Genomic DNA, 1153433 nt, shown 5'->3' with positions numbered 1-1153433 from the left:
GGTTTTCTGCCAGCCTGATTTCTCTCTGGTCATCAGCTTGCTTCCAGGGTCTCTTACCTTCTTTGAATGAACATATTCGTTTATTTCATGCAGAAAATAAAACCACGACACAGAGAAAATGCTGCCCTGTTTCATTTGTGCTATAGCTCATCAGGAGTCAACGCTAAAATCTGTTTTAATACCAGGGCCAGTTCCTGGAATTTGTGGTGTGAGGGAAATTGAGCATGTTTGAAGCGTATTTCCCTCACAATTAAACAGGTGCAGCTTATTCATACCTTTCCTCATCTCAGAATTAAGGTTATGGGGAACATGTCATAACTTCTACATAGGCCTGATACCCAATCTCCCCCTTTTTGGATGTATCATTTGGAAGCAAATAATCTGGATCTGGTCTTTCTCCACAAAAAGCTTTTCCTGGTTTTCTACTTTCCAGTTTTCTGTCCTTACAGAGATTTGTCCTCATCCAACTGGTAAATTCTTCATTCTTTGCCCACACACAGGGATACATTTGTGCCAGGGCTTAGTTCAGAAAGCTCATAATATCAGTTCTAAATTGATAATATCAGTTCTAATCCTTTTTATATATAAAAAATCCATTCCTGTTTCCTCCAGTTTCTGCCTCTCCTTCCTTCCTTCCTTCCTTCCTTCCTTCCTTCCTTCCTTCCTTCCTTTCTTTCTTTCTTTCTTTCCTCCCTTGTCACTAAAGCATCTCAGTTTTCAGGCTGTAATACTTTACATGGCAGGAACAGCCATACTTCCAAAAGCAGCATTAGTGACACCGATAGAGATGCAGCCTCCTGTCAGATGTGTGGGATATAGCCAGTCAACATGCTTAATATGCATGAAGGGGTTAAGTCCATAGAGTAAGCTGTCCTGTCAGCCTTAGCTATGTCCACTCCCCTCACCTTTGGAGGAAAGGATACCAATCTCTTTGCCTTCCCCCTTCCAACATGTGAATACTCCGCAGGTGAAGATACTGTAGAATAGCCAATCGCTTAACAGCAATAGATCAAGCATTTATATCATTCGCATTCTGCAAGTACTTTGTGGATGGGGCTAATACTTCAGTTTAAATGAGCCATTTCTTTTCTCTGGCCTTAAGTCACTTTAGCTCTGACCAACCTAGACTGAGCAAGTGGCATGGAGGAGAAAATGGAATGTGTGCTTCTATTGTAGTCTGATCCACTTTCAAGATTGAGATTGAAACCATATTGCTTCCATTGGACACAGACTGAAAGCAGTGATTTTCTAGCAAACAAATCCTGTCTACTAAGCTGTTCCCTTTCTTCCTCCTTCCACTTCTAGCCAAGTACGTGTCTGGAAATTCTTGAGATTTCTGGTCCAAAGATTGCAAAAAAGTTTTTCGCAGATGGACTTTAGCAGTGACACTCATTGCACAACCAGCTGCGCTTACAGATACAATGTCCAGGAAGGGAGAATCTGCCCCCTAAAGGTGAGGAGATTTTGGATTTGGAAAAAGCATTCAAAAATCTGGTGTATAGCCAAACTTCCTCAAGCTGGACACCATTCTGGAAATCTTGTGACACCAAGTCTTTCTCATGAGACTGCTGCTATTTCCCAGTTGTAATGTCCCGGGAAACTCTCCAGATTTTTGTCCTGGATTTTGGATTAACCAGAAAAAGGCCACCTCACAGAATCCAGGCTACAGCATTTAGTCAGCAGCAGTTGTGGTTTCTGCTGCATGCTGGGATAGATTTTTATTCATGTCTGCTTAGTTGCAGCCTCTTGAGCAATCTTTAAAGTGTAAGTTTTGAACGAGAAGTCACATCCCAAGGATCTTGACCAAGCCTGACGGTGGGGTACTTTATATCTAAAGCAGGGACAACCAGGTTAGGGGGCTTTTAAAAGATAGGGGTAGCTCGGTGGGGGCAATATTTTTTGTCACCCAGCTGAGTGGAAGCTTAAGGATAACATTTTAAGTTCAGCCCAAGTTCAGTCCCTTCCAACTCTACAATTCTATGATACTATGAATTTTCATATACTGCCCAATGATTTGTCAAACAGGAATTAAGACAGGTTGGTGGGGCAGTGCCCCTATTTGCCCTAATTGACCTGGCTTGGAGAGGCTTGACTAACAGCCCAATTCTATGTATAATTACTTAGAAGTAATGAACTTACTCCAAAGCGTGTATATAGGACTCTAGCCCAAAATCTTCTCGTGAGCCACTTGAGCTGTGAGCTGCCACCAGCACCAAAGAAAACCATCCCTGACTGATACTCGGGGAGACTTCTCATGAAAATGTTGCCCATGGCCTCTCTAGGCTGCTTGTTCTACTACTGAAGTGCATTTTGAGTTAGGAATCCTTTCCTGATGTTTATTGCAGTCCCATCTACCTGACTGAAACCTACTACCCATTCTCTAGAATGAGATTGTGTGGAGCAGCCGGTCAATATTCATTTTACTCAGTAATTCCTATTGAACAGGAGGAGGGAGCAAATCTAGACTCCTGCAGAAGTGGTAGTGTGTGTCAGGAGGGAAAGAACGCTGGGTTCTCCCTGGTTAAAGGCCAAGAGGCTGAGGGACGGCTTTCTCTCTCCCAGAGAATGCTAATGCTGCCCTTGAATCTCCCCTTCTCCATGCCCACAAGGAAATGAGAAGGCCAGGTAGAACCCTGAGAATCTTCACCCTGGAACTGCACAACGGAGAAAGCCCTTGAGCCTGGTGACCAGGGATGGTTTCCTACATGAGGTCAAAGGAATGGCACAAAGACATTCCAAGTTGGCCTAACGCCCACACCTTTGGATAGGCACTGAGGGTGTGTGGCAATCATCATCATTGACAACATGGACACTGGCTGGCTGCAGGAGTTCTGGTTGCACTTAAATCAAGATGTTGAAAGTACTATTTATTTACTTGATATAATGCTAGACTTAAGTTATGGTAATGCAGTGATTGAAAGGCTGAGCTGTAAGCTAGGACACCCCTTGCTTTGCTCTTGCCCAAGCCTTGAGGAGGTGGCTCTTGGTTTCTGCCCCCTATCAGCAACATGGGGACAATGGCTTTGTCCAACCCTGTGGGGTTGCCATTAGGTTGACTAGCGTGGTGAAGGGCTTTGAGCATGATCAAGTGCTGCCTGTATTAAAGCTAAATAGCAAAACTGATTGAACTGCAAACCAGCCAAATTGGTTCAACCAGAGGCAGCAGTAGGACAGACAAAATTGCACATATGTACCACAAACAATGACAACCTCCAAGTCCACCTGCAAGGTTCCTGAAAACTATCTTCTGGATACAGTTTAAGATATCTTGAACCTTAAATGGCAATTGGGATTGCATGATTGAGCACTCTTTGCCAAGTCATCAGAGCAAAGCAGTACTGGGTCACGTATCCTTTTGGCAAGGATATAACACCTTCATCCATCCACAGAACTGACAGGAAGCAAGAGTTCAGAAGCATACGTTTGCTGCTTTGATTTCCCCCTGCTCATTATTAGACTAATATTCTAAAGCAGCAAAATCCGAGCAGCTCAGACTGCTATGAAGGTCATGTGAACTGGCTGCAGTTTAAAAAGTAAATAAACTAATTCAACAGACACTGTTTTCTGACATGACTAATCGTTTGCCAATCATCTTGTACACAGTGTTTCTTGATGGTCTCCGTTTCCTTTCATTGGAAAGCTTCTGCAATAATCTAAACTTTCCAGCCAATGAGGCTAAGGCACACCCATTTCCATGGTCTCAGCTATACAAAAGCAATGCAAGACATGTTGAGTCCAGCAGCCTTGGAAACAGATTGTCATATGAATCCATTGTTGCAGCTGGGTGAATCTGAGAGGCTGACTTCAAGCCATAGGCTTCAAGAGTCCAGTCAGATTCCCTTGGCTAGTGCTCCTCAAAAAAAAGAGGAAGCTATTTTATAACAGTGAGGTAGCTCTCTTTGAAAAACAAGGTGCTATTACCAAGTACAGTCCAGATGTAGCTTGTCAGATTTTCCTCATTGTCAGATGCTGCAAAGGCTTAGAGCACAGCAGCCCTCTGTCCTGAATGGGTCACCCCAGGCTGGCCACAGACTCTGCCGCCTGTGAGTGATGTCATGAGCGGGTCTTGGGTGTCTGTGAGCCCCAGCCAGAAACTGGCTGAAGTTTCTGAAGCACTGCAAGGAAGTGACTGGAGGCATTGCCCAGTGCAAAGTGGAAGATATTAAACCTTGGCTGGGAATAAGGAGACAGGAGGGGAAATGGGATCTAAAAGGATAGGGAAAGGCAGGACTGGAGGGAAGAGGAAGCAGAATGGGTGTGTGCAACAGAATGAGAGCAAAGCCGACAGGAACTCAGGCACCCCGGGTAGAGATTCCATGGCTAGGAGAAGGCACTGATTTATTTGTAGCATTTCTGTTTGCTGGTTTGTTGTTCTGTTTTCTTGCTGCTTTTTTCTCATTTTGTAGGATTTACTTTTTTTTATTTGTTGGATGTTTTGTTTGTTTCCCCGAGCACCATCAAGGCTGCAGACCAATGGCTAGATAGACAGATAGATAGATAGATATTCTGAATGTATTTGGAAACTCAGAGGGGACTTTGAATTTTAAATAACCAAAGAGCAGGAAAGATGCCAGGGAACCCAGTAAGAAATTAAGACATAGCAGCCTGCTTGGACTTGCATCCTTCTGCGTAAACATTTCAGCTTCTCCAGGACCTAATTAACCCAGATGTGAAAGAGACACCATTTCTAGATTGCAATTTGGACTTCTTTTAAAAGAACACTATCAGATTACTTCAGCAGCCATTAATTTGGGCTTTTGGGATTTGGGGCCAGGCTCGTTCTTCACCATTATATTTGGATGAGAGGAAGGTCAGCAAAACATGTGTCATGAATTAAGCAATCCCTTTCATGGCGGATCTACCATTATTAAAAGCTTTAAATAATGTAATCATTGCAAATGAAGTAATTCTGATTTTTTAAAAAAGTAAAATCAATATGCAGTGTATAAGAGATCCCAACTTCTATGCTTGCACTATGATTCAACAGATAGGCACCAAAGTAGGTGAAGGGTCCTTATCATCTTAATAAAATAAAATAAAATAAAAATATTAAAAGCTTTCTTTGTAATTCATCCAAATATTCCATATGATTATGATGATGATGATTAAAATGGTGGGGAGGTCTGTTTAAGTCAGGCCTTGTCATTAAAAGGAGACAATGATACAACTATGCAGCTCATTGCAGCAGGAAATTCTTGTTCAGAGCATTGACAAAATACACTTGACTTTGCACAGTGAAGGTTGAAAGTGGGTTTGCCAGGAGGGGGAGAAGAGTGCTGAGGGGGGGAAATGAAATAATTTAAAAATATACTTTTGATTTTGATGTTGCAATGGTTTGCTTGATTCAGCATCTTCATGATATCTGCCTGACTGGGAGATTTGTAGATAAGCAAAGGTGTCATAAGTCTCCAGCGCTCTCTTCTTCACAGGGTGCTTGGCAAGTAAATGCTACCTTGTTCATCTCATTGCCCTCAGCCATTGTCTCCCGAGACAGACGGATGCCAGACAGCCAGGTTCATCTCACTGCTAAATGAACAGAAGGGGCTAAATAGTCTTAAACCTTTGCTTCAGCAAATGTGCTGTTAGTTGTTCTTGGGTGAGATTAGGGTTAGGGTTTCTGTGGTCACCATGGGCAGATAAAGGTTTAGGATTTCAGTTTCCATCATGTAGGGTAGGGGTGGCTAACTCCACAGGGACTGCAATCTACTTTCAGAATTAAAATCTGGCAGTGATCTACCCCCCTTTTTAGGGGTTCTGGTATGGGGGGACTTTTAAGGGGAAAGTGGATTAGTCGCTCCACAAAACAGCGCTGTGGAAACATTTTGCCTCACAGCAAAAACTCTGTCTTTTGTTACAGAGATCAGGAGAAAATACAGGCAGGGGAGAGGGGCCGGGTGCTCTTAGGCACAAGCAACGGAAAATGAGCCCGCGATCGACAGTGATCAACTGGAACCTCCCGGGGATCGACCAGTCAATCCCGATCGACCTGTTGGACATCCCTGATGTAGGGAAACAGGGGAAGGGGCTTGGGGGTTTTTTTGGCAAAGGTGTTTGGGAAGGAGACGGGTGGAGCCAGAAGTCCAGGCAGAGGCCATGCAAGGAAGAACCGCCTTGGCAGGCTGGGACAGAGACACAGAAATGGCGTGCAGGATGCCTTGGGGTCCAACGCTGCACTGCTGTGGGGAACAAGCCCTACTTGAGATGTAATGCTCTGTGTACATAAAGCATTTTAAAACCATATTGTCAGGAAAGCATTGTTTAATGTCTGGATAAGATATAAGGACCTACTTGAAAATAAAACCCCAAGGTGGTTGTCACCGATGGAAGCAAAGGCCCAGAAAAAGCTCAATATGGAGGCCAAATGGCCGAAATATTGGGAAATTCTGGAACAAGAAGGAGATAAATTGAAATTGCAGAGTTTTGAGAAATTAAAAGATAAAGTGCGAGATTGGCTTCATTATTATCAAATAAGGGAGGCTTACAATTTGGACAAAAAAATTGGCTTCCAGGTGGAAAAATCAAAATTGGAAACAGAACTGTTAGACCCCAAAACTAAGATACTTTCAAGAATGTATAACTTGCTGCTGAAATGGAACACCCAGGATGAAACGGTTAAATCTGCTATGATTAAATGGGCACAAGATGTTGGACATAACATTATGTTTGCTGCCTGGGAACAGTTGTGGACCACAGGTATGAAATTTACGGCATGTAATGCCTTAAGAGAGAATATTATGAAAATGATATACAGGTGGTACATGACACCAGTCAAGCTTGCAAAAATCTACCATTTGCCCGATAATAAATGTTGGAAATGTAAAGATAATGAAGGTACATTCTTTCACCTTTGGTGGACGTGCCCAAGGATTAAGGCTTTCTGGGAGATGATATATAATGAAATGAAAAAGGTATTTAAATATACCTTCTTGAAGAAACCAGAGGCCTTTCTCCTGGGCATGGTCGGCCAATTGGTGTTAAAGAAGGATAGAACTTTTTTTATGTACGCCACAACAGCAGCAAGAATACTTATTGCAAGGTATTGGAAGAGACAAGATTTACCCACCCTGGAAGAGTGGCAGATGAAAGTGATGGACTATATGGAATTGGCGGAAATGACTGGCAGAATCCGAGACCAGGGAGAAGAGTCGGTGGAAGAAAACTGGAAGAAATTTAAGGACTATTTACAGAAACACTGCAAAATTAATGAATGTTAAAATGATGCTGGAATGAAATGAAGCGGTTTTAGTAACAAGGTTAAAAAGGAGTATGTAAAAATGATTTATTAAATAGATGAAATTATAAGGTTATAATATGTCAAGATAAAGAACTAAGATAAAAACAAAGAGGGAAAGGATTTGCTGAATTAACCATTCGAAATGGAATACAAAAAAGGGAGGTGTGAGGAGGTCAAGGAAACAAGTGAATGAAAAATAAGACATTGAAAGATGGACTCATTTTTTTACTGTCTTTTCTATTTTCTTTTTTTTCTACTCTGTATTTTTTATTGTTTGTTTTCTTTCTTTATCATCTTATTATTTTTGTAAACTCTTTTTTGAAATTTGAATAAAATATCATTTTTCTTAAAAAAAGAGATGTAATGCTCTGAACTCTCAGTACCTGGCTCTTCCTCTGGCATGAAATTTGAGAGGCAGGGAGACGCTGAGGGCAAAAGCACTTCGCCTCTCAGTAACCCTCCTACGCAGCCATTAATGAAGCAGAGGCGCTTCTGTGTGTGGTATTAGAGTGAAATTAAGACTAATATACAGACGCATGCTGGAATAGATGGGACAAGATCATAAACGGCCAAATTGAAACAGCTACAAAGCCGTTACGACTTAAATTGAAAAGAAGACTTCCTTCAATGCAAAATACAGTATTGGGGGGGAGGGACCTTTCATTGAGATAGATAGATAGTTATATATATGTGTGTGTGCGTGTGTGCGTGCGCTGGTGTGCCTCTGAACACCAGTTGCTGGAAAACACACAGATGGGGAGAGGGTCTCATTCAGGCTTCCCAGGGGCATTTGGCTGGCCACTGTGAGAAGACATGGCCATGGGCCTGATCCAACAGGCTCTTCTTATGGGTTTTTAATGTTTTGAGGCCTGCAGAGTCTGTGTGGCTAGTGTTTCTGACATTACTAAAATTCACATATTCAGTTTTTTTCTTCCTTCCTTCTCCCACTAAGAGGGAAACATAAAAATCCAAGTATGCTTGCTGTGTCAGTATGTATCTACTTAAGAAAGGTTGTAGCAGGAACTACGAAGTCCACAAAACATGTTGTTGTTGTTGTTGTTGTTGTTGTTAATTCAATTTATACACTGCCCTATACCTACAAGGTCTCGGGGCAGTTCACACACAAGATCACATCATATAAAATCAAGCTGAAATCAGTAACCCAATTACCCCCCCCCAAAAAAAAGCCAGATTCTAAAATGGTGTTGGATGTCAATAAGATCCAACACTAAGATCCAACACCAATAAGTTGGTTCCACAAGTATTTCTTTTTACTTTTATCTCCTGCCAGCAAATGGTTAAAGAACGGCAGCCTCTGATTGGCTGAGGTTCCAGGAGAGAGAGTTTAAAAGGAGAAGCTTTGGAGGGAGAGAGTTAGTTAGGTTGGTTTTGAGTTGCGGTTGTGGAGGGGGTTGGAATTGAGGTTGGGATTTAGGTTAGGAGACAGGTTGAAATATTCAGATTGCTGAGGAGGGAGAGTTGGTTCAGGAGAAAACATCCACACCGAGTGTACAGAGAAGGACTGAGTGCAGTGTCCTGCAGGTATAATAGGACCAGATCTTGCTGGGAGACTGAGGGTGAGACAGGAGAAATAGCCGAAAAAGGATCAGTCTACTTAGGTCTCTAACTAGTCTGGAGGGGAGAGACTCCTCTGAGGATTAAGAGACTCCCAAAACCCAGTTAAGGAAGGGGGGTTGTGAGCCACTGAAAGTTACCTCCGGAGTTGGATTTGTTAAAGGGGTGGGTACCTGAAGGTACCTGAAGTGCCGCCTCAGAAAGGAACCAAACTAAAAAGCCGAAACCTCTGTGAAATGAATTCAGCAAATTAGCTTATTAATTCTGAAGTAGAGGTGGCACATGAAGAAGGGCCTCAGGGGATGATCTTAGGGTCCAGGTAGGTTCATATGGAAAGAGGTGGTCCTTCAGGTATTGCAGTCCTGAGCCATTTAAGGCTTTATAGGTCAAAACCAGCACTTTGAATTGGGCCCTGAAACTAATCAGTAGCCAGTACAGTTGGACCAGGATTGGTATTATATGTTCAAGCTGTCTTGTGAGCAACCTGGCCGCTGAATCCTGCACCAGCTGAAGTTTCTGAACCATCTTCAGAGGCAGCCCTACGTATAACACATTGCAGTAATCTAACCTTGAAGTTACCAGAGCATAGACAACAGTAGTAAGGCTATTCCTGTCCAGATAGGGGCATAGCTGGGCCACCAGCTGAAGCTGATGGAAGACACTCCATGCCACTGAGGCCACCTGAGCCTCAAGCGACAGCAAAGGATCCAGGAGGACCCCCAGGCTATGAACCTGCTCCTTCAAAGGAAGTGTAACCCCATCAAGACCAGGCGACCTCCCAGCCATCTGGTCTAGGGAACCCCACCCCCCACCCCCACTAACAGTGCCCCAGTCTCTCTTTTTTTTAAAAAACTATTTTTAATTAATTTTTACAATACAGTGGTGCCTCAGGTTACATAAACTTCAGGTTACAGACTCCGCTAACCCAGAAATAGTACCTCGGGTTAAGAACTTTGCTTTAGGATGAGAACAGAAATCGTGTGGCAGCAGCGTGGCAGCAGCGGGAGGCCCCATTAGCTAAAGTGGTGCTTCAGGTTAAGAACAGTTTCAGGTTAAGAACAGACCTCCGGAACAAATAAAGTACATAACCAGAGGTACCACTGTAACAGAAAATAAAAATATCACATCACAACTGCCCAATGTAGTATTATTATTATTATTATTATTATTATTATTATTATTATTATTATATCACCAAGAAGGTTCACATAATGCCAAATTCTACCCTCCTGTACCTTAAGCCCATTAGTTCTAGTTTTGCCCCTAGGGCAGCAGAGAGCATACTCTTCTGTGTGACAGCCCTGATATTATTTCAAGAGTGCTATCGTGTCTCTCCTTTTGTCAAGTTCCTCCATATTTTTCTCCTAGGGCTTTCTATACTACTGAGCATCTTCATCGCCCTCCTTTGAACCTGTTTGTCTAGATCAGCCTTTATCAACTTTGGTTCCCCAGATGCTGTTGGACTACAACTCCCATCATCCCTGACCACTGGTCCTGCTAGCCAGGGATGGTGGCAAGGTTGAGAAAGGCTGGTTTAGCTCCTTTATAAAGTGCAGGACATGGAAGCAGCTGAGTTCTAACTAGTGTGGAATAATTACAATGGAGGCAGGTTCATTAGGACAAATGGGACTCTGTCCCACCAACCTCAGTCTGACCTCTGAAAGCCCCCACTTGTCTGCTGTCTTTCTTGCAGCCAGTTCAGGGGTTTCCTTTGCCATGAAATCACCTTTTTCATGTACTTGCCCTTTGTTCCAGAAGAAAGGGCCAGCAAAGTCTGGCTCTGGAGCACAGCAAGATATAGCAAGGTCAGACATATCCTAAGGGCCCACTGCTCTAAAAACATGGCTGTTCTCCCTGTGCACAGAACAGCCGATGCCCCAGATCACATGCGAGCAATTCTTATTATTTTGTACAGCCTGCCTCTTCCAGGTTGAGGCAGCCTGGGAGCCTCCAATTTCCTGGAGCCAGGATACTGCCTGATGAGCTGCCTGTATTTGTTTTAAGTTAGATTGAATTGAAGAGACTCAGACTTCCTTTCTTTGCTTAGCGAGGTTCATGTGATAGTATTTGAGAACCCCTGCCCTAGACATGAGCTAAGAGGGACCTTTGCGCACACAAGCTGTGTCAGAGAGGCAGCCCATTGTTTTGGAAAGGCTCCATGGAACCCTGCCTGGAACATGCTCCGTTAGACGTTGCCAGATGACCAGGACCATGTCCTAGTAAAAAGGACTAGACAGAAGAGCTGACAAGAGGTCTTTCAAAATATATGGGCTTGTTGTCTGGGAATTTGACTCCAGGGAACTGTTTAATATTTTGTCTTAGAGCACCCTTGGATTTGTTCATCAGCATGAGATGCGTCAATCTTGATAAGCTCATAAGGAGCAATCTATTCCTCAAGCCACTTAGATGGGAGAAGGTGATCCCATTACACACATTTGTGCCAGTGTGAGCAGAGTAATTTCAAACCAGCTCCACAAGATGAATATGTTTGTGAACTGCAGCTCTGCGTGCGTTACAGTCAACGTGCGTAGTACTTTATCTCTTCTACTTTATCAAAGTGTTTAAGAAGGGAGAGATCGTTTGTAGAAGTCATATTCATGGAGAGCAGAATGGTTCTGCAAAACGGTCATGATCTTGCCTGAAAGACTGATTAGCCCATGCTAGCCTCTCACACTCTTCACATTTCAGTCACCAATGATGGAGGCCATCTTACTTATCCAACTTGATAATCACTGCTTTCGTGAAGTGCTTGGTGGAATCCGATGAAATAAGTGTAATTAGAATATAGGGTTATAATGTATAGGGTTACAGAAAATGTTCTTTAAAAAAACAAACAAAAAACAACTTAATCCAGAGGATTGAAGAAGATTAGTCTACATCCCAATCCCAAAGAAGGGCAGTAGCAAAGAATTCTCCAACTACTGCACAATTGCACTCATTTCACACGCTAGCAAGGTTATACTTAAAATTCTACAAGGCAGGCTTAAGCAGTATGTGGACTGAGAACTCCCAGAAGTGCAAGCTGGATTTCGAAGGGGCAGAGGAACCAGAGACCAAATTGCAAACATGCGCTGAATTATGGAGAAATCTAGAGAGTTCTACTTCTGCTTCATTGACTACGCAAAAGCCGGCTTTGACTGTGTCGACCACAGCAAACTATGGCAAGTTCTTAAAGAAATGGGAGTGCCTCATCTGTCTCCTGAGAAATCTCTATGTGGTACAAGAAGCTACAGTTAGAACTGGATATGGAACAACTGAGGAGGAGTGGGGAAGCAAACCCAGTTCACCAGATTATGAGTTCACCGTTCGTAACCACTACACCATGCTGGCTCTCTCTACTATTAATGTTAATTGAAATAATAGTAGCTGTAATAGCATTAACAAGTTGCCGTTTGGAGTGCAAAGTTCCTGCTACTCCATTACAGTCACCTCAAGGCCTTCTCTCCATTGCTGAGGCCTTCTCAAGGCCATTGTTGCATACCCGCCAACATTTCTCCAATGAAAATAGGGACTTCCTAAGGAAAAGAGGAACAGCTTCTCTAAATCAGGGATGTCCCTGAAAAATAGGAACACTTGGAGGGTCTGTATTTATTGCATACTTACTGCATTACTTTTGCTGGTTATAATGCTAGTGCTTTAATACTGCCTTTCTTTCTTTCTTTCTTTCTTTCTTTCTTTCTTTCTTTTAGATTATATCTGCTTTTAATTCCCCCCAATCATTTTTATTTGGTTTCACAAATACAAAATTATAAGAATCCAATATGCAGAGATTCCTCCAAATCTTGAGGCTTCCCCCCACCCCCTCCATGGGTTCCCATTTTAAACATTTACAACTGCATATTCTTCCATATGTCAATCAAATATTGTCCATGGTATTTGCTACACTGCAAGTGAAATCAAAATCCTGTCAAAGTTTCCCATCTGCTGACAGTGGTCTCCTCAATGCTTTATATTGCATTTCTAACATTTCCTTTTACACTGCATTACTTGTTGTGTTACACACCTGTGGCTTTTTCATTGCTATACCTCCATGCCACACTAAATTGTAAACAGTGGGAAAGAGCTGTGTGTTGGGATAATGCCCCAAATTTTGTCATGTGTGCAATGTTGGTATGATCACAAAAAATGTGGGGGGAATTACAATGCAAAACTCCTGTGGTTTTCAGAGTTAAAACCCCCCACCCCACCCCGGAAATAAGTGCTAAACTTCCACTAGATTCCACTTAATTTCTATTAAGTAGCTTTTACATTGCATGAAAGATGTGTGAAAATTAACAGGTAAGGAAACAATGGGGAGCCAGGATAAAGTGCCATCTGACGGCAGCCCATCAGTCTAGGCATGAAAAGGTCAGTGTCAGTTCTCATGGTTACTCATTTTTTCCAAGCTTAAATTCAGTTCTCCACATTTCTGCAGAAAAAGTGGTTTATTTATTTGTTAAAATTCCTGTGAAGATTTATTTCTCCTAATAAATTTCTCCTAATAAACCACATATTTGTACACATTTTGCAAACAATTCACCCCATATAGTGCATTTTACTATGTTATTTTCACCAATACATTAATTATTATGCACAGTTTCCCCTAATATATGCATTTTTGTAAACACTGGTTAGTTGCTGAACAGCATTACAAAATTCCGCTAAGTGTGAATTTCAAGATATGGCTTATGTTTCAGTTCTCCTATTGTTTCAGAAAGTGAGAATTGGATAGAGATTTGCCTTTAAATAAGAACTGGATTGAATTCATTCCCCATCCCTACATCATTCCTTATTGGCCCTATTTTGAAGTGTGTGTTTTGCAAGTGGAAGGAAGGAATGGGTGTGATAGACACATCTGTACCCCATCCTAACTGCCTCAAATTGTTTAGTTGCTCCATGGACAACTTGTGGCATTCAAAAACATCTGCTTGGTGTGAACCAGGAAGTGTCCAATCCAGACAATCAGAAGTATTATCCATGGTCCTATTTGGGTGTTTTTCACTCCTGTGCAGAATGACACAGAAGCAAAGAACAGGGCTGTGCTCAAGTGGGTAGGGGATTGGGGCATGGGAATTTGCCCCAACATTGCTGGGGGCACCCCCTACACTCCCCACCTTTGCTTGCTTAGTACACACTTACAAACCTCCTTGTGGTTGGGGAACTCTGTGGTATGAAGTTAATTTCTCCATTGATGTCTCTGGGCAGCTCTCATTTCCAACCCAGGAGCTTCTCAGTCTGAACCAGGAAGGGGCGCGGGTGGCACTGTAGGTTAAACCACAGAGCCTAGGACTTCCAATCAGAAGGTTGGCGGTTCGAATCCCCGCGACGGGGTGATCTCCCATTGCTCGGTCCCTGCTCCTGCCAACCTAGCAGTTCGAAAGCACGTCAAAGTGCAAGTAGATAAATAGGTACCACTCTGGCGGGAAGGTAAACGGCGTTTCTGTGCGCTGCTCTGGCCACATGACCCAGAAGCTGTATGCCGGCTCCCTCGGCCAATAAAGCGAGATGAGCACCGCAACCCCAGAGTCGGCCACGACTGGACCTAACGGTCAGGGGTCCCTTTACCTTTACCTTTATGAACCAGGAAGTGACCTATCCAAACCATGAGATGGTTCTGCCTGCTCTTTACGCCCATCTCTGCTTCTCCAGGCATTCCATTCAATTTCCTCCACCCATTGTAAGTCCCACTTCAGCCCATCAACATGCCAGGCAATGACTGTGGGGCCTGGTCCCCACCCTCCACTCCTTAGGGTTTCCCCCCCATAAAGATTTTTTGTACTTGGAGTTACTCAAAGTCAGCCTCTGCATCTGGGACAGGATTGAATTGGTGTAGGTATATGGTTAACAGAAGGGCACTGCTTTCTACTTATTTATACCAAGGTTTTACCAAGGGCTAATAAAAGGCAATACCAACAGATCCTAATTTTCAGCCTCTGGGTTGCCTGGACAGCAGCCATTTCACTTGGGTGCTTCAGGGGGAGAGCTGGCTGGCACAGCCAGAACCAGCTGCCCTGGGGCTTTTCCTCTCCCAGATTGGCCTCCCTCAGGTTCCACCGCACCCGGTTGCATCAGAGGGACTCAACGGAAACCTGCAGCCATTTCTTTCTTTCTGCTTATTTCCTGCCTACCTTCCCAGCTGGCCTTCCTAGGGTTCCCACTTGCTGGTCAGACTCAGACCCACCTCGTGGGGTTGCTCTAGTCCACGTGGTTCCTCCACTCCCAAAGCTGTGGGATGTTTTCTTTCTTTAAAAGAAAATGCATTGTGTGCATCACACAAATGACCATGTTTCACTCTCCCTCCTTGTTTATAAGATATTCATCACATATGAACAAGCCACTTTGATTGAGATATTTGGCTAAAAATGATAAAATAGGAAAATGAAATCAGGTTTTAAGCTGAATCAAACATTACATTGAGGGCACTCCTACTTGCTTTTAGAGTAGGCAGCAAGATGCTAATTCACAAACAATTTGACTGGAAATAATAACTCTTGTAAATCCTTATCTCTAGACGCGTGTCGACAAAGAAACATAAAAGAATTAAATGATACAGACTTCCAACAGATTTATAGTCCTCAAAAAACCGAGGTATGGAACCAAATATCATGAGATGTGTTAATACACTTTAGAATGTATATACTTTATTATATTTATGATCTATGGTATTGAAGAACCTGATTTATTTTGACATATTATTTGATATTACCAGCTGAAGAAGGCGTTTACTCCGAAACAGGGCCCTGTCCTGGTCACCACTACTGAGTCATACATCTGATTCACACTCCGGATACTCCTTTTCGGCCCTATTTGATTCTTTAGTCCTTATTTTGATTCTATATAATATGGACTCCTTTTGACTGCCATTGAGACTTGTACAAAATAATTGTTGTGTACTGGTATTTCATGTACCTCTATACTATATCACTGCATATTTGAAACTACATTATTCCTGTACTTAAACGTTTTACCTTAAAACTATCGTACTTACACGTTGTGTTTAAATCTACTATCAGCTTCAAACTGTTATTCTTAGCAGAATATATATGTTTTTCTGTTCAACTCTCGAGTAGGAATTATTCCTTATATTGAAACTTGTGGCCTGAGCTCTTGGTATATCCTTTTTAGTGTATTTCCAACAAGAACTCCAATTTCTTTAATAAATCTCAGAAAATAGGGCATCTCATCTGCAAACAGATGCATTTAATCCTGACTCACACTGATACATATTTCAGCTACGCTGGCCAAGCGTGGTTTTCCTTTCTGCCAAAATATACAATAAAGACACTGGTCAGAAGGAGGAGGACTGCCAGTACCAAAGAAATCATGTACTCGCTTTCAACAACCACAGCATTTATTTATTAACTAGAGGGAAGTAGTAGGCAATTCTGGGGATATTGTCATTAAATAGTTTAGCCACTAAGTGGGCACTAGGCTTGATTGAATCTGAGTGGTACCAGGAAATTTTGGTTGCTGCTCTATCTTTGTTTAAGAGAGACTATAAGGCTCTTGTGCAGTTTCCTGGCTGGCATGTCCTCTAAATCTCCCACGACGGAAATGGTGTTCTTTGAAAAGGTCTGCATTGTCTCAAAAGACAATGGAAGAGTGCACCATTGAGGGTGGAGTCAAACGGTTGGAGAGTTACAGTGCCTGCTTTGGTTGCAGAGCGCGATATGCAAGAGACATGTTTTATTGCAGCTGGGGCAGAGAAAGGCGTCCAGTTTCATTGCGGCATGATGCTCTCTGTGCCCCTCCCAGCCGTCATTCCTCCTTTGGTCACTGTTGTGGATACACAACCTGTCTCCAGGTGCTGTGGTTGTCTGCAAGGGATTCCCACATGGCGGGGCTAATGTTGCCAGCCTTCATGTCACTCTTGCAGACATCTTTATAACACAGAGTTGGTCTACCAGTGGACCTGGTGCCTGAAGCCAGCTCCTCATAGAGCGTGTCTTTGGGGATCCTGCCTCTTCCATTTTGTGGACATGACCAAGCCAGTGTAGATGTCGTTGAGACAGAAGGGCAACCAAGGGTCTGGAAATCAAGCCTTATGAAGAACGGTTGAGGGATTTGAATATGTTTAGCCTAGAAAAGAGGAGACTGAAAGGAGATATGATATCCATCTTCCAATTTCTCAAGGGTTGTCTCATGGAAGATGGAGCAAGCTTGTTTTCTCCTGCTCTGGAGGGTAGGACATGAACCAATGGAGATTCCAACTAAGAGCCATTTGACATTGGAAGGTGCTGGACTCTCCTTCCTTGGAGGTTTTTAAGCCAAGGTTGGATGGCCATTTGCTGAGATTCCTGCATTGCAGGGATTGAACAATATGACCTTGTAAGATCCCTTACAATCCTATGAACCACTTCTATTGGTTTCTGAAATCACCTGATGAACTGGAGGCAAGGAGTTTCATTCTTTCACGTGGTTCTTGGATTCACACTTAATAAATGTGCACTTAAGGACAAACCACGTGATTAACATTTTATGCAGTTGGGCCCTCACTGCCAATTAAGTATGTACTAGATTGCAGCATTAGTTTTTTTACTTTGCTAAACCATTAAACCACTGGCTGCTATACTTGCACAAGCTACATTCTTGCAGATGGGTGTGTGTGCAAGTCCAAATAGCTATTATAGTTTTATGCCCTGATGCATAAACAGTTAATTGAAGAGGGAAAAGTGCACAAGAAGTCAATTAAGACACTTGAATTTCAGATAATATAATTTGGTTGTGCTTATTGTACATCTGCCTCGCATTGCTTGAATATATTTCTCTTTTGGTCACAGGGCAATGTGGTAAGCAACATACAAACTATAAACTCAAGTGTGTGCTGCCAATTTGGGATGATTTTATTCCAGGCCCAACGTTCTAAATGAGATTAAACCAGTCAGATTGAATGGAATTGACGACGAATACAGTGGAAGCATTCAGGCTGAAGCAAGCCAGACCTCCATGTGACTGGCATATGGTTCACTCAGCCTTGACACTGCCAACTGAAATATGGTTTTCCAAGGAGGCCAACTGTCATGGCCACCATTGCAAAACAAACATCATATTCTGCCTTTCCACAGAAGCCAGGGAACAGGCGGAGGAGAAAAAGGCCAATGACAGGGAAATGGGCAAGTTAGTCAGAGAAAACCAGTCTAGATCCTTAAGGGTGGAGGTTTTGGTTTCCTTATAAAAAAGGTTCAGCAACTGCTAAGAAAATACAATGGCTTCAAACCAAAAATGAATTTGATGGAAGTGAAAGACCTCATTTTCCTAATGGGGTTGCTATGATACTTTGCACCAGGCAATAAAGGCTCCCTAGCTGAAGCTAAAGCATCTTATAACTTGGCCATTCCACTCTCACCAGCTTCACAAAACACTCAGCAGCTTGCCACATACTGCTGCTATTCCTTGCTGCACGTGGAATGGGGTGGTAAGGGAAGCTAAAATCCTCACAAGAGGTGGTGGGAATTTAGATCAGGGGAAAGCATGGTAGGAAAAGATTAACACCCCCTCAGATCATCACCTGCCTAGTCTTCACAGCAAACTCCCTGTGACTGCTATTAGCTAAAAAGGAGCAGGATCCTAATTTTTGTTGTTGTTTAGTCGTGTCCGACTCTTTGTGACCCCATGGACCAGAGCACGCCAGGCACTCCTGTCTTCCACTGCCTCCCGCAGTTTGGTCAAACACATGTTAGGAGCTTCGAGACCACTGTCCAACCATCTCGTCCTCTGTCGTCCCCTTTTCCCTGTGCCCTCCATCTTTCCAAACATCAGGGTCTTTTCCAGGGAGTCTTCTCTTCTTATGAGGTGGCCAAAGTATTGGAGCCTCAGCTTCAGGATCTGTCCTTCATGTGAGCACTCAGGGTGAGGAAATGGAGGCAGTGAGAGATTTTACTTTCTTGGGCTCCATGATCACTGCAGATGGTGACAGCAGTCATGAAATTAAGACACCTGCTTCTTGGGAGAAAAGCAATGACAAACCTAGACAGCATCTTAAAAATCAGAGACATCACCTTGCCAAGAATAGCCCGTATAGTTAAAGCTGCGTTTTTCCCAGTAGTGATATATGAAAGTGAGAGCTGGACCATAAAGAAGGCTGATCGCCAAAGAATTGATGCTTTTGAATTAAGGTGCAGGAGGAGACCCTTGAGTGTCCCATGGACTGCAAGAAGATCAAACCGATCCATTCTTAAGGATCCTAATTAGCAAGTAACAAAACCTCCAGCCCAGAATTGAAAGATAAACAGAGCCAACAACAGCAAAAGCACAACAAATTGCTGCCACCAGTAGCCTTTCAAGAAAAAGCCAGGGAGAACAGGTGGGTTATGAGCTCGTTCCTAAAGATCAGAAGCATTGTGATCTGAAAGGGAAAAGGTTCCAGAGCTGCAGACTTTCTGCATCAGACGGATCTGCTATAGTAATTTACAGATCTAATAACAAAGCAAAACAATTTTCATGTGGAAAATGCAACCTGCAGAATTGCTTACACTTGGGTGCAATGAGGCACTGGGTAACCATGGCCTAGTTTTCAGGAGGTGGTAAACCTTCATCTCTTCAGACCTTAGGTGAGGGATCATGCAGCTCAATACTTCTCCCTTTCTTTTTTAAAATGCATATCGAAATACAGAAAACTCGTTTGTCAAGATTAGGGCTGAATGTTTTCTCCAATTGCATGCTAGTTTTCTGTGTGGAAGGATATTGGGCAGGAGAGTTTGATCTGTGGGTGAAGTGGCAATGCCAGAGGTTTACTGCCGCATTGAGACTGAGGAGGAGGAGCGGAGTGTCAAATGTAATAAATAAAATTATTACTTGTTCCTGTTGTAATAGTTCCAAACTCTCAGTTGGAACATCACTTTTGCACTTTTAAATTATCACTCTGTAGACAAATATAGTTGCTGCCCTCCTCAGTGAGTCACACAAAGTGTTAGTTGAGGCCTGAAGGAGCCACGGGGGGCGGGGTTTGCTCTCCTGGCTATGCAACACTGGGCATCGCTGCCACGTACTTGGTTGTAGACTTACTGAGAGCGTGGTGGGACAAGCACTGGGGAGGTCAACGCTGTGTGGGCAGCGTAGCAGAGCCAACCCCATGCCGCCACACCGTGCCAAGCTCCCCACTTCCTTGTGCAATGTTGAGAAGCCAGGAGAACCACGCCAGCAGCCACTGCTGGGTTCTTTTCTCCCATGGCACCTTGTCATTGCGTTTCTCAGTGCACAGGAGACTGTGATTATTGACCAAGCAAACAGGGAGTCTGCATGCACACTGTGAGAAAGGAACTAGGGTTGGCTGCCTTCTAGTATAACAAGTGCTCTGGAAGACAGCAATAACGCACCTTCTCATTCTCCCCACCACATCCTCCAGCATAACCAAGAGCAGGTGCCACACAGCCTGGCGGTGCTCTTGGAGCCAACATTGCTATTGGAGGCACAATTGACCTCAGTGGCACCAAGTGCCTTCTCCTAACTTTGGTTGGTAGTCCAGTTGCATCTGGAGGGGATAGTTTTGCTTTGATGCCTATGTTCTGGTAGCCTTCAGGTTAGACTATTGAAGAATGTGAGGCTACATTTGAAAACAGTTTGAACACTACAACTAGTGCAGGATGTGGCACCTAGACTGTTGACTGGAACAAGAAGGCATGGTCATATAGCACCCACTTGGCCTGACTGCCTTGGCTGCCAATTAGTTTCTGGGCCCAATTCACAGTAATTGTTTTGACCATGATAGCCTTATACAGCTGGGGATCTGTATACCTAAATGATCACCTTTGCCCATCTGAACCTGCCCTAACCTGGAGATCATTCCTGAGTTCTTCCCCTTCATGCCAACTCTGAGAGAGGCCCTGAGGCAGCACTTTCTGTGGCAGCACCTTGTCTAAGGGATGCTCTCCCCAAGGAAGCCTGCTAGGTGCTAATTCTGCCATTGATTTCCACTAGGAAAGGCGACTTTCATTTTTGGGGGGCACTTGGGCAGCACCTGCTATTGGATGCTTTTACTATTTTGTGCATTTTTATTACTGTATTTTATTATTTTATACTTTGGGTTGTGGGAAGCAATTCATAAATTGAATAAACCCAGCCTTACATGTGTTGTAGGTACGCGGGTGGTGCTGTGGGTTAAACCACAGAGCCTAGGACTTGCCGATCAGAAGGTCGGAGGTTCGAATCCCCGCGACGGGGTGAGCTCCCATTGCTCGGTCCCTGCTCCTGCCAACCTAGCAGTTCAAAAGCACATCAAAGTGCAAGTAGATAAATAGGTACTGCTCCGGCGGGAAGGTAAACGGCGTTTCCGTGTGCTGCTCTGGTTCACCAGAAGCGGCTTAGTCTTGCTGGCCACATGACCCGGAAGCTGTATGCCGGCTCCCTCGGCCAATAAAGTGAGATGAGCGCCGCAACCCCAGAGTTGGCCACGACTGGACCTAATGGTCAGGGGTTCCTTTACCTTTACCTTACATGTGTTGTAGGATCATATGCCTCTGACTAGTTCATGTAGCCCTCTTCAGGAGTTCACCTGGAAGGATATGGGCTGAAATTGGGAAAGGAGCAGGGCTGTGTATGCAAGTCCCACCCCAAGACCCCTGCACAGGTGCCAGCTGTACTTCAGACCTTTCCATGTTGTGAGAGAAGGTCTGAAGGGGTGTTTGGGTGAACTGGGAACACCTGAAGAGGGCTAGATCATACATTTGTCTGGGTGGAGTTACATGACTACAAATGTACATGGCACAGACTGATCCACCTGTCTTTATGGAATTTGTCTGTTTGCCCCCCCCCCCAGTGCCTACCTTTGCCAATAGGGCAAGGCATGTGCTCCTGGAAGACAAGGTGCATGGAGAGAAAATAGTATTTACTAGGCAAGGGTTCCCCCAGTGCCTTGGCACCTTGAAAGTAATAAACCAGACCCCAAACAAATTGTGCAGAGAGACCCTCACGTCAAGGAGTCCAGAGAGCCTGGACTTGCATTCCCCACTTCCCTCCTGCCTGCCCCAGGAGGTTATGTTCTCATTCATTTTAAATTGTAAACTTAAAAGAGGACACTTCGAGAACTTCCAAGTATATTTGTTCAGTTACCAGATGGAGCTGGCATTGACAGAAACCCCAATAGTAAGCGGGAGACAGATTTACAGCAAGTGTTAATGCTAAGCTGGCTATAGTTAATTTGAAGTGATTTTATAATGTTCTCGGATTATTTGACATGAGGTTTGTTGCAATGAGCGTATTACGCTTTGGACAATTGCAGTGATGAAGTTCATTGCTGCAGAGGCTACTGTACTGCTGCTAATCTGGCCCCAGAGGGTAGAGCAGTGCCAGCAGCAGCAGCAACACAGAACCTCAACTATTTTTGTTATAGAACAGCAGAAGAATGCTATCACCTCCCTTTCTTTTCTTTTCTTGGCTGGCTGGAAGAGAACAAGCTGATCCTTACAAAGGAAAGAAGAGAGGAACATCCTGTATTGCTCGTGTTAGGCTTGTAGCTCTCGGCACCGGAGGGTTCCCTCAGCTCTGCCACATGGATGGCTGGGAACATGGCGAGAAGGATGCCTCACTGGAACTCTTTAAACGGGGGTCTGTGGGTTTATGGTAATCCTGGTGCAGCTGATTAAGAAAGAAAACTACAGCTGACTGTTTACTGCAGCTGCTTTTACTGTCTGGCCCTAGAAAGCACTGTAAAAACACAGCTAAGAGATGTAGTAATGCAGTTTAGACAGCTGCTATGAAAGACCGCAGAGGGAATGCTGACCTGTTAACATCAGGAAGCACAGCCACAATTAGCAAAGGACTTTTCCTCAGGGAACATAGAATGTAAACAGGCAACAGCACAAAAGTTCTGCCATTTCTGATCTGAGCGCTGAGGCCCATTAGAGGCCCATCAAATCCACATTCTCAAATTACAGTCAGGCATATATTTCCCCAGAAAGCTCAGAGCAGGAGATGGACATCAAAAGTTACCATCTCAGCACCTGAAACTCAGAGGTATACTGTCTCTATGCATGGAGACTCCATTGAACCAACAGAAGTACCGTATTTTTCCCTCTATTACACGCAGATTTTTTCTCCTAAAAAGTAAGGGGAAATGTCTGTGCGTGTTATAGAGCGAATGTGTGGTCCCTGGAGCTGACAAGCGTGAGTGAAGGCAAAAATCAGGCAAATATCAAATCGTCCGGAGAAGGGAGGAAAGAGGAAGCTGCTGCTTTCCTGCATTCTGCCTCAGGGTCTTACTGCCCACCCGCTTCTGTTTCCTTACTGTGTTTGCTCAGACGGAACAAAGAGCAGAGAAAACCCCTCCCCTCCAGGCAAGCAGAGTGGAAAACAGATTCCTCTCCGTGCGTCTGGGACTCGAAGGCAACATGCAGGTTGGGGGGGGGGGAGAGAGAGAGAGCGGGCTGGCTTGTGGGGGGGGGGGACTTTTGCCTTCCTTTCCTCCCTCCGGTAAAACCCCTCTCCTGCATTCTTAGCCAGCTGCTTCTCTGCACACCCCTCTCCTTGTCGCTTCTATGTTTTTCCTTCCCTCCCTACTTAAAACGTGGTTCCAATCACGGATCCACATGGATCCTCAGGATCTTTGCATTGAGTCACCCCAAATTCACCATCAGATCACATAGCAATGATCTGATGCAAAAACAGGGCTGCAATGCTGCAAAAACATGGTTACAAAGCACGGATCCACATGGATCCTCAGGATTTTTGCATTGGGTCACCCCAAATTCACCATCAGATCACATAGCATGTCCATGGCTACAGCCTGCACCAAAAAAATCACGCACCCACTGTTTCCTGGGGCTGCAATGGTGCAAAAACATGGTTACAAAGCACGGATCCACATGGATCCTCAGGATCTTTGCATTGGGTCACCCCAAATTCACCATCAGATCACATAGCATGTCCATGGCTACAGCCTGCACCAAAAAAATCACGCACCCACTGTTTCCTGGGGCTGCAATGGTGCAAAAACATGGTTACAAAGCACGGATCCACATGGATCCTCAGGATCTTTGCATTGGGTCACCCCAAATTCACCATCAGATCACATAGCATGTCCATGGCTACAGCCTGCACCAAAAAAATCATGCACCCACTGTTTCCTGGGGCTGCAATGGTGCAAAAACGTGGTTACAAAGCATGGATCCACATGGATCCTCAGGATCTTTGCATTGGGTCACCCCAAATTCACCATCAGATCACATAGCATGTCCATGGCTACAGCCTGCACCAAAAAAATCACGCACCCACTGTTGCCTGGGGCTGCAATGGTGCAAAAACGTGGTTACAAAGCATGGATCCACATGGATCCTCAGGATCTTTGCATTGGGCTACCCCAAACTCACCGTCAAATCACATGTCTGTGGCCGCAGCATGAAGCACAAAAATGATACATCCACTGTTTCATTCAGAATTTTTTTTCTTGTTTTCCTCCTCTAAAAACTATGTGCGTGTTATGGTCAGGTGCGTGTTATCGAGCGAAAAATACGGTAATAGCTGTTGATTCACCTAACTCTCTATGACTTCTTCTTTTTGGTGGCAAACTCTACACATTTAAGCATATGTTGTGCACAGAAGTCTTTACTTTGATAGATAGATAATTTATTACGGTCGGAGACCAGCTGATAAAACACACTTGGGGGTACAATCCCAGAAGGAAAACAAACATTTAAAACAATGTACAACAATAAATTTATAAATGTGATAAGCGTATAAACACTTAAAACTTTAAGATAAGCTACCACAGAGAGAGGACGCAGAGTCACCCATGGAACCGCGTTTGGGGATTTTCTTGACGAACTAGTTTGAGGTCTTTCCTTTGGTCCTCCTTTAACCTACTGCCAGTCCAAGTCATTAGCTGTCCTTGAGTTCCAATACTATGGGTGTGAGTGTGTAAGGCTTTGTGGCGGTTGTTGTTCATGCTCTTAATACTACTCATGAGTGTGGTGTCACACGGAGAATGGAGCAAGCTTGTTTTCTCCTGCTCCGGAGGGCAGGACCCAAACCGATGCCTTCAAGTTATAAGAAAGGAGATTCCGACTCAACATCAGGAAGAACTTTCTGACATCAAGAGCCATTTGACATTGGAAGGTGGTGGACTCTCCTTCCTTGGAGGTTTTGAAGCACTTGTCCTGTATGATCTAGTTGAGATTCCTGCATTGCAGGGGGTTGGACTAGATGACCCGGGGTCCCTTCCAACTCTACTTCTATCATTCTGTGATGGAACCAGGCATGCCTTTGCCTCAGGGCTTAAATATTGGGCTTGATTCGAGTGTGGCAATAGGGTCAGTACGCCAGTTGACTTGATCGGACAGCAAATGTTTTCTGGATTCAGCTTTTATATCTGCTTGTTTGGCTTTCCATTGTTTTCAGCAATTCCAGAATTTTAAAATGTGAATTTGGAACCAAGCATATCACTGCTAATCCAAGAAACTTAATTTAATAAATATGGTTAAACATAATTTGTTACCTCTGACTTTCCCATATTTATTTCCTTTCAGTTTTGTCATTCAGACTGCTGCCAGTAAATAGAAAATAAATTACTTGAGGGTGAAGTACCGAATACTCAGTTGACTTGTTGAATACACATTCTTTTAAAATTATTTAGTTGTTTCAACCCACTGTGTGTAATTGGGATGACAGATTTTGTGTGTGCATAAATACGTCATTCTTCTGGAGTGCTTAAAGCAAGCCTTTTTTTCCATTTCAGCTTTTGTTGCTGTTGTTGGAATCCAAAAAGAAGGATTAGAACTCATAGAAAATTTCACAGATCTGCAAAATCAGCTCATAGATTGAACTTCATGTGCAAAGACTTGTAGAAAACCCACACACAGGAAACCAGGACGTTTGTACAAATCTTCTCCAGTTTGTCCAACATGTTTGCCACCCCCACCTCACCAGACACACACCTATGAAAACTAGAAAGTTAAATAAAATAAAAGAGATTCCTAAGTGCATTGCACACATTTACAAAAGTGTTCACATGTGTTCTATGTTCTTGTATTCTGCAACAGCATTTTTAAATATTTTTAAAATCAACATGAGAATGCCAAGGAAAAAAAGTTCCTTCACAGAGTTAAGGGACAGAGAAACATAGTTTATGTGCTTCCTGTGCTGCTCTACCTGTTTTGTGAATGGCTGCTAGACTTGTAGCAGACTCAGCCCCTTAACTGCCCCCAGGTAAATAGAGCAGACCCACCACATGATATGCCAGTTGAATGTATTTCCACAATTTACCACAGGCTATCTTGTGGGGGGTCTTGTGTGAGGGAAACTTCAGACTTCAAAACACAGACTGCGCAAACACAGAGGTCACCTGGTCACACTTTTCACTGCTAGGGTGAGATGTTTTGGGCAGTGTGCAGCAAAACTACTTTGTTGGATACTGCCAGTTGTATTTTTATTTAAATTATGGTGCTAATTTCCAAATTTGCACCCATGCTTTTAAGTTAGCGTATGGAAATCTGTGTCCTCTTTTGTCCTTTGTGATGCATTTCTTATTTTCTGGTGAAGTATAAGTGGCCACCTTAAGTAACCCTGCCTAGGGTTGATTCATCCTTCATTAGTAGTTTCTCTTGTACTGCTTTGAAGTTAGAGCCTACGAAAACACCCTATTCTAGTATAATCATCCTTATCCCAGTTGCACGCAATTCTGCATTAACGATTGCAGCCAAATTATTTCAGCTGGGCCTAGGTATCTTTCATGGAAAAGTGCGTTTTGTATGGAAGGCATTTGTGCTTGGATTCCAGCAGCCTCATGCTCTGCCGATACCCCTGTCCTTTGGTTCAATGTACATTAGAAAATAAGCTGCTTTGGAGGCTGTGCTGCCAGACCTAGACCAGTTGTTTACCTCTGGACCCACAAAAATAATGCAGCAGGTTGATTAAACAGAGCTATATACAAGCAGAGATCTTTGCCAGTCTACTGCTGTGCTGGAATTGTCTTTAGATGTTTTAATCATTGTTTGCCAATCTGGGCTTCTTTTGATGGAAGGGCGGGATACAAATTTTGAGGAGGAGGATACGAATACTGCAATACTGCCACTACTAAGCCCATTGCAAGCCTCTTAAGATAGATATTTTCTAGTTCTGGGTTAGGGAACCTGTGACCCTCCAGATGTTGTTGGATTCCAGCTCCCCTCATGCTCAGCCTGCATGAACAATGATCAGAGATTATGGGAGTTGTAGTTCAACAACATCTGGAGGGCCACAAACTGCCCATTCCTTATTTTTTTTTAATAGTATTTATTGCTTTTCCAACAATTTAAACAAAACAAAATAAACAATACAATACAATACAATAACACTACATAATATAACATAAAAACACTACATAACACTAACACATTAGACTAACAGAACAAAATAAAAACAATTTAAAACACACCAAACAATTTCAATATCTTCTCTTTCATTCACTTATTTCCACGACCTCCTCACACCTCCCTTTTTGTATTCCACTTCTATTAATTGTTTCAGCAATTCCTTTCCATCTTCCTCTGTTTTCTATCCTATAATTATCTTAACATTTCTAACCTTATTTTCCCTTAAATACTCTAATAATCTAGTTATACTTAGTTCCTTATCACATTTCTACTAAAGCCATATCACTTCATTTCCACCTTTTTCTAACATTCATTAATTTTACAGTATTTCTGTAAATAATCTTTAAACTTTTTCCAGTCTTCTTCCACCGACTCTTCTCCCTGGTCTCGGATTCTGCCAGTCATTTCCGCCAGTTCCATATAGTCCATCAACTTCATCTGCCATTCTTCCCGGGTGGGTAAATCTTGTGTCTTCCAATACTTCGCGATGAGAATTCTTGCTGCTGTTGTTGCATACATAAAGAAAGTTCTATCCTTCTTTGGCACCAATTGGCCGACCATGCCCAGGAGAAAGGCCTCTGGTTTCTTCAGGAAGGTATATTTAAATACCTTTTTCATTTCATTATAGATCATCTCCCAGAATGTCTTAATCCTTGGGCATGTCCACCAAAGGTGAAAGAATGTACCTTCAGTCTCATTACATTTCCAACATTTATTGTCGGGCAAATGGTAAATTTTTGCAAGCTTGACTGGTGTCATGTACCACCTATAAATCATTTTCATTAAATTTTCTCTTAAGGCATTACATGCCGTGAATTTCATACCTGTGGTCCATAACTGTTCCCAGTCAGCCATTATTATGTTATGTCCAACATCTTGTGCCCATTTAATCATAGCTGATTTTACCGTTTCATCCTGAGTCTTCCATTTCAACAGCAAGTTATACATTCTTGACAAATTCTTAATTTTTGAAACCAACTTTTTTGTCCAAATTGTATGCCTCCATTATTTGGTAATAATGGAGCCAATCTCGCACTTTATTTTTCAATTTTTCAAAACTCTGCAATTTTATTCTGTCACCGTCTTGTTCCAAAATTTCCCAATATTTCGGCCATTTGGCCTCCATATTGAGTTTTTTCTGTGCCTTCGCTTCCATTGGTGACAACCATCTTGGGGTTTTCTTTTCTAACAAATCCTTGTATCTTATCCAAACATTAAACAATGCTTTTCTAACAATATGATTTTTGAACGCTTTATGTGCCTTTACCTTATCGTACCACAGATATGCATGCCAACCAAATACATTACTGAAACCTTCCAAATCCAGCACGTCGGTGTTTTCAAGAAGCAGCCATTCTCTCAGCCAGCAAAAAGCAGCTGATTCATAACAGAGTTTAACAGAGTCTGGCAGGGCAAATCCACCTCTTTCTTTAGCATCAGTTAATATCTTAAATTTTATTCGAGGCTTCTTGCCCTGCCAGACAAATCTAGAAATATCTCTCTGCCACTTCTTGAAACAGTCCATTTTGTCCAAAATTTGCAATGTTTGAAACAAGAACAACATCCTTGGCAAAACAAAAAAAAAAAAATTTCCTTCCAGTAGCACCTTAAAGACCAACTAAGTGATGGACTTCCATTTCATGCGGCTCAATGTGGTGCCTTCCATAGTTCCAGTTACAGATAGGTAGCCGTGTTGGTCTGCCATAGTCAAAACAAAAAAAAATTTTTTTCCTTCCAGTAGCGTCTTTAAGGTGCTACTGGAAGGAAAAAATTTTTTTTTTGTTTTGACTATGGCAGACCAACACGGCTACCTATCTGTAACTGGAACATCCTTGACAGTACATTCATTTTTATCACAGCAATTCGGCCTAGCAATGATAACTTCAAATTTGACCATATTTCTAAGTCCTTTTTCACTTCAATCCAACATTTTTCATAGTTATCCTTAAATAAATTCACATTCTTGGCAGTCATATTGACCCCTAGGTATTTCACTTTCTTAACCAGTGTTAATCCTGTCTCCTTCTGAAACCTCTCTCTCTCAGTCACTGTTAGATTTTTCTCTAAAAGTTTAGTTTTCATCTTATTCAACTTAAAACCTGCTACCTGACCAAATTCCTGAATCAATTCCAGTACCCTTTTAGTACTAGATTCTGGCTCCTGTAAAGTCAATACAGCCCATTCCTTAAGGGACTGTACACCATGAGCCTAAGAGCCAGAAAAGTTTATGAGAATCTTTCCATGGCCTTCTATATGATTTAAAAAGGTAAAGGGACCCCTGACCATTAGGTCCAGTCACGGCTGACTCTGGGGTTGTGGCGCTCATCTCGCTTTACTGGCCGAGGGAGCCGGCGTACAGCTTCCGGGTCATGTGGCCAGCAGGACTAAGCCGCTTCTGGCGAACCACAGCAGTGCACGGAAACGCCGTTTACCTTCCCGCCGGAGCGGTACCTATTTATCTACTTGCACTTTGACATGCTTTCGAACTGCTAGGTTGGCAGGAGCTGGGACCGAGCAACGGGAGCTCACCCCATCACAAGGATTCAAACTGCCAACCTTCTGATTGGCAAACCCTAGGCTCTGTGGTTTAACCCACAGCACCACCCGCACCCCCTCTATAGCATTTGGCACTCATCTCGCTTTATTGGCCGAGGGAGCCGGCGTACAGCTTCCGGGTCATGTGGCCAGCATGACTAAGCCATTTCTGGTGAATCAGAGCAGCGCACGGAAACACCGTTTACCTTCCCGCCAGAGCAGTACCTATTTATCTACTTGTACTTTGACGTGCTTTCGAACTGCTAGGTTGGCAGGAGCAGGGACCGAGCAACGGGAGCTCATCCCATCACGAGGATTCAAACTGCCAACCTTCTGATTGGCAAACCCTAGGCTCTGTGGTTTAACTCACAGCACCACCCGCACCCCCTCTATAGCATTTGGGACAAGTCTATTCAGTCTCTAAACTCTAATTTAAAATCAAGGTTTTCTTCTTCCCATATATGTACAAATTTGACCAAAATCAGCCTTAATCAACAAATCAGGGACGCGACAGAGCCTATTTTTTATCTCTCTCATTGTGTCTCTCTCACACACATACACAACACACACACTCCCAATTGGCTTCCCCCCACAGGACCCACCTCCTGCCTCATCTTTTTCTCACACGCACATGTGTTATGCAAAGAAGCCCAATGAAACTGACTTCTGAGTAAGATGATGATGATGATACAATCAGCTTGAGAAGGAAACAGCACACCACTCTACCTGAAACATCCTGTCTTTCTAGAATAGCAGATAGTAGACAATCATTGGTGAGTCTATTCACCCACAAGGGCCCTGGAGCCCAGTTGCGCCAAACAAGGAGCCAACACATAAACTGCCAGCAGAAGCAACGTATCGATTAAACAGCTTAGCTACAGATACAAATAGAATAACACAATCCAGATGTGAGAGATGCCTCAAGCCCAAATGGGCTGTGATACATCCCAATGCAGGGGTGCACAGAAACACCAGATGGTTACATTGCCAACCCCTGTGTGGTCTGAACTGGTAATCACAGTTTAACAGGCCATTCCTTGGAGTCTGAAACCCATCCATAGAGTCCGATTTAAGATGGAGCTGAATGGAAAAGTTAAGCTTGTGTCTTTCCCATTGCTCCTAGGTGAGCACCCGCTGACAGGAGGCATTTCATTCATCTGCACGGACATAAAAGTGGATCGGAAACCCAACGTGAAGTACAAACCAAGAATAATACAGGGGCTTGGGTTGCTTTCCCTGTTGTCATGTAAATTCAAATTACATCCCCAAGTGCTCAGACATCTGCTAAACCATCTCATAATGAAAAACCTCTGGAAGACACTTAGCTGCAAAGTTTCATAAAATATTACACCCTCTTCTGCTTTGTAAGTCTCTCTCACCCTCCCTCTTTCTTTTTTATCCTACTCCCACAAAAGCTCATTCGTGGCAGAAATATTCTTTTATTTCCTGGCAACTGGAAGCAATTAGTGACTTCAGAGCCAGAGGATCTGGAAAGCCAGATGTTCTTGCCCTGCTCATAAAAACCAACAAAATTTGCAACACCTGTGCAAAAGCATGTGCCCAGTTCTATTAGCAGTCACCCAGGGGTCCAGGGGGACCAGCGCTCACACAACAGAGTCACAGACATAGATATTTATCAGAGAGTCAGACCATTGCATTTCTGTTTATTTCATTCCCATTTGGCTTCAACGATGACAGAAATCATTCTGTCTAGTTCTGGTTCAGGCCAGGCCAGGTCTGGAAAGTGGCCTGACTGACACACCGGAACTGAAACATGTAAATGTTACTCACCTCACAAGATGAATTGCTTATTAGCAAATAGCTTGGAGCGAATTACCGTACTTTTCCGTGTATAAGATGAGAGTTTAAAATAATGTTCAAAATTGGGGCTCGTCTTATACACAGATAATGCAGAGGGGGACAGGCAATTGGTTGCAGCCGCGAGCAGGATGTTGTCAGTGGCGATTGGGTGGGTGATTGGTGGCTGCGGCCAGGGCCGCTGTGGACTGGTGGTGGCAGTGGCAATTGTGTGTGTGCTTGGCGGCTGCTGGTGGCAATCAGGCCGACGTTTTGTGGGTTTATTGACGCATGCGATTGGCAGAGTTTGTCAGTCAGGTGAGTGATTTTTGGCAATCCCCCCCCCCCAAAAAAAGCTCAATTCTGGGCAACCCTCCCCCAAAAAGCTCAACAACTCTGGGCCATCTCCCCCCATTTTCTTAAATAGGAGTCCCCCAACACAGGGGACATCTTATACATGGGGGACAGGAAAATACAGTAGCTATCTTGTTTAGGGATGCTAACTGGCCGCCCCCTGGCCAGGGGTGACTCATGATAAATGTAATCAACAAAATTAAGGGTGTCAATTCTACTGATCAAAGCAGTTGAGTAGACACATGCAGGGCAAGGGAATCTCATGGATACATTTAGAGAACCCAGCAGCTTCTAGAAACGCAGAAGATGACTATTTCTAAGCTTTGGGACGTGATCTACCTTGGAGCCTGGGCAGTGGCTGCATTCACACAACAGCTTATTCCATTTCTCCAAAGTTTCCCTGCTAATTTCCACATTATATTTAAGATTTTGCGTGATGTAAAAGCCAGTTCTGAAAATCTAGCAGAATATAGTAGAAGTTCAACATTCAATGATATGTTAATTGTTTCCAGACAAAAAAATCTGTTTGCAACTCCATTAACCCCAAAGATCCCAGGAGTAAAGTGATGAAATTTGGGGCCGCACACAGTTCAAAAGCATGCATCTGCATAGAGTAGTGAGGTTGGGCAGTAATGTTTGTTGTTGTGTCAAACTGCACCTACTTAGCACAACATGCTTAGCACAATATTGATGAAAAGGCCTCCATTCCATAATGCAGCATGGAAGGAACATCAGGAAACAGGGCAAGGGCTATTATATATATATATATATATTTTAATAAATGTTTATTAAAATTTTCCATCTTAATAAAAAAAACAAAAAAACAAAAAACAAAAAAAATTAAAAACACATAAAGTTTACAGTCCGTATTTTCAATAACATATTTCCCTGACTTCCCCACACCTCCCCTTCTTATATTCCAATTCAAATTGTTAGTTCAACAAGTTCTTATCCCCAATTTTTAACCTTTTTATATTTAGTTCTTTTTTTAAAAAAAAAGAAAACCAATTTTAACTTATAAACATCAATATTTGTACATCAGTCCTCATTCTTAAAACCTTTTTCTAAAGTCGACCCAAATTCCCTTCCACGAATTCCCCAATTTTCTTACTAATAACAAAACCAAATAAAAAAACAGATTATAATTGTACACCCTTTGGATTCCCAAACCCCACCACCCCCTTTCCCGGTTTCGATCCCCAACAAATATCCATCAGTCATCTACTATCAGCCTGGAGACCTCACGTCCGAGGCTCTTAATTCTCTCTCAATTCCTCTCTGCCGGTTTTTTTTATAGTCTTTAGTATTAAACACCAGATCTCGGAGAAGCTCTGTCCCCATAAGGTCCATGTTTCTTCCAGCCAGACCTCCATACTTAAAAGTGGAGCCCGAATCTTGTTTCTTACTCCTTTTAAGTCCAATTGTCCCGAAAGCTCCACCTTCCACCTTAATCAAATTTGTAATCCATAGGTCTTCAGATCTCCACATAAGGAGATCTCTCCATTCTTCAGTCTCCAATTCAAACCAGATTTTCATCATCCAGTACTTATTTTCCTTTGTAACCATCATGTCAGGCCTCTGGCTCGATTTCTTATTTTCCTTTGTAACCTTATGTCAGGCCTCTGGCTCTCCTTTGTCATCTGCAAAATTACAGCTCCTCCTTCCTTTTCCTCAGAAACAACATATGTCTCCTTCTCCACACTCTCAAAACTCTCAAGTTTCTCTTTTTGTCCAGCTGCATGGGCTTCCTGAGTCAAATCCTTATCAAATTCAATGATATTATTTACTGTTAAGTTCAGAGTTGCAACATTTGTAGCCAAAACATCCATTTGGCCTTGTAGCTTTCCCAAGAGAACAAAAACTCTGTCCAACCCAGCTTGAATTTTCCCTCCTCCAGCCATTCTTGTAATGTCCCAAATCCCCCTCTAGAGGGATTTTGGTAACTTAGTATTCTTTCCAGTTCAAATCCAAAAATCAAATTAGTTTGTATCAGTTCTTCCTTGTTTTCAACAAAATATAACCAATTTGCAACCAATATATCCAGCAGAGACAGCAGAAACAAAGTTCTCTTTTTCCTTCTTGACAGCTAATTTTGACAGCTGTCAAACTCTTCTATATCTCCTCAACAGGCTCTCTCACGGATCACTCCCGGGTCCGGGGGGGTGGCACTTCAGCTCTCAAAATTAGCTCTTATCCTCCAATAAAATTATTTATGCTTATACTGCCAAATCGTGAAATTAATATCTTTTACCCAATGAGGAAAAAGAAATTCTCTCGACCTTAGTTAACTAGTCCTTGCTTTAAATTATTTACAAGACGGGGAGGCGGACTTCCTGTTTGCACCTTCCCTGATCGTGCCAAATTCAACAAAAAATTTTCCTTTACAAGTCCAATTTCCGTACTACTCATGGGTTGTTACTTTTAGGATCCAACTGTTCACAAGAAGAAGTCAGCGCTCTCCGACCATGGCATGCGGCTTCACTCTGCAGGAGGAGCAGTCGACTCTCAGCACCGCGCCGCTCACCCCGTCCCCCGTTCCGAAGCCTTTAAAAAGGCTCCTTCGCAGGTCGGGGGGCGCAAATGGTGCCCGCCGAGTCACCAGGTTCACAGGCTTCAGCGCCTGTGATTTCTGAGGGTCCCCGCGTCGCCGCAGCGGCCAGACCCAGCTCCTGCGAAGCCGATTCCCTCCGGAGCTCGGAGGGAATCCGCCATTAGCCGATCGCGCTAACCCGGAAGTCAACAGGGCTAGCACTATAATAAGGAAAGCTAGGGAAATATTCCATTTGTTTAAATGCACTCAGTGCATGGTGGCTGCGTTGAGTATATGGCCCCACAGACCAACCTGTAACAAAAGCAGTTTGTGTCAGAAGCCACTGCTGGTAAGTCTGCTATGTATATGCTAAATAGGTGGCTTTCTGCAACAACTTGAATAATTACAGGAATTACAGGAAGAAGGGCTGTTCTTTCCTGTTTGCTATAATGGTGTAAAGTAAGCAGGCATCCATCTTGCCTGCTTCCCATCACAGCTCTTGAAGAAGGCAAAGAGTGCAAAGGTCTGAGGAAATTCAAAATGTGTAAATCTCTCCACATATATTAGATTTGTGTGCTCATAATTCATTTAAGTGGGTGCCGGTGGAACAGTCCAATTATTTCACACTATTCAAAAACACTTTAAAAGCTTCTCATCCACCCTTTGTCACATCCCATTTTAGCCTCATGTATCACAAGATTGCTAGGAGCTCCTTCTTACATTCAGACTCAGTCCCAGTTCAAGGCGCAACCTCAGGGAGTGTCCTACCGCGCCATGGGCAGAATTGATCGAAATTTTACTCAAAGTAGGCCCACTGAAATTAATGGAGAGGATTCAAGTAGGGCCATTAATTTAAAGGGGTCTACTCTGAGTAAAACCTAGTTGACTACCTCCACTTTCAGTCCAACCCTATTTTGGAAATGGTAACCTGATTCTTGTTGCTGTTGTTTTTAGTTTGGGGTCAGCATAGACTTCAGTGGTTCATGTTCTCTTCTGGCTTGGGGGGGGGCATGGTAGCTGTCTGCTTGCGCTTTCTTTGCTTTATTTCTGGTTCAGTTCAGCTGCCTGGTTTGTCTACAGCATGTTAATTTTGCAAAGTGCCTCATGACTTTCCCCATCATTCATCCTCACAGAATCTTGTGAGGCAAAGCCACAAGTATTCCTGTGTCACAGATCCACTCTTGGCTTCCGTTCTCCCATTTGGAAATGAGAACATGACTGGCTGTTCTGTTTTTGTAGAGCTCCATCTGCACTACACATTTAAAGCAGTATCATAGCAATTTAAACAGTCATGGCTTCCTCAAAAGAATTCTGGGAGCTGTAGTTTGTTCGGGGTGCTTGCTAGGAGCCCCTATTATCCTCCTAGAGCTACAGATAGCTCAGTTGGTTAGGACGTGGTCTGATAACGCCAAGGTTGCAGGTTTGATCCCCATATGGGGCAGCTGCCTTGTACGGGGTTGGACTAGATGTTCCTCAGGGTCCCTTCCAACTCTACAACTTCTATTATTCTATTCTGTGAATAAGCAGAGATCCACGGGAAGAAGAACAGACCCCTCTTGGGACTTCTTGCTCTGTGAAGGAAACGGGTGAGTAACAGAGCCACTAAGTACTTGTATAAAAGACAGTGTCACGGCTGACATCTCAGTTTCCACTCAGGTCACTTTGCTACGAAGCCAGCTTCTGACCTCTGAAGAGAAGCTGCTGTCTATCTCCCTGTGCCTCTCCCCCATGCCCCCCCATGGGCTTCTTTTGCCAATTTTGTCTAGCAAAGGAAAAAAATAAAATCAGGAGACACAGATTTATAAAGAAATATGAAAAAGTACTTTTTTCATTTGAAATGTAGAGTTTTTTCTTTCAAATGCTTGTGTCTGCTTAACTGGTTCTTTAATAGTATTGGTTCTGAGTGCAAACACATGTTCCCTTTACTACTGTAAAAAGGGAAAGAAAGGGGAAGGAATCTGGGAGTTCCATCTTCCCATCTCTGCCTTTGTAGTTTTAGCTGCTGCTTGTCAGAGAAGGCCATTTCGAACAAGCTAAAAGCCTGAAAAGGGTCATATCACACTTGGATTTATTTATTTTTAATGAAAGTTTTTAACTAGGTTAGTCAAAACAAATATTGAAATAAGTGGCTCTTAGCACATTTTGTTGAGTTCAATAAGACCAAAATTCAACTGCTTTCAGCTGCCTGCCGCAATATCTACCCTTTACCTGAAACTATTCCTGAAACTATGTCCTTGTGAACTCAGGGTACATGATCTTAAAAAAAATGTAGTATAAACACCAACAACTGCTAAACACTGGCCTGTGAGCGCTCCAATTGGAGAACAGCCTTTACCAAAGGTGTCATGGACTTTGAAGACACTTGAACTCAGGACACAAGGGAGAAATGCGCTAAGAGGAAGGGACGCTTGGTAAATCCATATTGTCATCAACTCTCTCCTAGAAACACATCCCAGAAGGATGTGTGGATCCAGAATTGACCTCCACAGTCACTTACAGACTCACTGTTAAAACCGTGTTCATGGAAGACAATCTTACTTGGCCATGAGTGATTGCCAAAGAACAAGGAAATCAGTGCTAAACCTCCACTGGATTTCACTAAATTTCCAGAAGTGGCTTTGGCATCATGTGAAAACTCAACTATAAGTTGGGAAAACGAAATAACCCACCATGTGAATGCAGTCACTGTGGCACTTACTTCTGCACAGATATACTCAGTCTGGATCAACCCTTTGCCTGTTAAACAGATTTATACTCAGGAAGATGATAGCCTCTAGCTGATCTACATGTTGTGAATACTGGGAAATGAACTAATTATGCAAGGCAAGTATGCAAAAGCAATTATTTAACTTGGCTACTTTATTCCAAGTATGGGATTTGCATTTCCTTGCTCAGAATTGCTCACCATGCCGCTGCCACCTCTCTGACCACTGCTGTAGAGGTAATAATGGTACAAAGTCCATGTACTTCTGTCCTTATTGCTGTGTCTGAATGCATCACATGCCACTTCTATGTTTCAACTGGCCATGAACAACGTTGCCCACTGCTAATAAGGTTTATTGGAAATATTGCATACTACATCATTAGTTAGCTGCAATAGTTTTCAAGAATTTCTATATCTATTGCGTACAGATTAACTTTGTTATTATGTCAAGAATCATCTCTATGGTTCTAGTAACAGCTGCAACCACTGGAGAGCAGCCAAACTCTTACATTCTATCTGAACCAGAGTTCAGTTTCAGCCCTTGAACCTGTGAGTGATGTGTACTAAGGTACCCAGGAGAGTCCTTACCCCTTACTCCCCATGGGGGGCCACAAGGAAGACCAGCTTAGCTGGGCATCCAAATGCCCTCACCTTTGTTTCCCATAGTAGGGTATCCCAAGGGATTGCCAGCTGCGTAGAATATTACGACGGAATCATAGGTGGTCTGAAAGGCCCAAGGCAAGAATTTAGGGTGAGATGCAGTGAGTTGTTCAGAACTCTCTTGGATCAGACTACAGCAGCTGCACTTCAGCCAATCAATTTGATTTATTAACAAAATAGACATAACATGGTGTTGCAGCCAGAAAATTCAGAACTGTCTTCTGAACTTTTCCTAACTGCTAACTTAACATAAGTAGGCAGGTAGTGTCTCTCGTGTGTTGCAGCGATAGCTGAGCCAAGAATCTGTAGCCTCTCTCTTTACCCTTCTGGCAGATGAACAGCAGGGAGTTTATGGAGCTTCACCAGCTAACTGCTGGTTGAAGACCCCCAGCACAGCTCTTGCTGAAATGTTCCTGGGCCCTGGCCTCTCAAACTGTCCGCATCAAGATGTTGGCAGGGGGAAAGCAACAGCCAGCCCTGATTGCACTTTTAAAAAACAAAGTCTAGAAAATGGAAAATAGAAGAGCAAGTTTCTACCATAGAGAAGCCCCTGACCCTTTCCACTGCCATTTGCCTCATTTCAGAGGGGAGGGGGCACCCAGTGGATGGAGGAGGGGCTTTGCAGATGATCTCTCTGGTCTGCTGGGCATGTGCTGAAGAAAGTGGTCTTCCAGGTAGCTAGAGTCCAAGCCAACTTTGACTTCAATGGCCTAACAATGGCCTGGCTTAATTGCTGGCGTGGAAAGGTTATGTTCCCATTGCCATCTTGTGCCAGCGTACTGCACTACTTTCTTACTATTTTGTGTATTTTTTGTGTGTTTGTAATGTAAAGTGCTCTGTGATCTTCAGATGAAGGCCGCTATAGAAATTTAACAAAAAGTTGAAAATAATCAAATTTCAGATTTACTGTATATGGTTTTGTTGCAAACACCAGGTAACTGGTGTAAATCAGCCTAACCACCTCTTAGCTCTGTTGCGAGAATTGGTTGGAACTACCTTGATATTGTATGGGATGCGGGTGGCGCTGTGGGTAAAACCTCAGCGCCTAGGACTTGCCGATCAGGTCGGCGGTTCGAATCCCCGTGGCGGGGTGCGCTCCCGTTGCCTCGGTCCCAGCGCCTGCCAACCTAGCAGTTCGAAAGCACCCCTGGGTGCAAGTAGATAAATAGGGACCACTTACTAGTGGGAAGGTAAACAGCGTTTCCGTGTGCTGTGCTGGCTTGCCAGATGCAGCCTGTCACGCTGCCCACGTGACCTGGAAGTGTCTGCGGACAGCGCTGGCCCCCGGCCTCTTAAGTGAGATGGGCGCACAACCCTAGAGTCGGACACGACTGGCCCGTACGGGCAGGGGTACCTTTACCTTGATATTGTAACATAAAATGTCTTTGCAGGTTCAGCTTCCTTTCCCAACAGCATTCAGGTCTGCCGCTGTTCCTACAGGCCAAAGGAAATGGATTGAGCTAGGAGGCGTCATTTATAGCCATTCTTCCTCCAAATTATTCCAAACCATTTACATTTCACCCTCCCACTGTCCCCACACTTTTTACCCTGACTTTTAGCACTTCCATACTCACCAACATTTCTCTGATGAAAATAGGGACGTCCTACCTTGCCAACAAAGGTCCGTATAGTAAAAGCTATGTTTTTCCCAGTAGTGATGTATGGAAGTGAAAGCTGGACCATAAAGAAGGCTGATTGCCGAAGAATTGATGCTTTTGAATTATGGGGCTGGAGGAGACTCTTGAGAGTCCCATGGACTGCAATAAGATCAAACCTATCCATTCTTAAGGAAATCAGCCCTGAGTGCTCACTGGAAGGACAGATCGTGAAGCTGAGGCTCCAATACTCTGGCCACCTCATGAGAAGAGAAGACTCCCTGGAAAAGACCCTGATGTTGGGAAAGATGGAGGGCACAAGGAGAAGGGGATGACAGAGGACGAGATGGTTGGACAGTGTCTTCGAAGCTACAAACATGAGTCTGACCAAACTGCGGGAGGCAGTGGAAGACAGAAGTGCCTGGAGTGCTCTGGTCCATGGGGTCATGAAGAGTCGGACACGACTAAACGACTAAACAACAACAACAAAGGGAAAGTGGGACATTCCGGGATCAAATTAGAAACTGGGAAAGCTTCTGTAAATCCAGGACTGTCCCTGGAAAATAGGGGCACTTGGAGGGTCTGCATTTGAGATATATATTTTAGGGCCCAGCCAATGATAATTTGTTTTAACTGTTTCTAATATTGTTTTTAAAGGGACACAGGTGGCTCTGTGAGTTAAACCATAGAGCCTAGGACTTTCCGATCAGAAGGTCGGCGGTTCGAATCCCTGTGACTGGGTGAGCTCCCGTTGCTCGGTCCCAGCTCCTGCCAACCTAGCAGTTCAAAAGCATGTCAAAGTGCAAGTAGATAAATAGGTACCGCTCCAGCGGGAAGGTAAACGGCGTTTCCGTGCGCTGCTCTGGTTCACCAGAAGTGGCTTAGTCATGCTGGCCACATGACCCAGAAGCTGTACGCCGGCTCCCTCGGCCAATAAAGCGAGATGAGCGCTGCAACCCCAGAGTCAGTCACGACTGGACCTAATGGCCAGGGGTCCCTTTACCTTTTAATATTGTGTTTTTGATGGTTGTAACCTGCCTCGGGGGACGTGGGTGGCGTTGTGGTCTAAACCACTGAGCCTTGGGCTTGCCGATCCACAGGTTGGTGGTTCGAATCCCCAGAATGGGGTGAGCTCCCGTTGCTCGGTCCCTGCTCTTGCCAACCTAGCACTTCAAAAGCACGCCAAAAAGTGCAAGTAGATTAATACATACCACTCTGGTGGGAAGGTAAACGCCGTTTCCGTGCACTGCTCTGGTGTTCCATTGCACCAGAAGCGGCTTAGTCATGCTGGCCAAATGACCCGGAAAAACTGTCTGTGGAGCAGACAAACGTCGGCTCCCTCGGCCAGTAAAGCGAGATGAGCACCACAACCGCAGAGTCCTTCACAAATGGACTTAACTGTCAGGGGTCCCTTTACCTTTACCTTAACCTGCCTCAGACATTATGGTAAAGGGTGGCTAAGAAATCAAAACAATAGTAAAAAGAACAACAACAACAATAATTATATTGAAAGCTTAAACCCATATTTTTTCCAGGCTTCAAAAATCCATCAAGTTGTTTCTTCAGAGTCTTAACTTTTGATCCTGCTGTGAATCCAGATGTTTCTGATCTCTCCCTTTCCCCTTTGCTTCTATCTCCTGGTCCACATCCAAGAGTTTCAGTTCTGGCTAAGTTGTTGTTTCCTGAAGTTTGAGAAGCTTTGGCATATTCTATACAGCACAAAATTTAAAGCCAGAATTTATTCAAAATAAACTTTGACTTTTAAACATATTGCATAGCTCCATCTTTGCAGCCCCATTTTGACACAAAGCTGCAGACTTCAAAATGGGCGACGAAAGACACTCGACTGTGATAACCCAGTCAGTAGAGCAGGAGACTCTTAATCTCAGGACTGTGGGTTCAATCCCCACTTTGGGCAGAATATTCCTGCTTTTCAGGGGTTGGACTAGATGACCCTCATGGTCCCTTCCAACTCTACATTTATATGATTCTAAGCTCTCCCCGTCTCTGTGAGGGCAGGGGGCAGCAGTGGTGATAATTACCGTATTTTTTGCACCGTAACACTCACTTTTTTCCTCCTAGAAAGTAAGGGGAAATGTCTGTGTGTGTTATGGAGGGAATGCCTCTGGATGGCGGGGGGATGTGCTGCAGTCGTGAGCAGAGGATCCATGGTTCCCCTTCCTTCCCTCCTCCGTGGCTCGCTTTGAAACAGCAAAGCGGGAGAAGAGCCGCTGAGTGGGGAGGAGAGAGGGACAGAGAGCCTGCTTGGTTTAAAGGAGCAAAGCGGGAGAGGAGAAGAGCCGCTTACACGAGTGTAAGCGGCTCCTGTCCGGTTGGCTCCTTTAAAGGAAGCAGGCTCTCTGTCCCTCTCTCCTCCCCACTCAGCTGGCTAAATAGCAGCAAAGTTTTTCAGCGAGCCGGGGAGGAGGGAGAGAAGCAGAGCCTGCTTGCTTCTCCTCTTATACCCCTCTTCTGCATTATTAACAGCATCCTTCTCCACCCACCCCATGCGTGTTCCTTGTCCCTGAGTGCTTTTCCTTCCCTCCCCACTTAAAACGTGGTTACAAAGCACGGATCCACATGGATCCTCAGGATTTTTGCACTGGGCAACCTCAAACTCACCGTCAGATCACATGTCTGTGTCCACAGCATGAACCACAAAAATCATACATCCACTGTTCCGTTTAGAATATTTTTTTTCTTGTTTTCCTCCTCTAAAAACTATGTGCGTGTTATGGTCGGGTGTGTGTTATAGAGCGAAAAATACGGTATTATTATTATTTATTATTTATACCCCGCCCATCTGGCTGGGTTGGTGGCTTCCAACAGAACACTAAAATACAATAGTCTATTAAACATTAAAAGCTTCCCTAAACAGGGCTGCCTTCAGATGTCATCTAAAAGTCTGGTAGTTGTTGTTCTCTTTGACATCTGGTGGGAGGGCGTTCCACAGAGCGGGTGCCACTACAGAGAAGGCCCTCTGCCTGGTTCCCTGTAACTTGGTTTCTCGTAGCGAGGGAACTGCCAGAAGACCCTCAGCACTGGACCTCAGTGTCTGGGCAGAACGATTGCCAAAACAGCACCATAAGAAGCCAAAGAAGTTTGGCGGCTTCTAGGCCCCATGATGCACCATCCTAATAACACCCTTGGGAGCATCTTTTCAGGCTGTGGAGGCTCCAGCATATGTGCAGAGAGCACTGAGGGTTTGTTTTCTGTCAACCCACCCGCCATGGCTCATGATGCAAAATGGGAGTGGCAGGTGTGATCCTGCCCCAATGGGAATGGATCCTGGGATGTGTGGAGTGTTAGGGAAGGAGTAGTACCTCTGGTGGGGTACATGTCGTGCTCCTTCTGGGGTAGTTTGTCCACCATTTGCCCCCACCCTCAGGAGCATTCAGCTCTCACCTGTGGCTCCTGGCAGCTGGCAGCAGGTGACTGCAGCCACACCCCAGGAAATGCCTTTGACTGGCCTGCTAAACCAGGTGAGGGTGGCTGATGCATCTCAAACCCTCAGTGAGTTAGGGACTTCCGCTACATGCAAAGAGAGGCTCTGGCGCATTGAGCAGACGAGACCAATAGTGGACCCAATGGTCAGGAAGGTGGTTTCTGCATGTGCTGTAGAGGGAAGTGAGGGGCAGATGTGGCTCATCAACCTGGGAAAGTAACCCTCTAGGAGAAGGAAAACTCTGGTTTTAAACCTCTGCTGACTTGTGGGAGAAGAAAAGGCTAAGGAGCAAATCCGACACAAATCTGGAGTGGAGTTCCTAAGATGGCTGGATGGTGCCTTGTACTCCTTCCAGTGCGGCCAAGCTGGTGCTCTGCTTTCCAGTGAGCCTGAGAGCGAGGTCTTGTTATCTAGCCGGCCAGGACTGCCACACACACGCAGCCCAGGCTTGCACCCCAGAGAGGTCGCTTTGGTGCTGCTAACACAGGGGTTTGGCTTCACTCCCAAAAGCACACTCCATCGTCTCTTGAGACAGACAGATGCCAACAACAACTGGTTGCAAGGTGGCTGTCACCTACACACACATCCCCTGCCCTCTGGGCACCTTTAGGTAACAGCTAAAACCTGGGTTGTTTAGGTGCAAAATTAAGTTATTTATAAATTGTGGTTTGATTGATTACCTCAGGTGTTTTTCAGCTATCTGTTCACTACTGGTTCAATACTATTCTCTACTTGGTTACGTTTCTTTTATGAGGATCCTACTGCTGTTCTTTTTTAAAAAAATATTTATTTGTGTTCTCTCTTTGCAGTTTTTAAGCAATACAAATTTAAGGGCAAGGCCAGGGCAGGGAGGGAGGCTCCACTCTGGAGCCAGCAAGCTGGATAGAAATACTTTTGCAAATAAATAAATAAATAAATAAATAAATGCCAAACATGGCGCTTTAAAAATTAGGAGCTCTTTAAATAATCTTACAGTGTGTTATCTATCACTTGCTAAACGGAACATTATGGAAGAAGTGTGCAAATCCTTTGGGCTTTGGTTCTCGAGCAACATTTAAGAAACAACAACGTGATTTCAAAAGAGATGAAATGAAAATCAAACCTCGGTGGTGCACCCCCACTTTGAAGGAGGGATGTTTTAAGAGCTTAAAGGCCACACTGTGGGAACTCTGAGGTGGGACGTGTTCAGAGGCCTCTGCTTGTGACTTTTGTGTAATTCGTGGGTCACATTGCTGATAATAGCACACTTCAGAAGTATGATTCTTGGTTAACAAGGCACCCATGGCAATCTTCTTGAAATGACCCTATAAATAAATAAAACTGTGACAAATTATATTGGTATAGCTGCACACAAGGTGGATGGAACAGACAACAATAAACAATGTACTGCTGTTTGTACCTTCAGAGACTCATTTTTCATGTGTCTTTCCTACTGGGCTTGAGGTTTCTGTATTCACCTTTGCTCATTTAATACCTGACCCTCCATATTAGTACAAAGTCCGGGGGGGGGAGTGCTTCTCAACCATTTTAAATTGGAATCCTGCCAGTAAGACTTGTTATCTTTGTTCAGGAAATACCTGCAGTTCTCCCACAAAACTCAGCTCCTTGACTGAGCTGTTTCCAAATCTGCACTGCAGTCTTGTGTCACACTTTCAAGGGTCTTCCGCGGCCCAGGGGGCATCACTAACACACAAACTGACACAGCGACAAGATGATCGCACAGCAACAAGACAGTCAGAAAGTTAGGGTGCCAAGAAGGAATTTTCTACCTTCTTGCCAGAATAACATCTGGTTTCCCGATTGACTCAATTTGCAAAGCTGTATTCATGTCTGCCGCTGTGGATCCTAGGTGATAATTCGCATGTTCTGTGGGCCATTTTCTTTCTTTCTTTTTTAAATAATTTTTTATTGTTTTCTTTAAGTATTCTTTTTCCAACAATCCGTACCATCACAATATATTCCCTTTGACTCTGCCTAGTCTCAACTTCCCTCCCTCCCTTCAGTTGGTATATTTATCCCATTCTTATCACGTATATTATTCTTATATCTCTACTATTTTACATTGAAGGTATTATTCCAGTCCTGCTAGTGTCTTTAAGTTTTTACAGTTCTCCTTTAAGTATTCAATGAATTTACTCCAATTGTTCTTGTATCTCTGCTCCTCTTGGTCCCAGATCCTCCCTGTCAATTTGGCAAGTTCCGCAAAATCTGTTATCTTCACCTGCCACTCCTGGATGGTTGGTATATCTTGTGTTTTCCATTTTTGGGTCAGTAGGGTTCTTGCAGCGGCTGTGGCATACCTAAACAAATTCTGATCTTTTGTTTTAATCTCCCTTCCCATTAGACCTAGCAAAAAAGCTTCCGGTCTTTTGGGAAAGGTGTACTTAAATATCTTTTTAAGCTCGTTGTAGATTGACTCCCCAAATTTTTTAACCTTGTCACAGGTCTACCACATATGAAAATAATCACCATCTACTTCTTTACATTTCCAGCATCTTCTCTCTCTCTTTCTATACATTTTAGCCAATTTTGTTGGCGTTAAATGCCATCTATACATCATTTTTAATGCATTCTCTTTCAAAGCCATACATCCCATAAATCTCAAACCCTCATTCCATACTTTTATCCACGCTTCCAACTCAATATTATGCCCAATGTCTATCGCCCTCTGTGGGTCATTTTCAAGCAGGGCAACCCCTGCCCCACTAAACTATTGATTAAAAAATATCTCATGCCTAATGCGTAGTGAAACTCTTTCTGCCCCATTCATTCCACCATCTGCTGCAGATGCAACTTGCCACCAGTCACTATGAGGCAGACCCACCCACAGACTAGCTAGAACAGGCACCCTGAGCTCTGTATGGGGGGGAGGGGGAAAGAGTGGTACTATGAGCTGCCCTTTCCTTCCTCCCACCCCCACCCCCCCTTTTTTTTGCAGGGGACTGTATTTTGATTGCTGCATCTATTAAATAAATTTCTCAGGAGAGAAAAACTATTTTTTAAAAAGTCAAGTTCCTCTTGAGCTGTTGGAGTCCTCCCTGAATAATATTCAGCAAAATGGCAAATAATAATAATCATCATCATCGAAATCATATTTGATTTTCCTGCCCACAGATTGCACTGAGAAGTCAGTTTGCTCTGATGCTGTGCTTTCTTTTTTTCATCACCACTTTTCAATTTGTTTATTCTGGAGAAGCCTCTGTGGGACCTACCTACTTTGAGTAAGATGTTGGAGGGCTGGATTCTTTATTTCCTTTGGCAAAAATTAAATGATCCTCAAATTCCTGTCTTCACCAGTGTCTCTCCTCTCTCTTGTTTGCTTTTGTTAATCTATCCCATAATAACAGGTTAGTCATTGTGGTTTGCAAATATTCCCTTTCAGGGGGTCATTTGATGGCATACTTGGCAGAAGATTACGGTAATTCTCCCAGTGTGCCAGTTGTTTCCAATAAGTATAATTAAAGCAGTCTTTCTGCTGGGTCTCTTTAATCTAGTACAAGGTGCAAGATATAGTCTGGATCCTGTTCCCCCACTTTCACCCTTTAAGAGCAAAGGGGTGGGAAAGCTCTGCCTGTCATTTGTCCCAATGCACTGGAAATCATTCCATTTATGGCATGCTCCAAAATCACTCGCACTTTTATATGAAGTCCAATCAAATTACGTGTCTTTCTTAATTTGCTTATTGAGGCAGTTTTCTTATGGGGGCGGCACTGGAGAATAAAGGATACAGAAGAAAGATCTTCAGGATTCTGTTGAAAACTTTTGAATCATGCAGATTATAAAAGTAGCTGATTCTTAACTGGCCGCATTTCAGTGGCTTCCCTCTCCTCCCTTCTGCTTTTGCAGCCAGAGAAAATGGCCAGACAAGTTGCACAGAGAACAACAGTGACATCTAGTGAGGGCAAGAGGAGACATCCTGCTTTCCCAGCAGCTTCCTCTGAAATCCTGGGCAACCCCAAGGCCCAGCAGGAGAGGAACCAGGAGGGCAGCAGTGCCAGGAACAGTTGCTGGAATCTCCCCCTTCAGGGACCTCAGGTAGCAGGGCTAGGAAAGTCCTCTGCTGCCAGTCAGAAAATACTGAGCTCAGGAGCCAACGGCCTGACTTAGTGCGGTTCCTGTGTTTACAGCAGTCAAAACAAAGAAGCATCTCATGTGCTGGCACACAGGGTCCGCCATCCCAGGAGGCGCATTGAAGCAGCCCCCTCGGGCAGTGTCATTCCACAAGGTGGGGACCCGGCAGCTGCCCCAGCAACCTTTGCCACTGCGGTTGACAGCCCGCCTTTTGACAGCTTGCTCATATCACCTGATTTATAAGTATGTGTTCATAACTGCTTCTCTTTTACTTTAAAAACCCTGTTTTAGCTTTATATACTCCCTGGGGTGGGCAAATTGACCCAATCTGGGGACCAACTGCAACCTAGCAGTTTGAAAGCACATCAAAGTGCAAGTAGATAAATAGCTCCAGCGGGAAGGGAAACGGTGTTTCCGTGAGCTGCTCTGGTTCACCAGAAGTGGCTTAGTCATGCTGGCCACATGACCCAGAAGATGTCTGCAGACAAACACCGGCTCCCTTGGCTTAGTAAAGCGTGATGAGCACCGCAACCCCAGAGTCGTCCGCGACTGGACTTAACGGTGAGGGGTCCCTTTACCTTTACTCCCTGGGGTGGGCAAATTGACCCAGTCTGAGGACCACAAATTGGGACCACAAGGTGGATTAGGTGTTTGTGCACACGCGTGCAGAGTCCTAGTTTTCACCCATGGTTTGGAGAGGTGCCAGAGTCCATGAAATCCCCATGGCAGAGGTTAGTGTAATTGCTTGTGGCCTGGGTTGCTGTCACTCAAACTGCTTTGCCTACTTTGAGGTTTGGTTCAGATGTAACAGGGAACCATGGTTTTACGACTGTATGTAAGAGCTGCAACAAGCCTCGCTTTGCCTCCCCTCTTCTCTTTTGCAGCTCCATTTCACCCAACTCAGGGTTGTTTGTTTAAACCATGGTAAGTGAAAACAGATCAGGATCCAACTGTGGTTTGCTTAAAAGTGGGAGCAAAAGCTTCTGATCTCCTTCTCTGGTGCACAAGAGAGGAGTGGCAGTTCAAGAGTCTGAGACTCACCCCAGCTCATTTGCAAAGTGGGAGACTTGTAAGCTCATCCTGTATGGCCATTACGTCTCTCACCATTGCCTGCAGCATCTGTGCTAAGGGGGTTGAAAAAGGTGGAAGTTTTGGATTTTCACTTCGTATTTTTATCTTGTGAACGACTCTGAGATCTTTTGATGAAGAGTGGTATATAAATTTAAAAGGGGGTGGGAGGGTTCACTTAGTTTTTAGGAAATGGACTCATGAGACAGACACAGAAAAACACACACAAAATAGGAACAATTTGAATGTAGCGGTGCTTTGAATTAGACTTTCACTGTTCCAGGGACAGCAAAAGGAGATTGCATCCCAAGTGTATCCACTGTACCCTCCATGGCATCTTCTGCAACATCTCCTATGTCTGGAAGAGGTTCTCACTGTCCTGCTAAGTGGAAAAAACCTCACCGTGCCCCTCCCACCCTTGGAGAGCTTCGTGTTTTCATCTGCTACTTCATTTAAATAGGTAGAGCCTAAAATGCCCCCATCAAAATGCAAAATGCCCCCTATCAAAATCTGTCCAACACAAATGTTATTGGTTCTGCATTGTGGATGCAACAGTATTATTATTTTCAGCTTGCAATCATAGGGTTGCCATTTTTCAAAAAGTGAAAAACAGGACACCCCAAAAGTTATTGACGTCCATGCTTTTTTGATTGACTTGCCTAAGATGCAGGACAAAGCGCCGCCTTTTGGAAATCCCAGTGATGTCTGGGAAAATCCAGACGTATGGCAGCTCTTGCAATCAGGATCTTTAGCTATCTGGTTTTGATTTTAGAAAGTCTTGCATTTCTTAGAGGCCCTGCTCAGCATTCTTCCCCCACAGCCTACGGTGCCCAGATGCGACAACAACTCGCATGTGACCTTGTTCAACGTTCTCCTCCCAATGGCAGCCACTGAGTCTTGAGGGCCCTGGACGCCCGACAAGCCTTCAGCTTCTGTTTCAGCTTCCTTCTGCCAGGGCCGTGACTCACATGTTCTGCACCAACTGTACTTGGACGCAGCTGAAGAACTAATCTGTACATGATGTCCATCTTCGTTTCAGATGATCTCACATTTAACCGAGGGCTCCAGACTCCTCTTCTCTCACCATATAGCTTGGGAATAGTTTGCGAAACTTCTCATATTCGAAAGAAGACGCCCCTCACTTCCACGGGTGGCAAAGGCCCAGTAGAGACTTCCTGCCGTGCACTGTCCTCAGGTGTCCTTCCAGACAGGCTTGCCAGATCAGAGTTGGACCTAAAACTTCAGTTTTGGACTCTCACTGTCTCCAGGAGAAGGGTGGAAAATACTGGGATGAGCAGGCCAGGAACAAAGTTTATCTTCTCTCCCGAGACTGTCTTTTTGCAAATTCTTTAAATTAGGGGCATGTGCTATATGTGAGTACACTGGTGGTACTTGCTTTAAACAGCAGAATAACTCCTGGTGCTTCTTAATGGCAGAACTTGCCGCTCTGTTAAAAGCCAGTTTAAGCCATGTAAAAGTTGTTTTTTGAGCAAATTAAGATTTGTGAGAGGCACACACTCTTGGCTGTTTATATAGTTTCCTAAAATAGCCTGATGTTCCAGCCAAAGCTAATGTAGCTGGATTTTCCATGCATTGGTCTGGAGGGAAAGGAGGCTTTCAGGGCTGGTCATCCTTGCAGGGGCGGCTGCAGCTGCCCCCTTCGGGCACCTTGGAGCAGGGAGAGACTCATGGTTTGACTTGCTATCTTAGGCTGAGTTCAGACATATAAATGACTATTTATTTAGCTTTTCTCCCTCATGCTGAAGCCAGTTACACATTATTATCTTTCTAATAATCCTGTAAAGTTGTTCAGAATGATTTTCTCATGGCTTAGCCAAGGCCACCTAGTGAGATTACCAGAACAGAACAACCTGCAATTTTCAGGAGTTTTAAATTCCATCAAGGTTAGAATGAGGATTCGATTGTGCAGACACAATGCCAGGTTCTGTAGGTTCTTTTGTGGGGGTTTTAGAATAAAGTTTGAAATCTTGACTAGATAACCATAACATTATTTCACTGCTTAGCAGTCAGAATTTCAGTATCAAATTAAAAACTAATCATCACAGTTTGTTAAAAGTTTGGCTATTATTTTATTTTAATTTTATTAGATTCATATACTGCTCTTCATCAGGGTGGTCCACAAGATAAAAATACAGGATAGAAGCATAAGTAAATAGTTAAACTAGAAGCAACAAAGCAAAAGCCCTCTCCTCCAAAACACATTTAATAGGTTGTAGAATGTTAACAGCCAAAGGCCCAGTTGAAGAAGAATGTTTTTCTCTGGCGCTTAAAGGTGTATTATGGAGGTGCCAGGAAAGCCTCCTTGGGGAGAGCATTCCACAAATGGGGAGCCACAGCAAAAAAGGCCCCTTCTTCTGTTGCCACCCTCTGGACCTCATGTGGAGGTGGCAAACAAAGAGGGGCCTCTTGTGGCACACGAGGAAGGTCCTCAGAGGATGGTCGCAGAATCTCGGTCAGCTCCTATGGGGAAGGCGGTCCTGGAGGTATTGTGGTCCTGAGCCACTCAGAATTGAGCCTGGAGGCTAATTGGCAGCCAGTGCAGGATCAGTGTGATCTGCTCAAACCGTCTTGCTTCTGTGAGCAACCTGGTCGCCAAATTCTGCACCAGCTGAAGCTTCTGAACCATCTTCAAAGGCAGCCCCACATATACTGCATTGCAGTAATCTAACTTAGAGGTTACCAGAGCATAGACAACAGAAGTTAGGCTACCCCTGTCCCGATGGGGTGCAGCTGGGCAGCTCTGGATTCAGATCTCTGTGTGGCAAGGCAGATAAGATGCTAGAACAGAGACAAGGCGAGTTAAAATCTCAACTCAGCCACTAAGCCTGCAGGGCTGCTGCAAGGATAAAAGTGGAAGGGAAGAACCATGCAATACCACCTTCAGATCTTTGGATGACAAGCGGGATATAAGTGAAATGAAAAAGGCCTTAGTTTGGTGTTATCCACACCTACCTTTCCTCTGGTCTTTCCAGGCACAGTCAGAATGCCCCCCCCCCTTTTCTTTCTTTTTTCTTTTTTTGATTGGCAGCTTTCCCCACACAAAAATTGGAGCAAATGTCAGCCTGCAAAAGAACTGAATTGACATTTGTTCCAATTTTTGAAAAACAGATTTTCACCGAAAAAGCTTCGGGGAGAGAGAAAAACTAACCCCACACTCAGACACAGAACGCTGAAGTGTGGGCACTGGGCATCTGCCTGGAAGGGGCAAAATGTAAGTGTGGAAAAGCCCTTAAACTCTGACATCCAAACGCAACAGAAACTGAAATGCAAGTCCATTTGCTACCTGGGTTTCCCTGCAGAGCAGGAGGCTATCAAGAGCTCTGTCCTCTGAGCTACCTGCTGAGTAGCTGAGGGATCCTCAGTCGATCTAGATGGAATAGTCTAGACATTTTTTTCCTGCTCAGCAAAGGGAGAAGAATTCCCTGCCTATTATGTACTGAGTTGAATAGGATCCAAAATGCAGCAGTCTGATTGGTCCTAGAACAATAGGATTCAGAATGCAGCAGTCTGATTGGTCCTAGAACAATAGGATCCAAAATGCAGCAGTCTGATTGGTCCTAGAACAATAGGATTCAGAATGCAGCAGTCTGATTGGTCCTAGAACAATGCAGCAGTATGATTGGTCCACAGGAGCCACCCAATCCAGCTCCAGATAGAAGTGAATCCACAACCTGATTGGCCTACAGGAGAATTCCAGAATTAGCCAATCACGTGCAGCCTATTGTGTAAATAATGTTTATAAAGCAGATACTATGAGGTGACTCTGAGTATATTTCACTGCCCATGCCAGTCCCTTACACACTTTCATGAAGGGCATTCAAAGTGGGAAGGGGTAATACTCCCCTTGTGGGTGCTGGATAAACTTATGTCCTTAGGCGCCATCCTCAGGATACAACCTACCTGTGTAGAATTTGTTGGCACCTCGGCTCTTTTCATATCTTGATGCCAATGTGTATGGAGTGGAACCAGTGGTTCTGACACTTCGCCTCCCCCTCCCCATGCATCTCTTAATGTGGTATGTGACAGGTGTATCATGTACTCCACCAATGAAGGACATTATGAGAGGCCACTCCTGGGGCCCCACCCACCTAGCAAGGCAATGTGCAAAAGGGGGTCCTCTGCGGACGTGAGGTCACCAGGCTGATACCAGATGGATTGATTGACATCGGTTGGAGATTGAAACCGGGAAAAGCGGGGAGTGGGGTTTTGGGTATCCAAAGGCGGTACAAATATATTTTGTTTTTTCTTGTAAATAATTTGTTTTGCTATTCTAGATTAAAATGGGGAAATCGTGAAATGGAATTGGGGTTGACTTTAGAAAAAGGTATTAAGAATAAGTTTTGATGTATAAAGATTGAGGTTTATGTTAAAATTGGTTAAGCAAAAGGATTTAAATATAATAAGGTAAAATTTGGGGATAGGAACTTGTTGAATTAAAAATTGAATTGGAATACAAGAAGGAGAGATGTGGGGAAATCAAGGAAATATGTCACTGAAAGTTATATGTTTGATTTTTGTTCTTTTTTTCTTTTTGTGTTTTGTTTTTCTTTAAATTTTTTGAAAACTTCAATAAATATTCTATAAAAAAAACACAAAAGGGGGTCCTCTGGTTGCTCACGCCGTCGGTCTCCCTTACTTAGCAAACACTATAGGTTTCTTCCCTGTGTATTCTTCCATCTTGGTGGGTGCGGGGTGTGGTGTGTGTGTTCTTTCCTGACCTCTTTTATCTGACTAAGCAAGGAGAGCATTTGTAAGACTAAACATCAATTGTGGATGCATACCTGTCAACTGGCGTTAAGATCCCTACAAATTCTGTCGGTGGTGGTATGAATCTCAGCCTCTTTTGCTGCTGTGGGTTAAACCACAGAGCCTAGAGCTTGCCGATCAGAAAGTCGGTGGTTCGAATCCCCACAACGGGGTGAGCTCCCGTTGCTCGGTCCCTGCTCCTGCCCACCTAGCAGTTTGAAAGCACGTCAAAGTGCAAGAAGATAAATAGGTACCGCTCCGGCTGGAAGGTAAACGGCGTTTCCGTGCGCGGCTCTGGTTCGCCAGAAGCGGCTTAGTCATGCTGGCCACATGACCCAGAAGCTGTACGCTGGCTCCCTCAGCCAGTAAAGCGAGATGAGCACCGCAACCCCAGAGTCGGTCACGACAGGACCTAACGGTCAGGGGTCCCTTTACTGTATTACTCATTTCAGTTAGTGGGAAGAGATGGAGCAAATGGAACATCATGGGACTCTGAATTAATCTGATGAGAGATACAGCCAATAAGTTAGTCAACTGGGCACAGTAGATGGAAACTGGGTAACTACTGTGCCATGGAATTTGGAAATTATTCTTTGGGGACAAAAGATTTCAGCACCTTCAGCTTGAAGAAGCTGGCTGAAAAGACAGTTTGCCTCGTTCAAAACAACATGCTTCTCATGACCCAGAGCTGGGACAGAGCTCTCCTTCCTCTTCACTAGGTGAAATAGCCATAAGTGACAGACTTGCAATAACAAAATACCATATCAGAATAACATCAAGGAAGTGCTATTGTCTTGTCTTTCTCTTAAGAATTTGCTTTCAAAAATGTGCCTGTGTTTTTATAGTTGTCAGGGGCTCGGGAGCAGGAGCACAGGGGAGAGAGGAAATGGAGAGCGAAGGGGAAGAATCCGAGGGCAGCGTAGGGGAGTATGACAGTGGCCCGAGAGATTCCATGAGCTTCTCCAGCGAATCAGAAGATTCCCAGAAGGGGGCGCCGATGGTCAGGGCAAGGGGGGTCCCAGGGGGGACGCACCAGAAACAAGGAGCCAGCGGGGAACCCCAAAGCAGCAGCGGGGGATCAGGACCAGTTTCCCCACCAGAGCGTAGTGGGGGGGAAGAGTCACATGTGTCAGGACCAGCGTCTCCTCCAGCGGGGAGAGAAGATGAGTCAGGGCTGACCACGCCTCCATCGGAGAGCGGGGGAACGGAGGGGAGGTCAGTTGCAGCTAGCCTCCCCAAAGGGGGAAGCAGTGACAGCAGCAGTGAAACGGTCAGGAGGAAAGTTGCTGGCTGGGCGCGCGCGCCAAGTTCAAATGTACAGGCGCGAGGGACAGCAGGAGACCCGGATTGGGAACCAGCTCCTAAAGCCCGCCGGAGGGAGGGGGAAGGCTCAGGGGATTCAGCGTCAGAAGAGTCTAGAAAGGGCGAGACCCCGACAGACAGGCGGAACCAGAGGCGGAAAGAGCAGAGGAAGAGGTGGAGCAAGGCTAGAGTCTTAAACTGGTGTCTGGGGGGAGGAGACTCAGACGGAGCTTCAGCGGTCTAAAGTTTGAGACGTAGAGCTGCACGCTGCGGCTCTGGAAGTGAAACTGAACTTCAATAAAGACTTTCGTACTTAACAACGAAGCGGCGTTGGTCCTTTGTGAGCTGGGACCTCGGGCAGCTCTGACAATAGTAAAGAGGCAAATTATCTCCACTGGGAAATGGCTCTAGCAGCAACAGGGATGCAAATTAATAAATATGTAGTGTTGCTTTCTGAGGGTTTGTTTCCATGCACTGGTGAACCCGTGTCTGGGTTCTCAGACTGCCTTACATGAACAAATTACTGAACAAATAATTAATATATGTCTAATGAAGACAGTTTAATGGATTTTTAGAAGACTTGGCAGAAACCATAATCACAGGTATCAAGTACCTCAATGTACCTACTGATCGATTGCTACTTCTAAATCAAAATCAAAACTAGAGTTCAGGGAGAAATGGTCTAATTTAGCCTCAACTCTGACACGCTATTTTTCTGCATGCAGGGGCCTGAATCCCCCAAAGTGCCAGCAAAAAGTGCCCCCCCCAACTCCTGGCAGCCCTGAAGCCTCTCTTGAGTGGGATGGGCTGTGGGGTGAAGGGCTGAATGGGGAAGGAAGGGGGCATTGCTGTTAAGTGTGATCTGGTTTTTACAAAAATCCAGAGTGAGCAAGGTAATAACTGCTATTACCTTTGAATTGCAGGTAAAGGAACAGAAATGTGAGAGTTTGGCCTTGACAAATGCAGGGCTGGCCAGCTTGGGGTAGTTTTAAGCTTGCACCAGGAAGTTCAAATGGCACACCACCCTCCTTTTATTAATTCAGGAGTGCAGAACAATCTTCCTTGCATGAGGCTCAGTGATGCAGCCTTGCATTGTCGCTTTCATTCAGTAGAAGCTGCGCAGGAGAACGCCCTGCCGTTTTAGTGAGCAAGATGAGGGGCAGAATTTGGATTTTTCTGTCCACTCTGAATCTGCTGCCTCAGTTGGCCATGGCACTTTGGGTCAGGTTAGGGATGGCTTGCAATGTAAGTTGGCGTTATAACAGGGCTGCAGCAGTTCAGATATCGTTGACTTTTCCCTCCCCTGAACCTTCTCCTATTGTACCAAAACCAACCCCATAATTCCAACACAGTAATTTAGGTATTCAGAAAACCCCAATGGTTTGTGATTATCTAAGGAACAAAGGAAGTGTGAAAAATGCTACACTGACTGCAATTGATGGGCCTGCAATTGACATTTGTGCCAGTAAAAATTAATTATCCAGTCGTAGTTTGGGCAGAGCCTTGCATGTTGAGCTCAATTGACACAAAATATCTTATTAACTATCCAAAATTGCAAAGCAATGTGTTGTTTAACCCAGCCTGAAAGATGCAGTATAAATTCAGATCTTCCACATTTCCCAAGTGTGTCTTTTGAAATGTACATTTAAAATAAAAAAAGAGATAGATAGATGATGATAGATAGATATAGATGATAGATAGATAGATGATAGATAGATAGATGATTGATAGATGTGCACTTTTTGCACTCCCTAAATGGCAGGTCTGGGTCACTGAACGTGAAAGGAAACTAGGTTTAGTTTACAGAATTCCAGCACTTAGGCAAGATTTCCCTTCAGTGTTGGTTTAGATCAGGGGTCTGCAACCTTTAAGACAAAAAGAGCCACTTGGACCCGTTTCCAAAGAAAAATAAAACTGGGAGCCGCAAAACCATTGCGACATTTAAAACAAATATATCTCCGGAGCCGCGATCTGACAGCGAGCGGGAAGGTGACGTCGGGACGGTGCGTGACTAACGCACGCACCGCCCCCATGCGACGTCACAGCCAGTACAGCGCCCACCACAGTGGGGAGTGTCGGGGCGCACAATGCGCCTCCTCCCCTCGCTAGTATCCGCCCCGGAGCCGCGGCAAAGGTGTAAAAGAGCCACATGCGGCTCCGGAGCCGCGGGTTGCAGACCCCTGGTTTAGATTATGCAACACCCTTAAGACCTCTTTGGCAGAGCTCTTTGGGCAGTGCCCACAACAGCCTCTGCTTGTCGCACAAGCAAAACTGTGAGTGACCCTTGCTTCCTTCTGCCATACTCTGCCAGTGTGAAGGCAGAGACACTCTCATCAGAAGAGGCGTACAGGCCTTCCTACTTTGCACAATGCCCAGTGGAATGAGGAAGAGAAAGCAATTAATGCTTTTTCTCTGTTTCCTAATCTCATGCGAAGGCAACTGGAATTACCCCTTTCCTTCTTTTATACTGGCACCCCAGGGCCAAATGATATGGGGTTGCAGGTGGTATTAAGATCATGTTCATGGTAGGACCATCTTACTTGACTACAAGTGATCACTAAAGAAGAAATTTCCATGCTGAGCAATTTAGCCTAGGGTGGCAAACCTCTTTTTTTGGCCTGAAGGCTGCATTTGTGCTTGACAAACCTCTGGGAACCACATGTCACTGGTGTGCTGTGTCTATTTTTAAAAAAATATTTTATTATCGCTGGCACTGCCAAAATTGGTAGGGTTGTCAGGGGTGGGGAATGGCAGATCAGCCTCCCAAGCTGTGAGTTGGCCACCCCAGTTTACACATTCTGCCCCACAGAAACTAACAAACACAAAATTTGAACATGCAATCAGGAGAAGAGCCCAGCTAGATTAGGCCAAAGGCTCACCTAGTCATAGAATTGGAGGGTTGAACGTGACCCAAAGGGTCATCGAGTCCAACTCTTGCAAAGCATTGTTCTCCTAGTGGCCCACCAGATACCTGTGGGAAGTCTTCACACAACTGGCACTCCCATGGAAACATGCAGCCCTCCTATCCAAGATGGCAGCGGACAGTCTCCAATGGGATGTCCTCAATGATGCTGAGTTCCCCCAGCTCAGACCAGGACTGGGAGCACCTGCATCTCTGTGCTGAAGAATCTTCATCTTGTTTTCTTTCATTCCCAAGAAAGGCAAGCACTTTTCTTCCCCAAGATGACTCAGTCTTCCCAGATGGAAAGAGTATACTCATCATGGCTTTGGCAGCAAATCCCACACGCATTTTCCCACCAGCCTTTCCTCAGATGAATCAAACACAACTGTTTGTTTAACCACTTCAAGCAAACTGGGTTCCATCCAGTGGCTTCCAGGGTCATGAGGTGGAGTCTGGCTGGCATGTGTGTTCGAGAGGAAGCAGAACATGGCAAAAGCTACCAAGTGTAAACAACCAGGATCCTTTCAGGCCAGGACACATTGTTCTCTGCTAACAGTGAGCTCTGGGAGCTTTGCTAGTTTGCTTTTGGAGTAAATAGCCCAATCATTACCCTTTTAGCACAAGCTCCTCTGGCAACTTGTCTAAGTCTCACAAGCCCTTCCTGGTTTGGCCAAAGCACACATTTTTATCAGTGAAATGTGATGTCCTCTGTCAGTGAGATATAAGCAAGGTTAATTCTCTCTCTTGCATAGAGAGATTGGGCGGAATCTGGAATTACAGCCTTTGTAACAAAAAGGTGCATTTCTAGCCCTCCTGGATGTCATGCATTCGAAAACAGGCAATGGATGACAAATTGCTGCTGCAGCAGGAAAGGCAGGCAGCCTCCGCAAGGGGCCCCAACGGTGCCAAGGGAGGCATTCATGAGCAGAGTGCATGACGAGCTTCCCTATCTTTACGGCCAAGCACAGCGCCACTGCCCTGCCACCATTTCTGCCCATCCAAGGGGATGGCGCAATGGAATGCAATTCTTTTAAAAAGAAAAAGTGTTGCGTCCAGAAAAGGCTTTGAACATTTTTGTGAAGGGGTCTAACTACTCCTTTGTAAAAGCACTTTTACTTTGTAAAGAAGTGGTATTCCATACATGGTTTCATTTTCAATGGCCACTGAAACAAATTCAATGTGCATATGTGATTCTCTCTTTCTTGAGTGATGGTTAACTTGGAACCAAATGTAATGGTAAAAATACATGGGTTTCCTATCCTGGCTAGTGAGGGGGGTGGGATGCTAATGGATGCCTCACTTCAGCAGAAACAGGTAACTAGGGATGCTTCTCACCTGGCTCCCACTGATGGTTTTGTTTTGTTTAAGCAGGTGAAGATCTTATTTTTATTTTCTCAGGTCTCTTTACTCACAGTTTTATCTGTGCTTGTTTTACTCTGCTTTTATCTGTTCCATCATTGCTTTAACTGTTTTACGTATCTATGTACTTAGTATTTTATTGTTTCATTAAAAAAAATCCCAGAATATTTGTTAATGTATATACATTTATTTAAATCAAACAAAACAAAAATATCTCCCAGGGGCGCTAAGGGAAGCTCAACTACAACACTTACCAGGGAGCTGTCAAAGATTCCCCACACCTGTTCTAAGGGAAAGTCAAAACAATAGCCTTCCTTTGAAGTTGTTTAAAAAAAATAAATAGCTAGATGTGCATTGATTAAGTATACCATATCCTTCATTAGGCCAAGCTATTTAGGCAGGTAAGCCACGAAGTAGGACATTTATCTTTGTTGTATGAATAAGAATACATCAGCATTGTATTTTTCTTCAGGAAAACCTGAAGCCTTCTTGGGTCCTTAACTTCAATGATCTGCAATTCCAGGAATTTGATCAGAAGCTCAAGGCAGTTTTCCTGTAAACACTCCCATTGTGCCCTGACAGGGGAGGCAAAAAAAAGAGGTAAAGGTAAAGGACCCCTGACAGTTAAGTCCAGTTGCAGATGACTCTGGGGTTGGGGTGCTCATCTCGCTTTACAGGCCGAGGGAGCCGGCGTTTGTCCGCAGACAGTTTTTCGGGTCAAAGTCATATAAATATTCTCCTGACCTGCCTGGTCACACACTCCGTTTTTCGCCACTTTCCATCAAGTCAGCGATGTAAGAACTTCTGCTATATCTGAGCTCCAGTGCTAAGGGACCATTTTAAAATACACTTAAGCATGTAACTGAATTACCATTTTAAGCGTGCCTGAACAAAGCTGCTGTATCTGTTACTCTTCAACACAAGTATTCCGAGTAAATGTTTTTGTTTTACTTTTCACAAGACTGTGTGTGATTATTGTTTTAAAGGGGAGAAAAGGGGGAAATAGCAGGAGAATCCAGTCTGCCTTAAAGCATCCTGCATTACTTAAACTATAAGCCTATCTAAGCTTCCTCTTAATCTGCAAAGGGATGCACTCACAAACGTGAAGGAAGGATACTATTTAATAAATATATCCTCTCCTAGAATCTATTCACATCCCTAACACCATTAACTTTGCAAAAACTGAATTTGGCGTGCCAGACAGATAATCATGATTTATTTTGTTTTGTAAAACAAAACTAGAGCCACATTGTCATCCAAACCACAATCTGAACTGTTCTCTCTCAGCAGCAAAAACGCCTAGCAGTTAATTGGTGATTACGATAATTTTAAAAAGGCTTCTCATCCCAGCAGACCCTCACTCACTTTAGAGCAGTGATCGCTTTCAGCTATCCTGCTGCACATTCAAGTCTTTAGAGGAAGTGGTAACGGGGAACGACAATAAATCTCCAAGCAAATAACAGATCCAGCGGGATTCATGTGGAAATTTATTTCCAAGTAATACCAAGGGAAATTGAAATGGGAGAGTGCCCAGGATCATCTGCCAAGATTCAAATATTCTTTAGGAATCAAGTATCAGATGCATTACTTCTAAGCGCCATTTCTACAACATGGGAAAAACCAGTGGTAGTCAATAAAAATGGACCTGTGTGGCCATTGAACAAACGACCTTCTACTGCCACTTATACAAAGTCTTTTAAAGAGAAACCTCACAGAGCTTTAGAGATGCAGCTGCACAAAAGCTGTTTTCGTCCTCATAAACTCTTCAAACATCTGGACCCCACATTCTTGGAGCAAAATGTTCCCCAATGAACGCCTCTGCTTTGCGGCTCACATTGAGCTCTGCATACACTCCCTTCTTAAGGTCATGTCCTGGGCACAAAGCAAATTTTAGACATGCATGTGTGTAAATTTTCGCAACCAGTTTTTCATTGTGCTTTCAATTATCATCCACCAGCCAAATGACCACTTCTAGCAAACAAATTGCCCCCCACCTCTTGGACTACGTGCAAGGGGCAGCATATTTTATAAGATCTATGGGAATATCAAACAATATCAATACAGCATATCTGTAAATGTATTTCTGAGCAGATGCTCCTATGAATTCATATGAGAATGATCCATCAAGAATACTGTTGCAGGAACCTTTAAGGGCCTTTTTATGAGAACAAAAAAGAAAGCAGTATTTTCTTCCCACAATCTCTTCAGACACCTGCCTCTTCCCTTAGCTGGCAAAATCCGCCTTTCCAAGCCCTGAGAGCGAAGCATTGCTGAATTGTTAACCAACAATTCTCAGCTATTAGTCTGTTTGAACAGAATGGACTGCAGCTTTGCCCTCCCCAGTAGAAATCTCCAGTCCCTTCAGTCAAAGGCCAAGGTGTCACTGAGGGAGGAATCCAATGTTGTGCTGGACTGCTATTTCAGATGGAAGGTTCACCCATATACAGAAACAACAAAAAATTGGCATATCAAGGTTTGGCTAGAATTTTTAGCCTTCTTTTCTATGTGGGGAAAAGAAAGCATTCAATCATGGAAACCCCTGTCTGAAGCACTACAGCCCAGACACAGGCTCACCTCCACAATGGACAGGAAAAGGCCTAAGCAGGGGTGGAAAGCCCAGTGGCCCCCCAGAGGCCCTGGACTCCCACAGACAGTAGTTTCCCCATGCACTGCTGGCTGCGTTCCTGATAAGCTCCCTCCATATAGGATCTGTCAAGCAAGCTGATGCACAGAATTGAAAGGTGTTATCTAACACTGTTAGAACTCACAAGCAGCTGACAGCAAGAGCTTTACACCCGAGGTAAATATTGCATGGTATTACTTATATAATAAATTGAATCCAGGTGTCCTGAAGTTTGAACATACCTGAGCCGAGTTACAGCCTTTGTGTTGGATGCTGTGACATGCAGCTGTGCATCTTGGCAAGCAACAATCCAGGAAATGTGCAGGTGGCATTAAAAAAGTAGGAACTTAGCATGGTGTGCATGTGGGAGCCCAACCTTTTGTAACATCCCACCAAGTGTGAAGGGACGTGGGTGGCGCTGTGGGTTCAACCACAGAGCCTAGGACTTGACGATCAGAAGGTCGGTGGTTCGAATCCCCACGACGGGGTGAGCTCCCGTTCCTCGGTCCCTGCTCCTGCCAACCTAGCAGTGCAAAAGCACACAGTGCAAGTAGATAAATAGGTACCACTCCGGCGGGAAGGTAAACGGCGTTTCCGTGCGCTGCTCTGGTTCGCCAGAGGTGGCTTAGTCATGCTGGCCACATGACCCGGAAGCTTTACGCCAGCTCCCTCGGCCAATAAAGCGAGATGAGCGCCACAACCCCAGAGTTGGCCACGACTGGACCTAACGGTCAGGGGTCCCTTTACCAAGTGTGAAACTTTTTTTTACTGCACATGTATCTGATCCGAGAACCATGGGAGAGGGCACTGGCAAAATTATCCTTGCTGCTGACCGGGACATAACAATTTTATACCCACTACGGTACTTTGTAAGTGGCTGTATGTGTGGCTATTATGCCATATTTAAAGCATTTTAGAGTCTGTAATCCAATCTAAGAGGAAGATGGCAAAAACAGTTCTGAATGAATCCAAAATGAATATATATCCAGACTGAAAGCTAAATGATTTTCAAAGCACTGTACTCCAAGGGCAGCTTTCAAGGAACAGGCTGTGTTCCCCTTGGGCACTCATGTACTCCTTCCACATGTATGCTTGTGCACCTTCATTTGCACATGAGCGCTTTCAAGTTTGTGCCTCCTAAATCTCTCCGTGTTCACCATCCATACTAATGGCCAGTCCTTCATGGCATCTTGAATCCCAATTCTGTCTTCTGTAGTATTGATACCCCTGCCAGTTTGGTATCATCTGCAAATTTGATGAGCATCCCCTCAATTCCTTCGTCCAAGGCGTTTATAAAGATGTTGAACAACAGGTCCAGGACGGAACCCTGCAGCACCCCACTTCTCACTTTTTCCAGGATGACAAGGAACCATTAGTGAGCCCACTTTGGGTTTGGTCATTCAGCCAGCTACAAATCCACCTAACAGTTACCTCATCCAGCCCACATTTCAGCTGCTTCTCTGCAAGAAGATCATGGGGGACTTTGTTAAAAGCCTTACTGAAGTCAAGATACACTACGTCCATAGCATTCCCCCAATTTAACAAGCTTGCAACTCTATCAAAAAAAGAAATTAGATTTGACTGGCATGACTTGTTTTTGAGAAACACATGCTGGGTCTTATAATTTACATAGGTAGATCAATCCCTCCCAGAATTGAGGGAGGACAAGTCGCAGGAGAGCGGTGGATCACATGCTTTGCAAATGGAGGAACCCAGATTTGATATGTGGCCCTGAAGAGCTGCTGCCATCCAATGCTGGGCTCGGTGATAAATAGACTAACCTAGTGTAAGGCTGTATCTATACTGGTAACGTCCGGATCAGACTACTGCAATGCATGCCACATGGGGCTGACTTTTGCTGACTTTAACTGATCCCAAATTCTGCTGTTAGAATGTTGACTGGGCCTTGCTAAAGGAAACCTCTCACCAGCCCTTGAGCCTCTTCACAGTCTGCCAATCCATTTTGAAGCGAAATTCTAAATGCTTGTGTTTATCATTAAAATCCTTTACAGATTTATGACACCAGAACAAGGTATCCTGCCTGCTTATTAAGGCTGAGATCTTTCTCTAGGTGTTTTTCTGGCCTGCAGAGGTTAGCAGGGTTGCAGCTAGACAAAAATTATTTTCAGTTGTGGTACACTACATATGGAATGTTCTCCCAAGGGATGTTCAGCTAGCACCTGCTCTTGATGCCTTTCCAACTGCAAGTTTGGTCTTTGTATAGATGCCCAGACTCAGGCCTGTTTCTAGGCCATGCTACAGAGTGACAGAATGCTGGAAACTAGTAGATATCATGAATGGTGGTATTGGACAACCAAACAGGAATATCACATCACATTTCAAGCGTTAGTGCTCTCCCTCCTCTAGAAGCTATAACAACTTTGCTACCCCCTCCCATGCACTTCACATTCTGACATGCTTTACAGGGCAGAGCTCTTGACATCCCTAAAGACTGGAGCTATGAGCAACAGAAGTAATTAATTATAATATTGTGGTTACAATTTAATAGATAGCAGATAGGGTGCAAGAGAAGGGGAGAAACTACTCCATGGAAAACGGGGTGGGAAGTAGATAAAAATAAAAGACAAAATTGTGTTTTGATTGTACACACTGAAAATGCTGAAACTTTTGAGCACAGGGAACTTTCTCAAGAAGATATATTCCATAGTTCTTGTTTTATGGGGAGCATTGTGGCAACAGCAGTTTTATGACTTATGTGGCCTTGACATATGCTAGTTAGGCAACAGTCCTATTAAAGTCAGTGATTCATCGTTATCATGCACTTAAATTGCCTCAAAGCAGATGCTGTTAATATTAATAACCATCTCCTCTGTTTGTTGGAGTGCAAGAATGGGTAATGGTTTTAAAACTTTTCCACAAGAGTTTCCTAAACATAAAGCATATGGCTGACATCCTCCTGCCATTTGCAAGCCCTGATGATGCGTAGAATTCTGGCAGCAGTATCATAACATCCCTATCATAAGATACTGACCCACCCATGCATTTCTGAACCTTTGGCTCCTCATCAGCCACCCACAATGGACAACGAAAATAAAGAGGTGCTAATACCCTTTCACATTCGGAGAGCATAAAGTCAGAAACAATGGTGTGCTGTTGCCATTATGGGATTTCAGACATCACTTGTCATAAAACATCTGATTTCACTGGTTATTTCCATTCCTCCTGGTTTAATCGGAGCATGAAAAATACCAGGTTGCAGGTTATGCAAGAGCTACAATAAAAGTGAATCACTATTCTAACTTTTACAAATGATGCCTCAGAGAAATGCAAAGTCCTTACTTTCCAAGTGAACAAATGCCACTTTAATGGCAGCATCTATACCCAAACTAATTTTGAACACAATTACAAAAATATTCAGGAAAAACTAATAATAAAGACCTCCAAGACAAGAAAGCCACCACCACTCGTGGCTATTTCACCTGTTTTAACATGGTGAGAACAGTGGCATGGCTAGGGGTGGGCGTGCACCAGAGGCGGAAGGGCACCAGCCCAGCCCTTGCCACTGAAGTTGTAACTGCCACCAGAATGGCAACCAGGTGCACCCCCCCCATGGTCTCCACCTGTATACAGGCTGCAGGACTCAACCGTGGTGGCTGGTGTAACAGTGGGAAAGAGAGGAGGCTGGCTATCTGTGATGGTAGAAGCAGGAATTAATTACAGGAGGGATCTCAAAAGAGGCAAAACAGCTAAACAAAATGCATCCAAGAAACAATCACTGCAAGCCAATTTTAAAACAATTCATTGGCCAACTTAAATCAGTTTAAATCAATATACATTGATTTAACAATAAATCATATCAATGAATTGATTTTAAGCACTCGTACCAGTCTCTCCCCTCCCCCTTTTACTGAAATTCATTCAACAGTCCTCTGACAATCATGTGGACGCACACTGAGGAAATTGAGGGGTTAAGAGGAAAGGGGGATGCACATGGCTGGACTCTGACCAGAAGTCCATGAAAAGTCCTCCACAAACAGGAGTGGGGGGTGGGAGGAGGAGAAAGAAAAGCCCGCAAGAAAACAAAAGGCACTTTAGAGGTATTTAATACTTAGCGCAGTCCTGGCAAGTTCAGTGCAAAGGAAAAAGAGTGAAAGGTATTGATGTGTACAAGCCTTAGCAGGGAATGCTGAGAGTATCTTCAGTGATGCACTGATGAGCTAGAGGCAAGAACTTGAAAACTGAAGACTTTTCCAGGAGCACAAAGATTTCAAAAGTTCCTAGGAAGCAACAAGTTCTTGCTGCTAGTTGGTTGTGCTCATCCCACCTGGGCCCAGGAGGCCAGCACAGGAGGTGTTGGATTTCCAGAGTTCAGCATTTCTATGAATGACTTCCGGGTGGGGGAGAAGTTGAGGGAAGATGGACATGCTTTCAGTGATACAATCTGAACGGCTTCTTCCATGCCACTCCCCGGATCACAGACATGCAATTCAACCATGGCCCACAGACTCCTGATGTAAGTAGCTGGTTTCCTGAGAGAAATTCAGTCATCCAATCTCTCTCTCTCTATGGTCAGTGTTATCAAGGGAAGCAACTGCACAGAAAGCCTCACTATCTCCTGTTCAGCAACTGCATGTGCATATCTCTAAAACTGCAAATGTTTGTATCAATAAAAGTAAATAGTTTAGTAAATGATTGGGGAGTCCCTTTGTCTCTTATTCCATTTTACTTGACACGTTCATCTACTTACTGACTTGCTCCGCATTTTTTGTCTTTTCAGCTGCCTTTCATGCTCTTTCCACACCGCTCCATAGGATTTCAAGCCCCTTTCCCTGTCCAGTTCTCAGCACCTAAAATTCTTCCTCAAAAGCATATTCTCTAGTCCTCCAGAAACCCTCTCTGCTGCATTCCCCACCCTGCTCCTCCATCGCGCAACACTTGCACTGCATTCCTGAACAAATTTACTTGACAGTACATCTGAGAAAACATGATGTGGCTCTCACTGTGAAGTCCACTGAGAAGGAACTATTTAATCTACATTCTGCACAAGATCTATGTCCTAGAATGGAGGACTACTGCTGCTAGATAATGTTGATCTAAGTGCTGAAATAATGTTAATACTAAAGGCATCGCTAGAAGAAAACCTTAGAGAGTAAGATTCTGGTCTGATGTAAGCACACTTTAATATTACCAAAATTAACTTCCAACAATTTCAAGAGCTGAGGCTCCCCCCTCCCCGCAATAAATAATAGTTTGAGATCAATGGTTACACTCACAAAGAGGCTCTTAAAGTAACTGTGTACATACTGGGACCTTCTTGCACCCAAAAACATCCAAAACACTGTCAGAATGTACAGTAATAGTGCATTGGGAGAACAAAAGGACAGACACGACCCATTTCAGAGACAAGCTATGAAATGATGGTGACCAACACCTGAAGAGGGGAACAAATGAAAAGAGAAAAAAGAATGAGACTCTAGAGGAGGGCTGCATTTTAAATGGAAGCATTACAGACAAGGGCATGGCAAGAGCAAGCTGCTTCCTTCCAGGCAGTACCGAAGATGGCAATCAATACGATCAGGATTCCAATTCAGAAATGTTCATCCAAAGTTGCAGCATAATTTCATCCATTTACATCAACCACAGAACTATTTTTTCAGTGATGGCAAACATGCTCCAGAATTGCGAGAAAGGCTGTCAATCGAATTGCTGGCTTAAATACAAGCCACATATGTCTGAAAGAACCTAAACACCAATGAGACTAACATCTAGCTAACTGAAGTCAGATGAAGCTCTCTGAAAACTACACCCCAATATTTTTCCATCTTCCCCCAGAAGACATAATGGGTGCTCAAATATGCTTTTAAAATGGTCACTTAGTTTCCTTTTAAAGAGAAAAGGACACATTGCATACAGCAGTCAAAAACCGCCTCGAGTAAGGAGACTTCAGGTAATTAAAAACAGAAAAAGCAACTTCAGATCCTCATTATAAAGGAACAAGAGTGTCATCTTTAGCGTGTAGTATCACACTCCACTTTCTATGGGAAGACTCTGCAAAGACTGACCCCCTCAGACTTACACCTTGTTCCCTGATCTGGGTACAATCCTTCCATGTCCTTTCAGAGTTCAGTTTCTGTTCCACCCATGGCAACGGATGACACTTTTCTCCACTGCTGCATTTACAAGACATCAGCGTTGGAGAGGAGCTGCCTTCCTCACAATAAAGCACAAGAGTTTAAAACTGAATATATAATACTGCTGTGCAGCTGGTTGATAATCAGGGGGAATCAAGTGAATTAAACCCTTGCTCCAGCAAAACACACACAAAGATGAAATGCAAAACTATGTTTTACCAGCATATTCCATAATAGTGCATATATTGCAACATTCAACAGGACAAACATAATGTTGAAAGGTCTAGAAGTACACAGGATGCAATGGATGAGTGACTGGAGTTATCAGTTTTCCAGGAAAGCCACATAGTCAGTTAACCGAGCCAACTGCTGTTCATTAGGAATTGGTGGGACTGAAGCAGGTTCTGAAAATAAGGCACAAAATGGGATGAAAATTAGAAGAAACGGGAAACTGAGTAATAGCTCCCTGCCACTGAAAAGCACAGAGAAGTCACATCTGAGGTCTGATCCATATTCAGTTAGGAGGCACTGCTTTTGAATTGCCAAGTGCAATGGGTCTCCTCTTGAAGGCAGAGGCTATGTGCCCCAGTAAAGGGTCATCTGGAGAGAGGAAAAGGATCTCTTTCTTGCCCTGTTGGGGGATTCACTCCCACATGGAAATCAAGGCCCAAGTTCAGGTTCTATTCTTGTGCCCAAGTCTTACATGATTTTACATAGGTTCTGAAACAGTACTAGTACATAAATTAGATGGCGTAGATATAAAACCAACTTGTGTGGTGCCTTGAAGACTAACAGTTGTATTCAACATAGCACTAAGTAACTAGTTCTGCCAGCGAAAAGGATTTCTTGCTCCTGCAATGGAATGCCCTCTCCCTCTCCCACCCCCCCCCCCAAATCTGTTTGAGAAGTTCACCCAGCCATCTGCAGCAGATCTGGGGAGGTCAAGGGATGAGTGGGGGGAAAGTGCTGTTGTGCTTGCGGCAGTCCTTGCACTGCCCAGATGAGGAAGGAGAAGGCCACCCAAACACATTTATTATGGCATATGTTTTTGTGGACCACGGTCCACTTCATCAGCAAGCAAACATACATATGACTATAAGGCAGGCAGAGAGGAGTGAGCTCAGAGAGAATTGAAATCTAAGGACAAACAGTGATGATTACCTAAAAGCAAAATAAACTACAGTCATCAACAAGGCAGTGTTGGTGAACACACAACTTTGTGTTATCGACAACAATACCTTGTTAACTGGCTACTGCGATGATCGGCCCTGCTTTTGCATTTCATTTCCCAGCCTCACTTTCCTATACTTGTCTTACGATTAAATGCATACATGCTTGCCAATATAGGATTATACTTCCTGCATCTGAAAGAATATGCCATAATAAATTTGTTTGAGTATAATTTAGCTGGATGCAATCTGAGTAGACCCATTAAAATTAACAGACCTAAATGAGCTGTGCCCAGTAATTTCCATGGGCCAACTCTGGATAGAAACAATGCTGGATCCAACCCATACCTTTAAACTGTGCTGTTTTTGCCATGGCAGACTACCACCCTCTAGACATAACTCATGAATGAACACATACCTGATAATGGGTGAAATCTGTTGAATGAAGGCTCTTGGGGACCTGAAACAGAGATACAAAATGACATTCATAAATTGTTCAAGGACCACTGCACCAAGAATGAGTTTCTAGATGTACCTAATTTTACTGTGAAATCTTTTATAGAGCTATCCATTACTAAGTTGCTTACTTACTACCGAGATTTTACTTGCTTTGCCTAAAAGCACTGCATTCCGTGAATCCTTTCAAACTTCTCAGTAACTGACTTTATCAGTTGAAGCAGAGTTTACCCTGAACTCAAGTATGGCATGTGTCACACCTAGCATGACTGGAAGATACTAAAAATCAAATTAAGGTGTTCTGCAGTTTGGAAAAACCCCAAGCACTGGGTCATTGAGGCATTTACAACAGTAATTAAGTGATGGTCAGAAATGATGTCTAGGACTATGAAAATGCTGCTGGTGCTAAGAAATGGACATTTATTCTGTTCTCAGTCGCTCACTCCGTCTCTCTTCTACTTTCAAGATACAAAAACAGTGATTCATCTATACTCCTTTGTTTTTAAAAATGGCAATGATTTTAAAAAGAAATTAACAAACTTACACTCCTTTGGAACAAAGAGCTACGTTACTAATATATATTTGAATATTATATCCAATAATTCTGCTCTTTACATTATTTTCAAAGCACTCTTGTTGTCATTTAATAAATCACCATACAGAGCTGGGACTATCCTAGCCCAGGTGAGCCGAGGTGTCACCCTGTGGGACCCAAAACACCAGCTCTGCCTGGCAGCCTATTTCTGGTATGTCTGTGCCTGTGTGGCCCTGGGCGAGTAACAGCAGAGGCTTGAACACCAGGAAGTCTGGGGTGAGGACTTGGAACATGGAGGGCCCTCGACTTCCCACTGCTGTCTTCCACAAGGAGCCCATTCTCTCTTGGCCTGGAGAAGGGGGGCACTAGGCATATTGTGAGGGCTACGAAGTTGTATTACTGCTGCTCCTCAAAATTCTCTGTGGGCCGCACCCAGAGAACTAGTAAATGGAGCTACATTCACAGGAAATGAGAAATTTTAACAGATTTCCCCCAAAAATAACATTCACTTCCTGAGGGTTGAGAGATGCTCTGGAATGGAATGAGAGGTAATGCAGGAATCTTTTTTGGGTAGCCAACTCTTCTATTTGTAAGAGAGAGATTGTAAACCCAAGCCTGTGAGTGTTGGAGGACTGGCTTATTTGCTGTTAATTAATTTTTGTTACAAACTTGCTTAAGATTTTGTGTGATGCAAGTATCACTACAGGAGCCAACACTGGCTGAAAAGAACACTGTAATTATTAACTGTTCTACAGCTATGCTCCATCTCTGCCATATAAAAGTGTTGTAGGTTCCTTTGTTCTGTGGGGAATTCACCTCAAGGAACTCCTGCTGCTGTTAAAAGACACTAAAACTTTAAAAAGAGCAGTTCTGTAAGATTACTCCCATATCCCGAAGAACTATTCACCAATAAAAAAACCCAAACTGAGTTAAGTATGTATTATAAAGGTTAAGAACTAGTTAAAGAGACAGCAAACAAACCTTAGAGAAATTTTAGTTGGCTTGGAGTACGCACAGTATTTAGCAACTGATCAAACCTCACAACATGCCCTGCTTGTTCTTTATTCCATTATTGAAGAACATTAGAACATGGGTAGGCAAACTAAGGCCCGGGGGCCGGATCCGGCCCATTCACCTTCTAAATACGGCCCGCGGATGGTCCGGGAATCAGCATGTTTTTACATGAGTAGAATGCGTGCTTTTATTTAAAATGCATCTTTGGGTTATTTGTGGGGCATAGGAATTCGTTCATCCCCCCCCCCCAAAAAAATTAGTCCGCCGCCCCCCACAAGGTCTGAGGGACAGTGGACGGGCCCCCTGCTGAAAAAGTTTGCTGACCTCTACATTAGATTCAGCAACCAAATTACAAACTAACACCCAAGTTAGTTGAAATTTCAAAAAGTTTTCACTACACTTTATTTGCATCACACATGTAAGTTAAAGTAAACTGACAAACATATTCAACTGAGTCTCCAAAGCCAAGGGTAGCCGAGAGAAATTAAGGCACATTCCGTTTTCCTTTGCCTAAAAGCTTTACACCCGCTTGCTTAATTAAAGCTGTCTGTGCCCATGAGAAACACACCAAGTCATATTTCTGACATTATGTTTCAGGAATACCCCTTGCTGTTTTTTAACTTTGAATTAAGTCCTGGCATGCAAATGTTAATTATCCTTTTAAATTCATTCACAGGAAAGGCAAGCAGCAAAAATGTACCCACCCACCCAGACACAATGTCTTAATGGATCAAGAGCTCCACCTACCTGGCTTTTTAGGCATAACCATGCGAGTGGACGAATCTGCTTGCCATCCCTGATCAAGAACACCTAAAACGATTAAAATGAGATGCAAAATCATCAACGCCATACAGAACCTTCAACAAGGTAAATTCTGTTCCAAAAAAATTCCTTATCTTCTGTGCAAGAAGAATTCTTATTTTGCTATGCCCCCATATAGTTTTTTGCCATAATGAGAGCAAATAAAAATCCACTTGAAAGCCAAAAGTAAAATGGGAATAATATCTGTTCAGCAGTCAGGTGCCATTAAACAGTAATTTTAAACAGTAAAGTTCATTAATTTCAATGGGTCTACTCTGCGTGTGACTTAGTTGGGCATCACTCTTTGAAAACCTACAAATTTTACTTTTATTTTGAAGCTCTTTCATCATATGACATAAAGGCAACTGTGACACTTCTTTGTTCTGTGTCACTCAAGTTAAGTTTCCCTTATAGAAACCGTGGAGAGCTACTGCCAGCCAGTGCAGACAATGCAGAGCGAAATGGACCAGGGGTCTGACTCTGTATAAGGTAGCTTCCTATGGCGCAAAATTAAATTTCAAACTCTTATGCATCCTGTGAATTCATAAGTACACTTTCTAAGTATGCATTCAAAAATTTAGTTAAAAGAAAACAAACACACCCTCCCTCCCTCCCATACCCTGAGGTATATGCAACTCACATTTGTATTAGAATTTGTTCATCAGAATGTCTGTTATGTGTAAGGAATGCATATTCTACGTAATGGTTCTACATAAGAAACAGTAAAGTATGTTGAAATCTGATATAAGTCTTGAACTGCAATTTCAATGCATACCCCCAGCATCCTTTATTCAAAGGCTCCTCAAAAGCAGCCAACCTCTGAAGATGCAAGATGAGACTAAGGGTGCTCCATTATTACTACTGGGCAATTAGCCTTTCTTCACTTTTCTAGGCTGCAGGTGAAGGCATTCAACAAAACCTGGTAACCACAACCTATCTGTAGTAGACCGGTACAAGGTTACTCCAAGGTGTGAAACACCAAGTTTAATAAAGCATTTTTACATACACATATACACACACACACACGTACCTTTCACTGCTTCTTCTATAGGAAGCCCAACAAAGGCTGCAAAGTCATCTGCACTTATTGAGGTATATGCTTGAGAGACCAGTCCAAATGCTCGCCGCCTAGTTGCATCTATTAGAGAGATAATTGGGAAGAATGTTGAGAATCAGATGTTTATGTAATGAATACATTGTGGGGTTTTAAGAGCTTAATGCGTATGACAAAAGCATAGCCCCGTGGGAAAGTGGTTATACAAAGGCATTTTCAATGTACAGTGGTACCTTGGGTTACAAACACCTCGGGTTACAGACTCCGCTAACCCGGAAGTAGTACCTTGGGTTAAGAACTTTAGCTCAGGAAGAGAACAGAAATCGCGTGCCAGCGGCATGGCTGCAGTGGGAGGCCCCATTAGCTAAAGTGGTACCCCAGGTTAAGAATGGTTTCAGGTTAAGAACGGACCTCCCGAACGAATGAAGTTTGTAACCAGAGGCACCACTGTACCCCAAAACAACTGTTGCACATAGGAAACTGGTGAGAATGCAACATTTTAAAATATGCTGGCTAAGTACTCAACTTGGAGATAAGTAGTCCTGATAAGAAAACTAAGTGCCCCTGAAGAAACCTGCCTTCAGCCAAAACATTTTGCACTTTTCAATATTTTAGGACTCTGGGTCCAAAACCAGTTTGAAGTCCATATCATGATATGGATTTCATAATTTTTGACCTGCCAATATATTGCAAATCATGATTTTTGTGTGTGTGTGTATGCGTATGCGTGCCCTATGCAAATATCACAATGTGGGAAAAATCATGAAGTCAGTCAATCCTTCTCTCGACTCCTGTAGCCCCTGTTAACTCTGCTGGCTCAGTTCTCCCCTGCCTCCTGCAGGCGGCAGAGAATCACAAGAGCAGGCGCCATCAAAAATCACAACGCAGGAAAGACTGTGAAACCAGCCAATGCCTCTCGATAGCTCCAGCCTTATTTCAGACATCGTGATATATCATGATGTCTAGCTTGTGATATATTATGATGCTGAAAACCAGATACTGCCCAGCCCTCTGGGTTATATCTACCTATGGCATCCTTACGACTAATGTAAGTCCACTGATTTAAATGGGACTACTATGAGTAAGATTTTATCAAGTACAACCCTCTATCAAGAGTTTGACTTTGATACCACTCTGAGGCTTCAATGGGAATACAAACAAGTTGTGCTACCTTAATTTACGGATCATCATACAATACAAGTAAGAATTTGCCAAATATGGCCACAACACAACAAAACGAAACAAGGCAATCAAAACATGTATGTTGCCTGAGCTGCAGTGGGTTTTTCCCATTCTTCACTTCAAAACAACCTGCCAAGAACTTGGCAACAAGCAGAGTAGCAGGTGATCCTGAGCACCTTTACTTGTGAAAAAAATATCCTGAGATCAGCGGAACTTCAATTAGGTAGACATGCATCAAGTTCCAGCCTTCAGGCATCTTCTGTATAGACAAACCCAACTCCTCTGACAACTTCAAGTTTTGCTTTGTAAACTCTGAGTTATATTCAGACAGGCCTCCTTCTGTTTATGGGTCATCACTGGAGAAGGGAGAGGGGCGACTGTCACTCATTGTTCCTTCCCCTCTGCCACTTCCCATGCTGTTCTGGGGCGTCTCCCAGTTCTCAGAAAGAGCTTTTCAGGGCCAATGTGGGTTGCAGGGGGACTGGTAAAAACCAACTCTCTTCCTCTATGGGCAGACTTCCATCCACAGATAGCATCAATCCCACCCCTTTGAAACTCCCAAAATAAGTCAAACTGCTTCATCATAAATTATCACATGGCCATACAAAAGCCAACCCCAAGTACTGTGTTACATCAAAACTTGTATCGGAGACAAATCACCAGGCACTAAAATTAAAAGAGAAACAAACTAGGAAAATTAAAAGAGAAACAAACCAGCAAAATCTTTAAGGAAATGCTGTAAAGTTTAAGCAAACTCTGTTTTTTCACAGTGATTATGCATACACTAACAGCCAAAGCTTTTGAATCTGTATTGGAACAGGACAAAACAGCCATTATAAATTTTGTGCTGATTTCGAGCAACCATTTGAAAGAACACACTTTCCACACTAAGTGAAAATGACTAGGGTTTTAGAAAGATGTACCTCTAAGTGCTTCCATGATTGGCTGAATAGATTCAGACCACTGATGTGCACCAATTGTTGTATAAATTCCAGGGAAATCTCTTTGCCAGATTCTCTGCCCCACTGACCAAATTGCACCAAGTTCAGGGTTTGCCTACAAAGAAAGGAAGAAAAATTATTTAGACAGACAAGCCATTGATCAGCAGAAAAAGAGGGAAAGGAAGAAGTCCACAACGAAGGAAACTGGAGTGACCGAGAACTCAGCTGTGGTGGCCATGAGAGCCAAAAATCAGCATGTTCCCCTATTAGCAACTGAATTAGGTTGCCTCTGTTGCTGTGTCACAAACTCTTCCCTACCAAGCACTGAGCAGGAAGCAGCATTTTAAAACCTCTTTTCTTCCCATCTGCTCTAGCACTTACTTCTGTGCTTGCTTTTGACTGCTGCTGCTTTTTGTGTATCTTCAGTTGAATCCTCCTCTAGTTCCTTCCCCAGCCCTCTCACTTCTCACATTAAGCATCAAGTGAAGCACAGCGCCCTCCATCTGGCCTCTCAACTTCCCACTCCAGAAAATCAGGGGGGAGGGGGATAATACGTATTGCACCAACTCTCTTGGCACTATCCTCCCAAAATTAATTAAAGCCCAACATGCAAGACTCTCTAGGTCACTCAATCAGTTAAAGTGATTCCACTTGTATGCAATTTGTGAAGAGTTTGGCTCTAAAGTAAAATGGTTCTACTGCAATTGTTATTTCTTTGTGAAGTGCCCAGCCTAAGGATGTTAACATTCAACATCACTCCCAAGTTCTGTCAGCCACACTGAATTTTCATGTGTTAAATGCATGCTTAGAATCTAGTATCTCATCAATTCCTACCAAGCAAAAGCAAAATTCCTCATGTGCTCTATAGTTGTAAGCTGCTGCTGTGGAAAAAGAGGGACTGGGAGGTAAAACACATTTGCAAGAAAAATGAAACTTCTTCTACCTAATCCATGACGTACTCTAGAAATGAGTCTGAACTCAGACATGAAATACTCTGCATGGAGCACCTGAGATGTACAAACTTAGAGATAAAATACAAATCTATAAAATACAGCAAGTATCTATTAAACAATAGCAAAACGCAACCTCAGCAGCAATAGAACATTTGTTCAGCAACCAGCAAAGGTGTTGCTTTTTAGCTTTCACTTTTGGAAACACAACCCTAAAGTTATGCGTGACAATTCTGTCCTTTAAAGTATTGAAAAGTACTTACAGACTTAATTGCAGGAGGGATTCTTTTCCACAAATACCGTGCATTGTTCCTAATAACATAAAAGTGTCAATTTAAAGTATTTTATAAAATGACATTAACTAAAAACAAGTGCTTACTACTAGAAGACTTTTAAGAGAGGCAACAATTCAAAGAGAAGCAAGAAACATATTCCGAACAATGCAACACTTTTATATAAGCCACAGATAACATTTCAAACAATGGAAACACACAGATTTCACAAATTTTCTTTCTTTTTTTATCTAGCAGCATGTTCACATATGGGCATGTTTAGTCCTCATGCAGTCTATACTATGTACAGAAAACAAACATTTTAGCATATAAAGTTTGGCTTCTAACATCAAGTACAGTTTATGTACTTAATTAGTTCCAGAGGTCCATTCTTTACCTGAAACTGTTCTTAACTAGAGGCATGCTTTTGCTAGCCGCCCAGAGTGGCTGGGGAAGCCCAGCCAGATGGGCGGGTATAAATAAATAATTATTATTATTAGGCCTCTTGCTGCGTCGCTGGCACACGATTTCTTTTCTCATCCTGGGGCAAAGTTCTCAACTCGAGGTAACTCTTCCAGGTTAGCGGAGTTTGTAACCTGAAGCGTTTGTAACTCAAGGTACCACTGTACAAGATTTGGAACACATCTTCTGCACACTTGATACTTCCTGTAAGCCACACGTGTGTACATAGGCTAAGCTGTGGTAAAACAGAATGTTCTGTTGCTCAGGTAGTTAAAACAATGTGTAGCCCACTGTAACGTGAAAGTCGCCTGTTTGGCTGGGATTATAACCTCACACAGGGACTGGCCAAGACTGGAAAGAGCAAAGAAACGAAGAGAAGGGGTGGTAACACCCAGAGACAAGGAAGCTGAAGGTAGAGGGTGGGTTAAGGAGGAGACTGACACAGATGAACCTGAAGGATGGACAGGTAGAGAATGAGGCCCAAAGGAAAGAGCAAGGAGGTAGAAAACTGAAGTGAGAATTCATTGAAAAGGAGGGAGGCATACAATTTGGACAGGAAAATTGGCTTCCAGGTGGAAAAATCTAAATTAGAAACAGAAGTGCTAGAACCTAAAACTAAAATCATGTCAAAAATGTATAACTTGCTGCTGAAATGGAATACACAGGATGAAACGGTTAAGTCAGCCATGATTAAATGGGCACAAGATCTTGGACATAACATCATGTTTGCTGATTGGGAACAGTTATGGACCACAGGTATGAAATTCACGGCATGTAATGCCTTAAGAGAGAATATTATGAAAATGATATACAGGTGGTACATAACCCCAGTCAAGCTCACAAAAATATATCACTTGCCCGATAATAAATGCTGGAAATGTAAGGAAGTTGAAGGTACATTTTTTCACCTATGGTGGACGTGCCCAAAGATTAAGGCCTTCTGGGAAATGATTTATAATGAAATGAAAAAGATACTTAAGTATACCTTCCTGAAAAAACCAGAGGCTTTTCTCTTGGGCATAGTCGGCCATTTGGTGCCAAAGAAGGACAGAACTTTTTTTATGTATGCTACAACGGCAGCAAGAATACTTATAGCAAAGCACTGGAAGACTCAAGATCTACCCACTCTGGAAGAATGGCAGATGAAGTTGATTGACTGTATGGGACTGGCAGAAATGACCGGCAGAATCCACGACCAGGGAGAAGAGTCGGCAGAAGAAGATTGGAAGAAATTTAAGGACTATTTACAGAAATACTACAAAATTAATGAGCTCTGAAAAGATGCTGGATTGAACTTTTGTGGTCTCTAGCTGTTATGATAAAGATAATGGGGATTATAATGGTTTATGTTATTAAATTTTAAAAAAGCTGAATGGAAAATAAGGTTTTATTTTAAAAGGAATGTTAAGAGATTAGGATTTGCTGAATTAATAAGGTGAACTAGAGAACAAGAAGGGGAGGTATGAGGAAGTCAAAGAAATATGTGATTGAAAAACTGTTATTGAAACTGAATTGTTTTTAATATTTTTCTTTTTCTCTTTTTTTGGTGTTTATATAAAATTGGAAAATCTAATAAATATTCATTTTTTTAAAAAAAGAGAATTCATTGAAAAGGAGCCTCTGAAGAAGGTCTAAAATGGTTCAGATCAGGAAAGGCTGTATGCTGGATCAGAAGAGAAGATAGAGAGAGGTTTGTCAAGAAAAAAGGTGTCTCAAGAAGTGTTCAAAGTACTCAGGGGCCTGAAATGCAGACAGTGGGCAGAGCACAGCTGGAGGAGACATGAATCTGTAGAAAGCAGAAGGTGGGCAAAAGTACACAGATGCAGCTGTGTGCAATGGGAAGGAGCAGAAGACATTTAGAGGGCTGGGGAATGTGAGCAAGGAAGCTTGCGGTAACTAGGTCTAGAGCTGAGACATTGACAAGGGAATCCTGCCAAGTGTTGCTTCTGTTGCCTCTGAAGGATTGTGACTGACAACTATGAAGGTCAAAAAGCAAGGGTGAGTCGGTTCACATACTGATTTGTCCTGAGCTGATATTTAGTAAAGTGAGCTGTACCGGGTGAATCATGCTAGCTTTGTAGAAACAAATATTGCTATCGGACTTAACAATCTTGCCCATTAAGGATCTGCAAAATTCAATTTAAAAAGTGCAGTATTTTAAAATCCCACTGATTCTTTTTTTTTTTTTATAAACATATTTTTATTAAAGATTTCCTGGCTTACAAAAGTATGTAAAATGTCTCGTTTTTCAACTTACAGTGATGGGGGAAAGTATTTGATCCCCTGCTAAATTTGCCCGTTTGCCCTCTGACAAAGAAATGACCCGTCCATAATTTTAATGGTAAGTTTATTGTAGCTGTGAGAGACAGAAAAACAACAGGAAAAACCCCAGAAGCCCAGAAGACAAAAGTCAGAGATTGATGTGCATTATAATGAGTGAAATAAGTATTTGATCCCTTTGCAAAAGATGACTTAGTACTTGGTGGCAAAACCCTTGTTGGCAATTACAGAGGTCAGATGTTTCTGGTAGGTGGCCACCAGGTTTGCACACATCTCAGGAGGTATTTTGTCCCACTCCTCTTTGCAGATCCTCTCCTCCAAGTCAGTAAGATTTCAAGGCTGATATGTAGCTACTTGAACCTTCAGCTCCCTCCACAGGTTTTCAATGGGATTAAGGTCTGGAGACTGGCTAGGCCACTCCAGGACCTTAATGTGCTGCTTCTTGAGCCACTCCTTTGTTGCCTTGGCCCTGTGTTTTGGGTCATTGTCATGCTGGAATACCCATCCTCAATGCCCTGGCTGGGGGAAGGAGGTGCTCACCCAAGATTTGACAATACATGGTCCCGTCCATCGTCCCTTCGATGCGGTGAAGGTGTCCTGTCTCCTTAGCAGAAAAACACCCCCAAAGTATAATATGTCCCCTTCCATGTTGTAGGCAGCATTCTTCCTCCTCCAAACACGGCAAGTTGAGTTGAAGCCAAAGAGCTTGATTTTGATCTCATCAGACCACAACACTTTCACCCACTTCTCCTCTGGGTCATTCAGATGTACACTGGCAAACTGCAGACAGGCCTGTACATTTGCTGTCTTGAGCAAGGGGACCTTGAGGGCTCTGCAAGATCTCAGTCCTTCACGGCGTAGTGTATTAGCAGCTGTTTTCATGGTGACTATGGTCCCAGCTGCCGTGAGATCATTGACAAGTTCCCCCCATGTAGTTCTGGGCTGCTTCATCACCATTCTCATGATCATTGCAACTCCACGAGATGAGATCTTGGATGGAGCCCCAGACCGAGGGAGGTTGACAGTTATTTTGTGTTTCTTCCATTTGCGAATTATTGCACCAATTGTTTTCACTTTCTCACCAAGCTGCTTGGCAATAGACTTGTGGCCCAGGCCAGCCTTGTGCAGATCTACAATCTTGTCCCTGACATCCTTGGACAGCTCTTTGGTCTTGGTCATGGTGGCTACTTTGGAATCTGCTGGACTGATTGCTTCTGTCGACAGGTGTCTTTTGTACAGGTACTGTAACAAGCTGGGATTACAGGTAAGACCTCTCCCTTACACCAAGTGCTTCTAATCTCTGCTCGTTACATACAGTGAAGATACCAGGTAGCCTGACATCTGGCTGGTCGACAGGGGATCAAATACTTATTTCACTCATTATAATGCACATCAATCTCTGACTTTTGTCTTCTGGGTTTCTGGGGTTTTCCTGTTGTTATTCTGTCTCTCACAGCTACAATAAACCTACCATTAAAATTATGGACTGGTCATTTCTTTGTCAGAGGGCAAACGGGCAAATTTAGCAGGGGATCAAATACAGTGGTACCTCGGGTTACAGACGCTTCAGGTTACAGACTCTGCTAACCCAGAAATATTACCTCGGGTTAAGAACTTTGCTTCAGGATGAGAACAGAAATCGTGCTCTGGCGGTGCAGCAGCAGCAGGAGGCCCCATTAGCTAAAGTGGTGCTTCAGGTTAAGACGGTTTCAGGTGAAGAACGGACCTCCAGAACAAATTAAGTTCTTAACCTAAGGTACCACTGTATTTTTCCCCCTTCACTGTACATTTTCTACAGATGGAGTTGGGTGGCAAAGTTTCTATTCTACTTAACGTATGTGTGGGGTTTTGTGTCAGTGTTGCTTGTGCAGGTTCTCTTTACTATTCACTTGTGTTCCTTTGGTGGTGAGAAAGGTTGGGGTTGGCTAGGGTGTGGTTGCTTGTTTGTGATTGGCTGTGGTGAACTTTGTTTTCACGTGTGAGTGAGGTCGAGCCTACAGGTAAATTTTGCAAAGTTGGAAGTTACGTGCTTCAACACGCCCCCTCACACACAAAAAGAATTCGCCAACTTCACCAAGATAAAACTTTGTGGCACCAAGCTCAGATACCATGGGGTACAGATAAACAGAAACCTCAACAAATTATACCTCCACAACTACAACTCCTTGTGGTAACAAATCAACAAAGGCCCAAAGAGATGGAACAACACCAACTTTACTCTCTCAGACAAAATAGCTATGATCAAAATGATCACCCTTCCAAAAAATCCCACCGATTCTAAAGGTAAAAGTTAAAACATGTGCAATTCCCTCACTGAAAACAAGAGAACTTCAAAGTGTTTCACTATTGCTGTGCCACACTCTTGTTTAAAACAGTATCAATAAAGAATGTCAAGTAAAATTTTCTGTTTACCCAGGCATTTGAGGACTGAAAGATACCGACAGTGGCCAACTTGGAATTAGTATCTACGATGTATGTGACTGCCTTTATATGTATTTTTTAAATTTTAAATTGTATTGTTTCAACAGTTCTGATGCCTGTTGCCATGTGTTCCTTTGGGAGGAAGGGTGCGTGAGAGAGAAACAAAGCAAAACAAATAAGCCTCCTTTTGTGCGCCTGCTCTGTAAACTCTTCCAATTTCACAAGCATTACCCATCTCCACCTGCTACATGAAAGTACTGAAGAATGAAATAAATAAGTGAAGCCCAGAGTGACCCTCTAGCAGCCGCTGCTTTCAAAGACACACTTCTTCTCAAGAGGTAGGTCGAAAATAATTTTTACTTACATGTCATTATGCAAAAGGTACAAAGCTAGGAGTTGCGCATAAACAGGCGGTGTTGCTATTCCTCCAGGGGCCTAAAAAATAAAAATAAAAGCGCTTTACAGAATTAACGGCAACTGAGTGATTACATCGTAGGAAGAACAGCATCTACTTTTGCCACCCCCCCCCCCCCGTTTGCATGGGAGGCTGTTTGAATCCCTTGATCCCAGCGGCTGCCTCTCTTTTAACCCAAAAAAAAATTTTCCTTCCATTCCATTGGTATGTAATGAATGATGCTTTACAGGGTTAAAGGAAAAGAAAAATGGTGTAAAAAAAAAAAAAGTACCAAGGTGGAAGTAATCTAATTAGACACAACAACACAGTAAGAGTAAATTTTTTGAGGTCTTAGAACAAAGAAAGGAAGTCAATTTGTGTTTATGTACGTAATGATATGGTTTTTTTTCTGTAGATGTGTGCTTTTTCGTTTTTGTTTAGTTTAGTCTTGTTTCCTTTGTTTTTTTCCTTTTCTTTCGTTTTCTGTTTTTTTTTTCCTATATGTTCCGGGGATTTTTGTTTGTATAGTATTATTTTGGATTCAATGTTTGTAATTTTTGTTATGATTCTGCATTGAAAATAAAAAAAAATTTCAAAAAAAAAATTCCTTCCAGTAGCACCTTAAAGACCAACTAAGTTAGTTCTTGGTATGAGCTTTCGTGTGCATGCACACTTCTTCAGATATGTGCATGCACACTTCTTCAAAACAATTTTTTTTTTTGTTTTGACTATGGCAGACCAACACGGCTACCTATCTGTATCTGTTTTAACCAGTTCATGTCTCTGCTTCGTCCCCCGAAGAGGAGCTTCTCCTGCGTCTGGGCTGCGCAACTTCAGCCTGGGAATCCCCGGCCCCCGCGCAGGGAGAGGCCTCGAAAAGGAGCCCCCCCAGGCGCCTGGCGGGGGGAGGCCGAGAGGGAGGCGGGCCGGCCGGGGGGGAGGGGAAACCGCCTCAGGCAACGCCCCCCCCCCCGCCCCACACACCTCCAGCTCCTGCGTCTCGCACTGCTCCAGCAGCTTCCGGTAGCCGAGGGCGCCGCTCGCCGCCGCCGCCGCCATCACCGCCACTGGCATCTTCGCGCCCGGCGCCGGCTCCAGCCCAGGCGGTGGGACGGGTCCTCCAAGGCGCGCAGGCAGGCGCTCTCGCCGCTCTCCCTCCGCTTCCGCTTCCGGCGCAGAGAATTTACGTCAGACGCCGCAGAGCTAGAGAAAGTAGAGAAGCCTCTCGCAGCCTACAATTCCCATCATCCCCCTGGCGGCTCTCCTCGCCTGGGGATGACGGGAGCTGTAGTCCCTTTTTTCTTTAAATAAATTTTTATTAGAGTTTTACAAAAGAAAAAAGTAAAAATTTACAGAATAAAAAAGAAACCATAGATAAAAATAAACAATAAAAAAGAAAACACAAAAAATACACGAAAGACAGCTAATTAAAAAAGAAGTTAAAAAGGTAAAACAAATCCATTTTTCTCAATATCCTCAAATTCATATGCTTGTATCCTTGACCTCCTCACACCTCCCCCCTTTTGTATTCCCATTTACATACTTGGATCAGCAAATTCTTACCCTTTTTCAATTATCTTAACTTTGTGTCATAACATATTATAACTCAATATTTTCAACCATTTATCAATACATTTTTTTACATAATCTTATTAACTTTTGTTGCTAATTACCACTTATTGCCAATCCAGGCATAATTTTAACATTCATTAATTTTACAGTATTTCCGAAGATAGTCTTTAAGTTTCTTCCAGTCTTCTTCCACCAACTCTTCTCCCTGGTCTCGGATTCTGCCAGTCATTTCCGCCAATTCCATATAGTCTATCACTTTCATCTGCCACTCTTCCACGGTGGGTAGATCTTGTGTCTTCCAATACTTTGCGATAAGTATTCTTGCTGCTGTTGTTGCATACATAAAGAAAGTTCTGTCCTTCTTTGGCACCAATTGGCCGACCATGCCCAAGAGAAAGGCCTCTGGCTTCTTAAGGAATGTATATTTAAATACTTTTTTCATTTCGTTATAAATCATCTCCCAGAAAGCCTTAATCTTTGGGCACGCGGGAGCTGTAGTCCCTGGCCACCCGGGGACTCAGAAAGACCAGAGGCGCCCTACGGAATTGCTCGGACATCCTTGGAAGGCTGCTGTGACAACTTGGTGAGGCCTTTAGGGACAAAATGGGTCAGATTCGGACAGAGCTGGATGCCACCGTTGGAGCAAATCCCGCGGGAGCGCCTGCTCTGAGCAGCCCTGTTTAGGGAAGTTTTCAATGTTTGGTGTTTTATTGTATTCTTAATATTTTGTTAAAAAATACATTTGTCCAAAAACCTCTTTGTTAGGTATAATAGGTGAAGAGATACCAAGAGAGGATAAAAGACTTTTTATCGTTTCATAAATTTTTATTAAGCTTTTCCTTTACAAATAAATCCGTACAACCATGTTTACAAATTTCCTGTTTTTGAACTTCCACCAGCACATCCCTCAATCATCCATTTTTCTTATCTTCACGCATTTTCTATATGATATTGCCAATTTAATATTATCTTTCCATCTCTATTTCTTTTTTACAATATACCTTATACTATCACAAAGCCTCCTGAAAACCCACTAGCGTTGTCTGTTCATCACAGATAGTTTTCAGATAATCCGTGAACTTTCCCCAGTCCTCGATGAATTTGTGATCTTTCTGATATCTGATTTTTCCAGTCATTTTAGAGGATAAAAGACTTTTTATGTCTGCAATGACAGCAGGGAGAATGCTACTAGCCCAGAGATGGAAGGAAGGAAAAACACCAACAAAAGAAGAATGGCAGGTGAAACTGATGGAGTAGGCAGAGATGGCAAAACTGACGGGGAAGATCCAAAACCAGGAAGATCAAGTATTTTCTAAAGACTGGAGTAAATTTGTAATTTATTTAAAAGACTACTGTAAACAGTTAAAATCTTTGGCAGGGATGTAATGACACTTGTAATGTGGAATTATTTGTGGTAATTATGGTTATATGATAGATGGATAAGGGTAAAAGATGCAGTAAACTTAAATCTAAATATGGAACCCATGGAGGGAGGGAAGGAGGTCTGAAGCTTTGAAAGAACCTTGTATTTTAATGTTTGAAATGGTTTTGTTTTATATGTATAAAATCATAAAAAACTCAATTAAAAATCATTTTAAAAAGAGGACATTTGTGAGGAGAAAGTTAAGGGGAGTGCAGCCCTGGGGCACTGTCCTAAAGGGCTCCTGGGAATTATCCTGGGGTGTCCCACAGGGCTCCATCTTGGCCCCCATGCTAGGTAACATCCAAAGGGAGCTGTCATTGAGAGCCAGTGTGGTGTAGTGGTTAAGAGTGATAGACTCGTAATCTGGGGAACCGGGTTCGATTCCCCGCTCCTCCACATGCAGCTATTGGGTGACCTTGGGCCAGTCACACTTCTCTGAAGTCTCTCAGCCCCACTCACCTCACAGAGTGTTTGTTGTGGGGGAGGAAGGGAAAGGAGAATGTTAGCCGCTTTGAGACTCCTTTGGGTAGTGATAAAGCGGGATATCGAATCCAAACTCTTCTTCTTCTTCTTCATTAGGAGATTTGGAGTGAAGTGTTGCTGAAATGTTGGTGAAAACCAGCTCCATCTCTGTTCAACCTGAATCAGGAGAGGCAACTGAGGTTTTAGACCACTGCTTGGAGGTGGTGAGGGGCTGGATGCATAGGCGTAGCTAATGGGGGCTGCTGCCCCCTAAATCAATACAAATCTAAGCTTCTGCCTCCCCACAACAAAAATCCTGGCTATGCCCATGGCTGGATATGGACCAATAATGTTGAATCCTGAAAAGACAAGTCCTCATGTTCCGGAGGTGAGGAGACCACCTGTCTTGGATAGGGCTGCCCTCCCTTGGAAGGAGCAGGTTCACAATTTGGGGGTGCTCCAGGAATCTGCACTGTCCCCGGAGGTTCAGGTGGCCTTGGTGGTGCATGAGTTAGGTAGATTTCCATGTACATTTACCATAGTAAAGATGCCCTGGCTTTGTATGTGTGACACACTCTGCCAGGCACACATTTGTGAATTCAATGCTTCTTCTGGTAATGGGTAAATATTACCAAAAAACCAAAAAAAAAAAACAAAAAACAGCACCACCTTCGCAGGCAAGCCTTGCTCTCACTCACAAGCCCCTTATCATCAGTAAAAAAAACTTGGGCAGGATTCATGTAACAAACAATTCCCATTAATTGGCTGGGGGGGGGTGTGTCAGGACCCCCAGAAGGGGGGTTGTTCTGCCTGATAAGCTGATATATTTGCGCAGATGGAACATTCAGCATGGTGCAGAGTTCAATCCCAGCCCTAAAGTCTGTCTACCTAATTCTCATGGATGGAGCAGTTATAGTTTCTAAGAGCACTCTTTCTTTAGCAGCAGTTAACAACTCCCTTCTAACAATGAAAGTTGCAATTATGTTTTTATATGTAGTGGAAGCTGCCCAGAGTGGCTGGGGAAACCCAGCCAGATTGGCATGGTATAAATAATAAAATTATTATTAATAATATACGGTTTGGAAGGGGCTTAATCTGCATTAAATGCTTAAATGTGAGAAAAGGTAGATGGGCTCTGCATGGGTCTGTGTCATTTTGAATTCCTAGCAGTTAATCAGGTTTATTTGCCACAGGGGGGATTGGAGCGTAGTTCAGCCTCGCTTGGCCTGTGTTTCCTTTTTCCTCCAGGTGGTGCTGCTGCTGCACTGCCAACTGTCCACCTAGAGCTGCCATTATTTCTCATTCAAGAGCCAACATTGACTTTTCCTCTCCGCCCATAGCGGTGTAACTTTGGCATAGATCTGTTTTATTCTTTCCTCTTTCTCTATGAAGACATTTCTCTAAGAGGGTGACCATCTCACCAATACAGAAAAGCTCACAGGGTAGCTTTGTTGTTTACTATAAGCCAATTCATTATGCTGAAGTTCAGATGGATGAGCTAGCTAGAGCCCATGGCCATGTCAGAAAAAGAACAGACATTGCAGCCAGACAGTGTGTTCATTCCTGCGGTTTCACTATGAAATAGACTGCTTTTTATTTTGCACTCTATGTTAAATATTTATGCCCACTGTGTGTGTAAATGTCTGAATCCAAACATAGCAACAGCCCAGTGCAAATGGTGAAGGGAACTTTTGGTCATGAGACTCCATCACCCGTTCCACCAGGCCAGTGCTGAAGCTGTGCTAGCAGAAGTTTTCCCCCACAACCAACTTAGCCACCATGTTCTGTACCAGCTTCACATAGAGCACATGGCAGCAATCCAGCACTGAGGTTACCAGTGCATGGACAACTGGCCAAGCTGCCCTGATCCAGGAACAGCCCTACATAGCAACCAGAGCTGGCAAGAGGCATTCCTAGCCACCCCTCGAGTTACCTGCGCCTCCAGTGACAGAGATGGGTTGAGGAGCGCCCTTTCAGACTGTGTGTCATCCAGGGCAGGCATTGTACCAAGTTCCTGGACCCCCACACTTCTCACCTACAGAGAGCAGATCCAGACTCAGCTTATTAGTCTTATCCACCCGACCCCTGCATCTGGACAGCACCAGTCAAAAGCTTGCACAGCCATTCCTGACTCAGATGGTGCAGCATGCTGGTGACGCCTGGCTCCAAAACTCCTGTGGCAACAGCTCCCAACAGTTTCATATAGATGTTAAATAGAATTGGAGATGAGATCGTTCCCTGCAGCACTCCTTAGCTGAAGAGTCAAGAGACCAAAAAAACATTAATCTGATGCTACCTTCAGAAACAGAAGACAGCACCTGCTGCAGAATAGTGCCCCTGAGACTCATAGATGCTCCAGGACAGGGGTCTGCAACCTTTAAGACAAAAAGAGCCACTTGGAACCGTTTCCGAAGAAAAAAAAACTGGGAGCCGCAAAACTCATCATTATAAAAATAACTTTTTTTGTCACTTTTTTATTATTTCTTTGTTTGACCCCTCAGAATTACTCCTCCTCATAGAAATAAATGTTAAATTAACAAGTTACCTTTTTGTGTGTGTGTGTTCTTCACTCCCTTTCAATGTAGTGACCAGCGTACATGCCCCTTACAATGTAGCGGGCGGGAAGGTGACGTCGGGACGGTGCGTGACTAATGCACGCACCGCCCCAATGCGACGTCACAGCCAGTACAGCGCCCGCCACAGTGGGGAGTGTCGGGGCGCACAATGCGCCTCCTCCCCTCGCTAGTATCCGCCCCGGAGCCGCGGCAAAGGTGTAAAAGAGCCACATGCGGCTCCGGAGCCGCGGGTTGCTGACCCCTGGTCCAGGAAGATACCATCCTGCATGGAATCAATAGCCAATGAGAGATCAAGCAGGAGCAGCTTGGTCACGCTTCCCCATCCCTTCCTGAAAAGATGAGGCTCTATCCACCCACCAGGGCAACCAAGGTGGATTCAGTCTCAAATCTTGGCCTGAACGCAGATTGGAATAGGTCTAAATAATCAGTTTCCTCCAAGAATGCCGGAAACTGCTCTGCCACAATCCTCTGGAAAGCCTTGTCCAAAAAAGGGGGGGTTGTTTTGTTGCAGCTGGGCAGTAGTTGTTCAATACCATCAGGTCTAAGGTGAAACCTGCTTAAAGGTAGCAGGCCCCCCCTCCCCCAATGCAGTCAGCACACCTTGGACCTGCTGGCCATCTTTGATCAGCCATGAAGGGAAAGGGTCGAGAGGGCACACCAGTGTTCTCAGAAGCATCTTGCCAGGGTCATTAGGCGGCAAAAAGTGAAACTGATCCCACAAAGCAGGGCTCAGTGGAGCATCAGAAACTTGACTCAGAGGTGCATCTGTTGTGGTGTGTTGGCTCACTACAGAGGTGAACCACTTGATCCTCAAAGTGCCTAGCAAGCAAATCACAGAGGGTCTCTGGGGTGCCCCAGGATCCACCTGCTACTGCAGGTATCAACAGCCCACAGACAGCCTTGAAGAGCTCTGCTGGGAGATAACTTGAGGATGAATTGGAAGCAGCAAATCAGGCCCTCATTGCTGCTTTCACTGCCATGCAGTAAGGCTAGTTATGTGCTCTAATATGAGTTTGGTTGTCTCCACAGCAAGACCTGCGCTCAGATTGGCCCACAGGAGATGGTTAGGCATGTTGTTGGATGTGCCCCCAACCCATGAAGTAACCTATAGCAGTGGCGTAGCGTGGGGGGTGCAGGGGGGGGCCGGCCGCACCGGGCGAAACATCTGGGGTTAGGGCAAATCCACGGGTTAGGGGGCGCAAATCCACGGGTTAGGGGGCGCAAATTACTTGCCTTGCCCCGGGTGCTGACAACCCACGCTATGCCACTGACCTATAGCACTGGTCCTCCACCCCTGATCTAAGGCTTAGGTGAACTCCTTTGCAGGAAAACCAAAATTGAACACCATGTACAATCTGGGAAATGTACTTTTAACTCACCAAGTAAGCAGAATATTGACAGAAAGCCAAGGTAAAAATTCCCCACGCCCTTCCATATCTCCTGAGAATCTCGGGTTTGTACTGATTCTGCCTGCTCTCAAGCAAAGCACACAAATGACTTCCTTCCCGAAAATCAAAGCTCATTTTACATAAACCAGTTGAACTGTTCCAGCTCCTCCCCAGCGTGCCTTGTTCAGTTTAACAAGAGCTAAACAAGGCTTTCAGAAATGGAGAGCTCTAAGAAGTGGGCTAAGCATTATTTGATTGCTTTGGGATTTGTTGAACATGATAGAGGACAATTAATTCAATTGAATATGAATAAAGCACTGGCCAATCCTGAGGAAATAAACTATTCTCACTTTTTCTTTTTCCAGAAACCCTTATCGTAAAAAACAACTGAAGAAATGTAATAGGCTCCCCTGTTTCTGAGTTATTGAAACTGTAAATAAAATTCCTCTAGGGCTGCTAGAGAAAGCAGCTAGTGAAGTTCAAATCAGAGGGCTGACGTTCTGCAGAGGCAGAGAAACTCTGAGAGACAGCTTTCCCTGAGTAAGTGAGCCAGAGCCACTGTCATGGAAGAACAACAGCACAGAAGGTTGTAGGGCAATTAAATCCCACAGGTAGACATGCAGGTGACTGAATGACTCTGGACAGGCCATTGTCTCTCAACTCCACATCAAAATAACAAGCAATAATAAACGGGGTAGGCTCCCACCTCCATTTGGTTGGCCCTGTTTACATACTTCAAGACTTGCCCAGGTGAAAAGCAATTGTGAGCAGTTCACTGGGGCTGTGCAAAGCACCATAAAGCCATGAAGGACATGGCTTCTCCTAAAGAATCCCAAGGACTGTCACTTGCCAAGGGTTGTGGAAAAGGCATGTACTTCAAATGTATGGTGCTGTTGGCAAGACCTGGGCCTGTGGTCATTGCAGGAAGTGTTTGGAGAGGTGATGCACAGACATGGGAGGCTGCGCTCAGTGTCCTGGGTCTGCAAATGTCTTGCCATGTGGGCATTGCGCATGCAGCTTGTTCACTGACTGTCCCATGGGTGCCCACATGGCAGACCTTCCTTTATCCTTTATCTGTAAAGCGGGATCAAGAAAAGGGGTGGGAGGCCCTGGGTGCCTTTTAAACGCCACATAAAAGGAAAACTCCCAAAGCATCTGGAAGTGACATGAAAGACAGGAAGTTTCTTATCAGTACCAGACAGGAATGCATTTTTAAGAATAAGGCAAGGTACAGTAGGAAAATCACCATGGCACGGTTTCAGATCTTTAAATCCCCTTTAGCACTGCAAGCATGTTAAATATACCTGTTCACTTAACACACCCTAAGGAGATTACATGCAAGAAAGGCAAGAAGCAAAAAAAAATCAAAAAAAAATCCAGAAAAGTCAGTCTTCAGTCCAGTGAAGAGGTAACTTCTGGTCATACAGCTATATAGAAGCAGCCAAGGATCTGCTCTTCAACTGTTTCCAGCCCCAAGCAAGGGGAGGGGTGGGGAAGGGTCTGTGGGCTGCACAGAAAGCTGTCAAGGGTTGCATGCAGTCCGTAGGTTGCCAATATGTGAGGCAGAGAGATGGATAGTTGTCATGCCCAGGGCATTGGAACAGTCTTATTGATGGCTTATAATCCAGATTAGATCTCTATATGCTAAGAATCAGGCTCAATCAGTGAAGATAGCTTTGAGACTCTTTCAAATGAAAGTCCTCCCCCTTCTTTTGGTGGGCATCTCTTTAGGCTCCCGTAGGGATTTTTTGAAACTGGATTCTATCCAAACGCGATTCCTTAGAGCCATCCTTAGGATTCCCCCCTCGGTAGCGGGTGCGGTTATGAGATTAGAGGTCGGCTGGCAAGCTCTACAGTATGTGGCCTTGAAGACGAAGCTCTGGCTATGGCTCAAGCTTTGTTTTAAACCAGTGGGTATTGCCCCCTTGATATTGAGGGACGATTTCCAATCATCGTGGGAAAGGGAGGTCATTAACGAGGTTCAATCCTGCGGATTGTCTCACCTTTACTTTGAGTCTATGACGTACAATCAAGCTAGAGCTGTGATCTCCCGGAGACTGAGTGACATTGCCAGACAAGAGGACATAGCCCTGGTAAAACCAGGGATGTTCCTAGGGGACCAGATTTATCGGACCATACCAGCCCCCTACCTTGCAGAAATCCACTATGTTGAATACCGCAGACTTCTTACAGCGGCTAGATTAAATGTCCTTGACTCTGCGATATTGTGGGGAAGGTATAGGGGAGTACCATACGCCCAGAGAACCTGTCATTGTGCCATGGGTGTGGTTGAGTCCACTGAACACATTCTCATGACTTGTCCTTCTTATGCAGAGCTTAGACAAAATTTTATAGACCCACACCTATGTCAATTTAGCTTCCTACCCGGAGAAAACCAGGTTTTACACTTGCTGAATAATGTCACTAGAGTTATACCTTCCTTGGTGGCCAAATTTCTTTTTTAGCTTTTAAGCGTCGCAAGACTATAATTGACTGTATTGATATGGGGCTATCTGTTTAGCCCATTTTAGTGTTGGCTAAGTTCTAAAATCTTCCTGGATGTTTTAACTGTGTACTGACAAATGTACTTTTTTCTGACTGACGGTCGAATAAAAGGTTGATGATGATGATGGCTTATAACTTGCTGTTTACACAGCATGCCGATTAAAATTATTTACTTTTATACAGCAAAATACTGTTATTCCTTAATTTTTAAACAGAATTCAGTACACTTTGCATACATTCTCTTGCAGCCATTGCAACAGCCATGTGAGGTAGATGAGCACTGCTACTTCCATTTCAAAGATATGAGAGGCAGGAAATGAAGATGACACCTATTTCTGCCCTGAACATTTATTGCTGAATAGCCCTGGTTTATGGAGTATCTGGATGATGTTGTGATCAAAACATTCTCCTCCCACCTTTTCCCATTTCGGCTTAATTTGTTTTTTAAAGCACGTGCAAGCACACACAGCAAAACAGGAGTGCAGTTTCCCCAGATGTAGGGCACCCATTCCACAGCTGTCTTCTCGGCATCTCATGTCCAATGTAGATCGCTGTAGCCTTTGCGGTCTACCTTTCATCTCTAGCCACGAACTTTTGTCATCTCAAGCTTTCCCTTTGCAAATAGCATTCTGCATGCAGCTTGAAGCAGAACAGTAACAACTGGATGTTGCTAAATCACTCATGTCTAATAAGAATAAAAATAATAATATCAGCATTTATACCCCACCCATCTGGCTGGCTTTCCACAGCTACTCTGGGCAGCTCCCAACAGAACACTAAAAACAGAATAAAACTTAAGACATTAAAAACTTCCCTAAACAGGGCTGCCTTTAGATGTCTTCTAAAAGTCAGATAGTTGTTTATTTCCTTTACACCTGATGGGAGGGCGTTCCACAGGGTGGGTGCAACTACTGAGAAGGCCTTCTGCCTGGTTCCTTGTAACCTCACTTTTCACAGTGAGGGAACCCTATTGCACTTCCGGAACATGCACTCAGAAAACTGGGTCTTCCCAATAGGACGCCTGGTGTAAACTAATAACTTCATAAAAATCACTGCACCCCCCCCCCCGCCCTGCCCACATGACCTGGGTTGCTGTGTGTAAGAGAAACCTGGTGGAAAAGCAGCAGCAAGAACAGGCCCATCTGCTTCATCCAACCAAGTCTCTGTCACACATGCCAGGTCAAGTCCTCCATCCACGATCAAGTCATGGATGGCAGTGGTCTTGTGAATCATTGACCTGGCATTGCACAGCAGCACCTTCAGGTCATGTGGGTCTCTCTTGGTGATTCCAGTATCCTTCCGGTCAAGACCATACCCAGAGGCAGGGATAGTCTTCAAACAACGACTAAACCTGCCTCCTCAGTAATGACATGGTCTGGTCTTAGCGTAACTCCTCCTCCTACATGTGATCACTGAGATTGGGTGTTCCAGTGCATCCCCCCCCCCATGGAACCTGCCCCAGCCATTCTGTTGCTGGGGCCCACTCCCAGACAGCTCTGACCCTCTCCCCTTAAGAACAAAATATTTGTTGTTGTTGTTTAGTCGTTTAGTCGTGTCCGACTCTTCGTGACCCCATGGACCAGAGCACGCCAGGCACTCCTGTCTTCCACTGCCTCCCGCGGTTTGTTCAGACTCATGTTTGTAGCTTCGAGAACACTGTCCAACCATCTCGTCCTCTGTCGCCCCCTTCTCCTTGTGCCCTCCATCTTTCCCAGCATCAGGGTCTTTTCCAGGGAGTCTTCTCTTCTCATGAGGTGGCCAAAGTATTGGAGCCTCAGCTTCACGATCTGAGCACTCAGGGCTGATTTCCTTAAGAATGGATACGTTTGATCTTCTTGCAGTCCATGGGACTCTCAAGAGTCTCCTCCAGCACCATAATTCAAAAGCATCAATTCTTCGGCGATCAGCCTTCTTGATGGTCCAGCTCTCACTTCCATACATCACTACTGGGAAAACCATGGCTTTAACTATACGGACCTTTGTTGGCAAGGTGATGTCTCTGCTTTTTAAGACGCTGTCTAGGTTTGCCATCGCCTTTCTCCCAAGGAGCAGGCATCTTTTAATTTCGTGACTGCTGTCACCATCTGCAGTGATCATGGAGCCCAAGAAAGTAAAATCTCTCACTGCCTCCATTTCTTCCCCTTCTATTTGCCAGGAGGTGATGGGCCCAGTGGCCATGATCTTCGTTTTTTTGATGTTGAGCTTCAGACCTTATTTTGCGCTCTCCTCTTTCACCCTCATTAAAAGGTTCTTTAATTCCTCCTCACTTTCTGCCATCAAGGTTGTGTCATCTGCATATCTGAGGTTGCTGATATTTCTTCCGGCAATCTTAATTCTGGCTTGGGATTCATCCAGCCCAGCCTTTCGCATGATGAATTCTGCATATAAGTTAAATAAGCAGGGAGACAATATGCAGCCTTGCCGTACTCCTTTCCCAATTTTGAACCAATCAGTTGTTCCATATCCAGTTCTAACTGTAGCTTCTTGACCCACATAGAGATTTCTCAGGAGACAGATGAGGTAATCGGGCACTCCCATTTCTTCATGGATCACTGCCTTGCCGTGGCGAAGGGGCTTGAATAACTCAGAGAAGCTATGAACTATGCCGAGCAGGGCACCCAAGATGAACAGGTCATAGTGGAGAGTTTTGAACAAACGTGATCCACCTGGAGGAGGAACCGGCAAGCCACTCCAGTATCCCTGCCAAGAAAACTCCATGGACAAAGACAATAGGCATATAAAAGTTATGACGCTGGAAGATGAGCCCCTCAGGTCGGAAGGCGTCCAACATGCTACTGGGGAAGAGCGGAGGACAAGTACAAGTAGATCCAGAGCTGATGAAGTGGCTGGGCCAAAGCCGAAAGGACGCTCAGTTGCGGATATGCATGGAAGCGAAAGGAAAGTCCAATGCTGTAAAGAAAAATATTGCATAGGAACCTGGAATGTAAGAACCATGAACCTGGGTAAGTTGGATGTGGTCAGAAATGAGATGGCAAGAATAAATATTGACATCCTGGGCATCAGTGAACTAAAATGGATGGTTCAGATGACCATCATATCTACTACTGTGGGCAAGAAACCCGTAAAAGAAATGGAGTGGCCCTCATAGTCAACAAAAGAGTGGTGAAAGCTGTACTGGGATGCAATCTCAAAAATGATAGAATGATCTCGATACGAATCCAAGGCAGACCTTTTAACATGATAGTAATCCAAGTTTATGCACCGACTACTGGTGCTGAAGAAACTGAAATTGACAAATTCTATGAAAACTTACAAGACCTTATAGAAGTGACACCAAAGAAGGATGTTCTTCTCATTATAGGGGATTGGAATGCTAAAGTAGGGAATCAAGAGATAAAAGGAACAACTGGCAAGTTTGGCCTTGGAGATCAAAACGAAGCAGGGCAAAGGCTAATAGAGTTCTGTCAAGAGAACAAGCTGGTCATCACAAACACGCTTTTCCAACAACACAAGAGACGACTCTACACGTGGACATCACCAGATGGGCAGCATCGTAATCAGATTGATTATATTCTCTGCAGCCAAAGATGGAGAAGCTCTATACAGTCAGCAAAAACAAGACCTGGAGCTGACTGTGGCTCAGATCATCAGCTTCTTATAGCAAAATTCAAGCTTAAACTGAAGAAAGTAGGAAAAACCACTGGGCCGGTAAGATACAATCTGAATCAAATCCCTTATGTATACACAGTGGAAGTGAGGAACAGGTTTAAGGATTTAGATTTGCTGGACAGAGTGCCTGAAGAACTATGGGTGGAGGCTCGCAACATTATACAGGAGGCAGCAACGAAAACCATCCCAATGAAAAGGAAATGCAAGAAAGCAAAGTGGCTGTCCGACGAGGCCTTACAAATAGCAGGGGAGAGAAGGCAAGCAAAATGCGAGGGAGATAGTGAAAGATACAGGAAATTGAATGCAGATTTCCAAAAAACAGCAAGGAGAGACAAGAAGGCCTTCTTAAACGAGCAATGCAAAGAAATAAAGGAAAACAACAGAATGGGAAGAACCAGAGATCTGTTCAAGAAAATTGGAGATATGAAAGGAACATTTCGTACAAAGATTACCATAATAAAGGACAAAAGTGGTAAGGACCTAACAGAAGCAGAAGACATCAAGAAGAGGTGGCAAGAATACACAGAGGAATTATACCAGAAAGATATGGATGGCTTGCACACCCCAGGTAGTGTGGTTGCTGACCTTGAGCCAGACATCCTGGAGAGTGAAGTCAAATGGGCCTTAGAAAGCACTGCAAATAACAAGGCCAGTGGAAGTGATGATATTCCAGCTGAACTATTTAAAATTTTAAAAGATGATGCTGTTAAGGTGCTACACTCAATATGTCAGCAAATTTGGAAAACTCAGCAGTGGCGTAGCGTGGGTTGTCAGCACCCGGGGCAAGGCAAGTAATTTGCACCCCTAACCCGTGGATTTGCGCCCCCTAACCCGTGGATTTGCGCCCCCTAACCCTAACCCCCAGATGTTGCGCCCGGTGCGGCCGGCCCCCCCTGCACCCCCCACGCTACGCCACTGAAACTCAGCAGTGGCCAGAGGATTGGAGAAGATCAGTCTACATCCCAATCCCAAAGAAGGGCAGTGCCAAAGAATGCTCCAACTACCGCACAATTGCACTCATTTCACACACTAGCAAGGTTATGCTTAAAATTCTACAAGGCAGGCTTAAGCAGTATGTGGACCGAGAACTCCCAGAAGTGCAAGCTGGATTTCGAAGGGGCAGAGGAACCAGATACCAAATTGCAAACATGCGCTGGATTATGGAGAAAGCTAGAGAGTTCCAGAAAGACATCTACTTCTGCTTCATTGACTATGCAAAAGCCTTTGACTGTGTCGACCACAGCAAACTATGGCAAGTTCTTAAAGAACAAAATATAAATTTTATAATACACCAGTAAAACAGTAGCAGCTAAACAAAAACAAAACAAAACAAAAAACTAAAATTAAACTAATCCCCAGCTCCAACTAAACAATTTATCCCACCCCCAACATAGAAGTACAATGGGTTGCCTAAGGCTGCACAGGGAACTTGCAACAGAGGGGAGCTGTCTTTGCCATGGCTGCCACACGAGTGTATTAAGTAGCTACAGGACTTGGAACAAAGTTTCAGTGTGGTATATTGTGTACTTCACTGAAGTTTCCATCTCTGGATACCCATGAGGTCATGGTTTGGATGGTCCAGTTCCTGTGCTTTATTACTTAGACATAAATATGGGCTGAGGTCACAATCTGAAGGCTACTTTCCTTAAGTAAACAGGCAATCTTTGGACTTAACTGAAACATTACAAGAAAGGAAATGGTATTAATCCTAACAAAAGGGGCCCATTTGCAAAGGAGGTGTGACTATTGTATGCTACTGAAGTCTTGCCAGAACAGATCTCTTAAATATGAGATATGATATTATTTTGGAATTTTCAGATTCCAAAAAATGAACTCTCAACCCAGATTGTGGAACATGCCTCCTATTCAACAGGTTGTATTGTAACAAATCTGCTGGATAAAACCTTCTCAAAATGTGAAGGTTTAAAATAGCCATGGTCGCTCTGAGCATTGACTCAAACATGTTTTTATCATAAAATTCAAATAAATTTCTAGTTACTTAACTGATTGAAGAAAAAACAGCCTATTAAAGAATATCATAGCAGACTGTGAAACTTCTGGGTGTTTTGTTGTTGTTTTGCTGTTTTGCATATGTTCTTGGCTAATTTGTTAAGTATATGTAAACCTCTATTCTGTAAGAACACTGTGGCAAAGCTATGCGCAGACTTGAATGTAAAACTCTGGCACAAGGACCCACACAGCACCTGTGTTCTGGAAGTCACTGCTGTTGGACGAACTGTGTTTTATGCCTAATCACAACTAAAGACCTCAAGAACTTGCTCTTCAACAGAAGGGAAAAACATATTTATTGGTTTTATTGTTAATCTGTTTAGGAAATATTTATTTTATTTAGCAAAATTGATATACAGTGGTACCTCGGGTTACATACGCTTCAGGTTACAGCCTCCACTAACCCAGAAACAGTACTTCAGGTTAAGAACTTTGCTTCAGGATGAGAACAGAAATCGGGCTCCGGCGCCGCAGCGGCAGCAGGAGGCCCCATTAGCTAAAGTGGTGCTTCAGGTTAAGAACAGTTTCAGGTTCAGAACGGACCTCCGGAACGACTTAAGTACTTAACCCGAGGTACCACTGTACTGTCTGATTATAATAAAACCTCTAAGCAGCTTACAAGAAATATTAAGAGTATCATTGATTTTATCATTCTTGATCCCAGGTTGGGTTACAAGCATATAAATGCAATACGTATCAGCATCAGCATCAGTAAGAACAGATAAACCATTACTGAAATGAATTAAGGGCTTGCCCACACTGGAGTTTACTGGGACTGTGTAGCTATTTGTGTTCCCATTTAATTTGAATAGTCCACATGATGTTAGCCTCAAACAACAGCAACCACAACGCTTCTCCACTGTCGATTCAGGTTTACCCGATATGGGGATAATCTGATAAATTGGGGAAAATTGTGTTCCATACCACTCCACTCAGGTTTTCAGATTATTTGTTTTGGTGTTTGAGGAGTGAGTGGATCAACTGTCATTTTCTGATGCACCTCTTTTTATGCTTTGAGATTTTTTTCTTACATTCAAGATCAATAAATGCTTTTATTTCATTTATTTCATTCCTGGTTGTCCTTGTAAATATTTCTGGTGCACTCCAGGATGGAGGAATATATATATTTTCATTTGATCCCTGAGATTTGTACAAAACTCCACAAGCAAACCACATCCGCCTACTCCAGATATATTGGGCAACAATCCAAAAAGTGTATGATGAGACTTTACAATTGCTTTAATTTCTTTTCCAGCCTGTTAGTAAGGGCACATTAGTGGGGGTCATTTTAAAAAACAAAAACAAACAAAAACACCCAAGGTGTGCTCACCCATGCCTGATGGGTACTAAATTGGCATAACAGAATCAACAAATTAGAAAGCAGGGACAAAAGGGACTTTCCCCCCCATATATGGGGGTCTGGTCTAATACAAATGAGGAGAAAGTGGATTAAGAGCTAAATAAATGGCCATTTGTGGACCATAAAGTTTCATAAAACTAACGACTGCTGCGGATGGATCTGTTAAAAGCCTGGAAAAACAAGTATGTTTCTGCTGACACCAAAGGCATTACACTGTAAATGGCCTAAACGTAAAGGTAAAGGGACCCCTGACCATTAGGTCCAGTCGCGGCCGACTCTGGGGTTGCAGCACTCATCTCGCTTTATTGACCGAGGGAGCTGGCGTGCAGCTTCCGGATCATGTGGCCAGCATGACTAAGCCACTTCTGGTGAACCAGAGCAGCGCAAGGAAACGCCATTTTACCTTCCCGCCGGAGCAGTACCTGTAATGGTTCTAGGGGTTGCTCGTGCGTAAGTTGTCGCCACTCCTAGCTAGGTTACCTGGGTGAACCCTTTCTGTCTGGACAGCCTCTCACCCGTGGCTGTCTCAATCGCTGGCAGAATCCGTCAGTGGGCGTTTCTTGAACTTCTTCCAGCAAAGAAGTTCTTTGACGCCTAGTCTCCTCCTACTCTCCCTGCGCGGAAGTCTTCTGCGCAGGGAGGGTGTGGGCAGCGGAGGACCCGGGCTCTCCCCGCTGGTCTCCGGCGAGGAGTCCTGGAGCCCCCTCGCCGATTCCCCCTTCTGCCCCCCTTCTCCACTGGTGCTACGCTGATTTCCTTCCCCAGCAGATGGGCTGCCTTTCTCCCTACTGGGACCCTCTCCGGCATCCCTCTGGAGCCTTCCCTCCGCCTCTGGCTCCGATGGCAGTTCCCCGACAAGTACCTATTTATCTACTTGCACTTTGACGTGGTTTTCAACTGCTAGGTTGGCAGGAGCAGGGACTGAGCAACGGGAGCTGGCCTAGGTAAAGCCTTAAAAGGCTTGGGTCTGGTATACCTGAAGGATTGCCCTTTTTGTTCCCATGTGGTGGGGAATCTGACAGAGAATCCAATCTCTAATGTATAGCTTAGGGGTCTTTTTTAAGGTATTACAGTAAAGATTCCTAGTAAGAATTCTGAATTGTATTTTTTTAAAAACCAGCAATATCTGCTGTGGGCCTCTTTAGCAAAAATTAAAGACCTGGTTCCTTTGTGGTTACTGTATAAGGGTGAACTGTGCACTTGCAAGGGTGTGGGAACTTAACCTAATGAGACAAATGGAAAGGTTCTTGCAGATAGTGTTGTAAAAGGAAGCCAAGCTTTTAAAAAGACATTTCCGGGCCATTGTCAAGTAAATGCCGGTTAAGGTGGTTCCTAAAAGGGAAGTGAGATGGATATAAAACAAGAGAAACATTGAGAAAGACATTTTAATCAATCCAGTGCATCCTATAGAGAAAAAGGCTAACAAGCAGTCAGGTCCAGCTTCAAGAAACACACCCCTGCGATGAATTTTTCAGATTTTGCCTCCTATCTCCTGATCGCTTCCTGTGCTAGGATGTAAAACTTTCCCAAGCCCTTTCCTCTCCTCATAAGTAGAGCATGACCCTGACAAGCAGTGCTCCATATGCTGCCCTTTGGAGAAATATGGACTCCTCCAAAGGGGAAGAGATCGGCATTCCAGAGGAAACACCTTACGGCGGCTGGCTTGAACTCAATTTTCCACGCAGAACTTGTATTTCTGAACCATGAAATTGCCATATCCCTGCATGAGTTTTGCCTCTTCGAACGGGGTTAAAACAACACAGGTTGAGATTCTCTGTTCTGTTGAGCTTTACCAGGGCAAAATGGGTGGGGTGGAACCTAACCACTCAGGGAAATAATATGTTACAGTCATTACTTTACCACAAACATTTTATAAAGAGTTCAAGATGATCAGATGTATAGATTCTTTTGAATGTTCTTTTACATTGTGAATCACAGAGTGTCTTTTACATACCATAAAACTCTACAGAATTATAAGATTGAAGATCTCACTATAGATTTAAAATTCCACTATAGTTTTCATGACTTCCAGTGCCAAAATCACCCTAATGTGAATTTTAGAACTTTCTTTATTTGTGCCAATGTAACTACCTTTGCTTTTAATATATTGTAGCATGTTAGCTTCTGAAGTGTACAACATTTAGACCGCACAATTGCAAGAGACGACACAAGGTTTGCTGTACCTTTCTATTTTGAAAGATAAGCTCATAACAATTCATTTCCTGCAGGAACTCTCCATTTTATGGCATTTAATATGCTAACCATCAGATTTCTTCCGTAAAAATAAGAAAATGTTGAGTCTCGTAAGTACTCCTTTTCCTAATGAGATGATAATGATGAGTGACACTTCAACTCTGACTGTTTAAAATAACTGGGAAGAGCAGATTGTCTTTAACTCATACACTTCAGTTTCACTGATTTTCCTTATACTCCAGAGCAAGTGGTTTAAGGATTAGGGCCGCACAGCCCACTTTTGTTATCCTTTTTTAGACTGCATACCTTAACAACAGTGCTGCTTTGTACACCTTGTGATTTGTTGCTGCTAATTAGCTATAGCTTAAGCCTAATATTTCATATGTTTAGAAGTAGGTTTCAAATAATTTCTTAAAGCTTGACTCTGAGAGTGCCACAATAAATTAGTTTCAAGCACCTCCCTCAGAAAGTCAGTGTATGCATTTCGACAGGCTGTCGTTTACCCAAGTCTACCACAGTCCATTGAAATTAACTGGCAGGTGTGTTGAGGAATGAGGTGTGGGAACACCAAGCCTCTTCTGCACATTCTCAAGTTTGCTCAACTGGACCTCGGTTGCCATATATGGGTTCCTTGGAGAATATGTGGAAGCCCGCTAAAGACGACCACAGAGCATATACAGTAAGCTCTGTTTCCCGTCTCGTTGTAAATTCTTTTTTTTTTTTTTTTTTACTAATCTTTTTATTGATATTTTGGAAACGACATCAAACAATACAAAAAAGAAAAAAGACTGAAAAGAAAAAAAAAGCAAACAAACAAACAAACAAACAACAACAACAAACAACGCCTATAAACATAAAACAGACAAACCAACATAACATCACTCAATTGACTTCCTTCCATCTCGGTTTAGGCAAAATAAACTCATCGCTTATCTGCAGATTGTATTATATCAGCTCTTTACATCGCAGGTTTTAGATTCCGCCCACTGTGATTTTGGTAATACCTAGATTGATTTCAATGTAACTTAGAAATTTATTCCAGTCGTTTGTAAACTTAACGATTTTTTGATGCCTAATTTTTTGTGACATTCTAGCTAATTCTATATACTCATATAATTTCATTTGCCATTCTCTAATGGTGGGGATATTGGAAGTTTTCCAGTTTTGCGCTAACAAAATCCTGGCGGCCACCATTGCATATTGAAAGAATGTTTGGTCTTCATTTTTGATCTCCTCTCCGATCATACCTAAAAGGAACGCTTCAGGTTTTTTGGGGAAGGTGTATTTCAGTATTCTTTTTAATTCATCGTAAATTTGTCCCCAAAATCTTTTCACTTCGTCACAGGTCCACCACATGTGAAAGAAATTACCCTCTTTAGTTTTACATTTCCAGCATGTGCTGTCTCCGGTCTTATACATCTTCCCCAGTTTTGCCGGGGTGATGTACCAACGATACATCATTTTCTCCATGTTTTCTCGGAGAGCAGCACATGCTGTGAACTTCATACCTTTCTTCCAAAGTTTTACCCATCTGTCAAACTCCAGATTATATCCAAGGTCTCTGGCCCATTTGACCATGACTCCTTTCACCTCTTCATCTTTAGTATCCCAGTCTAACAGTTGGTTATACATTTTGGATAAAAGTTTAGTATTACTTTCTAAGATTTCCACCTGGTACCTGGACTTTTTTTCACTCATTCCTATTTTTTTATGATCGTACCATAACGCATTAATTTGGTGAAATTGTATCCATCCAGTTAATTTATCCTTTAGCTCTTCGTACGGTCTAATTTTCCACCCTCTTTCTGATTTAACTAGGAGATCTTCATATGTCCATCTTTCACATTCCAGATTTAACTTTTTTATTGTTAAGATATCAATTGGTGAAAGCCACCAAGGGGTGTCTCTTTCAATCAGCTTTTTGTTCCTGTTCCAAACTTCTAATAACGAGCCTCTAATGATATGATTAGAGAAGCCTCTATGGATCTTTCCTTTATCATGCCACAAATAAGCATGCCAGCCGAATCTAATGCCAAATCCCTCTAGATCCAACAAATCCGTGTTTTTTAAAATGGCCCATTCTTTTATCCAACAAAGACAAGCGGCCTCATAATAAAGTTTTAAGTTCGGAACTGCAAAACCCCCTCTTTCTCTTAGATCCGTGAGGAGTTTGAATTTAATTCTTGCCCTTTTCCCTTGCCATATAAATTTAGCTAAAGTTCTTTGCCAATTCTTAAAACATGCCGTACCTCTAATTACCGGGATATTCTGGAATAAAAACAGTAGTCTCGGAAGAATGCTCATCTTAATCGCGGCCATCCTTCCTGTCCAGGACAATTTTAACCTATTCCAAGTATCTAAGTCTTTCTTAATTTCTCTCCAGACCTTAGTGTAGTTATCCTCCACTAAATTTATATTTTTCGGGGAGATCCATATTCCCAGGTATTTTACCTTTTTCACCACTTTAATACCTGTTTTTAGTTCTAGCTGGTTTTTTACATCTTCGGCCAAATTTTTTGTTAAGATCTTAGTTTTTATTTTATTTAACTTAAACCCAGACAATTTACCGAATTCCTCTAATAACTCCAGGGCATTACTGGCACTTTCTATTGGGTCCTCTAAAGACAATACCAAATCATCGGCGTAAGCCTTTAATTTATATTCTTTTTCTCCAATTCTTATACCTCTTATTTTTTGGTGTTTTCCTTATTTTATTTGCGATTATTTCCAAAACCATAATAAATAGAAGGGGAGACAACGGGCACCCCTGTCTCGTGCCCTTTGCAATTGTAAAAGAATTAGTGAGATTATTGTTAATTATCAGTTTGGCCCTTTGGCTTGAGTATATTGCTTTAATACCTTCCAAAAATGGTCCTTCTATTCCTACTGTTTTCATACATTGTATTAAAAACCTCCAAGAAACATTATCGAAAGCCTTTCCGGCATCGATAAAAATCATCGCCGCAGGAATGTCGGTCCTAAGATCCAAATACTCAATAATGTCCAGTATATGCCGAACATTATCTTTTAATTGCCTGTTAGGGAGGAATCCCGCTTGATCTTTATGAATAGATTTTGTTAAGTATTTCCTGAGTCTGTTCGCCAAAATATCTGCGAAGATTTTGTAATCACAGTTAAGTAACGATATCGGCCTGTAGTTACTTACGTCCATCTTTTCAGCATCCGCTTTTGGTATTAATGTGATGTGTGCCTCCCTCCATGAATCTGGAATCTTCCCTCCTTGTAGAACATCATTAATCACTTCACTAAGCACCGGAGCAAGATATTCCCTTAAAACCTTATAATACTTTGCTGACAGTCCATCCGGTCCGGGTGCTTTTCCGGGTTTCATCTTCTTAATAGCCTCGTTAATCTCTTCCATTGTAATCTTCTTGTTTAATTGAGCTCTTTCTTCATCAGTTAAATATTCCCCTCTATACTCTTCCAAGTATTTTCCTATTTCTACATTATCTTCCTCTCCTTTTTCATACAACTTTTCATAGAATTGGAGAAACTTTTTTTTTATTTCATCTGGATCTTCTATTATCATATCTCCCGATTTTATTCTATTAATCACATTTTGCTTTTTCCTTTTTCTTAATTGCCACGCCAGTAATCTCCCCGTTTTATTTGCTGATTCAAAATATTTTTGCTTCATGGATTTAATTCTCCATTCTACTTCTTGGTTTAGTAATGCTGAATATTGTGATTGTAGTACTTTAACTATTTGTTTAGTCCTTTCATCTCCCGAGTTTATTGTTAATTTTTTCTCACAGTCTCTCAGTTGGGTAATAATTTCTTCTTTCTTTTGTTCTCTAAGTTTCCTTCTGTAATTGTTTTGTTGTATTAAAAAACCCCTTAACACTGCCTTACTCGCATCCCAAACTATATTAATTGGGGTTTCTTTATTCAGATTTAAGTCAAAATAATTTTTCAGAGTACTTTTAGCCTTTTCGTTCACCTCGTCAATTTCGAAATTCCGTCTCGTTGTAAATTCAAGCAACACCATGCTGCTCCTAAAAGAGACACAACTGCCAGCAGTGCCATGCATATGCTTTGCGTTTGCCACCAGAATCCATGTGGCTGAGAATGAGGTGCCCAACATACTTTCACCTGTGCATTGGACTCCTCCAGATCTCTGAAGTCAACATTAATTCGTCAAGTGCAGGTTTACAAAGTAATTGCAAAATGGGAGGGGGGCGATGCATGTGCTTTCCTTGGAGTGAGATACATCAGTTTAACCGTTCTTGTTGTAGCCTGTATATTCTCATAGGCATATTGAGAGGGAAAGCAAATCAACAGGGTTTAGGAAAAGTCTCGCATGTGGCATCTGCAGTGAAATATTTGACTGGCTTGCCAGCCATTGCATTCCCTGAGCCCCACACCTCCTTCAGAGTGGTGCCCGGCATCCAGGCTGCCTAACCTTAACTCAGTTCTCCACCCATGTGAGGAAAGCCTCAAGGCACGATGAGACCCTGACCTTGGCTTTAATTCCAGGAGTAGATTTGATGCCCTGCCCTGCAAGCCTCCATTTCTCCCTATCCATTTTAGTGAGATTTCTTCCCTCTGCCCTTCAGCCTGGGGCAACTTCTCTAAAAACTCTCTTGCGCTCATCTTCGTTGATTTCAGATTGGCTTCTACGTGCAAATGCTCAATTTTCTCCTGTATTTGGTACCGCTCCACTGATTGCCCTCTTCTTGAACCAGGTTCAACATGTACAAGAATTTAATGAAACATTCCTCCTGATCACTTTGAACATGTCCCCTTTTCATTCTGATGCTAGCTTGAGACTCCCACACCAATTCCAATTCAAGGAGTGGACACACTTCTAAATGACAACTTTAATGATTTATATTACATGGGAGAGCCTTATCTGCAAGTGCATTTTATTTTCAATTAATCTCTCAAGGAGGGAACAAGATAGCCATGGTAGTTGAGAAACAACTGAATTAAGTCTGTAGCTTTTTTTGGCAGATAGTTTTGCACAGGAACAGATTCTTCAACTAAGGGGAGGACTCGGGGTCAATTGCATGAGCCTTTCAGCCAGCGACAGCCCATTTTTATTTGCCTGTGCTGATACTCATCCGCACTGCCATAGACTAAGCTGCTCGTGTAACTGCCAACCTCAAGTGCAGAATTTGACACAGATCAGCTTTTGTCACTTGATTGCCACCACTTCCAAAGGTTACGAGGGTGCCAAAAATCAAAGAAGGCTGAGCTTAAAGTGTAGTGCTCAGCATGTGTTCAACTGTCCCTTGGCAGGAACCTACAGGGAAGGGCAGAGCTCAGTGGCAATTGCTTTGCAGGAAAATAACTCCTGTTATCTCCAGACAGGGCTGAGAAGAACTCCTGCTGGAAACCCTGCAGGGCCACTGCCAATCAGCGCCAATCAGGGTTAGGGAACCTTAGGCCCTCCAGGTCTCTCTCACTGTCTTGAGCTTGGAACTCTTCCTAAGCCACACCCCACACTGGCCCTGTGGCATCCCCCACCAAAAAAAGGTGTTTTTGCCTGGGTGGAATGTGCCCTTGAACTCTGATGATGCTTCTCACTTGCCTGGATGGAGGATAGAAACTTGCCCTCTGTGCAAAAGCTGGCATCTGTCTGTCTCGGGAGACAATGGAGGAGTGTGGCTTCAAAGGTGAAGCCAAACGGTTGGAAGGTTACAGAGCCTGCTGTGGCTGCAGACAGCAGCAGAGGAAGGCTCTCGGGCACCTGGGGCGGCGTGCCCAGGGGCAGGGCGAATCACCCATAGGGGCAGGGTGCGTGGTGCCCATAGGGACGGAACAGGGCACGCGGCATCCCATGTCATCCCCATGGGTGCCACAGTGCACCCCGTCCCTATGGAAGTTGTGCACCCCGTGCCATACCATCCCTATGGGTGCTGTGCGCTTCGTCCCTATGGGCGCCACACGCCACAGGGTGCGCGGCACCCATAGGGACAAGATGGGGCGCATGGTGCCCATAGGGGCAGGCACGCAGAGGGGTCTCAGCCACCCTACAGCTGGGGGGAAGGCAGCAGGCAGACAGTGCAGAGCCTGTGGGAGCCGAGATGCGTGGCTCATGCACGCTGCAGGCCCCGGCAGTGACGAGTGCCGCCCGCCATTTTGTCACCCCCATCAGGGTGATACATGGGGCAGACTGCACCCCCTGCACCCTCCTTCGTATGCCCCTGGCTGCAGAGGCTGATATGGGAGAGACAGGCCACACAATGATCTCTCCCACCGACCAAGGCAACCTGTAGCACTTGTACCTTATCCCAATCAGGTTGAGCTTAGAACTCAAAATTGCTGCCTCCCAGATTGATTTTGCTGTGTTTAAAATTGTTCTCTGCAGACTTTTGCCTCCACTCACCAAGGGCATGTGGCCCTTGGGCAGTTGCCCAAAAGGAAATGTGGCCCTTGGGCTGGGAAAGTTTCCTCATGGCTGGCTTAGGCATTACTGAGCTAGCTGGACCAATGGTCTGACTGGCCCTGAATGAGCTTCCGAAGCTCCAGTCATAAAAAAACTGGCCACCTTCAGGTCTCCATGAGACATATTGGGTGGGGCATGCATGTTAAAGTAAGTACATTAAGAAATTAAGAAATTCATTGACTTGCTATCTAACTTTGAGATGAAGCCTGCAAAAGGGTAGATAAGAGTTAAGCACCTGGGAGGCAGCAACCTGGATTCCACAAGTTTTGTTTGCACTTCTGTCTAGTCCAAGTGTTGCTTGTCCTTTGAATAGAAAGCTGCCTCTTACCACTTTGCAAAAGAACAGAGCTGCAATTCGGTGTTTCTAGAGCGCTTTGCTGGAAGCAAAGTTGTAGGACTGTATCTGGAGCTGATGCCAGGCATACATGCTAAGTGTGGTCAAAGTGGTTTGAGGACACATTCAATGCCCTGAAGAAGGAAGGATGCAGGAGCAGGTACTGCATGAAAGAGCCCCACAAATGGCACCAGGGCAGAAAATGACCCCTGACTGTTTCCACCTGTCTTTTCTTCAATAGCCAGGATACAGAGAGCACAGGCAGATGACTCTCAGGGAGGGAAAGTTGCATGTTCCCACTAATTCTCATGATTAAAAGAGCAATATTTGTTTTGCTACTAATTTGCTGGAATGAGTTTGTTTCATTTGTTTCAGTAGTGATTTGGGAGTCATTAAAATAGTGGAGGTCTTGTTCAAGTGCTCTCTAAACAAACAAAATCAGGCAAAATCAAGGCAAGTCAAACTTTCCCAGACTACTAATTGTCTGATGGCATTGTCTTTATCTGCTGAAAGCTGGGTAAAATAAGCCATTAGTCATACTTAAAATTGATTGTTTTTAGTGCATTGCTAGAAGGCATGTAAAACATTCATGAGAATGCAGTGTCCTTGAGTGTCAAGGAGAAAACAAGTTGGCTGTACAGAACACATTCTGTTACAAAGATTTCGGACACGCTCATTCAATTGCTACTATTAAGTATTTCTATGTAATATAAACAAGGGTGAGAGAAAGGCCAGAGGTTTTCTTTTGCTGTTGCTGTTGTTAAAATGTATTGATCTCTTTTCTGTAAGGTTTTATAAATATTAAATAATTGAATTGTTATAATTCAAACTATAAAACAGCTGAGAACAGAATAAATGAAAACAGAAGGCAGCGGCATTAAATTTTAAAACATTTTTAAAAGCACAGGAAAATCAAAATCAAAAAATTGAAGGGTTAAACTGCATGCTACATGAATCATGGCTTTTGTTTTGTTTTGTTTTGAAAACATGCTCAGGCTGGCCACTTTTATTTTGAAGGAGATGCGACTGTGCAAGATTCAGATATGGAATTCATGATCTGAGTTGGGGCAAGGTGGGGAGAGGAAACAGTACTTTTGGGGGCAAACAACAGCAGAAGGGGGGCAATTTTTGGTGGGAAACTGGTGTGAGACCTTGATCTGCATCAGGAACACATTCTGGACCGGGGCTCATGCAGTGGTTTTTCCTTTCAAATGAAAGTAGCCAGCTCAAACATGCTTTTAAAAAGTCATGAATAATGTTGTGTGTAGTTTGACCAAATGTTTTTCTTTGCATCTTAAGTGCAGGTTCTTTCCTGGAAATTTGGTTCCAAAGCTGCAGCCCAAACCAGGAATTCTGCACCTGCTGCAGTTTCCTAACTGTCCTCAAAGGCAGCCCCATGGATATGGCATTGCAGTAATCTAACCAAGAGGGTACAAGAGTGTAGACAACAGAAGGTAGGATATCGCAGTCCAGACATGAGTGCAGCTCAGCACCCAGGCAAAACTGCCAGGAGCCAAAGTCGGCAATAAGAAACACCAGGGTCAGGGAAATTAACTATTTATTCAAAGAAACCAAAACAGTGCAGGCCTTGTGATCAAATCAACTCTTTCCACTAGGTCTTGCCCCAAGACCTATTCAGTTGTGAGGACTGAAGTTGCCTTCCCCCCCTCTCTAAGCTCCTCCCCTGGTTCCTTCCCCAGCAGCCTAAGGCTCATCATCTTGTCTCTCTTTGCTCCACCCTCTTCATTCCTTTGAATGTTCTGGGAGACCTGAGAGAGGAGAGCTGGTCACAGTAGGAGAGGGAGACTCCCTGGCTTCTTGAGCAGCCTGCCTCCACTCTGCCTCTTGACCCCTCTCCTCTGCAACCTCCTCTGGTTTCAGACTGCCCTCTGCCACACCCTCTTCCTGCTCACTAAACCCTGTTACCTCTTCAGCTTCCAACACCTCCTCTTCCCAGTCTGTGCTCCCTCTGACCACTCGTTGTCATCCCACCAGCATTCCCCAGTCTCTGAGCCTTCTTCCCTTGGGGGTTCCCCAGCTGGTGCCTCCCAACTCTCCTCTGCATCCATCCAGTCCATGGCAAAAGCTGATTTAAGGCACTTCGCACCACCAAAACCACTTGGCCATCAAGCCACAATGATGGATCCAGAAGTATCCCCAAGCCCTGTGCCCTTCACTAGCCAGAGCAACAAAAGAAATGGTTTAGCAGAGTTGTGGGACGCAGGTGGCACTGTGGGTTAAACCACAGAGCCTAGGACTTGGCTGGTGGTTCGAATCCCCACAACAGGGTGAGCTCCCGTTGCTCGGTCCCTGCTCCTGCCAACCTAGCAGTTCAAAAGCACGTCAAAGTGGAAGCAGATAAATAGGTACCGCTCTGGCGGGAAGGTAAGCGGCGTTTCTGTTCGCTGCTCTGGTTCGCCAGAAGTGGCTTAGCCATGCTGGCCACATGACCCGGAAGCTGTACGCCGGCTCCCTCAGCCAATAAAGCGAGACAAGCGCCGCAACCCCAGAGTCGGACACAACTGGACCTAATGGTCAGGGGTCCCTTTACCTTTACCTTTTATAGACTGAGGGGTGAAAGAAATGCAACAGATTGGAAAGCCAGCCAGGAGGGGAGGGGAGGGGAGGGAAGGGAAGGGAAGATCTCCTTGGGGTTAGTGAGGAAGAGCCTATGGTTTTTAGGGACTGCTTGAATGCAGAAGGAAGGTTTGCAGGCTGACTGCAAAGCTGCAGGCCTGCAAGAGGAGGGAGCTTACAGTATATCCAACAGTGAAGAAATGTGTGCAGGAGGAAATGCCATAATGAAACACAAATTTTGGAGCGCAAAGGTCTAACCAAGTCCCAGGCGTGCAAGACACATGATACGATGTCTATTGTTTAAATGTTGAAAAATGTGTTACCTAAGTGGGAAAAAGAAGATTCGTACTACATTTTCAGAAAGACAAGGCTTTGGCCTTGTGGAGATGGGATAGGTACCAGTGTGAGGCTGGTAAGCAGGTCCCTCAGCAGTTCTGCAGGTGTGGTTCTGGTATTTTACACCAAGAAGATTTCTGCAGGAACTAACACTCAGAGCTGTGTTGCTGGGAAACCTCTGTGTGTCCAAAACAGACAGTGTTATTGTCATCTCCTTAGAAGTTCTCTATCTTGTAGAGGAAAGCACAGCACAGGTGTTTATCCAACACCTCATATTTCTGGTTGCTGGCTTCTTAAATAATTTCCAGGCTTCTCTGTCACTTCCTAAATTAGTGAGTTAAGAGTGTGAGGAGCACAGTTGATAAAGCAGTTGATGCCCTCATCACTTCCCCACAAAAATCTCCCTGCTGAGCACCGCACACAGCAAAAGACAAATCCAGAAACAAATAATTTCAGTGGCTTCGAATATCAGTTTCAGCAAAGTATTTTTCCCTAGGGAGAGGTTGTACTTAAGAAATAGCAGCTTCTTCATTCACTCTCATTTCTAAAGTTGGAGTGATTTGAGAGTGAAGAAAGGATCTGAGAGTGAAGAATGATGAGGAGATCTTGAGGCTTGACATACCTCTTTTTAACCTTGGGAAGAGAGAGCAAGCAAATAAGATCACAATCTTAGGTATGTAGAAAAGTAGGTCAGAATTCCTTAGAAGCAGTGACCTCTGAGAAATCTGCATATTGTTGGCATTCCTGCCCGCCCCCCATTATTTTTTCAACCAGAGCAAGAAAACACTATTTTCAATGAAAAGGGATTAAAAATAAATAAATCTGTGCAGATAGTAGGTTCCATATCTCCCAGAATATTTTTGATGGTCACCATCTGAGAATATTTATAACCATGGGATCTCAATGAAGTGGGAGTTTTTCAGCAGTAAAGTCAACTGAGCTGATGAATCTGATTTAACACTGATGCTCCCCCACAGGTAACATTATCTATTTAAATATAAGAAGCACAGGACCACCCTTCCTGAGAGCAGTGGATATGTCCCCCCCCCCCCCCGCATCCCACCATCATTTCTTCTTCTAAATATCCCTGAGAAGAAAATTAGGCTGAGAAAATATATGACTGGCCCCAGGTCACTGACCAAGCCTCATGCCTGACCAGGGACTCAAAACCTTGACTCCCTAGTCAAAATCTGGCACTATTTATTATACCAAGAGAGGGCAGAAGTCAGTTTTGTTTGGGCTACTTTGGAGGGGGGTGGTTGTTTCATTTTGCTAGAATTGCTGTGGTCCTGCGATGTGTTTTAAATTTACAAAGTGCAAGGTGGGAAACCTTCAACACCCATCAAAATTAGGCCCACGAGGCCTCCTCATTTGGCCTGTGAGGTTGTTAGTAAAGATTTGAAACCATATTTTGGGTGTGGACAATTTTTATTCCAAGAGGAGTCAGTTTTTATTCATCCTGCTGCTTCAAGCTGCACAATATTACCATCTGCAATAAGAAGTGCCTTGCAGTGTGAACACAATGGAGTACACCTAGCGCACAGCAGTTTGCAAGAATCCTGTCAACCAGCTGGTGAAGATCCAACAGACAGAAGCTGGCATTCTTCCCACCCTTGTGCTCCATCTCCCCTAACCTTCATGGCTTCTCTTGTAAGTGAGGCAACATTTAAATAAATAAGTTTAAATTATTTCTTTTCCTAGATCTAAATTATTCGCCATATTCAGGCTGAGTCACATCTAGTCAAAACAATAGCAGCAACCTGATATATTCAGTTGACCAAGTATGTTTTCATTCTGATGTCAGCTCAGTTTTGCTTATTATAATCAGCGGTGTCGTAAGTGGAGAAGCAGAATTCCTTTAAACAGCCCTACCAACTTGCAGTTCTGTCAACTGGATATGAAGCAGTGGACGTAAGATAAGTTCTCAGCAGCTTCATTTTATCCCATTGTGGCTTACTGGGCTGCTTAAAAGGGGTGCTTAAAAGTAAACGATACAATGAATTATGTCAAGGGCCGCAAGCCATGTGCCCCAAGAATGTATCTGGAAATAGGCTCCAAATAAAAGTACATTTTATAAAATATAAGACACCTGTATTTCCTCAGCATGAGTTTGACACAGATATTTGGAGCATTTTATTCCAGAAAAGGTCCTTTTCCATTTCCCTCCAGGAGTTTTCACAGTGAACCAAATGTGAGGTCATGTGCAACTCCCCACAATTAATAAACCCAAGAAGCTGCTTTTAATATCTTGGGGTAGCTGTTTTGCTGCACTCATGGAAACAGAACCAAATATTTCCATCTGCTAGCAGCTTAGAGCTGTGAAAGACCCAGCCTTCTTCTGTGCAGATAATGGCTGGGGTCCACAGAGACCCTTGCATAAAGGGAGCTTCTCTGGTTTCCAAAATTCCCAACACATTTTCCACTCCCATGCGACCCCCGCCCCATAGGGCTATGCAAGAGGATGAAGCAGTCAGAAGGGGGGGGGGGGGAGGGAGAGCCCCAGTGCATGAGTGGAAGTGTACTTGGAGGGCATCCCTGTTCTATGGCAATTGCTTTTTAAACGTTGATGCACTTATTTTTAACTGAAGATTTTGCAAGATCACGTAGCAAATTTCAAATCTCCAAGATCTGATGAGCTGCATCCAAGGGTTATAAAGGAGCTTGCAGGTGTAATCTCAGAGCCTTTGTCTATACAGTGGTACCTCAGGTTACATACGCTTCAGGTTACAGACTCTGCTAACCCAGAAATAGTACCTCGGGTTAAGAACTTTGCTTCAGGATGAGAACAGAAATCGTGCTCCGGCGGTGCAGCAGCAGCAGGAGGCCCCATTAGCTAAAGTGATACCTCAGGTTAAGAACAGTTTCAGGTTAAGAACGGACCTCCAGAACAAATTAAGTTCTTAACCCGAGGTACCACTGTAATCTTTGAGAATTCCTGGAAAACAGGTGATGTCCTTGTGACAAGCTGGGTGCTACAGGTTTCTGCACTAGGCCCCCTGTTGTTTAACATGTTTATAAACAACTTGGATTAAGGAACTGAGGGACCCTCCTCAAATTTGCAAATGATACCAAACAGAGAAGGGAGACCAATGTTGCAGATTGGAGAGCTGGGCTCGAGCTAACAAAATGAATTTCAGTAGGGACAAATGTTAAATTCTGCACTTAGGTAGGAAGAACCAGCTGCACAAATATAGGATGGGGAACACCTGAATTGCCAGTAGGACACATGGAAGAGATCTCGGAGTCTTAGTAGATCGCAGGCTTAACATGAGTCGACAGTGTGATGCAGCAGCAAAAAAAAAAGGCTAATGCTAATCTAGACTGCGTCAACAGAAGTTTAGTGTGCAGATCAAGGGAAGTCATAGTACCACTCTATTCTGCCACGTCAGACCACACCTAGAATACTGTGTCCAGTTCTGAGCGCCACAGAGGACAGTGATCAAGATGATCAAGGGTCTGAAAACAGCCTTATGAGGAGCGCTTGATGACCATCTTTAAATATCTGAATGGCTGCCACATGGAAAATGGTGCAAGCTTGTTTTCTCCTGCTTCTGTCCATTTTGACTGGTCCGTCCCCAGGCCACCCTTGATTCTCAGGCACAGGTCTTTCTCTGCCCTACTTACCGCCTGCAGTTCATTTCCCTGGAAATGCCGGGGGCTGCACCGCGAATGTACTGTCCATACAGCATATGTACTACCATGGGGCCAGGGCAGTCAGTATATGACAGCTGACATAGAGGAGCACTGCATATAACCAGTAAATATTGCCAAATTGTAACAGCTGGTGCATATTAGCATTTGATACCTCCCCTACTGTCTGAGGCAGTTCAAAATTGTAAAAATCCTGTAGAGTTATAAGCCAAGATGTACTTTTTAATAATAAAAGTTTTAAAAATGCATAAACTCGTCCATATACAAATGATAAATACAAACTTGCCTAGAACCACAATAGCCCAAACACAAAAAGCTGAGTGTTGTATATGCCAGAATGTTTATGTGAGAGAGACTATGTGCTGTGTGTCTGCATGTGTGTGTGGCCTGTATGTACAGCCATGTACAGGTATGCGCTGCATGGTCTCTATGTGTGCCACAACCACGGCCCTTGGAAGGCTGGCTAAACTTGAATAAGACCCTTGTTTTATATGGATGCCTTTGAGAATCTGAAAAATGCACATAAACATATATACACAAAATGTAATGTAAACATTATTTTATTGCATTGGGAATAAATGGTAGGTTAAGAACTCCTCATCTAAGCAATAAAAATAGGTGAATTTTAAATGATTACCGTATTTTTCGCTCCATAGGACGCACCGGCCCATAGGACGCATCAAGTTTTTTGGGGGGGAAATAAAGGGGGAAAAATTATTTCCCCCCAGGCGCTGCGCCTCCCAGCTGTCCCCGGAGCTTGCAGGGCAGGCAGCGGGGAGAAGCGCTCTTCTCCCTGCCGCCCGCCTTCAGACCAGGTCCGGGGACAGCGGGAAGACGCGCTGCGCCTCCCCGCTGTCCCCGGAGCTTGCAGGGCAGGCAGCGGGGAGAAGCGCTCTTCTCCCCGCCGCCCGCCTTGAGATCAGGTCAGGGGACAGCGGGAAGACGCGCTGTGCCTCCCAGCTGTCCCCGGAGCTTGCGGGGCAGGCAGCGGGGAGAAGCGCTCTTCTCCCCGCCACCCGCCTTGAGATCAGGTCCGGGGACAGCGGGAAGACGCGCTGTGCCTCCCAGCTGTCCCCGGAGCTTGCGGGGCAGGCAGCGGGGAGAAGCGCTCTTCTCCCCGCCACCCGCCTTGAGATCAGGTCCGGGGACAGTGGGAAGACGCGCTGCGCCTCCCCACTGTCCCCGGAGCTTGCGAGGCAGGCAGCGGGGAGAAGCGCTCTTCTCCCCGCCGCCCGCCTTGAGATCAGGTCCGGGGACAGCAGGAAGACGCGCTGCGCCTCCCCACTGTCCCCGGAGCTTGCGGGGCTGGCGGCGGGGTCTCCCCTCTCACTCTGCAGGCTTCAGCGAAAGCCTGCATTCGCCCTATAGGACGCACACACATTTCCCCTTCATTTTTGGAGGGGAAAAAGTGCGTCCTATAGAGCGAAAAATGCGGTATGTTAATTCTGAAATTGAAACACAGCATTTTTAGTTCCAGCTTCAGTGGCTTGGATGTGAAGATCTTGCTGCGCAAGCAGAGGGGACTTTTACTCCCTCTGCAGGTGGAGAGGTCCAGGGCTTTGCCACCATTGGAAAGGCTTCTTTGCTGGATCCCCTGAGCTTGCCAAGCCAGTTTCCTGTGGGCTCAAGGGGCTTCCAGCAGGGAGGGAAGAGAGGGCCCTGAATGAGCAGCAGTGCTTCATGGTGGGACATTTGGAGCCAAGCCATGAGGAGCACCTGAATTTTGAAAGGGATGTGATGGCACTTGGGTTCACAGAAATTTTGTTCTTCAAAAACCTGCAAAAACTGTTGGCCAGAGACGACAGTAGGGCAGGAAGAAAGGAGTGTGTGCGCTCCGTGGGAAGCAATGCCTCATTCACCCTAGTTTCAGCTCTCTGAAAAACTATTATCTATTTCCAGCCTGGGAAAATGATAACGCTACACTTCCAGTGATAGTTCCAGCAGAAGAGAGATTCTGAAAGTAATGAAAAAGGGCACATTCAATGCGCACTCTCTGCAATGTCTAATTTCCCAGACCTCTGTGACTCAGAAATCTTGTTTCTTTATTGCGGTGTCATTGAGGTGGTTACTCGCTCTGTGACCTTGTCTTAGAACTGCCACACAGCATTTAACAGCTGCATTTCTCTTTTGTCATTGTCTGGCCTCTCTTCTAAGGCCAGGAGAAATGCCAGGCCTATTATGCATGAATATCAGCAGCATTGTTAGCATTACCTGGGAAACACATTATGACAAATTCCCCACTTAGGATTGGAATACAAATGGCAGCATTTTATAATCATGCATCAGAGCTGTTATTGTAAGACAATCCCCAATGGCCACAATAAATCTGCCCAAAGTAACCCTTCACCCTAATTCCAATCAAATGATTTATAGTAATTTGAGATTAAGCCTAAACATGGATTTATGGCAGGAAAGCCCCATATTCCCCTTGGGGTTGGGTTTCTGTACCAGGTAGGAGCACACACAGACATGAATTAGGTCTCAATCTGTAACCAAGCCAGAATCTCCCTAGAAAGGCGCTATGGTGATCAAACTTCTTTTGTAATCTAAGTATCCCCAAACTTTTCAGACCAAGGACTCACTTTTAACCCCAGATGCAACTGAGGACCCAATGGGTATTGGCAAAATTGCACATGGCAAAGAAAATCTGGGAAATGAAAGACAATGTGGGAGAAATAAAAATAGAAGTGCCTTGGGGAAAAATGGGGGATGCCCCCCAATTATTTAGAATAGATTAATGTGTCTTTTCTCCCCCATGTCATCCTTCTGCCTTTCTTCTAATACAACAGCAATTAAACTCTTTGAAAAATGAATGGAAACAATTTGGAATGTGAACATAGTAGATTTTCTCTCATTAACACCGCAGGCTATTTTTTCAGCTGTTAATGGACAGCTGCCTGCCATATGCAGATTCAAAGCTTTTCTAAAATCCCAGGGTTTTCTGACTACAGTTACCACTACAGTGGTACCTCGGGTTAAGAACTTAATTTGTTCTGGAGGTCTGTTCTTAACCTGAAACTGTTCTTAACCTGAAGCACCACTTTAGCTAATGGGGCCTCCTCCTGCTGCTGCGCCACCGCCAGTGGCGTAGCGTGGGTTGTCAGCACCCGGGGCAAGGCAAGTAATTTGTGCCCCCTAACCCGTGGATTTGCGCCCCCTAACCCATGGATTTGCCCTAACCCCAGATGTTGCGCCCGGTGCGGCCGGCCCCCCCTGCACCCCCCACGCTATGCCACTGGCCACCGCTGCATGATTTCTGTTCTCATCCTGAAGCAAAGTTCTTAACCCGAGGTAATATTTCTGGGTTAGCGGAGTCTGTACCCTGAAGCGTCTGTAACCCAAGGTACCACTGTACTTTGTCCTTGTTGTAATCAAAGCAATTAACTTGAACAAACTCAGTAAGAAACCCAGTGTCATCATCAGATATAAACACTGCTATTTTTTTAGCACATGAGGTGCTGGAATTCATCATGAACACCTCCCTTGTTCTCTTATGGTGCCCCCATAAGAGGTGCCAGAACTGAGTTCAGGTGAGTTCCTGCTGGAGGAAAAAAGCCCTGGATATAAACATGAATAGACATCCTGGGCCCTTTTAAAATGTGTTGCGGGGGGGGGGGGGAGGTTATTGGGTTGTTGTTTTTATTTTGATTATGCATTTTGTGGTTTTATATTCTGATTTTATTCTGCGAACCGCCCTGAGACCTGCAGGTATAGGCAGGTAAATTCAATTAACAACAACAACATGAATGGCCTAAGAGGTTTTACCATTCTGCGCTTAAAGATTTTTCAGTCCAGGAAAAATCACATAATACATAATCTTTTCAGCTCCAAACACTACCATATCCTTTGACAATAGACCTCCCCTTGATATAGTGAAAAGTGGGTTGAGCCTTAGAGCAATAAATAAAAATATGTTCCATTGTGTATAGCATCTCGCCCATCTGTTCTCCATCTAATACCTAAAGGTTTCAGGAATTTATTTATTTATTTATTTATGTTCATTTTATACCACTTAATAACCAAAATCTCTAAGCGGTGTACCTAAAAATCACACAAAGCATACAGTGGATAAATTCAATTAAAATTAATCCCAGTAACAGAAATCTTCATTAAATTGCCTGCTGGAATAGAAAAATCTTTGTCAAGCACCGGAAATTCAATAGGGAGAGGCCCTGTCTCAGGTGGCAGGGAGTTCCACAGAATCGGGCGCACAGTACTGACTGCATGGTTTCTGGTGGCTAAGAGCCCTGCATCTGAACCATGGAAGAACAGTAACAGAGAAGTATCCTGGAGCCATTAAGGCCCTTGCAAATTAATACAAGAACTTATTCCAGTAACTTATGGGCAGCCAGTGCAAGCTTTTAAGTACCAGTAGGTTGCTGTTGTGAGGTAGCATTTGCCAAAGCCTCTAGGCACACCATATGAGAAGGGAGGCCAACAAGACAGGGAGTCTGGGAAGTCTTCTGGAACTGGTCTTAATGGCACCTCACAAGGATTTGAAGGAAGAAGATCAGTTGATTCACACCAAGGAGAGCCAGCTGACATTCACCAGCTTCCAGGAAAGGGTCGACACAAACACAAGCAAGTAAGAGAAGGTATCCATGGATGACTGCTCTACCAGAATGATGCTTCATACAGGTGTTCCTTCAGAGTTGCGCAGAAAACTATAGTCCAGTATGGTAGAACAGCAGATTCCTAGAACTGTCCTCTAGTCCAACCCTCTGCAATGCAGGAGTGTGGCTGCTTTGGGCCTCAGGTACAGTTCCCGCTTTGGTGAGAGGCCAGGTGGCACGCTGCCTGGTTCACTGCCTTTGCGTTGGGCCCTGGAGGAAGGTCAACACCCTCTAGCTCTGCTGATCCAGAAGCCCCATCCCTCGATACAGATGCTGCTACTTGCCCTGTGCTCATCTGATACTGCAGGGCTTTGCTGCAGCTGTGAGGGAGACGGGCACTGCTCCATCAGGGCAGAGGCAGCTTGGAGCCTCTCAGGCTTCTGCCTCTCCTTGAGAGCTTTAAGATTTGCCCATTTATTTATTTCATAAAATCGATACACCACTTGATTGTAAAAACAAAACCCTCAATGAGTTCTTGCTTCAGGTTGTGTCCTCTCAGGACATGAAGCTGTCATCTATTAGGAGTAGGGCATTTTCTGTGGTGGCCCCAGAAATGTGGAATAAGCTTCTCAGGAACAAAGTGCAACAAATTGAATGGGAGTGGGAGGGGCTAAAGCCTTATTTGGTTTGTCCATATTCTGTCACTGTATCAATGATTCCATGTCTCTGGCCCATGCGCTTTGCTAGAAGTGAGGGTGTTTAAATGCTGTCTGCATTGAAGAGCTTCGGCATCCACGCATCACCGCCAGATTGGTGTGTTGGTTCTTTTCTTTGAAACAGTTTGCCTCATGCTCACATACAGACCAGGCTAGCACTGCACCCACCCCTGACCCCACACACCCCTGTGCTTAACTTGCTTGTAGGCCACAGTGTCCTTGAAAATCCCAGCACAAGAGAGAACACTAACAAATGGAATCACCTCTAATTATTTACTATCGAGTGGTGGTAGGGAGAACTTGGGAGAGAAAAAGAGTGAGAAGATGGTCTCTTATCCTAATGTTTTACCCTTCTTTGACTTGCAACACCAACAAAATAAGCCATTTGCTTGCCCCCCTTCCCTGGCAAAACACAAAAACCTTTTCAGGGGCAGGCACCTCTTCTGTGCAGAGTAGCAGTGGCTGTATGTGAGAGAGAGAGAAAAAAAGAGAAAGAGAAATAGGGAGGAGGAATGATTCTGTAGCCGCACAGCAATTATGGTACATAGTGTTGCCGGGGCCGGCCGCACCGGGCGCAACATCTGGGGGTTAGGGTTAGGGGGTGCAAATCCACGGGTTAGGGGGCGCAAATTACTTGCCTTGCCCCGGGTGCTGACAACCCACGTTATGCCACTGGTTGCCTATTGCAAAGATAAGCAGAGAGCCAAGCAATACAATAAAAATACCTTCCCTTCTTCCCTCAGCAGCTCTTGAAACATTTTTGGCTGAATACGGGGATAAAGATGCTGTGTCTGTGCTTTGATGTTTTCTTAGTCTTCTTAAGTATACATTTTTTTACTCCAGCATAGCAGATTGTAATATTCTGAATGCTGTTTTTTGCCATGAATCATTTGGATGGACTTGAATTGAGCTACTTTGTTTTGTAAAAGAGTGCACTGAGCTGGAATTAGTTCCTTTTTGGACATATTGAACTGGTAAACGTAAAGGTAAAGGGACCCCTGACCATTAGGTCCAGTCGTGGCCGACTCTGGGGTTGCGGCGCTCATCTCGCTTTATTGGCCGAGGGAGCCAGCGTACACCTTCCAGGTCATGTGGCCAGCATGACTAAGCCGCTTCTGGCGAACCAGAGCAGCGCACGGAAACGCTGTTTACCTTCCCACCGGAGTGGTACCTATTTATCTACTTGCACTTTGACGTGCTTTCGAACTGCTAAATTGGCAGGAGCAGGGACCAAACAATGGGAGCTCACCCTGTCGCAGGGATTCAAACCGCCAACCTTCTGATTGGCAAGTCCTAGGCTCTCCAAGCTCAGCTCTATACCAAAAGAGCCATAGATGGATAGTTGCATTTCTAGATGCAAAACATCACAGAATAGCTAGTATTAGAGAGTGATACGGAATGTAAAACTAGATGCTGCAAAAAGGGCCAGCACAGTAATTTATTCCCATAATTCTGGAAATAGTTATTTTATCTAATCCCTGTAGGAGGGTTTCTGTATCTTCAAGAAGGTATATCTATCTTGTTGTAACAAATTATGTAAAGCTGTTTTTAAAATCATCTATACCAGTGAAATATACCAAAAGCTGAAAACATGTATGTCATTGCATAAGAAGGAAGAAATCAGTAAGAGATAAAACTGTGCTGAAGAGGATTTTTACAGATGCTGGACTGCCAATTTAGATGTCAGCTGCCCTGGGACAGTTCACACCATTGCGCTTAGCACTGAAACTGGTTTAGTTAATGCCAAAAGTGTTGTGACGTGGGGTTTGTGATTTCAGCTCTCTTGACATAATACGCTGGAGACAGTTCTGTAGTAACACTTCTTTATTCAAGCAAACAAGACTGAGAACTGAGGAGGGGAGAGCTACATTTATAGGGACAGGGAACTAGCTAGAAAGGATACATTTTGGAGGGAACAATATCAGGCAATCACAGTCCTGCCTTTTGGAGGAAACCAATAAGACAGAGGATCCAAATACAGCAGCTTAAATGAACCAATAGTAGCTGTACCCTCTGGAACCAAAAGGCAGTTACTTTACCCTAATGCAAATACAGACAATAATAATACAGATATAAAATCCTTTGACTCAATACACAACACCCCTCCCCCCCTAGTGAGCACCGCAGACGTAATCTCTCAGGTACTGTGGGGGCCTACAAATTCTACTTGATCTCCTGACAACAGGTGTTGCCGGTTCTGGATTGGATGTTACCTGTGGTAGGGGGGGTGCTATAGGGTTTTCGTCAGGAACAGATGGAGTCCCAGACATCGCAGGGTCCCCTACCTGTACCTCGTCCTCCTGAGGACTAGCAGACCCTGGTTCATTTGCTGAAGCCCCTGGTGACTGCACCTCTGGGCCATTTTCACTCTGGTCTTGCAGCTCTGCGTCGTTAGCCAGGGATGAATTATCTGACCCCTCCCTGCTGAGCGCCCGGCGCCTCAGCTGATCTATATGTCTCTTCCAAACTTGCCCATTTTCCAAGGTCACATAGTAGGACACTGGTCCACTAGTCCGGGTGACCACACCAGCCACCCACCGCGAACCTCGTGAATAGTTCCTCACCCAGACCAGATCTTCAGGGGCGAGATACCTTGTTGTGTCAGCCTCAGCCTGGGGGGTTGCTCTTGAATTACGGTTTGGCATTTTATCGGGGTGGACATAATCCAGCACCGTTACCAGTCTTCTACCCAAGAGCAGCTCAGCTGGCGACTTGCCCGTCGCAGTACACGGCGTCGCATGCTGCAAAAATAACATTCACGCGATGCGAGCTGACCAGTTACCCTCCATTAAGCGCGCAATGGATTCTTTGGCTGTTCTTACCATGCGCTCAGCCTGCCCATTGGAGGATGGGTGAAAGGGCGCGGATGTGACCCCTCTTATGAAGTTATCAGCCAAGAATGCCCTGAATTCTTGGGATACAAAAGCTGCCCCATTATCTGATACAATGGTCTCAGGTAACCCGTGGGTTGCAAACAGCTGCCTCAACACCTTGATTACGGCAGCTGATGCCATGCTAGGGACCATCGCCACTTCTAACCATTTGGAATATGCATCGACGATAACCAAAAAGACCTTCTCCTGGAATGGCCCAGCAAAATCTAAGTGCAGCCGGCTCCAGGGAGATCTGGACTGCTCCCACCAGTGAACTGGTGCTCTGGCCACTTCTGGCCGCACCTCTTGGCATGCCTTGCATGTTCGTACCCATTGTTCTATGTTCTGGTCCATTCCAGGCCACCACACATAACATCGGGCTAGCGACTTCATCCTGACCATTCACGGGTGTCCCATGTGAAGCGTCTCAAGAACCCTGTTTCTCAGTGGTGCTGGGATGATCACCCTATCTCCCCACAGGAGACAACCCTTATGCATGGACAACTCGTGCTGCCTTGTCGCATAAGGCCTGAATTTGTCTTCATGCGGACCACCTGGCCACCCCCTCCCCACCCAAGTGAGCACACGGGAGAGAACAGCATCTTTCCTCGTTTTCTCAGCTATATCAGTAGCCGTTACAGGAGCCCCCGGAAGTGTTTCCAGCATCATTATGTGCTCCGCTGGGGCAGGATCCACATTGCTCCCGCCAGGAAGAGGCAATCGACTCAGCGCATCAGCGTGGCACAACCGTTTCCCCGGCACATGGGTCAGGGTGTACTGGAACCCGTTCAGGAATATAGACCAACGCAACATTCTGGGGGAGAGAATTTGTGGCGTTTGTTTGTTCGGGTTGAACAACCCTAACAGTGGTTTGTGGTCCGTTTCAATGGAGAAATGGCGACCATACACATAATCATGGAACTTTTTGATTCCTGCCACAATTGCAAGCGCCTCTTTGTCAATTTGAGCATAGTTGCGCTCCGTGGGCGACAACGTACGGGAATAGAAAGAGATGGGCTTTTCCGACCCATCCGGTTCCCTATGACTCAGCACCGCCCCCAGGCCGTATTGAGAGGCATCACATGCCAGGACCAGCGGCTTCGACTCATCATAATGAGCAAGGACGCTCCTGCTACTCAGTCAAAAGCCTTCTGCTGCCCCTGCCCCCATCGCCACACATTCTTTTTCTGCAACAGTCGATGTAATGGTTCAGCTACCGAAGCTTTCTGGGGTAAGAACGAATGATAAAAGTTAATAAGTCCCAGGAATGACTGCAACTGCGTCTTGTTCTGTGGTCGTGGTGCCTCAATGATGGCCTTAATCTTAGCATCTGTGGGGTGGATGCCTGATGCATCAATTTTAAAGCCCAAGAAATCCACAGTTGGCACCCCAAAACTGCATTTTTCCTTTTTCAGTTGCAACCCCACCTCCTTGAACTTGAGCAACACCGCACGGACACGCGCAACCAGTTCCTGTGGGTCTTTACCAGCAATCAAAACGTCATCAAAAAATGGCAAGACCCCCGGCAGACCTCTTAACAGGCGTTGCATGAGCCCTTGAAAAATCCCTGGGGCCACACAAACTCCAAATTGTAATCTGTTAACTCTGAACGCCCCTTTATGTGTGACAATAGTCTGCGCTTCCGCTGATTGTGGGGTTACTGGCAGCTGTTGGTAAGCTTGTGCCAGGTCAATTTTGGCGAACACCTTGCCCCCAGCCAGTTTAGCCAACAGATGTGATACGACTGGAATGGGGTATGAGTTTCCCCTGAGTGCCTTATTGATAGTACATTTGTAATCTGCACAGATCCTGACTTCCCCATTTGCTTTAAGGGGCGTGACGATTGGAGTCTCCCACTTAGCAGGGTCCACGGGTGAGAGAACTCCCTGCTTGACCAATTTATCCAGCTCTGCTTCGATCTTGGGTTGCAGTGCAAATGGCACTCGCCTTGGTTTGAGTCGGATTGGGGCCACCCCAGGGTCCAATTCGAAGTCAACTGGGGGCCCTTTATAACAACCCAGTTTTCCATTAAAGAGACCAGCAAATTCTTTGCATAATGCCTCGCTCATCTCAGGGCAGGTTTGGATTGAATTAAGCCCTGATATACTCAGTCCCAGGGCGGGGAACCAGTCAGTGCCCAGGAGACTGGGGCGACTGCCCTTCGCAATCACCAGTTTGAGTACCGCCTGTTTGTCCCGGAACTGTACTCTCACGGCACACATTCCCATGACATGGATGCGGCCCGCTGAGTATGACTGCAAGGTTGCCGGGAAGGGCTCCAGAGGGGGCAACTTACCCCTGGGGAAGAATGTCCTCGCGGTCTGGTCCGACACGATAGTGAATCCAGATCCGGAGTCCACCTCCATGTCGCACAGCTGACCCTCAATCTTCACCTTGACGTGTGCCTTGCCTTGCGCTGGAAACTGCACGACCCTCCCGTTGATCTCCGTTACGTAGTGGCAGTCCTTTAGAACATGGTTTGCCGTGGACGGTCTGCGATGCTCCAGTCTAGTTGCTCCTGTCGCTCCCAACGCCGCCGATCTACAGACCCTGGCGATGTGACCTGTCTTCCCGCACGTCCGGCACATAGCATCCCGGAAACGACAACTCTTCCGCTCATGGTTGCCGCCACAACCAGGGCACCTGCCTCGGTGATCTTTGTGCACTGTGCAGGCCTGACGCACTGACTCGACCCCACGGACTGGGCTTTGGCTCGGAGTAGCCTCTAGCTCATCCATGGCATGCGCAACTTCTATCTGTGGCTTAGGGGCCTTGCGACTGGCCTCAAGCTCCTCTCTTTCATAATTCTCTGTGGCGGTGGCCTCCTTCAAGGCTGAAGCAAGGGTAACCTCTTCTTTAGCCACGATGCGTCTTCTGGCTTTCTTGCTGCTCAGACCACCGATAAACTGATCCAGGAGAGTCTCTTCCAGATCTCTGAAGTCGCAGTGCTGAGCGAGCTTCCGCAGTTCAGCTAGGAATGCAGATATAGACTCCCCAGCACGCTGCTGCCTCTTATGAAACTCCAACCGCCGGGCCATCTTGGTCTCAGTAGGCGCCAAATGGCTTGTCAGGCAGGCAAGAATATCTTTGAGAGGTGTCTCACTTAGCTTCGCTGGAGCAAGCAATGCCTTGGCCAGCTTGAAGGTCTCAGGCCCACAGTAGCTCAGGAATGTGGCCCTTCTTTTGCTGGCATCGGTGATCCCTTGAGCCACTGCGAAGAACTCGAAGCGTTCAACGTAGTCTTCCCACGTGTGGGGCTCTGATGGCTGGAAGGGCTCCAATACCCTTGGACTCTCCATTGTCCTGTGGGCAGGGTCGTCTTCTCAGCCGGCCAGTGAGTCTTGTTCTTAGCTACAATCCGGACTCTGAGGCAGGGCTGCGTTTAACCGCTCCTCAGCATTCCGGATCCCACCTTCGTCGCCAGTTGTTGTGACGTGGGGTTTGTGATTTCAGCTCTCTTGACATAATACGCTGGAGACAGTTCTGTAGTAACACTTCTTTATTCAAGCAAACAAGACTGAGAACTGAGGAGGGGAGAGCTACATTTATAGGGACAGGGAACTAGCTAGAAAGGATACATTTTGGAGGGAACAATATCAGGCAATCACAGTCCTGCCTTTTGGAGGAAACCAATAAGACAGAGGATCCAAATACAGCAGCTTAAATGAACCAATAGTAGCTGTACCCTCTGGAACCAAAAGGCAGTTACTTTACCCTAATGCAAATACAGACAATAATAATACAGATATAAAATCCTTTGACTCAATGGTTTAGTTAATGCCAAAAGTACTAGCAATATTTCCAGGCATCTCAGTTGATGTAGCTCCATAAAACTTCATTCAATGTCCCTTTCAAGGAAGTGGGAGTAGCACATGTGACGCCCTTCAAGTGTAGGGGGGCCGCAACTCTCCATCCACCCAAGTCACCATGGCCAACAGTCAGCAGAGGCAGTGGGGGTTGCTCTGTTCAGCTGCCTCTTGCCTGCAAAAGAGGTGGAAGAAGAGCTGCTGTTGAACCAAAACTCTCCTGGTCAGCAGCTGGGATTGGGCCAAGCAGTGGTGGATCTACATTTATGAGGGCCTGAAGCTTGCCTGTCATTGGGGCTCCTTTGCAATCAGCAATGAGGTCTGGAGAACCACTATTATCTTCTTCAATGGGGTTTTTCCACGACAGATCACATTTAAATAATAATACTACTACATCTCAGATTTTGATTAAAATCTCACATGTCAAAGTCACTGGTGTGAATAAAAAATCCTGTGCCTTATACAGTGGGACCTCAGGTTAAGTACTTAATTCGTTCTGGAGGTCCGTACTTAACCTGAAACTGTTCTTAACCTGAAGCACCACTTTAGCTAATGGGGCCTCCTGCTGCTGCCGCACCACCGGAGCACGATTTCTGTTCTCATCCTGAAGCAAAGTTCTTAACCTGAAGCACTATTTCTGGGTTAGCGGAGTCTGTAACCTGAAGCGTATGTAACCTGAAGTGTATGTAACCCAAGGTACCACTGTAGTTTTCAAGTTACCATGACACTCCATCTTTACAACATCTGTGCTACTGAACTCTCAAACTTTGGGATTGTTGCAATATATACAACAAAAAGGCCATCAATCTGAGTCATATGACTTAAATTGGGTCTACCGGACCCAACATTTTTAGGCTATGTGGACTAAAGTCATTTCTGGGGTCCCTCTGGGATTAGAGGCCCTGAAGCTGAAGCTTCATTTGTTTCAGAGTAGATCTGCCCTTGGAGGCCAAGTAAACCCAAACACCATCTCTGCCAGAGGAAGAGGGCAAGTGAGTGTGCCAGCTAAAACAGGGGCCAAAGAGCCATCTAGTATAGCATCCTGTTTTCCCAGAAGCCAACCGGAAGCTGTGCAAAGTCCACAAACATGAGTGCAATGGCACCTTCCAAAATTAGGGTTTATTCTAGGATTCTGGTTTACTGTGACCCCCCCCCCCGGCTTCTTTACTTGGGTAGGGCTCAAAACTAGGTTTCTACAGGTTTACTACCCCTAGTATTTAGGTCCTGAGCTCTAAGTTTTTATAGGATTTAGCTCCTAGCATAAAGTGTCCTTGCTACAGTTTAAGCTGATGCTTTAAATGAATGAATGGGACTTGTAGTCGCTGGCTGTTTACCTCACTCCTCATCTTGATGCTTCGTTACTGGCACCACGATGGTGCTCATTGTTGTTATAACCTTTCAGCATGGGTCCAAACCAGGATCTAGCGTGTTTACACTTAACAAAACAAAAATGAACTACAAAATGACAGCCTTTGGAGTTTGCCAGTTCTTAGAATGTTTCTCTAGGACCATCTGGTTGGACAATGGTGTCAGTTAACGAAATGGTAATAGGAATTATAATTGTTCTCCAACCCACCATGACAGAAACAAACCATGCTATTTAGTTTGAAAAGAGAGGAGAGTATGCCTGCAGTTTTGGCAGCTTTCGTGCCATGACCTAATCACAGTCAAATATAAAATAACTACATCACATCTTGGGTGTTTCCTCTCCTGCAAGATTTTCACAAACTCTGGAAGAGCTGGTTTATAAAACTATTCCAGTAGTATTAGTAGTATTATGATTATTATCTAATTATTTTTACTCCGTGTTTTCCCCTGACGAGACTCAAGGCAACTTGCAGATAAAACTAAGAACAGATAAAAGCATAGAAAAATCAGTCATTAAAATACAATCAAACATTGATAGAATCAAATCTATATACATATATAAATCTGTTTAAAACATACTACTATAAATTGGGGGGATAAGGATTCCCCAAACTCTTGGGTCCTCCCCTTAATTCCTGGATTTGGTAAAAGTTAGAATTAATCAAGGTTTGATTAAATTGTGCCAAACCTGGCCAGATTCAGCTTGTGCTAACGAGCCAGCTTGGCAAAGCTAGCTGAGTGTGGGTCATTGAAGGAAGAAAGCTAATAACTAAGTAAGTCAAAGTTTATCTGTTGTTGTGGCCATCCTGGTCATTTCAACCAAAAAGGAAAGAAAAGTATTCTATGTATACTGTGCAGATACCCTGATAAAATACAGTGATAACTATTTTATACATATATACCTTGAAAGATGGACCTACACAAATGAATTTCTATCTATCATTGCCAATTAGACTTTACAATCCACCATATTGTCTTTGATGAAAGCTCTTCCCAGTTTTGGGGCTGCCACTGTGAATCTTGCAACATTGCCAGGCATGAACTTATTGGATCCAGCAAATATGTGATCTTCACTCGATTGTCCACATCAGGCATCTTACACAATAGTTCGCAAATGTACTTAGCTCTCATTTCAGAAGACACAGGTAGTATAAGGTCTTCTATGGCTTGAGTCCCACATATACAAAGCAGCTTTTCTGCCTGAACTTTCCTGTAGCTAACAATGGCCAAGTCATTAACTCATCAAGAAAGCCATTAACAGAGAAATGGGGAAAGTCCCTTGCTGAGGTGAGAGACAGTTAGCAGAGACAAGAGGCCAGAGTTTCAGGAGGTAGGGGCAGCATTGCAGTGGACAATGAGGTAAGCAAGCAAGGAAAAAGTCTGTTCTGCAAGCTGGAGAGGTGGGGGCAGAGCACGAGGTGGGCCGTGTTTTATGGTGCAGAGAGGGTCAGACATGAAGTTTGAGGTCTCTTGGAATCTGAAGGCTGCAGCAGTGGAAGGAAAACGACCCCCCTGGGATGTGAATTCACTCTCTCCATCTAGATTCAGGTTGTCTATATGTGTAAATAAACCATATATCTTAGAAGTCACCACAGTCTCCATTGTGTCTCATCATTGCAAAAGGAAACACAGACCCTGGTAAGTGCGCCTGGTAACCCTGGAACCATCCATTCATGATCACCCAAAATGCTGCAGAATGAAAAGTTATCATGTGATATGATGCTATTTGACAGCATGATATTCATCATCACATTAGGCAATGAAGTCTGGAGTGAAGCTAGACACAAACACTTGTTGAATATGTAGCACAGGGTCAAAACACAGCTTATATAAAGGTAGGGCTTCCTGCAGAGTCTCATGTCATTTCCGGACCAAGACTGTGCAGAGTTACAAAAATACCCAGATGCAGACAAGTAAGAAAACCCAGGAGTATCAGTAGAGGCTCATTCCAAAGACATGGATGTGCACATACTATGAAAAGAAACTATTTGTTCCCCTCTCCCTCCTTCAGTTTCAAATCCAGTGCTGAAACCATGCATGTTTGTTGTTGTTTAGTCGTTTAGTCGTGTCCGACTCTTCGTGACCCCATGGACCAGAGCACGCCAGGCACCCCTGTCTTCCACTGCCTCCCGCGGTTTGTTCAGACTCATGTTTGTAGCTTCGAGAACACTGTCCAACCATCTCGTCCTCTGTCGTCCCCTTCTCCTTGTGCCCTCCATCTTTCCCAACATCAGGGTCTTTTCCAGGGAGTCTTCTCATGAGGTGGCCAAAGTATTGGAGTCTCAGCTTCAGGATCTGTCCTTCCAGTGAGCACTCAGGGCTAATTTCCTTAAGAATGGATAGGTTTGATCTTCTTGCAGTCCGAGTTTCCTCCAGCACCATAATTCAAAAGCATCCATTCTTCAGCGATCAGCTTTCATTATGGTCCAGCTCTCACCTACTCAGGCATAAATCCCATTGGGGAAGTGTAGACGATTGCAACCTTCAGCTCTAGGTTCAGTTTAGGAGCTCCTGGAATTGCAGATCTCTGAAAGCTCCAACAATCCCCGATTAAAGAAAATTACACAAAAAAGGTTTATATGGGGAAAGCTTTGACAATTAAACCACTTTGAAGTCAGGTGAAATGTGCAAAGTAGACAGATCACAGCAGAAACCTCTGAGCAGAGATTTTGATTAGAGCAGCTGAAAAACACCACCTGTCTAGCCTCATAGTGGATACTTGGGATAGATGTAAGTCCCATTGAACTTAGCGAGACCTACCTTCCAAGTACAAGAGCAGAGATGGATTCAGGCTCCAGAATGCAGCCTGGGATAAGGGTGAGGGATGACAGACCCAAGCCAAGGCAGAAACGTCAATTAATGCAGACCGAGTCCTTTGAACAGATCACTATCAGTGCGAGACATCTCCAAACAGGATTCTCCTAAAGCAGAAACACACAGAAATTCTTTGCAGCATGCAAGGGAGGGAGGAAGGGCCACCTCATAAAGAGGGTCTTCCGTTTTTCTTGGCAGGCTGAGGTAAGGTTTCACAGTATGGAAGGAGTTCATATTGAGCAGATGAAAACAAACCTTGATAGTTGAATTCCAAATAGCACTTTACAGCTGCCTAGGTGGACCAAATGTAATCTGGACACAAGGCCAAACCTTTCTGGACTGGAAATAAAATGGAAACAGAAATGACCTTGGTATGGTTGCTTATAATAATATAATAAGCAAGATACCAGTTTTAAACTAAAAAAACTCAACTTCCTCAGTCACAGAATTCTCATTCTCTAAGTTGTGGCCATTTGCAGAAATGCAGATATTAAACAACATGCATTTTTCTCTTGTTTCTGGAAATGTTTGTATGTTTGGAGGTCCGGGGACGGCGTCTGTAATTCCAGGACTGTCCCCTGGGAAACTGGGACACTTGGAGGGTCTGTTACTGTTTTATGCCAGAGCAAAGAAGCATTCATCATGCAGTTCATCCACTCTCAGAGTGTGTTTCTGCCCAGTTTTCCATATTTTCTTCCTTAGCCCCATGGCTCGTTCACCTCACTGAGCAGCATTCCCTGGCCCTCTGAGAAGCCTTTTGGGGGGCTGGGGGTGGGGCGCTGCTGGAAAGAGGAGAGGGCAGGGAAGGCACCTTCTACCTAACCCCTTCCATATGGTGCATCTCTGGATCAATTTGATTCTATTAATTTATGAGTTACAGAATTACCCAGTGTCACTCTAGTTTCAAATAACCCATTGATTATTTCTTTGGCTAGTCACTAGCGCCATGCATTTACTCCTTGTACAGCACTGAAAAACATTGAGCCATATTTGCTCGGTGTGCAGTTTTCTGAAAGAGGGTGTTTTAACACTTGGTTGATGAGTAGAAAGGAAAAACATTATTATGATCCAAATAAACCAAGTGGCTGTAAGCAAGGAAGACATCTGAAGGCAGCCCTGTTTAGGGAAGTTTTTAATGTATGATTCTATTTTTAATATTCTGTTGGGAGCCACCCAGAGTGGCGGCGTATATATAAATAAATAAATAAATAATTACTACTACTACTACTACTACTACAGTATTATAAACATATCCCACAGCATCCAATGTGGCGATGAGAACACTCAGTATTGAGAATTTCCTAGTGTTGTTAGAGCCAAAGATTTAACGTTTAGCCAAGTGCAAATGGCAGGGTGGTCTAGTTCTGATAATAAATGCAAAGGAACTGGAAATATAAGTAAAGAAGACAAAGAGCCCCGTGCGCTAGTTCGTTTATTGCAGATCAATATCAGATGCATGATGTGTGAAGTGAATATTGGGGTTGGGGTGGGAGAAATATTCATCTACTGACATAGTCACTTGCATGTGAGTTGGGGAGGGGCAGGGAGAAAGTGTTTCAGATGATGACCTGCTGAATGTTTAGAAGATAAAGGAACACATCCATATCAATGGGAAATGTAAGTACCATCTTGTCTTCTGAAAGATCACCTAAGGCAATACTGTGCAGGCATCACTGATGCCTCTGTTGGGGCATTTTGATGAAGCTAATAGGAAGTGAGGCTCTGCAGAGCTAGGCTCTTTTTTGCTCCCACCATTTATTGCTTTCAGAAAAAATAGCCCCTGGGCAACACGTGTGTCCCCTGAAGAGATTTTGCATAGCCCCCAGGAAACCGTGAGGATTATCACCTGTCATTTCTTCTATAGCTTTTAGACCAATTGGGTCGTTTTATATTATAGTCATTTATAACCCACCATGCCTCAGGATTCTCACAATCTTGGTTATTTACCGTAAATAAGTTTTCTTTCCTTTTTTCCTAGGAGCTATGAAGTCACAGCAAGGTCTAACATCCAAAATAACTGTCATTTGTGGTTGCCTTGTCCATGCCTTGAGGTGCCTTTACACTTTTAAGCATTGCAGGAGCACTATGATCTTTTATAATATAATATTTATAAACTGCCAACTCTTTTTTTTTTTTTTGGTTAAAGAACACCCCAGGCATCATTAAAACAGTGTAAAACTATGAAATCACAAAGATATAAAATAATAAAATACAAAGCAAATGACCAGCAGTGACTCAAATTCTCAAAAAGGCACTCGGCAAACCAAATACCTGCAAGATCATAACATTGAAAGGAATGGCAAGGGCTGGGCCTGGCAACCTGTACTACTGCCCTGTGTGGCCTATGAGACACTTTCACGGTAGGTGTGTAGAATAATCACACAGGACCAGATTTCCTTGGCTCCAGAGCTGTAGCAGTAGAGACCCTGCAGGGGAACGGAGGTGGCTGTGGCTTCAGAAAGCTGCTCAGAATTGGATTTGCCTCTTGTATTTTCATAGCTATCTTCTCTTAAGGCCTGACCTGCTCACCTTTAATTGAAAACACAGATGGGATTATGTTAAAAGGCATAACTTTTAAAGTATGCTTTATTTCCCCCCCTAATTAGCTCATTTTGCAAGGTTGCCTCCAGGGGAAGAGACCAACAAAAATTCAGAATCAATAAGGCAGTAATCAGAACCATGCAAAAGGAGTAAAGTAGGTGGATTTTCTTGCCCAGGGAACGTGGAAAGTACAATTTAATATCTTAGCTAGGCCTAGGGTAAGGCAGATTAGGTACTTACTTTGAATCTGTTGTTTCAAAGGGGACTTGCACTAACCGATAGGGAAGAGCTGGAGGTGGGGATCGTATGTGTGAGCCTTATTTAAATCAATCCTTTGTTGAGCTGTTCTCTAAGTGAGGATCTCAGACAGCACCTGCAGCGGTTGCCACCCACCTTGAAGAAAGGAAAAGAGAAGGATGACTCTGGTAGAGTCCACGGTGACAGAGGAAGAAGGCTGTGAGGACCACAATTATGGGACTCTGCCTAATGGGGAAAAGATGTTGGATGGCTGTGGAGAACACCACAGAGAAGCTTGTGTGGTGAAGTTGTAGGAGCACAACAGAAAGGGGAGAGGGAAATCTTGGCCTTCGCCAAAGACAAAGCGCAGCCATGTGTGAGGTAAAAAGGTGGAGAAGAGAGTCTGGGGGTGGAAACTTGGAACGAGATGGAGTTGCAGGGAAAGAAATCTGTTTGAAGTGCCACTGCTGTGTTCTGTAGCCGCTGCTCCCCAAGGAGTGGAGGTGAGGGCATTATGGCGCCAGAGTGTCTTAGGCATCTGCCTTTTTCATGCCACTCAACAGATAATGCAAGAAGAGCAACAGGACTACAAATTCATGGAACTTTGAAGGCGTCTCTGATCACCCCCCACCCCCCATGCACATTAGGGAGCAATGGTTCCAAACTACAAGAAAGAAGATTCCACCTAAACATTAGGAAGAACTTCCTGACAGTAAGAGCTGTTCGACAGTGGAATTTGCTGCCAAGGAGTGTGGTGGAGTCTCCTTCTTTGGAGGTCTTTAAGCAGAGGCTTGACAACCATATGTCAGGAGTGCTCTGATGGTGTTTCCTGCTTGGCAGGGGGTTGGACTCGATGGCCCTTGTGGTCTCTTCCAACTCTATGATTCTATGATTCTATGACTGAAGCTGTCTTGTTTCCCTATAGGATACGATACGATATCTTTATTGTCATTGTCCCATATAGAACAATGAAATTGAAAAATCTACATAAGACATTCCAAACCCCCTAAAAACTCTGAAACCCCATTTTAAAATACAATATACTATAGAGACTCCTTATACTGCGTTAAAAACCAGAATTGCATTTGGGTAGAAACTGTTTCTCAGTTGGCTAGTCCTGGTCTTTATAACCCTATATCTTCTTCTAGAAGGCAGAAGTTGAAAGAGATCATTTCCGGGGTGCGTACTATCCTGCGCTATCTCCGCAGCTTTCTTATGGCACCTGAAAGCATAGATTTGATCTAAGGTGGGAAGAGTGCACCCAATTATTTTCTCTGCAGTCTTTACAACCCTGGACAGCATTTTTTCCCTGGCCGTGCAGCTCCCAAACCACACACACAGACCATAAGTTAATACACTCTTCACAGTACAGTGGTAAAATGCCATCAACAGGTCCTTTGAGAGATTGCTTTTCCAGAGGATTCTCAGAAAATATAACCTCTGCTGTGCTCTCTTCACCAGGTCTTTGCTGTTTTCTCGCCAGGTTAGGTCATCTCTCAACTCCATTCCCAGAAATCAAAACACCGAGACCTGTTCCACGCACTTCCCCTCAATAATAAGTGGCTGAATATTCAGTTTACATTTCCTAAAGTCCACAATAATCTCTTTTGTTTTCTTTAAGTTAAGGAGTAAGTTGTTTTTCCTGCACCACTCCCCCAACTGCTCAACTTCCTTCCTATAGGCCGCCTCCCCCTCTCCAGCCGTGATTAAACCAACCACCGTTGTATCATCTGCAGACTTAATGATCTTATTAGTGGGGGTTTTGGGAGCACAGTCAGCTGTATAGAGCATATATAAAAGGATTTTGATATAGTTGGATTTATATACTATTCAACTTTTTAATTACTATTTCCTCCCCTCCCCATCAGTTCTTGCACGCAAATGACTGCTTCTACTAACCCCAAAACACCACTAGCACTACCATGTCCAGACCACTGCACTTCTTTGTCAGGAAGTGAGACCGGCCTGCAGGATGCTCAGCTAAGCTTCAGTCTAATCGGAGGAAACATGTCTGACAGAGAATTAGCATTTTTGGCTTATCAATGAGAATTGTGCTTCTACACTGGGAAGACACCAGGGGCCTTGGTTCCCGCTCCTTTGTTCTACACAAACTGAGCTAAAGAAACAGTTATGTTAGTTCGTGCCTTACCTCTAATTTTCCTGCCTATGTTCAAGCCAGAACATTTATTTTTTTTAGGTTGTTACATGTAATATTTAGTAATGCAGCCATTCCAAACGTTCCTTCTTCCACTCAAGAAATCTTCCACGTCTTACTGCATTGCCTGGAGAATATTTTGCTAACCTCTCCCATCTTTAACCTCCAAGTCTTGCACTAGTTCAGTGGCGTAGCGTGGGGGGTGCAGGGGGGGGCCGGCTGCACCGGGCGCAACATCTGGGGGCTAGGGTTAGGGGGCACAAATCCACAGGTTAGGGGGCGCAAATCCACGGGTTAGGGGGCGCAAATTACTTGCCTTGCCCCGGGTGCTGACAACCCACGCTACGCCACTGCACTAGTTTCAGATATTCCTCTCTCTCTCTCTCTCTCTCTCTCACGCACACACAAACACACACACACACAAACCCCCTTTCTAACTTTAACTGCTCTTCATCACAGGAATCATATTTCCTTAGTTATCTTGCAGCTCATAGAGTAAAGTTATGCAACTAGTTAGGAATGTCATCAGTGTAAATGAAAATGTTTTTCTTAAATTGGGACCAAATGCTCTGTCTCATGTTGTAGGAAATACATGAGCAAATCAATTTACAATCTATGTATAAGTTGCCTTCTACTTACATAAATATATCATTTTATTTGCATGTCACCTTTCCATATTTCAAACCATGCTCAAGGCAGCCTACAAGAAAAAAATACGTAATAACATACATAACCAAAAGTAGTCATAAACAGTAAATAAAACATCAAAAAGTACACAACAAAATTGAAGAATTTCCACATAAATCATAATAAGAACTAACATAACTATACAAAAGAATAATATCAGAAACAGCAACAACACCCCCAACCCTCCCCCAGCAAAATCCCAGCAGTGCCAGAGACCACCAAGAGGGATGTACGCATAGAAAAAGTGCAATGCGCCTGATGAAATACTTCTAGTTTACAATGGAAAACGAATGCTAGGAGCCAGGAAAGGGAGCAGAGAAAAGGAGGAGGTTAAGTTCTCGTGATCTTGGGTTGTCTCTTCTGCTTCCTGCCATCACGTTGGAGAAGACAGAGGGGGGTGAGGCTCTCAGTGATTGGAATAAAGGTGAAGAATGGGCTTAACAGATGCAGAAAGTAATGCTCAGTTTCTGTCTCCACAACTAGAGTCTCCAATATTCCTAAGATCTTCTCTTAATCCTGGGATGGGCTGTTGCTGTTGTTTACTCGTTTCATGACCCCATGGACCAGAGCACGCCAGGCCCTCCTGTCTTCCACTACTGCCTCCCGCAGTTTGGTCAAACTCATGCTGGTAGCTTCAAGAACACTATCCAGCCATCTCGTCCTCTTCTCCTTGTGCCCTCCATCTTTCCCAACATCAGGGTCTTTTCCAGGGAGTCTTCTCTTCTTATGAGGTGGCCAAAGTATTGGAGTCTCAGCTTCAGGATCTGTCCTTCCAGTGAGCACTCAGGGCTAATTTCCTTAAGAATGGATAGGTTTGATCTTCTTGCAGTCCATGGGACTCTCAAGAGTCTCCTCCAGCACCATAATTCAAAAGTATCCATTCTTCAGCGATCAGCCTTCTTGATGGTCCAGCTCTCACTTCCATACATCACTACTGGGACAACCATAGCTTTAACTATATGGACCTTTGTTGGCAAGGTGATGTCTGCTTTTTAAGATGCTGTCTAGGTTTGTCATTGCTTTTCTCCCAAGAAGCAGGCATCTTTTAATTTCGTGGCTGCTGTCACCATCTGCAGTGATCATGGAGCCCAAGAATGTAAAATCTCTCACTGCCTCCATTTCTTCCACCAGGAGGTGATGGGCCCAGTGGCCATGTTCTTCGTTTTTTTGATGTTGAGCTTCAAACCATATTTTGCACTCTCCTCTTTCACCCTCATTAAGAGGTTCTTTAGTTCCTCCTCACTTTCAGCCATCAAGGTTGTGTCATCTGCATACCTGAGGTTGTTGCTATTTCTTCCGGCAATCTTAATTCCGGCTAGGGATTCATCCAGCCCAGCCTTTCGCATGATGAATTCTGCATATAAGTTAAATAAGCAGGGAGACAACATACAGCCTTGTCGTACTCCTTTCCCAATTTTGAACCAATCAGTTGTTCCATATCCAGTTCTAACCGTAGCTTCTTGTCCCACATAGAGATTTCTCTGGAGACTTCTCATGGGCTAGCCTATGACGCATCCAGGACATTCCTGAAATTCTGACTTGGGTCAAAAGATGGATCTATTATAAGCAGCACACGTGCTTGAGGCTCTTGGATATGGCATCCAACAAAGAACAACAATCAGAAGAAGAGCATTGTTGGGCTACCTGAAGAAATGTCTCATGCCTCCCAACATTTCTCCAATGAAAATAGGGACCTCCTATTCCATTATTATTATTATTATTATTATTATTATTATTATTATTATTACTATTATTCCTCACCCATCTGAATGGGATGCCTCAGCCACTGTGGACAAGTAACAACATAAAAACACAATAAAGCATTAAACATTTTTTAAAAACCCTTCCCTTTACAGGGCTGCATTCAGATGTCTTCTAAAGGTTGTATAGTTACTTATCTACTTGACTCGGGAGTCACATAACTCCATACCTGATAACATTTTCCCCAATGAAAATAGAGACATCCTAAGAAAAAGCAGTACACTCTAGGATCAAATCAGAAAGTGGGATGACTTCTGTAAATCCAAGACCATCCCTGGAAAATAGGGACACTTGGAGGGTCTGGTGTCCCCACCCCCATCATTCAGCTCCGAGGGCCTTGTGGCAGCTCCCTCCCTGCGAGAAGTGAGGTTATAGGAAACCAGGTGGAGGGCCTTCTCAGTGGTGGTGCCCGCCCTGTGGAATGCCCTCCCATCAGATGTGAAGGAGATAAACAACTATCTGACTTTTAGAAGTCACCTGAAGGCAGCCCTGTCTAGGGAAGTGTTATGTACTGAAGTTCTCACCCTGGGCCAGCAGGGGGATACTGTAGATAGTTTTCACTCAGGTCCACATATGCAAATAAGGGATTGAAAGTGACGTTCAGTGATTGGATAGTTACAGAAAGTGTTACAGTTGCGTTGTAGTGGAGCTCTATATAAGCAGGCTGGCTGAACCCTTCAGTTCAGTTCTGTTCTGGCCTGTGAATAAACTAGAGCTGTTTGAAGAATCGCTGTGTCGTCTGATATGTTCACCCACAACTTAATAGGAAGTTTTTAATGTTTGATGCTTTACTGTGTTTGATATTTTAATTTTTTGGAAGCTGCCCAGAGTGGTTGGGGAAACCCAGTCAGATGAGTGGCATATAAATTATTATTATTATTATTATTATTATTATTATTATTATTCATGCATTTGTATACAGGTAACTCGCATATTACACGAGGGTTCGGTTCCATCACAAAAGCACACAGAAGAGGCAAGATCCAGACTGGGGAGTAGCTCATTTGTAGCTCATTCTCTACACCAGCAAGAGTTAAGCCCCTGCCCTGTCTGCTCTGCAGTTTCTCCGTATGATCTTGCACCAAGGGCAGGGTATTCAGTTTAAGGTACTGTGGCAACCTACATAATTTATGTTTAAATAAGTACAAAATCTCTCTCCTGCCAACCATGCCAAACCACATCAAGCTAAGCATCAACAGAGACACAGCGCAGCGTTTCTGTTTTGGAGTAGGCTAACACCTGACCTCTGCTGTTTTGAGTCAGCCTTCATTCACCAAAAAGCAATATTTATTGCCCATGTCTAGCTTGACCAAGTACAGAAATGAACGCATGGGCTGTTTTGAATCAGGCTGATGTCAAGTGAATGAAAATGTTAATCGCAGAGAGTCTGCAAATCAGCAAGGTCTATATTCGTGGGATCCTTTCAATTCTAAGAATCTTACATTTTGTTGCAAGCAAATCCCAGGGCAGAGCAGGCAATCTTCCCCACTATAAATGAATGTTAGGTCATGCATTCTTGACTAAGAATGGCCTAGTTTTTAACAGTTGCATAACTGTTCATTCTGAATCCCTAATGATTTAGCTGTGCCATTAAATTTTGGTTCCTGTTTGACCCTAACATTTTAGGGCACACTAAAGACTAGCATTTCTTGCATTGTGCCACTACTTCTGTAGCTCTTTCTTGTTATCCTGTCATCAGGCAAAACCCATTCAGTGAAATAATTATTAAAATTAAAGTAGAAATGAATGTTTAATATTTATTAAGTATGTCTCGAGTTACAGAACCTTTTCTTTGCCGTATTGAATAGAACCTTTTGAAACCCTCATATTGGGGAAGTGGAGCAGCTCTATATTTCATCTATTCTTTCTGGAATGCAAGATTTCTCCTTTTCTTTATCTATTCTTTTTGCTGATCATCCCCCCCCCCCCCGGTTTTTTTTTAACATTCTTTTTCTGTTTTCAAGTTGTCTACATCTTTGCATTGCTTCCCCCCTACTATTTTTTATTTCTGCCCTTACATTCCATTTTCCCCTTAGTATGGATGCTCTTAACTGTGCAACCCTAAATCAAACTTGCTCAGAAGGAAGTCCCATTTCTTCAGCAAGGCTTATTCCCAAGTGACTCTTTATAGGATTACAGTCTGACATTTGCATGCATGCAAATTAACATTATAATATCTGCTCACCGGGGGCTCTGGGGGAGCGGTGTTTGCCACATGAAATGGCTGCAGCTGGTCCGGGGGGGGGGGCGGCTGCCATCTTCCTGTGTGGCCAGGGGAGGGGAGGGCCACTTGGCAACACCCTCTTTTGGCTGTGCCAGACCCTCCATTTGGGGTGGCCATCGTCCACAAGGCCAATCAAGGCAAGGAGCCCACACCTGCCATATTTAAGGTCCAGGTGTCTTTTGATGTAGCAGGCAGGCTGCCTGATGCTGGATACATGCCCAGGGCCTTAGCCAAACCCACTCTTACCTGTAACTAGGTGTGGCCTAGTTCATCCCAATGCCAATCTCCTGTGTTCATTTCCTCAGTATTTCCTGCACTGGCCGCGGACATCATGCGTCTGTGGAGGCAAAATGTTCCCCGGGTCCTCCCATTTGGGTTCTGCAGGCACAAAGCAAGCAGACTCAGACAATGGCCCTTCCAGGGTCCCCTTGTGCTTCTGAACACAGAAACTAACTCCTTGGTGAGAGCTTCACTTCTCCTAGCAGGGGCCCATCTCTATTTCAAGCATACCTAACCCCTGTATACGTAAAACCCTGAAAACATATGACGTTTTGAAATGGATAGTCATGAGCAGTTAGACAGAGCTGATCATTTAAGGTGAAGGAGAATCTGCTCCAAGACTTCCACACACCTTTTCATTTGCTTGTTTGAAGAAAGTAGAAATACAGCTGCATTTCTTCATGAATGGGAACCTCTTATTTGACATTATTTAGCATTGTCTAGACAGCAGGCCAGGGTCTTCTTTCAAGTCACATAATCCATTGCCCTTTTTTGTTCAGCTCAAGGCGATGTTTCCCAAGATCAGAGAGAAGCTGGCAGGGCAGAATGTTGTTAACCTGGGAAGTGGCTCTGCTCCTTGTCTCTGGCCATAGGTTGTTCTTCTTGGTTGTTTTCTGCATTGCCTCCTTTTCTTGCCTTAATCCCTTTAGAAGAGACATTTCCTCCCTCTAGCTTGTAAAGATTAGACTGTTTTATGTTGCAGTTACATGGCTGGGAGAAGTGCAGAGAAGAAACGCCCTGGTGCATCTGCTGCAGAACAATCAGGTGCTTTCCTCTGCCCCAGCTGCAACAAAACATGTCTCTCCTGCATTGGTCTCTATAGCCACAACAGGCGCTGGAACCTTCCAGCCTCCACCCTCAAAGGCACACTCCTCCATTGTCTCCCAAGACAGACAGGTGCCAACCAAACATGGATGGAGGAGCTATGAGAAGGATGTCAGCTCTCAGTACTGTACAGTTAATGGCAAATTCTACTTGAGTGACTTGTATTTGTTACCTGCAAAAGGTGAGAGGCAGAGTGAAGGTAACCTGTCCACTTGATGATAAACAGTGTTTTATGGTGGCTCTGAAGATAATGAGATGGACATTGGTGAAGTCATGAAGCACAGACTCATTCAGCTGACACCAAAGGGGTGAGTTATAGGTCAATGAGGGTATTATTAATGCAGTTGAATTTTATTGATTTTTAGACTGTGAACTGCCCAGAGGACAGGGGAAAGGTCTCCTTGGGTGGTATATTTATTTATTTTAAATATACACCCATACCTCGAGTTGAATGTGCTTCGGGTTGAGCGTGTTCGAGTTGCGCTCCGCGGCAACCCAGAAGTAACGGAGCACGTTTTGTAAGTGGGTTTCGCCGCTTGCGCATGCGCAGACGCTCAAAATGACGTCATGCGCGGAAGCGGCAAAACGCGACCCGCGCACACGCAGACGTGCCATCGCATCTTACGTTCCGTTCGGGATGTGAACAGGGCTCCAGAACGGATCCCGTTCGCATCCCGAGGTACCACTGTATATACATATATAAACACACACACATGCAGTTTATGTAAAACAATGAAAATACAACTATGACATTTAATAAGATTTCCTAAAAACAAGATAAAACAGAATATATATCACAAATAAAACTGAGCAGGGTACACAATAGAAGTGAATATTAAGCACCAAGAGTCCAGGAAAGCTTGGGTAAATACGTATATGTGTTTTGAAGAGATGATTAAGGGTCATTAGTCTCTCTGCCTCACAACTTGCCTGAGGAGGGGCATGTGAGAGATTGGGGGCCAGCCCTGAGAAGGCCCACTTCCTTCTTGTCACCCAATGGCAATCCAGGGAATACGTTGAAGACTGGCTTTGTCTAGACAGAGGGAGGTGGTCTGCTCATTATTCTGGTCCCATGTTGTTTAGGGTTTTAATTATCAGCAACCAAACTTTGGACTTTGCTCAGGAGCCAGTACAGATTTCCCCCACCCTCCAGTATCACTGTAATGAATGTAAAGCTGGGTGTGCTCTTAAGTATCATAGCAGCTGCATTTTGCATTAGCTGCAGCTTCTGAACCAGGCACAAAGTAGTTACTAGTCAGGTTACCAATACATGGACCACCAATGCAAGATGACTGCTGCCATCTTTGACCTCTAGCGACAGTGATGGATCTAGGAGTACCCCACACTATCCACCTGATCCTTCAGAGGGTGTATAAATCCAGCCAGGGCAGGTAGGCAGCCCCATATAGACAGGGGGGGAGGGGGGCTTAAGAAAATAGACTATAGAGCTGTGAGCTTTAGGAAGATTGAACTAGCTGATGTCTGTAGGGACTTGCCATCTGATTCTTAGACTTGAAACAGACAACAGGCTTTCCCCCTCCAGACTCAATGACAGAACCCTCTTGTGGTCTGTACATTCTTCCTAAAATTTGCCTCTAGTGAACAGATTTTGTAATTGTTTGACCAGAGGTGGCAGTGGGGCTAAAGAGATATGTGTGCAGGATGTGGAAATAAACTTTTTCCAAAACCACTTTTGATGCTGTTAAAAGCCGTTGCTTGTTTCCAGCGCCCACTAACCGGAACTGAATCCCTGGTCTTTGCCAATTCAGTATTGCCATTTAATAAATTACTAGTTATATGCAGCAATTTCCTTTAATTTCTTAATTAGCTATCTGATAGTAGCTTATGATTAATTCAGAATTGGCTATCAGGACTAGCATTCAATTTCTGCAGTGGGGGAAACAAATTAGGAGAGGTGGAGATTAATCACATCTATTAAATTTGAGGTTTTTGAAAAATGCCATCCGCACATTAGATGTTGTCTTTAAAGCACAAGAAATATAATTTCCACCAGGTGAGCACAAAACAGTATCTTTTTAAAACACGAAGACACCTGTCTGGTTTTCCCCTCCTCTGGCTCTGGGGTTGCCTCTCCTGGTCAAAAGCCACAGGCTGTGTGTTTCCACAGGCCCCCCGATAGTGCAAGACGAGGCCTGCCAGCATCTTCTGCAAGGCCTTGTAGCTGGACTGTGTGCCTCTGCTGAGCAGGTGTGGTGGTGGGTACCCTGCTGGACTTTAACTGGGGAGGAAGTGCCATGTTAGTACAGGCTTGAAACTGCCAAGCCCAATATGCCAATACGGTGGGGTATCAAGCGATCTCTATCTCTGCCAATGCAGCAATGATGGAACTGCTCACATAATGGCAGAGAAGAGCTTCTGCTCCTCTTGCCATCTGCATGGGCAGCGGTGCCCACACTGTGCCAAGCTCCTTCCAGCCTTGTTCCCTCCCCTCTCAGTAAATAGGAGGCAGGAGAACAAAGCAGCCTCACCTGCTAGGCCTGCTGGCCCCTCCCACTGCCTGATATGGACAGAGCCATTGCAAAAGATGTCCTGGGTGTCCTCATGCCACCCAACCTCAAGGACCCATTTCCTGTCACTTCTGGCAATGCACACGGAGATCCAAGGCTTTGCCACGCAGCCACCTCCTTGCTTTTCCCTGGAAAAAGATATTCCTTTTCTTGTGAATATAGCAAAAGGATATAGGAAACATGCATTTAAAAGTGATAGCTCTCAAATGGTCTTATCTTAATATGAAGCATTTCCAACACATTACCTCATCTCAATATGAACTTCATGTAACTTGCCATACGTAAATGTTGTTTGCGTGTTCAGACCCCCCTAAATAAATACACATTTGACTCAAATTTAATTTGGGTGTTTGGCAGAATTTAGGCCACAACTTTATTGATTACAGAAAAGTGAGTGGTTGCATAGGCTCTGGTTCGACTAGCTCCCTGCACCCTTCCATGTAGCGCTGACCCAGAGCTCTATCATAGGTCAGCCAAGGGTGAACACCTGAGGCAGGTGAAAAGCCTGGGAACGGACTATGTCCACTCCCCAGATGCTCCCCTGGCCTCAGGCAAAGGCACAACCCACTTTCGGGGGTTGACCAAACCAAGTTGAGTCCCTGGATTCCTTTAACACAGCCTTTCTCAACCTGTGGGTCCCCAGATGTTGTTGAACTACAACTCCCATCACCCCTAGCTAGCAAGGCCAGAGCTCAGGGATGATGGGAGTTGTAGTTCAACAACATCTGGGGACCCACACGTTGAGAACCGATGCTTTAACGGTCTCACCCTTCACATAGGGATGGCGAGACCGCTCTCCCATCCCTATCACCTGAACCAGTGCCTATCTGCCACACGAGCACCATGCTCACCGCCAACCACTCACACCTGTAACCAATTCATTAACCCCGCTGACACTGTTGTCAGCCACATATCATTCCCAATCACAGAAAGATGAACCCCATCAAGCCGGTAAAGGGATGCGTCACGGAAGGTAATGCCCAGGTGACGGATCACTGTCCAGCCCAAGACCAGAACCTTCTTGGCCACAGCGCTCTGGATGCACTTACTGGCCCTCTCAGTGGCAGCTGGGCACTGGCTACCTCGCCACACACATTGCTGCAACAGCTGCGACCAAAAAAATTTGAGTACTGAAAGAGTTGCCTTCAACTCTTCCAAGTCCTCCAACATGCGGGTCCACAATCTCAAGCCGGGAGCTTCCAGCAAATCGTTCTCGCCCAGCTGCAAATATCCTAGAGGTGTTTACCTCCCTGCCAAAGTGGTACCTATTTATCTACTTGCACTTTCACGTGCTTTCGAACTGCTGGGTTGGCAGGGAGCTCACCCCGTCGCGGGGATTCAAACTGCCTACCTTCCGATCGGCAAGCCCAAGGCTCAGTGGTTTACACCACAGCGCCACCCGCTGTGTTTTCTGTACTCTCTGGCAAATACCAGGGGTGTGCACTTGATGCATTCTGTGGAGGCAGAATATGGGGCAAATCAGGGAGATTATGGGGGGGTGTTCCACCCCCTCCTGAGTTGAAGCATGATGTCAACAATCCTACCCATGTCAGATTAGGGACCATAAAAGAGGTTTGTGTCTGTGTCACATGTTTCCACACTTTCCTTTAAGATATCTCTGGGTTTCTGTAGGCCCATGGGCTTCACAAGAAGTGAGGCTGACCAAGATTTGGTCGTGGGGGTTCGGACCGCTGACCTTCTGATCGGCAACTCCTAGGCTCTGTGGTTTAACCCACAGTGCCACCTGTGTCCCACAACCTGGATTCAGGATCTTTACTAAATGAATGGTCTGTAGGTGTAGCCAAAGTCTTTCTCTCATCCGCACAGTTGTACCTTCCTACCAGAGGATAAGCATTTGCAAGGGCTGGCAACATGTCAGACCTCTGATCTTTCATGTTTCAGAACACAACATTTTTCCTATTTCTGGAGAGGGAATTGGCTCTCACTTCATAAATCAACACCCCGCTGTCTTGTTAGTTCTGCAACCAGACAATTTGACTTGGAATACTGAGCCAAGGAAGGGGCTTCCTCTGTTTATCTTTATGGGCAAGATAACGGCAAAACTGTGTTTTGTCTACAGCGTTTTAACCAAGCAGGAAGCTCTGTCCCATGTCTTGGAAAATTCACAACATTTCCCATTTCTAACGATAAAAGGACAGTTCTGATGCATCGTCAGCTGGCCATATCATTGTAAAAACTAGATCTTGTAATGTCTTACTCATGTGCCAAGAATAGAATATCATTTATTACGGCCATAGGCCCATACAGGTAAAAACAACACATAAATAACAGCTTGTGCCGAAGGAGAAAAAAAAAAGCAATCGCTAAAACACTACTATAACAATAACATACTATGAAATGGAAAGGCATACTACGCCTTAATTAGCTTGTAGAGCTCCTTGGCGTCGCTTTTGGGAAAGGACAGCAACTAGGAACCTAGCCACCTTCAGGGTCGTGTGGGTATCCTTGTCCTGCAAGATTTGGGCAAGGTGGAATTTTGGTGGGGTACCCTCTAGTTTCTGTATGATTGATCCCAACAAATTTGCCCGTAGCACATTAAACAAGGGGCAAGTGAACATAATGTGCTGGAGCGACTCCGGCGACACCTTATCACATTCGCACACGGCGGGGGCTTGACCCTTTGAGAACCTATGTCTCAGGACATTGGAGGGAAAAACGTTAAACCTCGCTTTGGTGAAGGCCAGTCTATGTGCAACAGTCGAAAGGGAGGAGAGGTATGATGGAACGCAGTAAGTTAAAGTGATACCAATGTTCTGGGGCGAACAAACACCTCCCCCCAGCGTATAATTTCGCTGTAAATCGATGTCATCCAATCTTTGGCGGATCAGTCTCTGAGCAGTGATTTGGTCTAGTTTTAGGGAATCTGAGGGAGAGATTCCATAACTCAGGAGTTTGGCATGAATTCTGCTAGTCCAAAGGCTGGAGAATTCATCTCGCCATAAGCATTGGGCAAGGTAATGGTTTGGTAATCTATGCCACAATGATAACCAGTAATTGAAGACTTGCTTCCACAGGCAAGTTTCTAGGGATGCGACCTTCAATTCTAGTCGCATGGCTGCGTTGCTTACGCACAGGGGGAGCATTAGGAGCCGACGTAGGAATTGGCTTTGCAGAGTCTCAAGGGGAGCAAGATCTGTCATCACGGCCCAGAGCGGGGCAGCATAAGCAAGCACGGCAACCACTTTTGCCTTGAACACCTTTAGGGCCGAGGGAACATGCAAAGCTCCGTCCGAAAAGAAGAATCGGAGGAGCGCATATGACAAGGTTTTGGCCTTATTAAGTAGGTGTTGAATGTGAGCTTTCCACCCCAAATTGTATTGAAAAATGACTCCTAGGTATTGAAATTTTAGGACTTGCTCTATTTTTGCCCCACCAAGCTTCCATTTGTATAATCTCCGGCTTCTGGAGAAGATCAGGATCTTAGACTTGGCATGGTTGATGGTTAATTGATTGAGTTGACAATACGTGGCAAAGATCTTCAGAGCTCTGGTTAGTCCAACACGTGTATAGGATAGAATTACCGCGTCGTCCGCATATAAAAGGAGTGGGCAGCGGTAATCCGCTAGTCTAGGCGCGTGTGTACTTGGAGATGAGTTGACTAGGGGTGCTCGCATGTCGCTGATGAATAGGTTGAATAGGCAGGGAGCCAATATACATCCTTGGCGCACTCCCTTGTTTATTGGTATCGAGTTTGTAAGGTCGCCCGCTGGAGTGAATCTCACTCTGGCAAGGGTACCTTCGTGGAGCTGGCTTATGAGCCATAAGAGTCTTCTATCAATGCCCTGTTTCGCAAGTTTCTCCCAAAGAATATTTCTAGGAACGCTGTCAAAGGCTGCCTTTAGATCTAAGAAGGCAGCACAGAGGTAGCCCCGGGGGGGGGAGGAGTACTTCCGTGCCAGATGATAAAGAACTATCGCATGATCGGTTGTAGAGCGTTTAGTTCTGAACCCTGCTTGTTCATGGCCAATCTGGTTAGTCTCATCTACCCATCGCAATAATTTAGTCATCAAAAAGCTGGCATAAATTTTCCCTATAATCGAAAGGAGGCTGATGTTACGGTAGTTTTCCGGCTCCGTTGGAGAACCTTTTTTATGAATTGGTACAATATGGCCTCCTTCCATGTTTTGGGGATGAGACCGGAAGCGTTGATTGCATCGAAGGTTTTGGCCAAGATGCCGGCCCACCATTGTGGGTGTAGTTTGATGGCTTCAGCAGGGATCAGGTCGGGCCCAGGGGCTTTGCCCGGTTTCAGCTGAGCTATTAACTTGGCTATTTCATCAGGATCGGTGGGAGGCCAAATAGGTAGGTGGGTAAACAGGTGCATCAGATGGTCGGAGGGAGCATCTGCCTGTGAGAAGCATTTCTTCAGGAACCGTTCCCATGTCGGTGCAGAGATGACTGTCCTTGGGGAATTCCCCAAGCATCTCATATTTTTGGTGCGGACAGCAAAAACCAGATTAAGATTGCAATCCTAAAGTGGGGAAGGTGAGGTGGTTGAACTGCTTATCTTATGCCCTGCTAGACTTGAGCCAGCAAGGGGGAGGAGTGCTCTGTATGCCTCTGTCCATCCCTAGGCTCTTTGTTTTGTTTACCCAAAATATTTTGCATTGACCCTCCCCTTGGAAACACTGGGAAAGAAATGGGAGCAAGAGATTGACTGACACTCAGGAAGGCTCTGCCCATTTTGGTTCCCCCAGTTTCTCATTTTTCCAATCTTAAATTCAGTTATCCACATTTTTGCAGCTATTTGCAGATTTTGTTTTTTAAAAAGATCCCCATGAAAAATCTTCAACACTTTAGTGTGACTTTCTCCTGACACGTTTTTGTATGCTGACCTGACTAATATGTACATTTTTTTGCAAGCAGTTTCTCCTAATGCAACATATTTTTGTATGGCGTTTCAACCAATATATTCATTTTTATGCACACCTGCCCCTAATGTATGCATTTATGTAAACATTAGTTTGATAACTGTATATAGCTAATTTTGGGTAAGCACATATTTTGAAGGATTTCTGTGTTTGGGTCTCATTTTGTTTCAGAAAATGTGGATTTGATCAATTTGGCTTTAGATGTGAACTGAATCCATTTTCTCCCCCATCACTGCTCAGGAGTGTGAATAAATATATCCCCGACTACCTCAGGGGATTGGGATAGATTGGATCTAAGCAGCTTCCTGGAATGCCCCTGACATAGCCCACTTTTGACCCTTCTGACGATGGAGGTCTGGCAGTGCCAGATCCAGCAGTGGCAGAAAGGGAGGCTTTGTCAGAACTTCATCAGACCTCCTTCGCCAATTTTGGACCTCTGCCTTGGAAAGTTGAGCCAATCTGTCCTGTTGCTCCTGGGGAGCCCTCCTGTGGACCATAGAGCAGCACCCATAATCTTTTATTGTGTAAGTTTTGTAAGTCGTGTAAGTAGTTAAGACTTTAACTAGATGGCACCCCTTTAGGAGCCCCCTTTCCCTATGCAAATGCCTTGCTTGCACAGGATGTTTTGGGAATATACTCTGCACTAACAGAGATGCCACAATAAAAAGCAGTACTTTAGATTGTGCAGACTAAAACCATAATGCCATTGTAAATTGGAGGAGGTCCATAGAACACCCTTCCTCCAGATGTCAAAGAGAAAAATAATTACCAAACTTTTAGAAGACATCTGAAGGCAGCCCTGTTTAGGGAGGCTTTTAATGTTTAATAGGTTATTGTATGTTGGAAACCGCCCAGAGTGGCTGGGGAAACACAGCCAGTTGGGCAGGGTATAAATATTAAATGATGATGATGATGATGATGATGAATGGAACAGTTAGAATATTCCAGAACCGAGCCCTATATTTTCTGACCAACTTTATAGGTCTTAGATAGATAATAATAGCATTTAGGCTGTTATGCTGCACGAGACATTCAAAATATTCCAGATGTTTTGTATTTGCATTCTTTAGAAATATATCCACAAAGTCTGTCAAACATATGCATTATCCAAAAAAGTTCACAAGGGGGGGAATTCTCTTGAGAAATTTCCAAAACTATATGCTGACCTGGGCAAAAAAGGGAGCTATGTTACCTTGTTTCTTTGTTAACCTCATGAACGTCTTGCCATGGCCCTCAACATTATTATAACACAGATGACCTCATTCCACACAAAATAAGCCATAAAGATATACTGTGAGAAATTCCAGGATATACTTACTGGAACTAGAAGACAAAGACATATTTAGGAAGTTGGAACCAAATGTGATAATGTGTGTAGTAGGAAAATGTGTCCATTTTCACCAAGGCTGCACAAAGAACTTATTCATTTTGGGTACAGAATGGAGTGCAGCTACTTGTCTTGAACACAGCTTGTTGGTCAATACTTGTCTCTTGAGCAATATACACATTGGAGGTGGATCCTGATCTTTAGACATTCTTGATGCACACAAATGTATATATTTGTAAAGAGATTTTTCCTTACAATAAGGTCCACCTCCAATGTGTATATTGCTCAAGAGACAAGTATTGATTTAGAGTTGCCCCACATAGATTCAGCATTTATTTGGGAATCTGGTATAAGCATGAATTTCAGGAGGACAGAATGAGATTATTCTGCTTTATTCAGTGCCCAAACTCTAGGACTACAAGAGGCTATGTGAGCAAGTCTGAAATGGAAGGTGGGAGCGTAAAGGGCAGCAGTGGAGTGATTTGAAATCAGGTGAATGGCAGTCCTTAAGGGTCTTATTTCTTCTCCCTTCCTTTCATCCTTACATGGCTTTATACACTTTGGGAAATGTATCAGATTAAACATGAGCTGCAAATACCTACATGGTAATTTACTTCATTGTTCAGTGCTTATTTCCCATCTATCAGGTTAGAAATCCTTCCAAGGAGATAATCAGCTGCATTAAATAAAATAAATGAACAAAATCAGCATATGAAAAGTGACCAGGCCCCTTCGCACAGGGCAGTGGGTGGTGGGTGGCCCTGGGAGGGTGTCGACCAGCTAGAAATGACATTTCCCTGCTCCCTCTCTCGTCTTGAGTACCTCCCACAGGACAGCTGGGAGTAGATAGCCCAGAACGATGGATATGAGAAAGTCCTAGGTTTGGTCTGTTTGGTTGACCTTTAGATGTACACAGACCCTCCAACATTTCTCAGATGAAAATAGGGACTTCCTAGTCTACATCAGGAAGCTTCTTCACATTTGATCTCGCCACACTCATAGATGTCATATGCATATGTTGAGCCAATTACAACTTCTCTGCTGAACCTACCGCGCAGGATTGTTGTAAAGAAAAAATATGTGAGGGAAGGGATCATGTGTGAAGGAAATAGATGTGAAGGAAATAAGCAGCTATCTTATCTTTAAAAGACATCTGAAAGCAGCCCTGTTTAGGGACGTTTTTAATATTTAATGCTGTATTGTTTTTAACACTCAATTGGGAGCTGCCCAGAGTGGCTGGGGATGGGCGGGGTACAAATAATAAATGATGATGATGATGATGATGATGATGATGATGATGATGATGATGTACAACACCTTCCACAGATTAATGGAATGCAGTAAGTTTTTAGCGGGAAGCTGCCTTGAGTCCCTGGCATGGAAAAAGGTGGGATATGATGATGATGATGAAGATGATGATGAAGAAGATGATAACGATGATAGGAACTGTGAAGATGATCAGGAACATACCAGAGAGATAATCCTCTTAAATAGAGTGGGACTTACTTCTGAGTAGACAGTGTAAGGCTCCATTTGCAATAAAGGAATTAACACTCAACACATTTCCTAAGAAATGGCTGGCTGTGGAAGCATTGCAATGAAAGAATTTAAAGCGGATTAGTGACCTTTTCCTTCAAAATTATAGGAAGGGCTTCATAGGCCACCTTCATCATTTCCTTCATTTGGTGCAGAAATGTTGTTTTCAGGATAAGCAGGACTCTGTTTTTGCACCTACACCTACACACCGCTTTTTAATGAGACATGGAGGGGAGGAAAAAGGAAAAGCGGGACATTCCAGGATCAAATCAGAAACTGGGATGGCTTCTATAATTCTGGGACTGTCCCTGGAACATCGGGACACTTGCCGGGGATGTGTACAGAAGTTCCACAGATGGCAATCTCTCTTTAACTTCCGTGTGGTTTCCAAAAACATGTTTATCCATATAAATTTCCCTGCAGCTGGAAAGGAGCACATAGTGTGGAGACATAGAATTCCCTCTCCTCTGAGAACCGACGGGGACACACCATTGTTTTATCTTTTGGAAATGATTTTAAAAAAAAATATTTACCGAGGCCTTGGTGGGGGAATAATCTGATGTGTTACTCTAAAATGGTTATTAGGCTTGCTGTAGTATTGTTGTTGTACTATATGTTTATTACTTTTGTTTAACTGGTTAAGTGGTTTTTTAAAATGGAGATTTTAAAAAATGTAACTCACCGGGGGATCATGAACTGATGAGGAGTAAAATAAAAATATGCAAGCAGAACTTGGTCTTAAGCCCTGCAAAAAAGAGACAAATGGGGGGGGGGGACTTTGCATGTTAATAACAAATTTGTAACAGATTGTCCATAACAAATACATGAATCAGTTACTGTTCTGAGTCATTTAAGCAACATGTTTTAACAGGACAGTCACTATTTAATAGAACACTGTTTAAACAAGATGGTCCTTTGATTCATCATATGCTTAGAACCAGACCTGAATGAAAACGAAATACATGTAACAAAACACATCTGTCTAAATCAACATCTGGATTCAAATGTTATGCCATCTTAGTGTAATGGAATCTTTACAGAGTATAAGGGGGGGGGGGCGGGTTTGAAACATGGTTTCATTACACCAAGATTACACAAAGTTTGAATGCAGATTAATGTTGTGCCAAACTCTGCAGTTTCTCAAACATTTTCTTCCCCCGTCAAAGAGGCTTCCATTTTTCTGCCTCTTTTCAGGACACTTAAGAATCTGAGTGGTTGCAGCATATTCAGCTTGCCTTATCATTGCAAGGCGATAGACGGTAGGGTTGCTTTTTTCTGTTTCTGCACATTCTGTAGAAGGAAGTGAGGGGCAGGTGAGGCTCGGTCCACCTGGGAAGGGAATCCATTGAGGAGAAAAACACATAATAAAAAAACAAGAAAAAAATAAGAGTAAACACACACAAAAAAGATACAAAAAATTAAAAACAATTCTTTTTCATAATTTAAAACTCATTTGCTTGTTTCTTTGACTTCCTCACACCTCCCCTTCTTGTATTCCCATTTAAATAATCAAATCAGCAAATCCTTACCCTCTTTCATTTATCTTATCTCTATAACTTAACATTTTATAACTCAGTATTTTCATCCATTATCAATTCATTTTTGCATATTCTTATTAACTTTGTTACTAATACCACTTATTTCCAATCCAACACCATTTTAGTTATTTTTTTTTACCTATTTATGCCCTTCTTCCATATTCTTAAAGCATTACAGCTGGAAACCACTTAATTTCTATCCAACATCATTCTAACATTCATTAATTTTGCAATATTTCTGTAGATAGTCTTTAAATTTCTTCCAATCTTCTTCCACCGCCTCTTCTCCCTGGTCCCGGATTCTGCCAGTCATTTCTGCTAATCCCATATAGTCCATCATCTTCATCTGCCATTCTTCCAAAGTGGGTAAATCTTGTGTCTTCCAATACTTTGCAATAAGTATTCTTGCTGCTGTTGTAGCGTACATAAAGAGAGTTCGAGGAGAAGGAGGACTCTGATCCTAAACCTCTGCTGCCTTGTGGGACGTCTTCAGGAGAAGAAAAGGCTAAGGAGTAAAACTCTACACAAATCCGGAACAGAGTCTCTATGGTGGTTGGATGTCGCCTCCTTCCAGCAATTCCTGCAGCCCAGCTGGTGCCCAACGTCTTGCTCTGCTTTCTTTTGGACCCCATCAGTGGGGGGGGGGCTTGTCATCTGGGCAGCCCAGGACCTCCCCACACATACACTATTCAGGCTTGCGCCCCAGGGACGTCACTTTGGTGATGCTGACACAGTGGTTTGACTTCACCCCCGGAATATATAATTCTTCAGATACAATAGTTACCAATTCAGCGGCAGCACTGAAAAGAAGAAAGCAGCTAACAAAGGTATATCTAAGCAAAAGTAGCAAATTATTCCATCTCTTACTGCAAAGTACAATAAATATTAGATTACATAGTAGATTCCATAGGTTACAACTCCCCAGGAATATCATCAATCCCCTTCAAGGATGTGGTGGAGAAAGAAAGAGGGAATTCTAAAACTTTTGTTCCAGATCATCCCATATTTTTCTGGGGGATATGCTGCAGTGCTGCATGTATAAATATATGCAGTAAAAGTCTGTCGTGTTTCTCAAAGGGACTCCAGTGTCATTTCCCCCTTACATTAACTGTACCTGGTTAGGCTACTGCCAAACACCAGAGTATTCTGCACCAGTTATCCACGATTACATTTCACATAATCATAGAATTGTATCTACTGTAGTCCAGCCCCCTGCAATGCAGGGATCTCAGCTAAAGCATCCCTGACAGATGGCCATCCGACCTCTGCTTAAAAACTTCCAAGGGAGGAGAGTCCACAACTTCCTGAGGGAGATTGCTCTACTGTCAGAACAGCTCTTACTGTCAGAAAGTTCTTCCTTAAAGTTATTCCAGAGGTGACAAGGAGTTTCCTTTTGTTTACATCTTCTCTAGCATTTTTTACTGACTACTTGTATATGCAAGTTTAACTGGTGTGTAGTACCAATTGCATGGCGAGTTCCCGCCCCCCACCAAGGATAAATAAAGACACCAGACACCAGAATTTAAGGTTAAATGGGTGAATTAGGCCACAACTTTATTGAATTCAGGAATGAGAGGCATTGGCTTAGGCATTGGTCCTATCGACTATCCGGCTCCAGCCCATTTGCTGGAGACACGGGAAGGGTTAACACCATAGAGGGGGAGTCTCCTGCTGAGGCACGTCAACTAGGAGCTCCCCCGGGTCACAGCTCGGGGGCGTGCCTTAGGCCCACACCTCCATAGGCTTCGGACAGGGCCACGCCCCCCGGAGTCCTTTATCGGACCACCCTTCATTCTCTGGGGGCAGGTGATGGCGTTCCTCCCCACCACCACATCCTCTAAACCCCTTCTTACCAATGCCTAACCGCCAATGCCGAGAAGTTGTGCCGAGTTGCTACGAGGTAGGCGAAAAACCAAAAGGCTGTAAATTGCCAACTGGGAAAAATTCCTACCATGCCCCTTGCGGCGACAGACCGAAGTCCATAGCAAAGTCAGAAACCTACCTAAAGGGAGGGAGGGTGGGAAAACGTGGGGGCTAGCCAGCAAAAGAGGGCGAGCCCCGGCCGTGCCGGCCCTAAATAGGGCAGGCCACGCCCCCCCCCAGCCACCCGATTGGCTGGCTGGGTGGACGACACGGCCAGGATTTCCCCCGCTCTCGTGGGGTGGGCGTGAAGCCCGCAACCCCACCTCCTGGGCAGGCCGGAAGTGGCTTTCTCTTACATATTCAGAGACAGATTTAAAGAGCTTGTGCTGCCATTTAACCACAGAAAGAGCAGGAGCCTCAGCAAAGGATAATGTGGGGGGGGGGCAGTGAGATCACAACATGAACTTGGCAAAAGAATAAGGATGTTACGAGTGTGTCCCCATTTTTAATGGTGAAATATTGGAGGGAACATACTGAAACCAATGGGACGTATTTAAGCATACACATAAATCACACAGCCTGTAGTAGACAATATGTAAACAGGCTATTATGGGACCATGGTAGGGATCAGGAATGTACAATGGTTTGAGTGCATGTTATCATTTAAGAGCACACTAGCAGAACCGAAACCACTTCAGCATCCTGTTTATGCATTGTCTCATTCACACTTGTTTAAGTTTGCATTACATCCGAGTACATACACAAAGTTTCCACTTTCCCTGATGCCTAATAATATCTGGTTTGTTTGCAACATTAACTTCCTCTCATGACCCCCCAGCATTTCCCCCTTCTAATGAACAGACTTTTCTTAAGTAACAATGCATTTCAGTTGAAAGAAAGGCGATTCCAACTTGACCCTGATGTTGAGCCATTCAACAGTGGAATCAACTCCCTCGAGGTGGTGGACTCACCTTACCTGGAGGTTTTTACGCAGAGGTTGGATGGCCACCTGTCCTGTATGATCTGGTTGAGATTCCTGCAATGCAGGGGGTTGGACTAGATGACCCTCAGGATCCCTTCCAACTCCACAGTTCTCTGATTCTGTGATTCTCTATCAAGGGCTACTTCAGCCTACCCAGGGAGCTGCTTAAATGCTTCAAGTTAAAACAGGGTGGGGTGGGGTGGGTAGGAGAACATGTTCAAGATGAACTCATCATTCCTTTTGGAACTAAATAGTGCAGAAAATGGTGGTCCATGCATTTTATGCATCAGTCAATTTGTGTAATGCTATGGCCCCACAATCACATTTCTCATGCTAGGTCTTCAGTTTTCAACAAACATTTCCCATATTTTTGCTACAAATGTTCTGTGTGCACAGAAAATGTGTTATTTAAGCACCACTGTGTCTGGCAAAATATGCCTGCTATGTGATGCATTTGTTAGATACGTTCTATTGAATAAACGTCCCCATATTAATTCAAGGTCAAGGCTTGCTTTTCTCCACAGTTGTTATCCTTGAAATAACAAGACATTGCAGCCACACTCCTCTTCACAGGTCATTCACATGTCTGGATCTCCACAGTTTGGCTCTTGCCTCTGCCATGAGCCAGGGGAGGGGGAGGGAGTTCTTCCAGCAAGACACTTTATGCAGTACTGGGTCCATAATCATCACCTCTCTGTTCAGAGTTACTGTAGGCACTGCATGATACTGAAGCTCCAGCTTCACAGACTAGGAGACAATTCCCAGACGCAACTTAACGTGCTGCTTTTCACCTTCCAAGCCCTAAGCATTGTAGGAGCAGGATCCCATGCAATCGCTTTCATCCAGTGAAGCCCTTTGAGTTCCAGTTAGTGTGAACAGGCCCACAAAGTGGCAGGGACCCAGCTGACAAATGCTCTCACCTGCCACACAAGAAGAGGGAAGTTCTCCTGGAAATAAATGGTCCCAGAAGCCATGGAGAAAACTGGCCCTATCACGGCTTATCCACACCTTTTGCTCTGCTCCTTCCAGGCACAGATTGCTGTTTGGTCTGATTGCATTTTAAAGAGCAGTTTTTTTGTGGGGAAAGCTCTGGTGCATAAAAAGAGCATACACAGAGCTTTAAATCACGGACTGTGCTTGGAAAGGGCAGAGGAAAAGTAAGTGTAGTTGCTTGCGGGGGAGTACGAAGTGGGGGGCGGAGGGGGCGGTCCACCTAGGGTGGCACTCTGGGGGGGTTACAAGATGGCAGCTGCCTCCCCCCAGCTCTAGAGTGGCTGAGGGTGCACATAGTCAGATTGGGCGCCGCTCGCACGGCATCCGTACGGGCTGCCACTCTTGTGCGCCGTCGATATGGGCATCTGTACGGACTGCCTCTCACATGGCAACCGTACGTGCTGCTGTGCTTGCGCAGTCCGTATGGGATGCCGCACATGCACATGCCATACGGGATGCCACTTGCACAGCAGCCCATATGGTAGCCATGCAAGCAGCTGCCTGTACAGTCGCATGTGCGGCATCCTTTACGGAGTGCGCATGTGCGGCAGCCTGTACAGTCATCACACATGCGCACTCTGTATGGGATGCCACACATGCACAGTCCGTACGGACGTTGTCTGTGCGTCACCGGGCAGTTTCGCCCCGCCCCAGGTGCCAGAGAGGGTTCCTCCGTCACTGGTTGCTTGAAAGGTAGCTTAGGTCGCTCACTTGTCCTGCTGGGTGTTGTATTCCTCTGTAAACATCTCCTGATAAATGACAAAACCTTTCCTCAGGCACCTCTTAATCTTTGTCATATTTCTGTTGGATAGTGGAACATATTGACCAACGGGAGTGCCAACTTGAATCAAATCAAATATTGTGGGGGCCCAGGTAAGCCCTGCCCCGTGTAATCAGTCACATGACACAGTGCACACACACCATTTGAATGGGAATGGATGACCAGGGTCTTAGGGCTGAACCAAGGCAGGAGGTGCATTTCTCAAACTCCCTTTGATTGGCTAGGATCACTTAAGGACATAGTCTTTAAAGTGGTGCCAAAGCAGCAGTAGAACAAATATGAGCAGTTTGTTCATAAAGCTTCTCGCCTTTCCCTCCAGAAGTCACAATGCAACAAACCCTTTTGTGCCGTACTTTAGCAGCTTCTTCTGTTCCTTCCCCAGATCTTTTTTTATTATTACAGTGGTACCTCGGGTTACGTACTTAATTCGTTCCGGAGGTCCGTTCTTAACCTGAAACTGTTCTTAACCTGAAGTACCACTTTAGCTAATGGGGCCTCTTGCTGCTGCTGCACCGCCGGAGCACGATTTCTGTTCTCATCCTGAAGCAAAGTTCTTAACCCGAAGCACTATTTCTGGGTTAGCGGAGTCTGTAACCTGAAGCATCTGTAACCCGAGGTACCACTGTACAGTCATACCTCGGGTTGAAGTAGCTTCGGGATAAGTATTTTCAGGTTGCGTGCATTACTTCCGGGTTTCGCCGCTCGCGCATACGCAGATGGTCAAAATGACGTCATGCGCATGCGCAGAAGCAGCAAATCGCGATGCATGGACGCGGGTTGCGTTCACTTCTTGATGTGAACGGGGCTCCGAAACGGATCCCGTTCGCATCCAGAGGTACCACTGTATTATAAAAAGGTACAAAAGCTGGTAATGCATTCCAAGAAAAGCACAAAACAAGATTTTCAGTTATTTTAATCTCTTTTAGTGTTTTAAATTTTGTATGTTTTAAAGTATGGTTGTGAATTTTTATTTATTTTCATGTTTTAACTTTTTTTTGTAAACCGGTTTGATTTTTTTTTTTTTACAATCAAGCAGTGTAAAAAAATTATGAAACAAACAAACAATATCACATGCTGTTAATGTTTTCTCATGTTATCTGTATTGGAGTGGGGGGGATAGGCTATTCTATAGAGGGGTGCTTTTGGCAACATGTTCAACTGCATTTCAGAGGAGATCGTTTTGTGTCTCGGCAGTTCATTCTGCAATTCTTCTAAGATATTATTATTATTATTATTATTATTATTATTATTATTATTATTATTTATACCCTGCCCATCTGGCCGGGCCTCCCCAGCCACTCTGGGCGGCTTCCAACAAAATATTGAAATACAGATCAATTTCTGGTGCATTTTTCAATATAAAAAAGAATTCAATCATTCCTGGGCTTTTGGGGTTTTTTTGTTTCTGACACATTACACTCTAATGTAGCCCATTTTTTATTTAAACCATTTTAGATTTTTCCCAAAAAAAATGCTGTTTGCTGTAAATATTGTAGAAGTATTGCACTTAAGGCAGCAGTATAAGAAAGTTTTCAAACAACCTGAATACTATGATTGTAATTCCAGTATACTTTACTGGATTGTGCCCAGAAATGGTTTTGAAATAAAGAGGTTTCCATTAATGGCAAAAGTAGTGAGCCCACTATTCAGAGCTACTAAGCACATAACACTTCATCAATTTTAGGGGGAATGTTTGCCTTCCCTACTGAAGCTGCATATGTACATAATTCTGCATGACAATGAATCAGATGTACATGATTTTTTCCCCCTACACCAACCTGGGAAAATATAATATATGAAGTAATCTTAAGTCTGACTTAAAGTGTCATCCATCAACAGTTATGTCCAAGTTCAGACAAGTACAGTGGTACCTCGGTTTACATATGCTTCAGGTTACGTACGCTTCAGGTTACAGACTCTGCTAATCCAGAAATAGCGCTTCAGGTTAAGAACTTTGCTTCAGGATGAGAACATAAATTGTGCTCCGGTGGCGCAGCGGCAGCGGGAGGCCCCATTAGCTAAAGTGGTGCTTCAGGTTAAGAACAGTTTCAGGTTAAGAACAGACCTCCGGAACGAATTAAGTACTTAACCCGAGGTACCACTGTAGCTGAATATCACGTTAAAATCTTGGTTTGTGGTGCCTATGAAGCCATCTTAACTTCAGCAGGGGTGGTTACAAATGTAAGATGTAATGTAAAAAGATATCATAATTGTTGTAAGCAAAATATTGGTTTTAGAATGTTTAAAAGGTGCTGCCAAACACACAATGATTTTTAGTCTTAATTTCTTGCAGGGAAAATGTCAAGATGAGAGAAACTCTGTCAACTTTCCCATTGCAGGCAGAAGCCAAGTCTACACTGCTTGAGTAGAACTGCATGCCTATGTTGACTGCCAGGGGAATGGTTCACAACCGCCATGGTCCTAGCAGAGGGACTGGCATGGAAGACAACATTTCAGCTTGCCTAGAGGAGCCCTGTGGAATTTTTTCCCAATCTGTGCAACCAAAGAGGAAAATGTTGGTGGCTTATGCTGGAGAAACCATGTATGTTTTTGCTTATTGTATATTCATATGCCAGTAGCAACTTTTATGAAAAAGGAAAGGTTTTGTGGAATTTTTGTCTTTGCTCCTTTACCAGTCCCTCTTTTTGCTTGTTGTTTTTGTTATGTACTGAAGTTCTCACCCTGGGCCAGCAGGGGGATACTGTAGATAGTTATGCAAATAAGGGATCAAAAGTGACGTTCAGTGATTGGATAGTTTTAGAAAATTGTTACAGTTACGTTGTACTGGAGCTCTATATAAGCAGGCTGACTGAACCCTTCAGTTGAGTTCTGTTCTGGCCTGTGAATAAAGAAGAGCTGTTTGAAGAATCGCTGTGTTGTCTGATATGTTCACCCACAACTTAACAGTTTTGATCCCAGTCTAACAAAGGAAAGGTTCAGATGTGCATTTGCCATTTCAGAATTTGCAGGTGGCTTTAGAGGTGGGGCTTAGCCATACAAATTAAAAAAGTTATTTCCCCAGAAAAGATGTACTTCTAATGGATTTGAACAGAACGGGAACAGAAATGTTGTATTACACTTCTTAATATGGGATGGGAATGCATGTTACTGGGGCCATTAGTGTGTAATAATGGGGGCGGGGATCCTCTTGAGAGGAAATGTATTTGAAATTTTGAATGGCATCCGCTTCAAACAAACTGGTTTCTCTCAAACCCACAGTTTCCTCCTTTCCTCCCTCCCCCCCTTCTTCCCAACCTCCACCTACCTGTTAAAGAAAACTTGGATGAAAAAAAGTATTCCTAAGACAAAGCAGTAAGAGTTTGGGCTTGGGCTGTATGACTCATAACATCATTCCAACTCTACAGGATCAAATTTCCCTTACATCTGTAGCTTTTGGATAAAATAAAATGGAATGTGTCCATTTGTTAAAGGAAACCACAGTTTCTCTTTTCCTCAGGTTACTTCCCAAAAGCTGCATCCAAAAAGGCAAACAAATTAGCAAGTGGAAAAGTAAAGCAACGTCAAAGCACATGTGTGAGTAAATGCCAGACCTTTCATCTTCTGAAAATGAAGAATCCGCCTTTGCTTGAGCATCTCCAGGAATTCCCTCTGCAAATCTTCCCGAGGGTGTGACCTGTATGAGGTATTTGCTTTCATGCCTAAAAGCCAAGCCACAGGCAGCCAACTCTCACCCATTCTTTGGGGAAATGATGGCCTCATAGCCACACCTATGGAAGACTGCAACTCTTAAAGCCATACTCTTAAAATCTATTACCAGATAGAACAGCAAGAACCACATAGGTGATTCTTTAGCTCTGCCCTTTTCTGCTAACTCCTCAATAAATCTCCCTTTCTATTTTAGTCCAGTGTTTACTCTGCGCACCACACTGTTTTTTGTTAAATAAGTGCTATTCTATCAGGACAAGTATAAATGTTAATATACTGCGTAAGAATGCACTCGTAAGTTATTCTAATGTTTAAAAATTTACAGTGCTGAAGCATTTCAGGTCCTTAAATCCAGTAAACATAATCTGCATAGTATGCAAATTATTTGCTTGTACTCTTTTTGGCACCTTCTAAAAAAATATTGTTTAGACAAGCCTACCCAGACGCTTATAAGGGTGAGGTAATTTTAATCCATATGTTTTAAAGTACGGTTGTGATTTTTTCCTCAATTTTATTGTTTTATCTTTACATTAAAGCAGTGTATAAATTCTATGGAATAAATAAAACCCTAATCACTGAGATCCAGCAACTTGAGATTGTAGCCTGATTTTTGAAAGGACATGTGAAGTGCATGTCTTCCCCAGACCCTGACGAAAACATTTCTTTCCAACCAGGCCTTGGGTTGATTGACATCTGATGCCCTTTTAAATGTGTTGCGTGCGGGGGGAGGGGTAGAATTGCTTTGTTTTTGTTCCTATTTTTATATGTATCTTGTGTGTGTTTTTATATTGTATGTTGTGAACTGCCCTGAGATCTACAGATGAAAGGTGGTATACAAATTTCATTCATTCATTCATTCATTCATTCATTCATCCTAGCTCCATCCCCAGTTCTTCCTGTTGCCATAAAAGTATGCATAGGAGTTGGGCAGAAGATGCCATGTGTCCCAACAGGAACAAATGGTGGTTTAAATGGAATGTAGACACACAGCCTTTTACCTGATGAGAGAAATTACAGAAGTTTCACTAGGTTTCTGCTAGTAGGACAGCCCCACTCACCCACTGCCACCACCTGGGAAAGGCCCATATTTTGGAGGCACAGTACAGGATTTGCATGAAAAGGGTCCCACACCCGGTCCCTCTCTTCCCCAATTAAAAAATAAAAAGTAGCAGGACTGGGAAGACCTGTGTGCCAAAGGCCTTGAAGAGACTCAATGGCCCTGAGATAGAGAGCTCCATGGCTGACTCTCAGATGCCCGTGAAGTGGGCAGCCTTTCTCAACCTTGGGTCCCCAGAAGCTGTTGGATTACAGCTCCCAACACACCCCGCCCCACTCGCAGGGCCAGGGGTCAGGGATGATGGGAGTTGTAGTCCAACAACTTCTGGGGAACCAGGGTTGAGAAGGGTTGTCCTAGGGTCCCTGTCAACTTATGCCACTCCTCTGTCTTTGTGCTCATTTCTTCTTATCAGTTCTAAACTTGCTGCCAAAATAAGCATAACTACCGGGCCATTTATTATTTTCCATTCCCCCCCCCGCCCCCCCCAGCCAAGCCAGTGCTTGAAAGAAAATGAATACAAATAAATCACACTCTGCCGCTTGGTGTGCTTTTCATCAAAGGCTTTGCTGGTCGGCTTCAGCATGGGAGACATCGTTAACCATCTCTCACCTTCATGAAAGGCGTTGCCTTTTTAATCATTGCCTGGCTTAATGTCAATATAATGCGTTCTGTGTGTAGATCCAAGGTTTGCCTTTTTTGATATGAGTTGTATTTTGGCTGGAACAAAAAAAAAGTATTGCTCGACTGAAAGGATTTAGAGAAATCTGCAGGAGAGTATTTGTCAAAGAAGAAACTGCCTATTGGAGATTAGAGTCTAATGAAATTTGTCTTTGTGGTGCTTGGGCATGTTTCTTTTTCACTTTCCGTACAAAGTCAGGCTTATTAAAATTCACGGTGAGCCCAACACAAAAGCCACATCTTAGGATCCAAAGGCCTGCTTATTAATGCAGAATGTTTGATTCAAAATTTTACCGAGCATGGCAGTTTCAGAAGAATTTCTTTTTTGTTTGGGGTAAAAAAAGGAAAGACGTGCTGATCATTGTCTTTTCCAGTTCTATAAGCAGCAACTGAAGCAAGCAGATGCTGTGATTCCAAGACAATTCTAAAAAGGGCTCCGGTGGGGGAATGCAAGAGTCTCTGGGCCCTGCAAGGGATTCACGGCACTCCCTGACTGGCCATGGGGTTACACAGGAGGGCAAGAGTGGCCCAAACTGATTAACTGCCGGCTTTTTACAGCAAGGGCACTGCAACCTTTTGGACCCCCAATTGCTCCAAGAGTGAGCTCTGCAGGGAATGCTCACCACTGCCCTTTACTGCCTAGGAGCCAAGCCACATTATTCCAGGGTGGGCTCAGGGGCACAGCTTCTCTTCCATCAAGTTTAACACCAGATTATCATTATGAAGCAGCAGGAACAATGGGACAAGGGTGGCGCTGTGGGTTAAACCACAGAGCCTAGGACTTGCCGATCAGAAAGTCGGCAGTTCGAATCCCCACGACGGGGTGAGCTCCTGTTGCTCGGTCCCTGTTCCTGCCAACTTAGCAGTTTGAAAGCATGTCAAAGTGCAAGTAGATAAATAGGTACCGCTCCAGCGGGAAGGTAAACGGTGTTTCCGTGTGCTGCTCTGGTTCACCAGAAGCGGCCACATGACCAGCATGGCCACATGACCATGCTGGCTGTACGCTGGCTCCCTCGGCCAATAAAGCGAGATGAGCGCCGCAACCCCAAAGTCGGTCACGACTGGACCTAATGGTCAGGGGTCCCTTTACCTTTACCTTTATAAACCAATCCTGTGAGTGTACATCAGGCTGATCTGAAACAGATTTGGAAGTGGCGGGGGTTTAAATGACACCCTGGACCAGCTCCCATTTCTACACCTACCCCTACTCCGCTGTTGGCCCCTTGCAGGGTCAGGCAGGCTAAAACTCAGAATGAGCTCAGGCTTGCAAGAGAGGTGTGAAATAATAATAGATGTTTCTTTGGCTATGTTTGAAGCAAGAGGAAGAACAAGCAAGCGGTAGGTCCTTTGCACGGAGAAGACAGAGAAATGCTATTGGGTGACAGAGAGAAGGCGGAACTGCTCAACACCAGCTTTGCCTCTGTCTTCACCCAAAATGAAAGCAGTGCCCAATCTGGTGACAGCAGAATAAATTATGTAAGGAGAGAGTTGCAGCTCAAGAGAAGAAAAAAGATGTTGAGGCAAAACCAAAAGTCTTTAATGGAATTCAAATCTCCAGGGCCTGATGAGCTTTACCCAAGGGCACTAAAGGAGCTACTGGATAACACAGAGAAGTCTATCTTTTTGATAAAGTTAGAAACTTGGTGGATCAGGGGAATGTTGTTGGCATAATGTATCTTGATTTCAGTCAGGCTTTTGACAAAGTCCCCCATGGTATTCTTGCAAGGAAGCTGGGAAAATGTGGGTTGAACGAGGTAACTGTTAGGTGGATTTGTAACTGGTTGACTGACAGTTCCTTGCCATCCTGGGAAAAAGTGACAAGTGGGGTGCCGCAGGGTTCTGTTCTGGACCCATTGCTGTTCAGCGTCTTTGTAAATGGCTAGGATGAAGGAATTGAGGGGATGCTCATGTATTTGAGGCAGAACAATTGGCTTTATTTTACTGTGTAGCAAAACATTTCAAAGTCCCCTATTTCTGTGATGAATTCTAGAGCTCCTCTTTGTGTATTTGAGTCCTGCTGATCCAACACTCAGTGAGATGCTATAGAAAATTCTGTGGGCAAACATTCCCTAGCATAACTGGACCAGATGAACATAGAGCCTCCCAGATCCAAAGTGCGATGGAGATCTTCCAAGTTGGAGGTATTGAAGATAAATGAGGAATTGGCAGTCCCTCCGTGGAGCTCAGTCTAACGACCTAAATATCATTATGATATAAACTAGCATAAAACATACATTCTTACATAGAAAGAGTATTTATGGCCACAATCCAGTGACGCATAAGCCATTTTAAATCCATTTCTTTTAGCGAGAAGAGATACGCACATGCTTAATGCTCCCATCAAAATCAGCGGGACTAAAGCAAGCTTAAAACATTGCTGAATTGTACCCTGTGTGTGTGTGTGCTAAAAACACAGGAAGACAGTCATTCTATGTTCTAGCCATGGAAAATGTAGGCAACATTCTCACTGAAGAACTACACGATTTCCTGCTATTCCAGTAGATGGTGCTCTTTGTATTAGATGTGGAGATTAGCAGGTCATGGAAGAGATGCTGCTGTAAGTATGGAAGCGGGTGGCATAGGGCTTGAAGAAGCTGTATTAGCAAGGGGAATTACCATGGATCTAATATAGTTTTTATTATTCCATGGAGAATACTGCAGGTACCCTTGATCCAATTTACTGGTGGCCAGGGCGGTAGTTATGTCTATTGCTGCTGAATTTAATTTAAATTGTGTACTTCCAAAGGAAGATTTTCAAAATTTTAGAATTTGTTATTTTTGAGTTTTGTTGGCTGTCAGTGAAAACATGCTGTTCAAATGTCCGTTAGAGAAATTAATCTCTGAAAATGAAACTGTTTGTGTTCTTTATATTTGTTTGTTTGTTTGTTTATCTTATCTGCCCATCGCCATAAGGTCTCAGGGCAGAAGCACCACATTGTGACTCCATCATTCATTCTCAAGTTCCTCGACAATGGGGCGGAGGAACCTCCTGTCCATCAAAGGATCAGAGGGCTTCTCCCAAATTAGGAGACTCATATGAAAAGTGGTTTTCTACTGAAAATAATAACACAGTTAAACAAAGAGGGAGGGTTCTTGAAATATGAAACCTTTCCCTGTGACCCACACAGGCTATGTCTTCTCTGGAAATCTGTTCAGCGAGAACAATTCCTTACAATGAATCTTTTCTCAAGCTAATATCTATACGGCAGAAATGCCACATTTTCCTATCATGGAAACAACAATATTTTGTCACTTGGAGACAAAGGTTCCTCCTGGATTGTGCCTGTGACGCTCCTAGTAAAAAATTGAACCATCTCCTCTCCTTCTCTTTCCCCATCAACATTCACAATCTTTTCTCTTCTAGCTTAACTTTTACAGTTAAGCAGAGCAGTCCATTTCCATGCCACTCAAGCATGAAGGAGCCGTGCAGTCCTGTAAAGAACAAAATCAACAAGACCACCCTCTTCTTCTGGCGCCATGAGTGTGGTGATGGGTTTTTAAGAGTTCTTTTCAGAATCAGCATATCTCCACTTTGTGGCTGAAGAACACATACCTGTTTTGTTTTGTTTTGTTTTGTTTTGTTTTGTTTTTCACACAAAAAGCAAGCAAACACAAAAGAGGCAAACACCATTCTGCCCTTGCTATACTATACTTTTCCATGCATTATGTGGGAATCAGACCTACTGTAGACCATGTTCAGACATTATGTTAAACTATATGAAGTGTAGTGAGACATAACAAACCTCAGAGTTGCTTGTTGCCTCCTCTGGCACAGCTGTGAGGAAAAGATCAGGAGTGTTTACTTCTGTGTGTGATCAACTGCAGTTTGCTGTCTTGTCAAATTATGGTTTGTTTGAAGCAAACCAATTTGACCCCATGGCTGTCTTTCTCGGAGTTTTTCAACCAGTATATAACCAGCATTTTTCAACCAGGGTTTCATTGAACATCTCCCAGGGTTTCATGAAAACAACCTCAATACCTCAAGCTTTCCCATCACAGTCCACTTATTTTGTAAAATAATACAAAATTTGGGGTGATATCCAGCTAATTCATTCAGTCAGTGCATGGCTGCTTGTGCAATGGAATTCCCCCTGCACCTCCCCTAAATCTGTTCTGGGGGTGCCCCCAACCACATGGAGATTTGGGGAGTGTGCAGGGTACAAGGGGAAGTGAGGAGGGCAGTTGGGTTGCACAAGTGGAAACTCACTGCATAGTGCACAATGTCGTTCTGAGGCAAAGCTCTTTTGCATCTTAATAATTCTCTATGGGGAATCATTGTATGTAGGTATCTTGTTAAGAGACTACTACAAATGTGTTTTTAAAAATGTGACTTGTACTGATTCTGTTTTAATTATGTGCAGAGAAAGAGAGAGAGAGAGAGAGAGAGAGAGAGAGAGAGAGAGAGAGAGAGAGTTGCCTGTAGCTAAAAGTGATAAAAGCAAACCGAATACTCTTGTATTCCTGCGCCCAACCTGCCATGCAACTGCATGAAACAACCTGTTTCAGGCAGCACTGTGAACAGGGGTGAAGAGGAAGGCAGGAATTAGTGCCACAAGACCAGGGAATGGAGCATCAACATCCTTTAGAGGATTGGTCCCAATGGAGGGAGGGCCAAATGCCCCCTCCCCTCAGCATCATCTGCCTCTCTCAGGGCCATCAAGTAGCTTTGCTTCTGGCCTGCTGAGCTAGGAAAGGAAAGGGCAGCCCAGAGCAGGAGGCAACAGCACAGGCCTGGCTCCAGGGATACTGGATTTGGGAGTCTCACATCACTTAATTGTGTTACCAAAAGGGTAAACAATGAATTAGCGGCATGTCATTCTTTCACTTTTGATTTCTGGACTTAGCTGGGACTGCTATGCCATGCACAATTTTCAGGTTATGTCTCGTTCCCTTACAAGGTAACCAATGTGCATCTAAACACAGTGATTAAAATCACAGAACCTAAAATAAATCTCAGTGTGTGCTTTGATTGAATTACAGCACTAAGTGGGATCCAGGTATAATTACAGAGTCAAATTTCATCCAGTGCTGCAGCATCAGATTTCCTGCATCCCTCTCTCTCTCTCTCTCTCTCTCTCTCTCTCTCTCTCTCTCTGTGTGTGTGTGTGTGTGAGAGAGAGAGAGAGGGGGGGGGGTGGAGGTGTTTATATGATCACATTAAGATTCCTTTGTGCAGCATCATCTCTCTGATGCCCAACATGTGCCATTCAAAGTTCTCAACGGCTGAACAGAACACAGCACAAAGAAAACTAGAGAACTATATGGGACATGGGGGAAAAGTCACTCATCCCTAGCCAGAGCCAGGACTCTGGACCTTGCTGCTGCAGCTGCAGCTGCCCAGGTGTGGCACAGATACCTCAATTGTCGTGGCCCTCATTTACTAGGCCAGTCTTCTTCTTTAAATATTAAATGCAAATATATTTAATTTATCTTTCTCTCAGTATATTTACACCTGCTGTCTGGATACAGGGCTTCTCCGCACTGGTGTGGATTTGTAGCTGGGTGTCTCTCGTTTTTGGGACACTCTCCATGCAACACTGCCCTCAATTAACCATAGCTGTCAACCGTCCCTTATTTGGCAGGAAACTCCCTTATCCCAGCGCTGTGTCCCGCTGCTGTCCCTTATTGATGATGTCCCTTAAATTTCCCAGGTTTCAAAGGAAGCAGCTCCTCTCCCTCCCTCCCTGCTGGCCAGGGAGGAGGGAGGCTCCAACTGTGTTGCTTGGCTGCGTTGCTCACCCAATAAGGAGTCTAAGAACGACTGGGGGGCGGAGCTTGCATGCCTTGTGCCGATCAAATCGGCCGCGTTGCTGGGCACTCGCCTTTGCTCAGCGCTTCCCAGCGGAGAGGTGACAGTGGTTTTCCTTGCTGCATCCCCTTTGCTGGGTTGCTGCGCTGGGAACCACCGCTTGAGGCTTCGTTTGGCTGCTGGCTGGGCTTTCTGCCTTTGACTCGGAGGGGCTCAGAAGTTGAACATACCTGTGCCCAGAAAATCCCTTATTTTGGCTGCTGATCCCTTATTTTCGAGGCTGCTGGTCCCTTATTTTCAAATCTGTAAGTTGACAGCTATGCAATTGACACCCATCACTTCTTCTTCTTTTGCAGTGAATCTGCATGTCCACCAATGCAGAGATAATCCAAAAATAAAAATCCAACTCCCAACCGCGGCTACACAGTAATTAGACATGTTGCTGTGGTGTCTTCTTCTCCCTTCCCTTACTGAATGTTTCTCCCTGCTTTCTGCCTGCTGCCTCCAGTGTGATTCCCCTTCTTCTGGTGCCTGCTATGTTAATTTCCAGCAGCTTGAAGAAGACATTTTTACCTCTTCCTTTTCAATCGCTGTGTATTTTGTGCACAGGTGGAAAAGAGTTCACTCTTTTGCGGACTCTTGCCACTTTTGAGTATTCCCAATCACAGCAGACAGCAGAAGCAGCTGGCATTCTCCCTTCAAAAAAACCAACAGGTGACTTATGCACAGATGGGAAAGTGTTTGGCTCTACTTTGCCATGGTTTGTTGCTTTCCCCTTTTGTGTTTGCCCCTTCTGCAATGTGTGTACAAGCAAATTTCCTCTTAATTCTCCCTCCTTTTAAAAATATGTTTTTAAAATGAGTGCAAGCACACACACTGTATCTTGTGTGCTTGACTGGAGGGGAGGTACTTAAGAAACTGGAAGGTGGGGCAAAGAAAAAACATGTAGGTCCCCCCAAATTCAAAATGTCCAGGGGTGTGAATGGGAAAGACTGCTTTGGGACCTACAGCACCAACATCAAATTCACTCAGGATCAAACTCAAAACATGAAAATGTGCATTAAGCCTGGGCTGAATTTCGGATCCTGCTCTTATGAAGCAAAATATAAATACACAGCAACCATGTTTGAGCTGATGAGCTGCAGAAGCAGGACAAAGCTCCTTCTGTGGGTTGCACAATCTTATGCAGCATAAAGGGACCTTCAAAAAATGGCGCCGAGAACTGGCACATATTCTAAGGTTATGCTTTGGTGTGTTTACAAGTTTTGGAGTAAAATGAGCTCCAGAAATTAGTCTCTCTCATGCCATCTGGTAGGAGCCAAACATGGTAAAGAGACAGCCCTATTCCGATAGAACTTGCTTTGTTGTTTGGCAGGAGGTCACGGCACTTAATGGTCTCCTCAGTTGTAAATTTTACACAGCAGAAAGGAAAATAATTACTTTATGGAGCGCACGCGTAAATGTTTATAAGCTTGAATCTATTTTCCATTTTAGGATCTTAATTGTTGCAGGGGAAAAAGCTTCCTGGAGGTAGTCCAAAATGAAAACCATGATTTTAAATTGCAGATGGACCAAAACCAAACCACAAGGCTTTTGAATTGTGAATGGTAAGCTTGGCTTCTAAACAGCTGGATCTGTTATTTCAAAGGTTCTGTTTTACTATGCTGGTTCCAGCACCACATCTTACTAGTGATGGAATTAGTGCATCATTTGAACATCTGCATTTTCTTCCTTTCCAGATGATAAACCCCTTCAGTGCAGGGATGTGATCTAAATATGGCCCAGTGACCCAACCCCCAGGAAGGCGAGGCTGAGTTCCCTCTGTTCATTCTTTCAAATGTAGCTCTTAATGATGGTTGAGACAACTGCTGCTGCCCCATAGGATCGTTTGTTGGTATAACTGGATGTCAATATTTGAGCTCGCAGTTTAACCAGTAACCAATTCAAATCCTAGTGGAATATAACATGGATTCACTGGGCACCTTTGAAAAAGATACTTCAAAAAGGGTTGGTTTTTGAGTGTGAAATACATACTTAAAATACTGCAGCTCTCTGGAGCAATCAATAACAATATCTATGATTATAGAGCCTTTCTGTGCTTTCTCCTGATTTCTGCTCTATACCTAGATTTTTTTCTTACTAGCTTTCAGGTACGGAAGGAGAGTAGGCTGGGTATCAATGTAATTGGTATTTCTGTCTTAACCTTTGAATTCGTCTCCTTTTCCTCAGCCCTGCCCTTTCTCAGTTATTATGTAACAGGAGCTCATATCTGATCACTCGTGGGACGCGGGTGGCGCTGTGGGTTAAACCACAGAGCCTAGGGCTTGCCAATCAGAAGGTCGGTGGTTCGAATCCCCGCAACGGGGTGAGCTCCCGTTGCTCAGTCCCTGCTCCTGCCAACCTAGCAGTTCGAAAGCACGAAGTGCAAGTACGGTAGATAAATAGGTACTGCTCCAGCGGGAAGGTAAACGGCGTTTCGTTGCACTGCTCTGGTTTCACCAGAAGCAGCTTAGTCATGCTGGCCAGTAAAGCAAGATGAGCGCCATAACCCCAGAGTCATCCGTGACTGGACCTAACAGTCTGGGGTCCCTTTGTCTTCCTAGTGGACATTTATGGGATCAGACTGCAAAGGTGCAACCCAATGAACTCTATCCTGGGAGTTAGTGCAACTGAACTCAGTACATTTCAAGTGAACCTACACCAGATTTTGCTGAAAAAAATTGAATTTTGGGGTGGAAAGTAATTTAAAATAAAAATATGGATTCTAAATTTGAATGGTGGATTAGAACTTCTTTGGCAAAAAAATTAAATACATGTAATTACTCCCCTGTTCAATTCATGAGATTTTCAAGTGTGCACTTGATTTCTGTGCATTAGGATTAGGATAATTAATTAAACCTGCATATAGTTGCACACAACTAAAAATCACCATTCTGAAATAAAATATATTATTTGTTTTTTAGATAATACGTTCATGCATCTCCAAAGAGGCATTCCTTTTGTGTAGGAGAGAAGGAAGAAGAGAGATGCAGTTACACGGGGGGGGGGGGGGATTAAGAGCATGTTGCACTTTTTAATTGACCAATATAGTTTTAATCAATCAAGCTATTTGATTAATTAACTAAACATTGCCATCCAATTGGCATGAAAGATATTTCCCTTGTAAAATGTTTGTATTCAAAGCACTGTCCTGTTCATACCACATGATATGGAAAAATGTGATCTTGAACATGCAGTTTCAAAGAAATCATCAATGGGTAGGCACTGACTTCTCCTGATATACTAATTAGTGATATTTCAGTGGGACGCAGAATCCACAGAGAAAGGCAGATCTGCAAAAGATTTGCTTGTATTTGTTGCAACAAGAAAAAGCCTCAATGTCTATAGCAAGGTGTTGGTTCCTTTTGGAATATTTTAAAATGGAATTACAGCCTGTGTATTTGGGAATGAACAGGTCAACTTAAATATTTCATTTCACAACTTGCTTGATAAGGTGATGAAAGAGGTGAAGTATCTGTCACTGCCAGGCAGCAATGCAAACCCTTTGCAGATACTGGGGTTGGAATTTGATTACATCTCTCAAATGATGTTCGATTAATTTCACTCACATTTTTCTATTCCTTCGAGTTCATGACTAGCCCTTTCTGATAAAGCACGAGTCTATTAGTAGGTAAGTGGGATAACAGCAATTTGCTAAGGGAGAGAGATAAGTCTGGGGAAACGGAATGATTTTCTTTCTGTATTAGATTAACTGAGCTATTTGAAAGATGGACACCCTGGAATGAATTAATGAGCAATATATCATTGGTTCAACTGCTAAAACACTATGTCTATAGTGTAGTACAGAAGACAAGTCTCAAATTCCAATAATACAGACCAAATGAAACAAAGAAATGAGATCCAAATGCTGCCCCATGAGTCCAAATTCCGCACTCATAAAAAGAGGATTAATATGCAAATGTGATTACCAGGACCTAAGCAGTTCAAACTTCTGACGCTAACATTTGAGTTTGCACAAGATTCTGCAATGGTGCAAAGAAAAGCTGTATTGTGGCAGGAAGGCACTTGCATGGACAAGATGGCAAGTGTAATATATAAATGAAGGGGAACTTAACTAGAGGGAGATGGAAGCATGAAAACACCTTCATCTAGCCAAAAAGGGAAAAAATACTGGCAGCATTTTGCAGATGCTGGCTAGATAGCCTCCCTTCCAGTAGCTGAGATCTGTGTGAGCTGGCAGTCATTTTATTTTTTAAAATTAAGAAGACAGAGGTTATTATCAAGCTAGCAGAGTCTTTCCTCTGTCTTTCCTTTCACCTGTTAATCCTTCCTCCTCCCAAAGCTGCTCTTTCAACCTGTGGAAGGAAAGGCTCTGGGGGGGAAAGATCCAGCAATTCTCTCTTGCCTCTGTGTGTGAAAAACCAGCTTTAAATTGAGGAGACTGGAAGAGGGCTAAGCAGCCCTTCTTGGTGTGGGTGAGTGTTCTTCTGCTGCTCAGAAACAGCTGGCCGGGGGGGTTAAACAACACAGGAAAGAACCAGAACTCTGGGTCACCTGAAGTTTGAGTCTTGGGTAGATGTATTTCTCATCAGAGATCAGGTTCTATACTGAATGTCATCTTATCCTGAATGCAAAAGAACACACATCGGAAGTCGATATAATTACTTGGTTCTGTTTCTCTTAATTCTACAAATTCCTATTCCCTTCCTTCCTTCCTCCCTCTCCTTCCCTTCTTTTTCCTTCTGTCACATACAGAGACACAAAATGAATTGCATATGAGGCATCCAAAACACGTTTTCCCATTATATTTGGGTGGAGTCGGTGTGTTGTGTAAATGAAAACCTACAGGGAACAGAATACAGTTCTTGGCTCACAGGGAGGGCATTGCTCAGCATCAGGTGTGGGGGGGGAGCAGGGGGCAGAGGACAGGGAATATGCTGAGCAAAGAAACCCGAGTCCAACGTTTGGGGACCAAGGGGCACCTCTGGAAATCTAAGACACTGACAGCACTAGAAAATATTCATTTTTGCAGAAGAATAGCTGCTCAGATCCTGCCCACTCCTATTCCCCCCCCCCCGGGGGGAAACACAAATAAGCAAAGCACAGACACAAAATGCAGGCAGACCCCCTCCCCCAACAAACCAACAAGAAGCCCCCCAAACCCCTCATTTTTTTAAAAAAAGTAAACATTGAGAACAGGGACTTGGTGTGGATGGCAAGGGTGTTGTGCTCCCTAGCCGCTGCTCACAAAAAAGGCCCCCAATATCCCTTTCACAAAAAATTAAAAAAGCAATTGCCCATATGTTTTGTTTATTTCTTTATTTCATAAAAATGTTATACAGTGGTACCTCGGGTTAAGTACTTAATTCGTTCTGGAGGTCCGTACTTAACCTGAAACTGTTCTTAACCTGAAGCACCACTTTAGCTAATGGGGCCTCCTGCTGCCGCTGCGCCGCCGGAGCACGATTTCTGTTTTCACCCTGAAGCAAAGTTCTTAACCCGAGGTACTATTACTGGGTTAGCGGAGTCTGTAACCTGAAGCGTATGTAACCGGAAGCGTATGTAACCCGAGGTACCACTGTACTGCTGGGTTGTAAAAAGCCTCAAAGCGTTTTACAAAAGAGAAAACAGTAAAACCAAGAGAAATTTACAACCCTACTTCAAAAAACACAAAACTTAAAATTCTAAAACAGATTTAAACTACCTGGACTTTCTAAGCACCCATGTAGGCTTGTCTAGAGAGGAGTGTTTTTAGCAGGCATCAAAAAGCGTCCCATGAAGGCGCCTGCTTGATCTCCCTGGGCAGGGAGTTCCAAAGTGCAAGTGCTGCTACACATGTGCAGTGGGCACATGTGGGGCAAGGAAGTTTACAGGGAAATCTAATGATTTTGCTAAACTGTCACATTTCATAGAAGGATTCTTATTTTGTCACTTGCAGCACATAATCACAGCTAGGAATCGCCACAGACCTGGTTGAAAGAGGCAGCTTCAGTTGACTTGTCAAGCTTAGGTGAAGATGGATACATTCCTAGACGTACCAAGACTCTTACGCTTGATCCCAAATATAGAAATATTAGGAAACTAGAAGACGTTTACCACAACAGATGTAGAGATGGCTTGTTTTTACACATAACACCTTTGGCATGCTTTTTTTAAAAAAATATTTTTTATTAATTTTCAATTATTAACATTCCATTTGGTATTGAATCAAATCTTCCCACATCATAATACAAGCAATAATGCCAATTATACATTTGGCCTGCCTTGGAGGAACACCACTGACCTGGCACAGGCTCAATTGTTGGCATCTGTCTGTCTTGGAAGACAATGTAAGAGTTTGCCTTCGGAGTGAAGTCAATCCGGTGGAGAGTCACAGCGTCTGCACACCAACGCAGGGCAGACATTTATTCAAAATTAAAACAAGACATATTATCCAAAAACATATCATCCTTGTTTCCCCCTCCCCCTTTTTTCCTCCCTCCCCCCCTCCCACACAAACCCCCACCCCACCCCCACCCCCGACTTCCCTCAGTTCCAGTCTTTGGTTTCTCTGAGACTGCTGTTTTCTGCATGTTACAAAGTTGTATAGATCCTCAAACTATTTAGCTGATTATTATCAATAAAAAGTTTGTGAATGTTTATTCAAAACCTGCCAAGGAGTCCAGTTCACTTTGTTGGATCTTCAGATACTTTGTAAAGGGTTCCCATTCATCCTTAAAGTCACAGTTATCCTTGTCCCGTAGCTTATATGTCAGTTTTGCCAGTTCTGCACAGTCCCATCATTTTTCTTGTCATGATTCCTTAGTTGGGGTTTCTTCAGTCTTCCATCCTTGTGCTACCAGACATGTTTTGCTGCAGCTGAGGCAGATGAAGGTATCTGGTTTTGCTCCTTCATGGATATTCTTATGCTCATGCGCAAAATACACATGTAGCCTTTTTCTCTAAACATCAAGATGCCTGAAATTAGCAATCTACCTTTTCAAAAATGGAAGTGTTTTGGTGGGAATTGAACAAAATGCAGCTAAATTTTGGAGTTTTTATATTTAAGCACCTACCTACACTGTGCTTTGTTCACTACTACCAATGTCAAGTAAATGCATACTGATAAGCTTTGGTCTGCTTCAGCAAGTTCTTCCGTTATGAAGCCTTTCTGAAGACTTACACAACATAAATCTGCTGTTTGTTCACCAATCAACCCAATTTTCATTTGTAATACATATGTATAATGCTAGCTGTAGATCTGATGGCAATTGAGGGGTCAAATTTGTAGATTAATCTTGGGCATATGCAAAGTTAAACTAAAATTTTGCTTCCTATGGACTTGTGTTCTCCAACTGATACAATGTAAGTGTCACACGAAACAATTGCTTAGGGAAGTTTCACAGCCGTCCATCATTATATGCCACACATGGGGTGTGAAAGAAAGAAGAACAATGAAAACTAAAAAAATACCGTAAAAGGAGAAAGGAAATTGTAAACAAGTCTCTGTTTTCTGGTACGTATGCACTTGGATATTCACAAGCAGGTCCTTAGAAATTGTCAGCTAATTTTGCAGGGCAGAAGGAAGTAACTTTCCTCAGCAGCAGAATTTGTAATCATATAAAAAATTAAGCATCTGAGAAAAACTTCAGAGCATTGGCCACCGAGAGGAAGAAACCCTGTTCTGGTCCTCAGTAAAAATCCTCAGCAGAGTAGGCTCTGTTTAAATGCTGGAAGAAAAGAGAAAGGATTATTGAAGCTGTGTTATGGAGCAGTGTTTAAGTGCCTGTTTAAAAGTCACTTGCAATCTTGGCATTCAGGATCTGTGTTTACTAGGGAGATCTGCCCAAGGCTCCTAACTCACCCAGTCCTAGGGAATAAATGGGAGTGCACAACCTCATTTTCTCATTTATTTATTTTTTTTAAGAAATATTTATTAAGATTTTACAAAGACAAATATACAAAAACACATCATAATAAAAATAAAAATAAAAAAATAAGTAAAACATACAGAAGAAACAAGAAAAATTAAAAACAATTATTTTTCATAACTTAAAACTCATTTGCTTGTTTCATTGACTTCCTCACACCTCCCCTTCTTGTATTCCCATTTAACTAATCAAATCAGCAAATCCTTACCCTCTTTCATTTATCTTATATATATAATTTAACATTTTATAACTCAGTATTTTCATCCATTATCAATTCATTTTTCCATATTCTTAAAGCATTACAGCTGGAAACCACTTAATTTCTATCCAACATCATTCTAACATTCATTAATTTTGCAATATTTCTGTAGGTAGTCTTTAAATTTCTTCCAATCTTCTTCCACGGCCTCTTCTCCCTGGTCCCGGATTCTGCCAGTCATTCCTGCCAGTCCCATATAATCCATCATCTTCATCTGCCATTCTTCCAAAGTGGGTAAATCTTGTGTCTTCCAATACTTTGCAATAAGTATTCTTGCTGCGGTTGTAGCGTACATAAAAAAAGTTCTGTCCTTCTTTGGCACCAATTGGCCGACAATGCCCAGAAGAAAGGCCTCTGGTTTCTTCAGTAAGGTATATTTAAATACCTTTTTCATTTCATTATAGATCATTTCCCAGAAAGCCTTAATCCTTGGGCACGTCCACCAAAGGTGAAAGAATGTACCTTCAGTTTCTTTACATTTCCAACATTTATTATCAGGCAAGTGATATATTTTTGCAAGCTTGACTGGGGTCATGTACACCTGTATATCATTTTCATAATATTCTCTCTTAAGGCATTACATGCCGTGAATTTCATACCTGTGGTCCACAACTGTTCCCAGTCAGCAAACATAATGTTATGTCCAACATCTTGTGCCCATTTAATCATAGCAGATTTCACCGTTTCATCCTGAGTATTCCATTTCAACAGCAAGTTATACATCCTTGACAAAATCTTAGTTTTGGGTTCTAACAGTTCTGTTTCTAATTTTGATTTTTCCACCTGGAAACCAATTTTCTTGTCCAAATTATATGCCTCCATTATCTGATAGTAATGAAGCCAATCTCGCACTTTGTTTTTTAGTTTCTCAAAACTCTGCAATTTTACTCTATCTCATTTTCTCACTTAAGGCAGCGAGAATACCAAGCTTATTTTAGCAGTGAGTGAAAGGAAAAGCCAACTCACTGAGAACTTGCCATTTCAAATCTCAGCATGTGTAGGACTTCTCTCATCAGTAACAGAGGCAGTTTTAGGGCAGCACGACCAGTTTCCCCGCACTGGGCGCCAAGCGGAAAGGGCGCTCACATGCCACCCTGCAAGCACTTGCCCAGGCCAGCAGAGAGCAAGGGCTGGAAGGGGGCACCAAATTTTGGCCTGGCTGAGGCGCCATAGTAGCAAAGTCCGCCTCTGTCAGGAAATAAAGGCATGTGCCACTTGTTTTATCACACACACACTCTCTTTGCTTCACTTGCCCAAGGTGGCTGTCTCACCCTGGCTGTTCCCATGTTGTTTAGGACTTTAAATGCTAGAAGCAAAACGTTGAGCTAGGAACCAGGAGTTCTGGGACAAAATGGCAGTTGGGACCATAAGAATGACAAAGGATATAGGAATCCACAGAACTCATGAAGAACCTGTCGGTTAAGCAAGGCTTGGCTGAAGCAGGAAGCTGTTTCTGCCCCCAAGCACCCATGGCCAGTCTTCATGGCTGGCGTCAGTTCGGGGCCTCCACCAAGAAGGCTCTTCAGATCCAGCAGCTTAACCATAGTTCTGAACCAGGAAGGCAGTAGGGCAGTGAAACTGCGGTAGTCATTTTTGGAAGGGGGGCGGATATTACAAATTTATCAGCGTCTGTAATTCTTACATTTTCATGCGATATGCATTTAGTTACAAACAAAAATGGTGATTCACATCTGAATTTGTAGAGAGCGAACAAGATCTTCTAAAATGGCGTGGTATTCTTTGGCAGCACATTAGCCTGCAGGCAGTTTCCTAATCACAGTAACCATTTGCATAATGTAGCTGCACTTAATCCAGAATTGAGTAATTGTAGCCATAGATCACCGGGATTCATTCCGACGGCACAGCTTGAGAACAGATAAAGAAATCATTTTAGGCTTGCAAATTGAAACTTCCCGTATTGATATTGAGTGTAATGGTGGTGAAAAATATGTTTATGAACATCCAAATGTACTGCAGATGGATTCAGTGGGAGCCTGATTGCTCCACGGTAATATTACAATAAATGCAGGATGGAAAACACTCATTTTGCAGTGCAGAGTATTTTTATTGTTGCTGCCTTGTGATGATTTTATGGAATAAGGCCCTTCACCCAGTCCTGGAGCTGTTTCTGCAATGAATACCAAAGAATTCGCCCCTCTGATTTATTGGTGTGCTTATTGCGTTCTTGATGTAGTCCTGAAGTTAAGGAGATATTTTGGTTTTAATTTCTCTGGTAGAAAGGATCGTATTAACCATAAATTTTACACAAACTCAGCACTTGAAACAGAAAAGGTACAAAATGCTTTCAATGCAAAATAACTAGTTGTAAAATGACAAGAAAAGCCCAAAATGAATATTTATTTTAACATTATAGTTTGCTTTTCCTCTCAGCAGCTAAATATTCCAGACAGCCTGGCCTCCTTTGGGCTACATTTGTATATGGTGACTCATCTTCATGCCCTTAAGGTAAATGTACACTCAGGGTGAGAACAATGGGAAGGACCAGCAAACAAACCCCAGTTCCATTTTTTCAGCAGAAATTACTACATTTGGTGGAGTAGAACCTTACTCCCTGCCCCGCCCCCAGCAAAAAAATTTAATTTGTGCAAATATTCACTTTTATCCCATCGAGATAAATGCTATTTTCCCTTTCTCTGGTGGCTGTTGGTTTAGTGCTCTTCTTTGCACATTCCTAACTGCTCCTTCTTTCTCCATTTCCCAGGAATAATTGTGTGGCTAATCGCACACTCAGACAAAGTGCACTTAGTGAAGGGGATTACATCATAATGCCACATAGGCCAATCAGATTTGGATGTGTGATGATTTTACTGCGGACAAGTGAAAGTGATGGTAAGTAAATGAATTCAGTGACTATTTTCATTAGAAGTGTCAAAAAAAGGGAAGAAAAGGGGGCATTTTTCTTTAGTGCCAAAAAATTACACAAAAATGCTGTGAGAGCAAATTGAGCTATTTAAATTAATTGCATCTCTAAAACACTAAGTATTATGGAGGAATATTGAAGATCTGTGTTACAATGATCTTGAAGCAGGGTTAAATTATTTGTTATTGTGAAATTACATAATTAATTATTGTTTGGTGCAATTGTAAGGCATTAATAGGTTTAGGAGACTAGGAAGTCCATAGCAAATGAGGATTTTGATGTGTAAATATATGTATTTTTATATGTGCTGTCATACAAATTTCCATATTTATTATTTTAAAAATAACTTGAAATGTCTGTGTTGTTCAGTGCTATGCAATGTTTACTTTTGAGCACCTGTTGCTTGAAATCAAATCACATGCTTTCTGCAGGGTCCTTGCAGACACCAAATTTACTGTTATGCTGCTGCTTGTGGCTCCTCACTCAGAGCACTCTGCAAAGCGGCTGGAATTTGCCAGCAATTGTAGGCGGAAGAACAGAAAGTCACAATGAATATTATACACTTCCAAGAGGAGTAAGGGGTTTCCTCCCTCTTTTTTTATGACTTGTAAATCTTCAAAGGTATTTGAGATTTCAATTACATGGTTTGGATTTCCTGGAAGTATTTTTTAATTTTCTATCATTACCACTCTAGAATTTATACCATTTGTTCTACTGCTAGCTTTTACATTTTCAAAGAAATTGTTTCTTTGTACTGCTAGCCTTTGGTGCCGCTTGAAATCTATCATGAAATGTATCATGCATAGTCTTACCTAATTGCGGCTGCATAATACTACTTCTTATCCATATCAAGACTATTACAAACTGGGCTTTTCACCATTCTCAGCCATCCTCTTTTTTACTTTTTTGTTTTTTGTTTTTAGTTTAACAGAGATTCTCATGAAGAACTCAAAAGCTTGCTTACTTCTTTATAACTTTTTAGTTGGTCCTAATAAAAGCATTAAGGGACGCGGGTGGCACTGTGGGTAAAACCTCAGCGCCTAGGACTTGCCGATCGTATGGTCAGTGGTTCGAATCCCCGCGGCGGGGTGCACTCCCGTCGTTCGGTCCCAGCGCCTGCCAACCTAGCAGTTCGAAAGCACCCCCGGGTGCAAGTAGATAAATAGGGACCACTTTATAGCGGGAAGGTAAACGGCATTCCATGTGCTGCTCTGGTGCCAGTTCGCCAGAGCAGTTTCGTCACGCTGGCCATGTGACCCGGAAGCGTCTGCGGACAGCGCTGGCTCCTGGCCTATAGAGTGAGATGAGCGCACAACCCTAGAGTCTGACAAGACTGGCCCGTATGGGCAGGTATAATAAAAGCATTATACCACAGTTGCTTTTGGATTCCCAACCCCCATAATAGACCATTACAGGGGTCTACAGTTATTGCTTGTTTTGAGAAATCTTTTTCTCTGAAACTAATACACAGCAGCAATTATCTGCAGTAAAGATTTTAGTCAAACCTTTCTTGCAATTTATTTCTCCCATGGAACATTGCTAGGATTTTTTATAGAATCAGTTGAGATCACATTCATGATTCTGCCCTTAAAACAGCCAATGTATGTTTATCTGATATTTCTCTAATCCATAGCTAATAGGGCCTCCCGCTGCCACTGCGCCACCGCCGCACGATTTCTGTTCTCATCCTGAAGCAAAGTTCTTAACCCAAGGTACTATTTCTGGGTTAGCGGAGTCTGTAACCTGAAGCGTCTGTAAGTGTCTGTAACCCGAGGTACCACTGTATTTTGCTCATGCAGAGAAGGACATTTTCCCATACATGTACTGGCAGTCTCACCCGCTTACAGAAAGGCTGGCTTAATTTTTCAAAAATAAGCATTTCTTAATTGATTCAGTGCCATGATTTAAAGGTGTTGATAAGGGTGCTTTGGTCTGTGGCTCTCAATAATGAGAGAGAGAGAGAGAGAGAGAGAGAGAGAGAGAGAAGATTTCACAGAGAATGCTTTTCTTGACAGACAAGATAATAGACAGCAGTGCAGGAAATGTATGAGACACTGTCATCCCAGGTAAGAAAGTCAAAATAGACATTAGAGTAGCCTATGGGTGACTGATTAGGTGTGCCTGCTTTCAGCATGTTACAAGGAAGGACAGCTGCTTGCCATGGTTGTTTGTACGGCCATTGATCTCTGAGCCGGAGACTGCATGTGATCCCTAATCCACCCTCCCACCACCCTTCTGGCTCTCTGGCAATGGTGGGAGGATGGCTCAGGAATGGTGAAAGTGGTATGAGCAGGAGATGTCAGTAACATAGTCTGAAGCTGATGTAGTTACGGTACTTGCATCTCCCATTTCCTCCCCCTATCTCTGTTGTCTCCTGTGTCAAATTTTAGGTTACAGGTCTCTTGCACTTTTTTAAAGCATCAGACACACAGATGGCACTATAGGAACAAAACAAATAATCTACAGTGCAGAGACAGGAGGATACCTGAGAGCAGTTCTTTTCAGCAAGACAATGAAGCTTGGGCAGGGGTATGTTTCAGGCCTCACCAATTCTCACTCTGGAAGTTGAATGGGAACTTCTCTTTAACCATCCTGGAAAACTTCACATAAATGACCAAAATGTCAACACATGCGAATGATCGTAATCCCAGATGAATTTTGTGAATGCCCGTAAGGAGAAATACATAATTTTATGTTAAGTTGTGGGCGAACATATCAGACAACACAGCGATTCTTCAAACAGCTCTTCTTTATTCTGAGGCCAGAACTGAAGTGAGCTGAAGGGCTCAACCAGCCTGCTTATATAGAGCTCCAGTACCTTGTTACTGTAACAACTTTCTAAAAATATCCAATCACTGAATGTCACTTTCGATCCTTCATTTGCATACAAGCTATCCAATCACTGAACGTCACTTTCGATCCTTCATTTGCATAACTATCTACAGTATCCCCCTGCTGGCCCAGGGTGAGAACTTCAGTACATAACATTTTAGCTTTCTGGAAATGCATAGATAAATGCTGACAGTCAAATCCTGGAGTCTGTTCTCATTTCCCACTGTATCTGGTTAAGTTCTTGGACATTCACAAAATTTATCTGGGATTCTCTATGCTGTGCCAGGAAGCGATTGCCCGCCCACTTCTAAACCAAGAGGCCTTTGACAGAGGATCTCGTGGAAGAGCAAAGCAGCACAGCATGCTCAGGCATAATGTGAGGAGTGGGGCAGATGCCTGCTATTTGGACTAAATGCAGCCCAAGGGCACGACGTGCCTGCACTCACTGGAGAGGAGTTCTGGTTCTTACTGTGCTTTCCCCTACATAATGTCCTGAAGCCCCCTATCCTGTCCTCTTCTGCTACTGCTACTCACTAGCCAGGTTGCCAGGTTTCCTGAGACTTTGGAGCAGAGCCTGGGAGCTCAGAGGTGGTGCCCCTCCGAGCAGGAAGCAGCGGCTGGTGGAATGTGGCCATTTATTTGCTCAAGAGGCTTCAATATGCCCCATCAAACTCTTCCTGAGTTGGTAGCCTCTTTACTGTGGGTTTCCAATACGTATTCCATGTCTTTATTGCCAGCCTCTCTATCACCACAGAAAGAGAAATAGAAGAAAAATGGAAGAAAAGGGGGGTGGTTCAAATTTCAGAATGGGAGAAGACTGGAGCATAGGGACCATGTGAAATAACTTTCCCCCACCACCATTTCGGTCTGCTTACCCTGGGATTTAACTCATTTTAGATATGGCACAGCAGTTCACAGCCTTGCCCTCCTGTAGCAAGAGCATTGCTAAGACCCTGGGGCTGAATGATAGAAGGCTTGGGGCTTCCCTTCCTTGATAGAGGAGGGCTGTCCACAGAAAAGGCTAACTCTAGTTGCCACCATGCTAATTTCACCTGCTGTGGACACCTGCAGAAGGTCCTCTGATGCTGGTCTTAAACTCTTGGGAGAAGACCAGTCCCAAGCCACTTAAGGCTTTAGAGGACACCCAGAGACACGCTGGGAGCCAGCACAGATCTTCTAAGATTGGTGTTACATGGGCAGAGCACATAATTACATATAAAATATGTAATTATGAAATGCTTTTAACTAACACTGCTCTTGCTACAGTTCTGCACTGGCCTCAAGCAAGGAAGCTTCTCTCCCTTTGTGTTTTTCCCCCTGAACAGAATTGTTATCAGCTGTAATATTGAGGGCAAGTGATCAACAGAACTATTTAACTGTAAAAAAGAGGGAAGAGTAGCCAACTGCTATTTGATTGGGAGCTTATATGCTACATTTCACCATGGAAGTGCACTTTTTATGAATTAAGCTCCATTTCAACAATGGCTTCTTATATAAAGCAACACTGGCATGGCCTGAATGCCACAAGGGTAGCAGAACAACATGAGGGCTCTGCGACTGCTCTTTCTGGTAGATAAATCTCAGCTTGCTAGTGTGTCTGGGGCCCCAGGAACACTGGAATAATAACTACCCCCTGTCTCCAGTTAGCTGAATGTATCTTTAAAGGATATTTCAGGCTGTAGAGATTTGCTTCCTGTGTGGATGGAGGAGAAATGATTCCTGAAAGCACCTTTAAAATAAGTTTATGGTTACCATGTTTGCATTAAAAACAAATCTGCTTTAACATAACATTTTGTCTAAGCATGGTCTTTTCAGTGAGGTTTGGACAGAGTGCTGCCAGTTCTGCAGATCTCTAAGTGGTCCCTTGCCTCAGGATCATTGAAATTCCACCCTATGCCTTCGCACCACTTACATGGTTACAATAGGCCTTCTGTTAGCTTTGCTCACACAGACAAAACTGCGCTCCAACTCAGGGGGTTCCTTTCCCTAATGAGCACATCTGGCCTTTATCAAGCACTTTCTGGTCATTCCATTTTCAGGATATACTTCTGCCATGCCCATTCTTAAATTCCAGTTTGGATTATTTCTTCGAGTTACAACTCATCCTTTTCACAGAGGCTACTAAATACCAAATACACACACACACACACACACACACACACACACAACACAAGAAATGTTTAGCACACAAAGAAAGTTTAAATTGATGAGCCAAAGTTGTTGGTGGAGGCTTCGCTTCTGATCAATAATGATAATTTAAATGCTGTTAAATGGATTTTTTCATATTTCAGTAATTGCATATATATCCAGAACATAATAGAATTTAGTATTATTACAATTATTTTCTCTATTTATTTATTTACATTTAGAGCAATTACACAAAATAGAGTATCCATGACACCTTACAAAAGTCAAAACAACTTGAAACCATGTAACATATAAAATAGCATAATCACAATCATAGTTACAGCAGTAAAATATGTTGAATACTTCTATATAATGAACTTATCTAAAATATCACATCCAAAGACAATATGAGACTAAGAACAGAGACTACTCCCTATTGACCCCTCTCACAAGCCTGAACAAAAATGATTTAAAAACCAACCTAAACAACACAAGGCAGGGCTCATATATCAGGGCAGGGCAGAATCTCCTGGAACTGGTCCTTGAAGTTTGCCAGTGCTTACCTGAACTGTTCCGATCAGATGGAAGAGATCTCCCTGCTTGGTAGTTATAACTGGAGCAAATTTAAATGGATATAAGGGGAGTACAATCCAAATCACTATGAGCAAGGCTTCTTTTCCAGCCAGAACTCACTGGAACTCAGTTCCGGCCCCCCTCAGGTGGGGGCCATTGCGACGGAGAAATTTCTGGAACAACAATGGGATGACAGCTCCACCCAAGGCATGACGGATAACAGCAACAACCGGGGGAATGAAAGACATAACATCTTACAAGAAGAGGAAGAAACACCATGAATAGAATAATTGCCACACACAGGAAGAACAAGGATATAGTTTGAGTTCCTCACTTGTAGTTTTACAAATCATTTAATATGTCAACATGAATAGAAGTTATTAATATTGCAGTTGTAAGAAGAATAATTCTTATGACCGGAATGTAATTGAAATTAATAAGATTTTGGAATGCAGAAATAAAGAAAATCATCAAATCTAGCAGACGGGGGCCCACTTTATCTAAATTATATAATTATATAATTTGGTATTTGAATGGTTTGTATTATAAATCGGTATTGTTATAATGAGGCTGTTATCGGACTGTAATTGAAAACTAATAAAAATTATTATTGAAAAAGGCAATGATCTGAGCAGACAGACAAGCGGGATTTTAAAAAATGATTTACATACAAAATTATTTCTATCTTTCATCTTCCATCCTCTATAGGTTCTCCAGGGTAACTCACAAACAAATATTGAAATAGAAAACAACATTAAAAGAGTAAATCAATCACACAACCCAGCAGCAACAGAACAAAAAATCCAAACCGTAAAAGCAAAAAAGTACCAGAAAAAAGTACATTCACACAAGGCCTATTTATCTGTCACCGGAATGCACCTGATGGACTGAGGCAGTATGTCCTGTCATCTGAAGGCCTGGTGGGTGCATGGCCCCACCATCCCATTCTCGCAAGTCGAGGGTCAGGCTAGAGAGGCTTTGGTGACCTCCGCAATTTGGAGCAAACCTCCCCAGTCAATATCCAACACATCATGATCAGATCAGAACATAGACATACAAATGAGTTCATGAGTCCATGAACTTTTGCAAGCATGTTGTGCTTCTGCCTTCACTTCTTTTTATGAGGCAGCCCAAGGGCTCAGTGGTTATTTGTTTTTTACCCATTCTCTGTTTAATTTCCTCTCTGGACTGCAGAGCATGTTGGCTTGCTTGCTTTTCCTTGCATCACCCTCGGTTTCTCTCTGAGCTTCTCCATTATCATATATATATATATATATATATATATATATATATATATATATATATATTCTTAGAAATTTCAACACAATAATTTTAACAAAAATACATCACCCACATTGTTTTCCCCCCCCTCCTTTTCCCCCCTCCACCCCAAACAGAAAACCCAACCTCCCACCTCACCCCCAGACTTCCCTCAGCTCCTTTCTCTGGTTTCTCAACACCTCTTTCTGTCTGCATGTTGTAAAATGGTAAAGATCCTCAAATTATCTATCTATATATTATAATAAAAAGTTTGTAAATGTTTATTTCATAAAAGGTTCCCATTCATCTTTGAAATCACAGTTCTCCTTGTCACGTAGCCTGTGTGTCAGTTTTGCCAATTCCGCATAGTCCATCAGTTTTCCTGCCATTGTTCTTTCGTCGGGATTTCCTCATTCTTCCATCCTTGTGCTATTAAGACTCTTGCCGCCACTTCTCCATTATCTTGCCCTCCTTTTCTCCCTCCGGTCCAATCCACATGCTCTGGTGTCTCTGCATCCTCATCTCACTGCTTTCTCTCTGCACCCCACTCTACATCTTTCTACAACTCCATCTCTGTTACTGTCCCTTCTTTTTCTCTCTGCTTTATCTTTATGCACCACCACAGGTCTCTCTGCAGCCCTCTTCTTCTCTTCCTTTCTTCTCTTCCTTTTTTTGCTTTGCTTCTGCTCTCCCTCCACTCCTCACAACAAAGCACAAAGCTTCCTCTCTCCTAGAAACCACACCCTGAAGGAATCTCAGCTGCAGGTGGCCATGCAGGGCTCTTGGCTGGAAAAACTCACGCCATCCCATGCCTCTCAGTCCAAGAGACATTGCAAAAGCCGGAAGCAGAAGTACTTGCAGTGTCTTCACAGGTCAATTGTCTGAGTCAGGGCTGCATTCAGTCTTATATTGTGCAGGCCTTCTTGAAAACATCCAACTGAATGTTGATAATATTGGCTCCTACATGTGCTATCTATGTAGCACAATATGTCATACTCAGTGCATGAATATATGAATAGCAAATCTTGATTCATTCATGTAAAATATCCCTTCCCTTTTAGCAGCCCAGTAGTACTCATAGTACTGCACTTTTTAAGGGCTGTAGTTAATAGGGTTTCCATGTCTGGAATTTCCCAGACATTGCCTAGTAAACAGCATTCGGGCCGGAAAGTGCTGCATGTCCTGGAAAATCCGGATGTATGTCAGCCCATGTCAGAAGTGTAGTTTTTGGTGAATTTCATTTAAATTATTATTATTATTATTATTATTATTATTATTATAGATTTTGCAACTTTGGGGCAAAATTTTAAAAAGCTCAACAACTTTTATGTCTAGATTTTCAGGGTGTGGTCTAGGCAGCAAAGATAGTTCTGAAGATGGGACTTGCTTGAGATGCACCCTGGTTCCATGTCTTGATTGATTTTCTGTTATCTTGCAAGTGAGGGCACCATTGCATTCACTCTCTTTCCTCCTAAAAATATTTTCTTTGGTTTTTTAATATATCAAAAACAATACAAACAAATAGTTTCACCCCATAACCTTGTCTCTCTATCCCACACACCCCTCAGGACAAAAAGTGTTAGTAACTTTTTTGTATCCATAAATTTCCACAGACAATGGGTGTTCAAAAACCATGTTCCTTAGAAACTGTGTGAACTGCATTCACTGCTTGGGCCACAGAAATATAGTAGGCAGCTTACAACAAATCAAGGGGCAAACGCTGACATACTACTTCAGAATTGAGAGAGATTAGAGGCAGCCAGTGGATGAAAATATTCTTTCTTCCCACACCTTTACCTGAGAATTTGGAGACTGGTATCTCAGAGAAACAAGCAAACTCTAACTTGCTGAAATAATAAACCCTAAACCAAACTTCAGCTTTCTATTTAAAAAAAGTAAATTAAAAAGGAACTATTTACTTTCTCCTGCCCCATCTCCACAAACCTGTAGCCTGGATTTAGTGCACAGAAAAAATTAAATCAGAAAATGACTCCTGATTTTTTAAGTTTAATTACAGTTCCCCAGAGTGGCTCATTAGAGAGGCACCTTGATATAAGTGTTAACATTACAATGGGGAGCCTCTGCTTGGGCCATCCACCCCATCCTTTCAAAATGGCCCAAGTAATCCTTACTTTTATCCAAAGGCTAATGAGCAGCTGTGGAATGGGGTGCATGGGTGCAAAGAGGTTTTAATTTCAAGATCAAAACAAACTGGAATACAGTAGCATTTCCCAAGACACCAGGGGAATAGGGTGGGATTAAAGGAGGCGAAACAGCTGGATTGTAGAGACAGAACAGATGGCATTCCTTGGCCAAAAAGATGAGAGTTTGTTTCACAAAAGGAAACCAGCAGGGAAAGATAGGAGGCCAGAGCACCTAATGATTCCAGCATGGGCAGCAGTGAATGCTCAGATCTGGCAAGAGGAGAGAGACAGACTCAAGAGTACCCAGAGGGGTATACACTCGAGGGGACAGGGTGTTTTATTGGCTGTTAGATCAGTTTGTGTTTACATCTTCTGCCTGCATAAGTCCATGCATAAATTCCATTTATATATTTATACCATAAGCCACCTCGACACAAGCAGATGTCTAATAAATTAATTAAATAATGAATAAATTATGTGGTGATGGCTTTAGTTTAATTTTGCACATACAGTGTAATTAGAGTGACAGGAGTTCAGGGGCCCTGTAACTTTATTAAAGATACAATATAGAGGAAGGAATCTTAGCAGGTGCAGCTGGACATACAAGGTGTGAAAAATCTGCACCTGTTTTGTGGAATTCCTTCTTCTACATTACGATTAAAGGTGAGAGAGCCATTATCACCCTTTGCATCACCCAGAATGCCTTTACTCCTAAACACGTAAATATCAGTTCAAACATTCCTTTTCTCTTCTGCGTTTTGTTCTGGCAATAGCCTTTTTGAAATCCCATCTGGGGAGGATGAGATTCTGGAAAGTGATCAATTTAACACATAGACAACTACTTTTGTCCGGGCACACAAAAAAAGGTTATTTGGTCCAACTTTGGACTTTAGGAACTGCAGACAGAGACAGCTACCCTTCAAAATTCATACTTCCATGGACTTTGTAATCCTGTTCTCCAACCAAAACATCAGCACAAAATGCACATATCCATTCCACCCCAGTCTCCTCTGTTGGGCAAAACATTCCTGCAATGCAGGGTTTTTGTTTTTTTTTAATTAAATTTTTATTAGTTTTCCAACACAGATTAAAGACAATACAACTAACAATACACAAACAGACAAACATGTAAACACGTATAATTTCATGACCCCTTTTTCTTAAACCTTCTTTCAACGACTTCCCCATACCTCCCTTTTCTGCATCCCTATTTTAAACTTTTTCAGCAAACCCCTAGTTCCAATTACTTATAATTCACTTTCTTTAGTCCTTTTTCTCTTACCCAATTATTTATCACTGCAATTTTGTTTCACATTACCCATGACATTTTAGCACTCATTAATTTTACAACAGTTCTTAAGATAAACTTTAAATTTCTTCCAATCTTCTTCCACCGTCTCTTTCCCTTGGTCACGGATTCTGCCAGTCATCTCGGCCAGTCCCATGTAGTCAATCACCTTCGTCTGCCACTCTTCCAGCGTGGGTAGTTCTTGTGTCTTCCAATACTTTGCTAGAAGAACTCTTGCTGCTGTTGTAGCATACATAAAGAACGTCCTATCTTTCCTTGACACCAATTGGCCCACCATGCCCAGGAGAAAGGCCTCTGGTTTCCCTGCAATGCAGGGGTTTGGACTTGATGACCCTCATGTCCCCTTCCAACTCTACAATTCTACATTTCTATCTTTCTCTGCACAGAATTCCAGAGATCTTGGCATTTACCGTAACCAGAGTTTGTGCTTTCTTCATTAATTAGGCATAGCAGAGATTGCAGTATATATGGCTTCATTTTCACATATATACAAACCTGAGCTTACTTATGGAGGGTCTCACCGCAGCAGCACCCAAAAACTAGCTTTTACATGTGCTAATAACAGAGACGTATCAGTGGGTCCACCACAACCATTACTATGCCCTAATACAAACTTGGGTCTGGCTATTTCCTCCAACGAAATTAGCTTTGACACCCCCAAACCTCAGCCGCTTTGGATACCATCAACCATGATATCCTTCTGGAGTGGCTGTCCAAGTTAGGGGTCAGTGGCACTGCTTTGTGGTGGTTCCAGTCATGCTTGGATGGTCGTTCCCAGACGGTGTTACTTGGGGAATGGTTTTCAGCCCTAGGAACCTTGAATGTGGGGTTCTACAGGGCTCAGTCCTATCGCCCACATTGTTTAACATCTACATGGAACCACTGGCTGGAGTTATCCAGAGGTTTGGAGTACATTGCCAGCAATATGCTGATGATACACAGCTCTACTTCTTCTTTACATCTGCAGGTGAAGCAGTGGAAGTATTGGACACGTGTCTTGCCTCGGTAATGGCCTGCATGTGCGCCAGCAAACTGAAGCTCAATCCAGATAAGACTGAGGTACTGTTAGAAGGCAGTTCCCTAGACCGGATGGCTGGGAGGTGGCCTGCTCTTGATGGGGTTACACGCCCTCTGAAGGAGCATGCACACCTTGCAGGTACTCCTGGATCCTTTGCGGTTACTTGAGGCTCAGGTCGCCTCAGCGGCCCAGAGTGCCTTCTATCAGCTTCAGCTGGTGGCCCAGCTGCGCCCCTGTCTGGACAGGGATAGCCTAACTTCTGTCATCTATTCTTTGGTAACCTTTAGGATAGAGGACTGTAACATGCTATGCCTAGGAATGCCTCTACAGACACTTCAGAAACTTCAGCTGGTGCAGCATTTGGTGGTACCGCGGGTGGCGCTGTGGGTTAAACCTCAGAGCCCAGGACTTGCCGATCAGAAGGTTGGCGGTTTGAATCCCTGTGATGGGGTGAGCTCCCGTTGCTCAGTCCCTGCTCCTGCCAACCTAGCAGTTCAAAAGCACGTCCCACTATGGCGGGAAGGTAAATGGTGTTTCCGTGCACTGCTCTGGTTCGCCAGAAGTGGCTTAGTCATGCTGGCCACATGACCCAGAAGGTGTACGTCGGCTCCCTTGGCCAATAAAGCGAGATGAGCGCCGCAACCCCAGAGTCGGTCACGACTGGATCTAATGGACAGGGGTCCCTTTACGTTTATAAATTTATAACAGCATACATAAGATATATAAAACACTACACTGTCGTTTGAATGAAAAGATGAGGTTCTACCCAACACTATTGTTCCACTCGCTCAACAGATTTGTGTAATTGCAATGGAACTCCCTCCCCTCTTCCACTTCCATGCAGCATCCCATGCACCCTCAAAAACTGCTCCAGAGGGCTGGCCCTTATGCCAGTCCCTTCCTGCCCCACTGTCACACCCTTGCTGCACAGTGGGAGTGGTGACTGTAATGGCACTGTGTTGGTGGCATGGGCAAAGCCCTGGTGGGGATGGTGGGGGGTGGGGCAGGGTAGGAGTCAGAACTGCTGCCCAAGGCAAATGGCTTCGCCTAGCCTCGTGGATGGGCTGCCCCTGAAGATCAGACTTGGGGGATGTATGGGGACAGGGGAGGAGAGGGAAATCCTGTTACATTAGCAGAACTTTGCATGTGCAGCATTGGATATAACATATTATTAGCAAGAGCACGTTATTGTGTTGAATATACTACCAGGACTAATAACTGTTATTGATCTCAGGGGGGATAAATTTATGCATGGGTTTATTTGGCCTATTTACGTGTATTGGACAGAACAGAGTCCAAAACATATGAAATGGAATTTTGATGAATAAGTAAAGAAAAGTTGCCACAAAAAGCCACTGCAAGAAAAATGTCTGCTGCGGTTGATTTCACTGTGGGAAATGAAGGAGATGCTCGCTTCCTTTTGGCAAGCCTTTTGCTTCCCCCAGCATGGAAGAGAATTCCATGCTGTGGGGCCATGTGGCTCAGCTTCTTTCCCTCTGATTTGTTTGCTTCTGGAGGACAAGAACGAGCACTGCCAACAAGTAAACAATTTGTCTTTGTCGCTACTTCTTTCTCTTTTTGACTCTTTGGCACATAGAAGAGTTTCCTTACCCTCCTTCAGTTCATTCCTTCAGTCCTTGACCCCCGTTCTTTCCCCTAGTTCCACCCCATGAACACACAATGGAGGGAAATTAGGTTGGACCTGTCCTTTCCCAACTAATAGCATCTGTGGAGGGCAGGGTTTGATTTGGCTGTGGCGAAAGGATTACAATCCTGCTCCCAGGTGTCCTGATCATGGATCTATATGCCATGTCTGATTTGGACCACCTTCATGAGGGCAATGTCACTGAAATGACCATTCAACTGGGGCATTTTCTCTGGAAGACCCAAGTTTCACCACAGCTAAGAGCTGCAAGACCTCAGTTGGAACAGAAGTGGATAAAGAAGAAATACTGATCCCTCCCACTAGCTGCAGTGGCCCCCCACCCCTGGAAACATCTTTAAGAAAAGGCTACAGGCATATTACATTGGCCAAGCTTTTGGTCCATGGAAAAATTATTTTTGGAGTGTGGTCATTTTGTATGATTCTGTTCTTTTAAGAAGAAGAATTATATACAGTAATAATAGCAATATTTGCACCCCACCATTCCTCCAAGGAGCTCAAGGTGGCATGCACTTTTCTCCTGCTTCCCCATTTTATCTTCACAAGAACCCTGTGAAGTAGGTGCGGCTGAGATAGTGTGTGATGGCCTGGGACTCGGGCTCGGACTTGGAGCCAGAGGAGTCTCAGTCCGCACTGGATCCTTTGCCTCAGGTGGCAGCTGAACCTAGTCTGGGGCCTGTTTCTGAAGAGCCCCAGTCTGCACAGTTTACCTGCAACAAGCACCAGCTGGGCCGAGTCAGGGGCCTGAGCCTGCCCTGGCTCCAGATGCGGGGATTACCTCGTTGCCTCCAGCTGGGCAATCACTTATAGCTGCTCCACTACCAGTTGGGTCAGGAGAGGCTGAGGCAGCCTCTGGGTCTAGTAATCCACCGACATCTCCCGAGCTGCAGAGACTCGGGTCTGAGAGGAGAGACCTGAGTACTCGCAGGAGGAGTGCTTGCCTTTGGGCGAGACAGGGAGGTGAGTCACCGGGGGATCAGGACTGGCCTTTACCCCAACAGAGATAAAAGGCTGCTGGACCCCACCCCAGGTTGTGGGAGCAACATTGCTGTTTGCCAGAACCTGCCTGTGATCCTGTGCCTGACCTTGCCTGGTTTCCTGCCTTGGCCCTGTCGGACTGACTTCTCGTGGAACCCTTGGATTCGGGACCGGACCTGGACCGCGTTGCTCGGGTTACCCCCGGGCCCAGCACAGAGAGTACCTTAGCCCAAATTCACCTAGTGAGTGTCATGGCGAGGTGGGGATTTGAATCACTACACCACACTGGTGTTGTTTCATGGATATACAGGTTTTTTTATGATTGTTGCTGTGTTGTTGTTTTAAAAAAATGAGTTAAATAAATATACCCATAACAACATGAACCCATCTCATAGTCTTCAGCCTGAGTTCCTGCTGGCTTTCTTCCTCACTGCCATTGGCTCTCTTGGCCGAAGGGGGGTCAGCAAGGGCATCCTCTTTGTGGGCCTGCCAAAACCTGAAGGTGGCAGTGAAAAGGGTGAAGGAACAGAATAGAGAATAGAAGCATAGCCTGGAAGGGCGCCTGGGAAGCCATCTAGGTGCAAACCCTGCTCAACACACAGGAAACCCAAAGCCAGACCACCTTCAAGAGACAGCGCCCCAGCCTCTGCTTAAAGACTTCCAGCAAGGGAGAGCCCACCATCCCTCTTGGTCAGTGGTTGCATTGCCCAACTCTTCTTACTGCCCAAATGAGTCTGTGTGGTGTGATGGCTGCAGTGCTGGACCTGGGCCTGAGAAACCGGGGCTTAAATCCCCACTCAGCCATGAGGCTCCCTGGGCCCATCACAGTCTCTCAGCCTAACCTGTGATCAGTGGTGTCGCAACGGGGGGGGTGCATCCTGGGTGCCATGTCTGGGGTGGCAGCAAGAAAGCACCCCGTGGGGGCTTGTGGCGGTGAGAGCAGCCATTGCGCCGCCGCAGCCACATGTGGAGCATCATCTGTTCGCGGCTGCAGCCACGAGCAGAGGATCCCAGCACCGTCCGTACAGCACTGGAGCGGTCGTGTCAGCAACCCCCTATGTATGGCGCATGTGCAGTGTGGCTTTGTGCGGCGCATGCACTGTACGTAGCAATGCCGCACATGCGCCGTACATAGTGGTTTACCGCCCCGGGTGTCGCAACACCTTCGTTTGCCCCTGCCTGTGATGATACAACAGGGAGACGTAGAACCCTGCACAGCACCTTTAGGTCCTTGGAGGTGCAAGTATTATAGTCAATAAATGACAAAATGTTTCTACCAATATCTGACCTCCTGCTCTTTGGCTTTCCCCATCACTAAAAAAAAAAATTCCGCAAAGGTAATGGTATTTTCTCATTCTTCCTGGTTTTTCCTTTTTATTCACCCTGCACATTCTGTCTTACTGCTCTGAACTCACCTGTAGCAATGTCATTCCTACTAAGAATTCTGTCTACCTGCAGGATCTAGCTATGGTTTAACTCTGCATTCACAAACAAGTGGAACCCACTTTTGTCTCCTTTGGGGTTTGACTTTTGCTTGCGGAAGAAGGCTGGGCAAAGTTCAGAAATGCAGCGGAAGTCACGGCTGCCTCCCTCAAGCCTTCTCTCTAGTGCTGAACAAGCACAAAGTTGGTACCCTGGGCCACGTTAGAGCAGAAACCAATTTGGGTATTGGAGTATTAAGTTCCCGTTAATAGAATTACACTCGGTGTGCTACAACATATTAAATAAAATTGTTTGCGTCAGTCATTTAGCAGGGAAAGCAGCTACTTAAAGCGATCTGCCTAACAAGAATTCACAGAAGCTTCCAGGGTTTCCCGTGCTCCTTTATATTTGATGCCCCTGACTCAGACACTAAAATGGAGTCAATCCCCTGAAGTTAATTTGAATAATGCCATGAAGCAGATGTGTTCTGTGGTGCGCGGACAACTTTTAATTTCAATTCCAAAACCACTGGTGCCGCATCAGATCATCTCTTATTAATTACGCAGGGAGAGCTGACACGGCATAACAAGTCATAACACAATCATATTTCATGGGAGTCACGGTAGTGACTTGCATCATGTTAAGAAGTGCAATACTGCCACTATCCATCTAGGTTCAGGTTTGATAGGGAATTAAGGCTATTGTCTTGACAGTACAAAGCACAGCTCGCTGTGTGTGCGCCATCAGGGTGCATTGAGAATGGCTGTTTGTTTGCATGATTTGCCATCAATGCCAAGGGAAGTCCATTGCTCAGGCTCAGGCAGGCCACTCGGGGCTGAGTAGCCAAAGGTGTGAGGAGGGACAACCTCTGGGACACATCGCCCAGCCTGAGGAAGTCAGCAGGTCTCAAAGTCTTTGAACTTGCCATTATCACCAGACTGGTCTTCCTCTATCTCCTAACTTCCAACCAGGAAGGTTATGGGTGGTTATAGAATTGCCTGCCTCCAGCTGAGCTGCCTCAGGTAGCAAAGAGCCATTGTCTGATCTGCTCCTGATTTGAGCCCCACAGCGTATGATGGAGGGCCATACAAGTCCTATGCAGCCTAGTGCTTAAAAGAAGCTGGTTCAAGGTTCACCTCAGCCATAAACTCACCGAGGGACCTTAGCCAAGCCCCCTACATCCTGCAATATGAAGATTTTAATACTGGCCTGCCTTATCTATTTGTGCCAAGTATGTGTAGGCTCTCAAGGTGAACAAAGCTCTCAAGGTGAAATCAAATTTAAAGTTTGGTAACAATAAGAGTACAAAGAAAGTACAAAAAGCTCAGAAAAGCAGCTCAGGGCAGAAGCAAGATGGTCTTCACGTAGCACCAAAATGACACAGGTATAGATGCCAGGATAACCTCTCTGGGGAGGGCATTCCATAAGTGGGGCACCCCTTCTGAAAATGGCTTCTCGCTAGCGGTCACCTTATTTGATGGGGGAAAGTCCAGGTAAGTACATTGTTATAGTGGTTCCTGAGATACTAAGACACTGAGAGGAGATAGAATAGCCATCTTCAAATATCTTAAGGGCTGTCATATGGAGCAATGGGCCCAGATGGACCCAAACCGATGGCTTCAAGTTACAAGAAAGGAAATTACAACCAAACATCAGGAAGAACTTTCTGAGTGTAAGAGCTGTTTGACAGTGGAATGGATTCCCTCGGTCAGTGATGGCCTCTCCTTCTTTGGAAGTTTTTAAGCAGCGGTTGGATGGCCATCTGGGATGGATGCTTGAGCTGAGATTCCTGCATTGCAGGGGGTTGGACTAGATGACCCTGATTCTATGATTACTGAGACAAGTGCAAGTGAGTTGCATTGAGCTTAAGGAATTCTCCATTTAAATCTTGCTGGAGGAGACACTTGAGAGACACTGCAAGAAGATCAAACCTATCCATTCTGAAGGAAATCAGCCCTGAATGCTCACTGGAAGGACAGATCGTGAAGCTGAGGCCCCAATACTTTGGCCACCTCATGAGAAGAGAAGACTCCCTGGAAAAGACCCTGATGTTGGGAAAGATGGAGGGCACAAGGAGAAGGGGACAACAGAGGACGAGATGGTTGGACAGTGTTCTCGAAGCTGCTAACATGAGTTTGACCAAACTGCGGGAGGCAGTGGAAGACAGGAGTGCCTGGCGTGCTCTGGTCCATGGGGTCATGAAGAGTCGGACACGACTAAACAACAACAACAACAATTTTTCCTATTCTAGCATGTCATTATTTTCTAGAGGAGGCTTCATTCTAGACTAGCCAGTTCTTCTCACTGCAGCACCAAGGGGGGACAACGTGGGGAGGGGGGGAGTAAGTAAGAGAAACCGAGTGCCATATGTACTCTGTTGCAGTTGGACCTGGGAGGCACCTATGCATTTGTTTGTGCCATTCACCCCCTCCTTCCTTGCCAGGTTCATCAACCTTCTTCTTTCTCTCCCACTTTGAGCACCACCCATTTTACCAGTTTAGGCTGGCTTTGAGTTGGGGTGGGGCGGATGGAGGTTTATAAATGCATGTGCTTTTTATTTCCTGTTGAACTTATTCACCATCTCAGCTCACATAACAAGAGAAAAGCTATATCCTGAGGGTTTCTTGTCCAACTGAACCCCCCACCCACAGGTGTTAATCCAGATAGGATGCAGGTGAAAAGGAAAATAAATGTGGAGAAGGAGTGAAGAACGCAAATTCAAGCAAGTCTTCTGAATGAACTGGTGCTTATGAATGGTTATGAAATCAAAATGTCTAAAGGGAACAGGGTGAGAGGGCTTTGTGCTTACTGCTTGGGGATGGGGATGGGGAAGATTGAGAAATGTCTTATAGTTCCACTGGGGGCTTCATTTAGTGCGATTTTCCTGAAGCGCCGGCGATACTGGTTGCACAAACCCCCAGGGAAGGAGCCAGATGGCCCTGTGGCATAAAGCCTTTGCCACAGCAGGGGAGCCAGACAGCAGCCTGATGAAGTCATCTCGGGGGCCTTGTGCCAACTGTCCCCCTTGAGTGCTGAAAAAAACACCTCACATTTTGTGCCATGACAAAAGTAGCAGCATCAGGAGGTACAGCCATGTTCTTGTCTGTACAGGTCTGAGACAAAAGAACCTGAAGTTGCTGGTTTGAGGCTTATGGGCTATAACCTACAAAATACAAAATACATTGGATGACTACTTCAGATAATATACATTCATTTTAGAATTGTAGCAGGTTTAACAGAGGTTTAAGCCGCAAATGCATTTTATTTTTAAAGGCCTCTCAAAATTATAGGGACAGGTTTAAATTTTGGACAATCCCCCTCCCCCATCTAAGCTTGTTTCTTTTCCAGCTTCATTAGAAACATGTTTCTTTCTTAATATTGCAGAAAGGAGATTTTTTTAAATTTGGGTACATTAAAATTAGCATATGCAAATGAACAGAACTTCTCACTACCCCCGAAACATAAGAACTTGCTTCCACAACATTACTCGGTTTATACATGACAGCTTCCTAATTGCCTTTCATGGTGGCGAATTACATGGGGCAACTGAAGCCATTCCTGCACAATGGCTAGGGCAATTTCCCCCCTGCCAGTTTATTCCTAATACTGCTCAAGTGAAAGTGGTACCATGCCAAAGTTGCCTCACCTTCAGGCAGAAGTTTGGGTCCCTGCTGCTAATCAGTCACTTCCCTTCTTTGAATGAAATTTGTGCAAATAAGTTTGCCTTGGGAATGACATCATCGGCACACATTGACTTATATCCACTCACATCTCTGTGTTTAGTCCCAGTTGGGATACAGAAAGAAGGGTAAAACTTCTTTCCTATATTCTGGGAGTGACTCTGATGTGATTTCCTTGTAACATTCCACAAAACTAAACTAATGATTTGGCCCGGATCCAATAATTTGCAGCCGAAGCAAAAAGATGTTTAAAATATTTAACCATGCTCAAAAGTTAACACTGATTCTATGGAAGAACCAACTGCATCTTCTCTTCATAATCTTAATTAATACAATTTAATTCTTTTCATTTAAAGATTTTTACTCCATCTCACAGAAGTTGTTAATGTGTGTAGTGGCTCCTAGATTAAAGAAGCATCGCTGTCACTTCTGAGTGTTGAGTTTGCTACAGGGAGATGAACATGTCTTATTTCTTACACTCTGCAAGGCAGGCAAGTCTGTGGGAGCAGAGGCTGAGAGAGGAGCTGGCCAAAGGCCACCAAGTGGGTTCATGGAAGAGGCAACGTTTGATTGAACAAGGGACATTTTGGCTGAGTGCACTCTCTTAAGCCACACTGCATCAGCTCCCATTTCAAATTAGATTATTTTAAAAGCATTTCTGAGAGGTCTGCCTTTGAACTTTCAGCCTCTTTTTACAAGTGCGAATGCGAGAACTATTTGCAGCAAAGCTGCATAATAGGGCGATACCAGTTGTGCGGACTCAGATCAATTTATAGCTGGTGAAGAGATCAGTCACAACCAACACAGACAAACTGAAGCACATAGATACCAAATGGGCCTGAAACGGCTTAGGCTACAGTCCTACCATGCACATACTTGAGAGTAAGCCCCACTGAAATCAATGGACTTTATTCTGTGTATACGCACATAGCATTGCTAGAATGTGGGTATAGAATTGTAGAGTTGGTGGCACGGTGCAGGCATCGCAGCTAAAGATTCCCTGACAGATGGCCATCCAACTTCTGTTTACAAACCTGCAATGACGGTACAACCCTTTCTCTCTGGTGAGAATGCAGACCTGGAAGCTGTCACTCATCCCTTACAACAACAACAAAACGAGGCTATTTTTCCTGGAAAAATATCTACACCATTGCTAAACTTTTAAGCTATCTTATTTTCGTAATTTTCAAAGTACAGCTCTGCTACTGCTATCTGACAAATTGTAAACAATTTAGTCTGTTGGGTTGCAGCCAGATTGACCCATTAGATGAGTTTAGGCGCCATTGAAATCAATGGGAAAAGTTATTCATAACTTTTAAATCCCATTGACTTGAATGGGAGGTTCTGCTGGCTAAATCTGCATCTAACCCACTGTAGTTTGAGTTGCTTCCTTCACCCTTTTGTGGCATTATGCCTAAACAGAGGATGTGGAAGGATGCGTGTCCTAATTCACAAAGGATCAGTGAAAGAGAGAGCCTGACATGGGATGGGGTTTGAAACCTGACCTGAAGCTTCCTTGTAGCTCCATGCTGGCTCCTAATTAACCGCAAACGGATTGTTCATAAGCAGACATCATCCCCTCTATAACCCATATCATGACTTAGATCAAATGTGGTAAGATTTCTTTTTCATCTAAAGGCCGAAGGGTGGATTAAGCTTATGGGCAACTTTAGAAAGAAGAATTGCAAAACAATGTGATCTTTTATGAAAGGCTGCCAGGAAAGTCTTTTGGGAGCCTGTCTGAAGGGCCTGTCCAATTAGAGCTTTAAAGTATTTTAATTTGCAGCAGTTCTGGCTCTTCCTTAGTACTTGGGCATCTAATTTATGGGGTAATGTCTCTTTAAAATTAGCATTAAACCATACAAGTAACAATTGAAGGTTAGGAAGGGTTGGGGCATTATGTCCAGATTAGTTTTATCAGATGACCTGCAGCAGAGGTTATATAAAAATGCCTTTAAGTGCCTTAATTAAAATGGAGGCCAGAACCAGTCTAAACGCTCAACCTCCAGTTATATTCACTAATTATAAAGCCACATGCCACAAAATGACAAACGATTTTTAGCTGCATTATAACACCACATGAAAAGAATACCTTGTCAGCACTGCTCTTAATACGCTGCCTGAGGAATGTGAATATGTCCTGAAAGATTTCACCCTTTTCTTCAGAGCTTTAATCTATTTCTAATTATTCTTGAAAATTAACACACTGGGGGCATTACAGTGAGCTTAACCTCTTCCATACCAATACAATTCTCCCTCTCTTCTACATTTACTGAGGTTTCTTTTCTTCTTTTGGTATGCCATAAACTTGTTGTAAACTCAGAAAATAACAGGTTTTCATGGGAAATGGATGTGCAAAAACTTGCTTCTCTAAGACAGCTTTATTCCACTTTTTCCAATTTAGGTCTCAGAGGCTAAAATTCTGCTGGATATTGTGCATTTCAGAATACAGCTTTTGGCGCAGAATCTATTGCTACCTAGAGGTTTTATACCCCTATTACCCACCATCATTCCTCAGCTCATAAGCTCACAGTGAAAAGAAATAGCCCATGAGCCAAGATTTAGTGGTGCATTCTGACATGGACTACATGCACTCTGCAGATCAATTGCCCATTGAAGAGCACTATATCATTTGCACAGTGTATCTTGCTTGCTGTGAACATGCAGAGTTTTGCTTTCTTCAATGCAGGGGACTTCCAGGGAACAAACTGCCTGTTGATTTATTTATTTTTTAAACCATTTTGTCGCTGATGCCTCAGTGTCCAGTTAAAATTATAGCATTTGATTGGCATATGGAAGCACCTAGGAAAAACTAATTCCCCCCCCCCCAATGTCTCATTAAGTGAAGGGTGGAAAACTGAATCTGATTGGTGAGCTGGGTCCTTAATCCCCCCGACTCCTGTGGGCCAACCAGAGTGATATTGGGTGATCTGTTCTCCTTTGAAATCAAACAGGGCAGGGAAAGAACTGTGCCTTTGCAAAGGCCCATGGCCAGCTGCTCATCAGCACATCACCAAGAATCAGGTGACTCTTGTAAAGGCACAGTGCTCTGCAAGTGGTGGCAAGTGGGGCTACCTGCAAACCTCGCTTTCAGCTGAGCTGCGTCTTTACCGATACCTACACCAGCACCTACACTTTGGAACTCCCTGCCGATTGCGATCAAGCTGGCGCCTTCACTGTATTCTTTCTGTCATCTGTTTAGTCAAGCCTACCGAGATGCGTAGAAAGTTGAGGTGATTTTAATCTGTTGTAATTTTTTTCCTGATTTTATGGCTGTTGTTTTTTAACCACTTTGAGGGTTTGTTTGTTTTACTATCAGGCAGTGTATACATTTTATTAAATAAATAAAATAGATAAATAAAGTTACAGCGGGAGCTGGACAAGAAAGCTCTCTGGAGCGTGATTAAATCAGCTCTGGCTGCTGCTATATATATATATATATATATATATATATATATATATATATATTTGTTCATTTATTTAGGAATTTTATATTGCTCATCATTTTTGGCCAAAATCTGTATGCGACATAGTATATTCCAGTAAGACTTTTGATATTCTTGCAAGGATGCTGGTAAAATGTGGGCTGGATGCGGTAACTGTTAGGTGATTGATTGACTGAACCCCAAGAGGACTCACTAATGGTTCCTCGTCATCCTGGGGAAAAGTGACAAGTGGTGTGTTGCAGGGTTCCGTCCTTGGCCCGTTGTTATTCAATGTCTTTATAAACAACTTGGATGAAGGAACTGAGGTGATGCTAATCAAATTTGCAAATGACACCAAACTGGGAGGGGTAGCTAATGCTGCAGAATATAGAATTGGGATTCATAATGACCTTAGCTCCATACTCAAACTCTAGACACCTACAGAATGTACCCCTTTAATACACTCTCCATTCGTTGCTCAGCCTCAGCAACCTTTTCTTTGTTTCCTAAACTAGAGGATGGCAAAACACAGATGATGGTCCATTGGTGAATCACTAACCAGCTCCTGGTGGGCCACCTAACATGTGCTGTTCGCTGGAATTCTTGCAAATAACGATGAACTAGTTGGACCTAGAATGGCAATTCTTATGTTCCTTAGCACATAACAGAGCCACACTTTTTAATTATTATTTCAAAAATAATACGATTAAATAATAAGATGGGTTCATCTCTCATTGATAGATGGGAGACTGAAATCAGTCTACCTTTCTCTTAAAGCACAAAGTCTTCAGCAAGTGTCTGATTGGCAGAAGTGTGGGAACTGGAGATGAAGAAGGTACATGTGATGTTTCTGAACATGTTTTTCAGCTCTAATCATCAGCTTTAATAGTACTTATTAAAAGGCAATGGCTTACCACAAAGGGAACTGGATCTCAGCAGGAGAGATGGTTCTTTGTCCCAGCTGCTCCTGCTATATATGTGAAAATGAAGCTCTGCCCTCGGACTCCTCACCATTTGTGAGAAGCACTTAACAATATACTTAAACTGCTTGAGTTTGAGCCTGTTGCTGCGTCTTCTGAATATAGCTGTGAGTGCACCTGTATTTATTTAGCAAGACATAAGATGACTGTAATAAAATGAAACCGTCTTGTCATTCTTTAAAGAGTTATAGATTGCGACTGAGAAGCAAACAGAATGCACTCTTTCTGAGACAATAAATATGCCTCTTAGCATGTAGTCTGATTTATTCCTGTAGGTGCAAGAAAAAAAATCCTGTCAAGAAGAGGAAGATAGTAAGTGGATTTACAATAATCCAAGAGTTGTCCCAAGGTCAGAAAACTTTTCCTTATTCTAGCTGAAGGTATTTTCAAAAGAACGTACGCTTTTCCAGAAAGAAAGTCCCACAGGAGTGGTTAGCCTTCAAAGTGAATGTTGCCACTGCCTGCTCCCTGTCTTTTTCACTCACAATACCCCTGCATTGTCCCTTACTGCATGGAGGGGGGAAAGTAAAGGTACTGTACATTCATCTGAATGCAGGGTCTGTTGAAAACCACAGGATTTGTTTCCAAATAATGTATAGTTCAGCTCCTTGAGAATATGGAGCCGCATAATAGTTCATTACTTTATAATGATCCGGTTTGGCCATCTCAAACAGTGTATGTCTTGTGAAGTTTCATGTCCATTATTGGTTTAAACCTATAGGTCGGAATGACAAAGATGTTGAGAGATTAACATATCTTACTTACAGAGCACTTCGTGTGTGATAGTTATCTTGTTGAATTTGAAGGAGTCGAGGGTCAAATACCTACACCACAAAACCACTTAGTTTCCCCTCTGGAATTTTAATGCTGCACCAATCAGATAAGGATTCCTAAAGGAAATAATGTAATAAGATTATTTCCAAAGCTATCAACAAGAAACTCCAGCATTTTCAAATGAACATGTACAATGTGATAAGCCATGATACAATCTAAAATATTATGCAGAAAAGGACTACTCATTAGATCTTGTACATTTTTCATGATAGGCAAAGCTGGATGAGATAGGATGGCTTCTGGTCTCAGTTAATGAGCAAGGTAAAAAGTAAAGGTAAAGGACCCCTGGAGGGTTAAGTCCAGTCAAAGGTGACCATTGGGTTGCGGCGCTGATCTCGCTTTCAGGCTGAGGGAGCTGGCGTTTGTCCACAGACAGCTTTCCAGGTCATGTGGCCAGCATGACTAAACTGCGTCTCGCACAACGGGACACCGTGACGAGTGCCAGAGCTCACGGAAACGCTGTTTATCTTCTCTCCGCAGCGGTACCCATTTATCTACTTGCACTGGTGTGCTTTTGAACTGCTAGGTTGGCAGGAGCTGGGACTGAGCAACAGGAGCTCACCCCGTCACGGGGATTCATACTGCTGACCTTCTGATGGGCAAGCCCAAGAGGCTCAGTGGTTTAGACTACAGTGCCACCCACAGTGAGCAGGCAAGCGGGTAAGACCAGTGTTGTCTAGGAATGGCCTGTGTGATGGTTTAAGTTTATAGATCTTTGTTAACAGCCACAGTCCAACAAATAGTAAGCAGCATTTAAACCCCTGTAATCCATGGCTTGGTCCCTGAGATTCACCAAACAGAATCACACTCACTGAAGGAAGTGATGGAAGGTCATTTCCCCCAATCCCCCTTCTTCCTACAGCCCCTCAGGGCCACTAAACATCTGCTCAGGAAGGACAGGTAATGGTCTGAAGCATAGTTAGCACTAAAGTGGGAAGGGTGCAGGGAGAATGATTTGGGATGGTTGAATATTGTCTTCTGCCTTCCACCAATGGGAGCCTCTGCTGGAACAAAGGCACAACCAAAAAAGAAGGACAACTTAAGACTCAAGCCAATGGGCTTTAAGAACCCGTCCTATTCTATGAACGTAACTTGTTTTAATGCTGCATTTTAATTTGTTGTATTGACCTGCATACCTGAAGGAGCGTCTCCACCGCCATCACTCAGTCCAGGGAACCAGGCAGAGGGCCTTCTCGGTGGTGTGCCTGCCCTGTGGAACATCCTCCCATCAGATGTCAGGGAGATAAATAACTATACAATTCTTAGAATACTTCTGAATGCAGCCCTGTATAGGGAAGTTTTAAATAATTTATGTTTTACTGTGTTTTTAATATTTTGTTAATGATAACAACAACTTTATGGTGGAGGGCGGGTAATAAAATTAAATAATAATCAGAAACATATTGAATTGTGGCCAGAACAAGTTGCCAATGTAAACTTTTGCAGGAGGTATACTGAAGTCTGCAAAGTATGCTTTGCTCAGTAGTGTTAATGGTGATAAAGGCAGTTAAAAGCAACTTATATTTATGATCATCAAATATTATCAATTTCTGATCAGAGGAAAGGACTGAAGAACTGCACATGAAGACTGATGGTATATTACTGGTTTCTGAAACATTCTGTAAGTGTAACCACTGTGCTAGTGAGCTTGACTTAAAACTAGAATTGTAGAATTAAGGAGTTGGAAGGGACCCAGTGTCATCTAGTCCAACCTTCTGCAATGCAGGAATCTCAACTAAACCTCCATGGAAGGAGAGTCCACCACCTCCTGAGGGAGTCCACTCAGCTGTCATACAGCTCTTACCATCAGAAAGTAATCTCCAAAATGTCCCTTATTCTCTCACCCATTACTCAGACTCAACTAACTACTAGCTCAGAATGGTGACATGTTGAAGTCATATAATCAGAGATGCAGAATGGTTTGGTTAACAGGGTTAACATACACAAGTTACTAAGACCGCCATGGTGTCATATGACAAATCTCATGTTCCCCTGTCTTTAACCTTTCCATGTCAATTGATCTGGAGAACATTTTCTGTGAGGTGGAATAAATGTCAGACAAAATAAGATTGGACCCCACAGTCTCCAGGAATGCAGCTGAGTGCCGTGGCAACTTTGCTATTGTGTTTCCTATACAACCGAGTCAAACTGCTCCAAAGTAATCATGCATCTTCTATTACTAGTTCTGTAACCACAATGGAGTTTTGAGGTTTGGAGTGGAATTGTTATAGGATATATAGGAGAAAGAATAAATTAGCAAAGAATGAACTAAATGGAGAGGGAAACACAGTGTATATAATTTGAAACCTGTTTTAGATCACAAAGATAAAAGCTAAAACCAAGCGCTTCCAAAAATGGGCACCACTCTTGCACAAATATTTAAAGAATGCCAAATAAAACATCCTGCTTTTAATTAAATCAAATGTCTCTCCCATTTTGCTTACGCCCTCTGGATTAGTTAGGGGTTTCCACCTGGAAAAAGTGAAGTGCCAAGGACAGATGCATCCCATATATACACACTGATGCGATTGAAATTAATGTGAATTACAAAAGCATCTGGCAAATACACGTAACAGCTAATTCCCTAGTTATTATTGCATATTGTGGAAAGATTCCAAATTCCATGCCTCCACTCCTATGTGAAAACATGTAGTCTATGTATATCTTAAGAAGTGTGGGCAAAAATTTTATATTTCTGCTGTACATACCATGCATAATCCTAGCTACAAATGTATTGCACTTCTGTGTTCAGCTCTATAATTTTCCTTCACTGCAACCCAAGTGTAGATTTGCCACACATAGATTTCAATAGACTGAATTCAATATTTCAATAGACTGAATATATGTTTTTATTTCAGAGTGGAACATGCAATGTACCTGCATCTCTAGATTGCATGCAAAAGAAAGCTCTTATACAGATGCAGACTGAAGATTAGTTTAAAAATAAAAAATCACATTCAAAATCTCAATTGGATATTGCAAGTTTGAATTCGGAGTGGAATTATTGGGGAAATGATCAAATTATGAATTATTGTGGGTATGAGTTTGAACTCTAAGTTGTGTGAAATGCGTACTATCCAACTCCCGAGCTGATATGAGAATGAATATTACTAGCAAAGGACAGCTTCTTTACTGGCATAATCTGTTTAGCTTTGCTCATGGTAAGTGAGACTTTTATATATGAGATGAGGGTTGTCCTAAAATACTTAAAATATAATGTGTTGCTATGTAGCTTTGTCAGCAGCTCTGACATCTTAAATCTTGGGAACACGTGGCTGATGTTTAAATTTATTTTTATGCACTCTTTACAAGGGATCACATTTCTATACTTCATGCCAGAACAATTCCCTCCTCACAGGTATATTTAATGACTGAAATAAGTGAAAAGAGAATAATAATAAAAAAGGCATACGGTCAAACCTTGGTTCTCGAATGACTTACCGTAGTTGATGACCAAATCAGCTCCCAAACACTGAAAACCCGGAAGTGTTCTGGTTTGTGAACGTTTTTTGGAAACCGAACGCCCGACGTGGCTTCTTCCAATTGAGTGCAGGAAGCTCCTGCAACCAATCAGAAGCCGCGCCTTGGTTGTCAAACTGTTTTGGGAGTCGATTGGACTCCAGGAACGGATTAAGTTCGAGAAGAAGGTTCCACTGTATTGAAACAAACTGTCACTGTCTCTGCACTCTGCTTTGCCTGACTGCCACATAACATTCAAACAGAAACTAGTCCTAAGTGTATTTTTAAGAGAAATAATTGCACTTTCTTCCCCTGTTTTCCCCCTGCTACCACTTCCCCCAATTTCTCTGTCCTTGTTTCACTTTCTTTTGAATTGTAGAAGGTAAGCTCCTCTGGGCAAGGACCTTTTCTCCTGCAGCAGGACACATTAAATCAATCAACAACAACATACATACATTTCATGCTTCTATTGTTGATGTGGACACCGCATCCTATGCCTAAAACCACCCATAAATGGTTTCTTTCATTTATAGTTTTTAGAACTGAGCCTCTTGGGCCATCCCTGCAGAATCATACCACTTAAGCAGTCATGGCTTCCCCAAGAGTACTGGGAACAGTGGGTTTTTAAGGGTCCAGAGAGTTGTTATTCCCTTCACAGAGCTACAATATCCAGAGTGGTTTAATGTTGTATTAATAAGAGAAGTCTTTTTATGAAACTACATTGATATATGCTCTTACTGAAGGAGGCTCAGTTGAGAAGTTGTATTTGCAGAGTACATTAGGCCCTCATTTTAAATTTCTATGCAAACAAAAGGGTTGTTCTTTTTGAGCTCTGCACAATTGTAATCACAGCCAAAAATAATAATGAGCAGATGCCTTCTGAAATAGTGTTAAAGCACAAACAAACAAGCCTTTCTGCATACCCACATACCCACAGTAAATGGTTTGCATGAATCCAGAGAATTTCCAAGTCACAAAAGCCATGTTTTTAATGGAAACGTTTCATTCTGAATTTTCAGCTTTCCTCACATGGGCGAATGCATAAATCTGTTTGCTTTTCATGCATTTTTCATACTTTCAGTGCCGTAATACTGTTCAAGCAATTTGTAAGACCTGTTCCTGTTAGAATAAAGGTATTTCAACAGGACAAGTCTGTTCAAATAATAATAATTACCAGTGGCGTAGGGTGGGTTGTCAGCACCCGGGGCAAGGCAAGTAATTTGCGCCCCCTAACCCGTGGATTTGCGCCCCCTAACCCTAACCCCCAGATGTTGCGCCCGGTGCGGCCGGCCCCCCCTGCACCCCCACGCTACGCCACTGATAATTACTATTGTTATTATTCTATGCCGTCCATCTGACTAGGTTTCCCGAGCCACTCTGGGTCGCTGCCAACGATTTATAAAACCACAGTAAAACATTTAAAACACCAAAAACTTCCCTATGCAGGGCTGCCTTCAGATGTTTCCTAAATGTTATATAATTACTCATCTCCTTGACATCTGAAGGGACGGTGTTCCACAGGGCAGGTGCAGCCACCAAGAAGGCCCACTGCCTGGTTCCCTGTAGCTTCACTTCTCACAGTGAGGGAACTGCCAGAAGACCCTTGGAGGTGGATCTCAGTGTTCAGGCTGAACAAGGGGGGTGGAGATGCTCCTTCAGGTCTACAGGGCTGAGGCCGTTTAGGGCTTTAAAGGTCAGCACCAACACTTTGAACTGTGCTCGGAAACGTACTGAGAGCCAATACAGGTCTCTCAGGACCGGTGGTATATGGTCCCGGTGGCCACTCCCAGTCACCAGTCTAGTTGCCGCATTCTGGATTAATTGCAGTTTCCGAGTCACATTCAAAGGTAGCCCCACAGAGAGCAAATTGCAGTAGTCCAAGTGGGAGAAAGCCAGGGTATGCACCACCCTGGTGAGACAGTGTGCAGGCAGGGAGGGTCTCATCCTGCGTACCAGATGGAGCTGGTAGACAGCTGCCCTGGACACAGAATTGACCTGTGCCACCATGGACAGCTGTGAGTCCAAAATGACTCCCAGGCTGCGCACCTTGGTCCTTTAGGGGCACAGTTACTGACAGGTATGTGGCAGGTTGCAGGTGTTGCTCCAAGCAGGGTTTACTTCACCTGTTGATTGAATTCAGCTACTCTCCCTCAACTCCAAACCCCTTTTTGGCACACAGCAGAAACACAGCATGATTTGGGGGACAGCTTGTCTCCATCTGCAATGGCCCAGAGGAATTCTGTCATCCACTGATGGAACTGCAGGATTAGCCTGTAAGCCAGCATGGTCTGCTATGTACTTTAGGATTTCTGTTAAGTAAGCACTAGTCAATAAATTTTGTGGTAAACCTTTTTAAAAAGGCAACCTCTCATTTTTGTTCTCTCTGTGTATCAAGTCTTAATAAATCCACACAAATTGAACTGTTACTAGTGCCTGCTGCATTACTACACAGATTCTATCCCACTCACCCGCCTAACTACTCAGCTACCTTTTATAGTAAGGGAACTAGTAGTACCACTCTGTTCTGCTTCTGGGATATATCCAACCTCACATAACCAACAAGAAGGATACTGATAAGCTGGAATGTGTGCAAAAGAAGGCGACCAAGATGCTCAAGAGTCTGGAAACCAAGCTTTATGAGGAATGGTTGAGAGAGTTGGTTCCTGAGATACTAAGGCGCTGAGAGGAGATAGAATAGCCATCTTCAAATAGCCCAAGGGCTGTCACGTGGAAGATGGGGCAAGCTTGTTTTGTCCCGAGGGAAGGACTTGAACCAATGGCTTCAAGTTGCAAGAAAAGAGTTTTCAACTAAACATCAGGAAGAACTTTCTGACAGTAGGAGTTGGTCAATAATGGAACAGACTCTCTTGGAAGGTGGTGGGCTCTCCTTCACTGGAGGTGTTTAAGCAGAGGTTAGATAGGCATCTTTCATAGATCCTTTAGTTGAGAGTCAGTGTGTGTGTGTGTGTGTGTGTGTGTGTGTGTGTGTGTTTGCTTGTTTGTTATACTGTTATACAGCCATAGATCTCAGGGCAATTCACAAGATAAAAACACAAAATACATATTAATAACAAGAACAAAACAAAACAATAACCCTCCTCCCTGTCTAGGTGTCCCTTGGGATACCTTCCAGCCCTACAGGTCTATGTTTCTATGATGCCTTCTAGTCTAATCTTTTATTCAACATGCCAGTTTTCTTTGTATAACTTACTGTTCCCACTTGGGGGACTATTCATAAATGCAGTATCCCCACTTGCAGCCTGAAGTGGTACAGTCAAGGAAGAGGTTTGTCACTTGGTCAGGCAAAAACTGAATGTCTAGCCTAGGGGGTAAACTGTGAAAAGACATGTTTAAATTCCTGAGACCTTGGAATATGCTGGGAGGTCACAGGCAAGTTTCTTTTTTTTTTTTTTTAGATAATATTTATTCAGAATTTTGAAGATTACAAAGAGAAAAAAGAAAAAAAGTAAAAAAGACAGAAAAAGTACAATCATTTTAAAAAAAGAGAAAAAACAAAAAAAACAACAAAAAAACAGATTAAACCTTTACATAACTTTCTTCCTTTACTTATTTCCTTGACCTCCTCACACCTCCCATTTTTGTATTCTAATTCAAATTGTTATTTCAGCAAATCCTTCCAACCTTGTTTTTATCTTAATAATTTGATTTAATATATTGTAGTTTTACGTTCACTCTTTCGTCAATTCATTTTTACTTAATCCTTTTTATCATTTCTACCAAAGCCATATAATTTTCTTTTTCCAACATCTTTCTAACAATCCTTAATTTTACAATATTTTTGAAGATATACTTTAAATTTTTTCCACTCTTCTTCCACAGGCAAGTTTCAGCCTTAGTTCCCCATCTGAAAATGTGGAACATTTAGGAACCTACCTCACAGGTTTGTTTCGAGCATAAATGAAATATTCTCTGTAATTTGTTTTCAGAAATGGAAACTGCTATGAAATGATGTATAATATTATATATTGTTTGTAACAATTGTACTGTCCTGGTTTATGCATGTCTTAGCCACCCGCCAGGCTCCTCATGGGACACACATATATATGGCAGGATATAAGAAATAGCAATTGTGATTATAATGCATCATTTTATCTAACAGAGAATAGATGGGGATAAGTGGTGTTTCAAAATTTATTTTAGAGACTTCTTGGGTCAATAATCTCAAAGACAAGGAAAACGTTTAATGAAATCATACTGCTTTCTCACTCATTCTGCTCCTGATTCCTTTGTTATGGAAGTGGTGAAAAGGCGGCTCGATCGTCTTAATGAAGATCTACAGAGAGAGGCAGAGTTGGCCAAAGATCAAGCTTTTCCATTCCGTTATGGCCACATGCCCAATCCTGCTGAGGAGAAAGAAAGCAGCCGTGCGTCAAGAAGTGTGAAAGATTTCTTTTAAAAATGTTTGACACGAATGCTGAAGCATTATTTGTGTGAGAACCATCCGGGTGCTCCTGCCCAATTCGTCTGAGGTTTCAAATGGAAACGTTCTTCACTCTGCCACACTTCCCTACAGGCCAGAGAGAAACCATTAGCTCTGTCTGTGACAAACTGGCAAATTCTTCCTGTTGGTCTTGATCTATCGAGCACCTACCCCTGGTGTCAGCTCCAAGGTTTGGAGGACTTCAGGACCATGGGTGGAAGCCATTCTGTCCTGATGCATCCCAGCTTTCGTAAACATTCCTCTGAAAGGAATCCTTGTAGGCTGCCAGCGGCCAGCCTTAACCTCCTGATGAACAGCTGCCGGGCTGTTTGGGGGGGATTTTAAACCCCCCTGACAAAGACACCTCCTGCTAGCCCAGCTCTGGGCAGGGAGGGGATGGGGAGAGAAGCTTTAGGTTGATTTCCCCAAAGCCCAGAAGACACAGGGAAGGAGGGAAGGACATGTTTCTGTTTGTCTTTAAGTCTTTGAACATACCTAGCTAGTGATTACATCGTTGTGATGGATGAGGCACATACTCGCCCCCGCCCCATCCCCAAGCCGTCCCTCACAGAGAGATGCTGAGAGCTGCATTCCCTAATTCCCAGTCATTCCCTAATTCCAATTCAGGTCCACTGCAAAGGTAAGCAGAGATGGACACTCCTTTAGTTCACTCGTAATTGCCAGCTGGACTTAAAAGCCTTGGATTCCTAGTCACCTCTTGAAACAATGATGGGGAACCTCAGGCCTTCCTAGGGGCCAAACGCAGCCCCCCCGGCTCCTCTAAGTGGCCCTGGAGATTTCTGGGGCCCCCGAGGCCACATCTAATTCCTAGCCACATCCCTCTCCCCAGATCATATCCCTCACTAGCCCCTTTTTGCACTCCCCATGAGCATGTTCAACTGGCTGAAATGCGCCCTTGACCTGTGATAATGCCTCTTCCTTGCCCTGATGGATGGATGATCGAGAGGTGTGCATCTGATTGTGGGTAGACATTAGCCTACCAAACAAATATAAATGCTACATTTGCTGCTCCACCAACCTTTGCCTCTGGCCCACCCACCATTGGCATGTGGCCCCTGGAAGGTTGCCTAGAAAGGAATGTGCCTTTGGGCTGAAAAAGGGCCCCCACCCCTGTATTTAAAGGGATTAGAATAATAGCATTCTAGAAGGGATCCTGGGGGTCTTAAATGAAACATCTATAGCAGATGGCCATCCAACCTCTGCTTAAAAACCTCCTAGGAAGGAGAGTCCACCACCTCACTGCTGAAAGGGTCTTACTGACAGAAAGTTCTTCCTGATGTTTAGTCAGAATCTCCTTTCTTGTAACTTGAAGCCATGGGTTTGAGTCCTACCCTCCAGAGAAGAAAACAAGCTTGTTCCTTCCTCCATGGAACAGCCTTTTAGATATTAGAAGATGGCTATAATTATCTCCTCTCGGTTTTCTCTTTTCCAGGCTAAATATACCCAGCTCTTTCAACTATTCCTCATAAAACCTGGTCTCCAGACCCTTGATCCTCTTGGTTGCCCTCCTCTGCACATGTTCCAGCTGGTCAACATCCTTCTTAAATTGTGGTGCCCAGAACTGGACACAGTATTCCAGGTGTGGTCTGACCAAGGCATTAAGTGATGCACTCAGCCACCTGTATTTTTTTAAAAAAATAATTTTTATTAACTGGCCAATCACATCAAATTAAATCACATGACATAAATTCCAAATTACAAAGCCAAATTTTTAAATTTTGTTGGGGGAACCCATACTTCAAGATCCAAAGGGGGATTCAAATCATCTTCTTATTACTGCGTTAATGTCCAAATCAGTCCCAATCAGTCCAAACAAAATTCATAATTCTATCCAGTCTTATCTTGGTGTTTCCACATCATATCTTGTTCATATAATTTCTATTTTTCCTTTACGATCTCTTCTGTTAGTCTCCTTAAGCCGATAAGCAAAATAATAATCCTGTGTGGATTTCCCGTTCCTCCACTAAGTCCAGATGATTTCCATATATCTCCTTCGTAGATAGCATCGCTCTTTCCATCATAAATTTGGCATTTGTCGCTCTTAAGTCCCACCGAGAAGTTGATCCACAATATGTAAACAACTCTATTTCTCTCTTTCTCCTCCCAGACCCAAGAGCTCCAACAATGCGTCCCAAAATGGCGACGGCATTTTTAACTGCGTCATTCCAAAACTCTTAGCTTTCCAGCTTCATCTTGAAACATTGCTTCTTGAAACATTGCCTTAAATCCACAGCTTAAGTCCTTAGTTTCTGACTCATTAGGGGAGGGGATTCTTGTTAAATCACATAAGAAAAAGGAAGGCAGGTTTTTTTTTTCCTCCCCCCTCAGTCATTTGTACCGTATCTTGACGTATCTTCTCATATTTTATTCTTGACTTGTTATCAGAGATCTCTTCTGTCAGCAGTCTTTACTCCCCTTTTTCCTTGAAGCATGTGCAATTTATCTCGTCCAAATTGTTTCTTTTGAAGATGCTTGCAACTAGCGGCGCGAATCAGGGACGGTGTCCAGGAGTGCCGGAATCCCACAGGAGGGCTTTGTGCCTAGTGCCCCCACCCCCACAAATTTGGGGGTGGTATAGGGCACAGCAGGCAAGGGCCGTCCCCCCCACAATCCTGGGGGGGGTAAGGAGGCTAATTACCCCCATCATAGCCTCCAAATTACCTCGTGTGGGTCGGAGAGTTGTCATTGTCAGCCATCTTCCGATGCGCCACCTAGTGGCCCCCCTGTAATCTCTCTCAAATAAAGGATTTATTTTGGCAGGAGGCGAGGAACAAATGTGAATTTACTACAGCCAGTTCAAAGTTTTAATCAGAACTTCTTGGAACTTTGCACATTTGAATAAGAATGCAGTGGACCAAGCCACCTTCCTCAAGACTGACTTGCACAAATGAAGCTGCAACGGGCCAGGGTTCACCTCAGAGCTGCAGAGTGCAGTTCTCAGGGGATCAGTATTTTAATACAGGGAGGTTGCACTCCTCTGGATGCTATAGAGTGCAATTAGCACTCTAAGTTATAGAGTTTCATAGAGGACAGCAAGAGGTAGATTGGATGGATTTGAGTAGCAGCAGGGAAGGGGTGGTGCAAGGTTAGTCATGTAAGAAAACAGCCGCTTCCGCTCTGATTTCTGTTTGTTGCAACCAGCACTGTCCCCCTTTTCCTACAGTTCGATTTCCACCAAATTCTATCAGCAGTATTCAAGTAACTTCCCCACCCCTTTCCTTACCCTCCATGAAACCGGTGCCCTCCCCAAATCTGCTTGGGAGGCTCAGAATGTTTTGTTGCACAAGGAGAAATCCTCAAGCTGACAAAACACTCACCTTAGCAGTACACTGAAAACAACCCTAGGTTATTCTTCATGCTTTTTGCTATTTAACATAATTTACATAATTATCCATGTAAGTTACAGATTTAATGTAATTAATGGCATAATCATTTCCACACCATTTCAGTGCAAAGGAAACACAATTTAAATGGAAATATGTAATCAATTATGTGTTTGTTTGTTTGTTTGTTTTTGCATACCAAAACAAAACAATAACAGGCGCAAATACCCATTAACATTAATTGGGCAGATTGTTGTTCCAGATATGAGATAAATAAGTAAACATTGCCAATTCCAAATTCTGTTTTCATTTTCATATGAATTCTCCAGCATCCCTAGCAAGACACACATTTCTCAGAATTAGGCAATCCAGTTATTCCCACTGTTATTTCTTCAGCCAGCTTCTCCTTAAGTAAAAGCTTCGGGGAGCAGGAGGAGAATCAGCCACACGCCTCTCCTGCAGCTCTAGGACTTAGCTCTGGGCAGAACTTCAAGAACTTTCAAGCCTTTCTTTTATCTGCTAGGAAACCATCTGAAAGTGATTTTTTAAAAATCTGCTTCTTAAAAGAAGTCGTTTGGAAACACATGTGCTGCCATGCAGAGAAGTAAGTATGCAAGTCTTTTAAAAATAGCACGGAATAAAGCTGGAATTTCATCTGTAGAAACATTTATACAAGAATAATCAATGACAGCTACAAGTTCTATCTGTTCTAGTTAATAGTTTGGCTAAATGGCAAAGAAGTCACTGGTTGTTCCAAAACAGTAGTTTTTCTGAAGTTGCCCCTACTTATTACTTTCTATGGGTGAATTAATTCAGAGAGTGTTGGGCCACAATCTAATGGAGAAGCCGAGTTCTCACAAGCAGCAGAGGAGCAGGTGGAGCTGGTTCAGGTCTACCCCACTTCAGACTGCAGGTGGGCCTTGAATGTTCTCACCACATCTGCTCTCCTGCTCAGGATACATGCATCCAGCTTTCTAAAACTATGATGTTTTCATAGTTAGCCCACAATATGAATGGCGCCAGAAGTCTTTGGTGTACAATTCAGAATATGTAATTATGTCAACACTGAAACAGAGCCAAGTATTGGGGACCAGGACTAGCCTGAGATGTGTGATGAAGAGAGCCTGACCTGTGAGGATGCATTTCCTGCAACCACAGCCATCCCTAGGGTGCTAGGGACAGAACTGCCCAGGTCCTCTGCCTCCTCCCTCTCTGCATGGCTCTGGTTAGGGAGGTGGTGGAGATCCTCGCGGGGCAGGGGGTGGGTGATAGCGCTGCTGGCCACAGCTGGCCACACCCCAAAACACAGAGTGCAAGGTGGTTGCCCTTATTCACCTCCCCCACCCTGCCTGTAACAGTGAAGCCCCAGCCCCCTCCCATACACCTGTGACTTGGGTACAAGGCAGCCTTTCCACAGCTTTCTCTGCATGTCTAGAAGCATCTTGTCTTGTCTTGTTAGTCCTGGCTCACAAACACATCTCTTCACAAACAACGTGTGCTCTTCCTCTCCTCATGGCTCCTTGTTAGCCAGCTTTCCCAAGCTCTCGCTCACATCCACATCCTTCCACAGCTAAACATTTCACTTGCATCCAAGATGTGGATGGAGGAGATGGAGGCACCTTCTGGGGGATGGATTGTGACATATACAATTCCTTACAAAATCTTCCAACTGGACAGGCCTAGAAAATTGTTAATTTGTTTTGAAATGAATCTTTGTCTGGAATATTATTGAACTATTGGCATTTCTCGAAATGATAGTACTGTGCTATCATGATCCTTGACATTTGTGTTTTTTATTTTTTTGTTTTGTTTCATATATTGTGTGCTGCTCTGAACACAATTCCTTCTGTGAGGACAAAAGGCACATGGGAAAGAAATTAAAATCTTATCTAATATAAAATCTTACCTTTATTAGGCAGAAAATGTGTGTCTTTGGGTTTTGTATGTGACACTCTTGGGAGCCTTCCTTTTCATTCTGAAGAGGCTCTGAAGTCAGAATGCATCCTGCAACTAAGTTATTTCAGAAGGTCATGGTGAAGGCTGCCTAGGGGAACCATCTGTCTTTAAAGCAATTTGAGATTACAACATGCTGTCTTCATTCCTCTTTCCCATATTTTTCGGTGAGAGTCATTGCTTAATAGCCAAGTAAGAACAGGCGTCCTCTCCAAGACATGCACCAGAAGAGTGTGCCTGTAAACAGAATTTTAACTGCAAGCCAGAACTCTTTGTGCATTAGTCACCCATTGTGGCTTCCCAAAGATGAGGTGATCATGGGCAAATGCAAGAGTCAGTTTTGAGCAGGATTGCCCAAATATGCAGCAAACTGCTTCAGGTGGTAGGATTTAGGGGAATAAATGAAGGAAGAAAAGAGGAAAGAGGAGGGGGGGAAGGGGATGAAGGTGAACTTGGAGGAGTTACAAGAACAAGAGCAGGAGGAAGTGGAACTGAGGTTAAGACGAAAGTGGAAGTACAGAAGAGGTTTCAGAATAGAAATGGTGGTTTCATAAATTGGTGGAAGGTGAAAAGGGGCACTTCGCAGTTGCAATGTACAGGAGCTGACCATGGGAGTGGCCTGTGTGCCACTCCCCCACAAAAGAAGGGGGAGGCATGGACAGGAGGTGAAGGTGAAAACGGGTGAAAAGAAGGGCTGTTGAATAAAACAGACAAGCGGCTTCAGAAATGGGCATAGGAAGGTGAAATGAAAGCTTTGGAGATGCATGGGGGCAGGAAGTGGAGGCTGGAGGAGGTCAGGTTCCCACAAGATCTGACAAGAGCATCCCATGCCTTCTGGAGCCATTGCTTCAAGAGGGCCTTGCTCCCCAAGCAAGGCAGAGAGCTTAAAAGCCCCCCTTTGCATTCGGATTTTCCCAGTGCAAGGAGGACCCTTACCAAGGCAAGGAGGGTTGATTCAGTACCCTGTTGCTCCAGCTGATGACATCATTGCTCCTGGTCTGGGGCAGGGGACCCTAAACTGCTCGCTCCCTTCCCATGCATTCCTGCTCCACTGCATCACTGATCCCAAGACTGGGATAATGAACAGGAATGTCACCAGCAGGGATGTTGCAGCCCATCCCAATGGTGCACTTAAACTTTCATCAAGAAGATGTTCCCAGTATTCTAATGCATACTTAACCTTGTCACTATACAGACAAATACAGAACTGGAGCTCAAGAACAGTTTGCATACTCACTGCTTCATAAACCTTCATAGAACTACTTCTTTGGGAGACTAAGTTTGCAATTGTAACTTCATTTTACTGGGCGTATGCCCCATTGAATTAAACTGGATTTATTTCTGAGTAGACATGGTTAGAGTGATGCTCTGAAGTAATCCCTCCCTCCAAACCAGAAAGGGATGCAAATAATCTCATAGCGGGGGGGGGGGGGGGGCGGAACATCTTAAGTTTTCTTTCTCGAACCTGTAGCTTTCTGAAAAGGGCACACTTTTACTGTTGGAATTAATAATGATCACTAGAGAAAATTCACTTAGATGATATGAACTAGCCTATTTCTCAAAGATTAATCATGGATCCAGTTTAAAAAATGATCATTCAGGTAGTTTCTGTCAGCTGTCAGAAGAGCCCCAGGCTCTCATAATACTAGACATTTTTGCAATGAGCTATGAGATGGTTTTGATGCTTGGATGAAGGCATATAAACCACCGGCTGGAAAGATTATAGGTGCATACGAAGAAACCAAAATCTCCATACTGATGATGCATGAATAGGAGAATAGTGATAGAACAGAAAAAAATTACTGAAGGAAAGATAAATCATAATATATTGCCAGATTTAAGAGGCAAAAATTAACCTGCCACAAATACGTTTCAGCCTCTGACTTCTGTGCAGGATGGGTTGCAAGAGAAATACCATGCAGAGATTCATATTTCAGAGAGCTAATAACAAGCACCTTGCTTTAACAGAGCATTAGAGGTCAAGTCACATTTTTCAAACATCAAAAAGGAATGGCATGACTCAAAAGATTAATAATAGCCTAGGAAGGGTTTTGCTGGTAGGTTTTGAGTTGCGACTTGCTTTCACATTCAGCCCTGTTCTGCTTCTGCCTGGGTCAAACTAGGCCAGCTTGCAACACACGGTGTGAAATGCTGAGAGTCTTTTACTCCCAACTCTTGTGGCACATCTGCCCACTATATTCAATGGCAATGGCTGGGTCAACTGAACTCTGGGTGGGCCAGCAGGCAGCGTGATCCCAATGGACAGAGTGGAGATGATGGGAGTTGTAGTCTAACAACATCTGGGGACCCAAAATTGAGAAAGGCTGCTGTAGGCTATAATTCTGGAGCGGGGGGCAGGGCGGGAAATGTTTTCCTTCAGTATTTCATGCCTTCCGAAGGCACTTCAATATCTTAAACTTAAATACTGTGCACAAATATCTTGGAAATGGGTCCCAGTGAATTCAGCTGACATTCCTTCTGAATAAATATTATAGGGCTGTCCCTAAACAAGTAGCTTTGAGGAGTTTCAATACTTCATGAACATAATCTACTCTGGGAGAATAAAGGGCAGTGCTCATAGGAATTCTTTGAGACCTTGTGACCACCATCATGCACCAGAAAAATCACATTTTGGGGGCATTTTTGTAAAAAAAAAAAAAAAGCTCAATAACTTTTGAGGTGTCCTGGTTTTTACTTTTTGAAATATGGTAACCCTATCATTATTATTCCTCTTCATGGATCACTGCCTTGTCGTGGCAAAGGGGCTTGAATAACTCAGAGAAGCTATGAGCTATGCTGTGCAGGCAACCCAAGACGGACAGGTCATAGCTGAGAGTTTAGACTAAATGTGATCCACCTGGAGAAGGAACTGGCAATCCACTCCAGTATTTTCCCAAGAAAACTCCATGGACATAAAAAAGGAGAAGCTTTGAGAAGAAAATGAGTTCCCAAGGCATGCTCTGATTCAAGGGATCACAGAGAGTCGAACATGACTAAGACGACTAAACAACAACAAACAACATCATTATTATTACATTTATATTCCACCCTTCCTCCAAGGAGCTCAAGGTGGCATAACTGGTTCTCCCCCTCTCTATTTCATCCTCACAAAAGCCATATGAGCTGAGTTAGGCTCAGATGCAGTGACTGGCCCAATGTCACCCAGTGAGTTTCATGGCTGAGTGGGAATTTGAACGCTGGTCACATGGGAGTTTTGGTCTCAGAGGACCAGTGCACCCATGAGGCAAGGTGAGGCACCCGCCTCAGGTGGCAGGAGCAGCAGGACATCAAATCACAGTGTAGATCTTTATTTCCTCATTGTTCCTAATGTAGGTCTTCATTACCTTCTTCTTTCCTGGCGAGGAAGCAGCCACCATTTTGTGGGTTTACCTCACGCACTGAAATATATTGGGCTGGCCCTGGTTTCTCCTCCCATGGGTCATCAACCTCATTATTTTCTGGCCTTCGTATATTTTAGGTTGGGGTGTTTTAGTAGCAGGAATTATTTGTGGTAGGTTTTTGTATATTTGACTGGAGTTCTGGGCCTACTGGTAGTAAAAGTCTGCTTGAGTCACAGGTAGATTAAAAGTTGTAAATGTGAATCAAACTTCTTATTTTGTTATGTACTGTAATAATAGAATTAGGGGTTATTCAATGAAATTAACATAGAATTGATTTAAGACAAAAGGCAATATTCAGCTAAATAACTGAGCGAACAGAATAACTTCCGCTTGCACAACATGACTCCCCTTGCCCCACCCGTTGCCACACAGGCCCTGCCCTGTCCCCAAATCTGCTCCAAAGGGTTGAGAGAACCTCCAAAACAGATTTAGGGTGCAGGGGGGGCAGAGAGGAGGGGAAGTTCTGTTGCGCAAACAAAAGTCATTCCACTCATGCAATTATTTTGCTGAAATAACAATAGGCAAACATAATAATTGCAGGATAAGGGGTAAATAAAGAGTTGGAAAATAAAAACTTCAGCTACTGTTTGGTAGAAGAACCAAATTTGGTACACCACTACTCCTTTATTTGGCTTCCACACAAAACCATTCCGAAAACTTGACCTGATATAATAAGGTAATGGAAAATCAAGGAATCTCATTGATGGAAGGAGTGACTTAAGCCTATCACCATGGAAACCCCAGGATGTCATAGTACCACTACTTTTTACTTTATCAGGTAAAGCAGTAATACTGAATACTGAATTGCTTCAAAAGTTTCAGTCAATTTTATTTTGGAGATTCTCAAATATCTTCATTTTAAGAAGATTTTCAGGCTTCCGAGACTGAGTCTGAAAATCCAAAAGTAAAATGAATATGCAGGTTACCAAAAACTGGTTTTCACATTTCAGTGGAGGAAACAAGTTCTCAACAAAACCCAATACCAAGTGTCAGTTTGGGAAACAGTTTTTAGTGTGTGATTCTTGTAGGAACCAAGAAAAGTAAATTCATTTGCAATAATTCTGAAGTAAAATCAAAGTATGCGAACAATGAAAAGATTTGCATCCAAATTTTAGTACTAGAATATTCCTTATAACTTGAACACATAAACAAACACAATCATATTGATTATTTACATCCCAGTTTTAACTGTCAACATTAAGTATATGAGGAAGGGGGAGGGATAGAGCCTGAGAACTTAGTGACATGAACAGTTTCTTCTCACATCCTACCAGAGTCACTCAGACCGCTTTTTAACATGCTGTGTGATTTTTTTGTTGTAAAATCATTGAAAACGGTTTTTTTTCCAGATGCCCAGATACATGATAGAAGAAGTACACAAGTGTCTGTCAAGGGGGAAACAAAGAAAGAAAAGAAAAGAAAAGAAAAGAAAAGAAAAGAAAACAGCAAGTTGTAGGCCACCATTGCTGGCCACTTGAATAGGGACCCTGTGCTTGACAGAATAGTGAATCAGAACAAAACCGGAGTCAAACAGCTATTTGTCAAGTGCAGAGATGCACAAAAGTTGTGAGAATATGGGTCTTTCTGTAAAAATGTGCCAGAGACTTTTTTGTAGTGCCAGTACGAGACCCCTGATGGATTGTTGCACTGTGAGTGGCGCATTGTATGTGGCAATAAAGAGACATCTGGTCAGTTCCCTTTCCGAAAGAAAGCTCTAACTCAGCTTAAATAAATTGACCAATCCCTTGTATTTTTAGAGATTCGCTTATTGCCACTGGATTTGGAGTATTGCTTTCTCTTTCCTGAAATAGCTCACACCTGCCTTTACTCTGAAAATTAAATACCGCATTTTTCGCTCTATAGGGCGCACTTTTTCCCCTCCAAAAATTAAGGGAAAGTGTGTGTGCGTCCTATGGAGCAAATGCAGGCTCCTTGGCTTCAGCGATAGCAACGCGAAGCCTCCAAAGCGCAGAGGGAGCGCTCCCTCCGCGCTCCAGAGGCTATGCGTTGCTTTCGCTGAAGCCTGGAGAGCAAGAGGGGTCGGTGAGCACTGACCCCTCTCGCTCTCCAGGCTTCAGGGATAGCCGCCTGAAGCCTTTGGAGCGCAGCAGGACCTCGCGCTGCACTCCGAAGGCTTCGGGTTCCTTCTGCTGAAGCCGAGAGAGCAAGCTCGGGCTTCCCCCGCCCCAGCCCCACGGCTAAAAGCAAAGCCAAGACAGTCTTGGCTTCTGCCAAAGCTGCATGCAGCCTCTCCCGGCTTCCTAAAGAAGAAGCCAAGACAGCCAGCGGGATGGATCCCGCTCGCTGTTTTGGCTTCTTTGCTCTTTGGGGCTGGGGGGGGGAATAATATTTATTTTCTTGATTTCCCCCCCTAAAAACTAGGTGTGCCTTATGGTCTGGTGCGCCTAAGGAGCGAAAAATATGGTAATCTGTCAAGCTTGCAAAAATCTACCATTTGCCTGACAATAAATGTTGGAAGTGTAAAGAAAGTGAAGGAACATTCTTTCACCTTTGGTGGACATGCCCAAAGATTAAGGCTTTCTGGGAGATGATATATAACGAAATGAAAAAAATCTTTAGATATACATTCCTTAAGAAGCCAGAGGCCTTTCTCTTGGGCATGGTGGGCCAATTGGTGCCAAAGAAAGATAGAAATTTCTTTATGTACGCAACAACAGCAGCAAGAATTCTCATCGCAAAGTATTGGAAGACACAAGAGCTACCCACCCTGGAAGAATGGCAGATGAAGCTGATAGACTATATGGAATTGGCGGAAATGACTGACAGAATCCGAGACCTGGGAGAAGAGTTGGTGGAAGAAGACTGGAAGAAATTCAAAGACTATCTTCAGAAATATTATAAAATTAATGAGTGTTAAAAATGTGCTTGGATGGGTAATAAGTGGTAATTAGCGGTAAAAGTTATTAAGATTATGCAAAAAAGGTATTGATAATTGGTTGAAAAATAGGGATATAGTATATGTTATGGTACAAAGGTATTGATAATTGGTTGAAAAATAGGGATATAGTATATGTTATGGTACAAAGTTTAAACATTTGATAAAGGGTAAGAATTTGCTGAATTAAATATTTGAATGGGAATACAAAAAGGGGAAGGTGCGAGGAGGTCAAGAACATAAGCATATGAAATTGAGGTTATTGGAAAAATGGAATGGTTTTATTTTTTCTTTGTTTAAATGTAATTTTTCTTAATTAGTTGTGTTTTTCTTTCTGTATTTTTTTTTCTCTTTTGTGTGTTTCTTTTTTCTGTAATTTATGGTTTTTTATTCTGTGAATTTCTATTTTTCTTTTTTGTAAAACTTTAATAAAAATCTTTAAAAAAAAAAGAAAAATATGGTAATCTGTGTTTCCTGCCTGCCACAATTTTTCCTTTCATTCAGATATTTAACATTCCAATAACCCAGGCCATTCAACAGAACCACATTTTCCTTTTTTCCTTTTTGAAGGACTTTTTCTTTTTTATTCATAAGATAACTTTTGCCTCCACCTTTGTGGAATCAGGATGCAGGAGGTGGGTGGACAGTGCCAGGAGAGGACCTCAAAGCCCAGGAAACACCAGAGGCAGAGTCTGGAAGGTCATGGTGTAAAAGTGGGAGACCCCTCTCCTCCATAATGAGGTGTAATTTCTGGTTTTTTTAATAAATCTTTTTTATTGAGTTTTACATTGCAAATTTAAATTCAAACAATAAACATCATCATAATCATTTAGGATTCCCTCCACCATTCTATGGTTACCATTTTCAATCTTTTTCCACTGCTTCACTTATTTTCTTTAATTTTCTTAAATAATCCAATTTTACCTTAGCTTTTAATACATTACAAGCGTTACTCAAATCCTGCCAAAGTTTTCAGTTTTTCACAGTGTTCTCTTAAATACATTGTAAATCTTTCCCAATCCTTCTTAAAGTCCTTCTCCTCCTGGTTTCTGATTTTCCCAGTCAATTTCGCCATTTTGGTGTAGCCCATCATCTTCAGCAGCCATTCTTCTCTGTTTGGGACTTTCTCTCCTTTCCATCTCTGGGCCAGTAGTATCCATGCTGTTGTCGTTGCATACATAAATATTCATTTCTGCTCCTTTGGTATCTCTGCACCTAAAATTCCTAGTAAAAAAGCCTCTGGGTTTTTCACAAACATTATTTTAAACATTTTTTTCCAACTCATTATATATCATTTCCCCTAATGCTTTTGTCATCTTGCACGTTCACCACATGTAGTAGAACGTGCCTTCCTTCTCCTTACATTTCCAACATACAGTGGCACCTCAGGTTAAGTACTTAATTTGTTCTTAACCTGAAACTGTTCTTAACCTGAAGCACCACTTGAGCTAATGGGGCCTCCTGCTGTCGCTGCGCCGCCGGAGCACGATTTCTGTTCTCATCCTGAAGCAAAGTTCTAAACCCGAGGTAATATTTCTGGGTTAGCGGAGTCTGTAACCTGAAGCGTATGTAACCTGAAGCGTATGTAACCCGAGGTACCACTGTACATTTGAAGCAGCTCTATACATCTTTGCTAGTTTTATCGGTGTTAAGTACCATTTGTGCACTTTGGTCTTCTCATACAAAAAATATGCATGACATCCAAATCTGTTATCATGACCCTCAAGGTCTAGAATATCTGTATTTTTAAAAAGTTATCCATCCCCGCAGCCAGCAGAGGCAGGATGCTTCGTAATATACAGTCATACCTTGGATCCCAAACTCCTTGCAAGTTGAACGTTTTGGCTCCTGAATGTTGCAAACCCGGAAGTGAGTGTTCCGGTTTGCAAACGTTCTTTGGAACCTGAACGTCCGACGCGGCTTCCGTGGCTTCTGGTTGGCTTCCGATTGGCCTTGGTTTCTGAATGTTTTGGAAGCTGAACAGACTTCCAGAACCGATTCCATTCAACTTCCAAGGTAGCACTGTAATTTCAAATCCGGCAGTGAAAATTCACCTCTTTCTTTAACACTTGTTAATAATTTATACTTAATCCTTGGGTTTTTCCCCTGCCTGATAAATCTAGAAACATCTTTTTGCCATTGTTTGACGTGTCCTGCTCCGCTGGCTATGGGTATTGTTTGAAATAAAAATAGCATTATTGGCAATACATTCATTTTCATTACTAGAATTCTTCCCAACAGTGATAAATTCATCCTTCCCCAAACATCCATATTTTTCTTTATTTGTTTCCAGGTTCTTACATAATTATCCTTAAAGATACAGTCATTCCTCAGGTTGAAGTAGCTTCGGGATAAGTATTTTCGGGTTGCGCGCTGCAGCGACCCGGAAGTGGATGAATCCGCATGCCAAATTTTTGTCCAGAAATTCCCTTAACGTGGCTAACCAGTGCACATAGATAAATAGGTACCGCTGCAGTGGGAAGGTAAACAGTGTTTCTCTGCGCTCTGGAATCCGTCACAGTGTTCCGTTGCACCAAAAGCAGTTTTTTGTTTTTGTTTTAATAATATATTTATTAAGGTTTTAGGAATTTATATAAAATAGAAAAAACAGAACAAAAAACAAGAACAATAAAAATACATACAAACCAAACAGAACACACATACAACAAGTATAATTTCAATCCCTTATATTCATAAAACTTACTTTCCCGACCTCCTCATACCTCCCCTTTCTGTATTCCATTCTCTAATTAAGTCAATTCAGAAAATCCTTCCCCTAATTTCTGTATAATTTTTAACCTTTCTTTTCTTAATCAAATAATCATTACAGCTTTTAACCACTTAATTTCTAAATCAACATCGTTCTAACCTTCAATAATTTTACAATGTTTCCTAAGATAGTCCTTAAATTTCTTCCAATCTTCTTCCGCCGTCTCTTTTCCCTGGTCTCGAATTCTGCCGGTCATTTCTGCCAGTCCCATATAGTCTATCACTTTCATCTGCCATTCTTCCACGGTGGGTAGATCTTGTGTCTTCCAATACTTTGCGATGAGTATTCTTGCTGCTGTTGTAGCATACATAAAAAATGTTCTGTCCTTCTTTGGCACCAATTGGCCGACCATACCCAGGAGAAAGGCCTCTGGTTTCTTCAGGAAGGTATATTTAAATACCTTTTTCATTTCATTATAAATCATTTCCCAGAAAGCCTTGATCCTTGGGCATGTCCACCAAAGGTGAAAGAATGTACCTTCAGTCTCTTTACATTTCCAACACTTATTATCAGGCAAGTGGTAAATTTTTGCGAGCTTGACTGGAGTCATGTACCACCTATAAATCATTTTCATAATATTTTCTTTTAAGGCATTACATGCCGTAAATTTTATACCGGTGGTCCACAACCGTTCCCAGTCCTCAAACATAATGTTATGACCAATATCTTGTGCCCACTTGATCATAGCTGATTTAACTATTTCATCCTGTGTATTCCATTCCAACAGCAAGTTATACATTTTTGACAAGTTCTTAGTTTTGGATTCTAGTAATTCTGTCTCCAGTTTTGATTTTTCCACCTGGAAGCCAATTTTCCTGTCTGACTTAAAAACCTCCATTATTTGATAGTAATGGAGCCAATCTCGCACTTTATCTTTCAATTTCTCATAACTCTGCAATTTCATTATATCCCCTTCTTGTTCCAAAATTTCCCAATATTTCGGCCATTTAGACTCCATATTAAGTTTTTTCACGGCCTTTGCCTCCATTGGGGACAACCACCTGGGAGTTTTGTTCTCCAGCAGGTCTTTACACCTAATCCAGACATTATACAGTGCTTTCCTGACAATATGGTTTTTAAAAGCACCAAAAGCAGTTTTGTCATGCTGGCCACAGGACCCAGAAAGCTGTCTGTAGACAAACACACTCATCCTTCAGCCTGAAACGAGATGAGTGCCGCAACCCCATAGTCACCTTTGACTGGACTTAACCATCCAGGGGTCCTTCACCTTTTCTTTTTTTTACCTTTTATTATTGTAACATTTTTACATGTTACTGTGCATTTCTGTAATGTTTTTGTTTTAGTTCTCCAATGTTGCTTCCGTTTTCCATACACCACTTAGAGATACTTTAAATATATTAAGCGGCATGGAAATTAAAAAAGCAAATCACTGTTCTGCAGGCAGCATTTGGGAAGCCCTTGCTTCTTGGTATATGAAAGGGCAGAGCCACAATGGCATTAGCCTTTTTTTGGGGGGGAGTCGGACTTGGGGAGGTTACCTCCCTCCCCCCAATCCTTAGGGGCTGGGTCAGGTGTTCCCTGGGTCAGGAGAGAGCCCTGGGTTGGTGTGTGTGTGTGTGTGTGCGCGCGCGCCCTAATAAACTCACAAATTGCATGGTCCATACAGTATTTCTTTGGTACTGGCACTTCCTGCTAGTCAAAAATATAAATGAAATATAAATGAAAAATATAAATGAAAATATCTCTGCTATGCAGAACGATCAAGATTCTCAAATAAGGTCCATGTATTTGGATAAGCACAGATAAGCATCTTTAATTTGATATGCACATCTGAAGTTCCTTATGTTGGGGGAGAAATGTGTGGCCTTTGCTGGGGTATTTGGCCCCTTCCATTTCCCAAATTGGCTGCAGCTTGGAAGTTCTTCCATCTCTTGCAATTAACTGAGCTCGTTGAGCCTCCACAGATTCCACCGCCTCTGGGATATTTGCCCAGTGTGGGCAAGTATTATTTTATCTAGGCGTTGTGGGATTATCTGCACTGCAGATAATGACTCTGATGGAGAAATCAACCTTTTCAGGCTTCCCTGGGGGCGGGGGGTGGCACAACTATGTGAAGTGATCCTTCATGCCTCTTCTCCCCTGCACTGCTCCTTGTCCCCATTGCCCTCCACAGGGTTGCCAGATCACGTAATGGTGAATTGGAGTGAGCTGCACAAGTGTCTCATGTAAAGCGAGAGGATGATGATGTGAGATTGGTGGTTGCGAAGAGTAAGAAGAGAAGAAATAACTTGCATATTAGTGGCTTTAGGGTGCAGAGTGAGGAGGCCGAGAGCCTCTCTCTTGCAATGTTAGGAATGTGAGAAACAACATTTACATATGGCAAGTTACATGAAGTTCATATTGAGATGAGGTAACGTGTTGGAAATGCTTCATATTAAGATAAGACCATTTGAGAGCTATCACTTTTAAATGCATGTTTCCTATATCCTTTTGCTATCTTCACAAGAAAAGGAATATCTTTTTCCAGGGAAAACAAGGAGGTGGCTGCATGACAAAGCCTTGGATCTCCGTGTGCGTTGCCAGAAGTGACAGGAAATGGGTCCTTGAGGTCGGGTGGCATGAGGACACCCAGGACGTCTTTTGTAATGGCCCTGTCCATATCAGGCAGTGGGAGGGGCCAGCAGGCCTAGCAGGTGAGGCTTCTTTGTTCTCCTGCCTCCTATTTACTGAGAGGGGATGGAACAAGGCTGGAAGGAGCTTGGCACAGTGTGGGCACCGCTGCCCATGCAGATGGCAAGAGAAGCAGAAGCTCTTCTCTGCCATTATGTGAGCAATTCCATCATTGCTGCATTGGCAGAGATAGAGATCGCTTGATACCCCACCGTATTGGCATATTGGGCTTGGCAGTTTCAAGCCTGTACTAACATGGCACTTCCTCCCCAGTTAAAGTCCAGCAGGGTACCCACCACCACACCTGCTCAGCAGAGGCACACAGTCCAGCTGCAAGGCCTTGCAGAAGATGCTGGCAGGCCTCGTCTTGCACTATCGGGGGGCCTGTGGAAACACACAGCCTGTGGCTTTTGACCAGGAGAGGCAACCCCAGAGCCAGAGGAGAGGAGAACCAGACAGGTGTCTTCGTGTTTTAAAAAGATACTGTTTTGTGCTCACCTGGTGGAAATTATATTTCTTGTGCTTTAAAGACAACATCTAATGTGCAGGTGGCATTTTTCAAAAACCTCACATTTAATAGATGTGATTAATCTCCACCTCTCCTAATTTGTTTCCCCCACTGCAGAAATTGAATGCTAGTCCTGATAGCCAATTCTGAATTAATCATAAGCTACTATCAGATATCTAATTAAGAAATTACTGTAACCAGTAATTAAAGGAAATTGCTACATTATAACTGGTAATTTATTAAATGGTAATACTGAATTGGCAAAGACCAGGGATTCAGTTCCAGTTAGTGGGCACTGGAGACAAGCAACGGATTTTAACAGCATCAAAAGTGGATTTGGAAAAAGTTTAATTCCCCATCGAGTGATTTGTTATTCTTTAAGATGCACCTTTAAAAATAACAGTTAGCTGTGAGTTCATGCTCAATGAACCAGCAAGTCTCTTTGCAAACGGTTATCCTTGCAGGCTTTAGACCTATACAGACGACATACCTAAGGAGCATAGAACCATAGTTGGAAGGGGCCTTGAGGAATGCAGGAATCTCAACTGAAGCACCCAAAGACCATACAGTGGTGCCCCGCAAGACGAACGCCTCGCAAGACAAAAACCCGCTAGACGAAAGGGTTTTCCGTTTTGGAGGCGCTTCGCAAAACAAATTTCCCTATGGGCTTCCTTCGCAAGACGAAAGCCCGTAGGGAAATCTCCAGGACAGCGGGGAAGCTCGGAAGGCTCCTCCGAAGGCTGGCGGTGGGGCGGAGAGACCTTCTCCCCGCGCCAGCCTTCGGATGGCTGTCCTGAAGACTTGCGGTGGGAGGAGGGTTTTCCTTCCCACCGCCAACATTCAGAATGCTGTTCTGAATGTTGGCGGTGGGGAGGAAAAACCCTCCTCCCACCGCAAGCCCCGGGAACAGAGGAGAAGCGCTGCGCGCCTTCCCCTCTGTTCCCGTACCTGTCCTGAAGGCTTGCGGTGGGGAGAAAAGCCCTTCTCCGCACCGCCAGCCTGGCAAGCGGTCTCCATAGGAATGCATTAATTGATTTTCAATGCATTCCTATGGGAAACCGTGCTTCGCAAGATGAAAAACTCGCAAGAAGAAAAAACTTGCGGAACGAATTAATTTCGTCTTGCCAGGCACCACTGTACATTCAACTACACTCAGTGCTCCCTTACCTTTGTGTCAGGAAACCTACGAGGACACGATCACTTCCTCCCAGGGTTCCCAGAAGTTTGAATTTGTCACTCAATTCCTCCATGTTTATGAGGATAAAAAAAGTCATGGAGGGAGAGAAATAGGATCACTGACTTGCTCATAACATCCACATGCCGCTTGGTTCTTCTGATAAAGTTTAGGCATGTATGAGCTGAATGTGCAATCTGCCCCCTGCAGAAACACACACACACAGCAGCCGATCGTTGCAGAAAGACTTTTGCACTTGCACTTTGCACATTTCTATGCTTTGTGCAGAAAGGCCAACCAATGTGTGGAGGTTGCATGCAGTGGGGAGTGGGGGGGGCTGCAATCCTGCACTGATTATCCTCCAATTCATAATCAACACAGAGTCTGTATATCTTGGAGCTGCTGGAGCCCTGTTTATGCCAGTTGCCAGTGCCTGAACATGATGGGCAGGGCAGCCTCTTCCCAGAAGAATCTCTAGCGAGCAACAACCACAATCCTTTATCCATGAACACAACAGCTTGAGGCTCATTCCACAGCCGTGTTATCAGCATTCTTCAATTTCCTCCTGTGTCTGACTGTGGTATTGGCAAAGATCCTGGTATTATCCATCTTTATTGTAATTCTCTCACTACATTTGATTGAAAATCTGCGTTAAGCCTTTGAGGCCCTGAAGGCCCCTTCTAATATTACTTTAAACGCCTAAACAAATGCTTGTGCCAAGTTTCATTCTTTGGTCTTGTCATTGAGAATATTTAAACCCTTATTCTAGCTGTAGTAATAAAAAAGAGGCTAGCTACCAAAATGGCTTTGACTCCTTGTATCGAAGAGGCTGCTGTATCCTTTATGTCCTCTGATTATCTTCAAAGTGGAGACCTGGGCAGCTTCTTCACTACCTCACCTGAGGACAAGAACAGAGCAGTCAGAATATGATAGGTGGATAAACGTTTCCCTCTTTAGAAAGTGGCTTTTATTGCCACTGTCACAGATTCGCATGAAAGTGCTTTCAGGGCGTCATGTTGCCACTAGGCTTTCAGCAAACAGAATTTTGAGTGTCTTTTGAAACAATTCGTGGAGGCGAGGGAGGGCTGTATGGATTCATTCATAATGTGGCAGTCTTCACCCCTGGCCCACAGAATTCTTTACCCTTGGAGCCAGTATCATACCAAAGCATTGTCCAAAAATGAAATCAATGTCCCCCTTTAAAAATCTAGCATGGAATTAAGCTGTATGTGTTGCGGGGAGAGGACTCCTAGAGTTTTGCACAACTTTATTATTATTTATTTATTATTATTATTATTATTATTCTGTTTTTGTGTGTGTGTGTGTGAAGAATAGAACAGAACAGAATAGAATAGACACATTGTTCACTCTTTTCTATATTCTGTGCCATAGTTACAGCTTCCTTCTACATCTAAAATTGCAATAATTGAATTAATTTTACAATGTGCAATTTTACAGCGCACAGGAAAGTTCAACACATGTATTTTTAAACCATAAGTAAAGTTCAAATTTTCTGCAACTATCAAAGCTTTCCTTTTTACAGGGTGGGGGTGGTGGGGTGAGACTTCAATAATAGAAGAAGTTTGATGACTGGAAATCATAAACAGTGGTATTGGAGTAAGAGAGCCCGGATTTCCCACTGGTTGGTTTGGTTTTCTTTTATTTTAATTGGAAGGTAACTACAAAAGAAAACGGGAAGATAAATAGAACCTTTCAGGCAAAGATATAAGTCAAAGTATGAAGGATTTAATCAAGTCCCAGAAGCATAAATAAATTGTTTATAAAGAAGGGATTTAATTTAGACGAACCTCGAAGCATCTAAATAGGTGGCCTTGACTCCTTGTGGGCATCATGCAAATCTTTCTGTGTGGTGGCCGAAGTGTTGATAGGTTGTCACTCGGACACCTCCCCTGCAATTGGTGATCAGTAGCAGCTCTGTGACAACTGCAGCAGTTGCTCATGTGGAAAATTAATACCAGGACAGTGATGAATCTATTTCCATCGTTGTGATTTAGCAGCTTGATGAAAGGAAGGCAAGAAACAGGAACAGCATGTAATCATGGGTTGCCTACAGATTTTGTTGGCAGGTAAACTAATTCTAATACAGGCATTGTTTCCAAGCACTGGTCTGGGATACTCATGTGAATTGATATCAGGCCCTCTTGCATGTGAGTTACTGAGTCATGACACTAAGCGTAAGAGACAAAAGTGTGCAAGGAAAGTTCAGAGACTTAGGCTAAAATGTTATTTATGCCTTAACCAGATACTGCATTTGAGACAGAATAACTGTTGATCTGTGGCTGAACTAGTCAGGTAACATGGCCCCAGAATGTGTTTCCAGAGTAGGGGATTCATCATTGCTGTGTAACAAAACCAGGGAGGAATCCCAGGTCACTGTGGAAGCGCATGCTTTCTCCAAGTTCAAACCGAGGACTTTGCATCTCCAGTTAGCAAAGCTGGGAAAGACCTCAGCAGAAAACAGCTTCCATGTGCTCAACAAAAGTTCCTAAAAAGCAGCAATTCTTGCTCCTAGTAATAGTGAGTGTGACATACCTCCCCTTCCCCATATCATAAGTGATGTCACAGGCACTTATTGGATGATATAGAGACATCAATGTAAGGCATCGTATTTCTCTCCCTTGCCATTTTGAATGACTCGCCGATACATAAAAGCATTTTTTTTATTTGAAGTTATTTATTCTTTTGTTCCTGCATGCATTGCTTCCTTCGAGGCATCCCAAAGCAATGCAAGATATAAAGCAGTTTACATACACAGTGGTTCTTTACAGTATATGAAAACAGCTAAAACAATTGCATATATAAAAGCAAAATTACACACACACCTAAAAACACTTTAAAACAACAACAGCACATATATAAAATCAATTCCACTCCAAGACAGATACCAACTGAGATAAAGATTTCTGAAGGTTTGTTAAAAGAGGAACATCTTTAGCATGCACTGAAAAGAAGGTGCCTGTCTGGTAAGCAACGGGAGGGACTTCCTAAGGGTAGGTTCCTCCATCCTAAAGCCCTGACACACAGAAGTCCCATTCATGCAGAAGGAACCTGCTGATAGAGCAGTATCTGCAAGATGTTCCCTACTGCAGAACACTGTGGTCATCAGTTGGGTATGTAGGGGAGGAGATTATATTTTAGGTATCCTGGTCTCAAGCTGTGTATATCAAATCCAGCTCGTTGATTGGCAGCCAATGCAATTCTTTCAGTAGCAGGAAAATATGATGGTGATATTCTGTCCCACTGAGCAGTCCAGCTCCCACATTCTGCACTAGCTGCCACTTCTAGGGCAGCCTCAAGGGCGCATATGATGCATCACAGGTATGCAAGCTGTACCAGCTCATGGGTGAAAGTGACCAGCCTATCCTGACCCAGAAATGCTGTAACTCTATAACCAGCCAAAGCTGTTACAAAGGCCTTCTGGCCACCAGAGGTCACCTCAGATGATGAGCCCAGGAGTAACCGCAGACTATTAACCTGCTCCTTTAGGGGAAGTATCACCCTATCCCAAAAGGCAACGGACCCATCTGGACTTGGGAACCACCTAGGCACAGTGCCTCCATCTTGTCAGGATTCAGAGGCAGTTTAATGGAGTTCATCCAGCCTACCACCAAGCCCAGGCCTCTCCTAATTTAGATGTTACAGGGAAATAGAGCCTTACCCTCCAAGTGCCCCAATTTTCCAGGCACAGCCCTGGAATTACGAAAGCCATCCCGGTTTCCAATTTGATCCCAGAATGCCCCGATTTCCCCTCTCAGTGTCACTGCCACCAAGCTCGGGGAGAAGGATGAGCAAGCACTTGTCCCAAGTGACGGTGGCTTCAACTGTGAGGGAACATCCCGTTGCCTCTCCAGGGCCACCAGTGCCAGCCTCCTCCCTTGGGTAGCTTGTAGCGACTGCCAGAGAGAGGGGGAGGAGGAAGAGAGGCTGCGGCCACCGGGGCCTGGCCCCATGTGACACACCATCTCTGAGGGGCAGGCAGAGGCCAGGGCCATCCTGGGTGGGAAGAAAGGCACAGCAGAGTGGAGCGTGTTTTTTTAAAAAAATAATGCTATGTGTGTCCGCGCCTAATCTTGACCTTTCTCAAATTTATTTATTGGTGTGGGGTTTTTTGGGTTTGTAAAATAAGATCAGGATTAAGGGGTTTTTCTCAGGATGCTGTGTCCCACTCGCTCTTTGAAATATACTCAGAGTCGCAAAGTGATTTCATGCTCTTTATTCAGCTCATAGTGGTGAGGAGGAATGAATGAATGTCCCCTCAAAGTATCTGCTTTATATACATTATTTACACAATGGGCTGCACATGATTGGCTAATTCCGGAATTCTACTGTAAGCCAATCAGGTTGTGGATTCACTTCTATCTGGAGCATGATTGGGTGGTTCCTGCCAACCAATCATACTGCTGCATTGTTCTAGGACCAATCAGACTGCTGCATTCTGAATCCTATTGTTCTAGGACCAATCAGACTGCTGCCTTTTGGATCCTATTGTTCTAGGACCAATCAGACTGCTGCAGTTTGGATCCTATTCAACTCAGTACATAACACTCTTCTTCTGATAGGAAATGCTCAGGGGGAGGGGAGGGGGACAACAAAATAGGGGGCGAGGAGGGTCAGTTGCAGGGGAGTGAGAAATGTTCCTATTTTCATCTAAGGAATGTTAGAGGGTATGGCAGTGGTTGAATGCATTCTCATAATATAAAAATGAGCGTATTACAACAATGCCTGTAGCACAATAGAGGAAAGCAGACTTGTCGCAGCAGACAGGGCCTTTCATCTGGAATCAGCCTTATAGAAATGCAAATCAAAGACATAAAAATGAAAGTCGTCTATAATGGAGTTAAACGGGTGTGCAAATTGACCCTGCGCACTTATTCTCAGGTAAACGTGCATAGAATTGCAGCTTTAGGGCATGCCCAGAATATGCTGTGGGGTGTGTGCTGAGAGTTTACAAGCTGATCTTCAAGTTTTGAATGCAATAAAAGTGTTATTTCCCATCCCAAGGGGCGCCGTGATTTGTGACAAAGAGCTGCTAGCTCAGCTGAATGCACCCTTTGGGGAGAGAAAATGGATGGCCACGTCTAGTTCTTCCCCACACTGTGTAAATATCACTTTTGCGAAAGGAGAAAGCCTGCTGTAAGTATACACATTTATGATAGCTAGATGGGATGGAGGTCCTTTCCCTTGCCTCCAATATGCATATGGAAATAATCAATGGGTTAGAGAAAAGCCTGGCCAATCTGGTGCTTCCAGGTGTTTTAGATGACAACCCCCCCCCAGACCCAGCCGAGTTGTCATCCAAAACATCTGCAGGGTGTTAGGCTGGCAAAGGCTGGCACAGTCAATTACATTTTCTCAAATATGTAGTTGGCATATACAATCTGAGAAGCAGCATGTTTGAGTGGATGTAGTGTTGCAGACAAAGCTAGAAAACTGGGCCCCTAAAAACCAGCCCAGCCCTAAAGCTGCAATTCTGTGCACACTGACCTGAAAGTAAGGAAACCAAAGTGGACCTTCTTCTGAGGAAACATGTATAAATTCAGTTTAGAACTCATCAACAAGTACTGTATTTTTCTCTCTAAAGGACGCACTTTTCCCCCTCCCAAAATTAAGGGGAAATGGAGTGAATGCAGGCTCCTTGGCTTCACGTTGCTTTCGCTGAAGCCTGGAGAGTGAGAGGGGTCGGTGCGCACCGACCCCTCTCGCTCTCCAGGCTTCAGGGATAGCCGCCTGAAGACTGCGGGGCTCAGCGCGAGTTCCCGCTGTGCTCCGCAGGCTTCAGGTTCCTTTCGCTGAAGCCGGGAGAGCAAGACTCACCTGGCTTCAGCAGAGAGGGAGAGCTGCACAGCGCCCCTTCAGCCAAGCGGTAGGAGAAATGGAAGGGGCTCCGTTTCTCCTGCCACTTCGCTGAAGGGGCGCTGAGCAGAGAGGGGGAGAATTTTTTTTCTTGTTCTCCCCCTCTAAAACAAGGTGCGTCCTATGGTCCTGTAGAGCGAAAAATACGGCAATTCTTCTTCCACCTCACAGTCCATTCCAGAAGGATATAAAGTTCAAGAACGACCCAAAAGACAGTGAAGAGTCTATTCCCATGCATGCATGCTTGCTCAGAAGCCCCCTTTGTTCAATGGGGAACTTTGAAGCAACCATTTCCAGAGGGGTAGCCCTGTTTGCTGCAGCAAAATCATGTAAGCATCACTGGATCACAGCCTTAGTTTCACACTGCTTTGCATATCTACCTTTCACTTCTTCACTTAAGTCAAGAAAAACCAGTTGCAGCAACAGAGGTTCGCATTCCACAGATTCCTTCTCCTTACGCATTCCTCCTGCTCAGGCGCACGCCGCTTTCCCTGCATGCAGTGTTTCATCACTAGAGGCTTTTCTCAGCAAATATATGGTACTTCTGATACTATCACCTGCCAAATTTCATATGTCACGCAGCCTTGGAGATTATGACCCTTAAAAGGGATCTGGGCTCTTGTTACTGAAAACATTTGTATATCCAACTTTCTTTTCTTTAATGCGGAAATTGACAGAATGAGCTGTTCTGTGTGATACCGAAATGCAGAAATCAGAATTTAGGTTTTGCCAAGTTATTCATTCATTCATTTGATTTACTGTATATACTGCCCTTCACCCAAGAATCAGAGAGTGGGTTGCGATGTAAGAACACAAAATTTGTAACACAATACAATTTTTTAAAGATTTTGCTGGACAAAAACAGATTTTGAGAAACAGGAGTTTTCTTTTTCTTTTCTTTTTTAATCATCTTTATTGAATTAAAATAGAAATATATATACATAAAAGGTAAAGGTAAAGGGACCCCTGACCATTAGATCCAGTCGCGGATGACTCTGGGATTGAGCGCTCATCTCGCTTTACTGGCTGAGAGAGCCGGCGTACAGCTTCCGGGTCATGTGGCCAGCATGACTAAGCCGCTTCTGGCGAACCAGAGCAGCGCACAGAAACGCCGTTTACCTTCCCGCCAGAGTGGTACCTATTTATCTACTTGCACTTTGACGTACTTTCGAACTGCTAGGTTGGCAGGAGCAGGGACCAAGCGACAGGAGCTCACCCCATTGTGAGGATTCGAACCACTGACTTTCTGATCGGCAAGTCCTAGGCTCTGAGGTTTAACCCACAGCGCCACCCGCGTCCGCTACGGCCACCTTAAGCAGAAGAAATAAAACATAAAAGGCAGAAAGAAGAATATCACAGAGGAGCTGCACCGCTGTTGCCCTTCCTATGGCTATGAGGCCATGACTGGCTGGGCCAGAAGTGCCTCAGTGCCACTATATAACCTCCCAAGCCCCCACCAAAGAGGATCTTGAGGTCCTTCTCATGAGAAGTGGGGAGGGGGAAAACCAGGCTTGGCCGGATAAGGCACAGAGTGTGCAGCAGACAACAGAAAGGAGAGAATAAGAAAGCAAGGACAGCAGCTCAAAAACAGAAACAGAAGGCACCCTGTCTCATGTAAAGAGGTTAGACTGCCATTGGGCTCCCACTTCAAGCCAGTGGGCCAGTTACAAGAATCTCCTCGCTACATACACTTTGGTTCTAAGAGAGCTCAGACTCAGCACTGGAAACTCTGAAAACACATGTTGAAGGTCAGTGAGCCCCTTCCTTTTGTTCAGTCTAGGGCCGGCCCACCCATGAGGCATAGTGAGGCAACTGCCTCGGGCAGCAGGATCCACAGGGCAGTGGGTCCTGATGTAGATTTTTATTTCCCCCTTGTTATTGTTGTAGATCTTCACTCTCCTCTTCTCCCCTTGCGGAGAGGGTGGCACCATTTTGTGGTTTGCCTCTGGTGCCAAAATGTCTTAGGCCTGCTGTGGTTTACCCAAATGGGTAGGGGGCTCAGATACCTAGCCAGCAAAACTCTGGGGGCTCAGCAGTGCCTTCTGGGGCCACTTTTACACTCCCATGGCATGGTCCTTCACAGTGAGGGATAACTGATTTGTGGAATTCAGAGATTTAGGAAAAGTAATCACAGAATGTGTTCCCCAAATGAACTGCCTCTTGCATTGAAACTTGCCTCCTGTAATGTAGTCCTCTCTGCACCCACCCCACTGAAACGTAAAATGGTTGACAAATTGTGACATATGTTTTGAAAATTAAATTTCCACAGCAAATTTTGTTTTTGAGCAACTCCTACAACTTAACAGCTCTATGGGTTATCATCTGAATGTATTTCTTGTTCAAAAATAATCACTTTAGGCTGCAATCCCAAAGGCATTTACTAGGGAGTAAGTCCCATTCAACACTGTGGCACTTCTGAATAAATATGCATGGGCTTGCTCTGATAATCTCATGCTTCTCTCGAAATGTCTCACTGATTTCAGAGGGATTTACTTTTATGTAAATCTGTATAAGAGTGTAATTTTTTGCTGGATTCCTGCACTTAGATACACATGCAAGATTGCAGCCTTTGTTTGTATAAGCCTGCTATCTGCCCTCCTCCACTGTGAAGTTTTTGGATTGAATGTCCTACTTGTGTCTTGACCTGTGAATTTGAGATGTGGAGATTTTATTGTATAAAATGTGTAATTAAATACCTGTTTACATTACAGCCTGAACATGTAGCATCCATCCCCTGAGGGACCTTGAGGAAATGAACTAGTGCATTTCATGAAGTTCTCCATGATGGTAAGTAAATAACTCAAAGGATATATCAAGGAGCGCTCCAAATGGCCCTGGTGAGCAAAAATACATTTCTGTCCTTTGATAAAGTGAAAGAATAAGAAGTGTCAGTAATAAAATGAAACTTGCAGGAACCAAATGTTTCCCCAAAGAACTGAGTGAAGCAGTTTTATTTGTTCTCTCTTGTTTGTACAAATATATGGCCTTCTCAAAGACATGTCTTGGGGGCATTTAAGAATAATTCTTCTCATATTCCTCATCTGCACTCATAAGAATGATATTACTATTATTAAGTTGTAAAGTGTTAGCAATGTTATGTTCATTGGATAAAAGAGGGCATTAAATATGAGTAGCCCAGCAGGGGGGTGGCGGTCTTTGAAAGCATGTGTTTATTTATTCCATTTGTTCCCCAAATTTAATGTTGTAAAATAATGGCAAAAAGGAGCTTCAAAAAAGAATGAAAGCAAATCTCCCCCAAAGAAATCCACAAAAGAGCAAAAACAATGCAATCTGTCATGTGCTGCAAACCCAGAATGATCAGACAAGAAGTCTGAGACTGTTGAAATAAAAAATAAAATGTTTTAACCCATCATAAAATTAAAAAGGACCAGTCAGTTCCGTGGTGTGAGCACGACCACTAAGACAGGCTCCAGAAGGCTGAGTTTTCCTGATGGATGGCAAGTGGAGTACAGAATCCTCAAGAACAACACAACGCCTGTACAATGATGGCCAGGTCAACGTTACCTGAATGTGCTTACATGCTGGTCATCCAATGTAAATTGCATTATCAATGCACCATTTATGTGGAGGAAACAGTGATCCTTTACCAAAACAGTATTACAGTGGAACCGAAGAACAGGCTTCCACAGCTTCTATTTTTATTTTTTTTTAATAATTTTTATTAACTGGCCAATCACATTAAATTAAATCACATCACATAATTCCAAATTACAAAGCCAAATTTTTAAATTTTGTTGGGGGAACCCATACTTCAAGATCCAAAGGGGGATTCAAATCATCTTCTTATTACTGCGTTAATGTCCAAATCAGTCCCAATCAGTCCAGACAAAGTTCATAATTCTATCCAGTCTTATCTTGGTGTTTCCACATCATATCTTGTTCATATAATTTCTATTTTTCCTTTACGATCTCTTCTGTTAGTCTCCTTAAGCCGATAAGCAAAATAATAACCCTGTGTGGATTTCCCGTTCCTCCACTACGTCCAGATGGTTTCCAAATATCTCCTTCGTAGGCTTCCACAGCTTCTAACCCATCTAGCCAAACACAGCCTAAATGGTTATGGCAGTTAACCGATTTATGAGAGAAGCCATGTCCTTACAACAGAAGAGTGAAACGTGACTGCTACCCCACAAGGGAGGAAAGGGCCGGGCTCAGTGGTCCCACCCAACTTTTGTGTCTTGGTTGGCCTGTCACCCTCATCCACTTGTTGACATGGAAAGGCAGAAATGGGGAGCCTCTTGCACAGGTAGGATCCTGACAGCGATGCAGAACTCTAGTTGTGCAGGATTCTCAACCCTGCTTTGGATCTTTCTGCCCTGCGCCAGTTTGTGGGGGGCAGCCCCACTCTCTCCTCCTGCAATTGTAATCACGTGAGGGGAGAACGACCTCATGTTTCCTTTAATTGCTATAAGACTTCTTTTATGACTGTGTATTGGGGGGGGGGCAGGATTCAATAAGTTACTTCCTGATTGACCACTTTCTGCTCTGAAGTGTAGTCATCACAGAATAGCAGGTCTTAAATGGCTGTAGTGAATTGTATTACCAGTGCCAAGGTATTATTTACTCAAAGCCGGTTCCAATATTTATCTGAGGGGATGAGAAATCCAAACAGAAAATAAAACCCGGCACTGAGAATTTTCCAAATACCGCTGGAGGAAATTGCCGCTTGGTTCTCCTCTGTAATCAGCCACCGTAAACTGTCTGGATAGTGTTTCAGTTGTTGCATTTTGCATGTGAAGACCACACATATTAAAGATGAGGAGCAAACACATGTAGGGATCATACAAGTCTCAGGGCAAGTAAATTACTGTTAAGTGAAAATCCTTTGATTCTTGGATAGCCAGATGGCCAGCCATGTGTTTTCAATTATAAAACTAAACAAGAATCATAAAAGTGGGGTTTCCCTAGCATTCCTTTTTCATTTGCTTGGAAATCCATTCTCAGCACTTCAATCTTTAATAATTGGTTCTTCTATGAACCTCTCCCTTTAAGTACATTGTGTATGTATGCATGTACGTGGGGAGAGAGAGACAGAGAGAATAGTGCCCTTCCCTAACCTGAACTGGCTAGTAATTCTAAAAGGTTATCAAATATGGCAACATTCAATGTGGTGTCATAACTGGGAAACAATTTCAAATCTGAATAGCTCTGGAGTTTTGTCATCTAATGCTTCAATTCTGCAAGCAATTAATGTGATACAGTAAGCCTTCAACTTACACACATTTAACTTGTACATATTCAGCTTTATGTGTGTGGCAAAAAAAAAGGAAAAGGGAAAAAGGGGGGTGGAAATCAGGGGGGAGGGGCTCTGAAAAAGGGACTTTGGCAATCCCACCCGCCATTGAATCCAGTGTGCTTTGACTATACATGATTTTGGCTTTAGGCACAATCTTTGGACCGTAAGCCCCACGTAAGTTGTGAGCGCACTGTACTCAATGCTGAAACTAGAGTTGTGCAATAAAGAACATGTTTTTCATCTGGAGCAGGACAGTAGATTTCTGTCAGGCGGCAGAGGAGCCAACCAGTGGCGTAGCGTGGGGGGTGCAGGGGGGGCCGGCCGTACTGGGCGCAACATCTGGGGGTTAGGGTTAGGGGGCGCAAATCCACGGGTTAGGGGGTGCAAATCCACGGGTTAGGGGTGCAAATTACTTGCCTTGCCCCGGGTTCTGACAACCCACGCTACGCCACTGGAGCCAACCCCCATGGCAGGTTGCCAGGAACAGACAAGACAAGGAAAAGTCCTTACCATCTGCTTTTATTCAGTATTCACAGAAAGAGGCTTGGGAATGCAGACTCTCAGAATAATGACGTTGTCCCTAGTGAATCTCTCCCACTTCTTCATGAGTCATCACTACGGGTGAAGTGAAGAAGTGAAACGTGCCCTCTGTCTTTGAGCTCTTTGCTCTCCTACTTTCAAGGCCCGCCGGGTTCTGGGAGGGGGGTCTGGAATGCTTTCTAAAGACACCAAGTCCATCAGCTGTCACCCCCCTGGTTCTTCCTCCTCCTCCTTCTCCTCCTCTCCCGTTATTTCCCAGCTTTTCCGTTCCTCTGCCTCTGACCTGTGACTTCCCTCAAACCCCTGTTGTAATTCTGAACTGTCTTCTTCTTCTTCTTCTCTGGAAGGGTCAGGCTGGGGAGGCGGTCTCCCCCATTCCTCCTCTGCCCAGTCCCTGACAATTTCTTTGGATATATAAAAAACAACTGGCTGTTTTAATACCAGTCACTTTAGACACAATCCAAAAATTAGTCACTAATAAGTTGCAATGAAAGAAGATGCGCTGCAATTTTATACTGTTTACCCAAAGGTTAGTCCTACTGAGTTCAGTGTAACTTTCTCCTAGGTACCTGTGATAGGGTTGCGCTGCAATCTTAGTCTCAAATATGTTCCATTCCATTGCTTTCACATAAACTCAGTCTTGGCAAGCATTTTCTGGCTTGTGCCCAGAGCTATTTAACAATATTTTATGCAACAGGAAGATGTATTTTCACAAGAATATGGAAAAAGTTTGTCATGATTTAACAGCGCACTGCTGGTACGAGTGGGAACACAGCATGATGCAACTGACTGCTACACTCTTAATAATGATTTGGGGTTTGTTGAAATAATGATGGTTAAAAATGGAGAGATCTTAAGAAGCTGTGGTAAATTTCATGGTAATTTCTAGTTATGACAGTCAGATACTATGGAGGTTTTTTCATCCCTTCCTCCATTTATTTACATAGAAACACTGAACACTAATTAAGTTCTCAGTAGCAGAAGTGTCGAGTAACTACATCAAAACAGCTCTTGATTCTAATAGACAGTATAGGCAGGAAAGGTATAAAGATGAACAGGTGGCCAGGTTGGCCATCTAGGGCATGCAATTTTAAGGAGTGAAACTTAGTTTTTGCACATTTCTTTAGTGAGTGGTCTTTAAAATATGTTTTTTGGAGGTGAGGAATTCAAATTTGCTATTGTTTTTGTGACTGAACAACATTTAGCTTGGTATGTCTACGTTTGATGAAGAAGCATATAAACTGCTTTTGGAAAACCAAAGCATTTTAATTTTCCCTTCTGAAAATGTCAGGTAATGCTAAATGATGATGATGATGATGATGATGATGATGATGATGTATAACTTCAAGTACTTGGCAATCATTTGTAAGGATTTCTATTTGATTTTACACATGTTTTATGTACCAAGCAAAATTAAATTGCAGTAGTTTAACCAAAACACCTTTTGTATTCCCAAGTCATGTTACAAAAAAATAAGCACCCTGCATTTTTGGAATCTGAAAGCTGAAAAATTCAACACACACTGGTGTCTGAGTGCATTGCCACTTTGCAAGCTTGACAAGCATACAGAATGAGAAACCACTGCTCCAAAGCCTGCTTTAAATTCTTTTAATGACTATGAAAATACTTCTTTTTTAGAAAAATAAATCTTAAGACACCTATACTTCCTGGCTGATTCCATGATCAACTGTTCTAGGGCACAGTTTTACCTCTTTGTCTTGACTGGAATATGTGTCCCCAGTCTATGTAAGGAGGGTAACTGAAGTCATCTATAAACACCTTTTCAAATCTAGCAGTGTGCCCAGAAGCTTTAGAAGGGGGAAAAGGACAATGTTTCTTCTTCCAAAGAACAGCTTCAGCAAAAGGGGATTCCACCAGCTCTTTTCTTGCCTTTCCTGCTCCCTACCACTGTTGGTGGCTATATCCATTGGGACCTAAAAAGGAAGAAGAAGTTCATAGCTGTCAAGCGTCCCTTATTTGGAGGGACAGACCCTTATTCCAGCGCCATGTCCCGCTGCTGTCCCTTATTGATGGATGTCCCTTAAATGGTGTCCCTTAAATTTCAAAGGAAGCAGCTCCTCTCCCTCCCTCCCTGCCGGCCAGGGAGGAGGGAGGCTCCAACTGTGTTGCTTGGCTGTGTTGTTCACCCAATAAGAAGTCTAAGAACAACTGGGGGGTGGAGCTTGCATGCCTTGTGCTGATCAAATCGGCTGCATTGCCTGGGGACTCTCCTTTGCTCAGCGCTTCCCAGCGGAGAGGTGACGGTGGTTTTCCTGGAGGCTTCATTTGGCTGCTGGCTGGACTTTCTGCCTTTGGCTCAGAGGGGCTCAGAAGTTGAGCATACCTGTGCTGAGTGCTTGGATCGGAATCGGATGGATACGTCATCGACAGCCCACTCACCCTTCTGTCTGGAGCGGGGGCACATGGTGGGGGAAAAGGAAAGGAGATCTCGTGGGGGGGGCTTTTGAATTTGTTTTGGAGGGTCCTTCGATTGACTTATGGGGGAAAAGAAAGGAGCTGGTTGACTAAAATGGTGGGTGACTGGCGATCTCGTGGCGAGGGGGAGAGGCTGTGTGTGTGTGTGGCTAGTTAATGCAAGCTGAGGGGGTTTTTGAATGCTGGATGCCATTTTGTTGCACGTGCTGCTGCAAACTTTGCAGTGCAAAGCCAGGCCGGGGAGCCATCTTAAGTTGAGGCGGCATAGGCCTTGTGGTGCATGTGATTCAGATTCTATTCAGTTGAACCTCTGGTTACAAAGTTGGTTGGACAGTGTTCTCAAAGCTACCAGCATGAGTTTGACCAGACTGCAGGAGGACAGGAAGACTGGAGTGCCTGGAACAGGTGAGGCTGCAGGTCCCTTATTTTGGCTGCTGATCCCATATTTTCAAGGCTGCTGGTCCCTTATTTTCAAATCTGTAAGTTGACAGCTATGGAAGTTCCATGTCACATTTCTAGAAATGACACAGGGGAATGTATCAGTTCAGGAGTTTACCCCACTGAAATCTACTGAGAAATAAATAAATGAAACTGCAGCCACACACCCAGTGATAGTGGCCCACTGATTTCATACCACAGCTATTCATTTTCTGCCATTATACAAACATTTAATGTGGATTCTGTTTGTGGCACTGAACCTGAATAATCAAGCATTTTGTACTCTTCCTTCATTATTGCATTTGGATGGACAGCTAGATTTCAGAATGCACTTGTATAATCTGCAAAAAGCAAGGAGAGTTTAAAGTTTGAATTCTACACCAAGTTGGTCAACTAATGAGCCACAGGCAGGCTTTCTGAGTCCTGAGTAACGTATATGGATCACAGTCCAGCAAAGTCGGAGGTGCTGGCTGTTCATATCCAAAACAAAGAACATTTGCTTCATATGTCTTATATCCAATTGAATTTTTGGCATAGATATTCCCTGTGGCACCCAAATTAAATTAATCCAAAATGGAATAGACATAAATCAACATAGCACAGGGCAATGATAGGTCTGGCCTCTCATAGTTAGAAAGCTGATAGGATTTGTCAAAGTGTAGAATCTCTTTCTTTGAAGACAGTATCTCAATGAAATAAGTCCAAAGGATTTCCCCCCCCCAAAAAAAAAAACCTGCAGTCACTCTTTCAACAAAACATTATGTGAGGTTCCCTTGACACGATTGGTTTTTTCATTAGGTTTTGCTCCTGGATCTCAGCACAATGGAAGAAGGAGCAGCAGAAACTGTCATGGGCCCTTGGCTCAATTTTCCACAGTAGAATCTAGTATCTAAGCCTTGAATCCTCACTACCCCTGAACACGGCCAGACATGTGTGTCACCTGAGGTGAACCATAAAAGGGGACCCACTCCCCGCCAGGAAAAAAGGGCTGAATGAAGATCTACATCAGGAACAAGGGAGGAATAAAGATATACATTGGGATCTAATGCCCAGTGGATTCTGCAGCCCGAGACAGTTGCCTCACCTTGCCTCATGGGTGGGCCTGTCTATGAAGCATAGCTGTCAACCTTCCCTTTTTTTGTGGGAAATTCCCTTATTCCAGCGCCATTTCCCACTGCTTCCCACTGCTATCCCAGATTGTTAGATATCCCGTAGACTGTCCCCAGGACAGGTGAGGCTGCTGATCCCTTATTTTCGAAGCTGCTGATCCCTTATTTTCAAATCTGAAAGTTGACAGCGATGCTATGAAGCCATGTGAAAAGTAGCCACATGTAGCCATGCTCTGTCTGTTAGGAATTCTGGAGGCTTCCCCAGAGACAGGCAGAGGAAGCTAGAAGGGCAGCTAACAAGAAATACTGAAAGCAACGTATGTGACAAAAAGAGAGAGCGGAAACTCTGAATGAATGGGAGTTACACATTTAGTGGTTAATTTCGGTAAGCAGATAATTGGGAGGGTAAAGGTAAAAGTAAAGGGACCCCTGACCATTAGGTCCAGTCGTGGCCGAGTCTGGAGTTGCGGCGCTCATCTCGCTTTCTTGGCCGAGGGAGCCGGCGTACAGCTTCCGGGTCATGTGGCCAGCATGGCTAAGCCGCTTCTGGCGAACCAGAGCAGCGCATGGAAACGCCCCTTACCTTCCCGCCGGAGTGGTACCTATTGATCTACTTGCACTTTGACGTGCTTTCGAACTGCTAGGTTGGCAGGAAATTGGGAGGGAAAGGAGCACAAAAACAAACCATGGAGAGGAATGCATGCAGTGCTTCCCAGTTGCTGGAAACCCCAGGAAGGCAGTGCTCTCATGCTTTTGTCCTCTTTATAGGTTTCCCACAGGCATCTGGTTGGCCACTGGCCTCATCCAGCAGGCTTTCCATGTGTTCCTTTGCTTCCCTTTGTATTGCCTCTGCTCTCCTCCAGCTTTCTCTGCCTGTCTTCGGACAGCCTTCAGAATTCTCAGCATTCACGTAGGAAAGCGCAAGGTGTATCCCTGAGCTCTGACCAATTACAGCTTCCTAGGGAGGTTTACCTGTCAATGGCAGCTTTCAAATTCAACAGCAAGTTTAAACCTGTAATTTGTGTTTTAGCCCTAACAAAATTTCCAGGTGCAGACATAAATAAATATTGGTTGAGTGGCAGTATAATTTAAATAACTACTCTGAAAATGCAGTGGGCTTATCCCAGGAGATGAAGTCTGCATATTTGCAAGCAAATATTCCACAGCCATTGTCATTCAACTGCTGTGGAATTCCATGTGGTTTCACACCATAAAGTGTCCATCAAGAAGCATTTATGTCTAGTTTTCTGCTGGCTTTGTTTCCCTCCTGCAGAAACTGTACCAGTCCCTTACAAATCATGTGGCTGTTTTGTACCATCAAGTAAAAATATTTGGCAGTCTCTTTCTTCATATTTATAACTACTAATGCCTAATTTCCTCCAATATGAATGGGCACAGTTCTGGGACAGATCAACTTCCTTCATCCATCGCCTCACTACATTATAGCATTGAAAATTTAGCTGGGCGGGGGGGCGGTAGAAGAAAGCATTGAAAGCATAAAAAACTGGAAATTCCAAATGTTTATTTCTCTCCACCAGAATATCCATCTTGAGGTTTAATGGCCGCACCATTGGGACACTGCTGATTTTTTGAATGGCTCCACATGTACTGTTCAGTTCGAAGACATCAGTCAAAATGCCATGGCTCAGCCTATTTGCTCTCTCTATATATACAAATATCCTTGATAAAGTTGTGAAGGCATTCAACCGATTTCTCCAACCTCATACATTTTCATAAAATCATTGAATTTTAGAATTGGAAGCAACCCCAGGGGCCATCTAGTTCAACCACTTACAATGCAGGAATCTCAGCTAAAGCATCCCTGACAGATGGCCATACAACCTCTGCTTAGTGTCCACCACCTTCCAAGGGAGTCCCTTTCACTGTCAAACAGCTCTTACTGTCAGAAGTTATTTCTGATGCTGAGTCAGAATCTCCTTTCTTATAACTTGAATCCATTTATTCAGGTCCTGGCCTCCAGAGCAGGAGAAAACAAGCTTGCTCCATTTTCCATGTGGCAGGCCTTCAGATATTTGAAGATGGCTCTCATATCTCCTATCATTCTTCTCTTTTCCAAGCTAAACATACCCAGCTCCTTCAACCGTTCCTCATAAGGCTTGATTTCCAGATCCTTGATCTTCTTGGTTGCCCTGGTTCCTCTGCATGTGTTCCAGCTTGTCAACATCCTTCTTAAATTGTGGCATCCAGAACTAGAGACAGTATTCTAGGTGTGGTCTGATCAAGGCAGAATAGAGTGGTACTATTACTTCCCTTGATCAGGACACCATACTTCTGTTGATGCCGCCTAGATTAGCATTAGATTTTTTTTATTATTATTGCTGCTCCATCACACTGTTGACTCATGTTAAGCTTGTGATCTATGAAGACCCCTAGTTCCTTTTCACATGCACTACTAGTAAGCCATCTTATATTTGTGCACCTGTTTCTTCCTGCCTAAGTGTGAAACCCTATTGACATTCATTTTGTTAGTTTGGGCCTAGTTCTCTAATCTGTCATCTTGAATCCTGATTCTGTCTTCTGCAGCATTAGCTACCCCTCCCAGTTTTTGTCCTTCTATCTCAAGTAGAGAGTGTCTTCTGCATGAAGATCCATTCTGCACCAGGCTTAATCCTACAATAGGCCGAAAACTGCTTTGCACTGTTTCCTGTACAACTAAGTTTTCAGTTTCTGAAGATTTTTCTGCTACTGTCATTGAGCTGTTTACATCTCTTAAAGTTTATTAAAGTATCAAAGTATCTGACACCATTTCTTGGTGTCTCAAATGAAGCGACATCTATTTCTACACACTGACTGGGTTTTAGTGGACTGGTTTTAGGGCTGAAGAAAAAAACCCTGCTGAAACTTCCCCTGAGGGAGTAAGAATGGGATTCAGCAGAGTGAGCTCCAAGGTGCCAGATTAGTGGAAAACGGTCAAAGAAAATTAATTTGATATTCAGAAATGGATGAATGATGAGCAACGATGACATGAAGATGGGAAGTATGTATAGCTATCTTCACAAGAGTTACATGCTATCTGTGGTTTCAAGACACTGGCCATGGGCTCATAGGTCAACAACCATCTCAATTTCTGGCTTTGTCTAATCACAGTTTTCCAGCACATTCAGTTTAGGCAGACTATTGTTGAAGAGACTCTGAGATGGAGGAGAGAACTGGTGCAGAAGAATGGAGAAGAGCACAGGTGCCGGGTTCTGCCCAAATTTGAGGGGGCTGGCATGCGTCTGTGTAGTGAGGTGAGGTGATAATATTCTCCAGAAAATATTCTCCAGAATGAGAATATTCTCTGCTAGAAAATTATCTGGAGAATATTCTCCACAAACTGTAAATGTTCTAATGTAAGAACCAGTTTTACAACCCACATTTAAAATATCTAGTAAATAATAAGTCAAGCTGTGATATTGCCAGTGTAAGTAATGTAAGTCATGTCTGTGACATCATGTGGAGGCCCGAGGGAAACCATCAGGGAGCGCTCTGGCCTTGAGCCTCTGCCTGGCACAAGGATAGAAGCACCTCTCTTATGGATCCCTCTAACAGGATACCCCACCATCAAAAGGGCGGGGCAGAGGCTCACAATTATGCTTCTGCCAAAGACTAGGGACTTACCCAATGCCATATGCACCAGAAGTTGTGACAATTGCTATGAGGAAGGCCAAACCCTCAGAAGGGCACTATTTGTCTGATGGGAGAAATTTCTCCCTGGCCCTGAATACGATGACCATAAGAACCATAGCAAGGCCAACCCAGGAACAGCACAGTTGCAAAGCAGAACACTATATAATGGATTATGGGAGGGTGGGAGAGAAATCTGAAGCCTACTGCGGTCTCAGGCTGAGACCAACCTGGCTTTTTCTCCTCAGGAAGTGGACTTGAGTGAGGACTCCAGGAGTCTGACTCAGCCCCCCCCCCCATGGCAATGCCCCCAAGTCCACCCATGATTGGTCAAAGATTGCAGGCAGGTGAATTTGAATCCTGGGGCCAGTGGGAGAGCCTATAGTGTTTCCCGATGACTACCAGAGCCACACCATGGGACAGAGGATGGCAGTGGAGGTGGCACCAGACCACAAACACCGGGCTGCTTCTTTTCATGCTTTCTGTGTAACTGTAAAGCTGGAGTTCATGTGTTTCGGATACGCAGAAGGCACACAAAGAGAGGGCACAGAGGTAACTCCTTCATATCTCTTACTTGTTTGCAATGTGCAAATCCACTCACAAAGTACTATTTCAATTAGCAATCCTGCAGCATGCTAACCAACGAACAGTCCAGTCATCCCTAGAGCTTCACCCTTGCTAGCAGCATAGGAATACAGACATACCTTGGAAGTCAAATGGAATCTGTTTTGGAAGTCCGTTCGACTTCCAAAATGTTCAGAAACCAAGGTGCAACTTCCGATTTGCTGCAGGAAGCTCCCGCAGCCAATCGGAAACTGTAGAAGCCGCATCAGACGTTCAGGTTCCAAAGAATGTTTGCAAACCGGAACACTCACTTCTGGGTTTGTGGCGTTCAGCAGCCAAAACCTTTGAGTCGCAAGGCATTCAAATTCCGAGGTACGACTGTACATCTAAGCACAACATTCATTCCATGTGTGAAAACTGTGGCTATCTTTTAGCTAAGTGCATCAACTTTGCTGAATCACCAGGCCTTAGAAATAGTGGAGCTGTTGGACAAATCTTATAAAGAAGCCAGCTTTTTATTTATATGACCTGCCCTTGGGGCATCATATTGTAATTAATACAGTTTTTAGGACACCCCTACCCCCAGCATGCCCAAATGTGGCAATCAATATCACTTATCTGATACTGTAGTGTTTTCTCCTTGGGCAAAAGAATTTCAATAAGGATGGATTTGTCTAGCTGCCGCAAACCACTACATGCCATCAGCTTGTCTTGACTGAGTTAGAATAGCGTTGCCTGGCCAAGGTCAACAGTGCTGCGACCTAGGGCTAAAGGATCCCCATATTGATCAAAGGGTAAGGTAAAGGTAAAGGGACCCCTGACCATTAGGTCCAGTTGTGACTGACTCTGGGGTTGCGGTGATCATCTCGCTTTATTTGCCGAGCTTTATTGGCCGGGGGAGCCGGCGTACACCTTCCGGGTCATGTGGCCAGCATGACTAAGCCGCTTCTGGCAAACCAGAGCAGCACATGGAAACACTGTTTACCCTCCTGCCGGAGCGGTACCTATTTTTCTACTTGCACTTTGATGTGCTTTCAAACTGCTAGGATGGCAGGAGCAAGGACCGAGCAACGGGAGCTCACCCCATTGTGGGGATTCAAACCGCCGACCTTCTGATCGGCAAGTCCTAGGCTCTGTGGTTTAACCCACAGCACCACCCGCGTCCCTCATCTAAGGGTAAGTTGACTTTAATTAGTAAAGTATGTTCTAGACAAATGTGTTAAAAATAGGGCTAGAAATGCACTCTGTGCATATGCAGATATACAATGTTATTTGCTCACATATTTAAGGTGGAGGCTTGATAGTCAAAACAGGTCTTATCACTGGACCCCCTCTGGGCCTTGGCTCAGATTTAATCACAGCAATTTGTATAGTGTCTGTTTCATCCAAGCATGTGAAGCCTCTGAGCCTCTCTCACCTCTCCCAGCCTTTAATCAGGGTTAAGAATTCTGAGCATACCTGCTGATAGCAAGCGGATGCTGATTCTGCCTGTAGCTCAACTTTTTAGGCTTCTTGGCTGGTGAATGAGACTCTTATCAAGCAGCAAACAGATTTAGAAAGGCAGTCACTTGGAAGCATCAATTCTGCAAACTTTTGGGATCACTGACTACCGTTTCTTTTAAGCTCCACTAATAAGTACATCAAGAACCCAAAGTTTTTGCTTCAGTAAGTTGGTTGGAACATTAGGATTTATACCTCTTTTTTCCCATTTGTGAATTGGTTAATCAGGCAAGTTGCCATTTCTTTGTTCCAGAAGAGAATACTCTTCATTCATTGTGCAATTTAATGGTGAAGACACTGGTATCATGGCCGTTTACCTCATACCGAGTTTCTGCATTTTTCTTTTGTATGATGACTTTTCTTCATTTGACAGATGCTTTACTCTATTAAATTAATGATAATAATGATAATCATTATAAAAAAGCAACCCTGGGCATTATTGGTGCCTCTTTGCAGTCTTGAAATTGCTGTAAAATATTTTTGACCATAATATTTGAAAACTCTAATTGCATGTGAGTTGGTTCTTTTGTAAATAAATAATACAAAAGAAACAGATTAATCTAAGTTATTGCATAAGCCAGTGCAATGGGACTTTCACTCCCTCTCCTCCACCCACGTGCCCCACACATACTATCCAGATCTGCTCAGGAGGGTCAGGATATCCCCCCAGAACAGTGTGTGGGGAGATGGTTCGCTCTGATAAGCGGAGATTCTTGCACTAGTGGAATGATCACCTGAGTGTGATGTTCCAGTCCCCACCCACTAAGATACTGGAAGAAAGTGCTGACACACTTCCTATGCTGAGAATCCTGATCCAGTAAATACAACCCACATCTGGAAGCTGACCTTCACATCTGGATTCCCTTCAAACTGTGCCCTATACACAGAAAGGAATGCTGAACATACTCCTGCATCCAATCCTATCTGGGCCAGGAGAAAATGCAGATGCTACTGCTCTTGGTTTTTTCTAAGAATGTGCATTTTATTTAATTTTTTCCATTTAATTCATGCGGGACTACTTGCCAGGAAAGAGCATAATATTTGACTTTATGACGCATGAGGCTACCGTGTAAATATTTGTCTGTTCCTTCCTTATTTCCCATTCACATCTAGCTCTTTCTAGGCTCAGGGCAGCTTACATTTTAAAGGCATATTAGCCCACTTCCTTCATGGAGTTCCTACCTACTGAATCTGCTAACCTGTTTCTCCTTAATCCTCCTGTAAATTTAAGATTTTGCCATTTTAAACACTAAACAAATGCACTTCCCATAGTATTAATCTCAAAGAAAACCCCAAACTTTTTCCTTTTTAAAAACTGCCTTTTCGTGATCATTCTCAGTACTTCTCTGAATTCAACTATCTTAATCCACTGTATATCCAATCAGAAATTTGGCAGCAAACGCTTCTCCGTCATGGAGATACAGTGGTGTGAAAAGCTTCATCTGCTGAATTTATTCTTCCAGCCCTGCCGAAAAAAGTTGCTAGAAGCCATGGATGGGCTGTCAGTGTGTTGGTGCTGGTAAAGCCAGTTCCAGATGACAGGAACTGTGGGAAATGGCCTTTGCCAAGAAATTATTGTGGCTGGAAGTCCTGGAAGACCTGCTCCCTGCCTTGCAGGTTTTTTCCCACCTGGCCTGGGAGGGCAGGGCCCTCAGTAACTCCAGGTTTTCTTCTGCTCCAGAGGGTAGGACCCAAACCGATGCCTTCAAGTTACAAGAAAGGAGATTCTGACTAAAGATCAGGAGGAACTTTCTGATGGTAACAGCTGTTCATCGATGGAATGGTCTCCCTCTGGAGGTGGTAGACTCTCCTTCCTTGGAGGTTTTTAAGCAGAGGTTGTATGACCACCTGTCAGGGATGCTTTTGTTGAGATGTTTGCATTGCAGGTGGTTGGACTAGATGACCCTTGGGATCCCTTCCAACTCTACGATTCTAATGCGGCTAGTCTGTAGGGACTGCAGCAATTTGGTGTATGTCAAACCCAGATCTGGCTTGACCTCTGGTATCCCTCCAGCAGGAGGACTGGAGAAGTTGGTGACTACCCAGTGTCAAGCCAAAACTCACTCACATTTGTAATCAGTAAAGTTGTGGCCTAATTTTAACTCAACAGTGTTGTCTTTGTCTTTGTTTACTGTTATAGCCAATGGGGGCAGGTACATGGCACCTGGGCATGCCAGGGAATGAGCATTACTTTGTCTCCTTGTGAAGATGCCATTTAGCATTAGACATACTTAAGTGTTATGCAGGTTATCACTATCCCACAGACCAGTCAAGGGGTCATGTGTTGTGAGTGCCACCTCTTTAGAAAGCACCCAAGAAAAGATTCCTCTTCTATCTTCACCATCCCAAGATGAGGCTGAGCACTAAGGGATCCATCATCATATATAATCATGTGTAACTCAAGTGTCTGAGTACCAGTCCTTACATAAATCAGCACCATCCATATACAAGAGGAAGGTATCAATAGACTTGGTGGAACCCAAAGGTTTGGAGAAGTACCAAAACACATATATTTTACAAAAAAAAAAAATCACCAAAACCTGGAGAAAAGCTTGCATAAAGATTTTTGGAATCTGAATAACATACTTTAATTATCCAGATTCAAAGATACCTTGCACAGACCATTTGAAAAAGGCTGTTGCCACAAGGCTCTTGAAACATGAAGTACAGCAGATGCAGTCTCAAATCCCTGGATTTGAAAATCCAGATTCTCCAACCAGAATTGGACCAAAGAACAAAACAAGGTCAACAAGAGACAGGGCTTCTGAAATACCAGTTTGATCTGGGAAAGGCATGACTGACAGGAGACATCTGAACTTCCAATTAGGAAGTAACTAGAGGATAGCAAGTTTCTGGGTGTTTTTGTTGACAGAATATACAAAAGAAATGCAACATACTATACATTGTAGTAAGCCAAGACTACTTTTCAGGATTTTAAGCACTGCAAATTGTAGGGTTGCAATATTTCAAAAAATAAAAACCAGCTCACCTTGAAAACACCTGAGTTTTTAAAGGAAGAACCCAAAATTGTGGAATTTTTATTTCAATTTTTTTAGGAAACCTCCGAAATTATTGAGCTTTTTAAAATTGAAAGCTACAATAATTTTTGAGTTTTGGAACTTTTTAATGCATTTTTGGCACGATTTAACCCCCGTTGACAGTTTTCCAGAACATTTGCCTGATTTCTGAAAAATAATCCAGGACACCATTTTCGGAGGCAAATTCCAGGACGTGTCCTGGAAAATCAGGACATATGGCAGCCCTAGTAAAATGGCACCTCCTCAAAATGGCCTGTGTCAGTCAAATGCTTCACTTAGGAAACACCCAAATATGCCAGACCAGGCCAGAGTCACTGTCCAAAATATGCATGTTGGTGTTGCGTCTTTCCAGGATATTTCTAGTATCATTTGCTTATCAGCTTGCTATTCAAAATACCTGCCAATCAAATCCAAGTGACACAAAACAAGAATACTGAATTGCTGGGAAATGCAACAAAAGTTTCTGCGAAGCTGCGCCTCTTACACCTTGATCATCACAATAGTGATTTACTCTTGTGAAGAAGCAAAAAAACCAAGAACTGCAGTTTTCATCCTTGTCTCTGGAACTAAATTGATTAAGGTCATTTCCTAGGTAGGCACGAACTCTTCTTTAACAATTTAAGAAAGGGAAAGGAACAAAGGAAAAGAGAGGGAGAGATGTCATTATTGCACAAACATTAAATCTGCTTGGATAGCTCAGAATATAAGTTGGCAAGGCAACATAACTTGGTTTGAACAATAAACCTGTTATGTCAGTAGTTCTGCTATGTATGAAAGAAACCAGTTTCAATATATCATGCTGAATTTACTTCCTTTCAGCCTTTCATGGCCAAGTATTTGATGTTAATCCTTTCAGTGCTGCAATCGATACGGTGACCTTACTTAAAGGTTTCCTGACCTTTGGTGTTAACAGTGTTGTGCTGTTAAAGTGTAATTTAATTCTTTCTCTTTATTCTGAAAATAGTACAGTAGAGAGCATCGATGTGTTTTTGTGGTGTGTAAAGTAAAAGAAAACTTATCAGTCATCAGGTTGTGCTTCAAACTACTGGATAGAAGACGGCTGAGTGGGGGGAAACATGTACAGGTCAGGGGGCAAATTCCCAGCTGCTTTGTATCATCGTTGCTCCATTGATTGGCTGTTTTTTGTTGAAAACTATACAGTCAGCTCAGGATTTAACCTACTTGAATATTTAAAAACTCTCTTTGCTAGAATGCGTTCACACGGCAATCAGTCAATAACTCACAGCACCAGGCAAAGACTTGTACGTGTGAAATGGGCTTCACATCTACTATAGTATTGCAAACAGGCCTGTTGTATCAGCTGACGTCACTGAAAACACAACACCTTTCTATGGAGTCAGCTCACAATTTTGGAAGTTGGCCACTAACTCTTCAAGTGATGAAATGTGGAATGTTGCCCAATATGCAGATGAATCAGTCCTAGGACAATGGTAAACAACAGAATTGTAAGCTCTATTCAGATAAGACCACTCCCCTTTCCTGGGGGGTGGAGTTGTGGGAGGGAACCTGGGACCTCCCTGTGATTCCCAGCCACGTCTGGCGGCCATCTTAGGTGAGGCACATGGCTCTGCCCCTTGTGCCTCTCTGGCGGCCATTTTGGGTGAGGCGCGTAGCATAACAAACATTAGTAAATACAGCAATAGGAGATGCAGCTTTTGCTGAAGCGGCTGTGCCATTAATTGGCAGCATACATTTTCTGTTATTTTGCCCCGGTTGCTTTATTTTCTTCTTTATGGCCCAGTATCTTTGGTTGCACATGGTGCTGAGGAAATTACCACTTTATTACATACCTGCTCCATACATACATACACACATGCATGCATGCATACATTAAAATTCCTACTTTAATTTCTTTTCATTTACCTTTGCCGCAAGCCAGCATGGGGCTGTCGTTGGTTAGGGTAATAAGAAGAAGAAGAAGAAGAAGAAGAAATAAATAAATAAATAAATAAATAAATTTTAAAAAACAAATAACAGAATGCAGAAATAAATAGGTGTTTAGTTGCATTGGGGATTGCGTTTGAATTGTTGGTCTTCTTGCTTTCGGTTGCTTTGCCTCTTGTTATTTCCAATAACAGATTTAGAAGTGACTGTAGGCAATACTAAATGGTCTAGCAGGACGTATTTTCCACTGATTTTGTTTCTAGGTCACTGCTGCCAGTCAGTGTAGACAATATTGATTTATCACATTAACCAATAAATAAATAAATAAAATTAATTGATTAATTAAAATAATATAAAACATAGATAGACACAGGTTGACAATATTGAGTTGTATAGCTGCCGGTCAGTGTGGACAACATTAATACAGGCGGCTGCTGGGTTGCTGACAATTGGTGTAGACAATACTAGTTCTCTATACAGGGCTTGACACTGTCCAGTATTAGCAATATTACCCCGGCCTCCTTGAGGCATTGCTGCCATGGGGCATAGACGGGACCAAACTACTGTTATTGCTTGTGGTTTCGGTTGTAGTTATTTGTTTGTTTAACAATTTGTTTATGTATTATACAACTGGATTTAAATAATAATAATAATAATAATAATAATAATAATAATAATAATTCGTGCTTTCAATTGCTTAGCCCTTGGCTGCTTAGCCTCAGACTAAGGTTGGCCTGTGGTCATATGTGTTACTGCACAGGTTACTGCAGACCAGTGTAGGTAACACTGAGCCACATAGCTGCCAGTGAGTATAAATATTGGGCTTGATTCCTGGTCAGCATGTGGATTTCCATCACAAGGCCGCCATATATCAAACTCCATGGGTGGCTTGCCTACGTTGGCGGAATTCTCTCCAGCAAACATCAGGCATGAGGGATTTCCTTTGCTTTTTGCCATATGAGCAAGATGCCTTTCGGGGAGGCCAGGGGTTCAGCTCACAAACTCTCGAAGAACCCTTGGATTGTTTCCCAAGGTTTTAGAATACCAGTTTTGTCCCCCCCTTAACTCAAAGGATCTGCCTAGACAGAAGTCAGTTAGGGAGCATCGATCTGGACACGGTGGCTCAGTCCTCATGCCTTCCCCCAGAGAAGTGGCATCCCTTAAGGATACCATCTCTCCATTGCTCCCTCTTAGGAAAGTTACTCCGGCAGGTTCAAGGGCTTGTGGGGCACCTGAACTTTGCTTGCCATGTGGTCGCCCCCTCTGTGCCCGTTTAGCAAGACTCACCGCCTTTCCAAACCAGTCGTGGAGGACTTGAGGGTATGGCTTAGGTTCTTATTTTAATATAATGAATCTCCCTTTGGTAGGATAATATGAGGGTGTTTAATGATTTCCAGGTGAAATCTGATGTGGCAGGCACAACAGAGGCCAGTCAGCTGGGGTTGGGGGTACCTCCATCACACATGCTTTAACCTTCTTTGATTTTCACGGTAGTTGTGTCTGTCCACCTCTGCCTTGAGGACTTCATGGACCAGTGGGTTTGTTTCTGGAAAGATATTCAAGCCGTTGTCAATGTCCTTTTCAGGCAATCTTTGTGCTCTGAGAGGGTAGCACAGCTATTCCACTCCTTTGTCCTCTTGTGTTTGGAATCTAACATCGTTTTCCCGCCAGATTTACCCCGGAGTTGTTAACAACATTGCTGACGCATTATCTCCATTCCAGATGGATAGTTTCCGATTGTTAGTGCTGGAGGCCCAGCGGTTACCAGAGCCATGCTCGGAGCATCTTTGGGAACCTTGGAAGCTCGACGTGATGCAGGGAGTATTGGCCTCTGTTGCACCATCCATGCCCAAATACTAAAGAAGGCGTGGTCCAGTTTTATTGCTTTCCACACAAAATCTAACTCAGTCAGGCCTTGCCAGCCTCCTACAGAGGATCAAGTATTGCAATACCTCATGCACCTCTGAAGGCTAGGTTCCACGACTAAAACATTCTCCATCCAATGTATGGATGGAGCAAATGTATGAGGGTGAGACTGGCACCTACCCCAGAGGGCTGTTACTTGAGGACATAATTCTATCTCCCACTCAACTGCTTGTCCACGTCTGTCTATCCAAAACCGACAAAAGCTCTCAGCTTCAGAGCACAAGGTGTGTCCCAAAAAGAACACCAGGAGCTACCTCTACTTCAGGCCTCCTGGTGTGGGCCCCTTCGTTATTCACCAAGATTGTTCTCGCCTAGCGAGACATCAATTTACACGTGTGATGTGAAAGGCTATCTGGGCCTGTAGCCTCCCAGCCAAGGATTTCACAGCGCATTCCTTTAGGATTGGTGCCGCCACAATGGTCACCCATTGGGATCTTCCAACAGATAGAATCAAGGATGTGGGATGCTGGGGATATGATGCGTACAAAAGGTACATCTGCAAGAATCCTCATTGTCAACTCTTTAATTTCACGTTACCCTGTGACTACATGGATTGTGGGACACTGAGAGCCAGTGTGGTGTAGTGGTTAAGAGCGGTGGACTCGTAATCTGGTGAACCAGGTTCACGTCTCCACTCCTCCACATGCAGCTGCTGGGTGACCTTGGGCTAGTCACACTTCTCTGAAGTCTCTCAGCCCCACTCACCTCACAGAGTGTTTGTTGTGGGGGAGGAAGGGAAAGGAGAATGTTAGCCGCTTTGAGACTCCTTCAGGTAGTGATAAAGCGGGATATCAAATCCAAACTCTTCTTCTTCTATATCCCCCACTGGGCCCATGTACGTGCCATCTGGAAGCCTGGGGCTTCCAGAATAAGAGTCTCCTGGATCACAAGGTGTGGCATGAAATGGGAAGAGTTTATGCCAATTGTGATGACCAGAGCTATCTAGCATGGCCCACCAGACACTTTGATTGTTGAAAGTGGAGAGCATTGTCCTAACCTGGAACTTCAAAGATGACTGTGATAAGCTGGCTGCCTTGTACCCAGACTCGACTTTAATCTGGTCCCAGCTTGTGGAGAGGCATTGTTGGCATGACTGCCCCCACCTGGCGGCAATAAATGGCCAAGAAAATTGCTAATTGTATGGTGGCAAGGAGGCAACTATGGAATAGTCAGGTGGCACAGTTCCCCACCAATACTTTTGACCAGGAGGCCTTGTTTTGCAATGATGGAGTTCAACTTTCCGATATGAGAAATGATATTTGGCTGGCCAATATCGTTAAGGGCATTAGGGATTGGTTGCAGGTGTGAGGGTATTGGTGGCAAGCCTTTGGGGTTCGAGTGGTGCTTAGGCATTGGGTAAGTCTTGTTCACGGGATCCAGGGGCGTGGTTCCTGTCCGAAGCCTAGGCGTGGGCTAGGGCCATGGCACGACCCCATCAGGAACCCTGGGGGAGCTCTTAATTGATGTATATCATAGGGCTCCCCCACTGGTGGTTGACCCTTCAGAGACTTCCTGCAGATGGGCAGGAGTCAGGCTATAGTCTGGTTTCACCCAATGCCTAATCCAAACCGCTCACATCTGTAACCAATATAGCTGTGTCCTTATTTATCCCATTAACTCAAAATATTTGTGTCTGGGTGTTTATTACCTAAGGAGAACTGGAGACCCCAGGGCCTCGCCATACAACTGCATGCAGAGTGAATGCATGAAGAAGTAAGCAAGATTGCATTCTCTGTCCCCATACACCGTGAAAGTCAGAATGGACAGCTGTATGCATAAAGGCTCTGTACACACAACCAAGGAAACCGTGTTTTGCAGGGTTCTTGATCACACACCAAGGTACCTATATGTTCAGGTTCTATTCACTCCTTTAGTTGGACAGGTTGGGTGCTTTTCTTTCCTCATGTATGTTCTTAACATCCTTAACCATTTGTCAAATATTAACAGCTAAGTCTGCAGGGAGATGTTTTCACGTGCTGCTGTGTACCAGGCATTCCTTCCCTGTGAAATGCATTCGGAAACTGAGCCAGGAAGGAAGGAAGGAAACAGGCAGACAGACAGATCAATACCCTTTAAGCAGGTTTTCAGGAGCTGGGTTGCAGAGCTAGGTGTGGTGTTATTTTAATTGTATGATATAAAATATTATCTGGTTTTTGTTACCCAGCCTGAATTCATGGTTAGAAATCTAATGAATAAAAGGCTTCATAATATTTTTCGTCTTAAGTTTCTTGCCTTCCTTGATGTTATCAGTTTTCTCATGACTTCAAACCCTGTGATGAGCATTTGTGCACAGAAACCAGACATTTGGAAAAACCCCAGAATTAAATTTGAATGAAAATGCCCGAAAGTAAGGATCTTAAACATATAAGAGCAGTCCAGGATTAGCTTGAAATGAAGAGGGTGAAAGCCATAGAGATTAAGAACAGATGGATAATAGAAGAAAGGGAGGAAATTCAGCTCAGGAGAGATGTACACCTCCAGGCTGCTCATCTCCATACCATGGGACCCCAGTCACTGAAATTGCTTTGGTTTACTAATCCAATTACTATTATTAGGCTGATTTTCAGCATTTTAAAATGACACGGGCCCTGTGCAGTTTGTACCTTCAATATGCTCCACTGACAAGTTTTAAAGATGGGGGGGGACCTGGGGCTCAGCTCTAATCTCTCCTTGCCCCCCCCCCACCTTAGCTCAAGCTCTTCTTAAAGCCCCAGAGAGCGGCCTGGCCCAAATGTTAAATGGAGCCCATTCAGAATGGATGGCAGCTAACTGTGATAGTAAAAGTGTGGTGCACATTAGCAATGTCTTCTGCCTAGCACATTGTTCACAGCTGATTTATTTCTTACTTCTGAGAAAATTTAAATGGTTTTTATGCCCAGTGAACTCATCACAAGATGGTATCTAAAGTCAGCAATATTCCGTCCAGGAATTGATGGGTAAAGGAGTAACACGCCTGTAAATCTCTGGAACCTTTCACAGTAGGTTATCTAGATGATCGCCAAGGAAATTTTATTAGTAACCACGTGGCAACATCTGAAGATAATTTATGGCTGATAAAGCTAAGAAGGCTGTATTTGTAAAATAGGACTGCATTGCACATTATCAAAAAAAGAAGATGAATTTTCAACTGAGTATCATCTCTACATTTGGTGTATGAGGAATCATGATGGAATGCTGCAATAAAAAGGTTTCAACAAAAAGGAATGTCAGCTTTGGTTTTCATATGTTTTTAACCCAGTTGCTTGGTGACCAGTTTCTAGTAACCAACATTTTGTTTGGACTTCTGTGCAAATCTTAGAAAATGGATTTTAATTAAACTACCATGCAATTATGTTTGGATATCCAGATGTGCCTACACAGATCAACTTACATTAATTTATACTTTTTTGTCTTTAAAGGGCATGTGCATCTAACAGTCAAATTAATGTTAAAATTTAAGTCCACAGTTGATAGACTACGGACCAGATTCAACTAAGCTGTTCCACTGGTGGGAACTAGTGCAAGGGTTTTCACTAGTGCAATGGGGCTCCCCCTCCCTGCTCCCCAGATATGCCTACCTCCCTCCAATCTGCTCTCAGGAATTGCAAGAACCCCCAGAATAGCATGTGGAGCAAGGAGAGACAAGGTCCTTCCATTGGTCAAGCAGTAATGCTTGCACTGGCAGAAGAATCTTTTTACCACTATGCTGAATTTTACAAGCTAAACTGAAGCTTGTGTAGAGGATTACAGCCATAACCTCTGAACTCTATGTTTTGGAATTCAACAAACCAGTTAATTAAGCATAGTTTGTCAGGTTCAAATGATGTAGCAAAGTGGGATTAATCTAAAATGGAAGCAAAATGTTCCAAACTTCTCTTTGCAGCTGAATCCAAAGATGAGGAGCATATGAATTTGAGGCTCACCAGGACTCATTCTCACAGCACTAAACATTTAGCATTATGTCTGAATCAGTCCAGTAAGTCTAACCACACTGCTAGCATTCACTGTAAGCATGAACTTCACCAAAACATAGGTATATTGTGGTCACCTATGAGAAAGCGGGGTATATGCACAAAGCCACATTTCAGAGATCCCTGAAATATAACAAAGATCCCAGACTTTGCACTGTATAGATTCCTGATCCATTAATATTTACAAGTCTAGTTCATTGTAGTTGCTTAAAGCTGCTACTAGTGATCATTTCCTAAAAGTGTGAAGAAAATCTCTTCTGTTTTTACTCTCTGGCCATGGAGAATTTTTAAGAACAGTAGTCACCAGATGGCACTACTATACTGTCGGTTGATTCAGTGTTACACTGGAGTAGGGCATCCGAAATCAGTGGGACTGTATACGGTCATCTCTGAGCTATCTGTTGTTGTTGTTGTTGTTTAGTCGTGTCCGACTCTTCGTGACCCCCTGGACCAGAGCACGCCAGGCACTTCTGTCTTCCACTGTCTCCCGCAGTTTGGTCAGACTCATGTTTGTTGCTTCGAGCTATCTAGGTGTATAAGATTAAAAGCCTTTGGTCATGCAAGTTTTATTGTTAAAGATTGAGCACACAGGCGAGTGAGATCTTTGCAGCCAGTAAAATAATTTGTCCCCCATGTTAACCCCTGCTCAGTTTTTGTAGGAATATTCCTGAGGGATTCAAATATTGCAGTCTAGTAATGGCTGCAAGTACACCTGCTAGTTTAAAAGGATAAACACTGCCAACTGAAATGTGGATTGGGGAGAGGATGGAATAAATAATGGCCCTCTTTTGGGTGAGAGGCAGCTTCTCCCTTGCTGTGGCATATTCATTGGCACAGCTGCAGTGGAGGTGCCCAGCCACTTCCATTGCTTGCTAAGGCACTATTATAAACAAAGATACATGGCAATGACTCCTTTCCCACCCACCCATGCCCTGCATGCATTCAGAGGAGCCTCCAATGTCTGAAGGCTAGCTTCCTTAAGAAACAGCATGGTCCATCCATGATGTCCTTATGAGTTCTATATCAGACCATACCTCTGTGAAACAGATCTCATTAAATCAGACCAGCATGATTACAGCCACAAAGGAGTGATGAAGAGCAGTACACTGGTCTTCTCCAATGGAATGGTTCCCGACTGAGCCTAGTAGACTGGAAGTGGCCAGAAGTGTGAGAGGAAGAAAGACTGGAAGACTCCCAGCCAAGTGAGAAAGTCAACCTCTTGGTTACTTGATTTGTGATATTTACTTCATGTGGTTGCTGTAGGGGTTGTGGTTGCTGTCCTTATGGTACGGTTTGATTGTAATCATTCAGTGAAGAGAAACCTCTGACTTCTGCAGTGTATAAACTCTGTGGCTTAGTGAATGCCACAGCATGTCTAACTACAAAACGAAGCATTAGCGTTCAAAATACAATGCTTGGAGCATCAACATGCGGATGTAAAAACAGCAAGTAAAAAGGACAAGTAATTTGGAGTTTACAAATTACAGAGAGGCAGCCATGTTGCAGAAAAAAACAGAACAAAAAATTGTGGCACCTTAAGGACTAACATATTCATTAGTCAAAACAAAATAAGAAAAATTCTTCCAGTATCACCTTAAAGACAAACTAAGTTTGTTATTGGTATGAGTATTGAGTATTGGTATGGTATGACTTAGTTGGTCTCTAAGGTGCTACTGGAAGGAATTTTTAAATTTTGTTTCGACCATGGCTGACCAAGATGGCTACCTACCTATATTTGTTAGTGACAGATCAACACTTTAAAGAGTCTTGAGGCAGGTCCGGCAGGAAGGAAGGAAGGAAGGAAGGAAGGAAGGAAGGAAGGAAGGAAGGACTCTTTCCCTTGGTTTCCTGCACTGACCATAGTGCAAGCCACAGAGGGGGAGGCTGTCAGAGATAGATAAGGCCCTTTTATTTCCAACAGATACCTCTGGGAATCTCACGGGAAATCTCACAATCCCTTGGAAGGGAGCCTGCCTTGTCTACTGCTACCATGGTGCAGATGCTATTGGGAGGTAGACGCCACTGTCCCCCTCTAAAAAGTGTATCTGATTAGTCTTCCTTTGCAGAAAGAGATGTAAAAATCATAAAGTAAATGTAAAATAAATAAATGAAAGGCTACTCCTGCTTCGTTTTCAAATATATTTATTTTTTCAAAAAATAATTTACAAATAAGGAGATGGGACACTGAATGAAATAAGTGTGTGAGGGTTTTGAAACACATCTTTACACAATAATCACATGGTATAATGAGCATTATATTTTTTAAAAATCTAGATTACAACTATATTGCCACAAAAAAATTGCCAAGGCCATCTTAGAAGAGAAAAACATATATTTTTCATTTAACAATTGTTATAAGTACTACTCTTACAACAGTAAACTGAATGGAATTCTAACATTACAAGGACAGCATTCTATATTTGATGACAAGAAGCTTCAAATGCATGATTAAATATATTTGATTTTCCAGTATAATTGCAAAAGCAAGAAAATAGAGGTCTGCTTTCTTTAAATACACACTGTAAAAATGTATACAGTGAAGTCAAGGTAGCTAGGAAAGGGGCTATCTGCTCCCCAAGTGGGATATAATAAAATAAGGAACATCTTTACCACAAGATAGCTTTGTTTACTGTATATTTCGCTCCCACTCCCAATAGCATAACTGAACAGTGTGGACTAGCTAATGGCACAAAAAAACACAAGAAAACATTTAAAATGCAGTATTTTGGTGGTACATGATTTGTTCCAAAAAAAGCACAGTCATGTTTGTATTTGTATTATATTAGGTCAAATTTATTGTCCAGCTAAAGACAGAGCACAGAAAAAGTCTCTTGTGAAGCTGTGATCATTTAGCATTTTGTTCCAGAGCAGAGTACTCCATTTCCGATACCCTGGAAGTATCAATTAGTTTGGTAAGGCCTGTTTTGGCCGAGTACTTAAAGATGAATGCCTTCATGAGCTCATACTTGTAGTTTCGGTTGATGAAGCTGTAGAGTATGGGGTTGACGCAGCAGTGAACCAGAGACAAGCACTGAGTGACATGAAGAGCTGCAAAGAAGAAGCTCTCCATGTGGCAGCTGAAGGGAAGGAAATGGAAGGTCAGCAACAAGTCAAGCAAGACCACGACATGGTACGGCAGCCAGCAGACCAGAAACACAATGACGTAGGAAAAAATTATTTTCCCGTTGCTCTTCCTCTCTTGGTCACTAGAGGCAGATATGGCTCTTGCTAGGAGACAATAGAAAATGGCAATGATGGGGAAAGGAATGACAAAACCTAGAATGACAGAACTCAGTTCCATGCTAGCCAGCCACTCCTTAGCATTCTCCTCCGGGTAGACGGGGCGGCAATAGGTCTCATTGTTGGAGGAAACGGTCTTCAGGTAGTGGGTATCAGGGATAGACACAAAGAAAGCAAAAAGCCAGACAAAGATGCAGATGCAACGGCGGATCCTCTTCTTTTTAACACTGCTGGAGGTTGTGAAGCAGGCCACGGAGAGATATCGATCCACACTCATGCATGCCAGGAAGAAGATGCTCCCATATAGATTGATGGAAAACACGAGGTGAGTGATCTTGCAAGTGATCTCTCCCATGTGCCACTGGCTGTGCTGAACAAGGGAGACCACCCAGACTGGAAGAGTGATGATCACACACAAGTCGGCAATGGCTAGATTGAAGATATAGAGATGAGTTTCGTAGCCAGTTGTTTTGGCTTGGAAGTTCATCCAGACAACCACAAAATTGGCCACTAAGCCTATCATAAATATAAATATATAAAAAATGGAGAGGGTGTAAAGCAGGGCACTTTTGTTGAGCATAGCTGGGCATGATAAGGAGTCCACAGTGATGCAGTCTCCACTGCCACAAGTCAAGTTGGTTTCAGTGAAATTCTCCACTTCCACATGTTCAAATAGGGATGGCAAATCAATGGTATTCATAGCTGGTCGATCTGGGATGGAGGGAGCCTAAGGCAAAACAAAGCAGCAAGAAGAGAAAGGATAAGCATCTTGGTTAACAAAAACAGCCATTTTTAAACAAATGCCTTCATCCCAAATAACCTGACCACCAGTCCAGAGACACTTTGTGCACTGAATGTTTTGGTTAAGTGGCATCTTACACAACACCCTTCAGATTTTAAACAAACTACCACCATTGGCATAAAAATATTCAGAAAACCATAGAAAGGAAACATTGGCATTTTGTACACTTTTGCTTTAAGTGATAGTTCTGCTGCACTGCAGTCTCTGGATGTAAGATACACAAAGACATCAGGGTTAAATAACTGCTGGGTGTCTGTCATCTATAACTTAAATCATACAGCTCTCAATATAAGCAATGTGTCCTATCTGCTTACCCTAGCAGTTTCAAAACTACAATTCTAGGCTAAAGGGTTAGCCTGCAATACTCAAGCTTCCCACTAGAATAAACCCATCAATGTGTCTGAAAATTGCTGGCAAACACTGTCATCCCTTGCTTTAGAAAGCACTAAAATCAAATCTTGCTGGATGGGGCCATCAGTTTATAGTGTTCAAGGCGTTTACAATTTTAGTGGGGTTTTTGATGAGGCTGCATAAAATTGAGAACTGTAGTGCAATGTTTGCCCAGTAAATCCCCAACCATTTTTTTTTTTCTAAATAACGTTGGAGAAAGCTGTTCAAAGACAGCAGTCTTTACATTAAGTCAAGTGGCAGTTTGGGATGTCATTAAGAGTGGCAAGGCTGATGACAGACAGATCTGATCCATGACATTTTCACTGGAAAGTTTTTCTGCATAAGTTGTGTAGGCATGAAGAGGAGCTGGGCAAGACCATTAGTGGAATGGTCATTAGTGGAAGAAGAGGTGCCATTTATATTTCACTGTATGAGGCATCATCGTGCCTTGGGTTGGCCCTAAGCAATTTGAAAAGGCAAAAGTTACTGCTTCGGAATTTGATATCTACCTACCACAACATTTGATTTTCCACACCCTTTACCACATTTATCATGAGTTGATGGTGACAGCAATTATTTAATGTATTTATCTTGGGTTGTATTTATCTTGCCTGGAGGTTCTTTCCCCACAGATTATAGTCAAAAGCTACTGAAAAACTATTGATAAACTACTGATAAAATTATTCAAATTTATGTAGCACTTTCAAAAACTATTTGTGCTGGTGATTATTTTAACATTCTGCAGCAACTGTATCCATAGACCAATTGCACACTTTGTGAAAAAGTACTCACTTGCTTCTCCCAAATTTGCAGGCAGTTAATTTCACTGGATGACCCTGTGCAATAGTGTTTTGATGAAGACCAGATAGGTTTTTATATAGTTGGTCTTCCTTTCCATATCATTTATCAATGATAAAACTTTTTTTTTACTTTGATTGCTTTTCTGACATTTATATCCCACCATTCCTCCATGATGCAGCTAGTGGACTCACAGCTGTCCATGGAGGCACAGGTCAATTCTGTATCCAGGGCAGCTGTCTACCAGCTCCATCTGGTACGCAGGCTGAGACCCTACCTGCCCATGGACTGTCTTGCCAGAGTGGTGAATGCTCTAGTTATCTCCCGCTTGGACTACTGCAATGCACTCTACATGGGGCTACCTTTGAAGGTGACCCGGAAACTACAACAAATCCAGAATGCGGCAGCTAGACTAGTGACTGGGAGCGGCTGCCGAGACCACATAACACCAGTATTGAAAGACCTACATTGGCTCCCAGTACGTTTCCGAGCACAATTCAAAGTGTTGGTGCTGACCTTTAAAGCCCTAAATGGCCTCAGCCCAGTATATCGAAAGGAGTGTCTCCACCCCCATCGTTCTACCCGGACACTGGGGCCCAGCGCCGAGGGCCTTCTGGCGGTTCCCTTGCTGCGAGAAGCCAAGTTACAGGGAACCAGGCAGAGGGCCTTCTTGGTAGTGGCACCCGCCCTGTGGAACGCCCTCCCACCAGATGTCAGAGAGAAGAATAACTACCAGACTTTTAGAAGACATCTGAAGGCAGCCCTCTTTAGGGAAGCTTTCAGTGTTTAACAGACCACTGTAATTTAATACTTTGTTGAAAGCCACCCAGCACAGCTGCCAACTTTTCCCTTTTTTAAAGGGAAATTCCCTTATTCCGAATAGGATATCTTGCAAGAAAAGGGAAAAGCTGACAGCTATGCTGCCCAGAGTGGCTGGGGAAACCAAGCCAGATGGGCTGGGTATAAATAATAAATTCTATTCTATTCCACGTCCAGGCAGGTGCAGCCTTTATTTGTCTCAGACGCCCCAGGATTCCCATTCCTCCTTGATGCCAGTATGGAGCTTGTATAAATCTTCCTCCACAATTGGGAGTGGGAATTGAGAAAAAGCCTGGGGTGGGGAGCAAGTTCCCTGAAATATACTCAGAGTCGCAAAGTGATTTCATGCTCTTTATTCAGCTCATAGTGGTGAGGAGGAATGAATGAATGAAAGTCCCCTCAAAGTATCTGCTTTATATACATTATTTACACAATGGGCTGCACATGATTGGCTAATTCCGGAATTCTACTGTAAGCCAATCAGGTTGCGGATTCACTTCTATCTGGAGCATGATTGGGTGGTTCCTGCCAACCAATCATACTGCTGTATTGTTCTAGGACCAATCAGACTGCTGCAGTTTGGATCCTGTTCAACTCAGTACATAACATTCCCCATCTCTCCTGCCCTGTATGGTGAGTAATACACCACTTCACATGCACCCCAATGCCACTCAGAATTGCACTGCAAGTCTTAAGTCTGACTTCATGAGAAAGGCAGACTTTACCCCACAACACACTGTTTTTAGCTAGACTCCACTTGTTGAAATATAGGTTTTAATATTGCACATAGTCTTCTAAATATGGGTATATTGTACATAGGTTGTCATGATGCAGTGGTGTGGCGTGCTCATTTTGCTAGAAAAGCGTGCATAAATTTTATGGATTAGGCAGAAATTCAATGGGTGAAGCTTTTTCACAGAACAGAGGGACAGTGGTGGTATTTTATGCACTCAGAAGTGGAAAGGCTTACTATGAAGGCTGGAAGTATATGAGAAAGTGAGGAACAGGGAAGTACCACTGAGAGCTAAATATGTAAAGAAAGAAAAAGACTTACAATTGAGGCTTCTCTAGAATGCTTGGCATTTCTTTCAGCTTTTTAAGCATTTAGAATAAAACTAACTGAATCTCACTGCTATAAATATATTGAACTGAGAGATCTGAAGCAGCAGTTATTACGAGAATCAGTCAGGATGAGAAATGGCTAAAAGCCTTCAGAAACTGCTCTTTTCTGATTTAACAATGGCTTTATCTTTGAGCAACTCCAGCAGGTTGTCTTATCCCCTTGTAATCATTTACATTGGCTCAGAAGAGTTCTGAAAATTTAAACTCACGGCACTGAAACCAGAATCCAGCCCTTCTCCTTCATTCATCTCAGATCTCCTTTTGTGGCCAGTCTCTGTGCTGCTATCAGGCGGTGGTGGCAACAGACCTACCAAAACCTACAGAGAGACGCTGAATGGCTCCAAGGAGCGCTAGTGCAGTGGTGCCCTCTGGGTGGCGCTGTGCCAACATGAGAGCAAGCGCCTCATGACCCCCAAGCTCAAAGACAGAAGGCGACCATTTCTTCACACACGTGCCCAGACACAGAGGCAAAGATGTACAGTTGGGTGTCTTTCTGGCCTTGTGGCACAATCACACTTTTGAGCCTTGTTGGAGTGGGGGTGGTAAAACTATCTCCAGCCAGGTGTATTTCAGTTCCTCAGGTAGGTGGACATGCCACACCCCCTCTCCACCCAGCACCTTTCCTCATTGGCAGCAGTTTCATCAAACAAACTGCTCTCCAAACTCAGGATAGTTTAATGTATTATGGGATGCATGAGTTGCTGAGGAGTGCATGGTATTCTAGGATCTGGAATGTGCCTACACACAGAGAGAGATGCTGTGATTTGTGCTCCTTAGAGCTTTTCAAGAGAATGCCTGCCACTTACGTATCAGAAGGCAGAGACTTTTAGTAATGTTGCTGGGCACTTCAGAGCTTGGGTGGGGAATCTTAGGCCTGGGCCTGAACGTGGCCTTCCAGGCCTCTCAGTATGGTCCCTGGGGCTGTTACCAGGCCCCACACCCCATGGCCATGCCCCCTTCAGAAGCCCTGCTCTGTAGCTCACTCTGTGCTTCTGCACAACTGGAATGGGCTCTGGGACTCTGGGTTGCCTGGAGCGGGGGGGGGCGATGCTGAGATGGAGTGTGCATGCTGGGGGTGTTTATAGAAACCACTAACATTTCTTGTCCAAGGTAAGAATAATACCTGTCACTCTACTCACCTCTGTGGCCCCCAGAAGGCTGTCCATGAAGGAATGTGGCCCTTAGGCTGTAAAAGGTCCCCCACCCCTGACATGGAGATATGGAAGTCAAAGGACTGGTTGAAAATGACCACAGTCGTTTCTTCCCTTGGAAAACATTCACAACCCAACCACACCTTTAAGACTTAGATTATGCATTTCCAATACAGTCATGCCTTGGTTTTCGAAGGCCCTGGAACTCGGACGTTTTGGCTCCCTAACGCTGCAAACCCAGAAGTGATTGTTCCGGTTTGCAGGTGTTCTTTTGGAACCCAAATGTCCAACAGGGCTTCCATGGCTTTTCATTGGCTGCAGGAGCTTCCTGCAGCCAATCAGAAGCCGCAATTTGGTTTTCAAACATTCTGGAAGTTGAACGGACTTCTGGAATGGATTCCATTCGCTTTCCAAGGTACGACTGTACTTATTTCATGCAAAGTTGTCTACACCCGCCACCCCTTTTTGGATGGTTGCCAGGCCCAACTTTTACAGAACTTGCCTATTGAACTAGTAACCTGCTCCCTTCTCTGCTTACTCTGGCCTGTGGGGCAGTGTTAATTTGATTTAGCAAGCAGCTACATGTGGAAGCCAAGAAAGTACTTATCTGGCAGGCTCCTTTTATGAACATCTCGGAGCTCCCTCTTCCCCATTAAACATCACCCTCGTAATGGAAAGTCTGGCAAGATGGCCAAGGCGTGCTTCTGCAGACCGACCAAAGACCAAATGAAATCAGCAACACTGGATAAAGCATCCTCCTCATAGCATCAGGAAGGACTGAATCTGCAGCCATCAAGAGACTGCTTTGGGAATGCACGCTGTGGACAACTGAAGCAAAAAAGAAGTCTTCTGAACAGAGGAGGGCAGTGAAAAATTGTGGGCAGCTCAGATGTGGTTATGTAGGAGGTACAAAACCATGACCAGTTGCTTTCTTTTACTCCCTGCCACAATTCAGTTAGTTATAATGAGAAACAGCCCTCATATTGTCAAGGTAAGGCATGGAGTTGGAAAGCTCAACCCTCTCCTCCTGGGGCAGAACCACGGCTGCCTTCCATCCACCTAAGAAGCAAGCGGCTAATAGGAGCTATGCCTTGTCGATCTCAAGATTGGAGTATTGGAGTGCCCTCTACGTGGTATGGCCTGTGAAGAGAGTTTGGAAACTGCACCTGGTCCAGAATATGGCAGCTTCACCCAAGTTACCCACGTCACAATGGTGGATGCATGTTACATCTGCCCTTAAAATACTACACTGGCTACCGGTCAGGTTGCAGGCTCACTTAGAAGTAATACGGTCTGCTTTGCTTTTTAAAACCTTTCAGGCTCTAATTCAGCCTTTCTCAACCTTGGGACCCCAGATGTTGTTGGACAACAACTCCCATAATCCCTATCCAGCAAGACAATTGGTCCGGGGTGATGGGAGTTGTAGTCCAACAATACCGGGGAACCCAAAGTTCAGAAAGGCTTCTCTGAATTGTCAGGATCAAAGTGTCTGAAGAAACACCTTCTCTTCTATCTCCCCCCAATTTGCAAGGAACACCCCGCTCAGAATGCCCATGTCATCTAGTGAAAAGCACAGGATATTCTTTGTGGTAGCTTTCTCCCCTTCTAAAAAGGCCAAACCAGTCAATTCCCTTTCATCTTTCGAAAAATCCTGGGGTGTGAGGCTGCTGAACTGAAGTTGTTTCTTATTAATCTGCTGTTGGACAAATCTATGGATTAACAGTGTTTATACAGACATTGAATTTTAAGGTGCAATTTAAATGCCCAACCCAACTGCTTCACTAATTCTAGGGTGTGTAAGGTGCAGTAGCTGTTTATTTCCAAAACACCAACAAATCTATACCCCACAACTGTCCATTCCCAAATTGCCAAGTTCTTTCTCTTTCTCTCTTCTGCTCCTCCATAAAAGCTGCTGTAGTATTGGATAAGAGAGAGAACAGGATCAGAAAGGGACTAACTCTGCACAGGTTTGCTCTTTTTGTCTTATCTTTATGTAAGTGTTTTAAATCTTTCACTGTAAGCTGACCTGATAAGGCAAGTTTTAATACAAAAAGTAAAAATAAAGAGAAGTTGGGTTCTCCAATGTCCTTCCTGAGGACCAAACTAGAAACACGAGGGTAGCAAATCTGTTGTTTAAACCCAGAGCTCCCACCATCAGGAAGACGCTATATTTTAGCAGCAAAGGGGCTGCATGCGTGCAGAGGAGGGTAGCCCTCCTCACATACATGGTCTGTCCTCCAAACGTCACCTTCTCCACGGCTGAGATCCAGTACGGAAAGTGCACTCAGTTAGGGGAAAAAGCAAATTTAGCCACGGGTTCTATACCTTCTCCCATTGTGCTTCTTTAGCCTACCTCCACCGAAACCTGTTTATCTGAGCATAAAGCTCATAGATCTACCATATCATACCTAGTTTGACCCTAACACAATCTGATTTATCTTTCTTTATTGAGATTTTTCACAAGACAGACAAACATCCATACATCATCGGGGCTCAGGACCCTGGACAGATGCCACAGAGCTCATCCAACTTCACAACAAAGACTCACCCACTTCTCTTTGATTTGAGGTAATCCCTTGTTTGTTCATGTCACCAACCCCTGCAATATATTTTAATCCCACTCTTATTGTTGTCAAATGGTGTTTAACAAGATATTAATACAGAGCGTATGTGTGTTTGCGTGTGTGCCTGCAAATGTTAAAACTGTATGCTTTTTCAGAGAAAGGAACACTGTTTGTCTTGGCAAAGCAAGATTGGTTTTAGTACAACTACTCAGAATATACTGCCCTCTACTGAAAAAATATATATATCAAAAATTCTGGTACCTCCTCTACAAGATTTGCAGGTTTCTCTCGTTTTAAAAACAATCAATAGACATAGCACCATGTGCAGAGGCAGATCTGGGGGTTGACCAGCTTGGTCCCCACCAAAGGCACAGGCCCGGCAGGGGAGGGGACACAAAAATCAAGCCTCTTCCCTCTGGCTTGGAGTGGCTAGGAGCCTGCCCCACTGGCTGCCTATTCCCTGGCTGCCCCGCCACTGCTCTGGGTGGCTTTGATAGGCACATAGGCACTTCTGGGCGGCTCGGTGGAGGAATCCGGTCACTGGCACGGGCCATTGCAGCAGTCTTCCAGGGCTCCCTCCCAAGAGAAAAGCAATAAAAAGCAACACTTTTGAGTTTCTTGTCCATGGTCTCTCCTGGCTTCAGAGGCGCCAATACATCTCCTTGCCAAGGGCACAAGGGATGTGGGGGGAGCACAAATACACCTCCTTGCCAGTGGTGCAAAGGGAGCTTAGGTGCATCTCTGACAAGTGTGCAAAAGGCTTCTCAGAATTTTGCATTTTATTTGTGGGCAGAAACATTGGGGTATAGGAGAAGTGCATCTCATGACATTTATCCAGGGGAAACATAAATTCTTAAACAGTTGCTTGAGTGTGAGGCTCACCATTAACAGTGGCAGTAAAACGGCTTCTTTTATTTTCTTTCCTCCCAACTGGGGGTGGTGTTGTTTTGGGTACTGCTACTCTTGCAACTGGCAACAGCAGCAGCAACCATGGGCGCAACGTGGCCTCCATTTTGCATCCTCCACAATGTCCCAGATCAAGCATCGTTCCAGGGCATGAAGGGGGTGGCACACAAATAAATGGAGACTATTCAGAGGGAAAGCAGGTTGGTGAGAAAATGAAATGTCTCTGTAAAAACATGTGCCTAGGAATTTCTGAGTCATTTTGGCCCAGTTCTAGATACAGTGGAACCTCTGTTTACGAATGCTTCTGGTTACACACGCTTCAGGTTATGAACACCGCTAACCCAGAAGCAGTTGCTCCTGGTTGCGAACTTTGCCCTGGGATGCGAGCAGAAGTTGCGCAGCGGGAGGCGCCATTAGCGAAAGCGCGCCTCAGGATAAGAACAGTTTCAACTTAAGAATGGACCTCTGGAACGAATTAAGTTCGTAACCAGAGGTAGCACTGTATCAGTAAACAAACATGTGGCTATCAGGGAATCAGGACCATCTTCCTCATATTTCATGAAAACAGACTGTATTAACAATATAGTTTAAAATACATGTTTCCCAAGGGAATAAAAAGAGTGCGAATTTTGTCATAAAACTACCCACATTACCTGCCAGCAGCACCAATGTCACTTAGTTCTCTACATCCCTGCTCATCACTGCTCATTCACCTGCAAGTCGCTAACTGCTTCTGCTGCCACCGATTTGGACATCTAATGGCATGTTTTCAAACTGCACTGGCTCCCGGTGGAGTACAGGGTCAGATTTAAGGTGCTGCTTTTGACCTTTAAAGCCCTTCACGGCCTAGGACCCTCGTACCTACGGGACCGCCTCTCCCGGTATGCCCCACGGAGGACCTTAAGGTCCATAAATAGCAACACCCTAGAGGTCCTGGGCCCTAAGGAAGTTAGATTGGCTTCAACCAGAGACAGGGCCTTTTCAACACTGGCTCCGGCCTGGTGGAACGCTCTGCCTCATGAGACCAGGGCCCTGCAGGATCTGATTTCTTTCCGCAGGGCCTGTAAGACAGAGTTGTTCCACCTGGCCTTTGACCTGGAGCCAATTTGATTCCCTCCCTTTCTTTTTTCTTTTCGTTCTCCTCCTGCGATGAGGCTACATTTTAATATTTTGTTTCAATATTTTAATGTTGTATTTTAATTTTGTTTTTAAGTTGTTATCATTCAACTTGTTTTTATTATTGCTTGTAAGCCGCTCTGAGCCCAGCCTTGGCTGGGGAGGGCGGGGTATAAATAAAAATATTATTATTATTATTATTATTATTATTATTATTATTATTATTATTATTATGTCCATGGGGCAGAGATGCGATATTTCTATGCATTCAACTTGTGTTGATAGTAAAAAAATATTTAAGTTATACCAACAAGAAAATCTTATTAGCAAGAAAAAAACCATGTCATTTACAACCACATGACTCAGAGAAGCTGGAACACATTAGAGCAGAGTTTCCCAAACTTGGGTCTCCAGCTGTTTTTGGACTACAACTCCCATCATCCCTAGCTAGCAGGACCATTGGTCAGGGATAATGGGAACTGTAGTCTGAAAACAGCGGGAGACCCAAGTTTGGGAAGCCCTGCTTTAGAGTTATAACCAATTCCTCCCCCTCCCCCCAAAATAAAATAAGTTTCTAATCCTCATTGTTAAGTTTTTAAAAGAGAAAGTTTATTAGTATCCTACCCTTTCACCAGGAAGCTAAAGAAGGGAATCCATATGTTACCCAGGTGGCCTCCCATCCAGGTACTGAACGGGTCCAAACCTGCTTAGCTTCAACAAGGTTGCTGCATCACATGACTTTTAGACTGTAGCCCTGGGACTTCTATACCTTGGGAGGGCTTTCAGTTACTACCTTTTCTTCCCATCTCTGCTCCTCTGACATTCAGTGCAAAAACAATGCAAGGAACTGCACAATTGGAATGCAGTACTCAACTTGTGTAAATTAAGGAAATCAACACATTTATTTAGCCTATTCATCAAAGGGGTTCATCATATCTATTTTAAATTATCTAGATATATCTTACCCATTACTTTCACTCCTAACACTAACTAGCTAGTAAAATAATTTATTTGCTTTAAAGAATTAAGTTACTACTAATACTCTACAATCTGTAAGGACAGGGGTGAGTGGAAAAGAAGTTTTACTCATGCTTAACTTAAACTAGAAAATAAAATGTAGTTTTACTTGCTTATATGCAGGATTCTGGCATGTTTGCTTTGACTTAATCAGCTTACTGCAGCGGACAGTACTGGCTTATCACCACAATGGAAACAGAAACTGAAAAAGGAATCTCCTCACTGAGTCAAGCACATTAAAAGTAACTTGGTTTAATGTTGTGGAATCAACAGCTCATTACACTTTAACTGTCCCACTAAAAGCATCTCATTCCAATTAATGCAATGAGAATTTCAATGTGAATTTTAAGCAAATGTTTTCAAAAAGGAGCTCAGATTGATCAAGGGTAGTGCTAGATCAACATGGTGAAATCAACAATTGGGTGAGTTACTATTCTCTGCCCCTCCTCGCTGCAACGGGATAGAATAACAGCCCATGAAAGAAAAGGATTTAAGCTGATTGTAGGCTTTGTGGCCCCCTGCCAGTGCTCCCCCCAGAATAGCAAGGGAGTCTAGCCCAGTGTGCCAGCTGAAACGTAAAACAAAGCAATCTTGCCTGTTTGTTAATGAATGGCTCTGAGGTCCTACCGCATGCCAGTCAGAAGTCTCCCAGGACAGGCTCGAGAAACTGTGCTGCCCAGTCTACTTTTATTCTAGAGCCACCTCAATGTTTGTGTGGCAAGACCCCATGATGCTATTTAGATGCTTGCATGGCAACAATGCGCAGCCCCAGCCAGAAAAGTGATATGCTCAAATCGCCACGGGGATTAGCGGTTGATATTGAAGGTCAGGGACAGCCACATCCAAAGACAATTGCAGTAGAAGACCCGTCTGGCTATTGTCTGGGCTTGTTCCAGTAAGCAGAGCTGGGGGGGTCTCAGTCCTCTGGCCAGGGAGACCAGAGCTATTCTGCCCCTTACTCTCGATTTAGAAGGGCAGCGAGAATGGCAGGCTGGATAACTGTTGTAAGGCTGCACCTAAAGGAACAGCAGGTGGGTTGGATGACAGAGAAATCAGGTTTCTGAAACAGTCCACATCTGGAATCATAGCAGGAAAACAAAGATCTATACAGTCTTCCCTGTTATTCATTCATCCTCTTCATACATAAAAAACCAAGTCCTCCCAGGCACTTGATTTCCCAGCTCACCCTTTCCTCTTCCTTTGCCCAAGAAAGAATTTGATTCTGTGAGAGGATGTTTGCTGCCGTAACCAAATCACACAGCCAAATAGCTCCCCTTGACCCCTTTGCCTTCAAGAAGCAAAGCATGATGGAGCTAAAGCACACTCCTCTGTTACTGCATAGCTGCAAATTTACTTTTAACATGGCCTTTGGCATTTTGGAATTAATATGCAGAACCCAATTCTGCAAACTTCAAATCACTCTGCACATTGTGGATAATCAGGTGGTAAAATTCAGACTGCAGAATGGGTTCTTATTTTGAATGTTTCCCATGTAAAAAATGTCCTACCTTGTACATCAAGGGCTGGGGCTGGGCAAGTCTTTATCCCAATAGCACTACAGTGGTACCTTGGGATACATACGCTTCAGGTTACATATGCTTCAGGTTACAGACTCTGCTAACCCAGAAATAGTACCTCGGGTTAAGAACTTTGCTTCAGGATGAGAACAGAAATTGTGCTCCGGCGGTGCGGCAGCGGCAGGAGGCCCCATTAGCTAAAGTGGTGCTTCAGGTTAATAACTGTTTCAGGTTAAGAACGGACCACCAGAATGAATTAAGTACTTAACCCGAGGTACCACTGTACAGTGTTTTTTTAAGAGAGGGAGCTTTAAAAAATACAGAACTACACTTGCCATCCGAAGTGACACAGTCCAGAATTCTGCCATGTCAGCCTATCGTCTCATTCTGCATAAGGAGTCGAATACTGAGCCTATAGTGTTCCTATTACACATTTCTCTCTCTCCCTCCCTCTCTCTCTCTCTCTCTCTCTCTCACCTGATTCCACAGCAGCATTTATTATGGAATATTAAAACCAAGACAGAATTTCATATTTTATTGGCATAACTTCTGTTGGTCTAAAAATCTGAAATCTTTAGTCTATCCACCATTGAAGGGCTTTTAAAATATTAAATAATATTTTCAGAGCAACTTGATGTTCTTTGTCTACAACTGTTAAAAGCAAAACTGTGGAAGTATTTCTAACACTGGCTGCCATCCCAACCCAGAACTACCAAGTCCAGTCCGTCCAAGTGTAAGAACAGGATCTGAACAATTGGATTAAGGGAATTAAAAGCAGCTCAATGTGAGGTCAAACACATCACTCACTTTTATTAAGCATGCCTGAAAAACAGTAGTCCAATGCCCTAAAGAATCACCTCAAACAGACATGATAAAGGAGCTGTAGAAAAAATTGCATCAGATAGTCTTATTTGTGTTGTTAAGGCTGGGTGCAAGCATATGCAGTGTATCTGAAAAACAGACATGAACGTTGCTCTGTATCTTCTCAACCACCCACAGAACGTCTTAGCTAAATATTCTGAAGTTGTCATTTCCTTTAGCTCCTCTTCCACAAGCTCACAAAGCTGTCCTGCCAACAGCTCCCCAACTTTGATTCTGTGACGGAGATCAAGCAAACCAACAGGGCATGAACCCAACTTAATACCATTTTACACCTTCAAAACTAGGCAGACAGTATTAGATGGCATGCGATATTGGAAGACATTTATAGGCAATGCTGCTACCTATTAATAAAGTCAATTAAAATAACAGCACGGCTCCTTTCTTTCTGTCTGCTGAAGTATATCAGCTTGTTCAAAGAAAAATGATTCCTTGTGGAAGGTGTCTTTGTGGTACACTTTGCTTCTTCCCCCATCAAACCACGTGACTCTTTCTACCCAACGTCTGCTCTGTTTAGTCAAAAGTTGACAGAAAAAGAACATTTAACATTTCACTCTTTGTAGCTTATTTAATAAAACAGTGGCAAACACACAGAAACATCTGAAATGTGCAAGGCAAGGGAGGAGTCCCTTTCTCTTTTTAAAGAAAACTTGTTCCTGGAACCCTTTGGCAATGAATCAGACCTTCTGCTGGTGGAAAATTCAGGGAAGAGAAACACAGGCCTCTTTGCACAGCTCTTTGTCACTTTCCCCTGCAAATCCGAGACTCAACGGCAACATCTAAACTTACAAACAAACAAAAAGTTGCCATAGCCTTGAAACTTTGCAGAATAAAATATTCTTGGGAGTGCCCACTAATACTTTCAGAGGATCATAAAACTTTTAATGAGGCACTCTGACTTTTTTCTTTTAACCCTCATTATCCTGCTTTTAGCAACTAAGCAGAGTAACTTTACAACTCCTCATTACTGCTGAAAGTTACAGGGTGGCTGTTTATTGCCCATCCCCTGAATGCTTGTCAGGGAAGGAGCTCCGCTAGACTGCCTGACCCCAACAAATGACAACAGCAAAACAAAAGCAGCTCTTCTTTCTCCAGGGGTGTTTAGCTTCCTATTGAAACAGGGATACGCATACAAAAGAGCAGGTGACAAGTTCTCTCGCTTTTCAAAGTGTGGCTTTGTGAAACTTCTGCAACGTGATCCTAGAATCATTGACTCACAGAATTGTAGAGTTGGAAGTGACCCCAGGGGTCATCTAGTCCAACCCCCCACCGTGCAGGAATCTCAGCTAAAGCATCCATGACAGATGGCCCTCCAACCTCTGCTAAAATACTTCCAATGGAGGAGAGTCCACCAACTACATGGGTGAGTCTGTTCCACTGTCAAACAGCTCCTACTATCAGAAATTTCGTCCTGGTGATTAGTCGGAATCTCCTTTCTTGTAACTTGAAGTTGTTTGTTTGACTCCTACCATCTTAAGCATGTTTGCTTAGGGTAAATGAGACTTACTTCTCTAATGAGTGGGCTTAGGAGTGCAGCCCTCACACAGATTCCTGTGATGTGGCCAAAGCATTTCCCCTTGATGTAAATCTCCTTTGTTAACTGGCCTGACTAGCACTGAGGATCAAAAGCACTGACTGTTGCCCGCAGCCCATTTCTGCTGAGGGTCCCTTGACATTTGCAATGTCATCCCAAAACACCACAGTGCATTTGATGTGCACACCCACCTAGGACATGTGGTCAGCCTTGTAGCTCTGCAGGCTGATGCCATGCACGCTTACTCAGAAGTAAGCCCCACTTTCTTCAGTGTGCATGGTAGTGCCACATGGGTCGCTATCAATAGGGCTGCAGGCTGCAATTCCAGGCACTTCATTCTTATTATTATGCCTTTCTGACCTGCCCCACTGACCCACCCAAAATCATGCATTTAGCACTGGGTTTGGAAGTGCTGCAACTCGCTGGGCGATCAGGCTGCCCAGCCGGCAGCCCCAAAAAGGAAACTCTCCCGAAGGAAGATGCCCGCCCCGGGACGCCGTCCATCCGCTCTGGCGACGCCGATCCCCGGAGAGGAGCGCCGCGGGAAGAAGCGCGGCTCGGCTGGCCCGGCGCTCCGCTTCTCGCCCTCCCGCGCCACGCGCCCTTCGGGGGCCAGAGCCGCGCTCGGCTCCGCAGACGGAGAAGCCACCTCGCTCGCCGCCGCCGCCGCCGCCGCGCACAAAGACATTCCGGGCCGATGGCCGGCGCCGAACAAAGAAGCCTGGCGGCGGGACGAGCCCGGGCAAGCCGCCCTCCCTTCCCTTCCCTTCCCTACCTCGCCGTCTCCGCGCGCCTCTCTCGTCCTCTCCGGGCGCCGCTCGCCAGGCACTGCGCTCTCGGGCCGCCGGCCGCGCCGCTTATATCGGGGCGTGCGGGGCTGGGCCGGGCGCGCGCGGCGGGAAGGCGCCTCTAGGGGGCAGCTCGGCCCACGGGCCGCCCCACAGCCCCGAGGGGGCCGGCTCGCTCCGCGCCCGCCCCGCCCCGCGCCCTCCCTCCGCGGGCCGAGAGCACCTGCATCCTGCGGAACGCGCGCGCGGGCGCGCAACGAAAAAGCGAGCAGCGCCAGGCGAGGAGCGCGCCCGGGGCGTCCGCGCGGCTCCTCGCAGCCTCTCGGCGCGATCCTTGCAAGAGGGGGAGGCGCCCCGCGCGTTCTTTGTCACTCGAGGGAAAGCGGCGCGTCTGCAAAGCCTAGATCTTCCTGCCCTGAGGAGGATCCCGGTCCTTTCAACTCCGCGGGTCTGGTTTCCCCATCCAAGGGCAGCCTTAGGATCACGTTTCGCAACGTGCGCTTGTCCGGAAGGCTGCAGTTTTCATTTGCAAGTCGTTCTCAGTAAGCGGCATGTGCTGAACTTGGACCGCGCAGCTACTTCTCCAAAGCGGCGTGGAAACTCTTCGCGGCTCCGGAACATTTCACTTGGTTCAAAGCACTTCGCGTACTTTTAAGTCGGTCGACAAACTGGTCAAGTAGATCATTATTATTGCTCCCGCCACGTTACAGAGACAGAGCATTGTACCGAAGGTGAGTCCATGGCAGAAATAAGATTCTAACAGATCAATATCTGACATGATGGTATAAAAGAGTGACAAATCAGGCAGGTGCTCTTGGAGGGCCTTAATCATAGCTGTCAACTTTTCCCTTTTCTTGCGAGGAATCCTATGCAGAATAAAGGAATTTCCCTTTAAAAAAGGGAAACGTTGACAGCTATGGCCTTAACCCATCCTCCACATGCCATTTCTCCCATTTTTATTTCCACGACTCCAAGCTGCTGTTACTATCATTTATTTTTATTATTTTATTTCATTTGCTATCTTGCCCAAGGCAACCCAAAGTGACTTATAGCCAAGCAGCTATTTGGTTCACTTGAATGAATACATGTACATTTCCCACACGAAACAAATAGCAGGTAGCAGTGGGATGTTAAATCAGGAAAACTGCATGTCTGAATGCCCCACCCGCACCCCACTCCAAATTACGGCATTAATCCATGAGTGCCAGTGGTGCCAGGTGCCAATTCGGACTGGGGGCCCAACAGTAGGGGGAGCCAAGGAAAATGGCAGCCACACACACGGAGGCAGTCAGATGGGCTAAGGGCAGAAGGAGGTTGGTGGGGCAGTGCCCCCTTTGCTCTAACAGACAAACCTCCACTGCTGCTTTGATCTTTTGGAAACTAAACCAACACGTTTCCTTGGGCACTTAGTCGCTGTGCCACACCAGCTCTCAAGGTGTGTCAAGGGTCTGGTGAGGTGGGGGGAAGAATGCTCTCCCAACACCACCAGAAATTGGCTCAGAATGCAGGTGGCACTGTGGGTTAAACCACAGAGCCTAGGGCTTGCTGATCAGAAGGTCGGCGGTTCGAATCCCCTCGATGGGGTGAGCTCCCATTGCTCGGTCCCAGCTCCTGCCAACCTAGCAGTTCGAAATCACATCAAAGTGCAAGTGGATAAATAGGTACCGCTCCAGCGGGAAGGTAAACAGTGTTTCCGTGCGCTGCTCTGGTTCGCCAGAAGCGGCTTAGTCATGCTGGCCACATGACCCGGAAGCTGCTCCCTCAGCCAATAAAGCGGGGTGAGCGCTGCAACCCCAGAGTCATCTGCAACTGAACCTAATGGTCAGGGGTCCCTTTACCTTTACCTTTAATGCAAACAAACACATAGGTGAAGATCCAGTTGCCACCCTCTGATACTAACTAATAATAAATATTCTTTTTCCAGTAATTAGAAAGCAGAAAGTCTGCCAGAGAAGTGCTGGAGGACAGAGGTGCAAAGGAGAACCGAAGAAAGACAGATTCTTTGCCTCTGTCTTCATTGTAACGATAGCTGGAGAGATGTTCATGCGCCACAACCTGCAGCCTTGTTTCCTGGCAGTGTAGCTGAGACACCAAACGGCAAATAAATGTGACAAAGGATAAAGCCTGAGCTGTGTTTCCGGTAAATGGGAAGCAAACGTGACAAAGGCCACAACACATGCAGAAGGGCAGCAAGACTTGCAGCCGATGAGTCAGCCGTGGCTTCTGCGAGGGGAAGCATCGGCTCAACGACACCAGCCTTTCAGAACGACAACAAACACTCTGGTCCAGTGGCCACGGGATTCCTGAATGCGAAGCATAAACAAATAAACCAGAAAGCAGATGGCAGGCATAAATCTTATTATAAAACAGCGCAAAGCAGTTGCTTCAGGCAGCAGATTTCCAAGCAGGAGGGCAACCAGCCTCAAATCTCTTTTTCTGTTCCATTAAAAATGAAAACAAAACCAAGTTCCATTCAAGAATCGGGGCAGCCACAATTCTGACATTTTGATTTGGGCTTGAAAATGGCTTATTTCCTGCAATAAAAGGAAATAAACTGCAGGATCCCCAAGGATCTCTGCATGATATTATGGACTATTCTGCATTAATGTACCTGTTGAGCACCATAAGTGAAAACTGTTGAAAACTGCTGCTGAGCATTCAGCAGATCATATACCGGTAAATGAACAATCAGGTGGAGGGTCATGAAGGACAAATATAATTCTTCTTTTTAAAAGAAAAAGGGAAAAAGAAAAGCAGTAGCAAAAGAGCTTAAGCAGGATATGATTACATAAGCAGAACAACCCACACACCCAGTTTTCCCCAAAAGTAGGTGGTTGGTCATCACAGGAACAGAAATGACCTGTGTATTTGTTCTGGTCTTCTGGAGGTGTAGTTTGATATGTGACATGCTTTCACCAACCTAAAGGGAAATAATAAACCTTTTGACATGCAGGCACAATAAAACAAAAAAACCCAGCTCAGATATCCGAAATAAAAATTGAAAAGCACCATATAGCAGACAGTGGAGTGTTTAATGAATAGTGTATACAAGCAGCCCAGAAGCACAAAGATGTACAGCTGTGCACACAACAGGGCTTTAAAGCACATGGGAAGCACAGTTTTCCCCTCCCAAGAATTCTGGCCATGGTAGTTCATTAATGGCTGCTGTGGATTGTAACTCTGTGAGAGGTAAGACACTTGCCATACACATAAAGCAGAATGCGCACAAGTTACAGGCAGAGAAGTTGTGGGCTTGCTCTGTTCCAAACGAGGAGAACTGTGCACAGGTCCTTCAAAAATGCACAAACAATACAATTCCCATGAAAATGAGTGACGTCACGCGTGGCATGTATATAATAAACCCCTGACAACCCGTTCTTGTAGGGGGGAAGCAGCTCAGAGAGTGGGTAATCTGAAGCAGAGAAACATCCAAGGAACAAGGACCCTGAGCCAGGACCCTGCCAACCAGGTTTCCATTGCAGCTTCTCCTCCAAGCTGCCCTCCCCCTTGCAGAGTTCCAGGTGTGCATCAGAAATGTTCATAAATCTCCTTGGAGTGGACAGCTCAAACCCAGTTAACATCACACAGTGTACAGTGTTTCCCAAACTTTAGGCCCAGCTGTTGTTGGACTACAACTCCAATCATCCCTGACCACCAATCCTGCTAGCTAGGGATGCTGGGAGTTGTAGTCTAACAAGAGCTGGGGCCCTAAGTTTGAGAAATGCCGACTGCATGGGGAAGAAACAGGTATCAAGAATGAGCACAGAAGGGTTTTAGTCCTAACTACAGCGGCCTACAGGGACGCAGGTGGCGCTGTGGGTTAAACCACAGAGCCCAGGACTTGTTGATCAGAAGGTCGGAGGTTCGAAACCCCACGACGGGGTGAGCTCCCGTTGCTCGGTCCCTGCTCCTGCCAACCTAGCAGTTCGAAAGCACGTCAAAGTGCAAGTAGATAAATAGGTACCGCTCCAGCGGGAAGGTAAATGGCGTTTCCGTGCGCTGCTCTGGTTCACCAGAAGCGGCTTAGTCATGCTGGCCACGTGACCCGGAAGCTGCACGCGAGATGAGCGCTGCAACCCCAGAGTCGGTCACAACTGGACCTAATGGTCAGGAGTCCCTTTACTTTTACAGAGGTCTACATCACCTGGAGACAAGGACCACTTTACCTTGCTCCTTATTTTGACCACTATTTTTTTATCCCACCCTATGATGCCATATGGAGAGGCTTATGGTTCTCACCCAGCTCTGTTTCATCCTCCTTTCAGGTAGGTTAGGCTGAGAGAGAGCCTGAGAGATCTGAGCTTTGGGCTGAGCAGGGATTGGGATCCTGGTTCAATGGCCGCGGCACTGCGGCTTTCTCTGTGGTAGACACCCCTGCTGCTAGTGCTCATGACGCCCATTCATTTTTGGAACAGGAATCAGACCATGGGTCCATCCAGCCCAGTTTTGTCTACCCTGCCTGGCTGTGGCTCCCAAGGGTTTCAAACAGAAGACTTCCTTTTGCCTCCTTTTGGGGAAACACCATTTTGGAGACTCGTAATTATATGCCACAGTTTACTGATTTTCTTTCCAAGAGGTATTGTTAACAAACAAGCATGAACATGATGGAGGCAAGGGCACAAATAGGGGGAATTATTTTGCTTGGGTGAGCACATGGCTCAGCCTGCAGCTGAAGCAACATTGTCCAGGCACAGGTTGACCCTTCTTCATGAGGCCTAGGAAGCAGCCATTTTTAGGATCTTTAGTGTCTGCTGCCAGTCAAATGAGGCCACACTTCAAAAACACTCAACCATCACCAGAAGAATGGCATTCGGTACCAAAGTTATGAATCTGCCCAAAGACCAAAAGCATCCCTGCAAGAGAGTTTGTGTATTTGCAGATTCCGTATCAGCACCTTGGATCATTTAGCTCCATTTGTAGTCTCAGGATCAGTAAATAACACACTGATAGCTGGCTTATTTAAAACAAGGATAGGTTCTTGTAATCTTTAACTAATGTCTTCAAAAGATATACACAGTTCTAAGTTCTCTGCCCTGTTATATGGCAAATCTTTGACACCACTTTTTTTTTGTGCTAGGAATATAGACAATCCCAGATATGAAAAATTATCAGACCCTCAAATTCACAAGAGATTTGTATAAATCATGAAATTTGAAAGTACAGAAATCTTTTACTTGCCTTTAGTATTTTGAACATTTTGAATATACCATATTCACACTTATTTTTTAGGCTCACAAATGAAGTTGGTCACAGTGTACATATTTAAGTGAAGGGCTGAATCCAGTTTGTTCAAACCTACCTGTGGAAAATGAGATTGCCACATATTCAGCTCAGAAATTTTGTTATTTATTGGTCACTGTTTAATTAGCATATTTAATGCAAGTGTTTGTTGTCATGGCAACAACCACATGTGTTCACAATTCCCATTTGTGGTCAAGAGGAAGCTGTAGCTCCTATTGGGTAAATATATTTTTATTATTTATAATTATTTTCAGGATAATTTTCAGTTATGTTAGATCTTTCCACAAATTTACAGGGTTTCTGCTTCAGGTGGATAACTCAGAAAGACGTGGACTCTGTATATTGTCTAAGTTCCACATTTGGTTGGCGTACAGATAACAGATTGAGAATTAATGCTGAAATATAATTATTTGCTCAAAGAAATTCCATGCCTAAAGTGGAATATGAACAGATCTAGCACTCATTCTTGGAAACGTAAGACTTACTGCAATCCTAGAAATACTTACCTGGGGTAAATCCTATTTCATTTAATATAAAGGTAAAGGTACCCCTGCCCGTACGGGCCAGTCTTGACAGACTCTAGGGTTGTGCGCCCATCTCACTTAAGAGGCCGGGGGCCAGCGCTGTCCGGAGACACTTCCGGGTCACATGGCCAGCGTGACAAAGCTGCATCTGGCGAGCCAGCACAGCACACGGAAACGCTGTTTACCTTCCCACTGGAGTGGTACCTATTTATCTACTTGTACTTTGCTGTGCTTTCGAACTGCTAGGTTGGCAGGCGCTGGGACCGAGCAACGGGAGCGCACCCTGCCGCGGGGATTCGAACCGCCAACCTTTCGATCGGCAAGCCCTAGGTGCTGAGGCTTTTACCCACAGCGGCACCCGCGTCCCTTCATTTAATATAGATGTCCCTAAAATTGTGCTGTTACTCAAAAATAATACCAAGCATCTTTGATTTGACATGAAGGTTCTGTAAGGTGCTAGAAACTGCAATCTGTTCTATCTACATTGAACTTGACTCTTGTTCTGTAAGGTCAAAATGCATCTATATCTCACCATTCAGCCTCTAAAATGCATTCTCCTTTGAATGAATGTGCACACAAATCTTTTCACATCTCCAGTGAAGTTACTCCATAGACAGCAAGACTCTTCATAAAATGGAGCCTCTTTCACATAGAGAAAGAGAAAGAAATATTTCTTTCAAGGGAGGGAGGGAGAGGGGGGCAAAAGGCTTAACTATTTTCCCTTGGCACCAAAATCTGAAAAGATTCTACAATGGAGGATAACAAACACACCTGTACTCCTGGACCAAATGACAGAAAAGCAACATGGGGGTAAAAAGAATTGCCAGTGCCAATCAGCTCAGGGCTCTACTGGCTGTTAGGGAACTAAAAGCAAAGCATTGAGAACATCCCACTTAACAACAAGGAATGTTGCAATGTACCAACTTATAAAAACGTCAAGATGCACACACTTTCTGCTGTACAATTAAATCCAAAGCACACTTCAATTACTCAATAATTTCCTCCCCAGGGAAAATACCAGCTAAACATTTTTATTCACTTTAGTGACAATATAAATTGTGAGATGCAAGTCAAGCACACCTACACAGCGAAGCTTTTGAAACAGCACTGACAGCTATAAAACGCCCAACCAGTACATGTGGATGGCATGCACCAAACACTTTTGAATAAAGCTATTCTGTCCCACTAACATGGTTAACTTTTTGGAGGATGTGGGAGTAAAAACAAAAATAGCTTGGTTTGAAATTTTATTTTGCATATTTTAACAAACTAAAATAAGCATTGTGAATAAGCATTAATTTAAATCATGTCTGCCAGCTGTGGTTAGCCTTGGGTTTTTGAACATGCTGAAGCTCTAAATAAATATTACATAAATGTTAGGCTTCTTATATAGGCCTGGGGGTGATTATTTAGTTCAATCCTTTGCTCAAGAGGTGTTTGTTTGGTTTGGTTTTTTACTGAATGCTCACTGAATAGAACATTCAGATAGATGCTCCAGCATAACCGGGAAGTGGGGAAACTCCACTTCCAAAACTCCAAAACTCAGTAATACATCTGTGTGGGACAATCCATCCTGAACAGTTTATATACAGTACAGGTGAAACTCAAAAAAATAGAATATTGTGGAAAAGTTCATTTATTTCAGTAATGCAACTTAAAAGGTGAAACTAATATATGAGATAGACTCATGACATGCAAAGCGAGATATGTCAAGCCTTTATTTGTTACAATTGTGATGTTTATGGTGTACAGCTGATGAAAACCCCAAATTAACAATCTCAGAAAATTGGAATATTAAATGAAATCAGCAAAACAAGGACTGCAAATAGAGCAATATTGGACCTCTGAGAAGGAGAAGCATGCACATGTACTCAGTACTTGGTTTGGGCCCCTTTTGCATCAATTACTGCCTCAATGTGGCCTGGCATGGATGCTATCAGCTTGTGGCACTGCTGAGGTGTTATGGAAGACCAGGAAGCTTCAATAGCAGCCTTCAGCTCTTCTGCATTGCTCGGTCTCATGTCTCTCATCTTCCTCTTGGCAATGCCCCATAGATTCTCTATGGTGTTCAGGTCAGGTGGGTTTGCTGGCCAATCAAGCACAGTAATCCCATGGGCATTGAACCAGGTTTTGATATTTTTGGCAGTGTAGGCAGGTGACAAAGTCCTATTGGAAAATGAAATCAGCATCCCCATAAAGCTCGTCTGCGGAAGGAAGCATGAAGTGCTCCAAAATCTCCTGGTAGACGGCTACGTTGACCCTGGACTTAATGAAGCACAGTGGACCAACACCAGCTGATGACATGGCTCCCCAAATCTCTGTTCTGATGAGAGCAGGTTTTGCATCTCACTCGAAAACGAAGGACCCAGAGTCTGGAGGAAGAATGGGGAGGCACACAATGCCAGATGCTTGAAATCCAATGTGAAGTTTCCATAGTCTGTGTTGGTTTGGGGAGCCATGTCATCAGCTGGTATTGGTCCACTGTGCTTCATTAAGTCCAGGGTCAACGCAGCCATCTACCAAGAGATTTTGGAGCACTTCATGCTTCCTTCCGCAGATGAGCTTTATGGGGATGCTGATTTCATTTTCCAGCAGGACTTTGTCACCTGCCCACAGTGCCAAAAGTACCAAAACCTGGTTCAATGCCCATGGGATTACTGTGCTTGATTGGCCAGCAAACCCACCTGACCTGAACCCCGTAGAGAATCTATGGGGCATTGCCAAGAGAAAGATGAGAGACATGAGACCGAGCAATGTAGAAGAGCTGAAGGCTGCTATTGAAGCTTCCTGGTCTTCCATAACACCTCAGCAGTGCCACAGGCTGATAGCATCCATGCCACACCGCACTGAGGCAGTAATTGATGCAAAAGGGGCCCAAACCAAATACTGAGTACATATGCATGCTTCTCCTTCTCAGAGGTCCAATATTGCTCTATTTGCAGCCCTTGTTTTGCTGATTTCATTTAATATTCCAATTTTCTGAGATTGTTAATTTAGGGTTTTCATCAGCTGTACACCATAAACATCACAATTGTAACAAATAAAGGCTTGACATATCTCGCTTTGCATGTCATGAGTCTATCTCATATATTAGTTTCACCTTTTAAGTTGAATTACTGAAATAAATGAACTTTTCCACAATATTCTAATTTTTTGAGTTTCACCTGTATATGAATTTTAGAGTAGGAAAGAACCCAGTGATTTTAAAAATCTCAGTTATGACCAAACAAACATACAACATGACAACAGGAGGTGCTGCAAAAATGTTAATTTTACAGGGGCCTTGAGAGTGAGGTGTTGCTGCCAAAGACTTTGCTTCAAAACCTAGTTATAGTGATGAATTAGTAAAGTCACAGGCCAGAGAGGGGTAATCCATGCATGGGGGGATGTATTTCTGCACATGCATCACCCCAATATATGCAAAAGAGGTAACTGGCACCCCCCACTGAGACACAGAAGGGGAGGAGCACAGCCATGCACTGCTGCAGAAGGCCCATGCTCCATCCCTAATATCTCCAGGCAGGGGAAAGACCTGGGAAGCCACTGCCAGTCAATGGCCAGCCATCATGGTACAAGGCAGCTTCCTATGGAAGTACAGCAGCTTTAAGATAGCCCTTCACTCCCAGCTTCCTTCAGTGATGCTGGAATCAGAAATGCAAGCGAGATCCATGGCTCCTCATCCCACCAGTACAGAGAAAGGCACTGGCATACTTACAGAGTATGTGGATGACAATCTCAAGACCTTAGCCCTACTCTCACACCCATCACTGCCCACCTCAGCTGGTTCCAAAAAAGACCTTTCTTACATTGCTGTCTTCAGTTTGTCTCAGATTAAAAAAAAACCTCCTCCTGAATCTTAGATTGAATTAAACAGAAGTATATATAGGTAAAGGTAAAGGGACCCCTGACCATTAGGTCCAGGTGTGGCCGACTCTGGGGTTGCGGCGCTCATCTCGCTTTATTGGCAGAGGGAGCCGGTGTACAGCTTCCAGGTCATGTGGCCAACATGACTAAGCCACTTCTGGCAAACCAGAGCAGCGCACGGAAACGCCATTTACCTTCCCGCCGGAGTGGTACCTATTTATCTACTTGCACTATGACGTGCTTTCGAACTGCTAGGTTGGCAGGAGCAGGGACCGAGCAACAGGAGCTCACCCCATTGCGTGGATTCGAATCACCGACCTTCTGATCGGCAAGCCCTAGGCTCTGTGGTTTAACCCACAGCACCACCCACGTCCCTGAAGTATATATACATACGTTCTATTGTAAAAGTATTAGACCAGGAGGAGGGAGTAACTGATACCAAACTTTTAAATTAAGCATGAAATTCAAAGATTAAAAGGATACATTTGAAATGAGTGCAGAAATTTGACCCGTTTCTAAGAATATGAGGAAAGAAAAAGAAAAATTAACAAGCCATTTTATACAGTGCAAATGCTGCTGATTATACAGAACCCTTTCTGCTCAATAGGTTTTTCATGGCACTTCCACAACAATCTCTCTCTCTCTCTCTCTCTCTCTCTCACACACACACACACACACACACAAAGATATTAAGATGGCAATGTGATGCACATTTACGAAGGACGAAGCTCCAAGAAAAATGCATCAGGACTTGCTTCCAAGTAAAGATGCATAAAGGGCAAGTCTCCAAGCCTGTGCACATTTATTTGACAGCCAACCTGATTTAACTCAGAGGCACTTAACTTCAGATCAAACATGCATAGAATTAGTCTCATAAACACAAGATCTAACTGAATATCCAGCTCCTTTGTCCGTCAAGAATAGCTTCTTGCTGTTTTATATTGGAATGTTCTATCCCAAATACCTACTATTCCCTCTTGCATCATTCAGGTTTCTCTTCAGTCTGTATTAAAGGGAGGAAATGAATGGAAGAGTATGGGTTTATTGTCATTCTAGTGAAAATGTTTGATGACTAATAGTGCTAGATTTTATCTAAGCTAATGCCTGCTGTACTGTGTTTCTATTCTGCGGGGCATTACAGTACAAGATGGCCAAAGGAATTTAACTCTTGCCCCCAAGCAGGTCTAAGTCAAGTTAAGCACCCTCTCCCACAAATGTCAGGCAATCCAAAGTGAGTGCTCTTATACTGTGTCCTTTATGCCAGTGGATTTCCTTTTCAGATGGAAAGGAGGTAGTGAAAATGGAAGGAAACTGTGGAGCACATTGCCTGGTTTTTGTTGGTTTCTTCCAAACCCTTACAAACCTGATTGAAGGCTGCTGGAAACCTTTAGGTGAGTTTTATTCAGACGTTGTTTACCTTAGACTCTCTCTCTCCAATGTCCTACAGTGGTGGCCACTGGGACACCCAACCTCCCTGAACAAAGCTGTGTCAGCCAGAGCACACAATTCTTCATCACCCTTTAAAATGACCCATGGAGCTTCTAGCATTTTCTTGCTTTTTTTATTTAGTCACACTTCACATTTCTAAGCTAAATAATCCTTTGGGTAAAAGGATTCAGCACACCAGAATAAGAGTTTGAGTTTCTGCAGGATTAATATCAATGAGCACGAAACACACGGATGCAGATGCAATGCAAAGAACAGTGGGAACTGAGCTGAGATGGGGGGTGTAATCCATTGGAAAAGTCAAGTACAACACTCCTTGTTTCCCTAGAGTGGTCCCAGGCAGGAGGATGTTATTCCAGTCAGTGTAACTTCCTGTTCCACTGGTCTGAAGCGTCCTCCCCCTCCATGTGATCTGGGAGATGAGTGTGACTCCATAAAAGAGCCGAGCCACACAGCCATTTTCTCTCTCTTGATCTCTCTCTCGCGCTGATCTCTTGCTGGCTGCTCTCCTGAAGCCATTTTGTTCTGTCTGCTGGCTCTCAGCCAGCAGCACATGATCTCAATCTCCATATGAGATGAACTCACAGATTGTTATGTAACTACTAAGTACAGTAAAGCCGGCCTTTCAGGGATCAAATCGTGAAGTGAAATGTGAGTAAACTTCTTGTGTCTTTATTCTTTTAAGAGGGATAAAAGGGGACACCAGGAATAATCCATCTGGGCAAACCAGACTGGATTACTTAACTAAAGAGATTCAAAGGAATCTGCAAACTAGCTTCCTGCTATTTTGAGGGGAATCTGCTCTGCTATATATACTATATATATACTAGTGTGAGTGAATGAAGGATAATACAGTGGTACCTCAGGTTACATATGCTTCAAGTTACAGACTCCGCTAACCCAGAAATAGTGCTTCAGGTTAAGAACAGTTTCAGGTTAAGAACGGACCTCCAGAACGAATTAAGTACTTAACCCAAGGTACCACTGTACTTATTCAATATATCCTTTCCTACTATCCTTAACATTCCCACATGAGAGTCCTGCTGTCACCTATAGTCTAGAGTTGACAAAAGTGTGTGCTAAAATAAGACCAGTGGCTTGGCAAGTTGCTCTGAAGCAGGTGGGCCAGTCTAGACATACCAAGCACACAATCAGCAATTAACAGTGCAAACAAAGGAACTAGCAGGTGGGAGGCAGAGAGGCTTTTCTCCTGCTCTTTGCTGTGGTCCCGATCTAGATCAAGGTCCTCAAGCCTGCTGTGTACATTGGGAGAGACACTTCAGTTAATGCCAGTGGAAACTGTCCTTCCAACCTAAACTGCAAATGTAGAGGTCCAGATCTGCACCTGTTATTTGCATTTTTTTTAAAAATGTGCACATTTCATAACTGTAGATGCTATCAGGTCTCATGATGAACTGGGTGCACCAATTCAGAAATAAGGCAGATCCAGACGATATTTTAGTTCCTTCTATGAAATGCTTTGATGTTGCTGGTCCTTGGCATTTCTTTCTAGAAGGGCAAAAGGAGATAAATGGGCAAACCTTTTTTCTGAAGTGCTAAAGCCCAAAACCTTCAGCGTAATTAGAAATCTTTCCCATGTAACTAATTATTGTAGATGACCCCGCTTTGTAATCCACCCCCCCCATCTAAGCCTTTGCCCTCTAAATAAAAGTGTAACTTATGGATGTCATTGGTACTTTCATAATTTGCTGTCACTGACATAATTTACTTGAAAAGGCAATGGGCTGTGACAGCACAAGATGAAGGAGGATACTGAGCAAGCATGAAATTCTGTCATCAGCAGTTATTGCACTTAGCTAAGAAAATCTTTAGAGTAACCAGTTTATAATCTAATCATTATTTCTAAAAGGTTTCGCTGCCATTCAAAATTGCCTTGGAAAGGGGCCCCAATTAACGAACTGTCATTTTGAGTAGAACTAGAAAGTATTAGGGCTTCAAGGGAGCCCTGGATTACTGGGTCCAAATGCCCAGTCCTAGATTATGCCAGAATCATGCCTGTCTAAGGGTGCATAATAGAACATTTCACAAGGGAAAAAACCCCCCACAAAAAAACAGAATTTCAGCAATGCAACATATTGTCATCCTTAGCATGGGTGTAAATGTGTGTGTGTTGTTTAGGCAACAGCAAACAACATTTACCAAGTTATCTTGACGTATAGAACTGGAGCAAATTGCAGTGTGGAATAAGGACTTCCCCCTCTACCTCCTGAACCTTTCTGCCTCAGTCACATGAGCAAAATCTTCTTCCTTAATCACAAATGACCAAAGGAATGTTAATAACTTTATATTACTTTCTTTTAAATGTTTAGACAAGCCAGAGTGTGAGAAGCAGCCCTTGAGCCACTGAGGCTGGCATTGTTGAAGAGAAAATTGAGATTGCTGTACCACAATTTGCCAGGATTATAGTTTTGTCAAACTCACTCAAGGAAGTTGTATCAGAGGGACAGCGTATTGTTTCTGTTCCTGATAACTGACTTGAATGTGTTTTTAATTATAATAACATTTTGCCAATCGCTTTGAAAGCTTCTCAGGGCTATAAGTGGAATAAATAAAGCGGAATAAATAAATAATAAGCCATGGTATGGGCATTTGGCAAACCAATTAGCAAAAAGGCAGTGCTTATCTATGGCCTTCTGCCCCCATTTACAGCATGATAGAATTGTAGAGTTGGAAGGGGCCATGAGAGTCATCTAGTCCAACCTCTGGCAATGCAGGAATCTGTTGCCCAACCTGGGGCCACGACCCTGAGATGAAGAGTCTTGTGCTTTGGGAGAGTGATCTTGGGAGCCCTGATCTGGTGCCTGCCCTGCCTGGCTCTGTGCTTCAGCTGGAAAAAGCTTTGCCTTGTCCTGGGACGCCAGTTACACCCATTTTGGATCCAGGCTGCCTTTGTGGAACTCTGTTTCCCCTTGCTCCGAGGTGATCTCAGCAGCCCACAAGGAAAGATTCTCACCCCTCTTGCTCTCACCAGCTTGTCCCGTTTACAGCCTCACTTTTCCTGCTGTACACTGAAGCATTAAAGGTAAAGGTACCCCTCCCCGTACGGGCCAGTCTTGACAGATTCTAGGGTTGTGCGCTCATCTCACTCTATAGGCCGGGAGCCAGCGCTGTCCGCAGACACTTCCGGGTCACGTGGCCAGCGTGACGAAGCTGCTCTGGCGAGCCAGCACCAGCGCAGCACACGGAAACGCCGTTTACCTTCCCGCTATAAAGTGGTACCTATTTATCTACTTGCACTTAAGGGTGCTTTCGAACTGCTAGGTTGGCAGGAGCAGGGACCAAACGACGGGAGCTCACCCCATCATGGGGATTCGAACCGCTGACCATACGATCAGCAAGTCCTAGGCGCTGAAGTTTTACCCACAGCGCCACCCGCGTCCCACACTGAAGCATTACTGTACTTCAAAAGCCTGACATTTGAGGAGGGACCAGTGCTTTGTGGTGGAGCATCTGTTATGCCTGCAAAGGGTCCCAGGATCAGTCCCTGGCATCTCAAGGTAGGGCTTGGAAAGACTCCTGCCAGGGCAGATCTACCATGAAACACATGAAGCTTCAGCCTCAGGGCCCCAATCCTGGAGGGGCCCCAGAAGCAACATTACTCCACATTCCTTAAAAAAATGAAGGTGTAGTAAGTAGACCCAATTTGAGTGGCACAACTCTGACTGATTTTTTTGTTGTTGTTGTATATATATTTGTGACAATTCTTACACCAAAGTAATTGAGTTACATGGGGGAGGGGGCTGACGTTTACCTAAGGTGAGAGTTAAATCAGTGATTTTGTGATCCATACCTCCGGCTTTTAGTTGCTACACTGACACCTACTCTCAAATCACCCAGACTATCTTCACTAAGTCCCTGTTTCTGTAAAATACTAAAGTTTATAGCAGGAAACCGTTGCACTTTTAAAACTGAAAATACATTTGTAAAATATTTCCTATGCATGTGTATATGCCCAACTGTGTAAACTCCAAGACCCTAATAAGGGGTGATAATATGGGGAGGTTCTGTCTGGCTTGATGTTGTTATTTTTTACTTAATGTAGACAATACATTGTTAGTTCATTACAATGTTAACCACATTGCAGGAGTTTACATCCCATGAGGGAATCTTGGAATATGCTTATGGTTCAGAATTAGGTCAAAGAGTTGAGATGACCTTAAAAACAAACCCAGGTGAGCTAAGTCAATGACCCCATTGACTACTGTTTGAAACATGATGAAGTTAAAGATCAAGATTAGTTAAGCCCAGTGCAAATAAAAATCCAAAGAGAGCACAAGAACAACATTCATGTACTAAAAGAAAAAAGAACCTTGAACTTTTGAGCAGAACTTGGCTCAAAGGTGCCAAGCATCTTTTACAAATAGCAAATACTTTTTTAAAAGTTTAACCAGTACTGATGCATCAAACAGCTTAGCAATTATTTTAGACGGCATTGGTCCGCATGCATATAAAAGGTCTCTCACTGCACTCTCAAGGCAGATGTGGTTTGTACACACATTGAATGAGGGAACTTGGCAGGCTTTAAGCATCATGTGGGTGCATGTTAAGATTTCAGCAACCAGTTATCATTTTGTAATTGTAATCAAAGGAAATTAAAACCTGAAATATTTAGAAATGAGTGGAATTTGACTTGTATTAGAAATGCTACTTTGATAATCTAATACCTTACAGAGTTCTATATTAAAAAGGCCCCATATTTTTTCCAGTGATTTTAGACTAAGAAGCTGATTCACTAGTTTCTGTAGGTCACACTTCACTCTCTTAATTGCTTAATACGCATATCCATATCAATCAAGTAGCAAAAAGTCAAAGGCCAAAATGTCACTGTAACATTGACTCTCACTGGAAAACTCTGGGCTCGGGTGTTCGGATGCCGGTTTCCCCTCTTGAATACAACCCTCATTCAGTACAGGGGCGCAGAGCAAAGCCTCTGGTGTTGAATAGAATATACAAGGTGACACACAGAGGAGGAAAATGGCAGAAGTAAGTTATGCTGAATCCAATGGGATTTCCTCCCAGTTAAGTCTGTATAGGACTGCTCTGTTAGTTACTCAGGTCCTTAGCTGTTCAGCTCTTTAAAAGTTAAAGCCAGTGGAAGAAATTTAAAAGACTATCTTCAGAAATACTGTAAAATTAATGAATGTTAAAATGATGTTGGATTGAAAATAAGTGGCATTAGCAACAAAGTTAACAAGAATATGCAAAATTGAATTGATAATGGATGAAAATATAGAGTTATAGTATGTTAAGATACAGAGTTAAGATAAACGAAAGAGGGTAAGGATTTGCTGATTTGATTATTTAAATGGGAATACAAAAAGGGGAGGTGTGAGGAGGCCAAGGAAATAAGATAATGAGTATAAAGTTATAAAAAATGGATTTGTTTTTAATTCTTTTTTAGCTATTTGTCTTCTGTGTTTTGTATTTTTATTCTTCTTTTTTCTTTTTCATGTATTTTTCTATGGTTTTTTTGTATTTCTTTCTTTTTATATGACCTTTTTAAATTTATGTTTTTGTAAAACTTCAATAAATATCTTTTTTAAAAAAATTTAAAAGTTAAAGCCAGCAGTTGCAACTGAGCCCAGGCAGCAACGTGATGGCAATATTGTGTACCAGTTGTGTCTTCTAAAGCAGTGGCAGGGAATCTATGGACCTCCAATTTGCTGCCCTACAACAACCATCATTGGTTGGAGTTGAAGTCTAGCAATATGAGGAGGACCCCAAGTTCTCCAGCCATTTTCTAAAGGCAACCATATGCATAATTTGTTCTAGGAATACAGCATGGATTACTATGGTGATGCCCAGCTTACCCAGGATAGAGTGTAGCTGGTGATCCTGCTGAAGCCAGTAAAAGCTTGCTGCCCCCTCATTCTCACCACCATCCTCGGCCTCACCTGAGACTCTACCCATAATGCTGGACCAAGGAATTCTCCCCAAGCCAGGCTACTTAACAGATTACCTGCCCATCAAGCGCTACTGGCTAACTCAGCTCGGACTTTTTGTGGGGAGATATCATCTGTGAGGGACGCGGGTGGCGCTGTGGGTTAAACCACAGAGCCTAGGACTTGACAATCAGAAGGTTGGTGGTTTGAATCCCCGCAACGGGGTGAGCTCCCGTTGCTCGGTCCCTGTTCCTGCCAACCTAGCAGTTCGAAAGCACGTCAAAGTGCAAGTAGATAAATAGGTACCGCTCCGGTGGGAAGGTAAACGGTGTTTCCGTGCGCTGCTCTGGTTTGCCAGAAGCGGCTTAGTCATGCTGGCCACATGATTTGGAAGCTGTACGCCGGCTCCCCCAGCCAATAAAGTGAGATGAGCGCCGCAACCCCAGAGTCGGCCACGACTGGACCTAATGGTCAGGGGTCCCTTTACCTATCATCTGTGGAGTGCTGGAGTGGGCTATCTCTAAGGCTTTTGAGAAAGACGTGTTCGCAACCTGCTTTTCCTACTTTGTCCTCAGCTTAGACTGTTTAGGTCCATGTGATCCCTTTTTGTGGCAATTCTTACACCAAGGTAATTGAGTAACAGTTCCTCTGGAAACAAGACTACAATCCCAACACCATTTATCTGGAACTAAGCCCCAGACTTCCTTCTGAGTAGACATGGTTGGGATTGTGCCGAAAATTACCATGTTATATGAGAAACTGGACAGAAGCTTATTCATGTGGGTGGATTTTTATTATATGCTAGAAGCCAAATACTTGCAAAGGAATGTTTCAAAGAAGACAGAAGCTGTCTGAGGAGTGAATAAGTGTCCATATTTTCAGAGAGGAGATGGACATTCCTTAAAAGGTGCATTTGAAATGATATTTGAAATACCCTGAATGCCTATTTTGTGCAAAGCAGTTGATAGACTATTAAGGTGAGGATGACATGAACAATTTAACAATGCTAGTAGCTACGAAAATTAATCTTAGCTGTAAAAAACAGCAACTATAACCCAAGCCAACAGAGTTTATCATGTATCCCATCAAGGGTATTGGGAGAGTGGGCTTTTTGTCATCACCTGTGTTAATCTTAGTCTCCTGTGTATTAGCTGCCTTGCATAATAACAATACGAAATGGGACCACAACAATAACAGACGACAAGGTGAACAAAAAAAGCACCTCCTAATGAGTTTTGGTTCTCTTAATCAGGAGAGTTTATTCAGCAGTTAGCTAGACAAGAAAGTCATTGTCTTGCAAACAAACAAATGAAGAGTAGGAATGGAAGGGGCTGTCAATTTTGGCTTTCTCAGTTTCTCATTCTTTAAAATTCAGTTTAATTTTTGCAGCAATTTGAATTTTTTTCTTTTAAAAAAATCCTCAGCATTTTAGAAATAATTTATCATGATAAACACATTTTATATGCAGTTTTGACTAATGTGCACATTTTTGCAAGCGATTTCCCCTATTACAGTGCATTTGTGTGTGTTATGTTTACTAATATATTCATTTTTATCCACATTTCCCCTATTAAACATATTTTTTGTAAACACTGTTTACAAGGAAGAGTGATTGCAGTACAGATTGTAGTACAAAGTGAAAAAATTATTTTAGTCAGAATCTCTGCTCCAAATGAAAAGAAAGCAGAATTTTATATATATAAAAAATAGAAACAGAATTACTGGAATTTGCTGACCAAAAAATTATTTTAATGGGTGATTTAAATTGGGTGTTTTCACTTGAAATGTACAGAACACTAAAGACACTAAAGAAGGGAGACTTCCAACAAGTTTTTGTTTTTTTTTACATGGTAGAGAATTTAAATTTGATAGATACAGTGGTACCTCTGGATGCGAACGGGATCCGTTCTGGAGCCACGTTCGCATCCTGAAGCGAACGTAAGACGCAACTGCACATCTGCACCTGTCGCGGGTCACTGCTTCCACGCATGCGCTTGACGTCATTTTGAGTGTCTGCGCAAGTGGCGAAACCCGGAAGTAACGCCGCAGAGTGCAACCTGAAAATATTTAAGCTGAAGCGTATTCATCCTGAGGTATGATTGTATATGGAGAACCAAACACCCATTAAAAAGGGAGTTCACTTTTTTCACATGTGCATGAATGTAGCGTAAGAATTGATGCAATGTGGATTTCTAAAGAATTGGAATTAAGAGTTAAAAAGGTAGAAATAAGGCCAAGAACAATATCAGATCATAATCCTTTAATCTTAGAATTGCAAAATGAAAAACACTTCACTCTTAGATGGAGACTGAATGAAGACTTGTTAGAAGATCAGAACTTGCTAAAAAAAAAGCAGAGAAAACATTAGGGGATTATTTTGAGCTAAATCTAAATAAAGGAACAGATCTTAAGATGGTCTGGGATACTAGTAAAGCAGTGATGAGTGGTTTCTTTATCAAACAAAATGCATGCCAAAAGAAATTGAAAGAACAGAGTAAAAGGGAAATTTTAGATGCATTGATAAAAAAGGAAAAAGAGTTAACATACAAACCAAATAAAGAGAGTACAAGGCAGGTTATTAAGTTATTACAAACATAATATTCAATGATCATTAGCAAAGAAGTAGAGTGGATTTTTTTTAAAAAAAGAAACAAAAATATTTTGAGTATGCCAATAAACCAGGGAAGCTGTTGGCATGGCAATTAAATAAAAATGAGATGAAAAATACTATAAATAAAATTAAAGTCAAGGGAAAACTTATAGACAACACAAAAGAGATCAGGAAAGAATTTGTCAAATATTTTAAAGATTTATATAGGACAGGAGCAGAAAAAAGATTGAAATAAAGGAATATCTGGGAACAAGTAAACTACCAAAAATCACAGATGAGAAATTAGTAATTCTAAATGCCCCAATAACACCAACAGAAGTATTGGAAGCAATTAATCAGGCAAAAATAGGGAAATCACCAGAACCAGATGGATTTTCAGCTAAATACAGTACTATAAAAAATTAAATAGACAACTATTAGCACCATTACAAGCTACAATGAATGAAATTTTAAAGCTAGGGAAGATCCCAGAGATACGGAGGGAGGCCTATATAACTTTAATTCCAAAGCAAGATACAGATTTGATTTCAATAAAAGAGATCTATTTCGTTATTAAATAACAACTACAAATTATTTGCTAATATATTGGCTAATAGGATGAAAACAATATTGAAGGAATTTATACATCAGGATCAGGCAGGCTTTCTTCCAGGCAGACAAATGAAAGATAATATAAGAAATATTATATATGTCATAGAATAGCTGGAAGTAAGAAATGAAAAACAGGCAGCGTTGATATTTAAAGATGCAGAAAAAGCATTTGATAATGTCTCATGGGAATTTATGAAAAAAAGTCCTTGAAGAAATGACTTTTGGAGAAAATTTTAGGAAAGGGGTCCAAGTGATATACTTTGATCAAAAAGCCAAATTAATTGTGAATCAGGTAGTAACAGATAACTGTAAAAGTCGGAAAGGAACGAGACAGGGATGTCCATTATCACCTTTATTATTTATTTTGATTTTAGAAGTCCTGACGAGAAATATCAGGGCAGATGAAATTATCAGTGGAATTACGGTGGGGAAGAAAATGTATAAATTAAAGGCATATGCAGATGACCTTGTAATTACAGTTGAGGATCCCAAGAACTCTCTTCCAAAAGTGTTAGAAAAAAATACAGGAGTTTGGGCAAGTGGAAGGTTTTAAGTTGAATAAAAATAAAACAAAGTTGTTAGTGAAAAATTTACCAAAAAATGATAAAAAAAAGAATTGCAACAGAATATAGAAATAAAGATCCATAAAAAGTGAAATATTTCGGAATTTGGTTGACAACCAAAAATATTAATATTATTAAAGATAATTATGAAAAAATTTGGAACGAAATAAAAAGAAATTTAGAAATATGGGGAAGAATGAATTTATCATTGTTAGGAAGAATTGCAGTGATTAAAATGAATGTATTGCCAAAAATGTTATTCTTATTTCAGTTAGGGCCAGTTATAAGCAATGCAGCATGCTTCAAGAAATTGCAAATTATAAGAGAATGAGGGAGGCGCTGATTCTCTGAATTCAAGATACACAAGAAGATGTCACTCAGGATACTTTTGCTTTAAACCCCTAATAAAGAAAGTGGACACAGTATCAATGCTTGTTACCAGACTGTTTGTTAGATGATGCCCAGCAGACCAGAGTTGGCCAGATTCACATGTACCTGTGCTCCACTTCAACACCACCCCCCTGGCAAAATCAGAGCATCATCATGGAGCTCATACCTCCCTTTCCCATCTGTTTATGTATCTTTGTGGTTCTTGCCTCAGTTTGAGAGATCTCGTACTACAAAGCCAAGTCAACAGGCAAATGCAAAAGGAACAGAAAGATCTCCATAGTGCATGAAGGCAAACTGTTGCTGCAGTTGTGAAACTAACATGGCTTGCTTAAATACATACATACAAACACACACACATTTCCTAGGGAGACATATTTTTCTTAAGGAGGTGTAAATAATTTTTTATGGGCATTAGGGTGTGTTTGACTGGCAGTGATAGCCTTTCACTTATGGGTGCTGTTAAGGGTCAGCTAAACATCTGGAGCAAATGACTCGTTGCTTCCATCTCTAGCACTCTGCACATGGGGCCCTGGCTCTGTCAGAGACAATACCAGAGGGAATGTAGAGCCGTCACCAGGATGTGGTCTGTAACTGTTACTTAAAGTGTTGTGCAGTCTGTTTACACAGAAGGGAAGGTGCCACTTAGCATGTTTATGTTGCATCTTGGGAATGAGATGGACTATCAATAATACTTTGTGATTTACTGCAGGTTCAAGATAGGTCAATGTGCCATGAAGAATAACCTCAGGATGGAGATTAATGCTCCACTGGAGCTACTATTTACTTTATGCCATCTGCAATGTAACTTCTGCCAGTGGTGCACAAACTAACATAGACAGGCTGCAGCATGCTAATTATATTAAAACCCTTAAGAGCTGTTTTGTCAAAAGACCACCAGGCCTAACTGCTGAATTAAAAAAAATAGAAACCTGAGGCCATGCAATATCAGAATGATCATCATCATCAACAACTTTTCACATTCCTCCCTGCTAGCATTGCAGTATCGATATGATTGAAATGTTGCAGGGCAGAAAGTCAAGAGAAAGCTGCTTCTCTTTCCAACTCTGCAGGATTGCCCTGGAGTTGCTGTTCAGAAAAGGCACACCATGCTTTCCAGAATGACTGTACAGTCGTACCTCGGGTTAAGTACTTAATTCGTTCCAGAGGTCTGTACTTAACCTGAAACTGTTCTTAACCTGAAGCACAACTTTAGCTAATGGAGCCTCCTGCTGCTGCCGCGCTGCCAGTGCACGATTTCTGTTCTTATCCTAAAGCAAAGTTCTTAACCTGAAGCACTATTTCTGGGTTAGTGGAGTGTCTAACCTGAAGCGTATGTAACCTGAAGCGTATGTAACCCGAGGTACCACTGTACAGTCGTACCTTGGATTTTGAACAGCTTAGTTCTCAAACATTTTGGCTCCTGAACACCGCAAACCCAGAAGTGACTGTTCCGGTTTGTGAACTATTTTTGGAAGCTGAACATCCAATGGAGCTTCTAATTGACTGCAGAAGCCGCGCTTTGGTTTTCGAACATTTTGGAAGTCGAGCGGACTTCCGGAACAGATTCCGTTTGACTTCCAAGGTATGCCTGTATATGCCTCTGCAAATGGAAGTATGTTTGTACAGTAATAGTGGTCTAGCAACAACAGAGCTGCACAAACTTGTGACAAAAACAGAAGGGAAAATAGCCAGGCTGGGTTTTTTCTTACAGAATGACCTGATGCATTTCAAGCTTTGCCATTTTCTCCAGCCAGTGATCGTCTACTGTCATCTAGACTGATAACAAAATTAACCTCTAAAGGCATGCACTGAATGATCCCTGCTGCTGTAGTTCCAACATGAAGAAATGTATTTTCCCAGATAGAAAGTTATTCAAGTGGACCATTAATATCTCATGACGTTTCCATCACATGCAGCATTCAAATTTGCCCTTTACCACCGAACCGGACCAAATGGCAACCAGTTTTCTGCAGATTGCTGTTTGCGTTTGTTCCAAGTGAGTGGTAAAGAACAGGTTTTCGCAGGGAAAGCTGCAAAGCAAATGCAAAACCATTCAGACCCATCCCTAGAAAGCACAGGACAAGCAAAAGGCGTCTTGGATCTGTGCTTTCTAGGCACTGAACAAAGGGAAGTGGGGTTATGAGACTAAGGTCCCATCCAAGCCACGCATTTCAAGCACTATCCTACCACTTTCTCCAAAGAATCCTGGGAGTGGTCATTTGTTAAAGAAGCTGAAAGTTGTTAGAAGACCCCCTGTCCCCCCCCCCCCCGCTACAGTTCTTAGGGTGGATTAATAATAATAATAATAATAATAATAATAATAAATTTTATTTATATCCCGCCCTCCCCAGCCGAAGCCGGGCTCAGGGCGGCTAACAACAATCAAATAGTCAAACAATCAAAATAATCCAACATTTTAAAAATATTTCATTATAAAAATTAATTAAAATCAAGTTGATGGCAACCATTAAGCAAAATTCTGTGCAGATTGCCAGAGGAGGGAGTCAGGCTGTGCCCTGACCAAAGGCCTGGTGGAACAACTCTGTCTTGCAGGCCCTACGGAAAGATGTCAGGTCCCGCAGGGCCCTAGTCTCTTGTGACAGAGCGTTCCACCAGATTGGAGCCGCAGCCGAGAAGGCCCTGGCTCTAGTTGAGGCCAGCCTAACCTCTCTGAGGCCTGGGACCTTCAGGATGTTTTTATTTGCAGACCATAGGTTTCTCTGTGGGGCATACCAGGAGAGGCGGTCCCGTAGGTACGAGGGTCCTAGGCCGTATAGGGCTTTAAAGGTTAAAACCAGCACCTTAAACCTGATCCTGTACTCCACCGGGAGCCAGTGCAGCTGGTATAGTACCGGATGAATGTGGTCTCGCAGCGAAGACCCCATAAGGAGTCTCGCCGCGGCATTCTGCACCCGCTGGAGTTTCTGGGTCAGTCTCAAGGGCAGCCCCACGTAGAGCGAGTTACAATAATCCAGTCTGGAGGTGACCGTCGCATGGATCACAGTGGCTAGGTCAGGGCGAGAGAGATAAGGGGCCAACTGCTTAGCTTGGCGGAGATGAAAAAATGCCGCCTTTGTTATAGCTGTAATCTGCGCCTCCATAGAGAGGGAGGTATCGAAGATTACACCCAAACTCTTAACAGACGGTGCTGGCACTAATTGCACCCCCGCAAGAGATGGGAGTTGCCCCCTCAATCCCATATCGTCCTGTCCCAGCCAGAGGACCTTTGTCTTCGAAGGATTTAACTTCAACCGGCTCCCACGTAACCATCCAGCCACAGCTTCCAGACATCTGGTCAGTGTGTCTGGGGCCGAGTCAGGATGGCCATCCATCAACAGATAGAGTTGGGTGTCATCGGCATACTGATGGCAACCCAGCCCAAAACTCCGGACAAGCTGGGCGAGGGGGCGCATAAAGATGTTAAAAAGCATCGGGGAGAGAATCGCACCCTGAGGCACTCCGCACACCAAGGAGTGGCGCGATGACGATTCCCCCCCAAGCGCCACCCTCTGTCCCCGACCAGAGAGAAATGAGCGCAGCCATTGGAGGACTGTGCCCTGGATCCCCACGTCGGCAAGGCGGTGGTCTAGGAGTTTGTGATCGACCATGTCAAAGGCTGCTGACAGGTCTAGAAGAATCAGCAGCCCCGACCCGCCATGATCCAGCTGCCTGCGGAGATCATCTGTTAGGGCGACCAGAGCTGTCTCGGTCCCATGACCAGTGCGGAAGCCGGACTGGAATGGATCGAGAGCCGATGTTTCATCCAGAAACCTACCAAGCTGTTCAGCAACCGCTCTCTCAATCACCTTACCCAGGAATGGAAGATTCGAAACCGGGCGGTAATTGGATAGATCTAAGGGATCTAATGATGTTTTCTTTAAGAGCGGACGCACCACTGCCTCCTTCAGTTCCCCTGGGAATATCCCGGTGCCAAGGGACAAATTGATGATATCACCCAGGGGGGCCCGCACCTCATCTGGACACGCTCTAATCAGCCATGACGGGCACGGGTCAAGAGGACAGGTGGTGGGCTTTCCAGCTTGGAGGAGTCTGTCCACATCGGCTGGAGATATCCGGTCAAAGTGGTCCAATAGTGGACCCGAGGACAGTCGAGGGGCCTCCAGTTCCTTTATTGTATCCAAATTGGCAGGAAGGTCATGGCGGAGCAACAGGACCTTCTCCGCAAAAAAGCTCGCAAATGCCTCACAGCTGTGTGTCAGATTGTTATTTAAATTTGGCTGTCCTTCAAGGGACGTTAAAGACCTAATTATACTAAATCATTGCGCCGGGCGAGAGCTAGCGGATGCAATGGAGGCCGAGAAGTAAGACTTCTTAGCGGCCTTCACTGCCATCTCATAGGTTTTCATAAAAACCCTATAAGATGTTCTTGAGGCTCCGTCACGGGCACCCCGCCATACTCGCTCCAGCTGTCTGAGATCCCGCTTCATTTTCCGAAGCTCCTCGGTAAACCAGGGAGCCTGGTTTCTGCGGGGTCACAGAGGGCACTTAGGTGCGATCTCATCGATGGCTGCCAGGAGCTGGGTATTCCAGCCCTCAACAAGCTCAGTCAATGAGTCGCCAGGGGGAGCAAGGTCCCGCAAGGCTTGACGGAATCTATCAGGGTCCATCAGCCTCTGCGGGCGAGCCCAAATCGGCTCGCCACCTAAGCAGGGTGGGGGTGGAACGTCAATCCTGGCTTTCAGAGTGTAGTGATCAGACCATGGCACCTTCATCGAAGGAAACATGATCACATCTATACTGGCGCCAAAGATCAAATCCAGTGTGTGGCCTGCTTGATGTGTGGGGCCCGAAACAAACTGGGAGAGCCCTAGTGTCGCCATGGAAGACACCAGGTCCAGAGCCTGTGAGGAGGGAGTGGAATCAGCATGGATGTTGAAGTCCCCCAATACCAATAGGTTAGGGAACTCCAAGGCCCAGCCAGCCACCGCCTCCAGCAGGCCTGACAGGGTGGCTGCTGGTGCACTAGGTGGCCGGTACACCAGCCAGACAGCCAAGCTCACCTCAGAGCCCCACACTAGGCCAACACATTCAATGCCGGGGATCAATGGCGATGGTAGAGCCCTGAAAGAACAATCTTCCCGGATTAATAATGCCACCTCTCCCCCCCGGCCCACAGTCCGTGACTGGTGGAGGACAGAGAAACCCGGGGGCGCCATCTGTCGTAAGGTAACAGTTTCCCCTTCGCGCACCCAGGTCTCCGTCACACAAGCCAGATCGACCCCCTGCGAGGTAAAGAAATCTCGCAGGGTGGCGATTTTGTTGCCTATAGACCTGGCATTGCACAACACCAGTGAAGGAGGTGAGTAATCCTTGCTCACCCTACCCTCGTCCCTCGGGATGGGGCGCAGATTGGAAGGGGTACGAGCATATCCGTATCTCGATCCCCTTCACCTATAACATCTGCCCCCACCGCCATACCTCCCTCGCCCCTCCACGGTAGCAATCCCAAGCCTCATACTTGCCTCCATTTACAAAATAGAAAAACAAAACAACCAAAAACAATTATACCCAAACAAAACCAATCCCCACCCCACTCAATATCCAACCCCAAACCAAAACAAAACGGAACAAAACAAAAATACATAGATAAAAACCACCATTCATGGTGGTACAACAGAATAAACAGTAAAAACACCTTTAAAACACCTTAAAATATATAAAAACATCTTTAACATTTGCTGCAACAGCACCAGTGTCCTTAAAGCTGTCACAGAGGTGAGTCTGGGCCCCGCCCCCTAGGCCAGATGGAATTAGCCTGGAGAGGGAGCGGCCTTCCCCCACACTCACGGTGCAGCAGCAGCGATGTCCCAGTGCCTCAATGAGGCCTCTTAAAGCCGTGGCGAAGGTGAGCCTGGGTCCCGCCCCCTAGGCCAGGTGGAGTTAGCCTGAGGAGGGAGCGGCCTTCCCCCACACTCACGGTGCAGCAGCAGTAATCATTCCCTCTTCTCAGCAAACTCTGGGCTTGCTGGGTAGGATAGGAGCTGTAGTCCAGCTACATCTGGAGGGCCAAAGTTTCCCCAGGCCTCTTCTAGCACTTAGTCAGCAATTCTGTTTATTTAGCAAATTTTCAATACCCCAGGGTGGTTCACAATATTTCTGATTAAAGCAATTAAATTCAGTACAACAACCAACAAACCCAGTGATAAGCCCATCTACTTAAAAGAAGCAAAACTTAAACCAATAGCAGCTTACAAACAATCAATAGCAATGACATTATAGAACATAATCGAATATCACAAACACAGCACAAATCATATAGAACAATTAACAATTAACAACTGTTTAATCATCAATTAAACAATTATAATCTATAAAACACTTAGCAAAACAGCTAAAAAAAAAACCTAAACAGCACAATTGCAACCAAAGTCATATTGTAGTATTCACAAAGTATTACAGCATTCATAATCTATAAAACAACACTAACATTAAAGGCAAACCATATTCAAAGCGAATATGCCTATGGAAGAAATTTAAAGACTATCTTCAGAAAAATTGTAAAATTAATGAATGTTAAAACTATGTTTGGATTGGCAATAAGTGGTATTCAGCAACAAAAGTTAATAAGAATATGCAAAAATGAATTGATAAATGGATGAAAATATAGAGTTATAATATGTTATGATATAGAGTTAAGATAAATGAAAGAGGGTAAGGATTTGCTGAATTGATTATGTAAATGGGAATACAAAAAGGGGAGGTGTGAGGAGGTCAAGGAAACAAGCAAATGAGCTTAAAGATATCAAAAAATGGATTTGCTTTTTGTATTTTGTATTTTCTTTTTTTTTCTCCTCTATGTATCTTTGTATTTTTTTGTATTTTTCTTTTTCTTTGTTTTCTTTTTATTCTGTAAATCTCTGTTTTTTGTAAAACCCTAATAAATATCTTTAAAAAAAAAAACAAAGCGAATATGCCTATGTGTTTTGAAGGAAGGCAAAACTGCTACTCATGCCCTAGTACAGCCCGTCCTGTTTCAGCACCTGAAGAGAAAAGGGAAGGTGCTGCTCCCTGCCCCATCCACTGACCCACCCCACTTCTGCTGGAGTGCCTCCTCTCATTGAAACTCAGCAGGAGGGGCATTCTGCAAGGCCTTGTCGCTCATCTGCTCTGCCCTGAGACAATGAGGCCTGCCAGAAGTGGTGGAGCAGGTGGGGCGCCGCCTCTTGCCCTTCTGCCACCTGAGGCGGCTGCTTCACCCTGCCTCATGGGTAGGACGGCTCCGAATGCTCAGTGTCACGAAATTCAAGGGTTCCAGCACCCGGTTTTGTATGGAATTGTGAAACTATGGAAACTGTGCAGATTAAAAAGGTGCAGAGAGAGGACGTAGGGTGGGATTCACCAAACACACCCCATCAGCCGAAGCCCTGAGCAAGGCCTTCTCTGTGTGCAGTGGGCCTTCACTGCCCCTCTCCTGCTCCTGCACAACCTCTGAAGTTGGCTTTGCAGGGGTTGCTCCAGAACAGCACACAGGGGAATGCCTATACTAACGGCTACTATTTGTTTTGTAAGCATAAGTTGTAAGCGCACAACAGGAATCTCCACTTGGTTTTCTTGCATTGCATTTCTTGCATGTCCCTTAGGGTCCCTTCCCATTCTATTTCTATGATTCAGTGATTCTATACAGTGGTACCTTGGGTTAAGTACTTAATTCATTCCAGAGGTCCGTTCTTAACCTGAAACTGCTCTTAACCTGAGGTACCACTTTAGCTCATGGGGCCTCTTGCTGCTGCCGTGCCGCCAGAGCACGATTTCTGTTCTCATCCTGAAGCAAAGTGTTGAATAGTGGGTAGACATAGCAGACAACACAGCGATTTCTCCAAAGCAGCTCTTTATTTGTAAGCTGGAACAGAACTGAACAGCAAACAGCTCAGCCGGCCTGCTTTTATAGGCAGCCGGCTGTCAACATTGTAGCAACAACAACCCAGGGTTTCCCCGCCTAAAGTAACTGACTTGGACCTGAGTGAAAACTATATACACGATACTCCTGGTGGCGAGGGTGAGAACTTCAATACATAACACAAAGTTCTTAACCTGAGGTATTATTTCTGGGTTAGCAGAGTCTGTAACCTGAAGCGTATGTAACCCGAGGTACCACTGTACTGGGAATTTTTTTCATTCTTCACAACTGAAATGCCACAACAACCCTGTGAGGTAGGGCAGAGTGAAAATAGTAGCTGGTCCAAAATGAGCAGAGTAGGCATTTGGATCTCTTTGTTCCATGTACGCAACTTTGTTTTCTATACCATAATGGCTCACAAGGTCAGGGGAACTATTAAAACAATGTGTGAACCAATAACTTGTGTGGACTTTGCAAGGCTGCTTTCCTTCTAGGTTCTGCTTTCCCCAACCCAGCTGTTCATGGATTTTATGGTCCTGCTGGGCGCTTGTAAGCTTTGCTCCGTTGGGACAGGACCAGCTTCTAAACCAATGACTTCCTTACAGCACTAGCATCTCACTTGCTTCTAATGCTGCTTTGTTATGGTTACCCATGTGGGGTGGGGTGGAATGAATTGGATTTAAAAATAAATAAATAATCCAGACCACATCCTGTGGATGTTGACGTTGCTGGGATGCACGTGCATAGATATTTACAAATGCTTTCAAAATGCTATTAAAAAAACAAGTAGTAACAAATTATGAACCTTCTTGAGTGGTTCTGGGTTCCCAAGATGCATTTTTAAAAGATTTACAAGAACCGTTTCGAGCTCTTTTAATACATCTCTAGTACTTTTAAAGAAAAACACTTTTCGCAGAGCAAATGTAAATCAATTCATGAGAGATGTTACATGCAGTAATAGGTATCTTGAGAGCCGAAGCCTGTGAAATTCACCTTTATCCATGTAAGTGCATTCTAAGCACTAAAAGCAGAGCGCACATGTAGCAAGCGTAGGACAATGCACAAAATTTTCCCACTTTCAAACACCAGCAGCAGCCAACCCACTTTAGTTGAGAAACTGAAAAGGAGACCTACCAGGCTATATTTTTTACTGCTGTTCATGAGAGTGAGGTCCAGGAGGACAGACCTTATGGACCCCACAGCATTTCTCTTCAGGCTGTAAAGAAGCCATTTGGGTACAATTCGTCAATGACTGATCCACCTAACAGTAGCATTGTCTAGCCCACATTTTACAGCTTGTCAACAAGAGTATCAAAAGCCTTGCTGAAACCAAGATATATTATATACAGTGGTACCTCAGGTTACAGACGCTTCAGGTTACAGACTCTGCTAACCGAGAAATAGTACCTCAGGTTACAAACTTTGCCCCAGGATGAGAACAGAAATTGCGCGGCGCCAGCAGCGGGAGTTCCCATTAGCTAAAGTGGTACCTCAGGTTAAGAACAGTTTCAGGTTAAGAACGGACCTCCAGAACGAATTAAGTTCTTAACCCGAGGTACCACATACAGTACACAGCTTAGCCCTGATCTACTAAGCTAGTAACTCTATCCCAAAAAAGGAGGTAAGAATGAGTCATGCCCTCCTCATTGTTAAGAAACTAGTACTGGCTCTTTATAATCACAGCATTCTTTTCTATATTCTCACAGACTTAATATGTGCATTTGCAATATTCTGGGCCAAAATAATTTGAAATTTGCTTTAAAAGATCACAAAACAGATTTTTCTGTGGGATCATTTATATAAGCACCAATTGTCTACATAAGCATTTTACAGTACACTTCTATGGACATATGGGGAGCAGAAAACAATCCTTGGAAGGGTTCCACCCGCTCCTGAGAAAATCAGGAAGTTTGTGGTCTCTGGTGTGTTCTCAGGTTGCCCTTGAGAGAAGGATAAAAATAAAACAGGGAAACGCTGGACAGCCCTGGATTTCTTAGAAGTTTCCATTGCATGCTAAAGAAGCAAGCGGATCTTAGTTTACTTTTTTAAATGTAAAGTGGGGGAAAATAAATCTACCCATTTACCACTTTCATTGCAAATACTAAATGTGCGAATGCTAGTTGCAAATGCTAAAAGTGGTTAAAACTATACAGTGTCTCATTTGTACTGACCACTTTTCAAGTCAGACAGCCATAAAATGCATTCATTTAAGGACTACCCCACTATGAAAAGCACTTTGGTAACCCACTACTAGGGGACGCGGATGGTGCTGTGGTCTAAACCACCGAGCCGCTTGGGCTTGCCGATCGAAAGGTCGGCGGTTCGAATCCCTGCGACGGGTGAGCTCCCTTTGTTTGGTCCCAGCTTCTGCCAACCTAGCAGTTTGAAAGCACATCAAAGTTCAAGTAGATAAATAGGTACTGCTCCGGTGGGAAGGTTAATGGTGTTTCCGTGTGCTGCTCTGGTTTGCCAGAAGCGGCTTAGTCATGCTGGCCACATGACCTGGAAAAACTGTCTGCAGAAGCAGACAAACGCCAGCTCCCTTGGCCTTTAAAGCGAGATGAGCGCCACAACCCCATTTGCGACAGGACTTAATTGTCAGGGGTCCCTTTACCTTTACCTTTAACCCACTACTATTCTCCTCTAACCTCAGTGAAGCTATGGGATGATAGAAACTGGGGTGGAGAAAATTGATAGAATCATAGAATTTTAGAGTTGGAAGGGACCCAAGGGTCATCTAGTCCAACCCCCTGCAATGCAGGGATCTCAGCTAAAGCATCCATGCCAGATGGCCATCCAACCGCTGCTTAAAAGCCTCCAAGGAAGGAGAGGCCACCACCTTCTGAAGAAGTTGATTCCACTGTCAAACAGCTCTTACCGTCAGAAAGGCTGAAAAATACATGCCAAAAGAAAATAGAAAAAGAAATAAGGGGGAACAAATAGGTTAAAGGTTCCCCATCCTTGGTTCAAAAGGCTAACAGTCATTAAAAATGAAAAGAAAGAGGACCTAATTATGGATGAGGGACTTGGTTTTCAGCCATGAGAAATACTTAGAAGAAGAAGAGTGGTCTTTTAGAAATGTTTGGAATATTTTTCTCCCACCACCTGGGGGTGCTCCACACATGCTTTTTATTGTGCTTTCAGCATGCATTGCGTTCAAAATGCCATTGGGGTGGTTATATGCAATCACGCTTTCAATACCATTTGTGCCTGCCAATGTCTCAGGGTGTTTGTAATGCTTTGGTTGCAACTGATGTTTGCCCTGTGGTTTCCTGCTAAAATCCCATAGCTTTCTATGTTCCAAATGCTCCAGTTCTTTTCTTCTTTTCCCCTGTCCCTCTTTTAATGTGTTGTAGTACAAGAGCTGATCGCTGAAGAATTGATGCTTTTAAATTATGGTGCTGGAGGAGACTCTTGAGAGTCCCATAGACTGCAAGAAGATCAAACCTATCCATTCTTAAGGAAATCAGCCCTGAGTGCTCACTGGAAGGACAGATCCTGAAGCTGAGGCTCCAATACTTTGGCCACCTCATGAGAAGAGAAGACTCCCTGGAAAAGACCCTGATGTTGGGAAAGATGGAGGGCACAAGGAGAAGGGGATGACAGAGGACGAGATGGTTGGATAGTCTTCTCAAAGCTACCAGCATGAGTTTGACCAAACTGCGGGAGGCGGTGGAAGACAGGAGTGGCTGGCGTGCTCTGGTCCATGGGGTCACAAAGAGTCGGACATGACTAAACGACTAAACAACAAGCGCAAGAGCGCCTTGGCAATGTTCTCAGATGTATCTGCTCCTTTGTGATGTAACCTCTCCCACATATATCTTCCTTATGCTGGACACCGGCACCCCTGAGGGCTTTCCATGGAAGCAGACACCCATTTGGCACACCAGCCCCAGCCTGAGCAGGAAAACTGAGCAGGAAAACTGTGAGAAAGTGTCCAGATGGAAATAAGGTGGGATGGCAACACAACGCAACTAACTCACTGTTGAAACGAAGAGGCCGAAGCTTGCACTAGTGTGTCATTATCCCAGCAGAGATTTAACACGGCAAAATATGCAGCAAATAAAAGTGTGGAAATATAGGCTGTAAAACTTTTAAAACGTGCCTTTCCACTGAACTCCAAAAGCATCCCACTTTTAATGGTTCTCTCCAAAGTCCCACTTCCCTAGCAAAAAGGTAGACCACACATTTGATAAGTTATAACATATTTTATTTACAAAACTCTTCAAAGGTCGGATTCATGTGCTTTTCCATACAGCGGTCAGAAAAAGCTGCACAGGCAGTAAAACGTTGCTTGGTTACAAAATGGTAAAAGTTCCTAAACTATTGGTATAGAAAAATGGAAGTTTCAGGCTCCCTACTTGTATGAAACAAAAGAGTCTGGTTAAAGCCATGCAACTGAGCTGGAGCAACCAGCTCAGACCTCCTCACACACAGACTGTGTACTACAAAAGGCTTGGTTGCCCATTTCCTCCCAAGGTGAGGGGAAGTGGCCTAGGCTAAGTCTGGCAGGGCAGCTTACTCTGGGGCAGGGTTCCCCAAACTTGTGTTTCCTACTATTTTTGGACTACAACTCCCTTCATCCCTAGCTAGTAGAACCAGTGGTCAGAAGTGATGGGAGTTTGGGAAACCCGGCCCAAGAACATTAATTAGACCCAAGCATGCTTGTGATAGGAGGCTGTTTGCCCTACAAGACTGTCATCAATGTATCCCTGGAGCAGGAGACATGCTCCAGGAACATGGACAGTGGAATGGACAAGGAAGAGGATGGATGCAGCAATGCAGGAACATTTGGTAAGCATTGCAGAACATGTCCAGAATAAATCCATGTCAAATCTGCTTTTAACGCATCCATGACATGTTGCTGCGTATGCCCACAATAAAACAGCAGCCTTTAGGTTCACCACACCTCACACACTTAGAATTGACCTGTGGTCTTCTTTTGCAGTTTTGTGTATGTTGCCCCCACATTTTTTTTTTACTTTACGAATAAGTGTACAGTGGTACCTTAGGTTAAGTACAGTGGTACCTCGGGTTAACTACTTAATTTGTTCCGGAGGTCCGTTCTTAACCTGAAGCACCACTTTAGCTAATGGGGCCTCCTGCTGCTGCCGCACCGCCAGAGCCCGATTTCTGTTCTTATCCTGAAGCAAAGTTCTTAACCCGAGGTACTATTTCTGGGTTAGCGGAGTCTGTAACCTGAAACGTATGTAACCCGAGGTACCACTGTATTTCCTCTTCTGATCCACTCTACTGCCTCCTCTGATCCATGCCCAGAAACATTCATCACTTGCTTAATCAACACAGGCCAAACCTGGACATGCATCCAAGTGTGTACTTGAGACTATCCACTGAGTCTCCACTGTGTTGCTCTCGGTGGAAAGGCACACTTCCATCTCTTTAGCGGACAACCCCACTAACAAGCACGGTGACATCTTGAGCAATGACCCTTCAGCTGACCTGATTTCGCAGGAAGTATTCACATATGGGGCAAGGTGCTTTGTAAGGCATGATCCCAGGCCACTTGGGGCTCTGTAAATCAAATCCAGTCCCTCAGACTTGGTTCAAAAACAAACTGACAGCCAATACAAATCAACGGAAAGAATTAGATTCTTTCTCTGCAGCCTGCTCTGGCTAAGAGCTGGACTGTAGTGTGCAGAATAAGTTGGAGTTTCCCATAGATTCTGGGGAGCAACACCAGGACTACAGGGCCTGCACTGAAAATAGCTGCCTGCTTCAATAGCTAGGGGGACGCGGGGGACGCTGTGGGTAAAACCTCAGCGCCTAGGACTTGCCAATCGTCAGGTTGGCGGTTCGAATCCCCGCGGCGGGGTGCGCTCCCGTCGTTCGGTCCCAGCGCCTGCCAACCTAGCAGTTTGAAAGCACCCCCGGGTGCAAGTAGATAAATAGGGACCGCTTACTAGCGGGAAGGTAAACAGCGTTTCCGTGTGCTGCGCTGGCTCGCCAGATGCAGCTTGTCACGCTAGCCACGTGACCCGGAAGTGTCTTCGGACAGCGCTGGCCCCCGGCCTCTTAAGTGAGATGGGCGCGCAACCCCAGAGTCAGACACGATTGGCCCGTACGGGCAGGGGTACCTTTACCTTTACCTTTACATGGTCCCACTGGAACAATTTGGGCTTTGGAGCCAGAGAGAAAATAACAGTCCCCCTGAGCATGTATGGAGTTTATTTACCATAGGACAATAATATAAGTGTGTTAACTTTAGTGCACTTACTACATGTTTCAGCATTTTAAATTTAATTTAATTATCAATATGTGGTTCCTGACTAAAGGAAAGTATTGGATACACATCAAAGCAGCTATTATTTCCTTCCAGTTTGTAATAATATTAACAGTTTTAAGTGGGATGCGCTGTAGATAAAAGCTGATTTTCTGGGGGTATCTTTCCAGAGTGTGATCACTGCATCCTCCATCAATAGCCACCAATGTGCACAACTGTATACTAGAATCATATACTTAACAGGCTTCTTTTGTGTGTGGGAATGTAGATGCAGCAATCCTGACAAAGGGCTGCAGCCCATGAGTCAGCTTGCGAGTCGATCCCATGTAATATGCATTTAATGTTTTGCATATGTTTTGTAGCAATGGAGTGGTTGGGGTTTTTTAAAAATGTTAAGTCAATGCGAAATGCTTAATTCCGCATTTATTTTCCTTACGAAAAGGAAATGGCTTTGTAGCTCAAAGGCACCAAGTAATGAGATATGGCCTATGTGAGACCAGGTCGCAGGTTCAAATCCTGATGACATCAGAGAGGACAAATGCTGAAAGTTCACAGAAACTGATTTATGAACTAATGCAATCAGGATGGTTACCATGGAAACAGACTGGTGGGACAACTAAGGGATTCCTTTCCCACTGCTAGATTTTTATGCTAATTCTTGGAATGAACAATCAGATCTTTTAATCAACATTTTATTCCATATTTACCCCAAAATTAGATGAATTGAGAAGTATGTACTAACGATGTATTTTTAAAAATCAATATATCAAGAAAACACGGTCCTTTCTCTCAACTGAGTAAAAATAAGCCAGAAGTAATGCACAAAGCTGCTGGAAACTTCAGTTGCCTGCAGCAGCCCTGCTCCATTCTTCCAGCCCTCTGCTTTTGCTCTTCCATTACATTGTATGGCACACAATGCCGTACCTGGACTCGCAACTACGAGCCGCAGAATGGGTGACCTAAGTGTGCTCCCAGCCATTCTCTAGCAGCCAGGCTTTGCAGCAGCAATATCAAAGAGTACTTGTTAACTTCCTTCTTAGGTCCTCAGATGTGAAACATAAAGTTCCAGGGTAAAACTCAAGCCGCTGTGGAAATACCTGTGATTTACAAACTTCACAGCAAAATGTGGATGGGGTAACATCCAGCTTCTGCTAGCCTTCTGCTTATCAAAATAAATGATGTCCTAATTTTATAAGGAACAAAACTTATCTTTATAAGGAATGGAACTTTTATGCTGTGCAATGTTAGAATGCTAAAACCCAGTTCCATCTTAACTGCAGAGTTCTGCCGCAAATGCACCACAAGATAGCCTTCCGAATGGGGGCTTAATATCGCCAACGGCTCCAGAGACTACGAACATTCTTTGGATAGTCTCACTGTTTCCTTTTTCTCAATTTGATCCCTTTTTTCTCTTATGCCAAAGTACTCTGATTTCCTTTGAAGTAGGCCTTTTGGAAATCGGTTCTGAGTGAATCTTTATCATCATCATCACCATCGTGTTTCTCTCTCGCTCTTTTGCTTTAAGAGGAGCACTCGGACTCAGGTGTAAGTGTGCTTAGAATCACAGTCAAATTCCCACCGAAGTAAAGATACAAATGGGCTTAAATTCTCGTAATGTACCATGCTGTGGTTCAGGTTGTCCACCTCTTATGAAATATTTATTGCTGATTGTAGTTAGCCCTGACATTGAAATTGCAGCCAAACTGATGTAAAAAAAATAAGATCTTATATAGACAGCTTGGCGGTTGTTTGTACAAAAGACAGTCTTTTCAGGAATGCATGTAGAGAAGCTGTGGGAGCAAAAGTGGAGGATGAGAAAAAGCAAGCTCAGAAATGCAAAACTATGCAGTGTTTGAGCTGTAGGTCATGAAGAGAAGAACTTAGGTGGGGCTCAGGAAGAATGCATTCTGAGGAGGCTCTGAATTCTCTGCTCTTTCATTCTCAAATTGGATGAGGTTGTCACCCTTTGAGGCTTTAGATACAAGAATGCAGCGCTTGGCCCCAGCTGGTGCAATCGCAGTACAAGGACATAAATTAAGACCTACTGTCTGGAGCCAGATGCTTTTGTTTAATTATTGGTGACATCTTTTTCTCAGCTAGTGTTTAAATCACATTGATGTGAAGATTAGCAGGAATATATACAAAATTGTTTTACCACTTCCAGATGAAATTGTCTACTCCCTCTCTGTCTGCAGCAGCCAGTCCAGGCCCCAAATCTGTTTTACAACAGCACTCAAATGCTTAGGCTGGGCAAAAACACACAAAAATGTAGAATAATAGAGATGGTGTTTTTCAGGTCATCAAGTCCAATTGCCTGATCAATGCTGCATCCAAAAGGCAGGACACAAGTACTACAGCATCCCAGGCAAATGGCTATGAAGCCTCATTGTGAATGGTTTGGAACCAAGTTATTTAAAGGGCAGCCTCCAGTTATATGAAGCTGCTTGGATCCTTGCTCCAGGTACCTGCTCTCTGGCCTGTCCAGGGACAGGGCCCTTTCTGTGGTGGGCCCTCTTCCCCACTAAAAACCCCACCTACCTGCTTCACCTGTTGTCCTTAAAGTGGTCCCAGTCTAAGCAGTCCCTGAAGACTTCTTAATGCTGCAAAGCGTTTTATTGATCTTAGTTCTGACTCTGTATGTATGTTTAAATTTGTTCTGGGATTTTTATTATTGTTCCATTGTTTTGTTTTTAACATTTTTGTTAAAATGCAAGGGCAGACCCTCCAAGAGTCCCTGTTTCCCAGGGATAGTCCTGGATTTACAGAAGCCGTTCCAGTTTCTGATGTGTTCCCGGAATGTCCCACTTTACCTTAAGACGTCCCTATTTTCATCAGAGAAATGTTGGAGGGTATGATGTGATGTCCCTATTTTTATTGGATAAATATTGGAGAGTATGGAGTTATGTGACCACCAAGCCAAGGAGATAAGTAACTATACAACATTTAGAAGACATCTGAAGACAGCCCTGCATAGGGAAGTTTTAAAATTTTTTAATGTTTTATTATATTTTTTTAACATGTTAGAAGGTGCCCAGAGTGGCTAGGGCAACCAAGTCAGATGGGCAGGGTATAAATAATGTTATTATGATTATGGAATAGAGCATCCCTATTTTCAATGGAGCAATGTTGGAGGTTAAGGGCAACATTAAGAAAACGTGCTAGCATTTTTAGAGAGAAAAAGTGGGGAAATAGTTTTGTTAATATTTCTCAATCTGCTATGTTTTAGACTGGCGTGGCCTTAGACTAAATGTCTGTGTAGATTTTACTGCATGGATTTTATTTGGTGCAATAAATTACATTGTTTATATGAATGATCCACAGAAGGTGAGTTAATGGATTCACTTTGCTTGTGATAATGTCCGTAGCTTCTGGGAGGCTTTTGCTTAGAAGAGGCAAGCATTTGGAAGTGATATTGGTCACTTTAAGCCATGTTTGGCTGCCTTTACCCTCCATGGAAGTCCTTCTAATTCTGCCATTCTATGATTCTATGAACACTGTCTTTTCCGCTCATCCACAAGGGCAAGTCATGGGTCTCTTAGCAGATGGTTCCAGCTTCCAAATGCTGCCTGCCCTAACAAAGAAAGGTCCCGTCAAGAGCCCCCACCTGCCATGAAGCAGGAGGACCCACAGTAGTAGATTTAGGTTTGAAGGAAGGTCATATCGGGGGGGTTGATTCTTGAGATACTTCGACCTCAAGCTATTCAGGACAGTGCATTGAATTGTGCCCCGAAGCAAATGAAGATGAGAAAGAACCGGTTTAATGTGATCTGATCTACCAACTCCCATCAAAATAAACCTGGCATTCTGGATCAATTGCAGTTTCCAGACAGTCTTCAATGCAGTCCTACAAAGAGGATTTTACAATAATTTAATCCAGAAGAGACCACAGGATGCATGACCAAGACCAGGTCTGGTGTCTCTAAGAAAAGGATCAGCCGGTGTACAAAGAAAAGTTGGTAATTCCGGCCACTCCTATCCATTACCCCACTGCTGCCTGGGCAGCCTGAGGCGGGACTAAATCCAGGAGTAATCCCAAACTGCAAGCCTGCTGGCTACTTAGCTCTTGAGCTGAATGTTGGAAGAATAAGCCCTGGTTCTGGCATAACACTTCATAGAATCATAGAATCCTAGAGTTGGAAGGGACCCAAGGGTCATCTAGTCCAACCCCCTGGAATGCAGGCATCTCAGTTAAAGCATCCCTGACAGGTGACCTCTGCTTTAAAACCTCCAAGGAAGGAGAGTCCACCAACTCCTGAGGGAGACCTTTCCACTGTCCAGCAGCTCTTACTGTCAGAGAGTTCTTCCAGCATAAGGGCACAGAAAAACTGTAGCAAGTAGCTTCTCACGCAATCTGGTTAATTTTAGTTATGCCAACACATCATTCCAATGGTGACGGTGATCCCATCCTGCTCGCTTTGCTTCCGTGATGCCTCATCCCTCCTGGTCTCCACGCCATCCTTCTTCTGCTCTGCGCTGCTTTTCAGCTGACTGCAGTGCTGCACTCGGGAGCAGTCAGCCTTTATTTCCAGGTAGTGGACCAGAGTGAAGACTTCTCCACTCTGGTCCGCCATCCAGGCCCCACCCCTCAGCTTGCCCCTGATAGGGCAATTTTGAACTTCAGGATGGCAGTCAGCTGGGGAGATGTTCCAACAGCCACTCACCATGGCAAAGTCCTTTCCCCCCTGGGTGGGTGAGGGACTGCCACTCAGGGCCACAACCACTGCCCACCTCCGGACCAGACAAGCAGCCATTCTGTGTGTGTGTGTGTGTGTGTGTGTGTGTGTGTGTGAGAGAGAGAGAGAGAGAGAGAGAGAGAGAGAGAGAGAGAGAGAGATGGTATAGTCGACAAATAGATAGTAAAATGTAATGTAAATTTAAGAAATGAACAACACAGCCAATAACTAACAGTCTTCCTGAATTACATTTAATTCACAGAGATTTGTCCACTTTCCTGCGTTACTTGGAGCTGTTTTCTGTGACAGCACATTCCTGTGGTGTGCCTGTTATCTTACCGTGGAGTACTGGAATTGGGATTGTATTGACTGAGAAAGTTGGCCATTGTAGCAGTGGTCAAAAACATGTCCTTCTTGTCTTCTTGAACTACATGATAATAGAACAGTCCGTATGTGACCATATGTATGCTAGTCAAATAGTCCTGCTCGCAGGAAGATGGACTAGATGATGATGATGATGATGTTTAATTAAATTTATATACTGTCCTATATCTACAGGTTTCAGGGCAATTCACAGGGTGGTTCACAGATGGCCCTTGAGGTCCCTTCCAACTCTACAACTCTGATTCTATTATTTGTTTTCCAGTGTTGCTAAATTTGCCTTAAAAAAACTGGATAAAAGAGAATAAAAAGTAAGGACAAGAACAGATATTTTCTCTTCATTTTTTTTTAAAAAGCTATAGAACTATTTCAAAACATATGGAGTAGAGCATATGGATCCTCTAATCTAGTCTGTATGCCAAAGCAGGAAATCTTAGGCTTGAAGCTTCCTTGAGAGATGCCTCTCCAGCCCTGCAGGCTGCTAAATGGAGGCCTTTCCACACCTTCCTGTTCAGCTTTGCCTACCAACAGGCTGCTTTTGTAGCAAGGAATATTTTCTCATTCTTTGAGCTTAATATCACTTTCCACTATTGAAAACTGCTACTACTCCCACATCCCTATTAAGGGCAAGAAAATGAAATATGATTTTGCCGCAGCCTGGTATCCTGTCATCTTGTTCCCTGCTTCAGATTGCTTTGCACCCCCCCCCCCCCAGTCCCACAAGGTAAGCCTTCCTAGATCCTTTGGCCTTTTCAGATATTGATTTGTCTTCTGGGCACCCCGCCGTTACTCAAGTATTACACAACAAATTCCCAGTTTATAGGAGACTGTTCTTTTTTTTTTTATAAATTTTTTATTGGTTTTTCAACACATATTAAAAGACAAAACAACACAATACATAAACAAACAAACATATAAACACGTATAATTTCTTGACCTTTCTTTCCTAAAACCTTCTTTCAGCGACTTCCCCATACCTCCCCTTTCTGCATCCCTGTTTTAAATCCTTCCAGCAACCCCTAATTTCAATTTCTCATAGCACTTTCTTTAACTCTTTTTTTCATATCCAATTGTTTGTCACTGCAATTCTATTTTGCATTACCCAAGACATTTTAACATTCATTAATTTTACAACAATTCTTAAGATAAACTTTAAATTTCTTCCAGTCTTCTTCCACCGTCTCTTTCCCTTGGTCACGGATTCTGCCAGTCATCTCCGCCAGTCCCATGTAGTCGATCACCTTGGTCTGCCATTCTTCCAGTGTGGGTAGTTCTTGTGTCTTCCAATACTTTGCTAAAAGTACTCTTGCTGCTGTTGTAGCATACATAAAGAACGTCCTATCTTTCCTTGACACCAATTGACCTACCATGCCCAGGAGGAAAGCTTCTGGTTTCTTCACGAAAGTGCATTTAAGCACCTTTTTCATTTCATTATAAATCATTTCCCAGAAGACCTTAATCCTAGGGCACGTCCACCAAAGGTGGTAAAAGGTACCTTCAGTTTCCTTACATTTCCAACATTTGTTATTGGGCGTATGGTAAATTTTTGCCAGCTTGACTGGGGTCATGTACCACCTATATATCATTTTCATAATGTTCTCTCTTAAGGCATTACATGCCGTGAACTTTATACCGGTGGTCCATAACTGTTCCCAGTCAGCAAACATAATGTTATGACCAATGTCTTGTGCCCATTTAATCATAGCTGATTTAACCGTCTCATCCTGTGTATTCCATTTCAACAGCAAGTTATACATTCTTGACAGATTCTTAGTATTGGGTTCCAATAGCTCTGTTTCTAATTTTGACCTCTCCACCTGGAAGCCAATTTTCCTGTCCAGTTTGAAAACTTCATTTATCTGATAGTAATGAAGCCAATCTCTTACTTTTGACTTCAATTTCTCATAGCTCTGCAATTTCACTTTTCCCTCCTCATGTTCTATAATTTCCCAATATTTTGGCCATTTGGGTTCCATATTAAGTTTTTTCACTTCCTTAGCTTCCATTGGTGACAACCATCTGGGGGTTTTGTTTTCCAACAAATCTTTATACCGAATCCAAACATTATATAATGCTTTCCTAACAATATGGTTTTTGAAACCTTGATGAATTTTAACCTTGTCATACCATATATATGCATGCCAGCCAAATCTGTTATTGAACCCTTCCAAATCCAAAATGTCTGTGTTTTCAAGAAGCAGCCAACTTTTCAGCCAGCAGAAAGCCGCTGATTCATAATACAACTTTAAGTCCGGCAGGGCAACCCCCCCTCTTTCTTTTGCATCAGTTAGTATCTTAAATTTTATTCTGGGCTTTTTGCCCTGCCAGACAAATCTAGATATATCTTTTTGCCACCTCTTGAAACAATCCATTTTGTCCAAAATCTGCAATGTTTGAAACAAAAACAACATTCTCGGCAAGACATTCATCTTAATAACAGCGATTCGGCCTAACAAGGAAAGTCTCAAATTTGACCATACTTCTAAATCTTTCTTAACTTCTGACCAACATTTCTCATAGTTATCTTTGAATAAATTCACATTCTTAGATGTCAAATTAATCCCCAGGTATTTCACCTTCTTTGCTACCATTAAACCAGTTTCACTCTGAAACCTCTCTCTTTCAACCATTGTTAGATTTTTATCCAATACTTTCGTTTTCTGTTTGTTCAACTTAAATCCTGCTACTTGACCAAATACTTGTATTAGCTCTAAAACTCTTCTCGTACTAGTGTCTGGCTCTTGTAAAGTTAGTACTAGATCATCTGCAAACGCTCTCAGTTTATATTGTTTAGCTCCGACCTGGATCCCTTTAACCAGCTGGTCCCCTCTGATCATGTTTAATAAGACCTCCAAGACAGATATAAAGAGTAATGGGGATATTGGGCACCCCTGTCGTGTCCCTTTTTCAATAGCAAATTCTTCTGTTACTACATTATTTACGATCAGTTTTGCTTTTTGTTCAGAATAAATTGCACCTATACCATTCTCAAAACCTTATAGGAGACTGTTCTTATTCCCTGAACCTTTAATTGGATTCCCACTCATTCCATCACATGCCTTGCATTTGTATCGGTGATTAGTAAATTGCTCTTTCAGTCTTCTATAGTCCTAGCTACACATAGCTCAATACAAAGAACTCCAGTGTAATACATCTTCGCTTGAATCCTCCTAAAAAAGGTGCCAGGTGACTGTATATCCAGGACCCCTGAATAACGGATCCCTGAATACTAGTGAATTATCTGAAATGGACATCACTCTCTAATCGGCAGTTTCTTGGTTTGCGGGCAGCCCTCCATCACTTCTAACCAAGTTATCCCTTGATGGAACATTAGCCTTTTAACACTGAAACATTACAAGTGCGAAAGGAGCTCCCTTTTGTATTGCTTCATATTAATCACTCCCACTGCTGTATTCCAGTTGTGGAATGAGTCATGCAGCCAATAACCATAACCCAAATGTTTCCACTAAAGTCCCAAGGCCTTCTTTTGCATCATTTGTATAAATAACTAAATGCCCCCACAAGTGTGTGCGCGCACACACACACACGCCTGTTTTAAATTTTCACTTTCCAAGAGAAGCTGCCAAGAAAGGAATCCACTGCACCAAGCAGCCTTGCACCTCTAGGGAAGGTTAACTGCTTGTGCAATTTGGCATTAAAACCCAAGGATGCTTTGAGGTTAAACACACACCAACTAGAATTTCAGTGCACTTAAGAAACGAACTCCTTTGTCCTGTAGTTTTCTGTACAGAATTCCAGCTGTGTTCACGGACCAGGGCATTTGCAAGTTTTAGGGTGAGTTAGCAAGTTCCTGGAAGGCAGGTCTGCATGGGAGTTTCTCCCAGTACAGTGTTTTAGCATTAAACGAGCATTAAACGAAAACTGCCAATTAATGTACAGTGTGGCATGGGAGAATTTTGTGTCAGTCTTGGTAGACAGTGCCACGTCTGATGCCTCTGCTATTGTTCCTGTGCAGGCAGGAGGCAGGAGAACTCAGCACAAACTGAGGCACAAGGAGACATGGCAGCAGGACGCAGGCCTGCCAAGTCCTAAGAAGAAATAGGTCTGGGGGCAATTTAAAGTTCAGTGTGGAGGGATGTGGAAGAGGGAATCTGAATGCTCCGTAGCTCATACTTTTTCATTCCATCTTGATTTTTCTAACATTTTATCTCTCTCTTGGCGGAGCTAATGTGAAGTCTCATTGGGAGTGAAATAACTTTAAAAAACAGGTTCGGGGCCAAAACATGGGCCCTGCCAGCCCTTTAAATCTCTCACTATGGCAGATCCAATTTAATACACATTTATTCTGGCCCAAAGGAACTTGGCGTGTTGAGTGGCTCGATGCTGCTGTGAGTGAGAACATCAAATCCTTCTAACCTGAGCCAGCCCAGGGTGTTTTGCTACCTGAGGCAGAGGACATTATGATGTCTCCTTCAGCCACAGGAGTCAACTCCTGAGGGCCAATGTCCCTTCACGCCGCCCCAGAAAATATTTGAGGAGTCTGAGCCCCCCTAATTGATGGGCATTGCCATTTAAATGGTGTGCATGTGCCACGTCCTGTGATCAATTATGCAGGGTGAAGCTTACCTGCCCCCCCCCAATATTTTATTCAAGTTGGCCCTCCTGCCGTCTGCCCTATTCCATGGACAGAAGCCAAACTGATGGGCAGCTGAATTTTAGTTCCACACTTGAGAGGGGTCTGTATCCTCCATGGTACCTGCGCACAGATCCCAGCAACCAGCACCTGAAGCAGCTGCCTCACATTGTTTCAGGGTGAGTGGGGCAGACCTCCCAGTGGATCCCTTTGTGGAAGGTAGGGGAAGTGTGCTCTACTCCGTGTGCTAAGCTCCTTTAACACACACGCGCGCGCGCACACACACACACACCCCGGCATCTGGTGTTTTTATTCTATTTAAATGACAGAGGAGTAATGGCTGTGTCACCTGTTGTGGAAATGTATAAAATACTTGTTAGGACATGGGTGGCGCTGTGAGTTAAACCACAGAGCCTAGGACTTGCCAATAAGAAGGTTGGTGGTTCGAATCCCCGTGACGGGGTAAGCTCCCGTTGCTAGGTCCCTGCTCCTGCCAACCAAGCAGTTCGAAAGCACGTCAAAGTGCAAGTAGATAAATAGGTACCGCTCTAGCAGGAAGGTAAACGGCGTTTCCGTGTGCTGCTCTGGTTCTCCAGAAGCGGCTTAGTCCTGCTGGCCACATGACCCGGAAGCTGTACGCCAGCTCCCTCGGCCAATAAAGCGAGATGAGCGCCGTAACTCCAGAGTCGGCCACGACTGGACCTAATGGTCAGGGATCCCTTTACCTTTACCTATAAAATACTTGTACCTTGTTCAGAATCAGGACCTTTGGTCTGGGTACCAGAGCAGCTTGGCTTGTCCCTGTGATGTCCTTGGGGCTCCTCAGGGTGTGCTGGCAAAAGGCTATAAGGTGGTGCGCACACATAGCCTTGGGTCACCTACTCACAGCACACTTTTGTACATAGTGATTTGCATTTGTACACACCATCATCATGCGATCACATCTGAAGTGGCAGCTGCAAGCTGTGTTGTCTGTACACTCAGGGGGGCATGTTTTCAAATGAGTGCACAACACTGTTCTCTGTTTTTGTCCCTTCAATTAGTGCTTCCACCATCCTTTTAAAGAGAGAGGGGTTGGCAAATTACGGTACAGCTTCCTGTGTGCCTGTTTCATTCATAGACAAGTTATCAAGATGATGTTGTGGTCACAGCCCTGCCCCAAAAGGAGGCACCCTGAGAAAACGCTCTCTGTGTACACACATAGGGAGCAAGCCCTTGAGAAGTGCATTCTTGACACAAAATGGATTACTTTACAATCGCATCTTACTCAGGGGTTTGGTTCCAATGCTTCTGCGTATACACAAAAATCATGTACAGTGGTACCTTGGGTTACATACACTTCAGGTTACATACACTTCAGGTTACAGACACCGCTAACCCAGAAATAGTACCTCGGGTTAAGAACTTTGCCTTCAGGATGAGAACAGAAATCGTGCTCCGGCGGCACGGCAGCAGCAGGAGGCCCCATTAGCTAAAGTGGTGCTTCACTGTTAAGAACAGTTTCAGGTTAAGTACGGACCTCCGGAACGAATTAAGTACTTAACCCGAGGTACCACTGTATACCCAAAGCCTTGGAGCTGCTCAGCGGTTAGTGGGTGATAGTGAGGGGGAGAGAGACAAAATCCCCAGTGCTCCCAGAGCCTACAAGTTGAACAGGTTTTGCTCAGCAAACAAGGTGGGGATATTAAAAGATCTTTTTGCACCAGGTAAGCCAAGTGGACCCAGCACAAAAAGAGCTTTCAAGCTCTCTGCTTGGATTTAACTTGCACAATTTCAGCCGGTCTGCCTTCATTCATGTATGGTTGAAATTGCACAAATTAAATGTGTGCAAGATGAGATTGTACTTTATAACTGTATAACAGCAGAATGTGCATTATTGAATTGACAAATAGTGTGGGGCAGGGATGACACGAGGACAACACGCACCCAGCACCCCCCAAAAGTGCCTGCATCCAGCACTGAATGCTCATTATTGTGCAGTATGTACGCACCCCATGAGAGCTATAAATCATGCTGGCCTCAATACAGTTCAGCACGAGGTCCTTAAGGAGCAGACTCAATCACTACCCTTTCCTGCGGTATAAAAACTAAACTTTTTATACTAAACTTTATTTCAAAAATTACATTTTTCATAAATGCATACACTTGAATTAGTTCTTTTGTCTTATTATTTCCACACACAACCTTCAAAATGTCTGGCTTGTGGGTTTCCTTTTGGCTCCGCTGAAAGGCTTAGGAATGGCAGCACGTTAAGTGAAAACAGAATGTTTTTTTCATTAGTCTTATGGCTCAGGAGGCAGTAACACTTCAACACACAGCAGCAGTTTGAAAAGTATGGAGCCAACAATCACCACAGTGTATTTGATAAACTGGGGCAGCCGCAGTTCGCAGGAAGTGCCAGGGTGGCTAAATGTGTGAACAAATTATGGATGTATATGTTCTCATAGAATCAAACTGCATATATTACAGGCCAGTCATTTTTCCTCTTGAAGGAGGGCTACAACAATCTTCCATTGTGAAAGCCAGACTTCCAAGGACTCAGTATAAGTGATTAATTTCTAAAATGTGGCACAAACCTATCTGGAAGGTATTCCTTTGGACTTTGAATCGCATGTCCCCAATTTGGGATTAGTGAGACAAATGAACTGTGCACATGTTCAAAATACCCTCTTGGTCATTTTTGCTTCACAGATTGTGAAGAAGAACCCCAATAGATTCTGTTGTGAGCCCTGGTTCAAAGTACAGTAAACTCTGGATCCCTGTCAGGTATGGCACATACAATATCCTGTTCATTCTAGTTGAGGAAGTCTGTGATGAGCCTATTGGCAGCAGGGGGAGCAGAGGAAAAGAAAGAAAGAACTAGATGGGAAGAGCCTTCTGTGAGCCCAAATCCTTATATGCACAGTAATAGATTAGATAGAATTCACATGCTTCTTCAGTTGAACTTATCTGAAGTGTTGCTGAACACACAATTTGTTTTCAACTTCCCTTTTCAGGAGTCTACAAGTCACACAATACATACCCCCCAACATTTCTCCAATCAAAATAGGGAGAAATACTATTCCATAATAATAATATTACTATTTATACCCCACCCATCTGACTGGGTTGCCCCAGCCACCCTGGGCGGCTTCCAACATACGTATTTAACAACATAACAAAACATTAAACTTTTAAAAACTTCACATGTCTTCTAACGGCTGTAGAGTTACATATCTCTTTGGCTCATGGGTCACTGTCAGTTTGCATTTCTTAGTGCAGAAAGTATTGATCTGATGTGTAGAGATCTTTCCTATTCAGTGGCGTAACGTGGGTTGTCAGCACCCGGGGCAAGGCAAGTAATTTGCACCCCCTAGCCCATGGATTTGCGCCCCCTAACCCTAACCCCCAGATGTTGCGCCCGGTGCGGCCGGCCCCCCCTGCACCCCCCATGCTACGCCACTGTTCCTATTCGACTTCATTCAAGAGGATTCTGGAAGTTTCTGTGTGTGAAAGAACTGAGAATGCTACCTTCTGAGTTAAAGCACTATTAATATACTGTTACATGGTTATAAACATCTTGTTAGCAATTTGCAATGCAATTCTAGTCACCTCAAACTCAAATATTACAATACTAGAAATTTACAGTGCTATGCAAATTACAGCTTCGACTTTCATTTATAAATGCAGCCGATTTTTTAAAAAAATGCTGTTAGGATTTTTCTCACACTGACACCTTGGATATTGAAACCATTGTTCTGTATAATTATTATGATGGAGGAAATCTCTTTCCTCTCCCAATAAAATATAATGAAAACTGGGCAGGTGCTAGTTTCTCAATGGTTTTACCAAATTATCCACAAGGTTTGGCCTGCAAAGTATATTTCTTAGTCTGTGTTTTCTCAATGACTTATGGAAACAGTGTCCATTTTAAAGGACAGCAGGTGTTAGAACAATGAGTAGCCGCCTCCTTCACATCTGTGCTACAAAAGCTGCATCAGTGTTTACAAGAAACAGGATCATAAAAAACATCCTGCCACTAGAACACACACAGTCACACAGAGAGTTGCTATTCTTCCCCCCTTTTTTCTCACACACTGGAAGGTTTATTTATAGCCTGTCAATAAAAGCCTACCTGCTTGGAAAGAGGGGGAAACGATACTCACTTCCATGGGGAAGTGATGCAGAAGCAAATGAAGGGAAGCCCTTCTCTTGACCAGTCTGTTTTCCATTCTCTTGTCAGCTCAAACCAGATTGTTAACCCTTTGGAGATGCTTTGGGATATTTGGGGAAACAATGCAGTGCAAAGTAGGCACACTTGTGAAATATGAAGCATGCACTTCACTGTCTCCCTTTGAAACCAAAGGAACTTTCAAACTTAATTTTGGCTGACTTATGTTTTACCATATTTGCCAACTTAGCATGTAACAGGCAAAAACAAAAAACCACGGCTAGATTTACAGACCAAAGAGAAGAATGTCCCTTTCCAGCAAAGGGGAAATACAATTGTACTATTTTGTGAACACCAAAGACCAAATTTAGCACACACCATCTTGGTCACCTGCAGGATGACTTCTGTTGAGACAAAAGAGACAGGAGGAGTACAGCTCTTTAATTCTTGTGGACCTCTCAGTGACTTTTGAGACCATTGACACTGGTATCCTCCTAGACAGGCTGTCTGAGTCGAGTGTCAGAGGCACAGCTTTGGAATGGTCCTGCTCCTACTTGGCTGGCCAATTCCAGAAGGTGGTGCTGAGGGACTTCTGCTCAATCCTCTGGCAATTGTGCTTTGGCGTCCTGCAAGGTTCTCTCTTATCCCCCATACTGTTAAACTTCTATATGAAGAAACTCCTGGGTGAGGTAATATGGATAAAGGAAGAGAAGTGTCAAGAGGTAAATGACAACAAGTTCTATCTTCATCTTTCATCAAAACCAGAAGAGGCAGTGGGCATTTTGAATCAGTGCCCAGGTGTGGTAATGGCTGAAAACCAATAAACTGACACTGTCTAGGTCTAGGTGTGGAGGAACACTGAAGGGGATGTTTACCCCTATTCCCTCCAGCCATTTTCTGTTCAAAACCATGCCTCCAATTGTTTTCCCACCCATCGGAAGCAGCTAGCTACTGCACTTATGTTGAGCTGGAAAATGGTAGACAGTTGAGATTCCATCTTCTACTCATTTTGTTACGCGCACGTATAAGATCACTGGGAAAGATATAAACTAAGATGCCACCATTATGGTATTACAGTTCATACAAATATAACCTATTATTTGATTGTGGATGCGGAGTGCAGGGACCCATTAAATATGCAGTTTCAAGAGGAACGGTTTCACTGGGGTTCAGGGCATGCATTTCACATGCCCTTCTCTCTGATGCTCTGTTCTCCCTCTCCTGATTCATGCAGCATCCCACTTTCTGCTTTCTGGTCAGCCCATTTTTCTTCCCCCTGCCCAGTCTCCCAGTTCACTTCCTCTCTTCTCCTCTTTCCTTCCTACTTTCTGCTTAGCTGCCACACTTGAAAAGTACTTTGAGCTGAAAGAGGAAATGAGTAAGAGGATAGCTCTTCCAACTTCCTCTCAGCTTTATGTACTTCTCAAGGAGAAGAGAGGTAAGTACCCTCACCTGATAACGGAAAGGGGGTTCAGAGGCTTCATGGGCACCAGGGGAAGACCTGGGGGGCCCTAACATCAATTTTGGTTTCATCATATTTCCATGCAGGTGTAGTTTTAAAGCAACAGATATATGTAGAAAGGGGCCTTGACCAGCTGTATTCAGCAAGAAAATGTCGTGGGATAATATCCTTCAGCCATGTTTTAACCCACATATGGTACAGAGGCAGTTCTATTTCCATTCATATTAAAAACATTAAAACTTGACAGATTGCAGGTTGCAGAAAATATTAAACATTGCACATGTTCTGGCCATCACTGCTTAGTTTCTAATTTCCTGATATTTACTTTTTACTATACTACAAAAATGACCTCTAACCTCCTAACTGGTTAAACTTTGACACTGTTCTGGTGTTGATGTATTGTGAATATATACATTGACCCTTGCAAAATGTTAAGCCAAATAGTTTTCTAGACTATCTGCTAATAAATTACTTGGCCAATAGCCAGAGGTTTAGTATTCCTTTCTTGCCCAAACATCTGGTATATGTTAAGTGCAATTTGTATTGTGTGTAAGATTTGCAACATTATCTGTTTTAGAGTGGCATCCTACATGAACACACAGGTGAAAAAAACAAAAAAAAACACCCCTGTTTTCCCATGAAAATATTTCATAATAAAGTGTATAATGCCAAACATAGTTTGACCTAGATTTGTTTATTATTATTTTAAAATCTACCTTAATTTGCACCAAAAACCATGATTTAGGTTTTTTACTCTGCAGTAAAACTTGTGGCATATGGCATAATATTTAATATCTGGCCAACCCCATTTTTATTATTCATGACATTTTATATTTTCACCGTGGGGTCACTTTCCCTGTAAGTATGCAGTGGGATTCTTCCAATTAAATTTGAACTTTATGTCTTTCAACTTTCCTCCAAAACCTTTAGGTCCATGCACTATGTGCAGCCCTGAGGAACATGCTGCTACTGTATCAAAGTCAAACAAAACAAACTACAGTACTGTACTGACCATCTTGCCTTGAATTGAGCATCACTGCAGCAGTAGGTCCTTGTAGCCAGCAGCTGTTTCCCACACCCTCAATGTTGCCCATGGACAACATTAGCTCAGACTTCATTACAAGACAAAATGAAGTAGCCAGGAAAGCTTATTAGGGAAGGTTATATGGCCTGAGGACAGTTAGGAACCTGAAATTAAAACTACCACTCATGCTGAAAAACAGACATAAATGCCAATCCTATGATTCCAAAAGTATAACTGCACTTGTCCTTTGCAGTGCAAGATAAAAGGGATTGCATTCAGAGAGTGGAGATTATTATTTTGTTCACTGAGTTCAACAAAGGGTGTTCAGGGTGATGGTCAATAAAATAGTATTAAATGAGTTTAAGGATACGTCCTGGAAGTGGATGCAGGTGGGGAAGTGGACTGATGTGGACTGAAGAGGGAGAAGTGAAGAGAAGTGAGAAGGTAGTAAATCACATCTATGGGTAGCTGGAAAGTAAATGTCAAGGGAATTATCCTCCCCACCCCACCCCACAAGTCTAACCACATCTACTCAGAAGTAAATCCTATTGAATTCAGCAGGGCTTACTTCTGGGTATGGGTGAGGACTGTATGGAGACCTCTCTCTGTGATGCAAAGTGTTTGGGGGCAGGGTGGTGGTGGGGTTTGGGGGGGTGGTTACAGAAAGAGCAACATATATTTCTAGCTGGCAGAGTTGTGCCCTACACGATCTCTGAAAGAAAATAACAGGAGTGCAGCAATTAGGGTGTGTGTGGGTGTTGGGGGGCAAGCTCCTTGTTTGGGGGACACATGCTGCCCCCCCACATCCAGCACCACCCTATCTTTTATTAACATCCTCCTATACCCTTTTAAGGGACGCGGGTGGTGCTGTGGGTTAAACCACTGAGCCTCTTGGGCTTGCCGATCAGAAGGTCGGTGGTTCGAATCCCCGTGACGGGGTGAGCTCCCATTGCCCTGTCCCAGCTCCTGGGAACATTGCCTTGTCCCAGCTCTTGGGCTTTGCCGATCAGAAGGTCGGTGGTTCGAATCCCCGTGACGGGGTGAGCTCCCATTGCCCTGTCCCAGCTCCTGCCAACCTAGCAGTGTAAAAGCACAAAGTGCAAGTAGATAAATAGATACCACTCTGGCGGGAAGGTAAACGACATTTCCATGCGCTGCTCTGGTTTCGCCAGAAGCGGCTTAGTCATGCTGGCCACGACCCGAAATCTGTCTGCGGACAAACGCCGGCTCCCTCGGTCTATAGAGATGAGCGTGCAACCTCAGAGTCGTCCGTGACTGGACCTAACGGCCAGGGGTCCCTTTACCTTTACACCCTTTTAAATGTGGTTGTGGGTGGGGGGGAGAGGAGTTATTGGTTAGGTGTTTTTTTCTTGTTTTTATTACGTACTTTTGTGTTTTTATCTTGTATTTTCATGCTGTGAGATCTATGCATGTATACCCTTGGCGGTATACAAATTTAATTAATCATAGTCATAGAGATTGTTTAGTTATGACACATGTACACATCGCCCTCAGGGCGGTTCACAGCACAGAAACACAAAATAAAAACACAAAACGCTTCATAAAAGCTAGGAGGGCAGCATGGCCAACCCATCACCTCCTTGCTCTTCTGCCTTAGTGTTGGGGGGGGGGGCGCGTAGCAGCAGCAGGGCAGGTAAGCAGCCCAGCGGGGGGGGCGGAGACAGCTCCCCCCCCAGGAGTCACGTGGCCCTGCGCTGCTGCCCCACGGGCCGCCCTCGCCCCCTCCGCCTTCAGGTGTTCCCATAGCAACCTCCCGGGGCGCCTCCGCCGCGGGCCTGGCTGGGCCTGGCGCCCCGTTGCTAAGCAGCGCCCGGAGCAGGAGGAGAAGGCGGCGGGTGTCGCCGTGCAAAACCCGGAGCCCGGCGGGGGCGGCTTGGCTTCGGGCTGAAAGAGCCTTCGAACAAGCCCCCCCCCCTTCTAGGAACAGGGTCCGGCGGCGCCCCTCTTCGCCGACCCCGCCAGGAACGGAAGTGTGGGTCGCCGCCGCCGCCGCCATGTCCCACAAGTAAGTGCGACTCGCTCGCGGGGAGGAGGAGGCTGGCTCGCTCGCTCGCTCCTCGGGGCCCAGAAGCCTCTTTCCGAGCAGAGGCGCCTCCAAGGAAGGGCCCGATCCCGGCAGAGTTCAGCCTCTGGTTAGCCCCAAGGGAAAACTCCCCCCATGGTGCCTGCATGTAAGAGGCACACATTACAAGACGGTTCAGGAGCTCAAGTGTTCCTTGAAGATGGTGCGAATAGCTGGGTCGCTTTGTACGGAAGAAGGCAATCCTAAATTACTTTGGCCTTTAAACGTCATCGCAAATACTCTGAATTCTGCCTAGAACCAACTTTGAAGCCAGTGCAGCTGTTCCATTAGGCGAGCCATGCTCTGAAAAGTTTCCCCCCTTAACATTCTGGACCAAGGAGTTGCCCTGTTTCAAATGCACCACTTACGTAAAGTGCAATGCAAGAATCAAGATCGGCTTCCTCCAGAAACGGGTGTCATTGGCACACCCATTTCAGCCGTGCCAAGGCACTCTGGCTGTAGCTGACCCTTGGGCATCCAGGGTCAAAGCCAGGTCCAAAAAAACCACTAAACCACAGACCTGCATTTTCAAGGGGGGCGGGCGGTAATCCCATTCAACACTGGTTAAATGTAAGTACCTGTGGATCCCATCGGACTTGGTTAAGGTTACCAGACATCCCCATTTCCCGGGGACAGTCCCCGGATTTACAAATCAGTCCCCATACAAAATCCATTGAAGCTGAAAAGTGTCCCCAGATTCATTGAAAAAAATCTGGTAACCTTAGACTTGGTCTGCTTACTTCTAAGTAGACATGAATAGGGTTGCACTATTTGCTATATTTTACTTTGTTCTCTTTGTATGTACTAAAGTGTTCTCTTCCCCAACCCCCACCCCACTTTATTAGCACTTACAATAAAATGTGGGCAGAAGCCCAGGAGTCCCTCAACTGCCTGCTACAGAAGGAGATAGAAGAGAAATCCCACAAACCATTGAAAGATCGCCAAGTAGTGTTTCAAATGCTAGGCACTTTCTACGTCAAGTATGTGCAGATATTTCGCAATTTGGAAGCTGCTTATGACCAGATTGTTCACCCACAAAAGCGTTTAATTATTCGGCAAATGCTTGATGGAGTAATGGGTCGCATTTTGGAGTTAAAGAATGAAATGGTGGAGCTGGAGTTGTCAGAATATCATTACTTTGATGACATTTTACAAGATCTTAAGCTGGCTCCTGTAAGTATAGTCCCTTCATGTTGCTTTTCATATTGTAGAATCAAACCCTAAATAACTGTTTGTTTTCTTTAAATAACTGACTTCTGTGCATCTTAATATAGCTGCCCAATTGTTCTCACTTGTAAAAAACACATGAAAAAAAATTCAAAGAGCCCCACTCCATTGAATACTTGCTGGCACTTGGTTCTTGAACTGTTATTCCATTTCCATTTTTCAACTATAGTATGTGAGGTTTTTTCAGTTTCACCATAGAAATGCAAAAAGCTGCTCCAGCCCACAGCAGATTAAATCTAAGCCCTGGCTACCAAGTGCAAAGGAGATAGTAAGGATGCACCTAAGCGGAGACATGTCACCTTCACCTGTAATCAAGGAACACATGCAAAAACTGGGCTTCAGTGAGTTGGGGTGGGGGGAGCTGATAATACCCCAGCAAGCCTCATTGAGAATCACGGATTTACCGGTAATTTATTTCTCTCATACAGCTCCACCTGTTGCCCACATCATGAACTGCATCAAACTTTCATTTTAAAAAAAATCAGCACATAAGCTATGTTTACATTCTTCACACAAAGCTACCTTTACAAAAGATGGCTACTGAGAACCTTCAAATTGCTCCTTGAGAACCCCTAAGTTCCAAAACCAGTTTTCAAAAGACTCTTTCATCAGGGTGGTTTGAGGGAAAATAGCCTATCAGTGGTGCATCTCCTGTGCTAATAGTGAGCAAGCTATAAATATCTTTCTTCTCCCACATGCCGAAATACCCACATCTGTGTCTTTGGCTAGCCCTGATCCATGTAAGCACTTTATCCAAGCAAGAAATGCAACACATTAAAGAAATTGTTTAGCTAATTTCTAGGCAACATATTGAAGTTATAGCATTCTCTTATTTTACCTGTAAAGGCAGATTAGCAAGTTAGTATTTGTGAGTGACGTTCAAATATAAATAATACAGCTTTGGCATTCTACAGCCTACTATGTTAGTATAAGTTGCTCTTTCCAACTGTGGGTTGCACTTAAGGATTTTTTTTGCAATAATTAGTAATGAATAAGTACACTTAACAGCTATCTTCTGTACTGCAGCCTGATGCAGTACCTTTTGTGCTTTTATTAGCATCTTCAAGTGTTCATATATCACATTATCTTGTTGATTTATAACCCATTTCATAGCCGAGCTCTCAGTTATAAGACAACTGAAAGGCAACATAACCAGATTCAGGAATCCCTTCATTGGGATTATATATTGCTGAAATAAGTTAAGACAATTGCAGAATAATAGCAACTTTTATGCACATCCATAATTCAGCATTCCCAGAAATGTATGTTTAATTGGGCACTTTTGACTGTTTTGTAGAGAAATTGTATTCGTTGAATGACCAGCATGATTTACAAAATTAACTTTTCCTCTCCACTAGGAAAACATTGAAATTCCAATCCCAAGGTATTTTATTAAGGAGAAAATAAAGGTGTTGAAAGAGAGGGAGAAAATCCTTGCTCAGATAATGCTGGATGCTGGGATGTATGATGGTGAACCTGTGAGTATATCTATGTAATCAGTTCAGGCAGGGCTGCTGCAAGAGATGGTTCTACCTCCTGCTCTCCTCTTCTTCCTCCGCTGCCATTGTTGACCCATTCCTATTCCTATTCATCTTCTCCAGCCTTGTTTATCTGATGCCTTAGTGGTGATAGCAGAGGCAGTTTCTCTTCTAGTCCCTGCTCTTCACTTACTCACTCTTGGAAGGGCCAAGAGCATCCTTCCTCACAGCCAGGCCTTCTGGGAGAGGTGCCAGGAGAGTGCCTGCACTGCCATCAGTGCAGTGTCTAAAATTCATGCTTAAACCTAGTAAAAAAAAGATGTCGAACTTACTTTAAAATGTTATAACATTTCACAAGTTTAAACCACAGTTTTAGCGACTGTGGCAAACCACAGTGATGTTTCATGCACTCTCTTGGCCACCTTTCCCAGAATATATTGCATTGAGTAATGACTCCTAAGGCCTCCCAGGTTGGGTGACCAGGGATACCAGCCGTAGCAGGAGGGCCAGCTGGTGAGAGAACCAGGCAATAATAAGGCAGGCAAGGCCCAGGAATGCTCCAGTTTGCACCTGAGAGGTGTATGGGGTGTTCAGGGAGGGCTAGTGCCTCTGTGGGGGGAACAACTTTGTTCACCTTTTGCCCCCACCCTGCACTCGGCTCTCACCTGTGGCTCCTGGCAGCTGGCAGCAGGTAACTGCAGCCACACCCCAGGAAATGCCTTTGACTGGCCTGCTAAACCAGGTGAGGGTGGCTGATGCATCTCAAACCCTCAGTGAGTTAGGGACTTCCGCTACATGCAAAGAGAGGCTCTGGCGCATTGAGCAGACGAGACCAATAGTGGACCCAATGGTCAGGAAGGTGGTTTCTGCATGTGCTGTAGAGGGAAGTGAGGGGCAGATGTGGCTCATCAACCTGGGAAAGTAGCCCTCTAGGAGAAGGAAAACTCTGGTTTTAAATCTCTGCTGACCTGAAGGTGGCTAGGTTCCTAGTTGCTGTCCTTTCCCAAAAGCGACGCCAAGGAGCTCTACAAGCTAATTAAGGCGTAGTATGCCTTTCCATTTTATAGTATTTTATTGTTATAGTGGTGTTTTAGCGATTGCTTTTTTTTTTCTCCTTATGGCACAAGCTGTTATTTATGTGTTGTTTTTACCTGTATGGGCCTATGGCCGTAATAAATGATATATATATATATATAATCTCTGCTGACTTGTGGGAGAAGAAAAGGTAAGGAGCAAATCCGACACAAATCTGGAGTGGAGTCCCTGAGACAGTTGGATGGCACCTAGTAGGCCACTTTCTGGCAACTCCTGCAGCCATGCTGGTGCCAAATGTCTTACTCTGCTTTCCTTTGGACCCCATCAGCGAGGCTGAGAGGGGGTTTTGTCATCTGGGCAGCCCAGGACCTCCATAGACACTAGAGAGCAGTCACTTTGGTGCTGCTAATGCAGCGGTTTGACTTCACCCCTGGAGGTGCACTCCATTTTCTCTTGAGACAGATGGATGCCACCCAACACCACCTGAAATAGTTGTCTCATTCTGCCACATGATTAGACCAACCCTTAATACAGGGATAGTGCAGATTCTGGAGCACCCAAGGAAGGCCCATGCTGCGTTCATCTCTTTACATCTGTCATCCTGTTTCTGACTCTCTGCACAGCATACCTTTCCCTGCAGGAGTGCTAGACATTTGGACAGAGAGCAGATATTAGGATTTTTAGGTAACAAAGTTATCTTGCTATTTTCTGAGTTGATGGAGACAAAGCAAAATTATGATCCAGGAATGGGGAGTGCTGTCCATTGGTTGCGTGATTACAGCGTCCTAGACAGATATTCCTGTTAGTATTTCCCCCTCTGGTAAATTATAAATGGTGAGCCCTTCATTCAGGAGTGTGTTGCTTTTATTGTCTCATATAATGCACCATGTAAATGGTCCAATGCAAATATAATATTATAAAATAATCTGTTTAGATCAGGTTGTGAATTACCTTGGAATTCTTTTTTAAAAAATGCTTTATTGATTTTAAAAACAAAACAAAACAGTCAACAAAAACAATCCAAAATTGATACATATTACCAAAAAAAAAATTAGATTCATACATAACTAATTCCAACATGACTTCCATTGTGGTTCCTATATTATATTTTTGACTACGCACTTTCCTTTATCTCTCCTAAGTTATTTCAGTTGTATTGGTTTTGTAAAATTCTCTTACTTCATGCAGAAGTCAATTCAGGCCTGCCAAATAATTTAGATTTTTACAATGTTCTTTTAGCTATGCTCTGTAAATGCCCCACTCTCTATTAAATATTTGATCTGTATCATCTCGGAATCTTGCTGTCATTCTTGCTAGCTCTGCATATTCTAACATTTTGGTCTGCCAATCCAATTTGGAAGGAATGGATTCTCCTTTGCATCCTTTTGCAATTAGAGTTCTTGCTGCTGCTATTGCATACATAATAATTCTCCTTAAATTTTTCAGAATTTCATTACTCATTATATCCAGCATAAAAGCTTCAGGCTTCTTAGGGAAGGAATATTTAAACATTTTCCTAAGCTCATGATATATTGTATCCCAAAATCCCCTTTTTTGTGGTTCCACCACATGTGGATCATCGTGCCTTCTACCTCCCTGCATCTCCAACAAATGCTTTACCTGGTTTTATACATTTTGGCCAATTTTACAGGTGTTAGGTACCATCAGTAAAGCATTTTGATGAAATTCTCTTTCAAATCATAGCACACAGTGAATTTCAGGTCCTCCCTCCATAACCTTTCCCATGATTCCATTTGGATATTGTAACCAAAATCTCTGGCCCGTTGGACCGTAACTGATTTTACTTCTTCCTCCTTGACCTCCCAGTCAAGGAGAAGTCTGTACATTTTAAGAGAGTGGTTTTTTGGGTTTTTTTGAATTAGATCTTTCTCCAGTCTTGAAAGTTCTGTGGAAAAGCCTTTTCTGTTTGTCTTTTTGGAATGTCTCGTTCATTTGCAACCAATCTGTTAAATGGGTTCGAATTTCTTCCAATTTTTTTAAATTTTAGCCTATTTTCCTTTTCTTCCAATAAATCTTGGTGAATTGACAATTACCTCTCATGTGTTTTTTTCTTTACCGAGAACGCTTTGTTGGGGATAGCCTCCATGGCGTTTTTGGCTCTAGTAAGTCCTTATACTTAGCCCACACGATATATAACGATATATACCATATATATATATATATATATATATATATATATATATATATATATGCCTAGTATGTGTACCTAGTATGCTGCCATAGCAGCATACTATACTGCCATAGCAGCAAAGAAAAAGTGGGAAGCATCAATGCAGGAGTATAAAATACATGCATTTTGATGGAATTTTGTGCACCTGACACATTTCTGCAAAGAAATAGGAAAGAGCAATGTTGTTTAATTGGAATTCCTCTGGGACAGGATAAAGACAATGTTCTAGATGTATTTATTTTTCTCCTATGCTTCCATTTTATGTTATAGAAAAAAGTTGTGAAGCTCATGCCCTTAGAAGAAGCTATTAGAACCATTCAAATAGCTGAGCGGGCTCGTCAGGGCCGACTCCGGGCTACATTCATGAAGCAAATCTATCTGGAAGAAAAGAGAGAGAGGCTAGCCAGGCTTACGGGTGAGAAAGGCCTAGATATAGATGGTGCTGTGTTATTCATTCAGAAGGTAAAATATCTTCTTTTTAATCAGAGATATATTGCTATGAAAATGGAATGCATGTTTAGTTGCCTTTGAAAAAGAGAATAATCTATATTTAAACTAGTAATCCACAATCTCTTCTAATCCTGGCATGCTTTGTTAATTGACTTGGTTTTTCTGAGATGTTTTTAGAGGTCTCTTGGAGAAAGCTCAGGGTTTTTTATGAAAGTTCTGTCAGAAAAAGCTTGGAAAGCCTGGATCTGCGATAATCCCTTATTCTGCTGGCAATAGCCTCCTGCTGTCATTACTTCTTCCTGCTCCCCAAATGTGCTACCACCTCCCTTACCAGGGTTGCGTGGCTGTGGAGGCAGCAGCTTCTGGTGAGGTCTTGCGGAACTCCTGCAAGATCTTGCTGGAAGCTGCCACCACACAACTGTGGTGCTGGAGGGTGACCATAGAATCGTAGGACTCCGCTAGATTGGTAAAGAAAAAGTGTTTTAGTTACAGATAGGTAGCCGTGTTGGTCTGTCATAGTCAAAACAAAAAAAAATTTTTTTCCTTCCAGTAGCACCTTAAAGACCAACTAAGTTAGTTCTTGGTATGAGCTTTCGTGTGCATGCACACTTCTTCAGATACACTGAAACAGAAGTTGCCAGATCCTTCTATATAGTGAGAAGGTGGGGAGGGGTATTACTCAGAAGTGTTTTATAAGTGATGTTTATGCATTATAACACTGTGACACCAGATGGCGCTGTGGAGTTCCATTTTTTTCCAACGCGATTTCTCATACAGTGATACCTTGGTTTGCATACGTCTTGGATTACAAACCCGGAAGTGCGTGTCCCGGTTTGCAATCTTTTTTTGGATTACAACCCCCCTTTTTTTCTTTTTTTGGGGGGGATTACAATTTTTTTGGGGAGGCCCCATTGATGAAAGCACGCCTTGGGTTACAACCTGTTTTGGTTTACAAATGGACCTCCGGAACGGATTATGGCTGTAAACCAAGGTACCACTGTACACAGTTTGCAACACATTTAACTGAAATGCTTCTTTGATGTGTCTAGATCTGGCCATAGAATCTTAGAGCTGGAAGAGACCCCCAAGGGTCATCTGGTCCAACCCCCTCCAATCCAGGAATCCTAGCTAAAGAACCCCTGACAGATGGCCAACCAACCTCTGCTTAAAAACCTTCAAGGAAGGAGAATCCACAACCTCCTGAGGGAGACCATTCCACTGTGGAACAGCTCTTACTGTCAGAAAGTTCTTCCAGATGTTTAGTCGGACTCTCCTTTCTTCTAACGTTGAAGCCATTGGTTTGAGTCCTACCTTCCAGGGCAGGAGAAAGCAAGCTTGCTCCGCCTTCCATGTGACAGCCCTTCAGAGATTTGAAGATGGCTATCATATCTCCTCTCAGGCTCCTGTTTTCCAGGCTAAACATACCCAGCTCCTTCAACCACTCCTCATAAGGCTTGGCTTCTAGACCCTTGATCATACTAGGTGCCCTCCTCTGCACACGTTCCATGCTCCAGAGTATGCTTTGACACACCCAGGCACTATAGTTTTCTGTTTTTCCTGGCTCAGTTGATTGAGCCAGGAGAAACTGGGAAAAACAACAACTCCAAGACAATGGATTCTACAATACTGAAATCTGCTGTGAGGTTTCCAAACAGCTGTTTGGTGAGCTGTTTGTTTCTCTGATAAAAATGGCATCTTTGGCAGGATAGGGGCACTTACAACAATAGAGAAGAATTGCAAATTGCCAAAAATATTCTGCTCACTTAACAATTTTTGGTAAACAAATATATCAGGTATCTGGAAAGCATGAGAAGTCATGTCACTGAATGCATGAAAGGGGTGGTACTTGAAGCCACCAGGATTCATGTCTTCAAATCTTCCTTGTAACCCCCAACTGACTGGGAATATTTCAATTGAAAGCTGAGTTGTCTTTGTTGTTAAATGGAAAATTTGTGATAATATTGAAGGAGTAAGCTTCCTAAGACATTAAATGGCAAACAGATTTTTTATGCCTAGAAGAATGGGCGACCACAGCCTGTGGAGCACATGCAGCCCCTGAAACAGCTGGAAGGCCCATGGGCTCTTGGTAGAAGATCAAAAATCATTCTAGTTTTCATTTAAAAATATAAATCCAACCCTCATATTTGCAGAAAATGTGTTATGGGAAAATTGTCCAGCGGGGTTCTTGATATCAATCAAAGGAGCATTCATTTCATATTAGATTATATGACCAGCACATGTTTCTCAACAACATGACTCTATGTAAATATGTATGGGTGATGGGTGATGTTATTTATCCTTGGAGCAGACTCATTGGGGAAAAATTATTAATTTGAATGTGTCTACCCTGAGTATGAATTAGTTGGATGTTACCCTATGATCATAAAATGCTTTTTGATGAAAGCTTAAGAATTTCCTTCAATTCTTACAACTGTACATATCCTTTCTTACATTACTTCTGCATTTGAAAAGTATTTTTGTGAAAAAAGGGTGCAGCTTCAATGATTAAGTCATTTCTTTACATTGCATTCGTGTGTATAGTGTTGTGCAAAATTATTTGAAAAGACAGAGAAATAAAGGGTTAAAATGGGTTAAAAGATAAATCATACAAACTCCAAATGAATTCACAGAATTATCACCTCCAAATTACACTACAAACAAAGCAGGAAAGATTGAGACCCAATGCCAAAACCCCCAGATGGTAACTGTTAATGATACATTGCTAGATTTGGAGTCTGTTTTTTCCTTCCTCTATTTGTTTTTCTCCTTGCTGCTGTGCAGGAAGTTGTAAAAAGGGCAATTAATCTCATTAGGTTTGTATCCCAAATTCAGCTTTGGCGTGGATATGCCCAGTGGAAGAAAAGTTTGAAACTCAGAGAAGAAGAAATGGTATTTCTAGGGATGGTGAGTCTTCATGTACCTTTCCTTCCAGTTTGCCATTTTAAATAATTCCAGATTTTAGATGCTATCAAATGGGTGTTCTAAAACTCTGTGTTATAAAGGTTACCTGCTAACAAGAATAAATGTCTGCATCAAAACAGTCCCCAGTTGTCATTACGAATACTGTATCCTGTATACCTAACCAAAATAAGAACAGAAAAGTGATAATTTGGGTCAGGGGCAGAGGTGAATGTAGTATATCACTACTGCCACTAAGTGGCAAATGAGGAGAGAAGTGTGGGGTGGTCAGCTGCACTTCTGCCCCTTAAGTCATCACCTAACACTGATGATAGTGTAGCTTCTCTCCCACACCAGTACTGAATATGACTCTTTTAAGTGAATAAATATTATAATTACCTTTGATATGTGCGCAAGTGCATAGACCTTGCTATGTTTTGCCTGTCTTTCTGTCACTTCCAGAGGTAGCACTCAGGAAGGATTCCCATAGCGCTTAGTAGAACCCACACTTTGTTGCCCCAGGGCAGAAACATCTTGCATCTCAGGGGAAGGGACTGCTCATTCCCCACGCTTCATCCATTTATTTCTTAACCATGGTATACCACTTGTTGTAGGAGAAAACATCACAGTGGAATTTTAAAAAGGTAAAACAATAAAATTATCTCTAAAAAATTTACAGCCATAATTTAAAATGTACAAAAAGTTAAAACTGCAATAGAATAGACTAAAACAGATTAAAGCTGCTTGGCAGGGGCCAAAAAGAACACAGCAAAGTCACTGGCCTGGTACCAATAGTGTACTCCTAGTGCATGTGAGAGCGAGGAAAGAAGAGAAGAAGAAGAGTTTGGATTTGATATCCCGCTTTATCACTACCCGAAGGAGTCTCAAAGCAGCTCACAATCTCCTTTCCCTTCCTCCCCCACAACAAACACTCTGTGAGGTGAGTGGGGCTGAGAGACTTCAGAGAAGCGTGACTGGTCCAAGGTCACCCAGCAGCTGCATGTGGAGGAGCGGGGAATCGAACCCAGTTCACCAGATTACGAGTTCATCGCTCTTAACCACTACACCACACTGGCTCCTATTGAACCCCATGGGAATCCTTGCATGGGTACTTCTCCCATACACTATACCTACAGAAATGAGGTTAAGAATAAAAATTACAAGCAGGCTTTAATGTGCTATTTATTCCAAACCAATCTTGTAAATGACATTGATGTGACTGAGGAGCATATCAAAAGTTGGATCACTGGTACTTATCATAGTCATACCCCCCTGCCACCCACTAGAAATGATCTGGATATTGTTGTTGTTAATAAATAACAATAATAAATATTATTATTATCACTGCCCACCATTTAAAGAAAGCTTCCTCTGCCTAATGGGTTTCTGTATATTTAATAGAAGAAAAATATTCAAAAAGTGGCAAAAAATACTCTCTAAATCTGTGAGAAAGAAAGATACTTACCGTTAACATAATTTCTATCAACAGTGTCCCACTACCCACTGCCCACCCATATGTAACTGCAAGGAACTAGGGTGGGAAAAGGAAGATGGCTCCTTTAACCCATAGGCTGGTGCCTTCCCATTGGTAGAAGAATGTTGTTATTGTTGGGATACTGCCAGGGAGATAAAGTCCATCTTGACTCCACGTCGTCTCCGGACGTCCATCGATCTCCCGTAGACACGCAGTGTCAGCAATTAGCGACACGAGCTCCAGAAAATAGATTGCCACATTCCTGGGCTCATGCACACTCTATCAGCAGATAATGCACAGCAAAAGTTGCACTCAGGAGAGCATTATTTACAAGTTTTATTCAGCGTTGATCAGAACAAAAAAACCATGACTGCCTGCTTCAGTGTCTCCGACACAGAGAGAGAGAAAATGAAAGCAACAGAGAACATAAACATCCTGTGAACAGGAAATGCGCAGGCTGTGACACAAACATCCTGCTCCCTTTTAAGGTGGAACGGAAATATCCTAACAGTTATACCCTGCCCATCAGGCTGAGTTTCATATCTAAAAACATAATAAAAATATCAAGCATTAAAAACCTCCTGATACAGGGCTGCTTTCCGATGTCCTCTGAAAGTTGTCTAATTCTTTATCTCCTTGACATCTGAAGGGAGGGCGTTCCACAGGGAGGGCAGCACTGCCAAGAAGGCCCTCTGATGAACCAGGGAAATGGACACTAGTCTAGATATGTTAGATTTAAATCACTTACTGTCTTGCCAGTCAATTAATATCCAGTAAAGAGAGTATGGGTGGGATTAATTCAGAATAAAAACGGCCTTTTCTTTTGTTATTCGTAAGTGCTGGTTGTGATCCTCTTTAAGATTATGTTCTATTCCATGAACAGTTGGGGAACCTGGTAGGTCTCATACACGTTCATGTTGGTGTTCCTGTGGGGTGGGGCAGCAGGTAGTGGTCAAGACCCCTTTGATATATGATTGTACCAGCATATATATTTTTATTATTATAAAATTATTTGCAGGGCTTGCTTTTCTTATGCTTTCAGAGTTAAATGAATTGCACATGGTCCTCTGTTGTTTTAAACTTATCCCAGTGGCGTAGCGTGGGTTGTCAGCACCCGGGGCAAGGCAAGTAATTTGCGCCCCCAAACCCGTGGATTTGCGCCCCCTAACCCATGGATTTGCCCTAACCCCAGATGTTGCGTCCGGTGCGGCCCGCCCCCCCTGCACCCCCCACGCTACGCCACTGACTTATCCTCAAACAAATGCTGACATGTCTAGTAAGAATGACTAATTTTTCCTATGGAGGAGGAAGATATTCTCATCTGGGTTGCTTCTCCCGCTCTAGGAGGCTGGGCTATACAAATCAGGCCATTGTTATTCCTTGTGTGGGAGAGAGCTCCCCCCACAGTTTTTCTGTCCTTGCTGCTCCAGGAGTCAGGGTCAAACTATGTCCTCACCTTCCCCATTTCTTAATCTAGTTTTCCTCCATCTCTCACTTTTCTTTTCTTTTCTTTCTTCTCTCTGCCTTTCTCCCTTGTTAAAAGCCTGCATGGCTTTCTTGCTGGCATAATGAAGGAGCCATTTCCAGCCAGCCCAAGACCTTCAACACTCAAGAGCAGCCCTCAGCATGTAGGAGGGCCTTATTCCTTGCCAGTGGAGAGGAGAGACAAGTTTTGGATGGGTGATGTTAGTTGCATGCAGGTCAGATATTTTGCTGTTAGCTCATGTACATGGAAACATGATTTCCTGTCTGCCTTGTGTGACATGCAGACAATCTTACAGTGGCTGCCCAGAAAAGATACAACAATCCAAGTGCTGTTTCAAGTCCAGGAAAAAGTCAGACAAGCCCTTCTTGACTAACACAGCCATGGATGGCATTATACAAATACTATTTTCTTAATCACTTTTAGAATGTACTTAAATGCAGCTTTTTCATGTGAAAGGACATAATTTGACCATCAAAAACTTTTCCTCTCTGTCTCTTTTAATGTGTATCTTACATATATTTATTTAATTACATGGCTTGAATAATGTATTTTATTTCCTCTTGTGCTTCAGCTAGTTAGAAAAGTAAATCTCTCCATAGAATGGCTCTCATTATAAATAATATAAACTGTGGTCAAAGAAATAATTAGATTCCTTATAGCAAAACTTCAAGCTCTATAAATAAGTAGAGCGTGAATATTCTTCAGCTCCTGCAAACGGGAAAATAAGATAGCTCAGGGGTGTCAGATGTCTGTTTCATTAAGCAAATCTGAAAATGCCATTTTGGCTTTATTTATTTTCTGCAGTTATTCTCCGGAGTTCCTTGTTGTGTTACTGATCTCATTAATCCAAACTTTGACTACTTTACATCCTTTTTATACTCTAAAATAACTGTTGTTTATATATCTGCTGGTTTTTCATTTCACAAAAAAAGTAGGATGCTCCCTAAAAAAAAAAACTTATGTCAAATAAACCGGCCCAGGACCTTTGGAATCCAGAGGACATAGAGGAATGAAATTCTGGGGAAACCTGTTCCTTAAAGAAAGAGGAGGAGGAGATTCTAGATTCACATTGCATTCCAAATTTAGGAATCTTCTTGTCCCAGACTGCACCATGTTCAGGTGTGACAGCCAACCCCAGTCCTATGCCCCTTTGCTCTGTATAGCTTAGCAGCACAAGCCTGGAAAAGAAGAAAAAGTTATCCTTTACAAAGATAGAGCACTATAAGACTTCTGATGCAGGCTGGCAAAGTGTTTCTTGTTGGTGTTAAACTGCAACACTTTGCAGGAATTGGGATTGGGTGTGTGTGAAATTAGATTTTTAAAACTCCCATGGAGACAAGGCAGTTTTTGAGAGGGAGGAAGTGGGAAAGGGCACCTTTTTACTTTTCAGGAGATAAGCAGTCGCTAGGCATACAAGATATATGGTTTTGTACTAGTGATATAGTGAAAGCAGCTTAAAAGATACAAAATTGGTAAAAGACATTCCACTAGTTCTAAATTATGCATTTTTCAAAAGTGAACAAGAGGCTGCCACCATGCAAAAAAAAAGGAGCCCTATCTATCAAAGGGGTAGCACCTTTGGAATTGTGTGCATTTCCCCATTGGGAGACCCATGTGGCCAGAGGCCTAGCTAGGCTCCCATGTGCCCTTGGCCAGGAGCTGTTTCAGCACCCGCCTTATCCCTTGCATTCCTCTGCCAAGGCACCCAGAGCAGTGGAGTGGCCCAGGGAGTGCACAGGCAGGCGGGCGGGCTCCAAACCAGAGTGGAGAGGGGCGGTTTTTGTGCCTCCCTGGGCCTGCGCCGTTAGCAGGAGCCAAGCTGCCCAACCCCTAGGTACGTTCCTGCGTGTGGCAGGCCTGCGTGTGGCATGCACTATTTTAGTAATCTCCCTTGAATGAGGGGATTACATTAGTAAAAGAGGTTTAACAGCATACCCAGAGCACACCTAGAACTGCTATCAAGAAAGCAGCTATTTCATTGCAACATTAGTGAATTTAGCAAGAACTCTTATTGTCATATTACATTGGTAAAATATTTCTTTATTACATTATTGAGCATCCTACATTCAGAACTGTTGCTCTGAGTTAATTATCAGCCAACCTGCAGATTCCTAGGGCCAACACCAGAGTTTATTTTTATTTTTCAGGTGAATCGAAACTGTGACCATCATGCATGAAATTCAACGAATTCCCATTTTAAAAAATGAAAATAAGGAGTTTTTTCGAGAACAAAGCACACTTTGTGACTGATGGGCTGGAATGGTTTGTTTCATGGACTAATGTCCACTTTTGCCTTATCAATTTAAACAACAGTTTAAGACAAAGCTCATCAAACATTAGATAAGCATTTTAAGTTAATGGGCCATATAGTCCTATCATTTGACAAACACGAGAAGTGCCTATTGCAGCCTATTTTTACAGAAACATCAATTATTAATAGGCATATTATTGCTGACAGAGGACCCAGCTAAATATGTGAATTTCGTTATCCTGTTTTGGGTCATTAACTGTAGGAAGCTTGTAAACATAATGGTTTCTATTCACATAGGAAACCTTCATTAAGATGTATTATTCTACTGCTGATATGACCATCACATACTACTAAATATGCAGCCTGCATCTAAGACGTATAAATTTATTTTTAAATGAGTAACTGCTCATAGGGTGAGTTAACAAATTTGAAATTTGCACAACCAGGAAAAAGCTTGAACGTAACAATATGAGGCAATTCTAAAGGAAAAGCATAGGTGCAATACCTCCCAGGTTTAGGAAATCTACATAATGGGTAGAGTGTAAAAGGATCAAGTGTTTGCTTTGGTTTGAATACCCACAATAGCTTACGCACAGATTTTAGTAGGCATTCTGAAGCTTGGGGCACAATTGAAAATGGCACAATGAAAGCAGGTTATTAAGAAGAAGATGAAGAATTCAGTTCTAGGATTTCAAAAAGCCAATTTCATTTCACGTGGTACTTACAAATTCACTCATGCATCAAAATACATGGGGAAAGGCTAAGTTAAGGTGCCTACTTAAGCTCCCATGTCATGTAAGAGGGAAGCGCATTCTGCTGCCTCGCATACTGTGCTCACTCCTAGTTTGGCCTCCACATTTTCATTTGATGCCTCAGCCACAGTCTTCTTACTCTGTTGAATGGGAGCAACACTGATCAGTAGTAAAAAATAAATAAATTGTAAGATACTTTTAAAATCTAACCCTTAAATTCTGACATTCAAAGGCAGGGAGGCATCAATAGGAACAGGTCTCTCCAAGAACCTTGTTTAGAACCGTGGCAATAGAAGCTCAAAATGCATGGTTTAATTTAGGGAAGGTACCTGCAAGTTCCAAAGAATGCCAGGGTGCTTCATAAACTATGTCTAAGGAACTATATAAGGCAACAATTTTTTCTTCAGAAAAGTGAATTCTTGTCTAAGTCAGGAGAATGGAAAGGAGCACAATTCTGGCAAAACTAATAGAAGTGGGGCAGAAATTGAGGAGCATATTACAAATGCATGGAGACTAGGGAACTGAGTGAAAAAGTGATAAGAGAAGTTACTGGACTTACCAATGAATTAAAATCGATGTCACTAGGCCCAGAGAGCACCCATCCCAGAGTTCCAATAGGAATCAAAGGTGAAACTACTGGTTGTCTAACAAAAGCAAGCAACTTGTTAAATTGGCTTATGTTTTAGAGGATTTAAAAATAGCCAATGTAACGTAAATTTTTTTAAAAATATCAAGAGGCAGATATGGACAATTACAGGGCAGTTAGTTTATTGTCCTAGGGAAATTGGTGGTAAACATTATTAAATTTATCAAACATACAATAAAACATTTCTTTCTGAGTAAGGATCAGCATCACTTTTGCAAAGGAAAATCCTGCCTCAAATTTAAGTCCTTTGAGAGTATCAGCAACCACATGGATCCAGTAGACATATTTAGACTTTCAAAAAACTTTTAACAAACTGAAAGGTTCCTGAGCAAATTAACAGTATGTACCGGTAATTCGAGGATAGACTCATGGATTGCTAACCGGTCAAAGAACAGGAAGCAGCAGGAATAATGGAGAGATGGGATCTCCTTAGCAGTGAAATGGCTACATTTATTGATGACTTCCAATTATTCTGGATACTGCGAATTTAAATTGGTTTTAAATAGCTCCCATAGCATTGCTCCAAATTGAGCAAATGGACAACTGAACACAGTACTATTTACTAGAAAGCAACAGCGGAAGATTATTAGCTTCAGGCATTGCTGTCAACTTTGGGAGCATGTTGGGCTAGATGGACTAGGCATGGGACAACTATTCCAAGCAGTGGCAACTGAATATGCAAGCCCCCCCCCCCCCCTTTGAATGACTGGCAGTGGATTCAGGAGGAGCAAAACAGCACCGTTCCGCTGTGGTCCCTAAACTAGTCATCCATCTTCCTTCCCTAAGGCAAAAACTGCCCTTGGAGGGGGAAGCAGCTAGGAAGAGGTGGTGGCAGTGCCCTGAATTTATTGTGATGCCAGATTATATAGATTACATAGAGTTTTTTGTGCCAAGTGCCTTTTCAACTGTAGTTCCTGTCACCAAAGTTCCCACTTGTGTGTATGACATGCGGCCATCCTCCCTATCATCTGTTATGGGATTTAGATTTGAGTACAGCAGATTTCGTTGAAATCCTGTGCTCTGCTGTGGTATGGACAGTGCAGAAGTTGATTCTTGGGCACTGAGTGGAAGGGTGTTGATGCTTTACCTCACCTCTTTTGGGAATGTAATATTAGTTGGTATGGTGGCTGGGAGTGAAATCTGAGCGAGTTTAGTACTCAGGCTAAGGCTGCTCCTCCCCCAGGGAGTCCAGATGGGTCAGCAGAGGCTACATGGAACCAATGCAGAACTCTGGCTAGTGTGAAGTTGAGCACAGGATTCAACTATTAATTTTTCCAAAACCTCTACAGTCACAGTAGTAGGTAAAAATGAACATCTTTTCTTGAAATGTTGTAATAAAAGCAGCAAGAAGGCTGAGCTTTTGCTCCCTATGCTGGTTTACTTTTTCTTAGATGAAGCTATTAAAATAATGGGAAACATCTATAGTATTTTTTTATTAAAGCATTTTACTCTCTTAATTTTTATTTTATCCATTTTACCACAGTTCTCCCCCCTCAGGGGAAGTGGATTTTCTCACAGTCTCTTACCAGCTGCAAGAAAATGCGAGGAAGCAACTGACTAAACAGTGCACATAAAATTTAAGTGAACAAATTAGAAACAATACTTCACTAATTAAACAGAACCAATGGGAAGTGCAAACATTGGGAAATTCAATTTAAAAATCCTAGGCACCCTTCTGACACGGATAAAGATTGCATTTGTTAAACAGCAGTCTTCTCACCCGCCTTTATGAAGCGTCCCATGACCCAACACTTAAAGCATTTTTCTACAGTATTGCTAATTGACAATGAAACATTCATAGTAATCCACTGTGTACATTAAGGGATTTTGTCTGTTTTATTTTTAAAGAAGCAGGTCTTTCCTGATGTTGAGAAAATTAAGTTAAGACTGGGAATAAATTGATCCAGCAGCATTTACTATGCATCCTTAGATGTATAGTACAGGCAGTTTACTACTGTTTTAATGTGGAAACTTGATACTGGACTCATTTCAGTCAGTGCTGTATCAACCAGTTGTAGTTCCAAACATCTTGGTGAAACTGATATTAAAAATATTGGTAGGAGTGGTTCAAGGATGGGGAACCGTGTCTTTTATGGTGATAATTGGTTGAAGTACCCTTTACTCATGAGAAACGCTGCATCCATTTATGGAATGAAAATGTGACGATCATATTCTTATTCTGCACACTAATCAGACAATCTTCCATAGCAATCTGTGAATTAACTCTGATGACTTCAAGTGCTTACGGTGCTATCATAGGCTATGAGAAACAATATCTGTTTAAAGTAAAAAATGTGATAGATGGTCCCACTCATAGCATAGTATTGAGAAAGGAAACGCTGTGTGGCAGCTTATCCACTCTCTGCAGCTGATCATCTGCAACTCTCTTGAGCTGAGTTAGCCATTGATCCATCCAGCTCAGCAGTGTCTACTCAGATGGTGGCAGCTCTCAAAAGTCACAGGCGCATTTTCCGCTGTGGTAGAACCTGCAAAGCGTGCCTTCCTTCCACCACTCAGCAAAGAACATGGCTTGATTTACCACTGAGCCGTGCCATATAACTGATATCCATGTGGTTCACACATTCAGGCATTTCTTATGTAGCGCTTGCCAGTGTCACACGAGTGAGTGATGTAGGCTATGAACTCATCCTAATCCAGATGCTAAAGATGAAAGGAGAAGTGGAATGAAGGAAATGGGCTATTATCCAAAACAAGACACATAAGTGAACTTATTAAGACAAACTGGGAAATAACATTTGATTGTGAAAGAACTTGAAATAATTGCCTCTGATATTAGTACAGTGGTACCTCGGTTTACGAACTTAATCCATTCCGGAAGTCCATTCTTAAACTGGAACAGTTCTTAAACTGAGGCTTGCTTTCCCTAATGACGCCTCCTGCCGCCGGTGCCCTTCCACCATTCGGCTTCCGTTCTTAGACCGAGGTAATGTTCGTAGACCGAGGTAAACTTCTGGTTTTGCGGAAGTTCGTAACCTGAATCATTCGTAAACAGGGCTCTTTGTAAACGGAGGGACCACTGTACCAGAATAACACTGTTGTTAAAACCAGGAATACAACATGGGACTGATTTTGATGTTTATTCCTGCTTCTTTTTTAGATTCCACCTCCTCATTTCCAAAAACCTAGCATTTCAATACTGCGTGCCCAGAAGGTGGATAATATAAGATGTGAACTTCAGGAGAAACATGAATTAGACTTCCAGAAAGCTCTAGTAAGCATCAAAGAGCGTGTGAAAGAAATTGAAGGTCCCGACATCAAAGAGAGCCTCCAGGACCAGATCCGCCAGTGGTTCATTGAATGCCGGTGAGGAACTAGCAGATTTATATATATTACCAAGCAACTATACTTTTCATTTCATCTAATCCCATTGGAACTGCTTTTGTGCATTTAACGGTTTTGGAGAAACACTTGTTATTCACTTGTAGGTTATTAGGCCATCTCATTTCTTTGCGTCATCGTTACTTCATGAGCCTAGAGTTGCTCACGTTGTAGGAACTCTGGTTCAGAAATCTACAGCAGCAGATTGCTTTTTTGCTTTTGCGCATGTGGATCTACACTCCCTGCTTCCCTGCATAAAGGGGGATTTGGTGCAATCATCGCTTCCTAGCTCCCCCCCCCCCACTTGCTTGTTTACAGGTTTCTAGTACTACTACACTGGGTCCCTCCTTGCTGTCCATCCTCTAGCAGGTGAAGGCCTTCTTGTTCCAACAGGCTTTGGGGAACTGGCTGCTTTTGATTAAATGGTTGGTGCTGTGCTTGTTTGTATTGTAATTGTTGGTATGTTTAAACAGATTTAATTGTATTTTAATTATTGGTTTTTCTATATTTGTAGCAGTTCTTGTTTTCATCTGTAAGCTGCCTCAAGTCCTCTCAGGGAAAAATATGGGGTATAAATCAATATAAATACAGTCCTACCTTGGTTTTCAAACGCCTAGTTCTCGAACGTTTTGGCTTCCGAACACCGCAAACCCGAAAGTGGGTGTTCTGGTTTGTGAACTATTTTTGGAAGTTGAATGTCTGATGCGGCTTCCACGGCTTCTGGTTGAGTGCAGGAAGCTCCTGCAGCCAATCAGAAGCCACGCCTTGGTTTTTGATCGTTTTCGAATGTCGAACGGACTTCCGGAACGGATTCTGTTTGAGAACCAAGTTACGACTGTATAACAATACCTACTGTACAAAGATATAGTCTCCACCCACTTTCACTCCACTGGTCTTTGGCTCTCCACCCACATTGGCTAAAAGAAAGTTTGTCCCTGCCCCCCATGAGCTGAATGCAACACCGTGTTAGGGATTCTGAACTGCAGTATGAATCTCAGCTGCAGAAGTTACTATGATTAATTCTTCAAAATAGGTCAGTCTTCACCGGTTCTGAACAGTTAAGCATTAAGATGCTCCCATTGTAGTTAAAGCAACCCAAAGTTCTGTAGAATGTCAGGATTTAGATATATCTGAAGGGGAATCAAAACATTAATCAAGTAAACACTGGGCCCTTTGGAGAGCGACTCAGCCAGATTCACAATCAAGGCCTTAACCCATCCTGTGGCCTCTGGCTAGAACACATTAGTCTGAATTTCATGGAGGATTTATGTGTTTCTGAAGTGCCCTGGGGAACTCTAAATTGGCATTCCTGACCTAATAACAGAAGATCTAAGTAATAGTAGCTTTCATGTACATACTATGCATTATTCTGACAAATGTAGATTAATTTTTTAGATGGAGAAGAAAGAAATGCCCTTTCAGACTAGGTTTAAATGGATGGTGGGCCAAGTGCAATGTCAACAAGCTTTCAGAGGTTTGTGGAAAGCAGGAGTCAGATGGGGAGAGGAAGTGGAGGATGGAGACAAAAGAACGTTTTCCATAATAAAAGATAAAATAATAGTGCTTGTGTGCTGATGTGAATTCTGTATTTCTTTTCACCATACTTGTACATTCTTGTGTGCAAAGATAAATTTAATATTTAGAATAAGTGCTTGATATTATCTGATTCAATCAATCCATAGTTCAGAGAGTTTAGTAATGTTTTCTTTTACCAAGTATTCGTTTTCTCTAGGAAATAAGCCCTTCTTCCTACTATAGCTTCACACTTATGCAATTAAATCAAGTTTACTGTCTTTTTTCTTGTAGTGGTAATAAGATGTTTTTTAAAGCATGTAGCTTTGAGCTTTTTCTTTTGTATTTTCCCCTTCCCAATCCCACATCCCTCTCAAAGTATTTTTACCCTTCACCTATAATTTCCCCCCTTATCCTTTCATACTTCATTGTGCCTTATTCTTCATTCCACCCTGCAATGACCAGTTTCTTTCATCTCCTCTCTGGCTGTTGTGCATCCACTTCTTCCCTCTGTAAGAGCTTTCCTCTATTACCATCTTAATTTCTAATTAAGAAATTAATTAGATTAAATCTAACTCCCTGTTCCCTTTTCAAACGACACCAAATTAGATGAGGAATTTGGCGCCTCCGACTTTTCTATGGCAACAACACCTAAAGAACTCTATGTTGCTGACAATCTGGAGATATCCAGCACCAAATCTACATCTGGACCTTTGCCTAATGTTCCAAAAACTTATCAGAATGATCAGCCTTCTCTACTGTACTCCTGGCGAGACAGGATGGACAGATCTTTCGAATTTGAATCTGGCTCTTTGTTGGCCAGTGATCCACATTTTATAACACATACCTCATTAATACTTCCACAGCCACAGATAGAACCAACAATCCTCCAATTAACCCAGGAGGGAGAGGGGGATTGACAGTTAATGAAACACCATGGGACTGTCTCCCCCGCTTGGGGTGCGGTTGGTTGGGTTTTATCTTCTAGGGATACTTACCCTATCAGACCTCCACCTCTTTCCCATACCATTTTGACCCAGGAGTCCTGGCCCAAGGATGACTTGTTATTGAGGGGATGTTACCCATCTATTGGGGAAGCTAGTATGGGATCTGGGATTTTCACAATTGAAGGGCTAGGGAGGAATGGCGGTGGGGCTAGATATCTGTATTGGCGAAGGGTTTCGAGATGCAGTGATCCTCGAACCCCTTCCAATCTACGCCCCATCCCAAGGGATGAGGGTAGGGAGAGCAAGGATTACACACCTCCGTCATTGGTGCTGTGCAATGCCAGGTCCATAGGCAACAAAACTGCCACCATGCGTGACTTTTTTGTCTCGCAGGGGATTGACCTGGCTGGCGTGACGGAGATCTGGGTACGGGAAGGCGAAGTAGTCTCCGTACATGAGATAACACCCCCAGGTTTCTCTGTCCTCCATCAATCGCGGACTGTGGGTCAGGGGGGAGGAGTAGCGTTGTTATTCCGGGAGGATTGCTCTTTCAGAGCTCTGCCATCACCGGCGATCTCCAGCATTGAATGTGTTGGTCTCGTGTGGGGCACCAAGGAGAGCTTGGCTGTCTGGCTGGTGTACCGACCACCCAGCACACCTGCAGCCACCCTGTCAGACCTGCTGGAGGTGGTGGCGGGCTGGGCCTTGGAGTTCCCAAACCTACTGGTTTTGGGAGACTTCAACGTCCATGCCGATGCCGCTCCCTCCTCACAGGCTCTGGACCTAGTGACTTCCATGGCAACACTAGGGCTCTCCCAGTTTGTTTTGGGCCCCACTCATCAAGCAGGCCACACGCTGGATCTGATCTTTGGGGCTGGCATAGATGTGATCGTGCTCCCCGCTGTGGAAGTGCCATGGTCTGATCACTACGCTCTGAAAGCCAAGATTGACTTCCCGCTCCTCCCCGGCTCGGGTGGCGAACCTATTTGGGCTCGTCCGCGAAAACTGATGGATCCTGATAGATTCCAACAAGCCTTGCGGAACCCTGCTCCTCCTGGCGACTCATTAGATGACCTTGTTGAGGACTGGAATAACCAGCTCTTGGCAGCCATTGATGAGATCGCACCTAAGCGCCCTATGCGACCCCGTCAAAACTGGGCCCCTTGGTTTACTGAGGAGCTCCGGAAAATGAAGCGGGATCTCAGACGGCTAGAGCGAGTATGGCGACGGACTCATGACGGAGCCTCAAGAACATCTTATAGGACGCTTATGAAAGCCTATGAGATGGCTATGAAAGCTGCTAAGAAATCTTACTTTGCAGCTTCCATTGCATCCGCTAGCTCTCGCCCGGCACAACTTTTTAGAATAATTAGGTCAATAACGTCCTTAGGAGAACAACCAAATTTAAGCACAAATTCGACCCACAGCTGTGAGGCATTCGCGAGCTTTTTTGCGGAGAAAGTCCTGTTGCTCCGCCATGACCTCCCTGCCAATTTAGATACAGTGACTGAACTGGAGGCCCCTCGACTGACTTCAGGTCCAGTGTTGGACCATTTCGATCGGATACTCCCTACTGATGTGGATAGATTCCTCCAAGTTGGTAGGCCCACCACCTGCCTCCTTGATCCGTGCCCATCTTGGCTGATTAGGGAGTGTCCAGATGTTGCGCGGACCCCCCTGGTTGAAATTATCAATTTGTCCCTTGACACGGGGACATTCCCAGGGGAACTGAAGGAAGCAGTGGTGTGTCCACTCTTAAAGAAAACTTCATCAGATCCCTTAGACCTATCCAATTACTGCCCAGTTTCAAATCTTCCATACCTGGGTAAGGTAATTGAGAGAGCGGTTGCTGAACAGCTTGGTAGGTTTCTGGAGGAAACATCGGCATTAGATCCATTTCAGTCCGGTTTCCATCCTGGTTTTGGGACGGAGACGGCTCTGGTTGACGTAACAGATGATCTCCGTAGACAACTGGATCGAGGCGGGTCAGGACTGCTGATCCTTTTAGATTTGTCAGCAGCCTTTGACATGGTCGATCATGATCTTCTGGACCACCGCCTCGCAGACGTGGGGATACAGGGCATAGCCCGTAACTGGTTGTGCTCTTTTATCTCTGGTCGGGGACAGCGGGTGGCACTAGGGAGGGAAATGTCGTCGCGCCACTCCTTGGTGTGTGGAGTGCCGCAGGGCGCAATTCTCTCCCCGATGCTTTTTAACATCTTTATGCGCCCCCTTGCCCAGATTATCCGGAGCTTTGGGCTGGGCTGTCACCAATATGCTGATGACACTTAGCTCTATCTGCTGATGGATGGCCACACCGACTCGGCCCCGAACACACTGACCAGATGCTTGGAAGCTGTAGCTGGATGGTTTCGTGGGAGCCGATTGAAACTAAATCCTTCAAAGACAGAGGTCCTATGGCTAGGTCAGGATGACATGGGGATGAGGGACCAACTCCCTTCTCTTGCGGGGGCCCAATTAGTGCCATTGCCTTCCGTTAAGAGTTTGGGTGTAATCCTTGACGCCTCCCTTTCCATGGGGGCGCAAGTTACAGCAACAGCCAAGGTGACATTTTTCCACCTTCGCCGCATCAAGCAGTTGGTCCCTTACCTTTCCCGCCCCGACCTGGCCACAGTGATCCATGTGACGGTCATCTCCAGGCTTGACCACTGTAATTCGCTCTACGTGGGGCTGCCCTTGAAGCTGTCCCAGAAACTCCAGCGGGTGCAGAATGCTGCAGCGAGGCTCCTGACGGGGTCTCTGCCATGGGAGCATATTCACCCAGTGCTTTTCCAGCTGCACTGGCTCCCGGTGGAGTACAGGGTCAGATTTAAGGTGCTGGTTTTGACCTTTAAAGCCCTTCACGGCCTAGGACCCTCGTACCTACGGGACCACCTCTCCCGGTATGCCCCACGGAGAGCCTCAAGGTCCATAAATAACAACACCCTTGTGGTCCCGGGCCCTAAGGAAGTTAGATTGGCCTCAACCAGAGCCAGGGCCTTTTCAACTCTGGCTCCGGCCTGGTGGAACGCTCTGCCTCATGAGACCAAGGCCCTGCAGGATCTGATTTCTTTCCGCAGGGCCTGTAAGACAGAGTTGTTCCGCCTGGCCTTTGGCTTGGAGCCAATTTGATTCCCTCCCTCCCTCTCTTTCTTTTTTCTTTTCCTTCTCCTCCTGCGATGAGGCTACATTTTAATATTTTAATGTTCCATTACCTTAATGTTGTATTTTATTTTTGTTTTTAACTTGTAATCATTCATCTTGTTTTTATTATTGCTTGTAAGCCGCTCTGAGCCCGGCCTTGGCTGGGGAGGGCGGGGTATAAATAAATTATTATTATTATTATTATTATTATTATTATTATTATTAATCCTCCTTGTCATTACTTGCCACCTTTTCTCTCCCTTTTCTCCTTCTCCTCCTCTTCCCTCTCCTTTTATCTCACTTTCTAATTTCCCTCAATACCTCCTCTGGCTCTTTCCTCTCAGAGAAGGGAAAACTTTCACTTCTTTCCCCTCCCCATGATATCTCGGCACCTTTACCCACCAAAGAAGGAATTCTTGGTTCAGGAATTGGTCCAGCCCAGAGCTATGGCATAGCTTGGAGGTAGAGGCAGATAAGTGAGGAGGAAAACTAGGCAGTGCTTGAGAAACCCCTCTTCTAGGGAGCATTCTTTTTTTTTTTTTAAATATTTTTATTCGAGAATTTTTTCCATATAGACATAACATACATAAACATACAAAGACAAAAAAAAAAAAAAAAAAACATGTACCATTTCATATCCTAATTTCTTGTACCTTTCTTCCCCGACTTCCTCATGCCTCCCTTTTCTGTATTCCAAATTCTTATCGATTACTCAGCAAATCTTCCCTTATTTTAATTTAGATTTAAACTGGTCTTCCTTATTCTCCTTGTCTTAACCATTGCTAATAGTAACCATTTACTTTCCAGTCCAACATCATTCTAACTTTCATTAACTTTGTAATATTTCTTTAAATAGTCCTTGAATTTTTTCCATTCTTCTTGCGCTGCTTCTCTTCCCTGGTTTCGGATTCTGCTCGTCATTTCTGCCAGGCCCATGTAGTCTATCACCTTCATCTGCCATTCTTCCAGTGTGGGTAGCTCTTGCGTCTTCCAGTACTTCGCAATCTAGGGAGCATTCTTAGTTCATGTGCCGTGGCTATGAAGCCCGGTGAGCCTGGTGTCAGCAGTCATCATACGGAAGCACTTGCCAAACCTCCAGACTGGGAGTGGCCCCCTACTTGACTGAGAAGCAAAGGGAAAGACTGTAGAACTGTAGGGTTGGAAGGGACCTTGAGGGTCATCTAGTCCAGCTCCCTGAAATGCAGGACTCTCAGCCAAGGCACCCACGACAGAAGGCCACCCAACCTCTGCTTAAAAACCTCCAAGGAAGGAGAGTCCACAACCTCTTGTGGAGCCTGTTCCACTGCTGAACAGCTCTTACTGTTAGAAAGTTCTTCTTGATGTTTGGTCGGAATCTCCTTTCTTCTAACGTTGAAGCCATTGGTTTGAGTCCTACCTTCCAGGGCAGGAGAAAGCAAGATTGCTTGGGACAGCTGTTCAGATATTTGAAAATGACTGTCATACCTCCTCTCAATATCCTCTTACCTTTCCCGCCCCGACCTGGCCACAGTGATCCATGCGACGGTCATCTCCAAGCTTGACTACTGTAATTCGTTCTACGCGGGGCTGCCCTTGAAGCTGTCCCAGAAACTCCAGCAGGTGCAGAATGCAGCAGCGAGGCTCCTCACGGGGCCCCTGCCATGGGAGCATATTCACCCAGTGCTTTTCAAGCTGCACTGGCTCCCGGTGGAGTACAGGGTCAGGTTCAAGGTGCTGGTTTTGACCTTTAAAGCCCTTCACGGCCTAGGACCCTCGTACCTACGGGACCGCCTCTCCTGGTATGCCCCACGGAGAGCCTCAAGGTCCATAAATAGCAACACCCTAGTGGTCCCGGGCTCTAAGGAGGTTAGATTGGCTTCAACCAGAGCCAGGGCCTTTTCAACACTGGCTCCGGCCTGGTGGAACGCTCTGCCTCATGAGACCAGGGCCCTGCAGGATCTGATTTCTTTCCGCAGGGCCTGTAAGACAGAGTTGTTCTGCCTGGCCTTTGGCTTGGAGCCAATTTGATTCCCTTTCTTTCTTTTTTCCTTTCCTTCTCCTCCTGCGATGAGGCTACATTTTAATATTTTAATGTTTCCATATTTTAATGTTGTATTTTAATTTTGTTTTTAAGTTGTAATCATTCAATTTGTTTTTATTATTGCTTGTAAGCCACTCTGAGCCCAGCCTTGGCTGGGGAGGGCGGGGTATAAATAAAAATTATTATTATTATTATTATTATTATTATTATTATTCAGAATAAACACATCCAACTCCCTCAACCATTCCTCATAAGGCTTGATTTCCATATCCTTGATCTTCTTGGTTGCCTTCCTCTGCATGTGTTCCAGCTTGTCCATGTCCTCCTTAAATTGTGTCGCCCAGAACTGGACATAGTATTCCAGGTGTGGTCTGACCAAGGCAGAATAGAGTGGTACTATTACTTCCCTTGAGTGAGACACTAGACTTTTCTTCATACAGCCTAGAATACCATTAGCTTTTGCTGCTGCATCACGCTGTTGACTCACGTTAAGCCTGTGATCTACTAAGACTCCAAGATCCTTTTCGCATGTACTACTGGAAATCCAGGTGTCCCCCATCTTATATTTGTGCAGCTGGTTCTTCCTGCCTAAGTGTGGAACCTTACATTCGTCCCAATTGAAATTCATTTTGTTAGTTTTCCTTTTGTCCCTCCTCAGATATATCCTGCTTGGTCTCCTTGCAGTCCAAAGATTTCAGATGGGTACAGCTGCACTGGTGTGGCTGGGTACCACTAGGAAATATAAATCACCCCAGAGGCCCCTACAATGATATTGAACAGTCTTACAATTCGCAAACAGCTCAAGCCAAAAAGAGCACCAGGCATCTAGCTTGCCCCACCCTACTGGGTGAGAAGCAATGTCCTTCGTATTTGAAGCAGGATGACTGATGACACATGAAGGCATATTTGAAGGAGACCCACTTTCATGTGGACATCCCAAAATCTGGAGTTGGCACTGTTGGTTGTGCAACATATTGACCAGTAATCAGTCTAGAATATTCTTCATGGGCAATTTCTTAGCAGACAATTTGCGTGGAAAGTGTTCTCTGAATGTAGAAAGTTTGAAAATGATTGTATTATTAATCATTATAGGAAAAGAATAAATGCCTGGCTAGATAATGCATTTCTTGATTAATAGATAAGCAGTCAAAACAAATGGCTAAGCGTGTTGGTCCACTGAACAGAAGAGAAGTATTTTAGGGGGAGCAGAAGGAACAGACTGAAGGTTAGGAGAGCACTGTAAAGAAGGAACACATTGAAGAGGGAAACATCTAAGAATTGCTTTGCAGGAAAATTTATTCAATTTGAAACCTGAAAGATATATTCAATTGTTGTTAGTTTAATTGTATAACCCTTTTCATACCATTAGTGTGAATCATGTTTATTTCCAAAAAGAGGGTAGTTAAGCCCATATGTAGTCAATCTGTTTTATTGAGTGCTGTAGGATTTACAGGAGGCCAGAGACATTGATGTAGCTTCTGTGCAATGGCAAAAGTTGCCTACTTTAGTCTAGACATAAATATATGGGGTTGCCGACAGTAATGGAGGCAGCTTGGTGGCTTAGGAGAGGATCAGCCAGAAGCCTCTGTTTCTTACATTTTCTGTACTTGATTAAACAAATAGAAAAAGTTATTTTGCAGTGATATAGCCTGTTGAACTCCAGAGTCAAGCCTCCAGATACACTATTTTTCCTATTGCACTAACGTTTACAAAATTTGAAATGCTGAGTTGTGTCACCACAACAGTTGTAAATAGTTTCTTGATTTTGCCATTCCATTAAGTGTTTGAAAATGATCACATGTCAATTTTTAAGCAAACCAGATTTTCACCTCCTGGACTAATATGCAGATTATAATACTGTTATCATTTGGATTTTTCACTTCTCTGAATTTTGTGACGTAGTTCTCAGCTCAAAAAAATGTACCAAACTGCATAAAAGCATGCATAGAAATACATACATTAAGATTAAATGTGTAGTTAAATACAGTGGTACCTTGGTTTAATAACAGCTTAGTTTATGAGCAACTTGGATTAAGAACGCTGCAAACCTGGAAGTAGGTGTTTTGGTTTGTGAACTTTGCCTTGGAAGCAGAACATGTTTTGCTTCCTGTTGAGTGTGTTTCATTTGTAAATTGAGTCCCCTGCTGCTATGGGAAAGCATACCTTGGTTTAAGAACACTTTGGTTTAAGAATGGACTTCCAGAAGGGATTAAGTTCATAAACCAAGGTACCACTGTATGTATTTTGTGATGGAGTACATAATTTATATGTAGGTATTTAAATATGAATTTTTCTAAGCATTTTTTAAAAATCCAAAGATTTTTGGATGTGCAAACAGGACATCACTGTCTTATGAACAAACTCAAGTAAAACTGACATAGACCTGAAATAGGGTAAATGTCCATCCCTGGAGAAATCCAGGGCTGCCAGGTCACCTGAGGCTTCCACATGTGCTTTTTTCTGGAGTTGACATCCTTCATTTACTCACTTGCTATAGTGCATCCATATCAGCCCATTGAATTCTGCTGTTTTCTGTGTTGACTCCTGTGGTTTTTCAGAACTCATTTCTTGTGTGAGCTGGGTGAATTGTATTACAATTGCAGCACCAGCTTGTCTAGTTGGGGCAGGGAAAGTAGTATTAAGGCCTTTAATTGCTGCTTTGCCTTTTATGAAACACTTCGAGTCTGCCCATTTTATTGCTTCCTGATGAGTGTGGGTGGAGGATTAAGTGATGAACTACTTGTAAATTGCCCCTTGAATAGTGTTAATTGCCACAACTTCGGTCTAGGGTTTGTTTTGTTTTGTTTGATTTGTGTGGGGGGAAGGCATTGATTATAGTTTTCATCTCTTCTTTTTTTCTTTCTCTGTTTTTATAACATTGATTATACAACCACAACTTCAGCTGATAGGTGGTGCTTTTCCATGTTGTCAATGCTTAGCTAAGGTTGTGTTTCTTGTTTTGGGGAAGTTCCTGTAAAAAGTAGATCTATCCTGGAGACCTGTGCTGTTGGTTTAACCTGCAGATCCCTAAAGAAGACTTCTAAGCAAGTATTACAATCACTAATTTTGCATTTTCTTTATTCAGTGCTGAAGTGAAACAGTACATATCCAGAGATGAACTGGGGTTGCCATAATTCTAGCCAACTTGGAACAGCAGCAACTGAAATCCTTTTCACACATTCAATGCTGAATGCACAGAATGTGTGTGTGCCCCAGGAAGGGAATATTAAAGGCTAGATGGGTGTTCTCTAAACCTTTGGATCCAGCGAGGACCTCTTCAAGAGGGACTTACAAGGCAGTAGATCCATCTAGTCGACCTTGCAGTGGACTTTCCCAGCCGTGATGGGCAGAGATCAAGAGGGCTATATGGTAGGGTAGGGGCTTCTGTAAAGTTGGAAAAAGATGTGCTGTTTTCATTCCTATCTCCTGACGCATCCCTGTATTGTGTGGGAAAATGTGTTGTTTTTACTTTGAAGCACAGAGCCCTGCAACCCTAGATCCCTGATCTGGCTAATTCTCTCTCCCAGTTTCCAGTTTTGTCCCTTTTTCAACTGACACTTCAACATTCCATATATCTTGGAAGCTCACAGAACCTCTGTAGAACAAATTACCAGCCTTCAAGTCACATTTGCAAGCATCTTTGTAATGCCGTGTTGGTCTGCCAGGGGGCCTGGTGCCTGAAGCCAGATCTGTGTAGAGCGTGTCCTTGTGGATCCTGCCATCTTCTGTTCAGTGGACATGACCAAGCCAGCTAGATGTCACTGGGACAGGAGTGCAAACATGTTGGGAATGTTGGCTTGGGAGTGCTCATCTGTGTTTGAAGCTGTCTTGAAATGTGATGTCCCAAATCTTCATGATGTGGAAGGCGTTGCCCATGGCTCACTTCCATTAAGCAGCGTGCTCAACACACAAGCCTGGTAGACCTTCATCTTGATATTGGATATTTATGTTCACATTATTTGGAGAGGCAAGCTGTTTCCATAGCTGCCTTGCCAGTACACTTGTACAACTCAGCAATGATGAAGAGGTTGCTGGTTATGGTGCAGCCCAGGTAGGCAGAATCATCTATCACCTCAAACGTGTGATCACCAACGCTGATGTGTGGAGTGTTGGTGGCATCCTGACCCAGGATACAGGCCTTCGTCAGGCTGATGGTAAGTCCAAACTCCCTGCAGGCTTGGGTAAAACAGCTAATGAGTCTCTGTATTGCTACCTTGGAGTGCGCTGTCAAGGCTGCATTATCAGCAAACAACATCTGTATGTGCATGTCTGATTACAGTAGGAATTGCGTTTCAGAGTAATGGAACCACTATGCTAAATGTCTTTTCTTGTCCATGGGACAATCAGGAGAGGTGCTTTGCATGATCTTGAGTGTACAGTCGTACCTCGGAAGTTGAACGCCTTGCGACTTGAATGTTTTGGCTCCCAAACGCCGCAAACCCATAAGTAAATGTTTCAGTTTGTGAATATTTTTTGGAAACCAAACATCTGGCACAGTTTACACGGCTTCCGATTGAGTGCAGGAAGCTCCCGCAGCCAATTGTAAACCACGCCTTGGTTTTCAAACGTTTTCGGAAATCAAATGGACTTCCGGAACAGATTCCGTTCAAGAACCAAGGTATGACTGTATAAGGGACAAGGTGATAAGGCAACCTGGTCCTAAGCTATTTTGGCTCTGTGTACTGCATAAGAGCCAGTTCCTAGGGGCCAAGGTCTCTTCACCCTCCCAATAAAATATTGAAGAGGCCAGACCCCACCCTCAGTCGATGGTATTTAAATGGTATGGGAGAGCCCCGTCATGTGATTGATTATGCAGGGTGGGGCTTACCTGCCCCCCATATTTTATTCAAGTTGGCACCCCTGATTTACTGACAGTAGGACATGGAACTTAGTTCAGTAATGCACTGGGTATGCAGAGCTTTCAGTAGAACTTTTCCAACCAGAAGCCCATCTTCAGAATTCTGCACTCAGTACAATCAACCTAAAGGGCAATATCCCAATGTGAAGGTTACCAGACCAAACGATCTCTGCCCATGAATGGTCATAGCTGGCAGACCACATGCTTCTGCATACCTAGGGAGTCAACCAAGTATACAGAAACCTTACCTTATTTCAGGGATCCCTGCTTTGACTCCTAATCAGGCAATTGAGCTTGCTATTTGAGGAAACAGACATGGTAACTACATGGATTGTAGAAAGAGAAACACAAAGCTGTCGGTTTCTCTTTTGCAAATATGAAAAGTGGGAGCTAATGAGATTGGCATCCCAAGGCACTGTAATGTGTTTTTTGGACTGCAAAGCTAACAGAGTTTTTCAATTAGCAGCACTGATAAATGGGCTCTCCGCATTAAACTAGGGCTAGCTTCTAATTGAAGACATCTGGTTTATTTCTCTTCATCATCTTTCACACTTCAGAAGTCACAGAAAGCACGCCAAGGTTCTGGCCAATTTGTATCAGCTTATGCTTTGTATTAGGAATCTGGAAGGTATTTGATCTTCACTGTCCAGCATCCCTGAAAAATAAATAAATTAAAGATTACATTTCTGTATAACTAAACTGATAGTCTAGTTTCTCTTTTCTCCTACGCATAATGGTTTATTTAGAGCAGGCCCCAGAAACAAGATAGTGTGAAACCATTGTAACCGCTTTTGTATATATGCTATTTATTCCATTCTTGTTCGAATAAAATCATTATTACCATGAATGAAACTTAATAGTTCTCTTAACATGCAGTGTAATGTTCTGATATAATAATGTCTAGTGTGTGCTAAAAATTAAGGATAGGAACAACAGTCATCTAATTTTTTTTTAATGGTAAATTGCCTTCTCCGATTTCTTTAGTAGAAAATGCACTTGTAACCCTCCTTAATCAAAGTGCCTTCTCAAGCGTAACAGTAATGTCATTAGCACAACACTGACATGAGGCTAAAAAATGCCTTGCACAATTCAAAATATTGATTATAAAAGATTTAATCCAGGCATAAATTACAGTCACTTGTAAGCATAGACAATCTAGAGGCATAAATGATTCTTCAAAAACGTCAGAAAGGAAACCATTTAGAACAGAAGTACGCAGCAGCCTTCAAGAGAATCAACATAGCAAAATAGCTTATTGTTACTGGCTGTGAGGTAAATAAATTCTTGGTTTCATCCATATTTTCTAAATAAACTGTGTTTGCTGTGCTGGGAATTTGTGGGTGGGGGAATTCTTATAGCATGCCATTAGAATTGAATTATTGTTTAAGTTAGTTTAGTTCACATATCATATTAAGCCAAACTTCGAATTCTGGTAAATTTGCTTATGACCTGCATTAAAATATAGGCTGGACTTGATGGCACAAAAATAATTTTTCAGTGGGCTGAGTGAAGGTTATGTGTTAGTGACTGAAAAGCAAAGAAATCCAAAATTGCACAGTTCTTTTCATTTCATCACAATGTTGTGTTCTTGTAAAAAAGGAAGGAAGGATCTAACATAGCCAGTTTTGATTGTTTTTTTCAGTGCTTAGGCTCATAGTTTGTCCATTATTTGTGTGAGGTAGTCGGAGGTGTGATTCATGACAGAAACATTTATGACCCTATTTCTGACCCTATCCTTGGAGGCCACTGCAAGCAAGCACCCATGGCAGCTTCTCCATCAAATGCCCATAGTCCATAGCTCAGTGAAATTATGCAGTTGAGTTTCCTGCATTTGGGGAAATCTCAGTATCAGCACATATTGCAGCCGAAGTTCTGATCCCTGGCATCTTACCTCTGGCAGCAGTAGCCAATGATCTAGGTCAGTATAAGACGGCTTTCTGTGTTCATAGCATAGCTTACCATGCAAATCTTTCATCCCTTATGAACACCACAAAATGTGGGAAAGCGAGAGGATTTTCTGACCACATTTCCCTTTGCCTTTTGGTTGGCTTCTGGAGAGGCCAGCTGCTGTTCATTTGAGCCTGGCTTCTCCAGTTGTTGATATCCTCAATATCCCTTTCTTACTTGATAACATCAGACTGAAATCTTAACTGCTGCACTTTCTGGTTGTCCATCTCGGGAATGGTTTGGATGTGTCAGATGCTTTCTTAAGTTGGTTCTTTAGTGAATGACAGAATTTCAGAAATTTCTAGTCTCTTGCAGTTTAATAGTGCATGCATGTAGAATTTCCCCCTTTTTCAGTGTTTCAGAAGCCAGATCTGAAACACATCACCATAACCTAGGATGCTTTTATAAGTTACTGATATTGGGTTTCTCCATTTGTTCCACACTTCCTCCTCCTCCTCCATGTAAGGGGCAAAGCAGACAGTGATATCACAGGCAGGGTGAGGGATGAACCTCTCTCTCAGTTTGAGTGCAATTGCCATGTGTGCCCATTCAAAATCAGCAGCAGAGATTTTGAGGTCTGGAAGCAGTGATTTAAGCCATGAAGCAATAAATTGTGCAGAATCCTTCTCTTCCGCTCCCTCTTCAAAAAAACCCAGAAATGTAGAAAATCAAAATAGGAGAATTAATTTGCATCTTCAAACTTGTTGCATATATCTCTTGTTTCATTCTTTGATCTTTTTGTCATGGATTTGGCTTAATTCTTTTGTTGCTGTACAGGCATCCCCCTGCTTATGTGGGGGTTACGTTCGGAGGTACCGTGTGTGTCGGGGAAATCACTTAAAATTGAAACCCATTGGAAAGCTGCAAGCATCCCGTCCCGCCCCCAGCCTGCCCTTTTAGTGACATTTCAGTGACGTCTTTATGACGTTTCTGGGTCACTTCCGGGTTCGGCCTGATGCGCTTACACATGGTTGCGCACGTACTGAACGTGCGTAAATGGGGGGGGGGGCTGCCTGTAGTTTCTGTTAAAGAGTCAAGCCCCGTGTTGAGTTCTGCCAACTTCATTTCCATTGGGAGCATTCGCTCTTTCCAAGTGTTTTCAATAAGCTCCTTTATGGCTTCTTGTTGTGCTGCAAACTCTTCCCTTTAGATATTGTGACCATTTTCTTTCTCCAAAGAGGAAAAGGCCTCTTGAGGGCAGTGCCATCTTCGCTGCCGCCTGCATTAGTGTCCTTGAATGCATTAGTGTTTTTTGAATAAGATCTTTTCTTTTCAGTTTTTTGGAATCTTTTTGCTTAGCCCTCTCTTTTCTTCAAGGTTTGAGGTTTTCTTAGACAGCAGGGGGCTTTCATTCCAAGCTGTTTTTCTGGGCTTTGGAGCACCCCTCTTCTGAGTGCCCCTGAGTCTCGGCCTTTATCAGTCTTCTCCAAAGATTCACTGTTCTAAATTAAGGCTGCAGCCCTAGACTTACTACTCGGGCGGACATTGCATTGAATACAGTGGGACTTACCATATTTTTTGCTCTATAAGACTCATTTTTTCCCTCCTCAAAAGTAAGGGGAAATGTGTGTGCGTCTTATGGAGCGAATGCAGGCTGCACAGCTATCCCAGAAGCCAGAACAGCAAGAGGGATCGCTGCTTTCACTGCGCAGCGATCCCTCTTGCTGTTCTGGCTTCTGAGATTCAGAATATTTTTTTTCTTGTTTTCCTCCTCCAAAAACTAGGTGTGTCTTGTGGTCTGGTGCGTCTTATAGAGTGAAAAATATGGTATTTTTCTGAGCAGACGCAGGTTTTTGTGGACTCTGGGCCCTTCTGAAGCATCTCTTGGGGAGGATTTTGTTGCTCAGACATTCACTGCTATAACAATCCCTCCTTCCCAAACCGTTTTTATTATGTAATAAAATTATGCAATAAAAACAAAAATAAATAAAATTTGCCTCATAACTGGTTATAAAGAATGACTAAAAGGTGGCATTTTGAAACACAGAGCCCATTACTCCCCAGAAAGATTGACTGTGCTTCTTACATTGCACAGTAATTTTTCATGTCTTGTTTCATAACAAATCTAACATTCCTTATAATCTTGAAAATGAGTGCAGCTATCCTTATTCTCAGAAGAACTATTTTTTATTATCTTGACAGAGCCCTTTAGGCAATTAGGGAGAGGAGTTATGGCGAAAGGGAGAAGGGAGCAGCACACGTAAAGCCATGCAGAAATATAGAGATTAGGTAGTACACAGTTGAGTCTATTACTAGGGAAATGTTTAGGTTAGAGTTGTACTGACATAAATCTCCATCAGCACAGCACTTTGAAGGATACAGAGAGTAAGTTTTAAATTGAGAATGATTTGCGAAAAGGTGGGTAGGGAGAAGTCTGTTAGCGTTATTTGGGGTGTACAGTGTGCAGCTCCTTTGTGTATTTTGACACAATTAATTCACTGCATATCTTAACTAAAATAATTTGGAATTCTTGGCTGTCCTTAGGGCATTTTTTGTCAATTACACTTGAGGGTCCAGGTAAATAATATGTTTTAAAAAACACACACACATTTAACTCAGTTCTAACCAAATTTCCAAGTAACTCATAAGCAGAATGAAACAGCTACATACAGGTAAGGGGAGGAAAGTATTTGGAGGGAAATATACCATACCAGCTTATTTCACAAGTGAAGACCACTCCATGTAAACATTGGAATTTTGTTTTACAAAACTGCGAATAGTACATCTTACACACAGCATTCCTCATATCTTTACCCAAAAGTGTCTCTCTTATTCTATCTCACTGTGCTTTTCAATTTATAAAAGAGTGTGTTTTGAAAATTTTTAATATATGCTTGTGGCAGAGCCAGACATTCACTCATGGGGAACTCTGTTCCCTCCCATTATTTGAAATATTTTATAGCTCCATCTTATTTGCCCTCAACTGCTATTTAATACTTTCCTCCCTCCCCACTCCTTGCTGTCAAATATTCCTTCCCTCCACCCCAATTTTGTCCCTCTGACACATAATGTAAACTCTTCAAGAAGCATCTATTTCTGCGCACTGAACCTTGCAGAGGCTGGCCTTAGCTATTTCAGACTTTGTGTGGCAGAAAACCTGGCTTAGGCTGCAACCCCAAGCAGTGTTTTTCTTCTAGGAAAAAAGGTGCCAGTACTCCAGAAAGAAAGCACGGATCCTAACCATGTCTTCTCAGAAATAAGTCTCATTTAGTTCTGTGGGAATTCCTCCCAGGTAAGTGAGGTTAAGATGGCAGCTTTAGCCACCAAGGCTGCTTGCACACAATCGTTTGCTCGGTTTTTATTATGTTTCCGTGATTGTTAATTTCAGCAGTATATTTGAGCTTTCACATTATTTAAATGCTGCTTTGTAAATATAGCAAAATATAGTGCAGGTTTAGTGTTCGTGTGAAAGCTCAAATATAATGGGAAATTAATGTTAGGGAAACATTGGGGAAATGCATATGAATGCAGCCGAAGTATATACTCCATGAAAAATCACAGGTAATCACAGCTCCCTGATAATGCAAGTATTTACAAACCTCTATTTGCCATATTCACATTGACTTTATAATTGTATTCATGAAACATCCTGGATGTGAAAATATAATGTGTGAACTGAGAGTACTTTGTAACGCTTCAAGGGATTTCCAACTTTTCCGTGAGTTGCACGCTGTTGCACCTTTTTCTGTGTATTTTATTGTTAGCCATATTGGGCATCCACACAGAAAGGCAAGATACACATTTAATAAATTAATAATAAATAAAACCAATGTTGAATTTTCAGAACCTTTTTTATATATTACAAATTCTTTGAGTGAACCCCCCCCTCCTTCCACAAAGAGATCCTTCTGCTACTACATACAATTTTTAGAGATCAGTTCAACATGCGCTGCAGCCAAACACCCAGGATTGAGTATTGCTTGGGTTCCCTCTTTTTAGTCCAGGGATCACCAGGGGTGGTACTTCAGCAGCACCTTCCTAATGGACAAAGAGGAGGAAGGGCCAGTAAATTAAGTTGTTTTACCTGTATTATTATTATTATTACTACAAATAATCGTATTTTAATTATTTTTTATGTATTGCCTTTATTTGTGACTCACTATATTAAATGTTTGCAAGTGACTTACAGTTATAAAAGCATACAGAATACAAAATTTTACAATAAATTCAAAAAGGTGAATGAACATTACTGACTAAAAGTGGTCATCTTGCAATAACAAAACACAAAAAAAGGATGAATACAAGCCGTACTTTTCATAAGGACATATATACATAGTTTTAATTGTATGCCACATTTCCATAGTTCAAACCATGCTCAAGGTAGTTTACAACAGGAAAAAACCTCATAATTGCAAACATAACAAAAATAGTCATAAACCATAAATAAAACATCAAAAAGTACACAATCAAATTGAACAATTTCCATGTACATCATAATAAAAAATAAAGATACATAAATTAATATAAAATAACAGCAACAACCCCACCCCAGCAAAAGCCCCTAAACAGCACCCCAGCCCAAGACTCTGTTCAGCAGCTTTAGCTTTTGTAGCTGGAGTCTGTCAGGTGGGCAAAGGCTAGCAAGGCAGGGAGCAGGTCTTCCAGGCCTCACAGCCAAGGTGCCCTCTGGCTACCTTGAGTCAAGGCTGGGAAAAGTATTCCCAATGCCCTGCAGTTGTACTGGCAATTAAGGTAATTAGGTCTGCCTGTCTGCAAGTCAATATGTACATGCCTGCGTTTTTTGCATTCTTCAAGGCACACTCTGTAGAGGTCCATATGTTTATTGGATCAGAGGTTATGGGAGCAATACAGCTTTAGAATTGCCAGACTTGTGCCACCTCACAACTTGATTGAACCTGAGATGTTTGCCACAACCAAGTTTCATGCGTGTTTCCATTGTAAGGTGGCTGCAATGACGAAAGGGCCATACCAATCTAATTTTAAAAGCATTCTTTCTCTTCAAAGTCTGCCAGGCACCAGAAGGAATTTCAGAACTATGCTCTAATTGCAGACTAAAGAGTATGATTAGAGACTTCCTTGCAATTCAGTGCTGGGTATTTTTTAAAAACTGGGAAAGCTCTTTGTAGCTGAAGTACTCTTAAAATAATTTAATTTCATCATAATACTATTATTTATAATGAGAATATTTTTTGTTCATTTGCTTTAATAAACTGTGACATAGTTCTTTGTTATACTACTCACTTTTCTTTGACGTAGATTTTCAAAAATACTTGAATGTTGTTACAAATTCAGTTCTTTTGAGACCTACAGTATAATTGTAAACATGTTTGCTTACAGGTGAGTCCCAAGGAATACAGTAGGTCTTATGTGTCAAAGTAGTCATGGTAAAAAATGAAAGGATTGTATCCAACTAAGTTATATATAAGTAGACCCATTAAAATGAATGACCCGAAATCAATCATGCCTGAATAGGACTAGTATTGGATGCCACCCGAAGAGGGCAACTTCTCTGTACACTAGAGGCAAAGAGAGAGAAAGTGCTTATTTTGAATGCTTTCAGTTAATCTGCTACACCCCAACATAGGCTAAAAGTGAGCTAGAACTATGGCTAAAAGTTATCTGGATTCTTGCTTATGTGAACATAAGGAATTATTTCAGAAAGTCAGTATTGAATCTACTGCCTTTGGAACAATTCTGGCTTCTCCAAACATTTAAACCCTAATGATCACTGTCTCTTATGTGCTGTTTTGGGGGTATAGCTATGCAGTGCCAGGACTCCTGCAGACCAGAGGAAATTGTGGATCAGTGTCCCTGGCATTATCTACACTGCGTAATGTTGTACAAAACTCCTTTTAAGGTGGAACCTTTTGGAGAGTAATGGTTCCCAAATTTTCACTTTAACACTAAGATAGTAAAGGAGCATCATAGGGAGTACGTGTGTGAACCATGGAAATATGAGAAGTTTCTTTGGCCCTCCAAAACGGAGCCTTTTTTATTGGATATAACTGCCCTGAGTTAAACCATTAATAAGTTGGCCTTGTTGTTGTTGTTTAGTCGTTTAGTCGTGTCCGACTCTTCGTGACCCCATGGACCAGAGCACGCCAGGCACTCCTGTCTTCCACTGCCTCCCCCAGCTTGGTCAAACTCATTAAGTTGGCCTAGCAGAATCTAAAAAGCAGTCATAACTGCAATAAATTGCAATCACAGCCTTAAAACAACCCCAGATATTAAATATACATTTTAGGCTGCAAATAATTGTTATTACTGCATTTTGAAGAACAGGATAATCCAGTTGATGCCCCAACATTGGGCAGGATCCAACAGGCACTGTGGCCAATGAAGCCCTCTGACTTGAGCTTGCTTGTGCTTGGCACAGGCACACAACACATACAGTTCACAGTGGGAGTTCAGCACCATGTTCCTCTTCTCAGTGCCCGAACCTCAACATTACTCTTGTTCCAAAAAGGAAGAGGGTTTCTTTGTGCCCTACATTATTGATTTACAAAAGGTAATTCAGCCTTCTCTCTGCATTGAAGTTCTTTTACATCTGCACGTAGCTCTTTGGAACATATTTGCAAGGTCAGGATGTAGTCGAGAACAGCATGTCAGCCTTTGCCACTGCAGAGATTCAGCTGGTGTACATATGTTTAAAATTTGACTAATTGCATAATGTTGAGGCACAGCGCAATGGAGCATAGCGCAGATGTACAGGGCCTAAAACCAGTGCCTCGTGCTGGACCATCTTTCCCCACAGAGGACATGACAGATTAATAATGGGAACAGCTGAAACTGCTAAAGAATTGACTTGGGGGCAATCAAGGGCTGCAGTGAGTCATTAGTTATGCTTGTTTTTAACAACACATTTCTCTCTAATGTGGCCTAAATATGAAGCAAGCCAAATCATCTGTACTTCAGTTCTAGTGCCAAGTGCCATTTTTCAAATGCATGCATTGAAAGGCAGTAAAAAAATAAAAAAGAATAACCTGGCATGACTTTTAATATTTAAGTTAAATAGAAAATTGGATCTGTACCTTATATTTGGTCTTTGTTAGAAATAATTCTGTATGTAAAAACCATTTCCCCCATCATGTTAAAAAAAAATCTGGGAAAGAAAGAAAGAGCCATTTACTGCTCAGCTGCGGGATTTACTCTACTAAAAGTTGAAAATAAGGGAAAGAGAGATGTCCATTATTGGGTGAGATATTTCACGTTAAGCAGATTCTGCCCCTTGTCCAACACTTAATTTTTATGGACAAGGAGAACTTTGCAGAACCAAGGGAATGACTTCAGAAGAACGAAACACACAGTTTCATTTTCCACATGTCAACAAACAATTACTGAAAGGTACTGTATGGGCACTGAGCCTGTCAGAGAATTTCTGAATTAGATGGAACAATCTATGAATGCAATTTCAGGAAGCTAACTTACATAAAAATGTGGTCCAACATCTCATTCTTACAGTTTTGCCTCAGTAATTTAGAATATGGGATGAAATGCATGGTGCTTAACAGAGTAAGACTTAATGTAAATGATGTTTAGGGCAGTTGCAAGAGAGTGATCGCAAGAACCCTTTAAGATGGGAGCAACCCATCTCCATTGCATACATTTGGAATAGTGTGGAAGAGAACACGGCTTGCCTTAAAAAGGAGTTGCATCCAGGTCTTGCGGATATATAGCTGTCTCTACCACATCACACTTCATCTCTGGTTGTTTGCTTCGCGTGCCCACATCAAACTGCTTATGAGTAGGAACACCATTGCTGATTAGCCATATATAATTATCTAACCGTTTTGAATTCATGCTTAAAAACAACATGTGGCTTTGTGCTGTTTTTGAAATGGAGCCTTTTATTTCACACAGGCACATGACAGGAAGATTTCCGGACTACCCTGACGAAGAACAAGGCGGTTCAGCTATTCTTTTTGCTGAAAAAACTCCAGAGGAGGTAGCATTTGTTTCAGACATAAGGTTAAAAAAGAATAGAATAGAATAGAATATCATTTATTACGGCCATAGGCCCATACAGGTAAAAACAACACATAAATAACAGCTTGTGCCGTAAGGAGAAAAAAAAGCAATCGCTAAAACACTACTATAACAATAAAATACTATAAAATGGAAAGGCATACTGCGCCTTAATTAGTTTGTAGAGCTCCTTGGCGTCACTTTTGGGAAAGGACAGCAACTAGGAACCTAGCCACCTTCAGGGTCGTGTGGGTATCCTTGTCCTGTAAGATTTGGGCAAGGTGGAATTTTGGTGGGGTACCCTCTAGTTTCTGTATGATTGATCCCAACAAATTTGCCCGTAGCACATTAAACAAGGGGCAAGTGAACATAATGTGCTGGAGCGACTCCGGCGTCACCTTATCACATTCGCACACGGCGGGGGCTTGACCCTTTGAGAACCTATGTCTCAGGACATTGGAGGGAAAAACGTTAAACCTCGCTTTGGTGAAGGCCAGTCTATGTGCAACAGTCGAAAGGGAGGAGAGGTATGATGGAACGCAGTAAGTTAAAGTGATACCAATGTTCTGGGGCGAACAAACACCTCCCCCCAGCGTATAATTTCGCTGTAAATCGATGTCATCCAGTCTTTGGCGGATCAGTCTCTGAGCAGTGATTTGGTCTAGTTTTAGGGAATCTGAGGGAGAGATTCCATAACTCAGGAGTTTGGCATGAATTCTGCTAGTCCAAAGGCTAGAGAATTCATCTCGCCATAAGCATTGGGCAAGGTAATGGTTTGGTAATCTATGCCACAATGATAACCAGTAATTGAAGACTTGCTTCCACAGGCAAGTTTCTAGGGATGCGACCTTCAATTCTAGTCGCATGGCTGCGTTGCTTACGCACAGGGGGAGCATTAGGAGCCGACGTAGGAATTGGCTTTGCAGAGTCTCAAGGGGAGCAAGATCTGTCATCACGGCCCAGAGCGGGGCAGCATAAGCAAGCACGGCAACCACTTTTGCCTTGAACACCTTTAGGGCCGAGGGAACATGCAAAGCTCCGTCCGAAAAGAAGAATCGGAGGAGCGCATATGACAAGGTTTTGGCCTTATTAAGTAGGTGTTGAATGTGAGCTTTCCACCCCAAATTGTATTGAAAAATAACTCCTAGGTATTGAAATTTTAGGACTTGCTCTATTTTTGCCCCACCAAGCTTCCATTTGTATAATCTCCGGCTTCTGGAGAAGATCAGGATCTTGGACTTGGCATGGTTGATGGTTAATTGATTGAGTTGACAATACGTGGCAAAGATCTTCAGAGCTCTGGTTAGTCCAACACGTGTATAGGATAGAATTACCGCGTCGTCCGCATATAAAAGGAGTGGGCAGCGGTAATCCGCTAGTCTAGGCGCGTGTGTACTTGGAGATGAGTTGACTAGGGGTGCTCGCATGTCGCTGATGAATAGGTTGAATAGGCAGGGAGCCAATATACATCCTTGGCGCACTCCCTTGTTTATTGGTATCGAGTTTGTAAGGTCGCCCGCTGGAGTGAATCTCACTCTGGCAAGGGTACCTTCATGGAGCTGGCTTATGAGCCATAAGAGTCTTCTATCAATGCCCTGTTTCGCAAGTTTCTCCCAAAGAATATTTCTAGGAACGCTGTCAAAGGCTGCCTTTAGATCTAAGAAGGCAGCACAGAGGTAGCCCCGGGGGGGGGAGGAGTACTTCCGTGCCAGATGATAAAGAACTATCGCATGATCGGTTGTAGAGCGTTTAGTTCTGAACCCTGCTTGTTCATGGCCAATCTGGTTAGTCTCATCTACCCATCGCAATAATTTAGTCATCAAAAAGCTGGCATAAATTTTCCCTATAATCGAAAGGAGGCTGATGTTACGGTAGTTTTCCGGCTCCGTTTGAGAACCTTTTTTATGAATTGGTACAATAATGGCCTCCTTCCATGTTTTGGGGATGAGACCGGAAGCGTTGATTGCATCGAAGGTTTTGGCCAAGATGCCAGCCCACCATTGTGGGTGTAGTTTGATGGCTTCAGCAGGGATCAGGTCGGGCCCAGGGGCTTTGCCCGGTTTCAGCTGAGCTATTAACTTGGCTATTTCATCAGGATCGGTGGGAGGCCAAATAGGTAGGTGGGTAAACAGGTGCATCAGATGGTCGGAGGGAGCATCTGCCTGTGAGAAGCATTTCTTCAGGAACCGTTCCCATGTCGGTGCAGAGATGACTGTCCTTGGGGAATTCCTCCCCCTTCTGTTAATCAAAGACCAGAATTCCCTGGATCTGTGTGGTTTTGAAGCAGTAATCAGAGCCTGCCAACGATTATGTTGCCACTCACGCTTGGCAATTATCTGCGTGCGTTTGTAAACTTGCTTGGCTTGTGCATAGCTAGCTGGCAGAGTAGATGCATCAGAGGTCTTGTATGCATTATATATAGCACGGAGGCGCTGTCTTGCTTGTTTGCACTGAGAATTATACCAGGGAGCACCGTGAGTATACTCGTTTCGATTTAAATTTTTGGGTGGTAACCTGAAGAAGGACGTAAGATCAGTCATATGATGGTAGAAGCGCTTCAATACTATGCTATGCTCGTCTGAGGCAGAGCCTATGTTGGGATAGGGCCCGAGGATTTCTTTTTGAAAGAATTCCAGGTACTTTTGAGCCTGTGTCTCCGACCATTTGATTCCTCTTACTTGGAAAGATTCGTTGGTTACCATCTGAGTCGCATGTCTATGAGCCTCCGGCTGCCAGTTCAGGGAAAGCTTAGCAACAAGGGGAAGGTGATCACTAAATTGTACATTCTCGATCTTAAAAGTGGAAATACACTTAAATAGATCCCTAGAGACCAACAGGTAATCGAGGACGCTGTTTGATTTAACGCTCAGGTGGGTGAAATCCCCTGGAATATCGGGGAGGCATGTGCCATTTAAGGGGACCAAATTCAAACGGATGGCCATTTGATAGAGGAGTACTCCAGCCTCGTTTGCTCTGTGGTCCTTAGAAGTTCTCTTCATGATGTGTTCCAGGTCATAATTATCAAGGTTTGGGGTAACCCACCATTTGGCTTTGGTCAACGAGTCCCAATTTGCTGCCGTACGGGCATTAAAATCACCACCAATTATGGCCGGGGTGTTAGGAAACTTAACATAGCATGAAAGCAAATGCTCTTCTAGCGAGCCCCATTTAGAGCCCAGTTCAAGGGAAGAACCCCCAGGTGGCAAGTAAACATTTGTAACTAGGAGCGAGATCTTTTCCCCCGCAATCAGCCCGGTAAGGGCGTAGGGAGGCAAGGCCTGTACTAGAGTAAATTTGGAATGTAGGTTGAGGGAGATGCCTATTATTAGGCAAGGTTAAAAAAGGATTATTATTCATTATCTTTTTGAAACAATGTATGGTAGGCCCAGATTTATAGTACAAAATTTGATCTTACTGGGTTGGATCCACAGGTGCAGCCAAAAAGGATATTAGGAGACCCCAAATTAAAATTAAAATCTCATCTGGAACTCAGAGGTCTGAACACAGTTGCCCTAGGGCTTTTTATCCCCCTTCCTAACTCATATTCTCTTTTAAAAAAAAACTGTTACGTGACTTCTGCATTAGAGAATTTGATTCTGGGGCACTGGTTACAATTTCTAGACGCCAAACGTCTAGAAATGCGGAGTCCTTTAATGAGATCTGCCAGTCGAGTCACATGAAGGTTCCACACATGTATTAGCAATGTCTGCCACATTCCAGGAGCCATTCCCCATCCCATCCCATGTCTGGAAAGCAATGCGAAAACTAGCCTAAAGTATTTCTATACCCACAGAACGCTAGGCGTGCAAATCTCCGTCGGGGTAGGCAACATGGTGCCTTCCAAACGTTGCTGGACTCAAAGCTCCCATCAGCCTTGAGCATGGACTGAAGGCTGGGGCTCTCTGGGGGCACCACGTTGACTATCCCTGGTTTATGCTACTGGCCACACTTCTTCTTCAGCATGTAACTACGTACAGGGGTACCTCAGCTTACATACGCTTCAGGTTACATACGCTTCAGGTTACAGACTCCGCAACCTAGAAATAGTGCTTCAGGTTAAGAACTTTGCTTCAGGATGAGAACAGAAATTATGCTCCGGTGGAACAGCGCCAGCGGGAGGCCCCATTAGCTAAAGTGGTGCTTCAGGTTAAGAACAGTTTCAGGTTAAGAACGGACCTCCAGAACGAATTAAGTACTTAACCCGAGGTACTACTGTACTGTGTTAACATTGCCCCTTGACAGTGTTCCAGAAGTTACTGTTTCTTTGGTAAAGACTAGGCTACAGAAGCCCATGTCATAATAAATCTATTAATCTTAAAAGAGTCACAAGATTATATAGTGTCAGCGTTTTGGAATTTGTTACATATATAGGGACACTCAGAGTTGAAGATTTGACACTGGGTGTCCATATTTAGGAGATACAACTGTAGAAATGAACCTCACTCAGCTGCTGTGACCTTCTAATTTGTCCACTTCTCCCAGGATCCCTGGGATCCTGGCCACTGCACCATTTCAACCCTTGACACTTCTTCTTGTTCTTCCTCCCAGTTCCTTCCATGCCTCTGTTTCCCTCCTCATATGCTTACTCAAATATTTACAGCTCTTTGCCGACTTTGCATAACAATAGTTAGCATTTATATCAAAGTGCTTCACGCATATTATTATATCTGTAATCCTTAAAATGGGTGGGAGTCCGTGCTCCCTACAAAATGGGCTAGAGAGGTCAAGAGAACTGCCAGGAAAATTGGGGTGGGGGGAAGAGGGGGGGTCGTTTCATAGTGGAGGGGGATCTTGCGCTTGGATCCTGCTTACAGGTTTCCCCATAGGCTTCTGGCTGGCCATTGTGAGAGCAGGATGCTGGATTAGATGGGCTTTTGGCCTGATCCTGCAGGCTCTTCTTACGCTCTTGTGTTTTTATTTTTCCTCCGAAATAATTATAAGTGTCATCATTTCCATGTTACGGGTGGGGTGGGGGGCTGAGATAGTGTCGGCTGCTCTACACAAGCCACTCTGGTGAATTTGTGACGGATGATATGTGACCCTGGAGACTCCCATGTGCAGCTTGGACTATTATCTGCTTCTCCAGGTAAAAGACTCCAGGAAGGAAGGAATCTACTTGGTTTTTTACTAGAACCCCAGATCCACCAAGTGGGGCCAGGTGCAAAAGACAGGCACTTGGAACTAAAAATTATGAGCCTGGAAGTTGATTTTGAGTACCAGCATTAAACAGAGCTCACAGCCCTTCCACAGGAAAATTCAGTTCTGCTCGCCCTCTTCCCCAAGCTTTTTAAATAAAGGTAAAGGGACCACTGACCATTAGGTCCAGTCGTGACCGACTCTGGAGTTACGGCGCTCATCTCGCTTTATTGGCCGAGGGAGCAGGTGTACAGCTTCCGGGTCATGTGGCCAGCATGACTAAGCCGCTTCTGGTGAACCAGAGCAGCACACGGAAACGCCGTTTACCTTCCCACCGGAGAGGTACCTATTTATCTACTTGCACTTTGACGTGCTTTCGAACTGCTAGGTTGGCAGGAGCAGGGACTAAGCAAAGGGAGCTCACCCCGTCGCGGGGATTCAAACCACCAACCTTCTGATCGGCAAGTCCTAGGCTCTGTGGTTTAACCCACAGCGCCACCCACGTCCCAAGCTTTTTAAATTTAAACAGTATAATTTACTTCATTGCATGTGGGGGTGGCTAATCAGATCATCAATTTGATTTGATCAGCCAGAGATCTATCAGTAGATCCTGATCTGCTTTGTGCCCACTCCTGATTACTGTTCATGGAAAGCACTACTTCCCACTCCCTTTTAAGCCTATGGGTCTTCCTGCAAGGTGAGGCGCATGCCTGTCTTTTCTACCCCAGGCCAGGTTAAGAGTACTTGCTGAGCAATGGGCTGCTGCAGCCTTCCCCAACCTGCTGCCCTCCAGATGTTTTGGACCAGTACTGGCTAGTTTTCATGTTACAGTTATTCTGCGCCAATATCTCTAAAGTAATCTTTTTAGCTATAGACAAAAAATGAAAAGGTGTTTTTAAAAAGAGCACAGTAAGAAACACGTTTCAGAAAACAGGAGACTGATAAGGAATCTGATAGTGGTAGCAAGAGCATTGATTGTTAAAGATTCCTTCTTTGGAGGAGTGGCTACATGAAATGTTATGTTTTGATTGTGAGTAAAATAATAGCGATGATTCGTTTTTGCTCAGGGTGGACTGATCTTTGTGGCTGGCCTCTATATCATTTAGCAAGAAAATATTCATTCAAGATAGCATAAAGTTGCAAGGGTTAACTATGTTATAAATGTTTGTTAGATTTGTTGGTTTGATAGCTGGAATGAAGCTAGTTGTTTTGTTTAGACTCCTTTCTTCATTCTGCCAGGTGGCTGCTGAAATAATTGCTAAAGAAGAAGAAGAACTCAAAAAGAAGAAAAAGAAAAAGGGGAAAAAAGAAAAGAAAGAAAAAGGGAAAAAGAAAAAGCAAGGGAAAGAAAAAGAGCCGAAACCAAAGAAGAAAGAGCAGGCAAGAAATGCTAATGCACAACTGTTATCAAATTTTGTTGATTCAATTAATGTTGGGTAGAATCTGGTTGAGAACTATGTGTACACTTTGAGATAAGCTTCTGCTTAGGCTTCCAGCCAGCCTGGAATATGAGCCATATGGACTCTCAGAGGACCCTTTCTTTGTTTCCCACCCTCCTAAAACTTTCCTCCGCTGTGTTAAATAGTTCCTAAAAACCTTAGGATCAGAGCAGGCTGTCAGATTCAAACCTGAGTGCTTTACATTGCCATGTATAAGCACAGGGGAAGAATTGAGGAGGAAAGCTATCTGTGTTTCTCTCTCCCCCACCTCTCTTTCTCCATTTCTCCTCTTCCCCAAGTGACAGCTGTTACTGATATAAAGAAGCCAAGCATAAGGAAAGGGGTTGGGATCTGCAAGTTTAGCTCCACGTCCAGAGCTATTTGACTCCTCCAGCCGTCACTATGTTTAGGCGTAATGTTTGCTATGGAGAGCTTGTTTCATATGTGGGGGCTTCCAGCACAATCTAGAACCCTGATTATCCACCCTTTAAATTGTAAGGGTAGCCCCTATGTGTATTTATTCTTTTTTTATTTAACCAGATTTATATACCACTTCATTATCATTAGAGCAAACAGCACACAGTGTGTGGGTTTCCCCCCCATTTTTTTTTACTATTTGTGATCATTAACATTGAGTGTTATGAGAAGACTTTACCGGGGGGGGGGGGGGAATCTCATTTCCTAGAGAATCCAGGGGCATCTAATGAAGCTGAATGTTGAAAGATTTAGGACAGACAAAAGTACTTCACACAGTGCGTAGTTAAACTGTGGGATCTGCTTTCGTAAGAAGCAGTGATCCCCACCAACTTGGGTGACATAACACAGATCACAAAGCCACCAATGGTGAGCCAAGTTTCACCTCTACTGTCCTCCTTTACACAGATGAGGCAATCCTGATTTCATACACCCAATTGGGATTGCACAGACTGCTGAATCGGTTCAGCTTGTACTGCAAGAACGAGCATCTTACTATAAATTACCAAAAAAACCCAAAAGTTTTTATATTTGGCAAATCTAAGAAAACTTACAATTGGTCACTTGAAGGAAATACACCGGAGAAAGTATTCTCATTTAAGTATCTCAGAGTATTTCAGTGGACAGGCAGGTGGTTTGCACAGGTCCAGTCAAGTACTCTAATAGCTGATAGAACTTTAAATGGACTACTGCGATTCTACTGTACAAAAGGGGGTAACTTGGTGCAGCCCACTTTTGAACTTTGTAAGACCAGGGTGTTGCCAAAGTTGTTATATGGAGCACCACTGTGGGCCACAGCCAATTTAGATTCACTGGAGAGGACAGGAAAATTGGCTTCCAGGTGGAGAGGTCAAAATTAGAAACAGAGCTTTTGGAACCCAATACTAAGAATCTGTCAAGAATGTATAACTTGCTGTTGAAATGGAATACACAGGATGAGATGGTTAAATCAGCTATGATAAAATGGGCACAAGACATTGGTCATGACATTATGTTTGCTGACTGGGAACAGTTATGGACTACCGGTATAAAGTTTACGGCATGTAATGCCTTAAGAGAGAACATTATGAAAATGATCTATAGGTGGTACATGACCCCAGTCAAGCTTGCAAAAATTTATCATACGCCCAATAATAAATGTTGGAAATGTAAGGAAACTGAAGGTACTTTCTACCACCTTTGGTGGACGTGCCCAAGGATCAAGGTCTTCTGGGAAATGATTTATAATGAAATGAAAAAGGTGCTTAAATGCACTTTCATGAAGAAACCAGAAGCCTTCCTCCTGGGCATGGTGGGCCAATTGGTGTCAAGGAAAGATAGGACGTTTTTTATGTATGCTACAACAGCAGCAAGAGTACTCTTAGCAAAGTATTGGAAGACACAAGAGCTACCCACATTGGAAGAATGGCAGACCAAGGTGATAGACTACATGGGACTGGCTGAGATGACTGGCAGAATCCGTGACCAAGGGAAAGAGACGGTGGAAGAAGATTGGAAGAAATTTAAAGTTTATCTTAAGAACTGTTGTAAAATTAATGAGTGTTAAAATGTCTTGGGTAATGCAAAATAGAATTGCAGTGACAAACAATTGGATATGAGAAAAAAGATTTAAAGAAAGTGCTACAAGTAACTGAAATTAGGGGTTGCTGGAAAGATTTAAAACAGGGATGCAGAAAGGGGAGGTATGGGGAAGTCGCTGAAAGAAGGTTTAAGGAAAAAAAGGTCAAGAAATTATACGTGTTTGCATGTTTGTTTGTTTTTGTATTGTGTTGTATTGTCTTTTAATATGTGTTGAAAAACCAATAAAAAATTTATAAATAAAAAAAAAATAAACAGGTCTTCTGGGGGAGCCCCAAATCTTGAGAAGAAGGAACACCAGAAGGCCAAAGATGTCCTCTAAAAAAAAAAAAAATAGATTCACTGGAGAGAGTGCAAAACAATTTTTTGTGCAGATTCCTGCCAGTCCCTGCCTCTACAAAAATAGCACTACTCTGTGCAGAACTGGGTGTGATGCCCAATAAAGCCAATCCGCTTAGACTAGGCTTGCTTTTTTGGTTAAAAGCTATTTTAAAGCAGGTATCAAAATCCCTCATTACACCTTGAGAAGACATGACCCCAAACTCATGTAAACGTGAAATGCAATTTGCTCCCAGGAGGTTGGGACTCTCTGCCTCCTTTCTTGTGACGCAGGTTTTTGAGACAGTTAAAGAATTAATACTCCAAAGGCTTAGAGACACCGAGATGCAATCACAAACTGCTGAGTTCAAGATCTATCAATCTGTATGCTTTTTTTATTCCATTGTATATCTGGTAGATTTGCCAAATGTTAAAATGAGTGTAGCCTTCCTGCAGGCAAGACTAAATGTCCTTCCGTTAGCAGATTGGACATGCCGACATAAAGGAATTTCTAAGAAGGATAGAGTTTGTGGCTGCAACTCTATGTCAATAAAAGACATAACTCATGTACTCCTTGAATACCCTTTTTATGATGACCTTAGAAACTACATTCACCCATTGTTAAGATCGCAGAAGGGAAGGGCGTCTCTTGCAAAGAGCTGTTTTTTGTTGTCTGATGTAGAGAGGTATATGTACTTTGGAACATCCAAATTTTTTGCCAAGGCTTTACAAATTTGTGTCATAAAACTTAAAGGGAGAATGGGAAATGGTTTACCCTGTAAAGGTCGGGAGGTAGAAATATAAACCACTATTATTAGCAGTAGTCTTGTTATGATTATTTTTAATGCATGTAATGGCTGCTCACTAAACACAGTAAATCAAACTGAACTGAATCTGTCAGAGGCAGTAAGAGTCTGAATATCTTTCGTTGGGAATGGCAGGTTGAAAAAGTGCTGTTCCGCTTGCAAGCTTCCCTCCCATGGGCACTGTGAGAACAGGATGGTGGGCTGGATGGGCCATTGTCCTGACCCAGCAGGCTCTTCTTCTACTCTTTTGAGCCCCTAATTCTTTTCATCAGATCATAGGGACTCCAAAACAACAGCACCTCTAGCTTTGTTAACCCCATCCACTCAACCACAGTTTCCAGAAACCGATGAAGAACAATACCGATTAGGTTGGGAAAAGAAAACTTATCACTTCATGAAATATTAGACAACAAGGATGTCTTCTGGACATCAGTGCTCCAATTTCAGCCACCGTGAGAGTGAAATTGGAGCACTGATGCCCTGATGAAAGGAAGTGGAATCTTGTTGTATGGTGACCACTGATATCATCCACTATTGATTTTACCTGTTTTGTAACATCAGCTTTTAATTGTCTGTATTTCTAAGTTATTGAGGTCAAGGTTTTATTTTGTAAATTAAGGAAGAAGAAGAAGGTTGGAAAATGTCACCTAGTAATTTCCTCCCGGTAATGGAAGCAGGAAACAACAAATACAAAGGCAAGTAGAGAAAGCATAGTTGGCATAAATGTTGACTGTAAAATTTAATGCATGATATTCAGGTAAGTCTGTGGGTCCAGAGTATACTCCATTGCTGGGCACAATCATGACAGCACAAAACCATTTAGCATGTGCCTAATTCAACAAATGAAAATGTAGATTGAACATTCAAGCTTTAAGACATGCCCAATGAGATAAATTTATGTGGGTTCTTTACCATAGGGCTTGTTTACCATAATATGTAAGCAAGACTCCAGAAATACAAATGGGGGGAGATATATATATATATATAATGATTTATGTTTTAAATATGCATCTGGGGATTTCACAGCAGCTTAACAGGATATGGTATGGTGGATTTCTTCATCAAACAATTCCATTTGTCACGTAGACATGGTGGCAAGAGGAGGGTAGTGTTAATTTCTTCAGACCTAACTGAAAACAGATGTGTGCTTATTTCCAGGAGTTGCCAGTATAGGAACTCCCACTCCATTGTTTTAAAAACCGTACATATATTAGCAGAGGCCAGCACAACTTGTGATCTACCAACCCAAATATCAGGCAGCCCACCAGAAGCGTCATAAACCTGCATTTCTTGGGCTGGAAAAAAGAGCAGGTTGTCAAGAAGCTGAAAGGCCAGGGTAGGGCTGAAGGGCTGCATTTGGCTTTGTTATGAGTCCCAGTTTCTATAAGACTATGCTAGGAGCTGGCAAATTGTTTGGTGAAACAAAGGAAGGCAGCTGGTGAATTTGCCTCTAGCTTAATTTTCCTACTTGGGATGATTACATGTGGAAATACACTAATGTCCCCAAGCTTTTACTGTTTAATACAGATGGTGTGTGATACTTGAAGTGTTATCCTAAGTTAGTGTGGGTGTGGGTGTGTACACGCACACAGATATATACAGATGGGGGTTGTAAAAAGTGAGGTTAGAAGGAAATGAAATGCAGTAAAGATTGTGATAATTAAGTTTTTAGCAGAAGTAATTCACAGCTGTGTGAAACTGTTGAATTATGGTCAAAAGTTTTGGTGCTATCATGTGTGTACTGACTGAGATAAAGAATTTTTAGCATTTTTGTGTTAACTGGTTTACTAATGCCATAGTGTTAGTGTCATGAAGAACTGTTTTTTGAATTGGACTTCTGGGGAGGAATCATGGTCATTAGACGTCTCTTGTCAGCACTCCATTGACAAAGATAATTATGTGGTGATTAATAACAGCCAAGCCATAAATCTTGGTTATCACATTTTCTCTGGAGGAACAGATATAACAGGGAATAATAGAACTGTAGAGTTAGAAGGGACCACAAGTGTCATCTAGTCCAGCTCCCTGTAATGCAGGAATCTTTTGGCGAAAGTGGGGCTCAAACCCGCAACCCTGAGATTAAGAGTCTCATTCTCTACCCACTGAGCTATCCCAGACTTCTAGATTCTAAACAGCTAAGAGGTGTTCCAACTGTGATAAATTTTCATTTTATTATGTCCTGTTTTTTGCCTTCCGGTTTCTGCAGATGGTGGAAAGGAGAGTGAGTCTCACAGACTTGAGCCCCACAGAAAAACAGGGGGAAGCGCCAAGGCGAGGCACCCCCCCAAAAAAAAAGCCCTGAGAAGGTGCTTAGGGTGTCAAGAGGTCCAGCAGCTCACAAAAGGGCTCTCCTGCAACCCCCAAACCCCAAATAATCATAAAATAATAATAAATAATAAAAGTCATGGCAAAACAATAACAATATTTTTTTTAAAAAAAGGAATCTTGTCCATAGGATTATATTTGTAAAACAGATAAACATTTTGGGGGGAAGGGAAGAGAAGAGAAAGGAATGTTGGAGCATTGGTATATTCTCTGTGTTTTGTGTTTTTATTACATTTCTTCTGAAATTCAAGTACTAAAACTAGATGACTTTGCAGATTTTTTGCAAGATACTGTCACAACTAAGAACATATTTCACATTTATTTGAATAAAGGTTACCCTATACATACCTTACTAGTTATAATATGTGAACATTGTGACCTTAACCTTCTTACCATTCCTTTGAGGTAGAGTGAAGTCTTTGCTTGCCTTGTCCTTAGAGAAATGGTATCATTCATCTGGTTACACATAAGTACAATAAATAAGTTCTTTCTTTAAAAATCCAGTGTGGTCCATCAGTGAATAACAAATAACTAGGTCCTAATGTCCATGTGAAAACATAATACTCCAAACTTGCTGACCCACCCAGAAAACTCTGTAAAAATCAAATAATCTATATAATGGTCATATTCCCCACAGGCTTAAAGTCCAAACTCTAGTAGCCCTGATGGAAGTGTCTTTTTAACCACTACCATTACTAACACTGCATGCCAGCTTTCTCAGCTTATATATCTCAGTGCATCCATCATATTATTTAAAAGGTTAAGAGCAATTTTTAAAAACTAATGCCTTTCAGCATAACCCATTTTGGTTGCATATGAGAAAAAGTCACTAAATGTTTGTTTTAAGAACCTAGGAAGAGCCTCCTGTTCTCACAGTGGCTGAACAGTTGCAGTGAGGATCCGAGTGAATCCTCACAGGTCAAAGTGGCTGTTCTGTAGACATGTTATTTCTGTAGACCAAAGCCTCCAACTTGTATAGTATTTACAAATATATACAACATTAAGGTATTTGAAGGGGTTCACAGCATTTATACCCCAAGAGGGTCCTGCTTCTTCCATAGCTACAGCCTTGGATTCCAGCAGAAACCAGGCATGGTTCTGCCTCCTAGCTGCAGTTTCTCACTTCTAGTTTTCATCTCTCTCTCTCTCTCTCTCTCTCTCTCTCTCTCTCTCTCACACACACACACACACACACACACACATTTCTCGTCCAGCACAGAGCCACTTCCTTTGTTGCCTTACTGGCCTATACTCACCAGGGCCATTAACTCACCAGGAAGCTAGCCTGGCTATTCCAGGAATTAAATCAGTTCTGGATCCAGGAATTAGAAGGGGGCTCGGGAATACAGCCACCGCCGCCACCCCCGGGAAAAACTCATAACACTATCAACCTACCTGATTAAGTCACATATTTCACAAAACAGGGCAACCTTTGCGGGGGGGGGGGTAGTGCAGTATGGCCATGTTTGATTAATGCCTTTGCTGATCCAGATCAGTGACTCAGGAGAAACAAAGTAGATACCCAGACATATTTTGCCAGGACAAAGCCCTGCTGATTCCTGTATTCAGCTTGCAATACTGGCATTTGGTGCCAGTCCTTCATTGTGCAGCTTAGAACATTACAGAAGAGGAAACATGGGAGAATCAGGAGAGGTGAGCTGTGCGTTTTAAGTAGTACTACGTTCTCCTCAATATTCTGGGTATAAAGCTTGGCCAAGGACAGTGGTAGGAAACCTGATCAAGCACTCGTGGAATCTTGCTCCAAGGCGATTGACAAGCATTCTCAAACCTATTCTTTGCACACAGCGAATGAGCAGCAGTCTTTCTCATTTTATTCCAACAACTTTGCAGGGGTAGGCAGAATTAAATCATAATGGGGGAAATTATAATAGAAATCATAATAAGACAAAAAAAACCCATGAAGAAGCATCTTCCATGCATGATATTTATAACTATAATATGCCCCAAGTCTCCTTTGAACTGAGATTCAAACAGGCCTTGTGCACTAGTATGCTACTGGTGGTCCTCCTTCACCAAGAAGACAGATGTGTCATTATTTTCCTCTTCTTATGCAGGAGTTAAAAAGGTTGTTAATTTCAGCTGCTCTGTTGTAGGGCTCTTTTAAAAAAAAAAAATCTACTAATAATGTAAATTATGAGTAGGCATCATTAAAAGCCACAAACCTACAACAGAACAGCTGAAATTAAGCAATTTTATAATGTTATATTTGCCACGAACTATATAAAAATCAGTCTAATACAATTGCAACTAAAAGTTGAAACTTAATCATTACAGACAATGTTCGTTTTCCATTTCAGAATATGATTTCATGCAGTAAACTTGATGAAGGCAGCAGTCCTTCTGCAATGCATGGGACTTACTCTTGAGTAGAGATGTATAAGCGTGTGGTGTAAAGATGCTAGGGCTTGTTACTGTTATCCAGTTGTCAGATAATAACAATATAAACATCACTGTAGAGCTACTTTGAAAAATATAAAACAAAGCAAAAACGCCACTCTCTCTTTTTTGCTCTTGGATAATAGATGTTTGGCAAAACAGAGATGAGGGATGGAACTTCTCACAGGAATATGACCCTGAACTGATCAAGGAGGAAAAGAGGAAAGAAGTTGAAGAAGAAATCAGAGTACAGGTGAACTTCCCATAGCAGGCCTCAAACACTGGCTGTTGCCAAAGAGAATTTCTGCAGAGAAGTAAAAGCTTGTTAGGCATATTAATTGATTGACATCGGTCTGCCTTTCCCCAGTCACTCTGTGCTATGAAGTAGCTAAAGTATAGTCCTTTGATAGTTCCTTTGTTTAGAAATGGGGGCTCTTTTACAATTGAAAGTTGCTTTGAGACATTTGAATAAATGCCAACAGCAATAGTTACTGAGCATTTATATAGCACTTTAGGACATCACATGCATCATCTCGGGTCTGATCTACACATGCAGTAGAATGAGGCGAGAATAAGGTAATAGAGTTCTTAGGTGACAGAACAGATTGTACCATAAATTTTCAGGTTGGGATCAGATTTTTAATGCTCTCCTATGTAATCAAAAAGAATTAGGGAGAGGTGTGGGATAAAACTTTTCTATTTGATATGCCGGTTTTCATCTTGAATGTGAAGTATTTAAATCATAATCCCCCATCTCTAATCTCAAGTAGAGACTATACACCTCAGGAGTCTTGATGCCCTCATCCTGTTAAATGTGTAGATCAGGTTTCAGTAATCTGCGCATCAAGGATTGCTTGCAGAAGCTGGATTTCCCCCTGGATTTCTAATGGAGATTAAGGGCGGGGGACTCTTGCTGCCTTAGTGGCTTGCCTAAGGCCACCTGCTCTGTAGTTGCAGAGTAAGAGTGAAAATGTAGACTTCCCAGTTCACACCCTTAGCCACTAAACTTCACCAGCTCTTTTGCTATGCTTCCCAGGGTCCTCAGCACAATGTAGGATTGGAAGAGATCACTTCATTCCCCGCATGAATGCCATAGTAGTTCCTGAGGTGTTTAATCACCTCAACATAAAGCCTAGAACCTCTGGGCAGCAGCTGCACTGCCCAGGAGACTCCATTAATTTCAGACCAGATATGGACCCTGGATAATGTGAAGTCTCGGATGAAAAGAATTCACAAGGGATTGGTCAAATCTGATAAAAAAATATGCTTAGCAGGCATATCCATTAGCAGGCTTCCAGTTCCTGCCCTTCTGCCTCCTGATCTTGTAAGATTTTACACACCCAATCTTACAGTACATAGCAAAAACAAAAATATACATGCCAAAATTGGATAATGCATGTTTTTGGCCTATTTCCAGCACATGATTTGTATTTTCTGGTTAAAGAGTCTTTAGGAGTAAAAAGCATGCCATTCCAGACTCCCTGTATATATCTGTCCAAACAGGTTGATGAACTAATGCGCCAGGAACTGAAGAATTTAAAGTTAGCTGTGGATAGAGAGATAGAGAGAAAAGGCCAAAAAGGCAAAAAGGGAAAGGTGAGTAGACGTTTATAGCTATATTAGAAGCAGAATTACTAATTAACTAGGAACCAGTTCAGACACTGTTTTCTACAAGTTCCCAACAGAAATAACTGCTTGTGGTTTATATTGCTTCAAACAACAGTGAGATGTTGGCATATTGATGTGGTTTGTCTGGAGCGAGACAAACCGCAAGGCCAGATTCAGATGTAATGGCAGAAGTAGGAAAAGAGCAAAGTTTCTGTGATTTTTCCTGTGAGTACCTGCACACTTAGTCATAGTTTTACTCAGGTTTCTGTGTGAACTGGACATGTTTATCCATAGGGCAGAAATAAAGAGACAGCTTTTGCACATTTCTGTGAACTTTTATTCCTAATGTCTGCTATCTGTCTTCTCCTTCTCCATTTCTAGAATTAGCTGTTCTCCAGAACAATTTCTGCTTGAAACAATAATACAAGTTTAATTCACCAAGTAGCGTATCTCAGAAAAAAGAGTTAATTCAGTTTGTAATGAAGAGCTTTCCACAACAAAGACATAACTCACAACAGTCCATAGGCTCATAAAACATTAGTTCCACTTTAAATGTTCAAATAAATGTCAGCCGCTGGGAACTGCTGCCAGCTTGAACCCAACACCTAAAGCAGTTTGAGTAAAATAGAATAATCTGCACTTACAATTTTCATATCCATGAAAGAGCTGTTCAGCTTGGAAACATACAGAATCTATGGATGTGCCAGGAGACCTTGAAAATAGTATGCCTTTGGGAATGCGGCAAGTTGAAGAAGGGAGATAAGCCTCAGCATGATGTGGATGGACCACTTAATAATAACAATAATAAAAAATAATTTTATTATTTATATGCTGCCCATATGACTGGGTTGCCCAAGCCACTCTGGGCAGCTTCCAGCAAAACATAAAAACACAATAAAACATCAAATATTAAAAACTTCTGACAATGTGTGTGTGTGAAATGCCAGGCAATGAAGAGCATGGCTCTTTAAGTGCCAGAAGATGCTTCATAGATTTTGATACTTCATGGTTTTATCCATGCATATCTGCACATGCACTAGAGACAAGGCGCACCCACCCGCTTACTTTGAGATGCAGCTTCAAGAGATCCTGCAGAGAGAGCTGATAAATTACAGATAACAGCAGCAGCAGCAACAAGGCATGATCGGAAGACAAAAATAAAAATAGGAACAGGATAAGTGATTTACCATGGAGAAATAACAACTCTCTCTCTCTCTCTCTCTCTCTCTCTCTCTCTCTCTCTCTCTCTCTGCGTGTGTGTGTGCTTTATTGAAATGAAAGAAAAGTAGCAAACAGAAATTCGTCCAGAAAAATAAAAACAGTAGTGTATGTTACATCAAATAACAGCAAGTTCTTCTTTCCTCTATAACGACTTCCCATCTACCACTTATTTTGTCAAGCGCACTATCCATTTTCCTTTGTTAATTTTCATTCATGACTTATTATTCTCTTAAGTATTCACAGTATCACAGAAGTCATTCAAGGAAACAACAACAAAATAGAGGCCATCCCTTTTATAATAAAGCACTTGGGGTATATGCAGTTCCAAAACATTTGTCCGGGTATCATATCATCAGGTGCAAGCAATTATATATATATATATATAAAGTAGGACATTTCAACAAATGTAATGTAAAAAGGACACGCCTTATTTGTAAGAAACTCTTATTTAAATCAGTTCTCCTAAGATAAGTTTCTCTGTTCGTCAGGATTCAAAAATAGTATAAAATGGTAATTTAAACCTCGGAAAGCCGTGTAAAATGAAAGCATTCCATGCAAGTCCAGTATTTTGCTCTGGGGCAGCTTGATAGAAGGTTCCCTCTACAAGTGGAACTGGAAAGGAACAAAAACACAGATGTCTTTCTGTATTTCATATTTGCCTTCTGCTTTCCATAAACAAGTTCATACTGAGCAGGGCTCCCAATAACGCCAGCTACACCAAGCCATATTTCGGTTAAACTTATAAAAGCAATATAATGAATATATCAAATTCATAAAGATAACACACAAAACAGTTCAATAGATTTTTTAAAAATGAATGATAGTAATAATAATTACTACCTAACAAATTATCAATTAATTTACTAATCCAGTAGCATTGCATTAGACTAAATAAATAACATAAATAGTTCTCAGTGCAGCAACTGGATTGTGGAAAAGTTTCCCAACAGAGATGGCAAATAAAATAATTTCACTAGCCAGAACCTTCCCATATGAAACAGATTTGAAGGAAAGATCACTGATGTCTAATGATTGAAAATCATGTTGGATATAGCTAAGAGAGGACCACTTTGCAGGTGTCAGGAAACGTGTATTTTGCTGGTGCAGCAGAAAATGGGGCAAAACTGGAAGACATTTAAGTAGGTGGTTAGGAGGGATTTGGGAGCTCTTAGAAAGGGCTTATTTCATTTTATACCCACATTTGGATTGACTTTGAAATAATCTGAGCAACTGCCGATTATTTTCTTACGAAGTAGCTTTCATTGTTGCATAGAGTTTGGGTTTCATGGACTTAGAATGTGAAATTTCAGTGGAGAATTCAAAACACATATCCACCAACACCTTGATTTCCCCCCCCCCAACAAAAAAAGTGCATGCATTCAACAGAAAAAGCCACAAAGAAAAAATCAAATAAAGATGCAAATAAAGAGGACTGCTGCTAATTAGCTGTTTTGATACGTTTTTGTGGTTTTCATTAAATGTGTTTCATTAAATTCATAAGGGGGTTAAAGAGTTTCTCTCAAAAGGAAGTTTTTCTATGGCATGAAGTAGAGCACGTAGGAAAGCCACAAACAAAAATATTTTCTCAGTCTCTGCTTAGCACATGGCATTTTTTCTGTAAATCTTGATGTTAATTAGAAAGACTTTTCCCACAGTATACTGTATATAAAACTTCCAAATTACTCTAGTGGAGAAATTGCCTTAAGGAAGCTAACAGTTGGCCAATATGCTGAACATATGCTCATTGTCTATGTAAGCAGAAATGATCTAATCTCCATGATGTGATCATTTTTAAATTAGGGAAAGATAATGGGCCAAAAGATAATAGACCCTAAAGAAAAGAAACAGGGATGGAGAAGAGGAAATTGGTGCATCTTCAGTGTCTTTGCGGTGCTAAACAAAGATGTATTGTGTTATGTATCCCATAAGAAGCTTTGATTACTAATACCAGATGCATGCATAAAAAATGTTACTGTAATATGTTGTTGTTATACTTGTAAATCCAGTTTGATATTTGATGCACTTTCTGGTGATGCCCAAACCGCTTTAATGATAGAATCCGATGTTGCATCAGTAGAGCTTCTATTTATTGATTAACTGATACCTCAGACTGCCTCTGTGTCTGTCTGTCTGTCTCAGAGAGAGAGAGAGAGAGATCCCTTGCATCATAAGATGTTCTGCAAGTATCCAAAATGTATTGCTAATAAATGTGCATCTGTCTGATAACAGATGGTGATGTGATTCCTGTTGGGCCTTTCCAAGTTCAAAGACAGGACTATGGGATCATCAGGTGAAATTGATACAAGTCAATGGTGGGTGGGGCTGGTGCCAAAACTGGATAGGACCCAACCCAACCCCACACATCCATTTACACACACAAGCATCCACCTCATTCATTGGCTTTCTAAGTCACCCATAACGCTCAGAATCATTAGCCATTGCAGATCCCCCCTGCCTTCAATGAATCAGTCACTTTCCTCAAATCAACAGCCTTTTAGTTATTACTGTTTTTATAATTTTTTAATTAAATCTATATACTGCCCTTCATCTGAAGATCTCAGGGTGGTTCGCAAGATAAAAATACAGGATAAAAGCACAAATGAATAGTTAGAAGAAAAGCAAAACAGTAACAATAACCCCCTTCCCACAAACACATTTAAAAGGCTGTAGAATATTAGTCAGCCAAAGGCCTGGTTGAAGAGGAACGTTCTCGCCTGGCGCCTAAAGATGTATAATGAAGCTTTTTAAGAATTTGTTTGATAGCTCTATTGTTTCATGTTTTTTCAATCATTCCAGGAAGCGCTGTCACTGGGAATCTTGCCCCCACTGCCGTCTTCATCCAATGCTTCACCAGTTCCTCAAAAATGGCTTTTCACGCCCTTAAGCATACACAGTTTTATTTTGTCCTCGACGTTTTTAAGCCTAGCAGGAGAAAAAGAGTGGTGGTTGGGGAAACGGTTGTGCCAGAGTCTCCAGCTGTCTCTTCCTGGAATGAATGAAATGCTGGTAGTTGGGAGCCAGAATCAGGCTACCTGGGCCACTATAAGTGATCCTGGCAGGCTTTCACCTTTAACTCCGCCCCCAACTGCCAAAAAAAGCAAGAAGGGCTCTGCAGAGGTGTGTGCTGCAATGTCTGGGTTGCATGTCACTCTACTGTTTCTGAATGTCACTGCTGTTACTCAGAGGGCAGAGGTTGAGCCCAAAGGCTGTCAGGCCAGTGGAAAGACTCTCAGGTCTGGCTCCTGCCTGTGGGCCACCAATTCCCTGCTGCCTTAACCCTGTTCCAGGCAAAATCATGTAATACAGATGCCAGAGAGTTGCTGCTGTGGCAAACCCCCTCTTAACTACTGCTCAGGTTTTGGTTTTTATGAAGAAGACTCTTCTAGGGAGACGTTAAACAGATAAAAGGTTTTATTTTACAGAACAATTGGTAAAACAAAAGATGTGTTAGGAGATAGAATTCTTTCAAGAAACAGATAACTATCAACTATCTGTCCTCCCTCTCTCTCTCTCTCTCTCTCTGATTTGGTGGCTGTTCTCAAGGTGGCAAACACATAGCTTCTTTTCAGTTATTTCACTTCAGCTCCTTAAACTTAATTGTACAGTTGCTACATCTTAGGTCTTCACATTTGGATTCTGATACTTTCTGTTAGTTTCCCAACCTTCTATAAATCACACTCCTGGGACTCCTCTGGTCGGATGACAGCGCCAGGGGATCACTACACCCCTCTTAAACAATGCCAGGTCCTCTTGTGGTTACTCAGCTTGGAAAGAGGTTTCAAGCTCTTGTCCTTGCTTTCAAGGCAAGGCCTGCTTGGTGTGCCAGCTGCGAGACTGGTAAGGGTGCTCTTCTCTGTTGAGCAGTACTTGCACTGCCAGAAGCGGAGGGGACAGAAAAATGTGATAAATTTGAGGCCCACAATGTCTCTCATGCAATACGGCACGTGCTGCTGAAATCTTTGTATGTCCCAATTAATGAGATTGATGCAGTGATTCACAAGTTGCAGCCCAGACCACAAGTGTCCTGCAAGTGGGACTGAACTTCACCTTGAAAAATGAAGGCTGTGTGTTGGAGGATGCATCCAACATGTCTCCTCAAGAGGGAGGAGGACCATGTAACGTTCATCCCTCCTGAAGAACATGGAAATAATCACAAGGAAATAAGGACACACCAGGATTCCCTGGCCCAGCCCATGCTGCAGCTGGGATGCAATTCCTCACCAGTGTGTAGCCAGAACAGTCCCACATGAGCCACTGCAGACTGGGCAAAGGGGAGAGAAGAAGGCTCAAGGGAAATATTAAGTGTTTTGGGAGTTGGTCAAGAAAATACAGGTACAGTGGTCCCTTGGTTTAAGAACAGCTTAGTTTATGAACAACTTGGATTAAGAATGCTGCAAACCTGGAAGTAGGTGTTTTGGTTTGTGAACTTTGCCTTGGAATAAGAACATGTTTCGCATCCTGTTGAGTGTGTTCCATTTGTGAATTGCGTCCCCCACTGCTGTGGGAAAGCACACCTTGGTTTAAGAATGCTTTGGTTTAAGAACGGACTTCCGGAACGGATTAAGTTTGTAAACCAAGGTACAACTGTATTTGAGTGTAGTTACGTGTGCTTGCAATTTTCATCCAAGAATAAATTGCAAACACTAAAGTGAAGAAAGCATAAACAATGTGATATATATATATTGTCAGGGAACTGACATCGGAGCCAGTAGTGGAGGCAAGGCTCCCAAACGATGCCGGAGAAGGGTCCAGCAGGGAGAGAGGGGAATCATCGGCTGGGGAAGGAAATCAACGTAACACCAGGGATAAAGGGGGGCGGATGGAGGAATCGGAGAAGGGGCTCCAGGACTCTTCGCCGGAGACCAGCGGGGAGAGCACAGGTCCTCCGCTACCCACACCCACCCTGCGCAGAAGACTTCCGCGCAGGGAAAGTAGGCGTAGACTTGGCGTCAAAGAACTTCTTTGCTGGAAGAAGTTCAAGAAACGCCCACTGACGGATTCTGCTAGCGACTGAACAGCCACGAAGTGAAGGGCTGTCCAGCCAGGAAAAGGTTTAACCAGGCAACCTAGCCATGAGTGGCGGCAACTTACGCACGAGCAACCCCTTATAACCATTACATATATATGGGCAGGAGGAGTTAAATCACTAGAGGCCACTAAAACTATTCAGAATCTTGTGCTAACTTTTAGCTGGGTGTAGAAGTATTGCCTTTGCTAACTTTCTCCATTTATGATCCTTAGAAAAAGAAAAAAGGGAAAAAGGGTGGAAGGAAGAAAAAATCTAAGAAGGAGAAAGATCTGACTCCTGACAGGTAAAAATGCACCTGCTCCTCTTGAGATTCACATTGACACATCTCTCTCTCTCTTTGCTTTGTTCAAACACAAAAGAGAGTCAAAGTTGGTATGCCTAAGCCTGAACCTGGTAGCTCCAATTCCTTAGCAATTATGGAGAATCTAACATAGAATTCTTTTAAAATGGATAACATATAGAGAGAGATTTAGATAGGAAATGTCAACCACCAATTTGCAGAGAGTTCATTTTAGGTTATATGTACCGTGGACCTTAGTTCTGTGCATTTTCATCATATCTCTAATGGTTCTTTGAAGAATTGTCATTAAATTTTATTCCTTGTGGCAGGTGTAGGAACACCTGGTAGTTTCAGATATGTATCAGATTTTCCATCTGTTTTTAACATCCCTGAAATAGGACACTAGCTAGTCCTTCTGTAATAATGGAACAAAGCAGCATTTATTCCCTATATAAAACAAATCATAAAGTACAGTCCTTGGTGCTGCCTCTTAGATTGCTGCCCTTTGGGCTGACGGTCGGAAGCTTAGGGTAAATAGTGTTGCCAGCTGCTCTGGAATCTCTTTGAAGCCTCTTTGGTGGGGTGGACATTAAAAAACAAGTAAACAACAAATAGCTGTAGCTTTACTACCTTTGCCACTTCAAATCTAAATGTCCATCATTGTTTTTTATTTAGATTTTTCCAGACTACCACAAATAACATTACTAAACTCCATCTCCATGCAAAAGAGTTAATGCCATATTCATTGGGGGGGGGCGGGGAGGCCATTTCACTCTCAGAACATTACTGACTACCACTTCCAATATTAAATACGGAATAGTGCCCCTATGATTCATTCACAAACAGGGCTGGCCCGCAACATTTTGGCACCTGAGGTGAACTGCACAGTGGTACCTCTCCTGCCAGCAAAGAAGGGGTGGGTGAAGATTGACACCAGAAACAAGGCTGGGAGGAGACCAGCAGCTCCTCCTCTTCACCAAGAGGCCACTGTAGAGGTGGCACTGGGAGGGCTGCCGGGCAGCTGGATCTGACGCCCCCGTGCATCCTGCCACCTGAGGCGGTCACCTCACCTTGCCTCATGGGTGGGCTGGCCCTGTGTGGTATGATACCACTAACTAGGTCCAAGATAAGATCTGTGTACTACGAAGTTGCCCCCAGCATTTCAAAATACACGATCTTTTTCTTTCTTTTTAAAAAATACCTTCCTAAAAGCTGCTTGTTCACCCTGTTCTACTGACTTGCAGGAACTCTGCAATGATGTTGAACAGTGATGTTATGTTTCAAGTAGCCTGGAGGTAATAATGTGAGAGGACCTGTGTTGGGGAAATGTTTAAACTCCAAATTTCTATGAAATAATTTCATTATTGTGTTGTTAGTGTTCCATAGTATTTCATAGCGCTAATAGATGGAAATTGCTGTTAATGTTACAATAAGTGTACGAGTGTGTTTTCCCTAAAAATGAAAATGTAATTATTGTACATTTTAGCCATATGCAGACATTACAAATGCTTACATGAGGGTGTTTTTTTTAAGAGATGTTGTGCATTTTTATCTGCAAATCTGGGTGTTAAATTATGTATCTCTTTTTTTTTTTAATATTTTTATTTTTCCATATAGACACAATACAACAAACATAAACATACAAAAAACAAAAACAAAACAAAAAACATGTATCATTTCATATCCTAATTTCATATCCTATCTTCCCCGACTTCCTCATGCCTCCCTTTTCTGTATTCCAAATTCTTATCGATTGTTCAGCAAATCTTCCCTTATTTTAATTTAAATTTAGACTATTCTTCCTTATTCTCCTTGTCTTAACCATTGCTAATAGTAACCATTTACTTTCCAGTCCAACATCATTCTAACTTTCATTAACTTTGTAATATTTCTTTAAATAGTCCTTAAATTTTTTCCATTCTTCTTGCGCTGCTTCTCTTCCCTGGTTTCGGATTCTGCTCGTCATTTCTGCCAAGCCCATATAGTCTATCACCTTCATCTGCCATTCTTCCAGTGTGGGTAGTTCTTGCGTCTTCCAGTACTTCGCAATGAGTATTCTAGCTGCTGTTGTAGCATACATAAAGAAAGTTATATCCGTCTTTAACACCCCTTGGCCGACAATACCCAAGAGAAAGGCCTCTGGTTTCTTGGGGAAAGTATATTTAAATACCTTTTTAAGTTCATTGTAGATCATTTCCCAGAATGCCTTAATCTTCGGGCAAGTCCACCAAAGATGAAAAAATGTACCTTCAGTTTCTTTACATTTCCAACATTTGTTGTCAGGCACATGGTAAATCTTTGCAAGCTTGACTGGGGTTATGTACCACCTATATATCATTTTCATAATGTTTTCTCTTAAGGCATTACATGCCGTAAATTTTATCCCGGTGGTCCACAACTTTTCCCAATCAGCAAACAAAATATTATGACCAATGTCCTGAGCCCATTTAATCATAACCGATTTAACCGTTTCATCTTGTGTATTCCATTTCAGCAGCAAATTGTACATTTTGGACAAATTCTTAGTACTGGGTTCTAACAGTTCTATCTCCAATTTTGATTTTTCCACCTGGAAGCCAATTTTACTGTCCAGTTTAAAGGCTTCATTTATTTGATGATAGTGGAACCAGTCTCTCACCTTCCCTTTTAATTTCTCAAAACTCTGCAATCTCAATTTGTCCCCTTCCTTTTCCAAAATTTCCCAGTATCTTGGCCACTTGGACTCCATATTTAACTTTTTAACTGCCTTAGCTTCCATTGGCGACAGCCACCTTGGAGTTTTATTTTCCAGCAAGTCTTTATATCTGACCCAGACATTTAATAGTGCTTTTCTGACAATATGATTTTTGAAACTTTTATGTGCTTTAACCTTGTCATACCACAAATATGCATGCCACCCAAAAATGTTATTAAAACCTTCCAAATCCAAAATGTCTGTGTTTTCAAGAAGTAGCCATTCTTTCAGCCAGCAGAAAGCTGCCGCTTCATAGTAAAGTTTAAAGTCTGGCAGGGCAAACCCCCCTCTTTCCTTTGAATCCGTTAATATCTTAAATTTAATTCTGGGCTTTTTGCCCTGCCAGACAAATTTAGATATGTCTTTTTGCCACCTCTTGAAACAATCCATTTTATCAATTATTTGCAATGCTTGGAACAAAAACAACATTCTTGGCAATACATTCATCTTTATAACTGCAATACGGCCTAACAAGGAAAGCTTTAAGTTGGACCAAATCTCCAAATCTTTTTTCACTTCTCTCCAAGTTTTTTCATAATTATCTTTAAACAAATTCACATTTTTAGCTGTCATATTTATACCCAAATATTTCACTTTTTTAACCACAGTTAACCCTGTCTCATTCTGGAACCTTTCCTTTTCTATCTGTGTCAAATTTTTCTCCAAAACCTTTGTCTTAGACTTATTCAATTTAAATCCTGCCATTTGACCAAACTCTTGAATTATTTCCAAAACTCTTTTCGTGCTAGCTTCTGGCTCTTGTAATGTTAGTACTAAGTCATCTGCAAATGCTCTCAGTTTATATTGTTTAGCTCCGACCTGAATCCCTTTAACCAACTGGTCCCTCCTAATCATATTAAGCAAAACCTCCAGGACCGATATAAAAAGTAATGGGGAGATAGGGCACCCCTGACGTGTCCCTTTTTCAATCTTGAACTCTTAAATTATGTATCTCTTTGTAGGACCATTGATTCTCTCTACCAGGAGCTGGTAGAAGCACAGATATTAATAAGAGCCAAGAAAGTGAAACTCGGCGATTATGTGGGTAAAGTATTAACTTTATGTACCAATACAGAAATACATCTTGATTTCCTTTACATTTCCATATAATATTTTAAAATTGCAATGTTGTACAACCTGCCTTGTGTTCCTATAATAGACTATGAATAGACAAGCCACACCATTCATACTGATGTAGCTGGTTCCAAATATAAAAATTAATATAAGCTTAACTTCTGACTCAGTATGACAGTTGAAGCAGAGATCTTCAGGATTTAGTCTCTGATGTATAATCTTCATATTTTCTAATTCTGGTGCTTTGTCATTTCTACATCTGGCTGGCACCAAACACTAAATTAAATGATGCTTCCAATAGCATTTCCCTACCTGTGTTTTGAAGATGTTTCTTGGGAAGCTGCAAAGGTCAGACTGTGCACTTCAGAGATGCCACAGGAACTGAGCACAATTCTAGTCTCATAGTTAAATCTGACCCCCTTGCTGTTGCAAAGGCACTGGCACCAGCCATCCCAGGCTGTTTCCCCTTACATGCTTTTAAAACCTGGGCAGAGAAAAGTAACATCCACATCAGCCCTAAATATGGAAGAATGTAAGCATTTGTTCAAAAGCATAATTTAGACCAAGTTAAAAACATCTGATAGAGTATAAGTGGGTTCCACTATGGTGCCACTTCTCTGACTCACTTTTATAATCTGCTCCAGTTATGCAAACTGCTTCGGGTCCTGATGTGCAAATCAGTCATCCAGCCGGCATATGGGGGCAAAAGACCAACCGAACCATCCAATAGCTTGTGCTTCCCTCTGAAGTTTCACTCGGGGTAGCCAGTGCTCATTACCCAAACCCTCCTGCAGTTTATCTGGTAAAGCAAATTATTAGCGGTTCTTGGGCTGAAACAATCTCAACATATGCTCAGACTTTTAATGGCGAACAGGTCTGGCTTGCTGGCATGGAGCTGGGTATGCTATTAACTCTTGCGCCCCTTTGAAACAGGCTTCACACGCCTGACCCTTTTCAGGATCTGCCTCATGGGTCAAATTTGAACAGGTAGGCAGGGGCAACCCACGTGGATATCAGATGATGTCAGTGTCAAAATCCCTTATGCTCCAATCTCCAAGGCAGCAAAAGATTGCAACATGGAATGTCCGTGTTCAGGGTTCCTTCCAACCAGCCAGAATACTCTTCTCTGCCACCCGCACGTCAGTTTCCATTCCCCCTCCCAAACTACAGTCAGTATTCTATGCCCACTGAACATTGGATTGTGTGTGTGTGTGTGTTTGTGTGTAGGGGTGTTTCCTCGCCTTATGGTTTAGTCTTCTAAACATTGTTTGCACTTCTGCACACCTTGGTTTTCATCCAACCCTGCAAACACTTCCCTCTAGTACAGGGGTGGGGGAACCCTTTAAGCCTGATGGGCTAGATCTTGCCCACCCACTGAGGGCCAACTTTAACAGGTGGGCAGGACCACCTGCCTGTCAATCATCTGACATCAGGGAATTATTCAAAGATGGTTGCTACACTGCAGCCTCCTCTGAGCATGCCTCAATCCTTTTAGCTGATAGTCAGCTGATGGTTGCTTAGAGGGAGCCCCTTTGAAGTCTCAACATAGGGGGAAATGTCCCTAGAACTGGAAGACTTTCCCCTCTGCAGAGAAAGCAGTTTGCATTCAAAGTGTTGGGAGAAATGCTTTGAGTACGGATTGTGCATGGATTGTGCCTTTGGGTGATACAAAGATCAGCTTTCACAGAATGGATTTGCTGTTGCTATATAAGATACCAGAAGCTGCCAAATTTGTCCAACACTAAAAAGACTTTTTCTATTTTTATGATTCAGTCTTATTTAATTTACTGTTTGATAAATTTGCATTTATCAAAGGCACATAAAGGTTTCAAAAGCAAAACCTTTAAAATATTTTCATGTAAATAAATACTAGCAATAAAAAGTTTGCATAAATGTATGCCGTCAGTACAGATTATGCTTCTACTGATGATGATAAATGGTACTCTTAAGACATTTATCCTCACCGCATGTCAGTCCTTCTTAACCCTGTGATTATGTCCATTGGTTACATACTCTGTGGTGTCTCAGCAGCTAGAATCCACATTTCCATGCTGAATGACTCAGCTAGCAAGGAGAGCCACTGTGGTTCCAGTGATAGCACACTGGATGCCAGCTGCATTTAGAGACCTGTCAAGCACACCCACAATCAAGCCCTTGTTCTTTACCTGTAAAATTGGAATAGTGTTAACCTATCTCACATCAGTGCTGCAAGGATTCAATCTATTTAGTTTGTCTTTGAATTCTGCCCACTGTGCAGTTGTCATTTTTATGTACTTATCAATTGATGGTATGCTTGTGAAATAATTTACACATTTGTAGAAAAATAGCTTGAGGGTCAAAATTCAAGTCCACATTCATTTAAATTGCCGGCTGAATATTTCCACTTCTATTTTTATTTTGTATTCATGTTGGGGGATGCATTCCAAAACCATATTAATAACTATTAGAACTCATAGATTTAAATCTGTCATGGCTTAACAGGATGCTAAACTTGTATTCCCTGGCAGTTTCTAATGTCTGGAGTTACACATTTTGTAATAATACAGTATCACCTATGAAGAAGCCTTTGTCTCTTCCCTGTAGGTGAGTACAGCTATCTGGGGTCTACCCTTCGGCAGAAAGACATAGAACCAATGCCCTCTCTCACAGATGTCAGACAGCTCATCGCTCTGTATGGCATATTGCCTTTAGGTAAGATCACAGGAGAAATGGTCAGAGGGCAGACACCATGCCTTGCTTCCTGTCAGCCTCATATACTTTTACTAGCTATGACAGTGCTTGATTGATTTTGGTTGAAAGCATTCTGCAGAATTCTTTTCCAATTAAGTATTCTGAACTGATGCAGTATGGTTTTAATAGCATACTTAAAAGGGGAGCGTGGTTGCTATGTGTTTGACATGCCGTTTCGTTGCCGTTTCTTGTTTGCATGTTAACAGTTTGGGAGCTGTAGCACATAAAGGAAGTCACTTGGGAAAGGTAATAGCTAATACAAGCTCCAGTGATTATAAATTTAATCAAGTTAGGGAAAAGGCTAAGGTTGCAATTTACCTTTTACAAGCCAGCTAATGTGTCTTGCTGTTGAACAATGGAAGCATTTATGGAATTAGTCAGCTCATTTCATATATTGGAGAAAGTGCTTTTAATTGTTCTTGCCTTCTAAAACTCTAGAAATTAATAACCAAACATGTATGTTTTCTTAAATGTACTATCTGCATAGTATATTGTTCAAATATGATAAGTATAAACCTTTACTCGGGGTGGGGGGGAGGCTTTTCCTTAGGCTGCAGTAGAGCTCCTGTCACTTTTCTGATCATGATCCAGTCAATTTTACAGGAAGAACATCCTATCACACCTCCAAACTGGGCCAGTTTGCAGATTTTCAGAACAGATCCATGTTAGCAGTAGGGATGGAAGGATCTGTCAATTTCGGTTTCTCATTTTTCCAATCTAGAATTCTGCAAGATTTTTGCAATTTAAAAAAATTATAATGATTAGTCAGCATTTTTGTGTGAATTTCTCCCAATAAACAGGTTTTTGTTTGCAGTTTCTCCCAATATAATACTTGTTGTATATAATTTCCATGAATATAATCATCTTTAGGCACCTTTCCACCTAATATATGCATTTTTCTAAACATAGTTTGGATGGAGAACTGCATCACAACATTCAGATAAGTGTGAATTTCGAAGGATAACTGTGTTTTGGTTCTCAGATTATATCGCAAAGTGCTAATTTGATAAATTCAGCTTTAAATACCGCATTGGCCCAAATATAAGCCACACTTTTCCCCCAAATTGCGGAATTTGGTCACCCATTAAAGTCAATTGACTTCAATTACTCAAACCCATAAATTTCAATAGGACTATTTGGAATTGCCTCTAGGAGACGACTCCATATTTTACTTGTTCCGTTTGTAATTATTGTAGCTCTTATCCTGTTGTATTGTGAAAAACTTTAATAAAGATCTTGTTGGGGGCAATATGGGTCTATTCAGAGTATCTCTGATGTTAAACATCACCCTACATGTTCCAGCTGCTGACCTGAAAACAAAAGCTCTTGGTTTGGCACTGTCAGGTAAAGGTAAAGGGACCCCTGACCATTAGGTCCAGTCGTGACCGACTCTGGGGTTGTGGTGCTCATCTCGCTTTATTGGCCGAGGGAGCCGGCGTACAGCTTCCGGGTCATGTGGCCAGCATGACTAAGCCGCTTCTGGCGAACCAGAGCAGCGCACGGAAACGCCATTTACCTTCCCGCTGGAGCGGTACATATTTATCTACTTGCACTTTGATGTGCTTTCAAACTGCTAGGTTGGCAGGAGCAGGGACCGAACAATGGGAGCTCACCCCGTCGCGGGGATTCAAACCGCTGACCTTCTGATAGGCAAGCCCTAGGCTCTGTGGTTTAACCCACAGCGCCCAAAACCACTAATGCCTGGGTCAGCACTTGGGAATCACATGGTGGAATACTGGAATGATTACATATGTACCTATAGATCGTCATATTGTTCCCATTTCACCTCCATAGGTTCTCAGTCTGTACATGAGAAAGCACCTCTGGTGAAAGCCTTGCTTTTGGCTGGACCCGAAGGAGTCGGGAAAAAGATGCTTATTCATGCTCTCTGCACGGAAACGGGAGCCAACCTCTTCAATTTATCTGCAGCTAATATTGCTGGCAAATACCCTGGCAAGGCTGGTCTGCAAATGATGCTTCACATAGTGTTTAAGGTAGGAACACAAAAGATCCTCTCATTTTAATTTTTTCTGCAAATTTATATAAAACTGTATTTTAGTTATACAGTAAGTATTCTATTCCATATGCTAATAGGTGATTTATTGTGTATCTCATTTTGATTCATTGTTATAATAATACAATAATACATTAGGGAAGTTTTAATGTTTGAAGCTTTATTCTGTTTTTAGTCCTCTGTTGGGAGCCACCCAGAGTGGCTGGGGAAACCCAGCCAGATGGGCAGGGTATAAATAATAAAGTTGTTGTTGTTTGTTGAAAATAAAATTGTACGGCAGGCCCCACAAATAACCCAGAGATGCATTTTAAATAAAAGCACACATTCTACTCATGTAAAAACACGCTGATTCCTGGACCGTCTGCGGGCCGGATTTAGAAGGCGATTGGGCCGGATCCAGCCCCCAGGCCTTAGTTTGCTTACCCATGGACTAATCATTCACGGGTAACCCCAGTTCTAGCAGAGAGTGTTAAATTGCTTACCAACTTAACGTTTCAAACATGACAGAGCACATGACACACTTGGGAAGTAAATAGTAAGAATGCTACTAACATTTTAATCATTCTTTTTAACTGCCTATTTATTAGCAACATCTTTATTGTACAGTGGTACCTCGGGTTACAGATGCTTCAGGTTATAGACACTTCAGGTGACAGACTCCGCTAACCCAGAAATAGTACCTCGTGTTAAGAACTTTGCTTCAGGATGAGAACAGAAATCGCGCGGCGGCAGCGGGAGGCCCCATTAGCTAAAGTGGTACCTCAGGTTAAGAACAGTTTCAGGTTAAGAACGGACCTCCAGTACAAATTAAGTTCTTAACCCAAGGTACCACTGTAGTATAATGCATCAGAAACAATGCACAGTCTCAATGAGATGGAAAATCTGTGATGGGTGCTCCTACATACGAAAGAAATCATTAATATCCTACACATAAAAGAACAGCATTTCAGGAATGAATGTCCTGATCTAGTCTTCTCCCTAACATATAGCTTTCAATGTTGTTGGTTATTTTTTGATAGCTAGATGTCAGTGTCTGGTGCCTAGTTGTTGGCATCCATGCGTCTCATTTGACTATTCTTGATTCCAATTCTTGTGTGTAGCCAAGAACTGGAAGACTTGTTCTTGCAGTGCATAATCCAACTATGGATCTCCCTCCCGCAGCAGACAGTGGTGGCCACCAGCTTTGATGGCTTTCAAAGGGGATTAGACAAGTCCATGGAGAAGAGGACTATCAGTAGCTACTAGCCGTGATGGACTGCTTTGGCTCTATTTTCACAGTCAGAGGCAGCCTTGCTTCTGAATACCAGTTGCTGGAAGTCACAGGAGGGGAGGGGGCCTCTTCTGCTCAGGTTCTACTCCATGTTTGGCCACTGTGAGAACAGGTTGCTGGACTAGATGGGTTGTTAGCCTGATCCAGCAAGCTCTTCTTAAGTTCTTACTCATCTGAATGTGGTCTACATAGCAAATGCTCACATACTGGCAGTTAAAATACAGATTTGGGGCTTGATAACTAGAACTCAGAAAGACCCAAGTGTAGTCCCTTCTCATATTTTATAATTATAATACCACTTGCTAATTGCCAAGTATTATTTTAGAACTCAGTGATGGTGAGGTAACTAAGATATTCCAGTTACCAATTGCTATGAAAAGTCAAGAGATTTCACTTAAATTTATTCCCAGGGAGCAGAAATTCACCATTAGGCAGCTTCTTTGTCCACAAAGCCACTGGCTGGTGGTTATTATATCATTAGAGAATCTTAAGTCATTAAACTTGTTGTTGTTGTTTAGTCGTGTCCAACTCTTCATGACCCCCTGGACCAGAGCACGCCAGGCACTCCTGTCTTCCACTGCCTCCCGCAGTTTGGTCAAACTCATGCTGGTAGCTTCGAGAACACTGTCCAACCATCTTGTTCTCTGTCGTCCCCTTCTCCTTGTGCCCTCCATCTTTCCCACCATCAGGGTCTTTTCCAGGGAGTCTTCTCTTCTCATGAGGTGGTCAAAGTACTGGAGCCTCCGCTTCAGGATCTGTCCTTCCAGTGAGCACTCAGGGCTGATTTCCTTAAGAATGGATACATTTGATCTTCTTGCAGTCCATGGGACTCTCAAGAGTCTCCTCCAGCACCATAATTCAAAAGCATTCATTCTTCGGCGATCAGCCTTCTTTATGGTCCAGCTCTCACTTCCATACATCACTACTGGGAAAACCATAGCTTGAACTATACGGGCCTTTGTTGGCAAGGTGATGTCTCTGCTTTTTAAGATGCTGTCTAGGTTTGTCATTGCTTTTCTCCCAAGAAGCAGGCGTCTTTTAATTTCGTGACTGCTGTCACCATCTGCAGTGATCATGGAGCCCAAGTCATTAATATGCTTCAAATGTAGAATATCTGAATATTTATTTTTATAAGGTTTTTTTGTAAATATTGTTCAAAGCTACAAGCTTTGTCAAAAAACAAGTAAGGAGGCTCGCCTGGTGCCTTTGTTACATAAGTCTAGGCGCCAGGCAAAAACATTCCTCTTCTCCCACCCCTTTGGCTATTTAAGCAGTCCTTTTAAATTGTGTGAGGAGGGTTTATACTTTGTTAACTATGTTGTGTATTTTTGTGTTTTTATACTGTAAACTGCCCTGTGAGCCTCGGATGAAGGGTGAGCAACCAAGCCCTAAGCTGAACTGATAGGCTTCTAAATAAAAATGATGGGCACGTGAAGCTGATGGAATTAGATGGGGGAAACAAGGAGGCCCAGAGCTTTGTCCTCAACTCTGTGTTTGCATCAGGGGCCTCTGGTGGAAGAGGGGAGCTCTGTGGCAAAGCAAGGCAGAACTCAATGCTGGGTGCAGGGCAGACTGAGACAAGGCAAGAGCGAGAAGGGTCTGGGCTGAACTCAGGGCTCAGGCTGTTTTCTAGGAACTCAGAGCTCCAGTGTTGCTTTAGCAAGGAACAAATGTGACCCCCGCCAGCCCTATCTAGCAGCCACAGCTGCATCTAATGGTTAGCACCACCTGTACTGAAAGGTGCTAAAGAGACTCAGCCCTCTCCAGCAGTCTCCTAGAGTGGCAGAGCAGGGGAGACTCTAGCCTCACGGGTTCTTCAGTAGAGTCCAAGGGTAGTAGATGTGCTGGGCCCAGGGGTAACCCAGGAAACGTGGTCCAGGACCAGTCCAGAATCCGAAGGTTCTGCTAGGAGTCAGTCCGACAGGGCCAAGGCAGGACGCGAGGCAGGAAACCAGGCAAGGACAGGTACAGGATCTGGGGCAGGATCTAGCATACAACAACGTTGCTCCCGCAACCTGGGGCAGGGTCCAACAGTCTTTTATCTTTGTTGGGGTAGCGGCCAGTCCTGATCCCCCAGAGACTCACCTCCCTGTTTCACTCGAAGGCAAGCACTCCTCCTGCGAGTACTCAGGTCTCTTCTTCTCTCCGACCTCAGTCTCTGCAGCTCAGGAGACATCAGTGAGTTACTAGACCCAGGGGCCGCCTCAGCCTCCCCTGACCAAACCGGTAGTGGAGCAGCTGTAAGTGATGGCCCAGCTGGAGGCAACGAGGTCATCCCTGCATCTGGAGCCAGGGCAGCCTCAGGCCCCTGACTCGGCCCAGCTGGTGTTTGTTCCAGGTGAACGTGTGCAGACTGGGACTCTTCAGGATCAGGCCCCAGGCTTGGTACAGATGATGCCTGAGGCAAAGGATCCAGTGCAGACTGAGTCTCCTCTGGGTCTGAATTTGAGCCCGAATCCCAGGCTATCACAATAGAGCCACATCATCTGGGAGAGGGATGCTGATCTCACAGGTGTGTCAGGTAGCAGCGTTGCTGCATGCTCTATACCTTCCGAATTGGAGTCCTCAGCTCCATCACCTGAAGAGGAACTGGATTCCTGGTTCCCCACAGAAACCTCCGCCCTCCCACCATCGCAGGTTAGGACTTAGAATTGCCCAGAATTTGCTTTTGAAACTTTTCAAAGGTGGTTAGTGAGCAATACTGTGGCTGCTGTTCAAGAACTAATAGAATCATAGTATTGTAGAGTGGTGACTGAGTCCAACTGTCAAGGTAGTGTCTCCCCTTCGCATTAACACCCCCGCACAGTCAGCTTGGTATTTACAGACTTTATTACATATGTACAAGAAACAGCTGCAGTTCAGGATTACGCGTCCGAACACGTTGAGTCAGATTCAGGGAATGGCTTCCTTCGATTCCCACGCCAACAAAGTAGGTGTGTGAAATATACTCGGAGTTGAGACTGGATTTCATGCTCTTTATTCAGCTCATAGTGGTGAGGAGGAATGAAAGTCCCCCCAAGGTATCTGCTTTATATACATTATTTACACAATGGGCTGCATGTGATTGGCTAATTCCAGAATTCTCCTGTAGGCCAATCAGGTTGTGGATTCACTTCCATCTGGAGCTGGATTGGGTGGCTCCTGCAGACCAATCATACTGCTGCATTCTGAATCCTGTTGTTCTAGGACCAATCAGACTGCTGCCTTTTGGATCCTATTCAACTCAGTACATAACAGTGTGGGAATCACACAAGACGTCTTTGATCCTTACGTTTCATTTCCCTCCTTGTCTGTGCTGATTTGAAAGCTCCCTCCCTTCCAGAGTCTGAGCTCCCTTCCCAAGCCTCTGGGCGGTTGAAGGGCTCTGCATTATCCCTGAGCCCCTGTTCTCCCTGACTACTCTCCACCCTCTCTTCCGCATCCTCTGTCTCTGGGCGGTTGAAGGGCTCCACAGCCCCGAGCCCCTGCTCCACCTCTTCTGTCACTTGATCCTCCAGATTCTCCCTGACACCAACCCCCTGCAGTGCAGGAATCTCGGCTAAAGCATCCACGAAGATGGTCTTCCAACCTCTGCTTAAAAACCACCAAGGAAGGAGAGTCCACAACCTCCAGGGAGGGACCATTCCACTGATGAACAGCTGTTACCATCAGAAATTCATTCCTAGAGTTTAGTCGGAATCTCCTTTCTTGTAATTGAAGCCATTGGTTCAGGTCCTCCCCTCCAGAGTAGGAGACAACAAGCTTGCTTTATCTTCCATGTGACTGGCCTTTAGGTATTTGAAGGTGACTATCATATCTCCTCTCAGTCTCCTCTTTTCCAAGCTAAACAGACCCTGCTCCTTCAACCATTCCTCATAAGGCTTGGTTTCCAGACCCTTGTTCCTCTTGGCCACTGTCCTCTGCACATGTTCCAGTTTGTCAGTATCCTTCCTAAATGGTGGCTCCCAGAACTGGACACCTTGGCTTTGTGGAACAAGTTATGCAGTCTTTTAGTCAGTGTGTGTGTTAACTTTTGTTGCAAATTTACTTGTCATTCATTTATAATGAATACAGCATTTGTACTAAAGTGTTAGTAGTATGCACATTTAAATTTAACAAGTGTTAACCACCTGATTAGCATATTGATTAAATGTAAATACATTTTACTGTTTGGTAACAAGAAAAAAAAATGTTTGTCTTTGTCTCCCTGGGTTTTGGGAGGGAGGCACTGACCCTCGGAGTTTGGGAAAATGATGTATTACTTGTAATTCGCTGATTCTTCCAGAAAGATTGGGCACTAGAAGTTATACACTGGTGTGTTCAAAATTATCACAGGTGATTATAATCATCTGGTTTTCAGCTGGCCATACCAGTTAACATACTAGCTAAATTTAATTTAAACAGAATTGTAGAAGGCACTCATTACTTCCCCAGTCAAAGGTAGTTTTTCATTATCTTGAGATGCAAGTACAGTTGGACCTTGGTTCTCAAACGCCCTGGTACTTGCATGTTTTGGCTCCTGAATGCCGCAAACCCAATGTGGCTTCCAGTTGAGTGCAGAAAGCCCCTGCAGCAAATCGGAAGCTGCACCTTGGTTTTCGAACCGTTTCGGGAGTCGAACGGACTCCTGGAATGGATTAAGTTTGAGAACCAAGGTACCACTATATATTTACATAGGAATGACTTAGTTAATGTCACTATTTTATAAAAGCTGAGTAAACAAACAAGTATAGCATTTATATTGTGTTAGTGATCAGGCCAATGACATTGGAAAATAGGTATATATTATGCTGAAGTAAATGTAACAGATTACTAAGTATAAGTATCTTATAAGCATCAAGTAGAAAGGAACAGATCCATAGAATAAATCTTGAGTTAATATCACTTTATATCTGTATAAGCAAATAATTAAACTTGCCTTTTAACTTCATGATAACTTGCAATCCTTTTGGTTTTTTCTGACCATGTATTAGTAATGTATCTGGTAGTAGTAGTTGAAAAATAATTTGAATAATTGCAAATATTATTAGTATTTGATGAATTAGGGTCTGCCAATTGAACACTTACACCACAATACAGCCAGATTTCTGGGTATAAATGTTATTCTTGTGAATATTCAGCAAAGCACGAGATAATTCTCTGCTTAAAAGCATGATTATATGGTTATTTGGTGTCTGAGTCTTTTTTTCAGCTGATATCGCTGGATGTGTAAAGTATTTCTGTGCAACCTTGAGATAAAGTCAGTTTAAAAATATAACATTAAGAAATAGTCTTGAGGCTACAAATTGCTCACACATAATAGAAGCCTCAAACAGCTGTTTTTATTGCTACTTCTGTGTAATAGAAATAGACTGCAATCACAACATGAGAACAAGCAACAAAGGAATAAACTTCTGCTAAACAAGCATTAAAGGGCTGGTTTACAGAACACTTCCTGGAAACAAAGGCTGAACAGTTGAGAACAACAAGCTTCATCTGCCATGAAATGCTATCAGAGTCTTCACTTAAAGCAGTATTAGAAAGGTTAAGGAGCCATCTGCTGGTGGCTGCAACAAAATGAAGAGCAAAGCACTCTAATAAAATTTCAATTATAAATTAATTGCATAGTCCATTTAATTATACATAGATTCAAACTACTCATGGATAATTCAAATGAAGTACTTTCATTGGAACATACAGTCTGCTACATATCTGCCAACAATTTCAATTAGATACCAATGGATTGTGGGTGTCTCATTTGGTTAAAAAATACAGCAGAACAGCAGACTCTTGGTCAGATCAAGACAACAGAATACCCTTGTTCTACACATAGGCTAATCTGCTCATTAATAGTTAATTCTTGTAAACTAGAAAATAGAGGCCATCAGATAGATGATTTATCTGAGTTAATATAAAGTGGGAACACTCCCTGTTTTGCGTTAGGTTATTTAACAGCAAAACAGATAGTAATATTCTAGGATCTGCACCTATTTAACAATATTGATTATACTGTAGAAGCTTAATTGTACACTGTGTATAACTGATCAGCTCCTTAGAACAAATGTATTTAAAAAACAGAAATGCAGGAAGAGAAGGAAAAATAGGAATTCCAAAGTCTCATCGTTTAAAAATCCATAATTTTAACTAGAATTGTTAACAGAATAAATTGGTAGAATTATCAGTGAATTTATTATGTACTAGCTAAAGGGTGCATTTTATAATGTTCTTGGGTTCAGCAGGGTGAATGGGGTGATAGGGGATATACATTGTGCTCCTTCTGGGGTAGTTTGTCCACCTTTTGCCCCCACCCTCAGGAGCACTCAGCTCTCACCTGTGGCTCCTGGAAGCTGGCAGCAGGTGACCGCAGCCACATCCCAGGAAATGCCTTTGACTGGCCGGCTAAACCAGGTGATGCATCTCAAACCCTCTGTGAGTTAGGGACTTCCACTGCACGTGAAGACTGAGTGGACAAGGTCAAGAAGGCTGTTTCTGCACATTCTATAGAGGGAGTGAGGGGTAGATGGGGTTCATCAACCTGGGAAAGGAGCCCATCTAGGAGAAGGAAATCTCTGATCCTAAACCTCTACTACCTTGGTGTGGGGCATCTTTGGGATAAGAAAAGGCAATGGCAGAAGTTTTTAACCTGTGTGCCTCAGCACCCTTGGGTGACTTAATGATTGGTCAGGGGCGTAGGGAGGGGCAGCTGCCCCCTCAATAAAAATCAATAAAAATACAAAACTAACTGAGGCTCTGCCCTCCCCCCAAACAAGAGGCCTGCCCTCCCCCAACAAAAATCCTGGCAATGCCCATGGTCAAGGGTGCCGTGGGAGGGTCCTCCTCTCTCGCCCTCCCTCCCTCCTTCCTCACATCAGCCATCCTTCCTTCATATCTGCAAATCTCTCTGTGTCTTTATCCCTCTCTCTCTGTCTCTTTCCCTGGCCCAGCCCGAGTCCTTCTCCTGCTCCTTCTCTTCTCTGCCTTCCAGTCCCGTCCAGATTCCTTCTCTTCCTCCTCGGCAGCCGAAGGAGCCCCATTTGAAAGTCGTTCCCTTGGCTGTGACTCCTTTGACTGAAGCCAATGAGGGAGATACTGCATGGTCTGGGAAGGCACAAAGAAGCTCCCATCCCTGGAACATGGCGCTGGGTCAAGATGCAGAACTCTCGTCTTCACTTAGTCTGACTGGTATGTTGAAGTGTTATGACGTGAAACTCTTTCACCTCTCAGGTCGCCAAACAGCTGCAACCATCAGTCATATGGATTGGAGACGCGGAGAAAACTTTCTACAAGAAGGTGCCTAAAGCTGAAAAGGAGGTAAATCCAGTTTTCCATACTATAGTAGCAGAATCACAGGTTCACAAACAAAAGATAGCATTTCACAGCATCATCCTTTGAAAAACAGACTGCCTCATCCTCCACTGGTTGGTCACGAAACATATGCTAGTTTCTGGCTTATACAGAATTCTTCACTGGGCACCATGGAAATGGAAAAATCATTTTAAAAGGCAAAAAGGAGAGGCGAGATTTAAAGTAAAGGTAACGGTGACTTTATGGAGAACATTGAAACCAAATTTTCAGTTTTGTATTGCTGTTAGAATCTGAATTTTTTACTTTTTAGAAATCAGTTACATATAAGATGCTCAAATGTGAGTCTTGAACAAGCACAGGTGTATCAAGCTTCAGATCTTGAAACTCTTATCTACTCATTAGTATGTCTTAATTACGTTCTATTCATCATTTGTTTTCATGATAAAATGAAAATAGCAAATTTGCCTATTAGTGAAATATTAGTTGAAAAGAAGCTTTAATCCTACAGATGTTACCCCTTGATTTTAGTTCTAAATTTGGTCGTTTCTAGGTGTAACTGCAGAGACATCTGAGATAAGCTTTTCAAAAATTGCATGTAAATGTTGAAGCTGGCTATGAGGTGACTGATGCCCTCTACTGGTTAAAGTTGGCATAAACAGCTTGCCACACTGATCTCATGGAATAAAGCTGCACGTGTTATTGGGCCAATGTTCTTCCACAAACTCTTTCAGAAAGTACTCCATTAAATGTTTTGTATCTCATGCCCTAAAGTGAAAGAGTCCGTTAATCTCAAACTGTTCCACATAAACACTTAAACTGTGACCAAGCGTTGATTTTGTACCCTTTGTGTGTAAACGTTTGAAGGTCCATAGAAGGCAGTCAAGTCAAAATGAAGCACATTGATTTCAAAGGGAGAATTTAACAAATGATTAAATCTCATCCATCAATATTAGTGAACGCAATAAGTGTTTAGAGTTGGCTGAGTTATTAAAGCTGGTTAAAGCTAAGAGTCCATTCAGTGGTAGCCGTATTACATGCAAGAATAGCCCGTCTAGTCCAGCATCCTGTGCTCACAGTGGCCAAACAGGGAGCAGAACATGAGCCCCCCACTCTCTCCCCTCCCCTGGTTTCCACCAACGGGTTTTCGGAAGCATGGCTGGCTCCAACCGTGGAAGTAGAGCGGGGGTATCCTGGCTCGTAGCCATCGATGGCCCTCTCCCCCAAGGACTTGTCTTATCCTCCTTTAAAGTCATCCAAGTTGGCGTCTATCACTGTCTGCTGGGAGAGGGCATTTTGATCAGACATACAGGAATAGCTGCTTCTTCCTGTTTTCAGAAGCTTCCGTTCAGAGTGCTGATTGACTGGTTCTTACCCACTTCCTCTTCTCCTTTCCATGGCAGTTAATTCAATTTGAAATATTGAAAAGGGGGATTAATTAGTTGAATGAATGTACATATAGCACTGTAAGAGATGAAGACAGGTGAAATATCATTCTGTACCTTATGAGAGGCTTCTCTAATGAGGCCCCTAACTTTAGGTAGGGTTTTCCTGGCGTATGGGGGCTGGTGCTTGAAGGGGGAACCTTTCAAGTCCCCTGAATGTGAATGGAGCAACCCTTACTCCAGTCCCAATCCAGAATACCAAAGCACCATCCAATTAATTACTAGTACATCTATCAAATTTAGTTGCAGCACTTACAAACTTGTAATTAATTTAAACCAAAAACTTGCTTCAGAGTTGTGCTTTGAAAATAACTGTTTCTTTAGCATGGACAGGAGGACCATGCTAAAGATTAGTGCTGTACTTTGACTCCTGGGTTCTAGCCTTGAAATCTTGTTACACAAGACTTCTCCCGATCTAAGCCAAGTTTTCCACAGATACAGCAGAGATCAAGTATATTCTTTTGTGGATTGAGTATTTTTTATTCCTAAGTATGCCACAGTATTTTAACTTAATAGTTACATGTGGGTCCCACTTAGCGAACACAATGTTTTTCCTGGAAATCGTTCATTGGGTGAGTGTTCACATAACAAGTCCACAATTTCCATTATTTCCTATTGAAATATTTCCAATCCGGGATTCGTCTGATCTGTTCCCTGCCCCACTCTCTTAATGATTTCTTCCTGAAATGGCTTCAGCCAATCCACAAAAGAGAGGTAAAGGCAGGGGGGGATGTCTGAGCTCCCTGATTTATCCGATTTTTCCTCCTCTTTGATTTGTCTGATCTGCCCCACCCTTTGATTTCTACCTGAAAATGGCCGTCGCTGGCTAGCAAAGCACAAAAAAAGGAAGTAAGGAATTCATCTGTTTGGATAAGTGAATCTGTGGGGGCATATAGTGAGGTTTGGGCATAATTCTCTTAAGTGCGGATAAGTGAATTTTCAGATAGTGATTGTGCAGATAGCAGGACCTGTGTGTAATTGGTATGGGAATGACTCCATAACTTAAAAATTATCTGTTTACACACTCTTTCTTGTGTATATTAATAGCTTTGTTCCAAAGTGTGCTGGAGTAGCAGCATATGTTTTACTGTAACATTGGAACATCACAATAATGATGTAAGAACATTACTTTGATACTGTCGCTGGATACAGTGCAGCTCAGCAGATATATAAATAGAATGACTAGCAATTATTCCAAGAATATTAACCTTAGTTTTAGCAAGCGTCTCAAGGCAGAGTTTTTAATTTGTAAATTCAACAAGGGTGGGTCTGAACCTGTAAATGAGCCTAAGCAAGAAAAGGCAGGACAGAATCACCGTGACAAATCCTAGCAAATATGTCACGTATTTGTGCTATGAAGATTGAACAGGCTACCCAAAAAAGCTTTTGCTTTACTGTAATCAAAACAAGTCCTGCCAGATAGAATTGACTATTCCTCAAATATATGAGAAGTCTAATACCAAGTTATTCTTTCATAATCATAAAATGAAGTGAGTTTGTTCTAAAAACGTATATTGGTCCAAATAAAAGTTTCACATATGATACCTACTCCTATCTAACATTTCACTTACTTGTATTTGATCTGGAAGTTGGAACCCAGGCGACTGAAAAAGCAACTTCCTAAAATTTTGAAAACCCTGAAAATTGAAGACAGAGTATTGATAGTAGGAACCAGTAAGCGTCCCTTTGACGCAGACCTCAAACCCTTTTGCAGAGTTTACAAGAAAATCATTCTGGTTCCAAGGCCAGACTACGCATCAAGATTTGGCAAGTATCTGAAAACGTGATGAATGTGCTGTTTACATAAAGCTAATTTATATGCAAACATGCTCAAAACATTTGTAAAGACTGCATTCTATTAAATAGGCTGTCAGAAATGCATTCTAGACAAAGTTGTTTGCAGTGTGTGTGGTGCCCACAAGAGTTTCTCTGGGTTTCAAATGTGTCCATGGGCACAAAATGATTGGTGGCCCCTGGACTACGTATTGTAACATGTTCCCCTCCAAAAAACCACCATCAGGAGCAGCAGACTATACAGTAGTCGGCTGCACAGTAAAAGTCAACCGTTGGCTTGTTTCACTAAATAAAAGTTAAGATGAGCTGCAGTTTGTCTGCGTTCAGACGTAAGAAGTCACCACCATTAATTGAAACAGAAGTGAAAGTTTCTGATCTCCAGAGGAGACAAGGAGAAAGGGAGCATGCAAAGCTGGAGGCCCTAAACCAGTGTTTCCCAGAGTGGGCAATATTGTCCCCTGGGAGGCAGCAGGAGCCTCAGGTGCAATGGGGGGCATTGGAGAATAGTAACGGGGTGGTGGAAGCATAAAGAAAGGAGAAAAATTTGAAAAACTGTTTCATCTGTTGTGTAATGACACTTCCTGCCAGTGGGGTGCTGTTGAGATGAGATGCCTCCCCTGAATCTGGTGCTTGTTCTCAATGCAAGAGGTTTTCCTGGGCTTGGGTGAACCCTTTTCGTCTTCACTCAGCCTGGGAAGTGGATCATAGCTTGCCTGACTATTTAGCAGGCGGGCTGCAACACCGAACCTGCCCTGCCCCTGGGGTGAATTGGACTGAGCACAGGGGGACAATGAGTTGTGTTTTTGTTTAAGGGGTCCATAAGCCAAATAAGAGGGACGTGGGTGGCGCTGTGGGTTAAACCACAGAGCCTAGGGCTTGTCGATCAGAAGGTCGGCGGTTCGAATCCCCACGACGGGGTGAGCTCCCGTTGCTCGGTCCCTGCTCCTGCACACACACCTAGCAGTTCGAAAGCAGGTCAAAGTGCAAGTAGATAAATAGGTACCGCTCCGGCGGGAAGGTAAACGGCGTTTCTGTGTGCTGCGCTGGTTCGCCAGAAGCGGCTTAGTCATGCTGGCCACATGATCCGGAAGCTGCACGCCGGCTCCCTCAGCCAGTAAAGCAAGATGAGTGCCGCAACCCCAGAGTCATCCGCAACTGGACCTAAAGGTCAGGGGTACTTTTACCTTTTTAAGCCAAATAAATTTGGGAAGCTCTGTCCTAAACCATTCTTTATGGTACATGCAAAGTTGGCCAAGGGTTATATTTGGGGCATTTTTTTTTTTTACAGAGGGAGGGTTCTTTGTGCAGCATTTGCATTCTGCTGCTAAGACTGATCACTCTCATACTGATGATTTGCCCTGGGATCTTAGTCAAATATGGAGAAATGGGTAGCCAAATTTTCTCCAGGGTTTTAGGGGTGGTATAACCACAATTTATAGAACAGTGCTGTAGAGTTGCCACATAGTTGGTCGCCTTCATTTTCAAAGCAAGCAACTGAAATTAGCACAGTCAGAGCAGATTCCTGCAGCCTCTGCTGAAGCAATTGTACTTTTACCTTTGGGGAGAGTTTTGCAGGATGAGCCAGTCCTGGGAATGATCCTGCACACACAGACAAAGGTTATAGCTTATTACATCCTGTATCAGTTTTTTTAAAAAATATTGCATCAGGATATGTGGAACCACAATTTTGAGATTAATTGTAGTGTCCATTCAGAGTCTTCTGAAGAAAGTCAGCATAGGATACCAGACATTCTAGTTGTTTCTTAAATTAGTAGACATGCAGTCAGATGCTTAAACTGATTATTGTGTTGCTAGAGCTGCTGCTGCTACACAGGCAGGTTTCTGAACATTCAGGTCATAACCTGATTGTGTTTTATTATCGGACAGTTTTATGGAAACACGTCATTGAGCAGAATGGAGGGGCATTCTCCAAAAATCTGAACATCAGCTGCCTGGCACAGGTTTCTGATGGTTACACTCAGGGACACATAGTCAAAGCAGTTCAATCCGTCTTAACTGAACGACGCCTGATGCAGCTGAACAAGAAGCCACTGACTGCTGCGGAATTCCTGGTGTGCCTAGCCAGGCAGGATCCAGTTTACAAGGAGGAGGAAGAAACATACAAGGTAGTGCTTGCCTGGTGATAATCCCTTTTGCCTTAATTAAATAGAAAAACAGAGTTTTGCACAGCACTTTCAAGAGTATGGTTTGCCCCCAGGGTCTCAACATATATTTGGAGGTGTGTGTTAACATCCTGATTTCCCTTCACCTCCACAGATTTGGCATGATGCCGGCATGCTGTGTGTGTTGTATGCAGTGCAGATATGCCTGATAACCTGTGATCTTTTGACCATCCTGATTTGGAGGGATAAAGACTCCGCAGCATCTTGCACACCTGCCTTGCAATCCGTTCTCACACATTGCATGTAGATGCTACATTCCCCTACTGAGGTGAACTAGGGTGGTACAGTGGGGCCAGTTCTGATGTCCCACTGCATCCTGTACACAATATATGAATGAGCCTTTTACCGTGTTTTACATACTGTATAACCCACCAGAATGTCTTCCAGCAAAGGGCAGGATACGGATTTTAAAAATAAATGAAGGAAATACAATAATGTGGAATGCAAGCTGATATTCTCTACCAACCATATTGAGAAAATGATGAGAGGGCAAAATCTGTTGGTGCAAGAAAATGTTTTGTTGATTAATTGGTTATACAACTGCCCCGTATTTACAAAGAGTTAAATATCCCACTGAATATGACCAACATGCACTGAAACCAGCTATCTAGCTTCTAGCCTATGTCTCATCAGTACATGTAGAAACATCGTATTTTTTATTCTTTTATCACGTTTATATTTAAGCTTTCTTCCAGCAACCTCTGATTCTCCTGAGTCCAGTCCACAGTCACATTTCAAATGAATATTTCTTGTATGGAATCAGGCACCCCACTTTAGAATAACAGAAGTAATTTCTATTATTACTCTACAAAACATGACATGCCTCACATGACATGCCTATAGTAAGAGTGCCAGTCCACAATGAGAAATATCCATTATCCCAAGTTTGTTGAGATGAATACCCGATGAATTCATTCTGTCGAGAAAGAGACCCATCTCAAAAGCAGGCATTTCCTACTTCTTGGGATACCGGCAGTGTTTTAAGGCCAGAGAATTCCCATATACTGTAATATTTGAAAACCAAGTGTTGCAAAATGATTTTAAAATTTTCTATCACCTAATTGTAATCATTGCCCGCTTGCATCTACTTCCTTTTTGTAAAAAACAAAAACGAAAACACTATTAAAATTCCTAGCTGACATTCCTTGTTTAATATTTGTAAAAAAAAAAAGAAAAGAAAATCAGGAAAGCTTGCGACAAACAGTTAATGATTTCCCCGCTCACTGAAATCAGATAACCCAACTCACTCACTCATCTTGCGACATTGCCAAATTTCAAAGAACAGAATTTTCAACTACAGTTATATACCCTGGGAAATAGGGTTGATCACAGAGATTGTAATGCTATCATAACTATAGCAACTTAAGTACCACAGCTATGTATTCATGTTAATGAGCCACTTCAAGCAGATGATTGCTACTGTTCTCGTTATAATAGCGTTCTCAGGAGATCTAAAGACTGTGATGCCGCTTTTCCACGAGCCACCCACAATTAGGGTTCTTATCAGAAAAGGACTACAGCGGGCGGAAAAATACATGTTACTTGCATACTTTCAAGCTTCTAAAAAAATTATTTCCGTCTGATTCTGTAGGCTTGGTATGCAAGGACTCCTTTGGGGAAAGCTCGAATCAAGTCGCTGACCGTGAATGAAGATACCGGAAAGGGGAAAGGGAAGGGGAAAGACAAGGGGAAAGGGAAAGAGAAGAAGAAGAAAGGGAAGAAGAAGAAGTAGGAACGGTTGCTTGCTACTCAACACAGCTAATAGCATTGTTACCTATTGGATGGGGGGGGGGGGAGTCTTCCTTTGAAACCACAGTTCCCTGCTTGATATCCCAGAACAGCCTATATCTAAAAATGTATTGAACAAGGCATCAGTGTGACGCTCAAATCCTTTAAGGTAAACTAGTGACCACTGAACTTTACTATTGCTACCTAGATTCTTTCTTATAAACTTAGATAGCATAGGCGGATTCTTACAAATGTATTATTAAATTTATGGTAATCTGCCTAAAAATGTAATTGCATATTTAGACGCTCGTTTTTTATCATTCCTCCTCCTTCACGCTCCCCCCGTTGAAGGTGCAGCTTAAACACACGCAAAGGAGTCTCCTTGGGGCTCCACAAAGCCCCATTTCTCACTTTCCACCTTCTTCATCAGCCCACAAACAGCTGAGCAGTGAATGGGAAGTCCCAGAACTTGAAGAACGTGTCAGTGTAGAGAGAGGGAGGCACACAAATTCCCATTCCTTGGGCACGGAAGTTGGGGCAGGTAGGAACTCAACTGAGCTTTATGGGGATGCTTCTCTGTGTTATAGGTCATATATGTTTATGCCTGACAAAACTTTTTCAGAATCTGTATGTATCTGTATGTCTTGATGTATTCTACTTTTCAATAAAATGTTCAGAGCTCAAAAGGTTATTTTCTATTTTAATTTAACTTCCATTTTGAAACATGGTATCCAAACCACTGAACATAGATGATGATGATTTTGAAAATTACAGGGGCCTGCCTGGGTCTCAGGTTCCACAGATTCCAGAACCAATGAGTCCAAATTTCATAAATGTTTGGATTGGCTGGAGTTAATAATATACAAAGCAAATGACTAGCTGCACATGCAGTTTTCAATAATATCAAAAGATGCAGCCAGTTCAAAATGTGACACTATGTATAACTTACCGAGCAACGGGAGCTCATCCCGTCGCGGGGATTCGAACCGCCGACCTTCTGATCGGCAAGCCCTAGGCTCTGTGGTTTAACCCACAGCGCCACCCGCATCCCTTGAGAACTCTGCTAGTGACCACAAAACTTAGGATTTTTTAAAGGGATTGTATAGGACAGGCATCACCAGTTTGGGACCCAGCATCTGCCCAAGGATGTTGGGTGCCGCTGCCAGCCCAGTTTGATACCAATATGTGAGGCCACTATCATTTGAGAAACAGTATACAAATACTGTAGAATAAATGAAAATGTTTTAAAACCACTATGCTTTGGGGGGAACCTGTGCCCACCCCCAGATGTTGTTGGAATCCGAAGCCCACCCATGACATGATGGGAGTTATAGTCCATCAACATTTGGAGGGCCACAGACTCCCCCTCCCCGCCCCCGCTTCAGGCGCTTCTGCCTGTCAGGATTTTGTGATTGTCTAAATGGTCTCACAAGGACGTGGGTGGAGCCTAGGACTTGCCGATCAGAAGGTCGGCGGTTCGAATCCCCACGACGGGGTGAGCTCCTGTTGTTCTGTCCCTGCTCCTGCCAACCTAGCAGTTCGAAAGCACATCAGAGTGCAAGTAGATGAATAGGTACCGCTCCGGCGGGAAGGTAAACGGCGCTTCCGTGCGCTGCTCTGGTTCACCAGAAGCGGCTTAGTCATGCTGGCCACATGACCCGGAAGCTGTATGCCGGCTACCTCGGCAAATAAAGCGAGATGAGCGCCGCAACCCCAGAGTCGGCCACGACGGGACCTAACGGTCAGGGGTCCCTTTACCTTTACCTAAATGGTCTCACACTCATCACAGGCAGTCCAGGCAGTACCAAGAGCCCTGACAGCATGACGGGCACCCTTAAAATAGGGCGGAAAACATCTGACCACCTTCACTATGGAGAGGGACTTATTTTCCATTAAGATTTTTGTAATGAAAACACTGGGTTACACTGACCCACCATTTCATGAGGCAACTTTTAAGCAGGGCATTGACCCTCTGTTGTTCAAATATGAACCACCATGAGTACAATATTCTTTTTAAAAGGCTACGATTTAAAAGCAAATGTGCAAGGAAATTCACTGAAGAGTGTTTCAAAAGAGGCATGCTTTCGCCTTCCTTTTACTGATTGCTGCTAAAGAAATTCCAGTGCAATTACTCAAGTACTTTTGGCAGAAGGAAGTGATTCATCTACAGCAGACTAGTCCAAGGTGACTAGAAAAAGAAGATGTCATGTTCTCATTTGTAAATGAGATGGATCTACCAAATTTTAGTTAAATTATTTATATCCTCTATTATTATTAAATTACTGGGTGTTCATTGCAAGAACAATCATAATGCCTGTAATTATGGTAGTGATGATGTGAATGTCAGACTTTCATTGCAATTATTCTGAGCTTCATCATAAGATAATTTACCAATAAATTGAGTTAACTACTTTTTTTAATCTAGAAAAGTTGCGTGGTATTATGAAATTAAAACATCTTAATTACTGTGAATGGGTTGATGATTATGATTTTGTCTGATGGAGGCCAGGAATTTCACAAAAGAAACTTAATGTCCCATTATGACCTGGAATTTATCCCCAAACTTCTAAAGTCCAGTGCGCACATAAACATACACATAGAACTAGTTTGTGGCAAGTTTTAATTGGGAGACAAAAAGACTTAAGAAAGAAAGCTGGGAGTCCAGGCTGGCCCTAGGCATTTTGCTGCCTGGAGTGAAGAAAGGAGCCTGCTTCTATTTCATGCACAGAAGATGACCATCCTGGCTGTTGAATCTCACTTCAGTGCATCGGGAGAGTATTTAACTGAACCTGAGAGTAAAAGGCTTCGCATATGGAGTGTGGGCCAGGCCCAGTAAGATTTAACTGCCAGTTCAGGTGGCTTCCGCAGGTAGAATCGGAAGGGGGAACTATCATGTCCTTTGCCTCAGGCAGCAAATGTCTTAGGCCAGGGGTAGGCAACCTAAGGCTCAGGGGCCGGATGCGGCTCAATCCGGCCCACGGACAGTTCAGGAATCAGCGTGTTTATACATGAGTAGAATGTGTCCTTTTATTTAAAATGCACCTCTGGGTTATTTGTGGGGCATAGGAATTCGTTCATTTATTACTATTTTTTCAAAATATAGTCCGGCCCACCACATGGTCTGAGGGACGGTGGACCGGCCCACGGCTGAAAAAGGTTGCTGACCCCTGTCTTAGGCCAATCTGTACAACTAGTCAGTTTTGGAAATCTTAAACAGGTTCAGTAGTTTTGCTATCTCCATATAAGAGCCTAATTGCTCTCTTCAACACTCTACTTCAATATTTGAAACACTGCACTGTAAATCTCCAGGGTGTCTCTTACCCAAAGGAAAGTAAATCCAACAGTGCAGGCCATAAAACCTCTTACCACTCGGGGAGGTAGGAAGCACTTAATTTATTACTTTAAAATGCTCAGATGCTCTTCTGCACAGTCCAGGCTGTAGACATCCCACAACATAAGTGTTTAACAAGGCTCTGTGTAAGTAGTAAGAACAAGTGCAGAATGAGATTTGGGGGCAATGAGTACTTTATGGGGGAGGGACTCTGGAAACATTACAAGGCAGTCTTCTTATTGGCTATAGATCCACCATCACATAACATGGGTGAATTTCACTGCTAAGAAGTGACGGGAGTTAAATCAATAGCAACTTTTGCTCATTTTCAGCTGAAAGCTATGGAAACATTGTGCAAAGTGAATGCTTCCATTATGGTGCCTTGGCATTAGCAGTTATCAGATCCCAACCCACTACCCTCCTCATTCTTCCCAACACATAGCTTTTGTCCATTCATGGACATACAGGGGCAACATCTCTGTCTTTGATTATATAGCAAAGACCTAAGCAAGGAATGGAATGCGGGTGGCGCTGTGGTCTAAACCACAGAGCCTAGGACTTGCTGATCAGAAGGTCGGCGGTTCGAATCCGCACGACGGGGTGAGCTGCTGTTGCTTGGTTCTTGCTCCTGCCAACCTAGCAGTTCGAAAGCACGTCTAAGTGCAAGTAGATAAATAGGTACCGCTCTGGCGGGAAGGTAAACGGCGTTTCCGTACGCTGCTCTGGTTCGCCAGAAGCGGCTTAGTCATGCTGGCCACATGACTCGGAAGCTGTCTGCAGACAAAGACTGGCTCCCTTGGCCAATAAAGCCAGATGAGCACCGCAATCCCAGAGTCGTCCGCGACTGGACCTAACCGTCAGGGGTCCCTTAAGCAAGGAACAGACTGTGTCAGATCAGTAACTGCAGATTCACTAGGCTTTATTGAGTTGCTACAAAGCTTATATAATTCTTACAAAAACTTAGACCACAGGGCTCCGTCACAAACACCCGTGTTGAGGGGCAGCATCAGCACAGACTTTCCATCATTCAGGGCCAAAACAGGTGTGTCATGAAATGTGTGGATGCATTCGTTTGTTTGCCTTTAGGAGCAAGCAGGACTAGGACTGTGACATGCGGGGAGATGAGGTTGAAATCCTTTCCCACCAAAAATATGTCCCCATTTCCCAAAGCCGGTATTTGGCATAGGAGAGAAGCTCATGTTTTCATAGAATCATAGATTTTTAGGGTTGGAAGGGACCACGGGGGTCTTCTGATCTGATCCCCTGCAATGCAGAAATCTTTTGTCCAATGTGGGACTCAGACCCGGGACCTTGAGACCCAGGTCGTGCTCTGCCGACTGAGCTATAGAAGCATCATTCGTGGGGCTAAAAGCAGCTGAAGGGCATTTTTGATGGAACTGTGGCATAGGGAAGGTTTTAAAAAACTTCTCTGCATACTGTGACCCTCATCCTGCTATGAACCCAGCACAACTGCTTTTGTTAAGCGGGGAAACAGCCATGTGTATTCATACCGTTATTCTTTACGGAAAAAGTTCAGCTTATACATTATATTAGAGCTGCCATACGTTTGGCTTTTCCAGGACATTCAAAGGCAGAAATGAAGTCCGGGGGGGATTTCACAAAGGCAGTGCTTTGTCTGGATCTTAGGCAAGTCTCTTGAAAAAAAAAGCTCAACAACTTTCGGGGGGGGGCTTGGTTTTTTTCTGAAATATGGCAACCCTACATTATATGCCACTTTCAAACCCCAGCAAAGTCATCTATTTTCACTGTTTCCAACTAACCAGAAACCCACTTTTATTTTCTCATTCAGAGTTCTATAATAGTGATTTAGGTATACAAGAGAAATCATGGAGGCATCCAAACTACTCTCCAATTTACTGGGCAAGTGTAAAATTGAGTTTTTGAGACACATATGATTGCATGCAGTCTATACTACTGTGATTGAACCAATGTACAGTGGTGCCTGGGGTTACAGACGCTTCAGGTTACAGATGCTTCAGGTTACAAACTCCGCTAACCCAGAAATAGTACCTTGGGTTAAGAACTCTGCTTCAAGATGACAACAAAAATCGTGCGGCAGTGGCGCAGCTACAGCAGGAGGCCCCATTAGCTAAAGTGGTACCTCAGGTTAAGAACAGTTTCAGGTTAAGAACGGACCTCTGAAATGAATTAAGTTCTTAACCCGAGGTACCACTCCATATAGATCAGTCAATTGCCAAATACCAAGAGTACCTTTGCTAAGATCGTACCATTCTGCTACACAGTTGCAAATTTGCATAATTTCCAAATCCACTAGGTATGAGGCAAGTCTACTCCACACCTGTGCATCTTGACCAATAAGAAAGCAAAAACTATCTATAGTTTGAACTTTGGAGAAAGTAAATGCTAGTAACCTAAACATGCAAGCAACTGAGAACAAATTGTTTTTAGATTGCTTTTGCAAGGAATAAAATAGCACAGTTTAATGTATTTTAGTCAGAGCATTTCTCAACTGCCCTTCAGCAGTGCTCTCAAGGCAGGCCTTTCATGTACCGAGAATGAATGAAGAAAGAACAATGCTATTTGACCTTTGAATTCTCTTTCCAAACATAGGACCACAAATCCTTGTTGCCCATAAACAAAGCACACACTAAATCATATTTGCAGAGGAGCAACAGTATGCGCCTAAGCTGATGGGATTCATGTGGTTCAAGAAAGCATTGCATTAAAATAGAAGATAGTTATACACCTCTGAAAATGTCATGAAGTCATAGTTTCATAGTGCATGCCTACAGCTGTACAACCCCGAGGAATGCCAAACCCTAGATTATTGGATGTGATCCCCATAGCCAGTATTGCCTTTGAATATGGCTAGTCACATACTGAGCATTCTTCGTTAGCACTATTTGAAGAGAGGTTTAGAGAAAGGGTGCTTGTGAAAAAGCAGCTGGAGTCCATTCCTTTTTTGGTATGGGTTTTATAAACAGCTCTCTAATATCCAACACAGTTGTGTCACTTCTACTATACCTGCTTTAGACATTTTTGCCACTATCCCCTATTGCTCTGATTAAGCAATTAGTCTCCCCATGCTGTTATGACCATTTGATTGCCAGCTCATTTCCAGGACCAATTCAAAGTCAGTGCGTAAAGCACTAAAAGACTCAGGACCCCCAAACCTGAAAGACAGCCCCCTTCCCTAAAGGCCCTCTCTGGTGCTAAGGTTGGCAGAGGGGGCCTTCTTGGTGATTCCATCACCCTCAGAAGCATGGGATGGTGGTATCCCAGGAGAGGGCCTTCTCTGTGCCAGTCCCTGAGCTGTGGAAGTCCCTCCCCGCAGAGATGTGTCTGCCACCCTCCCGAAACAGTTTCCAGACTTTGACACTTGAAATGTATATTTTCAGGACTCATCCTATTATCTGTGATTGCATTTTTTGGGAATGTTTAAATTGTTGTATCCACCTAGCATGAAGGGCAGGAAATTTAATTAATTAATTAATCTACATAATAATGATGGAGGGCACAAGGAGAAGGGGACGACAGAGGACGAGATGGTTGGATAGTGTTCTCGAAGATAGCAGCATGAGTTTGACCAAACTGCGGGAGGCAGTGGAAGAAAGAAGTGCCTGGCACGCTGTGGTCCATGGGGTAACGAAGAGTCGGACACGACTAAACGACTAAACAACAACAACAATAATGATTTAATATGATAACAACAACTTACTATTTATACCCCGCCCATCTTGTTCCATTTTTGCAAACATCTATCAGATGCTACTGTGTGCAGATCAAAGGGCCCCAGTCCACAGATCTACCTTACAAATTTATACCTTACAAACTGTGAAGGTTTGCTAGAGGATGGCATCCCAAGGGGCAACAGGATCAAAGCTCTAGGTCTAAAGGGAGCAAGCATTCACCCAGCTGGGGACAAAGGCAGAAAGCATAACCCAAGGTTGTAAAACAAGATTTCAGCAACAGGAAGTAGGAAGAAGGATGGTGAGAGCAGCTTGGCCCAGGAAAGATTTTCTCAAGTATCTCATATTGAAAAGCAAACCTTGGGCCCAAGGCTTTATAGACCAGATGGAGTGGGTAGCACATTTTACCCTGTCATTTATTCAGCAGAAGGTGCTGCCTTGATGATACAGTACCTGCTTAAAAATAATAATAATAATAATAACAGTGGTAATTTTTCCCCATCCTCAAGTGCACTACTTCTGACGGGAATGAAAACAAGCTCTAATGCACGTCCCATTCTTTGGGCTGCAGGATATTTCAGGCCGAGAACAATGGCATATTGCTACCTGCAGAGCTTCAAGGCCCTTTTCGAGTTCTTTATGCAGATGTATTCAGTTGTAGGACGTTTGTTTTTTTGAAAATAATGTAAACTCTTGTACATAAGACTAAGAGGCCCCACATCAAGAACCAGCACGAGGGCTTGTCCTCCTTCCCAACCGCGGTTCTTTGTGAGCAGCAAAAGATCTCCATTTCGCCTCCATGCCTCAAAGCATCTTTAATGGCACACCTCCGCATTCCATTCACACACACACCTGAGTGCAGCTCATTGTTTAAATGCCCATTAAGAAAACAGAATATGCCTTTTCTCTCAAGCAAATACAAAACTCTGTAATACAAAGTGAAACTGACTGTTCTATTAACGTCCATCCTGCATCAGGAAGTTTCTAAAGGGTGGAAATTTTATAATTGACTTTTCTGCTAGTAGCAAATGTCAGTTTTTCCTTAATCCTTCATAAGTCGGTAAGGTGTTTCAAAAGCCTCCAAGGCTACCACCACAACAGGACTTACAAATTAGCACATTTTTTCGCTTTTCATTAGACACAATGCAGAAATCTTCTCATATTAGGGTTTCTCGCCTCATTATTGAAAGTACTAGTACTTTGGAACTTCTGGTAGCAAATTAGAATGTGCTCAGCTAGGGTCTATTGTAAAATCAGCACTTCAAAAACTATCACATACTTGTTCCTCTTTAAGCACTGGAAATATTGGAGTCTATTTTAAAAAGCCTTATGGAGTCTGTCTAGCCTTGCAAATCATCACTGTGCTATGCTGAGCTCCCTTTTATTTTCTGAGGGCGCAAAGCCATTATTGTTCTTTCAAAAATAAAAAGGGATCTTCCTTGCTGTGATTAAAAATTACTTGAGGTAACGGGCTGTATTAAAACCCCAAATCATTTAGAGCTCTCCTCTCTGGAATTTGCTTTGCAAGTTTCTGGCACTGTGGCATCGACTGGATTGACCTCCCCTCCTAGTGAGCAGGTGACATTACACAAACCTCCCAGGATCGGAAAATGGGGGCTTCAGCAACACTCTGATCACTGCCCAGAGGGAGGAAGGAAGAGGGCTCTCTAAAGATGGCATCACATACCAGCCACATGCTGTCCAATAGAACTATTTTAGCACGTCAGTCAAAGGGGGAAATGCAGCTCCAGCTAATTCCCAGCTACACTTTCCCTACAAACATAAGATGTTGCCAGAGTTCATAAGGGAAATGCCATTTCCTGCAAAGGTATTTTCTTCTGACACATTGCAAACAGGGGGCTCTTTCTCCTACAGAACAAACAAGCACTGGTGGTTCTTTTTATGCATTTCTCAGATGAAAGAAAGCAGCATGCTCTCTCCCTGGCCCTTCTGAGCCAGAATGACCCTCTTTCTGGATTCCATTTTCTGTAGCCAATTGCTTGATTTTTAAAGGAAGGAAGGTGACTTCCTGGCCCACAAGCACAGCAGAGGGTGCCTTCCATCCATGGGCAGCATGCTATCATATTTGTACTGCTCTCCTCCTGAGGTCAGTGCCTGAGTATCAAAAACTTCATAGGGATATCTGGGCAGAAGGGGAAATCTGACAGACGAGCTGAAATGTTTGCAAGAGGACTTCAGAAAAGGCAGCGCTAGTAATTTCTTTTTTGAACCCATTAGGGCATAATCTAAGCCCCTGCAACCTCATTTCATTGCCAGGGGAAAAGCTTCAGGATCTCTGGTGAGGAAGGGCCAGGCACGGGCCAAGGGATATCACTTGTTAAAGAAGAGGCATGCTTTCTGCACCTGATAACAACACTATTTCCAGGTAGTGAGCTCGCTCTCGCGCTCTCTCTCTCTCTCTCTCTCTCTCTCCCTCCCTCCCTCCCTCCCTCCCTCCCTGCAGGCATATACACACAAATATATCAAAAGGCTTGTGGGCATTTCACAATTCTGCCCAAGTATGCAAAGCAGGGAGTGTGGCATTTAGTAGTAAGACAATATGAACTTTGAGATAGCCATGTTCTCTAAATGTTCTTGTCTTCTAGCTGCCAATACAGAATCTGGCAAAGTCCTGAAAGGCAGGAGGCAGCGACTGAGGAGACTGAGGGGCTGCACACCATTCCAATCTGCCTTGCTTCTCCCCATGACTGGCAGAAGGAGAATACGAAGATTCATTTACATGCCTTGCAAAGCTCAGTTGTTCATGGAATTGATTTTCTGTTACTTTGGAGCAGAATTTTAATCTATTTTCCATGTACAGTGGTACCTCCGGTTATGAACTTAATTCATTCCGGAGGTCCGTTTTTAACCCAAAACCATTCTTAACACGAGGTGTGCTTTCGCTAATGGGGCCTCCCGCTGCCGCTGCGCCACCGGCACGCGACTTCTGCTCGCATCCTGGGGCAAAGTTCACAACAAGGAGCATCTATGTCCGGGTTAGCGGAGCTCGTTACCTGAAGCGTTCGTAAGGAGGACGGTAAGTAATCCGAGGTTCCACTGTATAAACTCCCTTGCTGTACTTGAGGCATTCTTATTATTCTTAGGTGGTATTAAGTGTCGCACTGGGTTGAATATTTACAGATAGGTAGCCGTGTTGGTCTGCCATAGTCAAAACAAAAAAAAAAATTTCCTTCCAGTAGCACCTTAAAGACCAACTAAGTTAGTTCTTGGTATGAGCTTTCGTGTGCATGCACACTTCTTCAGATACTTCAGATACTGTCCTTGAACAGCGAGAGGGGGAAAGCCTCATTGTACAGGCCATAGTCCTTGTGCATGGCTTCTGCCAACAGACAGGTAAATCCTACCTATTATTTGTAGTAAAGGAAGGAAGAAAAGTGTGTAAAACCTATGCAACATGAGGTGTACAGGTGTTCTGTTGCATAGATGTTGCAACCAGGAGGACGGGAAACTAAAAAAAAAATCAGGAACCAATGTTCTACTGAGGTGTGAAAATCCTTCTAGAATTTCATGCATATGTCATAGAATAACCTGGCTGAATAAATGTGTGTCTTTAAGAGGTACTGACAAGCTGGTTTTAAACAGCTTTCAAGCAGCTAATAATACTGCAAATGCAAACCCAGTGGTAGGGGGACTAGGCTAGTCCCCTAAATGTTCTGATTAAATTAGAGTATTAAAGCATTAAAGCCTGGCGCCTCCTCCCGAAAGCCCAGGAAGCTTCTGCCTGGCTGAGGGAAGGAGGCGGGGTGCTCCTGTGTGCAATGTCACTTTCCCATAGCCCTTGCAAGCTGGCGCCTCTGGCCCTAACTGTTCCCCTATGAAAAATGTCGTCACACACCACTGTCAGCAAACCCCTCTCACAGCTCGGCAAACATGGATAGCTATAATGCAGAGATCCAGCTTAAAGCAGTGGATTTGTGTTCTTCGCACCAGAGAAGCCTATAAATAGGAGGGAACACTTAGCAGAGCAGAATATTAATGGCCTATGGCAGAGTTTTCATAGCATTATATTGTTTCAGGTCAAGGTACAGAGAAACTCTGGGGTTTGCAAACAGCTCTTACTGTCAGAAAGCTTTTCCTGATGTTTAGTCGGAATCTCCTTTCTTGTAACTTGAAGCCATTGGTTCAGGTCCTCCCCTCCAGAGCAGGAGAAAAGAAGCTTGCTCTGTCTTGCATATTGAAAGATGGCTATTATATCTCATCTCAGTCCCCTCTTTTCCAGGCTAAACATACCCAGGTCCTTCAACTGTTCCTCATAAGGCTTGTTTTCCAAACCCTTGATCGTCTTGATCACCCTCCTCTGCACATGTCCCAGCTTGTCAATATCCTTCTTAAATTGTGGCGCCCAGAACTGGTCTGACCAAGACAAAATAGTGTGGTAGTTACTTCCCTTGACCTGGATGCTTGATGCAACTTAGAAGAGCATTAGCTGTTTTTGCTGCTTGTGGTCCACCAAGACCCCTAGATCATTTTCACATGTACTACTGGCAATCCAGATGTCCCCCATCTTATATTTGTGCATCCGGTTCATCCTGCCTAAGTGCAGAACCTGACATTTGTCCCTCTTGAAATTCATTTTGTTAGCTTGGGCCCAGTTCTCTAATCTTTTAAGGTCATCTTGAATCCCGATTCTGTCTAGCTACCCCTCTCAGTTTTGTCTCATCTGCATTTGGTGTCATCTGCAATTCCTTCATCCCAGTCGTTTATAAAGGTGTTGAACACAGAGGCATACCTAGGCTCCCTTGGCAAGGAGCTGTATCCGTCCATCCCCCTGTCCCTCGCCCACCCTTTGTGCCCTTGGATCCCTGCTGGGGAGGTGCCCAGAGGAGCCTGTTGCTCCTGACAGTCCTGCTTCTGTGTATCATGCTCCTCTTCTGCTATAGGTGATCTTCCTCCCCCCCCCCAGGGGCACCCCACCTGCATCGCTGTTCAAGGACAGTCCATTCTGCTCTTTTGAGAAATTCCTCATCTTGCCCAGTAGCTCACGTTGCTGTACCTTCTCTTCTTGCACTTGCTGCAGGTGTAGTTTTGCACATGCTCAGGCCAGAAGGAAAACATGGCACAGCTGTTGCTGGTCACTGCAGCAACTTCCTTGGCATCCATGTCTCTTGGTCCTGCGTACACCAGGCCTCCCCCTCAAAGTGCTCTCACAGACACCCCTGCCTACACATCCTGGTCATGAGCTTCCAGAAGCTGCAATCGGCTAAATAGAATGGCTGCTGGCTGCTAACACCTCCTGAGGAACAAAAGGTGGTGCTAAAAGGCATTGTGTTTCATCTGCTGTTTGTAAAACTACTGGTTTCAACATGTGAGAAAGGTTAGCTATCCAAGCAAGCCAAAGTAAATTTGTTTAATTTTGTTCATTTTCAGCCATTTATCAAAAGGAATAAAATTAAATTAATAAAACCAGCCACACTTGATTACTCAAAATCAATTCAACTGAAAGAAACAGTAGTGGAACATGTCCAATTTTGATCCAGGACTAGTCTAAGCCGTGCAATGTGCTATCAAAACCATGCAGAAATGTGAAGTCAAATGAAAAACAACCCTTAAGCTCACACACAGTTTGGCATTAGTGGACTCTTAGTTGTTCGACAACTAAGCCGTTCGAGAACCAAGGTATCACTGTATAACAAAGCTAAACACACTGATTTCTAAGCATCTTCCTCCTGTTACAAAATGGCTCTTGGAAGGCCTGTCAAGAGCTCTGGTGCCGGAGCAGCCCAAGCTGCAAGCCATTTAGGCAGCTTAGATTTATGTTGGTGGGACTAAAATTCGTTTGCATCCAAGCAAGTGTCCTTAATAACAGTGTTGTAAAATGGGCTTTAAACATTTTGACAAAAACTGTGGTTTCCTGTTGTGTGGATGAGCCTTACCAGAAGCCTGTCAAAATTATTCATTTGTCACAGCTCTTCCTTGACTGAGGGTGGATGAAGGTTACTTTGCACCTAGACATCACACAGGATGTTCGTAGCGGTGAACTCTCCCATCTGAAGGGGGAGGGTCCTGTATCAAGGACCTTCTTCCCATTCCTCTGCATGACTCCTCTAATCTCCTCCATTAAGGCAAGCAGATGCCTCTGCTCTCCTCTGTTCCCATCACCGTATAGCCAGGCTGTTTGTACAGGGGGACTTTCAAGTGAAACTTACTCAGTGCCACGTCCTACTTGGTCTTGGAGACACAGCACAAGGCAGGGGGAACAGGAGCAGATTTCTTCCTCTGTGCTGTGGGCCGGGAAGAGGAAGGGAATCTTCCACATACATCCAAATAATCATCCTAGGGAATCCACAATGACTGCTCTATATCAACTCCATTCTTCTTCAGCAACCAAGCTGATAAATGAATGTGGTAAATACCAGAGTGCTCTCCACAGCTCCCAAGCAAAAATTAACCCTAAGGGATTAACAACCTTTCCCCAACACAGCTTCACCAATCAAATCAGCAGGTCCCTCGAGGCCACTTTGAAGTAAAATGAAAGGTGTTCACAGATCCAGTCCTCCTGGGTCTCCTGTCCTTTGGCCCTGAGAAACACATGCTTGCTTAACAAAAGCACATGCAGTCTCTCTTTCTTCAGGTTGTGTGTTCTACAGATCAGTTACGTTTGTTGTGAGATGTTGATGTTGGTGTATATAGGGTTGGGAAGAAAAGAGGGGGGGCAGGAGAGGGGGTGGAGTGGGAAAGCTTATGTTCTTTTACTTAGTGCATGGGGGGGTTGTGTCAGCATCACTTGGGTAGATTCTCTCTATTCGCTTGTGCATGTGCGTTTGTAAACTAGGAAAATCTTTAATAAAAAGTATTAAAAAGTAAGAAACACACGCTTGCAAAAACAAGCCCTACCTGTGTGTGAGGCAACGTTAGGGCCAAACTTTCTGGGTAGTTTTAGGAATTGTGCAAGGCTGCAGAGAGAGAAGGCAACAAGTTTGAAGAGCAAAGCTGTGGCTTTTAGGAAAGGCCTGAAGGGAAAGGCCAGGTCAAGAGCTTTTGAAGCTAATCTCAAACTTGTCCTGAAAGAAAACTCATAGAACATCTTGAACAAAACTTGCCAGTTCTTTCATCAGGAGAATTGGGTCCCTCCCAAGTTTGCTAATGATCTGTTCTCTCAGTTTTGGTTCAGAGATAGGAAGCGGTTTAGGAAAAGAGCACCTGTCCACTGCTATCAGCATTTCTCTGTGTTTCCTTTTGGAGAAAATATTCCACAGTATTTCTCAGTTACTGAGTTCTGTCTCTTTTCAATTAGTACCCCCTTTTCAATGACTTCAATTACACCTCCCCCTCCCCCCACTAATCCCACTGGTGAAAGAGGAGCTAGGCTCTTTCTATTTTTAGCCGACCAAGGAACACTTCTCATTTATAGCAGGCTGGCTTCCTACGCTGCCCGAAAAAATGGTTCCCGTCCACAAAGTGCTTAGACAGTCCTCCTTTGACTGTATCCCTGATCATCCACTCAACTCAGATTTGGTTACAAGATTAAAGAATGCGCTAGAAGCCGGGGACGAAAAGGTCGTAATGGATTTACTCTGCAATGAAGTTAAGCATGCAGATGCTACCATAGAGCTGTCTAATGATGACTGGATGAAGACCCCAACAGCTCAATTGCACACTCTGGTGTTAGTAGGTAACTGGATCATTTGTGCATTTAAAAACTGACTCGTTTTAATTAAGGAAGCAACAGTAAAGTGTGTGCTAGGTTAAATGGTTCCCTTTACAGAATTGTCACTATACCAAGAACACTTGAATTCTGACCTAAAAAATAGTTATGTATATAATTATTGCCATTTTTCTTTCTGAACATAATCTTGCTCAATTTGAGAAGGCAGTTTTAGGTTCCGCAGAAATTTTGGCAAGTAGCATATTAGGATGAGGGGGAATGTGGTCTATTTTTAAAGGCAGGCAGACAAGTGCTAGTAGCTACATTAAAGGGCAATGTCTGCTTCATTCTTGCAAGGTTCTCTGGACATAAAATGCACCTCCTCACATCATGAATGCAACTTCCATTGGGTAGAAAACAAACCCTCTGCACCGCTGAAATAATGCATAATAAAGCCACCACTAAAAGATTGTTTTACAACCTTTATCATATTAAGCCCTGGATGTTTCTTGCTTCCAGGAGCAACAGTAGTACCAAACAATAGCGAGGAAGAAAAATACTTTCCAGAAGGAAGCACTGACTAGCATGAGAGTTTGGAGTTCCTATAGCCGTTGAAACTTAACAGCCTCACAGATCCTGTGATTCGACAGCAGAAAGCAACACAGAGATTGGGATAGATCCCGTTTGACTTGTGGGAGTCAGCGCTGCTGGAACTTAAAACTTGTATCTACTTGAACGTTCCATGTCTCAAACGCTTCACTCTGAATATGCCTTGACAGCCATACTTTGGTTTTAACCTGAAATGCAATCTTTCATGCTTGAGGACTCAGCACAATCATATCTGACTCAGGTTGTTGTGTTTTAAGAAGTGAAACTGCCAGCAAAAAAGGAGACTAGGGCCTCCTTCAAATGCTTGGCTGTCTTTAGGTTGTTGTAGGAACAGCAATCTGAGACACCGAGTGGCTAACTAGGAATTATCGTGACGGTCCAAGGCAAAATTTTAGTCTAGTGGAATCAAATAACCAACACTTTGTCTTCCAGCATAGTTTACTCAGTGGCCTGGTTCACACATCACATTGAGGCTGAATCCTGACAAGACAGAAGTACTGTTTTGGGGGGACAGGGGCAGGCAGGTGTGGAGGACTCCCTGGTCCTGAATGGGGCAACTGTGCCTCTGAAGGACCGTTTTGGATCATTTTGGACTCACAACTGTCCATGGAGGCACAGGTCAATTCTGTGCCCAGGGCAGCTGTCTACCAGCTCCATCTGGTACACAGGCTGATACCCTCCCTGCCCACAGACTGTCTCACCAGAGTGGTACATGCCCTGGTTATCTCCCGCTTGGACTACTGCCATGCGCTCTACATGGGGCTACCTTTGAAGGTGATTCAGAAACTGCAGTTAATCCGGAATGCGGCAGCTAGACCGGTGACTGGGAGTGGCTGCTGAGACCATATAACACTGGTCCTGAAAGACCTACATTGGCTCCCAGTACATTTCTGGGCACAATTCAAAGTGTTGGTGCTGACCTTTAAGCCCTAAATGGCCTCGGCCCAGTATACCTGAAGGAGCGTCTCCACCCCCGTTGTTCAGTGCCGAGGGCCTTCTGGTGGTTCCCTCCCTATGAAAAGCAAAGTTACAGGGAACCAGGCAGAGGGCCTTCTTGGTGGTGGCGCCTGCCCTGTGGAATGCCCTCCCGTCAGATGCCAAGAGAATAAACAACTATCTGACTTTTAGAAGACATCTGAAGGCAGCCCTGTTTAGGAAAGTTTTTAATGACTGATGTTTTAATGTATTTTTAATATTTTGTTGGAAGCCACCCAGAGTGGCTGGGGGGACACGGCCAGATGGGTGGGGTATAAATAATATATTATTAATATTAGTATTAGTATTAGTATTGACCATCTTTATCATAAACTATGATTTCATGTGAACACAGCATAAAGTGCTGTTGAATGCTGCTGAGATAGTGGGTGCTTTGCCCCTCCCCAGCGCTGTTAAGAAATGGCATGGTCTCACTTATTTCTACATTTTGACCTAGACTCATAGTCTGTGTCTCTCCAAAAATGCCATGTGTTGTAACAAAGTTTTGCTCTTGGCTTACCACTTACGTTTTGTTCTGGAAAATACACCATGAGCCTGGATTCAAACATAATGCTAAGCCAGATCACAGTTTGTTTTTATTTCAGCTATAATTTAATGTCCTTTAATGGCACAACTAACAGCTACCTGTTAGCACTCCGTATGTTAACCCTAGACCAGGGGTCAGCAAGGCTTACCAGCCAGGGGCCGGTTCACTCCCACAGAGATCATCCGTGGGCCAGGCCAGCTCAGCACGATGCCGGAAATCGCATCTGTGCAGAAGCAATTTTCGGCAACTGGGCATGCGCAGAAGCAATTTCCGGTATCTGCGCGTGCACAGACGCGATTTCCGGCACCGCTCGGCGATTCCCTGCACCGGTTTAGCACAGCGCACAGGGGACTCACCGAGCGGGCGACTCAGTTCAAGGGCGGCTCATGGACTGGTAAAATGATCTTTGTGGGCTGGATCCAGCCCATGGGCCGCACGTTGCCGACCCCTGCCCTAGACTGATAAAACTCTAGACTGACACATGCTGGCCAGCTTCTGTGTAGAACTGAGATTTTCATTCATTGCTCTCCTTGTGTGTGTCTGCATGCATCTCAACCAAGCCCAAGGCCTCTGCATGCAGCTGAGCTGGGCTAGGAAGTGGTTTAAATCAACTGACATTTGCTGCTACCTGAGGTATTTGGATAATTTGTTCAATTGTTTTATTCTTTTGTTTGATACAAATCCAAACCAGTTCTGACTGAGAAAGGTCAAATACTGTGCTCAAGTTGTTTGTGTGTGGTAGAGACACACACACAAGCCAGCGTTAAATGGGCACCTTTCATGGGGCAGCCATTTTCTGCGCAGCTGCTGCCAATTCCTGAGTTTCAGCTCTTTATTAAATATGCTATAAATTTACTGGGATGTGAGATCTTGTTCATCCTCCTTTTCTTTTTTCATGTGGAATGGGCAATTCTTCCCTGTTCTCATGCATTTCTTTTGCAACCCATTCTTTGGATGTCCTGAATAAAATTAATTCCTGGTGGAGGGGAGTTTGGAAGTAATACAGTACAAATTTCGATGGAGGAGAAAAGTGAATCACCCTAAGGCAAATTGTTTGAAATAGTTCTGCTATCAGTTCAATAACCAAACAAGGAACACAAAGGATAATTTTACCTTGAAGAGAGGATATCCTCAAGCAATGTATGTGTTTATAATGAATCTTGCATTATTTGCACTTCTACTCCAGTTGACTACCAAAGATATAGAAAATTGAGTCATTAGGCTGAGCTACAGCATGATATTATCTGCTTCTACTTACCAGCTAGGGCATGGGATTCGGGAAAGTAACTCACTCGCCAGATCTTTATCTTCCCTACCACTCCCCCACAATTGGTCAAATTGGACAGGAAGGCAGGGTTGCCCATCTGTCAATCAGTTGACATCACAATGGCATCAGATGAAACAGTGCTTTGAAGGTCCAACAATCAGCTGGTTGTCAGGAGCTCAAAGGTCTTTGCAAGCCCCTGCTAAAGGTTATTTTGGCTGCAAGATATCAGATGGTACTTTATGACCTGAAAACAGAATGTCAAGCGTCCGACTCCTGCTTTTCAATCACTGATAAAGAAATGAAGGTGGAATGCTTGATTTTATTTTTCCTCCTAGAAAGTGCTTGGCTCTTATGAAGGAGGCTGCCAGCTGAATTATGTGCATACACAACAGGTAGTGCTGAAAAATACATCATATTTTAAGTATGGCGTAAGTGGTTTGTTTGGAAAAAAATCTACCGCATGTGTGTTCAAACCACTTCCACCACAGTTAGGATGAAGAGAGAAGCAGTTTGTGTTTCCAGTTTCTGGAATGTGCTTTAAGGGCAATGAATATGTGGTTTGCAACTTCCACCATAGTAGGATTGTTACATCTGCCGTCACCCTTGAAGTGTTAATACGTCACCCTCGGCAGACACAACAGCAGCCTGCTCTCGTGCCACGTGTTAAGTTCTTCATATGTTACAAAAAGTGTCACCAGCCAAATGGGAGTCTAGCAGTACAGACAGGATGGTGATGTGATGTCCAGAGCAGCAAAGTTACAATTTGTGTGTGTGTAGACAGACACACACACACATATTAATGCTGACATTTCAAGAGTATTCTGTAGAATATTCACAGCGAGCTTCTCCCACGCCCTGATGGTCCTACTAATTGGGTGCTAGAAAGGGGAATGTTTGGGTTAGAGGAATAGCAGGTGTTCTGAATGATGGTGAAAGAGGCAGCCTCCCCCTTGAAGCCTCTAGCAGCACAAAATCTCTGGAGTGAAAACAGTCCGTCTCTTTGCAGGCCAAGCAGTCAAGAAAGGTGACCTTCCATTGCCCACTCCCTCCCTGCATGCCTCTGTGCTTGAATGAGAAATTATGCAGACTGGGCATGCTAATTTAGTCTAGCTCATTTGCATAATTAGTACACATAATTTTATCAGGCAAATTACATCATCCAGATTGATTGGGGGCAGCCAAGGGTGTGTGTGGAATATAGCAGAAATAAGGTGAAGTTCTTTGCTTTATTCCATCAGAGGCTTACTCAGACAGTTTTTTAAAAGAAGAGGCCTATGCCTAGACGCACCAACCCAGTCCGTCTGCAGGCGCTCAGTACGCTGAGGGATGTTTGCTAGCCCATTTCTCTATTTCCTTCTACAAAAACTAACCAATAGAAATGTAATCTTCCAGTGATAGGGAGGAAGAGTGCACTTCCTGCAAAGAAAAGAAAATTGAAAATAAGTTTTCAATGGTTTGTGAAATGGTAGTTAATGGTATCCCTGTTGCAGGAGGAAGGGGAAATCTTGTTGCTTTTTGTCATCTTCCTTTTTCTTATGCAAAGCAAGATTAGAAGCAGCACCATAAGCTCTTGAGTTGTACAAGAGTAAGTAATCTGCCAATATAGAAACATTAAAAATAAACCCATAAAGGTGATAAAAAAATCAGGCAAGTGAGGTGTGTGTGTTTGCAGGAGTTGTTTCACTCATCACGGAGGATGTCCAGAAGAAGCTATCCAAAATTCTAGGCAAGGAAAACAATGTATGCCCAAGAGATGAAGGAAGACTCACTGGTGTCTTTGCCAGGGAAATATGATTCCACTACAATAGAAGTGCTAATTGGAGGAAAGCTATCTATATCCCCACATAAAACATGTTAACTTTGCTTTAAAAGAAAGATAATCTGTAGTGGCCTGAAGTTCACAGCAGAGATACAGATGTGCTAGCTTACACATACAGAATATCTATTCATTCAAAAGAGTTCTAGATCGCTTTTCAAACAGAAGGCTTCCCAAAGCAGTGCATACCTCGTGTTGTGTATGCTTCATGTTGAGCGTGTTTGAGTTGCGCTCCGCGGCAACCCAGAAGTAACGGAGCACATTACTTCCGGGTTTCGCCGCTTGCACATGTGCAGAAGCAGCGAAAAGGACGTGTGTGCACGCATATGTGCCGTCGCTAGTTACGTTTGCTTCTGGATGCGAACGGGGCTCTGGAATGGATCCCGTTCGCATCCCGAGGTACCACTGTATACCATAATACAATTCTCAAACAATTTTTTCCCCAAAAAACACCCCAAGCCTTTCATTACATTGTATGCACTAAAATGACCACACTAAAAACCCAGATACAGCCATAGACAAGCCATTAAAAACTGCTATAATCATATGTGGCTGCGTGGAGGCTGCCTCACTTCACGTGGAGTCAAGTTCCACAGCTGCCACTCAGGACAATTGCTGGTTCCTCCTCCCCCTCCCCGAGCTTGGTGGCTGTAGCACTGGTGGGAAACAGAGGGACTGTCCCTGGGAAATGGGGGCCCTTGAAGGGGATGCAGTAGGGATCTTCTGGAGCAATCCTGCTTCCCTCCGTGGAGTTTCTTCCAGCCTAGCAGAGGTCAACTTGACTTTTTAATCTTCCATGTGCATAGAAAGTCTGGTGTGGAGCTGCTTTGAAACACACAAACCCCCTTCTTCTGCTGCATGCAGGGCTGGACAATGCGCACCTTTAAATCAGCTCTGAGATTGTCCCCAAGGAAAGAATGTGCATTAAATGTTCATGAATCACTGTCAGATGCCAAATCCACAGCAACTCATTAATTTCTCCAACAAGATGTAGGTTTGTGATAGCTTAGTCAGTATCGCACGAGACTCCGAGGGCCATGAGTTCGAGCATCACACTGGGCAAAAGATTCAGCCAGTGTTGCAGGGGGTTGGGATAGATGACCCTCATGGTCCCTTCCAACTCTACAGTTCTATGATTCAAAGATAATTTTTTCAAGGAAATTAAATAATTGTCTTATTGCACTCATGAAACAGAGTAGGGATAATCTACTCTAACTGCTTTTTATCAAAACTGGCTTGTCTGTATGAGTCCAGGAGACAGCAAAGAATGCCACGCAGGTTGCCAACTTCCAGGCCAGCTTGCCACCATTGTTCCCACTTCCCAGTTATTTAACCACCATTTCCACACATTTCAGCCCAGACACTTCAGTCCCCTCCCCCCCCCTCTCTCTGTCTGTCTGCCTCACGCAGCTTTAAAGTCTGTTTGTATGCTCTTTTGGCTTGTAAATAGGAAGATGGTAGAGCCTGAGCATTAGAGTTTTTGTATTCATTATAGATGGAACGAAGAAGGGATCTTGCTTGTTTGCAAGAGGTGTTAAACCAAGGGGCCCCAGCACTGCAATGCGCCACTTTCGCCTTTTGAGGAGGTGATGTAAAAAAAGTGGTAAGGTTTGTTATAAGAAGGTTAAAAAGTTTCAAAACCGAATTGGAATCTTGTAAATCAGTAGTTATTTGAGGTAAGTAGGCGTTGATTTCCCTATGGAAGAAAACCTGGTATTTTTGGGCCACAGCCTCCGACCATTTGATCCCTCTTATTTTGATCGATGATGAGGTTTCCAGAAGGACTGAGTGTTTATTGTCATTCTGGCACCGGAACAATGACAGAGTGGTCACTCATGAAGCACCATAGGGTGTGACTTGTGCAAAGCACCACTTGGATGAAGATGGCAAGAGATGAATTTGGGTTGCCATTTGCTTTTGCTCAAGCAGACCTTTTGGCTACAATGCAAAAGGGATTGCAGTATCAAAAAGAGGAAATAAGTATTTCAGCAATGTTTAAGTTCGTGTTTTGGGCAAACAGCAGAAATCCCTAGGGACTGCATCCCAATAGGCACTAGAAAGCAGGTTGTGAGTGTTACAACTCTTAGCCGCTAGTGGATAATCTCATTGCATGAGGAATCCTTCAACTACAGGAGAACTTGCTAGAATTCTTCTGCCGAACAACAACTGGCCACTTCTCACCCAGCTAAAGTGAAAGAGCATTTAAGAGCATCCTTGTGAAGCAACATTCTAGTCTCCGTAAAGCTTCAAGGACCTGTACTTCATAACATTTCCTCCTGTAAATAAAAGGGACCGAGGTGAAAAATGAACTCCTGGGAAAAGAAGTTGACTGGAAAGTAAGGGGGAAAGAGGAGTCCGAGATTAAGGGAAAAGGTAATGACCACAAAGACTTGATAGGGAATTCAAGCTTTGAATGACAGAAAACTCTTCACCATTCAGGTTGACAGAGCAGCTAATTCTTTCCTCTATAGTGAGCCCAAGGATTATGCAGACTTTTTATTATTATTTATTGAATTTATATACCACCCTAACAGGAGGTCTCGGGGTGGTTCACAGAACAAAATTTTATCATTTTAGGCAGATTCTGGCCTAAGCAATGTTAACTGTAAGCTTTGCAAACACATGCTAAAAGACAGTCGTAATTGATGGCCGACAGCAATGTATGCTGAAACTTTATAGCATGCCACAGTAAACACCTGACATGTTTTGAAAAGGGTATAATTAATTAATTGATATAAGGTTTTAAGTTGAAAACCTTCCTTATTGAAAAGTGTCCTATCTTTTCTAAGGATGCCCTATTCTGCTCTGCAACAAGCTAGGAATCAGCTTACATTTGATACAAAAGACCATGGAAACAGTTGGGACCCAAAGGCCGTCTGCCTGCAATGCAGGAATCTCATATATGGCTGATGACCGTCCAATCCCTGCCTTAAAACTTTCAAGGAAAGAGAGTCCATCACCTGCTGAGCGAGACCCCTGAATTATTTCTCTTATTTATTATGATAATTTCTAGATTTGCAGATGTACTGCTGAGGGAATGTGTTGAGGCATTTCTGATTACACACCCTATTGGCAAAAGTTAGCCCCTGGTTGTGATATCAGGTACTTCTTGCATGTAAACAGCTTTGTTGCCGAGCCCTGGGCACAGCCCTAGGCACAGGCAGGATTTGGGCATCTCCTGTTTCTGGCTTGTCCCCTGTGTGCCCTTCAGTCAGTGAGTTTAGGGACTGATCCTACTTCTAGAGTCAAATTTTTGTCTAGCCACCACCAGCACCACCATAGTAACCTAGCTGAAAGCAATGGAAAAATTGTCATGAACCTTAAACACAGATGGATTCTATTGCATTGGCCTCTAGTCCTTAGGAATTACAGTTTCTGTCGCATAAAAAAGGGCTAACAGATTCAAATTTGCTCAGTGAAAAATGCTATGACACTTTAATGCAATAAAGAAAGTCAATATTTTATGGCATTGTACATGGCCAGGATATATATCCTAATCACAGAACTGTATTTCATGGTGATGGCATGGAAAGAAAACCTGGTGCTGAAAATCATGTGGATAAGCAGACGATAAAAGTTTGAAATGCAAGAGATCCCAAAGCATGCAAACCATCGCATGTCATCTGGACTAAAATAGGCTAACATCAATTATAGGGAAAAACCTCACTGTGGATGAGAATGTTTCCTTGCCAAGATCATGCTTGGAATTAAAATATCTCCATGCAGGAATTCCAGCACAAGCAGTCTTGTGAATATTTGACCTTGTCAAGCTATATTTATTTCCACAAGTAATCTCAGTAGTAAAGTGGCTGTTATTGTAGCCACCCACCCACGTGACTTTAATTGTATCAAGTAACAATTAGCACCAGATTTAAATACAAGCTATGTCAGAGCCCTAACTAGAATTTAATTGGGCAGCACAAACAGAGTCACACAAACAATAAGACCTCCGTAATCTGCACAACGAGGTTCTGGACTAAAATTAGCTGCAGATTAGCACAATGGAAGAGGTGCCAGGACCTGCTGTAGAGAAGCTGCAGATCTTTGAGCCAGGAGGATCCAAATTCAAGCTGAAGACTCGCCATGCTCCTCTGGACAAATACTTTGAGGCTCTGGTCACAGGAAACCTCAAGAAGCTCAAAGCTCTGGTCGATCAGTATTACGAAGATGTCAATGTGGTCTTTGAGATCAGTAAAAATGAGCTGGAATGGCAGGTGAAAAAGAAAGCTGCTTATGGACTGTCAGGTACTCTAGATTTCAAGGACCACTTTCAAACTTAAACAGGTATTATTTACTAATCCAAATTAAGGCAAGTGGTGCTTTTAAAAAAGGGTTCTCTTATTTGTGGCTATCCAGTTGCTCCCAAAGTCTGTGTGCAGGGTTGGTTCCTTCCCTCCCTCCCTCCCTCCGTCCCTCCCAGCAGCTCTTTCACGTGGGTCAGCAAGGGTCTTTGGCTAGTATCGTAGAGCACTGTCAGCAGTGAACAGGCTTGTGGGCTTGCTATCACCATATGTTTCTAGACCTGGACAGGCTAATGGAAACTGAGCGAGGTGGCAATGGCGATGTGCTAATCTGGTCTAAGGAGCAGGACTGACCCTCTTTGAAAAGGACCCAAATGTGTCCAGCTTGTTAGCATCATAGAAGGTCTCAGCAAGGAGTTCAGGGTTCTTGGGTTGGGATTCCCACTGAGCCACAGACCAAGTGAAAGGGGTTGAGCAGCCCCTCCCTTTCCTCCTCCTCAGGTTCGTGCTTACCTTCCAGTCCCCCAGCCGTGCTCCAAGGGAATCCTCTTTGGTCTGATCACCTCAGGCTCATCAGTGCTGTCTCCCAGGTGAGCCCCCCCGTTCCCCGCCCCCGGCCACATTTCCTGTTTTCTCCCCAGCTCATTCATGGCTGCCATACCTTTTGAAGGTAGAGAGCACACCTCCCTCACCTGGCAATGGAGCCAGTGCTTCTCTCATATCACCTTGGGCAGGATTGCATCTCTGTAGCTCCTGCTGCATCCCCTCAGTCCACTGCAGTCCTCCCAGGCCTCTGCTCCCATCTCTCCCCACATGGTGAAAGGAGAGGTCTATGTGACACAGTCTGGTGCAAAAGCTCTGCACATCGCCCTGCTGTAGGGACTGTTTGGTGATGGTGGGGGCTGCCTGCAGGGGTGGTGGAAGAGGAGCAGGACCTTTTCCCAGTATAGGCAGAGCTGCCACCCTTCCTCCCCTCCTGCACATCTTCTCTTTTTACCCTTTCTGCCTGCTGTTCTGTGTGGGGTGCTCACAGGTAAAGGTGCTGCTGAATGTTCTCTGTGAGCCTTTGTCATGCAGTCTCATCCAGCATCCTTGCTGCTGATCTCTCCCTGGCTGCCTTGTGTATAATGCAAGGAGCAGAAAAGAATGAACCTTCTTGCCTCCTGATAAGGCCATCTCGGTCTTATGTTTGTTTGCTCAGTGGGTCAGGCAGAGTCTTGGAGTCCCTGTATTTGCTTGAACAGCTGCAGAAGCAGGTCTCCAGCTCTGCTATGTGATAGCAATGTAGAAAATATAAATATCCTGTTAGCCAGGCAGAATGAAATAGTGTTCCTAATTTATTTGATTGGCTGGCATGGTTTAGCAAGTAATGGAAAAACTTCTTGATAGATGGTGGAATTACCAAATATAGAAATCTCTACACAAAGCTTTTTATCTGGTCTGTTTGTATATCATGATTCATCCTGGGCTGAGCCAAAAGAGGCAACTTCTTTCCTCCAAATTCTTGATCAGTATTGAAAGATATCCATCAGAAGTTTTCAGTTTTTAACGCTGACCCTAATTGACAAGGATTGCCCACATGATTTATACAGGAAGCTTTGCCCTCACTCTAAACAGGCTTCACCTGTCCTTAGTGATATCAGAATATAGTTCAGCCCTGAAAGGGGTAAAATTAAGGGGTTTAGAGGGAACCCCACAAAATAATTGCTTTAAAAGTGAAAAGTAAACCTGTAGAACCAAAAATGAAAAAGGGGGGAAACAGAAAAGAATAAGATTTGCACAAAAGATCTCTCCCTGCAATGGGAAAGGACCCCATTCTGTGCTAGCAGCATTTTGACCAGGGCCCCAGGATAAACATTTTTAGTGTTATCTCTTCAAAAGCAATGTAAGCCTTGTTAGCTCATTGTCTAGTGGTTGGGTGACCAGTATGTTGCACATGCTTGGACTTCAATAGGCTGCATATTTGCTTTAAATGCAGCGGAGCAATTAGCACAAAGTCTTTTCAAAAGTTTCTCAGCAAAGTTTCTATAGCTTGTTACCGGCATAATATCGATTTGTTCCTTCATGACAAGAAGGCACCTCTGTGTGCCATGTGAAATCCAGGCCACTGATGTGTATTCACTGGGGACTTCTTCTTTTTATTGTTGCTTGCTTTTTATATCCACCCTGACTCGTATTGGCTAACCCCCAGCCCCGCATGTTGTCGGAGGGGGGAGAGTGTACAGTGTCACTGTCATATCCAGCAAGAGCACTTGGCACCTTTTGCAGAACGAAGGAAAGTATTGAAATGGTTGACTGTGAGGTGCCAGTGATCCTTTTCAATAGCAAGATCCATTTCCCTTGGCTGAAGTTTCCCCCAGTCCCTTTTCCACACATTGTCAGGAGAACCAGGAGATATTGCTGTCTTTTTCACTCATGTACCTTCCAGTTGTGTAACAGTTTCATTTTCTGTGCTGCTTAAAAGGATTTCATGCTGATGTCCTGATGTCCTCTTCTCCCCACCCTCCCCCCCAAAATCCACTATATATATATAGTAGCCTCTAGCGCTACTAGAAGGAAAGTTATAAAACAAAATGTGTGGGCATCCTTCTACAAGATTTCTGTGAGATCACCCAAACTGACTGCTCTTGTCTTTTCTGTCAGTGTTTTTAGCCAATGAGTAATGTCAGAACTTTGATTCATGACTGCGTTATTTGGAGACCAGGCTACAGGAATCACTGTAGTCCCCAAAAGCAGCTGTTGTCCCCTCCACTTTAGTGCACTTCCCCTTCCTGCTTCTGTTTCATTTTCTAGTCCTTGGAATTGTTATAGTTCTAATCTAAAGACCCTAAATTTCCCCTTTGTTCTTTGTTTGTTCCTAACAAACCAAGATGCATCTTTCCTTTAGGATAAATGATTTATTTACACACACACCCCATAGCCTTGCACTCAAACGGACAGCAAGCAGCACACCCTGCCCCCTCTCCAGCTGAATCCCTCTTAACTCCAACCTGCTGCTTTAAACCCTCATCTTTTATCCCCTGAGGGAGGAAGCCTTTTCCAGGTGCCCTTTCCACACCTAGCCCCTTTGATGAACTTCCTAATTGTTTACCCCTCCTTCCAGGGAAACAGAGTTAATTAGTGCCTAACTCGTGTTGATTTCCTAGATTAAGGAGGGGGTCATAATTTAGGACGCTGGCCTGACTTAATTAGCTTTCACTATGCCAATAGCATAGTGGATGCAGGTGGCGCTGTGGGTTAAATCACAGAGCCTAGGACTTGCTGATCAGAAGGTCGGCGGTTCAAATCCCTGCAACGGGGTGAGCTCCTGTTGTTCAGTCCCAACTCCTGCCAACCTAGCAGTTCGAAAGCACGTCAAAGTACAAGTAGATAAATAGGTACTGCTCTGGCGGGAAGGTAAACAGTGTTTCCGTGCTCTGCTCTGGTTTGCCAGAAGCGGCTTAGTCATGCTGGCCACATGACCCGGAAGCTGTACGCCGGCTCCCTCGGCCAGTAAAGCGAGATGAGCTCCGCAACCCCAGAGTCGGTCACGACTGGACCTAATGGTCAGGGGTCCCTTTACCTTTACCTTATGCCAATAGTAGAGGCTTTTCAGTGGGGCCACCCCACCTTTTGCTACACCCTAATACACACTTGGGTCTGCCTACAGTAGAGATGAGCCTGGCTATTCCCCAGTTCTAACATCTCAGCCTTCATTCAGGGTGTCTTGCACCCGCAGATTCATAACCATAACGAACATTAACATTCTCATACAAACACCTGCAATCCCTGTACACCTAGAGACATGGAAAAACCCTGTGACCCCAAATCTCAGCCCCAAGCCCATCCTTGCTTTTCCTTTCTGTTTCTCTTCTCCCACCCACATCCCTGTCTGCTCCAGGCCTGTGGTCTCTGGAATACAAGAGGGATCTGACCAACCCGCTCTGCATCTCAGCCATCCACGGACACACTGCCTGCCTTCGTCACCTGCTCTTCTGGCGAGCAGACCCAAATGCAGCTCCAGGAGGACGGAGCGCCCTGCATGAAGCCTGCCAGAGGGGCAACAGAGAATGCGCCGAGTTGCTACTGGAACACAAGGCTAATCCCAATCTTCTGAGTGATGATGGGCAAGCACCTTTGCACCTGTGCACCAGCCAGAACACCTTAGGGTAAGGAGCAAGATGTTTGGGCAAGAGTCTAGTCCTTCCACAGATTCATTCTGACAACTTTAGGCCTCAGAATTAGATTTAGGGATAGAAAGTGTGTTTATTTCTTGGCTCATAATTGTTTCACATTAGCAAAGTGGCATACAAGACTGAAACCATGAAATTCAGTAAAAACAAAGATAAAAATCAGCGATCAGAAAACAACACAATAAATAGTTTGAAGTACACACCTGAAAATACTTTCCTAAACAAGTATTTCCTTGTGATCGGCAAGTCCTAGGCTCTGTGGTTTAACCCACAGCACCACCTGCGTCCCGTGGGGGGGTGCTATTTTGCACCCAGGGCCGCTCCCCCTTGGCCCTCCCACACTATGCCACTGAGCGGGGAGGGGGATGATCTTTTTTTCCATAGTTCTGGAAATTTATGGGGTCCTTTGCCAGCACCTTTACCTGAAGAAGGAAGCCCGTGAGCAGGGCAAATAATTTCTGAAGTGCCGCAACCCTCACACTGAGTCTTTGCCAGCTGTCACCTCTCATTTTATTCATTTACTTTATTTCATTAAATTTGTACACTGCTTGATTGTAACAAAAAACGTCAAGGCAGTTAACAAAAAGATAAAACCATAAAATCGGGGGGGGAATACATTACATTAAAACATACAAGAAGTTAAAATGATAAAACATTAAAATTCTCAACAACGTTTCTAAGCCGTTGTGTAGGGCCATAGCTTCTGGCATGGTGCAGAAACCTCTGGCAGAAATGTTACAACTCCCACCTCACTCAATGCAAACTGAAAGAATTGTGTCCCCACATAATCTTATAGTAGATGACACATGAGCAAGTATGACAACACAGATAGTTAATGCACAGCTAAACATAGCTCTGAACGGGATTGGCACAGCCTATTGTGATCCCGGCCTGCTGTCGTCCACTTTCTTTGAATCCGAGACAGAAGAAAACAGCCTGCTCCAAAGAGATAGGCTGAGCAGAATTTTTTAAAAAAATAAATAAATTAAGAGTTCTGGCCATTTTAAATTAGATTTTAAATGCCAAATTTATTTTAAATTACAATAATTTATGATTAAAATACATGATTTGTGGCTGTTATGAGTCGCGGGTAGACGGGTAGGCTGTACCCTTCTTATTCCTGGGTCTAGTAAGGGTTAAAATCTAAGCGAGGATTCAGACTCCTAGACTAGCCAGGCTAGCTTACAGCTTCTGGGTGAGGTAATGGCCTAAGTAGGAGTCATTAAGGTAACAAAGGAAGTGCCCCATCCCTCAACTCGCTGGTAGTTAGAAAGACAAAGGCAGGAGCTGGAAGGTGGCAGGCTGGGCAGCTGAGAAACAGAGCTGTGCCTGATTTCTGTTGCAATCCAAGGCTGTGGCTATGGGAGAAGCAAGTCCTTCTTGGGATGACAATGCTGACTCAGGTTGCATATATGTGTAAATAAACCATATACCCCTCATTCCAAAGGAAACACAAACCCTGGGGAAGCACCTGGAACCTCTGGAATCTCACACTGCTCATGTGCAGCAGACAAAATTATTTTAAAATGTGTGTGCTTATTTAAACTGAAGATTTAAAATTCCCTTTAGCTTGATTTTTAAGTGTCCGTTTGAGTTCACCCCCCCCCCCAGTGAAAATGCTTTAAAAAAAAAACCCAGTCTCTGGGAGAACATAGGATGCCATGTTAAGTGTGGTCCTCCCCTTTCACCAGCCTGCCCCACCCACTTCCCTGACCCATTTAGACAGCTCTGCTGCCATATCTTTGCTGCTGGAATGGCACTGCTGGCATGATTCCCTCTACCTGTGAGCTGAGGGAATTCCGTCCATGCATTTGCCATGCTTAGTGATGTTTCTCATGTTGTGTCGATGTAACATAAATTTCTCAAGCCTCTCAGTCGGTATTGCTCCAGTACAGGCTTGCACCCTTAAACAGGCTAAATATTTGCTAGTAAGTGTTGTAGGATTTGTGATATTAATGCATGAAAATTGCTGAGAAGTGGTATGCCGTGTACGTATGTATGTAAAGGTAAAGGTCCCCCTGACCGTTAGGTCCAGACGCGGATAACTCTGGGATTGTGGTGCTCATCTCGCTCTATAGGCCGAGGAAGCCAGCGTTTGTCCACAGACAGCTTCCGGGTCATGTGGACAGCATGACTAAGCCACTTCTGGAAAACCAGAGCAGCGCACGGAAACGCCGTTTACCTTCCTGCCGGAGTGGTACCTATTTATCTACTTGCACTTTGATGTGCTTTCAAACTGCTAGGTTGGCAGGAGCAGGGACCGAGCGACAGGAGCTCACCCCGTCGCGGGGATTCAAACCGCTGACTTTCTGATCGGCAAGTTCTAGGCTCTGTGGTTTAGACCACAGCGTCACCTGTGTCCCTTGTATGTATGTATGTATGTATGTATGTATAAATAAATAAATAAATAAAAGAAAAGCTCGCAGTTAAATGCACCATTAACTACCAGTAAGTATTATGACTGGTTGAAATTTTCCTTCTGCTGAGTGAAGTCAAGTAACCTACCACAATTCAACTAGAGATGTTTGCTTTGTTATGCTGCTGCAGGACTACCATGTACCCCATACAACAGCACTAGCGCCAAAGAGAGCCAGTATGGTGTAGTGGTTAAGAGCGGTGGACTTGTAATCTGGTGAACCGGGTTCGATTCCCCGCTCCTCCACATGCAGCTGCTTGGTGACCTTGGGCTAGTCACACTTCTCTGAAGTCTCTCAGCCCCACTCACCTCACAGAGTGTTTGTTGTGGGGGAGGAAGGGAAAGGAGATTGTTAGCCACTTTGAGACTCCTTAGGGTAGTGATAAAGCGGGATATCAAATCTAAACTTCTTCTTCTTCTTCAAAGAACTTCAGATCCAGATTTCTCAGTTATTTTGTATTCTTGAGTCTCTCTGAACACCGAAAGGCGACTTAGGTCAGCTAGAGATTGTACTCCACATGTTAGCAAACAGGACAAGTTAAAATACTGTCCTAGAAATGGAATGAATTTGGGCAGCTAATTTCTAGCAGAAGAGCTGGCAAAAGGAAACAGTTGATTTGCATTCTCACCCGCCAAGGCATTTTGAGTTTAGATGCCAAGTTCCTTTTTAGAATATAGTCCCCTCACCTGCTGTTGTTGCATCCTGTATCTTAGAGGACATTTGAAGAAGTCTGGCACGGACTTCTTGCTTTTGAGAAGTGCAGGGTGGACAGAATCCTGCATTCTATCGATGTTACTGGAGTTTTCCGCATGTCTGTCCAGCTGTGAAGGCATCTTTGTTGATTTACATCATATTTTATACAAATGCCAAGGGGCAGCACTTGAACCGCCGCCCTATAAGCCACACACATCACAGGTGCAATGTTGAAAGAACGGAGCCAGCCCTAAGCCCTTGAATATTATGGCTTTATAATGGAAATGCTGCCAGAGCCTTAACTACAGCAGCACAACTGGATGCCTCTACAATAACTAAGCCATCTACTTGGAAGGATCAAAAATTAACAGACATTTCAGATGGGATTCGACCACTGCTTCTCAATCGCAGAGAGTTGTGCTAAAGTTAGACAGTGAGGAGGTCAAGCTTTGGGTAACAAACATTTTCTCTTTGATTAGGGGAAACTACTTCTGCTGATTTTTTCCCCAGGTAACGGATTGAAGGTCATCCCTAATTTTTTACTGACAATAAAGAGCAGGTCATTGACCTACATAGGGAGCTATTTTATTTGGCTCCTTCTTTGTAACAATGGGCTGAACACCTATGTGTCAGGTTCTTCTGTGTTCCCATATTCACCATGGGGGCAGGACTTAAAACCTTTGAGCCTCTCAGTGACTGGGATAAAAAAAAACTATCTGGGCTTCCTTCCAACCATTTCAACTTTCACAATCCATGAGAATTCAACCAAAAAAAGGAAAAGAAAGATGTAGGAGCTTTAATCTAGAAGCTTTTTGAAGCCCCCCCCCCTTTTTTTTTAAAGTTCCAGCAAAGTTCATTTCTATCTTCTTCACTTTGGGAGCCATGCATGCCAACTTTGCCCTATTTAGTTGAGTTCCTCTCCTTGACCTTCTTTTTATAGTAGTGATAATTAACATGGTGGGGTAAGAGGAGTCTACAAATTCACTGCACTCCCTTTGCTAAAGCTGGGATGATTAAAAAAAGGAGAATCGTGCAGGCTTTTGTAGAAACTAGAATTGAGGAGGAGAAACCCGTCTTTGTTTCTATACTTTGGCCATGCCACAGGGTTAAAAATAAGATACAATACAAATACAGGGTCTCTGAGTCAGGGTTAAGTCCAAAAAGGGCTCTCTCTAACAAAACACCGGGGAAGCTGCCATAGGCTTTAGAGCAGAAGTATAAAAGTCAGAAGGAAAATTAATAGCCCGTTGATTTCATTCAGGTTGTGGTAAATGCAAGTATTTTGAAATGAGTGTGGTATTCCATGTCAATCTGAGCAGGAATCTCATTTGCAGACGACAATTGTGCCCTATCCGGATAGCCGCCTTTTGACAATTATGCTCTGGAATAGGCATAGGCAAACTCGGCCCTCCAGATGTTTTGGGACTACAACTCCCATCATCCCTAGCTAACAGGACCAGTGATCAGGGATGATGGGAGTTGTAGTCCCCAAACATCTGGAGGGCCGAGTTTGCCTATGCCTGCCCTGGAACATAAATTAACTATAGGTCTGATGCTGTACTAAACCTGTTCTTATTTTAACTTGTCCATAGCCAGCCACCTGCCCTCCAAAAACTGTTTTGGTACAGAAATATATTCTCTTATATTTATCTTATTACAACAACTGTAGGACCTCTTGAATGTGGAGAAAGGGGGGGTGGCATATTTCTTGAATAAACAGTGCTGACACATGGCAGGAAATGCCTTGCTTGGATTGCTACAGAGTCTCAGTGTAGCTCGTGATGCTCTGCTCCTATGCCTGTTGAGCATAAGCAAGAAATATTCATTTTTTCCTATTTATTTATTTTCTAGCAGAAGCAACAGCACAAAGTTAGGTGCCCATCTGTTGAGATTCCTGCATTGCAGGAGGTTGGACTAGATGACCCTTGGGGTCCCTTCCAACTCTAGGAGTCTTTGGTTCTATGAATAGCTGTACTCTTCTTTTTACATCTATGGCTGAAATCAGAAGCACATTTAGCAGGAAAAAAGAGGTTTACTGAACTCAGTGAGACTTCCCGGAAAACATGCATAGTCTCAGGCTGCAAGTTTTATTTTAAATACACCCTAACCCCTCCTGGCCTTTCAACAGAGCAGGCTGAAATCCAGCTAGAGTGCCCATGCCACAATGGAGTATCTGTGTGCTAAGTTCTACATAGTTATGCTGACCATAACTATGGTGCAGACAAAAGACATTGCCCAAATATCAGATAGTTTCCTCCCAAGAGATGATCAAGTGTTCAAATAACAATGCAAAGTCCAGCAAATGCTACATTTCTGCAGCATTCTTTTGTAATTCCTCCTTCAAATGGTTGTTTACTGCCTGAATGATGAAGTGGCATCATCAGAAGTCAGGTTTGGTTTTGTTGTAGTCTGCAGTCCATGGTTTATCTTATCACAGGCAGCAGATGCAGCGACGGAGGAAGCCGCTTGGGCACCTGCAACGGCGTGCCCAGGGGCGAGGCGAGGGCAAGGCAAGCCATCCACAGGGGCTGGGCACACCGTGGGGCCTCTGGAGTCTACCTGCCTCCTCCCACTCAGCTGCCCTACAGCTGGGGGGAGGGAGGCAGCAGGCGAACCATTTGGGCACGGTGGAGCCTGCACATGCCCAAGCCACCGAGTCTCTCCCAAGAGAAACATGGAGCTTGGCGTTCTGCAGGCCCCGCGGTGAGTGCTGACCGGCATTTTGTCACTCCTCTCAGTGGTGACACCCGGGGCAGCCCGCACCCACTGCACCCCCCTTCCTCCGCCCCTGAGCAGATGAAGTGATAAATCTATTTCTGGGTGACACCAGGCTTCACACAAGGATTCACAGGACTGCATCTTCTTTTTTGGGGGGGTGCATGGTTGTGAGCTTGGAGGGTTGAACAGGAGAGGGGGCTTTGGGGTTGGCATCACTGCAATGTTTTAAGCATCAGTGATAGAGCTGGCCAGACACAGTTTCTGTTTGGGAAATTAGAGAGAGGAAGAGAGATCAAATATCTTTAATACGGTCAGTGACCAGGAAGCAATTTGTAAAAATATGACATTAAAAGTAGTATTGTGCTACAAATAACAGTAGAAATATGGCCAACTCACAGAAAGATTATGTCCCTGTAACAGCAATGAAATCGAAACCATTGGGCATGTCATCTTATACTGCCCATTATATCGAGACTCAAGAAAAGAGCTGATCGTACCGATTCTGAGGAAAATACCTCGTAGTACAGACGATACCTATATCAGAGAGGAAGAGAGAGCACCATACAAATCTAGCAGATCAGGGAGAGGGCCGTGCTAGAACACTTTCCTCTGACATCTAGGCTTTGGTGTGAGGGAGTTTTTGGATTATTTAAATTTTTGTATGTGAGCCTTCTTTGTTACTGTACCTGACTTATTTAACAGTTGGTGGGCACTCAGACCATGTCTCAGTTTCTGAACATTTGGCAAGTCTCTCTCTGGAAAGAGTTCTGGACGTGACTGTCACACATGGGGACAAGGAGCCAGCAGTTGCCAGTCCTTGGGTGTGTGTACCTGAGGAGGCAGCCAGGAGTTATGGGTACAGAGCACCATTAATTCACTCTGCCTAAATCCCACATGTATAGATGATATTTCCACTATGCTAGGCATACAGTACTGAAGGGGAAAGAATCCAGGATGGCCTGCCAGATCTCTTATATCCCAAACCTGTAAGTGTCTAGAAATAGCATATGCAGAGCAAACTTTCCGGTAAACAATGTCCTCCCCCACCTGCTCCGTTCCCGGTTCTCCCTCTCCTGCTGACCGTGTTAGTGCATTCCATCCACGTCTGTTTTCAAGGCTATTTTTAGCTTAATAAGGTTGGTTACTTAAGATAAAACGCAAGGCGCCCCTTGCTGTTCAGGAGGCACCCTGCAGAGCCTCTGGGGAGCTCACCATCCAAGGCGGTGCATTCGCCTCTAGGCTTCTTTTTTATCACCACCTCTCCGTTAATTACGTGGAACAGCAGAAAAAGGGGTTCAAGAGGTGAATGCAGGGCTGGACCCTTTAGGGCTGCTGTGTGACAGTGAGTGTCTGCCAGCGAGTGAAGGAGGAGGCCAGGAGGCACAGTCAGCTGTCTGGCAGGACCAAAGGGCACCGTGGTGTGTCCATACACTTCTCGAATAATATACTTCTGTAACAGGCAGACATGCCGCTTTCCTTTACCTCAGCAGCCAGAACTGAGGGTATATACCATTGCAAATATTTTAAGTAGACACCTTTGGGAGAAAGTCCAGTCCCATAGCGTTTATAAAATGCAATTTGACATTTCCCATAAAGTGGAACTGAAGGGGAAGCTCTTAACAGAGAAACAAAGGATGAAAAACATCCCCCTTTGACCCCAAAAGTCAGGGTCTGCATGCACAGCCTCCTCCACTCCAGCCCCAGACACTTGCAGTGCAATAACTACATTCAGTTCTGTCCTCATAAGTCGTCATTTGCTTTGATTTCACCAGCAACAATAGGTTATGCCATGTTCCTAAAACAATTGCCTACACAGAGGTGTGAGCTTGCTAAACAACATAGCAGTCTTTGATTCCTTGGCAGTTTATCTTCTTGTTGCCATCTGCTGCTACCAATAAAGGCCTACCTGAAAAGATACTAATACAAATATTCACATAGTCATTTTCTTTTGCAATATCAGTTTAATTGTAGCATCTTTTTTTTTAACCTAATGAAGAGCTTTGTGGAATTAAAAACCTTGCAAATTTTCCTGCATCAGATTATCTTAAAAGGTACCATGCAATCTCTTATATGCCTGTCATTAAGACTACACCCTAGTCAGTGTATGTGTAAATGATGCCCCTCCCTTTGCCAGTGTTCCTCGACTTTACAAAATCTTTGGGTTAGGTAAGAGGATTGAAAAGGCTCCTTGGAGGGGCTTTGTTTCCAGCTCTTCTTCCACCTGCTGGAAGATTTGACCTTGCTGTGTGACTGTGCCAACCATTTCATGAGTAGCAATGTCAACATCTCAAAGCAAAGCAACCGTCATTTTGATTCATTTAGACTAGCTTATCACATTAATTTACTTGCACTAAAAACATTGCTGTGGACTGTTTTATCTCTAAGCCTCTTCTGTTTGTCAGAAGGTATTTTAAGCAGCGAATGTAAAATAATATTGTGAAGACAGAAGGTGTCCCACATCATTGTTCAAAGCTTTGTCACATTCTACTGCCTTAATGCTTTGAAAGTGATTCAGATCTGTGCATGCTTGCTCAGAAATAAATTCCACTGGTAAGTAGAACTTCCTTCCAAGTAAATATGTTTAGGAATGAGGCATTCATAAAGGAGGGGACCCCATACTACAGAAAAATGGATGTGCACTATATATCCATCAGCCCAGCCCCCAGCTTCTACAAAAGGACTCCTAAGCCCAGAACAGATTTTAGGCAAGTTCCATGTATGTATGTACGTATGTATGTAAGCATTGATTGGTTGGTTGCACCAATATACCAAATTTTACCAAATGGTCCCAGGGCAGGTTGCAAAAATATAGTGTACTCATACTATCCGTCAACTCCAAGTACATGCATGGATCTCTGATTAATTTTTTATTTCACCTGCAGAAAAGTTATGGGAGAAACTTGGGGTGGGGGGCTTTATCTGCTAGGGTCTGTCTGTCTGATGCCTGCATGAGCATATGACTGGCAACAAGGAGCTGGGAGACCATGGCACAAGAATGGAAATAGTTCTCACAAAGTGGCTCGCTGATTGCTGCTAGTTATGTGCTAGCTAACCCGATCCTTCAAGCAAATGGGGACTGTGTAAAGAAATCTCTACACATGTCATAGCCAGCGGGGCAGAGGAGGTCCCCCATAATCAAGTACAGTCGTACCTTGGTTTTCAAACAGCTTAGTTCTCGAACATTTTGGCTCCTGAACTTCGCAAACCCAGAAGGGACTGTTTCGGTTTGAGAACTCTTTTTGGAAGCCAAACGTCCGACGGGACTTCCACAGCTTCCGATTGGCTGCAGGAGCTTCCTGAAGCTAATCAGAAGCCGCACTTTGGTTTCTCAACATTTTGGAAGTCGAATAGACTTCCGTAACAGATTCCGTTCAACTTCCAAGGTACAACTGTAAATAAATACAAATTCTTAACTAACTGACCCGCCAACTGTGTCACAGATAGCTGGGTTCTGCCGCCATAACAGAATTGGGGGGGGGGCCATAAATCCTGGCTATGCCCATGTCTCTAACCCTTTTGGTTAATCCTAGAGCCAGGGCCTTCTCGGCTGCGGCTCCAATCTGGTGGAACGCTCTGTCACAAGAGACTAGGGCCCTGCGGGACCTGACATCTTTCCGCAGGGCCTGCAAGACAGAGCTGTTCCACCAGGCCTTTGGTCAGGGCGCAGCCTGACTCCCTCCTCTGGCAATCTGCACAGAATTTTGCTTAACGGTTGCCATCAATTTGATTTTAATTAATTTTTATAATGAAATGTTTTTAGAATGTTGCATTATTTTATTGTTGTTAGCCGCCCTGAGCCCGGCCTCGGCTGGGGAGGGCAGGATATAAATAATTTTTTTTATTATTATTATTATCCACAAAGGTCATTCATTTCTCTTCATATTTGTCCAAATAGAGAATGGATAGGTATTTACTATTGTATCAGCCATTGGCATTAGAGCTTTGCACCTGATGCAGGGTGTTGCCAGGAAATATTTTTTTTGGGGGGGGGGCAGGTGTTTTCTTAGTTGGGGGCAGAACCTCAGTTAACTATGTATTTTTCTTGTTTTTCCTTGATGCCTCTCCCTGCCCCCCCTTGGCTACCGCCATGACCTGATGTGATATGTTAATAAATTAAAGAGTTATTCCACCACAGCATGCCATAAAGAAATACTGAATAAACTCCCTGCATGTGGGTATTTGCCAAAAGAAGTGACTACTAAAATTTGATTCCAAATTTTTAAAGTGGTGTATGCACACACACACACACACACACACACACACACACACCTCCCATTGTTGAGGACTCAGTTTAACACCATATTTGCATTTCTAGAAGATGAAAGCCCTATGCAGACATTCTGGAACTCCAGAAACTCTAGAACACTTGATGCCGGTTGGTGGGAGGAGCAATGCAGGGATGAATCACTGAAATGATTTCAGCTCAATAACCTCTTGCACCCTGAACACATGAAGCTGCCTCACCCCAAGTCAGACGGTTGGTCCACTTTGCCTAGCCATGTCCATAGCTGTCAAGTGTCCCTTATTTGAAGGGACAGTCCCTTATTCCAGTGCCATGTCCCGCTGCTGTCCCTTATTGATGGATGTCCCTTAAATGTCCCTTAAATTTCAAAGGAAGCAGCTCCTCTCCCTCCCTCCCTGCCAGCCAGGGAGGAGGGAGGCTCCAACTGTGTTGCTTGGCTGTGTTGCTCACCCAATAAGAAGTCTAAGAACAACTGGGGGGTGGAGCTTGCATGCCTTGTGTGTGGCTAGTTAATGCAAGCTGAGGGGGTTTTTGAATGCTGGACGCCATTTTGTTGCACGTGCTGCTGCAAACTTTGCAGTGCAAAGCGAGGTCGGGGAGCCATCTTAAGTTGAGGCTGCATAGGCCTTGTGGTGCATGCGATTCAGATTCTATTCAGTTGAACCTCTGGTTACAAAGTTGGTTGGACAGTGTTCTCAAAGCTACCAGCATGAGTTTGACCAGACTGCAGGAGGACAGGAAGACTGGAGTGCCTGGAACAGGTGAGGCTGCAGGTCCCTTATTTTCAAGGCTGCTGGTCCCTTATTTTTAAGGCTGCTGGTCCCTTATTTTCAAATCTGCAAGTTGGCAGCTATGGCCATGTCTAATGTAACTACCAAAGACCCACCTTGGACAGAGGCCTTTCGTACTGGAGAACCTGGCCCTTCCGTGTTCAAGGCATGCGCCCTGCCAGTGATCTGTGGGCCCTTCCCATTCAAACAACACTTTCCTCAAAACTAGAGGCAAATGCATCTTGTCAGTCCCAGTGCTGGTCGTGTGACTCTGCCGGCCTTTGCCTGCCAGTTCACTGCCATTATGAATCTACGAGGATTCCCTCCCCCTCAGTTGAAATAACTTGTGCTTCATTTGTAATGTTTCTTCGCACCTGTACATGTTTCACAGCTGCTCAGGTCATGTACTGTTCAGTTACAGGACATTTATTTATCCAGTAACAATGAGAAAGTACAGAGCTGCTCTGATTCCTTGATCACACATGTGGAGGGTCAGGGGACAGAGTCGCCTTGTGTTCTTGGTGTCGTAAGTTGTTTGGGCTAAAATTAACACATGGGTAAAGAGCTTTGCCGTTCAGGATTGCCTTTGTTTGAAGAGAAGGCTAAACACATAGATCCCTACCCCCAAATCAAAGATGAACAAAGTAGTCTACATAGCACTCTGGGGAGGTGTCTATGTATTGTTTTTGCAACATCTTAATATGCAGAAGTGTTTTTTGACATTTTCAGGCACAGCGTGCCCTGCTGATATTACGGTATTTATTTCACATTTATATACTGCTTGATAGTAGTAAAACCTCCAAGCAGTTTACAAAAAAAGAACCTTAAAAAATTCACATTAAAGCAGGTAAAACCAGGTAAAAGATAACTAAAATCCACTGTAAGCAAAAAGAGATTCAAATGCATGTCAGCATTCTGCATAGGCTTGTTTGTATTTTATATGGCTTTAAATTGTTTTTAATGCTGTAAGACACCATGGGAAAATAATGTATTTTGAATGGCAGCTCATAATTTTTTAAAAAATAAAAATTAAATTCCTGTTTTGTAGGTGTGCTAAAGCTTTGGTGACTTTTGGTGCCCTGGTAAACCAGCCAAGTGAAGAATCCCAAGAAACACCTCTTCACGTGGCAGCTAAGCATGGTCTTCCTGACCACACGCTCCTGTACCTGCGGTGTGGTGCTCTTGTTGACCAGAAGAACAGCCAGGAGGAGACAGCACTCAGTGTGGCTTGCAGAGAAGCAAAGAACAGGGAGAGCCAGGAGAGCTACTTGCAAGTATGTCAGCTGCTGCTGGAATATGGAGCAGAAGTAAACACTGTGGATGAAGAAGTGAAGACTCCGCTTCATAAAGCCTGCGGGAATGCACATCACAGCTTGGTTGAGCTCCTGCTGCAGAGGAAAGCCGATGTCAACGCCATCGATTACAATGGGGCATATCCAATGTCCTGTGTCCTGCAAACTGCAGCTTTCAAGCAAGAGCAGAGGCCCCATCTCACAGTGCAGACCCTGATAAATCATGGCTCTCAAAAACTGTGGCCCACAGCTTTCATCAAGGTAAGCAACTGTCTCTGTGTTTATTGGTGCCTTTACTTCAGCTTCGAAATTCTGCATCTCCCCTTCAGGAAGCAGAGCTTGTAGAAGACCCTTCTGCCGCCATTCCAGGATTGGATGGATTGTTAACCCAGTGGATGACACCCTTCGTTGATCTGCTGACTAGATGCAGGCCCTTTTACACACTCAGCAGCTGGGGAGTTATTCTCACAATATCGGGGAGGGAATGTAAAAACTGCAGTCGAGCCATCAGAGCCTTTTCCAGCCAACAGGCAGCTTTCCTCTATGCAGGATGCTGACAGGGAAAGACCTGTGCAACCAGACCCACCTTTGCAAGAATTGCCAGGCATGGTCATTCAAAGGGAATTGGAGACGTTTTTGATCCAGAACTGTTATAATCATCAGTGTTTATCATCAAAAGTGCTTTCCTAGTTTCAAAAGTTATCACAGGAGGATTCTGCCATTTTGAGTAGAATATCAGAGTTAGCTTGTTTTTCATATATTTGAAATGAAACTTGCTTATACCATAAAAACTAGGTGAAGGAAACCAAGTTGAACCATTTCAAACAGGTTCCAAAAAGTAGTAGGTTTAATCTACCAAACTTTCACTAATTGGCATCACGTCAGTCTTGAGAGTTTGCATCTTGCTCTTCTAACCCTAATGGGCACAGCCCTGGATGCTCACATTCTCAATCCCTAACCTGTGTTTCTAAGTTAAAAATGAGTGAATTAACTCTTCAAGGCCCCTTCAAGGGCTGTCATAATAACTCTTTTAATGATTTGGGAATCTCTGATTCAAAGGAGGTCAGCCCAGCTTGTTAAAGTCTATACAGGTAATGTAGGAACTGTGAAGCATCTGTAGGTTTGCCCTGCTTTGTAAGAACTATTTAAATAATTTAAACAACCCTATTTGATTGAAATATGTGCAGTTCACATCTTGAGCAAAATTAACAATTTCCTTATTTCCCTCTACAAAAATACAAAAAACACCCAAACTCTCCATAACTCAAATTTCATTTTTTTTATATAAAATATTTATTGAGATTTTACAAAAACATAAGTTTACAAAATAGAGAAGTCATATAGAAAGAAAAGGTAAAAAAAGAGAACATACAAAAATACATAAAAAAGAAAAAAGAAGAATAAAAATACAAAATACAAAAAACAAATAGATAAAAAAGAATTTAAAAACAAATCCGTTTTTTATAACTTTAAACTCATTAGCTTGTTTCCTTGGCCTCCTCACACCTCCCCTTTTTGTATTCCCATTTAAATAATCAAATCAGCAAATCCTTACCCTCTTTCGTTTATCTTAACTCTGTATCTTAACATATTATAACTCTATATTTTCATCCATTATCAATTCATTTTTGCGTATTCTTATTAACTTTGTTGCTAATGCCACTTATTTTCAATCCAACATCATTTTAACATTCATTAATTTTACAGTGTTTCTGCAGATAGTCTTTAAATTTCTTCCAATCTTCTTCCACCAACTCTTCTCCCAGGTCTCGGATTCTGCCAGTCATTTCCGCCAATTCCATATAGTCCATCACCTTCATCTGCCACTCTTCCAGGGTGGGTAACTCTTGTGTCTTCCAATACTTTGCAATAAGTATTCTTGCTGCTGTTGTTGCATACATGAAGAAAGTTCTATCCTTCTTTGGCACCAATTGGCCGACTAACTCAAATTTCAGGTTGAGAATAAGGAAGGCATAAACTGGGCTTTTTAGTGACTTGCAGAATAATCTATCGTAGTTTGACCATGGGAGCAGCTACTTCACATGGAGGACAGGCCACATACTGGGAGTCAATGTACAAATACCATTGACCTGCAGCAGTCACAGTGCTTAACCCATACCTTTCCCTCTCCCTCCCTCCCTCTCCCCCCCTCTCTCTCTCTGTATTTACCCCGATGATTTTTCCTCCACTAGGTGCTGAAATCTTGTGCTTCTGTGCCAGAGATTATTGAAATCCTTTATAATTCTTACCCTCATCTTCCCATCTCTGAAAAATGGCTGGAAGTCATCCCAAATGAAGAATTTCAGGTAACAGCTGGACGAATTGTGTTGCTTATATTTGTTTATCTAATCCGGGTTTGAATTTGCAACTTTAGCAAATGGAGTAAAGCATAATCAGATTAACATGTGTCACGCTACAGCCATAAAACTTCTTTTTTAATAAAGTTTATTATTATTATTTCATTTTATAATGTATATAAAACAGAGAGAACCAATTATAACAATAGACAAAAGTCAAAAGACGGGGGAATGCTATAAAATAGGCACACAGAATGATTATAGTTGCACATAGGTTAAAATAACAACGCCCAAGTAAAGGCTTATCAACATTATCAGATTATAAAGTATAGTTTCAGATTTTCCAGGCTTGCGATGAGCATTGCCTTGAACAGGCTCCTCAAACTCGGTCCTCCAGATGTTTTGAGACTACAATTCCCAGCATTCCTTACCACTGGTCCTGCTAGCTAGGGATCATGGGAGTTGTAGGCCAAAAACATCTGGAGGGTCGAGTTTGAGGAATGATGGTCCTGCTGCATATGCCATAAAAGAAACTTTCTATTTTGGAGATTCTATTTCTGTCAAAATCTTAAATTAAGTGTAACTTTCTCCATTATACTTATATTGCAGAGTGAGCAGTACTGTACCAAGCACCCAGTGTCAGATTCTGGGCCGTTTTCCATTGAGTTGCAATAACTATTTGTGTTGCCAAAATAAGACCAATTCTTTTGTGCTGTTTTGTCTAGGATGTGTGCAATGTTGTTAATTGTTATTTATTCATTTATTTATATGGTTTATGTACCGCCATTTAGCAGTGCTGCCAGGGCAGTTTACAAAAACATGGCAAAACAGAAAAATACACATGGAATATAATAAATTACAACATATTGAAATAATAATACATTAAGAAGTCTGGGGGAAATGTAAAAAAAAAATGCCAGGTGCCCCACATATAGTAATGTTGGTAACAAGTTAGCTTCTCTATGGACAGAACTCCATAACTGGAGACTCTTGTTTTGAACTCTATGGAAAGAACAAGCAAGCCAGATACCTTTTTAAAAGTGCCGTGCCAGGGGCTGTGCCCTTCCTGGAAGCCATAGTGCCAGCTGTCTGGTTCCATCCCAGTTCAAGTGGAGTCTCTCTCTTTTGAACAGGCCTGGCTTCTCCCAAAATGTTCCCCAGTACCTAACAAATCCAGATCCCTCTTCCCAACACCACCATTGACACATACCTGTACCTGTCTAGATGGCCCTACGTGTGGAACAGGCGGCATTTGGACTGGCGAGAGCCAGTGTGGTGTAGTGGTTAGTGTGCTGGCCCCAGGAGATCAGGGTTCAAATCTCCACTCAGCCATGAAGCTCACTGGGTGACCTTGGGCCAGGCACTACCTTGCAGCCTTTCCTACCTCACAGGGTTGCTGTGAGGGTAAAACGAGAGCAGAGCACCATGCATACCGCTTTGAGCTCCCTGGAGAAAAAGGTGAATTGAAGAAATAAAGACAGTAAAGAAAATCTCAGAAAACAGCTGCTTTGTAGGGCCTGCCTTTCAGCATCTTATCAAGCAACGTAGAGTTCACTTCCAGGAACTCCCAGCTCCTGAAGCCACTGGTGCCAGCATGCACCCCTGACTCCTCCCCAGAACTATCTACCAGCCCATCTAGATGATGCGCAAGGTAAAGGGTGAAGGTAAAGGACCCCTGGATGGTTAAGTCCACTCAAATTTGACTCATCTCTACTTTCAGGCCAAGGGAGCCAGCATTTGTCCGCAGACAGCTTTCCCAGGTCATGTGGCCAGCAGAACTAAACTGCTTCTAGAGCACAGAACACCATAACAAGTGCCAGAGCACACTTTTGAACTGCTAGGTTGGCAGGAGCTGGGACAGAGCAACAGGAGCTCACCCCATCACGTGGATTCGAACTACCAATCTTCCAATCAGCACGCCCAGGAGGTTCAGTTGTTTAGACCACAGCACCACCCACGTCCCTTATGATGAGCATCATCACCCTGCAATCTGCCCGCCCATCACACACCCAGCTCTCCTTGGTCCTAATGATCAAATCACCCAATACTAGGATCCCTCCAGCCCCTGGTAGAAGCATCCTTAGCCCAAGAGGATCACTGCTCATCCCCCAAGGAATGGGTCCCTTCTAAGCAGCTTAAAGGCATTGCATAGTTGTCTTCTCCTCCGGATTAATCTTTCCTGCCTGAGGACTTAACCGTCCAGGGGTCCTTTACCTTTACCTTTTACCTGTATGGAAGAAGAAGAGAAAGTTGCTGGTCTCCTTTTGGCTCCTCTCACTCACGTATTTAATCTGCTTATGGAGCTCTCTGGTTTTCTGAAACTTTCCACTCTTGTGTTCAAAGGCTGTAATCCTAAATACACTTATCACAGGGACCTACATCCAGTCTGAATAAGCATGCATTGCCGCCAGAGCATTTTACCTTGTGGTACCTATATTTTCTTTTTGCTCTACAATCCCATCTGAGAATGCTTTCCCACCACCACCCTGACCCAATTTCCTCCCAAATTTTCCTTTTAGGTGCTCTAATCTCATCCAAGGCCAAGAGAATTTCCTCTAAACTGAACATTGATTAGGAGTTTGGGGGTAAATTTCATAATCCACTGTGTAAGAGTAGTGCTTTGTAAATAGCACCTGAACCTTTAATTATCTAATTATTTTGGGATGGTCTCCTCCAGGGCATTACAAAGAAAGCTTTCCTGAGCTGTCAGTGCCTTTAGCAAGTGAGTGGGGAGTAAAACAATGTATTGTTTCACTCAGTGGCGTAGCGTGGGTTGTCAGCACCCGGGGCAAGGCAAGTAATTTGCGCCCCCTAACCCATGGATTTGCCCTAACCCCAGATGTTGCGCCCGGTGCGGCCGGCCCCCCCTGCACCCCCCACGCTACGCCACTGGTTTCACTCTCTTCAAAATACAGAGTACAGGATGACTCAGGGCAGGCTTGGCAGCATCAGATTTCTTTAGGGGAAGGACCATGTGCTGAAGATCTATAGGCTGTGTGTGTGTGACAACCATCTATTCAATCAATCAATCAAATACCTTTATTGGCATCACAGTGTAAAATGTTTCAAGTAACTGGAATAATTAAAAAGACAAGGGTGAAGCTATCAAGGGTTATAAGGTCACACGACTATGGTCGTGTGCATTTGGATATTCTGCTACACCCTGTCTATTTCCCGAAAGGATAGTTGGTTGGGAACCCTGTCGGGTAAAATTATGGCTAAAAAGGAAGCTACTAAAGCAGTAATATTTTTGTCCTCATCCGCCAGGAGAAACCTTATTTGGCTTCTTCTCGGAGTTGTGGGCCGGAGGTCCAACATTTTGCTCAGCATCAGTTGGTGAGGTCTGCTGTGCAAAGGGCAATCTAAGAGAATGTGGTCCATTGAATCTAAATTAGCTAGTTACATGTTAAATGACTGAGCTGAGTTTTGGGTTTCAGAGAATGTGCAAAGTTCCTTCCAGGAGAGAGGGTCTGAGAGAGAGGTTCATTCTTAACCTTGTTGAATGATTCCAAGAGATGAAATATGAGGTGAAGCTTCACCCCTTTATGGAAATTCAGGATCAAGAGAAATGTACCCCGGGGTGTGGACAGATTGTTTGTCTCAGTGGTCTAGATGGCCAATCAGATATTTATTTAGTGACCTCTTCAGTGATTCTGTACTTACCGGTATATTACAAAGGTACTAGCCAGTTGAACCTGAGGATGTATAATAAAATTATAAAGCCCAGGATATACCTATAGGGTTCATAGGGGTGAAGTCTCAAAGACCCTCCAGGGGGAACTGTTCAGAATATAGGCATTTGTAATACAGTCATACCTCAGGTTACAGCCGCTTCAGGTTGCGTTTTTCGGGTTATGCACCCGCCAAAACCCGGAAGTAAAGGAACGAGTTTTGGCGGTTGTGCTTTGTGCATGCGCAGAAGCGCCAAATTGCAACCCTGCGTGTGCGCAGATGTGCCGCTGTGGGTTGCGAACGCTGCGGGTTGCGAATGTGCATCCCGCACAGTGCATCCACTGTATAGGTAAATATGCTGTTGTTCTGTCCCAGGATTATGCTGATTTTGTTGCATAATTTATTAAACGTGTTGCACTGAGATTTATGTTTTTAATCGTTTTGAATATGATTGTTTTTATCTGCTGGTTGAGGGAGACTCATATAAGAAACTGTATCTAGAGAAAGTGAGTGGATGGCCAAGTCATACCAATCACTGCCACTTTCACAAAAATGTGATGACTGCTGTATTTTTTCCATTCTTTCTCAAGATAATTATGCTGCTGGTCCTAATCACCAGTTGACAAATACCTCGTATTACTATTACTAACACTGGTTAAATCATCTTTTTTTTTCTTGCCTCAGTAATGGACTGGATGAGAGCCAACAAACTGAAACTCAATGCAGATAAGATGAAGGCCCTGTTAGTGGGGGGTTCCCTGTTAGCAGAAGGCTGGGAGGTGGCTTGCTCCCAATGGGCTGCACTCCCTCTGAAGGAGCAGGCACATCGCACGGGGGTCCTCCTGGATCCTTTGCTGTCGCTTGAGGCTCAGGTGGAGGGAGAAAGGTTGTTTTCTGCTGCTCCAGAGAAGCGGACACGGAGCAATGGATCCAAACTACAAGAAAGAAGATTCCACCTAAACATTAGGAAGAACTTCCTGACAGTAAGAGCTGTTCGACAGTGGAATTTGCTGCCAAGGAGTGTGGTGGAGTCTCCTTCTTTGGAGGTCTTTAAGCAGAGGCTTGACAACCATAAGTCAGGAGTGCTCTGATGGTGTTTCCTGCTTGGCAGGGGGTTGGACTCGATGGCCCTTGTGGTCTCTTCCACCTCTATGATTCTATGATTCTAGGTGGCCTTGGTGGCACAGAGTGCCTTCCATCAGCTTGGGCTGCGCCCCTTTCTGGACAGGGACAGCCCGACTTCTGTTATCTATGCTCTGGTAACTTCTAGGTTAGATTACTGCAATGCAGTATATGTGGGGCTGCCTCTGGAGATGGTTCAGGAACTTCAGCTGGTGCAGAATTCAATGACCAGGTTGCTCACAGAAGCAAGACGGTTTGAGCATATTACACTGATCCTGGCCCAACTGCACTGGCTGCCAATTATTTTCCAGGCCCAATTCAAAGTGCTAGTTTTGACCTATAAAGCCTTTAACAGCTCAGGACCACAATACCTCAAGAACCACCTCTCCCCATATAATCTGTTCTGGACTCCGTTCATCATCTGAGGCCCTTCTTCGTGTGCCTCCTCCTCAAGAGATCTGGAGGGTGGCAACACAAGAATTGGTCTTCTCTGCAGTGGCTCCCCATTTGTGGAATGCTCTCCCCAGAGAAGTTCGCCTGGTGCCTTCATTACAGTGGTACCTCAGGTTACATACGCCTCAGGTTACAGACTCCGCTAACCCAGAAATAGTGCTACAGGTTAAGAACTTTGCTTCAGGATGAGAACAAAAATCATGCTCCAGCGGCGTGGCGGCAGCAGGAGGCCCCATTAGCTAAAATGGTGCTTCAGGTTAAGAGCAGTTTCAGGTTAAGAACGGACCTCCAGAACGAATTAAGTTCTTAACCCGAGGTACCACTGTATATACTTTTAGACACCAGGGGGAAATGTTTATCTTCAACCAAGCCTTTGGCTGATTAATATTTTATGGCCTTTTAAATGTGTTTGTGGGAGGGGGGGTTACTGGTTTGTCTTTGTTTTGTTTTATTATGAATTTTGCCTTCTCATTTTGAATTTTTATGGTGTGAACCACCCTGTGATCTTTGGATGCAGAGCAGTATAAAGGTAAAGGGTAAAGGGACCTGACCATTAGGTCCAGTTGTGACCGACTCTGGGGTTGCGGCGCTCATCTCGCTTTATTGGCCGAGGGAGCCGGCGTACAGCTTCTGGGTCATGTGGCCAGCATGACTAAGCCGCTTCTGGCGAACCAGAGCAGCACACGGAAACACCATTTACCTTCCTACTTGCACTTTGACGTGCTTTCAAACTGCTAGGTTGGCAGGAGCAGGGACCGAGCAATGGGAGCTCACCCTGTCACGGGAATTCGAACCGCCGACCTTCTGATCGGCAAGTCCTAGGCTCTGTGGTTTAACCCACAGCGCCATAAATAAATAAATAAATAAATAAATTCCAGGTGGTCACACCTTGCAAACTGTTCTTTCTCTTTCAGAGGCATCTATCTTTCTATGAGTCCTTCCAGAATCAGATGTACAAGGTCCGGTGTCTGCAACATTTGTGCCGCTGTGCCATCAGGAGAAAATTTGGCAGTAGGTGCCATTTTCTCATCCCTTTACTGCCTGTTCCCAAACCACTACAAAATTATCTACTTTTAGAACCTGAGGGAGTCTTGCTTTGAATATATTGTACCAAGCCACCAAATCTCACCATTATATCTTGGTCTTCATTGGCGTATGATAAATGAATTGCTTATGAATACAGCAAAGGTTTTTCCGGTTTCCTAACAAATAAGTGCTTTCAGGGGTTTACATTAATAAAACCACAGATTATTACAATGACTTGAAGCTTTTATTTGTATACCATTTCTGCAAAATGTACTTTGGAAATCTTTTGATGCAGTTTTGTTTGTGGCCTCACAGATTTTAGCAATCTGTTAATACAATATAAATAGCACAAATAATACACAGTAACAAGAATAGAGGCTTTGGAACATTTAGGTAAATAAAATTTCATACTCAAATGCTGAACTCTAGTAAAATGTCATTTTGTTCAATAATGTTTTTATTTTCCAAATAATAGTAATTGATGACTGAATTCCGAATTAACAAACTACAGCGGTACCTCGGGTTACTTACGCTTCAGGTTACATATGCTTCAGGTTACACACTCCGTTAACCCAGAAATAGTGCTTCAGGTTAAGAACTTTGCTTCAGGCTAAGAACAAAAATCGGGCTCTAGCGGTGCAGCAGCAGAGGAGGCCCCATTAGATAAAGTGGTGCTTCAGGTTAAGAACAGTTTCAGGTTAAGAACGGACCTCCAGAACGAATTAAGTACTTAACCTGAGGTACCACTGTAGTATTGATAAAGAGCTAATAAATGTGAAGGAACAGCTTGTAATGGCAATGTTGCCATAATCTTTAATTTAAAAAATGTAATTTAGAAATAAGCATCTCTGTTTATTACTGTGGTGTTTTTTTACTAAAGGAGTGCAGATGGAATCCTGGTTCACTACATAACTTTTTAAATTTCAAATCAGCCTCCTGACTCCCCGAAAGCTGAAAGCAGCAGCTAGGAGATTTCCAAAGCACTGCCTCTCCAAGGACCTCTGGTATTTTTCCATCTCTCTCTCACTATTCCCAAATAATTCGGCATGGTACAGCACCTGTGTCCAGAGCACAGGCCATGTGGTGGTATTCAACTAAGTACTACTTGGAGTTGAACGGTTCAAATTAATGAACATGGCTAAATTAGGTCCGTTAATTTCAATAGGCCTACTCTGAGTAAAACTTAGCTGATGGAATCCTGTGCAAAATGCACATGAAACCTAAAGGTAAAGGGACCCCTGACCATTAGGTCCAATTGTGACCGACTCTGGGGTTGCAGCACTCATCTCGCTTTATTGGCCGAGGGAGCCGGCGTACAGCTTCCGGGTCATGTGGCCAGCATGACTAAGCCGCTTCTGGTGAACCAGAGCAGCGCACGGAAATGCCGTTTACCTTCCCGCCGGAGCGGTACCTATTTATCTAGTTGCACTTTGATGTGCTTTCGAACTCTAGGTTGGCAGGAGCAGGAACTGAGCAACGGGAGCTCACCCCGTCACGGGGATTCAAACCGCCAACCCTCTGATCTGCAAGTCCTAGGCTCTGTGGTTTAACCCACAGCGCCACCCGCGTCCTTTCATGAAACCTAAGCAGGCAGCATATTGGGCTGAAAGCTCCAGCAGCAAGCCAGGGAGAGAGGAGATATCTGAGTCAGGCTCAGGAGTTCCAAAGCTGAAATGGGGAGCTGTGCTGTTTACCCGACAATAAATGTTGGAAATGTAATGAGACTGAAGGTACATTCTTTCACCTTTGGTGGACATGCCCAAGGATTAAGACATTCTGGGAGATGATCTATAATGAAATGAAAAAGGTATTTAAATATACCTTCCTGAAGAAACCAGAGGCCTTTCTCCTGGGCATGGTCGGCCAATTGGTGCCAAAGAAAGATAGAACTTTCTTTATGTATGCAAGAATTCTCATCACGAAGTATTGGAAGACACAAGATTTACCCACCCGGGAAGAATGGCAGATGAAGTTGATGGACTATATGGAACTGGCGGAAATGACTGGCAGAATCCGAGACCAGGGAGAAGAGTCGGTGGAAGAAGACTGGAAAAAGTTTAAAGACTATTTACAGAAATACTGTAAAATTAATGAATGTTAGAAAAAGGTGGAAATGAAGTGATACGGCTTTAGTAGAAATGTGATAAGGAACTAAGTATAGCTAGATTATTAGAGTATTTAAGGGGAAACAAGGTTAGAAATGTTAAGATAATTATAGGATAGAAAACAGAGGAAGATGGAAAGGAATTGCTGAAACAATTAATAGGAGTGGAACATAAAAAGGGAGGTGTGAGGAGGTCGCTGAAATAAGTGAATGAAAGATAAGATATTGAAATTGTTTGGTGTGCTTTAAATTGTTTTTATTTTGTTCTGTTAGTTTAATGTGTTAATGTTATGTAGTGTTTTTATGTTATATTATGTAGTGTTTTTGTATTGTATTGTATTGTTTATTTTGTTCTGTTTAAATTGTTGGAAAAGCAATAAATATTATTTTAAAAAAATGAAATGGGGAGCTGTGCTGTTTAGATGCAAAGAAGGACAGAGAATAAATTAACAACTAAATGGCAAGTGCTTATATTCTAGGAGAGGACACCAGATTCCAAGATCCCATCACTGCCACCACTGCTAGCATGACATCTCAGGAAAAGTACCCATTAGCACTGGTTGCCAATTTGCTTCCTTTTTCATATTTACAGTACTTATTTATATACATGTTTATTCAAAAATTACAATACGGCTTTGTCCACTGCCGTATCACAGAATCATCTCTCCAATCCTCAGTTCCATATGACTGTCATGCTGGCTCACTGCCAAATATCTTCAATAGGCCAAATAGCCAGTTTGCTTTCTGAACTAATTAAGAGTATTGGTCCTTCAAAAGGGCTGCAAACATACTTTGTTTCCAGGGTGTCTTAATAACTGCCTTTTTCTATGAGAACTGCTCAGGAGTTTCGTTCAACATCAGACTGATTGTTCCTAAGATGAAATATGAAAACACTGGAATAAAATACTCCAAGTAGTTCAGTGCTATCACTTGTGGACTGAACTGAGATAAAGGCTCGTGAGTGTTCATATGTGTTAATTGGCTTACCAATGCCATGAGGTATGTGCTATCAACAACTGTTTTGTGAATTACCATGGTTAATCCAGTGTAGGGTAAGGTGGCATCTGCTAGTACAATGGGGCTTCTCCATACTCCCCCCCATCCCCCCAAATCTGTTCCAGAGGAATAGGAGCCCTCTGGACAGATTTGGAGGGTCCAGGCTCTTGAGGGGAGAAGCCAGTAGTTCTGTTGTACTAGCAGTACAGGATTCATTTTGTGCAAGTGGGCAGACATAACTGGACCTAAGCCATCATTATCATTGTCTGTACTTTGCAGCATCTCATTTTCCTCTTACCTGACTGCTTACAATTTCACCCTGCAAATCTCTCTGTGTGTGTGTGTGTGTGTGTGTGTATGCACACCTATAACTCAGGCGATACCTCTTGCCTCTGATGACAAGGACTGTAGTGCAAGGAAACTTATGCCATAATAAATTAGTCTTTAAAATCTGGCAGAAGACTCTTTAGAGTAGCCAGCAAACATTTCCCTGTATTTCAGTGGAGGTTTTAAAAGTTTCCCCTGTAAAACAGGAAAAGAAAATAGAAAGTTGTTCTTTTTGTATTTTCATCTATACTGTATATTTAGCATAGGTAAAATATTTCAACTATACTTATGTGACATGGGTTCTGACCCTCTTTAGGGATACCCTAGTGTATCTGAATAAAAAAAGAGGGTACCATATGAATAGCACAGATGTTGACAAACTTTGCATACCCAAGCTACACACACACACACACACACACACACAATTAAGATGAAACGAAGATAGCTGGCTGCATAAAAGGAAGGAGAACAAAGGAAAGAAGGTGGAGCAGCCCCACATGGACTCTCAGCATTGTCCCAGAGCCCCAGAGGAGACAACCTAGGAAGCCAAAAAGCCACACTGACCTGCAGGACCTGTCAATCAAAGCAAGAAGGGATGCAGCTGCCTACATCATACTGATGAGAAGGTAAAAAAACAACTCCTCCTTATCATACTGAAGATCCACACAGAGCTCCTTTTTTGGACCCCCAAAAGCAAATGCGTGCCAGCCCACCCAATTGAAATGTGTAATCCTAATAAATTTTAATTTGAAAACTCCTTTCATACTACCTACTTCATATGTGCAGCTCTGCCCCCTCTGCAAAAAAAAAAACAACTTACAAAAGCAGACTTGATTTGTGAAATAGAATTTGTTACAATTTGGAAATTTCGGGATTATAAATTTCGGGGGGGGGGGTTTCCCAGCTCTTCACAGTGTGTTTCTCCCCACCCTGCTGCCTCCCCATTCATCATCAGATTGGCAGCAAAATTATTTATTGCAGAATATTCCAGATCTGTGGGAGGGGGAAATCAGATTATTGTGCCGTACTGCAGACCATGTGGGAAAATGATGCAAAGCACATTTTCTGGGTCTGCTTCCGAATGCTGAGAATAAGCAAAATACCATCATCTCCACTGCACTGGATGCCAGTTTGATGAAAGCTTCTGTTTCATTCCAGCTAAAATTACATTCCCTAAATATTATTCCTGAACAAAATGGCTTCAAAATTGCTCTTGGTAATTTTAAAAATAAAGGAAACCAAATTATTTCTAGAATAAAATCCTAAACACAAACAGAAATAAGGGATCTCTCTACACCATTTGTCATGGATAGTTGAGATTCCTGCATCTCTGGTTGAGATTCCAGGTTCCTTCACCAACTCCACAATTCTCGGCTTCTACACTTAAAATAGCATTTCCTTCGTTTCCTCTAAAATGATAACACCAAGTCTTCTTCCTTGTAGGGCACTCAAAATACCCTTCCATCTTCCAACATTTTTAACCAACAGACTTAATTTGTATTCAAAACAGAAAGACAGGCAGCTGTACATCACATTAAAATACTTTTATATCACAAAATATGGCTCTTATTCTGAGTTTTAATTAACTTGCTGAAAGTTTAATTAATTTGCTACAATTAACAGAATTTTCTGTTCTTTGCTGTACAGCACACACAAATTCATTTTCCCCACCTATAAAAAATACAACCCTTCTCTTTTTTGTTGACCACCTTGTTTACCTTGACTGTACTCAAATTTTCAAATTATTAATCTTTTCAGAAAAACTCAAGAAATGTGCTTTATTACATGAGATTAATCTACATGCCACAGCTATAGTCTAGTTAATGGAAAACACGTGAGAAGTATATGCATATGCCAGGTTTCTATGTCCATATATTTTTAAATACTTAACTGATGTGAAATCTTCAAAATTTAATACAATGGTTATTTTAATTGGGCTTATTATAGGCCTGAAGGAAACACTATTTAGGATATCCCACCTCCTAATTGGAGCATAGTGGCAATTGGTTATTGCTGTTTTAAATGAATTGGTTTAATTCTGCATGAATTGCAGTCGCAAAAACATTTTGCAGAGCTTCTCAGTCATCATTTTGTTATCAGTGGATAGCACCATATATAACCCTGACAAGCAGCATAATGGTTCCTTCACATTCTCGTCTACATATATCTTTTGCATACCCCAATTTATATAACTCTTCAAATTACCATTATATTATTGTGGCAATAAATTAATTAACAGGATATAAATCAACATTATACGGATGCCACTTAAGAAGATGACCATAGACATTAGGCCCAATTCATACTTAAGCACATCAAATTTGCTCAGTTGTTCATAATATCCTACGTAGTTTCATTGCTTCACTTGCTGCAAATTGGAACATGGACAGGGTTTTTGGAGTTTCTTGGCTTCACAAAATTAAAAACCAGCCTGATTAACATCATACAGCCTGAAAGTAAACATGCATAAGAAGTAAATCTCCACCATATAAATGAGGTTTACTCCCAAGTAAGTATGCATATAACTGCCGCCTTCAGTCATGTTCCTCCTCAATCACAAAAACAAGATATGAGTTTGGACAAACGCATATGTTTAATATTTGCCATATCTGTATTATGTAGTTCTATGGCCTGAAGACAGGAATGCCTGGCGTGCTCTGGTCCATGGGGTCACGAAGAGTCGGACACTACTAAACGACTAAGCAACAACAAATGGCCTGATTAAGGTACAACGAAGAAATCAGTAGAGGAAGGGAAACAGCTGTGAACTGAATTAAAGCACGCATGCATTTATAAAAGGAAGACCATGTCATCACACAGAGAAAACTGTGAGGCAAGGTTTTGGTGCAATGTGGTCCAGAGTGTCTCCAAGTGCCGCTCCCACTTCCTGGATGGCCAGCTAGATACCTCACCACGTAGGGATATTATTAGTGTTAGTATTATTAAGTTCATTTCTGTACTGCTTTATAGTTTTAAGAAAAAAAATCTCAAAGCAGTTTACAGCCTACATTAAAACATCAAATAAACCAATTCAGAATAAATCTTTTTTTTAAAAAAATCAAATATAAAGTAGAAATAAATAAATACAAATAATTTTTTATTTGTACCCCGCCCTCCGCGGTCGGAGCTGGGCTCAGGGAAGCTAACATCATAAAACTAAGACAGTATACAAAGAACATTGAACACAGTATACATTCAAATCAACATAATTAACAGGAAACTAAATTATTCTATTAAAGATTTTGAAGTAAACCATTAGAAAGAAGGTCATGTACAGCATGCACATGTAATGCAGCAAAATTAACCAAAAAAAAAATTGTCTCAACTCTTCAAAAGCAAACATTCCTAAAGGAACTTAAATATAAAATGCACATGTAAAACAGCATAGTTAGCAAAAAACTAAATCTTAAGCTTGGAACATATCTGCTACTGTTGCTGCCAGTCCTGCCAATGGTCTTCAAGGGTGAGGCAACTCAGGCCATGGTCAGCAGCCTCGGCTTTTGCAGCTGGAGTCAGTCAGGGCACTTGCCCTGCCAGGCCAAAGTGGTCCCCTTTGAGACCCGGGCAAAGCTGCAGGTCAGAACGCAAAACTAGTTCGAGAGAGACTGAAATCGGCCACAGGTTCACCTAGGTTTGGAGCACAATGCAGAAGGTGCCCCCAGGAGTCCCGTGCATGCCGCCCCCTCCCGCACAGAAGTGGGTTCTGTTGCTGTGGAGAAAACAGCAAGAAGCCCTGGGCAGCGCTGCCTTGCCCCTCGGGTGTCCGGGCTCCCCGTGTTTCATTTATACAGCCAGGCTCGATTCAGAGAACACGGCCATTAGCTGAAGGTTTTATAGGGACTGTAAGGTTTTATGGGTTTATCATGGGCGATTTAGCCGAGCAAAGACTGTGGAAATCAGGCCAGTAGCCAGACATTGTCTTCTTAGGGCTCCTCTTGGTGAAAAGTAGACGCAGAACGGCTGGAACCTAAGCACAGATATAGTCCAGGATGCTGGAAGAAATATATTAAATAGGAATAAAATATTATCGGGATTTATTCAGATGTGCCTCGGGCTTGCCGATGATCCCAGCGCCTTTGCACACACGTGTGTGTGTGCACGTGTGTGTGTCGCAGAACACTGGGAGGCCGGCAAGGAGCAGCAGGCAATGCGGGGCTTGGGGGGATCCTGTCTCCACCCTTTTCGTTTTCTTTTTTTACAGAGAGAGAGAGAGAGACTTCATTTGCTCCTAGAGGGCGCCACTGGAGGGCTGGGCCGGGCGGCCCTCGCGCCTTGGGGCTCCCCGTCGTCCTCGCCTGCAGAGCTGAGCTGCTCCCCGGGAAAGGAGGTGCGCCAGAGCCGCGCGCGCTTGGTTTCGGGGCAGCGTCGCGTCGCTACGGCCTGGAGGTGGCGCCACTTTCACGAGAATCGCTCCCCTCGGCCCTTGCGCGGAAGTTTCAGAGGCGCGCTCTCGACGGCGCCCGTCCTTTCCCTCGCACTTGGCACGGCCGCGAACCTAGCGCGCCACCGGGGCTCTTGCCCCGACCGACGGCGGGGGCCGCCTGCTCCTTGCGCGCCTTCAAGCGACGCTCCGCGCCCGTCGGCGGAGGGGCTGCTCGAAGGCCGAGCTGCCGGAGTGCTTCGCCTGGGCCGGGGCTCGCCTTCCGCATCCCAATTCAGAGAGACTCGAGTCCTTTGCAATGCAACTCGCGAGCAATAAGCGGGACTGAACTGCGCCCGTCGGGGCGTTGCTCGCGGAAGGCCGCCCCCGCCCCGCGATCGGGCTCCGGGCCTCGCTCTGCGCCTGGGAGAAGGTGCCCGTCGACTGGCTCTCGGGGAGCGGGGTCCCCGCTGAAACGGGCCATTCTCTCGCCGTTTGCTTAGGATCCCGGAGCCTGGTCGTAGCGTGGCTATTTCAGAGCAGGGGGGGCTCGGCTTCCGCCCTCCCGCGCAGCAGCAAAAGTCAAATTAATGCGATCATGATGCCTGCGAAGGAAGGAGCCCCAAGAGCGGGCGGCTAGTTAACGCGATGAGATTTCCAGAAAGCAGGGCATAATTTCCCCCCAAAAGGACACATTTTTCGCGTCGCGTCCCAATTAAATGAGCGAGGCAGCTAAGGCGCTGCCAGCAGCAGCCCGGGAGAGGGGCGAGAAGGGGGGGCGAGCGCAAAAGGCGCCTTCACGGCGGAGAGGAGCCCCTCGGAAGGGCGCAGAAAGGCCCCGAGGAGCCGGGGAGGGGGCCGAGGGTTCGCGCTCCGAGGAGGTAGAGCCGGAGGTTAGGGGCGGTGGGAAAGGTCACCCCGGGTTTCCTCCCGGAGGCGGCACGTCGGAAAAACCTGGCTCGCTCCCGGAGAGTGGGGCTGCGGCGGCGCCTTGGGGGAAGCAGGCGGCGGGGGGCGGCCCTCCTCCTGCCGGGAAAGGCGTCGCAGGCGGAGGAGACGCAGGAAGGCCTTTGCAAAGAAGCCGCCTTGACTCTTGGAAGGCGCGCGCGCTTGAACCGGCGCTCACGCGGCCCATCCACAAAGCAATCCGAATCAAAAAAGGAGGTGCATCTTTTGGGGGGGAGGGAGTCCTAATGAACCTGATTGCATGAACATTTATAACCCCCCCCCGCCCGGTTTAAAGTGAAATCCAATGCTAATGAGGGGCGGGCTCCCCGGCAGGGTGGGGTGTCGCGGGCGGCGGGGCAGGATTGGCCAGGATGCGGCTGCTGCGGCTGCTTCTCTTGATGTCTCAAATGATGGATAATGTGAGAATGGCAAATATACTATTTGTCTAATGGCTCTGCAATTAAATTCCCCCGTAAATGACCCATGCCTCATTTCATCCTAATCTATGGAATTTTGATTGAATTCGTCAGCTCTAATTGAAAAATACTGCACTTTAATGTCTGCCTTGCAGATTCCGAACAAGAGTGGTTTTAATGAGACTGTGGCCCTCTGACCTACGAAGATTTGGAGCCTTTTAGGCAGGATTTTTTAAAGGGGCCGGTTTCTCACCTAGGCGCCCTGCCCTTTCGCCTGCGGGAAGAGCGCGGCCGCCCCGGAAAACTCTCCAGCGGACACCCGGCTCCGTTTAACGCAAAAAAAAAATCGCTTTGCTTAGTTTTACTTCGAATACAATCCGTATTATGGGCCCCCGCCCCGCATGGCCCGGTTGATTTGCAAGAGATTGGTTTCCGCCTTTTGTGACCTGCGGGAATCTTTTCCACAGCGATTTACAAATACAATACGTTGATACCCGAGAGCTAGAACAGATTGCGCAGATCCCGTTTACTGTGGGAAGTGAACCGCGCTTCGCTCCCGAGTCATCCTCGGTGGGTAGAAAATTCCAGACCGGGGCTTGCTGCTCATTTTGCCTTCTACTCGTTTCCCCGCATTATTCTGCCTCACTGCGTCCAGCACTTCAGGGCTGTTGTTCTCGCGCTCCCCCTCTACCCCATATGGGGGGGGGAGTTTTGCCAAAGACAAAAATTAAGAAATAAAACCCATCCTTTCACCACAAACGCGAAGAAGGCTGCGCAGGATTTTGCTCTGCAGTCGACAGGGCAGAAACTATTTCCAGCTTTGGGGGGAATTAATGCGCGTCCCACTGCGTGCGATCCACCACTCCAATCTAGTTTGGTTCCGTGCTCTTCAAAAGGCAGCCGGCGAGGAAACCCTCCCTCCTTTGCTGTTTGGGCTGCAAACCTTGCGGACCTTTGCCTGGGCCGTCTGAGCAGAGGACGCCCCCTCCCCCCGGGTCTGCCTGCTCGGCTCCTGATCCACTGGCCTTCGGCTTTATATGCCGCGCTGGCTGCCAAAAGCTGGACACGGGGAGCTTCTGCGCCCTCAAACCAGCAGCGAGCAAAAAGCATAAGGAGCTCAAGTAAAACGAACAGGGCTTTTTACTTTTTCAATGCCTCCAGATTTCCTTTCTGTATTATATGCGTTTGCTGCTTTTTGACTTTACAGATCCCAAAGCAGCGCACAAGTCTCAAAATGACCCTGAGATCCGTTAATGCAAACGGATTAACGGAGAAAACCAGCAGGAGCAGTCAAAAGCTAATGCATTTCGCAAGCCAGCAGCAACCGGAATCAGCTGAGAGGCTTCTGCGCTGCACCATCGCCGGCACTTCTACCTAGGAAGCCCCCTTCCCTTTCCAGCTTCGCTGTCAGGCTCGGAGGGTCCGAGAAGCCCTCGACTCTATCATGCGCGAGGTGCCAGCCGACCCTAAGGCGCGGAGCAGGCGCAAGAGCAACTCCTCTTGTATTCAGGAAGGTTATTGAGTTCTGGCTTCTAAAAACTGCCTAGGCTTTTAGATACAGAGGAAGTAGAGACCAGGGATGGGGGAGGGGGCTGTTCTTCCGAGCTGACAAAGTGTCATTTTCTCCCTCAGTGCATCTCAGTGATGAGAAAAGATTCATGAGCTGACTTGCCCCTGCCGCTAAACTGTGAAAGATGCAGGAGCCCTGATAAAAGAAAAAGGTTGGCAATCCAAATCCCACATCAGTTAAACAGTTACATGCCCTCTTTACTGGCCAACATTTTATTTTGGGGTCCGTTTATTTATGCTATTTGTATCTTGCCCATCAACCCAGCCCTCTGGGCTATTTACAGAAGTTGTCAATACCTGTATATAGAATACAATCAAGCAACAGCAATAAGTAAATTTAAATACAAAAATAAATTCAGTAAAACCAGCATTAAAGCTCGCATTAAAACAATACCAAAGCTGGCTAAACCCAAGGTGGGTGAGAAGGGGCTGATAAAGAGCAGTGCCGAAAGATATAAAATGCTCTAGAAATATAACTAAAATGTTTGGGGAAATAAATAGGTGTCAGGTGAACCTAACTGGCCCCTCCCCAGCGACCACCCACCGCTGTTCACTCAGGGCAGAGAACCTGAAGAAGGGCACCTCACATGGAGATATTAAGCACCAGACGGGCATATACAGGAAGAAGACTGCCATGCAACATATCCTATGTCCCACTGGAGATCAAACTCACTGTGCACACAGGATTGGAGCTTCAGATACTTGTTCATATTTGACAGATTTGGCACTTTTAAGTGTTTAAGTTGACCTTAAATGAGTGTTGTTGAGATCTGTGCCCATTTGGCAGACACTTCCCTTAGCAGGTATTTGGACTGCCTAATGATACCAAATAAGTATCCTGGGAATTTTGGGTAAGTGATGGGTGCAAAAGCATGTTCCAACCAATTGATCAGTACTGCATAGGAAATCCCACTTCCGAAGTCAAAAGATTGGCCTCTGGAAGAGATGCCAGCCCCTGCATGGGGCTCAGATTGAGTACTGATGCCTCAGTAATCCAATTTCCATTGTCTCAATGGTAGAGACCCTGTATGTTCCTCATGGAAGAGCTATACCATTCTGCAATGAGAACACACACATTTGTCTTTGTTTCTCTCATACAGGACCATAAGGTTTCTGCCCAAATTAATCCGTACAATGGGCACCTCTTTTATACCCTGCTATGAATCAGGCAAATCTGTGCCAGCACACCTTGTTTATATCAGGCAGAGCAAAAACTAGCTCATGAAATAACCCCCTCAAGTCATTCCAAATGGATAATGTTGTCTAGGTATTTCCTCAAATCACTGCCATACTCTAGTGTCACAAATGCCTCCTTAGCAACATCAACCATATTAAAATGGGCAGCTGGCAGCATAGTCCCATTTTCATATCAAGAGCTCAATAAACATCCTCACAGTAAGTCACAAAGCAGATACTGTTTCTTGCTAGATGGCTGGCATGTAAAATCACTGTCTAAAATAGAAAAGGCTCCAGTCATTCTTCTCACACATAAATGACCAAAGCAGATGGCATTCTCAAGGGACATAGTACCAGACCTCCAAAGCATGTAGGGAAGGACCATATCTCAGTGGGTGGGTAGAGCAGGAGAAGGTCCCATATCCAATCCATGGTAACCCCAGTTAAAAGGAGCTGAAGCAGACTTGAAAAGCTGACCCCCGTCTTCTTGTTCCTTGGCAATAACTCGTGGCCGAGTAGGATTGTCTTCCATAATGGTGTGTCCATAAATGGCTGTGGAGGCCAATTCTGGATCCACATGTCCTTCCACAGGGGGGACATTGGGTTTTTTTTGGGGGGGGCAGTTGATCACAGTGAAGATTTGCCAAGTGTGCCTTCCTCTTAGCTTGTTTTCCCCTTTCATCCTGAGTTTGTGCTGCCCCCAGCAGCCAATACTAGGATAAATGACCAATGGTCTTATTTCAGCTTCCTGTGCCCTGAGCCCTTCCAGCCAGAGAGAACCGTCACTGAATGCATTCTGAAAATCCAGAGTCCTCTGTGTATGAGGTGGGGCTTCATGGGGAGTTAGGAGCTTCTTTTTCCTCCACCCTCTCCCTTGCATGCTTTTGAGCTCAAAGAAGCTCATGAGAAGGACATTAGTGCTATTCAACACCCAGAAAGTGACCTATCAATCATTTAAAATAAGTGATGTGAAGTGTCATTATTGTGTTGTGAAATCAATTTACTTGGTGGTTTTTGCCACTGGTATTGGCAAAACACTAAATCCACTTTTACCACTGTCAGTGAAAGCTGCTTAACTGCCAAGCCCTTTTATGAAGAAAGGCCTCTGTTCATCTCTCTGGGACAACAAGCATCCAGCAAATGCCATTTTGCCCAGTGCAAAATATGTTGACAATCAAGAATAACAGGAGTCTGACTTGGTGGGCGACATGTTGATGTCAATAACAGATCTATTGTACAGAATAGCCCTTTTGATGGGAACCATTAAAAATTCATTGTCCTTTGTTTTGCCCTTTGGCTACTCATAATCCCATTTCTTACACAATTAAGTAGGGATTACATTTCATTATACTTTTCCTGGTTGCACAATGAGATGTATAAAAATTATGCTGTAAACGTGCATATCTTCAACCTACAAATTCCCTATCTCAAACATTAAAAGAGCCATTCAGAAAGATACCGTACTGCTTATTTTATTTTATTTAAAATATTTTAAAGCTACCCACTAGAGCCAAGCCCTCACAAGGCAGCTTTTATTATATAAATATATATAAATATGAAAACACACTAAGAACAAAACTACCTGAAAGCATCAGAAAACAGTATAAAAGCAGCATAGCAGAACCACAACAGAATAATAGCAAAAACAGAAATAGCAATGAACGACAATATCTGACTCTGCACAATTTCATTTGAAATTAATAAAATAATTCAGTACCAGATCAAACAATAAAGTCAGCCAGTGCTAATTAACAAGTATGCTTTTCACTTATATTCCTAAAATTAGCTTCAAAATAGAGCTCCAGCCAAAGCGAACAGAAGCCTGGGGGCTGGTGTTTAAATGTTCACAGAACAGCCCAAGGCCCAGGTATCAATTAGGAGCCGCAGCTGGAAATCCCAGGGCTAGTTTATCTACCCATCTCAGTTTCTGGGATTAGCAGGACAGACATGAATGGTGACGGAAGGATTTCCATTCTTATGGCTGTGAAATATCAAATGGAAACAAAAATAAGCTAGTTTCTGCAGATTCATCCAGCCAGGACAAGGTATAGGAGCTGTGTAGATGCTTCACAATTTTTATTTCTTTAATCTCATTAACAGAAGCCAAAAAGGAACTCAGTGTCTTATGGTACGCATCATGTGGGGCTTCACATCCATGGCAATCCCGCACTTTGAGCACTCTGGCAAGTTGGGTTACCTCTCTGGGAAGGGACAGAGCTGGAGAGAGGGGCAGGCAGTTTAGGCTGGCAGAGAAGTCATCATTGTACGGTCATGTATAATCCATACAGTCAATTTATTGTACCTTCACATACAGTTACTTCTAATTTCTTGCACTTCTCACATATTCCTTTCTGTTGTCTTCTCAGAAATCAAGGCGCTATATTTTGTGCCTGGGAAGATGTGCTTCTGTTTTATTGCTATCCAGCATCCGCAAAGTTTTAAGTAACTTGACTGTAATAGCTCTGAAAATAGTCATAATGCTGTGAAATTAGTTGACTGGACTGGAGTTAGCAAAACACTAAATGCACTTTTATCACTCTTCAGGCTAACCAGAGTCGTGGAGCCCTCCTGGATATGGATGGTGACATGATTCATGATGTATGACACATATTCTTCCCTATTCTAGCATCATTTTGTGAACATTGATTTATTGGTTGTGATCGTTGTCCTTAATTATTCTTGTGACTAGGAGGCCATGTAGTTGCCTACTGCATACCTCCAAACAGCAACCCTCTAGCGTCTAGCCCTTTTCTGAAATTGTCTCATCTCCGCATCGACCTTCTCTTCACTCTCACACAGCAGAGCAACAATACCCTACCAGTTAAGGTATAATTTGCAAACAATTGTGCTTGTTAAAAAGTATTTGGGGGCTTTTTACTCTCCCATCTCCTTCTCTGTTGGAGCATACATTTAGCCTTTAAAAAATAAGGTGGAACAGGGAACAGCCAACACACACACACAGAGAGAGAGAGAGAGAGAGAGAGAGAGAGAGAGAGAGAGAGAGAGAGAGAGTTCTTGTTGCCTTCCCTTGCCCATGTAGTACTGCAGCCATATTTTCAGTTCTGTCTACACACCAAAATGCTCCTCTAAATTATTTGTGCATATTCACCTAGATCAGACTGTGGCCTGCCCTGAAATCTATGGATAAGGGAAAGGATACAAATATAAATAATCCAGAGGCTGCTGGACTGCAACTCCCCTCTTTTCCATTGGTCATCCTGGCTGGGACTGGTGGGAGTTGGAGATACTGTTGAATACTGTGTCTAGAAAACCACAGATTCCCAACCACTGATTAAGGCAATTCACTCTGATGGGTTTTCATTCATTCTGGGGTTTGGGACTGTCCTACCTAACTGATAAAAGCAGCACTAGTTTACTATGATAAATCTTGTCAGTCTTTAAGGTGCCTCAAGGATCTGTTGCTCTTGATGCAACTGGTTAGCATGGCTACCTCTCTGGAATTTCTCAGGAAACGCCTGGAATTCTTGAAGTATTTGTAAAAGTAGAATGTCATATGACTAAGATTCTATAGCTTTTCCTTCAGTAGCTCGTAGGTCTCCTCTAGGTTATAACCTAGGGCTAAAATGTTTTCTCTCTGAAATACTAATCTTCCATGTTATGAGAGAGTTTTTTCAATATTAGGGGAATCTTTCAGTAATGCAGTCCACAGTGATGTGTGCACATTGTAAAGTGGCGTTCCCAGGAGAACTATACCGCCACCATTTGATTTTGCTGAATGAGCTTGCTTTTTTGGGCTTGCTGCCTGTACTCTCGCATCTGGCCTCTGGTTTTCTTAAGCACCTTTGAAGGGAGGCTTTATGACCACCCCCGCTAACCTTTGGCCACGCTCCTCTCCCTCCCCCCCAAATCCACCTCCCCAATGGATCATCCTGTTTGCCTCCCAGCAGGTGTCCCAAGAAATAGATCAAAATCAAAAATAGCATGGACTGGCTGGGCTGGAAGCACAGTTGTGAGATGGAGAGCCTAGAGCGGCTGTTTTCCAGGGAGAGCAGTTGGACAGACTGTTGCAGTAAACATGCATGTGTAGTTGTGCACATAGATATATCTATGTGCACAGTCTGCTCAGTTGTTACTATCTAATTGATAGGGGCTAAGAATAGGGCTGAGACCGTCTCTGCAACCTGCTTCACTGAGGTCAAGGCAAACCTATCTATGAACTCCAAAAGAGCAAGAGATTTACATACTGCAAGCGAATATTTCCCTAAGGAATAATTTGAAACATCTAATGTCTCACGCAGCTTTTAAGGCAGTGAATGCAGTGCTCATGCATTTGCTAGAGGAAAAGCCCTGTCCACAGGGAACATCTAGGCATCCATGTATTGAATCCAGCTTTGTTTCAGATTTGCTAAAAATTTAACTCATCACTAGGTAATGTTGTTCAGAAATCCGCACAGTTGGTGCGAACTTAACTTTAAAAAAATAGATGGAGAACACCTGGAGAGAAGCACCTCTTTTTCCTTTTGTATAAAGGAGAATTATTAAAGTATGTTAGCATATTTTTAAGCTCAGCTAACATAAAATATTAGAATGAAAGTAAATATAACAAAATAAAGCATGTATCAAAATATAAAACCAATCAAATTTAAATTCATGTCAAAACAATTTCAAACGTAATCTATGAAATCCAGTGAGTAATCTTGATTCCTTCTTGATTCTTTTGGCAGAAATGCTGAGACCTTTAGACTCTCCTCCATCTGCATTTGACCTTGTTGCATTTGTGTTGGTTCAATCACACTAACCTCTGTTTTATCTTCCAAAAAATAAGAACCTACAACCTTTATTCTGAGTAATCAATTAGTAAAAGAGAAAAGTCAGACAGAAGGGCAGTAATCAAGACTTAAGAAAATCATTAAGTTGCTCTTGTTGGTAGGGAAATTTTCATATAAAAAATCTCAGCATGCTGGCATACGTAGTCACATAAGACAGATATGAAGGTCTAAATATATAATGTCCTGGTTTTTATTAATTTATACTGTAGTGCTTTAACTGGAGAGAGCTGTTTTATGTTTCATGCTCAAGCGAATAAGGCTGTTGCCTAAGAGTGAGCAGCATTTATTAAACGAAAAAGGCATTGTAACAGACAGGCAGACAGGCAGTAATGCCATTATCTTAGTCAAATATTGCAGAAAATACATCATATGAAGAACACAGGACTTGGGACACAATTACCTCTCATAAGAGCTTTTAAAAAAAGCCCTGCAGGGTCAGGCCAAGGGTCCCCAGGGGCCAACCAGGGGCCTATATATCCAACAGTACCCCAGTAAGCAATAATCAGAGGCTTGCTTATTTATTTATTTATTTGGTTTGATTTATAACCCACACTTTGCCTACCAACACACCAAGCGCATATTGTTTCTGAACCCAGAGGTTGTAGACCTACCCTTTCAAAGTCATAGAACCCCTTGGCCAAGCTTTCCCCCCCAGTCAGACATATTTCCAGCCTCGGAGAAGAGTTCGGGAGAGAGGTTTGGGCAGGAGAATGCTTTCCATTAATTTACCCAGAGCAGATGTTAACCTAACCGGCTGTGATTTCTTGGATCGCCTTTTAAAAACTGTGATCACATTGACCACCTGTTAATGTCCAAACTAGCCCACTGACTCACCCCACCTTTTAAACTCAGGTCTAACTTTTAAACTCCCATAATCAAAAATTGTACTGGAAAGGACCATCCTTACCAGTACAATTTTAAACCACTTAGAGACTTAAATAAATAAAAGTCAAAATGAAACAGGACAGTTCTCAGTCAAAGAACAGAATTCCTTTAACCACAGAGCATGTTGTAAGTGAAGAGGCGGCTGAAGCCCTCATTTCCAAATTTCCTTTGAGCAATTGTGGCAGGATTGAAAGAAGACTCAGTTCCCAACTTGTTTGCTTTTTTGTTTTAAAGTTATGTTCTTGGCCTATTGCTGCTACCTCTGATGGCAAAGGTCTCTTATAATGCCAGAATCTTAGTGGAAAAGGTGAGTTTAGCAGGATAGCAGTGCAGAAGGTGAAGTAATTATGTTTCAAACTTACCTTGTCATGCTTTCAGCGAGTGCGCTCTAGTTCTTGCCACAGATGAAGCAATAAGCCACCTCCTCTTCTTGGCTTTTCTGCTAATCCAGAGAGAGATAACCTGCATCCCCCCACCACAGACAATTGACCATCATCCTTGACCATTGGTCATGCTGGCTAGAATTGATGGAAGTTAGACTCAACAACATCTGTAGGGCCACAGGTTCCTCATCCCAGTACTGAAGGGGGCTGTCGTCAACAAAAGCTTATGCCACAACATACTTGCTAGTCTTTAAAGTGCCACAGGACTGCTTTGTTGTATTTGCTGTAACATACTAACAGTTACCCCTCTGGAAATTCTTAAATTATATACTTATTTCTTCACTGTCTCCTGTCTTCAGGGTTGAAGGTGATTGATTGATTGATTGATTGATTGATTGATAATCTGCATTGTGTTGCCTGCAGCAAGAGTTTTGTGGTCAGCACATTGAAGACTAACAGATTTGCTGTGGCATAAGCACTCATGGGTTGATGAAGCCCACTTCATTGATGCACAAAGTGTTATCCACAACTGGCAGCTATTTATTTATTCATTCATTCATTCATTCAGTCCATGAAAGCGGACAGGGGATCTGTTGAGGTCAAATGTAATGCCCAGGGAAGTCGGTATATAAATGTTATTATATTGTAAACAAGAGAAGATTGTGCAGCTGCTGAAATGGATTCTAATCCATGGACCCTAGAACTAATCTCTCTCTGCTTTTAAGGTAGCCCGGGTCTCTTGTTTTTTCTGCAAAGAACTAACACAGCCACCTTCTGGAGTTTGCATTGTCCTTTAAAAATATCCCACAACCATCTCTGTCATGTATTTTCTGTCATTAATGTCATTAGTGATCAGAACTGTGAACAGTTTTCAAAATGTGATGTGAACATACCAGATAGAACATTGTGAAATGTTTTCTTGTACAGATTTGCGTTTGTTTGGCGCATGGTGTTGGGACATACTTGAAGGGTGGGATATATTTATAACTATATGTATCTTTATCTATCCTTTACATTTTGCTTCAGTGCCAGCACAGGAAGCTTATTATTTCTAGGGTATGGCAAGGAATGATTTGTTAATTCTTACTCAACATCATGTAGAACTCATTGTCTCCTGATATGCTTCATCTTGCACTTGCTGCCAACCTAGAATTTCATGTGCCATTTTATCATCAAACTTTCTCATGCTATTAGGCAGCATAAATAGTCAGGTATAACTCGCGCTAGCTGGATGAGGTCCTTTTCTGCTGTGATTCTTGATAAGTATCAGATTTATCATCATTTCAACATGTTATCTGTTCAAGGGGTTCTGTCTCTCTAATAATATATTTTCACATAATAATTCTATTAAACAGTTATTTCTGCAGTCAGTGCGCAGAACCTCTGGGAGAAATAGCAGCCTGGGCTAGACCCAACTTTCTGCATCTCCTTTGAATCACAGCACAGAAGAAACAGCTAAGGGGCTTTCAAAACAGCCACACAAAAGCTCTTTGGAGTTGCACAGTCAGGACTGCAAGCTGGTACCGAGCTAAAACGCAACAATACCACCCTGGACCAGGCTGTATAGCCAGCTATGGTGTATAAGCCAAAAGGCCTCATCACTCCCAGTGATATGGGAAGTTCTCTTCCCAGTCTGATGCTCATGAATTGTCTATCTGAGGGACTTATCCCACAACTAACTCTCAAATGATGCTACCACAGATTTCCAAAGCAGCTAAATTCTGCTAAATTTCACAGCCCAGCAAACATGCTGTCCTAGGCAATTCTGAAGAAAGGAGGCATTAACAGTGGGAGTGCTACATTTACTTACTTATTTTGCAAACCTGTCCATTCCTTTGCCTAAGTAGGAGTGAAGCAGAGGACATGAACCTCTAATCTAGAGACTCTGGAAAACTATATGAACACCTCTCTCATCCAGAGGATCTAGTAAGCTATGCAGATGTTCTTGGGTCATAGATCACGGATGTTGACCTGAGTGGCATTTGCATCCCAGATATATGTGGCCAGTTTTTATCTTAAGGGTTGGAAACCACAACACTTGAGAGAACAAGTGGGTTTGTTGCAATTTCTGTTTCAGTTCAGTTCACATGCAGCTCCAATAGCTTTCATCGATTTGCTAACTCCCTGCTTCAACAATTAATATTTATGGTACCATATTTATGGTATGGTAAATGTGCTGAAGAAGTTAAATATCAGAGAAGACACTATAGCTAATTTTTAGCTTGGCTGCAGTTTTAATCCATCGTAGTGGTCTTAATCCAAAATTCTCCCACACTGCAGCATCAACAGGTAGAAATGGGTGAGAGGAGTTGAGAATTTGCTATGGCAGTTAATCAAAAAGGGGTGAAGAAAGAACAAACATTTGCCACAGGTTGATAAATATGTGGTGGCCATGCAGTCCCCTGGAGGAAATAACTAAGAAGAACAGCTGCGGGTACCGATTGACTATATTTAAAACAAAAACAACCAAACACTGCAGATGTTGTGTAAGTAAACTGCAGAGCACTGAACGAGGGGGATCGCGACACATGGAAATGTGCGATAAAAAGGCAGCTTCTTTCAGCAACACGCTCCCTTCGCGCAGCGCCTGAAGTTCCAGACCCAAAGCAGAAACCTCACCGACAAGTGCTGCCACCCTAAACACACGTCCTTTAGTTTCATTGCATTGAGTCTCCTGCGCGCTACTTAGAAACGACTGGAAATGAAGCCGTGTATAAATTGTCGAAATAAAATAATAAAAGTAATTCTCTTTGCACTCTCCAGCGGGTAAACATGTAAACGTGTTCAGGATCTGGGGGTTTCTCTCCTTTAAATATGTACAAAATTTCAAGTGCTACTATTTAGTGAAGGGTCTTCTGTTGTTTACAAGGAGGAGGACAGACAAAGCCTTGAATCCTTGAAAGCCTAGGCAGAAGAAGGCCTCTTCACTTTTCCCTTCTTAAGGTTAAGGGAGAAATGAGCGCTCGTTGCTGGGAGTTGGGTTTGGGCAGCTGCAGGTTTGCTCTTCATTTAGGAAAGGCGAGTACAGTATTTCACTGGCTATTCTCCATTCTACGCTGGAAAGACCAGGCAGAGGGAGGAGACGACGTGTCTCGCGTGGATCAGGGCCAGCCCGCTTGCAGGCGCCTTTCCACGGGATGAGGTTTCCTGCTCACTCCTGCCGCGTCTTCCCGCGGGGATTCCTCGGGATTTCGGCCGGATCTATCGCGAACTCAACGGGAACCCCACCCAAGCCGAGCCCGGGCGGCGGCAGCTCCGGCCCGCCTCGCCTCCTGCAGCCTTTCTGGCCCGGGCCAAGAAGAGGGGCTCCGTGCCAGGCGAGCCACAGGCTCTTCACTGAACCCGCTCGGAGGCCCCTTTGGCCCTCCGCCAGTTGCGCTGGAGGTGGAAGGAACCCCGAGGGTCGCCTCGTCCAACCCTCTGCAGCCCCTGCCAGACTCGGCATCCCTCCAGTGGGGCGGCACCTGGCCGCCAAAGGCTCCTTCCTGCCGGATCTAGTCCGCGGCCCCGTCTCCAGCAGAAGCCCCAGAGCAGCGAGGCAGGAGCCGCAGCTCCTGGGATCCGGGGCCGCCTCGGCCTGTCCCCGGAGGAGCCCGGGCTCTGCAGGCCTTCCTCGGCCTGCCCTCCTTCGCGCGGCCGCCCAGCAAGCCCCGCCCCTCCGGCCAGAGGCCTCCGCGGGCGGCGAGAGAGGGCGAGAGGGGCTCTGCGCGCTTCCCGGGCGGCCTTCGGAGAGGAGAGGAGACGCTGCTCTTTTCTCCCGCTCTTTCCCTCTCCAGAGCGAACCCGCCGCCGGCGCAGACGCTACTTCCCGGGGAGCCGGGCAGTCGGGGCTGGCGGGCTCTGCTGGGCGCGGCCTGCCGGGAGAGCAGCCCTTCGACGGAGCCCCGGCTTCTTTTCCCCGGGGCCATTTTCCTCCCCTCAAATGCCTGTTCCCCCCACCCCGAAAGGCTCCGTCGCTGCCTGCCCGGCCCGAGCTCCCAGAGCCCCGCTGCGGGAGGCGGCCAGGGGCGCCCACTAAAATAAGCCGGGCGGCAGAAGCCCCGTCCCGCCCGCCCCCTCGGAAGGGCAGCGCCCATCAACTTGGCGGGGAGCACGACTGCTCTCTTGCGTGGGCGCGAGGGACCTGGCCAGGGAGGCCGCCTCGCCTGCGCGCCCGTCTCCTGCTGGGCTGGATCCTATGCTGGGCATAGGATGCTATGAACACAGCGGAGCCCCCGAGCGGGTCAAGGGTCGCGTGGGACTCCCGGCTCCGAGTCGCGGGGCTCGTGGAGACCCTGTTGCGCGGTTCCCTCGTCGGGGACTTGGCTCTGCGGGCGCCGGCGCGGCCCTCCAGCCTTTCTCGGGCACGGAGGAGGCCAGCGCCCCGGTCCCTGATCAGAAGCGGGCGGAGGCCGGCGCAGCTGGCGACTCGGCGGGGCGCTCCCGAAGGAACTCGGAGGGCACCTTTTCCTCTCCCCGCCCGCCCGCCCAGTTTTCCTCTTTCCGCAGCCTCGTCCCCAAGAAATGACTTTTCTCTCGATCCCGATCCCTTCCGCCTTGCCATTCGCTCGCCGCCTCCGAGAAGTTGCACCCGCCGTGGGTTGGTGTTTTTTGGCGTGGCGGTGGGGGCTCTGGGCGACCGCGAGGGAAGAAAACCCCCCCGGGCACGTTGCTCTCGACTGAAGCGCAAACTGCTCCTCCCGCTTCCTATGGATTCGTTACACATCGGGGAGGGAAACCAGCAATTTTATATCCTCGGTCCTGTAAATGTGGGGGCAAGAGCCAGGCTATCTACAAACGAAAACGTATATACACATACTAGATTTCCCCCCCCCCTTTAAAATCTTTGGATCGCTTTATAAATTAATTTCTTAAAATATTAGAATTAGAAGTTATTTTTAAGGCAATCAAGAGGGGAAGAGCCGGTGGGACATGGGACGAATGAGGCAGAGTGATCCATTACTCCACTCGAAATGGTCACTCCCTAATCTGTTATCCGACAACTCCACCCCAGCCATTAGTGAAACGCCAAGAGAAAATCCAGACTCAAATTTAAGAGAGGGGGGTTGTTGTCAAGGAGTCAAAGGCAAAGCCTGCGCATAATCTGAATCCCAAATGAGCAAATATAAATGACGAAGGGGGAGGGGAGACAGAGTTTTAAAACATGCTCGCACTTAAAGAGCCAGTGTTCTTTCTCCCTCCTTTTGGAAAAAGCGTGACCCGGAGGTCTTAAAATTCTTATTTTATAACGTCAAATGTTGAAAAAGCAGATATGGAACTCAGAACATTTAAGTAAAGCACCTTAAAAGAGATCTTCCTGAATTGCCAAGTGGCCAATTCCAACTTGCAAACAAGAAAGGAAAGGGAAAAGAGCCATTCCAACAACAGAGAGGCACTTCTATTCAGCTCGGAAAAGAAAAAGAATCGGTGAAAAAGTTTATTTTCCTTGCTCATTCCGCCCCCCTCTTCCTCCGCCCCCGAGTCTTTAGGAAAAGCCAGTGGCTGTCCACATTTTTTTAAAAAGGCAAAGTGTTCCAAGCTAGAAGAATGCAAGTCAGTTCCCCTTTCTTATTTTTTATTATTCGCTTTAATAAACCACTTGATCTTTGCTTGAGAATCTCCATTAATTGAATGGGTTTGCCTTTTTGCCAGGTTCCTTTATCATTATTTATGGGCTCTAAATTGTTTAAAAGTTCCCTTGACGTTCAATTTACAAGTTTGGAGCCTTTTTTTTCCTCCGCCCTGTCCTGCCTTTTGTCCTCAAGAAAGACATCGTGTTGGAAGGGCTTTGAAAAGCCAAACATGAGAGGCCCGCCCGTGAAAAGGGAGCAGGCTCCGTCCCTTTTAATTCCGCCCGGCGAGTGAATAACTCGCGAACATAATTGCAGGAGCCGCTTTCAAAGGAGGGGCTGCCTTCACTTTAAGGCCACATGGAGTCTATTTGGGGCATTTCGGAATTTTCTTTCTTTCTGCACCCCCCTCCATCCTCCATTTATAAAAGCGTGAATAAAATAGTTGCCTTTTTAGAAAAAAAAAAGAAAAGCTGAAGGTTCAGTGCCTTTTGCTCCTTGCAAATTGGTGTATCTGATGGTGGGGGGAGGGTTTTTAAAAAAATAAAAACAAAAAACCCCACAAGAACCCCTTTGTGACACCCACCCTGGTCACTTTCAGGCAAACTTGGATGGGGGAGGGCGCTCAGGTTTTCCTCAAAGGAAAGTTTGCCGGGACCACTGAGACAGCAGCCAAAAGCTGCCTGGGTGATGGAAGAAGCCGTCCATTCGAAAGAGCCTGAAAATTACGGCTAATTAATAATACCAGAGGAGCCGCCCCCCTCCCTCTTCCCCTCAGGGAAGGGCACCATTCAGTCTCGACTCCCCCATCCCCGCCCCGCGGAGCCGCGCCCGGCCGCCCCGTCGCAGGAGCGGAGATCGCCCGCTGCACCTGCCGGGGGCCGAGGAGGGGCCCGCGGGGTCCAGGGCCGGGGGAAAAGTTTGCCCTCCGGGAGCCCAAAGGCGGCTGCTGCTTGCGGCAGGCTCCACATTGCCAGCGCGAAGCCGGCGAGCCCGTCTCAAGAGCCAGGAAAGAGCCGCCGCCTCGCCCGCGCTGCTGCTGCTGCTGCTGCCAGACGGTCCGTCCTGCCCGGGCCACCCGCCTCCCGTCGCGGCTGCTTGGGAGGCTGCAGGGCGCTTTTATGAGCCGCAGTCGTCCGACGTTAAATGCACTGCAGAGAGTTTTTAAGGAGCCTGGGATCGATTTTGGTTAATCGCGGCTAACCGCGTCTGGGACCCTGTTTTACAAGCAGCTCGCAGCTCCGCTCGTTTTCTAAGCAGTTAAACATCGGATGACAGAAGCCCCAGCCCGGGTCTCCCCCCCCCCCGGGGCTCCGGCGGCTCTAGATGTCTGTCTTGCAGTCCCGCCGCCCGCGCAGAAAAGAGCGAGGACGCCCCGTCCGAGGCAGGGAGGGGGGCAGAACCCCCGCCCATCTCCAGGCGCCTCTCGCCAGATGCATTTCTCGTTTCCCCGGCACGCTGAACCTCCGGGTGGAAAGAGGGTTTCACCCCACTGCGAAAGCGGTAGGCGGGGGCTTGGGAGGGGTCCCACTCGTGCTCCGAGGCAGGCATCCCCAAACTCGGCCCTCCAGCTGTTTTTTGGGACTACAACTCCCAGCATCCCTAGCTAACAGGACCAGTGGTCAGGGATGATGGGAATTGTAGTCCTAAAACATCTGGAGGGACGAGTTTAGGGATGCCTGCTCCATGGGGAAGCGGGTGGGGCCCCTCCCTGCGCCGCCCCCCCCCCCAGCCAGCCCTCTTTGTCGTCCTCCTTCCGTGCCCGGTTGGGCCCCAAGGTGCCCGGCTGGAGAAAAGAGGCGTATTTGGGGCGGGGCTCTTTCCTCTCTCTGGGAGGGGCTGCTGGGGTCCGAGGCGCCTCCGGAGGCCACTTGTGAACCTTCGCCCAGCTTGGTCTCGCGGGCCAACTGAGTTTGCCAAGGGCCTGAGCTGGGAGAAGGCATTTACTCCCCAGCGATGTTGTGGAGTCAAGAGACTGAAGGGGAAAGGGGGAGGGGGATAAAGAAAGGGCTGGATCTACAAAGGGTTGGATCGATACATTCATAAATATCGATCGGTCTTTATTTTCCAATTAACTACGCATGTAAAGAAATTCCTATTACCCGCCTAACGGGCCCCATTTCTCTCTGATCGTTATCTTGTTAGCGCCTCCAAAAGAGATTTCTGCCCGTTTGCCGTCGTTAAATCTCCACTGCAAAAGCACGATCTGCTTCGATGGCTCGTCTCTGCTTCAAGGTCCCTCTCCCTCCGTCGTGGGGGCCGCTCGTGGTTGCTTAGCTCCTTGACGCGCCGCCCGACTTCTTCGCTTCCTAAAGGTCATTCACACGACTCATTTTACACGCGCGGATCCTTCACCTCTTTTACCTACCCCCCCCCAAAGGTTGAAAGGGAGCAGGAGGGCCAAGGAAGATCAGTAGGGACTCCTAAGCTGGAGAGGCGAAAGCAGCCGGCCAGCCTGTTCCCACAAGGTGTGTATCAATGCGTGGCTGCGTGGTTTCAAAACGTGACGAGAGTTTTTGAGGACACGAACAGCAGCTAACTTCGGGGGGTCATCCCCGCCATCACTCAAGGGGATAAACGGAAAAGGAACCCCAAAAGAGCACCCAAACCCTCAAACCCCACCGAGCCTCCGTTGCTGCAGAGCTACGTCGGGGCCAAGTGACCCGCAAGGTGCCGGGAACGTGATAGCCCCGCAGACGCGCGCGGACTCCCCTCGTCCTGCTGCCCCAGCCCAAGCCCCCGGACCGCGCGCGTCTGGCTGGCAGGGAGCTTCCCACCGAGGTAGCCTCCGCACCCCGATTCCGGGGCCGTCGCGCTGCTGGCGGCTCCCTTCTGCTGGACGGGAGGAGGGAGGGGGCGCGGAGGGGCGGGGCCACCAGCCCGTCTCTCGCTGCTTCTCCCCACACTGCGCCACACACACACACACACACACGCCGCGCGCGCTTTCCTCCTTGCATCTCCGCGGCCAATGGCGAGAGGCGCAGGCGTCCACGTGGGGCCGGGAAGGGTCCAAGGCTGGCAAAATGTGAATGAGAAAGAAGAGCGCGATTCAAAGGTTCTGCCGGCGCCCGGGAGGGAGCGACGGAGCGCGCCAGACGGAGATCGGGGCACGGCGCTCGCCCAGCAACCCAGGCGGGGGAGCCAGTCCAGCAGCCCGGCAGCCGCGCCCGCACCAAGCCGAGTCCAGCGAGGGAGCGCCGCCCGGCCGCCGGATCCCGAGCAGCGCGCCGGACTGGAGCAGGGCCCCGCGCCCCGATGCCGCTCGGCCCCGGCCAGGCACAGTCCGCGCTGAGCCTCCTGCGCCGCCGCCGCCGCCGCGGCTCCGCTTGCCCGCCCTCGCCGGCCCCGCAGGCGCCCCGCCGCCCCGTCCAGCTTCCCGCCTGACGCGCCCGCCGGCCCCGCAGCGCCTCTATGAGTGCAGCCTTTCCGCCGTCGCTCATGATGATGCCGCGCCCTCTGGGAAGCAGCACTGCCTTCAGCATAGACTCGCTCATCGGCAGTCCGCCGCAGCCCAGCCCGGGCCACTTCGTCTACACGGGCTACCCCATGTTCATGCCCTACCGGCCCGTGGTGCTGCCGCCCCCGCCGCCCCCGCCCCCGGCCGCGCTGCCCCAGCCGGCGCTGCCGCCCTCGCACGGGCACCACCACGCGCAGATGCCCAGCCTGCCCGCCAGCTTCTGCTCCAGCCTGGCGCAGGGCATGGCGCTCACGTCCACGCTCATGGCCACGCTGCCCGGCACCTTTTCCGCCTCGGCGCAGCACCAGGAGGCGGCCAGGAAGTTCGCCCCGCCGGCGCTCCAGGGCACCTTCGACAAGGCGGACGGCCTGCAGGCCGAGGCCGAAGACGGCAAGGCGTTCCTGGCCAAGGAGGGCTCTCTGCTGGCCTTCTCGGCCTCCGAAGCGGTGCAGGCGTCCCTCGGTGAGTCAAACGGGCGGCGGGGCGGGGAGGGGGTTCCGTGGCGCGACCCCAACTCCCCACTCGCGGACCTTGGGCTTGGGTTTGTTGCAGCGGCCACACCAGGTGGTTGTCCTCCAAAGGTTAGCTGGTGATCTCGCCTTCCCCCGGCCAAATTTAATCCACATTTATCCTTTCTGGGGCGGGAATCGGATCAATTAAACAACACCCTGCTGCCGAGGTTCCGTTTCGGAGCGTCGCTTTTTGGAAGCTTCCTGAAGTTGAAAGGACACCCTGGGCAGAGTTAAGCCGTCTGGGTGGGGGGCAGCCCGGGCGCAGAGGAGGGCCGGGCCTTCTTCCAAGGAGACTCGGGAATTCAGTCGCCGAGTCACACACTGGAAATTGAAGTGGCCCCATTTGTACGGATTGGTTTGAATGTTTCAGCCTTTCCGTCCCGTTTCTCCAGTTCAGGAAGGGCTGGTGCAGGCCCCGAAATGCTCCCTTCTGGGGCTGCTGCTCAAGCTCTTGGTGGCGTTTTTGCTGCTGCTCTTGCTGCTCCTTTTAAATCACTTCGGGAGCGACCAGGAAGGGGTCTGAGCGGGGTAATGCCGCAGCCTTGTCAAAGAAAAAGCCAAACATTGAGGCCCAGTAAAGCAAGCCCTTCACTGGCCTGAGTGACTGTTCTCCCAAGAGTTGGAGGGAGAGAGGCGGCGGGCGGGGAGGAAGCGCCCCTCCCCGGGGACGCCCTTGCCCAGCCGTCGAAGGGCCTTGGGAAGAGGGAGGGAGGCTTCGAGCTGCTTCGAGTTATTTCCGGCGGCGCTGCCCGCTTCAAAACTAAGCCGCCCTTCTTGGGCTGGGAAAGAGCGGCGTCTTGGCCCGGCAGGCCTCGACTCTGCTTCGCCAAGGGGCCATTTGCAGAGATCGCCGTCGGGCTATGGTCGCCCGGCGGCGTTCACCACGACACGGCTTATCTCGGCCTGACACCCAGCGAACCCCGCGGCCATTTCTCGGTGGAGAGAGTCCGCTTGGCGGATGGGGTGCAGCGGCCTGCGCCTCCCCGGAGCTGACGCCGCGGCAGATTCGGGGACCCAAGGGAAGGAAAGTTTCTTCCGGAGGCAGGCCGGGGCTCTCTCTCGCTGCCCCCGCTCCCCGCTGCTGCCGTCCTGCTTGTTTCCAACACCGCCAGGCGAGGGACGGGGCGGCGGGCGGGGAAAGGGAGAGGCGCAAGGAGTAACGCGCGGTGCTCTTTCTGGCTTCCCCGCAGGGCCCGTCCGAGGCGCGTCGGGGAAGGAGGACGCCAAGGCGGCGGAGGAGGAGGCCAAGGGCAAGGAAGAGAGCTTCTCCATGGACAGCGACCTCGACTACAGCTCCGACGACAACCTGCCCGGCCCCGCGGCGCACAAGGAGGACGACTCGGGCCACGGGCTGGAGGAGGGCGGCCCCAGCTCGGCCAGCGCCAACAGCACCACGTCGACGGGCAAGAACCGGCGGCGGCGGACGGCCTTCACCAGCGAGCAGCTGCTGGAGCTGGAGAAGGAGTTCCACTGCAAGAAGTACCTGTCGCTGACGGAGCGCTCGCAGATCGCGCACGCGCTCAAGCTCAGCGAGGTGCAGGTCAAGATCTGGTTCCAGAACCGGCGCGCCAAGTGGAAACGGGTGAAAGCCGGCAACGCCAACTCCAAGACCGGGGAGCCCTCGCGGAACCCCAAGATCGTCGTGCCCATCCCCGTCCACGTCAGCAGGTTCGCCATCAGGAGTCAACATCAGCAGCTGGAGCAGGCCAGGCCCTGAGCGAGGGGGAGGGGAAAGAGAGAGACGGAGAGAGGGAGGGGAAAGGCCACCTTCTTCCTCGGTCCCCTCCCGGGCAAAGTTTGGAGGAAAGCAAACACGCAAGCAAGCAAACGCGCGCCTCCCTTCAAATCCAGCCCGGGCTCCGGGGAGAGCCCTCCATCTGGCTCTCTTTCTCTCGGTCCCTCCACCGCCAAACCGAAGACGAACTTTCCCGCGAGGCGCAGACTGTGCCTTGGCGCGGTCGGGTTCCGGAGCGGGAGTCTGGCAAGCCCGGAAAAGACGATTTACCTATTTATTAGACTGCCCGAACTTTGTATATAGAGCGCTGGATCTCGGCTGCGGGATTTTGACTGAGACAGGACCAAAGGGGCGGCGGCGTCAAGTCTTACATTCCAGAACTGCGGACTTTGGGGCGGGGAAGGGAGATGTTCCCCCGCCCCGTTTCTTTCGGGAGAGAAAATAAGACGAAAAGGACCGGTTTAATTTTTGCTGCTGCTGCTTCTTTTCTCCCTCCTTCCCTCCCCTTCTTTTTTTCTTTTTGGTTGCGGCGGAAGGCTGAGCGCGAATGAGGCATTCTTCAGGTGGATCCCTCCCCCCCCGCATTGATTTCCCCATTTTATTTAAAGTTCTGGCCTTCTCTCGACTTGGTTGCCTCGCCTAAGCCATGTTCCTTTCCTATTTCAAATGCACGACCTTTTTATTTTTGGTTGTTGTTCTATTGTGTTGCATTAATTTATTTCAAATGTAGTTTACGCTTTTTTCTTAAGTTATGAAAACGAAATGAAACACAGTAATGTTATAAATAAAAAGCTGAAAAAAGAAAAGGAAGAAAAAGGGGGAAATGCCCAGAGTGACCCAGCTGTCCTTCCTTCTGCGCGTCTGGCGAGGCTTCTTGGCGCGCGAGGGCCGGCAAGGCGCTTTCCTCCGAGCGGGGAGGAGAAAAAAGCGCCCCAAAAGCTGGAGCTGCCGCCGGACCAGACGCCAGCGGGGAGGTCTCCTCCTCCGTGCAGCCAAAAGCACATGCGGGGGGGGGGAGGGGGCTCCGGATTAGTAACCCGCCTCACCTCAGGCTCGTCGGAAGAACCGGGGGAGGGTTCGTTCCCACTGCAGGGGACGGGTTGGAAGAGCCGTGGGTGCCGTGGGCAGGAGGACGCGATATTCCGGCTTCCATGGAAGGGGGACACCCACCCCTTTCAGTTGTCGGGTGAGGGAGCCCTTCCCGCCCCTCCGGATAAGAACTGCAGGCGCGCCTACCCCAGCTCCGCGCAGCCGACCGCGGACAGCTCCGCTTTCATTCCGGGCTGCGAGGGGATGGGAAAGGGCTCTGCAGACCCAAATCCAAGGGAATGGGCTGGGGCGCGGGGAGGGCGGCTTGCCGGGAAGAAAGGGAGGCGGGCTCGGCGGGAGCCAAGCGGGGCGGCCCGCCACCCTCCCTGCTCCGCTCCCACTTGGCCCGCTCCTTCTGTCCACACGAAGGACGGTGCGCTGCTTTCTGCCTCAGCAGATGCGCGGAGAAAGAGGCGCCTCGGTGTTCTGACGAGGCTGCAAAGGGATTCGCCCAAGCTCAGGATCTGCGGCGGGAGGGCAAAGAGGAGCGGGAAAGGCGGGTGTGGAGAAGGCGCTTTTGGGTGCCGGGAGAAGCCGGAAGAATTGCCCGGACTCGCCTGCGGGAAAGCGCTTTGGAAACGCGATGGAGGCCCCTGGTCCACCCGGCGCCAGTCAAGACGCGTGAAAATGAAAGCTGAAGGGGGAGAGCGGGCAAAGGAGGCCGAGATGCCAAGCGCCCCTTCCTTCCCGGGACGGAGAGAGCAGCGCAGGGTCCGGCCTGGGCTCGAAGGAGGCCGGTCGCAGAGGGACAGAATTCTATCACTTTCACTACATCGTTTTGTAAGGTGTGGAATTTCGTTTGCACAGCCTGGAAAGGCAGCTCTGCAAAGGCGCCTCGTCGCGAGTTCTGCTCCTGTAAGATGCTCTTGGCGTGGAAATTTCATCACCATCTTCACGTTTCCAACTAAGTAGCCAGATCTGCATGTTTTGCATTAACATTTTTTTAAAAAACGACGCGGTTGTGTTCTGGGTTTCTGAAGTGCGATGTCCGAGAGGTCGGGGCTCCCGACTTCCCAGGCGAGCGTCCGCGGCTGAGCTGCACAGGAATTCGCCTTCAGAGTGAAATAATTTGCTTCTGCCGAGGCAGAGAGGCGAGCTGAAGTCGGCCTTAGTCTTCCCTTGCCGGCGTGTGGAGCGGCTTTGATGGCGGGCGCCGAGGTGCAGCCCTGGAGCGAAAGAGAGCCAGGATCCCAGGCGGCCGAGTCGACACGTGTGCCGTATCCGCACAAGCCCAGCTCTCCATGGATGCGAACTCTGGTTACCCAGAAGCAGGCAACTATGTATGGATGCTGCCTCTTTCTGGATAATCAGAGTAATCATGTACACACATATATGCATATACATGCTACACACACCAAAAATAACTTTTAAGTTGGAGGAACGGGCTGTCAAAGCTTTAAAGGCGCATATGGAAAAGGGCAGGGGTCAACTTTTACATTCTAGCCCAAGCACCTGCGTTTTGTGGGGAAAGGAAAGGAAATGCTACATTCCGGCACACAGACGGGGCAAATGGTCGGATCTTTCCGCCTCTTTTTGCAGCTCTTTGGCGCTGAAGCAGCCGCCACCCAAAGACCCGTTTGCCCCGCTGCGAAAGAGCTGCTCGGCCCCCGCCCCCTCCAACACAAGGGCGAGGAAATAGGAAGACCAGGGGGTGGTGGGAGAGCGAGCAAGAGGAAGGCGCAAGAGCCCGAGCAGGCGGCGGAGGACCGCCGACTTCTCGCCCCCCCTCAGACAATAATCTGAAGCGACCGGGCAGAGGCGGGGGGGGGGGGCGTGTTGTGCTGCATCCAGGCAGGGTCAGGAAAAGCCCCGGAGTGGGAGCCACCAAGGCAGAGGCAGAAGCCAAGAAGATAAACAAGCGAGGGGGGTTGATAGCTGTCATCATCACCATCCTGGCTTTCATTTGGCTGCCTAATGAGTCAGATCACAGGCAGAGAGAAAAATTGTCAATCGCCCAGGCTCTAATGAATTTTTTTGCAAATTGTAATCAAGCCAGGCCGTCTCAGCTCGCTGATTAATGAGACCCAAGAGGCTTGGCCGGCACCTCAGCTTTTTATTCCATCCCATCCTCCCCGCACTAAATTAACAGCAACTTGTCTGCGCTTCAAATTAACTCTCAATGATTAATTCTGATGGGGGGGCCTGAAGAATAGCTCGCGCTAATAGACACTGGCCTCTGATGCTGTTTGAAATTAATACACTCCCCCCCACCTTGGGCTGCCTGCTTTAATCCAGAGCTGGGCTTTGACATCCCTATATTTGTTGTTACAATAAATTTCACTTACATCTGCACATCAAATCATTACAAAGCCCTCGCGGCCCCGTCCCAGCAAGAACCCCGAGGGCCAAGCTGGAAAAGGCGCCGGGACCGCCCCGCTCTCAGCCAGCAAACCCAACACGAGAGCCGCTTCTTTTAACATTTGATTAGAAATACTCGGGTTCGGGTCTTCTTTCTCCCTTTAGAAATAACAAGCAAGCCAGCAACCAACAACCGTCTTTTTACTCTACAGCTAATTGTCGTGCCATTTAACGCAGCTCTGCGGCAGGAGAACGAATTCGTTTTTAAACCACAAAGAGCGGGATTCAGAATGTTCTATTTCGGGAAAGGGAAAAGGAACGAAATCTCCCATTTGGGGATAAATAAATAAATCTTATTCAGGTTTTTAGGATGCACCGAGAACTGCGGCCCCGGAAGAGAAACTGGATGGCGCTGGGCAAAGGTGCCTCTGGACAAGGGAAGGCGGAGGGCGAGCAAGGAGACCATTTCTCCGACCCTGACAGAAAGTAAAGGAAAGTTTGGTCTTCCCAGGAAGAGAGTGCAAAACCAGCCGCCAGCCTCTTTCTCTCTCGCAGCCGGCGCCGGGATGAAGGGCTTGGAGGGGAGTCCGACTCTGCTGCCCTTCAACTGGAGGGCCAGCTGGGGTCTCCTCGAAAGGACCGAGGGAAAGAGGGCTTCCCTCCGCGCCAACCCCGCTCCGGCTCCGGGTCTCTTCTCCCAGCTCCCGGGATCAGGCCTCCCCGCTGCGCACCTCTGGGGCTTCCTGGCTAGGGATGCGCACCAGGCTGCGCTCGGACTCCTGCTCTCCGCAGAACAGCCAGGCCTCTCTCTCTCTCCTCGTTCCCACCCCGCGGCCCCCCCAAGGATCAGAGCTGGACTCTTCCCTCTTGATACTGTTTGTATTGACTTAATTGGTTTAATTATTTCGGCTGGGAATGGCGAGCTGCAGACAGCGCCGCATCCTTGGAAGCGCCCTTTCGGTGCCCCAGGGACCCCCCCCCCAAGATCTCTAGGAGGAAAGGCGGCAGGTCGCTCAGTGAGAGTCTCAAGGGGCCCTTCGTGGCCAGGAAAGCCCGAGTGGGGGTGGGGAAGGTGGTTTTCCTTTCCTTTCCTTTCACTCTTACAGGCACCAAACATTAAAAACAATTTGAAAAACGAAATGGCGTTTTCAGCTGAAGGCCAGCCTGTAAACTGGGCCACCGAAAGATGCACTGCATCTGGCGAACCCTCCCAAGCCGGGCGCTGGGAAGTAGGCGAGCTTCCCGGCTCCACAGAGCTCTGGTCCCGCACAGACCTGAAGCCGGAGTCAGCTGCCGTCGCAGCTTTCCCATGGGTAGGCAAGCTAAGGCCCGGGGGCCGGATCCGGCCCAATCGCCTTCTAAATCCGGCCCGCGGACGGTCCGGGAATCAGCATGTTTTTACACGAGTAGAATGTGTCCTTTTATTTAAAAAGCATCTCTGGGTTATTTGTGGGGCATAGGAATTCGTTCATTCCCCCCCCCAAAGATATAGTCCGGCCCCCCACAAAGTCTGAGGGACAGTGGACCGGCCCCCTGCTGGAAAAGTTTCCTGACCCCTGCCTTTCCTTAGACGAGAAAAGGGAAGTAACTCCACTTGGGGATCAATGCGAAGAATTGGGGAGGCAAGCAGCATCCTCTTGGCCAGGGGAAGGTCCAAGGAGTCCAAGGCGAGGACAAGACCCTCCCCCAGCCAGGACGGAGAGCAGGACTGAGCAGACGCCTGGAAGACGAGGGAGGGGACGCGTGTCTGTGGGGGCGGGCGGGTTAGAGATCCGGGCCAACCGACAGCAAGAAGGAGACTTAGACCGAACCCGAATCTTTGCGTCCGCACTGAAGTCCTTTAAAGGGCAGTTTGGAAATCGGGCGAGTGGAAGCCGCGAAAGCCTTCGCTTCCTACGCCCCTGTTGCACAAAACACGGAGGCAGCGCAATCCTAAACGCATTCGCATCCCCGCGGCTGGCAATCCGCTGCCTCCAGCGCTTTTTCAAGCAGCTTGTTTGCGCCGATCTCTGCTGGTTTTTAATGCCCGGTTCCAGACTAGATAATCCAAACAGTAATAAAACGTAACCAGTTCAGTGTGTGCAACACAAGCTATATCCGAGCATCATCACCTGTTTTCAAAAGGTGTGTGAGAAAGGATAGCTAGAAATGCAGGTGTTTAATTTCCAGTGCGGTAGCCCTGGGAGTGTCTTCCAGCAAAAAAGTGGTACAAGCTTTCCTGGACTACACAGCAGAAACGGACTAGAGTCCACTAAAAATGCCTTAATAAACGGGCTAGTTTTTGTGATTGCACAAGACTCTTCGTTTTTTTTGTTGTTGTTGTTTTTTTGCAGATATACTGTATAATAAATTTCCTGGTTCTCATTATCTAGCAAACCCCATTGAACACCTGAGTAAGAACTTCCCGCTTGCTTGCAACTTCTGTGAGCTGCTTCGCACGGTAGTCGGGCCTATGGAGAGAGAAGCTCCCATTTTCTGAAACCTAGCAGTGAAAACCAGCTATTAGATGTATCTCCCGTACCAGCAACCAGCTCTGTAGGTAGACTAAAATGTGGAGCAACTTTCCTATGTGTGCCTTAACAGCAAGCAAAAGCCCTAGCCAGATCAAAAACCCCGCCAGATCAATCTTCATATGCAGCCCTTATGGTGTAAACATGAGAAATATGAGCGGGGTAACTGAACATGAATGCAAATCACACTGTCACAGTAATAAACTACCTGAAACATTGACACACAAAAGCAACACCATATGTATGAAGACAACCTGTATGAATTATAAATTACATCATAAAAATTGATTGCCTATTTTAACCATTCAGAAACACACAGACACCCCCCCAAACTGCTGTTGACTGTCTTCATGTTTCCCCTAGAAGGTGTCACCTCAGCCTCCCTGCCTGGAGATGATCTCAGGTATTTTGCAAAGCCAATGCACATTTTGGCTTCTGCCATGGGCCCATTTTTCATGCAATTGAGGAATTATGATTCAGATTTAAATAGGTCTGGTGAATCAAGAATTCTTAACTAAATGAAGCAGTTTCCTTTAAACACACACACACACACACACACCACTATCCCCCTGTACTATTTAATTTCATTGGAACCTGTTCATTGGTGTAACCCAGGACAAGCTTTTGAGTGAAACAGATTCCTGTCACTTTTACACATTGAGGCCACTAAGGACAAATTTATAATGCAATTAATAGCATCACCTAGTCGCTACTGGTTATTAAAAAAAAAAGTTAAGCAGCCGAGCGTGAGTTTGCTCCTAGCTCAACCAACTGGTGATGGCTGCTTCCTATTCGTGCCACACTTCCAAGGTGCAACGTGCTCATTCTCCTCTTCTGTGATTCCATTTCATGAGTGAGCTTACTAAGGTTTCCACCCCACAGCAGCCCAAGGCTGGGCAGGGAGCTTTCCAGACCTGCAAGATCAAGGGTCACTCCACCAGACCATCTTGATAGTCGTGTCGCTTAGGTAGGCTGGAAAAGTTGCCAACCTGTTTGGAGTCTCGTGCTGAATGAAAATGGTGCTCAGTATGAAAATGGTTGTTATTTAATTCTTCTGTCCAACAAATTACTAGAGCAGTTCACAGAAGCTACCGCTGTTTACCCTCCCTCCCTTTGAATCTTCTGTTGTTGAAATTTTAGACGGCAAGCTCCTGCGAGGGGAAGAGAGGCTATCCTTTGCTGCTCACATTATTCTGAAATCTTTGCTGCTTATGTTACTCTGTAAAGTGCTATCTACAGCAATGGGGCGATGCTTAAGACTACCAGGTGCCTAAGGTGCCTAAGCACTGGGAAGCAACTTTGCTTTAAATTTTTGTAACCCACTTTGGAACCTGCTGGTGAAGGGCAGGTAATACATTTAATACTGCAATAATAATAACAGCAACAATAAATAAAATAAAAATACAACTTTAACGCAAACTTTTTACATTTTAATTTTACAGTAACTGGTCTAGTTAAAAATAGAACTTTATGTTTTCTATGTCCAAAAGCTCTTATATTTTACAAATCCAAAAAGACATCAGGCTCGATCCAGACAAATTGAATTCCAACTGAAATCAACGGGAATTATGAACATTTTCTCACATTAATTTCAGCTGGGCTGAAGTGCAATGAATGTATTCTGGATTCAACCCATAATTTACTCATCAATTCTAGAAAAAGTGTTGGCTGGAGCTGACAGGAGCTCTGCGGGGCGAGGGGAGGAGAGAGCAATCCTTGAGCGGGGGGGGGGGCGGTTGCGTTTCCCTCTCTGGGTCGAGTCCTGAAGGTGTCACTTCACAAAATAAGGTGTCTTTGTTTTCTAAAGTACTCTTAAGATGCACCCCACCACCACCATTATTAATTAAAGAAAATAAAGCTAATACCACACTCAAAACCTGATTAAAACTTAAATACACGATTTTGTCTTCTGATAGCAGTATAGTTATTCAAGGATAGAAGAATAACTCGCTTGCTCAAACATTTGTTTCCCTTTTATTCAAAGCAGCCTCCTCTCTGACATGCCCCCAAGATGGGGTTTATATTCCAAAGTTTCTCAAGGCATCCCACTCTTTCAGGGACAGCAGTAGCTCTTCAATGCCTCTCCCATGCATTTTTGCATCACCTCGTAAGTTCTCTGTAAAGCACTTAGCTTGACGCAGCCTACCACCCTCTGAGCACCTTCAAAGAACTATGTCCATGGTTTGTCATGCCAGCAGCTAACCCGTAGGACGTGCTCCAAAACCAGCTTCCTCACCCTGCGCCCTTCCACGGAAGAGAGATGTCTTCCTCCCCAACCCGCTCTTTTTGCAATCAAAGAATGGGGACAGTCCCGTTTGATTTTTTCTCTCGGCAGCGTGCAAGATGGAGGCAGAGCTCTGCGTGCCTCTCCCCACCCCCTCCCGGGAGAATGCTGGCCTTTGAAATGGGGAAATGCTGCAGCCCCATGCAGAAGCCGAGGGGGTGGCAGGGGGGAGAGGAGGGCGAGAGAATGGAGCCTGCCTGCGCCGTGGCTGCTCTTTTTTCCTGCTGCGCGCGGGCCATAGAGAACTCTAATCTATTTATTTCAAGCCACTTCATCCCCTCTCATGCTTTTGTCATGGCTCCAGCCCCCGGCTTTGTGGTATGACCGCCAGTCTTTTAAAAAGCCCCTTCCCCTCTCGTTTGGGGTCTCTGTGGCTGCCTGAATTACAATGGATAAAACAAGATTACACCGGCCTGATCCTATTAAATCCTGCCAACTGATCTGCATTGACCTCTGTTCAGTTCACTCTCCAAACTTTCTTAAAACTTTGCTCCCGTCATTTCTGCATGCAGAGGCAGGAAAATAAACATAAAACTAGTCAAAGCCAGCCAAGACAGCAGCTGAGAAATTGCTTTTTTAAATGGTTGTGTAATAATATTCAATTCTGTTCTAATAATTTACCGGTATCCCCACTGATGCAGCCTTTATTTTTATTTTTTCATTTTTTTAAATTAATTTTCAAAATTTATTACAAATACAACACAAAACATATAAAAATAAAAACATATAGAATTTCTTCCAATTCAAATCCAAATTAATTTCCATTATTAAATGACTTCCTCGGATCCTTCCTAACTGATTTTCATTGAATCTCATTTTAGCAATTTTCCAATATTCACTTTCCAATACAATTAACTAGTTCAGATTACTAACTTCCTTTCTTTACATCATAATCTCAATCCATAGTATTATACAATTCAACATACTTTAATCCTAAGACAATTTAATACTTGCAAGTATTTCCACTTATGTTATATTATAATATTTAGCTAGATATTCCTTAAATTTCTTCCAATCTTCTTGATGTTCCTCCTCTTTCTGATTGTGGATTCTTCCAGTAAGGCTGGTCAACTCCAAAAAGTCCAGCATCTTCATCTGCCAATCTTCCACTGTTAGTATTTCTTGTGATTTCCAGTTTTTGGCTAGTAAAATTCTCACTGCAGTTGTGGCATACAAAAACAGTCTAATGTCTTTTTTGGGCAATTCCATTCCTATTATCCCAAGTAGAAAGGCTTCTGTTTTTTTAATAAATGTATATTTCAACATTTTTTTCAGTTCATTATATATCTTTTCCCAGAAGTCTTTCACCTTTGGACACGTCCACCACATGTGGTAGAAGGTACCTTCTTTTTCTTTACATTTCCAACATAAATTATCACTCATATGATAGATCTTTGCTAATTTTACTAGGGTTAAGTACCATCTATACATCATTTTCATAATATTTTCCTTTAATACCATACATGCAGTAAACTTAACCCCTTTCTTCCACAACTTTCCCAGTCCTCCATCATTATATTATGACCAAAATCTCTTGCCCAATCTATCATCACAGATTTCACTTGTTCATCCTTTGTATGCCACTCCAACAATAAATTATACATTTTAGACAGATTTTTGACATTAGTATCTAACAACTCCATTTCCAGCTTGGTTTTTTCCTTTGCAAAACCATTTTTCTTATCCAACTTAAATAATTCATTGATCTGGTAATATTGAAGCCAATCCACTTTGTCTTTAATTTGATCAAATGATCTTAATTTAAATCCTTCATAATCCTCTAGCAAAAGATCAGAGTATCTCAACCATTTGCTTTCCATGTTTTTTGGGCCTTAGCTTCCATTGGTGAGAGCCATCTGGGAGTTTTCCTTTCTAAGAGATCTTAATGATTTTCTGATTACATGGTTTTTGAAACCTTTATGGGCCTTTATCTTATCATACCATAAATAAGCATGCCAACCAAATACATTGTCAAACTCCTCCAAGTCAAGAACATCAGCATTGTCTAATTGTATCCATTCTTTAACCCAGCAAAGAGCTGCAGCTTCAAAGTATATTTTCAGGTCTGGCAGGGAAAAACCCCCTCTTTCTTTTGAATCTGTAAGTAATTTATATTTAATTCTGGGTTTTCCCCCACTGCCAGATAAATGTAGACAAAGCTTTCTGCCATTCTTTAAAACATTTCACATTATCAATATTTGGTAGGACTTGAAATAAAAACAACATTTTTGGCAATACATTAATCTTAACCACTGATATTGGGCCTATTAATGACAATTTTGATGCAGCCTTTATTTGTTTGTTTGTTTCCTTTTTCTTGCTCAGTAGGTCATTGGACAGGATAGAAAGAAAACAGCAGTGAGTGTGGCTTGGATAATAAACCCAATTCTCAGCAGGATTACTCAGAACTGATTCCGTCCATGGAAGTTGTCCTAGCTGCTGCTCTCATGTATGAATCTGTGTTTCAAATCTCCCGGTGGGTAGCATAATATGGTTGCTGGCCCAAGTTGCTGGCCCCCCAAAAGCTGGCCCAAGTCAAATTCAAAAGAGTAGTAATGTTTGAATTCAGGTAGGATGTTCAGGTTAAGGAGGTGTGAAAAACGTAATTTTTCCTTCACTATGACTTTCTTTGTCATAGCTCTGCTCTGATGGGAGCAGCCAGCTGGTGTTGCTCTGCCTTCTGTGTACTTCAAGAAAACCAGAGTCCCTAGACCCTAGTAACTCCTTTTTTGGGGGGTGGGATTCCTCTCTCCACAGCTAAACATTTCTCATTCCTGTCACTGGAAGTTGCCCTCGTAGCCCCCGGGGTCAAGGCCCAAACTGGACTGGATTCTGGATTTTGCTACTGATTGCTATGAAATGTCTACATGCCACATCTATTGGAAGAGAAGGACTCTCCCCTCTGCTTTTTTTTTTCTTTAGGCAAACCATATATGTTTACTATAACAACTCAAACTGACATTTCAGAAGGTCCACATTTGTTTCCCAGCCCACAGTCATGCACAGAGGGAACATTTGCAAGGGAAGATTAAATAAAACCATAAAACACTTTTGTTTGGCACCGTCTTGGGGATGCATAAATTGAACTCTGTTACAATTTGCAACTTACAAATCTGAATTGCAAACAAAATGGGCAAGTGCCATTTGAGATGAGGAAAACTTGATTTCATTAAGAAGTGCATCATATGTGCAGTCTCATAAGCAATAGCATGGTGTCTTATTTCAGTGTTGCTCAGAAGTTTAATTCAGCCTATGTGACCTAACCTGATAATGTGGTATCACCTAATGTGTTTACTACAATCACACAGGGCAGCCACCACCAACTTGTACTGGGTGGGGCTGGTGACACCCAAAACATACGGAGTGTACCAGGCTGGTGAAGGATATGGAAGCTGTGGGAATGTTCAGGGACGCAGGAGAGGATATATTGTTTATTAATATCCTTCCTAACTTGTGCTAGCGAGTTCTATAACTTAGCAGAATTTTAACATTCCCCTTTAAACGCACAGCAGATAGCTGATTGCAAGCTGGTTTAAGCTTTTCAATAGATTTATGGTAATATCCCTTATTTCCCTCTTAAAATAATAAACACGCCACAATCTTGTTTAAAGTATATAAAAGTACCGTAGTTTACTCACATTCTGTTCACAGTTGGATCCCAGAAGGCACATGTACATATGGATCTACCCCATATTGGGGTTAATCCCAGTGACTGCAGATTGGCAGTCACTGCCGTTCACACAACGAAAGGAAGATGGAAAAGAAGGGAGGAGGGCTGTGTGCCTTGTGTTTTTGTTACCTGCACAGGTAAGGTCACGCCCACCTCTAGTCACATGCAAAAGGAAGGATGCTCCAGCCCAGGAGGAAACAGGAAGTTTTTGACTGGCTGAACCAAACATCCCCTTGCATGTCCACTCTAGGAAAACAAGGAATGTTGTACTTGACTGCTACTTATGTATCACATCCCACAGAAGCCTGCTTTCAAGGCAGCAAAATGTTAGCCTTGAGGGAGTTGATCCTTTCCTGAAATTTAAGCCAGAAAAGAGTCCTGTGGCGAGAACAGGGCACCCAGAGTTCATGGCCTCAGGGAGCACGTAAGTTCACAGTTCTGCTGGGTCTGCCCGATGCCCATCTGGTCCAGCATTCTGTTCTCACAGTGGCTACCCAGGTGCCCATGGGAAGCCTCCAAGCAGGACCTGAGCGCAAAAACACTCTCCCCACTATGGTTTCCATTAACTAATATTCAGAGGCCTACTGCCTCAGACAGTGGGGGGGGGGCAGAACCATCATTTGTTGTAGCTACTGATGTATGTCTAACCCTCCTTTAAAGTCATGCAAGTTGCTGGTCATCACTACCAACCTGTGGGAAGGAGTTCTATAGTTTAACTATACACTGGATGAAGAAATACTTTCATTGATCTGTCCTGAATCTTCTGAAATTCAGTTTCATTAGATGGTCCTGAGGTTCTTGTATCATGAGGAAGGGTGAAAAGACATTTAGTGCAGAGAGAGGAAATAATAATAATAATAATAATAATAATAATAATAATAATAACAACAACTTCATGGGATACATCCCACCTGCCCAGCCCTAAACAACCCCATGGAGATGCTGTTAGGGACTTGGACCAATTTCCTCTCTTGCTCTTGGACCATTTCCCCCCACCCTTCAAATGATGCCCTTATATTCTGTGTCCTTGCTTTCAACCACAGACTAAACTGATCGTCAAGATGTGTGAGTCTAACTTCAAGTTTCTTTATATCCTCCCTGCCCCCCATCTCCAGAAAAGAGATTCAGCTAAACACCAGGAAATTGTTGGGATTTACTTGTGAGTAGAAGGCAGGCACCTGAGCAGGGATGAAACAACCCTCCCCCCCAATGGCACAGCAGGCACAGAAACCCCTTCTTCCTCCCTCCCTTGCTCTGTCCCTCCTCCCACAGTTGTGGCCCCTTGTTAACCTCCCCCAGTTACCTTCTTGTTAAGGCAAGGGCAGCCATTGGGGAACTTCATCTTTATGGAGGCAGGGTAGTCAGGGACAGAAAGGAAGGCAGACTACCCGCTGACATGCCAAAAATGGAGAGTGTAGCTGGAGGAGGGATAGAAGGAATCTGGGATGTGATTCAAGGGGGGGGGGGGGGAGAGAGAGAGAGAGAGAGAGAGAGAGAGAGAGAGAGAGAAGGAGGGTCCCTGCAGCTCCCTTGACTGACCATCAAGTCATCTCAGGGTGCTGCAGCACATGGACAAGAACTGATCTAATGTATTATCTGGTAGCCATCATGAAATTATGAGATTCCAAGTCACTCATTGTTGGGGACATGATTCTACCCTGCTAAAGAAATAGAAAGGGAGAAATGTGAGAAGTTAGACAATTGGAGTAAATGAGGTGGGGACAGGGCAGATGAAAGGGGATGCATGTTCCTCTCAGTGGCTTCCAACCACCATTATTATCTGCCTACCTTTCTCTTTTTCAGTACATAAAAGGCTGTAACATGCTTAAGCGCAGCCAATTGTTCCATGAGTCTAATGAATGCATGGATACTGACAGGAACACTAGGGGTGGGAGGTGGGGAGATGTTTCTATTTTATTCCCCCCCCCCCACACACATTCATATCCTAAAAGAAACAAGTTTCATTCCAGCTAAGGGGTTTGATACTGCTGAACTGATCTACTTGCCCAGGGGCCACTTATAATCCAATGGCTTGATACCGCCATGGCCAAGGGAGTTTAATTCCCCATTTGTTGCTCATAAAGCTTGGAATTCAGACTCTAAAGATAACCTCTAACTGCAGTCAGTGGTCTAGGCCTGGATAGGCCTCCTCTTTGTGACTGTGAGAGCAACTCTCAAAGCACCATTCCTCTGCCAATACAGGCCCAAAGTGGCCTGGGAAAAGCAATTCAGTCAATATCACCAGGAGAGGACGGCCAAGCAGAAAGACACAAGGCTGGGGGGGTGTGTGTGTGAAGACACACCAGGTGGAGGAAGGTTCAATGGCACTCAGTCATACTGACAGACCCTTGTCTGGTGAACAGGCAACAAATTAGGCAGGGGAGAAATGTACAGTATTCATGTTTGAAGGTAGATTTATGAACTAAGGGATTTCCCACATGATAACCAAAAGCTCGTTTTGTGTGATACCCCTACTGGGGGACTTCTCAGTGAAAATGATGCAACAGCTTATTCTCATGTAAAAGAACATTTTGTTACTGATAAGTCATTTACAGGACTTGTCAGGAAAGGTAAGAAATAGCCTTGTTACAGATGAGGGAATTGTGCTCCTGACCTGAAGAATTCTGCCTAAATTTGCATTCCCATACAAAGTTGTGCCCTTGGGCATGGGAGAGAGGCCCTGTGGAGCCTCCAGAGAAGGAGTTTGATCAACTTGGAAAACAGAGGGCCAAAAGAAACACTTCACAAACTGGCATGGCTACATAGAGGGATGTGAAGGCCGAACCCCGTAGACAGCAGTATTTTTAAGTGCAGCCATTGCAACTGAGCATTATGTACTTTTGAACAAACACCAGTTCTTTAAACAAACAAAAAGGTGATGAACTCTAGTTCCACAAAATTTCTAGTAATTTTCATGGTTCAACATTTGCAGTGCTGTGATAAGTTACCATAGGAGAAGGATAGCAGCATAGCTCCTGAAGAGAAATTGTTAATCTGAAATTTATAAAGGACTTTCCCTAATGAATAATAGTTGAGATCAATCCATCTTCCTGTCTCATTTTGCAGAGTAACATTTGTAAAGTAAGGTGATCTCAATTAGTCCCTCTAATCACTCTCCCCTTTCAGGAAGAAGACTACAGAGGTTTCCTAGCAAGCTGGCTAAACAACAAGTACGCCTCCAAACATATTTCTTCTTCTTTTTGTGGTGGTGGTGGTAAGAAGTCTGGCCTGCCTAGATTAGTGACTGGTTCGTTCCCCCTGCATTTCAAATGTGCGTTGCCATCCACTACTGAAATCTCCCAACATGCTGCAGTTTGCAGCTGCCTCATTAAAATGAGCACATTCCAAAGACTTGTGCATTCTTTGCCTGGAGCACGGAGTTCATTCTGGCTTTTGATGAATTTAGTCACAGAACTGATCCCATGTTGTAGAAATTAGAGAAATAATACAATTAAAAGTTGAAATGAGTGTGCAAAGGACTGAGCAAGACAGTGATGGTTATAACGTGAAGGTTGTTGCCCTCTTTCCCACCGTAGGACAGGCTGTGAGGCATCCTTTGTATTATTTACGCATGGATATGGCTGTCACCACCCACATTATGTATGCAAATTTAGGTCTTGGCATGAATTAAATGGTTAGTAACTGGGTTGCTTTGTAGCAACTGACCCTTGCCAGTCTGGGTTTTGTCCTAGTTTTGGGATCAAATCTGTCTTCGTTGCTGTGCTGGATGAACTTTATTGGGAGAGGAACAGCAGGACTACATCCCTGTTATGCAACTCTGGTGGTGCCGGCCTGGCCATGAGGCAGGCTGAAGTAGCCACCTCAGGTGGCAGAATCCCATGGGGCTGAGCCCCCTGTGGGAGCCCTGTCCACTCTTGCTGTCAGTGGGGTCATATGGCAGGGGCTGTGCAACCCCAGTAAGAGATGTTTTGGAGGGAGGGTGGCAACGGCAGGGGCAGCACCCTCCTCAGGCAGCAAAACAGGGTGGGCCTGCCCCCGGACTATGGTGTCTTCCTAGATTGACTGGGGGTTGGCGGCACTGTTCTTCAGTGGTTCTGCTCCTAACTGCAGGACCAGTTCCAGATAGTAGCACTATTGGACCCCAGGCAGTTATGACATGGGTTGCCCAATGGCACTATTTTGTACCCAGTGCTATTTAGCATCTATATGAAGCCACTGAGAGGCAGTTATTAGGTGATTTTCAGTATGACTTCTTCAGTGTGCTGATCACTCACCAATATTTTTTCTGAATCAGTGGAAGTCCTGAGCCTGGATTGGATTGGATGCAGTCCTGCCTGGATGCAGTGTTGGGCTAGATGGGGGCTGGTAAGCTGAGTCTGAAGCTTGGTAAGTCAGAAGTCCAATGGGTGGGTGGCTTGCAGGTCGAGGAAACTGACCATTGGCCTGTTCCACCTGGACAGGGTTGCACTCCCTTTGAAGCAGCAGGGTTATAGCCGGGTGGGAACTTACTCACCTTTATCACTGAAGAGACTCAAGTGACTTCATTGATTAGGACCAGAATCTACGAGCTTTGGTGTCAAGGAGCTGTCAAGTGAACCCAGGTTGTCCACAGGGCAGGAAAGTATGGGAGGCCTGGAGTGCATGTAGCTTTTTATTAGCAGAAAAACAACAACACAGCAGTGTTTTCTGGCTCCAGCTGAGACGTTGCTGAAACTGACTACTGGTCTCGCCCTTCCCCCTCTAGCCTCTCACTCTGAATCCCTCCCGAGTAGACAAAGACTGTGTCAAGGACTCCTCCTCTGGCCCTGTCAGGCCCTCTGCTCACCAACGTGCAGGATTCTCCTTGATTGGGGTGTCAGAGGGGGAGGAGAGGCAGAAAGGCTGGAACTGTCCTGCTGCTGGGGAGCAAGGGCAACCTCTGACTCCTCTCTATCTGAGTCTGTGCTCACACTGTGACTCTCAGCCTCTAACCCTGTCCTGAAAGGGCCTCCTTCTCCTGATCACTCAAATGCCATAGCATTTCCCAGCTCATCCCTTCCCCAGACTGCTCCTCAGTTTCCCATCACCAGGATCCAGGATCTAAATTGTCATCTTCTGTGCCCTCCCTGGGGGGCTCTTGGGTGGGGGGCTCCCACCATGCTTCCTCACCCAGCCAGTCCCTGACACCTGCCTTGTATGCTGGTGGAGATCTGTCCACAGTGATCTATACACTGGTCATCTCAAGACTTGATCATTGCAAGTTTCGCAGTGGGGCTGCCTTTGAGGTTGGCCTGCAAACTGCAGTTGGTGCAAAATGCTGTTGTGAGGTTTCTGTCTGGAGCTGACCATTGTCAACATGCTTTGTTGAAGCAGCGGCACTGGAAGCTCCAGGCCAGGTTCAAATCCTTTTTAAACCTTCACCCAGGTGACTGTGTTAATAATCCCAATGGCAACTTGGGCACATCTAAGAAAATATCCATACCCATTTAAGAAACTGTGCATTGAGGAATAAGTTTAAAGTGTTTTATTAAGAGGGTATGAGAAAAACTTGACTGCAAGACTAAGAAACCCAGACTTGGCCTAAAAGGCTACAACAGATGCTTGCTTCTGGTCAATCAACAAGTAGACCATGGCTGGCAGCTGGATTTCCATGTTCTTTTATGCATTGCACCCCCTCAGTGTGAACGGATCATCCTCTTACATTAAAAAAACTACTTTCCTAAAAATGTTGCCACTAGAATATCATATGATCAGGAATGATTAGTTAAAATATAAAAATAAAACAATCATTTCAGCATTCAGAATTAACTGCTATGATTCTCAAGGGAATGCTAGGAAACGACCAGAAAGAGAAAGCAATGAGCAGTGGAAGGAAGGAAGAGAAGAGGGAAGCATTGGAGGAAAACCACATATTCATGAAAGGAGGAACATACCTTCATTGAAACTGGGAATAGTGTGTCAGTGTAACCTCCCACGCTGGATTGTCATGAGGATAACATGGAAGGGGAGGGAGGTCTGTGTCTGTGTCTCTGTGTGTGTTGGATAAAAATACATTTCTGGCAGAGATCAGAGTACTGTTTTTCATAGGTGTAGCCAGGATTTTTGTTAGAGGGTAGGTTCCAGTGAGATATCGTGAGAGCCTTGCAAAATCTTGTGAAATCTCACAGGGCTCTGTGTGAGAACTTGCTGCTGTCGCTTCTCCTCACGTCCAGCCCCTCATCCCTTCTGCCACAGAAGCCAGGAGAAGTGGCGGAAGCATTGGCTTGCAGGTTCCAGCAAGATATGGCTAGAACCCGGAAGCCACCACCCCTTCTTCCATCGCAGCTGCACAACCTTGGTCAGTGAGGTTTCAGTGGGGGACAGCAGTACCTTACTGTTTCGCCTCAGGTGGCAAAATGGGATGGGCTACCCATGGTTTGGTTCATTCATACTTAACAATCTGTCCAAGGAATTTCTGCTGTGAAATCCTCTTCTTATGTCCCTACTAAAGAGAATAACTAAAATGTGAATAATTTTGTTTAATTTCAGTTTGTTTCAAACCCAAAATTATAATCCTGATACAAGTTATCTCAAGTTCTTTTTTAATCACTATCTAGCCTCCAGATCAGGACCGTATTTCTTGTATGGTCAAACTGTTGGCTTACAGACATTTAAACAGATTCACAATAATATTCTATAACACATTATCATCCTGTGTAAAAGTACTGTATCAATCCTATTCAATGCCCTCAACCAGGGGTGGCCAAAGTGGTTCCCTCCAGAGACTACAACTTGCAACAACCCCCAACCATTGGGCATGCTGGCTGGAGCTGATGTGAGGAGTCCCAAACATTTGGAGGACACCACAGTATATCAAATAATTGCTCTGGATCTAGGAACCAATCTTGGCTGCACCAACTTAAAAAAGGCTGCTCTAAGGGTCACATTCTTATCAGTATCTGTAAATTTAAACTTCACTGGATTGAACTTTGGCCAACTGGTCATTTGGTCAAGGGCCTCAAAAGTTTCTCTCTCAGGGATCTATACAAGGAGGAGGTGGGACTTCTTCAGCAAAACCATGCTGTGAGTCATCAGCAGGTAATGTTCTTAGCACCATTTGGTGCATGTTTGCTGGTTGTCAAAAGGCGTGAGAGTGGCTGAGTCAAGAGCTCTGCTTTCCCTTCATTCTCTACCTTCACCAGAGGGTCCAGGTCTGTGGTTCACTGTTGCAAACTTTGCCCTGACACCCAGGCAGCCAGTCTGCTTGTTCCTCTGCCATGCCTTTTCTATTTTTTAAAACAGTGGTTAGACTGTATATCTGGCCTATAAAACACAATGTTTAAATGGCAACACCATGAATTGTGAATCCCCCCTGGGAGAGAACTTCACCTCCAATGTGATTTCCTGGGTCATCGTAACTTTGATTTTGGGCTACAAGAACGCAATGACTGCACTGCTGCTACTGCTCACCCCTGACCCCATTTCATTTCAGTCTCCTTTGGGTCCCTTCTGACTCTACAATTCTGTGATTCTATATGGTGGCAGTGAGGGACGGATCAATGGTGACAGGACTTTCACATGCTGCACATCACAGATAGATGCATTCAGCATGGGGGCTTAAACTTTAGGGGTGCATTGCACACTTCAAAACTACTAGCTTACGCATACGCTAAGTAGAAGAATTGAAGCATTGCCACCCTACCCCACCCCCCTCTCCTCTTTCCCCCTTTTCTTCCAAACATTGTATACAACACTAATGTCTCACAACAAATTAAACTGTAAAAAATGTAACTTGAAAAAATAGACAATGCATGTATTTTTGTAAATTAAGAAATATTTAATAAAAATATATATATTTAAAAAACTACTAGCTTATTTTCTCACATTTTACTTCACTAGCTAATTTTCACTTCACCAGCTAGATCTCTGTTATTAGATTATTGTATATCATATGCAAAGAAAAACAGACATTTTCTGGATCCCAGAGTCTAACTTCATTAATCCAGTATTACTCCGTCCTCCCACCAAAAAAACAACAACCCTGACCTTGAAAATACAATGATGTGGAAATTTGAGGAGAGGGTTGTTTGTTTAAAAACATTATTTAATTCTGTAATATTAACCAGATGTTGCAATACTAGAACTCCAATAATCCCTGACCATTGGTCATGCTGGGTGTTGAAGTTCAACAACATTTGGTGGGCAACAGGTTCCCCATCCACTATAACAGTTGGGAAGACAGTAATCTTCAGGTGCCACATTGCAGACAACAGCAGAAAGACAGTCAAAGAAGCTACAGTGGTACCTCTGGTTACGTACTTAATTCATTCAGGAGGTCCGTTCTTAACCTGAAACTGTTCTTAACCTGAAGCACCACTTTAGCTAATGGGGCCTCCTGCTGCCACCACCACCGCACGATTTCTGTTCTCATCCTGAAGCAAAGTTCTTAACCCGAGGTATTAGTTCTGGATTAGCAGAGTCTGTAACCTGAAGTGTATGTAACCTGAGGTACCAATGTATTCATAATCTGTGCAGCAAATTGATCTTTGAGTAAAACGAATTATTTTTCTTTAAACCAATGAGCAAGATTTTATGCTCCTCCTCCAAGCATTAAGGATCAGGCTATGCAGTGTATTCTGATCCCTTTGTACAGATCCCCTCCTCCCTTTAATAGGTGTCAGATGTAAAATGACAAAAGGTGAATGGTGAAAACATGGGCATAAGTGAAGGGCTCTGAATGGGAGTCAATACTAGCAGATTCCAGGAAAGACAAGACCTTTGGCCACTCAACTAGGGAAGAGACTTGCCAAGAGCTCCCCTTCAGCACCCTGCCCTGATTTGCTCTTTTGTGGGTCTGGTCAAAACACAGAGAGGCACAGCACAGCCAAGAGGTGGGTCTCTAAAAGTAATTGCTATCTCACCCTAAAAACAAGGGGCTCTCCTATTTCCAATACCATTTGTCTTCAATTCTTTCTTTCTTTTGACTCTGCTGCCTTGTAGCATACATTTTCTTTTCTTCCTGGGGATCTGTGAGTGCCACCAGCTGAGAATGTTTGCAAGGGTATGTGGAGGTGGGATTTGGGGCAGGAGAGAGCTGTTGAAATGAAAGGCATCTCTCAATCTGCTTTACCAGCCCTCAGTAAACAGCCTTTAGAGAGTTTGCAACAAAGGGAGAGGAGAGTGAGGAAGCACAACCTGTATCTCTCACCCAGATCTGTCACACAGAGATTACAAATGTTTCTACTGCACTGAAATGAGCACTTGATCGGGTCAACTCCAAAGGATATTCCTTCCTTTCCTTTAACTTACCCAAATCAGGATGATGGAAAATGGGTTTCCATATGAGGATAAGAAAGAGAGAATAACAGTAAGAACAACAGTGTATAAAATATATCAACTAGGCAGGGTGTAAGAATAATAAAAAAATGCAGACCCTGCTGTCAGGTTCACAATCTAGTTAAAGGGAGGAATTAAAGGGCTTAGAACTTCACTTTTCCTGAAACCTGCAGGGGAAGATGTTTGAGGTTGAAATTGCAGGAGAAAGTCTGGGTGCATGAAGCTTAAATTTGTCAGCAAGTGCGTGAGCTGAGAATGTGGAAAATGTGGACTGCTTACATGGCACGGGCATTAAGGAGGCGCCTTACCTTACAATTTCTATGATTTTTGAGCTAGAGCGAATGTGCAAGCATTTTAGTGACCGTTTTCTGATCTTCCCTATTTTTTAAAAAAGGAAATTGGTCAAATTACATGCTCATTCACCACAGCCCTATAATGTGCAGTGCATTTTAAAGTGATGAAAAAGGGACTTCACATATATGATCTCAATAATTTTTAAAGCAGTAACATTCAATTTAATATTAGCTACAATTTGTTGATAATCTTGTCCATATACTGACTGTGGAGTCAAACTAATAGGTATTACAATATATATGTTGATGGGAAAAAAAATACATTCATCAACATTTACAGTAAGTGCTTATATATTTGACAGAAGCTGTACAAGTGTAGAATTGGGCTATCAACATAAATGGAAAGGAGAGGCCACAAATAGGTGACATGCTTTGCATGAACAAGGCTGCAGGCTCAATCCTTGTGATGTCCAGTTGAAAAGCATCTAAGCAGCACTTAGAAAGACACTGACGATAGCCAATATTGGGCTCTATCACTCAATGAATTTTACAAGTATTTATTTATTTAGGGGGGAAATGTTCTGTACCTTTAGTAATTAGAGAGAAATCTCAGCAGTTGCCTCTGTGGAAAGATGTGAAAGAACAACTACAGGCAAACAAGGGTATTTTCTTATATTTATTAGAAAGAGACATATCCAATGTAGCAGTCTCTCTCTTTGCATTACTTTACAACATTTTTAAAATTCAGAATACTGTACAGCTGACACACTAAAAAGGGATGGAGAAAGCGAGAGGGAAACATAATACAAATTGATATTTAATCGAACAAGATCATATGAAACAACAAGCAAAGTGAAATGTATCAATATGTTTAATAATCATACAAACAATATAAATAAAGTTTCATGGAGTCATTGTAAAACAAATTTGCTGAATGAGGTAATAATAAAAAAATCTTTAAAAACCCAACTTTTTAAAATTTCCACACTGCTGTGTCATCATTTATACATTATTTACAGAAAGAAAGAAAGAAACTAAAATCAGCCATTGGCTAAGTATTGGCTGCCTCAAGTCGTGAATTCACCCACTCCCCTTCCTCCCATGCCAGTAGGAATTACATAACTGATGCTACAAAAAGAAATGTAGGTAGTTTGGGAAAAAGGGATCAAATAACATTTGATGCACTAGGAGAGCTAAATCACCACCACAATTTTTGGGACAATGTATCTTCTATAGAAAAAATCCTGCAACCATGCTCCCCACCCCCGTTGTTCAGCCTGGACACTGAGCTCCTAGAACTATATTGTGGGTCTGATGCTAGAGCAAAGTCTTGAATCTCAAAAGCATGTAAACATGTGCTTAAGTTCCAGAGAAGCCGATAAGAACTATGTCAATGTCAGGAAAGCATGTTCACACCTTTTGTGAATTTGAAGAAAACATAACAAAAGACAAAGCTCTGGCAAGAAATCTGAATGCTTTATAAAATCACCCGTTCATTCAATATTTCTTATTCTACCTCTCTTACAATAATAAAACAGCTTAGAAACAACAAAGGTGAAAAATCAGCTACATCATATCAGTGAAGGATATATATATTTTTTTAAGGAGACGAGGAACATCCCAAAAACAGTAGCCCAGTAATCCCCAGAGGGCAGGACAGAGGCTGGAGATTTGGAACAGGAGACGGCAACCCCCTTTCTCCCCTTCAGCACCGTAAACCTGGATTAGAGCAGATAAGGATGGTTCAGGCAGTTACCGACAAGGTGCACAAACCAGGACATGTATTTCTGAAAAGGTGCTTGGCAACCCTTCCCCCTCCCTATAACTCTTAAGACACAGCACATATTCTGAGCCCCCTGCAGCAGCATTACAGTAAAAACAAAACACATTAGGAGACATTCTTTATGTCACATCTGGCTCAGCCTGTACAATCCTGCTCCTATGCAGAACTGGCTTGTATTAACCAGACGCTCGTATATATAGTACTATCTACATCTCTTTCGTTATCCATGCAGCACCCATATTTCTGTGGAACTATTTACATTAGACAACTTATACTTGTGAAGACGGAGTGATGTTCTGCAAGTCGTTTTTCCTGCATTGCTTAAATCCAGTCACTGCCCCCCCCCCCCGCGGTAAAATGTTGTAGGCATTGCTTTCACAGCTTCTTCCAGAAGCACAAAGCCCCTCCTCTTCCCCAATGGGAGGTGTTGTGAGCGGGAACCGTTCCCGTGTCGGCAGGGGGGCATGTTCGCCCCCCTGCATCATCTCCCCGGCTTCCACACCGCCCTGCAGTGGGCCAGCCAATGGGGTTGGCCTGGGGGCGGGGTTTAGCTGCATTCAAGCGGCCGCGGCAGCCTCCCAGCCTCATTCTGCTTCCTGGAAGACATCGGATCACCCGCCCGCCTGCCCTTTAGGCTAGGTTTGTGCTCTTGACTTTGCTATGGACCTTGGTTGGTCGCCCTGGTTGCCCAGGGGGCCTAGTAGGAGTTTTTGTCTATTTGGCTAGATTGGCACCAGCCTCTTGGTTTTTCACCTACTTCGTAGCAATTCGTCACAACTTTTCCGGTTTTGGCGGTTAGGTATTGGAGTATGTGTTGTGGGGCAGGGTGTGGCCATCACCTACCCTGCCCCATTTTGGGTATTCCATTATAGGAATCCAGTGGTCGTGGATCCTGTCTGATGCCCTGCTGGTGGCTAGGGCCATGGCACGACCCCCGGTTACATCAGGGGAAGCTTTCAGTCGTATTTGCATCAACAAGCTCCTCCCACTGGTTGTTAACCTTCAAATGACCCCCCGCTGCACGGGTGGGGTTGGATATAGGTTGTTTGATCAATGCCTAAGCCAATACCGCTCACATGCTGTAACCAATAAAAGTTGTGGCCTTTTTCAGCCCATTAACCTAAAATACTTGTGTCTGTGTCCATTATTTCTCCACTAAGCGGGTTAGGGTCCTCGACTCACAAACGTCTTTCACTGTATGCTTCCTGAAATGTTGTGGAGGGTGCTTGGGAGCCAGAAGCAAAGTATGCAAGAATCAGGGTCCGAACATAGCTTCTTGTCCTCCAGAATGGATCTCGTGGAATGGCTGACTTCTGGGAAGGATATTAGATAACAATTACAGGTTCAATGTTTTGGTAGCACTGAATTGTTTTTAGCTTTTGTCTCCTTTGTGGGTTCTGTGGTTTTGAATTGCGAGGCACGAGTCGGAAAAAGGGTATCTTGTAGAGAAGGAATGAATGTTGAAACTGCCTGAGAGAGATACCAGTGAAAAACCCTTTACATGCAACAACAAAATATACATTTATCTGCATTTAACACTCCTGTGGTATTTTATTTCTTTGTGACTATTTTCCATTGAAGGGGAAAATAACTGGAGAAAATAAAGCACAGAACTGAATTTGTGCTGAGAAGACCAGAAGAAATACTTTTGTAATGTTGTCTGGTAACTTGAGCCAAGAGAAGCCTCACAGGCACAAGCTACAGTCTTTGTGCAACAATGCTTGAATTGGCCGCCTTATTCCATTGGTTTTCTGTTTTCATGTATTCAGCTCTGTGAGTATTTAAAAGAAATAAAAGAGCCACGGGAATTTCGCAGCATGAGTCCACATTTGTGGCTTTGAAGATGTTCAGGCAGATACTAGTTTTAATGTGGCTTCCATAATACTACTTACTTGACACGAGCAATCAGCTGATGCCTTCCCTTCATCACTGCCATGTTCATCAGAACCTGGGGTTGCAGACTCTCTGGTCTTTTAGGGGAGGCGCTGCGACACCCTCCTTTGTTGGGCAAGGGACAATTTCCTAAGCTTTCTTCCTGACAGTTTACTAAAATAAGGCTTGACAAAATACAATTTAGTGGTACAAAAACTAAGTACTTTCTGTTGACCTCATTTGGGGTGCTCTTGGGCATTACCACAATGAAGGGGCTGGTGTGTCATGTGATATTATAGCTCATATCCAATTGTCCTGAATGTCAGTAGTTCTCATGAACAATTGGAGGCCCCGTCCCTGTGGTAGTTTTTTAACACATTTTGAAAATCAGATCCCAGACAATATATTTTTAAATGCTAACCACTTTAAGAGCAATGCACTTTCATTTATTCACCCCCCATTAAACTATTTTTTAATTTTTCAACTTCTAATTACTTGTGGCACAAAACACTCAAAAGTTGTTGAAAGGACAGCAAAGACCTGTTTAAGTGAAAGATCAGCATAGCAGCTCACTGCATTCCACGAGCATATGTATTTTCATTGTGAAATTATACTTGTTTGTTTGTTTTAAGGGAGAATATTTGAAGTGATATCTTTAAGAAGTGCATGTGTATCATAGAAAATGTGATAGATTCTACAAGCCATGTAGCTAAAGCATAGGCATAATTGTGTTTGGACTAACACAGCTTTCCTTGACCTACTGGCAGTGTCAGTTCTTTAATAGATTGTGTGGCAATTTGAAGTTCTCTGAATGCATATCTCCTAAGCATCTCTGTTAGGAACCCTCAAGTTTCCACCCCATCTTAGCCTCCTTTTGGAAAGAAAGGGAAGCTTATATTTATATTTTTGCATCAGTTTCTTTGATCTAATATTTATATTAGCATATGTATTTTAATGCTATCCATAACCACCACTTCTTTTCCCTTCCCCTAGGAGTATACACATTAGTTCATAATAGTATAAAAACTGTAAGGCACAAAAAGGATTTTTTGAGCTTTGGTGTAAGCCAAACAGCGGTAAGTGATCTCAGGCCAATGTGAACTCCAGTGATTTCTCTTTTGCTAGCATCTGCACAGGACGGCAAGTATGTTTGCTATAGAGAATAGTCACATTTTGAACCAATGCTGGGATCCTCTGCTCGCAGGGGATAAGCAGAACAAGATGCACTGAACTCACAGATATACAAATACTATATATATATTAACCCACATATTTTCAAATTCAGAAGGAACATGTAGTAATATACAAGAGGGGGAAGACGAGAAGAAATTGCAACTTTCCTTAACTGACAGTTAAGCACATCAGTACAATTCACCTCTACCAAACTGAACATTTGGATTTCATTCCCTTTTCTGAAGAGCTTGACGGCATAAATCAGAAGCAAGCGCAGAGTTTGTCAGGTCTGAAGCTCCTATGATGGTATGTGTCAAATCAGTTGTAGCTAATCTGTCCAGGGAGAATACTGGCTTCATTACACTTGTATAGTTGAGTTCTTCCAGCATTACTGCTGTTTAATAGAACATGATTAGTCATCACGGAGAAAAAAGCATATTAGCTGAGGAGGTAGTTACATGGCACGCTTCGGTGATTGCTTGGATGTGATTGCAATATTCTTAGAAGCATCATATTATCTCAGACATGTTCTTTCAAGCCCTTGGAGCCCTCCTTTCTAAATTCACTGTCATAATTTAGTATCTGTTTAATTTTTCAGTCCAAAGAGAGGAAATCAGTTGCTGAGTATTATTTGACTGCAGCCTCCTTGGTGTAAAAACAAAATGGAAAAAATAAATAAGAATAGCTATGAAATGCAAAAAGGATTAATGAATACCGCTAAGGAAAAAATATTTCATGCTCATTTATGAGAATAACTACATAAAAGGCTAATTTTTTCCATTGTGAGAAATACATTGTGTCACTTTCACCAATATAAATGTGTTGAGTTTCACCCTAAATTATTTAGATTGTGTATTGTGCCTTGGGGGGGGGGTTGGGTTACTGCTTTTGGTTTGATTTTGTATGTTGTGCTCTTGTTTGTGAACCGCCCTGAGACCTCCGGGTACAGGGGAGTGTATAAACTGAAATCATCATCATCATCATCATCATCATCATCATACAAGTAATGGCATTGCAGGAGAATTAAAATTCTGTTTAACTTGTCTCTTCTGCTTCTTCATCTCTTTAACTAAAGGCATAGATTTCCATTGAAGATTGCATCACGGAAGAATAAACTTACCATAAAATGGGGGAAGGACTTTAAAAGACTGGATTCCTTATATTATCTAAAATTAATATTCCCTTAAATCCCTTAAAACTGATACTGAACAGCACGATGTAGCAATGAGGTCTGTGGCCCACATTGACCTCCATTTGGGGGGGCAAGTTTGCTTTAACCTATTAAAAGTGATTAGGAAAATTAAATGTGGACATAATAAATGTCAAGAACAGATTTTGTTCATGGGATTTATAACTACTGTTTTGTAAATCCGTGTTTGTTCATTTTAGCTGTAACTCTTTGAGAGTGCACATGTAAAGGACCAAAAATGTGATCATTTGTTTTTGTTTTGCTTTTTGTGAAGAAAACAATTAAAATTACATTTGCCAAATTTCATCATCAAACCTCTGCCATTTTTCTTTCTTTCAATAGAAAGGGTGTGGGAATGAGGTCATGTGCCCTTTTGCTTCAGTAGTCCAAGATTGTTTTGGTTTATACTACTTTATGATGATTTGTACAGTGATTATAAGGTTTGTACTATAAATATATTTTGGCACAAACAATTGTGTGAAGTAATTAATTTTTAAACTACAACTCTTCTTCTTTTGAATAGTGCTTAATAAATGGTTAATCTTTATAATGATTTGTACTCCCAAGCACTCTGGCTCCCAAGCACCCTCCACAACATTTTCAGGAAGCATACAGTGAAATACGTTTGTGCTTCTGGAAGACAATGGTCTGCCTTTCCAAACCGTATTTCCCAACACGTGCCAGCATCTTAGACAGATATGCTTTTCATCAAAGGAAAAAATATTTCTTTGTCTGGAGTGTTTTCACGATCTGTTACTACAATCTGTGATCCCTTAGATCCTAAATATCTGCACATTATTTCACATCAAGTTATAGTTTATAAATTAACCGAAGTATTTTTGCCTTACAAAAAAAATCAATGCATACTTATGAACATTTACAAATTCGAATAGAATCTTTTACATACACATAACCAAAAGACACAATACACAATCTAAATAACTGATAACTGATTTGACACATACCATCATAGGAGCTTCAGACCTGACAAACTTTGTGCTTGATTCTGATTTATGCTGTCAAGCTCTTCAGAAAAGGGAATGAAATCCAAATGTTCAGTTTGGTAGAGGTGAATTGTATGAATGTTAAACATGTTCACATTAATGTTTTGTGTGCATGTTAAACATGTTCACATTAATGGAGCTCCCTCATCTGCTAATTCCTCTGGGTTCTACCCACAGCTACCCATCCTTTCTGAGGTGAAGGATCATAGTATTTCACTGCTCCACCTGGACTACTGTGACGTTAACTTATGAGAGTGCTGGAGGTGAAATAGTTAAACAGGTTGCCCAATCAGAACCCAGGGGGGTGGAGGCAGAGGAACTATAAAACCAGCTCTGGGAGGGGTGAAGAGGAGAGTTCCTTGGGAGGTTGGTTGGAGTGGGAGTGAATTGGGATAGAGTCTGGGGGTAGGTGGAGTTAGTGTAGCGAAATAAGCTGAGTCAGGAACAGTTAGGAGCTAGGAAGACAAGTAAATATCTGAGAGGTGGTTTAGTGAGTTGAGAGCAGGTAGCGGAAGTTAGAGGTCTGGATAGGCACCCCATGATTGTAATTGACGGATACCGTTTATGAAACCACACGCTTGTTAAACTGCAATAAATAAACAGAAGTTTATGTTCCAATTTAATCCTGACTGGACTCAGTATTGTACCAGGTAGGGCCTGGGTGGTGGCAGCGAGAAATAAAGTGGTGGAACAGGGATCAATAAACGGTGAAACGTCCGGGGACCCCGTGTGATCGCCACAACTACTTCTCCATGGAAGACATAGTCTCAACAGGGGTATCTCCACACCACTTTCAGAGTATAAGTCTTCCAGAAATCAATGGTGGCATTAAGCAATGTCTACAACATTTCACCTGTTGTTTCCCTCCAGTAACTCTCATGCAATACTTGCCTTGCCTCGAGACACCCAGTCAATGGTCCCAGGTCATGTGCTATCATTAGTGAATCCATGACCTCTCTTTGTCTTCCTCTCCCATCTACAGTTTCATCCTTTGAATTCTTTTTATTAAAACAAATGGTTTCTGCAGTTCTCTTTTCTACTGTCTTTTTACAGTAGCCAGGCAATTCCTGCCTTCTCTGGAGAAACTGAGAACTGAGGAGAAAAGAAGGGCTATTTTACAGACTCATGGGCTTCAGCTGTGAAAGCAATGTCTACATGTCTGCAACATTTCACCGGGGGGGGGGGGGAGAGGGGGGAGCAGTGACTGGATTTAAGCAATGCTGTTGCAGGAAAAACAACCTGACTTGCGGAGCATCACTCTGTTAATGAATTAAACATTTCATTTCATTGTGTGCACCTGCAGGTATTGTGTGTCACCTCTTGCACACGCACACCCCTTGCGGTCTTTCACAAATGCAAAGGATAAACATTGGGCATTCATCACGCTGGAGAAAATGGCTCAGAAAAGTCAGAACAAAGTTTGAATATAATTGGTGGCACCTTTAAGGCACCACAAGACTTCGTTGTTTTTGCACAATTCATCAAATATGGCTTTATATACTGCAAATACCTCTATGTAATTTTAGAGCATAAATCAGGTTTCCATAGATAGATGTTCATGTATACAATGACGTACATCTATGTGCCTATTTTATATGCACAAATCTGAAAGTACATGAAGTGGGTCTTCACAAGTATAAATTGTCTAATGTAAATAGTTCCACAGAAATATGGGTGCTGCGTGGATAACGAAAGTGATGTAGATAGTACTATATATACGAGCGTATGGTTAATACAAGCCAGTCCTGCATAGGAGCAGGATTGTACAGGCTGAGCTAGATGTGACATAAAGAATGTCTCCTAATGGGTTTTGTTTTTACTGTAATGCTGCTGCAGGGGGCTCAGAATATGATAGAGCTACTGTGGGGAGGGCAGTACTTAACTATTTTCCCATAGGCCATTTTCCCAATCATAATATCTCTCCCCATCTGCTTTTCTCTCTGAGGGGGAAAAAGATACGTGAGCAAAGTATCTAAGCAGCTAAAAGTATTTAGCAGGCAAATGATCAGTGGGGAAAGAGTTAAAACACCCATTTCCTGTGCTTCTCTAAATCTGGGCACACACCCCATACCGTAGTTACATTAAAGTGAAAATAGAAAGCATTGGGAGACACACCACATCGTATCTGGTTTGGCCTAAATAAAACAAGATGCTTTGAGCATCATGGAGAATCCTTGAAAAGTGTGGGTGCATGATTTTCCTCTTTAAAAATAACTAAATATATCATTATAATCCTGTACTCATAACAAACAGGTCACACTCCACTTATGCCACATGCAAATATGGCATAGCCAGATCTGTTGTCCCTGTGATTTAATATATTTTGATTCAATGCATCACACTTTTATCCAAAAAGGTGGCAGGGAAGGAAATGCAAGACGAACAGTGAGCTTATGAGGCAGGAGTTATTCTTTCAGTATCAAGTGAAGTTCTGATTTTAGCATTGTAACTTTCAGCCAGATAGTGGCATTTGACTCTAGGAATGACAAGCTGCTCTTCTGCAGTCAGGTGTTTTGAATAAATTAAATTTCAGGTTTTAATTCCACTTGTATAGTATTTGTATATTAAGTGTTGCTGAGGAGCACACTGAGCAGGGAGTTTCAAAATTGGAAGTGATAGCTGAGGTAATTGTTCTCTTAAACTTCCCCCTACTCTTCTTTCATGTATTTTAATTTCTTCAGGTGTGAAAATAACTTTTGTTTGGGTGCGGTTGATACATATTAGGGTGAAGTAGTTATTTAGAGCACTCAATTCATATCTGAAGTTTTTGTGTTGGTAGTTAAATTACATGCTTTCCTTTTTCTTGTCTGGTTAACATTGGGAGAAAGAAAAGGATGCCCACCATCATCTGAAAATACTGGTTCTTGTTTTCTGACATTACTAATATGTTATGAGCACAAGATTATTACAATATATTTAGTTATTAGGAGACGGCAACCCCCTGGCTCCCCTTCAGCACCAGTTACTGACAAGGGGCACAAACCAGGACATACCGTATGTTCCGGCGCATTAGGCAACTGGGCGTATAAGACGACCTCCCAACTTTTGCTGTTAAATTATAGAGTTTGGCCGCATGCCAAGTGCCGCCAGGGGCAGAGCGTGCACCCCTGCACTGCCTCTGCCATTGCAGCAGCAGCAGCCCGAGGCAAGGCGTTTGGTGGGTGGAACGAAACCGAAACCCGCCACCTGGAGGGAGGGAGGCGCGGCCCGGCTCCTTCCCTCCCTCCGGGAAAAGGCCATGAGCGGCTGCCTCAGCCTCCACTGCCCTCACCTGTGGGGATGCCCAGCTCCTTGGAGCCCCGGCCGAAGCCGCGTACCACCTCGCCATGACAGGCTCTTCATGGTGCTCGTGAGCCAAGCGAATCTCCACGCGGCCACGGCGGAGGCCGGATCCAGCTCCCACGACGGCAGCAGCAGCAGCAGCAGCAGCAGACGGGCGAGCGCCGCGCTCGGACTTTCCGCAGTGAGGCGGCCAACGAACACACACTGTGCCAGTACGGAGGAGGTGGGGCCTCGCGCTGCGTCAGAGGCTGCGTCCCCTTAGTGTTCTTCCGTGATAAATTGGGAGTAGGCATAACAGGACCAACAGCAGTGCAAGGATGCCCACCATCATTTGAAAATACTGGCTCTTGTTTTCTGACATTACTAATATGTTATGAGTACAAGATTACTATGATATATTTAGTTATTAGGAGACCCACAGAAACCCCCTGGCTCCCCTCCAGCACCATAAACCTGGATTAGAGCAGATGAGGATGGTTCAGGCAGTTACTGACAAGGTGCACAAACCAGGACATACTGTATGTTCCAGCGCATTAGCCGACTGGGCATATAAGACGACCCCCCAACTTTTGCTGTTAAATTATAGTTTGGTCGCCTGCCAAGCGCCGCCGGGGCAGAGCGTGCACCCCTGCACTGCCTCTGCCACTGCAGCAGCAGCAGCCCGAGGCGAGGCGTTTGGTGGGCAGAACGAAACCGAAACCCGCCACCCGGAGGGAGGGAGGCCCGGCCCGGCTCCCTCCCTCCCTCTGGGAAAAGGCTGCGAGCGGCCGCCTCGGCCTCCACCACCCTCACCTGTGGGGATGCCCAGCTCCTTAGAGCCCTGGCCGAAGCAGCGCACCACCTCGCCATGGCAGACTCTTCATGGCGCCCGCAAGCTGAGCGAAGCCCCGCGCAGCCACGGCGGAGGATGGCTCCGGTTCCCACGACGGCAGCAGCAGGCGGGCAGGGAGCGCCGCGCTCGGAAGGACTTTCCGCGGTGAGGCGGCCAACAAAAAGACACTGTGCCAGTACGGAAGAGGCGGGGGCTCGCGCTGCGTCAGAGGCTGCGTCCCCTTATGTGTTCTTCTGTGATAAATTGGGGTAAAGTGGGGTGCCCACGAGCCGAGTGAAGGCGGGTGGCTGGTTTCGGTTTCGTTCCGCCCACCAAACACCTCGCCTCGGGCTGCTGCTGCTGCAATGGCAGAGGCAGCGCAGGGGTGCACGCTTTGCCCCTGGCAGCGCTTGGCAGGCGACGAAACTCTATAATTTAACAGCAAAATTTGGGGGGTCGTCTTATACGCCTAGTCGCCTATTGCGCCGGAACATACGGTATGTCCTGGTTTGTGCCCCTTGTCAGTAACTGCCTGAACCATCCTCATCTGCTCCAATTGGTTTTGCACTGCTGTTGTTCCTATTATGGCAATCCCCATTTATAACGGGTGAACACTTAGGACAAAGCGCTCATCCGGGCAGCCGTACTGCAGGAGAATCTCAATGCACTCTTGGCTGGTGGCTTGCCTGGCATAGGCCAAAGCACCGTTTCCATGGGCATCACGGGCCATAACATCAGCACCATACTGTGGAAAGAACATGCAGCATTTAGGAGCAGTAGCCGGCAGAAACGCCTGAAATAAATAATTCTCATTACCTAGTTTTAAATCTGAACAGCTTTCTGTTGTGCATCCAGCTACCATAGCCGAGGTCAACAGCACTCCTTCCTCACTCATGGAGAAGTGAGCTTCATGCATGCTGCCCCTAGATACGCTCGTCCACTTTCAAGGAAGAGCATTTTTAAATTAAGCAAGCTCTTTTAAACTATATACACATTTTAAGGGATATACACTGTACACTGATTCTGAGCTGCCAGCATTCATAAGACTTTTGCACCAGGTTGGAATATGTACATGTTAGGGGAATGTACACATTGTCAATTATGCATAATAACTGCAGAATGTACAAAATTAATATATATACAATCCCCAAGGCTTGTAGATGGATTCAGAAACGTGCAGTTTCCTCTTCTTCTTCTAAAATTATTTGATTCTTGCAATAATATAACACAACAGTGATATAAACAAAATAAAAAATAAAATAAACCAACGTTGGCATTTTAACATTACCTTCTATATACATATATCAAAAAATTGTTTTTCATTTTCATTTTCACCCTCTTAATTCCCTGTGACTTCCCTCCACCTGTGTTTGGCATCATTAAATTTAATACAGTATCTTAAAATTGTGTTTGAGCAATATATTAATACTATTAACCATAAGATCTTATACTTTGTTCCTCTTAACTTCGTGGGTTTCAGTTTAAACATATCAACAAATTACTTTTGGAACATCGTTTTGCCACGTACTCCTCTACACATTCCCATTCTTTCTTTAAATTTTGATTAGATTGTAATTTGATTGCTGCTGTCGTTTCTAATTGAATTCTAATTGAAATTTTGATTCTTCTTTTTGGAATCCATTTTTTGTCTGCTTTAAATATATCATTTAATTGATAATATTGTAACCAGCTCGTACAATGGCGAGAAATTTCTTCATAAGATTTCAATTCGAACTGTCCTTGTTCTTCTTTTAATAATTGTTTATATGTTGCCCAATTTGTATCCATATTTTTCTTTTTTATAGAAATTGCCTCTAATGGTGCGGCCCACCATGGAATCTTTGGCTCGAATAAATTTTGAAACTTCCTCCAAATTTTAAATAAAGAATTTCTGATTATATAATTTGAAAATCATTGATGTACATTTGTCTTATTATAAACTAAACAGGTGTGCCATCTGTACCTGTTGTTGAATCCCTCTAAGTCCAATATGTCTGTATTTTCCTCTGTTTTATCCATTTAATATTGTTTTCTATTTCATAATTGAGTAAAGTTGATAACTGATTTTGCAAAAGTTTAATTTTTTGGCTTGCACTCACATTCTTTGGATGTTTGGCTAATATTTTTTCATTCTCTTCTATTTCATTTCTAATTTGACCCATTTCCCCCTCTCTGCTTCTTCTTTGTATCATATTTTGTTGAATATAAAGATCTCTTATATAGGCCTTGCTTGAGTCCCGTATCACCCTGATGTCTGTTTCATGTGCCATGTTTATTCGGATAAATTCCTTAAGAAGTTGTGCTTTGTTCAAAAAAAATTCATCATTTAGAATTTTTTCATTCATTCTCCATCTTCTTTTTATTTGTCTGTTATTTTTTAATTCTAACGTAATTGAATTTTGGTCTGTTATTGATTTGGGTTGTATTTCTATTTTTTTTAATCTTCAAAATTAAATTAATTGATGTCCATATTCCAACTAATCTTCCTACTGATTGTCTACCCTCTGAATAATGTGTGTATTGTTTTTCCTTTGGATGTCTGGGTCTCCACGCATCTTTTAAATTTAGGTTGTCCACCATTTGAAAAAATGTGTGTGGGAGTCTTCCCTCTTTCTCTCTGTTCGATCTAATTCCACTGAGGTAACACCATTAAAATCTCCTAGTAGGGTAATTTCTTCATTTATATATTCTAATAATTTTTCTTTCACTGATATAAAGTACAGTGGTACCTCGGGTTAAGGACTTAATTCGTTCCGGAGGTCCATTCTTAACCTGAAACTGTTCTTAACCTGAAGCACCTGAAGCTAATGGGGCCTCCTGCTGCCGCTGCTGCCCGATTTCTGTTCTCATCCTGAAGCAAAGTTCTTAACCTGAGGTACTATTTCTGGGTTAGCGGAGTCTGTAACCTGAAGCGTATGTAACCCGAGGTACCACTGTAATGTGTTTTATTCCCGTTTGGGGCCTAAATTCCTATCACAAATATTTTTTTCTTTTCCATTCCTTAACTGTATTCCCAATAATCTACCTTCTTCATCCTTAAAGGTTTGTTTTGCCTCTATTTTAGGGTTTGTATACATTACAATTCCCCTTTTCTTTTTAATGTCTGAGAAGATGAATTCTGTTCCAAGTTTTTAATTGATCAATACTTTCTCTGTTTTCTGGCCACATGAGTCTCCTGCAAGCAGATTACATGCAGAGTTTCCTCTTCATAGGTAGATTATGTGCACATTCTCCATGTGGCCTGGTGAATGTGCAGAATGGCCAGTTGTTTTGCCCATTAACTGTTCCACTTATATTTCCCCTAATGCATAACCCACAACACTCCAAACACTTGTATCAAATCAAACACATAAGCTGTACTATATGGCCTGGATAAACCAAAGTGACAATTCAAACATACCCATTAATGCAGGGCTACTCTCTCAAATTCATGTAGCGCATACTCACCCAAATTAACAGTTGCACCAACACTACATTTCCTTTCCGGCATGCTATATGTAAGGCTGAACGCCCATCTCCATCTCCACAGGTTTCATTGACTTCTTCTCGTGTTCCATGAGCAAGAAGCAGGATGACTGTTCGCAAATCTTCCTCCGCAGTTGCTCTTAGCAGGTACTGGCCTAAGGAAAACTCTGAGCACTGCAGTGGAGCAAGGAAAAGCTTCTGCTCATATTTTGCTCGGATCCAGTGCTCTTTTTCTTCCCTAGGGAAGCAAACAAACATATCATTCAATATTAGATCATGCATCTCCTACAGATCCATCCTTGTGTTAAGTTCGTTCTAACACATGCCTAGTTTTGCAGATAATCTGGACAATCTAATAGTTGGGTTGAAATGAGGGCATTTTTAATGTTGGCGGTTTTTTTATTTTAAAAAACCCCAGACACTTTAAATTCTGGTTTTTATTTTCTTTTGGATAAAAATAGCAAAAGAACAGTTGTATACTGTGGAAATAAGCTATTTATTCCACTTTCTAGGACATCTGGGCCCCAAGTAAGAAAGACAGAATGGTAAGAATGTAGATTTATGGTTCAAATACACCACAACGCTAATATATGCCATGTAATTCACCAGAGGTCAGGAGAAAATGCCATCTCTACATATAAGAAAGAACAGTAAATACAGATGCATCCTCTGAATTACACAAATGCTCCCACAAGCCATTCTCCTAGATCAGCCCTCCCCAACCAGGTGCCCTCCAAATGTTGGAATCCAGCTCCCATCATGCACAACTAGTATGGCCATTGGTCTGCGATAATGGGAGTATTACAAAACATATGGGCAACTCCAGGTTGGAGGAGGCTGTCCTAGATGATACAAACACAATGTGGCAAGTTTAATGCATTTGACTGGGGGCCCCTTCATACCCTATACAGGGGTGTAGCTTGGTGTGGGGAAAGAAAGTGGATTTCTTTTGCTGGGCATACACTTGCTGGGAAGCAGCACTTTTGCAGTTGCCAATGATGGCACATTGGCAGAACAGACAAGAGTATCTTTATGTATGATAGTATGCACTGTGTACATGGCCACACACCAGTGTACATCCTTGGAGATAAAACACCGATTGAATGGGAGAAAGAAATGGGCACTGTTGGTCTCTCAGACTCCTACAACTTATCACATATATGGATTCCAATATTCAGGGGAGAGTGCGATTGCTTCTGTAGCTGAAATGACACCAGGAGTGTACAAGAGGAAGATGCCATCGAACTTGGGGTGGGCAGGGGGGAACCTGGAGGCTTGCAAAACTACAAAAAGTCTTTACAAAGATATCCTGACGGGGAACCAGGAAATGGGCTCAGTGAAGAATGAGCATACTCAGTGACCACAGAATTCTGGAAAATAAGCAGCGGGGTAATAGAATGGAGTATCTGGTTCCTGCCAACGTTACAGTAGACTTGCAGAAACTGATCCCAAATAAAGTTACTTTTGAAGACATCCTTGTTCATTGTGGTAATCTCTTTAAACAGAAAGCCACTTCAGCCCAAAGTAAGGAAGTGTGGTCATGCCTTGGCTTTAGTTCTTCAAGTACAAAAATAAACAGTCCTTTGAGGTTTTGCAGCAATGCTTACCCTTCTTCTAGTAATGTAGTGTCAGGTTAGCTTTAATCTGTTTTCAAATGCTTATGTAAACAGGTCATTTACAAAGTAAATCTGGATTAGTTTTGCATCACTTCATGGTGAGCAAGGATGACCTTAACATAACCTCCCTGAATACTTTTACGCAAACCTTCCCACATAATGTGCTTCACAAAGGTAAGAGATTTCATCTATAAAGGACATTCTCCCACCCTCACATATCTGAAACAGGATGCTACCAAACAGCTGTGAAAAACTTTTATTTCTTTTTGTGAACATGATTTTTATTGTTTTTTTCCAAATTTTAAAAATAAAAAATAGACTGGGTACCATTTCAGTATATTTCGGAATACTTGCAGTTCAATCTTATGCATGTCTAACTCAGAAGTAAGCCTCTCTCATTTCAACAGAGCTCACTTCCACATAAGTGAGTACACAATTGCTGCCTTGGTCTGTAAGCAACAAAATTAATTAACGATGTCTGTGTGTGAGTAGAACAGACTTCTGCTTGTATAACAGGGACTTCATTTTCCTCTCCTCTTTCTCCTCTGAAAATTTGCTCAAGGGGGTTGGGGGACTATTCAGTGCAAATTTGGGGGCTGCAGGGGGGTGAGGCAGGATGGTGAAGCCCCATGGAATGGGCAGAAGTCCATTTACACAATGCTGGAAAAACCTAGACAGCAGAGACATCACCTTGCCAACAAAGGTCCATATATAGTTCAAGCTATGGTTTTCCCAGTAGTGATGTATGGAAGTGAGAGCTGGACCATAAAGAAGGCTGATCGCCGAAGAATGAATGCTTTTGAATTATGGTGCATGGGACTCTTGAGAGTCCCATGGACTGCAAGAAGATCAAACGTATCCATTCTTAAGGAAATCAGCCCTGAGTGCTCCCTGGAAGGACAGATCCTGAAGCTGAGGCTCCAATACTTTGGCCACCTCATGAGAAGAGAAGACTCCCTGGAAAAGATCCTGATGTTGGGAAAGATGGAGGGCACAAGGAGAAGGGGACAACAGAGGACGAGATGGTTGGACAGTGTTCTCGAAGCTACTAAAGTGAGTTTGACCAAACTGCGGGAGGCAGTGGAAGACAGGAGTGCCGGGCATGCTCTGGTCCATGGGGTCATGTAGAGTCGGACACGACTAAATGACTAAACAACAACAACGACAACAAGCACAAAGCTCTTGGGGCACTTTACAAAAAGAAGTTATAACCAGGATGTATAAAAACAGACCTAAGGTATTTGTTAAAACTTTAACAGAACAAAATAGGGTACTGAAAACAATAGTGCAAAGAACCCCCCAAAAGCATTAAAAATCTAAAAAGTATAGGAAAATACAAAAGTCTTCATCTAATCCAAAAATACTATAATTGATGTACCAGGTGAGCCTCTCTGGGTAGGGAATCTCACAATTGGAGTACTACAGCTGTAAAGGCCCTTGCAGAGCTCATCTGGTAGGGACACTCTGAAAAAGGTCTCTGAGCTTATGGTCTCCACAGGTATGTATGGGAGAAGATACTTCAAGTAACTGGTCCTCAAGCTGTTTGTGATTGTAAAGGATTACCGTATTTTTCGCCCCATAGGGCTCACTGGCCCATAGGACGCACCTAGTTTTGGAGAGGGGAAATAAAGAAAAAAAATTTAATTTCCCCCCAGGCACCGGGCTGGGGCGGGGAAAGCCCGAGCTTCCCCCGACCCCAGCCCCCAGAACAGGCAGCTCTCCGCAAGCCTTGGGAGACCGGCGCGACTTCCCGCCAGGCTCCCACGCCTTGCGGATATCTGCCTGAAGCCCAAACCAGGTCGGGGAACAGCGGGATGGCGGCGCTGCACCTCCCCGCTGTCCCCCAGCTTGTGGAGCTGGCTGAGGGGAGAAGCGTGCTTCTCCCCGCCGCCAGCCTCCAAACCAGGTCGGGGGACAGTGGGATGGTGGCATTCCGTCTCCCCGCTGTCCCCCGAGCTTGTGGGGCTGGCGGCAGGATTATAATCCTGCTTTTGGAAGCCGATCTATTATGATCAGTAATGCTTTATAATATAGTAGACTATAATATATAACGCATTGCAGTAATCCAATTAGGAGGTTACCAGAACACGGATAATTGTAGCAGGGTTACCTCTATGTTGGTGTATTATTACTAATAATAAGTGTTCTGAGTTACTAAGGCCACTTAAGCTCAAGAGGGTGTGAAAAATCCAATAGCACCCTCAAAGTATACATCAGATTATTTAAGGGGAAGCAGCACCACCTCCAAACAGGTTGAACCACTGACCACTCAGTGATCAGACAAACCACCCAGTAATAGCACTTCACTCTTGTCTGGCTTCAGCCTCAGTTTATTGGCCCTCATCCAATCCACGACAGCACCTATGCACTGGTTCTGAACACCCACTGCCTCAATTGGATTTGCTGAAAGGGAGCTGGGTGTAATTCACATATTGGTGACACCTCAGTCCACACCTTCATGTAGATCAGGGACATCCAACTTCCAAGAGACTGTGATCTACTGACACGATTAAAATCTGGCAACGATCTACCACGCCACAGACTCTCCCAGCTCACTAAGCTGTAATCTTTTCAGTTTTCAACACCTCCTCTTCCCAGTCTGCGTCTTGTGCGCTGACCTGCATCTGACCCAGCTCTGATAGCTGGTACCTCCAAATGGGTTCTAGATTACATTCCAATCAAATCAGGATGCCAGAAAAGGAAAAAGCCACAACCATATCCCTGTAGTAAGGTGCAAAGGAGGGGCAAGAATAATAATAATAATATTAAATTTTATTTATACCCTGCCCTCCCCAGCCAAAGGCTGGGCTCAGGGCGGCTAACAACCAATAATAAAAACAAGTTGAATGAATACAACTTAAAAAACAAGATTAAAATACAACATTAAAACATTAAAATGCAGCCTCATCGCAGGAAGAGAAAGGAAAAGAAGAAGGGGGGGGGTGATCAAATTGGCTCCAAGCCAAAGGCCAGGCGGAACAACTCTGTCTTATAGGCCCTGCGGAAAGAAATCAGATCCTGCAGGGCCCTGGTCTCATGAGGCAGAGCGTTCCACCAGGCGGGAGCCAGAGTTGAAAAGGCCCTGGCTCTGGTTGAAGCTAATCTGACTTCCTTAGGGCCCGGGACCTCTAGGGTGTTGCTATTTATGGACCTTAAGGTCCTCCGTGGGGCATACCAGGAAAGGTAGTCCTGTAGGTACGAGGGTCCTAGGCCTTGAAGGGCTTTAAAGGTCAAAACCAGCACCTTGAACCTGACCCTGTATTCCACCGGGAGCCAGTGCAGCTGGAAAAGCACTGGGTGAATATGCTCCCATGGCAGGGGCCCCGTGAGGAGCCTCGCTGCTGCATTCTGCACCCGCTGGTGTTTCTGGGACAGCTTCAAGGGCAGCCCCGCGTAGAGCGAATTACAGTAGTCAAGCCTGGAGGTGACCGTCACATGGATCACTGTGGCCAGGTCGGGGCAGGAAAGGTAAGGGACCAACTGCTTGATGCGGCGAAGGTACAAAGAAGAGCAGTAGTGTAGAGGTTGCAACTTTTTATGCTGAGGGTTGCATTCTCTTGGGGATAATCCATCAAGGGCTGCAGGCCAGTAATGGGCAGAGCTAGAGCTGAAAATTGGTCAACCTAGAGAGAAAAACAGTAGTCAATATAGAAAGAATTATTTGGAGTTGGGGTGGGAACTCACAAGGCAAAGATTAAGATGACTAAATCAAGACTTGGACAGCACTGGGCTACATAGTGGTTTGGAATGGTGGGTGTGTTGTTTACTGTATTTCACTTAATTCACTTTCTTTCATTGTTTTTTTTTTTATTGATTTTAATTCGTTTTGTTACATCAAACATTAAAACATACGAAAAAAACATACGAAAATTCACTTTCTTTCATTGGATGACTTAAGCTGATGGCAGATTCAATGTACCTGGCTAAGACTAGAAATCACTTCAAAGAGCACAAACACTAAATTGTTGGTCTGGTATCACAGACTGTTGCTGGGATCCACAGCTTATTTTGGTTCAGATTTCTTTTTCCCCAAGGAAGGCCAGCCCAAGAGCAGAGTTGTCAGCACTAGATCACTTAACCTCATTCCAATCCCCTTGAGGACCACTCTTCGCATACCCTGTTAGCTAATGAACTAAAAAATGAATTATTAGAGCAGTATGCAATAAGCAGAAAGGAGGCGGCACAGTACTTCATTTTAGCCAGTGCTGACATACCTTTAAATAAAGCAGTTGTATGAGAGTGAGGGGAAATGAGAGGAAGAGCAACTAATCAGCAAAGAGATAGTGAACCTCTCCCTAGAAGTGAAAGATACGTGCAACTGAACATCTGCTCTAAATGTTTTTCTTTCTTTTATGCAAAACTTCTCTTTCACTAAAGCATCTTGTTAAAATCACAGAAGCCAACACCCGTCCCCACGTAGCTAGTTGTCAACCTAGTTAGTTGTCTTATTTCATTGCAACTGAAATTTTATAATCTATTCCCCTGGGATCACAAAACGGGTTAAGACTAACACACTAAAATATTAAGCAATGCTCTGATACAACCCTGGGAAATCCAAGAACATATCAATTGGTAGGACTTTCTTTCAGTAACTTGATTCAAAATACATTTCAAAATACTGGAATAACACTGTTCCAAGTTATCGGTGATTCAAATAAGGAACCATTAACACTAAATATAGAAGTAGAAAAAAGTAGAAATATAGTTAATAAGACCAGACAATACTTAGTAAAAATCAAATCTCTTTTCCTTTCAACCTGTTACTGTTAGAAATTGAAAGCCTTGTTTATAACAAAGCCTTGATATAACTGGATGCAAATAATCATGCTGCCTCCTCCTCTATGCCAGAGAAGTGATGATGCATTAAAGCCTGACGAAACAGCACCATCAATTTCCTGGCCTTAATATGCATCTCTACCATCAATGAACTCTAAGCATCTTTTAATGCAAATAATGGAAGCAGAGCCCTGCTTCCGACTCGGCATATGGGCTACTCAAAAACAGCACAAAAGCCTTTCGTTTATTTAGCTCCTTGAAGATAACATCCAATTACTTAAATTACTCTGCCATTTGCGCCATATCATTGTCATCTGAAAACAAATAAACCAGAAAACGTTGGTGGGGATGAAGTGAAGGGGGAAGAAAAATGGACAGGAGGCAAACAGCAGATACATTTCTGACAACCATTTTGCTTCACAAACTTGACTGTGCTTTGCCATCACAGCATGGCAGAGCATAAATATTCAGTTATGAGTTCATGCCCTGGACATATCAAATCATATTTCCAATGCAATGTTACACTTTTTTTTTTAAAAAAGTGAAGATTCTATATTTATTCACTTGACATCCATTCAGGTATGCTGCTTTGAATGTTCACTGTCTCTCTTAACTTTCCCTGATGTCCTTTTCAATTCTTTCTTAACATTGTCCTTGGACAAATTTTATGCAGTGATAGAAATGTAAAATTCAAACCACTTTTACTCTGTATCTGTGTGATACAGCAATACTGGAATTGTCACATAATAAATAAGGAGCTTTGCAGGCTTATTGCAAAAAATTGCCATCCGAGATCTAATGTCATTAGGACTTAGAGTCACGATCTTTTGAGCAGTTGGGTTTTTCACACAACTTTCCATAAAAAGCTTTTTTCAACACATGGTACCTTAAATATACATTTCACACAATAGGCACAAGAAACCACTAAATGTTGGGAGGTAGTGATGATTATAGCTTCTTGATCAGTGCAGCTGTATACATGTTCAATGCATTGCCACTGTACATTTTTAGGGCAGTAGTACTACATGTTATTTTTGACCAAAATGGTTTCCTGGGGCTGCTTTTCCTCCCTGTCCTTTCCTGCAATGTTTAGAAAAACTCCCGTGTTGTTGCATTTGTAGTTGTAGTTTTCCTTCGTCCTGCCAGTGCAAGATGGGGAGCCAAGGTAGGAAACACATGTGATTAAGAATTCCCATGCGTTAGAATGGGAATATGCTCTTGGTGGCATCTCTTTGCCATGTCTCAATGTGCAATTCATGTGTATATTTAACAAAGTACCTAAAAATGTAAAGTGTACCCAAGTGAACACTATGCTTTAATGCTGTGCTAAAAACATCCAGTCACTCCATACATCAATTTATGATGCTGGGAAGGAAGCTTTACAACCAACTTTACAAAACCACTATAATTAAAAGTCCTTTTCATGCAAATTACACACAGAAATATGAACAAAATATTAAAACATGCAGATTTCTGGATTTCCATTGCTCTGATACAACAGAACAGAAATACGACAAGCTAAGCAGTACCCCCAAACAAAGGAAAATAATTGGTCTTATTTGCTAGCCACTGATAGAGAAAAATATGTCTTGTCCTACCACAAACTATCAGTCTGTCCCCTTTAGTATCCTAAAATGTCTTAATTTAGTAATCTAGGCAGTATGTCAACACAACTTGATGAAATGCCTCATAATCCAGACCCTAACTTTACGGCAATACTTCTGGCTCCTAGAAAAATGTACAGGAGAAATATGCTGGCACAAAGTTTGTGGGGTTTAGTAGACAGATGGCTTGGAGGAGCAAGTAAGGAAGGAAGAGGGCATGTGTGGTTGCAGGGGGGTACAGTGGGAAGAGGGAAAGGCAAATTCAGTTTTGCAGTAATGACTGAAATGGACCAGGGTGAGAGAGGAAGAGAGAGAAAAGAGCTAGCTGCAAGGAATTTCCCAAACTGTCTTCCTGCCTCAAGCAAAGCAGGAACTGGAAGGGACGCATGGAAGAAGGGCTGGGAACAATATGCTGAGTAAACAGAGGGGCTTCCTCTGTCTCCGCAGGAGAAGCCCCAACCCTTTGGCAAAGTGAGTGCTTAGCAGTTGGCTGCTTCCTTTGCATGCATTCCTTCCCTCTTTGCCTGCGTTGCTAAGGGGAAAGGAGCATAGGCCCTCGAGGGATACAAGTTCCTTGCAAACCAGAGGGATGCAGACAGCAAACAAAGACCAATGGATGCCGATTCTCTAATTACGGAAAGCTTGTAGGGAAACCCGCCACTAAACAGTGCCTGCTGACAAAATACAAGAATTTATGTGCACTGAGAAGTGGAAGAAAAGGAATAAATTTCTTTGTGCCTCCCGGTCAATACTATATGTGTTTTCAAACCTGCAGGGTGTTTTATGAGACTTAAAAACAAACAATAATCATTAATTAAATAAAACCAACCTATTAAGCTTATTAGGTCTTTCAAGTTACACTTCAGGTGACATGACAGGTAAAATAAATTACATACAAAGCATGCAGAAAGGATGTTGCTAAAAAGCACTAATATTGCAGGACTGTTCCTCAGTACAAGTATGGGGAGCAATTATATTTAAGTTTGTTTGCTACAGCTATGCCTATCTAGAAGATTATAAATTACACATTTTCAAAAATCGCTTGCTGGAGGTAAGAAGCTTAATAAATTAAGTTTATTTAATTAGCTACACCCAGAAGTCATAGGTCAGATAAAACTGTCTTTATTTTCATCTTACTTTTTGATACACACTGCAAGCTATGCTTTAAGACAGTTTCAGAGTCAATGGATTTCAGGAACATGCCTGAAACTCAAGATATAGAAAAAATCTCAACAAGAAACAGCTTATCTTGTTGCTAATCTTGATGCTAATCTCATTGTGGAACTTGAATGAAAAGTGACACAGTATCCCAGAGCTTTCCAAACTTTTAATGTTGGTGACACACTTTTTAGACATGCATCATTTCGCAACACAGTAATTCAGTTTTACTAGCAAACCGGAGGTTAAACCAACCCCTTTCCAGCCCCAGGAGGAGCGTGAGGAGCGTTCACACGACACACCTACACACTGCAGCCAACACACTAACATGTCGCAACACACAGTTTGGAAAGTTCTGCAGAGTCAAGTTTACATAATCTCAAAGTCATTTAATCTAACTGCCTGATTTATGGAACAGGAGTCTAAAAGAGTAACTCAAGAAAAGTAACTGTCATTTTATAATAATCTAAATGACATGTTCCAAGGCCCAAGTGCAGTAGGAGGAAACTCCAGTAAAGCTGAATGGTTAAAGCAAGACTAATGTCTCAAAGTGATACCTGGTTCACACAATACAATTATTTTCTTAAACAGATATAATTCCACATGGGAAAACTGTATGAGCATGATCCAATTGCATTCAATAAGAAAAAAATTGGTATATAATCCTCCCACTGAACTTAAAAGGACACAGAGGAGTTCGAACTTTGCATGGATTGTGCTCTACAACAACAACAACAACATCAACACTTTATTACGGTCGTAGACCAGCATAAGGTGGGAGGGGTACAATCTTTTAAAGTCACTTAAAAAAACAACAACACTAAAAGAAGTTAAAACAGAATAGATAGATAGATAGATAGAGTCAAAGACCTGGAAAAATGATTCTGTTTTCAGCCTATACTGTGTGTGTGTCGGGGGGGGGGGCGGGGAGAATGGGCTTCCCCCATACATTCTTACCCTCTATTCAATCTGATCTAATGGTCTCTTGCTTTAAAAAGTCACCCACAGAGGATGGTTTCTACCCTCTAGCTTTACCTTTGTGGCATCTTCAATCTAATGGAGATTAAGAGACCAAAGTGGCAAGAGTTGAGGTAGGAAGGGATCCCGCCTTATGCCAAGAGAGATTTGAAAATAATTTGGGGCTTTTAAAGCATGCCTCTCCTTTGAGATAGGCAGGGGAGTGGGCCAGGCAATAATGAGGCAAGCAAGTGGGGACTCAAGGAGTGCCAATCTGCCCTGTCCAGCTGCCCAAATCAATTGTCTCCTTCCGCCTCAGGACTGGCCTGCCCCTGCTGGCATCACTGCTATTTAGCCAGTTGTGGGGAAAGAGATGTTATGGTTAAACACAGAGCACATGATGTTTTCATACTAAGAAATAGAAATTTTTTTTAAACTGAATGACCTTTACTGCACGTCAGAGAAGTTGTTGTGACTCAAAGTGCCAAAAAAGCATACGCTACCCAAGAAACATTTCTATGAGAAATACCATGTTAATAAATATTTTGATTTTAGAGACACTTACACTCCATTATGTTAAATACAACCTGAATTATGCAAGTTCAACTGTCCCTGAAAAAGGAAAAAAGTGAGCCTAAATAGCATACCGGTAATTTTAAAAAAGAGAGCTGAAATATCAAAAGCATAAGCTACCCATTATCTCTGTCTTATCTGCATAAATATGTACCTAGTAAGCTAAGCAGTAGAAAAAACAACTGACACACATATATTTAAACACATAAATCTCCATACATCCCTGCTAGGTGAGAGAAAGACAGAGAGGTAGTCAAGTGAGGTACTCAGGCTCCTTGTAATGTGGCATATCACAGGGATGTACATCAGCAATGTACTTTACAGCAGTTCTTTCTGTGAAGTAGCTATCACACTGCATTAGGAATACCATAACAGTCGCTGATGTGATCTGCTTTGGAACATAGCGCATCATAAACATATGAAAGAAAAGAAATGGAGCTTTTCCTCTTCTCATAATACTATACGACAGAGAAGTATCCCAAGTACAACTGCATCAATGCCTTTTAAATAACAAGGCTGAAAATCTAGGTTCCACACAGCTTCCACCTTATGTGAATTCTAACTTTTGACATTTTTTAAAAATGACAGTTGTAGACTAAACTAAAGAGATTGCATGGGATTAATTAGGACAAACTGGAAAGCAAAGTAAAGGTTTATGTTTCTGTCTAATATTAGTTAGATGAGGTATAAGAAAAATTCATGGACGATGTAAAATGAAAACATGTATAGGATTGGAATAAAGGATAGTTTATATGGTTTTTGCTAACCTGAAGAATTAAATTGGTTGTGGTGAAAACTGGTCAAAACAAAATGTTAGTTCTTACTTTTTTAAAAGGGAGAACTGCTTTAGTTTTGATGTCTAATTGAAATACATTAATTGCCAGAGGATAAGTGCTGCCCCCTAAACTCAAATAAAGGATTCTGATATTTCTGGCTAAACATACTTATTTGGAAATAAGTCTTACTGTTCTTCATGGAACTTACTTTCATGTAAATGTACTTTCTGAGATTTTAAAACAATGTGCTTGGGGAGAGAAAAGAGGATGTTATGGTTTAATTGCCTATAAACTCACTTAGAATTGATTGATAGAAACTATTCCTAGCTGATTCAAACAAAAGGAAAGGCTACAATGATGACATTTTATCAAGTATTTCCAATGAGGACTTTACAGGAATTTAAACTGTGGTGATACTTTTCTACTAGCAAAATCCATGACACTTTTTTTTGTTATTTTCCCTACTGCACAGTCTCTTCAGGGTACCATTTGGAAATCATTTAAAAAGATAAAATACTTCTAATCTGTTACCAATTAGAAGAAACATGTGAATATTATTTTCTAATTTGAGACTCGACTGCGTCTCAAAACCACAGAGAAGTAATTGAAATAATTACATCTCCTTCTGAATATTTCTATTATGCTCTTGAAACAAGAGGGTGTGCACTTATTTGCCTGATGTGCCCGAGGGCTGAATGTATCAATAAGTACATCAAAGCCCTGCCACATGAACTGGCACAAAATCATAATTCCTACAAAGTGCATACATTGGTTTATGGCAGCCGCAGCCTCAGGGCTGCCAAACTGATTAGCTAATTCCTAATGGTCTTTGTGCAAACTTGTGGGACTGAGTTGGATGAATTGGAGAAAGTAGAAGAAAAGTAAAATAGGTAAACATTCAACCTTTTAGTTTGTCCTATGAAAAGGAGTAATTTTCAGGGGCCCATTGCCCCTGAAAATTACAACTCAATGAGCTCTCTAATAGCATTACAGGGTTTTCACCATTTTACCCCCACAGATCCAGTGGTACTGTGACTTAAATAAATCCTGAAAACTGGTAATTTTTTTAGTGGTAGGAAAGAGAAGATACACCACTGGAAGAGTAGAATTAGAATGTATTATACCTATATCTGTATCTGTTAGGCATCTTCAGTTAATCAAAGACAGCATTGCCAATTAGGTTCTTATTTTAAAAGGCCATATTTCAATCTCATAATTCTGAGCTATCCTTAAGACACTCATTACAACATTTTCATTACTATCATCCAGAAAGTTCTGCAGAAAAAAATACAGTTGCTGACTTTCACATGCAGTTGCCATTCATCTGCAAGCAATTCAGTCTGCTTGGGTCTGAGCTTGAAATGGCAAATAAATTTGACTACAATATTAATTTTGTGTGGAACCAGTTTTATTACAGACTTCAAACTCAGACATTTTAACACATTCACAAACCACCAGTGCATTGCTTGGTAAAATTACACCATGTAACATGCAAAATTCTATTGATACATTAAATTAATAGTCTCCTTCCAATGCTCTCTTTTCTACAACTGTAGTTCTAGACACTAATCAGCAGCTTCCTTCAACATGAAGAACTAACTATGGACATGTTACCTGTTTCAAAATTCTGTATATTATACACTTCCTTTATATAGATTTGTCTTGTTAATTACATCACATCATATTCTACTCTAGTTTTATCAGATGGGATCAATTTAATGAGTTAAGATTCCTGCTTTGATATTCAAACCAATACTTTGTTTGCTTCAAAGCCATATTTGTAAGGATCCAAAAGGAGCATTTAATTTGAAGAGTTCCCACCTCCAGCTGTCAGGTTCTTCAGCTTGGTGTAGTTAAAGACAGGAGCCCTGGTTTTAAGCAGCATAACTGTGATCATTATGTGGAGTGTGGAATATGGTCTCTAATGCAGAATGAAAAGAAAAAGGTACAAAAGGCAAGCTTTCTGGCCTTTACAGTTATTGTGAAGGCCTGAAAAATGTGCTGGCAGTTTCTGTGCACTGAAATTAAAGTATAGCTGGGAATGTCAGTGGTCAATGATAAAGGGCACACAACAATGGAATTTAGTAGAGACAGTAAAGTTTTGAAAAATTCCTGTGATACAACTGAACACACAGTATCATCCTTTACCCCCTGTCCCACAACTAGATTGGTCACAAAAGGTGTAGGATGCTGATTGTATGGTATAATATCAACATAGTGTGGATTATGGATCACAACAGAAATAACGTTAAGTGCCACCCACAGATTCTATTGGCTCCCTTCAGCATTCCGGTCCATCGTCTCACTGGTCTTCATGCAGTCTTGTAAATTAGCCCCAAAGCTACTGTGGGATGTGATCCATGGGGAGCAGTCAATTACAACATTCCTTGTAATGTTGGAGTGGACATGCAAGGGAATGTTTGGTCCAACCAGTTGAAACTTCCTGTTCCTCCTGGCCTGGAGCATCCTTCCTCTTGCATGTGACCAGAGGTGGGCGTGACCTTACCTGTCCAGGTAACAAAAGGACGAGTCACGCAGCGCTCCCTCCCTTTTTTCTCTTTCTCCTTTTGCCTGCTTCCAGCTAGGACTGCTCTGTTGGCTTTCCCCCATATGGGGTAAATCCACATGTTGCTATTTGTAACTTTAAGTCTTTAAGCCTACCTTCAGGATTGATACTGTGTACTGCCTGAACGTGAGTAAACTTACTTTTTGTTGACTATGAATAGGATTGTGCTGTCTTTATTCTTTTAAGAGGGATTCAAGGGAATTTACCAGGAACGTACAATTCAACCTGAGGCAGATTGAATTGCATAATCGTACAAGGTTCTAACGAGCCTGCAACCAGCTTTCTTCTGTGCATGAGAAGGGGAATGTAACTCTGCTACCTAAGGAACTTGCTAGAGCAAGTTAGGAAGGATATTAATAAACAATATATCCTCTCCTGCCACCCTCAACATTCCCACAGCTACTAGCCAGCGTACATTTTTACTCTCCTACTTTTTACCCATAAAGGGGCTGGTGGAAGATGGATAGAGCACACAACCCCTCATTTGTTCTGCAGCAAATTTGTGGAGGGCATAGGAGGTGTGCCATGGTGAGAGGAGTAAAGTTCCAATGCACTAGAGGCGATCCTTGTGCTGGCTTCCAATAGCACAACACGTTAGTTGAGTCATAGGATTCCAGACATTCTTATAGCCTGGTGTCCAAACAACTCACTCTTTCACTTCACTCACTGGCTAAAAACACTGAAAGGTGGGAGCAGCCAGGCTGGCTTATCTCATCCCACAAAAGTAACTTAAAAGTAGATCTGCTCATTTTTCTTCTTAACTTACTTTGTAGGAGGGCTGGAGAAACTTACTCCCCCCGCCCTCAATGAAAACTCAAGAGTCTGGGCTCCTTGCTGGCTGTAAGCCTGGGGCATCAGTACCTACTGCACCCACCTCTGGGCCACTTTGATGCAGGTGACTCTGTCCCTTCACCACCAGCTTGTGTTTCTATGGGAGATATGAAGGGATGAGTGTCATATCCTTCACAGAAATGCAGTGGGCTGGCAGTGATGGATCACTTTGTTCTTCCTCCAACAGCTCACTTGATTTTTTTGCTGGCCATGGGGGTTCTCTTCCTCCCTGGTTAGAATGGAAGCCAAGTCCCTCCTCTGCTAGCCTGCTTGGACAGAATTTCACACTAGGTGAATAGTTAAGAAAGTCTGTCTCAAATATCTCTTCTACAAATACTTTCTCATTAGTCCCATATTTCTTTCTCCAGGTCCACCATAAAATAAATTGAACACAAAATTCTAAATGTTACTAAAGCCCATTAAGACTGTGCAAATTGTGAAGAATGCTAATTAAGTAGGCTTCTGCAGAGCTGTCCATTTTTCATAATTTATTCAGCTACAAATTCTGCTTTTGTGGATGCAGAATCTGAGTGTTTTGGTTTAATCAGCAAAACTGTTGATCTCTGCTTAAGATACAACATTATGCATTACAATGTGGTACATCCATAAATGAAGCTCAGGTTTCATGATGGGTTATACACTATGTGACCAGATAAAAAGAAATGAGATCCTTTAGTGAAAAGTCATATACCACCCCTCTAGTCTAAGTTGTGAATTCTGTGGGCAAGCCAAGATATATAGTAAAATGTCACCACACAGAAGTAGACTTACTCTGGCAATGGCTCAGAATTACTACACCTGAAACTAGGGAAATTAATGAGCTTTGAAGCAGCATTCACTCTCTAGGATTGTCTCTAACAGTCTTTGTGATCTTACTGACAAAAGTGTCAAGCAGACATGCTGTTAATCTAACTACAAGTGACTCAGGCATATTTCTGTTCAAATTACTTATCATTTGTATGAGAATGTAAGCACGTGTGATCTGATTGAGCTAAATTTTACATGATTTGCTCCAGTCAACTCTACAGCACCATTTTGAGTACTGATATGTTGGTAGAAAGTTTCATCAGCAAGGAAACATAACACAGTCTTCCAGCCCTACATGTTATTGCACCATTGACAATTTCAGTTATACAGAGCCCCTTGAATAGTCACATGGTTAAGATGGTGTACTGATCAGAAATACTGTAATACCCGTATAAAGCATAAATTAGTTAAATATAATGAGGAGCAAATGGCGGAAAAACATGATGAATACGATCTGTAAATAGCTTTGAGATTTTTCTTAAAAATACAAAGCAGCATATAAATAAATAAATCATATAGCATCTAAGAAAATGAGCTACTCAACCAAAAATTCACTGGTTCCAATCTTGCCTTTGCAGTCAAACTATTTGGGGCCTTGGGCTTTAGCTTAGGTGTTCCTGGTCTGGGTTTAACACTATGTTCACGACAGCACACTGGTTCTCAGTGGAAAGTTATTTTAATGTACAAAGGAGTCTGGCTGAATTTTTCCCATTAAAAAAATATTTACATGTAAATGTTGATTTATAAAAAAAAGTAATGGAGGTAACTTGCATCTTACATGACAGTTCAGTTCCGGGGGTCTACGTGTAAATGTAAAGATGCATAAAGCCAGAAGCCTCAGGAATCAGACCCCCTCAAGGTGGAGGGCTGCTTGCTAGGCTTTGGGAAGGCGGCATGAGGGCTCTGGTAGCATCCTAATGCCCTCCTTCTGCTGAGCAAGTGCTTACTGGGCTTTGAGAAGGTGGAGGGAGGGATCTAGGACCCTGCCAGAGCCCTCATGCCACCCTCCCAAAGCCCAAGATCTCAGTTGTGCCTGGATTATTTTTTTTGGAGGGGGGAATAAATAGTGGGTGTCCTCCACTCTCCATTTATTTATTTATTCCCCCTGCACAAAAATCTGTCATCATGTAAGTGAAACAAGCGTAAGATGTGAGATACCTGTACAAGATTGTTAAAGGATGCAAAGTGGACTTTGCTTTACTGATAGTCCCTAGCAGCTAAAGATAACGGTAAAAAATTAAGAATTTCTATGTCTGTAACAACAGATAGTGCTAAGAAGTCCAAGGAGGACTGAGAGTCATTAGAGGAGAATGCAAGGAAACTGTCATTTCTCACAGGCAGTTAGTTAGGAGGCCCAGGATGTCAGCTGCATGGGATTGCTAATCTCTGTCTTTCGTGAACATAAATTTTGAATTTACTTTGGCTGAAATATTAAATCTGAAAAAGGCCATAGAATTTTCTAACCTTCTTTTAATATTTTATTTCCCTTGCGACAAACTCGATCCTTCATTCCTGTATCATTTAATTCTGTAGAGTCTTATCTCTGCAAACAAACTCGATCATAAGATGTCTGTAGCCTTAGAGTGCTCACCTACATTTTATTTTTTAACCTCTTAAACAACAGTGGAATGTACTTTGTCCCCTGATGAGCACCGTAATGAGAACCAACTGTCAATCACAGCTCCATTAGTGTGGACAGACTTTCACTTCCTGAAACAATTTATTAGATTCCCAGAAGCAAATAGGACTTCTTCCCTTTCAGCTCTGTTATAGCAGTGTTATTCAGGAGGAGTGGGTGTTTCTTCTGTTCCTGCTGGGTGCCTTTGTCTCTTCAGTTTACTCATGAAAACAGTTTCCTGAGTTTACCCACCTCTTCTGTCTTGGGTCTGCTTAGTATTTGCCAACACTTTTTCTTCCTCTGCTCAGTTCACCGACGCCATACAAAACTTACCAGCTGTTTGCACTTTTGCAAAAAGTGCTGTTATGCATTCTCAAGAAGAATGCAATGTATTCTACGGCAATTCAGTAAGAGAGTTACAAAGGCATCTTCTTTTGTATCTAAAAATTGACTTAATAATTTGGGCAGTATTTACTGGAATGTTAACAATTGCATGTAAACCACTATGAATTTATTTACAAAGAAAGCATAAGCTACATATTTCAAATGCATAAAAAGGGATTGTAAACAATCTGTGTGAGAACATTGTATAATACATCTTCACCTTTCAGTCTCTACTTTGCCTTAAGTTTATGTTAAATGGCTTTAGTTAGGGAGAATGCGTGGCAAGATAAGGCGTATTTTAAAATGAAAGTAAACTGTGTGTCAGGACTGTATACATGTTTTGTTTATAATCATTACATAAAACTACCCTCAGCGAGGTGGACTAAGTATCAGGATCCGGTGTTCAAATTTCGTGACTTGTAATTTAACACTTTAGGAATTATAATCATTTCGAGGATCAGTTATTTGCAATTCACTTTTTATGTATGTCACACAATGACTCATGGTTGAGAAACAGGATGCCCATTTTGTACCAACTGCAGCAACTGAATTAAGCTTCAGTTTGTTCACCCTTATCCATTCCAACACCTTCATCAGACACTGATTTAAAATTCCCACTGCTTCTCTGACAGGGCAAAGGCACCCGGGTGATCCTCAAAAGGACATGCAGGAAAAGGCAGCCCACCTCTTAAGGCATCTGCTGAAGCCCTGCTCCATCCTCCTCGCACCCTTGACACGTGGTGTTTGAGCACAAAGGACAGAACTGTTTTCCATGATAGTATAATGAAAAAGCTGCACCGCCTCTGCTTTCTGCCCCCAGCTCCTTCCAATGTCCTGATGCCATGCCATTTTGGCCACCCCCCTTCTCCCTCCAAAGTTGGTGCCTTTGGTTGCCACCTTACCTAAGGTGCAGTCACCATACAAACACTGGGTAAAAATTATGAAGTGGGTCCCCAAAAGCATGTCTGGGCTAAAGGTGGGTCCCCAATCTGAAAAGGCTGACGACTATTGGTCTACCTCCGGCAATGTCCTTTATAATCCTGAATAGAGCTAATGAGGGCTTATTTGCCATTTGGAAAGCTATTTATAAAGTATTTGATTTTCAGAAAATGCAATTCCTTCTCTAAGGTCTTTAAATGGCCAGTTTCTGCTTCAGAACATCCCATTGAGCAAATTAAAGTCAGATGAAGATTATATAAAACAATATATTTCTTCTAACACTGGTCTTAAAGAATAAAATATACTGCACAACTGCACTTGAGCATTAACAGTATGCCCTTTTAGTATAAATCAGTTTAACTTTTAGCCTGGGAAGAAAAATCGAAACAAGAGGACAGTTAGGGCTAGCCTGATTCTCTAGTCAACAGTAAATTGGAGGACTCGTTAGTGTCAGAGAGATCCAATCAGGATGAAATTATGCAGTCATGTAAGAAATAATATCTATTAGGCTAATTTAATCAACGAATACTTTACAGATGAATTAGAATGCAGAATCCAATTATTTTAAACATTTGGGCTGTCAGCTACTGTGTTTAAGAAGGGGGAAAATACATTGAAGGTGTATAGAAATCTGTAAAACGGGAGATTGTGATAGCAGAAATTTCTATACTTAAGCAACCAGAATGAGTCTACTGTACTTTAAATATTTCTTAGGGTCTGTACATATCTATATTTTAGATAATTTATTATTTCTTTTTCAGTCCAGGTTATTTGAAGCTGCGGACTCTCTCAGGCCTATATAATTTATCCTTGGCACCTAGCCATTGGAGGGAAATACTTCTGTTGTTGTTGCTGTTGTTGGTTGATTACTTTAATGGTCAGATGTGTACTTTAAAGGCTACTCACCACAGGGTATCCCAACTGTAGAAATTAGTTTCACCTGATGCCATAATCAAAATGGCTAATAAAACAGTATATGCCAGCTCTATGTATGTGCCACTTCAAGTATCCCAATGAGAAGGTATTCAAGTAACAAAGAATGCTTATCAACTAATGTCAACACCAGTTTCTCAGAGGATGAATTTTCCGATATCAAATTTCTAAGATGAAGCAACAAAGGGTAGGTTTGGGGTTCTAATGAGAATTTATGAAAACCCTTTCAAAATATATATGCTAGTCATATATGTAGGAGGTGAGGGGTGCTGGTCTGGGACCCTAGGATTTAACAATTAGTTGGCTATCCCCAGTCCCCACCCCTGTGGGTAACCAGACGCAGTGGTGACAGCAACTACCGGATAGCCAGACTTGACTGGCAGCATTGCAGGGCTGTTCTCTCTCTCTTGTTCAGAGAGTTCTGCTTCTCCTCTGGGCTTCCTTGGAGATCACAGGCTTAGGTGTGCGAATAGAGCGAGAAGGGATGATAGCAGGCCCGTGAAGAGTGGGGGGAGCAGCTGGGTATAGGGACCCCTGCCAGGGGCCTCCCGGACTTATGTTGTTATGCCAAGAACACCCTGTACCTCCCCGCTGGTTGGGGACTTAATGAGCCCATGTCAGTCTGTACGCACTGCAAGGCTTCAATAGTAAAATCTGGACCTGTACTAGCATGTGACGTGAGATCAGATTAAGTATCAGCACTGCAGCAAGATTCCTGGCCTGGGCCCCGTGAAAACTCTGCATGGGCCTGGCTGAGAGTTATTCTGGACACCCACCCCCAAGTCATGAGGGTTGCAGGGATATGATGACTTTGGGAGGAGCAAGCACATCTGTGCCACCTCCTGTGCCCCTTATGAGATCTCCTATGAGGGAACGAGATCTGGTAGCAAAATGCCTTCTCTCTTCCCCTAAACTATGGGCCATGGGTGCATTTCGGATCTCTTCAACCACCTGTGCCTTAATCCATTTCAAGAGTGGAAGCTTAAGTCTGGCTCCCCTGTGAGGCTGAGAGAGCAAAGGATGGATGTACTGTCCACATCTCTTGTCCAACCAGGTGTATCACTCCTGCTCTGGAAGACAGAGCATGGAGATCTTCTAGAGGTATCTCCCCCGCCAGCGAAAACTCCTTCCATCCCTGCCCCCGATAGCGCATTCAGGAGAAGGTTAAGAGAGGGAAGGGAGAAGAACCAAGGAAAAAGGCCAGAGAGTAGCAGGAAGGGGACAAGCACTGTTCCCTGACTGGTGGGTGGTGAGTGCGAAGGTGTTTGTCCCCAGGCCTTAGCTACCCATTCTATGTCATGCTGACATGGTGGAGTGGGAGAAGAAGAGGAAACATGCATATGGGCTGGGGAGGGGTTCCCAACACAGTTTGGCGGCCAATCAGAAAAGGGGGGTGGAGAGGTAATTGCTGAAACTCAACCCACCCCAAAAAACTAGAATCGTCACCTACATGAATTCCCCAGCCCATTTGAGGGTCACTGGATAAAGGGGTTTACAGGAAAATAATACCCCCCCAAAGAACCTTTCTCAATCCCTGCTTCCTTATCATGAAGCAGAGCTGGTCAGGAGCTGAGGAGCAGAGTCTCAACCTGGCCCTCTCTCTTACCAGTAAGAGGGCAACTCGTGACAGTTCTTCAAAATAGCAGTTTCAAAAGTGATGGTTGCTGCTGATGCATTATTTTGGAATAACCTTTCCTCTGAGGAAATGCTGCAATGTATCAAGCAGCCCAACCTTGCCTGAATATTTAGAAAAAGCGACTGCTCCCTTAAAGATCAAGTGGGCAGCAGCCCCTCAACAGGAACTGGTGTATGAGCCACCGCCACATGCCTAATTAATGACCCTGCCGGTCGCAGCTGGAAGAGCTGAGCTGGGGGTGATTAATTAAATTAGCTGGCAGAGGAAATTACAGTGGAAAAGCCAAAGTTTGATTGCTCCATAATTAACCACAGTGCAAATAATATCTGCATCTATAACTTCCAGCAATGAGATCAGAAGCCAATTGAATTTGGCACTGATTGAAGCTGTAAATATCCTGTGGTGAAAAATGATAGGTTTATTCTGAAGGGAAAACTTACAGAAATGGACATCTATGGGATGCAGCAAGTTATAGTCAAGGAGACTTCACAAGGACCAGTCACGTATTTAGTGATCTGCTTTCCCCAGCTTTTTAGCTTTCAGACAATTTTTTTTGCATTTATTTGTTTTATGCTGATTTGCATAGCACAATAAATAAAATCTAAAAGAGGATGTTACCTGAATAATCTGTTCCTAAAATTCCTTTCTAATAGAGCCACTAAACCCAAATGTGCTGTTTCTGGTGTTTCAAATGCAACTGTTTCCCTTGATATGCTGCTTTACAGCATGCCAATCCATTAGATAATTTTCCAAATAAAGAACCTAAAAGTCATAGATCCTACTACAGTTCTACCAACTGACAAATTGTTGATGGCCAAAACCGAGGCAACACTAAATGAGTCTTTGCTTTGGCACTGGTGACTATGGAAAATTTCCCCTGTGAAGCAAACACCAGTTTCAGAAAAGGGAGGAAAAGGTTACATTCCCCCTCCATTGCCTACTACGATCATACCAGCTGATGAAATTTGCATATATATTTTTTAAAAATTGCACCTTAGATGCAAATACATATTTAATGCCACTTCCAGTTTGGTCCTGAGCAGGGCATAAGGAGGAGAGGGTGAGGAAGAAAAGAACACTTTTGTGGGTTGAGGGCTAGCCCAGGCTGTAACCCTATTATCATGGGTTTGAGGGGAAATTGTAGATCATGCTTAAGGCTATTTATTAAAACATGTTTCTCTGCAATTATGTACTCACTGCCCAGATCTTGTGATATTTACTGAAGTGAATGAGAAGCAAGCAGCCTCCGGAACAGAGACCCTTCTTGAGGAAGGCTTTCTGGCAAGAGATGGGCTGCACCTTGCAGCGGTTGGCAATAATGTGCTTGCTAAGTGTCTCAGGAACCTTGTCAGGGGAGCTTTAAACTAAATCCTGAGGGGGCGGGAGACAATACTACAGATGGCAGGGGAACACCTGGCACTGGGAACAATACTGTAGTTTCACTGATGCGCAGCAGGAGGAGAAATGCTATTGGGTGGCAGAGAGAAGGCGGAATTGCTCAACACCTACTTTGCTTCTGTCTTCACCCAAAAGGAAAGTGATGCCCAACCTAGGGATAACAGAATAAATGCTGCAAAGAGAGAGCTGCAGCCCAAGATAGGAAAAGAGGTAATAATAATAATAATAATAATAATAATAATAATAATAATAATAATAAATTATTTATATCCCGCCCTCCCCAGCCAAAGCTGGGCTCAGGGCGGCTAACAACACTAAAATAGTGCAACATTATAAAAACATTATAAAAATTAATTAAAATCAAAATTGATGGCAACCATAAACTAAAGTTTTGTAAAGATTGCCAAAGGAGGGAGTCAGGCTGCGCCCTGACCAAAGGCCTGGTGGAACAGCTCTGTCTTGCAGGCCCTGCGGAAAGATGTCAAGTCCTGCAGGGCCCTTGTCTCTTGTGACAGAGCGTTCCACCAGGTTGGAGCCGCAGTCGAAAAAACCCTGGCTCTAGTTGAGGCCAGCCTAACCTCTCTGTGGCCTGGGACCTTCAAGATGTTTTTATTTGAAGACCGTAAGTTCCTCTGTGGGGCATACCAGGAGAGGCGGTCCCGTAGGTACGAGGGTCCTAGGCCGTATAGGGCTTTGAAGGTTAAAACCAGCACCTTAAACCTGATCCTGTACTCCACCGGGAGCCAGTGCAGCTGGTATAGCACCGGATGAATGTGATCTCGCAGCAAAGACCCCGTAAGGAGTCTCGCTGCGGCATTCTGCACCCGCTGGAGTTTCTGGGTCAGTCTCAAGGGCAGCCCCACGTAGAGCGAGTTACAATAATCCAGTCTGGAGGTGACCGTCGTGTGGATCACAGTGGCTAGGTCAGGGCGAGAGAGATAAGGAGCCAACTGCTTAGCTTGGCGGAGATGAAAAAATGCCGCCTTTGTTATAGCTGCAATCTGCGCCTCCATGGAGAGGGAGGTATCGAAGATTACACCCAAACGCTTAACGGACGGTGCTGGCACTAATTGCACCCCCGCAAGAGATGGGAGTTGCCCCCTCAATCCCATATCGTCCCGTCCCAGCCAGAGGACCTCTGTCTTCGAAGGTAGTAAGGCAGGCTTCCTCAGCCTCGGCCCCCCAGATGTTTTGAGACTACAATTTCCATCATCCCTGACCACTGGGTCCTGCTAGCCAGGGATCATGGGAGTTGTAGGCCAAAAACATCTGGAGGGCCAAGGCTGAGGAAACGAAGTCTCCAGGGCCCGAGGAGCTTCACCCAAGAGTACTAAAGGAGTTTGAGAAGGTAATCTCAGAGCCTGTCTATAATCTTTGAGAATTCTTGGAGAACAGGTGAGGTCTCTAAAAACTGCAGGTGGGCACATGTTGTCCCCATCTTCAAAAAGGGGGGGGATAAGACCCAGGTAACTACTGACTGGTGAGCTTGACATCAATACCTGGAAAGGTCCTAGAACAGGTAATTTTAAAGTGCTCATAGGACATCTGTGACCACTTAGAAAAGGATGTGGTGATTACTAAGATCCAATATAGGATTCTCAAAAACAAGTCATACCAGACAAATCTCATTTATTTTTTGATAGAAATACAAGGCTTGGTGGAGCGAGGGGTGTTGTGGATGCAGTGTATCTCAGTTTCAGTAAGGCTTTTGAAAAGTCACCCATGATATTCTTGTAGAGAAGCTGGTGAAATGTGGGATGGATGATGTAACTGTTAGATGGTTGACTGAGTGCTCATTAATGGTTCCTCATCATCCTGGAAAAAAGTTACAAGTGGGGTGCTGGAGGGTTCTATCCTGGGCCTGTTGTTTTTCAATACATTTATAAATGACTTGGATGAAGGAACTGAGGGGATGCTCAGTCAATTTGCAAATGACACCAAACAGAATTGGGATTCAAGATGACCTTAACAGACTGGAGAACCGGTCCAAAACTAACAAAATGAATTTCAGCAGGGTCAAATGTAAGGTTCCACATTTAGGCAGGAAGAACCAGCTGCACAAATATAAGATGGGGGACACCTGGACTGCCAGTAGTACACGTGAAAAGGATCTAGGAGTCTTAGTACACCACAAGCTGAACATGAATCAACAGGGTGATGCAGCAGCAAAAGAAAGCTAATGCTATTCTAGGCTGTATCAACAAAAATCAAGTGCCCTTATCAAGACAACTAACAGTACCACTCTATTTTGTCTTGGTTAGACCACACCTGGAATACTGTGCCCAGTTCTGGGCGCCACAATTTAAGAAGGATATTGACAATCTAGAACATGTGCAGAGGAGGGCAACTTCCAGAACAAGGGTCTGGAAACTAAATCTTATTAGGAGTGGTGGAAGGAGCTGGGCATGTTTAGTCTGGAAAAGAGGAGACTGAGAGGAGATATGAGAGCCATCTTCAAATATATAAAGGGCTGTCACATGGAAGATGGAGCAAGCTTGTTTTCTCCTGCTCTGGAGGCTAGGACCCAAACCAATGGTTCAAGTTACAAGAAAGGAGATTCTGACTAAACATCAGGAATAACTTTCTGACACTAGCTAGATCCACAAATATTATTGAAAAGCATTGAAAGTACTCAATTATCTGAGGTTCTGCCCCCACCAGCAGAAGCCTGCCCCCCCCTGCAATGTCCTATTTACGAGGTATTTTTACCCACGATTTCCCAAGAAAAACTCAACAACTTTGATTTCCTAAAAGAAGCTCAAGAACTAACAAAAATCTTGGCTACGCCCATGCTTTCCTACTCTACAATTCTATGATTCTCTAAAACCGGGGCAGTGTGCTTGTGCAGTTAGAGCAGAACTCAGAGAGTTTGAGAGACAGGAGAGATTTGCGTCCCCCCTCTGTCATCTACTCTCTCAAAATTTCCTTGTGCACGGAAGGGACAGCTTGTGGGAGAGACAAATTGCTGTAACAGTCAGAGGCAACAGTCCCAGAGACAGTGAGCGGCAGTGTTGCTGCTTAGATTTAGAGGCCCAAATGGAGTGTGAGTAAATGTCTATATGTCACCCCCTTTTCTTACAAATGTAAATAAACAGAATAGCATCTTTATCAGGACCAACCAAAAAGTTATAAAATTGTCAGGAAACTTTGCAGGATTTTTGTTCATGTTCAGAATTATGTTTGGGAGAAAAAACCGTAAAGGGGGAAATATGGTACCTCTCGCAATGTAGGTTATAGTATAATTTCAGAAATGCAATTTCAGAATTTCATTGCCCAGATCAGATGTGAGTATGAATTCAGCCACCTTATTCCATGGAGAGACTGCTGGTTCTGGATCTGGGTATGTATGGAAGTTTGCACAAAAGCACATGCATGGGTTTTCTTGCTGTACACCTGGTGCGCCTGAGCCTGAAGTACACTTTATTCTGGGGTTTGCATTGCCCATTGTCATAAAACTGAGTATGGTGCACTCTGGCAAAATAGTCACCCCTATTATTATTTTTAGCCTGCGGCTTATTTAGGGCTCTTTAACCTAAGTTATCTGGGAAGGTTTTCAGTAGCTGCTTAAGCCAGGCTGGGGAACCTCTGGCCCTTCAGGCCAGGCCACACCTCTCACTGGCTCTGCTGTGAGCCCTCCTCGAGTGCTTTTGCTTGTTCTGAATGGGTCTTTGAACTGTGGTAACGCCTCTTGTTTGCCTAGATGAGGATGCAAAGCTATGTGTGTATGCATAGACACACCTGAGTTTTGTGTACTGTACAATGGTAAGAGGTGCACCTATTGCGCCATATGACCCCCAGTAGGTTTCCACTGAGGTAATGTGGTCCTTGGCCTGAAACAGGATTCCCAACCCTGTGGGAGGGACAGTCAGAGGAAGTGCAGAGGGTCAAAATTCACATGGCGAGCTGATTGGATGATAATATGCAGCACCCCGCCTGGAATGTTTGAACAGATCATCACTTTGATAAAATATATTTCTTCTTAAGCAGGACACTAAGAAAATGTATTTAATGTCATTGAAATGCTTGCACTGGTGGTAGAGGGGAAGAAGAAAACAAATTGGTGGCTGGGAGACATATAGGAAAAAGTGTGGATTAATGTGAAGTGGAAATGGGAGGGGGGAGAATAATTTGGGGGAAGAGAGAAAAAAAGGAATAAACTGGTAGGAAGTAATAACTTGGGGGTGAAGAATGCGACAGAGCAATGGAAAGTGTGTTTGTGTGTACGAATGAGGGAGGAGCAATGAATTCTATGTGGAACAGAACAAATGACTTTGTAATTTATATGTGAGAATTGCAATAGTGATTTATAAAATTATTAATGTTTAGAGTGGTAGAGAGAAGTTTTCTATCCTGATCTCATAACACCAGAATGCATTATCACCCTATGAAAGAAAGTACTTCACATGGTGCATAATTAGGTTCTGGACCTCACTACAGTGGTACCTCGGGTTACATACACTTCAGGTTACAGAGGCTTCAGTTTACAGACTCCGCTAACCCAGAAATAGTACCTCGGGTTAAGAACTTTGCTTCAGGATAAAAACAGAAATCGTGCTCCAGCGGCGCGGTGGCAGCAGGAGGCCACATTAGCTAAAGTGGTGCTTCAGGTTAAGTACGGACCTCCGGAACGGATTAAGTACTTAACCCGAGGTACCACTGGATTACAAATTGTAGTGATTTGTCAGTGGTCCTTTATGTTTTTGAAAATTTATGAAGTACATGAGGAAGTGGGAAAGGTGCATGTATTCAAAATCAAATACTAGCTTGGAACAAACATACGTGTGGGATGCCTACAGATCCCATTGCTACCATTATACAATAATTGTTAGGAAACAACGGAGGCAAAGTCACTTTGTGAAAAGGATCCCCTTTGTTGTAAGTTAGAGGGGTGATTCCTGGTGATGTTTCAGCTTTCCGTTATGCTATCTGAAAAATATCTCCAACTCAGCAATTTGCCTTTTAGCACAACCCTTTGTTCTCTTCCCCTGTAATTAGCTCCTCAGACACTTTAACAAAAACTGTGCTGGATGTCTCTTTAATATCTCCCTGCAACCTGAAACAAACAATTGGGTCACTGGCCAAAGAGAGTTTAAAATCAGACTAATTTACTGAACCTCCAAAAACCCAAGAAATCAAAAACTGGCAAGCCTGACATAGACAAAGCTTTATTGCTTCCAGTAGGGGATTTGGAGAGGATATCTGGTGCTTTTCTGAATGTGCTTTTGGGTGCTAGCAAGAAATTATCCATCCTAATTAAGAAGCATGTTTTTTCCTGCTCCTGTTCATCTGTTTTAAAATCCTCCACTGACTTTAATTAAACCTGCCGTGGAGGAATGATTTCAATAAAGCCAGAAAACTATTCAAAGCATAATGCTAGCTATACTGGTCAGCTAAGTTCACACAGGTCCATTCAAGCCCTGTAGAGGCTTTTAAGCAGAGGCTAGATGGCCCCCTGTCATGGATGCTTTAGCCGAGATTCCTGCATGGCCATGGCTGGACTAGAGGACTCTCAAGGTCCCTTCCAACTTTACAGATCTATAATTCTATGATAGTTTTGGGGCTTCACACTGCTGTGACCTCGCAAGTGACCAGATAAGAACAGCATGACTGACCAGCACCGGAATTATTTCATTACTTATATTTCATTATGATTGCAGTTATTAGTGGTATATTATATCTGCACAGGACAGAAGAAACAGATGGAAGTCCTCAGCCTTCTGACACCACAACAAGCCTAGGAGAAACCTTCTTTACACTATTGTCAGTACTGAGATGCAACAGATACCTCCCATTCTCCATTTCTCAGGGAAAATGGGAGAAACATGCTCCCGTATCCACCCCTCCCCCAAGGTCAAGTCCACAGCCCAGACTATTTTATTTAAAAATATTTATATTTTATCATTCAGTCAAATTCAAAGATCAATAAAATAATACAAGTGAAACCAAGCAGCTAAAAATGGAAATATAATGCTGCAGCAGCAGCAGCAACAATAACAGTAATAAGTATTGGCAGCACAATGGAATACAGCAGTAGCCAATCAAGAACTAGCAATTTTCAACAGCAACAAATCTGAAATAAGAGATTAAAAAATAAAACTGTTTTTGAAAAACAGCTGGGAGAAAGTTGTGGATTTTTCTTGAAAGGCAGTACTAGAGCATCAGGGCTAAAACCAAGCAAGTCCTACTCCTAATGAGGTCCATCTAGCCTCCACATATCAGAAGATGCTAAGTGCTCAGAGGGGGTGGTCTTGTTCCCAGAGATCATCAGGACCCAAACTGTTCAGGGCTTTAAAGGCTTCTAAGGCAAAACAAGCACTTGGAATTGGGTCCAGAAATTAACCGGCAACTAGTGCAAAACAGTTGATACGTGAAAACTGTCCCACAACTGGTAATATAATAAGGGGCACCTTAAGGTAAAGGTAAAGGTACCCCTCCCCGTACGGGCCAGTCGTGTCCGACTCTAGGGTTGTGCGCTCATCTCACTTAAGAGGCCGGGAGCCAGCGCTGTCCGCAAACACTTCCGGGTCACGTGGCCAGCGTGACAAAGCTGCTCTGGTGAGCCAGCACCAGCGCAGCACACGGAAACGTCGTTTACCTTCCCGCTATAAAGCGGTACCTATTTATCTATTTGCACTTAGGGGTGCTTTCGAACTGCTAGGTGGGCAGGAGCTGGGACCGAAAGACGGGAGCTCACCCCGCCGCTGGGATTCGAACCGCCGACCATACGATCGGCAAGTCCTAGGCACTGAGGTTTTACCCACAGCGCCACCCGCATCACCTTATTATGCATTAATTGGAAGTTTCTGAACTGTCTTCAAAGGCAGGCCTACAAAGAACATGTTATAGTGCTCTAATCTAATCTGGAAGTTATCAAAGAATGATACTGGCCAAGCCTTCAAACAGTGAGTGAATCCTGAGTATCATCCAAAATTTGACAAGATTCTGGGGCCAGAGCTGGGGCAGGAGGTGGGGTTAGCTGGGTTTTTTGCCCTGGTTGAAGCCTCCAGAGGGGCACCACTGAGGCTCCCAGTCTCTCTCTCTCTGTGTATACAAATAGGCATGGGAGGTGCCAAACTAGGTCTTTGACCTGGGTGAAATAAAGCCTAGTTTCAACCCTGTCTGGAGTGTGTCCTGCATGGTGCTGATGCCTTTATAAGGAAAGAAGGGACTGACGGTCGTAGTCACACTTCATACTGGAAAGAAATAGTATGTGGAGCTCAGTATCATGAACAATAACAATAGTACTAATGCTGAAACATCAGTTTATAATTGCTTAGGAAAGGGTGACGGGTGGATCCTCAAAATTCAAGCTCTGAAGGAAGACAGGTAATTGCTCAACGCGAGCCTCCAATGGAAGCAGTCAGAATACTTTTGGTGCAGTAGTAGAGATATCAGCTGCAGGAGGGGCACAAGCGGGGAGAGTACAATTGGGCTCCTATTCTGCTTGTGGGCTCTGATAGGTATATTTCAGTAAATAAATAGTATTGGTGTTTTCAAGCAGTAATACCTAATGCAACACTAATTCTTTCTGAGGTTCAGTTTTCACTGCAAAAGTTGTGATTTGGGTGGCACAAAGATATTTCCAAAAAGTCCTTATTTTCTACTCTTTCACACATTTGCTTTTCATGTCACTGGGAGGTGAAGGAAAGATAATGCATCCCCACTGTCAATGAAACTGGGCTGATGCACTGGTATATATATCCCATGGAAGGGAATGCAACAGAGAAGAACAGCATTCACATTTTAATGTCTAGCTAACCATGCAACCAAACATAGGTGTCATTCTTCTTCATGGCATTGTTTTCAATGGGAGAAACAGCGAAATAGGAGGACTTTTTAAAAAAATACATTTTTTTAAATTTTCCAATATTGTTCCAATAGCAGCCTCATTATAACAATACAAATTTTATCCAACTAATACAATTATTAATGCTAATTATTCAAATGTCAAATTATATAATTTAATTAAACTGGCCCCCTTACATGCTAGAGTTGATGAGTTCATTCCTCTACATTTTTTCTGCATTCCAAAATTTTAATAATTTCCATTCCATTCCATTCCAATATAACGGTCCCTTATATATCAGCTACAAACTTGTGATTTCTATTCATGTTGGTATATTAGATAATGTATAAAGTTTTGAGAAACTTTACCCGTAATCCTTATTCTTTTGTGTGTGTAACAGTTTCCCCCCATGATGTTTTCTCATCCATATATAGTGTTGTATCCTTCATTCCTACAACTGTTGATGTTTCCCATCATGTCGGCCGCCGAGACCACATGACACCGGTCTTGAAAGACCTACATTGGCTCCCAGTACGTTTCCGAGCACAATTCAAAGTGCTGGTGTTGACCTTTAAAGCCCTGAATGGCCTCGGCCCAGTATACCTGAAGGAGCGTCTCCACCCCCATCGTTCTGCCCGGACGCTGAGGTCCAGCGCCAAGGGCCTTCTGGTGGTTCCCTCATTGTGAGAAGCAAAGCTACAGGGAACCAGGCAGAGGGCCTTCTTGGTAGTGGCGCCAGCCCTGTGGAATGCCCTCCCATCAGATGTCAAAGTGATAAACAACTACCTGACATTCAGAAAACACCTTAAGGCAGCTCTGTTCAGGGAAGTTTTTAATGTGTGATATTTTAGTGTATTTTTGGTTTCTGCGGAAGCCGCCCAGAGTGGCTGGGGAAACCCAGCCAGATGGGCGGGGTACAAATAAATTTATTATTATTATTATTATTATTATTATTATTATTATTATTATTATGTCCTGGGAGAAGCTGTTATCTCAGTTTTCAAAAGTCCCATGATTTGGCTTCCAGTAAGCAAGCCGTCTTCACCATTTTCCCAGCCTAAATCCAGACTGCAGAGAGTTAATCCAAAAACTTCTATTCCTGCAGCTGGTGGGCTCCTTTCCTCCCTGCTGCTGATTTATGGTCATTTGTCCTTATCTCAAACACATTCCTTTGTGGATAATGGAGGCGAGGGAAGATTTTGCTGTATATTTTCAAAGCATAGCGTTTCTCACCCCCTTCCCTCTCAATTCAGTTCTCTCTCACACACAGTTCGAATTTTGCTAAATACCATATTATATTCCAATTTCTTTCATCCTCACTTGTGCAGATTTTTTTAAAAATAGAACTTGCATTCTGGGTAGGGATGCCGTATCAAAAAATGTAGAGAAAAACTTTAAATGAGCAAACGGTGGGCTCCCCTCCCCCCATTGTCTCTTTCACCAAATGAAATCCGCTCTCAATCCAAACCTTTTACATCCTTGTAGATGGGTTGTTTTCACAGTTTTTTATCTCATCATCTCTAGCATCTGTAGTTTACTCCAATTAGAATCTAATTAACAGGATGACCTGTCCTTCCAAGAATGGGACTGGGCGAGGGTCATGGCAGCCAGTGTGCCCCGTGCCCCCAGTGCCTTTGCCTGCCTTTGCATTCCATGGGGAATCGAGTGCCAAACTGCCAGGCAAACTGCGGATGGGAGCCTGGTTCCTCTTTCAACCAAAGAGGAATGCACCTAATGAAATTCCCCCATCAATATCTGGTTATCTCCATCTGTGTCTTCTGTGGTGATGGGAGAGACTCCATTCCTGGTGCACCGGAAACAGGAAGCCCCCTATAGAGGAGTATGGGAAGGCATTCTCTCTTCCCCAACCCCCTGATATATGGGATATATTTTGTGTGTCATTCTGCAGGGGACAAATACAATGGTGAAACGCTCAACTCCAAGTCCCTGCTTTGGCTCAGGGACTTGCAATTTATACTCAGTGATTGCAATTTATACCCAAAGTGTAATTATTTCACAGTGTTCAGCCAGATGCTTCCAGGAAGCAGGACCTAAGTGCAACAGCTTCTCCTTACTTGTGAATCCCAGCAACTGGCAATCAGAGGTAAACTGTCTCAAACAGTGGAGACAGACAGAACATTGCCATTATGGCAAGTAGCCACTGATAGCTTTATCCTACAGCTGATGGCCTTATCCTCCAATAATATCGCAATAACGCTGCAAGTCTCTATTTCTCCCCAGGCTTTTCCAAGTCTCAGTCAATAGATGATTGCTACTTTACTCCCTCCTCCACAATATCCTATCCCCAGCTGCTGCTTGATAAACTTCTCTCTGCTTCTAGAATGCACCCCAAGACGCTGCTGGATTGTAACCCCAGTTACTTAAATCTTAGAACCCCAGAGAGAAGGCTTTCTGCTAAATCTGATTTGCCAGATGAATATACTACTCTTCCACAGCATCAACATGTACTTTTTTTTTAGGAGACCAAACTGCACTACAGCTGCAACATTCCTATCACCAAGGTCCATCTGCCACCCACTCAACATCCCAGTCTGTAATACGGGGACTAGAAATACCATTAATTAAGAGCACAATGCCTCTGAGATACCTACTGATATTCTGCTCTGCACTATGGGAATTTATGGTGGCAGTGCTGATGACAATGAAGCCTCCCAACTTACCATTTGCTTAGCTTTTCTGAACCCAAAGGGAAGCAAAGTGTACAGAAGGACTTAAGAGGGAAGGGGAAAGAATAAGAAATAGACCAGTTGGAGGAGACTGTGATGGAAGAACAACCGGGAGATGTGCTGCAGAGGTGAGGAAAGCTGATGTTTACATACTGATTTGAAGCAGGAACCAAACCTTTGGCCTTTATACTTGCATGGAAATATATTCAGCCAATGTAAATTTGGCTGGTACAGCAGTCAATCCTGTAACAACTACTTTAACAGATAATGAATGTTTTTCACACGTGGGTCCAAAATATGTGAACATCACATTTTGTGGCATGTAATTCTTGCCTGTGTATGTAGAAGTATATGTGGCAGGCTTAAAAAAAAACCCATTGCTTACCGTATTTTTCCCTCTATAACACGCAGATTTTTTCTCCTAAAAAGGAAGGGGAAATGTCTGTGCGTGTTATTGAGCGAATGTGTGGTCCCTGGAGCCGAAAAATCAGGCAAAAATCAAATCGCGCTTCACGGAGATGGGAAATCTGAAAAGAGGAAGCTGCTGCTTTCCTGCATTCTGCCTCAGGGTCTTACTGCCCACCCTCCTCTGTTTCCTTGCTGTGTTTGCTGAAACGGAACAAAGAGCAGGGAAAGCCCCTCCCCTCCAGGCAAGCAGAGAGGAAAGCAGACTGTGTTCCTTCTATTTCCTCTCTGTGCTCCGGTGCTGCTGGGGGAGAGGGAGAGAGAGAGAGGGTGGGAGGGAGAGAGAGAGAGAGAGAGAGAAATGGCTGGGGTGGGGGGAAACGTTTGCCTTTCTTTTCTCCCTCCCGTTAAATCCCTCTCCTGCATTCTTAGCCAGCTGCTTCTCTGCACACCACCTCATGTCCCTTCTTTGTTTTTCCTTCGCTCCCCATTTAAAATGTGGTTACAAAGCATAGATCGACATGGATCCTCAGGATCTTTGCATTGGGTCACCCCAAATTCACCATCAGATCACATAGCATGTCCATGGCTACAGCCTGCACCAAAAAAATCACGCACCCACTGTTGCCTGGGGCTGCAATGGTGCAAAAATGTGGTTACAAAGCATGGATCCACAGGGATCCTCAGGATCTTTGCATTCGGTCACCCCAAATTCACCATCAGATCACATAGCATGTCCATGGCTACAGCCTGCACCAGAAAAATCACGCACCCACTGTTGCCTGGGGCTGCAATGGTGCAAAAACGTGGTTACAAAGCATGGATCCACAGGAATTCTCAGGATTTTTGCATTGGGTCACCCCAAATTCACCATCAGATCACATAGCATGTCCATGGCTACAGCCTGCACCAGAAAAATCACGCACCCACTGTTGCCTGGGGCTGCAATGGTGCAAAAACGTGGTTACAAAGCATGGATCCACAGGAATTCTCAGGATTTTTGCATTGGGTCACCCCAAATTCACCATCAGATCACATGTCTGTGGCCACAGCATGAAGCACAAAAATGATACATCCACTGTTTCATTCAGAATGTTTTTTCCCTTGTTTTCCTCCTCTAAAAACGATGTGCGTGTTATGGTCAGGTGCGTGTTATAGAGCGAAAAATACGGTAATTATGGTCACATAAGAATGCTCACTCCTGCCAACCTAGCAGTTCAAAAGCACGTCAAAGTGCAAGTAGATAAATAGGTACCACTCTGGTGGGAAGGTAAACAGTGTTTCTGTGCGCTGCTCTGGTTCGCCAGAAGCGGCTTAGTCATGCTGGCCACATGACCCGGAAGCTGTACGCTGGCTCCCTCGGTCAATAAAACGAGATGAGCGCCGCAACCCCAGAGTCAGTCACGACTGGACCTAATGTGTCAGGGATCCCTTTACCTTTACTTTTTAAGAATGCTCAAGAAGGTGCAAAACTTTCATGTGAAAGTACTCTATACTGGGATGCCTGAAATAATTCCTGAAGTGAAATGCAGTATCTAGAAGATTCTGGTTTACTGGAAAGCAATGGATTAGTTATCATAATGGCACTTGCCAATCATATTAGAAGTGATCTTTTTGCAATTTGCAGATTTATACATGTAGCTTAATATTTACTAATAAGCAATTAACTGTAATGTACTCAAAGATGAGTTAATGAGGATAGCTCAGTCATGTGCAAGAGTGAATTACAACACTCTGAGAGAATTAAGAAGTCTCCTTAACCAACAGAACTTGCTAAAATATCCTATGTAAAATGTGTGTCCCCTAGCAGCTGTTTGGTCTGTGGAAGCACAGCTGCCTAAACTTTATTGGCACTAAATGTCATTCTTGCACACAAATTGGATGCCTGGAAAACCCGAAGGCACATCTTGGTCCGTTAGTGCTATCATATACAATCATGTTCCCCAATAAGATGTGAAAACTGAAATGGAAAGCGTCAACAAACCCTGGCCACAGCAAGGACTGGGGCATGCCCACTGACAAGCGTGCCACCATGACAAAAATTTACTCTGAGTTGTAATTAGTGGCACTGTCATTTTCGGTTGCTCCTGCCAATTAATTTAGCCTGTCAAATAGAAAAACAGCAACATTCACATGATAATTTATAAATGGGGAGATGAGTCTAGCAAAGCTGTAGCTGAAGCCAGCAGAATTCCCTCAGAGCACTTAAAAAATAAAATAAAGGGAATGGGGGTGTGCATGGGGGTGGGCGGGAAGAAAGTTAAACTGTCCTTGTTATAATTGTTAACGCTGATCGCTCAAGTAGAAGACGGGCTGATTAAAACTCCAAACGAGCCTCTAGCTCGCTTATATCTCAGAGTCCGGAATGATAGAATCAGAGGAGTTTATTCATACCATTAAACCCCAGAGAACTTAATTGAAAGAAGAGCACAGCCCGGACCTTGACAAGCGGGAGGTCACAGTAATTGCTGCCGGACATATTTAACATTAAGATAATCAGGCCATTAATTACCCTTTGGATCATTAAATCAGCCAGTTGCAAAATGAAATTTCTGCCTCTATTACTCACTTGAGAGACCACAGGGGTGGCTTTTAATTTATCAGTGAGCTTGAGATACAAAGGACCAGGCATGGGGAAGGAGAAAAGGGGGAGAGGACGGGGGGGGGGGGTTTGCTTCAGCAGAGGCAGGAATATCAATCCGCCATGCTTGGTGATTGTGGCAAATTAACTAGGTAAGATAACCTCAGCTTCTAAAAGGCAGAAGCTGGGGGTATGTAAATAGATGAGGGCAGACAGGGAGATCAGAAGCTGCACACCACTTAGCAGGATAATAAAGGAAATCATCCTTGATTATCAGTGCTAATTTGGACACTGCCGGTAGCTTGTTATGCGTGTTCTGAGTAGCATTTAATTAATTCAATTGCTTGTTAATGAGGGAAGTGACATGTGGGGAGCAGATGCCACCCAACTGCAGATGGGTTCTGGTCAGCCCATCACAATAAAGTCTTTTTTTAAAGCCCCCCCCCCCCCGCGAAAGGTGTCAAGCATGGAAGCACATTCAAAAGGGGCATAACACTGACCTCACCAGGAAAAGAGATGGTAAGAAATAATAAAGCCTGACAACAGTGAATATACAGGTACTAATGTTCCCAGAGGCTCTATCTGTAATGGTACTTACATCCTTGTTTCAGAAATTCAAGACTGATATGACTACACCATCATTGTATGATCAGATCTAATAAGGCAAAGAAAGGTTGCAATGCAGTTGTTTACATCTGAGCTACAAGCAGTTTTGATAGGCCATCCCTTGGCACTATTCTCAATAGGAGTAGATATAACTTCCATTCCAGACCAGCCTGGCATTAGTAGTTCAGAATTTTGAGGGGTGGGGCACTGTTGCCCAGCAAAACCCCCAAGTTGCTGTTGGACAGATAGCAGCAGCCAGGAGGATGCAGATCATCAGGCCCCTCAGCTGGCATTGCCACGAATGACAATCAGCATCATATATGGCTTTATTGAGGTGTGGAATCATCTTCCCAACCACCTAGCAAGTATCTGCCTAGCCTGGCTGTTGGAATGGGCAGGGCAACAGTCAGTCTTGCTTCTGCATTAATGCTGTGATGACGGTTGCCTGCCAGTCAGCCCCAGCCTTGTTCAGCATAGTGGTTGTTGTGATTCAGGTACTCAGAGCAGAATGGAGACAGATGCATTTAATGTTTGTGTCTGTGGCCAACCTGCCAGCTCTGGTCTTTCCTTGCCTGAGCCCTGGCTGTCCACTTGGCTATCACAGCCCAAGCCTGGCTGGGAATCAGTACTTTGCTACCTATATTTACAGCCCTGCCACTCACATCAGCACAAGAATTCAGCAGCCAGCCAGTGGTATAGTGGCTAATTTTGAAGTGTAGGAGCTCAATGTGATGGCCCCCATAGGCACATCCCATGGACACAGTTGTACTGACCCATATATACAGAGACATACAGAACACCTCCCCAACACCCCCCCCAAGACAGACGCACTTAGCATAATACCAATTATTTTCAGAATCAGCTGACACTTGCGGATGTTTAGAGAACCAACTTACCTTGGAGGACACATTAAGCATTAATAAAAGACCTTCAGCTAGCTGCAATGCAAACTTTAGCTTTCAACTTGAAATGCAAACAGTGTTGCAAATAACTGTCAAGTGAATGTTTGGACCAAGGGGTTATCAATATATGGATGACACCCAGCTCTATCACTTATTTTCATCTGCAAATCCAGGGAGACTGTGGAGACAGTTTTGGAGTAGATGGAAGTGCTGTGACTGGGAAAGTCAGCTGATTGAAATGGAGGGGTACAACTGGTTCTAGATGGAAAACAAAGCTGATAGATAGGGGATTCTCCTGGGCTGATAGGCCAGTTAGGACTATCGCAAGACCATGCCTCAGTAATTCATATGCATTAGTCACTCTCAGATTAGGCTCCTGCCATATGCTCTTTGTGGGACTGACTTCGAAAATGATGCCCACCTGCTGCTGAAGTTGGTGAGCATGAGAGACAGGGGCTTCCCTTGGTGCTTCACAGACTGTGGCATTTCCTCCCAAACCTGCAGGGAGTCAACCCTGCAGTTTTGACACTGCAGACTTCAAAGTGGGCTTTAAAAACCCACCTTTCCAAGGACCACTTTCACTTGAATAAGGATAATTTGCTGAGGACACTAACTCAGGAAACTACAAATGAGTGGATAATTTGTAAGGTGCTATATTAATGTTATTTATCTGACTGACTTTAACTGTGTAAGATGTTCTTTACTAATGTTTAATGCCGTTGTCTTTTTATAGCTTAAATTGCTGGTTACACTGTGTTTTTATGATAGTATGAGCCATCTTGAGTGCCCAATGCCTGAAAAAGCAAGACAATATAGTTTTATGAATAAATAAAAATAAACAAATATTCTGGGCCCACTGAGCATGTTCAGTCTTTATTAGGCTACATTTGTGGTTTCCCTCTTTTTGTTTTTTTGAGGGGTGTGCAGACTGACTTGTGTCCAGCCTCAGCTACATGAAAACCTTGACTTTCTTCATGAATGTCTATGGATGACAACCACTTCTATTCATGTGGGGTGGGGGGGGTGTTGGCTGTTGTTGATGTCAATTTTCTCTATCTTCATTTTGGATCTTACGATTGATGTAGAAATTGTTCAATCTGGTTGCACACATTTTGATGTTTTGTTTATTGTTTCACATTACATAATTTTTTTAATATGCTGTAAGTCACCTTCATCATGGTTTTAACTGTGGAAAGGCAGCATACAAATAGAAGCTATTTTCAATCAATCAATCAATCAATCATTTTAAGTGCGAACTAGGAAGTAACCTACCTGGACACTGAAATTCTTCTTTCTACACACCCACACCCACCTTTGTCCAGCCACTCTGTTCTGCTTCTACCCCAGCCACTATTCCGTGGTCACTGAGTCTTTAATGGGCTGCTACCAGAGTTCTCATTTCCCTTACCACAGCACCAAATAACTCAGTACAAAACTCCCAAATTGTTGACATACTGATAATAAACCTCTAGCTATAAACTTATCACTAGAGACCACAAAGTTATGTTGCAATTTACAAAAAATGGTAACATATAGAACAAAAAAGGGGGGAGATAAGACATGGAGCTCTTCAATTTCCTATCATGATATTGACATGAATTGCTACCAGTTCTTTTTTGGGCAACCTCTAAATATGCGTATAAGTCTGCTGAAGTCTGAGTGTTCCACAAGAGGAACCCAACTTAGATCACATTCCTGTACTGCTGCGACTTGTAGGACATCCCGCAATCTGGACAGAGCCCGTGTGTTGGCAGCGCATTTGTACACAGAAAGCATATCCTAAGATGAACATTGAGGAAAAATAACTAATGAGGTAGTTCCAGATCAGCATCAAGATACAGGCAAACATTTTATTAATTCCTGTTTTGAAGATGGACAGTCTTTTTATGTTATTCAAAAGCAATACTCTCTTTTATCAAGCAGAATTCTGTCCCTGTGTGGCTGTTCAGACACCACTGCCATTTCACTGTCACACCAGCCAAAATCAATGCTTTAGGTGCCTGCTTAAATGGTATCAATAGCAACTGAATGGGGGAAAAGTCTTGATTTGAATCCCAATTCATTTAATTATAACATTGATCAAATCTAATTTGACCCACATTACAAAGGGAGGGTTTAAGGACAGATGCCCCCAAGACATCAAATTTAATATTGAATACACTGGGAAAAAATGTCAGCTGTTGCACAATCCATACCAAAAGATTTCCCCTTTTTCTCCCTTTCCTGGGAGTAATTAAAAGATGCTTTTCTTGACTAATGATCCCCTGTTTAGAAATAGGAAGTCGATATTCCTCCTGCAGCAGTCAGCTTCAATTTGTCACACTGCTCCAGAAGTTTGAGAAGCGGTTCTCAGGGTTGTTTGGTAATTGCTGGAGCCAATTACAAGCTTTTTAAAGCTGACCTAATCAGTGGTCCACTGAAAACAATCAGAAGCCAGCTGGTCTTGTTTCTACAGTAGTTTCAAAAGCTCCCCTCCTGCTCGGCAACTTTATAAACTTTTTTGTGCTTGGTATAGTCACACAAATCACAGACCACAAATGTTAACTTGCAAGCTGTAGCTGCTCACCAAGATTTTCCTCAGAATCATATGAAACCTCTGCTTAAAGTTCATTGCAGCTTCCACTGCACTCCTGGTTATGAAGAATGATCTGTTTCTAACTGCCAGATTTTAAAGTTAGGTATGATGCTAATGTTGAGATCGCCTGAAATATTTGAATTTTCATAGTAACTTAAAAATTACAAGAGTGGAAGTATTTCCCATACTAAGACTTGAAATTTACCCTATTTGATAGTATTAAGTGGTGGAGAATCAACATACTTTTTCTTCTTATTGGTATTATTTACACAGCACTATCAATGTACGTTGCTCTTTATGAAATTCTGCACAAATAAGCTTACAACCCAAAATTCAATACAGGAGCAAGAGGGAAGTCTAAGCAGGGCAAACAAGGTAAGAGGATGAATTTATTTCAGTCATACTTAGGCTTAGGATATGGGCACAATGCTTTCGGTTACAAAGTCTTCTATACTCTACCGAGGGTGCAAAATTTCACTTAATTATATAAGTCTCTGAAGCCACTCAGACTGAGACCAGGTACATGGGCTGGGAAGAACCAGAGTGTAACCTTGGGGGGAGGCGTAGCAGTGTGCATGCTGGTGGCACTCAGAGCATTCCTCTGCTCCTCCCCAAATATCTATGGCCCATGAGTAAAAAATGTGCACTACTACATAACAGAGTTTGGAAGGGTTAGGAGTAATCTACCTGAAAGAGTATCAGTGCATGAAAGACAGTTGCCATGACTACAGTATACAGAAACTGAATGTAACACATTTGGCCTATTTTTACCTGTACTAATTTTGGCCAAAATTTGGATGTGGGGGGCATGAAATTTAGTGTATTTAGGAATGCAACAAATATATGTTAATTACAGAGTCTTGATGCAAACTTCTCACATTTACAGCTATGGATGTATTTTGAACAGAACACCTGGTTTCTAAACTGTTATCACGGTTCCATGAACAAAGAAGGGTGGGCAAGAAGAGTGATTTGTGTTATGCGGTTAAATCAGTGTAAGAATGAGACGAAGGCACAGTAGTTTGCTCATTGGAGATAAGACTCTGCTCTGAAACTGCAAGCTGGCTAACACTTATTTGGGAAGTGATGAAAACTTAGGGTATCAACCAACATGCAAATCAATATGTGAACCCATTTAGATTTTTTTTTTTTGCAAAAATTACATATGTGCTTTTTTATATAAATGTATGTGATGCCACTTTTCTGCAAGGTGGCTATATCCATGAAATGGTAGGACAGTTCTTCATATGTCCCTGGTGCTTATTTGTATCCTACACATACTAATGCTACTACAAAATCATTTATGTATCACAACCAAGCTGCAAGAGTGATATGGAAGGTTACTAGCTTGGGAGAGCTTATCTCAGCTTCTAGAAATTAAGAAAATTAATCATTTGACACAGAACTCTATCTATGGATTAACTACAGTCTGCAAACTGTATGCCCTTTCTGGCTACCAGTGCCCAGAGGCAACCATAGGGATGCAAAACAGGTAAGAAATACTTTATGGTTTTGCTGACACCTTGTGTTTGAAACAACGATATTAAAGCAAACATCATACTTTTATGCAACATGGTACTTTTTTTGTTTGAAAAAGGAGAAAACAAGAGGGCAGCTGTATTACAAACTAGTAGAAAACTAAATATTCTTCAAATGGAAAGTTATAATACACAACCTTTAATTGTCTGTTTTGTATAAGAAGGATGTACATTGTCAGATAACAAAACTACTTCATGAACCTATGCTGCAAATTAGTAGCAAGAAGTATGAAATCCATATATGATTTGTCCCATTGAAATACTGGTAACTGAGATTTATGAGGACAGGTAAGCATATAGTTTCAATGGGTCATGGGTAGATCAAATTTCCTCTGGAGTTTAGCTTAACTTCAATATCAACTTTTTTTACTATTTATGTCTATACAAATATCTGCATATATAGTAATGAATGAATCAAAGTAAATAATGAATCAAAGATGGCACCAGAATTCATTTTTGATATTTATGGATTAATGTAATGGCACTGTTGACATTTTGATACAAATAGCTATATTTGTTCTGTAATAGCAAAAGACACACCAGGGTTTATATTTTTACAATGTTATGGAGCAGAAACCAAAGAAAGAACATTTAACACCCCCACACTCCTATTTAGGAAGAAAGCACTCAGGTATTTGAAGTTCAACTGAAGTGTTTGTTGCCTGAAAGGTAATGGGCAATAAAAATGAGTCTGAATTCTCTCTTTTCTTGTTCCCCTTTGGGTTTGGGTTTTTATTTAGATTTGTTTATTTATCTTTGATAAAAAATATATTGGATATTTAATATTAACCTTTGTGTATTTTCTTTCCAACTTAATATTAACCTTTATATATTTTCTTTCAAACTTTAATAAAATATAATGGGGGAAAAGAGTCTGAAATACACTTATGAAGACAGCTTTTTTATTACTTAAAATATTATGTTGTATTATGTTTCCTGAGCCAGTATTCTTCAAATAAAGGCAGTAATTAATGATTCACAGAAACTTAAAACTCTTATATATTGGTCTAAAATTGTATTCTATTAATGCTATTATCCACAACAACAAGTGTTATCTTTAAAGGCAGCAATGAAAACAGCCTTTCCTTGTTAATTTATTTGCATAAAATCAATGTAATTAATGGAAATATTAGACAAATATGAAATTGGTTCTTAAACGGTCTGTTCAGATGACACAATCAAATAAGTAAAGGTAAAGGTACCCCTGCCCGTACGGGCCAGTTGTGTCTGACTCTGGGGTTGTGCGCTCATCTCACTCTATAGGCCGGGAGCCAGCGCTGTCCGCAGACACTTCCGGGTCACGTGGCTAGCGTGACAAGCTGCATCTGGCGAGCCAGCGCAGCACACGGAATGCTGTTTACCTTCCCGCTATAAAGCGGTCCCTATTTATCTACTTGCACCTGGGGGTGCTTTCGAACTGCTAGCTTGGCAGGCGCTGGGACCGAATGACGGGAGCGCACCCCGCCGCGGAGATTCAAACCGCCGACCATGCAATCGGCAAGTCCTAGGCACTGAGGTTTTACCCACAGCGCCACTCGCGTCCCTGACACCATCAAATAGACCTGTACAAACGGTGAATGGGGGGGGGGGTAGTGTTGAACTTACAGGTCACCTTCCTTATGCTTTGCTGACTATACTTAGGGTATTTGTGAATTACAATGTTTATCTGGAGAAAGAACTCTGATACTGCAACCCCAAATCTGCTTACAAGCACCAGTCTGGGGGTAGGCAAGTATTGCTCCCAACTGCAGTGATTCACTTAATGTATACAGTACTGAATTGCAGTCTGTTCTTTTAAAATTTACAACAATGTATATAGTAAGCACACACAAACACAGGCAAAGAAGGACCTCGCTTGCATCCTTCAGGGTAAACACTAGCTAGCTAGAACCGGGCAAGAGGAATCTCTCCCTTGCAGGACTAGTTAACTAGTTACACCACTCTGAGCTTCTTGGAGAAGGAAGGATCATATACAGATCCAGTGCTCTTTAAGCATTAGCTCCCATTTAAGACTGCAGCCAATGAGAGCAGTGCAGTGGTACTTTCAAAAGATAAACATTAGGTTAGGTATCTTTCACATACTTTTTAACGCCTGCATGCATACTGAAACAGCTTACCTTGAGGAGTCTGGAGAGGGTTTTGCACGTCCCTGGGTATTTTCTTCCCACACACTATTTGCTAACTCATTCCCAATGGAGGACATTACGTTGATGAGTTCAATAGGCCAATCATCCAAGTCAAGTGAGCGCACACGGGACACGTGTGTGCCAAGGTTTCGGTGTATCCCTGAGCATTCAATACACATGAGTGCTCCCAGATTTAAGCTTGCCCAGTCAGGATCTATAGGAAAAGAAAACAAAGCAACACAATGAATATATATTCTAAGAGCTTTTCCCACTTATGGAAAGGTTACCAGTAATCAACTCTTATTTGAAGTTTTAACAGAACCCCTGAGTGATACATGATGCTGATGAATCTGGACCCCGTATCTAATTCTTAGCCAATTAAAGGAACTTTTAGCTCATGGTTCTTGGGGAATAAAATCTTAAGAATTATTACAGCAAATGTTTTTCTACCAACACAAGTATGGTACAGGTTAGAAGCAAGTAATTTAATGATGTTTTTACATAAAGGTACAAGTGCAACCTATTTAGCTATCATGGGGTAAATATGGTGGCAAAATGGAGAAGATGACAGGAAATAAGATTACAACTCAGGACAAAGAGACAGCAACCAAAGAGCAGCTCTAAAAGTCCAAGATAAAAACCAAGCCCACCTAAAACAGGTGTGGGGAGACTTTGGCCCCTAAGAAGCTGAATTACAACTTCCATCAGCCCCTACAAGCATGGCCAGGGCCCTGTGGTCCAGTGACATCTGGCGCACCAAAGGTTCCTCACATCTGTACTACCATGTACTACTAAATGCAGCTACTCTCCTAATAATCACTGTCATCATTTGCAGATTTATTATTTCATATTTAACACATGCTAGTATGATGAGAAAGGATGAACAAGGCACTCCATCCAACAGCTAAAAAGCAACCATTCTGATTTATGCAATTTCAAGGAAGTATGTGCTGCTTTTGATTTTAGAGAAATCTTGGATTGCATTGAAAATGCAAAGCCTACCGACACCAGTTGAGGCATGGGAAAAACACAATTAGCAGTGCTTATAATTCTGAGTAGTATTTCAGATAGCTAGATGGTCCACATCAAGAAGGGTGATACAGCAGGAAGGTGGACTCTCCTTCCTTAGAGGTTTTTAAGCAGATCTGTCATGGATGCTTTAGCTGATATTTCTGCATTGCAGGGGGTTGGACTAGATGATCCTTGGGTCCCTTTTGCGAATCTATGATCCTTGAAAATTTGGAATTGACTCATGGTCTTGCTAGTAAACACTCACACCACACCTGGATAGACTTGTTTAAATTGAAGCTTGTATCCAAGGTGGACTGTAACAGTAATGTGATAGAATTCTTAACAATTGGCTTCCAAGTTTAAGCTGCAAGGGATGGTACTCTGCTGATCTCATAAACATGAGCAAGGAAGAATAATAACTAAACCATATATCCTCTCCTAGTGTCTAAATCCATCCCTACAAAGCCTGCCCACACTCAAAAGGAAATTAGGGTCAAGCCTTTCCCACAATGACAATGATGTTCAAAGAAGTTAAGGGGACAAACATGACATTTGACCTCTTCCTTGCGTGTCTGGCCTGTTTTACATACTAAAAAAATACAGGTGTGTCCAATTTTAATGCAGGATGTGCATAGGGGGAGCTGACCCCCTTACCTCTTCATTTCAGCTGCTCCAGGGGAAACCCTTATGCCCAGGCCATACCTCAGGCTAAAACTTAGATCCCATCACCTTCCACTCGGAAAACTGAGTTATCTGAAACTAGGCCTGTATCAATTTAGCCGCAAAAGCCCATAGCAAGTGCCAGATGCCGACACATTAGCTTGGGAGGGGTCAAATGAGCTGAGTTAAAAAGCAAGTGGCTGCCCACTGACGCCCGAGCCAGGCTCAAGGTTTTACATATACATATATTTGTGAATCTCATGCTAATATTAAGATAGGCATTGTACGTTTTCTAGTATCACATGCTTTTTCTTTTTTGTCTGGAAAGAATGACTTTAAAATCCCCTAAAATTCATACGAGCCATTATTTCCCCTCTTATCTAGAGCATAACAGTAGCATGTTAAGTTGAAAAGGAATGCGAAACTGAAGAAAAAATCTCCCTCCTCAAAAGTGTTCCAGGTCAGTACTTACAAAAAAAAAATGAGGTCTTAATCTAACCAGCAGCATGTGTTAATTAGGATTTAATAGGAATACACCACACAAATCATATTCCATAATGAACACTAACTAGTGAAAAGAACACTGAATACAATACCAAGAGGGCAAGAACTAGAACAGGTGTTCATGTAACACTGAAGCAAAGAGACTACAAGCTTTATGAAGACCAGGATAATGTTCCTTGTGGAAAAATAGTACTCACTTTGTGCCCCACAGTCCACACAGCGAGAATTGCCTCTGATGTTTCTTATTGACTGAAGGGCCATGGCCTCATTCTGACTTGTCAGTCGGGACTGTGTATATTTAAAGAAACACACATACAGGAAATAAGAACTCAAAGAAAAGACAGAGACAACATTTCTGTCAGCTGGTGAAAAAGAGAGTTCAGAAATGGGTTGAATGAACATGATCATGGAATTTGATGCTTTTGGTTAGCTTCTCAGAAGTTGATCCTTTAGCATCTTTAAGTACTGTAATTCTGTGTCTGACAAGCACAGCTCACAGTTTTTATCCATGTTTCTGACAGCTCAAGCTTTTATTGAACCACTGGGGCATAGAGCGTACAGGACATCAGGAATCCAAAATCAGTGGTAAAGCAAGCTCAGAACTGTAGTGTGCCATTAATACGACAGATGATCACAGAACAGTCCATTCTTATAAATTCTGTTAAATTAAATTAATTCCTGTACCACTTTTATTTCATAGTTATTGATTGTTAGGAAGATTTGGGAACAGAAGCAATGGTGAACAGAGCATTCTACCATCAAAAGATCAGAATTGATCTTATGGCTTGTGTTACGGACCTCTCTCCACAGTGGCCTGCCAGTGACCTCTACTTTGACCCAGAAAGATAATCTCTATAGAAAGTGACTTTCAGTTTCTATACCAGCTGAGTCCTGAGCAAATTCAACTAGCTGTATCAGATCATGAACTTCCGGCTATAGATTTCAATGGAAGCTATACAACACTTTACGTAAGCTGGTACAGTGGTGCCTCGCAAGACGAAATTAATTCGTTCCGCGAGTCTTTTCGTCTTGCGATGTTTTTCGTCTTGCGAAGCACGGTCCGTCGCAACTGCACCTCTTCAAGCGGCTTTAAGAAAAAAGGGAACAAACTCGCAAGACGTTTTCATCTTGCGAAGCAAGCCCATAGGGAAAATCGTCTTGCGAAGCAACGCAAAAACCGAAAAACCCTTTCGTCTTGCGCGTTTTTCGTCTTGCGAGGCATTCGTCTTGCGAGGTACCACTGTATCTAGATATGCCATTATCAGGGATGTGTCTTGGTGGTTTCCTCAATCTCTTTCTTTAGAAAGTTTAATTTTGCATAATTGTTCAAGTTAGCTTATTCTACATTATGAATGTAAAACATGTACGAGCCATTATGGAACGAAGGTACTACTATATTTCCATTTTCAATTTAATCTACTTGTTGTTTAAAAGCCATAAGACTTAAAAGTTTTATTTATACATTGAACATGTAATCATCCCTAATTACAGAGAAGAAACCCCCCCCACTAAGTTTTCCTTAGCCAAGGTCAAAAGAACAAAAAATTGTGAACATGTATCTTGAAACATAAGTCCCAATCCAGCTAAATTTAGTAATGACAAATCCCCATTGAAATGAAGAAATTAGTTGTGACCAACTTGTCCCACAGCTTTCAAGAGGATTAAGTCATGAATAACTTTAGCTAGATCACAGTTGTAGACAAATGTTGAAATGGGACATTGTGCACAATACTATCCTGAATAATTCCTGCAGTATTAAACATAAAGCATCATACGTTTTCTAGTCCTAGAGAAACACAACAGCTTCCAGGAAAAATTGAAAAGTAACAAAGTAGAAAAAACTACCACTTTGAAGTACTGTGCTCGAAATACTGAAAGCAAGATTTAGATCAATTTAAAAGCAGCAACTATTCATTCCAAATGAGTTATTATAATGTGAAATTATATAGAAAACTGAAAAAGTAAAACAATAAATAAGTTACTATTAAAAATCCAGTGTATCTGAAGAAGTGTGCATGCACACGAAAGCTCATACCAAGAACTAACTTAGTTGGTCTTTAAGGTGCTACTGGAAGGAAAAAATTTTTTTTTCGTTTTGACTATGGCAGACCAACACGGCTACCTATCTGTAACTGTTATTAAAAATCTAAATGCAAAGCAAGGCAAAACATTCCAGACATAATAATGCTGCAGGAATTTCTCCTTAAAAACATTATAGAGGGTCTAAATGTTGATGACAGATATTCTTTTCCTCTGATCAATGTTGTTTATCTTACCTTATTCTTGCTGCTCTCACATGACTGCAGGCTGGCCAGAATTTGACTCTCTATAGCTTGGACCCAAGCATCTCTTTCTTCATATGTTGTAGCTTCAAAGTGCCAAGTCTGACCAGTAAGAGACACAATGATAAATTCAAAATTATCTTCTTGTTCTGAAAGAGAAAATGGAGGGAGAGAATGATGGGTTAAAACTTTTATTTAAAAGAATAAATGAAAACATGATTTTAAGAAAAGAACAGATGTAGCAGACAAAGGGTGCTCATAACTCTGTCCCTCATTTGGAAAATGAAAAGAGAGGCTGACCATAGCACACCTGGACACACATCACAGTGAAATGCCAGGAAAGCAGGGTAAGAGTTTTCTCTCCCCAAATTTTCTACTTTTCACTTGAAAAAATAGGGGAAAGTCCTAAAAAGAATCTGAAAAAAAATTTGGGGAGCAGATTTGGGATCAAAAATAAAAGATACAATTCAGCAAGTGTTATACGGCGGAAGTCTCCTATTAAGGTTATATAGGAGGGTAAAGGAGTCAATGATAAAAGTGGTACTAAGGTGGTTCCCAGTGGAACTCCCGATGGAATTGGCAAAAAGGAACATTGATTTTTGTAATGTGTGCTGGAGAGGATGTTAGAGAGTGGACACTTTTTTATATGTGGTAGATCTGCCCAGTAGTGCAATATTGTGGGTAAAAATCCTTCAAAAAATCTCTTCTATTGTCTGTCAAATTCTTCCATTCAACCTGAATTCCACTCAACCAGAGGATATATACCATGTAAGTCACAAAGCCCTAATATTGTTTGTTGGCTGAAGAATGAAATTGCTCATCACTGGAATCATTGCTCTATCTTTACTTTAGACCAGAGCTTTTCAAGTTCCTAAACTTTTCAAGCTGGTGACACACTTTTTGGATATGCATCATTTTGTGACACAGTAATTCAGTTTTACTAGCAAAGCAGAGGTTAAACTAACCCTTTCCAGCCCCAGGAGGAGCACGGGGAGTGTTTGTGTGACACACCTAAACACTGCAGCCGACACACGAACATGTCACAACAAACAGCTTGGAAAGCTCTGCTTGAGACAGTTGGAGAAACAAAATTTCAAAATAATATACTTCCCTTTTGGTCAGATCATCTGCCTAGATATGGAGTTTTGCTTTTGTTGCTGTTCTAATCTTTTTGCATTCTTTTACTCTAGAATCTTCTTCTCGGCTGAATGTGCCTTTGTACTTATTTATGCTGGCTATCACAACCAGTTTTACATTCACTTAATCACTCGTTTGTATTTACCCCAAGCTTCTAAGTCGTATTTTATCTTCTCTTGCTATTTATTGGTAGGTTTATATTGAAAATGAACTTTCAACCTAAGTTTAAAAGATGAAGAAAGCAGAAAAAACTCCTGACATGTCCAGTTTGTCGTAGTAACCAAAGTTGATTTGCTGTAGGATGTTTATTTCTTCTATGATGATGGTTGTATATGTTTTGAAGCTCAACTTTAGCACATTCTCACCATTTCCACACAGTTGTTTTTTAAAGAGTTTTGAACTCATATCGAGTTAGTTCAGATAAATGTTAACAATTAAAGCATTCTAATCTCCTGCCCCTTCCCATATGATACAGTAAAAACAACAAAAGGCTCATTTTCTAACACTATAATCTTTTCAATATTTCATGGATGAAAATAGTTTGAATGGATGGGATTAGGGGCAGAGTCTGGCAGCCCAGGGACTGGGAAAGTGGTAGGGACAACACAGTCCACACTTAAAACTATGGAAACCAAAAGGGAAAACAAGCAGCTGGCTCCAGATAACTCCTACTGGTAGTCAGAGAAGCAAGCGAACAAACACCTATATGCACTTTATTGATTTATACAACTGAGAGGACTTTGGAGACCATGAAGGAGACCATGGTCAATGGTACCAAAAGCTGCTGAGAGGTCAAGGAGAATTAACAGGGACACATTTTCCCTGTCTCTTTGCTGACAGAGGTCATCATACAGGAGGATCAAAGCAGCTACTGTACCAAAACCAGGCCTAAACCCTGATTTAAAAGGCTCTAGAAAATCTGTTTCCTCAAAAAGTGCCTGGATCTGGTTGACAACCACCTGCTCAAGAACTTTACCTAAGAAGGGAAGATTAACAAGTGGCCAGTAGTTACTTAGATTTTCTGAATCCAGGGAGGGTTTTTTTTCTTCCTTCAAGCAGGCAGGGACTACCCCCTCTCACAAGAAGGCATTAATCACCTCCCTGGCCCAGCCGGCTGTTCCCTCCCTCCCAGAGACTTAGCGTGGGCAGCGGCAGGGGGGCCATTGCCTCAGGTGCAGATTTCTTTGGGGCACACAAAGTGCTCCTTTCTCAGGTTTAAATTTGGCAGCCTGACCTCTTTACCTGCTGCTTGGACTGGAGAGGGGGAGGATGGGTTTCAGTAAGCAGCGCAGCGACATAGCTAGCCGCTTGGGTGCCTGGTGCGGGGGCATGTCCTGCAGCTGGTGCGGGGTGATCTGCACCTGTGGGGGCGGGGCGATCCGCCTGTGGGGGCGGGGCAATGTGCCCATGGGGTGGGGCGAGCCTCTCCGCCTCTTGGAGCCTCTCCGCCACCTCCCCCTCGGCTGTAGGGTGGCTGAGGGAGAGGCAGTAGGCAGACGCAAGTCCCACACTGTCGTTTCAGGCAGCGCGGAACCTGCAGGCGCCTAAGCCACCACATCACTCCTAAAAAGTTTTGCGAGCCCAATTTTTTAAAAAAACTCATTTTGTCCCACTCCCTCAGTGATGACACCCGGGGCAGACCGCACCCCCCTTCGCCCACCACTGAAGCAGTGCAGAAGCGACTCTAGGGGAGCGCGGCCAAAGCACTGGCAGCACGCATTTCAATGGCAGGTAAGAGGTAGGGGCACCAGAATTTGAAGTTGCACAGAGCTCCCCTCTGCCAGGGAGGCCCTATGGCTGCTGCACCCAGGAAGTGCCTGGTCACTCACCCGCATGGTCCAGTAATGTGCACAATGGCCCTCCCACCTCCCTTTGCTTTGGCCTGTGGTGAAGGGCAAGGGCAAGGCAGGTTGTGATGGAGGCCTTAAGTGTCCCTTAGCATCAGGGATCCTTCTCTGCGAGCCCTCCCTCGGGAGGTTCAGAGGTGGCAGTGCCCTGCGGGGTCCTGCTATGAGACGGTTGCCCACTTGTGGGACACCCTGCACAGGGAGGCTGGCCTTCACCACATCCCTTCAGGTGCAGGAGAAAATGGCTCTCTCCTCCTGGGCTCATGAACAGCTCCAGCCTTTTAAAATGTGTGTGTGAGAGTGGGAGAGATTCTATAAAATGTCTACACCACTTGATTGTTAAAAGAGTTCAAAGTGGTTTACAAAAAGATCAAAAATATAAATAATGAATGGTTTAGTTCTGTGAATGGCAAGGGATGAGGTGTGGAGCATGTTGTAAAAATATAAGCGGTGCCCCTGAAAGCAAGGTGGCTTTCAGTGGAAATACCGACAGCCACATCAGTCTAGCTTTTCCCTGCTTATTCCTTCCCTTCCTTTGTCTATGGAACAACCACCACTCCCCACAGGAGCATCTCTGCTGAGGAGCGGGTTGCCAGAGCAGCACATGCAAAGTTCCAGCTGCCCCCCCCCCCTTTCTTGCCATTACAGTATTTTTGTTTGCATGTGCAGGCTGCCTGGCTGTTATTCATAGTTGAGTTCTAGAGACATACAAAGGGTCAACAGCCCTGCAAGGTAGGCCAATAATATTATTTCCCAGTTTGGGGTGGGAGTGGTTGGGTGAGTAGAAGAAGAAGAGCTTGGATTTGATATCCCACTTTATCTCTACCCTAAGGAGTCTCAAAGTGGCTAACAATCTCCTTTCCCTTCCTCCCCCACAACAAACACTCTGTGAAGTGAGGCTGAGAGACTGCAGTGTGTCACTGGCCCAAAGTCACCCAGCAGCTGCATGAGGAGGAATGGGAAAGCGAACCCGGTTCACCAGATTACAAATCTACCAATCTTAACCACTACACCACACTGGCTCTCAGAGGTTGGATGGCCACCTGTCATGAATGCTTTAGTTGAGATTCCAGAGGTTGGTCAGGACTTTGACAGGAGCATGAGTCATATCATCTAGAAAATCCTCCAGAGCTATCTGGAAACCCAGTGGATCCATCAGGCTTGGAAGGTGGAGCATCCTAATAGTCTCCCACCTCTACAGAGGAGAAAAGGTGCTGAAAACGTAATTCTCAACAGGAAGTGATCAGACCTTGACAAAGGACTGAGATCAATATCCCCCACTTTCAGATCACCCTCTTCCTACCCAGCTGAGAAAATAAAGTCTAGAGTGCAACCTGCCACATGTGTTGGGCCAGCCATGGTCATCATAGCAGTCATGAAATCCTGAGCCACCTCAGAGCCAGTCACCTCGGCATGGATGTGGAAGTCCCCCAGAAACAGCAGTCTGGGAATCATCAACACTGCCTCCCAAACCAGCTCTTTCAGCTCAGGCAGGGAGACTGCTGGGAGGTGGGCGGTAAACTAGCAGAATCCCTGATCTGTCCCGATTGCCCAATGCCAAGAACACACATTCCAGATCCCCCCTTAGCTGGACAGAAAGCCTGGAAATAAAGAGAGGGAGAATCTCTATAGACCACAAGTCCCCTCCCTGACTTGAAAGTCTGGCCTAATGCTGCATCAAGCACCCAGATGGGCAAAGCTGGGTGAGACCAACTCTGCCCTGCTCACCCACCCAGGTCTCAGTGATACATGCAAGATCAGTCTCGTCACCCATAATCAGATCATGGATGAGGGAGGTCTAATTCAGATCCACCTAGCATTCAGCAACAGCATCTGCAGATCCAAGGGCTGGCTGACAGGACAATTGCAATTCCCCAGGTTGGAGGAGGAGTTGGCACACGTCACAGTCACTAACTGCCTGTGCTGTGTGCCCCTTACCCAGCCTGCCCCACCTCTCATGCCACACTTCCCCCTACTCTGAACCACTGCAACTGGACCCCCAGGCTCTCCCCAGCTCCTCTCCTCCCAGATACACCTCCCCTCCCTCAATAAAAATCCCTACCAACAACAAACCCCACACAAATTTAAAAACAGTTAAAACAGTTGCCTGTGGCGCAGTCAGGAGATGTTGATTGGCTGCAGGTGCAGAGGCCACAAGACTACTGCTGCTCTCAGCTGCTGGGAAGGAAAGGATCTCTGGATCATGGATGTTTGACCATCATCTGTTCACTGAGGGCAACTGCTGATTAGCAGGTGTTCTGCATGGTAGAGCACCTGCTTTGCATATAGAAGGGCACAGGCTCAATAGCCTTTTTCTTTAGTCTGGCCCAGTTAGCTGCAGCCCATCAGTGTTGACAGCACTGAGTTAGATGGACCAATGGCATAAAGCAGCTTCCTATGTAGTCACCAGAGATAAGCAGTTAGGTAGCATTTTTGAATATCCATAGCAAGACATTTCTTACAGGGATTTGGCTACTACAGACTCTGAATGCAGTTCAGACATATCCTGAGGAAGTTATCTCTGTTCACAAAAGGTCTGGTGGAAAGATGGTTATATTCTCAAAAGCTGGTTTCAGAACTAAATGGTTAACTTTTAAACACAACGGTATTGCAGTTCGTGCAGTTTAAATCCCTGTGAGCCCAATCACAACATTTTATTAAACAGTTTCCTAAGTTTAACTGTTATGCATGGAAAGGTCCACTATAATAGTATTTTAGCACCATCAACCTGTCAGAATCTACTTGCCCAATTATCCCAAACTGCATTAACAACAGTGAATATTACTCTAATTGTGTCCAGTTTCTATGCAGACGAAGTCCCACGTGGCTAATTTTGTTATCTTCAGGGACAAGCAACTTGGCCATCAAACTGATTTCAAAAAGAACCCTACTCTTAACACAGATCCAGGTTGTTGCCATTCTTTATTTTATTTTTCCTCTAAAAGGTTAGTGGGCCAATTAATCATCACCCCCCCCCAAATTTAGCATACAGAGGGTTAATGGGCAGGAAGTTTTCCATATTTGAAGGATAGCAAAAAGTAAATAACTACTTTGGGGGGATTTGGATATTAAACGGTGAAGGCACTCAAGAAAGCACTCAGTGGAGTTGTTTGCTCCAGTATAAATAAAAATTTAACAACATTTATCTATCCAACTTATCATACTAGTTTTATTAATTGATTTCAAAATGCAAATACCTATTTTTCAAAGGATAATATGCTTTTGAATTATTTATCTACTACATAGAATTTGAGCACCGGACAATGCAAATGGATTCTCCATGCCCTCACTAGGGTCAAAAGACTGATGTTGCTGCATTGGAAAGAGAAATATACGGCTCCGTTACTTCAATGGATTGAAGACCTGACTACTCTTGCCACCTATGAGCAGATTGCTTATAGAGGCAGACTTTGCATGGACAAGTATAATGAAATTTGGAACTCATTTAAACAAAATACAGTATGTTAAAAATGGTAATTGTTAACTGCTAACAATATAGTGATATACTATTTTCTTTTTCTTCTATTTTTCTTCATTTTTTAATAGAACTTTTATGTAAATAATAATAATAATAAAAAACACATTTCTCAAAGTAAAAAAAGAATTCGTAAAATAGCATATATTTGAGCTTTCAGAAGTCCAAATTAGTCATCAGTAACACTTGTGTATCATGGGAACTAGCAGAGAGATAAGAAACAGCTCTAACAGTCAGCATTCAGAAATGGTAAGATAACTTGTATGAGTTCATTTTTATTTATTCTTTGTTAATAAAAAAAAGATTTGGTGAAGGAATATCCAAGGCCAGGGACGTATTACAACTCTATGTGAATGTCTCTGCCTACAGCCTGTCTCAAGAGTCCTCTCCTCTCGTTTCTTCATGTTCCTTGCTCCCTTCCCAAGCAACACCACAACACTCCTTGTCTATAAGACTTAGGTGGGGTTCTCTCTCTGGCCCCTTCTTTCAGCACAATCTACCTCCTCTGTCTGCATTTCCTTATCATCCTCCTCATCTCTTCCCTGTTTCTCCTCCAATACTAACTCGGAACCACCTATCTCCAACATCCTCTTCTGGGCTGTTTTGTCACCATGAAATTGTGCCTTTCCTGGATTCTTAAAGTCAGGGGTGTGGAACTTCAGTCATGGGACCAAGTAATGGGACCAAATTGGCCTCAGTTTCCCTCCTGTATTGTCACGGACTGGCTGGATGCAGAGGAGTGGTGGGAGGAACCAGCTGGAGAACCCTCAAGGAAAGAAGGCTCAGAGCCAGGGGATTGGTGGTGGGATGGCAATTAGAGGTCAGAGGGAGAAGAGGGAACAGACTGGGAAGAGGTGGTTTTGGAAGCTGAAGAGGCAACAGGGTTTAGTGAGCAGGAAGAGGCTGTAACAGAGAGCAGTCCAGAATCAGAGGCAGAAGCAAAAGCTGAAATAAGGGGGGAGGGAAGCCAAAAGGCAGAGATGAGTCAGGTTTGTGAAAATGCATATGTATCTCCCTTTCCTGCTGTGACAAGCTCCCCTCCCCCCCCCCCCCGGTGTCCCAGAAGCCACAGATGTATGAAGAAGGCAGAACAAAGAGACAAGGCAAAGAAGTCTCAGGTTGCTTGGGAAGGGCCTGGGGGAGGAGGGGACTTAGGGAGCTGTAGAAGGAGGAGACCTTCAGCTCTTGCAAATGCTTCACTGGGGCAAGACCACTGGGAAGAGTCGCTGTGCTCAGGCCTGAGCTGTTTTGTTTCTCTGATTAAAGAGAAACTCACCGACACCTTGTGAGTTATTGAAAACTGAAAGTATGCTTTTGGAACCCTGGAAGTTATGCTATGGAGTGCCACGGGCCACCATTTTCTCCCCAGTGATGTTTAACATCTACATGAAGCCATTGGGAGCAGCCATTAGGAGACTTGGGGCAAAGGCTCTACTCCATAACATCTGAACTGTGGGAGGTCATACAGGCCCTAGATTGGTGCCTGCATGCAGTAGTGGGCTGACTGAGAGAAAACAAACTCATCTTGAATCTTCACAAGATGTAGGCTCTGTGGTTGAGTGGTTATTGTATCTGACTGTATCGGTCAATTGCCTGTTCCGGATGGGAATGCACTCCCCCAAAGGAGCAGGCACAGTCTAGGGGTGCTCCTGGGTCCAGTTTTGTCAATGGAGGCCCAAGCAGCCTCAGTGATTAGAACCACTGGTATGAGAGTTGCAACCATTTCTGGATCCGGATAGCTTGTCCACAGTCGTTCAGACACTGTGGCAAATTCAAGGTTGAATTACGACAATGCACTCTTATGTGTGGCTTCTCTTGTGGTTGATCTGGAAACTGCAGTTAAGTTCAGAATGCTGCCACACTGAGAGTTTGTCAGCTTTTGGTCAAAGTTCTGCAGTGGCTACTGATTGATTAGCAGGCCATGCTCAAGGTGTTGCCATCAGTACATGCAAGTCCTTAATTTCTTGAGACCAGTTCACTTAAGGGATAGTCTTACCCCATGAACCTATCCGATTACTTTGATTTGCAGAACCTGAACTTTGCAAGTGCTTTTTGTTTGTTCCACATTGAAAGATGTAATTCCTTTAGTGTGGCAATATCTCTGACCTGGAATTCTATGCCCACTGGTGTAAGGAGGTGCCCTCGCTATATTGTTTTACTGCTGAAAACCTTTGTTTTAGCAAGCTAACCCAATCACGTGTCAGTTATATTTGTTTTGAATGTTTTATTGATTTTTATCTTTGCTTTTAATAATCATTTTATGCACATTTGTTTTTAATTGGTTGGTGGAAATTAGTCACGCTTGATATATAATGGAATTAGCACACTGCTAGGATATTTTTTCCAGCAAATATTTTAAACATTTTCTAATTAAATAAATATTTTGATGGCAAACAAGGTAATATACTTTCACTTCTCAAAATGATAACTAGGGAATAATGAAACCTAATATTATCAAGATGAAATGAAACACTATGTAGACACAACAAATGAAAGAGCAAAATACAGAAATATTCAGTGAAGCAGTTTGGGGGTGAAAGCAGTGAACGTGTGCAGTTCTGTTTTAACTGCGAAAAACAATCCTTATTTACTATTCCCAGGCAGTGGATATTTATGACTAATTTGGTCCCAGTTTTTCTTCTAAAAGCCATTTGAAAGGTAGCAAATATTGTCTCAGAGCTTACAGCTTTGTTATTTTAAAAGGTGACAATTTAATCTTTACAATGGGAAATAAACCAATATTATAGTAAAATTGCTCCCTAACAAGTGGCTGTAAAAAAGCACTTTTGTGTCCTAGATACATTTTATCTGGTGGTAAGTAAGGCAACTGCCTGAGATAGAGTAGTAATTGTGAAAAAAAGAGATTGTGATATAAATCACCAAAGGTTAATGATCAGAATGTGAACACAGGGACTTGTTTACAGAAATAGCATGCAATTTAAAATTTACAAGAGATTTAATGCTGTCTCTTCTCAATCACTAAAACCAACAGCCCAGAAAACAGTGACATTAAGAAAAATATTATAGTTATAATCATTCCAAAATAAGTCAATTAGTGTAAGGGCATGCGCTTGTGATTACTTGACCCATTTGGTTTGCACTTAAGTGAAAAAAAAATTCCCCCCATTACAAGAAGATTACTGAATTGTGACCTATTTTGCATTCAGCATCACCGTTTATACGGTCCCTGAGATGGTGGGTGAAGATTCGCCCCCTCCCCTGGTTTCCAAGTAATTTTGACCTTTGACCTTTGTAAAAAAAAGGGGGGGAAAGAAGGCAGTTTATAATTGCATTGTTCAAATGAAGGTGAAGGAAAGAAATTCAATCTGCTATTATACAAAAGCCATGATGGCTGCCTTCACTGAAAACAGCAATGTAAGTCAATTTGTGAACTTTGGCACCAGGCGACCTTTAGAAATACAACAATATACAGAATTTACAAGCAAGAGTAGCACATGCAAATGGTTTGGCTCTGTCTCGCTTTTGGATTAGAGCTGCAGAAAGCATTATGGAGAATGCTTTCACAAAACAAATTAAGACTGTTACTTAAATGTCACAGCACACTATTGTATTTGGCTACAGATCATTACACCTGATACCAACACTTTAAAAAACTGTAATAACTTGGGAAATATTACATTGAGTGCCCACATGTATAAAGGGAAAATAAAAAAAATTGAAGAAAATGGGTTCTTGAAGTAATTTAAACATCACTACTCCACGACTAGAGGGAAAGGTCAAAATTTAAGTAAACTGAAAGGAACATGAATGGCAAAATAAAACACACAAACAGAAAGATGAAAAGACCAAAGGAATGGCTCTGCATACACAACATGAAAGCACATGTGCTTTGGGCAAATTTTATTGCTATCCCAGGATTTAGGGGAAAGGGAGAGGCAATGAAGATACTGCTGGGAGAGGGAGCAGTTCCTCTACATGATGGTGCTTTGATTTTGTTACCTTCAGTGTTGGTGCTGCTGCTGCTGTATATATTTCGCAGGCTACCAACACGATTTAGTTTCCACGCTTTGCGTTTGGCTGCATCCAGAGAGCAGAAAGGGGAGAGAGAAAAAAGAGAAGAGTAAAAGAAAGAACAGAAAAAAATGAAAAAAATGGGAGGGGAAAAAAGGTTGAAGTAGCATATGAAGTAAAATACAAGCAAAAGCCTATGTGGGAAACAGCTGCACACATGTTGCCCAGAGTAAAGCTTTTAAACAACTTGCTTTTCAAGCAGAAAGAAGAATCTTATCAAAAGCTCATAACTTCTTAAGAACTTTAAACCAGAATACTTTATCATCAAAATGTAAAAGCTAAATAAATAGAAAAGGTATTCTCCTCTAAGACAAATGGTATAACTACAATTACAGTGGTACCTCGGGATGCGAACGGGATCCGTTCCAGAGCCCCGTTTGCATCCTGAAGCGAACGCAACTCGCATCTGCGCGGGTCGCGTTTCGCCACTTCCGCGTATGCGCGTGACATCATTTTGACCATCTGTGCATGCGCACACGGCAAAACCCGGAAGTAACGTGGTCCATTACTTCTGGGTTGCCGCGGAGCGCATCCTGAAAATACTTAACTTGAAGCACATTTATCCCAAGGTATGACTGTAATTCACAGTAGTCAGTGCCACACTAGAAACTCCACTTTTCCAAAATAACAAATTCGATTGCATAAATCCTGATATTTGGAACCATAAAACTTTTACTCCAGGTGACAGAGCAATACATTTAGATAAGGCAAACGGCCTCAGATACGTTTTTATTTGCCTACATGTTATTAACTTAACGATTGTTTTAACTTACGCTGATGTTGTCCGTATGCAAATTTTACTCTTTTTCAGACACAAAATGTATAAATTCTTGTTTGAAGGGCAAGGTTTAAGTGATGCTGTTGATGACTAGTTACTCCTTTTGGTTTCCAAAGGATTTTTAGTATGATTTGGGTTAGTATCATTTATTACTTATTTAATTTCCTTCTTTGAGGGAGTTCAGGCTTCCTACATGTTTATTTAAAAGATTTGTATGCCACGCTTCAGTACTGCCACCCTTAGAGCGGCTAACAAACCAACACTACATGTTCTGACCACAAGCCCCATTATCTCTACAGCAATATTTTGAGGCAGGCGGGAATGGGAGATAGTGACTTTGCTCAGTCATAAGGCCAGAGCATGGTTCAACATTATGAGAATAAGTGAATGCTGGCCTTGTGGGCTCTTCATTTCCACTGTCATCTCCTGGTACAGCCTTGAGGCTGGGTTTGGAAGCTTCCACTTCTGTTTTAGATTAAGTGCACCTTATTACATCCTCAGAAGCAAACACAATGGCATAAGATTATGCCTCAGCAGGGTGGGAGGTGGGGCAGAGGGACACATGAGATGTGCATTGATTTCCTTCACTAGTGTCATCATTTTAGTGCTCAAAATGTGTGACATCATGTGCTTGTGTGACTGGAACTGGGTGGAAGGAGGAAGGGGGAAGGCAGGTGGGGGGGGGGGTCATGATCCAGAGTTGAGAGATGAAGTACATCAAGGTCCTTGTTTCCTCTACTATGCCCATTTGCAATCAGGATTTGATAAAGCCTGAAAACTTGCACTCAGATCTGGTGCTGCTGTTGGTGACTTACAGGTCTGTCCAAAATAAGTCAGTTATCAAAATTGTGGGTGACAGGGGCAATACAGGGACCAGGGTAGGTGAATTAGAAGGTTGACTCAACTTTTGCCCATCCTGTACTCAGTACAGCACCAGTTCAGATCTGTGGAGCAGAGTTGGGGTAGTCATGTGAATTTGATCCCTCTCATCAGAAGGCCAATCTACTCTGTGACCTGTTTTGAGTATTTGTTCTTGGTGCTGGGCCATTATGGCAGACTGGAGATGGTGTTTGTGTGCTCCCTGCTGGTTGTACAACACTGCCCTGGCTGAACTGTTAGACATGGTGTTGGAGAACCCCTCCAGTGTTCATTGAGTGACTTCAACATCCAGGCTGAGGTGGCCTCCAGCGTGATACTTTGGGACTTCATTATATCTATGGCAATTATGGGGTTATCCCAGTCAATCAGTGCTCCAAATAATTTGGCTGAACATACCCTTGACCCGCTCTTTGTAACAGAGTTGGCTGGCTTGATTCCATTAAGTACCAATGAGTACTGAGCTCATTGTCAAGAACAGATCATACCCTGGTGAGGTTTGGTATAGCTGTGGCAGTACCACCCAAGGGTGGAGGGACTGGGTTCCACTCCCGAAATCTTACAGAATCTGGATGCCGTAGCCTGGATGATTTTCTGGTTGACATGGATGGTGCACCTGTCAAGATTTGGTTTTGCCAGGGCATGGTGAGATGTGTAGGGCCACATGGTGGAACTATGGCTAGAGTGCAAGAGGAGGAAATCCCGATGTGAATCCGACTGAAGACACGTGATAATGCACTATTATGTCTATAATGTGGTAATGATGGCAGCAAGGAAAGATGTTTTACACTGGAATGAAGGAGGACCATAGCTTAGTGCTGGTGCAGAAGTGTTTAATGCAGAAGGCCCCAGGTAAAATTCCTGGAATTGCCAGTAAAAGAATCTGGGAGAGACTACTGCCAGTCAGAGTAGATGATAGTGTGCCAGTAAACACGTTTAAATTGCAATTTTTAAACCAATCACAAGTAAGGAAAAAGGAGAAAGCCCCACCCATATATAATATTTCTCCCCAAATGTGGGGGAACAATAGAAGGAGACGAGAGGGAGGAAAGTGAGTTGTGTTATTTCAAGCACATGAAATGGAAGAAGCAATGTACACTAAATATGCTCTTTATGCTCTTCTGGGAGGAGCACAGAGAGAATAAATTCTATGGTGCATCTAACAGCGAAACCAAATGTACTGGTCTCTTCAGCCACAGCAGGTGCTGTAAGTATCCAATGGTTTGCCTTGGATGGCACATTCTTCCATTGTCTCCCGAGACAAGATGGATGCCAAGAACAACACATGCTCATGTTAACTTAAACAGTACAAACACCCATCCTGTGTGAAAGGTGCTATTTTCTGTCTTAAGTGTCGGAGTACAAGAAGTTTATTAAAACATGCACATCTTTAAAGCACAGTGAGGATTCCAATACTAAACTGTTTCCAGAACATCACCTCAGAATACTTTATAATTGGGTAGCCCAACACCATATTAATAATGCTTGCCCCACACTGCTAGCAATTCAAAGAGGGGTATAACAATTTTGATGGAGCCTCTTTGGCAGAGGCTAGACAGACCAAGACTGATTTAGAATAAGAAAGCTTTATATATTTGCATGCTGCACCTCTAAGGGACAAGCCACAAATTATGCAGGGGATCTGTAATCACACGTCAACTATGGCAATCCCAAATTGGATCCAGGATTGGTGGGCAGTGTTGGCCATTGGGACTGGTGGAGCAGAACACTGGTGGAGCCGGAGCCCATGCGAGGTGGAACTGACTATTCGCCATTATGGATCAGCCTCTACTGGGAAGGGCATAACACTGATCAAAATCAGTTTCCACTGAGGGAAGAAACCAGGATTTATATTGTGCCTGTCTTTCCTACAGCTCTTTTAAAAAATAACATGGATCAAGATCCTGCAACATGTAACTTTGTACAATATCTTATCTGTCAACCGAAGTACAGCATTATACATTCAGATTCATAACAGCAAAGTACTGTCTCGTGCCTAAATAAACAGTCCAGTCGGTCCTTCCTGTGTTCTGAGGTGGTCTAAAGTGCAATGTTCATTCTGATACACCAGGGGTAGGCAACCTAAGGCCCGTGGGCCGGATGCGGCCGAATTGCCTTCTCAGTCCAGCCCGTGGATGGTCCTGGAATGTGCTTTTACTTAAAACGCATCTCTGGGTTATTTATGGGGCATAGGAATTTGTTTTGTTTTGCAAAATATAGTCTGGCCCACCACATGGTCTGAGGGACGGTGGCCCAGCCCATGGCTGAAAAAGGTTGCTGACCCTGTGATAGACTTTTTGTGTACACTTTCCAAATCCCTGGCAATGAGTTTTGAAATACAGAATCTAGATCCGGCCATGAAGGAAGAAATCTGGTGATAAAACAACCTAAAATATGTTGCAGTACAATTGAATTTTGTAACTTTAATATGCAAGTATGCATAAATATAAATTATGCCCAAGTTCCATCTGTCTACTGAGACTTCACCACGTACTTCAAGCTTACCTCTGTAGAATGAGGACAGAAATACTGTCAAATACTGTCACCCTCTTCTAAACAAAAACTGGGATTATCAGAATACAGTGGTACCTCAGTTTAAGAACAGCCCTGTTTACGAACTATTTGATTTACCAACTCCGCAAAACCAGAAGTAGTGTGAACTTTACCTCAGTCTAAGAATGGAAGCTGAACAGTGGAAGGGCACCGGTGGCGGGAGGCCTCATTAGAGAAAGCCCGCCTTGGTTTAAGAACAGTTTTGGTTTAAGAACGGACTTCCGGAATGGACTAAGTTAGTAAACCGAGGTACCACTGTACTGGAATCTGTACTGAGCGATGCATATTCTGTACTATTTAACACACACACAGGCCCAACTAGATGCAACATCTATGTACATATGATAATACTGATTTAAATGATAGCTGTGAAAATCTGTTTGTATACTGCTGTTAATATTGTTATAACCAGCACAAAATGCAACACTGCAGCTGGCTCATTCAAAAGTTATAATAGAAAAATTAGGAAAATTCTAACCCTTATCTGAAGATCTTGCGTAAAATTCTCCTGATACAAATGCTGAAGTTTGCTGGAAAACCCTTTTCCCTATAGGTGTTTATCAAAATGAGGACCTGCAATCTGCCCACAATCAATAAAATAGTAATTAACTAGAAAACGAATATCTATACTGTATATCCCATGATATTAAATGTCCTGTGACTGCTCTCCTACCAATAATATGGCATGCTATATTTAATGACAGCAAGGGGGGAAAGTTAAACTGCATACCTGAATTCTGTAGTTGCTTTCCTTGTTTGTTTTTTAAAGGAAGAACTTATGCTGAGAAGGCTTAAGAGCAGTTAATCTTGTCTATAGATAAAAATTAAGAGAGAGATTTTTAAAGTATTACAGCTTTTCTCTTAGAAAAGATTTGGGAAACCTCAGTAGGAATTATGCAGTGTGGGGTCTAAATTTACATATAAATAGGTAACGTCTAGGCACAGCACCCTGCTGCCAAGGAGAAAATCTGCAGTACATAAAACCCCTTTCCCAATTGGCTCCATCTTCTATAGTTTTTCATGTTTCAATCACATATTAAAGGATTGGTATCAATATAAAAGAACTAAATCTTCAGCTTTATTCTCTGTTAGCCTGTTGATGAAATGATCAACTTTGATGTGTCAAGTGTCATTCCTTTTTCTTTTAAAAAATGAATATTTAGCAGACAAAATATGTTTCTGAAATTTGCAACATCAATTACCCTGGCAGTTATCTGCAGTGCTATGCGCTCTTGGCTAGCACCACATGTTCCCACCAGAAAAAGTCAAAGGCAACCTTCAAAAGGTGGAGTTATGGGAGCAACTCAAATAGTCTTTGCTCAGAAACTCACATGACAATTAGGAGACTGTCTTTATTTTGGCATGTTATTTCCAAGTAACAGTAATCATGAACTCATTAATAATCTCTCATGTTAATGCTATTAGGCATTTGTATGTCTGCATCTGAAACATCAAACCAAAATAAATTTATGTTTAATAACTGCATGAAATCTAGTTACTGTTTTATAACTAGTTCAATATAGGCTTCCATATGTATGAAAAAATATACTATTACATGCTACAAGTTCAGTTTCCATTTACCGTATTTTTAGCTCTATAAGACGCACCAGACCATAAGAAACATCTAGTTTTTGGAGGAGGAAAACAAGAAAAAAAATATTCTGAATCTCAGAAGCCAGAACAGCAAGAGGGATCGCTGCGCAGCGAAAGCAGCAATCCCTCTTGCTGTTCTGGCTTCTGGGATAGCTGTGCAGCCTCCATTCGCTCCATAAGATGCACACACATTTCCCCTTACTTTTTAGGAGGGAAAAAGGGAGTCTTATAGAGCAAAAAATACAGTATTTCTAAATTAATTCAATTCTGAACATTGTAGTCCTAATTTTTCAATTAAAAAAAGCTTTCCTAATTTAGACATGTAAAATACATGAATGGTGCTAAAGCATGTCCACACTGAACTGAGATAGGAACAATTTAGCATCATTTTGTCAAAAGAGACTTGTCCAGTAAAGTAAGATTAGCATGTAAGACTCTTGCAGCTAGCTATCTCACTGGTTAGTTGAGACTGATGTGTCTCTTTGCAACATAGTCCTCTTCCCTCCCAGGTCCATAGCCCCCAGCTACTCCCTTTCTGTCCCTGGAGCCACACGGCAATTTAGGCTCTCTAGCTGCTCACGACACTAGGACCTCTCCCCTGCAGTATATTTTCAAAGCACATGGCTTTGTCCTGCCTGATGCGAAGCCTTGTTCCAATCCTCCATTTGTAGAACACAGCAAGGAGGAGGACGGGAACAAAACTAAAATGAGTCATTTTATGGTCCCCTCATTTCTCCCCAACACAGGATTCTATGGTCTGGTTCTCACAAAAACCAGATAAAATGGTGAACTTCCATTACACCAATTTAGACTGCAGGCTCTCTCAAACAAAGAAGTCCCTGTGCATTATAAACTAGCATGCCAGGGAGAAGGAAAGCTAGAGGCCTTTCCTCCAATATCTGCTTTCCTACATGGAGGCATGACAGTGGAATCAAATCTACCTTACCCAACAGCTGAAGGGGGAATCAAAGGCTGTGGCTGGTGGTGGACAGGGCCCACTCTGAATCACGCTGGATGGGTGGAGATCGCAGAAGGCAGCCCCTGCCTTTTCCCCCTAGGAGTGTGGAGGTGGCATTGCACAGCAGCCTCTCACCAAAGAGGAGGCACAGCTGATGGTCTCCCCCACACTCCTAGGGGTGGGAGGAGACCAGCAGCTCCTCCTATTCACCAAGAGACCACTGTAGAGGCAGCACTGGCAGGCCTGCCAAGGAGGCAGCAGATCTGGCCTCCAATGAGTGTACCACAGCAGTTGCTGCTACTGTGACAGCAGCAGTGGGTGAGGCATTCTTTGGAGATCAAATCTGCTGCCCTTGTGGATCCTGCCACCCAAGGTGGTTGCCTCACCTTGCCTCATGGGTGGGCCGGCCCTATGTGCAGGGGTTGGCTGGGGCTTTAAATGAATTATTCAGTTATGCAAGGCAGCAGTACCACCTTCAAGGAAGACAGTCCTGCTACCGCATCTGCTTACAAGACCTATACCTATATCTTACACTTAACTCCACGTTTCTGTTCCTTAGACCACTAAGTCACTCTTATTCTCAGTCTTCTCTCCTCAGCTGTCTTCCCACTCAGCTTCTTAGGTCTCAACCTAAGGACAAAGCTCCTTTCTCTTTCCTGCCAGTAGTACAAAGGATTACATGGGCTGTTGGGTTCTGATTGAAGACTAAAGTTGCATAACTGCTCCTTTCTTCCTGCACAAGATTTGTAATCTTAACTGCCAAAACACTATCATTATTTCTTAAAAGCTTAATATTGTCAGCTTCACTCACAATAGTTAAATTTTAAGTGAATGGGCTCTTTTTAAATGCTACAAACTGTTCACTACAAGAAAATATGCCCGTTCAATATTCTGAACTGGGTTGCCAGTATAGCTGAAACAATTAAAAAGTTAGTTGCACAAGAATATTCTTATGTATATTCACAGCTAGTTATATGGAAAATATCCATGATTTACTTGATGTAAAGAAGGGTAATTTATATTGCATTTTCCTGTAGCTAAAACATTTCGTATTGATTGGACAATTCATTTCCTTTACTGTTTGTACCTTTTTATCTGAAGAATAGGACACTCTTCTAATAATTAGTCAGTAGTACTAGCAAGAGTGATATGTGGTCCAAAGCAGACTTGCTTACATCACATGTCCTGCTGGATAAGGGGCTGATTGTAGTAAACAAAACTGCCAATCAAGCAGCTGCCTTTGTCAGCTTTTATAATGTGCTTGTGAGAGGAGGATCTTTGGATTGGTATCTGGAGGTATGATCTTATGAGCCCCAATATATGCACACTAAAGAATGACTTCTGTTTACATTTTCTAAGACTATGGTATATGTGGTATATGTATTTTGGAAAATGAAGCAAGACCTCTACTGCACTCGTACGGCTCCTGACTGAGGCCAAGGCGAGGACAGGTACTCTGCTCCCCACGGTTCAGGTATTCCCCCTTCCTGAACATGACAGTTTTCAATACTAAATAGGCATAAGGCTTATAGATGGTTTCCATATGTTTCATAACAGGTCCACAACATTGTACAAAACTATTACAAAATGGATCAAATAAATTGTTTGCCTTTTCTTTCATTTAAACCAGGAAACCCTTTACTGAGTTCAGGCCAGCAGAAAATCACAAGTGCCCAACATTTATATGGACAAACAAACAAACAAACAAACAAAAATAATTGTCCAGTAGCACCTTAGAGACCAACTAAGTTTGTTCTGGGTATAGGCTTTCGTGTGCATGCACACTTCTTCAGATACACTGAAACAGAAGTCACCAGACCCTTATATATAGTGGGAGGGTGGGTTTTTCTCAGAAGGGAAACACCCCACCCCACCCTCCTACCCTTATGAGAAAAACTGCACCCCACTATATATAAGGGTCTGGTGACTTCTGTTTCAGTGTATCTGAAGAAGTGTGCATGCACACGAAAGCCTATACCCGGAACAAACTTAGTTGGTCTCTAAGGTACTACTGGACAATTTTTTAATTTATTTCGTTTGCGTCAGACGAACACGGCTACCTACCTGAATTTATATAGACAGTGAGACAATAAATTATGAAGAGCTGAGAGCCTTTTTGGGAAGAAGCTGCTCTATGTAAGAATTAGAAGTTGGTAGGATTTTGCTTGACTATCCAGTATGGTTTTATTTATCTGCTCTATTCTGCATGAGTCAGGCAGCATTTAGTGTAGTAAATACAATTTGGGGCACTACACTTTTGAGAATGATATTGAAAAAAAGTGAAGCGTGTCCAAAGGAGTGCAACTAGAATGGTGAAGGGACTGGAAACCAAATCCTGCGAAGAACAGCTAAAAGAGCTGGTATGTTTAGCCCGGAGAAGACAAAGGGGAATACAACAGCAGCCTTCACATATCTGAAGATGGAACAGATGTCCTCTGTTGTTCCAGAAGGCAAAGAGAAAGCCAACAGTCCAGACTATCTGAAAGCTGCATTTGCATTTTACAATCAAGGAATATCTCCACAACTTCCTGTTTCATCACCTTTCAGATCAGGATGAAATTCTGTATTTTTGTTAGTAAAAGAAGACTGCAAGATAAGATGTCCAGAGGCAGCATATACGGTATTAGACCAGGAGTTGGTTGAGGGAGATCCTGCTATATGGAATCTCCAAACAGATAGAAAATTAATCTGGATTTTTAGTGCTCATTTTTAGATGGGGCAAGCATGATTTGCAGTCTATATTTAAAACCAGAGGTTCTGCCTTAATGGTTTTAAAGGGCAAAGAACATGCAATGCAAAAGAACTAGGTTTGCTTCCAGACTAGGCTTCTTTAAGCAATATTGAAGCTTTGCTTTCCCACCGTTAATGAGAAGAATTCTAAGAGGTTTCACACAAACACTTAATATAGTGCTATATTTTCAAGCTATGCCATCTCCATGGCCAAGATCCTTTTATAATGTTTACACATTTAGCAAAGATTCCAAGCAATGTTAATTAAAAGTTTTGGGGGAAACCCTAAGGATGGGGGGGGACCTTAAAAACAGCCCAAGGGAGATAGAGCATGATCTGTAGCCATGAAATGCTTGACTAACTTGGATACCTCACCTGAAAACAAGGCAAGAGAGAAAATGGAATGAAGTATCCTGAACCACTGTTTCAGATCTGACTTGCTCATCATTCCCCAAGTCATGAGCAAACAGAAAACATGAAATGAGCAGTGCTTTATTAAAGATTCAGGCACCTTTAAAAGCTCCAGTAGTGATTTGTCTACACACAGTAGGTAGGGCTGGTGCTGCAATTCTGTTATTACCAAAGAATCATCATGTATCAGAACTGAAAAAACAGGAAGGTAACACAGAAAACACTACAATGCAATAAGCTGCAACATCATTATCAGGATACTCCAGAACTACAGTTAATAAACAAGAGCAGTTTCAGAGCAATGGGCTAGTATGGAAGGAACTAAACACTTGCCAAAGATTATATATCAAGGTATTGATTCCCAACAGTCCACCACTTACTTACAAAGGAGACACTCAAAGCAGCTTATAGAAAACACAATAGAAAACAAGCAGTAACATTAACAAATAAATAAAGACAAGTTCATTAAAAATACAAAGGTAGTAATGGAAAGCAAATTGGGAAGTTTTTTTTTTTAAAATCATTTGAACAAATCTAAGATCAGTTTACATGAAGCATTGAAAGAAATGTTCTAATTACACCTGAAAGGATTTTACTGCTTCAAAGATACCTCAAAATTTGTGTTCAAACTTTTCATGACATGACTTTTCATGTGATTTTCCATTTAAAATTTAGGATTTTCATGAATATCAACAATTTTATTATTTTAGCACTCTTCATTAATACATATGATTCGGAAACCACAATGTCTTGTATATTCTTCTGTATTTAATATTTAATCTATATTTAAAACAACTATTCCTTGCAGTTTGCTAGCAAAACAAAAATGTTCTACAATCCCTTATCATTAACAAAACTTGTTAGTGTCATCACTGATCTCAATTTGACGGTGTCCTTTGGTGATTAGATAAATAGTTCTCAGATAGCTGATTAAAAAATGATGTAGCCGTTAGGTTGTGTGTCTAAGCCTTGTCAGCCATGTTGGGTGTTAAAGTGTGCATGAATTACATCCCTGGAGTGTGCTGAACAGAGCTGATTAAAAGAGGAACGCCACAGCCCTCAGCATCAATTATGAGAAATAATAGGATCTTTCACCTAGACTGGATAAAAGGGGCTGTGATCAAGCCAGAATGCCACTCATATCTGGGAAATATCAACACAAAATAAATAACCCAATTCATTCATACTATTTTCCTTTCTGAAGAAGGTTTCAATGCAGTAAGAAAATCTAAGGTCACACATACACAAGACCACATTTGAATGTTATTGTATGAGGTACATTTCTATAAATAAAGCAAGTTTCACATAAATACGAGGCTGTTCAGAGAGAAATAATTTAAGATCACAGCACTAAGGGCAATCATTATTAAAATAATAACCGTGTCCTTTTGTCTTAAGAGTATTCTTATTATGCTTCTATAAATTAGAGAATAATTTCTCAGGAGTTATATCTATGTAGAGATTCTTTTGTATAATTCAGCAATACATTGTACAAAACAGGTACCGGTCCATCTTCTTCTTTTATATAGTATAAGGGAAACAGCAGTGAACCAGTTCACATGTAATGGTAAGCCAAACTATGACTTAGCATGAACACATGAGCTCCTGCTGCTACTGCAAACTTTGGGCTTAGCATGTTGTATGGACTAGGGGCAAAACTAGGCTTAAAAAAGACCCAGTTTGGCAGCCTCCCCCCCCCCAATGTATTTGCTTACATGCACACACAGGCTGCAAGATTCAATGATTCCCCTCTGGAGGCTTCATCCAGGGCAACCCCCCCGCCCCCGTAGCTACGGCATTGGTCTGGACCCATATTTGTGGTTTGTCTCACTCCAGACAAACCACAAACTGCAAAGTAAGGCTTCCTCTTGATTTCCAGCTCATGGATTGTCTGAAGTGAGACAGACCATGAGCCCAGGTTCAGACTACATGCTAGAACAAACCATGAGTTGGCTACAGGAACTCAGCAGCAGCAGAACAAAGCAGCTGCAGTCTCCTCTCTAAGCATGTTCATGCTAAGACATGGTTTGGTTTTGCATTATGTGCAAACTGGGACATTGTGTGGGAATGAGTTGTTTAGAAACAGACATATTCAGTGAATCAAATACTGACTACAACAAGCTCTAGGAACACAATCCCCACCCCACCCCCAGTAACACACAACAGCTATGGGAATGTCAGAAGTGATTAAATAAATTCAAGAGATATCCAGGCAGCAATATAGCATGTTTTCTGACTGCTTTTTAAATGTAAAGCTTATAAACATGCATATCCACATAAAATACATTACTAAACTCCAAATGCAACTTCATTCTTAGATATCTGTGTTTTAAAGAGATGGTATTTTGGCATCTTAGTAAAGAAAACCAAGGGAAAAGGTGGGCAGAGGGGAGCAGAGCGAGTTGGCTTGCCCAAGTCATGGCTGGAGCCCTCCTGACTTACCATATTTACTCAAATGTAATGTGCACCTTTTTTGGTCAAATTATGTTGCAAAAATTAGGGTGCACATAAGACTTGATGGCACCAGCAAATACATTTTTGGTTTCAAGGTTTTGAAAATTGAGGTGTGCGCATTCGATTCATGTAAATATATTATTTATTTTTGTGGTGGTGATGGAAGACATTTTGTTGTAAGGTCAACTTTTATTTAGTTAAAACTCTTCACTTAAATTTGAGTATCATATTGCTGTTTTAATACTTTGGTGCCCAGGTTCCCCATCTATGTATACTTAAAAATGGGGGGGGGGAGGAGAATAAAAATAATACAGCCTAATTAGGTAAGAAGTTTTTAAGGCATTCTACTTATTCCCACTCCACCCCCGCAAATCTCAACTTAATTCAATGTATTAACATTACATATTTCTAGGTTAGTATTAAAACGTCAAAGTGGACATATTAAAACAAGAGAAATATAAAAAAGGTGTTTGTTCTGTAATTTGGATTTCTATTTGTCCCCATAAAACTAAATGCTATGCTACTAGACTGACAAACCCATCCAATGCAGTTGGATTGTTCATTTCAGGGCTTTCTCTACAGTGGAGCACTGCAGATCCTTTATAAATACAAAAAAAACTCTTTAGCCATCTAAAATGTCTCTTTATGGTAGCTTTAAATTATACTATCAAATTTCAAAGGCAATGATCAGCTAAGGAAACTAATTAAAGGTATAATTATTTAATGATGAGTAGACATGCCATCTAAAAAGGCCCATAATTACTTGACTGTGATCAGTGGACCACCAGTTTCAAAAACTGGAAAATAAGAGCATATTGCATTTGCTCTGTTGCGTTTATCCTGTAAGTTTCTAAGGTTAGCTTTTCCAAGTGGACACCCTTGACACAGTGGCGTAGCGTGGGGGGTGCAGGGGGGGCCGGCCGCACCGGGCGCAACATCTGGGGGTTAGGGTTAGGGGTGCAAATCCACGGGTTAGGGGGCGCAAATCCATGGGTTAGGGGGCGCAAATTACTTGCCTTGCCCCGGGTGCTGACAACCCACGCTATGCCACTGCCTTGACAAGTTACCTCATCTGTAATGAGCTTACATCATGGGAGAGGAAGTGTAGGATGCGCTCAGATCTGCTGCTATTAGGACAGATCAAAATCCTAAAATGGATTCAGGCTTCTGACAAACCTAAGCATTTCCAAGCTTGCCTTATTCGGAACAGTTGCTGGTCAAACAGTTGTCCTTCTGCTTAAAGGCATACACAGATACTATCAGCCTTTTGGACCTGTCGATTTATTTTTATATTAACTTAGGAACTGAGAATGCATTTGTGGTGTTGATCCTGTTGAGACTGAAATCTCTCCCTAGGCACTGACAGGGTAAAAAGACTCTATTGCATGTGTTAGAACTCCACAAAGCCTAGATATAGTTTACCATTTGAGGCTGGTGACACCATTGCAGGTCCTCCTTAGATTTGTGGAACTGTTCATTCTAGGTAGTAGTCATGGGACAGAGCGAGTTGATATTGCTCACCTGGCTTCTCAACACGGAAGTCACTGCCAGTAACCGAGAGGGGAAAGTGATGGGGAGATTAGTGTGGTGCGGACACAGCTGTGGCAGCAAAGGATTGGCTTTGCCACCATGACTTTCCACCTCAGATGGGATGATTGTTCCTCATTACTTTCTCTGTAAGGGCTCCCTTCTCTTCACCTCCTACCATCACTTAACATAGGGCAGGCATAGGCAAACTTGGCCCTCCTGATGTTTTGGGGCTACAACTCCTATCACCCCTAGCTAACAGGACCAGTGATCAGGGATGATGGGAGTTGTAGTCCCAAAACATCTGGAGGGCCGAGTTTGCCAATGCCTCACGTAGGGCGTAGGGAAAGATCACACAAGGAAATGAAGGCAGACACCAGTGACAAGAAATAATATCTCCTGATATGATCTAGGTTCACAGGGCTTAGCAGCTGATTGTGTTGGCAAAACTGCATGTAAGTGAGCAAACTAAATCAGGAAAGGACAATTAATGTTAGGCAATAGACTTTGTGACCTAGGGAGGATAATAGCTAATACTCTAGTATTTGCAGGTTTTAGCATTAAATTACATGACGTGATTAAATTGTTGAAAGTATGTAAAACAACTTAATTCACTGTCAAACACCAAATGTCACAAGCCATAACCACAGCATCACAGAAAGTTTAGTTTCTTGTGTTAAACACGGCAGCATTAAGTAACTGACTAGCAGGTTTGCCTGCACTTCATTTGGACAGATAGATATTAAAATCTCCCTTTGTATCAGAATCTAGTGTCAAACCATTTCCTTGCCACCAAAAGCTGTGAGTTGTTAACTAAATGGCTAAATGACAATGGCTGTTACTAATCGCTTATTGAATAATGAAACTGACACAACTGATAAAAGGTTTCAATCCTGGGGGGAAATGATTTATAGTATTTCACTCTACTGGCACTGTTATTTGTATGACGAATGATTGGACAGACGCCAGTTAATCTCCCTGCACCTCCAACTCAGAGGTGGCAGTTTCTGCCAGAGCATCCAAATAATCAAGAACAGCTAACAATACAGCTATGATGTTGTGAGGGGCTGAAGACTGGTATTTTATCAAGGCTGATCCCCAGATCAATTTATGCAATGGATTTTGGGTGGAAGGAGAGAGAGTATGGAAAGAAATAGGAATATCATAAAAACTATAAGCTGCAGTTTGCAGCATGTTAGCTAAAAGGCCATGCTCTTCATAGCAAAGAAATGAAATCATCAATACTAGTAGCACATTAATGATTTTAGAAAGCTCAGTATAGTTTATAGATTTCCTTGATGGCAACATCAGAACTGCAGCATCATACTGTCCTGTCAAGGTTGTTTGTTACGTTGTAATGCAATATTACATTCCTTGCCTGTGTGCCACAAATTCCATCTTGCATGTGGAAGAGCAAAAGGATGCAGCTTCCTTGAATAAGAAATGGAGTTTTATATTTATAAGGAGCCCATTTACAGCAACCTCTTGGTTGATTCTATATGCCCCCAAAACGGCTGAAGTCACTCATTCAGAAAAAAGAGCAATGTGTTAAAAGGTGCACCAGCATTATTTATAAACCACCTCAACCTTAAATTTTCAAAAACCTATTTCCTCCTTAAGGAAAAAACAAACAAACAAACAGAAAAGTTTGACTAGTGTTTAGAAAACCAGTGTTCTTCCAAGAAAAAGAAAAAGCAGCACCCTAAACCAGAGTTCGCCAACCTTTCTTGACAATTTCAAATTTGAGAGCATTCTGGGGTTGCCAGTAACAAAATGAGCCAATGCTCATGAGCCAAACCAAAGGTTGCCCTATTAAACACAAAGAAGCTTATTTTCGAGTAGATATGTATACAATTGTACTGTAAGTTAATTATACAATGAATTCTTAAGGAGTGCTCAGACTTCTGCTCATGTTCAGCAGGAGACATGCCTAAGCCTCTATGCAAAGTTTTCATATTTTGCAGTTGCCATTTGGGAAGGGGATTAATTAACACCCACCTAGTATTTGCAGACTATCTGCTCTCAGACCACTGGAACAGATGCATCCTAGCTGCTAGGAAAAAAGGAAGGGCAAACTATGGAGAGTCCAAGGACTACTAGAAAATCAGACAGAAGCAGGAAAGGTGCACTAAGGGAGAGTGGGGGGGAAGAAGCAGTAGGGTTAGTTTTGTTGTTTTAAAAAAGCATTCTTACAGCTCTTACTTCACTCGTCAGCTAATAACACTGACAGGTGAGAGCAGCCAGGCTGGCTCATTTCACAGAAACTGCTTAGGAGGCTTCCTGCACATTTTGCTTCATAACTTTCTTCTTAGAAGTAGAGGCTTACAGTGGTACCTCAGGTTAAGTACTTAATTCGTTCCGGAGGTCCGTACTTAACCTGAAACTGTTCTTAACCTGAAGCACCACTTTAGCTAATGGGGCCTCCCGCTGCTGCCGCACCGCCGGAGCACGATTTCTATTCTCATCCTGAAGCAAAGTTCTTAACTCGAGGTATTATTTCTGGATTAGCAGAGTCTGTAACCTGAAGCGTATGTAACCTGAAGCGTTTGTAACCCAAGGTACCACTGTACTTTTACTTAAATAATAATAATAATAATAATAGAAGCCCGGAGTCTGGGGGCCCTACCCAGGGGTGACAGAGAAGGGGTGAACAGGCACCATGGCACCCACAGGCACCAGTTGGTTTAAGAACGGGTTCGATTTAAGAACAGACTTCCAGAACGGATTAAGTTCATAAACCAAGGTACCGCTGTACTTCAGTTCAACCTGCTACTGGAAAAAACCTCTTGGGATATTTATTACTTGTAAAATGAACATGGAATACTTTTCAAATTTTGTTTACTTTTACTCAAGTCAAAACTAAAATCAAATAAACATTCTAAACCAGGTCTCAAACAATTTAGCACAGTCACTTTTTTCTAGAAACTCATGACATTGAATAATGGTTACTCAGCATTCCTATAGCACTTGATTGTTCAAAACACTTCACATACATTCGCTTTCTACAAGGTAGGGGCTTACCAAAGGCCACTTTAGCGAACTGCTCTGTACGAACTGATGCCTGCTCCAATAGTGTGAAATCAGCCATACCACATGACTCTCACAGCACAGACAGATCTTAAGACATTCTGTGCCCAAGTCTCAGAAATTCTCAAAAGCTTCCAGGGCCTGTAAAAGCCCTTTAAAAAGCTTGGGAGAATAAGTTTTCTAGAGAGATGGAGGAGACCTAGAGAAATATAAAATATAATGTAGAAAAGAAAACAAAGCACAAGGGAAAAACATAAAAGTGTATGAAAATAAACAACATTGTGCTCTACTGGTCCTGCTTAGGGAACATCTCCCTTCATGGAGTGAAAATAAACAGAGCAAGGCTGTGCCTTTGCTACCTGCGCATCACACCATTTAAGGAAAGATTCATGGAGATCCAAAGAAGCACCACAGATTTCGGCATCAACTGTTGTTTTCAGATGACTTTCAAAATGCAGCCCTGTGTTTTGTCCAGCCGTACAGTCATTAATTTGGGAAGGTACTAATGCATGAATGATGATGGCAACTTCCCTGCGCTCCAAGAAGTGTTACAGGCAGAACTTGAGAAGTCATTGGTAAAAAACAATGGTAGGAACTTAGCTGTTTCTACTATTAAGCTCCACGGAATAACTGGTAGGTTTGGTATCCTTCTCAAGTGGTGTACCTGATCTTTCAGAGAGATAATCACCTCCTTCAGGTTCACCTGGGGCTCCTACTACTAGTGCTTCTTAGATTCAGTTTCAGTGTATTCATCTTCAACCAGTATACCGTTCTTAGTTAAGGGATCAAAAGGTCAACCATTACAAACTGATCAGATATAAGTTGGATATCAACAGCAGTGATAACACTATATTCTATGTATAATCAAAGAGCCATGGATAGTTGCCAAGGGCTGTATCCTCAGCCCTCCCTCAGCATCCGAGTCTGATACTGGCTAAACAGATTCACTGGAAGGTAGTTTTATTTCTTTTAAATATTTGGTGCTAGGCTTCTGTGAGCACTATTACTATATCAATGAATTTTCATTGATTTTGTTGTGGCCAGCATCAAGGGAAACCCAGCCAGATGGGTGGGGTATAAATAAATAAATAAATAAATAAATAATAATAATAATAATAATAATAATAATTAGGGCCACAACATTTATATGACCAAAATCTCAAAATATCGGAACGACTCAAAAGCAGTAACATCTGAATCCTATTATTAGAGGATTAGAAAATTAAGAGGTCAGCTCAGCAGATACCAGCAAATTCTTCAGTATATTAAAAATTACAGTTGATTAATTTGTTAAATCTAAAAACTGATGGTCCAAAGTTCAAGTTGTATGTTTGGGAGCAACCGAGAAGAAATATTTTAAATATTACTAAACATTACACCATTAAATATAAATTAGATAGAAACAAGGGAAGGCTAAAAAATTGACTAGGAGTTCAGATACTCTAAATGGCTAATATGTCCATTTTTCACCTGAAGCCCTCTCCAATGCAGTTTTGCTATTAAGCAAAACCTAAAGAAAGGTAATCAATTCTAACTAAAAAGCACTTATCCTGGAATGACTACGCATAAGGCACTTCAAACCGCTGGCTGGCTGCCAAAACCCAGACAACCGCTATCAATGTTTCTGACTATCACAAGAGCACAAGGGGCCATGCATAATTGACTAGAAGATGGGCTAAAACTGTGCCCAATCAGTATGTGATCAAAAACGCGTGGAATATTCAGCGCCACTTGATTACATGGAGGCACGTCCTTTCACTCTCCTCATGAAATCTCTTCAAGGTCCAGAGTACTGTAATAAGATCATTACTGTCAAGCGGTACGAATCGCAGGCAATGAGTCTTGGGATAGGAAGTCATACTTCACAAGCTTCTCTGGTCCCCCTTTTTTTTATTTTACTGCGTATTGAGGCAGCAAGGCAATGAGGTGACAGATAATGATCACATCACTGTGTGGCAACTAAAAAGGCACTTTTAAGAAAAAACAGAAATCATCTTAAATCATCTTAAGAGAAACTCAATTTCATTTTGCTTGCTTTCTTAAAAATTAAACAGAATTAAGTTGTGCTCAGTATTTTTATCATCTGATTTTTTGCCATTAAATTAATCATCTGATAAGCTTTGCTATATGAAAACCTATTAACTCACAGGCAAAAGGCCAATTTTCTACTTACAAAGAATCTTTCATTACTTTGGGAAGGGAAGACTAGTAAACTCAAGTTGCCTTTCTACTTAATTCAATTCTTTCATATACGTGCTGAATTTAGCACATAGCTCTTATAAGCAAGCCAGACCTATGGTGGGAAAGGTAGGAGGACTTGCATTACAGACTAGCTGGCTAGCCAAGGGTCTAAATGCATGACAAAAATAGAAGACTATATAGGAAGTATGTGGGCGACTAATTCTGACAACCAGGAATTTAAAGAAAACTTTATTAGAATCTAACAATATACTTTTTTCTTTCTTTTTTGCAGAAGACTGAGTGATTGGGGGCTTGAAATAAACATTGGTATGGATTCTCTGAATGTCCCTCTTTACAATAGCACTGACATCAAGACCTATGCTGCTTATTTCTTCTTCCACCAAGCTCTTTGCTCAGTAAAGGAAGCTACTATTCCAAGTAGAAGCAGCAAGTACATACAAGCAGTCAGTCTGCTTCAAGATTTTTCCTGGAATTAAGGCATAAGAATATCAGAACTATTTTTAGATATGCAACAAAAATAATGGAACACGCTCCCTTGGAAGGTGGTGGACTCTCCTTCATTGAAAGCTTTGAAGTTAGCTATCTGTCACGTGGAGATTCCTGTATTGCGTGGGTTAGGCTAGATGGCCCTTGGGGTCCCTTCCAACACACACATACGTTTTCTACAACTCCAAATTATGAACTGCATAAAGATTTGATTAAGCAAGTTACAAGCTAAACATGGACCAAAATGAGTAGCTCTTGAAGCAGCTGTTTTGTTTTAGGTAAATAATAATAACTTTGCACATTTTAAAGGTGTTGCTTGTGAAGGGAGTCTGAATGGATTCTCCTTCACAAAGTAGCTCCACAAATTAAAGCTGAAATAGACCTAAAAAAGCGTATGAAGTGAATCCAAAGGTAGTCTGTGCACTGTGGGAAGCAGCAGCTCTGACGTGGCAGAAATGGGATGGTGGGATGCCTTGTGTCTCCAAAGTCAGCCACCAGGCTGAAGGCAATGTAGTGCAGATACCACTCCTGACACCAGACTGAATTGTGGCATAGATCAACCAGCTCTGCTGATGTACAAGTGACTTGATGCACTGTGAAGTTTGAATGGGATGGCTGCATGGAGACAGCTACTGAGGAAAGACCATTGTGAATTCTGCCTATGAAGGAAATGGCTTTTATTGTATGTGTGCCAAACAAAACAAATTCCCAGTAATACCTTGTGCACCTAACTGCTTTCAAAACTTAAACTCAAGGGTAGTTTATCTGATGGTAACAAATGATAAATCAAAGAAGTGGGGGTGGGAACCTTGCTACTGCAATACAAATCAGTTTCAGATGCAACACATTTCCAGAATTCTACACCCGATAGGTAATAAGCAAACAGATAAAACACCTTGAACAACCACTCAAAAACACCCTGAACGAACCCTCTGCAATATTCTTAACTGCCATATCCTAACAACTAGATGGGGAATCATTACTGCAGTCTTTGAAAACCTGTGGTGCTTTCTTACAGCACCAGTAAACTCCCCCACACTAATGCAATGCCAGCAGGCTACCTGTATCCAACAGAACAGAGAGTTAAGCTTTATTCTATAGTTTCCTGCTTCAGGCTTGCTAGCTATGCAAGTGTGAGCAATATAAATCACTTCATTCCAGTACAGTACTTGCCCTTCCAAGAATCTGCTTTCCTGTTGGCTACTACGATATTCTTCCTTCCTACTGGGAAGGAGGTGTTACTTGCATCCTCTCCTGACCCTGAAGTTAACAAGAATTGAAAGACCAGAAGAAAGCTTTCAACTTGTTTAGTCTGCAATGAAGTGGGTTAAAACAATAGATGAGTTTCTCTTCCCTTGTCTTCCACTCCTCAGCATCAACATAGCGGCCTTTCAACAGCAATCCTTTTATGTCAGATAGGCTGTGACAACGGCACTGACAGTTTCCCAACTAGTGACCTTTGTGCCTTGCTTAAAGGTGAAACTCTGTGGATTCAGTTTTGGTTTTATGAATTTCTACCCGTCTGTTTCCAAGGAGCACTATGATAGGCCACTTTTATATCTCCTAAAAGACGGTAAATGAAATGTTCAGTTACAGGAGTTGGTCTGAGGGTCATTCCCATGACTTAAAGAATAACCCTAGGTTTAACATTGTGGTTAAACCCCTGTTTTAGATGTAATGCTAAGCTAAGGATCATGACTTGGTGTTCCTGATCCTGCTCAGGGAGGAGCAAAGCGAGAGCTATCTGTGCATTCATGCTAAACCAGTATAAACACTGCTGTTGTGTGAGTACAAACTCTTTTTGCTGTTCTGTATGCTTGTTGCTTTATTCCTCTTGAGCAAAAGTATTAGTTGCAGCAAATGAATTCTGGACATGGCCCAGGAGGAAGGAGTGGAATCATTGCATAACAGTGCCCCCAGCTCCTCTAGACGGTCCAGAAGGAAGTCATGGTCAGTGGTGTTAAAGGCCGCTGAGAGATCCAGCAGAACTAGTAAACAGCTTTCACCTTTGTCCCTAGCCCGCCAGAGATCATCGACCAGTGCAACCAAAGACGTTTCAGTCCCATGATGAGGCCTGAATCCCAACTGGAAGGGATCCAAATGGTCCGCATCCTCCTGGAGTTGTTTAGCAACCACCTGCTCAATCACCTTGCCCGAGAATGGAAGATTTGAGACTGAGCAATAGTTGGCCGTATTGGCTGGGTCCAAATATGTTTTTTTAAGAAGTGGTTTAATAATCATCTCTTTCAGTGGGTCACCACCCCACAGAGCCCACCGCCCAGCCCTTCGTGGCTCGCTTTTATGAGCCAGGATGGGCAAGGATCAAGGAGACAGGTGGTCAGTTTCACTTGTCCAAGCAGCCTGTCCACATCCTCGGAGTTAACAGATTAAAACTGATCCCATGCAACTTGACCAGACAGGACTCGACTCTAGCACTCTGCCACCCCAGCTCTGCTTCCACGGTGGAATCTACCTCTTTATGAATCTCAGAGACTTTATCTGCAAAAAACTTTGCAAAATCATTGCAGGAGATCTTGGGGTCCTTACCAGGCTCCGATGGCAAAGGTGGTTCCATTAAGCTTGCGAACCACCCGAAAGAGTCTCTTGCTGCTGTTTTCTGCAGATGCAATAGAGGCCGTGAGGAAGGAATGACTGGCTTATCTGAAGTGTAGTAAGGGATACCGGGGACAGTGGATTTGGCATTTCTTCTCACATAACCTCAGGCAGGAGCAAAGACTTGTGGGAGACAGGCACATCGTTCTCAGTTTTTCGGATTCGCCAAGCAGTAATGTTCACCGAAGCACCCAAAATAAGAATAGCAGCCTGCCGCCTTAAAGAACTTTAAGTAGAAAGGAGGGATCTGTACACAAGACCACCTTATCCCTATGGAAGATGCATAAATGCTTGCTATCGACAGGGCTGACAGTTATAAAACCCTTTTCGCTGAAGTTATCACAACCACAAATAGGACTTTAAAGAAAGGTCATTTAATGAGATTTGGCATAGCGGTTCAAATGGAGGCCATTGCAGCACCGACAGAATGTAAGTTCCATGGCAGAAACAATGAGCTACCAGAGGATGCTGTAACACAGTTCCTTTGAGGAAACTTTTGATTAGCGGATTTTGTGACAACGAAGCACAATCAGCAGAACCTAAAATCAAAGAAATGGTGGAAATGTGGTGTTTTAAATCATTTGGTCAAAGGCCATTTATCAGACCATGTTGGAGCCAAGAAACTGGACTCTCAAAGGCAGGATTGGGAATTGGTAGGCTTTGGAGCCATTCCCAATGTAGGGGGAGGCAAGGGGCACATTGATACACCAACAATATTTCAATATCGAGAAATGTTATTTGTGTCGTGACATCACTAAAACGTGTCTATACACGTGTGAGTACGACAGTTGCAACTGCGCTGCCCGCCAGTTTGCTGTTGGCGTTTGACGAGAGTAGGTGTGTTTTTAGCGCGGCCAACTAAAAAATTATGTGAAATGTAAAAGTTTTCCAACGTTGTTTTATGTCATTTAGTTAAGATTTAAAAGTACCAAAGGTAAGTTATCCCACTCAGTAATCAGGATTACACGTGATTTCTAAATAAGTTCAGTGGTTTTATTAAGAATTGTTAGTTTTCTGAAAATGTCCGTTGGGGCACTTTGATACACTAAGACACGGGGCACGCTGATATGTATAAAAGTGCCCCGCTAATGTACAATAGTGCCCCAATATACAAGTTTGCATGAAATCTCAAAACTGATTTCCTACTCATGAAATTTGAAAAGAAAAAACTGTTGTTTACTACGTGGCCAAAGTCATTTCTAAATATAATACAGTGGTACCTCGGGTTACATACGCTTCAGGTTACATACGCTTCAGGTTACAGACTCCGCTAACCCAGAAATAGTGCTTCAGGTTAAGAACTTTGCTTCAGGACGAGAACAGAAATCATGCTCTGGCGGTGCGGTGGCAGCAGGAGGCCCCATTAGCTAAAATTGTGCTTCAGGTTAAGAACAGTTTTAGGTTAAGTATGTCAGCATCGCCCTTGAGCCAGTGCCACCAACTGGACTCACACACTTCAGCCCAACTGGGCTAGGCGAGCTGGGTAGCACTTCCAGAGACCACCTTCTGCACAGGAACAGGTCAAAGTGCTGTGGACTCACAGCTTAGAGTTGTGAGCACCGGATTCACTCCAACAAGACAGTCGTCGCACAGCAGAGTATAGCAGAGCATAAACGACTCGGAGAGCAGCTCTGTAGAATATCTTCTTTATTCTATCTACAACTATAATACACAACTATATACAGAGCTAAATGAGGTCTAAACGAAATTGCTGAACTGCACTGAGTGTCTGCAGCTGTTCTTAGCAGCAACCTTATCTATACACACGATCTCTCTCTAACACTCAGTCTCTCTCTCTCCCCGACACGTTGATGTGAGGCTGGAGCGGAATAAGTAGAGAGCAGAAACCGCCCCTCCTCTCTGGAGAATCAGCAGAGAACATCAGCAGATTCTTGGATATGGGAGGGGTGAAATATCCTCATCGTACGGACCTCCAGAACAAATTAAGTACTTAACACGAGGTACCACTGTATGACCGATTATCAAGTGTCACATCTCAGGGGGAAAAACAGGATCTTGTATGTTTGTATTCCCCATTGTAGAAGATAAGGCAAGCACTGATTTCAAGGATGTTGTTTTGCAGTTGCCAAAACCAAATTTCTCAAAGGGCACATCTCGAACACCACCTCTTTCTACTTTTTCTTTTGACTTCAGTGGATATGATGTGCAATAGAAGTTAAATGTTAAGTAATTATCTTATTTTTTATAAGCATTTTGTTAAATGACTATTTTTTGTCTACCTAATGTGAGTTCTTATACTTTTTTAATGTTTTTCCAAAGTTTTTTTAAATGTGTAGGTGTTTGAGGAAAGAGTAATATAAGTTTTTGAGTTTTGTGAAGAAAACCTGCCATAAAGTCTATGATATGTGTGAAACACTGATAGTTTCGATACGTAATTTATATTTTAAATAACAAATTGTAAGGCTGATTATGATCTCTCACAATAATTTTTTTCCATTAAATTTTTGTAAATAATTACCATTCTCATACAATTTATGCTTTGTATCAAAGTGCCCCATCCACTGTATCAAATAAATGAAATTAATGAAATTGTTCTGAACGCAGCCACACAGGGCAAACTGAGTAGCATTCACTTCCAATGCCACAAAAGTGGACTATGGGAAGAGGCACAAAAATACGTCTCTTCAATGCTGTCACAAGCAGACTAGGAGGAAATAGACTGCAAGCCACAGACTAGTAAGTGTAAATAATAATAAACAATTGAATCACTCCTTAACTAGGAGGTTCAGAAGCAGTCTACCAGTGCCTGCTAACTCCGTCGCCGTGACTGCGAACCAGGAGAATATACTGCTGAGGAATAATAACCCCAGCTCCTTCTGCCGTACCATGGACCAGGAGAGCAGTCAATATGAAGCCTTATGAAGCCTGAAATGATACAGGAAACAAAGGCTAAAGACTGTAGAAATCACCAAAAAATGAGGTGGTGATACGGAGCCAGCGGCTACTGAAAGTGAGCCGCAGTTGTGAAAAGCCTCGGGTAGAATCTCCCTCCATTTATCTTTAAATCTGATCAATAAAGTGGGTGGCAAAACGAAGCCACAGCGTGAAAAAAAAGAGCACATTTAGCGACTCTGTAAGAGAGCAATATACAGGGATGCTCTGCAAGAGAGTAAACTAAATAAACTAAAAACAAGAAGAACTAAGGTTGCTAAGGCGGGACAAAATATTTTTTAGAATACACACACACTTATAGACTTAAAGTAAGTTGCTAAAACTAGGGAAAACTAGGGAAAATAAAGCAACAATAAAATGAGATCAAAAACTAAAAACTTATCTGCAGAAGCAGGAGAGCCAGGAGAAACAACCTGCTGAGTGAGGCAGGAGAAAAAACTGAGGATGCGCCTGTCTCCCACAAGCCTTTGCTCCTGCCTGAGGTCATGTGAGAGGAAATGCCCAATCCACTGTTCCCAGCATCCCATGAAATAAACGGTCCTCTTTGCCATCACTATCGCCACTTGGTAGGCTTGACGTTGAGCTCTTACCCGTGTCCGGGCCGATTCAGAATGAGTTTGAGAGAGACGAATGCAGTTATTTTGTTCCTCTTCTGGTTTTGCTGCTCCCATTGTCCTTTGAGCTAAGCCAGGGGTTAGTTCAGTGTTATGTCTGAGCATATTTTATGTACAAAACTAGAACAACCTAGTGAAGGACAAACTCGAGGGAGGCCCACCTGACAAAGAGGCCCACAGCGACAAAACATCAAGCTAGTAGAAAAGTCAAGCAGTCTTGACTACTAACTGCTAAGCAATACCCATTGAAGCATCAGTGTAAGACTGATAAAAGCACAGTGAGCTAGGAGCTAAACCCTAATTTATAGCTCAGGAGTTAAATCCTAGAGATTATAAAATGGTAGAAACCTGGTTTTCGGTTCTCCCTTATCGAGAAAGCTTCAAGAAACCTAGAAATCCCAACTTTAGAGAAATGGTAAAAGAAAAGTCTACTATATATATATTGTTATTTAGTTGATTAGCTAGTTAGGGATAATAAAAAGGACAACCTAGATTTTGGATCATGCTCAGTTAAAATGCTATGTTAAAAATGTGCAGAGGATGTTTAAGTGGAAAAATACTTGGCCAAATGTTAAGCTTTCAGTTCAGTTTAAAATTAGTTGAAGACTAGTTCAGTTTATCACAGCTAGAGTTTTAAGTTACAACTTAAAACCTCAGGGTAACTTGCACTTTTAAAAACCTTAATATTTTCCCTCAATTTCTTTATTCTACCAAGGGTTGTAGTTTTTTTTAAAAGGTGAAAAATTGACATAACTGGAAGTTTCAGAATTTGATTTAGATACAAATAAGTTATAATTCTTTAAAAAGAAAAAAGAATTTTCCACAAGAAAGAAGGAAGGAATTTTCACGGGGAGTTATTACCCAGTTAACTCAACACCCACTGCCTATTCCCAAGGTGCTATACTGATCTAAATCCAGTCACCTTTCAAATTCCAACTCTTTGGAATTTGAGCCAAACTGCCTGATCTCATTGCCTGCATTAGCAGCTAGGGAAAGCTAGCAAGGCATATACATATGGAACTGCACAGCAATGAAGCAGGTGACAAAATATTAAGCTATTAGGCAAGTTAAGCAATTGTGTGAGTTCAGCCCTTTGACCTAGCAAATACCAAGCTCATAAGTACATTAACTCCATAAATTACAAAAAGACATATGCAAAAGTCAGCAAGCGAGTGAGGGCATTCCAGTGCATTGCACCGACTGTTGCAGGTATGGTCATCTGCCTGCTGAACAGAAACCACATTGTGCAATGAGCTCCTGGTCCTCGGAACATCGTCAAGCTTCGACAAATGGGATGGAATCTACTGAAGTCAAGATGGAAGCAGACTCTTGCCACTTTTAGCATTAAAAGGGTTTTAAAACCGATTCCTGAGGGAAAGCTGACAGGAGCTGAGGAGGGTTCAGTTTAAAATCAATCTTCCGCCAAAGATGAAAGAAGGTAAAAAAAATGTATGGGAGAAGTAGGTATTAAATGGGAGAAGTAGGTATTGAGAACGCAGGGACACATACTAGCAATTTATAGAGAATCCAAAGCACCGTAGACTAAAAAACAAGTGCCAAAGACATTTGGAGAGATACACTAATATTTATATACTATTGCTAGAAGCTCCAAAATCAATTTGGGGAACTTAAGCGCTTGGTCTTAGAGGATCACACAGACATAGTGCATATAATGGAAACCTGCTGGAATGAAGGAAACCAGTGGGACACAGTTATCTCTGGATACAAACTCCACAGGAAGGACGGAGAAGGGTTTACTGGAGGTAGTGTTGCTCATAAAGTCCATAAGCCTAATGAATGAAATTAAATGGAAGAAATACCAAAAGGGGCTGACTCCTCCAAGGAATTATTGCTGGTGGTGATACCAGGCACCAAGAGTTATTTAATACTGTGAATCCCCCAGACCAAAATGTTCAGGATGATATTGAGATAGACAAAGAAATCAAAGAGGCATCCAAAAGAACGATTGTAGCAATTGGTGACTTCAATTACCCTCACGCAGACAGGTAAGTGTGTGCTCCAAATACAGAAAGAGGAAACTTTTCTAGATATCCTAAATGACTGTGTGAGAGAGCAGTTGCTCACGGAACTGACCCACTTCTAGAGACATTCTTAAGTTACCCGAGAAAGCTGTTCCTATCAACATAATCACGACACAAGCAATTTCTTGACTAATTTGTTGAATAACGTTAGCTTGCAGTAACATGAATAAAACTCACAGGAAAGCATAAAAACAAAAATTACTTAACAGGAAAAATATGGCATGACACAAAAGTATTTCTTGGAATAAAATCACGAGATTTCAACATAATCCTGCCCTCAGTTGTTAGGTAAAGTAGGTATAGGACTGGAGATGAAACTGGTCAACTACATTTACAAGATGGTCGTCTCTAAAAAATGGTAGGAAATATTTACTTTTTACTATTATTAAGACATTATAGCAAGCAAGCAGTAAACACCCCCCCTCCAAAAAAACCTAAACCTAAGTCCAAGCCCACACGAAAACTACTTCAGATGTGTCAAAACATAGTGTTTGTACCTCATGAAAATATAAAATAGATACCTTCGGCACTGCCTGAGATACCATCAGCTTTAAAATTGCTTGTGCTTTTCTTCCTGCGATGCTTTTTTCTATTTGCATGAGGAGAAGGAGGAGGGTCCGGCTTAGTACTTGTGGTGCTAGATATACTTGGACTGGAGCACACAGAATCTCCCAAGCCGGTATCTGTAAATCAGAACAGGGAACAAAAATAAAACATGAGGTAAGGTACATTTCTCTTTCTCAACAAAAAGCAGAAACCAAGCATTTGTATATTTGATTTTTTTTTTTAATGATTACAGCCAGTTTTTTTTAAAAAATCAAAATTTTCACAAAAACATCTTAATGTTCAGAAGATGACACTGAGATAGCTCAGTCAGGAGACCAGGAGACTCTCAGCATTGTGGGTTTGAGTCCCATGTTGGGCAAAAGATTCCTGCATTACAGGGAGGTTGGACTAGATTATCCTTGTGGTCCTTTACAACTCTACAATTCTATGACGATAGGTATTTCCCCTGATAGTATGGGCAAAATGAATTTCAATATGGACATATGTAAGGTTCCACACTAAGGCAGGAATAATCAGCTGTACAAATATACTGGATTGTCAGCAGCACATGTGAAAAAGACTTTAGTGTCTTAGTAGACTACAAGCTGAGTATGAGTCAACAGTGTGATGTAGCAGCAAAAAAATAAAAAAAAAGCAAATGCTATTTGTGGCTGTATCAACATAGGTCTAGTTTCCCAATCAAGGGAAGTAATAGCTGTATTCTGCCTTGGTCAGACCACACCTGGAATAGTGTGTCCACTTCTGGGTGCCACAATTTGAGGAGAATGTGAACAACCTAGAACATGCGCAGAGGAGGGCAACCAAAATGATCATAGGAAACCAAGCCTTATGAGGAATGGTTGAGGGAGTTGGGTCTGGTAAGCCTGGGTAAGAGGAGACTGAGGATATAGGATAGCCGTCTTCAAATATCTAAAGGGAAGTCACATGGAGGATGAAGCAAGCTAGTTTTCTCCTGCTCTAGAGGATAGGATCCAAACCATTGGCTTCAAGGTACAAGAAAGGAGATTCTGACTCAACATCAGGAAGAACTTTCTGACAGTAAGAGCAGTTTGACAGTGAAAGGGACTCCCTTGGAAGATGGTGGACACGCCTTCCTTGGAGGTTTCTAAGCAGACGTTGGATGGCCTTCTGTCATGAATGCAATAGCTGAGCTTCCTGCACTGCAGGGGGTTGGACTAGACAGCCCTTGCAGTTCCTTCCAACTCTACAACTCGATGATTTTATGTTGCAAGAGCCCATAGTGTGCATTAAACCATGGTTTAATTGTGCCTCCTCCCTCTTGCACTGGTCCCTGTGTGGCTTTTCCCCACTGCCTATCCATCCATCCCAATGACTCGAACAAGCCATAGTATGGGCTTGATGTGTCATCCAAATCCAAATCCAATAATAAGTTTATTATTTACACCCTGCCCATCTGGTTGGGTTGCCCCAGCCACTCTGCTTAGTTTGTTTCAAACAAATGGTTAGTTTCAGAGAACAGAGTAAGCTGTAGTGTGGCTAGTTTGAACTGCACAGATGTTGTAGGTGTGGAAAACACCATGGGGAAACCCTGCATGGCAGGGGGAGAGCCATTTGCTATGGCTTATTGTGATGTGTGCAAAGTCCACTGGGTCTATCTAGTTCACAGGCACTGGCTTTCCAGGATGCCAGGCAGCCGTCTTTCCCCAGCCCTGTCTAAGGGTGTCAGGTGTTGAACCCAGGACCTTCTACATACAAAGCATGTGTTCTACCACTAAATTGTGGCTCTTCCTCAAAGTCACTATTTTTTCTCCTTTTGCTTCTCTGAACATTGGGCATCCTTCTTTCCTTAACGTGTTTGGTTACAGCTACCTATATCAATGCCTTCACTACTTGAAAGTGGATGAAACAGGGGCATGGAAGCTCCCACCTGTCTGGCAAAGACCTGCTAGGCCTGATATTATCCAGAGGAACAATTTGAATCCAGACTGCCTGAGAATTGGCACTTGTTCTAAAAAAACATAATGTGGAACACTATTTCACACCAAATCAATCTCTTAACTGACCCAATAAATACTCTTTTACAGGCCATTTTCTCCTTTCCTCTGCTTGACATTCATAATATTGCTTTGTGTCATATTTTGATATTGCTACATTTTTAATTTATGTATTTATATATAAGGTGCCGAGAGAAGAAAAGTGATATTAAACTCCATTTAAGATATAGTGAACAGAAATGATGCTTCAATTGAACACAGAACCCTTCCTGGTATTAAAACGGAAGAGGTGGGTATTATCTTCTTTTGCTATTCCTGCATTAGCCTCATTTAATTCATCGACAAGCACAGGTTCATGTAGAGGAATCTGTTTAAGCCTGATCACTCCTTATATCCTACAGCAGCAACACAAAAATTCTCTAGCGAAGGGCCGACTGAAAAATGAACTTGCTGCTGCAAGTCTTTATGATGTACAATGCTTTTCAGATAATAGTGTGCTGTTCCTGGGTCAAACAGCTCTAAAGTGCAGAGAGCCTGAGGTATTTGCTTCCCTCCTCATCTGGAAAAAGAAATGTGAATCTGGGATGTAGAACTAGGCTTTCATTGTTTCTCTATTAACACAGAGCATTCTAGTTTCCAGTATTCTAGGTTACTTTGCATTTGTCTGCTTTAAAATATGAGCCACTAAAGTCCACTAGGCTTACATGCACGCTTTTCCCATTTCTGACTACTATGCTTCCTTGACAAGGAATTTATTCTTCAAACTGAAAAGTGACCTCTTGAAAATTGTAAAGGAGTTCTAGCTTCAACTCACTGCATACCATTTTATACCCCTGACTGAATACAAATAACACATTTTATTTGGTATCAATTACTGAATGTGAGAACAGATGACCACGGCTGCTACTATTAAATATAAGAAGCATACCAAATTAAAAAGAAACAAGCGCCTCATTACTCCACAGCCTAACCAGCTTTGACAGAAGCACTAGAACTCATAAAACGCACTGAGCTGAGATGGGCTGTTCTCTAGCCATCCTGTATGTTCAATTTCAGCCATTAGTTCTTCCTAATCGAGCATCAATGTTCAATGCATACCCTCAAAAATATATATAACACTAGTAATAACAATAATAATAACAATCTGTGCAACATTTGAGCTTCAGTACTTGATGTATGAGTCAGAGAAGCAGTTTCACTTTTCACTCGGGAAGCTGGCAAGCATGACTAGAGGGAGAATAAAATAACATTCAGTTCGCATAAATATCAAACAGGCTTCTTGAGACTGATGGGCCAGGAATGTATTCTTAGCCATCATTCTGGCAGACAGGCCCAAGGACACTCATAACTTATTTTACAATCATTTAGTTTCAGCTCAAGTGGAAAACGTGACAACTTATCTCTGCTGACAAGATGCCATATCAAACCTTACAATTAACTTTCATATGATTATCTGCCCAGCCCATCATTAGCTCAGCAGCTACTAATGGCAGCTACAGGCAGCTTTTCTGATGATGGTCATCAGTTTCAGGATTTATAGCTACATTATGCTCACTAGCAATTTTTTAAAAAACAAAAAATTAGGCTGCCTAGGTTAAGATTTATAAGGGTTCAGGAATATAGACTCCCAAACAAAACAGGAACAAGACAAAAATATACCAAACAATTATTTCTCTACTGCCCTTCATTTCCAGAGGGTTTTCTGTGACCATTCAGAAATGAAGTATCACCATCCTTCTCCAATTCTCAGATTTGTAACCAGTCACACACATACTGGTTCCTTCTGTTTGTGAGCAGACACCAGGAAACACGTGAAAATAGAGGAGTGTAAACCTCTGAAGAAACAAAACAAAATTGGAAATTCATGCAAAAATGTATGATAAAAGCCATTTTTTAAAAATGAGCAGCAGGATACTGACAGAAATATAGAATGTTGAGCCTTCTAGTTGTGCCTTTGGCTATCAGTATCTCCATACAAGCTTAAAGCCAAAATACGTGTCCTTAATTATGACGTGCAGCGTAAACAGTTTGACTGAGATTACATACCACCTCTACTCACAACTGAGGTGGACTGACTCTGACTGAAACCTGAACACAGAGATAAAATGGCTGCTCTTATAAGGAGAATGAGTCACGTGTCAGAGTGACTCCACAGTTAGCAGTTAGGCCTGAATAACTTTAGTAGGCCCAAATGATTGTGCAGTCCCAGCACTTCCCAGCCGCCTTTGCTGCTTCTGCTCTCCTGTGTCTTTGTCACATGACAAATTATAGTTGCACTATTTGTTGTACAGCTAGTAACAAATCACTTGTGCATCAAACCCCATTAGGGAATCGGCTATGATTATTACTGCTATATTTTAGATAGCAAGGGCAATGGGAATTGCAGTGAGGCTTGTCATACAAAGAGCAAAGGCGTATACTTCATCCTTAGATATCTTAGCATCTTAGCAAGGGTGATGGACATATTACTAGGCAAAATGAGTTAGGACAACCAACTTCTATGGTTAAATGTGAATACGGCACAGGAAGGCTTATCACGAATTCATTGTGCCATGGTTTCTTAAAAGGATATTTTCCCTACATGTAAGAACCTCTGTAGGAGAGCTACAACACATGTGAGTTTTACAATGTTATATTATTTAATCCAAAATTGTCCCCAAACAATAAAATTTCAACCACAACATTTTTAATTTTTAGAACAGGCTTTATGGGCAGATCTGTACAGCCAACTGGATATACCAAACACAAGTTGGATATACCAAACACAAGTTTATCAGCTGCAGCAGGATCTGCTAAAAAGCAGGCTAAAAACAAGGTCATCTTCAATAATGTATAACAACTTTGCGATCTAAGAAAGTGACAAACTGCAGCTGCCATGTTGGAGGACACTATGCTATATAGATCAGTGGTCTTGTTCAAATGACTTACATTTTAAGCATATTATCATGCAGATATTTTAAACAGTGAAACAGTTACACAAACATTTTAAAGCAAGGTTCTCTACACTGAATTCACTGAACTCTTACACCCCAATACTGGTTTGTTTTAGGCTTAGAGGATTAAATGGGATCAATTTCCTAAGCCAGAAAACACCACAAACACAGATCTCTGGAGCTAGGAAATGCACATGTGCAGCCAGAGACAACCTGCAATTTTTTTAGTGCAACTGATCACCCACCAGAATGGGCAAGGTGAATTCCAATTTAAAGTTGGATGGGTGATTCCCTGCAATGGGCTTCACTTTTACAGACAAAACCCTGAGTTGTGGGCAGCAGGAAGGGTGGGGCTAGCAGAGTACACAACAGTGCGGGCAGAACCCAAACCCAAACCCCCAGCTCCACTGTCCCTCCATACCCTCTTAATTTTTTTGAGAGAATTATGCCCTAATAGGGCATTCTTTAATTTGCACATGGAACCCTATATGTCTTGACACTGATCCTTGGAATACAGTACAAGGGTGTGGGTGTGCATATTTCAATAAACTCCTAACAAAACCGCTCTCCTCACTCCCCAACTTGTCTCCAGATATTTACATGGCTACCAAGGCAGCACCTCTTTAAATTCCTCCTGCAGCCTCAAAGTTTGGAAGCTAGTGCCATCTTTCTACAATTCCCTCTAAAGAGGAAATGCATGGCTAATGAATAATCACTGCCAATAGGGTACCTGCCCATGATCCTATTTGATATTTCTATCTTGCTTTTCTTCTACTGAACAGCACAGAAATAAAAATAACCAAGACAAAATCAAACACCACTATCAGATCCATCATAGAATCACACGAACCACAAAAAGATGGGGCAATTTAAATTATGAATAGAACTTTAAAAAGCAGGCCTTAATACATGCACTCTTGTGTATCACCCAGGCCTAAATAATGGCTTAATGTTAGCAAGGAAAATGTCTCCTTGAACAACTTCTGGTAAAGTGATTACTAAAGCAACTTTATCTTCATAACTGGGAATGAGATTTAGCTTCTGTACCATTTTTATGAGTGTCCAATTTGCTAGAGGAAGTAAGACCAAAACTACTATGGATTTAAACCAAGTAGAACCAAAGATGTTCCTCATCTCAGTTATCTATTCATCCGGAACTTTAGGATTTTGTTTCTGTTCATGTGAGATATAGTGTGGTGGTGGTGGTGGGGTAATCAGTGGCTTACAGGAAAGACATTTAATATTTTCTGGTTCTCATGCAAGTATTCATAACCTTTACTACACGAACCCTGCTAAGAGATTCACATGCAGTGTGTCATTTCCTATATTAGTGCAGGCTGTAGGTAGCAAGCCTATGATTATCAAGTTAAGTATCAATTCCAACCAATTATGGGGTCTGGCCACCACTTGACAAGAGAGATTTTCCTCCATTGGCAGGAAGCCCCCATCTCTCTGCTTCACCTGAGCTTTAATATTCAAAGATCTATTTGGACACAGCATCAGGTTTAGTATGCAGGCTTCCTTCTACTTTTTGAATTGTTGCATTCTGCAGGTTAAGGGATGCATCGTGACCTTGCACCCAAAGCTCTGTGGTCAAAACTAGAAAGACACCAAGTAGGCAAACAATAACAACTAATTCTTAGTAAATAAAAAGGAAGATTCACTATGGATAAGGAAAACAATTTACTAAATGCATATCTGGAAATGTTTTGTAGCTTGTAAATCTGCCAATTAAACTTTAAGAAAGTAACACCACATACATACAACAAAGCTATTTTACCATAGAATCATAGTTGGAAGGGATGCCAAGGGTCATCTAGTCCAGCCCCTTGCAATGCAGGAATCTCAGCTAAAGCACCCATGAGAGATGGCCATCCAAGCTCTGCTTAAAAACCTCCAAGGAAGGGATGTCCACCACATCCCAAGGGAGTCTGTTTCACTGTTGAACAGCTCTTCATGTCAGAAAGTCTTTCCATATGTTTATTTGGAATCTCCTTTCTTGTAACTTGAATCCACTGGATCAAGTCCTAGCCTTCAGAGCAGGAAAAAACAAGCTTACTCCATCTGAAGGCAGCCCTGTTTAGGGAAGTTTTTAATGTTTGTTTTTTAAAAAAATAATTTTTATTAGCTGACCAATCAAATCAAATCACATAAATTCCGAATTACAAAGCCGAATTTTAAATTTTTGTTGAGGGGACCCATATTTCAAGTTTCAAAGGGGGATTCCGATCATTTTCTTGCTACTGCGTTAATATCTAAATCAGTCCAAATAATGTTCATAATTCTATCCAGTCTTATCTTGCTGTTTCCACATCTCATCTTGTTCGTTTTTTTTCTTTTTTTCTTTATGATCTGTTCTGATAATCTCCTTAAGCAGATAAACACCAATTATAATCCTGTGTGAATTTTTCCGTTCGTCCAATCCTCATATCAAGATGGTTTCCATATATCATCGCTTTCATAAATAACATCGCTCTTTCCATCATTAATCTCGCAGATCAGTCGCTCTTAAGTCCCTCTGAGGAGTCTCATTCCTCCTCCCAGACTGAAGTCCTCCGACAGAACTTGCCAACATGGCGACGGTATTTTTAACTGTGTCATTCCAAAGCTCTTATACTTTCCACGATCTTCTTGAAACATGCTTTGGTTAGAAAATTAACTCCACACAGACATAAATCCACAGCTTAAGTCATTAAAACAGCATTTCTGACTTGGGGGGGGGGCGATTCTTGTTTAATCACATAGAGGAAAGAAAGGAAAGTTTTTTCCCCCTCCCCCATCCAGTCCCTTTGCCATACCGAGCCTTGGTGATCTTCTCATGATTTATTCTTGTTCCTCCGACCCATCTTGTTTATCAGAGATCTCTTCAGTTAGCAGTCTTTACTCCCCCCCCTCCTTCCTTGAAATATGTGCATTCGCTTCCTCCTAATTGTTTCTTTTGAAGTTATTGCAGCTAGAGGCGCAGATCAGAGACAGCGTCCAGGAGCGCCGAGATCCACAGGAGGGTTTTCTGCCTAGTGCCCCCATCCCCACAAATTCGGGGGTGGTGTAGGGCACAGCAGGCAAAGGCAGCCCCCCCACAGCCTTGGGGGGGTAGGGAGGCTATTTACTCCCATCACAGCCTCCCAATTACCTTGTGTGGGTCGGAGAGATGTTATTGTCAGCCATCTTCCAATGCACCCCTAGCGGCCCCTCGGAAGTTTTTAATGTTTGATGTTTTGTCATGTTTTTAATATTTTCTTGGGAGCCACACAGAGTGGCTGGGGAAGCCAAGCCAGATGGGCACGGTATAAATAATAAATTATTATTATTATTATTATTATTATTATTATTATTATTATTATTGGATTCAGCCCCGTGGAGCCTTCAATATGGAATTCCTCAAGGCTCAGTTTTATCCTCTATGCTATTTAATATCTACATGAAACAACTGAGTGGGGTCGCCTGGAGATTTGGAGTACATTGCCAGCAATATGCTGATAACACACAGCTCTACTTCTCTTTTACATCTGCAGGTGAGGCAGTGGAAGTGCTGGACCAATGTCTTGCCTCGGTAATGGCCTGCATGAGAGCCAACAAACGGAAGCTCAATCCAGATAAGACTGAGGTACTGTTAGAGCAGGCAAAGGCAAACTCCGGCCCTCCAGATGTTTGGCACTACAATTCCCATCATCCCTAGCTAATAGGACCAGTGGTCAGGGATGATGGGAATTGTAGTCCCAAACATCTGGAGGGCCAGAGTTTGCCTATGCCTGTGTTAGAGGGCAGTTCCCTAGACCGGATGGCTGGGAGGTGGCCTTTTCTTGATGGGGTTACACTGCCTCTGAAGGAGCATGCACACTTTGTGGCTACTCCTGGATCCTCTGCTGTCGCTCAGGTGGCCTTGGTGGTGTGGAGTGCCTTCCATCAGCTTCAGCTGGTGGCCCAGCTGCTCCCTTATCTGGACAAGGAGAGCCTAACTCTGTTGACTATGCTCTGGTAACCTCTAAGTTTGGATTACTGTAATGTGTTATAGGTAGGGCTGCCTCTGGAGACACTTTGGAAGCTTCTGCTGGTGCAGAATTTGATGACCAGGTTGCTCACAGAAGCAAAACGGTTTGAGCATCTTACACTGATCCTGGCCCAACTGCACTGGCTGGCAATTATTTTCCAGGCCCAATTCAAAGTGCTGGTTTTGACCTATAAAGCCTTAAATGGCTCACAGCCGCAATTCCTCATCATTGGAGGTCCTTCTTCATCTGCCTCCTCCACAAGAGGTCCAGAGGGTGGCAACACGAGAACTGGCCTTTTCTGTGGTGGCTCCCCATTTGTGGAATGCTCTCCCTAGGGAGGTTTGCCTGGCACCTTCAATAGATATTTTTATAGCCTTTGGAATGTGTCTGTGGCAAGGGGGGGTATTGTTTTGTTGTTTTGGTTTAATTATTTACTTTCGTTTTATCTTGTATTTTATTCTATGAACCGCTTGAGATCTTTTGAGGAAGGGATGTATATAAATGCAATAAATTAAATTAAATTAAAATTATAGAGCATATACCTTGCAATAAATCTATTATGCACCATAGTGATTTCAGTGTTATTATCATATGCCATCAGCACAAAATAAAGATAGTCTTAACTCCAAAAGGGATTAATTTCAATATTCAAACTCTCCTCCCCATCCCTAATCCCTGTAACCTTTCCCAAAAGACTAACTCCTACACCTAGGGTTGAGAGTGGAATTGTCTGTCTCTTCCTTCGGGAGCCAAATGCTCATGCACTAAGCTGAAATTGGGGGACGAAAACATTAATCCCCTCCCCACAGAAGTAGAAAATGTTTTACATTGTTATATTGCAATCAAAAACAAAACAATAGCCCAATTATTGCCCATTTTGATTATAGAGCCTGTAGCTCCCTGTCAAACTTTTATAGTTGGTAGCTGAAGTGGGACCTCAAACAGAGAAGAAGCAATCTCTGTGTTGTTTTTGTTGGGATACTGCCAGGGAGATAGAGTGCCGGACGATCCATCGACCTCCCGTAGTCACGCAGTATCAGCAATTTAGCGACACTAAGCCTCTGGCTTAGTGCACACTCTTAACAGCAGAATTCACACAGCAAAAGTTGCACAAGCAGGACAGCATATTTACAGTTTATTTTGCGTAGGTCAGAACAAAAGAAGACATGACCGTCTGCTCCGACTGCTCAGGCAAAACAGCAGAAAACGAAAGGAACAGACAAACATAAACATCCTGTGAACAGGAAATACGCAGGCTGTGACACAAACATCCTGCTCCCTTTTAAGGTGGAACGGAAATATCCTAACATCCTCCCCCTTTCCGTGTAACCTGTAGTACCTGTGGTTCAACCCAATTGCAACCTTTGTACGTAAACCTTAAGTTGTTCTCTGTTAACAACCTTAGACAACAGATCAGCAGGAATTTCATTTCCTGGCATGTAGGACACCTGAATGAGTCCTTTCTGAATACACTCTCTTGCACGATGTAGCTTAATCTGCAAGTACTTGGTCCTTTGCTTGCAACTCTCCGAGTTCAGCAAAGCCAAACAAGATCTATTGTCTTGATACACTTGTATAGGACATTTCACAGAAACCCCAATGTCCTTAAACAGTTGCATCAACCATTCACAATCCATGAGTGAAAATGACAGAGCATTGAGTTCTGCTTCACAGGAACTTAGGCTAACTGTCGTCTGCTTTTTGCACAACCAGTCAAACAGGCAGTGGTTGTACATGTAGCATACTCCAGAAGTGCTTGTACCATCCGTGGTGTCACTTCCAAAACTTGCATCTGCAAAGATTTCAAGACCTCCAGTCTTCTGACTGGTGAACCTCAGCCTGTAGTGCATAGTCCCTTTCAAATACCGGGCTATGCGCTTCAGAGCTTTCCAATCCTGAACAGTAGGATTGTTAGCATGTCTGCTAAGCAGGTTAGTGCTTACAGCAATGTCAGGTCTTGAACATCTAGCAATGAAATTCAACTTGCCTAGAATGCATCTGTACAGCGTTGTGTCAGAAAATGCTTCAGCAGTACTGTCTACCTGGTAACCTGTCACCATCGGTGTGTCTGCTGGGTTTGCATCAACCAAATTCAACCTGGTTAATACATCAGCAATTTTCTGTGTTTGGTGTACCAGAAAATTACCTGCTTGGTCCCTCTCCACCTGCAGAGAAAGATAGTTGGATACCTCACCAAGATCCTTCATGTCAAAATGCTCCTTCAGCTGAGCTAGGGTGCTTTGGTAGAAAGCCTGATTCTTCCAAAACATCAGAAGATCATCAACAAAACATAAACAATACAGTTTGTTTTGCCCCTCCTCCTTGACAAACACACACGGATCAGCTTTGCCCTGGTGAAAACCTAGAGAAAGCAACGTTTCAGTGAGTTTTGTGTTCCAACACCTGGCACTCTGCTTGAGACCATATAAGGATTTCCGCAGTTTACAGACCATTCCCTTCTGTATCTGCATCCCGTCAGGTGGAAGCATGTATAGCTCCTCCCCCAAAATCCCGTACAAAAAAGCTGTATTTATGTCATGATGGGAAACATGCAGTTTCTCCTCCGCAGCAATCTTGAGCATCAGCCGAATGCTCTCATATTTGACCGTGGGTGAGTAGGTCTCGTGGTAATCCTGCCCTGGTACCTGTGAAAAACCTCTGGCAACCAATCTGGCTTTGTGTCTGACAACCTTGCCATTCTGGTCTGTCTTGGCCTTGAAGACCCATTTGCTGCCAACCAGTCTCATCCCTGGGACTACCGGTACCAGCTCCCAAGTCTGGTTCCTGTTCAAGGAATCAACTTCAGCCTTCATGGCATTAAGCCAAGGCTCAGCATCTTTAGAGGTTAACTCCTGGACCTCTTTGAAGCTTGAAGGTTCCCACACCTTCTCTGAGCTACTAAGAACAGCAGTTGCTGTCTTAGCAAACTCATCAGCAAATCTCTTTGGAGGTCTGCCTTTGGTCGCCCTTTCAGACCTGCGAACTAGACGCAAGTCTTCTGGACTCATCTCCTCCTTCTTAGGAGAAAAGTGACCAATGGTGAACAGTGGTTCTTCCAGTTCATTGTCAGACGCATCAGATGGTCTGACTGAGGCCTTTGCGCTTTTGTAGTCTGCTGTGTCATCACTGTCGCTGACAGCAGCAGCAGCGCCGCCCACTGAACTGGAATCCGAACTCTGATCATCATCATCATCATCATCATCATCATCATCCTCAGCTTTCTCAGCATGATCTGCTTTCTTCACATCACCTTCATCCTCCTCTGGGTAACTCTGGAAAATTCCCACATTTTCCCCCCACTTAGGATTGTACTCAACACTCCTTGTGAACTTTATGGATTTTGAGTTAGTCATCCATACTCTGTATGCACCTTTATCGTACCCCATGAACAAACCATGTGCCCCACGCTTCCCAAGCTTGTTGCTTTGTGGGGTGTGTACCCACATGTCAGAACCAAAGATTCTCAAGTGCTTGGTGTTAGGTTTCTTACCAAACATTTTCTCATAGGGAGTGCAGCCAATAGGTGATGACAGTCTGCGATTAAAAGTGTAAACAAAATTCGAGAGAGCCTCCCCCCAAAACTTCTCAGGGAGGTTGGCATCATGCAACAAGGTTTTTATTCCTTGCAGCAACGTTTGATTTGCTCTCTCCGCAAGCCCATTCATCCATGGCGATCTAGGCGTTGACAAGTCATGCTGGATTCCCTTCTCAGTCAGGAAAGCTTCAAACTGCTGAGAAGTGAACTCCCCGCCCCGATCAGTAAACAGACAGCCAATACGTTTACCATGAGCATTCTCCAACCAAGCACAGAATGCCTTGAACCTAGGAAATGCTTGCGATTTCTGCTCGAGCACAAACACATGAATGTACCTGGAAAAAGAATCAATTAGAACCATGAAGTACCTTGCTCCACCCAAAGAGGGCGCTAGAGGCCCAACCAGGTCTGCGTGAACTAGCTGGTAGGGTTTGGAAGCCTGCCTGCTAGACTCCTTGCCTTTTGGAGCAACCTTCACCTTGTTCTCTGCACAAGATACACATTTCATGTGAAATTTACAAGGTTTGATGTCCAAACCTTCAACCAACTCAGGCATCTTGGCTAGCGCTTGCCAAGAGAGGTGACAAAATCTTCTATGTGCATCGTGAATGCACCCTGCATGAAGAACCTTGTTAGTTTGTGCAACACAACAAGAATCAGCATTAGATACAACAGCATTGTCATCATAAGTTAGACAGAACAAACCATCCAACAACTTTGCATGCAAAAAGTCCTCTTTGCCTTTTCTGATGACACAGACAGTCCTCTTGAATGTAATTTCAAAACCACGCCCATTCAGCTGTGGAACACTAAGCAAATTGTCCGCAGCTCCTGGAACAAAAAGTACATCTCTGATGGTAGTATGCAGACTTGCAAGTTTCACAGTCCCAACTCCTGCAGCTTGCAAAGTCCTTCCATCAGCCAGGTGGATCTCTCCATCTTGAGGTGTGAAGGAGATGAACAGATGGCGGTCTTTGGCGATATGGCGCGTGCATCCTGAATCCACAATAAACCTGCCTTTGGCTTTTGCCTTTGGTGAAGCAGTGCCAGCAAACAAAACCTTGTTTTCCACTGGCGTGGGCTTTTGCAGCTTGCCCCCCTGCTCCTGGCCATCAGACGTGCCTTTAGCCTTTGGTGGAGCTGTGCCAGCAAACATAGCCTTGTTTTTCCCTGGCCTTCCACTCCCCTTCTGCTTCGGGCCATCTGCAGGCTTTTTCCTTTGTTTATTTCCAGTCTTTCGACAAAACTTCTGAGTATGACCTTGGTTCCCACAGTTCCAGCACCTCACAGCTGCCAACGCTTTGGCTCCCCCTGGAGGCTGGAATGCTGTCCCACATTGCTCCCCCTGAAGCGCACAAGCCGATTCAGCTGCATTTCTCCTGTCGTATTCGTTTTGCAAAGTCGCCAAGACCTTTGTAGCAGTGAGGTCTTGCGCAGGGAGGGTCGCCAGCTGACTTGACACGGCATGATAGCTTTCATCCAGGGAGTCCAGGATGAGAATTGCAAGCAGTGACTCAGGCATATTGAAACCTCTCTGAGTCAATTCCTGTCGGAGACACTGCAAATGTAAAACGTGGGCTCTAAGGTCTTCCCCTGGCTCCAAACGCTTCCTGTGCAGCTTTCTGAAATAAAGCAACACAGACCCAGCCTCTTGTCGGAGATGACAGGCTCTAAGCCCGTCCCACATCTCACGGGCACTGGCCTTGCCAGCCAGGGTGACTAACTCTTCAGGAGCTACTGAGAGCAAAATTACCCCCATGGCTTTCGAGTCCCGTGCACTCCATTCATCTGTCACAGGGGCTGGGGGGTCCTCAGAAATAGTATTCCACACACCAAGCCTTCTCATCTGGCCCTCACAGTACCTTGCCCAGGTCTGATAGTTGTGGCCATTTAGCTTTAGTGGACACGGAGCAGCTTCAGAGGATTGTAAAAGATCCATCTCAGCTATTTGCTTCAGCCGGGAGCCTTTATGCCTTCAAAGACTCCTTATCTTGGCTCTCATAAATCACGAAGCCTGCTTGGCTCGGCTCCCAGGCCAATTAGGCCAGCCGGACATCAAAAAGGCTGCCGCGGCAACAGAAAAGCCTTTGCCTTTGCTTTTCCAACATACCTTTCAGCAGTCTGTCGCTGTCTTACTCTCCTGCAAGTGCCGTGAATCTGGGCCCGAAACCTGTTGTTGGGATACTGCCAGGGAGATAGAGTGCCGGACGATCCATCGACCTCCCGTAGTCACGCAGTATCAGCAATTTAGCGACACTAAGCCTCTGGCTTAGTGCACACTCTTAACAGCAGAATTCACACAGCAAAAGTTGCACAAGCAGGACAGCATATTTACAGTTTATTTTGCGTAGGTCAGAACAAAAGAAGACATGACCGTCTGCTCCGACTGCTCAGGCAAAACAGCAGAAAACGAAAGGAACAGACAAACATAAACATCCTGTGAACAGGAAATACGCAGGCTGTGACACAAACATCCTGCTCCCTTTTAAGGTGGAACGGAAATATCCTAACAGTTTTTGCTCTTGTGGGTTTTTGGTTTTTTTAAAGGTGTCATCTTGTTTTTCCTGCCCTTCTACTCCACATTTGCTGGCAGTCTCCTTCTTTGAATTATGTGTCTTCTTCTCCACTGCCTACTTCTCAGATGTTTGTCTTCATTTGATTGCAGTCCCAGTTGATTTAATGTATTTTTAGCTTCCAGTTGTATGGAAGAAACTTTAGGTAGATTATGAGGCATTTGAATGGCTCACCCCATTGGGACCTTATTGGCTGCTACACACAAGTGCTGTGGTGTAAATGTTAAGTTCACATCTGCATTGCAGCATTTCTGTGAAGAGATCCTGGTAGACGTTTAAATTGAATTTTCTATTATGATTTCTTCCAATGTTCTAAAATTTTGAAATAAGTAATTTTTAATTATGTAGGAGCTAAGGTGAACAATAATGTTTCTTGGAGTAAAAATTATAAAATTCTAGCTTTGGATGCATAATATTAGCCATATGTCAAGAAGACTGTCCTTCCTGGTGAAAGGCCTATGACCATATTGAGGCCAAAATAAAATACTATCATCCTTAAACAACAACAACAAAAGTCATAAAAATCACTCCAGTGAGGACTACTGCATTTCTAAATGTGGTGTCAACTCAGACAGTGGTCTTTAATTTTTCACAAATGACAATATACAAATTGAAGAATGAAGGTATTTTACCATCTGTCTTATCTGTCAAAATCCAACAGTTTGAGTTATGAAGAACTATCTTGTAGTTAAAGTCAGACAAACAGACAGCTTATAAAAAAAAGAGCAATGTAATGTTCTCAGATTTCTGGAGATAACAGTGTCAGACTCATCTTACTTTGTAAGTACTAAGTTTAGTGCTGTTTCAACTGCACAGCAAACTTTCACCTGAAAGGTCAGATCTCTCTTGGATGTGTTCATGAAGGCGAGATATAGAGAACATTCACAATCTCAGGGCTTAAGAAGCAATAATCACCTCGGTAAGAACAGTATCTCCTATGTTCAAGGAAGAGAAAGTGTAAGGAGAGCAAAAATGTTTTACTGCTCATATCTTGGTGATTAACCTGGAGCATACAAAATAAAATGACGGTATAGGACCAGTGTCTCTCACCATATTTTTATTCTTCAACATGATTTCATGGAATACATAAAAATGCATAAGGCATTTGGTATCATGTGTTCTAAGCCACCATGTGCATGGTAAAAAAAATCAAAAAATCTATGCACACTGATTTTTATTTTATTTTTACATGCACCCCCTGCCCAAACTGGGCAGTCAGCCAGGACCTTCTGAAGTGGTTCAGAGCTCAGCACTGGTGCCAGGACACCAGCAAAAGCTGTGCAAATGGGTTTGCTCTCTGCATCCCACAACAGATAACTTTGGAGTGCTGGGTCCCTGCAGTATTCAACATGGTTGTACACAGGGCCAGCTCATCCATGAGGCAAGGTGAGGCAACTGCTTCAGGCGGCAGGAATCAGTAGGGCAGCAGATCCTAATGAAGATTTTTCTTCCTACCTTGTTCCTGATGTAGATCTTCCCTCACCCCTTCTTTCCTTGAGGGGCAGGGAGATGCCATTCTGGGATCCTCCTCGGTGGCCAAATGTTTTGGGTCAGCCTTAGATATACAGCAGGGAAGCAGAAGCAAGCCAGCGTGATTCCTTGTGATGTGTGGCTGCTGACTGGAGAAAAGCTGCCCAAGGCATTTAAAAAATATTCATTGCCTTTATTCTCCAGGATTTTGAAGCTGGAAGTGGAGGTGAAGAACAGAGGCATGGGACTGGGCGATACTGGTTAAAGAAGACTGCCACACACCACCCAAAATGCTCCTGAACGGTGTAGCAAAGGTGCCGCTGGAAAATCAGTGTCAAGCCTCAGCAAGGATCTGGTCAGGCGCACGTGGTCAGGTTTGAAACCTGAAGGGAGGGAGTTTGTGTCAGTCCAAGTGGGCTGGAAACAGGCACATTGTCAAAACTAAGGATGGATCAAATGGATCTTATGAAGAGAGTGTCCTTATAGAAGAGACAAGCTGCACAGCTTAAGGAGCGATCCTTGAGGCCTTTATAGGGTTTTATATGAGCCAGTGTCATGTAGTAGTCAGAGGACTGGAAGAAGGCATGAGTAGAATTCTGTACAGGGGAAGAACACACTACAATTTTTAAAGTAGGTCCTACTTGTACTGTACCTGTACAACAACACTTACACTAGTGGCCAAATTTGTGGAAATCTTTTGGAAAAAGTGTATTTCTGAGGTTTGATGGCTCATAACACCACTTTTCTTTGGAGTAATACCATAAAATTACCGGTATATATCAATGGAAAGATATTTTAATGAAGAATGTAATGCAATGAAGTTTGTTCAGTTATATGTATTCTATCAAAAGTTACAGCCAAATAACCAGAAAGAGGAAGCACTACTTGCTTAGGTTGATATGCAGTAGCTTTCCTACATTTGAATGTAGCCAATGAGCATGAGTGTTTAGAGAGCGAATCAGGTGTCATCTTGTTTTGGCAATGACCCAGTCAGCTCACAGTAGGATTCAGCTAGATGTTATGTACTGGAGCTGAGAGGAGGACATTAGTTATTCCTATCAAGTTGGTTGGTTTTTTGTGTTCTTTCATTTAGTGAGCTTGTAAAACGTAATAAAATTAAAGAAATGCTGCAGAGTTGACTGGACACCCAGAAAGCGATGTAAAATAGTACTATTAAGTGAACAAGGCTACAGTTTTGAAGAAATTAGAAGAAAAATCAGTGGAAACTTAACCGAAGGTGGCATTTCTAAATTTTTGAAGAGGTATAAGGAGACTCAGTCACTACAAAATCAGACTGGTAAAGGAAGGAAAAGGTGCACAACAGCAAGTGACGATAGAAGAATTGAGAAACTGTGCCTATGTGACAGAAGAAAATCATCTGGGTGTATACAAGATAACATGGCGCAATGTACAGTGGTTACAGACGCTTCAGGTTACAGACTCCGCTAACCCAGAAATAGTATCTCGGGTTAAGAACTTTGCTTCAGGATGAGAACAGAAATCGCGCGGCGGCAGCGGGAGGCCCAATTAGCTAAAGTGGTACCTCAGATTAAGAACAGTTTCAGCTAAGAACGGACCTCCAGAACGAATTAAGTTCTTAACCTGAGGTACCGCTGTAATGTGAAGTTGAGTGCAAGGACTGCTCGGCGCAGACTGCAGAAATATGGTTTAAATGCTACAATTGTTGTAATAAATAATCCTTCATAAAAGTTATTGCATTACATTCTTCATTAAATTATCTTTCCATTGATATATAATTTTATGGCATTACTCCCCAAAAAAGTCATGTTATGAGCCATCAAACCTCGGAAATAATTTTTTTCCAAAAGGTTTCCACAATTTTGGCCACTAGTGTATGCATGTATTAGACAGACATGCTTGTAACACTCATGCAGGAAGCGTGACAGAGTTTAGGAATATAATCTGAGTAAATTACTATCATACCCTAGGATATGGTAGAGCCACATTGACCCCTTCTGGTTTCTAAGAATTTGGCATAAACCATCAATTTAGTACAGTATTCAGTTATTTCTTCAAAACAAAAAAGTTTGAGCGTTTATAAACATATGAAAACAGCCTTGCTTCTTAATCTTTTTTTTTCTACTCTAGAGAGGAGCAAAAAATTCCGAACAGGAGTACTCCACCATTTTGCTCAAATTGTTGCAAGCAGAATCAACACAGGCAAAACCTACTCCTGCTTCATAACTGTGCTCAAACCCAAACCCTCCTCCATGACAATGCCTTCTTGGGGAAATATAGAGGTGAGCTTCTGGAGGCGAGCTGCTCTCAAAAGATGCACTGCGTAAAGCTGCTACTGGGGAACAAATGCTCCCAGACTAGCTTGATTTCTTCATCCACATGGTTGCATACCACACTGTTCTGGTGAGGTTTAAAAAGAAGGAAACCACACATGATGTGGTTACTCTTCATACCAGTGCTGCAAGTTGAGATGATGTCAATAAGGGAAAAAACACATCTTTTAACCCTTCTACCACTGAGATTCCTCATTGTTGGGGCTTCAGTTGAGATTCCTGCATTGCAGGGGGCTGGACTAGATGACCCTTGGGACCCCTTCCAACTCTATGATTCTACATTGTTTCTGCATTTTAGCATTTATTTCAAGATATCTAGACTGCCCTTCATCCAAACAGATTTCAAGATGGTGTACAAAGGATATAAATAAGCCAATTCATCAACAAAACATCAACATTCATAATGGAATGTCAAAAATGAGAGATAGCAATAATATTGTAAAACAATCACGCAGACTAAATACATCTGTTTAAATGCCCTGTCAAATAAAACCTGGCACCAAAAATATTGTACGGTTGGGGCCTAATGCCATTTGAGGAGAGCATTCCAGAGTCAGGGCACCACCACATTAACATCAGGGAAGCACAGCACAAGGTGTGACAAGAGGCAAGGGAGTAATGCACGCAAGTTTCCATTTTAAGCCTACCTAATTTGCACTTCCAGAAACAACGTGTGAACTACAATGCAGCACTATACGAACTAAAACACAGCTACCCTTCAAAATTCACATTTCTCCAAATTTACAATGCAATTTTCTAACTAAATGTGTACAAAATGGAGGAAAGTGCACAAAACGCATGTATTAGCAAAAAAGCCATTAAAAATAGCTTGCAAAAAGTGTTAAAATCTACAATTAGGACACATATGCACTAAAACATTGATGAATATTTACAAACCGTTGTGGAAATGTGGAGAATGGAACTTAGGAGTAGAAAAACGAGACACCAAAGATTAACAGATTTGTCCATCTCAAGATGTGACCAAGTGGAAATAGCTATCAAGCAGCTCAGATATGAACATGCTGCTACATTCATTTTCATACTTATTGGCAAATGTAAACATGTGCCTAGGAAGAGAGGGATATTCCAAAAACCAAAGGCATTTGGTTCAAGCAATCCCACTGATGCAGGAACAACAATGGTAATAAACGTATTTCCAGAGGCCAAGTGACCCTACTGCTGCACAGGAGTGTGAAGTTAAAGATAAACTTCACAGCAAATGATTAAAACAGAAGTGCATGCCACCAAATCAGATACAACATGACCTATCAGCCAATAGTTATTGCAGAGATAATTGTTCCAAATCAATCAATAACACCAAGTCACTTCATCACCGACTACAGAAACCACTTTCTTGAACGGGGCTTATAAGCCCATGTCCATGGTCTCACTGCCACCATTAGAGTGATAAACAGTTTAAACTGCACCAGGGTCTGATGTGTAGATCAACTGAGGCCCCATAAAGAATCTGCACAAGAGATTCTTCAACAGGGATTTACTACCTCCAGATTTTATTCTCTCGCTGCTAAGATTACTTCTGTCAAACACTGAGAAGAGAGAAGTAAACAGAAAAGGGATTTTTCATGCTGTATTGTTCTGAAACAGTATTAGAAAGGAATTCAAAGCTTAACGTGCTATTGGATTAAGCTATGCTAAGGAGCACCTGGCGCTGAACTAAAAGGGGACCCAGTTGTATGATTTTCTCACTATGAAGCGCCCAGCAATTTGAATCATGCAACGAAACTGTCTAGATATTCTCTGAGGACAGTCACAGACTTCATGTTACCAGTGCCAAATTATATTAGACATTTAATTTTAAACCTTGGGTACTTAAATGTAAAACCTTACAACTGTAATAGTCATAAAGCAGTGGGGCATTCCATTTCTTAGAATGAATTTTTCTACGCCCCCCCTTTAATTTAACCAGCACCTCCTGTTTTGTAGCTCTACTCTTTATAAAGTAATTTATCTAATTAGGGGATGTTCACAGTTGCTTAAAAGACGGAAGCTGCGGGGAACCAAAGATCTTGATAGGAAAACCTTGAAAACTTATCCAGAGCTACCAAAATTCAATTTAATGTGAAAAAGTGCAGAAAAATAATGAATCCCAATATGTTTTTTTGCCTAAAATAAAACCATGTGGCAGGCACGCTCTCCAGCATATTGGCATTTGAACTGAAAAAGATCCTTAGCTTCTGCAGCTTACACATAAAAACCTTTTATTGAGCATAGGTGAAAAGGCTAAAATTAAAAAGATTCTTTCATTCATCAACAAAATGGGCACAACCATGAGATCAATTAAAAAATGACATGGATGGAACTATTGGTTACCTCTTTATGACCTTCCGACCCAGTGAGACCCTAACATATTCCCATCCTGTGAAACATTCCAAGAAGCTAAAATTGTCTACAGAAATGCGATCTTAGTATTGCTTTGCATTAGTCCAGCCTTCACCAATATGGTGCCCTCCAGTTGGGTTTGTCTATAACTCTCATCGGCCCCAGTCAGCATGGCCAGGGCACTGGGCACCACAGATTCCACTGGCATGTCCCAAAACAATATGGAGCCTACAATTTGCACACTTTGTCACTGATGGGGAGTGCAACCTTGTCCAGAACAGGCTGATCACCAGGGCCCTGGATCTAGAGGCCACTAACCAACTGCATTCCTGCCTGCCATGTCTGGGCTGAGGTTCTGTCCCGTCCCCCTCATCCATTTACATCCACATTGAAGGTTTTCAAGGCAAAGCAAAAACCAAGCCCAAGCTCAAAAACCAAATGCTATAAAATGAAATTTACCAAATTTTATAAACACCAAAATTTAAAAACCAATACACTGGTACATGGAAAATAGAAAAGTGAATGTTTATATATGGTAAACATCGAGGTATAGCATGTTTCAATCAAACATAGGTCTTCTTCAGTGGTATAACAAAGTCAAACACAAGTTACTTCTGCAAATAGGCTGATAATCTTAGAACTCAGTTTCATGTGAGACAATACCTTCTGTAAATTCTGAAAGGGAGCATGTATAAAGCCATCAATAGGGACAGAGGGCAGCTGTCGCAACCTAAGACTCTGCAGAGAACATCAGAGAAGATGGTGGTTTCATTAACATATGTTGGTTACACAAGAAAGATCCAGGATGTAATTCACAAACATTGACATTTGCTCAGAAAGATACCTATATATCAGGGCGACCCCTTGCTTGCATAAAACTGCAAACAGAACCTAAGAGATGTGCTGGTTCCTAGCTCATGCAGGCCTAAGGCATTGCCTTTGGACAGAATATTAGAAGGGGAAGAGGTGAACAGTAAGAATGCAATCCTAAACACAATTACACACAGGAAGACAGTAAATAGTTGTGGTTCGAGGACCTGATCCCCGCTTGGAGGAATAAAGAGACGTGGACACAGTATATAAGGTTAATGGGCAAGAAAAGGCCACAACTTTACTGATTACAGCAAGTGAGAAGGTATTGGCTTAGGCATTGGACCACAGAAGATTTGACTCCACCCACTCGGAGAGGGGTGAGTCTGAAGAGGGGGAGCCTGTTGATGCTAATACAACTATAAGCTCTCCCCTGATGTCACCGAGGGTCGTGCCATGGCCCCCCGCCACACAGGCATCGGACAGGATCCACGACCACCGGATTCCTTTAACGGAATACCCAAATTTGAAGGGGTAGGCGATGGGCACACCTTGCCCTTCCACACACCAACAACACATTCCAGTGCCTAACCGCCAAATACCAAGACAGTTGTGACGATTGCTACGAGGTAGGCGAAAAAAACCAAAAGGCCGGTGCCAATTTGCCAGTTGGAAAAAATTCCTACCAGGCCCCCTGGGTGACCAACCACAGGTCCATAGCAAGGTCAAGAGAAAAGCTAAGCCCTAAGGGAGTGGTGGGTGGGTGACTCACGACGAAAAGGGGAGCAAATGGGCTGAATGGCTGGCACGGCTGCATCTTGAGCAGCAAACCATGCCCCTCCAAGCCACCCGATTGGGTGCTCAACCGGGGGCGTGGCACGCCAGCCATGTGAATGGGGCAGGGGGCATAATGCCCCCTGCGTGATGCGGGAATCGCTTCCCGCCCACAACACCTCCCCTCCGGAAGGAGGAGAGGCCTTACTATCAAGTAAACATGTTTGCAGTCGTGCACAAATACATCAAGGACAGGCCCCACTGAACAACAAACATAACAGGACTGACCAATAATGTTAAATTAAAAATTCTTTCTTTTTTTTTTTACCCAAACACCTAACTATTAATGTTGGTGGCAAGTACAGGCGTTTACACTACAACTCTGTATGCACTTACTTACTTTTTTAAAAAAAGAACAATACTTTATTTAGAATTCAACAATAACAAAGGAAAAACCCCCAGTAATTGCTACATCAATTCATTACGATCAACCAATTTTAACAATATATAAATAGTAATTGAAAAATTACACATCACTTTTAACTTACTGAAGTTTTCATATTACACTTTTATCTCTTTATCTCTTTCTTAACAGATCAAAGAGAGAAAGACCAAGAAAGGAGGCACAAAAAAGAAAAAAAAAGAGGAAGAAGAAGAGAGGGTGGGGGGACGGAAGAGGGGGAAAAAACAAAACATAAAAAGTGGTCTAATTTCTTTTTTGATTTCTGGTGACATAATTCCCAGGAGGAAGGTTTTAGGTTTTTTTCTTAAATGAAAACTTAAATATTTTATTAAATAAAATAATAATTAAAAAATTCATTGTAGATGTTATTCCAAAATTCTTTAATGGCTGTGCATTCCCACCACATGTGCATATATGACCGTATACCATCTTTACACCTCAAGCAAATTGGTGGTCTGTTTTTATACATCTTTGTGAGTTCTTCTTTATTTTTACTTCTATGGTATTTGGAATTTCATGTTGTATTAAATACTGCTCTCTCTCATCTATGTTCTGTATCTCTTATATAAATTTTCATAATATTTCACAAAGCTCTGAATTATCATTTGTGGGTCTTCTATTACTTTTACTTCTATCTTCAATCTGTTGATTAATTTTTTGTTCCGCCTTTTTTTCAACTGCCAAGCTAGGAGCTTGCTTGGTTTATTGGCAAATTCAAAATTGCATTGTTTCAAAGTTCTTAAATTCCATTCCCTTTCTTGTTCTATTATAGTTGTGTAATCTGATTTGTAATAATCTAATTTCTTGTTTTACCTTTTCATTCTTTGGGTCCTTGTTAAGTTCTTTTTCTTTCTTATTTAATTCTTCTAATAGTTTTACCTTTTTTCCTTCTCTTTTCTTCCTAGAAATAAGAGTTTTGCTGAATAAAGTAACCCCTGATCACTACCTTACCTGTGTTCCAGACCACATTTCTGTCTATACCTTTATCCCAATTGAATTCAAAAAATTCCTCTATCTTTTTTTTGCTGCTTGTAATTTATTTCCATCGTTTAATAAGGATTCATTTAGTCTCCATCTTTTTCTTCCAGTTTTCCCAATTCCTTTTAAACTTAGAAATACTGGACTGTGATCTGATATAGTTTTTGGTAGAATCTGTGTCTTATCTATTCTCCCAAGTAGCTCTTTAGATAGCCAAACAGCAACGATTCTATTGGCGGATTTATTTGGTTCTGAAAAATAAGTATAGTCCCTTTCTGTTAGATGTTTAAATCTCCATGCGTCTTTTATGTCCATATTTTCTACCAATTCAAAAAAACCTGCGTGGCAGTTTTCCTTCTTTCCCCCCTCTCTTTCCTGGTGTTCTGTCCACCTCAGGGTTTGTTACCCCATTTAAATCTCCCATGAGGATAATTTTTTCTTCTGTGTATTCCAGCAACCTTTTTCTCTAATTCTTTGAAGAATTCTACTTTTTTTTAATTGGGATATATTCCAACTAGGATAATTACTTCCCCTTCGTTTTTAATTCTAATTATTGTTATTTTTCCATTAGTGTGCTGGTCCCGGGGGGGGGGGTGTTACCGTGAGGTGTGGTCAAAGTCTGGTCCTGGGCCGAGGGTCTGGAGACTGTCCACCAAGGGGGAAGCGGGGTCCAAAGCAAGAAGCTGGGCGTGGTTGGGAACTCCGGAAAAACAGGTCTGGGTGCCGGCAGCAACAGGTTTCCAACGTCGTCGCTCCCACAACCTGGGCCTAGGCTGACTGGCCTTTATCTCCTCTGAGGCCAGGGGCGGTCCCGGCCCACAGGTGACTTGCCTCTCCTGGCCTGGAGGCGAGCACTCCTCCTGAGAGAACCTAGTTCCCTCCGCCTCTCTGCCCTGAGCCTCTGCAGCTCAGGAGAGGCTGGAGGGTTACTGGACCCAGGGGCAGCCTCACCTTCCCCTGACAGGGCTGGGAGCGGCGCACCTGCAGGCAATGGGTCCTCAATCACCTCCGGAGCCAGAGTGGATACATCTGGTGTCTGCTCCTGAGGACCCGGCACAGGTGCAGCCCCTTCAGATTCAAGCCCCTGCCCTGGCTCAGCCGGCCCTGGAGGCAGGGACTCCTGTGCAGGCTGGGACTCCTCAGATTCAGCTTCTGAATAAGATTCCCAGGCCATCACAATTAGAGTCTTTGTATAACAATTCTGGTTCAAGGCTTGGTTTAACATAAATTACTATTCCTCTTTTTTTAACTTGATCTGAGGAGATAAATGCGGATCATAACTTTGGATTTATCAAGGCTCTTCTATGATTTTTATTTATGTGTTTCTTGTAAACATATGATATCAAGTCTTTTTTCATCAATATATGTTCTATCTTATGTCTCTTTTTCTTTTCATTCAATCCATTTACATTCCATGATCGTAATGTTAGATTCATATTCTATTTGTTAAAACAAAGTAATTACAATAAGAATTTTTTTGTGTACAGCAAGTTTTTTGAAGCTTCTATTCACTTTCAAGAGTTTTGTTCCGGAACCACAGATTTGGGACTGGAGTCACTATCTGTTCTTTGTCTTTCTCCTTCTAACTCCTTCCAATATTTCCTCCAGAAAATATTGGCACCCTTGATTGTTTTTATTTTTCTCCATTTTCCTTTAAAATGGAAGAAAATTCCTTCTGGAAATTCCCACTTAATGAATATAGATTTCGCTTTGAGCGCTTTGGTTAGAAACTGGAATTTACTCTTTTTTTTAATAGACGGGGCAGGATTTCTTTCAAGATTATAATTTCATTTTCCTTGATTTAAAATTTTTTTTGGCCTCTTATTTGTAGAATTTGATTTTTTAGTTTGTTTGAAGTGAACGTAATTAAACAATCTCCTGGTCATTTATTTACCTTAGCTTTTTTTTGAATTTACTCTAAATACATTCGCGGTATTTTTTATTTCCTCTTCTTCCATGTCTAACCAAGTGGCCAGTACTTTAATAATCATTGTTTGTATGTTTTCCTCTGTGGTTTCTGGGACCCCTCATAGCCTGAGTTTTTTCTCTAGTCTGCTTTTGTAAAATAGCCATTGCGTCCCATGTTGCCTCTTGGGTTATTTTGAATTCTTCATTTTCCGTTTTAGTCATTTCCCATTCTTTCTGAATTCTTTTGAGGATTTTGGGGGTATTTCTTCCATATTTTGTGCTTTATTTTGAAGTTTGTGCATAGATTTTGTTAGTTCATTATTTTTTCCTGTGAGATCATTTACCTGTTTTTTCAATTCTGCAATCGATTTTGTATTTTCCTCAATTTCCACTCCATCCTGTCTAATTTATCATTGATTCCTTTAACCTTCTCACTCAACTCTGTCCTTAATTCTTCTATGTCATTTTTCAGACTCCAAATTAATTCTTTTAAATCCATCTCAGAATCCAATCCAGAGTTCCTCCTTTTGTGCTGATTGCTCGAAGAAGGTTTTTTTGATGAGGACATATTTACCCTTATTCTTCTGTTTTCAATTTCAATGTTTTATTATTTCGATATTTCTATCCTTTTTTGGGGGGAAGAGAGGGTTGGGGTTAGGATTTAAAAGAAGAAAAGAGGGGGGCGGTGGGATTGGGTATTTAATTCAAAATTTCCTTTTTGAGTTAGGTCCCTTAATTTCAAAGTTTTCTTCAATTTGTTATTTCCTTATTGCCACCTTCTTAATACCTTTTAACGTTCTTAAATTATGGAGATTTGTGGTTAAGATATTTCTCTTAATGCGTCTTAATAATTATTTTACTTTCATCACAGTCCACCCAATCTTTTTTCAAATTATCGGAATTAAAAAATCAAATCAAAATTATTTCAAATTAACAGGATTAATAATGAGCTAAAAAAAAATACGCTTATGGACACTTAATTATAATATAATCAATTCTATTCCGTCCCCCAGTAAATTATATAATTCACTTTAATATTCCCCAATCCCAATTCCCACACAGATTTGATCTCTTTTACTGGTATTTTATGAATTCATCACTTTTTAAATCTCTCTTTTTTTTCTATTGCCTTCTAAATTCCTATCCAAAAATTCCATAAATTCATTATATACAATATAAACAGTTGTCACCTTTCTTGTAACCAATTTATCTTATTATTGTTATCCCTTTATGTTATTACCACTTAGTTCATTTAGTTGGTTTTCTTGTTGTCTTCTGTCAAAGGCTATTCACATTTAGTTCCTCTTATTCTTTTGTTACTGCTGCTCAGTCTCATTTAGTCTATGTTTCTCTCTCTCTCTATCCCTCCTTTCTTTTCCTTTTTTTCTTTTTTATCGGTTGCAATTATATTTTCCACCACTTGGTGTCACTATTTTCTCTTTTCCAGTTCAACCCAAGGCTCTTTCCCTTCTTGTTTCTTCTTCACAGTCGCCTCTTTTATTCAGTCTCCTTCTGTGGTTTCCGGTTTCTTCATTTAGTCCTTTAAGCAGCCCATCCCTCCTCTGAACCACACCGTGCCATCATTGCCAGAGGAACAGGTCCAAAAGCCAACAAACAAACACCCACACAAAGCAATCAAAATAGAACCCAAAGAAACCAGTGGGCTCCTTTCCTTTCTTGTCTCTTTTGTGGCAACTGCTGGTTTCCTTTTAATATTTAAATCCCTTCAAGTATTTCTTTCAGTCAGTATGCCACTCTTTCTTTGTTTTGATCTCGCCTTTGTAAAATAAAGTCCTTTAAGGCAGATTTTTCCCCTTTAAATTTCACTCCTTTTCGTTGCTGAGCCTTGCGTTAAGCAGCTGTATTAGAGTTCAATTACAATGAGAATAAATTCAGTTTATATTCCCTGTTGGTTTCTTTCAGCTGTTTACATAAATCGTCTAATTGGCTTTGCATTGTTCAACTCTTCTTAAGGCTTCTCTATTTCAAATTATTCGCCTTAGATATCACACCCCCTTTGCGTATTTCCCTCTATTTTTTAGCTTTTTCTTTCGTTCTGTTTTGGAGGATTGTTTTCAATAGCCAATTAGTTAGAGTTATAAAGTGAAGTCTGGAAATTTTTACTGCCGTATGCGCCGTTTCGGGTCTGAGGCTTCTTGTTGTGCAGGAGGTTCTCTCCTTGCGCCGGGACTTCCCCCTCTATCGCTTGACGACGGAGAAAGGGAAATCCCTCTTTGATGCTGCTGGAACCACTTCAACTCAGGGTCACCCCTTGAGCTTTTTTGGGGGTCGCGTAACCCCCGCGTCACCCCAAACCCCCCAACAACAACCACTCTTGCTCCAGGGAGCCCACAGAGCGCACCCATCCTGGTCGCGGTCAAAACAGGAAGTCCGTATGCACTTACTTTACAAGTCAAATTTAATTTAATCAGGCTTATCTTCCAAGGAGATATGTATAAGTGTGAATTGCTGCAAAAAAATTTTGGGGTGGGGTATGGTAGTTTATTTCAATTAATTGCTGTTGACTTCAAGGTGTCCAACCATGCAGTGGGGTAGGAGAGCTGAACATAATGCCAATATATTTCACATCTGGCGACCCATGCGCCCCTTTGGTTTCAGATAGTACAAGAGTAAAAGGTAAAGGGACCCCTGACCGTTAGGTCCAGTCGTGGCCGACTCTGGGGTTGCGGCGCTCATCTCGCTTTACTGGCTGAGGGAGCCGGCATACAGCTTCCAGGTCATGTGGCCAGCATGACTAAGCCGCTTCTGGCGAACTAGAGCAGCACACAGAAATGCCATTTACCTTCCTGCTGGAGCGGTACCTATTTATCTACTTGCACTTTGACGTGCTTTTGAACTGCTAGGTTGGCAGGAGCAGGGACCGAGCAACGGGAGCTCACCCCATCGCGGGGATTCGAACCGCCAACCTTCTGATCGGCAAGCCCTAGGCTCTGTGGTTTAACCCACAGCACCACCCATAGTACAAGAGTAGACAAGTCTAAAAAGCCCAGGACACAAATTTCCATGGCGCTCTAGTGACTAGATAGAAGGCTTAGTTTGGTCAGAATCAAGTACAGTGGTACCTTGGGTTATAGACGCTTCAGCTTACAGACTCCGCTAACCCAGAAATGGTACCTCGGGTTAAGAACTTTGCTTCAGGATGAGAACAGAAATCGTGCGGCGGCGGCAGCGTAAGGCCCCATTAGCTAAAGTGGTGCTTCAGGTTAAGAACGGACCTCTGGAACGAATTAAGTTCTTAACCAGAGGTACCACTGTACAGTTATACCTTAGAAGTCGAATGGAATCCATTCCGGAAGTCCATCCAACTTCCAAAATGTTTGAAATCCAAAGCACGGCTCCTGCAGCCAATCGGAAGCCCCGCTGGATGTTCGGCTTCCAAAAATAGTTCGCAAACTGGAACAGTCACATCCTGGTTTGCGATGTTCGGGAGCTAAAACATTCAAGAACTAAGCTGTTTGACTTCCAAGGTACGACTGTATACACTTCCAGGGTTAACATAAAATACATTACTTCTGGTAAATGAGCCCCTAGAGCCACTAGAGCTGTGCAAATTTGTGTCCCAGGCTTTTTAGACTTGTCTACCTATGTACTATCTGAAACTCAAAGGGTGCGTTGGTTGCCAGATGTGATCCCCCCCCAGCTCTCCTAACCCACTAATGTGCAGAAATAGGCCCTGTGGTACAACTCTCCTGGCAATATGTGCATGACACCTTTCAAGAAAAATCCCACCCCTCTTCCATAGGGCAGAGAAGTGTGTAAATTGGCTGTGTTCCGTAGACTAATAGAGTGTAAAGCAGGAGTGGGGAAAAACTTAATCTGGCTACAGGGGCCAGTCATCTGTCAATCACCTGACATCACACAACATCAGGTGATTAAACTTTGACCCCGTACCACGCAAAGGAAGAATCAAGTGCACCTTTCTTCCTTTGCAGCCCCAGCTATAATTCAAGTTCTGGTTGCAAAGGAAGACTATTTGCAGCTGTGGCTCAGGAAATTTCTTCCTTTGCAGCTGGAGCCACAGGCCGAATTCAAGCTGTGGCTGCAAAGGAAAAATTGGAAGTGTGCTCTAAGTGTGCTCCATTTCCAACTTCAATTCAAAAAGTGCTGAAATCGACCAGCATCCTTGTTGGTTTGGCTTCATGGTTTTACTTTGTCCCATGCCTGTTGTGATAGAAGATGGGTTTGGTTTGGGAATAACAAAGAGATTTGGGCAAGTCTAATTAGGCCATGGGCCAAAGCCTGCACTGCTGGTGCAAAGATCCTTGTCATCAAACTCATTTTGAATAACATGCTTTACCATGATTCTTATCTCTCTGTGGAGAGCATTTTATGAATCTATAATAATATAATAATAATAATAATTTATTATTTATACCCCGCCCATCTGGCTGGGCCTCCCCAGCCACTCTGGGCGGCTTCCATAAAAACCAAAAATACAATAAAATATCACACGTTAAAAACTTCCCTGAACAGGGCTGCCTTAAGATGTCTTCTGAATGTCAGGTAGATGTTTATCGCTTTGACATCTGCTGGAAGGGCGTTCCACAGGGTGGGCGCCACTACCGAGAAGGCCCTCTGCCTGGTTCCCTGTAGCTTTGCTTCTCACAAGGAGGGAACCGCCAGAAGGCCCTCGGCGCTGGACCTCAGCGTCCGGGCAGAATGATGGGGGTGGAGACGCTCCTTCAGGTATACTGGGCCAAGGCCGTTTAGGGCTTTAAAGGTCAGCACCAACACTTTGAATTGTGCTCGGAAACGTACTGGGAGCCAATGTAGGTCTTTCAAGACCGGTGTTATATGGTCTCGGCGGCCGCCCCCAGTCACCAGTCTAGCTGCCGCATTCTGGATTAGTTGTAGTTTCCGAGTCACCTTCAAAGGTAGCCCCACGTAGAGCGCATTGCAGTAGTCCAAGCGGGAGATAACCAGAGCATGCACCACTCTGGCGAGACAGTCTGCAGGCAGATAGGGTCTCAGCCTACGTACCAGATGGAGCTGGTAAACAGCTGCCCTGGACACAGATTCCACCTGTGCCTCCATGGACAGCTGTGAGTCCAAAATGACTCCCAGGCTGCGCACCTGGTCCTTCAGGGGCACAGTTACCCCATTCAGGACCAGGGAATCCTCCACACCTGCCCGCCTCCCGTCCCCCAAAAACAGTACTTCTGTCTTGTCAGGATTCAACCTCAATCTGTTAGCCGCCATCCATCCTCCAACCGCTTCCAGACACTCACACAGGACCTTCACCGCCCTCTATATAAAACTGTTAAAATAAAAAATTCTCCCACTGTCTTACCACTACTAATGCCTGAGTTTGCAGCAACTGCCACCTCACTCCACTGGTCGGCACTGGAGACTGAATAGGAACGCTGGTGCATCCCATCAGGGCGACTGTTGAAGGAAACCAGACTGATGCCGCTTGCCATCTGAGACACAGAAGTACTAGTAGTCACATTTCCTAGAAGCAAAAGGATTGAAGGTTACTGAAAGTGAAAAACAAATTTTACATTCAGGATAACAAAGTGGGAACAAAGAAACAATAATCTTTGACATAATGCTGATTGATGTTGTCATTATTAGGTATCTTCCAAAGTCCCCCTTACAGAGAGAGTCACACCCGGCCCCGCTAGTAAAATCTCTCTGAATATTCCCTTTGTTTTAAATCAAGTTGGGAATTAAAAGTATGAACCTGCATTTGGCTATGATGAAAACTCCAAACCAAAACAGAGTTTATGAGAGAAGGCATAATGATAAATCTGGAAGCCTCAAATGTCAGTCTCAAAGTTCTTTTTAAATAATAAATACATGCTAAGTGATTGTATAATTCACTTGAAATGTTTGAAATCATTATTTTATTAGATGGAGTTATCCAAGTCATGCTACTGCAGAGAGTTAGAATTAGGCAATTTACTCTTCTTTGTCTTCATCGAAGATTGGGTTGTTGTAAGAAATTTTGAAGACAGGAGAACAGCAGTGGTACACCAGTGATTAGTGATAACAGTGAACAACTCTTCTCATTGTGACACTTTTGTGGGTAATCTGAGAGTTTGTTTGAACCTTGGGTGAGAGGGAGTGTCAGAAGGATAATGAAATGATATTGATTTTGATATGTGTCATGGACTGGTTGGATGCTTAGGAATGGTGGGAGGAACCAGCTAGGGAACCTTCAAGGGAAGACAATATATTAGTAATTCTGAATTAATATAACATTTTAATATGTAACTGTGTATTTTTGCTGTCCGTTGTTGTTTCGGTTTCCTGTAAACCGCTTAGAGATATTTTTATAATATTAAGCAGAATAGAAATAAAATAAAATAAACTTAATGGAAGTGGGACATGGCCTGGTTCCCATGTTCCACTAAGTCAAATGATAGCTTAGAATGAACATGGAGGTTTCCAGAGAATGGCGCACAGATGCTTTGCTCCTCCCCAGACCTTTTTGCTGCCATGCTGCATAGCTGGGTTGGCTGAACCAACGCTCGCGGTCAAGTTATTTCCATGAGCTACAATCAGGCTACTAGTTCGAGATTAGTCTGGAGAGTTTTTAACCACGAGCCCATATTCAGACAACTGCAAAGCTAAAGGTAAACATGCTTAGCTCAATGAGGCAGCAAAAGGGAACAGAGAGGGGGCTGCTAAGCCAAGTTATGCCTTAGCATGAGATGTGAACCAAGCCTATATAATCTTGTGATTTCTGTATGTTGGTACAGAAAAAGAAGGGTAAAGCTAAATTAACAGCGGCTATGGCAGCTTGCAAGGGAGCAGATGAAAAAAGAAGGGACTCCATTGAACTCAGGCCACTCACTCCTCTCTCTCTCTCTCTCTCTCTCTCTCTCTCTCTCTCACACACACACACACACACACACACACACAGTTAACGTCTCACATTAAAATTACAGAATTCCCAATATGGCTTGCCCTGCATAGGACAAACCTTATTCCTGTAAAATTTATATTTTAAACATTTTGACTCAATCAAAAATACTAGCTATGCTATTATAATCACAGCACTGTAATGTGTTAATGGTAACTGCTGCTTCTCTCACATATTCATCACAAAGCTCCTGCAAAGTAGTCCTCCAGGAAGCAAGGTCCCACTCTCAACTTCAATAAGGATTTTTTAACATGACCATATTTAACATATTTATGCAATACTTATGCAACACGATACTGAAAAATGTCCAAGAACCTAACAGATTGGCCAGCCAGAGCATGAATTCAGTCACTTAGTAGGATTCTGCATCTCATGAGAGAGATCTTATTGTGAAGAGGTTCTTGTAAAGCTTTAACGTCAAAATCTTACATGCAAGGGCTAGCAGCACTTCAGCATCTGCCTCACTTTCAGTTTATTAGAATTAACATAAAATACATGGTCAACTACCTGGTTTATTCAGAGTTCTGAAAGACTGCCTCTACAAATGTATCATATACGCATCATCTGGCTGCTTTAGTTGATTAGCAGGGGGCAGTTAAATTACTATGCTAATCCATGTATTCTCAGCACTGGTTCCTTGATATGGATATGTGTATATGCTTACTGAGAAACCTTGATTAGTTCAAGCTTCAGTGTGTCAAAAGCTCCAGATTCTTTCCAAAGAATAATTTTAGCTGTATTCGCATCTGTAAAATGTAGGAGCTGATTTGAAAATGTACTTACCTCTAACATATGCTATTTTTCTTTAACTATTTGCATTTCAAAGTGACTATTGCATTTATATATGAATGACTACCAGTATGTTGCCAAAAATGGGCTCAAATGAGCAAGGATGATGCTGGTTTTCTATTGAAGAACAATGTTTTTCATCTTCTGTAACATCACAAAGGAAAAAACCCTTCAGTTATACGAACCTTTATTACATTTAAAATACTCAACTGATATTCTAAAATATTTTACTATGGGGAAAATTATCCAAAACATTATTCTACAATGGTAAGAAACAATGGCTGACATCAACATTATAATCCAAGATAACTTAATTCCTGGTATAAAGAGTACGAACACTACATTTTTGACAGCAAATAAATTATCATGTATAAGATACATATTAGGAACAGAATTTATAGTTTATTAAGAAAGGGCAAACAACAGATGGTGTAAATTACAGTGGAACCTTGGTTCTCAAATGCCTTGGTACTCGAACATTTCGGCTCCTTAACTCCAAGACTTGGAAGTAAGTGTTCCGGTTTTTGAATGCTTTTTGGAAGCTGAATGTCCGATCCGGTTGTCAGCTATTGCTTCCGGGACGCCTGCACCAATTGGAAGCCGTGCCTTGGCTTTTGAACGTTTCAGAAGTCGAACAGACTTCCGGAATGGATTATGTCCAAGAACCAAGGTACCACTGTACTTTGTGTATAAAAGTTACTGTATATACAACCATTCAGCAATGGTTTTAGGGCAGTTTACAAAACCTACTGTAGTTTTTCTGATCTTTCCTTTGTAGTATGCAGCCCTCACAGCTGAACTACAGATTACACTGGAGCAGCAGTCTCATTCTGCTTGCAAATGTATTTAAGCAGGGGTGGGGGGACTGGAGGGGGGCAGATATGCCTTCCCCTGTGGGAAGAGAGAAGAGGGAGATCTTAAGCAGCAAAATGACATGAGAGGGAATGGCGAAGCAGCCTCTGCCAATAATTAATGCTCCAATCAAGGCTGCAGCCTTCCATGGCTGTTTTTCTTTTAAAACAACCACGCATAAAAGGACAGGGACACACAACTGTATGCAATGTGTAGTTTTGTCTAGAACAGGGTTGCCTAACCTGTGGCTCTCTCTACAGTTTGTTGGGTTCTATCGCACATCTGTCCTTGCAGGGACGATGGAGCGGTAGTCCCACAGTACCTGGAGGGCCAGAAGCCAGTTGCGTGACCTAGAGCAAAACAAAATGAGCACGATCTGGCCCAAATTAAGGAAGATTGAGTCCCATTCAAATCAACAGAAGTGCACGTAACTAAACTCCTCCCATTTAAATCAATGGATCCTGTCCCCTCTTAACGTCCTAGTGCATATTTTGGAGGTACATTGACAGATATATTTTTGGGTCAGTGTTACTACTTATTCGATATATGGGAAGGAATATATGGAAAGTAATATTCAAGAGTTGTATCCTATTCAGAAGTTTTTGGTGTTATTTATAGAGGCTAATTCTCCAGTCAACATAGGGATACACCCACCCACCCGCACCCTTGCAAGTCCTTTCTAATATGTTTTATTAGCAATTTATTTTTCTGGGTGGTCCTGACACTTGACAGCTGGCCAATAAGCTTTCATAGATTTGTAGAGCTGGAAGGGATTCCAAGCGTCATCTAGTTCAACCCCCAGCAAAGCAGGATTCTCAACTAAAGCATGCATGACAGATGGTCGTCCACCCTCTGCTTAGAAACCTCCAAGGAAAGAGGGTCCACCACTTCCCAAGGGAGTCCGTTCCACTATCAAACAGATTCACCATCAGGAATATGTTGAGTCAGAATCTCCTTTCTTGTAGCATGAAGCCATTGGTTTGGATCCTAGCCTCTGGAGCAGGAGAAAACAAGCTTGCTTCATCTTCCATGTAACATACCTTTATATATTTGAAGGTGGCTAACATATCTCCTCTCGGGTTTTCTCTTTTCCAGGCTAAATATACCCAGCTTCTTCAACCATTCCTCGCAAGGCTTGGTTTCTAGACCTCTTGTTGCTTGGTTTCTAGATCCTCTTGTTGCCCTCCTCTGCACACACTCCAGTTTGTCAACATCCTCCTTAAATTGTGGTGCCCAGAATTGCACACAGTACTCCAGGTGTGGTCTGACCAAGGCAGAATAGAGTGGGACTATGACTTCCATTGATCTGGACACTATACCTCTGTTGATGCAGCCTAGAATAGCATTAGCTTTTTTCTGCTGCTGCATCACACTGATGACTCATGTTAAGCTTGTGGTCTACTAAGACCCCAAGATCTTTAAAAATGTACAGACTAGCTCTGGGTTTCAACTCCACAGAGTGAAACTCTAAATTATTACTCTTCAGGAGTTTTGTTCTTTTCTTTATAGAGTCTACATGTCTTTAATATTCAAAATAGATTCACAATTCCTTTGATAAAGGAAAAACACAGAGTGGCTCCATATGTCTAGGGTGCTCCAGAAGCAATTGCAAATCTTATTTCAGAAGTGTAGACTCTATAAAGAGGGAAAAAAAACTCCTGAAGAGGAAGAATTTGTGTATAAAATGAAATATAAAAGTTAAGAAACATAAAGGCATAAAATAAAACAGAACATAAAAATCTAAGCAGAAAACACAAATACGAGTATATATCTGAATTTAGGAAGCCAGAGTAATCATTAAGATGGACAAATTATAATTTTGCATGCAGGACAGTAGGTTCCCATATTTCATTAACTGAAGAAAACATGGTTTGATATTTTAGCAATACTGGCCATGTTTGCACAAACAAATCCTGCCTTGACATGCCAGATTATACAGTAGTCCCTTAGGTCCTGCTTTATTCCTCCTTTTGTACAAGCAGGAAAACAAAACAGGAAGCTGGTGTTAGCCATAGCTTCTTCCCGTTACATGCAAACCAGGAATGATTTCAAAACAAGCCAGGACTCAGATGCTGCCTGGAGAACAGTTTGCCTTCTCTTCATCCACACAAGTGACTATGAAGGAAAACTGCAGGAAGCTTGTTCTTAAGTCTTTCTTGTTCCATCAACCCATCTTTCACCAAGTTTAGCAGCATGATTGTAAAAAAGCAAAATGGGAATACCGTATTTTTCGCCCTATAGGACGCACTTTTCCCCCTCCAAAAATGAAGGGGAAATGTGTGTGCGTCCTATGGGGCGAATGCAGGCTTTCGTTGAAGCCTGGAGAGCGAGAGGGGTCGGTGCGCACCGACCCCTCTCGCTCTCCAGGCTTCAGGAAGCTCTGCGCAACCCTCGGGAGACCGGCGCGAGATGGGACAACACATTATATCCTAAAAAATTATTTACTGGTCAGACAATGATATCCTTTTTTGTTTTGGAAAGGTGTGCCGATGTGGCTGCACCCATTTCAATTTAGTTTCCGACTCCCATTTAGGAATCTCCTGTGCTAGGAGAGGGCAGGGTGAGGGCATACCTCTTGGTTTTCTAGCACCATCAAGAACAGTCTGCTTCTGGATTGTCTGTCTAGGATGGGAACTGCGGCCTGCTCTTCTGTCCTGTAGCATTTGTCCTACAAGGATGTGCAAGGTTCCATCTTAAAGCATGAGGCATAACATACTGTTTAACTCCTGCAAAAGGTTGTTTAGAGAACTAAACCAAAATATCATTGGTATGCTAACACACAGCTCTCTCTCCTTTCCTGCTGCTGCTGATGTGCACAGTCTGAATAGGAGTAAAGAATTAAAAAGTTTATGTGTCCATATCAGACTGGGGTAAAGGTGACCCACATAAACTAGTTTATAAGGAAATAATACTGGGCTTCTCTAGGTACACAGATTTGTAAATTAAAAGGGGGAAAAGTTTTAAACCCTTATATGGCTTGACCAGGACTAGTGAGCTTCCAGAATGTACAGCATGCTAAGGTGTTAACAGAGAGATTAAAAAGGCAAGCGGAGGTAGGAAAGAAGAGAAGTTTGACCTGCTAAAGCCTGCAACAACTCATAGTAAGTACCTGGCACAGGGGGCGGGGGGGGGGACATACCTGCTGTGAGATTTAACTTCCACTCACTGCACAGAGACCTAAGCAGGAGCACTCCTCTTACAGGGTGGTGATACACTGCAACATTTGGTTGCAGGTTTCAGCTGTTATCAAATATTCAGTTCACCTGTGCTTATAATGAAAGATGTGATACAAAATAAAGATGAGAAAATGGATTTAGCTGCTAAATATAAGATGCTCAAGCATTTTCCTTTATCCTAGGTTTTGAGATCTATACACAATTCTCAATTGCTCTTTTTACAAGCCTTCGGAGAAAAAGGAATCTCATTTAGCAATCTTTATTTTCTTTGGGTCTTCTTCAAAACCTCTCAATGCCCATGCTGGCATGATAATTCCTTAGCAGATTATGAGTGGCTGCCGTCTCCTCAGGAATCATGTGCCATGCTTTCAAGAACGCATCAAAAATGTTTCTAAGGTAACATGAGATACTTGCTAGTTTTTCCCTCAGCAAGGTATGACCTGTCTTGGAGTCAAGACAGACACTTTACTACATGTGCCTAATTAAAGCCGAATCCAGCAGAACTCACTCAGAGTAAGTTAATAAGACAAATATAGTCTTGCTACATATTTTTAGCAGCAATAGGGCTAGCTAGCGTTATCTTAAATTTAAGTGACTGACAAAGCCTATTAAATGTAGATAGACTAAAAATGGATGTCCTGGCTGATGATGTGCAAGGTAATGCATCTGAGAATACATCACCTTTAAACACTCTGCCCAATGTGTTTCCGCCTCGCACCAAGACTGCCTCACCTCATTGTCATATAACCCAACTAATCAGATCAAAATCAAAGAAAGGAGACTGTCAGAATTCTGAAATATTTTCACCCAACAGGATAACCGTATCAAACACTACCACCCTGAAAATCTTTCCTTTCAAGGTAAAAATGTCAGCAAGTTTGTAATAAAAATTATTCAAATAAAACCATTTTAACAGAACTTGCTAATTGTACAAAAACAGCAATGCCAAGTACATCACCATCAAAACATACATGAATAAATTAAGCATCATGGCACTCAATAGGAATCTGGCAATTAAATACAAAAGTGGTATTGACTTCTAAGCTTACTACCAGCATGGTTTCAATGTCACAAATTTGTGGAAAATATTTTGCCCTAATTCTGCAATATTTTTTTAAAAATAAGTGTATTCACTGTTGAAATAAATGAATGTTAAACTTGGAACAAATATATAGCGCTTGCATTTTTTCTAACCGCCTTGTGAACAAGTCATGAAAATATGAAATATCCATTAATGTTTTAGAATAGAAATCATTAGAGTTCTCAAAAAATGGGCAATTCCTTCCAAAATCCTTTATAACAGGAATTTTTGGTTTTGTATAGACACTTAAAAAATAAGCAACATGTTACGGAAAATTTATGAGTACTGTATGTGAACAATGCCAAGCTATAAAGGGGCAATAACCTACAAATTAGAGCAAACCATTGTCATTAAACTATTGAGCCTCTTTAAAACTGAAATGAAGAGAAACTTTCAGAAAGAGACACACAAAGATTTTGATCCTATATTATTATTTATTTATTATTATTATTATTATTATATTTTAAAGCTATTACATCTAACAGCAGCCTAGTAAATGCATGTCTGCAGTGTGAGCAGTTTTGATAAACAGCCTCTGCGGGCCACACAACGGGGATAATGTATCCTTAAGTACTGCCAATGAGCTGCCATTCTGCACAGCCAATTACTTCTGTGCGTCTGTCACTCAAAGGAAAAATGACTGAACCCATTAGATCAAACCTTTGTCACTGTTCCTAATGCACTCTTAGGCCTCATTAATCTGAGGGAGCAGCAACACAGCCGCCGGTGCCTCATTGCCTCCCCCACAACAGGACCACGTGAAGCCTCTCATCTCTCCCCCAAGTGCACCACGTTAATCAAGCTCTCCTTATTACCCCAGTCCCTGTCACGGCGGAGAGCGCTCTCTCTCTTAAATGCTCTCATTATAGCCCATCTTTAGAGCTGGCTGAGTGGAAAAAAAGAGAGAGAGAGAAACAGAAGAGGAAAAAGCAAGTCCGATCACATTAATATTCATGACAATAATTAGTATTCTAGGTCACTGAATATTCATGCTATTAGTTTGGATTTTTATGGGTTTGCTGGATGTCCTGATTGCTGGAGTGTGGAGGAAAACAGCATGGTGGGGACTTTAGATGTCAATGGCAGTTCAATACTGAGAATAGGTATGCGAATTCTCCCCTCCTTTCGGGGGCTAAATCAGCTCTTTCAACTCTCCTGATGGCTTTAGTATTTGAAAAATCACTAGAGGGAAGGGGGTGTGTGAATGAAAATGCTTGGTTTTCTTGAAAAGGTTTTAACATTCAAACGGTTGCTATTGCAAAATATAACCACCAGAGCCCAACATAATAACTTCAGTAGAACAGGATGAATCACTAATCTTAGCTACAAGGCACACCAAGACATTAGACACACAAACCAGACGATCACGAACAAAAGTGAGCAGGCTAGGGAGGGAGTGTATTACTGGCCCCTACATTTGGCTACCCAAATGATCAGGACACTTCACTGACGACTACTCTGGGGGTCATACCATTCAGCCCTAGCCACGCAAGTAACTTCAAACACACATAGTACTTACTACACCATTCCAAATCTTAGCACACTTAGGTTATAATTTAATTTCAGTGTTAATGTTTTAACATTTGTGTTTTAAACAGCCTTGACTTTAAAAATGCTGCCTTCTGTGACCGCCTCCCCTTCTTATTCAGTCAAATTATAACCCCATGAATAATAAAAAGAAATCAAGACATTAACTGCATATTTTTCCTATGGCCTTAAACAGGGACAAGGAAAGTGAAAGCAACACTCAGACCAGGGACTGTGTTTGCAACTGTCAGTAGAAGTTTACTACACAAGTAACATACATTTATAGCATTTTTACCCCACTCTTCAGCCAAATGCTTACATAAAATCAGTTAAAATCAGACAGTCCCTGCTTGCAGGTTTACAATCTAAAAAATATGACACATAGGGGGAAAGGGGCAGTGTGAAAAGAGGAAAAAATATCCAGTTTTAAGACTTTGTGTCTGAGAACAGGAGTTCCTTCTAATGACCAGCTGGTGCTTGGTGGAGCTGGTCTTTCAGCAGAGCTGAATGAATGAGTCCTGCTTCTCATCTCTCCCATTGAGGCAGCCTAATGGAAAATATTTCAATGAAATAATGTTTTAGTGGTAAACTGCAGCTGCATGCCTGCTCCAAACTTCCTGGGCTTTAGTTGCTGGCTACCTGGAAAACCCAATCTATGCATTCTTGCACTATGCAAAACTCAGCACTAGAAGCATTCAAAAAGCCCTCAAAAACATGGTGACAGCTAGAACACACATTGTGGAATATAATAACATGGCAATCATTACCCCTTCCTTTGAAGGAGATGTAGGAAATCTCTTCCAGTAGCCCCCACCCTAAGCAGTCAATCCCAGTGCCCTTTTGCTGATCTTTCATGCTGTACAGAATCCTTCAAGATGAAGCCTCCACAAATCCTCTTGCTAGCTTGCTGCAGCAAGGAGGATATCTTTTTAACACAATATGACACAAACTCACTTCCTTCTCCTTGCTCAAAGCTCAGATACACATCCCTGTAGAGGTATCTCTGCAGTGTGGAGACAGAAGCCAGGATAATGTGAAAAGGACTGTTTCGTCAGGTCCTGTAAGAGGAAGGAGGGATTCTGGGAGCAACAGGCAAAGTAGAATCCTGAGTTGGACAGGAGGAGGCTGGGGCTGAGTGTCTTCAAATACCTTTCACAATCAAGGAAGTGGTTGCTTTAGCATGGAGGATACTTCCTTATATGAATTCTCCCCTTTCCTAAATTCTCTGGTGGCCTTAGGGCAGGGTTGACCACTAATTAAAGTTGGATCTCAAGTCAAGCAAAGCACTGTGGATCCACTGTTCAAGACTCTCATTTTCCAGGACACAAAGCAGTTGGCAGGAACAGCAGGAGAAACCAATCCAGGACAGATCTTTAGCTCTGCCTGTTCCCATTTACAGAATGTAAAAATTCCACACTTTTAAGAAGGTTAGTCTCACTTAAATTGTTCTTTTTTTAAAAAAAGAAATGTCTGAAGGCAGACCATTACAGCTTAATCTGATTCTCAGCACTTTACCATAAAATAAGCCTACTAATGGCCACCGCATAGCTTCCTTGATGATCAAGATTAATAAGATATGAAATTCTCATTTATGAGGCTCAAACTTCATATTTTTGCAACATGTCCAAAGTGTCACACATAGTTAACAGATAATAATGGTTAGAAGTATTAATGATTGCTAATAACAGCTGTACCATTAACACATACAGGATATTCCAGTGGTGTTAAATATAATTAATACATAATAAAATGGAGATTTCTGTAGTGTGCAAATCATAAAACCATAATATTCACAGCATACCATTTTTAAGACATGAAACAACACATGGTCTTTTTAGGGGAAGTGCTCTGGGGTCACGAAGAGTCCGACACGACTAAACGACTAAACAACAACAACATATCAAAATGATTCTGCAATAAGCTTTCTCTACTTGGCCAGTCAAAAAATTATCAGCTGCATTTGGCTAAATATTTCAATAAGAATTGAAGCCAGAAAAGCAGTCCTAACCATAGCCAATACATGGCATCCAGAAGTACTCCCAACACTAAACCTGATTTTTTCAAGGCAAGTTCAAACAGATCCAAAATAGGAAGAACTCTTGTCACTGGATGCAGCCAATTTGTTGGCCTCCATCCAGTTTATTAAGAACATAAGACGAGCTTCTACTGGATCAGGACAAGGGCCCTTCTAGCCCAGCATCTTGTTCACCTAGTGGCCAACCAGGCGCCTATGGGAAACTCACACGCAGGATTCGAGCACAAGAGTAGCCCTCTCCCCTTGTCCAACCCTCATTTAAAGTCATCTAGATTGGTGGCTATCACTAAGGGAGTGAGTTGCACAGTTTAATTACGTGCTGCATGAAGTAATTTATTTGATCTGTCCTGAATCTTCCAACCTTCAGCTTCACTGAATGTCCACAAATTCTAATGTTTTGAGAGGGGGAGAAAACATCTTTATACACTTTCTCCATACCAGGTATAATTTTATAGACCTCTTACTCACTTTTTCTTTAAACTTAGAATTTCCAAATGTTGCAAACTTTCTCCACAGAGGAGTTGTCCCATTCCCTTGATAATTTTGGTCACCATTTTCTGAATGTTTCCCAACTCTCTCTTTTTAGAAGAGGCAACCAGAACTACACACAGTGTTCCAGATGTGGACACACTATAGATCTGTATAGCAGCACTATGTTGTATTATCAATTCCTTTCCTAATGATCCCTTGCATGTAATTTGACCTTTTCACAGCGCCACACACTGGGTCGACATCAGCATTTAGTTATCTACCACGACCCCAAGGCCTCATTCCTGGTCTGTCACCCCCCAGATCACAACCCATGAGCACACCTGTGAAATTAAGATTTTTTTTGCCCCAACATGCATCACTTCACACTTGTTTACAATGAATTGCATTTGCCATTTTACCACCCATTCACTCAGTTTGGAAAGGAGCTCTTCACAATCTCCTTTTGTTTTAATGGCCCTGAACAATTTAGTATCATCAGCAAACTAGGCCACCTCACTGCTCACCCCTATCTCTATATTGTTAAAAAGCACAGGTCCAGATACAATCCTTGGGAGACTCCACTTGCCACACCTCTCCATTTGGAGAACTGTCTATTTATTCAGACTCTCTGCTTCTTGCTATTTAACCAATTCCTGGCCCATAAGTTATCTCCTCTTATTCACTGACTGCTAAGCTTACTTAGCAGAGACATCACCTTGCCAACAAAGGTCCATATAGTTAAAGCCATGGTTTTCCCAGTAGTGATGTATGGAAGTGAGAGCTGGACCATAAAGAAGGCTGATCGCCGAAGAACTGATGCTTTTGAATTATGGTGCTGGAGGAGACTCTTGAGAGTCCCATGGACTGCAAGAAGATCAAACGCATCCATTCTTAAGGAAATCAGCCCTGAGTGCTCACTGGAAGGACAGATCCTGAAGCTGAGGCTCCCATACTTTGGCCACCTCATGAGAAGAGAAGACTCCCTGGAAAAGACCCTGATGTTGGGAAAGATGGAGGGCACAAGGAGACGGGGACGACAGAGGACGAGATGGTTGGACAGTGTTCTTGAAGCTACCAGCATGAGTCTGACCAAACTGCGGGAGGCAGTGGAAGACAGAAGTGCCTGGCGTGCTCTGGTCCAGGGGGTCACGAAGAGTCAGACACGACTAAACGACTAAACAACAACAACAACAAGCTTACTTAGGAGTCTCTGGTGAGATACTTTGTCAAAAGCTTTTTGGAAGTCCAAGCATACTATGTGAAATGGATCACCTATGCTTGTTGACACTCTCAAAGAACTCTTAATATGTTCATGAGTCAGGACTCGGCCTTGCAAAAGCCACGTTGGCTCTGCTTCAGTAAGATAACTTCTATATGCTTGGTTACTTTATATTTAACAATACTTTCCACTAATTTTCCAAGGACAGATGTTAAACTAGCTGGCTTGTAATTTCCAGGACCTCCCTTCGACCCCTTTGAAAAACTGGTGTTACATTGACTACTTTCCAGTCCTCAGGTATGGAGACTGATGTGACGAACAAGCTACAGTGCAGCTTTTGAACTGAGGCGGGCAGGGAGTCGACAGGAGCTGAGGAGGTTCCAATTCAGATCAGAATGCCCTTTTTAAAACTAAAAGGGCAGGATTTGTGTTATGTATAACAACATATACTTTTTACACCTTCTTTAAAATATGAAGGTTTTAGTTTAATTTCCTGTGGCCCCCAAGCTTCCCTGCTAAGGTAGAGCATTAGTTTTTCTATAAATTTCCCAGCTCTAGAAGTTAGTTCCTGAGTAGCAAATTCTTACATCATTTGGATCTTACAGAATTTAGATCCTAGAAGAGTGACCTTACTGTGCCCTTGTGCTGTTTTGATTAAATAATTAAATAAATGGGTGTTACTTACCTTCTCCTCCCAAGTCAGCTTAACTCACCTTGGTACTTTTGTCATCTTGGGCTGCAGTGGCGTAGCGTGGGTTGTCAGCACCCGGGGCAAGGCAAGTAATTTGCGCCCCCTAACCCGTGGATTTGCGCCCTCTAACCCATGGATTTGCCCTAACCCCAGATGTTGCGCCCGGTGCGGCCTGCCCCCCCTGCACCCCCCACGCTACGCCACTGTTGGGCTGAGATGCTTCATCAGCTGAGGTTCCCTCTAGCTTATGGAGCGAGCTTCCCTTGCTAACTGGCTCTAAATTTATATTCCTGGCTGGTTCCTCCTGGCTACTGTAGTAGCCAATGAGGTCAGGAGGTGTGGCTCAAATTCAGTTAGCCCCCTGGGAATGGGGAGTGACCAATGAGTGTTGATTGAATGGAAGGTGGATAATGGCTGGTGAGTCAACTGCCTTGGAGTGTGGCCCTTCTTTCCTACTGTCAAACGTTAATTCATAATCTCTATGACCTCCCCAAGCTGTGATGGGAAGGAGAGTTGAGTAGCAGCAGTTTAATGATGATACCAAACTCCAAATTTCTAGACAACCCGTCCATGTGGTTGCATATAGATGTAAACAGCATGGAAGATAAAATGCAACACTGTGGGATATCATAAGACAAAGGCCACAGCATCAAGCATGAGTCTCCTGGCACTATCTGGCATTCCATTCAACTCCTGCCCATTTAGGGGATCCAGACAGATAACATGACTGATGATATGTGTACCATTAAGATCCAGCAGAACCCACAGGGACGCAATTCCCTTTTCTATCAAAAGGCGGCACAGTAACACAGTGCTGCCTCAAGGCCTGATTTACAGGATGGGTTACAGCTGAAACAAGAATAAGCTAATTTAAAATTAAAGAAGAAATGATTATCTGAAAAAAAATAGTTCTTTTTCATATTCATGCTCAATGATCATGGATTCATCAGTACAGTAGCTTGTCAAGCAGGTTGTTGATTCATTGTTTGGACTCAACATATCAATGTTCAAAATCGACACATTGTAACTTGGATCTTAAATTTTCCCATGAATAAAATGTTCCAGCTTGGTTGATACTACAGTAATGTCAAATGTTATTTAAAAAAGGATTCTGGTCTGAGAATGATAGTAGACACAAGGTAAACAGTGATCCAATGCTTCTTCCTCATTTGACCCACAAATATTTAGTGTTCTTTCACATAGCAGCTGACCATACTATTCCACGGATTACATTGTCTGAAAGCATGCTGGACTGAAGGCTCCTTTGAGCTTACAAGGGTCTTGTAAAGCATATCCAGGAAGCAGGCCCTTTTGCAATAATGGAACCAATTGTATTGCTACTGTGCATTTGAACATTTAACATTCAAATCCTATTCCTATCTGCAATTTAGCTGAGTTGACTAGCTCAATTGTGCCACAGAGGCCTCTGAAAAATTATATTGATTTTTATGTTGGCATGCCAATTATCCTTTGCAGAATTTTGAACTATGAGACTTGTTCTTGTAGATACAATTTGGGAACTCTGTCATTCATACAAGCCTATCAGTAGCTGGTATGAACTGTGCAAATTTCTGCTGTGGCAACTAATGAAAATTGCCCTGTCTCAACTCGAATGTGTGAAGCTGGGGTATTAAAAAGTAAATGTAAGATATTATGAAATATCTTTTGCACTGCCTCTGAAATATGAATTTCCACCAATCCTCATACTTCTAGTCCATAAAGTAGCTGTTTGTTATTGTGCATTTTAATAATATATTGATTTTATAGTTGTAAGCTGCTTCAAAGTTATTTTTACATATAAACAGCATATAAATATTAATTTATATAAGTAATAATAATAAAATAATAATTTAACATTAGTAATATACTTCCCCCACATATTCTGTTAGTATGCAAACAATTCTTAATGCAATAGATTTTACAAACATGGTCTTTGTTTCTTGAATTTAAAATAATAACTGGCTCTGTGGATATTAGTTAGATAACTGGCAACTATGAGCAGGGGCTATTGTTTATCATCTGCTATATGTTCAGTTTTCATGGCAGACCTGCACAGAGCAGCTGTAAATAAATTAAAATGCAAGGCAAAAAAATTAGTTTGTTTCAATTTTTAAAAAAATCATTTGGCTCTTACAAAATGACTGGCTCTCTTTTCTCTCCTGTCTGGGCTTAGCTACTCTCCCTGCAGCGCAGCTCCAATGTTACACCTTTCTGGTACATAAGGTATTACTTGAAAATATGTTCGGGGAGAGGGGTGGGGGAACCAGAGAGAGAGAGAGTTAACAAAACATTTGCTCCCAGTACGTTTCTGAGCACAATTCAAAGTGTTGGCGCTGACCTTCAAAGCCCGAATGGCCTCAGCCCAGTATGCCTGAAGGAGCATCTCCATCCCCATTGTTCTGCCCAGACACTGAAGTCCAGGTCCAAGGGCCTTCTGGCGGTTCCCTCATTGCGAGAAGTGAAGCTACAGGGAACCAGGCAGAGGGCCTTCTCAGTGGTGGTGCCCTGTGGAACACCCTCCCACCAGATGTCAAGGAAATAAACAACTATCTGACTTTTAGAAGACATCTGAAGGCAGCCCTGTTTAGGGAAGTTTTCAATGTTTGATCGCTTTATATTATTATTATTATTATTATTATTATTATTATTATTATTATTATCATCATCATCACCACCACCACCACCATCACCATCATTAATTGTGTTGGGAGCTGCCCAGAGTGGCTGAGGAAATTCAGCCAGATGGGCGGGATATTAATCATCATCATCATCATCATCAGAACAAACACATTAGATTTCAGTGTCATATAAGCATAGTGGGAGCTAAGACAAATTTGTTCTTGCTCCAAACTGCAAGGACTTGCATCTGATAAATTTTAGAATGACTTGGATTAAAACATGAGCAACAACTTTAAGATGCTGCTAACTGACATTCACTTTCATTTCTCCCTATATTTTGGTAAACTACTCAAAACAGGTTATCAAACTGTCTTCTTGCAATTCCCACCCCATATCATATGAAAAAGCAAACTGTTATCCCACCATTGATAAAGATGGATTCATTACAGTGCCTTTTGAAAATAGGCCAACTGGAGAAACCCCTGAGAAACTTGGAAGCAATTTTCACTAATTCCACCTACAAAATTTGGGTCAACCTTTTCCCTTCATGTGTTCTTGTAGCTCAGAAATGGGGAACCTGTGGCTCTTCAGAAGTTGCCAGACTTTAACCTCCAACCTTCCTGATCATTGGCCATGCTGGCTGGGACTCATGACAGTTGGAATCCCAACAATATATGGAGGGTCACAGGTGTTGCCCCCTGGAACACAGGTGTAACCCTTGTATTATGTTAAAAAGTTTTTTTTAAAGACTCTTTTAAGCATTTATTCTTTTTAAGGAAAAAGCGTGTTTTAGAAGTTAATTGATGCAAAGCTGCTTCAAATGATGCACTCTATACCAATTCTTGCATATAGAGCACACATTTTACAGGCAAAATCCAGACCAGCGGGGACCCAGTCCTTTCCCATTCTTGCATCACATGTCCCTGTCCTTTAAAACTACAATTTCTGCATGTGGGCACCATTCCCCAAACACTCTGTGCCTGCATTTGGTACTCAGAAAAACCAGTTCCTGCTTACAAATTTTTAACATATGATGAAGTGGCCACCACAGTATTTTGTTTTGAAGCACACTAGTTTTGACGTTAGAAATTATAAGAACCCCCCCCCCCAATGAACTATGTGAGTAGAAACAGCAAGATAAAACATTTGTTTGGGATTCAAAATATTGTTGGTTTGTGGAAAGTGACTCAAGTGGCATCTTCAGACTTCAAGTGGTTGTTTATTATCTGTGGTCCTAATGTTCCTGCTGTATTGTATGACATTGAGTGATGGTGCTAGGATGTGACGGGGTAGGCAGATAGCAGGTATAGTTGGAGTGGAGGAGCTGACTGTTATCTGGGGTGGAGACCCATATGTTTTGTCACTGTCCTGTTTCAGCACTCCCACTCCTCTGGAAGCTACTGCTACTTTATCATTTGAGCTGTCTAGTTTGAAGGTGCTGTCACTGAATGCCAGGTTAGCCTATATCAAGTTCATGCTTGTCCATGACTTGACTGTGGATGAAAGGCTTGCCTTATTGCGACTTGGATAGGTGAGCTAGGTTAAGGTTACCAGATTTTTTTCAATGAATCTGGGGACACTTTTCCACTTCAATGGATTTTGTATGGGAACTGATTTGTAAATCAGGGGACTGTCCCCGGGAAATGGGGACGTCTGGTAACCTTAATGCAAGGTGGCCCTGACCTAACTCAATTGTGCCCATCTGGGTTCTTGGTTCAGCACCAGACTAGACCAAGGGGCTGAGGGCAGCAAGTGCGATTGTTCATACAAGTGCCACCTCAACAGAAAACCACTTGATCTTGGAATGGATTTAGAAGGTCTGCACCTGGTATTGGGCCAGAGACACACTGGGGATGCTGCTGGTCTATCAACCACCTTCATGCCTTCCAGCATCTCTAACCAAGCTGGTTTCTGGCATGGTGTTGGAGGACCCCTGTTGCTGGGCTGGCTTGGCACTTCATGGCCTCCATGAAAAACCATTAGGCAGTCTCAAACAGTCTTTAGCCCAACACACTGGGCAGGGGTTAAAAGAAGTATATGCTGCTGCGAACGCAAGTAGACTGGTGCAGTCTTAAGATATCAGCTTCCAACACAAAATACTGAAACAGGTATCAGATGTTCTAAACACGTCATAGAAGTAAAGACCCACTGACCTTATGGTAAATGTGAGGGAAACACGCATCTTATGTAACCTGTGTTTTAACACTCACAAGCTGAAATTTTATCTGGTAGCCACTCGTGTTCTGATTATTTGCTCTATCAGTCCCCTGATCATTGCATCATCAAATCAAGACTTAGATAGTTGACATGTTTTTTGTCCCAAGATGGCACTGTTGCCTGCCACTGGTGGATGTGGCCACCCCACACTCTTACACTACACACAACACCTACTCTCACATGCAGGCAGACACACACATGCTAACATGAGGGGGGATCCCAATGCAGAGCCATGGGGAGGTATTTTGTTCCCTCTTGATCATTTCAAAAGTGGAGAGGGCACAGGTTTCTTTCCCTGCCACAGACTCCACCCACACTAGCAAAATGGGTCTTGGGGGTTGAAAAAGTTGCTTGTAGGGTCAGAAATGTTGCCTGGGGTGCAGACGTTGCTAACTACCAACTCCTTAGCAGTTCTGCATTCTGCACACCAGTTAGAATACCTTGGGAGGTACACTGAAGCAATGCCTGGAATGTACAACTTCAGATGGCAGTTGGGGTCACACAATAGAGTGATCCTCCATCAAAAAAAACCAGCAACACTTAAATCATAGAACAGCAATGGACTGTAGTCGTGTTGCTTTAAAACTTACCTGAATTTGGTGAGATCTGTAAACTGCTTATGTCTTTAGACAAGCCATTTGTTTTCGGAGTGGAGATGGGTACACATGCTGATGTAGCTCGAGGTGGCCTCTTCCCTGGGACTTTAACTGTGGTCCTCAGAAGATCAATTTCTTTTCCATGAACATTCTGCATATAATCCTGCATGAAAGGAACACGAAGGTATGTATTTTAATGTGGGAGAGAGGATGGATGTGATTTTGATATGGTAGGATCCAAAGACCTTATACGACTAGTTCCGTATGCCCAACAGGGCTTTGGGTGTTGATTTATTAAAACAGCAGTGCACTGTTCTAGATGCAAAACTACTCTTGAACTTCAGAGAACTTCTGAAAGCAGACTATACATAGCATAGGAAATGCTAGGCTGTTAAACAGGAAAGTATATAATTCCCACTGGGAATGCTCAAACCCATGGGTACATGTAAAGCAGCTCTTTGGAGCCTATATATGAAAGACAGCAAACAAGTAATATTTTTGTTATACGTGACGCACATGGACATACAAAAGCATAGACAGAGAGTGGGAAACTGTATTAGCTTATTCAACAGAACAGTTTTCAGATACCTGCCTAAAATGAGTATTTTAAACTATCTACCCCATGGTATAACAGCCTTGACTGATGATACAGATCTTATTTATTTAAAAAAACCTGTATTTTTAAAAGACAAATTAAAGTGACTTATGACAATAAAATGCAGATGAATGTGCAAAACTCCATCAATGTAGGAGTCATGCAGAACACAATTAACAGACCTAATTTTCAACAGGCATAAAAGGCACCAATGAAAGAATTAGCCCAGAATTAGATGCATGATATCAGGCAAAGCCACTCCAATGAGGTACAAAGTAGGGGAATTCACTCTTATGCATCTATGCTTTTCACCGACAGTACTACTTAATTCCAAAATCTAACTGCAAAGAAAGGAAAAATGGATGGAAAAAAAAGCCTGGTAAATAGTGTAGCTGTATGATTGTTTTTAAAGGTTATTACTGAGGGAGAGGAATGAAAGACATCGGCAGTTCAGAAGCTAGTCTTGACAAATCGCATACAGTATCATTGCAAAAAGCGTACTTTACCTTTTGAAGTCAATACTAGCCCCCACTTTCAAATTTCTATAACATACATGTTAAGTGTCCATGGCTCAACTTGAGACAAGAACAATAATTTAAAATGTTAATTAAACCTTGATTGTATATTCCATGTAAATGAAATAAAATGTTTTCAAAATTTATCGTAAACTTTTAGACCAGGGATAGCTGGTGTTTTTACCCACTGCAGATTCTACAAAATCAGTAGGTGCCTGGCCCCCCCATAATAATTGTTTGTGGGGCTGGCTCCAGTAGTTCTCTGTCCGTTTTATCAGTCTCATGTTATGAATCCCTCAGATTTTCCAGGTACAATATAGTATGGCTTCTAGTATATAAGCCACAAATACATTTTAGGCGGTGGCGGCAGAGGGGAGTGTTTCAGGGGGAGATGTCAATACTGTTTTTCAATGAAACTGTGACGCTAACATCACTGTATGAAATGTCATCTTAAACTATTCCTTAATGTTTCAACACTGTGTAATGCAACAGTCCCTTTCACTGTATATAAAGTACATAACAGTAATTGTTTCACAGACTAGGAAACTGGCAAAGTGCTGTTTCCTTCCAGCAAGATCTCAACACTTTTCCATTGCAAATTTTGCTGCCCTGGAGAAATAAAAGGTTACAAAAAAGCATAGCCACTTCAGTATAGTGATTTATTGTATGATCACATTAGAAAAAGATGAAGATGACCCTGTCATCTGGAATATGCTGTGTTAAAGAGACGATAGCAAGCCTGATTTTGATATGCAAATATTACAAAGAAAACTCCCCTAGACGTTAGTTGTAGAAAATGCTGATCGCAGAAAAAAAAAGATGGGGGGACAGGAGGGGGAAAGAACCTTTAACAAGACACAAGGGTAATTCAAAGCCAAGTACTTTTAAACAGCACTTAACAAGTCCCCAGAGCCCACTCCATAGTGGCCCACCCCAGAAGTGCTATCTTCTGCCCCTCAACAGCTTGAAAAAGTAGTAATTGCAAATCCATTTACATTTTGCCTCTCAAGTTTTCCACGTTCATAATTCAGCAGCATACAAAAAGCACCAGAGCCAGGAGGGTCTCCTCCCGAAAGGTGTTCATATCAAGGTAACTGAGCATCTGAATGCCCTGCACCCCATGGCTCTTGCACCTCTGCCATCGCTTGTTTTTTACATTCCACTCCTAATTATGTTGCATCTATTGCCATACACTTAATTAGCTGCATTAATGTGATTTCTTTTCACATAGTCAAGCAATTAAGAGCTATGATTGAGTTTCATTCAATTAGCCTCAACAAACATGCTAATTGATGTCCCAGATGCAAATGAGGTGCAATGAGAGAAACCTGCTAGCAATTGAGTGCCATGTCAGAGACCCACAGCTCTCAGCTTGCTGACAGAAGCACAGCTTAACACGGGTACCACCTTCTGTGGAGCTGTTTTCAAGGGGATTTGGGCAGTCAGTTTGTGTGGGGAAGGTCGTGGCATATTCCATTAGGACTTCAGTACACCAAACGGATTCCTACAGAAATAATAATATGCAACAACACATCCAATCTGTTCTGAATATCTGCACAGCAATTGCTGTAAAGCAGCATAGTGAATCGAAAATACACTTTACCTCTGCTACTTAGATGCAAGCATTTCTGTTAAACTGAGATCTGCACACAATCTCTTGTGCTAGTAAAATACAACATACGTAATTGCCTACAGTTATCATTAACTGGCAACTTCATCTTAGTCAGCTGTGGGCAATGTGGTAGTTGAAGTTAAACTCAAAACACATTAATCAATCAATAAATTCCTACAATACACCCACTACATTGATAGCCATTGCTTTACTTTCTGAGGATACCCTTGGCATTTGTGCAAACAGAGCAGTGCTGATGTGATAATTTGACTACACTAGTGCTCACTGCACATAAGGCTGTACAACATGTTGTAAAGGTGGTGTCTCCCCTTCACATTAGGCTTGATATTTACATTTTTTATTACATATGTGCAAGAAACAGCTACAGTTCAGGATTATGCATCTGAATCCGTTGAGTCAGATTCGGGGAGTGGCTTCCTTCAATTCTCCCGCCAACAAAGGAGGCGCGGAAATCACACGAGACGTCTTTGACCCTTATGTTTCATTTCCCTCCTTCAAATCTGTGCTGATTTGAAAGCCCCCTCCCTTCCAGAGTCTGAGCTCTCTTCCTGGGCCTCTGGGCGGTTGAAGGGCTCCACAGCATCCCCCAGCCCCTGCTCCGCCTCTTCTGTCACTTCCTCCTCTGAATTCTCCCTGACACATGTGTTGAAATAGACTTTTGCTTATAAATGACTAAGAGGAAGTTACCAAATATTTTGCAATTTTAAAATAAAAAGTAACTGCGCAATCCAAGTTAGGGGCTACTGTCAGAGATTACAACTATCTTCAATTTTTGCTGAACTTTCTTTTTATAATAATTAAAATTATTCCATCCCACTTCTATTGGGGCATTTTGAAGAGGCGTGTGGCTAGGAGACCCTTTATTAGCTTCATCAGAAAATAAGAAGAGCCTGGATCAGGCCAATGGCCCGTCTAGCCCAGCTTCCTGTACTCACAGATGCCCATGGGAAGCCTGAATGCAGGACTCTCCCCACTTGTATTTCCCAGCAACTGAGAGTGGAGGTGGAGCAGCCATTAATAGCCCTTTCCTCCATGAATCTTATTTTGAAGGCCTCTAAGTCTGTGGCCATCAACACCTCTTTATGGGCTGTGTGAAGTACTTTTTTGGTCTGCGGTAAAACTTCCAACATCCAGTTTCATGTCCACAAGTTCTAGCGTTGAGATAGAAAGAAAAGCTTTTTGCATACCATGCAAAAAAGTGACTCCTCTAAATCACCTTTTCTCTTAAAATAAAAAGTCCTAAACGCACGTAGATGAGTTGCACTATCCTCTTACTAGTGAAACTCTACAATTATATGGTTCTATGAGTCCATCATGTATGCTTCCTGAGTCATGTTAGGTGAAATCGGAAACAGATCCATTCTGGAGTAAGATTCCTCTTTATTAGAAAATAAGGTGTTGTCTCTCTTTATCAGTTGCGTGCCGTTAACAGACATTTGGAGCTGCAAAGTCTGAAATCCTGGCTTGGTTGTGCTGCTGTTTACAAAGGGTGTGTGTTCCCTCCAGGGTGAGTGAGACCCCAGCTGACAAATGTATCAGTATAACACCATAACCATATAAAAGCCCCCCTTCCCTTTGTTTATGGGATTCAAAGGCATAACATGAAGCACTCTCCAGCAATTGGGAAGCTACACTAATTTTAAAGCCATGGACTACACTGAAGCTAGTTGCACCTAAATAAGATCATACATATGTTATTTTCTACTGCATTGTTGGTGTTGTGAGCCATTTTTATCTCAACATTGCTTTTGGAAAAAAAGCATGCAGATGCTAAATTAAGATTAGATTAAAAATTAAAACAAATAGATCGTTTCAGAAGGCTGCTTGATTAGAACTAGGGGTGTAGGAATTCCTGAATCTCAACCCCCCCCCCCAGATTGCCCCATTAGGAAAAGGGTATCTGCCTGCAGAATCGTTGTATTTCAAAATAATCCGAATGTTTGACATCTAGAGCTTCTGCTTTCGTTTTGGACATATCAAAAGCAAAATACCCACCACCCACATTACTACACATTATATTGTTTCTCGCTAAACAGCAGTAAATAAGGCGGCTGCCATGCACTTTTATCAGATTATCCACACACTCTCTTGTTAAGTATTATTTATGGGCTGTGTGAAGACAGGAAATATAGGAAGGGTGGCATTGACCGGAGTTAATTTCATGGGCAAAAGAAAGACTGTAGCTCAGTGGCAGAGTATCTGCCTTGCATGTAGAAGGCTCCCGGTTCAATTCTTGGAATCTCCAGGCTGGGCAAGAGGAGCCTCCTGGCTGAGATCCTGGAGAGCTGCTGGCAGTCAGTACTGAGCTAGATGGGTCAATGGTCTGATTCTGTATCAAGGCCTATGTTCCCAATGATCCATGTTTAACCAGAATCAGAAGGGAAAGGAAAGGGAGAAATACACGACATATGAGGGGCAGAGGAAAGTACAAGTTAATAAATGTGATGTGGGGTCAGATTCTACTGTTTCTTTTCTTTTTTTAAAATCAAATATCCCTGGTATTCATGCAGTACAAGTTCTTAAATGTTTTAGAATGCACTCTTTTCTACAAATATAATATTAAACTAAGATTTGCAAAGTACATCTTTGGTTGGGGATCAGTCTGTATTTCATCTCCCTGTATGAGTAGTACATTTCTGGTGGTGCAGAGGTGATATAAAATGCTAAATTATAAATGGCAAAGCTTTACTTAGACTTTACTAAGAACACTGCAGAATCAGGGCTTGACTGAGCAGTTCAGAAACCATAGACCATATGCATGAATTGTTATGCTCAAAAGGTCTTATGGGACATGCAGAATAGGTTTTCTGATTTCTAACTAGATCTGGCATGGGACCTATTTACCTTGCACTGTTTCATACTGTGCCCTGCTGGAGAGTTTAGAAATCACACAGGGCCAATGATTTTCTCTACTTTTATTTAGCTTACTCGAAAAATCTCATTCTTTTTAAAAAGACTCAATGACAACAATTCTTTATAATCTATGTGGGCATAATAGAGTACACTAACTATAACAACCCTATCCAAAGTCTGCTAACCTAATCATCCCTTATTTTATTTATCACCACTGTTCAATGCCTCCTTATTCCAATCAAAGTAAGCAAAACACATCAATCTTTTACCATTCTGATAATTAGCAATATTAATTTCTGCAGAAATTAAGTGAGTTAAGTTAAATTCTTTGTCTTTAATATGCTCTTCATACTTCTATCCAATTAACTGTGTGAAATGCCTTTGCGCTTTTGTTTTCCTATCAATAACTAATTTAATTCAGTCTTAGTAGACTGAAAATTTATTTAATTCATACAAACCATACTTTACAGGAAAACAACAAATTACAGCAAATTACAAATCTTATTTCAAAACGCTATTTTATAACTGAAAAAGATCATTGAAAACTGGCTAAAAACCTGCAAATCTATTTAGATTGCTAAGTATTGTTTGAGAGTATTGTATGTACTGACTGGCAAATGCTGATGACTCTACTTTTTTGCGTACAGAGGGAAGTCAGACATTTTTATTGCAAAATGCCGTCTGGAAAAGATGCAAAATAAAATAGCTAAAATGCAGAGGAAAAATAAAGGGAGGGGAACAAAGACCCCCTTCCCTTTGCTTATGGGGTTCAAAGGCATAACATGTAGCACCCTGCAGCAAATGGGAAGCTACACTAATTTTAAAGCCATAAAATGCTATAAAGTGCCCTGCAGGGCAGGACTACACTGAAGCTAGTTGCACCTAAATAAGATATGGTTCATTTACTTCGAAGCTTAGCCTAATGTAATCATCAGTGGATTTCTAGCCTAGAGTTGTAAAAGGCAAGTAGCCGACACTGCAGAGGCGACACTCCCAGCCACTGAGGAGGCTTCAGTTAGATTGCTGTTGATTAGAAAATTTTTCAGTTTTGACAAGCACTTAATGAACATAAATCGCACCTTGATTGGTTTCCACTGGGGCCACAGGCACACCTGGGGGGGGAAAGAGATCATCTCCTCCTACGAAAGACCTTAGGAAATCTACAATTGTGTTATAAGCTTAGCCAAAAACACGTATTTATAAAATACTGCTGGATGTAGCCACATAGCTATGCACACTGTTCTTATATGTTCAGTACTACTGGATAACACACAGTGATACTTTCAGTCTAAATTCAGAAATACAGGGTTACTTCAAGTGCCGGGAGATGATCTTCTTAAAATGAAATTATGTTTGCCTTTGAAATGTTCCTAGCAAACTTTCTACTCCACTGGGAAAAGACATAGAAAGTTTAATACATTGTCATTTAGTGTGAAAAAAGAATGATTTCTATAAAAATACCAAAATCTGTGCAAATAAATAAAGCATAAATGGAGGCTTAATATTGCACAGAAAATAAACTATGCATTATGGCTCTCCAATAACACTACTGAAAGCTACATTTATCAACCATTCCCTTTATCAAAGGAAACTCTGAAATGGCACTTATGTATCTTATCAAACGCCCCCCCTCCCATTAATACTCAACTGTAATCAAAGTATGTTTTTAATTCTAATTTTCACATTGATTAGAACTGCGTTTTCCTTTAAAAAAATAATGGATACTTTGACAGTCAACCTCTATCCACTCCCTTCACAATGTTAGAAGATGAGCAATTAAATAGGCCTGAGATGGTATGTTTGATGTTGTTGAGGCCAGTGATGGTGTTGTCTGGGTGTATGTGGCAGCAAAGTTGGCATCTGGGTTTATTGCAGGCTCTGGTACCAGTGTCCATATTAAGTCTGCTTGCTGCATTATTGTGGGTGAGGAGTTGTTTAAGATTGGGTGGCTGTCTGTAGGCAATGAAAGATTATGGAAACAGTTCAGGATCACAATACCTCAGTGACCGCCTCTCCCCATATAAACCGTCCCGGACTCTGCGTTCATCATCTGAGGCTCTTATTTGTGTGCCTCCTCCATATGTGTTCCAGAGAATGGGCCTTTTCTGTGCTGGCTCCCTGTTTGTGGAATGCTCTCCCCAGTGAGATTTGCCTGGTGCCTTCATTATGCATCTTTAGGCGCCAGGCAAAAACCTTCCACTTCCTTCAAAAATTAACTAACCTTGAATTAACTAACCACTGTAATTAACTAACCTTGAATTAACTAACCACTGTAATTTGTGTGGGTCTGATTCCTGGTTTTAAAACATCATTTGATAACTGTGAAATGCATGCACACTTACATGTAAACTTGGATGATAGGTCAGTACGCCATTATCAGAGAGAGTAACATATTTCTTCTTCCACTCTTTATTTAAAGATCTGCAACTTCGCTTCAGCAGCATGCCCTATGAAGAAGAAAGAGGTAATATGAAACACACTGTTAGACATACACACACAAGTATATACCGGTATATGTTCATATCCTATAAAGTTTTACAGCATTTGTTATTGCACTAACTACTTTGATATGGCTCCTTCATTCACATACTAGTGAGTACATTCTTTTAAAATAACATTATCAGTATACATACCCATCATCCATACCCATCCCGCCGGCACTGTCATATCTTATACATTTTTACCAGTTGGGGATACAAACTAGGAGGAAGGCAACAAGTTAAAGAGTGGTCCCAATATTGATCTTTGGAGGGACCCCACTTCTTATATCCATCCATGATGAGAACTGTCCATTTATTCCTACTCTCTGCTTCCTGTTCTTTAATGATCAGTTTATGGGAACCCTTGTTAACGGTTCTGTGTGGCACCTTTAAGACTAATCAAGTCAAGCTACAATTCTGTACATATCTATTAGGGAACAATCTCTATTGAATTCAGTGGGACTTATTTCTGAATAATACGTGGTTATTGTGCTATGAACCCAAATCAGAAATTGTGACAGACGTGGCCCCTTCTGAACCATGATAACACATAGGTGCTAAATTTATACAACTTCAGTGTTTAAGTGCCCACTATTTCGTTGAAAGGAGGGCAAGGAGAAAACCAGAAGAGCTTAGCCATGCCTAAATGATCGGCTAGCAGTTCCATGAAGTTGAGCATTCACCACTGGGGACATTACTCTGGAGAGAGTAACCTTCTGGCATGAAGACCTCACACTGACCTCCTCTGACTCAAATGACTCTAACAGCAGAAGCCCTAGTGCAACTTCCTAGTGTCTTCCCTGCTCTAGCCCTAGTGTCTTCCCTGCTCTATCTGCTGGAGAAGGCTAGAATCCTATAAATGAAGAGGCATCTCTCTGTGAAAGGAGAGCCAGCCACTGAGAAGCTGCAGCTCATACATAAGGTTCAGACCAAGAGTAACTGCTGCTCAAGTAACATCTGAGCTATTTTCTCATATACCATTCATGAGTCATAAAATCATAAAATCATAGAATTGTTGAGTTGGAAAGGACCCCAAGGATCATCTAGTCCAACATTTGACCAATATTTGACCTATAAAGTCTTAAATAGATCTGGACCACAAGACCTCAAGGACCACCTCTCCCCTTAGGAACCACCCATAGGAACACAGTGATCATCATCTGAGGCCCTTCTTCGTGTGCCTCCTCTGTGAAAGGTCCAGTGGATGGCAGCAGGAAGGCTCACCTGATAGCTTCATTACATAAGTTTAGGCACCAGGCAAAAATGTTTCTCTTCAACCAGGTGTTCGGCTGTGGGTTATTGGTTTATTTTTTATTATGTACTTTGTATTCTCAGTTTGTATTTTTCTGTTGTGAAATGCCCTGGGATGTTCAAATGGAGGGTGGTATACAAATTTGAACAATAACAATATCCCTTGTCCCAGGTGCTCCCCTGCTTTCAGCTTCACAAGACTTTTAGCAAAGACATTCTTGCCAACCGCTGTGAAGTGCAACATGTATCTTCCCAAAAGTCCTTCCTAAAGAAAGCACGGACCATGGTCCAAAAAGCCAAAGCTTTCCTGACAACACCACCTATGCAGCTAGTATTTTCCTCTCTCTTCCTGGGCCACAACCTTCAACAAGAAGGAGCGATGAAAAAAACCACCCATGCCCCAAAGCCCTTCAGCTTCTTGTGCAGAGTCTCATAGGCCCTTGCTATACGTCAAAGGCTGAGGCTGGCACCCTTGTTTGTATGAATCAGAAGGAAGGGGTTGTGGTCAGCGGGCTTTATATGAATCTGCATTCTCAGGCAGGAAGCAGGTCACTGCAATGTCCTTGGTCCTACGTACACCCTGAGACAGCACTCCCGCCCCCCCCTCAAAACATCCTAGCAAACACCCCTGTTTACAAGTCCTGGTCACAAGCTCCCAATCCGTTGTCCAGAGTGCCCCAGTCTTGCTTTGCCTTTGTTGAGGTCAATGCTTACATCAGAACATAGATGAATCTACTTCATCTGATGATATAAATGAAACGTATCATCTTTAATGCTTGATGATAATATAAAAGAAAAAATAAAGCTTGCAAGATGTCAGTATTTCCACTAGTGTGCTCCTAAGTTATTTAATATATCCTATATTCTCCCCACCATTTCCTGCTGAGGACAATAGTGACTAAGCACTGTTGACAGGACATATTTTATCTAGCTGTGCTTGCAGAAAGGTGACTTATGTGAAGGCCACAAAACTAACCTTTAGAATGCTGTAAATGTTTTAAAGTGAAGTTTTAGTATGAAAAAGCAGTTTATTATCAATTTGTAGAAGTTCTATTTCTCAAATCGTGCTAATCATCATGCGGATGAGTAAGTGGTCACAAACACCCACCACGTTTCTTACTGGGCAGATTAGCCTCACTGTTACTTTAACTGGCTGATGGGATGACGACAATCAGTGGTCGCACAACAGAAGCCTCATCTGTTCAAATAATGGCTGCTATGACTGTCTTTAAATAAAGTAAAACAGGCTTTAAAACAATCACGTGATCCCTAATTTACAGAAATATTCATGTTGCAACTCTTCGCTTAAAAGGAGGGGCATCTTAGTTAGAGAAAAATGATATATATCATATCATATCATATCATATCTCATCCCATCCCATCCTTCGTCCCAAGGGAGCCCAGGACAGCGTTTACTGAATACTAGTGCACCACTCCTAAACATGTGTAAATTCTATACACATGCAGTCTTCGTATAACACCACTGCATTGTAACATCTTGAGTTGGGAGATGGCTCAAACACAAGTGGAGGGAAAACTAGGATGAATGCAACTGAAAACTGGTGAAGGCTCATCATCGAGCCTACCTAGTGGCAGTGAAGGCAGCAAAGAAGGCCTACTTTGCTGCCTCCATTGCATCCTCACTGTGGCGTAACTGCTTGCCTTGACCAGGATCTTGACTCCACTGTTAAAGTAGACAAATCTCAAGCGTTGTCCAGAGCACTCTCTAGTCTAGTTGTGTTGGATGAGTTGCAGTTAGTAAGACTTGAGGATGTGGACAAGGTGCTTTGATTGGACAGGGCAACCACTTGTGCTCTGGACCCTTGCCCCTCTTGGCTTTTTAAAACTAGCAGGGAGGGAACTATTAATGCCTCCTTGTGAGAGGGGTGGTCCCTGCCTGATTGAAGGAGGCAGTGGTAAAACCACTACTCAAGAACCCCTCCTTGGACTTGGAAAATAACTACTGGCCGGTTGCTAATCTCTCCTCCTGCAGTGATGCCCTTTTAAATGTGTGTGTCTGGGGGAAAATTATTGGGTTTTTTTTGGTTCTTATTTGTACTGTGTATTTTATGTTTTATATACTGTAATTTTATGTTGTGAAACTACCTGAGATCTGCGGATGAAGAGCGGTAAGTAAGTAAGCAAGCAAGCAAGCAAGCAAGCAAGCAAGCAAGCAAGCAAGCAAACAAGTTAACAAACCAAACTTTGAAATGGTACACAGGCACATGTGATCCAGTACCAACCCAGTAAAATAAAGGCTATAAGAGTAAGAACCCTTTATGAAATTCTCCAACATGTTTGAAAAGAAACGGGTGTCTTCCACAAGTCACAGAATGGTGAGATTGTTGTAGATACCAACAGGATTAGAGCCACAATGGGGTCAACAGGAAAACAAAGGGAGGTACCAGCATAATCAGGAGAACCTTGAGGCTTGCAGTACAAGTCAACTTTACAAAGCAAGCTACCACTGGAGAGGGGAATAAAATAAAATAAAATCCCCAAACAGCCCAATGTGGATTGAGCATGTCAAGTGCCTAAGGAATGTTGAGTATCTGTTGGAAAAAATGAAAGGAAAAGTGGAAAGGGAGGGGAAGGAATATGGTATCCTGAGGGAAGAGATGACTGGCTACTGGAATCCTGAACAGGAACACACTTATAACACTACAGCATTTTGTTACTGATTGCAGTTCTCCCTGTTGAGAGAGTCAGAACTTACAGGGTTAAGAAGTTCTGAGTGACGCTTCACATTCCGAGAGGTGTGTTTAGAACACGGAAGTGGGAGTGGCCAGTACCTCTGAGAGAGAGAGAGAAAGACACACACTGTGTGCGTGTTTGCTCCGAGAGAGCAGCAGCCATGTGCGAACTGTCGCCAGGAGATTTATAGATGCTGTGTTTTGCTAAGGAATAAAGACTTTAAGATAAGGAGACTGCTGCGTTTCAGCCTGAATTATTGCCTTCACACGAAGAACGTTCCTGCTTCTGTTCCGCTGTGTTTTACGCTCTGCTGAGTCAAAGGTCCCAGGGGGAAGACCAGAGCTGCGCAAGGGAAGTGTGCCGGACCCCCGGACGTCATTGACCTCCAAACTCCCTACCAAAAATTCAGATTTTTTTAAAGCCAAAGATTGCTTGTTCAATTGTGTTAGGTTTAGCACATCTCTCACACACAACACAGCAAGCTGGCAGTTTAACTCCTTTAGCTTTATTTGGCAATTACAAGCTTACAGCAAGCAGAGCCTCCCACAGCTCATTCTTCACTATCGGACTCAGTTGACTCGACTGCCTCTGGCCCCTTCCAAGGCCAGATATATGCTGAGCCCGCCCCTGCTTCCAGCTGGTCTTTCTTTGCTGTAATCGCTAGCTCCACCTCCTACTTCTGGGAGACTCAGGTGCAGCCAATTCCTCTACCTCCGGAGTTGAATCCAACCCCCTACCACCACCTGCCTCCTGCATCTCGGTGTTGCTTTGAGAAGTGGAAGCAGCCCTCTGTTTTCCTCTGCCATGTCTCTGATAAATTGGGTCTTCCAAATACTAGGTATAGACAGGCCAGAAAATACTTTTATTTCCAAAAAAACTTCAGTTAGCTGTAAGTAAACCCTCGGCTCTTATAAAAACAGACTTTTAATCAGGAAATTCAGAATATATAGCTAGCTAGCTACTGAAATACCTTGTAATTCTACGCAGGAACATCTTAATTAGCAATATTAGGGGGCAAGTCTTAAAATGTGATTTCTTGACTAGGGTTTAAAATTTATTCTTACAATAATTGTGAATGCAATTCTGTCTCTATGATGTTCACACCATATACTCATACACACTGTTGTTTGCTTACTATTTCAGTAACTTACTCCAGAAAAAACTCTGAATCTAACAACAGATGTGTGACTTTCAAGCTCTTTACTTATTGTTTCAACTCATTTTTCCAGTTGTTTGAAAGACATGCTTATTGGGCATAAGTAAGAGCAACTTACTTTCTTTTGAACACCTTTCTATGAATACATATTCTGTGTCTAGTCCCAGGAGGTCATTGTAAGCCAAAAGCAATGTTAATAATACAGTGTTTAAATAACTCACATTAAATAACAACATAATGAATTTAAGTCTTATCTTAAATCCATCACTAAGTGGTTCACTATAGCCCAAAGCTGTGATAATCACCAATCATAAATTTAAATTAAAGCTCAATTCAATAGCAATTATTTACCAACAAATATTTATTGATTCATTTGCTGTTAAGGTCTGAGTTCCTAACTGAGCCAATCAACCTCAGATACTGGCCTTCAAGGTACAGAACTATGGTCCAGACCACTGCCATTCTCAGCATCAAGACTGTTATGGTAACAATGTGCAGTTAACGAGTAGAACCCCACCTGGGATCAATTAAAAGTAGTGGTTGGCCAATCAGGGAAGTGATGTACTACACACATGTCCTCTAGTAAGGGTGTGCAATGACTACATGATTTACCTTATCTGTATCTGTAGCATCTGGAAGCAACCCAAATTTTCACTGTGATTCAATTTGTTATTCAGCTCCAAATTTGATCTGTTAAATCCGAAGCTCTGTTTTATCTTTGTTGGTGGATCTAAAAACAGCTAAAAACTCCTCTCTTTTTACATAAGTGGATGGAATATGTAGGAAAAGGAGCCTTTCCAAAGTGCATAATGTTAACTGAATTTCAGGCAGATACATTCAGGGGGTTTTGTGAAGGAAATCTGTAAAGTTTTCTTTTATATAAAAAAAATTCTGCTAAAAATTGGATGCAAATTGCAGGCATGGATCACCATTCTGAGGGGATGAAGTCTGCCTAGTTTCAGAAAGATTGGTGCAGTGGTTCTTCTGCAAGGGCAGACTTTATCATTTTGGAGTAGAAAAATAGAAACCACATTCCTTCTCCTAATAGGGCAATCAGTTTGAAAACTGGGAACATAAAAGAGGTCCCCCTGCCAAAGTTCATATGAATAGGTCCAGGAGCTAAAAAAAAAAAAAGGGAAAACCAGTTTTTTATTCCTGGAAGTAGCCTCCATGAAGGAAAAGACTGCTATGATTTTCAAATGTTTGTTAGGAAAAATAACAGTTGAGAAAGAAACAGGCGACCCTGCTCACAGTAAAAACTCGGAGAAAGGTGACCCATATGAATAACAACTCTGTTTATTTGCTTCAACCTTCCTTCTCCAAATCACCTGTCCGTCAAAAGATTCCCCTACCTCTCAACCCCATCCCCTCTTGAGCTCTGGGCATTTCCCCAGTCAGCTTGGGGGTTTTCCCTCTTAAAAAAGTGAGGAAAGGGGAGAGAGACAGTTGTATGCTTAACATTTTGGAAAAACCAAGGTCCCGGTGTTACTCAGAAGCTAGCAAAGTTCTTGACCTATTCAAATTATGCCACTGAATGTGGTATATGAAATGGCTGGCTATGCACTTCATATGTGTATGAATTTACATGGATGCACAATATGGGAAGCATATATCCCACTTATAGATTCAACTTATAGATTTTTTTCCTGGTACCTAGACCCCATTGATTTTGGCGGTAGAAGCAAAATCAGCATGAAGGAGAAACTGTGCTATGGTGGGCAAAGTCCAGTTCATTGATGGAGATGCAAACTGTCCCCTCCTCAGTCATCAGTGATAATTTGATGACCAGAGAGGAGATGATGGTGACACCTACGACTGGCGTTGGGCTCCAGAGGGCTGGCCAAGGGTGAATATGGCCCTTAGAGAAAAAAAAGGTTAGCTGCAGAGACCAAAGGTTGGGAGTTGAACCCAAAAACATAATTGAAGAAAATTACAGTAATAAGAAAAATATATATGAATGGGGCACCCCAAAAGGAAAAAAGTAGGCAGAAAAAGAGGGAGTGTTATTTTACTAGGGAGAGAAAACAGGGACTCTTCCTAGAAAATATAGAGTATTCCAGTACTACTAGAAGAACCCACCTGGACCCTGAGATCATCTTCTGAGTCCCTTCTATGTGTGCCTCCTCTATGAGAGGTCTGGAGGATTGCAACACAAGAACCGGCCTTTTCTGCAGTGGCTCCCCATTTGTGGAATGCTCTCCCCAGGTTCAGCTGGCGCCTTCACTATACACAGGCGCAAGGCAAAAATGTTCCTCTTTAATTAGGCCTTTGGCTGATTGACATACTGTAGAATGCTCTTTTAAAATGTGTTGGGGAGAGGGGATTATTGGGTTGTTGTTTTTTATGTTTTTATCTTGTGATTTTATCTTGTGAACTGCCCTGAGATCTGTGGAAATAGGGCGGTATACAAATTTAATGAAGAAGAAGGAAAAGGAAGAAGAAAGCAGTAGCCAAGTAAATTACTAAACTTTATAATAAAAATGTAAAAGGCTTCTTGGACACTGTGCTGTGGGGTTGGGAATGGGGAGGCAGTGGGTGAGATCTAGGGTTAAGATAGAAACAGAAAGTTTGGTGTTTGTACCCATAGGCTTTCCTCAAGCACCAGAAAAACTTGGAATCTATATGGTATTTCCCCTCAAAATTACTGAAGGTGCCCTCCAGGTGTTTCGTTAGACTATAACAGTCCCAGTCTCCATAGTCAACAACAAAACACATTGGCACACACTATCCTGCTGCTGCATCCTCTCAGTCAGGTTTGTCAGGAAAGACAAGCCAGAGCTCCAACTGATGAGGAGGTGGCCTCAAATGGTGCCCCTTTTTTCTTGTTGGTCACCTACTCATGTGGCACACACTGCCCACCTTCCAGGTTTACATGTGTTGCTATGCCAATTGATGCTAGATTTATTCTTCATTCTTGGGATGAGGCAGTGAATAAATTATGCACCAGGCCCATGGGGTCATCTGGAGATTTGGAGTACATTGCCAGCAATATGCTGATGACACACAGCTCTACTTCTCCTTTACATCTGCAGGTGAGGCAGTGGAAGTGCTGGACCAGTCTCTTGCCTCGGTAATGGCCTGCATGTGCGCCAGCAAACTGAAGCTCAATCCAGATAAGACTGAGGTACTGTTAGAGGGCAGTTCCCTAGACCGGATGGCTGGGAGGTGGGGTTACACTCCCTCTGAAGGAGCATGCACATCTTGCAGGTACTCCTGGATCCTTTGCGGTTACCTGAGGCTCAGGTCGCCTCAGCGGCCCAGAGTGCCTTCTATCAGCTTCAGCTGGTGGCCCAGCTGCACCCCTGTCTGGACAGGGACAGCTTAACTACTGTTGTGTATGCTCTGGTAACCTCTAAGTTAGATTACTGCAATGTGATACACATGGGGCTGCCTCTAAAAAGGGTTCAGAAACTTCAGCTGGTGCAGAATTCAGAAGCCAGGTTGCTTACCGGGGCAATATGGTTTGACCACATAATGCCAATTCTGGCCTGACTGCACTGGCTGCCAATTGGTTTCCAGGCCCAATTCCAAGTGCTGGGTTTAACCTATAACTTTAAACAGCTCAGGACCTCAATACCTGAAGGACCGACTTCCTCCATATGTACCACCGATACGAACCCTGTGAGCCTCATCTGAGGCCCTTCTTTTTCTGCCTCCTCCACAAGAGATCCAGAGGGCAGCACATGAGAACAGGCCTTTTCTATGGTGGCTCCTTCTATGTGGAATGCTCTTCCCATGGAGGCTTGCCTGGTGTCTTCATTACATATCCTTAGGTGCCAGGCAAAAACATTCTGCTTCTCCCAGGCCTTTGGCTAATTAAACAATCTGCAGCCTTTTAGACTGTGGCTGGGGCTATTGTTTTTGTTTGTCATTGTGGTATATATTTTTGTGTTTTTATTTTGTGAGCCGCCCTATGATCTTAAATGTATTGAAATTATCATACAGCATATGCTCTAAAATACTTCAGCAGTTATACTCAGTTCAAAATCAAGCTAGTCATCATTCTTTGCTTTGCAGTACAGATTTCCCTTTGCTGTCTTGCAGTGTTTCTCCTCCTACCCACAACAAAGACACCGTTCTGCTAATAAGCAGCAGATTTAATAGCCCCTTGGTACAAGTAGTTGTTTATCTCTCAACATCAGAGAAAGTCCAAATTTCCCAAGAAGAAAGCAGTTAACTTTAGCGATGGAGCATTTATTTAGTGCTGAATAAACCCAGCAGTGGAACTGGGATGTCTTTGGGTATAGAAATCAGCAGCCCTTTAGCCCAGTTTAAACCATTTTATGCACCAACACAATTGACTACAATGGATATGAAAACAGCACGGCCTATTATACTACATTCTATAAAATTCAGTAACTGTATAAATCTAATACATTTGATTTATTTTGCAGGGCAGAAAATATGAATATTCTTTCACAAAGGCAAAATATGAGCATATGTTGAATACTTATAGCTGTATACAAAATCTGAGTTAACCAACTTCAGCCCTCAGTCGTTTCACCTTGTATCATGTTTTCTAGCCAGATATAAAAAAGTGGTATAGATGGGGGGGGGGCTGGAGGGAAGAGAGCCCCACAATGCTTTAAAAACAGAAGTAAACTTTCCATTCTCATCGAAACTGTTTCCATAGGAACATCAGGAACAACACTTAATAGAAGCTTCTCTTTTTAAAAAAATCCATGTTTGGTACTGGACCCCCTCCCCCAGACAAGCTATTTCACAAATGGATGGTTTTTGCAGCTCACTCTGTAGATCCTTCCATGAAGTAGTGAAAAAGAATATAGGATCCTTAACCAGTTCCCTTGTGGCCCCCTCCTTTTTTGTTGGTAATATTTCTGTCATTCTACCAGGGTGTACGGTACAAAGGGTTACACTTTAATTGAGCTGTCAGCATCTCCAACAATCCTATAAAACTTCGATTATGCACGGCAGGGTTAGTGACACACTTGTTATTGTGGATGCCCTATTTGCTAAACCTAACCACCCCACCTCACAGGTCACATAACCCAAGCGACCTTCCTGTCATTAGCTGCGTCTATTCCTACCTCACTGCTGTGAAAATCACACAAGTGAAGGCTTCAAAGCCCTTACCAGGACTGAATTCGACCAGGAGCTAATCACCCACAAATCCAGCTCAAATGGCAATAATTGGCTAAACTGCTCACCTCTCCAGAGCTCAGCAGTAATTTGGGATAATAAAGAAAAGAATTATTCAGCTAACTGCCCTGAAATGTATGTTTTGTGACCGACACACTTCACATTTTAATAATGATGGACACAAAATCCAATTTAATATAACATCTACTGAATAACAAAACCTGGAACACTGAGAGAAAAACGAAAGCTTTTTTTTAAAAAAAACGTGGCCCATATTATTTCACAAAAAGGGTTCACACTTCATGTTGTGGACCAAAAAGGGCTTTGTGAGCAATCCTTAAACCCTGAACTATATGAGTTTTTTTGAAATAAGAGAACGTCCCAAGTTAAAAATAATATGTATCTGTTCCTCAAACCTGTGCAAGGTGGATTGTGTGTGTGTGTGTGTGTGTGTGTGTGTGTGTGTGCGTGTGCTTTTAGGCTGATGAGTACCTTCTTGATTTTTCTAGTTACTCTCTGGTTTACTTTATCTTTCTTTCCTTTCACCTGGCCCTCTCCTGTTAGGGGAGGGGCCACAGATCTATGGCTGAGCACATCCTTTTGCATGCCACAGGTGCCACCTTCAGCAGACCTTTCTCTGTCTAAGACCCTGAATAGCCTCTAATGCACAGTGCAGACAATACTGGGCTATATGTAACCAAGATCTGACTCAATATCAAGCAGTGTCATCTGCTTGTATAACACAGACCCCTTATAAGGATGCCCTTAGTTAGTGCTACTTACTCAGACCCCAAAACATCTCAGCAGAGATGCAAGACTTGACCTCAGTGAGGCACAAGTATCACTCTGGAATGGAGAAATGAGATGGGCCATCAGCAGGATGATTTCTGAATGCCCTCTCTATTTCTGTGTAGCTCCCTTGACTCCCTGGTGTACCAGGAAATTGTGAGTGATAAAATAGCCTGGGTGAAGACTAGAGTGCAAATGGCAGAAATCTTGTGCCGAAGCCGACTGAACACTGGTTTGCCTACCATGAAGAAGGCCTACTTTGCTGCCTCAGTCACATCTTCTACTAGCGGTTCAGAGGTTATTGGTCCCAGGGGGAGTTTCCCTGGACCCCTTGGAGTCTTGCTGTGATGAGTTTATGAGGGTAAAATTGCTTGGCTTCATAGTGATCTTGACACCACAGTTGGTGCAGAACCAAACACCATATCTGGTCAGGTTTTATGGCATCAATTTCTTCTGTTGAGGCTTGAAGACACTGACACAGTGTTAGCAGTTATGTGTCCAGCCACATGCTTCCTTGATCCCTGTCCCTCTTGGTTAATAAAATCTAGTCAGTAGGGCATGTCTGGGTGGGCTCAGGGTGTGATGAAAGGGCCATTAAGGGATGAGTGGTGCCCATTGCTTTGAAAGAGGTGGTGGTATGTTCACTCCTTTAAAAGCCTAGTCTGGCAATTGAGAGTGGTGTGCCAGAGCAGCTGCAGGCTTTCTTGGATGAATTGATTATCTAGACCCATTTCTGAAGGCAACCGTGTATCAGGAATTTTTTTATGACTAATGTTTTACAATTTTTTATGTGCTGTAAGACACCCCGAGTAACTGGGGATACCCAGCCAGATTGGGGGGGGGGTATAAATAATAAAATTATTAGTAGTAGTAGTAGTAGTATTGTTATTGTTGTTATTGTTATTATTGTTATTTTACTCTTGATTCAGACCTGGTTTCAGGAACAAATCAGACTTGGTTGCCCTGATGGATGAGGGCAAGGGGAGTGCAATCTTACTTTCTTTGCTTGATCTCTCAGCATCTTTTGATGCCATTGGCCATGTTATACTCCTGAAGTTATATGAGATGGGTGTCAGGGGTACTATTTTATGATGGCTCAGTTCCTGCATGCAGAGTCCAGAAAGTCCTACATGCAGGGTCCAGAATGTTTATCAGTCCCATGGCACTTAGGTTATGGAGTGCCACACAGCACTATATGAAGCCTTGGCATCTGTCATTAGGGAATATGGAGCAAAGTGTCATCCATATGCCAATGACACCCCACTCTATTTCTCCATAACATCTGAAGTAGAAGTTGCCATGCAGGCTCTGGCCATTGTCTGGCAGCAGTTGTGGGCTGGATGAGGACAATAAACTAGATACAACAGCTAGATTTTTAACTAGGGTGCCCTTGCCAACACCATGTAAGATCTCTGCAGAAGGAGTTGTACTCACTGTCAAAATGCAACCAGGCACAGTTCAAACTCCTCCTTTTAGCATTTAACACCCGAAACAATTGGGGGCCAGGATTCCCAAGAGACCACCATGCCCACTATATCAGTAACTGTGTCCTCACTGCTGAGAGAGTACCATATACCCTGGAGGTGCACCTAGTATGTACTAAGAACTGGGCTTTTAGTGTTACAGCTGCAGCTCTCTGGAATAAATTACCAGATTTGTTATTTTTTTATTATAATTATTTTTCATTAAATTTTCATATATCCAATATTACATCATAACAAATAACTTAATTTCCAATTCCAAAATCTTCCCCTCCCCTTGGACTTCCCTCAACCTCCTTCTCTGGTTTATTTTAAAATAGAAGAAGAAGAAGAAGAAGAAGAAGAAGAAGAAGAAGAAGAAGAAGAAGGGTAGTAGTAGTAGAAGTAGTAGTAGTAGTAGTAGTAGTAGTAGTTTGGATTTGATACCCCGCTTTATTACTACCCTAAGGAGTCTCAAAGTGGCTAACATTCTCCTTTTCCCTCCTCCCTCACAACAAACACTCTGTGAGGTGAGTGGGGCTGAGAGCCTTCAGAGAAGTGTGACTGGCCCAAGGTCACCCAGCAGCTGCAGGTGGAGGAGCGGAGACTCGAACCCGGTTCCTCAGATTACGAGACTACCGCTCTTAACCACTACACCACACTGCATATTTCGTGCATATTTTCTTTTCACTCATTTTTTATATTTAAACTTCTTTGTATAAATTTTGCTGATTGCTAGATTTAATCCGACAAGCATCAAGTGTGATGATGCTTAGGTGTCCACTGAATACATTTTTGTTTAGGAAGGCTTTCCCTGGGGTGTAACCCAATCATATATGGAAGATCTAATTTTGTATCTAATGAAATTCTCTTGTTTTTAGAGTTTATATGGATGGTTTTATTGTTGAGTTTGTTGAATTGATATTTTTTTGTTGTGCTTGTGTTTCAGTGTTTTATTCTGTTTTTACCATGTACACCACTTCAATGGCTTTAAGCTGTGCAGCAGTCCATACATTTGATTATTGTTATTGCCTGTGTATGGTAAGTTGTGGATTATGGCTTACTGTGTGATGCAAACATGAACTCCCCTATGAGGAACATTATGGCATTTGAGGGTTTTTTCAGTTTAAGGAAATATATAAAACTATGTATGGCATGGAGCAAGTGGATAGAGGAAAGCTTTTCTCATAGCACTCATGAATATCCAATGAAGATGAATGTTGGAAGGTTCAGGGCAGATAAAAGAAAGGACTTCTACGGGCAGCACATAGTGAAAGCATGGAACTTGCTCCCACAGGAGGAAGGGATTGCCACCCACTTGGATGGCTTTAAAATATTAGGCAAATTCATGGAGGACAAGGCTACTAATGGCTACTAGCCACGAAGCCTCTCCTCTGCCTCCACTGTTGGAGGCAGTTTGCCTCGGAACAACATTTGCTGGAAACTGCACACAGGAGAGTGCTCTGTGCTCAGGTCGTGCTTTGGGGCTTCCCATGGGCCTCTAATGGGCCACTGGGAGAAAAGGAAGCAGGACTAGATGGAACACTGGCTTGACCCAGCAGGACTATTCTTGTGTTCTTAAAATAAAAATTGAGTGAGTTTTTCCAAAACGGAGCCAGCACAGTGTAGTGATTAGAGTGTTGGACCAAGGCTGGGAAAGCCAAGATACAAATCCCAACTCAGACATAAACCTCACCGAGTGACTTTGGGCCAGTCACAAACTCTCCGTTTGGCCTTCTACACAATGCTGTTGTGCAAATAAACTAGTGGGAGACCATGTATCAAGTTCTCTGGAGGAAACGCAGCATACAAATATAACAAACAAACATCCATTCCATTACTTTAGCAAGGATTAAATTTTGGCAAATAGCTGGAATGTTTGATGATTTGGTATGGCAACAGCAGAGTGCTTCAGGAGTATTCAAAATACTATGAAACTAGAACCTAGTTCTTACAGACAGAATATGAGGTGATAAACTTCTGTCTGGATTTTACAATTTCAAGCTAAATGCTATTCCATATAAATTCCATTCTTACTGAAATTTACACATCAATGAGGTGGGTTCCAGGGTAGCTTAATTTCTGATGTGCAAGGTTTCTATGTGGTGGGTTAAAAAAAATTGTATAGAGGAGCACTCAGTTATGTGGATCCCAAGACACACGTTTACCTGTTCATCTTAATTATGCCTATGCTATCTGAAACTATGAGGGAACCCAGCTTATGAACAAACATTGTCTTACAAGTCTGATGTAGGTATAAAAGAAAAATGTAAATGTGTTATCACACACACCAGATAAAGCCATTTTCTGTGTACTGATGCTGAATGAAGCCAGATCTTTTCTATATGATTAGAGACATGGGATGCATTAAATGTGCTGATTCTCTGAGTTTATTGCAATGATTGCACTGCAATTTGTTCTAAAGATTCATCCACACCTACTTGCCTGACCTACAGCTTTTTGAGTACAGTGGTACCTTGGTTTACGAACAGTCCTGTTTACGAATGATTCAGTTTACGAACTCCGCAAAACCGGAAGTAGTGTCCCAGTTTACGAACTCTACCTTGGTCAAACAACGGAAGCCGAATGGTGGGAGGGCACCGGGGGTGGGAGGCCTCATTAGGGAAAGCGCGCCTCAGTTTAAGAACGGTTTCAGTTTAAGAACGGACTTCTGGAATAGATTAAGTTTGTAAACCGAGGTACCACTGTATTTATATGAATTCACAATGCACGTCTGATAAACCTGAGGCTGTCCATTGATTTAAATGACTACTTGCTTAGTATCTATCTAAAAATAACTAGAATGCAAGTTAGGTGATGAAAGCTAACACACAAAAAGAGCTGCCATGGGGGAAAAAATCAGGATTTTATCTTCCATATCATGAAATAGTCTGTGGCCTTTGGGCCACTATGAACAAGTGCTAAGGTTGCCACATGGCCAACATTAAGTTGGCCTGATTGGCTTTTCTTCCTCCTACCTAATTTCTATTTTAAACTCACCCTTGATATTAGGCAATGATGAAATGTTGAATTTGCATACATTTAAATGCATTAACATGCAAATGAATGATGACCTTTTCTTCCGCTGAGGAAGTTGCCAACTATGAACTACTGTAATTCCAGGAGGACGACATTCTACTGCACTGGATATGGGTAATCAGGAGAATGTATTCATTTCTCTTGAGTGTAGCCTTGCAAGTATCAATTCTATCAATGATTCTATCACACTACTGCTCTAGTGTACTTCAGAGTAAACTCTGAATTTTAAAAAAAAATCGTACTGAAAAATGACTATATGCCACCTTCAAGTCTCTAGGATTCATAATAAAAATCTATTAAAATTTGTTGTAAAACTATTTGTTTTTATGTTATTAGAGCTTTTGGATAGCTCCATTATAGATAGACATTTTTACAAATACAATCATAGATTTTTAATACAGCAGTTTGGATTCCAAGATATTAGAAAAACATTTTAATTTTAGTTTTTACAGTTTATCTTAAACAACTATTTTCTGACCTAGGTTGGAAACACAATAGTTAAAAAGAAGATACCTTTTTTTGTCATGGTCCAACTATTATAGACTTTGGCCTGTAGCAAGGATCTTATTTTCCCCTCAAGGCAGAGAATCTGCTTTATGGATGAAAATTCCAAAGCCTGATGAATTATACTGCCAATCCACAAAATCTATCCATTGGTATTCATTTGATTATACTCATTTTTTTAAAAAAGCACATATTTTTTATTTCATCTACACTATCTCAAAGTCCAAAACATTTCAGTGGCAACTTGTTCCATAAATTAATTTCAAGATATCATTTAGCACAGTATTTTTCTGTAAAAGAAGCACAACACTTGAGAAAGTCTTATCCTGAAGAAAGATCATTACTGGCCGCTGGGAACCTAGTAGGGTTCTAGTTAGTTCTGGTTAGCTAAGCACCACAGCAAGAACCGACAGAAGAGATAGCGACAGAAGAGATAGAAGAAGCAGTGACCTAGAAAATTACTTATGCCATGTAGACAGAGGTACAGAGGGCAGCCTATCCAATGCCACAGTCAAAGAAATAGGGAAGAAATCTCAGGTTAAGTTGGTTAAATAGAAAGCCAACCATAAACTACTGTGGATGTAGTCCTGACATCGAAATCTGTGGAATGATAGGCAGTCTGGGGATGCTTGAAGGAAAAGCTATCACCATCTTTCTATATATTATAAACATTGTTCTTTAATGTATAGATTGATATAATATTCTAAATATATCTATAAAATTAAATGATCTGAACACAAGACAATATGCAGTCCAGATTTCAATCTCATTATGCTTGTAGGTATTATGCTGTTAATTAAAACACAGGTTTTCAAAACACTATGGCCATACAGATGAGTAATGTAAACATATTGAATCAGAAAATGTAATTTTATATAAACAGCCATGTTATAGTGGCATAAAATTAGTATGCCAGATGGTGGCATCTAAACATTATTTGCTATTTTTTTCAATAACTTCACCAATGTGATATCACATCTGTACCAGAAATAATCAGTTGTACGCTGGATGACATATAGGGGCTCTTAAGATTGTGGGAAATAAATATACCCAATCACTGGTCCTTCAAGAAGTACCCAAGTTCTCTATGCATAACTGGTAATAAGCATTAGAAACAAACACTTAAGTCGTTGAGCTGTAATGCTGATCCAAAATAACACTATAAAATTAGCGGCTGCCATTACCTGATATATTGTTCTATCTTAGAGCACCCTTCCATAAATTGCTGCTCTACTTATGTTTTGGACTCACTAGTTCTAGCCAGCAAGGTAATCCAAATATCTAGAGCATACCATCTCATTTGGGGGAGGGAAATGGCACCTAGACATTCTGTTGTGGCAACCATAACCTAGATTTAAGGTGTCATTTGGCGATTAGCTTATATATCTGAGTTTTGAACATTGCCACAAAAGGAAGATGGTAATTAGAGAAAGGTATTGTCAGCAACAGAAAAATACATTTCCCACCTCCTAGATTTTGAAAATCTATTATCTCCCCTGATATATATTTTGATAATTTTTTAGTTGTACTGTGAATTTGGTTTTAGGTCTCTCTGCTACAATTATTTTTGATATTATCTTATCTTTGTAAGCCACCCAGAGAATTATGTTACTGGGCAACCAGTATAAAGACTTTAAGTAATTAAATATATTAAACTAGGGACAGATATTCCAGGAGGGCTGTTGGGTGAAATGGTATTTGAGAGTAGGCCCACCTCCCAGGCTATTTGGTTGCCTTCTCCCTCTGGATCCTTTCTACACCACTGCCAAGAGGGAAAGGGCAAAATGCAAGAAAAGCTTCTTATTTTCCTTTCCCTTGCCCTTGCTCACATGCTCAGAGTGGACAGGTGAATGGGCAGAGTAAGGGCTTTGGGAGTTGGCAGAAGGCCCTTTGCTGGGCCTTGGTGGGGCATTTCCAAGTTTTAGCTCCTTCTGCTTTCTAATTTCTCTCTACACTACTACTTCTTACCACTGTATTCTTTTTATATAGCTTTTTAAATAGGTCAACCCCTAATCAGTTTGTAGAGGTCTAATTGTAAAGTTGCAAAGCTTGTAGGAATCAATACAAATGACAACTACTTTCTATTTAAAACAAAAACAAAACAATATTGGTTTCAAATCCACCCAAGAACATAATTAATTAAGAAACATATAAGACACTGTTCTTTACTCGATTGTAATGTTCCACTATCCATTATGAGACTCCACAAACTTCTCAGCCTGAAAGTGGAGATGAGCACTGCACCCAAACTTGAATTCAGTTGGACTTAACCATCCAGGGGTCCTTTACCTTTGTTCATACAAATATAGTATTAAAATACTACACCTTTTATTCACACTATCACCATTTTAGGCACAGTGCATTGAAGCTTTTAAAGTTTGAAGCTAAATTAGGAACAGTCAAAGAGTTACAAAGGATCTCAAAAGTCAATCCCCCGCCAAAACAGGAAATCCACTGCCACAACATCCCTGACAGGTGGCCACCAAGTCTCTGCTTACAAACTCTAAAGGAGAATACACCACCTTCTGAGACAATCCTCCCCACTGTTTAATAGCTCATACCATCAGTTCATACCCCTCAAAGAAAAACTTGGGGTCAATTCAGGGCACCCTCCACACCATCCCGCTGATCCCATCACAGCCTCCTCCTTCTCTGGCACCACAGACATACTTCCGGAAGCCAGCTTCTGGAAGTGCCACAATAGAAGGAGGAAGAAGAGTGGCAACGTGTGGGATTTTCCTATCATTTTTTGGTCCCGCGCTCTGGCACGACCAGAGCACAGGAGCCAGAACAAGACATCCGGGATTGGGATAAGAAGCCGGGACACGTGGAGTGTATGTCAGTTAGTTCTTCCTAATGCTTAGTCTAAATATTTGTAGTAGTTTGAACTCACTGGTTCAAGTTCTACATGCTAGAGTAACAGAAAATAATTGTAGTCCATAATCTACGTCAGGCATGTCCAACAGGTATCAGATGTTCCTGGTAGATCCTGGTTGATCTCTGGCCCCTCAGCGATCTCCTTACAAAAAAGCAAAAAAGCCCACAACTTTGGCTTCCTAAAAAAAGCTCAAGTTCCACAACTTTGGGTAGATCACTGCCAGATTTTTTATACTGTGAGTAGATCGCAGATCGCAGAGTTGGATGTCCCTGATCTACATGAAAACCTTCAAATATCTTTAGATGGTTACCATATTGCCTCTTAATAGTATATTTGCCAGGCTAATGAAACTGAGCTACTTCAATTTTTCTTCATAGGACTTGATCTCTAGACCTTTCACCATTTTCAGCTCAAGTTCTTCTTCTAAAAATGCCGTGCCTAGAACTTAACTGGACCAAAGCAAAATAGAGCCATACCATTACTTCATGTCATCTGGAACCTATACTTTTTTTGGTGCAACCTAAAAATACATTAGATGGTGACAGCAGCCATGAAATTAAAAGACGCCTGCTTCTTGGGAGAAAAGCAATGACAAACCTAGACAGCATCTTAAAAAGTAGAGACATCACCTTGCCAACAAAGGTCCGTATAGTAAAAGCTATGGTTTCCCCAGTAGTGATGCATGGAAGTGAGAGCTGGACCATAAAGAAGGCTGATCGCCAAAGAATTGATACTTTTGAATTGTGGTGCTGGAGGAGACTCTTGAGAGTCCCATGGACTGCAAGAAGATCAAACCTATCCATTCTGAAGGAAATCAGCCCTCAGTGCTCACTGGAAGGACAGATCCTGAAGCTGAGGCTCCAGTACTTTGGCCACCTCACGAAAAGAGAAGACTCCCTGGAAAAGACCGTGATGTTGGGAAAGATGGAGGGCACAAGGAGAAGGGGACGACAGAGGATGAGATGGTTGGATAGTGTTCTCGAAGCTACCAGCATGAGTTTGACCAAACTGCGGGAGGCAGTGGAAGACAGAAGTGCCTGGCGTGCTCTGGTCCATTGGGTCACGAAGAGTCGGACACGACTAAATGACTAAACAACAACAAAAAATACATTAGGCTTTTTTGATCTACACTGCACTGCTAACTCATGTGTAGCTTTTGGTCTACTAAAATCCCTAGATTATTTACACGTCAAACCAAATGTCAACTGCCCTGTATTTGTGCCACTGATTCTTCCTACCTAAATGCAGAACTTGACATTTATTTCTGATGAAATTCATTTTGTTAGTTTTCCTTCATTTTTCTGTGCTGTGGCAGAAAAGGACCCAATTTCTTGGCCACTATGAGCTTCTGGCAAAGCAAAAATCATGCCTCACTTAGAAACAAAATGCAAGAAGTTGGTCCCACTGCACGTCCATTTTAGTTTATTGGACATTCTCACACAGTTATGACTAGATAGCAGCTAGACAAACTTTTAATTAGTGAAGTGAGAGCATGTGCTGTCTTCAATTCTAGATACACATGCATACTACCATGAGTTTGAGCTGCGTCAAAGATTATTATTTTGCACAATGGGTTCTCCCCATCATATATGTCTTTGTTTTATTTTGTAACATAAGTAGAGAGAGGAGTTACAACCTCAAAGAAGGACAAATATAACTAAAACAAGAACAAGGATAATATAATAAAAGTAAACAATACAGTGCACTTAACAGTTTTAATCACCAAAAACAGAAAGACAAAATACTCTTCACATTCAGTCTATAAAGCCTGTACAACATTAATTGCAATTTAGGATGGGACCCAGGCAATGGGCCACAGCAGTCTAACAACAGATATAATAAAACTGACAGGCATTTCACTGTCTCATATGGGTAAGTAAGAGAAAACAAATACAGGAGAGGGAAGGGGGGAAATCAATGCCGCTCTCAAGAATTAATATGTTGTCGCCTAAAGTCCTCTTGATTCAAAAGTTATTTAAACCTCTCCCACTACATCTGATCAAAGTGACAGCTGTGTTAGTAACTATGTAGCCACAATAACTGTCCTTCAATATTCTATTTGTAAGAACAACAGTCCCCAAGATCAGTCACTGTTTCCTGTAAAAGGCAGGCAACACAGGATTAAGGATGTTCATTGTTTCAAAAAATGACAAGTGAAAGAGGAATAATGCAAGAACTGTTCACCTGCTTCACACATTTGTCCTTCAAAAAACGCATGTTGGTAAAACAAGCTTTTTACAAATTGCATGGGTGTGTGTGGCATTTAAAAGTGTTAATTTGTATCCTAGTCGACATTTAATATGTTTGTACTTAAAAAATAAGTGGATGACCATGAAAAAGGTCTGCTTTTATCCCACTTCAACTTTTGACATATATTAAAAATGTGCTATTGAAGTTGCATATGTGTGTGCACATATTATACACAAACTGTGTATATGAAGTTTAAAAAATCCCCATCCAAGGTACCCAGAGTGTAGCTAATGGGATTTGACGCTGGCTTTAATTTTAATGAAGAAAGTTGCCAGTAGCAACAAAACTGTCAGTAGCAGCCAAGCACCATTAATAAAGGCCCAGACAACATTAGTGGCACGGCAACAGTACAAAAGGTTCCTCCCTGGTTCATGCTGTGCTAAATTGGCTGCCCAATTTTTCTTAAGTGTCCACACTATTTAGAAGACAATTTATTAATTTTTGTCATCCATTGTCAGTTGACAGGTCATCATTTTATATCTAGAACTTTAGACAAAAATTAATTGAAAAGACTGATAGTATTTATGAGGGGTATTATTTGTCAATTATGGCTTCTGTTGTTTGATACCACATTAACTTCAGCTTTCTCTGTGCTTAGGTGTGATCAGAAAATTTTTCATCATTTGAATATAAGTTCCATGGGGATAAATAAATCCTTTTCAATATGTAACACTCAAATCTTAATATAACTCCAAAAATGTATGTTAACATTGTAATAGAAACACAATATGGACAACCTTGAATTTAAGATAGCAATCACTAGCAAGAAAAGTGTATATAATGTCTTATTTAAAGAAACATTTTAGTCATCAAAATTTACAGATTTGTTATATGTCAAAACATCTAATTAGTATGTATAATAAGTCACCATGTACATCGCTCTTCTACCTTTCCATTTAAATGCATTTGAAAATACTATGTTCTCTAGAGTTAAGTGTTTGCATTCATAAATATTACTTCTAATTTGATGTCAAGTTAGCACTCAGTATGTTGTGACTATCAGATCAAACCACCATACCTTCTTTCCAGACTGAGAAATCACTGAATACCCCTTCAATGTAACATAGCATTTTGAAGTTAAGCTTCTGCCTGAAGGTAATTTGTACAGCAAATATGAGTGGAGTCCCTAAGATGGTTGGATGGTGCCTTTTATGTCTCCTTCCAGCAACTCTTGCAGCCAAGCTAGTGCCACATGTATTGCTCTGCTTTCCTTTGGATTACATCAGTGAGGCCAAGAGCGGGGTCTTGTCGTCTGGGCAGCCCAGGACCTCCATCCACCCTGCCCAGGCTTGTGCCCTGGGAGGTCACCTCAGTGCTGCTAATGCAGTGCTTTGACTTCACCCCCAGAGGCACACTCCATTGTCTCTCAAGACAGACGGATGCCAGCAACAAGAATAATGAGTCTATGGGCAACTTCAAGCACTTTGTACCTTTTCATATTCTCACTTTTTGAGCTCATACCAAATGTTACACAGAACAAGCTACAGTCCATATCTAGTTAGGCAGTCCCACAATGAAAGAAACCTGAACTGCAAACACACAGCCACACATAACATATACAACTTTCCTGGGTCTTAAGAGTAAGACATGCCCACGTTACTGGGAATACAACAGAAAGGCAACCACCAGACCAGACCTTTCCAGAGTAGCAAATGCAAAGCTTTTGAGAGAACATTCTTCAGTTTGTTGTTTAGTATTACTGCCTACACATATTTACACTAGTGGACTGGAGACCCAAAACAACTGTGCACCGATAAAATATGACATCCTTATCCCTCAAAGAGTTCCCCCACAAGAACAATATCTATCAGAGAACTCCCAACATTCCGAATACTGGATGTGCAATAGTATACAGAGACTTTCGGAAAACCATTACAGGCAAACTGCTTTCAAATGCTTTGCTAAGTGTGGTTAAATAGGAAAAAAGCTATCAAATTCAGCTGATGAGAACAGATCATGTTTGTAACAACAAGGTTTCAAATTAGACATACAATTGCGAATAAAGGAGCAAGTATTATTATTCTACTCACAGGAATGCTACAATAGCATAAAAATAAATTAAAAATAAACTAGTATAAATTTAAGCACGATGGCACTATGTTTACTCAAATACTCAGATATTTTAAAGAGAAAGCATGTAGGAAGCACACTGAGTCAAATCAGCACTGACGCATGATGAATTAATCAATAAGAAAGATAAGGCATTTTAATAGTGTGGGTTAAGTTCATAGTCCACATTAAAATCAGATAAAGAAGTCTCAGCTTAGGAAAACAAGCTACACATTTAGAGCAATAGAGGAAAGGGTATAATTGTGTTTTGTCTTCCAGTGCATTATAATGTTATAGAAAATGGCAGTTACTTCTAAAGTTATCCTGCTCTGCAAATGATATTTCATATTCTGTTGTATAGAAAAGCATGGAAGGGACCCCAAGGGTCCTCTAGTCCAACTCCCTGCAAGGCCAGGTAGAAATCACAGCTAAAGAATCCCTGACAGATGGCCATTCAAAACCTCCAAGGAAGTCAAGTCCACCATCTTTTTAGAATAGCTCTTATCCGTCAGAAAGTTCTTCCTAATGTTAAGTCTTCATTTCCTTTCTTGAAACTTGAATCCATTGGTTTGAGTTCTACCCTCTGGAGCATCAGAAAACAAGCTTGCTCCATCATCCATGTGACAGACCTTCAGATATTTGAAGATGGCTACCCTATCACCTCTGTATTCTCTTATGCAGGCTAAACAGACCCAGCTCCCTCCACCGTTCCCCATAAGGCTTGGTTCCTGGACTCTAGAAGCAAAGGATTTTTTTAAACCTGATTGTGAAAGGCATTGCTCAAAGGGCAAGATCCACTACATTCCCTGGATCAGGTGGCAAGTGCAGAACAGCGCAATTCCTACGGCCTTGTTGCTCAGTTCAACACTTTTTCCTTCCTGACTTCCCTTCTTCAGGGTCTGTCTGGATGGGAACTCCTCTCTGCTTGACACTGTTACTCTGCTTATATGCTGCAAGTCACAAGTCACAAGTTGTTATTCTTGAAATCAAGGCGTAACTGGAGAAGCAAGTGCAAATATCAGGGTGCCTTTCTCAGCTATGCAAATGTCATGGAGTACAACTAGACACTCTCCTTGAGAATTTCCAGCAAGGCAAACCAGAAAAAAACAGCAAAAAGTATTGTGGCATCTTAAGACAAAGAAATTTATTACAGTGCAACGTTTTGTGGACTACAGTCCGCTTCATCAGTGTTACAAGTGTTATCCTTTAGTCTGCATGCATTTGATGAAGCAGACCGTAGTGCAAAAAAGCTTTACAGTCAAACCTCGATTCCTGAACACCTCCATTATCGTACATTTTGGCTCCTGAATGCCCAAAACCCGGAAGCAAATGCTCGGGTTTTTGAAGGTTTGTCAGAACCCAAATGTCCGATGCAGCTTCCACTTGAGTGGAAGAAGAACCACTGGTCCTGTTAGCTAGGGATGATGGGAGTTGTAGGCCAAAACATCTGGAGGGCCGAAGGTTGCCTATGCCTGCTCTAGGAGCATACACAAGGTTGCAGAGGAGAGGACGCAAGGAGGTATCAGATCTTATCTCAGTCAGCTCTATCATTCACTGTGTTGTTTTTATGCTGCTTGGCATACAATAAAATGGGGATTTAAATTTGTTCAGGGTATCCAAAACAAAACATACCCCTGCTCCCCAAATTGGTCTAATCCTACTGTAAATAAATGGAACTAAAACATTCCAATACGGTCAATAATAGTACTAATGAGCTCAACGAGCAAGTGGAGAGAAACTACAGTAGGCAGCCAGTGGTAATGATAATAATAGTTATAAAAAGGATACCGAGTATACATCCATGTTCCTCGGCAGAGACAGAAAGCATGAAAAACTTAGGCTCAAACCCCCTTTTTTACAGCATATCTCTAACGAAATTCTTCTACATTTCTCCTGTCCCAAGACAAGAGCTCATTGGCTCTTTTGACAAACAAGGTTCACATCATTTGAACTGAGCCTACTCAGTTGATTATCCTAAAGGCTGACCTTAATCAAACTAAATCTGCTGGCCAATTTATCTGGCTCACATCTATCCCCCAAAGGCAGGAAGGAAATGTTGTTTTTTTTCAGATCAGAACCAGAGATTCAACTACAAGTAATAAAGATGGCTTCTACTTGCTGTTTTATACTTAAGCAAGTATGAAAACACATATGTGGGCACAGGGCCATATAAACAGTTCCATTTCCCTTTACAGTGGTACCTCGGGTTACAGACGCTTCAGGTTACATACACTTCAGGTTACAGACTCCACTAATCCATAAATAGTACCTTGGGTTAAGAACTTTGCTTCAGGATGAGAACAGAAATTGCGCGGCAGTGACACGGCGGCAGCGGGAGGCCCCCATTAGCTGAAGTAGTACCTCAGGTTAAGAACAGTTTCAGGTTAAGAACAGACCTCCAGAACGAATTAAGTTCTTAACCCGAGGTACCACTGTATAATAAAAGGAAGCAGGACACCAATCCTGGATGCCACCACAGTGTGCTTTAAGAAGAAAGTGTGTGTGCTCCCCACACCGGGCAGTATTTGTGCATTTTGTACTCTTGTGTCTTCACCTAAGTTCAAACTATCAAGTGAAAACCTTCCTGAAGACACTTCAAAACAATAATTTTTACATTTATAATACCCAGCACTATTCTTCTAGAAAAAGAGGTGCTGGATCTCACCATGAACGCCTCCCTCGTTCTATTAGAATGGCAATAGTGCCCATCTGAGAGGTGCCAGAACTGAGTTCTGGTGAGTTCCCACCGAAATAAAGCCCCCATAATACCATAAAAGTTAGGGAGGAAACACAAAGCATTGCAAAACATGCTGACAGAAACAGAAAAATGCCTATTCGAAAGCAAAATGACTGTGATGAACATGCATTTAAGAAAATAACAATTGCTCTCCCTATAAACAATTCTGCTGCAATAACTTCAACACTATGACACAATCATCAGCAATAAATGACGAGCACCTTTAACGTCTTCTTTTGACACTACAACACAACCATCTACTGTGACACCACAGCACAGTTTGATATCCTACAAGACCAGTTCTCAGGCCTTCTTTCCCAAGTTACCATTCTCAGTATAGGAGAACTGGGCCCAAACTAACAAAATGAAATTCAATGGAGACAAATGTCCGGTTCTATACTTGGGCAAGAAGAACCAGCTACACAAATAAAAGATGGGGGATACCTGGCTTCCCAGTAGTACATGTGAAAATGATCTAAGGGTCTTAACAGACCACAAGCTGAACATGAGTCAGCAGTGTGATGCAATAGCAAATAAGCTAATGCTATTTTACTGTCCTGCTCCAGGATAATTATTGGTGCCACTGTATTCTGCTTAGTCACACTGCACCTGGAGTCCTGTGTCCAGTTCTGGGCACCATAAGTTAAGAAGGATATTGACGAATTGGAATGTATGCAGAGGAGGGTAACTAATGTGATCATGGCCTTATGAGGAATGGTTGAGGGAGCTCGGTAAATTTAGCTTGTATAAGAAGAGACTGAGAGGAGATATGATAGCCATCTTCAGATATCTCAAGGGATGCTACATGCTTGTTTTCTCCTGCTCTGGAGGGTAGGACTCAAACCAATGGATCCCAGTTACAAGAAAGGAGATTATGACTAAACATCAAGAAGAACTTTCTGACAGTAAGAGCTGTATGACAGTGGAACGGAATCGCTCAAGAGATGGTGAACTCTCTCTCATTGGAGGTTTTAAAGTAGAAGATGGGTGGCAATCTGTCATGGATGCTTTAGTTGAGATTCCTTCATTGCAAGGGGTTGGAGTAGATGATCCCTGGGGTGCCTTCCAACTCTACAATTCCATGAAGTGGAGGCAAACTTTGTTAACATAAACATAAGCGCATTAAGATTTTTTTTAAAAAAAAACCCCTTAATATTGCCAACATTTAGAGAACCTTTATGGAGGTGAAACTTAGGCATGCTGAACCAATATCGTAACTAAACATCTAGATACTGCAGGATTCGACACACATTCAAACACATGAACACTCCATTTTGATACCGTGAGGAATCAACCTAGCTTGCACCAGAATAAAGAGGAGATAAGGACACCCAAAGAAATAGTGGAAAAATCCCATTTATTTTATCTGTATTGTTATAATCAAGCGCATGGCAGAGGAAATTAAGGCTCCTTTGTAAGAACACTAAGTTTCTGGGAAAAGGCAACATTTTTACTACATCTACCTTTTTAACCTCTTTGTTGCAAAGTGTCAGCAGTATATCAGGCCAGGAGAGTGACTAACACACAGAACAGGCTCTACAAGCTATCAGTGGACAAATCTGAAATTCACCTCTATGTTAACTCCTACCGCTAATTCATCATCCAAGCATGAGACAGCTAGGTTGATTGTGAGCCACACACTACAATAAGGGCCTCAGCTGACCACCAAAAGCAGCAAAAGGCAGGGAGGGCTTTGATGGGCAAAAGCCCAGAGAAGGCCTAAGATAAGTGCTGGCTGTCAGAACAAGGACAAAGAAGGGCAGGCCCCGAGGAGAGAAGGAGATAAAAAAAATCTCGACAACTGCTTTATCTGATGAGGGTTATGGCTAATTAATTATAAACTCAATTACCTAACCCTTACTTCAGCAGTCTCTATTCATTAAGAGATAAAAACTTGACTGACTGCTAACTTTTGCATACACACACATACACACACAGAGAGACAGAATGCTTATTTGCTCAATTTAGCACACAATTTCTTAAAAAAGATCTCCAGGCCTGTCAACTTTTTCTTCTCTAGGTGGAACATTTCTCCCCCCACCCCCATCACCCAAAGCACCCTCTGTTGCACAATGGGAGGGCATTGCTTCCATGCTGGGCGCTGGCATTTAAAAGCAAAAACCCAGACATTAAACAATAGACATTAGGTACATCAAAGTTCCTTTTTCCAGCTGTGTTTCCATTTGACAGGGCTTCTGATCTGTTTCACATTTTAAATTGAACTTTTAATTTTGGGTGCCAGAAGTTGTGCTGTTAGTTCTGTGGAACTCAACTAAAGTTAACTGGCCAAATCAGCTGCACATAAGAAATGAACACCGAAGAGATGAATTAGTTCTACCTTTGTTAATATTGCAATTCTGGTTTTACATACAGTGTTGCCATATTGTATTGTATTCCCAAGCAATCATATTGTTGTGGTATCAGGAATACCTTTCTGTATTTTTGCCTATTTGCCTTCTATTTGACAAAAAGTAGCTCTTAAAAGTATTGAATGATCCATCTTTTCTGTTCAGAAAAGGATTCTGAATCTTGTTTCAAAAACTGCAAACTAGGGTGTTTTTTTACCTATTTGAATAACAGATCATTATCTTATTGTATCATATTGCTTAGAAAGGTGAAGGGGGGAGTATAGAGCAAGTACCCTCTTTGCAATATTGTGATATGGCCTCTTGTTTTTTTACCCTAATTTACTTAATACATCAAAATTTCCCTGGAAAATGTTTCCCATGCATTGAAGACACCCCACACTACAGTTCCCTCTACAGCCATATGTTTACTTGCAATATGATTTTATTTTGGAGGCAGCTTTTGTTGAAACAATCCAGATATACTATCCAGTTTATTAACATTACAGATTGACCACCCTCATTATTTGAGCAACATTCACTCCTCATTATAAACTGTTTCATATCTTTCTATGAATTTGACACCATTAAGGCCACATTATCCCATTTAGGCCACATTATCCTGAAATTTGAAATAGTATAACTATTGTACCAAAAGGATAAGGCTGACTAGAAACAACCTGAGGTAAGATAATTAGCTGTTTTGCATCTTCTCCCACCTCTTGTTTCTGCACCTTCTTCTTTATACAATGTCTTGAAAATATCTCAGGCATATGTTACCTGTGGCAACATGTCACTATTGGAAAAGTGTGAAGCTTCATGTTTTAAGCTCAGGCTTTCTAGGGACACAGAATCAGAATTGCAGAGTTGGAAGGGACCTTGAGGGTCATCTAGTCCAATCTCCTGTGATGCAGGAATCTCAGCTAAATAATACATGACAAATGGCCATCCAACCTCTGTTTGAAACTTCCAGGAAAGGAGAATCCACCACTCCAGCTGAATTTGAAAAGAATGAGTACTGGACATGCAATTCTCTTATTTGATTTTTAACTTGAGATCTGCACTAGGTGTGCTATTCCATGTGCCAAATTAAAATTCCACGTTGAAGCTGCAAGCTAATATTCTTTGTTGTGGATATTTTTTAAAATGTTACTTTTGCTTCACAACCACTTTTATTTTATTACTTGCATTTTACTTAAAACAAGAAACAGTTATTTGACATCTTAAATACTAACAAATGTATTATGGTACAATATTTTGAGGACTACAGTCCACTTCATCAGATGCATCAGTAGGTAAGTACCAGTATAAAGGGAAGGGGGGAGTATAAAACAGGGGAGCCAAATGATACACAGACTAGTTGCTAATCTAGTCCAAAACTATAGGACTCTGACTGGAAGTTACTATTGTGGGTTACAGCCTGATCCTTTTAACTAGAGATGCCAGGAGGTAAACTAGGACTTTTGGTGTACAAAGCAGTGAGCTGTGGCCCCTCCTGAACACTGTCTAGAAGTGTGAGAAATGTCACTTGTGACAATTCAATTACAGCTTAAATGTATGCAAAATAAGATCTAGGGACAGTGCTGGCATCTGGGTTTGTTGCAGGGTGTTGTTTGTGTCTGTCAGGTGGTCAGTTCTTGTATGTTATGTAGCTGTCTTGGATTGGAGGCCATCTGTAATAAGGGCAAGTAGACTAGCAGAGTGATAGAAGCATCAGAGTGCACGACAGGCTTCAGAATATTGATGGTATGTTGGAGTGGTTTTAGTAGATGTGGAAGGTAACCACAAATGGAGTCCTGTCAGTTTCTCAGAAGATTACTTATGTTAAGTGTGTCTGTTCTCAATTTGCCACCGATGATAACCCAAGGTTTTAGTGTTACAAGTCTACACACCATGCATAATTTTATAGGCACTGATCACATCCACCTTCCCCCCAAACATAACCTTTCTTTCAGGGAGATGATCATTAGGGAGGCCCTTTTGGGCACTACACTGTCTTTTTTGAGATGCAGCAACCAGAACTGCACAAAGTATTCCAAACATGTTCACACCACAGGTGTGCATGATGACATGGCACTTACACTGAACTGCATTTGCAATTATTCCTGTTGTTTAGTTGGAACCACCTTTCCTGTAACTTGAATCCATTGGTTCGGGTCCTATCATTTTTTTGTTATTAATTAATTACTATACCACCCTATACCCAAAGGTCTCAGGGCGGTTCACATAAATTATCAAATACATAAAATCAAAACAAAAAGAACCCAATAAAAAATAAAACTCCCAGAGAGACAGCATTTTAAAAAGGGTATACTGTAGGATGTAGATCAAGTCAGGCAAATGACTGGTTGAAAAGAAATGTTTTTGCCTGGCGCCTAAAGGTATATAGTGAAGACGCCAGGCAAACTTCCCTGGGGAGAGCATTACACAGAAGGGGAGCCACTGCAGAGAAGGCCTGTTCTCGTGTTGCCACCCTCCTGACCTCTCAAGTAGACACACAAAGAAGGGCCTCAGAGGATGATCTTAGGGTCCAGGTAGGTTCATATGGAAAGAGGTGGTCCTTGAGGTACTGCAGTCCTGGGCCATTTGAGGCTTTGTAGGTCAAAACCAGCACTTTGAAATGGGCTGGAAACTAATCAGTAGCCAGTACAGTTGGACCAGGATTGGTATAATATGCTCAAACCACATTGTTCCAGTGAGCAACCTGGCCACTAAATTCTGCACCAGCTGAAGTTTCTGAACCGTCTTCAAAGGCAGCGCTGTATATAGCACATTGCAGTAATCTAACCTTGAGGTTATCAGAGCATAGACAACAGTTGTTAGGCTATCCCTGTCCAGATAGGAGCATAGCTGGGCCACCAGCCGAAGCTGATGGAAGGCACTCTGGGCCACTGAGGTGACCTGAGCCTCAAGCAACAGCAAAGAATCAAGGCGTACCCCCTACCCTCCAGAGCAGGAGAAAAAGAAGCTTGCTCTGTCTTCCATGTGATTCGTGTTAAGCTTGTCGTCTACAAAGACCCCTAGATCCTCTTCACATGTACTACTGGCAAGCCAGGTGTCCCCCACTATACCTTCTAAAGTCACCTTGGAGTGTCACTAAACACCCCTGTTTATGAGCTCCCAGAAGCTGCAGTCAGCAAAGAACTGCTGCTGCCTGTTAACTCCACCCACAACATTTCCTCATTCTGTCTGGCTTCCTCTCAGCAGTAGCCCCTCGGCCTCAGACCATGTGCTCCAGCAGAACACACAGCCAAACCCACAAACAGACTCACAATCAAACAGCATTGGTGCTCTGGAGCTGTAAATGACTATCGGACTTTGAAAAGCTGGTACCACTGGATCAAGTGCATCAGTTGTAAGGATTTATGTTGCTCCTCTCACACCAAGACACAGCAAGCCGACAGTTTTATAGTTTCTTGGATTTATTGGGTAATTGCACAGTAGCTTACTCCTAGCCCCCACGATCAATCATCTCCGGAAGAGTCAGATAGCTCCAGTGTCTGGCTCCTCCCCTTCCAGCAGAGTAACGTCCTACACTGCCCCCACCTCCTGCGTGGCTGATATCGGTCCTGGAGTTTGCTCACGCGCCGACTGCGAGGAGATTCTGGGAGGGCTTGTTCCTTCCCTTCTCCTTCACCCTCTCGAGCCGACCCCCCCTTCAACTCATCCTGCCTCATGGGAATCTGTGGAATCCGTGTCTGGCATTCCTGAGGGGGGAGAGCTATCATTACTCTCCCTGTGTAAATCTGTCTGTCCCCCTTCTCCCTCTGAGGTTTTGCTGGCACTGGGAGGATCCACTTGGAGAAGGCATGTTCCTGACATCACCCCCCTCTAAGTCCTCCCTCCTCCTCTTTGCCTGCTGTGAAGGCCTCCCCCATCCTGCACTCTTCTTCTTGTTCCTCACTTTGGCTAGCCTCCTCCCTCCACTCTCTAGGTTTGGGCTTGTGTGGGTAATGGCGATGGAACTCTCTGCAATGCAGGGGCACATACATCCGGGCCTCTCTCCCAGGAACTTTCCTTAGGTCCATAACCCTTCCAGGACACCAAATACTGCAACTTTCTCCTGAAAAATCTAGTGTCCAATATCTCCTCCACCTCATATTCCTCTTGATTCTTGACCAGTACGGGAGGAGGGGGTGCTTGCCTAGGCTTCTGATACCGGTGGGCTGGAGTGACTGGTGACAGGAGAGCCCTATGGAACACTGGATGGATCTTCATCAAAGCTGGCAGTCTGAGCCGGAACAACACAGTGTTAATTTGTCCCACTACCTCAAACGACCCAACCCTCTGTGGTCACAGCTTCCTGCACCTCCCCTTCTGAGGCAAGTCTTTCTCAGACAGCCATACCTGATCCCCACCTTGATTTCTTGGCCTTGCTGCCTATGCTCATCTGCACCCCTCTTGTAAGGCACTTTAGCAGTGTCTAGTTCCTCCTTTAGTATCTCATGCAAGGCCTGCATCTCTTCCATGAACAGCTCCGCCGCCGGCACAGACAGGTTACTCCCTGGATCTGGAAATGCCTTCGGGTGTCTTCCATGGTTGGCTACAAACGGGGTCTGTTTTGTCGAAGCGTGCACAGCGTTATTGTAAGCGAATTCGGCGAGGCTCAACTTGTCTACCCAATCGTAGCATCGGAGGTACTGCTGTAAGGTAGCATTGATTCTCTCCGACTCTCCACTGGTCTGTGGGTGTCTCACTGACGTCAGGCACACCTCTACGTCCAACAGCTGCATCAGCTTCCTCCAAAACTGGGAGATAAATTGTGCCCCTCTGTCCAAAACCACCCTCAAAGGGTAATGAGTGCAGTTTAAACACGTAGTCTACAAACATCCTGGCCATTTCTTGGGCTGATGGCGGTTTCGTGCATGGTATGAAGTGCGCCATCTTCGTGAACAAGTCTACCACCACCCATATTAACGTCTGCTTCTCTGATGCCAGCAAATCCGTGAAGTCCATCACAACCGTTTCCCATGCCCCTTGCAGAATCGGAAGTGGTTGGAACAGACCAGCTGGTTCTTCCCTAGGCGTCTTTGCTCACTGGCAGATCTCACATGCCCTCACAGACTCCTTCACCTCTTCCCATACTTTTGGCCACCAAACGTGCCTCGTCAGCTGGTACAGAGTCTTGTAGTGTCAAAAATGCCCTGCCGCGGGGTTGTCATGTCACTGCCATAGCACCCTGGCACACAACTCTCCTTCTGGGACGTAGAGTGCGTCTCCACAAAGTAGCAAGCCTTCTTTTTCTGTGAAGCCTTCGATGATGCTATCTCCTCTTCGTACTGCTTCCAACTTGTCTCGCGCATGTCTCCTGAACTCTGTGTTTTCTACTACAGGAGCCGCTGTGAGTCAAAGCTGTTCTGGGGAAAGAATATGCCTCAGCCCTGGGCCAGCCTCTTCCCTGATACTCCAGCTTCTGGGAAAGTGTATCCACTGTCTGGTTCTGGTGCCCCAGGACGTGCCGTATTTGGAAGTTGAATCTAGCAAAGAACTGTGCCCATCTGGTTTGCCTCTGGTTTAGTTGCCTCGCCGTCTGCCAATACTCCAAGTTCTTGTGGTCCATCCACACCTCCACTTGGTGCTGTGCCCCTTCTAGGAAATGTCTCCACGTGTCCAGAGCCGAACGTTTCACGAGTAATTCTTTTCCCCAAATCGTGTAGTTCTGCTCTGACGGGTTCAGCTTCTGGGAGTGGAAAGCACACGGCCTCAGATCTCAGATGTCTGTCCTCTTGTAGCAGCACCGCCCCTAGGGCTCTGTCCGAGGTGTCTGTCTCAACTACCGTCGGTCGATGCAGACTCGCATGAGTCAAGTACGCTTTGGAAGCAAAATTCTTGAGCTTCTCGAATGCATTCTGGACTTCCGCCGTCCAGCAAAAGGGTCTCTTACCCCTTGGAGAAGGCATGTTGCTGACATCAGTGTTGTTGAATTAATGAAACTAAACAGTTTTAATTGTGTTCTGAATAAATCTGCAATTAATTGCTACTGTTTTGAATTTTTCTGTTACTGTCTTCCTTGGTGAGTCATGCAAGCCACTATTCTAAATAATGCTTTTTATAGGGTAGGGTTGGGGACACTGGGGATGAGCTGATGGAATCAAGGAGGAGGCCTGAAAAAGTTTGGGAACCACTGAGATGCTACAATGATCAAAGCAGGAGATGAAGGAAATGCTTATCTTCAGAAGCCGATGGAATGCCAATACTGATGGGGCCTCCAATGTTTCAGCAGGAAAGGCATTCTTTGACACTGGCATATTTCATACTGTCATAAGCCCAAGATGCGCCTCTCAATCTCCAGCTCATCAGGGGGAGACTGGCTGGATCTGAACTGGCCAGAGAAGTAAGGATCAGCAGATTGAACCAGAAGTACACAAGGAACTGTAATTAACAAGTGCACCAACTCTAACCAGAGTTTCTTCCATAGTCAATGGGACTCAACCAGAAGCACCCTGATGGAATGAAATTCTGAGGATTGTTTTTCAAACAGTAGATAGTACTGATTGTTAAACTTGAACCCTGCCCCCTGTATGTCATAATGCTTGTTATGTTATTTGTTATTCTGTTATTTGTTATTCTGTGCTTTTAATTGATGTTCTTGGTCATTTGTATTTAGAATTTTTCTTATAAATAAAATAAACAACCAACTCATTGAAAAATAGCAGTGTACGATAAAAGCATGAAAACATCATAAAACACAGTATTAAATAAATATGTAGTAACATGGAACAGTCTGGACAATATAAGGTAACCTTGTTCTTGGCTATTTAGGGCTTTATACACCACCAGTAAGACCTTAAACTAGCTTAGTAATGTACTGGCAGCAAGTGCCAAACCTTTCAGCACTAGGGTAATATGCTGATGAGGAACTCATCTTCAGCACTCTACACTGATGGTTTTATGATAGATTTTCTGTAATATTTGTGTTTTTTAATTGCTGTGCACTGCTTATGAGATAGTTTATGTACTAAATGGTATGCAAATGGTCTTAAATAAACAAACTAGTTACTAGGTTTTGAGAGCACCTTTGGTTTCCAAACCTTATCATTGGAACCTAGCTGTTTTCATTATGTCTAACATTATAACTTCAATTCAACCTCACAGATACAGCCGATTGGGGAGCCACCACAGAAAAAGCCTGTTCTCTTTTTGCCACCCTTCAAACTTCTCGGGGGGGGGGGGGAGGGACATAGAGAAGGGCCTCAGAGGACAAGCACAGGTTCCAGTTTGAATAGGTAAAAGCAATCCTTAAGGTATTAAGGTCCTGAGCCGAGCAAAACTTTATAGGTCAATACCAGCACTTTGAATTGGGCCTGGAAACTGATTGGGGGCCAGTGCAGCTGTGGGAGAATTGGTGCTATGTGCTCAAACTGTCTTGTTCTGGTGAGCCATCTGGCCATTGCACTTTGCACCAGCAAAAGTTTCCAAATAATCTTCAGAAGCAGCTCCATGAATAATGCAATGCTGTAATTCAAACTATTACTTCATAGTGTCCTATTTCTCAGAAAATTGATGTATCCCTTGTAATCCACAGTCAAACCCCGGTTGTCAAACATAATCTGTTCCAGAAGACCGTTTGACTTCCGAAACGTTCGACAACAGAAGTGCGGCTTCCGATTGGCTGCAAGAGCTTCTTGAACTGAAGCGGAAGCTGCGTCGGACGTTCGGGTTCAAAAAAACCGGAGCATTTACTTCCGGGTTTTCAGCGTTTGGGAGCCAAAATATTTGAAAATGGAGTTGTCTGAGAATCGAGGTTTGACTGTACTGTGAATCTGGACCCAAAATGTGCTACTACAAAACAAATGAGTTTCAGGTTATAGGAGAGGAAGCTCCATAAAAATGCTCCTAAAATGTGACCTGATCTAAAGTGGTAGGTCATGTTTGTTTGTTTGTTTAAAGACTAGTTTGGGAGAACTAGACCATTAAAGCCTCATCAACTGTTGGAATTTATCCTTTTCATCCAATGGAAATAGTTGCAACTTTCTTAAGGAAAATGTGGCCTAGAAAAGTGGACCTTGTCCTTTTCTGAGGAAATCTGAAAGCAGTCTTTAGTATTCAGTGGCATAATTAGGACTGCAGTTAATTTCATTAAATTCTCTTGCTGCTAAATGAAGCAGATTATGAGACATCTTTTATTGCAAGGCGTGAAATTACAGCCTGTCAGCTGCCAATGGCAGAGTAAAACTAATGAATTACAGGGTAAATAACACCAGAATTAACCAGCCAATTTAACATAGCACAGAGCAAAGTCATTTTTACTTAGAGCTCTGACTAATAGTATTACTATGCTACCTGTTCAGTTAGAGTGAAAAGTAAGAGCTTCAAAAATATTCAGGAATTTTACATGCACAGATGAAAGAATGATTCTAAATAAATAGTAACATATAATGACATACAAAAGTCATCAAGTAAACTTTATGGCTCTTTCAGCCAATAAAAAAACACAACCTGTCCCTTAGATTTCTGGTACACAAGGATGTGTTGTCATAGGCCATGTAATAAAGCCCTATATACCACCAACTAAGGCCTTAAGATCAGCAAGAAAGGGTCTTCCATGCTGCCCAGAAGATTGTGATCTGCAGCAGCACCTTCTTTGTGGCCACATTGCAATTACAGAACTCCCTTACTGTGGAAATGGGTTTGTGCCCCCTATGTAATCATCACTTAAACTGAGCCTGAAAGCACTCCCGTTCACTCAGGTGTTTAGCACCTAAGGGTGGGGGGTATGTTCAGCAGCTTGGAAATTGTTCTGTATATACACAATGAAAATGTATTTTCAATTGTTTTACATCATTATCGTGTTTTTAATTTTAATTTTTGTGTGCTATTTATGTATTGTATGACCACACTGGGCTCCTTTGGATAAAGGGATAAACAATGAATAAATAAAATAGTATCTTCATTCTTCAGCAGCAATTCATACAGCTTCTCGTGGCATAATGCAATAAAAGATTCCACTGACCAACTATTTAACAATGGGTGTGTCTACAAAGAATTCAGGGAGCAAATGTAGTGGAAATGCTGGCAATATTATTGTTGTTGTCATAATTGTTTTCAAATTACTTTTATTTGTAGGAAACAGAAATTCCTTTCTTTATAAGGAACCTAAGATACCACTGGAAAAGGAGAACAGAGAATTTGTTTTGGCATAATAGACGTAAGGATGTGGTAATCCTACAATTTTAAGAGAGGGTGCCCTCCAGGATTCACCACAGTGGAAATGGTTCAAATTTACTTCTAGGATCATTTTGCTTGTTTCCTCGTGGTGCCACACAGGCAGAAATATTTAAGCAAGCTGCTTCAGTTACTGAAACTGATTGTTGGGTCATTCCACGCCAAATCACCTGATTTTAATACTTAACCGTGCTCTCATGTCTCAGATTTTGTTCAAAATTTTTGAATGTGCACTTACCTATGAGATAAGATTTTTTGGTCCAAAATTGGGCACAGGAGAATTTTTTTTAAAATTCAATTTTTGCATGATTTAGGTGAAATGATTTTTCTGCATCAGTTTAGAAAAAATCTGTTCCACTTATTTTTCAACCAATTGGGTTTATTTTAGTATCAAAATAAAGCTAATTTTGGTCTCTTTCAAAATAAGGTATAAAAATGGTATTAAGTGTCACAGAAAAGGGTCATCGACCATTCAAAGTGAATTTTAGTCATTTTCTACCTTGGTAGGTTTGATAATCCATAGTGCGCAAACCACAACTAACACATGTACAGTGGTACCTCGGTTTAAGAACAGCCCTGTTTACGAACTATTCGGTTTATGAACTCCGAAAAACCAGAAGTAGTGTCCAGGTTTGTGAACTTTACCTCGGTCTAAGAACAGAAGCCAAATGGTAGAAGGGCACCGACGGCGGGAGGCCTCATTAGGGAAAGCACGCCTTGGTTTAAGAACCGTTTTGGTTTAAGAATGGACTTCCAGAACCGATTAAGTTGGTAAACCGAGGTACCACTGTATCATACTTTTTTATAGAATGGGCTAACCATGAACTTGTTATGTTTTAAAAATAAGAAGGGTGTTTTTTGGTTCTAAAATATTTTTTAAAAATCAAGTTTTATTAATTATTTAATAAAAACAAAATATGTCTTAGAACCCTCGTTCGTTTTATTGTGTAAAACACTTGTGCAATGATATGGTCAAAGCTATTTTGTTTCCCATACATGTAATATGGTCAATGATGCTGTTTTGGCCACTGTATGCAATATCTGACGCAGAAATTGCATTAGCCTAAATTGTGTGAAAATTGAATTTTTTAAAAAATTCCCCTGCGCCCAATTTTGGACCAAAAACCTTTAAAAATTAATTTGAGGCTATCTCCTAGGTATCTACACATACATTTTTTTTGAACAAAATCTGAGACGTGAGAGCACATGGCACCAGGTGATTTGGCATGGAATGACCGTGTTCCTAAACAAGAGATTTGTGCTTTTGAAACATGCTGAACTGTAATAAATCCGCTTAGCTGGCGCTTTAGGGAACAGGTTTCTCCTTTTTGCATTCTTGTTGCAGAATGTGTCACCTCTACATTCCTCCCATGTAATCTGGTAATTATAGCGATAAGAGATGTCATAAAAAAGCAAATTTAGGGAGAATCAAAGAAAGCCACCTTATGTGTATTAGAAGTCTGTGTTTTAATGTAGCAACTAAGAGTACAGTTACTGCATTTGTTAAACTACTAAAACTCTCCAATCTGTGTACAAAACAATACCATTTATGCCTCTCCCTGCTCCCCACCTGCCCCCCACTCCCAGGTTTCCTTCCTAAAATATAGTATGCAAAATCATCAACAGGGAAGACTTTTAAAACAGGTGGAGATTCTGCAAGGAGAACTTTTTGCCAGCCTGATAGAAGAGCAAGAGGCTCTGTGACTTCCTTCCAGTATGCTTCTCCAATGACCCATTTACTGGATGGCTCACAAAAAAAATGAAAGAAAAAACACAACACAATAAAAGCAGCATAAAAGTATCAAAGTACTTAATAATATGGATTACAATAAAACAGAAATCATTAGTTGAGAAACCCTGATTTTAAAAGCACAACTTTATTAAAAGGCCTGGGGCTGGGGTTTGAGGAAAATCCACCCAGTGCCAAAAGACCATAAATATAGCACCAGCCAACCTTGCTGGGGAAGCCGGATGCCACCACCCAGAAGGCCCTCTTTCTATTAGCCACCTGCCTCACCTCATAGGAGGGGGCAGGGGGGAGAACCAACAACTTTGTCCATCACAGCTCTTTTTCTTGTTTCTCCAGCCAATCATGAATCTGTGTAAGTTCCCATGTCTGTTACATACCCCTCGGTTAAAGATACAGTGGTACCTCGGTCCTCAAACGCCTTGGTTCCCAAACACTAAAAACCCAGACGTGTTCCGGTTTTTGAACATTTTCCGGAAGCCCAATGTCCAATGCGGTTGTCGGCTATTGTTTCCATGGCGCCTGTATCAATCAGAAGCTGCGCCTTAGTTTTTTAACATTTTGGAAGTCAAACGGACTACTTCCGGAACAGATTGTTTGGCGCTTTCGTTTTTGCTATTTATTTTGTGTGGGGTTTTTTTTTTAAGGCTTTTTCATTTAATTTGTTTTTGTGACTCTGAAACCCAATTCAGCTACTGATTGATTGATTGATTGAGTGACTACGGAAATGGATTAAAGTCCCCCATCCAAATAATGATTATCATCAGTGCAGGTAAGAAAAAAAATTAAATACTGTCTTATTTATTTTATAGTGCAGTACATTGATTACTGCTTTCATTTTATGGATCAATGGTCTTGTTAGATTGTAAAATTCATGTAAAATTTTTGTTTTAGGAGTTGTTTTTAAAAGTCTGGAACAGATTAATCCGCTTTGCATTACATTCTGTGGGAAAGTGCACCTTGGTTTTGGAACGCTTTTGTTTTGGAACCGACTTCCGGAACAGGTTAAGTTTGAGAACCAAGGTACCACTGTACTATAATGAATTGTTTGAAACCATTTATGATAAACTACTGAATTGGTTTAGACCAATTTATCAGCCACGTGTATTAGAAAACAATATAAACATCAGAAGACTGGGAACTGTCCTAAGTATATTATTTGCACATTGTGAGAGAAACTAAAAAAATGCCAAAGTCGGGCACTAAGAAAGAATGTCAAAGTGCCACTGAGTCAATGCAGTATGTATTTGTCTCATTCTATGGTGCTTTTAAATTTTAGCCTCATTTCATTCTTGTCGATGCTTTTGGTCTTTTTAGTTAATTTCTCTCCCAATTGACATTTACAGTTCTTCCAAGTGGAATAGAATATGATTTCATCCATTTCTGTTAATCTACTTGCTCTCTTTTCTTGGATCATTACAGTCAAGTTAAATGGCAAATGAACCCTGTACTAATCTTTCTAGTATTCAGCTATCTATTTTCTCAGTCCTTTACCTCTTGTTCATCATAAGGCTCTCAGTAGTTACTACTGGGACTGTGTCCTGCTTGCGGGTTTCCAACAGGCATCTGGTTGGACATTGTGTTCAAAAAAACTTCCTTCCAGGTAACTGTGCATAGGATTGTGGTCTAATATAGCTTTTAGTGAATAAAGCACGTTTTAGCTAATCATTTGAGCCATTTTCAATTAAAGTGTTACTATTATTTGCTTGAATATAGCCCAAAATACATTAGAGATGTTGTACATTTAACCCACTAACTCTGTAGTGAAAATGCTACATAAGCCACTTTTTGCCTGTTGCGCTCAGATATGAATTGAAACTTTACAAAAGGCTCTCATGTGGAGCTTTTAATTTCTGGGTCTGGGTTTGACACAAGCAAATATGCAGCTTTCGTTGTTGAGGGTGGGGCTGCTGGAGCAATGAGGATCACATGTGCTCACTGCCCACCTGTCAGCCCACATGACCTGTCTTCATTCTCTTGTTTACTTTGGAAAGCAGAATTTGTCAACCGTGTGTGTGTGCATGTGTGTGCGTGTGCAAAAGAAAGGGGGGAAATGCCTGTGTCAGAAGGCTCAATGAAACTCATTGCTATGAGCAGGATTCAACAAAATTTTTGTGTGTGCAGAATGTAGTCTAATCATGCAACGGGACTTTCTTCCCCTTTCCCTTTGTTCTCTAAATTGACTCTGGAGGTTGGGGAAAAACCCGGAATAGGTTTAGAGCAGTGGTTTCCAATATGTGGGCTGTAGACCCCGGGGGGAGGGTCAATGTAACCCCCCTTGGGGGGTTTAACAAGAATTACCATAGAAATATAAAAATGCTCAAAAGTAAGAGGTCCAAGAATGGCTTTTGAAAAACTGGAGGTCTGAAGTACTCAGCTAATTGGGAACCACTGGTTTCCCTCCACATGGGGAAGGAGGGGAGGAAAGAATCATTGCATAAGTGGACCTTGCTCCCTGGATGCATATCCCAATGAGTGCTACATTGAATTCAGAATGTGGGTTTTAAATTTCTTTTGACTGAGAGGCCTTTGATCAGGCATGCTTATTTTCAGTGCAAAACATTGGAAATTGTTTTTTTTTTTTAATGGGATCTAAAACATGAAATAACCACAGCAGACTGGTTGAAGCTGCACTAATGTGTGTGGAGGAGGTGTCTGCAGATAAACATGATACAGTGCAAACAAGGTGCAAGTACTCTCATATATTCATAAAAGTGTAGTGGGCGCCAAGACAAAATGGCTGCCTGTGAGTACTGTCACAAAAAGAATTCTGCCTGTATAGGACAAAGATGCACCAGGCCGGTTAAAGGAACCAAAATTTGATATCCGCGATACCCGCACTAAGTTCCCTCTTGCAGCAATTTTATACTTCCTTTTGTATCTTCACAACAGCCAAGTGAGGAAGGTTAGACAGCGTCTGTGAGGGGCACTTATGTGTGCACTTTAGTCAGACATTTTGTTTATCAAGGTTGGTAAAAAAGAAAAAGTTTGCAGAGTTGAGAAATGATATGTGCTCAGGTTTTTGTTGTCTACAAATGTTTATGCCATTATAAATGTTTTTCAGATACCATAAGATCTCTCTTGTGGTACCTTATTTGATTATCAAGAAAAAAGGGGGTCCTGTTTTGAAAACTGCATCAAAACCTCCAACTGTTCTCCATGGTGCATGGGAAGACTCTGACAAAGAATTCCATATAGAGACGTAAAGGCCCAGAGAAAAACTAGGAAAACCAGTTCTCCCTCACTTTAGGGGGAAGAGGGTCCCCTTTTCTGTTTTTCTGGGTCTTCCCATCTCTAATCCCAACTCCATAAAAAGGGCAATGGTGCCTACCTGAGAGGGGCTGGAACTGAGTTCGGCCACTTCCAGATGAAAAACGCCCTGCTTATATGCACCATACAAGCTCCTTTTCTCACAATTTTGCTTTGAAAATCATTATTTCAACAAGTAACTGGTACACATTTGTGCAGTTACTTAAATTGCATGGAAATATTTAGACTGTCACAAGTTTACATTGTTCAAGAAGAAGCTAAGGGCCTTTAAATACTTGCTGTTCAGTTTACTCTTTTGATTGCTTTCCTACTATGTAAATCAATTTGTTAATGTTCCCTACAAAATGCATGAGCCGGTTACACTGACAAACACACAAAGCTCATTCGTAATTAGCTGTTAATTAGTAAGAAGGAACAGATGCTGTTAGAGTTTCAGCAGGCGTATAGGTTCTGTAAACAATGCTTATAAATCTAAATGAATTTATTAGCCACAATGCAAGTGTCAACGTTTAGTTGGCAACCATACAAATATGGCAGAATTCCCTTAACATCTCTACAACATATTAATAATCCTTGTGTCAACAAAAGTCTACGAAGCAATCTGACTTGCTAACTGTCATCACTATTCTACTTAATCTCATTTTGTAAATCACTTCATCTCCCTGCTAATTCCCTCCATACACTACGTGATGAAAGAACCCTGGCATCAACATTTTCAGATTGTACACACTGTTTCTTTTTAATGCCCGAAGCAAAGGAATTTGTGAGGAATTCCCAAGTGCATTTGACAAGTACACTGTATTAATTGCCACAGAGCTAACATGCAATAAATGTGTAACACTGATGCAAAAAGGAAGACGCTAAAGAATCCTAAGTGGTTCCCTACAACGCTTCTTTTGGAATCTGCATGTTGCATCAATATACATTAAATAAATTGAATCCTATAGGTTATTGGGCATTATACAAATATTGTAAATAAATACATAAAACCAAAACCATTTCTAAAAGTCTCTCACACATGGCAAACCAGCAACATTTTTTTCCACATCAAAAATGTTCTTTTAATCTTGTGTATTTGATAGACGACATCTAACAATATTGCAGAGAATTACTTTAATACTGTTGTGCAATGGTAAGATCCAGATCATTTAGTATTTGGGCTGTGTATTCTTGTTGAATAATCAGTGGAAGGAGAACATATAGGACAATAATTTTGATGACTACTTTCACATGGTTGAATGTACAACCTTAAATATAGGTAATTTAGAATAACTGGAAGAAAAAAAACCCTCATTCTCATCAGCACCAGAGAAGCTGCATTGTCTCCCTGTAAATTTCATTATACCAACAACGTTTTTTTCAAATTAGATCAAATCTGACCTTAAAGGCGACCTTATATCAGACTCATATCAGAGTGACTGGAGCCACAGGCACTTGGTGACAAGCACATGAAGAAAAAAAAGAACTAATATTCAAAGTTTCAAACTTTTAAAAACACGTTTAACTGCACTTACGATTCAGACCACTACTTTTGCGTGCACCACCACAGCTTATGAAATAATGGCTTAACATATTGTTTGTATCAACAAACAGTGGAATTACGGACAGCCTTCATATGCAGATTAAACATTGTATGCAGCTATCCCTGGCTCTAGCCACTCTGATATAAGGGCACGTTTGATCTAATTGGAAAAATATTTCAAGAGCTCTGGGAATAGTCACTGTTAACTGAATGCAACAACAAAAAAGGGAAAAGAGCATGCATACCCGAGGGAATTACCAAATCAATTAACAACTAATTCAGGAACTAATTTCTGTATTGCCTCTTAGCATAAAAATGTATCTTTAATTTCTCCTGCAATAAGCATCACCATGATAGTCCTAACACACACTGGCGCTCTAAATGAGTTTACATGTATCTCTTTTTGATTGGCTATATAACATTATTTCTTCACAGTTCAATGCAACTGTAGTCAAGTGCTCAGAAATATTTAATTATACTAGTAGCTTTCCATTAACAATTTAAATAACTATAGTGAAGACAACACTATAATAATCAGCAATCAAATAATTACCACAGTACTCTTGATACTCCAGTTACTTGAAAAAAACCTGTGAAATTATTCAGAAAAAAAAACATTTAGCTAAATTATTTTTGCACTTCAAAAAGCATTCAGACATATTCTAGTTTGTGCCAAGATAAAAAGCTGACATGTAGAAATAAGAGAAATTTCCCCCAATTCCCAAATGCTAATATTGACGCTGTGTGTGCTTGGGTATGTACTAGTAATAAAAGAAAGAGGGAGAAACTAATAATTATTCACCTGAACAGCTAATAGGGTTCTTATTTTAAATGTTCAACCAGCAAAAAAAAAAGCTGGAAAAATACACATCTTCAGAGACTATGCCCAATATCAAAGGCTTTAGCCACATGTAAAACTGGAGGGATCTCACCATTCTGTGTTGTCTCCAGCTATCTTAGAAGCAAACGCAGGAAGGATTTTGATTCCGCAATCATCCATTTTTGGGCACTATGCAGGAAAGCACTGTGTACTCTTAGTTCAATATATTCATTAACTAGGGCTCAAAAAGAAAGCATGGGCATCTTAGACAGATTTTAAGAGCTAAAACATCCTTTTCTTGTATGGATGACTGTAAAGTGGAAACATTGATTTGTTCCACATGGATTAACTTAATTAAATCTGCACACAACTCTTCATAGGTTTTCACTAACTCCCTAAGATTTAGTGATCTATAATCCTCTTTAAATGGTAGTATAATGCTAGTTAGTTGGTACAAGCATCAACACTCTGATTCTCCTCTTCGGTATTCATTCATTTAACCCCTCTTCAGCCAAAGAACCTGCTTATATAACATAAAACACACACAAGATGGTATAAATACAAGATGGGGGATACCTGGCTTGCCAGTGGTATATGTGACAAGGATCCAGGGATTAGTCAACAGTGTGATGCAGCAGCAAAAAAAAGCTAATACTATTCTAGGCTGCAACAACAGAAGGATAGTGTCCAGATCAAGGGAAGTAATCACACCACTCTATTTTGCCTTAGTCAGACCACACCTGGAATTCTGTGTCCAGCTCTGAGTGCCACAATTTAAGGAGGATATTGACAAACTGGAGTGAGTGCAGAGGAAGGGGACCAAGATGATCAAGGGTCTGGAAACCAAGCCTTGTGAGCAACAACTGAGGCAGTTTGGTATATTTACTGAGACTGAGAGGAGATATGATTGTCTTCTTTAAATATCTAAAAGGGTTTCATATGGAGCATAGAACAAGCTTGTTTTCTCCTGCTCTGGAGAGTAGGACTCAAATCAATGGATTGCAGTTACAAGAAAGGAGATGACGACTAAACACCAGGAAGAGCATTCTGACAGTAAGAGCTGTTCATCGTGGAACGGTCTCCCTTGGGAGGTAGTGGACTCTCCTTCCTTGGAGGTTTTTAAGTAGAAATTTAATGGCCACTCTGTCATGGGTTCTTTAGTTGAGCTAGGGGATTAGTCTAGATGGCCCTCAGGATTCATTCTAACTCTTCAATTCTATGATTCTATGAAATGTAGCCCTGCCTCCTATCACTCCCCTATGGAAAAATGGCTGCTTCTAGATGTACTGTACTATTTTAAAATACTCTCTTCCATGCAAGAAGTGAGGTTACAGGGAACCAGGCAGAGGGCCTTCTCGGCAGTTGTGCCCACCCTGTGGAACACCCACCCATCAGATGTCAAGGAAATAAACAACTATCTGACTTTTAGAAGACATCTGAAGAAAGCCCTGTTTAGGGAAGTTTTCAATGTTTGATGTTTTATCGTGTTTTTAATATTCTGTTGGGAGCCGCCCAGAGTGTACCCACAGATGTACCCACACAGATGTACCCACACATGTATCCACAGATGGGTGGGGTATTATTATTATTATTATTTTATTATTATTATTATTTTAGAGCAAAAATTGCATTACATCTGGTGCTTCTGCTACTGTAGGATCACTATTTCTGCTTAGCCCTCCCCCTTATGGGATGCCACTCTGGGAGACCACTGACTTTGGGTGAATTAATGTTATAGAAAGGTTGAAAAGAACATGGTGAATAGTTAGTACCAGACCACAAATTTATCTGGGCCATACACAAAATTTTCACAAGGGCTCACTTCACACACCCTAAAAAAGGCCTCATAAATTATGCAGGGTGGGGAGATAGAGGGTTGATCAGTGTCCTTTAATTTTTTCTGATCCTTTCAACTCCTTAAAAATGCAAAAGACTTAAAATAATTTAAAAGATGTATAAGACTTAAAACTACCTGATTTGTATTGATAACCTGCTTGCTGGTCTCGCACATGGCACTGTGACAACATGATAATGAACTAGTTGGATCACTGGCCTGATTCAGCAGGCTCTTCTTATGTTCTGTATGGCATGTGTGTATATTATGGCAGAATTGAATTTTTGTATATTAATTACAGAAGTGGACTGAGAAAGGCTCTCCACACACTGCTTTCTGTCTGGGATCTACTGACAGTTCTTCTATGCATTCTGGTGACCGAGGCTTAACTCATTGGCCTAAGCCCGTGTGTCCAAGACATAGATCCTGGGACTGATATGGGTCGATCGCAGGCTCCTCCTCCTCCTCCCTTCTGAAGCCAGCTTGCCTGGTGGGGGGGGGTAGAGCTCTGGTGGTGGGGTGAGGGGGACATGGTGGAGGGAGGGGAGGCAGGAAATACCCCCTAGTTCAAATGCAACAAAAGGAATGAGAAAGGAGCCCCCCCCCCAACAGCCAGGAAGGCAAAGAACAAAACACATGGGGGAAAGCCCCCTTAGCGCTTCATGAGTTTGAGTTTAACACAGGTTTCCTCAAGCTCGGCCCTCCAGATGTTTTGAGACAACAATTCCCATCATCCCTGACCACTGGTCTTGCTAGCTAGGGATCATGGGAGTTGTAGGTCCAAAACATCTGGAGGGCCGAGTTTGAGGAAGCCTGCTTTAACGCAACAGTAGGGGAAAGAGAGGTGGAGTAAGGGCTTGGGGATGCTGACACGAAGTCAGCTGCAATTTAAAGCAACAGTAGGGGAAAGACAGAAAAGCCCGGCGCACTCTGACTGGCTCCTCAGATCTGTGTAAACTAATATAAAAATATAGTTTGACTTTTCTCACTTGTTTAGTTACTTGTCCATCTAATAACTATTTGGATCTGTCATCCAAACATAACTACGGTATCTGTGAAATAAAGATCCATTCTTTCATTTAACTTAAATGACTTTCGGAGGGTGGTAGATCACTGCCAGTTTTTGATATTGCATTGTAGATCACACCCTACTCAAAGTTGGACGTGCCTGGCCTAAGCCAGTGCAATATGCCAAACCATTACATTAGCACAAAAGAACAACATACAGGCTCCTGGGACATATGACTTCTATGATGATGGATCTCCCTCGACTTCAGGTTAGCCTCATGCTCAGCTCATTCCACCCAGCTTGGAATTGGTTGAGGTTTCTCCAGTGGTTACACTTGATATCCAAACAAGCAGTGAGTGCACAGGCAACTCAAACTTTAACTTACATGGAAGATGGATTGTTGTTTTTTCATTCAAATAATTATACAAAAGGGCAAGTGTCTAATTTATATTCAATGTGACTAGCCTCATGGTTCCCCTCATTTTCTAGTTTATGATTGGTGGAGAAAGCAGATTTGGGTGAGGCCTTGGATGAAACTGTTGGCAATAAAATCTGGCACACTAAAGCCATTTTCTCTGTATATTTGAGAGAATTCAATAAAAACAGTCCATGCATGTTGACATCCATGTGTCTTGCTAGACAATGGAAGAGTGTGCCTTCAGGCCATTGGGCACAAATCTTCTGGGCACAAAAGCTTAAGAAATTGGAATGGTTATTGGCTGTTCACTGGTCATAGACCAGCTAGACTGATTGTAAAACAGGGACAGAAGGAGGTTTCTGTTATTAGACACCTCTTCTCATTCTCCACAGTGGGCAATGGATCAATGACTATAACATAGGTGTGAATAGAATTATGAAATACTGCTAAATCATTCATTTCAAAAGAAACATTCTCTTTGGCAATTAAATTTACTTCTATTTGAACTTTTGGGACAATTTTGCATTCATACACTGAACTGGATAGCACTGTGGGCAATGCTCCAAATTGTTCAACATCGCTTGTACCTGACACAAAACCTGAACACTACTAATGATTAAATCAAGTTTCATCTCCTCTATTGTTGGTTCCATGATTAACTGTTCTGAGTTGCAACTGTTTGTCTAAAATTTGTTATTTTGTCTTGGCCCATGAAACAGCATATTCACTATATTGTTGTTCACTGTGTTCATAACTGTTGCAATGCTACAATTATATGAAAAGCTCTTTCAGCAGATTAGAACTTTCATTGATTTAGTAAAAATATAGATATAGAAAGGTAGCAAAAGTTAAAGGGAAAAATATTGGTATCATAGGACGTGACCAAACACAGAAGTCAGCCACTACGCTTTCTTATTTTTAAACATCACAATTAACTTATACATGCACTAACTTATACTTATACTTATTAGAATTATTAGAATTTATATATCGCCCTATACTCAGAGGTCTCAGGGCAGTTCACATTATATTTCTACATAGATATTGGAAATCTTACTGAAAAATGGAGTCAGAACCTCATAGCTTATCCTGAGTAATACTATGAGATAATTCTATTCTTTCTCTCAGTATTTCATACATTTTACATCACTTTACTATAACCAGTGGAACTATAACACCATATCCCCAGGCAGATGCATTCCCGTAACAGTCATTTCAGTGTCTCTCTCCCCCCCCCCCAACTCTATCGTTCTTCCTTCCTTCCTTTTGTGATTACATATTGGATATGTTTAGCCTGGAAAAGACGAGACTGAGAGGAGATGAACTAGCAGTCTTCAAATATCTAAAGGGCTATCACATGGAAGATGGAGCAAGCTTGTTTCAACCTGCACCAGAGGCCAGGACCGAAACCAATGGATTCAAGTTACAAGAAAGGAGATTCCAATTAAACATCAGGAAGAACTTTCTGACAGTAAGAGCTGTTTGACGGTGGAACAGACTCCCTTGGGAGGTGGTGGATTCTCCTTCGTGGGGGGTTTTGAAGCAGAGGTTGGCCATCTGTGATGAATGCTTTAGTTGAGAATCCTGCACTGCAGGGGGTTGGACTAGATGACCCTTGGGGTCCCTTCCAACTCAACAATTCTATATGACTCTATGATTCTATATCCAGCCAAACCCACATTCTCAGAACAGCTCCTTGCAGTGAGGTGGGATATTTTGCTGAATTTTTCGGACACATTTGACATTATTTTAGTATACATGCATTGCATAACACCCATGCATTGCAAACCAAGAGTTTGCAGAATGTCCGTACAATATCCAAATTGTGTGAAGAACCTGTTCCCTTACTCCAGACATTTGAAAGTGCCCCTGGATATTTTTCCACACAAGCTAATGCACCTCTATATAATAAAAGAATAAAATATAAGCTAAGCTACCCACATTTTCAGAATGCGGAACAGAATAGCCTAGTGGGAGCCAAGAGTCAAGGGGGCAGGAAATACATCCAGACTTTGATGTCACAAATCCAAGTAAAGTCAATCTGCTTAAATTACTATCACAATATTCCAACATATTTGCAAGACCTGAGATGTCAAGTGTTTATCTGGGTATCACATGCTGTCAAGCTAAGAATAATAAGTAGAATGCAGTAGTGCATGAATGAGAGCATTTTAGCAGAAGTGTGGAGTGCTAATATTAATTTTTAAAATTATAAATGCAGGAATTAAACTGAAATGTGTAAAGCCAAGCATTCCAGTATCTATTTTAAGCAAGCACAGGAGTGAAATCTTATGGTGATATATAGTATCTTTTACTACTTTAAACCACTTCCATTTCTATTAAGTGACACTTCTCCATCCTCTGAAGCCACATCTACAAGGAGGTTGAGGTTTCCTCTGTCGAAATATTAAGTTAATCCACGAAACCTGCTGTAAAACATGTCTTATTCACAGTGATCACAGGTTTCAGGTCTGACACTTGCCTGAAGCACTGTGGGATTCTCCTCCATGTGAAGAGGACTAATGAAATCATCCTGACTGCCTGTAGGTAGATGTGGCTCTGCTTTCAAAACCGATTTCAAAGATATTTTGACTGAACCTTGTTGAAACATTTTAATAACAGTTGTCTAAAGCCAACAAAACATTTTATTCCAAATGTTAGCAACAATGCTGCAATTTGCCTCAAAAAAATTGCAGAATGAACAAATGTTTATTTATCTGTTTATTCCTTGCTCTTTGTTAATCTTGTAACTCTTCCATTTATATGCTTTTTTAAGCTATTACTTTCGCAAAGTGGGTAACAGCAACCTAAAACAAAAATTAAAAATAACAAATCGTAACAAAAAATGTATGAAAAACATCATCGGGGGCAATATAAAACCTAGACTAAGGTGTATGATGAAATCCAAAGTTTTAACTTCTCTTCCAAAAGGCCAAGGATTTTAATGGATCTAATGAAGGGAAATCCACAAAACAGGAGCCAGCTCTGAGGAGCCTTAATGGCAGCACTGGTGTTTAGGCCTCCTTGCCAGATCTCAATTACTGTTGGAAGGAAAGCAAACTAATATAACACTTGAATGAAAAGGAGACAGTAAAGGATCCCAATTCTGCCTACTCCTAAGTTTACTGTTTCTTCCTAATATTAAAGGGGAAAACATGCAAAAACGCCTGTGCCATTTCTCCTCATTCTGCATCTTTCATTAGGCTGCAAGGACTTGATATAATCCATCTACTCTAATCTTGAGGGTATCAGGGTCCAGGAGCTGTCCAGAGGGCTGTCATTTGAGCCAAACCCTCCTCACCAGCAAGCCCCTAGTTGGAAGGGATGCATTCAGCCCTGGCTGCTGTGCCAGCAGCAGCCACGAACGCACCAATCCAGCTGCCTCCTACTGGACAACCAGAAAGGGTTTGATGGGCAGCAGCACAGTAAGTGCACTCTTGAACGGCAAGCTCAGCTGTCCTGGACAGTGGCTGCTTGTGCACCTGCCATCCTACCACCCAACATGTTATTTCAGGAGCAGGGAATCATTCCCCATATGACACCAACTGGATCCTCCTCCAGCCCTGTATCAAAGCAGCATGGCTTGAATTTGGAAACAAATTTAAATAGCACTGAATACAAGGTGCGCTTGCAAAGGAATGACTGAGAGCCATTTACTGTTTAAAGTTGGCTATTAATGCAAGCCATGCTACTATCGACAGACTCTGAATCCACTTGCAACCTCCTTTTATTTAATTCATATTAAATATCTGAAACAATCAAATATATGATTATTAAATGAAGAAAATATTGAGACATTTGTCATAATCCTATCTTAGCAAGAGATACAGTCCTTAAAAGCTGACAAACTTGAGCTGAAAGTGAGTCAGTCACTTGCTATTAGATTTTACTATTCTTGTATAAACAACTCTTGCTCAGGCATTGCTGCTCTCTAGCCAGTTACCTTTGGGGAATGCTTGTTAGCTGACACATTTCTGATGGTTTTAGAGAGATTCACTTCTCATTCTGTTTTGCATTGGAGGTGAACGGCTGCTGCCCTCATTAGATTTGTTGTCTAACAACTGATTATTCAAAGTTTACTGAAAATCTAGAAGGTATTCTGTTGATTAAGTCATATATGTTTATTATTTAAATGGTGTATTTTTTCAGTAATATAGATACTGGAGACATAGCGCCAGAGCATTAAAGGCCAGTTCTTACTATTTATTTATGCCCCAATTTAGAAAGAAAAAAGGGAAATAGCACACAGCTGCCATCCCAAAAACAGACCTCCCATCTGCCAGCCACGATTTGCATGTCACCTTCTCCAGGCTCATTTGTACTTCATTAACTGCCATTGACTTAACAAGATTTATGCAAATGACACCATAGGAGATTGCTAACTCCCACTGCAATCAAGCGATTATGTACGTACAATTCTCCACAGCAATGAAAAATTAATACACGACAAGCCCACTCACTGCTGAGCTGTGCCTCTTGCTTTTATGTTTCTTGTTGTGCACTTTTTGCTTTAATATGTCCTACTGACAGAAAATGGAAAGCAAGCTTACAAACATGATTCTTGGAAGCTGAAAACAGTTTATATAATCTAGCGCGGGTGGACTCATTTTCTATGAGATCCTACACAACAAAATCATAAACTGTATACAAACATAAAATATGGGACACAATACAGCAGCAGCAGTTGATTTAAATCATTATTTAAGTCACCATGAAAAGAAATACTTTGAATATGTATTTAAGACAAGTTTCACATTTCAAATTAATTTTTTTCCAACAAGCATGCATTCAAACAAATTTGCTATAACAATCAAAACATATCCAAAACTAAACAGACATTTTATATAATTTTGGGATACAATCCAATACTGTTGCTCATCCAGCTTTATGTGCACTGCTTAATTATGTCTGCTTATAGTTAAGAAGGACTTGCTTGCATATCTGTACACATAAAGGTAAAGGGATCCCTGACCATTAGGTCTAGTCGCGGACAACTCTGGGGCTGCAGCACTCATCTTGCTTTACTGGCCGAGGGAGCCGGCGTTTGTCCGCAGCTTCCGGCTCATGCGGCCAGCATGACTAAGCCACTTCTGGCGAACCAGAGCAGTGCACGGAAACGCCGTATACCTGTACACACACAAGAATACTAAGCAAGATCCCTGACCCTGAAGGGCAAGGCTGCAATTTTATTATATTTGCAGGTAATTCCCAATAGACAAAGCGGGATTGAGGATCAGGTTATAAGTATCCAAAATTTTTCACAAGCAAGGGTTTGTATTTACTGGGAAAAACAATGTTTCTCCATGAGATGGGAAGTAAATTATGGTTACCAGACGTCCCCGTTTCCCAGGGACAGTCCCCGGATTTACAAATCCGTCCCCGGATTTCATTTAATGTCCCCGGATTTATATTTTAAGTGTTGCAGATTTATTTGTAGGGAATGAATGTTGTGTGATTGGTTCAACGGCACAAGACACATCATATGGGGACTTCCAACGAGGCAAAATGGTGGGCGCCATGGCAGCAAGCAGCTCCTGAAGCCAGCCAGAGCCAACTGCACTACCAGGCTAGCTCCGAGCTGCTGAGACTGCTGCTGCCACTGCCACTGCCAGGGGGGAACTAGCGACGCCCAACGCATCAACTGGGGGAACTGCTGACCCCCCCCCCGTGACGCAAATCGAGCAGGGAACCAGAGTGCCTGGCCACCCAGCTGACTGCCCAGTGGCGCTCCAGGGCCAGGAAAACCCAGGAGCCAAAGCAGGGAGAAGAAGGAGAGGAGAAGGAGAAGGAAGAGAGAGAAAGAGGAAGGAGAAAAAAGAGGGGAGCCCTGACCTTGGCGCACCACTGCCGCCGCCACTGAGGAGGAGAGATAGGAGAGGACCAGGAGGGCAAGGACACGTGGCAGAGCCCAGGCCCGACCTGAGCCTACTCCACGGCAGCTAGCACTCGAAGATAGCAGGCCGGGGCCCAGAGGAAGGCTGCGCGACAGAGGAGACCACAGAAGAGAAGATATTACTTCTTAATTATTATTATTTTAAATAACTTTTTAAAAATAACTTTTTTTCTCTTTTCAAATAAAAAAGTGTCCCCGGATTCTTTGAAAAAAATCTGGTAACCTTAAAATAAATGGCACAGCTGTAAATATTCATACCTTGAGAAACTGTATTGCATAGTTCAGGTAGTTGGAGGGCATAAAAATAGAAGTATAAGATTATCCATATGGGTTCTGTGTTTGATCTTGACAGACACTTTTCAAATCTCATTCTGACTTGGCCTTTACATGACAACAAGATTCTCCCCTACCTCCCAAAAGTGAGTAAGAATTATGAATAAGAAAAAACGTGTTTTAAGTTTGGACTATAAGAGTATTACCTCCTCCATCAAGCTAAAGCCAACCTGAAGCAGAATTCACCCCTAGAGGGCAAGCATGGGGAGCCTCTGGCCTTTGAGACAAATTAAGCCCTCTAGGAGTCCTCATTTGGCCCATGAAGCTATTTTCCCCAGCCATACAAACCTGTAATTCATCTGATGTGATATGACATCAGATGCATGTCAAGTAAAGCGGCAGCTGCAGAGTAACAATTGTGAGCCCAATTGCGTGCCTTAGAGCGAGCACCTGATTGTTCCTTTGCAAATTGTGGTTTATATTTGGTGCCATTTACAATTGGCACCAAATGCAAGCTGTGCTGCCAGGGTCAGATTCAGCTGGGAGCTCCCAAATGAAGCAGCAGCACAACCTGCTTTTGTTGCCAAATTTAAATGACAATGAAGGTTAGCCACACTTATGAAGGAAAAATTAGGAGCACTGCTTCAAGTGTGGGCTGGATAAACTTGACATCAAATGACCCCACCCACCTTTGAAATGTGGCCTGTGTGGAGACTGGCCACAAGTAGCTCTGACCCACCAGCTGAAAAGGGTGCCTCATCCCTGCCCTAGGGTTGACTTGGTCCCTGCAATGCACACAGCAATACACTGGAGGTAGAGGGGACCCTCTACAACAGTGCCTCCCAAGCACTAACAATGCCTACTAAGGCACCATGTGGAAATTAAAATTAGATTTCAGAAAGCAAAACTTAATTTAAAAAAAACTAGGTATCCAAACATACCTGCAGGAAGGGAATTATTTTAGTGATATAGTTATCTATTTTTACATTTATATCCCACCTTTCCTTTGAGGACACACTTTGCCCCACCCCCATTATATCCTTACAACAACCCAGTGAGGTTAGGTTCAGACACTATGGCTGGCCCAACATCACCCAGTGAACTTAATGGCTAAGTGGGAATTTGAACCTGGTCTCTCAGGACCTAGTCCAATACTGTAACCATCACACTTTGACAAGAGGAATAAGCAACCAAGTTTCAACCCCAATCCTTCACTAGTTCTTCAGATACAGATCAGCTAATCTCTAATCAAAGAGGACCCATGGTAGAAAGTGTGGTCTCGAATCAACATTGCCAGAACATCATACCTGAACTTTGTGAATGCTTCTCTAATTCCGCCAAACAAGCTCTAATGAACTGCCCCAGAGATAGCATCAAAGCAAGGTGGAACCATATCGAAGAGGCAATCTACAACAGAGCTATGTCCTCCTTTGGCAAAAGAGAGCAACAGTTCCCCGACTGGCTTGAGGCCTGCATAAAGGGCATGAAGCCTGTTATCGCTGCAAAGGGTAAGGCTCTTGTGAGTTACGTGTGTGCCCTGCATAAAGATACTTGCTACACTGAGAAAGGCAAGGAGTGATGCCCAAAGGATTGGGCAGTTTTGAGAACAAGGATTCGTGCCACAACTCTAGCATTGTGACCCTACAGAAACAAAGGTGACCACCATGACTGTAAAAACTACCGGGAGATATCCCTGCTGAGTACTGTGGGGAAAGCCTTTACCTGTGTAGTTCTCAACATATTCCAGTCACCTGCTGACAGGGTCTATCCCAGGTCACAGTGCAACTTTAGAGCTCAGAGGCCAACATGATTTTCTCACCTGACCAGCTTCAGGAGAAATGCAGAGAGCAGAGAACCCCCCCCCTTGTACATCACCTTTATAGACCTGACAAAGGCCTTTGACCTCGTCAGCCAAAATGGACTTTTCACACAGCTCAACAAGATAGGATGCAAACCTAAGCTTCACAAGATAATTGTGTCCTTCAACAAGAACATATGCGGCACAGTTGAGTATGACAGTTCATCCTTGGGACATCTTCCCTATAAAGAGCAGTGCGAAACAGGGCTGTGTTCACATCCAAACTTTCTTTGGCATATTCTTCTCCCTGTTGCTTTCACATGCCTTCAGCTCGACCGAAGGCGATGTGTACTGTCATTTGAGGAGCAACGGGGTCTGTTCAACCTGGCATGTCACTGGGCCAAGACAAGCATGGCGGGTCCTTATCCAAGACGTAGTGTTTGCAGATGACACAGCCTTGACAACACACTCCCGAGGAAGCTCTACAGAGATTTAACAACCTTTTTACCCAAGTCTGCAGAAATTTCGGCCTAACCATCAGACAGCCAAAGATCAACATCCTGAGTCAGGATTTCGCCAGCACTCCACACATCAGCACTGTTAATCACACATTTGAGGTGGTAGATGATTTTGTCTACCTGGGTTCCACCATAATCAGCAACCTCTTCATCAACATTGAGCTGCACAATTGTATTGGCAAGACAACTACAGCAATGGCTGGGCTCTCGAAAAGGGCATGTGAGAATGTGATGATAACATCCAATACCAATATGAAGGTCTACCAGGCTTGCATATTCAGCATGCTGCTTTATGGAAGTGAGCTGTGGGCAACTTACAACTGTCAGGAACAATGCCTCAAGGCCTTCCACATGCACTGGAAGATTTTGAGTATCAGATTTCAAAATAAGAGTTTCAAACAAAGATGTACTCTCCCAAGCCCACATTTCTAGCATGTTCACACTCCCATCTCAGTGACATCTATGCTGGCTTGGTCATGTCCAAAGAATGGAGGATGGCAGGATCTCCAAGGACATGCTCTGCCTGTTGGCAGACCAACTCTGTGTTACAAAGATGTCTACAAATGTAACATGAAGGCTGGCAACATCCTGCCATATGGGAATCCCTTGCAGACGACCCCAGTGCCTGGAGACAGGCAGACAGGTTATGCATCTGTAATGACCAGAGGAGGAATGACTGTTGGGAGGAGCGCAGAGAGAAGGAACATCATGGTGCAGCTGCAGCAGCACAACCACTTGCTTTCATCTGCCCCAGCTGCAACAAAACATGTCTCTTCTGCATAGGTCTCTTAAAATCACAGCAGATGCTGAAACCTTCCAACAGTTTGACTTCACTCCCAAAGGCTTACTCCTCCATTGTCTCCCATGACAAGACGGAGGGCAACAACCAAATTTCGGGAGCTTTTATGGAACACTCAATTCGGCCTTGAATATATACCCCAGGCAACTTTCAAACTGTATCCAGCCATTGGCTCAAATCAGACAATGTCTCAGATTAGAAAATTACACAAACCGTGACGAGTGCTATTTTGTTTTCAAACCATCATTTGAAATTAAGATTTAGTTTTTATGTACAATACTTGCCTGGATAAAAAGATGGTCACAGCCCTATCACAGTAGACTTCACTGCAACATCCACCTCTCCTGATACTTTTTTAAAAGAGAAAATGCTGTGGCTTTAGAAAGGTAACCAGACTGGTTAGTAGCATACAGTCTTGTCTACTGCCCACTTACACTAAATCTATCTCACTGACATATATGACTATTCTCTGCAGTGTGTGGGTAGACTCCTAGAACCCTGACCCACAAATACTTGTGTGTCTGGAATTTTGAAAAATATGTTTCCAGCCCTGGCTATACAGAACTGTTAACATTCTGGTACTGGGAAGAAGCTACCGTTTATTTAGTCAAGGTTATGCTATATAACATTACAGCAAGAGTAATTTTGTTCATGAAATTTCATGTACTAGTTGTAACTTACTGAAAAGCATCGGAGCAGTTTTATAGCTGACTTGATGTTAAATTATTTTTTGTGCATCTGCAGCTAGACAGAGGGGTGGAAAGAGGGAACGCAAAGATTCACAACAATTTCAAACATAGCCCTCTTATTTGGCAGCACTGCTGCAGGAAAGCATATTTTAATGATCGTATTTTGTGAGGAATATGTTTATACGAACACTCCTATATGTACCAGTAATTATATATGTCCTCACAAATGTGAATCACATTTCTTTTCAATTTACATAGTCACATGTAATCATTCTATTCACAGCCCTAGATAAATTAAAACTACATACTTTTTTCTTGGTCAAGTAATTAAAAATGTTGAGATCCGCATATATAACCATGAAGGCAGCAAACTTAAAAATATTTGAAATATATCAACTAACAAAAACCACACATTGTAGAAGATTTAATAGGGACAGGTAGCAGGTAGAAGAGTGTGCAGCATTTGGTGCTGGCTTAGCAGGAAGAATATCTTGGTCTCATGGCAAACAGCTCAATGGCAACTCAGTTCAGCAGCACATCTTTTTCTTTTCAGCATCAGCATATATGATGAACATGCTTTGTGGGAGTCAAAGTAATAATGGGGCAGGTTATTAAATGTCCAGAGTGGGCACTACCCAACCTTTATTTGAGAGATATTATGGACCTGCATTATAAACACCTTATTGGCAAATTATTGGTAGCAGCAAGACTAATGATAGCCAGATATTGGAAACTGTTGAAGGATGCCATGCTGTCTTCATGGTACAATAAAATCTGGCAACTATCATTAGCAAAGAAGTTAGTTAATAGAACAGAACAGAATAGTACCAATAAAATAAAATAAAAAATAGTAAAGGGAATGAAAACACAAAACACCTCTTCAATAACTAGTACCCCTTTATTATGTACACAGCAGCAGGGAAGATGACGGGACCCCCGTCACATTATAGATACCGTGTGTGTGTGTGTGTGTGTGTGTGTGTGTGTGTGTTTATGTATCTCCACTGTTATTAGATGTTATGAAAAACCAAGTATGAGTAAATGCCCAAGGAAAGAAAAGTGTTTCACAACATGAAATTTCTGCAATTTTACTTTGATTTTGTTGAAATATAGTGCTTGCTATGGAAAAAAAATACTCCAGCAAACTAAAACAGCAACAGAGGATAAATAAGATTTTAACAAATAATACAGTTTGGATTGGCAACAAAATGCTGCCCTTGGGAGAGCAATCTCAACAACTCCATTCCATTCTTCTCCCAGCAGGTTTCCCTTCCATCTCTAGCACTAAACAGTGACAGTCTTCACTGGGCTGCCTTAGAATTTCTGCCTAAGGAATGTTTGGGCTTCTGCAAGCCTTAGTGGAAGGGTGTCCCAAGCACCCTCAGAGCTCACTCTTGGGCAATGGGGATACAGTTTTGATTATGTGAGCAACAGCACTCATGGACTGAACATCAGGAATAGAATGGAAATGATAGTAAAAAAAGATGACAAGGCCAACAGTACCAAAAAGCACAATTTAGAAAACACATAGCAGACAGAAACATTTGTAGTAACAACTACAATAATAAAATGTTGGTATGGATGTCCTCAAGTTAAGCAGAAGAGGCTCTGCTTTGTCTCTGCCCAGCCATGTGAGATTCAAAAAGCAGCTACTAGGAATTATTTGCCCAGGAATTCTTGCCTGCTGAGCTCTCTCCTTTCCTTCAGTTAAAACCGGTGAAACTTTCCTACTTTGGAAAGCATTCATTTTTTTCTGAGAAACAATTGGGCACTAGCTAGTGGTGGGCTAGTCTTACTGTGTCTAGATGTAGCCTGTAGTTCCCTGCTGCTGTTTTACAATGGATAGTTTAATATTTGGTTTTCATACTAATTGTTTTGCTACATGAAATGTATTTTAAAATGTGTGAGCTATGAGAGATTCCTGGCCCAGAAGCAGAAGTTTTAGAAATAAAAACAAGTTTTCACTCCAAACCTTCTTTTTAACGCAGGGGTCCTCAAACTCTTTAAACAGGGGACCAGTTCACTGTCCCTCAGACACTGTTGGGGGCCGGACGGGGAAGGGAAGGGAGGTGGGTGGCAGCAAGGGGACGGCGGCACGGGAAGGAAGGGCTCTCAGCTTCGGCTGTCACGCACCTGCCCAGGCCCCAGCCGTGAGGGAAGGGAACCCGAACACGCCATACCCCGTCTGTATCTTCTGCTGCTGCTGCTTTGCCGCAGCCACAGCACCCCTCGCTTGCAGCCGCACTGCTTCCTTCGCCTCAACCCCAGCCAGCCAGGCAGCCTGAGCCCAGCACAGGCTGGTGTCCCTCCCAGCTCGCCTCTCGCCCCGCCTCCACTCCCTCACCCCTGCCAACCCACGCCGGGCCTGGGGGGCCCAAGCACGCCTACCCACCCAGCGAGGTTGTTCCTCGATCTTGCTCTCACTGGAGCCGCTGCTGCAGTGGCTGTCGGCTTCCCCTTGTGCTGCTTGGCAGGCCGAAAAGGTTCCTCTTGCTGCAGCTGCAGCAATTGCCAGGTGGGGCGTGTTCAGGACCCTGGCGGGCTGGATCTGGCCCGTGAGCCGTAGTTTGAGGACCCCTGTTTTAGAGGATGATAGCCATGCTGAAGGACTGTTGGGCCAATCTGAGCACAAAGCTCTTGCCAGGGATGAAAAGAACAGTGCTTGACTCCCTAATTTTGGATTTCCCAATATACTGGGAGAGTGCAATATTCACAACAAAGGCAATCTTGACATCGAAATGTGGCATTTCAGTCACTCTTTATAGGAGACACTGATGCTGATTTTGGCAACAGTGTCAAACAGCTGACAATAAAACTATTGTTCCGGCATTTGGCCTATTGGTTGTTCTCTAGCTGGACTTGAAAAATCCTGCAATCTCCAAGCCATACTCAGAATTTAAATCACTACTACGTATATTGCAAGCCTGGTATTCAATAAACCACATTTTTGCGCCCCTAAGGGGAAAATAGAAATATGGGGATTACTAAGCACTTTCTGGCCTTAGTGTGAACACAAGTAACATAGGAACTTTTATCCAGGTGCAACTTCACAGACCCCAATGAAACTTTAAAATTATCCTCCAACACATGAGTTTAGGGGGAGATGATGGGGTGTGTGTGTGTGTGTGTGTTTAGCCTTTGATAAATCTTCAACCATTTTCAATATTTTAATTTCTAGCCTTTCCCACGGGTCCTGAGAAAAATTGAGTCTAAGGCTAATTTGTAAAAATCCCTATACAAAGTATATTCTGAAATATTTTGCTATCACATTATTATTATTATTATTATTATTATTATTATTATTATTATTTAGCAACAACATTAGTGGCACACAGAAGATTTGCATTTTTCTACTATCAAGATGCAAAGCCAAGGTAGGGAGCCTGTGACCCTCCAGATTTTGCTGGGCTACAACTCCCATCATTCTCAACCACTGACATCACTGGCTGGGGCTGATGGAAGCTGTAGTCCAACAACATGTGGAGGGCCACAAGTTATTACAGGTTAAATCACCTAAATTATCAAGGAAACATGGCAAATGTTTATGAGAAGGCACACTACCTAACTTCTTTGCCACGGGAAACTTTCCAAGCAAGTTAATGGGGATCAAGGACATTGACTTCAACGGTCAAGTTATCAAAGCCAAAAAAACCTCAGAATATCCAAGTATCATAAATATGTTGAACTGACGTACAGGCCAAAAATTATGAGTCCTAAGTTTTGTAACAGATATGTGCTCTCTCTCGCTACACACACACACACACACACACACACACACACACACACACACATTACTCAAGTGAACCTGCACTAGTCAAACAAACCAAAACAAATCCTCAATTTCAAATCCTGTAGTGTAACGAGGAAGTTTAATTAAGGCCACATACTATGACTGTAAATGTTCTCCTATATAACAAGGTCTAAATGAAGTTACAATTCCTTCATTAGCAAATTACAAACAAGAGTGCACAGCTGACACACCAGCTATGATTATCGCAACTAATTGCCTAGTTGTTGCAAACCAGCCTGGAACAGCGTTCAGATGTCCTTCTGCAATAGCAAATGAGGGCCACATCAGGCTGTTTCTGTGATCACAAGGGGCTCTTGTACAGCGATCTGATTTACCCTTGTCGACTGGCAGCAAACGGCCAATCAAAGCCCTCTCTACAAAGGCAGGCTTTGAAGCCAGCTCAGCCTAGAAGCACGCTCCATATGCAGGCCAGCAGACTGCACTTCATTAGGCCTGTTGTCACATTTTCCCTCTTCTTATTCTAATGATCCTATTTTAATACACATAGGAACCTCTCCTAATTGATGTCAAGTGAGTGACTTCAACATTCATCACCACAGCACATCAAACAAATCTTGGCACACAGGCCCAGCATCATGGTGTTTAAGACCTGAGGTGTGTCTCCAACTACAGGAAAACGTGTGTGTGCGTAGGCCTGTGTGCATACACACACACGCACACACACAAAAGAATATACCTGTTTAATTGGGATTGCACGACCGCTTCCAATACTATCTGCTCTGCTCTCCAATCCTTTCTTCTCTTTGTCTGGGTCGCTCCCTTTCCGAGACTGCAAGGTAAAAGCAAAGTTAACACTGTTATTAATAACACCAATTCACATATTTTCCCATATTCACATTTGAAATTTAAAAAGTTGTTTTAACACACCAGAAGATAGATCAAAAGACATAATTAAAATATTACCTACATATTAATATTTAAGCTTTTAAATGGCTCAGCAGCAACTCCTGTGAATTCAATACAGACACAAGAAAAGCTAACAGGAAATTGTGTGCCTTTCTATATAGGCAACTCCTTATACAAGTGTATATACTTAATTATCATCTGATGGGATTTTAAAAGGCTATTAACTACTCAGCAGTGTAATTTTATGGATTACCTTGATTGGAATTAAATTTCATTAAATTTCCTCTTTTACTACTTTCGAATGATAGCATCAAAGTCAAACCAACAATGCTTGGAAAACCAAGCTGCTTTGACAAGCATAAAAGTGGCAAATGCTAATCATTCTTATCTGCATACCTCTCTCACTATAAAGATCAATGGATAAGATACAATAAAGCTTTCCTTTAAAAACAAAGGGCTACTTTATCTTGGTTAATTTAAAAACAGAACAAAACCAAAACGTAAGTACTGTCTATTTTAAAGCATTTCATGGGGTAAGAATCATCCTGCTTGCTTTTACACAGCTGTGGGACAAATACACACAATCTTATTTAAATAGAACTTCCTACCCTCCTCCTTTATTGTGAGATAAGTAAATCTACATGTGACAGATTTATTTTATTATGAGCAAGACCTAAAAGTCATCCCCCTTAATAACTATGCTGACAAGTGACAACTTCACTCCATTACTTTTCAGTGGGAACATTACTCACGCAATATTGAAAATGGGGAAACATTTTCATGCGCTTTTCAAATCATAGATGATATATGAAGTGAACATAGTGGTGATGTCCAGTGCCACAACTGAATGCTAATAAAAACCAAGTGATGTGAAATCATGCTGCTTATCTACAATGCATTACTGAGATGTCTAAAACGTTTAAATTTGGAATGCAAATTAAAATAAGGATATCAGTCACAACTACTTTTTGTATTTTAAGGGATGGATGAAGAAAACTAAAATTTCAGACCACAGAATTTCAAAGAATAACCATCATGGAATTAAGTGCATGTGAAAAACAAAATCTGTATGGTTCAGGGAACAGGAGAAGTATACAGTGTTTTGATAGAAGTTCATACTATTTAGGTGGCCTAAAAGGGGGTAACCTGCATTCTCCCAACCTGACTCACTTGTACGGCTAGCCAGGTAGAGAAGGTACAGGGAACATGGGGTCCTTCAGGATTGCTGGATTGCAACTTCCCACATCCCTTACTGTGTTGACCATTCTGTCTGTGACAGATCAGAGTTGGAGTCCAACACCATGTGGTGAACCTCATACTCCCTGTTGCTGAGTTACGGCCTCAGTAAAAGCTATTGAGTTTACCACACCCTCAACTACATGCCAAAGTCCCCACTTCTCTCAAGTTCGAGAGCAGGCTAATTTTTTCTTCCATATTTGCATGCTTCTCACAGCTTTTCCTCAGTCCTTCTGGATATCCTTCCCTAAATCCATAATAGTTGGCTAGGAACAGCTCCTGTTTGTACATTTTTGGCTGAGGAATTTTGCTTGTGAACCACTTTAAATATTTTAACAGAAATATGTTTTATTATTTAAAAAATAAAATTAGTCCTATCAGGCCCAAAAAACCTGCTTTAGCCTGCTCTAGTTTTCTCCAACCCCATATATCTTATTTAGTCCACATTCAAGATCTTTTAGCATTTTTAGAATATCTATGCTACTAATAGATCCTGTAATTTCACATATTTGAGGGCAAGTAGATTCCCCTACCCGTTTTCAACTACATATGGCTCACATTCAAAACCAGGAAATAGGTATGAACACATTCTTAATGGACTACTGCAACTTTTTATTTAAAAAAAAAACTGGGAAAGAACAATTTGTTTATAATAGTTTTATCTAAAGACACAACCATACCATATATAATATATAATATTCTGTATATAATGAGATGCAGAAATCCATTGCTCAGTGAAGCGAAATTTTCATTAAAATGACCTGCGCTTTTGTTTACTAAACAAATAAGCCTTACTTTGAGATGGGTACTCATTTGGCTTACAGTAAATATTATTTATCTTCCAAGGGTAATTAAGATTAGGTGGCTTGGTCAACAATGACCTATATCTGCATACTTTGAACAATAGACCTAAAAAAATACCTTATATCATAAAAAACTGCACACAAATTAAATTTCTTCAGAGAAATCACACTACTGATTATATAGCCACAATAATATGTGGGATTTCTTATGTATTATAAAACTAATTTCACAAAATATGATTAACCTTGCAGCTGCTCAGACTGAGTTGCTCCTTCAGTCCACAAAAGTGTGTCATGCAACAATCTGAGCATCTGGAAAGGAAGTTTTAGTCTCAGAAAGTTTTATTCATTACAGAAATGGCCACTGCTACCATCCTTTAATTCAAGTGAAAGAGTATGAAATACAGCATCATTTCTGATGAACACTAATGTATCAGCATCCTTGTAGAAACAATATTTTTAAAGATCAATTTGTTGTAAGTTTCTATCTAATTTCTAGCATATTTGTTGTTTTGTTATGGGGCACTTGCGACACAGCATAATCTATCATGGATTTTCTATGTGGAGAATGCCCTCTGTAAATGAAACTAACAACTAGTTAGTTAGTATTATCAGTTTTTACATTATCTGATCAATCATGATGTGTTTCTCTTCTTGGAACTACAAAAATCCCATTTTCAATTTTATAGTTGGATGTAAAAATATTAGAGCATCCAATTATTTCTGCAGTACTGTATTTAAAATAAACAAGTAAATGAATCTACCTCTGCCAGCCAGTTTTACTTCCAATGGATAGAGGTTTATTAGTAGTGGTTTTATGAATTAAATTTAGAACCAATGAAGTAAGTTTTTGTTCTTTGTACTGTATATTCCTTGTGAAAAACCCTATGAATGGGCTGGATCTAGAAATGTCCCTGCATGAAAAGAGGCTCCCACTAGCAGAAGGAATGGCAAAGCAGAGGCGATAGTCACCGGTTTGCCCTTCCCCTGGCAACATCTCCCAGCCCTCCTGGGGGCTCTGGTGACAGTGGGGACATGGGAGACAATGGCCATCCCAGCTTCTTCCAGCAGAGCTTCCCCTCTCTTGGGAAGACTAGATACAACTCTGTGTGCTTAACCCTTTCATTTTAATCCATTGCCTTCAATATTAAAATATGCACATCCTCACTTCAGGATCCTAAACAAAATATGAGCAGAAGAAGAAGCTGTAATTTCTTCATACAAATCCAAATGGTCTTTCTAGAGACCATTTCAAGTTCTTCTGTTCTACATTCTGTTCCTTGACTGACACTGACATCTAGTGGAGGAAGACATTATCTAACAATCTCACAATACAGCAGAGTCACATCACCATTAAGCTAATGTGTGCACATTCCAGTACATTCCACTTTTCCTAGAAAGCCTGACATTGTAGTATTTATTAATTCATTAAAAATATTCATCTCCCACCCTATATCCATTGATCTTAGGTCAGGGCACATATTCTGTAAAACAGCAGGGAATATAACAACATAAAATCACAATCAACATTAAAACCAACTGTTTATTTGTTAACTTTATTTCTAACCCACCTTTTGTCCAGACTGACCACAGGACAGTTTACAGTACCAATCCATGATATACAACAACTCATAAAATTAAAAAAAATCTACAACAAGAAATTCTAAAATTAGAATTAAACTAAAATATACAGCAGACTATTAGACAGATCCCATTCTAAGCTATAATTAGCACAACTCAAACACCAGCACATACAATTTGTCACCAAAAATAATACCACCTTGGTGCCTGTAGAAATTATGAGGGGAGGGTGCTATAGCAGAAAAGGCCGCCTGCTGCTGCATCCTCACATAATGTATAGTTCCCAAAGGGTAGATGCAGAGAGGAGCCCCCCACCCGTAACACTTGCCACTGGGTCAGTCCTGACCATAAGGAGCAAACAAAATAAGTTCATTGCTGGTGTTTAAGATTCTTCTGTCTTTATTACTATACTGCTTAAAGGAATAGACACAGCATGAAAAAGGAATTCAAGATAAGCTCAAAACTTCTTTTCTTTATTCAAAACTGCACACCAATTTTCAATGGAAGGGCTCAAGGCGTCTTCCAAGGTAAAAAAATCCATTAAACCATAATCAACCAACAACAACCAACCTACAAAAAGCAGCAGACAGTTAACCACAAAGGAGTCGATAAACAAATCACAAACAGCAGCGTAGCAAGTAAATCAAAAGCTTATCAAAAAGAAAATGTTTCTGGCAAAGAGAGAAATACTGGCAAACCAGCCAAGCAAACCAACTAGGACAGAGTTCCACATTCTGGGCACCACAGCAGAAAAGACTCTCTAACATAATCCTGCCCACTGTACCTGAAATGTCCATGGGGCACAAGGACAGCAAGTGCAACTGTGCCTGCATGAACAGTCCACAGGTGGCAAGCCATGGGTGGGTGCCATGGTGTGGAAAAGGTTACTGGGCCTGCAGCAGAGGGCCTGTCGGCTCCTGCCTGGGAAAGCAGACGAGTGGAATCAGGAGCAGGACAGCAGTATTGACGCCTTACTTTTGTCCTAGTTTGTACTACAGAAGAAAGAGCATTTTGAGAAACCCTTCACGATTCCAGGGAAGCCTAATGCCCATAAACCCCATCCATAGCTTACCCATGTCCCTACTTCAAGAGCTAAGTTCTCTATTGTTCTGCTAAAGAATCAAAACAAATGCCTAGTTGGTCAGCATAGATAACACTAGAGAAGTAAATCAAGGAGCAATGATGAATTAACATAGACAAGCATTCTGTCTCCTGGTTCACTTACCGTAAAAAGGTTGGATCGGCGCTTGGACTGTTTACGAACAGGAGTTGGAGTATTTGTGGTAGGTGGAACATCAATCCGTAGCTCCTTCTGGCTGGTGCTTGGAGTAGATGGGACAGAGGAGGAATAATCACTTAAACTCCCTCCTCCGTTGCTGGTCTGCAATGATTAAAATCCATTTTACAGGAAGAAAGCCAATGGCTACTTCACAAGTTTAATTTCATCTTTAGCAGGCAGAGTAGGTTTAAAAAAATAAAAATTAAAAATTACTACAATCTCTCTTACTCTTGGAACTTAACTGGAAGAGACAATTGGAATACAGTGGTACCTCGGGTTACAGATGCTTCAGGTTACAAATGCTTCAGGTTACAGATGCTTCAAGTTACAGACTCCGCTAACCCAGAAATAGTACCTCGGGTTAAGAACTGTAAAGCTAACCTCTCTTTTCTATTAGCTGAATATTGTCCATATTGTTCCTGATGCATAGCACTATACATCGTTTACAAATCAGTCATACTGTCCAAAATTTGTGGTGCTATGTCTATAGTGGACTGAAGCTGAGGTCACAGAATCCTAGAACCACTAGCCAGTTTGCACTGGAAATGGAGTGGGGTGGGGATAGTGGATTTCAAGCCAAACTGAGCAATCTCAAGTAAAAAAAACCCCCAATAAAATTTAGCATTTTTCTTGATCATTCAGCATATCACCCATATCTGATTCTTTAGATGAAGGAAAAACAACATTCTAGGTGGCTTCAACTAAGGGACCAATCCAAAGATGACCAAAGCTGTTACAAAATTTGTTCTGCTGTCAAGCTGATCTTAATTCATAGGATTGTTCAACAGAATCTATTTCAGAGTTCCATTCATCTAGCAGCAGAAAAATTCATCTACCGTATTTTTCGCTCTATAACACGCACCCGACCATAACACGCACGTAGTTTTTAGAGGAGGAAAATCCGTAGGCATGCCACCCGTAGGCATTCCCTCCATAACATGCACAGACATTTCCCCTTACTTTCTAGGAGGAAAAAAGTGAGTGTTATGGTGCAAAAAATACGGTATATCCCCAAACTAAATTCAATAACTAGAGTATAGCCTTTTGCTCTTGTCCTCCTTTTATAAAAGCACATCCACAAATACAACAGTAACAGCTTTGATATTCAAAAGCCCCCACAGCCACCTTGTTTGCAAGGCTGAAAAGGCACACAGTCCTTCCAAATCACTTCTCTTAAGCTGATCAATCTGAATGCAATAAGAACATAGAATAGAATATCATTTATTACGGCCATAGGCCCATACAGGTAAAAACAACACATAAATAACAGCTTGTGCCGTAAGGAGAAAAAAAAAAAAGCAATCGCTAAAACACCACTGTAACAATAAAATACTATAAAATGGAAAGGCATACTACGCCTTAATTAGCTTGTAGAGCTCCTTGGCGTCGCTTTTGGGAGAGGACAGCAACTAGGAACCTAGCCACCTTCAGGGTCGTGTGGGTATCCTTGTCCTGCAAGATTTGGGCAAGGTGGAATTTTGGTGGGGTACCCTCTAGTTTCTGTATGATTGATCCCAACAAATTTGCCCGTGGCACATTAAACAAGGGGCAAGTGAACATAATGTGCTGGAGCGACTCCGGCGTCACCTTATCACATTCGCACACAGCGGGGGCTTGGCCCTTTGAGAACCTATGTCTCGGGACATTGGAGGGAAAAACGTTAAACCTCGCTTTGGTGAAGGCCAGTCTATGTGCAACAGTCGAAAGGGAGGAGAGGTATGATGGAACGCAGTAAGTTAAAGTGATACCAATGTTCTGGGGCGAACAAACACCTCCCCCCAGCGTATAATTTCGCTGTAAGTCGATGTCATCCAGTCTTTGGCGGATCAGTCTCTGAGCAGTGATTTGGTCTAGTTTTAGGGAATCTGAGGGAGAGATTCCATAACTCAGGAGTTTGGCATGAATTCTACTAGTCCAAAGGCTAGAGAATTCATCTCGCCATAAGCATTGGGCAAGGTAATAGTTTGGTAATCTATGCCACAATGATAACCAGTAATTGAAGACTTGCTTGCAATAAGAACATAAGAACATCAAGAGCCTGCTGGATCGGGCCAATGACCCATCTAGTCCAGCACCCCCTGTTCTCACAAGTAGCTAACCAAAACCAAGCAGGATAGAAGCAGAAGAGCCTCTTCCCTCCTGTGGCTTCTATCAACTGGTATTCAGAAGCATTGCTGCCTCCAATTGCAGAGGCAAAGTCATCCAGGCTAGTAGCTTTCAATAGCCCTCTCCTCCATGGATTTGTTTAATTTTCTTTGAAGCCACCCAAGGTGGTGCTCATCTCTGCCTCCTGTAGGAATGAGCTACCATCACATGCACTTGTGCATGGAGAAAGTCAACTGTGAAATAAACTTCAGCGCCATATGGATTAATAGTGGATGCACAAGAACGAAGGAAAAGGAGCAGCTGAGTAACTGTCTACCATTCCTGAAGGTTGCATTAAGGTGTACCACCACCCACCCTGGTATGCAACCCATGAACTTCCCCACCCCTGGAGAGAATACAGCCCTTTATTTCAGTAAATTTGCCCATCCCTGCCTTAACTAAACAGGTAGAACTGCTGAAGTTAAGATGAAATTATTAGTATAAGGGGGGAAATGGAGTATAGCTAGACCTGCGAGCAGAAGACCAAGTAAGCACCTACTTTAATTTGATGAAAACTATTTTGAAATGAGAAGATCGATTATAAAAACATATTCAGTGTCAACAGAGAGGGAAAGTAGAAAATTTAGCCTTACAGCAAATTCCCATTCTGAGGTTCTGGGATGGCACTTCCTCTTACGTTATCAGGAAGCATCCTTTTGCCAATGACACCCTGGGGAAGGGATTTCCTGCAGCTCTGAATCTGGGAACACCCTTAAACTCAAGCAGAATAGATATAAGACTAACTAAGAAAATATCAGGGGGCTAGGACAGGGGGATGAGAAAGTAACTCACACAACCATTAGCATTGAAAAGGTAAAAGCAATATGGAAAGGAAAGAGGGAATATAATCCCAGAGGATTCAAATATTTAAGCTTGATATAAAAGAGATGATAGCAAAAATGGACAAAAATTTAAACTTAAACGGCAATGGAAAGCAAAAATGAGCAGAATGCTAAATTAATAAAAGAACTTTCTGAACAAATAAAAGATCTAACAATCAAACATAAACACACATATAAATCAGTGCAGGACCTCAAGAGCAGAATCAACAAGCAGGAAGACACTTCTAAGAAATTAGTGAATGAAAATAAAGAGCCGAGGAAAAATCAAGAAACAACTAATGAAGAAATAAAGGACCTAGTGACATTACATGAAGCTACTTTGGACCAGATAGCTCTACCGGAGATGCACCAGAGAGAGATGGTTTTACGCTTCAAAGGTCTCCCAGAGGCACAAGAAGAAAGGATTGACCAAAAGTTGACTCAAGAATTAGCAATCTGGCTGGGCGTACAACTACAGGAGGCAGTGAAAGATAGGAGTGCCTGGCGTGCTCTGGTCCATGGGGTCACGAAGAGTTGGACATGACTAAACAACTAAACAACAACAACAAAGGGGCAGTTGAATGAATAGTATTATTGGCAAGTGTGAAGTGATGCCAACTAGAAACTAAGTGAGGACGGACGCAGCAGTAGGGGTATATCTTGACCATATCCTGTAATGGGAGCAGGAAACCTTTTTAAAAAGAAAAGAATTTGTATTAAATTGAATTAATTCGATCTGATTTATAATAATTTGGAAAACCAAGAAAAATAATTAGCAAAAACAACTAGAGATTCCACTTTCCTAAAATCCCAACTCATGGAAATACAAAATACAAGTTCTCATATTCAGAAAAAAAGGAGGTAGCAATTTCCTCAGACCTACAGAATATATCTACTCACAGGGTTTCAAAGTTTAATTCTCCCTCTGTTAGGATGGAATTGTGAATTTTTCATAGCGTCAGGGTCATTTTTAAAACTGCTTCTTCAAATTAACTACAAAAGTTAATTTGCTTATCTCAACTAGAAAAGTAATCTTTATGGTAGATTCCATAAATGGATAGGGGCTAGAGGTTCAAAGAGAAATTTAGTCAAAGCAGAAGGGCTACACAGGTCTTAGGTGAGGAATTTGTGCCCCTAAGGAACCTGTGGGCATGAAGATACCAAGAAAGATACTGGTAATAAAAGCAACCTGGTGTCAAGGCACTTTTCAAGGCCACATTAGAAGAAACCTAAAAGGGAGCACATCTCAACCTTTCTTGGCTTGATTTCCTTGGACTACATCACAAGCAGGAGGCTTGCTTTGTGGAGGTACAACTGCTGGTAGACATCCAGCATAAAGAAAGGGGAACTGTTGTAAAGAGCTATGAGAAATACCGTATTTTTCCATGTATTGGATGAAGTTTTTTGACTCAGAAATCACATGAAAAAACTGGGGTCGTCCAATACACAGATAGTGGCGTGGTGGGGGGAGAAGCGCTGCGCCACCAGCCATGCAGTTGGCGGGAGTGTGGCTTTCCCCATGCCACAGCAAGCGGGGAGCGATCTGGGGGGTGTTTCCTGCCCGCAGCTGTGGGGGAGGGGGGAGCTGTGCGCCACCAGCCATCTCTTTGACGGGAGTGCAAATTCACCCGATGCTGCTGCGCGGAGGAAGCACTTCCTGCATCGTTTCCGGTGCACAGCGGCATAGGGGAAGGTTGTGCTCCTGCAAAACGGATGGCTGGAGGGAGCGCAAATTCACCCGATGCTGCTGTGCATGGGAAACGTTTTAGGGAGTGTTTCCTCCCTGCAGCTGTGGGGGGTGGACAGGCTCAACAACTTTGGGCCATCTCCCTTCATTTTCCTAAAATTTAGTCCCCCGAAACGGGGGGGGGGGGTGTCCTTATACAAGGGGGCGTCTTATACTTTCAGGTTCACCTATTTCTAGGAGTTGTTGCTGTTCAGATACAGTAGCCCCAGCTGAGGTCTTGGGGGGGCATATCATAGTAATCAAGGGACATAATGGTTACTGAGTTGACAGCCTTAAAAAGTTGTGGGACAGAACGCAGTCTGAGTTGTGAGAAAATGACATTGTTTTGAAGTGTTGTTGTTATTGCTCCTGCCGCTGAGGCATCTTGTCCATTATCATATCCTTATCCAAGTACAAGATCACCAAACTGTAGGGTCTCATCTCCTTCATGTTGTGCTTCTCAAGCATCGCTTGAGATAAGAAACTGGAAACGAAAATCCAGAAGACATAAACTAAGCAAAGAATATATTGGGAACCCCAGAAACTTCAAACATATCTGTCACATTGGATGAGGTCCCAAACTGGCTTTGCTACCAGCTTAGATCCTGAAGATCTTTGCTAAGATATTTGCTAAGGCTGGCATAATGCAGGACCATCTGAAGGACAGGAGAAAATTAAAGAAGATTTTTGAAGTAATTGAGAAATGTGGGGGCGCAGAAGCAGTATTGAAAGAGACAAAGGCAAAAGGCTTATTGAAAAAATCCCTTGGCCATCCTCTGCTTTATTCTGTGATGCCCACAGAGCTGGGTTCAACTTGCAGCCCAAACAATAAACTATACTGCCATAGTCTAGGAATGAAGGATGGATTTAAGATGTACTAGCAGTGCCTTCCTCCATATAAAAATCAAGTAAGTTGTCCCATAATGTTGATCTCCCTTCAGTTGTCATATTCCCAGCACTTTGCATCTCTCCTTCCAAAAGGGAATATCAACACAATTTGATCCAAAATCTGAAGGATGTGCAGTTGAAAAGGTCAGAGAGTGACAATCAATTAACTCCTTTCACCGAAGATGTTCTAATGAGTCGGTTCAGAAAAGGGAAACAATTGAAACCAGGGGCTCAGAATCCAACACCTCCCATTGATGAAGAAATAGTTGCTGCTGTTAAGGATGTTGTTCAGAAGTGACACATGGCAATATATCTTTCAGATACCGAAGAATCTGACTTGGAGAGTGATGGTGAATGGGATGATTAAAATAAGAAATTAAACATGTTAACTACTACTTGATCTTTTAATACTTGATTGTTTAATACAAATATTTTCTAGGATACATGGGGAATATAATATACTTTAACTGTAGGCTATTTAAAAGCTAAATATTTCTAACATGACACTGACTTGTCTTGTCTTAGTATTGGTTTTGTTTTGTTTTACCAATAAACTGCTGGAGAGAGAGAGAGAGACAGAGAGATGACAACCCCACATCTAATGGGCAAGTACAAGGTGATAAGAGTAAGCTCACCTCCTAAATCTTCTGTTTGACACTGTGAATGAGTCTGATAAGAGAATAAGTGTATTGCATTTCCCTTGGTCAATTATTATCCAGGGTATTTGCCCACAGGTCTAGAGAGACATCTGAATGAAGAGAAATATCTGCCAACTCTGTGGTTGTCCAGAGTTACAAATACAGATTTGATGGAAGATCACAGGAACTATTCCTACTGAGACAGCACACTATTGCATTTGTGCCTCTGCCCCATATTGTGCTTGGGGCAAAGTTTGGCCGGTTTCTTTGGATTTCTGCAATGCATACCTTTGCTGATGAGTTGTCTCCACTATTTGAACACTCACAGCACCAATCAAGGGATTCAAAGCTCCAGTCACTTTGTCTTTGACCACATCCACTGAACCTGTGTGTTTTGGTAATTAACCCTTCATTCAAGGAGGCTTCATAGTAACTAGGGGACGTGCCTGAGAGGAAAAATCTCTCTTACATGGGGCTTTCGTTCAGTCATTAGTATAATTCCTGGTAGATGGAGCTGCTGAGTTATCCAGGCCTGAGACAGGAAACATAACATCTCTGAAGAGGCTTGTTTGCAGAAGTTCATCCACAGAATCACATCCTGGCAGGACATCTGATAGTGGTGCTCCTCATTAGGCTGGTGTGAAAATACATCAGCACTGTGATGATTAGCTACTGAATCTTTTGTTGCCTGTCCAGGAACAGAAGCACTCTCTCCACATGCCATGTTCCCTCCTAGATGTTTTCTTTGCAGAATAATAAGCAGAAACACTTTTCTTTGTTGCTAATTAAGTCATGCAACTGAAGGCATGAGGAAAAGTACACATTCTTAAGTCCCTGTTGGAAGCTGAGTGAACTGATCAGTAGATCATCCAGATACCATGGAAGAGATTGGTGTGAAGACATTTTCTGTGTGATGGGCAAAACAGTATATAGAGAACTATTTGAGGTCTAGAATCATTCACAAGGTGTATTCCTTCTGGACACTACATAGAATACTGAGTAAGTCCTGAATGGAAGAGTATGAGTTGTAATATTATTTTCTTGAGAACACTGATTTTCAACACATATTAATTATAGGAAAGAGTAAGTTTGTTTCTGGTTGGACATTTGACTCTCGGAATGGGCACAAGCCTCTTTTTGGGGACCGTCTTCTACAGCAGATATAAATAAAAACTAGCAAAAAACAAAAGGTACACATTGGAGGAAAAAATATTCAGTATGTACCCAACAAATTTGCACAGTGCGGATACCACATGGCATTTCACCCTAGCCACTAATTACATGCAGTAGCCTTTAGATACAAAAAAGCCACACAGGCTGACAGAGCAGTGGCAGTGTATTTAAAATTCTTACTGTGTTTAATCCTTATGCATCTGATGCAAGGACCTCTAGGCAGCCCATTGATCTTTGATAAGATTAATGGAAGGTCAACTCAAGGCTGCTATTAGGGCATCTATAAAAATATTTTCCATAACTTCAGATGGCCATATATAATACCTAAGACTAAAACAGACAAAATACTGGAAATCCATGACAGGAACTATTGTCTCAATATTTAAAAGAAAATCAGCTGGGGAGGGAACAAATTAGATCAGAACTGTAAGGGAGTTAATCCGTGCCCTACATGCTACTTTCCTGTAAGTTTTTCCTAACAGGCAAATAGATGTTTGAGTTTAGGAAAGGTTCACTGGACGTAAAGGACTAACCCCTTCTTCCAGCACCAGAGTCTCAAGTCAATTTGGGCTGCCCCTCCCCAACAGCTGTTTTTGAAAGACAGAAGTTGGACCAGCAACAAAATTCTGTAGTAAGCAGTTTAAGGTTTCAGCCAGCCAGCCTAACCTCTTTCATTCCACTCCCACTCCCAGAGTTTTCCAGTATAACAGCTTTCCAAACTGAACATGCTCTAAATTTCTCCCACTCCATAGTTTTTTCCCTGCAAATGTTGGGGCATCTCTGAGTCCACTGATACATCCTTCTTATGTGCAGGCAGTGCCATTTTTGATACATACGGATGCATACTAGGAAAATGAGTTTTGTTTTAGTAGAAATGTTAAAAGAGGTATACATTCTGATTATAAATCTCCAATATCTTGGCAAACTTGTCCAAAATCCACATAATACTATGAGTGTCCCATCTTCCTCTGGCAAACATGAGAAACTACAAAGACGTATGAGGAAATAGCTATTTCGCATTGTGTTTCAGAAATGCTTTAAGCACATTAAAAAGTGTAATATAAATACTGATAAACCCCAACTCTTCTCCTCCACTCAGAATACCTCAGAAGTACAGCACAAGTGCTGGGACAATCCTCCATATCCTTCCAGAGCTTGAACAATGGCTGGATCTTGTCCATGCTGGATTGGCTTGATAGGTGCTTCAAACACTACAAAAGCCCAGCACAACTGCAGGTGTTTCCCCTTTGCACCTTTAAGCTTGGGAAGAGGGATGGAGCTCATCCGTGTGACAAAATCGTTTGGAAACACTTTTAGCCCCACAGAAGTGACACATGTTATAAAGTCTGCCTTTTCTCAGGAGTGGAGGATAAGCCCTGGCATTTGCATTGTGCTAGCACTTCAAGTATCTCTTAAATTCAGCATGACATCACACAGGATCTCACATTTCCCTATTCAGAGATGAGCATAGTCTTGACCATCACAAATGTTGGCTGGCCAGCAGGGCCATCCAAAAATGTGTGTGTGTGCCCCCCCCCAAGTTTGATCCTTAGAACCCATTGTTTAGTGTACTGCACACTCTATCTTGGGTTGCCTGCTAGAAGCACCTCCCTCATTCTTTTAATCTTGTGTCACTGAGAGTCTAGAGCAAAACTGTTTTGTGGAACATGACAATCCTGCCTAGTGTCTTGCACAGATTCCTCCTTTGAAAGTTCTCCAGACTAGGAGATAAAATTAGAGCACTCTGATACAGCTGAGGGATATCCCCTTCAATGAACTGTGAAGGTTGCCCATGTAGAGAGGAATGGAAGGATTCCCCAAGCTTCACAAAACTGGTGTTTGCTAAAGAGCTTGGATTGGTTTGTTGCTTTTGTTTGGTTTTAAAAAAATGCTACTTCTGAATTAAGTACTGCCCCACCCTGGTTCCACTGGGGAACATCTCCCTGCAAAATTCACACTGCTATTATAGTTACCGGGTAGTAGCAGCTTCCATCATTGTGGAAATTGGGAAAGTACAGTATCTATAAACATTTGCTGTTGGCCAAGGATTTTGAGAATCTAACACAATATGCTTGTTTTCTCACTAAGGAAACAATGAACATAAAACATACATTATTAGAGGGACATCTGGGACTTCTAATCCTGGGATCACTGTTCCAATAGACAAAACAAAAAAAAATTTTTCCTTCCAGTAGCACCTTAAAGACCAACTAAGTTAGTTCTTGGTATGAGCTTTCGTGTGCATGCACACTTCTGTGTATCTGAAGAAGTGTGCATGCACACGAAAGCTCATACCAAGAACTAACTTAGTTGGTCTTTAAGGTGCTACTGGAAGGAAAAGAAATTTTTTGTTTTGACTATGGCAGACCAACACGGCTACCTATCTGTAACTGTTCCAATAGAGTATACCTCCCAAAGCATTGTTGTCCGATAAACCTGTTCTGATGTGGTCTTATAACTTGTAAAGCAGGAGAAGTGAGGAACTTGTGGGACCTGCAGATGTTGATGGACTCCAACTGCCGTCTGCAGGTCCACAGGTTCCTTTCCATGGCTTTAAAAATGTTTTATTCATATTTGAAACTTCTTATTGTTCAACAAAGCTTTCAAATGTTAGTTGCATGCAATGAGTAAATATTGGCCCTCAGGTAAGCTGGCAGGTGCCGTGCTCTGCTTCCAACTATACACAAAGACATAGACACTTTAGGCTGCATAAGTGATTTCGCAAAGGGAGATATGTGCACAGCCTAATGGCTGAATGGCTGGTAACAGCAGTGTCTGGTGCTTTTTGAGGAAGCCTGTAAGCTGCTCACCAGCTCCAGGTGAATAGGCCAAGTGTCTCCTGCAAAAGGATTGTGATGAAGTGTATATTACACCGATGCTCCAATATCTGCATTGATTTTATGTGGCTCTAAAACAAGGCATTGTTGTGTGGTGGCTGGTTGGTTTTTTAATGTATACACCCCTACACTATTTGAGCCTAATACAAGATGCCCTTCTTACCCTATACAATGGTACTCTGGATACGAACGGGATCCGTTCCGGAGCCCCGTTCGCATCCTGAAGCGAACACAACCCACGTCTGCGGGTCGTGATTTGCCACTTCCGTGCATGCGCGTGACATCATTTTGACCGTCTGCGCATGTGGTGAAACCCGGAAGTAACGCGTTCCATTGCTTCCAGGTCGCCGCGGAGCACAACCCGAAAGCGCTCAACCTGAAGCAACTTCAACCCGAGGTATGACTTTACCTCCAAGGCAATCTCTAAACTTGATTGTGAACCACCTCTTAAAGTATCACACATTTGGCCAAGTTCAGACAACAAAGACACATGGAAATACACAGTTTAAACTTTACATAGTTTAGAATCAATTTCCAGGCTCTATTTAAGTGGCCTTTTTTAGAAGGTCATGGAGCATATTTAGGTTGGGGATTCTTTAGCTCTTTAACTGTGGTTGCACATTATGAACCTTCAAAGCTAAATACAATATAAATTAAGGTAACAGAAGGGCACAGCAACTCAAAGAAAGCTATCCAAATAACAACTGAGAATGCTCTCAGCCTGAGGTTGTCAGAACCCATATTCTATTCCTAGGTGTAACAGCGCTGCCTTGTGATATGAAGAATCTGAGTCAAATGCAAGAACACTGGTTACCAAAGCCAATTCACGTTGCCCAGTTTGTATCTACCACTAAAAGGGATGCAAATAATTACATTCTATTTCATACCTGGCTGATATGTACTGCCGAAACCTGGACTGAACATACAGATGAGTGGCTTGGAGAGTTTGGTAGGGATTTGCAAGGGCCTATCGAAAGTTGCTGTTTTTTCCTTGTTGCAACAATCTTCTGTGCAACTGTAAAGACAAAATTAAAAGAATTTGATTACATAGAAACCCTGTGATGCAGCATTTTGCTCCTCTGTTCAGAGTCCTGCTTCCATTAAAGAGCAATTTCATGATCTGACCAACAACATAAACTGGCAGTCCTGCAGCTGATGCACATAGAAACTACAGAGGAGTGGAAGCGAATGGTAAAAGTGCTTACTTGTCTGTTGCTGTTGTTATTAGTAATATACAGGCTATTGGTGTACACCACAAATCTCTTGAAACCAAGATGTGTTTTCAATCACAATAAACATTTTAAAAGTTAAATCAATTTCTTCTGGATTCCACATGAATGAATTTGCAATGAGAACATTTAAGTGAATCATTTGTTTTCAAGAGGGAAGCTAGAACACCGCAGATAGAATGTCACAGTATTAGAATTATTCTGAATGAAACACAGCCTCCATCTCCAAGAAAAAGAAAAAGGAGGGAGCAGCCTTCGATGCAGGATGTATTTGTTTTTGTAACTTCTCCTGGAGTAGATCAGCACAAAGTTTAAAAAAGGAAGGCCAAACTGAGGGATATTTCAGCTTCAGTTTTCGCTAAGTAGTCTACTCTCAAGGTCCCAATGCAGGTTGCCCTCCCAATGTTTTAGACTACTTACAACCTAGTCACCATGGCCATACGGAATGGGGCTGATGGAAGTTTCATTCAAAATGTTTGGAGGGGAAGGCTGTCCTAAAGCTTGGATGATGGTAGTATCTTCAAAAAAGCAGAGCTATCACACCAGTGAAGGCTGATAAGATGTTACCAAAGTGTTCTGCCTCCCAGAGATTTGCCCAACATGCCATTTCACCAAGTGGCAGCTTGGAACCAGCACAACTGAGCAAGCTGGGTGAATCAGGGTGTCTGCAGGGTAGGGCTCTACCCCACCAAACACCTGATTCGCCTGGGAGCGGGGCAGCAAAAATAAATAACTTACTGACTGGTGAATCAGGGGGTCTGCAGGGTAGCGTGGCAGCAAAGGATGCATCTATCCCGCCAAACATGTGATCCACTCAACAGTGTGTCTTTTGTTGCTGCGCTACCAGGCAATTCAGGTGCTTGGTGGATGTAGCACAGCAGCAAAAGTTGTGCACATTTACTGCTGCTGTGTCCGGCGGACCAGCTGACTGCAGCTAGGCAGGTGGAGATGCTAAGCACCAAGAGTGGCGCCTGGACATCTCCACCCAGTCACAAAAGGCCAGTTGTCAGTAGCAAAATGTGACTGGTGCACAGCTAATTTCAAATGCCGCTCACAAGGGGTCTAAAGACACATGGATCTAATCCTCAGACCCATCTGCCCATCTGGGTCATGTATTAAGACTAGGTCACATGTCATTTCAAGTTTCACCTCTGATTTTAAACTGGAGATTCAGTTCTTGACTTATATAAAACTCTTGGTGTATTGAAACAAATTTATCTTCATTTATGTTGCAATTATCTCTTAGGGCAGTTAATTTGATGGAAATTAAACTATTGTTTAATTGCTCCTATTAATCGAGAGATTTAAAGAACCACAGTAATAAATAGTTACCTTCAAGACAGAACAAAGTCAAAGCTACTCATGTTGATTCTAAAAGGTAAGATAATTCTAAGCAGAATGAGAACAGAGCAAGCTCAAAATGGTCTTTTCAAAAAAGGAGGGTGCTGCAGAGCAGTATATCAAGTTTTCCAGTGAAATAGTTTTCGCTCTATATTTCAGCGATTCAGAAATTTGTAATCAATCTACCACAACCTGATTAAAATCAGTATTTTGTTTCCTCTGAAGGAAATGCTATTATGGGGGCATGAAGCCCCACACACATCCAATGTGCTTTAAGTTGTGCCTAGTGCACTACTGGAATGAGCCCCACAACAGTTTTAAATGGAGCAATGCAGCTCTCGCCCTGAAGAAAAGGTTCCCCATTGTATTAGAGGAAATTATTTCTGTTAATCACAACAGACCAGGACAAAAAGAACAACCTATTGTTGGCCTACTAAAGTGAGAAGTAACCTCTTGAATATCTATTACCACATACATATTCCTGAATAATCCCCTTCACCCAGTTTTTTTTTTTAATGCTTTTCGGGGTTTTCAATGAATTATTAGAATTGGCTTCCTTAGGACGCTTCAGGGGCACAGATATAAAGCCACCTCTTTAGAACTGGCAGGGAGTCCCTGGTGCTACCAAAGAATATGGTGGTTTTTATGTGGATAGGGTAATCTGTGAGTTTTACAGTGTGTATGTGTGCAATATTACTCAATATTACAGAGTAATATTGTGTTTTATTGTTGTCACCTGCCCTGAGACCTTAGGGTGAAGGGTGGATAACTAATAACACCACAAACACACACAAACATACACCTCAGAGCTCCTACCTGACCTGGGGAACATTAGCCCTGAATCAGTGTTTGGGGGGTGGGGGATGCTAATGGTTAATTGTGGTTTATTTGGTCCACCATCTTGATTCAACATGGCAACTTCCATCCAAACATGAATGAAGACCACCTCATCCATCTTGGGAACCCTTGTGCCAAGTTAGGTGCTGATATCTTCAGAGGCATACAAATTAGCACAGGTTATGCCCAAAATCAGACAAAATCCCACTTAAGCCACATTCTGGTCTACCATATTGATTCAAAATAGTGGGTAGCATCCCAACACCGACAAAAACTGCTACCCCCACCTCTGGAAATCTTATGCAGAGTTTGAAATTGGTGCCATTTGGACCCACCACACAAAAAAATGGGTGAAGACAAGCCTAAGTCACATTTTGGACCACCGTTAATTCAAAATGGTGGCCAGTAGTCCAACACTGAAGAAAACCACAGACCCCTACCCCAGGAACAATCATGCAGAGTTTGAAATCAGTGAAGTTTGTACCCATCACTCCAAAAATCAGGCAGCCACATTTCATACTGCCATCTTGATTCAAAATGGTGGCTGCATTGCCCTCATCAACAAAAACTGCCACCCCACCTCAGGAACCCTCATACCAAGTTTGATGATGGTATCAAGGTGGCCAGACCTACTGAGAACAAATGGTAATCCCCCCCCCCCCGAATATACAGTAGATTCCTTTATTTTCCTGATCTAAAATTCATGTTTTCCCTATCCTTGATAGAATTTGGACCAATTTACATATATACACCAAGACAGAAAGGTACAAGATACTTCACAACACTGAAGACCTGTCTATATTAGAGTCACCACATATATGGTGTTTAGAACCCACAGAAGGCCTCAGTCCTTCCATATATGTTCATAATCTTGCCACAGCTGCACATCCTCCTAAGGTACAACTACAGTGCTGAATAGGACAGTATGAGAGGCTGCAAATGAAGCCTGCCTGGAAGCTGCAGGAGCAAGCACAGTAGAGCACATCACCACCCAAGGAGAGTAAGACATCACCCTGCAGAATCTGAAGCAGTGGTGTACTGGCTTCCTTTAGGCTTTCCGTCCCCATTGAAGGCCCTGTTTGACCTACTAGTCAGAAGAATGGCCTCATCCATTAAGATTAAGAGAGCACTTTCAATTCCTACCTGTGTATCAACACAAAAAGAGCCAATCCAGAGTTGTGAGGGACTTCACTGTACTTTATTGGTTGCACTTTGGCCTATGAGACCTTTTATAGGAGTTGTATCACCATGCCAACTGATTTGCAATGACAGGTGTGTTTTCTACCCAGCCCTGCAGAAGCCCAGCTGTACTTATACACAACCAGGCATTTCTTCACCAAATTGAAGAAGCAACTTATCTTTTACAGCTATTGTGTGTTTTAATTTTTTTTAATGTAACCAGCAATACATGATGTTTCAAATATCAACGAAATACGATTTGATCTCCTAAATTATCACAGACAAATTCACAGTACAACACTGTTAGCCATAAAAATCACTGACATTATTTTGTAGTTTCATTTCACTGTTTAGTAACATTAAACTAATGTGTTTTATACTTCAGCAAAAAATTGTGTTTTATACTTCAGCAAAAAATTGTGTTTTATACTTCAGCAAAAAATTGTGTTTTATACTTCAGCAAAAAATTGTTAGAGTTATTACAATTAGGGAAGGGTATGGCTTAGATTAACCTAGCATAGGACTGCTTCATTTTGAATAGGCCAAAACTTGGTTTTCTGCCAGTTCTCTTTTGCATTCATAGTTTCAAGAAAAACCTAGATTTCATGTCAGAACTTTCTCATATACATTCCCCTTCATTAACGTTTTTTCACATTGGCTCTCACTAGCATGCATCAAATACACCATTAATCTTAGGATTTTGAAAAAAAAAAAGCTAGTAAAACCATGAACAACAAAGTAAGCTTAGTATTATGTAGGCATAATTAGGTCAAATGTGAATTTACAATTTGGATATCACCCTTTGCATGCAAACTATTCCTGGATCTATTAATCATCCAACGAAATTGCTAAAAATGTGGGCTCAATGAGCCTTCTGTATTTTATGAGAAAATTACTCAACTGATCTACCCTATTAGGAAAGATGGGAGGATGGTAGATACAAGCTGATGTAGAGCTCACAAACAAGGCTATAATATACACCACTACGTATACATGTCAGCAATTTTGGTTTTCTGTCTTACCCCATGGTAATGACTGAAACTGTGAAACATTGAATAAATGAGATGTTGCCTGTTAGGGTTAATATAAACTCCTTAAGATAAGAACATGTGTACTCTGTATCCATGGAGCCTCTTTTAAAGGACTCACCCTGTATATCACTAGTGTCAAAGTAGAGAAGCACATTCAAAAGTGATTGGCCAAGAAAAACAATCTTGACCATGCTGTTCTGTTTTGCATCAGAACTTGGTCTGTGCCGCTGAAACCTGCCACCCAACAGTTCCCTTGCCTGAGCTGATGGAGGCTGTCTCAAGAAAGATGTCTGAGACCGCAAGGCTGATGGCCTAGGGCAGTGGTGGCAAACTATGGCACATGTGCCAGAGGGGGCACTCAGAGCCCTCTCTGTGGGCACACGCGCCGTTGCCCCAGCACCGAGTTCGCCAGAGTTCAGTACTAGAAAGCCAGAGGGGCACGGGGCCGGGCTGCTCCCCTCCCCCTCTCCACGTGCACCTGAGGACACTTCTCATATCACCCGCCCCTCTGCCCAGCCTAGCTGCTCCCGCTCTGTTCCGCACCCCTCAACTGAGTCAGGCGAGCCAGCCGAGTGCAGCACGCAAGCTGCTCCTCACGCTCCAAGCAGCGAGGTGGAAGCAGTCGAGCGTCAAGGCAGAGATGATAGCGTTGGGTGATAACGCCGAGGCCGGTGCCTCCCCCGCCCCAATGCAGCATCGCCCGGGATTCATCACTCCGGTCTCCCGTCACGCTGATGTGGCCCATATCCAAAGACATGAGCACACGACAAGCAGAGTTGAAACAGAAGCTTAGCTTTGAGGAGTAACATCTAAGCCTAATTTATTGCAAATTAAATCAAATGTAACAACAAAGGAAAACATGGCTTCTCCCTCTGTCTTTCTTCCTCGGAGAGAGAGCTGCAAAAACAAAAGCTATACAAAACGGAACAGCGTATCTCTGTCTCCGCTCACAAGACTCCAATAATCAGTGCTGTAATGTAAATAGACATGTGACATGTAAGAATCCCACACATCTGCAGCACGGGAGGAATGGAATTTCCAACAGTGAACAGGCTCTTTCTTTTCCCCTCAACCCTCTCCTCCCTGCTCTCCACGTGATTCAGGAGCCACTCCCAGTCATCAGTCTAGCTGCCGCATTCTGGTTAAATTGCAGTTTCCGGGTCACCTTCACAGGTAGCCCCTCGTAGAGCGCATTGCAGTAGTCCAAGTGGGAGATAACTAGAGAATGCACCACTCTGGCAAAACAGTCCACGGGCAGGTAGGGTCTCAGCCTGCCTACCAGATGGAGCTGGTAGACAGCTGTCCTGGACACAGAATTGACCTGCACGTCCATGGACAGCAGCAAGTCCAAAATGACTCCCAGGCTGCGCACCTGGTCCTTCAGAGGCACAGATGCCCCATTCAGGACCAGCAAGTCCTCCACATCCACTGTTCCCCAAGAACAGTACTTCTGTCTTGTCAGGATTCAACCTCAATCTGTTAGCCACCACCCATCCTCCAACTCACTCCAAGGCACTCACACAGGACATTCACCACCTTCACTGGTTCTGATTTAAAAGAGAGGTAGAGCTGGGTATCATCCGCATACTGATGAACACCCAGCCCAACCCCCCTGATGATCTCGCCCCGTGGCTTCATACAGATATTAAAAAGCATGGGGGAGAGGACGGAACCCTGAGGCACCCCACAAGTGAGAGCCCAGGGGTCTGAACACTCATCCCCCACCATCACTTTCTGGACACAGCCGAGGAAGGAGCGGAACCACTGTATAACAGTGCCTCCAGCTCCCACCTCCTCTAGACGGTCCAGAAGGATGTCGTGGTATCAAAGGCCGCTGAGAGATCCAGTAGGAACAAGGAAACAGCTTTCACCTTTGTCCCTAGCCCGCCGGAGATCATCGACCATGCATGCACACGAAAGCTCATACCAATTCATTCCAGGTGCTACTGGAAGGATTTTTATTTTATTTTCTTTCGACGACGGCAGACCAACACGGCTACCTACCTTTAACAGCAAGACCAAGACAGTTTCAGTCCCATGATGAGGCATCCTCCAGGCATGCCTGGTGTTGTTCAGCAACCACTCACTCAATCACCATGCCCGAAAATGGAAGTTTTGAGACTTGGCGATAGTTGGCCATATCGGCCGGGTCCAAAGATTTTTTTTAAGAAGCGATTTAATGACTGCCTCTTTCAGCAGGTCTGGGAAGTCTCCCTCACAGAGGGAAGCATTCACCACCCCGCAGAGCCCATCCCAACTCGCTTTACAGGATGGAGACAGGTGGTTGGTTTCACATACCCAAGCAACCTGTTCACATGCTTGGAGGTAACAGATTGGAATTGATTCCATGCAACTTGTTCAAGGTATCTCTCCCAACCAGCCTGCAGCCAGCCTGCCCAAGATGGATCCCAGTCTTCCTTCTCCTTTTCTCCCCAGCATACCTTGCTCAACACTCCCTTTTCCTGTCACCTCAAACACACAGTTACCCTGGCAACCTTCCAAACCCACAGTCTCTGTTCTCACCTCAGGGCAAGGGGGAAGGACTGCTCTCTTGCCTTATCAATGGCTCTCAATGGCCCTGTATTGTTTCTTAATGGCCCCACTCTGGCCAGGTCGTTTTGCATAGGCTTGCTCAGGAATTCCTCTGCAGCTTGTATTTTCCCTTCATATTCCAATTAATCAAAATCCTAGCATTTATATTAATTTCTAGTGTTGAGGGGGGTCCTCTCCAAATCTATAACTGCATATTGAAAAGCGGTCACATATAGTCACTTCCATTGCTTAAATCAGCTGACTTCATATCTCTGTGCTTTAAAGAGTTAACCTCTTCAGTCTTAGGTCTGAGTAATGCTGATCCAGCAACTTTGCTTATTTTATTGAGTGTGTCTTATTGCAACTCTAAATGGTCTTAAACCAATGTGTTGGGTTTACTGTGTTTACTGAACACAAAAGCAGGGGCTCAAGGAATGAGTATTTTTTATATATTTTGCTATTGTTGCACTGACCCCTAGTGGCCCCTTGCTGAGTCTACAAAGTTCATTCTAAACTGAAACTACTGATAACATTCACAGGCGATGTAGATTGGGTGGTGGTGGTTTTACAAGCAAACTTCAAAGCGAACTCTAGCTTTCTAAATGCATGTTGTGCTCATTGAAATGTTAACTTTATACAGAAAGTTAAGCTAACAAAATCCAATCTCTAAATAGTATCAGCTTGAACTGTGATGTATCTGTTTTGCATTCTCCAAAGGCAATACCTTGATTTTCGAGCATCTCGGAAACCAAATGTTTCGGTTTTCAAATGCTGAAAACCCGGAAGTGAACGTTTCAGTTTTCTCGGAAGTCATACAGCTTCTGAGGCGTGTTACTCCATTTTCTCAATGGAATTTGCCGACCACCCATTGTGCCTTGGTTTTCAAACGTTTCGGAAGTCTTCCAGAACGGATTACGTTCAACAACCGAGGTACCACTGTATAGTTCTTTCCATCACTGCTTAGCAACAGGAAACAAAAAGCCACATTGGTTCAAACCCATTTCTACACAGATGCCCAACCCGTACTCTTAATTATCATTTAATTTATTGCCTGCCCTTCATCCCAAGGGCCCTGGGCAGATTACAATTTAAAATACAACTTTAAAATTCATTTGAAAACTTGCCATTAGGGGAAAAAAAGCAATCACAAAAAATGGGGTGGGTATAGTCCAGTCGCTCATAATTAACCTCATACTTGCTGCCACAAAAGAATAGCATACACCAATACACAAGAAGATGCCCTAGTTTCCCAGAACTGCCCCACAGGAAAATTACCCACATGCACTGTTTGGTGCTTTTCATGGATGTTAGAATACAAGAGGCAGCATCCGAGTAAACAGTTCCATTAGCACAAGGACTTTTAACTGTCCAATGGAACTTCCCTGCCTTCTAGCACTGGCATATAACTACTTGTCTACAGTGCCTCTCCCCAAATGCCTTGGAACTTGTGCTTTAGCTTCTCAAAACTGCTGTCTCAATGCCTAGTTCTACCCTGTCCGCATTTGAACCATCATCCATTTTTCACATTCATCCTGGGGGCTCCTGTCAGCTTCCCATTCGCCCCCACAATCTGTTCAAAAGGTTGTTGTGCCACCTATTTAATTTTAAACAACTCTTGATACTTAATGTACTGTAAAACACTCCAGATTGGACCTCGTCTCACTCCTTTGCATATAAAAGGGCTCCTACCATTTGCAGAAGGGCCACTGATCCTACAGAAGATCCCATAAGCTAACAGAAGAGGGAAGAAAGGTAAATCTCAAGAATTCCCCCCACCTTCCAGGTTATTCAAGGTCTCCCAACGCTGGAGAAGATTTCTGGGGAGCATACTGGGTGGCAGAGAGGGGTATCCAGTGAAAATTATCTCTCCATCCCCCTCTTCTGCCGGGGGGGGGGGCGCGACTCCTGTGGTCAGAGTTCCACTCAAAATATAACAGATTCAAGTCCCCTGTCATGCCTGGGTTAAGCACAAGACACAACCTCCCTAACCAAAGCATGAATGGGCTGCATGCAGCCTCTGCTCCAGCTGCTGTAGTAACAGGCATGTGTGATAAGTGAAAACCCACTGGGCATGCCCAACTCTTGTGTGGATTGTTCTGTAAACCTCACAAAACATAATCCTCTGCCCCATAGGGATTGTAACTTGTCAGAAGTGGGAGGGAAGGGGGGCGATGACTCAATGCTCAATTTTTAATCTGAACTTCTAAGTACTAAGCATAGCATTGTAAACCACCACAGGGTGAGCAAGCTTTCTTAATCAAGAGTGCAACTCTGCTTTTCATTAATACTACACTGCAAGCATCTAGTAGTTAAGCAAGCTGTGTAGTTAAAGATGGACAGTCTATTAATGAGAAATCAGGGCAGCATGTCACTTCAGATTCTTAGCTATGGCCATAAGCATTCTTCTATAAAGGTCACAGCTGCACATTACTGAAACAAATTATAGGCACCAGGGGAATTACTCCTTGGTATAGCATGACACGAGTGTGTATTGTAGAGGTTTATGCACATCACAATGTGCATCAACACTATATATTTACTGACGTTTGCTTAAGATACAAATGCAAGATTAAATAAAGAAAAATAAATACAAAAAACCACCTCCAAATCAAGGCAATGCAATAAACCAAAGAAATTAAGGCTGGACCATGCTATACTAGACACAACCCAAGAGAACAAAACAGCTAAAGTAATTAATCTGAGGAGCAGAAATTATCATGCTGAGAGATAAACATTAGCAAAGCACCAAAATAGGAAGGCAATAATATTCTATGGTTTTTGGGAGCATCATATCCTTTTATCAAAAAGGATGATATCAGATATAACACAAAAAGGTAAAACCAGACTTGAGCCTGGCTTCGGCTGGGGAGGGCGGGATATAAATAATAATAATAATAATAATAATAATAATAATAATACCTCTGGGATGTATCCACCTGAGCGTTAAAGAATTCAAATGTGAAAATGCTTATCTGTGGTGTTAAAAAAAAAAACTAAACATACTTCACATATAGGCTCATGGAGTTTGAATTGGTGGTGGCTGACCAGGAAAGAGATCTATAACCATGGTGATTAAATAAAAATGTTCACCCTGTGTGCTCCAGCTGTGAGAGAAAGGTAAACACCACACTGGGGATAATTAGGAAAATGAGTGAAAATAAAACTGCCAATATCATAAAGCCCTTCTACAAATCTCTAGTGCAACCACATTTGGAATACTGTTCAAGTTCAAGTTGCCTCACCCACGAAAAGCATATTGAAGAACGGGAAAGTATTTAGAAAAGGGCAACCAAAATGATAATCCCTACATGGAAAAATTACAGTATTCGTGGAGTGTAAAAGGTGACAAGATAGAGGAGTATAAAATTATGTATGGTGTCAAGAAAGAAGACGGATGCCACCCCCGTAATACTAGAACCATGGGCTACTGAATGTCGAAAGATTCCAGAGAAGCAAAACAAAGTACATCTTCACAAAGCAGTTAAATTATGGATTTCACTCCCACTAGATGTAGTCATTAGAATCACAGAAACACAGAATCGTAGAATTGGAAGTACTGCAACTCCAGTGGTCATCAAGTCCAACCCCCTGCAATGCAGGAATCTCAGCTAAGGCATTCATGACAGATGAAGATCCAACCTCTGCTTAAAAAGCTCCAAGGAGAGTCCACCACCTCCCCAGGGAGATCTTTCCACTGTTGACTAGCATTGCACGGGGTAGATTAGATTACCCTTGGTGTCCTTGCACCAAGTTGCATTGTTTTAAAGGGTGAGTGCACAAACCCATGGAAGATGAAGTCTATAAAAAGCTGCTTGCCATGATGGCTGAGTACTACCTCCCATATTGGAGGTAGAATGCCATACCAACTACTGGAGAGCACAAATGGAGAGAATGATGCGGTGCTCAGGCCCTCCTTGTGGACTTCCCATGGGCATCTGGTTGACACGGTAAAAGAAGGATGTTGGACTAAATGGGGTCTTTAACTAATCTAGCACACTTCTTCTTATGTTCTTAGTTTTGTCCATACTAATGTTGACTATCACTTCTGATCTCTGGAAGATGGCAAACGGAGCACAGAATGAATGGAGCTCCGACAGATCTGAGCCCCGTGGAATGTCAGGGGAAAATGCCAAGGTGAGGCGTACCCCAAAAAAAGTCTTGAGAGGGTTCTTAAGACGTTGAGAGGTCCAGCAGATTGCAAGGAGCTCTCCTGCAATTCCCAGACCCCTGCGCTGAAAGGTTTGGGAGAGTGGGGAAAAGAAGCAGGTTTGAGTGCAGTCTGGGCAGCAACATGTCTCCACAGGAGCAAAGCCTTAATGCTACGGCCACCAGCAGAGATTTCCCGTAACTAACATTCAAGCTGACGGGAACGTAAGAAGATTTACTATTTAAATTAAGATTAATTCGGCACCAGACGAAGGATTGAAAAAGAAGTCCGTTCTTCGTCTTCTGGGTAATTAACTGTACATGGAAAAAAATTGCAAGTGGAAAACTATTATCTTATTTGATATTTACGGTGTGGGCCTACTGATGGGAGAATTCAAGGCAACTGAAACCCATTCTTTATTGTTTGACATTGCTACAGGATTTTAAAGCTGGCCACAACTTGGTATTTGTGTATGGAAAAAGGAAGGTTGTGCCACAACTCTGACAACATCCGAGAGCCCTTACGCCTTCCAAACCGTTTTGTCAGTTGCGGGGAGGAAAGGTTAAGGCAACTGAAATCTACTCTACTTGGCTTGTTACTGATACTGGAGTATAAAAGTGGAAACTGGATTTTGAACTGCAGCCGCTGATAAAACTGAACTCAGCAGAGGAGATTTGGATTAAGACAAGTACTTATGAACCAGATGGGCCTGTTCTTGCCGCTGCTTGTCCACCGGGTTTCTCTTACGTACAGCAACCCAGGTCATGTGGCCAGGCGGGGGGGGGGGTACAGTGATTTTTAGTAAGTCATTAGCTTGAACCAGGCGTCCTATTGGGAAGACCTAGTTTTCTGAGTGCATGTTCCAGAGGTCGGGCAATAGGGGCAGTACAGGACTCCTTTTGGTGTACCGAACTCCCCGTTGCACCAAGGATTCCCTGCCTGAGCTGCTTCAGGTCGTGGCGGATGTTCTCCTGGAGACACCTAGTTTTGTTGTCCTGGGGGATTTTAAGATCCATGCCAACTTGACCTTACAAGGGGCAGCTCAGGACTTCGTGGAAACATGGCCTCCATGGGGCTGTCCCTGAATAAATTTGGCTCAACTCATAGTCGCGCACATGCCTTAGACTTGGTATTCACCACTATGGATATGGGTGGTCTGACACTAAGTAAAAGCGAAACAAAGGAAGTGCCATGGTCAGATCACTTCCTGGTGCAACGTAACTTCTCTGTGACCCTTCCCATCCACTGAATTTAGTACTCTCTCTCTCTCCTGGACAAATAAGTGCTAATTCTTATGGATATACTGTTTCTGTCACTTTTTTAAGGTAGATATTTGTTATATATGAAAATCAACTTAAAATTTGGATTTTATGTTTATTGCATATGTGTATAAAGTACATGGGTTGAAAGAACAGAGGTAGTGGGAAAACACAGAAACGGTTATTGTTTACTGGGAGCTTACATGGAATGGTCTTGAAACTGATAAGGTGGTGGTGAAAACTGGCTGTTTTGAGAACAACGGAAAGATGAAAATATGACAATGATTAAACAGAGTTGAGTCTGGACAGAAGGGCCCAAGTACAGGACCTGGGGGATATATCTCAATTTGAATTGAAATTTATGAAAGAGATGAGGGAAAGTGTGGCTAAAATAACAGATGAGTTTACAACCCGAAAGAATCAAAGCATTAAAAAAGTGACAGAACCAACTGAAATAATAGAGTCTTGCACAACAGACAAGACAGTCTGGAAAGGGGCATCAGAAATAATAGTCTTGTACAGGGAGAACTGAGGCAAAAGTTGTGAGAGGAAGCCTGAAAACTGGGAAAAAAGATTAATATGAAGAAAGCCCAAAAGAACAGAGTAGATTTGGAAGTTTCGTGGTTTAGGCAGAAAACACTTGAGGAGGTTGTGGTGGAGAAAACAAGGCAGAAAGTACAAGGAAAGACGAGTTGGATTTGGAACTTGCCTCAACTGACAGATGCCTGCTGATGAAATTAAAGTACGCCAAAGGAAAAAGAATGGGAAATAATCTTGGAAACTGTTATTGTTTATGTGCAAAATATTGTTGATATTGGTACTTTAGCAGGCTTTGATTAAACGCTTGCAATTAGCAGAGATGTGTTAGTAAGTTTTGATTAACTATGTGTAATTATTACAAAATTGGGTAAATGGATATAGAAATGTAAGAGGATTCTGTTTATATAAAGAACCAGAAGAGGGGATGGAGGAAAGTCTGGAGATTCCTGGATTCTCGAAGAAAAGGTTGTGAAAAGATATTGCTATACATGGGGATTGGGGGTAAAAAATGTTATTTTTATTGACGTTAATGTGGACTTAAATTGTGAAAAACAGTAAAGATTTATTTAACATACTAATGCTGACTATGAATAAACCTCATTAAAATATGAAAACTTAGTTGAGGGGTGGCTTACAGTAGTCAAAATTTGATATTGATGGTATATATTCAACAGGCTTGAATGTCCAAGCAATCTTGTCTACCTTCTTTGGTACAGCTATAAAACCTATTCCCCTTTAAACCTGCTTTTGCTTTTCACAGCACATAATCCAAGTTCAGTTCAGAAGCTTAATTGCTTCACCTCTCATTACTGTGACATGGCTGCAGACATACTGCCCTTAGTCATTTGACTAATTAAATTACATCAAAATATTGCACAAAGAAGCTATGACCTCTTTTTAATACAGCATATTGGCCATGACATAGTAAGGAGGGTAAAACCAAAACCACAAAAGTCCTGAAAATTTACATTATCACAATAGAAGTAATTTGTAGTAATTTGTAGACAAAACTGTTTGGGAGCAGCCTTCAGTCGGCATACAGTTTGAATTAATTATAAAATATGAATTAACAAATTTATGCACTTGTTTCAAGTTTTCACTATATAAGACTAAAACCTTTGACAGTACAAAATCATGCTGTATAGGTCATACTGTTTTATATGCGTCCATTAATGCCCTTATAAAGGTTAGCATACCACACAAGGTCAAGCAAGCAATATAACAATATTCTTTCCCAGCAATGAACATGTTGAAATGAATTATATTGGTCACACGGAACACATGACAACACACAGACAAAAGCAAGAACAATCCTTCTTCATTAATGGCACATCAAACTAATTCTAACAGGCTGAAATCATTAATGAAGTATCCTGAGGCAGAACAAAGTAATTACTACACTGTCCTATCAAAATAATTAGATATTTTCAGATGTTCCTGATAAAAATTGTCTTTAATAAGATTCAATATTATGCAGTAATAGGCACTGAACATATACTCCTGGTCTCTCTGAGCACTGGCATCATTGTATACAATATAGGGGTTTCTCGCCTCCTCAACAACTTTGCCCCGTACCCCCCAAAAAGCGGGGCATTACTTACTTCCTAAAAAAAGGTCAACAGCTTTGACCTGAACCCCAAAAAGGGGGTAGATTACGGAAAGTTTTTAATTCTGCGAGTAGATCGCAGTCTCTTGGGAGTTGGCCATCCCTGCCCTATACAGTTTAGGATTAGTGGAAGTCAATAACTGTTTGCTCTGAGCTGACCCTGCCAATGCACTACGTCTTCTGACACTCGTCTAGCACTAATTTTGGTTCCTTTGCAGCATGCGTGAAGACCTTTTTTTATTTTCACAAACTTTTTAGAAGGCAGCCCTGTTTCTGAAGGCAGTCCTGTTTAGGGAAGTTTTTAATGACTGACGTTTTAATGTATTTTTAATATTTGGTTGGAAGCCGCCCAGAGTGGCCGTGGAAATCCAGCCAGATGGGCAGGGTATATAAATAAATAAATAAATATCATCAACATTACATTTTTTAACACAGAGAGTTGCTAGTGCTCTGTTTTATGAAATAATTTGATTAAACGACAGCTTTAAATTTCTTATTTTAATTGTTATTTTAATTGTGCACGCCTAGTCACTATAGAAAAAAAAGTTATCCTGAACACATGTCCATCTTGGTAAAGTTATCCTGGTCCATCTTGGTAAAGTTATTTGCAAACATACTTGACATACATAAGTAAAAATAATTTCTCCAGTCTGTGTCTAAAAGATCCATGGCTTTTCAACTTCCATCATGAGCTTCATGGACTTCCAAAAATGGAAGTTTTCATAAACTGAAAGAAGCTTCTTGACTCTCATATGTTATCAAGTTGGTGGTGGTCGTTGCTACTGCTACTGGTGCTGTTGTAAATGATAATAATAATAATAATAATAATAATAATAATAATAATAATTCAGTTTATTACCTTCCTGTCACCATCAGGTCCCAGAGTAAATTACAACAATTTAACATTCACTATTTAATTTTTTTAAAATTATAGTCAAAGGAATAGGGTGGGTCTTGAAAACATATCAAAGACCAGAATAAGAGGTGTATCTTCAGCATATAACAGAAACCATATACCGTATTTTTCGCCCTATAGGACGCACTTTTTCCCCTCCAAAAATGAAGGGGAAATGTGTGTGCGTCCTATGGGGCAAATGCAGGCTTTCGGTGAAGCCTGGAGAGCGAGAGGGGTTGGTGCACACCGACCCCTCTCGCTCTCCAGGCTTCGCGGACCTCTCCGCAAGCAGCGGGAGCGCTCCCGCTGCTTGCGGAGAGTTGCCTGCATGCTGAAGCCTGCTCGCACTGAGCTCAGCGCGTCCAGGCTTCGCGGACCTCTTCGCAAGCAGCGGGAGCCAGCGCTGGGCTCCCACGGCTTGCAGAGAGCTGCCTGTTTGGGGGCTGGGGTCGGGGGAAGCTCAGGCGGGCCTCCCCCGCCCCAACCCCGTGCCTGGGGGGGAAATAATTTTTCCCCTTTATTTCCCCCTCAAAAAACTAGGTGCGCCTTATGGGACGGTGCGTCCTATAGGGCGAAAAATACGGTAATAATAATAAAATATTAAAATGTAGCCTCATCGCAGAAGGAGAAGGAAAAGAAAAAAGAAAGAGAGGGAGGGAATCAAATTGGCTCCAAGCCAAAGGCCAGGCGGAACAACTCTGTCTTACAGGCCCTGCGGAAAGAAATCAGATCCTGCAGGGCCCTGGTCTCATGAGGCAGGGCATTCCACCAGGCTGGAGCCAGTGTTGAAAAGGCCCTGGCTCTGATTGAGGCCAATCTAACCTCCTTAGGGCCTGGGACCACAAGGGTGTTGTTATTTATGGACCTTGAGGCTCTCCGTGGGGCATACCGGGAGAGGCGGTCCCGTAGGTACGAGGGTCCTAGGCCTTGAAGGGCTTTAAAGGTCAAAACCAGACCTTGAGCCTGACCCTATACTCCGCCGGGAGCCAGTGCAGCTTGAAAAGCACTGGGTGAATATGCTCCCATGGCAGAGACCCCGTGAGGAGCCTCGCTGCAGCATTCTGTACCCGCTGGAGTTTCTGGGACAGCTTCAAGGGCAGCCCCGCGTAGAGCGAATTACAGTAGTCAAGCCTGGAGATGACCGTTGCATGGATCACTGTGGCCAGGTCGGGGCGGGAAAGGTAAGATGTCCAATGCATGATGTGTGCATGTCTGTTTTTCTATCACTTATCTGTTTATTCCACTTGATGCCTAAGAAGCAAAGAAAGTTCTGCTGTCCAAAGGTGATGTTAAATGTTAACTACAGAAGACTTGTAGTTTGAACTAAATCCTGCAACTTCTAGCAGCACTTCTGCAACTTCTAGGATAATCATCATCATTATCTGCAGCAGGATAAATGGATGTAAGAAATATAAAACTATTTTTTTAATCACTCATTCTGAAAGGGGAATGTGGCATAAGAATTTCTCTGTTTTCCAAAATGAGTTAATATTTCACAAAATGTTACAAATCGAGATAAACTAAGATAAAGTGGCAGAAAGATGGTGGAAGACCCTGAGTGAGAGGCAGGGAAGTGGAGATCTCCCAGGGTGAGAGATAAAGAGAGGAGAGGAAAGCTCCCAGGTGAGGGTTGGGAGGGTCTGTCATTTTCCGAGAAGGAGGTGAGCAGGGATGAATCAAGAGCTTACTCTGAGCAAGGAGAGACAGATGCACTTGCATAGTTTCTGCCCTTCAGATATCCTGCTGCTGACTTTTCCCACTCCTATTTTTTAGGATGCTGTTAGTAGGTATGTATTATGTTTCACCACTACACCAGTGATTGTAGATTCCACAGTGGTTGTAGAGATGGTTGCTGGGATGATATTGTGCATATGACATTGCTACTCGGAATTTGTGTATTATGTGTTGTTGTGCATTATAGCCATATAAATGTCTTAACTTTTTGTATTGTATGGATTTTATGTTATGACCTAAATTGTTTATTATGTCCTACATTGTAAACTTTTTTTTTTTTTACTAAGGACGGTATAGAAATTTTAATATAAATTACGTCATCTCTCCCTTGACAAAGTATAACCAATGATGTTTCAGTGCCTAATTCATGTCCAAAGCCAGAAGAGCTCTGTATGTGGAAGGGGAGGGGGGGAGAGACAGGACAGTGAATATTACATGTATTGGAGAGGAATTTCCACAAGAGGGAGCCAAAAGTTCCATTTCAATCCTAAAGCATTTTTTAGGAAAGTGTACTGCTTTCAATATAAAAATAATTGCTGACAATTCTGTGAATGTTATTTCATATTGGAAGATGTCTTTCTATCCAATTTTCACTTGTCCAGATTATTTCCCAAGTCCAATGCATAAGGCATGTCTGCAGGACAGGTGCTGCTATAAAACTGTTTTACCAAACAGATCCCATGCTGTACCAGTCATCTGTTGACCCAGTCATCTGGAACAGTGGTGGCAGGTAAATGCCGAAGTCTGTGAAGCTGTAGTGGGAGTGCACTGTATGTTGTTCCTTCAGCACCATACCTGAATTTTTGTGGGTGTGCCTGTGCATGCTTTGGAATATATACTTTGTCCTCTACGCAGTGAATAATCAGCACCACCCCAAGGTCTTTTTTAAGCAGGGAAAAGTGCCTCTGAATGTGTATAGAATGCATTTGCTTCATCGCATAACCAACTTAGATGCCTGCCACCCTGCTTCAGGGTTCATAGAATCATAGGATTGTAGAGATGGAAGGGACTCTGAGGGTCATCTAGTCTAAACTCCTGCATTGAAGGAATCCTGCCCACAGCCATCCCTGGGTGGGCTCAAACCACCAACTTTCTGGTTAATAGCCAGACTCTCTGTACCACTAGGGCATCCTATCTATCAAAACCTAAAGAAAAAGAGCCATACTGCTTGGAATTAGTATAGTACAATAACTCTCTCTCTCTTTGCCTCTCTTTAACTAGCCTGATGATAAGTTGGCAAGAGTGGTTGAGTAGTAAATATTTTCAGTGAATACAAAAATCTAGCTTGCAAGATTATGTTTCTGAAGAATATCAAAAACCGTACAAAAGTAGTAAAATAATGTGTTATCAGGATGAAAATTCATAATGTGGCAGGTGAGCTTTTGGGTTACAAAGAGCTCTTCTTCAGGCTGGATGCAAGTAAAAATGAGGAAAACAGCTGTTTCTGGAAGGCAGGAAAGTGTTTAGATTTAAGAGTGGCCATATAAAAGCTTTTTCAGTCTAATTTATCTAACATCTTTTAGTCTGGGGAGCACTTCAAAAACAAGCATCATAATAAAATGATGTAAGTAGCAAAATTCACTTTTAAAATAATGTAAGACTTTAGTACACAAAGGCAGGATCTGAGAAGCAAATTATAAGGGTGTTATTGATGCATGTGCTCTGAGATTCCCACTTTGGAAATACAGTGGTACCTTGGTTCTTGATCTTAATCTGTTCCGAGAGTCCGTTCAACTCCTAAAACCATTCGAAAACCAAGGCGTGGCTTCTGATTGGCTGCAGGAGCTTCCTGCACTCAAGCGGAAGCTGGGACAGACGTACAGCTTCCAAAAAACGTTTGCAAACTGGAACACTTACTTCCAGGTTTGCGGCGTTCGGGAGCTGATTTGTTCGGCAACTAAGCCATTCAGGAACCAAGGTTTGACTATACAAAAACAGATAATCGGCTTCTCATCAACAATCATGTTCCCAAAGGGGCTATTATTCAGAGGCACACTGTCTCTGATAGTGGAGGCATTAACAAGCCAGCATGGATGATACCCATTGATAGTCTCATCCTTCATGAATTCATCCAATCCCCTTTTAAAGCTATCCAAGGTGATGACCATTATGGCCTCCTAGGGGAGCACGATGCATGGCTTATGTGTTGTGTGGAGAGTTACTTTCTTTTGTCTGCTGAATCTTTCAATTCTTAGCCTCACTGGATGTCCCTGAGACAGAGTGTTATGAAAAAGGTAATAAAAACTTTTCACCATGCCCTGCATAAACTTCCATCGTGTAACTTCTTACTTGCCTTTTCTCTAAACTGGAAAGTCCCAGATGCCACAACCACTCTACATATGGTAGTCGCTCCATCCCACTGATCATTTTAGTTGTCTTTTTCTAAACCTTTTCTCACCCTACTCTATTTGAGGTGAGATGACCAGGACTGTACACAGCATTCCAAATGTGGTTACATCACAGTTTTATATAACAACATTATGATAATGGCAGTTATAATAGTAATAATAATTTTACTATTTATACCCCACCCATCTGGCTGGGTTTTCCCAGTCACTCTAGGTGGCTCCCAGCAGAATAGTAAAAACATGATAAAACATCAAACATTAAAAGCTTCCTGACACAGGGCTGCCTTCAGATGTCTTCTAAAAGTACGATAGCTGTTTATTTCCTTGATATCTGAAGGGAGGGTGTTCCACAGGGTGGGCACCACTACTGAAAAGGCCCTCTGCCTGGTTCCCTGTAACCTCACTTCCCACAGTGAGGAAACCACAAGAAGGCCCTCGGAGCTGGACCACATTGTCCGGGCTGAATGATGGGGGTGGAGATGCACCTTCAGGTATACAGTACCAAGGCTGTTTAGGGCTTTAAAGGTCAGCACCAACACTCTGAATTGTGCTCAGAAATGTACTGGGAACCAATGCAGGTCTCTCAGGACCGGTGTTATATGGTCCTGTCGGCCACTCCCGGTCACTGGTCTAGCTGCCGCATTCTGGATTAGTTGTAGTTTCTGAGTCAGCTTCAAAGGTAGCCCCACATAGAGCAGTGGCCCAAGCAGGAGATAACCAGAGCATGCACCACTCTGGTGAGACAGTGCACAGGCAGGTAGGGTCTCAGCCAGAGTACCAGATGGAGCTGCCCTGGACACAGAATTGACCTGCACCTCCATGGACAGCTGTGAGTCCAAAATGACTCCCAGGCTGCACATCTGGTCCTTCAGGGGCACAGTTACCCCATTCAGGACCAGGGAACCCCCACATCCACCCACCCCCTGTTCCCCAAGAACAGTACTTCCGTCTTGTCAGGATTCAACCTCAATCTGTTAGCCACCATCCATCCTCCAACCGCCTCAAGACACTCACAAAGGACATTCACCACCTTCACTGGTTCTGATTTAAAGGAGAGGTAGAGCTGGGTATCATCCACATACTGATGAACACCCAGCCCAAACCCTCTGATGGTATCTCCCAGAGGTTTCATATAGATGTTGAAAATCGCTGAGAAGAGGAAGGAGCCCTGAGGCACCCCACAAGTGAGCACCCAGGGGTCTGAACACTCATCCCCCAACACCACTTTCTGGACACAGCCCAGAAGAAAGGAGCGGAACCACTGTATAACAGTACCCCCAGCTCCCAACTCCTCTAGACAGACCAGAAGGATGTCATGGTGAGAGATCCAGCAGGACCAAAGCTTTCACCTTTGTCCCTAGCCCGCTGGAGATCATCAACCAACGCAACCAAGGCAGTTTCAGTCCCATGATGGGACCTGAATCCCAACTAGAAGGGATCCACATGGTCCGTATCCTCCAGGCATGCCTGGAGTTGTTCAGCTCAATAACCTTGCCCAAGAATGGAAGTTCTATTTCCTATCCATTTCCTAATGATCCCTAGCATGGCGTTTATCTTTTTCAAAGCTGCCACATCCTGGAAGAACATCTTCAGCAAGCTATCCACGAAACCCACTAGGTATCTTTCCTGGTTACTCACCACCAGTTCAGACCCAATGGAGATATAGCCTTTTGCCTCAATGTACCGAACTTTACACTTGCTAACCATAAATTGCACAACAGACTTGGCTCCCTCTCTGTTCACCCCTAACTCTAGATTCTTTATGAAGAAGTTTAAAAGCACTACTTCCCATACCAATCCTTGTGAGACTCCACTGTCTACAACCCTCCTTTGGGAAAACTGTCCACTTATTCCTACTCTCTATTTCCTGTTTCTTAACCAGTTACCGATCCACAACAGGACCTCTGATCTTATTTCAGGACTGCTAAGCTTATACAGGAGTGTTTGGTGAGTGGGCAACAGTTTGACCTTAAGTCAATATCCCTGACAGTGTCTAGAGCAGGGGTCGGCAACGTGTGGCCCATAGGCTGGATGCGGCCCATGAAGACCGTTTTACTGGCCCACGAGCCGCCCCTGAACCGAGCCACCCGCTCCGTGAGTCCCCCATGCACTGCGCTAAACCAGTGCAGCACGGGTGCGGAGACTCAAGCAGTACCGAAAATTGCGTCTGCACACACGCAGATCACGTCTGCGCATGTCCAGATGCCGAAAATTGCTACTGTGCAGGCGCGATTTTCGGCGTCTGGGCATGCGCAGAAACAATTTTCAGCGTCATGGATGTGATTTTCGGCGTCATGCTGTGCCAATCCAGCCCACGGACGATCTCTGTGGGAGTGATCCGGCCCATGGCCAGTAAACCTTGCCGACCCCTGGTCCAGAGAACTGAGACACATGAGAGTTGGATGGAATAACACCTGATAATGATTCTTAAGCATTCAACATATTAGATTTCATATACAGTACTCTAAGAGGGTAAAGGGGACCCCTGACCATTAGGTCCAGTCATGGCCGACTCTGGGGTTGCGGCGCTCATCTCGCTTTATTGGCTGAGGGAGCCAGCGTACAGCTTCCGGGTCATATGGCCAGCACGACTAAGCCGCTTCTGGCGAACCAGAGCAGCACATGGAAACATCATTTACCTTCCCGCTGGAGCGGTACCTATTTATCTACTTGCACTTTGACATTCTTTCGAACTGCTAGGTTGGCAGGAGCAGGGACCGAGCGACAGGAGCTCACCCAGTCGCGGGGATTCAAACTGCTGACCTTCTGATCAGCAAGTCCTACTCTACAATATAGTTAATGTGCTTAATTTCAAAACTTGTAAAAAACTATGGGTGGCAACAGGGCCAGACCACCCATGAGGTGGGATGAAGCCGCTCCCTTGGGAAGAAATCACACTGGAACTGGTGCTAGTTTCTGGTAAGAGAAAGATTTCACTGGAAATACCCACCTCATAGGCATCACCACACATCCGAGGTAAGAGAGGCGGCGGTGGCAGCACGTTCCTGTTTCACCTCAGGTGGCAAAACAGGATGTGCTGCTCCTGGGTTGGACAGCATCTGCATCAATAGTAAGCAGATTGTCCTGAAAGAAGTGAGCCAGAGGCAGCAGTGAAGCATGATACGCCTTTATGTTCTTACCAGGGTGGTATATCTGCATGCGAGCTATAGCACTGCAGTCTGTGGGCACATGACTAAATGCTCTTCCATACAAAATAATCCTCATCATATAGAAAACTAGATGTCAGAGAGAAATGGTCTCCCTTGACCTTCTCTTTGACTTCTAGATGTTGTTTTTATGTGCAGGGAAAATGTTTGCATGACATATCATTCAACCATGAAAGCCTCCACAGTCTGAAGTGGTAGAGCCCAGACACATGTTTATAGATCTACAGCATGACTCAAGATCTATTTTTTACACAACTTGATTCAATTAATAAAAAAATTCCTTCCAGCAGCATCTTAGAGACCAACTAAGTTAGTTATTGGTATGAGCTTTCGTGTGCATGCACACTTCTTCAGATACACTGAAACAGAAGTCACCAGACCCTTATATATAGTGAAAGGGTGGGGAGGGTAAGATAAATTTGAATTAGGTACTCCTTGATACTATGTAGGAAAAATTATTTACCATCCTGAAAGACTCTCTCCACATTCAGCCCATAGGTAGCACAGGTTTCATAGTAGGTAGATCTTTTCAAATCATTCGACAGTTTCCGCGCTCTACCATCATCAATGACGCGAGGATTACTGGAACTTATAGCATCTACAAAGAAAACAGTAGGGTAATTTTTTCATCAAATACAAAAACAAGATACAAAATTTTAAATAGAAATTTCTGAGAGTATTCTTTAGATCAGTTTCACTTCTACTTTAAAATTATTTTTGAATTCCTATTCTAAGGTATAGGAATTATGGAATTAAATGCATAAGCACCTAGCATTTGGACCAGTGTCTTGAGTCATGCACACTAGAATGCTTAAACATTATTTTGTTCATATTTATCAGAACAACCTTAAACTATTCCCATGTACCATTTTAAAAGAGCTACTGTCTGTGGCCACCACAAGTTCATTCATTTCTTCCTTTCAACCCCATGTGTTTCTCATAATTGGACAGAATTCAATAGGGTTTGTAAATAAACTGGGACTTTTGTGGGCAGAAAAAAAGTCTGCATCCCCATAGAAATGTAGAAAAATTTAGAACTGTGACCTTCAAGGACATCATACACCTAAAGTGTGAATATTACAGCTAGATTACAAATAAGTGGCATACTTGATCTGATTTCAAAAGCTCATCAATCATGAATTCTAGTAGCTTAAGAGGAAACTGAGCATTAATAAGTTGTTTTATTATTACCGTGGGGGGGGGGGAGGATATAAATACACACATTTCATAAATTAAAGCAAGGGGTTTCAACATTGTTATTAGACAGCAAACAGCCTGCATAGTGCAGGGGGAGAAATACTCTCAAGAGGCGGCTTTGTACATTATCAGCAGAAGCCACAGAGGAAGCTCAAGATCAAAGAGTTGTCCCTAGAAGGTAAAATCTATAATTCCCATCCAGCTGGGAGATATCAATGCTCCCCACATGGAGGCAGCTTTGGCATTACTCCAAGAATATCAAGAAGAATTACGGGTCATGTGGGTCTTCTGAGTTTTTGTAGCAATATGCAAAGCTAACCTTGCTGTCTTTTGGGAATCTTGTGTCCAAATCAACTGGATGCTTAAAAAAAGAAAAACATTGTAGAAACTAGGGGTGTTTGTCAGATTTGAACAAATTCCAAGTCAAGGTGGCTAGAGGGATTTTAGGCTTATTCAAACTGAGGTAAAGTGAGATCCGTACAAAGCTGAATCAGTTGAAGCAGAGATGATTCAGATTTTTTTAAAAAAATCTGCAGATAAGCACGTACTAAAATAAAATGAAATTTAAAATGTTTCCTGGGTATTTTAAAAATAAAAACTTAATGAGTCCACACAGAAGTCCTTCTACCTATTTGCCTTTAATTTTACAGGAACTATCCACTCCTAGGAGAGGGCCTACTATTCCTGCAAATTTTACCCATTTCTGCCAAAAGTAAACAATTTATAGCTGTTCTTTGATCACCCAGTAATGAATGGGGGGAGGACCTATGAAGCACAACAGAGTGAGGTGGACTGCTTCCTGAGGAGATGATTGGAGGTTTGAACCAAGTCTTGTGGTTGGGGCACATCCATATTAGAAACTCACACTACGGCTTCATGAATTTCCTTGTCAGTGTGCATTTTTTGGAGAGAAAAATTGATCTGATGTGTAGAGATCTTTCCTATTCTAACTGATTCAGGAGGGTTCTGGAAGCTTCTCTGTGATACAAGCTAATGCAAACTGGAGGTTTCTAACCAACAAGCAAGTTTTTATTCTGCCTAAAAACAGACAGAAGGTTCCTGATGTTTGCGTTATTCCTTTGGAGAATCTGAACAGCTGATTTGGACTGGTTCTGTCATCTCTTTCAGACAAGGTCATGCTGACTATAATAAAAGGTCAGAAAGAGCCTGAGTTTCTTTTTTTTTAAAAGATATTTATTGAAATTTTACAAACAATAAAGAATTACAGAATAAAAAAAGAAAAATAAAAGGAAAAAGAGAAAAAAGAAATACAAAAATACCAAGAAAAATACAAAATACATGAAAAAATAAGAAAAAAATACAGAATTAAAAACAAATCAATCTTTTCACATCTTATATTTCAATTACTTGTTTCCTGACCTCCTCACACCTCCCTTTTTTGTATTCCAATTCACATAGTTAATTCAGCAAATCCTTACCCACTTTGTTTGTATCTTAATTATATATCTTAACATATTATTACTTTATATATTTCCATCTAATTATCAATCCTTTTTTAGATATTCTTTTAACTTTATTACTAAAGCCATCTCATTTCAATCCTACATCATTTTAACATTCATTAATTTTACAATGTTTCTGCAAATAGTCTTTAAATCTTCTTCCACCAACTCTTCTCCCTGGTCTCGGATTCTGCCAGTCATTTCCGCCAATTCCATATAGTCCATCACCTTCATCTGCCATTCTTCCAAGGTGGGTAGATCTTGTGTCTTCCAGTACTTTGCAATGAGTATTCTTGCTGCTGTTGTAGCGTACATAAAAAAAGTTCTATCCTTCTTTAACACCAATTGTCCGACAATGCCCAGAAGAAAGGCCTCTGGTTTCTTCAGGAAGGTATATTTAAATACCTTTTTCATTTCATTATATATCATCTCCCAGAAAGCCTTAATCCTTGGGCACGTCCACCAAAGGTGAAAGAATGCGCCTTCATTATCTTTACACTTCCAACATTTATTATCGGGCAAATGGTAGATTTTTGCAAGCTTGACTGGTGTCATGTACCACCTGTATATCATTTTCATAATATTCTCTCTTAAGGCATTACATGCCGTGAATTTCATACCTGTGGTCCACAACTGTTCCCAGTCAGCAAACATTATGTTATGTCCAACATCTTGTGCCCATTTTATCATAGCAGATTTAACCGTTTTATCCTGAGTATTCCATTTCAACAACAAGTTATACATTCTTGATAATGTCTTAGTTTTGGGATCTAACAGTTCTGTTTCCAATTTTGATTTTTCCACCTGGAAGCCAATTTTTTTGTCCAAGTTATAAACCTCCCTTATTTGATAATAATGAAGCCAATCTCGCACTTTATCTTTTAGTTTCTCAAAACTCTGCAGTTTCAGTTCGTCACCCTCCTGTTCCAAAATCTCCCAATATTTTGGCCATTTGGCCTCCATATTGAGCTTTCTCTGAGCCTTCGCTTCCATCGGTGATAACCACCTTGGTGTTTTATTTTCAAGTAAGTCTTTATATCTTGTCCAGACATTGAACAGTGCTCTTCTGACAATATGGTTTGTAAATGCTTTATGTGCTTTAACCTTGTCATACCACAAATATGCATGCCACCCAAAAAACATTATTAAAACCTTCTAAATCCTGAATGATTACCTCCTAGGTGATCAAAAAATTGTGGAGAAAGCCCAAAAATCTCTGGCGGATTATTTTGCAAACAATTATAATAAAGGCACGAAAATCAACACGGTTTGGGATGCTAGCAAGGCGGTTATGAGAGGATTCTTCATCCAGCAGAATTCAATCAAAATTAAAAATAGAGAGAAAGGAAAGAAGGAAATTCTAAGACAAATAATGGACAATGAACAAAAACTGGTTAAAAAACCGAACAATGAGAAAGTAAAACAGAATATAAAGGCGTTGCAAACACAATTTGCGATGATAATCAACAAAGAGGTGGAATGGAATATAAAAAGAATGAGACAAAGGAATTTTGAATCGGCGAACAAATCAGGAAAATGGTTAGCTTGGCAAATCAAAAAAAGAAAAGAACAGAGTACAGTTAACAAAATCATCGTGGAGGGAGAAGAAATAGATAGCCCAAAAGGCATCAGAAAAGGATTCTTGGACTTTTACAGACACTTATATAAAAGAACAGAGAAGAATAATATGAGAAAAATAGAAAGATATTTAAAAGAAAAAACGGTGCAGAAGATCCCGACAGAAAAAAGAGACAGGCTGAACACCCCAATTGAATTAGATGAAATAAAAGAAGCTATAAAAGAACTTTAAAAAGGGAAAGCTCCAGGACCGGATGGATTTACAGCAAGATACTATAAAGAGATGAAACACATCCTGTCGTTGCCTCTGAAAGAAGTTATGGACAATATTCTTAAAGAAAGAGAAATCCCGGAAACATGGAAGGAAGCATTTATCACATTCATTCCAAAACAAGACTCTGACTTAACACAAGTAAAAACTACAGGCCTATTTCACTACTTAACACAGACTATAAAATTTTTGCAAGTATTTTGGCGAAAAGGATGAAAAAAATATTAAAGGATATTATACACAAGGACCAAGCGGGTTTCTTACCTGGCAGACAAATGAGAGACAATGTAAGGAATATAATTAATATTTTGGAATATTTGACTGCCAGAAATGAGAAACAAGCTATGTTAATATTTGTGGATGCAGAAAAGGCCTTTGACAACATATCTTGGGATTTTATGCTGAAAAGTCTAGAATATATGGAGGTAGGGAGGAATTTCTCAATGGAATAAAAGCAATTTATACGGAGCAGAAAGCTAAATTAATTGTAAATAATGTGATTACAGAGGAAATTGGGATATCTAAAGGTACACGACAAGGGTGCCCACTTTCACCATTGTTATTCATCATGGTACTGGAGGTTTTTCTAAAATCATTAAGAGAAAATGAGGCAATAAAAGGGGTTGAAGTAGGCCGGAATGAATATAAGGTGAAAGCCTTTGCCGATGATCTGGTTATAACGGTGGAAGATCCTTTGGAAAGTATGAAAAATATACTTATGGAGGTAGAGAGATTTGGTCAAGTGGCAGGATTTATATTGAATAAGAAAAAGACTAAAATAATTGTCAAGAATATGGACTCAGATAAGATTGAAAATATACAGCAGCAAGCAGGTATAGAGGTGGTGAAAAAGGTGAAATATTTAGGTATTTGGATAACCCCCAAGAATATAGATTTATATCAGAATAATTACACACCAGTGTGGAATGGGATAAAGAAAGATCTGGATGTGTGGGGACGAATGAAATTATCGTTTTGGGGAAGGATTTCAACGATAAAGATGAGCGTGTTACCAAAACTATTGTTTTTGTATCAAACGATTCCAATAATCAAGGGGACTGGGGTTTTTAAAGAATGGCAAAGAGTAATTTCAAGGTATATCTGGCAAGGAAAGAAGCCAAGAATTCAATTTAAGTTATTAACTGATGCAAAAGAAAGAGGAGGCTTCGCCTTGCCAGACTTGAAACTGTACTATGAAGCCTCAGGTCTCTGTTGGTTAAAGGAATGGATAAAATTAGAAAATACAGAGCTGTTGGACTTAGAAGGATTTGATAATAGATTTGGATGGCACGCGTATTTATGGGCTGGAAAGAAGAAAATCCATAGAGGTTTTGGAAACCACATTTTCAGAGGACCGTTAATAGAAATATGGGAGAGGTATAAAAACCTACTCGAAGTAAAAACTCCACACTGGTTGTCGCCGTTAGAGGTTATGACTGTTAAAAAAATCAATATGAGAAAGAATTGGACTACATATGGAAATTTGATCATTAAAGAAGGGGGGAAATGGAAAATGAAACCTTATGAAGAAGTGAAAGAGTTAGTGTATGATTGGCTACACTATTTTCAAATAAATGAAATGTTTAAGAAAGATCTTAAAGAATATGGATATGCAGAGAAGGACTCTAAATTTCAAACAGAAATAATAAATAATGAATATAAAATTCTATCCAAAATGTATAAAATATTGTTGGAATGGCACACAAAGGATGAAGAAGTTAAATCAGTCATGATAAAATGGGCCAGAGATATTGGACATAACATACAATTTGATGATTGGACAAAACTATGGAATGAAAGTATTAAATTTACTGCATGCACTGCATTAAAGGAAAATGTTATGAAAATGATATATAGATGGTATATCACACCAGTAAAACTAGCAAAAATGTACAAAACATGTAAGAAGTGCTGGAAATGTAAAGAAAAGGATGGTACATTTTTTCATATGTGGTGGGAATGTAAGAAAGTGAATAGCTTCTGGGAGTTGATATATAATGAGCTGAAAAAAATGTTGAAATATACATTTGTTAAGAAACCAGAGGCCTTTCTCTTAGGAATTGTTGGTAATGAAATAAATAGAAAGGATTATAAAATTTTCCAATATGCAGTGACAGCGGCAAGAATATTGCTGGCCCAGAATTGGAAACAAGAACAAATACCAACGTTGGAGGAATGGAGAACGAAGCTGATGGACTATGCAGAACTTGACAAACTGACTGGGAAGATCAGATACCAACGAGATCAAAGATTCATCGAGGACTGGAAAAAATTAGCAGATTATTGGGAATGTATAAGTGATAACGAAATAACGTTAGTGGCATTTAAAGAAGCTCTGTAACAGAATAAGAAATATTGCAAAAAAGCAAAATATAAGAGGGGGGTAAGCATAAAGGTAATATCAAAATTTGGAAATGTGTATCTAAAAAATTAGAATTTGAATGATTGGCAGAGAAGCTGAAGGAAGTCAAAAAAATTGGAAAATTTATTGTAAGCTGTTAATGTGGCACGAATGTATGGAAAATTAATAAAATATATTTAAAAAAAATAAAATAAAACCTTCTAAATCCAAAATGTCTGTGTTCTCAAGAAGCAGCCATTCTTTCAACCAGCAAAATGCTGCTGATTCATAGTAAAGTTTAAGGTCTGGCAGGGCAAATCCACCTCTATCCTTTGCATCAGTTAATATTTTAAATTTTATTCTGGGCTTCTTGCCCTGCCAGACAAATCTAGAAATATCTCTCTGCCACTTCTTGAAACAATCCATTTTGTCCAAAATTTGCAATGATTGAAATAAAAATAACATTCTTGGCAATACATTCATCTTTATAACAGCAATTCGACCAAACAAGGAAAGCTTCAAATTTGACCATATTTCAATATCCTTTTTCACTTCTAACCAACATTTCTCATAGTTATCTTTAAATAAGTTTAGGTTCTTAGCGGTCATATTAACCCCTAGGTATTTTACTTTCTTAACCAGTGTTAATCCCGTCTCCTTCTGAAACCTCTCTTTCTCAATCGGTGTTAAGTTTTTCTCAAGAATCTTAGTCTTTAATTTGTTCAACTTAAATCCTGCTACTTGACCAAATTCCTGTAGTATTAGAACTAATACTCTTTTAGTACTAGATTCTGGCTCCTGTAATGTCAATACTAAGTCATCTGCAAACGCTTTAAGTTTGTACTGTTTAGCTCCGACCTGAATACCTTTGATCAAATGGTCCCTTCTAATCATGTTTAGCAAACCTCCAGGACCGAAATAAAAAGCAATGGGGAAATTGGGCAGCCTTGTCGTGTCCCTTTCTCCATCTTAAATTCTTCTGTCACCACATTGTTAACTATCAATTTAGCCTTTTGTTCTGAATAAATTGCACCTATACCATTTTCGAAACCTTGACCAACCCCCATCCCCTGAAGATTTCTCTTCATAAAACTCCAAGAAATATTGTCGAAGGCTTTCTCCACGTCAACAAATATCAAAACTGCTTTTGTATTAATGTTCACTTGCAACTTCTCTAAAATGTTAATTATATTTCTCGTGTTGTCAGACAAGTGTCTACCCGGGAGAAAGCCAGCTTGATCTTTATGTATCTCCTCAACTAGTACTTTTTTCAGTCTTTTAGCCAAAATATCTGCAAAAACTTTGTAATCCACGTTATGTAGGGATATGGGGCGGTAGTTCTTAAGTTGTGTTTTTTCGGACTCAGTTTTCGGTATAAGTGTAATATAAGCTTCCTTCCATGACTCTGGCGCTTTTTCCCCCTCCAAAATTTCATTACAAACCTCCTTTAGTGGTCGAATTAGCCAATCTTTCAGAGATCTATAATATTTTGAGGTTAAACCGTCCGGCCCTGGAGATTTGCCCAACTGCATATTTTGGATGGCACCTTCCACCTCCTGATCTGTTATTTTATAATCCAGCATTAATTTATTTTCTTGAGAGATTTTTTGTAGTCCATTTGTTCTTAAAAACTGGTCTATATCAGTCTCTTTCTGTGGCCCTTGTGTATATAGTTGTTTAAAATATCTCTGGAAGCACTTTCTAATCTCCACTGGATTCTGTATATTCTTTCCTTCCACTTCCAAGTTTGTAATGGTGTTCAGTTTTTGTCTTTTTTTCATCTGCCAAGCCAGCAGTTTCCCACATTTATTAGCCGATTCAAATGTATTTTGTCTCATCTGCTTAATTTTCCATTCTATTTCCTGATTTATCATTTTCATATATTGTACTTGATACAACTTTATTTCTCTCAGAATCTCTTGCGACTTTGGTTTCACTCTTAGTTTCTTCTCTCCTTCTTTTATTTTCTCCAAAATTTAATCTTTTTTCTCATTTTGAGTTCTCTTCTTTATTGCATTCTGTTGAATCAGAAACCCTCTCAAGAAAAGAGCCTGAGTTTCACTTTTCTCTCTCTCTTTCCCTTTGGTGTGGTGTTCTGTACATAGTATGCGCTTAAGTGTTAAGGTTTAAGTCTTATTATAAGTTATTGTAAGTTTAGGTTAAGTCTGCTGCAACTGGATTTCTTACGGACAGTGCCAATCTTGAATCTATGGATTTGTGACCACTATGCTCATTTACCTTCAGTAGCAGTAATAATTCTGCTGAATGAAATACAATTGCCTCTGGTCTATTTTTTGGGAATCCTGCAACGTGTTTAAGTTCTTACTCTGCTAACTATATGTTGAAGTTTTGCTCTGGATCAATATTGAGTAGAATTCTTGTCACTCCTCTCTCATGAAGGCTGTCGTTGGAAACCGCACTTTTCAGAACAGAAAATTCTTCATATTTGAAGAAAGGAGACATCAATAGCCTTGCAAAACTCTAGAAATTTCGCTTTTTGCTGTGCAGAACAGGAAGTTGTTGAAGCTCTTATGACAACAAACACAAAGTCATTTCTCATCCTCTGATCCAACTTGTTTGCTACCCTCCCTACATGCTAATTAGATCTTGCCTAAACAAAATGCAATTTTTCAAATCCAGTCAAGAAGCTGACTGAATTTTTTCCCTAAAAAATATTTATGATACTACTATTCAGGATTATGGACTCAACTACATTAGTCAAAAAGTGTTTTGAACATGCAACACCAGATGGCGCTAGAGAGTACATAAAACTTCTATGAGATTTTCCATAGCATCCCCCCCGCCCCCCCGTTCGTAGATCCACCCTATGTATTGGTAGTAAAATGACAGGCTGCAGCATGTATTTGTTTGTGTACTTTGAATCCATTCCCAATCTTTACAATGCAGCAAGCCAGAATAATTCATTTTGGTTTCACATAATCCTTTTGCTTTTGAGGCTAAGTGTAGGTCGTTTACAGAATGAAATTATCCAAGATGAAGCATTCCTATATAGGAGCCCCTTCTGCTTCTATGTCATAAAGGGTATCAACTGAAGAGCTCATTTTTCCTCAGATGGTCCCTCTGCGGGATTTTAGATATAACTCAAACTTATAGCTGAGATGAACCAAGACGAAATTAGACAAATGATCCAGTTGCAATTTTAAAAGAATCTATATTTTCATTAACTATCTAGTGAAGATTTTATTAATTCAACTGAATAGAACCACTATTACGTAAATATTTGACACAACCATTTTAATCAACTAAACTGTAATCTACACATTATTAATCTAAACCAGTCATGTCCAAAGTCTGGCCCGCAGGCCAATTGTGGCCCGTATTCCTGTTTAATATGGCCCCATAGGTAGTTTGGCAAAATCTATCTCTTGTGGCCCCCAGTGAAGCCCCGAGTGCCTCTCAGGACCCCTGGGATCTCTGGATCTTTCAACGCCATGGGACTGCACGTCCTCAGCCTGTGTTCTCACAATCTCTTGGACATCACAGGATTTGGTGTGTTCCTTCTCCCTGCGCTGTGTCTTCACCACACACAGCCACAAAGGCAGGCAATTCATCTTTGCTGCAACTGAAGAGAACCTGCACTTTCCATCTTTATTCAGGACAGGGGACAATAGACAATAGTGCAAAAGAGTGCATAAAGCTAAAAGTAAAAAGATCAAAGTTTATTACATGAGGCTACAAGACACTGCCTCCAGAAACTACCCCTCACTTGTGACCCACCAGCATTTATAACTGTACATTACAGTGTAACTTCATTTGGAAGAGATCTCTGGCGAATTCTTGTTGGCACTGGAACTGCACTCACATGATCTCTTCCCCTTCCGGCCAATTTCTAAAATGGTGACTGTAAATAAGAGAAGGAAAGTTGACAGTGAGGGCCGCCGCTTCCAGGACAGGTGGAAAGTGGAATATTTCTTCAATGAAATACGGAATCACTGTGTTTGTCTGATATATCAAGAGACTATGGCTGTTTATAAGGAATTTAATGTCAAGAGAAACTACCAGTCGAGACATAGCACATACGACAAGCTAACAGGGCATGAACGCAGTGAAAAGTGTAGGCAACTTGAAGCTGTTTTAATGTCAGAACAGAGATTTTTCACAAGAGCCCATTAGTCAAATGAAAATGCCACTAGGGCGAGCTATGAGGTGGCAACATTAATTGCTAAAAAGTGCAAATATTTTGCTGAGGGTGAATTTATCAAAGAATGTGTTATGAAAATGGTTGAGAATAGCTGTCCTGAGAGGAAGCAAGGGTTTGCCTGGCTCGTAACACTGTAGCATGGAGAACTGAAGATATTTCATCAGATATTAAGAGACCATTGATGTCCAAAAGAGTGGATTTTGACTTCTTTTCAATAGCCTGTGATGACACAGCTCAGCTGCTGATTTTTATGAGAGGGGTGGACGATGAAATGAATGTGACTGAAGAGTTACTTGACCTCCAGAGCCTTATGGACCAAACAAGAGGAAAATATTTGTTTGTTTCTGTTAGTTCCGCCAAAATGCCTTGGAACAAAGTTACTGGGATTATTACTGATGGGGCACCTGCCATGGCTGGTGAACGAAGTGGATTATCAACCCTAATCTGTAACAAGGTGATCGAAGAAGGAGGCAAAGCTATTAAACTCCATTGTATCATTCATCAACAAGTTCTCTGTGCTAATAATCTCAAATATGATCATGTTATGAAACCAGTGCTGAAGACTATTAATTTTATTTGCTCTAAAGCCCTGTGCCACATCCAGCTGAATACGAAGATGTTTTGTATCACAACCATGTAAGGTGGCTCAGTCGGGGGTCTGCACTGCAGCATTTTTACTCTCTCAGAAAGGAAATTGGAGAATTCTTGGAAACAAAGGGACAACCGATGCAAGAACTATCTGATCCTATTTGGCTGGCTGATTTGGGGTTTTTAGTTGACATAACGAAGCATCTGAATGTACTGAACATGAGTCTGCAGGGGAAAGATGCAGCTGTGAACCAGCTTTATTCACACCTCAAGGCCTTTGGAACAAAAATGCAACTTTTCCAAAGGCAATAGTCACAAACACTGCCCAATACCATACATTTTTCAGCGTTGCAGGAAATAATGAACAGTTTTCCACAAGACAGTAGCAGTGCACAAACAACCAGGTATGCAGCAGACATCACATCTCTGGCTGGGAAGTTTAAACGAAGCTTTCAGGATTTTGCTGCTATTGAAAAGGAGATCAGCCTTTTCTCCTTCATCTCCATTCTCTGTTGACCCCAATGATGCTCCAGATCAGCTGCAGCTTGAGTTCATTGAGCTGCATTGTGACAGTGAGTTACGCAGTCGTCACCAACAGCTCTCTCTTGTGAACTTCTACCGCCAACTGGATAAGAGCTGGTTTCAAGAGATTCAAACATTGGCTAAGAAAATGCTGAGCTTGTTTGGCTCAACATATTTGTGTGAGAAGACATTCTCTGCTATGAACTTTAACAAGAACCGCGTGAGGACAAGACTAAGTGACTCTCATCTGCATAACATTTTGCGAATCAAAACCACTGTCTTTGAACCAGATCTAGCCTATTTGCTGCAGTCCAGATCTCAGCTTCACCCTTCACATTAGTACAGGCAAGTTGTTGTTTTTTTCAATTGAGATGAATACACTGTAAAATCTCAGTTAATGTCAGTTGGTCTAAATCAGGTATAAATATATTTGGACACAACATGTATACCTGGTGTTATGTTCCTGTTCATATTTTTTGAACTTAAAAGTTGACAGACAACCTTTATTACCAATAATATGTAATAATATTACAATGTTCCTGACATATATTTCAGCTTCCTGGATTTTTTTTCCATCTGGCCTTCAGATATGAAAGGCAGAGTGATTTAACACCTGTTTAGATTTGTCATCCATGAGACGAAATGAAAAGTATGCCGTTTGCAATAAACTTTGCATAAAATTGTTAATTTGCATTTAATTTTGATGGTTCAAAGTATGTCAGGCAAAATAGTTGGCCCTCACGCATGTTCACTTCATCAAATCTGGCTCTCTTTGAAAAAAGTTTGGACACCCCGATCAAAACTAAGAATGTACTTTTTATGAGCTCATTAAGATTCTAAAGACAACTCTATAAACAAGGAGCTTTCAAACTCTATTGTCTAAATGCAACAAGGTAAAGATTAAAAAGTTGCCTGGTATTGCTCACTCTTGCCTTAGCCTAAAGGTCAAGCAGATCAAAAGAAACTGAAATAACCAGGTTGCACGATATTTTTGGTACTTCTCAAAGCCCACTGAGCCACAATTCTGGCACTCCATGAACTAACAAGGGTATATTCATTTCCCCCCTGCTGGGCAGCACATTCCCTCACACCAAGTTCAGTCTAAAAATCAACATAAAAGAATCAAGAATAACCATTACTCAAAACTTAATATTTAGTGTAGTGGAATATCTTTAGATACGCCCTGAAAGAGTGTGGAAAATTCACCTTCCTTGTCAAATGCTATAAACAAGCAACGGACACTCGGGTTCTGTTCCACTTGTGAGCTTCCCAATGGTTGGTCACTGTCTGAAACTGAAGGTTCAGTCAAGAACGTACTCTGCTTGAACAGAGAGGGGGAGATGCCTATAGCCCATCTGAAGTTCCTCTCGCCTCCCCCAAAATCAATTCCAGAGAGACTATGCAGGCTTAGAAGGGGTAACTGCCGTAAAAGTACAAGGAAAAGTACAAGAAAGCACAGTAGGATTTGGGGATCAAAGCTATTAGGATGCACTAAATAGAATCCTGCTCTAATCTGGCACCTGAACTGAAATCTTCAAGGTCTATAGAAATCCAATTTGCCATCAAATTTCAGAATAAAAATAAATGACAAAACAAAATACATCCTGTATATTACGCTGGCCAATCTCAAATAGCATTTGCTTTATTGAGGCTTTAAGCAAGGATGCAAATTAAATCACATCCAAGAGAGTTAATTTAATAATCATGCAACAATGAGAGTTCTTCTTATCTTATATGCTTCAAAATAGTGGCCAAAAGCTTCTATGCGGATTTACTATGGTGACAGGGGGTAAGAAAAACCCAACGATGCTACTGCAAATACATAATCGCATAGTACCATGATACAGAAATGCCAAATGCAAATATAATTAATAAATTAGCCTTCTTGTATATATTTTATTCAACTAAATGGTACTGGAAATTTGAACATCTTGGATTTGCATCTATCAAAAAAAAAAAAAAAACACAAAAAACCCCCTGCCTATCTTGATGTTCCGGACCTGGTAAACATATTGTTTTGCCTACAGTCCTAAACAGACAAAAGAAGAATGAGGCTCCTCATGAGGCCAGAGGAACATTGCCCGGCTGTGAGGCGTGAAGGCCGCTCCCCGCAAGGCCCTCTCCACCTGGCCTAGGGGGCGAGGCCCACACTCACCAGCCCTACTGAAGAGTCTCCACATGAGGCCAGAGGAACATCGCCCAGCTAATGTTTTATTGATTGATTGATTTAATATACTGTAAACTGCTTTGAGGTTTTTATTAAAACTATAAAGCGGTATAGAAATAAACAAATAAATGAAGAAGAAGAAGAAGATGAAGAAATGCTCCCAGTCTTCAGAAATTAAACATCACTGACCAGACATAAAACATATTCTGAATAAGTAATAATAATAATAATTTATTATTTGTACCCCATCCATCTGGCTGGGTTTCCCCAGCCACTCTGGGCGGCTTCCAACAAAGATTAAAAATACATTAAAATGTCACACATTAAAAACAGGGTTGCCTTCAGATGTCTTCTAAATGTCAGGTATTTGTTTATCTTTTTGACATCTGCTGGAAGGGCGTTCCACAGGGCGGGCACCACTACTGAGAAGGCCCTCTGCCTGGTTCCCTGTAGCTTTGCTTCTCGCAGTGAGGGAACTGCCCAGAAGGCCCTCGGCGCTGGACCTCAGTGCCCGGGCAGAACGATGCGGGTGGAGACGCTCCTTCAGGTATACTGGGCCGAGGCTGTTTAGGACTTTAAAGGTCAGCATCAACACTTTGAATTGTGCCCGGAAACGTACTGGGAGCCAATGTAGGTCTTTCAGGACCGGTGTTACGTGGTCTCGGCGGCGGCTCCCAATCACCAGTCTAGCTGCTGCATTCTGAATTAGTTGTAGTTTCTGAGTCACCTTCAAAGGTAGCCCCACGTAGAGCGCATTGCAGTAGTTCAAGTGGGAGATAACCAGAGCATGCACCACTCTGGCAAGACAGTCCGTGGACAGGCAGGGTCTCAGCCTGTGAACCAGATGGAGCTGGAAGACAGCTGTCCTGGACACAGAATTGACATGCGCCTCCGTGGACAGCTGCGAGTCCAAAATGACTCCCAGGCTGCACACCTGGTCCTTCAGGGGCACAGTTACCCCATTCAGGACCAGGGAGTCCTCCACACCCGCCCGCCCCCTGTCCCCCAAGAACAGTACTTCTGTCTTGTCAGGATTCAACCTGATTCAACCATTAGCCACCATCCATCCTCCAACCGCCTCCAGGCATAAGGGTGTTTTACAAATAAAATCTTAGAACACTATTAGAAATCTCCTAGGTACTATTGGTAAACAGATCAACAAAGTTCTCTCAAAAGACTTACTTATAAAAATAAAAGAACAAGGGCCAAACACTTAAATGAAGTATTTTTCAAGGAAAGATATATGGCACATGAGACAACACTTACCCTGAGTACCCACAAGTACCATTGGGATTTCATTAGTGTTGCGATAGTTTGCCATACGGCTATAGTGGTGGTACACGGTTTGGAAGCTAATTTCATCCTCTAGGCTGAAGACAAATATAACAGCATCTACCCACGTGGCAAACTGCAGGAAAAGAACATGGATAAACAATTCTTGTTGATATTTTTAAAAACACCAGACTCTTAACATGAGAGATATTTAGCAGGCAGCACTTCCCTTACATCTATATCCCATCTTTCATCCAAGGAGCTCAAGAGAGTGTCCATGGTTCTTCTCCCCATTTGTATCATCACAACAACCTGGTGAAGTAGGTCAGGCTTAAATATGGTGTCTAGCCCAAACTCACCCAATGAGCTGAATGGGATTTGAACCTTTTTCTAGGGCTGCCATATTTCCAAAAGTAAAAAACCAGGACACCCCAAAATTGTTGAGCTTTTTATACCCAATTTTTACGTGATTTTTTGGTGAAAACTCCTTATGTAACCGTTGGCTAAAAGCCTGTAATTCTGCATGATAATCCCAGTTAGGTTTCTCAGAGCAGCGCTTGGGGGTCTTGAGCAGCCAATCCTATGCGACATACACACGGACCTAGCGCTGCTTATCTTGGCACGGCTGAAGGCGATGTGCAATGCCTGGCGGGAAGAGAGTAAGCAATAGGAACCCTCAAGGAACAGAGGCCATAGCAACGTGGACACTATTTTCAATCGAAGGGAGTCAGACAGGAAGGGGGAGCAGGCGCACCCACTGCCCTGCCATCTGGAAACAAGTGTCACCTCGTTTTCTGCTCTGACTAAGTTCCTCCATCCTCAGAGATCTCATCTGGTCAGGACTTGCTTCTAGTTGCAGAAAGGTGAATGAGAACAAAGGTGCAATTTTTTTGTTTACTTGCTGAAGATCCAGGACAAACCGCCACCTTCCGGAAATCCCCCCTCTCCCCGGATGTCACTTTTGCCTTTGAAATCCCAGTAATGTCTGGGAAAATCCAGGTGTATGGCAGCCCTACCTTTTTCCCCCAGGTCCTAGCTCAACACTCTCACCAATACATCACTGAAAACAAGCGGTGACCAAAATTGTCAATAGGTTATTCCTTACAATCTAGCCTGTCATCAGGTTATTATTCCCCAATAAAAGGTATATTTTTGTAAACATTTAGTGACACAACACTTTTATGAATGTTAGCAATGGATGCTACTCACCTCTGAATTGGGCCCTGAAACTAACTGGCAGCCAGGGCAGTCAGGGCAGGCTCCGTGAGCAAGCTGGCCACTGAATTCTGCACAAGCTAGTTTCTGAACCATCTTCAGAGGCAGCCCCATATATAATGTGTTGAGATAAACTAACCTAGATGTTACCAGAGCATAAATAAAAGAAGTTAGGCTATCCTTGTCCAGATGGGGCTTCAACAGAAATACCAGTCATATCAGCCAGAAAATCCCCCAGAGCCATCTGGAATCCCATTGGATCAATCAGCCTTTGAGGGTGGACCATCCTCATATGTCCCCTGCCTCTGCAGAGGGGAAAAGGTGCTGGAATTTCAACAGAAAGTGATATGACCACAACAAGAGATCACCCTCTTCCTGCCCAGTTGAGAAAATAAGGTCCAAAGTGCAGCCTGCCACATGTGTTGGTGCCAGGGACAAGTTGGGACAGCCCCATGACAATCAGGGCAGCCATGAAGTCTTGAGCCACCCTAGAGCCGGTTGCCTCGGCATGGATGTGGAAGTCCCCCCAAACCAGCAGTCTAGGAGTCCTCAACTCCACCTCTGTCAATGCAGGCAGGGAGACTACTGGGCACCAAGGTGAGAGGTAAACCAGTAGAATCCCTAATGTGTCCTGACTGCCCAACGCCAGGAGCACAAACTCTGATCCCCCCCCCTCTCAACTGGACAGAGAGCCTGGAGAGATATATGGCATTTCTATAGACCACTGCAACTGCCCTGACCCTCAACTCTGCCCTGATACTGTACCATGTACCCAGGTAGGCATGGCTGGGTGAAAGCAACTGCATTCTGCTTACCCACCCAGGTCTCAGTGATGCAGAACCAACCTGGCATTCAACAGCAGATGCAGCAGCCACAGACGTAAGGGCTGACTGATAGGAGAAACACAGTTCCTTTGGTTGGAGGAGGGGCTGGCACACGGTGCAGGCACAATCTAACTGCACCAACTTCCCCACTGCCTCCCCTCCTGGTAAGCTGCAGTGGTGCTGGTGATGGGAGCACAGCTAAGTGCTGCCCTGTCCCACTGATGTTGGATCTCAGTCCATATGTATGTACAGTAAGAAACAATGATACCACTTGCAAGGGAGAATACATAGTATGTAATCCTTTCAACTGTATCCATCACCGCTAGTCAATCCACAACAGAGGACTATCTAAACACATACACTTGCAGTCTATGCCACTTTGGGAGCAAAAACAGTGTAGCAGCTTTAACTCTGAATGTGGAAACTCAGGTTGAAACCCCCAATCAGTCTTGAAGCTCCATCTCTCAGCCTGATCTACCTCACAAGAGCTTCCTTTTGATACAGTGGAGAAGGAAATCTCGTATACAGTCGTACCTTGGTTCTCGAACGTAATCCGTTCCAGAAGTCTGTTTGACTTCCGGAAACGTTTGAAAACCAAGGTGTGGCTTCCAATTGGCTGCAGGAGCTTCCTGCACTCAATCGGAAGCTACGGAAGCCACGTCAGACCTTTGACTTCCAAAAAACATTCGCAAACCAGAACATTTACTGCCGAGTTTGCAGTGTTCGGGAGAACCAAGGTATGACTGTACTGTCCTCAGCAAATCAGAAGAGTGAAACAGAAATGTGCTACTAGAATAATGCCAGGACAGAATGTCATGTTATGTAACTCTTAATAACACCCTGAAACATGCCGAACACACGTGCTCTAGAAACCATATGATTGTGAGCATTAACACAAAGGCATGGATCCTAAGTTAACTTAGGAAAATTCAAGGAAGGGAATTTTCCTGTTGCCAATGTCCCTTTGGAGTGACTTTTTGGTGGCACAGGTACTTGCAGGATGGAAGTGTTCCCTCCCAGTACTTCTAAGCGAACTGGTTCGGTTCTATCACTATACAATAACCCTTTGTTTTAGAAGAGGAAACAGTGTTACACACTTATATTGATGTTGAACACACTTATATTGAGATGGCAATTTATAGTTCAGTGGTGATCACAATAGTTCCAGATTACAGGATTCAAATGAACCAGAGTAAATTATTACTGTAGGAGGAATAGCGAAGCAAGGCAGCCAGGGTTAAACCCTCATTTTGATAAAACTGAAAGTATCTGCCAAAAAAATTAAGGGGAAGGGGTGTGTGACCCAAAATAAAGGAACAATCAACAAACATGGTATTAGTTTTCTGATCAATCCATACCCTAAGGTTCTAGCCATACATGGCCTCCACTTAGCAGGCCCAACATTTCAAGATCAGAATAAAACACTGCTCTACTCGGTAAATGTGTAGAAGACTTTATTAAATATTCTGTTCCCTTCATGCATGTTGCATGCTTTATATGTACATATTAATCTAGTATGAGTGAACGACTTTAGTCAAAAGTTTGTTATATACAACTACAGTGGTACCTTGGGTTACAAACACTTTGGGTTACCGACTCTGCTAACCCAGAAGTAGTACCTTGGTTTGAGAACTTCGCCCCAGGATGAGAACAGAAATCGTGCTCCAGCAGTGTGGCAACAGCGGGAAGCTCCATTAGCTGGAACGAATTAAGTTTGTAACCAGAGGTACCACTGTATTCACCGAAACAAGCTATAGTGATTTTGGAAATACATTTAAGTCAAAGATAAAATTAAAAGATAAATACTAATTTCTTAATTTATTGAGAAATAACAGTATTAGAAAAATATTTCACATTTGGCAAGTAGCGTTATTTTCAGATCAAAGACATTACCATGGGCAGTTATTTTATCCCAAATATTCCGTGTCATTGAAAAAAATTGATATCTTTATGACATAATTATAGTATATTTAAGATAGATCAGGAATAGATTCATGTCCCAAGAAATAACACTATTGCATAAATTAACCAATACTATACATTCAAAGTTGAAGTTTCCATTAAGTACACTCATGAATGTATTTCATTTTTAGATATAGAACAATGCATACAGATCACAAATAAATTGTTAGCAGTTACATCAAATCCAGAGGAAGAAATTTATCTACCATGATAAAGTTAGGAATTATGCCAGATCTTTTGATCAAATCCCTGTTAACCCTGTAATATTACTTCACTGGCTTATCTGAGAGCAACCACTGTTGATAGGAAGGTGTTACTGAAGGGGAAAAGGTAAGGAAGAACAAACAACAGCTAGTTCCCCCCCTCAACTTTAACCCATTCTCTTTCAAAATTATTGCTAGGAGCCAGATCAAGTCCTAGCTCTGACCAATACTAGTGATCAGGGGAATCACTGAACCCGATCTCAAAACACCAGGGCTCCTAAGATCTGAAACCAGGACACTCCCAGGTTCTTTCCACCAGACTCCATGAACTATGCTAGCCTGCCAGTCCAGTGGATCTCCAGTGACTGTTGTACCACCACTCTCTCCACCAACTTACCCCAGAAGCTTGTATTCGTGACTGGGCAATAGCTGCTATAAATCCCAGGGTCCAGGGTAGCTTCTTCAGGAGTAGACATGCTACCAATTGTTTAAAATCAGTAGGCACAGCTTAGTAGGAGCTCTCCATGGTGCTGCAACAGCCCACTGCACTCTTCCGCAGGATCAGTACAGAATATTATTTTTTAAAAAAACAACAACAACAACCAAACACTAGCATATGCTGGACTGGGTAATATACCAGTTGGTACCAACCCCCTACTGTATGTATTTGGACTCATGTCAAATAATTCAAGTGACATTTTAGAATATACACCATTCTGTTATTAGGAGTGTGATAGCAAATACTGATATGCAGTGGCTGATTTCAGATATCAAGGATTTAGGACAGGGATGGGGGATTTCCCCCAACCCATGCCAAACTGTTTATCAATTGGCATCACAGGGTGACCTCAGCTCATGGGTGAGGAGGCAGGTTTCAGTCCTATTGACCCCTGAAGCCAGCAGGACTGTAGACTGTGTTATCAGATGATGTGCTGAGGGTGCATGCATTCTATAATCTTTAACACAACTCAAACCATAAATACCCAGCTCGCATAAAGAACTACTCTAGGTTAATTACATTTCCTAATCAAAAAAGCACCTTGCTTACAAAAAAACTTCTCAATGCCCCCCCAAGTGTTTTGATTTGGTTTTTTTACTGAAGCAACAATAGATATGCACAATTTGATTGTGACACCCATGCTGGTATCCACCACAGTATAACTAGTTACTTTTAGTATATTTCTGCAGTGCAGTGAATAATTATAGTCAACATCCAGTAAACTGGATGTTTACTGTGTAAGTGTTTTTATTGCACTGCTATGTAGAATCTCAGTTTTTGTGTATTAAAATGCCATTCTGTTATAAACTGGATTTTTTCACATCCTGTTTCTTGACATATGTGTCTGGCATTTTACAAGCGTAACATATATTTTGGTATGGAATTACAATACTGCTTTTTGTCCTTATTTGTAGATCCTTGTCATTTATTTATTTAGCCACCCTTTATCTGAAGATGACATGGCAGTTTAAAATATAAATACAAAAACAAAAAAATACATTAACAACAAGCAAAAACAATGACCACTCCCACATACACAGTTTGAAAGGCCATAGGTTGTTTAATGAGTCAAAGGCCTGAGAGAAGAGGAATGATTTTGCCTGGCACTTAAAGATATGTTAAAAAGGCATCCGTTGAAGTTCCCTTGAACTAGCAATCTGGGAATTCTCAACACCACCTCCGAAACCAGTTCTCTCAGCTCAGATAGGGAGACTGCTAGGCAGCAAGGTAGGCGGTAAACCAGCAAAATCTGTAATCTGACCCAATTGCCCAGTGCCAAAAACACATACTCTAGATCCCTTCCTTCAACTGGAAAGAGAGAAAAAGAGAGAGAGAGACCAACTGAACTCTGCTCACTCACCCAGGTCTCAGTGATATACATCAAATCATGGATGAGTCTTATTCAGAGCTGAACAGGCATTCAACAACAGCTGCCTCAGGTTCAAAGGCTGGCTGATAAAACAACTGCAATTCCTCAGACTGGAGGAAGGGCTGGCACAAGGCAGTCACTAACTGCCTGTGTGATGTGCCCTTTACACAGCCTGCCCCACCTCTCAACTCACAGCTCCTCCTAACCCCAAACCACTATAATCCCCTCACAGCCTGCATAGCTCCTTTCCTCCAAGACACATCTCCCTTTCCTCAACAAAAACAAATAGCTACAAAAACCCACACAAATTATGAACAGCTAAAACAGCTAAAACAATGGCCCTATTATGAACTTTCACATATTGTTTGAGATTTAGAGCTTGGTAGATCAGAGGAATGCTGTGGATGCAGTGTATCTTGATTTAAGTATGGCGTTTGACGAAGTCCCCCGTGATCTTATTGTGGAGAAGCTGGTAAATTGTGGACTGGATAGCTGTTAGGTAGATTTGTAGCTGGTTGACTGACCAAACCCAAATAGTGCTCACTAACAGTTCTTCCTCATTCTGGAGAAAAGTGAAAAGTGGTTCCTTCCTGGGCCCATTGTTGTTCAACATCTTTATAAACAACTTGGATAAAGGAGTGGAGGGGATGCTCATCAAATTTGCAGATTACACCAAACTGGGAGCGGAGGCCAATGTCACAGAAGGCAGAATCGGGGTTCAAGATTACTTTAACAGATTGAAGAACTGAGCCAAAACTAACAAAATGAAATTCAATAGGGACAAATGCAAGGTTCTACACTTAGGCAGAAAAAACCATCTGCGCAAATATAAAATGGGGGACACCTGGCTTACCAGTAATACATGTGAAAAGGATTTAGGGGTCGTAGACCACAAGCTGAAAATGAGACAACAGTGTGATGAAGCGGCAAAAAAAAAGTTAATGCTATTCTAGGCTGCATCAACAGAAGTATGGCGTTCTGATCAAGGAAGTAACAGTGACGCTCTATTCCACCTTGGTCAGAGCACACCTGGAATACTGTGTCCAATACTGGGCACAATATTGACAAACTGGAATGTATGCAAAGGAGGGCGACCAAGATGATCGAGGGTCTGGAAACCAAGTCTCATGAGGAACTGATGAGGGAGTTGGGTATGTTTAGCCTGGAAAAGAGGAGACTGCGAGAAGATATTATAGCCATCTTCAAATATCTAAAGGGCTATCACATGGAAGATGGAGCAAGCTTGTTTTCTCCTGCTCTAGAGGGTAGGACTTGAACCAATGGATTCAAGTTACAAGGAAGGAGATTCTGACTGAACATCAGAAATAACTTTCTGACAGGAAGAGCTGTTCATCAGTGGAACGGTCTCTCTTTGGAGGTGGTGGATGTTTTAAAGCAGAGGTAGGGTGGCCATCTGTCATAGATTCCTGCATTACAGGAGATTGGATTAGATGACCCTTGGGGTACCAACTCTGCAATTCTATGATATCTTAAGCTCCTTAAATAGGGTCAATGTCAAAATATGGACATGGCTCATACTCATTCTCTCTCATGTTTATTGGGTATTTAATTTGTATGCTATTATGACACGTTTGTGTCTGTGCACACCTGAAAATCCACCTGAAAAGAGTTGAACAACAAAAAGAGGGTGCAGAAGCAGAGCACAAACAGGCCCAGGGGGAAGCATTGTGATGGGTAAGAAAATCATATAATATCTGCTCTTCAGATCATTAATCTGCAGAGCAGAAGGCTGAACATATCCAAACCTATAGTATTACTAGACTGGTTCTGCTGCTGGAGGTTATGCTCCTACTGGCAAATTCAGGGGCTTTTTAATGGGAAACAGGCTATGAGGGCTGGTTCTGGTGTAGCTTATGAAAGAACTTTTTTTTTAATTTTGACAGCACTGAGCAAGCACTGATTCCACCAGTTTACACTCTGGCATAACGGTGTGGCATTTGTCACCAATTTTTCATTCTGTTAATATCACTTAAACACTGTGCTCACCTGTGCCTCAGGAGGACCACCTTCATCTCTAATCAGCAGCAGGTAACTCTGTCCATCAACTACTATCTCCTTCTTGAATCTCCCACCTGTCACACAAAACAACTAGTTACAGAAAAGTTACAAACACAGAATAATAAAGGCTTTTCTTGAGGAAAACTACTCCTACTTGTCTGAAACATGTTGTGGCATTACAGCTATTAATATTTTACTGAATGCTACAGAGAAGATAACAAAGAAAGACATGTTCCAGTGTGCATTTATAGTTCAGTCTGAATAAAAAATTCTACCCCATTCAAAATAACTGAGGCATACAATCCATCTTTTAGTTTGGCTCTCTGGTTTCAAAAAAACGAGTAATAACTAAATTTCTAAAATATGAACGATCTAGCTGTGTGAGCACTCTCTTCATAAATCTGTATTCAGTTGCTTGAGCTTTTAGTTTTCATCAAGAGAAGCCTAGTTCTACAAAGCAAAACACACATCATGAAAATGATATCTCACTATTACAGGTAAAAACTATACTACTACAACATGTGTTAGACAAAAAAAGAAAATTTACTATAACAGTATCTGTTGTAGGTTTCAGTTAGAAAACGACTAAGTATATGAATTTTTAATCTGCACAAAGAATTTATTTTGAAAGGAGAGTATTTAGCACATGAACAAAAGGGGGGCAGGGGAACCACACACACAGCTGTACCTCAAGCTTAAACATCCAGTGGTAACTCCTCTGAAATCAAACAATATTTTAAGCACCATGCTTTCTCTCACATGACAGAGTGAAGATAATGCGAAAACATGTTGAGGCTTTCTAGTATAATAGACTAAGAAGGGATTACCCAATTTGGCCTGCTGAAAGTCTCAGTATGGATTTAAACAATGCCTCAGAAAGTGAAGGCACTTATGCTACACTCAAAACCCATGTGACCTTCATATGTTGAAGGAACAGGGAATGAGTCTGTAAATACATAGATTGGGCTATGTTGACCAGGGATGAAGAGGGTAACCGACAACTCAGAAGTAACTATCATTAATGTTAGTGAGACACACTGCCAGCTAAGTGTTTATAGGATTGTATCCTTAGTTTCATAGCATTTAAATCACTTTTACATTTAAATATTAAGTATTTTGTGTTTTTCCTTAAATATTCCTTAAATATATATTTCTTAAGTAGAAAACCATTATTGCAGCAGTATCACATACCAGTTATGTTCCCATCCAATCCATGACTTAGTGTGAACATATATGCTCCCAGGTATAACATCACAGTTGCTTTGCTCTTCTCCAGTTCTTTTAGCTCTCTGCAGTGCAGCAGCTAAGTAAACATTTGGCTTAGGGTCAGCCAAACCTGGGCTCATGACTAAGCTCTCTGCTCCTTAACCATGACCAAGTACAAACTTTGCCTAAAGCTCTTGGTTAATGAGTTGAGAACCATGAGACCAGGTTGGAATGACATGCTAAACCAACCCTTGGCTCAGCTGCTGCATCACTTTGGACCAGGGAGGAGCAAAATACTGAGAGCTCTTCTATGGGACACAGCATGTGTGTGCCGTCCTGGTAAGCCATACTTCAACATACCATATACAGTCATACCTTGGGTTGAGTACGCTTCAGGTTGAGCGCTTTCGGGTTGTGCTCCGCAGCGACCCGGAAGTAACGGAACACATTACCTCCAGGTTTCGCCACTTACGCATGCGCAGAAGCGGCAAATTGCGACCCGTGCGAGTGCACATGTGGGTTGCGTTCACTTCAGGATGTGAACAGGGCTCCGGAACAGATCCCGTTCACATCCTGAGGTACCACTGCAGTAAGTAGCAAGTTAAAAACAATACTCCCATTGTTGTAGAACTGAATTCATTGCAAAAAATCCAAAAGCAGCTTATTTTACTCTTTTAAGAACAGTTCACTTTAAACGGAAAAAATAAACAAAAATAAAAACCAATTAAGCTTATAGTGTCTTCCTAGATATGTACACAGCAAGTGGAGTTGAAGAGCTTTGATCAAACATGAATGCAGCAATCAATGCTATCTGTAACTCATGTATATATGTATAAATTAGTGTTTGGGTAAAATGTGTTCTTATGGCCATGTTCTTTAGAAGTGAAATAATTTAATACAATGGGGCGCATCCAATTGTAAACCACTTTGATACAACAAAGACTTATGTGAGTGGTGTGGAGGAGTGATTTTTGCAAATTCTTCCTTTCTCTACAACTCATCATGCCACATCCCACATTATTCCAAAGGGTTACCCAACTTTCTAGGCAGATGTGTATGTGTGTGCATAGGAGTCTGAAGAGGAAAACTGTGAAAATCATTTCCCCACCCTTTCCACCAATTAATGCCTTCACTGGAACAGTAGGACAGAGGGACACAACTGGACACAACCCAATAAAATTACTTTTCTGTAAAAGAAATGAAATGTACCGTGCAAATTCTGTTGGGCTGGGGCACAACATGATTTGCCCTTTGCCTCCTTGCTTGAGGAACTAAAAAGCTCTCTAAATATTAACATAAGCTTGGTTCCTTAACTTTCACTCCGTGAACAGGAAGAGCTTCTGTTCATGGGAGGAAGCACAACTCATCTAGTCAAAGAGCAAAAAGTTAGGATCTGTGACTCAGAGTTGAGAGCTTAATTTGAGATTAATAATCCTTTCTGCATTGTAAAAAACTGTAACCCATGCCTCTAGTGAAGTTCCATCTATTTTATGGAACACTGAAGGTCGTATCCAACACTGCATGCACTGTGTTCCATTTGCACAATGTGACTTCGTCTTTCTAAAGGTAAAGGTAAAGATACCCCTGCCCGTACGGGCCAGTCGTGTCCGACTCTAGGGTTGTGCGCCCATCTCACTTAAGAGGCCGGGGGCCAGCGCTGTCCGGAGACACTTCCGGGTCACGTGGCCAGCGTGACGAAGCTGCTCTGGCAAGCCGGCACCTACATGCCCTCAAAATCTGCTCCAAAGTGTTCAACACTCTGGAACAGAATTTGAAGGTGTGCAGGGGGTATAGCAGTGAGGAGGGCAGATGTGTGTCTTCCTTGCTAGCAGAACAGCAGTGTTGGATACAAATCTGAATGATTTCTACCACTAGATTATGCAGAGATCTAGCTCCAAAATCAAATATCTCCTTTTCTTCTTCTTCTTTTTACATGGACTCTCGTTACAATATTCAGTCATCATCCTAAATTGGGTGTTGTAATTTTTTACTATTATTTTGCTGACAAAAGGATAAAAACAATTACTGGAAAGAGCTCTCAATGTAAAAGGCAAATCTCATGTGATGACAAACACATGAGGTGAACTTACTCAGTAAGAAATGGCACATACAGATAGCAAAATATTGCAAGCACCAAATGGGTTTATATTATCTTCATTTACTCCATCTCGCAAATTTCTATTTTATTTATTTAACATAATTATATCCTACTAAATCATAAATAACACCTCTACACCATTTACAAGCGGTTTTTAAAGGCTTCTTGTCAACTTGACACAAGAATAAAAGTTCCAAGTAAGACTTTTATGTTATTATTCAGATATATTAGTTGTAGCTACACAGGCACACACACACTCCATGTACAGTAAGTAGTAACAGGTTTTATTATGTGGTTGTCTGCAACTTTATAACATAGGCCATAGGAGTTTCTTCGACTTGAAGGGCAATATTGTTTCTCTGATATGAAATGCATACCAGTTAGCATAACATAAGCTCTAAAGATATGATCTCTGTATCTAATTACATCAAACGTTTTCCAGTACAAATGAGATGTTTCCTTTTAAATCAATTCTTGGACGCTGAAGCATTTCACACAAAAGGGTTTACAAAGCGGTCACGATGACCATAGCTGTCAACGTTTCCCTTTTTTTAAGGGAAATCCCCTTATTCCGAATAGGATTCCTCGCAAGAAAAGGGAAAAGTTGACAGCTATGATGATGCCAAAACATGAAAATTAAAACAGGTCTGTACTTTTACACAGGTATTATTGCCAATTAGTTTCCTAATGATTGTGTGACTGAGAAAATTGTTTACTACTGTGGTACCTCGGGTTAAGTACTTAATTCGTTCAGGAGGTCCGTTCTTAACCTGAAACTGTTCTTAACCTGAAGCACCACTTTAGCTAATGGGGCCTCCTGCTGCCGCCGCGCCGCCGGAGCACAATTTCTGTTCTCATCCTGAAGTTCTTAACCTGAGGTACTATTTCTGGGTTAGCGGAGTCTGTAACCTGAAGCGTATGTAACCTGAAGCGTATGTAACCCGAGGTACCACTGTATTTATTATTCATTCATTTATACTACTTTTTATAACAACAGTCTCACAAAGTGGTATACAGTCACTAAAGTACATCAGTGTCAATCAATTAAAATACAACAGTAAAACTATTAAATCAACCCATGACTTTGCACAAACATGCTGGTTTCTGGGGAGGTCACATCCACTTTGTTCCTCCTTGGACCTTTCAGCTCAGCTTGATGTTGCACTGCAGCTAAGCTTACCACTAGTATCGTAGTTGAGCTCTCTCCTCATGAACTACAATCTGTTGTCATGATTTGTTATTGGCTATCAACTGTGGTTAAAGAGGAGAGTGTAACCACAATCCTGGGTTCAGCCAACATGCTAAACCAAACATTGGCTTAGCTGCCATACTCAGCTGAGCTAAAAGGACCAGGGAGGAGGAGATCAGGTGTGAGTTCATCTCTTGAAGCCAGAGTGTTCATGCAATCCCAGTAAGCATAGTTTAGCTTACCATGATATGCAAAACAGGACACACACTAACATAGGTCAAAACTAGCATTAGATATGTGCCTCAACCATTCTAATCCAACCGCCAACAACACATTTAATCCCCAAAGGCCACTCTAAAACAACTATGTTTTTAGGGCTTTTTTTAAAAAAAAGTGAGTGACAGAATTTGATTGCAATTAAATCCCATAAATGGTGGCTACCTCAGAAGGGTGCTGATCCTTGTGCCCAAAAGTTTTTACAGCGATCATCTCAACAGGCTTCAGATATAGATATTAGGATATGGGTAGGCTGAAATGGGTGCAAGTGGTCCCTAAAGTAACTTGGTCCAATATTGTTCAGGGATTTAAAAGTTATCACCAGAACTTTGAATTGAGCCCAGAAACACACTGGCAACCAGTATAAGTGGCAAAATATCAGTGTGAGATCTGATCTGATCTGATCTGATCACCTTGCTCCAGACAAAAGCCAGGGAGCTGCAGAGCGTGGCAGTGGTAGCTTCCAAGGCATCTTCAAAGGCAGCCCTGGGAAGAGCTCTTTGCTGATGTCCAGTGTGTGAGTAACCATGGCGAGGTCCAACATCTCCAGGTAGGGTCACAGCTGGTGTACTACTGAAGTTGGTTGAATACAGCTCTGGGCACTGCAACCACATGAACTTATCCAGTTAGAGAAGAGTCCAAAAACATACCCAAGCTGTGAGCCTGATCAGTGTTTGAAACTCCCATTGTTCTAGGCACTTTTTGTGACAGGGAATTTCATTAGCACAAGTGGTTTCTGAGCTCTGGGCCTAAGATTTCAGATTAAAACTGCAGAGTAAAAGGAAAGATGGACCTTTTTCTGCCTCCCCACTTCCAGCTACTCTCTGAAGACTGGAGAAGAGACCCTCTTAAGAATATTAGGAGGGTGCGCAAGGGAAGGACTAGAACATGTGAAAATTGAACATAATATTTTAGCTGCAGTTCATTCATTTTCAGCTTTGTTTTCTTGTTATTAAAAAAGTGCACCGAGACACTCCCTTGTTGCGCCCATAACCTAGGTTTAAGGTGCCATTTAGCTCCTAGTTTTCATATCTCTGACCCTGACCCTGATCCTTCAGGGCAAGTGCAACCCATCAAAGATCCCCACCTGAATCTTCTTTCTTAATTCTATCTTACCTAATTAAACTTCAGCTTCCTGGACTTCCGGGTTAGCGCGATCGACTAATGGCGGATTCCCTCCGAGCTCTGGAGGGAATCGGCTCTGCAGGATTTGGGTCTTGCCGCTGCGGCGACGCGGGGACCCTCAGAAATCACAGGCGCTGAAGCCTGTGAACCTGGTGACTTGGCGGGCACCATTTGCGCCCCCCCGACCTGCGAAGGAGCCTTTTTAAAGGCTTCGGGACGGGGGACGGGGTGAGCGGCGCGGTGCTGAGAGTCGACTGCTCCTCCTGCGGAGTGAAGCCGCATGCCATGGTCGGAGAGCGCTGACTTCTTCTTGTGAACAATTGGACTCTAAAAGTAACAACCCGTGAGTAGTACGGAAATTGGACTTGTAAAGAAATTTTTTTTTGTTGAATTTGGCACGATCGGGGAAGGCGCAAACAGGAAGTCCGCCTCCCCGTCTTGTAAATAATTTAAAGCAAGGACTAGTTAACTAAGGTCGAGAGAATTTCTTTTTCTTCATTGGGTAAAAGATATTAATTTCACGATTTGGCAGTATAAGTATAAGTAATTTTACTGGAGGATAAGAGCTAATTTTGAGAGCTGAAGTGCCACCCCCCTCCAGACCCGGGAGTGATCCGCGAGAGAGCCTGTTGAGGAGATATAGAAGAGTTTGACAGCTGTCAAAACTAGCTGTCAAGAAGGAAAAAGATAATTTTGTTTCTGCTGTCTCTGCTGGATATATTTGTTGCAATTTGGTTATATTTTGTTGAAAACAAGGAAGAACTGATACAAACTAACTTGATTTTTGGATTTTAACTGGAAAGAATACTAAGTTACCAAAATCCCTCTAGAGGGGGATTTGGGACATTACAAGAATGGCTGGAGGAGGGAAAATTCAGGTTGAGTTGGACAGAGTTTTTGTTCTCTTGGGAAAGTTACAAGGCCAAATGGATGTTTTGGCTACAAATGTTGCAACTCTGAACTTAACAGTAAATAATATCACTGAATTTGATAAGGATTTGACTCAGGAAGCCCATGCAGCTTGTCAAAAAGAGAAACTTGAGAGTTATGTGAGTGTGGAGAAGGAGACATATGTTGTTCCTAAACTTCAGCTTCCTTAGTCTTATCCAACTCAGAAAAGCCTCTAGACATCAATTTAGAAGTTCAACACTCCTCCTGGAACTACAAGACGGAAAGGAAGGTAGGGCAAAATATCATCCAAATCATGGTGACACTTTAGCCCAGATCACTTCATGCTGATGGCAAATAGCATGGGGCATAAAATGAAACCTTGAGGCACCCCATGTACCATTAGCAAGGGAGTAGAACGGGATTATCATAAGAGAAAGAGAAGTATGCAGCCCTGTTTATTTTCTAAGGCATCTTGGAAAATTTCAATACCACTGACCATATCTTCCCTCTTGGCAGGCTTTCTACGGAGGAGAGGGGGAATATCATATTGTGCTGTTCAGTTTTGGCTTGGGTGGAAGATTCCAGAAGATAGTACTGGGGGACTACTACACAGGTGAGACAGTGGAATTACTGAATTAGTGCTTGGGCTTTTTAACAGGCTAGATGATAGCCAATAAACCTAGGGATAGGGAACCTGCGGCCCTCCAGATGTTATTGGACTCCAACTCTCATCAGACCCAACAAGCATAGTCAATGGTCAGGGAAGATGGGAATTATATTCCAACAACATCTGGAAGGTCACAGGTCCCCCACTCCTACCCTAAAGCTTCACAGTCTAGGGGATTCTCCTGGGGTGTAACTGCATACCTGTGGGTAGTCTCCATGCAACAGAGCAACTTTCACAAGGTTGCAACACTATCCGGAGAGATAGCTTAGATTCAGTTATTCATATTCTGGTAATTTCCACATTGGACTCCAATAATGCATTATAAATGAGGATGCTTGTTAAAACTGGCATTTTGTCACCCACCCTCAGTGGTGACACCCGGTACGAACCGCCCCTACCGCACACCCCTTCCTCTGCACCTAGCTGAGGATTTTATGCAGCTTATTTTACAACTTTTAGGTTTTCTTTCATATGTTTTTTTTTTTTAAGATTTCTTCTATAACCCATCTTGGGAATCGTAGGGTTTATAAAGGATGTAGTAGAAATTAACATTGGACCTAAGTTGTCTGACCATTTGGGACGGCAGTGAAATCTATTCATTTGTTGGGAAGGGTGGTGAGCCTATCATTATGAGAATAGCTATTAAGGTTTCCTCTTTCTTTCCTCTAATGAAAAAATGAACTGGCAATAGAGCTCCCAGCAAGTTTCTGAGCACAATTCAAAGTGTTGGTGCTGACCTTCAAAGCCCTAAACAGCCTCAGCCCAGTATACCTGAAGGAGCGTCTCCACCCCCATCATACTGCCCGGGCACTGAGGTCCAGCTCCAAGGGCCTTCTGGCAGTTCCCTCACTGCGAGAAGTGAAGTTATAGGGAACCAGGCAGAGGACCTTCTTGGTAGTGGCACCTGCCCTGCGGAACGCCCTCCCATTAGATGTCAAGGAAATAAGTAACTATCTGACTTTTAGAAGACATCTGAAGGCAGCCCTGTTCAGGGAAGTTTTTAATGTTTGATGTTTTATCACATTTTTAATATTCTGTTGGGAGCTGCCCAGAGTGTATCACAGAATGGTTCAATGGGAATAATGTGGCATTATGACAGGATCATTCCCAGGAACATGGCTGGTGACTATGCTCCTGGGAACAATACTAATTATTTCTTTAAATACTTTACTGGTCCTGTGGTAGCCCTTATATACAATTCCTGCATTCTTAAAACTGCTACTCAGTGTTAGAATGATCAGATTAAATAGGCAGATACCAGTCTATAACACTCCTGTCAGGGAACTGCCATCGGAGCCAAGAGTGGAGGTAAGGCTCCCCAACGATGCAGGAGAAGGGACCAGCAGGGAGAGAGAGAACACTTCCTTTGAGGAAGGAAATCGGCACGACACCAGGAAGAAAGGGGAGCAGGGAAGGACTTCGGAGAGATGGCTCCAAGACTCTTCCACTGAGACCAGCGGGGAGAGCCCAGGACCTCCGCTGGCCACGCCCACTCTGCGCAGAAGACTTCCGCGCAGGGAGGCTAGGTGGAGACTTGGCGCCAAAGAGCTTTTATGTTGGAAGAAGTTCAGGAAACGCCCACTGACGGATTCTGCCAGTGACTGACACAGCCACGGAGAAAGGGCTGTCCAGCCAGGGAAAGGTTTAGCCAGACAACGTTGCCTAGAGCAGCAGCCCCCTTACGCACGAGCAACCCCCAATTCCCTTTACAAATCCCATCACCAAAAGTAAACATAAGCCAAAAGTAAACATACAGCAATTTCCAATAACCAGTAGGGTGGCTATGCTGCTAAACCACTCAAGCCTTGTAATAATCCTAACACAAATTTCCCTACCCCACTCCCAAGTGTTACTCTAATTTTTTTTCTCACAGAAATATTCAGAAACATCCAAGTATGCAGAAGCAAAAGGTAGTCTACACACCCAAGAACCGATATAGTTTGTTTGTTTAAAGTGCAAGACAGATCTAAGTTACAATTCAGACTTTAGTCGCTTAGAAACTGGGAATAAGATTGCTTCTTTACCCCAGAATAGTCAATGAATAACCATACATTTGTAGCATTGGGGAGGGACCAATTTAACATGCAGTCTCCATCTTAGAACTGAGTCTACAAGCTGGCCTTATCTAGCTTAATCTTTGTACGGGGGAGGGGTATTTTTCCTTGTTCCCCTGCCGCAGGCCTTGATTTGTACCTTACCTGGTTGGTCCTAGCAAAGGTATGACCAAACTACAGATATTAGATATATGTAAATATACATACTTTCAATTATATTCCGCTACTACAAATCATTCTCATTTTTACAATGCATTGGAGACATCATAAAAAAAGCTTTATAGGGATCTGAAAGCTAACACAATTACATTTAGGCACCTTCATTTTTCATACACAGAGATCACCTCCATATTGGAAAAATGATGTGCAAGGCATTATCACATTATGAAGTGTTGGCAACAAATAAACCTTTTCTCTGTCCATGGATTTTTGCCAGCCTTCCTCAACCTGGTACCCACCCGATGGGTTGGAATATAACTCCCATAGCCAACATGGAAGAAAGTAATCTTTTAGGAGACATATATTGTCTGACAAGTCTATCTATGTTAAGAGACATTAGATAAGTCCTCAGATGCATACATTTGGCTTACAAAACATACTTTCTTTTTATATATTTTCTTCATGACCCAACTATTTTTATTTTTTTATCCTTTTAAGGTTAAAAAGTGAGGACAGATCAGGGAGAATCATAACTGTTGTGTATTGAGTCAAAGGATTTTATATCTGTATTATTATTGTCTGTATTTGCATTAGGGTAAAGTAACTGCCTTTTGGTTCCAAAGGGTACAGCTACTATTGGTTCATTTAAGCTGCTGTATTTGGATCCTCTGTCTTATTGGTTTCCTCCAAAAGGCAGGACTGTGATTGCCTGATATTGTTCCCTCCAAAATGTATCCTTTCTAGCTAGTTCCCTGTCCCTATAAATGTAGCTCTCCCCTCCTCAGTTCTCAGTCTTGTTTGCTTTAATAAAGAAGTGTTACTACAGAACTGTCTCCAGCATATTATGTCAAGAGAGCTGAAATCACAAACCCCACGTTACAACAATAACAGCATTTCAAATTCTCCTAAAGATATTGAAAAACAATCAACTAACTAGTTGTGGGGAAAGGTGTAGAAATAAGAGTGACATGATAGCTAATAACTACAGATTCCTGCCTCAATTTCTGCCCTGCTTTAAGACCAGTAAAAAAGCAAACAGATAGCACAACTAAGGAACAACCTATCTTGTAGGGATGAAGGCATTAGTTCAAAACAGATAGCAAAGAAGCTGCATCATGGCTGGCTTATTCTGTAACTTCACTTACTTTGCTCCGCATTATGCATTCATATTTTCTGCTAGCAGTGGGAAGGACTATACCCCATGACATGCACACTTTTACCAGCAAGCTCAACCTATGGTGCTACATGCCATAAACATGTCCCTTAGTACATGATTTTAAAAAATTGTGAGCTTTATCCAGTACTGTGCCACACAGTACTGCAGTCAGCAAGTATGAATATGTTTTACTCAGTGATTCTCCTGTATCCCATTTCCCAGAAGTTAATCAGAGATCATGAATTGGGGGGAGTTTGGGGGTTCTACATCTAACTCATATGCAATATGTTTTCCTCACTTAGTGGCTTTTGAGCAAATATTTTTGGCACTTTCGTTAAGAAAGCAAAAGTGAACAGCAAGTGACACATATAGTGGTCTGACCTTGGAACAATTATCCAGATAAGAATCTCAGTATTGACACAGAATAATCACTCTGCAGTTATCTATATTTAAACAGGCAAAGCTCTCTTTCAATTAAAATGGGGGGCTGGGGGCTTTAAGAGTCTCTAAAAAACCCCATACTACCACCAGCTCAGATCTGCTATGCAGCTTAACTGAGGGCAGGCACAAAGCGCTCTTCTTGTGGCTTCTTATACAGCGCTACTACTTGCTCTATGGATGCAAAACCACACTGAGGCAGAAAAGAACTGTAAACACTGGAGTAGCACTCTCTCATATTTTAGCCTTGACTTGTGAAGTCAGTGAATCAACAATGAATGTAGCATGGACTTAACTGTTCTCCCGCCCTGTCCTATTAACAAAGCAAGATTTGGGAGATTTGGGGGTTAGAAGGCTCTGAGTCAAAATCAAATGCCTTTTGTGGGTTCCCTTTGTAACTATTGTTAGCATACAGAAGTTAAAAGCACCTTAGGAAATGTTAATTTCAAACAGATGTTGTTACAGACACATGACTCTACATATGACTATTACTAAGACATCTACAGCAAGTGACAGTGGGATGTGTTTGTAACTTAAAATCAAAGGGAAACAAAATGGCACACAAAACAAGGGGAAACTCGTACAAAAGCTTTGCTTCCTCTCTTCAAAACAAGTGCTGCTATGAAGAGGACATATAGTTACCTGCATCCATATCTGCAAAGAATGGAACAGCCAGTAAGGAAAAGAAGGAACCAGAAATTCAGTGTCTCAGTTGCATTTTAAAGTTCATAAGGAGAATAAAAATATCAGGATATTAATTTTAGTGAGTGTTACCTTAATTAGATGCTACTATTATTCATACAATTTCAAACCTAAACCCACTTTGTTCAACTGAAATCAACTAATTAGCCATAATCAGAGTTTTAACAACTTTTTTATTTTTATAGCTGTTTCTAAAAATTGAGCGGAACAATAATGTGAACAAGTGACATGCAAATTATATTCTCAACCTCTTCAGTAAGGCAAAGGACTAAAATGTGAGTTGGTACTGATGTCCTCACAAGTAGTTTAGGAGGCAAATTATGAAATCAGATTAAGAATATTGCCCACATGAAGAATTCACAACTAAAACCAGAGTAGTTGTGATGGGGAATGGGAAGCATTCTGCTAGCATTTAGACTTCTTGCAGCTGGGTACGCTTTGTGAAACAAGGTAAGCTAACTATTACCAGCTTGCTCCTTTTAAGAGTATGTGGAGGCAAGTATGCAAAATTCCAATTTCATTCATTCATTTATTGAATTTATATACCGCCCTATACCTGGAGGTTTTCAATTTCTAACACAATACCCTTGTATGCTAATATCACACAAAATACTGTTGCTAACAGACAGGATAAAGGTTTAATAAAAGCATGCTTCCAAGGGTCTATCAGTCATTGTACCTTCTGGTGATTCCTCCTGGACATACGTCCCAGTCAGATATCGATGTACAAGGGCAGATTTACCACTAGCTAAGTTGCCCACAATTCCCTGTGGAGATAAAAGGTGAAAGTTTTTTTTTACTTTAACTTTAAATTATTACAAGTGGAGATCTCACTGGACAAATTTGCAAATGGAAATGAATTACTTTTAATGCTAAATCAATACTAAATTTAGATACTCAAGCCAACACCCTCCTTTCAAATAACATCAGAAGCAGGAAGCATAATCAGGCAAGGGAAAAGGTACTAAGGTAAACTTATGCTTGCTATTCTGAATTAAAAAGCAGTAAATGTCCTCTATGCACTAATAGGGAAAACCACTTATCTCAATTCAGAATTAGATGGGCCCTTCTGAGCCTGTGGGGGACTCCTTGGAAAGACCTCTCACCTGACTTCATAGCAAAAGTCTGTGGGGCCAGGAAGATTGCAGGGGCCAGGAGGCAACATGCACCTCCCCATAGGTGCGGAGGAAGACAAACAGGGGCAGTCATGGTCTCATGCCGTTTACCTTCCTGCCGCAGCAGTACCTATTTATCTACTTGCACTGGTGTGCTTTCGAACTGCTAGGTTGGCAGGAGCTGGGACAGAGCAATGGGAGCTCACCCTGTTGCATGGATTTGAACCATCAACCTTCCGATCGGCAAGCCCAAGAGGCTCAGTGGTTTAGACCACAGTACCACCCACGTCCCTGCGCTTCTGTGCACTCTGGCACTCATCATGGTGTCCTGTTGCACCAGAAGCGGTTTAGTTATGATCCGGTTTCCACATGACCCAGAAACCTGTCTGTGGATAAATGCCTGCTCCCTTGGCCTGAAGGCAAGATAAGCGCTGCACCCCATAGTCACCTTTGACTGGACTTAATTGTCCAGGGGTCCTTTAATTTTTAGCATGGCCCCACAATGTACTGCAGGCTTCCTGGATACCACAATACCTGAGGGAGGAAAAGCCTCACAGTGGTGAGGAGTTCCTGGCCATAACAGGATTTGGAAAACACAAGTATTTCAATTACTGGGATTTCCTCACTAAAATAAGATCTGGACAGGCATGACTTGGGAGAGTCTTGTATTTATTCACTTATTTAATTTGTATACCGCTGTGACAGACAGCTGAGCCAGACCAGTGTCTGGTGACGCAGTGCCTCGGAATTCCACCAAAGGGATGGAGCCCCTCTCTGATTGGCTACCAAGACAGCCAGACAGAAGGGGGTGGAGCCAGCATTTTGGGAGGGAAAATAAAAGGAGCCGTTTCTGAGGGAGAGAGTTGGATAAGGGCTGGATTTGAGATGGGAGAAAAGGATTAGGACAGGGTTTGTCTGAGGGAGAATTAGTTCTGATTTGAATTGAGCATCTGCTCTCAGGAGACTATCTATAGCATGAGGAAGGAGCCTCACAACATAGATAGGAAGACAGGGCAAAAGTCTGGGGAAGATAGACGGAAGTTACCGGGAGGGCTGAGTCTGCGCCAGGAGAGGCAGAAGCTGTGGGAAAGTGGATTCCCTGGGTCTCATTCCTGTCAGGAGGGGTGAGGGGATCCCCTGGATCTGTTATGCTAATTGGAAGACCTCAGGAGGGGGATTGTTAAGAGAGCAGGTAACTGACAGAAAGTGGCCTTTGCTCATGAACCAAAGGAATAAATGGTGAAGGAACCTGTGCTGTTTTAAAAGCATTAACCTGCCATAACTAAGCAAAAGAGAGAAGTAACAGAAACTGAAATGTAACAACTGATTACTGAGTAACTGAAGTTTAAGAAAAGCTGTCCATATACTGTGTTTAAGCCTGTGACATTTTTATTTAGTTTAAGTAATAACTTAGCTTCTACCTGAAAGAACACGCCTCCTGACCCAACTTTGTTTCACCAAACCCCGTTTTTGTGTGAATAAAACTTGTTTATCAACTCCTGCCTGAGACTCTCTGAATCAAAGTTTCCCTTCTCACAAGACCCCCACAAGTTAGCCTGTGTTAATTGTACAAATTTGTTTAACTGGCGTACTGTGCGGTGGGTCTGCTATCTGTAATTGGGTGCAGTTGGCGGGGTAAGTCTGCTACAACCACCCTCCATCCATACGTAGATCTCAGGGTGGTTCACAACATTAAAAAATACAAGATTAAAAAATACAAGTACAAAATACATAATCAAAACAACCTAATAACACACCCTCTCCCACAACACATTTTTAAAATGTAAGCTACCAAAGGCCTGATTATAGAGGAAAGTTTTTGCCTGGCGCCTAAAGATATGTGATGAAGGTGCCGGGCGAGCCTCTCTCAGGAGAGCATTCCACAAATGGGGAGCCACTGCAGAAAAGGCCCATTCTGTAGCAGCTGAATTTTCTGACCAATCTTCAGAAGAAGCTTTCCTTGAACAGTTCCTGAAAAGCTGACAAAGCAAAAAGAGCAAGAAATCCACCTCAACCTGGTATTTCTCCTTTTAGCCTAGGACCCCGGCTAGCTCCAATTAGCTTCCACCTTCAAGTACCACTTCAGAGTAACTTGTTCACTTCTGTGCGTTCCTAACACCCTTAGTGCATTTGCGGAATTGTGCATTTAAGCATTTCTCTTATTCAACACGATGAAAAAAGTGTAACATTGTAGACTCACTCTTTGAAATACATCTATACTTTTTCTACAGCATCTTATTCCCATTTTCCTATTTTTGTAATGCAATATTCTGCACTGAAGAAACTATCATTTTGACTGCATTTGAATGTTAAGTCATGGTTTAGAAGCTCTAGCTTCTGCATTTGTTCATGCTTGGATCCAGAACTGTGGTTAACATTATCCAGCGTTAGCTAAAACAAAACAAAATAAATGAAACAAAATATAAAAAATTCCTTCCATTAGCACCTTAGAGACCAACTAAGTTAGTTATTGGTATGAGCTTTCGTGTGCATGCACACTTCTTCAGGTAACAAGACAGTTTCAAAAACAGTTTGAAGTTGGCTTGTTTTAATTTAGCTATTTAAATTAAACTATTAACTATATAAATTCAACACTGCTGCAAAACGGTGCTTGTGCAAGACAGAATGACTATAGTTTCATTTCCATTAATAGGCTACTAGGTATAATTAACTACAGTTAACGGATGCTGCAATGGTACTTATAATTAGCTCCTTTTTCTATTCTTATACATAATAGCTCAGGGTGTGGCTCAGACATTATAAAAGCAGCTTCCTCAAGTTACTTCTGGAACACAGAACAAACCCTTCAATTAGTACTAAGATTAACTGAAGCAATCAAAACCCAACTGCAGTTGAGCCACTAAAAAGAGTAACAATGCAGTTATATTCAGTATGTGTACACAAAAACAGATGGCAAAAATAACCATATTATAATTAAAATTTAAAAACAAATAATACCAAAGTAGAAACAATAATTAGAGAAATAAGCAGGCTGTTTGGAGACAATATGCTTTACCTTGTTCTGCCCCCTCAGGCCACACATAAGGAATAAGAAACTTATAGTACTTCAACCTGAAAGGAGCCTTGACTCATCCCAACTAACATATACCAAAACCTTGATTTTCGAGCAGCTTAGTTCTCGAACATTTTGGCTCTCGAACGCCGTAAACCCAAACGAGAAATACCAGGTTGAGGTGGATTTGGAAGCTGAACATCTGGTAGGGCTTCCACGGCTTCCGATTGGCTGCAGGAGCTTCCTGAAGCCAATCAGAAGCCGTGCTTTGGTTTCCGAACATTTTGGAAGTTGAACAGACTTCCGGAACAGATTCCGTTCGACTTCCAAGGTACGACTGTATATTACACTAAATAGAATACTTCAGAAAATAAGAAAAACATTCTTATTCAACCATGTTTTAATGCTGCGCTAAACCATGGCTTAGCACTACATGCATGAACTAGAATAAGCCAGAGCAAAGCTTCAGGCTTGTGAATTTCCACCTCCCCTCTCCTGCACATCAGAGAGGACAACTTTGCCAGTATTTAGTTTCACATTTATTGTTTATTGTGCTGTATGACCAGAATGGGTTTATCAATCATTCTCATTTTAAAAAGGCCAGCTTCATAACCAATAATTTTAAATAAAATTGAGCATAGTTTGTAATAACCCACAACCTCCAGCTTTTGCAACACAAAAAAGCAAATATTATTTTAAAGAGAAAGCAAAGACCAGCAAGATCTTTCACCTGGCCACAAGGAAGAGAAAAGGCCACAAGACTGAGGCTTTGCTCAAGCCACTTCCAGCTTTTTGACAAGAGTGCGACACCATCTTCAAAAGGGGGGGGGGGATAAGACCCAAGAAACAACAGGCTGGTGAGCTTGACACTGATACCAGGAAAGGTCCTAGTATCAGTGCCAAGTAGTCAACCCAAACATAAACGTATTTTTCTCCTGAGTTACATTTGAAAGCTTTAGAACCTGGCATGGTACAGAGCCATTCAGAGTAGGAGTTCAACTAAATGAGTGAAAGAAACAAATCTTTCATCTGCAGTGTCAACATGAATTAAACCAAACAACTTAAGAAAGAAACTAAAAGTAGTGTACTGAAATGTTACTTACCACTTTGAGTTCTGGCACAGATCGACTTAGTGTCCACTCCTGGCTATTTACAAAGGCATCTGTAAAATTGAACATTTTTTAATAAAGCATTTTAACCATACATCAGTACTAAATAATTGTTACAGGTGACTTAACTTATTTTCATGTTATTATCTATTGCCTGGGCCCAAAGTGAGAGCAGAGCTCTGCTGCATAATGGGGATTTCCCACCCATCCACCCACCCCCATCCCCACTGGAGCCTCCTGCACCTGTCAAAACTGTTTTTGAGATTTGGGGGACTTTCCCTGAAAAGATGAGGCATGAGTGGCCTGCAGCAGAAAGGGGGAGTCAGCAGAATTGGATGGGCAAATTGTACAAGGAAAAAGGCACTTCTACCCATGCAAATAATCTTTGGTTCCCATCAAGTTATATTTTAATAAGAAAACCCTTCTATTTCATAGCTCTGTTCAGTGACAGCTCATTTCTGAAAAACAGATGGCTCTGTGATGCATGTCATTTTCTGTGCTAAGCACACTTAACTGTAAGATTATGGGGATAGTCATGTATACTTTGCCCATTCATTTAGAATCTTAACAGCTTAAGTTTATGCACCTAAGGCTTTGCCATTTATTAATACTATGCAGGCAAAATATAGTAATGTGCATAACTGCAGCTAAAGTAATTCCTTTCACTTTCGGTAAAGATATGCCAAGTTGACATGAATGAGGAGAGTAGACAGTAGTAACTGCCATATCCAGCCTGTAATCAGCAAGAGTGACTAGTGTACCCTCCTAATTTTATTAGCCTACTTATCCCCTAGGCCAATAATGAACATATACATGCTTAGAACTGGATGTGACATTAACCATACAGTGGCAAAGTTAATACACTTTCACAAACAGATGCATCAAGTTGTAACTACCGTATTTTTCGCCCCATAGGACGCACCGGCCCATAGGACGCATCAAGTTTTTTGGGGGGGAAATAAAGGGGAAAAATTTTATTTCCCTCCCCAGGCACTTGTGGTGCCGGCGGCGGGGAGAAGCGCTCTACTCCCCGCAGCCTGCCTTCAGACCAGGTCCGGGGACAGTGGGAAGACGTGCTGCGCCTCCCAGCTGTCCCCGGAGCTTGCGGGGCAGGCAGCGGGGAGAAGCGCTCTTCTCCCCACCGCCGGCCTTGAGATCAGGTCCGGGGACAGCTGGGAGACGCGCGGCGCCTCCCCGCTGTCCCCGGAGCTTGCGGGGCAGGCAGCGGGGAGAAGTGCTCTTCTCCCCGCCGCCCGCCCTCAGACCAGGTCCGGGGACAGTGGGGAGACGCGCTGCGCCTCCCAGCTGTCCTCGGAGCTTGCGGGGCAGGCAGCGGGGAGAAGCGCTCTTCTCCCCGCCGCCCGCCTTGAGATCAGGTCCGGGGACAGCGGGGAGACGCGCTGCGCCTCCCCGCTGTCCCCAGAGCTTGGGGGCAGGCAGCGGGGAGAAGCGCTCTTCTCCCTGCCGCCCGCCCTCAGACCAGGTCCGGGGACAGCGGGGAGACGCGCTGCGCCTCCCCGCTGTCCCCGGAGCTTGCGGGGCTGGCGGCGGGGTCTCCCCGCCGTCAGCCTCCAAACCACTTCGGGAGACAGCGGGATGGCGGCGTTCAGCCTCCCTCTGTCCCCCGACCTTGTGGGGCTGGCGCTGGGGCTCTCCCCTTTCACTCTGCAGGCTTCAGCGAAAGCCTGCATTCGCCCTATAGGACGCACACACATTTCCCCTTCATTTTTGGAGGGGAAAAAGTGCGTCCTATAGAGCGAAAAATACGGTAATACAAATTCTCAAGCTTATTCTACCTAGACATCCTTATTCTATTTTTTGCAGTTCTTCTGGAATAGCAACAGAAGTCCAAAATATGTCTGGTGTTTAATCTGGAGTAAGTACTACTCTCAGTTGCCATTTTGCACCTATTACTTATACCAGAATGAATCATAGGTGATATCTACTCTTAGGTACCTCATACAGGAACATGTTTCCTTATTTTAAAATAAGGAAGGAAATGCCAAAATTAGAAACCACTTAATGGCCAGCATGGCACAGTAATATTATTTTGCCCTAACATGCTTTAAATAGATATAGACACATAAACTATTCCTTTCATGTTAACAACCAATTTTTTTTAAAAAAATATGAAATCGTGGTTTTTAAGACACAATTTGCTTCCTTAAAATAGTAAGTACCGTAAATGGCTATTCAATTAATTAGAAATGTCTGTCTTGTTTTCACATTTCCATATTTCACATATACATTAAGAATGTACACTTCGGTTTCATAACTTTTTTTTCTTCTTTTTAAAAACAATTCTATGTGCAGCTATTTTGTCACCCAATGGGGACAGCATCTGTTCCATTTTGATTTTTTGTGGGGTTTTTTGTAAAGTAAAGGCATGTGGTTAGGAACATTTGGGTTGAAAAGTATTACCAAGTACAGTGGTACCTCGGTTTAAGAACAGCCCTGTTTATGAACTATTTGGTATACGAACTCTGCAAAACCAGAAATAGTGTTCCGGTTAGCGAACTTTACCTTGGTCTACGAATGGAATCTGAACAGTGGAAGGGCACCGGCACCGGGAGGCCTCATTAGGGAAAGCGTGCCTCGGTTTAAGAATGGACCTCCGGAACGAATTAAGTTCGTAAACCGAGGTACCACTGTATATAACTACTACTACAAGCACTACCACTAGCACTACTATTTCCTGCCCCACCTCCCAAAGGAGCCCAAGGACCCACGTTCAAGTTTTTGGGCAGCCCAAAGTCAAAGCATCAAGAACAAGGCTGAATTATGCAAAAGATCTATATGTTGAAGCAAAGATCTTCAACAGAAAAGTGTCTTAAGTGCTTTACGCTAAGGTTTTTAAGATATACATATCCTGAGATACCCTTCAAGACTCCCAACATCCATTCAAGAAGCACAGAAGATTACCAAGAGAAGTTAATAAGTTTGAGCATCAGTTGCCTTGACCTTCTAGACACTGGCTTCTGGAACACACATTTAATGAACTGATTTAACCTTGCATGGGCTTGGAAACCTTAGCAATCTGCCTCCCTACCAGTGATATGAGCTGGAAAATCTTCTACAGTTGTACCTCGGAAGTCAAACAGAATCTGTTCTGGAAGTCCATTCGACTTCCAAAGTGTGGCTTCTAATTGGCTGCAGCTTCCTGCAGCCAATCGGAAGCTGCATTGGACGTTCGACTTACAAAGAATGTTCGAAAAGTGGAACATTCCCAGTTTTCAATTGTTCGGGAGCCGAAATGTTCGACTGGTGTTCTGGAGCTAAGGTACAAATGTATTACCAAAAGGGGATAGTTTGGTAAAATTAATACAAAAAAGGAATACAACAGTCAATTGCAACTGTGAATCTTTCAAACTTAACTTTTTCAAATTACTCTCCCCTAAGAACTTTGCATGTGTATAAATGCATCCATGCTTAAATTAAAGTTAATAAGCCTTTAATAATAATAATAATAATAAATTGTATTTATATCCCTCCCTCCCCAGCCGAAGCCGGGCTCAGAGCGGCTAACAACAGTAAAATGATACAACATTCTAAAATCATTTCATTATAAAATCAATTCAAATCAGATTAATGGCAACCACTGGGCTAGAGTTCTGTGAGGATTGCCAAAGGCCTGGTGGAACAGCTCTGTCTTGCAGGGCCTGCGGAAAGATGTCTAGTCCCGCAGGGCCCTAGTCTCTTGTGACAGAGCATTCCACCAGACAGTGGTGTGTGTTTTAATTTACACAATGCATGTTATAGCCCTTAGATGTTTTCTGTCTCAGATGATCAAGTAAATGGTGGCCAAAATACCTAAATAAAAAGTTGTAAATGCTAACAAAATATTTTCGTGCCATCACTAAAATTACTAAGGCCACCATCTGGCATACAGTTGAATTATTGCAAGCATTAATCTCTCCCCTATTTAATTCAGACCATGACCTTAATACTAGTTTAGTTCTTAATCATCTGGCTATTTCAGTACATCTGGCATCTCCTTTGCCTCTGACCTGGAACCTTCTAATATTTTTAACCCACTTCCATCAACATGACAGTATTTGACATAAAAGCGCGCGCTGAAGAGAGAAAAATGTTATATGTGGCTTTAAATAGAAAACTCCTGATAAGAAAGTATAGAAACAAACAAAGAGGATTCTAGTAGTAGCATATATGGCTGCTAACTACAAAATACAATGATGCAATTGCTTCCAGACAGCTATTATCTGAAAAAATAAGGAAGAAGTAAATAGTCCTCAGAGCACAGCATCATGGAATCTAGTAAGAGTATTGATTCTGAAGTGATCCACATCTCATCTGCATATTATTCTTGGCTCCTCTCCCCATCTTTACAAGGGCAGGCAGTTTGTTCCTAGCTCTGCAGAAGTCAGGGAAGTGCATTCACTGACCCCCTGCTGTACTTGAAGAAAGTAGCATCTGGCAGGCCTGCATTGCTCTCCTGTCTTCCCAATGCCGCATGTCACTGCCACTTACCTAGAGATGGGAAGGCTCAGGGCGGGAACAGAAAATTTAAGGGAGGAAATGGTTTTTCCTTCTTTCCCTGTTTCACCCCTCCAAGTCTTTATTGCATTTCCCCCCCAAAATTGAAATCACTATTTCTTGCAGGCATCTCCACCAAACAGTTTGTGGCAAAGGTCTAGCGGGTAGCATCTGACTAGAACCAGGGAGTCTGAATCCTCATTCAGTTGTGGAACCCATTAAGTGACTATGGGTCAGTCATATACTCAGTCTAACCTACCTCAGAGAATATTTTGCTCAGGACAGCATAATTATTTTTTACATGGTTTTTATTATGTTGTAAACCATTTTGGTGGGTTTTTATGAATAACAGTATATAAATTGCTCGGTCCCTGCTTCTGCCCACCTAGCAGTTCAAAAGCACATCAAAATGCAAGTAGATAAATAGGAACCGCTCCGGCGGGAAGGTAAACGGCATTTCCATGCGCTGCTCTGGTTCGCCAGAAGCGGCTTAGTCATGCTGGCCACATGACCCGGAAGCTGTCTGCGGACAAACGCCAGCTCCCTCGGCCTATAGAGCAAGATGACCTAATGGTCAGGGGTACCTTTACCTTTTAGTAGTAGTAGTAGTACACTCACAATCAGTAACATTTGCAAAGAACTCTCAGGTAAGGATTTATGTATACTTATTTAAGAAATGCGTATGCCAACTTTCAGAGTCAAGCTCTCCCAAGATAGCTTACAAAAAGTAAATACACTAAAACAATCCACTTTCAAATATTTCCATTTTAATTGCATCATGACCTAGAAGTTCTAATTTTGATACAATCCTTTATTCTATAGCATCCATGTCTTGAATGTAATTTACATCAGGGGAGAATTAAGTGTTAACTGCCTCCTGAATGCCTTCTCTTGCATTTAATTTTGGTATGGTCCAGCAACAACCTTGATTAAAAAACACTACTTCTGCAAAATCTGGTAGAATTAAACTAGACAGTTTCTTAAAAGCTTCATAATGGATCCAAATACTGTATTAATATGTCCAACTGATACATACCTTAAAACCACCACAAAAGCATGCAAAAGGAGCATTGTTCATGAAATGAAGTCATTTTAACTCTCATCTTTGAAGCTACAGTGGTACCTCGAGTTAAGAACTTAATTCATTCCGGAGGTCTGTTCTTAACCTGATGCACCACTTTAACTAATGGGGCCTCCCGCTATGCCGCCGGAGCACGATTTCTGTTCTCATCCTGAAGCAAAGTTCTTAACCCGAGGTACTATTTCTGGGTTAGCGGAGTCTGTAACCTGAAGCGTATGTAATCTGAAGCGTATGTAACCCGAGGTACCACTATATACACATTACAAGTTCTACACCATGGTCTAACAGTGAAAGGCATATATATATATATATATATATATATATATATATATATATATATTCCAGTAGCACCTTAGAGACCAACTAAGTTTGTTCTTGGTATGAGCTTTCATGTGCATGCACACTTCTTCAGATACAAGGCAACCGTTTTAAGCAACTACAACATGTTATTAACAGGAACATTTAATGCAGTATGATATGGAGATAAAAGGTATTAATGTATTTAAGTCTAGCTGGAACTGCATTAGGCTGATGTCCCTTTGGACTTCACAGTGCAAGCTCTTGAACTCCCAAGTGGAGAGGGCACTGACACTCCTAATAGTTCCTTCTCACAATATCGCCATTATCAAGGTGGTTAAAGAATGAAGCTCAAAAAGAAGAATTATTTAACATGAAATAGAATCCTCTCTTTAAGAATGAGTGTTGTGTTAGATTTCATATCCAATATGAAATTGAAGAGTGAATGAGGGGGTATAGTTTTTCAAAATGCTACCAGAGTTAAAGGATTTGATCTGCTAAGTAGAATTGCCTAATTACTTCTCAGCAGAGTGACAGATGTGTAATTAGTATTCAAGATTATCCACTCATTCCTCATCAACTGTGAATGTGACAGTTGGTTATGGCAATGCTTTGAGTAAAATGTACTCAATAAATACATTAAGCAGAGGATAAATAAAGTTGCGATGTGAAAGGTTGAAAAGATACAAATGTTTACTCAAGGCAGACTAAAAAGCAACACGAACTGTTGACAAGGGAGAAGAAGTTTGGTCTTCCTGACCAATCTAAAAACCAAGGAGTAAACAACAGGAAGTATGCCCATGTTTACAGGAATTCTCTCTCTTTTGTTTTGTTCTATTCCATCAGTCATTTCTCGTGAAAAATGGCAAACAGAAGCTAGTCCTAGTATAACGTAGATGGCAAAGATCAAGAAGTATTGCTTCTAAATTAGGGTGGGGACCTTTTGGCTCCATGAGTTAGTATCTTAGCGGGACCTAGCCTTGCAGACCAAACTGCAGGAGGTAATGATGCCCACAAACCTGGATGGTTTAAGAGAATTGGACAAATTCATGGAGGAGAAAACCAACAATGACTACTAGCCAAGATGTTCTGCCTCCATGGTTAGAGAGAGTTACACTTCTGAATACCAATTGCTGGAAGCCACAGTAAAGGGAGAGGGCTTTTGTGCTCAGGTCCTGCTTGCCAGCTTCTCCTATGCATCTGGCTGGCCACTGTGAGAACAGGATGTGACAGATGGGCCACTGACCTGATCCAGGAGGCTCTTCTTATATTCTTAGCCCTCCCCACCTGTCAATCCACCTGTCATCACAATAACATCAGGTGATTGCACACTTCAAAGTCCCAAAGAAGCAACTGGTCACTGAACAACTCCAGGCAAAACTGGAGGATGTGGACCATTTGAATCCCTTCCAATCAGGATTCAGGCTTCATCATGAGACTGAAACCTCCTTGATCACACTGGTTGATGATCTGGTGGGCTAGGAACAGAGGTGAAAGCTGTTTCCTAGTTCTGCTGGATCTCTCAGTGGCTTCTGATAACATCCATCATGGTATCGTTCTGGACCATCTAGGAGGGTTGTGAGTTCAGAGAACTGTTATACAGTGGTTCTGCTCCTTCCTCCTGGGCCATGGCCAAAAAGTGGTGTTGGGGGGTGAGTGTTAAGACCCCTCGGCACTCACTTATGGGGTGCCTCAGGTCTCCATCCTCTCCCCCATGCTTTGCATCATCTATATGAAGCCGCTGGGGGAGATCACCAGGGGTTTGGACTGGGTGTTCACCATTATGCAGATGATATCCAGTTCTATCTCTTGTTTAAATTGGAACCAGTGAAGGCAGTGAACATCCTTTGTGTCTGGAGGCTCCTCCACTTCTTCAGTGGGGTGGCAGTTATAATAATTATAATTAAAATAATAATTATTTTATTGTTTATACCCCACTCATCTGGCTGGGCTTCCCCCAGACACTCTGGGCGGCTTCCAGCAAAAAAAACACACCAAAAAAAAAAATGTCAGACATGAAAATAGGTTGAGGTTGAATCCTGACAAGTACAGTTTCTGGGGGACAGGCAGGTTGCGGGGGGGGGGGTGTGTGCTCCCTAGTCCTCAACCAGGTAACTAAAGAAGCAGGTGTGCAGCCATGGGGTCATTTTGGACTCACTGGTGTCCATGGAAGTGCAGGATATTTTTTTGTCCAGGGCAGCTGTCAACCAGCTCCATCTGGTACGATGGCTGAGAACTGGATGCACTCTGTCTGGTAGTGGTGCCCACCCTGTGAAATGCCCTTCCATCAGGTGTTAAACAGATAAGCAACTATATGACTTTTAGAAAACATCTGAAAGCAGCCCTGTACAGTTTCTGATATTGAGGTTTTATTGTGCTTTGAAAATTTTGTTGGGAGCTGCCCAGAATGGCTGGAGCAACCCAGTCAGCTGGGTGGCATGTAAATAATAACATTATTATTGTTATGATTCAGGATGCCTTCCCTTCCAAACTGCAATCACAAGTGCACTTTAAGACTCCTGATTGTACACCAGCATCCTCTACCAGGCCACAGCTTTGGGAAACCAACCTTTTGGACCAAATTAGAACTCCACCCCTCTTCCCACATGGCCTATGTGACAGTCAATCAAACATCCCTTGACAAAGCTATTCAATAGCCCATATTCAAATTTGCAGGATGGGATTTCAGTTAAACATGTCTTCTTTGCCTCCTTTACCTCCCCAGTGAAGATGCAAGGCTCTCTCTTAACTGTGATGTCAATAATTAAAAGGACCACTTCCCATGCGCTGGCTCGGTTCATCCCTTGTCCCACTGCCAGCCAGCTGCACTCCAAGAAGAAAACCATTTGGGGGGTACACAGGGGGTCACATATAAAGGAAAGTTCCATTGCATAAGTGGCAGTTCTTGCGCACATAGTACCACTTTGTTGGATACAACCCCTTGAATAGGAGAGACTCAAGTCTCTCCTATCCAAGTTCTAATTCTTCTACTCCACCATTTATTGGGAAAGTCACTTTTTAATCTACTTGGCATAATTAGTGAAATGAAATGCCACTGTCCATTTCTTGAAGGGAAAGCATGATGCACATTACATAAATAAAAGCAATGAATGAAATAATCATACTGGAGTAAATTTAAGTTCTAACGCAGGGAATAATTAATAACATGTTAATGATTTCCCACTGAGTTGCTGCTTTCACATCCCCCAACCCTGCTCCCATTTAAAAGAGATGTTTAATTTCATAGCCCTTTTCTCTGTTTTCATTATATTTACTAACAGAGCTACTCCCTTTATTACATTTCATCTAAAAAACAGAGCCTAGTTCATTCCAATCTGGAGATTCTAAAGTGCAAATCTGTACTCCTTTTCCAGGAAATAAGCCACACTGATGGAACACAGTGGAACTTATAAACCAGGCCTATGTCTGTTTATCTAGATGTAAATGAAACATCAATACTGTATCACATGTACTACATACAGTGCCTCCAGTTTTTTCTTCCTATGTCTAGGGCTATGCACCTGCACTGCAATAGGTCACTACTCTCAACAAAGATTGCCACCTTCATCTTTGCCAGCTTAAATATTTGATGAGCAAAAGGTGCTTTGCTCTGGCTTCTAGCGTAATGGGATGCAGAAGAGGGTACCAACCAGTGTTCTCTGCATACTTCACAAACATTCACTGAGCCATTCAGAAGAACTCAGCAGTTTTATGAATGTCACTAATTTAGCATATCACCTGCAACCAGTTCCATTTTGTCCTAATATTGCATTGCGTTACTAGGAGCCTACTTGCCTTTGAGAACAAGTGTTCATCCCAATACAATTTATACAAAGTCTAAAATAGGCTTTTAAACACCTTGCACTGCTTGCGCATACACACTTCCTCACACTGGCATAAAATGTAACATTACTCCAACAAGTTAAAAGAACCTACAGTGCCCTTTAGGAGTGTCCTACTGAACTACCACCAACAGCAACACTGACAACAACAAGGAGAGCAGGATTCTACCAAAAAATGTGTGAGGGTGGGGGAGAGAAAAGAAAAGCAATACTTGACAAAGACAAAGGGTGTGCATGCTACTGTGAGGATTCACTGACCTAGTAACCTATATAAAGAAACCAAGAGGCTCTTCTCCTGCTCTCCAATAGAAAGACCCAACACTGAGGAGCCAAGCTCAACGACCAGTGGCGTAGCGTGGGGGGTGGGGGGGTGTGGCCGCACCGGCGCAACATCTGGGGGTTAGGGTTAGGGGGCGCAAATCCACGGGTTAGGGGGCGCAAATTACTTGCCTTGCCCCGGGTGCTGACAACCCACGCTACGCCACTGTCAACTAGTGCAGATTTATGGAACGGTGCAGGAATACCCATGCGAGAAAGGGCATCCCTTTCGGGTCAGCCAAACCCAAGGCGCGCATTTCGGGCCAGTGCTGCCCGCCCCCTTCCCCGCCCGACCCAGGAGGCACCTCTGCTCAGCGGTTCCGCGAGGCTCTCGGTGCTGGACTGCGCGCGGGCGGCGGCGCTTCTCTGGAGGCTGCTGCTGCTCCCCGCCCGGGCCCGGGGCGACCTGCCCAGGGGGCTCCCGAAGGGCGAAAAGACCCCGCTGAAGAAGCGCAGCAGGCGGCGCTCGGGCGAAGAGGCGACGCTCCCGGCCGAACTCTCCCAGGCCCCCAGCCGCTCCGAAAGCACCTGCAGCTCGCCGGCCGGGCTCTTCGGGCCCCCGCCCGCCTCGGGCCCCGCCCGCGGGGGGCGCCGGCCGGCGCTCAGCGACCTTCCCGCGCCGCCGGCCGGCAGAGAGAGGCAGCCCGAGCTGCTGTGGCGCTTGGTCCGCGCCAAGGCGCGCAGCCGCAGCGCTTCCCCGCCGCTCCAGTGCCGGAAACTGCAGCTCCGGCGCAGCGGGGCCGCCGCCGCCGCCGGCCGCGCGGGGCCCAGGCCGCCGGGCGCCGCTTCCTCGGCGGGCGAGTGTTTGGGGAGCCCCGCGGGGCCGGCCTCCTCCTCCTGCTGCTGCTGCTGCGAGCCCCGCAGGGGACGCCGGGCAGCCCCCTCGGGCGCCGAGTCCTTCTTCCCGCGCGCCTCTGCCGGCGGCCACCTGAAGCCCAGCCCGGCTCGCCTGGTCACCTTCAGGCGGCCCAGCTCCAGCTGCCCGGTGCTGAGGGCCCGCGAGCTGCGGAAAGCGTGCCCGGCGGCAGCCCCGGCGCTCTCGTGCTGCTGCTGCTCCTGGAGGAAGCCATCGCGGGGCACGGCGGCCGAGCCGAGAGGCTCCTTCTTCACGAGGGTCACCGAGATGCGGTAGACCGTTTTCCGCTGGGGGGTCCCCCGCTCCGCGGCGCCCGGGGAGGAAGGGGCGGAGGTCGGGTCGCTGCTGTCCAGGAGGTACATCTCCGGTCCCGCCGCGGGGGACTAACCGAGGCCAGGTCCTTTGTCCCTGCCTCTCCTCCGGCGGCGATCTCCTCCGCCTGCGGTCACTTCGGGAGGCACGGCAGCTCCGGCTGCCCTTCCCTCCTCCGGCTCGGCTGCCTGGGGAGGTAACGGCATCGCTCCATGTCGACAGCGCCTGCCTATGAAACGGCCGCCCCACGGAGCCTCCCTTTCTCTCCTGCCTCCCGGCCACGCGCGCCCACCATCACCACCCCGAATCCAAGCCGGGGCGGTCGGGAGGGAGCAGAGCGAGCTTTCCTCCCGCAGATCTCTGGAAGCAGCGCCGGAGAGGATTAGCGAGGGGAGGAGCAGCAGCCGCCCTCCTCGGTTTTATTGTTTACAGAAGATTGCCCGTTCGCATATCGTGCCCTTTTTGCAGAGCAAATCCGATTATATCTCGTCCGCTTGATATACTAAATGAAGCGCCGGCCCTGTATTATCCTTGCAATCTACTGTCGCCCAAAAGGGAGAACGATGCTGGAAATAATAATAATAATTCCCCGTTGCCACCAATCGCTGGATGCCTCAGCGTAATCCGACTCCTAGACAAACACGTTCCTCGGCTGCAATCAGCATACTGTACTACAGTCTCCCAGTATCAGAAAGCGGCAGATATCCTAAAGAGCTTGGTCTCAAGAAACGGGGAGAAAAGGCAAATTCCGGAGTGGAACACAGCTTCTCTGCGGAATGAGTTAGCTTGCAAATACCGGAACATAAAGCAGCCCAAGAGACTGAGGGCAGGAATTACTTGCTGTAAGGGCAGGAATTACAAAGTTCATACCTAGAACAAACCTAGCTGGTCTCTAAGGTGCTACTAGACTTTATTTTTTTAATTATTTTGTAAGGGCAGGGTTTGTTTTGTCAGTTCCATACCAGTCAAACAAAACCAGGTTTTGTGAAACCAAAAAGCTAGCAATCTGCTTTTAATCTTAATAATACAGCTACTGAACTACCACAGCAAATAAAACTCCAATTTCTTCAGAATGTTAAGTCTGAAACTAGCTTAAATAAAAGTGTTACATAAAACAATCCTAAATATATTTACTCACAAATTCTGAATTTAGTAGTACTTATTCCCTAGTTAAGTGTGCTCAGGTCTGAAGCCTTTGATTGCTGCTGATTGCTGCTGAATTTGATTGCTCCTTTACTAACAAAATAAAAAAAATCCTTCCAGTAGCACCTTAATTTTGTTTCAACTACAGCAGACCAACACAGGTACCTACCTGTAACAAGATCCTTTACTAACAGTCTTGCAGGAAAGGGGTACCAGTTTCTGGATGGCCCTGATCATAGGCGTAGCCAAGGGGGAGCAGGGAAAGGCAGCTCCCCCATCAATGAAAATAAATAAAAATACATAGCAAACTGAGGTTCTGCCCCCCCAAAGGCCTTCCCCCAACAAAAACCCTGGCTACGCCCATGGCCCTGATAATTTACAGTCCCAACTCAGTGCACAGATTGCACTGTTTTTTCTATCTTGTTCATCTGAAATATTGTGTTAAGAGTTGCAAAGAAAGATAGTTTTTCAATGTTTTTAAAAAAGTATTAATAGAAATACAGTGGTACCTCGGGTTACATATGCTTCAGGTTACAGACGCTTCAGCTTACAGACTCCGCTAACCCAGAAATAGTACCTCGGGTTAAGAACTTTGCTTCAGGATGAGAACAGAAATCATGCTCCGGCAGAGCAGCGGCAGCGGGAGGCCCCATTAGCTAAAGTGGTGCTTCAGGTTAAGAACAGTTTCAGATTAAGAACAGACCTCCAGAACAAATTAAGTTCTTAACCCGAGGTACCACAGTATCCACGAGGAACTTTAGGAGGATGTCAATTTTAATTAACCACTTTATGCTTTTTTAAAAAGCCACATTTTCTCTCAGTATCTCAAACATCAGCCTCCCAAAAAAACTTGGTTGGTCTCTAAGGTGCTACTGTGTGTGTGTGTGTGTGTGTGTGTAATATTTCATCAGCCTCCCAATTTCGCAAGGGAAGCAGAACCATCACAGTAATAGATAGATATATATTGGGGTGTCCTCAAAAAACTTGATTTTGTGCACACCTGCCTTTTTCAGGTGTTATTAACATTACTTGACTAATTTGAGCCATAGACTTGCATATTTAAGCAAGAAATATAAGGCCTATTTATCTACTCCAGCATTTTATTACCAAAGCAGGACATGATCCTCTTCCACTCCTGTTCCTCAGCAACTTGTAATACGGTCCCTGGTACTGGAAGTAATACAAGTTTTGGTTTTTTGTCTTTGGACCCAACAATGATAGTTTGAGGCAATGTAATTTTTCATCAGCTTTTGGTTATTCAATCAGCAGCATTAAGACTTTCAAGTAAAAATGCAGTGTTCAAAGATTTCAGTCTCTTCAGAGGTATGATTCTCTTTCTCTATATGCACACACCCCTTTCAAGAGTTACATACACTAGTGTTTAGAGAGCCAATCAGGTGTCATCTGGTTTTGGCAATGATAGCTCATAAACCCACCTTTTTTGGAGTAATACCATAAAATTATATATCAATGGAAAGATAATTTAATAAAGAATGTAATGCAATAACTTTTATGAAGGATTTTTTTATTACAACAGCATTCATAAGGAAGAAACTTGGAACACAAAGAAAAAAATGAGATATACAAAAATTCTCACCATGTCAGTTAATACATAGTTGGGTAACCTTTAGCCTTCCCATGGAGTGAACCAAGTTTTTCAGTTCTGCAGCTGTAATAATGTGAAACTAAGATTGAATTATTGCCTCTATTAATTGGGTTTTATTGCTAGGTTGCTTCTGACTAACAAGCTTTTTTAGTCTGCTCCATTTCGATTGGGTTAAGGTCTGGGCTATGTATTTTTGGGCATTTATATTCCCATTAATGACACAAATACTGCCCACACCATTTGCTGTCATACAACCCCAGATCATAACACTAACTGGATGTTTCATGGTAGGTGCAAGGCAAGTAGAATGTAAATCTTCTCTGATACTCCCCCTCATGTACTACATGCCATCACTACCAAGCAAGCAGATTTGGGTCTCATCACTCCAAATAACACTGTCCCATTGTTCACTGTCCAGTTAACATGGGTTTTAGCCCAGTTTAATCTTTTCAACCTTTGTTTGAGAGATAACAATGGCTTTTTCCTTGGAATTTTAGCATTTAGACCTTATTCCTACAGTCTGAGCCGAACAGTCCTTGCACTCAACTTCACATTACATTGTGCCATGTCATCTTGTATACATCCAGATGATTTTCTTCTGTCACGTAGGCGCAGTTTCTAAATTCTTCTATCGTCACTTGCTGTTGTGCACCTTTTCCTGCCTTTACCAGTCTGATTTTGTAGTGACTGAGCCTCCTTATACCTCTTCAAAAATTTAGAAATGCCACCTTTCGTTAAGTTTCCACTGATTTTTCTTCTAATTTCTTCATAACTGTAGCCTTGTTCACTTAATATTACTATTTTACATCACTTTCTGGGTGAGCAGTCAACTCTTTGCACCATTTCTTTATTTTTATTACGTTTTACAAGCTCACTAAATGAAAGAACAAAAAACCCCAACCAACTTGATAGCAATCATATAACACACTGACAAATGTCCTCCTTATTTATGTTGTAATAAATAATCTTTCATAAAAATTATTGCATTACATTCTTCACTAAATTATCTTTCCATTGATATATAATTTTGTAGTATTACTCCAAAAAAAGTGGTGTTATGAGGTGTATTGTCGAAACAAGATGACACCTGACTGGCTCTCAACACTCCTTTTTCTGGTTATTTGCCTATAACTTTTGATAGAATACAGATAATTGAACAAGCCTTGTTGCATTACATTCCTCATTATCTTTCCATTTATATACAGTATCTGCAAGAATACTTAATAATACAAGCATTCACACTTGATACACTGGCAATAATGAATACACAACCTGAGAATTTTTTTACTTGGGAAAGTGATCTATTGAATCTGGCAATATTTATTTGGCTTTTAAGTGATGCCTGTAAAAGGGAACATCTTCTGGCAAGGCTCCATTCTTAACACATTAATTAATCAAAAAATAATGTCTAACATTTGTTTATGTTCTGCTAATTCTAGCCATTTTTTTGCATCTAACTCCAGCTGGTGGATCTCAGGATTTCAATAAAGAAATAAACCATATATTAACTGTGCTCTTAAAACATTTCCAAAGACTAATAATGCAATTGTTTTAGACAGAATTTAAAACAATTATCTGAACATATTAGTATACAGTGGTACCTCGGGTTAAGAATTTAATTCGTTCTAGAGGTCCGTTCTTAACCTGAAACTGTTCTTAACCTGAGGTGCCACTTTAGTGAATGGGGCCTCCTTCTGCTGCCATGCCGCCACCGCGCAATTTCTGTTCTCATCCTGAAGCAAAGTTCTTAACCCGAGGTACTATTTCTGGGTTAGTGGAGTCTGTAATCTGACGTGTCTGTAATCCGAGGTACCACTGTACCTCTTAAGAGTCAAAAACTTGGATCAAGGTTTAAATTTTAAAAAGCAATATCAACAATGTAGATATGCAGCAACAAAACAACTGGTGCAAAATTTGCCCCTGCTGTTCACAAAAATTGTAAGTAATAAATGCTCACTTTCCTAATACATGCTTCTAGTAATTGATGTGGTATACAACAGTAAAAGAAATAATTTTAAACACATAAATTAAATATATAACAAGGTAGCAGTACTAGCAGAAAATGACAGAAATAACATAGAAGAAAGTCACAAATCATAGATTAAAAGCCAGTTACAAATAATAATAATAATAGTAGTAGTAGTAGTAATAATAATAATACCGGCCCATCTGGTTAGGTTTCCCCAGCCACTTGAAGATGCAAAGAAATGGAGCCCCACCCATTGAGGATTACGTCAATGTAAAATACAACATTAAAAACCATTTCAAACAAATTAGAATCACAACTAGAACAGGTCCTGAAAATGTAAATCTTAAGTGTCAAAGGCCAAAAGTAAAGAAGTGCATCTTCAGCATACAGAAAAGGCTATATAATGAAAGGGTAGAAGAGGCTGTGTACATTTGCTAAGGAGACTGACACCAACTTCCATCCAGAATCCATCTCATCATCAATTCAGCGTAGTCAATGGATCATGGTGAGAGTACTGTAAGCTGCAAAACGTTAAAGAAGTAACAGTTCCCACCTACCCTTCAACCTACCAGAAGAAATTTCCCAACCTTTAAGTGGGCTTCACAGGAACTTGAAGAGTAGACTCCAAATGAAATCTAGGAAGGTGTCTAGAATTGTATTTGCCAGACAGTTTGACCTGGATCCTTGTTTACCTTCTAGAATCATAAAGCTGTAGAGTCGGAAGGGACCCTGAGGGTCATCTAGTCCAAGTCCTGCAATGCAGGAACAGCCCTTACTGTCAGAAAGTTCTTCCTGATGTTTAGTCAGATTCTCCTTTCTTGTAACTTGAAGCCATTGGTTCAGGTCCTACCCTCCAGAGCAGGAGAAAACAAGCTTGCTCCATCCTCCAAGGATACTGACAAGCTGGAACATGTGCAACCAAGGTGATAAATGGTCTGATAACCAAGCCTTACAAGGAGCATTTGAAGGAGCTGGGTATGTTTAGCCTGGAAAAGAGGAGACTAAGGGGAGATATGATAGCCATTTACAAATATCTTAAGGACTGTCACATGGAAGAGGGAACAAGCTTCTTTTCTCCTGCTCCAGAGGTTAGGTCCCAGACCAGTGGATTCAAATTACAAAAAAAGGAAATTCCTACTAAATATCAGGGAGAACATTTTGACAGTAAGAGCAGTTTGACATTGGAACAAACTCCCTCAGAAGGTTGTGGACTCTCCTTCACTGGAGGTTTTAAAGCAGAGGTTGAATCTGCCATGGATGCTTTAGTGGAGAGACTTGCATTGCAGAGGGTTGGACTAGATGATCCTCAAGAGCCTTTCCAACTCTACAACAGTCTCCTCTTCTCCAAGCTAAGCATACCAAACTCCCTCAACCATTCTTCATAAAGCTTAGTTTCCAGACCCTTGATCATCTTGTCTGACCTCCTGCACACATTCCAGCCTGTCAATGTCTTTATTAAATTGTGGTGCCCAGAACTGGACACAGCACTCCAGGTGTGGTCTGATCAAGGAAGAATAGAGCCGTACTATTACTTCCCCTTAACTGGAGTCAAGAGTCCATGAGAAAGAGAATAGCACATGAAATTAAGAGAGGAGAAATAATTCAGGGCAACTTTGCATGGAAGCACAAGCCTAGCATCTGTAGGTTAGAAGGAATTTGTTTGCTCACGTGAAGTTTCTTCTGTGTAGTTAGTAACATTTGTGGGCTTGTTTAAAAGGCTGTTTTAGGGGTCGCCACTCTATTAATTTACAAGATTGTAAATTAAATTAGCCAGATGCCTACCAATCACAGCAAAAATGAACAAAAGGAAAACTGCAAAACCATTTATCTATATAACAAATAAATTCTATTCCATACACAAACATGCTCAATATGCAGTGTAATTCAGGTATTCTGGCTGATTCAGTTGAAAGGATGATAAGATTCTCTAGATATTTTCCATTTAAAGAAAACACACTGATAGAATCAGATGGTGTTCAAGATAGCCAGAAGCAAGCCAAATGTAGGTCACTTCTTGAAGTCTGAAAGGAATGTGCTGTTTGTGTGTGTGCACGCAGACTTGTATGCATATGCATTATTCTCAGACTTGGCTTCTTTTTATCTTCAGGCTCATACATTTCTAGTTCTTGAAACCATGCACCATTTACTCAACTGAAACAATTGGATCTTGCATCTGGCTTTCATTTTATGCCTAAACTATGTAATCTCTGTAACTAGCTACCAGTGTAATAACCACAACATGTGTACAACCCTCATTTTATACATACACACATGGCATATGATTGCATGAGTGAAAGGTTACTTGTGCAACCAGTCTTTCCCCTTTCCATAAACATTTTTTTTTACCCAGAATCAAGCTACCAGCATTTTATCCCAGATAAGTGAGTTGTAGCCTTAAACACCCCTTTTTTGTCTGTACTAAATTTTAAACACACTCATTCAAAATTTTAACATATAAAAATACAAGGAAAAACATCAAATACTGATTAGATATACATCAAGATTCAGACTGTCAAAACCATTCACCAAGGTAATTGTTTTATTTTATTTATATCTCATCCTTCACTGAACAGCACAATAAGCAATGGTTTATTGTGACATCCAAATGAAACCAGTATGTGAGAGAGATAGAGACTGAAATTTTTAGAGATTATAATGTAGACATTCCAATTCCATAAAAGGTGGGGGGAAACAGGCTAAACAAAGTGTTGTGCTGTAGCAATGTAAGGTTGAAGAAGGGATGTGTGTACACACTTTAAGTTAACACTCAGTTAACTCCTGGGCATAATATTCAGAGTGACTGAGAAGAACACATATACCTTGCTTCAAGTCCATGTGTCAGGAAAACCTAGCTATTTATGTATCCCGAAATCAGTATTAAGTGCTCATGTAAAACAAATAATTATTAAAATCCCTAAAATAAACATTTGGTCCCTGATCATGAACAGTACTGTATTATGCTTGGCTAGATTATTTTATACCTGGATCTAAAATTGCTTATATGCAAGTTGTTTTATACTGCAATGATATAGCTAATCTACAGTAATACATCTGATAAACTCTGAATTAGGCCACCTTATTAGCTATCAACTCCTTAAAGTTATTTAGGGAGAACAGATTTCTGCAGCATGTAGAACACAAGTCCAATTCCAGATATAGCAGATGGCCATGATATACCTCAGAGATAACAGAGCTACAACATATGTTATTTATACTTAACTGAGGTATTTTCAGGAGTCAAATGTTGTTGGCAGCAGAATATTTGCACAATTAGACAAAAATATTTTTATCTGCATAAAACTTGTCAATCACTAGGTTGTTTTCTGACAAGAAGCTTCGTTCTAGTTGCCTTGGAAGTCTCAGCCAAACAATTGGAAGTAACATCCATTTGAACACAAGGTATCTACAACTGGAACTGTACTAACATTTAATAGACTTTGTCCCGACAAAAATTCAATTTCAACACATATAGCAATCCCCGTTTTGGACAGGGATGAGCTGCACAACAGAATTTCCAAATAGCTTGTCAAGGAACAATGGGGAGTAGGTGTTAATGCTCCAGTTTGGTGTTTACAATCATGTCTTCACCTGCCCTGTCCCCAACGTCACAAATGGGCATGGTTGAGGAAATAGTCTTGTGAATCAAATTAGGCCTAATTTGGCCCAGTGGCTGGAGGTTCCCAACCTAAAACCAATGTGTTAAACATACTGGTTCATTAAAACCAGCACATAACAAAATAGTCTTCTGTCAGTTGATCCTGAACACATATTCAACCATTTAAATCCTGTCTCCAGTTATCCAATCTTCTGAATTTTGCCCATAAGATTTGTGTGACAATAAGAAGAAGAGTTTGGATTTGATATCCTGCTTTATCACTACCCTAAGGAGTCTCCAAAGCGGCTAACATTCTCCTTTCCCTTCCTCCCCCACAACAAACACTCTGTGAGGTGAGGGGGGCTGAGAGATTTCAGAGAAGTGTGACTGGCCCAAGGTCACCCAGCAGCTGCATGTGGAGGAGCAGGGAAGTGAACCCGGTTCACCAGATTACCAGTCCACCGCTCTTAACCAATGAACAATTAACATTTAAAAACACAACTAGTTTACAGAAGCAAAAACAGGGCTACTTCTCTGGAATTCCCATGTTTGTACACAGACTAGAGAATCACAAGAGAACCCAACATATATTGACAGCTGAGGCAGCTCAGTCAGTAGAGCATGAGACTCTTTATCTCAGGGTTATTGGTTTGCACAAAAGAGTCCTGCATTGAGGGGTTGGAACAGATTACCCTCGGGGGTCCCTTCCAACTCTACGATTCTAATCAGCTTACTAGCTGTGTTGGAAACCAACAGGTTGATATGTTTGGTGTTTGTTACCTGACCCATCGTGGTGTAGTGGTTAAGAGCGGTGGACTCATAATCTGGTGAATCGGGTTCGCGTCCCCGCTCCTCCACATGCAGCTATTGGGTGACCTTGGGCTAGTCACACTTCTCTGAAGTCTCTCAGCCTCACTTGCCTCACAGAGTGTTTGTTGTGGGGCAGGAAGGGAAAGGAGATTGTGAGCCGCTTTGAGACTCCTTAAGGGGAGTGAAAGGCGGGATATCATGTCCAAACATTTCTTCTTCTTTTATGAGAGTTGAAAATTTAGAAATTCTATGGACTCTCTCCCATTTCATTCTTAACAGCTAATGAGATTGTGTCAGTTTTACCCAATAGGAAGCATAAAGTATTACATGTATCTGAAAGAAGCTAAGCAATCCAGGTTTGCCCATGAGAACTCATTATAAGCAGCAAGACCCCAACTGACATGAATTATTTACTGTGATCTTACACTTATAATTATGCACATGCATTAAACACAAAAACGTGCATCTGTGCCCCACTTTAAAATCCACATGGAAATCAAACTACTGAAAATAAGTGAAATGGAACAAGCAATGTGTAACACCAGGGACACAAGCTAACTGGTACTCTAAATGCTCCCCCAGCACCCAAATGAACATGTAAAATTTCCATGCCTTTGCACCAGTTAGATTTGGATACCCCCTGTTTGTGTGCACACACACGATTTATGAAGGATTTATTGCAGCTCTTAACTGATGCAAGTGATTTTTAAAAACCTCTATTATTAATAATAATATATCATGTTAACAAACAATGGTTTGTCTTGTGGCACCTTAAAGACTAACCAATTTATTATGCCACAAGCTCTCTTGGGCTAGTCTGCTACCTCATCAGCTATATGAACTGTTAACCTCAGTTGGTAGGTTTGCAAATATGTTTAATATGCATACAAACACAGGATGGTGTAGAGAAAAATGTGTAAACATCAGGATTAAATGGCAACGAAATGCAAAAGGTAAAGTCTGTAACAACAACAATTCAGTTAACCTTAAATATATGCAATATAAGCACAGGGACCATTCATAGCAACATCGTCATACTTTACTTGCAACCTTAATCAATACCTTTAGAGAAAAAAGAAGCCATGAAGAAATAACAAATAACTGTATCCTTCCTTTCCATCAGATGCCAGGGGGCAGCTTGTAACACTTTAGCATTGTTGATTAATTTATTTTTTAATCCCTCTCTGTACCTTAATCATAAATTTTATCAGAGTGGACAGCAATAGTAAAATACATTATGACAAGAAAAACATAATTAGAAGGTACATCTGCTAATCTCTCTCACATCTGCCCCTGAAAAGCCCTTGCATCAAATGCCTGGAAGAAGAGGAAAGTCTTCAGCTGGTGCCAAAAGATGGAGAGAGTCAGCACCAACCTAACTTTGGCGGAGAGGCTGTTCCAAAGCCAGGGTGCCTTCACTGAGAAGGCACTTTGGGGGGTTGCAACTCCGCTGACCGCTGACTCCGCTAAAGATAGATGTATCAGAAGGTTCTTCCCAAGTCACTTTAAGACCAGGCAGACTTCTACAAGCAGAAATCCTCTGGATCCCACCCTAATGACATATTTACATCCTTATAGCATCACTCTTTATGTTTATCTTCATGCACTTTTCTCGTAACATGCCCAGGCTACTATTCTTCTGTAGAACGTTATATTGAGTGTCATTTAACATCTGATTCATGCTATCAATCCAGCATGTATTCAATACTAAGTAACTAGTTGTATCACTTGCAAGAATCATAGCTAAAGAACCCTTTAAGAGGGAATTCGTATGCTGCAGAAGTCAAATTGCCTTTTTCTGCTCCACTCTCAAACATCTAGGGGAGCGCACTGCACTCTGCCCCTTGGGCCCAAACGGTCCACCCACTGCCCCCCCCAGCTGTAGGGCAGCTGAGTGGGAGGAGGCAGGCAGACTCCAGAGGCCCCACAGTGCTCACTCCGCCCCAAGCGTCGGAGCAGATTCCTCCGTCGCTGCGAGGAGCTGTGACTGCCAGAGCTGCCTGACTTATTGCGCTTGAGGAATGGGGGGCTCTGGGTAGCCAGAGGGCAGCTGAGGGAACCGGGTGGAAGGGACAATGTCCGGAGTGGGGGCTGCTGGGGGGGAGTACCAGACTAGGGTTTGTCATAAGGCCAATAGTGAGGTGAGGCTGGGGGGAAAGAATATGGATGGCAGCATGTATTTATTTATATATTTAATTACAACATTCAGTGTATAAGACAACCCCCAATTTTAAACTTTAAAAATTTGGGGGGAAATATTGTCTTATACATGGAAAAGTATGGTAAATGAACTCATCTATACAGTATGTAAAGTGCAAAACTTAAATAAAAGTGATTCTTTAAACTTAAGCAGTTGGCTTTTTTCAAGTGTAAAGAAAGTGTTTCACGGTTACAACCTGAATGCAACTAATGGAGCTACATGGTATCTGAAGAACTGTGCATGCACACAAAAAGCTCATACCAATAACAAACTTAGTTGGTCTCTAAGGTGCTACTGGAAGGATTTTTTTTTTAAATTTTGTTTCGACTAATGGAGCTACAGTATTTTTAAATTTAGCACAACCTTATTTGTTACCTGTGTGTCAGTAATAAAGAACTTGGTATTATGTCACAGTAGCACCAGTGAATAAAAATCTATTTGAAGTTGTAGCAGAGTACAATTGGTTATCTAGAGTTAAAATCATGGCTTCAGATATGTATTTCTCCTCTTTTTTGCCAAATTATTACAATGCTTGGACAACTGCACAGCACTTCTGTCATCTAGTAGTATAGCAGATACACCGTTTAAAATGCACCTTTTACCTCAAGGTCAAAGAACTAGTCTCCAAACCCTTCACATTTTTTTAAAAAAAGGCATAACTGCAATACATCTAACCGTATGATTCATCAATATCTACTGAACAGCAAGAACATTTTAAGAATGTGGTAGTCTCACTTCACAGCAACCAAAGAGACACAAGCCAAGAGTGTGATGTGTGTACAACAATGCAAGGAACAGGGAGGTACTCTGATGTGATGGAAGAATGGGAAAACTTCAAGAGGCTTTGGGGAAGGTTCTTAAAGTGCATGGAAGAAGTTTCCTGTCCCTCCCCACATGCTTCAGCCACATTTATGTCTGAAAAGCCTTTCCAGAGTATAAGGGGGCCCTTTCTGAACAATGTGTGGTGGGGCAAAAGGGGATGGGAATTGCACAAAATCACACAGAGTTTGGGGGTGATTTCCCCCTCCCACAGTAACCCCTGCAAACCAATCCACTTTGTCAGGAGGACCTCCCAACCCTCAAAAGGCACAAGTGACTGCAGTGGGCAGGAAGAAGGGATGGGAAACATTCTTTCCACGAACCTCCGGAAAGTAGATTCTGTAGAATTCTATCAGTTATATTTCATCTACACAATCAGAATGAATTTCAGGAACCAAAGTGGTTTTACTGTGCAGCCTGGGCAGGAGCAGTGAACACTGCTATAGTTAATTGTTGTCACTTGTGTTCACTGCCCCCCCCCTGCACTGCCCTGCTCACAGTTGTGAAGAAGATTCTTACGTTATGAATGGTCCGTGTCACCATTAAGGAAAAAAGATAAGAATAAGCCAATATATATGTAGACTGTCCCTGGATAAAGTTTACTTTTCTTCTTTCAGTTCTCATAGTTCTTAACCTAGCTCAAGGTTGTCATCTGAACTAGCCAGATGTTTAACTGAGAATTCTTGATTCGACACACAAACATAAATGGGGTCAGCCCCCGCAGTAGTGGCCAAGATAGTCATTTGAATAATTAATATTTACAAATATGGGCATACATGTGTATGTGTGAGTAAAAAATGGTGCTAGAATTTGAACTTAAATGTTTGTGGGAGGAGGCAAAGCAGCACATGGAAGGCAGCATTCAGCAATCTCACGGGGTGGGGGGCAGAACGCAAAGCAGTAAAGGGAAGGGAGCTGCCAGCAATCTCACTTGCGTGCTGGGTGGGGAGGCACCAAGACTTCTCGAAGTGCTCACAATCTACCAAGCCCCAATCACAAAATGCACCTGGCATGCGGCTAATTTTGAACCCTGCATCAGAGTACCTTCCTGTTCATTTACTCCACATTCTCTTGGCTTTTAAAAGTGCTGCCCTCTCTATATAGGGTCAGAACGACTGGAAGGGGCAGTATTTTATTTGATAAAACAAATTTATTTTAAAAACTTTCTTCTCGGTTAGATGGCAAGAATTGATTTCTGAGAAGAATTGGTAGACAGGTGGGGGGTGTTTGTGCAATCACACTAAAATCAGAAAGGAATTTTGCGCAATATATGCTAGCACTATCTAAATGGCAAAATAAGTAAGTACAAAAAATACTATTCTTGTGGCATCTGAACTGCCAGGCTGCAGTTTATTCACGTAGAAACTACATTTTCAATAGTCAACTGGGTAAATCTTGAGTTTACCTAGTAATATTTAAAAATACCCACACTTTAAAAAAAAATCTGACTTGGGAGCAAGCCTGGCTAGAAGTGCATGTAAGCATTATGTCTTGGTTGACCTTGACAAAAGTGTTTGCTCCACCTGTGCTGAGTTCGGAAACAATGATTGCAGAAATTCTAGCTGCTTGTTTTCCTCCTGGCCTACATGCATTACTGCCTACATGCAGAAATGATATCCTCTTTATGTAGCTTGCTTACTTTATGCAGCTTAACATAATCTTGTATAAAAATAAAGCAAATGGTTTGGCTTCATATATTTTGTCTTGTACAAGTTTAGACTTCCAGCATTCAAGAAGTGAGAAACTATATACTTAGCCCCACGGATAATTAGTTGTCATGGGGCAACTGCCTGCTCTCTCCTCTGCTGCTAAATCTCCTTCTCCTCATGCTGGTTTTCACAGTGGTTTGTGTTGTAGGGTAGGGGGTGTATGTATGACAGACATTCATCTAGAATATCAAGTGAGTGTACATGATATGGTAGACATTGCTTTAGAATTATTGCAGTATTGATTATTGTAATGGTTAGAGTATTGTGATGGTGATTGCCTTTCTCTCTTTTTTGCAGCCAAGGAAAAATAGTCTTTCTTGATATCTGAATCTATTGCCTCACATCAGTACACTCTGGAATAATTTTCTTACACTTAGCACTCAGGTGTGCTGTGAATATTATTTTGCATTCAATGTGAATGTTAACAATGGTAACAACTGTGTTTCATATTTAATACAATTGGCCTTTTAACAATTTGAGATAGGTTATTTCTCTAATACATAACAATTTATTAATAATAATTTATATGCCTCTAATTTACATGCTGTATATGCAGTATTTTAAACAATGAACTTAATCTGCATTTATTTGTTCTGTTTGTCTATTCTGGAGTAATCTCAAAGGCTTTAGCCACTAGTGAGCTGCTGCAGCTGTTGCAGTTTTCTGTCACAAGGCCTATTAACAGTCAGTGCTGCACTTTAATATACTAATATTTGTGTGCATCAATATATTGAATAGTAAACTCTCTTCAGGGATAGTTCAGTATAATATGTAGAAATTCATAAAGCCTAAAGTTTAAAAATAATAAATACATTCTGGGTGTATTTTAAAGCTGTTGTTTTATTTGTTTAATTGAATTTTATTTGTTTAATCTGAATTTGCAATCATTTTCAAAGCACATGGTGCTTTCCTTTTCCTGAAATACTCATCTTGAACTATTCAATGTTGATTCCTATTTTAATATTGTGGTTTTGTTTTACTTTTGAAAAATTACATGCCTGACAGCAATCTCGGGGATAGCAAAATGGAAACAGCTCCTCTCCAACTCTGTCTGGTCTATAGCACAGGGGCCACATGTGCTTTGACTGTATTTTTGCTGCCCCCAGTGCCTCATGAATCTGTCCCATTCTTCCATCACATCAGAGCAGTGTTAGAAACTGGGACTGAAAAGCTGTTTGCCACATGGCTTCTGGAACCTACGTTATGGGTGCCACAACAGTGTCTAGTCACATTTCCCCCCCCCAATTCAGTGACACTTTCTACTTATATTTTCAAAACACATGAACTAATACACAGTTTACATCAGTGACACATTTTTAATATCACATTTTAAACAGCAATTCCTATTTTTTAAAAAAATAATATTTATGCCTTTTCCATTTTTCCATCCACACATCATGTTTACTCCACATAGAATATATATGTACAGACTTCTCAACCTCTCATTATTATCAAGCTCTTCAGTTAAGGAAAAAAGTGGGAAATGTTAGTGAATTAAAAATAAGATCATTTCTCTACTTTTTCTCACTTTGCATCTTGTACACCAAAATAATGTAATCAAATTAGGGAGAGGTTTGAAAATAATGCTTACCTACAGAGAAGCTGGCACTTGGCATCATTTATCTTCAGAAGTAATGCTTTTACCCTTTCCAAAGTGTGGGCTATCACAGGACAGCCTTTGCAATTTGTGCTATAACAATATCCATGTGGTTCTGGAGTTCACAGTGTGAATTGCACACAAAAAAGGCATTCCATTTAATGCAGAAAAACCTTTCCTCACTCAGAAAGCTATTTCTGCTTTATCTTCAGGATGAGCTTCCACTTTCGAAAACCAGCTCACTAATTCAAGGATGGAGAACTACAGTTTTTGATAAAAGATCAAAGATGCCATCAATCCAAAGCAAAGGGCAGGCCCCCTTAACTGTGGCATCATTTACCCAGAGATAATTTACAAAAACGCCTTTTCCCAAAACTGCCTAATAAAAGTAGAAAGCGATTTTTAAAAGTTACCAGGAACATAATAGTTTGAGACACTGGAAAGTAGACTGCAATTCTATACTTGCTTTTGTAGACATTGTGATGTTGAAATGTTTAAGTCGGATACCTGCTATATTCAGGTAGTTTAAATTGTCACCAGCCAGTAACTTACAGGACAAGATAGCTAGCCTTATTCTCTACTGTTAACTTCCTGAAGAGTCTGCAACTAGCCACCAATGAACAGTACAGTGGTACCTCGGGTTACATACACTTACATACACTTCAGGGTACAGATGCTTCAGGTTACAGACTCCGCTAACCCAGAAATAACCTAGGGTTAAGAACTTTGCTTCAGGATGAGAACAGAAATCGTGCTCCGGCAGTGCAGCGGCAGCAGGAGGCCCCATTAGCTAAAGTGGTGCTTCAGGTTAAGAACAGTTTCAGGTTAAGAACGGACCTCCGGAACGAATTAAGTTCTTAACCCAAGGTACCACTGTATAGTGAGCTAAACTACACTGATAACTGCCAATACAGTACCTAATACTAAAACACTTTTAACAGATAAATTTCAAAGTATTTCCAGACACAAAATTATGGCCTATTACCACTATCCAATATCAGTGTAACATAAATGTTATTTCTTTAATTTACAAATGGATAAACACCCTGACCCCTACTGCTCCCTTCAGTTCAACAGCAATCACTATAACATGCCTCCATATAATTACCACATATTTCTCCCCAAAGAAACAAAAAACAACCATATTCTTTTTGCAAATTCAGGAACACCGGTTTGAAATACTAAGCAAAGCAAAAAGATGAAGTGCTACATTTTTCACATCAGAAAGATTACAACCTACCATATATTCTTATATCACATGTAGCAAATGTAAAAAAGGCAGACTTAAGAATGTGAAGGCTCAAAGTTGTACATATTTGTGTTTGTGACTAGGCACTGTCATAGAAAGATGGTGAAGTGGTTGTACTGCAGGATTCCAAACTGATGCATGAAAATCATATACTAAAACACAAAAACATATGCAGCTAAGCAAAGATTTGAGAAGGAATCCTGATCCAAAGGAACAAGTGGAACATTACAGTCAGCAAGCACTAAACTTACCAACTTCTAAATATAATTAATAACACACTAGTTGAATTTCAGAGGTGTTTTCTGTTATACCTGAACAGTGAGACTATGCAAATAAACTTTATCCAATAACTCTCAAGGGAGGAAATGGTCAGATAAAAGATCATGTGATGGGACGGGGGGAGTAGTAAAGAGGAAATTAGTTTAGATTAACGAAAATGCATTAAAATTTACAACAAGAATACTTCAATCCAACCCACATACCATACAAATCAGGACAAATACCATACAGAATATAAACCACTCCTTGCCAATAATGCACTGACATAGCCAACAAGAGGAAGCTTAATGATTCTAAGAATATTTGGTTTAATTGAACTACTTGCTCATGAGACAGCAAGTAGATATCACCTGCTCAGTCTAAAGACCGGAGGATTAGATTAAGCTTCTGCAATATGGCTATGCAAGTAACTCTTTGAAGCCTCTGCCCTCTTCTCCTTTATAATAGGAGAGAGCAACAAAAAATATGTTAATGTTAGAGGTATCTTGCATTCCTGCTCATTTAAAAAGCAACAACTAAATATTATTTATTTATATTATGCTTATATGCTAAAATGATATACTAGAAATCCAAACAACCAAAAAAGGCATTGGAACAGCCACACTTTCCAATACTCATCAAACTATAAGGCTCCTTTCTATAGTCCAATAACTCCTTTCCAGCTGGTCTTTTTGCAACCTGACCAGGACCAAAGACATCCTACAGGCTTTGCAGAGCAATACTAATTCTCTAGGGACTTGCTAACTAGGCTGCACAGTAAGACAGGCAAGCAACAGCCTGCCTCAAGAGGCTGTAGTGTGCAGGCTCATGTCTGATATGCAACATCAAAACACCACATGTGTACTTTGCACTTCCAAGAAGCAGCTGCATTTCTAAAGAAGCACTATTTATTTATTTCCAAGGTGCTCCTCCCTTAAGACCCTCCCCTGAAAACTTTTTTAAAAAATGTTCTGTTAAGTATTTCTTCACAGTATTTTACAGGTCCGTCAAACAAATGTGATAGAACAGTTAGGGAATCAGTCTAGCTTATCAGATCAGCATTATGCAGACCACACAGCAAGACACTCCGTGGCATTCTATTAAAAAGGTAGGGGGAACTCACAGCAAATAAAAGAGCTTTTCCAGTCTCTGACTGGGAAGCACCTGACCCCTCATTGCAGTTCAGTGCTTGAGAACTGAGAACTGAAATAAGGAAGCCCTGGCGCCTCTAATCTTTCTTCACCTTAGGGCCAACCCCTATCTGTCTCAGTACGGTGACGGCACCGACATAGAGGTGAAACTCAAAAAATTAGAATATCGTGGAAAAGTTCATTTATTTCAGTAATTCAACTTAAAAGGTGAAACTAATATATGAGATAGACTCATGACATGCAAAGGGAGATATGCCAAGCCTTTATTTGTTATAATTGTGATGATTATGGAGTACAGCTGATGAAAACCCCAAATTAACAATCTCAGAAAATTAGAATATTATGAAAAGGTGCAGTAGCTATTCAACCCATAACACTTGCAATGGATTCCTGAGCCTTTAAGTGGTCTCTCAGTCTGGTTCAGTAGGAAGCACAATCATGCAGAAGGCTGCTGACCTGACAGTTGTGCAGAAAGCCATCATTGAGACCCTCCATAAGGAGGGAAAGCCTCAAAAGGTAATTGCAGAAGTAGTTGGATGTTCCCAAAGTGATGTATCGAAGAATATTAATGGAAAGTTATGCGGAAGGGAAAAGTGTGGAAGAAAAAGGTGCACAAGCAGCAGGGATGACCGCAGCCTGGAGAGGATTGTCAGGAAAAGACCATTCAAACGTGTTGGGGACTTTCACAAGGAGCGGAATGAGGCTGGAGTTAGTGCATCAAGAGCCACCACACACAGACGGATCCTGGAGATGGGCTTCAAATGTCGTATTCCTCTTGTCAAGTCGCTCCTGAACAAGAAACAATGTCAGAAGCGTCTTACCTGGGCTAAAGAAAAAAAGAACTGGTCTGTTGCTCAGTGGTCCCAAGTCCTCTTTTCTGATGAGAGCAACCTTTGCATCTCATTTGGAAACCAAGGACCCAGAGTCTGGAGGAAGAATGGGGAGGCACACAATGCCAGATGCTTGAAGTCCAGTGTGAAGTTTCCACAGTCTGTGTTGATTTGGGGAGCCATGCCATCAGCTGGTGTTGGTCCACTGTGCTTCATTAAGTCCAGGATCAATTCAGCCATCTACCGAGAGATTTTGGAGCACTTCATGCTTCCTTCCGCAGATGAGGTTTATGAGGATGCTGACTTCATTTTCCAGCAGGACTTGGCACCTGCCCACACTGCCAAAAGTACCAAAACCTGGTTCAACGCCCATGGAATTACTGTGCTTGATTGGCCAGCAAACTCGCCTGACCTGAACCCCATAGAGAATCTATAGGGCACTGCCAAGAGAAAGATGAGAGACATGAGACCGAGCAATGCAGAAGAGCTGAAGGCTGCTATTGAAGCATCCTGGTCTTCCATAACACCTCAGCAGTGCCACAGGCTGATAGCATCCATGCCAGGCTGCATTGAGGCAGTAATTGATGCAAAAGGGACCCAAACCAAGTTCTGAGTACATATGCGTGCTTCTACTTCTCAGAGGTCCAATATTCCTCGATTTGCAATCCTTGTTTTGCTGATTTCATTTAATATTCTAATTTTCTGAGATTGTTAATTTGGGGTTTTCATCAGCTGTATGCCATAATCATCACAATTATAACAATTAAAGGCTTGACATATCTCCCTTTGCATGTCATGAGTCTATCTCATATATCGGTTTCACCTTTTAAGTTGAATTACTGAAATAAATGAACTTTTCCACAATATTCTAATTTTTCGAGTTTCACCTGTACCTTACACAGTTATTGCAAGAATCAGGGCAGCTTGAGTGCTTTTGCACACACTAAGAGTGCTATACATTTTTGTTGCATTACTATAAAAGCAAGGGAGAGGCCAGCGGGCCATCTCGCGACCCATCGCTCAGAAACAAGTTTCGCTACACTCAACGGGGCTTGCTCCGCAAGTAACTACCGGTGTGAGCAGGCTTGCAATCGTCCCAGGCGGAGGGAGAGGCACAGCGGCGATCTTTCTTTGGGGGTGAGGCTAACACTCCGGTGAGCGCAGAAGGGCTCGCTTCCGAATCAGGGCAGACGGGGGGGGGGAGGGGGAGAGATAAACACCACCGGCAGCTGCAACTTCAGCCGCGTCACCCACCTTCGATGGCGATGACGTGCTCCCGGAGCTGGCCCTGGAGCGCCGGCTCCTCCACCCGTTCCAGAAGGTCGTAGATGGAGTAGATGTTGGGGTGCACCGACTCGAAGCGCTGGATCTCCGCCCGGATGGCCGCCGAGTTGGCCAGCTGCTGTTGCTGCTGGAGGTGCTGGTAGTTCATGGCGGGGGCGGGGGGCGGAGCGGCCGCGGAGCGCCCCCGCCGCAGAGCGACCACCCTCAAGGCAGGCGGGCAGGCGCCCGCCCGCCCGCCCCTCACCCGCCGAGCCGCGCTGTTGTCAGCTCACCTTCTGTCAGGAAAGGGCCGGGCGGGCGCGGAGGCCCCCGGAACACACGCAGGAACGAGAAACGCCTCACACACACGCCGGAAAGAGAAACGCGCACGGAACACACACACGCGAAAGGCGGCGGCGACGCCGGGCCTCAGGCAACCGCGGCTCGCCAAACCCCGACGCCCGGACTGCCGCCGAACGCGCCGCCCACCGCCGCGGAACCGGCCAACGTCCGCGCCAGCCCCGCCCCCGCGCCGACGCTCCCCAACCGTCGCTCTCCTCTCCGCCGTCGCTCTCCTCCCCTCAGAGACGCGTCAACACTCCCCCACATCTATAGATCCCGCATACAGTTCCAGGCCCAAGCCCCGTCCCGGGGGGAGAGAATCAGGAAAGGGCCCGTTGCTTCCTGGGAAGCGTAGTTTTCAGGGGATCTGCCAGGAACAGAAAATCCTCTCCTCTTTTCGGTTTTGACATCGCGCCGGTATATCACTTCAGTAAAATAGTAATAAGTAAATGGCGCGGTATTCCGCACCGACACGCAGCGCGCGTACACACGCGCACATTCCCCGCCTTCTCCCGCGGCCGCGGAAGCCTGAGAGGAGAGCTCTTCCCCTCAGGTCACGGGGGTTGGCGAGGGAGCGCTTCCCCGCAGTGCCCACCCAGCCTCGATGCCCTTTCCCTGGCAAGAAGAAACAAACGAAACCCGAGGAAATGGAGCGGTCGGTTGCGCTTTCGCGGCGCTTAAAACCATCTGCATAGCCAGCAGCCTGTGGGCGGGGTCTTCAAAGTCATAATAATTGTCTTATTTATCTGCCGCCCATCTGACGGGGTTACCCCAGCCACTCTGGGCAGCTTCCAACAAATTAAAACACAATACAACATCCAACGTTAAAAACTTCCGTGCCATCAGATGTAATATTTGTGCCCAAGTTTCCCTTATTATTTGTTTGCTCCTTTATTAAATTTCTATACCACCCTTCATCACAATATAAAAACACAAAAATACATACCATAATAACCAAACACAAACAATTACTTCACACCAACACCCGCAGTTTAAAAGGCTATAGATGGCTTCATTATTCAAAAGTGGAATGTTTTTCCTGGAGCCTAAGATATGTAATGAAGGCGCCAGGCGAGCCCAAGGAGAGCAGCATTCCACAAGGGGGGAGCAGCCTATCTTTTAAGGTGACTTGGAAACTACAATTAATCCAGAATGCAGCTGCCAGACTGGTGACTGGGAGCAGCCGCTGGGACCATATAACACCAGTCCTAAAGGATCTACGTTGGCTTCCAGTATGTTTCCAAACACAATTCAAAGTGTTGGTGTTGATCTTTAAAGCCCTAAATGGATTTGGACCTGCATACCTGAAGGAGCGTCTCCATCCCCATCACTCAGCCGGACACTGAGATCCAGCTCCAAGGGCCCTCTGGCAGTTCCCTCACTGCGAGAAGTAAGGTTACAGGCAACCAGGCAGAGGGCCTTCTCAGTAGTGGCACCCGCCCTGTGGAACTCCCTGCCATCAGATGTCAAGGAGATAAACAACTATCTGACTTTTAGAAGACATCTGAAGGCAACTCTGTGTAGGGAAGCCTTTTAATGTTTGATGTCTTATTGTGTTTTAATGTTTGGAAACCATGCAGAGTGGCTGGGGCAACCCAGTCAGATGGGTGGCATATAAATATATCATCATATTATTATTTTTTACTACCGCATATGATTGTGAAGCCTCTCCAAAAACTCTTTATTTGTCAGGCTTCCTTAGGGGGAAAGGCTCACAGGTAATCTGTAGATGTGTGAGAGAAAGAGATACTTGGCCATAGTTTGCCCTCAAGTGGCAAACCTGTCTGGCCTGTATCAGTTCAGTCTGCAGATGATGGGCTCACAACATGAGGGAAGGGAATTGTCCCATATATAGAAACCTAGATACAATACTAGCAAGGATTCTGTCCTGATTAAAAATAGCAAGTGAATCTGATCTAATGACCATAGGGCTGCATGGTCCTTCTACCTTACAGCATTTCCCCCACTTATGTTCCCCAGTAATTGGTATTCAGAGGCAAAACCTCTCCTGTTCTGGAGATAAGACACAATTAGCAGGACTAGTGTCCACTGATAGCTTTATCATGCATGAATTGGTCTAAAATCCTTTTAACACTGTCCAATGTGATGGCTATTACTACATCTTGTGTGAGCAGATTCCATCATTTTACTACACACTGTATGAAGGAGTACTTGCTTTTGTCTGAATTTTCCAACATTCAACTTCATTGGATAAGCTAAAGTTCTAGTACTAGAACAGAGGAAAATGCACTTTCTCCCTTCTATATCTCCCAATATATTTTTGTGTCACCTCAACTGACTGCCATCCATCATTATTTTAAAACAGATAGTTGATTGGTTGGTATGCCCCAGAAACGCAATTTTATTTCTAGGATTGCTTATTTGTGTAGCTTTAAAAATCAATAAAATCTCCTTTTAAAAAAAACTCTATGGGGAGATAAGAATGCTTGGGATACTGTTTATGTCCTGTCTTTTCCTGGAACAGGATCAATGAAGCCTTCATTACTTCTTCTATGCTGGTATTTACTTCCTGTGGAACCTTTGGCAGACAGCCTTTTCTGACAGTTGAACAATTGCTGCCTGTGAAATGAGAATGGCCTGGCAAGAGCAGGAGTATGATGCACAAGAGGAAAATATTTTTGCTACTGAGAAAGATTTGTTAATGTATTCATGGGTATTTTTAGCTTAGACAGCCCTCTTGCCAATTCTCCCCCCTCCCACTCCAGAATTAGATATCTAATTCTGCAGTTTGCCATAACCATCATTGAAACTTGCAACAAAAATCCTAGTAAGTCTGTGCAAAGCAGAGCATCCCAAATCCCATGGGAGGTTACAGTAAAATAGGTTACTGAGAACACATTAGAACTGGAACTGTTGGATTCAGTTGAAGTAAAGGGGATTAACAGGCAAATGGGAGTTCTGAAATCACATCAAAACAATGGTATGCATATTTCCCCAAAGATGCATACATATTTCTTAAACACTCCCCTCCCCCCATTTTGATGTATCACCTCATCTCTAAAGGATGGAAACGGGGGGGGGGGGGGGCGGCACTTGAATGAAAGCTGTAAACTTTCTCTTTACTCATTAGACTAGGCAAGGCTGTTCAATATTGCTTTAGCGGTATGAAATATACGTCTGTTCAAAAGTCTGCTCATTCTATGCACATGAGTGCTTTTTCATACAATCCCATTCGTATTCTGATAGCAAAACGCACACCCTGGTACTGGAGACTGCCCTCATTTACAACAGTGTGATTACCGGTAATTGATCCTTAAAGAAGGAATCAGGGATTTTGCTTTAGATATTGTTTTTCTACAGAATTCCAGCATAATATTGAAGAGTAATTGACAACAAGCTAATTTTAAGTTGTCTCCAAAATGTGGGATAAAATATAGATATGACAATTTCTATCATGGACTCTAGCAACTTGGATAAAATATGGATAATGTTGACATGAGATATGTTACATTTATACCCCACGTTTCCTTGAAGGACCTCAAGGTGGTGTACAAGGTTCCCCCACTCCCCATTCTATCTTCACAAGAATCCTATAAGGTAGGTTCGGCCAAGAGCCATGAGTTGTTAGGTTCAAAAAGCCACTTCCTTATGTTGATAGCACCTGGAACATGCCATAGTGAGAAGCTATAGAAGCTGCATTTCCTCTTCTATAAATAAATAAAATAATAATAGAATAATAGAATAATAATTATCATTATTCTACTGTTATGATTGACTTGTTGCTCTAGAAAAAGCATTCTGAAGCATGAATTGCTTTCCAAGCTCTTTGTTGGACTGATGCATAAAATACCATTGGAGGCAGGGATGGTCATCATGTCTTGAATAATCCAATGCAAAATTTAGGAGCATTGTTAAGAAATGTCTCAGAGAAATATGGGAGATATAAAATCAAGCATAGGAGAAAACAATTACCAAACTAACATGCTGGCTATTACACTGTCTTACCATAGATGCAAACGGCTGGAGAACACATTGCTGCCAAAACTTGCCAGTAGCCTAGCAATTTAAATCAAAATTCAAGGAACCAATAAGCCACCATTTAAATTAGTTCAGCAATGAATTTGACAAAGGCTATTTAACGTTAGCTCATAGCTGAGCTTTACAGCCTAATTCCAAATTCCTTTCCTCACCTCCAAACCCAGGAGTCTCTCTGTCTTACTGCCCAGTAAGAATGCTTAGAAGAGAATCCAACCTTAGATATACTTACAAGCTGGGCAGGAACTTCCTGAAGAAAACCTGGATTTGTAAGCAGGAGATAATATTTTAGACAAAATATTGCATCAGCACAGTACCATGAAATAGTTGTGTGATAGGTGTCAATATTTGTACTTCACATTTAATGTTTACCTATAGTGTTACAGATTTGGAGGGCGGCTAAACTCTAGAAATTAATAAATCGTAGGATTTTAATTATTTTGGGATGTGAAGGGAGAAATACAAGCTGCAGAGGAATTCCTGAGCTAGCCTATGCAAAACGACCTGGCCAAGCTAGGGCCATTAAGAAACAATACAGGGCCACTGACAAGGCAAGAGAGCAGTCCTTCCTCCTTGCTCTGAGGTGTGAACAGAGACTGGGGGTTTGGAAGGTTGCTAGGGAAACTGTGTTTGAGGTGACAGGAAAAGAGAGTTTTTGGAGCAAGGTGTTATGGGAGGAAGAAGGTAGAGGAAAAGACTGGGATCCATCTTGGGCAGGATGGCTGTAGGCTGGCTGCACTGCTGTGGGGGACAAGTCCCTCTTGGAATGACCATGCTGTAAGATCTGTAGTCCCTCTATGTAGACGAAAGGTGTAAATAGGTGAACAAACCATATTTCTTAAGGCTACGACAGTCTCCGCTGTGTCTCAATTCTCCAAAGAAACACAGACCCTGGGTGAGTGCCTAGAACCCCCAGGAATCTTGCAGGGAGTGGGGTGGCACACGCCTTTTGTAACACTAGTTACCTTTTGCCCCACTCTTTTCAGGCAAAGGCCCATACTTAAAAGCTCTGCACTCATTCCATGCAAAACCCCACTCTTTAGCGCTCAATTGGAGCAAACATCGGGTTTTCTGAGGAGTGCTGTGTTTGCTCCATTTTAGCTTTGAAGAGTGGGTCTCACAGTGAAAGCTCCAGAGCAAAAAAAGAGAGGGTTGCTTGGACACAGAGCTTTAAAGCACAAACCATGCCTGGAAAGAACAGAGCAAAAGTAAGTGTGGATAAACCCTAAACTTACTTCTCTAAACTTTGCCTCATTTAAACCTTACAATATTTACATTTGGTGACAGAGAAGAAAGCTCATCACCTCATATATCTCCGTTAAGGCCTAGATTTTTCTGAGTATAAATTAGTTATACTCTCAATAAAGATATGGCTGAGCGGGTGACTTGCAGACTTTGAAATAAAAAAGAATCCTAAAGGAACAATGATATCAAAGGACCAAATCAAGAGCATTTGGAACAAAATGGCTGAGGGATGGGGAATGAAACACTTGTGGTTTGACTAGAAATTCAAGGAATGCTTAGTAGTCTTTATTCATCCAAGATTGCTTGTTCTAAGGGAGGATGTAAATAGAAGTAAGGACTATAAATGCAGGAACTAAGTATTTCAAGTGGTACGTCAACATGGTATGATTTGGGTATGTCAACATTGTTCCCTAGAGGATCCCAATACCTTCTCAGAAAAGTGTTCATTTCTCAAGTAACAAGCAACTCTTGGACACTTCACTGACAAGTGAGGTCAAATGTACCCTGACAATATGGTAGGGGCGGGCGGGGTGGGACCTCATAAAAATTTTGTGTTGCTAATCTACCACTTCATGTTCCAGGTGGTTATTAACAACAACAAGGTGTGATTATCCATGTGGTGTTTCAGGGCCTCTCTCTTTAATTAAGTGAAAAAATTGCCCATAGTAGAACTTCATCCATGTACGGTTCAATTCTGAGGCAACTGGGCTTTTGCTAGCAGAAGCATTATTAAACTTTCATGCTTCAATAATCTTCAGAGGTCTTGTACACCTTGATTTAAAAAAATTGAAAAGGTTGCACAATAGTGTATAATAAATTTAGACAACCTATTGAGTAATGCTCCAGTTTGGGCAAGTCATCTAAACTTCTAGTGAACAGTCTTTTCAACTGCTTAGTCCTGATAAGACTGAAGTTTGTTATCTCAGCTCGCTGCTGGGACTTGGTTAAAGTTTTTGTTTATTTGTTTGTTTATACCGCCTTTCATAAAAAGTATCAAGACAGTTAATAACAATAGGTTGTATTCAAATACATTTTACAGATCTACAGTGGTACCTCGGGTTACAAAGACCGGGTTATAAACTCCGCTAACCCGGAAGTAGTACCTCAGATTACAAACTTTGCCCCAGGATGAGAACAGAAATCGCACGGTGGTGGCAGTGGGAGGCCCCATTAGCTAAAGTGGTACCTCAGGTTAAGAACAGTTTCAGGTTAAGAACAGACCTCCGGAACGAATTAAGTTCGTAACCCGAGGTACCACTGTATTGAAATTAATTTCAGTAGGTTTACTCTGAGTAAAACATAGCTGAATACCCCCACCCCACCCCAAATCATAAAAAATACAATAAAACAATAAGTACAGTAGTGTATTCAGAGCCAGGGCAAATACAGCAATCTGGCATAAATAGTCTGGGAAAACAAGTAGACTGTTCATATTCTAGAGGCCAATGTGTGAGAGAGATGATAAATGCTGTTCTGTGTATCCTTATCTAATGGCATTTAAAGATTAAATGAAATACTGATGGCACCTCTGAGTTTAAGTGCTAGTGTGAAAAGTAGCTAGTCATTTCCTGCAGTTGTCCTGAACTGTAGTTGTTGATTTACCATCCTCAAATGTCCATCTCATATTGAGAAAGAAGTTTCATCAAGCATAGCTTGCAGTAATCAGTCATACAAGAGGTCAGTAAAAGATTTGTGATCAGCTGTATAGACTAAGAAATGTTAAACAGAATTGAAGAATCATAGAATCATAGAATTGTAGAGCTGGAAGGGGTCGCAAGGGTCAACTGGTCCAGCCCCCTGCAATGCAGGAATTTCAACTAGATCATACATGGCCGTCCAACCTCTGTTTAAAAACCTCCAAGGAAGGAGAGTCCACCAACTCACGTGGGAGTCTGTTCCACTGTCAAACAGATCTTACAATCAGAAAGTTCTTCCTGATGTTTAGTTGGAATCCCCTTTCTTGTAACTTGAAGCCATTAATTCACATCCTACCCTCCAGAGCAGGAGAAAACAAGCTTGCTCCACCCAAAGCGTTCGTAAGGAGGACAGTACATATCCCGAGGTTCCACTGTAGAATGTTTTATCTTTAAAGCCTACTTTAGAAGATGCTGTCACATTGTAAACTGAGCCTTAGTGCTTCAAAGCTGCTGTTGTATTAAAGAAGGATTGTTAAATAAAAGAACCCTGCACTACCAACCTCCTCCTGCCGCTCCTTTCTGCCCTCCCAGCTGTGTACCAGCCAAGTAAGAATTTCATGTTGAACTGTGTCTAAACAGGGGACAAGGGGAAAAACAAAGAGGAGTGCTGGGCAAAAAGCCACAGTGGACATGCAGCATGCAACAGGTGAGGCAATGCTGAATCTGAATCCAGCACATGTGCAATACCTGATCGTAGCTGTTCAGTTAAACAGAAGAATGAAATTAGTGCAATGGAAGTTAGAAAAAAAGGTGGTGAAAATATAAGGCAAAAATAGAACAGAATTTTAAGTTTCATAAATATATCATACTGTTGAGTAGAGTTTTCAAAGCATCAGTTTATCAGTTCACCTGAGAAGTACCTTCTAAGCATTTCTATGTCATAGAATCGTAGAGCTGGAAGGGACCCAAGGGCCATCTAGTCCAACCCCCTGCAATGCAGAAATCTCAGCTATAGCACCCATGACAGAAGGCCATCCAACCTCTGCTTAAAAACCTCCAAGGAAGGAGAGTCCACAACTTCCCAATGGAGACGGTTCCACTGATGAACAGCTCTCAGTTCTTCCATGTGTTTAGTTGAAATCTCCCTTCTTGTAACTTGAAGCCATTCGTTCAAGTCCTATCCCCCAGAGCAGGAGAAAAGAAGCTTGTTCCCTCTTCCATGTGACAGCCCTTCAGATATTTGTAAAAGTAAATGGCTATCATATCTCCTCTCAGTCTCCTCTTTTCCAGGCTAAACATACCCAGCTCTTTCAAGTGCTCCTTGTAAGCCTCAGTTTCCAGATCCATGATCATCTTAGTTATACTGGATTTTTTCAAACAAGATGTAGTAATAAACGGTTGGGCATTTTTAATTTCATGAGAGCTGTACACTGGAGCTTTGACCTCTGTAGATGTGTTTAGGATTACAGCCTTGATACATGTATTTAAAAACAAAACTATTTCCTGTCATGTTTGGGTGCAATGATACCTTCTGCCAAGGGATAATGGGTGCAGCAATGGAGATCCATTATCAGACCTTCTCTTTTTTTCCTCTTCAAAGTGTCTCAGTGCAATTTTCAATCAATCGATCGATCAATCAATCAGTCAATCAATCAATCAATCAATCAATCAATATGCTGTCTCCCATGCAAGGGGGTGTGCAGAAACAAAAATACAATGCAGTAACAGAATTCAGACTATAACTGCAGTCTTTAGGCCTACTGGTGTTAATGGCCAGAAAATATCATTTTGATTGGAGCAGTGATGTTGATGGCGGAGGCCCATATAATTGTTATTAGACCCACTGGGGGAAAATACAGACATTCAAGTAATGGGGAAACATTATGTTATATTGGTATTTATTTATATGCTGCTTTGGGGGCAAAGGTCTTTGGGCATTTCCTGTAAAACATTGTATTTAAAGCAGCTGAGTTATTAAATCTGCATTTACAGCACTTTGTTCTCAATTAATACATGTAATTAAATTTAAATGAGATAGGAGCAGCAGAAAGCCATCAGGTTAATAGATGGAGGGTTTAGTTATGTTTCTGATAACCTTACCACCCTTTATACCATTACACTAACTTTATTAAGCGCTCTCATTTAAAAAATCAATATTTTGTGTCCCTGTTCAAGTTTGCTGAGTTCTACTCCACCAGTCGATTTCATGGCTGGTTTTTATTACTTCAGCACTGGAAGTGTGTGTTTCTGTTTGTGTACACAGTAAACAGTCAGCCCAAGACATTTTAGCACCTGCGGCAAAGCACAAAATGGCACTCTAAATCAGGAACAAGGGGGTGGACTAAAGATCTACATCAGGATCTGCTGCCCTGTGGATCCTGCTGCCTGAGGCAGTAGCCTCAGCTTGTCTCATGGGTGAGCCGGACCTGACAGTATGAGGACAAACAGGTATAAGTGACATGGAGTTTCTGCACAACCATTGCCATTTGGACATCAACATGGAATCTGGCACAGTTCCAGTGTTTCTCTGAGGCAGTGAACAATATTGAATCACTTCACCTGATACACACCAAGCCCTTTTGTTTGGTGGAAGTGCTCACAAACTGTAGTGTGAGAACTGAAGTAAGCAGGCTGAAAATGGCACTCTGCTATGATGTTGTTCACTTGTCACATAATTGCCATTTCTTGGCCTCCTACACAAGGCAAAAATGAACTAACCCTTTTAATAGTGTCACAAGCTTTGGCCACAGGCTGCCAATGAGGCTTTGATACAATGGATGAATATGAAGATGCAAGACAATTGCTTTTCTGTTTCTATGCAAAGTGAGCTTTTAAGGAAGTATCTCTCCCACAATATCACTGACATGCAATACTCTGTTAGTTTAAAGCCATACTGAAATACCTTGGAATGTTTCAGTTGCTCATTTCTCACAGCGGCTTCCTTGCTTTTCCTTCAACAAGCGTTCATCTTGTTTGTACAATGTGATGTCTGGGAGCAATCATGGGAACAATGCAACTAGCATTACCATTTCAGGATTTTTTTATTCCTCTTCCTGCTAGCTTCTTTCCTCAAATAAATTTGATTGCTTCCTCAGTAAAGAAATAAACAAGATTTACTTAACTTGAGCCAAGAGAGGGCAACTTGTTAGCCACAAAGGGCTGATATGAAGAATGATGAAACTAGGAGCTATGAGATTTCCAGATGTTGGTTTCAGAGCAGTGTATAGCTCTGTCCCTTATTCACAACCTGACTGGGGACTTTTGCCAAGTTATCTGGCTTGCCATTACTGGGGAAAGAGCTTTGATCCTGTATGACAATTCCTAGCACCTTCTTCTACTTGCTATATCATTATAACAAATTTTTTTTGGGGGGGGGGATTAACATAGATTGCTATTTTATGATAAATGAAAAAATTAAATTTGTTCTATATTTCTTCCTGTTATATATTGAATGTCTGTATTGCTTTTGCACAGCACTATTTACTGTTGTGTTTTAATCCTTTTGTTTTAAATGTGATGCATTGTAATCTGTTTGAGGCTGTTTCCACCACTGTTGTGAGTAAATAATTACTTAATATTATATAGATAGTTATGGTTGAGAACGAGGGTGGTGGACAAGTTTTCTGGACCACTGATGGCTGATGCTGTGCTTTTGCTTGATGCGTTTGGAATTATTCCATGTCAGGACTTTACCTGCGACCAATATCCTGTATAAATTGGGCCGCCAAATTGTCAAGTGAAGTGAGAGATGAGACAGCTTGAACATGTGACTTGCAGTCAGACTTGCAGTCAGTACATAGCATATATTTGAAGCACATTCGAAGCATCATCTTTTCCTCAAAGAATTCTGGATACTATAGTCTACCTTTCACAGAGATACAATTCCTAGCAACCCTTCAGAAACTATAGTGTCCAGAATTCCTTGAGGGAAAGAATGTGCTTTGAATGTGCCTTAAAAGTACAGTGCATACTGAGTCTCAAATTTCTGTACCGGCAGGGGCAGGGCGGGAGACTGCTAGAGTCTTGGTCGCACTGGTTGATGATCTCCGGCGGGCTAGGGACAAAGGTGAGAGTTCTGCTGGATCTCTCAGCGGCGTTTGATACCATCGACCATAACATCCTTCTGGACCGTCTTGAGGGGCTGGGAGCTGGGGGCACTGTCATACAGTGGTTCCGCTCCTTCCTCCTGGGCCGTGTTCAGAAAGTGGTGGTGGGGGATGAGTGTTCAGACCCCTGGGCTCTCACTTGTGGGGTGCCTCAGGGTTCTGTCCTCTCCCCCATGCTTTTCAACATTTACATGCAGCCACTGGGAGAGATCATCAGGAGGTTTGGGCTGGGTGTTCATCAGTATGCGGATGATACCCAGCTCTACCTCTCTTTTAAATCAGAACCAGTGAAGGCGGTGTAGGTCCTGTGTGAGTGTCTGGAGGCGGTTGGAGGATGGATGGTGGCTAACAGATTGAGGTTGAATCCTGACAAGACAGAAGTACTGTTTTTGGGGGACAGGAGGCGGGCAGGTGTGGAGGATTCCCTGGTCCTGAATGGGGTAATTGTGCCCCTGAAGGACCAGGTGCGCAGCCTGGGAGTCATTTTGGACTCACAGCTGTCCATGGAGGCACAGGTCAAATCTGTATCCAGGGCAGCTGTTTACCAGCTCCATCTGGTACATAGGCTGAGACCCTATCTGCCTGCAGACTGTCTCGCCAGAGTGGTACATGCTCTGGTTATCTCCCGCTTGGACTACTGCAATGCGCTCTACGTGGGGCTACCTTTCAAGGTGACCCGGAAACTACAACTAATCCAGAATGCGGCAGCTAGACTGGTGACTGGGACCGGCCGCCGAGACCATATAACACCGGTCTTGAAAGACCTACATTGGCTCCCAGTACGTTTCCGAGCACAATTCAAAGTATTGGTGCTGACCTTTAAAGCCCTAAACGGCCTCGGTCCAGTATATCTGAAGGAGCGTCTCCTCCCCCATCATTCTGCCCGGACACTGAGGTCCAGCTCCGAGGGCCTTCTGGCGGTTCCCTCACTGCGAGAGGCTAAGTTACAGGGAAACAGGCAGAGGGCCTTCTTGGTAGTGGCGCCCGCCCTGTGGAACGCCCTCCCATCAGATGTCAAAGCGATAAACATCTACTTGACATTCAGAAGACATCTGAAGGCAGCCCTGTTCAGGGAAGTTTTTAATATGTGACATTTTAGTGTATCTTTCATCTTTGTTGGAAGCCGCCCAGAGTGGCTGGGGAAACCCAGCCAGATGGGCGGGGTACAAATAATAAATTATTATTATTATTATTATTATTATTATTATTAGAAAGAAACATCAATTATCTATACTTTTGGTTTGTTTTTAAGTGGGTCTTCTGTAGTGAAGTGATTGCTGCCTCACAGGAAACAATTCAAATCTCCAGAATATAAGTGAAGCTGTGAGTGTCAGCCCAGAAACAAAAGGTAGCAGCAAAGACATGAGAACACGACCTTTTTAACTCAGGTCTTATTTCTTACTATATAACATTTTTGTAATGCTACCGTTTGCATGGTTGCCAGTAGGTGGCCCTGCAAACTGCAGCATAACAGCAAGTGGAGCAAGCGAGCAAAGCAGTGGCCCAGGCCGGCCTTCCTATATTCCCACCCCACCTGCTCCCTTGTTCACTTGCAGGCATGCACAAGCTGAGTTAATGTGCCATACTTGGCTGTGAGTCTTGCTCCCTGTCTAGCAACCCTTTCCCGCCTGGCCAGGGTGGGGGTGGGGTCGTGACTGACTCCAGCTACAAAAACTGAGTCTGCTGAACAGACTCTTGGGTAGGGGTGCTGTTTGTGGGTGTGGGGTTGTTGCTGTTGGTTTTTTGTATATTTGTTTTAGATTTTGTTGCGATTTATGTGGAAATTATTCTGTTTGGTTGTGGATTTTTTAAATGTTTAATTTATCGTAAAAGTAGCAATAGTTATGTTGTAGTTATGTATTATTTTTCATATTGTAAGCTGTCTTGGGCATCATTTGAACTGTGGAAAGGTGGCATACAAATAAAATTATATATGTACGTATGTATGAATGTATGTATGTATATGTGTGAATGGGCAGGTGTTCCAGTCCAGGCAAGCCTTTGCATTCTTGATTTGTTGTTTCAAAATGCACACTTCCTTCTGCCAGCAGTGGTGGTGTGGGGTGACGGGGAGAAAGGCTTCCTCCTCTCCACCCCGCTTTACTCTGGGACCGGCAGCAGCAGTTGACAGAGAGGTTGTAGGAGGGGGGTAAACTGTTGAGGGAGAGGGGAGTCTGTGGCAAACTGCAAGGGCCTGCGGTGTGTGGGTGTGGGTGTTGAAGGTGCTGTGAGGAAATGAGGGCTTGGAAGAGCTGTGTGAGTATCAGGTGTAACAACAACAACAACTACTACTACTACTACTACTTTATTATTTATACCCCGCCCAACTGGCTGGGTTTCCCCAGCCACTCTGGGCAGCTTAAAGGTAAAGGGACCCCTGACCGTTAGGTCCAGTCGTGACCGACTCTGGGGTTGCAGTGCTCATCTCGCTTTATTGGCCGAGGGAGCCGGCGTGCAGCTTCCGGGTCATGTGGCCAGCATGACTAAGCCGCTTCTGGCGAACCAGAGCAGCGCACGGAAACGCCGTTTACCTTCCCGCCAGAACGGTACCTATTTATCTACTTGCACTTGATGTGCTTTTGAACTGCTAGGTGGGCAGCTTACAGCACATATAAAACATAGTAGAATATCAAACATTTAAAACCTCCTGATACAGGGCTGCCTTCAGGTGTCTTCTAAAAGTTATGTAGTTCTTTATCTCCTTGACAACTGTGTTCCACAAGGAGGGTGACACTACCAAGAAGGCCCTCTGCCTGGTTTCCTGTAACTTCGCTTCTCGCAGTGAGAGAACCAGCAGAAGACCCTCGGAGGAGGACCTCAGTGTGGAGGTGGAAACACTCCTTCATGTGTACACTGAGGCTGTGTTGGCAAGGGTTGGAAGTAGAAAAGTTTGATTTTAAAAATTGTTTAAAAATGCAAATAGAGTCCACCATTATTATACCACCTATCCTGGTATTTGGGTTTTGTTTGCTTGCTTTTTAGGAAAATTACAGGGGAAGGGCTGTGAAATTAATTGTGGCAGCAGCACAATTACCGGTAATTAAGGACTGGAGGGTGAAGAGAAGTGGGGAATGACTTAAGGGTTTCAGTGCTAAAGCACATAAAGATACCAGGTTGATCCATCGATGGAAAGCAGAAACAAGCAAAGTTTCTCAGAGGTTAGGTCTAGCCAGGCCTTCCTACCACGCAGTTACCAAATATACCAGTACTAGAAAGGGTAGACTTGTTTTCTGATTAAAGTTTTGTTTATTTAATTGGAGCATTTACTTGCCCCCGACCCAAATGTTCCTGTGGATACTCCTGTTTGGAGCCAGTTTGCAATATTTGGAGCAGAATGAGCTGAAAGTTTATTTGGAGTTAGCTAGGCTTCTCTTTGGAGCAGGAACCGGCAAGCCACTCCAGTATACCCCTGCCAAGAAAACTCCATGGACAAAGACAAGCCGTGGAAGACAGGAGTGCCTGGCGTGCTCTGGTCCATGCAGTCACGAAGAGTCAGACATGACTAAATGACTAAACAACAACAGGCCTCTCCTCCTCCCAGAGGGGAGGGGTTGTGAGCAGGAGCAGCTTCCCGCTGGGGGCAGGGAGGCGTACTCGGCTCCCTGCTCCTGATTGCTTCTGCTGCCACGGCCAAGCCCTCCAGCCGACCAATAGGGCCGGCTGGTGGGCGGGGTTAGCCACATTTAAACAGCCGCGGCAGCACTCAGCTCCCAGGCTGTTCCTGCTTTCTTCGGATCTCCCACCCTCCCTCCCTCCCTCTTAGATCAGCTTCTTTTTGCGTATTGACCTTGCTATGGACTTCGGTTGGTTGCCTTGGTTACCAAGGGGCCTGGTAGGACGTTTTTATCCACTTGGCAAATTGGCACCAGCCTCTTGGCTTTTTCGCCTACCTCGTACCAATTTGTCACAATTTTCTGGTATTGGAGGTTAGGCATTGGAATATGTGTGCTGTGTTGGAGGATTGGGTATGCGCCATCATCTACCCCTCCTCTTTTGGGCATTCCATTAAAGGAATCCGGCGGTCATGGATCCTGTCCGATGCCCTGCTGGTGGCTAGGGCCATGGCAGGACCCCTGGTGACATCATGGGGGAACTTCCAGTTGTATTTGCACCAACGAGCTCCTCCCATTGGTTGTTAACCCTAATTTGACTCCCTGCTGTGTGGGCTGGAGTCAGGTATTGCTGTTTCATCCAGTGCCTAAGCCAATACTACTCACATGCTGTAACCAATAAAAGTTGTGGCTTGACTTTGCCCGTTAACCTAAAATAATGTGTCCTTGTGTCTTATTATACTCCTATGCAGGTGGCGGGTCCTCGACTCACAAAAACCAAATTGCAACCTTGGAGGTAGGGCAAGGCTGCAACGGCTGCTGTCTGAGAACCTGAGGATTTGATGGCTGCTACAGGAGTGTCTTTTTGCATCTAGCCTGCTGAGCTTGCATATTTGTAACAGACCTATTAACAAAGGTCCCATAAGTTGCTAGGGCGCTCTAAGCCAAATGAAAATGAAATTTGAAGTTCTGTGGGTAATGCCAAAAAGTATTACACCAATAAAATCACAGCACACTTCCTTCTTAAAATGCCTTTTATGGTGTACTATTTCATCTTTAACTGGCAATCTCTTCTGCAGTTCCCAAAGATGCTATTGTAAATGGATAATGATAATTAGATTTGTATCATGTTTCACATGTAATGGGAGGGATTTAAAAGGCTGGCGAATTGAAAAGGTGATATTACTAACAGAAGCTGACTGCTTCAAGTCCATTGTCCCACATGAGATGTAAAATAATGTTAACTAATACATTATTGTAGGCTTTATTAAACAAGGAAGATATGAAACCATTCACCATTGTAGTAATTTTAAATTTCACTTTATATAAATAAGATTGTGGACCATGTCAAGCCAATCTAAACATAAAAATAATGTCTTTGTTATATTCCCAGTACAGCATCTGAATCCCAGAGGATTAATTTTACTAGGGAAGGAGGCTTTTTCATACAGTTGTTGCTATAGAGACAAACCCCTTGCTTGGCAATCATGTAAACAGTACACTCAAACCATCTTAATTAGTTAAGGACTTCCGTGGCAATATGTGGAAAGTACAAAAGCATTATTTAAAACCGAAGATACATTGGTTTATATAACTTGTATTAATTAAGTTGTCTTCAGTAACCCTTATAACAGGCATGGCTGCATGGGTATTTAAAAAAAAAGTGTTCCTGGGGAGGTTGGAAAATATGTCAAGCAAAAAGGCAAGCTGGCCTCAGGCTCCAAGTCCTCAACTAGCACAACAGAGCAGAAAATCTTCCTACTGTGTAATTGGAACTGGAGCAGCACAGTCAGAATGATAGGCTAGGGACACTAGGATGCTCTCTCATCCCCCTGTCTGCACTGTGGAGATGATCAGAGCTTTTTTGTGTGACAGTACTCACCAGAACAGAGTACAGGCACAGCTTTTCCATCAGCCCATTTTGTACTGACACGAACAGTACTTTTATCAAGATATGAGTAACAGCATCTCATTTTTTAACCCAAGAAAGGTACTAGAGATGATTAAACTGACCTATCCCGCAGGGTTGCTTGTTTATTAATTCACTGGTATTTGTTTGTTTATTTATATTTGTATGCATGCATCCACCCTTCATCTAAGACTTTCAGCTCAGTTTTGGGCAGAAATACTACTACTGCTACTGCAGTGGTACCTTGGGTTACAGATGCTTCAGGTTACAGACGCTTCAGGTTACAGACTCCGCTAACCCAGAAATAGTACCTCGGGTTAAGAACTTTGCTTCAGGATGAGAACAGAAATCGTGCTCTGGCAGCGCAGCGGCAGCAGGAGGTCCCATTAGCTAAAGTGGTGTCTCAGGTTAAGAACAGTTTCAGGTTAAGAACGGACCTCCGGAACGAATTATGTTCGTAACCCGAGGTACCACTGTATTACTAATTTATTATTTATACCCCGCCCATCTGGGTGGGTTTCCCCAGTCACTCTGGGCGGCTTCCAACAAAATATTAAAAATACAATAAAACATCAGATATTAAAAACTTCCCTAAACAGGACTGCCTTCAGATGTCTTCTAAAAGTCAGATAGTTGTTTATTATTCCTACAGGTGCAGTTTCCGCAAACACTTACTACAGTTGGGCTGATGACAAGGACTGATCCCAAATGGCAGCTGCATTCTGCACCAACACTATGGAAGAGGCTACTGCGCCTCTCAGTGACCAGGCATCTGTTTTCAGGGCCCAGTACAAACTTGCAACATGGGTCTGCTCCCACCTACACACTGCAACCCCCTCCCATAGGTTAGGAAAGAAAAGGTTGCCTTTAAAGTCTAAAATTAAAAGGTAAAGGTAAAGGTACCCCTGCCCGTACGGGCCAGTCGTGTCCGACTCTAGGGTTGCGTGCTCATCTCACTCTAGAGGCCGGGAGCCGGCGCTGTCCGCAGACACTTCTGGGTCACGTGGCCAGCGTGACGAAGCTGCAGCTGGTGAGCCAGCACCAGCGCAGCACACGGAAACGCCGTTTACCTTCCCGCTATAAAGCGGTCCCTATTTATCTACTTGCACTTAGGGGTGCTTTCGAACTGCTAGGTTGGCAGGCGCTGGGACCGAACGACGGGAGCTCACCCCGCCGCGGGGATTCGAACCGCCGACCATACGATCGGCAAGTCCTAGGCACTGAGGTTTTACCCACAGCGCCACCTGCGTCCCTGCAAAGTCTAAAATTACCTTTCTGATATTTCTGAAATTATGCCACAGCCCATGCTGGGGCGTCTTTCTTTTTTTTAAGCATGCCTCCAAATGCCTCACCATTTTTTCCTCCCTGAAGAAACATTCCACAAACCTTGCAAACAATTTTGTAACTTTCAGGTAGGTCCCACTGAATGTATTCATATGTTCGAACGTTTTCCAAGAAGAAATTGGGACATTTCTTGCCAGGTCCCCCCCTCCATATGCACAGTAACAACAACACTGCTTCCCTCTTGCTCCCCATAGAAGCCCTGCACACTTACTTGGAAATAAGGCTCATTGCTGAGTAAGATGGTGTTCCCTCCTAAGCCTGTGGAGCCCATAGAGATAAAAAAAGTGGTCATAGAGAGAGTAAAGTGTAGAGTGAAATGCAATTCGGGACACTGGGGACAAAGGTACAAACCCGTGACAGCTCATGTTTTTCTGTGATTGTCCCAGCCAAATTGTAGCTCTTGGAGGGTATGTGCATTACCCTGTCAATGTTTAATAGTGGATCAATGTAATGGCATCCAGAATTTTGGGAAGGGATGTAATTTATATGTGGATGACATCCAGCTCTATCTCTCATTTCTGTCATCTGACTCTGGAGAGAGAATTACAATTCAGATCAGGTGCCTGGAAGACATTTAAATGAATGAGGCTGAACAAACTTGGATAAAATCCTATGTACATTTACATCAAAGTAAGCCCCCCTGAGCATAGTGGGATTTATTTTTAGTAAACCATCTCAGGATTGTGCTGTAAGAATGTAAACATCTCTGAAATGCTTCCTTCTTTCTTTCCCCCTACCAGAGCTCAAGCTACCAGTGTGAATTTACTGAAACACAGTAAAAAATATTCTGGGTTTGGAGTTTGGATTTTTTTAGTATTTTAATGTTAAATCTTTTCACAGTCATTTTCTGTAAATGTAAATGTAAAAGGTAAAAGGTAAGCTTTTTGCTGTGTAGAATATCACCCCCCAACACACCTACGCTCAAAAGAATGGTGGTCTCTTGCTTCCTAATGGCTGTTCTGCATCACCTCAGTTCCATGTGAGAAGATTATAATTCCCAAGTTGTTTTCTGAGTTTGCCTGAATTTTTCATTTTCTGCAGTTCAGGTTTTTCAAAAACAGCAACATTGTTTTTATTTAAATATTTTGCAAGACCAGGCTGGTAACGAGAATGTACAGCACAATAGACTGATTGTTTTTGTAACAACAGCACATTGTATTCCATTCCATTCCATGTGCAATAACAAAAGTACAGTAATCGCCTATCAGGCAATAAGATGGAAAAGCACAGTAAGAGAATAGCAAAATAAATGAGATTGCTGCGTTAACCATGTCTACTCAGATGTAAGCCTTATTGAACTAAGTGGGGCTTGATCCCAGTTCTGTGAGGTTAAGCTAGCAACCTGTTAACTGTAAAGGTAACAGTAAAAGTAAGACTCACTACCCCATTTTTGAAACTCACGTGGCTCAGCAGTATAAATAGATGCATTTGTACTTGGCCAGCCTATTCCTGTCAACCAGGCCTCAGGAACATTAACAATGCAATTCTATGCAATTGTACTCAAATGCCAACTCCCAGGTAAACAAGTCTAGGATTACAGTTTAAATGCATTTTCCTGGCTGACTGAACTTCGTAATTGAAATGTCCCACACTCTCCTAGGAACATCACAGGAGTTTGCCTTCCACAGAGTCAGATCATTGGTTCATCAAACTCAGTACTGTGCACACTGAGTAGCAGGATCTCTTCTGAGTTTCAGTCGGGGGCATTCCTGGCTCTACCTGGAGATGCTGGCTGGGGATTGAACCCGAAACCTTTTGTATGCAAAGCGTGAACTAGTCTGTTGCTTCTGCAGCCTCTGCTTCCTTGTGGGATACCGAGGATCTTTTCATAGTCTAGCAATGCCAGTTTTGTCTGGTATGAGCAAGCATGGGAGAAAAACCTTTCCTGAGTTGGCAAAACCCTGAAGCATCAACTTGGGAATGGAAATTCTTGAACTGTCCACTGTGGTTGGATTTGATCCACAAGAGAAGCATATACTGAAGCTTCCCTGGTTAATCACCTTCATTTCATTTATGCATGCTGCAACAGATAATCTGGCACTAAAACATTGAGTCTGTACTTCTTCCTGCATTTGGGACCCAAAAGTTCCTTCACAAGCACAGACATATGTAGGTTGTGTGCCAGCATTATTTCTATAAGGATAACACATGGATGCATGAAATATTCTTTAAATTAGTTTCAAAGTATATTCTTTAGCTAGTATATTTCACTAAAAGCTGAAAGGATCCCAGACCTCCGAGTAGGTAGTCTCCTTTATCATGTTCTTTCTGTTGATAAAATTATGGCATTGTACAGATCCTCCAAGTGTCCCTATTTTCCAGGGACATCCCTGATTTAGAGAAACTGTCCTGGTTTCTGATTTGATCACGGAATGTCCCGCTTTTCCTAAGGACGTCCCTATTTTCATTAGAGAAATGTTGGAGGGTATGGACTTATTCAGCTCCCAAACTGCCTGAAGGCAATTCTGTATAGGGAATGCTTTTTAAATGTTTAATGTTTTATTATGTCTTTATATATGTTGGAAGCTGCCCAGAGTGGCAGGAGCAACCCAGTAAGATGTGTGGGGTATAAATAGTAAATTATGGAATGGGACGTGCCTATTTTAATCAGATAAATTTTGGAGGGTATGCATTGTAGATACAAATGGAATGGGAAGTTAAGTTTTAAAAATATGACTCCTGTTTAAACCTCGGAAAAAGATCTGCCATTTTGCTTTCCCCCATGATTGAATGTTTAAGAACACTTGCTGATTGTAAACATCCATCGTAGAAGCAATATGCCAGGATTCAGCAGGGTGTTCCACTTGAACCACTTCACCAGCTCCTCACTTCCTTGACCATGTGCTAGGTTACTAAATACTACCTCTAGTAGTAGTAGTAGTAGTAGTAGTAGTAGTAGTAGTAGTAATTTATTTATACCCCACCCATCTGGTTGGGCCTCCCCAGCCACTCTGGGCAGCTCCCAACAGAATATTAATAATAATATTAAAAGCAAAAAAAATCAAAATTAGTTGTAGTTTCCGTGTCACCTTCAAAGGTAGCCCCATATGGAGCGCATCACAGTAGTCCAAGTGGGAATTAACCAGAGCATGCACCACTCTAGTGACACAGTCTGCAGTCAGGTAGGGTCTCAGCCTGTGTACCAGATGAAGCTGGTAGACAGCTGCCCTGAACACAGAATTGACCTGCACCTCCATGGACAGCTGTGAGTCCAAAATGATTCCCAGGCCGCGCACCTGGTTCTTCAGGGGTACAGTCACCCCATTCAGGACCAGGGAGCCCCCCATACCCACCTGCCCCCCCAAAAGCAGTACTTCTGTCTTGTCAGGATTCAACCTCAATCTGTTAGCTGCCATCCATCCTCCAACTGCCTCCAGACAGGACATTCACTGCCTTCACTGGTTCTGATTTGAAAGAGAGGTAGAGCTGGGTATCATCCACATACTGATGACTACCCAGCCCAAATCCTCTGATGATCTCTCCCAGCGGCTTCATATAGATTTCAAAAAGCATGGGGGAGAGGACGGAGCCCCGAGGCACCCCACAAGTGAGAGCCCAGGGGTCTGAACTCTCACCCCCCAACACCACTTTCTGGACATGGCCGAGGAGGAAGGAGTGGAACCACTGTATAACAGTGCCCCCAGCTCCCAGCTCCTCTAGATGGTCCAGAAGGATGTCATGGTTGATGGTATCAAAGATAGTAGACTATCTTTATGATTCCATACAGCCATATAGCACAGTTCAGTGCTGAGTTCAAGTTCAAGTTTACTTACCTGCAATGTCTTCAATGAAAAATGCTGCAACCAATTTCCATTGTCTTTGGAAGGAAGGATGGATGGATGGATGGTCACTTGCTTTCTAATTCAAAAGCACATGTTGCAAAGTGGTCATTTGAAAGTGACTTGGCCATTTAAACAAATACTTCCCAATGCAAGGTTTGTTTGTGCTGGCAGTTTGGGTACATGGGCCCTCATGATTTCAGTACAGTTTTTAAGTTGCAACCTCTGTGTTTGTATATCATCTGGTTGTTCCAGGTAAAGATGAAAAGTTGGTTACTGACATCCATCTGACCAGCTGGTGGCAGTATTTCCTTGCACTTGGATGGTGACTCCTTCTAGCAGCATTCTGGATGACAGAAGGTGGGCTGTTGCAGCCTTATATTCTCCATGATAGTTTAAGTTGTTCACTCATTTGCTGGAGATTAAATCTTCAGCTTTTGACACAGATGTTGAATACCCAAGGAATTTTTATGAAATATTTGTCATCCTTTTGCACACTTCTCTGATTTGGGGAATACTTTAGAGGATTGGCCATCACAGAGGTTGATGTCCACTAGGTCTTGTTTTGCACAAATGGAGGTGTCACCTGGACTCCTTCAGTGCAAGAAGCAGCCCAAAGTGATATCTAGGTCAGTCCTAAACCTGCCACTTTTGTGACCACATTACGGAAGCTTAATTGAAGAGCGTAATTGCAAATGCAGCAATATAGCTTTTAGGGATGTTGAAATAAATTGAATAGGGTCACTTGGAAAAGTGAGCACCCCTGTCAGGCAGAGCCTACTTGGCTTGAAGGTTGTGCCTGCCTTTGCCTATTACACCGCCCCACCCCAGGGGCCCTGAAATTTACCTGATTGCTGCCTTGCAGGGGATTGGACGATCCCTTCTAACTCTACAATTCTATGAAAAAGGAAGACCACTGAAACAGGATTCAACCTCAATCTCTTAGCCACCATCCATCCTCCAACCGCTTCCAGGCACTCACACAAGACCTTCACCACCTTCACTGGTTCTGATCTGAAAGAGAGGAAGAGCTGGGTATCATCCACATACTGATGAACACCCAGTCCAAACCCTTGGTGATCTCTCCCCGTGGCTTCATATAGATGTTAAAAAGCATGGGGGGGGGGGAGGATGAAACCCTGAGGCACCCCACAAGTGAGAGCCCAGGGGTCTGAACACTCACCCCCCAACACCACTTTCTGGACACAGCCCAGGAGGAAGGAGCGGAACCACTGCATAAAGGTTGACATAAATTAAATGTGACATGAGATTCTCCATCATGAACCTTGTTTGACCTTGCTGCAAACCTGATACCATCCTCATCTCAAAATGTGTCCTGAAGGCATTCAAGAAATACCTCAAAGGTCCTTGTAAAGGTCAACACAAGCAAATTTAGTTGCCAAGTATAATCTATTCAAATTCCTGAATGAGGGGCATCCAGAGAATGGTGAGACAGAGAGCAGACAATTCAGTCACAGCCCACTAGGGTGGCTTTCTTTAAAATGGGCAGGAACTCTGGGAGAAAGACAGGAATTGCTCTTCTCAAGCCCCCGCCCCCTTCCCTACTAGGTGTTAGCTAAGAGTATTATTAAAACCTCAGATGTTTGAGTAGTCAGTTGGCTCTGCTAGCTCCAATAGAACTTGCCCAGTGCTCTCAAGGACCAACATACATGAACTGAAGGACAGGTATATTCTTCCCTAACCATTTCTGCCTTGCTATTTAGTGCAGGTTTCTGTGGCAAAATTGCCGTACTCACTTTTCTACAAGCTTTTTTGAAAATAGGTATTTCTGTTATTCTTTTGATCAACATGTGTATGTATTATGTGAGATGCTGCTTCTTAAATTGTAATTTTGCTGTCTGAAGCAGCATTTTGATATACAGTGAAACCTCAGTTGTTGAACGTAATCCATTCTGGAAGGCTGTTTGACTTCCGAAATATTCGAAAACCAAGACGCGGCTTCCAATTGGTTGCAAGAACTTCTTGCACTCAAGCGGAAGCTGCGTCGGACATTCAGGTTCCAATTTTTTTTTTTTTAAATCGGAGCATTTACTTCTGGGTTTTCGGTGTTCAGGAGTCGAAACGTTCAAAAACGGAACCATTCAAGAACCGAGGTTTGACTGTATTCTGTCACTTCTACTTCATATAATAAAGCAAGCTTTATTTATTCATTTGGTGTCAGAACTTATAGGCATAAGGTTAAGGGTAAACATGTATTTATAACAAACACACTTCATAACTCCAGGAAAAGATTCTAAACTTCTCGGTGTGTGCTTGGACACCTCCTTGGGTTCATGATCCAAACTATAACACTTGTGTGCATGGAAGGCCTCTCGGCCCTGCATCTGGAGTGACGACTCCTCTGCCGCTTGCCACCGGATGAAGGGACCCTAGGCACTGGGAGATCCTCCTCCGAAGACTGGATGCTGAGCGCCTCCTTTGAAGGGGCCAACCCAACCTGCACAGAACTAAAAACATGTGAGAAGCTTGGCTGGAAAGAAGTCCCCCCTCATGCTGTGTAACTTGAGGCCCTGAACTCCCAGACCCCGGGGGTGCCGACTGCGAACAAGTCAGCCCAGGCCGGAAGGTCTGCCGAACCATGGCATCCATACTCCTAGGACGACCCCTAGGGATAGCTGGCACTGGGATCCTGGAAGGCTAAAACTGGGAGAGCAAGGCCCCAGAAGGATCATAAGCTTCGCTCCCTTTGCTCACATCTGAAGGACCATGGGCCTCAAAAACAGTGGAAGATGTGGAGGGGCCAGGCCGAGAATAAGGCTGCCTCCCAAACTGCTGAGCCAATGACTCAAGCTCCATATTAAACCTTGTCATGGCAGCAGGGTCTGAACCAATATCAGCCATGATTTCACCCAAGCGATCCAGCGTGAGCTGAGGAACTGCTGGGGCTTGCGCTGAACGCAGTGACTGAGACCGCCTCTAATCACCCTTTTTGAAGAGAGAGCAGGACTAGGATTCCTCTTAATAGGCATCTTGATCCCTTCTTTACCAAGCAGGGGGAGTACTAAACAAATATACAATAATAAAGAGCATTCAGGCAATCAAAATGGCGCTCCCGCCAAAACAAAATGGTGCTCCTGCCAAACTAGCTGGGGCTAAAATGGCGACTGGGCCAAGGGGGGCGGGGTTTCGCAGCCCTGGGAAAATTCCCCACCAGCCTTTACACAAAATGGGCAATGAAATTCAGCAATCCAACAGAGAGGGAATTCTCAAACGATACAAAAGAGATTGGCTGTACAGAACAATCCACCAATGAAACTCATAAAATGCCCCAACACTGCATAAATTCAAAGCTCTTGAAGCTGCAGCTGCAGCTGGATCCGAGACTAAAAGTCGCTACACAAGGATCCTGAGGGCGATGTTAAGGGGAAGTGGCAAGCTCCGCAGACAGGGAGCGCTCAGGGGCCAAAGGCCCAGTGGGGGCAAAGCCCCTCTAGGGGAAGGGAAGGGAAAGGAAGGGAAGGGACGGGAAAGGTCTAAAATTAACAAAGGAGGGAAAAGAAAAATTAATTAAAATGAAATTTTGAAAAAGAAGGGATAACGGAAAGAAATCACCAAGACGATCTGTCAAAGGTAATTCGCTCTCTCTTGGCTGCGCAGAGGACACGCTGCTAGCTTGTTCCGAATGCACGTGCTGAAAGAGGAAGCTCTGGGTCACGTGCATGGGTGTATATAGGTCCCTCGATCCGTTTGGACAGCGCCCCACTGGCCAGATTGAACCCAACATTGAGGGACCTACCAATCGGGTGTTGTGGCTGACCAATCTTACCCACCTACAACACAGGAGGTCGGTCTCCAGGTCTCACCGCAACACTTGCCCTTCCTGATCAAACCCAAAGAGCGCTCAATAACAGTTCCTCATCACCCTGGAAAAAAGTGACAAGTGGGGTGCCAGGGGCTAGACCCATTGTTGTTCAACATCTTTATAAACAACATGAATGAAGGAATTGAAGGGATGCTAATCAAATTTTCAGGTGACAACAAGTGTGTGGGGGGGGGGCAGACGCCAATGCTGCAGAAGACAGAATATGGGTTCATAATGACCTTAGCAGATTGGAGAACTGGGTCCAAAATAACAAAATGAATTTCAATAGGGACAATAGGAACAGGTTCTACACTTAGGCAAGAAGAACCAAATGAACAAATATAAGATGGGGGAACACCTGGCGTGCATGTGGGACATGTGAAAAGGATCTGGGGGTCTTAGCAGATCACAAACTTGACATGAGTCAACAGTGTGATGTAGCAGTAAAAAAAAGCTTACACTATTTTAGGCTGCATCAACAGAAATATAGTGTCCAAATTAAGGGAAGGAATCACACCACTCTATTTTGCCTTGGTCAGACCACACCTGGAATACTGTGTCCAGTTCTGGGAGCCAAATTTTTAGAATGATATTGACAAGCAGAATGTGTGCAGAGGAGGGCAACCAGGATGATCAAGGGTCTGGAAGCCAAGCCTTGTCTTTGAGGGAGCTGAGTATGTTTAACCTGGAGAAGAGGAGTATGAGAGGAGATAGGATAGCCATCCTCTAATATCTAAAGGGCTGTGCCATGGAGGATGGACCAAGCTTGTTTTCTCCTGCTCTGGAGAGTAGGACCAGAACCAATGGCTTCAAGGAGATTCCAACTAAACATTAGCAAGAATTTTCTGACAGTAATAACTGTTCAACAGTGGAACAGACTCCCTTGGAACATGGTGGATTCTCCTTCCTTGGAGGTTTTTAAGCAGAGGTTGGATGGCCATCTGTCAGGAATGCTTTAGCTGAGATTCCTGCATTGCTGGGGGTTGGACTAGATGACCCCAGGGTCCCTTCCAGCTCTACATTTCTATGATTCTATAAAGAACTGAGAAAGTTATTGATGGCTTGGGAGAATGGTGCTATGTGATTAAAGTAGCAAAGTAAGGCAGACAGCGGGGTGGAGAAAGGCTTATTGAATATTTTACAGTCATTTGTATTTGACCTCAAGGGTCCAAAACTTATTTTTAGGTTTCTAATCACCTTTCAAGTGATGGAAAATTGCTGGCCTTATGTTTCTGCATTGCCGTGTTGTAGCACAAGCACTTTTCCAAAGGTGATTGGACTCATTTTTAATGTGTGATAATGGAGAGCCAATTTAGAAAATCAATATGAAATGGCATGCTAAAAAAAGAGGGTTGGTAGGCAATGTGGTATTAATTGTTTACCATAAATCCACATTGAAACATTCTTCTCAAATCGTGTCTCATCAATGTTGTGACCGAGTGGAACATGTACACACACGTACCACTTCCTGGTCTGAGACAAAATATTTTGTACCTGAAGCATTCCCAAGATACACCACCTTGCTAAACTTCCGAACTTGTCTTGAAAATTCCCAAGGAAGGAACATTCAGTAGTTTCATATAATAGTCAACTTGTTTTGGTGGTGAATTTCTGCTTCTACTGTTAGAAAGTTCTTCCTTATTTTTTATGTCAGTGAATTTTTTCTTGGTTCCACGCCCCCCCCCAAGAAATCCCAGTATATGAAATGAATAAATGACACCATTTGGAATATTTTAATACTGTCAACTTTCTTAACCCTTAATCTAGGCTTTTCTCACTGAGTTTCCCTTTAAAACCTTTTGCCTCCGTTTTGAACTGAGATGTTCACCACTGAATCCAGAGAAGGTTTTTGAATAATAATAATAATAATAATTCATTATTTACGGTATATCCCGCCCATCTGGCTGGGTTTCCCCAGTCACTCTGGGCAGCTTCCAACAAAAGATTAAAAGTACATTAAAACATCAGTCATTAAAAGCTTCCCTAAACAGGGCTGCCTTCAGATGTATTTTAAAAGTCAGATAGTTGTTTATTTCCTTGACATCTGATGGGAGGGCATTCCACAAGGCGGGCGCCACCACTGAGAAGGCCCTCTGCCTGGTTCCCTGTAACTTTGCTTCTTGCCATGAGGGAACTGCCAGAAGGCCCTCGGAGCTGGACCTCAGTGTCCGGGCTGAACGATGGGGGTGGAGACGCTCCTTCAGGTATACTGGGCTGAGGCCATTTAGGGCTTTCAAGGTCAGCACCAACACTGCTGAGGTACTACGTCTCTGATCTCGGAAACAAGATTACTACAATTCAGAATTGTGTTGTGTCTTATAAATGAATGAATGAATGAATGAATGAATGAATGGTGAGTTGAGGCAGCTGCCTCAGGCAGTGGAAGCCCACCAGCGGAAAATTAGAGCCAACAGTGGTGGAGGTTTCTGGCAAGATCTTGTGCACTCTGTGAGTTCTTGTTGTCGCTGCCATTGTGGCCGCCACTTTGTAGGCATTGGTGGGTCAATGTGGGAAACAGGATGTGAACTAGATGCACCATTAGTCTGAGCCATGGCCAGTTTTTATATGTAACAATGACAACAAATATATCAAACTACATTGTTTTCTTCACATTATGTAACAGAAAAAAATTAAGTAAAAATTAAATTTAATGAGAAGTGCTCTACTGGATTGCACCAAAAGCCTAACCACAGACCTTACAAGTACCCCCATTTTCCAAGGACAGTCCCAGATTTACAGAAGCCATCCTGGCTTCTGATTTCATGCTTTTCCTTAGGACATTCCTATTTTCATCAGAGAAATAATAAACTCATAGAATCGTATGTTGGAGGGTATGGGGTTATCTAACCCCCAAGCTGGCTGAAGGGAAGTTTTTATACAAGTGGAAGCTGCCCAGAGTGGTTGGGGCAACCCAGTCAGATGGGCGGAGTATAAATAGTAAATAATAATAATAATAATAATAATAATAATAATAATAATAATAATGTCATCCCTATTTCATCAGAGAACTGTTGGAGGGCATGTAACCAGTCCCACATCCTATTTCCCTGGTGGACAGCCAGATGACCACTGGAAGTTCATGAGCAGCACATGAAGACATTTATCTAATCCCGTTTGAAGGCTGCCTAAATTGGTAACCATCAGCACAGACAGTAATTCCACAGTTTACCGTATTTTTTGCTCTATAAGACTCACTTTTTCCCTCCTAAAAAGTAAGGGGAAATGTGTGTGCGTCTTATGGAGCGAATGCAGGCTGCGCAGCTATCCCAGAAGCCAGAACAGCAAGAGGGATTGCTGCTTTCACTGCGCAGCAATCCCTCTTGCTGTCCTGGCTTCTGAGATTCAGAATTTTTTTCTTCTTGTTTTCCTCCTTCAAAAACTAGGTGCGTCTTGTGGTCTGGTGCGTCTTATAGAGCGAAAAATACGGTAACTATGTGATGTGTGAAGAGGTGTTTCAGTTTGTCTCTCCCACCACTCGGCTCCATTGGATACCCCCAGGGTCCACTGTAAACATCTATCAAGATTTTTTTTTATAAAAAAAGTTACAACTTTTTAAAGTTGCATCGAGACCTGACAATTTAGCTTTTCTAAGCATTTTGAGATATTAATCATTCATCAGATCAATCCAATTCTAATTTAGAGTTCTTACTATTGTACTGTAAAAATCTATCAAGGTGTTTCATCCTTTTACAATATTTATTTCTCTCACCCTAACAGAATACATCAGCTTAATATCCAAGACCATCTCCTGACTTCCCACTTAATAACCAATGGCGCCTCTGTTCTTTTACTGGGCTGTGAGGACCCTCGCCACCATGAATAATAATAGATCCACTCCGTTTCTTGTTCTTAACACCAAGCTTGAGAGTACCTCAGTCAATTGAGTCAAAACTAGTCCCTGTCCTATTCCTAGTTTCCAGCACCAAGTGTCCCCATGGGTCAAAGGGCACATAGGATGCCCGGCAAAGGGAATGGAATCCTTTTTGGAATCCCTGCTTCTCTGCATGCCTTCTCTCCACCTCCCCCTTTAAAATATTTTTTATTGATTTTCTTTTCTCATAACAAATATCCAATATCATTACTTAACATTCATTTTCCAATCCCCCCACCCCCTGTGACTTCCCCCATTTCTGGTTTATTACATCAAATGTTACATTCCGCTGTTTGTACATAATACTATGTTATCACCTGTCATATTTCTTGTTCTCTGTAAATAAAATTGTAAATGTTTATTTAAATCCTGCCAACAAGTCCATTTTTTTTGTTTCTCCAAATACTATAAGTTGTAAAAGGTTCCCATTCTTTTTCAAAGTCACTATTGTCCTTTTCACACAGTTTATCTGTTAACTTTGCTAACTCTGCATAGTTCATCAGCTTTTCTTGCCATTGTTTTTTTGATGGTATTTCTCCAGTCTTCCAATTCTGTGCTATTAAAATTCTTGCTGCTGTTGTAGCATACATAAATAATGTCCAATTTTCTTTTGACAATTCTTGTCCTAAAATACCCAACAGAAAGGTTTCTGGTTTTTAAACAAAGGTTATTTTAAACAATTTTTTTCAGTTCATTGTATATCATTTCCCAATTTTTTAAATGATCTTGCAATCCCACCACATATGGTAAAATGTACCTTCCCCGTCTTTATATCTCTGCATGCCGTCTTGATGTTGATGCTGCACTTATTTGGCCAGAAGCAGGGCGCCACCTCATCTAACCTGGTCTCCACGGTGCAGCAGTCTGACACCCTAGTCCAAGATCAAATCATGAATCATAGCAATTTTATTTGAAGCCAATCTAGAATGAAACAGCAACAGCCTACGATTGGTAGGAGATGATGGGATACCTTGAATATGATGAGCTGGAAGAAGAGCAACTCCCTTCTCCTATCCTGCTCCAAGGACAGACCTATCCAGTTCCTCATTCGTGGGCAAATAAATCTGCTTCTGTAAATCGCTTTGTGGTTTTTAAATTTTATGAAATAAATAAATAAAATAAATACTGATCTATCTGTAAGGGAGTTTCTCATTAAGTCCCAGTAACTCTGAGTAGGGTTTTTTGTTTGCTTGCTCCTCTGTTTTGTTTTGCTTTTTTGGTCAAACAGCACCTACCTACTTTTGGGAAACAATTGACAAGCTTCATAGCTGGATGAAAAGGTCTTTGCTTTCAATGTTGATTTTGTATTTTTAAAAAACATTTCTTTTTTCTACTAAAAAAACCCCCTTTTTAAAAGCTGCTTCATGTGTTTATAAATCACCTTGGGATACGTGCAAATGCCAAAATAAATTAAACACCCCAAAATCACTTAGGAAAAGCTATTTGCCAGCTTTACTAAAAATCCCTAAACTTAAGGAAACTGTTCAGATTTCTGACTAGATTTATTAAAATAGAAAAAGGGAAGGTACAGGGTGCTGTCATGTTACATACTGTTAAGTTGTGGGTGAACATATCAGACGACACAGCGATTCTTCAAACAGCTCTTGTTTATTCACAGGCCAGAACAGAACTGAACTGAAGGGTTCAGTTAGCCTGCTCATATAGAGCTCCAGTACAACGTTACTGTAACAATTTTCTAAAACTATCCAATCACTGAACGTCACTTTCGATCCCTTATTTGCATAACTATCTACAGTATCCCCCTGCTGGCTCAGGGTGAGAACTTCAGTACATAACACATATTGTGGTCATCAAGCATGATAAACCTGTTTAGATGGATCAGCAGGGGAGCAGGTTTCATGGAAAGAGGATAAGGTGATAGATAAGTTAGCTCTGGTTCCTGCATTGCAAGGGGCTGGAATACTCTATCATTCTATGAGGACTGAAGATAATTAACAAAGGGCTTCCTGCTGCAGCCCTTTGTGTCCCAGCTTTAGTCTGCAACTGGGAAGAAAAAAATTAGCAGAAATCGGCACCTTCCCTGCTGAGTCCACATGATGCATTAGGGAACCAACACAAGGGTTAAAAGGAGTTTCTGTGACTACGCATCAATAGCTAAAACTTTAAGAGAAAATGTAAAACTAGTATTAAAATATGATGTACTAATATATAGTTGGTGGTGCTGTGGTCTAAACCACAGAGCCTAGGGCTTGCTGATCAGAAGGTCAGTGGTTCTAATCCCCGTGACAGGGTGAGCTCCTGTTGCTCGGTCCCTGCTCCTGCTCACCTAGCAGTTTGAAAGCACGCCAGTACAAGTAGATAAATAGGTACTGCTCTGGTGGGAAGGTAAACGACGTTTCCGTGTGCTGCTCTGGTTCGCCAGAAGCGGTTTAGTCATGCTGGCCACATGAGCCGGAAGCTGTCTGCGGACAAACACCGGCTCCCTCGGCCTATAGAGCGAGATGAGCGCACAACCCCAGAATCATCTGCAGCTGGTCAAGGGTACCTTTACCTTTTTATAGTTGCAAAATAATAGCAATAATGAAGTAATTGTTGGAGCTGCAACCTTTTTTGACCTGTTACAAAAATAGCTACTTTCACTTATTAAAAATTTCACAGCTGAGCTTAGTCGCATAGCATTTTGAAACAACAGATAGCACTTAACCTAAAAATATCAAGCTTCTGTGCATTTATGACCTAAGATGTTTGAAATGGGTTTAATTACTTAAGAGGCTATATAATGGATAATGGATCTCATCAAATAAGACGCCTGCTGATGGAGTCAAAGGAAGTTCATAGGAATCCATGTTCAGTCACAAACAAGAATGACTAATAGAGTACATTTTCCATGTTGTTGAATAACATTTGCTTATTTTTAGATCAAATAACTAATATTTGTATAATTCTACTTGCATGATTTTACCCACAGTGCTCTTGATTTTTCTTTGAGCTTCAGAACTTTGGCTTGGAGTAAATCTTTTGGAGTGTAGCGTCAGAAAAGGTACACTGTCAATGACTACACACTGCCAACAAATTCCTGCTGAGTGTTTTACTCATATTCAGCTGAGGACAAGTAGAGATGATGCATATATTAAATCTACATGCTTTATGTAAATTCTAAATTCCACTCCAAATGTCAAAGCAGTGAACACACATGCACAACCCCAAAAAATCAACAATCCACAAAACTAATCGAAATATCTTGAGCCTATGACTTTGAGAGTTAATTCTAATATTAAGCTTTGTAGAGTTACTGACTGTCAATCACCTATTAAGAGTCTCTCCCCCCATACATTTTTTTAAATGAGATGCTTCTCCAGTCAGTAGCAGGTTGCTGCCTTTTCAATATCTGTTTTTTTAACAGCTTGATCACTACTAAGCAGGTGAGGTGCCAGCTTGCAGTCATGCAGGCTTATTAATTTTCCTTAAGGAATATTTTATATTTGTGAGGATTGCAATTTTACTGGAAACAGCAAATATTATATCATAGCAGACTTCCACTTTTTAGATGTAAGAAAAGCAAATACTTTCCATTCTTATCAACATTGTTTGCAAATATTCTCCTGACATTAGTACTTATTACCAACGTGATTTGTTGTGAACTCCTTATTCCCCCCCTCTTACTTCAGCTCCTCCCACTTTTAAAAGGTGGAATGACACAAATGACCAGGCAGAGCCCTGGATAGTGGAAGTCTGTCAAAATCCTCCTGCTGCACACACTACTTTTCCAAGGCTGAGGAACTGTTGCAGAGTGCTCTAATATTATCAAATAGGTATGTAATATTGTACTTTGCCTTCAGCTTCTTAGTAGTTATCCTTAGTTACTGCTGAATATTTCCTTTAATATCTGTGTTAATAATCTTTTGTAGCCTGTTGTGTGCTTCCATTTATGTTTAGTTAGGAACAAAATATTATAGTTACTAAATACTGGCAAATATTAGGGGGAAATATGTGTTCCCCTGTCTGGGGAGTGCTGCTGAGATGCGTTTATTTTCAGAGTATATCTGGCATTTTATAGTGATACAACTCAGCCGTATAAATCCTTGTAAACAGCTATGGCATGGGTTTGAGGTTGCCACTCTGTTCATTCACAAAACTTTTCCAGCTCTCTATAATACATTTGTCTTTAAATAATTCATGTGGATAGTGAAATTATTTAAATCCTTTTGAGCTTTGAATGAATAATGAATCATCTTCACATCCAGCTTAACCGAAGTACTGTCCACAGTTTATTTTTCTTTTTTGGGTGTTAAGGCTATTAAATAAACCAGGTGGTGAAGCTAGTAATTATGACAGAGACAGACCAACAAATAATGTATGGACACTTTATCTAGAATAGTCATACATTACATTATGGTGGTAATTTTAAAAATAAAATGATGGAATAATTTGTTTTCCTGACTATGAGTGCAAATCCATTGTGTCAAGTCTATTGATTGTGGTCAGAATTCAGGATTATTTATGATTTAGGTGCGGGCAAATACAACTGGCTGTTTGGAATTTGTATTTTCCAAATGACCTATTTGCTCACTTGCTGAAATTGAATCTAAATCTTGGGACCGGAATTTCATTAGAAGCATAGAAGCAATATTTTACATGTATTTCTTAAATCCAAATGTGTTAAGCAGCCCTAAGCTCAAAATGCCCTGTAGATTTGAAAATTCTGGTAATCTTTTTGGAAGCCCATCAAAATTATTTGTATTCAGCTCCTGGATTGGGACCCTCTACACAGGATTAAGGCCTGACCTAAGGTGAGTTGCAGTAGCAGCACTACCACCAGGTAAATTTATGACAAAAAGAAAAATATATAACTTGGGCCACATGTGGGTCCTGGGTCAAAAAGGGTGGACTCTACACCCACCTAGAATGATTTGGTACCGTTTTTGGGGGTGGGGGGTGATTTCAGTTGGTTGAAATATGAAGGGTGAATATTTCTTTCTGTTATTCAATAGCGTGCCTGTGCTTTCATCACTGAAATGTTCACTGCTGTGAGATATTGTTGTGTGGGTGCTAGTGCAGCTTATACTTATTATAGCAAAGAGTTCTCCCTATTTTGAAATTCGGTAGTTCTCATGGGGTGTGTGCAAATGTATGCAGGCATCCCTACTGTTGAGTGAGCTCAGTTGTCCCCCGATTTTGGTGCTTGCCTTGGAGTCGTATCCTGATTTCTTCTTCTTTCCTCTGCAAGTAGACAGTCTGTCATTAAAAAATAATAATCAAACACCTTGCGATTTTACCCAAATAAATATTAATCAATATTTTTTTGTTTGCTTATTTGTTTAAACTGTCCTTTGCTGAAAACTAGCAGAACCATGTTCATTCATTCATTCATTCAGAAGCTTTCTTTGCCTGCTCTTCATGAAATGATTGCAGAGTTACAGTATTATTTAAAACAGAAACAACAAGCCAGGAAAAATGAGATCAAGTAAAATAATCCAGAATAAAAAACATAAAAGCACAAACAGTTACAGTAGTGAACTTGCAACCTGGGCAAAAAAGTTTTAATCTGGTGCCAGAATGTCAATACAGTAAGTGCTGCCTTGCAGGTGCCAAGCAGGTGCCATCACGGAGGCGATCCTGTCCCATGTGACCGGCCAATATACTTCCCCTGGTAATGGGACAGAAAGAAAGGCCTCCCCAACATTCGGGTCCTAGGCAGGCTGATGCAGTTCTCCTAGAATCAATACTGCAGGGAATATTGCACATCTGATCAAAATGACTTATGTCTGTACTGACTCAGTTATAGAAAGTAGACCTGCTGTGAGTATACATCCTAAGTTACTGTAAAGCTCTTCAACCGTTCTAGCAGCTTTAATATATACTTATGTTATCAATGTATCCACTGTGACACTGGCCCTTGGGAATCCCAACCATATGGAAAAGATCTCCCCCCTTCTCTCTGCTTCGACACCATCAACAGTGTTCTGTAGCAAATCCTCCAGGCGACACTAGTGTTGCTATGGAAATGCTCATCTGAACCCCCCTTTGCAGTAATTCAGAGTGAAATCCATTGTAGAGCATAATTGACTGCTACACAGGAGATAGTCAAGTTGTAATGCCATTTTTTGATGGATTTTTAATGCTGTAGCCAAGTAGAAAGGACTGGTGCCATCAACTGGAAGATGCTTGTGTGAGCCAAATCTCAGAGGGTTCTGCTAGGGACACGGAGCACACAGGACAAATTGGTACTGTACATAATTACAATAGGTTGACTCCCCTCCCCCCCCCATGGTGTTGCTATGAAACATAGTGATTTCACAGTGATGGCACCCAACGGTATCATTTCATGTACATTGGTAAGTGCTGCTGTTAAAATGCTGGAGAATGGAAATAGCTTAGACGTTTCAAGGGTGTCCTTTTTTGGTGTGTACAAATAGTTCCAGAAAAGGAGAGAGACAGAGAGGTTTTTGTGGTCTCTGTTGATAGCTGAAGAGAAGTGAGATACAGTGTTTTGATGAATCAGACTATCAAAGCAGTCTGACAAAGCAGCTATTTGTAAAGAGAGGTGAGACTGGAGTAGGATCTGAAGGAAATGAAGTTATTCAATATTTAAAAGGTGGTCTGTTCACATCATGAAATGTCTGTTTTGCTTTTGAGCAAAATACTGTGTGTTGTAGTGAGTCAGAAAGAAGACCAAATACTTCAAAAAGTCTATTACTGAATTGATAGATTTATAGTGAGCAGTGTTAGTTCTGAGGACACAGCATATTGGATAAACCCAGAAACAAGGGCATACCTCAAGACCAAGTTAAATAATTAGTTTAGGGGTATCATTAATTGATGCTGACTTTATGAAATCAGACACCCATGTGTCCCTATTTTCCAGGGACATCCTGAATTTAATAAAGCCATCCCAGTTTTTTATTTGATCCCAGAAGGTCCCTCTTTTCCTTAGGACGTCCCTATTTTCATTGAAGAAATGTTGGAAACCCATAGTAAACTGTTCAAACCCAGTACAGATCAGTTCCAAGTACAGTGGGACCTCGGGTGAAGAACTTAAATCATTCTTAACCTGAAACTGTTCTTAATCTGAGGTACCACTTTAGCTAATGCGGCCTCCCGCTGCCATCACACGATTTCTGTTCTCATCCTGAAGCAAAGTTCTTAACCCGAGGTACTATTTTTGGGTTAGTGGAGACTGTAACCTGAAGGGTATGTAACCTGAAGTGTTTGTAACCCGAGGTAAAGGTAAAGGTAAAGGGACCCCTGATCATTAGGTCCAGTCGTGGCCGACTCTGGGGTTGTGGCACTCATCTCGCTTTATTGGCCAAGGGAGCCGGCGTACAGCTTCCGGGTCATGTGGCCAGCATGACTAAGTCGCTTCTGGTGAACCAGAGCAGTGCACAGAAACGCCGTTTACCTTCCCGCTGAAGGTATTTATCTACTTGCACTTTGACATGCTTTCGAACTGCTAGGTGGGCAGGAGCAGGGACCGAGCAATGGGAGCTCATCCCGTCGTGGGGATTCGAACCGCCGACCTTCTGATCGGCAAGTCCTAGGCTCTGTGGTTTAACTCACAGCGCCACCCGCGTCCCTATAACCACTGTATAAAGCAGAGGTGAAGGTGCACTTTAGGGTATACACAGAGGAAAATCTTAAACCTTGCCCCACCAGTCCATTTTCCTCCCACAACCTTTCTCCCCAGGCTCTTTTCTCCCACTTCCCCCCCTCTAGTCAGCTGTGACTCCAGTTCTGGGGGCCATTATGGGAGAAAGAAGAGCAGGCAGCTGAGGTCTAGCAGTCTCTGCTCCAACAGGTCCATTTCCTGCTTCCACTTTGCATATGAAGGGGGCAGATCCGTCACGTGTGTTTTGAGTCTCAAGCACACTTTGTCACTGAACTAGAATATTGTTTATCCTTTCCAGGTCCATTTACATTTTCCTGCTCTTGGTGGGTTTCCATTGAAAAAAATGCTTTCACATTTTTCAAATGTACAATTAGTTTTTTTTATTGCATTATTTGTCCATCAGATATTCTACCTGAGACCCTGTATTTCAATATCATTCATAGCAAAATGGTATAAAGAGAAGTACCCATCAGAAAAAAATGCAAAATGCCCAGGTAGCAGACAGGAATATGAGAAAATGATCTTTAGGGATGGTCCTTGCCAACTGAGAAAGAAGCATGAAGAGAGATTCAAGAAAGGGAAGGGAAGCAGGTCTTACATGAAATAGAGGGAAGCAAAGTGGAAGCAGTACTTGAACCCCTCCTTGCCCCTTCTCATTACAATGCTGAATATGCAGTGGACCCCCCCATTCTAGTATGTGCTGACTGTTTTTTGTAGGGAGTGGGCTCCCACAAATCTATAATCTATCTATCATCTATCATCTATCATCTATCATCATCTATCTATCATCTATCTATCTCTGGAAATGTAATGATATAATGCTGTTTAACTGAAATATGAATAGCAACACTTAGAGTTTGTATAACAACTATGAGTGCACAAAGAATTATAATAATAATAATGTGTGTGTGTGTGTGTGTGTGCGTGTGTGCGCGTGCTCTGTCTGTCTGTCTGTGTGTGTGTGTGTGTAAGAGATATCACTTTGGTTCTCTCCTTGGGCAGATGGTGTTACTCAGATTTTGAAGATACCATGAGAAGTCGAAGGAATGGTACCTTGGAGAGCTCAAAAAGTCTTTATTCCAGTATTTCTCGTAGCACAGATCTATCATACAGCGAGAATGTAAGTAGAAAGATTCTATTCAACTTATATTTGTAAAATCCTCCTAGACTCATTAGCTGATTGATGCAAAATGTGACTGTGATGTGTATGGAGGAAGCATATACTTGATGATGAACTTTCTTTGTTTATTAGTGGTCAGATTCTGGGATTTACAGAGCTTGTCTACTTTTAAATTTACTGTGAGTATTGTGTAAAAGCTGACAGCGAATAGTTCAAGATACTGTAGGCAAGTAATCAGCTACAGCTGAGACAAAAGTCCAGAGTGGAACTCATGCTTAGCCATCATTGTACATGTAGAGCTGGTATCATCTTATGCCCCTGTTACCATTTTCTTTGGTATAACATGTGACTGTGCATTGGTTTCAATGTGTCTACTCTGATGCTCTGACTATGAATTAGTTGGATTGCTCCCTTTATGTTTTGATTTTCCCTTTGTGAAACTCAGCAAATTTCAAGTTTTGAACAATGAACCTTTCCTTAACAGAGGTTTCTAGGCAAGATGGACAAGGGTTGGTTTAGTTGTGTTAGTCGTGGACGGTGAAGTAGGGTCTGTCATATCCCATTCTTAGTAGCAGGTTGCATGTGGAAAGAGTTTGCACAGATTTGAAAAGGGTCAGATTGTTGATGGAAGGAAGGAAGGAAGGAAGGAAGGAAGGGAGTGAGAGAGGAAAGAACAAGAGTAGCAGTTTGCCTGTGAATGTGCACAGATTCTTGGATGAAAAGTGTTCCTCACCAGTGATCTAAATGAATAAATACTGCCCTGAGACCCCCCAGTATAGGGCGGTATATAAATTCAATTAACAACAACAACAACAACATCAACAACAACAGTTTCACCAGCCATATTCCATGTCTTCTGAAATCCTGGCGTTACCTTTCCCCCCCCAATCTTTAAATGACCCAAGGTAGTCCCTTCCTAGGTTTCTTGTTCACAGATGCTGACAAGTACATCTAGAGAGCAGTTCTCCAGAACTGAACCATACAGTTTGTGCAAATCTACCAATCAGTCTCACAAGTCATTTGTGAGCTATCAGACCAGCAAGCTGTATACTGTCTGAAAGGAGGAGCCCTTGATCAGTATATTTTCTTTGACAAGTAGGGTTGGAATCCCCTGCTAAACATCTTCCAAGATGCCCACTCACACCACAAAGAACTCATAACCCACCTACTCTCAGCAGCCAGAAGCATCATAGCCAGACACTGGAGAGAGCTGTCATCAGTAAGCATGGACCAATGGTACCAAATAGGATGGGAAACAGCCTTACTAGAAAAATTAACCAATAAACTGAAACTGACATGGGGACGAATAGAAGAAGACGCCTTCACTCCAGTGTGGCTCCCCTTTATCACATACACAGCCCAACAAGACAACAACAAGAATCCACCGACAGCATACGAATCAATCTGGCTAACCTGATCCAAACACCCCCCTCTCTCACACAAAAACAAATCTCACTACAGCCAACCAAAGACAGCCACCCCCTAGGCCACCCCCAACCTCTCTCACCACCAAGGAAATACAACTAGCGAATAGTAAGAGAACTCACACAAGGGACACAAAACATACACTGAGTAGAAGAATAAAAGCATTGCCACCCGACCCCACCCCACTTGCCATTCCCCTTCCCCTCTTTTCTTCCTAACCTAACACTGTATGTAACACTGATGTCTCACAACAAATGAAACTGACCTTTAAAAAGCACAACTTGAAAAAAGAGACAATACATGTATTTTGTAAACTATTTTTTTTTTTAAAGTAGGGTTGCAATTATTTTACCCTGACCTTCAGGCAAGAATTTGAATTCACAGTTCTTCTTTGGTTAATTCAAGAGAAGCCAAGTTTCATTTTCTGCTGGGTTTATGTGATACAGTTATAATTATACTAGATGTTGCTATTATTTGAGGTTCTGTGTTGGTTTTTCACACAGCACACCATATGTAGAATTATCATTGTGAACGTTTGAAACTGTTAAGCGTAAGCACTGTTTGGTATTGATGCAGAGGCCTGGTTCTCACTGTAGGTTCTACGAACAGTGGGGCAGAATTGGAAGCCCAGCGCTGATCTGTATACCCCACCATGTGTGAAATCCACACGCAAGCTGGAGTCATATTAAGTACCGTATTTTTTGCTCTATAAGACTCACTGTTTCCCTCCTAAAAAGTAAGGGGAAATGTGTGTGCATCTTATGGAGCGAATGCAGGCTGCGCAGCTATCCCAGAAGCCAGAACAGCAAGAGGGATTGCTGCTTTCACTGCGCAGCGATCCCTCTTGCTGTTCTGGCTTCTGAGATTCAGAATATTTTTTTTCTTGTTTTCCTTCTCCAAAAACTAGGTGCATCTTATGGTCTGGTGCATCTTATAGAGCGAAAAATACGGTAGCTGTCTGTGTTTTGTTGCATTTATAGAAAATTTCTATCCATGAACTTTTAAAAGGCTAGGTTAAACTTAACAGTGAAGTGAATGGTTTTTTAAAAAATAGAATTGTTAAAGTGTTTTCATTACAATTCTGTTCTGATGACCTTTTGCTCTTTGTGAAGTAAAAATAGCTCTACCTTTGCTAATTACCTTTGTGGAGACAATGTATGTATGTATTTCAAAGAGTGTATTACACACGATGGTAATTCGTTGTTTGAGGAGTGTGCAATCAGATTTCACTCAACTCTTTTACATCTTGCTCCCATAGGACCTGGTGCACTTCATTCAAGAAAACTTTAAGAAGAGAGAGTGTGTCTTTTTCACTAAAGATACCAAGTCAATGTAAGCAAATATTTATTGCCAAATTCTGAACAAGCTCCAGTGTAAACATTTACATGCTGCTACTCATTGAACACATTTGTAAGAAATGAATCCCAGCTGTTTCTGATTCTAGCACGTGCTACGTCTACTGGCAAGAAATCAGACCCTGCCAAAGAACCAGATCTTTTGAAAAAGACTGAAGATCCCATTCTGATAAGCCACAACAACAACAACTTATTTATATCCCACTCATCTGGCTGGGTTTGCCCAGCCACTCTGGGCAGCTTTCAACAAAATATTAAAAATACATTAAAACATCAGTCATTAAAAATTTCCCTAAACAGGGCTTCCTTCAGATGTCTTCTAAACGTCAGATAGTCAGAACCTCTCCCTGGTTCCCTGTAACCTCGCTTCTTGCAATGAGGGAACCGCCAGAAGGCTGTTGGCACTGGACCTCAGTGTCCAGGCTGAGTGATGGGGGTGGAGACGCTCCTTTGGGTATACTGGGCTAAGGCCATTTAGGGCTTTAAAGGTCAGCACCAACACTTTGAATTGTGCTCAGAAAGGTACTGGGAGCCAATATAGGTCTTTCATGACCGGTGTTATGTGATCTTGGCGGCCGCTCCCAGTCACCAGTCTGGCAGCTGCATTCTGGATTAGTTGTAGTTTCTGGGTCACCTTCAAAGGTAGCCCTACATAGAGAGCATTGCAGTAGTCCAAGTGGGAGATAACTAGAGCATGCATCACTCAGGTGAGACAGTCCACGGGCAGGTAGGGTTTCAGTCTGCCTACCAGATGGAGCTGGTAGACAGCTGCCCTGGATGCAGAATTGACCTGTGCCTCCATGGACACCTGTGAGTCCAAAATGACTCTCAGGCTGCGCACCTGGTCCTTCAGAGGCACAGTTGCCCCATTCAGGACCAGGAAGTCCCCCACACCCACCCGCCCCCTGTCCCCCCAAAACAGTACTTCTGTCTTGTCAGGATTCAACCTCAATCTCTTAGCCACCATCCATCCTCCTACTGCCTCCAGGCACTCACACAGGACCTTCACTGCCTTCATTGGTTCCGATTTGAAAGAGAGGTAGAGCTGGGTATCATCCACAGACTGATGAACACCCAGCCTAAACCCCCTGGTGATCTCTCCCAGTGGCTTCATGTAGATATTAAAAAGCATGGGGGAGAGGATGGAGCCCTGTGGCACCCCACAAGTGAGAGCCCAGGGGCCTGAACAATCATCCCCCAACACCACTTTCTGGACACGGCCCAGGAGGAAGGAGCGGAACCACTGTATAACAGTGCCCCCAGCTCCCAGCTTTAGATCAGGGGTAGTCAACCCACAGCCCTCCAAGTATTGCTGGACTTAAATTCCCATCAAGGATGTTTGGAGTTTCAGCCCCACAAGAGCATCTGGGGGGCCACAGGCCAAGGACCTTCCTTCTTTAATTGGCCAGCAGTCCTTGACTTCTTGCGTCCTTATCATTTAGATTTTTGAATTATTTCAGATTGCTTTGTTATGCTCCCTGTCAAAGCGGAAACAAACAAAAACTTTGATGGTTAATTGTTATTTCTCTTCCCCAATATACATTTCTTGATAGTGACAATCTATGTAAATGTGGGTACGCGAAATCACAGCATGTAGAAGGGACTCAGATGAGCAACCATGAAAAATGGAATTACAAGAAGCACACTAAAGAATTTCCAACGGATGCCTTTGGCGATATTGAGTTTGAAAATTTGGGCAAAACAGGAAAAGTAAGTCAATTAAATGTCCTCTTTGTTTTTCTATAGGATTTTTGGTGGTCATCTTTTCTAAAGGATTAATTTCAAAAGACGATAATGTTTTGAGAGTCTTATCTATTCTTTCTATCTAATTCTCTTGAGTCTGTGATTGTATGAAATTTATTAAGTCCCCAAAAAGTACTCTGTTTTTCAAAATAAAATTGCCAGGAAACTTATTAATTTTCTTTTTCCATTTGGATACATTCAGAGGGGAGTTTGTAGGTGCTGGGATAACTGTTGGCACCAAAGAAAGAGTAGAGTAGATGTTTAAAACTAAGATTGAAGACTGAGACAATCTCTGTTTGCATGCACACTCACACAGTGGAAGAATGAAGGGATAGATGCCAACCTGACTTTGAAGAGCTCTTAGAATGAATTGAGTTCAATGGGACTTCCTGTCTGGTAAGTGGGGTTAGGGTTGCAGGCTTAGGCATTCATCATAAGTCATCAACAGGAAGGATAAAATAAGACATCCAAGGTGAATAGGGCTGGTGCATCGGTTAAGAATCCTTAAAATGAAATGCTGCACATCACAGAATTGGTGCCTTTTATGCAGTCAGCCTCTCATTTACACCAGCTCTTGGCTGAAGAGCTTAAAGCAGACATTTCCCAATAAATATTTATAAAAAAATAAAAATAAAGCAGACATGGCAGCATCCCGAGCATCAGGCGAGTGAGAAGAGAAGGTCTGGACAAAATGAGGCATCTGCCTTTTGGCTTGAGTGGAATATTTTTCTTATTGTAAATATGATTTTCCTCCCTTTTAAGTATATTCGCCTCTCGTGTGACACAGACTCGGAAACACTCTACGACCTAATGACCCAGCACTGGCACCTGAAAACACCCAACCTCATCATCTCTGTCACGGGCGGAGCAAAAAACTTTGCTTTAAAGCCACGTATGCGTAAGATAGTCAGCAGGCTGATCTATATTGCACAATCTAAAGGTAAAACAACCAAGCCTTTCCTCCCAAAACACTTACTTTATCGTAAGCAAAAATTAAAAATGAGCCTCAAGGCATGGGGGAAAGGAGGGACAGTGTCTGAAGCATAACCTGCTCTCCGTTCTGCATGTTTATTGCCACCCCAGCCTTTAGGAATTAATGGAATCAGTTTCAGGCATTGCAGAAACTGACCGCTGATCCTTCCCTTCCCCCTCTATCCTCTCACTCTGGATCCCTCCCAAGTAGATGAAGGCCATATGGAGAGGGTGGGCTCCTACTCTAGGCCTCTTTGGCCCATTTCTCAACAATGTGCAGGACTCTTCTTGACTGGGACTGTCCTGCTGGGCAACAAGGGCAACCTCTGTGCTCATGTTGTGGCTCTCAGCCTCTAACCCTGTCCATAGCACCTCCCAGCTCATCCCTTCCCCAGACTGTTCCTCAGTGTCCCACCACCACAATCCGGGGTCTAAATTGTCACCTCCTTTGTCCTCCCTGGGGGGCTCTTGGGCAGGCGGCTCCCACCACTCTTCCTCATCCAGCCAGTCCCTGACACTCCTGCAGCCAGGCTGGTGCCAAAGGTATCACTCTGTGTTCCTTTACATTCCACACCAGTGAGGCCAAGAGGGGAGTCTTGACAAACATGGCCAGGACACCCACTTGTCATCGTTCTTTGGCTCTGTCTAAAGGTAAAGGTACCCCTGCCCGTACGGGCCAGTCGTGTCCGACTCTAGGATTGTGCGCCCATCTCACTTAAGAGGCCGGGGGCCAGCCCTGTCCGGAGACACTTCCGGGTCACGTGGCCAGCATGACAAGCTGCATCTGGCGAGCCAGCGCAGCACACGGAAACGCCGTTTACCTTCCCGCTAGTAAGCGGTCCCTATTTATCTACTTGCACCCGGGGGTGCTTTCGAACTGCTAGGTTGGCAGGCGCTGGAACCGAGCAACGGGAGCGCACCCCGCCGCGGGGATTCGAACCGCCGACCTGACGATTGGCAAGTCCTAGGCGCTGAGGTTTTACCCACAGCGCCACCCGCGTCCCTGGCTCTGTCTAGCAGATTCCAAATGCTGTTTTAAAACAGCTGCTTTAAATTACTTTCTTTTGACCCCAAGTGCTCAGAAAAATCTGTCAAACTCTTCCTACAATTTCTATTTTTCACACAAAATTGGAAAACCCCAAATACCCCAACCGTTAAAGATTGGCAAATTAAATTATTTGAGTATATGGATCTGGCAAAAATGACGCAGAACATTAGACAGCAAAAAGGTACAAGGTTTATCGACGATTGGTCTAAATTCATAACATACCGTATTTTTCGCCCTATAGGACGCTCCGTCCCATAGGACGCACCTACTTTTTTGGGGGGGAAATAAAGGAATTTCCCCCCCCTTTATTTCCCCCCCAAAACTAGGTCGGGGAACAGTGGGATGGCGGCGCTGCGCCTCCCTGCTGTCCCCTGAGCTTGTGGGGCTGGCCGATGTCTGCCCGGCGCGAGGGGTGCTCTGCTTCAGGGCAACCTACGTGCCGGGCGGCAGGCTGCGGACACCTGCGCGAAGCACGGGGCGTCCTCCAAAGGGCGCCCCGTGCTCCGCGCTGCAGGCTGCCACCCGCAAGCCTTGCGCTCCCGGGGGGAGTTCCCCCCAGTGCGCAAGACTTGCCGACACCTGCGCGAAGCACGGGGCGTCCTCAAAAGGGCGCCCCGTGCTCCGCGCTGCAGGTTGCCGCCCGCAAGCCTGCGTGCCCGGGGGGAGATCCCCCGGGCGCGCAAGGCTTGCCGACACCTGCACGAAGCACGGGGCGTCCTCCGGAGGGCGCCCCGTGCTCCGCGCTGCAGGCTGCCACCCGCAAGCCTTGCGCTCCCGGGGGGAGTTCCCCCCGGTGCGCAAGGCTTGCCGACACCTGCGCGAAGCACGGGGCGTCCTCAAAAGGGCGCCCCGTGCTCTGCGCTGCAGGCTGCCGCCCGCAAGCCTTGCGCGCCTGGGGGAACTCCCCCCGGGTGTGCAAGGCTTGCAGATAGCTTCCTGGAGCCTGGAGAGCGAGAGGTGTCGGTGCGCTCGCTCTCCAGGCTTCACCGAAAGCCTGCATTCGCCCCATAGGACGCATACACATTTCCCCTTCATTTTTGGAGGGGAAAAAGTGCGTCCTATAGGGCGAAAAATACGCTATATGGAAACAAATTCTAGAGATATAAAAATCACAGTAGGTTTAATATAACCCTTGCGATGTGTTTACGTTAAAAAATGAAAAACTGCAGAATGGATTTAATATTCACATAACCGAAAACCGAGATGGAGGGAAGTCAAACGTTATTTATTGTTAATTAATGTTTGTTTTTTGGTTGGTTTAGGTGTTTTGTTTTGGTTGATGTTTTCTTTTTTCTTTGGTATGTGTTGGCTATTTTTCTTTTTCTCTCTTTGTTGTTGTTTGGTTATAGAAAATGAATAAAAAGAAGTTAAAAAAAAATTCTATTTTTCAGTTAGGTATTTTTATTTATTTACTTGATTGGGGAGCAGCTGCCCCTCTGCCCCCCGGCTACAGTCATGTTATAGTGATACACACACACAAACTTCAGGGTATGGGAAGCTTCCTTAAATGTTTTAAAATCTATGAAACAGTTTGCACATTCAACGTGACCCTGTTTGGCCTGGCTTTGCATTCTCAAACTACAGGGGCCTGGATATTCACTGGGGGAACGCATTATGGATTGATGAAGTATATTGGGGAAGTGGTGAGAGATAACACTATCAGCAGGAGCTCCGAAGAGAATGTCGTTGCTATTGGAATAGCTGCTTGGGGGATGGTTTCTAACCGAGAGAGTCTGATTAGAAACTGCAGTGCTGAGGTACTGAACTTGATTAACATCCTGCAGTTACGTTACATCTTTCCCAGATTCCAACTTGTATATGTAACCCCATAAATGTAGCTTGTCACTGTATAAATGAGGAGGTGGCTTCTTTACTTAAAGCATACCCTTGTGTGCACTGATTTTTTTTTGAAGCTTAAACAGTCCTGCATTTTGATGTATTGTTGATGAAATGGCTAAAAGTGCATTCCAACCTTAATGTATAATTTAGAAGGCAATTTAGTTAATTTTGTCTCTAGGAATTTGGAGAACTCTGGGTAGATGTATACTTAGAAGAGAAAGGTGTAAAGTTTTAAACTGCCAGGGCAGCAGTGGGCCTAGAAAGGGCACAACAAACATAGGTTCTTGGAGGTGGGTCAGGCTAGGCAATACAAAAATGAGAGAGGAAAGAGCAATGCTGGTGATGACCATGATTCACAAGAGGCTATTTACAAAGAGTGTGGAAATTTAAATATAAATTTGCTATATGTAGAGAAGAGTATTTCAAAATTCTAAGAGGTAAAATAATAGGTGGATAGAGGTATCCTGTTGCGCAACAACTGTAATCAGTTGGTGAAAGTAGCTTAATTTTTATTAATGTGGCTGTCTTTTCCAGATGTATTATTCTGCACCCTATATCATGGACGACCTCAAGAGGGACCCACTGTACTGTCTGGATAATAACCATACACATCTAATTCTGGTTGATAACGGAACTAATGGATACCCTGGCATAGAGGCCAAGCTACGAACCCAGTTAGAAAAATATATTTCAGAACGCATTATGCCAGGTCAGTTTCTAATGAGCACAAGGGCTGGTACAATGCATTAAAGGAATATCTGAGGGCGAATGAACTGGTTGTAATTGTGAATTGTTTTAATTTGGGTTTCTTTCTTTCTTTGTTTAAATAACTTTTTATAACTTTTATAAACAAGTATAATAAGGATAATAAATACTACAAATAAGTAGAACAAGTTTTCTCATGCCATTTGTATGTCACAAAAATAGCATCATAAATCTGCAGTAATTTCTGTGACCTGGGTTCATTATTAGTGGTCAATTTATAGGTTATTGGTTTGTGAATTGGTTTAAACAAAAACGATAACAAAGGGCAAACAGGCTAGAAGAGACAACATTCAACACCTAATCAGGAGTGTTTTAGTGAACAAAGAGTGTTGAAGTGAACAAAGAAAAAGGCTCTAAGCATTGATTAACAAAGAGGACTGTAGCCATTCCTTAAAATACTGAAAAGAGCGAATCTAGGAATCAAAATGGATTCAGTAAAATATTCTAGTGCTATATAAAGAGAGATTATTTAAATTATGGAAAGGTCAGGCACATTTTAATGAATGCTTGCTTTCAGAATGGAATACACAAAGTCTGATCAAATTCCGAGAATTATAAACTGTGCAAGACAAAAAAAAAATTTTTTTTCCTTTCCTTCCAGTAGCACCTTAAAGACCAACTAAGTTAGTTCTTGGTATGAGCTTTCGTGTGCATGCACACTTCTTCAGATACACTGAAACAGAAGTTGCCAGATCCTTCTATATAGTGAGAAGGTGGGGAGGGGTATTACTCAGAAGGGTGGTGGGAATGGGTGATTGGCAGATAGCTGTGATGAGCCTGTTGATGACTCTTAATGACTGCAATAGGTCTTACAGGAAAAAGCAAGGGGTGAGAAGGTGAAAAATGGCTTTGAAAAATGGATCTGGCAACTTCTGTTTCAGTGTATCTGAAGAAGTGTGCATGCACACGAAAGCTCATACCAAGAACTAACTTAGTTGGTCTTTAAGGTGCTACTGGAAGGGGAAAAAAATTATTATTTTTTTGTTTTGACTATGGCAGACCAACACGGCTACCTATCTGTAACTGAAACTGTGGAAGGTAAAACAGAGAAGTGTTCTTCTGGAAATGCATACATCTGTTTATTACTGCATTTGTGTTTCAGATTCTAATTATGGTGGGAAGATTCCAATTGTGTGTTTTGCTCAAGGAGGTGGAATAGAAACGTTGAAAGTAAGTATGTCCCCCCCCCCAATCTCCCTCTATCTTCTACATCCTAGGTTAGGTGTGCATGGAAGGTGGCATTTTGCAGTTTCATTCATACACAGTGGAACCTCGAGTTGCGGATGTAATCCGTGACAGAGGCACGTCTACAACCCACAATGTTCGCATCCTGAAGCGCCGCGTCTGCGCAGGCACTGGCACGATTTGGTACTTCTGCGCATGCGTGTGCGGCGAAACCCGGAAGTAACCCGTTCTGGTACTTCTGGGTTCCCCACAGTCTGCAACCCAAAAACACATAACCTGAAGCGTCCGTAACATGAGGTATGACGGTAGATGCAAGGACTGTGTGCTTAGGTTTCAATAATATCCTGAGTGTTCTTGGCAATGGTTTCTGTTTTAAAAGGAAGGAACATATATATATTATCAGGCAGCAAATCCAATTGATTTTTATAGAATTTACAATTCGTCTTCACAGAACTTTGCTCTGAAGGACCTTTACTAAGGGGCTAAAGGTAAAGGTAAAAGTATCCCGAGTAGGCCGAGGGAGCCGGCGTTTGTCCACAGACAGCTTCCAGGTCGTGTGGCCAGCATAACTAAGCCGCTTCTGGTGAAACAGAGCAGCGCACAGAAACACCGTTTATTACTAAGGGGGAAGTCCCACCAAATACAGTAGAGCTAACTTCCAACTAAATATGCACGTGGTCATGCTGCTGTCCACCCTTCTTGTGACAGAGGGAACTCTGCTTGTTCAGCATCAGAAGCTTGAGCAGAAAAGCTAGCTATCAGTAGTTAAATATCCAATAAATTCTGTTAAGGCTTGCAAGTGGATAAATTTGTAATTAGGTAATTTGTTTAACTTGAAATTAACTTGAAATTTAGCCTGGAGAAGAGGAGGTTAAGGGGTGATATGATAGCCATGTTCAAATATATAAAAGGATGTCACATAGAGGAGGGAGAAAGGTTGTTTTCTGCTGCTCCAGAGAAGCGGACACGGAGCAATGGATCCAAACTACAAGAAAGAAGATTCCACCTAAACATTAGGAAGAACTTCCTGACAGTAAGAGCTGTTCGACAGTGGAATTTGCTGCCAAGGAGTGTGGTGGAGTCTCCTTCTTTGGAGGTCTTTAAGCAGAGGCTTGACAACCATATGTCAGGAGTGCTCTGATGGTGTTTCCTGCTTGGCAGGGGGTTGGACTCGATGGCCCTTGTGGTCTCTTCTAACTCTATGATTCTATGATTCTATGATTCTATGAAATTGTTTTGGCATTTGAAATATGCATTATTCTTATTTAGATTTTTTGAACATTCGTTTTGCACAGTCAGTTATTTTAGGACCTTCAGTATAAAATATCAGGAGTCTCATGTGATGTTTAAAATGGTTATAAAATGAGTTCATGCTTGCTAATTATATTAATAGCAGCCTATCTTACATTGTTTCCTTAAGTTACATTCAATCAGTTTACATTACTAGATCATGAATCCGGATAAATGGTTGTCAACTTCACCTCTAGTATAAGTGTTAGCGTTCATTCTTCTGTCTTTCTTTAATGGCTGGTATCTTCAAAGTTTCCTGCCCACCTAGCAGTTCGAAAGCATGTTAAAGTGCAAGTAGATAAATAGGTACCACTTTGGCGGAAAGGTAAACGGCGTTTCTGTGCGCTGCTCTGGTTCGCCAGAAACGGCTTAGTCATGCTGACCACATGACCCAGAAGCTGTCTGCGGACAAACGCCGGCTCCCTCGGCCTATAGAGCGAGATGAGTGCCGCAACTCCAGAGTCATCCGCGACTGGACCTAATGGTCAGGGGTACCTTTATCTTTACTATCTTCAAAGTTATCTCTAAGTTCCATTTGTGGCAGTACTGCAGCAGACTATATGCACCAAAAATTTCCAAGAATGATCCCTGAGAAATATCCTTGCTTATTAGGTCTAAATTTCAACATGTGGCAGGCTCTTACAGCTAGTCCTTATTTGAAATATTCTCATTATTTATGTGAGACGTTTTCAGGTTCCTTATGTTGCATCCTTGTATTTGTGTTATTTGCTATACCCCCTCCTCTTCGAGTATTTCTGGTCCCATTAGCATTCCTTGTTATCTAAAGTGTAATGAACATTTATGTGGTTTTGAGTCTGGACCACAGACTCAATTTTTGTTAACCACACACACACACACACACACACACACACGTTCCAAAGCATTTTCTATTCACTATTCACCTGCAATGTGGTTAAATGTTGGTTGCATCCACTCAGAGATATTGTCTGCAAAATAGGGTTGTACTGTACCAGACATGCTGCATTAATAATATTCTGAAAGCAAATACACCTAATAGCTTTGTGGAGCATGAATATCTGTCTCATCATCCTAAAACAATTACTAATCCCATTGACTTGGTTGGCAACTGCCTCAGTACTAATACTGATACAGTACTAAAACCCTAACCACAACATATGCTAAGTATTGTTGAATGATGGTATAAACATACATTTTGGTTGTTATAACTAGATTTCTAACAATAAAAGTTTTCACCAGGTAAAATAAACCACCACTGGTGGTTCATATTTGTAATTCATTTTCTTGTATCAGCTGAAAAATAACTCTTGCTTAGTCTAATTTACCATCAGCAATTGCTTTAGATATTTTAATGGCTGCTCACTATTTCTTGTCCTCAAGATAATTGAGGTATTGCCAGGAGACGTCACAGCTACAGCAGGGTGAACACATTGTCACACCCTGTCATATTCAAAACTTCCATTCTTTAAAGAACCCTGTAAATATTAAGGTGCTTCCCAGTGAAAACCTGTCTACCCAGGTGTACAGGAAGCTGAACAGAGAAGTTGTTGCAGATATTAATATTGTGCAGTTTGAAGTTACTGGAAGAATAAGACCTGACTTCTTTTGGAATAAATAATTGTCCAGATCCATAAAAATATTATTCAAACTTTTACTGGCAGAACTCTTTAAAATAAATCAAAATACATCAAATCATATATCCAGAATATCCATACAATGTCCTGTGCTGTCCAACACAGCATCAGCATCTTAGAAAACATGAAATAATCCATACAGACCTAAAAGGTCTCTCTCTCTCTCTCTCCCCCTCCCTCTCCACAGCCTGCATTCCAGCCTCCAGACTGTTTGCTCTCCCTTCAGGAGAGCTTTAATTTACATCTTCACTCCATTGAGTTTAGGAGAAAAGACTCAAAGGCAACTACCTTCATTATGGAGATTTTTCAACCCAATACCTCTCACATGATCTAAGGTTATAACACTCACATGATAGCTACTAGAGAAACTGCAATCAGTTAGTAGTTAATCATTAACTTAGCAAGAGCTCCAAGTGCTCTCCTTGCTTTCAATATAGCCCCATGGAAGAACCCCATGTTAAACCTTTTCACCAAAAAACATTTAGCCATTTCTCATTTCTGTGTCAATTAAACCATTATACTTAACAGAAGTACCTCAAATAAGATGGCTAGTTCAGTGTTGCAGTCACTGTGTTGGCTATGCTGAGCACAATATTCTGGAATATCAATGGCCAACATGGGGATTTGCATAGTCCCTGACCAGAGTGATGTGCATGTTGTAGCAGGAACCCCCCCCCCATCATTCAGTTTGTACAAACTTCACACACACTCACACTCACACACTACATACGCTACGCTTCTGTTATAAATTCATAGAAAATCAACCATACATCGGATTTGCACTATTCCACTTTTATTTTACTCCATGAAGGAAGGACTACAAAATGGGGAAGGTTTGATACAGGCCAGCCATAATCCCTTCACCATCCCAGCACATCCACAGGAGCCCTGCCCAGTTGCTATGCCAACCCTGATGGTCCTAGACAGAAGACAATCAAGATCACAAAGAGCTTGCATATGGGAGTGGATTCAGCATGGACTGAAACAAAGGACAATGATCAGATCTTCCCTCTGGGGGCAGGAAACTGCCAACTCCCCTTTGTCTCCTGGAAGTGACTCGTGGGGAGGGGTGAGAAGGGAATCAGCCAGGTGACAGGACACTCAGGTTACCACCACAACTCCTCCCTCAACCCCTCCTTCCTGTAATGTATGCATGATGTTTCTGGGGGTGGGCTTGACCTACAGGGTGGAAATTTCAAAAGTTTTTATAAGGTCTTGCACACCATCTTTCTGGGTCTTTCCTCTCACCTGCAAGTGAGGGGAGCACCCTGTCGCGACAGTCTTTCTTCAATAAAGACCAAGCCTACAGGCTGCTGATTTGCTCCAATTTACTCTGGTTGGTGTCTTTACTTTTTGTCCAAGGGAGCCCTCGGATTTTTCTGGTAACAATGTCAAGAGTGACAATTTGTTGTGCCTCTCTTGCAAATGAAAATGAATTATGGCTGGCAGAATGGAGGTGCCAATGGAGATCTATCCCTTGCACTGGTCTGGAGAGAAGGACTGTTACAGCAAGATGACTGTTTTCCCCCCTGAATTCATCCTAATGGTTTATTCCATAGGCCATTAACACCGCAGTCAAGAGCAAAATTCCCTGTGTGGTGGTGGAAGGTTCTGGTCAGATTGCAGATGTGATTGCAAGCTTAGCAGAGGCAGAAGGTTCGCTTACGTCCTCATCTGTCAAAGAGAAGTTACTCAGATACTTGCCTCGAACTCTTTCTAGACTCACAGAAGAGGAGACTGAAAACTGGATCAAATGGGTAAGTTCATCCATTTGATAGGAGCCCTGTGTACACTTCGGTTTTCTTTAGAGGCTCAACCAAATGTCAGCCTTCAGTGGATGGTTTTTGGGAGAGACTTATTGGCTAGCTGCTAAGCTCTGGGAATTTTAGCAAAACATTTTATTTGCATTAAAAGGGAATTGTTAGTGGTTGTTGTTGTTGATGATTTATTTATTTATACTCCACCTTTTCCCCTGATGGGACTCAAGGCAACTTACAGAGAAAAAACAAGAATCACTAAAACCATAGAGAAAACTAACATTTAAAAAACAATTAAACAGTAATAGAATTAAAACTATATACATATATAAAATCAGTTTAAAACATACAAACAATTAAAATAAAAACAGTATGGTACCAGCCCTTTCATTAAAAGCAGTCAATTCCCAAAAGTCTGTTGGAACAAGAAGGTTTTCACCTGCCGGCAGAAGGACAGCAAGAAAGACCCCATCTCACTTCTCCAGGGAGGGATTTCCAGAGTCTGGGAGCAGCCACTGAGATCTTAATACGCAACCTGCAGGTATAATAGCTCAATAAAGTCTGTCAGATTTACTTCTGCGTAACTGAAGAGGAAGAAGCAGAGGAGGACCAGATCTGTCTCAAAAGCTTTTATTCCTTAAAAGTTTGGCAGGGAAATATGAAAGATGAGCTTGTGTGCTTAAGCAGTTTTTGAGGGCTTACTCTGTCTGCCTTGCCAGTACTCTCACCTGCTGTGACAGGTAGCTGAACCAGACCAGAGTCTGGTGGTGCAGTCCCTCAGAATTCCACCAGAGGGTTGGACCATTCTAAGAGAAGATGGATGGTGGATGGTGGATGATGGATGATGGATGATGGATGGATGGATAGCTTTGCCAATCAGTTACAAAAGAGCCTTAGTGTAGTTGTTGCCTTTCCTTTTGGGATTGTTTAAGCACAATATATTTATGTGGGCTTATTTAGGCAGATATAGCAGGTAAGCTGGGCACTGTACTGTATATTTATTTTAAATTCATTTTAACACAAGGCAGAAAAGCTTCTCCAAAGCTGATCTAACCCAAGTGTTCCGGTGTCATATCCAGGATCTGGGCCGTTTGGCTTGGTGTCAGTTGAGGTGGCCACAGAAATGTTCCAGAACCTAAAATTACCCCACTGTACCATTCTAGTTCTCTAACCAGGAGGTGGAGCAAGAGTGGTCCTTTCAGTGGATGGTGTGCAGGAAACCTCTCCAGAGGTTACATCCATCTCTGGATTTTTGTTCTGTTTCAAGCACCAGGAAAAACTGAGTGCATGGAAAATCTTATTTTTTAATTTTTTAGAATGGCACTAAGCCCTAGTGAAGGAGTAATTAAGTTCTTTGGGGATGGCAGGAGGAAATAGCTTTCTCAGTTAATGGTCCAGTGTTTCATCAGTGTTTCTTTTTTGGTCCATTACCTGTTACCTATAATAATCTTAGAAGACAGAAATGGCTTCTCAGCACTGCTAATGAAGCTCTCTTATGTTTTGTGCTCACCGTTTTGTTTTGCTACTATAGATTTTTAAAAGCTTTGTTACATTTTGTTCCTTCATGGATATTTGCTAGAAATCAGGCAAAAATATTTACTTTAATCTCTTGTAACAGTAGTTGGTTTCCACTTTGAATTTTGACCTATTCCTGGAAATAATAGCATTGTAGGATGGGTCAGAAAGAAGATTTTACCTAATCATGGCATTCCATCACATGCTAGTCAGTTGTTGCGCCATAACACTATGGTTCAAGCTTCCCCACTTAGGAAGTTCCAGGTTTTTCCTCTTCTTAGTTCTTTCTCTTTCCTCACAGCAAAGCTGGATCTTTGTGACTCTATCTTTATCAGGACACTGTCCACCTCTAGTCTCTCTCCTCTATCTCTGCAGCAGTGTATAATATTTATTTAATTATGTATGTATGTATGTATGTATGTATGTATGTAATCCTGACCACATGTGGGTAAACTTGCCAGTATGTGCATTGACCTAATCCTTCCTGTATTTTTCTGTAGTGGCATTTCAAGCCACAGAACTGCTGTTGTGAGTTGTTTGTCCATTAGACACAGAAAAATATGCAATATTAAAATTGTTACGAAGACTAACAGAATGATTCCTCCCTGCTCCACTTCTCTCCAACAGTGGATAGTAAGAGAGCATACATGTTGTGTAATAAGTTCTAGTTAAACTTGACAGGATATTCTGTAGTCAAAGGAGAGTAATTTGATTATGAAGATCCTCAGGATAGAGTAAACCATGACTTTCCTTGTGCAGATTAAAGAAGTACTTGAAAATCCTCATCTGTTAACTGTGATCAAAATAGAAGAAGCAGGAGATGAAATTGTGAGCAACGCAATTTCATTTGCTCTTTATAAAGGTATGCTGTTGCTGGTTTTGTCTCTTAATATTATTCAGTTGCTTACATTGCATTTTTAATAAATTTTGGAAGCCATCTAGAATGTTTGGGGTGGAAGTTCATAAAATTGATTAATTAACCAATTCATTAAATAAACAAATTTATTTTTTAAAAACACATATTGCTTGATTAATAGTTTCTGCTTTCTCATTACCTTAAAAACAATGTACTTTGCAACCCATGAGTCATGAATTGTACACAAATTTGAGCAATATCCTTATTTTCCCTTTTGAAAAAGAGTTTGCTAGAATAACACTGAGTGGCAATTTCTCTTTCCCTGGTATGGAACCATCAGGATTTTCAGATCCGTGCTGGAATTTGGAAGGTTTAAATTTGCATTGGGCAATTGTTGGTGGTGTTCAGTAAGAGCTTCCATTTCCATTGAACTGAAACAATCATGAATATCATAGAAAATACAAGTGAGTGTGATCAGACACTGTAATGGATCAAAAGTAGTAGGTGGTTTAGAGAATTGAACTTCTCCATAGTTTTCTCTGTTTTGAAGCAAACTGGAGTGGAAACGCAGAGTACAACTTCAAACATCTAAAGGAGCCTTGGTGCTGTCTTGGAATTTGCAGAGGTTAAAGGAGCTATTTTGTCTCTTTGTTCTGCTATCAAATGAATGCTGATAATTGTGAGAATACATGCATGATGCTTCTTGTATGAATTTTCAGAAGTACAGCCATGTAAGCCTGTTGCAGCAAAATCAACCGTTTTTTAATGCCTTAATTCTTTTTTTAATGTTTCATATTTATTTGATTTGTATATATGAACAATTTATAATAAAACATTAACAGTTATGAGCTGTATCTTAAGCTCTAACAAATGAACTAGAATTCACTTTATCAGATGGGGGAATGTTTACTGAGGAATAGAGCAGGGGTCGGCAAGGTTTACTGGCCACGGGCCAGATCACTCCCATGGAGATCTTCTGTGGACCAGACTGGCACAGCGCGGTGCCGGAAACCACTTCTGTGCATGCCCAGATGCCGAAAATCACGCCTGCACAGAAGCGATTTTTGGCATCTGGACATGAGCAGATGCAATTTCTGGTATCTGTGTGTGTGCAGACGCCATTTCTGGTGCCACTTGGCGAGTCCCCATGCCACGCAGCGCTGGTTTAGCACAGCGCATGGGGGTCTTGCCGAGTAGGCAGCTTGGTTTGCTGGTGCCTCGTGGGCCGGTAAAATGGTTTTCGTGGGATGCATCCGGCCCATGGGCCGCACGTTGCCGACCCCTGGAAATGGAGTATGTGGGGAAAGTAAATAGTGAGGACTGAAGAAAATGAAATGTAAACAAAATACTAATATAAACATAAAAATATGTACAATGATATTCACAAATGCTTTCTGATCCATCATACAATCATGAAAACATGGTGATTATTATATTTTAAAATATGATTACCACAGTTTTGGGTGCAGGGCAGGATTCTGCATCATGAGAACTGCAATATCTGAGCAGAATTCTCTCCATTTTTTACATGATTGCTGGCAACAGTATTTCTGTTTCTTTTCAGAATAAAGCACATTCATATACAAAGAGATCTTCCTTTTGTTTAATGGGCAGGCTTGAGAGAGATGTTAAGGTGTGGGGGGGATGTCATCTCCACCCCTCAGCATTTCCTCATCCCACTCCAAGACTCAAATGAGAACAGGAAACAAACCAGAGAGTTGTTTTAATATTAATCAACCACCAACTTCTCTCTGCACTTGTAGCTTTCAGCACAAATGAACAAGATAAAGATAACTGGAATGGGCAACTCAAACTGCTTTTGGAATGGAACCAGCTGGAGCTGGCGAGTGAAGAGATCTTTACTAATGATCGACGCTGGGAGGTACGTAGAGCGGCTTGTGTTGCTTTTGCCTTGAAAAAGCCACCCGGCAGGCAGGGACAAGGCTGACACTCTTGGATGGAAAGGCTGGTGCCAGGAGTCCAGCTGTTTAATGGCAGGAAAGGCAAGGCAATGCGTGTTGTGCAGTTGCAGTCAATCAATGTGCCCACTGGTTTTTCCCCCATAATAGGATGGAACACAGGGTCCTATCAATTACTCCTAGATGGCACTAACATGAGAGGCTGCTCTGTAAACTTCTCCAAGCTTTAAATGGAGATAATTTTCTGAAGCTCCATACGGAAATTATCTTCACTGTGTGTGGACAATATGAAGCTACAGCCTATTGTCTCAGGAGGAATATTTTATTCTGTTGAGAATATTAAGGCTACCATAAGAAATTAATCACAATTTGTGTAGCAGAAGAGAAGCCCAAGGGGCTAGAGAAAGACTTCTGCTTTCAAACTGGGTCAACATTTTGCTGTCTTTTGTTCCTTGCTAGTCTGCAGACCTCCAGGACGTCATGTTCACAGCCCTGATAAAGGACAGGCCAAAATTTGTCCGTCTCTTTCTGGAAAATGGCTTAAATCTGAGGAAGTTTCTTACGAATGATGTTCTAACTGATCTGTATACCAACAACTTCAGCAGCCTGGTGTTTAAGAATCTACAGATTGCGAAGAACTCCTACAACGATGCCCTCCTTACATTTGTGTGGAAGATGGTGGAGGATTTCAGAAAAGGTCTCAAAAAAGAGGACAAGAGCAGCAAGGAAGACATTGAGATACAGCTGCTGGTATGTAACTCAGATGCACATATAGCAGAGTACAGCTGTTAACACTTAGAACCAAGTACAACAAAAGGATGGTATCCAGCTAAATTTTACTCAGATTAAATAGATCTACTCTGAGTAACAACTGAATACCACCCAAAGGGATTCAGAAAAGAGTCAATACCAAAGTTTCCTTTTTCAGCAACTTTAGCTTTATTCTTGTTTTTATATGCTTTCAGGATGCCTCCCTTATCTCAAGGCACCCCTTGCAGGTTCTCTTTATTTGGGCAGTCCTTCAAAACAAAAAGGAGCTCTCCAAAGTGATCTGGGAACAGGTATGCTACACTTCCAGCATGACTTTTGTCCATTATGCTTACATGTGAGTTTGACTTAGAGCTTGTTCAGTTAGAAAATATGTACTCCTTAATTAATATTGAAGCCTCCCTGTGTGTGGAAATGGCAGTTTCCCTGCTTTTGAAATACGTGAGAACTGGGACTGGAAAGTGGCGGCATTTTGCACTTGAATAATTTAATATAATATAAGATGAAGCCTGCTCACTTTTAAACATCTAAAGGAGACGAGAAAGAAGAGGGAAACAGTAATTGGGTGTGAGAATAGGACGAAAAATGGTGGATGTAAACTTCAGGTAGGTGAATTTGGGTGAAACCTCTGGAACGCTTTCTAAAGTCAGCTCAGAAAAAAAATTGTGTAGGGAAATAGTGGAGTCTCATTTCTTGGAGGTTTGTAAGAAAAGACTGGTGAGACTTTTGACAGAGGTTTGTTTGTTTTTAAGTAGTTTTTATTAAAGTTTTTGTGATTTGAAACAAATAAGCAAGAAAAAGTATGTATAGCATCTCCACTTTCAATTCCTAGAGTCATTTTTCATAGAGTTTGTTTGCATTCAGTAATATAATAATAATAAAATTATTTATACCCCGCCCTTCCTGGTTCAAAAACCAGGCTCAGGGCGGCTAACAACAAATTTAAAACAATTATAAAAGCAGCATAAAATACAGTATAAAAACATGAATACTAATAAAAATCAAAAATCAATTTAGGGGAAATAAGCATCAGATAGAGTTTGTTTGCATTCAGTAAGATGCTATTGTTATAGACACTGGTGGAAAAGAGGGAGGGAGAGAGTTGGAGGGATAATGATATTTTCACTCTATTGTATAGTGTTTGTGCAGGGGTTTTTCCAGTATGTCGTGGGTAGGTCCTTTATTTATATAGTTAATTGTTTTTATTGGCATTGTAAGAGATTGGATGGTGCAGGGCTTGGCTGATTGCGTTCGGTTGGTTGCAGTATGGTTTGTTTGTTTGTATGTGTGTGGGGCGGTGGTTGGTTGTGTCAGGTTAGCCATCTTGATTTGCATGCTGTCTTTTTTTTGGGGGGGGGCGGTTGCGTAAGTGGCAGGGGTTGGAGTAGAGTGATCTGTCAGGAAAGATTCTTCAGCCAACTCCAACACCCTACTTTAAGGCAGATGGCCTTAAGGTTTTAGCTTCCAGTTTAAGCAGCAAGATGTTTGACACTCCTTTCCAAATTTGAGAATTGTAAGATGAAACAGAATAGCAGCACCCACATGGTTTCTCAGATACAGCTTCAGGGAACAGAGTACTATTAAATTATGCAGTTGCCTTGCTGTTTTGGGATATGAACTGATGTTACTGGAATTGTGTCACAGTTACAGTAACTCATAAGTAATGCTGTTTTGTAACCTGGCAATTCTTTCTCTTTGCAGACTAGAGGCTGCACTCTGGCAGCATTAGGGGCGAGTAAGCTCCTGAAAAGCCTGGCTAAGGTAAAGAATGATATCAATGCTGCTGGGGAGTCAGAGGAGCTGGCAAATGAATATGAGACAAGAGCTGTTGGTAGGTTTTGATCTAAAAGGCTCAAACTCAAGAGTGGAGCTAATGCAAATATTTGCTTAAAAAATCATAATGGGAAAGCAGCAAATCAGCAAAGTTAAACTTTCAGATTTAGCTTTGAACTCCAAACAATGCATTGCAAATTTTAGTAAATATTGACAAGGATTTTTCTCCGATTAAGCACATGAACTTAGCCCATCTCAGCCAAGTCCAATAATTTTAACAACCATGGTAGGTAATGATGAATCTTCCCATTTATGTGCATAAAAAAATCTCACCGCTGCAATCATGTATTGAAATAATTTCCATAGTCTTTTTCTAATTGTATATGCATAAGTCCTTCAGGAAGAGCTCAAAAGATGCTTCTGATTCTCTGTCCATTTATACTTTTTAGAGTTGTTCACAGAATGTTACAGCAGTGATGAAGATCTGGCTGAACAGCTTCTTATCTATTCCTGTGAAGCCTGGGGTGGAAGCAATTGTCTGGAACTTGCTGTGGAAGCAAAGGACCAACAATTCATTGCACAGCCAGGAGTCCAGGTATAATCGCCGAAATGCAAACAGATAATTGATCATCAGTTTTATTCAGTGAAACAGAAATGGTTTATGTACCCATTTACATGGGAGTAAAACCTATTGAATTCTGTGGCACTTACTTCTGAGCAAGTAGGCTGTAATTTCTTATATGATGCTATCTCCCGATGAATTATTATTTCAGTATGCTGATGATACCCAACTCTGCATCTCTTTTAAATACCTCTCTTTTAAATGTCCTGTGTGAATGTCTAGAGGTGGTTGGAGGATGGATGGCGGCAAACAGATTGAGGTTGAATCCTGACAAGACAGAAGTTCTGTTTTGGGGGGCCGGGGGCAGGCGGGGGAGCTCCCTGTTCCTGAATGGGGTAACTGTGCCCCTGAAGAACCAGGTGCACAGCCTGGGAGTCATTTTGGACGCAAAGCTATCCATGGAGGCACAGGTCAATTCTGTGTCCTCCATCTGGTACGCAGGATGAGACCCTCCCTGCCCACAGACTGTCTCGCCAGAGTGGTGCATGCTGTGGTTATCTCCTGCTTGGACTACTGCAATGTGCTCTACGTGGGGCTGCCTTTGAAGGTGACCCAGAAACTACAACTAATCCAAAATGAGGCAGCTAGACTGGTGACTGAGAGTGGCCACTGAGACCACATAACACTGAAAGACCTACATTGGCTCCCAGTACGTTTCTGGGCACAATTCAAAGTGTTGGTGCTGACCTTTAAAGCCCTAAACGGCCTCAGCCCAGTAGACCTGAAGGAGCGTCTCCATTCCCACTGTGAGAAGCAAAGTTACAGGGAACCAGGCAGAGGGCCTTCTTGGTAGTGGCACCTGCTCTGTGGAATGCCCTCCCACCAGATATCAAGAGAATAAACAACTTTCTGACCTTTAAAATACATCTGAAGGCAGCCCTGTTTAGGGAAGCTTTTAATGACTGATGTTTTATATTTTTTTGGAAGTCACCCAACAAAAGAAGTCACCCCAGATGGGGTGACTAATATTATTATTATTATTATTATTATTATTATTATTATTATTCTGTCTTTCAGAATTTTCTTTCGAAACAATGGTATGGGGAGATCTCTAGAGACACCAAGAACTGGAAGATTATCCTGTGCCTTTTCCTTTTCCCTTTAATAGGCTGTGGTTTCATCTCTTTCAGGTAAATTACTTTTAGTTAATAAAGCTCTGATGGGTTTCCTCTCCAAAAATACAATTGCTGCCATGTTTTGTAGTAAGTACGCAGGCTTCAGGTTTGCTTCCACTGCAGAGAAATCTCCACATATGCAAAGGGGTGGTTGTAATTCCTGGGACAGTTGTACCCTAAAAGGCACCCTAAAAATACTTACATAAATAAACATGTAATCGCTGTTAATGTCAGAATGATGTAGCAAGTGGCTGTGCAGCTGCCTAGGCATCCATTGGATAGATGGGAGTCAGAATAACTTGGTGGTGTTATTGCATTGCCTAGATTGGTCTTGTTTGATAGTATCCAGTGATTTTTAAGGGGTACTCAAGGGTACGCAGTATTGGCACCTCTTTTTGTTGTTAAAAAGTGTGACACTTGCTGTAACAACTTCAAGGTGAGTACCGGCACCTATTTTTCTAGGGGGGGGGGAGCACTGATAGTATCCCATTGTTGTTATTGTGTGCCTCGACTCAGCAGCAGGCTCATTTTCCGCTTGGTTATCCTGTTCTAAGCTGTTCTAAGCCAGTGTGGTGTAGTGGTTAAGAGCGGTAGTCTCGTAATCTGGGGAACCGGGTTCGTGTCTCCACTCCTCCACATGCAGCTGCTTGGTGACCTTGGGCTAGTCACACTTCTCTGAAGTCTCTCAGCCCCACTCACCTCACAGAGTGTTTGTTGTGGGGGAGGAAGGGAAAGGAGATTGTTAGCCGCTTTGAGACTCCTGAAAGGGAGTGAAAGGCGGGATATCAAGTCCAAACTCTTCTTCTTCTTCTTTCTCTTTCACAGGAAAAAGCCAACCGAGAGGAGCAAAAAGATGTTCTGGTATTATGTCTGGTTCTTCACTTCCCCCTTTGTTGTCTTTTCTTGGACTGTCATCTTCTACATCGCCTTCCTCTTGCTCTTTGCCTATGTCCTTCTCATGGACTTCCAGAAGGAACCAACCATGCTGGAACTGATCCTCTACGTGCTGGTCTTCATCCTGCTTTGTGATGAAGTGAGACAAGTAGGGAGTTCTTGGAAATCAACAGGAGTTTTTATTTCCAGGAGATTATTCCAGTTGCAGAAAAAAGAAGAGGCTCCAGCCCTATTCAGGTCTTCTGCTTCTGAGTTTAATCAACACATGTATCAGGAGTGAGAGGATGAACATGCTAGTGTCCTCTGTCACTGCTACCCGTGAGCTGAAGGGAGGACTTTTGCAGTGGGGGATCCTTCACTGCATGTATTGCCTCCCTATGCTTCAAATATTGTCACTCCAGTTTGTGGAGGTTGATGCTGAGTACACCTTTCATCACTTTCCCCTCTTGCAGGTTGATTTAACACAGAATCAGTACACTTGCATGGGGCTCCAGTGGAGTTGAAATCTAACGTTTTCTTGATTTTCCATGAAGGTCCCACTAGAGCATTTGGAATTATATCCAGGCCATTATTACTTAACCTGAGTTCATGGATTAATTTATAGTATCTCTGCTGAGGTTGCAATTTGCCACTGCTTCCATTGTACCCTAGTCCATGAGGCTATGCAGAATTTGTGGCTGGATTCAGATCCTTGTTCAGAGCCAGTTCCACTTAGTGTTAACCATGGGGAAGATCAGTGTCCATAAAATGCTTAACTAAAGTTAAAGCCAGCCTGTAAGGGCAGGGAGAACTGGTGTGTGCAAGGGAAGGAAAGTGAGCATGCAGTCCCAGGGACTGTTTTAAGGCAGCAGATCATTTATCCTGGTAAAGGTCTGTTATATCTGTGTAGGCTGTGTACACTATTCTGAGACTGGAAAAAATCTGAACAGACAAGGAGTATGAATTCTACAATATGGCCCCTTCCTTTGGCCCCATGACTTTGTCATGTCACAAGGTTTGTCCTCGAGATCTAGATTAAAAGAAATATCTGAAACGGTGAACACGCCGTCACAGAATTAATTCCCGAGTCTGTGGAGCAGACAGGCATGGAAAGAGTAACTTCAGAGCATCCTCTTACTTCCACATATCTAGTTTTGTAAAACAGAGGAGACAAGCAGGCTGGAGCTCACTAAGCAAAGCGTTGCGTATGTTGTGTATGAGCAGTCTTGTATTACAGCTGTTTCTATGGAAATATTAGGTAGTGTGGCTTGAAGGATTCTTGGTTTATTAGCATCCTACTCGTGCCATGGTTCAAAGCTTGAACTTTTGACAGCATTTTCATTTCAAATATATGCTGATCAGTCACAACAATATAGATTCAGTATATTGGATTTTCTTTTCTTTTTTTAATAAAAGATAAAGCATGATTTTACTTATTTTACTAATGAGCTTATGGGCCAAAACCAGGCATAGGCAAACTCCGACCCTCCAGATGTTTGGGACTACAATTCCCATCATCCCTGACCACTGGTCCTGTTAGCTAGGGATGATGGGAATTGTAGTCCCAAACATCTGGAGGGCCAGAGTTTGCTTATGCCTGGCCAAAACAGAAACAGAAATGGCTCTAATTGTATTAGAGAAATGGTTGTCTGATTGCTCCATTGCATGGCCAAATGAGTTTTCAATTTTCAGACAATCCATTGTAATACCTAGTCCCAGCCCCTGAGAGGAACCACTGGAGTGTGCAGGGCCAGATTTAGGTTTGATGAGGCCCTAAGCTCCTGAAGGTAATGGGGCCCTTTATATGCCCAGCTGTCCTTTGTCAACAACAAATTGTCGCTGTTTTTTGTGTTGAATATATGCTATATTGTAATTTATGGACCTAATAGGTATCTAAAGCCCTTTGCACATGCAGAATGTAGGCACCCTATATATAGAAATGAGCAAACCAGTGATATTTTAGGGAGCAGGCTAGCAGGCAGGGCCCATTACTTACATCATAGGAGTCTACACAACACAAAACACTGTTGCTGTATGTAGGTTTTATTTTGTTTGTTTTTTATCTTATATTTTGGAAATGTACATCCAGGTTTTTCTTTTAATTTTTGGGGGGCCCTCAAGAGAGTCGGGCCCTAAGCTATAGCTTGTTTAGCTTATACGTAAATCCGGCACTGGGAGTGTGGCATACATCAAGGTGAGTGGGGACGGAGAGACTGACAATGCACAAAGGATGAAAAAATCAACTGCATATTTGTTGTTGTTTGATCGTTTAGTTGTGTCCGACTCTTCGTGACCCCATAGACCAGAGCACGCCAGGCACTCCTGTCTTCCACTGCCTCCTGTAGTTTGGTTAGACTCATGCTGGTTGCTTCGAGAACACTGTCCAACCATCTCGTCCTCTGTCGTCCCCTTCCCCTTGTGCCCTCCATCTTTCCCAACATCAGGGTCTTTTCCAGGGAGTCTTCTCTTCTCATGATGTGGCCAAAGTATTGGAACCTCAGCTTCAGGATCTGTCCTTCCAGCACTCAGAGCTGATTTCCTTCAGAATGGATAGGTTTGATCTTCTTGCAGTCCATGGGACTCTCAAGAGTCTTCTCTAGCACTATAATTCAAAAGCATCAATTCTTCGGCGATCAGCCTTCTTTATGGTCCAGCTCTCACTTTCATACATCACTATTGGGAAAACCATAGCTTTAACTATACGGACCTTTGTCAGCAAGGTGATGTCTCTGCTCTTTAAGATGCTGCCTAGATTTGTCATTGCTTTTCTCCCAAGAAGCAGGCGTCTTTTAATTTTGTGACTGCTGTCACCATCTGCAGTGATCATGGAGCCCAAGAAAGTAAAATCTCTCACTGCCTCCATTTCTTCCCCTTCCCTTTGCCAGGAGGTGATGGGACCAGTGGCCATGATCTTAGTTTTTTTGATGCTGAGTTTCAGGCCATATTTTGAGCTCTCCTCTTTCACCCTCATTAAGAGGTTCTTTAATTCCTCCTCACTTTTTGCCATCAAGGTTGTGTCATCTGCATATCTGAGGTTGTTGATATTTCTTCGGGCAATCTTAATTCTGGCTTGGGATTCATCCAGTCCAGCCTTTCGCATGATGAATTCTGCATATAAGTTAAATAAGCAGGGCGACAATATACAGCTTTGTCATAAAAGGAAGAACAGTAGTTCATTGTATATATATTAATAAATCATATCTAAATGCAATATATTCCTTCCCAGGGTACTTAGATTGTTCTTAATAATGTACCATATTTTCCCATGTATAAGACTAGGTTTTTTCCCTTAAAAATGTCCAAAATTTGGGGGCGTCTTATAGACGGAAAAATACGATATATGGCTGTATGCATTTTTCTCTATTTCTTATTGTGCCAATACATGACAAATTAGCTTGATTTTTCAATATAAGCAAATTATTGTCTCCCTTCTCTCACTCTCAATATATTTGTTCATTTGGCCAAATATGCCAGCTCCCAGAGCCTTAGATCAAGTCTATGGTATAGGCTGCACTATTTCTCTGACTCAAAAAATAATTCATCCAGATTTTGATGTTAAAGGAGAAAATTAATGATTTGCAGATGAGAAGGTAACTGCTAAGACTGAATATTTGAAGTAAGACAGCTATAAAAAGCCAAACTCAGTCTTTTCCTAATGCATTAAGAGTGTGTTAGAAGCATCTTTGAGGTACTGAGAGCAAAACAAGTTGTTAATGTTTCTATATGCCAATAGATGTCACTGTTTCATAATAAAACTTGAGCTAGGACGAGGTATATTTATACTGGGGTGTTTTTGCACAGTTTAAGAAACATTTACATTTCAGCTCCTAATATATGATAGCATTCCTGAGCTAGATGTGTGTTTACAGCAGCCACACATCCATCTGATGTGTATTTTTGCACAAGTACAGATTCTGTGTGTAATTTTGCAGCTGTATATTCCCAGATCCCTGTAACATAAATATTTGCATAAATATTTGCACACAGTCTGTCATGGGCCTACTTGGCAATCTCATGGCCTTGCTTTCCAGAAGATACTCCCAACTGCCATCCACAAAGTCATACTAGGCTCATGGGTCAGATGGTGGGGAAATGAACTCATGAAAAGGCTATGCAAATCAGTATTCATATGAAAACATTTGATAATGTTAGATAGGAAAGAAGCAAATGAGATGAATGAAAGCTACCAGGAATATTTCTAAAAAGAAGGAACATAGTTGAGCTGGTGCATGTGACACAAGGGATCTGGCACATTCTAGTGCAGTTGGATCCGTGATGGTCTTATTCAAGGCATGGTCATTATTTTTTTAAAGGGGGTTGCTTCAACCCACATTGCAAAGACAGTACCCAAGGGCTACAGCAATGAGATTGTATTAAAGATGGTACATAAAAACAGTATGATATATAGGGGAAATATGTGCTTAGTTGAGGAGTCCAGAGAAGCATCTTAATCAATGTCCTTACTGTTTGACATCTTATGTATTGTCCTTTTGTTTGTATTTAATTGTTTTAATTATACTAAAAATGTTGCAGCTATAAGATATTATTAGCTAGTTTGCTTTGCACACTTACTTGGGAGAAAGTCCTGCTGAACAAAATGGGGTTTACTTCTGCATAAGCAGGCATGGGATTCGGCAGCACGGTATGTTATTTATGCTTTTATATCCCACCTTTCTTCCAAGGACCTCACCGTATTACCCTCACACCAACCCTGTGAGGCAGGTAAGGCAGAGAGGCAGCGACTGGCCCAGGGAGCTTCAGGGCTGAGTGGGGATGGAAGCCCTGCCTGGCCTCCCAGCTCTTAGTCCAGCTCTGCTCTTCTTCTATTAGCTTCTTGAGTCATGATTTCTCAATGAGCAATGTTAGTTTAGATAGTAAGACTATGCATTGTAAGTAAGGTTGGTTTGTGGTATTGTTAGATTATGGCAGGAGTAGCCAACGTGGTGCCCTCCAGGCTGTGACTCCCATAATCTCTGACGATTGGAGTCCCACCACTTCTAACATCTGTGGGATTCTGAACACCTACCTTTGTTTGGTGACTTTTGTCTTCTTTTTCCTCTTTAGTGGTATATGAACGGTAGTAAGTACTTTTCTGACTTGTGGAATGTTATGGACACCCTTGGGATTTTTTACTTCATAATAGGAATTGTGTTCAGGTGAGTTGGAACAGGTCCAGCCATTACTGCACCTGGGTTTGTTTTCTGCAAAGCTACTAGACCAGTGGTCAGGGATAATGGGAATTATAGTCCAACAGCTGGGATGCAAGAAGGAGAGAGGCTGCACTAGACAAACATGTTATGATAATGATAATGAGATAAGGTGATGCTTCCTGGGGTGAAGCTGAGGTATTTGGGGGGAATGGGGTGGGAAGGTGTCACCCTGTCATAACATCTGATTTGACAGAAAACAAATTGTGCCCAGGTTGATGTTATTAAGTGGGAACACTGAAAACTGGAATTTTTGTATCTCTGTTTCTTTGCACAGGCTCCATTCTTCAAATGAGGCATCCTGGTATTCCGGCAGAGTAATTTTTTGCCTGGATTACATTATTTTCACTCTAAGACTCATCCATATTTTCACTGTAAGCAGGAATCTAGGACCCAAGATCATTATGCTTCAGAGAATGGTAAGGACTATGGATTGATTCAATATGAAATGTAATTGTTGTGTGACTCAAGCCTGAGTCTCCCAGAGGTCTCTCTGTGTAAATAAAGGTTTAACCAGAGAACCACTGTATGGTTTGGGCCTACAGTTTTCATTCTGTCATCTGTGTGCTGGTAGATTGATTCATGATTAATCCTTTGCAAGGGACGTTAGTGCAGGAACGCTGCAGTACCTGTCAGTCAAACCTCCGTGACAAATCTTCAGCAACAGCCCTGAAGTACAAGACAGAACATCCCTTATAGGGCTCAGATCTGAGGCCAGCAGTACTTTGCTGCTCTACAGCCAATTGCTGTGCTACAGAGAGCTGGAGATTGTGTCACCTATTAAGTAGTGGGTTGACAAAGCAGACGACACAGAGATTTCTCCAAGTGGTTCTTTATAGTAAGCTGGAACTGAACAGCAAACAGCACAGCCGGCCTGCTTTTATAGCAGCTGGCTGTCAACACTGTAACAACAACAACCCAGGGTTTCCCGCCTAAATTAACTGATGTGGACCTGAGTGAAAACTATATACAGTGGTACCTCAGGTTAAGTACTTAATTCGTTCCGGAGGTCCGTTCTTAACCTGAAACTGTTCTTAACCTGAGGTATCACTTTAGCTAATGGGGCCTCCTGCTGCTGCCGTGCCGCCGGCGCCCGATTTCTGTTCTCATCCTGAAGCAAAGTTCTTAACCCGAGGTACTATTTCTGGGTTAGCGGAGTCTGTAACCTGAAGCGTATGTAACCTGAAGCATATGTAACCCGAGGTACCACTGTACCACTGTACATGATACCCCTGGTGGCCAGGGTGATAACCATAGCTGTCAACCTTCCCTTTTTTGCGGGAAATTCCCTTATTCCAGCACCGTTTCCCTGGGACAGGTGAGGCTGCTGATCCCTTATTTTCAAATCTGAAAGTTGACAGTTATGGTGATAACTTCAATACATAACATCACCAAACTCCATCCCAGCTGGCAGTTGGTTTCTTGTCATGAGAGGTGGGTCTGTGTGCATGTGACGCATCTGCAGATACTTTTTGCAAAATCTTGCCATCATTGATCTTATACCTTCATTGAGCAAGGAAAGAAATGTGTCTTATGGTTTGGCAGCACTTACACAAGTGTTTTGGGCTGAAACTTCATGCTCACATTACTATATGTAGCAGAACAGGCGTGGGTGCTGAGCACAAATCCTTCCCAAGCCAGGAAGACATGTACACTTGGGGGTGTAGCACTCAGGAGGTCCAGGGCCCTGGGCACACAATTTTGAGTGGGCCCTGGCTTCTGCCGTGATTCCTGTCCCACCCAGGCGTGTCCTGCTGGGTCCTGTCCTTGGCTCCCTGTCCTTCCCTGCCTGCCATCAGGGGTCTCTGGGCTCCGGAGCCCAGCCTGGCCTCACTGCTGCATCCCCAGCCCCCTTGCTGAATGGCCACCTGGCCAGAGATCACTGCTCCTTGCTCAATGCACTCCCTGCATGGTGAGCATGTGCAGATGGAGGGAGGTGGACAAGGGGTGACTGCAGCACGGCCACTCTTCTCTGCCGGTGTTGGGGGGGCTGCATCAGTCAGCTGAGCTGCCCCTTGCATGGGCAGCACATGATGCAGCATGGCCTCTCTTGGCTCTGGTGCAGGAGAGGGGTTGCTCCAGTGGCGTTGGTGGCGAGGGCTGGGCTGGCATGGCAGGCTCCCTTCACCCTCCACACCCTGCCCCCGGTATGCGTGCCCCAGATGCAGGCACATCACGCTACACTGTTGTGTAAACTACACTAGGAGTTAGGAGCCACTGCAGATGTTGAATCATTTCCCATTTGTTATTCCACATGCTAGTTTTCATCTGATATGGGGACATCTCCTCTTTGGAGGAGCTACTTCTGTGATCTAGGGAAAGTATATATTGTGATTAAAAATAAAATAAAAACCCCACCTAATCTAAGTAGCCACTGCAAGCTCTCATGAGCCCTCATTTCCATGGTTATATACTCAAGTGAAGAGAGTACTTACTTGGGCAATTATGTGCTGGACTTAGCTGGCTACAGCAGCATCTGTCCTGGCTGTAGGGCAGAGCTGGTGGGGGTGTGTGGAGTCTGGTGCCTTCCAGGTGTTGTTGGACTCCAATTTCCATCATCTCTAGCCATCGTGGCCCATTGGCCAGGGACTGTGGCCCAATATCTGGAAGGCCACAGCTTCTGCATCCCTGCCTTGGAGGCATGCACGTTGCTCTGATTTGCCTCAGGTGTTTTTGTATCTTTTCTTAATTGAAAGCAAAATAAACAACAAGGAGTGCATGGCCTCTGCAAAGCCGCCAAGCGAGATTTTCTCATAAATGCACAGTGAGAAGCAAGAGACAGTTTCCTGAGTTGTTGTTTTTTAATCTTTTCCCCCTTAGCCTTATGCGTGGAATGACTTAACAGAATCATCCTGACTTGTGTTTTAAATGTTCCCTTTCACAGCTGATTGATGTCTTTTTCTTCCTGTTCCTCTTTGCGGTGTGGATGGTGGCTTTTGGTGTAGCCAGACAAGGGATCCTGCGGAAGAATGAACACCGCTGGGAATGGATATTTCGATCTGTTGTCTATGAGCCTTACCTTGTAATGTTTGGCCACTATCCTACAGATATTGATGGTATCCATCTTAAGATACAATCCCAATGGGTCAGAGTAATAAGGAGATAGGAGCACAGTCCTTAAGGAGCCCAAAGCTCATCATCCCCCCTTCTGTTTTAGTGGGAAACATGTGCTGCTAGAATTCAGGTAGCTCTTTCAGTATCACAGAGGCTTACTGAAATCAGTCTGGTGTTCACAGATGACTAGGGCAGAGGCAGCACTAGAGCTCTCAGGTGGTCTTGTAAAGTGGGCTTATGTTCAGTTCAGGTCATGATCCATCCAAACTGAATCGGCCCACACCACCTGCACAATCCATGCTGGGACTATGCCAGTCACTTTCCTTGTAGGGCCACAAGGAAGACTGGAGTGGCAAAAGTCTGCATGCTGAATAAAATCTCATACAGACTTGTATTGTATGTTACTGCCATGAGATGCATTTTAGTACTAAATTGTGCAGCCAGCCACATGGGGATTCTGTTTTCTGGGCACATCTTTGCTCAGCAGGTATTCACTTCTGCACAGTAATCTCTACAATGTACAATTTTCACAAAGTTATCTGTATAGGATTCTAGCTTTATGTACTCCTATTAGGCAACTAGATTAGCTCAGCAAAATCCAGCAGAGACGAAGGTGCCGGTAGCACTAAAGAATTGCTGACAACACATGTCATGAGTTTGGTGTCATAATCTTAACAAGAGCTTTGGAATTTCAGGAGTCTTTTCTGTTCCTTTCATGATAGGTACCACATTGGAAGGTGATCAGTGTACTGTCACTGGGAATGAATCGAAGCCTCTGTGTGTAGAAGTGGATTCCAACAATGTTCCCCGATTCCCAGAGTGGATCACCATTCCACTAGTGTGCATCTACATGCTGTCCACCAATATTCTCCTGGTTAACTTATTAATAGCCATGTTTGGGTATGTAGACTGATGTGCTGGGTGTAACGCCACAGGGTTTGGGGTCGGGGTGGGGATCTGGTTCCTAGGACATTTAGGAGACTCTGCCCCCCGCAAACTCATAACACTAGTGTGAACTCCCCTCCAGCTTGGAAATCTTGAGGCTTTCATAGTCCCTGTAATTGATCCATTATCACCAACCCTTACTGAAAAGTGAAGTATGTGCTGATTTTGACGTTTTGCAGACGTAGATATGGAACTAATAACCCCGTGTGTTAATCTATCCATTAGTTATACTGTTGGATCGGTTCAAGAGAACAATGACCAAGTGTGGAAGTTCCAGCGCTACTTTCTGATTCAAGAGTACTGCAGCCGCTTAACTATACCATTTCCTTTTGTCATCTTTGCCTATATCTACATGGTGATGAGGAAACTTTTAAAATGCTGCTGTAAAAATGAATGTAAACAGCCATCAATTTGTTGTAAGTAATGCAGTATTTTGCACAGTAACTATTTATGGGAGGAAGAGTAGGAGTCACAGAAGTGTATGAAGGCTTCTCAGACAATTGTTTTCCAATATTGCACTTTCATTTTGAGAGTTACTACATTTGAAAGGATCTCCATGTAAAAATGGCCCTTCATTGGAACGAAGTATGGGGTGCTAAAGACAAAACTAGCTAAAGAGAAAACTGGTTTCCAATACAGTGGTACCTTGGTTCTCAAACGCCTTGGTACTCATTGGTTCCCAAATGCCAAAAACCCAGAAGTAAGTGTTCCGGTTTTCAAACGTATTTCAGAAACTGAATGTCTGATTCCGCTGTCAGCTATTGTTTCCAGGGCACATGCCCCAATCAGAAGCTGAGAACATTTCGGAAGTCAAACAGGCTTCTGGAACTGATTAAGTTTGGCACATTTGTTTTTGCTATTTATTTTGCGTTTTTCTTTTTGAGGCTTTTTCAGTTCATTTGCTTTTGTGACTGTGTGGAACCCAGTTCAGTTACTGATAGATTGATTGTGTGACTGCGGAAATGGATAAAAGCCCCCCATCCATACAATGACTATCATCAGTGCAGGTAAGAAAAAAAAAATTTTTATTTTTATCATCTACAATACTGTCTTATTTATTTTATAGTCCAGTACATGGATTATTGCTTTCATTTTATGGATCAATGGTATCGTTAGATAGTAAAATTCATGTTAAATTGCTGTTTTAGGGGTTGCAATACTTTCTATGGGAAAATGTACCTTGGTTTTGGAATGCTTTGGTTTTGGAATGGACTTCTGGAACGGATTGAATTTGAGAGCCAAGGTACCACTGTACTGGGTTAAGCTAAGACGCACTTAGCTAAACTCAATAGGATTTTTTTCTGGTCTTTCTTCTGAATTGGGCTGTAATAGCATCAGATCTTCTGAAACAAACTGAGGTTGCTGTTTTAGCTGCATTCAATAGCTCTTTGTCTGCTTTGTCAATAAATATGCCCATGTTCCAATTTTGTGTGGATTTTATATCTTGAAGGTTCAAAAAATGAAGATAATGAAACGCTGGCATGGGAAGCTGTCATGAAAGAAAATTATCTAGTAAAAATCAATATCAAGGCTAATGACTCATCAGAAGAGTATGTTTTCTTGCTTTCTTTGTCTTTCCCATCTAATCAAGCTTCAGAGCCTATATTTTATTCTGAAACCCATACTGGAGACCTTGCAGTGCTTCATGTTCTTAAAGACTTCTTCAATTGATTCATATATATTGGCTTTCCATTTAAGAATGAACAGTTAGAAGAGTTCTGGTGCTAATAATACAAGACAACTTGTAAAGATTCCAAAATATGGCTATAGAAGTTAACTGTGTCCAACATTTTAAAAATAGCATAGGTAATTAACCCCAAAGCCACCAGCGCAATGATGAAAGTATATTTTAAGTAACAGCACTAGAATGAAACAAAACTAGATTTGAAAGGAGTAGCTTTAGTTTTTATTTTAAACTCTATCTCATTTATGTATAATGTAGAGCTTCAACCTGATTTAAGAAATTTTAATCAATTAATTGTACAAGGCTATTAACTGATTAAATTTACAAATAGGTAAAACAAGAAGCACGGGTACTTTGTTTTTTAGATAATGCGCACATGTATTTTGTGGCAACATCTTAGAAGAAGCATCCTTGGCATGCAGAGAGGGAGAGGGAGAGGGAGTAAGGACTCTCCTAAGGATTACATTAGGGACGCGGATGGTGCTGTGGTCTAAACCACTGAGCCCAGGGCTTGCTGATCAGAAGGTTGGCAGTTCGAATCCCCGTGATGGGGTGAGCTCCCGTTGCTCGGTCCCTGCTCCTGCCCACCTAGCAGTTTGAAAGCATGCCAGTGCAGGTAGATAAATAGGTACCGCTCCGGCGGGAAGGTAAACGGCGTTTCCGTGCGCTGCTCTGGTTCACCAGAAGCGGCTCAGTCATGCCGGCCGCATGACCCGGAAGCTGTACGCCGGCTTCCTCAGCCAATAAAGCGAGAAGAGCGCTGCAACCCCAGTCGGTCACGACTGGACCTAATGGTCAGGGGTCCCTTTACCTTTAAGGATTACATTATAGGTTACATGGCTACATCCATAGGAGACAACTCCTGGGGGCTTTGGGCCCCAGTAAAATATTTGAGGGGGCTGCTCCCCAGTTGATGGGCCTTGCTAGTCAAATGGTGTGCATGCACCACGTCATGTGATTGATTATGCGGGGATTATGATTGTGTCCCCACCCCACAAATATTTTATTGAGGTTGGCACCCCTGGCTAGATTTGTGTCTCTAGTTAAGACATCCATAAATCAGAGCTTCATTCCTGATGGTTATGTTTCCTTTCACAGAATGGCCCAGCGATTTAGACAACTGGATATGAAGGTACATTATCATTATTATTAATAATATTAGTAGTATGGGGAAAGCTTATTGTTTTGTTTATGTGCTGTTGAAAACTACCGTATTTATGCAAATCTAATGCGCCATCGAATCTAATGCGCACCTCAATTTTCAGAACCTTGAAACCAAAAAAGTATTTGCTGCTGAATGTAAATGCGGTATCAAATCTAATGCAGTCCATTCTAATTTGCTTTCTGCATCCTTAATACAACAAGGTTATCCGAACTCTGTAATAACAACTGCCATTCAAAAAACACTATTAAGAAAGAGATTGACCCTTCTTACATCTGGTTCACATGTAAAGACTAGATCTTCACGTATTTATGCTTCCCTAGAATACAACCATATGACTTTTGAAATTGAGAAAATTATTAGATGCCATTGGCATATTCTTAAGGACATCCCTGGGTATGAGAATATCCCCATTTTTGCCAAACGACACACTAAGTCATTTAAAGATATATTGGTGCATACAGATTTAGACTCTGTGAAAGGATTCTGTGGTACTGCAACAACCTTTTGTGTGGATTGTTGGACTCTATGAACAGACAGTTGGAATAGACATTTTCACATATATGGACCTTATTCATAAACTGATCAGAGAATGAACTGATCCACTGGGTCTTCTACTTTTTTCGTTGAACTTTATGAGCTACTTCTGTTGAAATCAACAATTCAGTACAATGAATAGTATATATTATTTTTTCAAACGTACAGCTGGTTACGTCTTGTGTGTTTATTGAATGTTTCACATAACCAGAGGTTTGCTGTTGTTTTCCTAAAAATCACTGCAACCCCCACCCTCCCTGCCCACATGACCTGGGTTGCTGTGCGTAAGAGAAACCTGGTGGGCAAGCAGCGGCAAGGACAGGCCCATCTGCTTCACCCAACCAGTTCTCTGTCACACATGCCAGGTCAAGTCCTCCATCCATGGTCAAGTCGTGGATGACAGCCGTCTTGTGAATCATTGACCTGGCATTGCGCAGCAGCACCTTCAGGTCATTCATGTGGGTCTCCCTTCTTGAATCCAGTATCCATCCAGTCAAGACCAGACCCAGAGACAGGAATAGTCTTCAAACAACGACTAAACCTGCCTCCTCGGTAATGACATGGTCTGGTCTTAGCATAACTCCTCCTCCTATCTGTGATCACTGAGATCGGGCGCCCCAGTGCATTCCCGCCCCCCCCCCCCCCCCGTGGAACCTGCCCCAGCCATTGTGTTGGCTGGGGCCCACACCCCAGCAACCCTTTAAGAACCAAATACAAACTATATAAAACAATAGAAACTAATTTAAAACAACAACGATTCAGTTATATTAAAAATTAAACTAACCCCCAGCCTCAACTAAACATTAATCCCTCCCCCAACAGAGCAAAAACCAAACAATAAACCAAAATTTAAAACACCGTAAATTAAAACTATTTAAAATCATTTAAAAACAGTCACTGGACTAGGGCAGGGTGTACCTGGGCCAGGTGGAAAGGGCCTTTCAGGGAGCGGCCTTCAGCACTCACAGCCCTGCTCCTGGTGTCACGACAAAGGGTTGTGTCAACCATATTCCTTTGTTGAATGAACACCTACCATAGTATGCTTGTAAGAATTAATAAGGTAATATAAGTGAAGCAATTTGAACAGTTTATATGCGCTGTCTAAATAACAAGGGTTATTGTTATTAATTATTGTAAACTGACCTGCAATCCTCAGGTGAAGGGTGATTAAGGAATTTGGGAAATAACAACATCAACACCAACAATAATAATAATAACCCAACATTTTAAGCTGTCTGTGGTGCATCTGTGGGGGTGGCAGATGTGGGATGCAATGGCAGGTCTTGCAATCTGTCTTCCACTAAAGAAATAGGAGCAAGACAGGACAGTGTCATTCGTCACTTGAATTCAGAGGACAACTGCAAAAATGTACGCTTCATTTTGGTGCACTCAGATTGCATGACCAGCAAGTTGTTTTATGGTGTGTGCCTGCAAACTAGAAAGTATTAGCTGAGTTACTGGAATCTGCTGCTTAGTGGGTTAGTTTAAGGCTGAGCTTATAGACAGTTCTGTGCAGTCTCTTCTGCTAGTCAGGAGACAAATCCTGCGCTTGAATTGTAACAGTGATTGCCATCGCCTTATAATTCCATGAACTTGTTACCCTCTCATGAGATGCTTTTTGTTTGTTTGTTTTTAATTTGAAGCTGAATGATCTGAAAGGTCTTCTGAAAGATTTTGCAAACAAACTCAGATGAAAGCTTCCTGGATTGAAGAAGAATCTTCTCCCAGCAGCACAAGCTTGCGCAGAAGTGGAACATTACTGAATAAGCAACAGCTTAAGTGCTAAATCTGGTACAAAAGGAAAGAAAGAGACTTCATTACATTCCACCTTCCTGTTTTGATCAAGAAAATTAACTCTTTAATACAATCACTAGTTGTTATATGTAACTTACAGTACTGAAGCTTCCTGAGCCTAGGTGTTGATTATAGACAAATATTTGTCTAAGCTTAAGCTTGCAGAAATTATCACACCATCCCCTGATTTCTTCTGAACAATTACTGGAGTCCAGAGCAGCTACAGATGACCCACCACCCCTGCAGTTAGATAATTGTGTAACTAAGGGCACATTCAAGCTTGAGGTCTTTCTGACTTCCTGTAATCCTAACACTCTTTGAACTTTTGTCTGTGGCCAGATACATCATTTGGAATGACACTGCTCACTACTGAGTAACCATAATTCACCTACTCCTTGTCTCTGGGGGTGCTGAGCTAAACTTCAAGGTCTGAGGAGGAACTTTCAGGGAAGCCAGAGCTCCAAAATTAAGTTTACAAGTACAGTGGTACCTCGGGTTAAGTACTTACAGTATTTTTCGCTCTATAAGACACACCAGAACACAAGACACACCTAGTTTTTGGAGGAGGAAAACAAGAAAAAAATATTCTGAATCTCAGACGCCAGAACAGCAAGAGGGATTGCTGCGCAGTGAAAGCAGCAATCCCTCTTGCTGTTCTGGCTTCTGTGATAGCTGTGTAGCCTACATTCGCTCCATAAGACGCACACACATTTCCCCTTACTTTTGAGGAGGGAAAAAGTGAGTCTTATAGAGCAAAAAATACAGTAATTCATTCCGGAGGTCTGTACTTAACCTGAAACTGTTCTTAACCTGAAGCACCACTTTAGCTAATGGGGCCGCCCGCTGCCATTGCGCCGCCAGAGCACAATTTCTGTTCTTATCCTGAAGCAAAGTTCTTAACCTGAGGTATTATTTTTGGGTTAGCGGAGTCTGTAACCTGAAGCGTATGTAACCTGAAGTGTATGTAACCTGAGGTACCACTGTAGTGATGTGATGTCGCTCAGTTTTGAAACTGGTGGTTTAGAAACAACTAGTTAAGAAATGGCTGGATTTCCTACATAAGGTTATTTGTAAGGATCACTGCAGCTGATTCTGTCTCTCATTTTCCCCAGCTAGTAGAACACACTCTGCACGAGCTCAGGGGTGGGGCCCCTCAGTCCCAGGGGCCCAAGGCAGGCCTCTTGGCCTCTATCTGGCCCTTGGGACTCCCCCCAGGGCACAGCCCTCTCCACCCTAGCCAGGCACCTCCTTGAAGTGTTTTTGCCTCTGACGATCTCTTCCTTTCCTGGATGGAGGAGAGAGGGATGTGTGAGAGAGGTTGTGTAGAAGCTAATTTAGTGTACTTTCATTGTGCTGCCCGCCTTTGTTTCTGGTCCTGCCCACCACTAGCATGTGGCTCCTGGGAGAAGAAGGGGATTCTTGGCCCCCCACTCCTGCTGATAAATGAATTTGAAGGTGCATTCCGCTTAGTGGGCAGATTGTAAAAAATGAGAGTTAAATGATATGTACAATGCTACTTTTTCATGGGAAAAGGTCCATAGCTCTCCAGGGCCGTCCTTCCCACTTAATCAAACTTGTTGGGACCTTGTGAACAACGCCAAGCAGCTGCTTTTATTCATCCACTTGTGTCACTTCCCACTTGACACAGTCACCCTGGTTGCATTTCAAAGCAAGTTACTGGAATGCTGCTTTTCCTTGGTAACAAGGGGATTGTTACAAATTGGTGTCCCCTGTTGTTCACCTCTGATTTGGTTTCTCATTCTTTATGTTGACATACATCATATTCTGGGATTTCGGATTCCAGTCACCAAATCTTCTGCACATCTTGTCATTTGCTCTGGTCTCCTTGTAGGATGTGCTAACATACAAATGTGGGCTGCCACTTCCACACAAATCTCTATATTGCAGCTTCCTTGCCTTTGTATACTTCTGAACCATGTGAATAAGGCCATGACCACCCTGTCTCACAAGGCCATCGGGCTTCTGAAACATAGAGGAGAACTAGCAGGACTCTTCAGGATGATCTCAGTGATTCTGCTAAGGTGGTCCAAGTTATGCTGGAGCCAAGTTGTTCAGGACATTGTATGTTAATATAAAAAGCTTGAATCTGACCTGGTAGCATATGGGCAGCCAGCACAGATTGTTTAGCAGAGATGTTACATGTTGTCTGCCATCTGCCCCCATCAACAATCTGCCCACTGCATTCTGCATTAGCTGGAGCTTCCAGAGCCAAGGGCCACATAAAACCACAGCGGTAGTCAATATTTCTGGCACTGAGGTTACAATACTTGTCCTATCTAGCTAGTAGTAGACAAGAAAAACTGGGGGAAACAATTTAAAAATTGCAGTGTGTGCAGAAGAAGTTGGACAACAAAATAAACTGCTTAGTTTTCTTATGTTTGTCTCTATAGAAGATGTATCTATTGCCGCATATAATCATGTTTTGATGTAGTCTGTCTGTGAAAGTGGTATATCACCATGTTTAGTAGGTCAGAATGGATTTTTAAAAATCTTAAATTAACAGCTGCTTTCTGTCATCATTTGTCTAACTGGTAAGTGTACTTTTGGCAATAAAGAGTTAATTCCATGCCTGTTAGCAGCATGACACTTTATTACAAGTTCCTGCTAAGTATTTGTAAACCTGTGGCAGAGGCAAGTTTTTTCAGCCCAGGAGCGCACCAAGCATTCTCATATGAGTATGAGGTATATAGAGGATGGCTAATGGGACATCTGAATTTATTATTGGTTGGACTATAGGTGGCTTGAACCATTAACCTACTAACACATTTTTAATAAATAAAATAAAACAAAACTTTGCATTTTAGATGTTCTTCAAAGAAAAAGTTAGAATTGGTACTGAAAAAGCAATACTGTATTATGTTTCACATGGGAAGGGTAATGTGTGTGTGTGTGTGTGTGTGTGTGTGTGTAGGATTTATCTGTACCTAATCTATATGTTTGGGACACGGGTGGCGCTGTGGGTTAAACCACAGAGCCTAGGACTTGCCAATCAGAAGGTCGGCGGTTCGAATCCCCGCGACGGGGTGAGCTCCCGTTGCTCGGTCCCTGCTCCTGCCCAGTGGCGTAGCGTGGGTTGTCAGCACCCGGGGCAAGGCAAGTAATTTGAGCCCCCTAACCCGTGGATTTGCGCCCCCTAACCCGTGGATTTGCCCTAACCCCAGATGTTGCGCCCGGTGCGGCCGGCCCCCCCTGCACCCCCACGCTACGCCACTGCTCCTGCCAACCTAGCAGTTCGAAAGCACATCAAAGTGCAAGTAGATAAATAGGTACTGCTCTGGCGGGAAGGTAAACGGCGTTTCCGTGTGCTGTTCTGGTTTGCCAGAAGCGGCTTAGTCATGCTGGCCACATGACCTGGAAGCTCCCTCAGCCAATAAAGTGAGATGAGCGCCGCAACCCCAGAGTTGGCCACAACTGGACCTAATGGTCAGGGGTCCCTTTACCTTAATCTATGTTTATGTTAGGTCATTGCCTGCATGCATTTTTGCCTTTCAGGATAAAACTAATGAACTAGCCACTAGGTGGCAGAATTGGCAAGAGAGATTTCAGAATGCTCATTGCGCTTGAAACAACGTGATGGGTAACTACGGAACAATCCTAATTTATGGTGGTGTTCATAATAAAACCAGAAAGTGTCACTCTTTTAAAAATGAAACACACACACACACACACACACACACACACACACACACACAAACAACCAGCATTTTCCTAGCTTCCATGACATCAGAGAAAAGCAGGATGGTTCAGAAGCTTGAAAAAAATCAAATGTAAAGAAACCTGGGCTGGAAATATAACTCAATGTTATTATTTATTTATTTATTTCATAAAATTCACACACTGCTTGATTGTAAAGAAAACCCTTAAAGTAATTTACAAACAGACAAAACAATAAAATCAAGAAAAATTACAATTCTTTAAAATACGCAACAAGTTAAAATATAAAAACAGATTAAAATTCACCTCAGCATTTCTAAGAGTACAATGAAGGCGCCTGCTTGATAGCAATAGGCAGCAGAGCATTCCAAAGTGTAGGTGCTGCTACACAAAATGATTGAGTTCTGACAGATGTGGTGGGGGTATTATGTGGCACTTGTTTTTGTTTGTTTGTTTGTTTAACCCATCTGTTTCATTGAGAAAAAAATAATATCTGAAGAGAGGGTTGCTCGCTTTTCCGTGTTGGATGCAGCTCGTGTTTTGTGGACTCACAGAAGCGCTAGATTTTGGAATGTTTGGGAAGATGTTGGTCTTGGGTCAGAAAGGCCAATAAATATGTGATTGTGGCCTTTTCTAAGCAGTTGGGTCTTGCTGCAGGGGACACCCACTTTGGCACGCAGGATAACTTTTCTGTCTTAGCACAAGATCCTTGCATGAGAAACAAGAGCTGGAATCCAGAGTGTTGTCGTCCCCAGCTCTAAAAATGCAGGCTGGCACAAGCATCTCTTGGACGTCTTGGGCAACATTATGCAGTGTCTTCTGTTAGCTCTTAAAGAGCAGCTCATAGAAGAGCAACAGCACCAGCCCTTTCCCCACAAGCACAGGGTGGGGCAATTTTTTTGGCACCAAGTGTTGGGGGGCTGCATGGTGGCATGTGGGGCTTTTTTCAGCTGGTACTAACCAGAACTCAGTTCTGGCACCTCTCGGGTGGGCTTCATTGCCATTATAAGGGAACAAGAGAGGCATTCTTGGAGAGTTCCAGCACCTCTTTTTATAGAAAATAGCATGGCGCTGTGGATTAAACCACCGAGCCTAGGACTTGCCAATCAGAAGGTTGGCGGTTCAAATCCCCGCGACGGCGTGAGCTCCTGTTGCTCGGTCCCTGCTCCTGCCAACCTAGCAGTTCGAAAGCACGTCAAAGTGCAAGTAGATACATAGGTACCGCTCCGGTGGGAAGGTAAACGGCGTTTCCTTGCGCTGCTCTGGTTCACCAGAAGTGGCTTAGTCATGCTGGCCACAGGACCCGGAAGCTGTACGCCGGCTCCCTCGGCCAATAAAGCGAGATGAGCGCCGCAACCCCAGAGTCGGCCACAACTGGACCTAATTGTCAGGGGTCCCTTTACCATTACCTAGCACTGGTGGTATGTGTGCATGTACACACACACACTCTATCCACCTCTGATATCCACTTTAACCTCCCTCTTCACTTCTGATAGAGGTTAAAGACATACATAAACACACAGTGAACTTTCTCTTTTCCTTCCTCAGCATTTCTGATGCAATAAGATCTGGCTACAGAAATCTTGGCTTCATGGTGCATGCTAGAGAAGAAGGTGAAAGTGCTCCCGGTGTGGAAAAGATCAATGTCTCTGTGCAGTTATTGGCATCAGAAATGCCGGGCAGGAACTAAAAGCCTCCCACAAGCTCTTAAAAAGAATACTGCTCCCCAGTTAGCTAGAAAAGGAGCTGAACTGTGCTGCAAAATGCTTTACTTGGATCTAGAAAACTTACTTTAATTGCTAGAACATGGTTCACAAAACATCAGTGATGGTGGATCTATCCAAAGCAGCAGAGCCCAGGCAGGAATGGACAGCAGACCTCCAAACAAGACTCAAGGAGGATCAACCCTAAAATCTACAGTAGTTTAATACCTTTATTAGCACCAGCTAAAGTGCCCACAAAGTTAAGATTGCCAATTTCAAACATCGGGACAGAAAAGTTGTTGAGCTTTCTAATCCTGCCCAAAATTGTTGAGCTTTTTGGTAAAAAAAAAAACAAAAAAAAACTTTTAAAAGAAGTTTTTGAGGTATTTTTAAGGAAAATTGTATGGCAAGCCTACACAAAGTAGCAAGCAAGCTTTTGACATTTTCAAAATTCAGAGTCGCCTGCCTAAAGTGAGAGAGCTGGTGGGTTTGGGTTTGGGATGCTGTCAAACACCTTTTTCTGGTGACACACATTGGCTCAGATTATGCCATGACCTATCCATTTTGCCTCCTGCTGAATTTGGCCACTCCTGTTACTGACCTTGATCTTCTGCCTTTTAATACCAAACAGCTAAGAAAGATGATACCTAACAAATGAAAAATCTGTGGGAAAACCAGCCTCATATAACCAACATGCTTAAGTCTAATTAATGAATAATAAAGCAGCAGGGATATTTTTCTCAAAAAATTAAGCAGCAAAACAGACATCAGATGATGTTCTCCCTCTGTCTCTTCAAAAGTTCCCTGAAAGAGGATTATCTTGCTGCATACCAAACCCATATGGCCAAAAATGGGGGGGAAATGTGGTTTAGTATTATGGGTTAACTTGTTACTAGCTGAGTCAAGCATGCTTTGATTTACTTATCAATCACCAAAATCCAGGGGTGTCAACTTGAATAAAATATGGGAGGGACCAGGTAAGCCCCACCCCACATAATCAATCACAAGATATGGTGCACACACAGCATTTGAATGGTAATGCCCATCAATTTTGGGGAGGCCTGGGCCCCTCAGATATTTTATAGGGGGCAGCAAAGGGACTTTGGCCCCTGGAAGTTGGCTGTAGTAAACATCTTGGTGACATTGTGGCCTGACTCACATGTCACATTAAAACAAATTCTGGTTTATTCAGAATATGCAGTTGGGTAAATCTCCAGGGCCGGATGGCTTAACCTCAAAATACTATAGATCTTTGAAAGATTGGTTAACTCAGCCACTAAAGGAGGTTTGTAATGAAATTTTGGAGGGGAAAAAAGCACCAGAGTCGTGGAAGGAAGCCTACATTACACTCATACCGAAAACTGAGTCTGAAAAGAACCAACTTAAGAACTACCGCCCCATATCCCTGCTCCATGTGGATTACAAAATTTTTGCTGATATTTTGGCTAATAGATTAAAAAAAGTATTAGTGGAAGAGATACATAAGGACCAAGCTGGCTTTCTCCCAGGTAGACACTTGTCTGACAACACGAGGAACATAATTAACATTTTGGAGAAGTTGCAAGTGAACATTAATACTAAAGCAGTTTTAATTTTTATAGATGCGGAGAAAGCCTTTGACAATATTTCTTGGAATTTTATGAAGAAAAATCTTCAGGGGATGGGGGTGGGTCAAGGGTTTGAAAATGGTATAAGTGCAATTTATTCAGAACAAAAGGCTAAGCTAATAGTCAATAATGTGATGACAGAGGAATTTAAGATAGAGAAAGGGACACGACAAGGCTGCCCAATTTCCCCATTGCTTTTTATTTCGGTCCTGGAGGTTTTGTTAAATATGATTAGAAGGGACCGTCTGATTAAAGGTATCCAGGTTGGAGCCAAATAATACAAATTGAAAGCTTTCGCAGATGACCTAGTTTTGACGTTACAGGAGCCAGAATCTAGTACAAAAAGAGTATTAGAACTAATTCAAGAATTTGGTCATGTGGCAGGATTTAAGCTGAACAAGTCAAAAACTAAAGTTCTTGAGAAAAGTTTAACATCGATTGAGAAAGAGAGGTTTCAGAAGGAGACAGGTTTAACATTAGTTAAGAAAGTAAAATATCTGGGGGTTAATATGACGGCTAAGAACATAAATTTATTTAAAGATAATTATGAGAAATGTTGGACAGAAGTGAAAAAAGACTTAGAAATATGGTCAAATTTGAAGCTTTCCTTGTTGGGTCGAATTGCAGCTATAAAGATGAATGTATTGCCAAAAATGTTATTTCTGTTTCAATCATTGCAAATTTTGGACAAGATGGACTGTTTCAAGAAGTGGCAGAGAGATATTTCTAGATTTGTCTGGCAGGGCAAGAAGCCCAGAATAAAATTTAAAATATTAACTGATGCAAAGGAAAGAGGTGGATTTGCCCTGCCAGACCTTAAACTTTACTATGAATCAGCAGCATTCTGCTGGTTGAAAGACTGGCTGCTTCTTGAGAACACGGACATTTTGGACCTAGAAGGTTTTAACAATGTTTTTGGGTGGCATGCATATTTGTGGTGCGACAAGGTTAAAGCACATAAAGCATTTAAAAACCATATTGTCAGGAAAGCATTGTTCAATGTCTGGATAAGATACAAAGACTTACTGGAAAATAAAACCCCAAGGTGGTTGTCACCAATGGAAGCGAAGGCTCAGAAAAAGCTCAATATGGAGGCCAAATGGCCGAAATATTGGGAAATATTGGAACAAGGAGATAAATTGAAATTGCAGAGTTTTGAGAAATTAAAAGATAAAGTGCGAGACTGGCTTCATTATTATCAAATAAGAGAGGCCTATAATTTGGACAAAAAAATTGGCTTCCAGGTGGAAAAATCAAAATTGGAAACAGAATTGTTAGATCACAAAACTAAGATACTTTCAAGAATGTATAACTTGCTGTTAAAATGGAATACGCAGGATGAAACGGTTAAATCTGCTATGATTAAATGGGCACAAGATATTGGTCATAACATTATGTTTGCTGACTGGGAACAGTTGTGGACCACCGGTATGAAATTTACGGCATGCAATGCCTTAAGAGAGAATATTATGAAAATGATATACAGGTGGTACATGACACCAGTCAAGCTTGCAAAAATATATCATTTGCCCGATAATAAATGTTGGAAATGTAAAGAAAATGAAGGTACATTCTTTCACCTTTGGTGGATGTGCCCAAAGATTAAGGCTTTCTGGGAGATGATCTATGATGAAATGAAAAAGGTATTTAAATATACCTTCCTGAAGAAACCAGAGGCCTTTCTCCTGGGCATAGTCGGCCAACTGGTGCCAAAGAAGGATAGAACTTTCTTCATGTATGCAACAACAGCAGCAAGAATACTCATTGCAAAGTATTGGAAGACACAAGATTTACCCACCCTGGAAGAGTGGCAGATGAAGGTGATGGACTATATGGAATTGGCGGAAATGACTGGCAGAATCCGAGACCTGGGAGAAGAGTTGGTGGAAGAAGACTGGAAGAAATTTAAAGACTATCTGCGGAAACACTGTAAAATTAATGAATGTTAAAAATGATGTTGGATTGAAAATAAGTGGCATTAGCAACAAAGTTAATGAGAATATGCAAAAATGAATAATGGATGAAAATATAGAGTTATAATATGTTAAGATATAGAGTTAAGATAAACGAAAGAGGGTAAGGATTTGCTGATTTGATTATTTAAATGGGAATACAAAAAGGGGAGGTGTGAGGAGGTCAAGGAAACAAGCTAATGAGTTTAAAGTCACAAAAAATGGATTTGTTTTTAACTCTTTTTTATCTATCCGTTTTTTGTATTTTGCATTTTTATTTTTATTTTTTATTTTTTATGTATTTTTGTATGTTTTCTTTTTTTCTTTTTTTATTTTCCTATGTTTTTTTTTGTATTCTGTAAACCTATGTTTTTGTAAAATTTCAATAAATATTTTATTAAAAAAAACAAATTCTGGTTTAAAGTGAGGTGCCGCAGTGTGAACGAAACAATTGAACTTAAGATTTGTTTCTTGCCAAACAAACCATGTTTAGTAACCAAGGTTTGTTCTTGGCTTTGGAAAGAAAGAAACCAGGAGTCAAAGTTTGCACCATGCAGCAAGTCAGTGGAGCACCATGGAGGCATTTGAGCGGGATCCATCAGCATACAATTCATTTACACAGCTTGTTTTAAACTGTGGCTGAACGTGTCACACAAGCTGGGCCAATGAGTTCTGAAAATTAAGTGAAATCAGTGGATTATCATTTTGGGGTAATCAGTTAAGTAGCCAACACCACAGAATGTCAGCTGTCTCCAAATAAAATAAAATGTATTTGTTAGGAACCAGATTGCATCTGGTTCCCTTCCTTTGGCTATGCCTAATAAATTGGGAAGGGACACGGGTGGCACTGTGGGTTAAGCCACAGAGCCTAGGGCTTGCCGATCAGAAGGTTGGCGGTTCGAATCCCCACGACGGGGTGAGCTCCTGTTGCTCGGTCCCTGCTCCTGCCAAGCTAGCAGTTCAAAAGCACGTCAAAGTGCAAGTAGATAAATAGGTACCACTGTGGCGGGAAGGTAAACGGCATTTCCGTGCACTGCTCTGGTTCGCCAGAAGCGGCTTAGCCATGCTAGCCACATGACCCGGAAGCTGTATGCCGGCTGCCTCAGCCAATAAAGCGAGATGAGCACCGCGACCCCAGAGTCCGTCATGACTGGACCTAATGGTCAGGGGTCCCTTTATTTTTACCTTTTCCTAATAAATCAGGAAAGAGAAACCAGCCACTGCTCTTTCCACATCAGATTTCTGCAGATACAAACTTGTTTCCTTGCAGATAAAAATGGCCCTGGAGGTTTGCAAGTTGGGACTCTTAGCCAATGTCTGATTACTCATCTTTAAAAGCAATAAAATATACATTATGACACATGTTTGTCATAATGTTCACTCCTTTTTTTAAAAAAAAATTAAACTCAATAATGCAGTTCAGGAAATACAGTACAGTGGTACCTCGGGTTACATACGCTTCAGGTTACAGACGCTTCAGGTTACAGACTCCGCTAACCCAGAAATAGTACCTCGGGTTAAGAACTTTGCTTCAGGATGAGAACAGAAATCGTGCCCCATTAGCTAAAGTGGTGCTTCAGGTTAAGAACGGACCTCCAGAACGAATTAAGTACTTAACCCGAGGTACCACTGTACCACGATCCAGCCTCTGATTACCCGCTGCCCCCAATTTTCTCCCTAGCTCCATTCCTTAAGTTAACACGGGTGCATTTTTTAAAAAAAACTATTGTCATGTTCTACCATGTAATGGGGCTGCCACTGAGGACTCCTTGGAAGCTATTTGATTCCAGATCCCATGCAAAGGCCACCCCTAGTAGTCATCTGGTGTTGGTAGACAGAGAAACCATACTGACATCCAACTGTGGGGGGTGAGGTGGAGAGGTTAGGCTGTATGCCTGAGCTCTTCTAATTCTTGGATCCAGCAAGGGTTAAAATCTAATGGAGGAGTCAATTAACCAGGCCAGCTTCTTAGTGAGTTATTGGTGGTATCAAAGGAAGAGGCTCTGTACTAGGAAGCAATTTGGTGCCCCCCCCTTATCTCACTGATGGTGACAACAGGGGCAGAGTTGTTTGTGCATGAGCTGGCCTAGAAGCTTGAAGCAGGCAGAAGCCCAGAGAGACAAAGTTATGGTAGATTTCTGCTTGAATCAAAGGATGACTATGGGCACAGCAAGACCTCCTGGAGTGTTAATGCTGTCAGTCCCTCCGCAGGTTGTAGGATATAAATAAACCATATATCATAAAGACACCACAGTCTCTGCTGTCCCTCATTCTGAGGAAACCAAACCCTAAGTGCCTGGAACCCCTGGAATCAAGCCTGAAGAAGAGTTCTGGTCAATGTGAAAGTATCCTTTCCTTGCTTCCTGTCTTTGAATTGGTCATGATAAATATATTACTGATAAATATATTAGCAATAAACTCTTGGTTTTGTTATTTATAACGGAACAAGATGGCCAGCTCAGTTTCTCTCTGTCTCAGGACAGCAATTTAGCCATCCAGGAGAGAAGCCCTAGAACTGGTGGAAGTGGCCTTCTACCATCTAATGGTGGGACTTCGTCTATGTGGGAAGCAATAGGCACGCTAACCACTGTGCAACACTACCAAACCAGTGTGCTGCCTATTAACTAGTGGCTGGGGAAACGCAACCAGATGGGTGGGGTAATATAATAATAATAATAATAATAATAATAATAATAATAATAATAATAATAATAATTTATTAGTTTAGTAAAATCAGTTTCCACCTTTGCTAAGGTGTGTTCTTGTTTCTGCCCTCTGCTAGAGACAAATGCCCATAACTGCTGGTCTTTGCATTTTCCGAGAGAGCAGCCATCGTTACTCTTTCCCACAAGCCTTTAGAGCAACCAGGGACCCCCCACCCCCCACCCGATGTATTGCAAAGCAAAGCAAAGCCAACCTGAACCAGTAGGCAGAATGGGCCTAATCCAGCGCAATTCGATACAAACTGGCTAGGAAAACCCAAAGCCAATTCTCCCCTCACTTAGCACAAAAGAGTCTGGGGCAAGGGACACCTGTTTCCCACTCCCACAGCATTTCTGAGTGCTGCTCTTGCCTCACTCTGTTCTCTCGTGGGTAGCAGGCTTGTATGTTTGGGAAAGCATTAGCTAGTGCTATTCTGTGGGCTGAGTTAGTTGGTGCTGGTAGAGAGATGCTCAACAGAGAGAGAAATGCTCCCTTTTGAGTTTGTGGCTGTGGCAGAAGGTTTTCAAAAATCCAAAGGTTGGTATATCTGGTTTTGGGGATGCAATAACATTCTTTCCTGAATTCATTGTATCTGTACATTCGAGGAACTCCTCTTTAGAGACAATGCTTCAAGGATGTATAGTGGGGTCTGCATTTGACTTCTTCCTTTACGAGGTGAAGCAGAAAGAGATGTAATTAAGAAGCAGTACAAAAATGCAGTTAGTCAAGATTTAGATGATGGAGGGTTGTCTGAAGAAGAATGCAGCACAAGGTTTCAAATCTAGGGAATTTTGAGCATGTCCAGGCATGTCTGGGGAATCTTATCTGTTTGGAAGCACAAGCTCTTAAAAGTCCATGAAAAGCGTGACATACATGAGAATTCTTTTGCATCAGGGACATTTTCAGGTGTGAGGATGCTGAGGAGAAATACAGAGGAGAAGATTCAGCCTTGCAAGCTTCTCCCTCTGATCTTAATACAGCCCAAGCAGTCATTTAAGCACGTGAGCCATTGTAGATTGTCTGATCTGCTTCTTGCTTCCTCAGTAATTTTTCAATTATTTTAATCTGTCACAAGGCTGCAGGCTGACTTTGCATAAGAGCAGTTGTGGGGGCTAATGCTAAATCCGACTGCAGCTGTGGCAGACTGCATGCAAAGCTCAGAGCAGATGGGCTCCTGCTGCTGAAGGAAGTCTCAACCACCAGACAAACTTGTTGATACTTGTGACTTAGCAGCTCCCCCCCCCAAAAAAAACCCCTCAATGACTCATACTTTCTGGAAAGAAGGAAAACTAATGTTCTTAATGTCTCACTAACATTCACAGTGCTCTTCAAAAGAAAGACCACAGAACTAATCACAACATTCAGCTCATCCTAATATTCAGTATGCCACTTTCATTTTGTCTTATACTGAGAGCTATGCCTGTAAGCTTCATAAAATATAATAATCTAAACATGGAAATGTTTGCTCATTTGGAAGAATTTGTTAAAGAAAATACAGATCATTTCATAACTCTACTGAAGAAATATGGGAAGCTGAATCATCTGGAACTGCTTCTCATGAATCACATGATTTATTTCTCAAATGCATGGCTGCTTTAGTTTCTTGATCCAACAGCTGTACATATTAACAATAAAGAGTTCATTGCATCACAGAAACTTTACCATAACGTTTGTAGGCTTTCTTGGATTGTGGCAATCTCATGGTACTTTGGTAAAGGTATGAATTGTGTTGGTTAAGAGATCTTTATAAAGTCTTCCTTTGTTCTTCTTTCCTCTTTGACCTGACTTCTGTTGTCTCCTTTTGCATCCCTTGAGCACCTGACTCAGTGACCACAGCCTATGTGATCTTTGAGGCATACGCGGTGATATGTTACCTCTGCAAAAGGCAGTGAGTTGTAGTGGTTGGAGCTACTGCCTCTGCCCTTCAGCCTCATCCCCAGTCCCTCCACAACAAAAAGGGGACTAGGACTGTCCCAGGACTGGAGAAGCAGCAGCAATTGTCAGAGCAAGAACTCCTTCCGTATTCACATTGGAATTTGTACCGTTCAGCTTTCAGATTTTGGTTAGAGTTGTTACCAGTTTTCAGAGACAGATTCGCCCTTTCCACATTTTTAGCTGAAATATTGTACCTTGAGGCTATGAAGGTACAGCAAAACAACAGCACCCATGCCCCAACTTTCAGCATTCATGGACATAACATGTGGGGTATATAAAGCAGCAGTGGACACAGAACTTGAGTAGGAATCTGTGCCTAGAAACACGACACAAAAGGAAGTCTGCATGAGCCCTGAATTGGAGCAGACATCAATCGCATCATCCAATTTAGCACTAAAGAGCTGTTTTGCTTGGGGGAAGCAGAAAGCTACTCAGACCCATGCTTGGAAAGAACGGCAGGGCCAGCTTGAGACATTTTGGCATCTGAGGTGGACCCCAAAATGGTACACACACCCCCGCCAGGGAAGAAGGGATGAGGGAAGATCTACATCAGGAGCAAGGGGGAGAGAGATTGACCAGTGTTTACAAAAATGCATATCCATAGGTGCTGGTTCCCTGGGGCCCTGGGTGCCTGAGTACTCACAAAATTCCCCATGAAGGGGCGGGGCACCCACAAATTTTGGTGTCAGGGCCATTCACGCTGCATGGCACCCAGAGCCCAGGCACCCATGGTCGCAAGGCCAAGCTGGCATTCCTGTCGTATCTTAGTTAAAAGTGTGCATATTAATGAAAATAACATTAAAAATGCTTTCTTCCAGATGAAAGATAATATAAGGAACAAAATTGATGTCATAGAGCACCTGGAGGTAAGAAATGAAAAACAAGCAGCCTTGATGTTTATTGATGCTGAAAAGGCATTTGATAATATTTCTTGGTTATTAATGTATAAGGTTTTAGAAGAGAAGAATTTTGGGGAAAGGTTTAGAAGAGGAATAGCAATTTACTCAGAGCAACAAGCAAGATTAATTGTGAATAACGTTATTACTGAGAAATGCAAAATTCTAAAAGGGACAAGACAAGGATGCCCCTTGTCACCATTATTGTTTATCTTAGTATTAGAGATTCTGGTGAGAAATATAAGAGCAGAAGAAACCATCAGAGGAATAAAAGTAGTAAATAAAGCATATAAACTGAAAGCATTTGCGGATGACCTTGTGATAACAGTTGAAGACCCTATAAACTCATTACTGAAAGTAATACGAAAAATACAGGAATTTGAACAATTATCAGGTTTTAAATTGAATAAAAATAAGAATAAGCTTTTAGTGAAGCATGTTTCAGAGCAAGATAAAAAAGATACAGCAGAAAACAGAGATAATGATATATAAAAAGTTAAATATTTGGGAATATGGTTGGCAGACAAGAATATTAATATATTTAAAGATAATTATGAAAAATTATGAAAATAAATAAAAAGGAATTTAGAAATCTGGGGAAGGATGAGTTTGTCATTATTAGATAGAATTTCTGTGATTAAGATGAATGTATTGCCAAAAATGTTGTTTTTATTTCAGAATATTCCAGTGTAGCAAATGTTAACGTTGTTTTTGATGTGAGCCAAGCCAAGTCCATTGGCGACCAAAGGCTAGAAATTAATTTATTATTCTGTTAATAATACAGTGAAGTCTATTTTTCATGGATTAACTGCACTTAATTCATTTTGAAGGCTTTGTATGCCTTTGACAAATCTACCTTGACTTTCTGTTTTGACATGCCAATCTATCAAGTGACTGCTGGGAGAGGCAAGTACTTGCTGTCAAAGCAAGTAAAAAAGACGTCTTCTATCTGGTGAAAACTAACTTCAGTGATTCCAGATTCCTTTCAGCTGACCAGGAGGGCCCTGTCCTGGGAAACTTATTTTGGGCCCCCTAAAAACTGATCTGCAGAGGTATACTGGTAGCTCCTTTCCCCATGCATAATTTTTGTAAATTTCTATCATGGCTTATTATTATTAGAATAACTTCAACCACGACCCTTTCTAAAACAAAGAAGCATCACTCTGGTTAAAGGAACCAAAATTTGGATGCCTATGATACAAACACAGTCTTCCCCCTTCCTTTCCTCTCTCTATGAACCCCCAAAATGTGCTCTGGAGGGTCTCCCAATCCTCTGGAGCAAGTTTTGAAGGTCCTGGAGGGGGACAAAGTGCTTCTGGGGGTTTGGCATGCTTACAAGCTGCATTCTGCCTGGTTGTGAGGAGGTTTATGAAAAAAGCATGTAGAGGTTGGGAGTAGGGCCAGTGCCCCATTAAGTCGCAGGCAAGGCTGAGGTGCACATTCCTGTCCCCCCAGGGACTATCACCTTCCCATGTCGAGGTGGAATGGCTGAAGGTGGCTTGCATATGCCCTGAGAGCAGTGCATGGCTGGACCCATCACGATACAAGTCTGAGAGAGACAACAAGTGTGAAAGTGATACCACAATTCCAATTCTAGCTCTTCCGCTACCAAAAAAAAGATGGTGCCTGTTTGTGTTACTTTCACAAGACCATTCCAGAGAGCACTTTGCTCAGCTGGCCCTTTCAGTCAGAGTATGAGGGAAACGGGTGGCAGCTTTCAGGGATGCAGATCCTCTCAAACATGGAATAAATGACCCATTAAATTGGAGCATATTGAAATGGGAGTAAAGTGAAATCCTGTAACTTCTTTGGAAGCGATTTATCATCTCCATTTTGTCAGACAACTGACGAAAGAGAATGGAGGCCAGCATTAATGATTTAACATGCATCCTACTAGTCTTTTATGCCTCACAGAGGAAACTGTAACTGAACTGTGCTGATATACAGCTGGGATATTGGGTGAAGAGTGCCTTTATAGTTATTTTGGTAAACAAATTTAAAATCTATCAATTTAATGTGATTGTATGTGTACGTGTGTGTGTATGCAAGATATCAAATGTACAGATGGAACAATAGACAGAATGTTCCATCTGTATAGCAAAGGACCAGCTAAAGACCTCTGGAATGTAAACTGGTTCCTATTAGCGTGAATCTGTGTTGAAATGTATCGCAAATTCAAGATAGCATCAGTAAGGGCCATGAAATGCTGACCTGTGATCCACTATCCGTTTTGTGTTCGATAGTGCACTGTAAGGATGGCATAACATTGTAGCCAAGATCCCACATCAAAGCAACAAGGAAAAATCAGGCCATCCTGAAACTCGTTACATGTAAGGTTGCATTCAGTGCTGTGTGAGTGGCATTCCCTTATGAAGGACTTCCCCCTTCCATTCCTCCTTCTACACACACCCAAAATATGCTCTGGAGCAGCCATGTCATCTATGGTGGGGCCGGGGGGGCTGAGGCCTCTCCAAATTTTCAATGAGGGGACCGGGCCCCCTCAATATTCCACAGTTGGGCGGGCCCCATTGAGCCCTCCCACAGCTGTAACAGGATCCATTGGATCCTCCTGTGGCTGTGGCAAGGCCTCCTCCAAGAGCACGACAGGCCCCATTGAACCTCCTCCCGCTGTGTGATGTCATGTACGCACCGGGGGCTCCCAATATTGGGTGGAACCTGGCACACCTGCTGTGAAGGGTCTCCCAATCCTCAGGGGCAAATTCTGAGGGTGCTGGAGGGGGGCTTCAGATATAACGAGAGGAAGGGGAAGATCCGTTGCACAAGTGGATGTGTGTTATGAAAGTGGAACAGCAGCGTTAGATACTGCCCATACCTAAATAATAATAATAATAATAATAATAATAATAATAATAATAATAATAATATATTATTTATACCCCACCCATCTGGCTGGGTTTCCCCAACCACTCTGGGCGGCTTCCAACAAAATATTAAAATACAATAGTGCATCAAGCATTAAAAGCTTCCCTAAACGGGGTTGCCTTCAGATGCCTTCTAAAAGTCTGGTAGTTGTTTATTCGCTTGACATCTGATGAGAGGGTGTTCCACAGGGCGGGCGCCACTACCGAGAAGGCCCTCTGCCTGGTTCCCTGTAACTTGGTTTCTTGCAGTGAGGGGGTGGAGATGCTCCTTCAGATATACTGGACCGAGGCCATTTAGGGCTTTAAGGTCAACACCAACACTTTGAATTGTGCTTGGAAACATACTGGGAGCCAATGTAGGTCTTTCAAGACTGGTGTTATATGGTCTCGGCAGCCGCTCCCAGTCACCAGTCTAGCTGCCGCATTCTGGATTAGTTGTAGTTTCTGGGTCACCTTCAAAGTTAGCCCCACATAGTAAGCTTGATCACAGAAAGACTCTCCTGTCATACGGCTCCCCATACACCCCTGTGGCCAGTAACTAAGATCATGTGAGGAGGCATTGCACGCTATACAACAGTTGGTGCACCTCTTTAAGCAGAATCCCCTGGATTGCAAAGCTTTTTATCCCGTGAGCAGGACTCACCCATTTGCCTTCTTCCTTTGTTAACTCAACAGCCCTTTCTTAGAGGACCATTACCTTACCAGAAACCTAGGCTGGCTATTCCATTGAATCTGTGCTGGATCCATGAATTAGAAGAGGGCCCAGGGCATACAGCCTACCCCTCCCAAACCCATAACACAACCATCTCTATAGCTAATCACAGTGTTATAACATATCATCCAACATTTCTCTGAGGAAAATATGGACATCTTATTCCACCACCACCATTTTATTATTTATACCCCACCCATCTGACTGGGGTCCCCCAGGCACTCTAGTTGACTTCCATTATATATAACAAAACAAAACAAAACATTAGAAAACTTCCCTATGCAGAGCTGCCTTCTGATGTCTTTTAAAGGTTGTATAGTTATTTGTCTCCTAGACTCGGGGGTCACATTACTACATACCTTCCGATGAAAATAGGGACATCCTAAGGTAAAGCAGGGCATTCCTTCCAGGATCAAATCAGAAACTGGGACAGCTTTTGTAAATCCGGAACTGTTATACAGTAATGTGACTATATGGTATGAGCCTGAAACTCTTTCCGGCAATATGTATGGTATTCTACTGAAAGTTGTAAAATAGCCCTTTAGTTTTGCTTGGGATGTGATTCAAACTGATGAAGCAGAAACAGAATCCTATAGCCATTCCATTAAAGGTCCCTGAGCTAGACGTTTACTTAAATGCTGCAACAAATGGAGAGCTGAAGGAAAGGTTGAATAGAGCTCAGGTGAATTCTGTTGCCCCTGCAACCTTCTGGACTATGGCTCCACTTAAATCAAATGCCAACATGCACACAAAGCTTCTGAATACGTTCCTCTATCAAACTTTATGTATTTGCTGTTTAAAAAACATATATTCTGCCCTTCCGCAAGTACAGTGGTACCTCAGGTTACAAACACCTTGGGTTACAAACACTTCGGGTTATAAACACCGCTAACCTGGAAGTAGTACCTCGGGTTGAGAACTTTGCTTCAGGATGAGAACAGAAATTGCACGGCGGCGGCAGCAGGAGGCCCCATTAGCTAAAGTGGTACCTCAGGTTAAGAACAGTTTCAGGTTAAGAACAGACCTCTGGAATGAATTAAGTTCTTAACCCGAGGTACCACTGTAATGGAATTAAATCAGCTTACAAAGAGAAACATACAATATCTAAAGCATATAACAACCAGCACTCCTAAGGCAGATATTTATTTATTTATTATACTAAATTAGTATATTGCTTGACTAATAATTTTTGTGAGTTTACAAAAAAGTTAAAAACATTAAAAATATCAATAAAAATAGGCATTTAACAACATTCCCAAAAACATTAAAGACGACAGTGAACAAAAAGATTAAAACATATGCCAACATACAATTTATGTCTAAAGGAAAATGTTTTAAGCAGACATTGAAAAAGTACAGTATGTCTCACAGTGGTGCCGCTGCTGAAATTTGAGGCCCTGGGTCTGCCACTGGCCTCAGCCGCGTGACCCCAGTAAGCATGAGTCAAGGGGGGGCAGGGAGGGGCAGCTGTCCCCTAAATCAATAAAAATAAATAAAAATACATACTGAGGTTCTCTCCCCTCCCCAACAAAAACCCCGTCTACGCCATGCCAGCAAGCAAGGCTTCAGGGAAAGGGGGCACTTCCCTGTTTTTTCCTCTGGCCGTGAGACAGAATGGACTACTGGTGAAATACATTCATTTTGAGGGACTTTCCACAATGAGAAGTAGCCTCAGATAGCTTCAGTTACTTTCCTTTAACTAAGGCAGGGAGAAGGGGAAAAACTTTCCTGACATTTCAAGAAGAAGTGGAGCTGCGGTCAGGACCCTAGCAATCTAGTGACGCCTTCCTAGGGAATGACCAAATGGGAACAATGCCCTGGGACACTATTGGAGGGAGCAGGAGATGGCTGACCCCACTGACCAGTAATTTTGCCACCTCCTACTGCAAAGGTAAGCTTCCACCCCCCACCCCCAGTATGAATAGATTTCAGCCTTGGGAAGAACTTCCTGACAGTAAGAGCTGTTCGACAGTGGAATTTGCTGCCAAGGAGTGTGGTGGAGTCTCCTTCTTTGGAGGTCTTTAAGCAGAGGCTTGACAACCATATGTCAGGAGTGCTCTGATGGTGTTTCCTGCTTGGCAGGGGGTTGGACTCGATGGCCCTTGTGGTCTCTTCCAACTCTATGATTCTATGATTCTATGATTCTTGGCTGGAAATTCCCTGCACTTTCTGTGGGGCCCAAATAGCCCTGCTAGTGTATGTGTGGGTTTCATGCATTTTAAATCAGCAGTCCCACTGCAGAAGGATAGAACCATTGGTGATAGCCTAACAGGGTTTGTGAGCAGGTACAAATACTTGTAGGAGAAAACAGTCTAAATAGTTGCAAGCAAATGTTTCAAAAAGGATCAAACCACAGATTACCGCAGCCTGGTGCCCTCCTAATGCTGTTAGACTGCCAGAGATGACAGAATAAGTTGTAGTCTAAAGATCTGAAGGGCACCAAGTTGGGGAAATCTGGGCCACACAAAGGGGTGCTGTTGCTGCTGCAAAAATCTGTTAACGGCGCTGTTAGTCTTTTCTTGCGCAAAACCCACCTCCTCTGCACCAGTTCTTAGGATGATTTTCTCTCAGCAGAGTGACTGCATGGTAAATCTGTTAAAATATTAATGCAATAGTCTGAACTCCTCTCCTGAAATACACAGCACAGCGAGGTCACTTGTCTGTGGATCATTGAATCAATATGTTGCTAAATTACTCTGCAAATGGAATCACTGGCTGCTTATAGAAGACGTGCAGCAGAGCGCATATGAGACTAGGAGTGAAACCTAGGTGCTTTTTAAAGTGCGTCATGCAATTTGTTGTCAGCTGGTTGTTCTTTTGCTGGAAGAAGGTTTGGCATAGCAAGAGGCTCTCCAGATCTCTATGCTCCAACTACCATACCGACAGACTCCTCGACTGACTGTTTTTCCTTTAGTGGGTCAGGCATGGGGTCCATCTGAGAATGAACAAAGTTCAGCTGAACATAAGCTCTCCCTCCCTCTCTCCCTCTGCACAGCATGCAGGGTAAAGAAAGAGCACACCCACCGAGCACCCATCCATGCACGGACAACAGGGAACCTCTAAGTTAGATTACTGCAACGCGTATACATAGTATTGCCTCTGAAGACAGTTCAGAAACTTCAGCTAGTGCAGAATTTGGCAGCCAGGTTGCTCATCGCAGCAAGACAGTTTGAGCATATTGCACCAATCCTGGCTGCACTGGCTGCCAGTTTCCAGCCTCAATTCCTGAGCCTTAAACAGCTCAGAACTGCAATATCTCAAGGACCGTCTCTCCCCATATAAACCAACTTGGACTCTAAAGCCCTTCTTTGTGTGTCTCCTCTGTGAGAGGTCCAGAGGGTGGCCATATTTTCATGGGCTTTTTTGCCATGGCTCCCCGTCTGTGGAATGCTCTCCCCAAGGAGAGTCCTCTGGCAACTTCCTTACACATCTTTAGGCGCCAAGCAAAAATGTTCCTCTTCAACAAGGCCTCTGGCTGATTAATAGTCCTTTTACCTGTAAGGGGGGGGTGGGTTATTGGTTTGGTTGGTTCTTGTTTTAATTATGTATTTTTTGGTTTTATTCTGTATTTTATGTTGTGAACCACCCTGAGATCTCCAGATGAAGGGTGGTATACAAATTTAATTAACAACAACAACAACAGATATTGACTAATTTGGCTTAGAGGGTGCACTTGTTCTGGAAACTCTAGAATTCCTAGGTTTGAGATACTGGGTGATGTGTGCCACCCTATAAGACATGTTCTCTCAAGGATTACATCCCTGGCGGCTGATTGACAGAAAGGAGAAGGAACCAGCATCAAGGGCATTGGCATTCCAGTGTAAGAGGAAGGCAGGGCAGCTGGTAGAATTTGCTGGACAAGGAATATGCTGGATCAGTGGATTGGGCCCTTGGTGTCCAGAGCATTTAGAACAGTGGTAGGAACCCTGTGGCTCACCAGATGTTGTTAGGTCAACTATTCATCTTCAGAGGAGAACTATTTATACAAAAGAAATGTTGGAAGAATTTTTGTAATATTAATTCCACTGATTACATTATACAGAGAGCAAATGTAAGTGAAATTTATAAATACTGTACTAGACAAGGGGTCACTGACTGGGGGTAGGGGGCGGGGCTTGAATGTTACAAGTATGCACTGGGCCCAGAGGTTTGAGCACTGGACACATGCAAGCAAAATATTTTTTTTGAAGAAGTAAGGTCTGTACTGAGAATTACCTTCAAAATTAACTATGCATACTGTGCATCCTCACAAAATATCTTTTTTAGAATTCACTAAGATGTGGAGGCTCTTGTAATTAGATACAGATAGTGGCTGACAAGACGGGTGAGTGGGTGGGGGAGACGTCTACATTTCTTTGTTCCCAAAGTCAATTATTCTTCCAAATCCTTTTGAGCTGAAAGAGAATAATATCACAAAGTTAAAACTTGACAACATTTCCAGTGGTGTATTCTGTGCGGCCATTGTAAGTGCTTCTGTGAACAGGGGGGTGCTGTGATTACAGGTGACACAGAGCTCCCAGAGGTACATTTGACTTTCATATACTGAGGCCATTGCAGAAGATTACCAAAGTCTGTCAGGACAAGTAATTCCAAGCGACTGTGGGAAAGGAGATAGTGTGTGTGTGTGTTTGTGTGATGCATAAATTGGAGGAAGGACAGGAATGGCTTGGACATGGCTCCAAACCTACAAAATGGCCAAAACTAATTGGCAACAGAGAAATGAGGCTTCTAGCTTCTCTGTAATTCAAAGTCAGGGCCCCTACCATTATGCAGAGTGAGGCATCTGCCTCAGTGAGCATATGCTTGGGGAAACAGTGGTAGCTCCCTGACTGCTCTTCAGGGGCCCCACAGTCATTCCCACACAGAGCTCTGTGTGCCTCGTGGTTTGTCCTGGTCCTGCAAACCAGCCCTGCTGCCTCAGATGTGTATCACTTTCACAGAGACATCCTTTGCTAAGCTAATGAAATCCTTTCACTCAGCTCTGTTCAATCCTGATCAGCCTTTGCCACATTTGCATTTCTCCTACATTTTGATAAATTTGCTGGGAGCAGAACTAAAATAAGAAATAATAAGAATTACAGAAGGGCTCTCCGAAGCCATTTATACGGTCTACAGGTGATCCTCTTCCACATAACTGCCAAAGGAAATGCAACGGCCATCAGCATCTTGGGGTTCTCTCAGCACAAGCTCAGTCTGAGCATCAGTTTCTGGGCTTACCTCATGCCTACTGTGGGTGTCCCAAAACATTAGGCAGATGGAAGAGATTGACAGAGGCTGGAGTATCTATTAGCTCTCTTTGCTCTTACATACTTTCTTAAACCATTTAGAACCAGCAGCTGTCAAGAGGCAGGATATTGCGATGTAGATAACCTAGTAAGGTTTTTCTTCTGTCCTTAAATTATAAAGGGATGTAATGGGAAATAACATCACTTATAAACAACCACAATAGGATAGACTCACAAACAACCACTAAAGGAATTCTGCCTAAGAGGAGGGGAAAAAACTTTTCTAGGGTATGTCTGTATTAGCAACCCTTTGTATATTAGCAACCCTAATGTTTGGCGTCATCACGTGCTTCTTCCTGTAGTGATAACGGGCTGTCCCTTGACATTTTGAAGCATTAATTCAAATCTTCACACTAATAGATACTTTTGCTTCTTAGAGACTATTTAAAAAAGAAAATCTGAAATATTTGTGGGAAATAAAACATGGCCCGGGGTGTGCCAAGTGAGAGGGAAAGAAGAGAGAAAATCCATTGGTGAAAACATGGGTCTGTGTTTTATCAGATTTAGAACACAATCATTTACTAAACACGTGCAAAGCTTGTAGAGCTTTTTTTTTAGGAAGCCACAGTTGTTTCCCCCCCCCTTTTTTGGGGGGGAGGAGATCACTGGGGGGCCAGAGATCTACGAGGATCTACCAGAAACACCCCATGATCTACCAGTAGATCACGATCTACCTGTTGGACATGCCTGGGCTGCAGGATTTGGTGAAAGTCCCACCACTCTAGTGGGATGCAAGCTATGCCCCACCATGAAATATATGTCATGAGAACACCCCAGGCATGCCAGCAGTACACTCTGCTGGTAGAACTATTCCCCCAGCAAAGATACATAATCGGAAAGGCCACCCTAAGATGCAGTACTTCTTGGCAGACACCAGGGATGGCAGGGAAATTTGTTCTATTTCATAGCTGGCATTTTTCTGAAATTTGCAATACAGTTGTCCAAGCAAAGATGTAGTACAAAAATATGTATATTAGTAAAAAGTACATTAAAAAATGTATCTTTTGATGCAAATGGCATACAAAAATACATTCTATTAAGAGGAAATTTCTTCTTGCCATTAGCAAACTTCAGTGTCACACAGTTTGAGAACCAGTATCACTTTTCAAGTACGAGTGAGAAATGTTCCTGGCACTTAAACCCATCTTTTTCTCACAAGCTCTCCTGCGGGATTTTTATTTATTTATTCTGACACATCAATATTTTGCTCTGAATTTCATGTGGGATCTTTCCCTTCTAAAGAAGTTTATACTGTACAGTGGTTTCCATTAGTACTTGGTGCTTCCCCTCTCTCCTTATCCAGGAGCTGGATGTGCTGGTCTGGAATTAGAAGAGACAGACATTCTGTCCAAAGAGTATTTGCTCTAAGAAATGTGAAGAGTCCAAGCCAATTACAGTAATGAGATGAAGAGGGTGGGGTGGACACTAGACCAGAAGAGAGGTAATTTGACTGACCGTCACTATCAGTGGGTTTGAAGGCAGGCAGAGGCGTTAGAAGAAAGTATGTTGCTTGGCTCAGAGCTTTGCTTCCATAAAAGCTGTGGCATTACTTTGTTTCAACAAAAATAAATGTGACCCCCACTGTCTGAGACAATGTACTATACCTAATAGTGTTCAGGCTGTTTTGTTGTTGTTGTTTCTCATGTCCCATTTCCCTACTTGTGTTTTGAAATGCTGAAGGGGCTGCAGCAGGAGAAAGAAGTATCATTCTGGTGGGTTGTGGTGACTTCTCATTCACAACCATGTTGCGCCCGCTCTAAGGCACATCCCTCCCAAAAGAGCCAACACCATTTTCTTCTCACTTATGTTTGTTTGAAAGAGACAGGAAGAAAGAGTCAAGGGCATATAAAGTGAAATATGAAAATAGAGAAAGAAGGGGAAAGGCAGATAACAGTTAAAAATTAAAAATGGGCCTGATGTTTCCAGCTAGGGCTTATAGGGGAGCCTGAATCTTTAAAAGCTGAAAACTGGAAGGCAGTTACAGAAGGCAGTAATAGTAAAGTCTCAATCCACCAGGGAGTGAAAGTTCAGGTGCTTGTGGAAAGAGCAGATTTTTTAAAGGGACTATTTCTCTTGTGTTTGGAAGCCAGGGAATCAGAAAAGTCTGATGTTCACGAAGGATCCCTGCAGCCTGATCTGCAATAGGCTGGAGCCAAACATTGTGGAATGCTCTCCCCAGAGACACCTTCATTACATATCGTTACAAAAGGCGTGTGCCACCCCCACTTTCTGCAAGATTTCTGGGGGTCCCAGGCACTCACCCAGGCACTCTGTGTTCCTCTGGAGAATTGAGATATGGCAGAGACTGTAATAGCTTTAACAAATGTGGCTTATTTACCTATTTACACCTTCAGGCTGCCTGGAGGGAGTCCACATCTTACAGCACGGTCATTACAAGAGGGGCTTGAACCCCACAGCAGCGCAGCCTTTGAGTTCAAGGCATCTCCCCCAGCCAGCCTGCAGCCAACCTGCCCAAGATGGATCCCAGTCTTTTCCTCTCCCTTCTTCTTTCCATAACACCTTGCTCCAAAAACTCTCTTTTCCTGTCACCTCAAACACACAGTTTCCCTGGCAACCTTCCAAACCCCCAGTCTCTGTTCACACCTCAGGGCAAGGAGGAAGGGCTGCTCTCTTGCCTTGTCAGTGGCCCTGTATTGTTTCTTAATGGCCCTAGCTTGGCCAGGTCGTTTTGCATAGGCTAGCTCAGGAATTCCTCTGCAGCTTGTATTTTCCCTTCACATCCCAAATACTCAAAATCCTACCATTTATTAATTTTTAGGGTTTAGTGCACCCCCCAAATCTATAACAATATCTTTAAAGTGACAAGTGAAAGCATTCTTCTTCACCCAGGCCTTGGACTGATTAAACAATCTATGCCCTTTTAAATATATCAAGGGGGTATTGTTTTGTTTGTTATTGTGTTATGTATTTTTGTGTTTGTATACTGTGATTCTCAAATGAAGGGTGGTATATAAATTTATATGATGGTGGTGGTGATGATGATGGCCCCCCAAATAGGAAAAATTGAGTAGAAAGATTGCTTTTGTTAGCTGGCACTAGCAGGTGAATGTTAATATACAGGGAGAAGAGATAAGCATTAAGAGATTGAATCAGGACTGTATTTTGTACTCTGAGATTAATGAGATCAGAGAGCTGATTCTAAAGGTAAAGGGTAAAGGGACCCCTGACCATTAGGTCCAGTCATGGCCGACTCTGGGGTTGCGGCGTTCATCTCGCTTTATTGGCCGAGCGAACCGGCGTACAGCTTCTGGGTCATGTGGCCAGCATGACTAAGCCACTTCTGGAGAACCAGAGCAGCTCACAGAAATGCTGTTTACCTTCCCGCTGGAGTGGTACTGTAATGGTTCTAGGGGTTGCTCGTGCGTAAATCGGCGCCACACCTGGCTGGGTTACCTGGGTGAACTCTTTCTGTCCGGACAGCCACTCACCCGTGGCTGTCTCAATCGCTGGCAGAATCAGTCAGTGGGCGTTTCTTGAACTTCTTCCAGCAAAGAAGCTCTTTGACGCCTAGTCGCCGCCTACTCTCTCTGCGCGAAAGCCTTCTGCGCAAGGAGGGCGTGGGCAGCGGAGGACCCGTGCTCTCCCCGCTGGTCTCCGGCGAGGAGTCGTGGAGCCACCTCGCCGATTCCCCCATCTGCCCCCCTTCTCCACTGGTGCTACGCTGATTTCCTTCCCCAGAAGATGGGCTGCTTCTCTCCCTCCCGGGACGCTCTCCGGAATCCCTCTGGAGCCCTCCCTCTCCCTCTGGCTCCGATGGCAGTTCCCTGACAGGTACCTATTTATCTACTTGTACTTTGACGTGCTTTCGAACTGCTAGGATGGCAGGAGCAGGGACCGAACAACGGGAGCTCACCCCGTTGCGGGGATTCGAACCGCCGACCTTCTGATCGGCAAGTCCTAGACTCTGTGGTTTAGACCACAGCGCCACCTGCGTCTGGAGCTGATTCTACCTCTCCCTAAAATTCTTGAGGGTGGGAAAGAATTCAGAAAAAAATTCTTCCCTCTTTATTTTATCCTCCAAGGTCCCAATGGAGAAAATGTAAAATACATGGAGGAGCCCATTGTGGCCAGGCTCTAGGAGCTCTTGCAAGCTGAAGCTACATTCTGGGCTCTTCTGGGAAGAAGGTTAGAGTATAAAGGTAACAATAAACAAACAATACATACAGCATGTCAACCATGATATTTCTCTGGAGACTGCAGTTCTACATGCAGAATAACCATGGAGCTGTGATGCTTCCTGCTCCTCCCATTTGCTGTGCACCCAGCTTGCAATTGCCTCAAAGCCTCAGTGGTGCACCTTTAATGTGCATGCCCATGTGCATGCCCGGGCAGCAGCTTCATGCTCTCTAAGGCAAGTGTGCAAGTTCCCAGTTACAAGTATGAGAAGCTCCTTCTCCCCAGAGGTACATTTGCTTTGGGAAGTTTGGCCAAGGTGGCCAAAATAAGTGCTGCCTGGGTCCAATTCTTCTGTGAGGATTTAATTTTCCCCTCAGTAGGAATCTGCAGACTATCACAAGACCATGAGATTATCTAAGTAGGAAAAATACAAAAGGTATGCATGAAGTTGAGGTACCAGCTTGCAAGGGCGATGGGGAGAGGGCAATGTTGCACGCATGACGTCAGGAGGAGCTGGGGTGCAGCTACTGGCAGGAGGGTTTTTTGACCCTCTTTCCCCTCCACAGCAGCAGCAGGAGGAGGAGGCAGCCACTGCAGCCGTTCCACGCTTGACTCCACGCTTCGCCTCTGTGCCTTTTGGACATTAGGGGCGGTAGCCCTCACCCCCAAAATATTGGGGGGGGGGGCAAAAGGGCTGGGTCCCAAGGAGCTGGCATTCCTGATGATTAAAAGCCACAAAACAAACACAACGTACTGTTACAAATGTCCCTAAGCCCTTGTGTTAGCTGCATATCCTTCATCCACACACAAAATATAAAGCAACTCACAATAGGCACATGAGAGGCACCTTACATTCTCCTTTTAGCCTTTGACATCTTCAACTACTGTATTTTTTGCTCTATAAGACGCACCAGACCACAAGACGCACCTAGTTTTTGGAGGAGGAAAACAAGAAAAAAAATATTCTGAATCTCAGAAGCCAGAACAGCAAGAGGGATCGCTGCGCAGTGAAAGCAGCAATCCCTCTTGCTGTTCTGGCTTCTGGGATAGCTGTGCAGCCTGCATTCGCTCCATAAGACGCACACACATTTCCCCTTACTTTTTAGGAGGGAAAAGGTGAGTCTTATAGAGCAAAAAATACGGTATCTGAAGGGCTGTCACGTGGAAGATAGAATATGCTTGCTTTCTCTTGCTCTGGAGGGTAGGACCTTAACCAATGGATGAAAGTTACAAGAAAGGAGATTCAGACTAAAGATCAGGAAGAACTTTCTTAAACAGAGGTTGGGTGGCCATCTGGCATGGATGCTTGAGTTGCATTGCAGGGAGGTGGACTAGATGAGCCTCTAGGGAATTTATTCTTACTTAATTGTGTTGATTCTCAATCCTCCTAGCTCACTCCTTAGAAGCACCGCTTTTCCCAAAGCCTAGAATGAAAATGAGTCTCTACAGTTCCCTTCATAGCAGATTGCAGCACATTTGCTGTTTCTGAAGTCAGGTGGGAAGGGTTGATTCATGGCTTTGCATGCTTTTTTCTGAGGCAGTAGTTCACATGTGTCATATCTCCTTAAAATGTACAGTGAGAAGCATCTTAAGCTGTAAGTGACACTTCAAAGAGTTCTGTGGCCAAATAGTATAGGAATATTTGAAGCTGACATACAGACTCTCTCAGACCATTGGGCAAGGGTGATTCCAGACTGTTGCTATTCAACACCTGTTGGAATTCAAACACCTACTGGGAAATTCAGGTTATGCATTTAAAATCACTTTGGTGCTCTTGTGCAACAAACCTGCCTGCCCCGAGCCCAGTCTGCAAAAACCCTTATACTTTTAGCAGTTAGGAAGTGCTGGGTTAAATGCTTTGGAAAGTGTTGGATGATCATTGCTTAATGCAATGCTGCATAACTTGCCCACCTTAATAGCTACTGACTGATGATGTACAAGAAACATTAAGAAACCAAAGCAAGGACTCAATTCAATATTAACCCCATGTCTCTCCCTTCTTAACATAAAATCTTTATTTTGATAATGTTGTTCATGGACAGCTACTGGAGCTGTAGAGCTGCAAGCCTTGTCAATAACCTTGACCAAGGCTGAAGCAATAGAATATATCTGATAGATGAAGAGTAGCAATGTTGTGGTTGCTTAGCAACTCCTCAATCCTCTTTTTTCAGAGTGAGGGGTGAAGAAGACCGTGAGAGCTGCACAGGAGAAAGTAGGAAAGGGGAAGAAAGAGAAAGGAGGCTATATCTGCTAGGAAGGGGATGTTGCCTTAGAAACATGGGCATCTTGGGTTTTATGCAGAGGCAATTCTCAGGCCTCAGAAACATGAAATCGTGTGGATTTCATAAGTCTGTAAGATTCATTCTAGCATATTATTTATGAACTATTCTGCTACTCAGAGTAGCTTTATCGACCTCTGTTGTCCATAACCTGAGCCGGAGCAGTGTACAGTGGTACCTCTGGATGCGAACGGGATCCGTTCCGGAGCCCCGTTCACATCCTCAAGCGAGCGCAACCCGGGTCTGCGTGTGCACGGGTCGCGATCCGCCGCTTCCATGCATGCACGTGACGTCATTTTGAACGTCTGCGCATGCGCGAGTGGCAAAACCCAGAAGTAACGCGTTCCGTTACTTCCAGGTCGCCGCAGAGCATAACCTGAAAATGCTCAACCTGAAGCATATTTAACCCTAGGTATGACTGTATGTGAAATAAAACAGAAGTTCATGATTGAATACCTACACTGTATATAATTGGGTTCTGCAGGACTATGGCTGCCTTATTTCATGGCTGCCTGTGTGTGTGCATATCTAAAAGATTGCAGAATTGTGTGAGGTAGCAGTCCCACCATCCCAGCCAATTTAAAAGAGGCAGTGGTTAGCCTGCTCCTGAAGAAATCTCACTTGCAGCCCCCAAAATATTAATAATGGCAGGCTGGTTGCAAACATCCCCTTACTGGGCAGCGAAGTGTTTGACCAGGTGGTCACCAGACAGTGCCATTCTCTCTTGAGTGATACTCTTAATATCTTGCCCTGGCCCAGCTGGGCTCTGGGCTACCAGGGCAGCCAGCTACTGTTGTGGTACTTCTTAGTGGAGTGGCAGAGTGAAGTTCAAGTGAGGCAGAGTAATGGCATAGTCAGGGCACTGGCAGAAGGGGCAATGTTGCTTTAACAAGGTGCAAAAGTCTTCTGAAGGCTGGCTAGTTCTCCTGCTTGTGCCACCCCTCTGAGGTGATGTCTGTACTGTAGTCTTATTTCATACCCCCCTCCCCGCACACCATGCTGCCCCTCCTCTGACTGCTGCTGCCCCACCCACTGCCACTCTACTCTCGCTGGCTCTCTCTCGGCTTCTGCCACTGTGGCAGCGGCAACTTGGCCTTGGCCACCTAAGCCTCCTCACAGCCTCCTCTGCCTCACTGCGGCCGCCAGAAGTGCTGCACCTGCTTCTGGGAGTATGTGGTGGTGGTAGCAGCAAAGGCCGTTGTGGAAGCCATCATGGCTGCTGCAGCCACCACAGAAATGGAGGTCAGGGGGCAGAAGTGGGGACCTGGGATTTCAAACATGTCAGGATGGGTTCTGTAAATCCAGGATGTCCCAGTCAAAGCAGGACTGTTGAGTGGTATGTTATTCTACAGTGCCGGGAATGAATGAAAACCTTGGCAGCTGAATATGAAGAGTCTAACAAAGCCAGGGAGGGATGCGGGTGGCGCTGTGGGTTAAACCACAGAGCCTAGGACTTGCCGATCAGAAGGTCGGCGGTTCAAATCCCCGCAACGGGGTGAGTTCCCGTTGCTCGGTCCCTGCTCCTGTCAACCTAGCAGTTTCAAAGCACGTCAAAGTGCAAGTAGATAAATAGGTACTGCTCCGGCGGGAAGGTAAACGGCATTTCCGTGTGCTGCTCTGGTTCGCCAGAAGCGGCTTAATCATGCTGGCCACATGGCCCGGAAGCTGTACGCTGGCTCCCTCGGCCAATAAAGCGAGATGAGCGCCACAACCCCAGAGTTGTCCACAACTGGACCTAATGGCCAGGGGTCCCTTTACCTTTAACAAACCCAGGTCTGAAACCACTTGGGAGGGCAGACCCCACATCTAGATTTTCCACCAAGCTTGAGGGCAGATCAATTAAAAATAATAATTAATTCAGATTACATTTGTTGACTGCCCAGAGAATGTGGCTGAAATGGATAGAAATGTAGCAAGCAAACAAAAACGAAGCAAACAGCACCTGAGTCATTAGTGCTTATGCCACAATGCATCTTTAAGGCACCACAAGAATTCTTTCTGTTGCTTTCAGTTCATTACAATGCACATCTCTGTTCTCACACAGCTCCATATAGAATACTCTATCCCACAAAGCAGGCAACAGAATTAAAAGGATATAAAAGGAGGGGAAGCATTGCTATGATTTCATATGTGCAAAAGCCAACCCTAAAATTTATTGTGGTGATAAACTAGAGTTAAAGCTGTGGTTCTCAGTCTTGGTTGTGAATAAATACAGGGATTTGGCTTACACCACTGCTGAGCTAGCACTACTTTAAAGAAGAAGAGAGAATTACATTTTTAGAAACAGCTGAAATTGCTTGTTCCTGAACCAAGAGGATGACTCTTTCGGCCTGATCATCTAAACTTGGCCGTGTTTCCTGAACACCACTTAGCAATATTGGTGCCAATTGCTGAGATGTCGTCATTGTCATTTATAAGTACCATGTTTCTTTCCAAGAAAAAGCCCAAAGTTAAAGATTGCCTCTTTTTGTTTTGCCTTTCTATTGATTAGCCGGATCAGCAACCCAGAGGAAGGTTGCTCTTAAGTCTTTAAATCTGTAACTCTATACTCACTTGTACAGAGAAATCAATGGGACTTACTTCTGAGTAGACATTTATAGGCTCATACTGTTTGCCCCCTGATCCAGCAGAGTTACAGAGGCACAGCCTACTGTCACCAGTGCCTGGGACACAACACTCGTAACCAGTCAGCAGCCACGCAAGGTCCTGCAGGTGGTGCTGAGGCTTCTGACCTTTCTTGCAGCGCTAGTAAGGAGACTGAGCTCCCTCTCCCCATCCATTGCAGCCCACAATGACCTCAAGCATGTGCTAAATGAAGGCAGCTGATTCTCAGTGGTTAATCTGGCAACACTAGACTGCAGATAAACTCAGACCCTGATAAGGTAGTTACCAGAGCAAAAGAAAGCATATTGTTGTATAAAACAGAAGTGTTCCAGAGTCTCACAATAACTATTCACAAAACTGTTATGCTCACATAAGTGACCTCATTTGCTTTTAATAATTGACTAATTCAGTTAGTCTGTGAACAAATAACATTTTATTCAACAATCAATGTATGCTGGGGTACTTGTTAGTTCTATGCAGTCCACCCACAGTCTAGAGCTATTGCATATATTTTTTGTCCCTGACAAGTGTTTATTGAGAAACTGATTTCATTTTGAAAATAAAGGCTCATTGCTGGCTTAATCTGCATCACCCACAGGGGGTGTCCATTTGAAAATAGATGCAGGTGGTCCCAGCAATGGAGTGTGTGCAGTGGAATAGGAAGGGGTGTGCGGTGGGTGTGGGTCACCCTGGGGTGACAAAATGGCTATGGGCTATGTGACGCAGTGGCTTGGGCACCTGCAGGCTCCATGCTGCCCAAAACGACAGCGTGGGGCTTGCATCCACCCACCGCCTCTCTCTTAGCCACCCTGCAGCTGAGGGGGGGGGGCAGTGGCAAGGCTCGATGCAGCGTGCCCTGCAGGGTGGCTTGCCCCACCCCTGGGTGGAGGGTGCACGCGACACTCTGGGCACCTGAGCTACACTGCTGCATGGGGGGGGGGGGAACCAGCTACAGATTGCAAACAACAGGAGCAAAGCATAGCAAACAGGTCTGCAACCAACTCCCCTTCTAAGAAGGCTTCAGCTGGGCAATTTGGAATGGGCAGCAAGCAGAGGGGTGCTGTGGGTGCCATGGTTCTGGGCCCAATTTTGAGAGGGGGCGCAAACAGGTGCCCCCACAGCAGGCTCCGTCATTGGAGCCTGACTCTGCGCCAGAAGGAGCTGCGTCTCAGCTGCTGCCCTTGTGCCTGGCGCAGCTCCGTGGGGTCTGGGTCAGGCCTGACCTGGGGAAGGAGAGCAGGGGAGCGGGCAGCAGTGCTGCTGCCCACCCTCCTTGGCCGCTGCAGCAGCTCTACCACCAAGTCACTTTTGACCTGGCAGCGGAAAGCAGGAGAGTCGGCAGCAGTGCTCTTGCCTTGGCTGCAAGGCACCTGTTGCCTGGCGGCAGCAGCTCCACTACCAGGTCAGGCCAGAGCAGGAGGAGAGTGGGCAGCAGCTTCCCTGCCCCTCTCCTAACCCTGAACTGTGCGGAGGGCACCCTCTGCGCCCCGCCTCCTTGGGGATGTGCCCCGCATGCCCACCCTGGGCAGCATGGACATATGTGCCGTGCTGAGTGTGTGTCCACACTTGTCCTTTGACTTTGTATCATATACCAAGCTTACAAGCACTCCTTCCTCCATTCACCTGGGGCTTGTGATGGTAAGAAAAGGCCAGGGTAATCTATTCAAGAGAAGGGTTTTCGAGGGCATTGATCTACAATCAAACTGCTGGAGAATAGTGTTTCTCTAATATTTGTGCTTGCCTACTCCCCATTTTAGGGATGCGGGTGGCGCTGTGGGTTAAACCACAGAGCCTAGGACTTGCCAATCAGAAGGTTGGCGGTTTGAATCCCCGTGACGGGGGTGAGCTCCCATTGCTCGGTCCCTGCTCCTGCCAACCTAGCAGTTGGAAAGCACGTCAAAGTGCAAGTAGATAAATAGGTACCACTCCAGCGGGAAGGTAAATGGTGTTTCCGTGTGCTGCTCTGGTTTGTCATGTGGCTTAGTCATGCTGGCCGCATGACCCGGAAGCTGTACGCCGGCTCCCTTGGCCAATAAAGCGAGATGAGTGCCGCAACCCCAGAGTCGGCCACAACTGCACCTAATGGTCAGGGGTCCCTTTACCTTTACTCCCCATTTTAACCAAACTGTGGGAGGCAGTGGAAGACAGGAGTGCCTGGCATGCTCTGGTCCATGGGTCCATGGGTCATGAAAAGTCAGACACGACTAAATGACTAAACAACAGCACTTCCCATTTTAAATTTGATTAAATTAGTCTTTTGTCTGCCCCATTGTATCAGGAAACATTCTGTCCTTAAGGTACCAGGAGCGGCCTTACTCCTTATCTTGTTTACCACATACCAGAGTGTATGCATAATAAGAAGAGGCCCCCTCTTCACATTCTGCAAGGTGATACTTAGAAAGAGTGTTTGTTCTGCCTCTAATACATATGCAATTAGAGTTGCCCATATAAGGATCTCATTAGTAGAATGTGTAATGCTAGGATTGGACAGAAGCTTATGCATATTCATGCCTTAAGAATTGTATATCAGAGAGCACCCACTCTGTAAGCACGGCTCAGAATTTGGAACTGAATCCTCTGGGTCAACTTTACTGGCCAATAAAGACAATAAACCCTTTTCTTCTCCTCAACGTGCGTGGGTTTTCATTTCAGCCTGTCAATTTGCAACACTTTGGACATGCAACTTTATGTTTTTTGCCCAGCATAACATGTTCAAATATTAATACCATCTGCGGGGTGAAATACATGCTGAAAACCTCTTTGTGAATGTGACTGGAGAAGTCATAAGAGCAGACAGGTATGTGCACCAGTGAATTTTAACTGCTCAGGTGTTGAATCATTTCATTGTGTTTTTTACACATGAGTGTCCAGCACACACCCAGCCAAGGAGGAAAAGCCTCCAAGAGTTAATCATTTATTGACAAAAGAATGTACTTACAGCAGCTCCTAAGTGGCATCAAATACACACATACGTCTGGCAACTACTAGCTGGCATTAACTTTTCCAGGTTTGTGCCTGGTGGAGCAGTTGAAGCAATAGTAGGACCATTACCCCACCCTCCACCCCTGGGATTATGGACCCTTGTCTGACGGGGTGCGCACATGTAGCATGAGATTTCTCCTGCATGGAAGTCGCGGCTGTGCTTCCCTCTTCAAGCTCCTCCCAGTTCTAGGCCTGCCCCTCACCTGAACAGCTTCTCCCTCTGCTTCTGACAGGTCCTGCACCTGCACCTCTGTCTCTGACTGAAGTTCTCTGGCTAGTTCATCATTGCCACCACCCATTTAAGAAGCACCACCCATGCAGAATGAGGCAAAGCCCAAAGTGTCGTGTCTATGCCAGATCCATTTCATGATCCAGACCAGGATTCTAGAATGCTCTAGAGCGGCCAGTAATAAATTGGTCCACACCAGGACCTCCAGTAGGTAGACAAGGGGAAAGGGAATTATAGAAGAAAGAACACCAGTATGCATGTGGATGCAATTCTGAAATAAACACCTCCATGTAATAAGCACATTCAGCATACAGGTTCTTATTTCTTATAGTCCCCACACCCACCTCCAACAGTCATGTCACGAGTTAAAATTCAGTGTCTCCCATTATTATTTGTTATGGAGTACATGCAAAATATAGTTCCCATAATTCCTCTGGGGAGGAGACCACTGCATATTTGCATGTGTATATGGCAGCTGATCAGTGCTCAAACTGAGCTTCAGACAAGTGTTCAGAAGGCAAAAACAACCCCACCCTTGGCTAGTTTAAAGCTGCAGAATGGTTTGAAATTGTGGAATGCTCCAAACTTAGTAGCAAAAGAGATGGCATTATTCTCTGATTTTTGGATCAAAAAGATACGTGATCCTAGCTTTTATTTATACCACTAAACAGTTACAGAACAAAATTACAGGGAATGCATAGAAAACATTTCTGCCCTGGTTGCCACTGATGATCTATAACAGGCTTCCTCAAACTCGGCCCTCCAGATCTTTTGGCCTACAACTCCCATGATCCCTAGCTAGCAGGATAAATGGTCAGGGATGATGGGAATTGTAGTCTCAAAAACATCTGGACGGCCGAGTTTGAGGAAGCCTGGTCTATATCTGCATATAAAAACCTGTATCAGAAAGGCAATATCATTAGTGTTTGCTGAGAATGGGGAGGAGATATTTTGTTCCTGTGGGCAAAAAGGAAACAAGAGCAAAATAAAAGGGCAAAGGGGAAAATAAACCAATTTGACAAAATATATGCCTGAGCTTAGTATCCTGATGACAGTTGCCTGTGAGATGAGTTTTCATGAAATGGGCGGTTTGTGGTTTCTCCTTCTCTGGCTTAAAATTATGATGGCCGTGGGTAATGAGCGCAAGTACACATTTGCAAAACAGTACTTGCTTGTTCATACAGTGCTGTAACTTCAATGGGAGAAAGGGAGGCTGGCAGGGATAAATGTTGAGTTAAAGAAACTTGAGATTCAAGCCTCCAATTACAGATGCCCCAAAGGTTTGGTCTCCTAAGCAATTCTGGCTTTTGTAATGGCGTTTGTTTCTAAGTGTGCAATGTGGATGCGAGGCCACGTGGATCTGAGCAATGCAATGCTTATGGTGAGTGATTTCCCTGGTGATCCTGTGTATGATTCAGGTGATAGGAAGATGAAGCTGCCATTCCATGCAGTCTAGTTGCTGTTGCCCTAAAACGGTTAGCAGGACTTCTGCATTCTGAGGTGGTAATTCTCCTTCCTTCTGTAGTAGCAACCTGAGAACCAGCAAAAGATTAAGGAATCATCTCCCAAAGCTATTAACACTGGGGGAGTGAGGGTGTAATTCTTAGATCTCTGCCAAGCATGAAACTAAATGATTATCTAATATTCACACTATGCAACCAGTTCTGGAAATGTGCTCTTACTGTTTGGCATGGCAGATTGATAGCTTCATATGGCTATATCCTGAAACATTCTCTAATCATTTTAGACCAGGGAATGGAAAGCAGAATGGAAAGCAGAGATCTGGTTCAGGAGGTTGGTTTGAGTGACTCACTATAGGCATTACCCATATGCTCCAAGATGCTTTATTCTTTCATACAACAATATTAGCTCAGCTATTATGAGCAGTTGAATGTTTCTAGGTCATTATCTCCTGTTGCTTCTTTATGTTAATCCACTATCCTCTTTCTGTTTGGAATACCTTCTTGACGAAAACAATGTACGTTCAGTTGAAAGCCTGCCCTTTACAATGACCTTTTCTGCTTTAAGTAAATATTGCTGGAGTGATAGTCTGTTTCAGCATCCTTTGCTCTTGACAGTGCCTTGGAAAGGTAATCCATTAATGGGAATGCAGAAGATTGTGAGCTGCCTTCTTGTCAGTATGGGTACATGACATTCCTAAAATATTTAACCAGCCTGACCTCTCATCTATCTTCACCAGGCCATTAAGTGCCAAAAGTAAGAGGCCAATTTGATGCTGGTTTCTTTGCAATGTTGTGTATTGTTAGTTGCTTAACTGCACGAAGCTGATGTTTAAGTCAACTGCCACTGTCTTTGTAAATATGTTCATTTACTGAAAGCTTAGTCCTCTGTGTGTGTGATTAGTTTCATATTTACTCTGGTCATCCTGCTGCCTTTGCACCTTTTGCATATGATAAAAGAACTTGACATGAATTTTGTTGTTTTCTTTTTGAGTGTGTAATTGAGTATCTACAAGCCTCTCACTTGGGTGTAACCCCCTCCCAATTGCACTAAGCCATGGTTAGGCAAACTAAAGCCCAGGGGCCGGATCCGGCCCAATCGCCTTCTAAATCCGGCCCGCGGATGGTCCGGGAATCATCGTGTTTTTACTTGAGTAGAATGTGTCCTTTTATTTAAAATGCATCTCTGGGTTATTTGTGGGGCATAGGAATTCGTTCATATTTTTTTTCAAAATATAGTCCGGCCCCCCACAAGGTCTGAGGGACAGTGGACCGGCCCCCTGCTAAAAAGGTTTGCGGACCCCTGCACTAAGCCATTGCTTACAATACTCTATTCCATGCTCAGTGCAGAATAGAGATGGAACTGTCATCAATTATGCTGAAGGAGCAGGTGCTAAAGTCTTCTCAACCTCGTTTCACAGAATAGGGTAGTCCGTATTATTGCTGAGCAGTGATGGTCAATTATTGTCTCAGCCAGAAGTTAAAATAACTTTCCTGCCAGATTCTCTTGGGATGAGTGGGGATATAGCAGATTCTCTCTTGGGCGTGGGAAGGGATAAAGAATACAGCAAAGCTTTGATTTGTTATTTTTCTTCTGAATAGTTTCAGAATTGTTTGTGAAAATTACCATTTGAATTGGTTTGCTTGTTTGGGTATTTGTAAATTTGCAGTGCTCAGCATGTAAGCTTTTGAATCAATCAATAATTCAAAACCCCAGTAAAAAATAAAATTAAAAGCTACAACATAGTGAACAACAACAGAACATAAATGTGAGCAGATAAAACATTAACATCACAAGATCATACCCTGAAGGCGATTCACATGAAACACTTACACATATAAAATGCAAAAACAACAGGGCTGATGGTCACTGAGAGTCAACACTCCCATTTCAGGTATGCATGCTGGAAGACAGCTCATGTGAAACTCAAGAGAGAAGCCAATGTATTGTGTGAAATGGTCCACAATGAATGCAGGGTAGACTTGCCTTGAGCCCTTGCTACTCTGCTGATTCTAACAACAGGCCAGAATCTCCATTAACACAAAACCATCTGAAAATAGTGTTGCCATGCCGATAGATGTTTCCATGCCAAGGGATAATTTATGCTGCTTTTCATAAATTATCATGCATTACTACTATTATTATTATTATTATTATTATTATTATTATTATTTCATATTCTGCCCTTTCTCCTAATAGAGCCCAAAGCATACTATTAAATATGCAAATAAAACATATTTAGAACATATGGACACCGTAAAAACATATAAAAATGAGACCCAATGAAATGTTAAAAGCATGTATAACCAAATCATGTGTCTGAATAAGTCTCATGGGACAGAAAATTTTGTTTCTAAAAAAAAGTACAGTAATGGTGCCTGCCTAATGCCAATAAACAGAGTGTTTCGCAGTATAGGTGCTGCCACACTAAAGGAATGGCTCTATACAAATGCAGAATGGATATTGCATGGCACATGTACAAGGGAAGATTCTGCAGATCAAAGTGATCAAATCAGCACAGACGGTGTAACATAACTTCTTAAACATGTTAGCAGCTTAACGCTGGTGAGCCATCAGTATCAGTTAATATCAGCTACAAATATTTACAGAATGTCTTTGTGGCCAAAGCTACTCTTTGACCTCTAGAGGGGGGAAAGATTACACAATAGATCAACTACCAAGAGATCAGTTGGTGACTCTCAGTTATGTAACTGTAAAGAAGTTAGTACTCTATGAAGTAGCAGAAAACGACTCAGCAAACTCTATAGTGTGATAGGATTAGTGAGTGATGCTGGTGGGTCCCAATCAAATATATGGTTTTATATCTGAAAGATAAGGTTTTGTGGTAGAAAGGTCTGCTAAACTGATCAAACCAGTCTCTGTGCTAAGGCAATGGGCTTGGCTAAGTCCATCCATTTACATGACTAAAGAGTTGATCAAGTACTAATGTGTTGCCATGACAATGACTGGCTGCTGGCACTCTTCAAGGAAGTGGTAAGTTTCTCCCTTGCTCCACCTGGCTGGATGCAACACCATCATAGGGGCAGGAGAGCAATATGCCAAGAGCTCATTTTTGTCTAGTCTGGTCTAAAACTGCAAGCTGGAAACTTCCAGTTTTGCTTCCTGTGCTGAATCTAAAGCTATGGCATTGGGAACCCTTGCAGAAACCTAATGGGGAAACAAGATCTGTTGGCATGTTAAGGCCATAAGTCCTTCCATTTTATGTTGTGTGTGTGTGCGCGCGCACGTGCATGCACAGAAACGAAATCATATACAGGCAATTACCCACTTGCACGAGATCTGCTTGACCTTGGCTATGCACATGCACGGTGCCGGGAACCCAGAAGTGGAACCCGGAAGTGGGGAGCACCCTGAAGAGTCATCGTGGCTCTGGAGAGGGTTTCCTTGTGAGCCAGGAGGACTCCCCACTTACGTAAGGGTGCTCCCCACTTAGATTTCACTTATGTGCAAGGGCCCGGAATGTCACCCCCGCACAAGTATACACCACAGTCTCCAGTGACCTTCATTGCAGTAAGTCTCTTGCAGCTCTTGTGACTGGGTTACATGTCCACTAGTACAAAACCATTAGGACTTGGCTATGGAATTTAGTCACACCAGATATGCCTGGAGCTTTGCCCATGCCCCATGGCATTGAGCTCTAGAGATGTTAAATGAATAGAACTTTGTAATCAAGCCCTGTGGCTGGAGGTGTGCAATGCAATTCATTCTGATGAAAAGTCAGGAATAAAAACCTGCTTGCCAGTCAACGTCAGTTCTTATCTTTCTGAGGCTGCATGATAAAGGGAGGCTTTTATTAGTTGTTTCTCTGTAGCTAAACCTGATTATGCTTTGTTTCTCTACTGTAGGACACATGACTATAAAAGAGAGGAGGTACATCTGATGCCATGTCAGCTGAAATTCACTACCGATAATGAGGAAATCTTAATCTTTTCCTCAGAAAGTGTCTATATAAAGGAAGCTTAATCCATAAAAAATACAAGCAAGTATTTTCTGTTTAGACAAGACACCTTAATTTGCTTATATTTAACAGGGGGTGGAAATCTCCTTCATGGAACACTGCCTTGTCGTGGCGAAGGAGCTTGAATAACTCAGAAAAGCTATGAGGTATGCCCTGCAGGGCCACCCAAGATGGACAGGTCATACTGGAGAGTTTTGACTAAATGTGATCTACCTGGAGCAGGAACCAGCAAGCCACTCCAGTATCCCTGCCAAGAAAACTCCATGGACAAAGACAACAGGCATATGAAAGTTATGACGCTGGAAGATGAGCCCCTCAGGTTGGAAGGCGTCCAACATGCTACTGAGGAAGAGTAGAGGACAAGTACAAGTAGATTCAGAGCTGATGAAGTGCCTGGGCCAAAGCCGAAAGGTCGCTCAGTTGCGGATATGCCTGGAAGCAAAATGAAAGTCCAATGCTGTAAAGAAAAATATTGCATAGGAACCTGGAATGTAAGAACCATGAACCTGGGTAAGCTGGGTGTGCTCAAAAATGAGATGGCAAGAATAAATATTGACATCCTGGGCATCAGTGAACTAAAATGGACAGGAATGGGTGAATTTAGTTCGGATGATCATCATATCTACTACTGTGGGCAAGAATCCCATAAAAGAAATGGAGTGGCCCTCATAGTCAACAAAAGAGTGGCGAAAGCTGTAATGGGATGCAATCTCAAAAATGACAGAATGATCTCAATACGAATCCAAGGCAGACCTTTTAACATCACAGTAATCCAAGTTTATGCACCAACTACTGGTGTTGAAGAAACTGAAATTGACCAATTCTATGAAGACTTACAACAACTTCTAGAAATGACACCAAAGAAGGATGTTCTTTTCATTACAGGGGATTGGAATGCTAAAGTAGGGAGTCAAGAGATAAAAGGAACAACTGGCAAGTTTGGCCTTGGAGTTCAAAATGAAGCAGGGCAAAGGCTAATAGTGTTCTGTCAAGAGATCAAGCTGGTCATCACAAACACTCTTTTCCAACAACACAAGAGACGACTCTACACATGGACATCACCTGATGGGCAGCATCAAAATCAGATTGGTTGATTATATTCTCTGCAGCCAAAGATGGAGAAGCTCTATACAGTCAGCAGAAACAAGACCTGGAGCTGACTGTGGCTTAGATCATCAGCTTCTTATAGCAAAATTCAAGCTTAAACTGAAGAAAGTAGGAAAAACCACTGGGCCGGTAAGATACAATCTAAATCAAATCCCTTATGAATACACAGTGGAAGTGAGGAATAGTTTTAAGGATTTAGATTTGGTGGACAGAGTGCCTGAAGAACTATGGATGGAGGCTCGCAACATTATACAGGAGGCAGCAACGAAAACCATCCCAATGAAAAGGAAATGCAAGAAAGTGAAGTGGCTGTCCAACGAGGCCTTACAAATAGCGGGGGAGAGAAGGCAAGCAAAATGTGAGGGAGACAGTGAAAGATACAGGAAACTGAATGCAGATTTCCAAAGAATAGCAAGGAGAGACAAGAAGGCCTTCTTAAATGAGCAATGCAAAGAAATAGAGGGAAACTACAGAATGGGAAAAACCAGAGATCTGTTCAAGAAAATTGGAGATATGAAAGGAACATTTCGTGCAAAGATTACCATAATAAAGGACAAAATTGAAGAGGACCTAACAGAAGCAGAAGACATCAGGAAGAGGTGGCAAGAATACACAGAGGAATTATACCAGAAAGATATGGATGTCTCGTACACCCCAGGTAGTGTGGTTGCTGACCTTGAGCCAGACATCCTGGAGAGTGAAGTCAAATGGGCCTTAGAAAGCACTGCAAATAACAAGGCCAGTGGAAGTGATGGTATTCCAGCTGAACTATTTAAAATTTTAAAAGATGATGCTGTTAAGGTGCTACACTCAATATGTCAGCAAATTTGGAAAACTCAGCAGTGGCCAGAGGATTAGAGAAGATCAGTCTACATCCCAATCCCAAAGAAGGGCAGTGCCAAAGAATGCTCCAACTACCGCACAATTGCACTCATTTCACACGCTAGCAAGGTTATGCTTAAAATTCTACAAGGCAGGCTTAAGCAGTATGTGGGCCGAGAACTCCCAGAAGTGCAAGCTGGATTTCGAAGGGGCAGAGGAACCAGAGACCAAATTGCAAACATGCACTGGATTATGGAGAAAGATAGAGAGTTCCAGAAAGACATCTACTTCTGCTTCATTGACTATGCAAAAGCCTTTGACTGTGTCGACCACAGCAAACTATGGCAAGTTCTTAAAGAAATGGGAGTGCCTGATCACCTCATCTGTCTCCTAAGAAATCTCTGTGTGGGACAAGAAGCTACAGTTAGAACTGGATATGGAACAACTGATTGGTTCAAAATTGGGAAAGGAGTACGGCAAGGCTGTATATTGTCTTCCGGCTTATTTAACTTATATGCAGAATTCATCATGAGAAAGGCTGGGCTGGATGAATCAAAAGCCGGAATTAAGATTGCCGGAAGAAATATCAACAACCTCAGATATACAGATGGCACAAACTTGATGGCAGAAAGTGAGGAGGAATTAAAGAACCTTTTATTGAGGGTGAAAGAGGAGAACGCAAAATATGGTCTGAAGCTCAACATCAGAAAAACCAAAGATCATGCCACTGGTCCCATCACCTCCTGGCAAAGAGAAGGGGAAGAAATGGAGACAGTGAGAGATTTTACTTTCTTGGGCTCCATGATCACTGCAGGTGGCGACAGCAGTCACGAAATTAAAAGACGCCTGCTTCTTGGGAGAAATGCAATGACAAACCTAGACAGCATCTTAAAGAGCAGAGACATCACCTTGCCGACAAAGGTCCGTATAGTTAAAGCTATGGTTTTCCCAATAGTGATGTATGGAAGTGAGAGCAGGACCATAAAGAAGGCTAATCGCTGAAGAATTGATGCTTTTGAATTATAGCGCTAGAGAAGACTCTTGAGAGTCCCATGGACTGCAAGAAGATCAAACCTATCCATTCTGAAGGAAATCAGCCCTGAGTGCTCACTGGAAGGACAGATCCTGAAGCTGAGGCTCCAAGACTTTGGCCACCTCATGAGAAGAGAAGACTCCCTGGAAAAGACCCTGATGTTGGGAAAGATGGAGGGCACAAGGAGAAGGGGACCTCAGAGGACGAGATGGTTGGATAGTGTTCTCGAAGCTACCAGGATGAGTTTGCCCAAACTGCGGGAGGCAGTGGAAGACAAGAGTGCCTGGCGTGCTCTGGTCCAGGGGGTCACAAAATGACTAAACAACAACAACAGGAAAAATACAACTGTAATCAAAATATTCTTTCAACTGCTTCTGATACTGGTGTTACCAAGATGGTTTTAGGATGAAAAATAAGGAATTACTACTACCTTTCACCATTAAAACAATTATAATAAAATACATGAATACCCCCACAGGGGTGTGTCTGGGTAGGGATAGAAAAATATTTGTGTATCCCATTTTTTGTATAGTTGCTAAAGGCACATCTGCTTGGCCATAAATGAGGCAGTAAAGCTCCTCCATCCGCCACCTCAGAAGGATTTTCCTCCCCATGAATGGCTAAGTAAGTGATACTCCAGTGGCTGCCAGAGTGCCAGGAGGAGCAAAGAGGGCATGTTTCGGAACAGAACTTCTCTCTTCTCCACAGATGAACCGGTAATTGACCCACAAACCAACACATTCTCTTTGCAGAAGCCAAAATGCAGAGGCCTAGGACTGAATTACAGCAAAGGTTTCTAAAATATATAGAAAATAATTTACAGAGAGTACTGCAAAACGTAGCCCAATTAATGTTTTAATGCTGGCTGATTGGGGGGGGGAGAGTATTGAAAGCTAAAAGCATTCTGGGGTGTGAGGACCAGACCAGGAGCTGATGGCTTTGTTTAGCCCTGGAACTGAAAGGGAGGATAGCTCTGCAGGCAATGGAATGAAATCAGGCAGTGACAGTGCAGGGGTCATGAGAGACACCATCCAAAGCAAGCAAGACTAGGAGCCTGGTGCTGGTCCCTTTAAGCTCCAAATTCATCTAATTGTAGTTGCTGAAAGCAACAGTAGTAACAGCAGCAGCTGTTTCACAACAGTAAGCCCTGAGCAAAATGCATGAACCTGAGCTGTTCAGATATGCTGATGAAAGTTGCAATTGTATTTTTAGCATTGATATCTAATGGTAAGCAAGAGACGAGGGGGCTGGAAAATGACAAATAATTTAACACCATCATCACTGGCTGCTGGTCGAATACAAAGCATAATGATAGACTGCAGACAGAGCATGGAACAATTTGACATGAGGTGTCTATGGTTTGTCTTCCCTTTCAGTGTTCAGTATTTCAAGGACAGTAAAGTAGACTTTAAACAAAGAACTAGTGAAAAGCAATGGAAGAAGATTATTGAAGGAATGAATTTTTATCATTGAGAAGGTATGAAGGAATTCCATGGAATGGACCCTTTGAGTGCATTCCCAAAATTACTCCAGCTCCATTACCTCATAATTGTCACTGGTACAGGTCGGAATCAACATACCTAAATATCTCATGTGGGATGTGATCCATGAGAGGCAGTCAAGTACACATTCCTTGAAATGCTAGAGAAGACATGCGAGGGAATGTTTGGTCCAGCCAGTCGAAACTTTCTGTTCCTTCTGGCTGGAGCATCCTTCTTTTTGCATGTGATAGAAGGTGGGAGTGACCTAACCTGACCAGCTTTTAGCTAGGACTGCTCTACTAGCTCTCAGCTAGCCAAAGCACTGGGATTATTCCCCCATATGGGATAGATCCACATGTACATATTTGTAACTAAGTCTGCCTTCAGGAATCCAACTGTGAACTGATGTAAGTAAACTTCTTTTATTGACTTTGAATAAGAATGTGGCGTCTTTATTCTTTTAAGAGGGACTCAAGGGAACTTACCAGGAATGTACAATGCAATCTGAAGACAGACGGAATTGTATATTAGTATCTGCTGTGCATGTAAAAAGGGGGGTGTAACTCTGCTAAGTAAAGGAACTTGCTATTGCAAGTTAGTAAGGATATTAATAAACAATATATCCTCTCCTGCCATCCTAAACATTCCCACATTTCTAACATAGAGAGAAAAGAGTTGGTAATAACACACACAGTCCCCGGTCCCTAAGAGAAATAAATGAAAGGGCCTGTACGTATAATATAATAATAATAATAATAATAATAATAATAATAATAATAATAATAATAATAATATCTTTATTGTCATTGCCCCCTCTCAGGGACAACGAAATTACTTGACTGCTCCATAAAAACACTAATTAAAACAATACAGTATAGTACAGCAAGGAAGATTAGATGACTTTCAAAGTCCAGGCTTCCCATTCAGGGCTGAGATCGCTCTGGAGAAGAAGCTGTTCTTAAGACGGCTCGTTCTTGTCTTCATTGTCCTGTATCTCCGTCCCGACGGCAGGAGCTCGAAGAGACAGTGACCAGGATGCGATGGATCTTTTACTATGTTACGTATGTTACCAGCATGGAGCAGCTCCTTCCTCACTGGATCCCATACTACCCTAGTAACATTTGGATGAAGTAGTAACATGGGACAAGTGGCGAAAGTGGAGAAAGAGGAGAAAAAGGCCACCCAAAACAAAGAACTTGGGACTGTGATTTGAGTGAAAGCTAGAGTTGCAACCAGGCAAGTTGGAGGATAGGATTGCACAACCTGAACCTTGCATCTGTAGCAGCAAAAGATGGCAGAGTCCATGGGGATGTGCTCGGCGGTAGAGTACGTGCTTTGCATGCAGAATGCCCCGGGTTCACTGCCCAGTTAAAAGGATCAGCTTAGCAGGGTGATGTGACAAACTCTCTGCCTGAGACCCTGGAGAGCTGCTGCCAGAGCAGATTTACGAAGTGGTCTGGTGTCAGGCAGCAGGCAGTTTCCAATGCTGCCAGGGACAAAAATAGCAGCTGAGAGACAAAGGATCCACATCATAAACTGTTCCAGAGAATTTTTCATTCTCATGTATATTATATCAATTCGGAAAAAATATTGGTTAATGAAGAAATTACACATCTTTGTACTTACGAGTTTGTGTTGAACTAATTGGCTGATGAAGAACTGAACGAAATAGTAGCTGCTATCCGGAAACACTCTTCAGCAGAGTTCAGAGTTGGACATCAGAATTGGACATTTGCTGATTATACAAAGCCGGTAAACTCTGGCACCGGGACTTATTCAAGGACTTTCAGAGACTTCAATTTGATAGTTTTGATGTTTCCCATTATTTCATAAAGTTTCCTAAGCTGTAATAGTTTCTGGCCACCGTGTTGCTTTGGAAATTGCTGGTTAATAAGCCAGCCAACCACCTAGCTGTTTGCTTGTTGCGCTTGTTGAGAGGCTTGGCTACAGCGCATCAAAGGGCAAAACGCTAAAAGGGTGTTGTGGCTGAAATACCGCTTTCATTTACAACTCCTTATATCTTTTCTTCAAATCTTTTATTCCAGAGCAGAAGACAAAAGCCAAACTGGCTTTGTGGTAAGACCAGGGGTCATCAAGCTTTATCTTGCCTGGGCTGAATCCGTCCCGCGGAGATCCCTCTGTGGGCCGGATCACGCCCACCCGCAATTTTTGGCATCTGCATCTGCACAGACACAATTTTCGGCGCCGCAGAAGCAAGTCCCCGCGACACACTGCGCCGGTTTAGTGCAGTGCGCAAGTGGGCAGCTCGGTTTGGGGGCGACTCGGGGGCTGGTCAAATGACCTCCGTGGGCCACTTCCAGCCCATGGGCCTTAGGGTGGTGACCCCCGGGTAAGACCTTGGCTCAACACTAGCTTGCCCCACTTTTTAATCAATGGCATTTTAAAACTAATTGCCAGCTAGGCAGTGTGCTTCAATGTGCAGGATGAGAAGAGACAAATCACATGTGACAAATGTTAGTCCCTTTGCTTAATGCAGCGCTACAGAGCTGCTCTGCCTGAGGCATGTGAACTCCCCGTGGGCTCCTGGATGGGTTTCAAGGAGAGCCATGACAACTCTTCTGCCTTTCCCCCTTTTAACTCCATTTGTCACCCTTTCACTTAAAAGAGACATCTGTAGAGCATTCCACTACATAGACTCAAAAGTAAATGTTACAAGGAAGTTACTGCTATTTTGGTCTCCACTCCGAATGAAAGGAACCAAGCAGGTAAGCCAACGTCTGCTGGTTAGGCAAAGAAAGGGCATGCAAACTTTTGAGTTAACTCTCTTGTGTTAATCTGAACAGAAATAGATTGAAGAGGATCCACATTGCCTACCAGAAAGTGCTAGTGACCAAATATGAATCTATATTTTCTCTGGCCTATGAATTTCATGGCCACAAAATCCATGGCTGGTGAAAGCACTTTTGGCAAAGTTGCGCTCTTGCCAAGGCTCAGAGTCCCAGACCACTTTACAATGCAACTAAACTGAAAAAGCTGCTGTCTCTGAAGCACAGTGGATTCTGGGCCATGCTCTTACTTTGGGTGGAAGTCACACATGGAGAGAAGTAACACTGTCAGTTTCCCAAGACGAATGCACAGCGTGCTGATGAACCCTAGTAAGAGAAGTTGTGCACTGTTTAGAAAAACACCATCCTCCCCACCTATCTCTGGGGTCACTGGCATGTTGCGCTCGGAGTTGATGGCAGCGCTAAGTCTGGAGAGGCATAATGAAAGCACCCTCCATTTGGACCTCTGTCCTTCTCTAAATATTTCGGAAGTGGGAAGAAGATGGTGGATGCCAAAGCACCCCCAGTCATGGGCACCCCACCCCCATCCTGCTGTGCCTTTCAAAGCTGCACTTAGCAAGGCTTAGAGGTGTAAGGGGAAAACAGGCAGATCCTTGCATTCCTTTGTGGCTCTGTTTTCTGTGATGGAAATTCCACTTTGACAGGCAGCTATGTAATGATAAGCAACTTAGCCACACTTCACATCCAGAGGCAGAAGCAAGTTGAGGGTTCAGAAAAAACCTTTCTGTCATCAGCTGTCTCAGCCCCAAGCTAAGTAATTCCCTTCAGTTTCTGTTTCCTGGTTGTTCTCAGGTAAACTATTGATCACAACCAGGTCAGAGAGCAAGCATTCCAGGCCAGAGCCTGTAACTCGTATTCCTTCAATAACTTTGACTGATTTCCACACACCCCCCATCTCAGTCCGCACCAGATCCTCTGCCTCAGGTGGCATCTGAACCAAGTCTGGGGCCTGATTCTGAAGAGCCCCAGTCTGCACAGGTTCCCCTGCAACAAGCATCAGCTGGGGCAAGTCAGGGGCCTGAGCCTGCCCTGGCTCCAGGTGCGGGGATTACCTCGTTGCCTCCAGCTGGGCCATAACTTACAGCTGCTCCACTACTGGTTGGGTCAGGAGAGGCTAAGACGGCCCCTAGGTCTAGTAACTGCCCGACGTCTCCTGAGCTGCAGAGACTGAGGCCTGAGAGAAGGAGAGACCTGAGTACTCGCAGGAGGAGTGCTCGCCTTTGGGTGAGACAGGGAGGTGAGTCACTGGGGGATCAGGACCAGCCGTTACCCCGACAGAGATAAAAGGCTTTCGGACCCTGCCCCAGGTTGTGGGAGCAACATTTCTGTTTGCTAGAACCTGCCTGTGACCCTGTGCCTGACCTCGCCTGATTTCCTGCCTTGACCCTGTCAGACTGACTCTTCGTGGACCCCTTGGATTCGGAGCCAGACATGGACCGTGTTGCTTGGGTTACCCCTGGGCCCAGCACACTGCGGCTGCAGGGGTTGATATGCTGCTGCCCGGGAGGGATGTGGTCGCTTGGGCAGTGCGCCCCAAAAAAGCAATGTGGGGGTGGTGCACGCACGCCTCTTCCCCCTCAGCCACCCTTCAATTGGAGGGCACCTGGGAGGGATGCAGTCACTCTGGTGGCACGCCCCCCTCCATCGAGTGGTGAGCACACACCCACCCCGGGTGCCCACGGGGCTCCCTACAGTGCTGCAATGATGTAAGCATGAGGAAACGATCCTAGTTTAGTGGCAGAGCACCTGGTTTGCATGCAGAAGGTCTCAGGATCCATCTCCAGCATCTCCAGGTAGCAGTAGCATAGCTGGGCAAGGGTGCGGTGTGGGGGCTGCACTGGGCAGGGGGGTGCAGGGCACCACGGGGGTCTGTCTGGTGGCATGGTGGCTACTGGCTGTCAGGGGCTGGGCTTTTGGGTGGCACAGGAGCTTGAGGATGGCACGCCGTTTGCCAGACATTTAGGGTGCTGCAGGGGGACCCATCAACTCTGATGGGCAATGCTACGCCACTGCCAGGTAGGAAAGTTCCTGGAGAGTGACTTGCTGGTCAGTGTGGACAATACCAAGCTGGAAGGGTCAGTGGGCTGACTTCCCATGATCCTAGGCAGGTATGCTGAAATATACTGTTTCTTTGATTATTCAAGTGCTGATAAACATTTCTCAAAAAAAGTGAAGGCGGATTCACCATTCTGAACTTTGTGGAAAAACAATCCATGCATAATAAACGTGGGCAACATTATTAGATGTTTGCAGACTTCAGATCTGCTTAGTAGCAAAACATTTTTAATGTAATTTTATTTGCTTGTTCAGTTCCAGTTGTGGCTCCCCAGCCCAGTATTCCCTTTTTTTGTGTGGTTCTCCCCTTTCTCCTTCCTGTCCCATGGTTTCCTGTGTTTCTTGTTAGCTGAATGTAATAGATTCAGAATAATCTAACACCTTTTTTTAAAAAAGTCACCGAATTTGAAGGTTTGAAGAGACAGAAGATTCTGAAAGGCAGGAGTGAGCCCAATGTTGTGGTATGGGAAAAAGAGAACTAGAAAGCTGATTATACTAGAAGATACACATCCTGGTTTCAAGAAGACCGTAAGTGTTGGGGTGGGGGTGTAGATAGAAAGGCCACCTGATTCCTTCTTAAGTAACAACTTGTTGGTAGATTACTTCCTTTCAGGCTCTAACACCGTTCTGGTTCCTTCTGCAAGTTAGTTCAGGTCGGGATCAGTATGAGCTAGTCGGTGCTTTTGCCTCCATCTTGGACACATGTAAAAATGATTCTGTTTGTCATGAGTTTGCTTAGCTTACTATTTGATTCTACACGCCACTGCAACATATTTACCGAACTTCAACAGCAAGTAACACTAATTAATCACTGAGTTCATGCTAGCCACCCTTAAAGCATGTGTTGTTGGATTATGAATTCTGGTTTGTTGAGGCAAGGCAAAGCACAATCCCAGGTTTCGATCTAAAGTGGAACTATTCCATTTTCTAAGGTTAGCACTTCTAAGGTGTTATGTACTGAAGTTCTCACCCTAGGCCAGCAGGGGGATACTGTAGATAGTTTTCACTCAGGTCCACATATGCAAATAAGGAATCGAAAGTGATGTTCAGTGATTGGATAGTTACAGAAAATGGTTACTGTTGCGTTCTAGTGGAGCTCTATATAAGCAGGCTGGCTGAACCCTTCAGTTCAGTTCTGTTCCGGCCTGTGAATAAACAAGAGCTATTTGAAGTGTCGCTGTGTCGTCTGATATGTTCACCCACAACTTAACATAAGGAAGGTACTTTCTAAGGAGGGTTCAGTAATTTGTTGTGCAGATGTACAAGGGCAGGCAGCAAAATTGTGTTTGTGTGAAATTGCTTTGAGCATGTAACACTAATTCTGGCACAACTGCACCGGCTCCCAATTAGTTTCCGGGCCCAATTCAAAGTGCTGGTGTTGACCTATAAAGCTTTACCCAGCTCAGGGCCTCAGTACCTTAAGGACTGCCTCTCCCTATACAAACTGACCCAGACCCTTCGCTTGTCCTCTGACACCCTTCTCTATGTCCCCCCCCCCAAAGAAGTTTGGAGGGTGACAACAAGAGAACGGGCCTTTTCTGTGGTGGCTCCCCAGTTGTGGAATGCTTTCCTCAGAGAAGTTTGCCTGGCACCATCATTACATGTCTTTAGGCACCAGGCAAAAGCATTCCTCTTTACCCAGGCCAGTGCTATTATGGCCTGTAAAAGTGTGGGAGAAAGGACTGTTATTATGATGACTATATTATTATTAGGCTGTTTGTCAGTATGTGTCAGGGATCAGGCCGGGGAGTACTACTCTGATGAGGAGTGGTGGGAACCCCCCCCCCCTCAGAACCAGGATCCTGGGGATCCACAGAAGCAGGAGAGTAATATCGACCTGGAACGATGGTTTGCTGAGGGGCACAGTTCGGAGGAAGGGAGTTGGGCAGAACTGGGAGGCGAACAACCAGAAGAGGCAGAACGGGAGGAGAGAGAGTTAACCGAATCTCCCTCACTGGAAGGCATACAGCCTCTTATTCCCAGGGCTAGGAGACTGGATAAGGTAACTTCGCAGAACGGTTATTAGTTGAGAGATCGGGTAAATAAGAGACGGGAAGACGGAAGTGGGAGGAACTTAACTGGGAGCACCTGCACTGCAAGAATGGTTGTTTGTTCTTTTGCTGCATTCATTAAACATTTCTGTTGCTGGTAAGAGACTGCTTTATCTTGCATTGCTTATCTATGGTCAAAGTGAGAAGGAAGCCTAACAGTATGCTTTTTATTACGTTTTTATCATTGATGTTCTGTAATGTGTTTTTAATGTTGTACACTTCCCTGGGATATTTTGATAAAGGGTGATATATAAGTTGAAATGATGATGATGATTTTGGCAGGATGATAGTGAACCATAAGGCTCAGGGTCCCTGCAGGAGACATTTACTCTTATACAGTATTAGTTTGTTCCTGCCCCCCCCCCCCCGCCATGGAAGAGTCTATCACAGTGGGGCTCAAAGGCTCCCAGGGTGGCAAGAGAGGGTGGCAGGAAGATTCAAGGACCATCAATATATTTCGGGAATGATTCATGTTCTCATGTAGCTGCATTATTTTATTCTTTCTGGATTTCCCATTATAAAGCAGTTGTTCTATGTTATAAAACAAACACTGTCAGGGGTTGATTCTTTTTGTTTTCCAAAGCATTTCATATCAATAAAAAATTCAGTATTGCGCAAGGACATTTTTGTTCTGAAAGTGTGGCCCAGAGAAAAAAGTCTGAGAACCACTCAATAAACTGAAGATCCTCCACAAAGGATGCTGAGAAAAAGACTTCCGCAAGAGAAGCTCCAATCTCAGTTTTTAAAAAGAGACCAAACCTTATTTCATCAAGATAACAATAGCTGCTTGACTGACCTTTTTATATGGATCAGAAATAGATACCCTTGCTTCAGCCACTGGTACTTAAAGGACTTTGAGTGTGACTACTTTTATTTTTAGGTACTGCACAACTCTCACCTTTAGCCAGGTGCTTGAAGGTGAAGAAGAAACACTCCCTCCCTTTTAAAATTTGACTTTCCTTTTAAAAAGTGGGCAGAAGCTACACAGTGGATAGGGCACAGTCTACCTCCTTCACAGCTAAAGTGGAGAATGGGGTCCACCATGTTCCCATCCCTACCTTACTTATCTATGCCTCTCCCCAGACTATCTCACTGGGCCAGGCTGTGTGGTGGGGAGAAGTGCATCCAGGGAGAGAGTGCAGGGAGCCAAGGCAGGGCAAGAAGAACGTTCTGCATCTTTCCTGGGCAGACATGTAAGGCCACACTGTAAGATAAGCAGAGGGGAGGTTTGATGAGAGAGAATGGTCTAAGGGTGCCTAGTGAGTTCATGACAGAGATCCATCCCTCGGCCCAGGTCGTTTTATTCACAAAAGAACTTTTTACGCAGTGTTCATAAGAACCAATCAGATTTCCTCTGAGCATTTCAAAACACCCCACGTGGGTCAAAGTCAGATCAGAAGAAATTCTTTTAACTACAAAGACTACTCTGAGCATGCATACATATCTGAGAGTAAATAAAACAGGACTAGAGGAATGCATTCAGCAAACCCAGAGGTCATAAACAAGCAGTAAAGGAAGGAAGGATGGGTAGTATTTACCATCTCTTTGTGAACTCTCATCCTGAACTCTTTTTCTGGTCCTCAGAAATACCTAAAGATTAACAAACTACATCAAAGTAACCTATTAACTTTATGGCCTAGGATGCCTGGTGCAGCAACCGGCAACTGGTCTGTGTCCTAGAATGCTTATATGTGCTTGTCAGACATAGAGAAATGGGCAGTAGAGAAAAATGGCAGAGATGCAGAGGCCTGTGGGATTTGATCAGAAATGACTGTCAATGAATCAAACCCAGTCAACGCAATGCTTTCATCGTCTACACAATGGCTTGATGCATATTTTATAATTCCTCATAGTAATCCCATCCGATCACTACACTCCCCCACCCAGCTGTAGGCTGGCTGAGTGGGAGGAGGCAGGCAGACTCTGGAGGTCCCATGGTGTGCCCCACCCTCGCCCCCCCATGGGCAGCTCGGTCTGCCCCAGGCGCCTGAGCAGCTTCCTCCACCGCTGACTACATTCTGGTCTGTTATGCCTATTCCTCGCTAGGATTGTGCTTCAGGAACCGCCATCCTGTGGGGCTGTTGATTGGACTATAGCTCATTTTCTTGTAAAGTCATGATCACGTGAGCAGTGTTTCTCTGTATCTTCTGCACAGTCCTTAGCCCTCAGCTTTAGCAAAGCTTCCCCCCTTTAAACCAAAGTATGTCCACCTATCCATCAATTTTGCCTTGTACAGTGGTGCCTCGCAAGACGAAATTAATTCGTTCCGCGAGTCTTTTCATCTTGCGCGGTTTTTCGTCTTGCGAAGCAAGGTCTGTCGCAACTGCACCTCTTCAAGCGGCTTTAAGAAAAAAGGAAACAAACTCGCAAGACGTTTTCGTCTTGCGAAGCAAGCCCATAGGGAAAATCGTCTTGCGAAGCAACTCAAAAAACGAAAAACTCTTTCGTCTTGCGAGTTTTTCGTCTTCCGAGGCATTCGTCTTGCGAGGTACCACTGTACAAGTGCAGCTACCCTTCTGTCCTACTCATAATAATTTCTGAAGGTTTTCCCCTTCCCTCTTTATTTATATAACGAAGAAAGGTAGTTATGTGCATAGGACAACATACAGGTACCTGTATGTACACTAGCTCTGATATTTTTACAATCTGTCAGCCAGACCCAATAAGAAAGGAAGAAGGAACAAAACCCAGAAACATGTGAAACATTGAATGGGAACATCTGGAGGCAAAATGGGAAACAAAAGCAAAAATCCAAGGAGTGCAATTCAGGCTCCCTGCCCGCCCCACCCCCACCCCCAATTACAGCTCACTGAACATGCTCAGCAATGTCTGCCTGAAATGTCCATACCCTCCAACATTTCTCTGATGAAAATAGGGACATCCTAAGGAAAAGCAGGACATTTCAGGATCTAAGCAGAAACTGGGACGCCTTCTGTAAATCCGGGTCTGTCCCTGGAAAATAGAGGTACCCCAGCTTAATTGTGACTTCTGTTTTCAAATCAGGTGGAAACTGGTTGGGGGGAAAGCACATCAGACAGGAGTATTTCTCATGAAGCAACAGAATACTGATGGATTGTGGGTAATGTCTTATAGTAGGAGCGACACTGGAGCCAGAGCAAACAGTAATGTGTACACAGCCCTAGAGGCTTGAAGTTTATTGAGGGTTCCCACTGTTCCCCACATCAACCAAATTACTCTTATTTACTCAGCTCTTTGGCTTCTAGAATCTTATGAGAGGATTTTAAGAATAGGGAGGAAGTAATGATTTGGATAAGGGACGCGGGTAGTGCTGTGGTCTAAATCACTGAGCCTAGAGCTTGCCGATCGGAAGGTTGGCGGTTCGAGTCCATGCAACGGGGTGAACTCCCATTGTTTGGTCCCAGCTCCTGCCAACCTAGCAGTTTGAAAGCACACCAGTGCAAGTAGATAAATAGGTACTGCTCCGGTGGGAAGGTAAAAAGCGTTTCCGTGCACTGCTCTGGTTTCCCCAGAAGCGGCTTAGTCATGCTGGCCACATGACCTGGAAAAACTGCCTGCAGACAAACATCGGCTCCCTCAGCCAGTAAAGCGAGATGAGCACCGCAACCCCAGAGTCATTCGCGACTGGACTTAACTGTCAGGGGTCCTTTACCTTTACCTTTAATGATTTGGATAAGGAAATGATTTTTTTTATAAGATATTTATTGAAGTTTAACAATTACCAAAAAAAAGAAAAACAGACAGTAATAATAAAAAAGATTGCACTACTTCAAAAATAAAAAAAGGAAAAAATACAACACTAAAGCGAAAAAAGAAAAAAGAGAAGAAAAAAACAAAACAAAACATTAACATCCAGTATTTTCTTATCATTATCTTTCATTTACTTATTTCCTTGACTTCCTCACGCCTCCCTTTTTGTATTCTATCTCATAATTGTTCCAGCAAGTCCTTTCCCTCTTTCTCAAATTTTGTTCCTTAATTTATCTTAACACAATTTAACCTTGAATTTTACACTTTAACCCATTAACAGTCCATTTTTACTTAATTCTTTATAACCTTTCTGCTAAGACCATGTAAATCCATTCCAACATCTTTATAGCATTCATTAATTTTACAGTATTTTTTTAAGTATACTTTAAATTTTTTCCAATCTTCTTCCATCGACTCTTCTCCCTGGTCTCGGATTCTGCCAGTCACTTCCGCCTGGATAAGGAAATGATTAACCAGCAAGGAAGAGTAAAATGAAACTTTATAACGGTCGTGCATTCAGGGCCAGCCCAAGGCATTTTGGCACCTGAGGCAAACAACAAAATGGTGCCCCCTCCCCACCGAGGAAGAAGGGATGAGTGAAGATCTACATCAGAAACAGGGTGGGGGATCAAATCAACCTTACCTGATGGTTGAAATGGGAATCAAAGGCCACCCCAGAGCAGAAAATTACGCCTCAAGCGCATGAGACCCCAGAGGGCAGCCCCTGCCATTTCCTCCCTACCCACGAGTGCCCCCTATTTGCAGAGAGGCCACTGTGGAGGAGACTTTTTTGATGGGGGGCTGCCAAGGAGGCAGCAGCTCTCACCTCCAAGGAGCACATGCAGTCCAAGGTGGTCGCCTCATCTTGCCTCATGGGTGGGCCCTTCACCCATTTCTGTTTCTGTGTCAGCAAAATCTACACATTACTCTGGCAAGGCATTACTTTTGCGTCATAAAAGGGACCTCAAACCATCCTGTCAGAAACACTCATCTGGACATTCTGCTATGGAACGGTTAGTTTCTTAAGCAAACAAAGCTAATCTCAGCTCTGACGTACTAGCAAACAAGATTTTTGAGATTAACAAAATGCCTCCAGAGAGTTTACCCCTCCTTTTTAAAAATGCCCTTTCTGGTTACTGGGACGTGCAGCTGAGCTTCCCATGAGCAGATGTCACTAGAGAACAAAAACAAAACCACCTCTGAGATTAAAGGCCTGACCTCTTAAACTTGTAGATAACAAGACCAACGATCTCAGGAAAAACCATGCTTGTAAGAAACAAGAGGGATATGGCATGAGCTTTGCTCAGAACAGGCTCAGAACAAGAAGGGGAGCAGCTTCCTAAATATGAATAACAATAATTTTATTATTTATGCCCCTCCAATCTGGCTGGGTTTCCTCAGCCACTCTGGGTGGCTTCCAGCATATTTAAAAACTTCCTGATACAGGGCTGCCTTCAGATGTCTTCTAAAAGTTCTGTTGCAATGGTGGGGGAAGGAAGGCTTTCCTGAACCAATCCCACAAAAGATCACTGGCTTCAGGAATTGTGTGGCATTGCTGATGGCCTCATGGACGCCACAAACATAGGCCAGACTTTGCCAACTTGGTGCTGTAATAAACAAAAATCTGCCCTTATTCCCTTATGGGGAACACAAGAGCCCTTTTAGAGTCCGTTGTAGGTTCTCCATCAGTCGGAGAAAATAACAGAGGCCAGCCAGAGAATATTGAGAAGCAAAGCAGCTAGTAAGCCTGATCTTTATTGAACTGTTGCAACAGGGTGCTCAGAGGACCCCGAACAAAGGTGTGCCTGCCCTTATATAGACATTTTAAATTCCCTGCCCTGAAGCTCAAGACCACCCCTCCATACATCATACCTACATCACAGAAGGGGTGTAACCCAAGACCACCCCCCACAAACATCATACCTACATAACAGAAAAGGCAGTCCACAACAGAAATTTGAGTGCTGTTGTTTTTCCTGTCTGGCAGGTTTTCTGATACTGGCTTATCTGATTGCCTTTCCCGGTTAGTCTGCCCATTCCTTTGAAATGGTGATTACGATTACCCACTTCCTGAGACAATGGGAAAGTTCCCTCACCCCCTCCCTCCTTGCAGAGAAAACATTTGGTCAGTTTGGGAGTCAAAATGGTTTCAGGAAGGTCTTCCTGTGCTGCTCCAGACATTGGTACATTTATGAACATTTATTACATATATAAGACCTTATTTTTTGAAGAAAAATTTGAAGAGGTTAAAGACTATGTGAATGACTGGCTGCATTTTTTTCAAATTAATGAGATGTTTAGAAAAGATTTGAATCAGAGGGGTTTTGCTGATAAAGAATCAAAATTTCAGACAGAAATATTGAATAATGACTATAAGATTTTAGCAAAAATGTATAAGATATTATTGGAATGGTGTACAAAGGATGAGGAGGTAAAATCAGTTATGATTGACTGGGCCAAAGATATAGGGTATAATATACAAATGGAGGATTGGGAAAGACTCTGGAAAGAAGGTTTAAGATTCACTGCATGTACAGTTATAAAAGAAAATGTTATGAAAATGATGTACCGATGGTATGTAACACCTGTGAAGTTAGCAAAAATGTATAAGACAAGTAACAAATGTTGGAAATGTAAAGAAAAAGAAGGTACCTTTTTTCATATGTGGTGGGAATGTAAGAAAGTAAAATGCTTCTGGGAGATGATTTATAATGAATTGAAGAAAATGTTGAAATATACATTTGTTAAGAAACCAGAAGCTTTCTTACTAGGCATTACAGGTAATGAGATAAATAAGAAAGAAAAGAAGTTATTTTTATATGCAGTGACAGCAGCAAGAATACTGATAGCCCAGAAATGGAAACAAGAGGAGCTACCTACGATAGAAGAATGGAGAACTAAAATGATGGACTATGCAGAACTGGATAGAATGACTGGAAGGATCCGGAATCGACGAGACCAAAGATTTACAGAAGATTGGGGAAAGTTTATCCAATATATGCAAAAACTGAGTGATAATCAAATTACGTTTGTAAGTTTTAAGGAAGCTCTGTGAGGGGAAATGGTTAAAATGGCAGAAATGTGTTAAAAGTAATAAAGGGAAGGAATTGCAAACAAATTGAGGGAAGTCAAAAGAGAAGTAAGATTTAATTAAGATGTATGGAGTGTATAAATTTGTTTTTTGTATTTGAAAACCAATAATCATATAATATATATATATAAAATATCACAACCCTAGGGAGTCTCAAAGCGGCTAACATTCTCCTTTCCCTTTCTCCCCCACAACAAACACTCTGTGAGGTGAGTGGGGCTGAGAGACTTCAGAGAAGTGTGACTAGCCCAAGGTCACCCAGCAGCTGCATGTGGAGGAGCGGAGACGCAAACCCGGTTCCCCAGATTACGAGTCCACCGCTCTGAACCACTACACCACACTGGCCTCCTCTTGCCCAGCCACAAGCTCTCACTCAACAGGTGCTTGCACAAGTCTAGTTGCAAATATGAAGTGCCTCTCTGAGTGGACTCAGAAGACGTCCGTGGTGGTGGAGGCTTTGTGGTTTGGTATACATGCATTCTTCATTCTTATCCTGTTAACGGGTTTTCCCTAGTGGTTTGTAGGACCTTCCCAAATTTCCTGTTTTCATACTGAGCCCCCACATAATGGTACATCAGGTGGAATGCTGCTGCCAGCTCTATGCCAGTGGTGATTCAGGGCAGCTAATGGCTTTCTCCATTTACCTTTGCTGGCTTAAGAGTGTTCAAACTTCCTTTGAGTCCAACTTCCAACCTTCCCCTTCCTTTACCACTTGGTAAGGAAGGAAACCTCCATCACCTTCATTACCTTTAAGAAAATGTTGGTAGCACAAAAGAATACATGTTGAGTTGAGGTGAAGGCTCAGTAGCTGAGCAACTGGTTTGCAGGCAGAAGTCCAGGTTCAGCCCAGACCATTTCCAAGCGTGGCTGGAAATGTCCTCTGTAGGAAAGCCAGTCAGTGTAGACAAACTCTGGAAAGTTGCTACCAGTCAGTGTAGATAATCCTGGACCAGATGGATCAATGGTCTGACTCTGTATGAAGGCAGCTTGCTATGTTCCGATGTACCAAACAACTGCTGTGTAATAAGTTATTGTTGCCTATTTTCTTATGGTGATAGGCTGTCATTGGTTATAAGAGCACCTTACACAGGGGAGCAAATTTAAGGAACTCCTGTTACAATATTGCCGCTGTAATGGGAAATGAGTGCGTGTATAGAGTTCATTCTGCTATGTCTTTAACCAAAAATCCCAAGTGATTTTTCTTCTTCTTCTTCTACTAGTAATGCTTTGTCATTAGGGACCTTCTGTTCATAAAATAAATGGAACATGTGCCTTTTGAGAAGCTCTGCTTGAACACGCCAGTGTTTCCAGAGTTTAGGGGCATTTCCCAGTTAAATACCATCTCAATAAATAAATCCTCCAGGAAAAACAACGACAACTCCTTTGGTCCCCACAGCGAATGATTATTTCAGTAGCTGGCAGCATCTGGTGTGAAATACTGTCTCTTTCTGACTACTACTTCAAAAAATTATGTGCAGCGCCCTGAATGATTTGCTTAAATCCTGCCCGGGGTTTGCATTAATTATGCATGCTATGAAGCTCTCACATAATCCTTCCAAGGCAGAAATATTTTTTTTTAGATTAGTCTTCTCATGTATGGTGTTAAAATTAGCTGGCCAGCTCATCCCACTCAAATCTAGCAAGTTTTAGAAAAATTAAAATGTGACCTTAATAGCATAGTTCTTTATGAGAAATTTTAGTAGCTGAGGAAAGAGTGTTCATTTGCCATCTAAAACTGGAATGACTTTCATGGCTGGCACAAACCAGCTTAAATTGGAATAAAAACTTGTAAAGCTCACAGAATCTCCTTTAAACATCACACATCCCCTGCTGGCCTTTGCACATTTCAAAATTAGAAAGATAGGCATGTTTGCTCATTTTTGGACCATGTATCAAGTACAAGCAAAGAAATGTAACTTCAGAAGCTGACCCAGACACAATGTGTCCGAGGAAACTAATGGTGAACAGATAATTAAATTTTGGATTCCTGAACCAAACTCTGATGCAGGGACATCTTGAGAGACAAGAGTCTTTCATACGTGTCCACGCATCTTTGTGCCTTTGGCTGATGGTGTCTCAAACAGAATTCTCCATAAAGGGAATGTAGAAAACTCAAGGCCGCATTCCTTGTTACGCTCTTCTGTCCAAAGACATACTCCTCAACTGTAATGCCCTAAGCAAGCCAACACAGAGCCACTGCTTGCTTGCATACATGCGAGTTTTCTCTTTTGGCGAGAAGTGATATAGGCACAGGATCAGAATGCTGAAAAGAGGGGAGAGAATTTGTGTAGGGTGTAACAATACCACTCCTTGAAGAACAGAACCATAGGCTAATGCTGGCTGCCCATTCTGAGACATAAGAAAGAGTCGGCTACTTTATACCTAGTCAGGCCAATGGTCTATCTAATGGCTTCAAGTTACAAGAAATGAGATTCTGACTAAACATCAGGAAGAAGTTTCTGACAGCAAGAGCTGTTTTGACAGTGGAACGGTTTCCCTCGGAAGGTTGATAACTCTCCTTCTTTGGGGGGTTTTAAGCAGAGGTTGGATGGTCATCTGTCATGGATGCTTGAGCTGAGATTCCTGCATTGCAGGGGGTGGAACTAGATGAACTGGGGTCCCTTCCAGGGTTACAAACAGGGGTCTTTCTCAGTTCTACCTGGAAATGTCAGTGATTTAACCACAGATCTTTGCATGCAGTGTGCTCTTCTACAGACCTTTCCCCAGAATATATCTTACCATATCCCTATATAACCATGGTAGCTAGAAATTTATCTTGGCAAATAAATGAGGGAAATGTAGGTTGTGCATTGCGGAAACAGCTGACACAGATGTATGTTTCCAGTAGGGTAGCTGTGTTCATCTGTTGTAGTGAAACAAGCAAAGAGTTTTGGCACTTTAAGGGCAAGCACAGAACAAGTTGCTTGTGGTCTACTGCCCATTTCATCAGATGCATGTGAATGACATTGATCACCGCTGACACAGGCAAAAAGGGTTAAACTTTCTCTGTGGCTGAGGAAAATTGGAGGCCTTTTGCCAAATCTGCTCATAGGTCAGAGGCAATGCTAATTGAAGAAAGCAATGACATGTGGGCCAGAAGCAAACCTTTCAAGGCTGTTGGGGAATTTCCTGCTCTGATGTTGGAATCTATTCTAATACTTGGTTTTATGGTAAGTGGCATACGTCAAACTAAATGTGGGAAACAGTTATTTAAGAATAAGATACTTTTCCTTTTAAAAAATCTAGAGCATTTTATCCCTGTTTTAGAGGGTAAAGTGTCATTGGTGAAAATAAAGGCATGCCTTCAATGCATTAAAGTCAAGAGGGCTGTTGAGGGATGGCCCTTTCACACCCCACAAAGATGCCTCTTTGCCTAAGAGGCAGGATGCTGGAAGGAGGGGCCTCTATAACATCACTGGCCGAGGAAGAGGAGTACGGGGGCAGCGCACCACCCCTGGCAGGGTGCTATCATGGCTGCCCCCCCCACGCTGGGCACCCCACCCCCACAGACTGAGCACCACGCCCCCAGGACGTGTTTTGCAAGAAAGCCAGGATTTGTGAAGCTCAACCACTGGTAGAAAAATGTTATGGTCATGTTTTCTATACCACCACAATTACCTGTCGGTAAGTACCTGAAGTGACTAATTGTCACCTGACATGGCTCTAATTTGCTGTACTCTGGAAAAAGCTGTACTCTGGACCTTATTTATTCAGATTCCTTGGACATTTTTGCAGATGCTAAAAGGCTGAGTTTTGTGGACACACTTTGTAATTACCTTCTAAAATAAATTGACTTGCACAGTTACAGTTTTTTAAAAATATTTGCAAAGGAAGGAACTACAAAGGAAGCAGGCACATCAACATTTCTCCCCTTGTCAGTGTGGTGTAGTGGTTAGAGTGGTAGTTTCGTAATCTGGTGAACCGGGTTCACATCTCCGCTCCTCCACCTGCAGCTGCTGGGTGACCTTGGGCTAGTCACACTCTTCTGAAGTCTCTCAGCCTCACTCACCTCACAGAGTGTTTGTTGGGGGGGAGGAAGGGAAAGGAGAATGTTAGCCGCTTTGAGACTCCCTAGGGTAGTGATAAAGCAGGATATCAAATCCAAATCCAAACTCTTCCTTGACATTTGAAGATTACCTGGGCATGTTACAGTCTTTAACATGGAGTCCTTTGGTTTTAGCACATTGAGAACTTCTGCTTGCCGCTCTCATCCATGCCTTGTGACTGGAGATTCTATGCTCTGCCTTTTGTTGTCTCAAGGTGTTGCTTGCCATCATTCCCCAGCCCTCTGTTATCCTGGATGAATTTTCCAACTCTGAAATGTGTTAAGTCTTTTGGAAAAGAACAACAACCCAGCAAAGAGTCTTTAGCCCCTTAAATTATACCTGTTTTGGGCTAGCATTAGCCCTGAGTGGGGTGCAGCCAGGGAGAGATGTCTGTTTCTAGTCTATGCCACTTTCACATGTTTTTACACTTAGGTAATTCATTTCCATTGATCTGCAATTTCCCCAGAAATAGGCATCACTTAACTCAAGGCGTGAGTAAACATGCATTGGGCAATAAAGTCTTAACACAATACTCTTCATGTTAGTGATTCACTTTTAAACTTCTCTCATTTCCTCTCACCAGTGGTCAATGCCGCTGATTTAGTTCTACTCAGTCTTCTGAGTAGGTGACTTGGCCCTTCAATCTTTTATTCCTTTCTTATATTCTTTCCTTCTTCAATCACTGAATATCTCCTTAAGTCAGTTTGCAGCCTGGCGTCCAGATCAAGGGAAGTAATAGTACCACTCTGTTCTGCCTTGGTCACACCTGGAGTTCTGTGTCCAGTTCTGGACACCACAATTTAAGGAGGATATTTACAGGCTGGAAGGTGTGAAGAGGAGGGTAAGAAAGAGGATAAAGGGCCTGGAAATTGAGACTTATGCGGAATGGTTATAGTTACAAGAAATGAATTCTCTTCCTGTGGAGGCTCATCTGGCACCATCATTATGTAGCTTTAAGCATCAGCAAAATACTTTCCTTTGTCACCCTCTATAACCAGGCCTTAAACCAGGGGTTGGCAAACTAAGGCCCATGGGCCGGATCAGGCCCAATTGCCTTCAGGATCTGGCCTGAGGATGGTCCATGGATCGGCTTGGTGATTCTGTTCATTTTTTCCCTGCACCACCATTTTTTTTTGTGCCATTCCCCACACACATACCACCGAGGCACTGCCTCCTCCCTCCCTCCTCCTGGCTTCTCCCTGCCCTGCCTAGAGGAGGAAGGGGGCTGGGCTGAGCTGGCTGAGCACCATTTTAAGTAGCCCCTCTCCGGAGCCAGCCCTTTCGCGCCGCTCATCTTCCCTCCGCCGCTGCCGCCCTGGTGCTGCTGTGGGCAAGAGAGCAGAGTGGACCAGCTCCCTCTGGCTACCCAGAAGAAGCAGCAGCGGCAACAGCAGCAGCTGCTGGGGTGGGGAGGAGGACTACTTGCCGCCTTCGCCTTTTCTTCCAGCAGCTTCTCTGGTCCACCGCAAGGTCTGAGGGACAGTGGACCGGCCTGTGGCTAAAAAAAATTCCCGACCTCTGCCTTAAGCTGTCTGTGGCCTTTTAGAAGTGGTGGGATTTTAAAAATATGTTCATACCCTCCAATCTTCCTCCGCAGAAAATAGGGATGTCCTAAGGACTGGGAAAAAGGGACACTTGGAGAGTCTGTATGTTTTTCACAAGCAACAAAAGTATTTTCAAATTGCAGAGTCTTTCATACAGGTCAATTACAGTCAATTTGAGACATTTTTGTTGCAAGCAATGTGCAGTTGAGGAGGAAAGTGAAATGAGGAGAGAGAGTGATTTTTTAAATGTATTTCTCTCTCTTCTTGTATCTGTGTCTGCCTGGTTGGTTGGTTGGTTGGTTGGTTGGTTGGTTATAAGTTGCTTTGGATTGTCCTGGGCAAGAAAAAGTTACTACGACTACTACTACTACTGACAACAACAACAACAATAGCAAAAAATGATTTTTGCCAAATGGGCTCGCAGAGAAGGAAGGATCCATTCTGGTTGTGGGGGACATATTTTCTGACTTCCATGTCTAGCATGGAAACTAGGGAGGGATGAAGCATCTAGTCCCTCTTCCGTTAGTCCATTCACGAACCACCATGAAATACTTGCCTGTTTGCCTAAAGTAAGGTTGGTTTTATTTAACAGAAACATTGCTGAAAGGTTCCCATTCTCATATTTTATCACCTTCCAATATTCCTAATTACTATTCCCCCCCCCTTGAGTCTTTTGCCTGCGACAGGTCAAAGTAATAGAAATTCCAGTAATAGCTTCTCCCTTAAGACCCACTTACCTGGGATTAAGTTTCACTGAAGTCAATGGGACTTACTTCTGAGTAGACATAATATATAGCAGGCATAGGGCCAATTTAGGCCCACCAGGAGTTTGAGCAAAGGAACTCCTGAGCAAAGCTGATCCATGCCAAAACCCAGGAGTTTCCTGAGGGAAGCCAGCCATTTGCAGTAGGATTAGCAGTCAGTGCCCACCGGCTAATTGCCTGGTTAGCAGCACCTTTTGATCTTCTTGCATTCAAGACAGGCTGCAGAGAACGGAAGGAGAGAAGAGAGAGTGCTCTTGGAAAACCTCCAGAACTCATCATTTCCTTTGGGTCACTTGATGTCATGGTGACAAGCAGGTGACTGACCACCGTGGCCTTGGAAGGGTGGAGGAGATGAGATGACCTGCCAGCCCAATTCTACTCCCCACCCACAATGCACTATAAGTCTGTTATATCTTACTGCACCCGCAAATGTGATCAACTTCATATTCCCCTCATATACACTGTACTGATAAACTTAACTATGGTGTAGATAATTCAGGACTCATTTCACTTGTCCACCAGAGTTTAAAGCTTAAAGCTTCTTGTGACTTCCCTCAGTCAAGGGTTTCCTGCTATTTCCTCTTTTAATCCTGTTTAATGAGGCGCTCTGTAATCTTCCTAACACCTTTGTCCATCAGCCATCTATTTGTCTCTGTTGTCAGTTCAATTTGTTTGGGGGTTTGATTTGGACTTCAGTGGCATTAATAAGGAACAGGCAAAGGGAAAAAATACAGTATAAGAGCGGTTTTTCTTGTATCTTCTCACAAATTATTAACATTCTTTACAAGCCTCTTCTTGTCTTGGATGAGCAGTTTATGTGCTGTAGAAACAGCAGTGTGTTGCCTACTTCCTTCCAGAATGAACATAACACTCAGGCAAAAGGAGATGGTTACAGCAGGATTTATTTAGAGTGGTATTTTTGGTTCTGATGATCCAAATGAGCAGAAATCCTTGGTACAACAAGGAAAAATGACAGAGAATAAAGAAGAAGAGGATCAAATCAGCATTGCCCACCCATGTTTTCTGGGTTGTACCTGGGTAAAAGTAAAGGGATCCCTGACCATTAGGTCCAGTTGTGGACGACTCTGGGGATGGGCGCTCATCTTGCTTTACTGGACAAGGCTTCTGGGTCATGTGGCCAGCATGACTAAGCCGTTTTTGGTGAACCAAAGAAGCGCACAGAAACGCCGTTTACCTTCCCGCTGGAGCGGTACCTATTTATCTACTTGCACTGCGTGCTTTTGAACTGCTAGGTTGGCAGGAGCAGGGACCGAGCAACGGGAGCTCATTCCGTCGTGGGGATTCGAAACACCGACCTTCTGATCGGCCAGCCCTAGGTTCTGTGGTTTAACCCACAGCGCCACCCGCATCCCGCTTGGGTTGTACCTAACAGACACTTTAATGTAACTGGAGTGCCGTAGGACAGAGTGGCCTTAGCATAAATTCACATCAGCAAAGTAGCTCAAAAGGGAATAATCCAAAGTACACCCTATAACCCAGCCTTCAGCCTATTCTTGCCCTATGCTTATTCATCTAGGTACCCCTCAATAGGCCTGTTATCCCATAGATGAAGATGTAAACTTTGCATTTCCCCAACCTACACAACCCTTGCTTCCAAGCTCATTGTACTGCTTCAAGGAAACCCAGGACATAGCCAGAGATATTCCAATATACCCTCCATTCACTGTGGAGAACCTAGTGATAGTTACTCAGCTACTTGATCCTGTTCCAACCTGCTTGTCCCATCTCCATAATCCCACTTTTGCCTGGCCACCCTAAGACAGCCCCAACTACTACTTCATCTGCTTCCTCAGAAACTAGAATGCTTAATTCTGTTCTTCCATTGTAAAGGTAAAGGTAAAGGTAAAGGACCAGACATGGGGTTGTGGCACTCATCTTGCTTTTCAGGCCGAGGGAGTTGGTGTTTGCCCACAGACAGCTTTCTGGGTCATGTGGCCAGCAGGACTAAACTGCTTCTGACACAACGGGGCACCATGACAGAAGCCAGAGGGCACGGAAACACCGTTTACCTTCCCTCCACAGCGGTACCTATTTATCTACTTGCACTGGCGTGCTTTTGAACTGATAGGTTGGCAGGAGCTAGGACAGAGTAACGGGACCTCACCCTGTTGTGGGGATTTGAACCACCGACCTTCTGATTAGCAAGCACAAGAGGCTCAGTGGTTTAGACCACAGCACCACCCACTGTAAAGCTACATGCAGAAATACAGTGAAATTTCCATGTCTTGGGGCCTACTGCATTTTTGGGAGGGTGCATACAATCTAACATGTTACATTCACACTAGTGGGAGTAAAATGTCTCCAAGTTTACACATCAGTCACTATGTTCATAAAACATGTTCACTCTTAAAATAGATTAGTTTTTTATGTCCTACCTTAGCAGTAAGAAATTTCACTTTGCTCTTTCATTCTTAGAACTCTAGAGACAATGGGCCTTCTTTTGAACCTTCTTCAAAACCAAAACGCTAAATTGATCATAAACAATGAAATATCAGAGAGCTGTAGAATAATGACAAGGTTGCCCACTTTCCCCATTCTTGTTTATTAAAGTCCTTGAAACACTGGCAGTGGTAATAAGAACAGACACAGAAATAAAAGGAATAACACTGGGGAACAAATCTTATAAGTTAAAAGCTTTCACAGATAACCTCATAATAACTACAGAAAATCCACAAGAAAGCATACCAAAATTTTTGGAGAGAATTTTCCCTTCCTTTGGCTATACCTAATAAATTGGGAAGGGATGCAGGTGGTGCTGTGGTCTAAACCACTGAGCCTAGGGCTTGCAATCAGAAGGTCACCGGTTCGAATCCCCGTGATGGGGTGAGCTCCCGTTGTTCGGTCCCAGCTCCTTGCCCACCTAGCAGTTCAAAAGCACGTCAAGTGCAAGTAGATAAATAGGTACCGCTCCAGCGGGAAGGTAAATGGTGTTTCCATGCGCTGCTCTGGTTCGCCAGAAGCGGCTTAGTCATACTGGCCACATGACCCGAAGCTGTCTGCGGACAAACGCCGGCTCCCTCAGCCTATAGAATGAGATGAGCACCGTAACCCCAGAGTCGTCCGCAACTGGACTTAATTGTCATGGGTACCTTTACCTTTACCTTTACTAATAGACATTAAGGAAAGAGGGGGCTTTGCACTACCAGATTTGAAAATTTATTATGACGCATCCTGCCTATGTTGGATAAAAGAGTTGATAACACTGCAGAACACAGACTTAATGGATTTGGAGGGATGGGACAACATTTGGGTGGCATGCTTATTTGGGATACGAAAAAGTTAAAGTACACAGGAGTTTTTTGAACCACATAATGAGGAAATCATTATACACAGTGTGGGATAAGTAGAAAAAATTATTAGCGCAAAAAACACCTAGAGTATCCCCCCTAGAGGCTACATCAGTAAAGAGGAAAAATATGGGAAAATATTGGGCAACTTATAGAAAAATGTTGGAGGAAGAAAACCAATTGAAGTTAAGAAAGTTTGAAGAAGTCAGACATTATTTTATGGGTTGGTTGTAGTACCACAAAATAAATGAAATATTTAAATTAGAGAAAAGAAGAAAGTTTGAGATGGAAACATCAAGGCTGGAAAAAGATCTAATACAAAACAAAAGGAAATTGCTGGAAAAAGATCTAATACAAAACAAAAGGAAAATGTATAGACTCCTGCTAGATTGGGAGGTAAAGGAGGAAGAGGTTAAAGAAGCAATGATTAAATGGTCAAAGGACTTTGGTTATAGCATTCAGATGCATGGGAAAAATTGTGGACTAAAGATCTCAAGTTTGCATATTAAAGGAAAATTTCATGAAAATGTTTTACAGGTGGTATACGACCCCCAGAAAATTGGCAAAAATGTACAAAACAAATTCAAACTTATGCTGGAGGTGCAAGCAGGTGGAGGATACAGTTTCATATGTAGTGGGGCTGAACAAAAATTAAAAGCTTTGGGGATATCATTTATGAAGAATTAAAGAAAATGTTCAAACAGACATTTGTAAAAAAACAAAACAAAAAACACCCAGAAACCTTCCTTCTAGGCATTTTGTCAACAGATATCCCAGGTGATAAGAAAAGGATAAAAACGTTTGAGTATTTGGAACTTGCAAAAATGACAGAAACAATCAGGAACTAAACATACCATGTGGAAATGTTATAGAGGGTATTTAAAGAAACATTTCCCCCAACTAAAATCTTTAGTATGCCTGGATTATTTTTTGCAAATTGTGGGATTGATAAATATTGTACAGTATTGGACATAACATGTCCAGGTAAAGGTGATAAAGGATGCGATAAAAAGGGGGGGAGAAAGGGGGGAAGACCCTTTAAATGGAAGTCACCTTTAAAAAGTAAAAGACTAACTAATCTAGATTTAAGATCCTGAAGACATATAATGTTGAAACGTTTTCATTAAGTATGGGTGTTTGTTCATGATTTTTTTTTAATGTATTTTGTGTATCTTGTGTTGCTTTGAAGATGAATGGAATACTTGTAAAATCTAATGAAATCAATAAAAAGCATTACACACACACACACAAAAAGAAATTTCACTTTGCAGTTCTTTAGGCCAGGGACTTCTGCAACTGCTGAGAAATCTTGTTTTCCCCCCAGCAGCCTTACAAAGGCATTTTAGGGTGCTGTGGTTTTTTACTTTTTTGAGGTGATGGTGGGGAATAACCTGTATTGCAGCCTCCTTAACCCAATAAAGATCTTGTTAATCTGAAATCCACACCACCATTTGCAGAGAGGACAATGTTCCAGATGTTTCAGAAGACAGAAGGTTGGTTTTCTTCTGCTTCCTGACCTTAGGAAGCTGCCATACTTCCTCTGGCACACTTGAACCTGTCCTAATAAACACTCTTTCACTGGAATTGAGCAAGCCTTCTTTCCTATTGTGCTGCGTAACTGCCAGATGAAATGATGACAGTAAGAATTAATAACAGTTTCACTTCCCTAAATTCATTGTTGTATTTACTGAGTTGCCTTGGACACACAAGCATTTATCGGGAACAAATAATAAAAAAGACATTTCAGTCGAAAGCAGCCTAAACACATTCATTCCATGCAACCCTCAGGATTACAAAAATAAACTTTATAGCAAAGGGGAGGGGTAGGATAGATATGTAGTTGCCAAAAATTACAATGCTGGGAGGTGTTGCTAACTCTATTTAGCATTGGAAATGGAGCACTCCCTAGACAAGACATGGGATTCAGGGTGGTGTCTGCTGGAACAGGTCATGCCAAAATGGTGTGCCCAAGGCAAGATGAAAGGTGATGCAGCCCCTTGGTGTAGCTTGCAAAACAAGGGCCCCCATTTCCCCAAAATGAAGTCATGAAATAAGGCACCAGAAAATAAGTGTTGTGGTATCTTAAAGACTTAACAAACTTACTATGACATAAACTTCTGTAGTCTACAAAGAATACTCTGAGCATGTGGAGTTTTACAACTCCCAGCAAAACACAAACAAAAAACATATTGCCAACTTTGATCAAGAACAATAAACTCTGAGAATCTCACACACCCCGCCAAGTGTCTCTATTTTCCAGGAACAGACCCAGATTTACAGAAGCCGTCCCATTTTCTGATTTGATCCCGGAATGTCCCACTTTTCCTAAAGATGTCCCTATTTTCATCTGAGAAATGTTTGAGGGTATGGAGTTATGTGACCCCCCAAGGAGATAAGTAACTATACAACCTTTAGAAGACATCTGAAGGCAGCCCTGGATAGGGATGTTGTTTCATGTTTAATAATATTTTAACATATGATGGAAGCTGCTCAGAGTGGCTAGGGCGGGGTATAAATAATAAAAACATTATTATAGTTGTTGTTATTGTTGTTGTTGTTGAATGGGATGTCCCTATTTTCACCAAAGAAATGTTGGGTGTAAGCTTCTCATTTAAAACCACCTTAACTCATCATTGTTTTTGTTCGCTTTCTTGGACCAGTCACCAACTCTGTCTGAAAAGGCTGTTGTGAAGATACAGGAATCATAAAGTAAAGGTAAAGGGACCCCTGACAGTTAAGTCCAGTCACGAACACCTCTGGGGTTGTGGCGCTCATCTTGCTTTACTGGCCGAGGGAGCCAGCATTTGTCCGCAGACAGTTTTCCGGGTCATGTGGCCAGCGTGACTAAGCCGCTTCTGGCGAACCAGAGCAGCGCACGGAAACGGCGTTTACCTTCCCGCCGGAGCAGTACCTATTTATCTACTTGAAATTTGACGTGCTTTTGAACTGCTAGGTGGGCAGGAGCAGGGACTGAGCAACGGGAGCTCACCCCGTCGTGGGGATTTGAACCACCAACCTTCTGATCAGCAAGCCCTAGGCTCAGTGGTTTAGACCACAGCGCCACCCGTGTCCCACAGGAGTCATAAAATGCACTGCAAAAAGGGGCTTAGTGCTTGTATCAGTGATAACTAGAGTGCTGTTTTTTGGCCTTATAAAGGGCAATGTTTACTTTTTTATTTAAAAAATGAAGCTCAAGCCCTCTTTTTGGCAGTGCATTTTATGACTGCATATATGACTATAATCTACTGTGCAGAGCTGGAGTAACCAAGCAGAATCCACTTCTTTCTAATTGTTGCATCACTTTCTGTGAGTGCAGAATTGGCAGCCTTTTGAAATCAGTTTTTTCTCAGAATTGTTTGCAACATATCTGGTGATCTGCATAATGCATTACAATCAACTTAGTTTTTCTCCCATTTTGTTTAAGCATACATGCCTATGTGCAGTGCAACAGAATAAGCCACAGAAAGCTGTGGTGCCATTAAAGCATGTGAGAGCTTGGATTTTAAAAAAACCTTCCAGGTCTCCAGCATACCTCAGATCCATAGCATGCCCCGAAGGAAGGAATTTTTGTTTCAGTTTGTGCCACTCCTTGCTCGTGCCTGCCTGCCTATGAGCTGGCAAATTCCTTGTTCCCATAGGGCACCTATAAGCTGAAGACTGAAGAGGCAACCTGCCAAAAATGCTATCAGCCACAGAACATGATCAAGCCTGTCATCATGACTATTTATTATCATGAAGGTAGGTATGAATCAGACCAGATTTTGTGAACTGCCTTTGAGTGATCCTTGGCAGAACTACACTGAAATTATATCAGCCACAAATTTGGGACATTGCATTTTCATTAGTCAACAAGACAGTGGGGGGAAATAAAATGATCACAGAAGCTATAATGCACGATCAAACCACATTCCCCATATATAACTGGGGGCTTTCTCGGCAGGGACGCTCATACCCTTCCTAGAGAAATAGACCAGGAGAGTTTTGTTGGGCCATTTTCTCATGCAGAACTTTGCAGGTGTCCAGCTGAGCCACTTAGAAATCCCCATTTTAGTGTATTCTGCTCCATCTATTGTTTATTTCCTTTGGTATTCTTTCTTGGCTGTTTGGTAATTTCTGTTTTGTTTTAAGGATATTTTATTTTTAGCAGTGATTAGTTATTTCAGTTCAACAGGCAATGTATAACCTCCCAACTAAATAAAATCATAATAACACAGCATTTCTATGGCATTTTCAAATGTTGTAAAGGATTCAAGTACATTATCTTCTTGTACTTTTTCCAACAACCTGGCAAGGTAGGCCAGTATTACTATTGCCTTGTTACCAATGGGAGGCCCAACTGAGCAGCCGCACACGAAAGCTCATACAAATAACAAATTTAGTTGGTCTCTAAGGTGCTACTGGAAGAATTCATTTTTTTCAATTTTCCTCATGTTACTTCTCCTCTAGCCCTTATTTCTCTTATTTATAGATCCCCTCCTTTTCCTGAAATGGTTCTGCTTGAAATCAAGGATGCATCTAAAGGAGATCTAACTAATGTTGTTCGCTAAAGTGGTTCTTTAATTTCTCACATGAGCCCCATTCCTGTTTATTCTGTATTCTGAAAGGCTCATCAGTGAGCCAGGCAATGAACAAAGAGTAACTGTTCCATGTGTTTGTCCATCCAATTGATAATTAACCACTGTTGACCTTAATCATTGGCATTGTCTCCTATTCTACTGAAAGGGACTTATCTGCCTCCCAGATGGCAGGTTTACAAGTCTTTTGAGGATAAGATCTGATTCAGAATGTGGATCCTGGAAACTGAGGGGTGCTACCTAGCCTGGCAAAACCTGATGGCACACAGTTATGGGATGGGACAGCTTCTGGCAGGCCAGAAGAAGAGCCCAACTGTCTGGTCATGGCATGATGAAAATAGCTAAAGGTCTCAAGAAGCCAAGCAAAAAATAGCCTGCCCCTTTGATTCTGGTCCCCGGACTCTGCCCACTGGAGACCCTGAGGTGGAGAAAGCTAAAAAAACCCTGAAACTTCTTATCGTATTGCATTGGCTACCTCTGCCCAAAGCTAAAAGCAACCAAAACCAAAATTCATGTGGCAAAGTGATTATAATAAATGCAGTTGTAATTGCCTGAATTTTTACTATTTCTACATGATGTCTTTGTCTAAAGACCTAATACAGTTTGGTGAATGAAACAAATCATTCTATGTGGGATAATTGAGCAATGAAGGTTTTCCCCTCACTAGTATATCTTGGTATTAGCTGGATGATCCATTTAAACAGGATGCTTTCTTGAGAACAAAATCCCATTTAAAATGCGAAAGGGATTTAGCTTAGTAAGAAAGCAAAGATAAGAAGGGCATTACGTTTGCTCAGGATATCTCTCATTGAAAGCACAAAAGGAAATCCAAGTCAGACGGTACACAGAATAGGGAAGAAGTTAGTCCTTTTCAATGCAATGAAGAAAGCAACCAGACAAAAGTCACATTCCCAAATCATGTGACACTTTTAAAGGCTTGACTATAGCATTTTGGGCCACTTTGCATTTCCTTTCTGTTCCCCATTATAACACACACACACACCAAACAGTGGTGCAGTTTTCATGTTTTCCTCCACACCTACAGAACTTGGGTATTTCATCCCTTTGAAGGGTGTGCGCACTTTATTTTACAGAATGCTTTCTAGAAGCAAAGCTTTATTGATCTTATTGTTGTGTGAAATCATTACAAAGTTCTGTACATTGAAGCCTAAATAAATAAGATAAATTAAGTGACTAAACAACGCATGAAAGGGTCAAATGACTTTCAGGCATGACCATTTACTTGAATGAAACCAGGTGTGAAACCATTCTTATGAAAATGCCAAACTTTATCTTTCATAATTAAAGGCGGCTAGGATTTTAGAGACTGTAGTCAAACCTCGGTTCCCAAACACCTCTTCTGGAACGTTTTGGCTCCCGAATGCTGAAAACCCAGAAGTAAGTGTTCCGGTTTTCAAACTTTTTCGGAAGCCGAAGACCCAACGCTGCTTCTGCTTGAGTGCAGGAAGCTCCTGCAGCCAATCGGAAGCTGCGCCTTGGTTGTCAAACATTTCGGAAGCCGAACGAGCTTCCGGAACAGATTGCATTCGAGAACCGAGGTCTGACTGTGCAGTGGTACCTCGGGTTACAGACGCTTCAGGTTACAGATGCTTCAGGTTACAGACTCTGCTAACCCAGAAATAGTACCTCGGGTTAAGAACTTTGCTTCAGGATGAGAACAGAAATCTCATGGCGGCAGCAGGAGACCCCATTAGCTAAAGTGGTGCTTTTAGAATGTGTATCATTTTATTGTTGTTAGCTGCTCTGAGCCTGGCTTCGGCTGGGGAGGGCGAGATATAAATAATTTATTATTATTATTATTATTATTCAGGTTAAGAACAGTTTCAGGTTAAGAATGGACCTCCGGAACAAATTAAGTTCTTAACCCAAGGTACCACTGTATTGAACTTTTTGTTTATGCTACATAGATGTTCTGATAAAAAAAAATCAGACTTAATGGGTTAAGGACTACTACATTTAGTAAGTTTTATTAGGCAACGAAATGTCCAAAAGTAAATTAAGAAAACTTAAAATTGGAAACTTATTAATTTTATTTTAAATATTTCTGTAACTTCACATACTGGTTTTGAGTATTTAAATTGAATATAGAGCATTGCCCTCCCTGTTCAGTAAGCCAGTGAGTATTATGGTTTGTAGCAGGTGCTCATTTGCTTATGTTAAAAATTCAAATGCTTCTTACATTATTTCACCTGTATTTATATGTGTTTAAGGTTTTAAAATACTGTTTTAATCTGGTCTTTGTGACTCTTGGTTTTCAGATAGAAAACATTCACTCTTTGTTACTTCCTTGCATCTGAGACTGAGCTTTGCATTAATTTATCAGACTGCAAGCTCTTGCTAGGTCTATATGCTCCATCTCTAGTTGTCGTCAACTCAATTATAAACAGTAATGAGATTGTGAAGTCTGATCATCCTGTTACTATCAGTTAAACAGCAAAATGTCTTAAAACAGCATTATTTTATTAGCAAAATGGACGATAGTATGGGATTTCTTATGATCAAGCTCCATTTGTGTGATTTATCGTAAGTTTCTTCTTTAAGAAAAATAACATCAGAGCTCCATTGCATATTTGCATGCAAGTTGAGGTGGAACTGGTTCCTGCTTTGAAATATTTTGTTGCCTAACAGTACAGAGAAAATTAACTAAACAAGAATTAAAGTGAAGGCTGCTTTAGAAGAAGAAGAAGAGTTTGGGTTTCATATCCCGCTTTATCACTACCCGAAGCAGTCTCAAAGCGGCTAACATTCTCCTTTCCCTTCCTCCCCCACAACAAACACTCTGTGAGGTGAGTGGGGCTGAGAGACTTCAGAGAAGTGTGACTGGCCCAAGATCACCCAGCAGCTGCATGTGGAAGAGCGGAGACGCGAACCCAGTTCACCAGATTACGAGTCTATCGCTCTTAACCACTACACCACACTGACTCCACGCCACACTTACACATTGTAAAATGTATGGACAGTATCAAACTGAGCCCATCAGTGCAAAGATTTATGCTTGTGCAACAGAACTGCCCCGCTTCTCTCTGGATGTACACCCTGAATCCTTGTCCAAATTTGCTTCAGAGGATTGAGGAAAATCCCACAGCAGATTGGGAAAGGAGTGTAGGAGGAGGCAAGGGAGGAAATTGCTCAGGTGTAAAACCTTGCACCAATGGACTGAGTTAGATACTGCCCAGTATCTGTGTAAGAATTAACATGCAACCTGTGATAACTGCACATGTGGGTTCCATTGCATATAGACATGAGCGGGCGAGCAAAGGTGAGGCAAAGGTTTCCTGGCTCATATAAAGCATCCGTGTTGCAGAAACCTGTTTGTGCCCTCAAAGCATGTATGGCCTTCTTGCAGATTGCACACTGCTTCCTGTCTAGAAATCCTGTAACCTCTGAAGTGCACAACCTTTTATCAGAAGAACTGCCTGAAGGTTCTGCAGATTATTTTAGTATATGCTAGCAGCTCCAATGGAGTCCCTTCCATGTTTCCAGAACGCCTAGGGGGAGGCCTTACCTTTCCTAATGAGGATTACTTTTCTCCCCCGCCCCATTGAATGAATAATTTCACATCTGTATCATAAAAACAGAGATAGCAAGCCCGGAAAGAGATAACATGAAATGAAAATATAACATTGGTCAGAGAAGTTTTTTGCTAGAATACTTTAATTGGTGCATGGTGAAGAAAACATCTGAAATGTGACTAGCATCTTGTAACATCTGTTAAAAATCTGCCAACATTATTTGAAGAGGACAAAATAACTGGGAGTGGGAAGAATTTGTTCTCAAAGGAGGGTCAAATATAAAGCTTTAATGGCAAGGTGTTTTTGCCACCTTCGTTCTTCAGGCCTTTGCCTTTGATCAGGCAATTTACTGACGAAGATGCCTGTCAGGACTGTTTTTGGCCAGAGGAAAGACTGTGCTGGCTATTCATAACAAGAAAACAACTGGCAGTAAAAAGCAGTCTGCATGCTAGGGGCACCAACTGGGCATTCAAACTCCCATTTACTGGTCTCAGTTAAGGAAGTAAGTGCCTGACAGTGCAATCCTACATTCGTCTACTCAGAAATGAGTCCCTCAACGCTTAGTAGGACTTACTCCCAGGTAAATGTCTATAGGATTTCTGCCTAAGAGGTGCATATGCTTCCATCAGGCCAGGAATATGTTTAAATGCTTTGCTTCAAACACAATATAGGTGCCTTATGGGTCACAGAAAATGTGTAAGATCTTTCAGGCTTGTTGTTTTCACCAAACAGAAGTGTTTAAATGTTTATGGGTGTTATCCATCCACATCCTTTCTATTCTGCTGGTTGAAGAACTCTGTATAACTCGCAAGTCTGCATACTCCTGTGCCAACTGAAGTTGGTCCAACAGAGATTGGCATATCTAATACTTTGTATTGCTGAACTGGGGTGATAAAGGCCTAAGCACCAGTCACTTAGCACCTGTGCAACTTGGTCTGCAGGAGCAGATTATGTGATAACTTAGCTTTTAGCGATTGTTTCTAAGGCTTGTAAGAAACATTTTGTGCCAATGACAAAAGAACCCATACTCACTGGCTTCATGGCACAGTGGAGTTTGATCTGAGCAGTATTTTCTAATTCCTAAACAGTGTTTACAAAATTACAGCATTTGGCTTTTAATATTGTTTCAAAATAAATATATTCTCTCTGTGTCTCTCTCAGTTATGAGGTAACAAATGTGCTTGAGAGAGCTGTGAGTGGAAGAAGATAAAAACAATTTAAAAAAACAACAACCACAGTTCTATGGTGTTCTAAAACAATGGGACCAGCCCGCTCTGTAGATCAATGAACAAGTTTCTATGCATGTAACTAGAATTCTCCAGGCATGTAAGTAATACTTGACTGCAGAGGTTACCAGCTAACCTCTTATCTCACAGGGCCCCTGTACCCTAAACAGTTGCACAATAGGCAAACATTCAGCAGGTAAAACTTTTTCTAACATGAAAATAAAACAGTGGGAACAAACCCAAGAACTTGGCTTTCTGAATATTTGCCTAATATGCAGCTGTAAAAAGGTTCAGAAGCCCTGCAAGAAAAAAAGTTGGCAATTCCTACATGGATTCCAACAAAGACCTTTCAAGTAAGCTTGTTGTGAAAGCGGAAAATCATTTATTAGATCCCCCTCCTCCTCTTCCTTTGGCAATTTAGGCTTCTTCTGTTGCTGTTTCTGGAAGGGACATTTTAAAGCAGAAAACAGATAATCATAGCTCCAGAAGTTAAGTAAGCTAAAATCAGTGAACCACAGGTGTAACTCTCATGTGGCATGTAAGCTTTCCTTTTTACAGGCTTTTTAATACACAAAAGGGCTTGTCACTCAAAGCCTTTATAATAACCATTCTAGGAAAGATGATCAAACTCCCTTCCCAACTTCTCATGAATCTGTTTTCCTGATAGTCTTACTGTATCATCACTGGCTGTGCAACCTGATCCTAGGCATGTTCACTCAGAAGTCCATGCTCAATGGTCCTTGCTCCCAAGTTAAGTGTGCATACCTGAGTCTATGCATGTTTGCTCAGATGTAAATACCACTGAACTAAATGAACTTGCTCTGAGGTTAAGCACAGTGGTACCTCTAGTTACGGACTCGATCCTTTCCGGGGTGCTGTTCGCACCCAGAAAAGTCTGCAACTAGAGCACCGCTTCTGCGCATGCGTGGGGTGCACAGAGCGCTTCTGTGCATGCGCATGCAGCAAAACCTGGAAGTATACACTTCTGAGTTTGCCGCATTCGTATCCTGAAAAAATGCAACCAGAGACTGATGTAACAAGAGGTACAACTGTATGACTAGACTTGCAGCCCTACAGTGCAATCCTATACATGCGCATTTAGAAGTGAGTCCCATGGAATTCCAAGGGTCTGCAATCCTAGATACCTTGGGAGAAAATCCCATTTATTTCATGGGTCTTACTTCCGTACAGACACGTATAGGATGGCACTGTTAGTTTTGCAGGATGAGAACCCATGTAAACAATACCAATTTCTCCTGGACTGCAGAAATCCATAGGAATCCTACAAGGGGGGAGTATTCTTGCCATTTTCTTTATGCTTAGCAGCACAACTAACCATGGATTGAAAAAGAAAAAATGGGCAGGATTCATCTAACCAGTCTCTTGTTTGGGAGCCCTGCACAGGTTCTCACACTAAAGGAATTGGGATTTCCCCCTTCCCCCTCCCTGCAAATCTACTCTGGAGGATTGAGAGAACCCCCTCAGAACAGTGAGGGGAGGGTCCGGCAAACTCAAATGCTTACACTGATGGAACTCAGAATTCCACCCATTGAGGTGACTTGTCAGCCCCCCGGGGGCAGTTCTCTCGCTTACACAAAATATTTGTTCTCTTCAGAATATCCACTTGGTACGGAATCCTTCTTTGTACTTCATCAGCTTAGTCAAAGTGTATTTGGGCCTCCTCCCACAACCCATTGCTTCTCCTTGCTGCAGTGAGCTGGGCCTCTGGTTCATGAAAATCATCAGAACGATGCACTAATAGATTGAAAGGCCAGTCAAGAGTATTTAAGTCTGATTGGATTTAGTGAAGAAGGGGTGGGATGCCTGCAGTCAAATGTTACAGTAAGAAAGTATGATTGAGAAAATGTTTTCCTGGTTATTGCTACAGTGTATAGACTGGTTATGAAAAGATAATAAAATCTGTTAGCATAATGCTTAGAACACAGCACCAGGCAGCAGCCGCAGGTCACAAAGGATCCAGGCAGCTCAAGATTTTACAATTCAAGTGCATCAACACACAATCAACATACAGAATTCTCTTTTAACACAGCAGTACATGGGTGTTGCGTTCTGAACGAAGCCTAAAGGGCTGTCCTCCTTGTCCCCTGTCCCCCCCCCCCCCGCTTTCAGGCACTGCTGCACACCCTCACACCCAACTGAAATGGCAGGGACACTTTTCTCGGAACACACGTCACTCCAGGAAGTAGCACCGCATCATGTGGACTGTGGTAATAAGAACCCGACACAATGCCAGACTATAAATACCTTGGAGATGTCCATCTTAAGACTGAAAACAGTTTCCACAAAGGCTGGCTTCAATGAGCCATTGAAGCAATATACACTGAAGATGTACTTTCATCTGCATCAGTTTTTCTCCTCCCAACCACAGCATCTTTCCCCTATCAAGCAATATTTCTTAAGTCTAGTTCTTCATGCACACATCACCTTGGGCTTCTACTGAGATCCTGAGATGGCAGCACAAACTTTAATCCAGATGAAACAGGGTCCTGCCCTGCGCTATCCAGCCTTCTGGCTTTCATCTCCCAAAGTCGTTTCTCCCATTACATAGATCCATATCTAGTTAAAAAGACACCTTCCAGAGGAATTGAAACAAGGGTATGCGTTGTGTAGGTTAGTCCACGGGGACGGAAGCAGCTGATAAAACCATCTTGTCCTCGCCTGTATTCTAGTCCTGCTAGAATGGGAAAACTCAGGCGAGGCTCCCTCCTCTGCCTGGGGCTCATGGCGGCTTCGCAGCGGGAGGGGGAAGCGGGCATGCGCAGATCTGACCTGCATCCCCAGTGCCAGCCAGCACGACAACGATACCCTGCCTCTTCATGGGGAAGCAGACGGAAGGGGTCTGGGACAGCATGGAAAGGGGGATGGGCCCAGGCATTCATCTGATGCTCCGCAAGGGACGTGTCAAGCCGGGAGATCAAGCTCCGTCCGGGTTTCCTGGTCTACCGTTGCTTTTTCTTCTGCTTGAGGGACTTTCTGCGCTTGAGGATCATCTCGTAGAGTTTGTCCATGCCTTCGGTGAGCCCCTCGCCGATGATGGCGCAGGCGGGCTGGACGTGGTAGGTGGTGGCCGGGGTCAGCTCGTGCAGCGCCAGCTGCTTCTCGATCTCCGCCACCGGCAGCGACTTGGGCAGGTCCTGCTTGTTGGCGATCACCAGCAAGGGGGTGCCTTGGTTCTCGGCGAACTTGGTGACTTTGTGCAGCTCCGTCTTGGCTTCCTCCAGCCGGTCCACGTCCACCGAGTCCACCACGTAGATGATGCCGTCGGTGCAGCGGCTGTAGGACTTCCAGAGCGGGCGCAGCTTCTCCTGGCCGCCCACGTCCCAGAAGTGGCAGCTGATGCCCTTGGCCGAGCCGTTGCTCAGCTTGATCTTCTCCGTGTTGAAGCCGATGGTGGGCACCGTGTTGACGAACTCGTTGAATTTGAGCCGGTACAGCACCGTGGTTTTGCCCGCCGAGTCCAAGCCCAGCATGACGATGTGCAGCGACTGGAAGGCGGAGATGTTGGAGGAGATGTTCCCCATGGCGCCGGCTCGCCGAAAGAGCCTCCCGCGCCGGGCGCAGCTTCCTCCCGGATCTGGCGGGGAGGCGAGCCCGGCCTCGCTCCGGCGGCGCCTTCTCACCACGCGCCCGGCTCCGAGCGGCGGCCGCCGGCGGCGCTCATGACTCCGCAGCCCTGCCGAGCGCCGAACAAAGGCGGCTCGCCGGCGAGAAGGCGGAGAGACTCGCGGCTCCGGCGGCGGCGGCGGCTCAGCTGCGCCTCCCGGCCCATTCATTCATTTCTCAGGCGGGAAGCAGCGGCGGCGGCGCCCTCCTCCTCCTCCTCTTCCTCCTGGGTTGTGCCCACCTTCCCGGGGGAAAGAGGCCTCCTTCCCCGCTCCGCTTCCCCGACGAGGCGCCCGGGAGAAAGCCCGACCGCGCGCGCTCCCAGCGGCTCCTTGCCAGCCTCCAGCCCCGCAACTGCAGTTCAATCCATCAAAGCCCTCCTCCCGCCCTCCGTAGCGCGCAGTCCCACGCCCAGCCGGAGAGCGGCGGAGGGAGGGGCTGCACAAGGGCGGGCCGGCAGGCAGCGCGCGCGCCCCCGCGCCCGTCGCTCCCCGGCTTCTTCCTCTTCCCTCGGGCTCCCCGCCCAGCAATCTCCCTCCCCTTCGCCTTTCTCCTTCCCTTCCCCGTCCGAGGAGAAGGTGGCCGGCCTGCGTCTGGGCTGTACCACTTTCCGACGGGAGGTGAGCGCTTCCCGAATGGAGCCACCGTCGTATCCGAAGTAGATGGAACAAAACCCGGAGACTAAGGAGGACGAGTGGATATTGCTACGAGGGAGGACTGTCGGCATCACAAGGGGACTCAAGGCTGCTTACAACTAAAATCGAAGCAGCTGAAAACAGACAGAAAGAAACGCAGTCACCGAAACACAGTTAAACATTAGTGGAATTAAAATACATACACATAAAAGAACACATAAAATCCTTACAATAAAAACTGCAAGGCGGTCGCTTCCCCAAAGCCCCTTGGGACAAGAAAGTCCTCAGCTGCCCGTGGAGGGAGAACAAGGAGGAAGCCCGTCTAGCCTCTCTAGAGAGGAAGGTCCAAAGTGGTGGGACCAAGAGAAGGGCCTCCCCAAAAGATCTCCAAGCCCAGGCAGGTTTGCATGAGAGAATGCAGTCTCTCAGATAGGCTACTTCTTCCTGATATCTAGTTAAATATGTCCACAAATTTCGTGTGAGCCTCCAGAGAAACACTAAATCACCAGAAGTGGTTATGGGGCAGGCACAGGGGAGATACTTCAGGGGGATATTTTGCTTTTTGGGGGTATACAGTGGTACCTCTGGATGTGAACGGGATCCGTTCCAGAGGCCTGTTCGCAACATGAATAGAAAGCAACCCGCAGCAGCGCGAATGAGCATGTGCAGGTTGCGATTTGCCGCTTCTGCGCATGTGTGTGATGTCATTTTGCGCGTCTGCACATGCAAGAGTGGCAAAACCTGGAAGTAACCCTTTCTGGTACTTCTGGGTCGCTGCGGGACACAACCTGAAAAAACATATCATGAAGCAAACGTAACATGAGGTATGACTGTACTTCTATCCCATCCATAAGAAACCCTGAAACAACTTGCATAACATTATTAAAGTACAGTTATATTTAGACTGGGACGCGGGTGGCACTGTGGTCTAAACCACAGAGCCTAGGGCTTGTCGATCAGAAGGTCTGCAGTTCAAATCCCCGCAATGGGGTGAGCTCCCGTTTCTTGGTCCCTGCTCCTGCCAACGTAGCAGTTCAAAAGCACATCAAAGTCAAGTAGATAAATAGGTACCGTTCTGGCGGGAAGGTAAACGGCATTTCTGTGCACTGCTCTGGTTCACCAGAAGCGGCTTAGTCATGCTGGCCACATGACCCGGAAGCTGTATGCCGGCTCCCTTGGCCTGTAAAGCGAGATGAGCGCTGCAACCCAGAGTCGTCCACGACTGGACCGAACGGTCAAGGGTCCCTTTACCTTATATTTAGACTGCCTCTATCATTTTGGCCAGATGTGGGTAAACTCAGGCCTGGGGGTGAGGTGGGGACAAGCGAGGTTATCCAGCCTTGCTTTCTGGCACTCTACCTCCCCTGGCCACATCCCACACCAGCTCTACGTCATCCTCTCCTTGGGTGCTTTTGCCTAGCCAGAGTGGGATGTAAGAGGCAGGCATAGTTGCTGTGCCACACTAGTGCCTTGAGTGCAAGGTATCACTGTCTCTCAGCCTCACCTACCTCTTGGGGTTGTTGTGAAGATAAAACAGGCCGGAGGAGAACCATCAAAGTCCCTCCAAGCTCCATGTATTAAGGGTGGGGGGAGATAATAATTTGTTATCTTGCTAAGTGGGACATACATGGGCAGTTATTCGTCCCTTTTCATCTTCACAGTGGTGGAGGCATAGAATGCTGCTGCAGACCTGACGAAAATCCTTCTTCTGAAGCATTTGCTTGGGCCAGCCCATGACATTTTGGCCCTTGAGGCAAACCACAAATGGTGCTGCTCTTCCCCCCACCCCCCCCACCCCCAGCTTAGGAAGAAGGAGTGAGTGAAGGGAGACCAGCAGTGAGTCCTATTCACCAAGAGGCTGCTGTGCAGGCAGCAGCGGGGGGGGGGGGGGCTGCCAAGGGGACAGCAGATTCAGTCTCCAAGGAGTGTGCTGCAGCGCTCTGTCGCTGTCACTGCAGCAGCAGCAGTGAGCAATTCCTTGGAGCCCAGACAGAGGTAAGCCCTGCCCCATATAATTGATCACATGATACGGTACCCCCACAAACACCATTTGAATGGCAATGCCCATCAAGATGTGGTGCGGTCCCCTCAAATATTTTATTGGGAGGCCCAAAGGGACATTGAGCCCTAGGAGTTGGCTTCTATGAGCCTGGATGTGCTGCCCCTATGGATCCTGCCACCTGAGGCGGTTGCCTTGCCTTGTGGGTGGGCTGGCCCTACCCACCCCTTGGTTGGATTAAAGATCTGGCTCCAAGTTTCTAAAGCAAGGCAAAAGAGCACAGTGCACCCCTCCCCTAATAAGTCAGAACTTTAAGGACTTAAGCTGTGATTTAAGGCTGTGTGGAGATAAACTTTCGAACCAAAGCAATGTTTCAAGACGAAGCTGGAAAGTTAAGAGTTTTGGAATGACGCAGTTAAAAATGCCGTCGCCATCTTGGGAGGCATTGTTGGAGCTCTTGGGTCTGGGAGGAGAAAGAGAGAAATAGTGCTGTTTATATATCGTGGATAAACTCCTCTGTGGGATTTAAGAGCGAAAAATGCCTGATTTATGATGGAAAGAGTGATGTTATCTACGAAGGAGATATATGGAAACCATCTGGACTTAGATTGGAAGAACGGGAAATTCACACAGGATTATTATATTTGCTTATCGGCTTAAGGAGACTAACAGAAGAGATCGTAAAAGAAAAAGAGAAATTATATGAACAAGATATGATGTGGAAACACCAAGATAAGACTGGATAGAATTATGAACTTTGTCTGGACTGATTGGGACTGATTTGGACACTAACGCAGTAATAAGAAGATGATTTGAATCCCCCTTTGGATCTTGAAGTATGGGTTCCCCCAACAAAATTAAAAAATTTGGCTTTGTAATTTGGAATTTATGTGATGTGATTTAATTTGATGTGATTGGCCAGTTAATAAAAATTATTTTAAAAAACAAACAAACAAAAGAGCACAGTGCAGTGCTGAGAGGCCGTTCACCACTACTCACGAGCTGTCGGTCACAAATACTATTCCCTGATGAGCCCCTTAGCCAGGCAACCATGCAGCAGTTCCAGAGATTGCAGCAGGTGGGAAATGTGTTGCTATGGCTGTGGGAATTGGTGGGTTGGCCATGCTGCTGTTGGGTCATCAAGTTCATACACTGTGTTTGTTGGGCGGTTGCATGTCCAAGGAAGGTTTGGTCTGAGGGCATGGAGGAAAGAAATGCCCTTTAGAAGTCAATTTGTTCACAAAAATGACAGAGTTGGAGAGAGCAAATGTAGCAACTGCTTGCTTGGGGGTGATATTTGCTTCAGAACAGACAAGGACAGGTTCCTGCCAGACTTCTTCCATCATTCAGTCTTGCCACACCTGTCATCACATCTCCTGCTGCTTCCCAGTGTGGGAAGGCAGGGACCTTGAGGATAACCTTCAGGGACCACTATACCAACAGTATATTCTCTCTCATACATAACTCATACACAACACACAACCATTCATTCTCTATTTCATAGAGATGCAGAGAGAAACTCTTGCTCTTACTGGGTAAAGGATTGTGTTTTGAATTTACCAAACAGCAACTTATTTGTAAAGCTCCGTTGGTTTATCCAGAGGGTTGCATTGCAAAGAAAGACTGGATATTTCCCCATATTTCTAAAACCAGTTTGGAGTCGTTTCAGGTTCCATATTAAAATATATAGGTGAGCTTCAAGGAAACAAATAGTACTAAAGATAACGATTAGCAGATACTTCAAATACTTCTGACTGACTAGGACATTCTTGAACAAGGAATGTACACACCCCATACTGACTAACCATCAAAACAGTTCAGAAGTTCAGGAAAACATTATCTTGCCAAATGCAAGGTGGTTCTTTTAAAATGAGATTCAGAAGTAATACAAAAAACAAGTGAATGAGAAGATTAAAGATTTTATTCTAAACAGCAAGCAATCTATACATACCAAGCAAGCACCTCAATCTGCCACTTGGAAGCCCTCAAGAAGTGGCGAAGTGACTCCCCAGGTAGCCTCAGTTTGCACAGCCCCATGGCTGGATCAGTCAGTGCATGAGCTTCTCATAAACTATGCCCAAAGCCATCTGATTTATAGATAGCTAGCCTGTGTAGCTTGCCTGACTGGCTACATACAGATTACAATTTATCTTCCAGACGGATTGCCCATACACAGCTCTGTATCAGTAGCAATTTCTATATTCAGGGATTTTCCAGAAAATGTCTCGGTTGCACACCCATCACAACACCATCTGTAAGCCGAGATGAAAGGCTCCTGGAAGTCAAAGAACAACCTTTTGTAACAAACAGCTGTCCCTTTGTCTTAAAGCAAACTTTGCTAACAACATGCAAGAGACCTTGGTTGCTAGAGCATTTAGTGCTGCTGAGGGATTGCTCTTTTTGGCCTTTGAATGGAAGTAGGCTTACCTGTGCACATCCAGGCATCTGGCTGGCCACTGTGAGACCAGTATGCTGGTGGCCCACTGTCCTGATCCAGGAGGCAATTCTTTTGTTTTTAATTGTCACATCCAGAATAGATTACTGAAATAAACTTTAAACAGGCCTGCCTTTCAAGATTATTTGACGCACTCAGCTGATGCAAAATTAGGCCACTGACTTCCTTTAGGGACTAGGTGGTCAGAACATTTTTGCATATAATGTACTAGTTGTGCAGGTTGTCAGTGCCCTTCCAGCTCAATTCAAAGTCCTGGTTCTGATCTTCAAAGCTCTGGGCAGTTTGGGACCAGGTTAGTGGAGATCACCTATACCCATACCAAACTGTCTGTACCTTGAGATCTTGCCTAAATGCCCACCCAAAAAGGCATGCACAATTGAGCCGTTTCTGCAGCGGCTTTCTTCTGAGATTAGGCAGGCCTCATCATCGTCAACGTTTACTAGATCCTTGAAAACTGTTTTCCTCTTGAGGACCTTTGGGAGTTAATGTACATTGTTGTTCGATGCTGGGCCTTGGTTTTTAAATTGATTTATAGTTGGCTATTGGCTTTATTTTTAGAATAGTCATGGAATGAATATTTTACATATTGTAATAATGTTGTGATTTTAAGTATTGTTGTAAGCTGCTTTGAGGAGAAACTTTCTCGAAAGGTGGGGTATTAATTTATGGTTTAATTGTATTGAGCTGTATGTAACCCGTCTTGGGAGTCAAGACTGCATGGCAAAGTCCATATAAATGCCTCTAAATAAATTCATAGGGAGAATCCATAAGGGGATCGTTTTGTCAGGGAAGCATTTTTCCTTTGCCAGATGGAATAATCCCCCTCTCCTTTGCTTGCTGTGCTGTTCCAGGGCGCTCTCCTGACACACACACACCCCGAGCCAGTTGTGGAGGAGAGGGCAGAAAGCCGCATTGCTCATGCAGACATCCTTCTGCTGATAGGACCTGAATCCTGCCCATTTAAAGGTCACACACAACCACTCCAAGCAGAAAACAATAAAATGGAGTAGTCTTGTAGATATACAACTTTCAGCAAAAAGTACAATAGTCTTTAAAATCCTCAAAAGGATTTTGCTTGTCCATATTACACAGGCTGATGCATCATTTGTGTTTTATTACTCCAAAGCAACACAAATTACTTCTGCAAAAACACAGCCAGACAGAGTGGAACAATCTGTTAGCAGTATTGTGTGGGCTCCCTGTAAAAACCGAGTGACCAGATAAAGGAACTACTGTGGAAGGAACCCAAGAGTAGTTGGGGGGGGAGGTTGGAAGAGCTCCAGGAAGGTGATGGCATCTCACAGATGTATGTATAGCTGCAGGGTTAAGACCACAGATTCCTCCCACCTCCCTGCTGCCACCTTGTCCTGCCCTCTCCCCACCTAATGAGTGTGGTGATGCCAACAGCAGAATGACACCATTGTTTCCCCCCTTCATCGCAGCCATGCTGGCAAAAGTTATAGACCAAAGCACCTGGAGGACACCAGGTCAGTGGTCAGTGGAGGCCTATCTAGATATTGGTTGAGGAGTTTTAACTGGCTTGGGACTTCTTATCTTGCTTTCAACCAGTGCTTTTTTTCTAAAAAAATGTTTAGGGGTGCTCCCATTTTCCCACTCACATTCAAATACTGCCCCTCAATGAGGCCAAACTTAGATTCACAAAATGTTTAGGGGGTGTGTACCCCTGCATCCTCCCCCCAGAAAAAAATTCACTGCTTTCAACTCATTTCACTCTGCTTAAGCTGTGCATAAACAAGCCTGAGAGATTTTGGCAACAGAGCTGTTATTTTAGGAGAACAACATGCACCATAAGAAATCCTGTGTGGGTTATGGGCAAAAAGAACTATTATCTTGCTCCACTGTGTTTCATGAGCCATAGAATGTCACCCACTGGGTTGCTAGTTGTCATTACTGCAAAGTGGCGAAATGTTCTACCCTGAATTCAGCTATATTACAGAAGAGAGATTGAAAGGGACATAGTTTCCACTCCACTGCTGCAAGAGCAAATGTAAGACATTTCCTCAAAATAGCGTGGCTTGTGCAGAGCTTCCCATCTAAAGCCTCTAAGGTGTAACAGGATCTACTGGTGAGTCAACAAAGGGTATGTATGGCATTGTACTATTATGCCCAGTGGATAACTGTGGGCTGCTATAAGTATGAAGGCTCAAGTCTAAGGCACCACAAGAACATGAGCAGGGCATGCTATCATTACGTCCTGGGATTTTGGGATGCCAAGAAGGAGTGCTGCCCATATGACTCACACTTAAAGTCCTGGAACACAGCAAACTAAAGTTCAGAATTACTCTCAGGTTTCAAACAGTTGGTAGTGGTCCAATTTAAAAGAGGGCCAGAGCTTAAAGCCAATTTGCTCCTCTGTGTAGGAACTGGAATTAAAAGTATTGCTAGTTTAAAGAGCATTGTGTGTGATGACCCTGTACATATGTCAATCCTTGTATGCCCATGCCGTGTGCTTACTTTGGGAAGCCAGAGCCAATATGGCATCCTAATGCCCATTTATGCACATGTGTAGGATCACACACACCCTCCGCTCCAGGCATGGAAGGATAAATATTCAACATCTATTATGTAATGGTTTGAAGACTTTCATGCCCTTGCAGATTGGAAGATGGAAGTTGTATTTCCTAAGAAGTAGATAGAGGCCACCTGGGCTTTGGTGGGCAAGAGGTAGTTTCCAGAGCACTCCTAAACCGCCTGCTTGTTCTTTCAGAAGGAATGGGACCTCACCTGGACAAGACAAAATCCCAAGTTATCAGATCTGGGAACCACTTGTAGCAGACCCACCCTTATAACTGCCCCTAATCAAGTATAGCAGACCCACCACACCATATGCCAATTAAACAAATTTCTGCAATTTACCACAGGCTAACTTGTGGGGGTCTTGTGTGAGGGAAACTTATGTACATTCAGGGGATCTCAGTCAGGAGTTGTTTAAACAAGAAAAGTTTTATTTACAAAAAAGACTTGGTGTAACCAAGTTGGGTCAGGAGATGTGTTCTGTCAGGTAGAAGTTAAGTTATTACTTAAACTAAGTACAAAAATGTCACAGGCATAGTATATGTAGTATATGTGTTTCCGTTACTCAGAAATCAGTTGTGACACTTCAGTTTCTGTTACTTCTTTCTGGGTCCTTTTGCTTGGTTATGGCAGGTTAACACAGCAAAGCTTCCTTCACAATTAACTCATTTGTTTCATGAGCAAGGGCCACTTTCTGTCAGTTACCTGCTCTCTTAGCAATCCCACTCCTGAGGTATTTGAATTAGTATAACAGACCCAAGGGATCCCCTCACCCCTCTTAACTCCTTTAAAGAAGAGCTTTAAAGCCCTTTAGAAAGCTTTAAAGCCCTTTAGGAAGAACTCCTTTAAAGCCATCCAAGTTGGTGAGGATTGCTGCAAATTCCATAGTTCAACTATGTACTTGTGTAAAGTAATTTATTTATTTATTTATTTAACTCAGTAGTTGCTTGTTAGGCCATTTTCAGCTACTAGGGCTCTTTTCCATACATATAATGAGGAGGTGGGTGGCAACAGGCCCTATTCCTGCCACCCGCATGTGCAATTCTGCCGGTGCACATGCGAGTCTTTCAGTGCACAGGGCTGGTTCATTGTACACCTGGAGCAGAGCCTTAATGCCTGGAATGAGAATGTATGAGTGGAATGAGAATGTATGAGTGAACAAGAAAAGTCACTGAAATAGAAGGAATCTCAAGGTTAATAAGATCCTATTATGTGTCATGTATTACTTTTTGCATTCATAAATGGATTTGTGATTAGCACAAAATCCAGGCAGATAAAATCAGTCACCTATGGCAAGCACATGCCTGCACTATGGCTTTTGCCAACAAGATAAATGCAAATACCAGTTTGGTAATCAATGTATGTGTGTGTGATACTTAGTAATAGGTTTCTGAGTAGCTTCCACCGAAGTACAGCGTACACTTTTGTCTGATGGTTGGGGAAAGTGTGTGTGTGTGTGTGTGTGTGTGTGTGTGTGTGTGTGTAAGCCCCTTACTAATATTTATATGTATACACTGCATTTGTTTTAGATTTTGTGACTGGAAATTTTAAAATTATTGTAAGCTGCCTTGAAGATGCAGGGAGGTGGAGTAAATCTGTTTAAAATAAACTTAAAGGTACTATTACTGTTACATGAAGCTTTGCCTTGTCTTTCAAAAGCAGTATAGCTAACTTTGCTTTTTATATTGTCAGAGTCTTATACACGGCTTTCACAACTCTTTGCCCAACTGAAAACAAACTGAAAATACAGTGCTAATATGCCATAAATGTAAAGGTAAAGGTACCCCTGCCATACGGGCCAGTCTTGACAGACTCTAGGGTTGTGCGCTCATCTCACTCTAGAGGCCGGGAGCCAGCGCTGTCCGCAGACACTTCCGGGTCACGTGGCCAGCGTGACAAGCTGCATCTGGCGAGCCAGCGCAGCACACGGAAACGCCGTTTACCTTCCCGCTGGTAAGTGGTCCCTATTTATCTACTTGCACCCGGGGGTGCTTTCGAACTGCTAGGTTGGCAGGTGCTGGGACAGAGCAACGGGAGCGCACCCTGCCGCGGGGATTCGAACCGCCGACCTTTCGATCGGCAAGTCCTAGGCGCTGAGGCTTTTACCCACAGCGCCACCCACGTCCCTATGCCATGGGAAGCATCAAAGGTGCTTTTAAAAAGAGCATTTCTTCTCCCAGTTAGAAGATGCCAAACTTTCCACTAGTCAACTACGGTACAGTATATACATTTACAAAGTGAAAGCGTTTGGCAGGTTGAGGCTGTGCCAATATCAGTGTAACACCACAGCGCCCTCTGCTGAGCCTCCGGTGTAAGCAGCAGGATTTCCCATTTTTCCAAAGGACATGTCTTAATTCCCTCCCCATTATGTAAAATGTCAAATAGGAAGCACAAAGGGAAGGGTGATAGAATCCCCCCCCCCAATCATCATCATGTTGCTGAAGAGCAAACATTGCCCTACAATCAAATTAGAATGGATTAGCATTTTTATAGTGTTGAAACACCTGCTGCTAGATAATTGAGGAGCCCACAGGGTGTTAAGAAACATTGTGTATATCCTTTTCCCCAGTTTCAGGAACTCTTGTTTCAGAAACTATTCACATTAGTAAAACAATTCCTGGAATCACCCCAAATACCTGTGCAATCTGCAATGGATAAATGGTTAAAATGCTGCACCTTTTAAAATGGTTGAAATATTGCATCTTTCCCACCAGTGAAACTGCAATACAGAACCAAACAAAGAATAACAATAAAATCATAAAGCTGGGAGAAAACTTTGAATTCACAAGGCCTGAAAGCGAGATGAATGTCGCACCCCATAGTCGCCTTTGACTGGACTTACCGTAATCGTCTGCGGTCCTTTACCTTTTTACCTTTATTATGGCAGAAATACACCCAGTAAATGATGTAGGAATTAAAATCAGATGTGTGGATTTTCACAAATAAGTAAAATGTATTAAAAATTCAGGAATTTATTGAGAAATATCTCTAGTTCAGTCAGGCAGCATCCAAAGCATATTTTTCATTTATGCATTGCTGTAGGCAATGCTAGGTATCATATCAACTATTTGTAATATTTTTATCTATAAAATATGCTTGCTTGTGGGGTGACCTAGTAAAAGATTGGAAGCCAAAGGAAGCAAATAAAGACATGGTAAAAACAACTCAGGAAATGTCACTCATCTATAAGTGATTAATACTTTACTGGATAATAAACACCAAAATAACCTTCCGGCTTAGCTGCAGCATGGAAGTCGGGGATAACACTTTGAGCTACAGATTTATGGGGAGACATAATTCTTTTCTGAAGGTGGATATTTCTGCTGCTTGACAGCTATGCAGAGAAGGTTGAATTGCACATTAGCATTTAAATATGTGTGTACAAGCACACACACATGTGTTTGCCCACATGGATCCCGCAGACATTGCTTCCTCATTCCATAGAGAATGCTGCCATAGTAACAGCATGTTGACATCTCCCTCTATCCCCCCAAATCAGTCTGGTACTCTCAAGTACGTTATTTTCCTAGTGAAATGCAAAATTACAGCAAATGTGCATGCAATAAATGCAGATGAGATTGGCTGTGGCTGGAATAGCTTTATAGTGTCTGCTCTTTGTGATTGCAAATTACATTTAATAGTGATGCTTAATCTGCATTCAATTAACACTGTTCCTTATAGGAAATAAGCATTTGGAAAGTGCGGTTTTCTAACACAGGCAATATTTTGAGTGGCATTTACTTTAGGATGCAAAATTGCTTTGTTGAGGCCCCTTTGCCTGCTCCCATTGTTGTTGTTTAGTCGTGTCTGACTTCATGACCCCATGGACCAGAGCATGCCAGGCACTCCTGTCTTCCACTGCCTCCCGCAGTTTGGTCAAACTCATGTTAGCAGCTTCCAGAACACTGTCCAACCATCTCGTCCTTTGTCGTCCCCTTCTCCTTGTGCCCTCCATCTTTCTCAACATCAGGGTCTTTTCCAGGGAGTCTTCTCTTCTCATGAGGTGGCCAAAGTCTTGGAGCCTCAGTTTCAGGATCTGTCCTTCCAGTGAGCACTCAGGGCTGATTTCCTTAAGAATGGATAGGTTTGATCTTCTTGCAGTCGATGGGACTCTCAAGAGTCTCCTCCAGCACCATAATTCAAAAGCATCAATTCTTTGACGATGTTCCTTTCATATCTCGAATTTTCTTGAACAGATCTCTGGTTTTTCACATTCTGTTGTTTCCCTCTATTTCTTTGCATTGCTTGTTTAAGAAGGCCCTCTTGTCTCTCCTTGCTATTCTTTGGAAATCTGCATTCAATTTCCTGTATCTTTCACTATCTCCCTCACATTTTGCTTGCCTTCTCTCCCCTGCTATTTGTAAGGCTTCGTTGGACAGCCACTTTGCTTTCTTGCATGTCCTTTTCATTGGGATGGTTTTCGTTGCTGCCTCCTGTATAATGTTGCGAGCCTCCATCCATAGTTCTTCAGGCACTCTGTCCACCATATCTAAATCCTTAAAACTGTTAGATTGTATCTGACTGGCCCAGTGGTTTTTCCTACTTTCTTCAGTTTAAGCTTCAATTTTGCTATAAGAATCCGATGATCTAAGCCACAGTCAGCTCCAGGTCTTGTTTTTGCTGGGTGTATAGAGCTTCTCCATCTTTGGCTGCAGAGAATATAATCAATCTGATTTCGATCCTGCCCATCTGGTGATGTCCATGTGCAGTCTCTTGTGTTGTTGGAAAAGAGTGTTTGTGATGACCAGCTTGTTCTCTTGGCAGAACTCTATTAGCCTTTGCTCTACTTCGTTTTGAACTCAGGCCAAACTTGCCAGTTGTTCCTTTTATCTCTTGACTCCCTATTTTAGCATTCCAATCCCCTATAATGAGAAGAACATCCTTCTTTGGTGTTCTAGAAGGTGTTGTAAGTCTTCATAGAACTGGTCAATTTCAATTTCTTCAGCACCGGTAGTTGGTGCATAAACTTGGATTACTGTGATGTTAAAAGGTCTGCCTTGGATTCGTATCAAGATCATTCTATCATTTTTGAGATTGCATCCCAGTACAGCTTTTGCCACTCTTTTGTTGACTATGAGGGCCACTCCATTTCTTTTATGGGATTCTTGCCCACAGTAGTAGATATGATGATCATCCGAACTGAATTTGTCCGTTCCTGTCCATTTTAGTTCACTGATGCCCAGGATGTCAGTATCCCATTCTATTTATTTATTTACTTACCTATTTCCCAGAATAATTCTCATTTTAAAAAACATTAAAATCAGAGACCACCAGGGTTTAGTCAATGCTAATTCAGTTTCAATGCCAGAGAAAAATGCCAGAGTAGATATGAAGTACTACAAAGAAAAAAGAATCTCTGGGCACGTGCAGGGTATTTACCTTATACCATTGAAGGATCACAACCAGTTCCCCGCCCATCCCTACCTTGGGCATAAAGATGGTGATGGTGATGATGATGATTTTATATGCCACCCATCTGACTGGGTTGCCCCAACAGAATATTGAAACACAAAAACTCTCAAATATTAGAAAATCTCCCTGTACAGGGCACGTTAATGAAGCTCATCTTCGGATATCTCCTAAAAGTGTTTATTTCCTTGACATCTGATGTGAGGGCGCAACTACCCAGAAGGCTCCATGACTTTCAAGCCAGTTTCAATGCAAGAACATCTGATTTTAGAGATGGCTTCATCTGCCTTTAGGTCTTTTGTTTCCTACCTGATAAGGTTGAGTGTAGAGGTGCCTGTTGTTTTTCCTCAGTCTGGACAATGTATCAATACATCTCCCAAGACTGGTTTGAGGGCCAGACCATGATAGCGGCTTCACCTGGTGGTATATAGGGAGTGAAACCGCCACTGCTCCTGTGTTCCTCTGCCACCAGCACACAGCATGCCAAAGTGAAACCGCCATCACACTCTGGCCATCATACAAAAGAGGGAGGAGCAAGCTACATTGGCTAGGGTTTGTTCCTCCCTCGGTTGCCCATGTGGGTTAAACTTCTAAATTGAGGAGCATGGGTCCTGGGCTACTTTAACCTTCTCCATTGGAGGTGTGACTGCCCACCCCTCAGTGGAGAAGTGATGGGAGGGAGGAGCAAGCTGCCTTGTCCCTGACACCACAAGATGGCAGGGTAAAACTGCCTCAGCTCTAAGCCAAGGCTGTTTCACCTCTGTGCCCTGTGGGAATGAGGCAGTTCGTCCCTCCCTTTCAACATCCCAATGTATAGCCAGATCATGATGTTTGGCTGGTGATACATCGCGATATTGAAAACTAGTGTCTCCTCCATTTCCTTGCTAACTTATAATGTCCTGTGAACCTTGAACCTGCTTTGAGCCATGAAGGCATTTGGGTGCTTTAATTTGAGATTTGTGGAACTAGGTTTTATGTCCAGATGAGTAACAGAAGACCCAAGATTTTGGATTTGCCAAGAAGAAATTGTACCTGGTTTTCTCCCCGGATGGTGAACTTGATGGACCCTTGGCCTGATCCAGTAGGCCTCTTCTTAAGCTTTTCTTAGTCTCACTAAACATGAAGAAGAGGTATTGCAGGGCCTACCTCACACTTCTAAATAAATAACTCAACGTGGATTCAGTACATAAGAGTAACCATGGCTATAGCAATAATTATTCTCACTTCAGAGTATTCATAACTATGTATATATTTTGTGGTTTTGTGTAATAAAGTAGGCCATTATTCTTTTTCTACTCTTATTGTTTTAGATGGTGGAGGGAGGACAAGAGAATGATGGTGCCACCCAATGGCATATACAAGGCTAGAGGCAGGATCTTAACCAAGACCATCTCCATCTACAGCTGAGCCTTTTGACATTCCTCTATGCTTGTTTAGCTCTTTTTATCTCTAATTGCCCTCCTTCCATTCCTGTGGGTGGTAGATTCTAATCTATGCAAATGATTGTCTTTAGGAACCACCAAGAAGGTGGTTAGTTGTGGATAAATTGATGTGTGTATACAATGCTTGAAACTAGCTCGATCATTGGATCTGCTTTCCCACAGGCTGAAAAGCACAAGGGCTTTAAATTATTTTCTTTGGAATCCATGTGCTGTGGGAATGAGTCTGCATGTACATTTATCCTTTACATGAATCAGTTCATTCATACAGGTCATAAAACACTCGGTGGGCATTTCTCTAATGCTGTTGACCTCTGCCTCCATTAATAGGGATATTGTTAAAGGCACTTTAGATATGCCGGATTGTTAGGCTTTTGAAATTCTCAGTACCATTGCTCAGTCTGACACTGTCTATGGAACTGACTCCAGATACCTTGCAATTGCTTGCAGCTATGTTTTTCCTGCATTGCTATGGCAACATCAAAGGCTTCAGAAGGGACAGGCAGATTTCATAGCACAAAGGGGATTTTGCACTTTGGAGAGTCATGTGGTGAAGTACTCTTTAACTGAAGAATGAGCAAAGCATGTTTCTAGACAGGGGTTTCCTGCCTTGGATATTCCGTAATTTGTGACAATTGCCTTTCTTGTCTTAGACTGGCCTTATTGTGTACCATTCTGACTGGTGCTACTCTAGATGAAAACCAGGAGCCTTGGGCTAGTGGAGAATGCAACTGCCCTTTCCTTTCTGATTTGCTGCCAGTCTCTTCCCTCTGTGCACTACAGCAGATTGGGTTTAATGCAGGAAGCTCTCTCCTTGTTCATTTGGACATCTCATCTGATCCAAAGCGGACCTGAGAGGAGCAGATGCATTTGCCCACGGGGGCTGGATTCAGAGATGCACTAGTGCAATAATAAAGTAATTTTAGCAGTGACGCTGTTCTATGAACTGTTGTGAACTCAGAGCTAGCAGAGGGTATTCTGTGATTGTGCTTTGCACAAACAGTAACAAAATTCTAGATTTCAGTTCTTGGTTTCCCCACTTCTCACATAAGGATCTTGTGCTAACTGGAGAAAGTCTTTCTGCATGAGGAAGAAGGGCACCTCTGAATGCATCTTACATTTAAGCGCATGTAAAGCTTTGGTTGGGATGCGGGTGGTGCTGTGGGTTAAACCACAGAGCCTAGGACTTGCTGATCAGAACGTCAGTGGTTCGAATCCCCGCGACGGGGTGAGCTCCCATTGCTCAGTCCCTGCTCCTGCCCACCTAGCAGTTCAAAAGCACGTCAAAGTGCAAGTAGATAAATATGTACCGCTGCGGCGGGAAGGTAAATGGCATTTCCGTGCGCTGCTCTGGTTCACCAGAAGCAGCTTAGTCATGCTGGCCACATGACCCGGAAGCTGTACGCCGGCTCCCTCGGCCAATAAAGCGAGATGAGTGCCGCAACCCCAGAGTCAGTCACGACTGGACCTAACGGTCAGGGGTCCCTTTACCTTTACCTAAGACTTTGGTGCTCAATTATGGTTTCTCAGAGTTTCTTTTCTTCCTCAGTCTTAAGTGCATTTCTACATCAGTCTGTGATTATTATTATTATTTTTAAAAGTCTTATTGAAAATTCAACAGCGTTTCAGTGAAGTTTCATCCTCATAGACACACATTTGTGTGCAATTTTGCTGGATATACAGATTTTTGCAAAGCAGCTTTCTCTAACATGCTGTCTTCTTGTACAAAAGACAAAATACTTTCACTAATACATGCATTGTTGTATTACACTTTACCCTTGTTTTTGCACTTTGTACGCATTAATTAGCTGGAGAACAGCACTGAAAAATTCAGATAAGTGCCTATTTAGGATGGCTGTGTTTTAGTTTGCATGTTGTTTCAGAGAGCAATTTGGTTCAGGCAGACCTGAATCAAATTTCTCCCTATCCCATCTTACTTTCACCTTACGCAGCCGTGGAACTGGTGCCTTTGCTTCTGGACACTGTTCAAATTATAGGGGAAGCAGTGAGGACCCAATCCTTTTTTTAATAATTCCCCTAATTTGGGGGGGATGACGAGTCAGAGGGTGATGTTTGTGGGTTCTCTAAGTCCTACCTCCCCCCACTAATGCTTTTGGGAAGTCCTGCCTGCTTTAGCTCATCAAATTGTCAGTCTGGATTTCTTTTAGGAGAGGGAACCTATTTGTTGTTGCTGTTTGCTGTTAGGTTTTAGTGAGTTGGGACTGAGTTTCTTGCTAGACTTTCAGTCCTATATATACAAATTCCTTTTAAAATTGTGTTTTCCTTACCTGATTCCAGAGAATCACAGAAGGGAAGCTAAAAACAATACAAAAATAAAGTATTTTGAAGTGACACTCTGTCCTCACTAGTACTATTGAAATTCACGTTTTAACAATGCAGATCAGCCATGCAAATTTCTGAACAGATGGCAGATCTTCACCCCTCACGTCAGGCCAGGAGAGAGCAATGCTTTCTACTCACTCAAAAACTAAAATTGCTGTACCAAACAGTAAAGGTCTGTTGTAGCAATTAAGCATAAATGACCTGTTTCCACCCTCAATTTCAGTATTGAAATAATAAGATATGAATAATCATTGCCCACTATTATACTGTGGTGGGAAAACATCCCATGATATCTTACTCGTTTATCCTGTGGAAATAGACACTGGAGAATGATCAGCTTGTTACAAAGTGGGTGAAACCCTGGTGCAGTTTGCGAAAGATCCAGAAGATGGCAATAAAGATTCCAGCAGCAACAAAGCTTAGAATAACTGCCCCCCCCAGCAACACTAATGTCTCAAAACAAATGTAACTGATCTGTAGAAAACACCTGAAAAAAGAGACAATGCACGTACTTTTGTAAACTAAGAAAATCTTTAATAAAATAAAATAAAATAAAAATAAAATAAAAATAAAAATAAATGTTTTTTCATCTCTCCATGCACCTCCCAAGCAGTGATACTTTTTCTAGAAAAGAGGGGCCATAACTCACCATGACTGTCTCTCTTGTTCTCTTATAATGGCAATGGCACCCACCTGAGAAGGGCTAGAACTCAGTTCCACCAAGTTCTGGTTGAAAAAAAAGCCCTGCTCTCAAGTGTCAGCAGACAGCTGTGTTGTATACTGGGGACAATTTACATCCTACCTGTGGTGGCCACAGCAAACCCTACACTTGGCCATCTTCAAAAGTTTGTCCTGGTGTTCTGCTTTCACTTCTACACATATGCTTCTATTTCCTGGGTTAACCCCAGAAGGGACAGTGACTTCCGCATTCCACCACGGTTCCCTCACACCCTTGGTGGTAAAAGCGAGGAGAGAGCATAGAATCATAGATTCCGAGAATTGTAAAGTTTAAAGGGACCCTGAGGGTCATCTAGTCCAACCCCCTGCAATGCAGAAATCTTAAGTAGATCACACATGACAGATGGCCATCCAACATCTGCTTGAAAACCTCCACAGCCTTCTGAGACTGTCCCACTGTCATACAGCTTTTCCCAGCTGTCCCTGGCATGGGGAGCTATTAAGAACTAATGAGTTCATATCAAAGCTCTCTTTCTTCATCTCAGGATGTCAAAAACCAAGTTGCCCACAGAGCTGATTGTAGCAAACGGGGGGGGGGGAGTGTGTGTTTCTGTTCATGCCCTGTTGCCCAAGACACAAGCACTGTCTGTGGCAGACACAAATAATATTCCTAAGGTGATGTGACAATTAGGTCATGAGAGAGGCCAGCTTCTCCTTTCTTCCCTGATTTTTCACTGTACAAGGCAGAGAGGAAAACTAGACAGGACAAGAGTAATTGCATTTGTTTAATCATGTAAATGCCTCATGTGACTTGGCTGTGGGTGGGTGTCTAATGTTAACATCAAAAGGTGCAAGGGAACTGATTCCTCTCAAACACTCCTGCTCCCCAAGGTCAGCTGCCTCAACTTTCCCCCATCCCATCCCCAACAGAAAGTGGGCTGGGAGACAGATAATTTATTTGCATCAGCCACCAGCCTGAAGTTTATGCATAAAGACCAAACATTAAAAACACACAACTTAAATATTGTACAAATCACACCATGGTGGTCCTTATTTTAATGGCAGCTGGAAATTTTGCAGCCTTTTCGTCAGTGGCTTGTCTTGGCCCACAAAGAGGAAAGTCGTGTAGAAATCAGCCAATTGTTCTGGGTGAGATAGTAATATTGGAGTAATTACTCTTTATGCAAATCTCTGCAAAAAGGAGCAAAATTGCAAACATGAGCCAATGAGTCAATACTGACATTTCCACATGGGTTTATACAATTTAGGAATGTAGTTCTTGTAAAATCATCTTCAGATACTGCTTAAGGCAGAACATTTGATTGAGAAAGCTTTTCTATACTTTAAAATGGTTAGACCTTGTATATAAGATGTTATTGTATCAGGAGGACTGGATGAAAAAGAGCCATACCAATTTTATCATGGCAGACAGATTGTTGTGCTGTTCTGGATCTCCCTCAAACTGGGCTAGGAAACATGTTCCTGGGGTGATACAGTTTTGATAGATAAGGTGAGGGAAAGGCAAGGCTCCACTTAGAATCATGGAATCGTAGAGCTGAAAGGGATCCCGAGGGCCATCTAGTCCAACCCCCTGCAGTGGAGGAATCTCAACTAAAGCATCCCTGACAGATGGCCATCCGACCTCTGCTTAAAAACCTTCAAGGAAGGAGAGTTCATCAACTCCCTGGGAGAGTATGTTTCATTCTTGAACAGCTCTTACTGTCAGAAAGTTCTTCCTGATGTTTAGTCAGAATCTCATTTCCTGTAACTTGAAGCCATTGGTTTGACTCTATTCCAGAATAGGAGGAAACAAGCTTGCTCCATCTTTCATAACAGCCCTTGAGCTATTTGAAGATGACTATCATATCTCCTCTCACTCTCTTTTCCAGGCTAAACATACCCAACTCCCCCAACCATTCCTCATAATGCTTGGTTTCCATCTTAGTTGCCTTCCTCTGCACACTTTCCAGCTGGTCCATATCCTTCTTAAATCGTGGTGCTTGGAATGGGACATAGCGTGGTCTGATCAGGGCAGGACAGAGTGGTACTTCTTTTACCCATGTGTTCCTTTTTATTTAAAAACCAGATTCCAGGATTTCTTGTAGATGGAAAACAGAAAACATTATTTGGGCCACTTCAGGATTTTGCCCAGCCTTGACCACTGGCTAACTGGGGCTAATGGGAGTTGTAGTTCAGCAACTGGCTAACTGGGGCTGATGGGAGTTGTAGTTCAACAACATCTGGAGGGCCGAAGGTTCTAGGATCACGTGTAGCAGGCAGCGTATCAACAGTATACACCTGCACTGTCTTTCAAGTTTATTCTGTCCAGAAGTCTCCTAGGGACTCTTTTCCAACTGCTGACCAGGCCCAAATGAACAGAGAAATTCAAGAAAAGGCGTAATCAAAGAGTGGTTATTCTTTGGTGGTTTCTTGACATACAGTGGTTCCGCTCCTTCCTCCTGGGCCGTGTTCAGAAAGTGGTGGTGGGGGATGAGTGTTCAGACCCCTGGGCTCTCACTTGTGGGGTGCCTCAGGGTTCTGTCCTCTCCCCCATGCTTTTCAACATCTACATGCAGCCGCTGGGAGAGATCATCAGGGGGTTTGGGCGGGGTGTTCATCAGTATGCGGATGATACCCAGCTCTACCTCTCTTTCAAATCAGAACCAGTGAAGGCGGTGACGGTCCTGTGTGAGTGTCTGGAGGCAGTAGGAGGATGGATGGCAGCTAACAGATTGAGATTGAATCCTGACAAGACAGAAGTACTGTTTCTGGGGGACAGGAGCCGGGCAGGTGTGGAGGATTCCCTGGTCCTGAATGGGGTAACTGTGCCCCTGAAGGACCAGGTGTGCAGCCTGGGAGTCATTTTGGACTCACAGCTGTCCATGGAGGCACAGGTTAAATCCGTGTCCAGGGCAGCTGTGTATCAGCTTCATCTGGTACGCAGGCTGAGACCCTATGTGCCTGTGGACTGCCTCGCCAGAGTGGTGCATGCTCTGGTTATCTCCTGCTTGGACTACTGCAATGCGCTCTACGTGGGGCTACCTTTGAAGGTGACCCGGAAACTACAACTAATCCAGAGCGCAGCAGCCAGACTGGTGACTGGGAGTGGCTGCCGAGACCATATAACACTGGTCTTGAAAGACCTACATTGGCTCCCAGTACGTTTCTGAGCACAATTCAAAGTGTTGGTGCTGACCTTTAAAGCCCTAAACGGCCTCGGTCCAGTAGACCTGAAGGAGCGTCTCCACCCGCATCGTTCTACCCGGACACTGAGGTCCAGCACCGAGGGCCTTCTGGCGGTTCCCTCACTGCGAGAAGCCAAGTTACAGGGAACCAGGCAGAGGGCCTTCTCGGTAGTGGCGCCCTCCCTGTGGAACGCCCTCCCACCAGATGTCAAAGAGAACAACAACTACCAGACTTTTAGAAGACATCTGAAGGCAGCCCTGTTTGGGGAAGCTTTTAATGTTTGATGTATCACAGTATTTTAATATTCTTTTGGAAGCCGCCCAGAGTGGCTGGGGAAACCCAGCCAGATGGGCGGGGTATAAATAATAAATAATAAATTATTATTATTATTATTATTATTATTATTATTATTATTATTATTAACAGCTAAGATAACTTGGAAGTGAGGTAGAAAAAATGATCAGTGTAGCAGTATAAAAAGATAAGTTGACAAAATTTATTTTATATTACTTGGCAAGGAGATTTCCAGAGAATATGAGAGTTAAGGAACTTTACACTGACTATTAAATTCAACTTGAAGGTAGCATATGAGCAAAACTTGTGCCTTGTCATGTCAAGAAGGAACTCACATAGACATATTTTCTTGCCATGTTGAGCTTTAAAGATAAACAATTAGATAAATGCTGTAGCACTTTCTATGGAGAGTGGGATGGTAAGTCAGGGGAGGAGCAAGTGTTCAGTTCCCCTCACCTGTACATATTTTATGCTGAAATATTAAATCCTCACCCTGCCCCTGATTTATATGTAAAAGGAGCAGACTCATTAACAAACATGGCTGCCTGCTATGCCAACTGTGGTCCATTTTCTCCTTTGTTAAAAGTACCTTTTCTGCAACTTCTTTTAAGACGTCACCACTTCAAGCAAGCCTGGCCCACCCGTGAGGCAAGGCAAGGCAGACACCTCAGGCAACAGGAGCCCCATGGGCAGCAGATCCAGCCTCCAAGGAATGCATCACCCACTGCTGCCTTAGTGCTGGCAAGAGCTGTGGCTCCTTTGAGGCCAGACCTGCCACTTCCTTGGCAGTCCTCCTCATGCCACTTCTACAGTGGCCTCTTGGCAAATAGGCATAGCTGTCAACTTTCAGATTTGAAAATAAGGGACCAGCAGCCAAACTAAGGGACCTGCAGCCTCACCTGTTCCAGGCACTCCAGTCTTCCTGTCCTCCTGCAGTCTGGTCAAACTCATGCTGGTAGCTTCGAGAACACTGTCCAACCAATTTTGTAACCAGAGGTTCAACTGACTAGAATCTGAATCACATGCCTATGCAGCCTCAACTTAAGATGGCTCCCCGACCTGGCTTTGCACTGCAAAGTTTGCAGCAGCACGTGCAGCAAAATGGCGTCCAGCATTCAAAAACCTCCTCAGCTTGCATTAACTAGCCACACACAAGGCATGCAAGCTCCACCCCCAGTTGTTCTTAGACTTCTTATTGGGTGAGCAACACAGCCAAGCAACACAGTTGGAGCCTCCCTCCTCCCTGGCCAGCAGGGAGAGGAGCTGCTTCCTTTGAAATTTAAGGGACATCATTTTAGGGACATTTAAGGGACATCCATCAATAAGGGACAGCAGCAGGACATGGCGCTGGAATAAGGGACTGTCCCTTCAAATAAGGGACACTTGACACCTATGCAAATAGGAGGTTGCTGCTGGTCTCCTTCAACCCTTGGGGAGGAATGGCAGAGGCTGCTTTTGGGGTTTCCTGGGTTCTGCACGCACCCAGCCTGATTCAGAACAAGCCCCTTTCTGTCCCGTGACTGTCTCTGATTCCCATATCAACTGTCGTGTAAGGTTAATAAATACTCCCCCTGCCAATATAGATCTTCACTCACCCCTTATTCCCTGGACAGGGGCATTTTGTGCTTCACCTCAGGTGCCAAAATGTCTGGGGTCAGCTCTGGTTGAGAGTTGTTAAGGGTATGTTACTCCAATAAGTCTCTGCTCGCGGGTGCTTCTCTGAAAGCCAAAATGTATGTTTATGTTTAAAGTTCCTTTGCAAGTCCTTCTAAGGCTAGTGGAGTATGCTGAAATCAGCCAGCATCCATAGCTCTTGGCAAACCCAGTTCCAGTCCACAGAAGAGAACCGCACTACTGAAGGAATTTTTTATTATTATAATGTACTACTGAAGGAATGAACCCAAGGTGTAGGCAGCATGTTTGCAAACCAACTGCTCTGCGCAACAACAGGCGCTTTCAGCAGGGAAAGCTGGCAACTGGCTTCTCTGTGAGCTGCCAAATTTTTAAGAATCCCAAACCCACACAGCTACAGGAGGAAGTGAGTAACAAAAGAATGGTGCTAACAATGGAAACACAGCAACCCTCTAGAGCTAATGTTGTGCACATTGGGTCAAAACAGTCAATTCTATCAAAACAGTCAACACCTTTTAGTAGAATTAAGAACCTTTTCAAAGCTTACAATAAGTTATCATGTTTTACTAGACTAAGGGCCACCTATATTCTAGAATGGAAAGGGAGAATGGTGCTTAAACTGAATTGTTTGAAATACTTGGATTTTTCCACATAGCATAAAACAAGAAAATGAGTAACATCTAGGAGGGTGAAACAGACTGGTGTCAGAGGGGAAAGCAGTTGCACAGAAAAATCCCACCTTCTGACTACCAGAGCCACGGCTCGTGGCTACCTTTGGCTTCTTAGCTTTGGGGAAACTTTATCCAAAATATAAAGCACCTAATCCACCTGTGTCTTTACCATCTCTTTGGTGCTTATAGCTATCTCCTCCTCCAGATTTTGGCAAGCTTGTGTATTTCATTTTACCGCTGTTGCAAAGTTGTGGAGCACTAAATGAGGATGCCCTCCTGCTTGCGGCTGCTGTGCTAATTTGCAGCCTGGATTGTATGTACCTTCTGTCTAACTGAAAATGAGAGACTGGGAAAGAACATAGCATAATGCCATTATGAATTGTAGCCTCTTATAGTCTTATTCTCCAATTGTCTTCCAGGACGCAATCCTGCAATCCCAGTTTTGTTTTTCTCATTCTGAAACCTTTGGTATCATCAAAACTAACTCCAGATCACTTATGAATAAGTTAAAAAGCACTGATCACAATCCAGATCCTTCAGGGACTCCACTTGTGAATATTATGTTTTCCTATTCTCTTTCACTGATGAGAAAATAAAATTACAGTTTATTGCTGTTTGTGTGTGTATATCATGAAATCAGCTTCACACTATTGATTTATTATATTGGGGTAGCTTCCCATTAAGCAGTTAGTTCTTTAACAGGGGGACCTGAGTACCTCCTAGATTTACAGTGGTACCTCAGGTTAAGTACTTAATTCATTCCAGAGGTCCGTTCTTAACCTGAAACTGTTCTTAACCTGAAGCACCACTTTAGCTAATGGGGCCTCCTGCTGCTGCCGCGCCACCAGAGCATAATTTCTGTTCTCATCCTGAAGGAAAGTTCTTAACCTGAGGTACTATTTCTGGGTTAGCGGAGTCTGTAACCTGAAGCGTATGTAACCTGAAGGGTATGTAACCCGAGGTACATGCCTTTTCATCTCAAATACGAATGTTACTATGCTATAAAAAGCAAAAGAGGTCCATTTTGAATTCGGTTGTAGTTTTCTCATTTGATTTCGATGTGCTTTAAAAATGTTCTCTGCTTCACTTGTGAAAATACTTCTGTGATGCTTCTTGGGAACCCTAAGGCCAGCAACCTGCCAAATGTGATTCTACTTTCAATTTTAACAAGTTGTTGTGCGCAGGAGAAATTCATCACTGTGTTTAAGCAGGACTGTCTCAGCTGTCAGGATTTGATGAGAATCCTCACTTGCCGTCTCCAGCCTCTTGGTTCCTCCCTTTGGAATGCTAGGAGCTGAAAAGACAGCCAGGACCTTTGGAATGAAGGAAACACAACAGGATTTTTTTAAAAACCTAATTATTATCAGTGGGTAAGTCACCTTGTCTTTTCATCAGGCAAGGGAAATATATTCAGAAGAATTCCCCCAAGTCTGTTTAAAAGAAGATATTCATTCTAACTAATGTGTTGAAATGTTTATGATGGTATGGGGAATATTTTATCCCACTGCCCCACTGGCCCTAAACCATATCTCCAGGATACTTACCAGGGGTGGCCCATCCTGTTTCACTGCCTGAAGCAATATGGGAAGGGGCTTCCCCCTGCCCCCGCATCAAAGCCTTGCTTTCCAGGGCTGTGTGGTGTCAGTGTTGATGGCTTCCGGTGAGATCTCACAAGATCTTGAGAGCTCTGTGAGATCTTGCCAGGAGCCCCGTCTGCACAACCTGGCTGGGGAGGCCAAGGTGCTTGTGGAGGCGGGTTGCCATAGGGTTAGGGGTCAGGGTTAGCATTAGGTTTGGGTTAGCACAGTGGCGTAGCGTGGGTTGTCAGCACCCGGGGCAAGGCAAGTAATTTGCGCCCCCTAACCCGTGGATTTGCGCCCCCTAACCCGTGGATTTGCGCACCCTAACCCGTGGATTTGCGCCCCCTAACCCATGGATTTGCCCTAACCCCAGATGTTGCGCCCGGTGCGGCCGGCCCCCCCTGCACCCCCCACGCTACGCCACTGGGTTAGCATTAGGCTCAGAAGGAGGCGAGTGGGCGAAGCAGCGGCTCAGAGGGCCATCCTTGCTGGGGCCAACCGCTGCTCGGCTCTGGAGCAGCTGCGTTCCCCAGCGGCAGCGGAGTGTAGCGGCTGACCTCGCCGCCCGGCGCGGCTCTTGACACAGCTCTGGGCTAGGAGCCGCTTCCGAGGCTGCAGATCCGCTTGTGCTCCGTGGAGCAGGCGCTGTTGCCACTCGTGGCGCAGGCAGCAAGCTACTGGCAGTCGATGGGTCCGTTCTTTCTGCCGGGATCCCCTCTCCCTGCTTTCCTCCTCACCATTCCCATACTGATTTTATAAGAATGCAATCCGGAGTCGCTCCGAATCGGGGCCGCCTTCCCCTCCCCAGGGCGGACTTGGTGTGCGCAGAAGTCCCGGTTTCTATTTTCGCCCGCTTCTTAGCCATCGCTTTCCGGAGTAGAGTTTGTGTTGGGGGTTTGGGGGTGGCGTTTTCTTGGAGGGAGGGTGTTTGCGTAAAGCGTGCTGAAGGTGTCGGGAGATGCATGCCTTGTCTGCAAAAACCCGCCCATCTGACGGTCTCCTCCCCACCGGCGGAGAAACGGGGGTGCGGAGGGAGCGGACCGCCCCCAGCACCAGTGGCGTAGCGTGGGGGGTGCAGGGGGGGCCGGCCGCAGCGGGCGCAACATCTGGGGGTTAGGGTTAGGGGGCGCAAATCCACGGGTTAGGGGGCACAAATTACTTGCCTTGCCCCGGGTGCTGACAACCCACGCTACGCCACTGCCCAGCACCACTATTCCGGTAGGGTGCCATCGCGGCGCCCCCCATGCGCACCGCACACCCACCCGCCCTCCGCACGCCAGGCACCGTGCCCCCACAGGTGGCGCATGAGGCCCCCAGAACATGCGCCACATCCCTGTGGGTGGCGCATGACACCCTCACAGGCAGCGTCCCATGCCCCGGGATGCACGCCATGCCCTCCTGGCAGGCGTGCCAGCCACGCCCTCCATGCTCCGCCCCCGGTAGTGGAGCATGCAGCTTCGCCACTGCTCCTCCCCTCCACCGCTGCCTTCCTCCTTTTCCCCTCCCGGCTGAAAAACTGCAAGGAGCGCGAGGGGAAAACCTATTGAAATCCCAGTCCAGCCTTTGTTGTGCTTTGCTTTGTGTTTTCCGCTTTCCTGGGGCCAGACAAGACAAGATGCTTCAGCATGGTGTAGTGGTTAAGAGCGGTAGATTCGTAATCTGGGGAACCGGGTTCACATCTCCGCTCCTCCACATGCAGCTGCTGGGTGACCTTGGGCTAGTCACACTCTTCTGAAGTCTCTCAGCCTCACTCACCTCACAGAGTGTTTGTTGTGGGGTAGGAAGGGAAAGGAGATTGTTGGCCGCTTTGAGACTTCTTAAGGCAGGCATGGCCAAACTTGACCCTCCAGATGTTTTGGGACTACAACTCCCATCATCCCCAGCTAACAGGACCAGTGGTCAGGGATGATGGGAATTGTAGTCCCAAAACATCTGGAGGGCCAAGTTTGGCCATGCCTGCTAGGGGAGTGAAAGGTGGGATATCAAGTCCAAACTCTTCTTCTTCCTCCTCCTCCTTCTAAGGCAGAGAAGAAACTGCTGGAAGGAGACACAATTGTGGTAGATGAGGCTTCATAACACCTTATAATGCAGGAGGGAGAGAGGGGGCATAGCTGAGCTAGGAGAGGAAAATTGCTTGGAAGAGACTGGAGTGGCTGACAGCCACACAGAGAGGTACCGTATTTTTCGCTCGATAACACGCACCTGACCATAACACCCACATAGTTTTTAGAGGAGGAAAACAAGAAAAAAAAATTCTGAATGAAACAGTGGATGTATCATTTTTGTGCTTCATGCTGTGGCCACAGACATGTGATTTGATGGTGAGTTTGGGGTAGCCCAATGCAAAAATCCTGAGAATCCATGTGGATCTGTGCTTTGTAACCACGTTTTTGCACCATTGCGGCCCCAGACAACAGTGGGTGCGTGATTTTTTTGGTGCAGGCTGTAGCCATGGACATGCTATGTGATCTGATGGTGAATTTGGGGTGACCCAATGCAAAGATCCTGAGGATTCATGTAGATCCGTGCTTTGTAACCACGTTTTAAGTGGGGAGGGAAGGAAAAACACAGAAGGGACAAGGAGCACGAGAGGGGTGTGCGGAGAAGCAGCTGGCTAACAATGCGGGAGAGGGATTTAACGGGAGGGAGGAAAGGAAGGCAAAAGTTTTCCCCCACCCACCCAAGCCAGCACTCTCTCTCTCTCTCCCACCTGCATATTTCTCCTGCATGCGGAGAAGCAGCTGGCTAACAATGCAGGAGAGGGGTTTAACGGGAGGGAGGAAAGGAAGGCAAAAGTTTCCCCCCACCCACCCAAGCCAGCCCTTTCTCTCTCTCTCTCTCTCTTTCTCCCACCTGCATTTTCCGGCTGCCTGCGATGCTGGACGCAGCAGCAGCAGCAGCGGAGCACGGAGAGGAGGAGGTGGTGGCTGTCGGCTGCGCTCCTAGCCGACGGAACCTGAGCTGGGTGGGCTGGAGTTTGAGCAAACACAGCAACCGAAAACAGTGGGCAGTAAGACCCTGAGACAGAATGCAGGAAAGCAGCAACCTCCTCTCTTTAGCCTTCCCTCCTCCGCGATCTGATTTTTGCCCCTGTACTCGGGCCAGTCGGCTCCAGGGACCACATATTTGCTCAATAACACGCACAGACATTTCCCCTTACTTTTTAGGAGAAAAAATGTGAGTGTTATAGAGAGAAAAATATGGTAATAGTAGTAGTAGTAGTAGTAGTAGTAGTAGTAATTATTATTTATTTATTTATTTATTTATTTATTTATTTATTTGCCGCACATCCGGCTGGGTTTCCCCAGCCACTCTGGGTGGCTTCCAACAAAGCTGTGTCGTATCTGTAAGTGTTCCTTCTCTGCATCCTTGGCTGGGAAGCTGACTGAAAGCACGCTGGTGCAACCTGGGAGGCCGATAAGCTGTAGAAGGGAGCCCTCTGAGTGCCTGAAGCAGGGGCGGAGTTTGGTAATCTTTCATAATATGGTGCCCTGTGCAAGCCCACAATCTGGCACCCCCAAATGGATCTTTTCTGTTTTGGACCTTGAGGCCCTGTGCAGGGAAACTGCCTGTGCTGCCCTAAATCTGGCCCTGCCTGAAGCGGGTAAGCATGGCCCCAGTGCTTCTTCAGAGGAGTCCTCTGCTCAACTCCCAGCTGTAGAAAGGAAGAGCCAGATGGAGGAAGCCAGGAGGGAAGGAACAGCTGGACTCTATTTGCTAGATGTCAAAGTGCTCTTGTGTGGGACCACTGGCTATCTCGTGGATGGACTGTCTAAAACCCCAGTTCAGGAAGGCTGCAGCTCTTAACTCCTCATAAAAGCTGTGAATTTAACACCCCACTGGCTGTGGCTATTTGTGCAAAGGAAGAAGAGGACTGGGAGAACGGACACAGAGGCCTTCAGGTGTACCCCTGCCCATGGAAACCCAACAAGGTCATCATGCAATGTCAGCCCAAGAAGGTCTCTGTGGCTGTTCCATCCTAGGATTGTGATGCAGTTTGAGAGAGGTGTCCATCCACCTCAGTCCTGATTCTTCAAGAAGAGGAATCCCACATGGGATGTCAGTTTTCTAGCCCAGAGAAACCTAAAGCACTGACAAGGTGGAATGTTGGCACTTGGGACAAGGGTCACTCTCAAGCAGCTTCTGGTTGGGGAAAGAAAATTTCTAATGGTAGCTAGTTATGGATCTATGCTTATCGAAAGCAAATTGATCAAACTAACCTCACAACTATCCCTGACCAAAGTAATGTAAAATAGTGTTATGTCTGGAAAAGGTTTAGAATTTTTAGCCATGTCAGTCCTTTGGCATTTTTGTATCTGAAATCAAAATTTTATGATGTTTCACACAGAAATGAAGACTAGAGACAGATAAATGATATTCTCACTCTCTCTCTCTCTCTCTCTCTCACACACACACACACCCCACATATTTTGCTACATAAATCAACTGCTTTGTGGTAAAGACAGTTTTGAAATCTAGCATTGTAGCCACTGAAAACCACAGCACAATTTTGAATTAATTGAGTAGAGAATGAACAGAGCATCAGACAAGAGCACCAGGCATATAGAGACTGCTGTGTGTGTGATGGCTATAAAAACATATGCAGGTAAGCCAACATGTAACATTGTCTCGGGACTTCCGGTTAGCGCCGGCGCTTAATGGCGGATCTCAACCGGAGCTCCGGGAGAGATCTGCTTCGTGGGTTCGGGTCCTGTCAGCTACGGCGAAGCGGGGACCCCTAAAAATCACAGGCGCGTTGCCTGTGAACTGGAGACTCGGCGGGCACCTTTGCGCCCCCCCGACGCTGCGAAATAGCCTTTTTAAAGGCTCCGGAGGAGCGGAGGGGTCTTGGAGCGGTGCTGAGAGTCGTCTTCACCCAGCCTGCGAAGCGAAGCCGCGTCGCCATTAGCGGAGAGCGCTGACTTCTTCCCGGGAAATTGGATTAAAAGAACAACTATCCGTGAGTAGGATTGACTGCTAAAGTAGAAATTGGACTCTAAAATTAAGAAATTGGGTACCGAGACGGATAAGCACTAAAAAGGAAGTCTGCTTTCCGTTCTGTAGCAAGATCAAAGCGAAAGGCACTCTAGCTGTAACTGCTTGAGAGGAAACTTGCGGGATTTAAGAAATCCACCACCAAAGCAAAGAACTCCCCCCCCCCCCGAAGGCAGGAGGGGGGGGAAGAAGATTTTAAAAGTGTTTCCCTGCCAATTCAAAAGAATTGGATTAAGTATCGCTGCTCTTTAACCTGGGATCGGACTGCCGGAGAAAAGGAACCGGCTAAGGACTGTTGCTATAAGAAGATAAAAAATATCTCAAATTGACTTTGGTTACTTCCAATTTGAAACACTGTTTCTGTGGTATTACAAAGTTACTTACAGGACACTATTGACTGGGATCCCCTTGAAAAAGGAAAGAAAAATTGAAAGGGACTAGGAAACTTTTATTCCTTCTTTTTTGAAGAGTGTGGGACTACTTTGAGAAGCATAGAACTGACTCTACGCCCCCTAGAGGACCTACAAATTGTTTCAGCAACAAGTGGAGTTTAAAATTTGAGAACTTTGTTTGTGAGTTTCAAAGTCTGGGAATGACCTTGACTAAAAGACTTTGTTATGGCAGATGGTAAAGAGAAAGGGGAGTTACAAGAAACAACCTTGAGATCTGGCAGACAATACAAAATTGACACTTACATGCAAAGAAGGGCTTCTGTAACAGGAGCCTCTGGAACTATAGTGGCTGCAAAGCCAAAAGTGAAAGCAATGTCTACAGAAGAATCATTTGCTAAGGTATTGGAGAAGATAAATGACTCTTTGGAGGAACTAAAAAAGCAAGGTGCGGAGACTAAATTGCAAGTTGCTGAAACTAAAGTACAAGTTGCTGAAACAAATAAAAAAATTGAAGAAATCTCTGGGAAAATTGACCTAAATACTAAAAGTATAACTGACCTAGGGAATAAAGTGAACTCAAATGCAGAAGCAATTGGGAAATTATTGGAAGATTCATCTATAACACGAAAGATAGCCGAGGAAGCTAAGGAAATTGCAACTGCTGCGGAGGAAAAATTTCCACCAGTTTACAAGAAATTGGATGAATATGAACTGGCACTCTCTATGCAGGATATGCAACGCAAGGAGAGGAACCTGAGGATCAGACTTGTGCCGGAAAAGGAAGGAGAGAACTTGGTGGATGATTTGACAAAAGAATTTTCTGATTTTTGGAAGCAGGAGCTGAAGAAAGAAGATTTTAAGATAGAAAGTGCATTTAGATTGGGAATAAGACAGAAGAGAAATCGACCCAGAGATTGTCTCATTACCTTAAGATCAAAGGAGGAGCGAGATAAAATATTGAACCTGCACTACCAAACAGCCCTTCGAATTGAAGACTCTTTTATTGAGATCTTTAAAGACATCCCTAAGAGTATCTTGGACGCAAGAGGACATTATAAGGACCTGGTGACACTGCTGAAGAAGAACTACATACCATTCAGGTGGGAATTTCCCCAAGGCTTGTCTTTTAAATATAAGGGAAAGAAGAGAAGAATAAAGACTGTAAGTGATAAAGACAAGTTCTTGGGAGAACACGAAGAAGACCTACAGAAAGAGACATTTCCAGGACAAGGGCATCCATCACTGGACACGAACACGGTACCACCGACAGACGAGGAACAAAAACAGGGAGCTGTAGGAGGAAGGAGTAAATAATCCCATCATGGCTCTGCAACTTCTAACCTGGAATTGTAATGGCTTAAATATTCCCAGGAAGAGAAAAAGTATATTTCATGCCTTAAAGAAAGACCAATTGGACTTGATTTGCCTACAAGAGACCCACGTGACAAGAGCACACAGAAAATTATTAATAAATAAAAGACTGGGACAGGAATTTATATCTTCAGACAGAGTAAAAAAGAGAGGAGTGGTGATCTATGCAAAAGAAAAATTGCAACCGAAACAAATCTTTAAAGATGATCAAGGAAGATATTTGGCAATTGAAATTCAATCTCAAGGAGAGAAGTATTTGATAGTGGGAATCTATGCACCAAACGAAGGGAAAGCTGAATTTTTTAAGAAGTTGCATGAAATTTTGATGGACCATATGGATTACAACTTAATTTTGATGGGAGATATGAATGGAGTGGTTTCAACAAATATGGACAAGGCACAAAGACAGGTAATAACAAAAGATGGAAGACTACCAAAGACTTTTTTTGAAATGACTGACAATATGGACTTGATTGATATTTGGAGAACAAAACACCCATTAGAAAGAGAGGGAACCTTCTTTTCTGAAGCCAAAATGACATGGACAAGGATTGACCAAATCTGGGTGACTAGCAGTATGGCTCCGAATATAAAAAAAGTAGAAATCTGCCCAAAAACTTTCTCCGACCATAATGCTGTAAAGATGGTGATGAGGCAAACAACAACTGGTTCCTTCAGATGGAGAATGAATGACACCTTATTTAGAGACGAGGAGATCTGCAAGAAGGCCCAAAAAACCTTGAAAGACTATTTTGAAATCAACTTAAGGTCTGAAGTAGAAAAAAGAATAGTATGGGACGCAAGCAAAGCCGTGATGAGAGGGTTTTTGATTCAGCAAAATACTTTAAAGAAGAGAAAGCAAAATGAGAAAAAGGAGAGAATTTTGGAAAAGATAAAAGAAGGGGAAAAACAATTAAGATCGAAGCCAAAATCCCAAGAGATTCTAAGAGAAATCAAATTTCATCAAACACAATATATGGAACTGATGAATCAAGAATTAGAGTGGAAAATTAAACAAATGAGACAAAAGACTTTTGAATCTGCTGATAAATGTGGCAAGTTACTGGCTTGGCAAATAAAGAAGAGACAAAAACTCAACACGGTAACAAATATAGAAGTGGAAGGAAAAAACATAAGCAACCCAGCGGAAATTAGGAATTGTTTTCAGAACTACTTTAGACAACTTTACACACAAGGGCCGCAAAAAGAAATGGACATACAACAGTTCCTCGAGGAAAATGGGCTGAAAAAGGTTTCGCATGAAAGTAAGATAATATTGAACCAGGAGATATCAGCACAAGAAATAGAAGATGCCATTCAAGGCATGACGCTGGGCAAATCCCCTGGACCGGATGGACTGACTTCCAAATACTACAAAGTTTTGAAGGAAGGGTTGATACAACCTTTGAAGGAAGTCTGCAATGAGATTATGGAGGGGAAAAGGGCACCTGATACGTGGAGAGAGGCCTACATTACACTTATACCAAAGACAGAGACTGAAAAGACCCAACTTAAAAACTACCGACCCATCTCGTTATTGAATGTGGATTACAAAATCTTTGCTGATATTTTGGCAAAAAGACTGAAGAGAGTTTTGATGGAGGAGATTCACGGGGACCAAGCGGGCTTTCTCCCAAAAAGGCACTTGTCGAACAATGTAAGGAATATAATTGACATTTTGGAAAAGCTGGAAGTGAACATAAACACTAAAGCTGTTTTGATATTTGTGGATGCCGAGAAAGCCTTTGACAATATTTCTTGGAGTTTTATGTTGAAGAACCTCCGGGGGATGGGGGTAGGCCAAGGGTTTGAAAATGGTATAGGTGCAATATACTCTGAACAGAAAGCCAAACTAATTGTAAATAATGTGGTTACAGAAGAGTTCAAGATTGAAAAAGGGACACGCCAGGGGTGCCCTATCTCCCCATTACTTTTTATATCGGTCCTGGAGGTTTTGCTTAATATGATTAGGAGGGACCAGTTGGTTAAAGGGATTCAGGTCGGAGCTAAACAATATAAACTGAGAGCATTTGCAGATGACTTAGTACTTACATTGCAAGAGCCAGAAGCTAGCACGAAAAGAGTTTTGGAAATAATTCAAGAGTTTGGTCAAATGGCAGGATTTAAATTGAATAAGTCTAAGACAAAGGTTTTGGAGAAAAATTTGACACAGATAGAAAAGGAAAGGTTCCAGAATGAGACAGGGTTGACTGAGGTTAAAAAAGTGAAATATTTGGGTATAAGTATGACAGCTAAAAATGTGAATTTGTTTAAAGATAATTATGAAAAAACTTGGAGAGAAGTGAAAAAAGATTTGGAGATTTGGTCCAACTTGAAGCTTTCCTTGTTAGGCCGTATTGCAGCTATAAAGATGAATGTATTGCCAAGAATGTTGTTTTTGTTCCAAGCATTGCAAATAATTGATAAAATGGATTGTTTCAAGAGGTGGCAAAAAGACATATCTAAATTTGTCTGGCAGGGCAAAAAGCCCAGAATTAAATTTAAGATACTAACGGATTCAAAGGAAAGAGGGGGGTTTGCCCTGCCAGACTTTAAACTTTACTACGAAGCGGCAGCTTTCTGCTGGCTGAAAGAATGGCTACTTCTTGAAAACACAGACATTTTGGATTTGGAAGGTTTTAATAACATTTTTGGGTGGCATGCATATTTGTGGTATGACAAGGTTAAAGCACATAAAAGTTTTAAAAATCATATTGTCAGAAAAGCACTACTAAATGTCTGGGACAGATATAAAGACTTGCTGGAAAATAAAACTCCAAGGTGGCTGTCGCCAATGGAAGCTAAGGCAGTTAAAAAGTTAAATATGGAGTCCAAGTGGCCAAGATACTGGGAAATTTTGGAAAAGGAAGGGGACAAATTGAGATTGCAGAGTTTTGAGAAATTAAAAGGGAAGGTGAGAGACTGGTTCCACTACCATCAAATAAATGAAGCGTTTAAACTGGACAGTAAAATTGGCTTCCAGGTGGAAAAATCAAAATTGGAGACAGAACTGTTAGAACCCAGTACTAAGAATTTGTCCAAAATGTACAATTTGCTGCTGAAATGGAATACACAAGATGAAACGGTTAAATCGGTCATGATTAAATGGGCTCAGGACATTGGTCATAATATTTTGTTTGCTGATTGGGAAAAGTTGTGGACCACCGGGATAAAATTTACGGCATGTAATGCCTTAAGAGAAAACATTATGAAAATGATATATAGGTGGTACATAACCCCAGTCAAGCTTGCAAAGATTTACCATGTGCCTGACAATAAATGTTGGAAATGTAAAGAAACTGAAGGTACATTTTTTCATCTTTGGTGGACCTGCCCGAAGATTAAGGCATTCTGGGAAATGATCTATAATGAACTTAAAAAGGTATTTAAATATACTTTCCCCAAGAAACCAGAGGCCTTTCTCTTGGGTATTGTCGGCCAAGGGGTGTTAAAGACGGATATAACTTTCTTTATGTATGCTACAACAGCAGCTAGAATACTCATTGCGAAGTACTGGAAGACGCAAGAACTACCCACACTGGAAGAATGGCAGATGAAGGTGATAGACTATATGGGCTTGGCAGAAATGACGAGCAGAATCCGAAACCAGGGAAGAGAAGCAGCGCAAGAAGAATGGAAAAAATTCAAGGACTATTTAAAGAAATATCATAAAGTTAATGAAAGTTAGAATGATGTTGGACTGGAAAGTAAATGGTTACTATTAGCAATGGTTAAGACAAGGAAAATAAGGAAGAATAGTCTAAATTTAAATTAAAATAAGGGAAGATTTGCTGAACAATCGATAAGAATTTGGAATACAGAAAGGGGAGGCATGAGGAAGTCGGGGAAGATAGGATATGAAATTAGGATATGAAATGACACATGTTTTTTGTTTTGTTTTTGTTTTTGTATGTTTATGTTTGTTGTATTGTGTTTATATGGAAAAATAAAAATATTAAAAAAAAAAAAAAAACATGTAACATTGTCTCTAAACTCTTCTTGTGACCTCTCAGATTTGGGAAGTTTTGACAATCCATGCATGAGATGTCACTTTATTTTTCCGATAACAAACTTTATGATCGTATCAAGCTTTCAGACACTATCTTGATGGTTAATACTCCAAGAGACTTACTGTTTGTATTTTTAGACACTCTTCTGTTTGACCTTCTAATTCTGTGAAGTTTTGAGGTTGCGTTGAGTACAGTCTCAGGGTGCACAGTCTTTCCCAAGGGATAACTCCATATCTTGCATCATAGAACCATCCATGCATCCTGACTGCACCCTCTTTTTCCAGCAGCAGGATAGTATCCTGGGATTACAATCAGGCTGCCTGACATGATTCATCTGCTGGGTCTGAAAAAAAATTACAGTGACTTTTGTCTCTTTCTCCTTTATTGAAGCATCTTCCCTTTAGTGTTTCAGGGAAGATGCATATCAGATGTGATGACACCAGTGAGAGATTCTTGAGAAGTTTCCAAGGTGAAGAAACTAAATCTAGTTGATATTTTTTTTCTAAATCGTATCCTCCAGCACCAAAGTAATGTATTCTCCCCACACTGACCATTGTAAATTCCATTTCCCACCAGTTCTTTTTAAATCAAAGCAGAACTTGGTGAACTGCAAATATGAAGAGAAAAAACATTAAATGTAGAAAGGCCACCTTGCTCATATGTAATTTTTTTCAAAGTGACAGTTTGAAAATTACAAAGATAAATACTGTGCTAAATAGGGTTATAAAGGTGTGATTTATCTTTGCAGAACATTTTTCTGCTTTTCAAAATACTCTTTTATTTTAAAAGGTGAGGGTAAGACATGGTGTCTGCATCCTTCTTCCATAGCAGAGCTGTGAAAAGGAAGAGCAGTGAAGCTTCAGCAAGCCTTGGAAATTAGGGTGAATATATATATTTGGATGCTGCACCAATGTTTCTTAGACTTTATAAGCTCTCTCACTCACTCTCACTCTCTCCTAATTGTATACCTTTTGTGACTGCCAATAGTTTGGTGAGTGAATCCACTCTTGTCAAACCATCTTCACTCTGACGGGAGTCTTAAGCCGTTGCCAATTTGTCTCCAAGTTGTTCAAAAGCCTTCTCTTTTACTGGAGGTGGTTCTACATGGGTGAGGTCAGTGTGGTGAGTACAGGATTGGAGTCTGCCACTTCCCAGGGCACATCCTGTAGGGTTCCAGCCTCGTACATATAACTCTAGCATGTTTGAATCTAAGTAGTGTATGCAGGGGGTTAAGCCATAGAGTAAAGCTGTCTTGCCAGGCTTAGCCTATGTCATCACTTCCCACCTTGCCCAAGCTGCTTCAGGTCGTGGTGGATGTTCTCCTGGAGACACCTAGTTTGGTTGTCCTAGGGGATTTTAACATCCACGCTGACACGACCTTACAAGGGGCCGCTCGGGACTTTGTGGAATGCATGGCCTCTTGCATAAATCAAACCCCTGCGTCCAGTCACACTTCCCTGCGTCGCTCTGCTGGAAGTTGACGCGGCAGGGGAGCAGAGCTGCAGCGGTCCCGTCCGTGTGAGATGAGGGATAAATCAAGTCCAAAGACAGCTCAGTTCTTATCTCTAGAAGCGTTTATTTACAAAGCAATAAAACCGTCCGAAACTTCAGACATTCTCTTCCGTGCTCCAGGAGCACACACGCAGCTTCTGCTGCTCACCGAGAAGTGAAACTGAGTGAGGAAACAGAAAGACTTTGTGCGTCACTTCTCTGCGACAAGCCCCTCCTTCTGCTCCCCCTCCTTTTCTTCTCAGACACAGGACACACCGGAGTACTGACCCTGTCAGTTCCAAACTCCACACCCCCTCTTGTCCTGCGTCTGGAGATAGTAGCCATCAAAGCTTTCCCCATACACAGACCCTCACAGAACTCCTCGTGCTTCTGGAAGGTTAATGGTTTTGTGAAACCATCAGCGAGGTTCTTTGTTGAGGGACAGTATTTCAGAGCAACTAGCCCCTCATGAACACTCTGACACACATTTCGGAAGCGTATGTCCAAATGTTTGGTCCTCGCTTTGAATTGCCCTGTCTCAGCTAATTTAAGGCATGGTTGATTGTCTTCATGCACCACAACGGGCTGACAATCCTCCTCACAGATTTCCTCGACCAAACACACATAGAACTCCAGTTCTCTGCAAACCTCTGATAGCGCACTGAATTCAGCTTCAGTAGATGAAAGCGCTATGTGACTTTGCTTTCGGGACCTCCACCCAATCACTGAGTCCCCAAACTTCACCACTAGGCCTGACACTGATTTGCGGTCCTCAAGGTTAGCCCAATCCGAATCCACCCAGGCGGTCAGCTTGACATCACCCTCAGCTGACATCTTGAGGCAAAAGTCTTTGGTATCTTGTAGGTAACGTAGCACCCGCTTAACACCATTCCAGGCCTGCACACTAGGACTTGAAGCCTCTCTACTGAGCAGATTGACAGCAAACGCTATGTCTGGTCTGCTCCACTGTGACAGATACAACAGACTACCCAGAGCTGACTGAAAGAGTTCAGTGTTTTCGAACACCACGCGTTCTACTTGCTGACACTCCTTCACGTACCCTGTCTCCATGGGTGATCTGGCACCTGCACAATCAGACATCCTGAACTTCTCAAGCAACTGCTCAATCTTACCTTTCTGGCGAAGCAAAAAACTTCCATCACTTGCTCTTGCGATCTCTACGCCTAGGTAGGACTTGACATCTCCAAGTTGCTTCAGCTTGAACCGCTTACCAAGCTCCTTAGCAAACTTCTTTACCTGTTCACTTGTCCTTGTCATCAACAAGATGTCATCAACAAACACCTGTGCCACTTGCTGTTGCAAGCCTGAATCTCTAATGTAAAGACAACTGTCTGCAAGAGATCTCTTAAAACCTAGCTTTTCTAAGGCTTCATGTAGACACATATTCCAATTCCTGGCAGATTGGCGTAACCCATAGATGGATTTGTGCAACCGCCACACAACGCCTGGCTCACTGACTTCGAACCCTGGAGGAGGACGCATGTACAACTCCTCCTGGAGATCTGAGTTCAGGTAGGCGACATCTACATCAAAATGGTTCACCTTCCAACCTCTCTGAGCTGCTATTGCCAACAGCATTCTCAAAGTCTCCGCCCTTGAAGTCGGCGAATAGACCTCTGTGAAGTGGACCCCGCGTTTCTGCGTAAATCCACGCGCCACTAATCTCGCTTTGTACTGTGGCTCTCCTGCTTCTGTGGGTTTAAGACGGTAAACCCATCTGCAGCCTACAGCTTGCTGGTTAGCCGGCAGCTGTGTGAGTGAGAACACTCCTAGAGACTCCATTGAGTTCATCTCCTTCTGCATCGCCTCATGCCATTTGCTGGCTTCTTCCCGAGGCAACTTCTGAACATCCTCAAAGGATTCAGGTTCACATCTAGCCACACCAACCCAGACACTCGTGGCTTCATACCTTTCAGGTGGCTTCCCTTTGGTTGATCTTGCTGACCTCCTCAGCGTGAATTCTGGAACTGCGCCTGATTCACCTGGATCAACCCTCCTTTCTTCTATGTCAGAATCATCCCCCTCTGACCTGCTGCGCCGTTTAGGGCGAACAGCTGGTTCTGCTGGCGAGGATGGTTCCCTTCTTGGCTCAGACTTGACAGAGACCTGCGGAGGGGTCCTGGGACTCCCTTTTGGAGAGATACGGAGCCTCTCCCTTGGAGATCCCGGCTCTGGACTCTGTGGCTGTGGACTGTGCTCATCAGCAACAGGTTCAGCTTCACCCCCTTCCTCTTCCTCATCTGATTCTACCAGGATTTCCGGATTTCCGTGAAGCCGCTTCCACCCACTCTGCTCGCAAAACTCAGCACTGCCGCTAATAAGCAGCTTGGACTGGTTACCAGCAGGGTATGCGAAGCGCCACGCCTTTGAACCCGGCTCATAGCCTACAAAGATCATTTTCCTGGATCTTGGCTCACCTTTTCTGCGCATGGCCTTTGGAATCAGAACCCAAGCTGTAGATCCAAAAGTGCGCAGAAAATGGACCTTCGGCTTTTTCCGATGAAGCAGAAAGTACGGTGTGTCCCCTACACTGGAATTGAACACTCTATTCTGCAGGAAACAAGCCGTTCGGAAACTTTCGGCCCAAAAGCGCTGTGGCAGACCTGAGTCTGCCAGCATAGCATTCGCTGACTCCTGCAGCGTGCGAAACTTCCTCTCTGCAACCCCATTTTGTTGCGGAGAGTGGGGGGCCGTCAGTCGATGACTGATACCCTTCTGCCTGAAGAACGATTGCAGCGCAGAACCTGTAAACTCCCCCCCACGATCAGATTGAAAGGACACTACTTTGGTAGAGAACCGTAGTTCTACCGCTGTGCTCCAATCCCTGATCAGTGCAGCTGCCTCTGACTTCTGTTTCAGAGCAAACAGCCACGCATGTTTTGTAAAATCATCAACCAGAACCAAAACCCACTTAGAACCAGCTAACGAAGGTGTCGGCATGGGTCCCGACAAATCTGCATGCACAAGTTCAAAGGGTTTACTGGTTTTCCTCTCAGACCTGGGATATGAGCATGTTACAACCTTTGATTGCTTACAGGCTTGACAATCTAGGTATTTGTCACATGCCTTGAACCTGCACCCAATAGTGTTGTCTGTGGCCTTCCTCACATATGACCACCCTGCGTGTCCAAACCTCCGATGCCATAAGTGTAAGCAATCATGGTGTGGTGGGACATTGGCACACTGCCCTTGGGCATCTTCAATGGACTCTCCACTAGCCCCATTTTCCACCAGCCCCATTTTCCCACCAGCCCCATCTTCAATGGGCATCTCGATCAGGAAGAGCGTGCCTCTTCTCTGAACACTGTGAATCTTCTTCCCATTCCTGAAAAAGGAACACACATTGTTAGAAAACAAAACATCAAACCCAGCAGCCATAAGGGCTGGCACACTTAAAAGACAGTGGGCAAGCTCTGGTACCACAAAAGCTTCTATCCAATGGTCTATGAAAGAGCAATAAAGAAGACCAGTTTCAGTCAATGGTCTTTGAGACCCATCTGCTAAAGTAACATAGCGTCCAGTTTTAACTGTCTTGCAGTTCCTCAAATGCCCAGACGATGTCACTAAACAATGCGAGGCGCCTGAATCGATGACGAGAGATAAAGAGTGTCTCTGGTTGTTTTCCACAGATGCCAAGGCGATGCTTGCACTCCCATCGGTTGCCATGGCGACAGCCTCTCCCGGGCTAAGGCTCTTGTCTTTTCTCAGAGACGCAAGCGCAGCTGTGAGGTGATAAGACGCCTTGTCTTTGTTTTTCTCCTGGCCTGCTGCTTTCCCACGCCGTTGCTGGGAACCGGCCCTGGGAACCTGCTTTGTTGACATTCCACGCCGGCCAGTGTCCTTGGCAGCCTGGGCCTCTAGCGGATGCTTCCCAGCGCTGTTGGACGTCGTCTCAAAGCACAAACAACTTTCGAAGCCTTTCGCTTTCTCAGAGCTCTTGGAATGGCCTGCCTGGCCTGCCCCCCCACTCGCTCTTGGGGTGCAGCCTTTGCCCTGTTCCACAGCTCCCAGCTGCTCTCCAGCACACAGTCCATCACACAGACGTGTCGAAGCAGAGAAACAGCTTCCCGGAACAGCCCCCTCTGGGCTTGGTGCTCTCTCTGGGCATTTTCTAGCCCCCTCTGATGTGGCTCCCACTCCGGCCTGGGGCTTGCTCCCTTGGCCCTCGGCTTTCTCCCGGCCCCTGGCTCCTGCTGAGCCTTCGCACAGACTCCTCAGCACCTGCCAAGCGGCCTCAGCCGATTTAACGCCCTCCAGGTGGGGCAACAGCAAAGCGTCCACACTTGCTTTCAGCAGGCAAAGCTCTCTCTGCTCTCTCTCACTCAGCAGAGCATCATGCATGGGTGGGGCCGGCTCCTTCTGGGCTAAACTCCAGAGCCCTGTGGCCACAAACCACCCCCTTGCTCCTCTTGACCAGGCCTCCCAGTTGGCCCCATTCAGCCTCTCACCGGGGTAGCTCTCTTGGCTCTGCTGTTCCTGTGCAGCAGCCATCTTCCTCCCTCCCCGGGGGCTTCAGCGTACTCACTAGTTTGCCAGCAAGCCGGACCTCCGAAGCAGCCGTTCCTTCTGGCTCTTGGTTCCTCTCTCCGGCACCTCCCTTCTGCCCTTTCCTGGCAGGAGATTTACAGCAAACCGACGCTGGTAATTTCCTCCCTTCTCACACTTGTCAGGAAACACGACACGTCCATAACCTCTTGCATAAATCAAACCCCTGCGTCCAGTCACACTTCCCTGCGTCGCTCTGCTGGAAGTTGACGCGGCAGGGGAGCAGAGCTGCAGCGGTCCCGTCCGTGTGAGATGAGGGATAAATCAAGTCCAAAGACAGCTCAGTTCTTATCTCTAGAAGCGTTTATTTACAAAGCAATAAAACCGTCCGAAACTTCAGACATTCTCTTCCGTGCTCCAGGAGCACACACGCAGCTTCTGCTGCTCACCGAGAAGTGAAACTGAGTGAGGAAACAGAAAGACTTTGTGCGTCACTTCTCTGCGACAAGCCCCTCCTTCTGCTCCCCCTCCTTTTCTTCTCAGACACAGGACACACCGGAGTACTGACCCTGTCAGTTCCAAACTCCACATGGCCTCCATGGGGCTGTCCCTGAATAAGTTTGGCCCAACTCATAGCTGTGGACATGCCTTAGACCTGGTGTTCACTTCTACAGATGTGGGTGATCTAACCCTATGGAAAAGTGAAACAAAGGAAGTGCCATGGTCGGATCATTTCCTGGTGCAACGGGACTTCTCTGCGACCCTTCCCCTTTGCAGGGAGGTGGGACCAATTTGGATGGTCTGCCCCCGCCGCTTAATGGATCCAAATGGTTTCCAGAGAGTGGTAAGGGATGTTTTATCCCACGTTGATGGCCTTTCAGCTGATCAGCTGGAATGCGGAGATAACCAGGGCTATTGACTGTCTGGCTCTGAAGCGCCCTCTCCGATTGCATGGAGCCCAGACAGCCCCATGGTTTACTCCAGAGCTGAGGGCAATGAAACAATCGCTGAGACAGCTAGAGCGCCAGTGGTGGAAAACACATTCTGAATTGGACCAGACACCGGTTAGAGCCTGACTTGTGAGTCGAGGACCCGCCACCCGCTTGAGGATAAGAAAGACACAAGGACACAGTATATTAGGTTAATGGGCTAAAAAAGGCCACAACTATATTGATTACAGCATGTGAGTGGTATTGGCTTAGGCATTGGATAAAACAACAGAGCATGACTTCACCCCCTCAGGAAAGGGTGAGGGTTAATCAAGGGTTAACCACCAATAGGAGGAGCCTGTTGATGCAAATACAACTGTAAGCTCCCTCTGAGGGAGCAGTAAGGGTAAGGGTAAGGATTATGGGTTTAGGGGTTGGGATTAGGGTTAGGGTTAGGAGTTACAGATTAGGGGTCAAGATCAAGGGTCAAGGGATTTGGGGTTAGGCAAGAGGTTTGGGGTAAGGGTTAGGGGTTAGGGTCAGGGGTCAAGGATTTGGGGTTAGGGTCAGGGGTCAAGGATTTGGGGTTAGGGTCAGGGGTCAAGGATTTGGGGTTAGGGTCAGGGGTCAAGGATTTGGGGTTAGGCTCAGGGGTCAAGGATTTGGGGTTAGGGTCAGGGGTCAAGGATTTGGGGTTAGGCTTAGGCGTTAGTGGTTAGGGTTAGGTGTTATGGTTAGGAGATAGGGTTAGGTTAGGATTAAGGGATAGCAGGGTTAGGATTAGAGGGTTAGGGCTAGGGTTAGAGGTTAGGGTTAGAGTTTGGGGTGGGTTAGGGTTTAAGGATTAGGGCTAGGGATTAGGGTTAGGCTTAGGGTTCAGCATTGGGGTTTAGAGTTAGAGTTAATAATAAAAACAACAGCAGACAAACCAATGGCAACAACAATACTACTGAGAGGGGCAGAAAGAAAAAAGATCGCACCCTAGACAAGAGGAGCCAGGACCCACCCCTCCCCAAAAAGAAGCCCTGTGCAGGGACTTTTGTTATGTTTGATGTTTTATTAGGCTTTTAGATTTGTTGGAACTTGGAAGCTGCCCATAGGATGCTTCAACAAGGATTGTAGATAAACTGCCTGGGGCACTGGAGGGTCCATCAAGCAGTAGCTGAGACCTGCCCAAAGATCTCTGCTGAAAGGAAGCCACAGACAAGAACCCCCTTTTCCCGAAGGGGGGCAGGGGGAATGCATTGGACTCTGGACAGGTGACACGGTCAGCGGCCCAGGCAAGGACCACCGAAAAGGGCACAGGTGACTCCCCTGTTTTGGGGACTTCTGCTCCATGACAGAACACCACCTGAAAGAAAGAAAGAAAGAAAGAAAGAAAGAAAGAAAGAAAGAACATCTCAGATGTGGATTAAAAGGGCTGTGCTGGCTTTTCTTGCTGTCAGAGTCCCTGGGGCAAAGAAGCATGCCTGATGCCTATAGTTTCTGCACTCAGCCTTGGGCAAAAGACGCCTGCCTTGTAGGAGGTTGAACTAGATGGCCCTCGTGACCCATCCCAACCATGCTATCATTCTTTTTCCTGGTTTTTCTAGCAACATCCTCACCAGGTCCTTTTCTGGAGATGAGATGCGGAACGAATGGAAACTCTTCCACCTGCGCTACTGACTCTCCAGCTTTGGGATTGTCAAAAGAAAACATGAACCGGTTTGAGTCGGGCGGCCACATTCCTTTCCGCAAGGGGGACTCAGGTTGCTTCTGTCGTCTGTGTGCTCAAGGTGTGCTCTGGGAGGGGCCTGTGAGCCAACAGTGACCTCATGGGGGAAGGAGGGGCCGGAGCAGCTGGCCAGGCGTCCCAAGGGTGTGGCTGGCTGAAAATCAGCCAGGCAGCCACTTTGGGGTCTCCCAGAGGGCGGCAAGTGCCAGCGAGGAGGAACAAGCCCAGCGCCAGGTGAGTGTCTGGACACCTGCCCTTAGAACCCACCTGGGCTGCCCTTCTGGGTGCAGGGATACAAGGGAGGTCTGCCGGGGGAAACGGCACTGGCTCAGCACCCTGCAGGGACTCCCTGGATCTGAGGCCGTTCCTGGAAGGAAACTTAGCAGGGAAAACTCTCTCCTGAAATCTTCATCTTGTTCCGTGTGTGTAAAGGCTGTCAGCATTTCCATGCGATTTTATTTTCGGGAGTGTTTCTTATTTTATTGTATGGCTTGTTTATCTGATGGACATTTTTCCAGAAAAAGACTGCTCAGAGGCTTTTTTCAATATGCTTTAAAAATGACAACAATCTTAAAAAACACAGGTGCGATGGAGCAAAGTGGCTGGAGAAACCCAGACAGATGGGTGGGATATAAATAATAAATTATTATTATTATAGTATTATAATAATAATAAACTGCAGCAAACCGATTTCATGGTTTACATGCAGCAGCATTTGAAATGACAATGGCAACTTCTAGCTCAGTTGGTAGAACATGAGACACAACCTCATGGTCATGGGCAAAAGATCCCTGCACTGCAGAGGGTTGGACAAGGTGACCCTCATGGTCCTTTCCAACTCTACAACTCTAAAAACATCAACACCTGAACCCCAGTTTGGTCAATACTGCAGGCAGGCTGTTACTGAAGCCAAAGTTTCCTCCCAACTGATTATGGGCTCCTGCTCAGAATAGAGTCCACCCTCCAGTATGTAAGATTTGCATCTTACAAATAAGAAATAGGCACAGAAGGCAAGTTAAAAATGATAGGAATGATTAACCCTGATTTTTTATATATCCTGATTTCCTCTCTCCCTCCCCCCCCCCCCAGCCCCAAATTTCAACTGGTGCAGTTTTCAGTCTCTTATCTCCCAGCCTTTCAGCATTGGGGGAATTTTAATTCTCCCTAATTCTGTAGGCCCCCCCCCATTTCTGGGACTTCACCAAAGATCACACCCCACAAATGTCCTGACCCCAAAAGCAGCTTATTCCTTGACTGACACATGCCAAGGACTCTGTTGTCTTGTCAGGGTCTGCAGCAGCCACATTGACATTTGACTGTTTAGATTAGCACTTCAGGCATTGTTCAAACTGGTTTGCCACATTTTTTCCACTGGCCCTGCTCCTGTGCGTTGTATAGCTGCCCCACCCCTTAACAGGTAGGGGAAGCCTCTGAATCTCAGGGTTATGGGTTCAAGTTCCATGCTGAACAAGATTCCCGCATTGCAGGCTACAATTCTATGATGCCTGGCACAGAGGAAATCTGATGCTGTGAGCCTTCACTTCTGGAGTGTGCGGTTGGGGTTAACACTTTCCCCATTCCCACCCTCCCTTGGACTCACTGTCCCTAAACTGCATAGCAAGCACTTTAGACAATCAGCACAATCTTAATAATCCCCTTGCCTCGCATTTTTGTGGGAAATTCCCTTATTCCAGCGCCGTTTCCCGCTGCTTCCCGCTGCCATGCAGAATTGTTAGATATCCCGTAGACTGTCCCCAGGACAGGTGAGGCTGCTGATCCCTCATTTTTGAGGCTGCTGATCCCTTATTTTCAAATCTGAAAGTTGACAGCTATGCTCCTGTCCCCTGGCAAGGGCACTGCTTGTGTGCAGGGAGGAAAGCACTCCCAGTTGAACTTTGGCCTGGCTGTGTTGGTGCGCATGAGCAAGCCAGGTAAACAGGCGGCTGCTCCCTCCCAGCCTTCCTCCCCCTTCTCTTGGACTCTCTGCCACATTCGTTGTCACTCTTCTTCCAAGGGGGAGCGGCAGCCAGACAACTGGTTGAAAGCAGGGAGAGAGATGGCAAAATATTGGTTTTGGCCACCTGCCCAACTCCTAAGAAAAGCTCTACAGAGTTGGCTGAGTTTAGGAGGAAATACTGTCCTTCCTGGTCAGAGAGAGGACCTGTTTTCCCCGCTGCCTTCAGTCCTAGAATCATAGAATTGTTGAGCTGGAAGGGACCTCAGGGGTCATCTAGGCTAACCCTCTGCAAGGCAGGAATCCCCACACCAAGCATTCAGGACAGATGGCCATCCAAGCTCTGCTTCAAAACCTGCAAGAAAGCATTTCAATGAAAGGACTGGAAGTGGATTGGTGACTTTGAAGGCCTTTGTATGCCAACTTTCCCCTTTCCTTCCTTGAGTGCAGGGACTGTATTTTCCATGGAAGCAGGACTCTTTCTTGCACCACTTTTGTGAGACACGGAGAAAAAGGACAAGCAGGACATTCCAGTGTCAAATAAAAAACAGGGGTGGCTTTTATAGTTCTGGAATTGTCCCCGGAAAAGCAGGAGACATTGAGGGTCTGAAAGTTACGCTGTCAGGCCATTCATTGACAGAAGAGCTCCTATTGCATTAGCTGCTGTTATGTGTGGGGGTTTGGGGGAATGTGTGAAAGCACTTATCCCTGTGTCTTTATAATGTCTGTAACAGTGATATATAATTTCTTACATATAAATGAATAATACAACTGACGATTTTTCAACCATTTCTCCCCACGCTCTTTCTTCTATAGAGCTGGGGTGATCTGCTGTTAGCCCGAAAGGCGTCTCTCCCATTGATCATCCGGCTGCAAACCTCTCGCCCTGCGGCTCCCAGGAGCTTCCTGCTGGATTCCCATGGATCGTGGGCTGACTGTCGAAAACCCCTATGCCAGCGTGAGCCTCCCTTGTGCCCAGCTCCCAGGCAGCTTCCTGAAGTATTACCTGGGTGAGGACTGCACCCCAGACACAGTTCTCTCTGACCCCAGCAGCTGCTGCACTTCCTCGGGGCAGGAGAAGGAGAGGGAGGCCACTCTGCAGGGGGTGCCACCCAATGCCCCCTGGGGCACGGAGAGGATCTCGACGCAGGAATCGTGGGCCCAGACATACAACCCCTATGCCAGCCTCAAGATGCCCCACCAGGGCTCTCCACAACCCTTCCACTGGAAGAGCCAGCAGGAGGGCTGCTGCTGCTCCTGTTTCAGAAAATGCTGCCCCTGCTGCTGCAGGAAATGCGCCTGCGTCATCTCCTAACTCTGCTGGCGTTCACTGGGGGCGGCTCCCAGTCTGCTCTCCAGGTGTCTCTCTGCAGGCGCACCTAAGGGCGCAGAGTGGGGCAGGAGCTCTCCCTCGACCCCTTTTTCTTCTGCATCTCTGAACTGGAGGTGGATCAGGTGGATGGGAGGCAGGGAGTTGTTGGCTACTTGGGTGCCAGAAATGAGGGCCTTGGGGCTAGGACTGGGCCCTCTTGTGCTTTGTAAGAGCACCCGTCACCTCAGTCCTTTGGAGGCAGAGGTCGCCAAACCCCAAATCTGTGGAAAGGCTGGTCTGGGGCAACTGGTTGCCAGGGTTCCCTTTCGTTATGGGCCAAATCAGCTGCTTCAAGGGGAGCTCTGTCTCTCCTTCCTCCTCCTCTCTTCCTCTCCAGCACAGACTTGTTTTTTCCACATTCCCATGAGCTTTCTGCTCTGTTCTGCCCTTATCCGAAGTGAAAGGAGCTGCTGTGGTTGCCTTTCTGGGCACGACATTACAGAACATTCCTAGGACTCACACGCCAAAGATCGCTTTGTGGGCCAAAGCAGCCATACACTTGAGCCTTCACTGGCAGCGCCACTCAGCTCCCCATATTTGGGGCACGGTCTCTCTCTTCCTCCTCCTCTGCCGCTGCAAAGGCTTCCTAGTAGGGTGGCCGTCTGCAGGAACTGGCTGCTTTGTGGAGGGCAGGGGGCCACACACCAACTGCCTGGTGTCACAAGGCTGGGAAATATATTCTGTTGCCAAGGAAAAGAACCCCAGAGGATCCTGACCATTGCCTGGATGCTGTGCTCTTAACAGTTCATAATAAAGAAACAGAAGACAAAGGAAAATATATCCACTATTCTTCTTTTTAACTCTTGCACACTGAAAGCACCCTTGAGGAGGCGGGTTCTGGGGGGGTCCTTCATGTCTTTTCTTTTATTATTGAAAAAGCATGCCTATTTCTGTGGAAGTGGCTTGGAAGGGGCACTTGAATTCCTGGAAGTGGGGGCTGCCCGGTTTAGCTACTGGCTTGAGCAGGGTCAAGCAAGAATTGCCTTCCATGGGATGGAGTTGGGGGTGGTGCTTGTGAAGTTCACAAAGGGCCCTCTCTTTCCACCTGGTTGGAAGCTGGTCAGGTTGCCTGGGGGGGGGAGGCAGGGCTGCCCACACCCCTCCCCACAAAAGAGCCCTGCTGGAGGGCTTCCTGTGTGATTTTCCCCAATCTCCCTGTACTGCAAGGATGCTTCTCCCTGGTGGGGTGGGGTGGGGGCGGCCAGTCTTGGCCCTGCTTACTCCCCCCCCCCTGGTTTCCTAGTTCTCTGGGGAGTTGTGGTCCCGCGGGCACTAACTTGGTGCAGACCCAGAGATGCTTCGAAGTTTCACAAGCTGAAAGCCATTGTGATGGGGGGGGGGTACCCAAGGCATGTTAGTAATTTCAGCTCCGGTCCTCCGAGCTGATACGGCTCATCTTCGCTTGAGCCCAGCAGAGTATTAAACATTCAGAGTCCGCAACAGAAGGATGAGGCAGGTATGGCTACATTGCTATGCTTTATTACTAAGCTATGCAGAGAGCATCCAAATATACATCTTGTCTCTGTGAGAAGCAGAGAGCAACTCCAACAAAGAAACGACTGTACAAAGGAAACAGGAAACCAGTAAACGTCACATCCCGTCTCCCTTTCCCGTGGGAATCCAACAGTATCTGGACTGTGGAATGAAAACATAGTCCTGTGACTACCAGCAGCTGCTCAGTGAGGGAAACAGAAACCAACAAGGCAGTCCTACCATCCGCGGTCTGGGTGCATTGGAGGCCAGTTTGCACAAACTAGGTGCCAGTGGCTGCAGATGGCTCTGAGCCCTTTGTGTGTGAGAGCCACAGCGGAGACTCTTCCGGGGCATCAGCTGTCTTGAGTTCAGGTTTCACCACAAGGCTCACCAGAGTTATAAACCCAGAGACACATCTGGGGGATTGGGAGAGGCTCACGTCCTCCCCAGAGCTGCCCCAGAACATGGAATCTCCAGCCAGATCTGCTTGGAATACTTCTCACAGCAGTTTGATATGAACAAAGCAATCAGAAAAAGGTTCTGTTTCTTTGTTTACAGAATGTGGTGACCCCCAAAAGGCTCCCCAAGTAGCTCACATACGAAACAAGATGGAAACACCCACTCTCATTCAGACATGCTGGCAGCACCAGCCTAACCGCATGACATGCAGCCCGAGACTGGGCACCGAGGATCCTGGGTCCTCCTGGATCCACTGGGTTCCTGCCATGGAGAGTCTTCCCTCTGCAGCAGCTGCGAAAGAGGATAGGCAAGAAGGAGCTGACTTGGCCACTCGGTCATTTCAGGCGCCCCTGCAAAGCTGCCCTGACTTGGCAAATGTCCCCTGGCAATTCCTCCAGGGTCCATTTGCTCCACCCCCATCATTCTGCCCGGACGCTGAGGTCCAGCGCTGAGGGCCTTCTGGCGGTTCCCTCTTGCGAGAAGCAAAGCTACAGGGAACCAGGCAGAGGGCCTTCTCGGTAGTGGTGCCCTCCCTGTGGAACGCCCTCCCACCAGATGTCAAAGAGAACAACTACCTAACATTTAGAAGACATCTGAAGGCAGCCCTGTTTAGGGAAGCTTTTAATGTGTGACATTTTAATGTATTTTTCATCTTTGTTGGAAGCTGCCCAGACTGGCTGGGGAAACCCAGCCAGATGGGCGGGGTACAAATAATAAATGATTATTATGATTATTATTATTATTATTATTACTGCTGAACCACCGTTTGCCCTGGCTCAGCCTCACCTCTCCGTCCACACGTTTCCTTGCACTGTGCCCAGCATTTGTGGCCAGTCAGGATTGTGCCCGTTGTGAACAGAGCAGAGGCTGCTGAGGACATAACGCCGCCATGGTGGGTGAGAGCACAGCGTGATGCCAAACGTGCCCTCTTGTGTGACGTCCTGAGGGCGGGCAGAGGCAGAAGCCACCAGCAGAAATGGCGCTGCCACCATGCTGGGCCCAGTGGTGCCACCCTAGGAGACACGCAAAGAGTAGGATCAGGGTTGAAATGACGGGTGTGAAACACACAAGTTTGGTAGGATTGCTACATTTTACAACAGAGCCATTGATTTAAACAGAGTAAAATGAAAAGGTGAAAAGGAAAAACGTAAAATAGAATCCCAGAATAGGGTCCCGTGGGTCATCTAGTCTGACCCTGCAATGCAAGAATCTCAGCAAAAGCATCCAGGACAGATGGCCGTCCAGCCTCTGCTTTAAAACTTCCCAGGAAGGAGAGACCACAAAATGGGCAGGTTGAATGCTTAAGTTGTGGGGAAAGATGGGGTTGGTGCGATGATGTCATCACGCCAGGTACTCGTATGTGGGTGTATCTGCATGTGGGCAGACCCACCTGGAGACGGATAGAGGAGCAATCTTCATCCACATTCTAAAGTTTTGCTCGTCCATCTTTGCTCTCAGGAAGCCAATAAGAGAACGGAAGGAATCCCTTGGTCTTCTGCCAAGTTCTTTCTGTCCTAATGAGAGGTGCCAGCAAATCCTACAAAGCAAATACATTGTTCTCTTATAAAACTGACACACTGGAGAAGAAAAGGGTTCTCTCAGGAAGTGTGGATGAGCCTTGCCAGGAACCACAGCCCTGACTCAAGCTTTCTTTTAGAAAAGAAGGAGAAGGAGAAGGAAGCCCCTAGCCATCCCAGAAGGAAAGGGACCGTGCAAAATGTGCAGCCTTGAGGGATTTTTGGAATCAGCCTGGCTGCCCCTGCCTTTTGGTGTTTTCTGCCAATGAATAAAGTCAGAACTGTGACTGACGTGCAAGGAATTTGGACACTAAGCTATCATGGGGGCCTAACTCTAAGGTCCCAAAGAGATGCTCTCCCTCCCACCCTCACTTCAGGGCACATTTACTTCCCGGGTGCTCTCTTGTTTTCTAGCACTTGGAGTCTGAAACACTGTCAAGTCATACCAGTGGGATTGGTTTCCATTTTTCTTCATTCTGAGGGCCAGAATTTCTTCGTTCTGGCCAATACCCTGAGGCCCACATGCGAGAGGCAAAGGACATGTGTGCAGGGCCAAAGGAAAGCCTAAAAAAACCAAGAAGTAGGACTCACCTTTTTCTGTGATTCTGAGTTGCTTTGTGGTTTTTATTTTTTTATTTTAATGTCATCTGCCTTGGGAGCTGAGGATGTAGGGCGCATCAACAATAATAACAATACCAGTAACAGTAATAATAATAGTAAGAGTAAGTGATCCAGGGTCACTAGCCAGTGCAAGCTGTTTCCCAGGGTGAGAATGCGTCTTGACTATGCTACCACTCAGTGGATTTCGGCTGACTGACCGAACCCAAAGGGTGCTCATCAATGGTTCCTCTTCATCCTGGAGAAGAGTGACTAGTGGGGTGCCACAGGGTTCTGTCTTGGGCCCGGTCTTATTCAACATCTTTATCAACGACTTGGATGATGGACTCAAGGGCATCCTGATCAAATTTGCAGATGACACCAAACTGGGAGGGGTGGCTAACACCCCAGAGGACAGGATCACACTTCAACACGACCTTGACAGATTAGAGAGCTGGGCAAAAACAAACAAGATGAATTTTAACAGGGAGAAATGTAAAGTATTGCACTTGGGCAAAAAAAAATGAGAGGCACAAATACAAGATGGGTGACACCTGGCTTGAGAGCAGTACATGTGAAAAGGATCTAGGAGTCTTGGTTGACCACAAACTTGACATGAGCCAACAGTGTGACGCGGCAGCTAAAAAAGCCAATGCACTTCTGGGCTGCATCAATAGGAGTATAGCATCTAGATCAAGGGAAGTAATAGTGCCACTGTATTCTGCTCTGGTCAGACCTCACCTGGAGTACTGTGTCCAGTTCTGGGCACCACAGTTCAAGAAGGACACTGACAAACTGGACCGTGTCCAGAGGAGGGCAACCAAAATGGTCAAAGGCCTGGAAACGATGCCTTATGAGGAACGGCTAAGGGAGCTGGGCATGTTTAGCCTGGAGAAGAGAAGGTTAAGGGGTGATATGATAGCCATGTTCAAATATAAAAAAGGATGTCACATAGAGGAGGGAGAAAGGTTGTTTTCTGCTGCTCCAGAGAAGCGGACACGGAGCAATGGATCCAAACTACAAGAAAGAAGATTCCACCTAAACATTAGGAAGAACTTCCTGACAGTAAGAGCTGTTCGACAGTGGAATTTGCTGCCAAGGAGTGTGGTGGAGTCTCCTTCTTTGGAGGTCTTTAAGCAGAGGCTTGACAACCATATGTCAGGAGTGCTCTGATGGTGTTTCCTGCTTGGCAGGGGGTTGGACTCGATGGCCCTTGTGGTCTCTTCCAACTCTATGATTCTATGATTCTATGACTGCTGTTGCATGGTGACAGCTTCCAGGAGCCCCGGGTGAGAGCAGACTGGGGGGGGGGACCACAACAGGAACCGCCCCCCCCCAAGGTAAGACCCCCTCCCCGCTAACATTCCCGACACCATGCAGAGATCACAGGGACCCAAGGCCAGGAAATGGCCCTCATATGAGAAGGAGAGACGAGGGAGGGCCCTCTGTGGAAATAGGCTACGGGCGCCATTTTTGAAGAGGGAAATAGCCGGCAGAAGTGCCTCCATGGTGGAAGAGGGCAGAGAGCGCCACTGGCGCCATTTTAGGAGAGGACTGCAGCCAGGCAGAAGGAGAGATGCTAGGCACAGAGGTGGCTCCAGAAATCTCCATCCAGTTGCAAAAGGTGGGTTTCCTGTAGTAAAATGCAACTGGAACAATGGGAGTATTGAACGCTACCCATACTCAGTTTGGCACCCCCATCCGCATTTGCGTACCCACACACAGAGGCTGGGAGCCCCAATGTCACAAGCATCAGTGGGGCTCAGCCCCTGCAACAGTGGCCAAAGCCAAAAGTCTATTGAATAAGTAATATTTACAAATACTGGCATGTATGTTTGTGTTTTGGACTATTGCAGCAGTTTGCAATGTTAAGAGGCGCTCTAAAGAAAAGCACTTTCTACATTCATGAGCGTTCCCTTAGAGTATTCTCATGTTTTTAACTTTTGCTGGAAGCTACCCTGAGTGACTGGGGAAACGCAGCCAGGTGGGTGGGGTATAAATAATAAAATTATATTGCTGCTGCTGCTGTATTATTATTTGATTGATTGATTGATTGATTGATTGATTGATTGATTGCATATCTACAATCAATTTTTACTGACTGGAAACTGAGGAATTGCTGCTTACAGCCTCCCCGGAATCATTTCAACAGTCAGGAGCAGACCTAAAGCCTTCTGGGTGATTGTACATATGCGGGTTATACGACCCACAAACACGAACTGTCAGCCTACAAGGGGTGCCTGTTATGGGGAAGCAGGGTGGTCGTTCCCCAGCCTCTGGGCCAAAAGCCCCCCCCCCCACGAAACACACCCAGGGCTAGTGAGAATGAAGGCCCTTGCAAGGAGCTATGTGTGGTGGCCAGGAATCGACGGGGAGATAGAGGCCTGGGTTAAATACTGCCAGACCCACCAGGAGTCCCGTCCAGATCTCCCAAGGGCCCCTGTCCAACCCTGGGAGTCCGTCCAAGCGCCTTGGTCCTGCCTGCATGTGGACTTCGCTGGCCCCTTCCAGGGAAGGACATTCTTCATAGTGGTGGACTCATACTCCAAATGGCTGGAGGTCACCCAGGTACCATTCACTTCCATGGTTGCGGCCATCCGAGTACATGTAGGCTGTTCACAACCCACAGGCTCCCTGATACCCTCATCTCGGACAACGGAACAGCTTTCACGTCAGAGGAGTTCCAGACCTTCGTAACGCAAAATGCCATCCACCACGCACGATCAGCGCCATTCCACCCCCCACCAATGGCCAAGCAGTGCACATGGTGCGGACCACCAAGGACACCCTCTGCCACATGATGCAAGGGAACTGGGAGTACCGCCTCACTGCCTTTCTCCTAGCCCAGCATAGCACCTCCAGCACAACAACTGGCCGGAGCCCAGTGGAACTACTCATGGGCCGACGTCTCACAAGACTGGACCGCCTTTACCCCGACAGGGCCCATGACGAGGCAGCAGTGGGGGAAGGTAAGAACCCCCGGACCTTCCAGCCCCGCCACTCAGTGTACACAAAGAACTTTGGGGCGGGCCCAGCCTGAGTACCCGCCACAGTCACTGGCCCTGGGTCGTACAAGGTGCTAACAGAGTGGGGTCAAGCCTGGCGCCACCACTGCGATCAACTACGGCGACGATTCCCGGGGGGAAACTGTGAGGAGGGCTGGACAGAGGAATCCAAAGGGGATAGCAGAAGGGTGAGGCCCATAGAGCAGGAGGAGCGGGTAAGGGAGGCAGAACTAGGAAGTCCAGAAGTGATCCCGCAGGCCAAGCAGCCACAGGAACCAGAACCACGACCGAGTGGATCAGCGGCGCTCAACCCAATGGCCCCGTCACAGCCGGCAGCCCCAGAACAAGAGGCAGAACCAGGAACCCCTACCGAGAGACACCCGAGACCACAACGCATATGCAGGCGACCAGCATACCTCAACGACTACGAATGCTAACCTTCTGGGTGCAATGGGAACTTAGAGGGGAGGGGTGTTACTTGCCTAGAACAATAGGCAAGTAGGACTGTAGAATGCAACAACTGATTGGCTTGCAGGAAAAGACCAATCAGGCTCCAGGAGGGAAGCAGAATCAGCCAATCAGACGGGTCTCATTGTGTAAATAATGTATACAAAAGCCTGAGATTTGGGGGGCAATTCAATCACTGTTTTACAAGCTGCAATAAAGAGCATGAAATCACTACAGGACTCCGAGTATATTTCATTCCCTTTGACCTTACCGCCTTGGGTGACCCTGCTGGGAGTAAGAGATTCCTGATGGCTTCGCTCACAAGGGTCATAGGAATGTGCAAGCCCACTCACAAGGTGATGATCCAGCGAGTGAGAGAACTGAGATAGATTGCACTGAGTCCTGGTCTCGTTAGACAAAGCGTTCCACCAAAAAGGCTCTGGCTCTGGTTGAGGACAGCTGGATATGTTTTGGGCCAGGGCCCACCAGTAGGTTGCTGTTAGATGAGCGTCACACTCATGGGGGGTGTATTGGAAGATAATTCCCACAGATAAGAAAGGTCACAGACTGTTTAGGGCTTTAAAGGTTAGCACCAAAACCTTGAACCTGATTCGAAACTCTACCTGGAGCCAATCCAGCTGATGAACAACCAACTGAATGTGGGCTTTCCACAAAGTCCCAGTAAGAACTCATGCACCTGCATTTTAGACCATTTGGAGTTTCTGGAGCAGTCTCAAGGGTAGCCCTGCATTTTTATCTATCTGTCTATCTGTCTGTCTGTCTGTCTGTCTATCTATCTATCTATCTATCTATCTATCTATCTATCACATTTATACCCTGCCCTCCCCTGCTCAGGTGCAGAGCAAGTTAAAGTAGTCTAGTGTGCAGGTGACCGCTGCATGGATCACCATGGCTACACTGGAAAGGGACATATACAGTACCAATCGCCTAACCTGGCATACATTTAAAAATGCCAGTTTAGCTACATTTGTGACCAGTGCCTCCATAGAGACAGAAGAGTCCCGGATCACACCGGGACTCCTGATGGCGGGTACAGGTGACTATTGCGTCCCATCAAGAGCTGGGAGCTGGCAAACCGAACCGAAATCATTCCGGCCCAGGGCAGGACCAGAAAAACCAAATGTCACCACTCTTCTTCTCCTTCCATTGCAGCACTTCTGGAAGCTGCCTTCCATGTCCCGCCATGCAGCCTCCCCTCCCCAGGACACATCAGTCAGCACAGCATCTCCTGAGGCTGCAGAGGAGGAGGCGGCCAGCGGACAAAGGTGGGAGGAGACAACTGAGCAGGTCGTGGTGAGGGGGCGGGTGGGTGAGGAAGGGGGCAAGTGGGGTTGGTGGGGTGATGGGAGAGGAGCCCTCGATTTGCCCTCCCAAAATGTCAGGGGTATGCCTGATCAGTCATCTCTGAAACCTTTTCCCATGTGAGGCTTAAATTGGGCACAAAAATGAATCCTGCACTAGCTGAGACATTTGTTTTATTTTTCTGCCAAATCCTCTGTTGAAATAATATGGAAAACACAGAGGAGGCAGTGGGGCTAAGAGCAAATGAGCTACTTAATGTTGTGCAAGAAAACTATGCTCCGGATGAAGATGCAAACTGTACATCCTGAGATGGTCCACAAGATGGCAGAAGAGCACCGTGGAGATAGCTAGCTAGCTAGCTAGCTAGAAACAAACTTTATTCGCATCAGCCGATGGCCATAGCAACAATAAAACATTACAATATACACAGAAAAAGGAAATTTAGTATAAAAGCACAGTTTAGGGTCCTGAGTCAACAATCAATTTGCACTATCAAACCCCGAGAATGGATGCAGTACTATCACTCACTTTACCAAGATCAGGATCATAGCTGTCAACATTTATCTTTTTTTAAGGGAAATTCCCTTATTCCAAATAAGATTCCTCAAAAGAAAAGGGAAAGTTGACAGCTATGATCAGGATGCTCTGCCTAATCACCCAACAGTATCTCCAGAAAATTTACCAGCTTGGCCCCCAGTATCTATAACTGAGGTAAAAAACCTCATTACACAGCTAAAAAACAATAAAACCCTGGGCATTGATCATTTGGCCCCGGATCATTTGCCCCCTGCTTGCAGCAATATTCTCTCATATTGATTCATCTGGTCTACTCCCCAACATCTGGGCCACTGCGGTAATCTTCCCAATATTCAAAAAGGGTCCTGCATTGGATCTGGCTAGCTGTAGACCTATCAGTCTCTTACCTATTTTAGCAAACTAAACGCAAAGCATCCCCATAACAAACTAACCAACTGGATTGATGCCGAGGCTATCCTCGCTGAGGAGCAAGCAGGATTCAGGCAAGGCAGATCTACTATAGAGCACCGTGGAGATTCTTAGACTTGACCTGATTGAGTGAAGAAGAGCTGCGTGAAGAATTAGTCTTTCTACAAGTGCATCTCTTGGCTGAATCGAAATATGCAAACAGGGCACTGCATGAAATTCTCAATCCTACTGGCTTGAAATTGGGCCCACAGTCTGCAGTGCAGGGTGGGATATGAAGACATAGTCGTAGGAATGGGATCCCCGGTGCCATTGCGGAGTACGGATGGAGATATTCCTTCTTCCATCTTGTGATGTGAATGGGGCAGACGTTCCCGATAAAAGCAAATCAGCCCACCCACACTCGGGGAGTTTGTGGCGGGATCTCAAACTGCAGCATCTCCTTGTGAATGAGTTGGATGAATTTTTATTTTGCTATCGTCTCACACTTTGCCCTGGTGAACTAGGGCCTCCTAGACTTCTGCATTAGTTTTCTATTACTAATATATCTGTACGTATTATTTGCATACATCACTGTACACTACCTTCATATTTTACATGAAATAGCAGTATGCAGGGATTTTTATAAATACCGTATTTTTTGCCCTATAGGGTGCACCTTTTCCCCTCCATAAATGAAGGGGAAATGTGTGTGCAACCTATGGGGCAAATGCAGGCTTTCGCTGAAGCCTGGAGAGCGAGAGGCATCGGTGCGCACCAACCCCTCTCGCTCTCCAGACTTCAGGAAGCTATCCGCAAGCCTTGTGAGCCCGGTGGGAGTTCCCGTGGGCTCGCAAGGCTTGCGGATAGCAGCCTGTTCTGGGGGCTGGGGGGGGGAAATATTTTTTTTAAATTCATTTCCCCCCCCCCCAAAAAAAACAAGGTGCGTCCTATGGGCCGGTGCGCCCTATAGGGCGAAAAATACGGTAGATAGGGTGAGCTGTGAGGACTACAGATAACAAATAAATGAATAAATGAGGAGATCTATGATCTGCTGTGCTGCAATGGAACCTTTTATTATTATTATGCAAACTGCTGCTCATGAAACACGAACAGTTAAAGAGCAACACAGCATGCAATGGAACACGCAGTGTTAAGAAATCTCACTACAAGATAGAAAACCTAATAACTGGATACGACAAAGACCCACGGTTATGGATTTATTGGAAAAGGCCGCAAAGCTAAAATGGACATAGGCAGGACATGGGGCCAGAGACGACTTAGCAGTGTTAGTACGGAGACCATGCAATCTTAATGGATGCAGGAGGTAAACAACAAAAATTGCCGGAGAGAACTTGAAGAGGCCTCTATCCAAAGATGGACGTGAGATGCTATAGAAGAATGAGAAACTGCAGACATGGTCCTAAAGTCCTCATTAACCCACATGCTAGATTCCAATTAGTCCCCACATACTGGACATTTATGCAGAACAACAGCAACTCTGCACATAAATGCACGGCTAACATAATGTGTAATTTAGCCCTGAATTGCGGCTCTTCTCTTTGCCTATCTCTGCCAATGCCATCGACTCCTCAGGAATGCATTGTTCCTCCATGGCCGCAATAGCAGGAAGGAAGAGGTCGGAGAGTACTGGGGAGATGAGGAAAGGGGTGTGAAAATTAATCCGTGTAACTGGAGTGTAAATCCGTAGCGTGTGCCTCTGCCACCAGGACTGCAGGCAACTGCTGCAAGCACTTGGTTAGCAGCCTCTGCCTTAAACTTGGTGCATTCCAGCACATCCGGCTAATAAAGGGGCAGGTAAAACCAGGAAGCTTGAAGGGAGTAGCTCAAAAGAACCCCTGTCAGACTATAAACGCTTGCCTCCAGCTAGGCTTCTCCGGTTGTCCGTTCAACAGTGGGTCCTGAAATATGTTAGGTTCTTTCCTCCTGGGACTTTCCCAACACGGTCAGTCTGAGTACAAAGAATTCAAGAGCTGCCATTGTCTTGAATCCACTAATAAGGTTATTTCAACTCAACTTTCCATAGTCCCCACTGATGTTTCAGTAGCTATCACAGACCCGAAGCCTTTCTCACAAATGTGTATGGCCACCAGGCAACAGAGGTTTAGGTTCAGAGTTTTTTCTTTTCTTGGATAGGCTCCTTTCCCATTTGTCCCTCATTTCCCTCTACAGAATGTGTAGAAACTGCCTACTTGACTGCTGGACCCACTCTTAGTCTCGCCCGCTGAAAGTGCCTGAGCTTGTCTTCGTAAGCAAGGGAAAACCCTTACTCACCGAAGGTGTGTGATATAAAATGGTTCTTGGTTAATTAGATGCCATCTATAAGCAGAACGAATAAATCGCTGTGTTTAACAAGAACATAATTACAGCAAGAGAAACAACACTTTATGACGTGAAAGTAGCAATTATTTTAGGCAGCTCCTTAGGAGCTGCAATTTACTTTTGGTAGTTGCACGACAGCATGCTGTTTCATCTGCCACATTTGTTGGTTGGTTGTTATTCAGCATTTTTTCACTTGAAAAATGGTTTTGTAGTATGTTGAGAAGCCTTGGATATATTGCTTTTTAAATCTTCTTCAGTGACAGAGAATGCACAAATAGATCTTATTTATATTCAATAGCATTATAATTGGCATTACTTTCAAGTGAGTGTTTTGAAGCCATCTCAAAGAAAACTTTCCCCTCCAACAGAAACTTCTGCTGCTCATAGGTGGGTGGAAAATTAATCCCACCAGGTTTCAGTTACATGACAAAACAGCTAGTAATGCTAAATAAAGTGACTTAAATAAATATAGCTAAATAATTGTGACATTTTGTGAGGCTGCTGTACTTTTCTGTGAAAACATTTTTTTGATCAAGCAGCAACAGAACATTTGAACAAAGCTATCCTCTATAGATTTGCCCAAAGCTGGCAGAATGCTGACAAGTGTTTTTGTGTAATTGGGAAGCAAACAAATAGATTTCTAGAGGAGAATTCTTTAATAAGACCAATGTAGGCAATTACCCAAGACTTCACTGGAGGCAGTGCTGACAGCTGCAAGGTACATCTAATGGCTCATCAATTACTAGCAGCCAAAAGGTAGGGTTACTGTCTGGGATAAGACAGGCTGATGCACACTAATGATTAGTTCACTATGCCATTACACGTGGCATCATTTTCTCCTGAACTTTGTTTGCTGATATCCATCAGTTTAGCAAGCCATCAGAAGTACAGAAAAGTAGTAGGGACCTAAGAAGCATAATAAATTATTTCTTGCCTGCTGTTGGAAGAAACCTCCAATTTTACCACCTGCTAGCCATTTCTGTTGTTTACAATCAAATCCTTTGGTTCACCATCAAATCCCTAGATAGACTCCTGATGTATCCTTCAGTGTCTAACATTTATTAAATGAAAACAGGCACATTTCTGTATGAAAGAGAAGGGTCTCATAGTAAAGCAACAAGGAAATGCTTGAAAAAGTCAGTGCTTGACATACTGCACTATTTTGGAGACATCATGTTCTAATGCCCACTGTAAAGTTTGCCCGCGCATGAAGACTGCGCCTGCTTCTTCCCCTATGTGCCAGTGGACCCACCTTCAAAGGTGAACCAACAGCTCAGTGCCTTTTCTTTCGTATCCAACATGATCTTGTCCTAAATGGAAAACCCTTGAGATTTCTCACCCAGCCACTCTGTTGCCTGCCCTTCCATCGCCTTCCCACCTTTCCCTTGTTTCCTGTTGTCTCTGGAAAATAGCAGAATGAGTGGATCTAGTAGGCAGAGATGCGCCTAGGCTGCCTTATACTCTTGGCAAGAAGCTGTATTGGTTCCCCCAAAAGCCAAGAGAGACCATGGACCAGAAACTCCAAAACGGCTTGCTGCCTTCCCTTCTGCCTCCTTCCTCCTTCCCTTCCTTTTCCCCCTCCTGCAACTCATCCTGCTCTGTCTTCCTTCCGAGCCCGCTGGGCCCTCCACACACACTTCAAATACTGCTGCTGGCTGAGTAGGGAGGGGGCTACAGAGGGCTGCTGCGATGGCCCTTGCCAACCACCAGATTCCTCTGCGGAGGTGCCCAGAGGAGCTGGCATGCCTTGCCAGGCCTCCTAGAGCAGTAGCAGAGCTTCCCGGGGAGTGTGCTGGGGAGCTCCTAGCCGCTCCGAGCCAGAGTGGAGAAGCATGGTTTTTGTAACCCCCTGGGCCTGCCCCCCCCAATAGTAGGATCCATACAACTCCCCTCACATATTGAAAGCAAGCTTGGAGGGGGAGGTTTGAGTTGTAGCAACTAGCTCTGCTCCCGATACACCAGCTAGATGCATGTTCAGTGTCGGGCTGAAACAGTCCTATGCCCACGCAAACACTTCATCCACACGAGAGGAAATCCACCACATCAGCTTCATATGGAGGAGGCAGGGATATTGGTACACATTAGTACACAATCCCCTTTACCTAGACACCAGAAAAGTGGGTGGGAGGGGGTACAGCTAGCCAGCAAAACCCCTTCACCCTTGTTTTCTGACCCCTCTACAGGGAAGAGAAATGATTTCTTAAACTCCCTGAAGCAAATGTGCTCTTCCCTACCAAAGGGCAGCCAAATGTCGTGTAATCTTAATGCTCATCATCTAACCCATGGATAGGCTAACTAAGGCCCAGGGGCTGGATCCGGCCCAATCGCCTCCTAAATCCGACCCACAGTCCGGGAATCAGTATGTTGTTACATGAGTAAAATGTGTCCTTTTATTTAAAATGCATCTCTGGGTGATTTGTGGAGCATAGGAATTCGTTCATCCCCCCCCCCCCATATAATCCAGCCCCCCACAAGGTCTGAGGGACAGTGGACCAGCCCCCTGCTGAAAAGGTTTGCTGACCCCTGATCTAACCACTACCATGAATTCATTGGGATTGAAGTCCCCCCCCCCTTGTATCTGCATTGGAGGCTATTTCAGGGGGTCTTCTAAGACTCCGGAGTAACTTTGCAGAGGTTCCTAAAGGAGGCAAGGTAGGAAAGTGCTCATGCGTGTGTGCAAGGTTCTGTACCAGGTTTTTTGGATCCCAGTTGGCTTGCCATAAAATACCTGGTTGCAAAAATTGTGCCTCTCCATTCTGGCTTGGAATGGCTAGGAACCCGGCTGCTGATTGGATCCCATCATGATCTTTGATGAGACCTTTGAGAAATACACATGTACATTCCACAAAGAATGAGCCCATTGTATACATGAGACTTTCTATTCCCCTTTCCTATTATAGCGTAAATTTTCTTATTTAGCAAAAAGATTGGAGTTGAATAATGCTGTTAGGCTCCTGCTGTTTTCTTGCTCTTATTCTTTTCTTTTTCAAGTTTTTAGCAAACAACACTTTGGTGACTCATAATACGTAACAACTCATTTAGAGATTTTCAGCAGAATATCTTTTCACTCTGGTTCATTAACGGAATGTACCGTATTTTTTGCTCTCTAAGACTCACTTTTTCCCTCCTAAAAAGTAAGGGGAAATGTGTGTGCATCTTATGGAGCGAATGCAGGCTGCGCAGCTATCCCAGAAGCCAGAACAGCAAGAGGGATTGCTGCTTTCACTGCACAGCAATCCCTCTTGCTGTTCTGGCTTCTGAGATTCAGAATATATTTTTTTCTTGTTTTCCTCCTCCAAAAACTAGGTGCGTCTTGTGGTCTGGTGCGTCTTATAGAGCGAAAAATACGGTATCTCTGGAAATCTTTCTTTGTGTGTGTATTAAGGGCAAATATTCAACAAGATTAAGAACATTTCTTTTGTTTTTTAGAAAAAAAATGAAGCTGTTTAATTAAGTAAAGCTGCAGAAATCAGTGAGATGATACCAGTCAAAGCCAGGACAATATTAACCATGTTTTACCTCCCTGTTTTGAAATGCCTTTAGCCTTTGACTAACCTCCTGAGGATTTGTGCCGACATCTGCAAGTGCATCATGGTAACAATCACAGGCCATCAAGAGCTTTATGTATGGCAAATTCACTTCATGCTGGCCTTGCTAGGGGAGGAATTCGTTCTGTCAGAGAAAGCATTTCATTCTCCAAGCCCTCCTGTCCCCTGTTAAGTATGAACTGTGTCTTTATCCAGTAGGAAAATAACACACACAAAACAGTTCCAGATAGGATTAGGTGGCTAAGATATCCATATTGAAAGAGCACCAAATCTCTTCAGACTTTCTCACGTATTCACCATATAAGACTGCCCATTAACCAAGGTTGTCAGCTGGTCTCTTCTGAATATAGACCAGAACATTCTAAAGGAATGCACAAAAGCTCAGGCTATGTACACCCCAAGAGGAACCTAGCAAAGATTGTACAACATGCAGAAAGCAAGCTGAAAAAGCAGAGCGATAAAAGATGATGAAATAGTCAGAGCACAGCTTTTGAGGAAAGTCTAGAGGCCATTGGGCAGCTGAGCACACAGAACGGAAGACAGGCAAAGAGTTCTTAATGAGAACTGCTGAAAGAAGAAGAAGCAAGGTTGCAGAAGAGGTTCTGTAATGGCCAAGCAACTTGCTTTAAAAACAGTCGCAGGAAATATTGACCTTTATTGAACAATTTGCTCTTGGTGGTAAAATGTGAAGATACATAATTATGATTTCTTTTCTTGGAAGGGGAGTCTTGCGAGACAGTTACAGATATACATTATTTAAAAGATTTCCTTTATTAGCAAGTGCTCGGATACTTTTTATTGGCATATTTTGCTGGTAACTTGTAAATGTTGGGAGAGGGGATTAAAGATTTGCAGCAAAGGAGATGTGAGGATGCTTCCAGACTGTTATGTTTTGATCATATACTGGAAAATTCAGGTCACACAGTAATAGCGGATTCGGAAGTGTTGCACAACAAACCCAAAAGATTGGATTTTCTGAGGGAATGAAAGTGAGAGGAAAATGTGGGTACAGTTCCACTGAACTTTGCATTGTTTACTGATTTGCAACGGCCCTTAAGTGTTTCAGACAGGAATCTTTCCCTCAGTATCAATGGCATTCAGACAAAGTTCGGGCCTTCTGGAAACCACATTGAATGTAACCAAATGACTTTATGACCTGGGGGAGAGACATCGCACGGTCTGTTATAATTCATGAAAACCTTTATTAAATATTATTTCAAAAAAGAAAGATGAAGATAAAATACATATTGTTTTTCATTGCTGAATCTCTTTGGCCATGTTTCTTTCCATAGCACTAGTCTCTGTCCTAGGAATACCTTTTAAAATGCAGTTCTCATAACGTCAGCCAAAGTAGAAACACAGTACAATAATGAGAGTTTGAGATGCTTTTATAAACATGATATTCAATCATGATATTGGAAAGTCACAAACATGCTGCAATTTCTCATTCTACAAGTGACTTGTGTGGACCAAACTGATGTGCTGCTATGAAAGATAGTAAAAATTGCCAGGATTCTATTTATCAGCTCTCTACTTTGTGCATTACCAAACTAGGATTGTAAATTGTGCACTGCATAAATACTGAATGCAGGTGATTCCCCCCCCCCCATATAACCATATAACAAAACATTTCCAGAAGAGGCTCTGAAACGGCTGCCCAGGGCCGGCCCGTGCACAAGGGAAGGTGAGACAGCCTCCTCAGGAGCAGGATTCACCAGGGCAGCAGATTCCATTGTCAATCTTTCTTCCCTGCTTGTTCCTGTTGCAAATCTTCCCTGTCCCCTTCTTCTCTGGTGGGGAAGAGGGCAACATTTGGGAGTCCGTCTCGGGTGCCAAAATGTCTTGGGCCAGCCCTGGGGCTGCCCATGCAAAATATTTAAACATACCTTCCAAGATTTTAAAATGATGGAGGGAACTTAAGACTCCATTCAGAAGCCCCTCCCGGATCCCCAAAGGTCCTCCTCCCCACCTGCTGTCACCAGCGCTGTTCGCCTTCAAGGGTGCCTAACGACGGCAGCCACTTTGTTGTGCACATTGCCTTCAATGATTTTGTCTCTCTCTTTAGATAAGAATAGGCGAGCCATTGATGTGAACCTTACCATGGTAAGAATCATTTTACTCTGCCCTTTCCCAAGCTGACTCTGACCAGCCTGATCCTAAGGAATAGCTCAGTCAGTACAGCATGAGATTCTTGATCTCCGGGTCGTGGGTTTGAGCCCCACATTGAGTGAAAGATTCCTGCATTGCATGGGGTTGGACTAGACGACCCTCGTGGTCCCTTCCCACTCTACAATTCTATGATTCTATGACCACAATAAAGAGGAGCATTATTAGTCCTCTAGGAAAGGGGTGGGACACACTAGAATACCTTACATGACTTTACTTTACTGATGTTAAGTGTCCGTGCTACTGTGTCCCTCTTAATTCTTTTCAAAGGTCTCCTCCATCCTTCTGTTTGTTCCATGATTTATAGGCGCAGGTCCAAGTGCTTTTTCTTTCGTCCTGCTACTTTCCCTGGGAAAACCCACTGTTTACTGCAGAATTCGGACAAACGTCAATCAGGTTTTCTGCAGGTTGACCTTTGTTCCAATACAGAAGTAAAGAAGGAACTTTCCCAGGGAAAGGGGCGCTACAAAAGAAAAACCTCTCTGATTTGTGCCTAGAAATCACGGCACAAAGAGAAGCGTGGCTGAGCCCAAAGACCCAGCCTGTGCACACATTACCAACTTAAAATGCTAGGTTTTCACTGTGTGTCTAATGGCGTTCGCACCTTGTTGAGCACATTCATAAGGCTGGATGCATTTCCAAGTTGCTTTCTGTCTGCCCACAGAAAAGGGGTGCAAATCTCTTCCTATGGCTTACATTTTCAAATAAAATTGAAGGTGGTTTGAGGGGAAATGCATCAAAATACAGCTTCTCCCAAGAAACTACAGAATATATGTGAACTCTTATGAACATCTGTGTACACAGCTTCTCAAGCCAGCAAAGGAAGCGCAATGCATGTATAATAAACGAGAATATGTATACAGCCTCAAAAATAACATGTGGAATATGGGCTGTGCCACATAAATCAGTCTGGTTTATCAGGAAGATAAGAAATATAATAGGAATTTACCACTCTTAAAACAACAGTGATGTGGCACACTGATAATTCAGTTATTAAGAGTTGCTGCCTTTTCTTATATGGAAAGGGGCTCAAAATTATGATTGAAAAAGCTTCACCTGTTGGTTACAGCCTGCTGTATAGTTCTAAAGAACAACATTTAGCTTGCTAAGTGTCATTTTATGAAGAAACACATAAACTGCTTTAGGAAAACCAAATAATTTTACTTTTACCTTCTGAAAATGTCAAGTAATGCTAAATAATACTAATAAATACTAATACAGTCGACTTCCAAAATGTTCGGAGCCCAAAGTGCAGCTTCTGATTGGCTGCAGGAAGTTCCTGCAGCCAATCAGAAGTCCTGTCGGACGTTCAGCTTCCCAAAAAAGTTCGCTAACTGGAACAGTCACTTCCAGGTTTGCGGCATTTGGAAGCCAAAACGTTCGAGAACTAAGCTGTCCAAAAACCAAGGTACGATTGTAAATAGAAGTGGCCTGTGAAAAGTTGAACTTGAACCCAGATGTCCACACATTCATCTCCCTCCTGCTGCTGCTGCTGCTTTCAATTTTTTCCACTCACTTGTTTTATTCTGTTTTTCAAAAGAATCCAGTCGAATTCAGTATTCTGAATTCGTACTCAAAGCTGCAGAGCAAATGAGAGGATTATGGCATTCCCTGTGGGCGTCTTTCACAGGGCTCTGCTATGGGCTGATAGATATTGCTGTGCTCCATATTCTCATAAGAAGCTTGAAAGTATAATGGTATCCCTGTGCCTCAGGGTGGCGTTTTCAGGATTCTTTCACTTGTCTTCATTCATGCTACAATCCTAAACTCACTTATCTGAAAGTAATACTAATTTAATTTAATGTAACTTAATTCTGAGCAAACAGTAAAACAAATTTTCAAGAGCATAACCAGAATTGCTGGAGCTGAATGAAGTGTTGCCAACGAAAAATGTGTCTATTTCGTTCTTTTTTAATGAACCATCTATTTTTTTGAGGGGGAGGGAGAATACCTTGAACCGTAAAAAAAGAAAAGGGGGGGGTGTGTGGAATAGCAGCATATTAGCATGGGAATAGCAAGTCTTCCGCAACTATCTATTTTATTTCTGCAGTTTTCTTCTTGGTTCTTTATGTTGTAATACTGTGTTATGATCTGTTTTATGTTTTATACTCTTTTTCTATATAATAATTGGGTATTATCTGAATGTAAATCTTGCCCTGTCTCTCTCCGTGTGTGTGTGTGTAAAGGCACATTTGCATTGGTGAACCATGGCACAACCCAAAGAATGGACATGAGCTCTGCCTGACTACTTTTTTTTTTAAAAGATATTTATTGAAGTTTTACAAAAACATAAATTTAAAAAGGTCATATAAAAAGAAAGAAATACAAAAAACATAGAAAAATACATGAAAAAGAAAAAAGAAGAATAAAAACAAATCCATTTTTTGTAACCCTAACTCATTATCTTATTTCCTTGGCCTCCTCACACCTCCCCTTTTTGTATTCCCATTAAAGTAATCAAATCAGCAAATCCTTACCCTCTTTCGTTTATCTTAACTCTGTATCTTAACATATTATAAGTCTATATTTTCATCCATTATCAATTCAATTTTGCATACTCTTGTTAACTTTGTAGCTAATGCCACTTATTTTCAGTCCAACATCATTTTAACATTCATTAATTTTACAGTATTTCTGAAGATAGTCTTTAAATTTCTTCCAGTCTTCTTCCACCGCTCTGGCTGACTGCTACGCTCCTGAGCATGTCCCTATGTTGTCCCTATGTAGGGCAGGAGCAGATTTAGGAATGTGTCAGCACTGCGCATGCACTATGCGCTGGGCTTTGGGACGGAGGCGTGAGGCTCTGAGAGGGTCCTAGAGTCATCCTGCCTCTTTCCCAAAGCCTAGTCAGCACTTTTTTATATATAAAGTTTTTATTAGGAATTTCAACATAACATTTTATCAAAAGACACATCTGCTTTCCATTTCCCCCCTATTTTTTCTCTCCCCCCTCCCCCCTCAGACTTCCCTCAGCTCCACTCTCTGGTTTTTCAATACAGGTAATTCTCTGCATATTATAAAATTATAAAGATCCTTAATTTATCTATCTATATGTTATTAATAATAAATTTGTGTATGTTTATTCAAAACCTGCCAAGGAGTCCAATTCATTTTGCTGTTTCTTTAAGTACTTTGTAAAAGGTTCCCATTCTTTTTTTAAGTCCGTGTCATGCAGTTTATGCCAATTCCGCATAGTCCATCAGTTTCTCTTGCCACAGTTCTTTAGTCGGGACTTCTTCATTCTTCCATCCTTGTGCTATTAAGACTCTTGCTGCTGTTGTCACATACATGAAAATGTTCTTAAATTTCCTTGGCTGGTCTTTTCCTACAATCCATAACAGAAATGCTTCAGGTTTTTTAGCAAATGTTAATTGGAACACTTTCTTCAACTCATTATATATCATTTCCCAGAATTTTTTAATTTTTCTACACTCCCACCACATATGGTAAAAGGTCCCTTCTTTTTCCTTACATTTCCAACACATGTTTGAACCAGTTTTATACATTCTTCCTATCTGCACTGGTGTTATGTACGCCTAGTCAGCACTTTTCCACCTTTGGGGAGGAAGTTGGAGGGCTCTAACAGCCTGTCAGAGAGCCCTCACACCTCCTTCTCAAAGCCTAGTGCCTCTTTACCCACCTTTGGGAAAGCAGCATGGGGCTGGGGGGGGCACACCAAATTTTGGCCTTCCCCAGAGGCATCCTAGTACCTACATGTTGTCCACTGGTGAGGGTCTCCCCTTTGCACCTTACAGTGTTCACCAAAAGACACTGGTGTCCCATTGCCCCCTTGGGACTAACAGCCCTGCTAATAATAAATACTAGATAATAAGGCCTTACCATTTCCCATTTATCCGCTTAAAATGTCTGACATCGTATTCTTTTCTCATTTACTTAAAGGTAAAGGTACCCCTGACTGTTAGGTCCAGTCGAGGACGACTCTGGGGTTGCGGCGCTCATCTCGCTCTATAGGCCGAGGGAGCCGGCGTTTGTCCGCAGACAGCTTCCTGGTCATATGGCCAGCATGACTAAGCCGCTCTGGAAAACCAGAGCAGTGCAAGGAAACACTGTTTAGCTTCCCACTGGAGCGGTACCTATTTATCTACTTGCACTTGATGTGCTTTCGAACTGCTAGGTTGGCAGGAGCAGGGACCGAACAATGGGAGCTCACCCCGTCGTGGGGATTTGAACCGCTGACCTTCTGATCGGCAAGCCCTAGGCTCTGTGGTTTAGACCACAGCATGCAAATAATCTCTCTATACAAAGTCTCTGTTATTCACTGACTCACCATTTTTCCTCAGAGTACCACCAAAGTCAACGAGTCGTACAAAATTACTTGAAAATGCTTTTGCTGCCCAGAAGACTTGACATTTCATATTTTGCCTGAAGCAGGTCATTCAGAAACACCACTTTACTAAATTGCACATAGAGGTGAGGTGGAAAAAGGGAAACAGGCTAGCAAGCATTCTGCTGCAATATTTATTAGTGGGGCATAAATACCACCACCTCCTTGCTTTTGAGCTCTTTTAAAATGGCTTTTTACTCAGAGTTCTGGGTATGGTCTTCACTGATGAAAAGGTGCCATTAATTCATTCTTCCTGCCACCTGTGAGTGTCTGATGTAAGAGAGCACCAACCTCACTCTGGGTTCCACCACACTTCCACTTGTTCCATGCCTAGAAAGAATGGGAGCCAAGAAGTTTTCCACTTGTCTCACATTTTCTAGGCATGGGTCTGAGCAGGTTTGTCTTTGTCCCACTGCTTTCCCCCTGGAAAACCTGCTCTTTAGTGTTAAATCAGAGCAAACAGCAATCCACGCAAAAGCTGACTTCCATTTGTTCTGATTCAGTGCTAAACCATGGGTTTTCCTGGGGGGGAATGATGGGATCAACGGAAGTGTAGCTGCATGGTCAACTAGCAAGTGTACCTTCTAGTGGTGCCCCTAACACCCTAGTTGGCCAAGTAAAATTCTATCCTTCTGTATCCATGCCTTTTTGTGTAAAAAAACAACAACAATCCATCCTTTTTTATTTCTGTAAGCCATATTTTGGATCATAAAGACAGGAAAATATGGTATATAAACAATTCACATTTTCTTAATAAACAAAAAAATCCTTGCTAAGTCTTATGGTTCTTAGCCTACCAGGGGCAGCCTATTCAATTTTGCCACCTGAGGCCAAACGAGAATGTGCCACTTCCTGACCCTACCCCTGCCGGGGTGCCCACCCCACCACTTTCACCACCGCCAGAACACCCCCACAAGAGGTGGGCATTCTGGCGGCAGGAGAAGTGGTGGGGTGATTGGGATGCCTCCTTGGGCACTTTCACCAGCTGAGGCAGCTGCTACCCGACCTCAGAAGTTGTTGCAGGACAATAATAATTATAAAGGCTACCTTGAACTGTGTAGGCTAAGAAATAAATTTCCAAAAATTCCCTGATTTCATATAGGAGCCTACCAAGTGAACTGCGAAGAAATGAAGTTTTCTGTTATTTTCAGAAACAAAAAATGACTTCTCTATTACTGTATGTTCTTCTTTCTTTTGCAGTGGTGATTATTTTAAGAAGAAAGATATTGCCAGAAATGCAAGGCAGGTATGGCAGGAAGATTAAGGGATAATCAAACATTTAAACATTTCAGCGTAGCATAGGGTTGTCATATTTCAACCATATTGTTGAGCTGCTTTTTTATTTTATTTTTTTAGTTTTGCCCAAAAGTTGTTGGAATCTTTCAGCTATTTTTAAGGATATTCGACAAAATCTACACATCTGACAGGGGTTGTCATTTTATTAATTTCTGACGTATGGCAACCATAGCATAGCATAGCATAGCATAGCATAGCATAGCATAGCATAGCATAGCATAAAAACATTTTTTTAGGGATATACAACCAGAAACAATATCCACACCTCTCTTCAAGAGCAATGGCTATTCTTCTACAGTTCTCCACGACATATTGTTGTGAACAGGGATTTTCAACTCTGGCAGATACGGAAGATCAGGAGAGAGAAAGACTTCTTTGTGTTGATGAGGAGATGAGAGTTTGCTTATCTCATATTAGACCTAATATACCGGTAAATGAGATTACCTGGCAAAAGCAAGCTCATGCCTCTCATAGAGTTTGTAGACATACTTAAGGTACATATGTAACAGGCTCGTTTATAACTGTATTTTTGGAATGATTCATGTTATTATGTAGCATAATTGTTTTATACTTTCTGGATGTCCCATGATCATATTATAAAGTAGTTGTGTTCTGTGTTGTAAATCAAGCATTGCTAGGACTTGTTTCTTTTGGTTTTCCAATGTATTTCTTATCAATAAAAAAAACCTCAGTGTGGCTCGAGCAAATTTTTATTCTGGAAGTGTGGTCCAGAGAAAAAAGTTTGAGAACTACTGATCTAATCACTTGTATGTGATTTCAAATCCAGCCTGTCCATTAAAGAACATGTACAAAGAGAGATAACACAAATTCCCCTTGACCCCCAGAATACTATTGATCAGAAAAGGGGAAAAGAAGAGTTGGGTGCAGTCTTCTACTGGTTCCGTTTGATCGTTAGGTTTCTTTCCATAATAGTGGAAAATCAGGGATTAATTGACAGAAAATGAAAGGGAGGAAACTCTTTTGAAATAAATAATGCCTGGCAATACAGCAAAGGGAAGAAGACTGTGGGAGTACAAATTCAAAGCAATCTGCAGTGTCTATAACAGTAGTGTTTGCTGGCACGGTACATTTTTTAAAGTATGTTTTTAAAAGTTCGCCTGTTCCCTCACTACCACCTCCTAATTTACCCTATAAATCTCAGCACCATCTCAAACGTGCTTTTTCTTTAGAAAGGCTTTGTCTTCTGGGCCTTGGGGGCCATTCGTTGTTGGCTCAGCCTTTGTGGCTAATGTTTATCTCCCAGGAAACAGAATCTCAGCACACACACACCCTCCAGCCCTGCTCCACACATCCCTTTGAGCGTTTTTGACCACTGGAATACGGTACCTTCCTGAGCTATGATGATGCCTTTCGCTTGCCTGAATGTAAGGAAGTCAATGTGGCAGATGAGTGTGTTGAAACATCTTGGTTTCACATAACTGGAAAGTCATATATTGTGGGGGGAAATTCCCCACCCTTGGGATTGGGATTTAAAAAAAAACACTGTACGTGCCTCTTTCTAGTTGCATGTTCACAATTATGATAGAGAGGTGTTTCCCCTCCTCCCTCTTGAAAAAAAAATCAGAATTTGAGGGCACCCAATGAAGTAGGTCCAGGACTGAGAAAAGGAAGCTCTTTTTCACACAGAATCATATTGACTTATGGAATTCCTGAGTACGAGCTGTGGAGATGGTAGCCAATACCTTAGATGGGGTTATTTTATTTTTTTATGACCAGACAAATTCATGAAGGAAAAAACCGTCAGTGACTATTAAGTCACAATAGCTAAACAGAACCTTCATTATTAGAGGCTAACTTGGGCTCAGGTGAAGGGTGTTGTCACCTCCACACACCCCTTGTGCGCATTCACAAAGGTAGGTGCCCACCATTAGAAGCAGAGTACTCAGCTAGGTAAATTGGTTTAACTCAACAGTACAATTCTTATGCTCTTATCCTACGTTCTGGATATGCATCAGTTCTAGAAACTGAGTGATTTATTATTTTGATAGTTCCATTAGTGCCAAAGAGGACAGATCCCTGCCCTAAGGAGCTTACAATCTAAAATTTGACACAGGGGAGGCAGGGGTAAATAGGGTAGCCATGGTTGAGACTAAGCCTTGCCCTGGGTTCTGAACAAACTGTTGCACATAAATTCATGTCCCTTCTGGAAGCTGCTGCTGTTGTAAGGCTTGGGATATGTTAAGAAAAGAAAGGGTCCCACCAATTGCAGCGTTTTGACTTTGTGCGGATGGCTTTTATGTGAGTTTGCGCTACTGCTGCTTGCCCCGAGGCTCTGGCATGGAGTGAGGTGTGCATTTAAGCAAAAGTAAATAAATAATCAAAATAATATTTCAGGCTGAATTTGCACAATGTGTTCATCACAGTGCATTAATCACTTGACAACCTGAGTCAAAAGCATCATCATGACTATCCATTCAGCATTAATACAAAGAATATATTTAAAAGATGAGCTTTCCTTCCTCAAAGAAAAACTGCCAATCTCTGTAATTCCCCAAACAGCCACCTGTCACTTATGCTATGTTGTGTTAAGAGTAAATGACATTTTGTCTCCCAACCAGACTACTGTGCGTGATCTCTTTCCTGTACATTTGTGACATTTAAAATACTATTTTTAAAGTAATTCTTATTTCAGTACATTATTGTGCATAATCTGTTATATTCACAAAGTGGGCGGGGCATTATTTCAGTAGACCTTTGTTTTAGCTGTCTGTCAGATACATGTATTATGAAACATGTTACGGCGGGCGGGGGGGAAGAAAGCACCTTCCAATAACAGTGTTTTGTTTATTTTTATGCCTTTTAAAAGGTTTTTAAAAGTTGCATATATTTCACATTCTTCTGCTGCTCCCTCTAACACTGCAGAAGAAAGCAGGTACCAGGGACTGATGTCCAAGAGCCCAGAAAGGGGAAACATCAGTAACATCTGGGCATTTGCTACCCGTGTTCCCATGTGACATTTGCTGTTCTATTGTATAAAGAATGTATGTATCTTTGGGCATGGACAGTCCATCATCTTCTAGCTTGGCGGTGTTCGTCCTGCGTGAGATGCAATGGGAAATGACAGGCTGCTTCTTGCTGTAAGTCTAAATCCTTCTTAATAAAGACAGTAGAGCTGATCATTCTGGCATTTTCGGGATCCTTCTTTAGAATTCCTGTGTTCCACAATTCTCAGGAGCCGTCCTCTGGCGCTGCAATGTGTAACACACACAAACACAATGTCTTCAGGCAAAACCATGCTCTCAATTGCATCTTGGAAAATGAGCGTAGCTTGCATTACAAAAGGCTAATGGCTCATCGGAGTCAACCATAAATGGCCAAAACAGATTCAAGTTTTCATAACAGTATCTCAGGGGAAGTCTTCAGGGGCAACGAATAATGAATATTTTTGTTTCCTTGAATTCTCTGAAGCAGTTTTACTCAGGAACACTGAGACATTTCTTCTCAGCTATTTGAATCTTAATTAGCAATCCATGTTCATTCTCTAAAGCATGATTGGAAAACTGTAAAGCTGACGGCCCATTTGTAAGATATCCCATTAATAATATCTGCAGCTCATATACCTATTGTTCAATCCTCTCTGCTGAGAGATGGATATAATCCATAGAAGCTGTTTACTTCTGGGTTGCTTGGAAATAGCTTAGTGGGGATTAAGCAGTCTGTGAGTGGAGTTTAATTCTGCTACTGTTTATTGCAAATAGCCCCTGATTTTGCATTAAGCCGACTTGACAAGTCGATTTAGTTGCAATGTGCAGCTCAGTATGCTTTCTAAGTACATCTTGAGTTTTAATATGCTCTCAAGTGGAGCAATCTCCTTTGTCTCAGTGAGCATGCAATATCTGGCGAGTTCTCCTCCAGAACTAATACAAACTTATTTTAAAGTCTAAAATATGCCAACTCTTTAGGTGGTCTCTCCATCTCCCCTGGGAGCCTTGGTGTTTCTCTTCCTGTCAGTTCCACACTGCGCCAAGGCACCCATCCCAATGCTTCTCTGCTTTAAAGCTTACTCTCTTTTGCATCATGTTGCTCCCTCTACCTCTCTGACACTAGTTTTCACTTTGCTCCTTGATAACATCAGGCTGACAATAACACCAGCCCTGTGTCTTTTTCTCTTCCCTTTTTAAGCCCCTTCTTTGAACTCCAACTCTTCCTGTCCTAGAAAATGAGACATCGCTCATTGGGTGTGATGGATTTAAATTCCTTAGTCGCATCATTGTAATTAACAGACAAAGCCAATTCTTGTTCAATACAGTATAAAAACCCATGAATGAGTCAAGGCACTGTGGAAACATTTTACTTGTCCTAATTTTGAGAAGTCTCTTTCACACAAACAGCTTGTAACTGCACAGCACTGAACAAATTTGTAAAAGGCATGAAACAGGAGAGATTGATTTGATTCCTTTAGCCAACCGAGCCATTCTTGGAGATGTTTGGAGTGCTACCTTTAGGAACGGATCTGTCACAACTCCGAAGCAATCTGACTTCAGCTTCCAACTCATCCAAGGAATTGAAAATTTGTTGGCAATGATTCTCATATCATCCCTGCCAGTGTCTAAGCTCAACAGTTTCCCCATTGGTGTAACAATTGTAGTAGCCCCTGTTCAAATTGTGGGCCAATGTCGGTAACCATTGAGTCTTGGAATGGGTAAAATGAAATAATTCTCTCCTTGACCTCTTTTGTATCAAAGCAATTCAAGCACATCTTCAATACGATCCAATTTTTCTCTCTTCTTAACTGGGGGAATTGGTATGTCATTCTCCACTCACATTTTCACACTGTCATCGAAACCAGATTAAAAAGTATTCTGGCCCACTTCTCATCTCAGCCAAAGAGTTATGCGAGCTTTCCACCCCTGTCACCACAGTAAAGACAGATCTGGACCTTGAAGAGCTTTACTCATTTTTACCAACATCTGGTGAAGTGCAAAAAATGGCAATTTGGGTTTTCCACGAATTGCTGTTTCCACCAATTCAGCTTTAAAGAGCAGGTTTTTGTGGGGAAAGCTCCAGAGTAATGAAATCTGAGCACTTGAAAACAGCTTTAAAACGCAGACCTTGCTGGAAAAGCACAGAGGAAAGGAAATTGTGGATATGCCCTGAAAGAGTGTCTTAAAACAGAAAGCCGCTTTCATTTTGAAACCCTCCGGGTGTTGCTCAAACCAAGAACTGGACAATCACACACCCCTGGTGGCTCTGGTGGCATTGCAAGTGTCTATGGGAGCCATAGCTCGATTTCCCAGTTTGAAGGACAGAGAGAGGAAGGGGTCAGTGCCTGTCAGACTAAAAAGATTGCAACCAAATCCTTCCATTGCTCCCTCCGGTGCTCTCCCCCTGCCTAAAAACCACAATTGTGAAAAGTTGGGTTGATGCTAGCTTTTTTTGGGAATCGAATCCCATGGTGCACTCTGGTTTATAGATATTTGCCACACACAGGTAGCAGACCCAGGTCTTCAGTGAGCAGGGATTCACGACTCTGGCATTTGAATTGCTGCTACTGTTTCGTGCTTTTTACCTTGCTGAATGGTAAGGATTTCCAGGGTAGCCAGGATTCACAGTGTCAGTTTCCTTGCAGAGAGAGAGCGAGCCTTGGAGACAAGTACACACAGAAGTGTACTTGAATTGTTGTTGTTGTTGTTTAGTCGTTTAGTCGTGTCCGACTCTTCGTGACCCCATGGACCAGAGCACGCCAGGCACCTCTGTCCTCCACTACCTCCCGCAGTTTAGTCAAACTCATGCTGGTAACCTCGAAAACACTATCCAACCATCTCATCCTCTGTCGCCCCCTTCTCCTTGTGCCCTCCATCTTTCCCAGCATCAGTGTCTTCTCCAGGGAGTCTTCTCTTCTCATGAGGTGGCCAAAGTACTGGAGCCTCAGCTTCACGATCTGTCCTTCCAGTGAGCACTCAGGGCTGATTTCATTAAGAATGGATGCATTTGATCTTCTTGCAGTCCATGGGACTCTCAAGAGTCTTCTCCAGCACCATAATTCAAAAGCATCAATTCTTCGGCGATCAGCCTTCTTTATGGTCCAGCTCTCACTTCCATACATCACTACTGGGAAAACCATGGCTTTAACTATACGGACCTTTGTTGGCAAGGTGACGTCTCTACTTCTCAAGATGCTGTCTAGGCCTGTCATTGCCCTTCTCCCAAGAAGCAGGCGTCTTTTAATTTCGTGGCTGCTGTCACCATCTGCAGTGATCATGGAGCCCAAGAAAGTAAAATCTCTCACTGCCTCCATTTCTTCCCCTTCTATTTGCCAGGAGGTGATGGGACCAGTGGCCATGATCTTCGTTTTTTTGATGTTGAGCTTCAGACCATATTTTGCACTCTCCTCTTTCACCCTCATTAAAAGGTTCTTTAATTCCTCCTCACTTTCTGCCATCAAGGTTGTGTCATCTGCATATCTGAGGTTGTTGATATTTCTTCCGGCAATCTTAATTCCAGCTTGGGATTCATCCAGCCCAGCCTTTCGCATGATGTATTCTGCATATAAATTAAATAAGCAGGGAGACAAAATACAGCCTTGTCGTACGCCTTTCCCAATTTTGAACCAATCAGTTGTTCCATATCCAGTTCTAACTGTAGCTTCTTGTCCCACATAGAGATTTCTCAGGAGACAGATGAGGTGATCAGGCACTCCCATTTCTTTAAGAACTTGCCATAGTTTGCTGTGGTCGACACAGTCAAAGGCTTTTGCATAGTCAATGAAGCAGAAGTAGATGTCTTTCTGGAACTCTCTAGCTTTCTCCATAATCCAGCGCATGTTTGCAATTTGGTCTCTGGTTCCTCTGCCTCTTCTAAATCCAGCTTGCACTTCTGGGAGTTCTCGATCCACATACTGTTTGAGCCTTCCTTGTAGAATTTTAAGCATAACCTTGCTAGCGTGTGAAATGAGTGCAATTGTGCGGTAGTTGGAGCATTCTTTGGCACTGCCCTTCTTTGGGATTGGGATGTAGACTGATCTTCTCCAATCTTCTGGCCACTGCTGAGTTTTCCAAATTTGCTGGCATATTGAGTGTAGCACCTTAACAGCATCATCTTTTAAAATTTTAAATAGTTCAGCTGGAATACCATCACTTCCACTGGCCTTGTTATTTGCAGTGCTTTCTAAGGCCCATTTGACTTCACTTTCCAGGATGTCTGGCTCAAGGTCAGCAACCACACTACCTGGGGTGTACGAGACATCCATATCTTTCTGGTATAATTCCTCTGTGTATTCTTGCCACCTCTTCTTGATGTCTTCTGCTTCTGTTAGGTCCTTACCACTTTTGTCCTTTATTATGGTAATCTTTGTACGAAATGTTCCTTTCATATCTCCAATTTTCTTGAACAGATCTCTGGTTCTTCCCATTCTGTTGTTTTCCTCTATTTGTTTGCACTGCTCGTTTAAGAAGGCCTTCTTGTCTCTCCTTGCTATTCTTTGGAAATCTGCATTCAATTTCCTGTATCTTTCACTATCTCCCTCGCATTTTGCTTGCCTTCTCTCCTCCGCTATTTGTAAGGCCTCGTTGGACAGCCACTTTGCTTTCTTGCATTTCCTTTTCATTGGGATGGTTTTCGTTGCTGCCTCCTGTACAATGTTACGAGCCTCCATCCATAGTTCTTCAGGCACTCTGTCCAGCAAATCTAAATCCTTAAACCTGTTCCTCACTTCCACTGTGTATTCATAAGGGATTTGACTTAGATTGTATCTTACCGGCCCAGTGGTTTTTCCTACTTTCTTCAGTTTAAGCTTGAATTTTGCTATAAGAAGCTGATGATCTGAGCCACAGTCAGCTCCAGGTCTTGTTTTTGCTGACTGTATAGAGCTTCTCCATCTTTGGCTGCAGAGAATATAATCAATCTGATTTCGATACTGCCCATCTGGTGATGTCCATGTGTAGAGACGTCTCTTGTGTTGTTGGAAAAGCGTGTTTGTGATGACCAGCTTGTTCTCTTGACAGAACTCTATTAGCCTTTGCCCTGCTTCGTTTTGATCTCCAAGGCCAAACTTGCCAGTTGTTCCTTTTATCTCTTGATTCCCTACTTTAGCATTCCAATCCCCTATAATGAGAAGAACATCCTTCTTTGGTGTCACTTCTATAAGGTCTTGTAAGTCTTCATAAAATTGGTCTATTTCAGTTTCTTCAGCACCAGTGGTTGGTGCATAAACTTGGATTACTGTGATGTTAAAAGGTCTGCCTTGGATTCGTATCGAGATCATTCTATCATTTTTGAGATTGCATCCCAGTACAGCTTTCGCCACTCTTTTGTTGACTATGAGGGCCACTCCATTTCTTTTACGGGTTTCTTGCCCACAGTAGTAGATGTGATGGTCATCCGAACTGAATTCGCCCATTCCCGTCCATTTTAGTTCACTGATGCCCAGGATGTCAATATTTATTCTTGCCATCTCATTTTTGACCACCTCCAACTTACCTAGGTTCATGGTTCTTACATTCCAGGTTCCTATGCAATATTTTTCTTTACAGCATTGGACTTTCCTTTCGCTTCCAGGCATATCCGCAACTGAGCGTCCTTTCGGCTTTGGCCCAGCCGCTTCATCAGCTCTGGATCTACTTGTACTTGCCCTCCGCTCTTCCCCAGTAGGATGTTGGACGCCTTCCGACCTGAGGGGCTCATCTTCCAGCGTCATAACTTTTATATGCCTGTTGTCTTTGTCCATGGAGTTTTCTTGGCAAGGATACTGGAGTGGCTTGCCGGTTCCTCCTCCAGGTGGATCACGTTTGGTCAAAACTCTCCACTATGACCTGTTCATCTTGTGTGCCCTGCTCGGCGTAGTTCATAGCTTCTCTGAGTTCTTCAAGCCCCTTCGCCACGGCAAGGCAGTGATCCATGAAGCGGTGTACTTGAATGCTTTCTTTTAAAAAACTAGCCATCTGTCCCTCTTCTCTTCCCCCAATCCACTGACACGCCCCATATGATGCCACACAGTATGCAACATAATCATGACATTGTAGGGGCATTATTTGGGAAGGGATGAGTCAGTTCAAAATATTGATCTTCCCCTATGATATTTGGCAAGGCTTTCTGCTGCTCTCCCCCCCCCCCCAGTTTTATCCACTTCACCTCAATCGCAGTGACGCCTCTATTTCTATCACCAGTATTCCCAGGTGTAAATGCAGAACAGCTGGGAAGCAGTTGCCACTAGGCCTTAAACCAGGCATCTCCAAACTCAGCCCGCCAGATGTTTTGGGACTACAACTCCCATCATCCTTAGCTAACAGGACCAGTGGTCACAGATGATGGGAATTGTAGTCCCAAAACATCTGGAGGGCTGAGTTTGGGGATGACTGTCTTAAACAGTGAAGGACCAGAACTACAAAGGCCAAAGAGCTGCTTTTTCCAGGCAGAAACCTCACAGTAATAGTTTCCAGCTCCAAAGAAGACCTTTCTCTTTTATTTCCATATAGAAAACGGTATAGTTATGATTTCAGCCCCTACTGAGACAAGTGTGGAGTGACACAAATCACAAGAGCTTGAAATGGCCATTAATAGAGCACATTTAATAGATCTTATTATCCAACATCAACTGACAACTATATAAAAAGTTGAGAGATCCATTTTGTATAACCAGCCAGCATATATTTACAGTATTAAAACATCTTACCAGTTTAAATAAGTTTTGCTTTCAGAAAGAATCAGGGGGCAAGGAACTGCATAAGGCCCAGAAAACAATCTTGAAAATACATCTTGATGGACACAATTCAGAATTAGCTAGATTAATAGGATCTTGGACAATTGGCAAAAAAGTAGAGTCAATTCAATTTTATATCTGAGTGAATTTGGCTCAAAACTATCATTTCACCCTTTAGTATCTTTTCCTAGTAGCTTTTCTTAAAAAAACCTAGTTCCGTCAGTCAACCAGTTACAAATCCACTTAACAGTTACCTCATTCAACCCACATTTTACCAGCTTCCTCACAAGAATATCATGGGGGGCTTTGTCAATAGCCTTACAGAGGTCAAGATACACTATGTCCATAGCATTCCTCTCATATGTCAAGCTTGTAACTCCATCAATAAAAGGAAATGAGATTTGCCTGGCATCGCTTGTTTAATTTCAGTTAGACTTGGGGTGGGGGCAATAACTGGAAAAGATCTTAGTAGATGACTTTTGCCCAGATTGTTCATTAAAGGGTTGGGAGAAGAAGACAGCAGGACAGAGATTTGGGGCCCACCAAGCATCTCATGGTAGGCTGGAAGGAGAGGTGTGAATACCAGGTGTGTGAGGGGAAAATCATCTTCAAATCAGAACTAAGCTGTTTTTCTTACTTTGTTTGGAAAATAGTTTGATTTTCTGAACTAGTGTTATTATCACCATGTTATGTACTGAGTTGAATAGGATCCAAACTGCAGCAGTCTGATTGGTCCTAGAACAATAGGATCCAAAAGGCAGCAGTCTGATTGGTCCTAGAACAATGCAGCAGTATGATTGGTTGGCAGGAACCACCCAATCATGCTCCAGATAGAAGTGAATCCACAACCTGATTGGCTTACAGTAGAATTCCGGAATTAGCCAATCATGTGCAGCCCATTGTGTAAATAATGTATATAAAGCAGATACCTTGAGGGGACTTTCATTCATTCTTCCTCACCACTATGAGCTGAATAAAGAGCATGAAATCACTTTGCGACTCTGAGTATATTTCACACCATGTCACAGATGTTCAGCCTGAGGCTGAGAGATAGCAGCTTGCCCAAGGCCACTGAATTTGTGGGCTGAAGTAGAATTTGAACTGGGTGGGATGTTTTCAATTGCACTATGGTTCTGTGCAATTGTCAGAAGCAGATTGTGTAAAGAGGTAGCACTGTGTGCTTGAATACAACCTTAAGCCTTTTATGCGGAATATATTTTTATTGGTTTTCAATAGTAGATAATAATAAAGCAGGAGAACAAAACACAAGTGCACCCCTCGCCACGCAGGTCTCGCCAGCAGCAGTAGAAACCAGTCTGTCTTCCTCACCTTGTGTTTTATTCTTCACAGGACTGTGTGGAGGAAAAAACTTCCATGGTCAAAATTCAATGAGTTTGTATCGTCAAAGCATCCAGATTTGTGTTGAAACTGCCTATAAAGTATTATGTAGACTCCTGTTTCTTCCATACATGGAACAAAAGGCCAGTGTATGGCATTAAAAGCATCTGTTTTTTCTTTTTCCTCCCATCACTGGTAACCTTATACATTATTTTCCACCCCCTAAGCCCATTTTCCAAACATTTTAATACTATCAATCTACGTTAAGCCTAAATCCTGCCGATTCCTCCATGTATGGATTGCAGGTAGCCTTGTTGCTACAAGTGATATTATCCATAGGTGTACTTTGCCTTTATGTCATCATTTGCCCACTCAAAGAGTGACAGTAGGGACAACTGAGGAGTAAAATCAATTTGTTCCTGTATGATTTCCAAATTTTGGAGTTGTATTCCCCCATGGGCATAAAAAAGGGGGGCAGGGGGAGGCTGCCCCCCCAAATCAGTAAGAATCAATACAAATCTTAGGTAAGGGTAAAGGGACCCCTGACCATTAGGTCCAGTCGTGGACGACTCTGGGGTTGTGGTGCACATCTCGCTTTATTGGCCATACAGCTTCCGGGTCATGTGGCCAGCATGACTAAGCCGCTTCTGGCGAACCAGAGCAGCACACAGAAATGCCGTTTACCTTCCCACCAGAGTGGTACCTATTTATCTACTTGCACTTTGACGTGCTTTTGAACTGCTAGGTTGGCAGGAGCTGGGACCGAGCAACGGGAGCTCACCCCGTTGCAGGGATTCGAACTGCCGACCTTCTGATCGGCAAGTCCTAGGCTCTGTGGTTTAACCCACAGCGCCACCCGCGTACTGCCCCCCAAATCCTGGCTATGCCCATGTATTCCCTCCCCCCCCAAAAAAATGTAGCAGTGGGCAACCTCAGCAAAAATGATGCTACTTTCCCTCTGCAGTTGATGCATCTTTAACATATTGATGCTATTCCAGAAGTCATGTGGAACAACTGGACCAGTGTTCTATACTATCTGGGGGAAATCTCGATCAAATTCTCCCTAATGTATGCAGGGAATGACTTTCCTGGTTTGGCCAGCCATATGTTTTCAATCTCATTCACAGATTTTGTGTCCTAAGTGCACCCCCATACCTTTTTCATACTCCCAAATGCACCATGTATTGTGGAAACAAGTTTATATTAATTGTGGATATTAAGCCTTCAAACAATATTAGGGACTTGCATGCCTGCATTTTGAGCCCATCAATAAATGACAGAGTTGGTGAATTTTTGGGCACCCCAGGTCCTTAATTTCTCATGCCTGCTGTCAGTTGTTCAGCACAACCTTCAGTTTAATTTAACTTAGAGTAAAGATAGGGGAAACAAAATGGACAATAATAGTGTGGTTGAATAATGTTATTTTTCCTGAAATAAAAAGTTCTCCCGTTCTACAGAAGTACTGCATTCAACTCCTCAAAAGCCTGTTCTTTGTGAGGCTTATTATAGCCTGCGGCCAGATCAACAACTCACTTTGTGACTGCGAGACACAACAACAACACGGAACACATTTATAAGAGACGCAGGTTCTTTCCAGAGAACTTTAAATCCTTTGTAGACCACAGAGACCTGGGAGATGAAAAGCGAGGTGGGGGGGGTGGAATTGCAGAGTCAGATAACAATGGGGATGAAGCTGAGTGAGGCTGCTGAAAATATCCACTGGGACCGGATTTGTGGCAATTTTTGTTTTCCATATATATTTTACTACAGGAATTAACCAGCGGGTTATTGATTTTAAAGGGCATAAGGGTTTAGTACAGCGGTTCTCAAACCTTTTTCTCTGGGCCACACTTTCAGAATAAACAATTTCTTGCAGTGATAAATACATTGAAAAACAAAAAGGTACAACTCCTAGCAGTGCTTGCAAGGAGGTGAGGACCCAGAACAAAGGCTTTAGAAATTACCCAACCACTTAGCATCATATAAGCATCACAGAAAGAGGCAGTCTATAAAAAAGAATGAGTGTGGCTTGTCTCCTGTTTGAAAAGATACCTGATAATGCTCGCTGACTGCGTTACCTGGCTAATCAATATCCTAGTCTCTGAAATGACTGTCACAGACCTCCCCTAGTCACTCACAAAATATGCTCTTTTGACAGGATTTGTAGGTGAAAACAACTACTGGGAAAGGTTTTTCCAAGATACTTCTGCTGCAGAGGAAATATTTGGTGGTCATTAGGAGAGCCAAGTCGGCTTTAGGACTGTTCTGTGTACTAAAATAAAGTGTCTACTGTATTTTTTGAGGGAACCTTTCCTAATTTTGTAGTGTGAAGGATTGGTTTTCTGTGGAGTGTGGCCTAAAATGTGTGTGCACCTTAAAATTATTAAAACACCTTTAATGGTGGTATGTGAGAGAGCAGCTTGCCCGTGGCAGCCCTACTTCTTCATTCCTTCCTACCTTTCTTTCAGAGGGAGCAACGGCACATGGCGACCTTTGTTTCTCCTCAGCCAAATATCACAGAATTTTCTTTTAATTTTTTGCTTGCTGTGTTAAAATAACCTTTCAGACAGACTGTTTCTATGGGTGAGGTAGCAAACAAATATTCATTCAGCTACAAAACAAGATGCCCCTAACCATCAGGAATGTTAGCTCAGCGGGATCCCACCTTTGTCGCCAGTGAAATATACTCGGAGTCAAGAGTAGATTTCATGCTCTTTATTCAGCTCATAGTGGTGAGGAGGCATGGAAGTTCCCCCAGAATGTCTGCTTTATGTACATTATTTACACAATGGGCCCCACGTGATTGGCTAATTCCGGGATTCTCCTGTAGGCCAATCAGGTTGCGGATTCACTTTCACCTGGAGCTGGATTGGGTGGCTCCTGTGGACCAATCAGACTGCTGCCTTCTGGATCCTATTGTTCTAGGACCAATCAGACTGCTGCATTCTGAATCCTATTGTTGTAGAACCAATCAGACTGCTGTATTCTGAATCCTATTGTTGTAGGACCAATCAGACTGCTGCATTTTGGATCTTATTCAACTCAGTACATAACATTATCACTCAAACTGCATGGGAAGCTGAAAAGCACAAACTTATACCCCAAATTAATGTTTATGTCATATTATGGTACTGAGGAAAAGCAGCAGAAACCCATGTCAAGAGGACCCAAAACAGTGGGAGTAGCACCGTCACAACTTGGTCCCCCTTTTGGTCCCCCCTCCCCCCAGTGTCCCCTACCTCATTATTCTGGCCTACCTGGCAGCCAGACAGTGCGCCAAAACCAAGTCCAAAATCCGAGGGTCGATCATTATCTGCAAAGTCCACAGTCCGATATCCAAAGTTGAAAGGCCAAAGGTCAGGAGATGAGATGCAAGGTCAAATCCAATTCCAAAATCAGGATGCAGTCCAGTGTCAGGTCCAAAGTACAAATCTGTGGATGTCCAGGAGCATCCAAGACAAGGTCCCTCAACATGGGCAGTTGAGCAGACACAGCACCTCAGCTCTGCTGACTGATTGCAGCATTTGGGCTTGATGCGGCAAGTGACCCTCACCTGTGCTCAGCCTCCTCCAGCTGAGGAATCACATGCCTGCTTCCCCACCTGGCCAGGTAGTGAACTGGGCTGCAGGCCCTGGCCTGCCTCTGCTTCCTGGAGTGCCCCGTCTGCTGTTCCCTACACCTCAGGACCCCCACCCATGTTCGTGGAGATGGGGGCCCCTCTGGGCCAGGCTTCCTGTGCCCTGGCCCCCGTCCCCTCATCATCCTTTGTCACCCCATGAGTGCTACCTAACATGCAGTGTAAATTAATAACGCAGAGTCCTCTTCAGTAAAAGAGTAAAAGCTTTACTGAGTTAAAACTTGTTTGCAAATAAACAGGATAGTGAACAGAAGATTTAAACTAGCTTCAGAGCACACACAGAGTACAGGCTTCACTGAGCACAGGCGCCATTCCTAAGTTAGGCTTCACACACACACACTGACACCACCCTATGTAGCTCCACACTGTCTGACTTCACACAGAGTTTGCCTGCAATGAGATACAAATACTTATAAAGAGAACGAGTCATCCTCTAGATGAGTCACAGTGATTCAGCACACTGAATGATTATGCAGCTTTACAGCATCTCTCAACATTTCTAGACTGCTTTACTGCATCCTTTACTGCTTTACGGGCCATTGGGAGGTTAGGCTGGACCTCGACCAGAGCCAGGGCTTTTTCGACTGTGGCCCCTGTTATGTACTGAAGTTCTCACCCTGGGCCAGCAGGGGGATACTGTAGATAGTTTTCACTCAGGTCCACATATGCAAATAAGGGATTGAAAGTGACGTTCAGTGATTGGATAGTTACAGAAAGTTGTTACAGTTGCCTGGTACTGGAGCTCTATATAGGCAGGCTGGCTGAACCCTTCAGTTCAGTTCTGTTCTGGCCTGTGAATAAACAAGAGCTGTTTGAAGAATCGCTGTGTCGTCTGATATGTTCACCCACAACTTAACAGCCCCGATCTGGTGGAATGCTCTGTCGCAAGAGACTAGGGCCCTGCTGGACTTGACATCTTTCCGCAGGGCCTGCAAGACAGAGCTGTTCCGCCTGGCCTTTGGCCAAGGCACAGTCTGACCCCCTCCTTCTGTAATCCTCATAGAACTCTAGCCCAATGGTTGCCATTAATTTGATTCTGAATTGATTTTAGAATGTATTTTAATTAATTGACTGTGTGATTTTATGCACACTGTGCTATTTTTACTTGTTGTTAGCCACTCTGAGCCCAGCTTTGGCAGGGGAGGGCGGGATATAAATAAAAATTTGTTATTATTATTATTCTGCTCTCAAATACCTTTGGCACATGACACTACCTGAGCAACCCCTCCTTCCCCACCCCTAGCTTGCCCCTGTGTGTCCCTGTCACCTGGCTACGCCCCTCGCTGGGATCCTCTTTCTCCTTTCACTCCTCCCCGTAGTCTTGCCAGTTCATGACACTCATCTAAATCTCTGCTTTATGTACTCAGGGACACAGAGCTGGCTCTGGGCTGGGTGTTGAAAATAACAGCAGAAGCAGCAGCAATTTTTTATTTTGTAATATTGCTCAGAAACAAGATGGGAAAAGATAACAATCCAAAAGAGGTGGTTTTCACAGACGACAGCAGCAAACAGGTAAGGAATGGAGGGGATGCGACAGGGAGGCAACACTTAATCAAAGTGAGCTCAAACCGAGGGCAATTCCACAGGCATGACAAGACTTTTCTGAACTAATACAGTCTCAACTTCAGAGTTGCTGCCGGGTTTGAAAGGATTCTGGATCAGGAGCCTTCCAAGGCCCCCTCCTCCCCCCTTAGAAGAGAGTTGCTGACCTTCTTAGGCTCATAGCCACATTTTGATTTTCTGGCTAATGCTGTGGCTGCTGCCCCCTCTGGTCACTTCTCTCCCCACAGAAAGAGCACACGCTTCATTTCCCCCAAGAGATCTGGTGGGAAACACATAGAACGGGCAGAGGGAATGGGGGTGGGAGCCTAATTCTCAAGGGAGAAACAAATAGTCACCTTCTCCACCGAGAGGGCAGTAGAACTCAGAGGCTTCGCAGGCACCAGGGCAAGATCTCAAGGGCACCTGCGCAAGCGCCATGCAGGGAGCCCCTTGCTGAGATGTGCAGGGTGGCAGAGGGCTTCCCCCCTCTTTTTTAAACTTTAAAAAGGAGAGCGTGCTGCTCCCTCTGTACTCCCCCCGCCCACACTTCAGAGCAAAGTGCTGCTCCAGGGGTACTCTGGGAAGCATAGCAAGAGGGAAGCAGTGTGCCAGAGCCACAAATTCCTATTCTGAGTTGAATAGGAGCCAAAATGCAGCAGTCTGATTGGCCCTAGAACAATAGGATCCAGAATGCAGCAGTCTATTGGTCCACAGGAGCCACCCAATCCAGCCCCAGGTGGGAGTGAATCCGCAACCTGATTGGCCTACAGGTGAATCCCGGAATTAGCCAATCACGTGGGGCCCATTGTGTAAATAATGTATATAAAGCAGACATTGTGGGGGAACTTCCATTCCTCCTCACCACTATGGGCTGAATAAAGAGCATGAAATCCACTCTCGACTCAGAGTATATTTCACATTCTATGGAGCCGCTTTGCCCTGAAGCTTTGCTAGAAAGTACAGGCAAAAGGGAAGGAGTCTGAACAGTGCGAGCCCCTTCTAAAACTTTTGAAAAGAAAGAACCCTTGCCCCCCCCAGTACATCTATGGTTAATTGGAAGCCCCATCTCTCCCTTCCAAAAGGGCTGAGCCTCTTCGGGACTTGAGGGCTCCCTGGGTAGTACAAGGCCTCAACTGCCCCGATTCTCCCATGACGGTCCTGGAATAGGTAAAGCCATCACAGCTTCTGACTCGAAATCAGGACATCCCAATTTCAAGACCTTGTCCCTGCCTCTCTGTCCAAACATGGCGACCCCCTCCAAACTTGGTGGCATGGCCTGATGACGTCATTTGCCAGAACACCGCCAGAAGCAGAGACAGGGAGGGGGGCATGGTTTGGAAGGGGCCACGGTGCAACATCATTAACTGCCGCTTTTGAGGCCAGGAAAGTGCTGGCGTAGCCTGCCTCTTACTTCACCAAATGTTTTTTGAGTCAGACGCAGCCGTGAGTCTCTCATGACATCTGATTTGGTCTTTTGTGTGGCTCTAACTTGACCTTTCAAAGTTCAGTACTTAACTCAATAAAGGAATGCTCTGGCCGTTGTTAAAGGGTGATGCAGAAATACCTATGGCAACTTTGCAAGAGAAGCATGTTATCATCTCATAGAGCAGAGGATCTATTTGGCTTTCATAGGCGTCCTCAGCTCAGGAGCAGCATGTTCCAGTTCTATCACCTTGTGAGCCCTGTCCCTCAGTCCTGATGGTCAGTAACAATGGTTTTACTCTGTTCCCGATTATTTCCACATCTTTTTAAAAAGTGGACATGCTGTCAGCAGCTCCGGAGGAAGACAATGATTTCAGCCCAGAGGTGTTAACAAAGAGATTTAGCAAAAGAAGTAATTTTGACAAAGAACAGGTCCTTGCTGTTTCACTTGCGAATGTACCGGTATTTGTACTTACCATAAGTAAAATCTTCTTAATGATTCTGAATCATACATCTCACATAGGTATGATTCAGAAGGGAAAAGGGTATCCAGCTTTTGTAGCCGGGTGCTCAAGACAATTTTGTAGTAATAGTTCTATTTGAGAGTGAAACCGACTTTCCACAGAGGAAGCTGCTTTTGTTTATTTATCTATCTATTGCATCCACACACCTCAAGGGAATGTACAAAATGTAATAAAAAACAGCTAACAGGATGAAGCACTCTAAGGGAAGTTTGTAATGTGTGAGATTTTAATGTATTTTTAATCTTTGTTGGAAGCCGCCCAGAGTGGCTGGAGTACAAATAATAATAATAATAATTAATAAATAATAATAATAATAATAATAATAATAATAATAATAATAATAATATAGAAAGATAGCAATAAATGGGAAAACTCAGAGTTGGAAGGGGCCATGAGAGTCATCTAGTTCAACTCCCTGCAATGATGGAATCTTTTGCCTAGCCAGGGGCTCAAATTCCAGAAATATGCATTAAGTTTTGAAAGCAAATGGCAAACTATAATTAGTTTGGTGGATGCTTCTGTTCTTCCCCTGAGCAATGGAATCAAGGATTTGATTTGAAAAGCAGCATAGTATAACATTAAGTTAGCCATTCCCATCCCTACTTTTGTTCTATGTCTGTAGAGAATTTTGTTGCTTATCCCAGATTTTTTTGCCTCCTGACACAAATGCATCGAGTTTGTTTTGCCATTTCTTTAGCTGGAGGGATGGGAATAGGCAAAACTTGGGGGGAAAAGAGTTAGAACTTAGGTAACACAGACATTTTGACCACACCAATCACCCAAGCCAGCTAAGGCGGAGATGTTTCCATTTCCTAAGTTCTTGTTGAATGCCTTTATACAGTCCCCTATAGTTTCTAAGTCCCAGTTGTCTTGTGCCTGCGATGAGTTTAATAGCTAAGTACTTAAATCTTCCATGCACTGTGGCAAATGGAGAGGAAACTAGTCACAAGTCTCTTCTAGTGTTGTCTAAATTGATAGGAAAGAGCACAGATTTAGAATAGTTGATTTGCAATCCTGCTACAACTGTGATACGTTTCTGTCATTGTGACTAAAGGGCTGCTGTTGGATTTTGCAAAAATAAGAGGGTGTCATCTGCAAACAAATTCACTTTGTGTACCTCATTCTGCATGTTGACCCCATCTATAGAAGCATCTACGTAGTTGCATGACTAGTAGCTCTATGACCAGCGCAAACAACAATAGCAACAGAGGGCAGCTCTTTAAGAGACCTGTAGCTTGAGCATCAAAGCCATTGATTGAAATGATTGCCTTTGATTTGGAGTATAGTTGCTTAATAAGGTGCAAGAACTTAGATCCAAATTTAAATTTGTTTAGAAAGTGTGTCAAAAACAATGAATCAATTCTTTCAAAAGCCTTATAGTCATCAAGAGAGAGCAATGAACCAGCTCTTTTCTTTCCATTCGACTTGTGCATCATGTTAATAATCAGTAGGTTACACCCTGAACTTGATTGCACAGGTTTTGCCTACACAATTTCAGCCAAGATCACTTCTTGAGAGTCATGCAAGAAGGGAGCAATCATGGTGATGAGATCTGAACCAAGGGCTTTACACCTCAGTGTCATTACAGTTCAATCGGCTGTGTCTCACCTCCTCTGTCCACTAGGTGCAAGAGCTTAAAGGCTGTGCAACAAAGGAGTCCCAAACTTGATAGGTAACAGCTGATTCTGGCTGCACAATCTGTGGCACAACAATCTTGGGTAATGTTCTTGCACTATCTCTTGTGCAAGAAGTATAACACCAAGTGACTTTAACTTGGTGCTATGCTGGATACAGGGTGGCACTGTGGGTTAAACCACAGAGCCTAGGACTTGCCGATCAGAAGGTTGGCGGTTCGAATCCCCGCGACGGGGTGAGCTCCCTTGTTTGGTCCCTGCTCCTGCCAACCTAGCAGATGGAAAGCACGTCAAAGTGCAAGTAGATAAATAGGTACTGCTCCAGGCAGGAAGGTAAACGGCGTTTCCGTGCGCTGCTCTGGTTCGCCAGAAGCAGCTTAGTCCTGCTGGCCACATGACCCGGAAGCTGTACGCCGGCTCCCTTGGCCAATAAAGCGAGATGAGGGCCGCAACCCCAGAGTCGGTCACGACTGGCCCTAATGGTCAGGGGTCCTTTTACCTTTACCTTTATGCTGGATACAACCCAATATCTTTTCCTCAAATGGTTTTTTCAAAAAAGCAAAGCAGACAGAACTTAAAAACAAAACAAAACAAAATTTAATAGATCTTGTGCACCACTTCACAATATTTACACGGTTAAATAGGTTTACCAACTTCAGTATAGCTGCTAACATCAATTAACGTTAATTCTCGTGTATTTGAGTAGGCAAATACCTGCTGAAAACACAGGCGGCACCAATTTATATTTTTTTTTTTTTTTTTTATAATATATTTATTGAAGTTTTCAAATAAAGCATATATTAGATAAGCACCACTTATCATTGTCCATTTAACATCTCTCAATTGTTACATGGGACTCCCCCACACCTCCCGCATACACTTACATCATTATTAAATTAATTTCAAACAAATTATCATTTAACTCATCTTAATTAATAATCTTAATTTGGTTTGACATATAATTCAGCCTTAAATCTAATTTAATGGTAGACAATTGTCTGCACTGGCATCCAATTCAGCACTCAGCCAAATTACAATATTTTTGTAAATAAATCTTAAATTTCCTCCAGTCTTCTTCCATCCTTTCTTCTCCCTGGTCTCGAATTCTGCCGGTCATCTCGGCTAATTGCATATAGTCCATCAGTTGCATCTGCCATTCTTCCACAGTGGGTAGCTCCTGAGTTTTCCAATTCTTGGCAATTAATATTCTTGCTGCTGTTGTTGCGTACAAAAAGAATGTTCTGTCCTTTTTTAACACACTCTGGCCGACAATACCCAGGAGAAAAGCCTCTGATTTCTTAGTAAAGGTGTATTTAAACACCTTTTTTAATTCATTATATATCTTCTCCCAAAAGGCCTTCACTCTAGGGCAGGTCCACCAGAGGTGAAAAAATGTTCCTTCATTTTCCTTACATTTCCAACATTTGCTATCAGACGAATGGTATATTTTAGCCAGTTTAACAGGGGTCATGTACCATCTATACATCATTTTCATTACATTTTCCTTCAACGCATTACATGCAGTGAAGTTCAGCCCAGAGGTCCACAACCTTTCCCAATCTTCAAACATAATATTATACCCAATATCCTGCGCCCATTTTATCATTGTTGATTTTACCATTTCGTCATGTGTGTTCCATTTCAGCAGCAAGTTATACATTCTTGAAAGTACCTTAGTCTTAGGTTCTAACAGTTCAGTTTCTAACTTTGACTTTTCCACTTGGAATCCTAGCTTTTTGTCATTTTTAAACACTTCTTTAATCTGAGCATAGTGTAACCAGTCTCGCACTTTGTCTCTCATCTTTTCTAAACTCTGCAATTTCCAGTTGTCACCATCCTTTTCTATTATCTCCCAATATTTTGGCCAGTTGGCCTCCATATTGGCTCTTTTCCGAGCCTTAGCCTCCAGGGGTGACAGCCACCTCGGAGTTTTATTCTCCAGTAAGTCTTTATATTTTGTCCAGACATTAAAAACTGATTTTCTGACAATATGGTTCTTGAAGGCCTTATTTATCTTAGCTTTATCATACCATAAATATGCATGCCATCCAAACGCATTATTAAAACCTTCCAAATCCAAGACATCCGTATCTTCAAGAAGTAACCAATCTTTTAACCAGCAGAAAGCTGCAGCTTCATAATACAACTTTAAATCTGGCAGGGCAAAGCCCCCTCTTTCTTTCGCATCTGTTAATATTTTAAATTTGATTCTGGGCTTTTTGCCCTGCCAGACAAATTTAGAAATATCTTTCTGCCACTTCCGGAAGCACTCTGTCTTGTCTACAATCTGCAGTGTCTGAAACAAAAATAACATTTTTGGCAATACATTCATCTTGATGGCAGCTATTCGGCCTAACAAAGAAAGTTTTAGTCTTGACCAACTATCCAAGTCTCTCTTAATCTCTGACCAACATTTTTCATAATTATCTTTAAATAAACTCAGATTTTTTGCTGTTATGTTTACCCCTAGGTATTTAACTTTTTTAACCACATTTAGTTCTGTCTCTTTCTGAAGCTGTTCCAACTCAATATCTGTCACGTTTTTCCCCAAAACTTTAGTTTTTTGCTTATTTAACTTAAATCCTGCCACTCGACCAAAGTTTTGAATCAGTTGTAGTACTCTTTTCAAACTAGACTCCGGCTCCTGTAATGTCAGAACTAGGTCATCTGCAAAAGCTTTAAGTTTATATTGTTTCGCTCCGACCTGAATCCCTTCCACCAACCGGTCCCCCCTAATCATATTCAGGAGCACTTCCAGAACCGAAATAAACAGTAATGGGGAAATCGGGCAGCCTTGTCGTGTACCTTTTTCAATTTTAAACTCTTCTGTAACCACATTGTTAACTATCAGTTTAGCCTTTTGTTCTGAATATATTGCCTCAATCCCGTTCTCAAACCCCCGTCCCACTCCCATTTCTTTTAAATTCCCCTTCATAAATTTCCAAGATATGTTGTCAAAGGCTTTCTCCGCGTCTATAAAAATTAAAACTGCTTTAGTGTTTATGTTTGTTTGTAAAAGTTCCAATATGTCTATGATGTTCCTTGTGTTAGTAAACATATGTCTGCCCGGGAGAAAGCCTGCCTGGTCTTTATGGATTATCTCACTTAAAACTTTCTTAAATCTTCGTGCCAAAACATCTGCAAATATTTTGTAATCCACATTTAAAAGGGAGATGGGACGGTAATTCTTGAGTTGTGTCTTTTCAGTTTCTGACTTTGGAATCAATGTGATAAATGCTTCTTTCCACGATTCAGGCGCCTTCTTCCCCTCCATTATTTCATTACTGACCTCCAACAAAGGTTGTATCAAATAATCCTTCAATGTCTTATAGTAGTTAGAGGTCAGTCCATCTGGCCCTGGTGATTTGCCCTGTTTCAGACTCAGGATGGCCTGTTCAATCTCTTGTCGTGTTATTTTGCCATTTAAAATTGTTCTATTTTCTTCTGACAGCTTTGCTAATCCATTTCTCTCCAAAAATTGTGTAATCTCTATTTCATCTTGTGGCCCTTGAGTATATAACTTTTTAAAATACCTCTGGAAGCACTTTCTAATCTCTCCCGGGTTCTGAATGTTCCTTCCTTCAACCTCTAAGTTTGTTACTGTATTTAATCTTTGTCTCCTTTTCAACTGCCAAGCTAGCAGTTTCCCACATTTATTTGCCGATTCAAAAGTTTTTTGTTTCATTGTTTTAATCTTCCATTCTATTTCCTGATTTATCAGCTTGGAATATTGCGCCTGATAAAGTTTAATTTCTCTCAGAATCGGTTGGGACTTCGGGTTAGATCTTAACTTCTTCTCCAACTCTTTGATACTTTCCAGAATTTTATCTTTCTTTTCATTTTGCAGTCTTTTCTTTAAGGAATTCTGTTGAATCAAGAACCCTCTCATCACAGCTTTACTTGCATCCCAGATAGTTCTTTTTTCCACCGTAGTGTTCAAATTAATCTCAAAATAGTCCTTTAAGGTTTTTTGGGCCTTCTTTACAATTCTTTGGTCTCTAAACAGGCCATCATTCATCTTCCATCTAAAGGAGCCGATTGGGATCAATGTCATATCCATTCTCAAGGCGTTATGGTCGGAGCATGTTTTGGGGCAGATTTCCACCTTCCTCACCTTAGGTGCCAGACTTCTAGTTATCCATATTTGGTCGATTCGTGTCCAAGTCAGTTGAGCTTCAGAAAAGAATGTTCCTTCTCTTCCCAGGGGGTTTCTAACTCTCCAGATGTCAACCCAGTCCATATTGTCAGTCATTTCAAAAAAGGTCTTAGGTAGTCTTCCCTCTTTAGTAATGTTCTGGTTCTGTGACTTATCCATATTTGTTGATACGACCCCGTTCATGTCCCCCATCATGATGACGTTGTTGTAATCCAGATAATCCAGCATGGTCTCGTGCAACTTCTTATAAAAATCCGATTTTCCTTCATTTGGAGCATAAATTCCTAATATCAAAATTTTTTCTCCTTGATACTGTACTTCTATTGCGAGGATTCTTCCACTTTCATCTTTAAAGAGAAATTTTGGTGAAAGGCTCTCTTTTGCATAGATCACTACACCTCTCTTTTTAACTGTATCCGATGATATAAATTCTTGACCAAGCCTTTTATTTATTAACACCTTTCTATGGAGCCTAATCACATGTGTTTCTTGTAAGCATATAATGTCCAATTGTTCCTTTTTTAAAATATGAAAAATTTTAGACCTTTTTTCGGGACTGTTACAGCCATTTATGTTCCAGCTCAAAAGCTGCAGAGACATCCTGGATAGGTCTGGTTATTCTTTCTGGGGTGGTACCTTGTTCTCCGGTCCTTGAGGATCCGAGGGGGCGGGCTCCCCTGGAAGTTCTGGCGCTGGCAATCCAAGTCCTTTGTGGAGGTCTTCTCCGTGTGCTCCCAAAAACTTGTCTCTATCTTCCACTGTTTTGATTTTGATCTTTCTCCCTCTGTAGGTAAAGGATAATCCTTGTGGAAACTCCCACCTGAAGATAATTGCGTTGCTTCTCAACAGTCTTGCCAATTCCGTGTAGTTAGATCTAAGGTCCAGCAACTGCTTAGGAATGTCCTTGTAGATTTCAATTCTCTTGCCCAAAATGTCTAGTGACTTTTCGTAGTGCAGGCCCAAAATCTTGTCCCTTTCCTCCTTTGATCTCAGTGTTATCAAACAATCTCTGGGCTTCTCTGTCCTTCTGACTCTGCCAAGCCTGAAAGCAGATACAATTTTAAAGTCTTTTTCCTCTAACTTCCAAAACTTGGCAAATTCCTTAGTTAGAAATTCAATAAAATTATCTTCTTCCACCTCTGGTATTGACCGTATCCTCAAGTTGGTCTCCCTGTTTCGCAGTTCTGTCATCAACAGGCGGCACCAATTTATAAACCCACACACATATTAACAAATCAATAAGCAAACAAAGCTTAGTCAGACAATAGGGAGCAAACATTTTTCCTGGATTATGTCCAGTGTTGTCACAATGAAGCATTTTGAGTTTGGGTGGACCCTTGGCAACAGACTGGAGACGTGGCAGGCAGGGGAAAGGGTCTTAGTGTCTTCCCTGTACTTTTTCCTGAAGTGAACCAACCATATATTTGGGAAATCAGCTAGGGAGAAAGCTACCAGGTGAGAGAGATGAAAGGGAGAAATAGCAGGAGGCAATTGGGTTAAGCACTCCCTGTCCTGACTGCTGCTTTTCTTCTCCAAATCACAACCTTCACTCCTCTCAAGTGTTTGATGGAACCATAGGTTCCAAGACCTGGGCCTGCTGCCAAAGGTCTCGTTTCATGCTCAAGCACATGCCTCCCCCACAGAAATCAATTGGACATAAAATTACTAAAATCTGGGCAGCTCATTTCCACTAATGTTCTACAAAAACACCCCTGACAATGTGAGTCCAAGCTCATTTACGTTCTGCTTTTTCAACAATGTTGTTTTCCCCCCAGTAGCTGTTGTCTTATGTGTATTTTATCTGATGGACTGTGGTCTTTTACACTTTTCTTTTGCCTCTTTTCCCCCAAGCTGATGCTTTCACATTTTTTAAATTTTAAATTACATTTTAAAAATGAGCTGAGGGAGAGAGATAATGTATTTTCAAGTTTCTCCACTGCAGATCAAAGTCGAATCCTCATCATACTTTTCCTAGAAAGCTTTGTACTTTGTTCTTAGTATGAGGACTGTAGCTCAGTGGAAAAAGCAAACGTCCTGCATGCATAAAGCTCCTTAATCAAGTCCTGACATCTCCAAATAGGCCTGGGACAAACTCCTGTCTGAAGCTCTGGAAAGGTGATGCTAGATGAATCAACCGTCAGGCTTGCTATAAGGTTGGTTTCTGTGTTCCGATTAGCTGTTCTGGGCTGTAGTTCTAGGCTGAAGCACCTGCTCTGAAGGCAAGAGGTCCCAGGGTAGGACAAGTGGTGGATAAGACAAGAAAAATATTGAACTGTGGCAGCTGTGGAAAATTCCAGGCACGTTCCACCATATGTAGTGGGCATGCAAAATAACAAAAGCAATCTGGGAAATAATATATAATGAACTGAAAAAATGTTTAAAATAACCTTTGTGAAAAAACTAGAAGGTTTTCTATTGGGCGTTTTTGGTGCTGAAAAACCAAAGGAGCAGAAAAGACTATTTAAGTATACGACAAAAGCAGCATGGATACTTTTGGCCCGGAGATGGAAAGAAGACAAAGTCCCGTCCAGAGATGAATGGCTGATAAAGATGATGGATTATGCTGAAATGGCAAAAATGACCGGGAAGATCAGAAATCAAGAAGACTGAAATTTTAATAAGGAATGGAAAAAAATTATAAGTTACCTTGGAGAAAACTGTAAGCAACTAAAAACTTTGGCAGCAGTATAACAATACTTGTAATGTAACAAGAACTATGGGGAAATGGGGAATTTTAAGAAAATGGAGGATCTTATAAGATGTAGTTGAAAAAGGAATATCATTGGAACTCATGGAGGGGCACAGGAAAGTCCAAGGAATCAGGGACTCCTTTATGATTATGATTATGATTTGAACACAAATGTAAACTGCAAAAACCAATAAAAAAATTGTAAAAAAGAAAGGAAAAGGCAAACTCCACAATGTGGTTGAATAATGGGAGATGAACGAGAGGCCAAATGGGTTTTTTTCCTTCCACACAGCACATAAGCTATGGCATTCACCATGAAAAGTGAACAGCGCAAAAGGCTTTCAACAGCTGCTACCCATGAAGGCTGTGTATTACCTCCCAGACTGCAGGCAGTGGTCTCCAAATACCAGTTGCTCGGCAACAAAGTGGGGAAAGCGCTGCTTGCAGACTCCAATAGGCACCTGGTCAGCCGATAGAAGAACAGGAGAATTTGGGCCTTTGGACAGATCCAGCAGGACTCTTATTATGCTCTTATTTAAGATACAGGTATGGCTCTCCAAAGCCCTAATGGTTTTGGATCAGGTTATTTGAAAGACCAGCTTCCCTCTCATCAGTCTGCCTGTGCTTTCAGATTAGCACCAGAGGCCATTCTCCCATGTCCATGAATGAGATTTATCTGGCTTTCATAAGAGACGGGGGCTTTTTGTTTGTAGCCCCTTAATGGCGGAAGTCTTTTCTGGCTGTGACACGTGTGATCGCCTCCTCCCTTCTTTTGGGCTGGAAGTGAGTTTTAAAGACCGACCTAGTCTGAATTGCCTTTTCCTAGAAACATGCTAGGATTGAAATGTTAACATTTAAGTAGATTCAACAATATTATGCTGGTCTGATACTGTAACTTTTAACACTGTGGTCATATTTCATGCTTACTATATGTTACTGTTTTAATGGTGGTTGATATGCTGTTTGTATTTTTGACTTGTGTATTGTATTTTCCTTTTCATGGAATCTGCCTTGTGAGGCCAAGTGCCCTAAAAGCCAGCCTACAATTATCACAAATAAATATTTGAGGGGGTGGGGAGATTGACCAGATTCATAACAATGAGAGGAAATGCACATATGATACAGTTAAGGGGGAACGTTATGGTCACACTCAGTGGTGACCTTTGTTACATCTTGGAAGGGATGTGAACATGAGTTTGGTTTTGCTGCAACATATCTGATTGGCAAGGACTTCTGGCCTCATTAGTGGGGATAGGTATGATGGCTGCGATTTTGTATTATTTGGACTTCATATATAAGTTTGTGTGTGTGAATGGTGTGTGATGCTTCCATTAATCGAAATACTTCTCTTCTGCCTAAACTCCGCTGAATTTCGACTTCACTGGTGCCCCTGATGTTTTTAAGGCAGAAAAAACCTCCTGCTAACACAGGGACATCATGCAGTGCAGAAATGCTTGTGAGGCTCCTGGGTCATGAAGAGCTCAATAGAAGATGTGCTTTGCAAGCAGAAAACGCCATGCTCTCTATGGTGAGGAAGCCCTGGTTGCAGCTCTGAGAGAAGCTTTGGCCTGAGACAGCGACGAGCCCGTTGATGACAGTGGGCTACGCAGATCTGAGTCAGCACATGACATGAGCTGTGTCTGAGGAAGCCTTTGATGAAGATGAGCCAAGATGGCGGGCTCTGATGCAGAGCTTAGTTACTTGGGTAGGAGAAGACGGGCCTGCCCATTATTATTTTTAATTCCCGGCCTCTCTTTCATGCCTGTGCCTCTCAGGCTTGCTAAAGTGCTGCCTCTACTTCAGCCCTGCTCTCCGTCACCTCCTCATTAAGGGAGCCTGTGCAACGGCCCTGAAGCGTAAAGGGCTCATTGAGAGAAATAGCATCCAGCTTTTTCTCCTCCTCCTCCTCTTCTTTTTCAGCCTCTTCATGAGTCCACCGGCGCACACAGTCCTGTTCAGAGTTGCTCCTAACATACCCGGGCAAAGTTATCTGGGTGTCGTTCTGCCGGGTGACGTTCTTGCCAGCCCTGGTGGAAATCACTACCATGCGGGAACTGGCCGCCATCTGAGACTGGCTGCTGGTGCTGTGCGTCATGTTCGTGTGGACAGAGCCGTAGCGATAGCTCCCACAAGGAGCCGTCCTCTCCCAGTCCACAGCCAGGTTCCACCTAGCCCAGGTCTTCTTGATCTCAGCCTGCACCTAGAAGGGAAGGAAATGGCCGGATCAAAACACAAAGGAAGAGTGTTAGGCCAATGTTGTCGTCTTCTTCTTCTTTAAAAAATAATTTTGAATATAGGAACAAACATACAGCTCCCCTGTTCCTCACCATAACAACTGCAACTACGTCCAGTTGTGTTAGTAATAATAAAATGAAACATTCATTCAATTAATATTTGCTTGGACTGCCAAATTAAACATGGAGCCATGCCTACTCTTCAGCAGAAGCATTAAGGGGCAAGAGGAAGCTGTGGTGAGTGGGTAGGAGAGCACAATAATGTATGTTTTGGAGGTATATACGGTATATTAAAAAAACTATGCAACAGAAGGACAGAGAGCCACACCAGACACAGAAGCTCTGCTGAAACAACAAGAGCTGGTTATTTATTTATTTAGCTCTTATTTCTAACACCATGAGGTCTAGAAACATTTTTAAAAATAGAGAGATCTTATCTGGAATCTACATCAAATATTAGTTCCAGTCACTGCACAAAATGACCTAAAAACATGAAATTTAATTATTGCGTTGCGCTTTGTGAGAACTATTTAAGAGAGAAAAAGTTATTCAAGTGTTTATATGTCATGGTCACTACTCAAATCTCTCTGTCTCTCCTTCTTTCCCACCCTTAGCAAACCTGAAGAATAATGCCCAGAGGGCAGTAAGTTAATTAAACCAAGTAATGAGGTGCAACAAGTGTGGTAAATTACAAATGAGGTCCTATCACTCATTTCTAATGGAAACAAGCTTTCTCTCCTGCCTCCACCTTGTGTTGGCATATGGCTGGAGAGAGTCCTTACTGGTTTTTAACAAACTGCACTTTCTTAGACAGAACCCAAGGGTGCCATACTCTAGAAGTAAAACCAATGCAATCTAATTGGAAGCATTTTGTAAGAAGAGAAATCGAAATTATAAATAGATGCTGGGATCCAAAGCAACACACAGTCTTCCTCTCATGCTTTACAGGTCATTTCAATCACACATATATAATTACCGTATTTTTCGCTCTATAAGACGCACCAGACCACAAGACGCACCTAGTTTTTGGAGGAGGAAAACAAGAAAAAAAATATTCTGAATCTCAGAAGCCAGAACAGCAAGAGGGATTGCTGTGCAGTGAAAGCAGCAATCCCTCTTGCTGTTCTGGCTTCTGGGATAGCTGCGCAGCCTGCATTCGCTCCATAAGACGCACACACATTTCCCCTTACTTTTTAGGAGGGAAAAAGTGAGTCTTATAGAGCAAAAAATACGGTATGTGTTTCTTTATACCTAAACATCTGCTTTATTAAAAATGTGTGTGTGTGTGTGCGCGGCTTGGAACAGGTAGCAACTTCTTAAAATCTCATTCACTGTCCCAAATGCACCTGCTGACTAGGCCATGGCCACCCCATTTCACAGCTAGGAAGGCCACCTGTCCCAATTCATCCAGTGCCTTACCTCTCCGTTACAGTAGCAATAGAGGATGGAGACAAAGAAACCCTGCAGAAGAACAAAGAACAATTAAAGAACATCAGTCATTTCACCATCTCCACTTTGAGGCAATAATTACACATGGATGCAGCTGAACTGAAATTTGTGAACGAGGGGCTAAAAAGTGAGATGAAATATTTTAATATTTCAGTAATTATATATATATATATATATATATATATATATATATATATATACGCATCCTTTGAGCCAAACGGCAGCTCCCGTATGTCTGCTGGCCTTAAGCCAACTGACACCATCAGCAAGGAAGATACTCAGATGCCCTATTAACTGATGCCCCCGATGGCCTGGCACAGGAGCCGTTTCTTCAGGACTGGCTCTTGCACCCAGGAGAATACTTGAAGGACTCAACAGCAGAGCCGGAGCCTTTTCCATGGAATCAGCACCCTACCAGGGTGCAAGAATACATCACCAGTTCTTTGAAACAAAATCTCGCACTCGCACTTGCACCAGAGCACTGAACCAAAAAACCAGAAAGTCCCAGCCAAAGAAGAATTTGATAACCAAGATGATGGACTATGCTGAATGGCGAAGATAACTCTGAAGATCAGACACCAAGATGATAAAAAAATAGTCAAGAATGGAAATTTTTTAATAGAGTATCTTAAAGACCACTGTAGATATCTAAAAACGCTAGCAGGATTGTTATAACACTTAAAAAAGGATAAACATGAAATTGAAAAATGTAATTAGATGCAATAGAACGAATACAAAAAATTGGAAACCATGGAGGGGGGAAGTCTGGGGATTTAAGTAATCTCAGATGTGTACAAATTGAAAATGTTTTAAATGTATATGAACATTGTTATAAAAAAACAAAAATAAAGTATTGAAAAACAAAAGCAAAAGACGAGACATTCCAGGATCAAACCAGAAGCTGGGAATGGCTTCCATGATCTGGGATGTCTCACTAAAAATGGGGCAATTGGCAGGTCTGTGCAAATCAGCCCCAGTCCACATTTGGATGGGTGATTTAAATGTTGCCTCAGCCGTGTAAGAGTGAGTCACAACAAATGAGTGGGCTAAATCTGATGGGTTACAAAAAAACCCACAACAACCCACAAACCCTGTTGTCATTAACACATTTGTGATAATAGCATTTTCTAAACAAACAAGTTGGAGAGAAGACAAATTTTGGGAACTGGTGGCCCAGGGTTTAAATGAAGTGAGATCATCACAGGAAGTCTCAATTCCTACCTCTGATTGGGTTAAATATTTCTCCAATATATGTGGTGGTCAGTCTGGACAATCACACATGCCAGTAGTGTATAATGATTTCTCAAACATTCCTCAATCACAACTAGTCTCCTGTATGAGACAAAGGCCCTTATTTCCTGCCTGAAATCGAAGAAAACTCCTGGATAATAGTTGCTTCCCTCTGAGCTCTACAAGGATTGCATTTAATGGTGGAGACCTATCCTGGCTGACTTATTTACCAGCATAAACAGCACAGACTAAATGCCCTCTGGGTAGACAATGAAAGTCATTTTAGTGATTTGTAAGAAAGGGAATAGGAAGGAGCCACAAAACTATTGGCTAATTAGCTGGTTAGACTTCTCCAAACTATATGCACAGTATTTCCTTCAACAATTAACTGACTGGATGCAAAATGGCAACGCTATTCATGTAGAACAAGCGGGGTTCAAAGGACTGATCAATGTTTCACTCTGAACCATATTGTAAGGAAATACACAAAGAAGAAGAAACTTTATGCAGCTTCCATTCATCTTTCTGCTGCATTCAATTCTATTTATCGAAATAGACTGTGGGAGAAATTTCAAATTGCCAACGCTGACTGTAGATTTCTGCTATTGATTCAAGAACTATACAGCAACACAAGAAATACAAACAAGTCATCTCTTCTATTATATTGTAACTTAAAAAAAACCTGATGCTTATTGTTGTGATCATCTCAAGTGATCTGCTTTGTGAGTTTCACCTGAGGCTGCGTTTGGACCGCACATTTAAAACGCATGGGGCAGGAGTCAACTGCATCCCCTCAGCGGAAGCCCTAGTCAAGGACTTCGGCTTTCCCACCTCTCCTCCCTCTGTGCCTCCAGAAATGGGCTGAGGGCTGGGGGGTGGGGAGGTTGGGGGAGCAATTCCCAGCATCCTTGGCATACCACAGTTCCCAGGATTCTTTGAGTCATGCCATGCACATCAAATGTATTATGATGTGTGTGCCGCATGAAAAGAGGTATGCAAGAGCCTTAAATAAACAAAAACTTAAGCAATGCATTGATCTTACTCTATTTCCATGGTGTTGCCACTCCAACACCAGAAACCAAAAGAGTCTCAGCCTGTTGGGAAAAGGAAGCAGGTTTTATAAGAGACAAACAGAATCAGAGGGGTAGATCTTCACAGGGCCTTCCTGTGGCAATCCACAAAGAAAACAAGAAAACAACGGAAGAGTTTTGCAGCACCTACTTTGAAGGACTACGCATCTTTGCTGCAAATGCACATATACAGCTGCAGCTGAGTTTGGATGATCAAAGGCTGGCCCTTTCAGCGCTTTACAAAAAAACAAAAAAACCAGACTCACAGGAAACAAACAAGGGGATTATATAATAGCTTTAAACATGTGTCACTTTAGCAGAGAGCCAAAGAGAAGGAAGAAAGAAGATGCAATGTTTGGATTCATATTCATTTTGTCTTCCCTCTTCTGCATCTGTTAAAAATTTCAAGGTGCATTTACAGCACGAGTGCTGACCCAGTGGCCTTTCAGAGGTTGTTGGACTCCAATTTGAATCTGCCCCAGCCAACATGGCCAGTGGGTGAGGGTGACAGGAGTTGAAGCCCGGCAACCTCTGAAGCTAGACACCCCACCCCCACCCCCCAAAAAAATCAGTGAAAACTGGTTGCATGAGTTTGCAGCAGAAGTCTGCTCTGCACAGCACTGATTGGCTAAATCTTCCTCCAGTTCCTGCAGCAGTTTTGCACAACATTATTACAATGGGGAGAATTTTTTCTTTTTTTAGATCACTTTATTGCTTTATAATTGGGGGGGAAATCAATAAAACATCAATAAAAACCCCCAAAACAACAGGTAGCACTTCTTGTTCTAAAATGGTTGCAAATGAGTGATTTATGGGAAACTTTAAAACATTTCTGAAGGAAGCCACCAAGCCAACCTAAACTGGGAAGGGCTGATGATGGGGCAGGCATGGAGAGAGAAAGAGAGACCAGTCACTAAATCAGCGCTGGAATCATTGGTATTTACACCTGCCTTCTGCATAGTAAAACATACTGAGCTCACCCTGCAAGGGGGGGAGAGCACAGCAAATGCAAACTCTTAAAGTTAACCTAGGCACAAGATTAATTGCATGGATGCAATTAAAATGCATCTTTCTTTAAAGGTAAAGATGCAGACGTAAATAGAAGCTGCAGGCAAGGAGGCCTTAAGCAGGTGTGGGACTGTGGGAGTGGGAAAGGCCAACACCGTCTTGGCAGAAATCCTTCTGCAAGCTGCTATTTGCATCAGAAGGGAAATAGCTATTTCCAAATGCAAATAGCAGATTTGGGGGGGGAGGTGCAATTTTTACCAGGACCACAGTCCCAGTCTTTTTCAGCCCCTCCTGCTGTTGCTATTTAGGTTTAAAGAAGCACAAGCATCCCAATTAAGTTTGGCTCTCTCCCAAAATGGTTCCAGTTCTCCAGCCCTCGGAGGTACAAGAGGTCCCCTTGCATGTTCCAGAGTCTTGGACAAATACCTTCTTGCCACATTCAGCTGCCCGTGAAGGATCTACTGCCTCCCAGACACAACCTCCTCTCCAGTTAGTGTAAGTGAACAGTTACGGCTTATAAGCACCAACATCAGCACACCTGGAATGAGTTGAAGAAGAGTTCGCAGTGCATCCGGATCTCCCAGCCCAGCCCAGTGAACGTGTGAGGCAGGCATACGAAGACAAAGTAATGCACACCAAAGACAAGGACCAGGATCAAGGTGGATTTGGCTAGTTTTCTAGAAGAGGGAAGAGAAGTTGCTGCCGTTATCACCATCAGTCATTCCAACAAAGTGCTAGATGCTGCACAGAAAAATGTCATAGCCTACAATCCCTGAGGCTGCCTAAATCTCCTTGAGCACAATAGGATATACCGTATTTTTCGCTCTATAAGATGCACCAGACCACAAGAGGTTTGGAGTTTTTGGAGGAGGAAAACAAGAAAAAAAATATTCTGAATCTCAGAAGCCAGTACAGCAAGAGGGATCGCTGTGCAGTGAAAGCAGCAATCCCTCTTGCTCTTCTGGCTTCTGGGATAGCTGCGCAGCCTGCATTCGCTCCATAAGACGCACACACATTTCCCCTTACTTTTTAGAAGGGAAAAAGTGAGTCTTATAGAGCAAAAAAACAGTAATCAGCCTAACTCTCAACAGAATTGCAGACATGCAATCTTATTCAGTAGGAGTTGCCCAAGGACCATAGCATACTCCAGTCCCCTGACATTTCATCGCCTGTGAAAACTGGAGGATTTATTGGTGCTCTTGGGCTTCTTTTTCGTTCCTTGTGTTTCTGACTGTCTGGCTTGTATTTACAGCGAGACGGGACAATTACGCACAACCAACAAGAGCCCCTTAGATGTTCCCTGTCCCTAGAACCAATTCTTCCATCTGCTCTGGAGATCAGAGGCCTACCTCACTTTCTCACTGGGCGCCTGTAGATCCTATCAGCAACAATGGCTCCCATTATCCTTGGAAGCTCAAAGCCCTGATGATCTACAGCGATCATCTTTCCTTCCTGCTGCCTGTGCACAGGGAAGGCTGAGAGAAACTCACTGACTCTGACTTTCGGTTCTCGAGAGAGCACGTCCCACAAAGAGCAAGGCTTTTTTTCACCAGAACTCAGTTCCAGCCCCTCTCAGGTGGGTGCCATTGCCTTTATAAGAAAACAAGGGAGATGTTCGTGCTGAGTTCCTGCACCTCTTTCTAGAAAAATTGCACTGATATATACATACGGTATATATACATATGCATATGCACATACACCTCTCTTTTGTGTTGCAGAAACAAAGCTGATTTCTCCCTGCCTCCTTCTGCTTTCCTTTCTGCTTCTCAACAATCATCTTTAGTATGAAGAAGAGGTCTGAAAAAGCTCAGTACATTCCCAGAGACACCAACAGCTTATTACAGCGCAGTACAGAAAAAACTACATTCTGCTTGGCTCTTTCTTCCAAATAAGAACTAATATGACTGCAGATGAAGCTGTTTCTGCAGTTATTGTAGGCTCTCTCAATTAGTATGGCTACTTCAACGAGAAAACAGAAAGATACACTTTGAGTTGTTGCTCACGAGAACTTGCCCAGTGGCGAAGAGGGAGGTCTGAAGGGGGAGGGGTCCCAGAGACACAAAACCCATTTGCTCACTTGAATCACAGTCTCCCAGGGTGCATTTTAAAGATATGCCAAATTAGGAGTCCAAGTATGGGTCAGCTTTATTCTTATCCCCCCCGCCCACTTTCTTTTCTTCCATTTATATCCCACCTTCCCTCCAATAAACAAAGCAGCATACCTGGTACTTCCTCCCCCTTTTCCTCTCACAGCAATCCTGTGAGGGAGGTTTGGTTGATAGATGGTTTGAGGCCACCTCAGTGAGCCACATGGCTGAGTGAAGATTTGAACCCGAGTCTTCCCACTTCTAGTCAGGCACATGGTAACTATACCATACTGGATCAGTTAAGGCTGGATCTCTATGTGAGCATCCTGGCATCCTGAATAAGGCCACCGTCTTATAATCAAACTTCAGCCTTTAAATCTTACCAGCCATTGTAGGCAGCCATCTTTGAAAACACCAACCAACCAACCAACCAAGAATGCCCCCATGACATAGAACAAGGCAGTGTCATTCCCATGGGGCCATTCTCAATTACAGACACTGCAGGGCTGCCTTTTTGTTGCAGTTCAGCCACCACCTGAACCTCTGGCAAATCCCTTTTTCATCAGTTAAAAGAAAGGCTCGCCACCTCTAAAAGCCACAAATATCTAAAAGAAGCTATTCCCACCCTCTCCAAGAAAGGTCAGAGCTGAATACTTCAGCCCAGAATAACACTCACATTAAGGAGTTTATGCTCAGGGAGGGTTGCGATGCTTAAGATGAGTGGAGAAGTATTCTATTTTTAAAATGCTTCTAGTCAATTTTTGAACAGCTCTCCTTTTTCAGCCTTCTTGAAATCTGCCTCACATCAGAAGTAAACAGCTGACAAATATTGATTATATCCCTAATCCATACTTGAAAATCTTCATATATATGCAATATATATGCATCTGATATATATGATATGTATATTCAATATATATGCATCTGATTTAAAATTATGATAAGTGATACTTGAGAGCCATTCTTGGAGCTGGATGCCTCTGGGAATGATGAAATCAATTAGCATATAAGTTACATTAATATAAACATTGAAGAAGTGAATTATTCATATGGGGAGTTCACAAAACTAGTATTTTCTCTGGGGATGTTTTCAGCATAAGAAATAAGTTACAGCCCTTGACGTATTCAGAAGTAGTATTACATTCTGACAGTTCCTCAGCTCTCTGGGGGCAACTGGAAAACAACGACACAACTTAATTTAGTAGAGGCTTACCTATATTGCTTCCTTACGTCGTAGCCAACAGCATTTGTCTCCCAAATTTTTGTCGCCAGAGCCCGTACAGTATTGAGGAACAGAATAAAGTTTAACTGTAAAACAGTTTACAGGTGTGTGTTATTATTCCCACTATCCCTTTAGAGATATCAGCTGCTTGCCTCTATAACGGCAGGGGCAGACTTTGGTCTTTCAAGTTTCAGCGGTGCCCTGCGGAAGGTCAAAATCCCCCCCCCCCAATGCCTTCTATTTTACACCTGCACTAAGTCATAGTTGTGGTGCCCTGCAGCACCCCCCCCCCCGCCCCCGAGCAGCTTGGTGCCCAGTGTGGGGAACTGACTGTGCTGCCCTAAATCTGCCTGTGATAACTGGAAGGTTTTGAGGGCACCGTGCTTCTGGAATTTAGGAGCAGGAAATGATTCTCCGTTTGTTTCCGTTTCTGTTGAGATGATTACATCGTTAAGCCAATCCAGGCTGACAACCCCAGGCTTCAAACTGCCCAGTTCTTGACATTACTGCACTTAACCTTCCCCAGTTTCTTCGCAGTCCACCCCACTTCCCTTGACTTGGCATCATGCCCATGGGCTAATGTGTGAAGTGGAAAACTGGAATGAGCAGCACAGAAACTCAATAAAGCACTGTGTGAGAATACGCCTCTCCAACAGATGCAGTTAGGGACGCTCCCTGGGTGGCATCCGTTAATAGTCCAGGGTGCAAGTCCAGATTGTAGCCTAAAAGCAAATGGCAGGTCAGGGCCAACATAATCCAAGCTACAAATATCCTGCAATCAGATATTAATAGACTTGCAGCTCAGTCCTGCCAAAACAGACCAGAGCGAGCCTCAAGCAAGCGGGAAGAGAGGCCATTCAAGCTGGCCCAGCCTGTTTCCATAACAAGGACACCTTGCCCTTGTTAGTATTGCTATTGACCATAGCAGGGCAGAGATCAGCAGATGAAGCTTTTGCTGGCCATGGCGGTGCAGTGAACCAGGAGATATTTCTTCCTGTTTTCCCCACCACCTGTGTAACTTCTAGAGCAATGATTTAAAAGAAACCTTTCTCAAGTTCCCTTTAAGAAACAACACCAAAAAGGGAGAAAAGTAAGGATTTCAATGAGTCTTCCCTCATCAGGACCCTGGGATGGTGGGATGTCATCCCCCCACCCCCCACTGAACCCTCTTAGTCAGTAAGAATCATGGGAAGATGCAGAAATTGCTTGGCTCCCTATCTCTTCTTTGTACTGGTTGTTTACATCACCCCTGAACTACTTCCATCAATTACGGATAGACAGCAGCTATTTTCAATGTTCACTAAAAATAAATACATATGAATAATCCTACCCCAATCGCTACTAAAACTGGAGCTTGGTAAATCCATTTTATGTCTCCAGCACTGAGTTCCCAGCACCTGCGAAATCAAGAACATTTCTACATCAATCAACAGAGCAGGAATAAGTGGCCAAACAGTATATTCTTTCCATAGTTGTGTAAGGCTCTATTAATTATGGAGGGTGCACAGAATAAGCATTTCAGGCTTTTTTAAAAATCGGCTTTAAGATTCTTCACTGTTAACAAACAAATGCAGATTCTGGGGAGCAATAACAAATGAATATCACACAGGGTGGAAATTGCCATTCTCATTACAATTCAAGGCAACCCATTCAAGAGCTAAAGATTATGAAGATGAGGCCCAGGTCTTGGAAACAGCAAAATGTTGATGTAAATGGCCCCCCCACTCTGACTATGCTACTTCAGCGTAGAAGTGGGGGAACATAAATGAACATAAATAAAGCCCAGTAACATGCTACTCACACCATCTTTTTCATGAGAACTAGGCTTAATCACAGTCTTCTGAGCCTAAATGCCACATTCAATTTATTGTGTTGGGGTTTTTGTTTTATTTTTATATTTCAAACATTTACGTCCTGCCTTTCAGTGACCGTTCATCATTCCCAGGACAACTCATTAAATAGTTTGTTTCTTTGTTTTGTAATACAAAAAAGGGCAAACAAAACAGCAGCTTAAAATAATTTCGAAGTTTGGCAGGATAATTTCAATGATTGTCAGTGTTTACAAGCCTTTAAAATAAAGAGGTATTTGCCTTGTCCTGAAGTCATAGCAAAGAAGGCAGCAGGCCTAGAAACAAGGTTCAGGAGATTGGCAACCAAGAAGCAGATGCAAACATCAGATGCTTGTAGAGCAAAACCCAAGGTGGAAAAGATTTCCGGGCTGGCCCGTCCTTCACAAAGGTGTCCCCAAATAAACTGAGGCCTGCTCCCTGCAAGGGATCTTGTCCAAAAGCAAGCTTTTACTTCCAACTTTATTATTTCCTGGGATCATGTCTTCATAGCTATACCCTTCTTAGCTACGAGACTGCTTTGAAGACTGTCTCCCCTAGGACAGAAATGGGGAGCCTGAAACCCTAGATGTTATCAGACTACAATTCCCACAATCCCTGGCCACTGGACATGCTGTTTGGCGAAGATGGGAGCTGGAGTCCAATATCTGAATGGCTACTGTTATGTACTGAAGTTCTCACCCTGGGCCAGCAAGGGGATACTGTAGATAGTTTTCACTCAGGTCCGCATATGCAAAAGAGGAATTGAAAGTGACGTTCAGTGATTGGATAGTTACAGAAAATGGTTACTGTTGCGTTGTAGTGGAGCTCTATATAAGCAGGCTGGCTGAACCCTTCAGTTCAGTTCTGTTCTGGCCTGTGAATAAACAAGAGTTGTTTGAAGAATCGCTGTGTCGTCTGATATGTTCACCCACAACTTAACAGCTACAGGCTCCCCATTCCAGATTTCCAGCACAGCACAGGAGCGCAGAGTATACAATAGGGTCTCATATTGACAGGAAACGAATCCCCGACTCAAAAAGTCATTTCTGTTCAAAAGTGAAAAATGCTAAAAGAAAGTTCTCTTTTAAAATCATTTGCTGCGGTGACTTCCAGCTATTGTGGCAAACTTGACTGTCATATACAGAGGAGCAGCATCAGTTGGCTGGCCCAGGGATCTCACTGGATTGGTTTCCCATTGAAAGGCTGGCATTCTCCAAGTGCTTAGTGGAGCAGAGAAGAGGCATTTTGCAGCTGAAAACAGAACTTTTGTTTTAACCCAATCCAACACCTGTAGCAAAAGGCTGAACAAATAGAACTGGGCTTTTTTTAGGGGTGGTGTGGGTGTTTGAGAGTGCATGTGCTTGAAAAGGTGAGCCTCCTTGCTTACTGAATCATTAAAACAGCCCCAATCCAAGATGGGCAAGCCTCTTTGAGCACATTCTTACTCACATTGTAGCCTGACCCACCTCCAGTGTGGGTTAATCCATTTTGCATTACTTTCTATGGAAAAGCACGCCTTGGTTTTGGAATGGACTTCCAGAACAAATTAAGTTTGAGAACCAAGGTACCACTGTAGTTTCTCTTACGTATACCAGCTGTGCCCTAGAACAACTCATGTGTGATCGTGCCCTTCTCTTTCACAGAAGGAGAGAGAACAAATATAGGAGGCCTGCAACCCGCCTGCACTGACTGTATTTTGTGCCCGCTGGCTTGTGGTAGCTGAACATTTCAGAGCAATTTAAAAGCCTGGAACATTTCTTTTTAAGTAAACAACATTTAGTTTAAACCTCAACAGGTGAAAGAGGCGAAAGATTTATATGATCTGAAGAGAAACCAGAGAGGGGTTGGTTCAGCAAGGAAATGCAACACTTTCTTCACATAATGAAGAAGAAATTGAGGACACATCACATCCACTAGCTAGTAATTGCTCATTAGAGGTGAGTTGTCTGATTAATAATTTTGTATAAGGTTAAGCTTTTCTAGCATAGTTCTGTCTCCAGAGGTACCTTTGGGGCACTGTAATAGCGAGAAGAACTATTATTACTGCTAAAAGAGTACTTTTGCTCATAATGTATTCTTGTATTCTTATAATTTCCTTCCCCAGGATGCATTGATACTCTGCAAGAAAACATTTAACAGGGGCATGATCCAGCGTGGGAAGGTGAAGTGGGAAGGTGCTGCCCTGGTCAGACAGTGTGCACAGTGCTCACCCCCACTTGCCACCCCAACCAAGCTTTACTTATTGGAGAACATAGGCACCATCCCTGGGGGGTCCCTGGAGGCCTTGGCACTCACACAATTTCCACTGTGGGTGCCCGGCAGGTGGACAGGCAGCCCAAGACCCCTGCATCGGAGGGGAGGGGGAGGGAGCCCCCCCCCCGTTCCAGGAAGCTGGTGCCCGGGCACACATCTGGAGGATTTGGGGAGGGGGGAGTAAGTGATGCCCACCAGGCTGGCTGCCCATCAGCACCCACCTAGCTGCCCAGATGTCAGCCACCGGAGCTGCAGCCATCACACACTGAATGAGCACCCACAATATTGGGCAGAAACCTGGCGCTCCTGCTGGGGACAAACAGCTGCAGCTTCCGGGTTCTGGTGCAACCTCACAACAGCCTTCGCGGGCACACAGATTGGGAGATCCCTGTGGGAGCAGTGGGGTAGGGGCATGCCTGCAGAAGCACCCTTGGATTCTGCCTCCTCTGGCAACTGGAACAGCTACGCAGCGTTCTTGGGAAGGGGTCCTGGTATTCTGGGACTCACAGCTGCTCTCTTGTGAGCGCCCGGTCTTAGCATAGTAAAGCAGCACAGACAGAGGTGAGGAGGTATCTGGTCATACCTGCTTTATTTCTATTAATTACAGGTTAAAGAACATAATAAACACGTCTGAAAGGAGCAGCCCTCATACAGACATCCTGTCTCGTCACAAGACAGAGCAGAAAGAAAAAGTACAATAGTACCAGAGTTGGAAGTCACACAGACAGGCTTCCTTTCTCATGGAACAGAAAGTAAACAATAGGTAGGAGCGAAATACTAACACTGCCTCGGTCTCGGTTGCCTTGTGGCAACAGGTATCTGCAACGGGACAGTCAGGGGCTTTCCATTTTCTATTTACTTGGGCACATACCACCTACTGTCAGCAGCAAACATCCCTGGGCACTGCCAGGGCCCCAAAGTCCATCGTTGATGCCTGCCCTGGCACCTCTTGGTAAATGCTACCTGGTGCTCTGAGCGACATAGGGCTGCTGGGTGTAGTCCTGTCGCACTATGCTTCTTAGTGCTGTCTCAGACTTCTCCAACTTGCAGGGCTTTTGGATCCACGGAAAGCCCAAAACAGCCAGCGATCATGTGCCAATGCCACATCCCACACAGGAGGCGGTTGGCACCTCGCTCAGCTTTCGCCCCATTCTCTTTCGGCGACTCCTCTTTCTCCACCTCCTCACCATTTCACTTTAGTAAGCTATCGGGTAAATTTCCAGCAGTGGGAAATAAATGGAGAGGAGGAAGGACTACCGTGCGCAAATTAGTTAATGGGTGCTTTAAAGGAAAAGGAAAAGAAGGGATTTATATCAGCTGCTTGTTAGCCGCTGCTGGAGCTCAGGAAGTGGGAAAGGAGACAAAAAATACCTTTCTGAGTGCCGAGAACAGTTAATGACTGGCCGATTTAAATCCCCTCTCTTTTTCATTTTCTTTTTTGGTAAACCATCAGCTAATTTGCACACAATGTTCATTAAGTGTAGCATATGGGCGAGCCTGCTCTTTCAACTCAAAAATCACTGCAATTGAATATATAGAACAGGAGAAGTAGAACTGGGTGGGTGGGTTACTTGGTGCAGGGAAAAGCAGGGGGAATGTGTGTACTACAGCCCTAAACTCAGATTATTCCTCCACCACCACCCTTTCGAAGTGATCTAATGTGTGCACAGCAGTCATTTCCCTTAAAAAAATAACCTTAAATACAAAAAGGGGTGGCGGAGGGGGTGGAAATCATTCTCCACTGAGGTTAGGAAGGCCCACAGAAGGAAAACTAGTAGGAGCAATCAGAGCAATTGTGACTCTTTAATGTTAACTGGTCAAGCAAACCAAGCAGGAATCTATTTATTTAAACATACAAGGGGGCTTATGCCCATTGTTTGCATCCCTGGCCAGTGTGTGAAGGGGCTCTCTGCACGTACTTCAATAATACGCATGCTGGCTGAGAGCACAGGGGTGTGTTCCTGCAGCACAAAGCAGCAGGCGACAAGGCTGCCTTCTCTTCAGGCTGGGCTCAAGTCTTGACTCCAACCTGCCATCCTAAGGCCTTTCCCCTAGACTAGAGAGTCAGAGGACCGGAGGCAAGGAACAAAACTGCTCGCACATTTGCAAAGCTAAGCAGGGTCTGGTGTTGTTAAGTTGTGGGCGAACATATCAGACGACACAGCGATTCTTCCAAAGCAGCTCTTTATTTGTAAGCTGGAACAGAACTGAACTGAAGGGCTCAGTCATCCTGCTAACATAGAGCTCCAGAACAATGTAACTGTTGCCATTTTCTAAAACTATCCAATCACTGAACGTCACTTTCGATCCTTCATTTGCATAACTATCTACAGTATCCCCCTGCTGGCCCAGGGTGAGAACTTCAGTACATAACAGGTGTGGTTTCACATTGGATGGGAGACTGTGTGCTGAGATTTCCTGCATTCCAGGGGTTAGACTAGATGACCCACAGGGTCCCTTCCAACTCTACCATTCTGTGGTTCAATGATTCTAAGCTATTTGTCCTCAGATTGGCTTCTGAAACCTCAGCTGCTGATAGATAAGAGCATCTGTCTGCAGCCTGCAGCTCACTCTAGAAGGCTGTCCAAGCAAGGAGCCTGGCCTGTGAAAAAGAATTAATTGTCCTTATGACCAGTTATCTTGCTCTCTTTTTTTAAGAGAGAAATAAAAGGTTTTCAATTACTTTTTCCTTCTCAAAGCAATCCAGTCTAGCAAGTGCCAATTTTTAACATCTGCAGGACTTCTGGCTAATCATACATGGCATGTCTGATCCTTAGGGAGCTTTCTATAATTTTCTCCAGATATTTGCTAATTTATTATCTCTGTGAGGCAAATTTGAGAGAGAGAACGAATGGACTTGGACGCATTACAGCCCTAATGAAGCACTGTTAGGCACCATTGATTTAAGTGGGAGAGGTTTAAGTATGGGATCCTTAAATTTTGCATTTTAATCAATGGTCTCGTGGCCTTCCAGCAAACAATGCAACAGCCTTTCTGACTCTACGTAGCTCCGGGTGTGATCAGTCCTAGACAGGAGGAATCCTCAAGGTACAGAATCTTCAGTCCCACAGCAGAGAAAAAGAGGGATATAAATGAAGTAAGGTGGAATTTCATAATGCTTAACTCTGGCTGGATTGCACCTTTGATAGCTATCTCGCTGAATATAATGGCAAACAAAAAACTGCCTCAAAGCCCCACCTTTGTGGCTCCTGATCCAGGTAGGATGATATGCTTGCCCTCTTTTTGTGTGGTCTTCAGCTGGATCAGGAGCCACAAGCTTTCCCCACATGTTAAGCGGGCGGTGGTGGTAAATAAGAAAACTGAGTGTCAGAAATAAGTGGTTGCTGAGGAGAAGTGGGGGGCAAGGGGTGTGTGACTGGGATAATTTCCCCCAATATAAAACATTGCCAGCATGCTTAAGGGCTCTATGCTTCCGCTCGCCCCAGGACTAGAAAGCAGGGGTGTGAGGGGGTTTGCCTTTGCCCCGCTGCTTTCCCCGGGAAGATCCACTCTTTGGTGCTAAATTGGAACAAACAGCAATCCGTGGAAACCTCGCCAAAGAGCAGTTTTCCCAAGGGGGAAAGCAGCCAGGGAAGAGGAAGTTTGGATAAGCCCCCAGTCGAGGCAACTCAAGCCAAGTGCATTCAGAAAGCACCACTGCTCAAAGATCTGTCTGAGGGGTTGGAAAGAAACAAGTCTGCAATAAGTGAAATATATTTCACTGCTCCAAATGAGATAAAAGATAAACATATATTGATATTGCTGTGACATTTAAATAGGGTGTTCCAGATGCAAACCTTAACAGAAGAGGGAATTTCATCCTCTGTGTCTTGAAAGGCAAACCAAGCCTGCCTGAAGTTCTCTCCGACACAACCATGAAAGGTGAAGGAGCCCCTTCCCCTTTCAATGTTCAGAACAGAACAGGGGAAGAACTAAATTTTAAAAACCGGGCTACAGTTTTCAAAAATCCAGATTGAATTTTTTTTTAGTAAAATTACTATAAATTTGTTTTATAGTGCCATTGTTCTCCGTAGCTACCTGCAGTTTGGTTTTTGAAGGGATCAGAATTAACAAAAAAGTTATAGCAATTACGTAGTTGTCAGCAGTTTGAAAGCACGTCAAAGTGCAAGTAGATAAATAGGTACTGCTACGGCGGGAAGGTAAACGGCGTTTCTGTGCGCTGCTCTGGTTCGCCAGAAGCGGTTTAGTCATGCTGGCCACATAACCCAGAAGCTGTATGCCGGCTCCCTCGGCCAATAAAGCGAGATGAGCGCCGAAACCCCAGAGTCGGTCACGACTGGACCTAATGGTTAGGGGTCCCTTTACCCTTTGCCAAATGATTCCAGGGTAGTTCACACTGATACATGAGCCAACATCAAATATGGAAAGTTTACAATAGAACATATATGTAATAATAATAATTTTGACATTTATATGCCACTTATCTTGTCAGTGGGTTGCCCAAACCACTCTCGTAAACCGCTTCGATAGTTTTTTCTCTCACACACACTCTTTTACAATCAAGCAGTGAATAAATTGAACGAAATAAATAACATCACAAAATACTTGCCTGTTTAAAACTTTTATAAATGAAGGCAATGTGGGAGGCCTGGTCTAACCAGGGACCTTGAGCATATTTTCCATTAACAGTCTCAGAAGGGTGCACTGCAGATATATTTTCTTCAAACTGCTACCTTCAGTTCTGTGTCAGTGTATACTCAAAATATATGCAGAATTGAATGGCAGTGTGCCAGTCATCCATCAATTTAAAAAAAGGAAAGCTCAAGTAAACTCTCTTCACAGTGTTCCCTTACCTTGCATCTGCCACGGTTGCTCGGACCACTCCCCAGGCCACTACAAAAACAGCCGGAAACCCTACAAATATGAAAAATTCATTGCCAACTGTTAGAACAGATTTCCCTTGAGGAACAAAAGAATAATTTATAATGCCTTTCTGCTCACTCAGAGAATATTAACTGAAGCGTTTAGAAAGAGCAGGCACAAAAAAACCCAGACAGTGCCCTTTCCCCATGAACAAAGCAGAATGTCTGAAAGGTCACTATCCACAGCAAGCAAAAAAACCTTCAATTTGTGCTGATGACAAATTGCAGCTAGCCTAAAGCTCACCTGCTTCCCATCCCATCTCCTCTTCCACTAAGTTCACATTTCAATTACCGGTAACCAGTTTATATCATCATGCAAACCCTAAACTATGGTCAGTTTTAACTAGGGTCTATTTAAAGAAGCCCACTTTCTGACCCATGACTCCTGCTCTAGTGCAGATGAATGATTCGGATTAAAGTACACTACTTTATACTATCTGAATTAGATCTATAAAATCTGTTTTGGCCTTACACAACCCACTTAAGATATTTTGGGTATTCTGATCAATGCACTATTTAATTACTCATTTAATTTAATTTAATTTAATTTAATTTAATTTATTTATTTAATTTATTTAATTGCTCATCGTCTAACATTGTATATGCCATCAAATGCCAACAGTGTCCCTCAGCTCTCTATATTGGACAAACAGGCCAAACCTTACGCCAAAGAATAAACGGACATAAATCGGACATCAAGAATCACAAGACAGAGAAACCAGTAGGAGAACACTTCAATCTCCCAGGACATTCTATACAAGATCTCAAAGTAGCTGTATTACTACAAAGGAATTTCAGAAATAGACTGGAAAGAGAAGCTGCTGAATTGCAACTCATTACCAAACTTAAAACCATGGAGAGACCTGGTCTGAACAAAGACATTGGATTCTTATCTCATTATACATGACAAAGCCATTTTTCACCTTCTCACCCCTTGCTTTTTCCTGTAAGACCTATTGCAGTCGTTAAGAGTCGTCAACAGGCTCATCACAGCTATCTGCCAATCACCCATTCCCACCACCCTTCTGAGTAATACCCCTCCCCACCTTCTCATTATATAGAAGGATCTGGCAACTTCTTTTTCAGTGTATCTGAAGAAGTGTGCATGCACACGAAAGCTCATACCAAGAACTAACTTAGTTGGTCTTTAAGGTGCTACTGGAAGGAAAAAATTTTTTTTGTTTTGACTATGGCAGACCAACACGGCTACCTATCTGTAACTGATCAATGCACTTTGGAGTAACAAAAAATTCTGGATTACGTGATGCTAAGAATTAAGGAACTGTGAGAGAGCTATTGAGGTTTCATACAGAGGTTTTTTTGTGGGGGGGGAGCCTATGTTTTATTTACAAAACATAAAAATACATGAAAAGTGTTTATATCAAACCGATGGTAAAAAACAAAAACAAAAAAAGCACATCCAAGAAATGTGGCAATAAAAACCCATACATATCAGATTCAAAAATGCTATAAAATTATTACTTTAAGAATTATAATGCTATCAAAAAAGGAGAAGAAGGCATGTGACCTAACATGATCATCTTCATCATCATCATGTTTATTGCAGTGCTTGAAGAACTCACCTTCGCAGGTAACTCTAAACTTAAGGGCTATAACCATGTCCTACTTTGAAACAAACCTCTTGTACTTCTCTTTCCACTTTTTGAGCACTTGGTTGAAAGAACCTGCAACGTGGTCCATTTCTGAATAATGCTGTTTTGCATGGCATCTCCTCTCTGAACAGAGAACATAGGTACCTGTGTATCATTATGGCTATTGTATATAACCACTCTGGCACTGAAGGAGGAAGAGGTTTTTCCCCAGTAATGAACAATTGTCACCTTAGTGCCTACTAAATAAATTTATCACTTCTTCCAAATCAGTGTCACTTAGCACTTGATGATTTAATAACACACCTACTGAATACAGAGCAATTTCATAACCTGTAATTTGAAGAATATACCACAGAACAGTTTTCCAATATTATTTTATCTTCAAACATTCCCAAAATAAATGTGAGTTTGTCCAAAGCTTATTTATTTTGGGACGCACACATCACAGCAATTATTTTCTACATATTTTGGCTGTTTTTGGCATGTGTAAGATTGTTATTATATTAGGATTTTATTATTATATAATTCCATTAGCTAATATTGAAACTCCCCCAACATAATAACCAGAACTCCTTCAAATTAAACTCTAGCAATGAGATTTTGTGACAACATGAAATATTCCCAAATGACTTCTAGTGGACATTGTTTGGTGCATGGTTTGATCCTAGTAGTCTACTGGGAAATAAGTTCAATTTCTTTCAATAGGACATATTTCCTAGTAAGGTATTTATAACCAGCCTAGAATAATATAATAATAGTGTTTATTTTAAAAGAAGATCTTCTGCCGACATTAAATTGACTTAAAAGAGAGCTTGAGAGTAAAAAAGCTACCATCTTTTAGCTCTTGAATCAGAACTTTGTGGCTTTAATAGCTCCAAGCTTGAGGGGGAAATGCGTTTAAAATTTGTCTTTAATGAAAATCTGCCTCCAGGCAAATTGAAATTAATCTATTGTTTCTGGTCGAACAGGAACTTGCAGGTTATGTTAGTGTTTCAGAGTCTCTCAGAAGTATCAAGCAGAGGCAATAGTCAGAAGCAAGGAATGTGATGATCAAATAAACCTCTATCCTGCTAGATTCAAACACTATTTTATTCAGTCTGATTCAGTTTAAGCCAGTTTCACATTATTATGTGTACCTCACCTCCCCAAACAGTGAAAGAACCAGGTGAATTTGGCATTTTGCTTTCAAAGGAATTAAAACTTACAGTTAGTCACGGTCCCTGCTTCACATCATTTTTTGAAACTCCTAGCCTTGCATCTTGACAAAATATAGCAGCATTAGTTCTGATGGGAGCTTGTTAACGTAAATCACTCGGGGTCTAAGTTGTGCACAGAAACTTCCCTCACATCAAGCCTGCACACAGCAGAGACAGGGAGTGGGTTGCCTCCTGCCTCAAGTGTCTCATTAGCTAGACAGCTCTTCAAGCACAAGCGAGAACTGCGACATGCGCGGAGGCATGGATAGAACAGAGAACAAGGCAGACAGAGGCTAAACAAACCTTTGTGAGACACGGATGCTGCTAGCAAACTACAGACCAACAGACTCCTCGTTTTCACTTGATGGTGGTAAAGCTGTGTCTGGACTGAACCATTTCAGGCAGCACCTGGGGTCTCACATGACGGAATGGTCCTGAACTAAACGTAAGGAAGGTCCAGGGTTCTCCTAGACATGGCAGGCTTCTCTAGGCGCTTTTCTGCGAGCCAGCATACCAACCTGTGAGCCTCTTGTCTTCAGTGGCAAGTCCACAAAAGGGATTTTACACCACAATGAGAGACCAGAGGGTTGCGGCAGCAGAGGTGGGCTTGAATCCTAAGACAGTTAACTCAAGGAAGTTCAAGGAGGGAAGGGATGTTTCTTCTCTCCCCTGCAGAGACATGTGTCCCTAAAGCCTTTCTGCAAGGCTGTGGGTCGTCCTGGACATGAGATGAGGAAGAGGGAGTTGCTGGACGATGGGTGATTTGTCACAAATCAGATTTGGATCCTGATATACATTAGAAAGTCTCCCATCTGATGATTTTTTGGCTTAAAAAAAGATTTGGGCAGTGCAATTATAGCAAAAATGACAAATTATATACGACTCTGAGACGGCAAGGCGGTGCAAAAGATCAAAGATTTCTCACTAAAGTTTGTGTTACATTGGAACAATAAATATTGTTTTGCTCCTATTCTCTATTTTTTAAGTACAATGAGTATCTGATTAGAAGTTTTAGCATTTGGGAGACATTCTTTTGTGAAATATTTATGAAATAAATTTGTATCTAGAATAAATCCTAATCACATGGAAGTAAATCCTATTTCAGTGAGAGATTTTACCTTCTTGGGCTCCATGATCACTGCAGATGGTGACAGCAGTCACAAAATTAAAAGACGCCTGCTTCTTGGGAGAAAAGCAATGACAAACTTAGGCAGCATCTTAAAAAGCAGAGACATCACCTTGCCAACAAAGGTCCGTATAGTTAAAGCTATGGTTTTCCCAGTAGTGATGAATGGAAGTGAGAGCTGGACCATAAAGAAGGCTGATCGCCGAAGAATTGATGCTTTTGAATTATGGTGCTGGAGGAGACTCTTGAGAGTCCCATGGACTGCAAGAAGATCAAACCTATCCATTCTGAAGGACATCAGCCCTGAGTGCTCACTGGAAGGACAGATCGTGAAGTTGAGGCTCCAAGTCTTTGGCCACCTCATGAGAAGAGAAGACTCCCTGGAAAAGACCCTGATGTTGGGAAAGATGAATGGCACAAGGAGAAGGGGACGACAGAGGACGAGATGGTGGGACAGTGTTCTCAAAGCTACCAGCATGAGTTTGACCAAACTGCGGGAGGCAGTGGAAGACAGGAGTGCCTGGAGTGCTCTGGTCCATGGGGTCAGGAAGAGTAGGACATGACTAAATGACTAAACAACAACAACAAAAATCCTATTGAACTTCTGAGTAAGTGTGCATACAATTGCACTGCATGTTCATTCCACTTAAGTCCTGTTGAAATCATTGTGACTTAAGTCATAGCACCATCAGTCCTGCACGTCCTGTAAATCGGCTCCGGAGGGTTGAGGGAACTCCCCCAGAACAAATTTAGGGTGTGTGCAGGGAGAGGAGAGTGTTAGAATATTCCGTTCCACCTTAAGAGGAACAGGCATGACTGTTGTGTGTCACATGCCTGTTTACACTCCAGCACAGCACAGCTTGCTGGGAACTTCCGTTTGTGTGTATACCTTTTGCTTTTGCCCTTTTGCTTGGACACGAAGGAGAGCAGACATGTTTTTCCTTTGTCCTGATGCTGAATAAAATGCCTGTAAATACACTTTACACAGCCTCTCTCTGCCCTTCCATTGCGAAGAGTTCTTATGTCTGCTGGCTTGCGTGCCCAGCTTCTGGTGGCTTGTGAAACTTGGGTCGCAGTTACATGCTGATCCAAGGACCAGAGTTTGCCCGGCTGCCAGCCAGCGGGCTGGAGCCAGCTGGGAGCCTGCCAATTGCCCCCGTTCCCTTGGACACATCCCAACAGAGGTGGGGAGTTCCAGTGCACAGCTAAAACTCCTTAGAATCATAGAATCGTAGAGATGGAAGGGAACCCGGGAGTCATCCAGTCCATCCCCCTGCAATGCAGAAATCTCAGCTAAAGCATCCATGACAGATGGCTATCCTTGCACTAGCAAAACCGTTAAGCTGGGTATCACCCATACCAATTTTACTAGGACCTACGCGGAACTTATTTTGGCTGCAATCCTTGCACACTTACCTGGGAACAAGTTCTGCAGAACACAGTGGGGCTTCTTCTTCAGTAAGCATCTTCAGCATTGCACTGTCAGTTTGGACCTAACTCACAAAACTGAAAAAATATGTAAACCACCCCCTTCTGATTTTGTGGTTTGCAAAAAGAATTTAAAATAAAAAATAGAAAAGCATGGCCCAAGAGTTAATGTTAGAATGGACAGCACTAATCTAGCTTTAAATGGAAAGATACTGCTTCAATGAGAGACAAATGTACCTTACCCCAGCCTGTTAAGATGAAACCCCACAGGTACTGGGTATCCGAAAAGAAAGCCACAAATATTAAGCTGTGCAGATAGAGGCCTTCAACCAAGATCCAGTAGTAGTTGGTCGTCAAGAAGTAAATAAACATCACCACAGTAATCTTGCACCAGACCTGTCAACCGGTTCAAAATAAAGCAGCACAGTTGTGGTCAGGGAAGCAGTTATATGTAATAGTATACTTGCATATTTATCCTAGTCTTCCAGTTTCAGTGGCCTTATTAATTTGGCATCAAGGCCAAGGCTATGACTCATGTTAACTAACATTGTTCAGTAAGTTTTACTGTTCTTTGTCGTCCCCACACATAGAATTGTTTCAATTCTGTATTAAATTGTGAGTCATATGTAATGGTTGTGAAAATAACGGGAGTCTGTTATGTGCTTTAAAAACCCACACAATTATTTCCAGCTACTTAAAAGCAGCCTCTTCCACCAGATCGACACTTTTGCAGCCGTTGGGCTGCCCACCAGTGCCACCGTCGGTGTTTGCACAGTGACACAAAAGCTGTGAATTGAAGGCGTGTTTCCTCACATACCCAGACAGACCTCATTAAGGGCTTCTGCTCATGCCGTATGTGTCTTTATACACACAGCATATTGGTGGTGGTCAGCAGAAAGGGCTGGGCCAATAGTCAGACTGTTTCCTAGACACTCCCTGTGGACATTTGCTCATGTGGAAGACCTTTGAGGGACCACCCTGAATGCTCTCAATGGATCAGAACTTCTCTCTATTCTGTCACCAATACTGCTGCTCACTCCGGTATTCAAGGAAAGAGCCATAGCTGAGAGGTAGAGCATCCACTTTGCATGCAGAAGATCTCAGATCCCATCTCCGGCATTAGGGATGGAAGAGACCCTCACCTGGAGTCCTGGAGAACCACTGCCAGCCATTGCCGACAAACATGGCACTAGGTGGGCCACTTGTCCAGCTTCCTAGTTCCTAGTCTGCAATTCTGCAGAATTCAGCTAAAGTAGACCCCTCACAGTCTGGTATCAGAATCAGCCTTTCTTGTCTTCTAGTGCCAACATAAAATAAATGATTTACCTAGCAGGGGAGATACCACAGTGACAAAGATGGCTGTCCCAGGGTGAGGCTCATCCATTGCACTACAGGTGTGCTGATCTCTCCAATTTACCCAAATGCGGTAAACTCAGCTGCATAATTTGTGGTAGGCCTTTAAAACTGGGTTGGGGGTAGTTTTTGTTTGCTATTATGGTATGTGTTTTTGTGTTTTTATACAGTGGTACCTCGGGTTAAGTACTTAATTCGTTCTGGAGGTCCGTTCTTAACCTGAAACTGTTCTTAACCTGAAGCACCACTTTAGCTAATGGGGCCTCCTGCTGCCGCTGCGCCACCACTGCACGATTTCTGTTCTCATCCTGAAGCAAAGTTCTTAACCCAAGGTAATATTTATGGGTTAGAGGAGTCTGTAACCTGAAGCGTCTGGAACCCAAGGTACCACTGTATTGTAAAACACAATATACACAATGTTGCCCTGTGATCTTTGGGTGAAATTTAATTTGGGATAATAGTAGTAGTAGTAGTAAGTGGTATTGACTGGTCACACTGAAAACTATACAATTATTCCTAAGATATTTTTTCACAGTTCTGCTGAAGCTGGGAAGCAACACTGCAAATAAATTGGCTCAAATGACAGTATTCTTTACTGAACTGTATTCTTTTCAGTATTATTTACTGAATTTCTACCCAGGATCTCGAAGGAACCCAGGATCCAAGTGTAGAATGTATTTATATATATATTTACTTTTTCAGCGTGTACTGGCTGACTCATGTGGAGAGGGGTGACTTGGGCCCATTCTGAACCAGCTGAAATGCAACTCTTTCAGGAGTCCAGCACTGAAGTTTGAGCAACCAGGAAGGCTCAGGGACCATCACTAAAATCAGTAGATTTGGATGCCCGGGAAATATTAATGGCTTCCTGCTACCAACCATAAGGGGCGAGACTCAACGAAGGTGTTGCATGCATATGATGAGTTCCACTCATGTAACGGAATGAGGTTCCCCTGTGCCCTAAATCTGCTCTGGAGGGTTGGGGGAATCCCCAGAACAGGATTTAGAGGGTCCACAGGGGAAGGAGAGGGGAAAGGTCCCACTGGGCATGCTCCACTAAACACTACGCTGAATTTCACTCACAGCCCCTGCCTGCTGGGTCACTTTGGCTTCAGCTGCGTGATAGTATTCTCAGATGCGGATTGGGCGTGAGAGAATATTGAACAGTGATTCTGTTAGGTAACGATGGATGAACTTTAGCAAGAGGAGGGGAGAAGTACTTACGTACTGGGACTTGTCCGGGGCTGGAGCCGCTATGATATTTTGCAGGTCACCCATGAGCAGCGAGTCAAGCTCTTTGACTCCGATATGAGCATGAACTACTCTGTCTTTTATAAATATGCTGGTACCTCTGAGCATGAAAGAGACAAACAGATGCAGGTGTATATAATTCCGGGTGCAGTGAAGTCTCCTGTGTGCAAGGGGGGGAAACCTAATTAAAGGGAGCATAAGAACTCAAGAAGAGCCCTGCTGGATCAGACCCAGTCCTGCACTCTTGAAAAGCTCTTGGATTTACCGCGTCAGAAAAGGAGACCTCCAGTTGTTCCAAGAGCATCACTGGCGGCAGATATCAGGTGGGCATGTTGCCTGAACAGCAGGTTACAATTGCGCAGGTAAGCATTCTAAAACGTGACAGCAATAGGATGGTTTCAGTTGTAATATAAGCGCAGGCCCTTAAGGAGGAGTCGCTGCATGTTAAACAAAGCTCCAATGTATTATGTTCCCTTCAAATGTCATAACAAAGAGAGAGGCGAACTAAACATTGCATGCAAATGAGTGAAAAGGGGTTCAAACAGTTACCGTATTTTTCGCCCCATAGGACGCACTTTTTCCCCTCCAAAAATGAAGGGGAAATGTGTGTGCGTCCTATGGGGCGAATGCAGGCTTTCGCTGAAGCCTGGAGAGCGAGAGGGGTTGGTGCGCACCGACCCCTCTCGCTCTCCAGGCTTCAGGAAGCTCTCCGCAAGCCTTGCAAGCCCGGCGGGAGTTCCCGCGGGCTCACAAGGCTTCCGGGCAGCAGCCTGCAGCCCCGGAGAGTGTCCGTAAGCCTTGCGCGCCCGGCGGGAGGTCCTCCGGAGGGCTCTCCGTGCTTCGGGCGAGTGTCCGCAAGCCTTGCGTGCCAGGTGGGAGGTCCCGCCGGGCGCGCGAGGCTTGGGGCGGCAGCCTGCAGCCCGAAGCACGCTGAGCCCTCCGGAGGGCGCCCCGTGCTTCGGGCAGGTGTGTGCAAGGCTTGGGGCGGCAGCCGCGGCTGGGGGGGGGAATAAATTTTTTTTATTCATTCCCCCCCCCCAAAAAAAACGAGGTGCGTCCTATGGGCCGGTGCGCCCTATAGGACGAAAAATACGGTAAAAAAAATGAGAAAGAACTTGGGATGCTAACATTTTCAGCAGAGAAGTAGCTGCGTGTGGGAACTACTTAATCCTTTCCCCACCGGTTGTTTTTCTGCTCAAAATTAAGTCCTCCAGCATCTTTCCCCCACTGGGATTCTAGATGTGTATCTGTCATCATAAATATAGATGCAGCCAGCAGGGAAAAAATTAATCATTTTTCTCCATGCCCTTTCTTGGCTCAAATCTCAGCCTGCTGGGGCAGCTTTTAATGTAATACATATATAAAGTCCTGGGCTTTGTTACTCAGAATTGTGTACAATGCTCAGTTTCCCCAGTGATATGGACTGGATTCAGGTGTTCAGCCCATGAAAGCCACTCCATTTTATACTGCAATTAAATTTATCCACTTGCCATTGTGAGGGAAAGAATGTGAGTGGCAAGGGAGGGGTAATCATCATAGGAATTGCAGACATTATGTCATCTTAGGACTGGCTAAAAGGTTTAAGAGAGGATGGACAGATTCTAGAGGTGTGATTTACTCACCTGAAGTAGCCCATGATGAAGATTGCCACAGCCAGAGAGCAGAAGGAGATGGAGTACCCAACGGTGTACATGACATAGAGGCGTTCAAAGAATTCCCTCTGGAGGAAACAGAAGATGTTCCAGGATTTATTTTCTCCTTCAGTGCACAATTGAGAAGTTCTAAGATATGTCCTTTAAGAGAATCCAGTCTGGAGCTCAACTGTTGTCATTTACAGACCAGCACAATCCTACTCTGCATGGAGGTAAAGCCAGGATTGTACATGCAACCCCATTGTGTTACCCATTCTGGGAAGGTATGCTCCAATCCGTACGGCTGCTGTATGATGCTAAACAATTTCTATGCATTGTTTTGGGGTGACCAACGTTTATTCTGAGTGCCCCCTCACGGTGGTGTTGGAGATTTGCTATGTCCTGGCGAACGACTGAAAGGTGACGTTTCTCAAGTCATGGTAGTTTCTGGCACAGTTTACAATATTTAATCGTTATCAAGATGTATGCACCCTCTCCTTATAGTGCAATCTAATTGCAAGAATTAAGACTAAAATAGACTGAGCTCTTCCCACCCTCTAATTTATGGATTAAAGGGACCCCTGACTGTTAGGTCCAGTCGCAGACGACTCTGGGGTTGCAGCGCTCATTTCGCTTTACTGGCCGAGGGAGCAGACGTTTGTCCACTGACAGTTTTCCCGGGTCATGTGGCCAGCATGACTAAGCTGCTTCTGGCGAACCAGAGCAGTGCACAGAAACGCCGTTTACCTTCCCGCCGGAGTGGTACCTATTTATCTACTTGCACTTGGATGTGCTTTCGAACTGCTAGGTTGGCAGGAGCTGGGACCGAGCAACAGGAGCTCACCCCGTCATTGCGGGGATTCGAACCACTGACCTTCTGATCGGCAAGCCCTAGGCTCTGTGGTTTAACCCACAGCACCACCCAAGTCCCTTAAAATTATGGATTAATTAGTAATAAAAGCCGGTTAGGTTCCCCAACACTCTCAGCACTAAAACACCCTCAAGCACCCACAGCTTTTCAACTCTGCTCCTTTGCTGGAGAAAGAGCATGTACCTTTCCTGGGCTGTTTTCTGCTTGCAGGAAGTCAAAGCATTCTGAATAATTAGACCATGTCCGGTTCAAACTTTGCACAGAGACCCACGTTCCATTCGAGCTACAGTGTCGGAAAGCCATGCCTGGAAGAGAGAAGAGGTGCTCCCATGAGAAGGTTCTCCCCAGCTAGGTTTTGTGTAAGATAAAATCCAACGTGAAATGTGTTGCTGGTACCTTTGTGATTGAAGTCATATATATAAGGAGGGCACGGGACAGCTAATGTTTTCCCCACAGACCCCCTGGGCCAGCAGATCAGACCATCCCATTCTGGGAAGCAGTTGCCTTCTGTGGGGGGAAAGCAGAAATAAGCTGTAAATGAAGAACATGAGGAAAAGTAGGAAAGAGCACAGTGTGTGATCCTCTGGGGTTTTTTTTTTAATGCTTTCAAAACTACTTCCCTCCAAATGAGGCAAGAACAGAGATTTTCTGCCTAAACGGAAGCTAAAAATATTCTCCAATTTGTGTCAGAATCAATGTGAACATTCAAGCAGCTCAGATTTACAAAGAAACAACTTTTCATATTGCAAGCAGTTACAACAGCACATATCTTTGGGTCATCTTATTTTGTTCTATGACAATTTAACAACTGGTCCCTGGATCCTGCAATTATCATCTGAGGCAGCAACACAAGAATGGGCCTTTTCTGTGGTGGCTCCCCACTAGTCTCTCCAGGGAGGCTTGTCTGGCACCTTCACTGCATATTTTTCAGGCGAAAGCACTTTGGCTAATTAAACAATCTATGGCCTTTTAAACTGGCGGAGTGGTTGTTGTGTGTTTCTATGTTATGTATTTTTGTGTTTTTATATTGTAAACCTCCTAGTGATCCTTGGATGAAGGATGGTAAAGAAATTCAAATAATTAACAAACAAACAAATAAAATAGTCAGAGTGAACACGAATTCCGAGAATGGTCTCAAATGCTTCTAGGTTGATACTGCCCCCAGAAAATTACTGTTTCCCCTGGAATTAATACATGCTCCCCTGGAATTAATACATTTTCAGTGAACTGAACCAACACCGTTGCCTCAGGATAGTGAACAGAGACCTGGAACAGATTGACTGCCGTTACACATTTTGTTAACAAAAGCCTCAGCAAAGAGAAATATAAAACAGTTTCAAGATATAGATAAGAAAAAATAAATATTCTGCAGACTCTCTCTCTCTCTCTCTCTCTCTCTCTCTCTCTCTCTCTCTCTGTCTCTCTCTTCATGCTTCCCTCTGTTTCTTCTGCCAAACATTCCCCCCCCAATTGATTCTCACTCTTTCCATTTCTTCCAATTGTTAAGCTGATGCTCCTTCCTTCTATTCCTCTAGCTTCTCCTCATCAAGTCTTTGTCAAGTTGTTAGACAATGAAGTTCCTGTTTGCTCTTCTGTCCCTGTCTGCCAGCCCGCCTTCCTCTGAACACCTTCCTCCTCCTCCTCCTCCTGTTATCATTATTTCTTGCACTCTAACGGTAACTGAAGCTATAATGGTATTTTCCCATCCAACCTTAAATCTGCTTTAGAGTTTCTTCCTTTTAGGGAGGGGAAAAGCTCTTAAAGCTTGTTTTGGCTAACTATCGTCTCCCATTTCCTTTATTTTAATTTGAAAATGTAGTTTTATCTCGGTGTTTGGAATTTATTATTATTTCACAGTGCAGTCCTGTGTGTGTCTACACAGAACCACACTCTGCTATATTCATTGGGGTTCGCTCCCAGTTTGCATAGGAATGTAGTCTTACTCTCAGGTCCTATTTATGTATGCAATGACAGCAGCAAGAATGTTATATGCCCAGGGATGGAAGGAGAAAGAACCACATTGAAAGAAGAATGGATATTGAAACTGATGAACTATGCCGAAATGGTGAAATTGACTGGGAAGATTAGACACTAAGAGGACAATAAATTTAGAAATGAATGGATTAGCTTTATAGAATATATGAAGGAGCATTGTAAACATTTAAAAACGTTAGCAGGATTGGATTAGCACTTGTAATATAATCTGATAAAGGGTATTGAAAAATGAGATTTAATAGATTGGAGAAAAGTATTTAGTTGCAGAAAAGAGAAGAGACAATTATTGGAAACTGGGAAGGGGAGTGCGGGGGGGGGAGACCGGGGGTCGGAAGAACCCCTATAAAGATATTGAATTTGTTATGGATTAACGCAAATAATACTGTATGCTAAAAATTTCTAAAATAATATAAAAATAAAATAAAAAGGAATGTAGTCTTACTCTCTTTTGATCTTCATTGGACTGAAGGTGATTTGGGGGGAAGCACCTCAAACTGCAGTTTTTGTCAAGAAACGATAGGCATGTTGTGGCTAACATGGTGTGTATGAGGCTTTGGAAACTAGCAGTGGGAGCACATTGGATGCCGAGTAAGCAAGAATGTGAACAAGACCTTAGAAATGCTGTCTGGAATGGGACGGGAAAAGAAAACAAGTTATTTAGAAAGGTCACCTCCTTCTTCCTGTAGCAGAGACGTGATATTTAGTTCGCACTGAAGTTTGGCCTCCAGGAGAAGATAAATCTGGTCCTCCATTGTAACGGTGTCATCGAAGTCATCCTGTCAAACACAAACCCAGACAGAAATAAGGTTGGTGAAGAAGGATCTTCTTTTAGGAGAAAAAAGAAGGTAAACAACCGAAGTTTTCATATTTCATAGTGGCTGCGCTTTCATTCTGAAGTATTTGACACATTTTTAAGTAATAAATACCCAGAGCTTTGGCCATGGTTAAGACACTAGGACTTTACCTAACCTGATCTGCCTTCACCTCAGGTTTCCTAGTAACGGTTCCCAATTTTATGAAGAGGCAGACATTTCTGCTTGTTCCAGCAGAGCCAGTTACTTAAGAATCTGCTTCATGTGTTTTCTGTTCTGCAACATCAAAGCAGTGCCAGATCTACACATTTTGCTACAGTGGGCAAAGGCCTGCAGTGACAACTCCCTCCCCTACAGGTCTGTGTGCCCCTACACTGCCCCCCCCAATCTGCCACTTGGGACACAGCAAGGCCGGGGTGTGTGTCCCTGTCATCTGGGCAGCCCAGGACCTCCATACACATTGCCCAGATTTGTGCCCCGGGGAGGTCACTTTGATTTGACTTCCCGCCATCCATGCCCGCTCACCGTGGGCCTGAGCTGCTCTGCCGTTTTCGCCAGGGAGGGGTGGGGATCCCCGTGGAAGCCAGTGCCCGCATGGGGGCACTTGGTTGTGCCCCTCAGAATTAGGTATCCAGGGCCATGACCCCCCCAGCTCCCTGCTAAGCTACTGCTCAACAAATATTACTATTGCTAAATGGGAAGAAGCGGAAGGATTCTTATCGAAAAAAAGACTTCTTGTTTTGGATAATGAACAGAGATGCCTGCCTGACCCTCCACTTACTGCAATAAATGAGGACAGCACGGTGGATCTGAGCTTTCTGAAGCAGTGGGGAGAAGACCCTTCGCTTTGAAGAAACCTGGTAGTGGTAGATTATTATTGCAGTTTATTTTAAGCTAATCCTAGTAGGAGATGGAAGACGCTTTTGAATGCAATAAGGGCATTCCCTTTGGTATGCACAGCTTAGCCTTTGGAGACTTTCACATTATGAAGTCATTATGGAAAGGGCAGTTTCCTTCTGACAGCAAGCAGAAAACACAACACCTTCCTCCCAAACTGCCTGTGAGATTATGTTTCCACATCACCTCCCCCCCCCCCCCCGGCTTAAAATTCTAGATTTAGGCTTCATCCTCATTGGGGATGGATGAGTCAGCCGACTGCCAGATTGTAATTATTCAAATTTTGGGCAACTGTTTCCCTTCCTGAATTTACAGGTCATGGTTGGACTGCCCACAAACTCTGCAGGGGCCCTCTTAATATAAACAATGCTTCTAAAGTATTTGTCTCTTAATGGAGTCAGGCTTCCTGGTTTCTTAAGTCCCAGGGAAAACAAACTGCTTGACCTCCTGCTTGCCAGCCTGGAGCTGCTAGTTGGAAAGCACAGTTAGCAGTGCAGATCTGCCCAAGCCAACAGAGCTGTCCTCTGACTCCAACACTGGCAAAAATCAACACTGTATTAAGCAAAGGCTGCCAAGGCATATGTTAAATACTTGCATACAGCAAGATAAGGCAGAGGAGGAAAAACGGCCCAGAACAGACTCATGTTCCTATGAAATTCTCTTGATTTATACCACCTGTCACAAAGCAATTTAAATAATGCCACAGAGATAGAGAGATATTTACATGCATAGGGGTTGTGAGTTCAGCCACAGTCACTGCAGGGACTCTGCTAATAAAATATCAAGGGGTGGGGAGCTGACTGGAGTGTTTGGGTGTTGTTAAAGGTAAAGGTAAAGGGACCCCTGACCATTAGGTCCAGTCGTGACCGACTCTGGGGTTGCGGCGCTCATCTCGCTTTACTGGCCGAGGGAGCCGGCGTACAGCTTCCAGGTCATGTGGCCAGCATGATTAAGCCACTTCTGGCAAACCAGAGCAGCGCACGGAAATGCCGTTTACCTTCCGCCGGAGCAGTACCTATTTATCTACTTGCACTTTGACATGCTTTCAAACTGCTAGGTGGGCAGGAGCAGGGACCAAGCAACGGGAGCTCACCTCGTCTCAAACCGCCGACCTTCTGATCGGCAAGTCCTAGGCTCTGTGGTTTAACCCACAGCGCCACCCGCATCCCATTTGGGTGTTGTTAGCTGCATACAAAAAATGTCGCCTTTGTCCGATGTGAATTAATCTAAAATAACTACCTTGGTTTCACGCTCCATCGCTAACCTAGATTAGAACTTCCCATCCCCCTTAAGCATCAACTCACTAATGGGGAAGAAGCACCCATTTATCAGCTAAGTGATGCTGAGTAAGCACAATAAGAGTAAAACACCTTTTACTTCTGGAATGTGCAACCGGTGAGTTTTACTGTATTCATGCAACTTGGAAGGAGAAAATAATCACCAGGATGAGTACAGAGTGGCCTCTCATGATGATAAATCAGTGGCGCCTCCCAGCTTCTGTGATACAGTTAAGCACGCTGCTAACTCAGCCACCCAGTTCCCTTAAAGGGGAGCACCATCACCCTCACCTGGGAGACCAGGAGCCCCTCTTTGTCTAGACCCCTCATGTATCACTCTGGCCTGCTTCTAATGGGATCAGCATACTAGGAGGGGGAGGGGGGAGGAGTGCAGTATGCTGGACCCCCCACCCAAATGGGGTTGAGCTAGATGACCCTCGTGGTCCCTTTCGACTCTACAATTCTGTGGTTCCGTGAGGTGTGGAGGGGACTCCATTTAGACTCCTTTCTTTAGTCATTTAGACTCTATATGTATACTGCTTCAAATGGATGTTTCTAAGGGCTCATCCAAACTTCCTGGACCCACGCCAGTAGCAAAACACACAAGGCGCCTGGCTAATTTCTAACACTGCAGATCAGTGGCCAGCGGTGGACCTTGGGGCTCCAAATTTCAGCAGCGCCCTGTGTGAAGCCAAAATTTGGTGCCCCTCCCTGCCTCTTGCCTTCCATTCTACATAATAGTTGCGGCACCCCAGAGGCTTCACACCCAGTGCGACCAAACCGGTCACATTCCCCTAAACTGGCCTCTGCTGTGTCCTTCCTGACATTGTTCCCACCAGTCCCAGCCAGCAGCATCAATAGCTAAGGGTGACAGAAACTCAAGTTCAGCAGCATCTGGAGGGACACAAGTTCCCCAAGGCTGCATTAAATGCAACTCTGGGTCTCTCTCCCTCCTCAACAAATTTCAGTAAGCCTCCTATGGGAGGGGGTAGCAATTCATGCTGGTAACTGGGCAGGACCCCTAAGTGTCAAATGGGGCATGAGATTTATCCTTCACACACTTGGAACAGCCCCTGGATGGGGCAGGGGAGACTTTCACTGGCAACCATGAATCTTCCTGTGTTTGTAGGTTACAAGCTGTTTTCTTAACACACTTATTAAAAGATGCCTGCCTGCCCCGTAATTAGCCTCCTTAACCCCCCCCCCAGGATTGTGGGGGGGACAGCCCTTGCCTGCTGTGCCCTATACCACCCCCGAATTTGTGGGGGTGGGGGCACTAGGCACAAAGCCCTCCTGTGGGATTCTGGCACTCCTGGACGCCGTCCCTGATTCGCGCCGCTAGTTGCAAGCATCTTCAAAAGAAACAATTTGGACGAGATAAATTGCACATGCTTCAAGGAAAAAGGGGAGTAAAGACTGCTGACAGAAGAGACCTCTGATGACAAGACAAGAATAAAATATGAGAAGATACGTCAAGATACGGTATGACTGAGGGGGGAGGGGGGAAAAAACCTGCCTTCCTTTTTCTTATGTGATTTAACAAGAATCCCCTCCCCTAATGAGTCAGAAACTAAGGACTTAAGCTGTGGATTTAAGGCTGTGTGGAGATAAACTTTCGAACCAAAGCAATGTTTCAAGATGAAGCTGGAAAGCTAAGAGTTTTGGAATGACGCAGTTAAAAATGCCGTCGCCATTTTGGGAGGCATTGTTGGAGCTCTTGGGTCTGGGAGGAGAAAGAGAGAAATAGAGTTGTTTACATATCATGGATCAACTTCTCGGTGGGACTTAAGAGCGACAAATGCCAAATTTATGATGGAAAGAGCGATGTTATCTACGAAGGAGATATATGGAAACCATCTGGACTTAGTGGAGGAACGGGAAATCCACACAGGATTATTATTTTGCTTATCGGCTTAAGGAGACTAACAGAAGAGATCGTAAAGGAAAAATAGAAATTATATGAACAAGATATGATGTGGAAACACCAAGATAAGACTGGATAGAATTATGAATTTTGTTTGGACTGATTGGGACTGATTTGGACATTAACGCAGTAATAAGAAGATGATCTGAATCCCCCTTTGGATCTTGAAGTATGGGTTCCCCCAACAAAATTTAAAAATTTGGCTTTGTAATTTGGAATTTATGTGATGTGATTTAATTTGATGTGATTGGCCAGTTAATAAAAATTATTTTAAAAAAAAAAAGATGCCTGCCTGCCCCACATTCACTTTTTCAGGTATCACAATTGTGAGCAGTGGCTTCAAAAGACATCAAAATCTGAAATTTGTTTCATGTGAGTAGTCCACAACATCCAGGCTCCTACAGGCGTCTGAGATGGCGACATCTTGCCTTCCATCTGGCCTCAAAGCCAACAATCCAATTCAGTGCCAGACAAGCTACAGGTGGGACAGAAAGGGCCAAATTGTAATCCTGCCTCAGTGCAGTATAGAGCTGCTTACATTAACAACAGCCAAGAATATCTTAAATCTTGCATGGTTCTTTAAATGCTTTTTAAAGGAAAAAAAATCTCACCATGAGTGCACATGTAATCCTCTAGAAAAGACTGATTTACACTTAATGGTTAAAAAAAAAAAAAAACAGATGGCAAAGGGTAGCACAGAATACCAGCCAGCATTCCAGCAAAACAGCAAGTCAAGCTCCCTTTCCGACAGAACCCGGAGCTGAATCACTCTTGGCTCAGAGGAGGAGGACTGACAGTAGCAACCGAGAACATCTGGCTAAAAACAAGCCACCGATGCAACAGAAATAAGGATTCCCAGGGAATCTCGCTCAAACTAGCAGAATCCTATTTGCCAACAGCATCAATTTACAAATTTTGCTGCCTGAAAGGGGTTTCGGTCGCCCATTCCTTGGCTGAAAATCCGTGTAATGAAAACGAACATAGCTGTGAGCGCCTCCTGGAGGCGTTTCAAATAACCCACAAACTTTCAATCAGAATACTGATTTGGAAGGATTCCGAGACCCGTTTAAGGATTCAACCGCACAGCAAAACATCGAGAGATGTATTTCCTATGAAACTAATGCTGGGGGTCTAAGTAAGTTCCTATCGCGTTTTCTTACAGACCCATCCTTGGACGGGATCGAATCCTGCGCTGTTCCAATGCAAAGGCTGGCTTTGCGCGTGGCTCAACTTGAGGATTCGCTTGCAGGGAATGCCCGACCCCGTTGGAAGTTGCAAACGCTCAATTCGGCGAAGCTCGCTCGGATCTGGAAGGTGAAACTACCCAAACCGTCGGTTCCCTCTCTTCTCACCCGCAGCCGGGCAAGACTGAGCAAGTAATGGGGGAAAGTGCGCAAAGTTGGGAAACCCAGACCTTTGGCTAATGAAGCTTTTAAGCGGTGTGTCGGGTGCGGGGGGGGGTTGTTTTTGTTTGGTGTGTCTTTTTGTGCTTTTATATTGTGGGCCGCCCTGTGATCCTCGGATGGCGGGAGGTGTGGGAATTTAATAAATAGCAATAGTTATAATGATAATAATAAATACCTGTGCCGATGCAGCCATAGCCAGAAAGCAGCCGCTCATCGCCAGGAGTCCCCAGGAGCCTGGCATCCTGCGCGCCACCGGAGAGCAAAGTTCCAGGCTCCGAGCAAAAGTCACGTCGAATAAAAGGAAAGCGCCGAGGAAACCCGATGGCTAAGATGGGGAACCCCGGAGGCAAGTTGCTAGTCCCTCCCAAGGCCGATCCCACGAGCAGGTCTGGGCTTCTTCTGCGGAGAAGAATCGGCGCATCAAAGTAACGAGACCCTCCGGCTGCGGCGGCTTCGGGTCCTTCCAGTCTTTCTCCTCCGGTCGAAGAAAATGATGCTGCAGTGCTGCCCAAAGCCTAGCCAAGGGAGACGCACAGGTGCGTTCAAGATGCTGCCCACAGAGGCGCGCAAATGCGCTGAGCGCCAGCAACGCGCATCCGCCAAGCAGGAGGCGGCTGCGGATGCGCGCGTCGCCTCTCCGTCTTTCCCCTTTCCTAGACGCGAGGCGGGAAATCCGGGTTTAGGATTCCCCCGCGGCGGGTTTTCCTCTTCTAGCAATTAGCCAGCCTCCCGGGATAAGAAAGGCAACCCTGTCCGGGATCGGGAAAGCCCTGGCCGAGGAGTGCCGAGTAAACGTGGAAGTCAAGGGATACGACCTAAGAGGATGGTAGGAATAAAATGGGCAGCGCGCACCATGGAGAGGCGCGTAAAGACGCGGGCTCCCCCGCAAGGAGCCCGCTGGATATCACATGGCCAAGCCTGCCTCTCCACCATCCCTTTGGGGGGTACTATGGGATCGTGGGTCTCTGCGAAGCTGGAGTGGAGGGTGGGCAACACAGGGGTCCTAGAAAAAGGAGCACAGGAGCAAAACAAGTGCAAAATGACTGCGCACTGGGGCAGGGGGAAATCCGAGCTTCCCTGTGTGTGTGTGTGTGTGTGTGTGTGTGTGAGAGAGAGAGAGAGAGAGAGAGAGAGAGAGAGAGAGAGAGAGAGATTTTGTTTTATGGCAGTGCCGGATTTACCTATAAACTAAACATGCTATAGCTTAGCGCCCCACTCTCCTGGGGGGCCCCAAAAAAATTAAAGGGAAAAAAACCTGGATGTACATTTCCAAAATATAAGATAAAATAAATATTACTTTGATAAAATACATTATGTGCTAATGGCTTTAGATACCTATTAGGTCCATAAATTACCATATAGGATATACAGTGGTACCTCGGTTTAAGTACTTAATTCGTTCCGGAGGTCCGTACTTAACCTGAAACTGTTCTTAACCTGAAGCACCACTTTAGCTAATGGGGCCTCCTGCTGCTGCCACGCCGCCGAAGCACAATTTCTGTTCTTATCCTGAAGCAAAGTTCTTAACCTGAAGCACTATTTCTGGGTTAGTGGAGTCTGTAACCTGAAGCGTATGTAACCTGAGGTACCACTGTATTCAACACAAAAATCAGCGACAATTTGTTGTTGACAAAGGACAGCTGGACATATAAAGGGCCCCATTACCTTCAGTATCTTAGGGCCTCATCAAACCTAAATCTGGCCCCGGTTATGGGGTCAGAAGTGGTTAACTGACCAGGAAAGAGATCTTGGAGTCTTCCTAGATAGCTCAGTTTAAACATGTGGCACCTGTGAAAAGGGTAAATTACATATTAATGTAATTTACAGCCAACTTGCTTCTCCAGCGTTCATCCTGATGGGCTTGTACAGAGCTTATGTGGTGGTTAGCCTAGGTCCAAACCTTGCTTAACTGGTTTATGTGACACTGAGCATTCAGCTGGATTTGGTTGTGTAGTGTTTACACTTCTTCCTGCTACCCATCACATGCTTTGCAATGCATTTCTTCACTACTTTCCAAACCACAAAAAAGTCCAGGAATTTTATTTTTTTATGTTGGGCTTTCAGCACTAGATCGATAGAATGCTTTGATCCACTTCGAAAGTGCCAACCTTCCAGTATACGCTTGAATCCCTCTTGCAAAATAGTTTACAATCTGGAGTCACCCTAGGAACGGTATTGCCACACCTCCAGAAGGTATGGTAGAGCTTTAACAGGTGCATAAAATGGCAACTAAAATGGAACAAGTCCCTTATGGGGAAATTGAAAAGGGTTTAGAACTTCTTAGTTTGGCGGCATACAAAAGTTAAATCTCTAATGAAACAGATTTCATGGGTGAGAGAGATCTGTGGCATAATATTCAATTTTCAGATTGGGAAAGGTTATGGAAAACTGACTTAAAATTCATGGCTTGTTATATGCTGAAAGAAAATTATATGAAAATGATGTACCGGTGATATTTGACCCCTAGTAAGCTGGCAAAAAGGGACGTGGGTGGCGCTGTGGTCTAAACCACTGAGCCTAGGGCTTGCCGATCAAAAGGTTGGCGGTTCGAATCCCCGCGATGGGGTGAGCTCCCGTTGCTCAGTCCCAGTGCCTACCAACTTAGCAGTTCAAAAGCATGCCAAAAAGTGCAAGTAGATTAATAGGTACCACTCTGGCAGGAAGGTAAACAGCGTTTCCGTGCACTGCTCTGGTGTTGGTGTTCCGTTGCACCAGAAGCGGCTTAGTCATGCTGGATGACCCGTAAAAACTGTCTGTGGAGTGGACAAACGCCGGCTCTCTCGGCCTGTAAAGCGAGATGAGCACTGCAATCCCAGAGTCGTTTGCGACTGAACCTAACTGTAAGGGGTCCCTTTACCTTTTAAGCTAGCAAAAATGTATAAGACAAGTACAAATACTTGCTGGAAATATAAAGAGAAAGAAAGTGCCTTTTATCATATGTGGTGGTCATGTAAGGTAATAAAAGCGTTCTGGGAAATGATATATAATGAACTGAAAATAATGTTTAAAATAACTTTTGTAAAAAAACAACACCAGAAGCTTTATTATTAGGAATTATAGGTACCGACATACCAAAGGAACAGAAAAGACTTATGTACGTGACAACAGCCGCA

At 43.2% G+C, this 1153433-nt stretch overlaps 10 protein-coding genes and 3 long non-coding RNA genes across 28 annotated transcripts; 7 read left to right on the top strand and 6 right to left on the bottom strand.

Annotated features, from left to right (window-relative positions):
• The first annotated feature begins 35538 nt into the window (after positions 1-35538).
• On the top strand, positions 35539-46832 carry LOC310743695. The gene is made up of 3 exons (XR_014539172.1): positions 35539-35871; positions 37033-37112; positions 46540-46832. It is a non-coding gene; the product is annotated as an uncharacterized lncRNA (long non-coding RNA).
• A 19065-nt stretch (positions 46833-65897) lies between these two features.
• On the bottom strand, positions 65898-81982 carry COPS8 (COP9 signalosome subunit 8). Its single transcript, XM_083573253.1, has 8 exons — positions 81789-81982; positions 80775-80845; positions 75239-75287; positions 74008-74140; positions 71879-71986; positions 70795-70857; positions 68461-68502; positions 65898-67277 (listed from the first exon to the last, which is right to left on the bottom strand). Exons 1-8 carry the CDS (start codon positions 81876-81878, stop codon positions 67198-67200), a joined length of 636 nt encoding a protein of 211 aa, XP_083429379.1. The 5' UTR covers positions 81879-81982; the 3' UTR covers positions 65898-67197.
• Positions 81983-263823: 181841 nt separating this feature from the next.
• On the bottom strand, positions 263824-280474 carry ACKR3 (atypical chemokine receptor 3). The gene is made up of 2 exons (XM_083587140.1): positions 280329-280474; positions 263824-265665 (listed from the first exon to the last, which is right to left on the bottom strand). Exon 2 carries the CDS (start codon positions 265636-265638, stop codon positions 264544-264546), a length of 1095 nt encoding a protein of 364 aa, XP_083443266.1. The 5' UTR covers positions 265639-265665; positions 280329-280474; the 3' UTR covers positions 263824-264543.
• Positions 280475-333550: 53076 nt separating this feature from the next.
• On the top strand, positions 333551-423050 carry DRC11 (dynein regulatory complex subunit 11). The gene is made up of 19 exons (XM_083628489.1): positions 333551-333883; positions 334786-335113; positions 336526-336645; positions 340142-340333; positions 343154-343225; positions 352947-353152; positions 375417-375501; positions 381897-382037; positions 385892-385967; positions 390141-390247; positions 391498-391590; positions 398065-398135; positions 401829-401911; positions 404524-404631; positions 406465-406664; positions 415137-415223; positions 418249-418426; positions 420341-420579; positions 422228-423050. Exons 1-19 carry the CDS (start codon positions 333873-333875, stop codon positions 422366-422368), a joined length of 2538 nt encoding a protein of 845 aa, XP_083484615.1. The 5' UTR covers positions 333551-333872; the 3' UTR covers positions 422369-423050.
• Positions 371368-372524, bottom strand: LOC310743406. Its single transcript, XR_014539002.1, has 2 exons — positions 372324-372524; positions 371368-371569 (listed from the first exon to the last, which is right to left on the bottom strand). It is a non-coding gene; the product is annotated as an uncharacterized lncRNA (long non-coding RNA).
• Positions 423051-436718: 13668 nt separating the features above from the next.
• ASB18 (ankyrin repeat and SOCS box containing 18) lies at positions 436719-472098 on the top strand. 2 transcript variants are annotated; one of them, XM_083631481.1, is made up of 6 exons: positions 436719-436999; positions 450308-450575; positions 462489-462993; positions 464925-465038; positions 471191-471815; positions 472055-472098. In XM_083631481.1, the coding sequence occupies exons 1-5, from the start codon at positions 436768-436770 to the stop codon at positions 471374-471376; spliced, it is 1305 nt and encodes a 434-aa protein (XP_083487607.1). In that variant the 5' UTR covers positions 436719-436767; the 3' UTR covers positions 471377-471815; positions 472055-472098. The 2 variants fall into 2 exon arrangements, with proteins under 2 accessions (XP_083487607.1, XP_083487606.1); XM_083631480.1 differs by lacking the exon at positions 436719-436999 and adding an exon at positions 446084-446431.
• Positions 460933-935415, top strand: TRPM8 (transient receptor potential cation channel subfamily M member 8). 6 transcript variants are annotated; one of them, XM_083627068.1, is made up of 26 exons: positions 460933-461431; positions 893896-894013; positions 896697-896770; positions 898347-898503; positions 899299-899476; positions 902141-902313; positions 902930-903104; positions 904263-904330; positions 908808-909005; positions 911280-911382; positions 913140-913258; positions 913755-914045; positions 914261-914356; positions 915765-915894; positions 916286-916431; positions 917476-917588; positions 918399-918615; positions 923511-923602; positions 923931-924072; positions 926538-926709; positions 927430-927607; positions 927878-928068; positions 929103-929202; positions 930435-930468; positions 932679-933338; positions 933595-935415. In XM_083627068.1, the coding sequence occupies exons 1-25, from the start codon at positions 461307-461309 to the stop codon at positions 932727-932729; spliced, it is 3441 nt and encodes a 1146-aa protein (XP_083483194.1). In that variant the 5' UTR covers positions 460933-461306; the 3' UTR covers positions 932730-933338; positions 933595-935415. The 6 variants fall into 6 exon arrangements, with proteins under 6 accessions (XP_083483194.1, XP_083483197.1, XP_083483193.1 ...); XM_083627071.1 differs by lacking the exons at positions 930435-930468; positions 932679-933338; positions 933595-935415 and adding an exon at positions 928537-928659 and having other exon boundaries at positions 929103-929208; XM_083627069.1 differs by lacking the exons at positions 930435-930468; positions 932679-933338; positions 933595-935415 and adding an exon at positions 888956-889099 and having other exon boundaries at positions 461326-461431; positions 929103-929407.
• Positions 498192-501299, top strand: GBX2 (gastrulation brain homeobox 2). Its single transcript, XM_083589825.1, has 2 exons — positions 498192-498724; positions 499965-501299. The coding sequence occupies exons 1-2, from the start codon at positions 498217-498219 to the stop codon at positions 500489-500491; spliced, it is 1035 nt and encodes a 344-aa protein (XP_083445951.1). The 5' UTR covers positions 498192-498216; the 3' UTR covers positions 500492-501299.
• Positions 505754-515689, top strand: LOC310751207. The gene is made up of 3 exons (XR_014542430.1): positions 505754-506020; positions 506269-506431; positions 515487-515689. It is a non-coding gene; the product is annotated as an uncharacterized lncRNA (long non-coding RNA).
• On the bottom strand, positions 533350-856414 carry AGAP1 (ArfGAP with GTPase domain, ankyrin repeat and PH domain 1). Of its 7 annotated transcripts, none has more exons than XM_083627250.1 (20): positions 834662-836618; positions 824319-824377; positions 819767-819854; positions 819028-819039; positions 807115-807200; positions 799030-799171; positions 783938-784072; positions 760517-760644; positions 749348-749503; positions 744333-744425; positions 681701-681805; positions 673757-673925; positions 654912-655073; positions 623512-623673; positions 595142-595219; positions 584717-584871; positions 582638-582728; positions 580257-580479; positions 536470-536725; positions 533350-533767 (listed from the first exon to the last, which is right to left on the bottom strand). In XM_083627250.1, exons 1-20 carry the CDS (start codon positions 835572-835574, stop codon positions 533621-533623), a joined length of 3360 nt encoding a protein of 1119 aa, XP_083483376.1. In that variant the 5' UTR covers positions 835575-836618; the 3' UTR covers positions 533350-533620. The 7 variants fall into 7 exon arrangements, with proteins under 7 accessions (XP_083483376.1, XP_083483377.1, XP_083483378.1 ...); XM_083627251.1 differs by lacking the exon at positions 834662-836618 and adding an exon at positions 855715-856410 and having other exon boundaries at positions 533357-533767; XM_083627252.1 differs by lacking the exons at positions 819028-819039; positions 834662-836618 and adding an exon at positions 855715-856249 and having other exon boundaries at positions 533357-533767.
• A 77390-nt stretch (positions 935416-1012805) lies between the features above and the next one.
• Positions 1012806-1015164, bottom strand: ARL4C (ARF like GTPase 4C). Its single transcript, XM_083572759.1, has one exon. It carries the CDS (start codon positions 1014813-1014815, stop codon positions 1013982-1013984), a length of 834 nt encoding a protein of 277 aa, XP_083428885.1. The 5' UTR covers positions 1014816-1015164; the 3' UTR covers positions 1012806-1013981.
• Positions 1015165-1059001: 43837 nt separating this feature from the next.
• CYSRT1 (cysteine rich tail 1) lies at positions 1059002-1065292 on the top strand. Of its 2 annotated transcripts, XR_014538988.1 has the most exons (3): positions 1059002-1059143; positions 1061680-1063575; positions 1063943-1065292. XR_014538988.1 is itself a non-coding variant. In XM_083573596.1 (2 exons), exon 2 carries the CDS (start codon positions 1061783-1061785, stop codon positions 1062176-1062178), a length of 396 nt encoding a protein of 131 aa, XP_083429722.1. In that variant the 5' UTR covers positions 1059005-1059143; positions 1061680-1061782; the 3' UTR covers positions 1062179-1063011. The 2 variants fall into 2 exon arrangements, 1 of the variants encoding a protein (XP_083429722.1); XM_083573596.1 differs by lacking the exon at positions 1063943-1065292 and having other exon boundaries at positions 1059005-1059143; positions 1061680-1063011.
• Positions 1065293-1111324: 46032 nt separating this feature from the next.
• Positions 1111325-1151402, bottom strand: PTH2R (parathyroid hormone 2 receptor). 3 transcript variants are annotated; one of them, XM_083630128.1, is made up of 13 exons: positions 1150496-1151402; positions 1144675-1144780; positions 1142406-1142516; positions 1142193-1142314; positions 1141130-1141227; positions 1139481-1139667; positions 1137146-1137299; positions 1131472-1131532; positions 1123906-1123972; positions 1122567-1122661; positions 1119805-1119943; positions 1115929-1115970; positions 1111325-1114475 (listed from the first exon to the last, which is right to left on the bottom strand). In XM_083630128.1, exons 1-13 carry the CDS (start codon positions 1150559-1150561, stop codon positions 1114056-1114058), a joined length of 1668 nt encoding a protein of 555 aa, XP_083486254.1. In that variant the 5' UTR covers positions 1150562-1151402; the 3' UTR covers positions 1111325-1114055. The 3 variants fall into 3 exon arrangements, with proteins under 3 accessions (XP_083486254.1, XP_083486255.1, XP_083486256.1); XM_083630129.1 differs by having other exon boundaries at positions 1139481-1139607; XM_083630130.1 differs by lacking the exon at positions 1142406-1142516.
• Between the last annotated feature and the right edge of the window lie 2031 nt (positions 1151403-1153433).

This window comes from Podarcis filfolensis (genome assembly GCF_964270895.1).
Source record: "Podarcis filfolensis genome assembly, chromosome: 1".
Taxonomy (NCBI): Eukaryota; Metazoa; Chordata; class Lepidosauria; order Squamata; family Lacertidae; genus Podarcis; species Podarcis filfolensis.
The sequence above is the reverse complement of the archived record's forward strand: the minus strand, read 5'-3'. Positions and strand labels throughout refer to the sequence as shown.

What these genes read in the sequence shown, in the direction of transcription:
- AGAP1 (XM_083627250.1), bottom strand. Translation starts at nt 835,574, where the DNA reads ATGTACCTCCTGGACAGCAGCGACCCGACCTCCGCCCCTTCCTCCCCG. An exon ending in GGTACTTGTGGGTACTCAGG is followed by an intron (nt 784,073 to 799,029) that starts GTAAGTGTTGTC and finishes TTTTCTTTGTAG; the next exon opens with ATGCTATAAGTTCCAGTAAT. An exon ending in AAACTCAGGCATTAGTAGTG is followed by an intron (nt 623,674 to 654,911) that starts GTAAGACAGTGG and finishes TCTGATTTACAG; the next exon opens with ATACCGGCTTGGGAGATTCT.
- CYSRT1 (XM_083573596.1), top strand. Translation starts at nt 1,061,783, where the DNA reads ATGGATCGTGGGCTGACTGTCGAAAACCCCTATGCCAGCGTGAGCCTC.
- TRPM8 (XM_083627067.1), top strand. Translation starts at nt 461,307, where the DNA reads ATGCGATTCAGATTCTATTCAGTTGAACCTCTGGTTACAAAGTTGGTT. An exon ending in GTGGAATAGAAACGTTGAAA is followed by an intron (nt 904,331 to 908,807) that starts GTAAGTATGTCC and finishes TTTATTCCATAG; the next exon opens with GCCATTAACACCGCAGTCAA. An exon ending in TTTGTGATGAAGTGAGACAA is followed by an intron (nt 918,616 to 923,510) that starts GTAGGGAGTTCT and finishes TTTCCTCTTTAG; the next exon opens with TGGTATATGAACGGTAGTAA.
- ACKR3 (XM_083587140.1), bottom strand. Translation starts at nt 265,638, where the DNA reads ATGAATACCATTGATTTGCCATCCCTATTTGAACATGTGGAAGTGGAG.
- COPS8 (XM_083573253.1), bottom strand. Translation starts at nt 81,878, where the DNA reads ATGCCAGTGGCGGTGATGGCGGCGGCGGCGGCGAGCGGCGCCCTCGGC. An exon ending in GCGAGACGCAGGAGCTGGAG is followed by an intron (nt 80,846 to 81,788) that starts GTGTGTGGGGCG and finishes TTTATTTTTTAG; the next exon opens with GCCCCTGGAGGAATAGCAAC. An exon ending in CAGATTTCACCCATTATCAG is followed by an intron (nt 67,278 to 68,460) that starts GTATGTGTTCAT and finishes CCTTATTTTCAG; the next exon opens with AACCTGCTTCAGTCCCACCA.
- PTH2R (XM_083630128.1), bottom strand. Translation starts at nt 1,150,561, where the DNA reads ATGCCAGGCTCCTGGGGACTCCTGGCGATGAGCGGCTGCTTTCTGGCT. An exon ending in CAGAAAACAGCCCAGGAAAG is followed by an intron (nt 1,141,228 to 1,142,192) that starts GTACATGCTCTT and finishes TGTTTCCTCCAG; the next exon opens with AGGGAATTCTTTGAACGCCT. An exon ending in TCTTCTTCAACTCATTCCAG is followed by an intron (nt 1,115,971 to 1,119,804) that starts GTGTGCTGATGT and finishes GTTCTTCTGCAG; the next exon opens with GGTTTCTTTGTCTCCATCCT.
- DRC11 (XM_083628489.1), top strand. An exon ending in GGATGTATGATGGTGAACCT is followed by an intron (nt 336,646 to 340,141) that starts GTGAGTATATCT and finishes TTTATGTTATAG; the next exon opens with AAAAAAGTTGTGAAGCTCAT. An exon ending in GAAACTCGGCGATTATGTGG is followed by an intron (nt 401,912 to 404,523) that starts GTAAAGTATTAA and finishes TCTTCCCTGTAG; the next exon opens with GTGAGTACAGCTATCTGGGG.
- ASB18 (XM_083631480.1), top strand. Translation starts at nt 446,188, where the DNA reads ATGGAAGAGGTGCCAGGACCTGCTGTAGAGAAGCTGCAGATCTTTGAG. An exon ending in AGCTGCTTATGGACTGTCAG is followed by an intron (nt 446,432 to 450,307) that starts GTACTCTAGATT and finishes TGTCTGCTCCAG; the next exon opens with GCCTGTGGTCTCTGGAATAC. An exon ending in TCCCAAATGAAGAATTTCAG is followed by an intron (nt 465,039 to 471,190) that starts GTAACAGCTGGA and finishes TTTCTCTTTCAG; the next exon opens with AGGCATCTATCTTTCTATGA.
- ARL4C (XM_083572759.1), bottom strand. Translation starts at nt 1,014,815, where the DNA reads ATGAATGGGCCGGGAGGCGCAGCTGAGCCGCCGCCGCCGCCGGAGCCG.
- GBX2 (XM_083589825.1), top strand. Translation starts at nt 498,217, where the DNA reads ATGAGTGCAGCCTTTCCGCCGTCGCTCATGATGATGCCGCGCCCTCTG. An exon ending in AGCGGTGCAGGCGTCCCTCG is followed by an intron (nt 498,725 to 499,964) that starts GTGAGTCAAACG and finishes GCTTCCCCGCAG; the next exon opens with GGCCCGTCCGAGGCGCGTCG.